This window comes from Schistocerca cancellata, chromosome 3 (genome assembly GCF_023864275.1).
Source record: "Schistocerca cancellata isolate TAMUIC-IGC-003103 chromosome 3, iqSchCanc2.1, whole genome shotgun sequence".
Classification (NCBI taxonomy): Eukaryota; Metazoa; Arthropoda; class Insecta; order Orthoptera; family Acrididae; genus Schistocerca; species Schistocerca cancellata.
The window spans coordinates 102,930,144-104,083,576 of NC_064628.1; the positions used below are offsets into that span (position 1 = coordinate 102,930,144).

Here is a 1,153,433-nt window from a genome sequence, read left to right on the forward strand (position 1 = left end):
ACTGGGACGAGGAGCATCTTCCACTAAAGTCACATCATTTGCGAACTTCCTACTCCATTTGTAGACCTGCTGCTGTGACAAACTAGCATCACTGTACTGAACCTTCATTCGTTGATGAATTTCAGTAGGTTTCACACCTTCACTATGCAAAAACTGAATAACAGAACGCTGTTCTCCCCTGGTGCAAGTCGGAACTGGGGTAGCCATCTCTATATTGATACTGCGACGGTATGTGTGCATCTGCACTATGCTGCCACCTACAGGCCATTGTGTATGCTGTTTGTAGCACGCTTACCAACTTACAGGATAACGGCATGAAATTTCGATTTGTTATTACAAATTTAAGGTTTTTATTTGACTCACCCTCGTACATTCCAAATATGTACAATATATATATGTTTGAATATTATTAAGTAAATATGTTCTTTATAGTTACAAATTGTTGAATTACTGACATGAAATTATGACAATATTATGAAAAAGACAGTCCAGTACTCACCATGTGTAGGAAATACTGAGTTGCAAGTAGGCATAACAAAGGACAGTTACACTTTAAGCTTTCAGCCAAAGGGCCTTCTTCTGAAATAGAGAATATATGCACACATTCACAAGCACAACTCACATGCACATGAACACTGTCTCTGGCTGCTGTGGCCGAACTGCGGACTACAACCGTGCCTTAAAGCAGGGGCAATCTGGTGTGATTGTTGGGGTTGTGAGGAGGCATGGGCTGGGGAGGGGAGGGATAGCTGGGTAGGGGTTGGGGAATGTATAGTACTACTTATAGGAGCATGCAGGGGCGTGGTGGGGACAGGTAGGGCTGTTAAGTACAGTCAGGAGGTTTGGGCAAAGGGGGGAGGGGGAGGGGGGCAGTGATCGGGAGTATAAAATGAGAGAAGTGGACAAGACTAGTGGATACTTTGGCAGAACAGAAGGCTGTCTGGTGATGGAGTGGGAGTATGGAAAGGGGTAAGTATGTGGAACATAGGGACTAGAAAAGTTGAAGCCAGGGTAGTTACAGGAACATTGTGTATATTGTGGGGAGAGTTCCCACCAGAGCAATTCAGAAAATCTGGTGTTAGAAGGAAGGATCCAGATGGTGCTGGCTCTGAAGCAGTCACTGAAGTGAAGCACACAGTGTTGCCAGCATGTTCAGCAACTGGGTGGTCCTACCGTCTCTTGGCCACATACTACGGATAGCATAATGTTGTTGGTGTTCCATCCTGGATTTTTTTTTGTGATATTAATGTAAAATTACATTTTATATTCAGCATGAAACAAAACAGCGATTGATTTTATTCTCTCTTGCTAGTTTTGAACTATGTTGTTCAAGTAACTTCATTATAAATGTTAATCATCAACGGTTTTACTACATGAACCCAAACAATAAAAAAAAAATAAAAAAAAAAAAAAAATAGGATAAGCAACACACACAGTAAACACTAACATATGATGGATGTGTGTCTGCAGCTTTTGTTACTCTTGTTATAAGCAATTTCACATAAAAATGTTAATGATGTTGTTGACATCTATAATACACAAATGGTAATAGTTTTATACAAATCATCTGTTTTTTGTGATTTCAATGCTGTCTTTAGATTTTCTGTAGCTTTTTTTGGAAGTGATTTTATTGTTTTTGCTGATATTTGTCTTATTGCTAGTGTCTATAGACATGCAGTGGCTTCGTTTCAGGCCTCTCACTGTGGGGTATTCCACCACTGGCAAACCAGGTACCTACACTGTTGCCTCACTCATTATGAACCCTCCAACTGTGCAGTGGCCCTTGCTTACTAGTTTGGCCCACCCACTATACTGCAACTTATCAGCCACATATTGCTCAATCAAACCTTCCACACCACAATGAAGGTGTGTGTATGACCTATTGCTTGTAACATCACAATTAGCTTACTTTGCCATTAGAACATCCATTCCTCATGTACATGTGTGATGTATAACTCTTTCTGAAACTTAAAAATGCTGACATAGAACATCAAAGAGCCTCCAAATGCATGGTACAGAATGAGATTCAATTATAAAAGGTGTACATATAGTCCAGGAACACTTTCAATTATTTATTGCACGAGAACTAAACACTGTACAGATGTCATACATATTGCATTTTGGAGGGAAACTCTGAGGGTTATTTTTTTCTTTCAAACATTCGATATGCGAATCACGAGTGACCCAGCAGATGTCAATACGTTAATCGAACTATTGCCACACCTGTCCCAGCATAGCATGCCCGATTGTGGCAGTTGCTTCCCGTATTCTCTCCCGGAGCTCTGCTACATCACGCAGTAGAGGTGGTACGTACACCAGATCTTTAATGTGTCCCCCTAGGAAAAAGTCACACGGAGTGAGATTTGGTGACTGGGGAGGCCATTTCAAAAAACAGCTGTCCCCTTCTGTAGCACAGCCGATCTATCAATGCGGCAGCTCCATGTTCGTGTACCCACAAACTTCACGATGAAAATGGGGTGGAGCCCCATCCTGCTGAAAGATGAATGGAGAGTCTGATTGCATTTGAGGAATCAGCCATTGCTGCAACATGTCCAAGTAGGAATATTCAGTGACAGTGCTCTCAGCGAATAAGAATGGCCCATACAGTTTTTGACGTGACAAGGCACAAAAAAATTTACCTTTGGGGAATCACGCTCAAATTCAATGCATTCATGTGGATGCTTCGTACCCCAGATTTGACAAGTGTGCCTGTTCACTTTCCCATTAGCATGAAAAGATGCTTCGTCGACAAAAAATTAAGCAATGAACAATGCCATCCCCATACTCATTCAATTCTTGCAACTGCGAACAAAACTCAAAATGCTTGTCTTTGTCATTGTCATTGAGCTTCTGCACTAGCTCCAATTTGGTTTCATAGAAAGCTTCTGTTGCTGGACTTTGCACACTGTCATGGAAGCCATTTTGAGTTCACGGGATGCACAACACACCGATTTCTTTGGACTCCTTATGAATGTGTCTTGTACACACTCCACATTCACTTAAGTCACACTGGGATGTCCGCTTCTCTTTGCCGGGCACAAGCAACCTGTCATAACGAATGCGTTGTGCCAGTGGTAAATGGCCTTCCTTGTTGGTGGCTTCTTACTGTACTTGGTTCTAAACATCCGTTCAACAGCTGTAGCACACTTGTTTTTGTCGAACTCCAACACATAGAAAGCTCGCTCTGCACCTGAACTCGCCATGTTTGCAACAAGCACTGACTATCGACAAATTACCAAACTATGCTGTGGCGATATACAGGAAAAAAAAACTTTCAGGGTTTCTCTTCAAAATGACATATGTATGATATCTATACAATGTTTGGTTCTTGTGCAATAAATAATTGAAAGTGTTCCAACTGGCAGTTATAATAATTGAGAAAAAAGAAACAACTTTTTTTGGTATGAAACTTTTATTATCAAGGTACAGACTGTTAAAAACTACTTACATATAACACAAGTGACAGTAACATTACCTGTCTATCACAAGAATTAAAAATACTATATTGTATACAACAAACTGAATTTAACATTATACCTAATCAAGGAATACTCACTATAAAAAAAATGCAAAGATAAGCATGTAGGATTAGCTTTGACAAGTATTTTTTCATGTGAAGATAGAGTGTGGAAGAACTGATAGTTGGTAGGCAGGCACACTACAGAATGTAGAAGCTGCTAATTATAGTCTCTACCACACATTGAAGGTTCTGAACTTAACACTGCCAAATCTCTGTTTCTTGAGAATGTCTCTTGAGATGATACAGTAATGCATGTGTATGTCTTGGTATTCATATATTTATCAGTATCAAAATTAATGCTCTATTTTCTGCTTATTTACCTAATGCTCAAACATTTTCTTTCTTTTGCTGTAGGAATATTTGGAGAACTATTTACACCACGAAACAAACTTATTCTGAATGAAACATTTTTGAAAAATATGCTTATTATTCTATGGAAAATATTGCCAAATCAGTTACCTTATGCATATAGTTATACATATCTACATACTTGTAAAACATATGCTGCAGCAAGTTCACTGCCCATTACAGTAAAATATCTTGTCTGCGAATATTGGTACAAATGCTTTGTTTTAATGCTTTCTTACAATTATGACTACACTACAAAGCCCAACACTATACAAGTAATGTACATGGTGATACAGGGTGTCGAGGGTAACAGATTTATGCATGCAGGATAAAAATAGTTTCATGTAACTGATGTACTTGTTTACCTTTTTTGTCTCACTGTTATACATCAATAAATTACATCTATTTCTTAGTCTATCAACCAATATTTTTTTTCCACCACAGTCTTCAGATCAAAGAAAAACTTCAAAGCAATATAACTTTTGCAAAGCCGATAATAATAAGAGCAAATAAGTTTATTCAAGTATCATATGAATTCCTATGTTAAGGTGTATGTTTACTGGGTTGCACTCTATAAATCGCACTGTGGTATTCTCTGCAGGGTTCATGAGCTGATTATCACAAAGTGCACCAGTATTGTCAAGGACAATGTAATCAGCACATGTGGCTGGTATGGGTGACATCACAGATAAGTTCAGCGAAGTGAATGACACAAAACCAATCCAAACAATGGCAGTTACAATGGGCACAGGCATTTAGTAGCAAGTGCAGTGGATGATGGAACACACTTGTCTAAAATTATGTAGAAAATTTTTAACCTTATATAGCTAGACTACTTCAATAATCAACAAAAAGGTAACGATATGGAAGAAACAAACATGTAAGTTTTTATAATTATTTTAGATAGCAACAAAGCTTTCAGCTTCAAAATTTGAAAAAGAACTATTATTTTTGTGTGCAATATAGAAAAAGATAGATTGATACTTACCGTAAAGATGACGCATTAAGTTGCAGACAGGCACAATTAAAAGGCACTTACACAAAGCTTTCACACACAGCCTTCATCAGCAAAAGAGAAACACACACCATTCATTCACACAAGTGAGCATGTCACATGCACACATGGCTGCCAACTCCACATTCTGGCCTGAGCTACCGATGCTGGCGGTCACATGTGCGTGAGGTGAATGAATGATGTGTGTTTTGCTTTTGCTGATGAAGGATGTGTCCAAAAGGTTTGTGTAAATGTCTTTTAACTGTGTCTGTCTTTAGTTTTCTTGGTAATTTTTATGGTAGGTAGCAATCTATCTTTTCCTACATTGTTGACATTGCTACCTGGAGTCCCATTGTTTTATTATTTCTGTTTCATTACTTGCATGATGAATATGCACATCATTCAAATATATGGTTTGCTGCAACCACTGCACAAGATAATTTTGAATTGCAAGAGCAAATTAATAGTCTTTTGAATGATGAAGCTAGTAATACTGCCTCACATCACACATCAGGAAAATCACTTTTCTTGTTGCTCAGCAAACTCTTGTAGCAGTAATCCTGTTTTCCACAGATTTAACAATACCACATTTTGTATCTGTCCGGAAGTCAGAAATCCACATGATCTGATGTGCTGAAACGAGCCAAAATATAACACCTGTAAATATTTTAGCACATAAGTAAAAACAGTTAAATGTCTAATGCAACTAATAAATGAAAGCAAACTAATGTAAACTTGGCTTAAGGAATCATGAACTGAATGTAAGATGAAATTGTAAAACTTTCCATAATACTTAAGTTGTTCATGAAGCCTGTAGTTATGTGCTTCAAGCTTCTTACATTATAGTATGTTACAATAGCAAGACATCTTTCTGATACATTACACATCACCAATCCATAAATAAGAAAGCTGACAGTATACGAGCTGGTCAGAAACAGTGTGAAAAGCTTGTAAGAGCATTTCAGGATAGGTTGTGCTGAGAAATAATTTTTCAGAAAAAAAATCAGTACTTTGCACCATTTCTAAGTTAACTAGCACTGAAGTTAAATAATCAGGCCAGTATACTCCACACGGAATGACATCCACCCAGAAAAACATCATGGCTTCTTTGGTTTCCGATCTTTGCTTAGCTTGACCCTGTGACTTTTTCTCCTCAGATTGTCAAAGTTTTGTCTGGAAAACATTTGCAAAAGTGTCCAAGATTATTTGCATTAAAAACATCATCCAGTTTGTAATTTTGATGGATCCTCTGCAATTCTAACTTCAACTCATTACAAATTTTGTTACCTAAACTGTCACTTTCCCCACACACTTTTCAGAAAACAATACCATGACTTTTCTTGAAATTTTCAAATTGTCCATTGCTCAGACGTAACGTATTGTATCCCAAAACTACACAAAATAATCTCCTTAAAAATAAGTCCACCCAATGTTCACATTATTGTTCCTTTGTTGTAGGAACCACTGCACTAAGCACTCTCCTAAACTTGAAAACTCAGCCTTTCGTTGTTGTTTCTGATCTGCCCCTACATCCATGGTTATCATGCCATCTTCATTCTTGATTACTGTCGACAGTGTGCTTGTTGAATCCCAAGTTCTGCAGCTATGTTTTTCTTTTTCTTCACTCCTGCTTTCACTTCGTCAATTTTTTGTTTTTCACTGATTGTTAGACATTTCTGCTTACAGCCCATGGCTGACACTTACAGTTCATACTCAATCAAAACATGTTGTTGTTGTTGTTGTTGTGGTCTTCAGTCCTGAGACTGGTTTGATGCAGCTCTCCATGCTACTCTATCCTGTGCAAGCTTCTTCATCTCCCAGTACCTACTGCAACCTACATCCTTCTGAATCTGCTTAGTGTATTCATCTCTTGGTCTCCCTCTACGATTTTTACCCTCCACGCTGCCCTCAAATACTAAATTGGTGATCCCTTGATGCCTCAGAACATGTCCTACCAACCGATTCCTTCTTCTAGTCAAGTTGTGCCACAAACTTCTCTTCTCCCCAATCCTATTCAATACCTCCTCATTAGTTATGTGATCTACCCATCTAACCTTCAGCATTCTTCTGTAGCACCACATTTCGAAAGCTTCTATTCTCTTCTTGTCCAAATTATTTATCATCCACGTTTCACTTCCATACATGGTTACACTCCATACAAATACTTTCAGAAATGATTTCCTGACACTTAAATCTATACTTGATGTTAACAAATTTATCTTCTTCAGAAACGCTTTCCTTGCCATTGCTAGTCTACATTTTATATCCTCTCTACTTCGACCATCGTCAGTTATTTTGCTCCCTAAATATCAAAACTCCTTTACTACTTTAAGTGTCTCATTTCCTAATCTAATTCCCTCAGCATGACCCGACTTAATTCGAAACATACATTGCCTAAAATCACACCTGCTAGAACAATGTGGGAGCTGCAATGTGATGCAAATCTCACAGATGCACTGATGTAGGGAGGGGAGGGACTAGGATTTCCCTATTTATGTGCACTTCAATATTCAGAGGTACCATATAAAAGATTTTGATATATAGAAGTGACTTTGATATAAAGAGTTTTTGCCCACTGGTAAAATCTGTACCTCTCAAGCCTTCCAAAAACGCTTATATATTGGCAGGTTTTCTTCAAAATTTCACAGTTTTGGGCTTCCAAAGGATGTGGGGGGCGGAGGGGGGGAGGGGGGGGGGGGGGGGGAGAAAAGTCAATACAGACAGGTCTACGATGTAATGAGGTTTGAATGTACTAGAGGGAGCTGTGGAGGGCAAAAAATTTGGGGAAAGGTAGAGATTAAAATGTAAACAACAAAAAATTGACAGTGTTGGGAATACATGCTGCTGTGAGATGAAGGGCCTGCCACATGAGAACATATTTTGGGAGGACATACCAAATAAAGTTGTTTAGATCCACACAATGTTGGCATCTCAGTTTGCAAACGAAATCTACCGAAACACCTATGGATCATTTATTCTATGTAACCAACAGGAAATAGTAGCATCTCATGGCGTTATTATACACTACGTGTTACCCTCAGTTGTGCTCACATATAAGTAGTTTTGTTATGATGAGTGACGGTGAATAAATAAGCTAATGTATTTGCTGTCACATCACCAGCCCTGATGTGTCTGCTTAAGCTCTCCCCCCTCCCAAGCTGTCCCTATGCACAACGTGTTGGGATGCACAGCTTCACTGCCGAGTAGTGTGTACGGAAGGGCATGGGCAGGTACACGCATCTACGCATCATGCTACTGCAGTAGCTATACATTATACAATAACAACTAATTAGTAATTACAATTACAACTATTAGCATGGAAGTATGCATTAGAGACTCTGAAGATTGCATAAGCATTGTATTTGTTACTTTGAATCATATCACATAGCACATATCAACCAATAAAAGCATTTTCACAAATGTGACACAGATCAAAAGTCATAGAGTAAACAGGTTTTTCGAAGAGTAAATATTTTCCCCAATTCATGTAATATTCTTCAAATATCATATACTACAAATATTCAAGTATCATGTACTACATACTTTCTAAAGTAGCCTATGTTCTTCCTCATGGTTAGCCTATGTTCTTCCTCGTGGTTCAGGCTATCTCTGTAGCAAACTTAAGTGAAATTGGTTCTGCAGGTTGGTCTTAAAAACATAACAGTATCAGTATGGATAAAACTTACAATTGTGATATATTCTCTTTCTGTGATCTGATTTTGAATAAATAAAGCCTATATGTTGCCTCACATTATGCTAAACTTACCTGTGGAAACAGTATGATAGAGATTAGTGTGATAAAACAGACAGACATACAGATAAGGCAGTTTTCAATAGAACTTTCAATCACAATTTTTTTCAAAGATTCGATTTTGATGAAATGAAGCCTATATGGTGCCCCAAGCTATCCGCAAGTTACCCGCAAAAACTCCATGAAAATTCATCTGGTAGTTTTGAAGAAGGATTTTCAAACAGACAGACATGACAGTTCTACAGATTTATTACTAATACAGAACAGATAAACTAAACAGTGATGACGGTATCATATTTTAGTCTACAAATAGTACTCCAACTTCTTTTACTAAATTGGACTTACTATTGAAATGGAGCCTAATAATATGACCAGCAGCTATCTAAAAATAACCTCCTTCAATTCACATCTTTTAGACTATGTAATTAATTATATGGTCAGAAAGAAACAACATACTTACCTCTGTGAAAATCCTGAATATGGTGGAGGATTGGGTCTGTAGCAGGAATTTTCACCCACAGTCCTGTAATCGAAAACATTAATATCTATGGAATGATTTAGAATGAAACTGATGTCACTTTATTCTGAGAGTTATACATAATATCGTTTCAGCCCATGCAGAACAATGAATATACAACATACAGTTATAATATACAATAATAAATACATAATATACAATATACAATGAAGCAATGAATATACAACAAAGACCGGGTTTCCCATTTCTGTATGGTAAAGAATAGTAGTAGGCAAAATATATACAGAAAAGTATGTACCCACAAGGTAGTGCCAGGTCAAAAATAGAGAGAGATTAAAGTACAAACACGAAACTTTAAAATGGAGAAAGAGCAGATGTTACTATATTGAGTGGATGACTGGATGAGAATACAAAAAACAAAACAAAGAAACTGTCAAAGAGATGAAAGCAAGTTAGTTAGTGACATGTTCCATAGCTCACTTGCACAACATATTGCAATGACGTGAACTGGGCAATATGTCAATAAACAAGTTTTTTTTTCCGTGCTTAAATATGACAACATGTTGACATTACATGTGAGTTTACATGATGGAAACAGAAATAAAGTTTAACAATAGAGTAAGTATGTGATACTTTAGCACTAAATAAGCTACAAGTTTCTAAATAAACATTATTCTATGGGTAGGAGTAGCTGACCAATATATGAATACTTAGCTTATTTTAAAATTATGCTTTGTTATCTGTCAGTCATTTTTACCACTGACTAAGTGACCCAAGATACTAATAGCATTTATCTTTTGTGTCTGAGCTAAAATCAATCTTAATGCAGAGTAATGAAAGCATTTTTTCATTTAGTATTGTAATTATTCATATCTTTATTCCTTTTGAAGTCTAATGGACTGTTAACAAGAGAAAATATGTGTTATGATACTGTAGTTAAAATACCTAACTCTATCAACAGTCGTCTTCATGATGAAAGTGGGTGAGCGACATATGCCATTCTTACAGCACACTTTTGTACAAACGAAAACTTTCTTAATTCCATACGGCATTTTTTGAATAAAAACAAGCAAAGTATGTTAACTTATTGATTTATGTTGCCTCAATGCTTGCAATGGCAATCAATTCAAAAGACAAAAATATAGCAAATTACAAGGATGGTCATAAGACCACACAGCTCAGAAGCACAGGAGAATGAGTTATGGAATCAGATTAAACAAATACAATATGCATAGCAAGTTCATCACATTTTGTTTGAAATATTTCCTGTTTAGAGCAAGAAGAGCTACAAACTTACGGGCTTTCATCTCAGTGCCATCAGTGTGTCAGCATCGCAGAGTGATTCAACACTGTACTAAACTATACCAATTTTGGAGAAAGGTACACTTGCAACGAGTGGGCTCTGTGTGCCAAGATACAAAGTACCACTCGATGTTGAGCATGATGGAGACATATGACACGTTGATAACTGTCAGGATGTCGCAGCTGTGTGATTTGACTTTCTGTTTACCATATACCCCAGTTCTTTCATTCAATCACTTTCTTCCTGACAAATAAGTCTAGGTAAGGCAGCCCCCATTTCAATATCCATTGAAAAGTGAATATTATGATGGAAGGTGTTAGGAAGTTACACAAGACGTAAAAGTTATCTCTGCTCTAGCAAGGGTGTCATCTACATGAACAAAGAAGCAAGAAGGTTTCAATGGTACAGGCACAAGGGTTTGTTTTTCAAAACTCATAATAAAAGATTAAGTTTGAATAATGCTCTATTTTAATACCTGTTCAGCTTCCAGTTCACAGTCTCTATTACGACCACCAACATATATCTTTAAAAAGGGCTGAAGTGATTTAATTGTCAACTTACAGCAAAATATTTTATTACTTCATGTCTTAAAGAAAATTACTCTTTCCATTTGATTAGCAATGTAATTAACCATTCTGTTTCACCTTCTGTCGTCAAAGGCTCCTTCAAGCAGCGGTGGAGGACAGAGGATTCCTCATAGCTACACTATCGGGCCATTCAAACAACTTGTCATTCAATAAAAAGTTTGTGGAGATTAAATTAGGCTGAAATAAACTGATCAGTCAAACAGAAATTCAATTAGCTGCAATGTCTGTCAGCAGAACACGAATAAAAAAGGAGGCAATATCCAACTTTACTAAAGTATCACACCCAACCAGAGATAAAGTGTGCAACTTGTGTTAAAAAAGAAGTCACAACTACTGAACAAGTTTTAAATGCCATGCCCCTCTATAAAGCCAGGTTGGATACTGAGAGAGCAAAAGATGGAGGAAATCACAGATTTCAATGTGAAACTTGAATCAAGTTAATGTCTAGGAATTTGTACACTTTTCAAAGAGAATATGATTGCTTAGACGAAATTATTTTCTGCTGGCAGAATAATGACGAACAAGGAGATCTCCATTGGAAATTATATAATAGAAAATTATTTAGGAAGTCTAGGCACTGTGAATGACAATGGCTGCTACTACGAAAGCACAGGGTACCATATTCATGTAGGTTATGACCATTTTGGAGCACAGAAGTGCACAATGCATCTGAGAAAAATATTGTTATCACTGAAGTCATTCCCAATTGATGGCATAAATACGTATCATAAATTCAGTTACATTGGCACATCCAACTACTGGGAAGATAAAGGTAATACAAAGGAACATTTATAATGGGCAAAGGACTTAGCAGAAAGGGTAACAACTGGGACTGCATCATTTTCACATGATTTTCTGACACACTGACAGTCAACTTTGACTGCTGAGGACTGATGGATAGAAGAAGAGGAATTTTGATGAATTGCTATACCAAATATGCCAATAAGCCAAAAATCTCACGGGGCTTTTGTGGATCAAAATTACCCTCCCCACATTGCACAGAAACAGAGATATCATGCCTTGTGTCCCAGTCCTCTTCCATCCTCTACATACTCCCCTCATGACTTAGCACCATCACGAACTGGATCAAATGAATCATGTTCTCTGTCAGGGTTTTGACAACCTCTTGTCATGCTCTGAAACGAAAAATGTCCTCCCCACCTTTCCCATAGTGGTATTATACTGCATACTCGATGTATGGAATATTGTTCTCCAGCCCCATTCCACCCCTGCTCTTAACCCCTGCCCCATGGCTCATATCCCAGTAAAGGACTTAGATGCATGATCTGTCTCATACATTCTCCTGCTACCACCTACTCCAGTACTGTCACACACATTTCCTATGGTTCTTACCACATCAGAAACAGGGCCAACTGTGAAAGCAGTCATGCTATCAACCAATGTAGCTGCATCCACTGGATAGTACTCTACGTGGGCACAACCACTAAAAAACTGATTGTCTCACATTCCTACAATCCCCCCACATACACATACACACAAACATACACATACACATACACACACATTTTGTAGAGCATACTCCGCAACAGGATATTGAGTGCTAGTATACACCCTATGCCCAATCATCCTAATTGATAATTTGGTCATGCCGATGTAAAAGGCCAAACAGTGTTTACATAATAGCTGGTATGTAATGGGTTGTTTCATAGGTGGCTTCCCCTTTGATAGTATATGTTTTTCCAGTTACAGGGCTGTTGTAGGTGGTGCTAGGAGGGTACAAAGGGCAAGTCTTGCAATGGGGATGGGGTCACAGAGGTAGCAGCCATAAAGTAGGGAGATGCGTGCAGAAGGAGCATAGGGTCTGACAAGGATTTTGTGGACATTGGGAGGGTGACAGAAAGTTATTCTAGGTGCAGCAGGCAAAATCTAAGACACAATGGATCTCATTCCAGGGCACGATTTTAGGAAGTCACAGCCTTGTCAAAGTAGCTAATTAATACAGTCCAGACCAGGATAATACTGAGTGACAAGTGGTGTACTCCTGAGTTTTTTTTTGGAGCGATCAACTGTGCCAGGATTGGATGTGTTGGCCCAGATAATCAGCTTTTGAACTAAAAATATCTCGTATTATATACATCTGTAGGCCTAAATTACCACTGCCCAAAAATTAACAAGTTTCCATCTAACTGCATGTTATTTGTCTTGTCCCTTGAAAATTATACACTCAGTGCATTTTATAACTTAATTGTGTATTTTGACTGTAATGTATAAAAATGTTTCCTGTTAATTAGTAAAAATTTCATACTGTTTGTCAACAATTATGAGGATGAAGAGTTTGAACTGCCACAGGAGAGTGGTTCTGGTGTGCTGTGCAGCTATTGTGATAAATGGCTTCATGAGGGAAAAGGGGGAGGGGACGCAGTGGTTTGGCAAAGGGTGAGCTAAATGAGACTTTTCTATAGTATTGTCCCTCCCCCCCACCCCACCCCGGATGACCTGTGCCCTTTTCCAATCTTTTGGAATGCTACACTCTTCTAGAGACCTACAGTACACCGCTGCAAGAAGGGGGGCAAGTTCTTTCATGTACTCTGTGTAAAATGGAACTGGTATCCCATCAGGTCCAGCGTCCTTTCCTCTTTTGAGAGATTTTAATTGTTTTTCTATCCCTCTGTAATCTATTTCGATATATACCATTTTGTCATCTGTGTGACAATCTAGAAAAGGAGCTACAGTTCAGTCTTCCTCTGCGAAACAGCTTTGGAAAAAGACATTTAGTATTTCGGCCTTTAGTCTGTCATCCTCTGTTCCAGTACCATTTTGGTCACAGAGTGTCTGGACATTTTGTTTTGATCCACCTACCGCTTTGACATACGATCAAAATATCTTAGGATTTTCTGCCAAGTCAATACATAGAACTTTATTTTCGAATTCGTTGAACGCCACTCACTTAGCCCTCTTCACACTACATTTCGCTTCGTGTAATTTTTGTTTGTCTGCAAGGCTTTGGCTATGTTTATGTTTGCTGTGAAGTTCCCTTTGCTTCCGTAGCAGTTTTCTAATTGTTGTACCACGGTGGTTCTTTTCCATCTCTTATGATCTTGCTTGGCACATACTCATCTAATGCATACTGTACGATGGTTTTGAACTTAGTCCACTGATTGAACTTTGTCCACTGTTCTTGACAATCTTTGGTACAACTGACACCCCACAGAAACTTCAACCCTTCCCTAAGGAGATTGTGCGCCAGCAACCCCACTGAAAATGATTGCATCCCTTTGGGGCGCAGTTTGACCACAATTTTTGCTCCAGTGTACAATGTGGCACTGCAAGAGACGATTCAAAACCATTTGACAAAATCTGAATGCAATCAGAATTAGTTACACTTTAATAATACTCCTATTTTGCACTTTCCTGTGAGTGATCATGGAAGGGCGTGAATAAAATGGAAAGAGTCTCTCTAAGACTCCCCATTTCAGCAACAACACCCCCGGTGCCAATTGCTCATGTTTGTTGACCACTTTAAAAATGTACATGTACAGAGAAAACAAATGAGAGAGTCCTGGCTGCCTGCTAGAGTCCTGGCTGCCTGCAAGTAGGCATACCAGTATGGAGAGGTACAAAGTAATTGCTTACCCACAGGCTCCTAGGACTCTCGTCACAGGTTTACTCTGTATCAGTACATTTTTAAAATGCTCAGTAAATGTGGGTGGGAGGCACTGAGGGTGTTGCCAAGCTGGAGTGTTACAGGGGCCTTTTGCCATTTTATTCACACATCTGCCAATATCACACCCCTCCATGATAATGCAACATGAGGGCGCAAAACAGGAGGGTTGAAAAGGCATAAACACCCTTTGCTGATTCAGATGGGGTTCAAATTTTGTCTAATGGTTTTTAATGGTCTCCTGTGGTTCCACGCTGTGCACCAAAGAAAAAATTGTGGTCTTACTGCACTCCTAAGAGTTCGGTGGGGTTGCTGGCCCACGACGTCTTTAGAGAAGGTTTGAAGTGTGTGCTGGGTGTCAAAGATTCTCAAGAACATCTTTCAGTTGCTCATCGCACTGTGAACTGTCATTTTTGACCACAAAATGTTTGCGAATCAATGCCTCAAGGGAAAACATCATTTCATTGATGCCCTTTATGTCAGCTGAGGCTTTTTCATTTTGATTCTGAGTGGCAGCGTGTTTGGATTGTTTTCCTTGGCCACATATAAGAAAACAATGTGATTTCAATGCTGGGTGTTGTGAAGGAATCAAAAGAAGAGGTAAAATGTGGGTAAGAGGGGGTGTGACAACCTTTCCATTGTGTGACATGTCCATAGTGCTGTCGGGAAGAAATGTGGTGAAATTCAGTGCAAACGTGACATCATTGGCCCACCTTACACCTCACATGAAATCCGGTGCTCTGGTCTTTTTCTGCATTTGTTGACATCTTGATGTCTGAAGCGTTGCTAAGCCCGAGGGTGTTGTCACAGGGTGCCATGCTTTTGCATTATTACAGAGGAAGGTTGCAGGCACCTTTGAGCCAAATTTCAAATTTATACATAACAATGGGAAATAATTCAGGGATTCCAAAAAAAGTCATCCTTTAAATCTGTTGTCAAGTGTAGATCTGAACACTTCCTTAATGACAGTCTTACTGTTTCCAAGGAAAGCAGTTCATAAAAAGTTTGGTCAATCTGAACTACATACAGTTTTCAAAAGAAATAATCATGTTATCAATACCTAAAAATAAATATTTAAGTGATTATGATCAAGCAAATAGTAATATAATTAAATGTTGTTCAGCTGAGTTCTGTAATATACTAAGTTACTTGTATATTGAATCTTTTTATAGCAGTGAATATAAATTATAATAGCTGTGACCCAGTCACTTGTCTAACATTTCTTTATTTGCATGAACTAATTTTTAAGTGTTTTCAGCTCATTTTCAAATGTGGCAGCAAAAGATTACATATTCATGCCTGCAGCATGTTGCTGTGAGATGGAGGTTGCTTCATGTTTCAGTATGGCAAGTATTTGTCTTCGCATCCAACCGGCAGCTTCCATTGCCTTTGCCTATCAGGCACTGAATCGACTACTATACACTATTATAATTATTATTATTTGTTACTATACACAGTGATTGTTGCTGGTAATCATCCAGCATTCATGCTAAACTGCTGCATGAAGCAATCTCAAGTGCCAAGCACCACATTGCAAGTACAAATATGTAAGCTTCTCCATGTGTCATCTGAAGATGAGCCTGTAAAGGCTTAGGATTTCTTTAAAATTAGGTATAGGGTCCCTAATTCTCAGTTTAGGAAAGTTGGAAACAGAACATGAATTGTTAAGAAGGGAAATACAGACATCTCTGTTGAGAAACCAAAACTTTTCTCCTCCACCCATTTCTCCAGGATCAGTTTCACATTAGTCTTATAAATATTTCCTGGACCACTTTTATTTTACCCATCCTGTAGGCACATATTTTAATCGAAATATACCAGGTGACCAAAAAGTCAGTATAAATTTGAAAACTAAATAAATCACGGAATAATGTAGATAGAGAGGTACAAATTGACACACATGCTTGGAATGACATGTGGTTTTACATGTGGTTGAACAATAGCTCAAAAATTGTCCGACAGATGGCGCTTCATCTGATCAGAATAGCAATAATTAGCATAACAAAGTAAGACAAAGCAAAGATGATGTTCTTTACAGGAAATGCTCAATATGTCCACCATCATTCCCCAACAATAGCTGTAGTCAAGGAATAATGTTGTGAACAGCTCTGTAAAGCATGTCTGGAGTTGTGGTGAGGCATTGGCGTCGGATGTTGTCTTTCAGCATCCATAAAGATGTCAGTCGATCAAGATACACTTGCGACTTCAGGTAACCCCAGAGCCAATAATCGCACGGACTGAGGTCTGGGAGGCCAAGCACGATGAAAGTGGCAGCTGAACACACAATCATCACCAAATGATGCGCACAAGAGATCTTTCACGCGTCTAGCAATATGGGGTGGAGAGCCATCCTTCATAAACATCGTACGTTCCAGCAGGTGTTTATCAGCGAGGCTGAAGATGATGCAATTCTGTAACATATCGGCGTGCCTCTCACCTGTCACGGTAGCAGTTACAAAACCAGAATCACGCATTTCCTCAAAGAAAAAAGGCCTGATAATGGTAGATGTGGTAAATCCAACCCATACCGTGACTTTCTCATCATGCAATGGAGTTTCCACAACAATTCTAGGATTTTCGGTAGCCCAAATTCTGCAGTTGTGGGTGTTGACAGATCCTCGGAGCGTGAAATGAGCCTCGTCGGTCCACAACACGTTACTCAACCAATCGTCATCTTCCGCCATCTTTTGAAACGCCCATACCCCAAATGCTCTCTGCTTCACTAAATTGCCAGGTAACAGTTCATGATGCCGATGGATTTTGTATGGATAGCATTGGAGGGTACGCCTAAGTGCCAACCAAACAGTAGTGTACAGAATGCCGGTGCGACGTGTGACTGCACGAGTGCTGACTTCCCTGTACATAGATGAACCCGCTACAGTCTCCATTTCTTCCTGAACTGTCTCAGCAGCATTACGCCTTGTGCTCGGTCGGCCACTTTGGAGTCTATCGTCTAAACAACCCGTGGCTTCGAACTTCGAAATCATTCTCGCCACACCTGCATTTGTCAACGGATCTTTACCCGTTCAAATCCTCTTCCTATGGCAATAGGATCCACTAAAAGCGCCTTTTCAGGTAACGTCAACACGCTGCGACTGCTGGCGCATCTGATTCTCTCTCTCATTACAGCTCCTTTTATACACGATTGTCATGCATAGTCACTGACGTTTTGCTGTCCAGCACCATCTGTCGGACATTATGTGAACTTTGCTTTTTTTTTCCTATTAAGACCCCATGTCATTCCAAGGATGTATGTCAATTTTTACCTCTCTACCTACATTATTCTGTGGTTTTCAAATTTATACTGACTTTTTGATCACCCAGTATATTAAAATATTTCACTAATTAACCAGACTTCTATGAAATACTTCCAAAATATTCATGACCACAGGAATCAACAGTAAACCTACTCTCATTATTATTATGAAACTTATGATGTTTTGTAAGTCTAACTCATTTTTAAAAAATATTTTATTGTGGGTGTACAGTACTTGAAAATCACTATTCGTCAAACAATGGAAAGTCCAGTATGGAAGAACAACAGTATAAAAAGAACAGATTGCTACTCACCTCACGATGGAGGTGTTGACATGCCGACAGGTACAAGGGAAAATAACACTTGACATGTTCAGCTTTCAAACTATGTCCTCCATCAGAAGTAGAAAAAACATCCACATTCACACAAGCACAAGTCACACACACATGGCCACTGTTGTCTCCAAGTGCTACAGTTCAACGGCAGCTGTATCTGAGATGAGCAGCAATCTGGCTGGGTTAGGTTGTGAGGGTATGGAAGAGGTGCTGGGAAGGGAGGGGGAGGGACAGCAGGGTAGGGGTGGGGGAAGATGTCAGTGCTACTTGTGGAAGTGTGCTGTGGAGGGGGCAGGGCAGAGTGGAGGGGGGGGGGGGGAAAGGGGAGAAAAGTGAAGCAGAGAAAGGAAAAGACTGTGTGTGTGTATGCTGGTGGGATAGAAGGCTTGTGTAGTACTGGAATGGCACCAGGGAAAGGGATAGGCAAGTGGAGGGCACGGACTATTGAAGGTTGAGGCCAAGGGGGTTAATGATGCAGTCTAGGAAGAGTCCCCATTTCCACAATTCCGAAAAGCTAGTGTAGGTGGGAAGAACCTAGATGGCACAGGCTCCACATTTGCTCCCAGTTCATTGTCCCATGGCTCAAATCCCTGCAAGCCCTATTCCATACATCCTCCCACAACCACCTAATCCAGTCTGTCACAGGCATCTCCTACAACATCAAAGGCAGTGCCAGCTGTGAAAGCAGCCATGTGGTCTACCAACTAGACAGCAACCACTGTGTTGCTTCCTATCTGTGTACAACAACTAACAAGCTGTTTGTCTACACGAATGGCAACTACAAAACTGTGGTCAACAGACAGCTGGACCACCCAGTTGCTGAGCATGCGACCCCCGCATGATGTGCTTCACTTAAATAACTGCTTCTTCCCACCAACACCAATTTTTTCTGAACTGTGCAAGTGGTACACTCCTTGCAAGATATTCTTTGCCCTCAAACTTCACTAGTTCCTGTCCTCCACCTTCCCTGCTCCCAGTCCAGTACTACACATGCCTTCTATCCAGTCAACACACCTATATAGGCCTTTCTGCTTCTCTATTTTTTTTTCTCCCCCTCCCCCTTTGCTGCTCCCTTCCTGCTTGCCATGAGGAGGCACTGCTCTTTGCAACAATATTTCACACTGACACTATTGTTTCTGTCTTAGGTGTGCATACTGGTTTAGTCTGTGGCACAGCTTTGCTGCTACATTTACAGTGTAGGTAGCCGTCACTCTTTGTGTGTCAGAACTGGTTTTTGCTTCATTGTTAGGTAAATGGCTTTACAAAAGTAGAGATTAATGACTTTACAAAAGTAGGAGGCTGGATGGGTCTTTTGGGTGACCTCGATTTCCTGCACATTTTTCCTGGTGTATGAAGACTAGTTGTTTCCTGTTCCCAGCTGGACAGTACTGCAACCAATTCACACACATGGGTGTAGCTGTACAGGGATAATTTCCTTTGTGAGCAGCCACTCCACATCTCCCATCTGTCGCCTGCTCTTTGCATCCTACGGTTGTGCACTCAAAATGTTGTCATTTAAAGCACTGCATAGGGTTAGGTATAAAACGCCCACTCTTCAGGTTGATGAATTCTGTTGCAATTTACTCATGTAACTTGTCATGCATAAAATGGCAGAATTAATGAGGGCTGTTTCCTTTCCAGGCTCATAGTTTATTCTTTTCATAACATTTCTGACCTCAGTAACACTTCACATTCATTGGTGTCCAGATGCACTACAGTCTTGCAGCTGACTCCCACTGCTATAATTTAGAGTGGTATGCAGCCCTGTAATCACACCATATTCTCCTGGTGGCTTGCTGTTTAGCAGCTTGCTGCCCCACCAGGAGTGTACCATTTTGCAGTTTCTTGATTGATTCAGTGATTATTGTGTGGTATCTCTCCCTGTTATTCTAGTAAAGCCGGCTAGAGCCCTTGAAGAGTAGTATGGACCCTTTATTAGTTCTTCCCTTAGACACATTCTCTAGGATGACACAGTTTGTCTGGAAAGTAATGTGCCTTTTTTTAAATTAATTGATTGGATAGGTTCAATAACTTAAAATTCTTCAAATTATGACCCTTCTGCATCAACACATTTTTGCCAGCATGGTTTCCATGCATCATAAGCTCTTTGTAACCCCTCAACCACGATGCTCTTCAGCAAAGGCTTCAATGTAGCTCACAACATGTTGCCCAGCAACTCCAAATGCTTTCCTTTGAGATTCCTTTTCAGCTCATGACAGAAGAATAAGTCCACTAGGGTCAGGTCAGGGTGGTAGGTTGGTTGCGGCACCATTGTCACACCAATCCAGGACAAGGAATTCATCCAGGACTTACTCTTGCAAGTCTTCTTCTGGCACAGTCCTGAAGTCAGGTGCCATTTTGTCCTCTACCTCTTTGACTATGGATTGTACTGAAACACCTGTGACTTACCCCAAGTGATCATGTTATCCAGGAAATTGGGATCAGCTTCACAGAGTTGCCTGAGTTCTTCAAACAATTCCACATGGTGTTGTTTTTGTGCATCAATAAAAACTCTGGGCACAGGTTCTGCAGAAATCTTCCGCATGGCCAAGTCCTCCAATACAATCTGACAAACAAGTGTTTTTGGAAATTCCAACAATTTCAACATCAAGCAAATACTTATTCAAAGATCTGAATTCAGGAACTTGTGCACACGAGTTACATGGTTATAGGTTTGTGTTGTTGATGGGCGTCCTGCATGGGCCTCACCAACCTGTTCAGCAGCAGTCTGGAAAGGAAATTGTCTCTGAAGGCTTTCTTAACCATTCCAAAGACTTCCAGAGGGGTCTTGTTGAACTTCACACAAAAATTTAGCACATAGCATTGCTCTAACATTTTCTCCATCTTAAGTTTTAAGTGACCATTAGGTAGAGGTTCATGGAAGAAGCTGTCCCAACCACCCACGAGCACAGACACAATTTAGTGACCTACTGCTCGAAAGCTAAGGGTCACCTCTATCCTTCCAAGTCAGTCAGACTGCTCTGCAGCATATAGCAGAGTCAGAAAAAAGTCTAATGCATAATTTGAGGAACACACATTGCACTTACTCAAATATTTGCTACTTTTTCGCCTCCAGTGTTACGTATTGGAAGATTAAATATGTTACAGTTTCATCTCCCACATCATATAGTCTGTACTTAGGAGCTTCTTTCTCTATACTTGTGGGTATTAACCCTTTCCACTCCAATGTCGAGTGCCACTCAACATCGCGAAATTTGTTTTCCGCTCCGATGTCGAGCCTCATTCGACACGACTTTTCGAAGCTCTCAGACTTATTTTGAGTCTACTAGGCATTATTGCTGCAGTTTGCTGCCATCTAGGAGAACTAGTGTTAACTCGGTGTCGAACAGTAGCAGCAGTGTTAAGTCAAAGATTGTAATTATTACGTTCAAGTCCACGCGCTAGAAATGGCTAGTTCTTCACGTACAGTCCTTTCTGAAGAAGAGATTTTACATCTTTTAGAGCAATCTCTAAGTGAAAACAAGAGTGAAAATGATTTTGGTTATGATAGTGATTCATTTCAAAACAATTCAAGTGACAATGACGAAGAAAACAGTGACAATGTGCATGTTTCTAGTGATTCAGCAGAGGATTCGTGGCGAATGTGGAGCGACAATGACACTGACTTCACAGATTTTTCTTTTGACGAATCAAAGTGTGGTTTTATAACAGAACGTAGTGCTGTTCCATCATCGCCCGTCGGATTCTTTCAATTAATTTTTACAGATAACCTATTTCAACAAATAGCAGATGAAACAAATAGGCATGGTACATCAAAAACACGTAAAGTGTCACTACTTCCACAACATTCTGCATGGTGGGACTGGAGAAATGTTACCATGGAAGAAATTAAATGCTTCCACGGTGTGCTACTGAATATGGCATTACAAAAGTGTAAGAAGTTTCAGGACTTTTTTTCAAGAGAATGGTTACAATCATCCAACTTCTTTCCAGACTATTTTAGTCACTGACGATTTATGCAAATTTTCTGGGCACTTTGTGTTTCTAATCCGACGAGTGCTACACATGTCAACAAGTCAGGTTCAGTCACGTCTCAGTAAAGTGACAAATGTACTGAATTACTTGTCTGGCACGTTTCTTGAAATTTATCGACCATATCAGTATTTGGCTGCTGATGAATCTACAGTACCGTTCAAGGGTTGTGTATTATTCAAAATGTACAATCCTCAAAAACCAACAAAATGGGGACTCAGAGTTTATGTAATTTCGGATTCATCAAATGGTTATATCTGCAGTTTGAGACCCTATTTTGGCACTGTAACAACTGAGTCATTGATTTGTCCACACTTGAATTTTTCTGAGAGAATAGTTCTTCAGCTGCTAGCTAATATCAGAAACGCTACAGGGCAATCAGGGTATCATTTGCACACTGACCGTTTTTATACAAGTGTTGCATTAGCTGATGAACTGTTGAAACAGAACATGCATCTCACAGGAACGATTCAGGCCAATCACAAAAACCTTCCAGGTGCAATCAAGAAAGGAACTCTGCGTCTAAGGAAGCACGAAATAAAATGCCTCCGCAACAACAAAATGATGGTTCTGGCATGGCAAGATAAACGAACAGTTCTCATGCTTTCTACAAAAGCCAATAACTCAGTGTCACTTATAGAAAGGAGAAACAGAAAGGAAAGGGAAGAAATAAAGAAACCAAATGTGATTATTGATTATACTTCAGAGATGCGTGGAGTTGATCGATCTGACCATTTTATTTCCAGTTACGGTTTTCTAATGAAAAGTCTCAACTGGTGGCGAAAACTATACTTCTGGCTGTTGGAGGTAGGACTTGTAAACACCTATTTACTATACAAGAACCACTGTGAGAAAAACAACTTGACAATGCCATCTCACAAAGCATTCCGTAAAAGTGTTACAAGAGGATTAGTTGCCAAAGAAAGAACTCAAGGACAGAAACGAGAACGTTGTTCAACTTCTGATGACGAGGAACGCTTGAATGGAAAGTTTCACATTATCAACAAGCTTCCTGGGAACAAGCATAAGGATTGTGCAGTGTGCTCAGACAGAAAAAAGAAAGGTGGCAGGTGTGAAACTGTGTATTACTGCGAAACATGCTCTCCACTCTGAAGAGTGTTTCAAAAAATACCACACATTGGAAAGTTTTGTACTGTAAAAGCTTACGTAAATATTTGAATGAAAGCACACATTTTGTTTTAATGTATACCCCAATTGTTGGCCAGTGGCCACATTGTTTCCACAAAGAGATCCATGAAAATCTCTGCGGTGCACTGCCGCCCAGGCGGCGGCGATTTAAATAAGAGCACGCGGAGCCACCATGAGTCTGCCTTACGGAGTGCAAAGGGTTACTACTGCCCTATAGACCACCTAAACTGCTGGGAGGATTATTAATTGATGTAGGCTCCATTTACAGCCTACAAGCAGTTAGGCAAATAAGTGTTCACCTACAAATAGTCCCACTTACCTTGATAACCCTTATATGACCAACATTCTGCAGGTTCCGCTGAGGTTGCCATCTACAAAGAACAATCTACGCAGTTAAGCCAAGATCGCTGTTCTCTGACAACAACATTCCACCTCAGTGTCACACAGTGGTTGCTGAGGCGTGCCCAGAGTTTAATTAAAGAAGACTGGCAGGACTTGCAAGTCACCAGTTGAGGAACCTTGGATTCATCATACCCATACTCAACCAATGAAGGAGAGGTGTTTGTCATTTGGTACAGCCCAGGAGGTGAATGACGACAGCACCATATTTTACTTTATTACTCCAGTGATCTGCAATGATCTTCCTATCACATGCTGATACTCACTCTTGGCCATCAAGGGAAAGAGAGAAGTGGAATTTGCTGAATTACATACCTGCTGGTACCATGAAGACTGTTTTATTGTGAAACTGCTATTTTCATCTCTAAAACAGGATGCATACTTTTTTCACAACTAACAAATAAGACATTACTTACATCCTTTTGATAGCAGCTTATTAACTGATATTTTGCACTACATGTTTTCAACAACATAGACACATTCATAAATGATTATTAATTTTTTCTTACCTGAAAAACTGAAGTCAATGTTCAGCTTCAACATAGAAACACAGCAGTGGAGCAAATAAGAAATTAACTGCCATACATTGCTTGCCAAAAGCTACATAAATTTAGCTTCATCTAAATACGAACACTATGGCTACCTGATGGTTTTTACACTCTTTAAGAGAATTATTGATTTCAATACATAAATACGGACATACTGACCTAGGAATGGTTGTTTTTAATAATGAATTGCTTGGGCTGGAATTCTGAACTTTATAAGAAGCAACTTCTGATGGAACAGTGCAGGCATCACGTTGGTTTGACAAAGAGCGCAATGTATTTGTTGCTCGATGGACAGCAGTGTACTGAACCATTTGCACTGCAGGCATCTGCTTGTTCCGTTTGCTTCTGTAAAGAACAATCATGTGTTAAATTCTTCTTTTTACATTGATTTCATTATCTGAAGAAAATTTATCCTTGACCTGGGACAAAAATTTAATGTGGATGTAATCTATGTTTTAGATGTGAAAGAGTGTCTCAAAAATTGGAATAATGTACACAGCACTCCACCACACTACAGTCAAAGTAGTGGTTGGGTGAGGCAATAGTTACCAATTGCACACTTCACCTTGGTCTCACTCTGATTGGTAAAAGTCAGCTGACTTCGTGCTGTTCTGGAATGTTCATGCTCGGTACCAACCTTAGCTATGTAATATTGTGTGCCCAAGCAATAAGTGGCCATTATGAATATAGTGTTGATTTGTGTATGGTGTTGTGCACAGTGATTTGTCAATACTATTTACAAAAAGGAGCAAAGAAACTGTACCTGGTCCTTCTAGTAACCTGCCAACAATTCTCAGCTCAGTTCTGTGATGCATTAATTTATTACATGTTCATTTCTTTTTTAAGCTATAAGCTGGCTGCTTTGAGAGAAGAGGTGTGGCTTAGCCCAGCAGCCAAGGTGTTATGAGCCGATCCCAAGCTTTTGTTCCCACCATCCTCCATGTAGGTGCCAATTAAAATGTGCAATTAGCATTCCAGTCCTCAAATTCCTTCGTCTATAGCTGTCAATGGGAAACTGTTCCCTTCGTCTGTGAGACTATTTCTACAGTAATTTTCACTGTGGTCTCCTAAGTAGCACTATAGCACAATGACAGTTCTTGAAAATGTGCCTCTCACTGGCATATCTTACGTGACAACAGTGTATTTGATTTGCACAGCTCCAGCCAGCTCCTGATCAACAATGGAGCACTGCCTGTTACTTAGCTATAGAACTGTGGGAAAGCAAAGGTTGGGGGTGGGTGCTGATGCAAATATACTATTTGTCCAAAGATTTCAGATTTCTGCAGAATGGAATCCTTCCTTTATTGACCCTCAACTGCCACTTATACTCCTCTCAAGTGTAGCACCATTATAACAAGGGAGTAAAAATCCTTCACAATTATACCAATATGATTGAATATCTATTGCAACATGTTCAAAAATGTTTAGTGCATGTCAACTCAATTTTTCTGTCACCATCTGGTAAAATAACTTGATATTCATGAAAGGAAAAAAAGAACTTAGGATTGTTTTATAATATTAACTTTTACTGATGGTGCCTGATTATGGTCTTATAGGCCAAAAATGATAACCAAGACAAATAAATATTAATCAATGTGTCAACAGCCTCTAACAAGAAATAGAATTAAATTTATTAGGTATCACTTCATTTGCAAAAAGAGGACAAATTTTAAAAAGAAATTGTAGAAAAAAGATAGCCATTGTCTATTTCCTCTTAAGCTGTAAATTTAAAGATATGAGGTTTCAGATCACCAAACTGACTACAGTACTTGAGTGACAATACAACAAAATCTAACGGGAACATACAAGAATGGGGCGAAGCAAAAAGGTGTGATATACCATTTAAAGTGAACTGATCATCCTTACCACAGCTAAAAATGTTACTATACATAATAAAAAAACGATGTTAATCTCACAAGCAACTATTCCACAATGAAATCCCATACCAGTAAACTGGCTACTGAACAAAGGAATTTTGTATGAAAGTAAAAATTAACACTGATTGTGCATCTGTTATAATATGACTTATTTACGTTTGTGGTACAACTGAAGAAAACTCTTCAGGGTGGTGAGAATACAGAACAATAGCGGTAAATTGTACACAACACTGCCTATCAGTTATAGAGAATGAGAATATCAGTCCACATACTAATTCTTCCATTTTAGGTACTTGACACATTGATATTCAGTATCTGCATTTGACCGCATAACAACTTGCACTTCACAGCGATAATGGGTACCTGTGGCTTCACACACTTTTATTTAGTAGAATGAAGGTGCACAAATGAACATATATGTGACTTTTGTTTCATTAGATTTGACGCAATACCAAAAATTATAAAACGAAACTATGTTAAGGACAAAGAAACTGGCTTGCACCTGCCTTGCTGGTAAGTGGTGACATATTGTGTGAAGAGAGAATGGAACTTGAGATGGCACATCCAGGATTTGCATACAATAAACTTGAACAACATACACACCCATGTGTGTGTGTCTTGTTGTAATGCTAGCAGTTTGAGCAGTGAATGTTATGACAGTCAAGAGAGTGCGTTTTGATGGCTGAGGGGCCATGCCAAGCCAGACAAGCTTTGGGGGCTCTGTCAGTAGGTGGCAGCATCTTAGACAAGCAATGATTGGCAGAACTTAAAGCATGAGAAATCCTGACTGCAGACACAGGCTGTGCAGTGGGAAAACCGGACTGTTTAAATGAACTGGGGAGGGTAGCTACCATGACCAAACCAATTGAATAAAGAAAATATGAAAGAAGAGAAACTCTAAATAAAAACTACACCAAACCAATGACAGAGAAGCCACTCACATGGTTTTAAAGACAAAAATTAGATGAGGGCATGAGTGAAGATGCCCACTTGCTATGAGATATAGTTTACAAGTGTTAAATATTTTGGATATGAAATGATCTTTAAAAATTAACAACTCGCTAATGCCTTAAGCAATTCATACAATGGATAGGTCTCAGTGAATACTATTAAGCTGTTGTAACAGGTTTTCTGTGAGTACTATATATTTCACATTACATGCTGAAAGTATATAAAACATGAAATAGTGAAAGTAGTGGTTGCATTAGTAAATGGAGGTATTTACAGATGTATGACTGTAAATAGTTTAACATTTACTAGTGATGCAATGATGCAAAATAGTGCACATATGAACAAAAACTCTCCATTTGTGAGAAAACAATTAAATGAGAAGAATGGACAGCATTGAAAAGCTAATGAAATTTGCATCCAAATCCATGTGTAACGTGTATACATATCATTAAATTTACAATTTCTGTATGCTTTTGGGAGTCAGATATAAGGGGACTGGACTCACATCAGCGTGAGGGTATAATTAATGACTGATGTTTTTGTGTGGGGACTTAGATTTTGACAGTCATTTGGAGTGGAAATCACAAACAGATAGGATGTATGTGCAGCTGGATGTTGCTGCATGTGTGCATTTAGTCATGGCCTTGTAAAAATTTTGCATGTGATGATTGTGAGGAACTCTGAAATGTTTTTAGCTTGTGTGGCTGGACACGTAAATTTTTCTCACGTGTTGATCGCAAAGACTTTGAGACATTTTTTCGGCATGAGGACTCTGAATAATTTCAGGTTAGGGAACTTAGTCTACACTTCTGAGCCCTGTTCTCATTAGTTTGCAATCACAGAACTTCAACTTAGAAGTGTGCTGAAGCACTTTAAATCATTTTCATGGATTTCTGAAAGGTTAAGTGAACAAGTGACACTAGTCAACTTACTTAGATTCTCACACTGACAAATATTATGTTAATAATAATCTATTGTGAAAAATGTGAAAGGATATTTTGTTCATTCTTTTTTGCAATAAACTCAGTCAGCGAAAACGTTAAATCACTGTGAGAAGTAACAATTATTACATACAAATTCCTGCCCTTACAGATTTATTAAACTTGTGACTGATTTCATTTTGGGTTAATGAGGTGGATGCATTGGTTGACCCCTGGATAGTGATGTAGCTAATATTTTGAAATCCAACTACACTTAATGAACAGTGTTTTTCTTGCTTTATTTAACTTTTATTCATGATGATCCATGTGCGGACTCATTAGCTGATCTCTGGTGTTGCAACAATGGTTAACTTCACTATTAGTCACTTATCTTTCTGACAGCAAGCAGCAAGAAGAGCAGTGTGAACATTCACTATCATTTTTATATAAACAAATATTACCCCACTACAGTGCAAACTGCTACTCCACATATAATGTCAATAATTATTATACAGTTACAAGAAAAAGAAAATGCTACAGAGATGCTAAAGAGAAAAAACTGAGAATAAGACAAGTGTTATGTGCAGGACAGTTGCTTTTGTGTTCCTTACAAAGTTTCATTTAATAGGTTTAGATGATAAGTATAATGTATGCATTCTGTATTTGCTTATCTATTATAATGCATTAAGCAAAAATTTAACACTACTTTTCAGACAACTGTTGAAATTCAAGATGTGAATAATATAAATAATGTGTAATTTTACCCTTTTATCTCCTACAGAACCATTTAATTTGTTCCAGGTTGTTTTTTCTCTCAATGGAGCTGACGCGTAAAGCACGACTTCATGGATAAGGCACTCATCACCATTCCTCTTATCCACATGGAGTCAGTCTACTAAGAGAGTGGCCACTAACACAATTAAACATGCCTAGAAATGATATGCAACAAAACAGCGACATCAAAACAACACACTGATTATCATGCAAAAATGTTAAAACAGAAGATTGACTATCATGCAAAAACTGTGTATTCTATCTTCACATGCTTTGTTAAATAGCAGTTTAAGTCAATACAAAACTACAGTAAGCAAATAAAACATAAATAATCATAACACTATGCCAACCAGAGGCATTAAATATGTGGTCTTGAATCAGTTACAACTCCTTAACACAAATAGCTATGTAATTCGTTGTATCTTTATTCTTTTACTTTTTTAGTTAGATTTTGGTATCATATGTATTATCAACACTACAGTACATAAACAACTTGGCTACAAATTCTGCCTGTTACATGTTTCTTAGCTGTTCATGAAAATGGGAAGAGCTGAAAAGGATGTACAAAAAAAGTAGTAGTTAATGTGAGCTTTCCCTGCAACTTCTTCTTTCTCTTTCCTTTGTGCATTTCTCTACAATATTCAGTATTATTTGATCAATCAGACACAACTGTTTCAGAAATTTATCCAGCATTTGAATTTTCACTTTCACTCTATCTTCATACTACACTTACCCCACCTTCACAGGTAAGGCAACATAGACACTTCACAGAAGATACTTCTTAGTGACTGAGCTATCCGGGTGTGAATCATAACCTGCCCTCAATGCCTTAATTCCGCCGCTATCTATCTCCTACATTTTTCTGTAGGGATTAAATAATAAAACAGCAGTAGTTTGTATTTTCTGTGATTTATACACGATATTTGACTGTGTGAACCACAACACTTTGTTAAAACAGTTGACGTATTGTTATGTTAACAACCAGCTAACAAATGGCTTACATCATCCTTAGGAAAAAGAATGTTACACAATTCATTAACTGTAGATGAGGCTTTAGCTGACTGGGCATAAATCATTAATGGAATGCCATAAATTTCAAATTTCTCATACACATAAGTGATGTACCATTACATACATATCAGGCAGAATTAATTCTTTGTGCAGATGCCTAATGATATCAAATGTCTAACAGAGAATGATGCTAAACTTCAAAGTAAGCTAAGAGTGTTCCTTCTGGATAACTTCATCTATTCCATATATGAGCTTATGCACTAACATCTTGTAATTAGTATTCCTTAATTTTGAAATAAGTGTTTAACAAGATGATGATGGGTGAGCACTGCCCATTATTCCTACTGTACACATTTGTGCAATGAACACTGTAGCCCCACAACATGATCTCACAGCCCATTAAGAAATGAAAGGAAGCAAAATACTGTAAATTACTTGTCTCTATTCAGTAGTTCAAGCAAACTGAAAATTTAGTTGAATTGAGATGTTTAAATGGCTACAGAACATGTTTCTTCCAGTTTGAATTCTGATGAATAAGTACACCAATAAAAATTTAAGGTTATGCTTTAGTTATTAGCTCTTGTCAATGTACTACATTTATCTTTAATGTTATACCTTTGGATGCACAAACTGCCTTTTATCCTACAGAAAACTAGTCAATAATTCTTATACAAAAACATTATGTGCAGCTTATTTCTTTTGCTTTATGTCCCTCTGGATTTAATATAACAGTTGCATCATTACACAGAAAGTCATTCCACTTGTTATGTATTAAATATAAAGATTTATATAAAAGGGAAACATTAGTGGGTTTACAACTGAACCTTGTGGTGCTCCATCATTACTGACTGTTGCCCAATCATAAACATTCACCAGTTCACATCCAATGAATTACACAACATTGGTTTCTGCACTGTCTTGTCTGTTACAGTTTCAGACATTCATTGACTACGTCAATCCGACCATAAAATATCAGCTTCAGTAATAAAAATGCTGAGATTTACACAGTCAAATGACTTTCATTGGTGGCAGCAACTCATTCTGTTTTATTATTTCATTTTTTTTTGTAAAATTATGTGAATGAACATGAAAATGGTATTCATAGTTGACAAACCATTCTGGAATACAAATGGTGGTGGTGGTGGTTAATGTTTAACGTCCCGTCGACAACGAGGTCATTAGAGACGGAGCGCAAACTCGGGTTAGGGAAGGATTGGGAAGGAAATCGGCTGTGCCCTTTCAAAGGAACCATCCCAGCATTTGCCTGAAACGATTTAGGGAAATCACGGAAAACCTAAATCAGGATGGCCGGAGACGGGATTGAACCGTCATCCTCCCGAATGCGAGTCCAGTGTGCTAACCACTGCGCCACCCCGCTCGGTACCAAATGGTGATTCAATGAATACCATATTACTGCCATTGCAACTTGTGACACACATGATAAGTAATTTATATTATACTCAATCTGTAGTCCAATCAAAATGCCAAACTGCAGTTGATTTTTCACCTTTACTTAGTTCTTATCTTAAATAGAGGAGGATATTTACCATAAGAACATGTACAAAATTTTTTGTATAAACTCTGATGAAGTTAACATGACATAATGACAGCTTTGGATCACGGCAACCAGGTAGATTCAGTGTTTCTTGAGTTCTAAAAAGCATCTGACTCAGTACCACACCTACACTTATCGTCAAAAGTGCGATCATATGGGGTATCAAATGAAATTTGTGACTGAACTGAGGACTTTTTGGTAGAGGGGACACAACATGTTATCATGGATAGTGTGTCATTGTCAGATGTAGAAGTAACTTCAGGTGTGCTCCAGGGAAATGTGTTGGGACCCTTGCTGTTCATGCCATATATTAATGACCTTGCAGGTAATATTAATAGTGAAATCAAGCTTTTTGCAGATGATGCAGTTGTCTATAATGAAGTGCTGTCGGAGAGAAGCTGCATAAATATTCAGTCAGTACATGATAAGATTTCAATGTGGTGCAGGGGTTGGCAACTTGCTCTAAATGTTCAGACATGTAAAATTTTGCATTTCACAAAACAAAAAAATGTAGAATCCTATAACTATAATATCAGTGAGTCACTGTTGGAATCCGCCAACTCATACAAATACCTGGGAGTAACAATTTGTAGGGATATGAGATAGAATGATCACAAAGGTTCAGTCATGGGCAAAGTAGGTGGTAGACTTTGATTCATTGGTAGAATACTGAGGAAGTGTAATTAGTCTACAAAAGAGATTGCTTACAAATCACTCATGTGACAAGTTCTAGAATATTGCTCAAGTATGTTGGACCTGTAGTAGATAGAACTAACAGGGGATATTTAATATATAAAGGGAAGGGCAATTTGAATGGTCACAGGATTGTTTAATCTGTTAGAGAGTATCACAGAGATACTGAAGGAACTGAACTGCCAGACTCTTTGAAGACAGATGTAAGCTATCCCGAGAAAGTCTATTAACAAAGTTTCAAGAACAAGCTTTAAGTGATTATCTAGGGGTATACTACAACCCTCTACATACTGTTCACATAGGGATCATGAGGATAAGAGTAGAATAATTACTTCATGCACAGAAGCATTCAAACAATCATTGTTCTCACACTCTATATGTGAATGACACCCTAATAACTGGCACAATGGGACGCACCCTCTGCCATGCACCTCATGGTGGTTTGCAGAGTACAGATGTAGATGTAGAACATGAAATTCTAATTTGAAAACTATTCCACTGTTATATTCCCCTACACTTTTATATCAAAAGTGTAGACCGACAGTAATACAGTTTAATCATGTTGGGAAGATGCGGGCCACCGGCAGTACACCCAATTCTACGAGATGACAGTAATTCAGTTCATTGAATTATAAACCTAATGCTGATATTACAAAGCAGCTATTACATACTATCACATGATTTACGTACCCTTGCATCAGGTAGATGAGTCAGAAATATGAATACTAACTTTCACAAGCAGGTTCAATCATACCAGGTTTTTGCAGTTATGCATCTGTAAATATTGTATTTCTAGTTTTTCAGATAGTTAATAGGGAAAATTACTGGATATAACACATATTGAAAAGCAAACTGATATATGCAGTAAAACAACTTAGTAGTATTAAGGAGTGAATTCTATGTTATATGGCATTCCATCTCTTCACTCTATTTCTCTCTCTCACCTCAATAATTGTTCAAATATATCAAACAGTGACTCAAAGTATTCATCTGATTCATCAAACCTGTCAAGAAGGAATATCAAAACAATATGAAAACATATGAAATATGATCAAACTCTGTAACTAATATCAGGACTAAAATGATAATAAATGTTGTCTATGAATGACATAAAATCAAATAATGGAAATTTGAGGCAGGAATATCAACAATGCAGGGAAAGATAGAATCTACTTACCACAAAGAAGGCACATTAAGTTGCAGACAGATACAATTAAAGTTCACACACAGAAAGCTTCCGGCCACAGCCTGGATCAGTAAGGAGAAATACACACTATTCATACGCACAAGCAAGTGTATCTGACACTGGAATTGATGGTCATGGGTGCATCAGGTGTGCTTACTTGTGTGTATGACTGGCATGTGTCTCTCTTTTGCTGTTGAAGGCTGAGGCCAAAAGCTTTACGCAAGTGTCCTTTAACTGTGCCAGTCTGCAACTTACTGTATCTTCTTTACGGTAAGCAGCAATCTATCTTTTCCTACATTTTTAATGACATAAAATCATTATACAAGCCCGTGAACATTGTTACTAGTCAATATAATAGTCCATCTTGGATGGAACACTACTTAAAATAATGGAAAGGCAACAACTCACCTTTAGCAGACATATGCAGTGTATAGATATGTTACAGAACACAGCTTTTGAGCCATGGCTTTACTTCTGTCGTAAAGTACACACATTCACAATACACACACAACCAGTTGGACACCCAAATGCACAATAGTGCAGCCACAACAACACTGCCAACATTGATTGCTATTTTTATTTTTTTAAAATATATACACCTTCTCACGTTTCAGCCACAGCCATACTCAGGACCACATAAAAAATCTTGATACATTGTATCTTGAAAGTTCTCATATACACTTCTATCACAGACTAGTTGATGGCACAAGTGCACATAGGCTACTCTACAGAACAAGTATACGTCAGAACTGACGAGATACAGTGTATCAAGATTTTAAATGATGTGATTCTAAACATGGCTGTGACTGAAACACATTATGGTGAATAACATTAAATAAGAATAGTGATCGAGATGGAGAATTACAGTGACTCAAAATAAATTCATGACAAAAGATGAGCATACACAAAACATGCTAAAAGAACAACAATTACCATCATATTTACAAAAAATCATACAGCTGCGTCAAAATAATTCTCTCCGATTCAAGTAACATTTTGCAAGAGAATTTAAGTTGGTTGTATTACTAAATAAGAACTCAGTGACGCAAATGTGCAGATGCAAAATGTGCAGATGGGAACTCTCCCTGCAATTTATCCCAGGTTCCTGTAATCCTCCTAGTCTCAGCCTTCAGTAGTCATTGTCCTTCACTCACCTATCCCTTCCCTGTTCCCACTCCAAAGCCTTTTATTGCTCCTACAAACAGCACTTTGCTGTCCCCTACCTCTAACTTGCCCTCCCTCCCCCTCTCAACCTCAGCCTCCTCCTTATCCCCATCATCCAGACTGCATCTCCCATTATGCGCAGTTGCTTGCAGGTTGGCCTCGGCAGCCAGAGACAGTGGTTATTTGCAAGTGACCTGCATTTACATGAGTGTGTTTGTATGTTGTCTATTTCAGAAGAAGACCTTCTGGCCAAAAGCTTGTGCGTTCAGTAGTCTTATCATTATTTCATTCCAGATTTTCCATTGTCTGATTTATAGAAATTTTAGATTTAAAGATAGGCATGTGAAATAGGGAATCGGCTTGGAGAACAAGGCAACAGTTGGCAACACTGTATAGAGGGCCACTGGCATCACCACGGATGAGAAACTCTCACACTGGACATCAGTGCACAAAGAGAGCAATCTGATGTATACTTGAGAAGTCATATGGGTGATTCTCATTGCCTGTATGATTAGCCACTCAAAAGCGGCCTAATTTAGACTTAAGAACTGTAACAGGTGTTTGTACAAGTTGGTGTCCAATCTCATGTTCCTTAAGTGTTAAAAGAGCAAAAACTATTTAAGCTCATCTTTAACTGCAGTTGAGATACAAATGAAAACAAAAAAGACGTGAAAAAAATAAATGGTTACTGGTATTCCAAACTTACAACATGAAATAATACTTTTTCTAAATGAATTTCAGAAGCAACATCATTGGCAAGATCATGTATTGCCTCGATCTTCATTCTTCATTAAAAATAAATGGTTCCTTAGGGTGTTGTCAATCCTCCTCCCCTCCACTATATATATAAATGAAAGAACAGGCAATTTTGAAAAGTAAAATAATTACAGTACTACAAACAAAAACTGAACTATCTGCAAATTCAGGGGTACAAATACTTACATCCCTTCATGGTGAAAGCAAAGTATTAAGGACAATATGATAACAAGGCATATCATAATCAGCATTGGCACTAAAATTGTTGCAACAAACTCATTAACATAACTTCTTTGTGGAACTTCTGCCTTTGAGGGTGCGGACCATATTGTATCTGACTCTATAAGATTATTGTAATGGTCCACTACACCTACTTCATGATGTGCCAGATGTCTCAAAGATGACAACTCTTCAGTAATTACCTGAAAATAGAATCAGGTGTTCAAATCAGTCAGTACAGAATTAAATCACTATGAATAAAAGTAACTTGGAGGACTGTATAAATATCTACTCAAGATGTGAGATGATATCATTACATGTTAACTCAAACTATAACTTTCAAAATTACTTAGTTCTAAACAACATCGTTTCATCAAATTCTCTTCATTTGAAAATAAAAGACAAAGTGCATTTCAGAACATGATGAAAGTTTGGCATCCTGTTAACACCCTTAAGACTTCAAGTAAAATAATTAAACTATCTATTTTATATTGGATCTATTTTTTGCCTTAAATGGGATTGTTAGCTATGTTGTGATAATTTTTCCTGAATCAAAAAAGATGCGAATAATTTTTCATGCATTACCAGTGCACCACTTACCAATCTGAATGCACACCAATCTAATGCAAAGCCTGCATCTCTGAAGAATCTGTCAACTGTTGTACGTTTAAAATCTCTTGGACAGGACAATAATTTCCACAGTGGTTTCACTTCTTCTTGCAGTTCAATTAGTGCAGCAGAAAATTCAACTTGGCTTCCCAGCTTCAAAACTACTCTACAGCAAGGTAATATAATACAAAAATTAGAGCTCTCAAATTCATTTCAGGGCTTCAGTACATTGCAAAGCTATTTTTTGTGAATGATGCATTGATATTTCATGATACAGTACAATGCTGTGCTATACTGTCATATATACAAAACTCAAAACAAATAAACCACAGATCACAATGCTGTTATATGAGCTTAATTTAGCATGCTCTTATAAAATGATATATTACAACATTATCTATGACTTTTATGAACTACCATTGAGATACAACAGAGACCAAGTTGTGTCCTAGATAATAAGATTGGTCAACAGCTTTAAACTCGCAATTATGGATGTGAGGTCTGCAGGGTACATATAAAAAATATGATTACTTATGGTCATAGTATAAGAGACTCAACATAAAGAGATATCTAGATTAACAAGATTCTTCAATCAGGCTTAGTGATTCAACCTATGTTAATATATTGGAGAATCTACTGAGCTGTATTACACCTTTCACTAGAGTCTATTAGGTTGTGAAAAATCCAAAACTGAAAAAGCAGTAGTGCAGGATGATTTCATATCATAAAAGTTATTCTGGGCAGTCCTAGAAGTAATTTTCAGATTGTAAGTTGGTGGAAACAGGGGTACTGTTTATTAATAAAACATACCTAACCTACCTTCAGTTTGCTGACGACATTATAGCGTTGGCTCTAGAGCATATAAATATCAATAATGAATGGTTGAATGTAATAGAGAAAGAATGAAAGGGCTATAGTAGACATCAATTAGATTTATTTATTATGATTTTCAGTGCCGCTGAAACAAGTTAGTTCCAAAAACTTTTGGCTGATGTGGTTTTGTCATTAACTATAAACAGATCAGATCTGCTGTAAAGGGGGCCCAGTTCTCCGCTACACAGCAGGTGGCCTAGTTCTTGCATTTCACCAAAGATAGTATCAATTTTAGCCTGGAAGTACCCTCCAATTTGAGTATAGGTCTTGCAGTGTGTTGCTCCCACACTCATCCTGTTCAGCACCCTTCACCCAGAGTAGTTGTTGTCACAGCCAATAGCAGGTTCCTCTTTTGGAAGTACAGGGGATAGGCAAAATAATGTGAACACCTGTATTACTTGGGAATGGTTTATTAACACGGAGTTGGACCCACATTTGCCTGTAATACACCTGCGATTGTTTTAGGAATACTGGCATATAATAACTGTATAATCTCCAGTGGAATGTTATGCCACTCTTTGATCAGAATCTCCTCTAACTCCTGTAGTGACAAGGGATGCAGAAATCTGCTCCGGAATCTGCGCTCTAATACCACCCACAAGAGTTCGATAATGTTCAAGTGCAGGAAATGTGCTGGCCAGGGAAGATACTGCAGTCAAGTTGCATGCTCCTCAGTCCACGATTGTACTGTCCTGGCTTTGTGAATGGGTGTATTATCATCCTGAAATATGACATCATTGTTGGGGAACAACATTTGAATCATAGGGTGCACCTGACCACTTAAAATGTTCACATAATTATTGGCTATAACACGGCCTTTGACAATAATGATGGGACTAGCAGAATACCACGATATGGCTACCCACACCATCACACTTCCACCTCCATGATTAAGTGTTGGAAGCAAGCAATCTGGATTGTAGTCTTCTTTTGGCATTCTCCAGACATAAACCCGGCCCGATGTTGGAAATAATGAAAACGTTGACTCGTCGGACCATACAATGGGTTTCTACTGATCAGATGTTCAGGATTTATGCTCCTGACACCATGTTTTACACTTCTTTGCATTTGTTGTCATCACTAATGGTTTCGGTATAGCAGCTTGTCCATGAATATTCTCTTTATGGTGTTCTCAGCAGACAGTGTTGAAATATACGAGGTCTCGAAGATGGCTATTGAGCTCTGCAGTCACTTTAGCTGCCATAGTTTTGTGTTGTTTTGACACAATTTGTGTTAGCATGCAACGATCTCTGTCATTTAGTTTTGATTTGTGCCCACTATTACATTTACATGATGATGTCTTTCCATGTTTTAAGAATGCTGTCTTGGCTTTTGAAGCAGTTGCTGTTGAAACATTCAATAAGTTGGCTGTCTGGGTTACTTGTGCTCCAGCTAATTGGGCCCCCACAATCTGCCCTCTCTGGAACTCTGTTAGGTCTTCCATTGCACGTCGACCTCAGCATCTGAATGCAAATACAAAAAGTGCACTACTCATAAACAACCTGCACTGATGCCTAGTCCATACTGAACACTCACAGTCCAGCGCAACACATGATTTACCTGCATTGTCGACCGTCAAACACAAACATCCCATTACTACTATAGTTTACAATATTTTGTCTATCCCATGTGTACCACGGGTTTTTTAGATCCGTCCTCCACTTCAGCAGCTGGTGGTGCTTGTGGACATGCATTAGCACCCGAGTTCTTTGTAGGAAATTTTTCCTGCACTATAAGCATCTTCTAGGTGGCTGCAGAGTATGCATTGGTTGACAGGGGTAGACTTCCATCTTTGCCCACTCCAATCTTTGTACATCCATCTTTTGATACATAACAAGTCGGCAGGTGTTACTATACCTTTATGTAGTAAGCATGACACGTTCAGCTGTAATTACACGTGTTATTTTATGTGTAATTGATTTTTACATCTACATATCTATACTCTGCAAACCACCATCAGGTGCATCACAGAGGGTATGTCCCATTGTACCAGTTATTAGGTTTCCTACCTGCTCCAGTCACGTACAAAGTGTGGGAACAATGATTGATTGATTGTCTCTGTCGGTGCAGCAATTATTCCAATCTTATTCTCAGAATCTATATGTGAGTGATGCACAGGGGATTGTAGTATGCTGCTACAGCCACCATTTAAAGCTGGTTCTTGAAACTTTGTTAATAGATTTTGTCAGGATAGTTTACGTTTATCTTCAAGGGTCTTCCAGTTCAGTTCCTTCAGTATCTCTATGACACTCTCCCATGGATTAAACAAACATGTGGCCATTCATGTTACCCTTCCCTTTATATGTTCAATATCCCCTGTTAGTCCTATCTAATATGTGTCCCACACAATCGAGCAATATTCTAGAACTGGAAGCACGAAGGATTTGTAAGCAATATTTTTTGTAGACTGATTGCATTTCCCCAGTATTCTGTGAATAAACCAAAGTCTACCACCTGCTATACCCATGATTGAGCCTATGTGATCATTCTATTTCATATCCCTACAAACTATTACACACAGGTATCTGAATGAGTTGGTGGATTCCAGCAGCAACTCATTGCTCTTATAGTCATTCAAAATTTTAGATTTCTGAACATTTAGAGCAGGTTACCAATCTTTTCACCACGCTGAAATCTTATCAAGATCTGGCTGAATATTTATGCACCTTCTTTCAGATGTCCTCTTTGAGGGTATCTACATCGGAACTGGTGACCATGGCGTGGTTGTGGCAGCAATCATTACCAAAATACAAAGGACAACTACAACAAGCAGAAAGATATATATGTTCAGTAAACTAAATAAAAAATCAGTATTGTCATATCTCAATGAGGGACTTGAAACTTTCAGAATGTAGATGGACTATGGCTCAAGTTTAAAAGAATAGTTGACGAGGCACTGGATAGATATGTACCTAGTAGAATGGTTCATAATGGGAGGGAACCTCCATGGTATACAGCCACTGCAAAGAAACTTTTAAAGAAATAGAGATTACTGCATAATAGGTGTAAAGCAAATCATAAAGCTATAGGTAGAGAGGTGCTGAATGAAACGCATTTGGCTGTGAAGAGAGCAATGCATGATGCCCTCAAAGAGCACTGTAGCAGAATATTGTCAAATGACCTTTCACAGAACAAAAAAATAATTCTGGTCCTATGTAAAGACCGTCAGTGGCATCAAAGTTAGTGTCCAGTCCCTAGCGAATCAGACAGGAACTGAAATTGAGGGTAGAAAATCAAAGGCTGAAATACTTAACTCCAATTTCAAATGTTCCTTTACAACAAAAAACCCAGGAGAATTGCCTCAATTTAATCCTCATACCACTCAAAAGATGCATGAAATAAGTATTAGTGTCAGTGGTGTTGAGAAGAACAAAGGTCCCAGGCCTGATGGAATCCCCGTCAGATTCTATACTGAATTTGTGGCTGAGTTAGCCCCTATTCTAACTATAATCTATTGTAGATGTCTTGAACAAATAATTGTGCCCAGTTCTTGGGAAAAGGTACAGGTCACACCCGTCCACAAGAAGAGTAGTAGAAGTGATCCACAAAATTACTGTCCAGTATCCATGACATCAATTTGTTGTAGAATCTTATAACATATTCTGAGCTCAAGCGTTATGATGTATGTCAAACAAAACGACCTCCTCAATGCCAACCAGCATGGATTTCAAAAATATCAATCATGTGAAACCCACCTTGCCCTTTTCTCACATGACACACTGAAAGCTTCGGATCAAGGCAACCAGGTAGATGCAGTATATCTTGTTTTGTGAAAATTATTTGACTCCATACTGCACCTACACTTATTGTCAAAAGTTTGATCATACGGGGTACCAAGTGAAATTTGTGTCTCGATTGAGGACTTTTTGCAGGGAGGACACAGCATGTTATCTTGCATGGAGAGTCACGTCAGATGTAGAGGTAATTTTGGGTGTGCCCCAGGGAAGCATATTGGAAGCATATTGTTTTTATTGTATATTAATGACCTTGCAGACACTGGTCATAGTAAAATCAAACTTGTTGCAGATGATGAAGTCTATTTGTTCTCATTACATACAATATATTTCCATCATGAGTGGAGTTCCTATTTATCTGTCCTAGGTAGTTTTCAGAGAAGGCATTTAGTGAAGTTTTACAGGATGTCTTATCAAGTCCAACACAACCGTTCATTGTTGGCGCACAGGAGGGAGGGATGGCATCAGAGAGAGAGAGAGAGAGAGAGAGAGAGAGAGAATCTTCGGAAGCTCTAAACTGTATACTGGAAACTTAGGAGGAAGTAACATTTTGGATATATGACAAACGGGGATAAGGCAATAGCACTTATCCATAATTTCAGGGATTGAGAGAAACATTAAGATTTGCTTAGTCAAACTGGAGAAAATATGGAAGTAATTAACTGATACAATAGGATACTGTTGATACGACAATTTTTTTCTTATGTGACCAAGCTGAGGACTAGCATTAGAAATGGTGTTAAGCAATGTTAATTAATGTTAAGATTCAAAGGTAGTCTTAACATAAAATGCTATGATCGTTAATGAACCAATTTTATTTTAAATTGCCTTAAAAGGAGTTCTGCATCAATGGTGTTTATCATTTTGTATGTTAAAGATTTGGAGAGATGGTAGTTCTGAGGGGAACTGTTCACATTTCTGAGTTTAGTGTACCTTATATATCTGTGTAAGGTAACAAGACGTTTCCCTTACAGCAGTGTACAACTATTTTGAATGTACTCAGATAGTAGGGCTACTAGAGTAGGTACCAATGTTGTTACCTTTATAGTTTAAAAGAACATAAAACCTTCCTAGATATCTCCACTATGAAAGCCATGTTCAGGGCAGCAATGTCCATACCAAAACAGTGTTCACATATCAATACTCTGCCTAACATGAAATTGATTATATAAAGAAAATATCTAATGGCCCAGTTAACATTAATGCAAATTTTATATACAATTAGAAGTTAAGTTTTGTGCGCTGGTATGGTAAATTTTATAATGGGAGTTTCAGCAGATAACCACACCTGGGAGGGTTTTTAAATTTTTCTGCGGGGTGGTAGTTATGGTTTGGTTAACTTTTGTAAGGGAAAATATTTTTATATTTTGTTGAAATATTGATTAATATGGTTATGTCTTAATTTCATACCTATGCTTAACTTAAAAGGACTTAGACTTAAGTAATAGGCACTAATACCTAAGCAAATTTTATCGTATTTAGTATACGTGTAAGATGGGTGTTGCTAAGTCTGTTACTACTATCACTCCATAGGATTTTCATAGTTGTGTGTTATAACCGATTTTTGAGCCTACGGTGCGTGAAGCTGGTGGTGTCTATTCTACAGGATTGCCGAACAACTTTATTTTATGGCCCACCAGCGAAGTTGTTCCCTCCCATCCCATGCTATATTTCTTTGGTTCTAACACTATTAATCTTACATTTCCTTTCTTACTTTCCCACCTGAGACACACTTCTATTCTCCCTCTGCCCATATTCAATAGCTCCATTGTGTGAGCCCTTCTTTCATCTGTGCCCTGATGCCTGTTTTGACAGGACAGCCCAAGTAGTAGTAACACTCAAGTAACTTCCATACAGAAGTGTGGGGACTCTGAACAATAATATCACTGGCAAATAACAAGCCATAGTTGGTATGCTCTGTACTTTCATATTGAATGGACACTGTATATTGCACTAAGTGGAAACAAAACGGCATGTACAGAATGCAGCGCACTTGGTAATAAAGCACTATCATATCGCCTAGACTGTGAAAACCCACCACATTGTTGACCCCTAGTTGTGAATATGTGATTCGTGTTTGCAATCGTGATCGCCTGCAACCATGCTGCACTTACTACAATGTCATCTTGCCGGACATTCGACGTACACCGGTGCAAGTGTCACGGATGTGTGAGGTGAGAGTGGCTACTGACATAGTGAACAGAGTGAAAATTTTGATCAACCTCAAATTACTAGCATATTTTGTGTGTTTACAACAATGACATGCACCAATAGTTACTCTACATGTACAACAATAGGAACACTACATCAGTGTTCCACATATTCATCATCGCAGTGCCCTCACTGTATAGAAAATTTCATGTGACAAACTGCACCTCCACCGACCACAACATCACCAATGCAGGCCACACAACAACAACAATAATGGGCTTCTGCCCCCATATTATCAACTGGTCTCCTTCTGATGGTGACTACCTCTAGCACCAACTACACAGCATAATTTCACCAGTCAACTGTGGCGATTATTCTGCATCTCAAGCTTCCATGAACTCACCTCAGGCAGCATTCTGTATCAGGACAGAACAACAGCAACTGGCTAACAATTACGGTGCCATTTTGCCATTGCCACCACAGTCGCCAACCGGCGGAAAGCACAGCAACTATATACCACTACATGCACTGTGCACGCAAGCTGTCAGCACCCCCCCCTGTCCGCCGCTCATGGTCTCGCGGTAGCGTTCTCGCTTCCCGAGCACGGGGTCCCGGGTTCGATTCCCGGCGGGGTCAGGGATTTTCACCTGCCTCGAGATGACTGGGTGTTTGTGTTGTCCTCATCATTTCATCATCATCCAGGAAAGTGGCGAAATTGGACTGAGCAAAGATTAGATAATTGTACGGGCGCTGATAACCACGCAGTTGAGCGCCCCACAAACCAAACATCATCATCACACCACACCCCCTTGCTGGGCTGAACATTAAGCTCTCGTTGTTCTGCGCAGATGACACTATGTTATAGTTCACTACAACTGAATGCTTTTTTGCACACTGAGATATTACAGACAATTCAGAGAAACTCATCGCTCTACTATGTCACTAGGCGAGCATGTCGAACTAGAGAGTGACACCATCCTGTCATCACCGCCCTCCAATAAATACGAGATGGTGAAACGATTGATTCTGAGAAGACTCGCTCACCCACAACAACAACAACTACATCATGCCTTGACAATAGCACTCTGTCACAGCTGTGGCACCACCTCCGGCACTCAACTGACACAGAGGTCATCAACGAGCACAAGCTGTGCTCTAGCTGGCTTGCCAAGTTGCCAGCTGTGGTCCAGACAGCACTGATAGCCCACGAGCAGCAGTAACCGATGGAAGACAGACTCACATAGGCCAACAGAATATATGCCCTCGCCTGTCAGTATAACCGCTGCCCAGATGGACCACCCCACAACAACATGCCATACCGCAACATAGGTTCACCACAACCCATTGCAGCAGGACATCTGAACCGCCCCAGCATTAGCAATGTTCAGCCATCATGACGAACAACCATGGCTGAACAGGACAACACTGATGCTACTTGCTGGTACCACCAAACATTCGGTGATAAGGCACAAAAATGCCAATATCTGGGCCGGCACACCCAAACGCCACCATTGAGCAGGAATAGATGCACTCACCCACCACCCTTTCCAACACGTTCACCCCACAAGGAAGTGGACGCATTTTTGTAACAGACGTAAACAACACCCACTTCCTGACTGACATAGAGTCCGATGTCAGTATACTCCTACAGTATCTTGCCTTGGCATGATCCACCTCAGAACCTCTGCACCTCCTGGCTGCCAATGACGTTGCTGTATGAGTATGTGGCAGCACAACCAGAACAGGACTTCTGCTGACAGAATACAATGAATGTGGACTTTCTACATAGCTGATGTCACACAATCAGTTCTTGGTGTGGACTTCTTGTGATAGTTCAAGATTTCTCCTGACTTGCAATGGTCTGCATGGTACCAGCACGACACACACACGCTGCCAATGGGGTCCCAACCACTGAGACTACAACATCATGATGTGCTACTGGCAGTCCACTGGTCCATCCCCGCATCAGTACAACAAACCTTCACTGCACAGGACAAGCTGACTACAAACCAAATACAGCTTCTGGATGCATGTGTAGAAAACCATTCATTGCACCTATGACTTCAGTCACTTACACAGGAGCTCAACATGGTCCATGCTACAATCAATGTATTAAAACAGCAACACCTACACTGATGTATGGGACCCACAACCTCCTGGTTCACTGCACCAGAACCACACCCACAGTCAACCTGGCTGGACACAGCACAGGTATATAATTTGCACTCTGTCTTGCCTACCTCCCTGGCCCACGCCGATGTCCCCTCAATGGTGTATTTGTGTGCTATACAGAACAGAATGGTCCATAGGATTATCACTCACTGGGGCCCATGATATGACACAAGGTGCATCGACTAGATCCTCAAAAACTCAATGCTGCAAAGGAAGCAGTCGATCAAATGATGTCATCACACCTTTTGGTTTGTTCAAATTCTTGGTAATGCCATACAGACTAAAAATGCTGCACATATGTGGCAGCATTTCATTGACAGTGTGGTTTTTAATGTCCCTAATTGCTATGCCTGCATAGAAGATTTATTAGTGATCTCTAAAAGCAATGAAGCACATGACAGACACCTCAAACAAGTCCTTGGTGCCTTAGATCAAAATCAACAAGGACAAACTACAGCTTTGCCAGAAACAAAGTCACATTTCTGTCTGTCCGCATGAATGGCCACCAACAAACTGTGACCAAAAAACAAGTGGACCACCCTTTTGCTGAACACACTGTCAAACATGATATCCCTCATCTCAATGACTGCTTCACAGCCTGTGCCATATGGATCCTTTCCACCAACACCAGCTTTCCTGAACTGCGCAGATGGAAACTTTCTCTACATTACATCCTATGTTCCCGTAACCCTTCGTTAGTCACTGTCCTCACCCATCCAGCCCCCTCCCTGTTCCCATTCCAGCACTAAACAGCCGTCATTTCACCGCCACACCTAGTCTTTTAATTTCTTTTTATTTCTTTCTTTCTGGTATTCTCCCTCCCTCCCTTCCCCACCTTCTCCTTTGCCCTCCATGTAAACAAGGTTAATTCTAACTTTGGTTCAGAAGGGGGTAAATTATGCTGCCACAAAAGTCTTTGGTCACTTACCTAATAGCATCAAAAGTGTGACAGATAGCCATATAGCATTTACAATGAAATTAAAAGAATTTCTTAATGGCAACTCCTTCTACTCATTAGATGAATTTTTGGATATAGTAAGTGGGTAATTTCCCCAACCCCCCCCCCCCAAAAAAAAAAAAAAAAAATTAAGTGTCATGTAATATTTTGTGTAATGTAATATCTTGTACCAACACCATTTATTAACCTGACACGTTCCACATCATTACGAAGTGTTGCATTCATGATCTATGGAACAAGTACTAATCTAATCTGCAGTACTTCACTGTTTGCCACCCCCACCATACTATCCCTCCGCCTCCATACTCCAACCTCCTCCTTACCCTCACCCAGTCGCCACTCCCATCATGCACTGGTGCTGCTGCTCGCAGTGTGGTTTCGGTTATCTGAGACTGCAGACGTGTGTGCAAGTTGCATTTGTGTGTGTGTGTGTGTGTGTGTGTGTGTGTGTGTGTGTGTGTGTGTGTGTGCTGTTGCTGACAAAGGCCTTAATGGCTGAAAGCTATAATTGTGTGACACTTTTTGTTGTGCCTATCACGACTCAGCATCTCCGCTATATGGTGAGTAGCAACTTTCCTTCTCTAACATTGTTAAAGAAGAAATGGATATGTGGAATAGATATAACGGGAATTAGTGAAGTGCAGTGGTAGGAAATAAAGCACTTCTGGTCAGGTCACTATAGGGTTTTCAACACAAAATCAAATAAGAGCCATGCAAGAGTAGGTGTAAAATGAATAAGAAAATAGGAATGTGGGTAAGTTACTACAAACAGCGTAGTGAACACATTACTGTAGCCAAGATAGTTACAAAGTTATACAAATGCATATGTCAACTAGCTCTGCAGATGATGAAGAGACTGAAAGAATGTATGATGAAGTAAAGGGATTTAGGTAGTTAAGAAAGATACTTATTTTAATTGTGATAGGTGACCGGAATTTGACAGCATGAAAAGGAAGAGAAGAAAATGTCTCTCCCTGTATGGGAATATATATATAATGAATGTATTGAGTGCAGGTTGTAGACACATGGCTGGCAACATATTGAAAGTTTGGGTCTGGTTGTGAGTCATACTTGGATAGCTTAATGGTAAGACGATGGCTCACAATACGTGGGAAATCTGGGTTCGAGTCCCAGTCCAGTAAAAATGTTCACTGCCATCATTCCACTATACAGCTGACGGTCGTCCATATTTGCAATGGCAAATACATTTCATGTAAAAATTATTAGAAGAAAGTGGACTAGGGAAAAGAAATAAAAGAGGAAATCACTTGGCACAATTTTTCACAGAGTATAAATTAACCATCATTAACACTTGGTTTAAGAATCGAGAAAGAAGGATGTACACTTGGAAGAGACCTGGGAAGACTGACAGGTTTCAGATTCATTTTACAGGGTGTCCCACTTAAAACCAGTATGCCTCATGTACCAGTTAATCATCTCTAGGCAAATTACTTGTGAAGTGGCAACACAGTCTTGAAAGTTGGCTACACTGCATTTTAACGGAAAGTTGAGTGCAGCTGTGTGTTTGTGTGTCAGTTGCTGTGAGAAGCTTGTATCGTTGAGTTGTTACAAAAATAGGGCAATTTTCACCAGAACAGTGAATTGCTACTGTGGAGTATCACATAAAGAGAGGCTCCATCAATAAATATAAAGAAATGTTTCAAGCAAAGTATCATGGTAGGAAACTCCACATTTATCGATGTCGGTCGGTGAGGCCTGGCACAAAGTCGGCGTTCCAAAACATCCCAAAACCAGCACTCTTCAAGATCTGTACAAGAAACAGAGGGCTGCAGGATCTGTTCAGGATGTCCAGAGGAACAGGTGACTGACAGTGAGGGCCCCTGAAACTACAGACAGAACTCACATGGACATTACGAGAAGTCCCTGCAAGTCAGTAACACGGTTATTGCAGCAGGTTGGTGTATTTTGTACTTCATGTCATCATATACTTAAAGATGTGAAATTAAAATTCTATCATATGCGTGTGATGAAGGATCAGGAAAAAAGAGTGCATTATTGTAACTGGCTGTTAACATCAACTGCTAACAGTTACTTGGACCCCTTGTTTTACTTCACGTCAGGTAAGGCCTGGTTTCATTTATCATGTTATGTAAACTCCCAGCAATGTAGGTACTGGTTGCAGGACAACTCATATTCTGCATGAAGAACCTCTCCACTCAGAGAAGACAAATGTTTGGTGTGAACTGTCCAGCATGCGCATTACTGACTCCAAATTTTTTAATTACAACTTAAATAAAATACACAATAAACAGTTACTGTTATTGTCAATTATAGGATCAAACTTAATTGTGCTCTTTTAAAATTTTTGAGAACAGTAGGCCTATCCTTGTTCAAAACAATCATTCCCTAGTTTCATTGTACAACTTGTGTAAAAAATAGATTATTTTGAGATGTTTTGGAAGCTTACAAAACTACATTTTTGTAAGTTACCAGTACAAGTGTTCTGGATACATAATTTATTTCATAGCAGATCAGTATTTATGGTTCACAGTTATTGCAAGAATGTATCACCTCTGAATTTCATTGTATCTACGCACAAATGAATGTGCATTTTTGAGAATTTTCAGAAGCTACCATGGTCCTTAGCACAACCGCTGAGCGATTTGTAGTAAATCAGCATTTGTGATTTAATAACTGTAGCAGATATTATAACTAACATATTGTGTTACATCTAGTTTTCCCTTAAAGATAAATAGCCCTATACAGTATCTGCATCTGTCATAAATAAGCCTGTGTTTGAGTTTGCGAACAACTATAGTTAACCTCCAAATGTTTTAGGAAACTACTAATTTTTACCACAGGTTTTTGTGCTGCCTTTATAGAAACCCCATTTTATATATCTGCTTCAATTCTTATACGACATTAGCAACTTTTTAGCTCAAGAGTTTAAAAGATAATCAGTGGGATTAATTTAAAGTTATTTTTTGCACTGTCTTGTAATACATCGCACCATACAAAATGCAGCCCACTGCGAATGCTGTTCTCAAACCTAGGATGAATTGGTTGAAGTTTGTAAGCAGCTGGAAATTGCCCTCACTACTGTCAAATGACTGGCAGCTGCTGTGAATCAGTGTGTTGGAAGAGCTCCCAAGAGCTGTATACCTGTGATACTGGTATCAGATTTATGTCAAGTATTATCCACTCCTGTGGATCCTGTCTCTTCCACAAAAAGCATAGAACCTGCAATTACTCATCCGCTTGACTGCAAATGGTGTAGCAATGGTAGATCTAGGAGTCTTGTGGAGGGTGGACCATGGAGGACTCAGGGTGTTATACAGACCCCTCTAGCCAAAAAGTTTGAGGAGCTGTCTCTCACTGAAACTGAGCCAATGGGACTCACTTCACCCGCTTTAGGGAAACCTGTTTTGTCCGGCATCAAGTGGAGGCAAATTCAAAAGCGTAGGAGTCTATTAATCGTCAGCAGTTCAAACATATGGTGATTGATGGTAACTGTTAGGGAAATGGCAGCAAGGGACAGGAAGGGACACTAGCTGCACTCAGTGGGTACGCCTTGGGGCCTCATTCAACATGTTGAGGAAGCTATTCTGGCAGTCATCGATGGAACAGGGTGCAACCAATTGCAGATTGTGGCACACATTGGAACAAATGATGCCTGTCATCTGGGCTCTGAGGTCACACTTGGGTCATTCCACAGACAGGCAGAGAAGGTTCAAAAGACCAGTCTTGCGCATGAAGTTTCAATGAAGCTCACAATTTGCAGCATTGTTCCCAGAACTGATCATGGCCGTTTGGTTCTGAGGCGAGTGGAAGGGCTGAACTGGAGACTTCAGAGGTTCTGTGACAAGTCAGGCTGTGACTTCCTGGACTTCCTCTATAGGGTTGAGAACTGCAGGGTCCCTCTAAATGGATCAGGTGTGCACTACACATGAGATGCTGCTACTCCGGTAGCCGACTGTGTGTGAGGTACACACAATGTTTCTTTTAGATTAGGTGACTCTTCATCCAGTCCAGATAACGACGGCTGCAGAAAACCCAGAAGTACCAGTGTAAGGCTGAAAGAAGTGCCTCCCATACGTGAGAGTATTAAAATCCTAAAGGTAAAATGCTGAAGCATTCACAACAAAGTGCCAAACTTTGAAGTGCTGATGAAAAGCAGTGAAGCTCACATAATATTAGGTACAGAAAACTGGTTGAAACCTGAAATTGATGGCAGTGAGATTTTTGGGGAAAATTTAAATGTATATTGATCATCATCATCATCATCATCATCATCATTTAAGACTGATTATGCCTTTCAGCGTTCAGTCTGGAGCATAGCCCCCCTTATACAATTCCTCCATGATCCCCTATTCAGTGCTAACATTGGTGTCTCTTCTGATGTTAAACCTATTACTTCAAAATCATTCTTAACCAAATCCAGGTACCTTCTCCTCGGTCTGCCCCAACTCGTCCTACCCTCTACTGCTGAATCCATGAGTCTCTTGGGTAACCTTACTTCTCCCATGCGTGTAACATGACCCTACCACCTAAGCCTGTTTGCCCTGACTGCTACATCTATAGAGTTCATTCCCAGTTTTTCTTTGATTTCCTCATTGTGGATACCCTCCTGCCATTGTTCCCATCTACTAGAACCTGCAATCATCCTAGCTACTTTCATATCCGTAACCTCAACCTTGTTGATAAGGTAACCTGAATCCACCCAGCTTTCACTCCCATACAACAAAGTTGGTCGAAAGATTGAACGGTGCACAGATAACTTAGTCTTGGTACTGACTTCCTTCTTGTAGAAGAGAGTAGATCGTAGCTGAGCACTCACTGCATTAGCTTTGCTACACCTCGCTTCCAGTTCTTTCACTATGTTGCCATCCTGTGAGAATATGCATCGTAAGTACTTGAAACCGTCCACCTGTTCTAACTTTGTTCCTCCTATTTGGCACTCAATCCGTTTATATTTCTTTCCCACTGACATTACTTTTGTTTTGGAGATGCTAATCTTCATACCATAGTCCTTACATTTCTGATCTAGCTCTGAAATATTACTTTGCAAACTTTCAATCGAATCTGCCATCACAACTAAGTCATCCGCATATGCAAGACTTCTTATTTTGTGTTCATATATCTTAATCTCACCCAGCCAGTCTACTGTCTTCAGCATATGAACCATAAATAATAAGAACAACAGTGGAGACAGGTTGCAGCCTTGTCTTACCCCTGAAACTACTCTGAACCATGAACTCAACTTACCGTCAACTCTAACTGCTGCCTGACTATCCATGTAAAGAACTTTAATTGCTTGCAAAAGTTTGCCTCCTATTCCATAATCTTGTAGAACAGACAATAACTTCCTCCTAGGAACCCGGTCATATGCCTTTTCTAGATCTATAAAGCATAGATACAATTCCCTGTTCCACTCATAACACTTCTCCATTATTTGCCGTAAGCTAAAGATATGGTCCTGACAACCTCTAAGAGGCCTAAACCCACACTGATTTTCATCCAATTGGTCCTCAACTAATACTCGCACTTTCCTTTCAACAATACCTGAGAAGATTTTACCCACAACGCTGATTAAAGAGATACCTCTGTAGTTGTTACAATCTTTTCTGTTTCCATGTTTAAAGATTGGTATGATTACCGCTTTTGTCCAGTCTGATGGAACCTGTCCCGACTCCCAGGCCATTTCAATTATCCTGTGTAGCCATTTAAGACCTGACATTCCACTGTATTTGATGAGTTCCGACTTAATTTCATCCACCCCAGCCGCTTTATTGCACTGCAATCTATTGACCATTTTCTCCACTTCCTAAAATGTGATCCTATTTCCATCATCATTCCTATCCCATTCTACCTCGAAATCTGAAACATTACTGATCGCATTTTCACCTACATTGAGCAACTCTTCAAAATATTCCCTCCATCTGCCCAAGGCATCCACAGGATTCACCAGCAGTTTTCCTGACCTGTCCAAAATACTTGTCATTTCCTTCTTACCTCCGTTTCAAAGACTGCTAATTACACTCCACAATGGTTTTCCAGCAGCTTGACCCATAGTCTCCAACCTGTTTTCAAAGTCTTCCCAAGATTTCTTCTTGGATGCTGCAATTATCTGTTTGGCTTTGTTTCTTTCTTCAACATAACTTTCTCTGTCTACCTGAGTTCTAGTATGTAGCCATTTTTGATAGGCCTTCTTTTTCCTTTTACAGGCTGCCTTGACTGTGTCATTCCACCAAGCTGTTTTCTTCATCCTACTTTTACACACTACTGTTCCAAGACATTCTTTAGCCACTTCTAGTACTGTGTCGCTGTACCTTGTCCATTCCTTTTCCAATGACTGTAATTGACTACATTCAACTAACTGGTACCTTTCTGAGATCGCTGTTATGTACTTGTGCCTGATTTCCTTATCCGGAAGTTTCTCCACTCTTATCCTCCTACATATGGACCTGACCTCCTGCACTTTCGGCCTCACAATCCCAATTTCACTGTAGATTAAATAATGATCAGTGTCATCAAATAATCCCCTGAATACAAGTGTGTCCCTCACAGCCTTCCTGAATTCCTGATCTGTTATTATATAGTCAATGACAGATCTGGTTCGCCTGCCTTCCCAAGTATACCGGTGAATGTTCTTATGTTTAAAAAAGGAGTTTGTGATTACTAAGCCCATACTGGCACAGAAATCCAAGAGTTGTTTCCCGTTCCTGTTGGCCTCCATATCCTCTCCAAATTTACCCATAACCTTTTCATACCCTTCTGTTCGATTTCCAATCCTGGCGTTAAAATCACCCATGAGCAGAACACTGTCCTTGTCCTTTACTCTAACAATTACATCACTGAGTGCCTCATAAAAACTATCCATCTTATCTTGATCTGTCCCTTCACAATGCGAATATACTGACACAATTCTAATTTTCTTGCTAGACACTGTCAAATCTATCCACATCAGTCGTTCGTTTACATACCTTATTGCAACTACGCTGGGTTCCATTTCTTTCCTGATGTAAAGCCCTACACCCAATTGTGCTATTCCTGCTTTGACTCCTGACAGGTAGACCTTGTATTCTCCCACTTCCTCTTCTTTCTCACCCCTTACCCGAATGTCACTAACAGCTAAAACGTCCAGCCCCATCTTCCTTGCAGCCTCTGCCAGCTCTACCTTCTTCCCAGAGTAGCCCCCATTGATATTAATAGCTCCCCATCTCATTACCATTTGTTTGCCAAGTCGTATCTTAGGAGTCCCTGGTTTGTCAGTTAGATGTGGGACTCCGTCACCTCCAAAGGTCAGAGGCATTTTGCTCTGATTGTTGCCAGCATCATATTTAAAGTACCAGGGAAGCAGGTTGCTAGCCTTACTTGCCCCGATTCCCACTGGGTTTTACCCCTAATGGCTGAGGGACTAACCGGTGGATTTGGTAGTCTTTGCCGTATGAGCACAAAGGTGACCACGACTCAGAATATGTCCGAGATGCCCAGCCTTATTCCAAAGTAACTGGTATCCTGACTGTCAGGACCACTTACTTGGCCACTCATACGTTGCCCGTGGTTCATGAACTAGGACATGATTACAGGAACCCACACCATGAACCATGTATATTGATAGGATGTGTAAATAGGAAATGGAGGTGGTGTATTTGTTGCAGTAGACAAGAAACTCAAATCCACTCAGATAGAAATTGAAGCTGCATGTGGGACTGTTTGCGCAAGACTCAGTATCAGGGGTGGGCATAAAATGATAATCAGATCTTTCTGTTGCCCACCAGACTCGTCTCCTGAAGTAGCTGAAAAGTTCAGAGAAAATCTCAGTTCACTTGTAAGTAAGTTCAACAATCATACTGTAATCATCGATGGAGACTTTAATCATCCAATAATTAATTGGCAACTTACAGTCTCTTTAGTGGTGGCTATGATAAGACATCCTGTGAAACAATACTAAGTGCCTCTGAAAAATACAAAGGGCATTCAAAAAGTTTTGCACAATCGTATCTAATTGTTTTATTTTTTGCAGGAGAAGGAAATCTTTTGTGAACGTACTTGGCATTTAGCTATTAGTTGGTATATAAAAGTATTTTCTTTTATTTACAGATAATGGACTGTGAAATAGATGTCAGGTTGTGACAACGGTCGGTGATGGAGTTCCTCATCAATACCGGCGATGACTCTGCCACATTGATTCACAGGAAGTAGCTCCCTGTTTATAGGAAGGACACAGTGGGTTGCAGCAGTATCCACCGGTGGTTGCAGAGGTTTAAAGAAGATGATTTCTTTCTACTGGACAATCCACAATGCGGTAGACCATCGATGACAGTGAGTGCTGTGAATAAGGAGACTATTGATCAAATCATCCAAAATGACAGATGTGTGATGACACAACAGCTTGCTGAAATGACTCGTTTCTCATTGGGTAGTGCGGTATCACTGGTATAGTCACTAGGGTACAGAAAAATCCATGCACGCTGGATGCCTAGATTATTGACAAGAGAAATGAAAACGATGAGGAAGAATATGTGCGTGGGTCTCATTAATATCTTTACTGAAGAGGGGATACAGTGTTTTGACGGCATCACTACCCAGGATGAAATATTGCTGTTTTTGTCTGAACCTGAAAGCAAAACACAATACAAGGAGTGGTGTCATCCGGGTTCCCCTCGGAAGAAGAAACCAAGACTTTCATGAACAGCAGGGCGACAGGTGATGGCCTCCTTCTTCTGGGATCAGTGTGGTGTCATTTTCATTGACTTTTTGGAACCTGGCTCCACAATTAACCAAGACCGTTACTGTTTGTCATAGGACAAGCTGCGACCTGCCATCAAGACCCACAGACCACAGCTTCAGGGTCAACTCATCAGACTACACCATGACTATGCCAGACCCTATACAGCCCTAATAAGCAGGAGAAAATCAGGAAAATGTGTTGGAAAATTGTTCCTCATCCTCCCTACAGTCTGGAATTTGCTCCATCTGGTTTTTACCTCTTTGGTTATCTGAAGGCCCACTTGCATGGTAAAACATTTGATAGTATTATTTACTGTGTCAAGTGGTGGTGTAAAAGTCAATCCCCAGAATTTTACCAAAGTGCATTTACATCGTGAAAAGAACATTGGGCCAGATGTGTCACACCTGCTGGAGGCTACACTGAGTAGGCTCAATGTATAGCTAAATGTTCCAAGTATGTTCACAAAAAATTTCATTCTCCTCCTTAAAAAAACTTTTTGAACACCCTTTGTGTCTAGAACAGATAGTTGGGAACCCCTCTCATGATGGAAACATACTGGATCTAATAGCAATGAACAGACCTGAGGATGTCCACACTGAAACTGGTATCAGTGCCCATCGCGCAATTCTAGCAACAATGATTACCAAAATACAAAGGACAGCTAAAACAAGCAGAAATTTATATATGTTCAGTAAACTAGATAAAGTGTCAGTAGCGTCATATCTCAATGTGGAAGTTTAAATGAATGGTTGACCAGTAGAACAGTTCATAATGGTAGGAAACTCCACAATATACAGTCACTGTAAAGAAACTTCTAAAGAAACAGAGATTACTGTAGAATCGGTGTAACACAAAACTCAGCACTATAGATAGTGTACTGTATTTCCTGGGGTGGTCATGAATTTGAAATTAATAAGTGACATGTGGTGATGGTTATTGTATGAATTGCTGGTGCGGTGCACCAAAGAGTAAACAGATGCATTATATAGAAATTCCTTGGACATTCAAGATTCTGTGTCTGAAGTCTCTATTCTTTTGTCGTTTTCTTCTGTTATTGGACTTGAAGAGGAAAGAACGATTGTCTGAAGTTCATCTTGCTGTAATAGTATACGTAAGTTGAAAACGAAGAAAAAATATAATCATTCATAACTAAAAATTTGTGTACGGTATTCAATAAAGTATGCTCTTTAACCTTACTTGTCCTGAGTAGATGTGGCCTTAATGGAATATTGACCACTGCTAGGTGCCATACTAGAAAATAATTAGTATACGTAAGTTGAAAACGAAGAAAAAATATAATCATTCATAACTAAAAATTTGTGTACGGTATTCAATAAAGTATGCTCTTTAACCTTACTTGTCCTGAGTAGATGTGGCCTTAATGGAATATTGACCACTGCTAGGTGCCATACTAGAAAATAATTAGTAAATTTCTTCCAGCTCATCTTCAAGATGTGCCGCTGGTTTGGACATGAGCTTTGTGGCCACTATGAATAATTTAATGTATTTCACTTTCAGATTTTCTCAATGTTGCGAGATACGCATTGGGCTAAATTAAATTAAATTACATTACACTGTTCACAGTATTGTTAGAGTTATTTCTCTTTTGTTTTGACGTCACTCTATTTAAAGCTATCAAAGCACATATAATAAATTTAAAACTTTATTAAATTACATTACAATAGAGAGATGCTGAATGAAACGTGTTTGGCTGTCACCAGAGCAACATGTAAAGCCTTCAATGACTACCGTATGAGAACATTGTCAAATGACCCTTCACAGAACACAAAGAAATTCTGGTCATATGTAAAGGCTGTTAGTAGCACCAGTCCCTAGTGAATGAGACAGGAAGCCAGGGTAGCCACGGAAAAGCTGAAATGTTTAATTCCGTTATGTTCCTTTACAAAGGAAAACCCAGGAGAATTGTCCCAATTTAATCCTTGTATCACACAAAAGATGAATGAAATAAGTATTAGTGTCAGTGGTGTTGAGAAACAGCTGAAATCGTTAAAACTGAACAAAGATCGAGGGATGATACAGCTGAGTTAGCACCTCTTCTAACCAATACTTATCAGAGATCCCTTGAACAAAAAGCCATGTCCAGTTCTTGGAAAAAAACACGTCACTCCGGTCTACAGGAAGGGTAGTAGAAGTGATCCACAAAACTACTGTCCAATATCCTTGACATCAATTTGTTGTAGAATCTTAGAACATATTCTGAGCTCAAACATAATGAGGTTTTTTAAACAGAATGACCTCCTCAATGTCAACTAGCATAGGTTTTGAAAACCTTGATCAAGTGAAATCCAACTTCACCCTTCTCACATGAAATACTGGAAGTCTCAGGTCAAGGAAATCAGACAGATGCAATATTTCTTGATTTCCAAAAAGCATATGACTCACAGGGGAAAACTGCGTATTGCAGTCCCCTCAGATTTAGTGGTAAGATGGCCCAGTGGATAGTCCATCACAACCTGAACACTGATCAAGCATGACAACAGGAAGGTGGTGTACTGAACTGCTTGTGGGGGGGGGGGGGGGGGGAACCAGTGAATGGTCCAGTGATGAGAAGTGAGAAGTGCAATACAGAGCAGCCTGAAAGAGCAACATATGTCTGCAACAGTAAGGAGTAAGGTAGGGACCTACAATGACAGTTGATTCTGCACAACTACTCTATTAGCAGCCGAAAGGAAGTGGCTTTCGAATGGGAACCGCAAATGTTTGATGACAAGATGGCAAGCCAATCGAATCTTCCACTGAAAAACACTTCTGAGACAGTACATGTGTCACGTGATATGAATCTCTTATTGACACACCTAATTTGTACACCTGGTAAGTGAGTGAGAAATGCTTCCTTGCCTGATTTAGGTGTCTGTGTGAATGTGAATGTGAATGTGAATGTGATCACTCCCAAGGAAATAGTGAAAACATAATAGCTTGTCACATAAGCTGCAACAAATGAATGCAACAGTTTCACAATCACACAGTTTCTCTGTGCTCTGTCAAATAATGCCCCTTTAATGTTTTTGAAGTTGTGTTCCATTTTGGAAGTCTTGACTCTTGAATTCCTTTGTTGTAACATAGTTCACACCTGTTTATTTGTTGTTTTCATTTCTGTGAGAAGTCTATGTGGTATCTCACCTGCTCTCACTATTCTACATCTACATCTACATGATTGCTCTGCAATTCACATTTAAGTGCTTGGAGGGTTCATCGAACCACAATCATACTATCTCTTTACCATTCCACTCCCGAACAGTGCGCGGGAAAAACGAACACCTAAACCTTTCTGTTCAAGCTCTGATTTCTCTTATTTTATTTTGATGATCATTCCTACCTATGTAGATTGGGCTCAACAAAATATTTTCGCATTCAGAAGAGAAAGTTGGTGACTGAAATTTCGTAAATAGATCTCGCCGCGATGAAAAACATCTTTGCTTTAATGACTTCCATCCCAACTCGCGTATCATATCTGCCACACTCTCTCCCCTATTATGTGATACTATAAAACGAGCTGCCTTTTTTTGCACCCTTTCGATGTCCTCCGTCAATCCCACCTGGTAAGGATCCCACAGCGCGCAGCAATATTCTAACAGAGGACGAACGAGTGTAGTGTAAGCTGTCTCTTTAGTGGACTTGTTGCATCTTCTACTAAGTGTCCTGCCAATGAAACATTGCCTGTGACTGTAATATATTCTTACCACATCACTCATATTCTATAACCAATGTATAGTATGACAACTTATACGACTATAGAAAGAAAACAACCACTTCAATGATCAGAAGGGCAGTTCATAATGTTATGGAAAAAAAAAAAAAATGAAATAAAAATAAATGGCATGAAGGAGTTTTGAACACAGCTCATCTGGTTTACAGTCTAACACCATGACCATTTAACCACTACACTGTGGCTATTCAATTTCTCTCAATATTGCACTTGTTACGCTTGGATCACTTACTGATTTATTTTGATTTTATTTCACAATTCAGTACACCTTCTTCCTGTTTTCATGCTTGATGTGTGTTCAGTTTTTGATGGGCTATCCTCTGGGTCTTCTTACCACTAAATCTGAGTGTGGTGTGATGGGGAGTTTCCCTTTCCAGTTGCACAACTATTCTTATTGTCGAAAGTTCAATTATACAGCATATCAAGTGAAATTTGTGACTGGATTGAGGGTTTTTTGGTAGGGAGGACACAGCATGTTATCTTGGATGGAGAGTCATCATCAGATGTCGAAGTAATTTCATGTGTACCCCAGAGAAGTGTGTTGGGGCCTTTGCTGTTCTTGTTGTATATTAGTGACCTTGCAGACAATATTAATAGTAACATCAGGCTTTTTGCAGATGATGCAGTTATCTAAAATGAAGTACTATTTGAAAGAATCTGCATAAATATTCAGCCAGTTCTTGATAAGATGAAAAAGTGGAGCAAGACAGGCAACTTGCTTTAAGAGTTCAGAAACGTAAAATTGTGCACTTGGGGAATTGCTTTAAATGTTTAGAAATGTAAAATTGTGCATTTCACAAAACAAAAAAAAAAAAACAAAAAAACATAGTATCCTATGACTATAGTATAAATGAGTCACTGTTGGAATCTGCCAACTCATGCAAATACCTGGATCTAACACTTTGTAGGGACATGAAATGGAATGATCACAAAGGCACATTCGTGGGTAAAGCAGGTGGTAGACTTTGATTCGTTGGTAGAATACTGGGGTAGTGTAATCAATCTACAAAGGAGGTTGCTTACAAATCACTCTTGCATCCCATCCTAGGAAATTGCTCAAGTGTGTGGTATCTATACTATACAGGACTAACAGGGGATATTGAATGTATACATAGAAGGGCAGCATGGGGTGGTCACAGGTTTGTTTAATCTGTGGGAGAGTGTCACAGAGATACTGAAGAAAATGAACTGGAAGACTCTTGAAGATAGACACAAACTATCCTGAGAAAGTCTATTAACAAAGTTTCAAGAATCGACTCTAAATGGTGACTCGAGGAATATACTACCAACCCCTATGTACCGCTCACATAGGGATTATGAGAATAAAATTGGAATCATTACTGCACACACAGAGGCATTCAAACAATCATTGTTTCTGCACTCCATATGTGAATGGAACAGGAAGAGGAACAGGAAGAAACCCTAATAACTTGTATAACAGGACATACCCTCTGCCATGCACCTCATGCTGGTTTGCAGAGTATAGCTGTAGATGTAAACATTGCCAGATATCTACAGAGCTTTGAATCTTTCTATCTCTATTGATAGATGCAAAGACGCAGTATGCAGTATTCCAAGAGGAGGGAGCAACCAATATGAATGTCTTACAGTTCAAAATCTGGTTTCGAAACCTCTGTATTACCATTATACAAGGTGTCCCCTCATAAAACCGGTACACATCATCCCTTTCCAAGGGAAGATGTGTGCTATGGTCATAATTCATTGGTTACAAACAGTAGGTTAAAACTGAATAAATTACAAAAAAGTTGGGAATTTAAGGAGATGAGACCTAGTAAATCAAAAGAACAAAATGTTGTTGAGAGTTTCAGAGGGAGCATTTGATTGGAACGGGGGAACAGAGTGCAATGCGATATGAATGGGTAAGACACTAAAAACTGAAGTGTATACTGATAGTTCTCACACAATAGACAGTCTTAAATGGAACATTACTAGAGAAATAAACAACATCACTCTTGCAGAATTACAGCATGTTGCTGAAAATGTTATCACACAAAGTCAGCAATGCCTGGATGCCCATGGCCACCAATATCAGCATCTCTTATAAACATATAACTACATGTTTTTCAACTTTACTATTATCAATTCATTTTTAGTTAGTTAATTGTTACTCGAATATTAGGGATGATGTGTACTGGTTTTATGAGGGGACACCTTGTATAATGGTAATACAGAGATTTCGAAACCAGATTTTGAACTGTAAGACATTTCCAGGGGAAGATGTGTGCTATGGTCATAATTCATTGGTTACAAACAGTAGGTTAAAACTGAATAAATTACAAAAAAGTTGGGAATTTAAGGAGATGAGACCTAGTAAATCAAAAGAACAAATTGTTGTTGAGAGTTTCAGAGGGAGCATTTGATTGGAACAGGGGAACAGAGTGCAATGCGATATGAATGGGTAACTTTGAGATACGAAATAATGAAGAAATCAGAGGTTGACATAGGCAAAAAGACAAGGCCTAGTAAAAATCTTTGGATGACACAGGAAATGTTGAATCCAGCCAACAAAAGGACACAATACAAAAGTGCATAAAATGAAGCAGGTGGAAGGGAATACAGATGTTTAAAAACTAGGACTGATAAAAAGTGCATAATTTCTAAGCAGGAATAACTAGAGGACAAATGCAAGGCTGAAGAAACATGCATGACTAGGGGAAAGAGAGGTGAGACCTACAGGAAAATTAAAAATGAGGAACTGTGTGAACATCAAGAGCTCAAACAGCAACCCAGTATTAAGTAAATATGGGAAAGCTTAAAGGTGGAAGGAATATATAGAGGGACCATACAAGGGAAACAAACTTGAGGTCAATGTTATAGAAACAGAAGAGCAAGTAGGTGAAGGTGAGATGGGAGGCATGATAGTGCATGAAGAATTTGACAGAGCACTAAATGGCCTAAGCAGAAATAGGGCCCCAGGAGCAGACAACATCCCCACATAACTATTGAGATCTTTGGAAGAACCAGCTAAGACAGAACTATTCCACACAATGTGCAAGATATTTGAACAGGAAAAATACAAACACACTTCAAGAAGATTTTTATAATTTCAACTTGAAAGATGATAGTGCTGACACGTGTGAATATTACTAAACCATCAGTTTAATAAGCCGTGGTTGCAAAGTGTTGACACAAATTATTTACAGAAGAATGGAAAAACCTGGAGGAAAACGTTTGGGCTCCAGAGAAATGTAGGGAGATGAAAGACAATATCAAACCTATGTTTTATCTTAGAAGGCAGGTTGAAGAAAGGGAAATTTATACTTATAGCATCTAGGGAATGGGTTTGACCACCTTGACTGGAATTTTGAAACTGCCAGGGAAAAAATATAGAAAGTGAAATGTTATTTACACCTCATACAGAAACCACCTTATGGTTATGCGAGTCAAAGGATTTGCAGGAGAAGCAGTAATTAATAAGGCAGTGAGGCAAGGTTGTACCCTATCCCTACTGCTATTCAATATGTACAGCGAACTAGCAGTAAAGGAAACTTAGGAGAAATTTGGAAAGCGTATTAACATTCCAGGAGAATAAAAAAAAAAGTCTGAGATTTGCTGGTGACAATGAAATTCTGTCAGAGGCAGCAAAGACCTTGGAAAAGCAGTTCAGGAGAAAGTTACAGTGTCTTGAAAAGAGATTATAAGATGAATATCGATAAAGATAAAACAATGACAATGGAACACAACTGGGTTAAACCAGGTAATGTCAAGGGAATAATATTAGCAAATGTGGCACTAAAAGTAGTAGTGGTAAATGAGTTTTGCTATCTGGACAGCAAAATAACTGACGATGGCCGAACTAGAAAGGACACAAAATGCCCACTGGCAACAGCAAGTATAACATTTCTGAAAGAGAGGAATTTGTAAACATCTGATATAAATTTGGTTGTTAGGCTGTCTTTCTGAGGGTATTTGTGTGGAGTGTGGCCTGTAGTGAAACATGGAAGATAAAAAGTTCAAACAAGAAGAGAATAGAAGCTTTTGAAATGTGGTGCTACAAAAGAATATTGAAAATAAGATGGATGGATCAGTTAACTAATGAGGAGGTACTAAACTGAACTGGGGAGAAAAGAATTTGTAGCACAACTGGACTGTAAGAGTGGACTGACTGATAGTACACATCCTCAGACATAAGTTTGGTAATGAAAAGAAGTGTAGGGGTAAAAGTTGTAATGAGAGACCTAGGCATGAATACAGTAACCAGATTCAAACATATGTAGACTGCAGAAATTATTTAGAGATGAAGCAGCTTTCACGAGATAGACTAGCATGTTCAGCTGCAACGACCAGTCTTGGGACTGGAGACAACAACAAGTGGTTTTCCCTCAGTATGTGAAGATAGAAGTTGACAGTGTTAAATTCTTACGATTACAATTAGATAACAAATTAAACTGAGAGGGGCATATCACAGAACTGCTGTTGTGGTGTGAACTCAAGTATGTCCTGCAGAAGCCTGAACAATCTCCTCAGAACTTCTGCAGCATATATGCTACGTCCAACTTTTTTTTTTCTAATTCAGGAATAAACTAAATCTGTGGTGCCTGATTGTAGCATATACTTCACACCATGTGCTTTCTGTGTATCACTTTTTTTCATTTCTGCATGTTCCTAGTAGGTGGCAGCATCTGTTTGAAGAAAGCTGTTTATCATTATTGCCAACATATCTTTGAGAAATAAAGTTAATTTCCATTTGTTTTAGTACCTTTGGACAAGAATTACATGCTGTAATATGCTAATATATTCTATTTTCAAATAAATGATTGTTATTTCATCACAAAAAAACAGCAATATAACTTTTTCGATGCAATACTGGGCTGACATTCGGCAATGATCTGTACTTTCACATTGCAGTGACATTGTTCTCATAATTTTTGTATGTTTAACACTGAGTTTTCTGAATATTCTATATAGCTCAGTTATTTTCTAACACAAACAGTATTATCTCTGAAGTAAATTTTGGTGAATCTCACTAATTTTTTAAAATTTCTGTTTTAGTCTATTCTTTCCCAGAACAATGCACTGAGCACCAATATATATTTTTGATTCATAAAATCTAAGCTCAGGACTTAGGTAGTTACAGAACTGGGGATACTGACTACTGCTTTCCAATATGTGTATTCCCTGATGAAATTCACTGCACTGCACTGCACTGCACTGAGCACCAATATATATTTTTGATTCATAAAATCTAAGCTCAGGACTTAGGTAGTTACAGAACTGGGGATACAGACTACTGCTTTCCAATATGTGTATTCCCTGATGAAATTCACCATAAATAATATATCTCTTTTTAAAACCAATAGCTCTAGTAACTAGTTCATGGAACCGTTACTAGAAATAAGAATGATCTTCACAAAAATGTAAAGTCTCTTACTTTAGATCACAAAGGCATCCATTATTATGGAACACAAATATTCAATAACTTGCCAGCATCCATAGAAAGTTTAAGTACTAATAAAGTTCAGTTTATGAGGTGCACAAGAGATGTTATGGTAGTCAGCTCCTTCTGTTCTACTGGTTAACTCCCTAGTAGAACTGCCTGATGTGTATATGTTGTTAATAATTTCAAATACTGTATTAGGTAAAATCTGACTTCCGTACATCTTCAGTGCAGCAATGTGATCAATAGACACAAATGCTGTAAATTTATTTTTCTCTTTCATGATTTGTGGCTGCAATAGCCTAAGAATTATCAACACCATCTCAGTGTACTGTACATCTACATGTTTTGCAGCAAGTTCGTTATTGCCTTTTACATGAAATTTTTTTTTACTTATTCCACATGCATAAGGATCACTCCACTTGGGATCCTTAGAAGCACACCCTTTTTGTGTAGTCTTATCTTCTGCCATGTTCTACATCCTTCAGGTCTCCTCGCCATGGATCTATGGAACCAAAAATACATCTAATCTAACCTAAGTGCTTAAATAGTCTGAATTTTGAAGAATGGCTCATGAAAATGTAACAAGGTACAGTCTAATAGAGAATAGTAGTAGCTGAAGACTTTTACGGCAGAGAAATATTGGATTTGTAAGTTCTCTACCTATTCTAACTACCTGTATGCCTCTTACAAATGAGAGCAATCATACATCTGTTAGGGGAGGTTGGGCAAATGTATGACCCAGAAATACAATAGCTCGTTTGTATAATTTTGTTGGGTGTGTCACACCCGCATTACACTTATGGCCTGCAGAGATGCTCTAGCTGAAATAACAACAAGTTTTACATGTGGTCCACAGTTGAATCAATCATAGTTAAGGCACAATAGCAAATTAAATAATAATTACAGTATATGAATGTGACCCTAGAGGATCAATGACAGTAGGAAACACCAAAATATATTGATAAAATTCATAGAAATAGAACCAGTGAATGGTGATATTACAATATTTTAAATAGTGAATACATGTGGAGTGCTACCTAAACATAAGAAACATTTAAAGTGCAGTTAAGTTTACGAATATGTAAAGAGCTAGCAGATTCTCCAAAAACTACTATTTATTCAAATGGTGTACATATATAAGGCTTCATGGCACTTCAGCTTCACTAACAGTCAAACACTAAATAGACTAAAACGCAGTTCAGTTTCTTGTTGTATAACTTTACAGTTCAGTAGTGTAAACATACAAATACCTAAACTACTCAAGAGTCTATCACCAAAACAAAAGATATATTCCTAAGTGCCAACAGCTACTCACAAAATATTCTACTATTTACTAACTGTCAAATTCTATCACTGAATGGCATCAGACTCTACTTTTGAGAAAGGGTTTTTTTTTTCCACGATGGACATGAAGTCTGCTTTTGGCTATGTGTGATCATGGGAAACCATGGCATTTACTGAGCATTTTTATGTGGTGGCTATGAAAATCCAAACTCCAAGTGTCCACTCGCCTCCAGCTCCACTCGATGGTTATTTGTGCTTGCTCATACCTTACCTGACACACCACATGGACTGTGATGGCCAAACTTTTAGCATATCTCAGCTGCTGTCTACTAACAAGTGTGTGTTACTTTATAGATGGCATGGGAAGAGAAGGCTATGCCATTGGTGCTATTGCTATAGTAAATTCTTAATGAAGATAATTCTTAGCTAAAGTTCAAAACATTCAACTTACCCCTCCCTCTCATTTGGGCTCAAAGGTAATCTGGCTCCCAGCTGCACAGCTGATTCAAGGAATGTTACATATAAATCAGCATGGCTCTGTGGCCACAGATTATTTCGAAATACGTCTAAGAGTCTGTTCATTCTAAGTTCATCAAACATATCCTCAACATTCAAGTTATCAATCTTCAGCTGGACTTCATATTTTGCTGGATCTGGAAACAAAATTATTGGTATGTGATCAACTGCAAGAGTATCACCTTTGTAATACTTCATGAAGCAAGTTGAAAACATATTCTTGTACCCTTTTCAGGTGGTTGAAGCAGTTTAGGAGACTCCTGGCAGGATTGCTGAGGGGAAATAGGTACTACACAGGAGAGAGGTGGAAGGCCAGAGTATGAAAAACTGATAATGGGATATGGAAAAGATACAATGGGTGAGGTAACATTGTGATATAATTCTATTAAACTTACTGATCTTATCATAAATCTAAGACTGACTGCAACCACTTGATACATGGGGCATCAAGGAGGAATGCTTAATATTCAGTGATATGACAGGAACGATCATTCGAAGCAAAAATGTCTAGTCAACATGGGCTGTAAAATGCATATCTTAAGAACTATGAGCAATTCTTCATCTTTGATACTGTGAAACAAATCTCTCTTACTGCAACCTCTTTGTTTTCCATACTTTTGAGTGGAGATAGTATGGACCGAAACAAGAAAAAATTGTCTGGTAAACATGGGCTCTAAAATGTATACCATAAGAGTAAGAACACCTGTTCATCATCCTTGCTACTGTGAAACACATCTCTACTACTGAACAAGTGCTCATAGCTCTTTACAGTATGCATTTTAGAGCTCATATTTACTTTACGTTTTGTTTTTGAATAATTCTTGTCATATCACTGAACATTGACCATTCCTCCTGGGACACCCTATATACTTGATTGATTATATTGAAAGGAAGGCCATTTTTAACAAAACCTAAAATTCTCATGTAGTAAAAATTATTTCTGATGTAACATAACAGACACTTTTGCCAACAACATAAAATTGCTTGAAATTATCCATCCCTTTCTATATGGATCTTTTTACTTTTATTTACTTAATCAGATTCCTTCATGTGGTTTCTGTCTTCGTACTTGGTTTCTCTTGTAGAAATTATCCCTAGCTTTAATAACATGTTTTCAAGGTTAGAACCACCTTTTATTTGCAGTGACATAATAGGTTTTGCAGGGGATAGCTTCCAATCCTGTGAAGTCTGATATGAGAGGGCTGCTAAACTTACTTTTCAACAGCTTCTTTGGAAAGCATAAGTAACTGATATATCACAGTTGATATACAAGGTCAAGTACTTTCATACAGGTAATGCATTTTGTCCAAATGACAATGTTCTAATTGATATTAATTTTAAAAAAGCATTGATGAAAATGTACTGACAACTTGCAATATACTTTGCATGCGTAGTTCTAATTTTGACATTTTTTTCATTGATTTTGGTTTTGTGTGTTTTTAGTTCTTCTATCCCCATGTCAACACGGTTCAGTCCTACTATTACAAACATCTTTGCATGCAAACAGAACCGCCAATCTGTTAGGGTCCTTGAATACTATTTTGCCCCACTGAATCATATGAAAATTGGCCTTCATCATCATTTGAAACTGTAGAAATACTCATTTGATTTATAGGACCCTTAGTAATAATGAAACACAGCCTGCCTGATGTCACAGCAATGGTGTCGCAAGTCCCCATAATAATAGAAGCACACTCTACTCAAGGTGGTCGGCTATGGACAGTTCTGGGGAGTGTTGAGTCAGTTAGGCCAGTGATTGTGATAATCTGATATTATTAAATAGTAAGGTGGCAACACTGAATTCACTAGGTATAAATGAAGAAAGGTGTCTTTGTTTCTATACTGAACAATAACAAAAACCATTATGCAAAGTAACTGTTTGTTATTATAATAAGATCATCTCAAACATAAAATGAATTTGTGAACCTGCAACTTTGGACAAATGACCAAAAAATAAGTATATCCACAGGAATTATGAATTTGAGAATCTGCTATTGGTGTGGGGGGGGGGGGGGGCACTTGCTTTTTCTTAAGTAATGTACAATACTAGGTAGATCTGAAGGTGGAGTACAAAAGGAAGAGAGGTGCCAGTGTAGGGGTAGAAGGGTGGAATGGGATGTGTGTATAGGAGGATAGATATGCGGGTGGAGACTGATGCCAGAGGGGTTGTGGTCCTGCTGGTTACTGGCCACAGTTTAGAAGTGGCTACTCATTTCGTTAGTTTATTTGTGGTAATAACTATGAAGAAAGCTGTGCAACAGTTGTAGATGGAAGGAAGGTTAGGATTAACACCCATCAACAATACAGTCACTAGACATGAAGCACAAGATCAGATTAGGAAAGAATGGGGAAGGAAATCACATGTGCCCTTTTAAAAAGTATTGTCCCAGCATTTGACTTAAGTGATTTAGGATACACACAGAAAATCTAAATCCAGATGACTTGATGGGGATTTGAACTGCCTTCAAACTGAATGCAAGACCAGTGTTTAACCACTGCTCCACCTCACTTGGTGCAGTGGTAGCAAAGTTGGTGTATCATTTGGCAGATTCCACAGGTGGGTTTGCCTTTGATAAGGAAGAAAACAGCAAAGACAAGGCTCAAATGGAGGTAGTAAGCAGATGCATGGTGTATGTCTTGTACCTGGGTTTCCACCAGGACATAATCCTATATCTCCACCTACACTGATCCTCCACAACCACCTTGCGGTGTGTGGCAGAGGGTTCTTTGTGTACCACTGCCACTTCTCCCCTTTCCTGTTGAAGTCGTGAATGGTTTGTGTGATGAATGATTGTTGGTAGGCCTCTGTGTGGGTTCAAATTCATCTACTTTTATATGCATGGTCTTTTTGCAAGATATACTTAGGAACGAAATGAAGCTAGGTGCAGGAGATGTATTAGGAAACACACAGATATTGTGTAGACTGTGTGAAAGCAGAATACTAGTTCAGGAGGGGTTGAATGAATTGCGGTGAGGGTAGTCATTTCAGAGTGTTAAGAGATGTAGTCAGAACCTCGATGGAGAAGGTGAGTGGAAGCTATCAAAGTGAATATATTGCTGATAATTGGTATGTTTGATGTAAAGCCATATGGAGTCATCAGTGAGTTGGAAGTCAACATACAGGAGAAGTGACTTACTTGTCTAGGAGAAACAGGTTAAATGAATCAGAGATAAGGAATTGATGTTCTGACAAAAAAAGAATACTAGGGTTTAATGTACCATTGATGATGAGGTCATTAGAGATGGAGCACAAGCTTGAACTAGGGAAAGAAATAAACTGTGTCATTTTGAAGGAACTATTCTGGCATTTGCCTTATGCAATTTACAGAAATAATGGAAAACCTAAATCTGGGTAACTGGGCAGGAAGCTGACCTATTGTCAACCTGAATATCAGTCCAATGTCTTACCATTGCACAACTCGCTCAGTGAGGTTCTGAACAAAGAGCATATGGTGCCTCCACTTTATCCACATTATAAATACGTCATCAATGAATCAGAACTAACTGAAGGTTGGCAATTCTGAATTTCTTTAAAGGATTCTTCATTATGACACAAACTGATTCCTCAGAATGGGGCATGAACAGGCTGGCCCAGGGCACTGCCATTTAGTTGTTCATGATAGTGTCTCAAATTATACATAATACCTTCAGTGTAGGGGGGGGGGGGGAGGGGGGGGAGGAGGGAGCAGTTGGATAAAGGTACAAACAAAGGTAAGCTGGCTCAATGTTGAATATTGGCTGATTTTATTAAGTTGGGTTCACAATGATTAAGTGTCTTATAGGGACTGACCAAAATATACCAGGTGTTTTACAAGTAGTGTGGTGTTCACACTAACTTCCGCATTGAAGAGAAGCTTCACCTTTCATGGACAGTGAGCAACTTCTATGTTGCTGAGAGTTTGATATTTGTCTTTTTCATGCATACCCTAAACAGAGATATAAAATGATTTTGGGTGTGGTAGGCCTGTCTGCAGAAAATTGTTGATCTGACAGAAATACCTGTCAGCAATTCATGAGGTAAGAAAAGCAGAGAAGTTCAGCAGTCGCAATTTTTCTGTACTGAGAATTCACTGTTTTCCAACACTGTATCGGATATCATTACTTGATAAACAATAAAAGCAATGTGAATTGTAATTCATGAGCTATTTTTGGGAAAAAATAGTTTTCCATTCATAAACTTTGCTGACGCTATCATATGTACAGTCAATTCTATCATTAACATCAAAAACTTATGGTTCTTCTCAGACTGCAACATTTCCTATGTAGTTTGGTCAAATGTGTATCTTAACTCTCATAATAAGCATAATTTAAGATGACAGAATTTTACTTTTGGTTTCTGTTTCACTTATCCTGGCAGCATTCCAATATAAAAGTATGATTATGGCTAACATTTAACAAATCTTCATATGTGATTGTGTACTATAGTGTCACTCCAGAGTTCTTGTAAGAGTTCTGCACATTTTTGAAAGTTTGTCAGGTGATAGCAATATCTTTACTGCATTTGTAAGGAACATCACCTTAAAATATTAAAAATGTGTTAATTGTTCTGAGATAACACAAACCATGCATATTTTGTCATCATGAAACTGACCTGGTTTTTCTTCAACTTTCAACAAGACTGTCTCACACTGTGTTTCATATGTTCCTTTGTTTAGTCCAACAATTTCCAACTGTAAAGAACAAAAATCACTGTATTTTATACTTTAATAAAATAGCTTACTTAACACATAGTACTCCATTGTTTAGATACTGAAACCATCTGCAACAATTATTGTTCATTATTCATCTAATTACAAGTCCAAACAATCCTGTTGGATGAACATCTGCAACTGAGCATTATACTATATGTTGAAAATATCGTTTCAGTTGTAAATTTCTTTTATTATCATGACCGGTTTCGGGCTGTCATAAGCCCATCCTCAGGTGTTGCAACTGTGCTGTGGCCCCCGAGCGCTGCGGTGGATGTGTTAACAGGCACAGTTTGCTATTTTGGAGAGCAGAACATGTAGCAAGCCACACCTAGAACCCATCCACCGCAGCTATGTAGGAGAGCAGAACAGGTAGCAAACCACACCTAGAACACATCCACCGCGACATTCGGCGGCCACAACACAGTTGCGACACCTGAGGATGGGCTTATGAGAGCCCCAAACTGATCATGATAGTAAAAGGAATTTACAACTGAAGCGGTATTTTCAACCTCTAGTAATCGCAACTCACTAAGCAAACTACCACAATGTCATTATATGGCAACAAAATTAACCAATCACATTCCAATGATTTTCAATAATTACAATATGCTAAGTACCTTTTAGGATAAATTCTTTGGAAAGATAAAGCTGCAGAATAAGTGTGGCTGTAGTGGCAATTCCTACTAGCCACTTAATATACTCTTTACAGAATCTAACTCTGATTTAGTAAGTGATAAGTTGCTTTTCTTTCATTATTTTCTGGGGCTGTAGGTGAGAAAGTGTCTTGAAAAGGATTGAAATAATGTTTAATGCTTGTCGGAAGTCACTAAGAGATTTTATTCTCTAATAATGGATGGATATAGTGTGGGTAATCTGTATGCCGTGATTTATGCTGCCTCAAGACATGTTCACATTTTCTAACTTTAATATTTGACTTATTTTGTTAAATCTGTAACGTATGATTGTACATCTAAATGAGTAGCTTGTGACAGCATTTTAAATTTTTAAATTCAGCCAATAACTACACAAAATGCTGAAAATCAAATTTTTGTTGCCCCTGGAATCTGTTCGATAGGCAAGCTGCAAATGGGACCTTGTAACTGTTTTAAGGCGGTGTGCACTAGTGCAGCCACAACCTTAGCCAGACTTGCGGTTAGTCAGAAGAAACCAAATTTACACGGAAGACGAAAGTGCAACACGCCTGTAGCTGACTGTGGCCAGCTGTCCTGTCAGACCAGTACTCGTCATGTGACTAGCCTCTGGCCTGTGAGCCGCTGTGGCCAAAATTGTATGTGATTCCAGCTGTGTGCATTTTTTGCATTTGATTGCTTGTTTGTTGTTCCACTAATGCAAAAGGATCTTTCGGTCATAATGGAATTCAATATGAAAAAAATAATAAAATTTAGGAAGAGGTCTGCTTAGCAGGACTTGTTATCCAAAGAACATGCAGACAAAAACCTTAAAAAACAAAATGTCAAACAAAATGAATATGATTCTCGGTGACAGTGAACATACAAGACCAGAAGAACAAAACACATTGTGTACGTTCTTTTACATTTATTAATATTTTATTAACACAACATGTACATATAATTCAGAGAGTGTAGTTCAAATGATATGACAATGTGCCTTCATCTACAAAGTAATGGGCAATTATGTTTCTGTGATTGCAAATTTGTTGGGTAATTCCTCAGAAACTGGAGGATATCTGTTAACTATATCTATAAACTGTACACAATCTGTTTCATACAGAGATGGGTAGAATAAAACACTCCTTAACAATGTTTACAGTGAAATCAGTGTCCACATTCAGGAGCTTGTGAAAGATTCTCCATTATTTACTATTATCCTTAACGTGGACTCTGCGAAACCTCTAGTTTAATGCTGAGTACTTTTTGCAAACATTCTGTTTGTAGAGTAGGATTGCAATATAGGGTGTACCCACTATTTTTTCTTCTTTCATTTTGCCTCATGGTTCCATAGGCACACAGCCAAAGCTACCTTCGTAACATCCATCAAGTGCCCGACTTACTAGCAATTGACTGCCATCTGTGCTGGCCAGTCCCAGCCCTGGTCATACCCACGTCTGCACTAGTGTGCCCCCAAGGCTGTTAGCTGCATATTGCATATATATTGTAATTACGATCTTTGAGTTTGGAATTGCAAACATGACTATGACAAAGTGTCTCGCTGATGTAGACACTGCTTTCTATTATGTGACATAAAGATGGCTAATTAACTGGTCAAAACTATTAATCATTGTATCCTTTCTTTCAATGTATGCAAATACAAAGTTTTCTAAAAGAAGACTACAATACTGAAAATGTCAGTTAATTAAGATATATTACAATTAATGATATGAATATATTAGAGGGAAACATTCCACGTGGGAAAAATATATCTAAAAACATAGATGATGTGACTCACCAAACGAAAGCGCTGGCAGGTTGATATACACACAAACAAACACAAACATACACACAAAATTCTAGCTTTCGCAACCAACGGTTGCTTCATCAGGAAAGAGGGAAGGAGAGGGAAAGACGAAAGGATGTGGGTTTTAAGGGAGAGGGTAAGGAGTCATTCCAATCCCGGGGGCAGAAAGACTTACCTTAGGGGAAAAAAGGACAGGTATACACTCGCGCCCACACACACATATCCATCCGCACATACAAAGACACAACAGAAATAGCTCTATGTGGATACAAGCTAATATCATGCTTTTATCAGGTTCCATTCCATATGGAATGGGTGTGCTCAGTGACTGTGTTTATTAAACTAAAAACATACATCAATCAGTTGCTGATAATCTGTTTATTGCAGATAGAGCCAGATTTCAACCATTGGGTGGCTATATTGTTGTTGTTGTTGTTGTTGTTGTGGACTTCAGTCCTGAGACTGGTTTGATGCAGTTCTACAAGCTACTCTATCCTGTCCAACGTTCTTTATCTCCGAGTAACTATTGCAACCAACATCCTTCTGAATCTGCTTAGTGTATTCATCTCTTGGTCTCCCTCCATGATTTTTACCCTCCACGCTTCCCTCCATCACTAAATTGGTGATCCCTTGATGCCGCAGAACGTGTCCTACTAACCGATCCCTTCAGAGTTGTGCCACAAACTTCTCTTCTCCCCAATCCTATTCAATACTTCCTCATTAGGTATGTGATCTACCCATCTAATCTTCAGCATTCTTCTGTAGCACCACATTTCGAAAGCTTCTATTCTCTTCTTGTCCAAACTATTTACCGTCCATGTTTCACATCCATACATTGCTCCACTCCACACAAATACTTTTAGAAAAGACTTCCTGACACTTGAATCTATACTCGATGTTAACAAATTTCTCTTCTTCAGAAACGCTTTTCTTGCCATTGCTAGTCTACATTTTATATCCTCTCTACTTCGACAATCATCAGTTATTTTGCACCCCAAATAGCATAACTCACCTACTACTTTAAATGTCTCATTTCCTAATCTAATTCCCTTAGCATCACCTGATTTAATTAGACTACATTCCATTATCCTCATTTTGCTTCTGTTGATGTTCATCTTATATCTGCCTTTCAAGACACTGTCTATTCCGTTCAACTGCTCTTCCAGGTCCTTTGCTGTCTCTGACAGAATTACAATGTCATCGGCAAACCTCAAAGTTTTTATTTCTCCTCTATGGATTTTAATTCCTACTCCAAATTTTTCTTTTGTTTCCTTTACTGCTTGCTCAATATACAGATTGTATAACATCGGGGAGAGGCTACAACCCTGTCTCACTCCCTTCCCAACTGCTGCTTCCCTTTCATGGCCCTCGATTCTTATAACTGCCATCTGGTTCTTGTACAAATTGTAAATAACCTTTTGTTCCCTATATATGACCCCAGCCACCTTCAGAATTTGAAAGAGAGTATTCCAGTCAACAGTGTCAAAGCTTTCTCTAAGTCTACAAATGCTAGAAATATAGGTTTTCCTTTCCTTAACCTATCTTCTAAGGTAAGTCATAGGGTCAGTATTGCATGGGTTCCAATATTTCTACAGAATCCAAACTGATCTTCCACAAGGTTGGCTTCTACCAGTTTTCCCATTCATCTGTAAAGAATTCGCGTTAGTATTTTGTAGCCATGACTTATTAAACTGATAATTCAGTAATTTTCACATCTGTCAACACCTGCTTTCTTTGGGATTGGAATTATTATATTCTTCTTGAAGTCTGAGGGTATTTCACCTGTCTCATACATCTTGCTCACCAGATGGTAGAGTTTTGTCAGGACTGGCTCTCCCAAGGCCATCAGTAGTTCTAATGGAATGTTGTCTACTCCCGGGGCCTTGTGTCGACTCAGGTCTTTCAGTGCTCTGTCAAACTCTTCATGCAGTATTGTATCTCCCATTTCATCTTCATCTATATCCTCTTCCATTTCCATACTATTGTCCTCAAGTACATCGCCCTTGTATAGACCCTCTATATACTCCTTCCACCTTTCTGCTTTCCCTTCTTTGCTTAGAACTGGGTTTCCATCTGAGCTCTTGATATTCATACAAGTGGTTCTCTTTTCTCCAAAGGTCTCTTTAATTTTCCTGTAGGCAGTATCTATCTTACCCCTAGTGATATATGCCTCTACATCCTTACATTTGTCCTCTAGCCATCCCTGCTTAGCCATTTTGCACTTCCTGTCAATTTCATTTTTGAGATGTTTGTATTCCTTTTTGCCTGCCTCATTTACTGAATTTTTATATTTTCTCCTTTCATCAATTAAATTCAATATCTCTTCCATTACCCAAGGATTTCTACTAGCCCTCGTCTTTTTACCCACTTGATCCTCTGCTGCCTTGATTATTTCATCTCTCAAAGCTACCCATTCTTCTTCTACCGTATTTCTTTCACCTGTTCCTGTCAATAGTTCCCTAATGCTCTCTCTGAATCTCTCTACAACCTCTGGTGGCTATAATCAGTGCTAAAAAATGTAAGAATACATTACAATAAGACACATGAATGAAACAAAACCTATTATAGTTGTATGGACACGAAAAGCTGATAAAGTGACACGACAGTATGATGATGCAATTCAGACCATCATTATCATTTACCTAAACAAATAGCACCTCCTGGCTATCCTGGTCAGTACTTCAGTTCACACTGAAGCCACAGTTTACAGTCATTACACAGCTAACCTCATGTATGCCTCATGTATGCAGAGCCCTCTATACATGTGTAGTTTAGACTACAGAATTTACAGGCTTTGCTCATACACTGTTGGCTAATATTTGGTACACATGAAACACAATAGATAAGAACACTGCTAAAAATAGCTTAAGGTATGTATTATTTGTAAGGCAGTCACTACCCATTTATTTACCAGTTGACCTGTGCAATGAACTAACAGTAGTTTGTATACAGGTATATTACTGTCTAACAACATAAACAAATACACAATTATTCTTCCTTACAGGAATAAGATTTTACTGGCTTCAGCTGCCAGAAACTATGGTCGCCTGTGTGCGTGTGCATGTGTGGTGACAGTCTTTTCATTGTGCCTATCTGCGACTCAGCAACTATCCTTTTCATAATATTGTTATATTCCATCCTCGGTTTTCCATTGTTTGACTTTACTAAAAACTACTTATTTAAAAACAACTGGCTACATTTAACACCGGCTCCAATTAAAAATATACACCAGAAGCTTTGGGACCTTATAAACCAGCAGATAGGTGGATTATAAGAAACACGGAACATAAAACTTTACACTGCAATCACACCCAGATTTCCCATAGGACCATATCATTATTGGCTCAGCTTGGATTTAAATTTATTAAGCTTTAGAGTACACTGACTACTGATGTAGAAAAAACTTTATGTTACTTAATATCAAACATGTTCACATATGTGAGCCTGGAGGAATACTACACTCCTGGAAATTGAAATAAGAACACCGTGAATTCATTGTCCCAGGAAGGGGAAACTTTATTGACACATTCCTGGGGTCAGATACATCACATGATCACACTGACAGAACCACAGGCACATAGACACAGGCAACAGAGCATGCACAACGTCAGCACTAGTACAGTGTATATCCACCTTTTGCAGCAATGCAGGCTGCTATTCTCCCATGGAGACGATCGTAGAGATGCTGGATGTAGTCCTGTGGAACGGCTTGCCATGCCATTTCCACCTGGCGCCTCAGTTGGACCAGCGTTCGTGCTGGACGTGCAGACCGCGTGAGACGACGCTTCATCCAGTCCCAAACATGCTCAATGGGGGACAGATCCGGAGATCTTGCTGGCCAGGGTAGTTGACTTACACCTTCTAGAGCACGTTGGGTGGCACGGGATACATGCGGACGTGCATTGTCCTGTTGGAACAGCAAGTTCCCTTGCCGGTCTAGGAATGGTAGAACGATGGGTTCGATGACGGTTTGGATGTACCGTGCACTATTCAGTGTCCCCTCGACGATCACCAGTGGTGTACGGCCAGTGTAGGAGATCGCTCCCCACACCATGATGCCGGGTGTTGGCCCTGTGTGCCTCGGTCGTATGCAGTCCTGATTGTGGCGCTCACCTGCACGGCGCCAAACACGCATACGACCATCATTGGCACCAAGGCAGAAGCGACTCTCATCGCTGAAGACGACACGTCTCCATTCGTCCCTCCATTCACGCCTGTCGCGACACCACTGGAGGCGGGCTGCACGATGTTGGGGCGTGAGCGGAAGACGGCCTAACGGTGTGCGGGACCGTAGCCCAGCTTCATGGAGACGGTTGCGAATGGTCCTCGCCGATACCCCAGGAGCAACAGTGTCCCTAATTTGCTGGAAAGTGGCGGTGCGGTCCCCTACGGCACTGCGTAGGATCCTACGGTCTTGGCGTGCATCCGTGCGTCGCTGCGGTCCGGTCCCAGGTCGACGGGCACATGCACCTTCCGCCGACCACTGGCGACAACATCGATGTACTGTGGAGACCTCACGCCCCACGTGTTGAGCAATTCGGCGGTACGTCCACCCGGCCTCCCGCATGCCCACTATACGCCCTCGCTCAAAGTCCGTCAACTGCACATACGGTTCACGTCCACGCTGTCGCGGCATGCTACCAGTGTTAAAGACTGCGATGGAGCTCCGTATGCCACGGCAAACTGGCTGACACTGACGGCGGCGGTGCACAAATGCTGCGCAGCTAGCGCCATTCGACGGCCAACACCGCGGTTCCTGGTGTGTCCGCTGCGCCGTGCGTGTGATCATTGCTTGTACAGCCCTCTCGCAGTGTCCGGAGCAAGTATGGTGGGTCTGACACACCGGTGTCAATGTGTTCTCTTTTCCATTTCCAGGAGTGTATTATAATAGGCCAGTACTGGTAGGCTAATGCACTCGCTGGCTTCTGTCGTCACTGGCCATGCCCAAAGAAGTTTTTAAAAATTTCCCAAAAATGGGAGCTTCTCATTGACACCTGTTCAGTGAGCAGCATACCATCAGTGAGATTTTCACTCTGCCAGGAAGTATCATATCAGCGCACACTCTGCTGCAGAGTGAAAATCTCATTCTGGAAACAACCCCCTACGCTGTGGCTAAACCACGTCTCCACAATATCCTTTCTTCAAGGAGTGCTAGTTCTGCAAGGTTCGCGGAAGAGCTTCTGTGAAGTTTGGAAAGTAGGAGACAAGGTACTGGCGGAAGTAAGGCTGTGAGGTCGGGGCGTGAGTCGTGCTTGGGTACCTCAGATGGTAGAGCAATTATCCACGAAAGGCAAAGGTCCCAAGTTCAAGTCTTGGTATGGCACAAAGTTTTAATCTGCCAGGAAGTTTCATATCAGCGCACACTCCACTGCAGAGTGAAAATCTCAATCTGGAAACATCCCCCAGGCTGTGACTAAGTCATGTCTCCGCAATATTCTTTCCTCCAGGAGTGCTAGTTCTGGAAGGTTCGCAGAAGAGCTTCTGTGAAGTTTAGAAGGTAGGAGACAAGGTACTGGCAGAATTGAAGCTGTGAGGACAGATCATGAGTCATGCTTGGGTAGCTGAGATAGTAGAGCACTTGCCCACAAAAGGCAAAGGTCCTGAGTTCGAGTCTCGGTCCGGCACAAAGTTTAATCTGCCACAAAGTTTCAATTAATGGACCTGTCTGACTCCACTTTATATGTGAACTTTATTTTACCACATAGGCTGTTGAACTACCTAATAACTGTTTTAATGTCATCATTATTCCCAAAAATTAACAATGAAGTATTGTCAACATATCTAAAATAGTACATTGTTTTACTATTAGACTCAGGATTGTCCTGAAAAAATTGTTCTCCGAGTAGTTAATAAAATGTCAGCCAAAACCCATCTTTCTGTAAATATACATTGCCATTGCTTTAACGTAATTATATTCCAAGATTAATGCAAGGAATCCTATGTAATCACTAATTTCTTCTTTAGGCAACTTATTCAGTTCTATAAGGTTTTTCTGAATGATTTTAATGGTTTCAACAACTGGAACATTTTTACATAAGTTATTTATATCCAACATACGTAATTTCATGTTGGCCATTAGAGGTATTTCTTTAACTTTATCAACAAATTCATGAATGTTCTTTATTCAGTACTTTTCTTAGCTACTTTATTGAAAGGGCTACCTCTACTGTTAACTGTCAGTCTAATAGGTATTTCTTTTTTGTAGACCTTAATTTGTGCCGTAAGAGTAAGTGTATGTGGGTTTATTACTCTTAATTGCAAAGTGTCCCTTGGTACAAAAATTGAGGGTGAGGGGACATGAATTGGGAGGAAGTGACAGGACAGAGGGGTGTGTGAACAACTGTGGGGAGGGTAGGGAGGTAGCAGGTTACCATAGATTGTGGCCAGAATGAATTTGGGTGTGGACAATGTGTTGTAAGAATAACTCGCAGATGCACAGTTCAGCATAGATGGTGGTGGAGGAAAGTATCCAGATGGCCTGGGCTGTGAAGCACCAATTGAAATCAAGGACGTTATGTTCAGCTACATATTGTGGCACAAGAAGGTCTACTTCGCTCTTGGCCACAGTACTGCGGGACCATTTATGCTGTTGGACAGTGGGCTGGCAGCCATACGAATATAAAAAGCTGTAAAATGATTGCAGCAGGGTAGGTATACGGCATGGTTGCTCTTACATGTGGCCCAGTCTCTGATGGGGTACGATAAGTCTGTGACAGGACTGTAATAGAAAGTGCTGGATGGGTGGACTGGATAGGTCTTGCACCTGGGTCTTCCACAGGGATCTGATCCCTGTGGCACGGAATTGGGACTGAGAGTGGCATTGGGATGGACTAGGATGTGTAGGTTGGGTTGGAAATGGAACACCATGTTTCAAAGTGTGGGAAGGATCTTAGGTAGAATGTTCCACATTTCAGGGCATGGTGATAGATAATTGAAGCCCTAATGAAGGATGCGGTTTAGTTGTTCCAGTCCATGATGGTATTAGGTGATGAAGGTGTTACTCCTTGTAACTGGTTCTTGGAGGTGGTGGAAGGATCAGGTGTGTGTGGGATATGGCAGGGGAAATCTGTTTCCTGAATAGGTCTGGGGGATAGAGCCTATCTGTGACAGCCTTTGTGAGACCTTCAGCAAGCTGGGCAAGGGGGGAGTTCTTGTCACAGCAGATATAACATCCCCAAGTGGCAAAGCTGTATAACAGGGATTTTTTGGTGGGGAACGGCTGGCAGCTGTTGAATTGCTGGTACTGTTGGTGATTGTTGAGTTTAATGTGGACAGAGCTGAAGATGGAGTACTCAGAGGAGGTAGTCAACATCCTGGAAGGTGGCATACTGGGATGAGGAAGACTGACCAGGTGAAGTGGATGGGAGATAAGGTGCAGAGGTTGTGAAGAAATGATAGGGTGTCTCGGTCCTGAGTCCAGATCATGAAGATATCGTCAATGAACCTGAACCAGACCACCGGTTTGGAATTTTGGAATGTTAAGAAGGCCTCCTCTAGACAGCCCATAAACAGGTTGACATAGGAGGGCACTTTGCAGCTGCCAATGGCTTTGCCATGGATTTGTTTGTATACCTTCCCTTCAAAGGAGATGTAGTTGCATGTCAGGATACAATTAATAAGATGTATGAGGAATGAGGTCATGGATTTGGAGTCTGAAGGGCATTGGGAGTGGTACTGTTCAATAGTGGCAAGACAATCGGCATGAGGGATGTTGATGTATATGGAAATGATGAGGAGGAATCCACGAGGTGAAGGGGTGGGGTGGAGAGCTGGTCTTACGCAGGAGGCTAGATTTCAAGCAGTTGGTTGCAGGCATTTGTTTGTGAAGGCTGAAATACTTTCAGTGGGAGCACAATAACCAGATGCAATAGGGTGTTCAGGATTGTTGGGTTTGTGGCTTTTGGGGAGCATGCAGAAGGAGGGTGTGTGGGGTGTCATAGGGGTGAGGATGGAGAACGATTCAGGGCACAGGTTCCAGGAAGGGCCTAAGGATTTATGCTGGGATGGAGGTTATGTTGGACTTCTGGGATGGGATTACTCTGGCAGAGTTTATATACAGAGCAGACAGACAACTGGCAGAGGCCTTTTGCCAGGTAGTCACCATGATGCACACACGGTTGTGGAACCTTTGTCTGCATGTAGGGTGATTAGGTCAGGATCCATTTTGAGGCTGTGTATGGGTGTTCTTTCTTCTGCTGAAAAGTAGGTGTTCTTAATAAGGGACCTGGGCAAGGATGGTGAGGCCTAGTTGGAGATAGGAATTCCTGGAAGGTGACAAGGGGGTGTTTAGGTGAGAGGGGGTTGCAGGGGAGGATCACAGTATGGTGCTATAAACTGGGAGAGGCAGAGTTGAGTATTGGGATTATGTTGGCTTTGGTTGGAGATACTTGTGGCAAACCAGTGTTTCCATTGCAAACAAGTGTTTCCATTGCAGGGATCGGGAGAGGGAGAGTGGATCTTTGACAACTCCAACATAGATCATTTGGGTGAAGGGCTAAAGTCTCACAAAGGCCTTCACAGACAGGCACTATTCCCTAGACCTGGTCCACAAACAGATTTCTCAAGACATATCCTCACACGCACACAATCCTCCACCACAGTCATGGACCAGTTCCAAAGGAGGGCCCCCTTCATCATCCAATTCCACCCCAGACTGTAACAGCTGAACCACATCTTTTGTCAGGGGTTTTATTACCTATTATTATGCCCTGAAATGAAGGATTTTCTACCTAAAATCCTTCTCGCCCCTCCTAAAGTGGTGTTTTGTCACCCACTCAACCTCCACAATAATGTAGTCCATACCTGTGCCACTCCCAATCTCAACTGTTGCCATAGGGATCATGACCCTAAGGAAGACTCAGGTGCACTACCCACCCAGTCCATCCACAAGCACTTCCTATTCCAGTCCTGTCATGGGCTTATCCTACCTCATTAGAGGCTGGGCTACCCGTGACAGCAAGCATGTCATACACCAGCTCTACTGCAATCATTGCACAGCTTTTATATATTGGTATGAGCACCTCTCAGCTGCCAACCAGGATGATTGGCTATCGCCAAACTGAACTGTGGCCAAGAATAAAGTGGACCACCCTGTGGCACAACGTGCAGCTAAGCATAGCATGCTTGATTTCACTGGCTGCTTGACAACCTGGGCCATCTGGATTCTCCCCTCCACTACCAGCTTTTCTGATCTGTGCAGATAGGAATTAACCTTACAACATATTCTCCCTTCCCAAAATCATTATGGCCTCAACCTAGGATAAGCTGCTGTCCCCACACCCTCCACTCATGAGTTTCCACCCCGTCTGTCCTACCACCTCCTACAATTCATGTTCCCTCACCCTCATTGTGGACAAATCTCTACCAATGCACCCATCAGTCTTTCCCCTTTTCTGCTCCTCCCTTTTCCACTCCATTCCCCTCCCCCTCCCTCCCTCCTCCACTGCTTTGGGCTTGGCTGGTGACAGCAGACACCAGTGAGCACATCAGCCCTCCAGCATTGGTCTATTGTAACACTATTCCTCCAGGTTCACACACAAGAGCATGTTTGGTATTAAGTAACATAAAGTTTTTTCTACATAAACAGACAGCATACTCTAAAGCTTAATGAATTTAGTACCAAACAGAACAAATGATGCTACTAGCCTATGGGAAATGCAGTGTGAAGTGTAATGTGTCTTGTTTCCTGAAATCTACCTCTGCTGATACATACGTTCCCAAGGCTTCTGGTGTGTATTTATAATTGGAGCTGGTGTTAAAATGGGACCACATGTGTTTAAATGGTTTTTAGTAAAGTTTTATTCCTGCAAGCTAGAGTAATTGTATATTTTTATTATTTATTTATGTTTTTAAACAGTTATATAATATGTATTGTCAATTGGCAAAAGCATACTAACTTATGAATAATACATAGCTTAGCTATTTTTAGCAATGTTTTTATCTACTGTGTTCCATGTTTACCAATATTACCTAACAGTGTATGAACAAAACCTGTAAATACTGTAGCCTAAACATGTATATCTTTTTGACATACACTGAAATTAGCTGTGTGATAACTGTAAACAGTGGCTTCAGTATGAACTGAAATACTGAATGGATAGTCTAGGAGGTGCTATTTGTATAGGTAAATCATAAAGATGATTTGACTTGCATCTTACAGCAATGTCACTTTATCTTCTACTCTTGTACAAAGCTTATACAAATATAATATGTTTTTTCCATCCAATGTGTCTTATTGTAATGTATTCTTATCTGTTTTCAGCACTTATGATAGTCACTCAGTGGCTGAAATCTAGCTAGATCTGCAATAAACAGAGTATTAGAGACTGAATGCACTACATTTTTCAGTTTTAATATTACACTATCACAGAATCTATAAAAGGAAGTAGAAGTGGCTGTGTATATAAAAATTGGAGTTAGGTCACATGCCATACGGGTTAGCGAATACTGCCATGAAAAGTTCTCTGAATGCTGTGCCACAACAGTGTATCATAAAATATGCATATTAATGGTACTGACAGTTTACAGAACCACAGCAAAAATTTTAAGTCTCTTTAAGCATTTGGAGAGTTAATGTTGTTATACAGACTTAACTGGTGACCCACTATTTGTATAGACTATAATATTACTTCGTTATTAGATAGTATTGATTGAAGATGGGTAGGTATTGAGTATTGAAGGTAATAGTGCCAGAGATATTGACAAACTGGCTTTATATACAACTAACTTAAGTAATTTATCCGACAATGATGGCTAAATATATATCAGTCTTGTTTACTTTAAAATGAAAGAGTATAGATTAAAGAGCAGCAAAGACAAGGAATGGATAGTAAGTTCAATTAAAGTATTTTGTGCCCAGGAGAGAAATCTCTACGTAGTTCAGAGAAAAAGCTAATACGCACAGTTAAAACTCCATTATCATAAATATTCCATAGGGAAAAAATCCTATTACTTTTTCAGAGTGTCAGCAAACACTGCATCTAAATACAGATGCATTAGATTACTTTTGCAGACACTGTATGCACATTTGACAGATGTCAGTGTCAAAAATGGAACAGTTAAGATCACAAAAACATTTAGGCTGCTAAGAGATGGTAAGTCATATAGTTAAGACAAGAATCCTTAACAGTGTATTAAAAACCTTGTATTAGCATGATAGGACTACTATGAGCTAACTGTATAACTGGTAACTGTTTTCTAACAGAGTAAAACATGCAGTAGTAATCTAATCTATTATAACTTAGATCAGTAAATCATCTTTAAATTTTTGAATGAAGTCATTCCACTTTATGCTACTAAAACATATCAGCAGCCTAAAGAAGAATGATTTTGTTCAAAGATTTCAATATGGCTGTGGACCCAGTCCTCATCAAAATTTATCTTAACTACTGATTCATTTTTCAAAGCAGAACTCCCATACAGCCTGACATTTTGGCTTCCATGTAGAATTTTCTACAAAGATTGCCATAATGGTCTCATAAACAAGTCCTAGGTGGGATGAATAACAAGAATTATCTTCCTAGTATACTCTGACCTTCCCAAGAGCCTCAATTTCACAACCATAAAATTATACTTTGAATATTATGATATATGACATTAATGTTGTTGATCTTGCATGGAGTGAATCTTATCTTCATACCACAAAGCAGGTCACTATGTTACATAAATAAAGCTAAACTCACAATTGAGGAACAAAAAATGTGGATCATCACAAGGTGATACATTTTCTGCATCCTATTTTCAGTCTGTACCTTCATCCCTGAACAACCACATATAGTTTATGAGGATGTAGATATTTTCCCCAGTGGAATGTACAGATAGCATTATCAATCTATATGACATTAATTAATATTTTATTAATAGCACACAATACAAGACACATCCGAATGGCAGTGAGGTCTAAACCTGACTGAAGCGCACAATTACCACACTATTAGGTGAGTGGCCCCAGTCAGAGGTGTTATTTCACTAGGTGTCTCCACAGAGCCCCCTGCCCCAGTACAGAGCACAGGGGAAAGTAGCGGTCGGTGAGCATCATCATGCGCTGATGCGTATGGCCAATCCAATGGGGCAGTGGCAGGCGTGTGTGCAAGGCACAACATGGCAGTTTCTTGAAGAAGTGTGGCACAGGTGTGTGTGTGTGTGTGTGTGTGTGTGTGTGTGTGTGTGTGTGTGATTCTACCATGAGAGGCACGTGTGTGAGACACGATCGGACCATTTCTCTGGATGAGGGGCATTGTGCAGATGTATCGGGTTGGTTGTTGTGGCTGGCATGAGACACAATTCGACTGTTTCTCAGAGTTTGCCATGAATTTGCACTGAAAGTAGCTTGAACAAGTTTGCGCACAGGCAGTGTAGTCTCCACAGTAAACATTGTCATATTTGTTGTTTTGATCTGGTGTGCGAGTGGTTTTGCTGTCCTATCCACAGGAGAGCATCTTGGGAAGTGCTTGTTGTTTGGTGCAGGCCGCACAACTCATAGTGTTCATGGCAGCCTGCAGTTCCATCTGTAAGGGCTAAATTATATGTGGAACCTGCACAATTGTGTTTGACATAGTGTCTTGGAGCAGTAGAATTTTACGGTTGTGTGTCATTTTACGGTTTGAAATCGAAGCTCTTGGGAAGGTAGCGTATACTAGGAAGATAATTCTCGTTAATCATCCCACGGGACAGGGAGCTAACTCAATAGGTGACAGTCAAGTTGAGCCAGCCATCTTGGCTGACTGTTGTGGCAGGGAAGGGGCACTGTCTCCCTCACCAGCAGTTGAGCAAACTCATGTCATCGCGTTGGGCTGCTGAAGTGGGAAGGGGACACTATCTCCTCTGATGGCCTTCAGGCAAAATTTTGTCATCTCCATTTCTTGCTGAGTTCATCTACATCTACATCTACATTTATACTCCACAAGCCACCCAACGGTGTGTGGTGGAGGGCACTTAACGTGCCACTGTCATTACCTCCCTTTCCTGTTCCAGTCGCGTATGGTTCGCGGGAAGAACGACTGTCTGAAAGCCTCTGCGTGCGTTCTAATCTCTCTAATTTTACATTCGTGATCTCCTCGGGAGGTATAAGTAGGGGTAAGCAATATATTCGATACCTCATCCAGAAACGCACCCTCTCGAAACCTGGCGAGCAAGCTACACCGCGATGCAGAGCGCCTCTCTTGCAGAGTCTGCCACTTGAGTTTGTTAAACATCTCCGTAACGCTATCACGGTTACCAAATAACCCTGTGACTAAACGCGCCGCTCTTCTTTGAATCTTCTCTATCTCCTCCGTCAACCCGATCTGGTACGGATCCCACACTGATGAGCAATACTCAAGTATAGGTCGAACGAGTGTTTTGTAAGCCACCTCCTTTGTTGATGGACTACATTTTCTAAGGACTCTCCCAATGAATCTCAACCTGGTACCCGCCTTACCAACAATTAATTTTATATGATCATTCCACTTCAAATCGTTCCGCACGCATACTCCCAGATATTTTACAGAAGTAACTGCTATCAGTGTTTGTTCCGCTATCATATAATCATACAATAAAGGATCCTTCTTTCTATGTATTCGCAATACATTACATTTGTCTATGTTAAGGGTCAGTTGCCACTCCCTGCACCAAGTGCCTATCCGCTGCAGATCTTCCTGCATTTCGCTACAATTTTCTAATGCTGCAACTTCTCTGTATACTACAGCATCATCCGCGAAAAGCTGCATGGAACTTCCGACACTATCTACTAGGTCATTTATATATATTGTGAAAAGCAATGGTCCCATAACACTCCCCTGTGGCACGCCAGAGGTTACTTTAACGTCTGTAGACGTCTCTCCGTTGATAACAACATGCTGTGTTCAGTGTGTGATGAATGCGGTGAGGCAAGATAGATGCCATTCTTAATGATACACAATGTCAATGATACAAAATACTAACACAAGCAAAATTGTCTGAGAGCCATTCAATCATTTGAATCGTATGCTCAGAATGAATTGCGTAACACAGATGCAGTGTGGTCAGAGCACTGGTGTAAAACTGTCCAACTACTTGGGTAGCGAGGAACTGTTCAATGCTGCATTCACAGTACCTGCATGGCTATTCTGCGGAGAGTGCTAGATGCATTGTTGCGGGGCACTGAACATGTCAATTAGGTATTGTCTGTCAAGACAAGCCATATCCTGAACAGTGATGTAGGGTACAACACCAAATTTGTACTGCACTGTTGGTTAACTGTTGTCAGCATTGGAGCGATGTTCAGTATTGCTCATGGCGTAGTTCATGCATGTTGCGCTTTTGGCAGGTTCGCCACTACAGATACTTTCTCTAGTGGGATGTATGGATAGCACTATCAATTTATATGGTATGGCTTCAGTGTAATAATACTTTTATTAATGTCACACACTACAAGACACATCCAAATGGCAGCAAGGTATAAACCTGACTGACGTCCACAGGTATCGCATTACTTGGTGTGCAGCACCTGATCACAGATGTTATTTCACCAGTTGTCCCCACATGGGTGAGAATACACAGCTTAACAAATTTACAAGCTTGACACATTTGAATAAACTTCCTTTGTTAGTGATCAGAAAGTAATGCATTAGTATTTATGTATGTATCTAGTTCCCTGGAGTGGGCTGAAGGATACTCTCATTACCACTGTGGAGATGCTCCCTCATGTCAGTAAGCTCTTTACTGTCTTCATCATTTACTGACATATTGTAGACGAAGATGCAATCATTACCTTCAGATAACACAAACCTCTAACACTCTGCCACCACCTGTATTTCACATGATCTGATCCTTTGATATCTCACTGGGAGTAAACAGCTGCCCAGCACCTTTTGACTCCAGCACTGTTTTTATGATAATGCCTTTGATATGAACTATTTGCTTATACCAATATTACATTGGCTGTGGACTCAGAGATTGATTTGCTTCTGAGTTGGTTTCATGTATGCTTACTGATTGTCTTGGGAAATGGACACGGCCACAATTGGCTTTTGGTCGATATGGAAAGTAAACCATCTTTTAGTGTACTTGCCATCCATATATTTCTGCAGAGTCACATTGTAGCCATTCTTGTTAAAAGTCAGTTGATTAGTACTGTTCAAAACAGTGTTCTGTTATAACACAAAAGTGGCTTCAAGGCTACCTATGTGTAAATTTTGTGGCCAATGCAACAAAATGAAGAATGCATTGCTTGAAGTACTAGAAAGCCAACAATAGCAGCAACAACAGTGTCAGGAACAAATGATGTTCCTTCAAAAACATCACGAGTAGGTAACTGTGCAACAACAGAATAAACGACACCAACAGATATGACCATAGCTGCGGAAACAGCAACAAGAACAACAACAACAACACCCTGCTCATCAAGTGGTATTGCCACCATTTCCTGATACACCAAACAACATCCAGTTTGTCAGCTCACTGAAACACGCATCCGTCATATAATAAAACTTTATTCGACATTGAATGATTCAGTGCATGTGTATAAAAACAGGTTACAATTCTTGATACATAGCACAATAGTACATTCTTCTGGATGCATCATTGACTAACAAAATGAGTAAGTACAAATAAAATGGTTTGCCTGACACTACTTACATATTTTTTCAAAGCAATCCTTTTCTGCATGTACGTATGGTATTTTTCTAATGCGTAAAATGGATTTTGTAACAGGAATTTCTTTAACTGAAATTTAAGCTTCATTGTGGGTAGGGTCATAACTTTACTGGGCAGTGCCTTGGCTAGTTTTAAATCTGCATATTTTGGACCCTTTTCATAGAGTGCTGTTCTGTGGCTGTTGATCTAAATTTTTTCTTTATTTCTGGTATTGTACTGATAAAAATTGGATCAAATGTTGGTCTGCAGTCTTTTAACAAGTAATATGACTTTTAAAATATACATTTTTACTATGGTTGGTATACCAGTTTTTGGAAACAAGCCACGGTATGATTCCTTATATTTTGCTCCACAGATGATTCTTAGTCCTTTTCTGAAGTAGCAATAGCTTATTTAGATTTGCTTTGGTTGTTACTCTCCACACTTCTATTCTGCAATTCAGGTGAGAGGAAAACAGAGCATGGTATGCAGTCTTTAGGACAAGAGTGTCTTTGGAGGACTTGCTAATCATATTAATTGCAAATATGTTCTTAGACAGCTTACATGCTAGAGTGTCAACATGTATGTCCCACCTTACATTGCTTTGAATGGTTAAACTGAGGATTTTTACACTAAACTTTTTTTTTTTTTACTAATTCATTGCCTATGTACAGTTTGATTTCATCATTAAAACTACTGTGTTAAACTCCATGATCCATGTTTTACTACTGCTTACATTTAAATGGCTTTCATTAAAGTACTGTACAATTTCATTTGTCATGTTATTACAGCGAGTCTCTAGTTCATTAAATGATTCCTTTTTACACAATGCATGTATCATCCCCATACAGAACTATTTTGGAACTCTGAGTGCAATACCTTACGTCATTTTCAAAAATCAAAAACAGAAGTGGACCCAATACTGAGCCCTGGGGCACTCTATATTTTATATGAGGGATTTTGGATTTGTGAACACTACTTTCAGTTTTAAGCAGTACAAAGTGTTTTCAGTTACTCATATAAGATTTTATTAGGTCATGAGCAGTGCCTCTGATGCCAATGTTCCATAGCTTTTCTAATAGGATTGTGGCGTTCGCACAGTCGAAAGCTTTCTCAAGGTGAGGTATATCCTGCAACATGTTGTTTTTTCTCAATGCCACTTATTATCTCTTAAACTAACTGAGCAGCTGCTGTGCTGGTTGATTTACATTTTAAGAATCCATTTTGGTTTTCAAACATTAGGTTGCGCATCTGGAGAAAGTTTATAATTCTGCTGTATATGACTTTTTCGACTATTTTGGAAAAGACTGCAAGTATTGAGATTGGTCTGTAGTTTTGAATTTTGAGTTTGTCTCCTTTTTTAAAGATTGGTGTTGCCTGAGCTATTTTTAGTCTGTATGGGGAGGTGCCTGATTCTATTATATTATTTACTGCTAGAGACAGAGGTACAGACACACTTCATCTGAATACTTTTAATACATTAATACTGAGGCCATCATGCCCTGTGGAACTGGAAGATTTTATTGAGCTAATGGTGTTAATTATTTCTATGCAATATGTGGGGGCTACATATATGCTATGCTCAGAGGGATTGCCTTTAAAATTACACTGCAGGTTAATATGTTTGCCATTGATAGCATCCCCTACTGAAGAAAAATATTCATTGAACATATTAGCAATTTCAAGTTGATCTCTTACTACCATCACATTGTGTTCAATATTGAAGTCCATGCAGCATTTGTCTCTGGCTGTTTTAAAACTGTTTATCACTCCCCACACACCAGTAGTAACACTGTGTGAAGCCTGAAGCTTGTTTGCAACATAGCTGTTCCTGGTATGTATTAATAAATCTTTATAGTACTCTTGATATGTTTTGAAGGCCTCTTTTAGCTTGAGATTTTGTCTATTATTCAACATAGCACTATGGAATAATTATAATTTTTCCCTTGTTTCAACGACATCATTATTTATCCAGATAATTTTGTTTATATTTTTAGATTGTTTAACTTTTGTGGCTACAACTGGGCATGTGGCATCAAAACAATAGAACAAGTAAGCAGCAAAGCTATCATAAGAAAACCTATCATCCTCTAACCATGCTATGTATACTAATATGCAGGTAAATCTGTTGATGCTATCATTATACATAATTCTTTTGCTTACAAATAGTTTCTTTTTAGTGACAAAGGGCCTCTCATTAGGCTCCAATTGAAGCTGTACTGCATGGTGATCAGAAATGGCTAGTTTTAGAACAGCTGTACTATGGAAAATATGGGTCATGTTTGTTATTATATTATCCAGACACGTTTAGCTGTTGCCAGTCTCTCTAGTTGGCTCATGGATAAGTGGTGTTAGAGTGACATTGAGTAGGCAGTGTTGCTCTTTGGTGTTGGTATCATTGGTTAATAAGTCTATATTTATATCCCCTGTTATCATAGTATTTACATGCCCATTTAACCCAGAAAATGTACTGCCTTTATACAGGGTGATTCAAAAAGAATACCACAACTTTAAAAATGTGTATTTAATGAAAGAAACATAATATAACCTTCTGTTATACATCATTACAAAGAGTATTTAAAAAGGTTTTTTTTCACTCAAAAACAAGTTCAGAGATGTTCAATATGGCCCCCTCCAGACACTCGAGCAATATCAACCCGATACTCCAACTCGTTCCACACTCTCTGTAGCATATCAGGCGTAACAGTTTGGATGGCTGCTGTTATTTCTCTTTTCAAATCATCAATGGTGGCTGGGAGAGGTGGCCGAAACACCATATCCTTAACATACCCCCATAAGAAAAAATCGCAGGGGGTAAGATCAGGGCTTCTTGGAGGCCAGTGATGAAGTGCTCTGTCATGGGCTGCCTGGCGGCCGATCCATCGCCTCAGGTAGTTGACGTTCAGGTTTCATAACTAACCTTTTTCGTAGGACTCTCCATACAGTTGATTGTGGAATTTGCAGCTCTCTGCTAGCTCTGCGAGTCGATTTTCCTGGGCTGCGAACAAATGCTTGCTGGATGCGTGCTACATTTTCATCACTCGTTCTCGGCCGTCCAGAACTTTTCCCTTTGCACAAACAGCCATTCTCTGTAAACTGTTTATACCAACATTTAATACACCACCTATCAGGAGGTTTAACACCATACTTCGTTCGAAATGCACGCTGAACAACTGTCGTCGATTCACTTCTGCCGTACTCAATAACACAAAAAGCTTTCTGTTGAGCGGTCACCATCTTAGCATCAACTGACGCTGACGCCTAGTCAACAGTGCCTCAAGCGAACAAATGTACAACTAAATGAAATTTTATAGCTCCCTTAATTCGCCGACAGATAGTGCTTAGCTCTGCCTTTTGTCGTTGCAGAGTTTTAAATTCCTAAAGTTGTGGTATTCTTTTTGAATCACCCTGTATATATCAGCAAGTCAGATAGATTTTTGAAAAATGTATCCATACATGTGCCAGGTGGCCTATACACACCGATAATTGCTACATCTTCTCTACTTCATTTTAGATTTGTTGCAGCAAATTCTGTGATTCCTTCTACGCAGAATGTACTTACATCAATAACACTGAAATTACTTGCTTTAACAGTGAAGATTGCTAAGCCACTGGTAGACTTGTTTTTCCCACTAAAGGCAGAATAAAATTTCATGGAGAGTGGTTGACTAATGTTAATTAATTAAGTCTTCAGTGTACCAGTGTTCAGTTACGACTAAAATATCAGGTTTATCTAGCACTGGTAAAACATTTAATGATAGTTTACATTTAGGAGCACCAGTCCACATAAGACCTCATTGTCTACCCCCAGACAAACTCAAGATCATGAAGCAAGAATTCACTATCAAATTAACACAAGGGATCTGCCATCTTTCAGCTAACAGCTGGGCCTTGCCATTCCCTGTCTTTAAGAAGAGAAATGTGTGGTGCCCTTTTGGTGACTACCATCAGTTAAAGCCAGAACGATATATGTTCTCTACTCGGACAATGAGCTACATGCTGAAGACTTTGCTATGCACTTTCATGGCAAGGAAGTTTTCTGCACAACTGACCTCATTCATGCATTTCATCATATGCCCATTATACCAGAAGATATACCCAAAACCTCGTCTGCTCTTCCTTCAAACTCTTTTCTGCAAATAGCATTCAGACTGAGGAATGTCACTGAGACATCCCAGTGGTTGATGGATGAAATAACTAGGTTTAAAGAGTTCTGTTATGTCTTCAGTGATGACTTTCTTGTAATGTTGTCCACGGAGGCAGAGCATCTAGCTCACCAACAGTAACTACTCACTGGGCTACAAGAACATAGATTAGTGATTAATCCGGCATACATGTCTAAAATGGAAATAAATTCTTGGGATATGATATCAACGCACAAAGAATCCTACTGCCCCAGAGTGGAAGGTATAATCCTCAATTTTCACAGACAATACAATATGTGAGTTACATAATATATTGGATTTGACAATCTTTTATGAACATTTTGTGCACAATCATGCATTGTTGACAGCACATCTCAATGAATTCGTAAAAGGTTTGCATCAACCTAGAGGGATACTACAGAGGACTGATAAAAGAAAGCACTCTTCACCCAGAGGAAGTCACTTCTACAGAGGCTGCACTATTTACTACTCCTCTTCATGGAGTGGCTCTTGCAGTTATGGTGAATATATTGTCAACTGTTGCATTACAAGAATGAGTATATATCTAAAAACAAGGATGATGTAACTTACCAAACGAAAGCGTTGGTATGTTGATAGACACACAAACAAACACAAACACACACACAAAATTCAAGCTTTCGCAACCCACGGTTGCTTCTTCAGGAAAGAGGGAAGGAGAGGGAAAGACACCACACACACACACACACACACACACACACACACACACACACACACACACACACTCTCTGGAGTTCTGACAGGTTGGGGTCAGCGGGAAGTATCCAGATAACCCGGATGGTGTAACACTGTGCCAATATGTGCTGGCTGTGCACTAAGGCATGTTTAGCCACAGGGTGATCCTCATTACCAACAAACACTGTCTGCCTGTGTCCAATCATGCGAATGGACAGTTTGTTGCTGATCATTCCCACATAGAAAGCTTCACAGTGTAGGCAGGTCAGTTGGTAAATCACGTGGGTGCTTTCACATGTGGCTCTGCCTTTGATCATGTACACCTTCCGGGTTACAGGACTGGAGTAGGTGGTGGTGGGAGGGTGCATGGAACAGGTTTTACACCAGGGGCGGTTACAAGGTTAGGAGCCAGAGGGTAGGGAAGGTGGTTTGGGGATTTCATAGGGATGAACCAAGAGGTTACGAAGGTTAGGTGGGCGGTGGAAAGACACTCTTGGTGGAGTGGGGAGGATTTCATGAAAGATGGATCTCATTTCAGGGCAGGATTTGAGGAAGTCGTATCCCTGCTGGAGAGCCACATTCAGAGTCTGATCCAGTCCCGGAAAGTATCCTGTCACAAGTGGGGCACTTTTGGGGTTCTTCTGTGGGAGGTTCTGGGTTTGAGGGGATGAGGAAGTGGCTCTGGTTATTTGCTTTTGTACCAGGTCGGGAGGGTAGTTGCGGGATGCGAAAGCTGTTTTCAGGTTGTTGGTGTAATGATTCAGGGATTCTGGACTGGAGCAGATTCGTTTGCCACGAAAACCTAGGCTGTAGGGGAGGGACCGTTTGATATGGAATGGGTGGCAGCTGTCATAATGGAGGTACCATTGCTTGTTGGTGGGTTTGATGTGGACTGATGTGTGAAGCTGACCATTGGACAGATGGAGGTCCATGTCAAGGAAAGTGGCATGGGATTTGGAGTAGGACCAGGTGAATCTGATGGAACCAAAGGAGTTGAAGTTGGAGAGGAAATTCTGGAGTTCTTCTTCACTGTGAGTCCAGATCATGAAGATGTCATCAATAAATCTGTACCAAACTTTGGGTTGGCAGGCCTGGGTAACCAAGAAGGCTTCCTCTAAGCGGTCCATAAATATGTTGGCGTACGAGGGGGCCATCCTGGTACCCATGGCTGTTCCCTTTAATTGTTGGTATGTCTGGCCTTCAAAAGTGAAGAAATTGTGAGTCAGGATGAAGCTGGCTAAGGTAATGAGGAAAGAGGTTTTAGGTAGGGTGGCAGGTGATCGGCGTGAAAGGAAGTGCTCCATCGCAGCAAGGCCCTGGACATGCGGAATATTTGTGTATAAGGAAGTGGCATCAATGAACACAAGGATGGTTTCTGGGGGTAACAGATTGGGTGAGGATTCCAGGCATTCGAGAAAGTGGTTGGTGTCTTTGATGAAGGATGGGAGACTGCTTCCATATTTTATTTACTCAGGCTAGTCTGACATTTGGCATTACCCCCAAAGGCCTTACACTTAAAGTTCCCATCTCTGGCTGTAACCCTTCTTTCCATCAGTCCCTATACCAGTTCCAAACTGAACAATCCATAGCCCTCACCCACCTAATCCTTCACCTACACATCAACTCAGCCAATGAACACCCCCATCAACTCCTATCCTTAATAAAAGTCCTCAATCTTTCCTCTCCCACATCCACACCGGCTGTTCAGAGCATCCTCCTACAGGCCAACTGAAAATTAGAACAGCATGCCACCCTTCACCTCAAAAAACTATCCAATCTGCTGGTTTTCCACCTCCGGAAAGGCAACTCACTCACCCTTAAAACGCACATCCTTTCGCCTTTCCCTCTCCTTCCCTCTTTCCTGATGAAGCAACCGTGGGTTGCGAAAGCTTGAATTTTGTGTGTGTGTTTGTGTTTGTTTGTGTGTCTATCAACATACCAACGCTTTTGTTTGGAAAGTTACATCATCCTTGTTTTTAGATATATTTTTCCCACGTGGAATGTTGGTGATAGGCGTAGTTGGTGATAGGTGCAGGTCATATTTCAAACTATGGGATAAAACATTGATTTTAAGCTCATGTTATTTTGCATTGTCTCAACTTCAAATACAGCATTTAAATTTTGCATAAACTGATTAAAGAACGGTACATTTTTGTTTCAAACTCTGACAATATAACCAACACTAAGCATCTTTTACAACCTCCATCTTTCTATCTTGCTTAGCCTTGTGCCAGTCCTTATAAAAATATAAAACAGTTGGTGAAATCTGATACATTATTTGTATTAATACTTTTGTAAAGACATAATGAAAAACTTGTGTGTGGCACTAAGTTTAAATAAATGTAATTATAAATATACAACAATGTAATAGAAGTAATTGTATCAAGTAATACATTGAAATTGTGTATTGCCCACTCCTTTGTAAAACTGGTACCTTAAACTTCCTTGTTCAAGTGTAATATTAAATCTAAGTCTGTTACAGTACAGCAGCAATCCACCTGTGAAAGAAAGCTATATCTACAGTTGTTGCCATTGCAACTTTCTTTGCATCTACGTCTGTGTGATCATTCTGCTATTCACAATAAAGTGTCTGGCACTGAGTTCAATGAACCACCTTCAAGCAGTCCCTCTACCATTCCTCTCTCGAATGGCGCTCGGGAAAAATGAACACTTATTTCTTGTATTTTATTATGATGATCATTTCTCCCTATGTGTGTGGGTGCCAACAGAATGTTTTTGCAATCAGAGCAGAAAACCGGTGATTGAAATTTCATGAGAAGATCCTGTCGCAACAAAAAAGGCCTTTGCTTTAATGATTGCCACTCCAATTCCCGTATCATGTCTGTGGCACTATCTCCCCTATTTCATGACAATACAGAATGAGCTGCCCTTCCTTGAACTTTTTCGATGTCATCTGACAGTCTCATCTGATGTGGATTACACACCACACAGCAATACTTCATGATAAGGCAGACAAGTGTGGTATAAGCAGTCATTTTAGTAGACCTGTTGCACCTTCTAAGTGTCTGCCAGTGAATCGCAGTCTTTGGTTTGCTCTCCCCGCATTATTATCTATGTGATCATTTCAGTTTAGGTTATTTGTAATTTTGTTCCCTAAGTAGTTGAATTTACAGCCTTCAGATTTGTGTGACTTATCGCGTATTAGAAATTTAGCAGATTTCTTTTAGTACTCGTGAATAACTTCACACTTTTCTTTATTCATGGCCAATTGCCACTTTTTGCACCATACAGATATATTATCTAAATCATTTTGTAATTTGTTTTGGTCATCTGATGACTTTACAAGACTGTAAATGACAGCATCACCTGCAAACAATCTAAGATGGATACTCAGATTGTCTCCTATGTCATTAATGTAGATCAGGAACAATAGAGGACCTATAACACTTACTTGGGGAATGCCAGATATTAGTTCTGTTTTACTCAATGACTTTCCATCTATTACTGTGACCTTTCTGATAGGAAATCACAAATCAAATTGCACAACTGAGATGATATTCCATAGACATGCAGTTTGGTTAGAAGTCACTTGTGAGGAACGGTGTTGAAAGCCTTCTGGAAATCTAAAAATCTGGAATCAATTTGTCGATAGTACTCATTACTTCATGAGTAAGAATGATATTTTCTCAATCCGTGCTGACTACGTGTCAATAAATTGTTTTCTTCAAGGTAATTCATGATGTTGAAACACAGTATATGTTCCAAAATCCTACAGCAAATCGACAGTAGTGATATGGGCCTGTAAGTCAGCATATTACTCCTATTACCCTTTTTGGGTATTGGTGTGACTTGAACAATTTTCCAGTCTTTAGGTACAAATCTTTCAATGAGTGAGCAGTTGTATATATTTGCTAAATATGGAGTTATTGTATCAGCACACTCTGAAACGAACCTGACTGGTATACAGTTTGGACTGGAGGCATTGCCTTTATTAAGCTGCTTTGCTACACCGAGGGTATCTAATCTGTGTTTCTCACCTTGGCAGTTGTTCTTGACTGGAATTCAGGAATCTTTTTTGGTGAAGTAGTTTCAGAAAACTGTGTTTAACAACTCTGCTTTAGTGACACTGTCATCAGTGACTTCACTGTTGTTATCGCACAGTGAAGGTATGGATTGCATCTTGCCATTGGTGTGCTTTATGTATGATCAGAATCTCTTTGGGTTTTCTGCCAGATTCTGAGACAGAGTTTCATTGTCACATTGAAGTATGCGGCATATTTTAAACTTCTGCAAAACTTTGCCAATCTTGGGAATTTTGCGTTCTTTTAAATTTTGTGTGCTTTTTTTGTTGCTTCCACAACAGTGATCTGACCCTTATTGTATACCATGGGGGATCAATACCATCACTTATTAACTTATGTGGTATATATCTCTCAGTTGCCATCAATACCATCTCTTCAAAATCATTTCACATCTTTTCTATGCTTACGGTATTCAGCCTAGCAGCAACTGCCTTGTGGTCACTAATCCATATATCCATCATGATACTCCCTATTTGTCCAGGATTATTTGTTGCTAAGAGGTCAAGTACGCTTTCGCAACCATTTACGTGCGAGTGCACTCATGAACTTGCTGTTCAACATAATTTTCTGAGAAAACACTCAGTACAATTTCGAATGACATTTTATGTCTGCCACCGGCTTTAAACGTATAATTTTTCCAGCATATCGAGGGTACATTGAAGTTACCACTGTCTATAATTTTATGAGTGAGGTACCTGTTTGAAATGAGACTCAAGTTTTCTTTGAAGTGTTCAGCAACTTTATTTTCTGAGACGAGGGGTTGGTAAAACAATCCAATTAATAGTTTCGTCCAATTGTCAACTGTTTCGCAGGAACTATCTACTTCGATGGATAGGTTTCAGGCCAATGAGAGAAAGGCCAATTGCTGTTGGGCAGTATTGGTATCCCGATTCTAGTAAAGACCCAAGGATATCAATATGGACAGGCTTAAATTGTTGACTGGTGGTGTGAAAGTATGATGTTTCACTGCCAGACCAGGCCACACCATCGTGTCTTTGCTGTGGTCACCGGAGAGCACACAATGTTAGGTGAAAGGCTATGCTGTGGCTGTGGGCAGCATTGTGGCAGTCTGCATCTATATCTACATCCATACTCCGCAAGCCACCTGACGGTGTGTGGCGGAGGGTACCTTGAGTACCTCTATCGGTTCTCCCTTCTATTCCAGTCTCGTATTGTTTGTGGAAAGAAAGATTGTCGATATGCTTCTGTGTGGGCTCTGATCTCTCTGATTTTATCCTCATGGTCTCTTCGCGAGATATACGTAGGAGGGAGCAATATACTGCTTGACTCTTCGGTGAAGGTATGTTCTCGAAACTTCAACAAAAGCTCGTACCGAGCTACTGAGCGTCTCTCCTGCAGAGTCTTCCACTGTAGTTTATCTAGCATCTCCGTAACGCTTTCGCGATTACTAAATGATCCTGTAACGAAGTGCGCTGCTCTCCATTGGATCTTCTCTATCTCTTCTATCAACCCTATCTGGTACGGATCCCACACTGCTGAGCAGTATTCAAGCAGTGGGCAAACAAGTGTACTGTAACCTACTTTCTTTGTTTTCGGATTGCATTTCCTTAGGATTCTTCCAATGAATCTCAGTCTGGCATCTGCTTTACCGACGATCAACTTTATATGATCATTCCATTTTAAATCACGCCTAATGTGTACTCCCAGATAATTTATGGAATTAACTGCTTCCAGTTGCTGACCTGCTATTTTGTAGCTAAATGATAAGGGATCTATCTTTCTATGTATTCGCAACACATTACACTTGTCTACATTGAGATTCAATTGTCATTCCCTGCAGCATGCATCAATTCGCTGCAGATCCTCCTGCATCTCAGTACAATTTTCCATTGTTACAACCTCTCGATATACCACACCATCATGGGCAAAAAGCCTCAGTAAACTTCCGATGTTATCCACAAGGTAATTTATATATTTTGTGAATAGCAATGGTCCCACAACACTCCCCTGCAGCACACCTGAAATCACTCTTACTTCGGAAGACTTCTCTCCATTGAGAATGACGTGCTGCCTCTGTTAGCTAGGAACTCTTCAATCCAATCACACAATTGGTCTGATAGTCCATATGCTCTTACTTTTTTCACTAAACAACTGTGAGGAACTGTATCGAATGGCTTGCGGAAGTCAAGAAACATGGCATCTACCTGTGAACCCGTGTCTATGGCCCTCTGAGTCTCGTGGACGAATAGCGCGAGCTGGGTTTCACACAACCATCTTTTTCGAAACCCATGCTGATTCCTCGGGTCTCAGGAGGCGTCTTGTCGGGCCTAGCGAAGGAATTCTCTAACCTAAAAAACCCACATGTGCACTCCACACATACTCCGCTACCCTTGTAGCCGCTTCCGGCGTGTAGTGCACGCCTGACCTATTCAGGGGGACCCTGAATAGGAGGTCGAGAAATTTGCATCTGAGATCTCCGCAGAATCGTCTGAGCCTCTGGTTTAAGCCTTCTACTCGGCTCCAAAGCAGAGGACCACGATCGCTTCTGGGAACGAAACTACAAATAGTTAGCTCAGATTCCACCCCGCGAGTGAGGCTTTCCGCCTTCACCAATTCCGCCAACCGCCTGTACGAACTGAGGATGACCTCTGAACCCAGACGGCAGGAGTCATTGGTGCCGACATGAGCAACAATTTGTAGTCAGGTGCACCCAGCGCTCTCTATCGCCACCGGCAGGGCCTCCTCCACATCTCGGATGAGACCCCCTGGCAAGCAGACAGAGTGAACACTGGCCTTCTTCCCCGACCTTTCCGCTATTTCCTTAAGGGGCTCCATCACCCGCCTAACGTTGGAGCTCCCAATAACTAATAAACCCCTCCCCACGTGTGCCTGCTCAGACCTTGCTGAAGGAGCGGCCACATGTCCACTCACAGGCAGAGCGGGCGATGCCCCACGGCCAGCCTCCACATTGACCATCCGCCTCGTGCGCCGCGAACACCACTGAACCCGCCACTCCCCTTGGGGACAGGGTGGCCAAACCGCACCTGGTACCCGTGAAGATGTCTCGACAGCAGGGACAACGGGTGAAGCATGTAACACCTGGGGTGTACCATGTGACGCACCAGACTCCCACTGCCGCTACACTCCGAAGCAGCAGCCTGAAAATGGCTGACCGCAGCCATCAACACGTTCAGCTGTTCGCGAACAGTGGCCAGCTCCTCCTGTGTCCGTACACAGCAGTCACACATCCTGTACATCCTAAGAAATCAATTTACTTAGAGAGTTAATCAACTTTTAACTAGACTGCTAATTCACTAAAGGTGGCTGATAGTTGACTAAACTGTGGTTGCTAGACACTTCTTGTAGAAAACAATGAAAATAGCACTACCTGTCTCTGGACTGTATTGAAAATAAACACTAGCACTACTGGCACTATGGTTGACTAAAGGGACTCTCTGACTGTATTCAAAACAAACACGAAATCTATGGAACACTGTTACTAGCACTCGACAATTAAAGCTTCCTAAAAGCAAAAACACACGGAAGAAGAAGTGACAAGTACGAAAAATACAGTTAATACTTAAATTAACAGTCAACAAGTCAAATAATATTGCTACTGTTTTTCATGGATTTGAATGGTTTTCTTGTCTCCAGTTCTACTGACTGGTGATCCTTTAGAAGGTCTTTCAATATTTTTGGAAATTCCAGTTTACACAATGTAAGAAATATTCTAATACTCCAAAACCATCAATATTTAATTCCAATATAAACACAGACAAACTGAGAGAATATACATATCGTTAATTTAGTCAAATTATGTGCTAAAACACACAGTCAGTCCAAAAGGTACTTGGGACAGGTGAATAAAAATGCACATTGGGTGCACAAAAAAATTATTAATTCAACTATCAATATTAGCTTTGTCAATGCACTCTTAGCTGGGTCCAGAAAGTCTTCTGTTTGGATGTCTTTCAGATGGCAATCAGTAATGGATCCATGTTGAATTGCTTTTAGAATATACTTCACTTTATAGAAAAGAGTCTCCTAGATCCAAATTATGTAAATATTGGAGAATGAGATGTTGCTGTTGCATGATTTTTGGTCAGTCACATTCTAATACATTCCCATGCAGCAGAAACCAGTTCTCAAATTGCAAATGTCTGACTTATTTAAGACAGTAATAAATCAGACATTTGCGGAAAGGTGTAACCTGTGTGACTATGCTGTGGGATGAATGAGGAATACTTTTTAGGTCTAAATAATACATCTTAAATCTCTAACATTGGTTTCATTGGACTTGTCGCCTTGCAGGTTTGGAGTTTTGTGGATGGACTGTATTTAAAATGCCATATTTCATCACCAGTTGCTGAGTCAAAGGGGTAAACGCCTAACTTAATTATCTTTCTTGCCAATCTCTGTAGCGTCAAAGATCATTAAGATTGTTTTCTTGGTTCACAGATGCAGGAAAAAGACCAACGTATTTAGAACTTTTGAACCCACTACTTAACTACTGAATTGGTCACAAAGTAAAGTTGCTGCCATAGATTAGCAAAATTATCATGTTTTTAATGTATGCAAGATCCAAGACAAACTCTTACATTCTCCATAAAAATCATTTGGAAAGAAACAACCACTTTGGAGAAATTGCACATAGCCAGATCTTGGCTGTGAGAAGAATGTGGTAGAGTCAAAGTCTGCAATGTGCTTGTGCTTGTTTTGTGCATTGTGCGATGATTTTCAAAGTGAAACAAACGTATATGTTAGACTATCTTTGGCAACTTGACCAAGCGAATTTTGAAAAATGGTGGAGAGCCTGCTTAAGCATATCAATTTGACAGTACCATCCTACAGTTTCAAGTTTGATTGTAGCAATGATTCCATCTGTAGCAAAAAAACCACACACAATTCTTTACCTTTGTTACACCTAAAGATTTGGGGATGACCCATACACATTACAGTTGCTTATATGTGGATAAAACTGGTAGGTAGTCATGCATTGTTACTAGTTCTGGCACTGAATAATGACTTCTATCAGCAAGAATTAGACCTATCATGCTTAATGAACTGCCACCTTGTAAGTAAAACTGCCTCATACTGAACCACTGAAAACCTTTTTAAAAATGCAGGTTTACACATTGGTTAAGGCATGGAACTTGTATTAAAGGGGAGCAGGCATTCAAATCACCATCCAACTATTCAGATTTAGGTTTTACAAAATTTTCCTAAATAGCTTCAGGTGAATACTTCTGATTAAAAGAGGCCACGGATGATTTTATTTTTTCCCCAGTCCAATACAGTACAAGTTAATGTTTCATCTCTGAAGGCATCAAAGTCAATGAGATGTTACTGACCTTCCTTCTTTTTTATTAAGAACGTTGAATAAGATCTTTGAGACAATCTCTGATTCAATCCCATCAGTAAACTACATGTATTAGTTTATGCTCAAATTCACTCAAACAGGAAAAAAAAAAAAAAAAAAAAAATCATCTCCTCTCATGGATTTAGTTTGGTTTCAAATCTATGTCTTACAAAGACTGAATAACTGTGCAGTAAATGAAAGGGGGGTCTTCTTCCACAATCAATATCTGTCAATATAGCCTAAGACTGGATGCAATTACTAGATGTTTGTCTAAGAAATTATATTGTTGTTGTTTTGGTCTTCAGTCCTGAGACTGGTTTGATGCAGCTCTCCATGCTACTCTATCCTGTGCAAGCTTCTCCATCTCCCAATACTTACTGCAACCTACATCCCTCTGAATCTGCTTACTGTATTCATCTCTTGGTCTCCCTCTACAATTTTTACTCTCCACACTGCCCTCCTGATGCCTCAGAACATGTCCTATCAACCGGTCCCTTCTTCTTGTCAAGTTGTGCTACAAGCACCTCTTCTCCCCAATTCTATTCAACACCTCCTCATTAGTTATGTGATCAACCCATCTAATCTTCAGCATTCTTCTGTAGCACCACATTTCGAAAGCTTCTATTCTCTTCTTGTCCAATCTATTTATCGTCCATGTTTCACTTCCATACATGGCTACACTCCATACTAATGCTTTCAGAAACGACTTCCTGATACTTAAATCTATACTCGATGTTAACAAATTTCTCTTCTTCAGAAACGCTTTCCTTCCCATTGCCAGTCTACATTTTATATTTTATATCCTCTCTACTTCAACCATCATCAGTTATTTTGCTCCCCAAATAGCAAAACTCCTTTACTACTTTAAGGGTCTCATTTCCTAATCTAATTCCCTCAGCATTACCCGACTTAATTCGACTACATTCCATTATCCTCATTTTGCTTTTGTTGATGTTCATCTTATACCCTCCTTTCAAGACACTGTCCATTCCGTTCAACTGCTCTTCCAGGTCCTTTGCTGTCTCTGACAGAATTACAATGTCATTGGCAAACCTCAAAGTTTTTATTTCTTCTCCATGGATTTTAATACCTACTCCGAATTTTTCTTTTGTTTCCTTTACTGCTTGCTTAATGTACAGATTGTATAACATCGGGGAGAGGCTACAACCCTGTCTCACTCCCTTCCCAACAACTGCTTCCCTTTCATGCCCCTCGACTCTTATAACTGCCATCTGGTTTCTGTACAAATTGTAAATAGCCTTTCGCTCCCTGTATTTTACCCCAGCCACCTTTAGAATTTGGAAGAGAATATTCCAGTCAACATCATCAAAAGCTTTCTCTAAGTCTATAAATGCTAGAAATGTAGGTTTGCCTTTCCTTAATCTCTCTTCTAAGATAAGTCGTAAGGTCAGTATTGCCTCACGTGTTCCAACATTTCTATGGAATCCAAACTGATCTTCCCTGAGGTCGGCTTCTACCAGTTTTTCCATTCGTCTGTAAAGAATTCGCGTTAGTATTTTGCAGCCGTGACTTTTTAAACAGATAGTTCGGTAATTTTCACATCTGTCAGCACCTGCTTTATTTGGGATTGGAATTATTATATTCTTCTTGAAGTCTGAGAGTATTTCGCCTGCCTTATACATCTTGCTCACCATATGGTAGAGTTTTGTCAGGACTGGCTCTCCCAAGCCCATCAGTAGTTCTAATGGAATGTTGTCTACTCCCGGGGCCTTGTTTCACCTCAGGTCTTTCAGTGCTCTGTCAAACTCTTCACGCAGTATCGTATCTCCCATTTCATCTTCATCTACATCCTCTTCCATTTCCATAATATTGTCTTCAAGTACGTCGCCCTTGTATAGATGTTCTGTATACTCCTTCCACCTTTCTGCTTTCTCTTCTTTGCTTAGAACTGAGTTTCCATCTGAGCTCTTGATATTCATACAAGTGGTTCCATTTTCTCCAAAGGTCTCTTTAATTTTCATGTAGGCAGTATCTATTTTTCCCCTAGTGAGATAAGCCTCTACATCCTTACATTTGTCTTCTAGCCATCCCTGCTTAGCCATTTTGCATTTCCTGTCAATCTCATTTTTGAAACGTTTGTATTCCTTTTTACCCGCTTCACTTAGTGCATTTTTATATTTTCTCCTTTCATCAATTAAATTCAATATTTCTTCTGTTACCGAAGGATTTCTACTAGACCTCGTCTTTTTACCTACTTGACCCTCTGCTGCCTTCACTACTTCATCTCTCAGAGCTACCCATTCTTCTTCTACTGTATTTCTTTCCCCCATTCCTGTCCCCATTTTGCAGTTTCTTCAGTTTTAATCTACAGTTCATAATCAATAGATTGTGGTCAGAGTCCACATCTGTCCCTGGAAATGTCTTACAATTTAAAATCTGGTTCCTGAATCTCTGTCTTACCATTATATAATCTATCTGATACCTTCTAGTATCTCCAGGATTCTTCCATGTATACAACCTTCTTTTATGATTCTTGAACCAAGTGTTAGCTACGATTAAGTTATGCTCTGTGCAAAATTCTACCACACGGCTTTCCCTTCATTTCTTACCCCCAATCCATATTCACTTACTATGTTTCCATCTTTCCTTTTTCCTACTCCCGAATTCCAGTCACCCATGACTATTAAATTTTCATCTCCCTTCACTACCTGAATGATTTCTTTATCTCATCATGCGTTTCATCAGTTTCTTCATCATCTGCTGAGCTAGTTGGCATATAACCTTGTCCTGTTGTAGTAGGCATGGGCTTCGTGTCTATCTTAGCCACAATAATGCGTTCACTATGCTGTTTGTTGTAGCTTACTCGCACTCCTATTTTTTTATTCATTATTAAACCTACTCCTGCATTACCCCTATTTGTTTTTGTATTTATAACCCCGTATTCGCCTGACCAAAAGTCTTGTTCCTCCTGCCACCAAACTTCACTAATTCCCACTATATCTAACTTTAACCTATCCATTTCCCTTTTCAAATTTTTTAACCTACCTGCCCGATTAAGGGGTCTGTCATTCCACGCTCCGATCCATAGAACGCCAGTTTTGTTTCTCCTGATAATGATGTCCTCTTGAGTAGTCCCTGCTCGGAGATCCGAATGGGAGACTATTTTACCTCCAGAATATTTTACCCAAGAGGGCACCATCATCATTTAACCATACAGTAAAGCTGCATGCCCTCGGGTAAAGAATATGATTTGTCAGAAAACTCTTAGATTTATCATCGTACTTGCCACTTGACCTTCCCTTTTTTAACCTGTATGTCCTTCAAGATTACAATACTGGAAAACTCTGGGTTTACCACACAATGTAACTGTTCACCTCAATTGATCTGCAACACAGAAAAATGCCATTGTATGTATGTGCATACTGTGGGCAAACTCAAGTTCATTAACTGGTCTACCGTTTTCTCCCTCTTCTTTATATGACTATTTGCTATTAGAGATGGGCAAAACTGTTCTTTTCAGAGATTGGATCAGAACTGTTCACTCCCTGAAATGAATTAGCTCTTTTTCATGACTCACCACTCATTTACAACAGAAAATAAATGGAAGGCACATTGCCCTTTAAACTTGGTTTATTCTAGTACTATACCTGTATTTTGATCTTATTTGATCCTATTTTGAAGTAACACAGATAATGAGTAAGAATTTTGTATTGTTTATTGAAATTTCCACGATATGACAAAGTTTTTGATTATTGATTTATTTTGCACTATCGTGGTTTTTTGGGTGATCGGAAAATGTTGTAGCTTGAGATTTACATTAACAATATATTTGGCTATGATGTATTAAAATTTCATTAACCTCATACAAATACATCGCAAGCCATATATTTTTAAAGTGAACGTTTCCTTCCGAAGACGCCTAAAATCACAAAATCCGTACCAGAATAAGAAAAAAATATATAAATTTGACTGTAAAACGAAAGTGCTGCATATAGCCTTACGCAGAATAAAACAAGGAAAATATTGGTGTATCACATTTTGCGATACGTTTATCGGTTCGCTCGTAATTAAAGCGTAAATTCGAGTGTCCATAATAAAAATCCTATAGTAAGAGGAGTCATCAGGAACCTAATCTAATCAGTTTAAACAAATAAAAATAAAATAAAAACAATTGATGTATACATAACATAATAATGTAATATACATAGCGGTATTACTACGAAGAACAATACGCAGTAGGGACGAACTCCGATGCAGAGGCGCTGAGTCGAGCAGGTCGAGCCGCGAGCTGTATTACTGCGTGAGCTGAGACCGCAGAGACCAGAGTGACACCTGAGTCGCTTTGGTCAACGCTCTGGCTAGAGTCGAGACGGTGGGGTGAGCGTTGAGCGGGCGAGTTCCGAGGGTGGGGGGAGTGGTGAACTCACCCGCTCCGAGACAAATCGTCCGTTCCCTTGCGAGCAGGTTGTTGCAAGTAGTTCCTATGTTATCCGCTAGGTGGCTCTCTGTCCTGTTGCTCGCATCAACTGCCCAGAGGGTAGGACGTGCGACTGAAACGATCGCCGACAGAGTGCGATGCGAAGTTAAGCTGCGCCAGGCACTGCACTCGGCAGACGACGCACAGAGACGGCACGGCATATGTGAAACACAAAATCCAATGGGGCACTGCACACTGCAGGCAGCCAAGGTAGAAGCAGGGCAGAGGCCGGCGCTGGCTGTGTTGTGTGGTGTGCACTGTGCTCTGACCAGCAGAGGTGCTGCTGATATGCTCCGTCTCTCTCTCTCTCTCTCTGCTGTGGGAAACGTTTGGAGCTACCGTTCTTTTTTTCTTAATCACTGATTGTTCACTCCTTTGAAAGATTCAACTCTATGAATTAGTTCAAGAGCGGATCCCCCATCTCTATTTGCTATTGAACATCTCCACTATACAGTGACTGTCTGTATTTAGCGTTCCATTTTTTTGCATTCTACAAGAACATTACTTAATTAAATGCTTCAACAGTTTGTTTAGAGCAGTAGGTGTTCTACTAATCATGAAGTGCATTAATGTGCAGTCTTTTTAAGTGTGGTGTAGAGAATAGCATTTTTCTTTGACAAGCATATGCTACTTATCTTTAATGAGAGTTACTAATGCAACTCAAGAAGTAGTTCATAAATCTGTAGCTCTATGATATAGTATTCTCCCACTGTCTTTGAGAGCTCTTCCTCATGATATGATCTACAGTATCCAAGACGTGGGTGAATGAATAAATCACCATTTTGTCAGTTCTTGTTCTGTTACAAGACTTATAGTCATATAGAATACCATTTCAAAAAACAACCTCAAATTTATCATGAAATGTGTTGTATTTGACACTGGCATTTTGTTCTTGCAAAAACATTACTAATTACAACTCAAATACTTTGCTAATTGGTGCTTCTCAAGATTTTCATGACTGTGTATGCTGTTTACTATGATTACCTGGCCACAAACCCCTGAAGCTTTCTTGTATCACACAATTTGATGAAGTCAGTGACTACATCCTCATTAAAATTATTTCCTATTATGACATTTTATATCCTGAAACTTTGATCCTCCAATAACAGCACTAACAAGGTAACCTCCCCATCGCACCTCTCTCAGATTTAGTTATAAGTTGGCACAGTGAATAGGCCTTGAAAAACTGAACACAAACCAACACAGAAAACAGGAAGAAGTTGTGTAGAACTATGAAAAAAATAAGCAAAATATACAAACTGAGTAGTCCATGCCCAAGATAGGCAACATCAAGCATAGTCTGAGCTCAGGAGCACTGTGGTCCTGTGGTTAGTGTGAGCAGCTGCAGAATGGGAGGTCCTTGGTTCAAGTCTTCCCTTGAGTGAAAAGTTTACTTTCTTTATTTTCGCAAAGTTATGATCTGTCCGTTCGTTCATTGACATCTCTGTTCACTGTAATAAGTTTAGTGTCTGTGTTTTGCGACCGCACTGCAAAACTGTGCGATTAGTAGACGAAAGGACATGCCTCTCCAATGGGAACCGAAAACATTTGATCGCAAGGTCATAGGTCAACCGATTCCTCCACAAACACGTCTGATATATTCTATACGACACTGATGATGGCATGTGCGTCACATGACAGGAATATGTTGTCGACCCACCTAACTCGTACACGTGGCGAATGGGTAAAACTATTCTTCTACCTTGCCCGATTTAGGTTTTCTTGTGGATGTGATAATCACTCCCAAAAAAGTGATGAAAACATAAGAGCTTGTCACATAAACAGTTTCACAGTCACATTGGACGGACAGACGGACGAACGGACAGATATTAACTGTCTGAAAATAAAAAATTAAACTTTTCACTCGAGGGAAAACTTGAACCAAGAACCTCACATTCGGCAGCTGCTCACGCTAACCACAGGACCACGGCGCTCCTGAGCGCACACTCTCCTTGATGTTGCCTATCTTACACATTGACTACTCAGTTTGTATATTTTGCTTATTTTTTTCATAGTTCCACACATTTTCTTCCTGTTTTCTCGATTGATCTGTGTTCAGTTTTTCAAGGCCTATCCACTGTGCCAACTTATAACTAAATCTTAGGGGGGTGCGATGGGGAGGTTCCCTTGTAAGCACCTAGCGTGACGAGCATGCTGTTGCCAAAACCCCACAACAATGAGTCAGTTCATTTGCAGCATTCAAGTAGTGCGGCTACACACCTAATCGTGATAGTTCCAGCAGCCAAGAACATGCCCTACCTTTTATCTGAGTCTTAAAGGATGTGCAGTTGACAGACAATGTGGCAAATGCCATGTAACAGATGTCAAATTTTAAGAGTGTAATAACAAGTTATAGGATCACAATATTATTATTTGATCAGCCTCTGTCAGATTCTTCTGAAAGTCTGCAATATAAGTGTCACAAAGTATCAATTATTTCCTTCCGTTTGACAAATAACTGAATGTAAAAGTTTTTATTTCCTTTTCAAATAGAGATAAAAAGTCCTTTGTGGGTTTGTGGATACAGAATAAGAAAACTAAACCACTTTCACACATTATTATACACAGGAAGGATTGCTACTCACTGTAACGATGACACACCAAGTGGCAGACAGCACAATGAAAAAGAGCTTTCGGCCAAAACCCTGTTCAGAAAGGAACAACAAACAAACAAACAAACAAACAAACAAACAAACACAAACACACACACACACACACACACACACACACACACACACACACACACACACAAGCACATCTCATTCACTATTCAGTTATCTACTGCCACTTGAATCAAAATGCAACTGTCATGCTGAGCGGAAGCAGGAAGCTTTAGGGAAGAGAGGGGCAGGGGTAGATGGAATGGGGAGTGGAAAAGCAATGGAAAGGAGGGGGGAAAAAGCCCAGTGGGTGTATAAGCACAGAGCGGCACATGATGAGGATGGGGATGTGATAGATTAGAGGGGACAGAAACTATTGGGTAGAGGATGTGGAGACAGTAGGTTGAGTCTGGGATGATTTCAGGAGTGGAGAATCTGTCGTAAGGATAACTCCCATCTGCACATTTCAGAAAAGCTGGTGGTGGAAGAGAGGATCCACACGCTTCAGGTAGTGAAACAGCCATTAAAATTAAGCACTACTGAACATAGCACACTTGATTTCAATGGCTGCTTCACAACCCATCCACCTGGATGCTCCCCTCCACCAGCACTTTTTCTGAGCTGTACAGATGAGAGATGTTTCTGCCCTGTCTGTTCTAACACGACCTTCCAATGCACATCCCTTCACCCCCATTGTCAGTTGTTGCTCTGCCATCGCATCCACTGGTCTTTTTCCCTCTGCTCCTTTTTCACTAGCCATTCCCCCACCCTCTTCCACATTTCTCTATGCTGCACCTTCCAGTCTTGTCCTGCCACCTAGTCTCCACTTGCTCTGTCAGACAGCACTCACTCCCCCCCCCACGTGTATCCTGCTGTGCCTCCCCTTTCCCGCATCACTCCGGATTGCTGCTTCTGCTCTACATGATGGTTGCATTCTGGCTGGAATGGTCAGAGATATTGGTCATGTGTGTATGTGTGTGTGTGTCATTTGCTTGCTCGTGAAAATGTGTGGTTTTTTTTCCCTTTTTTTCCTTTTTGAAGAAAGTTTTGGTCAAAAGCTGAAAGTGTAACAGACTCTTCTGCAACTTTGTGTGCCATCTTTACATTAAGTAGCTATCTATCCTTTCCATAGTATTGTTGATATTTCAACCTGGGCTCTTCACTGTTACAAGGAATAGTAATGCATCACACAATAAATCGTGGCAGGATACTCTGCAATAATGATATGAATCAGCCATGCTGGACTGCCATTTCAATGAAATATAGAAATATTTGTAAACTTTGCAACACAGATAATAACAGTTTTGACCAAGATGAACTTTATGTAAGCCTATTGATTTTTTACAAGACAATAGCCTGTATCATTCGGATTAAAAAACTATATGCGGTCTCTGAGTGAGAATTCAGTATGACGTGAAGACACTACGTCTTACTTGCATGGTCTCTTGTTGACATGACATGGAACGAAAGATGGGCCCCAGACATGTTTCTCAGGATCTCCCTGCATGCAGTTTATAAGACAGTCTGCAAAGTATTAACAGTGTTTTTTAGAGGACAATAATGAACAAGTTTCATATCAATCATATCTCAGACACTTTTCATGGGTGACATTGCAGCAATTGAGGGGGCATGGGGAACTGTGGTACCAACAGTACCTTAAACAAGACATGCACATTCTATCTGACACATAGCTGTATTTTGTGCTTGTGAAATATGCCAAGTGGAGCTGCTTGATGGAGGGCCTATACTTCAAGCTATAAAGACTGCAATAGCAGTGGCCGTTGAGATTGCTGTCAACAAGGAGATGAGATTAGCTGTTGTGTCAAACAGCGCCGCGGACAGAAAATTTCATTCTGGAAATATCTCCCGAGCTGTGGCTAATCCACATCCCTGTAATATCCATTCTTCCAGGAGTGGTAGTCTTGCAAGTTTCACAGGAGAGCTTGTGTGAAGTCTGGAAGGAGACAAGGTACTGGTGAAAGTAAAGCTGCAAAGGCCTGTTGTGAGTCGTGCTTGGGTAGTTCTGTCAGTAGAGCTCTTGCCCGCAAAAGGCTAAGGTCCTGAGTTCTAGACACGGTGTGGCATACAGGTTTATTTTAAAAGTCTGCATTTTTGGACCAACTTTCTTTTTCATCAACCACTTTCTCCATTCTCATGCTCATGGCTAGCTCTTCTCCATCTTTCAAATCTTTGATCTATTCATAGCACCTGCCCTTTCTTCTATAATTACCAGTTGTTTGCCATCTTCCCTAACTATGTTAACAGTTTTACTTGATTTCCCAATTACATTTCATTTTTCATATCTAGTATGGTTATTTTACTTCTGTTTATTGGAATGTATGTAAAATAGTCAATATGAAATGTCACCTTACAGGTATCATTAACATTGTTACCTCATTAATTGTAAATAAAACTCCTGACCCCACAATCATGACTTCAACAGTAATTAGGATGGGTGTCTCAATGCCAAGAAAGTTATACTGGAAGAACAGCAGTAGTAAAGTGTAATCAAAAATGCAGATGCTTGGGAGCAGTAGATTCCTTTTAATTATCTTTGTGCAGAACACTGACCCCTCTTGTATGGACAATTTAGATACAATATCACAAAATCCAAACGAATACTGTAATTGGTTAATATTTGTACATCAATCAGCCACTGACTTGCAATCTGCAAACTTTATTTTGTAAAATGGGAAAAGGTGATCTGGGTTCTTTATATTCTTTCTTAATTAATGTCTACATATTCAACCTTAAGTCACTTCTAGGGTATCAACTGAAGCATATATGTTTTACTATTGTAAAAACGTAAAACATTAAAATTACATGAAGCAGAACAATAAAATAGTTCAGAATTACAGGGTTTATCATGACAAAAAGAAAATAGTTAAGAAGTAAAAGGTATATTATTTAAAAAACACCAATGTGCGTTGAATCCAAACCTGAGTGGTGATCAACAAAAGAGGCAGTATTGAACACATTACAGCCTACCACAAACGCAGAAATTCTGTCTAAATACAGCGAAGCAAGTAACTAATAAGAGGCATGGAACAACACTGGTGGATCAAACAGTATTTAATGATACGAATACTCTATGTGGTGGATGTTTGGTCTGCCAGTATCGAATCTGCACCCATGTGCACTAGTTTAATTCCGTCAGTGTATCTACAAATATTACACGCAATTTAACTCTATGCAATATGAGCTATGAAACATGCTTTCTGCTACAGCCTATTGGTGCTACAAAACACGAAATATTACCTCCAAATCATTCTGTTTCATTGGTGGTACACCATACAAATATCCTTTGCCATTTGATCTGCTGTGTGTATAATGGATCCACTCTGGAAGGTCTGGGGCATTTAATAAGGATGGTCGATACGTATAATGACTGGTATGTCCTGGGAGAAGAAAATACATACTGGCAGCTTCAAGAAATTAAGTTAAATTTCTGTTCGCTTAACGTATTGTCTTTTATTCTCATGTACCTTGCAACGTCCAATTAAACAATGATGGAACTATTGGCATCACAAAAACTTTAGTAGTAAGAAACGTATCTTGTGCTGCACATGTCGACACAAATAAGAAAAGCAAGGGAAAGAACTTCATTTTATTTTGTGTGAAATGACTACCTCACTCAATCAAGATAAAATATGAAAGACCGGGATTTACTTATAGACTGTCAGCATATTACAGTCAGCATCTCGATCAGACGATCACCAACTATCTATTGCGCAATTATTGTAATGACCAAAGAAACTAGAATGAAGACCACAGACATTTTACACATACGCTACATCTCCCCTTATCTCTGCCGGCATGCAGATAGAACAGATAGCCTGCGCTCCGCGATTGGCTATTTGACGTAGTTGATCAACAGGAAGGACGCACAGTCTAAAAAATGAGCAGTAGTGTCAGGACCGCAAGTGCGGACACGTGCCTTTATTTCACTATATACTTCACGAGAGGTACTGTGGCTGCGCTCCTTTCAAAGATATACATTGGCTTTATAGAGCGTAGAGAAATATCCGCTACCAGTCACAATGAAAGATTATTTATTCGTCACATGACTGCTTTCGGGATTGTAGCTATCCTCAGGTGTTTATACATTCATGTACATGTTTATATTGCTCGAGATCACTGTTTGAATACAAAGAAAATTATTTGCTGGAGACTAAACAGATACGAGTGGAACAATTATAAGTGGTAAGGCTGCATTTGTCGAAAATATATCTGTACTTATATAAAAATGAAGAATCGTTATTGTAATTACTCTATATTGACAGTTTTCCACACAGTTGCACATTTCTTGCCATTTTAACGCCCATGTTTCAGTTTTTTTAAATTTAGCTGCATATCACGAGTTTAGACACAGTAGTGAAATGTGCAGCTAAATTTTAGAACACTGAAACGTGTACGTGAAAATGGCACAGGACTGTAGGTAGAGTGGTCAAAGAATGCCCTATGCAAGTGCCAAATCTTAAGGTGCCTGTACACCAGAGTGAACAAGTGTATGTGCATCAGTGTACAGGGCATTCCTTTTGGTGAAATGGGCGGCAAGATGCGTTCGTTTTAGTTCATTTGGCATTCGCAAGTATTAATCAACGTGTTGTCTGTCTTGGAGCGAATCCTTGAATGAAGTCCATGTGATAAACATGTACTTAAGTGTTGGTGGTGTTTACGTGCTCTGTGGGTGTCAGTAACAGCACAACGAATTATGGGAAGTGAAGACAGCTAATCATGAGTCAGAAGCAGAAAGCGAGTGATATTTTGTTTCTTCATTGTTTCACTTCATAAGCAAATCCCAGCAATTTAAGCTGTGTTGTTAGGTTCCTGCATAACCCCATCCTCGAAAGTCATGATATATCCACAGAAAGAAAGCAAAGCATTCTTGACAGTGAAGACTGTAAATATGATTGCTGCTCGTTTCACTCATAGCAATTTGAGGTTTGCTGTTATATTCCTGCATAACCACAGCTTTGGAAATCTAAACCAGCATCTTCCACCCAAAAAAAAAATTAATTATTTTCAGTGACTATAATTAGTTACTCTTTGATGATGATGTCCCTTACTCTGGACCACTGACTAGGCAAGGTCCTAGTGGAGGTGGTTTGCCATTGCCTTCCTCTGACAGTTTATAATATCGGGATATCCGAATAAACGACGGAATATATTAGAATTTAAAAAGTTTTCACTACGCTCCAACCTAATGGAAAAGTGCTAATTAAACATAATACAAATTTCAAATTCCTACGAAGCAAAAGAAATATCAGCAAACTTTTTTTACAGAATGAAAGAAATGAGGAACGACAGTCTTGTTGAATACCAACATTTGTGCATTATGATACAAACAAAATATAAACTAACTTTAACTGAAAGAAACACTTTTAATTCCACCTGAACAGTTGAAAAAGAGGATACCACACTAAGTGGTTTGTTTTCAAGGCCTTGTCTTTTCTGTTAGTCAAATTCGACCTTAGGAAAAGCCAGTGCTCCATAGTTGAAACTGTAACATTGTATAATACTACAAACTTGAATCAAAATTTTAATGTATAATTAATAGGGTGGGGAAGAATGTAGTTAAATTAAATGTAACGATATGTAAGCACTAACGTTCAGTTGGCCTTAGAAAGTTAAATCTAACTACATCAAAATTTTCATCCAATGCTGAATTAAAGTAAACTTTGTAACAATAACAGACAACTTACTCATACAGAACTCAAAGACAGACATTGAAAACCTGCAAAATGAATAACGAAAATAAAGGTATTTCTAAAAGAAATTTGTTGTTTGAGGATCTTAATTGATTGATTCATCAAAGTGCAAATTCCCTTAACAAATATTTTACTGCCTCCTTACCAGCGATGAGTTTGACAGGGACAGATGCCTACTGCTCGCATCAGGGTTGGCATAGCAACTCTCGATCGTATCTTTCCTTGTACATCATCATCGATGCATATGAAAAAAGTTAAGGACAGCATTAGAGATACAAAAACACTTTTGTTACACAGTATGCAGTCCTTGAAAGAATTTTGATTAATATATTTGTCTTGTCAGAAGTTGCAGAGAGGTTATGTGTCTTTATTATTTATCTGATCCATAAGCAGTGAGAGCTTACATTTCTCACTAACTTTGCACTGGTAACACCATTACTGGCATGCGCTAATAAGAGTAGTATCTGCCGAGAATGACGTTTCGTTCGAATGAATAAAATTAATTTTTAAATCCTGTTTGAATCATATTTCTGTCTCTGTACAGAAGCCTAATGCAAGTATGTGAGACGCTGTGCCATCTCACATTAAACTAAAAGTGATATTGAAATACCTGGCAACTCAAGTCACTGAAATACACGTATTGCATTCTGAAGAGCAGTAGTTCTAAATGTTTATGTTATGTACATAACACTGAAGTTGTTTTGGAAGGTAAGATTTTTGTCTCAACAGTGTTAGTGTTCTATTAGGTCACAAGTGCTATAATTGTGCTATAATGGTAGTTAATTTCGTAACCAAATTTTATACTACTGTGCAGAGCGGTCATTACTCAGAGAGAGCGCCAATATGAACACTGTTAGATCTGCATAAGATCTGAACGAGGTTCAAGAATAGTTTTATATTTCTAAAGCAATAAATAAATTTCCATTTCATGGTAATATTTACATTCAAAGTCTACAGCAAAAACCTATTGTAGCGGCACCACCGTTTGGGACAGGGAAAATTAGTTTTGTGCGAAATTCTGAGCACAAGTTACACCCAGGTGTGGGCCAGATTGCAGTGAGTTACGCATACCAACAGTTGTGAAGTAGAATAGAGGCAACAGGGCCGTCAAATTGCTGAAAGAGTACACATAGTTGTTTTGCATGTCACAAGTCGCAGGCAGAAGGGGCCCACTGGCCAACCTAGTGTGTTATGAGAATGTGACGCGAAGCAGTGTGCTTGGCAAAACAGAGGCACACAGTCAAGTATAAATAGGTCCCGTTTTCCATCGAGATTCATTCAAGTGTGGCAGCTCTCCTGGACAGCAGGTTGTGTCACACCACTGGCTACACACAGCAGCAGATGGGGCGCCAGCGTTCCAGTCCATGACGGATCATTGATCCGACGCCCTGAGGCCGACGCAGGATCTGTAGCCAGCCAGCCAGCGACAGGCCACTCCACGGCTCACTACCGCGGGCAGTCATCCTGGCTTCCAACACACACTGGAGCCATTCTGAGGCGAGGGCCGCAGATTCGGATGTTGGATCACGGGCGCTTGTCGTCACTGTGATCTCAGCCACGACGGTGAGAAGAAGCAGCAGCTGGCCGTGTGCGGCTCACACCAAGCAGCGCTGAGTTGGCAGGGATGCAGACTGCTGAGCCAACTGTCGGCTCATCCTGCCGCCATCGCAATTCCGTAGCTGTCCAAGACTGGCACGACACAGCATTGTTTTGCACAGGCTGTAGGGGTGCTTCCTCAGCATTGCAGGGCTCTGTGACGCAGACCAAGAGGAAAGAGGGCACTGTAGTTGGAAACAATAAATCACTTGGAAAGCTCGGATGAGTCTTAATAAGGCACCTCCGGCACTAGCCCCTACACTATTATCATTACTGAAATAAACAAATACCTCTACAGTACTGACTGTTCTGCAGTAATATAAATCTCAGCAAGTTGACACTCTCAGTTTCAGCAGTTTTAGTATGTTCTTAACATCAAAGATTGTGTATTTATTAAAATAATTGATTATAAGGAGTTGCTGAGCGCTAGAGTAATGTTCCTATCACACTGTTTAAGTAGCAGATACAGCATTTCATTTGTGGCAAAGATATATTGATATTAGTTTGAACATGCTAGTAAAAATCCTGATGTTTTAATAACAAATAAAAGAAACATAGACATGAATTTGATAAAAATATCCAATGTTCAAAAGAATTAGATGGAAATGGTAATGTGTTAACTCATGCATTTTTCTAACTATAAACAATAACCAGTAGAATTACATATGGACGACAGTGTGTTGTGCTACTTGAAGATTAATGAAGATACATCAAAATACCAAATAAATCTATATGAAGTATTAGTGCATGAGACTAGATATACATTACGTTTACAACACACAGATGTTTGTGGATTAAAATGTATCCTTACTATAATGGATCTGATTTACAATTATCTGAAGATGACATCAATGCTATTCAAAGATTATGTGGTAAAATATTACACCAATGCAGCCAACTATATAAAAAACTATGCCAGTTATATCATCTACATCAGGCTGTTCCAGCACGTCGGCTCCGTTGTGAGCCGTGGAGCGCTCTCTGCTCCAGGGAGCCGTGTCACTCGCTGTGACCATCCAAGTGGGCCGGCGTGCCGTCACATGGCATGGCTGGCTGAGGCAGGCAGCAAGGCAAGCGTTTTGGTGTGCCAGCTGTGTCTTACGAAATCGACAACCTCATACTCTTAGCTGCTAAGACGAGGTGACATGTTACACCAGGAAATACGATGTTCAGGAAACAAATAAGAAACAACTGTTTTACAAGAAATTGCATACTAAATTTATTGGGCCTCTGTAGCTTGACATTTTCTTTTCATTACAAGATTGGAAATATCAGGAGTCAAAGTATTTGCAGCGTTAATGCAGAGGATGGCCTTCATTGTTGCATCCTGAAGAAATGATCGTTCCATACTTTTTACTTTTTTCATTGCTGAGAAAAGCTGCTCACAACAATACGTAGAACCAAACATGCACATGATTTGAGCGGCATTGTTGTGAAGCTTGGGAAGGGTTTTTTGCTTTAATGAACGATACCATCGTGACAAATCCAATGTGTTGTAGTACCTCTCTTTCAACAAAGTTGAATTTTGCAAATCAATAATCTCCAATTGAAGTGACGATGACAACTCATCAGAGGAAACTGAAAAAGGAGTGCTGTACATTTTATGTTCCATTTCCAAACTAGTGAGGTCTCGGAATCATGTTTCAAACGACGTGATGAGCTGCTTTAACTTTGCTCGGTAATCGCCGAAAGTAGTACCTTCAGGTAGTTTTAAAGAAGCAAGACGATTGAAGAACGTTAAATGTCCATTACTCATCTGCCTCTAAAATAAACGTAACTTTTCCATGAACGCTTTGATCTGGTCGTGCATGTCAACGATTAGCTGCCCTTTGCCCTGCAATGACAGTTTTAAATTATTCAGATGCATAGTTATGTCACCTAGGAACGCCAGGTCTGTTATCCATTTTATATCTGTCAGACAACGCATTTCTTCCCCTTTCATTTCAGAAAAATGGACATTTCCTCATGAATGGCAAAGAAAACATCAAGAACTTTTCCCCGACTCAGCCAATGAACTGTACTGTGGTAAGGTATATCCCGATATTCTGCTTCCATATATTTCAGGAATCCTTTGAATTGGTGATGATTCATACCGTGACGCTGCACAAAATTCACACACTTCACGACATCTTTCATTATGCCACCTAGCTCTACTGTTTCAGTTCACAGTTCCTCTTGGTGAATAAAACAATGAAGAGTCAAAATGTCTTTCCCGAATTCGTCCCTGAGCTTATTTTTCAAATGAGAAGCAAAACCTTGGTAACGTCCGATCATTTGCGGTGCACCTTCTGTCGCTACAGAATGGTGCTTCTCCCACACTGTGAAATTGTAATATCTGTTGATAACATGATATATATTATGTATTTAGAAACATTACAATTAATTCCAGGATATCCAGAGTCATGGTCCAGTACAGGCTTCAGTAAATATTCGGTGCTATGTGGTGCTATAAACAGACAATTTCCAGGATTACTAGTAGGTATAAATTCTGCAGTAGGTACATTAATTGGATGTCGTATTTTTTCTAATACACAACATTTTATGAGTGTAATGAACTCACAAAAATCGTAATAAATGGTGGATCCAGTGATTTATGACTATTTGGTATAGACTGTATTAAAGCATCTGCATTAATAACCAGATCTAACAATTGTACTAAAACATTCATTACGAAAGCTTGATGACTTTATTGATATGTAAATTGATGTGGTAGCTAAGCATAATAGTGTCAATAAAACCACTGAAAAAATTGCATGATTTTGTTATGTTACAAATGTAAATATTATAAATACCACATTGGGCTATAAAACATTCATAGAGCTCAATAACGATTTGAAAATTATATTGCCAGATAGCTGTGCAAAAATGATAGTTTGGGATGGTTGTACAGCTATGAATTACTGTCAGAATAAATGAAGAAGTTACATATATACTGAAAATAAAATTAAGATTCTTATGTATAATAAATTGTTATCAGTGTAACAATGTAAAAAGTATTGATAAATTTTATTTTGATAAATATCAAACATGGTCATGGAAATTTATGCTAACAATGTGCATTTTATTATACTGAGAGTCTTATCATATTCACAAATATAAAATATTACAAAAGGTTCCATGAGAATGTGGTAGTTGTTTAACTAGGAGCATATGCAAATGACATGTAAAAACATTAATTCATAAGTATCTCACAGACACTAAAAATTCTCAGTAATTATTATAGCTATAAAAAGATAAATCTGTATCTAGTTCTGAAAATAATTAATAGTTTTTATATCTATAAAATGATACATCTAACCGCAAAATCAAAACTACTCCTCTGATTATATCTAGTTCTTAATTTTTTCTATATAAAAATAGACATCCAGTTCTATCTACATGTTACTTACAGCTATTAAAAAGATACATCTGATTGTGAAATCATTAATTCATCACAGATACTAAAAATATTTAGTACTTATTATCTATATGAAAAGCTCCAACAAATTGTATCTAGTTGTTAATTATAGCTACTACATAATATGTATATCAAAAGATACATGTGATTGTGAAATCAAAACTATTCATCTGATTGCGGAATTAGAGCTATTAAACAGATACATTTTTTTGTTCCTTACTGTGAAATTATAGCTACTGAATATTATCTATATCGAAGATACATCTGTTTCTATTTATAAAATTGCATCTTCGAAACATTCTTAATAATGTTAATATCAGTAAGAAATATATCGGTATCTAGTTGTAAAATCATCATTTTCAGATATTAAATATTATATCAATGAAAGACACATCTGGATCTAGTTATTCTATCACAGGTAGAAATAGAATTCTCAATAGTTTTTATCCTATGTAAATGGAGCATATAAATTTGAGAAGTCTAAAATTTAAACAATTTAGACAATATGCTAAATAATATACAATTAAAGGCTATAATAGTAAAGCTAATAAGAATGAATTAATAAATGATATGTTAAATTATAATCCTATTCCAACATTAACTGAATTAAGAACTGTAGCTATAAATCTAAATCTTAAAGGCTATTCTAATTTACAAAAAAACAAATTAACACAGTTTATTAATAATATTCAAATAATAATTCCATTCGCTGTAGATATAGTTGAGAAGTCTAAGATACAAAATGGCCATAAATATCATTTGACAGAAAAGCATTTCGATATAGATTTGTAACATATAAAAATGAAAATAATCTCAATATGAAAGTTCCACAACATAATGACATCTGCTAAATCTACAATATATGGCTTAATAAAAGGTAATCTTAATGTACACAGTGGATTGGTGGTGGATTTGAAATTATTCTATGATTTCAAAATGGATAAGACTAAAGTAATAAAGCAGTTTGAATTTTCATCATCTAACTATACAATATTAAATGAAAAAGACATAGCTTAGTTTTACACAAGGGTTGTCCATAAAGTAAGGTTTCCAATGAGCTCCCATGAGGACTGAGCGAGCTAGCTTAAATCTGACAACAGCGCCGTGTTCCTTGCTTCCTGCAGCACTATTCATGCCAATCCTCTCTTTGATGGTCATTCTTGACATGGCAGCCATTAACGATGAAAGGGGAAATCGACACCGCCGCCAAGTGTGAATTGCATTCTGTGATGGTTTAAGGGGGGATGTAATGTATTTTGGTCCAAAAAATCGATTTTTCAAAAGTATTATTTTCTTGATCTACACACTTTAATCTATGTTGTGTGTGAATTTTATCGTGATAGCAGTTTTAGAAATGCCTTTAAACTCTTAAACTGATTAACTCTGCACTGGCGGACACTCCCACCTTTTCCAACATTTGGGAAACTTGTTGCTTCAGCGGAATTTTTGTCAGTGTGAAGGCTATTTTCTTTCAATATCTTTGTTAGACATCTATATCTCTGGCTGACATCTATTTTTGCCTGAAAACTTTCTTGCATGTAGTTTATTTACGTTTTGACAATAGTAACACATATTAGTAGGTGGAAGGTTGAGTCCGCAAACCTTTACATGGAAATCAAGATTTGTGCATAATGGGTGGTGGAAAAACTGTGTTTAGGAAGCGGAGGTTACACGGAAATCGATTTACCAACAAAAAAGAGAAAGCAGCTCGAAATGAAGAACATAAGCTCTCAGCTTCAGCATCAAAACTTGGGACAGGATAATTGTACAGGTGCGTGAATGATGTTTATATGGATTCCACTGGATTCAGACTTATTGATTTAGAGCTTTTCTGTCAGGCTATAAAGTTTTCATGTTCATGTATTATCTGTAAAAATACGAAATGCATGATTGTTGTTGAAGGAAGAAGAGTGGGAATAGCTTGTGATTTTAAATTAATTTGTAATTCGTGTGGCTATGAATTTTCATTTACCTCATCCAAGAAAACTGACACTGGTACCTAAGAAAGCACTTTTAGGTTAGCATACACTCTGAGATGCCTTGGACAGGGCAGGGAAGGAGGTAATTTATTGTGTGGTTTTCTGAACATGCCTCCACCTTGTGCAATGTTTGAAAAAATAAATGGAGAAATATCTGATGCTGTATGTGATACTGCCGAAGTGTCTATGAAGAAAATTGTGGAGGAATTGGTGGAAATAAACCAAAATAAATAGATCATGGGGTAGATTTTCATGTCAGTGAAACTTCTACAAATGTTACTGACCTGTGTGTGTCTGTAGATGGGACCTGGATGAAAAGCGGTCACTCATCTCTGTATGGAGTTGCATCTATTATTGGTATTGACTCAGGTAAAGTTTTAGATGGAGAAATTATGTCTAAAAACTGCCACCAGAGTCTAACAAGGAAAATGTCCGACAATGAAGACAAGGAGAAACTGTAGCAAGAAAAGCATACAGTAGCATGGTCTAAAAACTGTAGTGGCTCAAGTGGGGACATGGAGACTGCTGCAGTTGTGAGGATGTTCTCCATATCTGAGGATCAGTATGGTGCTAGATATACTAAATACCTCAGTGATGGGGACCCCACATCGTTCAAAACTGTAACAGATAAAAATCCGTATAATACAACAATAGAAAAGTTGGAATGTGTTGGCCATATCCAAAAGAGCTTGCTGGTAGACTTCTCTGCTTGCTGAAAGAGAAGAAAGGTGAAGTACTAGAGGATGGAAAACCACTAGAAGGAAAAAGGCAGGCTTACTCTGAAAGAAATTGATTCTCTTCAGTTATTTTATGGGGGAGCTATCAGTAAAAACACACATTGTTTAGAAGCAAAGAGGCGTGCAGTGTGGGCAATTTTTTTCCATGAACTATCCACTGACCAAAAACCAATGCTCAATCTGTGTCTGAAAGACAATTAGTGTAAGTTCAACAACAGAAATGATATGTATTCACATAAACACTCATCAACAGAACCTGTTATGAATGCAATTAAGCCCACATCCAGGTTTCTTGCAAATCCTGATTTATTGAGGAAATGTCTTCATGGAAAGACACAAAATGCAAATGAAAGCCTTAGTAATTCGATTTGGATTGGATGCTCATAAAGGACATTCTGTGGACTTGAAGTACTCAGAATAGGTGTCTATGATGCAGTTTTATGTTACGATAACGGAAATAATGAAAGAGTTGAAGTGGTGCAGAGATTTGGTATAGATCCTGGTGTGTTTATGACAAAAGCATTTTACACCATCGACGAGAGCAGGGTCAAGAAAGCTAACAGATCAGTGTTTTACCAGCAAATACAGGCCAGGCAGATTCGAAGAGGAGAGAAGAGAAACCTGGAGGATGAGGACTATCAGTATGGAGTATTTTAAAACTGAGGTAAGCTTATTACGTGTAGAAGTGTGAGAAGAAAATCTTTGAACCTCATTTTCTCTGTTTTACATTTTTTACGTTATTAGAAGCCTTTTATCACAATGTATATGCGCTAATGCTATGAAATTTTCAGGAACTGTTTGCAGCGTGTTGCTGTCTCCATGGAACAAAAAAATTCGAGATCCTGCAATTACATTCTGATTTTTAGGTGACTGTATGTAGAACAAAAGTTAATTTTGGATGTGCAAAATTAAAAACCCTGTTAATGTTACAATTTGTACGATAAATTAATAACTGTAGTTCAGTGGTCTTATAACCTTCTCAGGACACTACAATAAATTTTTCAGATTAATTGCATGATTATAAGTTGAGTTATGACTTTTTATGAAAAACAACCAAAAAAATTAAAATTTCAAGTTTCTTTCAAAGTATTAATCCTGTATATTTTATTATATTTTTCCGGCTCTTTTGCTTTAAACATGCAAGATTTTAGATTTGTACATTAATACATACGGTTGTAATGATTTTTTAAATAAATGTTTACATTTTCAGTTACATCCCCCCCTTAAGGGGTCAACTCTTACTGACATAGATCGCCAGTTCACCGATGTTTATGGAGAAAAATGTATGGACGTAAAATATGTACGTAAGTGGTGTAGGGAGTTCGCAGGTGGCGGTACAAACGTGAATGACGGGGCCAAAAGCAGGCGTCCATCAGTTTCCGACGAGACAGTGACGAAAGTCGAAAAAGTTTTGCTCAGAGGATGGCGTGTGACTGTGTGAGAGATTGCCAAACTTATCTAAAACTACTGTTGACGAGATTTTGACGAACATTTTAAATTATCACAAGGCGTGCGCCAGTTGGGGGCAACTGTTACAGTTAGCAACTGTAACTGATGAACACAAAAAAAGTGCATAAAAGTGTCCACAAGTTACTGCACCTTTACCGGGAAGAGGGTGAGGAATTTCTGGATTGAGTTGTATCCAGGGACGAGACTTGGGTCCACTACTTCATGTCAGAGGCTAAGGAACAATCAAAATAATGGCGACATACCGGTTCTCCAAATATGAAGTTCAAGCAAACACTGTCATTTGGGAAGGTGATGGCTTTGTTATTATGGGATAAGAATGGCGTTCTGCTGGTCGACTACCAGGAAAGAGGTACAACAAACAATTTGACAAGGTATTGCGAGACACTAAAGAAGCTACGCTGGGCTATACAGAACAAAAGGAGAGGTGCGCTGACAAAGGTAGTTCGTTTGGACCATGACAATGCCCACCTTTACGTCGCCAGCACCACGACAGATCTCATCCCCAAATTCGGATGTGAAATCACTGGACACCCTCCATAGAACCCTGATTTGGTTTTCAATGACTACAATTTGTTACCCAACTTGAAACAACACTTGTGGGAATGCAATTACTCAAGCGACGAGTAGTTGCAGCCAGCTGTCCATTTCTTCCTGCACGTGTCGTCGGGAGAATGGTACGATGTGGGTATCAAAAAGCTTCCAGAGCGTCGCCAAAAATCCAGCGATCGTGACGTGGACTACTTTAATAAATAGCTAAAAGTCCAAGCTTCTGGAACCTGTAATTGGTTTTGCAACATAATGATGCTTACTATGTGTAAAAGCATTGGAGACCTTAATTTATGGACAACCCTTGGATTTATACAAATGATAATTTTGAAACTTATGCAAGATTTTCAAGGTAGAGGATCAGGATTGATTTTGGATGGAGTATTAGGATATTAATTAATATTCAGAACTTATGGTTCATCATATATAGAATTACCAGTGCAAATAAGAAATAAGAATTCATGGGTAAATATTAAAAATGATGATGAAAAATGTTTGATTTAGTCAATAGCACAAGCATTATATCCAGCTACACCTACAAATAAAACTCCTAATCGAACTAGCAATCATGAAAAATACATTGAACAACTAGAAAGCAAAACTGGTCAAATTGAGTCTCCAATGAAATTATTGATATTCCTAACACTGAATGAAAGTTTGACATATCGATTAATGTATATGTGTATGATGAAAAGTATGAAATATATTCATCAAAGATGACAAATGTGAAAAGAAAATACAGGTAGATCTACTCTACATAAAATATAGTAATAAATCCCACTATTGTTGGATTAAAAATTTGTCTCATTTAATTTGATCTCAGAAAACAATACATACTGAAAAATTTTGTTCTTGTAAAAAGTGTAAACAACATCTTACATCAGGAAAGAATCAAAATTTCACAAAGAAAATTGTTCAAACAAAGAGCCAGTTAAAATTACATAATATAATAAAAATTCCATGTATTCAGTAAACAATAATTGCTATTTACTCTGATTTGAAAGTATGATTCCGAAAATGGATACAACTGATCCAAATCCAAACAAATAATAGATGATGAAATATCAAAAACATGAACCAAATGGATTCTGTTACTATATAAAACATGATAATTACTATTACAAAGATCTAGTGATATAAAGAGGACCAGATGCAGACAAAAAATTAATTGACATATGAAAAAGTGTAGAAGAATTTGAAAATATATATTCACAAGTTAAACCTATAAAAAAATTAACAAGTGAATGACAATCAATCCATTCCAAATCCAAACAATGCTCATTATGTTAATCAACAGTAAATTATATAGCAATATTGTATAATAAATGCAATTTTAAACTACAACATCGAAAGTTTATGCCTATATTGTTATATAATCTTACTAGCTATGATTCCCACTTGTTTGTGAAAGAACTTAGTTATGATGAAAAAGAAATAGGTTTGATTCCATATGATGAAGAAAATACACAAGCTTTGGTAAACAAAAAAATAGCTTAAAAATGAGATTTAATACAAATTAGTATCAAATATGGGAAAAGAACTAATTACTTATATTAAGCAAACACTTACGGATGATGAAGTGGATCTGATTATTAGAAAAGGTGTATATCTACATGATTAGTATTTTATCCATCCTCAGCATAATAAGCAACTCATTATGTAAAAGGAATTTAATTTCTTTAACAGCGCCCTTCAGAAGGCTATACGTGTTGCAATGTTTTCAAGTCTCAACAATAAAGACACAGAAAAATGTGTTGGTTATGACTGGTACAGAAATTAAATTTCTTTTATGAAACTGGTTGCTTATTATTTTGTTAGATCAATATGATTATATGGGTAGTTGAAAACGACCTGATGAAGCACAACTACCACCTAAAACCTAATGCTATCACAGGCTGAATGAACTCACATTAGTGAAGATGACTATGAACATGCACAATTAATATGGAATGTATCTAATTTAAAAGATGTGAGTAAATATCACAATTTGTATCTGAAAGATGATGTGTTATTTTTAGTAGATGTTTTTGAAAATTTTAGATATACATGTGTTAATATCGAGTATAGATTTAAATGTCTGGAAGTCGTTTCTGAAAGTATTTGTATGGAGTGTAGCCATGTATGGAAGTGAAATGTGGACGATAAATAGTTTAGACAAGAAGGGAATAGAAGCTTTCGAAATGTGGTGCTACAGAAGAATGCTGAAGATTAGATGGGTAGATCACATAACTAATGAGGAGGTATTGAAAAGAATTGGGGAGAAGAGGAGCTTGAGGCACAACTTGACTAGAAGAAGGGATCGGTTGGTAGGACATGTTCTGAGACATCGAGGGATCACCAATTTAGTATTGGAGGGCAGTGTGGAGGGTAAAAATCGTAGAGGGAGACCAAGAGATGAAAACACTAAGCAGATTCAGAAGGATGTAGGCTGCAGTAGGTACTGGGAGATCAAGAAGCTTGCACAGGATAGAGTAGCATGGAGAGCTGCATGAAACCAGTCTCAGGACTGAAGACCACATCAACAACATGTGTAGATTCATGTAACGTTAATACACTTGAATTATTATATGGTTATGACATGATTTTAATGATGTAAAAAGGAAAAAGAGTTGGTATAGCATAATGTTGTAAAAGATATGTAAGAGTAAATAATAAATATTTCAAAGATGACAGTCCAAATAAGGAATCAAATTATCTATGAGTCAATATTTACCATATGATGGACCTGAATGAAAAAATAATTGGAATATTGGTGTGATAAAAATTGCCAATGATTCAGATACTGGGTACATATCTGAAGTTGATTTGGAGTATCCAAGAGAGCTACATGATAATCATAATGATCTACCTCTGTCACAGGAAAAAAAAAAATTATTAAATATATTAAATAATAAATATAAATATGTGATACATTATAGAATTTAAAAAAGTGTATAAAATTACGATTAAAACTACTTAAAATACATAGAACATTAAAATTTAATCAGTATACTTGGTTCCAATAATGTACTGATAAAAATACAGAAATGAGAATAAATGGAAATAATGCATTTGGATGAGATTTCTGTTAGCTCATGAATAATAGATGCAATCATGTGAATATAAAGATTTATCAGATGGTACAAAAAATGTGATAAAGTAATAGCTAAGCCAAATTTAAAACATTAAACACTATTTAATGAAAATCTAGCAGCAATTTGTGTGAATGAAGCTGAATTCAAATTCAGTAAACCGTCTATACTGGTATGAGTATATGAGACCTTCCAAAGAAATTAATGTATAATTTTCATTACATTATAATGAAGTCTAAATATGGCACTAACAAGGAACATATAGATAGTTATATATACAATAAATGAGTGAAGATATATATTCAGATATGAAGAATATCTTGATGAGTTTGATACAAGTGATTATCCATGTAGTAATGCACATAATATACCATAAATTAATAAACAAATGATAGAAAAAATGAAAGATGTGTACAGTGGAAAAATAGGATTAAATGGGTTGACAGCTAAAATCTATGCATATCATATTGCAAATGAACATAAGAAACTGAAAGGCGTTAAATAGTGTTGAGGAAAAACAGTATCAGATTGGATGACAAAATCGTGGTTATTCACCAATGGTGAATTATATAGATTGATGAATTCAATTAGCAGCTATAAAAATAAAATATATGCAGTGAAATTAAATAAAATAACACTGATTGCACATGAAAATAAAAGGCTCATTATATTATAACTAGAAGATTAAAGGTTACTGTAAACAACACTATCATTGTTGCTGTTGTGGTCATCAGTCTGAAGATTGATTTGTGCAGCTGTCCATAGTACTCTAACCTGTGCAAGCCTCTTCATCTCCAAATAACTACTGCAACCTACATCCTTCTGGAACTGCTTACAGTATTCATGTTTTGGTCTTTCTCTACGATTTTTAGCCCTCCAATACCAAATTAGTGATCCCTTGTTTTCTCAGAATGTGTCCTGTCAACCGACCCATTCTTTTGGTCAAGTTGTGCAATGAAATTCTTGTCTCCCCTCTTATCTTGTCACACTTCTTATTCTTTTTTCTATCATTAAAATCATGTCATAACCATGTAATAATTTAAGTGTATTAACGTTATATAAGTCTACATATGTATATCTAAAATTTTCAAAAACATCTGCTGAAAATAACACATCATCTTTCAGATACAAATTGTGATATTTACTCACATCACTGCTTAAATAAGCAGGATTGTCAGTTGATTACATGATCATTCATTTCATAACAGTTGCAATTCAGAATTACAGGAATATGTATTCAGAATGATTTTAAGTGGACCAAGCAAATAAAATTAGTTGTGGGAAAAGCAATGCTATTTTCTGTTTCTTAAAATCCAAAAAGCTTCTGAGTGAAACTTCTTCCTGCCGACCCATCATGCTTTTCTGATTCTTCTGCTCTCCAAACACATCCACGAATGTGATGAATGGAACTCAGGTGTCTCCACCCATTACTATGGCTTTCATACACTGTCTATACCAATGAAGAATACCCACACTCCCGTTACACACACAACTTCAGGAAATTCACAAGGATCCACCCTGCTGATGAATCTTTGTCTTCTATACTTTACTACTTTATTACTAGATCTGTGTCGTTTGCCAGCCATGACTGGACAGACTGCATCAAGATTAATTACATATATACATTTAAAAAATATTCACAAAATTAAGACATTTATACTTAATAGAAACAATATTTGTTTGTCCATTCACTTTGGTCACTATTAAAGAATTCACCAATGGAGTACAATGGGCGTTCTTTCAGGTCCTGTGCTACTCTCCTTCTGAATGTTCCTAGCAGCAGGGATTGCACTCCTTGAGTTGAACATCTTTAGGGCAACCACTGGAAATCTGTCTTGTATTCCCGTCAGTCGACACCTGGGTATTTCGATGCTCCTCTTGTTACGGGTATTGTGATTGTGTATATCTTGCCTTATGCTGAAGACTCCTTGGTTTTCTTTCACGCTGATGAGGCATAAAAACACTTAATGGCTGAAGATTGTCATAATTCCTAACTGCTTGAATATAGGCCTGCAGTGCTCCTGTTTTTTGCTTGATGTGATTATTCTGAGAGCTTCTTTCTGTAGAATTAGCACATCCTTACAACCTGCAGAATGTCCCTGTAACAGTAGACCATAACTAATGTGGCTATGGAATGGGGCATAACATACTGTTATGAGATATTGTTCCTACAAAATCCCCTCCAATGTACCAACTTCAGTAAACTCATGACATCACTTTCCATGCCGTCCATCCCATCCTTCATTCGTCCTAATTATCACTTCCACACCACCTCAATAATTTTACTTGTTGGTGTCATTAGTGATACTTTCCATAAATCCTGTTATGCCTTAGGCAATACACTGAGGTGACAGAAGTCACGAGATAGTGGTATGTGGATATACAGATGGAAGTAGTACGGCATTGTAACCTACAATAAGCCGTTTGGACCATGTATACTCTCAAATTTACGATCTTATCCTTTCTTTGAGCTTATTTGAAACGTTTTAAAATCCGACTGTATAATATGTTCTGCTAACACAATTAACCCTTGTAATAAAAAAGAAACAAATTTCATAAAATTATTGTACTACAAAAATATGTACATTTTTATGTGAATATATGTTATCATAATTTGTTCTATTATGCTGTTGAATAAACGTAACTTTTTGTAAATTATATTCGTTTTAATGTTCTATGTTTCGATCTTACTATGACTATATCTTTACTGATGTACTTTGGAACAACAGGTAGAAGGAGATCCTCAAAATAGAAGATGAGTATTTTTTCTTTAAAACTACCACTAGACCTGGATAACAATATTCAATTACTCCATGAACATTTATTACCATTAACAGTCATCCAATGTGCATAACAAAGGAGATCATTAAAGTATGCACATGATATAAAAGGGCAATGCATTGGCAGAGCCTTCATTTTTTTCTCAGTTGATTCACATGAAGAGGTTTCCGATGTGATCATGCCCACACGATGGGAGTTAACATATTCTGAACGTGAATAATAGTTGGAGCTAGATGCATGGGACTTTCCATTTCGCTAATCGTTAGGTAATTCAGTATTCAATATCCACAATGTCAGGAGTGCGCCGAAAATACCAAATTTCAGGCATTACCTTTCTCCATGGACAATGCAGTGGCTGAAGGCCTTCAATTAACGACCAAGAGCAGCGGTATTTGCGCAGAGTTGTCAGTGCTAATAGACAAACAACACTGCCTGAAATCCACAAATAACTGGGGGACCTAAGACGAGCGCAATCGTTAGAACAGTGCAGCGAAATTTCGCGTCAACGGGATATGGCAGCAGACGACCGACACGAAGGACTTTACTAACAGGACGACATCGCCTAAAATACCATTTCTCGATTCATAACCACATCTGTTTTTATTTATTTTATTTATTTACACGTCAAGTTCCTTAAGACCAAATTGAGGAGCAAATCTCCAAGGTCATGGAACGTGTCTGTACAGGAAATTACAACATAAAAGTATTAACAGATAAAAATAAAATATTTATGAACCTGAAAAAAGTCATTTGATAAGTTTAAGTAAACGCGATCAGCAATAGAACAAGAATCAGCTTAATTTTTCAAGGAACTCCTCGACAGAATAGAAGAAGTGACCCTTGAGGAAACTCTTCAGTTTCGATTTTGAAGTGCGTGGATTACTGCTAAGATATTTTAATTCAAGTGGTAGCTTATTGAAAATGAATGCAGCAGTCTACTACACATCTTTCTGCACAAGAGTTAAGGAAGTCCGATCCAAATGTAGGTTTGATTTCTGCCGAGTATTAACTGAGTGAAAGCTGCTTATTCTTGGGAATAAGGTAATACTGGTAACAAGAAATGACAGTAAGGAATATATATATTGAGAGGCCAATGTCAAAATACTCAGACTCGTGAACAGGGGTAGACAAGAGGTTCGTAAACTTACACCACTTACTGCCCGTTTCTGAGCCAAAAATATTCTTTTAGAATGGGAAGAGTACCCCAAAATATAATACCATACAACATGTTGTTGTTGATGTGGTCTTCAGTCCTGAGACTGGTTTAATGCAGCTCTCCATGCTACTCTATCCTGTGCAAGCCTCTTCATCTCCCAGTACGTACTGCAACCTACATCCTTCTGAATCTGCTTAGTGTATTCATCTCTTGGTCTCCCTCTACGATTTTTACCCTCCACACTGCCCTCCAGTACTAAATTGGCGATCCCTTGATGCCTCAGAACATGTCCTACCAACTGGTCCCTACTTCTAGTCAAGTTGTTCCACAAACTCCTCTTCTCCCCAATTCGATTCAATACCTCCTCATTAGTTATGTGATCTACCCATCTAAGCTTCAGCATTCTTCTGTAGCACCACATTTCGAAAGCCTCTATTCTCTTCATGTCTAAACTATTTATCCGCCATGTTTCACTTCCATACATGGCTACACTCCATACAAATACTTTCAGAAACGACTTCTTGACACTTAAATCAATACTCGATGTTAACAAATTCCTCTTCTTCAGAAACGCTTTCCTTGCATTGCCAGTCTACATTTTATATCCTCTCTACTTCGACCATCATCAGTTATTTTGCTCCCCAAATAGCAAAACCCCTTTACTAATTTAAGTGTCTTATTTCCTAATCTAATTCCCGCAGCATCACCAGACTTAATTCGACTACATTCCATTATCCCCGCTTTGCTTTTGTTGATGTTCGTCTTATACCCTCCTTTCACGACACTGTCCATTCCGTTCAACTGCTCCTCCAAGTCCTTCGCTGTCTCTGAGAGAATTACAATGTCATCGGTGAACCTCAACGTTTTTATTTCTTCTCCATGGATTTCAATACCTACTCCGAACTTTTCTTTCGTTTCCTTTACTGCTTGCTCAATTGAATAGCATCGGGGAGAGGCTACAACCCTGTCTCACTCCCTTCCCAACCACTGCTTCCCTTTCATGTCCCTGGACTCTTATAACTGCCATCTGCTTTCTGTACAAATTGTAAATAGCCTTTTGCTCCCTGTATTTTACCCCTACCACGTTCAGAATTTGCAAAAGAGTATTCCAGTCAACATTGTCAGAAGCTTTCTCTAAGTCTACAAATGCCAGAAACTTAGGTTTGCCTTGCCTTAATCTTTCTTCTAAGATAAGTCGTAGGGTCAGTATTGCCTCACGTGTTCCAACATTTCTACAGAATCTAAACTGATCTTCCCGGAGGGCGGCTTCTACCAGTTTTTCCATTCGTCTGTAAAGAATTCGCGTTTGTATTTTGCAGCTGTGACTTATTAAACTGATAGTTCGGTAATTTTCATATCTGTCAATACCTGCTTTCTTTGGGATTGGAATTATTATATTCTTCTTGAAGTCTGACGGAGTTTCGCATGTCTCATACATCTTGCTCACCAGATGGTAGAGTTTTGTCAGGACCGGCTCTCCCAAGGCTGCCTGTGCTCAGTCAAACTCTTCACGCAGTATCGTATCTCCCATTTCATATTCATCTACATCCTCTTCCATTTCCATAATATTGTCCTCAAGAACATCGCCTCTGTATAGGCCCTCCATACACTCCTTCCACCTTTCTGCTTGCCCTTCTTTGTTTAGAACGGGGTTTCCATTTGAGACTTGATATTCATGCAAGTGGTTCTCTTTTCTCCAAAAGTCTCTTTAATTTTCCTGTAGGCAGTATCTATCTTACCCCTCATGAGATAAGCCTCTACATCCTTACATTTGTCCTCTAGCCATCCCTGCTTAGCCATTTTGCACTTCCTGTCGATCTCATTTTTGAGATGTTTGTATTCCTTTTTGCCTGCTTCACTTGCTGCATTTTTGTATTTTCTCCTTTCATCAATTAAATTCAGTATCTCTTCTGTTACCCAAGGATTTCTACTAGCCCTCGTCTTTTTACCTACTTGATACTCTGCTGCCTTCACTATTTCAATCCCCAAACCTACCCATTCTTCTTCTACTTTATTTCTTTCCCCCATTACTGTCAATTGTTCCCTTATGCTCTCCCTCAAGATCTGTACAACCTCTGGTTCTTTCAGCTTCTTCAGTCAGATTATCCAGGTCCCACCTCCTTAAATTCCCACCTTTTTGCAGTTTCTTCAGTTTTAATCTATAGTTCATAACCAACAGATTGTGGTCAGAGTCCATATATGCCACTGGAAATGTCTATAATTTAAAATCTGGTTCCTAAATCTCTGTCTTACCATTGTATAATCTATCTGAAACCTTCTAGTATCTCCAGGGTTTTTCTATCTATACAACCTTCTTTCATGATTCTTGAACCAAGTGTTAACTATGATTAAGTTGTGCTCTGCGCAAAATTCTACCAGGAGGCTTCGTCTTTCATTTCTTAGCCCCAATCCATTTCACCTACTACGTTACCTTCTCTTCCTTTTCCTACTGTCGAATTCCAGTCACCCATGACTATTAAATTTTCATCTCCCTTCACTACCTGAATAATTTCTTTTATCTCATCATACATTTCATCAATTTCTTCTTCATCTGCAGAGCTAGTTGGCATATAAACTTGTCCTACTGTAGTAGGCTTGGGCTTCGTGTCTATCTTGGCCGCAATGATGCGTTCACTATGCTGTTTGTAGTAGCTTACTCACAGTTCTATTTTTTATTCATTATTAAACCTACTCCTGCATTACCCCTATTTGATTTTGTATTTATAACCCTGTATTCACCTGACCAGAAGTCTTGTTCCTCTTGCCACCGAACTTCACTAAGTCCCACTATATCTAACTTTAACCTATCCATTTCCCTTTTTAAATTTTCCAACCTACCTGCCAATAATAATTCCAATCCCAAAGAAAGAAGGTGTTGACAGATGTGAAAATTACCGAACTATCAGTTTAATAAGTCACAGCTGCAAAATACTAACGCGAATTCTTTACAGACGAATGGAAAAACTGGTAGAAGCCAACCTCGGCGAAGATCAGTTTGGATTCCGCAGAAATATTGGATCACGTGAGGCAATACTGACCTGAGGACTTATCTTAGAAAATAGATTAAGGAAAGGCAAACCTACATTTCTAGCATCTGTAGACTTAGAGAAAGCTTCTGACAATGTTGACTGGAATACTCTCTTTCAAATTCCAAGGGTGGCAGGGGTAAAATACAGGGAGCGAAAGGCTATTTACAATTTGTACAGAAACCAGATGGCAGTTATAAGAGTCGAGGGACATGAAAGGGTAGCAGCGGTTGGGAAGGGAGTGAGACAGGGTTGTAGCCTCTCCCCGATGTTATTCAATCTGTATATTGAGCAAGCAGTAAAGGAAACAAAAGAAAAATTCTGAGTAGGTATTAAAGTCCATGGAGAAGAAATAAAAACGTTGAGGTTCGTCGATGACATTGTAATTCTGTCAGAGACAGCAAAGGACTTGGAAGAGCAGTTGAACGGAATGGACAGTGTCTTGGAAGGAGGATATAAGATGAACATCAACAAAACCAAAACGAGGATAATGGAATGTAGTCGAATTAAGTCGGGTGATGCTGAGGGAATTAGATTAGGAAATGAGACACTTAAAATAGTAAAGGAGTTTTGCTATTTGGGGAGCAAAATAACTGATGATGGTCGAAGTAGAGAGGATATAAAATGTAGACTGGCAATGGCAGGGAAAGCGTTTCTGAAGAAGAGAAATTTGTTAACATCGAGTATAGATTTAAGTGTCAGGAAGTCGTTTTTGAAAGTATTTGTATGGAGTGTAGCCATGCAAGGAAGTGAAACATGGACGATAAATAGTTTGGACAAGAAGAGAATAGAAGCTTTCGAAAAGTGGTGCTACAGAAGAATGCCGACGATTAGATGGGTAGATCACATAACTAATGAGGAGGTATTGAATAGAATTGGGGAGAAGAAGAGTTTGTGGCACAACTTGACAAGAAGAAGGGACCGGTTGCTAGGACATGTCTGAGGCATCAAGGGATTACAAATTTAGCATTGGATGGCAGCGGGGAGGGTAAAAATCGTAGAGGGAGCCCAAGAGATGAATACACTAAGCAGATTCAGAAGTATGTGGGTTGCAGTAAGTAGTGGGAGATGAAGAAGCTTGCACAGGATAGAGTAGCATGGAGAGCTGCATCAAAACAGTCTCAGGACTGAAGACAACAACAACAACAACCTACCTGCCCGATTAAGGGATCTGATATTCCACGCTCTGATCCATAGCACGCCAGTTTTCTTTCTCCTGATAACGATGTCATCTTGAGTAGTCCCCGCCCGGAGATCTGAATGGGGGACTATTTTACCTCCAGAATATTTTACCCAAGAGGACGCCATCATCATTTAATCACACAGTAAAGCAGCATGCCCTCGGGAAAAATTATGGCTGTAGTTTCCCCTTGCTTTCAGCCGTTCACAGTACCAAAACAGCAAGGCCGGTTTGGTTAGTGTTACAGGGCCAGATCAGTCGATCATCCAGACTGTTGCCCCTGCAACTACTGAAAAGGCTGCTGCCCCTCTTCAGGAACCACACGTTTGTCTGGCCGCTCAACAGATATCCCTACGTTGTGGTTGCACCTGTGGTACGGCTATCTGTATCATTGAGGCACACAAGCCTCCCCACCAACGGCAAGGTCCATGGTTCATGGGGGACCACGCGACATAAGCGAATGAAAATAAGCAGAGTAGACTAATATTTGTGTCGAACGATCACTCACTTCAGATACTGTTCGAATAATAAAAATGGGTTAATTAAGTCTTTGAACAAGATCCTGAATGTGGGCTTTCCACAACAATTTACTATCTATCTGAACACATAGAAATTTGAATTATTCAGTTTCACTAATCACATGCCAATTCTGTGAAATTAAAACGACAGGTTTTGTTGAATTGTGTGTTAGAAACAGTAAAAACTGAATCTAACTGTGATTTAGCGTTCGTTTATTTTCTACAAGCTATGAACTTATGTCATGAAGTGCACTATTTCAAACTGAGCCAATGTTGCACACTTTATCCCTTACTACCAAAACTAGTGTCATCAGCAAACAGAAATTTTTTAGAGATAGGCGTAATACTAGTGGGTATATCACTTATATAAATAAAGAACTGGAGTGGCCACAACACCGATCCCTGGGACACCTCCCATTTGACTGTGCCCCAGTTAGACCCCACATCACAGCCATTCTCAGCATTGCAGATAATGACCTTTTACTGTCTGTTGCTAAAGTAAGAGGTGAACCAGTTGTGAGCTACTGCCTGTATTTCATAATGGTCCAACGTCTGGACCTTAAACGTCTAAAAAACCGTGGCTTGGACAGATGAGTCACGATTTAAGTTGGTAAGAGCTGATGATAGGGTTTGCGTATGGTGCAGACCTCACGAAGCCGTGGATCCAAGTTGTAAACAAGGTAGTGTGCAAGCTCGTGGTGGCTCGATAATGGAGTGGACTGTATTATATGAAATGGACTGGGTCATCTGGTCTGGCTGAACCGACCATTGATTGCAAATAGTTATGGTCGACTACTTGGAGACCATTTGCAGCCATTCATGGACATCATGTTCACAAATGATGAGTGATTCGGCCATCCAGATTGCCTGACATGAATGCCATCGAACATTTGTGGGACATAATCGAGTGGTCCGTTGGTTCACATCATGAAGGGTAACACTTTCGCAATTATGGATTGCTATAGAGGCAGCATGGCTCAGTATTTCTGCAGGGGACTTTCAACGATTTCATAAATCCATGCCACGTCGAGCTGCTGCATTACGCCAGGTGAAAGGAGGTCTGACACGATTTTAGGAGGTATCCCACGATTTTTGTCACCTTGGTGTAAGTCTAGGAAAAATAACCTGAACGTTATGTCCACGACATCTGTACCTCACAGTCAACAACTATACAATCTTTCAAATTAAAACAATAAAATATTTCAGACTCACACTTGGTCAGAAACTAACATTGAACCTCCATCTGCGAACCATCCAAACCAAGAGCCTCAAGAACTGTGCCCAGTGGTGGGAAAAAACGATAGGTCACAGCCATCTACAGAAAGATAACAGAAGTCGTACTCAAATCCACTGTCCAGTTGCACGGACGTCCATCTGTTGTAGACTGTCAAAATATATTCTGAACTCAAACGTAATGTGGTGCAGCGAATAGAACGAACTCCTCTACAGCAACTAGCATATATTCCGAAAACATGGGTGGCATGAAACATAAGTAGCGATTTTCTCAAATGACATCGTCAAAGCCATGGATCAAGCAAGCAGGTGGATGGAGTATTTCGTGCCTTCCAAAAAACATTTGACACACTGCCACACAAATAATTTTTGACAAAAGTGTGAGCACGTGGGTTATCAAACAAAATGCGTGACTGAGTTGTTGATTTCACGGAAGGTAGAACGCAGTGTGACATCTTGAATGGAGTTAGACAGACAAAAGCGAAAGTAACTTGATGTGTACCCCAGGGAAGTGTATTGTGACCTTTGCTTTTCATGCTGTATACTAATGAGCTGGTAAACAATGTCAGCAGTAAACTCAAAACAATTTGCAGGTGATGCAGTTATCTGTAATGAAGTGCTGTTTGAAAGAAGTTACACAATTATCCAGTCAGGTTTTGATAAAACATCAAAGATTAGCAAATTGCTTTAAAGGCTCAGAGATGTAAAATTGTGTAGTCACAAACCATAGAGAAGTAGTATTCTTTGACCAAAATATCAGTGAGCACACTCATAATAATACCTGGGTGTAAGAATTTCTGGGTGGAATGATCATATAGGACCAATAATAAATAAAGCAAGTGGCAGGAATCAGCACATTAAAAAGGGCACTGGAAAAATGTATACGATTTAAAAGGAAACTGTTTACAAAACCCTTGCAAATCCCATATTGCAGTATGTGTGGGAATCATACCAAATAGGACTAACAACAGATGTCGAACATATACAAAGAGGGCATAGTGGGTGATCGCAGAATTGTTTTAGTGATGAGACATCGTAACAGAAATGCTGAAGAACGTGAAATGGCGGACGTCTGAAGATAGTCGCCAGTTCTCTTTCGATAGTTTACTTACAAAGTTTGAAGAAACTTCACTGAGTGAAAAATTTGAGAATTTACTTTACCATGACATATCACTCAGGAAGGGACTCTGAAGACAAAGTAAGACTAACTACAGCGAGAACAGAGACGTGTAAGCAGTCATTCTTCTCAATGTGCAGTCATGACTTGAACAGGAAGAAACCCTAACATGTGTTACAATTGGAGGTACCCTTTCCCATGCACTTCACAGTGCTTTACAGAGTATGTGAGTACATGCAGATTCTGCAGGAGGACAGGGGAAGATGATCTGTAGTCGAGAAGTATTCGGGAAATATAGAGTTCTTTTTTTAAAAGAGTATATGTATTTCAAACACATACACTGATGACCCAGAACATAATGATCCCCTACCTAAAAGTTGGTAAGTCCACTTTTGGCATGGATAACAGTGGCATCATGTCATGGCATGGAAGCACTGAGACCTTGGTAGGTCGCTGGAGGAAGCTTGCAACACACCTGCACACACAAGTCACATATTTCCCACAAATTATGGGGAGGGGGGTGATGAGCTCTGACGCCATGTTCAATCACATCCCAGATATTTTCAATCGCGTTCAGGTCTGGCAAGTTGAGGGGCCAGCACATCAATTGGAACTTGCCACTGTTTTCCTTCAACCACTCCATTACACTCCTGGTCATGTGACACAGCGCATTATGTTGTTGAAAATGCCACTACCATAGGGAAACATGATCGTCATGAAGGAGTGTATGTGGTCTGCAGCCAGTGTATGATAGTTATTGGCCACCATGGTGCCTAGCACGAGCTACACTTGACCCATGGATGCCTATGTAAATATTTGCAGAGCATTATTGGAACAACTGCCAGCTTATCTGCATCCCACGGTTCGGGTGTCAAGGAGCTATTCCCCTGGAAGACGATGGATTCGAGCCGTCAATTCAGCATTATGAAGAAAGTTTACCAGTTTGGCCAGCCCATGACGTTCGACATCTGTATGAAGGACAGCTGCCCTACCCCAAGACATCTGGCAGTGGTTTCACCATGGCTTCATTATGTGTTGAGAGAACTCACCACAGCACCGCTGGAACATCTGAAAAGTCGTACAGTTTCCGACATGCTCGTGCCAAGCCTCCAAGCTATCACAAACTGACCTTGGGCAAACTCAGATAGATCGCGCACGTTCCCCATTCCACACACAGACAGCATGCTCACTGGTACTACATGCACCGGCTGTTTTACAACAATCCAGCGGCTTGGTGGAATTTCATTCAGATATTCACGCACATGGCGACTCTAGTGAGGGGCAGACATGTTGAAAAATGAAGTTGTCGTCGTTCAGCCTCGGAAACAACTAGCTTTGTAACGTAGCAAGATACTGATGACCGTCAACCGCGCTTCTGTCAAGGAAGAATTGGCTGTAAACAGATAAGAGAGATATGTCATAAAACACATTGATTTTGGTGAATCTCGTGCATATTCAGTGTGTGCATTTGGGTTCTGCAGGCCCCAAATTCGAATACTGTGTTTGCTTACTTTCTCACAAAGGTGGAAAGTCGCTTCAACACTGAACACAATGTGTTGTGCAAAAATGTTATCATTGTCAGTAGCACTCTGAAGCTTGGCAGCAAATTCCAGACACTTGTGTTTGTTGTCATGGCGTAGACCCTGTAACACCTGTAACTTGTACACCTTCATAACCAATGACGTCTCAAAACACGCCACATTCTTGTTGAAAGCAGTTATAACTCCTGAATGGCATGACGAGTTGATTTTATAAGACCACATTGGAAAGCAGTTTGAATTCGTACGACATTTTCGGGGGAAACACGACGGCCTGCCTGGACTCTTTCCTTTACATACACATCCTGTGTCCACAAAACGTCGATAGCACTGCGAACGCAACCTGTACTACACGAATATGTAATAAACAATGGGGGTTCCTATTTTAAAAAACGCAGTTGATATCCGTTTGACCTATGGCAGCTCCATCCAGTGGTCCAACCATAGCGCCATCTGGTTTCCCCCTTCAAGCTGGACGAGTTTCGGTCTTTGTAGTTTTTTCGTTTGATGCTTATTTCGTGAGATATTTGGCCCGATCACTATCAATGGACCACCCTGTATATATGAGAGGCTTTCACCCGTAGAGCTTTTGCAAACGATACGTCCCGTGTAAGCAGAAGCGAGAGTCTGCTCACTAGCACTATATGAGAGTGGGGCGAAACCAACAGTCGCCTTCCAAGAGTTTAGACTGCTACAGCTTCCCGCCTATCGACATCTATTGAATCCCTGCCCATAAAAATTATGCAGGAAGAAGAAGAAAACGAGTTGAGAGTGAGCTCTCTTTCAGGGCCATTAAGAAGATTTTTTAATTACTATAAGAAAAACGATCTGTAATTAACAGTAAATACTGTAGAAAGCGATGTACGCGTGTGAAAATGTTTTCAAAGGCCAACATAATCGATCTGCACGAATTTAATATCGTATACTACAATAATGTGACGGTACGTGACGTTAACATATTGAGCAATGGGATGTTAGAGCCATAATACAAGTGGGCGCAATTTTTAAAAATACTCTGTTATGTGGGTGTACGTATTCAATAAGAGTTGAATATAAATAAATAAATGAATAGAAATAAATAAATCTATAAATATAGTGTATGCATTTTGTGCCATTTGAGGGAATGGGGTGGATAATAGAAATATTAATCTTTATTTCTGTATTGTAATATATATAGGGGAAGGCGGGGCAAGACGGGGAGGTGGGGTCAGACGGGGAAGGGCTATAAGCTACAGTTAAGAGTGCTGCCATTTGTGGATAGCTACGTCAACATCGACCTCCCTCGTGGTCTCGCGGTAGCGTTCTCGCTTCCCGAGCACGGGGTCCCGGGTTCGATTCCCGTCGGGGTCAGGGATTTTTCCTGCCTCGAGATGACTGGGTGTTTTGTCGTCTTCATCATCATCATTCATCCCCATTACGGTCGGAGGAAGGCAACGGCAAACCACCTCCATTAGGACCTTGCCTAGTAAGGCGGTGCGGGTCTCCCGCATCGTTCCCCTACGCTCTGTAAAGAAGCATGGGACTTCTTTTCCATTTTCCATTACGTCAACATCATCAATACACAGGTCCCAGTGTGTCGACATTGCTGAACCTTAGTGTCGCGGCGGTTTCTGTGAGCTTTGCAAGGTACGTACAATGATTAAACTGATTTGCAATATTTTACACCTTTCGAGGTCCTAAAACATGTATTTCGTGAACATTTGTCCAGACTGTACATATAGCACTGAATAGTACGTCTTATTAACAGTAAACTGCTGTGTCTGTAGTCAATGTTCACTAAAAAGTGTTCATGTAGGCGTAACATAACCTGACAGCATGGTAGGAGGCAAGACGGGGTGGGGAAAGAAGGGGAGCTTCCCCATCTTGTCCCTACTATTTTTCCAACCATTACGTTCTTATCTTCTCATGTGTTTACCTCGCTACGGGTTTTGAACACGTACATTATACGTTGAATACAATAGTAAATAGAATGGTATTCGTTATTCCAACATTTCCTAATTAATAACAAAGTATGCCTTAGGCTATATGGTGAATAAAAATACACAAAATGTGCAAAGTCGGTATTCTTGCTATGCTTTAACGACTGACTATTGGATATATGCTATTTGGTTGGTTGGTTGTTTCGGGGAAGGAGACCAGACATCGAGGTCGTCGGTCTCATCGGATTAGGGAAGGACGGGGAAGGAAGTCGGTCGTGCCCTTTGAAAGGAGCCATCCCGGCATTTGCCTGGAGCGATTTAGGGAAATCACGGAAAACCTAAATCAGGATGGCCGGACGCGGGATTGAACCGTCGTCCTCCCGAATGCGAGTCCAGTGTCTAACCACTGCGCCACCTCGCTCGGTATATATATGGTATTTACTATATAATATAGATTACCAGGAATGATCTGACTCAATAGTACGTTCCACGTGTTTTATTTCAGATGGTTCGCAAGTATCTGCGACAAACATCTAGGCAAGATTGGTCATTGGAGTCAATGGAAGACGCTGTAAATGCTGTTATAGAAGGTCATATGGGTTCTTTCAGTGCTGCTCGACAGTTCAGCGTGCCACAGGCAACGACTGAACGACATGTGGCAAAGAAACGTGCTAATCCTGGCTATACAGTTGTGAAAAGGTTAGGACCAATCACTAGTGTGTTTACCTCTGAACAAGAGGCGGAACTGAAAGACTACTTAACACAGATGGAAGGACAGTATTTTGGCCTAACACTTAAAGAACTTTGTGAACTTGCTTCTCAGCTAGCTGAACGAAACAACATCAAACATCCATTTAATACTGCATACGAAAACCAGAGGCCACATCAATCGCACGAGCATTGGGGTTTAATCGAGTTGCTGTAGATCAGTTTTTCGATCTGTTAGAAAGTCAATTAGACACATTCAAGTTTACGGGAGACAGAATTTTCAATTGCGATGAGACTGGTTTAACAGTCATTCCAAAAGGTCGCACAAAGGTGGTTGCTTTGAAAGGGCGCAGACAGTTGGGAGCAGTTACTTCAGCAGAAAGAGGCCAGACTGTGACTGCAAAAATCGGTGTTTCAGCGTCGGGGCTCTACGTACCAGCTATGTTAATTTATCCTCGAAAACGAATGCAACAAGCGTTTGCGACTGGCCTGCCCCCTGGTGCTTGGGCAGAAGTCCAAGAAACTGGTTGGATGACGAAAGAACTATTTTTGACTTGGTTTAAGAAGTTTATTGTATTTACTGGAGCGTCGAAGGAAAGACCAATACTTCTCTTATTGGACGGCCACAAAACGCACACCAAGAATTTAGAACTGATAAATGTGGCCCGCGAAAATGGGGTTGTCTTGCTGTGTTTGCCACCACACTGCTCACACCGTCTTCAACCACTGCACGTGGCATTTATGAAACCTCTCAGTAAATTTTACGAAGATGAAGTAACATCGTGGCTTCGCACCCATCCTGGAGAAGTTGTTACGCTGCATCAGATCGCAAGTTTATTCGGCAAAGCCTTCATTCATTCAGCTACAATGTCCACAGCAGTGAATGGGTTTCGGAAAACTGGCATTTGGCCTGTAAACAGAAATGTATTTCAAGAAAGTGATTACCTTCCCTGTTCAACTACAGACATTCATCAAGCTCACACATCTGGAGTTACAGAAACGGAAGACCAAATACCAGAGATGTTATCAAGATGTAAAACACCTGAACAATTAACAACTGACGATCAACCCTCTGTTTCGTCTAACTTTCAGGTTACCAGCCCTGAAATGGTGTTAGATATTCCAAAGGTGGATAAAAAAAAACCAAAATGAAACCATCTAACAGGCGTGGAAAACCCGTTGTTTTAACCGAATCTCCTTATAAGAGTGAACTATCTGAAGAAATTAAACGAAAAGGAGTCCCCAAACGTGCTGCATGTAAACGAAAACTCTAAGACACTTAATAAACCTGGGATACCACCAAAAGGACATAATGACAACGAAAAAGTGACGAACGTCACTGACGTCTTAACCACCTCTTCATGCTCAAGGGATAATAAACTGAGTTCGAATGACAACGAGGGAGAGAGCGAAGAATGTTTATACTGCTATGACTTCTCTGAAGGAGGCTGGATACGGTGTATTAGCTGCGGACGCTGGGCCCACGACACTTGTGTAGGGATGGAAAGTGATGATGACGAGGCTGTCCACACTAGTGTACTATGTGAAAGTAAGAGGCCTAAATAAAACGTAATACCTGATCCTACAATTCGCAGAACCATGTTTCGAAACCTTATCGTCACATGATTTCGTTATTCTAGTCTTTATTTAAGCTTTAGAGAGGAATTCATGTTAGTTCCCCATCTTACCCCGCATATGAGGCAAGACGGGGAATTGGTAGTTTATGTTTCAAATCGAGATATTTCTAACTAAATGTAACAAGTTTGCAGGTTTCTTTGCATGCTATTGTAATTCAATGGCTAAGTAAACAAATGATAATCGAACCTACTTGAATTTGTTTATTTTTGTCCCTTTTGTAAGGGTTTAAAGTTAGCTTCACCATCTTGCCCCGCCTTCCCCTATATACTAAAAATTTTGTTTCATATGTGTATTTCTTGTGCACTTGACACGTTCCACATCATAACGGCTACCGTACCGTGGGACTGATCAATGGAACACGCAACCAACTAACTAACTAGCTAACTGTTGTGGTGCGAAAGGTAACTCATCTTACTACAGCGGCCGGCACGAAAGTAGAGTCCTCAAGATCACGGGCACTGCCAGCCGACAGCAGGGGCTGCGGGCCGTAATCGGCGGTAGGTCAGAGCAGCGGAAAGCTCAGTGTTACCGTGCTATACCGAGTGTTCACGTCTGATCTCAAGTGTCTTACTGTCTTTATAAAGGTGCTTTGACGTATGTTTGGTGGTAGACAACAGTGCAGGAGCAACGGCCTACTTGTACTACTCCTCTGGTCGGTGTGCGCAAAGGGCGGAAAGACATTCGTAAACAATCGAAAATTATCATATCGAGTGTACTGAAGTTTTTTACGAGGTGCATTCATGTTCTAAGGCCTCCGATTTTTCTTCTCCGGACTGGAAAGAGATAGAAACATGCGCATTGTTTTAAAATGAGATCGCGTTCATTGTCAATATGTCCCAGAGATGGCAGCACCGTACGGCAGATGGAATTTTACCGCCAGCGGCGAGAATGAGAACTGTTTTAAATACTTAAAATGGCGACGTTTTCCTTTTGAACAGTGTGCAATCATTCGTTTTCTGAATTTGCGTGGTGTGAAACCAATTGAAATTCATCGACAGTTGAAGGAGACATGTGGTGATAGAGTTATGGATGTGTCGAAAGTGTGTTCGTGGGTGCGACAGTTTAATGAAAGCAGAACATCGTGTGACAACAAACCGAAACAACCTCGGGCTCGCACAAGCCGGTCTGACGACATGATCGAGAAAGTGGAGAGAATTGTTTTGGGGGATCGTCGAATGACTGTTGAACAGATCGCCTCCAGAGTTGGCATTTCTGTGGGTTCTGTGCACACAATCCTGCATGACGACCTGAAAATGCGAAAAGTGTCATCCAGGTGGGTGCCACGAATGCTGACGGACGACCACAGGCTGCCCGTGTGGCATGTTGCCGAGCAATGTTGACGCGCAACGACAGTACGAATGGGACTTCCTTTCCGTCGGTTGTGACTATGGATGAGACGTGGATGCCATTTTTCAATCCAGAAACAAAGCGCCAGTCAGCTCAATGGAAGCACACAGATTCACCGCCACCAAAAAAATTTCGGGTAACCGCCAGTGCTGAAAAAATGATGGTGTCCACGTTCTGGGACAGCGAGGGCGTAATCCTTACCCATTGCGTTCCAAAGGACACTACGGTAACAGGCGCATCCTACGAAAATGTTTTGATGAACAAATTCCTTCCTGCACTGCAACAAAAACGTCCGGGAAGGGCTGCGCGTGTGCTGTTTCCCCGAGACAACGCACCCGCACATCGAGCTAACGTTACGCAACAGTTTCTTCGTGATAACAACTTTGAAGTGATTCCTCATGCTCCCTACTCACCTGACCTGGCTCCTAGTGACTTTTGGCTTTTTCCAACAATGAAAGACACTCTCCGTGGCCGCACATTCACCAGCCGTGCTGCTATTGCCTCAGCGATTTTCCAGTGGTCAAAACAGACTCCTAAAGAAGCCTTCGCCGCTGCCATGGAACCATGGCGTCAGCATTGTGAAAAATGTGTACGTCTGCAGGGCGATTACGTCGAGAAGTAACGCCAGTTTCATCGATTTCGGGTGAGTAGTTAATTAGAAAAAAAATCGGAGGCCTTAGAACTTGAATGCACCTCGTACTGATCTGCCCGACAATAAAGAAGCGAGCAATAACTTAAATTTTGCGCAAATTCATCAACTTACTGCTAATGCGTGTGGTGTCTCCAAGTCAATTGTACGCCGTATTAGCAAATCTGTGTCGCTGGCAGAATCTCCAGACATGAAAGAGTGTTTCGATTCTCCAAGAAAGGGATACGAACGTGAACGGAAATTAAGCGAACTTGGCGATTTTAACAAAGAGCTCGTGCGTAGAACTGTACTTTGATATTACGACAGAGGAGAGTATCCAACGGCTAAAAAACTGTAGGCTGACCTCTGTGAAAAAATTAATCACTCGGGTTGAGTCCTCCGTTCTTCGTCTTCTCCGCTCCCTTGGTTTCCGATTCAAGAAGTGTAATGACGCACGGAAATTCTTAATGGAACGCAGAGACATTACAGCAGCAAGAGCGAAGTTTTTGTGTACAATGCACTTCTTGCGTGCTGAAAACATCAGACCTGTAGTGTACTTGGATGAAACCTGGGTTTGATAGAATCACACCAATAAGTATATATGGCACGACTCCAAAGGAAACGGCGTTTTGAAAGTGCCTACTGGTAGAGGTGGCCGATTAATCATGGCCCACGCTGGTTCATTAACCACAGGCTTCATACCAGACGCCACCAACTTGTTTTTCGTGGTGGGAATAGCTCTTGCTAATCCGATTACCATTCAGAAATGAATGGAGAAGTTTTTAAGAATCGGTTTATTCGACTGTTGTCTGCCCTGGAAGAAGGGTCAATTACCGTGATGGATAATGCCAGCTACCACTCCATTCAGATAGAAAAGCTGCCATGTTCGAATTGGCGCAAAGCAGATATAATGGAGTGGTTAAAGAGAAAGGATGTTTCATTTTCAGTCGATGAAACGAAGGCTGAACTCCTGTCAAAGGAAAAAATCGTAGGTGCCAAAAAGACTTACGAATTAGATCAACTGGCAAACGAAATGGGACACCAAGTGGTACGTCTACCACCATATCACTGCCAATATAATCCCATTGAATTGGTGTGGGCCAAGTAAAGGGAGAAGTAGCGACAAGAAATACCACTTTCAAACTTGCTGACGTCGAGAAGCTAACTCACGAAACTCTTGACAATGTTACTCACAAGGGAACATCCCCATCGCACCCCCCTTAGATTTAGTTATAAGTTGGCACAGTGGATAGGCCTTGAAAAACTGAACACAGATCAATCGAGAAAACAGGAAGAAGTTGTGTGGAACTATGAAAAAATAAACAAAATATACAAACTGAGTAGTCCATGCGCTAGATAGGCAACATCAAGTATAATCTGAGCACAGGAGCGCCGTGGTCCCGTGGTTTGTGTGAGTAGCTGTAAAACGAGAGGTCCTTGGTTCAAGTCTTCCCTCAAGTAAAAAGTTTATTTTCGCAAAGTTATGATCTGTCCGTTCGTTCATTGACGTCTCTGTTCACTGTAATAAGATTAGTGCCTGTGTTTTGCGACCGCACCGCAAAACCGTGCGATTAGTTGACGAAAGGACGTGCCTCTCCAATGGGAACCGAAAACATTTGATCGCAAGGTCATAGGTCAACCGATTCCTCCACAGGAAAACACGTCTGATATATTCTATACGACACTGGTGACAGCATATGCGTTGAATATGTTGTCGACCCTCCTAACTAGTAAACTTGGCTAACAGGTAAAAAGATTCTTCTACCTTGCGCGATTGAGGTTTTCTTGTGGATGTGATAATAACTCCCAAAAAAAGTGATGAAAACATAAGAGTTTGTCACATAAACTGAAAATAAAAAGTTAAACTTTTCACTCAAAGGAAGCCTTGAACCGAGGACCTCTCGTTCTACAGCTGCTCGCGCTAACCACAGGACCACAGCGCTCCTCAGCTCACATAGCCCTTAATATTGCCTATCTTGCGCATGGACCACTCAGTTTGTACATTTTGCTTATTTTTTCATAGTTCCACACAACTTCTTCCTGTTTTCTCGATCGATCTGTGTTCAGTTTTTCAAGGCCTATCCACTGTGCCAACTTATAACTAAATCTGAGGGGGGTGTGATGGGGAGGTTCCCTTGTCGGCAGGACTGGGAGAGGTGCGTAAAACATGCAGAAGCATTGCATGAAACTTATTTCTTGAACCAGGGATTAAGAGACACTGTAGTGGAATCTGTGATGATACACTTGACTGAAACAAGCGACAGTGAATCTGAAGACACGGAGCCAAAAGATCCTTCAGTCTAGGTAAGTGCCGTCTATGTAAAAGGATGATATGATTTAAATGTTTGTCTATTCATTTCAGTTACAGAGGACATACTGGGAATGTTTTTCCGTTACAGTAGAAGTCTGATAAATTTATCACAAGTGGTGGCAATTACTTTACTCGACAGTAACTGTCAATTAAAATAAGATTGTCAATTCTGCAATAATTAATAGCAGTTTTTCCTAAAAACCTGTATCGAATGTCTTTACATTCGGATATAATATTACTACATTAGGTTTACTTGTACATTCGAAATTTAACTCCTTTTTTTCATAGAAGGATTTACTGGCTGTATCGTAGTAAGGGTAATGCAGTGTATAAAACGACAAAACGTTGTTAGATTAGATTAGATTGGATTAATACTAGTTCCATGGATCATGAATACGATATTTTGTAATGATGTGGAATGAGTCAAATTTTCCAATACATGACGTAATTAAGTTAATTTAACAACATACTTAAGTTAATATAACAACTTTTTCATTTTTTATTTTTATTTTTTAAATATTTTTTGTTTTTTTTTGTTTTTTTTAATTTATATCTAAAAATTCCTCTATGGAGTAGAATGAGTTGTCATTCAGAAATTCTTTTAATTTCTTCTTAAATACTTGTTGGTTAACTGTCAGACTTTTGATACTATTTGGTAAGTGACCAAAGACTTTAGTGCCAGCATAATTCACCCCTTTCTGTGGCAAAGTTAGAGTTAATCTTGAATAGTGAAGATCATCCTTCCTCCTAGTATTGTAGTTATGCACACTGCTATTACTTTTGAATTGGGTTTAGTTGTTAATAACAAATTTCATAAGAGAGTATATATACTGAGAAGCTACTGTGAATATCCCTAGATGCTTAAATAAATGTCTGCAGGATGATCTTGGGTAGACTCCAGCTATTATTCTGATTAAATGCTTTTGTGCAATAAATACTTTATTCCTCAGTGATGAATTACCCCAAAATATGATGCCATATGAAAGCAACGAGTGAAAATAGGCATAGTAAGCTAATTTACTAAGATGTTTATCACCAAAATTTGCAATGACCCTTATTGCATAAGTAGCTGAACTCAAACGTTTCAGCAGATCATCAATGTGTTTCTTCCAATATAATCTCTCATCAATGGACACACCTAAAAATTTGGAATATTCTACCTTAGCTATATGCTTCTGATTAACGTCTATATTTATTAATGGCGTCATACCATTCATTGTATGGAACTGTATGTATTGTGTCTTATCAAAATTCAGTGAGAGTCCATTTACAAGGAACCACTTAGTAATTTTCTGAAAGACAGTATTGACAATTTCATCAGTTAATTCTTGTTTGTCAGGTGTGATTACTATACTTGTATCATCAGCAAAGAGAACTAACTTTGCCTCTTCATGAATATAGAATGGCAAGTCGTTAATATATATTAAGAACAACAAAGGACCCAAGACTGACCCTTGTGGAACCCCATTCTTGATAGTTCCCCAGTTTGAGGAATGTGCTGATCTTTGCATATTATGAGAACTACTTATTTCAACTTTCTGCACTCTTCCAGTTAGGTACGAATTAAACCATTTGTGCACTGTCCCACTCATCCCACAATACTTGAGCTTGTCTAGCAGAATTTCATGATTTACACAATCAAAAGCCTTTGAGAGATCACAAAAAATCCCAATGGGTGGTGTTTGGTTATTCAGATCATTCAAAATTTGATTGGTGAAAGAATATATAGCATTTTCTGTTGAAAACCCTTTCTGGAAACCAAACTGACATTTTGTTAGTACTTCATTGTTACAGATATGTGAAGCTACTCTTGAATACATTACTTTCTCAAAAATTTTGGATATAGCTGTTAGAAGGGAGATTGGACGGTAATTTTTGACATCAGACCTATCCCCCTTTTTATGCAAAAATATAACAATAGCATATTTCAGTCTATCAGGGAAAATGTCCTGTTCCAGAGAGCTATTACACAGGTGGCTGAGAATCTTACTTATCTGTTGAGAACAAGTTTTTAGTATTTTGCTGGAAATGCCATCAATTCCATGTGAGTTTTTGCTTTTAAACAAGTTTATTATTTTCCTAATTTCAGAGGGAGAAGTGGGTGAGATTTCAGTTGTATCAAATTGCATAGGTATGGCCTCTTCCATTAACAGCCTAGCATCTTCTAATGAACACCTGGAGCCTATTATATCCACAACATTTAGAAAATGATTATTAAAAATATTTTCAACTTCTGACTTTTTGTTCGTAAAGTTTTCATTCAATTTGATGGTAATACTGTCTTCCTGTGCTCTTGGTTGACCTGTTTCTCTTTTAATAATATTCCAAACTGTTTTAATTTTATTATCAGAGTTGCTGATTTCAGACATGATACACATACTTCTGGATTTTTTAATAACTTTTCTCAATATAACACAGTAGTTTTTATAACGTTTGATAGTTTCTGGGTTACTACTCTTTCTTGCTGTCAGATACATTTCCCTTTTCCGGTTACAAGATATTTTTATACCCTTAGTAAGCCATGGTTTGTTACAAGGTTTCTTACGAGTATATTTAACTATTTTCTTGGGGAAGCAGTTTCCAAATGCATTTACAAAAATGTCATGAAATAAATTATATTTTAAATTGGCATCAGGTTCACGGTACACCTCATCCCAGTCTAACTGCTGTAGGCTTTCCCTGAAATTTGCAATTGTTAAATCGTTGACTGAACGTACTACTTTGGAGGACTGTTTAGTATTGCTGAATGGAGCTATGTCATATATTGTAACTAGCTGTGCACCATGATCAGAAAGACCATTCTCATCAGGCTGAGCATTTATCTGGTTAAACTTATCTTGGTCTATAAAGAAGTTATCTATCAGTGAGCTGCTATCCTTTACCACCCGAGTAGGAAAATCAGTAACGGGTGTCAAATTGAAAGAACCAAGTAATACTTCAAGGTCATTTTTCCTATTACCCTCTTTCAGAGAATCTACATTGAAGTCCCCACAAATAATAATTTGCTTCCCCCTGTCTGACAGATAGCACAACAAGGAGTCCAAATTTTTCAGAAATAGATTAAAATTTCCTGGTGGGGACCTATATACAGTTACAATTATAAATGAGCCTTTATTTAATTTAAGCTCACAGGCACATGCTTCTATATGTTTCTCTACACAAAACTTTTTTTTTCTATACTTTTTGCACAATGATAGCTTTTGACATATATGGCAACTCCTCCTTCCTCCATATTTTCTCTCATTACATGTGCAGAGAGCTTATATCCACTTACATTTACCTTATCCATATCAGTAACAATGTGATGCTCAGACAGGCATAGTATATCTATTTCATCCTCAGCTTCTAAATCTTCTAAACAAACCAGAAGCTCATCTATTTTATTCTTTAAACTCCCAATATTTTGATGAAATATAGTTACATTATTTTTAATTATACTTTTATGAGAACCTTTCCGTATTCTAACATTTGCAGTACTCTCCTGTCTGAGTTTCTCATTGTGCTTAGGCCTAGTTGCTATACCAGTGGTCACATGGTGTTCAGAGAGGCAAATTATGTCAACTGGGTTGGGTGACTTTAATTCATCAATGCAATTACCTAGGACTGTGGTGATTCTGTATCGATTGTATATATAAACAGTGCAGTAACATCAGAACAGTCCCAGCACCTATTCTGGTTCTCCGAAAAGAGCATAGAAATCTATGATATTTGACGACTTTTACAAAAAGGTAGAACGTAGAATTGTATTACTTTCGTATGACAGAGGGTAGTATCCGAAGGCTAGAAAAATACAGGGTCATGCCCGTGATAAAACTGATTATTATGGCCAGTCACTTCAATGCACTGTCTTCTCCGAACACTTGGTTTTTAATTCAGAAACTGTAATGATGGACGCAATTTGTAACACAGGACACAGTCATTGCAGAAGTATGAACGAGGTTTTTGTGTACCAAGCACACATTGCGTGCTGAGAATAATAAGCTTCCAGCAAATTTAGATAAAACTTTGGTTTCACAAAACCTTTCGAACAAATATTTTGCTCGACGTCAGTGAAAACATTGACTATAAAAAAAACTACAGTTACTTTTGCTTACCGTATATTGGCGTTTTTGAGTGATGGATGCAATGGCGAAGGATATGTATTAGCAGCCAGTAAAATATTTTCTGGAAGTAGGGAATATTCTCGGTCATATTAAAGTGAGCCGTCCGAACATAACTCTTGGCGACGGCCTACAACGACTCGCGCGATGCTGCGCACGGATTATCGCGGAAGTAATTTGCCTCTGTACGTGATACGATACAATAATGATGTCTGAAATGTTACCAAAACTAATTTTGTAGTTTTCTTAACAACTTTCTCGTCGGAAGTTTCTTCGCAGTCCTACAGAACAAAAATTCATTAGCGACTACATTTTTCGCTACGCAGTCAGCACATTTTCACACCTCTTATAATATTTCTTTTTTTTTATCTCAGAATACTTTTATGTTTCTGAAATAAAAGACGCAGCGTATGAATCTGTAAACTTTGAGTATGTTCACTTTTTTTCAGTCCAATTACATTAGTGATTCTGTTACTACCGCAGGCTGAAGTAAAAAGTTATTTTCCTCCAAAATTTCTTGTAACGTTAGCTTTCATTTTTTCCCTAGCAGCTAGTGAGAATTTTCTTTTGGGAAGTACTGCATCATATACTAGACTAAAAATAGAGTTTCCCAATATTTTTTGAATTTTTACGAACATTTGAAGTTATCACTATAAGAAAAACTGGCTATGCTGTAAGACGACGAGATGACCTTAAAGGACTGTTTTCGTGCCGGCTACAATACAACAAAACAACTAGGTTTTGTTATGAAACAGTGTGTGAAGAATTTTTCAACGACACCCTACCTACTATGCCTATGTGAGTTTTCGACAGACAGAATATATGTAAGCGTATTTTCATTTTAGAAATCACTTATGGTCGTCCTCCTATCAAAAAGGGATGAAAGACGACAGACTCGTGCAGTCTTTGCGTCAGTAATACTATGTAAAGCTACGCAACATGCCAAGGGTATCTGCAGATCGACACTTGTTGTCGCCTCTGTTTGTACTTTTAAAAGAAGCGACGCACATACTACGGGCACGAGATGAGTAAAATGTGTTTTATGGGGATCATGTTTTAACAGACAGGTCATTTTATAGACAAGGAATACTAACGGATGTCGCGAGAAGACTTGTTTTCTAAAATCATACATGATTGCAGTAGATTAGTTTTCATTCTGTAATAGTTTTCAGGTCACAGAACCTTGTCAATGAATGAAGAACATGGAACTCACGAGGCTGCCGTTTCCGGAAAAACTACGCACACAACTGTCACCATTTAGTAAATTTTTAGCAAAGAGTGTTTATTAATGTGTTGTTTTCAATCATTCTAATTTCTCTGACAACTGAAAGAAGTCCGGGCTTATCTCAGACAGTCCCTCCCCAGTGGACAGCCTTGGATGCGGTCAGTCCGAAGAGAAATCCAGCGAAAGCCAGACTTGTGACAACTCTAAGCCAGTAGGCAATCTTCTTCCACGTGGTTTTATCGTCATGCCGGAAACGGCAGCCTCGTGAGTTCCATGTTCTTCATTCATTGACAAGGTTCTATGACCTGAAAACTATTACATTCCTGAAAACTAATCTACTGCAATCATGTATGATTTTAGAAAACAAGTCTTCTCGCGACATCCGTCAGTATTCCTTGTCTATAAAATGACCCGTCTGCTAAAATATGAGCCGGCCGGAGTGGCCGTGTAGTTCTAGGCGCTGCAGTCTGGAACCGAGAGACCGCTACGGTCGCAGGTTCGAATCCTGCCTTGGGCATGGATGTGTGTGATGTCCTTAGGTTAGTTAGGTTCTAGGCGACTGATGACCTCAGAAGTTAAGTCGCATAGTGCTCAGAGCCATTTGAACCATTTTTTTGCTAAAATATGATTCCCATAAAACACACTTTACTCATCTCGTGCCCGTAGTATGTACGTCGCTTCTTTTAAAAGTACAAACAGAGGCGACAGCAAGTGTCGATCTGCAGATACCCTTGGCATGTTGTGTAGCTTTACATAGTATTACTGACTCACAGACTGCACGAGTCTGTCGTCTCTCATGCCTTTTTGATAGGAGGACGACCATAAGTGATTTCTAAAATGAAAATACGCTTATACATATTCTCTCTGTCGAAAACTCGCATAGGCATAGTAGGTAGGGTGTTGTTAAAAAAAAAAAAAACAGTTCTATGCACACTTAACCGCTCTCCTGTATACGTATTTTTTTCGCCGCTTCTCGTGGAATATAGTTTTGAGACTGTAACTGGTGCCAGAGACACGTTTGCTTTGTACATTTTTATACTGCGACTAACTTTTACCAATGAATTCGTCGCGCATAAAATCTTTCACGGTAATCCCAACTTTCTACACATCAAACGAACCGTCATTTCATTCTCTGTCGATTAATGCAAACCGCAGCTCTCTGCGACAATTAATGGTCCGGCGATGCACGTTTGAATAAGTTAAACCACAAAGAGTCAAGTTTATAAAAATCGATTACAAATACTCAGAGTTAGCAAATCGAATGTTTTACACTCACTCAGTATTGGCATAGAAAAATTCAAGCATCATTTAAGGTGCATAAAGAATCGGAATCAGGATAAGAAATAGTAATTACAAAATTTCATTACATAAATGTGTGTAATGAACATGAAATTTTTTTTCAAGTGTCCTCTCGCATTGCGCGAGTGAGTGTGTTTTACATAACGTCGATACCAAACATAAACATCAACATCAAAACTTTTAACAGCTGGCACTGAAAGAAAAGCAATTCGCATTGCACACGCACATTCACAAAGAACGCCGCAGCGCTACAAGAGCCGGCAACGACTCAGTTCCAGCGGAGCATTGTTGCACGCGCTATAGCGGCATGCTAGATCTCCGTGTTTGTGTATTCAGTGGCCTTCCAGAACGTCCACCTGCCTCAAATTGTTATTACTCACTCCCGAGTAATTTCAAATTCCATCACAGTGGATAACTCAACACTGTCCGTTATTATACACGTGTACACAGACCTGAAACTTACAGTTCGTCTAAGTGCATCGGTAATAACTCACATCATACAGATTACAATAACATTTCAACTTAATACATACAAATACCAATTTCACAATCTTCACTAATATTAGAACAGCACGTAATGGCTTCGTTTCTCTTTTCTCATTTCGGACTAATTAGTCCTTGACTGGTACAATTTTAAATCGACAATATTACGCACACCTAACAGCTTGCCTGATGTAGAAAAAGCTAAACAGGAAGCGTTAGTATGAGGTACACTGATAATCTCAAATGGTCCATTGTAAATGAATTTAAATTTTGAAATTTCATGGTCGATCTCGCTTGACTTTTCGTGAGCTTTAACAAGTTCAGGATCGCCAATAGCAAATTTGGCAAATCGCGCTTTAGCGTCATGACGCCGTATTCGCGCTTCAGCTTCCTTTTTCATCATTTCTCGTAGGTGTTCTTTCTTTACTTCAAGGTTAATATCAACTCTCGGAGGGAAATCAATCATTTCTTCCACTAAACCTTTAGACTTATGGTCTAATAGTATTTCTTTCGGAGTGTAGCCCGTGGATTCATCCGTCAAGGCGTTCATTATTTTCTCGAATTCACCGACGTAATTGCCCCACGATCTGTGATTGTGGTGACAAAACGTTCGGCAAAGCCGACCTAATTCACGCATGTACCGTTCCGCGGGATTCCGGCTCGGGCAATAGGCCAAAATGTGTATTACTTCAATTCCATTACTTTTCATTTCTTCATTCCATTATTTGGAAGTAAATTGCGCTCCGTTATCGGATAAAACCGCTTTTGGTTTGCCGACGTGCACAAAGTAATCATTAACAAATCTGTTATAAACCGCTCTAGCTGTTGCTTTTCTTATCGGATATAACTTGATGAACTTAGAAAATGTTTCCAGCACCACTAATATGTACGTGAAATTCCCTGAAGTCTTGGGCAGTGGACCATAGAGGTCCGTACAAACCAAATCCAGCACATCGTTAGGTCTTATGCTCTGCATAGGACCACACTTCGAGCGATTCGTTACCTTCACCCTCTGGCACTTCTGACATGTCTTTATTCTTTCTGCAACTCTTTTTTTTGCATACTATTAAAATTTACAGCTTCCGCCAGCTTGGCTGGCCAACACACTCGCCAGTTATTGCTACCTTCACCTTTACGTATGTACAAGATATGGTTGTATATTTTGTAATACTTCCTCAGTTTCTCTCCTTCTCTACTCTTTTCCTCATACTTCTTCTTAACAATTATTAGACAGTCGTCCTCGTTTTGATGACGACGCATGTTTTTACAGATGCTCTCTACTCTTTTACGACCTTCTACATCTTGAAAGCAGTATAATTTCAGTACGCCTTCAGACTCGTCCTCGCACAAACCTGATCGGTTTCAGGCAAACTTGACAGCGCGTCCGCTATACAGTTGTCTGATCCTCTCACGTAACAAATGTCGTAGTAAAACTGCTGTTAGAAAAGAGACCACCATGTCAATCTTGCAGTAAACGACAATCGTTTAGATAAGTGAGCGCCTTGTGATCTGTGTGAATTATCACCTCTCGGTCTCACAAATTGTGTAATGTAAGGTTCCGTGCCTCCTAGAGGTACTTAGGAAACTAAAGAATGACAAATGTGTAGTCATTTTTTAATTATTGTCCGTTTTTATGGCACTACATACACTCCCTATTGTAAAACCTACGTTAAAAATCAATATAAACGATATGATTCGCACTCATCCGATATCGTACTCAGAGACGTCACTTGCTGGCAGCCTGGGGCGCTGTTGTTGCTGTGGGTAACAAAAACGAGATGGAGTGTCGCGATTGTTATGTTAGATTGTGGTAACAGCTTCTCATTACTACCATTGTTGTAACAGTTAGTGCAGTTTCCCCTTAACTGAATGATTTTAGAACATAATCTCTCTCATGCGAAGTAGCAACTTTGCTTGACAAGTCATGTACACTCAGAGCTCTCATGAAGATAAGTGTTTAATTGTGTAATAACACTTGATTAAAGCAATATTATACCGTATATAAGTAAATTAGTACCCACTATAAGCTATTTGTTGAAGGTTTCAGTTTTATTTGCGTATTTTTCGAAGAAAAGATTCATACGCTCGAATTTTGGCCTGGCTTTTGTTTCCATTATCGTATACTGTAAGCACAGTCTAACAAACAGTCGCGACACCCACTGCTGTAAAAGTTGTTGCCGTTTGACAGATGGAGCGACACTAGCGCTCCAAGCGGCAGGTAAAGTGAACGTCCGACGCGTTGTAAGCATAATGTTTGTTTGCATCCATTTCCTACGTAATTTCCGAATTATTCGAGTTAGTTTCTTGCCTCCAAGAGTTTGTGTAGTATCAGAAGGCATATATGTTTCTAAAATAAGCGCAAGTATGGACAAAAACCATGAATAGAATGGCAAGCTACAACACATTCGTGAAGAATCACTTGTGACATTGGACAGAATTGCAGCTTACCACGTTGATATCAAAAGAATATAAACCCACAGATTCACATGCAAGAAGCACAAACATGTACTTCTACATGCAAAGCGATGGACAGCTCGTTTATCGTTCTGTAGGCCTACTGTGTTTCTCATTTGTCGCCTGTTGCCACAAGTACGACCTTCATCTTTATATTATTCTATGTGGGACAAGCAACTGACAAATAGCGGGAGAAATATGCTGAAAACATTATAATGAGCTGATTCTTATATTTCACGAGAAACCAAATATTTGAATAATTTTCAAACAATCTGTCTGTAGGCACTTTCCTTGTCCCATAATAGTTTCGCTCCAAGTCTAGCGATCTGCACATTCTGACACTTCACACGCTTTTGTAAGACACGAACAGCTGCACTTAATCTAACCACTTCATCGTCAAAGCAAGTCTGTGTTGATGATTCTCACGAATCTGGCACTAATACATGGAGAGTTGAACTGGCTGCTTCAGTGTCATAGGATTGTTTTACAGCTTTAGATTGATGGTCGAATCTTTGTGTTAGTTTCCTCTTCATCGTCAGTTGAGGTGGCTTACTTGGAATGTCAAACAGTGTTGGTACTGCATTCCACACGAGTTTGTTATTGTCTGCGTTCATGAACTGGTTTTGTTCGAAATGTTGCGGACAAAACCTAATATTATTATACAGGTAAACCAGGTCTCTCTTCATAAGGTCTTCTCGTCTGCTATTAACTAGCCATTTTTTGCTCGTAAAATGAAACATTCATCATTTATACACATATAGTTTGCAAGTGAATCCTGACGATACAGTTTAGTAACATGATGGTATATACCTCTCAGGATCCTTAGGAAACCTAAAAAAGACAGCTGTGATTTCTTCTTCCTATTACTGCTGCAATTTATTGAGCTAAAAACGCTCCCGATGGTAAAAACCATTGTATAAAGCAAAATAAACAATCATTATTCGCTTTCACGGTCGCGCCGAACTCACAGTTCAACCTACCGGCCGCTTGCGGCGCTGCTGGCGCTGAAGGCAACAAAATCGAGGCGAAGTGTCGCGACTGTTATATTAGACTGTGCCGTAAGTTACATGGTTATGTGAATAAAGTACCGTTTGTGTTGTTAAAGTATTCTTATGCGGCATCCATTTGACTCTCTAGTAGGTAGGCAAGTGGAAAAGTTCTGGAATAAATGAAAAGTACATATAGTTTAGGCTCATTTCTTTGTTTACTTTTGTTTCATCACAAAACAATACAGATTTAATCATTTCTATTCCTCCAAAGTTTTGAATGAGTGTCCAGACTTTAGGCCTAAACTTTCTGAGAAATTTGATATATTAATTGAGTAGTCTAGGCAGTTAGTTATTCTTGTTTAATTTAGGCTAAAGATAAGACTTCTTCGCCATGTGTGTACAACATGCCATGGGATTTTAGTTCCAGGGTGTGGAGTGAGATTTGTTGCATTTTCTTCCATTTGGTGACTGTAGTGGTCTGAGATTTGGGGAAATAAACATGGCTCATCGGTTCTGTGGGTTTTTCTGTAGAGACAGGAACATATTGGAACAGGAGGAAAAGATTGCTGCCCTTCAGGCAGAACTAGATAAAGCAAAACAAGATGCAGAAAGGTTAATGGGGAAGAAGGGAAAAGAGAGGTGGGCAGTAACAGCAGCTTACAGCAGAAATAGGAGTAGGACTTTCTCAGACAGTTTTGTCGTTAATTTAGAAAACAGATTTGATCTTACATCACAGTTCAAAGCTAATGAGCCACAAGCAGATGTAGGCATAAATGGGACACAACAAACTTCCAATAAGTGTTTGAGAATTAAGAAGTCAGAAAAAGTCGTGAAGAAAGTTTTGTTGTTAGATAGTTCAAATGATAGAGGTGTTGGCCAACTGTTGTAGGATGAACTAGGGCCAGGTTACCAGGTCACAAGATTTTTTAAACCTAGTGCAACTCTGGGTCAGGTAACAGAGGATGTAGGTTCACTTTGCAGATACTTCTCAAAGAAAGACACTGTGATAATAGTGGGTGGGGTAGGCAACAGTATGGACAGGGGGTCCTAATTATTCAGTGGAGGCTGACCTGCTAAAGATAACTTCAGCTACGATATATACTGCTGTTAGGCCTATGTACGTCCTGAGGCACCATGAGCAGCCCCATTTAAACTCTTCTGTTAGGAGAGTTAATTTAGAAATGAATCGGTGGCTTGGATCAGCTATGGGATCTCATATTGGTATTGTTCCTGTTGACTCTATCAGTATGTGGGACTGTACTTGGTATGGCCTTCATTTCATCAGAAAAGAGAAAGGAAAATTGCTTGGGATAATAGCAAATAAGTTAAGGGGGCACTATCACATGTGATAAAGCATCAGTGGTTACAAGTGACATAACAGCAATTTTTGTAGGGTAGGGAGGGTAGAAACAAAAATGTTCAGAGACAGTTTGAAAATAAGAACCAGACTGATGAAACAGGCAGCCGGAAAGAAAATTTTAATGTATAAAACTGATACAAACAGCCCATAATGGAAACTAGCAGTGTCCAGAAATTGACAGAAAAATTAGGTTCATCCAGCTGTAATTCAGCCAGTGCACAAACCAGTTTCCTTGTCGCATCAAAATATCTGAGGACTGAGGGTAAGCTTAATGAGTCGCTTATTTGTATTGAAGAATTAGAGTTGACAAATCAGATGATATAATCTGCCTCTGCCGGCCGCAGTGGCCGTGCAGTTCTCGCGCTGCAGTCCGGAACCGCAAGGCTGCTATGGTCGCAGGTTCGAATCCTGCCTCGGGCATGGGTGTGTGTGATGTCCTTAGGTTAGTTAGGTTTAAGTAGTTCTAAGTTATAGGGGACTTATGACCTAAGATGTTGAGTCCCATAGTGCTCAGAGCCATTTGAACCATTTGAATCTGCCTGTCTGAACATCATGTGACCATATGTTAAATGTTACAGGATCTAAATTAGCCTCTTACTTCTGTAGAGAAAATATGGAGAAAGTAGGAGTTAACACATTTGTTAGAGACTATTTTAATTCCAAAAATACTGATGTTAATCAATTTTGGCGAGAGCAGCACTTAGAAGCATGTGTAACAGAAGTAATATTTCATATTAAGTCCTTTGTAATAATACCGTACATATGTACAGAGCACCTTCAGGAAACTTTAACCTCTTCATAAAAACTCTTAAAGCTCTGGTGTTCCACCTAACAGTAAAAAATAAGGAAATAGTGATTGCTGGTGATTTTAATGTAAATTTACTGAGAAGCACTACCAGCAAACAATTATTGTAATCAGTAACAAGTCATTTAATATAATTCCTACAGTGAATTTTTGCAATGAGGGTATGTAAATATCCTGAAACTGTTACTAAAATAACAAATAGAGGGGAAGAAGTCATATAACAAAACCAATATTAAATGGGCTATCTGATCATGAAATTATTATGTTAAATGTTGAAACTTGTCAGGACATAAAATCTATTAAGTGTGAGTACAGAAAGGTTGGCCCAAAAAGGTTTCAGATACTCAGGAACAACTATGAAAAACTTAGATACAGTACAGTTTTAACAGTTTGAAAGTGAACTTGGTAGGCAAATACTTTTGCCCTATATATAAATATCTGTTAGACCAGCTTAAGTAAAAATGTCAGATTTCAGCACTTGGTCACAACAGTCAACTTCATGCGTTTTGTGTATGATAATTTATTACAAGTGCATAACAATGCTTCATTCTGGCAGGGTATTCATTCTGTAAATATTAACAACTCCAGTTTACTGTAATGTATTCATATATCTTGACAATCTCCTGACAAATGATCAGGGAGGTGAGTGTTGTATTCAAATGTTCTATGTTTTTTATGTTCTACTTTTTGACTTGTTCCTCACCCTCGAGAATCATCTCATTTTTGGGTCTATGAAGCGAAAACTGAATCTAATCTAAACTAAACTTATGGAAATTTGTGCTGCCAGCCAATTTAATAGATCCAATACTCCAAGTCCGTAACTCATTGTCACAAGAAAAATACATAGACTGTAAATCTGTTCATTGTAACCAACAAAAGGAAAATATGTTACTTATAACAAATAAATTATGCACTTCTTTGCAGAAATGCTTTGTGATGTTACTTATTACTAGTCAATAGATACAAAATCTTACTATTTTCAAGACCAGTGACACTGATATATCGTTTTTGATAAGCTTTTTTACTAAGTGCAGGGTTACCTTGCTTTCTTGTCACAAATAATTGTTGTATGAAGGTCCTGAAGTAGTTGTACGTGAATATATACATTAATTTAAATTTGTATGCATAGTGTTTACTGCTTTTGTTGTTGTGATAAGTGTTATTGTGATGCAAACAGCATTTTCATGAATCTTGCTCATCGCTAAAAGTTGCTCTTGCTAGAAACTTGCAGAGAAGAATATTCAGTGATTTTTTGTATACCAAAACCTACTGGTAGTCGAATCTAGTTTCAATTTTTATTATTTTCGTGCCTTTCTCATTATCATTAGGCAACACCAGTGTAATTGCTTATGGAGTATCATTCCAGTTGTTTGACTTAATTTGAGATTTTATGTCAGAAAGATCATAGTTCTTAGGAACTGACGAGAAATCCTCGAGTGAAACACAAGTGATAGCTGGAGTTCACCAAGGAAGTGTTAAGGACGTATGCTGATCTTCTGTTCCTAATAAACATAAACGATTTAGGGGCCAGTCTGAGCAGCCCTTTTAGAGTATTTACAGATGATGCTGTCGTTTACCACCTATCAAAGTCAGCAGAAGATCAAATTAATTGCAAAATGATTTAGACAAGATACATCAGTGGTGTAAAAAGTACCGATCTGACCCTAAAAAATAAAAAGTGTGAGGAGCTTAGCAGTTTAAAAGTTCGGTTGCATGAAAAACCAAATGAATTCTAAGATTAACGACAATTACAAGCAAATTAAATCAGAACCATCAAAAAGAAATGTTGTTGAGAAGGTGAACCAAAGATAGCATTTTATTGGCTGAGCGCTTAGAAGAGGTAACAAATCTGCTAAAGATACTTCTTACACTACACTTGTTGGTCCTCTTTTGCGGTGTTGCTGCACGGTATGGGATACTTTGAAAACAGAATTGATGGAAGACATCAAATAAGTTCAAAGAAGGGCAGCTTGTTTTGTACTTTTGCAAACAATGGAGATATGTCCATCACTAACTTTCTCCTCCAAATGTGAAAATGTTTTGTTGACTACCATCTATATGGGGAGAAATGACCTTATAATAAAATAAGTGAAATCAATACCAATGTGAAAAGATGTTGGTGTTCATTTTTTGAATGTGCTATTTGAGAGTGGAATGGTGGAGAAATAATTTGAAAGTGGTTCCATGAGCCCACTGCAAAGCATTCCAGTGTGAATTGCGTAGTAGTCATGTAGATGTTGATGGAGTTTTATTGATGTGGAATCTAAGTGAGCGGAATAATGATAATTGTGAAGAATTCCATATCATTTTAAAGACAACATTTAGCCATTTTAAATTAGTTATTTAACTTTTACAGTCCAATGAATAAACACTCCTTCCTTGCCCTATTTGTAGTCAAACTAATCTCTCATTTGCTGATTAAGATTAAAGTACAAATAACTCTACTAACAGTTCGCTATAGTGAGTGTAGGTTAGATACACCATCAATCGACAGAGGTCAGATTTTGACAATTGGAACCGCTTGATTCTGTGGCATACTCTGATGGTGGCTTGGGCTTCCAGCTCCAGTAGCGTTGCCCTCTGCCAAAGATGGCGCCGTCCTGTAGTGTCTCCGGCAAACGCTGCAGCGCAGATTCCGGCAGGAACGACATGCAAAACGCTGCCACCACATTCATGGCTGCGAGAATGGCGAAGGGAAGTCGCTTGTCATTCTGCAAAGGAAAACAACAAAGATCCCAAGCAGTGAGAACGAAAGACACAAAGCATAGACTTCATTTCACATCAATAAATTCAACACTTATAAGGTACTGAGATGTGAAAAGTAAATAAACACAATGTTCGAATTTGGGGATTACAGAACCAACATGCACACACTGAAATGCACGAGATTTACCCAAAGTCAATGTCTTTTATGTGATATCCCACTCTTCTGTATATGATCTATTCTTGTTTGATGGAAACGAGGTTAACGGTCAGCAGATCTTGCTAGGTTGGAAAGCTTGTGATTTCCAAGACTGAATGAGGATAACTTTTTCCAAGTGCGTCCCTCATTGGAGCCAACACTTGGGTGAATATCTGAATGAAACTCTAACAAGCTACTGGATTAGTCATCAAACAGCTGGCGACTTAGCATTTCTCAGCTAGCCCCCATGTAACTGGATTTCATGCCTTGTGACAGCGTTTTTACACCAACTCTACCATGGAAACTTGTAGAATTGAAGGACTGGATCCGTACTGCCATACCATCAGTTATTCAAGTATCGATGTAGTATAGTTTGTGTCGTTAGCAGATGACATATTCAATGTCTGTAATCTAAATATGAGACACATACTTCAAAATACATACATTATTTTTGAAACGCCCTATTTTTCCCGAAACCCTCTTGACAACAAAATGGTTCAAATGGCTCTAAGCACTATGGGACTTAACATCTGAGGTCATCAGTCCCCTATACTTAGAACTACTTAAACCGAACTAACCTGAGGACATCACACACATCCACGCCTAAGGCAGGATTCCAACCTGCGACCGTAGCAGCAGCGCGGTTCCAGACTGAAGTGCCTAGAACCGCTTGGCCACAGAGGCTGGCTCTTGACAACAGATCATCTTATGACACAGGGGGCCCTGATTTAAGACAGCCGGCATGAAGGCCAACCTACAATATCTGCATCTACTCACATACTGTGCAAAGTACTTTGAAGTGCACGGGAGAGAGTATTTCCAATTGTTACATATGTTAGAATTTCTTACAGTTGCCATTGTGTCTGCGGCTTAGGGAGAAACACTGCTAACACGCCTCAGTGCATGCTGTAATTCATCTAATTTTGTCTTCATGATCCATTCATGAGTGATGTGCAGATGGTAAAGTAAATTCCCAAATATTTCACTGTATGTCATCGCATCAGCAATGGGGGTTACGTAAGCATGTGCATGGCTGGAGGTATCTCACAGGCTGGACTGATGTGGTTGGGCTTTGAGCCTCTGTAGGGAACAGTTCACTGATACGTCACAGTTGATTTTCTTAACGATAGTTCGAAAGCGTTTTTACATGCAGTGAATCTTTGTGCACTGCATTATTTCAGCCGTTTAAGCGTTGTGAGCGTGTTTATACGAGGGCTATCCACAAAGTACATTACGTTTTCGTTTGTGTCCGTTAGGGGCGGGGCTAGCGCGGCCATCTTGGTGTCATGGCATTCTGCCGCTCAGTCGCCATCGTGCTATGCTAGTGAGAGGTTCGTGCTGTACTCCGTTGAGTTACTGTGACAGTTTGAAATGTCAGAGTTAATTGAAAATGCCGCAAAGTGTGAGGTGCGTGCTGTAATAAGGTTTTTGACTGCAGAAAACTGTACACCGATAGAAATCTATCGGCAGCTTTGTGAAGTGTACGGGGACAACATAATCACTGAAGGTGGAGTGCGTCAATGGGTCATAAAATTTAAAAATGGCCGAACTAACGTTCACGACGAAAAGCGAAGAGGAAGACCCAGCATAGTGACTGCCGATCTTGTCGAAAAAGTCGATGCCACGGTCCGTGAAAACCGTAATTTCACAATAACGGAACTCTCTATGAGTTTTCCACAATATTCACTAAGTTTGTTGCACGAAATCATTACCGAAAGGCTTGGTCACCACAAGTTTTGTGCAAGATGGATACCAAAAATCTTGACAGACATTCACAAAAATCAGCGAATGGCTGCAGCGTTAACGTTTTTGGACGCTTACGAGAAAGATGGCGACTCATTACTCGATCGCATCGTTACTGGTGACGAAACATGGGTTAAGCATGTGAACTGCGAGACAAAATTGAAGTCAATCCAGTGGGGGCACACAAATTCCCCCCAAAAACCCAAGAAATGCATGCAGACAATGTCGGCAAGGAAGGTGATATCGACTGTTCAAAATGGTTCAAATGGTTCTGATTACTATGGGACTTAACATCTATGGTCATCAGTCCCCTAGAACTTAGAACTACTTAAACCTAACTAACCTAAGGACATCACACAACACCCAGTCATCACGAGGCAGAGAAAATCCCTGACCCCGCCGGGAATCGAACCCGGGAACCCGGGCGCGGGAAGCGAGAACGCTACTGCACGACCACGAGCTGCGGACGATGGCGACTGTCTTTTGGGACAGAAAAGGTGTGATTTTTGTGGATTTCCTGGAAAGAGGCACTACAATAAACTCTCAAAGGTATTGCCAAACTCTGCACAGCCTCAGAAGAGCAATACAAAACAAGCGCAGTGGAAAGTTGGGCTCAAAGATCTTGCTGATTCACAACGCCTGGGCCCACACGGCAAATGCCACTCGTGAAGTTCTCGAATCTTTTAAGTGGGAGTTGTTTCCTCATCCGCCGTACAGTCCCAATCTGGCACCGAGCGACTTCCACTTATTCCCAGCAATGAAGAAGTGGTTGGCTATGCAGCATTTTGATGACAACACACAGCTTCAAGAAGAGGTAACCACGTGGTTGAAGGCGCAGGCGGCCGAATTTTACGACGAAGGAATTTCCAAGCTCGTCCATCGCTACGATAAGTGCCTTAATTTAAATGGCAACTATGTAGGAAAGTACTATTTAAGTGTGGCTTTCATCTGTATATAATAAAAAAAATTTCCAATACTTTATTCATTTTTAATTCCAAAACGTAATGTACTTTGTGGATAGCCCTCGTAGAGCGTTGTACATGCATTGTATCGCCAATTTTACATGTAGTGAACGTGTATGTTGTATTATTTTGTAAACATGTCTATGGGCAATGCATTATTTCGACAATTTAAAATTAGTGAGTGTGTTTGCATAAGGTTTTACAAGCATTATTTTGACAATTTACGAGTTGGTTTCGTGTCTGTACATCAGTGAACTTCTTTTTTTCAGTGATTTACGAGTAGTTTGCAGGTCTGTAAGCTGTGTATTGTGACCTCAAGCACGTCTGAGCAAGTGTTTTGTATGAGTGTAATAAGTAAACTACATGAAATCCATCCCTAAATAACTGTCCAACTTCACACTGAAAATAAATAAAGGATGCTCCTTCCTCTCTAGCAGTCCAGCACAGGCTGAGTCCTTTTCCCGCCAATTCCAAGGAAGAGGTGGTGGCTGTATGACTTAGGTTAGTATAGCTAGCCCAATTGACCTATTTTCCCTCCAAAATTTGAACTTCCCACAATGACATCATTGCACTGTTGCCACATCTATCATCGCCATCTTGGATCTCCCATTTTGAGTAAATTTGGCAACAATGCAGGGTGGGGTGACACTCTCTTTGCCCTGCTACTTGCATGCTTGTGTGTGGTACTCAAATATCGAAAATACGTTTTATTATGGAGAAGTATTATCATAAGGCAGGCTATTCCAGCTCGTCAGCTCGGTTGTGAGCTGCGGAGTGCTCCCTGCTCCAGGGAGCTGTGTCGCTCGCTGTGACCATCCAAGTGGGCCGGCACACCGGCATTTGGCACAGCTGGCTGAGGCAGGCGGCAAGGCAAGCGTTTTGATGTGCCAGCTGCGTCTTACAAGATCGACAACCTCATACTCATAGCTGCTAAGACGTGGTGACATGCTACTCCAGGAAATTTGATGTTCAGGAAATAATTAAGAAACAACTATTTTACGAGAAATTGCATACAAAATTTATTGGGCCTCTGTAGCTTGACATTTTCTTTTCATTACAAGATAGGAAATATCAGGCGTCAAAGTGTTCGCAGCGTTAATGCGGAGGATGGCCTTCATTGTTGCATCCTGAAGAAACGATCATTCCTTCCTTTTTACACTTTTCATTTCTGAGAAAACCTGCTCACAACAATACTTAGATCCAAACATGTACATGATCTGAGTGACATTGTTGTGAAGCTTGGGAAATGTTTTTTTGCTGTAATGAACAATACCATCGTGACAAATCCAATGTGTTGCAGTACCTCTCTTCCAACAAAGTTGAATTTTGCAAACCAATGATCTCCAATTGAAGTGTCGATGACAAGTCATTGCGGGAAACTGAAAAAGGAGTGCTGAACACCTTATGTTCCATTTCCAAACTAGTGAGGTCTCGGAATCGTGTTTCAAACGACGTGATGAGCTGCTTTAACTTTGCTTGGTAATCGCCGAAAGTAGTACCTTCAGGTAGTTCTAAAGAAGCAAGACGATTGAAGAACGTTAAATGTCCATTACTCATCTGCCTCTCAAATAAAAGTAAGTTTTCCATGAACGCTTTGATCTGGTCATGCATGTCAATGATTAGCTGCCCTTTGCCCTGCAATGACAGATTTAAATTATTCAGATTCATAGTTATGTCAGCTAGGAACGCCAGGTCTGATATCCATTTTATATCTTTCAGACAATGCATTTCTTCCCCTTTCATTTCGAGAAAGAGGGATATTTCCCCACGAATGGCGAAGAAATCATCAAGAACTTTTCCCTGACCCAGGCAACGAACTGTACTGTGGTAAGGTATATCCCCATACTCCGCTTCCATATCTTACAGGAATCCTTTGAATTGGCGATGATTCATACCGTGACGCCGCACAAAATTCACACACTTATCGACATCTTTCATTATGCCACCTAGCTCTACTGTTTCAGCACACGGTTCATCTTGGTGAATAAAACAATGAAGAGTCAAAATGTCTTTCCCGAATTCGTCCCTGAGCTTATTTTTCAAACGAGAAGCAAAACCTTCGTGACGCCTGATCATTTGTGATGCACCGTCTGTTGGTACAGAATGGAGCTTATCCCAAGGCAAATTCATATTGTCCACTGATTCACAAATAGCTTCAAAAATGTCACGTCCTGTTGCGGTGTAATTGAATGGTACCACATCCAAGAGTTCTTCAGTTACTTGCAGCTCCATGTCGACACCACGCACAAAGACTGCAAGCTGAGCACAGTCCGATATATCGGTGCTTTCGTCAAGCGCTAGCGAAAATGCAACAAAGCTCTCCACCTTTTTCGTGAGCTGGATCTCTAAATCCTCTGCCATATCCAGGATTCGACGAGACATTGTTTGCTTCGACAGGCAAACCCCTTCAATTGCCTGCACCTCCCTTGGAAACAAACATTCTGCAACTGCTACCATGCACGATTTTACGAGTGGTCCCACCGAAAACGGCTTGCCACTCGTCGCAATGATGTGAGCGAACCTGTAGCTTGCTCGAATTGCAGATTCAGTAGTGTTTTCTCCGCTCTCATTCACCTGAAAATTATAAACGCAATACAGAACACGAACAATGTTGCATATTTTGATACCCTCCGTGTTACGAAACCGTGTTTAGACTTACTTCTCGTGGTATGTCGTTCTTAAGCCTGGCTACCAGTTCTCTGCGTGCAACGCCTTCTACCTGATCGTAGTGCGCTGCGTGAAGACGTGTATAATGTCGTTGTATATTGTACCTCTTCGCAGAATTAAATATTTTATGACATACAACACACTGCGGACGTCCATTCCTCTCAATGAATAGAAAGGTATCCTCCAATAGAGGCACAGGGCTCCCGCGGCTAGTCATAGCTGCCATTGATAACGGATTATTGCGTCAGTTGCGGCCGCATGCGGCCAGGGGGCAGTGAGTTCGCTTTCCCCCTCCACGTGGGCTCCGAGCTGCCACAGTGTGTGCTCCGGAGCGCTCCGGCTCCCTGGAGCTCGGTCGGAACAGCCTGTCATAAGGTGAAGGCGAGTGCTTTAAACGATCTATTTGACTACTGTTAATTGTTAAACAATTAATTTGAAAGGGCAGAGCAAATGGCTTATTTCACTTTGTTTTTTATATCCAAATTATATCAGCTCTCCCTTTGTCTCCAGCGTTAGCCAATATGAACACTGTTTTCTGAGTAGAGTTGCAAACCTCCATCTGCATGTTTCACGACATTAGTTCACATAGACAGACAGAGACAGGAATATCCCGATCAACAGAATGCTGGCACTTGTTGCTTTGTTTGTGGCCGTGAGATCAAGGGAGGCCGATGTGAGGTCTGTGGTCAATGGTATTTAGTAATGTGATCTGTAATTAGGACATTGTATGGTTTTTACCTTCGTTGCTGTGCCCTGACGATGGAGTGCTGTATGTTGCATGATCTGTAAAACATTGTTTGCCACTGATATTCTAGTAACTTGTCCATTTGCAGAAAGTGACAGTGGGTTTAGAAACATGACATGAATTTTTAGATATGTAATTGTTGTGATTTTGCCATCTGTTTTTAGACACCAGTGTGCTAGGAAAAGTGAGGAAAATAAATAGTAAGTGCCTTAATATCCATGACTCTGGCAGCAAACATAAACTAAGCCTATTCAGTGTTTCCAAGTGTAATCAGAATAAAGCAGTGCAGCAATTGTTTAAATATTCCATACTGCAATCGATTTCCTGACAATTCTTTAAATAAACCATATTCAATACACCGTCTTGTATCTTGTACATTGATTAAATGAACAGTATTGCATACACTTCGGTCAATTTACCAACAAATTCTATAACTATAAATAATCTGTATTCTAAACACAGACTTGTATCGTGTAAATTGTGTAAATAAACAATATTCCACACATTGCCTGTATCGTTTAAATAACATTCCATCTATTGCAATTGCTTTAATGACAAATTCTGTAACTAAATAAATAAACTATACTCTACACATCGCCTCGAATCCCATAAATTGTTTAAATAAAAAATTGCCACACATTGTGTAAATTGTTTAAACAATATTCCATTCTCTGCAATCGATGTCTCTCGAAATGACTGATCAACTAATGGTGGAAGAGGAGGTGAAGGGGGAGGAGGAGGAGGGGGAGGGGTGGGGGCACAATAGGTTAAGGACCTGTCAATCAAAAGGAAGGATTATCCCCAAGGGGTCATAATCTGTCAATCACAAGAATGGATTATCCCCAGGGGGCTTAGTCCTCTTAGCAGAACAATTGGTTAAAGATCTGTCAATAAAAGGAGAATAATATAATGCCCTTGAATCTATACTTGCCCCTGATGTAGGCAACCCGCAGTGTGTGCTGATGTTTTTGTTGCCCTACCACTTATGTGATCATTCCACCCACAAATTTTTACACCCAGGTATTAGTACGAGTTGACTGACTGATATTGAAGTCAAAGAATACTACTTCTCTGTGGTTTGTGAATACACAATTTTACATCTTAGTGCATTTAAAGCAAAGTGCTAATCTTTGAATGATTTTTATATCTTATCAAGACCTGTCTGGATAGCTGTATAGCTTCTTTCAAACAGAAATTCATTACATACAACTGTATCATCTGCAAATGGTCTTGAGTTTACTACCGATATTGTCATATTGTCTGCCAAATTATTAGTACACAACATGAGCAGTAAAGGTCCCAATTCACTTCCCTGGGGTACACGTGAAATTACTTCCACATTTGTTGATGTCCCTGCATTCAAGATGTCATGTGTCCTCCCTTCCATGAAATCCACAACCCAGTCGCCCATTTTGTTCGATAACTCACATGATCCTACTTTTGTTAAAAAAACGTTTGTGTGGTAGTAAGACATATGTTTTTTGGAATGCAAGAAATAGTGGATCCACTGGCTTGCCTAGATCCATGGCTTTGGGGACGTCATTTGAGAAAATTGTGACCTGTTTCATACTATCTACGTTTTCAGAACATATGCTAGGTGCCGAGAGGTCACTCTCTTTACTGTATCATATAACGTTTGAGTTCAGTCTATATCCGAAGATTCTGCAACAGATGGATGTCAGTGAAAGTGGACGGTATTTTTGACACGAGTTTTGTTATCTTTCTTGTAGATGGTTGTGACCTATTGTCTCTTCCAACCACTTGGCACATATTTGTGGCCATTGTTTTGGATGGTTCGCAGATGGGGGTTCCTGGTTGGTTTCTGAATGAGTGTGAGTTCCAAATATTTTATTGTTTGAACTTGAAAGATTGTGTGTTTGTGAACTGTGAGTTATAAATCTCAAAAACATGACATTCAGATTATTTTTCCTTTAATTACACTGAGAGAACAAAAGATATGGGATGCCTTCTAATATCGTGTCAGATGTCTTTCTGCGTGGCATAGTGCAGCAACTTGATGTGGCATAGGCTCAACAAGTTGTTGAAAGTCCACTGCAAAAATACTGAGGCATGCTGCCTTTGCAGCCATCCATAACTGTGAATGTGTTGCTGGTGTAGGATGTTTAGAATGAGCTGACCTCTCGACTACATCCCAAAACTTTCGAAGAGATTCGTGTCGGGTGATGGTGGTCAAACCATTGCTCGAATTGTCTCCAAACTACTAGCAAACAGTTGTGACCTGGTGACATGGCGCATTGTCTTCTATAGAAATTCCATCTTTGTTTGGGAACATGAAGTCTACAAACAACTGCAAATAGTCTCTAGTCAATGATTGGTTCTGTTGGACTGAAGGACCCATCCATCCATGTAAACATAGCCTACACCAGTCGTATACTATCCAATCGATATGGTGAGGGCCCTGGAAAGCTGCTGCAGCAGCGATGTGATGCTGATGGCAAACGTACTCCCTTCAGTCGTCCATGCTATAGCCCATTAACACAAAATTTCGCCACACTGTCGTAATGGATACGTTCTTCGTACGTCCCACGTTCATTTGTGCGGCTATTTCACACTGTGTTGCTTGTCTCTTACCACAGACAACTCTGTAAACATGATTCATTTAGGTACAAACAACAGTGCATTTTATATCTCTTGTACATGATACCGCCGCCATGACACCAACAGGTAAAATCATTGAGATGGTGTAGTAATGATAGGACGAATGGACGATGGGATGGACGCAATGGAAAGTGGTGTTGTGAGTTTACTCAAGTTGCTGCATGGGAGGGGATTTTTTAAGAACATTGGCTCTGTGTAGAGCACAAAGAATCAGTGACAGGACGAATCCTTGTTGATTGCCTGAAGTTGTGTCCGTAATGGTAAAGATGGGTGGGTATTCTTCATTGGATGGACGAAAGCCATGGTAGAAGGTGCTGACAGGTGAGTTATGTTCAACACGTTTGTGGACATGTTTGGAGAGGACAGATCCAAGAAAGCCTCAGACTAGCTTGATGGATCAGTACAAAAAGGTTTCACTAAGAGGCTTTTGGATTTTAGGAAGAAGAAAATAGCATTGATTATCCCACAACTAATTTTCTTTGCATGCTCCACTTTAACCCATTCTGAGTGTTTACTCCTATAATTCTGTGTTGTGACTCTTATGGAATGAATGATCTTACAATCAACCAACGATGGGTCTTTTCACACATTTAAGCAATAATACTTCACATACCATCAAGGCAAGGTAGGGTAGAGCAGACAGGGCGATACCACCGATGCCCCATTCGACACTGACTGCGATCTGACGCAGACACGTTGGATGCAGCTCGACACTCTGCAGGTTCGCAATGCTGTTGGTGCCTGTGGTGCTAAACTGCATCAACATTGTCACCACCATGATGGCTGTGCCCGTGATGTTCACTGTAGGGACAGAGAAAATCCGTTAACTGCACAACATGGAAAGGTGGCACATAAAACAAAACAGACTACTTCAAAATGAAACTCTCACTCTGCAGTGGCATGTGCACTGTTGTGTAACATTGTGGCATGACTCACGATCCATCCTTATAGCACTGCTTCTGCCAAGACCTTTCTCCTGTCTTGCAGCTCTCTGGCTTACCTCACAGGAATACCTCTCCTGGAAGAAAGGCCTAATGTCCCGCAAGGTACACACAACAGCTTGTCCTTGGAGGTCAGGTGAAAAGAAGATAAACAGAAGGAAAACTATGTTCTACCCAAACTACCAAAATCAAGCACTTTTATCTGATAACAGGCCGCTTTGTAGACATTTTTGATTGATGTCGATGAATTCTGTGAACTAAGTCTATAATGCACCTGAAAATAACGATTACATTTCGGGAATCTCGTCAACATATACTTACATAACTAATGATGGAATATATATAACTAACGATAATGATCAATGAAATATGTTTTTTATTCATTATAAATGAAACAAACAGTATAAACAGATCATCTAGAATATCAATTTAAAATAAATAAAATGAAATTAATAGATTTAAGATGTTGTACTTAAATTAATAAAAATCATTTTCAGTGAATCTAGATACAACATCATTGACACTATCACGTTGAAAATTATTGTTTTAATAATATGTTGGTAATTATTTTTCCATTGCATTCATCTTTCATTTCTCCTAAGACCTTTTTATTAATCTGCAGTATACAGGGTGTCCCATTTATCTTGACCACCCTAAATAACTGTTAGTTCATATGCAAATTACAAAATGTTTCAAGCAAATGTTCTTTAGCCATCCGGTGGGACATCAATCAACATGATTACCTTCGTTGCAATTTGTTTTTTACAAAGATATGAACAGTGATATGACTTTTTTAAATGGCACCCTGTATTTTTAATTCGGTAATTCATTTCCTCTCCTAAATACCTATTCAAAAATGTATCACAGTGCACCATTCACTGAAACACAACGTTATTAATTACATAAGACAAAATTGACTTTGAGCCCAGGATCACAAACTCGTCCACTTGCTGGAATTGTCAGAAACCAAATGAAAACCAAGTAAAAACCTAACACAAAATAGATTTTGACTCTCCTGTAACATTGCCCAGGAGTAGAACATTCAAAGGTGCTCAAAGTGGTGATCCTGGACACCAATACAGTGGTGCACTCGTTGAATGAAAGAATTATTTACAGTGTTGCCTGCTGAAGAAAATTACAAGCAAGCACAATACATACCTGCATGTCCTCTGGATTTGTTGGAATATCGCGATAGACAACGTCTTTAATGCATCCCCAAAGAAAAAAGTCAAGAGGATTTAAATCAGGAGACCTAGAAGGCCCAGTAACTGTTCCTCCTCGACCAATCCACCTGGCAGGATACCTTCAGTTCAGAACACGACGTCCAAGCAAGGCATTATACGCTGGCCATCCATAATGGTGATACTGATAAGCATTCTGGTTCTTAGCAGCACTTCATCCAGAGGAGGAGGAACAATTCGTCTGAGGAAGTTGGCATATGCCATGCCGTTTAGACTACCATTGATGAAATAAGGGCCAATAATTGTAGTACCAAGCATCACACACCAGACTTTAACCCTCCAATTACGCTGAGGTTCTACGTGGCTAACCCATCGTGGGTTTTCATTGGACCAAAAATGCATGCTCCTTGTATTTACCTGTCCTTTGTTCGAGAAGGAAACATTCATCAGTAAATAGAACATTGGAGAAGAAGTTCGGGTTGACCAGGATTTTTTACTGTTCCCACTGACAGAACGGTACACGATTCTGGAAATAATTCCCATGCAGTCCGCCTGCTTAGCTGGGTGGTAACGTGCTCGCCTCCCATGCAAGCGGGCCTGGGTTCGATTCCCGGCAGGGTTGGAGATTTTCTCTGCTCGGGGACTAAGTGTTGTCATCATCTTCATTTCATCCTCATTACTGGCGCGCAAGTTGCCCAATGTGGTGTCGAATGAAATATGACTTGCACTTGGCAGCCAAACTTACCCCAGTAGGGGCCTCCCAGCCAACAATGCCATATGTTCATTTCATTTCCAATCCCATGCAATTCCTAATGTAGCTGTACATGGTAAGGATGGAACTGGTGAGTTGTAAGAATACGATGAGCACTGGTTTTAGGAATGCATATCTCATGTGCTCACATGTGGATTCATAACAATGGAAGCAAGAACAGTAACTTTGGCAGCTTCATCTGTGCGAGCGCTATGACAATTGCGTAGTTGTGGGCTGAAACTTCCCATTTCCTGAAGCATCGCAACAAGACGAGAAAACATCCGTCGGGAAGGTGGGTTCTTGTCATGATATCGCTCTCTGTACAATTCCGCTGCCTGTGTAGCATTTCGCCTATGTTCAACGACAACAATAAAGTAAACATTATGTCGATGCAGTTTGTAGGATGGACAGCCTTTACTGTATGCTTACTGCACACAACAGTATTTAAAAGGACTAAACTACTGTACTAAATGTACCATTACATAAGAAAATTGTATTGCAATTACTGTTCTGCTAACTTACGTTCCCCATAGATGAGTAGCATTTCTACCCTATCTCCGTTGGTGTACATTCTACTCACGGAACTCTTCAACTGATGATGGTTGATGGAATGATGGGTGTGCATTCTACTTATGTTTACATTCGTCCTTTGTCAACATCAGCACGTGGATGTGTTCAATTACCCAAAATAAGCTGCACTAAGCGCTGGGAGTGCCATCATTAATGTTGTGTTATGTAAGTAATAACATTGTGTATCAGTGAATGATAGACTGTGATACATTTTTGAATAGGTCTTTAGAAGAGGAAATGAATTACCAAATAAGAAATACATGGTGCCTTTTAAAAAAGTTATATCGCTGTTCATATCTTTGCAAAAAAAGCTACAACGAAGGCAATCATGCTGATTGATGTCCCCCTGACGGGTAAAGAACATTTGCTTGAAACATTTTGTAATTGGCATCTGGCCATCAGTTATTTAGGGTGGTAAAGATAAACGGTACACGCTGTATTACACACATTATTACATGGATAAACACTTGTATCCAATTTCTCCAGCGTATTCTTCATATGTGTATTACAACTTAACAGTTTATGTTGTATATATAACTAGCTGTATCTTGATAACACAGTGGAATATTTGTGCCATAGTTAGGCTCCAGTAAATTGTAATGCCTAATAAAATCATGCCAGTGTAGATGATTAACTGAATTTGATTTTGTTTTATTAATATTAATTGCTACTAGATTTTCATTAAATATTGGTCAATGTTTGAAATTTGTCATAGCTACTAGTTTATCACATTTTCACCATCTGATATAATTTTTATATTGACTGAGTTATACATATTTTCCATTCTCTAGCCAGAAGCATTGTTATTCATGAGAGTGTAGAAATCTTATTCAAGTACATTATTTGCTCTCATTCACGTTTCTATTTTTATCTATTTACTTTTGCAACTAATTTGAATGATTAAATTTTAATATTATATTTAGTTTATTTTAATCCTAATTTTACACATTTTTTAAATTTCTATGATGTACACCTTATTTATAATTATTATTTAAATATAGTTAACAGGTTATTTTTATTTCTTAGTGGCAGGGGGAGATTCTTATGTTTACCATGTAGCTCTTCTGGAAATTCCACATCAACTTCAAATATCTACCAACTATCGGAATGATCAGCAATATTTATCACATCAACATTCAAATTATTTTCCCATTTAAATCCACTGTATGGTATATATTGACTCATAGTCCAACCATACAAATCTTTTGCATCTGAATACATTAGATAACTTGATTCCTTATGTGGATTATAATATTTCAAATACTTATTATTTGTTTTTACATATATTTTACAACACCTTGCTATGCCACCTCTTATTCCTTAGTCTGCCATTGCAATGATACCATAATCATGTAATAATTCAAGTGATTGTTTTGTCATTTTCAAAAGTGCAGCCCACGCTAACCCAGGCGCAGTGTAATACCTAGCTTGATACTAAACATGTAGCTCTAAAATTTTCAAACACATCTGCTAATACTAACACATTACCTTCCAGATATAAATCATGATATTCACTCATATCTTTTATGCCAAACATATTCTATAGTAATTTTGCTTGTTCATAGTGATCATCACTAATATTATATTCATTCAACCTGCTAGACAAATAGTTTTTAGGTGGTAGCTGTGTTTCATTAAATCGTTTCCAATTATCCATACAATCATATGGGTATATCCCTTTTCTAATAACCAGATCCACTTTATCATCAGTAAGTCATTTGTTCTTTTGATAGGTCTTAGACTAATTTCTTTACTGATGATGGCATGGATCTAAATGTATCTAAATTTATCTCATTTTTACTCTATGTGTTTGTACATAAAAGCTTATTATTTTTCTTCAATATCTGGAATCAAATCTATTTGCTTTTCATCATAGGCAACTTCATTCGCAAACAAATGCGAATCACAGGCAGTAAGATTATATAAGAAAAATGTATAAATTTTGATTGTTGTAGTTTAAGATCATACTCATTACACAATGATGCTATATAATTTCCAGTTAGATGACCATGATGATGCTCCTTTTGCTTATTTCTTGCGTATGGTCATTCACATAGTGAAAGTTGTTTAGATCTGGAATGGACTAATTATTGTTCACTTGTTAATTTCTTCATCAGTATAATTTGTGAATGTACTGGGTGATCAAAAAGTCAGTATAAATTTGAAAACTTAATAAACCACAGAATAATGTAGATAGAGAGGTAAAAATTGACACACATGCTTGGAATGACATGGGGTTTTATTAGAACAAAAAAAAGTATTGCTAGACGCATGAAAGATCTCTTGCACACGTCGTTTGGTGATGATCATATGCTCAGCCACCACTTTCGTCATGCTTGGCCTCCCAGGTCCCCAGACCTCAGTCCGTGTGATTATTGGCTTTGGGACTACCTGAAGTCTCAAGTGTATCGTGATCGACCGACATCTCTAGGGATGCTGAAAGACAACACCCGACGCCAATGCCTCACCATAACTTCGGACTTGCTTTACAGTGCTGTTCACAATATTATTGGGTCAAATGGCTCTGAGGACTATGGGACTTAACTGCTGTGGTCATCAGTCCCCTAGAACATAGAACTACTTAAACCTAACTAACCTATGGACATCACAAACATCCATGCCCAAGGCAGGATTCGAACCTGCGACCGTAGCGGTCGCGTGGTTCCAGACTGTAGCACCTAGAACCACTCGGCCACTTCGGCCGGCCACAACATTATTCCTCGACTACAGCTATTGTTGAGGAATGATGGTGGACATATTGAGCATTTCCTGTAAAGAACATCATCTTTGCTTTGTCTTACTTTGTTATACTAATTATTGCTATTTTGATGAGATGAAGCGCCATCTGTTGGACATTTTTTGAACGTTTGTATTTTGTCGGTTCTAATAAAACCCGATGTCATTCCAAGCATGTGTGTCAATTTGAACCTCTCTATCTACATTATTTCGTGATTTATTTAGTTTTCAAATTTATACTGACTTTTTTATCACCCAGTATATTATTAATTTCTTCTACTGTTTTTTCATACATTCCATAAATTTTTTAGCTGGATCTGAGTATCTATATGTCACTGATTTGTTTGACTGATGGGGCTGCTAAGTGCTATACCATTGACTGCACCCCCCTGACTTAAGGCCTCGTATGTTCAACTCGATTTCTAAACTGAAGGAAACACTTCACGGCATTCACTTCAGAACTGCTACAAATTCGTCGGGCAATAGACGGCGCCAGTCGAACCGTCAACACAACTGGCACTGCTAAGAGTATCCAATGACTATGACATCGCTGGCAACAGGTTATACATGATGCTGGTGACTACTTTGAAGGTCAGTAAAACTTTGAAACATCTATTTTCTACAAGCTGTAGTTGCCACTATTAAAGTTCCAACCCTCATATATTTTAATTTCGATTTTAGGGATATCACTAATTTTGACTGGATAGTCTATTTGAAAAATTTTCCTTTGTAATTGTTTGACATATTTTTCATAATTACTAGTTCGATTAGGATTTATATTTGTTGGTGCAACCAGATGTAATGCTTATGCTATTGACTAAATAAAACATTTCTCATCATTGTTTTTATTATTTACATGTGCTTTTTTATTTGGCCTGGTAATTCTACATATGATGAAGTGCAAAGTGATGAGTATTTATTAACACCTAACTGTAATGCTAATATTCTACCCAACATCCAACCTGAACCTGTATCTTGAAAATCTTTAGTATGTTTCAAAATATGTCGTTTTGCATTGGTATGAAGGTAAGCGATATCTTTATCATTTAATATTTCATATTTGGATGACGAAAATTCAATTTCTTTTATGGGTTTCATCTTTTCCATTTTGAAGTCACAGCATAATTTGAAATACACCACTAATCGAAGTGTGTTTGAAGATTATCTTTTATTAACTCATATACTGTAGATTTAGGTGATATCGTTATATCTAGGTGATTTCTTATTCCGAGATGATTTTCAATGTTTTATGTTACAAGTTTACACTAAAATGCTTTTTCTCTAAAATTATATTTACTAATACTTCTTATCTTTGGCTCCTCAAATGTATCAACAGCGAATGGAAATATTGGAATACTGTTAATCAATTGCATCAGTTCATTTTTATATAATTTTGAATACAGTAGTCTTTAATATTTAGATTTTTAGCTACAGTTCTGAGATCAGTTGATGCAGGAATAATACTGTAATTTAGTATATGATTTAGGAACTAATTCTTATTGGTTACAATTCTACAGCATTTTTTCTGTGTTGTTATGCTTATTGTTTAACTTCTTTAAATCTTAAGCATCTCAAATTTATGTGTTCCAGTTTTAGAGGATTGAAACTATTCCGAATTTTTTTCTGTGTGATAGATTGACTATATACAAATGAATCTTCTATTGATATCATGTTAAATATCTGAAAGTGATGATTTTTTTAAGTATGTACAGTTGTATATTGTAATGATGTAAGTATTATTAAGAGTATTTAGTAGATAAGATTTTACAAATATTACAAATAGCAAAATAGATTTCTTTTACATAGATAATATTTAATAGATGTAATATCACAAGAAGATACATTCAGATGTATAGTTCTGTTTTCACAATCATATGTTTCTTTTTATACAGAGAATATTTGATAGCTGTAATAAACAACTAGATACAATCACATATGTCTTTTATATAGACAATTATTATTAAGAATTTTTAGCACTTATGATTCCAAAATGAGATGTACCTTTATATAGAAAATAATTAAGAATCAGATACAATCTGATAAGTAGTTTTGTTTTCATAATTAGATGTACCTTTTTATAGACATAAAAATTATTAATTATCTCCACAATAAGATACATATGTGTCTTTCTACAGCTATAAATATTATTAAGACATTTTATTATCTGAGAGTTAGTTCGGAATTAATGTTTTTACTCTTCATTTAAGTATGCATCTAGCTACACATCTACCACACTCACATGGAACTTTTATTACAATATTATCTCTATGAATATCACATCTCTTAGTATAATATATTGCACATTATTTCCATACACTTAGATTCCCATCATTTGATACTTATTAAAATTAAATTCATCATTATTTTTTGACATTGTCACACCTGTAACATTTATTATAAACCAAAAACTCTAATTTCAGTCTCAATGTACATATAACTTTTCAATTTATTGTGCTAGAAATTATGATACATGTAATTCATCTATTGTACCACTATGCACAGTATTGCTACCACTCATAGCTGTACAATCATTCCACCTATCATTTCTGCATATCTATATGACAATACAATACTAAAATCATTATTGACCACTAGAATTGCTTTATGGCCAATTTGGGGTGAATTGTATGATAGACATTGCCTATTTCAGTATCACACAAGTTTTTTGAAGCTGTATTTTTATTGATAGTATGAAACGTAGCTTGTTAATCACATAAAATATAGTCTTTGAGGAAACATAACATCCCAACATACCTAAATGCAAAATTTATGCTCAATGTAACCCTGGACACCATCAATTTATAGTACCGTGTACTTTATATTTAAAATTACACTCATTCAACCTGAATATGTAATGACTATGCCATTTAATACCGAATGTTGATGTAATCCTTTACTAGATAGTTGCTTTGACATTGTGGAATTATTTGTAATGTTTATAAATGCATAATAAACATCGTTTCAATATTACAATTTAACTGCTTGCCCTTTGATGTACACACTTTTCTAGTTTGTAGAGTTGGTGATGACAAAATAGTTATTAATTGCAGTTTTGGCATTAGATACTGAGACCCAATTTTTATAAATGAAACGAAGATGTCCATTCACAATTAGTGTGTGATCTTTATTTTTAATTTGCGTGAATGATTCAACTTGTTCAACTGGTGTAGATGACGAAACTGGTGTAGCTTTTGGATAAGTTGGATGTGTATTGTGTTACTGGTATTTTCTATACCAACTCTGAATAGCATAGGTGTTAACTTAGGATAATTGTAAATTTAATCCCTTATGGTAAGATACTTAAAGACCTGTTTGTTGTAAATCCAACCCATTCACAAACTCATGCACTGCTACATCAAAATATTTGTTTGGTATTTTGGTGCATTTCAATCAGTATCGAAACACCACTACTTATTGTAATCCACATGTATTTCTACTGGACTATTATTCATTGGTTGATATAATGCATCAGCTAATGATTATCTCTTTTGAAGATCAGATATTTTTATCAATTTGATATCTAATTTTTCACCGTTTATTTATTATTGAAATATCTGATATTTTTATCAATTTGATGTCTAAGTTTTCACCTTTTATTTATTATTGAAATATAACGATTATTGCTATAATAATCAAACTGAATGTCAACACATATTTGCCACAGATGAAATGCAACTTCTGCTACTCAAAATATACTTGTATTTGCACCTTTATAGTGTCATTTTATACCTTTTTAATCGGGAGGTATAAGTAGGGGGAAGCAATATATTCGATACCTCATCCAGAAACGCACCCTCTAGAAACCTGGCAAGCAAGCTACACCGCGATGCAGAGCGCCTCTCTTGCAGAGTCTGCCACTTGAGTTTGTTAAACATCTCTGTAACGCTATCACGGTTACCAAATAACCCTGTGACGAAACGCGCCGCTCTTCTTTGAATCTTCTCTATCTCCTCCGTCAACGCGATCTGGTACGGATCCCACACTGATGAGCAATACTCAAGTATAGGTCGAACGAGTGTTTTGTAAGCCACCTCCTTTGTTGATGGACTACATTTTCTAAGGACTCTCCCAATGAATCTCAACCTGGTACCCACCTTACCAACAGTTAATTTTATATGATCATTCCACTTCAAATCGTTCCGCACGCATACTCCCAGATATTTTACAGAAGTAACTGCTACCAGTGTTTGTTCCGCTATCATATAATCATACAATAAAGGATCCTTCTTTCTATGTATTCGCAATACATTACATTTGTCTATGTTAAGGGTCAGTTGCCACTCCCTGCACCAAGTGCCTATCCGCTGCAGATCTTCCTGCATTTCGCTACAATTTTCCAATGCTGCAACTTCTCTGTATACTACAGCATCATCCGCGAAAAGCCGCATGGAACTTCCGACACTATCTACTAGGTCATTTATATATATTGTGAAAAGCAATGGTCCCATAACACTCCCCTGTGGCACACCAGAGGTTACTCTAACGTCTGCAGACGTCTCTCCGTTGATAACAACATGCTGTGTTCTGTTTGCTAAAAACTCTTCAATCCAGCCACACAGCTGGTCTGATATTCCGTAGGCTCTTACTTTGTTTATCAGGCGACAGTGCGGAACTTTATCGAACGCCTTCCGGAAGTCAAGAAAAATAGCATCTACCTGGGAGCCAGTATCTAATATTTTCTGGGTCTCATGAACAAATAAAGCGAGTTGGGTCTCACACGATCGCTGTTTCCGGAATCCATGTTGATTCCTACATAGTAGATTCTGAGTTTCCAAAAACGACATGATATTCGAGCAAAAAACATGTTCTAAAATTCTACAACAGATCGACGTCAGAGATATAGGTCTATAGTTTTGCGCATCTGCTCGACGACCCTTCTTGAAGACTGGGACTACCTGTGCTCTTTTCCAATCATTTGGAACCTTCCGTTCCTCTAGAGACTTGCGGTACACGGCTGTTAGAAGGGGGGCAAGTTCTTTCGCGTACTCTGTGTAGAATCGAATTGGTATCCCGTCAGGTCCAGTGGACTTTCCTCTGTTGAGTGATTCCAGTTGCTTTTCTATTCCTTGGACACTTATTTCGATGTCAGCCATTTTTTCGTTTGTGCGAGGATTTAGAGAAGGAACTGCAGTGCGGTCTTCCTCTGTGAAACAGCTTTGGAAAAAGGTGTTTAGTATTTCAGCTTTACGCTTGTCATCCTCTGTTTCAATGCCATCATCATCCCGGAGTGTCTGGATATGCTGTTTCGAGCCACTTACTGATTTAACATAAGACCAGAACTTCCTAGGATTTTCTGTCAAGTCGGTACATAGAATTTTACTTTCGAATTCACTGAACGCTTCACGCATAGCCCTCCTTACGCTAACTTTGACATCGTTTAGCTTCTGTTTGTCTGAGAGGTTTTGGCTGCGTTTAAACTTGGAGTGAAGCTCTCTTTGCTTTCGCAGTAGTTTCCTAACTTTGTTGTTGTACCACGGTGGGTTTTTCCCGTCCCTCACAGTTTTACTCGGCACGTACCTGTCTAAAACGCATTTTACGATTGCCTTGAACTTTTTCCATAAACACTCAACATTGTCAGTGTCGGAACAGAAATTTTCGTTTTGATCTGTTAGGTATTCTGAAATCTGCCTTCTATTACTCTTGCTAAACAGATAAACCTTCCGCCCTTTTTTTATATTCCTATTAACTTCCAAATTCAGGGATGCTGCAACGGCCTTATGATCACTGATTCCCTGTTCTGCACTTACAGAGTCGAAAAGTTCGGGTCTGTTTGTTACCAGTAGGTCCAAGATGTTATCTCCACGAGTCGGTTCTCTGTTTAATTGTTCGAGGTAATTTTCGGATAGTGCACTCAGTATAATGTCACTCGATGCTCTGTCCCTACCACCCGTCCTAAACATCTGAGTGTCCCAGTCTATATCTGGTAAATTAAAATCTCCACCTAAGACTATAACATGCTGAGAAAATTTATGTGAAATGTATTCCAAATTTTCTCTCAGTTGTTCTGCCACTAATGCTGCTGAGTCGGGGGGGTCGGTAAAAGGAGCCAATTATTAACCTAGCTCGGTTGTTGAGTGTAACCTCCACCCATAATAATTCACAGGAACTATCCACTTCTACTTCACTACAGGATAAACTACTACTAACAGCGACGAACACTCCACCACCGGTTGCATGCAATCTATCCTTTCTAAACACCGTCTGTACCTTTGTAAAAATTTCGGCAGAATTTATCTCTGGCTTCAGCCAGCTTTCTGTACCTATAACGATTTCAGCTTCAGTGCTTTCTATCAGCGCTTGAAGTTCCGGTACTTTACCAACGCAGCTTCGACAGTTTACAATTACAATACCGATTGCTGCTTGGTCCCCGCATGTTCTGACTTTGCCCCGCACCCGTTGAGGCTGTTGTCCTTTCTGTACTTGCCCGAGGCCATCTAACCTAAAAAATCGCCCAGCCCACGCCACACAACCCCTGCTACCCGTGTAGCCGCTTGTTGCGTGTAGTGGACTCCTGACCTATCCAGCGGAACCCGAAACCCCACCACCCTATGGCGCAAGTCGAGGAATCTGCAGTCCACAAGGTCGCAGAACCGTCTCAGCCTCTGATTCAGACCCTCCACTCGGCTCTGTACCAAAGGTCCGCAGTCAGTCCTGTCGACGATGCTGCAGATGGTGAGCTCTGCTTTCATCCCGCTAGCGAGACTGGCAGTCTTCACCAAATCAGATAGCCGCCGGAAGCCAGAGAGGATTTCCTCCGATCCATAGCGACACACATTATTGGTGCCGACATGAGCGACCACCTGCAGATGGGTGCACCCTGTACCCTTCATGGCATCCGGAAGGACCCTTTCCACATCTGGAATGACTCCCCCGGTATGCACATGGAGTGCACTTTGGTCTTCTTCCCCTCCCTTGCTGCCATATCCCTAAGGGGCCCCATTACGCGCCTGACGTTGGAGCTCCCAACTACCAGTAAGCCCACCCTCTGCGACCGCCCGGATCTTGCAGACTGAGGGGCAACCTCTGGAACAGGACAGGCAGCCATGTCAGGTCGAAGATCAGTATCAGCCTGAGACAGAGCCTGAAACCGGTTCGTCAGACAAACTGGAGAGGCCTTCCGTTCAGCTCTCCGGAATGTCTTTCGCCCCCTGCCACACCTTGAGACGACCTCCCACTCTACCACAGGTGAGGGATCAGCCTCAATGCGGGCAGTATCCCGGGCAATCACAGTTGTAGCCCGATCGGGGGATGCGTGGGACGAGCTGGCCGTCCCTGACAAACCCCCATCCGGACCCCCACAGTGATGCCCATTGGCAACAGCCTCAAGCTGTGTGACCGAAGCCAACACTGCCTGAAGCTGGGAGCGAAGGGATGCCAACTCAGCCTGCATCCGAACACAGCAGTTGCAGTCCCTATCCATGCTAAAAACTGTTGTGCAAAGAACGTCTGAACTAATCTACAGAGAGCGCAAACAAATCGACACAAAATTTAAACGGTTATTAAAATACGAGATTGCCTAGTAAATGCAGTAATGCTGCCACTTGAGCACTGCTGACACACTGCTCGGCGGCGGAAGGAGACTACGCGAATTTACACTATTCAGGTACTAAAACGCGATGCTACAACTCTCAAATACTATAATACGCCCGAAATTTATGAATTAAACAATGCAAGTAACAAAAACACGCAAAGAAATTAAGAATTAAACTATGTAACAAATGAGTGGGCTAGGAGTATACGACTTGCTGCTGCAGCTGCTTATCCAACGGCGGCAGGGAGCACACTGACTGTGACCAACCGACACTGGCCGTTCAAAACAAAAACAGAAGACAGACGACTACGCGAATTTACACTATTCAGGTACTAAAACGCGATGCTGCAACTCTCAAATACTATAATATGCCCGAAATTTATGAATTAAACAATGCAAGTAACAAAAACACGCAAAGAAATTAAGAATTAAACTATGTAACAAATGAGTGGGCTAGGAGTATACGACTTGCTGCTGCAGCTGCTTATCCAACGGCGGCAGGGAGCACATCTGTGTACATCTGAGGATCTAGGTGAAATTTTGGACAATAAATAACTAATTATAAATATACGCATATTGATTAAGATGAAAAAAATATATTACAAAATTTTACCTACTCCAAAATGGTAATATTAAGTTGAAATGAAAATTCATTTATGTTTGTTAATAGATGTAAACTATATTCACGTATTTTATCATCTAAGAAAATGAAGCTAGAAAGTTTGAAAAAGTGGTATCTGGTGTGTGTTAGCAACAGTCAGAAAATATGGTGAACATAAACTTCAACAAATTGAAGATCAGTTACAAAAGAAGTAAAAATTCAAGATAAAGAATTTTACAACTAAAAATATTATACCTTCTTTTCTAGAACTAAAAAAAATCAAATTATATACATTGCTACATCCAAAAATATAATAAGAATTCTTTAAAGTTGGAGATACAAGATCTAAACTACCTCTTCAAAGTAAACTTTCAAATGTAATAGTGGTAGACCAGGTGATGATAAACTGTGTGTTATACTTATCACTAACTGAAAGTATAGTTGCGAAATGTTTAAGGTGCACATTGAGTATATAAAAATACAGAAATGTATCAAATACACTTTAATGATGTATTATATTACATGAGACTACGTTATGGGATACAAGTAAATATGTGGATATATTAATTTCATATAGAGTTACAATACCTCCAAATATTTTAACAGTACCAATTGTATACTTTCATCCAACTGTTATTGAAAGGTAAATTACACTACAATTTAAAACTGGAAATACTATACATAAAATAAAACTCATTGTATTAGATGATTTAACTTATGATAAAGTAACTGCCATTATTTCTGACATATACTATAAAATCTATCACGAATATTCTATTTAATGCAATGTAAACAAAAAATTATACAAAATATTATTCATATGAAAAGGACATAAAAACAAATGCAGGATAACATTTGGAATGAGTAAATGAATTTTATGAAATAAATAAACCAAGATACGCAATTCAAATACTAATGATATTTAAGTTATTGAAAAATCCTGAAGATAAATTTTTTTCATTATTATGTTTTTCATAGCATTCACAAACAATGCATATTCCATCACCAATCAGAAAATTTGTAGGAGCCCTTATGAATGAAGGTACATCATCATTGAGATGTCAACTGGGTGGATAAAATGTAATTGGTGATTTTATCATTTGTTTATAAAACAATGTTTTCTTTATTTACCATATTATATGTGAGTTAAAAGATCCAAACCAATTTACATTCATCTATCACCGCTTTTCTTTTCCACCTTTTCAATTAGATATCCACCTCAATAATGTTTTCTGTAACACATGTTCATAAAAATCTTCTACAGCATCTGTCAAATTCTATATAATTCGATCAGAATATGTAACAACTTTAATTTCAAATAATTCTGGTGACCAGTTTGCAGTATATCCTATTTCAGATGTATCTATCAATATGCTTATTCTGGCTTTATCACCAATAGAATATACAGCTTTAGCTAGATACACAGTTATTGCATTAGGCTTGTAAGTTTACTTGTTAATATTTATTGGTTTTATTTTTATAGTTTGTCATATTGTGTTGTTATATTAGCCAACTAATTTGGAAACAATAACTTTCCACTTCGAATTGCTTTAAACAGATTTTTTTCCACATTTTCTTTCAAAATTCTATTAAGTCCTTCAACAACAAATGCATTTGTTTCAGTAAATGTTGAATAGAGATTAACATCATATTATTTATATTGTATTATTTATATATCTTTAATGTAAAACTCTTGTCTATTAAGTTTGCAAATTTTTGGTCATCTATTTTTAAAATTATTATCAATTGCTACAACTATATTTTACCTGATTTTTCTTTAACTGAAGTAACAGAATTCATATTTAATGAATATATCAATATTTAAATCGCCTATTTATTACAGATATCCTTTTTTATATTGCAGGGGTCATCTCAAGTAATCAGCATACCTTAAATCTTCTATTACAAACTTTAATCTTTTCTTCTATCATAATTTCTTGTTGTAGGTTTATGTAATTTATTTATTATATATTTTCTAATAACTAATCTAAGTATATACAGTACTTATGCCATCAATACTCTTTCAGCAATTTTAATTATTGTTCTATGTTTAAATTTTCAAATAATGTCGTCCTTAAGGACTACAACTGAAGTTCAATAAATCATTAACATAGGTTATAAATTTGAATTTTATTTTTACTGGTGTAGCTTTAACTATACCTTTCAATCTAAAATTTGAAAAATTTCATTTGTTTAGTTTTATTGATACAATCCAATTCTTTTTAACCTATTACCAAACAGCTGTACTTTTCTAGTTAGGACATCAGTTGCTTGATGAAAATATTGTTTGTTGACATTGACTTCGAATTGTGTGAGAATACTTGTATACTTAGATTTTGTAATATGATTATTTAATTCTATTTATAATCATTTATTGGATCTCTTACTTTTTTTGATCTAATTGTGTTTTAATTTCTGATTGAATTTCGTCTGTGTTTATTATAATACTTTTTTAGTGTTTTCTAGGTCACAAGATTTTATTTACAAATATATCCATTTATTACATCGCAAATATGACAGAATTGATAACCATATGATAATAGCATCAGCACAAATATACAAAAGAGACCAAAATATATTCATCACAATTCTGAAAAGTTTGAGCATTGTATTATAATTTATTTGACCTAAATAATTTACTAACTGATTTGGTATATCGCCATCAAATAAGTGAAATAAAATCTTTTTATTTTTAGTTTTACAGTAATAAATCCATGCATTCCATAATGATGTGTAAAATTTTTGATTAACTATCCCCCATTCAATATATTTTGGATTATTAGGCAATACTTCAGTCATAAAAATACCATGAAAACATTTAATTTTTTTATTTTTAACAAAATGTCTATAACTTAGTTACTCAGTGCATTCGGATATATATCGACTTTTTTTGCAACATTTAAATTTTTTTAAATCCATTTACCCTTGTTTAATTCTAACAAATGTAATTTTTCTTCTTCCAATTTTTTAACTACTGGCTTTTTATTTCTAAGTGCATTTGCAATAGCGGCAGCAGCACCAGCTAATTAATCAGCAGCTGCTAAATATGGTAATGCAGCTAATAATTTTATTAGAAAACCACTATCATGTTGTGTTAGTTCCTTATATTTATCTTTTTAGTTAGCTATTCAATAGTTTTTATCTCAATGGGTGTACCTAATGAAACGACTAAATTTTCACAATTTTTTCTCCTTTTTTTTAGTGGGAGTTAAAAATTGTAAGTGCTATATATTTTGATGTTATTGTGCTTAATTTTAATTAATTTTGGTTTTGTTTTGACTCTTGGCAGCAAGGTATAATCAATACTGAAGTTATTCATTTACATAAAATAAAAATAACAGACTTTTTCATATAGTTCCCATTCATTGCCATCAAGTTCAAGACCCTTTCTTAATTTTTTTCCATACATTCTGCCTATAAGTGTTGTTGCAGCTAATTTTTCACCAAGTGATGCATCACTACTGTACAGTCCTTCTGCAACGTTTTTTAAGCATTTTATCATCTATATGGATATTCTGTATACTTTTCATGATCTCTATATGCAATATCATATTGGTTAAATGCTTCATCTAATGGATTTATAGGTTTATCACCATATGTTAATCATTCATAAGTTTTGGACTACAGTAATTATAGCCAGATTGATGTATTCGAATGGTATTTTGTTGATATGTTTACTATAGCTCTTTACATATCCTCTACTTTTCCAAAAGCTATGTGGAAAATTATTCAACAATCTAGTTGAATAAGGCAACCCTTTGGACTGTTGATTAAGAAAACATTTAAATTACTCCTTAACATTTTTGTTATTGCTATTTTTTCATTGCATTAATGTCAATTACCAGCTATTTCTTCACCATGAATAACCATTAATCTATATATTAACTGTCAGACTTAATTTATCCATATATATTCAAATGGTATTACACTACATTGTCCAATAAATCCTTGATCGTTTTTTTTCATTTTCCAAAGAATAATTACAATTTGGAATATAAAAATTGCTATTAATTATTTTTTGTATTCAGTACCTTTACTTCACTTTGTTTTATTTGTTTTTAATGCTCCTGATCATAATAATATATCTGCATAATTTGATAAATTGTCAGCCTCAAATTTGAAATTCAAATCGTTCATAGTAATATGTTTTTAGTTAAAAGATTCATTAATCCATTTGTTCCTACATATTCCTTTTCACCAACAATTAATTTATCTCCATCAAATTTTTCTCATCAATTAATAACATATTTAAACATACCAACAGTCCCAGTCAAAAAACTGCATATTTACTATTATTAATATAATTTTACTTTACATTTGAGGGAAATTAAAACCATTGCTTCCTTTGTGTCCAACTCTTGTAAAATATTCTCTTACAACCTCTTGATTTTCCAATACAAAATCACCAAATACTACAAGTGAAGTATTTTTACGTTCTTCTAATGGTATAATTTCAGTATCAATGAAGGTTGCTATTTCAACATTTAATTTTGTCCAAATTTTTTACATTATTTTATAAATTATTGATCTGTCGATTAAACTAAATATTTAAAACAAATGTTAGATTATTAATTTTATTTCAGTTCCAGCATTCTGGTTCTAAAAAAACTGCCTGTGATTAACGTTTTTTTTTCCACATTCATCTGTTCCATTACTGGCACATCTAATGGAACTAGATAGTAATTTACAATGTTCATTTTTTTATCTTTTCTTGTATTCTTATTTTTTGATCCTAGTATGTCATTTAATTCCTAATAAATGAGGAGAATAATACAACAAACTGGTAGTTCATTAGTGCTCAGAGGAAGGTAAACAGTACCTATAAGGCCTAGTTTAAAAGTGTAGGATTGGTGTGATTTTACCTAACATTTGAACCTCAAATGTTACATCAAGATTATTAAGTTGTATTGATGAAACAATGTATATTGGTCAGTATACTATGAAAAGCTTAATAAAATTTTTTCACACAAAGAAGTCTAAAACGTACATTGAAGGAAATGAATGTTTAATCTGAGTTACAAATGAGAGTGATGTTAAGGTGTATATGGATGTAAAAGATGGTATTGGAAGTGTGTTAGGATTTAGTAAGCAAGTTATTGAAGCTAGTGAAAAAACTATTGGTACTGATATTCCTGAACTGATTCACTTGAATTAATTAACATTGATTTTAATTTAGATGATGGAACGAATAAAAAGCATAATAATCATTTTTACTGTGAAAATTATATTATTACATAAATTAAGCCTAATGTAGAATTTTGTACACCAGTAATTTATGTATTTAATCATCCTTTTATTTATTCCAATTGAATGTAAAGATTTAGTGTTGACCATAATTTAAGTGATTTCAGTGGTACTACTGTAACAGTTATTTTAGAAATGAAATATTTTTTCTTAATAAATGAACAAAATTGAAAGCTATCAGTTTTCTTGTTTTCCTATGAATGAAAAGAGTTAAAGTTGATAAAATAAGCATGGATGAACATATGGTTAACAATGGATAAATAAAAATATTTTAAAGATAATACAGAAGTTACATGAGAGGGTGACATAACTGTTCATTTGACATGGAGTTCATGTGCAAATGATTGTATTTTTAGATGTGATGATTATAATGATTCAAAAGCTGAAGTTCTTCCAAAAGATGGTAAAAGTGTAGCAGCAAATACAGAAATACAAATACCAGTTGTTGAATATGAACCTAATTATGAACTTCAACCATGACAAAAAGATTTTGAAAAATCCTAAGATGCTGATATTATTCTTTGAATTACGAACTACTAAGATAGCTCACTCAAATGATATGAAAAATTATGGAACAGATATTATTTGTTACTATAATTCGAATGTATTTGATATACGTTATTTTATATTTGTTATATTTGAAACTAACTAAAAATAAGCAGTTGAATGATACATCACTGCATGACCATGTTAAACTACATACATTTTACTTGATAACTGGCTAGATATTAATTATTTCCATAAGAAATGTTCCTTTTAGATCCACTAGGCAATTAAAGCTAGGAGATATTGACATAAAAATATACAATTTTATAAGACATTACCCTATCAATATGATTATTATGACATGTAGAAAAAGATACTAGTTACACAAAAAAGTACTGTAATTGGTTGCTATGTTTAATGATAACTTACCAAATGATACATCAGCCTACATAATTATGTGTGGTAAGAAAAATCACATGTATGATGCACAACCTAGAATAGTAAGTGAAAGCTTTTAACTTTGATCCATTCAGGTTAGCTAATATAGTATCATCATATATGACACATACTGTATAAGCTCGAAATTGAGCCTCCATGTAATCATTAAATTTCTTTTGTTTTTGAACCACATGAAATGGAATCATCTTCAAAAATTGTTGCCATAAATTAATATCATGATTTGTCTTATATATTTTGATTTGGTGATCATTATTTAACTATTCAATTACCTTTATTGTAAAATGTTTATACGTAAAACTTTGTCTTTGCTTGTTAAATATACTAAACAACTCTTCAATATGATCCATTTCATTTTGTTTAATCATATATGCAGCCCTTCATTATCCATTTTATATAAATTCATTAAATCTTTATGAAAATATTCAGATCCATATTTTTGGTTGTTATGTGGATTTGGTTTATTAGGATAACTATAGTAACATTTCTTGCCATCGCTACACCACTGTGTGTAATTGAGACAAAGGTGGTTGCTTATATTCAGATAGATTAATCACAATTGCTTGAAAATGTTATTCCTACATTAACAGCATGCTTATAATTCTTTCTGGAGTGTTTTAAGAAACAATAAAGTAATAAAAATGAAAAACCTGTTTTTCTACTTTTGAAATGATAAGTGATTTTTATTGAATTATATAATGTTGAATAAGTCTTTTTGTGTAGATAACGTTAGCATTATTTTACTATTGATACATAAATGAATGAAGAATTTAAAATTTTTTGTAACATTGTTCCAGGAAACCAGCAATCTAGTAACATTATAATTTGTTCAGTAAACACAGTCGTGGTTCATTATAAGTTGTTACTTTTTATTTATGAATGACCAGTTTTGATCTATAGAGAGATCATCCCTTGGTGATATGAGATGCTGATGTGGAGAAGGCCTATCTGTGTGGCATATTGAACACTTAAGTATTGCCATGCCAGCAAGGATGGGCCTGCTGCATGGCAGTGACTCATACTGTCACTGAGTAAATTAATCTGATGCTGAAATCTGTAGTAGATCGAAACCAGTCATCCATGAACAAAAAATAGCAACTTACACGTGATGACAACTATGTTTACTAAATAAATTAGAATGAAACTGAAAATGTTGTTTCTACATTAACAGCATTTTTACAATTCTTCCTGAAATGTATTAAGAAACAAAAATGTAATAAAAAACGAGAAAACTCGTTTCTAATTTTGAAATAATGTTATTTCATTGAATTATATATTGTTAAGTGGCTCTTTTGTGTCGTTAATGTTAGCATTTTGAATTTTTAAAATTGGTTGATGTCTGGCTGAAAAATTAACAAACTAAATTTTCCCAATGCCCTATGAGGTAGGCAACAAACTTACTTTTGTGTATTGCAGGTAGCATTCTTGAGGGGTAGTAGTGCTGTCAAAATTTCAATCAGAATCAAATTATCTACAAAAATAAAAAGTTATAACAGAAACAAATTTCATGCACCATAAGATAGGCAACCCAACTTACATGTCATGAAATCTCCAGTTGAGACAATGTGAGTTATAGTGATACCATCTACGAATAGTAGTATGTGTTACTGCCTTTTGGTAGCTCAGTAGCTTATTAAACTAAACTGTGTTTCAAGTTTTCTCTTAATGTAGTAGTATTTCCTGTGATGAATTATAAAAAACATGTTTTGATGTATTTTGTTATTTATAATATTACAGTAATTAAAATATAATATCTTAAATATCCTCAAACCAACTTTGTTTCTCATAAGTAAGTACATACACAACTTTTGACGTTCATTCCTTTAGCGAAACTTTACTACATGTGTTGACCAGAGAGCATAGCCCTACCAAAGGTGACATCACGTAATGTATAGGTGGCTAAAACATTCAACACAATTTCTTATATACTTAATTACAGCCTGAATGAATGATGAACTTCAGTTAATGCTGAAGTTAGTCTTTGTGTGTATACAGGGTGGTCCATTGATCGTGACCAGGCCAAATATCTCACGAAATAAGCGTCAAACGAAAAAACTACGATGAACGAAAGTTGTCTAGCTTGAAAGGGGAAATCAGATGGCGCTATGGTTGGACCACTGGATGGCGCTGCCATAGGTCAAATGGATATCAACTGCGTTTTTTAAAATAGGAACCCACATTGTCCGCAGCTCTTGGTCGTGCGGTAGCGTTCTTGTTTCCCACGCCTGGGTTCGATTCCCGGTGGGGTCAGGCATTTTCTCTGCCTCGTGATGACTGGGTGTTGTGTGATGTCCTTAGGTTAGTTAGGTTTAAGTAGTTCTAAGTTCTAGGGGACTGATGACCATAGATGTTAAGTCCCATAGTGCTCAGAGCCATTTGAACCATTTTTTGAACCCCCATTTTTTATTACATATTCGTGTAGTACATAAAGAAATATAAATGTTTTAGTTGGAGCACTTTTTTCGCTTTGTGATAGATGGCGCTGTAATAGTCACAAACATATGCCTCACAATTTTAGATGAACAGTTGGTAACAGGTAGATTTTTTAAATTAAAATACAGAACCTAGGTACGTATGAACATTTTATTTTGGTTGTTCCAATGTGATACATGTACCTTTGTGAACTTATACATTTCTGAGAACGCATGTGTTATGCTGTGATTACCTGTAAATACCACAATAATGCAATAAACGCTCAAATTTATGTCCGTCAACCTCAATGCATTTGGCAATACATGTAACGACATTCCTCTCAACAGCGAGTAGTTCGCCTTCCGTAATGTTCGCACATGCATTGACAATGCGCTGACGCATGTTGTCAGGCGTTGTCGGTGGATCACGATAGCAAATATCCTTAATTTTCCCCACAGAAAGAAATCCGGGGACATAGGATACGGCGAACGTGCGGGTCATGGTATGGTGCTTCAATGACCAATCCACATGTCATGAAATATACTATTCAGTACCGCTTCAACCGCACACGAGGTATGTGCCGGACATCCATCATGTTGGGAGTACATTGCCATTCTGTCATGCAATGAAACATCTTGTAGTAACATTGGTAGAACATTGCGTAGGAAATCAGCATACATTGCACCATTTAGATTGCCATCGATAAAATGGGGGGCAATTATCCTTACTCCCATAATGCTGCACCATACATTAACCTGCCAAGGTCGGTGATGTTCCACTTGTCACAGCCATCGTAGATTTTCCGTTGCCCAATAGTGAATATTATGCCGGTTTACGTTACCACTGTTGGTGAATGACACTTCGTCGCTAAATAGAACGCGTGCACGAATCTGTCTTCGTCCTGTAATTTCTCTTGTGCCCAATTGCAGATCTGTACCCGATATTCAAAGTCGTCGCCATGCAATTCCTGGTGAATAGAAATATGGTACGGGTGCAATCGATGTTGATGTAGCATTCTCAACACCGAAGTTTTTGAGATTCCTGATTCTCGCGCAATTTGTCAGCTACTGATGTGCAGATTAGCCGCGACAGCAGCTTAATTACCTATGGGGCATCATCATTTGTTGCAGGTCGTGCTTGACGTTTCACGTGTGGTAGAACACTTCCTGTTTCCTTAAATAAAACAACTATCCAACGAACGGTCCGGACACTTGGATGATGTCGTCCAGGATACCGAGCAGCATACATAGCACACGCCAGTTGTGCATTTTGACCACAATAGCCATACTTCAACAAGATATCGACCTTTTCCGTGATTGGTAAACAGTCCATTTTAACACAGGTAATGTATCACGAAGCAAATACCGTCCACACTGTCGGAATGTTACGTGATACCAAGTACTTATACGTTTGTGACTATTACAGCGCCATCTATCACAACGCGAAAAAAGTGGTCCAACTAAAACATTCATATTTATTTACGTACTACACGAATATCTAATAAAAATGGGGGTTCCTATTTAAAAAACTCAGTTGATGTCCGTTTGACCTATGGCAGTGCCATCTAGTGGGCCAAGCATAGCGCCATCTGGTTTCCCCCTTCAAGCGAGATGAGTTTCGTTCTTTGTAGTTTTTTCGTTTGATGCATATTTCGTGAGATATTTGGCCTGGTCACTATCAATGGACCACCTTGTATAGGGCCAGAGGAATGTGAAACATGCAATGTAAGTGATGTCTTGCAGTTTTTGATCGAATTTTTATATTAGTAATCTCTATGTTAGCCAAATATCAAATAGAAATGTGACATATCATCATTATTGTACTTCATTTATAGTCATCTTAAGTTGTACATATTTATCATTATCATCATACCTGATTTACCATCACTAGTTGCATAAGTATACAACTTTAGTTATATATAAAATATATAAATATAGTATATACTTAACTATATGATGATTTTGCATGAAAATGAGGTTCCCAAAACGTGATCGATATTTTCATGCCAGTTATGGACCTATTTCGAAGAATTAATCGATTTAGAGCAAAAAGTAGACTGTAATTGTGTAAAAGTGCTTGATTTTGGAATCTAGGGTGGAAGATACATTTTCGTTCTACTAAAATACCCCCACACATGATCGATCAGCTACAGACGGCTATTCATAAATGACCTACAATTAGCTATTAGAAATACACAAATGCTTGTAGCTTCATGGCACTTGTCTGGTTGGAAAAGGAGACTATGAGAGTCCCATTACGTCAGTCAACTGTCAGTTGCATTTATTGGTGTGTAAGAAGTAAGCTGTTGAACTGAACAGTGTTATCCCCTCTGGAGTCAGTTGTGAATTATGTTATGTTATTCACTTTCTGCAAGCAGGAGGAGCCAGTGTCACGGAGATTCGTAGTCGGGTGCATCTTGTTTATAGGGATTTGATTTTGAGTGATGGTCTGACGGACTGGTGCAGAAAATTCGAGCTGGTTATACAGTTGTACAAGACGAATCTAGTAGAAGAAGACATTCAGACGTGGTTGATAAACTTGTGCAAAATGTTGACGAAATTGTGAATGTGACAGATGTTGGTTCTGAATATTTGAGTCAAATTTAAAGGACAACACTCTTTATCAATGACACAGAGAGGTTAATTTAGCGTATGTTTTGTGAATGGCGAGTACCAAACTGTCTGGCCAGTGCTCACAAAACTGTATATGAGTTTGGCTTTGACATTCTGTCAGTGCTACCACGAAGAGATGAAGGAATTTATGAACACAATCGTGACTGGGTACAAGACATCGGTGCAGTCTGCGAATTCTGCAACTAAGGAGCAAACTCTGGATTCACACTAATTCTACCAATAAGCAAATAGATTTCGTGACAGTAACCTGTAAGAATACTGTGAGACTCTTACAAAACTGTGTATGTCAATCCTAAACAAATAGCACAATGTGATTACAGGAAGAACTATTCTTCTTCACGACAATGTGTGGCTCCATTCTGTCAATAGCACAAAGGAAAAATTTGGCTGGGGAATTTTTCAGCAGTCTCCTTATAATCCAGACTTCACTCTGAGTGACTTTCATCTCTTCTCCATGATGAAAGTGTGGCTGACTACACAGCTCTTCATGAATGCTATCAGTTGAAGGATATTGTCTGTGACTTTTATAAAGTCATAAACAAGCTGGTGTCATGGTTCAACAGATGTTTCAATTTGGGTTATGACTATGTGAAGAAGTAATGTGAACATGTAAATTTTTAAAAATATTTTCTGTCTTTTTAACTAACCACGTATTTTCGAATTGTCAGTAAATATTTTAATCGTATCTGGTCACTGCATTATCAAAATTGTCTTGTTGTTAATATTTCAAATTTCACTTTGGAGGAGCAGATGGATGTTTCATGAACTGATATGTCAAGGAAAAGGAATGCTGAAGTGTTGGTTAGTCTGCTGAACCATGAACTAAAGAACGGTTACTGTGAAGCTGTAGCTACTACTGAGCAGTGTGCTTTTTTATTTTAAGAGAGTAACGACACTTAGTCCAAAGTAGTCAGTTAATTCGGCACAACGGAGGGCTCCTCAAAACAGATTTTTCCGCTAATAACTAGCGCCCAGTATGGACGCTCCTTATCTTTGCTTCCAAGAGTAGGGGCTGGCTGCTGTTGAAGACATTTTGCTGGTGTATGATGTGGTTGCATTACATACCCTCACATGGCGAAAAGTGGGACACGTTCTCCACCTGGGGACATTATTGAACTGGATCGTTTTAGTGGTCTGTATGTTATGGTGTAGTGAGGCATAATGTTGTACGGGCATAGTTACCTCCAATACAGGAGACTCACCACTCAACGTTATTGTGACACTGAACACCTTCCCGGCGTGCATTTTTTCAGGGATGCATTTGGCCTTGACTTCATTTTTATGCATGACAATGTGCTACCACATCGAACTTCACAGGTGGAGCAGCTTTTGGAATGAGATGATATTCGGTGAAAGGAGGGGCCTTCCTTTTCCTCTAACTTAATTCTCATTGGGCATGTTCAAGTGGCGTTGGGGAGGAGTACTGCAGCATGTACACATGCACTAACGACCATTCAGCAGTTGTCAACAGCGCTGATGGAGGAATGGAACGTTCTGTCACAAGAACTCCTTACTCTCCTAGAGGCCAGTGAGGGAGAATGTTGTGGAAGGGGTGTAATAAGCAAGAGAACCACCATAAATCTTGGTTAATTCTGTTTAATTACTGTCATTGAATAAAATTGTCTTTTCTGTTTGTGTCATTGTGTATTTTTTTTAGTTGCCGATTTTACTATCCTGCTGTAGTTATTTCTATGTATGGTTGAAGTATCGTCAAGCTACAGTACTTGGCAGTGAAACATCATGTGGGATGCACTTTCGTCCTTAAATTTTGCTCACCAGTGTAGCTGCAACAACTAGGAAGACCATGGGGTGGAAGCTGCACCAGACGAACGTCGCTGAAACGTCATCTGTCGATAGCATCTGATTGTCACATGTTCTACTTTTATGAAGCCATTTATAATGCTTGGCAGTAGCTTACTGCGTTCCAACCACCATTTCAGTACTATTTTACAATCTGTTACAGAGTTTTGCTGACTAGCCCAAATAGCTCATAAGACTCAGCATTACTGAGTTCTTTCCCATGTTCAGTATGGGCACAATAATTTCTGTGACCATTATGATTGGGAGAGATTCCATGTGACACGATTCATGAGAACATGTTTTCATATATTGTAATGTCTCTGATGGCAAATATGAAAGACTCAGGCAACAAAACTAATCATTTCTTGTCTTGGAGTTGAAGTACCATCATTATAATGGAGTTACTTACAAAGCGATCCTTCATTACATCAAATAACAATGCTTGAAGACAAGATTGGTTTAAGGTCCAAACGACATGTGCAGCTACTGGGTGCTAAGTTGAGAGCAGCGCCAGAGCCACAAGTGCTGCACTATGCAGAGTGTATCATAATCAGCAGTGGAAACTGACACAGGTGAAATTACACGACAATACAAGCAAAACTCTTCCCATAAACATGGATCTGCAAATGAGCTATTTGGGAAGTATCTGCGAAGGTATGGTTTTGAGCGAACACTATCTTCAGTATCAAGTATTATCCTCACTGGAATTTCAGCCCAATTAGATGGGGACTTAACAGAACAGTTTACATTTCAAATATATTTGTAGTAACTAGCATGATACTTCGCTTTGACATCAGTAATGACTGGTATCGACATGTTGGCAATTATCTTACATGTTTGTGAACCTATGTTTACAGGAACGCTTTTGATTCGAATCGTATAGGCCTTGCTTTCAGACATATGAGTTTTCACTACTGATTATAGTCCACACTGCACATATAACAAAAAAAATTTTATGGATAAATAAATAATAAATCTCATGGGCTGAGAACGCAAAGCAAATGTTTTCATCTTATGCCATTTCAGTGATGGGCTTGTTTAGTTTAAAATGGTACTGTCAGCACTGTGGATTTTCTCTTTCGTATCACATGCTAATTAATGTTATATTTTTCAGTTGCATATACAAAAATTTTGAACAAATTCATCATTTTTGTGGTCGATAAAAGTGGAAAACTTGTAGCATTGCTTTGTTGTCTGTCTGTCTGTTCCACTGTGAAAAATCCTTTTCTCAGAAATAGGTAGTTATATCAAGTTGAAATTTGTTACATACTGAGATCTATGGTCTCTTCACGGTGCAAAGAACTGAAGCTTTTAAGTCAATGCTGTCAAAACATGCGGCCATTTATGTCACATATTTTAATACCTGCAGACTCCCTCATCAAAATCTGTAGGGTACCTCCAGTTGGCCTAGAATCATGAAATTTGGCAAGAAGATAGATTTTACAGTACAAATAAAGGAAAACAATCCGAAAATTGTACATTTGTAATTATATCACTTGAGAATTTTTTTTGGACTTTCTTATGTCTCTCTCTGTCTCTTCATCCACCTGTTAAAGTAAAGAGCCCTTTTCTTAGGAATGGGTACACGTATCAAACTGAAATTCGTGTCATGTACTAAGGCCTGAGGTCCCTCAATAATGTAAAAACCGAAGTCTCTAAGTTAATGTAGTCAAAAGATAACGCCCTTTATGTTCCACAGTTTGATACTCGCAAACGCACTGCTCAAAACCTATAGGGTACTTCACATTGGCATAGAATCGTGAAATTTCCCAAGAAGCAAGGTTTCACAGAAAAAAATCCGAAAACTGTAAATCTGTAATTACATCATATGTAAATACTTTTGTAATTTGTCATCTGATGTCAAACTTGAAATTAAAGCAATCAATAGTTCTGCTTTCAGGAGACTATGTCACATCAGGAAAGGAATGATTTTAATGCTCATTTGATGCATTTTGGAATTAACCCATCATATATCCAGGAGCAATTAATGCACATAGATATGGCTATTCAAGTTGTATGTAAAACAAACACTTGCAGTCTAGCATGAATGGAGAATGGAGAACTACCGATTGTTATAATAATAGACGCCTCCTCCTGCATGACTTTATGTCACATTTATGTTATTGAAATTTCCGAAAATTTGACTTTTCTTAATGTGCAACATACAACTTCCACAGTTAAAGAATGTCTTACTTTTAACACATCAGTATAAAATAAGATGCTATTTTTTGTTTCTGTGTCCTACTTTTTCTGATGAAAATTCAAATAATTTATAAATTGTAGAATTAATAAGTTCAATTATTAAACTAAAAATACAACAGAAACTTTGTATTTCTATTCTCCACACACTTTTGTTGACACTGGGAGAATGCAATACATCTAGTTCTTTCTAGTATCATCAAAATCTTTTAAAGATCTCAAGAATAACATTAAATAGAAATACATCATTTCTAATTTTAATAGTGAGAACTGGAATAAGATTCCCAACTTCATTTCTGCTAAAGAGGAGTGTCTACATAGAACTAATTTTTTTAAAAGAACATTTTCCACAATCACTAGATTTAGATTTATTTTTAAAGACCTTACCAAAAGCGCAAGGAATAGTAACTAATAATTAATATTGGGAGAGGGGGGAATAGGCGGGATGCACTTGGCCCTAAATGTTATGTGTGGTAAAATGTTGTAAAACTGGCCCTGTTTGAAGGTTAATATATTGTGGATTGAGCATGTCTGCAATGTCTTCTACACAATCTACAATCATATTTTCAGGTCATCAATGCCTTGTCTTTCTGCCATATGTCCACCATATTACCACCATGCATCAGCAAGGTACAAAAAAACTTCGAAGTGTATCGTCAAATTCGCATTGCTTCAAGAATTTCTTAACGTTGGCCCCAAAGCATTTGTATTTTATGTACATTTCCTTTTTGGGCTGCTGCCTAAAATAATCAGTGGCGGCTGGTTATCACATGCTAATGTGCTACAGAACACTGTAAAGATCACACTCAAATTACGCCATTTCGCTTCAAATGTGAGCTGGGCACTGGACTCAAATTACATTTTTCTTTGAATACGAGCCAAAAATGCACTAAAATTACGCCATTTCTCTTCGAATGCGTGTTGGTATGCAGATAAAATGTATGACAAGATATTTTGTAGTGCTCTCTATGTGCTAACTAAAAACCTGTTTCAAGTTATGAAATGAAGGTCAGCTGCACTACGATCAAATCAATAAAGGTACATAGCTTTCTGTTTTCGACTGTACATGCGCTGATGTGATGTCATCCCTCCTGGCACTATGAGTGCTACGTTGCTCAGACCACCTGATCAGAGTATAAGGGATTTTTTGAGGAGCCACTGAAGTAATGGCACAATGGGCGAGTGGTCTAATGCACAATATGGCAATCTGTTGACCTGGGTTCGATTTAGATTGATGCCAATGTAAAAGTGATGTATTCGATTTAGTTATGATCACTACACTTGTAAGTCCAAAGGTTATAGGCTACATGGAGGTAAAAACAGTGAGTATACGAGGAAATTTAGTATTAAAGTATTTTTTGTAGATAATTTGCTAAAACGGCCCTTTTCCAGTAGATCTTTGGAGGAGAATGCAAGATTTAAAGAGTTAGGTATATGTCCTTCCAACGTAAGTCTAACATCAGAGGGGCATGGGATGAGGTTCACTGATTTGGCTTATGGAACAATGAAAATTTCGAAAGACTTGCAAACTATTTCGATTAGCTATTCAGTTGTTCAGAATCAATCCATAAGCTCGAATACTCAAATGCTCACGAAAATCTATGAGAATATTTACCCCTAACTAGCAAAGAAATTTAAGGTGGTATTAAAATCTCATAACGCTAGTGGAGGAGACAATATTATAGCAGAACTTTGGAAATGGTCTCTACCAAAACTAAAAAATGATCTAAATTAATGTTTGAGAAAACTTGGGAAACAAAATAACTCCCTGGAGAATGGAACATTGTCTTGATTCGTCCACTACATAAGAAAGGCAACAAGCAAGATCTTAACAAGAACATAGGAATTTCTTTGCGTGTCTGTTGGTAGTGGCATAGTCCACTCGGTAATGTTGACCATGGTCTCCAAGTGTGTTCCGAGAAAAGGTATTAGTATGGTAAGCTCTAGTTTTGACAAATCCATGCATTCTGCACACCCCGGATCTTTGAAGATTCATGATTGGCTCGATGATACGATTTGTGAAACATCTGATCAGGTTCATACTGTATGTTTTGATTCTGATAACTATGTCTTTTCTGTCAAGTTTTTGAACCCCTTACAAGCAGATAGGTTGATTTTGCATCACAGTTCTCAAGTTCCTTTTATGCACCATAATGGTTCCATAAGTATGGTTCTTGTTGCTAATATGGAACTGCTAGTACGCAAATGTCTGAGTATTCAATCTCCCTCTGGAGGGCCGGCCGTGGTGGTCTAGCGATTCTGGCGCTGCAGTCCGGAACCGCGGGACTGCTACGGTCGCAGGTTCGAATCCTGCCTCAGGCATGGGTGTGTGTGATGTCCTTAGGTTAGTTAGGTTTAAGTAGTTCTAAGTTCTAGGGCACTTATGACCTAAGATGTTGAGTCCCATAGTGCTCAGAGCCATTTGAACCATTTTTTCCCTCTGGAGGTTGACGACAGTTAACGGAGGTTTTTCTCTCTTAGGGTGATATGAGGGGTATACGACACAAATGCTGGTCCGCTCAACACTGGTTGCAACGTTATCACGGTATCCGTCCTCTGTTCAGTGGATATGGTAGGCAACAGCGTCATAAACTGATGTTTGCTGATCTCGTTTCTTCTGCTCATGAGATTGGTGTCACATCTTCCCCGAGTGAAATGGAACAACAGGAAGAACCGCAGCCTACTCCTCTAAAATTTCCTTTAGCCTCGCAGCACAGTGCTGAAACTGTTGTTGCCACACGCACCCAGCTGAGACAATAACTAAATCAGACACTGCTGAGCACTACCTGGAACTTAATCATACCATGATTAAAAAAAAAAAACAAGGTTTCTGGCACTGACTCCCAGATATTGGGACACTGTTATTAGAGAGTCAATAGAGATAAAGGTGACAGAAAATCTCATGAATCATGACACCATGTACCAACTCAGCATAGTCAGGGATTGCGCACTGGAGTTGCTGAAAGGTAATGGCTCAATAAAAAGGACTGAGAATGTGGGCATGGGGACTGACCCACAGACAGGTGCACCATACCAAGAACAGAATGCCAGTTCGCTGTCAGGCGCACCAAACATAAAACGGAGCGTCAGCTCGCTGCCAAGTGCATGGGACTGAAAACAGAATGTCTCACGATGATTCTAGTAGGAAGGAACCACAGAAAAAGCGCTTAGAACCGTCCATTGAGGTGCAAGGCAGTAGTTGCCAATATTGGACCCATTCCTCTCGACTAACAGTCTCGACTGATGAACACAACCAGTCCTATTGTTTTAAATATTGTGCATGTGTGACACTGATATTCAACAGAACACACGACACCCTCAGATGTCAACATGTCAACGGATTGCTGTAAAAGTCTGAAGAAAAAATGACACACTTGGAGGCCGATGTGATTCCTCGTCCCAATTCAAGACAAAACTGTATCTAGCAAAACCTAGTCCTACCAACATGTTTAATAAAAACGCGATTTAAGAAACGAGGCTCTGGCAAGGCTGTAACTGTATGCAACATGGCCAAGAACAGATAACATGAACTCTACGCTGTCCTGCTGCTGTCCCATTAGCTCAGTGATTCAGTATACTTTTAGTAGTGGTGGGGTGAGCATCTCTGCAGTGTCCTACCAGTGGGGCCATGTGCAAGTTGTTTGTGTTTACTTCTTCGTTGCTTACAGGTTAGTTTTGTTTTTACATTCAGCATGCTACGGCACATTCCTATAGCACGAGATGATAAAGATCACTTTAAAATCAGGCGAAACCCAACAATGCGCTTATCAAGTTGGGCAGACCAATTTAAACTGGATACAGCAAAATGTGGCTACACATTTTTCCATCACAGCCAGTATGTAAAAATGACATCTGCAGCTGCATGCACTGACATGACCAATAAATACGTCGACACATTCCGCACGCACTCTGATGGTCATATTGGAGCCAATATGGTGGACCACATGGGATTTAGCTCACAGATACTGTGAATATTTGAGCTTCATTTTTAGAGCCCAGAAAATGTCATCAAGGCAGCTTTTCGACTGTGTGGCAATGTGATTAGCCATATGACGGAAAAACAGCAAACTTTCGATATGTACAAAGTCTTCAACGGAGTACAGCAGGTAAAAACCGACTTTTCAAAACATGTCACATCATACTTGAACACAGGTGGATGTCATGCCACCATCACGCATGATTGCCTACCCCAAACGTGTTCTGGCTATGAAAAGGCCACATGAGGTCAGCATGCCTTTAGCATCATGTTACGAGCTCTAGAACACAGGATGTTGACATACACACAGAGACCACAATTCTCCCTTCCATTATTTCAAGCCTGCCACACAGCTGTCGATGGGTGGTGGAAGGAGTGATGTGCTGAAGGAAACGCTGCAGGAAGGCAGGATGTAACAAACTTTGAGATTTAGATGACTCTGATGATGTCTAGTGCGACCCAGATCAGCAGCCACCTGTGGAGAAGATGGATGTGGATGCTAGGGTCGTCCAGCATTGGCCTCCCTTACAGATAATGAGGAACCAATGGAATGTCCACGGCACACCAATATAGACATCAATGTCCATAAACAATGATCACCTTGGTGCCTCAAGAAATGGTGACGACCTCCTTCTGATGAATGTATCCTTTGCGTGTCTGGCCTGGAAGGGAGTGGCGATAATAATAATAATAATAATAATAATAACAATATAATAATAACAATAATAATAATAATAACAATGATGTTGTTGTTGTTGTTGTTGTTGATGATGATGGTGATGATGAAGATGGTGATGATGATGGTGATTTGGCAGAAGCGTCAAACGACAGTACTAGGTGACAATTCCTCACCTCAGTCATGCTACTGGTATATCAATCCCCAGCGAGACTCCAGCGCTGGATAATCAGATCAGCGATAGTACAGCACCGACCAATGAGACAGCAGCCTGCGATGAAGGAAATGGCGGGTCAGCCCTCAGACCAGCACCAGACCAGCACATGAAGTGATGACATTGAATTTGCCAACGATGTGTCGATGGGGGTGAAGGTACATGGCATTTCATCTGCAACCTCCGGCCACCAACCCTTTAACCGCATTGCAACTGTGAATTTCAGGGATTTTCTCTCTCACACTTGTCTGCTACAACGACACCTCCAGCCAGCAGACCTAGACAACAGACCTTCTGTCTAGCCACTATGAACATCAATACAATCTGGGCACAACATAAGCTGAGCTTGCTCTGACAAATGTTCACTAGAGCAGATGTCAACATTGCCTTCTTAAAAGAAGTCCATGTAGCAAGCTTTCCCAACTTCTTTGAATATACAGGTTGTATTTCACATGTGTCCCGCACAGACAGCTGGGTTGTCATTCTTCTCCATGAGGGTTTGACAGTGACTGACATGTGATACCTCCCAAATGTAACGCTTCATTTAAATAGTTATGCGCAATCATTCCAAAGTGTGATGGTGCACCATTATGCTGAAATCACAGTCGTCGCCGAAAGCTAAGTGGGACTTTTTCTAATGCATCAGGCGAAGTATCGCAAAGAACTGTACAATACAGGTATGCATTCAACTTGTAAAGCAATAATAAGGGCCCAAAAGCACTTCTCCCACGATTCCAGCCCACAGGTTTATGCCAAAGCATACCTGGGAGCGATGTTTATGGGCGACGCGTAGGTTGTGTTTTGACCAATAATGGCTGTTGTGGAGGTTGAAAATGCCTTAGTGAGTAAAACTAGATTCGTCAGTCCATATCACGTTCTTTATAAAATGTTTGTTATCTTCCACTTGATGCAAAAGCCATTCACAGAGCTACAGTCGTCGAAATTGGTCTTTTGGCCTCTGGTGTTGAGTTAACGAGTAATGCTGTGGATGCTGTTCTCAATAGTGCAACACTTCAATGACCAGTCTTTGAGATATGTGGAATTGTCTTACAATATTACTGGTACTTCACGGAGGTGACTGGAGAATGATTTCAAGAATCACGTCCTCTGTTTGTGGAGTATGTCTAGCCCTTGGGCGATCTCTGTCTTCTACTTGTGGAGAAGAGTACCAGTTTCTCAAAGGCGTTGCTCCAGGCCACAAAAACATTCCTATCAGAATGGCGCCTTTGAGAGTACTGTGGAGCATAAACAGGAGCAGCAACAACACTTTGGTTATCGGATGCACCCAACACCAAAACAATATCGACATATTCATAGTTAGTAGCTGCCCTACATGAACTAAAGAAAACCAGTTATGGTTCTGCACTGTGCACATATTAGACTCAGGCTTGCAGTTTCACAGGTACCACTGTCATGTTACAGGCTATTTTCATGTGACAAAATGGTGCCGTGCTTATAAAGAATGGGAACTAGGAAATGTACGTCTAAAAAATAAAAAGAAACCTGATAAGAATTCGAACCATAGCTCTGTGGGGATGTGGGTTTGATGTATCAGTAGTTTACTTGTACCAAAGCAAGCGGACACCTGTTCTCATTTCGCTTTTTTATTTAATTCCTTAAATGCAATTTTTTTGCTTTCTTAGCAATCATTAGTGTTAGTGAGAGATGTGCTGTAAGGTAAAGCTGTGATTCTGTTATTCTGAGTATAAGATCAGGCCCAACTTTGCAAAATTACATTAGTCAGAATAATTTCCTAATTAATTTGAACCATTTCAAGTAACTAGTTTTGCTAAAACGCAGTTCAGTTAAGTAACAGTAATTATTTCCTATTCCAGTCACATTGTTGACTCGTAAACAGATGTAATTACTATAAAGTTAGGACAATAAACCATATAAATCCTTAAAGTGTTCACGTAGCTAATTTCCAAAGAATGGTAGGAATATCAGCACTTAATTAGTTTCCTGGTAATTACCACTTTCACGTATGGTATTGTTTATTTAGCTGTTTTTTCAGTTTCCGTCATTAAGAAGGCTTCTTTCAGTAGAAACGTTTATTGTAACATGAAGTTCAGACCAAAACCAATTATTCTGCACTATTCAATTAATTTGAATGTAAAATTCTAATTGTAAATTATCTAAATTACTTATTTAACAATGTGAAACTTCAGTAGCTATTTTTGCAAAGCTGTAGTATAAGCACTGGGTCTGAATCTATTTTTAAACTGAGTCTGTTCCGAGATTTCGAGAGTGGAACCCGTGACAGTCAAAACAGCAAAAATGTAATGGTGCAATGGTCTTTTGCTGTGAATAAGAAGACGGACAGTAAAGCAGGACAATTAACAATGATTACTGATTAACTATAATATAAAAGTACCACACATATTATTCATCTGAGTGTGACCATTGTTGGTTGGTTATGTTACACTCCACAGTCACTATTGTCGTGTAATTAGAAGGTGCACTACGTGCATACCTGGTAAAGGAGACTTAACTATGTAATTAAGACGTGGACTGGCCGTAAATAGTTCGATGAGGGGGTCTGACGTTTATGGAAGTGAAACTTGTGAAACCAAGTGTGTGTGTGTGTGTGTGTGTGTGTGTGTGTGTGTGTGTGTGTGTGTCGTGTCGATCACGTTATTGGATGTAGATAGCTCTGTGCCCGTCCATATTTACAGCCAATATTTCTCTGTGATCGCAGCCACCGAGGAATTACAAGCTGATATTTGACCAGATATGTCACATGTGGTGCCATTCGGGTGGGGGTGTTGTGTTGGGCATAATAGACAAGAACTCGCTAAAACTTTGAACAATGGTGTTGGATGAACAGAACTCGAGAACGGTTTACAGTACAGTAATTTCACCAAAGTGACTGTGTGATACATGTGCCATCGGAATTTTATCGAGAACAGTGAACAAAAAATGTTATGGGGCTGTGAAATTCAATTATTTCGAAATATCAGATTAGAGATAGCCGGCATCGAAAACAGAGATGGAACAGCCAATCAGCGTGTGCGTTTCATGGGCACAGTAGCAGAGTACGACAGCAACCAATCAACGAATAGATTCTGTGGAAGCAGCCATCGAGTACTGCAGCCTATCAGAGCGCAGGCGGGCTCAGCTGACCTGGGTAGACAACACGTCTCGACAAGAGAATTACGACTTGTAGCAGCCTTGCAGACGACGAATCAATACGACAGCTGCTGCATCAGAAGCCGACTTATTGCATAAGGTAGAATCATTTGCGAGGAAAAACTCGTGTTTATAAATTGATTCACAATGAGTGATAATGGGACCACAAACAATATATTGGAAGATAAAGGACGAGAGGCAAACAGTGTTGTTAATGACAAGGCAGGAGAATTCGAAATTTTAAATGAACAGAAGGACTTACGAGGGGCGTTTGAAAAGTACGTGCAAAAATAAAAACTATTTATGTGTTTGGGGTAAACCTTTTTTATTTTTCGACCTAGTCTCCTTTTAGCCTTATACACATTGTCCAATGCTGTTCTAATTTGTTGAACTCTTCTGAATAATAGGAATTGTCCAAGTCTGCAAAAGAGCTATTAGTTGCTGCAATCACCTCCTCGTATGAATAAAATCTTTGTCCCGCCACCCATTTCTTCAAATTGGGGAACAAACATAGTCCGAGGGAGCCAAGTCTGGAGAATATGGGGGATATGAAACAAGTAGGAATTCTATTTACAATAACTTTGCGACCACAACTGCTGAGGTGTGTGCTGGTGCATTGTTGTGATGGAAAAGGACTTTTTTGCGGTCCAATTGCCGGCGTTTTTCTTGCAGCTCGGTTTTCAAACGGTCCAATACCGATGAATAATATGCACTGTAATAGTTTTACCCTTTTCCAGATAGTCTATGAGGATTATCCCTTGCGAATCCCAAAAGACAGTCGCCATAACCTTTCCGGCCGAAGGAATGGTCTTCGCCTTCTTTGGCGCAGATTCTCCCTTGGTAACCCATTCTTTAGATTGTTGTTTGGTCTCAGGAGTATAGTAATGTTTTCCATGTTTCACAATGACGAAACGACGCTTAAAGTCCTGTGGATTCTTCCTGAACACCTGCAAACGATCCTTGCAACACTTCATACGATTCCGTTTTAGGTCAAGCTTGAGCAATCACGGAACCCATCTTGCAGATAGCTTTCTCATGTCCAAATATTTATGCAAAATATTATGTACACACTCATTCGAGATGCCCACAGCACTAGCAATCTCACACACCTTAACTATTCTGTCATCCATCACCATATCATGGATTTTATCAATGATTTCTGGAGTCGTAACCTCCACAGGGCGTCCAGAACGTTCAGCATCACTTGTGCCCATATGGCTACTCCGAAAATTTTGAAACCACTTATAAATTGTTCTAATCGAAGGTGCAGAGTCACCGTAATATTTATCAAGCTTCTCTTTAGTCTCCTGGGCGTTTTGCCTTTCATAAAGTAATGTTTAATCACAACACGAAATTCTTTTTCGTCTATTTTTTGACAGTCACCCGACTTCCTTGATACACACGAATGCCAAACATAAAAAAATAGACCAATATAGCTGAAACTTGGTGTGCATTGTTTCCAAAGATGCTACTAACTAAACATGACCTCGATACGCGCTGGTGGTGCCATCTCTCGGACTTTGCACGAACTTTTCAAACGCCCCTCGTAAATAAAAATGAATTGGTGGATGATAGTGGATATAGGTCAGATATGCAGCTGAACATAACTTTGTGTAATGGGGAAGATAGTCAAGTTTAGATGAAAAAATAGAGGCGTCATCCACACTATGTGATGATGTGGGTGAGAAAAACGAAGACAGTTCTGGCGTGAGTGAGACAGTTAAAGCTGAGGAGGATTCATGCAGCGAAAGTCAGCAAATACAAAAGCTTATCGTAGACGGAAACTTTAAGGCACTGTTCATGCAGCTTATGAGGAGCATGAGTAGTAAGGACAATAACGTTGCTAAGAGGGTGGAAAATGATGTGTGTACAAGGGATGATATTAGTAGTATGAAAAATTACATTAGTAACTTAAAAGATGAAATCAAGGTAGAAAATAAAAAGGAAATCAGGGTAGTCAACTCATATCTCTCAAAGTTAGATAAAAAAGTTGAAGCTGTAGCGTAAGTTGTGATGAAAAACCAAGTAAAGACGTTCATCATACTGAGAAAAAATTGAACATAATTAGTAGTACCGTATTTACCCGATTATAAGACGAGTTTTTTTTCCAAAATTCGTCAATCGAAAAATACGGGATCGACTTATATTTGCGTATTAAACTATTGCTGCTGACAACGGAAACTCCCCATCGCACTCCCCTCAGATTTCTTGGGAAATCCGTGGACAGTCCGTCAAAAACTGCACACAGATCAAGTATGAAAACAGGAAAAAGGTGTAGTGAACTGTGAAAAAAGAAACAAAGTAGAAACAATGAACGGTCCAAGCACAGATAATGCAACGGAGCAATCTGAAAGGACCACGGAGTCGTGGTCAAGTGGTCACAGTGTTGTAGCTTTCAAATAGGAACCACAAACGTTTAAACGTTTGAGGTCAAAGCGACAAGTCAACTGAATCCTCCACCAAAAACACGTGTGGTGAATCATACACGGCATTAGTGACAGTACGTGGGCCAGATGATAGGAATCTCTTATCGACGGACGCACCTAATTTGAACACCTTGTGAGTGCGTGAGATGTGCCTCCTTGCTCGATTTAAGTGTCCACATCAATGTGAACGTTTTTACGTTTTTGAAGTTGCATTCCGTTTGGGAAGTTTTGGCTCTTGAATTCCTTTATTGTAAGTTAGTTCACACCCGATTATTTGTTGTTTTCGATTCTGTGGGACGTCTATGTGGTATCTCGCCTGCTCTCATTCATCGCATTTACTTGTGACGGTAATGTATTCTTACCATATGACTCATAATCTATAACCAATGTGTAGTATATAACTGCCAAGACTACAGAAAGAGAACAAACATTTCAATTACCGGACGGGTAGTAGCACGTGGGAGTTTTGAACACGGCTTGTCCGCATTGCACTCCAACACCGTGAGCTCGATTTTTTTTTTTTTTTTGCGTTTAGTTTGTTATTGTTCGTCGTAGCGGACGTCACATGAAATTCGTGGAGGTTCGTGATGATGATGATGATGATGATGTTTGGTTTGTGGGGCGCTCAACTGCGTGGTTATCAGCGCCCGTACAATTTCCCAATCTTTGCTCAGTCCAATTTCGCCACTTTCCTGGATGATGATGAAATGATGAGGACAACACAAACACCCAGTCATCTCGAGGCAGGTGAAAATCCCTGACCCCGCCGGGAATCGAACCCGGGACCCCGTGCTCGGGAAGCGAGAACGCTACCGCGAGACCACGAGCGGCGGACATGGAAGTTCGTTATTGATTGTTGATTCCTTCACCCAGTTTTTTTATTACAGAGACCAGCCGACTCTCTGACTGAACACGTTAAGCTACCCGACTTCGCTCGATGTTGCACTTGCTCAAGCTTGGACCGTTCACTGTTTTTTTTTTTTTTTTTTTTTTGCTTTGTTTTCCACAGTTCAGGACATCATCCTCCTGTTTTCATGCTTGATCTGTGTTCAGTTTTTGACGGGCCATCCACTGGATTATCTTACCCAGTGCTGTTTTTCTGGGGGAACGCTGGGGGATGCGTACACCTAAACTTTTTCGTTGACAAAGTAATTTTTTTACGATGTTAAGAACTTGGAACAGTGCCAACGATTTACTTCACGGACGGAAATTTTTTATTTCATTTTTTCGTATTGGTAATTGCAATACGGACGATACCAGTGCAGTTTTTGGTGGGAAAAACGATGTCATTGTCAGTGACTGTTTCAAGCATTTCGAAGCTGCGGCAACCGTTCTCAACAACTGAATCACTGGCAACCAGTTCGACAAGCATGTAGTGCTAAACGGATATGCGTACGCTCAAACGCCGAGCTACCGACCACGGTCCCGCTACCACTATCCTTCGCGATTCATTGCCATCCTTGTTTTGTTGTTCTGTATTCGTTTGCGTTTGCTGTTCCGTTCTTGTCGGTTGTGCAAAGTTTTACAGTGTGTCCTGTCTTTCGTTGCAACTTGTAAATTAAGTTGGAGGCAAGAGATGAGCAGAAAACTAACAAACTATTTTACTTGTTCTCCTGCATCTAAAAAACCAAAAACTGTCAATAATTCGTGTGCGAATGAAAAGCCAGGAAGTTCAACATCAGTGGATGACGAAACTGTAAACCTTCATTTGAGCTGTAGTAAAGTCAACTGAAGAGTCCGATACCATAATTTTTTTTGTAGTTAGACGTGTTGATGACGCCATGTCTGAAAGCAGACGGGTGGTATCCCATGCTTCAGTTATAAGTAATTTTCGCTGCATTATATCCAATGCCAGCGTACCCTCAAACTTTTTTTTAGGAAAAAAACACTCATCTTACCAGCAGTGGGGAGGTGCTCTTGTGAGGTAAATGTTTTTACAGTTTTTAACAGATTGATATAGTGGTCATCTTACATTTACAGATGAAGTTTCAGCTTTTTAAGTTCCGTAAAAATTTAATTTGAAGAGTTCAGAAGGGTAGAGCTTAGCAAACAATACTTCCGTTCGTAAGGGCTGGAGTTTCCCGATATGCAGAAGTGCACGATACAGTATCGACATGCACGATGAATCACGTGACATTTGACTTGCGGCGCTAGTGCAATGGATGGATACGTGAGGAACTACATTTGCCTCTACATCTGCATCTGCATCTGCATAGGTACTCCGCAAGTCACCGTACGGTGCGTGGCGGAGGGTACCCTGTACCACTACTAGTCATCTCCTTTCCTGTTCCACTCGCGAAGAAAGCGAGGGAAAAACGACTGTTTATACACCTTCGAATGAGTCTTAATTTCTCGTATCTTATCTTTGTGGTCCTTCTGTGACACTTACCTGCCGGTAACCGGCTGTTCGCGGGCTTCACCTCAAACAACTAACAACTTTGCCGTTTGATTAACTTAAGCTTACCTTTATTTACAGTGGGTGCTTAAAATGATGTCCCTCTGTGGAAAGAGCAGCCTGACATCTCCTGAACACAGTAGCAAACACTCGACTAATTTCGGCTGCCGAAATCTGACAAATGACTAGCCGAGCCCTGTCTTCCAACTCTTCGAGCGTGTGGAGAGTGGTTGCATACCAAAGATAAAAATCACACGGATTTAGGTTTTGACAACGTGGAAGCTAGCCAACTAACCTATCATCAAAAACACTTTGTATTGCTGTCACTGAAGCATTGTCTTGCTTGAAATAACAGTACATCTTTTCGTTAGGAGTTAGTTCCCGAAAAAAGAGGATGCAGTATATCGTTCACATACCTGTCAGGATGTATTGTTTCGTGGAAAAGCTTGGTCCGATAATTCGTCTTGTACTAATTGCACACTACACTCCTGTTTTCACATAATGCAGAAGTTGATACAATTCGTGAAGCTCCAGCGTCGATTGTTCTGAGAATTCACGTACTCTGACAAACGCAGCCATGTTTCATCAGAAAAAAGGCATCTCAGGATCGCCTTTCCCATAGTGCACAGACCTTCACGGCCAGTTGCAGTAAAGACGTCAAGCAAAAGTACCTGAATTCCTAAGCTGACGCACTACTATTATTTTGTGTGGCTTCAGTTTCAGTTCGTGCACAGCTCTGTGACTAGATGCTCTTGACACACCGGTCTGTCATGCCAAACAGCGCAGAGATTTTCTCGGACTTCTTTCCAAGGCCTCCCCTATCTCGTCTAATTTATATTCATTTAAAACACTAGGTTCTCCAGGTCATCGCTTGTATAACACAGATCCAGTCTCTTCAGATCTCTTCGCTAATCTGCGTATCGTCGAATGATTTGGAATATGCACAATGGGAAATTTTCGTGTTGAAGCATCCCCAACTCTCTTGTGGTTCCCTTTTTAGGTACTCCACGTCGACGTCTGCTCGTAGATACGTGTCGTCGGTAGGTTTTCCGGCTTTACTTCCCGACGTGACAGCGACGACTCTCCGATGAGGTGCGGGCCTCGTGTTTTGCCATTACTGCGAGTCTTGTAAATATCGCTTTTATTTAGTAATTTGCCCGTCTAAAACTCTCCCCTTTTATGATTAAGACAGCCTGCGCCACCTTTCGGAGGGAGTGGGGACGTCAAAGAGTCACAAAAGTTCATATTAAGCAGTCCGTAAAACACGTAAACGTTCACGTCAGTTAGCGTGTTAGTTAATGCCTACGCTTTCCGCTAGATGGCGTTGACTTACTGCTGAATAGCTTTGGTTCTGTAAAACCTTCACTGATTAGTAGTAGGTAAATGAAATAATTACAGCACTCTTGTATTTCACTTTCACTCTATATTCAAGGATTAAGATGGTGAGGGATGATGGTGTATTTAAAAGGTTCCTAGCTTGGAGGAACCTAAATAGTCCGCAATGCCGATATGCACGCGCTCTACGTCCAGATTCGCAACTAATGGCACAGGACACTTTCAAAAGTCCACACGTTAATATATGAATTCCGGTACCTCTGAATTCACTCGTATCGGCAGATAATTTGAGTTTCTGTCGGCTATATGTCCGTAAAGTTCCAGTCTAGCACTAAAGTCCTAAAATCCCCTTAATACTCCGTTGCTACCAACAGTCAGAGATCGTACACTACATCACTTTTAATCTCCGTAATATTTTAACAGTTTATCGTGAATCTTAACACGATAAAGTCCAATCTAATTATTGTCTCGCTGACTGACACGGGTTCCCCGCCCTTAAACGAAACAATCAAGGAAAAAGGGCTTCAATAATGACGATCAGGCCTTTTTATAAGTTTTTCATCACAAGAGTTTAACGTCACTGCCTTCTCCATGACGGAGCTTTCGTGGCTTTGCTGTACTTAGACGTTAAAACTGCTTGCTGATATACTATAATTTTGATCTGCAATTACCGAACTCTGATTCTACACTATTTTCCCCTCTAACTATTCTTTTATTAATTTTAAATTATTCTTTCTATAGCTTTTATCACTGTAAACTGAACCGAGGTGTTACAGTGTGAATTCAGGCCGACATTGGACATAGGATTCTGTTTTTGCGTATTTAAACACAAGAAACACTCGTTTATCCTTCGTGTATACCGTACAGAACGCAAACTCGACAGGAAACTCAAAACACAATGCCAGAACACTCAGTCGCTCAGTACAGAAGATACGCGCACGGTATTTCTGCATGAGGACAAGGCACAGGACATACGGGCAGGAAAAGCCCCGAACTCGGCGCTGTTGTAATAAAGACGTCTAGTAACAATATTTGAAGCGATTAAACTTGACATAAAACGTCAAAAGAAAACATCAGTACACTCCATGTCACACTGAAGGGGGACTTGTGCAAAGCACGGGTGTCCAAGGACCGAGAACTACGCATAACGACAATCGGCAGACGGAGCGGCAACAACCGGCAAACGCACCGTGGGCCGGCCTGTGTTGGCGGCAGTAAAATCGTTTGGCAGTCAGCTTAAAAAGTTGGTTCTCTAAATTTTCTCAGTAGTATTTCTCGAAAAGAACATCGCCTTCTCACCAAGGATTCCCATTTGATTTCACGAAGCACCTCTGTAACACATACGTGTTCTTCGAACCTACCGCTAACAAATCTAGCAGCCTGCGTCTGAATTGCTTCGATCCTTCAATCCGACCCGGTACGGAGCAGAAACATTCGAGCAGTACTCAAGAATAGGTCGTATCAGCTTCCTTCATCGAAAAGTGAACCACTCCTTCCTGAAATTCTCCCAATAAATCGAAGTCGACCATTTGCCTTCCCTACCACAGTTCCCCTTCGCTCGTTTCCATTTCATGTCGCTTTGCAACATTATGCCCAGATATTTAAACGACTTTACTGTGTCGTTACAGATTTGTTATTCCTGCTCATCCACGTTAACTTACATTTTATTCACATTTAGAGTTACCTGCCATGAACTAGGCACTACAATACTCTAATGCTCTGCTTAAAAAATTGACAGTTTTGTGAAACACTGGAAATTCTATAAACTCACTAACTTTTGTTGTATCTGACTGGTGACAATAGAAGTTCTCCCACATATGCGGATACTGCATACATACATTTATGCTGGTTTTTCAGTAAAGGTAAAATTCAGAGGCGAAAATCAAGTTCAACTTTTGTTGTATCTGAATTGGTTACAATAGAAGTTCTCACACATGTGTGGATACTGTATACATACATTTGTGCTGCTTTTTAAGTAGAGGTAACATTCAAAGGCGAAAACCAAGTCCAAAAACCAGTACATGATTCTGAGTCCAAATCAGTATTTTATTTTGTTATGAGAAACTAGTGATTTATGAAGTGGGATGCAAACGAAAATCCAGTAGCTGTTTACGTATTAGAATACCGGGTAATACGTTACCAGCTTTTAATCAGATTTAGAATATGATGATGACATTCACAAGAATCCAGAAAGAATATAAATCCAGATATAAATGTCTAACAAACGAAACAAATCAAAGTAAACTGACTGCAATTGTTATCGCAAGAGGAAATTTCAGCAGCAAGACTTCTTGTGGAGATAGCACCAGACGGCACTAGATCACGGGAGGAGTGAAAGTTCAAATGGCTCTGAGCACTATGGGACTTAACATCTGTGGTCATCAGTCCCCTAGAACTTAGAACTATTTAAACCTAACTAACCTAAGGACATCACACACATCCACGCCCGAGGCAGGATTCGAACCTGCGACAGTAGCGGTCGCGCGGTTCCAGACTGAAGCGCCTAGAACCACATGGCCACAAAGGCCGGCAGTGAAAGTTCGAGAAATGGACTGAATCGTGATTGTGATCTTATACTTATGTATTAGTTCCTATTGCTACATATGACCTGCACCCCAGAAGATATAGCGGTCCGTGTTTCACTGTTGCTAAAGCACTTTACTACGAATAGTTTGAAGGAGGAACAGTGCAGAGATTGGCAACTTGATCCAAATGTTCAGAAATGTAAAACTTTGCACTTCACAAAACGAAAAAACATAGTACATCAGTGAGTCACTGCTGGAATCGGACAACTTATACTGTTTCTGCTATACATTGATGATATAAACACGAAGATTGCTACAGGACATACCACACTATTTGCCGATGACACAAGTATACTAATAACAGGTACTGATACAGAGGACCACAACCAAAAAATTAAACCGCTTATGTTGTCACTCAGCAAATGGTTTAACGAGAACAAACTGATTATAAACATACAGAAAACAACGTACATCAACTTCAGACTCTCATCCCAAAAAGAAGGAATGCCTGATGTGATTCTAAATAACCACGAGTTTATGTGTGTGGACTCTGTCAAGTTTCTTGGCATATGGCTTGAAGAAAACCTTAAGTGGGAGACTCACACAAATTATATCTCAAAAAAGCTCTCAACTGTGTGTTACATTTTAAGGATACTCAAAAAATCAGTCACACAATCTGTTCTCATACATGTGTATTATCCTTACTTCCATTCTACATTACAGTATGGAATCATATTTTGGGGGAAATCACGTGGATGTAGATATATTTTCAAAATGCAAAAAAAGGCAATATGCATAATATGTAATCTAAGACATAACGAATCATGCAGACAACATTTCAAAACAAATGACATTATGACACTGTCCTCTGCTTACATTTATAATATCGTCTCATTTGTCAAGTCATACCTGTTAAACAATGACTGCACACTAAAATTCAATGGAGATATTCATAACTATGCAACAAGGCAGCAATCTGACCTACATATGATTCAGTCCAGAACTACCTGCTACCAAAAAAGTGTTTTAAATGTTGGGATACAAATGAATAACAATTTACCCAATGAAATCAAAGCAACAAAGAACCCAAGAGCCTTCACGCATAAATTAAAAAAATATCTCTTGGACCATTGCTTTTATGCAGTTGATCATTTTTTTGAAAGGGGTTAAAAATGTAAACAATATGATAAATGTTCAATTAGGTCTGAAAATTATATACTGTGCATGTCTATGAAATATACTGGATTATTATATACTGTGCATGTCTATGAAATACACTGGACTACTTTACAATTAAATTTGTATTGGCTGTTTATATTTTACCATACAACATTTGTATTTACTATTTTGTTAAAGATAGCTAACTTCCTCATTGCAAAACAATGTAAAATCAATTTATTAAAAATTACTTGCAAATATGTTCTCTTGACCTGTCCAGTACCGTATGTACAACCTTACAATTCTATGATTTGTATTAACTGTTTTGTTTAAGATAGATAATTTCCTTGCTACAAAATAATGTAAAAATCAATTTGTAAAAATTACTTGTAAATAGCTCTCTTGACCTGTCCAATATCATATGTGCAGCTGTACAATACTATGATTGCCTGGATCAATAAAAAAATACAAATACAAATACAAATACCAGGGTGTAACACTTTCTTGCGATATGATCACATAGGTTCAGTCGTGGGTAAGGCAGGTGATAGACTTCGGTTTATTGGTAGAATACTGGAGAAGTGCAATCAGTCTTCAAAGGAGATTGCTTAGAAATGATTTGTGTGACCGGCTCTAGAATATTCCTCAGATGTGTGGGACCCGTGCCAGATAGGACTGGCAGGGGATATTGAACATAGACTATTAAGGACAGCATGAATGGCCACATGTTTGGTTAGTCCGCGGGATAGTGTCACAGAGATGCTGAACGAACTAGACTGGAAGACTCTTGAAGATAGACATAAACTATCCCGAGAAAGTCTATTAACGATTTCAAATGATGACTAATATACTTCAACCGTCTACGTATCGCTCACATAAGGATCATGAGGATAAAATTAGAATAATTACTGCATGCACAGTGGCATTCAAACAATCATTGTTCCCGCACTCCATACGTCACTGAAACAGGAAGTTTCTTGGGTTTCTTCAAGAAACCCTAACAAATGGTACAATGGGGAATACCTTCTGCCATGAATCTCACAGTGGTTTACAGAATATAGATGTAGATGTAGATGCCACGAACTTAGCTGAGAGCTGTAATGAGTGTGGGGTGAGGAGTTTGAGCGGCAGCAAATTTCGTCGTGCTGCCAACCATGGAAAGCGACATTGCGTACTTCTGCTTATTAGGAACATCTGCTATGTTTAAACTGCAGTTTGCCTGAATCCATTTGTGCTCGCAATCGATTTGACTTTAAAATTGGACAAATACTCAACAGTAGCATACATTTCTGCAAGAGATGCTAAAAGTCTAGACTGGGGCCAGTGACGTGCTTACACGTGTTTCGTGCAGCAATGTAGTTGACGCTCACATTGACGTATGACGCAAAATGGGGAGGGGTCAGATACCCTTTATTCGCAGGTAATGAGATGGCGGCGGGCTGACGATGTACTTTTGTAGCAAAAGATGTTGTAACATTCTCACGTCAATTTAGAAGCGAAATCCGCCATGTGTTATGATAAAAAAATTGCAACATATTCGAAAGAAACAGGCAAATACTTGTGACCCGAAAGATACGCTTCACAACTACCCTGCTAGGATGATGACGATGATGATTAAAAATAGTGGTATCGCAGACGATAAGCTAAACAAAAGACGCAGTGAACGTAACAATTAACGTAAACGTGCTTTGTTGGTGCTGCACATTTTAGCGATTTTGATTGAGATAAACTCACGCTGCAGTGTTCTTCTTCGGTACGTCAGAAATGTGCACAGAATCGTCTAAGTGAAAAATTCGTGCAATACGCACGTTTGTTTCTGTATCTAAAAACCGACGTAAGTTTATTGCTTTGTGTAACACCGCGTGCATAGGATCGTGTTTACTGTTAAGAGTCACTTCTGCGAAATCTTTAATTGATTGTATTAACACCCGTTTGCACTGTGAAATATTCTGAAGTTTCGAGCATTCGCGGGTGCCGCGATAAACTCGTACTGTTATCGTTATTTACAGGTGTAAACTTAATTGTGCTGTTTTAAAATATGTGAGAACAGTAGTAGGCATATCCTCGTTCAAAACAATCGTTCTCGTATTTCATTGTACAATTACTTGCAAAATAGGTTATTTTGAGAATTTTCGGACGCTTACAAAACTATAGTTCCGTAATTTACCGGTACGAGTGTTTTGGATAGGTAATTTATTTCGTAGCAAATCAAGCGTTTGTGGTCCACAGGTCAGCCAAAGAATACATCACGCATGAATTTAATTGTTGTCAACGCAGAGAAACGTGCGTTTTTGAGAATATTCGGAAGCTACCATTGTCCGTTGCATAATATACGAGCAAATTTGTAGCAAATCGGCGTTTGTGATTTTGTTACTGTAGCAGGTTTTCTAACAAGTTGCGTTGCATCTAGTTCTCCCCTAAAGAGGAGTAGCTCTATTATCTGCATTTATCATAAATTATTCCTGTTTTCGAGTTGGCTAACAACTATAATCTCAAAGCCTTTTAGGAAACTGATAATTTTTAACACATGTTTGTGTTTTGCCTTGAAGGAAATCCAGTTTTGTGTACTACTACTTGTAATCCGTTGAGATAAAAAGTTGCTAATTCCCTATAAGAATGCAACGGATTAAAAGATAATCAGTGGGCTTAATTCAAAGTTATTTGTTCACTGCCTAGTAACACATTGCACTAAGCAGAATGCAGCCCATTGCGAATGCTCTTTTCAAACATGGGATGAGTTGGTTGGCAGATCAAACATACGGCAAGTGATGGTACCCCTTAAGGAAATGGCAGCAAGGGGTAGGAAAGGACACCAGGTGCAGTCAGTGTACACACCTTGGGGCCTCATTCAACATACTGAAGAAGCTACTGGGTGTAACCAGCTAGAAATTGTGGCGCACCTTGGAACAAATGATGCCTGTTGTCTGAGCTCCAAAGTCATTTTGGGTCACTCCAGTGCCTGGCAGAGAAGCACGAGAAGACCAGCCATGCATGTGGAGTTTCAATGAAGCCCACAATTTGCAGCATTGTCCCCAGAACTGATCGTGGCCCTTTGGTTCTGAATCGAGTGGAAGGATGGAACGAGATACTTCAAAGATTCTGTGAGCACCTAGGCTGCAACTTCCATGGCGTTGACAACTGTGGGGTCCCCGTAAATAGGTCACATGTGCACTACACATCAGAAGCTGCTGCACAGGTAGCTGACGGTGTATGGGGTGCATACAAGGGTTTTTAGATTAGGTGACTCTCCGTCCAATCCAGATAACAGTAGCTGTTGAAAAACCAGAAACATCAGTGTAAGATCGAAAGAAATGCTTCTCACAGGTGAGGGTATTAAAATCCTAATGGTAAACTGCCAATGCATTCCCAACAAAGTGCCAGAGTTTGACGTGCTCGTGAAAAGCAGTGAATCCCACATAATAGTAGGTACAGAACGCTGGTTGAAACCCGAAATTGATAGCAGTGAGATTTTTGGGAAAATGTTGAGTGTATATCAAAAGGATAGGCAAACGGGAAGTGGGGGTGGTGTATTTGTTGCACTTGACAAGAAACTCAAATTCACCAAGATGGAAATTGAGACTGTTTGGGCAAGACTCAGTATTAGTGGTGTACATGAAATGATAATTGGGTTTTCCTACCGCCCACCAGACTCATTTTCTGATGTAACCAAAAACTTCAGCTCATTTCACTTGTACTTTAGTTTCGCAATCATATTGTAATCAATGATGGTGACTTAAACAATCCAACAATCAATTGATAAAATTACAGTTTGTTAGTTGTGGTTGTGATAAGACTTCCTGTGAAACATTCCTAAATGCCTTCTCTGAAAACTACATAGAACAGGTAGTTGTTTGTTAAACAGGCATTTTTCTGGTGACTCTTTATAGGGCAGTTAGTTCCTTCTCTTAGTTTATAGAAAACAGTGTGGTATGATGTAGATTAAGACTGCAGAGACAAATCAGGTACAGCTCACCGGTTAGCAGACAGAATATGATGGCACTGGTCGCTGCAGCCAACAGTGCACTGGCCACACCACACCAACGGCGGCCAAACCTTTCTGCACAGTAGTTCACTATGCAGTAGGCGGGGAACTGGGCTGCACCCTGCGCCACTATTCCCAGGAAAGGGTTCACACTCAGCTGGCTCACCGCTATCACCGGTGAGAACGTGGTCAGCAGGTGCACCGATCTAGTAACAACCAAAACATTATTTGGTCTCATTCAACAAATTTCAAAATGATGACACTCTTTTCAACACATTTTGAACATTTACTTTATTAGAAACAGGAATTACAAATTATTATAAGGCTAAATTTCCAGCAACAGTAAACATAATGCACTGTTTTAGCATTATTTTAAAGATGGAACTTCTACAGTGACCTTTCCACCCCACAAAGCGAGCTGTGGACACAGCTTTACTGGGAACTAACAAAGTCACCTAACTAGGTATAATGATTCCAGCTGCATGTAGTGCACATTCTTGCATCACATTTCCAGCACTGAAAGTTGATCACAGAATATTCCTTTGTGAGCAGCTGTGATTACTTGTTAGTAATGTCATTAAATTTACTAACAATGAGAAGGAGAAAGAAATAACGGAAAATGTAATGAGATGTGCAAGCAAAATGTTGAGAACAAGGGTGGTTTGATATACCATCTACATTTCTGTAAAAGAATGGAACATTTATGTTGCACCTTCAGGGTGATAAGCTTGATTATTCCAAGGACTGTATAAAGAATTTCAACAATGTACTGCACACAATCCATTGTTGACAGCTGTCTGAATCGGTCAGTGTATTGACTACAATTGAAGGAGGAGAAAACTTAAGTTTCGTGCTGCTTTAACATCTTCATTTGAAGGATTGGACTGCCGCACAAATCAAAACAGAATTGGATGAAGTTCACATGGAGGTTAATGATTTTAAACGTGGCCAGACAAGCACCGAAGATGAAGCACCCTCCTGCCGTCCAGTTGAGGTCACTACAAAGGAAACCATTGACAAAATCCACAATATGGTAGTCCAAGAATGCCGAATAAAAATTCATGAGATTGTTGAGAATCTAGGCATTTCAACTGTGTGAGTGCATAATATCCAGCATGGAGAATTGGTTATGAAGGAGCTGTGTGCAAGGAGTGTGTCGCAATTACTTACAGTTGAGCAAGAGTGCATCTGGCACAACATTTCAGTACAATGTCTGGTGATGTATAATCGCAATCTACAATACTTTTTGCACTGATTATTGACCATTGATGAAACCTGTATCCATCATTAAACAAAAAAGTCAAAACTGCAGTCAAAACATCAGGAAAAGGTGGGTGAAAGTGTAATGAAGAAGGCAAAGACAACTTTGTCAGCTGGTAAGGTGATGGCCACTGTTTTTTGGATTTACATGGGATCATCCTGATAGATTACTTGGAAAAAGCAGACCATACCTAGACCCTATTATGCTTCATTACTGGATCATTGGCTGAAAAAAAGACCAAGATTGGAATACAAAACAGTGCTCTTTCACCAGGATAGTGCTCCATCTCACACTTCAGCAATAACTATAATGAAAGTGCACAAATTGGGCTTTGAATTGGTTCCTCATCCATGCTGTTTACCAGACACTGCCCTAAGTGATGTCTTCATGTTCCTTTACTTAAAACTTTGGTTTTCTGGGAAGAATCAATGGGTATTGAACAGCGTTTGACAGGGCCTTTTCTTCCAGTGGGATGAAAAAGCTGGAGGATTGCTGGAACAAGCTTATATTCCTCAAAGGAGACTATTTTGAGAAATAAGGTGAATTCTTTATGAAACAAACATTTTTTCTTTGTTTCTTACCAGGTTTATCAAACCATCCTTGAAAGTTGATAGTATGCAAGTTACAGCAGTAGACACTCAGTGCTCAGCAGAGTGGGATCCAAGCATCCAGAAGCAAAGTGCACACAATAGTTATCCAAGTGACTATATGCATGAATGTGTCATTAGGCAACAATTAATTCACTATTATTCACAATAAAAATATCAATTGTGCAAAAACTTTACCGCTTTTGTCATTCAGAATTAGGATTGAGGGTTAGCAAGCAAACTCAGATAATTTATTCTGTGAATAGGACTGGGACTAAAAGAAGGCAGAAGAAATGAGCCATCATGTGCGAATGCAGTGCTACTGTTTCCAAAAAGGTACATTACACTGTAAATAAGTGTTGCTACAATGATAGTGTGTGAGGAGTACTGTGAAAAAAGTGGCAGTCAAAGTTTACATGTTGTGCTAGCATAGGTGTGAATTCGGATTATGTGTGATCCACATCTTAGCTTGAGACTGGTGTGTGATTTGCATCTTCAGATCGAAAGAGATACTGCAACCTTACATTAATGATGACTTCATACATACATTTTGATATCACGGAATTGTACACATAGCTTACATTTTATAATCTTTCATGGGAATATTGCTTTACTAGGTGCATATAATAACAGCTTTGCTATGTGTGTAACTAATAAAGACAAAGCAGAAATCTGTATAAAAGAAGACAATGTTTGAAAGGGAATGTAAAAATGTAAAATCTTGAGTAATTGTAATAAAAAGAATAATGAGCAGAGAGGCCATTCAAATATTGTTAGTTGTTAGTCCCATGTTCCATAGATCATTTGCATGATAAATTTTAATGTTGTGGAATAAGTCATTTTACACTTACACTGCAAGTTAAATTGTAAATATGGGTACATACTGAACATTTGCAAATCTTTTTTTAAATGTTAACTCCACAGATGTGAGTTAGTAATTCCTATTCAATACCTTTTGCACATTACAATAATACAGATTCTTTTATGGAGTAGGAGGAGTAGTCAAGGAGAAACAATTTCAGCTTGTTTTCAAATTTTACTTTGCTGTCTGTCAGGCACTTAACATCGCTGAGTAGGTTATTAGAATTTTAAATAGTGGCATTCTACACCCCTTTTTGTGTTTAGGACAACCTTAATGTGGAGTAATGAGTGTTCGTTTTTCCTTCTGGTGTTGTAATTATGTACAGCATTGCCCTTTTGAACTGTAGTGGATTATTTACAACATACTTCACGAAGGAATAAATATGCTGTGAAGCAGTGCTGTAGTCAGAATGCCCATCTCTTTAAACAGATGTCCAAAGATGATTGTGTGTGAGCAGCACATATTATTCTTAAAGTACATTTTTGAGCAATGGAGACTTTCTTTCTTAAAGAAAAGTTACCCTATAATATAATTCCACATAACATTATTGAATGAAAATATCAAAATATGCCATATTACTGATTTGTCTCTAATCAAAATTTGCAATGATCCTTTTTGCAAATGTGGATGAACTCATTTTGGGAGTTCCAAAATGTGCTTTTTCCAATTTAAATTCTCATTAATAAGGACAGCAAATAATTCTGAAGTTTCCATCCAATAAATTATTTCTTCTCCACCTGTTACACTTATCATTTGTTTTGTACCCCTGGATGCACAGAACGGAACATGTTGTGTCTTCTTAAAATTGATGGTGAGACCATTCGCGGAATACCAGTCAATGACACTTTCAAGAAAATTGTTTACTGTTTCTTCTGTTACGCTATGTATGCCTTGACTGATTACAATACTAGATCCATCGGCAAAGTAGTTCCCAAACTACGTTGGTTGATATACTAAGAACAACTTTCTACATTCTTTTGGTTACATATGACATTATACATTGGTTGTGTGCACTGTCAATCCCCTAAAACTTGTCTAGGAGAATATTGCGAGTCACACAGTGAAATGCCTTTTAAAGGTCACAGAAAGTATCAACCAGCGTTGTTTAAGACTTGTAAAATTCAGTGAGCAAACAGGTAAATGGCATTCTCAGAGCAGCAACTCTACTGAAATCCTTTGATCTGTAATTTGCTGAGGATATTGTTGTTGTTTAGGTGAGATACTACTATAGAATACACCACCTTCTCAAAACTTTTGGGTAACGATGTCAGTAGTTAAATAGGTCAGTAGTAACTGACATCTCATGACAATGTCATACATGGACTGTGCTGCTGGTCCTGGTGGAGGTTCGAGTCCTCCCTCGGGCATGGGTGTGTATGTTTGCCCTTAGGATAATTTAGGTTAATTAGTGTGTAAGCTTAGGGACTGATGACCTTAGCAGTTAAGTCCCATAAGATTTCACACACATTTGAACATTTTGAACCATGTCATATTTCAGTCTTTGTGGGAAAATGCCCTGAGTTAGTGACGTGTAATATATTTCTAATAAGGCAGGCCTTATTATATGGGAACATACAAATTTGTTAACATCGAGTATAGATTTAAGTTCAGGAAATCTTTTCTGAAAGTATTTGTATGGAGTGTAGCCATGTATGGAAATGAAACATGGGCAATAAATAGTTTGGACAAGAAGAGAATAGAAGCTTTCAAAATGAAGAATTCTGAAAATTAGATGGGTAGATCACGTAACTAATGAGGAGGTACTGAACAGAATTGGGGAGAAGAGGAATTTGTGGCACAACTTGACTAGAAGAAGGGATCAGTTGGTAGGACATGTTCTGAGGCATAAAGGGGTCACCAATTTAGTATTGGAGAGCAGCGTGGAGGTTCAAAATCGTAGAGTGAGGCCAAGAGATGAATACTCTAAGCAGATTCAGAAGGATGTAGGTTGCAGTAGCTACTGGGAGATGATGAAGCTTGCACAGGATGGAGTCGCATGGAGAGCTGCATCAAACCAATCTCTGGACTGAAGACCACAACAAAAATATATTTAGTAATCTATTGGAAGCACACTCCAAACCAGATGAGCTTCTGTTCTTGAGAGAATACATAAGTTTCTTAATTTCAGAAGAGGAATTTGGAATTCATTGATGCGAATGAATTTTGTGAGACCGCTTTGTCGACATACTGCTGTCATTTTTCTCTTGAACTGTTTGTCCTTGTACTTTCTACAACATTTAAGAAATGATTGTGAAATATATTTGCTATTTGTGACTCATCATTTATAGCCCTTACATGCAGTTCAGTAGTGATGTTATCCTGTTCTGTGGCTGGTTGTCCTGTCTCTCGTTTCGCTGTGTTCCATATTACCCTAAATCTGTTGTCAGAATTACTAATTTCTGATGTGATCTATATGTTCCTTGATTTTTTAATAACTTTTGTTAGTCATTTTCAGTTGCTTTTGTAGTGTGCAGCTACTACAGGATCTCTTACTTGCCTTTATGAACAGATAAATTTCCCTTTTCTTTTACAAGATGCAGTATTTTTCCCCTCCCCCTCACCCATTGCTCGAAACCTATTGCCCTAAATACAAATCACAGGAATTAAAAAATGGGTGATGGGTCATTGTGCTAGTGGTTGGGGATGTGGGCACAGCCTGCACAATTCACTGATTTTTCCAAGATGGCGAAACTATCACATCATATGGCAGCCAATATGTCAAAATGTTTTCAATATGGTGGCTGATCAGAAGATGGTACTCTGTATGACTTAACTTGCCCTTATAAGTTCCCGTCCCCTCACCCTCACCCAAAGAGGAATCAGCTTCTGTACCTGATATCCACTCCGTCTACAGGCCATAAGTGGCCCATCGGGACCATCCGACCACTGTGTCTTCCTCAGAGGAGGATGTGGGTAGGAGGGGCGTGCCATGTGACTTGCCCGTATTCCAGCTAAGACCAAACCAAGTTTGTAAACTCATAGGCAGATAGGCCGATTTCAAGGGCAAATATTTTTCCCAAAATGGGCAGTGTTTTCTAATATTTCTTTAAGTTCTCTTAGGAGACAGCACCTTATAGAAGCTCTATTAGCGGAAACAGGAAGTGGCCAATGAAGAGCTCAAGTCTGATTGGCTGGAAAGCCTAGTGTTAAATAATTTCATGGATTGACTTGGAACTTGCAATTTCCAGAAGTTGACCAGGTACCCTTGTGGGCTGTAAGAAATGTGTGTCCTCTGGAGTGGAGGTGGTATTCTAAAGTATGTTTCTGATGTCAGTAACTGGCGATCAGCTGAGCTATTCTTCCAGTATGGAAAGTCTACAAGAATTGGAAGTGTGATCCTGTAAGCCAATGTGGATTTCTCCTCAGACATTTTCAGGTTTTTTAGGAGAGTGTTGCCTTCAAGTGCACATGCGCATGCTCAGTAGGCAGAGCCCTTACATCAGGTAATGGAGCCAGTAGCTTGCTTGATGTTGGTGTTTCACTGAAGGCAATTAATTTGTTGAGGTTTTAATTTAAGCAGATAAATTCCATTTGTTTCTGTGGAAATTTGAGCATTGCCATTTAGTGAGATTTTTTCTGTTCTTGACAGTCAAATGCATTTCTGGTTTTGTTATGTGGGGATTACTGCAGAATTTGCTAGGAACCAGATGGAGATGGTGTAGAATTCCATTTCAGTGCTTGGACCTCGAATTCTTTCTAAAGCAGTGGGATTGTTGTAGGTCTTTGATTTTTGACACTGAAGTAACTAGAAGCTTAACTCTGTCCCACAGATCAAAACAAGACTGGTGACCCTTATTTATAGTTACCTAATTGAGTAGCAGAGAAGAGATTTAATTCCAATTGGCAAATAGACGTTTTTGATTAATGTCGTGTAGTTTGTATCACACGCCACACATTGATGTGAGAGGGTGGATTCTAGCCATACCTATGAGTGTGATTTCATGTGACACAATGAAAGGAACGTTTCAGGTATTAGAACTTATGAAACATTGTGTGAACATATATGTGTAGTGTTATCTGGTTTAGTATTATCAGACTTGGAATGTAAAAAGACTATACTAATCTGACTGTTATGCAGGCTATGTACTGTGGTCTCAGTGGGTGCTGTGAGCTAGACTCAGCATGAGGGAGTGTGATCTGGAGAAATGCTTTAGGGCATCTGTGATACAGCATTCTCTGTAAATATATTTATTTTTAGGATTCATTCAATGAACATAGCTTCTTCGTCCCATTGATCAAACGCACCACAACACAGAAGCGTATGCAGTCAGGAGTGACTGACTCATCCAACTGAACAGCATCTGCATTGCATGTCAGAGGTCAGAAACCACTTCTTCAGCAGGGGCGGCGTTATGCAGGATGCCAACCCACAGCTCTGCAGGTATTTCCCAGCCAGTTGGGTTGCCAGTGCCGTGGCGCACTACTTTACTGGGGTACCCTTGAAGGCATCAGATTTCACAACCAGGTCAGTGGTCACCAGTAGCTAGCAGCTGTAGATGTAGGAAGTATGCAGCAGACCTCAGCAGTTACGGTGGCTAGGACAGTTGCAGAGTCTAAGAGAAAGAAGAAGGTTCTGCTGTTAGGTAGTTCCCATGGTAGATGTGTAGGCCAGCAGTTGCAGGAAGTGTTGGGGAGTGAGTACCAGGTCACCAGCATTGTGAAGCCTAATGCAGGATTGGCTCAGGTGACTGTTAACATAGGGGGGGGGGGTTATGTAGGGATTTTACTAAAGAGGATCAGGTAGTGATTGTGGGTGGGGCTGGTAATAGTATTGATGGGGATGGGGAGTATGACATAGATGTTGACCTGGAAAAGATAGCCACTCAGACTGGCAACACGAATGTGCATTTCATGGAACTGTTTCAGCGTCACGATCGGCCTCATCTTAATACAGCCGTCAAGCGTAATAACATGAGACTTGGGGGTGCGCTGATGACAGATGGCATGAGTCACATTTCAGTGGTGTCGGTGGAGTCTATCAGCAGGACTGATTTCACTAGACATGGCCTGCACCTCAACAGGTATGGAAATTCTATTAGCATTCTATTAGCAAAAAGTGAATGGCCTTTCAGATCATGATGCACAAATTTTAACTCTAAAAGATCTTTGTGCTGCAACACATTTTAAATACAGTTATCAACTTTTTAGGAAAGTTGAACCATTTGCTGTAGAGACCTTTGTAAACCTTATCAAGGAACAAGAGTGGCAAGATGTTTATAGTGCTGATACAGTAGACGATAAATATAATGCTTTCCTCAAGACTTTTCTCGTGCTCTTTGAAAGTTGCTTTCCGTTAGAACGTTCAAAACAGGGTACTAACACAAATAGGCAGCCTGGGTGGCTGACTAGAGGGATAAGAATATCCTGTAGAACAAAGTGGCAATTATATCAAAACGTTAGAAACAGTCAAAATCTAAATGCAGCAGCCCATTACAAACAGTATTGTAAGGTGCTTAAAAAAGTTATTAGGAAGGCAAAAAGTATGTGGTATGCAGATAGAATAGCTAAGTCTCAGGATAAAATTAAAACCATATGGTCAGTCGTAAAGGAAGTGGCTGGTCTGCAGAAACAGGTCAAGGATATAGAGTCAGTGCATAGTGGGAATGTCTGTGTTACTGATAAGTCGCATATATGTACAGTATTCAATAATAATTTTCTGAATATAGCAGGTGAACTAAATAGAAACCTAGTCCAAGCAGGGAATCTTATAGCGCTAATAGAAAAAAGTGTTCTGTGACTGTTACCTGAAATGCTCCTCCATGATACTGACAAGAGGGAGATTGAGTTAATAATACCAAGAGCTTTCATGGATTTGACAGGGTATCTAGCAGAATACTGAAGTATTGTTCTATGTATGTTAGCCCAGTACTTAGCCATATCTGTAACTTTTCCTTTAGGAGTGGTCGGTTTCCTGACCGATTAAAGTACTCAGTAGTGAAATCACTTTATAAAAAGGGAGACAGGGATAATGTTGACAATTATAAACCTATTTCTGTGCCATCGGTGTTTGCTAAAGTTATCGAGAAAGTTATGTATACAAGGTTACTGGAGCATTTAAATTCACATAATTTGCTGTCAAATGTACAGTTTGGTTTTAGAAATGGTTTAACAACTGAAAATGCTATACTCTCTTTTCTCTGTGAGGTTTTGGACGGATTCAATAAAAGGTTGCGAACGCTAGGTGTTTTCTTTGGTTTAATGAAGGCTTTTGACTGTGTTGACCACAAGATATTACTGTAGAAGTTGGACCATTATGGAGTAAGGGGAGTAGCTTACATTTGGCTCGCCTCTTACTTTAAGAACAGAAAGCAGAAGATAATTCTCCGCAATATTGAGTGTAGTAGTGATGTTCAGTCCCAATGGGGCACTGTTAAGTGGGGCGTTCCCCAAGGGTTGGTGCTGGGGAAACTGCTGTTTCTTATTTATATAAATGATATGGCTTCTAGTATTACAGGTGATTCAAAAATACTTCTGTTTGCTGATGACACCAGCTTGGTAGTGAAGGATCTTGTGTGTAATATTGAAACATTATCAAATAATGTAGTTCATGAAATAAGTTCGTTGCTTGTGGAAAATAATTTGATGCTAAATCACAGTAAGACTCAGTTTTTGCAGTTTCTAACCCACAACTCAACAAGAACTGATAATCTGATGAGACAGAATGGGCATATTATAAGGGAGATGGAACAGTTCAAATTCCTAGGCGTTCGGATAGATAGTAAGCTGTTGTGGAAAGCCCATGTTCAGGATCTTGTTCAGAAACTAAATGCTGCTTTAATTACCATTAGAACAGTATCTGAAATAAGGGACAGTTCAACACGAAAAGTAGTCTACTTCGCATATTTTCATACGCTTATGTCATATGGTATTAGTTTTTGGGGTAATTCTTCTGATTCAAAAAGGGTGTTTTTGGCACATAAATGGGCTGTTCGAGCTATATGTAGTGTAAGTTCGAGAACCTCTTGTCGACCCCTATTCAATAGTCTGGGGATTCTGACATTGCCCTCACAGTATATATTTTCTTTAATGTCATTTGTTGTTAGCAATATTAGCTTATTCCCAAGAGTTATCAGCTTTCACTCAGTTAATACTAGGCAGAAATCAAATCTGCATGTGAAATGCACTTCCTTGACTCTTGTGCAGAAAGGAGTGCACTATTCTGCTGCATCCATTTTCAATAAGCCACCACAAGAACTCAAAAATCTTAGCAGTAGCCCAAACGCTTTTAAGTCTAAACTGAAGAGTTTCCTCATGGCTCACTCCTTCTATTCTGTCGAGGAACTCCTGGAAGAGCTGAAAAATTAAGCAAATTCCAATGTTACATTGTTTGATTTTCTTTATTTAAACTTACGATTTGTCGCCTGAATACGCTTCTTGTATTTCATTTTATCTGTTTCTACCATCGTGTTATAATTTCATGTATTGACTCGTTCCATGACCATAGGGACTTCTCCTTAATTTGGTCCCACGGAACAATAAATAAATAAACAAACAAAGGCTAATGGTAGCCATGAAACAACTGTATGCCCTGGCCTCCCAACAAGAGATGGCCAAGACTCCAGTAGCTGCTCACAGATGCTGCCATGGGCCATGGGGGCAGCATGAATGCATCTCTCCCAGACAGCGTGTGTGTGTGTGCCAGCAGCTAGCAGGTAACCTCGACTCATCCTTAGCAGGGTGCTGATTGAAAATGCTCAGGTCTTCTCATCAGTGGCAGCAGCAGCAGCAGCATTCTACAGCAGTGGAGTTCGTCAGGGTGGCATGTATGTCGTGGCTGAAGTCACCAAAAAATATTAGTCATGGAACAGCCTCAACATGTATTTGCTTTAATTCACAAGACTTTCACACCAAGTGACAATTGGCTACTGGCAACTGAAGAGAATAGAATAGAATGTGCACTTCATAAGACCCAGAATGTATGCTGGTTGGCGCATGCCAGTGATGCTATTGAGCTATGCCAATTAGTGAATTTGACCCTGTTTTGTAAGCTTGTCAGCACTTTTAACTGTTCTGTGGTGTCCCATCTATGGCTTCCAACTCTTTAGCTTCACACTTTCTGCCATTTTAGCTGGCTGAAAGTCGTTCTTGTGTGTGATTCATGCAGAATGACGTTATGAAGTGATCATTTTGCTGTGGTCGCTTGCTTCACTCTCTGCTCATATGTGGTGTGGCTATGCCCCAGTTATGTTCCTCACTGTTTGCTACAATGGGTTTCCTTCGTGGTTATATTCTGATTGTGACACTGCACGCCCTGTCTTGGATCAGCCCTGCGCTTGCCAGGGAAAAGGCTTTAAAATTTTGACATTCACCTAGAGTTCCTTTCTGCAGTCCAACAGTGCAGATGAGATGATTTGAATAAACAATAAAGAGAGGGTAAGGAATCAGAGAAAAAATATGACATCATCGAGGTTAAATGGTTTAACATGATTTCATAAAAATTTTATAGCACTGCATTTCACAATCATTTTTATGCAGAATATACTGAAAAAAAAAAGATTTTATGGTTGTCATGACAACCAGACTCTCCCTTGTAGCACAAACTTGAAGAGATTTGCAAGGGATACTGAGAGTGACATGTTTGCTTCTAGCAGAACAAACAAGAGGCAGCCCGTTGTCGAGTAAGTCACCTGGCGATGATGAGGATCACGGTGTTCTTAAAGACGTTCCAGCTGGAGAAGAGGCTCAGGAAGCCTGTCCTGTCTGCCTTGCTGTTGCCCACAGTCTGGATAACCTGCAAGGCAAATGCAGGCACAGTGGAGCCGTTGGTGGTCGCGATGTCACGCAGCACTGCCAGTGCCTCCTGCTCGCGACCCCTGCATGCCAGCCAGCGCGGAGACTGCGGAAACCATCTGCACCGGAAAGAAAGTACAAGTCTCCTGTAAGTACTGTTAGTAATTTGTTTATTCTTAAACCAGTCTTACTACAATGCTGTAGGTGCCAGATAAGTATAAAGAGGAGACAGAATGAAAAGTTACATAATCCATACATTTGGGCATGTACACTGACTGCCTGACAAAAAATGTGTGGCACACAAAAGGGAATGAGGAAACGAAATGTTACTTTACGAATTGAAAGAGTATGTGATGTTATTTTAGTGATTACCAAATCAAGTCACATTTACAAAGAACTTGGCAGTAAGAGCCAACTTACAGTCTGATGTGACATACCCGCTGGCCTGGATGCATGCAATTATTCGGTTGGAAAGTGTGTCAGAAAGCTGTTTTATCCTCTTTTCACGCAGGCTGAAACACAACTGTTGCAACACATTCTTGATATCATCGATACTGACACTAGGATGGAGATGATAGCTGGTCCCACATACATTTTATTAGCGACAGATCTGGGGTCTTGCTGTCTGCAGGAGTACTTCTACACCACACAGACAGTTCTTAGAGACATGAGCCATGTGTTGTAGAGGACTGTCCTGTTGAAACATGGCAGCACAATGCTGCCACATGTGAGGTAAAACATAGGGGTACAGGATGTCCATGACATGTGGATGTATCATCAGAGTTCCTTCAGTCAGTACCAACTGTGACCTGAAGTCATGCACTGTGGATCTCCACGACATGGCACCAGCGGGAACACAGCTATGCATCTTCAAAACACTGAAAGGATGGTACCTCTCCCCATGTCACTGCATTACTCACCAATGATGGTCATCTAGGACAGTGCAGAATTGCGCTTCATCACTCAATGCAACATTACACTATTCATCAGTTGACCGTGGTTACCGATCACAGCAACACTTCAAAGGCAGCCATCTGTGTTGTTGTGTTAATGACAGCCTGTCTATGGGATAGTAATTCCCTATTCTGGCTGCTGGTAGTCTCCAAACAGTGGGGCAAAATGACACAGAATATTGCTCTTGGATGGGATGTGCAGTTGTGAACTATTTACAGTGTGCTTGGAGCACAACATGGTGATCCTCCCTTGGAGTGGTCAGATGTGGTCAACAGGAACCTCGATGACAAGTATGCTTGCCCTCACATTTCCATGCAATGCAGTATCAAGCCACAGTCACATCTGAATGCCCCACAAATCTGAAAATTACGATGATTTGTCCAGCTGCCCGAATGGAGCCCCACAATGCAGCAGTTTCTAACTCTTCTCAGATACTGATAACGCTGTCTAACTCTAGTATGTCACATATCTGTGTCTTTCACAGTGATCACTGAACATCTGACATTTTTCACATGCCTTATAACCCTACCAGGCACGGTAACGATGCAAAACACGAACACTAGTGCACTATTGTGGCCGTTCTACATCTCACACAGAATTGAAAGTCTAATAAATTAAATACCAGCAGATGGTGTGTGCATCACCGAAATAACATTGACATCCATCCATGTCTTCTGGGTGCTCCAATTCTTTTGTCAGGTACCATAATTACTTGCACTAAAATGTCACACTCAAGGAAAATATTTACAATGTGGCTGTTTTGTATCAATGTAAACCAAATGAGTTTATAGTAACAAAACTAATGTCACACTATTTGTTCATATCTCATCATTGGTCAAAGTGCATGCACACACACACACACACACACACACACACACACACACACACACACACACACAGACCTTAAGCATTGGAGCTATGATGCATCTCATTATATATGAGCTAATTTTCTCTCTGTCCCTCTGAAGAACTGAGTGAGTATCCCTCAGTGTTGAATGATACATTGAGGTGAGGAAGAGAACACAGATCTTGTTTATATGATTTCCAGTATAAATTTTGTGGTGTCACCGCCAGACACCACACTTGCTAGGTGGTAGCCTTTAAATCGGCCGCGGTCCGTTAGTATACGTCGCACCTGCGTGTCGCCACTATCAGTGATTGCAGACCGTGGGCCGCCACACGGCAGATCTAGAGACACTTCCTAGCACTCGCCCCAGTGGTACAACCGACTTTGCTAGCGATGGTTCACTGACAAAATACGCTCTCATTTGCCGAGACGATAGTTAGCATAGCCTTCAGCTACGTCATTTGCTACGACCTAGCAAGGCGCCATTACCAGTTACTATTGATGCTGTAAAACATGTACCGTCAAGAGCGACGTTCACCATTTACGGATTAAAGTTAAGTTTCCAGCAGCTACGTACGTTTTTTGCTAAAGTCTAATTTCCTTGTCCTGTTCCAGACCTCACGCCAGCCTGCGTGAGCTAAAACGCGTGCCTTTCGGCTTCCTCTCATACCGGTGTTGGCTCTCCTGCCAACCCACAACAAATTTAAAAAATGAACCATGAGTGAAATTTAATTTAACTGAGATGAAAGGTGAAATTATTTTTGACTTTTTAAAACAAAAGTAGTATTCTATTTCAATTGTTTCTTTATTTCAAGTAATCTTCATTTTAAATGGCCAGGCATTATTTCATTTTTCTCCAGTTTTTTTCTTCTTCTCCAGGTTCAAATGTTGCTCAATGTGATGACCATTTGCATCCAAGTCAGCCTGTAATCATACTAGAGATGCCATTTCACAACTATTCACAGCACTTTTTGAACAGTGGACAATGGCATGTTTAGTTGTCATGACACAGCTCATGCATTTCGTGAAGACTGTACACTGCATCCAGTATTCTCTCATGCAACAATAACTTTTTCAACAATTTGTGGAACAATTAGCTGTCGGCCTCGAACAAGGAGCAATTCCCAAATTGCCAGTTAATTCAAACTTCCAAATCCTGTTTTTCAACACTGGTGTGAAAAGAGGATCTCTCTGTATTCCTGTAATGTGTCCATACTCATGAACAGCAGCAGCCTATTGCTTTTGATAAAACTGCTTTGCGAGTAAAGCCCTGCACATCTTGTCCAGACCCATGTTGACTACCTTCAACTGTAATGCACAGTACTTGTGTTTCAACACTATGTTGTTGTACCAGTACTGGTGCCTAATGGCAAGTCGTATAACATGAACACTACTAACAATGCAAATTCTGCAGGGCACAATCTGAACATCAATCTTAAATAGGTTCTGTTTACACTGACTTAAGTTGCGGGAGTTTAATTATAACCACCCCGTAGAATATACAGGGACAGACAGATGTTCTTGTGTGAAAATATATAGGATCTCCATACTAATGCTCTAGAAAGTGTTTCAAATGTGGAAATGAAGAAGGCAAGTCAGGAATTTCTGGCAGCTGGATTGTTATGATACGCAAATTGGATACCTCCAAGATAGTTTACAGTCAAAAAGTGTTGTCTGAAAAGTGATCTTTTAAGTTTGTATTTTGGAGAGGTTTAACTGTAATGTTTCGTTAACTTGGCTGGTGTATAAACAGTGGTAAGTTAATGACAACTGATGTAAAGTGCATTCGATTTGCAAGTAAACGCTTTTAAGTACCCATTGGCGAAATTTTAAGAATGGATGTGTAGGTAGAATTAATCATTTTAAAAATATGTTGTTATGGTAGATATATGTGAAACAATGACATATCTGAAAAAAATATTACACTTGTACCTACTTGTGGGAAAATCTTGAATCTTTTCTGTGTGATTTCCCCAAACAACCAAAATGTTGCCTACCATTATTTACAGCCAGATATACAGAGTGTCCATGCTGTGAGAGGTATGAGTGTTTGTTCATCTTCGCTAGTGTGTGACACATTGCTTCTGCTGAACAAATACTCATAGCTCTTAAGGTATACATTATAGTTTATATTTATTTGACATTTTTCCTTGTTTTAGTCCATACTAGCTGCTGCCAAGGTGTGAAAAGCAAAGAACTGCTGGCAGTAGAAGAAATGTGTTTCATAGTATCGAAGATGGAAAAGTGTTCATATCTCTTAAGATTTATGTACTTTGTAGCCTTTGTTTACTGGACATTTATTTCTTGCAAATAGTTTTCTGTTGAGGGCAACTGCAGCTGAAGTAGTCTGAAGTGTTTTCTTAACCATGGGCTGTCACTGTTGCTAGTTGGGGCTTTTACCTTTTCTTGTTTTCTTGTTTTGCTCTTTTCATTGTAGGTAAATGCACTTTTAACATGCCAGTTTTTCAACTGGTCAATTTGAACTATGACACAATGCTTGTTGTTAGTAAAGATAATTATTTTTGGAGAGCTGAGTACCCATCCTTCCTGCATCAGGACTGATATGTTTTACTGAGTTGTGAATATTTCATATTGGTTGTTGTGGGGATTACAGAAGTGTCCGATTCCACCCGTCTAATTTGACCCATGACGTCACCAATATGGCGGAAATGGCCATTCTAAGAGTCTCCAATGTGGCACTTATGACGTCATTACGTAAACACGGCAACAAATACGAAAATACGTGTAAACAAGACAATAACATCTCCCTTCAAAAATAAAACCAAACTATCGGGACAACTGCGGGAAATGGGGGGTTTTAGGGTGGGGACAAGCGAAATATAACACTAAAAAAGCACACTACGATCCAAAAACACACAAAATGATGGAATAAAAATTACAATATTCCGCTACACCAATAAAATCTACTGGAATTGGACATTTCCCTTGACCTGGTCAACCACAGCTACCCGTGGTCTAGGGGTAGCGTCTTCGATTCATAATCAAAACGCTTTCGGTCCCGATTTCGGTCCCCGCCACTGCCTAAATTTTGATAAATAATCAGCATTGGCGGCTGAAGACTTCCGGCATAAGAAGTCAGTCTCATTCTGCCAACGGCCTTGTCAAAGATGGCGGAGGAGCGGATAGAGGTTCAGGGCACTCTCTTGTCCTAGGGGTGGGAAATTGCCCCTAAAGGCGGAAGAATCAGCAATGATCAACGACATGAGGATGCAGAAGGCAATGGAAACCACTGCATTAAAGACACGTAACGTGTATCCACAGGACATGTGGCCTGTATTTGAAGAAGTGTCATGATGATCTCTCCATTGGCAAAAGATTCCGGAATAGTCCTCCATTCGGATCTCCGGGAGGGGACTGCCAAGGGGGAGGTTACCATGAGAAAAAGATTGAATAATCAACGAAAGGATAACGTTCTACGAGTCGGGGTGTGGAATGTCAGAAGCTTGAACGTGGTAGGGAAACTAGGAAATCTGAAAAGGGAAATGCAAAGGCTCAATCTAGATATAGTAGGAGTCAGTGAAGTGAAGTGGAAGGAAGACAAGGATTTCTGGTCAGATGAGTATCGGGTAATATCAACAGCAGCAGAAAATGGTGTAGGATTCATTATGAATAGGAAAGTAGGGCAGAGGGTGTGTTACTGTGAACAGTTCAGTGACCGGTTGCTCTAATCAGAATCGACAGCAGAACAACACCAACAACGATAGTTCAGGTATACATGCCGACGTCGCAAGCTGAAGATGAACAGATAGAGAAAGTGTATGAGGATATTGAAAGGGTAATGCAGTATGTAAAGGGGGACGAAAATCTGATAGTCATGGGCTACTGGAATGCAGTTGTAGGGGAAGGAGTAGAAGAAAAGGTTACAGGAGAATATGGGCTTGGGACAAGGAATGAAAGAGGAGAAAGACTAATTGAGTTCTGTAACAAGTTTCAGCTAGTAATAGCGAATACCCTGTTCAAGAATCACAAGAGGAGGAGGTATACTTGGAAAAGGCCGGGGGATACGGGAAGATTTCAATTAGATTACATCATGGTCAGACACAGATTCCGAAATCTGATACTGGATTGTAAGGCATACCCAGGAGCAGATATAGACTCAGATCACAATATAGTAGTGATGAAGAGTAGGCTGAAGTTCAAGACATTAGTCAGGAAGAATCAATACGCAAAGAAGTGGGATACGGAAGTACTAAGGAATGATGAGATAGTTTGAAGTTCTCTAACGCTGTAGATACAGCAATAAGGAATAGCACAGTAGGCAGTGCAGTTGAAGAGGAACGGACATCTCTAAAAAGGGCCATCACAGAAGTTGGGAAGGAAAACATAGGTACAAAGAAGGTAGCTGCGAAGAAACCATGGGTAACAGAAGAAATACTTCAAATGGCTCTGAGCACTATGGGACTTAACATCTATGGTCATCAGTCCCCTAGAACTTAGAACTACTTAAACCTAACTAACCTAAGGACATCACACAACACCCAGCCATCACGAGGCAGAGAAAATCCCTGACCCCGCCGGGAATCGAACCTGGGAACCCGGGCGTGGGAAGCGACAACGCTACCGCACGACCACGAGCTGCGGGCGAAGAAATACTTCAGTTGATTGATGAAAGGAGAAAGTACAAACATGTTCCGGGAAAATCAGGAATACAGAAATACAAGTCGCTGAGGAATGAAATAAATACGAAGTGCAGGGAAGCTAAGACGAAATGGCTGCAGGAAAAATGTGAAGACATCGAAAAAGATATTATTGTCGGAAGAACAGACTCAGCATACAGGAAAGTCAAAACAACCTTTGGTGACATTAAAAGCAACGGTGGTAACTTTAAGAGTGGAACGGGAATTCCACTGTTAAATGCAGAGGAGAGAGCAGATAGGTGGAAAGAATACATTGAAAGCCTCTATGAGGGTGAAAATTTGTCTGATGTGATAGAAGAAGAAACAGGAGTCGATTTAGAAGAGATAGGGGATCCAGTATTAGAATCGGAATTTAAAAGAGCTTTGGAGGACTTACGGTCAAATAAGGCAGAAGGGATAGATAACATTCCATCAGAATTTCTAAAATCATTGGGGGAAGTGGCAACAAAACGACTATTCACGTTGGTGTGTAAAATATATGAGTCTGGCGATATACCATCTGACTTTCGGAAAAGCATCATCCACACAATTCCGAAGACGGCAAGAGCTGAAAAGTGCGAGAATTATCGCACGATCAGCTTAACAGCTCATGCATCGAAGCTGCTTACAAGAATAATATACAGAAGAATGGAAAAGAAAATTGAGAATGCGCTAGGTGACGATCAGTTTGGCTTTAGGAAAAGTAAAGGGACGAGAGAGGCAATTCTGACGTTACGGCTAATAATGGAAGCAAGGCTAAACAAAAATCAAGACACTTTCATAGGATTTGTCGACCTGGAAAAAGCGATCGACAATATAAAATGGTGCAATCTGTTCGAGATTCTGAAAAAAGTAGGGGTAAGCTATAGGGAGAGATGGGTCATATACAATATGTACAACAACCAAGAGGGAATAATAAGAGTGGACGATAACGAACGAAGTGCTCGTATTAAGAAGGGTGTAAGACAAGGCTGTAGCCCCTACTCTTCAATCTGTACATCGAGGAAGCAATTATGGAAATAAAAGGAAGGTTCAGGAGTGGAATTAAAATACAAGGTGAAAGGATATCAATGATACGATTCGCTGATGACATTGCTATCCTGAGTGAAGGTGAAGAAGAATTAAATGATCTGCTGAACGGAATGAACAGTCTAATGAGTACACAGTATGGTTTGAGAGTAAATCGGAGAAAGACGAAGGTAATGAGAAGTAGTAGAAATGAGAACAGCGAGAAACTTAACATCAGGACTGATGGTCACGAAGTCAATGAAGGTAAGGAATTCTGCTACTTAGGCAGTAAAATAACCAATGACGGATGGAGCAAGGAGGACATCAAAAGCAGACTCGCTATGGCAAAAAAGGCATTTCTGGCCAAGAGAAGTCTACTAATATCAAATATCGGCCTTAATTTGAGGAAGAAATTTCTGAGGATGTACGTCTGGAGTACAGCATTGTATGGTAGTGAAACATAGACTGTGGGAAAACCGGAACAGAAAAGAATCGAAGCATTTGAGATGTGGTGCTATAGACGAATGTTGAAAATTAGGTGGACTGATAAGGAAAGGATGAGGAGGTTCTACGCAGAATCGGAGAGGAAAGGAATATGTGGAAAACACTGATAAGGAGAAGGGACAGGATGATAGGACATCTGCTAAGACATGAGGGAATGACTTCCATGGTACTAGAGGGAGCTGTAGAGTGCAAAAACTGTAGAGGAAGACAGAGATTGGAACACGTCAAGCAAATAATTGAGGATGTAGGTTGCAAGTGCTACTCTGAGATGAAGAGGTTAGCACAGGAAAGAAGGAATTCCTGGCGGGCCGCATCAAATCAGTCAGTAGACTGATGACCAAAAGAAAAAAAAAAAAAAAAAGCTGACAATACAAAAACACCAAAGGCTACAACTACGAAAATTGGAATTGGTCATTTCCCCTGACCTACATAGATCAACAAAAACTATTAATACTAGAAAACCAACACCTACAACTACAAAAAATAAAATGGAAACCACAGCACCTCAAAAACCCAAGAATTAAACATTCCCACATAAATTAAAACACAATCAATACACTGTAAATACACAGAACATCACAACTCGAGTAGAATACCTAGACACAAAAAAATAGTTACTACCAACAAATCCTGGCACTGCAAACTAGGTCAGCCCCCCCCACCCCACCCCCAGCCCCTCACACACACACACACACACACACACACACACACACACACACACACACACAAACTGCCACATGTACCTGTCCCTGGTCCAAGATGCCGGAATTCTGGTCGACCTAATGTTCTTGAGACAAATACTACACTTCACAATCTCAACAATTAGTCCAAATAACTGCAGGAGTTAAATAACAGACAACATGTCCTCCCGTGTCTCTGACCGCAACATGGCATTGTTATATTTAATCATATCCATACCTAACAACAGAAACCACAGAATAAATAAATTGTCTCACCACACCACAAACAGCAAACCAATAACATCTAACGAAAACACCAAACACATAATAAAAAAATTATTGATAACTCACAGAAAAAACTTTCAAACCTTACACCCTGAACTACAAACACTGCTAACAAGTTCACACAAACAAACCAAACCTTAAATGAACCCAATACAATACATTACACTCAGCACATACACACACACCACCAGAGGGCACCAGCAAACACTACAAGACGACATCTACAAACACAACAAAATCATAAACTCCGCGCCATAATGACGTAACATATCATAACATCCTTACGTCACATGTCAAAGCAGATGGCTGGAATCGGACGCTTCCAGTGACCCAAATGTCAGTTAGATTTCAGTTTTGACAGCACTTGGTCACAACAGTGAAGATTAGGTATTTTGTGTATGATAAATTTATGAAAAGTGCATAACAATGTTTCATTCAGACTGTGTATTAATTCTGTAAATATTATCAGTTCCCGTTCACTGTTCGCCTATTGTGACAATCTCCTGACAAATGATCAGGTTAATATTATATTCAAATGTTTTATGTTTTTCATATTATACTTTCTGACATGTTCAACACCCACAAGCATCATCTCATTTTTTGGGTCTATGGAACAAACACTGAACAAAAACTGAATCTAATCTAATCTAATCTAATCAAATATATTGGATGGTAGTTTTGTGGATCACTTCTACTACCCTTCTTGCAGACAGGTGTGACCCGTGCTTTTTTCCGAAAACTGGGCACAGTTTTCTCTTCAAGAGGTCTACGACAGATTGTAGTTAGAAGAGGGGATAACTCAGCCACAAATTCAGTATACAGTCTGACAGGGATTCCATTGGGGCCTGGAGCTTTGTTCAGTTTTAATAATTTCAGATTTTTATCAACACCACTGACACTAACACACTTATTTCATTGAACTTTTCAGTGGTGGATGAAATTGGGGCAATTCTCCTGGGTTTTCCTTTCTAAAGGAACTTTTGAAAATGGAGTGAAGCATTTCATCCTTTGCTTTGATATCCCCAATTCCAGTTCCTGTCTCATACATTGACACTAACTTTGTTGCTACTAACAACCCTCACATACGACCAGAATTTCTTTGAGTTTTATGAAATATCATTTGACAATATTCTGCTATGGTAGTCATTGAAGGCATCACACTTTACCATGTTGATAGCCAGACATGTTCCTTTCAGCATCTCTCTATCTATAGCCCTACACTTTGTTTTACACGTATTTTGCAGTAATCTCTGTTTCTTTAGAAGTGTCTTTACAGTGACTGTATACCGTGGAGGGTCCCACCCATTACGAACTGTTCCACTGCCTACATACCTGTCCAGAGCACAGTAAACAATTCTTTTAAACTTGAGCCATAGTTTCTCTATGTGCTTCTGTCCTGTGCTGAAACTTCCAAGTTCTTCATTGGAATACAATGTTTACTGACCATATATATATTTCTGCTTGTTTTAGTTGTCCTTCGTACTTTGGTAATCATTGTTGCCACAACTGTGTCATGGTCACTGATACCAATTTTGATGTGGACAGCCTCAAGGAGGTCAGCTCTGTTTGTTGCCAGTAGATCCAATACATTTCCCCATGAGTGGGGTTCCTAACTGTCTGTTCTAGGAAGTTTTCAGAGAAGGCATTTAGTAAAGTTTCGCAGGATGTCTCATCACGACCACCACTAACAAAACTATAATTTACCCAGTTAATTGTTATATGATTAAAGTCTCCATCGATGATTATAGTATGATTGGGGAACTTCTGTAGAAGTGAACTGAGGTTTTCTCTAACGTTTTCAGTACATTAGGAAACGAGTTTCGTGGGTGATATAAGGATGCAGTTATCATATTATGCCCAGCCCTGATACTTGGTGATAGAAGGATGCAGTTATCATATTATGCCCAGCCCTGATACTGAGCCTTGCCGAAACAATCTCAGATGCAGTTTCAGTTTCTACCTTGCTGGACTGCACTTTCTTTTCTATTGTGACAAGTAGAGCACTTCCATTTCCATTTGCCTATTCTTTCAATATACACTTAAGTATTCCCCAAAAATCTCACTGTTATCAATTTCAGATTTCAACTAGCTTTCTGTATCTAGTGTTATGTGAGCTTCACGGCTCTTCAAGAGCACTTAAAACACAGGCACTTTGTTGTGAATGCTTTGGAAGTTTACCATTAGAATTTTAATACTCTCAGCTGTCGGAGGCATTTCTTTCGATCTTACACTGATACTTCCATGAATCCTGCTACTATCATCATCTGTATTGAATGGAGAGTTGCCTAATCTAGAAAACCCGTGTATTCAGGCCAAACACAGTCAGGTACCTGAGTAGCAACCTCTGATGTGTAGTGCACACCTGACCCATTTAGGGGGACCCTACAATTCTCAACCCCATGGTGCAAGTCCAGGATGTTGCAGCCTAGCTTGCCACAGAACCTCTGAAGTCTCGGCTTCTGTTCTTTGACTCTACTCAGAACCAAAGGGCCACGATCAGTTTGGGCGACAATGCTGCAAATTGTGAGCTTCATTGAAACACCATGTGCAAGGCTGGTCTCCTCAATCTTCTCAGTCAGTCGCTGGAATGACCCAATAATGAACTCAGAGTCCAGACGACAGGCATTATTTGTTGCAATGTGTGCTCACAGTCTGCAGTTGGTTGCACCGTGTTCCCTCAGTGGCTGTTGGAATAGCCTCTTCAACATGTTGAATGAGGCCCACAGGCATACACACTGAGGCACTTGCTGTCCTTTCCTATCTCTTGCTACCATTTCCTTAAGGAGCACCATCATCCATCATGCATTTGAATTGCCAGTGATTAATAGACCCCTACCCTTTCATGTTTGCCTGCTCTTGGTACCAGACAGGTGAAGCGAGTACCACTGACTCAGTTCCAGTGAAAGACAGCACCTCAAACGTATTGGTTAGAGGGACCAGTACAACACCCTGAGTCCTCCATGGTTCCTGTCCACCCTCCACAGGATGCCTAGATCTACTGTTGACAGGCCACTCTTAGTCAAATGGATGAGTAATCACAGATCCTGTGCTTTCTGCAGAGGAGACAGGATCCACAGGAAAGGATAGTACTTGAAGTAGCTCTGGTACCAGAAGCACAGGTACACAAATATAGGGAGCTCTTCCATCACAATGATTCACAGCATCCGCCAATCATTTGACAGTAGTCAGCGCTGTTTCCAGCTGTTTATGAATGTCAGCCAAGACATCCCATGTTTGAGAGCAGCATTCACAGTGGGGCTGCATTTTGGCAGTGAACAAACAACTTTAAATTAAGTCTGCTGATTGTCTTTTAATCTGTTGAGCTAAAAACTTGTGCGAATTTCCTGTAAGAATTGATGCAAATACCCAAAGCAAAATTTCTTTTAAGGCAACACAAAAACCTGTGTTAAAAATTACTAGTATCTAAAACGTTTTGAGGTTGCTTACAGTTGTTAGCAAACTTGAAAACAGAGTTAATTCACAATAAATGCAAACCAGCGTCTGGCCGTTTAGATTTAGGTTTTCCTTGATTTCCCTTAATTGCTTAAGGCAAATGTGTGGATGGTTTCTTTGAAAGGGCACAGCTGATTTGCTTCCCATCCTTGATACAATCCGAGCTTGTCTCGAATGACCTCAATGTCAAAGTGACGTTAATCCAATCTTCCTTCCTTCCTTTTACAACAAATGCAGATAATAAATACTGCTACTCCTCTTTTAGAAAACAGCTAGATGTAACACACTATGTTAGTTAGAATATCTGCTGCAGTAACTAAATCACAAACACTGATTTACTATAAATGTGTGTGTGTGTGTGTGTGTGTGTGTGTGTGTGAGAGAGAGAGAGAGAGAGAGAGAGAGATAGCGAGAGCGAGTTTAGTGATTATTTTCAGGTTTTTTGTAAGATTTTGTTTCCCACAGATTTATGCAATCAGATTACCAAAATGTAGTTTTAAAGTTTAATTAATTAATTTAAACCTCATTATAAACAGAGTCCTCCCACACCTTTATTGAAACTAAGAGTTTGCATTTTGCAGCCTATGAAGGTTTTTAGCATGTTGCTTATGGGTTTTAAAATTGCATGTTTTGTTGATGTTTTTTATTAACGTACATCAAGAGTTTATCTATGTGTCATACAAGTTTTGTCTACTGTGCTGTGTTGCTCAGCCTGCTGTTACATGACGTCTGATTCATGGAACTAATGGGTGGGTTTGAATCCTGCTCCATTTCTTGTATTCTCATCAACTCCAGAACTCAACTGCACTCTTGCTGACATTTGAATTGTATTAAGCAAGTTAGTGGTGGCAAGAAAGTCTGAAAAGTTTGTGAGAGTTTTGCAGTATGGGCTGTGCTGAGTAATAGTTGTTAAGAAAAAAATTCGATATGTCGCATTCTTTCTGAATAAATTAGCATTGAAGTTAGCCCATTAGGCAATTGTGCACGTAAATTCATGTGGCCTACCAGACACGATTAGTGTCATTATTCTCATAGCTTAGATAACAGTGCATGAGATTGCTCAGCCTTTGGCTCAGGTTCAGTCCTTACTACCATCCCATTTCCAATTTTTGTGCTGCTTCCTTGTTCGGTTTTAGGAAACCAAATGAAGCACACATTTGGTGGCTCTGTCTCCGCCAGGCCACTTGAATTTGTGCACATAATGGTCTGATTGTCTAACTTCAATGACAATTAACTCAGAAATTGCACAACTTATCAGTTTATTTTATTTATTTATTTATTTGTAACAGTTATTTCTTGGCACGACCTAACCTGCAATAACCTGACCAGCTGTTCAGATTGTTTCTGATCACAGTGCAACAGTAATACCAAGTTCACGATAATGCAGCTGCTTTTTAACCATTGTACTATTTCAGTGTGTTGTGAACAGCAATCCCATAAAGGTCTCTGAAGTGAGCCGACTGGCCATTCATGTGGTTTTGTGCTTTGTGTCAGATTGTTATGCACTCTTTGCTCTTGAAAATCAGTCTCCTGATGAAGTGCCGCTTCCAAACAATATTTGCTGACACACACATAAACTACCCACATTTTTATCATCATTGTATTAAAAAACAAGTACGCCTTCACACCTTTCATTTGATATGCATCACCTGAAGAAGAAGAACAGGGTAAAACAACTGAGGGCTGCAAATGACAGGAAATAGTTCCAGTTCGGCAGTGCCCAAGACACCAGACCAGCAAGCATCATTCCAAGGGCCATGCTACAGGATGCATAGCGGTTGATAACAGAGCGGTGCTTGATGTCTGTAAGTTCCAGGCCTGAAACAAGTGAGAACAATATTAAATTATTTCAAGTACCAACTATCAAACTTTACAGATTTTGTGTCAAAGTTTCTTCGAAATTTCTCATAGCAAAAGGACTAAGGCAAGGCTGTGTTCCGATCCAATCCCATTTAAAATGTATATTGAGGAACTGGCTCAGAACTGGCATTGAATTCACAGCAATGTGGATGTAGTTTGGAAAATGAAGTTTAGTTCACTCTTTTGAGCAGTTTGCTACAGTATTAGCCAGAGAAGATTGTTAATAATGTTCCGAAAACTTAGAGGATAATGTAAGTAATATAAACTGGCAAATTATCTACTGAAGATTCTGTAGTAATGCAGGGAATCAAGCCACAGTAATTTTAATCTGCCATCCTCCATAAAATTTCATGGTGATCCCAATAAAACTTGAATGTTGATTGTATCTATAATAGTTTAGGATTTACTGTTAAAGTGAAATCAACAATTTTTGTAACAAAGACCTGAATGCTAAAATCTGAATGCTTTGCACAATCTTAATGATCGACATTTCATATAGAAGCGCATCATTAAAATGACAAATGGTGTAAATATCAACCCTGTAACTTTATTTGTTTAACAGATATAGTAAATTTAAATTATCAGTATTTACAGTTAAGCATCAGAACATCATTTCCTCCACACAAAACACATTGAACAATGACAGGATGACACCATACTGAACCATTAGGTAACAGAATATCTGCTGTAAAGCTTAGTGCATAATAGTTACTTTTGTTCTGTATTTATTTATCAGAAAGCACATTGGTGCAAGGCTACTGGCCATGCCATTCAAAGTTAAGAAGGAAATTGTATTGGTTTTATGTAAAAGAATTAAATGTTTATTATGTAATTGATATTATTGTTACTTTATTTACAATGTGAAAGTGGTCAAGCTTTGATTATTTAAATATGGTATGTTAAAATGTAAATGTATAATGTGGAATAAGCTGTAGCCAATCAGATGGACGGCTTCAAGAAAGGGAACTGTCCTAGTCAGTTGAATGAGTATGTTTGGCGCGTGGGAAGTTCGGCCAGCGACAGGCGGAGGGACAGTGCTGGTGCAGACGTGAAAGCGGACAGTTCTGGTCAAGACATCAAAGGGTACAGTTCGGATTGAGACATGAAAGCGGACAGTTGGTCTTTATGCAGCTAGGAAGTGAAATTAATTAGAAAATTTCGCGTTGTGTCGTATTGCGGGACATAGTCTCTGAGCGGTGAACGGCTGCACACCTGGGTGAAATCTAACTTTTTGTGTAAATATTGAGATGGAGTTTTGGACTTGTTTTGCGATGAGGTTGTGAATGATCGAACTGTGTCAAATGGATATGCGCTCAAGTGTAACAGTAACTCTAAATACGACCACTTTTGCTATGAGTTTGCTTTCTGCATAAACATTATTCTAAACAAATCGCAACTGTGTGGCCTACATCGTTTATGGGTCGTTAATTTAGTTCCCAATATTATTGTTACTGTTATTACATGTTATGTTAACTTTGTATTTCGCAAACTTGCCATCAGCCTGACAATTTAACCAGAGGGTCACAAGTGTCTAATTTAGGGCATGTAATGCGACACCTGTGGTTCAAGCCCTAGAAGAGTTTGAGACAAGACATTTTGATGACGAGGAACCGCATGTGAGCCCAAACATGTTTGGGATGTTAGCTCACGATTGAAGAATAGTGAAGGCTTAGAAACAACACAAGAGAAAATCAAGGCTGTATGGTATGCAAGCAGCTGGAAGTGACTTGTACTAAAGTTAGTAAATGTACATAATATATAAATAGGAAAACTGACTAAGAGAAAAAAATAACACAACTGAACTCCATATCAATTCTTCTGTCTTCTTTTTGGTTTATTTGTTGATCAGTCCTATACACCTGCAGTATAGGCTATTTGGATTTCCAATAACTGTTACAAACTAATCAACTCGGCAATGCTTCACGACTGCTAAATGCATACGAGAATTGGATATACATAATCAAATCACCCCTCCCCTTTTCTCTCTGCCTCTCTCCCCTCTTTCCTTGTCCATCTCCTTCTCACTCCCTCTGCCTACTTTCTATATCCATTTACGCCCTTCCCTCTGTCTCCCTTCTGAATCTGTGAGGGAAGTAGTTTCAATGGTAGTTTTCACATAGTTTTAATCTGTGAATGGGTAGGATTGCAAAGGTTTGGATGATTTAGATTCTGTAGTAGTATTCTAGACCTAAGCTGGTAAGCTTTAATACAACTTTCCTGTTTTCTGTAAAACCAATGGTGAGGGAGAAAACAAACAGCACGTCACTGTGTATACAATTTTTGTTGAAAATATGTGTAAGGACAGAGAATAAATACAAGGGAAACAATTTGTCTAATGTTTTACATGCCCTCCTTTCATAGTTTAAGCACTGTAAGAAATAAATCGAAACCGCAAATTTTGCAGCACAGTGTGGCATTTTATTTTTCACATTCATCTTTAATAGAAAACAAGTACACTGTCATTTGGCTAATGGCTCTGAGCACCATGCGACTTAACTTCTGAGGTCATTAGTCGCCTAGAACTTGGAACTAATTAAACCTAACTGACCTAAGGACATCACACACATCCATGCCCGAGGCAGGATTAGAACCTGCGACCGTAGCGGTCGCTCGGCTCCAGACTGTAGCGCCTAGAACCGCATGGCCACTCCGGCCGGCACTGTCATTTAAAACTAGAATAATGTACCGTGTATACCTGTTTGAAAGTTTATTATAGTGTCAGTAAAAATTGGAGTAGAACATTTTGAGCCTTTTGGTAACATTTCACCTTTCATATATTAAATAAATAAATAAATAAATAAATAAATAAATAAATAAATAAATATATATATATATATATATATATATATATATATATATATTAGATACATTAAGAACGTTTATTGCGTATATCTGGATGAATGCTCATTAGAGTATCATGTTGTTGTTGTGTTCTTTAATCCAGAGACTGGTTTGATGCAGCTCTCCCAGTACCTACTGCAACTTACATCCTTCTGAATCTGTTTAGTGTATTCATCTCTTGGTCTCCATCTACGATTTTTACCCTCCATGCTCCCCCCCCCCCAATACTAAACTGGTGATTCCTTTATGCATCAGAATATGTCCTACCAACTGATCCCTTCTTCTAGTCAAGTCGTGCCACAAATTTCTCTTCTCCCCAATTCTGTTCAATACCTCCTCATTAGTTATGTGATCTACCCACCTAATCATCAGCATCCTTCTGTAGCACCACATTTTGAAAGCTTCTAATCTCTTTTTGTGTAAACTATTTATCATCCACGTTTCACTTTTATACATAGCTACACTCCATACAAATACTTTCAGAAAAGACTTCCTGACACTTAAATCTATACTCGATGTCAACAAATTTCTCTTCTTCAGAAAAGCTTTGCTTGCCACTGCCAGTCTACATTTTATATCCTCTCTACTACGACCATTATCAGTTATTTTGCTCCCCAAATAGCAAAACTCATTTACTGCTTTAAGTGTCTCATTAGCTAATATAATTCCCTCAGTATCACCCAACTTAATTCGACTACATTCCATTATCCTCGTTTTGCTTTTGTTGATGTTCATCTTATATCCTCCTTTCACGAGACTGTCCATTCCATTCAGCTGCTCTTCCAGGTCCTTTGCTGTGTCTGACGGAATTACAGTGTCATCAGGGAAACCTCAAAAGTTTTTATTTCTTCTCCATGGATTTTAATACCTACTCCGATTTTTCTTTTGTTCCCTTTACTGCTTGCTCAATACACAGATCCAATAACATTGGCCGGCCAGTGTGGCCAAGCAGTTCTAGTCACTTCAGTCTGGAATTGTGGGACTGCTATGGTCGCAGGTTCGAATCCTGCCTCGCGCATGGATGTGTGTGATGTCCTTATGTTAGTTATGTTTAAGTAGTTCTAAGTTCTAGGGGACTGATGACCTCAGATGTTAAGTACCATAGTGCTCAGAGCCATTTTAACCATTTTTGAACCAATAACATCGAGGGCAGGCTACACCCCTGTCTCACTTGCTTCCCAACCACTGCTTCCCTTTCATGCCCCCCGACTCTTATAACTTCCATCTGGTTTCTGTACAAATTGTAAATAGCCTTTCACCCCCTGCATTTGACCCCTGCAACCTTCAGAGTTTGAATGAGAGTATGCCAGTCAACATTGTCAAAAGCTTGCTCTGAGTCTACAAATGCTAGAAACGTAGGTTTGTGTTTCCTTAGTCTATCTTCTAAGATGAATCGTTGGGTCAGTATTGCCTCATGTGTTCCAACATTTCCACAGAATCCAAAGTGATCTTCCCCGAGGTCAGTTTCTACCAGTTTTTCCATTTGTCTGTAAAGAATTCGCATTAGTATTTTGCAGCTGTGTCTTACAAAACTTAGTTCGGTAATTTTGACATTTGTCAACACCTCCTTTCTTTGGGATTGGAATTATTATATTCTTCTTGAAGTCTAAGGGTATTTCGCCTGTCCCATACATCTTGCTCACCAGATGGTAGAGTTTTGTCAGGGTTGGCTCTCTCAAGGTTGTCAGTAGTTCTAATGGAATGTTGTCTACTCCCAGGGCCGTGTTTCGACTTAGGTCTTTCAGTGCTCTGTCAAAATCTTCAAGCAGTATCATATCTCTCATTTCATCTTCATCTACATCCTCTTCCATTTCCATAATTTTGTCCTCAAATACATGGCCCTTGTATAGACCCTGTTCTTCTTCTTCTTCTTGTACCCTTTCTTCTTGTTCTTGCATTACGGCCTCTGTTGGACCACGGGTAGCCCCTTCATGGACTGCATTTTCCTCTTCTTCTCCCAGAACCTCTTCATTCTTTCTCTTCTTCTCTCCTGATCTTCTTCCGAGATCTCCAGTGTCCTTTTCTCCTGTCGGCTCCAGTGGTGACACTCTAATCTTTTCCTGTATTCTTCTCTGTTACTGATCTCCGGCATATTGGTCGGTTTATATTTGTTCCTCCAATTTTCCTTTCCTTCGACCTTGATCCCCAATTCCAACCAGTCCTTCTGAAGTTTAACAACCCACTTTGTTCTGTCTTTCCCCTTGTCCTCCCTGTTGTTTCCCACACTCTCTTCATCATTCTGTCCATACTCATCCCAACTACATGTCCAGCAAACCTTGTCCTTTTGAGTCTGATTTCCCCATATATTGTTCTCAACTTCCGGTACAATTCTTCCCTAGGTCTTCGCATTCACCTCTCTCCACTTCTTTTGGGACCTAGTATTTTTCTCTGTTCTTTCTCTAGTTTTTCTGCACCATTTCTTCCTAGTGTCACTGTCTCAGCAGCATATACTACTGCATTCCACACCGTTGCCTAGTAGTGGCTTATCTTTGCTTCTGTGAATATATTCTTTTTATTGTATCACTCTCTTGTCATACAGGAGGCTGACCTCATCTACTTTATCCTCTCTGTTATTCCCTACATGCCCTTGTTCCTTCCTGTTATAAATTCTTCTAGGTATTTAAATTTTTCCAACATTTGAACAGTGCCTTCCGGTGTTTCCCAGTCTGCAGTGGTGTTTAATGTCTTTGTCTTGTTATAGGCTATTCCCAGTCCCATCTTTCTGGCTACCTTACTTAAGTTGTCGAGTTGTGTCTTTGTGTCTTCTTCCATCTCACTTACTATTGCTATGTTGTCTGCAAAGGCTAGGCAGTCCACATGAGCCCTGCTGTCCTTTTTGTCCCCCACATGGGTCTTTGGTATTCCCATGTCCTCGTGTATTGCTCTCCACTGTCTGATCACTTTGTCCAGTGCTATATTGAACAACAATGGTGACAACCCATCTCCTTGTTTAACACCAGTCTTGATCTCAAATTCTTCTGACAGTGCTCCTCTGAATCTCACCCTTGCTTTTGTGTCTGTCAGAATTTCTTTTATGAGATCTTGTGTAGTTCCATCAAGTCCTCTGTTCTTCAGGATCCTAACAAGAGTCTGCCTGTCGATGGAGTCATATGCCTTTGTGAAGTCCACAAAGGTTATTACTGTCTTTTTGGTTTTTTAAGCCCCTATGTTCGATCAATTGCTTCAGGATAAATATTTGTTCTATAGAACCTGTTCCCTTCCTGAATCCCACTTGGTAGTCACCAACTGTACTTTCTACCTGTTGTTCTACTCTCTTGAGCATTTTGTATCCGACCTCTAGTAGCGATATTCCTCTGTAGTTGTTTGCATCTCTCTTGTCCCCCTTCTTATGTATTGGTACTACAATTGCATTCTTCCATCCTTCTGGCAACTTCTTTGTTCTCCAGATCTGGTGGATTGTGTTGGTCATGTTGTCTATTGCTTTGTTGCCTCCCAACTTTATCATCTCGGCTGCTATACCATCTTCTCCAGTTAACTTATTATTCTTTAGATCGCTTATGGCATGAGCGACTTCATCCCTGGTTGGAGGGCGCGGCTCTCTCTCTTCTGTGTCAGTACTCAGTTCCAGCTAGTCTTCAGGTGGTTCACAGTTCAGCAGGTCATGAAAGTACTCTGCAAAAATCCGACAGTTCTCCTTTGCACTAACAGCCAGCTCCCCTTTCTTATCTCTTATAAACAGTTCTCTACCCTTGTATCCAATCAGACTCTTTTTGAATTTCCCGAAAAAGTGTCTGCTGTCATTTTTCCTGGCGTTGGTCTCAATCTCGTCCAGTTCCTGCTTCATCTTCTGTCTTCTGGTCCATCTTATTGTTTGGGTCACTTCATTTCTTGCTCCTAAGATGACTTCCCATTTTTCCGGGTCCTTGTTGCTGCTCCAGTCTCTTCAGGCTTTCCTGTGAGTCTCTATGGCTTCCTCACATTCATTGTTCCACCACCAGTTCTTCTGTTTCTTTTCTTCCTTTCCCCATAGTTCAGCCTGTTTTGCGATATTTCGCTTCATGTCGTCCCATTCATTGAATGATTCAATTCCTTCCTCATATCTGGATCGATTGTGTCTTAATTTGTCTCTGTCTACTTTTGTGTTTTCTGTTCTTCTATTCGTCTGTGGCAGTCTGTCCCTGTTTGGAATCCAAAGGCACTTAACTTCTGTAAGATAGTGATCCGGTTCTATTCTTGTGTTCTTCCTGACCTTTTTGTTCATGATCTCTTTAGCGTTTGTCCAGCTGACTGCTATGTGGTCAATTTGGAATTCGCCGAGGCAGGTGCATGGGTTTGCCCCTGTCTTTTTCTTACACGGTTTGGCCCTGAAGTGTGTTGTTATCAATCTCATTTTGTGTTCTTGACACAGTTCAATTAGTCTTTCTCCATTTTTGATTATCCACTGGTGCACAGGGTACTCACCCACTACTCCTTTATGTTGCTTCTCTCTTCCAATCTGTGCGTTATAATCTTCAACGAGTATCTTTACATGTTTGTATGGTATGTTTTTCAGTGTATCATCTAGCTCCTCCCAGAAACTCTCTGCAACTTTCTTGTCTTTCCTGTTCTTGTCATTAGTAGGTGCGTGTCCGTGTGTTATTGTATACTTTTTGGTCCCTGCTAGAAATGTCAGTGTTGATATCCTTTCTGACCTGCTCTTCATTTCAGTTATGCCATCCTCGTATCTCTTGTCCTCTACCTGTACCAAAGCATCTAGGTGCATGTCTTTCCTTTCCCATTCTAACTTCCGCTTTCCCTTTCAGTACTATGGAGCCTTCTGACTCCACTGTATCTTCATCAGTGTATCTTGCTTCTTGCATCGCTAATATTCCATTGCTTTTCTCTTTCATCTCATCTAGTACCTGTTTAATTTTACCGGTCTTTATCATTGTCTGTACATTTATGGTTCCAATTCTGAAAGTCTTTTTAGTTTTAATCTTCTTTGAGGTTCTTGGGAGCTCCGACTCTTCCCTTATGCACTTTTTGGCAGGTCCCCCAGAATCCAAATGCCTGCTTGAGTTGATCTTGGTCAACGGGGGATTGTACCCTTGGGGTAATCTCGATTCCATAGTTCGATCCATTCCATGAGCTAAAAAAATTTTTGTTGATGGGACAGATTGTGTCCGTCCAGTTATGCAACTGAAGTTGTTAGACCCAGAAGATGTGTGGGGATGCAGACGCCTTTGGTAGCCGCCCCTAACATGGAGTACAGCCGCTACCTGATATGTTTCAGTGGCTCTTCTGCTCTCAAGTGACGTTCCTCTTCCGCCTTCGAGACCATTGGCCGAGATTCACCTGTAACCCTGCGTAGGGGCCCTAACTGGGTGCTACCATCCGGAGCCAGATGTACCCAGGTTATTTTACAAAGCTGTTACTGCTCCCCCTCCTCCTTCCCCATGAATTGCAAGATGGGGCCCCGGGCTTGGGACTGGCAATGGAGGAGTTTGTATAGACCCTCTATATACTCCTTCCCCCTTTCTGCTTTCCCTTCTTTGCTTAGAACTGGGTTTCCATCTGAGCTCTTGATATTCATACAAGTGGTTCTCTTTTCTCCAAAGGTCTCTCTAATTTTCCTGTAGGCAGTATCTATCTTATCCCTAGTGAGATATGCCTCTACATCCTCACATTTGTTCTATAGTCATCCCTGCGTAGCCATTTTGCACTTTCTGTCGATCTCTTTTTTGAGACGTTTGTTTGTAAATAAAGCAGGCAAAAAGGAGTACAAAATTTCTGTATGTGAACTTAATAAATGTAAGTATGTTAGATCCATGCATACCAGCCATGGCCTTCATTTAAATTACAGTGGGAAACAATTTTTGGTTGAAGAAATCTGTCGTTTAGCAAATTTGAGTCACAAAAGGCATAGTATGGAAGCAGTCCAAAGTACTTTGGACAAATGGATCATATAGATCACGAATACGACATTTCGTAATGATGTGGAATGTGTAACTTTAACAATAATTTTCTTTACACAAAATAATTAATAATTTTTTTACAGTTACTACTTCATATCTAAGAAATCATCTATTGAGTAGAAGGAGTTGTCATTCATAAATTCTTTTAATTTGCTTTTAAATGTTGGTTGGCTATCTGTCAGACTTTTAATATTATTTGGCAAATGACCAAAGATTTTTGTGGCAGCTTAATTTATCCCTTTCTGTGCCAAAGTGAGATTTAATCCAGAGCAGTGAATATCATCCTTTCTTCTAGTGTTGTAGCTACGCACATCGCTGCTATTTTTGAATTGCAATGGGTTATTAATGACAAATTTCATTAGTTAATATATGTATTGCGAAGGTACTGTGAGTATCCCAAGTTCCTTAAATAAGCGTCTGCAAGGTGATCTTGGGTGGGCTCCAGCAATTATCTGATTACACACTTTTGTGCAATGAATACTTTCTCTCTTAATGACGAATTGCCCCAAAATATGATGCCATATGAAAGCAGTGAATGAAAATAGGCATAGTAGGCTAATTTACTGATATGTTTATCACCAAAATTTGCAATAATCCTAATAGCATAAGTAGCTGAACCTAACTGTTTCAGCAGATCTTAAATGTGTTTCTTCAAATTCAATTTCTCATCAGTACACACACCCAGAAATTTTGAGTATTCTGCCTTAGCAACAGACATCCGTTCATAGTCTATATTTGTCAATTGTTTTATGCCATTTATTGTACAGAATTGTATAAACTGTATTTTCTCAAAATTTAGTGAGAGTCCAGTTGCAGAGAACCACTTAATAATTTTCTGAGAGACATTATTTGCAATTTCCTCAGCTGAGTCTTGATTCTTGGGTGTGATTACTATACTTGTATCATCAGCAAAAAGAACTAGCTTTGCATCTTCATGAATATAGAGTGGCAAGCCGTTAATATGTATTAAGAACAATAAGGGACCCAAGACTGAACCCTGTGAGACATCATTCTTGGTACCTCCCCAATTTGAGGGCTTTGCTGATTTTTGCAGACTATCTGTACTGTTAATTTCAATCTTTTGCATTTTTCCAGTTAAGTATGAGTCAAACCATTTGTGCACTGTCACGCTCATACCACAATACTTAAGCTTATCTAGAGGAATTTCATGTTTCACTCAATCAAAAGCCTTTGAGAGATCACAAAATATCCCAATGGGTGATGTTTGGTTATTCAATGCATTTAATATTTGATCAGTGAAAGCATATATAGCATTTTCTGTTGAAAAGACTTTCTGAAAACCAAACTGACATTTTGTTAGTACTTCAGTTCTACAAGTATGTGATGCTACTCGTGAATACATTACTTTTTCAAGAATTTTGGATAAAGCTGTCAGAAGTGAGATTGGCGGTAGTTGTTAGCATCAGATCTATCCCCTTTTTTGTGCAATGGTTTAAAAATAGCATATTGAAATACGCTGTCTGAAAAATGCCCTGTTTCAGTGAGCTACTACGTATGTGGCTGAGAACCCTATTGATTTGCTGGGAACAAGCTTTAAGTATTCTGTTGCAAATGCCATCAATTTCATGTGAGCTTTTACTTTTGAGTGAATTTATTATTTTCCTAATTTCAGTAGGAGAGGTGGGCTGAATTTCAGTTTTATCAAATTGCATAGGTACTGACTCTTCCATATACTACCTTGCATTTTCTAATGAATAGCTGGATCCTATTTTCTCTACAACACTTAAAATGATTATTAAAAATGTTTTCCGCTTCTGACTTCTTGTTAGCAAATTTTTCATTGTGATTGATAGAAATACAGTCTGTCTTCCTGTGCTCTCGGTTGCCCTGTTCCCCTTTTCAAAATATTCCAAATTGTTTTAATTTTATTATCAGATGTTCTAATCTCAGACATAATGCACATACTTCTGGACTTTTTAATAACTTTTATTAATACAATGCAGTAGTTTTTATAATGTTTCACTGTTTTGGGATCACTACTACTCCTAGCTGTAAGATACATTTCCGTTTTCTGTTTACAAGATATTTTTATCCCTTTAGTAAGCCATGGCTTTTTATATGGTTTCTTACGATTATATGTCACTGTTTTCTTAGGGGAACTGTTTTCAAATATATTCACAAAGGTATCATGAAATACCTACCCCCATGAACCATGGACCTTGTCGTTGGTGGGTAGGCTTGCGTGCCTCAATGATACATATGGCCGTACCGTAGGTGCAACCACAACGGAGGGGTAGCTGTTGAGAGGCCAGACAAACGTGTGGTTCCTGAAGAGGGGCAGCAGCCTTTTCAGTAGTTGCAGGGGCAACAGTCTGGATGATTGACTGATCTGGCTCTGTAACACTAACCAAAACAGCCTTGTTGTGCTGGTACTGCAAACGGCTGAAAGCAAGGGGAAACTACAGCCGTAATTTTTCCCGAGGGCATGCAGCTTTACTGTATGGATAAATGATGATGGCGTCCTCTTGGGTAAAATATTCTGGAGGTTAAATAGTCCCCCATTCGGATCTCCAGGTGGGGAATACTCAAGGGGACGTCATTATCAGGAGAAAGAAAACTGGCGTTCTATGAATCAGAGCGTGGAATGTCAGATCCCTTAATCGGGCAGGTAGGTTAGAAAATTTAAAAAGGGAAATGGATAGGTTAAAGTTAGATATAGTGGGAATTAGTGAAGTTCGGTGGCAGGAGGAACAAGACTTTTGGTCAGGTGAATGCAGGGTTATAAATACAAAATCAAATAGGGGTAATGCAGGAGTAGGTTTAATAATGAGTAAAAAAAAGTAGGAGTGCGGGTAAGCTACTACAAACAGCATAATGAACGCATTATTGTGGTCAAGATAGACACGAAGCCCATGCCTGCTACGGTAGTTCAAGTTTATCTACATCTACATCTACATTTATACTCCGCAAGCCACCCAACGGTGTGTGGCGGAGGGCACTTTACGTGCCACTATCATTACCTCCCTATTCTGTTCCAGTCGCGTATGGTTCGCGGGAAGAACGACTGCCGGAAAGCCTCCGTGTGCGCTCGAATCTCTCTAATTTTACATTCGTGATCTCCTCGGGAGGTATAAGTAGGGGGAAGCAATATATTTGATACCTCATCCAGAAACGCACCCTCTCGAAACCTGGCGAGCAAGGTACACCGCGATGCAGAGCGCCTCTCTTGCAGAGTCTGCCACTTGAGTTTGCTAAACATCTCCGTAACGCTATCACGGTTACCAAATAACCCTGTGACGAAACGCGCCGCTCTTCTTTGGATCTTCTCTATCTCCTCCGTCAACCCGATCTGGTACAGATCCCACACTGATGATCAATACTCAAGTATAGGTCGAACGAGTGTTTCGTAAGCCACCTCCATTGTTGATGGACTGCATTTTCTAAGGACTCTCCCAATGAATCTCAACCTGGTACCCGCCTTACCAACAATTAATTTTATATGATCATTCCACTTCAAATCGTTCTGCACGCAAACCCCCAGATATTTTACAGAAGTGACTGCTACCTGTGTTTGTTCCGCTATCACATAATCATACAATAAAGGATCCTTTGTTCTATGTTTTCGCAATACATTACATTTGTCTATGTTAAAGGTCTGTTGCCACTCCCTGCACCAAGTGCCTATCCGCTGCAGATCTTCCTGCATTTCGCTACAATTTTCTAATGCTGCAACTTCTCTGTATACTACAGCATCATCCGCGAAAAGCCGCATGGAACTTCCGACACTATCTACTAGGTCATTTATATATATTGTGAAAAGCAATGGTCCCATAACACTCCCCTGTGGCACGCTAGAGGTTACTTTAACGTCTGTAGACGTCTCTCCATTGATAACAACATGCTGTGTTCTGTTTGCTAAAAACTCTTCAATCCAGCCACACAGCTGGTCTGATATTCCGTAGCCTCTTACTTTGTTTACCAGGCGACAGTGCGGAACTGTATCGAACGCCTTCCGGAAGTCAAGGAAAATAGCATCTACCTGGGAGCCTGTATCTAATATTTTCTGGGTCTCATGAACAAATAAAGCGAGGTGGGTCTCACACGATCGCTGTTTCCGGAATCCATGTTGATTCCTACGGAGTAGATTCTGGGTTTCCAAAAACGACATGATACGCGAGCAAAAAACATGTTCTAAAATTCTACAACAGATCGACGTCAGAGATATAGGTCTATAGTTTTGTGCATCTGCTCGACGACCCTTCTTGAAGACTGGGACTACCTGTGCTCTTTTCCAATCATTTGGAACCTTCTGTTCCTCTAGAGAGTTGCGGTACACGGCTGTTAGAAGGGGGCCAAGCCAACTGGCTCTGCAGATGACGAAGAAATTGATGAAATGTATGATGAGATAAAAGAAATTATTCAGTTAGTGAAGGGAGACGAAAATTTAATAGTCATGGGTGACTGGAATTCGAGATTAGGAAAAGGGAGAGAAGGAAACATAGTGGGTGAATATGGATTGGGGGAGAGAAATGAAAGAGGAAACCGTATGGTAGAATTTTGCACAGAGCATAACTTAATCATAGCTAACACTTGGGTCAAGAATCATAAAAGGAGGCTGTATACATGGAAGAATCCTGGAGATACTAGAAGGTATCAGATAGATTATATAATGGTAAGACAGAGATTTAGGAACACAGGTTTTAAATTGTAAGACATTTCCAGGGGCAGATGTGGACTCTGACCACAATCTATTGGTTATGAACTGTACATTAAAACTGAATAAACTGCAAAAAGGTGGGAATTTAAGGAGATGGGACCTGGATAAACTGAAAGAACCAGAGGTTGTGCAGAGTTTCAGGGAGAGCATAAGGGAACAATTGATAGGAATGGGGCAAAGGAATACAGTAGAAGAAGAATGGGTAGCTCTGAGGGACGAAGTAGTGAAGGCAGCAGAAGATCAACTAGGTAAAAAGACAAGGGCTAGTAGAAATCCTAGGGTAACAGAAGAAATATTGAATTTAATTTATGAAAGGAGAAAATATAAAAATGCAGTAAATGAAGCAGGCAAAAAGGAATACAAATGTCTAAAAAATGAGATCGATAGGAAGTGCAAAATGGCTAAGCAGGGATGGCAAGAGGAAAAATGTAAGGATGTAGAGGCTTATCTCACTGGGGGTAAGGTAGATACTGCCTACAGGAAAATTAAAGAGACCTTTGGAGAAAAGAGAACCACTTGTATGAATATCAAGAGCTCAGATGGAAACCCAGTTCTAAGCAAAGAAGGGAAAGCAAAAAGGTGGAAGGAGTATATAGAGGGTCTATACAAGGGTGTTGTAGTTGAGGACAATATTATGGAAATGGAGATGAAATGGGAGATATGATACTGTGTGAAGAGTTTGACAGAGCACTGAAAGACCTGAGTCGAAACAAGGCCCCGGGAGTAGACAACATTCCATTAGAACTACTGACGGCCTTAGGAGAGCCAGTCCTGACAAAACTCTACCATCTGGTGAGCAAGATGTATGAGACAGGGGAAATACCCTCAGACTTCAAGAAGAATATAATAATTCCAATCCCACAGAAAGCAGGTGTTGACAGAGGTGAAAATTACCGAACTATCAGTTTAATAAGTCACAGCTGCAAAATAGTAACGCGAATTCTTTACAGATGAATGGAAAAACTGGTAGAAGCCGACCTCGGTGAAGATCAGTATGGATTCCACAGAAATGTTGGAACATGTGAGGCAATACTGACCCTACGACTTATCTTAGAAAATAGATTAAGTAAAGGCAAACCTACGTTTCTAGCATTTGTTGACTTAGAGAAAGCTTTTGACAATGCTAACTGGAATACTCTCTTTCAAATTTTAAAGGTGGCAGGGGTAAAATACAGGGAGTGAAAGGCTGTTATAAGAGTCGAGAGACATGAAAGGGAAGCAGCGGTTGGGAAGGGAGTGAGACAGGGTTGTAGCCTATCCTTGATGTTATTCAATCTGTATATTGAGGAAGCAGTAAAGGAAACAAAAGAAAAATTTGGAGTAGGAAAAAAATTTGGAAAAGAAATAAAAACTTTGCGGTTCGCCGATGACATTGTAATGCTGTCAGAGACAGCAATAGACCTGGAGGAGCAGCTGAACGGAATGGACAGTGTCTTGAAAGGAGGATATAAGATGAACATCAACAAAAGAAAAACGAGGATAATGGAATGTAGTCGAATTAAGTCAGGCGATGCTGAGGGAATTGAATTAGGAAATGAGACATTAAAGTAGTAAAGGAGTTTTGCTATTTGCGGAGCAAAATAACTAATGATAGTCGAAGTAGAGAGGATATAAAATGTAGACTGGCAATGGCAAGGAAATCGTTTCTGAAGAAGAGAAATTTGTTAATATCGAGTATAGATTTAAGTGTCAGGAAGTCGTTTCTGAAAGTATTTGTATGGAGTGTAGCCATGTGTGGAAGCGAAACATGGACGATAAATAGTTTCGACAAGAAGAGAATAGAAGCTTTTGAAATGTGGTGCTACAGAAGAATGCTGAAGATTAAATGGGTAGATCACATAACTAATGAGGAGGTTTTGAATAGAATTGTTGAAAAGAGGAGTTTGTGGCACAACTTGACAAGAAGAAGGGACCGGTTGGTAGGACATGTTCTGAGGCATGAAGGGATCACAAATTTAGCATTGGAGGGCAGCGTGGAAGGTAAAAATTGAAGAGGGAGACCAAGAGATGAATACACTAAGCAGATTCAGAAGGATGTTGGTTGCAGTAAGTACTGGGAGATGAAGAAGCTTGCACAGGATAGAGTAGCATGGAGAGCTTCATCAAACCAGTCTCAGGACTGAAGACAACAGCAACAACATCATGAAATAGGTTAAATTTTAAATTAGCATATTTCACTGTTTTCTTAGGGGAACTGTTTTCAAATATATTCGCAAAGGTATCATGAAATAGGTTAAATTTTAAATTAGCATCATGTTCACTGTACACCTCAACCAAGTCTAAGTGCTGCAACCTTTCCCTAAAATTTTGAATTGTTAAATCGTTAATGTTGCATTTTAATCTTGCAAACTGCTTTTGTAAAATGGAATCGAAACATGGGGGAATTTGTATATATGTAAAAGAAAATGTAGATTATAAGAGTAGAGTCTCTTTTTGCAAACTAGGGTGTGAACAGTCTTTGAAATCTGAGCTGTTGAGTTAACGTCTGAAAAAAACTTATTATTTTGTGTGTCTATAGATCTGTTAACGACATAAGTATTTTTTTCAAAAAACTGGACCTTGCTTTAGGCAAACTCAAGACAACTGGGAAAACAGTGATAATGCGTGGAGATTTTAATACTGACTTTCTGAGCCACAGCCTTCATAGGGGCTGCAGGTTTGGGCCCCTGTAATTATTGTCATGTTGTTCTTGTATTGGTTTCTCTTGTAAAAGCTTATTTATTTCACAAATGTATTAATTTGTAAAAAAAAGTTTATGATTATATATTGTTAAACAAACAGGTTGCATGAAAATAAAGTTACAGTGGTAGGTCCTCCCTTCCGCGTTTTCCTTAATACCAGTGTGGCAGAACTGCCAGAAAATACACTCCTGGAAATTGAAATAAGAACACCATGAATTCATTGTCCCAGGAAGGGGAAACTTTATTGACACATTCCTGGGGTCAGATACATCACATGATCACACTGACAGAACCACAGGCACATAGACACAGGCAACAGAGCATGCACAATGTCGGCACCAGTACAGTGTATATCCACCTTTCGCAGCAATGCAGACTGTTATTCTCCCATGGAGACGATCGTAGAGATGCTGGATGTAGTCCTGTGGAACGGCTTGCCATGCCATTTCTACCTGGCGCCTCAGTTGGACCAGCGTTCGTGCTGGACGTGCAGACCGCGTGAGACGCCGCTTCATCCAGTCCCAAACATGCTCAATGGGGGACAGATCCGGAGATCTTGCTGGCCAGGGTAGTTGACTTACACCTTCTAGAGCACGTTGGGTGGCACGGGATACATGCGGACGTGCATTGTCCTGTTGGAACAGCAAGTTCCCTTGCCGGTCTAGGAATGGTAGAACGATGGGTTCGATGACGGTTTGGATGTACCGTGCACTATTCAGTGTCCCCTCGACGATCACCAGTGGTGTACGGCCAGTGTAGGAGATCGCTCCGCACACCATGATGCCGGGTGTTGGCCCTGTGTGCCTCGGTCGTATGCAGTCCTGATTGTGGCGCTCACCTGCACGGCGCCAAACACGCATACGACCATCATTGGCACCAAGGCAGAAGCGACTCTCATCGCTGAAGACGACACGTCTCCATTCGTCCCTCCATTCACGCCTGTCGCGACACCACTGGAGGCGGGCTGCACGATGTTGGGGCGTGAGCGGAAGACGGCCTAACGGTGTGCGGGACCGTAGCCCAGCTTCATGGAGACGGTTGTGAATGGTACTCGCCGATACCCCAGGAGCAACAGTGTCCCTAATTTGCTGGGAAGTGGCGGTGCGGTCCCCTACAGCACTGCATAGGATCCTACGGTCTTGGCGTGCATCTGTGCGTCGCTGCGGTCCGGTCCCAGGTCGACGGGCACGTGCACCTTCCGCCGACCACTGGCGACAACATCGATGTACTGTGGAGACCTCACGCCCCACGTGTTGAGCAATTCGGCGGTACATCTACCCGGCCTTCCGCATGCCCACTATACGCCCTTGCTCAAAGTCCGTCAACTGCACATACGGTTCACGTCCACGCTGTCGCGGCATGCTACTAGTGTTAAAGACTGCGATGGAGCTCCGTATGCCACGGCAAACTGGCTGACACTGAAGATGGCGGTGCACAAATGCTGCGCAGCTAGCGCCATTCGACGGCCAACACCACGGTTCCTGGTGTGTCGGCTGTGCCGTGCGTGTGATCATTGCTTGTACAGCCCTCTCGCAGTGTCCGGAGCAAGTATGGTGGGTCTGACACACCGGTGTCAATGTGTTCTTTTTTCCATTTCCAGGAGTGTATTAATATCTTTGCCTTTTTTGTACTTCGTTTTACTTTACTTTGGTTGTTGACCAGTTGGTGTGAGACATTCGTCATGACTGTTACCATGATTGTCGAAAACTATTTCTTTGTGTTTTGATTTATCGTTTGCCATTAAAATATTACGTAGTGAATGTAAATGGTGTTTTCTATGTTATAAGTGTAACACGCGCCATTCTGGTGACCCCGACGTGATCTGAACACGCAACCTTCTGATCTGGAGTCAGAAGCGCTACCGTTGCGCAACGGAGTCATGGTGCGTTGTGATGCCCTGACTGATGAATTGGGCGGGTTTAGAGAGCAGATCAAGATTAAAAGTAATAACACGCACGAAACTACATGGGACCTGCATACGGCACCGCTGTTTATACGCAACCACAGCAGCGCATGCCACGACCTGGACAGCGAAGACGGCAACCCGCCCAGCAACCCCCCTCCCTGCGCTTCACCTTCCGCCACTCATCAAAACACAGAGTCGACAGCTGTTACAGGTGACGCTGCGCATGCGCGCGCAACGATTCCTTCGTGCAGTGACACCATAGTCAATGGAATCCCGCCGGCTGTTGCACAGCGCAGCTCCACGGACAACACTGCAGCTTTCACTGAACTACCGTTCAATGATAACGTGTTTCAGGTTAGTTCCCTTTCATACTTACCGCGCACCGACGATAATGTCGCGCCTTCCAGCGTCCCTCCATGTATTTCGGCCACACCTTTTCACAAAATCAAGGCCATTACTACGGGCGTCTGTCACCGGCTTAACACAACTGAGGGACCGCCTGTCTGTTCTCGCCCCCTGTCGCCTCAATGCAAAAAAACTTACCGCTGTCAAAGATTGTATTATTGAACTTTTACGCTTGGGTATAGTCCGCCCCTCGGATAGTGCATGGTGTTCCCCAATACATATCATTCCCAAAAAGAACAATTCCTGTCGACTCTGTGGAGACTATAGGCGTTGGAACGCCAGAACAATACTTGATAACTACCCTGTCCCACACCTCCACGACTTTTCACAATCCATGTTCGTTGCCAACTTTTTCTCTGTGTTAGACTGCAAAAAGGTATACCATCAGATTCCGATGCACCCAGAAGATATCCCCAAAACCGCTATCATCACCCCATTTGGACTATATGAATATTTGTTTATGCCTTATGGATTGAAGAATGCCGCTCAGACCTGGCAAAGATTCATTGACACCATTCTACGTGGCCTTAATTTTTGCTATGCCTACCTAGACGACATTATTATTTTCTCCACAAGTGCAGAGGAACACAAACAACACCTCCAACAGGTTTTTGATAGATTGGCACGACACGGAGTTGAGATTAATCGTGACAAATCCCAACTGGAGAAGCCGGAGGTTATTTTCCTGGGACATTTGGTCAATAATGATGGCATTCGTCCCACCTCAGATAGAGTACAACAAATACTTGACCTTCCTCTCCCTCAAACCTATAAAGAGTTACGTAGATACCTCGGAATGGTAAATTTTTTTAGACTCCACATTCCACACGCGGCAACTCTTCAAGCCCCTCTCACTGAGGCCTTAAAGGGAAAGAATACCACAGGCGAATGACACATAGAATGGGATCAGACCATGCAGCGAGCTTCGACTCGCTTAAGTACGCCTTAGTGAACGCTATTACCCTGTCTCACCCTCACCCTGACGCCTCCCTGACAATAACCACAGACGTTAGCGATAATGCCATTGGCGCAGTTCTGCAACAGACCCTACCAACAGGTACTACACCCCTGCATTTCTTTTAAAAAAAGCTCACCGAAACGCAAAGAAAGTGGTCCGCATTTGATCGTGAACTTTACGCCATTTATGAGGCTGTAAAGTACTTTCGTACAGATATTGAGCCCGACTTGTGACAGTTTACACAGATCACAAGCCCCTTGTGGAGGCTCTCCGCAAACCAGCATTAGATGTACTACCTAGAAGGTTCTGCCATATGGATTTAGTATTACAATATGCTTCAGACTTTCAATATATCAGGGGTAATGACAATGTTGCAGCAGACTACCTGTCACGCTTGTCCTCCCTGAAGACAGCTATTGATCCTCACCGCTTACACGAGCTCCAGCTTTCCGACCCAGAGATACAGCACCTTCTCTCTGACTCTGATACTTCCTTACAAATTGCTCTACTTCCCTTCCCTAATGATGATTGCTCTTTGTATTGTGACATTAAGCCAGGTCATCCTCGTCCTATAGTCCGCTCTTAGGAAAGACGTTTTCGACACAATCCACAATCTCGCTCACCCGAGCATTCGCGCGACTACACGCCTCATTACGGAGAGATACGTTAGGCCTAATGTAAAAAGAGATTGTAATCGGTGGGCGAGAGCATGCATACCTTGCCAGAGAGCCAAAATACACAAACATACTAAGCCCCCATTAGGCAAATTTACTGTACCCTCAGGTAGATTCCGTCATGTCCACTTGGACATTGTCGGTCCGTTACCGATATATAACAATTTCCATTACTTACTGACCATGATAGATCGTACCACACGTTGGGCCGACGCTATCCCCATCGCGGACATTACGGCCGACACTGTAGCTATCGCTTTTGTCCACCATTGGCTTTCTCGTTTTGGTTGCTCTACTTCACTTACCACAGACCAGGGGAGACAATTTGAATCTAATCTGTTTAATCGCCTCTGTCAACTGCTTGGTATCAACAAATTCAGAACTACAGCCTATCACCCGCAATCTAACGGCCTAATAGAACGATGGCACCGTACCCTGAAGGTCGATCTCATGTGTCATTCTTCCTCTTGGACTGAGGCACTCCCCTGGGTCCTTTTAGGGTTGAGAACGGTTTTCAAAGAAGACCTTAAAGCGTCAGTTGCTGAGATGGTATACGGAGAAAACCTCGCACTTCCGGCGGATTTTCCTGATGAGCCTCCTCTACTTCCCGAGGATCAACTTCCCGAGTTGGTACGACAGGTTCGACAGCATATCACCAAGTTACGTTTTCCGCAACCTCGATCGCATGCTACCCCACCGGTTTTCATTCACCCACACCTCAGTTCTTGTAACTATGTGATGCTTAGAGAAGACGCCGTGCGTCCACCCCTTGCTCCACCCTACACTGGCCCATACCAGGTCCTGTCACGCTCTGAAAATACTTATACGATCCTCTCTAAGAACAAACCATCTGTCGTGTCCACTGAGCGATTGAAACCAGCAGGGATCCTTAACGACACCGACATACACGATAATGAATCTGTTTTGCAAGAAACTTCAGAGGCCTGTCCTAACCCTTCTCCATAAGCTAATCAAACACTCTCTGCAAGTCAAGGCCCCCCTCTTCTGTACTTCACGCCTCCGAGTGCCAGCAGTAATGAACTAGTGTTTCAAGTGAACTTGAGTGACTATGATGTGGACTCTATAAAAATACAACTTGTGGACACTTTTCTTTTTTTATTTGAAATTCAAAACAATTCTGTGCCATCTGACCAGAAAGACATTAAGCTATTACAGTGCTTCAATGTGGCTCCTGGTACTTCACAAAATGACATTTCAGCCTATGTAGACTCCAATAATGTTTTATTTATAAGAGTAACCACCCCTTCGCCTTCATCTTCCCCGAATCCTCCTACCCCTATTGCCATCACCCGTACTGGCCGCACCGTACGGCCACCTCTCAGACTTCAAGATTACGTCATGCCTTAAATGTTTACCTTCCCTTTATCACTTACTCCTCATCACTCCTCCTATGCGTTCTGCGCTCCTCAGGGGAGGAGGGGGGGGGGGAGCTCTGTGGCAGAGCTGCCAGAAAATATTAATATCTTTGCCTTTTTTGTACTTCGTTTTACTTTACTTTGGTTGTTGACCAGTTGGTGTGAGACATTCGTCATGACTGTTACCATGATTGTCGAAAACTATTTCTTTGTGTTTTGATTTATCGTGTGCCAATAAAATATTACGTAGTGAAAGTAAATGGTGTTTTCTGTGTTATAACACCCGCCATACCAGTAATTACCACATCTCAATACATTTATATTTATTACTTCTTTACTACTAACTCTATTCACAACACATTTAGCAGACAGTATCAACATGTGTCTCTGAAAGTATATACAAAATTGTATCATTGTGAGGCCCATAGTTCAGAAGATATGAGGGAAGGAGTAAATGGACAGAGTTGGGGAGGAGGCGCTGAACATAGAAAGAAAGACGAGGAGAAGGCAGGGTGAGGGGGGGGGGAGAGGAAATGGACATATGAATGGGAGGGGATGAGATGGACAGAGAGAGGGAGAGGAGGAAGAGATGGACAGAGAGAGAGGCAGGAGTTGGATGGAGAGTGGTGGATGAAGGAGGTGGACAGAGAGAAGGGGAAGGAGGGAATGGACAGGGGAAGGGATAGTGGAGGCGGATAGAAAGAGGAGGATGGATGAGTGGACTAATAGAAATGAAATAAATATGTACCAGGGTACTCATCTGTTGTCGAATATAAATTTAAATGTTGGGGATTTTTTCTGAAGATCTTTGCCTGGCGAGTATCCTATGATGATGCAGACAGTGGACGAGGAGTAGTTTGAAGGGGAAGAAAATGAAAGCTTGTGAAATGTGGGGATACAAAGGCATATTGAAGATTACATGGATAGATATAACACCTGATGAAGTGGTACTGAATCAAAATAGGTAGAAAGTATTTTATGGCACAATTTGATTAAAAAAAGGGACCAGGTTATAGGACAGATCCTGAGACATCAAGGAATCATTAGTTTGGTAATGGAAGAAACTGCAGGACAAAATTGAAGAGAGAGACAAAGGACTTATTACAGTAAACAGGTTCAAATGGGTGTAGGAAGCAGAAGTCGTGCAGACATAAGGACGCCTGCATAGGATGGACTCGCGTGGAGAGCTGCATCAAACCAGTCTTCGGATCATAACAATAACGACATTGCTGAAATTCCTGTGAAGGTAAATGTGTGATGTGATTTCTCAGATTTTCTGAGATTTATCAATGGTGTGCATCCAGATGATCATCAGAGTAGTTGTTTCCATTTTTAGAGCAATATTTGGGAAGCAATAACTCATCTAAATGCCTGAAAGTGCACCATTAACAAATGTGTGATGCTTTGGCACTCACCGACAGCCAATAAAGACTCCCCCATTGGCCCGGCCGCACCAGAGACGAGTGACGCTGCCAGGACGAAGAGCGGCAGCATGTGCGGAGCGAGCATGACCAGCAGCCTGCTGACCACGTGGGCTGACAGGCACAGCAGCTGCTGGGGGCGTCGGCCAAACCTGTCATCGGCAAAAGTCATCTGAACCACCTGTGTAAGCGTTAGACAACACAAAGACAGAAAAAACCACAACATCAAAAATATAATTAATGAGGAGGAATGAAATTTTGGAAATATATTTGTGTACATAACACATTTAACTGATTAACACTGCAGGATCACACGTTAATGTAAGTGCGAGATAAGCCGTTCCAAATGTGAAATGCTGATACATTAATCAGTGGTGTAATCAACAGACTCTCGAAGGCAAGCATGCAAATGTGCATGAATTGTGTTGTACAGGTGCCAGATGTAAGTTTGTGGGATGGAGTTCCAGGCCTGTTACATTCAGCATTCAGTTGGTCTGTGCAGGGATGGTTACTGCTGTTCGTGGTTGACGGATGATGTCTCACATGGGGTCGACTGGTGATCAAGTAGGGGAAGGCAACATGTCAACACTCTGTAGAGCATGTTGGGTTACAGCAGTGGTTTGTGGGCCAGCATTGTCCTGTTGGAAAACAACCTGTGGAATGCTGTTCACGAATGGGAGCAGAATAAATCACCAGATGGACATACAAATTAGAGGTCAGGGTGTGTGGCATAACCACGAGAGTGCTCCTGCTGTCATACAAAATCGCCCTCTAGACTTTGACATCGGCTGTAGGTCCAGTGTGTCTTTCATGCAGGCAGGTTGGTTGCAGGCCTCTACTGGTCTCCTTGTGTCCAACACACCAGCCCCACTGGCACGAAGGCAGAACCAGCTGTCATCAAAAAACACAACAGACCTCCACCCTTCCTTTCAACGAGCTCTCACTTGACACCACTGAAGTTGCAGATGGCAGTGGTTTGGGATCAACGCAATGCATGCTGCATAGCATCTGAGTCCAATTCGTAACAGTTCATTGTGTCACTGTGGTGCCAGCTGCTGCTGCAGATGCAGTACGGTGTGCCAGAGCCATACACTGGTCTTCCTTCTCGGTAGTGCCACGTCGTCATCTGGAGCCCAGTCTTCTTACAAGTGTACGTTCTCGTTACCACTGCTGCTAGCAGTAATGTACAGTAGCTACATTCCTGCCAAGTCTTTCTCCAATACCGCAGCTTCTTCTAACCGTATTACACGACCTTGTTCAAACTCAGTGGACTGTTGATAATGGCGTCTTCATTGTCTCGAAGGCATTATTGTCAAACATCGACTCACCACGTTCAATGTCAGAGTCTCAAAGGTAAATAATGATCACTACGATTACAGCACGTATTTAAAGTGAACTTGGATTTGCGTCCTCATACTACTAGTGCAATTCTTATGCAAATGTCATAAAATTTTAACAGACGTGTGAAACACGCCTACTACTTTTTGTTTATGTCACAAAACTTCTTGGTAGTGCAATATTTTTTTTCTCCGCAGTGTACAACTGGTAGATACAGTCATTAGTCGTATGATTATAATTTATAAAGAAAATATCCTATTTATATGTTGATGGACCAAACAGTGTGGGATAAAAATAGTTGTATAAGGTTTACTCATGACGCTGAACAGAGAATGAGAGTCTTAGTGAACACAGTTGTGTAGTTATCATCCATTTGGCAAAACCTCTTTAAGAAGACTGAAGAAGAACTGAAACCGACCATAATTCACAGCCCACTTAATCAAACCTACGTTTACACTTTTATTTTGTCACGGCAGAGTAGGTAGCGATGTGTCCATCTGCACTGGTCACAATACTTACAGAATTTTCATTAATTTTCTCAAGAACTACAGCTGGCAATGCACCTAGCTGGCGAACGTTGCTCGCACGTTGTTGCCGAAGCCTTCCTAGGCACCGATGATTAAGAACAATAGGTGAGGATGAAAAGGGTGCACCACTAGTAGCAACACGGGAAGTGCCAGATATCAAAGGGAACCGCAGATCATTAGCAGGAAAGGTGCTACAAAAAAAGGAAAAAAAAGGCTCTGAGCACTATGGGATTTAACTTCTGAGGTCATCAGTCCCCTAGAACTTAGAACTGCTTAAACCTAACTAACCTAAGGACATCACACACATCCATGCCCGAGGCAGGATTCGGACCTGTGACCACAGCGGTCGCGCGGTTCCAGACTGTAGCACCTAGAACCGCTCCGCCACTCCGGCTGGCTGAAAGGTGCTACAAAATGCAAAAATATGTTGTTAAAGTAGTCATGATTTTAAAGTTAACAAACTGCTACTGCTGTGAAATATGCAAGGCAGAATTTGTCGATCTTGTCAGTTATGTTTTTTTAGAGTTAATGTGTAAGTAACTCAGTAGTACTAAGGGTTACTAGAATGGCTATGATTATATATGAAGACACACCAGGCAGTATGGTGTTTGAGACTGCTGACTATTAGTAACGTACGTTATTTGTCTTGTGTCAATGCTTTGGCTTTATAATCACTTAACTCTGCTGTGAACACGTTCTGTGAGGTGTCTGAACATCTGTGGAGGAATGGCATGCCATTCGTCCTCAAGAGCCAAAACCAGAGAAGGAAGTAATGTTGGATGCTGGGGGTCTAGAGCCTAAAACACTCAAGACGAGCCACAACTGCAGATATACATCACATCACAGCAAAAGTAATCCAAACATTGCTATGTCCAATTGGACCTGTATGACATCCACTGAAAGAGAACTTACCAACCAACAAATACATAAAGATCAGAATGGAGGGAGGTTTGTTCAGTCGCTTTCACTGCTTTATTATTAATTGTCACACAGCCCATTGTCAAATCAAGGCACTTTATCAGCTTGAAAATTCATCACAAAGGTGTTCCACTGGGTTCAAATCAGGACACTGTGTAGACCAGTCTATTTCAGGAATGTTATTGTGCATAACCATTGCCTTACAGATGATGTTTTATGACAAGGTCCATCAACTGTAAACTGTTCCTTAACTGTAGGAAATCCACAATGGTATAAAATCTGTTCACATCCATCTGAATCTTGTGGTTTCTTAAGCACAAAAAGGAGACCACACTCTTTCCATAAAAGGCATCACGTCACTGTAACACCACCTCCTTCGTGCGTTATGGTTGGCAGTTAACGTTCTTCATACATTTGCCATATCCAAACATTTGCATCATAATGCCACAGTATATAGTATGATTCATCACTCCAAATCACTTGCTTCCAGTCATCCACTGCTCAGTGACACACCTCTTTACACCACCTCAAGTTTCGCTTAATATTGACTACAGGAATGTATGGATTATTAGGACCTGCCTGACCATTGTACCCCATTCTTTTTAACTTCCTATGCACAGTCATTATGCTAGCCGGACAGCTGGTACACTTCGGAACTCGTGAATTATTCCTTCTGCTGATTTCATGCGAATTTTTTTACAACAACCTTTTGTAGTGCTCAATGGTCCTTGTCCCTCAGTACAGGTCTGCCTGGTGTTGGTTTAGCTGTGTATGTTCCTTCGCATTTCCACTTCACAGTTGACTTTGGTAGCTTAGAAGGACTGAAAAGTCCCTCATGGATTTGTTACAGATGTCATTCACTGACTGTACCATGATCGAAGTCACTGAGCCCTCCCCTTACAGACTCATCTGCTGTTACTGTTTCTCTACTGACAACACGATACAGCTAGCCGTACTTTATACTGGAGGCCCACCTCTCGTGACATCTAGTCATCAATTTCGTATTATGTGGAGGTGTCCAGATAATTTTATTCAGAAAGAGTATGTTGGAAAGCGGGTTTAGACTGGCCATCGGAGGATTTGGACTTACCTCTGTACCAGCAGAAAAATGCTCTTGTTAGAACAAAAGAGACAAGTATATTCCTCTTTAAAAGACTCTCACAGCAAAGTTGGGAACCAGCTGCCACAATCCTCATTCTGCCTTCCTCACAAAAAATTTTGGCATGCAAACATTTTGCGCCTCTTTGACATGGAACATTCTGAATCCTTTTACCCCATCTCTCTTTGAATTTAAGTTAAGCGTTTGTAGTCCCATCTCGCTCTCACTGACACTGTCTATATAAACATGTCTCTCTCCAATTGTCTCCTTTTTCTCCCACTAATTTACAACATATCCCATTGCCAACGTCTCCTCTCTCTCTTTCACTGCCTCTTTTTGTCTTTCTTCCCAACTACTTCTGTCTCCACCATATCTCGACAGCTCAAAAGTTCTGGGGGGAGGGGGGGGAGGAGAGAGAGAGACAGACAGAGAGGGAGAAGAGAGAGAGAGAGAGAGAGAGAGAGAGAGAGAGAGAGAGGGCTTCAACTTACTTTTCTCCATGCAACCACATGCTTAAAATTTTGGTACAGTATGTACCTTCCCCTACACCTGCTTGTTAAAGGTCACCAGTCTGAGAGGGTGTAGACACCCCCCCCCCCCCCCCCAAAACCTATGTATGGACCTCACTTAACTGTATTTTTCATTTCCACTGTCTCATCTCTCTTTTTCTCCAACTACATCTATTTCAACCCATCTCTCTTTCTCTCTTACTGCCACTGTCTCTTACTGACCAGTATTATCTCCTCTCTTTAACACCCACTGTTACTGTCTTTATCAGTCTCTCTCTTTCCTTGCCACATTTTCTCTCCCACCATCAATGTCTCATCCCTCTTTCTCTCCAACTGGCATTGTCTCCTCTCTCTTTCGGTGTCCCCATCTCTCTCTGCTATTGTCATTCAGCACAAAAAGCGCGAATATGTTCGTATGCCAAAATTTTTAGTGAGAAATTTCTGAGGCAGTTGGTTTCCCAGTTTTCTGTCAGAGTCTTTTTAAGAGGAAAATATTCACCTTTTTTGTGCTCAGGCATGAAATTTTTCCGCTGGTTCCCATCTTTCCCTGCTACAGCAGTGTATGCTACTTACATAAAATGAATTCTAGAGGTCAGTGATGTTCTGACAGTTTATTTATATAGTTCCGCACATTTACATACTTTGACACATATTAAAAGTAATTAAGTATGCAGAATATAAGGTTAACCCAAAATTGTTTGCTTTACATTTTTTCTTAATAATTTGCTCATTGATCACAATTCATCGAAAATGCTCAGCTTATGGTTTGCATTGTAAAAGAGTAAAAAAGTTATTAGAAATATTTTAATGAATTTTCTGTCTTTCCAGTTTTAAATAATTTTGGCAGTCATTTTAAGTTATTTTTTGGCACGTTAAGACCTTATTTAGTCTATTTTTTGAATCTACTGTACCACTCTGGCCATATCTGTAGAGGTGAGAAGTGCCCATTATACAGGGACTGCACGTCATGAAGTTTTATTAGTGAAAAAATGCTGATCAAAAATATGTTTGGTGGTATCTGCACCCTTGCGATGGCCCTTAAACTCTTGCCACGTATTCATTACGTCAGTGAAAATGACATTTATGCTCCAAACTGGATATTTCATAAGTACAGTAACTTTGAACCTCTTCTCCTCGGTAAGGGATAATGATATAAAAAAAAAGTTTTGATATTCCTTGAGAATACTATCTTAAGAATATATGGTAAAATTTTTGATGACCTGCCACGAATAGAAATTATTATAAGCCGCCTAAGGCCCACCCTATGCCACACGTAATGCTAAAGGGCAACTGATTTGCAAAAGTACCTTGGCTGGAGGAAGTGTGAAATGTTTTAACATTGATCTTGTGCTATAGGATAGCTACACTATAGCCACTGTTCCAATAGTCATACAAATGGCCGCTAGGCCAAGGACTATGAAAACACCTGACCTATAATTTCTGTGATCAATAGAACCTGAGATATGACCCTCTGAAAAATTGCATTTTTGCACACAGTTTTCTGGAACATGTTGGTAATGATGTAGTATGGAGAATAAGAACCTGACAGTAAAGTCAGAGAGGGTAGGAAAAGTCGAATGAATCAAAATTTTCCAGATGACCACAGGTCAGAAGTGCAGTGTTGTGGGGCTGCAGCCATAAAACAATAGCTTTAAACTCACTTGCTCCAGTTAATACCAGTCACGCTAAAAAGTCTGATACTAACTGTATGATTTCAGCAGAACAGGCAACATTTGAATTCCTGTACATGGCTGATTATGTGAAATGCAAAATTTTCTGTGGTGCTTACAGTGTAAAACTACACTATTAAAGTAGGCTAAAAGTGTTATAACGTCAAGTTTAACACATATATTTCAGAACGACACAACACATATAAGTCACAGAGTAAGTTGACAAGCAAGACGTGTACACGTTAGCATTCGAATGAGCACTGAGTCCCAGTATAGCGGCCGCTGCTCGGCTGGCCGCTTAGGTGGCGCAGCTGCTGCATGGCTGGCAGACAGCACCGCACGTAGAGGACACGCGTAATTGCGCTGTGGTGCTTTGAATGATCGGCGAGTCACAACACTTTTCCCCCCTTTGAAATTGTTGCACTGATCTTGATGGAGGTGTCCTGGAGATGGCTAACGTCCATAGGCGTTGTTTCACTCGCCATAAAGTCTCGAGGAGGAGGCTTCCCGTACGGACGGAAGTGTCCCCGATGATAACGGGTCGAGATGACAGGAGACGTAGGGGTCGAATCTGCTGGGCCCCCATGCACCAATCTGCCCGTTGCGGCAAGTCCAGTTGATATGACAGGAGACATGGGCGATGTGTCGGCGTCCATTGGAGGAGGAGGCGAGTAGATTTGCTCTGACAGAGGATGGTCCTCCGGTTCCTGCATGGGCACGTCTCCTGGTGGCGTCCGTTCTTGTGCTGGCACCGCGATGACGGTGAGAGGGCTGCGTTGTGAGTATTGAGAGATGCCAAGATCCCGAGTGTCAGGTAGAGCGGAAGGTGGTGTAGCGGCATTCGGAACAGGCGTTCCCGGCACACGAGGCCGAAGCTGGTCCGAATGACGCACTGCAACACCCGTGTCCATCTGGATTTCATACAGGCGTCTGCCACGGTGTCGTAAGATGCGGCCCGGGCTCCATTTTGGCCGCCTGCCATATCCCCCTACCCAGAAGAGGTCGTCGGCGGTGAACCGGCCAAGTGAAGGCACCCGCGGCCGTTAGGTGGAAGGCCGCAGAAGATGAAGTAGCGTGCGGGGCTGTCGGCCATGTAAGAGCTCAGCCGGGCTGTGGTCGTCCATGGGGGTGAAACGGTAAGACGCCAGAAACTGGAGAAGTGCATCATCAGCAGTAGAAGAAGTCAGAAGTTTCTGCATCTGATCCTTAAATGTGCGGACCAGTCGTTCAGCCTCACCGTTGGATTGTTGATGGAACGGCAGGGCCGTGACATGCACAACGCCGTGACGAGCACAAAAATCCGCAAATTTGGAAGAGGCAAATTGCGGACCATTATCAGTAACAAGAGTAAAGGGGAGGCCTACCAAAGAAAAAATGCGGGCGAGAGCACTGGTGGTTGCCACGGTGGTAGGCGACGTGCAACGGACAATGAAAGGAAAGTTAGAGTAGGCGTCAATTACGAGGAGCCAATAAGTACCTAAAAAGGGTCCCGCAAAGTCAGCATGAATGCGCTCCGAGGGCTTCTCAGCCGAAGGCCACGGTGACAAAGATGACTTCGGGGCAGCGGCCTGTGACGCACAAGGGCCGCAGGCAGCGACCATGTGTGCTATTTCAGAGTCGATGCCAGGCCAGTACACATGACGGCGCGCCAGAGATTTTGTGCGAGACACACCCCAGTGCCCTTGGTGAAGAAGGCGCAAGACCGAAGCACGCAAAGATGCAGGGACCACAACACGTGGTGAAGCATTGTCAGTGGAAAGGAGGATAACACCATCCCTAGCTGTGAGGCGGTAGCGCAAAGCGTAGTAGTTCCGCAACGGATCATAAGTCTTAGCAGAGGGGCGATCTGGCCAACCCTTATGAATACAGCATAAAACCCGGGAGAGGGTAGGGTCAGAACCCGTAGCAGCCGCCAGCCTGTCCCCAGTGATGGGGATCCCGTCCACAACCCGCTGCTCGGCAACATCCAGGTGGAAACACAAAAGTTCATCCCTATCGAATGCCTTATCAGGACCCATGCGAAGGTGAGACAGAGCATCAGCATTTGCACGTTGAGCCATTGGCCGGAAATGAATCTCATAATTGAAACGAGACAAGTAAAGAGCCCAACGCTGGAGGCGGTGTGCAGCCTTGTCGGGAAGTGACATTGATGGATGAAATAAGGAATCAAGTGGTTTGTGATCCGTAACATGATGCAATTTTGAGCCATAGAGAAAAACACCAAACTTATGAAGAGCATAAATAATGGCCAAAGCTTCTTTCTCAATTTGAGAATACTTTTGTTGGGCATCCGTGAGCGTTTCGGAGGCATAAGCAATGGGTTGTTCCAAACCGTCAGAAAAACTGTGCGCAAGGACTGCACCGACCCCGTATTGAGAGGCGTCTGTGGCAAGAACAAGATGTTGGCCAGGTCAATAAGTAGCCAGGCATGGGGCCTGTTTCAGCATAGTCTTCAATTTCTGGAAAGCCGCGTCGCATGACGCGGACCAGTGAAAAGGCACGTTTTTATGCAACAGGCGATGCAACGGCTGAGCCACCGAAGCTGCAGACGGTAAAAACTTGTGATAGTATGCTATTTTCCCCAAGAAGGCCTGCAGTTCCTTAACAGATGTAGGGCGAGGAAGGGCATCGATCGCAACGACAGTTTGCTGAAGCGGACGAATACCATCCTGAGAGAGTTGAAACCCCAAGTACGTGATAGATGCTTGAAAAAATTGTGATTTCTGAAGATTACACTTAAGACTGGCAGTCTGTAAGACATGAAAAAGTGTGCGGAGATTTTGAAGATGTTCTTCAGTGGTGGAGCCAGTGACAACAATATCGTCCATGTAATTGATACACCCAGGGACAGGGAGCAATAATTGTTTCATGAATCGCTGAAAGAGAGCAGGGGCACTAGCAACCCCGAATGGCAAGCGTTGGTATTGATAGAGGCCGAAAGGCCTGTTGAGGACCAGAAACTGCCGGGAAGCAGCGTTGAGAGGAAGTTGATGATAAGCTTCTGACAGGTCAATTTTAGAAAAATACTGGCCTCCAGCAAGTTTAGTGAACAGTTCTTCAGGACGGGGCATAGGGTAAGTGTCGATGAGGCATTGAGCATTTACAGTTACTTTGAAATCGCCACAGAGACGAATATCACCATTTGGCTTAGCAACGACAACAACAGGAGAGGATCACTCACTGGAAGTGACAGGAAGCAAGACCCCTGAAGTAGTGAGACGATCCAACTCCCGTTTTACCCAATCACGAAGGGCCACAGGAATGGGCCGAGCCCGAAAAAACTTAGGCCGAGCAGTGGGTTTGAGCGTGATATGAGCTTCAAAGTTGGTTGCACGGCCTAACCCAGGAGAAAAAAGGGACGAAAACGTCGTCGACAAGGAATCCAGTTGAGCATAAGGAATAGTATCAGAAACAATATTGACAGAGTCATCTATGGAGAACCCAAAAACGCGAAAGGCATTGAAACCAAAAAGATTTTCTGCATTGCTCTGGTCGACCACAAATATGGGAACAGTGCGAACGACGGATTTGTAAGATACCTCAGCATAAAAGTGTCCCAAGAGAGAAATCTTCTGTTTATTGTACGTCCGTAATTGCCGAGTGACAGGTGACAGGAGTGGAGAACCCAACTGAAGATACGTCTGAGAATTAATTATAGTGGCAGCAGAACCAGTATCCACCTGTATGCGAACATCTCGACCAAGGATTTGGACAGTGAGGAATAACTTCCCTGAAAGGGAAGAAGTGCAATTGACAGACAACACAGAATCACAATCAGTGTCATGTTCATGAACATCATGTATGCGGTCGGATTTGCAAACGGAAGGCACATGACCTTTCTTTTTGCAATTGTGACACACAGCCCAACGTTGGGGACAATCCTCGCATGAATGTTTCGTAAAACACTGCAGACATGAAGGAAGTTGCCGGGGGTTTTGCTGCAGTTTCTTAGCGGGTTGTTTATGGTTAGGCCGAGGCTGCGCGTGGGAGCACACTGCGGCCACATCGGCCGGCGGGGACGCGCTGCACGCGTCGTCAACAGCGCACAGAGGTTGTATTTCCCCGACATCACCCCACGCCTCTATTTGCGCCCCAGCGGCGCGAGAAATTTCAAAAGACTGCGCAATGGAGAGAACTTCATCTAGAGTCGGATTTGCCAACTGAAGGTCCCGTTGCCGAACTTCTTTGTCGGGCGCCGACCAGATAATAGCATCCCGCACCATGGAATCGGCATAGGATTCTTTGTGAACATCAGTAACAAATTGACACTTTCGACTGAGGCCATGAAGTTCAGCAGCCCAAGTGCGATACGATTGATGTGGCTGTTTTTGACAACGATAAAAGGCAACACGAGAGGCTATCACATGTGTTTGCTTTTGAAAACAGACAGACAGAAGTGAGCACATTTCACCAAAGGACAAAGATCGGCGAGTCTCAACAAAAAGTCCTATATTGAAACTGATTTCTGAAGCTAGTAAGCAAACTACAGCAGCATGTGAGGCAGACAAAACCACATGGCTAGACATAACCAAACACGTTCACTTGACGGAAACACTTCCGTACTCCATTCACTGGGCGGCTGTCATTTTATAGCTGTAGTCCCACAATAGTGCTTTTCTGACCTATAAAAAGGTAAGGTAAAATTCCGTGTTCTGGCTCTGGACAGGACAATTAGGCTCAAGTGACCGCCTTGTCATCCTCTGATATTGGTGTAATTGGATGCTATATGGAGGAACGTGTGGCCAGCACATCTCTCTTCGGGTTGCTGTTGGGTTGCTAGACCTTGGAACTGCTACTAATCAGTTGAGTAGCTCTGCAGTAGGCCTCAAGAGGTTGAGTGCATCCTGTACCAGTCTGTCCACCAACGAAAACTCCCTTTCAGTACTGGGAATCGAACCCAATTCTTCAGCAGTGCTCACCACTCAGATATGCAGGCAGACATTTCCAACTTAGGGTTATTTGAAATATGTCAGTGGATTAGACAGCTCTACCCTGGTCTGAACTTATTATTAGGTTTTTGTCCTCCACAGTGTACAGTGAAATATTTGTATTCAGAATTGTTGATTATTCTCGTTAAGTGGTGAATTATGTACAGAACTATGCAAAGTTCAGATAATTTACATTGTTACAATATACACTCCTGGAAATGGAAAAAAGAACACATTGACACCGGTGTGTCAGACCCACCATACTTGCTCCGGACACTGCGAGAGGGCTGTACAAGCAATGATCACACGCACGGCACAGCGGACACACCAGGAACCGCGGTGTTGGCCGTCGAATGGCGCTAGCTGCGCAGCATTTGTGCAACGCCGCCGTCAGTGTCAGCCAGTTTGCCGTGGCATACGGAGCTCCATCGCAGTCTTTAACACTGGTAGCATGCCGCGACAGCGTGGACGTGAACCGTATGTGCAGTTGACGGACTTGAGCGAGGGCGTATAGTGGGCATGCGGGAGGCCGGGTGGACGTACCGCCGAATTGCTCAACACGTGGGGCGTGAGGTCTCCACAGTACATCGATGTTGTCGCCAGTGGTCGGCGGAAGGTGCACGTGCCCGTCGACCTGGGACCGGACCGCAGCGGCGCACGGATGCACGCCAAGACCGTAGGATCCTACGCAGTGCCGTAGGGGACCGCACCGCCACTTCCCAGCAAATTAGGGACACTGTTGCTCCTGGGGTATCGGCGAGGACCATTCGCAACCGTCTCCATGAAGCTGGGCTACGGTCCCGCACACCGTTAGGCCGTCTTCCGCTCACGCCCCAACATCGTGCAGCCCGCCTCCAGTGGTGTCGCGACAGGCGTGAATGGAGGGACGAATGGAGACGTGTCGTCTTCAGCGATGAGAGTCGCTTCTGCCTTGGTGCCAATGATGGTCGTATACGTGTTTGGCGCCGTGCAGGTGAGCGCCACAATCAGGACTGAATACGACCGAGGCACACAGGGCCAACACCCGGCATCATGGTGTGGGGAGCGATCTCCTACACTGGCCGTACACCACTGGTGATCGTCGAGGGGACACTGAATAGTGCACGGTACATCCAAACCGTCATCGAACCCATCGTTCTACCATTCCTAGACCGGCAAGGGAACTTGCTGTTCCAACAGGACAATGCACGTCCGCATGTATCCCGTGCCACCCAACGTGCTCTAGAAGGTGTAAGTCAACTACCCTGGCCAGCAAGATCTCCGGATCTGTCCCCCATTGAGCATGTTTGGGACTGGATGAAGCGGCGTCTCACGCGGTCTGCACGTCCAGCACGAACGCTGGTCCAACTGAGGCGCCAGGTGGAAATGGCATGGCAAGCTGTTCCACAGGACTACATCCAGCATCTCTACGATCGTCTCCATGGGAGAATAGCAGTCTGCATTGCTGCGAAAGGTGGATATACACTGTACTAGTGCCGACATTGTGCATGCTCTGTTGCCTGTATCTATGTGCCTGTGGTTCTGTCAGTGTGATCATGTGATGTATCTGACCCCAGGAATGTGTCAATAAAGTTTCCCCTTCCTGGGACAATGAATTCACGGTGTTCTTATTTCAATTTCCAGGAGTGTATTATGAATGCTTTTCAATTCTTGATGATTGACAGGTAACAGAACTACATGACACCATGGTATCGAACGTTCTTTTTACAGGCACTGAACTAGTATCACACCTATGTATTTACTTCATGTAGTGTTCCAAGACTCAGTTTCCTGCAGGTAGTCTGTTCAGTGGAACCTTAAGCTACATATCTATAAATACAAGTTGCTTCTCACAAGAAACAGCAACCACTCACTGTTAATAATGATTTTGATTTACAGAAATAGTGCCACTATCGATTTTGATCGACTGGTTTACCTTCAGTTGGCTGTTCCTGTTTTAACTACATTTGTTGTTGTTTACGCAAGGTGTTGGCTGTTTTTCCCTCCTTGTGGCGAAAGTTCCTTGGGGTGGTGGTGCCCTATAGCAAAAACTGACGTGAGGAATGATCTATTTACCTAAGTATTACAATTACGAACAACTTAAATTGGAAAGAACACGTAGAAAATGTTGTGGGAAAGGCTAACCAAAGACTGTGTGTTATTGGCAGGACACTGAGAAAATGTAACAGACCTACTAAGGAGACTGCCTACACGATGTTTGTCCATCCTCTTTTAGAATACTGCTGTGTGGTGTGGGATCCTTACCAGATCGGACTGATGGAGTACATCGAAAAAGTTCAAAGAAAGGCAGCATATTTTGTATTATCGTGGAATATGGGAGAGAGTGTCACAGAAATGATACAGGATTTGGGCTGGAAATCATTAGAAGAAAGGCGTTTTTCGTTGCGATGGAATCTTCTCACGAAATTCCAATCACCAACATTCTCCTCTGAATGAGAAAATATTTTGTTGACGCTGACCTACATAGGGAGGAACGATGACCACGATAAAATAAGGGAAATCAGAGCTTGTGCGGAAAGATATAGATGTTCATTCTTTCCGCGCACTATACTAGATAGGAATAATAGAGAATTGTGAAGGTGGTTCGATGAACCCTCTGCCAGGTACTTAAATGTGATTTGCTGAGTATCCATGTAGATATAGATGTAGATGAAATAGAGGGAGAAAATGAAACAGGTAGTGACCAGCAGTCTTACATAAAAATTGAACGCTGCGGGGAAAACCATGCACTGAAATGCCTGGACACACCAGGTCCTGTCATCTTCACTGGCCTGGTTGCCCTTTCTTGATGACAACCATGCATGTCTATTTGTCCATTCACTCATCCCTGTTCTCAGTTCTCAGCAGACCTAAGGTTTTATGTGGCTCCCTCGGTGCCACCATGCTTCGGCCCCATTTCCATGTCTATGTCTCCGGTGCTGGCACCCGTTCCTTGATTTGTCATCCTGCCCACGTGATGCCTCCTCCCTTCAGGACATACTTGTTCTCCAGGATGGTTCTACCATCTCTCCTTTGAGGAAGATGGGATGCTGCACCCTCAGCTGTTGCCAGCGTCCACACAGCGAGATGCCTCTACTAGCTCCTCCTTACGAAAGAGAGATGCCGCATCTTGTTTGTCGCCTATGACCCAGCCACCAAACACAAAACAGCAATGTATTGCTGGTTGCCACGCTACCAATATGCCAGCAACACAATAATGGAGGCCATGCCCCAGCAGCCACCATGGTACCAGGGGGCATTATGCTTGTCATACACAGCACAGCTACTGCTGGCACTGTCTTGCCTCCATCAGTCACATGCCACCACCACCACATTTTCCTGGCATTTTTCTATGGGATGGCTTTTTAGCATGCCACCTGCTCAGTATCCATTGAAATGACATCACTGCTCATGGTTTCTCTCAGCTTAACTCTGACCACCAAACAGTTCCTCAGAGTTCTATGTTCCAATTGCACAGTACACACTGGTCTTTAGTGCAGCCTTGCCTGTGACCTGCCAGTTATAGCGCACTGCCTCACGACCATGTCCAAATCGCCGAGTCATTGTGAGTGAATCAGTCATGGACTATTTTCATATATGAACATTTTCGACTACATCAGAGGCATTCTATTACAACAAACTAAGCACTGCTTAGTGACTTTGCTAGTATACACAGAGGTGGCTGGTACTGTAAGTGTTCATAATAATAAATAAAATTCCACTGCTCTTTGACTGCTTGGATGCATCTATTCATTAGTAGCATGCATCACATATCACGACATATCAGAAGTAAAATTGCAAAAGAAGCAAACATGACTGACTCTTCATTGTTCAGAATTATAACTAAGAAACTACTGCGAAGTCGTTGCAAAATGGGTTCCTCATCATCTGAGTAAAGAGCAAAAAAGCAAATCTCAAGAAAATTGTACAAAAATTGCTTCAGTGTTGTGAGACAGAGGAAGATTAGTTTTAAATAAGATTTTTGCCATAGGTGAAACAAGTATTCAAGATTTTGAGGCAGAATTGAAATATCAGTCTTCTCAATGGAAACATCCTGGCTCTCTCATTGGCCAGATAATGCCTATGCCAACAGTTTCCAAGGCAACCTAATACTGATTAAAGGTTATGGCAAGAATGAACTAATAGCAACAGACAGAATACCCCAGGTAACAATTGTAGGAGGCCAATACTACATGGACTTTCTTCAAAATGTTTCATGATCAATGATTTTCCTAAGACAACTGACATTTTCACAGTTGAAGTCCACATTCTGCATGTTGAGGAAAAGTCTTCCACATCAACCCTACAGTCCTAACACTAACCTGTGAGACTCAGTTCATTTCCAGAACTCAAGAAAAGCAGTATGTTGATAGAGACAATAAACACACAAATTTCAAGCTTTCGCAACCCACGCTTGCTTCATCAGGAAAGAGGGAAGGAGAGGGAAAGACAAAAGGATGTGGGTTTTAAGGGAGAGGGTAGGGAGTCATTCCAATCCCGGGAGCGGAAAGACTTACCTTACGGGGAAAAAAGGACAGGTATACACTTGCGCACGCGCGCGCGCGCGCGCGCACACACACACACACACACACACACACACACACACACACACACATCCATCCGCACATATACAGACACCAGACATCACAGATTTTTCCCATGTGGAATGTTTCCCTCTATATATATATATATAAAATAGAGGGAAACATTCCACGTGGGAAAAATATATCTAAAAAGAAAGATGATGAGACTTACCAAACAAAAGCGCTGGCAGGTCGATAGACACACAAACAAACACAATATATATATATATATATATATATATATATATATATATATATATATATATATATATATGTGTGTGTGTGTGTGTGTGTGTGTGTGTGTGTGTGTGTGTGTGTGTGCCTACAGTTTAGAGCACCGCATAGATACCAAACTGTTTTTGCTACATGGGAGACTGTTCACAAAGATGGCCGGCCATGTTATGGGTGAAACAATGAAAAGACTTTGTCTCTCAGACTTGTTACAACATATACATTTATGAGACAGCAGAAAATTTACAATTATACACGTTTCATTAGCTGCAGTTTACACTGAATGAGCACTGGCTACAATTAAAACAAACAAATAAAGAAGATTGTTTGTTACAAAATGTTGCTGAAATAGATATTATGTAAATACTGTGGTATAGAAAGGGGACAAAATAAATAGCAAACAGCTATACACAAATAGATTTCATGACAGTGGACATTATGTGATAGCTAACTGAAAGTAAAATTAATTCAGCTATTGTATTAATTTGTAATTAGGCACGCTATTATATTTTAGCATAGTACAGGGTGTCCATAAATGTTCACATTGATTTCTAGATTAAATGTTAGTTATATTTGTGATGGTAGAGGTTGTTTTTGTTACATGTCTATTAGAGACACCATGAAGTTGCGCAGCTGTGTCTCATTCAAGACTTTTGCCACAATGAGTGCTGTGTGTGCTATATTATAAAAATAGCTTCCTCCTCAGGAGAAAACTTATTCTGTTGTGTGGCTGGCAGAAACCAGATCACTGAGTATTGTGCAGCAAAAGTTTGTGTCTCATTATGGAAAGAAAGCACCTGATGTCTAGTTAATCAGAACATGGATGGATACTTTTTTAGCAATGGGGTTGATTCAGAAACAGACAAGCAGCTGCAGACCACCTGTTTCAGAGGAGACAGTGCAGGCAGTTCTAACTGCATTCATGAGGTTGCCACAGAATTCGATTAGACAAGCTATCCTGGGAGCTTCAAGTGCCAAAGAGTACAGTGCATAAAGTGTTTTGTAAACGTCCTAAATTGTATGTGTACAAGGTCCAAACTGATCAGGCATTACCACCAGGTGATCGCTCAAAACATGAACAATTTGCAGTGGACATGCTGAACTGTTTGAATAATGAGAATGATTTCTTGAAGCTGGTGTGTTTCTCCAATGAGCTCACATTTCATGTTTGTGACTCAGTTAACTGCCATGATGTCCAGAACTGGGTATCAGAAAAATACTCTTATCATATATTTGGGACAGTCCAAAGGTTAATGTGTGGTGCGGGTATATCTGTGACTGGTCCATTTTTCTTCCTTGAAAGCAATGTAAATGGATATGTTTACCTAGGCATGTTGGTGAATTACACCATTCCTGGCTATAGGATATGGAAGATACTATCATCTTTCAGCAAGATGGAACTCCCATTCATCAGGCTCTAGAAGTCTGCATTTTTCTTAATGTGATCTTCCCTAACAGGTGGATTGGCAGTGATGGCCCATTTCTGTTGCACCCGACATCACTTGACATTACCCACTGAGATTTCTTTCTTTGAGGAAATGTGAAAGATATTCTGTTCAAAACAGCAGTTCCTGATGTCAGATATGCCATGTGCACAATCACACGAGTCATGTCGCAGAATGTGGGGCAAGAGATTAAATACTGGCTTGATATTTTGCATGTTACCAGGGGTGCACATGAAGTGACTTAATTGTTGAAGTGTATTATATAGGTTAAATGTTTATCTAAGGTTTAAAACTTAATATGTAGAGGCATATGTGGTATAACACATGTTTCATTTATTGTATTCAATGAAGAAATATTTATATTGTTTTGTTTTCAGGGTAGACATTTGTGGATACCCTGCATTTCTTGTTGGCTTAGCGTATATACATGTTATTATTGTCAAATGGAGTAGTGTTTATTTATGATGAGTGGAATGAGAAAGAGAAAAATAGTTACGTACATGTCACCTACATAGCCAAAAAGTAAGCCTAATGCCACTCCAATATTCTGTGAGTAGAACAAGATGATATTAACAGTCTGCTGGTTGTCACAGACCCAATTCATCTGTGATGTCGCTGTCAGTGAGAACCAGGTGTTGTCATACTCCCAGCTATGCTGGCACTTCACAGGTTCCCTCCTGTTGCTGAAATCCCTCACATCACTCTGGTTATACATCAAGCACTTGCTGAATGTGGCTCCTTCCCTGCAACAAGGCAGAAATTTGTGGATGAGCATGAGGCATCAGTGAGGTGCTCACTTCATGCTCAAGGAATGAGAAAGCAGTGGATAAGGAAATGCCAGAAATGCTTGACTCTATCCAAGAAAGGGAACTGTCCACATTACTAAGAACTATTTCTCGTGTTACATTAACATGCTACTGTTCATGGTACAACATAAAAGTAAAACAAAAGCAGTGTGGTCTGTTGTCAAATCAAAGTTAGCTGTTAGAGTTAGTAGTAATGAAATATCTAGGATTAAAATAGATGATAGCTTTATTGTAAACCTGGCTCAAATATCAGTGTGTTTAAATGAATTCCACATAAATGTGGCAAAGTCAGATGTTGATACAGCAGAGCATCAGAGTAAAGTAAATCCCTTTGAAATCCTCCAAGAAGCTGAGTATCTTATGGATTTAAGAAAAAGCACAATAAAGAACATGGAAAATGTTGTTGTTGTTGTTGTTGTTGTGGGCTTCAGTCCAGAGACTGGTTTAATGCAGCTGTCCATGCTACTGTATCCTGTGCAAGCTTCTTCATCTCCCAGTACTTACTGCAGCGTACATCCTTCTGAATCTGCTTAGTGTATTCATCTCTTGGTCTCCCTCTACAATTTTTGCCCTCCACGCTGCCCTGCAATGCTAAATGTATGATCCCCTGATGCCTCAGAATATGTCCTACCAACCGGTCCCTTCTTCTAGTTAAGTTGTGCCACAAACTCCTCTTCTCCCCAATTCTATTCAATACCTCCTCAATAGTTATGTGATCTACCTATCTAATCTTCAGCATTCTTCTGTAGCACCACATTTCGAAAGCTTCTAGTCTCTTCTTGTCTAAGCTATTTATTGTCCATGTTTCACTTCCATACATAGCTACACTCCATACAAATACTTTCAGAAATGACACTTAAATCTATACTCGATGTTAACGAATTTCTCTTCTTCAGAAACGCTTTCCTTGCCATTGCCAGTCTACATTTTATATCCTCTCTTCTTTGACCATCATCAGTTATTTTGCTCCCCAAATAGCAAAACTCCTTTACTATTTTAAGTGTCTCATTTCCTAATCTAATTCCCTCAGCATCACCCGAGTTAATTCAACTACATTCCATTATCCTTGTTTTGCTTTTGTTGATGTTCATCTTATATCCTCCTTTCAAGACACTGTCCATTCCATTCAACTGCTCTTCCAAGTCCTTTGCTGTCTCTGACAGAATTACAAACTCATCGGCAAACCTTAAGGTTTTTATTTTAATACCTACTCTGAATTTTTCTTTTGTTTCCTTTAGTGCTTGCTCAATATACAGAATGAATAACATCGGGGAGAGGCTACAACCCTGTCTCACTCCCTTCCCAACCACTGCTTCCCATTCATGTCCCTTGACCCTTATAACTGTCATCGGGATTCTGTACAAAATTGTAAATAACCTTTCGCTCCCTGTATTTTACCCCTGCCACCTTCAGAATTTGAAAGAGAGTATTCCAGTCAACATTGTCAAAAACTTTCTCTAAGTCTACAAATGCTAGAAATGTAGGTTTGCCTTTTTTTAATCTAGCTTCTAAAATAAGTCGTAGGGTCAGTATTGCCTCACGTGTTCCAACAATTCTATGGAATCCAAACTGATGTTCCCCGAGGTCGGCTTCTACCAGTTCTTCCATTCATCTGTAAAGAATTCGTGTTAGTATTTTGCAGCCGTGACTTATTAAACTGATATGAAACTTCCTGGCAGATTAAAACTGTGTGCCGGACCAAGACTTGAACTCGGGACCTTTGCCTTTCGCGGGCAAGTGCTCTACTAACTGAGCTACCCAAGCAGGACTCACGCCCCATCCTCACAGCTTTACTTCTGCCAGTACCTCGTCTCCTACCTTCCAAACTTTACAGAAGCTCTCCTGAAAGAAAGGATATTGCGGAGACATGGCTTAGCCACAGCCTGGGGGATGTTTCCAGAATGAGATTTTCACTCTGCAGTGGAGTGTGCGCTGATATGAAACTTCCTGGCAGATTAAAACTGTGTGCCAGACCGAGACTCGAACTCGGTACCTTTGCCTTTCGCGGGCAAGTGCTCTACCAACTGAGCTACCCAAGCACAACTCACGCCCCGTCCTCACAGCTTTACTTCTGCCAGTACCTCGTCTCCTACCTTCCAAACTTTACAGAAGCTCTCCTGCGAACCTTGCAGAACTAGCACTCCTGAAAGAAAGGATATTGCGGAGACATGGCTTAGCCACAGCCTGGGGGATAATAGTTTGGTAATTTTCACATCTGTCGACACTTGGTTTCTTTGGGATTGGAATTATTATATTATTCTAGAAGTCTGAGGGTATTTCGCCTGTCTCTACATCTTGCTCACCAGATGGTAGAGTTTTGTCAGGACTGGCTCTTTCAAGGCTGTCAGTAGTTGTAATGGAATGTTGTCTACTCCCGGGGCCTTGTTTCGACTCAGGTCTTTCAGTGCTCTGTCAAACTTTTCACGCAGTACCATATCTCCCATTTCACCTTCATCTACATCCTCTTCCATTTCCATAATATTGTCCTCAAGTACATTGCCCTTGTATAGACCCTCTATATACTCCTTCCACCTTTCTGTTTTCCCTTCTTTGCTTAGAACTGGGTTTCCACCTGAGCTCTTGATATTCATACAAGTGGTTCTCTTTTCTCCAAAGGTCTCTTTAATTTTCCTGTAGGCAGTATCTATCTTACCCCTAGTGAGATAAGCCTCTACATTCTTACATTTGTCCTCTAGCCATGCCTGCTTAGCCATTTTGCATTTCCTGTCGATCTCATTTTTGAGACGTTTGTATTCCTTTTTGCCTGCTTCATTAACTGCATTTTTATATTTTCTCCTTTCATCAATTAAATTCAATATTTCTTCTGTTACCCAAGGATTTCTATTAGCTCTCGTCTTTTTACCTACTTGATCCTGTGCTGCCTTCACTACTTCATCCCTCAGAGTTACCCATTCTTCTTCTACTGTATTCCTTTCCCCCAATCTTGTCAACTGTTCCCTTATGCTCTCCCTGAAACTCTGTACAATCTCTGGTTTAGTCAGTTTATCCAGGTCCCATCTCCTTAAATTCCCACCTTTGTGCAGTTTCTTCAGTTTTAATCTACAGTTCATAACCAATAGATTGTGGTCAGAGTCCACATCTGCCCATGGAAATGTCTTACAATTTAAAACCTGGTTCCTAAATCTCTGTCTTACCATGGAAAATGTTATCATTAAAAAATAAAAACTCTGCTGGGTGGGATGGGTTACCCATTAAAGTGATTAAAACAGCTTGTGGCATAATAGCACCTCCCCTAACTAAAATATTCAACCTGTGTTTTGAACAGGGATGCTTTTACGATGTTTTGAAGTATGCTGAAGTCAGACTTCTGTTCAAGAATGGTCGAGGGAAGACATAGGAAACTATCAGCCTATTTCTATTCTTCCAGTCCTGTCAAAAGTGTTATAGGAGGTAACTCGAAATCAGATGAAAAACTTTATATTACAAATTATATTATTATAAGTAACCAGTTTGGATTTCAACCAGGCAAAAACACTCTGGATGCAGTGAATAACATTATTGAAAAGATAGGCAAATCATTGGATCAGAGGAGTAAGGTTGCAGGTATCTTCTGTGATCTCATAAAAGCATTTGACCCCATGAACTATGACTTGCAGTAATACAAATTAGACAAATACAGGATTAAGAACAAGAGCTAACATCAGAAAACAATGGCTAACAACAGAAAACAAAGGGTAACTCTCATCTCAGATACAGTGAATTATTGTTGTAAATGGAGTATAATGTCACAAGGTGTGCCTCAAGGCTCTGTTTGGGGCAATCCCTGTTTTTATTCTACGTAAATGACTTACCCATAAATATAAGTTCCCCCTCAGTTCTGTTTATAGATGAGTATTTTGTTTTAATTGAAGATGATGATGCAGAAAAAATTCTGAGCTCCATCGTAAGCACACTTGATACCTTAGAAAACTGGTTTAGTTAAGTGGATTGAAACTGAACATTGCAAAAACCCATATGGTATATTTCAAAACCAAACATTCAAAATGTGTGGAACTTCAATACAACATAAGAATCAACTTATGAAAGAAGTTGACATGGTCAATTTCCTGGGACTAAATGTGAACAAGAAGCTAAGCTGGAATACACATATTGACTTCCTATAAAAATAAACTAAGCAATTGGGACTTTCAAATGCAAATACTAGCAAATTCCATTGACTTGAGAACATGAAAAATTGCTGATCATAGTTATTTTGAATCTGTCATTAGGTATGGAATAATTTTTTTGGAAAGTTTAAGTAGTGTATCTCGAATACTGAAATTACAAAAGAAAATTGTCCAGTACATGTGTACTGCACAACAAACAGAGTCTTATTGCCCATTATTTTGGAAACTCCAAATCCTAACTGTTACATTTATGAAATTGTAATCTTCCTATACAGCAGGCAAAACTTATTTGAGGAGAATCATTTTAACCATGCATATAACACAAGAAATAAACGTAATTTTATGCTACCCACACACCAGTTGAAATTATGTGCATGGATTCCACAGTATATGGGGACGAAGATATTCAACAAGGGAACACACATTTAATATGAAGTCAGAAATTTTAAAAACGAGGCTACAGCAAATTCTGTGGGAGAAATGCTACTATTTAGTAGAAGGATTCATAGAGTGAAATGATCATTTGCGAAAGGGGTAGTTAAGTGTTATATTCTATTGTATGTATGCATAACAAAATTGTATTATAAGATTATTATGAAGCTGTCTGTTAACATCAGCTATTTTTTGTTTATGGTGAAATGTTATCACAGTTTGAGATGTCTCCTGTATCTCAATCAAATGACTTAGGTTATGTACATTGTGAGGCAAAGAAAACACAATTCACAAAAAGTCTGCATTTATTTATTTATCATAACCCATTTTCCTGATGACAACAAAGGAACGTTACATATATATAGAATTCCATTTATCTGAATCTTCACGATAGTCTGTTACTACTTCTTTCTTTCCTTTTCTTCTTTACTGAATACTGAATTGGATTTACAGCCCCTGAGAGTGTGTGCGATGATCATGTGTGCAGAAGCTAGATGAGGAAACTACATGGATAAATAGGTCTAACCCAAATACATAAAAAATAACATTTTGATTCCAAAACAATGGTGTTAATACAACATGGAAAAACTAAAGGCTTGGAAATAATGCAACTGTACAAACTAACTTAACCAGAGGAAATAGGCATTGTCGGGAATGCCAAAGGAAAGTGCGTTAGTACTACTGTTATCTTCTATATGTATAAATGTTCATGAGGACAGGATGGGCAGCAATCTGCGGCTGTTTGCTGACGGTGCTGTGATGTGCAGGAAGGTGTCATCATTGAGTGACTGTAGGAGGATTCAGGATGACTTAGAAAAATTTTCTAGTTGGTGTGATGAAGTGAAGCTAGCTCTACATGTAGAAAAAGGTAAGTTAACGCAGATGATTAGGAAAGAACAAACCTGCAAGGTTCAAATATAGTACTACTAGTGTCCTACTTGACACAGTCACATTTATTAAATATCTAGGCATAACGCTGCAAAGTGATATGAAATGGAATGAACATATAAGGATTGTAGTGGGGTTGATGAATGCTCAACTTCTGTTTATTGAGAGAATTTTAGAAAATGTGATTCATCTGTGGAGGAGAATGCATATAGGTCAGTAGGGCAACTGATTCTTGAGTACTGCATGAGTGTTTAGGATCCACACCACGTTCGATTAAAGGAAGACAAGCAGTTCAGAGGTGGGCTTACAGACAGGTTACTGGCAGGTTCAAACAACACACAAATATTACGAAGATGTTGTGGAACCTCTAATGGGAATCCCAGGAGGGGAGGCGATATTCTATTAAAGCAACATTATTGGGAAAATTTAGAGAACAGTGATTTGAAGCTGACTGCTGAACGATTCTACTACTGCCAACATCAATTTTGCTTAAATAGTACGAAGATAAAATAAGAGAAATTAGGATTCATACAGAGGCATACATATAGTCATTTTTCCCTTGCTTGTTTGCGAGTGGGACAGGAAAGGAAATGACAGATAGTGATACAGGCTACCTTACCCGAAGCACTGTAGGGTGGCTTCCAGAGTATGTGTGAAGGTGTAGATGTAGAAAGACAGATGCTGCCTATGTATCTTAAACAAAGCCTTTGGGAACAGAGAAACAGCTGTATGAATGTCAGCAGCTTAATTGGCAAGCAGATACATACACTAGTAGTATTGTGTGTACAAGGTATAAAGGGCAGTGCATTGGTGGAACTGTCATTAGTAGTCAGGTGACTCGTGAAAAGGTTTCCAACGTGATTATCACTGCATGATGGGCATTAACACACTTTCAACGTGGGATGGTTGTCGGAGCTAGATGAATGGGACAATCCATTTTGGAAATCGTTAGGAAATTCAGTATTCCAAGATCCGCAGTGTTAAAAGTGTGCCAAGAATAGCACATTTCAGGCATTGTCTCTCACTACAGACAACCCAGTGGCTGACAGCTTTTGCTTAACGATCGAGAGCAGCTGTGTATGTGTAAAAATTGTCAGTGGAGCAGACCACAAGGACTATGTGAAATAGCGCAGAAATCAACACGGGACGTATGATGAATGTATGTGTTAGGATAGTGTGGCAAAATTCGATGCTGATGAGCTATAGCAGCAGACACCCAACGCGAGTGCTTTTGCTAAAAGCACGACAGCACCTGCAGTGACTTTCCTGGGCTTGTGACCATATCTGTTGGGTCCTAGACGATTGGAAAACCATAGCTTGGTCAGAAGAGTCCCAGTTTCAGTTAGTAAGAACTGATGGTAGGCTTTGAGTGTGACACAGACCCCATGAAGCCGTGGACTTATGTTGTACAATGCACTGTGTAAGCTGGTGGTGGCTCCATAATGGTGTGAATTGTATTTACATGGAATGGACTTGTTCCTCTGGTCCACCTGAACTAGTCGTTGCCTGGAAATGGCTGTATTTGGCTACTTGGAAACTATTTACAGCCATTTATAGAACTCATGTTCACACCTATGTCATGTCACTGAGTCACAATTGTTTGCAGTTGGTTTCAAGAACATTCTTGGCAATTGGAATGAGTGATTTGGCCCCCCAAATCACCTGACATGAATCCCACCTAACATTTATGGGACGTAACTGAGAGGTCAGTTTACACACAAAATCTTGCACTGGTAACACCTTTGCAACTATTGATTGCTATAAAGGTGGCATGGCTCAAGATTTCTGTAGGGAACTACCAACAATGTGTTGAGTTCATGGCAGTCAAGTTGTTGCACTACGCTGAACAAAAAGAGTTCTGATACAGTATTAGAAGGCATCCTATGACTTGCCACCTCATTGTACTAAGCAAAAAAGGGAACACAGAAAGAGGGAAGGAATTTAGAGCAAGATTGTACATGGAAAACATATGCGAAGGCAGTATTACAGAAAGGAAAGATGATGTAGATGAGGTTTGAGTGATATTATTCAGAGATGAGAATTTGCAGAAAACTGAAAGACAAAAGTGAAAATAAATAATAATATTAACCCTGTTGTAGATGACATTCCCTCAGATTTACTGAGATCTTTGGGAGAGTCAGCCATAAAAAGCCCCTGTGTGCAAGATACACAAGACAGGCAAAATATCCACAGAGTTCAAGAAGAATATAATAATTACAGTTCCAAAGAAGCCAAGTGCTGACAAGTGGAATATTACTGGACTATCAGTTTAATAATTCATGGTTACAAAATACTTACACAAATTGTTTACACATGAATAAAATAACTGATTTTAACCGACCTTGGGGGACATCTGTATGGTTCCTGGAGATATGTAGTATCATGTGAGACAACACTGATCCTACGACTTCTCATTGAAGATAGGTTAAATAATAGCAAATAAACCTTTGTTTATAGCATTTAATCAAAGCTTTTGACAATGTTGACTGGAGTAAATTCTCGCAAAGTACTGAAAGAGGCAGTGATAAAATACAGGACGGGATAGGATCTTTGAAACTTGTACTGAAACCAGACTGTAGTTACAGGAGATGAAGGATATGAAAGGAAGCACGCTTCAGAATGGGGTGAGACATGGTTGTAGCCTATCCCCGGTGTTGTTCAATCTGTACATTGAGCAACCAGTAAAAGAAACCAAGGGAAAATTTCAAGAGGGAATTAATGTTTAAGGAGAAGAGGTACCAAACTTTGAAGTTGACTGATGATATTGTAATTCTGTCTGAGACAACAAAGGACTTCAAAGAGCAGTTGGACAGAATGGATGGCATTTTTTGGAAAAAAAGTAATATCAACAATAAAATTCTCTCGAGCTGTCAGCCGCATCAAGTGGTTTAAAATCCTTATATTTTAAACCACTTGACGCAGTTGGAAGCTTGAGAGAATTTTATTGGTACATATCGCCAAAAAATTATCCACATATAATATCAACAGTAGAAAAACTGGAATAATGTGATGTAGTTGAATTAAATCAGGTGATATCGAGGGATTTAGATTAGGACATGAGACACTAAAAGTAAAACTCTTTCTAGTTCATAATGGGGGTGGTACAGCAATAAGTATGCATGATATGAAGAAACAAGCAGTCTTGTTTCCAGTGTTAGAACCTTTTTTTTTATTATTTCCCAATGACACATTTAATCTTTATTTAGGCATCTTCAGACTGGCCTATTGAAGAAAGAGAGAATTTCATAATAGTGGCATGACTGCATTTAGTGAGACTGGGTTCTAAGAAAATATTAACAATCTTACTGATATTTCATTGCGATGGATCAAGTACGTAGCCAAAGGGATTGTTCAGGAGGTCCGGACACCCCTCCCTCCCACCATCAATAACCTAAATAAAATTACGCATGAACTGGATGCCTTTTAGTGAAATTGAAAGATATAAGGGACAATCAAAAAGTTTCTGTTTAAGCGTGTTGCTACAATGAAAATGCAGCGTGGTTACATGGCAGGACTATAAGAATCGACATATGACAGGGGTTAGTATGACACTCATGTCTTTCCGATGAGCGTGTGGCAAATGCGGAAGTGTGAACTGTGGCAATGGCATTACTAAATGCATCAAAACAGGATCAATGTGCGGTTATATTTTTCTTGGCTGCCAAAAGGCAAACATCAGGATACATTCATTGGAGAATGTGTTGTTTGTTGGGTCTTCAGTCCAGAGACTGGTTTGATGCAGCTCTCCTTGCTACTCTATCCTGTGCAAGCTTCCTCATCTCCTAATATCTACTGCAACTGACATCCTTCTGAATTGCTTAGTGTATTCATCTCTTGGTCTCCCTCTACAATTTTTACCTTCCACGCTGCCCTCCAATACTAAATTGGTGATCTCTTGATGCCTCAGAATATGCCCTACCAACCCATCCGTTCTTCTAGTCAAGTTGTGCCACAAATTTCTCTTTTCTTTTCACCAGTTCTATTCAGTACCTCCTCATTAGTTATGTGATCTACCCATCTAATCTTCAGCATCCTTCTGTAGTACCACATTTTGAAAGCTTCTATTCTCTTCTTGTCTAAATTATTTATCGTCCATGTTTCACTTCCATACATGGCTACACTCCATACAAATACTTTCAGAAATGACTTCCTGACACTTAAATCTATACCTGATGTTAATAAATTTCTCTTCTTCAGAAACGCTTTCCTTGCCATTGTCACCCTACATTTTATATCCTCTCTACTTTGAGCATCAGTTTTTTGCTCCCCAAATAGCAAAACTTATTTACTAGTTTAAGCGTCTCATTTCCTAGTCTAATTCCCTCAGCATCACCCTATTTAATTCGACTACATTCCATTATCCTCGTTTTGCTTTTGTTGATGTTTATCTTATACCCTCCTTTCAAGACACTGTGCATTCCGTTCAGCTGCTCCTCCAGGTCTATTGCTGTCTCTGACAGAATTATAATGTCATTGGTGAACTTCAAAGTTTTTATTTCTCCTCCATGGATTTTAATTCCTACTCCGAATTTTTCTGTTGTTTCCTTTACTGCTTGCTCAATATGCAGATTGAATAACATCAGGGAGGGGTTATAGCCCTGTCTCACTCCCTTCCCAACCACTGCTTCCCTTTCATGCCCCTCGACTCTTATAACTGCCATCTGGTTTCTGTACAAATTATAAATAGCCTTTCGCTCCCTGTTTCTTACGCCTGCCATCTTTAGAATTTGAAAGATAAGTCGTAGGGTCAGTATTGCCTCACGTGTTCCAACATTTCTACGGAATCCAAGCTGATCTTCCCCGAGGTCGGCTTCTACCAGTTTTTCCATTCATCTGTAAAGAATTCGTGTCAGTATTTTGCAGCCGTGGATTATTAAACTGATAGTTTGGTAATTTTCACATCTGTCAACACCTGCTATTATTGGGATTGGAATTGTTATATTCTTCTTGAAGTCTGAGGGTATCTCGCCTGTCTCATACATGTTGCTCACTAGATGGTAAAGTTATGTTAGGCCTGGCTCTCCCAAGGCTGTCAGTAGTTCTAATGGAATGTTGTCCACTCCCGTGGCCTTGTTTCGACTTAGGTCTTTCAGTGCTCTGTCAAACTCTTCACGCAGTATCATATCTCCTATTTCATCTTCATCTACATTCAGATCCTCTATATACTCCTTCCACCTTTCTGCTTTCCCTTCTTTGCTTAGAACTGGGTCTCCATCTGAGCTCTTGATATTCCTGCAAGATTTTCTCTTTTCTCCAAAGGTCTCTCTAATTTTCCTGTAGGCAGTATCTATCTTACCCCTAGTGATATGTGACCCTACATCCTTACATTTGTCCTCTAGCCATCCCTGCTTAGCCTCTTTCTACTTCCTGTCGATATCATTTTTGAGATGTTTGTATTCCTTTTTGCATGCTTCATTTACTGCATTTTTGTATTTTCTCCTTTTCATCAATTAAATTCAATATTTCTTCTGTTACCCAAGGATTTCTATTACCCCCCCATCTTTTTACCTACTTGATCCTCTGCTACCTTTACTATTTCATCTCTCAAAGCTATCCATTCTTCTTCTACTGTATTTCTTTTCCCCATTCTTGTCAATCGTTCCCTAATGCTCCCACTGAATCTCTATAACCTCTGGTTCTTTCAGTTTATCCAGGTCCCATCTGCTCAAATTCCCACCTTTTTGCAGTTTCTTTAGTTTTAACCTACAGTTCATAACCAATAGATTGTGGTCAGAGTCCACATCTGCCCCTGGAAATGTCTTACAAATAAAAATCTTGGTTCCTGAATCTCTGTCTTACCATTATATAATCTATCTGAGACCTTCCAGTATCTCCAGGCTTCTTCCATGTATGTGTATGGGGCAGTATATCTGTCAAAAAGCACCGTTGGTGAATGGTGCGACAAGGAGTGCTGTTGCTTCATGATAACACGTGTCGCCATATCGCGAATGTAACTCAGAAATTACGCCGACTCAGATGAGAGACACATGAGCACCCACGCTATAGTCCTAATCTCTTCCCATGCAATTATCATGCTTCCGTCCGTTAAAAAAGCCCTTGAAGAGTCGACAATTTTTGTGGGATGTGGATGTGTGGCAAGCAGGTACAGATTTCTTCATGCAGCAGGAGCCATTCACACTGCGGCGATTTGATGATTGCCTCAGTGGCGTTGGTAGTTTTTCCTGAGTGGCATATCGATTCTGGACTGTATGGCAATCAAACAGAAACTTTTTCATCCCCTCTAATATTTTGATTTCCAATCATATGATGGGAAGGGGAAATGTCATATCAATAGTCAACTAGACCATCGATAGATTTAAACTTGATATTTGCTGTCTAATTTGAAATGGAGTGTCAAGAGCGAAAGTATAAATTGAAGTTCAGTTTCATTTTTGGAATTGAGCGTAAAAAAATTTACGTATTTGACGATTGGTTCTGCGGAACGTTTGAAGAACCAGGAAAAGACTTTTTGGAATGGCATATGACTTCCTGAATAACGTATACACTGTGAAATTGAGGAACGAGGAAATCTGCCAAAGGATTATGTACATGACGAACGGCGATGCGGAGTACAAGACAAGCACAGGTGAGGTTGAGCCGTGTTACTATGACCTATGCTGGTTTCGATCTCAGAACCGTAAAAGTGCATCTGTTACTATTTGAACTTGATCTGGCTTACATTAAACGGGCCCTTTGGTAAATATGGTACTGTGTACACAGTCACTGGCAATCGCGGGGGGGGGGGGGGGGGAGGGGGGGGACGCGGTAACATGCGCTACAAAGTCGATAATAATGGCGTGAAAACCGCTAAAATTGATTTACAATGTCACATATTGTCTTTTATCAATGACTTCGAAGCTCTCGTAGTTTACGAGGGGCAACCAAGTACTTGTTCTGCCTGTACCATACCTGGTAACCTTAGGGAGGAGTGTCTGCGAAGACGACCGACACAGCTCTCTGCCGAGGTAGATGTGGAAGGTAGGCCGCGGGCGCAGTATGCCACAGTCGTCAGCTGTTTGTTTACATGCAGCGACAGTGTTGTGTACCCTGCCGATGACGTAGCACTCACTGCCACAGCAGCAACAACTGAAGTGTCGCCAACTAGAGCACCCACTTTGAGCACTGACGAGGAAATCTCCCACTCTCAAACAGACGTTGCAATGACAGCGCAATCTAATGTTGTTCCTGAACTTACTCTGTCCTCACGCAGCTTCGTGTATGATTCAGTTCTGAAAGAATCTGTCGCAGGGGAAGAAAGCACATCTTGTTCACAGTTGGACAACACTACTGTCATAGGCAACATTCTGGCAACTGACTCTTTGAATAAATGTAATAGCACTAACGACAACGACCGACAAATGACGTTACACCTTACAGACAACGTCACATGTACACTGAGACACGTGACGAACATTCGGACACCACTGTACAAGCAATTCCTAGTTTTGAAAAATCTAAAAAGTTCGTATCGGAGTCCCAGAAAGATTTCAAAGGCCACCTGACAAAAAGAAACTTTGCATTGCTCATGGAGAAGCTATTGAGGCAGCACAAAAATTGAGGCCAGTAGTCCAATTAGGCTGAAAAACTGAAAAACAGTCAACCTGAAACAACGGCAACGTCATGAACTGCCTCATTAGAACCCATGGACTCCAGCAACAATCTGAACATACCACCGGTTGGTCCTTGATGGATGGACGATGAAAGGGACAGAAATGAGGGCCAACGGAAGCTTTATACTGAAATCTTAGTGTGAATGTGTGTGTATGGACAGAGCGGCATTTAGCAGGTCGGCTATATCTCCTTCTTAAGGACCGATACTTTGACGGACAACAGAATAACGATTAATATTAACGGAATTCAGAGTGATAGAAAATACAGAGCAGTCACAGATTTCCCATACACCACTAATGTAAGCATCGGGCTGTTAGAAGAAGTTTGTGTGTAGAACCAAACGCAGCGGGATTTGTAGCCATAATGAACATCAGAAAAGAGGATCACACAGGAACTGCAATCCTGCTATGAGATGGTTTCCATCACTTTAACATAATACGACTGACAAATGGACAGGCATATCCTGTTTAATCAATGGCATTCAGATTGTTAACTTATATGCACCATCCGGCAGTAACCGCTGACAGAAACATTCTTACTTTTATAAAAATGATTTGCCTTGTTTATTTAATGGATATGCTGTGAATTTTATCGTAGGGGAAGATTTTAACTGTGTTATCTCATTATAAGACCAAACATCGAACTTTAATAAATGGGTGGAACTCCATCACCTTGTCTCTGGATTGACACTACTTGATACTCGGGAAAAAATACGTGGGGACCACGTCGCTTTCACACATATAGCCAGCAATTCAGCCAGTCGGATAGAACGCATATACGTCTCTGCCGCTCTTGACCGTAATGTAATGAACAGCGATATTGCTCCCGTCGGCTTTTCTGACCACAGTGCTCATCAATGCTACGTAACCTCGAACGCCCAGAAATGTTCCGTAGGAGAGGCCGCTGGAGAACGAACGTCAGCCTGTTGCAAGGCAAGCAGCTGGATGTGGACATCCAACGGGTGTGTGATCAAGTAAAGCACTCCAAAACCCAATACAGATCGATTATTGAATGGTGGCTACACAGAGCTGAAATGAAACTTAGATCAACAGTAAAAAGTTACGCTGTTGGTTCAAACAAAAGAGAGAATTTTACTTCTCATGTCTCTGTGAACCATACCAAACCGCCAACATCAAAGCTGATGGCGCTTATCACTGCATAAAGAAGTACAAGGCGAAAATTATGAACCTGTATAGCAAAGAAATCTGAATCAAAGGATTTCGAATCAGAGGAAACAGCCTCACTGTACCACACTTTACGAACAATGCGGCGACAGAAAGTGAAGCTAGTTGAAGAGGTAGTTGATGGGACAGGGACTGTAGTTAGAAGACAACGCGGTATCTCATTGTTGATGGGACAGGGACTGTAGTTACAAGACAATGCGATATCTCATCACATGTGTATAACACTGCAGAGAACTTTACGGCAGGCAGGAGATCAATGACGCGCTTTGCACTGAAGTACTCAATTAAATAGTTTCACGAAAATGATGCGCAGAGGTCCCATCCAGTGAAGACGATGTTAAATAGGCTGTGTTCAGCTCCACGAAACGAAAATCTCCTGAACCCGACGGTCTTGGCAGGGAATTTTGTCAACATTACTGGAATATCTTGGGCCTAACATTAACTCAACTTGCTAATGAATTGTGGCAGCTTGAATCCGTACCAGAGGAACTCAAAGAAGGCTTCGCTGTGCCTTTACCCAGAAAAGGAAACATCAAACGGATACATGAAATGCGACCTATTACCTTACTTAATTCAGACTTTAAAATCATATCACCGACTACGAAACAGTGAATGCAACTGTTGTTACATAAAATACTAGGAAAGTACCTACATGGTGCTGTACCTGAACAGAGTGCAGTATCAGCTTCCTGCAACCTATGGGATGTCATCTGTACTCTGGCAGACAATAACGACCCCGATGCACTACTATTTTTAGACTTCGAAAAAGCATATGACCACATGAACCATGAATTTATGATTAAGGTACTGACGAATAAGTGTTTCTACCAACGTTTTGTCAAACTATGCAGCACTTCATTTCCAATGCCATATCACGTATTTTGATTAATGTCCACCCTTCTGACAAAATTTTAATTAGGAGGTCTAGCAGGCAAGGTTGCCTTCTATCAGTGGCGTTGCATGCCATCGTGGTAGAACCCTTACTTGTACGCTTAACCCAGCAGTCACTTGGAATCACCATCAGAACGGAGAAAGTGGCTTGCATTGCTTATGCTGACGATGTGTGGTTAGCGATACAATCTTAGTAAATTTGACGGAAATGGGGAACCTCGTCAGCGACTTCATCGCGGTTATTAGTGCAAAACTAAACAAGAGAAAGACAACTTTGGTTTATGTAGGAAGAAGCATTGGTGATGCTATCCATCTCAACTGGTGTGAAATAAGGGCACAGCACAAATCTCTCGGAGTATACTGGGGTGCAATACGAGACAGAGACATTATGGTGACAAAAAACTGGACAGACACGCTGCACAAGATCAGAGCCACAGCATGCAATTCGTTACACAGGGAATTAGATCTCCTGCAAAGATTACACACAGTCAGAATATCTGCAGCGAGCAGAATGTACTATCTGGGCCTAATCCTACTAGTCTAAAATCAGCTAGCAGACAGCATACAGAAAGCCTTCTGTTGGTATGTCCTCAGAGGTCACAGTTTGAAAGCAAGCTTTGAAATGTTGGCCTTACCAACCTCACGAGGGGGAAGCGGTCTCATCAGTGCTAGACATGTCTCGGATCTTTCTGATCAACCGCATGCATAAAACTATCACCAATGACACACCGAGATTAATTAAAAACTTAACACTAAATTTAAGGCCATGCAGTGTAATGCTCCCAATTAATGAAGCTGTGATACCAATAACCTTTCGCTATATTAGACTCTACTACAGCGAGCTCAGTTACATACGACAAACTGACAGAATCCACCTTATACCGATGCAAAAATCTATAGTTTTCTCAGAACAGATGATAGAGAAAACAGACTCATTCAAAAATATTCGCAAACTAACAAGGGAACCTCCCAATCGCACCCCCCTCAGGTTTAGTTATAAGTTGGCAGAGTGGATAGGCCTTGAAAAACTAAACACAGATCAATCGAGAAAACAGGAAGAAGTTGTGTGGAACTATGAAAAAATGAGCAAAATATACAAACTGAGTAGTCCATGTTGAAGATAAGCAACATCAATGCCAGTATGAAGTCAGGTCCACCGTGGTCCCGTGGTTAGCGTAAGCAGCTACGGAACGAGAGATCCTTGGTTCAAGTCTTCCCTCGAGTGAAAAGTTTACTTTCTTTATTTTCGCAAAGTTATGATCTGTCCATTCGTTCATTGACGTCTCTGTTCACTGTAGTAAGTTTAGTGTCATGTTTTGCGACCGCACCGCAAAACCGTGCGATTAGTAGACGAAAGGATGCGCCTCTACGATGGGAACCGCAAACATTTGATCGCAAGGTCATAGGTCAAGCGATTCCTCCACAGGAAAACACATCTGATATATTCTATACGACACTGGTGACGGCATGTGCGTCACATGACAGGAATATGTTGTCGACCCACCTAACTTGTACACTTGGCGAATGGGTAAAAAGATTCTTCTACCTTGCCCGATTTAGGTTTTCTTGTGGTTGTCATAATCACTCCCAAAAACGTGATGAAAACATAAGAGTTTCTCACATAAACTGAAAATAAAAAAATTAAAGTTTTCACTCGAGGGAGGACTTGAAACAAGGACCTTTCGCTCCGCAGCTGCTCTCGCTAACCACGGGACCACAGCGGCCCTGACTTCATACTCGCATTGATGTCGCTTATCATGCTCACGGCTACTCAGTTTGTATATTTTGCTCATTTTTTCGTAGTTCCACACATTTTCTTCCTGTTTTCTCGATTGATCTGTGTTTAGTTTTTCAAGGCCTACCCACTGTGCCAACTTATAACTAAATCTGAGGGGGGTGCGATGGGGAGGTTCCCTTGTAAGTGGAATATCATCTAGCGAAATATCCACAACTTTGTACTGCCATCAAGCATCCGGTCTACATGGTATTTAATAACCAATGACAAAGTTCCAACCAACACCTGAGCGCCACTCCTGCCTGTACAGTATGCGGCCACATGGACACCTTAATTCACAGCTTCACCTGTGGTACAGCTGGACTGATCGTATGCGAAGTAGACTTTCGATAACTGACTGCACAGTTCCGCACAACGTCGACGTCATGGAATTAACCAGGCCACAAAAAATACCACACCCCGCAGGAAGCAAGATATCGCCATTTGGATTTTAGGTTACACCGCTGCTTCTATCATCAATCATGTCATACAACACTTAAAGAATACGGTGCATATATGGAATACGAACATGCAAAGATAAGAGAACAAAGATAATATGTTGACATGTATAGTAACATGTTGAAAATTATGGTGCAGATGTGAATCAATTTATTTATGTCAATACATAGTACAAAACAATGTATGACAAGAACATAGAAAGAAAGAGAACAGTACAGGTGTCAATGAGCTGTTCACTTGGGAGACAAGAGATTTGCACCCTCTCATCGGCATGATGCAGAGCATTCATCAGATCATACAACGTCATGCCATGACGCCAACATCCAGTGCCTATGGTCATGTGTCCATTTCAGATGTAGTTGCCGACGTTGTGGCATTAACATAAGCACATACAGGAGTCATCAGCTGCGGGGCGTGTTATTAGGAGCGTATGAAGCACTGTGTGTTCAGACACACTTGTACTCCGCATATCATTAAAGTCTGATGTTTGTCCTGCCACAGTTCATCACCTGTGTCGTGTTACCAGACTGCCCAACCTACGTTGTCCGAGATCTTTAATGAGGCATGGTTACCCAACCCCACGATGTCTGGATGTGGTGTCACCTTGAGCTCACCACATCTTGAAGACACTTACCACAGCACTCCTCAAATTCCTGACCAATCGTGCAGTTTCCAAAATGCTAGAACTGAGCCTCTGGACCATCACAATATGCCCACAGTCAAACTCAGATAGACTGTGCGTCTTCCTCTTCCTACATACAGACAGTATGCTCACTTATACTAACGCACCACATGTGTGTCTGACTAGCATTCATTCCTCACCAGAGCTGCCCTATGGCCTGGACAGGCTTATATTGATAGGAGGACAGTAGTCATAATGTTCTGACTGAATAGTGTATAGCATATTTGTAGGTGTGACTGCCTTGATAATTTCAGTACAGATGCACAACAGGGTCTGAGCGTCTTGCAGGGATACAGGACTCAGTGCGAGCAAGTAGGTGAATGCACAGTCGATGCTACTAGCGTGTGACAGGTTGAGAGTATCGGTCACCCAGGAAGCATGTCTGGATGGCCAAGGCAGTTAATTCAACTGCTCGTGTGAAGTGTGAGACCCGCGCTTGTGTGCTGGTTTGGCAGAAATAATCGCCTTTTACCATCAAACTATTTCAATTTCCGATTGCAGCTGTCGTTGGTCTTTCCTTTGGAATTATTACAAATCATACTAAATTAAAGTCGGGGCATAAAAATAGACTTCGATTTGCCTGTGTCGCCCAAAAATTGTGTTGATCAACAAAATCATCGCTCAAATAGCGATAGAATTTATACACTATCAAATGAAGAATCATGCACAATCAAAGGAAAAACATGCAATATCTGTGTTCCATTTTTTTATGCATTCTGTTTTATTTCAAAACAATTTACGACAAGTTTTTCCAAATTCTCCACCGACTTGCTTTGGGAGGTGAGGTGGTTTGATCCATCTGCTAGCAACCTTGAAAATGATGTTCTACGGTTTCTCATTTCCGATTTAGGCAGATGTCATGTTTGGTCCATTACTATAGGAACACAGCCAATTCCTTTCTTTCTGACAGATTACAGTTCCTTTATAGATGCAGTCTCTCCACTTAAACAAAAAGAGCTGCACTGAAGGTGAGTCGAACATCCTTTTGGAGATTCCCAGATCCCAGCAATAAAAACCGTATATTGGAAGGGAGCTAGCAATCACCATTTTTTACTGTGCACTCGGATCTGTACACAAAGATGGCTGACTTGTAGAATGACGATATATCATGTCTTCAAGTTTTACTACAACAACGATGTTCTACTGTGAAATGTCTTATTTGTAATAACCTTGGGACAGTGAGTCTAACTGTACAACTCTAACGTATTTGTAAATAAACATCATGTGAATGACAACATATGTCGAACATCACAGAGGAGTTTATTAACATCAAAGTCTGTATAGTCGTATCATGATGGACAATTACAAAATCATTTATGACATTTCATGCTTTAGAAGAGTAGTTGAAATTAATGTGTGAACCAATGTTAAGACCCCAAAACTGTAGTTGATAGTATTTGTGTGTACAGTTTTGTTTTATAAATAAATTTGGGTGCTATAGTTCCAAGTTGACTGTTGAAATAATAATTTCCTAAACATTCTTGATCACTTAAGCAAACTGAAGAATTTTAGTGAAATGAAGGATACTTTAATAAATATGCAAGCATGTCCAAGGGAATTTTGCATCATAATTTGTAATAACACAGGCACTGCAACATCGTAATATTATAATATTCACAAGTGTGGGTGTATTTTTAAGTATGGAGTTTAATGTACTGGACTTCTATCCACTGTCTTCTGTTTCAACACTAGATTGATATAAAGCTTGAACTGAGCAGTTAGGTTTGTCCATTGACTTTACGAATTACCAGGGCCATGTGATAGTTTTTTTTCAAGAAATGGCTGAATTTTCGTAGGCTACACAAACAGGCCATATTATTGATGTATGATTTGCCATTTCCACAGTTGCTCTAAATTCTCGTTGATAATGAGAACATAATAATAGTTGTTTTCAAAAAATTCTCGTAGTGGTACTACTGAATGCAGGTACATCTCTGATTATTTTCTTTCCTTTTCTGGTATGTAGGCTCTAGGATCCAATTTAGGATTTGTTTGATGTTTATGGCATGTTTCATCTTTTGTAAACCAGTAGGACAACTTGTAACAGAGGAAAGTTAAAAATTAAACATAGTCCCTACTGCAAACCTGGGAATAGTGAAGTTCTTCCACGCCTCCAGTGACAGGTTGGTGTGTTCTCGACCAGGTACATGGCACCAGTGATCAGGAGTCTGCATAGCAATGTAGAACATATTGACGCTCATCAGGTTGAAACATGACGCAAAACAAACGAAGACAACGTTCAGTCTCATCTGGAATTTCCCTCTGGAACCAATTGAGTCCAGAACTTCCTCGAATGCTGGAGCACCCTTCAGCTTAGAGTTGTTTTCCTGCAACTGAATCATGCAAGTCACTGTTAAGGCAAGTTAAGCAAAGGGAGAAAAATAGTGAGCTCAAAAAGTGTGTGCACTTATTTTCTGCATCTATTAACTTACATAGCAGTAGCATTGTCTACTGCAGGGGTTTTCAATGTCTGCGTCACAGTTCCCTAAGGGTTCGTTGCCTTACAGTATGGGTGTCACTGTGGTTACATAAAAATAATTATTTGGTTTATTTTCATTCTGAGTTAAAGAACTATGTGCATCCTAGTAGTAATACTGTCTAGCAAGTTCTATAACTACGGCAGTGCAGCATATGGCAGTCAAATCATAAGACATAATTAGTTTGTTTTATTCAGTAACAATCACCGTGGAAGTAGAGATTCTTCAAATGCAGATTGTTTGTTGTGTACCTTCTGTGATTTGTACTCTTCTGTCAGAATAGATAAATTTTTAAATGTAAGCACAGTACTTTATTTCAGATGTATCATGCAGTTCTAAAATCATGAGTGAATGAGTATGCAGTAAGTATGGTGGCAGTTAGTTGAAATTCGGTTTTAATCACACTACTAAATTTATTTCAAAGTCCTAACTACTGCAAGCGTTCATTCTAATAAAGTGAAGTGACATTTGGAGCCAAATACAGTAGATTGGTAAACAAACCATGAGAATATATTTCTCATAAGTTAAAGGAAAAGACATAACAAAAAAAGAAGCTTTCAACAAATAAACCATGATTCACAAAAAGATTCATCTTTAATATATGAATCCACTGCAGTAAGGCCATTGCCAGGTAGTCATACAGAAAGACCACAAATCCACAAGCTGAAAATTTGCATCATTGGCATATGCAGGTCTGTTGATATGCACAACCTCATGATGCACTGTCTCAGCGAGTTTCTGAAGAAACACATGCATGAAGCAGAAGTAGAGATTTAATTTTGGCATGGATTAGGTTGAAAAATAAAATGTACTTTTTAAGGTTTAATGGAATGACGCTGATGCTATCATCTTTCAAGCCGGAACCACCCAAGTGCTCAACAAGGAAGTAACAATCGCACGTGCTCCGATTGTGAAAGAAGACGGCTATGTGTCCTGGCAGTTGGAACTTCAACTTGCATGCATTGTGGGCTGCGTGCAGAACCTTCTTCTTAGATTACAGTGGTTTCTTTGTGGAGTTTCCACTTTTCTGTCCAGTGGCAGTCCACAGATATAACAATCAGCTGCCCACTTGTATAATGCAGCATTCTCCTGCGACTCATTCGTAGGAACATTGTTGCAATAAACCTCATCAACTTCTCCCATATGAATGCCTCCAACATATGATTCGATTCTGTTACAATCGGTATCATACGAACATAGGTCATGATACGATGCTGGATATGGTACTTGCCATTCTGTGAAGGTAGTACAAGAGGCATTGGGGCCTCTTTCACAATGCACCTCAGGAACCAGGTGATACTCGAAGTCTGCATATGCAATGAAGGGACATCACTGTTGTTCATGACCATTCTTAACCTTTAAGAGTTTTGTATCGTTGGTGGCATTTCCACAGGTACCAATTCCTGGCTTTAGTATTCAGTGAGGTGCTTTTCTAGAACCTCACTCCTTGTAAAAGGGTTGAGGCATTTATGGAACAACTATCTTGCTCATTTTTTGTGCTTAATTGGGTGGAAAGTAGGCTTTTCATACACGTATAGGTTGCTTCTCGCTCTCAGAGAATAAAAGCAAATTTACAAGTTTGGTATGCTAACCAGCTAATTCACTGGCCCTGTTTCCTTTGTTTCAGAAAAATTGCCCATTATGATATTCTTGCCACATTTTCCATACCACTGTGCAATTGACTTGCTCTGTATATCACGCACTTCTCCCTCAAATTCAGACAGTCTACTTTTACTAAACAGCAGAAGTACATCATCTAAATTTGAGGGAGAAGTGGCATCACTGCCCACCATAAGAGGATGTGCCAGCCCACAATACAGAACTGCTTTACACTTAATGGTGGGATACTGCTGGTCGTTGACTGCTTCAGGGCTTATCCTTTCCAGAATGCCTGGGCATGCATTGAGAAAAGTTGCAGGATCTCGGTTGTCCACATTCATGTCGTTAACGCAGCCCTTTGAGGTCCTGTCCCCAAACGCCAGCAAACACTCGGTAGTCCAGTGCAGCTGTGTGATTTACCAGAAGATCCCTAATAGAGTGGGCAGAGGGGCTGACGCTGCTAGGTACATAGTGATGTTGAAATGATGCCTGATGCTGTGAACATCCATGATGGTTGTGAAATGATCCAGGTGATAGAAAGCATGACTGCATTGACAGATGGCCTGGTGTCATCAGCCTTTACCACATTGATGATGCTAACAGTCCAGACTGTGGTGGTGTTTGCAGGTACAGCAAATACATCATTGACAAACCAGGCTGTCTGCAACAGAAGAAGAAGAATTTAGTCATCAGATCAGAGCTGCAGTGAACACACACATAAAAACATCGAAAAAACACACCTTAATAATACCTGTAAGGTCACTAGAGTCAAATTGGTGTCGTTTATTAGCTTTGATGAACCATAATCATAAAATTTCCATTATGATGCTTCATTTCTCCTGATTCTGTCGACACTGTTGAAGTTGCTGCTGGCAGATCTTAGACCAGAATGATTTTTCTTGTTGAAATGACTCATATTTATGGCTGAACAGTACATTCCTTTTCTTACTTAAACGAATAGCAATACGCTTATCTCTACTCACATGATATTAGACAAGATAGCACAGGCTCCCAGCTGTGTGTAGACAATACTATTTTACCACAGTTGATCCGGAGTTACAATACATTAATTTCAGTGCAGTTGCTTGTGCTAGTCCACCATATGGATAATGGTGGAATGCAACATACTCAGTTACAAAATAGAAGAACAATTTTCTGATGCTTTGAGAACTGCAGCACACAATGACAATTATCTGCAGATTACTATCCACACACCACACGCCACTTTGGCTCTGTTCAAAGAATGCCAAACGTATTTTAATAACGCGCCTTTTGCAGGTGATTACTAGCTCAGAAGCCACCAGTATCATTTTTAAGCATCTGGTGACGCCCAGAGTCCAGTACCTATCACATTGTGCACTGAGTCTGCAATAGTAGTAACAAAAGGTAGCCAGAACAATTTTTCACACTGTCAGCAAGATGACACCTTTAGAACTGTGCAGCATCCAGTAGTGCACTTGCCTGGCTCGCTGTCTGGAAGTATAGGCGCTCAGCTGTTATCAAGACATCACTAGCCTCTGGCATGTGTTAAAAACTTGATAAAAACTTGAATGTTTTTTGACTAATAGCACTCTGCAAGGAGTGTTTATAAATCATTCTATGGTATTTTATACAAGTACACCAACACCACACGTTTCAAGTTAAATAGTTAAAATTATAAGTAGATAGATAATATGTTGCATTAGGCCACCACCAGTAAACACAATTTAGTCGATTATTTGTATCGATAGTAAAAACTGTGAGTACAGGCACAAGGTGGCAGCATTTTCAGTCACTTCCTCTAAGTGCAGATTTAATTGTATTACAGTTACACAATTTTGTCTGACTGTATGCCATGACGTGGGTATCCTAGGACCAGGGGTAGGGTTGGCGCGATTTTTCTTGTTGCGTAGCATTCCTCAACGCACCAGTATGTGTACTAATGGACGAAAATTAATTTTAATGTCACCCAATTGCACTTTATAGCAAGAGTGTATCTGTTTATTTACAATAATAATAGTAATAATAATAATAATAATAAATGTGTGATGGTAAAATGTAAAACGTTAAGCCGTAGAACTATGACAGAAGCTCACAGTTGGCAGATATCGATACTGGGCTAGCCTGATGAATCAGCGTAGGTAGACCTTGTCTTCCACGCCACAGCAATGAGATATGAGCAGCAATCGAGCAGACAGAATCTCCAGACTCCTCTCTCTTCAGGGTGTGTTAACTCTTCTCGAAAACAGTCAGTTGTATATGTGTCAGAAGCAGTACATTTCGCACAGCTGATACTACCAGAGAGAAAAATCAAAAAATCTTTAAAAGTAAGATACATGGTTTAAAAAAATAGATATTTGCCAAGCAATAGTGTTAGGTGCTAATATAAGTCATTCTGATAAAATGTATGCAATCTGTGATCAGCAAACTTCTTATTATCTCAACTGTATAGTATCAATAAATGATACATGTGTAATGCGTTTTGTTTATTGAATCATGCCACTCTAAACTGCATCCAAATATTGTACAATTCAAATTACAATGACTTGCAACTCTCATGTATTGTTGGAGAATACCATAGCATTTAGAAGTCAAATAAATAACATTACAATTTCCTCACGCACACAGAACTAGGTAAGCTCGACGTGGGGAGCAAGTGCTCACTCGACGGAGTGCGTGAGACCGGAGTAGAGGTAGCAACTCGTTTCCTGTTGGAGACTGTCCCTGTAGCTCATAAGACCTGGAGTATCACGTGCTGTGACGTACGTGCCACAGCGTGTCTTCCTCTTGGGCATCACTGAGGCAGCACTAGCAGACTGCACGTCGCCAGCGATGGGCGACTCCCGAGGGAAAAACCGTCAGGAGAAGTTGACCACGGAGTATCACATTCCGCGCACTCACCTGTGCACTAAAGTGAAAGTAACAACGGACAATGCCAGACACGTTCATTCGAACTATGATGTCTACATGCCAGCTTGCATCAGGACAATTGACATTTTTGTTGTTGTTCAGTGACTCAGTAAATTGAATGTATCTTGCTCCTGCACAGGAAATCCTGGATAAAGCTAGTGCACTTCGTGGGATAACGAGGGGAGCATTTTAAGGCAATTGTTACCCAATAAGAAGGCATCTGTGAATAGTATTAGTGACATTAAGAAACCAAGCTATTGAGGTCTGTCACTTAAGAGAACATTTCATGTACACAATGCTAGGCATTTCAAGATGAGGTAGTAATTCGAGCTGTACTACTCGAGAAAGTGAAAAGACTATGTCTCGCTTGAGCTGTTCATAAACCTTGTGGTGCTGTTCACATGTACACACGTTTGGTATATGTATTAAAGATGAGTGATACCAGAAATTGTCTTTAACTTCATAACATTCATATGGTGTTGTGCTATTATTCAAGGTTATTCAAAATGATCTAGACATATTCAAGTTATTGAAAAAACAGTTTTCATTTAGGTAGGGTACTGGATGATCATCTATGGAAACAGAAATTAAAAAATTCGAACAGAAATTAAAATTTTTTTTGTTGCTGTAATATCCAGCAGCAGGGTTGCTAGGCCAGTGGAGAAGGCATTTTGTGCCATCAAGTTCTGTAAGAGTGAGTCAATAACAGTATAAAAATGCAAAACTGTTTCTGTAAATGTGTCTCGCGACTTGTAGTGGCTTGGAACTGAATCTGACACGATTTCGTTTGCAGGAATTTTCTCAGCACTCTCCAAACAGCTGACTATGGTATTCCTAGTTTGCGACTGGCACGAGACATTGATTTGGACTTTTGTGGACTTCTGAGGAACCTCTATCCACCCTCTGCTTTCGTCTTTCCCAATTCATAAATGGATTGTCTAGTGGATGGAACATTGTTAAATGCCTTTGCCAATGGTGTAGCAGTCATGTTGATGGAAGTCACTGTAACATAGGAAGACGTGTTGAGTTGCTGTTCCCGCACACATAATATGATAATACCTTACCTCCATACCAAAATTTTTTACAGGCACTTAAATGTATCTTGATCATTCTGAATAACCATATACAGAGTGAAGACTATGTGCTGAATGACTCGGTGTTGTTCTCCAGTGGGAGTAAGCTAGACAAACATTGAACAGAACTGAGCCTTGGGAAAATCATTTTGAACTAAATTTCATCTCTTAGAACTGAAAGTGAAATTCTCCCCATCTAAGTGATCACTAACTGTGTGTCGTCGTCTCATGCAAAGTGAAATACGATGAACTACACTTGTGTGACAAACTAAGAGAGGCCTTGAATATAATGAAAACGCCACCTAGAATAGGTGATTCATAATGTGTGTTGCCTATATTTCTAGAGCTGACATCTACATCTTGGTAATTAACATTGACACATGTATATGTATATGATTTACTTTGTGATTGTAGACACTATTGTGACTACCAGTCTGGTAAGACATTCTTGCCAACATCGCCTGTGGTGTGATTTTAGAGTCATTATTTTATTCCTGTATAAGCCGTGTAATGACTGTATAGCCTGGTATCTTTGTTGTGTATTTTATGTGAAGTCTTCCGATGGTGAGAATGTAATTCATGTTCCATAACTTTAAAATCTTTTATGTTCATTCTCCCATGTTTTTACTTCCCATTCGTAATTTGATTTACAACTATGTATTTTTACTTTTTGGGCACACCAAACAATTAGCTAAATGCCTTTATTTCATGTAGATGGTTTGATATGCCACTTAATTGACATTACGTTTAAAATTATCTATTTTTTACGATTTTTTCAATATGTAATCCTGATGTTGAGTATGTTTCATTCTTTTGTAATTGTTTTCTGTTTCATCGAGAAAATGAAGCTCAGGCTGTATTTCCAGTTTCTTGTGACGAAACTATGTATTGACAATTCTTGATCTGTAATTGAATTTTTTAAGGTCTCAGTTCCAATAGCTGTTTATGTTATTTGCCTTATCTTGTGCAGTTGGAATGTGCGTGAATCTTGGTAGAGAGAGTAAACTTTTTAATTAAGGAGTGAAAGTGGTTTGTTAATAATTGCTCTAATAAAGAGTGAATGTGAGTAGTCAAGTATCCGTCACTGGAGTGAGAGGGAGAACGAGTCAGACACAGCAAGATACGCACATTAGTAAGAGTATCTAAGAATGAGTGTGGGAGACGTCTATATTATAAACGTTGTAAAGTCTCGTAAATGGGATGAATGAAGTTTGTAAGATGGTTCTCCCTAAAATCAAGTTTTCAGCCCCCTTACATCAACATTTGGAGTGAGTGGATGTGGTGGCTTTCATAAAGAGTGGATGCTATGAGTGTTAAGCTGTTTCCTTGAGAATAGGAGATCTGTGTGACAAAAATTTCCTGGATGTAGTCACAATGATTAGTCCCATTGCAACTACGTCTGCACAAATTTTTCACTATAGGTAGCTGTGAAGGTGCATGGGAGTCTGTTTCCCGACTGGCACGTCTCATAGACTTGTCATAATTGGATTCATAGTCATAAATGTCCGTGCATAGTTCCCATCGCTTTATAAAATGGCTAACGAATAGTCAGTGATTGCCAGAAGTAAGAGGTCTTCCTCTATACTGATTCCTTCTCTTTACTATAGGAGGTTCCGCATGCAGCTTTCTCTGCAGCTCAGCTGAGTGTATACTGAGTCAAGCTGGATGTGCTAGGCCAGTGACACAATGTGAGGAACGACAGCAAACACTGAAGCCTGTGCGGCTCTCCCCACTCCTCACGCCTTCCAATAGCTGCTTTGGTGTGGCCAACGATAAATACAGGCCTGTGTCACGTCAGCAATGTTGTGTTCGTAGCCCATGATAAACACTCATTCAAAGTCCACAGACATATGTATGTCTGTGTCAAAGCCCTTTGATCAAATCTTTTGACAATGTAGTAGAGAAGCTTTTAGCAAAGATCTTTGATAAAAGTTAAAGTGAGGCCATTGTTTATAAGTTACTTCGCCTGCGTTGGTGCATTTAATCTATAAAATGACGAAGTATATTTGGTGCATGGCTACCACCACGGTGATCGTTGCGAAGTATGAAAAATACGAAAGTCTTCATACCACAAAGGACGTTGACTACAAAAACCGTAATAAGCTGTTGCGGCCTTACGAAGAAATAGTTGCAGCAATCAGCTGCATTCGAATTTGCTGTACTGCCAGTGACGTTAAGCTCACATTTAAAAAGAAAGAATGTGGAAGGAGATGGAGATGTGAAGTGTGTTCAAAGTATACTTAAGGAAAATAAATGTCTTTATTTGTACTCCAAGTGACCTGACACAATCTTCATAAATTCCTCATTAAGTGATTTAGATATATTGGTTCACATGTTTCTGGAATAAAACGTAAAATCGTACATTGTGCGACTCGAGTACTATGTTGAAAGCAGGAATAGCTTTAACATATAGCTAAAAATCTTAAATTAGCCATGGGACATTCATTAGCAGTAATAGGATTCATGGTTTAACACACTGACTGCCACGTGACCCAATGTTGGCCCCAGTTACACAGGTTGTGACTCCACGTGAGCCATATTTGTTTACGTATACATTGTACTGTGGGCCGCGTGATCGATAACTGGCTCTCATGCAGAGTTGTGTTTAGAGGCCTCGTGAGCCTCATAGGGCTCACATATAATGCGTTTCAACTATGGGTTTAAAAGTGGTGGCTTCACTGAACACTCTCATGTTCGTAGCACTCAATATTTTTAGAATTGGTAGCCATGGTGATGCCTAACTTCGGCGTATGGTTAAATGGTACACAAAGATCGTTTCTGAAATCTTTTTTGGAACATCTGTTGTAAATACTCTGTACAACTTGTCAAACAAAGGCCTTAGGTTATAATTGTGTTAAAATATAGTTGTTGGGCCACGTGAGCCATATATGGCTCACATCTGTTATCAGTCCAGACCAGTCATAAATTGACGTTTTATCAAGTAACTTAATCCTACATGTTCAAAAGAAGACATCTGATGCAAAAAATCAATTTGGCTTCAGAAGTAATATTCGTGATTTCAATGTGGTATAGCAATGCATGATCCAAATTTCACCATGGCAGTCAATGTATTAAAGAATGAAACACAACATCAAGTATATAGTTTTTCACAATTTGCATTATGGTTTGTGAGAGTTCGTTCTCACGATAAAATACAAATAGTTGCATAGGTATTTTATGTTATATTTCGGAAACTCGTTGAAAACAAATCGTTCCGATTGCTGTTGATCATAATCAAATAACTGCACTGCCAGAAAGGCAGAACATCACACATACGAACGCCAGATAAAATGCCTGAGTGAAAATTTCCTTTTGATAACGAGAATAAATTCTCGAAAAGCATGATATGAAGCATGAGAAAATACGGAACTAGTGCTGTGCTTCGTTATTTAAACTGTGAATGACACTGTTCCCGGCTATCCAAAAACATAGATTATGATGAATGAAATTGAGGAATGGCATTTCTTAAACTAATATCGTGTACAGAAACATGAGGGGCCACTTTCATGAAGGCAAATTGAAATGTATGTTCGCCCATTGTCAAATAAGTTTCGCTATTGCTTACGTCCTCACACTGTAGCTCACGAAGCAAATTCTTCTGAACACTTCGAGTTTCTACACTAATTATCCACGGTTTCGCCCACAATCGTTTCCATTTCTCTCTTTTCCAGCAATGTGCTCGCTGTCAGGTTATGTTGTTGTTATATGTTTGGCATCCGTTCCAGAAGAAGTATGACGAAATATTTTACGATCGTGTAATAGCTCCACTGAATTAGTTCTATCAAAGAAGTTTCACGAAATCTTTGACAAAGCGTGCATTTGTATCGGCCAGCTGTTAACACTACATTACTGACGCCACACAGACGTGCGTTTAGGCCTGTATTTACCGTACGCCACGCTGCTATGGAAAGTGACGTCATACCAGCGTGATACTCGATGCGACATTCGCCATACTAGTTTCACGGCGTTTTGCAGTTTTGTATTATAACTTGTAGTATGCCGTTTCAGGGGAATAGCGCATTAAATATTTATACTCAGGCCCATCACCCATGAACCAACTTCTCGTAGTAAAATGTCAATTAATGACGCATTGGCAGTAAAAGGCTTCAGGACATCCTATGATAAACAATAATGTTGGATATCCAAAGTGCTCACAGTGGCCATGTGACTAAGGACGTTGAGATATTGTATCGAAAGACGTAGCTATGCGTCCAGCTATACTGAATGCTCCGTAATTCCCGTTACAAACTTCTAGGACTTATAGAGGAGAGAGAATACATGATCCCATGTGTGGGAACGTCATCCAACGAGCTACAAAACCTCGAAGTTTACGAAATTTCAGTCACCAACTTTCTCTTCCGAATGCGAAAATATTTTATTGAGCCCAACCTACATAGGTAGGAATGATCATCAAAATAAAATAAGAGAAATCAGAGCTCGAACAGAAAGGTTTAGGTGTTCGTTTTTCCCGCGCGCTGTTCGGGAGTGGAATGGTAGAGAGATAGTATGATTGTGGTTCGATGAACCCTCTGCCAAGCACTTAAATGTGAATTGCAGAGTAATCATGTAGATGTAGATGTAGATGAAGTTACAGGTGTTAGCGCCTGTAAATGTATGTAGAGGGTGATTCCGTCATGACGCTACAAACTTTCAGAGCTGATGCAGAAGAATAAATTTATGAATTTGAGATAAGATTCCTTGTACCAGAAAAGAATGAGTCGAAAGTTGCGAGCGAAAACCGTTCTGGTACCTCTGATAGCGGAATACATGCACCAGTACTGTTGCTGCTAAGATTGTAGGGTTGGCAACTTTCACGAATGGTAATGCTTTTCGAGCTATGAGCACCTGTTCAATCGAGGAGATGGTGTTTCGCACCATTGGAGATGAGCAAGTTCTCATAGGTTCTAAAGGATGCATTTCAGATCCCATGTTTGCTGGACATTTTTTCTTGTTTCGTTCCGTACTACCCCATCTGAAAGTTGCCTACCATACATTATCAGCAACAATAGTACCGGTACACGTATTCCGCTGACAGAGGTAACAGGATGATTTCCGCCTGTAACTTCCTACTCGTTCGTTTCCACATCAGGAACCCTTACAACAAATTAATACATTTATCCGTCTCCATCATCTTTATGAGTCTGTAACATCATGACGCAATCACCCTGTAAACATATTCATTTACAGGCGCCGGCGGCTGTAACTTAGATGCTCTGCAGCGTCGTTGGATGACTTTTCCGGACATGGGTTCTTATTCAAAATATTATGTACTAACTCCCCTCTGCAACTCCTAGAAGTTTGCCACGGGAATTTCCGAACAGTCTGTGTGTAATTTTTTTTTTTTCCATCTTCGCCTTTTGTAACAGATTCTGGGACTTTCTTATTTAGCGTATGGCCAAAACAGACATATCATAAAATTAGATTACGTATACATATGTACATATTTACACACAAGAAACTTAAGATTGGCTTTGCAAGTGAATATCCAGTCCTTCAATCCAGCGCATTGCATCTGGAGTTGCTAGCAGGAAGTCGTCTTCGGCACCGTGGTAGACTCGAATCCTGCATTCACTGACAATGTGGTGAACAGTCTGGCGTGGGGCCCCGCAGTCACAGGCTGGATCAGGCAGTTTCTTCCACTTAAAGAGAGCAAGAGAGCCTCCCTGCATCGGCCATGGCCGGTACGGATTCTGTTGAGAGTAGTTCAGGTCTTGCTTGGAAGTTTAGCATCTGTCACTGCTTTCCACCGACCTTTCCATTCTTCAAGGAGTTTGAAATCCTTAGCAACCATGTCAGCAGCATCGCACAGAGCTGGATGGCGTGATTTCAGTCTCTTACGATTTAAAACTGGCAGATCGCTATGCACGGGTAGGTTAGAATTCCTGGAGTTCTTGTGGAATTCCCTCGTAAGGACAGTACAGTTGCCAATAAACTGGAGTAGATCTGATTGCGCCAGATATTATGCGCATTGTCGTATTCAGCTGGGTGTCAACAAGCCTTGTATGATGACTGTTCGTCCAAACAGGTGCAAAATACTCAGCACTTGAGTGCACCAAACCCAGAGCTGAAAATCGCAGGGTGGTTGCTGAAGATGCCCACGTAGTTCGTCACAGCTTATGGATGATGTTGTTTCGAGTCCTCAACTTTTGAGCTAACTTAAGAAGGTGCTGTTTGAAGCAGTGTGTACGCTCCATGCTGACACCAAGATATTTTGGGTTCCAAGAATTCTGCCTCTGAAACTGGGACTAACATTCACAATGTATTCGTACCTGTGCGAAGCTAATGTGCCATATTTGGAGGTTTCCGTATTTACGCTTACGAACTACCAAAATACGATGTTTTAGTGATACACCGCATTTAAGATCACTGGAAAACGCTTCATTCTGTAATATCGGTACGGTTTGTTCTGCTAAAATGTCGGGAAATGTACTAAAGGTGAACACACTGAGCACTGAACTGAACTTAGAGCTTAGCATTCAACACAACTATGTTGACACTTTTTGCTGGGTTCTAATTACAACTGAGAAGGAAATTTAAAATCAGAACAGTAATTACTGGCGAGTGACATGACCTTAAAACGACTAGCATTAATACTCTGGTTATTAGCAACAGCAGACATTTACGATAGTCATTGTTTTGCATTTCAGTAGCTGCTTCAAATGAAGTAGTTTTTAAAGTCTGAAGTGACGTATGCGAAGCAGTTTAAAGATTTTATTAAAGTAACTTGCTTATCAACGAGATAATAGAAACAAAAAATGACTAATAAATTGTGAAATAGACATGCGACCTGTCACATAATTTATTTGATATAACCTGCTATATGGTTTGTTAGGGGCCAGATAGCGTGATACTGTATAAACGATTTTTATTTATCATCAAAAATCTCTAACATAACAGTGATACATCAGGCCTTGTATTTGCAGACAGCATGAATGTATGCAATGAGGATGATCAGATTTTCGTATATTTTTAATTTTAATCAGCATAATAAATACATATTCGCACTTGTTTACTTTCACGGAAATTTATTGTGCTTTTCCTTTTTAATAACAGCTTGTGCTTATTTACTCCGTTTCTGCCTGATGCAAGCCTCTATAATGAAATTTATGGCATTTCTTACGTCCCTGACTGGATCAAATTGCTGCTAGTGAAGTGTTCAGCTGTTGTTTCTGCGATTTCTGAGGTATCAGTCAACAGCGTCCTATCACTGTCACTCTCAGGTTACTGGAATTGCGCTGCTGGACACTTACAGGGTCACCGAAGCCATACAGGCTTGAAGTTCGTGTCGGAACGATCGCTTGGAGAGAGTAGTAATTCTTACAGGAAGAGGTATCGTGGTATCGGGTTCAAGCAGGCTTCACAGGAAGTTTGTTTTGGGCCAAAACCTCGTACTCCAAGAAGTCAGCAATATATAAACAACTTAGAGTTTCGTGAGAAGTGGCTGACCTCTTTTCTGAAAAGAAATTCTTTTATATTTTTAGAGTACAGGGCCGCCTCTCTTGTCACAACCTTAAGCGAGGTGGAGGACCTCTGGCCTAAAACGTTCATAGTCTAAGCAAGTAACAGAGTCAAGTAAGTGAAGACGCAATGGCTGAAACATCAAACTGGGTGAAGAGTGGGAGAGAAATTCCGAATTGTTTAAGGACTACCAACTGCTTATAAGTATATCATAAGACTCAATTTGCAGAGCCGCTTAATGATGCGTACTGTATTTAGACCAGGAGAGACAATATGCACAGCAGAGGTACTTCAGATACCTTTGGTGTTTCTGATACACAACTCTTGGCAGCCCTCCCAACACACCCATCCAAAGTAGCTTGTGAACACCTGGCAGTTAGTCAGGGCGATTTCCAGCCGTCAACTCAGCAAACACAGTGGGGCTGTATTATACGTGCTGCAATATTTTAAGGAACAGTAAACAAATAACTTATGCCTGGTGCAGTGTTTTGCAGAATAATAAACAAATAACTTTATACTAGGATTGCTGATTCTCTTTTAATTTGTGCGTCTGATATGCTACAAGTTTTCCCAGTGGCGTTTTGGAACTAAAGTGATTTATAACCAAAAACGAGATATCTTCCACAACTGAAATGGTACAAGTTTTATTGTTTCTCTTCAACAACTGAAAAATTGGTACAAGTTTTATTGTTTCTCTTCAACGTTTTTCGCGTTATGGACGCTAAGATAATACGGCAGCAATGTACGATAAATGCGGGAAATATACACTCCTATTAAAATAGAGAACAATGTGAGACCATTTGTTACTTATTTGCAGTAACTCTAAATCACAGACACCGATTCATTATGGAACAGGTTAAGCAGCACACTCGTAAATTAGGAAAATCTTTGCAAGCATCCCAGAACTTCTCAAAAATATGTCTTTTTCACGTAAATATGTGATGGAATTTGGAAACTGTTAATTGTGAACGAGGATACTGTGGTAAAAGTGTATGAAGAGAACAGCTGAAAATACAGTGGGCGATATAGTACTACACAATATATCACGTTCCTGAAAAGAACAGGTTAAGTCTACAATCGACGTACAAATACTACTCGTCACATCACGATACCCACACGAGTTTTACTATAATCAACACGGAAAACACGTTTAAATTTTTCATCAAGTTTTCGAAATGAATTTATGTGACGCAAGTGATTAAGGGAAAGGAAATTCCCGGAGTCAGCATATAAAGGTAAGTACATTTAAACAGCCATGCAACTTCCACAGATTTTGCAACTTAGCTGGTTTTTCGTTCCTTTTTACACGAACGTGCCAAAGATGAGCACTGCAGCTTCAGAATATCTCACGAAAACGATGTGAAACGTAGAGTACAACTAATGCACATCCGCTTCAGGTGGCTAACGCGTCACACGTGCAGAACTTGCAAAAGCGCTTGTAAAATGGAAGTGCGCTTATAGACATAATGTAAGACGTCGTGGTCTCCTGACCTTCATTGGTTACATATTCCGCCCTCACAATCATATTCCGCACATCAAGACGCTTCATTCGAACCCAAACTCGATAAGATAAAGTCAATGTATGAATTCATGAAAACAATATGCAAATAACTAATAAAGCTCAAATGCGCTCCGAGATTGAAATACTCGAGGCTGGCATACACACACACATTCAAGACAAGACAGTCACAGGGGTTTTTTGTTCGAAATACTTGAGGCTGGCGTACACACACATTCAAGAAACGATGGTCGCAGGGGCTTTTAGTTCGGGAGACTTTGGTTTAAAAGAATTCCATTTCAAATATCATCATCGTCATAAACTAAAGGCTATGCCTTGTCGATTTAGCCATGTCCCTCTCTCCATTGTCATCCTCTTCAATTCTTCATACGATTTTATCCCCATATCTTCTTTGATGTTATTAAAATGCGTTGCTCTTGTCCTGCCTCTTGGTTTTTTCCCTAAAACTTTTCCTTCAAATACATTGTTTAGGAACTGGTTGTGTCTCATTATGTGCCCTATCATTTTTTATTTTCTTCCTCCTATATAATTTAACAGCGTTCTGTTCTCATTTACTTCTTTTAAGACCTGTTCATTACTTTTTCTATCTACCCAGCTTGTTTTCGTCATTATTCTCTGTATCCACATTTCAATTGCTTCCAGCCTCTTTTTCTCTGCCTTCCCAGAGTCCACTCTTCACATCTGTATGTTAAGACACTCCAGACAAAAGTTTTGGCAAACGTTTTCCTACTTTCTAGGCTTATATGGTTGTCTGTTAGTAAATTCCTTTTATTTTGGAAAGCTTGCTTTGCCAAGGCTATTTTTATATCTGTGACACATTTATTGTCGTCAGCGATTGTACTCCTCAAATAACAGAAGTTCTCAAGTTACTCTAGAACATCATCTTTTAGTTTAATATTATCTTTATCATTTTCTTTTGTCTTCCCTACTACCATAGTTTTTGTTTTCTTCTTATTTATTTTTAGATTAAATTCTCTTACGATTTTGGCAAATTTTAGCTACATAAACTCCATTTCCTTTACTGAGTCAGCAAGTACTACTCTATCATCTGCAAATCGGATGTAATGTATTCCTTCCCCCTTAATTTTAATTCCTTTGGTTTTTCTTTCCAATTTTTCAATGGTTTTTTCAATAAATAATTTGAACAAATATGGTGATAATGGGTATCCTTGCCTTACTCCCCTCCTTATTTTTGCTTTCTTATTCACACCATTCACTTCTATCTCTGCTTCCTGCCTTTTATACAGGTTCCAAATAAATCTTCTGTCCCTCCAATCAAGATTTATTTCCTTCATTGTTCGGAATAACAATTTCGAGTTAAACATGTCAAATGCTTTTTGTAAATCTATAAAGGTCAAATAGGTTTTCCTATTAACTCAATTCGTCTTTCTAATACCATCCACACAGAAATGTAGATTTGAAAAAGAAAAGTGGATGCACAACAAACTTAAGAAAATTCAACAAGGTCTAAGTGGAGGTCTAATTGATAGAGCCTACTCTAAAATGAAATCATTCCAGATAAACTCAAGAACAAAAACAAACGTGGACAAGAATAAAAACGGTGACCTGAGGAACTATATGAAAGAGAAGATATTGCTAATGAGGGGGAAATTCTGGAAGAAGAGAGCAGTGTGGATTTCGACATGATAGGGCCACCTACATCGAAAGAGGAATTCAACAGTGCTTTGAATGATCTAAGTAATGGCAAAGCGACAGGCACAGATGACATCCCAGCAGAAATACTGAAGGAAATTGGAGAATCAACAAAAGAATACTTATATAAATTAATTAAAGAGTACTATGAAGATGGAAAAGAACGATCTACAGATTTGCTTAACACCAAAACAGTAATAATCCAAAAAAAAGGAAATGCTCTGCACTGTGAGAACTATAGAACTATCTCCTTAGTATCCCACACTTCCAAAATAATGTTAATTACAATAAAAAATCAAATAAAAAAGAAAATTGAGGGAGACCTAGAAGAAGACCAATTTGATTTCAGATCCAGAAAAGGATCTAGAGAGGCATTTCAAATAGTGGGATACAAATTGACTGTAGTTCTCCACATAAGATAAAAATTATTTCATCATTCTCATCATTTAGTAAAACTGAGAGGTCATTCTTACTTGATCACTGTTCCTATTCTGTAGCAGAATCCTTACAACATGTTGTTGTTGTTGTGGTTTTCAGTCCTGAGACTGGTTTGATGCAGCTCTCCATGTTACTCTATCCTATGCAAGCTTCATCATCTCCCAGTACCTACTGAAACCTACATCCTTCTGAATCTGCTTACTGTACTCATCTCTTGGTCTCCCTCTACGATTTTTACCCTCCACGCTGCCCTCCAGTGCTAAATTTGTGATCCCTTTTAAGATTCACCAATGGCACTAATTCTGTCAGAGACAGCAAAGGACTTGGAGGAGCAGTTGAACGGAATGGAGAGTGTCTTGAAAGGAGGGTATAAGATGAACATCAACAAAAGCAAAGCGGGGATAATGGAATGTAATCGAATTAAGTCTGGTGATACTGCGTGAATTAGATTAGCAAATGAGACACTTAAAGTAGTAAAGGAGTTTTGCTATTTGGGGAGCAAAATAACTGATGATGGTCGAAGTAGAGAGGATATAAAATGTAGACTGGCAATGGCAAGGAAAGCGTTTCTGAAGTATAGGAATTTGTTAACATCGAGATTTAAATGTCAGAAAGTCGTTTCTGAAAGTATTTGTATGGAGTGTAGCCATGTATGGAAGTGAAACATGGACGATAAATAGTTTGGACAAGAAGAGAACAGAAGCTTTCGAAATGTGATGCTACAGAAGAATTCTGAAGATTAGATGGGTAGATCACATAACTAATGAATTGGGGAGAAGAGAAATTTGTGGCGCAACTTGACTAGAAGAAGGGATCGGTTGGGTGAACATGTCCTGAACCATCAAGGGATCACCAATTTAGTACTGGAGGGCAGTGTGGAGGGTAAAAATCGCAGAGGGAGACCAAGAGATGAATACACTAAGCAGATTCAGAAGGATGTAGATTGTAGTAGGTACTGGAAGATGAAGAAGCTTGCACAGGATGGTGTAGCATGGAGAGCTGCATCAAACCAGTCTCTGGACTGAAGACCACAACAACAACATTATTGTTTTTTTGACGTATTCTACATTCTGGAGGACCTCCTCAAATTGGAATGAAAGTAAATTTAATCTAATCTAACCTAATCTGTGACCAAGGAATGCGGTGAGTGTGAGTGTCAGACCTCTGATGTCGAAAAAGAGTGTGAACATAACGTTACTTGCGGAGGGCATAGCTTTGACTTTTTTACTAGGAGGTGACGACACTACTTTATCCCAAAGGCCATATGCAAATTTCTACCGGTTTGGTCGTTATGACTTTTCGTACCTGTTCATTTGAATACTCCTTATATATGAGGTATCTTATTCATAACAATTTTTATTGTGTTATGACACCTTAAGATAAAAGAAATTCCTAGTGAAATGACTGAAACCATATATCAGCTGTAGCTATAAATGGCTGTGCTATAGGCTACATTTCAGTACTTCGTCCCACCTCAGCTTGTCTTAGATATGACCAGGTGTGGACAGTAAGACTCTGCATGTGTGTGTGTTTGTGTGTGTTGTGTGTGTGTGTATGTGTGAAGACACGGACTAGTAGACTATAAGGCAGCCTCTGAGTCTACCACAAGTACATTGGCAGACTACTCGGGAAATGTAGTAACTCTATAAAACGACTGCAAACAAAAACATTCCCTATTCAAGTGCGTGTGATCTATACTAAACAGGACTAACAGCAGATGTTGAAAGTTTTCACAGAAGGCGAGCATCTACATTCATACTCCGCAAGCTACCCAACGGTGTGTGGCGGAGGGCACTTTACGTGCCACTGTCATTACTTCCCTTTCCTGTTACAGTCACGTATGGTTCGCGCGAAGAACGACTGCCGGAAAGCCTCCGTGCTCGCTCGAATCTCTCTAATTTTACATTCGTGATCTCCTCGGGAGGTATGAGTAGGGGGAAGCAATATATTCGATACCTCATCCAGAAATGCACCCTCTCGAAACCTGGACAGCAAGCTACACCGCGATGCAGAGCGCCTCTCTTGCAGAGTCTGCCACTTGGGTTTGCTAAATATCTCCGTAACGCTATCACGCTTACCAAATAGCCCTGTGACGAAACGCGCCACTCTTCTTTGGATCTGTCAACCCAACCTGGTACGGATCCCACAATGATGAGCGATACTCAAGTATAGGTCGAACGAGTGTTTCGTAAGTCACCTGCTTTGTTGATGGACTACATTTTCTAAGGACTCTACCAATGAATCTCAACCTGGCACCCGCCTTACCGACAATTAATTTTGTATGATCATTCCACTTCAAATCGTTCCGTACGCATACTCCCAGATATTTTATAGAAGTAACTGGTACCAGTGTTTGTTCCGCTATCATATTATCATACAATAAAGGATCCTTCTTTCTATGTATTCGCAATACATTACATTTGTCTATGTTAAGGGTCAGTTGCCACTCCCTGCACCAAGTGCCTATCCGCTGCAGATCTTCCTGCATTTCGCTGCAATTTTCTAATGCTGCAACTTCTCTGTATACCACAGTATCATTCGCGAAAAGCCGCATGGAACTTCCGACACTATCTACTAGGTCATTTATATATATTGTGAAAAGCAATGGTCCCATAACACTCCCCTGTGGCACGCCAGTGGTCTGTAGATGTCTCTCCATTGAGAACAACATGCTGTGTTCTGTTTGCTAAAAACTCTTCAATCCAGCCACACAGTTGGTCTGATATTCCGTAGGCTCTTACTTTATTTATCAGGCGACAGTGCGGAACTGTATCGAACGCCTTCCGGAAGTCAAGGAAAATGGCATCTACCTGGAAGCCTGTACCTAATATTTTATGGGTCTCATGAAGAAATAAAGCGAGTTGGGTCTCACACGATCGCTGTTTCCGGAATCCGTGTTGATTCCTACATAGTAGATTCTGGGTTTCCAGAAATGACATGATACGCGAGCAAAAAAACATGTTCTAAAATTCTACAACAGGTCGATGTCAGAGCTATAGGCCTATAGTTTTGCGCATCCTATCGATGACCCTTCTTGAAGACTGGGACTACCTGCGCTCTTTTCCAATCATTTGGAACCTTCCGTTTCTCTAGAGACTTGCGGTACACAGCTGTTAGAAGGGGGCAAGTTCTTTCGCGTACTCTATGTAGAATCGAATTGGTATCCCGTCAGGTCCTGTGGACTTTCCTCTGTTGAGTGATTCCAGTTGCTTTTCTATTCCTTGGACACTTATTTCGATGTCAGGCATTTTTTCGTTCGTGCAAGGGTTTAGAGAAGGAACTGCAGTGCGGCCTTCCTCTGTGAAACAGCTTTGGAAAAAGGTGTTTAGTATTTCAGCTTTACGCGTGTCATCCTCTATTTCAATGCCATCATCATCCCGGAGTGTCTGGATATGCTGTTTCGATCCACTTTCTGATTCAACGTAAGAGCAGAACTTCCTAGGATTTTCTGTCACGTCGGTACATAGAATTTTACTTTCGAATTCACTGAACGCTTCACCCATAGCCCTCCGTACGCTAACTTTGACATCGTTTAGCTTCTGTTTGTCTGAGAGGTTTTGGCTGCGTTTAAATTTGCAGTGAAGATCTCTTTGCTTTCGAAGTAGTTTCCTAACCTTGTTGTTGAACCACGGGGGGCTTTTCCCATCCCTCACAGTTTTACTCGGCACGTACCTGTCTAAAACGCATTTTACGATATCCTTGAACTTTTTCCATAAACACTCAACATTGTCAGTGTCGAAACAGAAATTTTCGTTTTGATCTGTTAGGTAGTCTGAAATCTGCCTTCTATTACTCTTGCTAAACAAATAAACCTTACTCCCTTTTTTTATATTCCTATTTACTTCCATATTCAAGGATGCATAGGAAAGGGCAAAGAAATTGTATGAAATCGTTAGAACAAGCGAACATGTGTGGCTGACTTCACGAAATATTTTTCTGAAGTAAATAAAGGGACGAAGAAAAAAAACGCACAATGGAATAACATCGCGTAATTACCCAGATAAAAAAAACTAAATGTAGACCTTCACTGGAATAGTTGAAAGAGAAACTGGAAAATCAGCGAAGGGGTGTGAGGATTTTGTCACTAAAGAAAATAGCCACACAGTAAGTCATAGCAGACAGGTAGTCAACATGTTTATGATCACTTTCTCCACACAAGTCAGAAGACTGGTGTGAACAGTTCTAGGGATAAAACTATATAATTCGTGTAAGAAACAATGGCCCATAAACGCATTCAAATCGCAATAACTGCTGCTCTTCCAAAGAAATTAGGAATACAATTGACTCTTTCAAAAGAAGAAACTGCCACGTACCGAATGTCACAAGGAAATGACTAAAACCCTGTTAATTTCTGCTGACTACAATGTGAGTAATAGGTGAAAAAATATCTGCAGTGAAAAACTAGTAAAACAAATGAAAAAAGTGAGCATTCCCAAAAATACTGTTTTCCACCAGAGGTACACCCATGTTCAGAAAAAAACCGACCACCTTGAACGACGACAGATAGGAAGTTCATATGCACCTGTACATTAGAATGGTCTACAGAAATGATTAGCATTTGAATCGTGGTGACCCGTGGGTTCTAGGTCAGCATCGATGTTACGGCACAACACCACCTACCAATAAAATATGCAATAACAGAAGGAAGTGGATCAGTGTGACTTGAGCCCATGTCCAGCATGCCTAGCAGACGTATGCGAGAACCGTACCGTCAAATCAGTGAGTTTGAAAGAGGGCGCATTATTGGCGTGAGAGAATGCGATGCTTCCGTCCGCGAAATTGCTGATCGTGTGGGACGAAGTGTTTCGGCAGTGCGACGGCTGTGTGCAGAATGGTTCACGGAACACCTCAGAGCACGACGAGATGATCAGGTCGTACCACCCAGACCACCCTCCGACAAAATCGACACCTCATCTGAACGGCATTCCAGGACAGATCTGCGTCCTCCCCAGCTCTGGCGCAGCCGTGGAACAGAACTCAACCGTAAATTTACTTTCAAAATCTTTTCTCAAAGAATTTACTTTATTTACTAGCGATTCATCAAGAACATTAACACATTTAATCACACTAGGTGAGAGTGGAAGTAGTTGCCAGGAAGTAACTGATGGAAAATGAAATTACTTTTAACAAATGTGAATTTTATTCCTAAAAGCTTTTTCAAAAACAGGTTTAAAATTATAAGCAAAAAAGCACCCTCGAAATATCAAGTTACAATTTTATTTAGAGACAGAAAGAACAATATTAACAGTATGAGCCTTCGGGCTGAGAAGCTTGCCTGCTCCCTTTCAACACGGCCGTAGACATGACCGCTCACAACAACCTCTGAAGGAGTACACTGGTGCAAATCTGCAACACACCAGATTACTTTAAACTAAAAAATTTTTAACAACTCACACAAACACGTAAACTATGTACTCCATAAGAAGGATGGAAATGGTACAACACTCAAATTATTTACCGCCGAAAGTGCATTTTTTAAGGACTCTTACGGTGGAAGGGTGGCTACCTTATAACCTAAAATGAATATTTAAATAAAACCCATAAAATGCAGACTTACATAAAATGTACAACATGCTCTGCATTACACATGTACCACCTCGCAAGATGATAGGCAAGATAAAAACATATTTCAAGAATTCGGCCTTTAGGCAGATTGACAGTGGGGGGTGGGGTGGGGGAGGGGGGCAGTTACTAAACAACCCGAACCGCAGATTGCTCTAAACGTCCCCAATTCCACAAGGGAAAAACGGACCACCCAATTCACAAATAACCACCTTCCCGCAGATGGGCAAACGGAGAAGAATGGTGGGACGACCCCAAAGCAAAGCGGATGGTGACCTCACCAAGAAAACAAGTAGAATTTAACAAGTAAATGAAACAACATATCTCCAATCACTTGACTTCTAATAAGCTGCGATTTCTGGCGAAGACCTGGCGCAGCAGCCCCAACGCTCTCCCGAACCGTCCGCTGCCAGCCGCTTCAACGGACGCAGGAAGGCGCGCCGATCTCCCGTCTCACGGCGTCGCAGCTCGCCCCGGCCAGCCCGATGTCGTGGTTCCGCTCCTGTTGCTCTCGTGTGAACCGCGAAGCCACCACCCCTTTCTATGCGGCGCTGCCCACTGGACTCACTTGGGGACTTCACATGCGAAGGCGCTCAAGGCGGACAAGTCATCCCGTGTCTCAGTGCGCGACCGACCACCCGACCGATCCAACCGCCAATGACCGTTGCCCGAGCAACTCGAGCAGACTGGTGGCCTAACGCGCAGACTCAGATGCAGGAACTCAGCCCCGACCGGGCGACCACTAGCTGAGTTCTTGTACTGGCGGAGCGGGAAGACTCTCATTTTCTGGCTTTAAAGTTTGATCCAAATGACAGACACACTAGCACTCCGACGACAGACAGACACTAACTGCCGCACAAATGCAAACGAGAGACAGACCAGCAACTGGTGACGCGAGACTGACCTAGCCTCACTCCGACTGAGCCCCTGCCGAGCTAATAGCGCCCCTTAAATGCACGTGAACAGGCAACCTTTCCGCTTTCCCACCAGAGGCAGACACCAAAGCTGCGATTACCACAGCGGCGCCACCGCCAGAAACGGAGGGCGACTGCTTCACACAGCACGATGTGGCGCGCTCTTCAAAACAGCAGTTTTTTTTTTTACCACGGCTCAAGAACACACCAGGGGTGGCAGCCTGTCGCCGTTTATGGGTTACGTGCGCGTCGTCCACTTTTCCGCCTACCTTTGGCGAATGCGTAGAAACATGCTAGACGGCAGTGGTGTATGGAACGCCGTCACTGGGGACAGGAGTGGTATCAGATAGTGTTTTCAGGCGAATCCAGGTTATTTTTGTTTGAAAATGATGGCCGCATTTTGGTTCGCCGCGGGTACAGGAAAAGTGCCAACTCAAGGCCTTATGGTGTGGGGCGCTATTGGATACAACCACAAATCACAGTTTGTGTATGTCCAGGGCACTGTGAGCAGTGTGACCTATGTGAATGACATCCTGCAACCTGTGGCCATACCCTTTCTACACAGCATTCAGTCGCCATTTCTCAGCAAGACAATACATGACCACACATTGCTGCTAGAACACATGACTTGTTTGTGTCACAGGATGCCAGAATTCCACCTCTGGCGCACCACATCATCAGAGTTGACGCCAATCGAAAATGTCTGGGGCACAGTTAAACGACAGGTATAGCGCTGTGACCCAATGCCAACCACCACAGATGAACTTTGGAACCAGGTGAATGCACCATGGATGGCTACACCACAGGACGCCATTCGCGCCTTTTAGGCGTCGATGCCATCACGCATGGAACAAGTTATCAGGGCCCATTGTGGACTCTGTGCCTACTAGGCAACAGGACACATGCTGAACCGAGGTGTTTCTGCAGAACACACTAATGTACATGTCCTATGAATATGAATGTCCTATCTCTAGTCGTTCAAGGTGTTCTGTTTTTTCAGAACATGAGTGTACAAGAGAACCAGTTAAACCAGTAATTGAGTGTGTATCGAAAGAAGATGCTCATCGGAAAAGGAGCTGCTGGATTTTTTTCAGTAGACAAGACACTCAAAAGACGAATAACACAGAGACTAGTGTCAAAGGCGTCGAGGAACAATTGAAATCGTTACATACTCACTACCAAGAGAATCTTTACTCTTATTAGTCATTTCTAGAGCTCCAAAATCATTCTCAAGCACTTGGTATTTTAACATTCTCGGAACATGGAAAAATAATATGTAAAGAAACTTTCACTTATATTAATCAATTTTGCACTGCCACACGGGTTTTCAATAATGATCCTAAACTATACCCTTTCTCATATGCACATGGTGGCAGAATCTTGAAGAAACAAACATCAGAAATCTCGCAAGCGTCAAGCCATGCGCCGAAATCATTCGCCTGTCATGTTGAGACTGCGCAATGACTTGAGAACGCGGCCCTACCGCCGTTCTAACAATCGTCACAGTTGTAAATGATACTTGTACAAACATTCAGAGTCACTTCGTAATCGTACTCCTTATGTGTGTAATGTTTGTGGAATAACCTGTCACTACTTAAATACTGTTTTGGACACTCGGAGCAGTGTCCGAAAAGCGATAGCACTCCCATAGTACTGTAACGCATCACAAAATGAACATTTTTGCTGAGTGTTCATCTACATGACCTGCCTCTCAGGCAGCCCCCTAACGACTTCATCTTCTGATCGCGCCAACTCCTTAGCTTGTGCCGCCTCCACCGAACATACGCTTTCACACTCGTGAGTCACAGCACATGTATCCGCTTTTGAAAATGAATCAGTGTATATGAACTGAAACAGAGTTATCTGACCCATTAGGTATTTTCTCTGTCACATTCCTTAGATCACAATTACAAAAAAGTAGTTCCCGACCTGAAGGTTAATCACTTCTGGGTCTATTTTATGTCTTTGTGCGATATTTTGATCCATTCCACAGCAAACCGCTATGGGATTCCCCTTCGGCATAGCTGTTCCCTTTGCTTTTAAGCTGACGGAAAGGTCCAACTTTGCGAAGATCCTTCTAGAACATTCGAGACGTTTTATGAGTACCCCCGCAAACGCTACGCCGTATAACTTCAAGGTACTTCACACTCGCATTCCTACTTTAAGCAACTGACCGCCTTCCATGCATAGTTTTCAATCGTCTACCTGAATAGTGTTCTTTCAACTACCCCCTCTTACTGTAATTGGGGTACATAGTAAATAGGTTATTTCACATCGCCTTATGAGTGACGTGAAATTTTTCTCTTGGTGACGCGCTTAGTTATTACTATTATTATCTAATGTAAGTTAAAAAGAAAAATATAGGAGGATATGTTTATACGTTACTACATAACGTAGCTGCTACGTTACAAGCTAGGAGAACACCGACGAACCAGGTGATACACGGCTACCTCCGCATAATAATTTTGGTCTCTTGGAATCTATAAACAATAGTGCTATCCTCCTTCCCCCTTTACCCACGTGGCTGGAGCGATGCGATCACGGCTAGGCGTGTGTGTACCTTTTTTTCCAAGTTCCAAAGACATACTACGAACACGCCTGGATAACCACTCTAAGGGAATGATGCGCTTCAGTACTGGACATGGTTCTTACCCCTTCCACCTACACAGAGTAGGGAGAGAGATACTAGCTCTATGGGACTGCGGAGAACTAGGGGCACCTGAAGATGCGATGCTTCGTTGTAACTTACACCTAACAGAAAGCGGGAACGGAATGGATCATTGTAACTTGGACAGAATTGATCAGGGTATTGAAGGATGGAAGCTACTTAACTCTGCCACCAAAGAATATCAGGAGCACCACAATATGAGTCTTACGATAGGGAATGTAGGGATACCGATGCCCAAGTATGGCACAGTAGGTCCGGTAACCAAGTGGGTCAAGATGAAACAGATTTGGGGCATATGCGTACAAAAAGAACAGCAGTAGTAGAACTGTCTCGAGAAGGAATTCAGCAAGGGAAGAGGGGAGCTCATCAGTCTTTCTAAGTTCAGAAAGAGACGATGACGATTGGTCGATAAGGAACGCTGATGAATAGTTCTGAAATACAGATGTTATGATTTCATTCAGAGTTCACAATTGCTTAAATTTCGCATTACAAAAATTTATACTTAGGAACCACAATGGTAATACAAAGACTTAAGTGCTGCTGAACCACGGATGATTATTTGGCATTAGTGTAGCACAAGGATAAACACAGATGCAGAGAACTGCATGGTCAGCACTCTTGGGCAAGTCCAGGATTGCTGATTGTTATTGTAACAGAATAGCAGCAGAGGGTCCAGTGGTGGTGTTGATTTTTGCCATTTCACTCTTCTTGGATTCTTTCATTTCTAGATTTTTCTGTTAATAATGTTGCAGAATGTAACTATAGGTGCATAATATAATATATTCAGTATCATACTGAAATAAAGATATAATTTATACAATATAATGACCCATCTTAGAACCACAGCAAGACAGAGTCAAATTTAACAGAAATAAATTAACAGCCCCCTTCCTCCTAGCACTGTGGTGCAGAAAGTGGGCAGTGGAAAAACCGATGTCAATGGTATTGGGTTCTCTTCACCGATGAGTGTAATATTTCTAATTTTCCTTTTTGCCTAACTAGAACTCGAACTCGTAAATCACTTCTCCTGATATCCTTCACCTGCTTTCCAAACTTCATAGAAGCTCATCTCCATTCCTAGTGGGACTAGCAGTTCTGGAAGAAAGGAAGTGGCTTAAACACTGTTTGGTGCCTTTAGCGTAGGATTCCTCTGATGCCTGATGGTTGTCGCAGGTCATAGAAGAATTTGGAGGCTACCAGCTACCAAGGGTAGATCAATCTTGTTTTAGGCCAGTGTTGTTGTGGTCTTCAGTCCTGAGACTGGTTTGATGCAGCTTTCCATGCTACTCTACCCTGTGCAAGCTTCTTCATCTCCTAGTACGTACTGCAGCCTACATCCTTCTGAATCTGCTTAGTGTATTCATCTGTTGGTCTCCCTCTACGATTTTTACCCTCCACGCTGCCGTCCAATACTAAATTGGTGTCTCTGACAGAATTACAATGTCATTGGCGAACCTTAAAGTAAATAGTCTTTCGCTCCCTGTATTTTACCCGTGCAACCTTCAGAATTTGAAAGAGAGTATTCCAGTCAACATTGCCAAAAGCTTACTCTACAAATGCTAGAAACGTAGGTTTGCCTTTTCTTAATCTAGCTTCTAAAATAAGTCGTAGGGTCAGTATTGCCTCATGTGTTCCAATATTCTTCGTGAAGTCTGCGGGTATTTCGCCTGTCTCATACATTTTGCTCATCAGATATTACAGTTTTGTCAGGACTGGCTCTCCCAAGGATGTCAGTAGTTCTAATGGAATGTTATCTACTCCTGGGGCCTTGTTTCGACTTAGGTCTTTGAGTGCTCTATCAAACTCTTCACGCAGTATCATATCTCGCATTTCATCTTCATCTACATCCTCTTCCATTTCTGTAACATTGCCCTCAAGTACATCGCCCTTGTATAGGCCCTCTATATACTCCTTCCACCTTTCTGCTCTCCCTTCTTTGCTTAGAACTGGGTTTCCATCTGAGCTCTTGATATTCATACAAGTGGTTCTCCTTTCTTCAAAGGTCTCTTTAATTTTCCTGTAGGCAGTATCTATCTTACCCTTAATGGGATAAGCCTCTACATCCTTACATTTGCCCTCTAGCCCTCCCTGCTTAGCCATTTTGCACTTCCTGTCGATCTCATTTTTGAGACGTTTGTATTTCTTTTTGCCTGCTTCAATTATTGCATTTTTATATTTTCTCCTTTCGTCAATTAAATTCAATATTTCTTCTGCCACCCACGGATTTCTACCAGCTCTCGTCTTTTTACCTACTTGATCCTCTGCTGCCTTCACTACTTCATCCCTTAAAGCTACCCATTCTTCTTCTACTGTATTTCTTTCCCCCATTCTTGTCAATTGTTCCATTTTGCTCTCCCTGAAACTCTGTACAACCTCTGGTTTAGTCAGTTTATCCAGGTCCCATCTCCTTAAATTCCCACCTTTTTGCAGTTTCTTCAGTTTTAATCTACAGTTCATACCCAATAGATTGTGGTCAGAGTCCACAACTGCCCCTGGAAATGTCTTACAGTTTAAAACCTGGTTCCTAAATCTCTGTCTTACCATTGTATAATCTATCTGAAACCTTCCAGTATCTCGAGGCCTCTTTCATGTATACAGCCTTATTTCATTATTCTTGAACCAAGTGTTATCTATGATTAAGTTATGCTCTGTGCAAAATTCTACCAGACGGCTTCCTCTTTCATTTCTTAGCCCCAATCCATATTCACCTACTACGTTTCCTTCTCTCCCTTTTCCTACTACCGAATTCCAGTGACTCATGACTATTAAATTTTCATCTCTCTTCACTATCTGAATAATTTCTTTTATCTCATCATACATTTCATCAATTTCTTCGTCATCTGCAGAGCTAGTTGGCATATAAACTTGTCCTACTGTAGTAGGCGTGGGCTTCGTGTCTATCTTGGCCACAATAATGCGTTCACTATGCTGTTTGTAGTAGCGTACCCGCACTCCTATTTTTTTATTCATTATTAAAGCTACTCCTGCATACCCCTATTTGATTTTGTATTTATAACCCCATATGCACTTGACCAAAAGTCTTGTTCCTCCTGCCACCGAACTTCACTAATTCCCACTATATACATCTTTAACCAATCCATTTCCCTTTTTAAATTTTCTAACCTACCTGCCCGGTTAAGGGATCTGACATTCCACGCTCCCATCCATAGAACGCCAGTTTTCTTTCTCCTGATAACGACGTCCTCCTGATTAGTCCCCACCCGAAGATCCGAATGGGGGACTATTTTACCTCCGCAATATTTTATCCAAGAGAACGCCATCATCATTTATCCATACAGTAAAGCTGCATGCCCTCGGGACAAATTACAGCCATAGTTTCCCCTTGCTTTCAGCCGTTGCAGTACCAGCACAGCAAGGCCGTTTTCGTTAGTGTTACAAGGCCAGATCAGTCAGTCATCCAGACTGTTGCCCCTGCAACTACTGAAAAGGCTGCTGCCCCTCTTCAGGAACCATACGTTTGTCAGGCTTCTCAACAGATACCCCTCCGTTGTGGTTGCACCTACGGTACGGCTATCTGTATCACTGAGGCACGCAAGCCTCCCCACCAATGGCATGGTCTATGGTTCATGGGAGGGGCGGGGGGGGGGGGGGGCAGTACCATGCACAAATGACAGACTCTTCTCATTTACACCGGGCATAATTTCATGCCTGCGCAGGATTGATACAGGGCGCTTCATGTATTGTTATGCCCTGCAGCCAACATTTTGGCGATGTCTACGTCTCTCACGAAGGTAATGCACTCACCTCCTGAACGCCTTCCTCTATTAGGTAGGTTTGAGCTGAACAGAATGGCTTGTGGCATTTCCTCATATTAAGCTGAACAAGCATTCTTGGAACCAGCAGAGACATGTGACGTGTATCGCTGGAACCCTACGAGATCGTGCTGCAAAACTAATGCCTCCGAATTTTTTATGCGGAAACTCTTAAAGACTTTTAAACAAAACAAACTTCATTAACATTATGCACCATTCTTCTCGACGCTTACATAGTTATTTCTCAACATAGTCGCCCTGGCTAGCTACAAACACATTTCTGCCATAGAGGCACCATACCATACCATCACTGTGGAACCTTTAACTTTGTTGACGGAGTCTTATCCTCGCCTCTGCTTGCACTGCTTTGTCATTATTAAAGTGAATGCATCGAAGCTCTTCCTTAAGTTTTGGAAATGTATGAAAATCGGATGTGGTGAAATCTGGATTGTATCGAAGATGATCAATGACAGTTAACCCAAGGCGACGGATTGTTGCAGATATTTCAGCGCTTGTGTGTGGTCTGGCATTGTTACGCTGACAGAGAGGGCGCTCGATGCGTGAGCGAGCACTCTGTATTCAGGCTTTCAATTTTCTGAGCCTCGCAGTACCCAGACTTAGTTACGTTACACACCACCATATTACACGCTACAATTCAGAGCCCTCTAGCAGCAGAGGTTTGCGACTTGCGTCAAGGAAGTGAAAAAGTTGATCGAATAATATGGGTAACATGTCCCCATGGATGGCAAAGTATGAGTAGCAGCATCATGAGAACGCTGTCGGCAGCATGTCAAGAAGGATCCAGCTATGCTACACTACATGGTTTGGAGCAACACGGTTCTCAAAGTTGGTTATCAGGCAATTTTTATTTCACACATGTGAATAGTTGTGTATTTTCGACAGCAATGTCCATTATTTTGGTTACTGCCTTGAGTTTATTTCGCAGTAAAGTTATTTTTAACTTTCGGAATTCTTCGTCTGTCACCCCCTTCTTCTTGAATTCAAGCCCCTACACTTTAGTAGTGGGGTAATGGTGCCTAGGGGCGATTTTGATATCAAATTGGTATCAATTTAATTACGCAAATTCATTAAATTGTTCAATTAATTACCATCACTCCATTAGGACATCACGGGTTTTCCCCAGCGAGCACATGTCTCTTCTCCCACCCCTTCCCTCGCCAGACTCCACCCCACCCCTGGACATAGTGGGAAATTGAAATTTTGGTGGGAAATTCAAAGTGGCGGGGAATTCAAATTTATTGTCGGAGCTGTCAAATTTTGTGTTCTGACGTTAGTGTCCATGTACCAACTGATCTAGTTCTCAACACCATCACCAGAAGGCGCTGCTAGCTCTGCCCATTCCCCTCACCCCTCTCCCTTCCCTCCCACAATGTAATCCAAGATGCTGGACCAGAAAAAAAGGGTGGAAACCAATAGGGATGTCGAATCTCGTCACATAATAGGCTTCAGCCAATATTACCGCAGTATCTGGTGATTTCATCGATATAAGGCAGGCTCAACAGCCCTGCAGCCTCAGTGTCAGTCAGCCAGCAGCAGCAGAAGAAGAACCACAAAGTATGAGCAGCAGCAATCCAGATCCAGGACAGCCCTTCAGAACAGGAAGAAGTGGGAAAGTAAGTATTGCATATTACATCTTTGTCTAGAGTTAGCATTATTATTGGTTGTTTCATGTCTTGGTCTGAATGTGACACTTCCTCCTCCTTGTTCAGCAGTAGTCTTTGACCTGTCGAGGCATGCAGGGGTGACTGCCAACATGACGACCTCTGTCACATCAGGGTTCGCAGCAACCTCAGCCAACATTTTATTGAGTCCTGCACCAACTTCTGGACCTGCACCAGCACCAACCTGCAGCATTTCCGAACCTGTAGCGACCATGTGGGATCCTGTAACGCACATTGCCCACATGCTGGAGCAGGACAAGGAGCTATTATTGTCCGTCCCACTCATCGATTTGTGTGATGAAGGCGCCCAGTCTGTTTTCCAACGTCTCAGGTGTTGCTGGTGGGTCTAAACAAAAAGATGAAGGGCAGTATTGGTCACCAACATCTGATCCATTCGACCAGAACATACCTGTGGTTGTGCAGGGATAGAGTGCAGATGCCGTGGATAATGAAGTACAAAGTGTGCTCAAGCTTTTCATTTCTACATACAATTTAATGCGTAGTGAAACGAAGTGTGTAAATGTGAGTGTAGAAGCACATCATGACTGGGCCTTGTGTGTGAGGGTAGGAATTGAAAATGCATCAAAAGGTGTTAAAGTGCCTATTTCTAAGTTCGACTGGGACGAAATATGTCGTGCAGAGAACTATATCAATCAACAGATGACCATAGAGCGTTATATAACTTGTACCCCACCGGACGTGTGACAGTGTCTATACAACAGTGTTTTATGACTCTATACTATGTGCGAAATCAGGTGTGTCTGCCACATGCCACAGTTATGAAGCTGTTCGATGCCTTGCTCTGGAGAGACTGAGCCAGTAGTTGCTAAGCATAGAATCTGCATACAATGACGTTGTAAACTTTATACATCTGGATACTGTACGTATTGATGATCTGGAACACTACCTTTGTTTAGCATCAATGCAAAGCCGAAACAGAAACAGGTTAAATGTATGTGTGAAAAACCGGAGTATTGTGAGGTGCCCTTTGGTTTGAAGGAGATACATGTGGAATTTATTGCATATCATAAAGTTTTATTTGGGAAATATGGTACAGTCATACAGGTGTAAAGAAGATAAAGGAAGAGTCTGATGATTTTTTTAAAATACTGAATCCGATTTATGATATTCAAATAAACAACAATTATTATAATTAGAAATTAAAAATTTGCTAAAAGAATAACAATGCTCACAGTAATTTAAAGAACTTGATCAGGATCAATTCATTAATAACAAAATTTAACAATTTACATCACTAAGAACAGGGCTTGAAACCAGGAATATACAGTCCCCAAATACAAGTAAGAAGGTGTGACTGCAAGCAGGTTCAACAAACTGAAATTTATCAGTATAATGAATCACAAATGACTGTCACTAAAAGTACTAACAATGCCCAAGGATGGCCAACAAGTTAAACAAATAATTAGTTCAAATCCAAAATACAGATAGGGTAACAAGTCACACAAATGATTGTGGTTGTTGGAAAGCTCTTAACAGTCTATAAGCCTTAATAAAATTCCTTAAGCAGAAAATATACAATTCCCAAAAATACAAGCAAAGCTGGAAGGCATACAATATAAAATGTGACTCCCAGCGGATACACACCAACAGAAACATTGACAATGACCATCAAATAGATATTCAGTCCCCCAGAATACAAGATAAGCCGGAAAAACATACAATTTAAATGTAACTCCAACTGGTACACACCAGCAGAAACATTTACAATGACCCTTAAGTAAATATACAATCCTCAAAATACAAGATAAGCTGGCAAGTAGAGCAGGCGGCTATCACAGCCAATAGACAACAAGCAGGCACGTTTTACAAAGAGTGGAGTTAGCCAATGACTGTGGTTAAAAAGGATACCTCAACAGTTTATACTCATAAGTGAGAGACTTTAAAACCTAACATGCTCCAGAAATAGCGATAAGGGAGCTAGATTTAAACGAGTATTTAAAGAGCAGGTATGGCGATGAAGAACTTTGGGCTTGCAGAACACGCTTCAAAGCTTATGTGCTTACTGAATCCACAATAATGGTTATATTAAGAGTTCCTGATTAATTGGTGACACTCGGCTCTGGCATGTATCAAACAATCAAATTTACTTAACTTGAGCCAACACATGCAGCTTGTAGAGGCACCAGATTGTGGACCAACCTAGATGTCGTGCAACAATGGAAGTGTCGCTGCAGCAGAAAGGAAACATGTCTCTCCTCTGGGCCCAGGAAACAGGAATGCGTCGTCTGCTGTCAAAACTACCTTGCCAACACATATCACAAGAGGACAGCAGTCTGCCCAAAGAAGGTAACAGACGAGAATCCCTAGGATTTAGGCAGTATTATACTGTGGCCAAAGTTTCTCCTGTTCTCAGTTCCCCAACCTGCCTTACCAACCTCGTAACTGCTATTTCTGCTCGATTTTAACGTCCCGAGGTGGCCTCCATGTGAGATTCAGGTGCTCTGATTGGCCAGTTCAGGTGCGCGCCAACCACCCTCTGTGGGTGGATAGTGGACAAAGGGGCAGTGGTCAGTTCCAGTATGACTGTGCCTGAGGCTGGAGGTGCTGCTTCCAGAAGATGAAGTTTCGGTAAGCATGAGAGCCGACGTGCACTGTAGCGTTGCGCCCTGCGGCCCAGGGGGACCCCAAAAGGTCATTTTACTGATGTGCATTCCTTATATTACGGTTTACGCAACGTGTCCAGGTTATAAGACTGTAGGTTTTCCGTGTCCAGTTGGGCATAATGTGCGTGATGTGTTGGTTAGTCACAGTAGCTTGCAGTTCGGCACTCAAGTGTGTACTTTCATGCTCACTTTTCCGCTTTGTCTGGCAGTAGTTCTTTCAGTTCTCAGAACTTAGGTCTCCCTAACTTGAAAACTTGTGCCCTTTGTCCTACGCCACATGGTGAGTGTCTGGCGCCCCTTCATGTTTCGTTAACGTAGTCGGACGGCGATCCAAAGTTATCTAGTATCGCCTGTATGAATAGTTTTGCGTCTTGCTGGTTTTATTCCTTTAGTTCAGGGGGCTACCTAGCGATTCACCCCCCAGTAGCATATTTCTTAGCCTTTGGCTGATTCATGGTGGTGGTCGTGGCATGCCTGCAACCCCTTCTTTAGCAAATTGAACACCATTTGATAATACGGAGATCGTTCCTAAAATTCCTTTTCTCCTGCCATCGTGGCTTATTATGAACCCACGTTGGGGCAGGCTGCTGAACTCAATTCTTTCTTCCCCCCGCCCCCATTTGATTGTATAATTGTTCAATATTAAATTGTTAAATAAATGTGTACTTCAATCTTTACCTTCTCCCTTTCATTACATGAAATCACTTAATGTCACAGTAGAATAATGCAGAACTATTCTCAAGACAGCAGTTGCTATAAGGCCGTGCAGGTCCCTCGCCTTTAATGATAAGGATAAAGATTCAATAGCATGCACCTGGCACGACCATTCCACACATAGTAACAATAATTTTCATTGAATCCCCCATTGATAAACTGGGAAGTGTTCATGGCTCAGTGTGAGTACATGAGCACTACATCCACCTGATATGTTGGAAGTAGTGGTCTCTGAGTTACATTTTTGGTTTAGAAAAAAAGTCAACATTACAGCCATTACAGCAAGGGATAGTAACCCGTAAAAAAACGAGCCACCACTTTTAATAGTCTATCATATATTTAGTATTTTCTTTAACATACATTTTACAACATTGTGATATTCCTCCTCTTATTCCTTTTTCAACCAAAATCATATCACAATCATGTAATAAATCAACTGGTTGTTTGGTCATTTTCAGCGTTTCATCCCAAGATGAAACGGGTGCAGTAAAATACCAAGATGGATCTAAATCATATGCTTTTATACAAGTTGTTCTAAAATTTTGAAAAACATCAGCTGATAATAGTACATCAGTTTTAAGATACAGTTCGTGATATTCACCAAGACTTTTCTTATTAAAATTGTTTCAAACCAATTTTGCATGTTTATAGTCTTCATAATGTATTTCACAGTCATTCAATTTATTGTAAAATTCTTCTTTTGTTAGTAATTGTGTTTCTTCAAATTTCTTCCAAGAATTCATGTAATCATGTGGATATAAACTTTTCTGATCACTAAATTGCATAACTCTGCTTTAAAAACTTCTTTATATTTTTCATTTGATCTCTCTTCAAATTTTATAAAAGTTTGTCAAGTGAAGTAGCCATAAATTTACATGTATCAATAAATCTCATTTTCAAACATTCCGTCCTTTTACCAAAACTAATATATCTGTCCTCATTGTTGGCTTTTAAATTTCTCTCTTTCTTATCATACCCAACTTCTTACACAAACAAATGACAATCATATACAGATAAATTATGTAAATAAATTGGTACAAAACTCGGATGTTTTAGTGTAAATTACAATTATTACATAATGGATTTATATATTTTCCAGTCAAATGATCATGATGTTGAACCTTTTATTATTTCTTGTATAATGACATCCACACAGTGTACAAATTTAAGATTTATTATGTCTTGATTGTCCTTCAGTAGTTAATGGACTTATTTCTATAATTTCAGAATAAATTCTTCCAACTTCATTAACCTATTTTTCATGCATTCAATAAATTTCTTATGGCTATTTCATCATCTATAAGCAACATGATCTTTATAATGTCTATTAACATACTTGATATAATAGCAGACCACACTTAGTTCATGTTTTTGATATTCCATTGTATATTAATTTTCTGGAATCGGTTGACAGTGGCCCATCTTCAATTCATAACTTTCAAAATCAGCATAAATAACAAATGAAACTTTCTGTGTATGTTGATAATTTTATTAATAACATATGATCCTTTCTCTGGCATTTCTACTTTTAATGATTTGGTAATTAAACAGCTTGATGTGCGATTATCTAACTTTTCTTTACTAGCGATATGGTGTAAACATAAATCACAAATAAATTTTGTTGCTTTGTCTTTAGTAATTTAACTGGAGACAAACAAAGATAAAATTTTATGTAACAATAGTGTGAATTACCATCGCTCTTAAAGTAAAGGCGATTTTTCTCTCTGTTACGTTTCGTTATTTTTAATGGATGCACTGGATACTTTTCATCAAACGAATAGACATTGATAGATACATTAATTCCACTCTCTAGTTTTGGAATATGATCAACCACTATGGGAAACTCCATATTTTTCAGTTTCTGATCAAGATCAAGTCCAAAATTTTATATTTTGTTCCTCTTTCTGAATGTTTATCTACATGATTCAATGCAGATTTATAGCTCATAAAATATTTTTGATCATTATTTTTAACATTAATACATGCTTCTTTATTTCATCTGATAATTCAATGTAAGTTGATTCTCTCAATGGAATATACCTGTTTATTCCTAATTGCAAATCAATAATTCTATTTAATATACATCATGATCCATGAGCTTGAAAATCACCCATTCCTGATAAAATATTTTGTTTACCCATTTTACATTTTTTATTTATCACTCTTTCATTTGTGATCCTACAGGTCACTCTCTGGAATTGAAATTCCATAATCTTCTGTCAGTCTGCATTTGGTACTCTTAAAAAAGTTTTGAGGTTATTTTCGGTCCATGATGTATTTTTAGATTCTCTCTTACAAATTCCATGATTTTCGATTTTACTGCAGTCAAGAAATGGTCAGATTCTGTTGTGTTTATATTATTTTCAAAATTAGTAGTTTATAATGTGTTTTTAAGTGCAGTATCAACTACATAAACTGTAACTGTATTTCTGTCTCCAGGTTTCTAAAATAAATTAGTATAAAATGGAAATAATATTTCTTTATTAGTTCTAGTCTTTTGTTCTGCAAGCACATCAGTGGAAAATGGAAATATTTCTTTCAATGATTTTTCTCTTCAGTTTTTGTTTCACAAACACATTGGTGGAAAATGGAAATGTTTCTTTGAATGCTTTTTCCTCTTTAGATTGGAAAACATCATCATCATTTTCAGTTTTATGATAGAGTAATTGTTGTCCTTAAGGACAAAACCCATGTTCCCATGTTAGGTGTAAACATCTTTTAATAAATCTAATTGCATCACCTTTATTTAATTTACTATACCCCTCAAGTTATTCCTTCTACAACAATTGCAAAGTTAAACAACTGTGAATCTCTCCAGTTGGTTTTTCTATAATACAGGAAATAAAATTTATTAGCTTTGTAAAAATTCATTTTTCAAAATTAATCAGTAAGAGAATCCTTATTTACTTGATACTTAAGTAATAAGTACTTGATTCTTCCAGTTTCTTATTCTTACATTTATCTTTATGTTTATCTTCATGCAAAGGATTTATGCAAAAACAACTTATATCTTCAATCTCTTGACAACCATTACATTTCTTGTTGATGAATCAATTGGTTCTTCATTATTATTCATCAATAATAATATTTGCGAATTTGTTCCAGGCGGAATCCTCTTTAAATGTTATTTGTAATAATATGTAGCAATGCCTTTTCCAAATACATAAGGAATTCGATTTTCATTGTCATTCTTTACATGATATTTATTTGCACATGGTCTACACACTGTTCTGTAACCTTCTTTTGTGTATTTCTGTATATTTCTGCAAAATTTCAAATTTATTTCTCAGTATCACAGTATTTGCAAAGTTTGGATTTTACTGCCTCTATTTCCGTAGAAAAAACTTTTTTAATTTTTCGGAAAAGTGAAATTTTCTAATTTTTCTACTCTGTCTTTCAATAATTCTCTATAAACAATACCAAATAAATACAAATCACTTACACCAGCTGTAACATTATTTTTTGTGAATTCGTTATATTCATAGAAAGTATCATTAATTAAAAATATAACAATCCATTAATTTACCTAAATGCATAATTCATCTCTCTTGTGAATCCAGGAAATTCTCTATTTATAACTCCTTGTGATTTATATGTAAAATTACATAAATGTGATTCCACATAGAAAAGTTAATTAAAGAATAAAAATGTTCTGCCTCAATAAGTGTTAACTACACCATTTAATAAAAAGTTTGTATGTAATCCTGTACTAGATATTGATTTTGGATATCCCAGAATTAATTGTAATGTGTGTAAATTCATCATATATCATGTACTGTCAACAAATAATACAACTTCACCACTTGGTCTTTGATATGTTCCATCTACTTTTTGAAAATTTTGAGGTGAGAATGTTAACCAACTGGCTATCAATTGCGGACTGTTACCACCTGTTGAAACCCAGTTCTCATGAAAAGTATATAAAACTCCATCTACAAAAAGTAAGTGATCGAACTTTTTCATTTGATATAATGACTCAGTTCATTCATTTGGTATAGAAGGTTGTGTTGATGATGGCTTAACAGTTATAGTTGGTTGTGTTATTATTTTTTACCATTCAAATTTTGAATACCATCAATATCAACATGAAATAATTCTAAATATGAACCATTATTGTATGGATACATTATTGATTCATAAACATCTGAATGATATAAACCTAATGAGTGACCAACTTTTATGAACTAAACCTTCAAATAAATTTGCCAGATGTCTTGGTGTATTTTAGTTAATTTATAAGTACCATAACTCATCATCATCCATATGTATTTCTACTTGATCATTATCCTTATTTGGAAAAAGTATGACTGACCACATTTCCTTTTCCATCTAGATCCTTTGGGCAATGAGGACTATATATTTCATTTGTATGTAATCCTCCTTTATTTGAAATTAAAATATCAGGGTTATTGTTATTGAGTTGAAATTTAATATCAGTATATTTTTGCCATAAATTTAATCCTTTTTCTGTTATTTCTAATACTTCGTTAGTTGCTCCTTTATAGAACCATTTTACATTCTTATTTATTTATTTATTTATTGTTCCGTGGGACCACATTAAGGAGAAGTCTCCATGGTCATGGAACAAGTCAATACATGAAATTATAACACAATTGTAGAAACAGATAAAATGAAATATAAGAAACATACCAGGCGACACATCATTAGTTTAAATAAAGAAAATCAAGAATGTAACACTGGAATTTGCTTAATTTTTTAGCTCTTCTAGGAGCTCCTCGACAGAATAGAAGGAGTGAGCCATGAGGAAACTCTTCAGTTTAGACTTAAAAGAGTTTGGGCTACTGCTAAGATATTTGAGTTCTTGTGGTAGCTTATTGAAAATGGATGCAGCAGAATACTGCACTCCTTTCTGCACAAGAATCAAGGAAGTGCATTCCACATGCAGATTTGATTTCTGCCTAGTATTAACTGAGTGAAAGCTGCTAACTCTTGGGAATAAGCTAATATTGCTAACAGCAAACGACATTAAAGAAAATATATACTGTGAGGGCAATGTCAGGATTCACAGACTATTGAATAGGGGTCGACAAGAGGTTCTAGAACTTACACCACACATAGCTCGAACAGCCCGTTTTTGAGCCAAAAATACCCTTTTTGAATCAGAAGAATTACCCCAAAAAATAATAGCATATGACATAAGCGTATCAAAATATGCGAAGTAGACTACTTTTTGTGTTGAAATGTCACTTATTTCAGATACTGTTCTAATGGTAAATAAAGCGGCATTTAGTTTCTGAACAAGATCCTGAACATGGGCTTTCCACAACAGCTTACTATCTATCTGTACACCTAGGAACTTGAATTGTTCCGTCTCGCTTATAACATGCCCATTCTGTCTGATTAAAATATCAGTTCTCGATGAATTGTGAGTTAGAAACTGTAAAAACTGAGTCTTACTGTGATTTAGCATCAAATTATTTTCCACAAGCCACGAACTTATTTCATGAACTACATTATTTGATAATGTTTCAATATTACACACAAGATCCTTCACTACCAAGCTGGTGTCATCAGCAAACAGAAGTATTTTTGAATCACCTGTAATACTAGAAGGCATATCATTTATATAAATAAGAAACAGCAGTGGCCCCAGCACCGATCCTTGGGGAACGCCCCATTTAACAGTGCCCCATTGGGACTGAACATCATTACCACTCTCAATATTGCGGAGAATTACCTTCTGCTTTCTGTTCTTAAAGTAAGAGGCGAACCAATTGTAAGCTACTCCCCTTACTCCATAATGTTCCAACTTCTGCAGTAATATTTTGTGGTCGACACAGTCAAAAGCCTTCGTTAAATCAAAGAAAACACCTAACGTTCGCAACCTTTTATTTAATCCGTCCAAAACCTCACAGAGAAAAGAGACTATAGCATTTTCAGTTGTTAAGCCATTTCTAATACCAAACTGTACATTTGACAGCAAATTATGTGAATTTAAATGCTGCAGTAACCTTGTATATACAACCCTCTCGATACCTTTAGCAAAGACCGATGGCATAGAAATAGGTCTATAATTATCAACATTATCCCTCTCTCCCTTTTTATAAAGTGGCTTCACTACTGAGTACTTTAATCGGTCAGGAAACCGACCACTCCTAAAGGAAAAGTTACAGATATGGCTAAGTACTGGGCTAACATACATGGAACAATACTTCAGTATTCTGCTAGATACCCCGTCATATCCATGAGAGTTCTTGGTCTTTAGTGATTTAATTATTAACTCAATCTCCCTCTTGTCAGTATCATGGAGGAGCATTTCAGGTAACAGTCTCAGAACACTTTTTTCTACGAGCGCTATATGATTCCCTGTTGGGACTAGGTTTCTATTTAGTTCACCTGCTATATTCAGAAAGTGATTATTAAATACTGTACATATATGCGACTTATCAGTAACACGGACATTCCCACTATGCACTGATTCTATATCCTCGACCTTTCTCTGCAGACCAGCCACTTCCTTTATGACTGACCATATGGTTTTAATTTTATCCTGAGACTTAGCTATTCTATCTGGATACCACATAGTTTTTGCCTTCCTAATAACTTTTTAAGCACCTTACAGTACTGTTTGTAATGGGATGCTGCATTTAGATTTTGACTGTTTCTAACGTTTTCATATAATTGCCACTTTGTTCTACAAGATATTCTTATACCTTTAGTCAGCCACCCAGGCTGCCACTTTGTGCTGTTTTGAAAGTTCTAACGGAATGCAACTTTCAAAGAACACGAGAAAAGTCTTGAGGAAAGCATTATATTAATCGTCTACTGTATCAGCACTATAAATATCTTGCCACTCTTGTTCCTTGATAAGGTTTACAAAAGTCTCTATAGCAACTGGATCAGCTTTCCTAAAACGTTGGTATCTATATTTAACCTGCGTTGCAGCACAAAAATCTTTTAGACTTAAAATTTGTGCATCATGATCTGAAAGACCATTCACCATTCTGCTAACAGAATGCCCTTCTAGTAATGACGAATGAACAAAAATATTGTCTATGGTTGTTCTACTGTTCCCTTGCACTCTCGTTGGAAAGAATACGATTTGCATAAGATTATATGAATTAAGGAGGTCTACCAGCATCCTTTTCCTTGCACAATCACTTATACAATTTATATTGAAGTCACCACATATAACTAACTTTTTGTATTTCCTATAAAGTGAACCAAGAACGTTGTGAAATCGGAGTCTGGGGATCTATAAATAACAACAGTAAGAAGTTTGGCTCCACTAACTGTAACCACACCTGCACAACATGCAAACACCTTTTCAGTGCAGTACTTTGAAACATCAATTGACTCAAATGGGATACCGTTTTTCACATACATGGCTACTCCCCCACACCGCAAAGAGCTCCTAGAAAAGCTGCCAGCCAACCTGTATCCTGGTAAAGGAAGCCTCTGAATTATCTCCTTATTTAAGAAGTGTTCAGATATACCAATAATTTCAGAGTCAACATCTATAAGTAGTTCACTAACTTTATCTCTAACGCCTTGTATGTTTTGATGAAATATACTAATTCCCTCATTAATCAGATACCTAAGCTTTGTCGAAAGTGGTTTATTTGTTAGAGAGACTTCCCTTAAGCAGTAATACCTATAAGCTGACTTCAGTCTAAAAAAGGTACAGCTCTAACACCCACAACTACCGGAATTTTCCCATGAGTGATCCCACTACCCCCACCTATGCTGTCACCTATAAGCTTTGCCAACCTCCCCTTTCCATACCTGTTGAGGTGCAGGCCATGTCTAGTGAAACCCGTCCTGCTGATAGACTCCACCGACACCACTGAAATGTGACTCATACCTTCTGTCATTAGCGCACCCCCAAGTCTCATGTTATTATGCCTGACGGCTGTATTAAGATGAGGCCGATCGTGACGCTGAAACAGTTCCATGAAATGCACATTCGTGTTGCCAGTCTGAGTGGCTATCTTTTCCAGGTCACCATCTATGTCATACTCCCCATCCCTATCAATACTATTACCAGCCCCACCCTCAATCACTACCTGATCCTCTTTTGTAAAATCCCCACATATTTTTACGAACCCCCCTATGTTAAAAGTCACCTGAGCCAATCCTGCATTAGGCTTCACAATGCTGGTGACCTGGAACTCACTCCCCAAAACTTCCTGCAACTGCTGGCCTACACCTCTACCATGCGAACTACCTAACAGCAGAACCTTCTTCTTTCTCTTAGACTTTGCAACTGTCCTAGCCACCGTAACTGCTGAGGTCTGCTGCATGCTTCCTACATCTACAGCTACTAGAGATTCCTCTGCACTAGACTCTGACAGTTGGTCAAATCTATTACAAACACCAATAATAAAACTATCTGAAAATCTCCTTCTCCTAGTAGATCTCTTGCCAACAGCCAGCTCCCATTCCCCATCCCCCTTCTCCGTCCTTATCCTATCTAGCTCCTCCTGTGCGTTTTTCACCTGCACCTGAAGGGCACAGATCTTACGCTCCTGCTCCTCTATCAACTTACTCTTGCTACATAACCTGCAGTTCCAGGAGAGGATCTCACCAGAATGCCCACTGGCTTCCCCACTGCATTCCCCCCAGTGAAAATACTTCGAACAAGTCTCACACTGCAATCCACTACTCACGAACCTACGGCAAAGCCCACACTTCTCACTCATGGTAAAAGTTTACAGTTATTGAAACAAGAAAACAACTTTCTGTAAGTTCCGCTACTACAATAAGAAGATGTTAAAAACTGACTACAATAATGACAAACTTGGTCCACAAGGAAAGTAACTACTATTATTGACAGTATTAATCAAAAACAAATGAGAATATAACAAAATACTAACACACAAAGAAAATCAAACGTCTAATGACAGTAACGAAACTGAAAGCAGTTCGTAAAAATTTCTTCTGAAGTTATTTCACTGGAAAACACCAAGAACACCGGTTGAAGACTACTAAAGTTCCTAAATAAACTACTATACACAAACAATTAATTAGTACTTAGCTTTCGATGCGCTGCTACAGCTGCAACTGGTCAGCGCGGAATGTAAACACGGGTAAGAGGTTAAGTTGCTCGATAGGAAACACTCACAAATATCAGGTGACAACACAAGAAAGGCAAAGGTGAATGAAGAAACCACTAATAAGTCACTTATATAGTAAATACTAACACAAAAACCGTTAAAATATATATCTGCCCATTAAAATATATATATATATATATATATATATATATATATATATCTTCTTATACACACGCACGCACACACACACATACACACACACACACACACACACACACACACACACACATACATATATATATATATATATATATATATATATTCTTATATATAAATATTCTTTTTATTCCATTTATAAATATTAGTTCTATATCTACCAAAAGGATAATCTACACCACATACAGGTCGATTCATAAAATCTTCACTTAACTCACCAAGTATTTCAAGATTGTGTGTTAGTTGAAATAACATTAATGAATCTCTTAATAGATCATTACTCACTTGAGTTATTTCAGTTGTTGATGGAATATCCAAGTAACTAAAATCAATTAAATATTTAGCTGCTTTGTTCTTTTCATTGGCTACTACCATTTTCACGAACAGCAGTAGCAAAATATCTTCATATACATACTCTTAAATTGAGTCAATTATAGATGTATACAACAACAAGCTTACATATAATTATAAGCAAGTGTTCGTGATTATTGACAAAAAGAATAATCCATGGTTTAAAGCAAAGGATGTATGTGATATTTTGGAATATTCGAATTCTAGAAAAGCCTTACATGATAATGTTAGTGAAAAGTATATCAAAAATCAGAAGGAACTGGGGTGTACCTTCTGGTTACACCGTTCAAACATGCAACCACATGCTGTCTTTATTAGTGAACCAGATCTCTACACTCTGATTATAAAACCAACAATGAGATTAGCAGAAGATTTTCAAGACTGGGTTTGTGATGAATTTTTATATACAAACTGCACTCAACAATCGAAAATTTACAAGAACAAATTGAAGATTTACAAATTCAAATTGACAATATACAAATTGATAACGAAATGACTTTGTGTGTTCTGGGAAAAATAAGAGGAGACATTCAAAAATTAGGACAAAGAATTAATGAGAAAGATGAAACAATTAGAGGAATGCAACCACATGTCTTTACACCAACTGATGACATTAGTGTAAGACCAACTTTCGTTCTTTTAAAATTATTCCATGATGAATGTGAATATATGTATTATGTAATTAGAACAAAACCAAAAAATTTACAAAAACAGTTATACACAATTGATGTCATACACCCAAATTGTGAAGAAATATTAAGAATTGATTACAATCCCAATGCAATAAATTCATGCCAAACAATGAAAGAAACTCTAAGAATTATTTGCTGGCATATCTATACTAATATTTGAAATAATTACACTCAAGCAGAATTGATTAATGACAAAATTACTCTAAATCCATAAAGTTATTTTCATTTACAATTTAATCTAATCATCATCAGACTCATAATAAATTTGAAACTTATACAAAATGGACAATTATTTCTCCTCTTTGACCATTCATCAATACATTCTTTATGAAAAATATGATTACACTTTGATTTTACAAATGATGATTTTCACTACCTAAACATATAGAACATTCAATATCGTCAGGTTGTTCAATTAGTTCATATAATTCATATGGACTAAATATTTTTTGGAAGAATGAATCTGATATGAATTGATATTTTAAAATTGTTTCCCAAATACGTTTATCTTGAAATTCTTCCATAAAATCCTCAGACAATACTTGGTTAGATGATGTACCATCCCAATCTAATTATCCTAAAATTCTCTTATAAAATCTTCAGTCGATTCTTGTACATATGATATACCTCTCGAATTTACTCTATGTTTAAATTCTGTAATACAACCAAACATTAATTTTTGATTAGATGATATATCTCCCCATTCTAATTTCTCATGAAATTCACTGATAAAATCTTCAGTCAGTTTTTGAATATGTCACAAAATATCCCAATCTAACTGGTCTTGAAAATTTCTCATATAATCTTCAGGTAATTCATAATGCTCACATAAGTATTCCTAATCAATTTCACTACTTTCTTTTGCTCAAACTTTCAGTTCACAGACTTCCAGATTATTTAAGCTCACCATTTATTAAAAATAATTTTTATTAGATTTGTAAAAACTTGAAAAATGAAGATTATTAGTAACCAATCATATTAGTTTAACCAGTCTCATTTGATATTACATTCTCTTTATTAGTCCAACTATTGTGTGAATTATCAAAACCTAGGCATTTAACACATACTTTGTCCTCTTTATTTTTCAAAACTTGTTCAACTAGATAAACATCTGGATATTTTGTTTACTGTATCTCTTGCTTATAAAAATTGTTCGATATCTTTCATTTTATATGTTATTGGATGGTATGAGTGACAGATTCAATGCCTATCTTATAGTTCTTTTAATTAATTTACATTCATTTCATTTTTATAGTTGAATGTTTTGTGTTATTCTATTCATTAATTAATTTCGAAACTAAGGTCAACCCATTTATAATTTCTTTCAAGACTAAATTTCTTAAACATCTTTTCGTTAGGTGTTCTACTAAATCTTTCAGCAACAGATGTTTCTACTTCTGTAAAAGTTGAATAACGATTAATGTTGTATTTCTTCATCAATTCTTCAAAATCTTTATTACAGAATTCTTTTCCATCATCTGACTGTAAATTTTTTGGTTGTCTCGACTTAAATATTTTTTCAAAAGCATCAACAGCATTCTTACCTGTTTTATCTTTAATTTGGATAGTACAAGAAATTTAGAAAAGATGTTGATAACAGTCAATAAATGTTAATATCCTCGATTTATCTTCGAAATTCCTTTAAGTTTGCCAGAATCCATTTTGACTAGATCGGTTTGCCATAGATCATCAATACTGAGAGAAATAACATTTCTTCATTTAAAATATTTTCTCGCTGGTTTATGTAATTCATCAATGCTTTGTGCATGAATATTATGGAGTGGCCATTTGCTAGCCCCTTCACCTACAAAATTTTTTAACACACTTACTCTTCTTAGTTTTACATACTGTGCAAAGACCTTCAAACCTCTGTCATCCATTTTAAGTGGTGTGTGTATGAGGATTATGAGTATCAGTGAATTTTTTACAGTTCAAACAATAAATGTGATCGCTCTGAAGAGGTTACTGTGAAGCGTGAGTGTTCATTTAAATAGAATAAAAACTTAATAAAATTTAAAGTACTTCATCAAATATAATTTCTTTACATCAAGTGGAACAGTTTTAACAGAATCTTTCAATCTTACAGTCAGAAAACTTGATTTGTGTATAATTATTGACTGATTAGTAGAAGTTATTTCATAAAGATTATGGCAAATACTTTCTGTAATATCAAAATCATTAAAAGATAGTTCTGTATTTATATTCGACCAATAACAACAGTTTTTAAAATATAATCTTATACTTGAAAATGTGTGTTTTTTGTTCCCCTCCTGTAACAAATGTAAATTCTATTATTAGTTTATCATGTAATTTATCTTTAAGACTACCTAATTCATTTAAGTATGGAGTAAAATCTGTTTTTGAGTAATAATATGAAAAAGCTTTCTCTACTTCCTTTATTTGTAAAGTAATTTATTAGATTAGTTTAATTGTCATAATTATTCAACTGTGTTAAAATACTAATATTTTCAGGTCTTATAACAACATCTGAATCTCATTCTGTAAGTATTTGTTCACTACATTCTTTGCATCAATTGGGTCATCTACATTCTAAATTCTTCTACCTTTAAACCCAATATAACCTCTATTCACTTTAAAACTAGCATAAATTCTTTCTAAAATTGTTTAATTACATTATTTATTTTTGGAGCTATTAATAATTTAAAATCTTTGATTTTGGTTGAAAATCTTCAAACTCTGAAATTGATTATTAATTTTTGGATGAAAATGTAAGTCACTATTGATCTTATTTACAAAAATGTCAATTTATTAAACTAAAAATATCATTAAATTAAAAATTATCACATAATAGTTTTAAAATAACAAACATAAGTGACTGCATATTACTTCATCAAAAGTTTGTATTTTCTCAGCATTGTAGTACACATTTTTTTCCCAAATAATTAACTAGTTTAGTTGTTGTATTAGCGCCAAATGGATCAAAAACAAATTTTATATCTTTATTCTTATAGTAACAAATTCAATGAGAACCAACACGATCAGATTATCTAAATTAACTAATTCAGATTCGTATTCTCCAGGACGACTTAGTAATTCATTAGTCATAAAAACACCACGAAAGTGTTTGCTTTTTAATTGTTTAACTGATTCTTCTATATGGAAACTAAATGATAATGGATTATTGTATTTATTAATCATTTCTTCGGATTTCTTTCCTCCTTTTACTTTCTTTTCCATAGCTTCATTATGCCTGTACAAAAGAACTATGTCCTCTTCAATTACAGCTTCTTGTTGTTGCTTGCTTTGTGATTTGTAATCAGCACACCATGCTGTAGTTCTTTTTTGCTTTGCTGGATGTCGCAAAATAATGGCAGGTGTCGGGAGAGAGAGACGATAATTATACCCTGCAGCTGAATATGAAATCTATTTCGATTTTGCCCATAAAACTAAAAGTAAATGAACTGCGCCTATTTTCGTGGAAATAAGACATTTGTTAATGTCACGATAATGTTTTCTTGTTTTTAATTGCTGCTCGTTTATAGAAGGTGCATTGACATTAAACAAATGCATTCTCCATCACAGAATGGCGTGCGGTTGCAGGTGGGAGGTGGGTCCCAAGTGTGTGGTCACCAAAGGTATCTGAGGTCTGGCGTGGGGCCTAAGTGGGGTGGTGGGACAGTGTGACTACATTTTAGACAAACAAGTTGCACTCAGGGTGGCCATGTTTTATCTCACTTTGTTCAGGGATGTGATGGCCTTTTGTGTTTGTCAGCATCATTAGTGCAGAGTGGCTTCCTGGACCATGCAACCACATACACACTGGGGGTGCACTGGGCTCAAGACTCTGCCAACAGATATGGCAGGAAGCTATGGGCAGTATAAAGATGAATGCACATTCAGCTGACGCTCCTCTCTCTTGGTGTAGTCTTTTGGGATGACGATTTTCCTCAGTCCATAGTACATGTGTTGCATTATGACTCATGGTTATGAGTGCAGGTTTTTTTATGACAATTTCGATGTGTAATTAAAACAGTGAAACATTTTCCATCATTTGTGGTAGTGTTTATTAGCTTTCCTGAATTTCGATTGCTTGGGCTGTGGGGTGATTGTCATGCAATGCAGGAGGAGGCGTCTGTAGCGGACTCTGATGTCAAACACCTGTAGACACAGTCTTCAGCTGTATTCTTATAGGTAATACACTTATTAAGGGCCTCTCTGTCCAACTGGCGTCAAACACGATAGACACAGTCCTCAGCTGTATGCTTACAGATAATACAGTTATTTAAGTAATCTCTGTCCAACACCAGCATCTCGTAATATGACATATTCCCCATCAAAAATAAAGATTTTCCCACCGGCTTGTAGGTGAATGGTAGAGTTTGAGTATGCCTGTCGCTAGTTTCTAGTGGTATTTTGAAATATTTTTCCCAGCAGGTTAACAACAGTTGTATGGAATTGTCAATTTTTGGAACTGTATTGCGAGTTTAGGCACTCTTTCTCTATGCATATAGTTATGTAATTAGGACCGAACTTTAAGATAAATTATATAATTAGGGCCAATATCTACTTCAGTTTTCCAACAAAAATAAATAAAGTACGCTAACCTAGCCTTCACTCCTGCATCTGGACAGTTCCCTGTGTTGGGATATCTAGGATTTGAGTCCCAGAAAGGGCATCCATTTTTTTTCAATTTCTTGCCCATTCCTGACACAGTGTCGCGGACGGGAAGCATTAGCTAGCGCACATCAAGAGGCCGTTTCGCCTGGTGACCGTGTCAAGAAGAAGGCGCGCCAACATCCAGCTTCTACAACAGCGACGGCCGACAATGAGTGACTGTTGCCGCCTCCTCGATCGACGACTTCAAACCTTCAATCAACCAACAAGGAAGACTAAAAGCATGTAAAGTTTTAGAACTGTATGGCAGACCTCAGCTTTTCAAACTGTTGCATCAAAAAATACAGCGACTTAGCATGACCCTTTGTTGCTCATTGTCCCAATTGCATTTGCCAGCAGGGTCCCTTCCTTTTCCGGAATGAACCCAAGTGTCGTTGAAATTCATACGCCAGTGTTAAAGTAATATCATTCCATTTCACTGCTTTAATTTCAAAGTTCAGTTAAGGTATTCATAGCTGGCTACAATATTTAGATTACACAAGCACAAATTAAGAGTGCGAGTGTTGTCACTATATTTTAGCTCAGCTGTGACTGCAGCTCAGCTCGGTACGTACTAAATTTTACTATTGTTAATTGTTCAGAATCATTTAATTCTAGTTCAAAGATAAATCTCTTATTTCTAAATTGCGTAGCTTGAAGTAGCTTTTGAAATGATTGTTGAGGTAGCCTAAGACTAACCTTATTTTACTGAATTTCGTAGTGCTTCAGAAACAAAGCTAACTCTTAATTTCAGTCGCTAAATTAACTTTCGATTTTCCGGTTTTATTAATTCTTTTGCTAAATTAAGTCAGAGTGTAGCGAAATTTATTACTTCTGACAAACATTCAGTTTTCACACAACACGTGTCAACCTTCAGTTGCTATGTTTTTAGTGCTGATTATATGTGCAATAACCTTTCTTTTTCAGTTATTATACTAGTTGTCCATAGGACTGGCGACCGTAATTTCCCCCAAATGTCAAATATCTAATTAACGCCAATTAATTGTTAATGTAACGACTGCACATTTACTTTCTTTATTAATTTTACCCTTTTTCAAAATTAATTTCCACCAATTTCATTTACATTTTTCCTTTCATTTAGATGTAACCCTTTCCTCCCTCTTTACAGACAGATTAACTTCGGTGACGATTGATTTTCCCAAATTTCCATTGGGTACATGTGGTTTAATTTTTCACTGTCATTAAGGTCGATAAGTGAGGGTGAGTTTACATGCTGACACCACTTCTAAAGAATATGGCCTGGCCATAGGTGTGGGCGAGTGAATCTCTAGTTGAGGTGGAGAGTAGGTGCAGAGGATGGAGGCTGCCAATGGTGAGAAATAATTTATTGACTGATTACTGAATTTGGACAGGTGCAGATGCAGCATCCACAGGAGGTGAGCAGCACAAGCAGGTGGTGAACCCAGGCTGAAAGAGACATCCAATGATGCGCCAGTGATAGTGCTTTCGTGAATATGGCATGGTGGCTACCTTGCTAGCTGCGGATCATTTGTCTCCACTGCTATGTCAAAAGGTGGCACTGCTGCTCTAATAGTTGTGGTCGGAATCAGCCAATACTCATCCCAATGGTTGGCAGCTGTATTGCCTTGGATCGACTCTCATACCAGGGGCTGGTGCTGGCAGACCCCATTACTTCAGAGCTGAGACAATGTTAGTCTGACACCCAGCCCATCCATCCTGGGGCTGAACCTCCAGCTAGTGGTCCCATAGAGACGGAAAAAGATTGTTGGAGAACTCACAGCAGAAGCTGACACACAGCAGATGCCTATTTGAAGTCTAGTAGTGGTCACATGTCCACAGAGGGCGGAAATCCCACTTTTATACACAGCAAGGCAGTTTGTAAGGTGGCACATTGAATGAATGCCAATTTTGCACCTTAAATGAGAGATTTTTTTATGTCGTAACAAGTATATGAGTATTACCCTGGCATACATAGGGGATAATGAGCAGATTTGCCTATTAAAATGTACAGTATGTAATACAAAAGGATGACACTCGATTCGACAGTATTAACACGCCAAACACAAATCCTGCATGTCAATGAGCAAAAGGTGAAAAAAGCTGCTGGAGGAAACATTTTAGTTTGGGGTCAGACGTGAGTTGTGCCATCACGGCCTGAGTACAACGGAACACTTTTAAAAAGGAGTTGGTGACCCGTGGCGATGGCGACAAAGAATGCGCCGGGCAATACATCGAGGAGATCAGGTAGTGGGTTCAAATGGTTCAAATGGCTCTGAGCACTATGGGACTCAACATCTTAGGTCATAAGTCCCCTAGAACTTAGAACTACTTAAACCTAACTAACCTAAGGACATCACACACACCCATGCCCGAGGCAGGATTCGAACCTGCGACCGTAGCAGTCCCGCGGTTCCGGACTGCAGCGCCAGAACCGCACGGCCACCGAGGCCGGCATTAGGTAGTGGGCCAGTGCTGCTTGCTACGGATAAATTCTTTAGAAAACTGCATTGGGGAATTTCCAGATGGATACAAACAGGCCAGCGATGCAGGTGATCATGTGAAATGCCCGTGGTATGCTCGTGATGTATGTGTGTAACTTTTAAGCAGCCACAAAATATCTGATTGGCTGGAACAAACTCAGAAGGAGTAGAAAGGAGCGAAATAACGACGCAGTTTAAAAGTAGGCCCCTGGCGATTGGCAAAGGTAGTTTCCACAAGATAAAAGGAACACTCCCATTTGTCTGAAAAAGTCGTGACATGAAACACGGAAGGACACAGGTGGGGCACAGTTTGCTATGAAAGACACTAGCCCAAAATCTTTGGGCACTCTCCTCTGAACCAGCATCGAGTGTAGAACAGGGCGCATCATGCTCTGTATGGCGCCAGAAGAGAAATTTTGTGTGATCACTGCATTCACTTCAGCTGACATTCAACTAGAAATTAGCTGAAGAGTCGTTGAGTTCCGAAAGCGGCGAAACGAAACAGCCACATAGTTAATTGTTCTTACGAGAACTGGGAGGGCATTGTAGTATACACGCTGTTCCATCTGTGCATGTGTATATCGCCATATTTTCAGACTAGGGATGAGTGCATGTTTTCTCGCCTAACAACGAACATAGGGTCCGCCGCTCGTGGTCTCGCGGTAGCGTTCTCGCTTCCCGAGCACGGGGTCCCGGGTTCGATTCCCGGCGGGGTCAGGGATTTTCACCTGCCTCGAGATGACTGGGTGTTTGTGTTGTCCTCATCATTTCATCATCATCCAGGAAAGTGACGAAATTGGACTGAGAAAAGATTGGATAATTGTACGGGCGCTGATAACCACGCAGTTGAGCGCCCCACAAACCAAACATCATCATCATCATCAATGAACATAGGACAGTTTCTGCTGATAAAACCAGTAAAGGTTTTGAGTAGCTTTTTTTACAGGACTTTCAGAGGGCGAGAGCAGATCTGGAGCTGACAGCTCATTGCAGCTAAGGTAAATGCCACTGGCAGAGGCGTAAACTTCTTGGTTCACCAGCTTGCATCAACTGTGAACTCGAGCAACCTTGAATAATCTTTTGCTCATCTTGTCACAAAAACTAACCATCCTTTGTAGACTTGATTGTCATCCTAAATAGTACCGAACTTAGAACCAGAATCGGATGATTTGTCGTAATATTGGCCACCTTCAGCTTGTAGGGAACCTTCTATTTAAGTTTTATATTGTTGTATTCAGTGTAATTTCGCCTAAAGAGGACGTAATGTGTTATCTTGACAACTGTCCTAACATTGTCCTGCCACATTATATGTAAATTCGTTTACTTCTTTGACAAAAATTCTGAAATTAAACAAACTGTTTACAGCTAAAGACCGATGTTCTCTGTCATAGAATAAGGGTCCACTCCTAACACTAGTCATTTATTCTTTAGATGCTAATGCACTCACAGGGTGTTTTTGCTGATGTCTGACAAACGTGGATTGGAGTGAAGTGTCAAAAAGTGGCGACCCTGCCAGGATGGCAATTGGTCTGCTAGGATGGCAATTAGTCACATTAGAAAGAGTAATTAGAATTTGATATTAAGAAAAAAATTTTTTGAGAAACAAAAAAGTGACAAGGCTACTCAATGTATGTGTCTGCATAGTGGTCAGATTACTGTTAATATGTGATCCACGGAGCAGAAAAGTTGTATTAACGAGTAAAGAAAAATTTTTGTTGTTTGTGTAAAAGTAGTTTGTGTATGACATTGCTGGCACGTGTAAAGTTATTCAGGGCGTTGTTCAGTTGGTTTGAATACCCAATAACAGTGAACGGCGTTGCTAATGATATGTTAAAAGCAAAAGAGACTTTCTGTGATATTTTGGATTGCATGTCTGGTCATGTCTGGTCATATAACGTCACACTGACTAGAGCTCAGACTCGCGCAAATCGTGAAAGACACAGGTTAGTTTGACGGTCTGAGTTGGGGAAAGGACGTAGATCATCTCATATAGGACAAACTGAAGATCTTAATAGGAACCACATGAAGTGGCAATGCATAAGGAATGTTGGCAGTTTCGCGATCGGTATCTCAGGTTGCGACCGTACAAAACATATGACGGATCTAATGGTTCGGACACAAAATAAGAGGACGTGCAACTTCGGTATGTTGAACCAAATGTTGTAATTCTGAATCAAACGGGACAGTTTCCTACAGAAAGAATGTGTGTAAGTGCGTCAGCACTATGGGCAGAAGTTGGTGAGGCGTCACGTGAAAGACGCGAATGGCAAAATTTACACCAAATGGTGACAGATGACGATGGCGAAGATTCTGATAGTGTGTTCGCAATGTTGAACAACTCACTGTTGTTGTCAAGCAAACTAATGCAGGGTTATCAGACTTAAAAACCGAAACGGCGAAGTTAAAAACCGGAACGGCGAATTTAAAAACAGATACAAATGCACGGTTAGCAGACTTAAAAACAGAAATAAATGCAGGATTAGCAGATTTAAAAACAGAAACAAATGTTGCTTTAAATGGTCTCAAATTTGAAACCAATGCGGGGTCCGAAAAAGTCCGCAAAGATTAGCAAAAGATACGAACGGAAGTTAATGATCAGTTTATTGGTATTCGGAGGGGAGATAATCGTGCGAACTAGTTCAATCGCTTATGGCCGATCAGAAAAAAAAGTGTACTGACATTGACCAGGGTCAGGATTCAGTGTCTAATGTCAACCAAAGAGTTGATAATTTAGCACATAAGGCGTCTGGTAAGGCGCCACAAATCGTGGAAGAACTCAATGTCAGAAAATGTGTCACGGGAGTCGCGTTAAAAAGATTTCATACACGCATTGTAAACATCGTCTCGAAAAATAAGAAGCAGTATAAACAGCTTCGTACAGAACTGAAACAGTGTATCGAGAACCGTACAGAAAGCAATAGGGAGGTGACGGAATCGGTAGTATCATCTGACATAGTGGTGAAAAAAAATCCAGAGGTAACCAAGTCCGTTATGCAATCGTCCGTGTCAGTTGCGGAAACACAAAAAAGTAATGAGATTCCAATTGTATGTCCACAAGATCTTGCGTCAGTATTTTCCGATCCGAAACAGAAGCAAATTGTAGGCGAACAGTTGAGACACGTAAGCGAAGCAGGTAATGTGTGTCACAACAGATAATGATGCGAGAAGCGGTAACTGCGCTCATGCCAACAGAACGGCAGCCGAGGCTCCGAAAGTACGCGAATGACGCGATAACAAAGAAGTTTACTGCACCACACATACCAAATTCTCAATTTACAAGTTACAATACAACAGGACATATACCGCAGGGCAATATGAAGCAAGTACACAGACAAAACACTGAGCCAGTAACGGGAAATTTAAATTTATCTGCCACTCCGATACATGAGGAACGGTACGGTCTAGATAATTGCACACCACAGCGCAGATGCGATGCTAGGTGGTACTCAAAAATATGTCGCCTCAGGATCCAAATGGGTGGTATGAATAAAGGAAAACGTGATGCAATGGAAGGGAACGGAAAATGTTGCGAAAACATAAACGCCATATGGTGCAATAGAAAAATTTGACAATGATCAATTCTTGACAGTCAGAAAATTCCCACATTACAGAGAAAACGGCAACAGCTTACACCCCCGCACGTTTATACATCAATTCCAAATCGGTTTACCAGAGCATTGGGCACTTAGCTTCAAACTTGATTTCATTTGCTGCTCATATGGAAGGCGCAATAGCGGAAACCATGCAAAGAGTCGCTGCAAACTGTCAGTCGTGTGAACAATTTAAGTCTGCATTCTTGCAGCGATACTGGTCTGCGGAAACCCAAAATAGGATAAAGTATGAATTGTTGCAGAAGGAGTCATTTGAAAATTCGCAAGAAAAGAAGCCAGTTAGATTTTTTGAGGAAATGACGAAAAAGAATCAGTGTTTAGAGAATCCGTACAGTGATGGGGAACTGACAGTATTGGAACAAGGGTGATTTTGGCACAACGTAATTTTATGCAAGATGGTGGCGATTACGTCATCCAAGATGGCGGCGATGACGTCATCCAAGATAGCGGTCGTGGCGCCATTCAAGATGGCGGATTTTGGCTGGAAGTTCGAATTTTGGCGGGAAAGTGCCACTCCCCCCTCCACAAAAAAATGGCGCAAAGTTCAAATTCCAACATGATAATGCGTCACACCCCACATATCTCTACTAAGCAAAGAAAATGGCGGGAAAAAAGGACTTGTCTTTATTATGTAACGAATTTCAAGTACGTGTGTTCTTCACTGAGTCTGGACTCCAACTGACTTAGTTCATATCGTCTCCAGCCGAGCGCCACCGTGACGTCAGATCATGATGCAAGTACCGTTATTCAGAATGGCTGCACCCAGTGTATCCACAACGTGGCTTGGTACACAGAGCATGCTGTCTTGATGTCAGCTGATGACGTGAGTACCATTATCCAAGATGGCGGCCATTTTTTTTCCGCCACTCAGATGACCAGAATTGGTGGTGCACCTACAGTCTTTGCTGTCATATGTTCTATCATCGAGATGAATGTGAAGGATAGAGCAGCTTTCAATAGCTGCATTACATGCAGACATTCGAGGGAGGACTGTAGCCACAGTTCACTACATCTCGTATGGAAGTGTATGATAATGGAGGAGTGTAGGAGAAATAAGTACAAGAATTCTGTTCAGCAGATTTCGGCAATGCAGGGGGATGGAGCCAGGATGCATATCGTAACCAGCACATGCTCATGCTCATGCACAAACTGCCGAGATATTCATCATGAAGCATTCACTCTCCCAAGACAGAAGAGACGTCCAGTTGATGTCAATTCACTTTGGTCTAAGCATATTCGTAAACTCCATATATACCATTGAAGATCAGCTGCCCACCACCCCATCCTCGTGACTGTGCCGAATGTGTTCTATTGATGAGTTGTTGGTGTTTGAGCGGGATGAGTTTAACAGCTATGTTTTTTGTAAGCATACAGCCGAGGACTGCCCCCATAGCCTACTACATGCGGAATGGAAGCGCGCATTAATGCTTGAACATATTAAGAGGATGAATACGGTCCTGCAAATAAATGTGTTGCAGCGAGATGCATTAAAGATACATCACCCATCTCATGGAAACATCTGCTATTGTTGGAACTGTCTGCCTTTTCTAAAAGCACCATATAAGCTCCCAGCCCACAAGAGACGCCTGCCTCCAATCCAGCAGACCGAAGAACTGATCTAGTTCACGAGCTTACAGCTAGAGGGTGCTTCGATAGGTCATGTGATCACACGATTTAGCCAATATGAACATGGCATCATGATGACGTAGGTAGATGGTATAGGAGGAGGACTCAGCAGCTGCTTGATCTCTGTTCAGGTCAGTCAGTCAGTTAAGATGAAGCGTCAGTGGTTCAAATGGTTCAAATGGCTCTGAGCACTATGGGACTCAACTGCTGTGGTCATAAGTCCCCTAGAACTTAGAACTACCCAAATCTAACTAACCAAAGGACAGCACACAACACCCAGCCATCACGAGGCAGAGAAAATCCCTGACCCCGCCGGGAATCGAACCCGGGAACCCGGGCGTGGGAAGCGAGAACGCTACTGAAGCGTCAGTCACCACAGTAGCAGCAGTAGCAGCACCAGAATAGGAGGAGGAAGCAGCAGAAAAGTAAGTAACCGGTATCTATTTCCCAAAATTATTATTATTATTTCTGTAGCAGCAGCATATTATGCTTATGAATATTCTTCTTTGCCCACTAGCTTCACCCGTAATGTCAGAATCAGCAGGTTTCAACCTGTCGGGGCCTGCACACGTGGTGACCTCAGACTCTTCGACGCGGGATTCTGTAGTACAGCTTTTCAGCATGCTGGAGCAGCATACCGAGGTGTTAATGTCAGTGCCAGAGACTGCGTTTGAGGCGGCTTCACAGTACTGGACTCCTCAGTACGCGCCGTCCATTGATCATCGCACAAGAGATGTTCAACCATCAGTGCAAGAACAGCGTGCTAAACACGCTGGTGTGGATGTTGTGGATGAGAAGATACCGATCTCCAGTGCACCAAGCTTTACTGTCGCCTCATGCTATGTGTTGACAGTTAATGGTTCAAGCGTCTTCATATAGGACTTGAAATTTCACAAGACGGTAGCCTGTCAACTGTGTTAGTGCTCGAAAATGTAAGCAAAAATATTAAAGTTAGGTTTTCTGACTACGAGTGAGATGAACTCTGTCATGTAGAAACATACATCCAGAAGCATATGACTACCGAATATGCTCCATCCCACTTCTATCAGGACATGTACTATGACAGTCTGACTGTGAGTATTCTATCAATGTATGACGATTCTACACTAAGAATTAAAAGTGCTGAGGGTCATAGTATTTTCATTCAGCACTCGACTTTTGATAATTTATTCAATCTAGACATGGTAGTAACTAGTGCAATAGAGAGACTAAATAGATGGCGCCCATATGTTCAACTGTATACAGTGACATCATTAACTGGCTTCACACATGTAGCATTCACATAGAAGATATGGATAATTGTCTTAGTACCTGTATAACTGCAGTGCCGAATTCTTGTGCTATTCCTCGAATAGGTGTTGAAAATGTTGAACTCAAATTTACTGATGGAATACAAGACTATTGCAATGCGCCTATAACATTACGAGATATACATGCTGAATTTGAGGGATATAAGAAGCAGCTATTTTCGAAATACTGTACTTCTGCCTCACTAAAAAAGAATGAACTTATTGTTTTCCATGCTGATCATAATTGTATATCTTGAATAAATAAATATATTTATAATCTTAAATTTCTCTTCGTCTTTTTTATTTCTCTAGACAAAGATGTCACATACGTTAATGAACGCTAGTATACATTTATGTATGTATACGTTAATGTATGTCACACTCTTCCTTTAAATATAGCACTTGGAGTTCATTCTATCGTGTAGCCATTGTAGCTCAGTTGGTAAGGTGACCGCGCTATAGTGGCTACACACATATATTATTTATCACATAAAAGCCTATTGCACGCCAGTACCTAGCACAGTAGGTATCATGGCAGGCTGGGTGAAGCACACTCGCTGCAAGGGCTTTGTTGTAGGTGACTGGTCCTCTGATGATGACCAAGACCAGAATACCAATAATAATAAGAAGAATGGACCACTTCTTCCTGACAGCATACAGCGATAATTGTAGGCCCTTCGAACTGTGGTAAGACAAATGTCCTCATGGCTCTGTTAATGCACATAGACAGAGTCTACTTCGAACACCTTTTCGTCTTCTCCAATACACTCTTTCAACCCAAATACCAGTTACTGCAGAAAATATTAGATGGGGTAATGTGCAGAGCATTCAGTGAAAGCAGCGACATCCCCCCATCTGCAGAGGTAAAGCCTAACACTGTCTTCATGTTTGACAATGTGGCTGTTGAAAAGCAGGATCAAATCCGTAGATATTTCTGCTTTGATCGTCATATGGGTGTTGATGTATTTTATCTGACTCAGACGTATTCCGGTATCCCAAAACAGTTGGTGAGGGTTAACGCCAACCTCATTATAGCCTTCAAACAAGACAATCTCAATTTAAAACACATTTACCAGGCTCATGTAGGGACCGACTTGTCATACGATGAATTTGTAAAGATATGTGCTGATTGTTGGAACCACTCACAGTATGGGTTTCTCGTTATTGATAAAAGTCGTAAACTGAATGACGATAGGTATAGCCGGAACTTCCAGGAATTTGTCCATATATAAACGTGCAAAATAGCTGACTGCGTCAGTAGACACTACACCACGGACAAATTCGCACGCATGGCGGATGCTCAGTCTGAGGTGTGTATAGACAGAATGCTAGCATGGACACCGATATGAAATTTAAGAATCTTGAGGGAAGACTGGGTAAGGTTGTAAGGGAATTAAAGGACACTCAGGAACTTCTCGCCCTTAACCAAAATCGGCTAGAGAATAGAATTAGCGCAATTGAGGGAAGATAGAAGGTGAGGTTGTTGCTATTGAAGAAGGAGATGTAACAAACAAGAAGAACAACAACAACAAAGCATATATAAAACTGCGTGATATGCAGAGCTCTGATTAGTATGCTCCGAGATTTCGACAAAGCATACAGTCATTCAGGCGCGCAAAGCAGTTCGAGAAAAATTACGTTTGCTGAAGTTGGAACATATGGATCGCGAGCAAACACTAAGAGAAGCTTTTAAAGCTGTTACCGAATCTGTCAGTAAGATGACTTCGCGTGATAATGATCCAGTCGCAGAATTGACCAACTAGTATGGGGCGGCTAAGATAGATAGAACATTTGGTGGTGGTGGTGATTAGTGTTTAACGTCCCGTCGACAACGAGGTCATTAGAGACGGAGCGCAAGCTCGGGTTAGGGAAGGATTGGGAAGGAAATCGGCCGTGCCCTTTCAAAGGAACCATCCCGGCATTTGCCTGAAACGATTTAGGGAAATCACGGAAAACCTAAATCAGGACGGCTGGAAACGGGATTGAACCGTCGTCCTCCCGAATGCGAGTCCAGTGTGCTAACCACTGCGCCACCTCGCTCGGTGGAGAACATTTGGTGTCAGCAGGGAGAGACCATACATGCTAGGCTCTCAAACTATAAGTTTATCGTATAGCACAATACGCGTCGGGGATACAGAGCTTAAAAGAGCACCTGGCTTAATGAATCTAATCTTCCTAAGGCCCTAAAAAAACTTAAAATACGCTAGCAATGATTGCAAAGTGTATGGTGAAATACCACAATTGACTAAGCTGCATAAAAATCCTGACAGAACACTGAGAAACCCGCAAAACTCTAAATACACAACCATTATACAACCTTTACTGAATGAGCAACCTAAAAGCAGGGACCCATTGGGTGGCGTACGTTAAGAAAAGTGCAAATACAGTACAATATTTCGATTCATTTGGGGATTTACAGCGGTCTGAAGAATTACAATGCTACTTCACCAGCAAAATGCATGTCTTCTACAATTTCCGGCGATATCAGACTTTAACACATACCTCTGTGGGCATCTCTGCGTTATGTTACTCATCACAGCCATGGCAAATTAGCCTTCGCCTGCATCAACGAACCTTTGGAATGCGCGCTATATTTAGACCGAGCAGTGAGAAGTCTGGTTCAAATGGTTCATATGGCTTTGAGCACTATGGGACTTAACATCTGATGTCATCAGTCCTCCAGAACTTAGAACTTTTTAAACCTAACTAACCTAAGGGCATCACACACATCCATGCCCGAGGCAGGATTCGAACCTGCGAGCGTAGCGGTCTCGCGGATCCAGACTGAAGCGCCTAGAACCACTCGGCCACTCCGGCCGGCTGAGAAGTCTGTAATGCGCGCTTTCTCCTCTCCTCGTTAGAACCGGTGTGTGAACATCTACACATATGAAAGAGCCATCATTGAACGCACGCCCATCATTTGATGTTTAGATGCAATGTCGTACATTCTGACTTTAAAAGAGTGAGGATCAGTATTACGTGCAAATTACTTTCCGCCGATTGAATCAAGTACAGGGGACTGGAGTATTGCTGTGATTGGTCTGGAGACATATAACAGCATTCCAAATATCACAAAGAGCAACAATAAACTGCATCTGGAAATTGACGGTTGGAAGTAGATTCTACAAACACAACCTGGTGCCTACGATATTGATGATTTGAACGAAGTCTTAAAACAGTCAGGAAAAGGTATTGAACTAAGGGCAAACATTAATACCCTTAAATCTGAAATACGGACAGAGTGCTACAATCCACTTTAGACAGAGAGATTCAATAGGTCCACTGCTAGGTTTTGCAAAGGATCGTGTTTTGGTGAAGGACGCCAGTAAATTTCATGCATCGGATCAAGATTCTTACCAAATAGAACTGACTGAGTACATCGAAAAAGTTCAAAGAAAGGCAGCACATTTTGTATTAACGCGAAATATGGGAGAGAGTGTCACAGAAATGATACAGGATTTGGGATGGACATCATTAAAAGAAAGGCGTTTTTCGTTGCGACGGAATCTTCTCACGAAATTTCAATCACCAACTTTCTCCTCCGAATGCGAAAATATTTTGTTGACACCGACTTCCATAGGGAGTAACCATCAGCAAGATAAAATAAGGGAAATCAGAGCTCGTACAGAAAGATATAGGTGTTCATTCTTCCCGCGCGCTATACGAGATTGGAATAACAGAGAATTGTGAAGGTGGTTCGATGAAACCTCTGCCAGGAACTTAAATGTGATTTGCAGAGTATCCATGTAGATGTAGATGCAGAAGCTGTAGATATACTTCCAGTCAGCACAATCCACATTGAGTGCAATATTGCCACAAACTCATTCTTCAACGATGAGTTGATTCACTCAATTTATGGATTCTTCCCTACAGTCGGTACTGGGTATAAAATAGTTCAAGCCCCCACAAACGCTATAACTGCGTATTGTTGACCAGTATAATCAGCTTGTTAACTTTTGAGGAGAAGAGATCATTGTACGCTTGCATCCAAGGCGAGATGGGAGTAAGGTATAAAGCTAGCACACCGAGCTCACAATCGGTTAGTGTATCGCAGAAGTACAAGGTGATAACACACCTTAATTACGAATTCCTTATTTCAGCAGGTTTCAAACCGCAAAATGACGTCGCTCAACGTGACTCAGTCAGTAGAGTATGATGATCGAATTATACGTCATGAATACCACTCACACAAACCCTACGCTTCAAGCACATTTAACAAAAATGATGAAATTAGAATTGTTATCCAGCATCAGGAGGCCGTAACACTGTCTTCAAGAGTTTCCTGTATCTGGGCTGTACATTTAAGAAAGCTGATGGCACTGTGGTCACCCTCTCGAAGCTCACGTGAAATGCTCTAGCATTCCTGTTTCAAGAGATACGTTAGGAACTTAACGGTATCGACATCGATTGCACACGCAATGTCGGCAGAACATCAAACCTTAAGATGTACATTTCAGCCTCAGCCTCTGATTCAAACAGCTTGGAAATGCGGGATGGTTTATAGATGCGCCAGATGGTGCGGGGGGATACAGCCGATTTACCGCATGCCTGCCGCTAAAAATGCTTATGAGTAATTTTCAGGACATGCAGCGAATTATTATGAACGCTAAACTGGAGCTTATTTTGGTGCGGAGTGCAAGTGACGCAAATTCATTCTTTCAAACAGCTGCAGACAATGTTCAAATCAAGATTAATAGTATAGTATAGAAAATGCTTCACATCACTGTTGCTGACGATTAAGGCTTGAAGCTCTTAAAAGTTCTGAATGCCGACATCTATCTACCACTAACCTTTCGATCATGGGAACTTTTTGAATAGTGCTACCTACAGCATGAACACATACTTAGGCTATTAAAACATCAGTGCAGTTGGAAGCACCGCAATTCATTATAATCGCATTTCAAACTCAAAGGCGTGGGAATGTATCAAAGGACATCATAATCGCATTTCAAACTCAAAGGCGTGGGAATGTATCAAAGGACTCAACTGAAGTTGACTACTGCAAGTTAACTAAAGCCAGAGTCTACCTGAATTCCGAATACTACCCATACGAGAATATACATCTACGGTGGGACAGCAATGTATACAGTCTGGCATTTGACATGTATGCGAGGTTCCGAGCATCTTACTATGAAGGCGTTGAAAATAAAGGATGCCGACTCAGCCCACAGAGTTTCAAGAAGCTAGCACCAATAATCGTGATTGACTGTTCAAAACAGAATGAGATAATTAAAACAGGGCCTGTAGATGTACGGATTGAATTTGAATCTTCAACAAACTCCCCAGATCACACTGCAGCATATGCTCTAGTTCTACATGATTGTGTTGTTAACTACTGCCCTATCACTGGTGTAGTGCAACGAGTTGTATAAATTAATAGGCGCTCTGCTAGCTCTAAGGCAGATCACGATGTTACCCCAAGGTTTGAGGACCGTAGCTGACGTTCAAGGATTTTACTATGATGAAAGCAGGTGATTCATAATTAAAGACTGTGCATTAACAGCATGCACACAAAGTGATGGAATAATAGGAACATTTGCATCAAGGGTTGCATGGCCGAAACCATTCAAGGATGTGAAGTGCATTAAAACATGTAGAGGTGCAGGTTAACACACTTCTATCATGGAATTCACTGGGATGACCCTGGCATTTCTTATAAAGATTTGGTGTGAGTGCTCCGAGTATTTGATCACAAGGAGACAATCATCTACGAGGGATATCCACAAAGTACATTACGTTTTGGAATTAAAAATAAATAAAGTATTGGAATTTTTTTTAATTATATACAGATGAAAGCCACACTTCAATACTACTTTTCTACAATGTGGCTGTATCCACGTCTTGTAGACACACAAAAATAGATTTATAATTTTTTTTAATAAGAAGAATGATGGTGATTGAGGGGTGAATAATAACAAAATTCTACATTTTTACAATAAAATAAGTGAATTTATCATGGAATTCAGAATTTTTTAACAGTGTTTGCCAAATATTAATTTACAGTGAGATGATTCAGTTTTCTCATTTCTATATGAGTTTACAGATACATGATTGGTTTTTGACGAAAAATATCAACCTTATGCTGTCTGAAGATATGTGTTAACATTTTACATTATTCAGAAATATAAGCATTCTCATTTTTTATATATATATATATATATATATATATATATATATATATATATATATATATATACTGGGTGATCAAAAAGTGAGTATAAATTTGAAAACTGAATAAATCATGGAATAATGTAGATAGAGAGGTACAAATTGACAAACATGCTTGGAATGTCATGGAGTTTTATTACAACCAAAAAAATACAAACGTTCAAAAAATGTCCGACAGATGGCACTTCATCTGATCAGAATAGCAATAATTAGCATAACAAAGTAAGACAAAGCAAAGATGATGTTCTTTGCAGGAAATGCTCAATATTTCCACCATCATTCCTCAACAATAGCTGTAGACGAGGAATAATGTTGTGAACAGCACTGTAAAGCATGTCTAAAGTTATGGTGAGGCATTGTCGTCAGATGTTGTCCTTCAGCATCCCTAGAGATGTTGGCTGATCATGATACACTTGCGACTTCAGGTAACCCCAAAGCCAATAATTGCAGGGACTGAGGTCTGGGGACCAAGCATGACAAAAGTGGCGGCTGAGCACACGATCATCACCAAACGACGCAAGAGATCTTTCATGTATCTAACAATATGGGGTGGAGCGCCATCCTGCATAAATATCGTACGTTCCATCAGGTGTTTATAAGCCAGGCTGGGGATGATGCGATTCAGTAACATGATTGTCATGCGCAGTCACTGACATTTTGCTGTCCAGCCCCATCTGTAGGACATATTGTGAACTTTGCTTTTTTTTGTTCTAATAAAACCCCATCTCATTCCAAGCATGTGTGCCAATTTTTTCCTCTCTATCTACCTTATTCCGTGGTTTATTAAGTTTTCAAATTTATACTGACTTTTTGATCATCCGATATATATATATATATATATATATATATATATATATATATATATATATAATGTTACAACTAATGCAGAGGTACTACAACCTAATTACACTATCTTACAAGGTAAATACTACCGCTAGTGAAGTTCCACCCAAAAAAATAAACGAAACTCGAACTTAGTTACTTCAAGTGGGTGGTTCTAAAACATTTTATATTTTCCACTACCACAAGCAATTGAAAATATATTTCTCAGAAGTAAGTGGCTCTAAACATTTTCCACTTCAAGAACGAGGTGAACATATATATATATTTCATTGAAGTCGATGGCTCTAAACATTTTTCCACTACAACAAGCAAGTGAACATATACAAAAAATCTAATTGGTGGAACTCACATACTTATAACTAGTTCTGATTGGATGGCTAGCAGTAGGTGAAACTTAGAAACTAAAATCTAATCTCTATAACCACTCACATGGAAACGCATATGAAATGCGAAAAGTTTATTTTTTCTTCATATAGAAGGTACAATTCAAGCAGGAAAATTTATCTTTTGTTCATCTATTACATATTAATACTGGTCAAAAAATATTTACATAAATATTTTCTTGAGTTTTTAAATTTTTCGTTTTTATCATTTTCATTCAAAAAATAATTAATATATTTACACACAAATAAACGTAACAAAGCCTCCCACACTCATTTGCACACTCACACACGGAAGCACACAAAGTGATACACACCACACAACACTCTCATCCAGTATTTACACTATGATAAAAGAGCCATATTATTTCCATGCATAGCCCCCATTCACCGCATTCACACGCTCAGTCCCTCTCTATCAATCAACCAGAGTCCCCCACTACTTCCATAGTGCGAGTATGGGAGGGTTTCCACCCCATCCTCACAAATGACTCTTTTATCGTCGTGAGGAGACAATCTGACTTTAGACTGTAGCACAGTGTACACCTCGTGACCTCTTGATCGAATGCTAGTTTGCTGAACCATGTGTGGATGAGTGCCTTGAACACTGTGACCATACAGGCATTGCAAATAATCCTTGACCATAACAACACGAGATGCCATGCATCTAACACTCTTTGCCCACCTCTGAGTGCCCCCTTCCATTATACGATATGCATACATTTTGGACCTCAATTCCACAAACTCTTCAATTGGTAAACCATTCGATTCGTCTTTGAGACCGATAACCTTCTTGCTCTGAGGGACAATACCATAAGGATTATAGGTCCCATAAGAAGACGTGTCGGATTCTTTACCATTGCATCTAATTACTTCATATGGATAGCAGTTCTTGATCCAGTAGATAAAGTTGTCTGTATCCATATAAAGTAACTTGGGTTCTACGAAATGAGGTTTCGCAAACTCATAGTGGAATCGGTACATGTAGAATTTGGAGATATCCAGTATGCACATCCCCAAATAGATGGGCTTCATAAACGCTACTGCATTGTTCATCACCTCCACAGCAACAAAGTTTTCAAATGGCTCTGAGCACTATGGGACTTAACATCTGAGGTCATCAGTCCCTTAGAACACAACTACTTAAACCTAACTAACCTAAGGATATCACACACATCCATGCCTGAGGCAGGATTCAAATCTGCGACTGTAGCGGTCGCGCAGTTCCAGACTGAAGCGCCTAGAACCGCTCGGCCACGCCGGCCGGCTAACAAAGTTTTTCCAGAATGAGATTTTCACTCTGCAGCGCAATGTGCGCTGATATGAAACTTCCTGGCAGATTAAAACTGTGTGCCCGACCGAGACTCGAACTCGGGACTTTTGCCTTTCGCGGGCAAGTGCTCTACCATCTCTTCGGTAGCTCAGTTGGTAGAGCATTTGCCCACGAAAGGCAAAGGTCCCGAGTTCGAGTCTCGGTCGGGCACACAGTTTTAATCTGCCAGGAAGTTTAACAAAGTTTTCATTGAAGATTGTGGCCCACTTAAAATTTGGCCTGGCTATACATTTTCTCACGCCATAATGCCCTTACCATGTGGTTTTAATCACAATATCGCGTTCATTTCGCACATTCCGCATAGTTTTCCCGAAAATGGAATTATTCATTAATTCATAAAAGTCTTTTTCAAAATTATTACTCGTGACCGCCCTCTTTTCGGTATTTAGTTCAATATACTCCTTCAACCATGGGGATTGCTTGAAGGAGATTGCCCAGGTGACTGTAACAAGCTTCATCCCTAATCTGAAGCACTGCTGGAGGTTATGATATTGAAAGATATACCTCTGCTTATCACCAACAGTAGCCAACAATTTAGGGACCGTGCTTCCTCGCGGAATTTGTTGCTCTGGACATAACGACAAGTCGCTTGTCTCTCCATACAAATTATTAGGGTATGCGATGTCTGCCTCGAGCACATACCCTACATCAGAATCAGCCGCAAGACCCATTATTTGTCCACCTAATCCCTTCAATTGGTCTTTGGATAGCCACCTAAACCCACCAACCGGCAACAGTTGCATCATTGCTGCCCGTATAAGTTGTTAACATCTAAGTACAAAATGTAACTAGAATCATGGATGCATTGAACTCGACACCCATCTGTGGGTTATTTGCCTTGGCGTGCCTGTGAACACATTGACAAAGTCCACCGCATATCCCTCGCTCAAAAAATAGAAGCATTGCAATGTTCTGGGATGAAGTTATTTGCCCATATTCTTTGTAAAACGCCTCTCTGATCGCTTTATACGTTCCTGTCCTATATATATATATATATATATATATATATATATATATATATATATATATATATATATACAAAGAATATGGGCAAATAACTTCATCCCAGAACATTCAGATGACAGCTGTTAAGAGTAATAAGGAGAATAAAGTGACTGTAGTAAACCAATGGGAAATGAAGGCCCAACACATTGACAGGTTAAATATGACTCGATATAGGAGGCGTTAACGCATGAAAATGAAACTAAGTCTCCTCATGAGATGCAACTGATCGTTCGGGCTGAGACAGGTGGCAGTATTGTAGATGCCATCCTTGATACGGGAATCGAAATGACGGCGATTTCGGAAGAACGTTTTGAGAAATGTAACGCTTAACAGGCGCTACCAGTGTTGTGGACGAAACGTGTTAAAGTTAAAGGACCGATTATGGGTGCGTCAGCGGTGATTACTAGGCAAACGCATGTCACTTTTTCCTGTCAAGGGCATGAAAGAGAAGCGAACGTGGTAACTGTGCTGAAACTATCTATGCTCATAGTCATTGTAGCCGAATTCATGCGTCAAATTTGTGTCACACTCAATATGGACGAAGGGTATATGATGCTCGGGAAGGTAGGTCTTACTCTTGAAGAAAAACTCAAACATGAAGAGATGCCAGGTGCTTACACACAACTGACCATGCAACTGGCTCTGTATCATTCGGAGGAGGGACATCCACAGTATAGGTGGGCGAAAGAAACAATACCTGCGGATGACGAAGTAATGGTGGAAATTTATGAAGAAATAGATAATAAGTTGCGACAAGTAAGGGATATTTCAGATACAGACGAAGCCGAATTGGAAGGAGTATTACTGCAAAATGCTGAGGTGTTTCTACCAAAACCCGGTGCCACTAAAAATTCTCAATACGAATTCAAGGATAGAGCTTACAAGCCGTTTAGAGTACCGCCTTACACTACTCCACTGTGTTACCGAAGACAAGTATTTTTAGAATTACACAGGATGCTAGATGATGACATTATTGAAACTTCAACCTCGACATACAACAGTCCTATGAAAATTGTGGATAAGAAGTATGGAAGTATTAGGTTGGTCATTGATGCAAGACAGATAAATTCCGTTATCATTCCTGAGACCAATAGCCCAGAAAAATTGGAAGAGCTTCCGAAAAAGTTCTTCGGGGTCAAGATTTTATCTTCCCTTGAGTTGAGGGCTAGTTTTAGGCAAATAGAAATATCACCTGAATGTAGAAAGTATATGGATTTTATCGCATTTGGACAAAGTTACCAGTTCAAAAGGAACTGAATATATCCTCTGCTGCCTTTATGAGAAGTTTAGGAAGTGTAATGGATAAAGAGCTCCTGTTATGAGGTGACATATTAGTAGCTGAACCATCATTTAAACTTCATAATGAGGAGCTCAATAAGTTGCTAAGGACATTAAAAGAATGTGGAGTAACTATGAACATAATGAAGTCCAGTTTTGGAAATAAAAAGGTTGAGTTTTTAGGCCATATTATTGCTGGACAGGGAATTGAACCAAACTCTAGCAAACTGTAAGCAATACAGAATATAGGCACTTCATACAACAGAAGGACGTTACGTGGCTTCTTGGGACTCATTAACTTCTACAAAAGGTTCATTTGCGTAGAATCCCTTGATACCCACGTTTGTGTGTGTTAGCTAGTAAAAAGATGTCCTGGGTGTGGGATGCCCAAGCAGGAGTTTCAACAACTAAAAAAGCCACTGGCAAAGGCACCAATTTTAGCGCATTCCGATTTGACGAGGGAAATCTGTATGGCGACCGACAGTGCCAAAGCAGGCTTGGATGTGGTACTCTTTCAACAATTTGAAGAAGACGATAGCTCTCGCTAGTCGAGTACTGATTAAAAGCGAAAAAAATTACTCGATCACAGAGTTAGAGGTCTTGGCAGTAGTATGGAGGTTTCGTAGATTCAGATACTTCCTGTTTGGTCCAAAAACCAATGCGTTTAGTGACCATAAGGCACTAGAATTTATCTTAAGTGCAAAACTATTGCCAGGAAGATTAGGCCGACAGATGTTAACGTTGCAGGAATATGATTTTCGTATCACCTACGTGCCTGGACCATCAAACATCATAGCTGATATCCTCTCCAGATTGCTGGAACGAGTTAACGAAAGCAGAGTGAGTAATACAGAAGAAGAGCAAGTAGCAATGTATTACTTGAAAAATGTGCTATTTGAAAATTACGTCACCAATACCTTAAAACAGTTAGGTAGCGAACAAAATAAAGACCCAGATCTCGCCATGGTTAAAGCTAAGTGGAAATACAGTGAATCACGGGCCGTTAGACAATTCTGTCCCATAAAGGACACTGTCTTACTCTACAGATGTAATACAGATACAAGTTTATGGGTTGCATGTATACCACAGGATCTGATAAATAAGTATATTTGGCATACTCATTTGAGTAATAGTCATTTTGGTCCTAAGAGTTTTTTTAAATTAACGATGTCTTGTCACTTTGCAAATATGGTGCGAAGAATCAGACAGGTTCTGGCTAGATGTAAGAAATACCAGACAGCTAAACATGTAACTTTTCAAACGAGACCACCAATGTTCCCTATTATTCCAGAGAAACTGAGACACATAGCAGCAACAGATGTCATGGGTCCATTAGGTTGTACACGGAGAGGTCATGTATTCATTTTCGTGGTCCTAGAATTAACGTCGAAATATGTGACGTTTACTCACTCGAAGAAAGCAACTGGGAGCAATATAAGCAAGGCACTGACATAAAATTTCCTTCGACAGGTTGGTAGCGTCGATAAAATGCTGTCAGACAATGGACCACGATATCGTTCAGCGCAATGGCAAAACACTCTGCGACGGCATAAAATCGAACCTATTTCTATTTTCAAACATATGTCAAGCGCCAACCCAGCCAAACGAACGATGAAGGATCTGGGAACGTTTGTATTGTAGCAAGCAGCATAATACGTGGGACAGACATTTGTCTGACTTCCAACGTGTGGTAAACGAAATGCCACATAGCAGTACGTTATTACCTCCAATAAGTGTTCTGAAAAATAAGCCAGCACCAAATAAAATCCAGGAAATAATTAAATTCCCACCAGTACTCAGAGTGCAACATCAACATCTAGTAAAATTGGCACTGACCAATTTGAAGGCTGGGGAATTAAATAGAAAGAACCGAGCGGACAAGATGGCTATCTCACGAGTATTTTCACTAGTACAAAAAGTACTTGTGAAAACCCACCATCTCTAGCGAGAAAAAACATCAAAGCAATGAGTTCTTTTCAGTATATAAAGACCCTATGGAAGTAAGTAAAGTGGTTCATGATAATGTAGTCGAATTGATTAACCCAAAACAGGAAAATCATTGGGCTTGCTACATGTGCGTCACTTGAAATTGTATAAAGGGTAAAACAGCAAATAGAAAAATTAGTTGTAGCAAATATCCGGATTCCAATAAGAGCAAAATCTAAAAGTCAAAGAGTTGGGAAGCTAAGAAAATGCATACAGATAAAAAATTAAAATTGTACTTATCTCAATACAGTAAATTAGTTAACCTTTTCAGTATATCAAAAGGGTACTTGTGAAGGAAGAACAATAAAGTAAGAACTAAAGTAACTCTTCTACAGAGGAAATGTGTTATGGGTGATGAGTAAAAAGAAAGGAGAACGATAGAAATAAGCATGTGGATAGTTTGACGAAATAGTAGTAGATTCTCTCTTAAAATGTAGTGTGAAGTAGAAAGAAGTTGATTTTTTGTTGTTGATTGAAGGAATCCAAGAATTAGGAAGGAAGTAAAGAATTATGTAAGAAGGAAATATCATTTGTGGTTTGTTGCGTCACAGATGGTGAACATTTAGTTGAGGAGATAGTGTGGGGGAAAATGAGAAGCATTTATGATTTGTGGAAGGTACCAGAACTTGCTATAAAAGGAGAATTGAATTATTAAGGAAAGCGAGAAACATGTTATTTGTTGGAAGGATGTAGACAGAGGGATGTGAGTTTAACACAGGGAAGATTTCAATAAGGAAGAGTACGATAGGGGAGAAAGTAACATAAAAGTTTATTGCTTAGAAGAAGGAGGCAGGGATAACTACAAGTGAGAAAAATAAGCTCTAAAATCATAGAATTGGACATTGGAGAAAGTTTTGAAAAAGAAGGGCAAATAGTATATTTTGAAGTTCTGTTACAGCTTATGCCGAAAAGAAGAGACTGCAGAGAAAAAGACGCTGGAGTCGGAGTCAAAGTGCGGAGTTTTGATAATATGATGTACCTGTAGTTTAAAAAAAATGAAAAAACAAACCTACTAATACATTAAACGTCAACACCATCAATTTTCCTCTTACTGTCCATAGTGATGAAGATGAGAAAACCATAACCTTCATATTAATAGAAAAGAATTGTACATATAGAATGGGGATAGATGTTGATCTAGTAAAAAAGATATAAAGAAGAGTATAATAAGTAGAATCCTATGTATCGTTTAAATAAGGAATTTTTGTAAAGTCTCTTAGTAGTTTAGTTTTTGTAAAGCTTGTAATGTATTGTAAGGGAGAAAGGCTTATGATAAGACAGGTAGTAATACCAAAAAAATTAGAGAAATTTGGCGATGTAAGATGGACAAAAGTGTGCACAATGTTGTATTATACATGACATCCTCAAGCACGACGCATCATCACTCCGGTCAGATCTACAGCAGCACTGAGTAGAGCAGTTAGGCATGAGAGGAAGGAACACTAGAGTGTGGGTGCCTGGTACATCAGCTTTCGAGATGACGAAAGGAAATGCCTTGTTGGAAGCTACAGTCTGAGAGGATAGCACATTTGGGCAAAAGTAAGTGGGTCTACGAGGAATCCTGGATATGGGCAACACGTACCGTGACGCGATCGTTATGCATGTGAAAGTCACACGCGATCTTCATAACAATAGTTTTGCAAAAGTGATAGGTTTCTAGCACAACTGTCACAAGTTGTTTAGAGCTGCATAAGGAGATATGATGGCTGCCCACCAAAACGGAATTGAGGCGGACACGTTACATCAAGCAAGAACGAATGTTTGAATTCACTGCAAGAAGAAGAGGCTCATTTCTGTAACTCAAGATACAGACTGGCTGAAACTATCGTCATACCATACGGAAGCCAGTGACTACAGAACATTCCCTGTAAGCAAGAGAACGATGGACGGCTGTCCAACCTATCCCAATGAACAACCTGATACAATAAATGATACACAACGATTTGAAAGAAAATACCATAAGGATGGATTATACAATAACAAGGTTAAGCATGTCTTAAATCCTAATTCCCAGTACAGAGAGGATCGAAGGCCCAAATGAGAAGACAGCTAGATGCAACAAGAAAAGAAGATTCAACGCAGAAGATATGGAAGAAAGAAGACCTGGACCAGACGAAATCAAGAAACCTTTCTAAATGCCTTCCCATACAAGACCATTATTGCATCCAACTACAAAAAGAATGCAATTGTAACTGTTATAGCAATACAAATGTCCGATATTCGTTATGGAAAATTGTAACACTTTCGAATGTCACATCAAGAGATGGGAGGTGGCTATTTGTGTAGAAAACAGGGGATGAATTAACCAACGATGGATTGACATAAAGATTCGAGGATTGACGAAGAACATAAGTTTATACTGCTAATAATATATATCTAATATAATTTCGCCATGAGTACATGCGGAATAGAACAAAGATAACCAAGCATGCACAACACACTAAAACCTTCTGCAATCTTTCTCTCTGCCAACCGCCATTCCATGCTCAGAGGAGACACATTGAAGTACAATGACGACTTCAATGAACCATGTTGAAGATATATGAGAAAGGACAGTCTGTGACAGACTAGTATCAGATTAAACTGAAAAAAGAAATTTTTTATGAACACATGAAGTTTGTTGTTGTTAAAAGTATTTAATTTTTGAAGAGTTTTGTGCGAGAGACAGATTTTTGTTAACAATACTTTTAAGATTTTTTAAATCTTGACAGATCAATAATATTTTCTTCTATTTCATATTTTACAACACATCTAAGTTAAGAAAACCAAATGTTGATATTTTCTTTGGAAGCTAAGATTCTAGTATGTAATGTGTTTGTTAAAATATAGGTTATGTAGATTTAATATTTATAAGGTAATTAGTAGGATTAGGAATTTAATATGTTTGTAAGAGTCAAGCAATAATTTAATTCATCTGTAAAGTTATAATGCATAAGTTTAAGATTTTTGGGAGAATATAAATATGTTGGTGAATGCGATTGTGCCTGGAATGTTATGAGAAGGGTGCTTTTAAGCATAACATAAATTAAGAAATTATTGTAAGAGATGAAACTTTCTTGAATTATTATTGACTGTGGTTGAGAATCAGACATAAGTATTGAAAAAGGGGAGGATAATTTTAAGTGAAGGTTCCCTCAACTTCAATACTACTCCATCATCATTTAACATAAGTCATGATGCCAAAAGAAAAAAGTCTTAAAGTTAAAAATTATGAGTGGTAAAAATTTGTAGGTAATCTCTAATTTGTTTAAATTTAAAATTAAAATATAGACAACTATGAAATAGAAATAAAACGCTTCATATTATTTAAATAATTGTATTAAATCAGAAAATTAGTAAAAAACATGTTACATTTATGAAAAAAATTACTTTGGTGCTCAGATCAGTAGTAGACAGAAAATCATTTGCGGTGGAAAAAATAATGAAAAAGAGACTTAAAGAACAACTATTTGATTATGCCATATTAAAATAGAGTGTTGGTCAATACTAATATATAACAATTGCTACAGTCAGCAGTTGAAAACTCAACTGTTAATTGACCTAGTGCAAAATTGATCATGGAAGGAGAGGATAAGTGAGGTGGCAGACTGAATGGATGTCAGTTTTGCACCTTACATGAGAGATTTTATATGTCGTAACAAGTAGAGTATTTCCCTGATATACTTCGGCGATAATAACCAGATTTGCCTATTAAAATCTACAGTGTGTAACGCAAAGGGATGACACTTGATTCGATGGTATTAACACACCGAACCCAAATCCTGCACGTCAGTGAGCAAAAGGCGAAAAAAACCTCCTGGAGGAAACGTTTTAGCTTGGGGGCAGAAGCGAGTTGTGCCATCACAGCCGTGTACAACGGAACGCTTTTAAAAAGGGATTGGTGACCTGTGGTGAGGGGGACAAAGAATGCGCTGAGTGATACATCGAGGAGAGGAGGTAGCGGGCCAGTGCTGTTTGCTAAGGAGAAATTCTTCAGAAAACTGATCGAGGGAATTTCAAGATGGGGGCAAACAGACCAGCGATGCAGTTGGATCACGTGAAATGCCCGTGGTGCGCTCATGATGTACGCGTGTAACTTTTAGGCATCAGGAGTGGGCACAATATGTCCGATTGGCTGGAATAAACTCGGAAGGAGTAGAAAGAGGCGAAATAACGATGCAGTTTGAAAGTAGGCCCCTGGCGATTGGCAGAGGTAATTTCCACAAGATGAAAGGAACGCTCCCATTGGTTTGAAAAAGCCGTGACGTTAAACACAAAAGGACGCAGGTGGGGGAAAGTTTGCTACAAAAGACACTAGCCCAAACACTTCGAGGACTCTCCTCTGAACCAGTGTCAAGTGTAGAACAGGGCGCATCATGCTCTGTATGGCGACAAAAGAGGAATTTTGTGTGATCACTGCGTTCACTTCGGCTGACATTCAGCTAGAAATTAGCTGAAAAGAGTCGTTGAGTTCCGATAGCGGAGAAACGAAACAGCCACGTAGTTAACTGTTCTTGCGAGAACTGAGAGGGCATTGTAGTATACACGTTGCTCCATCTGTGCATCTTTATATCGTCATATTTCCAGATTACGGATGAATGTATGTTTTCTCGCCTAACGAGAAACATAGGACAGTTTCTGCTGATAAGATCAGTAAAGATTTTGAGTAGCTTTTTTACAGGATTTTCAGAGGGCGAGAGCAGCCCTCCAGTCGACAGTTCATCGCAGCTAAGGTAAATGCTGCTAGCAGAGGTGTAAACTCGTTGGTTCACTGGCTTGTCTTCACTGTGAACTCGAGCAGCCTTGAGTAATCTTTTGCTCATCTTGTCACAAAAGCTAACCATCCTCTCTAGACTTGTCATCCTAAGTAGTACCCAACTTAGAACCAGAATCGGATGATTTGTCGTAATACTGGCCAACTTCAGCTTGTAGAGAACATTCTATTTAAGTCTGATATTGTTGTGTTCAGTGTAATTTCGGCTAAACAGGACGTAATGCGTTGTCTTGACAACTGTCCTAACATTGTCATGTCACCACATGTGTAAATTCGTGTACTTCTTTGACAAAAATTCTGAAATTAAACAAATTGTGTACAGCTAAACACAGATGTGCTCTGTTATAGAATGAGGGTCCATTTCTAACCCTAATCATTTATTCTAAAGACGCTAATGCACTCACAGGGTGTTTTTCCTGATGTCTGACAAATCTGAAAAGGAGTGGAGTGTCAAAAGTTCTTATTGCGGTTGAGGTCACACATGGTCCATGCCAAGTACAATCGAAATGTCTCAAAACGCCGGTTACTACCCTAGCTCCTGGGCCACAGCTGCAGAGTAGCTGATATGGAGCAAATGCTTGAGTCAGCAAGTGTCAGCAAGCACGATGTTGGCATTGGTCCCTGACTGGTGCTTACACCGCTGTAGTAATAAGTTACTGTGTAATAATTGCTTATTCTGTATGTGATTTCAGTATCACTAGTCACACTTTTAAATGCTGATAGCTTTCAGACAAAGACAAACTTAGAAAATCTGTACACACACTTGTACTTGTGTGCATTGTCATACATCGTTACTAGTGACTGAAATAGAGTTCTAGACACACAGTATTTGCATAACTGTCGGGGGGACTGTGATACACATAGGCTGCAAGTAGTTCTCATACAGATGATGCTGTCCCAGACTGATTCAGTCGGCAACGTCTAATACCTCGTCCTCATTGACAATCAGAGCCGATGTCAAGTTAAAAGTCTTCATCATTTAGAATAATTGGCAGTAAAATAATTTCTCTAGCCCTGTTGTTCTACATCTACTACATCTACATCCATACTCCGCAAGCCACCTGACGGTGTGTGGCGGAGGGTACCTTGAGTACCTCTATCGGTTCTCCCTTCTATTCCAGTCTCGTATTGTTCGTGGAAAGAAGGATTGTCGGTATGCCTCTGTGTGGGCTCTAATCTCTCTGATTTTATCCTCATGGTCTCTTCGCGAGATATACGTAGGAGGGAGCAATATACTGCTTGACCCTTCGGTGAAGGTATGTTCTCGAAACTTTGACAAAAGCCCGTACCGAGCTACTGAGCGTCTCTCCTGCAGAGTCTTCCACTGGAGTTTATCTATCATCTCCGTAACGCTTTCGCGATTACGAAATGATCCTGTAACGAAGCACGCTGCTCTCCGTTGGATCTTCTCCATCTCTTCTATCAACCCTATCTGGTACGGATCCCACACTACTGACCAGTATTGAAGCAGTGGGCGAACAAGCGTACTGTAACCTACTTCCTTTGTTTTCGGATTGCATTTTCTTAGGATTCTTCCAATGAATCTCTGTCTGGCATCTGCTTTACCGACGATCAACATTGTATGATCATTCCATTTTAAATCACTCCTAATGCATACTCCCAGATAATTTATGGTATTAACTGCTTCCAGTTGCTGACCTGCTATTTTGTAGCTAAATGATAAGGATCTATCTTTCTGTGTATTCGCAGCACATTACACTTGTCTACATTGAGATTCAATTGCCATTCCCTGCACCATGCGTCAATTCGCTGCAGATCCTCCTGCATTTCAGTACAATTTTCCATTGTTACAACCTCTCGATACACCACAGCATCGTCCGCAAAAAGCCTCGGTGAACTTCCAATCTCATCCACCAGGTCATTTATGTATATTGTGAATAGCAACGGTCCTATGACACTCCCCTGCGGCCCACATGAAATCACTCTTACTTCGGAAGACTTCTCTCCATTGAGAATGACATGCTGCGTCCTGTTATCTAGGAACTCCACAATCCAATCACACAATTGGTCTGATAGTCCATATGCTCTTACTTTGTTCATTAAACGACTGTGGGGAACTGTATCGAACGCCTTGCGGAAGTCAAGAAACACGGCATCTACCTGTGAACCCGGGTCTATGGCCCTCTGAGCCTCGTGGACGAATAGCGCGAGCTGGGTTTCACATGACCGTCTTTTTCGAAGCCCATGCTGATTCCTACAGAGTAGATTTCTAGTCTCCAGGAAAGTCATTATACTCGACCATAATACGTGTTCCAAAATTCAACAACTGATCGACGTTAGAGATATAGGTCTATAGTTCTGCACATCTGTTCGACGTCCCTTCTTGAAAACGGGGATGACCTGTGCCCTTTTCCAATCCTTTGGAACGCTACGCTCTTCTAGAGACCTACGGTAGACCGCTGCAAGAAGGGGGGCAAGTTCCTTCGCGTAATCTCTGTAAAATCGAACTGGTATCCCATCAGGTCCAGTGGCCTTTCCTCTTTTGCGCGATTTTAATTGTTTCTCTATCCCTCTGTCGTCTATTTCGATATCTATCATTTTGTCATCTGTGCGACAATCTAGAGAAGGAACTACAGTGCCGTCTTCCTCTGTGAAACAGCTTTGGAAAAAGGCATTTAGTATTTCGGCCTTTAGTCTGTCATCCTCTGTTTCAGTACCAATTTGGTCACAGAGTGTCTGGACATTTTGTTTTGATCCATCTACCGCTTTGACATAAGACCAAAGTTTCTTAGGATTTTCTGCCAAGTCAGTACATAGAACTTTACTTTCGAATTCATTGAACGCCTCTCGCATACTCCTCACACTACATTTCGCTTCGCGTAATTTTTGTTTGTCTGCAAGGCTTTGGCTATGTTTATGTTTGCTGTGAAGTTCCCTTTGCTTCCGCAGCAGTTTTATAACTCGGTTGTTGTACCACGGTGGCTCTTTTCCATCTCTTACGATCTTGCTTGGCACATACTCATCTAACGCATAATGTACGACGGTTTTGAACTTTGTCCACTGATCCTCAACACCATCTGTACTTGAGACAAAACTTTTGTGTTGAACCAACAGATACTCTGAAATCTGCTTTTTGTCACTTTTTCTAAACAGAAAAATCTTCCTACCCTTTTTAATATTTCTATTTACGGCTGAAATCATCGATGCCGTACCCGTTTTATGATCGCTGATTCCCTGTTCTGCGTTTACTTTTTCAAATAGTTCGGGTCTGTTTGTCACCAGAAGGTCTAATATGTTATCGCCACGAGTCGGTTTTCTGTTTAACTGCTCAAGGTAGTTTTCAGATAAAGCACTTAAAAAAATTTCACTGGATTCTTTGTCCCTGCCAACCGTTATGAACGTTTGAGTCTCCCAGTCTATATCCGGCAAATTAAAATCTCCACCCAGAACTATAACATGGTGGGGAAATCTACTCGAAATATTTTCCAAATTATCCTTCAGGTGCTCAGCCACAACAGCTGCTGAGCCAGGGGGCCTATAGATACATCCAATTACCATGTCTGAGCCTGCTTTAACCGTGACCTTCACCCAAATCATTTCACATTTCGGATGTCCGTCAATTTCCTTCGATACTATTGCACTTCTTATCGCTATAAACACGCCTCCCCCTTCACTGTCCAGCCTGTCTCTGCGGTATACATTCCAATCTGAGTTTAGGATTTCATTACTGTTTACGTCTGGTTTCAGCCAACTTTCTGTCCCTAGTACTATATGGGCGTTGTGTCCGTTTATTAATGAGAGCAGTTCTGGGACCTTTCTATAGACGCTCCTGCAGTTTACTATTAGCACATTAATATTGTTATTCCCTGTTGCATTTTGCCTACTCCTATCTTGCCGCGTCTCAGGAGGCGTCTTGTCGGGCCTAGGGAGGGGATTCTCTAACCTAAAAACCCCCATGTGCACTCCACACGTACTCCGCTACCCTTGTAGCAACTTCCGGCGTGTAGTGCACGCCTGACCTATTCAGGGGGACCCTACATTTCTCCACCCGATAGCGGAGGTCGAGAAATTTGCACCCCAGATCTCCGCAGAATCGTCTGAGCCTCTGGTTTAAGCCTTCCACTCGGCTCCAAACCAGAGGACCGAGCGAGGTGGCGCAGTGGTTAGCACACTGGACTCGCATTCGGGAGGACGACGGTTCAATCCCGTCTCCGGCCATCCTGATTTAGGTTTTCCGTGATTTCCCTAAATCGCTTCAGGCAAATGCCGGGATGGTTCCTTTGAAAGGGCACGGCCGATTTCCTTCCCCATCCTTCCCTCACCCGAGCTTGCCCTCCGTCTCTAATGACCTCGTTGTCGACGGGACGTTAAACACCAATATCCTCCTCCTCCAAACCAGAGGACCGCGATCGGTTCTGGGAACGATACTACAAATAGTTAGCTCTGAAGTTGACATATCAAGGCAAGTAGTATTGTCACGTTAAGCATATCGCGTGTTTGTATCATATTATTTCTGTGGAAAATGAAGGGGTCTCTCAAGGCGAGCTTAGATTTTTCGAACCATGTCCCTCGTCAAATGGACCGCCACAACCGATCTTTGCAGCAGCGCCATACGAATAAGTCGTGAGTACGGCGACTTGATACACTGGTGTGGCGCATATGTTCGCCGCACTCACGACATCGAACATACTCGGCAAAGAGACCACACATTTGTAAAAAAAAAATCGTGGCCAACATGTCTACGCCCATAGCCTCTCTCAAATCATCCAGGTTCATCGGAACAGATAAATCCATACCTACAAACGAAAATGAGATACTAAAAATTGTCCTAAAATAAGAAACTAATGTTCCAAATTACCTCAATATCACTAAGAATGAAATTAAGTACCGAATGAATCGCAAACAATCAATTATTTAAATAAATGCGCACGAAGAATATTTTGAGCAATATGTAGCGATCTCTTTTAAATTCACATTCAGTTATTTTAATGTACAATGATAGCGCTTATCCAGAACACAGAACTGTTTTATTATCTATGGCTGAAAGTGAAGACATTATTATCTATGAGTAATGTATGAAGTCATTGGTCAAAGCCGACGGGTTGTATCCCCTAGTTCACTAGACCCTTAGCAAATGGTACAAATGAGTGTACCAAATAAAGGATGTATTCGACGCTGCTATGAATAGACAGATATTAAACACAGGCGATAAAAACGTTAAACAGTACCTCTAAAGCTTGCAGTTCGCCGTTCTGGATATGTTTCTCCATTCCTGAAGACAGTTCTGTGCACAGAGGATACATACACTCGCTTATAAAGTCGACTTGAGCGCCTAGGACAGCCCTTCGTGGTTGGTTACTGAGCATACTGCGATATTTCATATCTGCAAAAACAACTTAACTGGGACACCAGTCCCAAATACGTGGTTCGTCGGAAAACAATGCAGCTAATAACACACGTGTTAATCTGAAACTGGGGGAACATGCGGGCGATAGTAGCAAACGTCTAATTATTAGACCAGAAAAGGCGTTGCTAAGCCACGAAGACATTTGAGTCGGTTAGATTCAAAAGCCGGTAAATGCATTTTTGTCGATTTTGAGTTGAGCACACTACCGTATAGATTTTTCCAGCACCGACACAACGGAATAGGTGCCAGGGTGCAAAACCCGCTATAAACCATTGAAATTGGCTGTAGAAAACTGTGTTCGGTTGCAGAAGTCGCTAACTGCAAGTTTTCTTTGGGTACAAAGATCACTAAACGTCTATCGTTTGCGAAACCTGCCAAGTTCGATAGGCAAGGCAGTCGAAGTGCCATGTCCAGATGCAAGGAATACCAACTGACATCAGACTTACCAATATCTAAACATTCAAAGCTGCCTTCCAGTTTCTTACGATTCGAAAGGATGTTTTTCTTATTCAGAGTTAGGTTGGCTGCGGTGTAGCGAACGCGTACACAACAATGAAGCTCTCGCTGCCGATGCGTTGTGGAAATATATACCGGGAAGCACACAGTTCAGATGATCGGAGGAGTGTTTGTTGAGGTATTTGCATATCTACATCTACATCTACATCCATACTCCGCAAGCCACCTGACGGTGTGTGGTGGAGGGTACCTTGAGTACCTCTATCGGTTCTCCCTTCTATTCCAGTCTCGCATTGTTCGTGGAAACATTGAAGGTATGCCTCTGTGTGGGCTCTAATCTCTCTGATTTATCCTCATGGTCTCTTCGCGAGATATACGTAGAAGGGAGCAATATACTGCTTGACTCTTCGGTAAAGCTATGTCATCGGAACTTCAACAAAAGCCCGTACCGAGCTACTGAGCGTCTCTCCTGCAGAGTCTTCCACTGGAGTTTATCTATCATCTCCGTAACGCTTTCGCGATTACGAAATGATCCTGTAACGAAGCGCGCTGCTCTCCGTTGGATCTTCTCCATCTCTTCTATCAACCCTATCTGGTACGGATCCCACACTACTGACCAGTATTGAAGCAGTGGGCGAACAAGCGTACTGTAACCTACTTCCTTTGTTTTCGGATTGCATTTTCTTAGGATTCTTCCAATGAATCTCAGTCTGGCATCTGCTTTACCGGCTATCTACTTTATATGATCATTCCATTTTAAATCACTCCTAATGCGCACTCCCAGATAATTTATGGAATTAACTGCTTCCAGTTGCTGACCTGGTATATTGTAGCTAAATGACATGAGATCTTCCTTTCTATGTATTCGCAGCACAATATACTTGTCTACCTTGAGATTCAATTGCCATTCCCTGCACCATGCGTCAATTCGCTGCAGATCCTCCTGCATTTCAGTACAATTTTCCATTGTTACAACCTCTCGATATACCACAGCATCATCCACAAAAAGCCTCAGTAACTCCCGATGTCATCCACAAGGTCATCTATGTATATTGTGAATAGCAACGGTCCTACCACACACCTGAAATCATTCTTACTTCGGAAGACTTCTCTCCATTGAGAATGACATGCTGCGTTCTGTTATTTAGGAACTCTTCAATCCAATCACACAATTGGTCTAATAGTCCTTATGCTCTTACTTTGTTCATTAAACGACTGTGGGGAACTGTATCGAACGCCTTGCGGAAGTCAAGAAACACGGCATCTACCTGGGAACCCGTGTCTATGGCCCTCTGAGCCTCGTGGACGAATAGCGCGAGCTGGGTTTCACACGATCGTCTTTTTCGAAACCCATGCTGATTCCTACAGAGTAGATTTCTAGTCTCCAGAAAAGTCATTATACTCGACCATAATACGTGTTCCAAAATTCTACAACTGATAGACGTTAGAGATATAGGTCTACAGTTCTGCACATCTGTTCGACGTCCCTTCTTGAAAACGGGGATGACCTGTGCCTTTTTCCAACCCTTTGGAACGCTACGCTCTTCTAGAGACCTACGGTAGACCGCTGCAAGAAGGGGGGCAAGTTCCTTCGCGTAATCTCTGTAAAATCGAACTGGTATCCCATCAGGTTCAGTGGCCTTTCCTCTTTTGAGCGATTTTAATTGTTTCTTTATCCCTCTGTCGTCTATTTCGATATCTATCATTTTGTCATCAGTGCGACAATCTGGAGAAGGAACTACAGTGCCGTCTTCCTCTGTGAAACAGCTTTGGAAAAAGGCATTTAGTATTTCGGCCTTTAGTCTGTCATCCTCTGTTTCAGTACCAATTTGGTCACAGAGTGTCTGGACATTTTGTTTTGAACCACCTACCGCTTTGACATAAGACCAAAATTTCTTAGGATTTTCTGCCAAGTCAGTACATAGAACTTTACTTTCGAATTCATTGAACGCCTCTCGCATACTCCTCACACTACATTTCGCTTCGCGTAATTTTTGTTTGTCTGCAAGGCTTTGGCTATGTTTATGTTTGCTGTGAAGTTCCCTTTGCTTCCGCAGCAGTTTTCTGACTCGGTTGTTGTACCACGGTGGCTCTTTTCCATCTCTTACGATCTTGCTTGGCACATACTCATCTAAGACATATTGTACGATGGTTCTGAACTTTGTCCACTGATCCTCAACACTATCTGTAATTGAGACCCAACTTTTGTGTTGATCCATCAGGTACTCTGAAATCTGCTTTTTGTCACTTTTGCTAAACAGAAAAATCTTCCTACCTTTCTTAATATTTCTATTTACGGCTGCAATCAATGATGCAGTAACCGCTTTATGATCGCTGATTCCCTGTTCTGCGTTAACTGTTTCAAATAGTTCGGGTCTGTTTGTCACCAGAAGGTCTAATACACTCCTGGAAATTGAAATAAGAACACCGTGAATTCATTGTCCCAGGAAGGGGAAACTTTATTGACACATTCCTGGGGTCAGATACATCACATGATCACACTGACAGAACGACAGGCACATAGACACAGGCAACAGAGCATGCACAATGTCGGCACTAGTACAGTGTATATCCACCTTTCGCAGCAATGCAGGCTGCTATTCTCCCATGGAGACGATCGTAGAGATGCTGGATGTAGTCCTGTGGAACGGCTTGCCATGCCATTTCCACCTGGCGCCTCAGTTGGACCAGCGTTCGTGCTGGACGTGCAGACCGCGTGAGACGACGCTTCATCCAGTCCCAAACATGCTCAATGGGGGACAGATCCGGAGATCTTGCTGGCCAGGGTAGTTGACTTACACCTTCTAGGGCATGTTGGGTGGCACGGGATACATGCGGACGTGCATTGTCCTGTTGGAACAGCAAGTTCCCTTGCCGGTCTAGGAATGGTAGAACGATGGGTTCGATGACGGTTTGGATGTACCGTGCACTATTCAGTGTCCCCTCGACGATCACCAGTGGTGTACGGCCAGTGTAGGAGATCGCTCCCCACACCATGATGCCGGGTGTTGGCCCTGTGTGCCTCGGTCGTATGCAGTCCTGATTGTGGCGCTCACCTGCACGGCGCCAAACACGCATGCGACCATCATTGGCACCAAGGCAGAAGCGACTCTCATCGCTGAAGACGACACGTCTCCATTCGTCCCTCCATTCACGCCTGTCGCGACACCACTGGAGGCGGGCTGCACGATGTTGGGGTGTGAGCGGAAGACGGCCTAACGGTGTGCGGGACCGTAGCCCAGCTTCATGGAGACGGTTGCGAATGGTCCTCGCCGATACCCCAGGAGCAACAGTGTCCCTAATTTGCTGGGAAGTGGCGGTGCGGTCCCCTACGGCACTGCGTAGGATCCTACGGTCTTGGCGTGCATCCGTGCGTCGCTGCGGTCCGGTCCCAGGTCGACGGGCACGTGCACCTTCCGCCGACCACTGGCGACAACATCGATGTACTGTGGAGACCTCACGCCCCACGTGTTGAGCAATTCGGCGGTACGTCCACCCGGCCTCCCGCATGCCCACTATACGCCCTCGCTCAAAGTCCATCAACTGCACATACGGTTCACGCCCACGCTGTCGTGGCATGCTACCAGTGTTAAAGACTGCGATGGAGCTCCGTATGCCACGGCAAACTGGCTGACGCTGACGGCGGCGGTGCACAAATGCTGCACAGCTAGCGCCATTCGACGGCCAACACCGCGGTTCCTGGTGTGTCCGCTGTGCCGTGCGTGTGATCATTGCTTGTACAGCCCTCTCGCAGTGTCCGGAGCAAGTATGGTGGGTCTGACAACCCGGTGTCAATGTGTTCTTTTTTCCATTTCCAGGAGTGTATGTTATCGCCACGAGTCGGTTCTCCGTTTAACTGCTCAAGGTAGTTTTCAGATAAAGCACTTAAAAATTTTTCACTCGATTCTTTGTTCCTTAGTATGGATATTATGTGTGACTGCTGAGTATGGACGCAGGAGAAGCTGGCCACTGTTCGCGGACAGCTGAGCGTGTTGATGGCCGCGGTCAGCCGTCTACAGGGTGCTGCCTCGGAGTGTTGCGGCAGTAGGGAGTCTGGTGCGTCGCATGGTACACCCCAGGTGTTACATGCTTCGCGGGTACCGGGCGCGGTTGGGCCACGCTCTCCCCGAGGGGAGTGGCGGGTTCAGCAGCGTTCGCGGCGCTCGAGGCGGAGGGTAAATGTGGCCGTGTGGCATCGCCCGCTCGGCCTGTCAGTGGACATGTGGCTGCTTCTTCAGCAAGGTCTGAGCAGGCACACGGGGGGATGGGTTTATTAGTGACTGGGAACTCGAACGTTAGGCGGGTGATGGAGCCCCTTACGGAAATAGCGGAAAGGTCGGGGAAGAAGGCCAGTGTTCATTCTGTCTGCTTGCCGGGAGGTCTCATCCAAGATGTGGAGGAGGCCCTGCCGGCGGCGATAGAGAGCACTGGGTGCACCCGACTGCAAATTGTTGCTCGTGTCGGCACCAGTGACTCCTGCCGCCTGGGTTCAGAGGTCATCCTCAGTTCATACAGGCGGTTGGCGGAGTTGGTGAAGGCGGGAAAGCCTCGCTCGCGGGGTGGAATCTGAGCTAACTATTTGTAGTATCGTTCCCATAACCGATCGCGGTCCTCTGGTTTGGAGCCGAGTGGAAGTATTTTGAAGAAAATAAGTGATGTTGTGGATGGTTTACATGCAGAAGATGGTACAAACGATGTGGGAGTAATTGAAACGGTAGGAATTCTGCAAGAAGTCGAATCCATCGTCGTAGTTGCAAATGAGAAGAACGAGACATAGGGTGACAGTCCATCCCGGAAAAGAAAGAGGCACCCTGATCAGTGTAAAAGAAATGTTTCCAAAACAGAAAGGTAAAAACATGAAAAGTATTACTAAAGTAACGTTATGCAATGAATACTGTGTTGACACTAATTGTTATGACATACTTGGCCTTCCAAGTTACTGGTAACTGGAATTACCAGATTCAAAAACCCAAAAAAATTGTATTCACGAAAAGCAAAACCAAGAAGTTTTGTCTAGTCCATTGTGAGCCCTTCTACAACTTTGAAGCTGGAGGCGGGAAGATCATCCTGAAGAGTGGAAAAAACTTCGGCAAAGGAAACGGCGCAACACCAATCACAGCTGCTGTAAAAACTTTCAGAAGCCAAACTCGGAGACGTCAATAAACTTTTGGAGCTCCACTTTGCTGAAGACTGGGCGACCAACGACAAACTCAAATTCTACACTGAGGTGTTGGACGAACAAGAAGGCACTTCTAGAGCCGCTCCTGCCGCTGCCAAACATCTGAAGATGCCGGAAGCGATGGTGAGTCGATGGGCAGTGTTGAGGTCGATCTCACTTAAAAGTAATTTTCAGCTAATTTCATTTTCTAGAATTTCTTGTCGCTGTCTTAATTCAGATGCAACTTCTGGCCAATTTTATTACTTTCTAAAATTTTGTCAGTGTTTAATAAGATGCAATTTGGAGCTAATTTTATTTTCTGCAATATCTTGTGGTGCCAAAAACCTGATGGCGAATTTTTTTGAGAAAAAAACCTAATGTTAACCCTTCATATCTTTCCTATTTTAGATGTTAAGTAAGTCAGTTTATCCTGGTAAAATAATGTCACCTTCCTATTTTTATATGCCAATTTTGTAAAATTTTCAGACTTCTCTTTGAAATAAAACTTACTCTGTTTATGTTCGCAATAATTAAACTCCATATCTTTATCATTCTTAACATATCACCGTATAGCGAGTTTTGGAACCGAACGTTTATTTTCTAATTGGATCGATACATTTGCAGAACCCGCTAACTGCATAAATCGGATGCAAAAACTGCTAAGTCAATATTTCATTTAAGATTTTTATATATTAAACAAAATCGCTGATTTCAGCCATTAATACCGTGTAATTAATTACTTTTTTACTTATTTTTTAGAAAAGAAATCAAGTCTTTGACTTTAATGGTCTGGATGCGACGAGTTTTACGCGATTATCTCCGTTTCGCTTATCATGCAGTTAGCGGCTTTTGCATATATATATATATATATATATATATATATATATATATATATATATATATATATATATATATATAGATATAGGGGGGTCCATTGATTGTGACCAGGCCAGGCCAAATGTTGTTGATGTGGCCTTTAGTCCTGAGACTGGTTTGATGCAGCTCTCCATGCTACTCTATCCTGTGCAAGCTTCATCTCCCAGTACCTACTGCAACCTACATCCTTTCGAATCTGCATAGTGTATTCATCTCTTGGTCTCCCTCTACGATTTTTACCCTCCACACTGCCCTCCAGTAATAAATTGGTGATCCCTTGATGCATCAGAACATGTCCTACCAACCGATCCCTTCTTCTGGTCAAGTTGTGCCACACACTCCTCTTCTCCCCAATTCTATTCAATACCTCCTCATTAGTTATGTGATCTACCCATCTAATTTTCAGCATTCTTATGTAGTACTTCATTTCGAAAGCTTCTATTCTCTTCTTGTCTAAACTATTTATCGTCCATGTTTCACTTCCATACATGGCTACACTCCATACAAATACATTCACAAACGACTTCCTGCCACTTAAATCTATACTCGATGTCAACAAATTCCTCTTCTTCAGTAACGCTTTCCTTTCCATTGCCACTCTACATTTAATATCCTCTCTACTTCGACCATCATCAGTTATTTTGCTCCCGAAATAGCAAAACTCCTTTACTACTTTAAGTGTCTCACTTCCTAATCTAATTCCCTCAGCATCACCCGACTTAATTCGACTACATTCCATTATCCTCGTTTTGCTTCTGTTGATGTTTATCTTATATCCTCCTTTCAAGACACTGTCCATTCCGTTCAACTGCTCTTCCAAGTCCTTTGCTGTCTCTGACAGAATTACAATGTCATCAGCGAACCTCAAAGTTTTTATTTCTTCTCCACGGATTTTAATACCTACTCCGAATTTTTCTTTTGTTTCCGTTACTGCTTGCTCAATATACAGATTGAATAACATCGGGGAGAGGCTACAGCCCTGTCTCACTCCGTTCCCAACCACTGCTTCCCTTTCATACCCCTCGACTCTTATAACTGCCATCTGCTTTCTGTACAAATTATAAATATCCTTTCGCCCCCTGTATTTTACCCCTGCCACCTTCAGAATTTAAAAGAGAATATTCCAATCAACATTGTCAAAAGCTTGCTCTAAGTCTACAAATGCTAGAAACGTAGGTTTGCCTTTCCTTAATCTTTCTTCTAAGATAAGCTGTAGGGTCAGTATTTCCTCACGTGTTTCTACGGAATCTAAACTGATCTTCCCCGAGGTCGGCTTCTAGCAGTTTTTCCATTCGTCTGTAAAGAATTCGTGTTAGTTTGCAGCTGTTTGCAGCTGTGACTTATTAAACTGATAGTTCGGTAATTTTCACATCTGTCAACACCTGCTTTCTTTGGGATTGGAATTATTATATTTTTCTTGAAGGCTGAGGGTATTTCACCTGTCTCGTACATCTTGTTCACCAGATGGTAGAGTTTTGTCAGGACTGGCTCTCTCAAGGCTGTCAGTAGTTCTAATGGAATGTTGTCTACTCCGGGGGCCTTGTTTCGACTCAGGTTTTACAGTGCTCTGTCAAACTCTTCACGCAGTATCATATCTCCCATTTCATCTTCATCTACATCCTCTTCCATTTCCATAATACTGTCCTCAAGTACATCGCCCTTGTATAGACCTTCTATATACTCCTTCCACCTTTCTGCTTTCCCTTCTTTGCTTAGAACTGGGTTTCCATCTGAGCTCTCGATATTCATGCAAGTGGTTCTCATTTCTCCAAAGGTCTCTTTAATTTTCCTATAGGCAGTATCTATCTTACCCCTCGTGAGATAAGCCTCTACATCCTTACATTTGTCCTCTAGCCATCCCTGCTTAGCCATTTTGCACTTCCTGTCGATCTCATTTTTGAGGTGGGTGGCCCGCTAGATGGAGCTGCCATAGGTCAAACGGATATCAACTGCGTTTTTTTAATTAGGAACCCCCATTTTTATTACATATTCGTGTAGTACGTAAAGAAATATGAATGTTTTACTTGTACCACTTTTTTCACAAAGCGAAAAATGTGGTCCAACTAAAACATTCTTATTTCTTTCCGTACTGCACGAATATGTCATAAAAATGGGGGTTCCTGTTTAAAATACGCATTTGATATCCGTTTGACCTATGGCAGCGCCGTCTAGTGGGCCAACCATAGCGCCATCTAGTTTTCCTCTTCAAGCTAGACAAGTTTCGTTCTTTGTAGTTTTTTCGTTTGACGCTTACACAACTGTACCCTTAATTAGCTGCAGCACTGTTGGTGAAAAATCGCCTGTTTTTATTATTTATTCTCATCTTTCTCACAAAGTCTGTAAGCTGAAGAGCGGCATACTAAGCTGCTGCCAGCCCGCCCCCTTCGGGGGGAATTGAAATTCAATAAAGAAAAAAAAAAAAAAAGAACACTGCTGGTGTTGGTACCTACCTGCTTATCTTGATAGCATATGGGTTACGCCTTAATCTACATCAACATGACTTCTCTGCAATTCACACTTAACTGCCTGGCAGAGGGTTTGTTGAAACACCTCCAGACTATTTCTCTTTCGTTCCACTCTCCAACAGCGCGCGGGAAAAACGAACGCTTCAAGTTTTCCGTGCAAGTTCTGATTTCTCTTATTTTATTACGATAGTTATTTTTCCCTATGAATATGGGGGTCAACAAAATATTTATACATTCAGAGAAGAGATTTGGCAACGAAAAAACGCCATTGTTTTGATGTGTACCACCACTCTCGTACCATATCCGTATCACTTACTCGCCTAATTCGCTACCCTTCTTCGAAATTTTTCGATGTCCCCCGCGACCTCTGTCTGGTAAAGATCCCATACTGCGCAATAACATTCAGAAGAGACCGTACAAGCGTAGTGTCGACAACTGTCTAGTAGATCTGTTATGTAAATGTAATATCTAGGTATTTAGTTCAATTGGCAGTCTTTAGATTTGTGCGACTTATCGCGTATCCGAAATTCCTTACAGTATTCGAGTGAATGACCTAACACTTCGCATTATTTACAGTCAACTGCCACTTTTCGCACCATACAGATGTCTTGGCTATGTCGTTTTGCAATTGGTTCTGATCTCCTGATGATTTTACGAGACGGTAAACATTTTAAGCGGGATGCTCAGATTGTCTCAAAAATTAGATAGAGCAGATAAGCAGTTACTAACGCCTCGCTTAGACGGTGAATTGGCATCACTTAGTACCAGTAAGTTGGATGTAAAGAAATTATAGGCAAAGTTTAAGCAGATTGTAAGTCGTGGACTGGAGAGTTATGTGTCTAGCAAGAGGATAAAGCATGGAAAAGACCCAGCATGATTTAGTAACGAAATTCAGTAGATGCTGAGAAAGCAGAGGTCGTTGCACTCTCGATTCAAAAGGGAACGCATAAATGACGACAAGCGAAGGTTAGTAGAGATTCAGTAGATGCTGAGAAAGCAGAGGTCGTTGCACTCTCGGTTCAAAAGGGAACGCATAAATGACGACAAGCGAAGGTTAGTAGAGATTAGTGCGTCTGTGAAAAGATCTATATGCGAAGCATACAATAACTACCACCGTCACATCTTAGCAAAAGATCTTTGTTGACCATTCTGATGCGGCAATTGAAGAAAGCAAAACGAACGCCGAAGTTTTAGATTTCACGTTCAAGAAATCGTTCACAAAGGAGAATCGTACAAACGCACCGTCAGTTGGCCGTCGCACAGATTCCCGTATGGACGACAAAGTACGAGGGCGAGTCAAATGAAAACCTTAAATTTGTAATTACAAATCGAAATTTCGCGCCGTTATCCTGTAAGTTGGTAAGCGCGCCACAAACAGCGTGCAGAATGGCCAGTAGGTGGCAGCATAGTGCAGATGCACACATACCGTCGTAGTATCAGTATAAAGATGGCCGCCCCCACTTGCGACTTGCACCAGGGAAGAACAGCGTTCTGTTATTCGGTTTTTGCATAGTGAAGGTGTGAAACCTACTGAAATTCATCGACGAATGAAGGTTCAGTACGGTGATGCATGTTTGTCACAGCAGCATGTCTATGAATGGAGTAGGAAGTTCGCAAATGGTGTGACTTCAATGGAAGATGCTCCTCGTCCAGGTCAGGCACAACGAGTTGTGACCCCACAGAACATTGCAGCAGTTGAACCCATAGTGAAGAAAAACCGCCGAGCGACACTGAATGACATTGCAGCATGGGTCAGCACACCACATTGTGCATGATGTGCTCCAGTTTCACAAAGTGTCAGCAGCTGACTCCTGAAATGAGAGAACGACGTGTTGATGCTTGTGAAGAACTTCTTCGGCGCTTTGAACGAGAAGGTAATGGCTTCCTTACTATGATCGTTACTGGGGACGAAACCTGGATTCACTTCCATCATCCGGAAACGAAGAGATCGAGCAAGGAATGGCGCCATTCCTCATCAACAAACCAGAACAATCAGCAGGGAAGGTAATGTTGAATCTCTTTTGGGACGAAAACGGCGTCATTTTGGAGCATTACATGCCTAGAGGTACCACTGTCACCAGTGCATCATACACAGATCTCCTAAAAAATCATCTGTGGCCTGCAGTCAAATCAAAGCGACGTGGACTGCTGTCAGCAGGTGTCCTTTTGCAACATGACAATGCAAGGCCCCACACTGCCCGTACAACAGGTGCAACAATCACAGACCTGCATTTTAAGTGTCTTCCTCATTCTGTCTCCGATTGAAAATATAAAAAGGGAAATCGATAGGTTAAAGTTAGATACAGTGGGAATTAGTGAAGTTCGGTGACAGGATATAAATACAAAATCAAATAGAGGTAATGCAGGAGTAGGTTTAATAATGAGTAAAAAAATAGGAATGACGAAGAGATAGATGAAATGGATCATGAGATAAAAGAAATTATTCAGATAGTGAAGGGAGACGAAAATTTAATGGTCATAAGTGAATGGAATTCGATAGTAGCAAAAGGAAGAGAAGGAAACGTAGTAGGTGAATATGGAATGGGGGTAGGAAATGAAAGAGGAAGCCGCCTGGTAGAATTTTGCACGGAGCATAACTTAATCATAGCTAACACTTGGTTCAAGAATCATGAAAGAATGTTGTGTACATGGAAGAGGCCTGGTCATACTGAAAGGTTTCAGATAGATTGTGTAATGGTAAGACAGAGATTTAGGAACCACCTTTTAAACTGTAAAACATTTCCAGGGGCAGATGCGAACTCTGACCACAATTTATTGGTTGTGAACTGTAGATTAAAACTGAAGAAACTGAAAAAAAAGGTGAGAATTTAAGGAGATGGGACCTGGATAAACTGACACAAGCAGAGGTTATGGAGAGTTTAAAGGGGAGCATTAAGGAACGATTGACAAGAATGGGAGAAAGAAATACAGTAGAAGAAGAATGGGTAGCTTTGAGAGACGGAATAGTGAAGGCAGCAGAGGATCGAGTAGGTAAAAGGACGAGGGCTAGTAGAAATCCTTGGGTAACTGAAGAAATATTGAATTTAATTGATGAAAGGAGAAAATACAAAAATGCAGTAAATGAAGCAGGCAAAAAGGAATACAAACATCTCAAAAATGAGATCGACAGGAAGTGCAAAATGGCTAAGCAGGGATGGCTAGAGGACAAATGTAAGGATGTAGAGGCTTATCTCACGAGGGGTAAGATAGATACTGCCTACAGGAAAATTAAAGAGACCTTTAGAGAAAAGAGAACCACGTATATGAATATCAAGAGCTCAGATGGAAACCCAGTTCTAAGCACAGAAGGAAAAGCAGACAGGTGGAAGGAGCATATAGAAGGTCTATACAAGGGCGATGTACTTGAGGACAGTATTATGGAAATGGAAGAGGATGTAGATGAAGATGAAATGGGAGATACGATACTGCGTGAAGAGTTTGACAGAGCACTGAAAGATCTAAGTCGAAACAAGGCCCCAGTAGTAGATAACATTCCATTAGAACTACTGATAGCCTTGGGAGAGCTAGCCCTGACAAAACTTTACCATCTGGTGAGCAAGATATATAAGACAGGCGAAATACCCTCAGACTTCAAGAAGAATATAATAATTCCAATCCCAAAGAAAGCAAGTGCTCACAGATGTGAAAATTACCCAGCTACCAGTTTAATAAGCCACGGAAGCAAAATACTAACACGAATTCGTTACAGACGAATGGAAAAACTGGTGGAAGGAGACCTCGGGGAAGAGCAGTTTGGATTCCGTAGAAATGTTGGAACACGTGAGGCAATACTGACTCTACGACGTATCTCAGAAGATAGATTAAAGAAAGACAAAAGTATGTTTCTAGCATTTGTAGACTCAGAGAAAGTTTTTGACAATGTTGACTGGAATACTCTCTTTGAAATTCTGAAGGTGGCAGGGGTAAAATCCAGGGAGCGAAAGGCTATTTACAATTTGTACAGAAAGCAGATGGCAGTTACAAAAGTCGAGGGACATGAAAGTGAAGCAGTGGTTGAGAAGGCAGTGATACAGGGTTGTAGGCTATCCCCGATGCTATTCAATCCGTATATTGAGCAAGAAGTAAAGGAAACAAAAGAAGAATTCGGGGCAGGAATTAAAATCAATGGAGAAGAAATAAAAACTTTGAGGTTCGCCAACGACATTGTAATTCTGTCAGAGACAGCAAAGGACCTGGAAGAGCAGTTGAACGGAATGGACAGTGTCTTGAAAGAAGAATATAAGATCAACATCAACAAAAGCAAAACGAGGATAATGGAATGTAGTCGAATTAAATCGGGCGATGCTGAGGGAATTAGATTAGGAAATGAGACACTTAAAGTAGTAAATTAATTTTGCTATTTGGGGAGCAAAATAATTGATGATGGTCGAAGTAGAGAGGATATAAAATGTAGAGTGGCAATGGCAAGGAAAGCATTTCTGAAGAAGAGAAATTTGTTAACATCGAGTACAGATTTCAATGTTAGGAAGTCGTTTCTGAAAGTATTTGTGTGGAGTGTAGTCATGTATGGAAGTGAAGCATGGACGATAAATGGTTTAGACAAGAAGAGAATAGAAGCTTTCGAAACCTGATGCTACAGAAAAATGCCGAAGATTAGAAAGGTAGACCACATTACTAATAAGGAAGTAATGAGTAGAAATGGGGAGAAGAGGAGTTTGTGGCACAAGTTGACTAGAAGAAGGGATCGGTTGGTAGGACATGTTCTGGGGCATCAGGGGATCACCAATTTTGTTTTGGAGGGCAGTGTGGAGGGTAAAAGTCGTAGAGGGAGACCAAGATATGAATACACTAAGCAGACTCAGAAGGATGTAGGTTGCAGTAGGTACTGGGAGATGAAGAAGCTTGCATAGGATTGAGTAGCATGGAGAGCTGCATCAAACCAGTCTCTGGACTGAAGGCGACAACAACAACAACATTGTATTAACAGTTACTTCGTACTGTAGAGGCCTTTGATCTACACAGATACGATTCGAAATTGTATTACATCAGTGCCAGTAGCAAAAACGTGCTGTTTAGTAAGAATTTTTTGCTACTCCACTAATGCTCAAACAGTTAGGGATGTATACTTTGTTCGGTACATTCATTACAGAAGTAAGGGATCATATTCTAGGGAATGTACACCAGACTAAAACTGCTTTCATGAAAAAAAGGCAAAAAGCTTCAGACGATCCATTTCGGAAATAAGTATGGAGTTCAGTATTCCGAGATCCACAGTGTGTAGAATGTGCCGAGAGCAGCAAATTTCGGGCATGCTGCGTTTGCACAGAGTTGTGAATGCCAACAGACAGGCACGAAATAACCGCAGGTATCAATATGGGACATAACGAGAACGTATCCCTTAGTACAGTGCGGCGAAATTTTTCGTTGTTGGGCCATGACAACGGACGACCGCACAACATCGACTGCAGCGCCTGTCCTGGACTCGTGACCATATCGGTTGGACCCCAGACGACTGTAAACCGTGGCCTGGTTAGATCAGTCCCAATTTAATTTGGTAAGAGCGGATGGTACGGTTCGAGTGTGCCGTACACCCTACGAAGCCATGTACCCAAGTTGTCGAGAATACACTGTGCAGGCTGGTGGTAGCTCCGTAATGGTGTGGGCTGTGTTTACGTGGGATGGAGTGGGTCCTGTGATCGAACTGAACTTATCATTGACTGGAAATGGTTATGTTCGGCCACTTGGAGACTATATGCTGCCATTCCTGTTCCCAGACAACAATGCAAGTTTTGAGGACGACAATATGCCTTGTAGAGGATCTCGCAGGGCACTATAACGAGACTGGCGGATGAGCGAGACCCTCGTCGAATCCACGTGGCGGACTAAAGCGACTGTCAGCTAGTACACTGGCCAGCCCGAATGCAGTTTTTAGGCGATTCCCAACACTCTCTTCGGAAAATGTTAGGTTCACAACCATCTGTGGTTACAGCGTAAGGAACTTCTAAAAGAAAACACATATGACCATAAATCATCCGCCGGTCGCTGTGGCCGAGAGGTTCTACGAGCTTCAGTCTGGAACCGCGCTGCTGCTACGGTCGCAGGTTCGAATCCTGCCTCGGGCATGGCTGTGTTTGATGTCCTTAGATTAGTTAGGTTTAAGTAGTTCTAAGTGTAGGGGACTGATGACCTCAGACGTTAAGTATCATAGTGCTTAGAGCCATAAATTATCCCGTTGACTTGCCAGATAGTTAATTACACCCCACATTCCTCCACTCGTGACTGTTATACCCGTTAAACAAGTATTTTATCAGTTGAGTTATTTTCCTACTGTAGGTGACGCTAGCAGATAAGGAGTAGCACAGCAGTTCAGTGGCGAGTAACGTCGGTCTCTTGCTTCACAAGCCGTCGCAGTCAGTGGGTGTGCGACTCCCTTGAACAGACGTCTCTTTGCAGGGATGGGGAAAGACATCGGCAACGGCGAACTGCAAGCATTAGAGGTACTGTGGAACGTCTACCCACGTAGAACACACCAAACGCATCCTCCATTACGTGTTTACATAATTGCACACGGTCATGATTAAAAAGAAGAATGTTCTAATACAAGCTGTTCGTCTCGAAGAGTGACTCCAATGACTCCAAATTCGACCCTCGTGCCCCAGCACCAAGGGTGTGACGTGACAGATGGCGCTGTAATCGACTAAAGTCAAAATGGGTAAGAAGCCGTTGTAAAGTGAAAAACTCACAAGAAGTACACATCAGATTATGGGGACGGCTTTCAAAACCGCTTGAAGATTTGCAGTTGGATACAATAACAACTAGCAGCCTATGTAGATTTTCTTTCACAGATACTTTCCTCTGATGAAACAAATCGCCAAATGAATAGGCATAATAGGCGTTATTGGTAAGTGAATAATCCGCGTTAACTAAAGGAAGTCGAGGATCATATATGAAAGAAATTACACCAAAAATGTGGACCAAGTAATTGTGTTTCGTAGAATCAAGTCTTTTTTGCTACAAAACCGGTTTCTTATTGAAGGTTTTAGGATAACATCCCTTCTACTTCCTGGGATCCTGATCTGATGTGTGTTTAAACAGTTTTTAATGCAATTCCATTTTTGTCGATTACAGCACTATCTATAACGGACTGAAAAAAAATTTAATGCAAAAGTCAGCCTGCGTACTCTTCCTGGAAAATCCGCAACAGAAACTGGGGTTCCTTTTCACGATTTCAAACTTGACCACCCTCCCCCCCCCTCCACCTCCTGGAGGGGGGCAGGGGATCGACTACCGTGTCACTGGATGTGAACAACTTTCATTCCAAACTTTTTTAATCTGATTTGTAGTATTCCGCGTATTTCCAAAAATACACTCCTGGAAATTGAAATAAGAACACCGTGAATTCATTGTCCCAGGAAGGGGAAACTTTATTGACACATTCCTGGGGTCAGATACATCACATGATCACACTGACAGAACGACAGGCACATAGACACAGGCAACAGAGCATGCACAATGTCGGCACTAGTACAGTGTATATCCACCTTTCGCAGCAATGCAGGCTGCTATTCTCCCATGGAGACGATCGTAGAGATGCTGGATGTAGTCCTGTGGAACGGCTTGCCATGCCATTTCCACCTGGCGCCTCAGTTGGACCAGCGTTCGTGCTGGACGTGCAGACCGCGTGAGACGACGCTTCATCCAGTCCCAAACATGCTCAATGGGGGACAGATCCGGAGATCTTGCTGGCCAGGGTAGTTGACTTACACCTTCTAGGGCACGTTGGGTGGCACGGGATACATGCGGACGTGCATTGTCCTGTTGGAACAGCAAGTACCCTTGCCGGTCTAGGAATGGTAGAACGATGGGTTCGATGACGGTTTGGATGTACCGTGCACTATTCAGTGTCCCCTCGACGATCACCAGTGGTGTACGGCCAGTGTAGGAGATCGCTCCCCACACCATGATGCCGGGTGTTGGCCCTGTGTGCCTCGGTCGTATGCAGTCCTGATTGTGGCGCTCACCTGCACGGCACCAAACACGCATACGAACATCATTGGCACCAAGGCAGAAGCGACTCTCATCGCTGAAGACGACACGTCTCCATTCGTCCCTCCATTCACGCCTGTCGCGACACCACTGGAGGCGGGCTGCACGATGTTGGGGCGTGAGCGGAAGACGGCCTAACGGTGTGCGGGACCGTAGCCCAGCTTCATGGAGACGGTTGCGAATGGTCCTCGCCGATACCCCAGGAGCAACAGTGTCCCTAATTTGCTGGGAAGTGGCGGTGCGGTCCCCTACGGCACTGCGTAGGAACCTACGGTCTTGGCGTGCATCCGTGCGTCGCTGCGGTCCGGTCCCAGGTCGACGGACACGTGCACCTTCCGCCGACCACTGGCGACAACATCGATGTACTGTGGAGACCTCACGCCCCACGTGTTGAGCAATTCGGCGGTACGTCCACCCGGCCTCCCGCATGCCCACTATACGCCCTCGCTCAAAGTCCGTCAACTGCACATACGTTTCACGTGCACGCTGTCGTGGCATGCTACCAGTGTTAAAGACTGCGATGGAGCTCCGTATGCCACGGCAAACTGGCTGACACTGACGGCGGCGGTGCACAAATGCTGCGCAGCTAGCGCCATTCGACGGCCAACACCGCGGTTCCTGGTGTGTCCGCTGTGCCGTGCGTGTGATCATTGCTTGTACAGCCCTCTCGCAGTGTCCGGAGCAAGTATGGTGGGTCTGACAACCCGGTGTCAATGTGTTCTTTTTTCCATTTCCAGGAGTGTATGTTATCGCCACGAGTCGGTTCTCCGTTTAACTGCTCAAGGTAGTTTTCAGATAAAGCACTTAAAAATTTTTCACTCGATTCTTTGTTCCTTAGTATGGATATTATGTGTGACTGCTGAGTATGGACGCAGGAGAAGCTGGCCACTGTTCGCGGACAGCTGAGCGTGTTGATGGCCGCGGTCAGCCGTCTACAGGGTGCTGCCTCGGAGTGTTGCGGCAGTAGGGAGTCTGGTGCGTCGCATGGTACACCCCAGGTGTTACATGCTTCACCCACTGTCGCTGCTGTCGAGACATCTTCGCGGGTACCGGGCGCGGTTGGGCCACGCTCTCCCCGAGGGGAGTGGCGGGTTCAGCAGCGTTCGCGGCGCTCGAGGCGGAGGGTAAATGTGGCCGTGTGGCATCGCCCGCTCGGCCTGTCAGTGGACATGTGGCTGCTCCTTCAGCAAGGTCTGAGCAGGCACACGGGGGGATGGGTTTATTAGTGACTGCCTCTATAGCCTCTATAGCCTGTAAGCCACTAACAGCGTGTGGCCAACATACCTGGTAGCAACATTAACAGTTTCCAGTCCTCTTCGATTTGCGTATTGAGCGAGGCAGAAATGACTGTCTATATGCTTCCCTAAGCACCCATATCTCTCTCGTCCTTTTCTCATCATAACAACGCGAGATGTGTGACGGTGACAGTAAGCGCGTTTCCGATTTTTCTCGCAAGATTCTCATCCTAGCTTATCACACAAATTTGAGAGAACCTGAATGACTTTCTGTGACATTATTTATTTATCGTATCGCTTTTGACGCATTGAAAAAATAAATAAGTTCATAGAATATACAGCCTAATATATCCTATGTTGTTGTTGTGGTCTTCAGTCCTGAGACTGGTTTGATGCAGCTCTCCATGCTACTCTATCCTGTGCAAGCTCCTTCATCTCCCAGTACCTACTGCAACCTACATCCTTCTGAATCTGCTTAGTGTATTCATATATTGGTCTCCCCCTACGATTTTTACCCTCCACGCTGCCCTCCAATACTAAATTGGTGATCCCTTGATGCCTCAGAACATGTCCTACCAACCGATCCCTTCTTCTAGTCAAGTTGTGCCACAAACTTCTCTTCTCCCCAATCCTATTCAATACTTCCTCATTAGTTATGTGATCTACCCATCTAATCTTCAGCATTCTTCTGTAGCACCACATTTCGAAAGCTTCTATTCTCTTCTTGTCCAAACTATTTACCGTCCATGTTTCACTTCCATACAAGGCTACACTCCATACAAATACTTTCAGAAATGACTTCCTGACACTTAAATCTATACTCGATGTTAACAAATTTCTCTTCTTCAGAAACGCTTTCCTTGCCATTGCCAGTCTACATTTTATATCCTCTCTACTTCGACCATCATCACTTATTTTGCTCCCCAAATAGCAAAACTCCTTTACTATTTTAAGTGTCTCATTTCCTAATCTAATACCCTCAACATCTCCCGACTTAATTCGACTACATTCCATTATTCTCGTTTTGTTTTTGTTGATGTTCATCTTATATCCTCCCTTCAAGACACCGTCCATTCCGTTCAACTGCTCTTCCAAGTCCTTTGCTGTCTCTGACAGAATTACAATGTCATCGGCGAACCTCAAAGTTTTTATTTCTTCTCCATGGATTTTTAATACCTACCCCGAATTTTTCTTTTGTTTCCTTGACTGCTTGCTCAATATACAGATTGAATAACATCGGGGAGAGGCTACAACCCTGTCTTACTCCCTTCCCAACCACTGCTTCCCTTTCATGTCCCTCGACTCTTATAACTGCCATCTGGTTTCTGTACAAGTTGTAAATAGCCTTTCGCTCCCTGTATTTTACCCCTGCCACCTGTAGAATTTGAAAGAGAGTATTCCAGTCAACATTGTCAAAAGCTTTCTCTAAGTCTACAAATGCTAGAAACGTAGGTTTGCTCTTTCCTTAATCTTTCTTCTAAGATAAGTCGTAAGGTCAGTATTGCCTCACGTGTTCCAGTATTTCTACGGAATCCAAACTGATCTTCCCCGAGTTCGGCTTCTACTAGTTTTTCCATTCGTCTGTAAAGGATTCGTGTTAGTATTTTGCAGCTGATTGTTCGGTAATTTTCACATCTGTCAACACCTGCTTTCTTTGGTATTGGAATTATTATATTCTTCTTGAAGTCTGAGGGTATTTCGCCTGTTTCATACATCTTGCTCACCAGATGGTAGAGTTTTGTCAGGACTGGTTCTCCCAAGGCCGTCAGTAGTTCCAATGGAATGTTGTCTACTCCGGGGCCTTGTTTCGACTCAGGGCTTTCAGTGCTCTGTCAAACTCTTCACGCAGTATCGTATCTCCCATTTCATCTTCATCTACATCCTCTTCCAATTCCATAATATTGTCCTCAAGTACATCGCCCTTGTATAGACCTTCTATATACTCCTTCCACCTTTCTGTTTTCCCTTCTTTGCTTAGAACTGGGTTTCCATCTGAGCTCTTGATGTTCATACAAGTGGTTCTCTTATCTCCAAAAGTCTCTTTAATTTTCCTGTAGGCAGTATCTATCTTACCCCTAGTGAGATACGCCTCTACATCCTTACATTTGTCCTCTAGCCATCCCTGCTTAGCCATTTTGCACTTCCTGTCGATCTCATTTTTGAGACGTTTGTATTCCTTTTTGCCTACTTCATTTACTGCATTTTTATATTTTCTCCTTTCATCAATTAAATTCAATATTTCTTCTGTTACCCAAGGATTTCTACTAGCCCTCGTCTTTTTACCTACTTGATCCTCTGCTGCCTTCACTACTTCCTCCCTCAAAGCTAACCATTCTTCTTCTACTGTATTTCTTTCCCCCATTCCTGTCTATTTTGCCCTTATGCTCTCCCTGAAACTCTGTACAACCTCTGGTTCTTTCAGTTTATCCAGGTCCCATCTCCTTAAGTTCCCACCTTTTTGCAGTTTCTTCAGTTTTAATCTACAGGTCATAACCAATAGATTGTGGTCAGAGTCCACATCTGCCCCTGGAAATGTCTTACAATTTAAAACCTGGTTCCTAAATCTCTGTCTTACCATTATATAATCTATCTGATACCTTTTAGTGTCTCCTAGTATCCTAGTAAAATCTAAAACATCTAGAGCATTTATGTAAACTGTCCGCTCTAGCGTCGCCAGCACGAAGTTTGCCGTAGTGTGATCTTGTGGGGAATTCTTCTGTGATGTGTCCGACGACGGTCTGTGGTTCTCCGCAGTCACAAGAAGGCATGGCTACTTACGCAGTTTCCGTAAAAAATATACACATCTCCCATGTTGAGTTCTAACCCTGTTTAGCATTGACCATGATCTGCGTGGCAAGTCAAATCCCTGTTGTTCTTGAATGTTACACGGCGCAGTATTTTCTTTTTTCCTCTAGTCCACTCCTGCGTCCATGATTTTGGTAAGGTGGAACTCATCTTTCACAGGGATCTTTTCTATTTTATTCTAATACTCTAGAGCAAAGTCAGTTGTGGTTTGCGTCATCAGTATCTTGATGGACTGGTAGATTTTTACTGTCGCCGACGTTTTTTTACTCGTTCGTGAGAGCACTTATGCGTCGTAGTTGACGGGGTGGAATGTGACTTGCTACTAGTGGCCATTCTGTAGGTGTTGATCTGATGACACCAGAAATCATCCTCATGCTGTTGTTTAGCTAGACGTCTGTTGTTTTGAGCATATGGACAAACTGGGGCAGCAAAATCAGCACTTGAGAAAACTGGCCTCAGAGCAGAGAAACGTAGGGTGGATGCCGATGCTCCCCAGGTTGTAATACACATCTTTTGGATGAAGTTGTATATTGTTTCCAGTTTTTTAGTTGTTTTTGATAGGTGATTTCTAAAAGAGAGGGGTCTATCTGGGGCTACCCCAAGATACATAGGTGTTGTACTGCAAGTGTAGTGTTTTCAAATTATACGTTGAGTTTTGTTCCGGCGAATTTACTATTTCGGTGAAAGCGGCAATTCTCTGCTTTGGTGGCATTTCCTTAGAGTCACCATTTGGGAAAGTTCTTTGACAGTACAACTATGTCTCCGTCAGAATTTCTTCTAATTGTTGAAGTGAGCTACACCTTGTTGCAAGTACCCAGTCGTCGGCGTAACCTAACTTCCTTGATTTTGTTTTTGGGATGTCTGCTTCGTAGAAGCTGAAGCGAAATGGAGCAAGGAGTGGTCCTTGTGATAGATATTTTTAATTTACACTTGTGTCCAAAATTAACGCGACAAACCGTTATTCCCCCTCCCGCGTCTATTTCTCAATATAATGATACAAACTGTCAACCGGATGCCCAGTCCGCCGCTCGTGGTCTCGCGGTAGCGTTCTCGCTTCCCGAGCACGGGGTCCCGGGTTCGATTCCCGGCGGGGTCAGGGATTTTCACCTGCCTCGAGATGACTGGGTGTTTGTGTTGTCCTCATCATTTCATCATCATCCAGGAAAGTGGCGAAATTGGACTGAGCAAAGATTGGGTAATTGTACGGGCGCTGATAACCACGCAGTTGAGAGCTCCACAAACCAAACATCATCAACCGGATGCCCGCACGATCTTATTCTGCTCAGAAGATGGCATTCCGGTCAACGGACAACCATGTCATCGATGGGTTTTTGTATGTCCGTCCTTTTCACTGGAGGTCTTGGTCTCCATGGCCGTTCACTATTGTAAGAAAATGAAGCCCCTACAGCTGTCCTTATGATCTTATTTATTGTGCAGCTGCCAGTTTCGGCGCTTCAGTGCGCCACCTTCAGAACTTAGTTGACGCTGATAAGCCTTAAGCCCTTCGGCATCAACTAAGCTCTGAAGGTGGCGCAGTGATGCGCCTAAACTGGTAGCCACACAATAAATTAGATCATAAGGACTGCTGTATGGGCGTCATTTTCTTACAATGCCAATGACGACATCAGGGCACCTGTGAAACGAGATAGTGTTCGCCGGCTAGTCCCACATCCACAATCGCTGTGTACACAGTCACAGACTGTGCAGTATGACGCAGAGAAGATGCCTACCAGACTCTCTGCGGTGGAGAAACACAGAAAGAACGGAGGCAGGACAGTCGCAATATGATGTGGCCCGATCACTTAGTGTGAATCGTTCAGTTGTTTCTCGGTTGTGGCGAGTTTATAAAGACCGAAACTGTGTCCCAAAGCCCAGTGCAGGGACGACCACGTGTGACTTCAGAAGAGGACCGTCATTTGGCTATACACCTATTATCTCTGACATCGATCTGTTGTAGAATTTTAGAACATGTTTTTTGCTCGGGTATCATGTCATTTCTGGAAACCCAGAATCTACTCTGTAGGAATCAACATGGATTTCGGGAACAGCGATCGTGTGAGACCCAACTCGATTTGTTTGTTCATGAGACCCAGAAAATATTAGATACAGGCTCTTTAATTTTACTGTAGGCAGTATCTATCTTACCCCTCGAGAGATAAGCCTCTACATCTTTACATTTGTGCTCTAGCCATCCCTGCTTAGCCATTTTGCACTTCCTGTCAATCTCATTTTTGAGACGTTTGTATTCCTTTTTGCCTGCTTCACTTACTGCATTTTTGTATTTTCTCCTTTCGTCAATTAAATTCAGTACCTCTTCTGTTACCCAAGGATTTCTACTAGCCTTCGTCTTTTTACCTACTCGATCCTCTGCTGCCTTCACTATTTCATTCCTCAAAGCTACCCATTCTTCTTCTACTGTATTTCTTTCCCCCATTCCTGTCAATTGTTCTTCCTGAAACTCGGTACAACCTCTGGTTCTTACAGTTTATCCAGGTCCATCTCCTCAAATTCCCACTTTTTTGCAGTTTCTTCAGTTTTAATCTACAGGTCATAACCGATAAATTGTGGTCAGAGTCCACATCTGCCCCTGGAAGTGTCTAACAATTTAAAATCTGGTTCCTAAATCTCTGTCTTACCATTATATAATCTATATGAAACCTTCTAGTATCTCCAGGGCTCTTGCATGCACACAACCTTTTTTCATGATTTTTTAACCAAGTGTTAGCTATGATTAAGTTATGCTCTGTGCAAAATTCTAACAGGCCGCTTCCTATTTCATCTCTTAGCCCCAATCCATATTCACCTACTACGTTTCCTTCTCTTCCTTTTCCTACTGTCGAATTCCAGTCACCTATGACTATGAAATTTTCGTCTCCCTTCACTACCTATATCATACATTTCATCAATTTCTTCATCATCTGCACAGCTAGTTGGCATATAAACTTGTACTTCTGTAGTAGGCGTGGGCTTCGTGTCTAACTTGGCCACAATAATGCGTTCACTGTGCTGTTTGTAGTAGCTTACTCGCACTCCTATTTTTTATTCATTAAAACCTAATCCTGCATTACCCCTATTTGATTTTGTATTTATAACGCTGTATTCACCTAACCAAAAGTCTTGTTCCTCCTGCCACCGAACTTCACTAATTCCCACTATATCTAACTTTAACCTATCCATTTCCCTTTTTAAATTTTCTAACCTACCTACCCGATTAAGGGATTTGACATTCCACGCTCCGACTCGTAGAATGCCAGTTTTCTTTCTCCTGATAACGACGTCCTCTTGAGTAGTCGCTGCCCGGAGATCCGAATGGGGGACTATTTTACCTCCAGAATATTTTATCCAAGAGGACGTCATCATCGTTTAATCATATAGTAAAGCTGCATGCCCTCGGGAAAAATTAACCCTTGTAACAACAACAACGCTATACTATTGTACATATAATATTTTTTTTCTTCTGATTTTCGACAAATTAGTGTAACCGATGTTCTGATTTCATTTCTTTTCTTTTCATGTCATTATGTTAAAGAAACTGTAAACAAATTTCGATGTGAATATTAGCGTTTATGTCAAATTTCAAGTAATGTTGTAATCGAAGTGAAGTGTAACTAATGTTGAAACTATTGTAAGATGTTAAAGTTGTAATTGTGCGCCTGGTCCATACGTAGGCAATGTATTCGGATATGTAGAATGCAAAACCTGTGGTGAATACCCTGTCTGTAGGGGAGCGGTAAAAGGTGGAAGGTAGGCGAGCGCGGGAAACTGCACACGGGCGCTGCACGGTATAACGGGCTCAGCAGTAGTAGTCGGAGTTGGGCATCGGTCTGACAAGGGAACCTCCCCATCGCACCCCCCTCAGATTTAGTTATAAGTTGGCACAGTTGATAGGCCTTGAAAAACTGAATACAGATCAATCGAGGAAACAAGTAGAAGTTGTGTAGAACTATGAAAAAAATATGCATAATATACAAAGTGAGCAGTCCATGCGCAACATAGGCAACAATCTAGCGGGATGAGGAGCGCCGTGGTCCCGTGGTTAGCGTGAGCAACTGCGGATTGAGAGGTCCTTTGTTCAAGTCTTCCCTCGAGACAAAAATTTACTATCTTTATTTCTGCAAAGTTACAATCTGTCCGTTCACTGTAATAAGTTTAATGTCTGTGTTTCGCGACCGCACCGCAAAACCGTGCGATTAGTAGCCAAAAGGACGTGCGTCTCCAATGGGAACCGAAAACATTTGATCGCAAGGTCATAGGTCAACCGATTCCTCCACAGGAAAACACGTGTGATATATTCTATACGACACTGGTGACGGCATATGCGTCACATGACAGGAATATGTTGTCGACCCACCTAACTTGTACCCTTGGCGAATGGGTAAAAAGATTCTTTTACCTTGCCCGATTTAGGTTTTCTTGTGGATGTGGTAATCACTCCCAAAAAGTGATGAAAACATAAGAATTTGTCACATAAACTGCAACAAATGAATGCAACAGTTTCACAATCACACAGTGCTCTGTCAAAACATAAGTTTTTAACTTTTTCAAATTTTTCCGTGTGTAGACCGTCAAATCCTGCATATGTCCAAGCAAATCTGAACATGTCCTGGAATTTTGGAGAGCGAAGTTGATTATGTGTGAGTGCCTGAATTTTGATAATTGTCTGAAAATCAAAAATCAAACTTTTTACCCGAGGGAATACTTGAACCAAGGACCTCTCGTTCCACAGACGCAAACGCTAACCACGGGACCACGGCGCTCTTAGGTTCATAATCACCTTGATGTTGCTTATGTTCCACATGGGCTACTCGGTTTGTATATTTTGCTTATTTTTTCATAGTTCCACACAACTTCTTACTGTTTACTCGATTGATCTGTGTTCAGCTTTTCAAGGCCTATCCACTGTACCGACTTACAACTAAATCTGAGGGGGGTGCGATGAGGAGGTTCCCTTGTGAGAAACAAGTTCTGGATCGAGGAGACTCTCCTGGAAAATGTGATTTCGTTGAGCCTCGGATGCGCCGTTTCCGACGCCTATACATCATGGCAATATTCCATAGGCACTAAAAGGAAAAGTATTGCGGCGCTACGAAGAAGTAAAGTGCCAATATTTCAAGAGCCATTGCTGTGAATGTATGTGTGCTCCGTGCCTCGCCATCTCGCCGCCTGCCGACCGCCTCATCGATACGAACAGGTTGAAAGTTTTAGTACTGTATTCGTGTGGACCAGTGTTACTTTTGTTCCATACTGTTCAATAACAATTTAAATTTTACCACAACTGTCCTATCATTTAATTATCCTCACAACTAACCTAGACAGGGTCCTTTCCACATGTTGCGCAATCCGAGTGTCCCGAAATGAAGATTCTAAGTTTATGTTAATAATAATTACCTGCAGACCTATCTATGTTAGAATGGTGTTTAAAGAACTTTGTTGTTAATGAAATACTGGACGAATAATATAGGTATGACAAAGTCGGAAGATAATGTTGAAATTGGTTTAGTAATGAAGTTTAATTAATTTGAGACAAAAATAATGGTAGTTAAATGAGCAGGAAATAATACAAAAGGAGTAGTAACTCATATATTGGAAATCTTGAATGCTTAATGCTTCCAATAATCAAAATTTTCAATACAGTGATCATAACAATTTCAGGGTCTCTCCGCCCCCCCCCCCCCCCACTCTTTTCTTTTCTATTCATTTGAATTCTGAAGTGTACTGAACTGATTTGACCAGCAAAGTTAAAGTCAAGATAAAGCCAAAATTTATCAGTGTTTTACCCTTTTTAAAAAATTGACATTGCATGTGTGTTTCGAAAGTGCTATTTCTAGGGTAACCTATACCCGATTTCAATCAGATCAATAGACAATACGAAGTTTGTAGTAAACATTATAGTGTATTGTTGTGTATTTATGGCGTGTCCATATTAGTACAGAAAGTGAGATTATTAGTTCAGTAGATTTTCTGGTTTTAAAATTTACCATATAATACAGTGTTACTACGTGTAGTTATGCTTGAACGTACATGGCATTTCATCTGCAACCTCCGGCCACCAACCCTTTAACCAGCATTGCAACTGTGAATTTCAGGGATTTTCTCTCTCACACTTGTCTGCTACAACGACACCTCCAGCCAGCAGACCTAGACAACAGACCTTCTGTCTAGCCACTATGAACATCAATACAATCTGGGCACAACATAAGCTGAGCTTGCTCTGACAAATGTTCACTAGAGCAGATGTCAACATTGCCTTCTTAAAAGAAGTCCATGTAGCAAGCTTTCCCAACTTCTTTGAATATACAGGTTGTATTTCACATGTGTCCCGCACAGACAGCTGGGTTGTCATTCTTCTCCATGAGGGTTTGACAGTGACTGACATGTGATACCTCCCAAATGTAACGCTTCATTTAAATAGTTATGCGCAATCATTCCAAAGTGTGATGGTGCACCATTATGCTGAAATCACAGTCGTCGCCGAAAGCTAAGTGGGACTTTTTCTAATGCATCAGGTGAAGTATCGCAAAGAACTGTACAATACAGGTATGCATTCAACTTGTAAAGCAATAATAAGGGCCCAAAAGCACTTCTCCCACGATTCCAGCCCACAGGTTTATGCCAAAGCATACCTGGGAGCGATGTTTATGGGCGACGCGTAGGTTGTGTTTTGACCAATAATGGCTGTTGTGGAGGTTGAAAATGCCTTAGTGAGTAAAACTAGATTCGTCAGTCCATATCACGTTCTTTATAAAATGCTTGTTATCTTCCACTTGATGCAAAAGCCATTCACAGAGCTACAGTCGTCGAAATTGGTCTTCTGGCCTCTGGTGTTGAGTTAACGAGTAATGCTGTGGATGCTGTTCTCAATAGTGCAACACTTCAATGACCAGTCTGTGAGATATGTGGAATTGTCTTACAATATTACTGGTAATTCACGGAGGTGACTGGAGAATGATTTCAAGAATCACGTCCTCTGTTTGTGGAGTATGTCTAGCCCTTGGGCAATCTCTGTCTTCTACTTGTGGAGAAGAGTACCAGTTTCTCAAAGGCGTTGCTCCAGGCCACAAAAACATTCCTATCAGAATGGCGCCTTTGAGAGTACTGTGGAGCATAAACAGGAGCAGCAACAACACTTTGATTATCGGATGCACCCAACACCAAAACAATGTCGACATATTCATAGTAGTTAGTAGCTGCCCTACATGAACTAAAGAAAACCAGTTATGGTTCTGCACTGTGCACATATTAGACTCAGGCTTGCAGTTTCACAGGTACCACTGTCATGTTACAGGCTATTTTCATGTGACAAAATGGTGCCGTGCTTATAAAGAATGGGAACTAGGAAACGTACGTCTAAAAAATAAAAAGAAACCTGATGAGAATTCGAACCATAGCTCTGTGGGGATGTGGGTTTGATGTATCAGTAGTTTACTTGTACCAAAGCAAGCGGACACCTGTTCTCATTTCGCTTTTTTATTTAATTCCTTAAATGCTATTTTTTTGCTTTCTTAGTAATCATTAGTGTTAGTGAGAGATGTGCTGTAAGGTAAAGCTGTGATTCTGTTATTCTGAGTATAAGATCAGGCCCAACTTTGCAAAATTACATTAGTAAGAATAATTTCCTAATTAATTTGAACCATTTCAAGTAACTAGTTTTGCTAAAACGCAGTTCAGTTAAGTAACAGTAATTATTTCCTATTCCAGTCACATTGTTGACTTGTAAACAGATATAATTACTATAAACTTAGGACAATAAACCACATAAATCCTTAAAGTGTTCATGTAGCTAATTTCCAAAGAATGGTAGGAATATCAGCACTTAATTAGTTTCCTGGTAATTACCACTTTCATGTATGGTATTGTTTATTTAGCTGTGTTTTCAGTTTCCGTCATTAAGAAGGCTTCTTTCAGTAGAAACGTTTATTGTAACATGAAGTTCAGACCAAAACCAATTATTCTGCACTATTCAATTAATTTGAATGTAAAATTCTAATTGTAAATTATCTAAATTACGTATTTAACAATGTGAAACTTCAGGAGCTATTTTTGCAAAGCTGTAGTATAAGCACTGGGTCTGAATCTATTTTTAAACTGAGTCTGTTCCGAGATTTCGAGAGTGGAACCCGTGACAGTCAAAACAGCAAAAATGTAATGGTGCAATGGTCTTTTGCTGTGAATAAGAAGACGGACAGTAAAGCAGGACAATTAACAATGATTACTGATTAACTATAATATAAAAGTACCACACATATTATTCATCTGAGTGTGACCATTGTTGGTTGGTTATCGTTGTTGATTGGTTATGTTACACTCCACAGTCACTATTGTCGTGTAATTAGAAGGTGCACTACGTGCATACCTGGTAAAGGAGACTTAACAATGTAATTAAGACGTGGACTGGCCGTAAATAGTTCGATGATGGGGTCTGATGTTTATGGAAGTGAAACTTGTGAAACCAAGTGTGTCTGTGTGTGTGTGTGTGTGTGTGTATGTGTGTGTGTGTCGTGTCGATCACGTTATTGGATGTAGATAGCTCTGTGTCCATCCATATTTACAGCCAATATTTCTCTGTGATCGCAGCCACCGAGGAATTACAAGCTGATATTTGACCAGATATGTCACATGTGGTGCCATTCGGGTGGGGGGTGTTGTGTTGGGCATAATAGACAAGAACTCGCTAAAACTTTGAACAATGGTGTTGGATGAACAGAACTCGAGAACGGTTTACAGTACAGTAATTTCACCAAAGTGACTGTGTGATACATGTGCCATCGGAATTTTATCGAGAACAGTGAACAAAAAATGTTATGGGGCTGTGAAATTCAATTATTTCGAAATATCAGATTAGAGATAGCCGCCATCGAAAACAGAGATGGAACAGCCAATCAGCGTGTGCGTTTCATGGGCACAGTAGCAGAGTACGACAGCAACCAATCAACGAATAGATTCTGTGGAAGCAGCCATCGAGTACTGCAGCCTATCAGAGCGCAGGCGGGCTCAGCTGACCTGGGTAGACAACACGTCTCGACAAGAGAATTACGACTTGTAGCAGCCTTGCAGACGACGAATCAATACGACAGCCGCTGCAGCAGAAGACGACTTATTGCATAAGGTAGAATCATTTGCGATGAAAGACTCGTGGTTATAAATTGATTCACAATGAGTGATAATGGGACCACAAACAATATATTGGAAGATAAAGGACGAGAGGCAAACAGTGTTGTTAATGACAAGGCAGGAGAATTCGAAATTTTAAATGAACAGAAGGACTTACGAGGGGCGTTTGAAAAGTACGTGCAAAAATAAAAAACTATTTATGTGTTTGGGGTAAACCTTTTTTATTTTTCGACCTAGTCTCCTTTTAGCCTTATACACATTGTCCAATGCTGTTCTAATTTGTTGAACTCTTCTGAATAATAGGAATTGTCCAAGTCTGCAAAAGAGCTATTAGTTGCTGCAATCACCTCCTCGTTTGAATAAAATCTTTGTCCCGCCACCCATTTCTCCAAATTGGGGAACAAACATAGTCCGAGGGAGCCAAGTCTGGAGAATATGGGGGATATGAAACAAGTAGGAATTCTATTTACAATAACTTTGCGACCACAACTGCTGAGGTGTGTGCTGGTGCATTGTTGTGATGGAAAAGGACTTTTTTGCGGTCCAAGGACTTTTTTGCGGTCCAATTGCCGGCGTTTTTCTTGCAGCTCGGTTTTCAAACGGTCCAATACCGATGAATAATATGCACCTGTAATAGTTTTACCCTTTTCCAGATAGTCTATGAGGATTATCCCTTGCGAATCCCAAAAGACAGTCGCCATAACCTTTCCGGCCGAAGGAATGGTCTTCGCCTTTTTTGGCGCAGATTCTCCCTTGGTAACCCATTCTTTAGATTGTTGTTTGGTCTCAGGAGTATAGTAATGTTTTCCATGTTTCAAAATGACGAAACGACGCTTAAAGTCCTGTGGATTCTTCCTGAACACCTGCAAACGATCCTTGCAACACTTCATACGATTCCGTTTTAGGTCAAGCTTGAGCAATCGCGGAACCAATCTTGCAGATAGCTTTCTCATGTCCAAATATTTATGCAAAATATTATGTACACACTCATTCGAGATGCCCACAGCACTAGCAATCTCACACACCTTAACTATTCTGTCATCCATCACCGTATCATGGATTTTATCAATGATTTCTGGAGTCGTAACCTCCACAGGGCGTCCAGAACGTTCAGCATCACTTGTGCCCATATGGCTACTCCGAAAATTTTGAAACCACTTATAAATTGTTCTAATCGAAGGTGCAGAGTCACCGTAATATTTATCAAGCTTCTCTTTAGTCTCCTGGGCGTTTTGCCTTTCATAAAGTAATGTTTAATCACAACACGAAATTCTTTTTCGTCTATTTTTTGACAGTCACCCGACTTCCTTGATTCACACGAATGCCAAACACAAAAAAATAGACCAATATAGCTGAATATTGGTGTGCATTGTTTCCAAAGATGCTACTAACTAAACATGACCTCGATACGCGCTGGTGGTGCCATCTCTCGGACTTTGCACGAACTTTTCAAACGCCCCTCGTAAATAAAAATGAATTGGTGGATGATAGTGGATATAGGTCAGATATGCAGCTGAACATAACTTTGTGTAATGGGGATGATAGTCAAGTTTAGATGAAAAAATAGAGGCGTCATCCACACTATGTGATGATGTGGGTGAGAAAAACGAAGACAGTTCTGGCGTGAGTGAGGCAGTTAAAGCTGAGGAGGATTCATGCAGCGAAAGTCAGCAAATACAAAAGCTTATCGTAGACGGAAACTTTAAGGCACTGTTCATGCAGCTTATGAGGAGCATGAGTAGTAAGGACAATAACGTTGCTAAGAGGGTGGAAAATGATGTGTGTACAAGGGATGATATTAGTAGTATGAAAAGGTAGTCAACTCATATCTCTCAAAGTTAGATAAAAAAGTTGAAGCTGTAGAGTAAGTTGTGATGAAAAACCAAGTAAAGACGTTCATCATACTGAGAAAAAATTGAAAATAATTAGTAGTACCGTATTTACCCGATTATAAGACGAGTTTTTTTCCAAAATTCGTCATTCGAAAAATACGGGATCGACTTATATTTGCGTATTAAACTATTGCTGCTGACAACGGAAACTCCCCATCGCGCTCCCCTCAGATTTCTTGGGAAATCCGTGGACAGTCCGTCAAAAACTGCACACAGATCAAGTATGAAAACAGGAAAAAGGTGTAGTGAACTGTGAAAAAAGAAACAAAGTAGAAACAATGAACGGTCCAAGCACAAATAATGCAACGGAGCAATCTGAAAGGACCACGGAGTCGTGGTCAAGTGGTCACAGTGTTGTAGCTTTCAAATAGGAACCACAAACGTTTAAACGTTTGAGGTCAAAGCGACAAGTCAACTGAATCCTCCACCAAAAACATGTGTGGTGTATCATACACGGCATTAGTGACAGTACGTGGGCCAGATGATAGGAATCTCTTATCGACGGACGCACCTAATTTGAACACCTTGTGAGTGCGTGAGATGTGCCTCCTTGCTCGATTTAAGTGTCCACATCAATGTGAACGTTTTTACGTTTTTGAAGTTGCATTCCGTTTGGGAAGTTTTGGCTCTTGAATTCCTTTATTGTAAGTTAGTTCACACCCGATTATTTGTTGTTTTCGTTTCTGTGGGACGTCTATGTGATATCTCGCCTGCTCTCATTCATCGCATTTACTTGTGACGGTAATGTATTCTTACCATATGGCTCATAATCTATAACCAATGTATAGTATATAACTGCCAAGACTACAGAAAGAGAACAAACATTTCAATTACCGGACGGGTAGTAGCACGTGGGAGTTTTGAACACGGCTTGTCCGCATTGCACTCCAACACCGTGAGCACGATTTTTTTTCCGTTTAGTTTGTTATTGTTCGTTGTAGCGGACGTCACATGAAATTCGTGTAAGTTCGTTATTGATTGTTGATTCCATCACCCAGTTTTTTTATTACAGAGACCAGCCGACTCTCTGACTGAACACGTTAAGCTACCCCACTTCGCTCGATGTTGCACTTGCTCAAGCTTGGACCGTTCACTGTTTTTTTTGCTTTGTTTTCCACAGTTCAGGACATCATCTTCCTGTTTTCATGCTTGATTTGTGTTCAGTTTTTGACGGGCCATCCACTGGATTATCTTACCCAGTGCTGTTTTTCTGGGGGAACGCTGGGGGATGCGTACCCCTAAACTTTTTCGTTGACAAAGTAATTTTGTTACGATGTTGAGAACTTGGAACAGTGCCAACGATTTATTTCACGGACGGAAATTTTTTATTTCATCTTTTCGTATTGGTAAGTGCAATACGGACGATACCAGTGCAGTTTTTGGTGGGAAAAACGATGTCATTGTCATTGACTGTTTCAAGCATTTCGAAGCTGCGGCAACCGTTCTCAACAACTGAATCGCTGGCAACCAGTTCGACAAGCATGTAGTGCTAAACGGATATGCGTACGCTCAAACGCCGAGCTACCGATAGATGTCTCCACGGTCCCGCTACCACTATCCTTCGCGATTCATTGCCATCCTTGTTTTGTTGTTCTGTATTCGTTTGCGTTTGCTGTTCCGTTCTTGTCAGTTGTGCAAAGTTTTACAGTGTGTCCTGTCTTTCGTTGCAACTTGTAAGTTAAGTTGGAGGCAAGAGATGAGCAGAAAACTAACAAACTATTTTACTTGTTCTCCTGCATCTAAAAAACCAAAAACTGTCAATAATTCGTGTGCGAATGAAAAGCCAGGAAGTTCAACATCAGTGGATGACGAAACTGTAAACCTTCATTTGAGCTGTAGTAAAGTCAACTGAAGAGTCCGATACCATAATTTTTTTTAGTAGTTAGACGTGTTGATGACGCCATGTCTGAAAGCAGACGGGTGGTATCCCATACTCCAGTTATAAGTAATTTTCGCTGCGTTATATCCAATGCCAGCGTACCCTCAAACTTTTTTTTAGGAAAAAAACACTTATCTTACCAGCGGTGGGGAGGTGCTCTTGTGAGGTAAATGTTTTTACAGTTTTTAACAGATTGATATAGTGGTCATCTTACATTTACAGATGAAGTGTCAGCTTTTTAAGTTCCGTAAAAATTTAATTTGAAGAGTTCAGAAGGGTAGAGCGTAGCAAACAATACTTACGTTCGTAAGGGCTGGAGTTTTCCCGATATGCAGAAGTGCACGATACAGTATCGACATGCACGATGAATCACGTGACATTTGACTTGCGGCGCTAGTGCAATGGATGGATACGTGAGGAACTACATCTGCCTCTACATCTGCATCTGCATCTGCATAGGTACTCCGCAAGTCACCGTACGGTGCGTGGCGGAGGGTACCCTGTACCACTACTAGTCATCTCCTTTCCTGTTCCACTCGCGAAGAAAGCAAGGGAAAAACGACTGTTTATACACCTTCGAATGAGTCTTAATTTCTCGTATCTTATCTTTGTGGTCCTTCTGTGACACTTACCTGCCGGTAACCGGCTGTTCGCGGGCTTCACCTCAAACAACTAACAACTTTGCCGTTTGATTAACTTAAGCTTACCTTTATTTACAGTGGGTGCTTAAAATGATGTCCCTCTGTGGAAAGAGCAGCCTGACATCTCCTGAACACAGTAGCAAACACTCGACTAATTTCGGCTGCCGAAATCTGACAAATGACTAGCCGAGCCCTGTCTTCCAACTCTTCGAGCGTGTGGAGAGTGGTTGCATACCAAAGACAAAAATCACACGGATTTAGGTTTTGACAACGTGGAAGCTAGCCAACTAACCTATCATCAAAAACACTTTGTATTGCTGTCACTGAAGCATTGTCTTGCTTGAAATAACAGTACATCTTTTCGTTAGGAGTTAGTTCCCGAAAAAAGAGGATGCAGTATATTGTTCACATACCTGTCAGGATGTATTGTTTCGTGGAAAAGCTTGGTCCGATAATTCGTCTTGTACTAATTGCACACTACACTCCTGTTTTCACATAATGCAGAAGTTGATGCAATTCGTGAAGCTCCAGCGTCGATTGTTCTGAGAATTCACGTACTCTGACAAACGCAGCCATGTTTCATCAGAAAAAAGGCATCTCAGGATGGCCTTTCCCATAGTGCACAGATCTTCACGGCCAGTTGCAGTAAAGACGTCAAGCAAAAGTACCTGAATTCCTAAACTGACGCACTACTATTATTTTGTGTGGCTTCAGTTTCAGTTCGTGCACAGCTCTGTGACTAGATGCTCTTGACACACCGGTCTGTCATGCCAAACAGCGCAGAGATTTTCTCGGACTTCTTTCCAAGGCCTCCCCTATCTCGTCTAATTTATATTCATTTAAAACACTAGGTTCTCCAGGTCATCGCTTGTATAACACAGATCCAGTCTCTTCAGATCTCTTCGCTAATCTGCGTATCGTCGAATGATTTGGAATATGCACAATGGGAAATTTTCGTGTTGAAGCATCCCCAACTCTCTTGTGGTTCCCTTTTTAGGTACTCCACGTCGACGTCTGCTCGTAGATACGTGTCGTCGGTAGGTTTTCCGGCTTTACTCCCCGACGTGACAGCGACGACTCTCCGATGAGGTGCGGGCCTCGTGTTTTGCCATTACTGCGAGTCTTGTAAATATCGCTTTTATTTAGTAATTTGCCCGTCTAAAACTCTCCCCTTTTATGATTAAGACAGCCTGCGCCACCTTTCGGAGGGAGTGGGGACGTCAAAGAGTCACAAAAGTTCATATTAAGCAGTCCGTAAAACACGTAAACGTTCACGTCAGTTAGCGTGTTAGTTAATGCCTACGCTTTCCGCTAGATGGCGTTGACTTACTGCTGAATAGCTTTGGTTCTGTAAAACCTTCACTGATTAGTAGTAGGTAAATGAAATAAGTACAGCACTCTTGTATTTCACTTTCATTCTGTATTCAAGGATTAAGATGGTGAGGGATGATGGTGTATTTAAAAGGTTCCTAGCTTGGAGGAACCTAAATAGTCCGCAATGCCGATATGCACGCGCTCTACGTCCAGATTCGCAACTAATGGCACAGGACACTTTCAAAAGTCCACACGTTAATATCTGAATACCGGTACCTCTGAATTCACTCGTATCGGCAGATAATTTGAGTTTCTGTCGGCTATATGTCCGTAAAGTTCCAGTCTAGCACTAAAGTCCTAAAATCCCCTTAATACTCCGTTGCTACCAACAGTCAGAGATCGTACACTACATCACTTTTAATCTCCGTAATATTCTAACACTTTATCGTGAATCTTAACACGATAAAGTCCAATCTAATTATTGTCTCGCTGACTGACACGGGTTCCCCGCCCTTAAACGAAACAATCAAGGAAAAAGGGCTTCAATAATGACGATCAGGCCTTTTTATAGGTTTTTCATCACAAGAGTTTAACGTCACTGCCTTCTCCATGACGGAGCTTCCGTGGCTTTGCTGTACTTAGACGTTAAAACTGCTTGCTGATATACTATAATTTTGATCTGCAATTACCGAACTCTGATTCTACACTATTTTCCCCTCTAACTATTCTTTTATTAATTTTAAATTATCCTTTCTATAGCTTTTATCACTGTAAACTGAACCGAGGTGTTACAGTGTGAATTCAGGCCGACATTGGACATAGGATTCTGTTTTTGCGTATTTAAACACAAGAAACACTCGTTTATCCTTCGTGTATACCGTACAGAACGCAAACTCAACAGGAAACTCAAAACACAACGCCAGAACACTCAGTCGCTCAGTACAGAAGATACGCGCACGGTATTTCTGCATGAGGACAAGGCACAGCGACATACGGGCAGGAAAAGCCCCGAACACGGCGCTGTTGTAATAAAGACGTCTAGTAACAATATTTGAAGCGATTAAACTTGACATAAAACGTCAAAAGAAAACATCAGTACACTCCATGTCACACTGCAGGGGGACTTGTGCAAAGTACGGGTGTCCGAGGACCAAGAACTACGCATAACGACAATCGGCAGACGGAGCGGCAACAACTGGCAAACGTGCCGTGAGCCGGCCTGTGTTGGCGGCAGTAAAATCGTTTGGCAGTCAGCTTAAAAAGTTGGTTCTCTAAATTTTCTCAGTAGTATTTCTCGAAAAGAACATCGCCTTCCCACCAAGGATTCCCATTTGATTTCCCGAAGCACCTCTGTAACACATACGTGTTCTTCGAACCTACCGCTAACAAATGTAGCAGCCCGCGTCTGAATTGCTTCGATCCTTCAATCCGACCCGGTACGGAGCAAAAACATTCGAGCAGTACTCAAGAATAGGTCGTATCAGCTTCCTTTATCGAAAAGTGAACCACTCCTTCCTGAAATTCTCCCAATAAATCGAAGTCGACCATTTGCCTTCCCTACCACAGTTCCCTCTCGCTCGTTCCATTTCATGTCGCTTTGCAACATTATGCCCAGATATTTAAACGACTTTACTGTGTCGTTACAGATTTGTTATTCCTGCTCATCCACGTTAACTTACATTTTATTCACATTTAGAGTTACCTGCCATGAACTAGGCACTACAATACTCTAATGCTCTGCTTAAAAAATTGACAGTTTTGTGAAACACTGGAAATTCTTTAAACTCACTAACTTTTGTTGTATCTGACTGGTGACAATAGAAGTTCTCCCACATGTGTGGATACTGCATACATACATTTATGCTGCTTTTTCAGTAAAGGTAAAATTCAGAGGCGAGAATCAAGTTCAACTTTTGTTGTATCTGAATTGGTTACAATAGAAGTTCTCACACATGTGTGGATACTGCATACATACATTTGTGCTGCTTTTTAAGTAGAGGTAACATTCAAAGGCGAAAATCAAGTCCAAAAACCAGTACATGATTCTGAGTCCAAATCAGTATTTTATTTTGTTATGAGAAACTAGTGATTTATGAAGCGCGATGCAAATGAAAATCCAGTAGCTGTTACCAGCTTTTAATCAGATTTAGAATACGATGATGACATTCACAAGAATCCAGAAAGAATATAAATCCAGAATTAAATGTCTAACAAACGAAACAAAACAAAGTAAACTGACTGCAATTGTTATCGCAAGAGGAAATTTCAGCAGCAAGACTTCTTGTGGAGATAGCACCAGACGGCACTAGATCACGGGAGGAGTGAAAGTTCAAATGGGACTTAACATCTGTGGTCATCAGTCCCCTAGAACTTAGAACTATTTAAACCTAACTAGGTTAAGGACATCACACACATCCATGCCCGAGGCAGGATTCGAACCTGCGACCGTAGCGGTCGCGCGGTTCCAGACTGAAGCGCCTAGAAGCGCATGGCCACAACGGCCGGCAGTGAAAGTTCGAGAAATGGACTGAATCGTGATTGTGATCTTATACTTAGGTATTAGTTGCAATTGCTACATATGACCTGCACCCCAGAAGATATAGCGGTCCGTGTTTCACTGTTGCTAAAGCACTTTACTACGAATAGTTTGAAGGAGGAACAGTGCAGAGATTGGCAACTTGATCCAAATGTTCAGAAATGTAAAACTTTGCACTTCACAAAACGAAAAAACATAGTACATCAGTGAGTCACTGCTGGAATCGGACAACTTATACTGTTTCTGCTATACATTGATGATATAAACACGAAGCTTGCTACAGGACATACCACACTATTTGCCGATGACACAAGTATACTAATAACAGGTACTGATACAGAGGACCACAACCAAAAAATTAAACCGCTTATGTTGTCACTCAGCAAATGGTTTAACGAGAACAAACTGATTATAAACATACAGAAAACAACGTACATCAACTTCAGACTCTCATCCCAAAAACAAGAAATGCCTGATGTGATTCTAAATAACCACGAGTTTATGTGTGTGGACTCTGTCAAGTTTCTTGGCATATGGCTTGAACAAAACCTAAGTGGGAGACTCACACAAATTATATCTCAAAAAAGCTCTCAACTGTGTGTTACATTTTAAGGATACTCAAAAAATCAGTCACAAAATCTGTTCTCATACATGTATATTATCCTTACTTCCATTCTACATTACAGTATGGAATCATATTTTGGGGGAAATCACGTGGAGGTAGATATATTTTCAAAATGCAAAAAAAGGCAATATGCATAATATGTAATCTAAGACATAACGAATCATGCAGACAACATTTCAAAACAAATGGCATTATGACACTGCCCTCTGCTTACATTTATAATATCGTCTCATTTGTCAAGTCATACCTGTTAAACAATGACTGCACACTAAAATTCAATGGAGATATTCATAACTATGCAACAAGGCAGCAATCTGACCTACATATGATTCAGTCCAGAACTACCTGCTACCAAAAAAGTGTTTTAAATGTTGGGATACAAATGAATAACAATTTACCCAATGAAATCAAAGCAACAAAGAACCCAAGAGCCTTCACACATAAATTAAAAAATATCTCTTGGACCATTGCTTTTATGCAGTTGATCATTTTTTTGAAAGGGGTTAAAAATGTAAACAATATGATAAATGTTCAATTAGGTCTGAAAATAATATACTGTGCATGTCTATGAAATATACTGGATTATTATATACTGTGCATGTCTATCAAATACACTGGACTACTTTACTATTAAATTTGTATTGGCTGTTTATATTTTACCATACTACATTTGTATTTACTGTTTTGTTAAAGATAGCTAACTTGCTCATTGCAAAATAATGTAAAATCAATTTATTAAAAATTACTTGCAAATATGTTCTCTTGACCTGTCCAATATCGTATGTACAACCTTACAATTCTATGATTTGTATTAACTGTTTTGTTTAAGATAGATAATTTCCTTGCTACAAAATAATGTAAAAATCAATTTGTAAAAATTACTCGTAAACAGCTCTCTTGACCTGTCCAATATCATATGTACAGCTGTACAATACTATGATTGCCTGGATCAATAAAAAAATACAAATACAAATACAAATACCAGGGTGTAACACTTTCTTGCGATATGATCACATAGGTTCAGTCGTGGGTAAGGCAGGTGATAGACTTCGGTTTATTGGTAGAATACTGGAGAAGTGCAATCAGTCTACAAAGGAGATTGCTTAGAAATGATTTGTGTGACCGGCTCTAGAATATTCCTCAGATGTGTGGGACCCGTGCCAGATAGGACTGGCAGGGGATATTGAATGTAGACTATTAAGGACAGCATGAATGGCCACATGTTTGTTTAGTCCACGGGATAGTGTCACAGAGATGCTGAACGAACTAGACTGGAAGACTCTTGAAGATAGACGTAAACTATCCCGAGAAAGTCTATTAACGATTTCAAATGATTACTAATATACTTCAACCGTCTACGTATCGCTCACATAAGGATCGTGAGGATAAAATTAGAATAATTACTGCATGCACAGTGGCATTCGAACAATCATTGTTCCCGCACTCCATACGTCACTGAAACAGGAAGTTTCTTGGGTTTCTTCAAGAAACCCTAACAAATGGTACAATGGGGAATACCTTCTGCCATGAATCTCACAGTGGTTTGCAGAATATAGATGTAGATGTAGATGCCACGAACTTAGCTGAGAGCTGTAATGAGTAGTGGTAGGCAGGAAATCGCGTATCTGTTAGAAATCACAGTGACTGAGAAGTCACAGATATCACAGTAGGAACTTTACATAATCTAACTGCGATTTCAGTCACAGTTAGCAGTCGCAAGTAGTATTTCATATTCAAAGACGTGAGCCATCTATTGGTCGAATTTAGCACTGCTTTCTGCGATTTCCGTGACAAGTCGCAACTAAGAGTCGCAAGTAGCAACTAGAAAGCGCGGTTAACAGTGCCATCTGTGGGTCAAAGTTCGTACTACGCCCATCTCTGCGATACACTATTGAGTCCAACTGCGATTTCCGTGAGAAGTCGCAACTAAGAGTCGCAAGTAGCAACTAAAAAGCGCAGTTAGCACTGCCATCTGTTGAGCAAAGTTCATACTACGATATTCGCTACCGAGTCAAACTGCGATTTCTGTGACAAATCGCAACTAAGAGTCGCAAGTAGCAACTAAAAAGCGCAGTTAACATACTTTTCCTAGTGTCATCTGTTGACCGACGTATGTACTTCGTTATGAGAGCCTTGTGCCTTATGAGATCGATGTGCTGTGTGTGCATATGAAGGGCTTATTTCAATAGTGGTACAAGTCCATTTTTGTTCATTTTGAGATACAGAGTCGTAAAGTTAAATGAGCGCTGACAAATCTGCAGTTGAGATACCAGAAATATTCAAGCATATGGCTTCTTGCTATAGATGAACCTTTATTTATGTTTGTTTGGATCACTAATTTCAGAATCATTATAGACAGAAAAGTGGAGGTAATGGACTTGTACCACTATTGAAATAAGCCCTTCATATTATATGACGACAAGCACATTCAGCATCAGTTATGGTTGGTTAAATACTGCTGTGACTCTGAATGTATTATTTTAATAAGAAACAACATTGCCTTTTTCTCCTGAAAATATCAAGTAACGTAACAAATGTGTTTGATTCTGCTTCCAATATGACAGTTTTGGTTAATACTCCACATGCCTACAGGACTTTGCAATGTTAACACAGCAGAACTCAGACATCTGTATAAGTGTAGAGAAATGAAAACAGTCATATGAATGCTTCACTTTTGTTCCGACACAGTTCAAGACTCGGGAGAAAAGTTTTACACCTGGTGTTCTACATGGCAACTTCACACACAAGAACTTTTTGCCGACACTACTACCACCTACATAAGTAAACTTTTCCTGTGTTACTTTCAAGTAATGCACTTAAGCTATTCCTGATTTAACTGGAAGATCTGTACTTCCCACTTTCATATCAACAGCCTCAAAATGCATATTGTAGACTTTGGGATAAGTTACAGGTCAGTGTCACACCATGATTGTGGAGAAAGGGGGGGGGGGCGGTATGTCACTCTCCAACAAGTGTTTACCAATAAGTAAGTGGTGGAAAATTATGGGTGTAGGATGGCTTAAACATGTGGAAAATGAGATTTTTATTATTCACTCACTGTATTTGACATTTATTATTCCTTTAAAATCGCACAACAACTTCAATAAAACACAGTTTAATCATTCACACACTTATTTCACAATTATTTCACTTTTAAACTGCAAATCCTCTAAGAACTGTCTTGAATCTTCACGAGTCTCTCTCAAAAACAACCTTGATGTGGATAGATACGTACAGCAACCAGTAATCAGAGTCAGAACTGTGTCTGCAAAAACACAAGGATTATTAAACAATTTTTGCTGTCATTAATTACTAGCAATATAATTGACAGAGTAGATTGCTAATATTTGCTATAATGAATATCACATTTGCAAGAACGATCTCACTGAAGTAATTAAGTCCATCGAAACGCTTAGAAACTAACCTCTCGTCTGACGAAAACGGTCTAAAGACGCAGTGGCAATTTCTTCAGATCTGTTGACAATGATATTTTGAGTTATCACTTTACTGAGTGACTGAAATGTAGTTCAGGTACCTGTGAACATAACAATATGTTAGAATTCATTTTCTAAATACGAACTATTACGGTACTGTACGGCTACTTACATATTAATTACACTATTAATATTTTCACAGTTGTTTCTTTAATACAAAATTAAAGCCAACGGAAGAAAAAACGTAAAACATACTTGCCAATGACAGGTTTGTTGAGATGCAATTTTCTGTGTTGACAGATGTAACTTTTTCATACGGTGGTAAGTCGCAGAAATCGCAGGAATCACAGAAATCGCAGAAGTCACAGAAATCGCAGAAGTAGCAGAAATCGCAGAAGTAGCAGAAGTCACAGAAATCGCAGAAGTAGCAGAAATCGCGGAAGTAGCAGAAATTGCAGAAATAGCAGTGGCGGAGGGATACACGACCTATGTTCCTTAACTGCGACTCTTAACTGCGACAAATCACAGTTAAGAATAACAGATACTCAAAAGTAGCATTCACAGAAATCACTGATATCGGAAAATCGCAGTTTAGCCCATCACTAGTAATGAGTGTGGGGTGAGGAGTTTGAGCGGCAGCAAATTTCGTCGTGCTGCCAACCATGGAAATCGACATTGCGTACTTCTGCTTATTAGGAACATCTGCTATGTTTAAACTGCAGTTTGCCTGAATCCATTTGTGCTCGCAATCGATTTGACTTTAAAATTGGACAAATACTCAACAGTAGCATACATTTCTGCAAGAGATGCTAAAAGTCTAGACTGGGGCCAGTGACGTGCTTACACGTGTTTCGTGCAGCAATGTTGTTGACGCTCACATTGACGTATGACGCAAAATGGGGAGGGGTCAGATACCCTTTATTCGCAGGTAATAAGATAGCGGCGGGGTGACGATATACTTTTGTAGCAAAAGATGTTGTAACATTCTCACATCAATTTAGAAGCGAAATCCGCCATGTGTTATGATAAAAGAATTGCAACATATTCGAAAGAAACAGGCAAATACTTGTGACCCGAAAGATACGTTTCACAACTACCCTGCTAGGATGATGACGATGATGATTAAAAATAGTGGTATCGCAGACGATAAGCTAAACAAAAGACGCAGTGAACGTAACAATTAACGTAAACGTGCTTTGTTGGTGCTACACATTTTAGCGATTTTGATTGAGATAAACTCACGCTGCAGTGTTCTTCTTCAGTACGTCAGAAATGTGCACATAATCGTCTAAGTGAAAAATTTGTGCAATACGCACGTTTGTTTCTGTATGTAAAAACCGACGTAAGTTTATTGCTTTGTGTAACACCGCGTGTATAGGATCGTGTTTACTGTTAAGAGACACTTCTGCGAAATCTTTAATTGATTGTATTAACATCCGTTTGTATTGTGAAATATTCTGAAGTTTCGAGCATTCGTGGGTGCCGCGATAAACTCGTACTGTTATCGTTATTTGCAGGTGTAAACTTAATTGTGCTGTTTTAAAATATGTGAGAACAGTAGTAGGCATATCCTCGTTCAAAACAATCGTTCTCGTATTTCATTGTACAATTACTTGCAAAATAGGTTATTTTGAGAATTTTCGGACGCTTACAAAACTATAGTTCCGTAATTTACCGGTACGAGTGTTTTGGATAGGTAATTTATTTCGTAGCAAATCAAGCGTTTGTGGTTCACAGGTCAGCCAAAGAATACATCACGCATGAATTTAATTGTTGTCAACGCAGAGAAACGTGCGTTTTTGAGAATATTCGGAAGCTACCATTGTCCGTTGCATTATATACGAGCAAATTTGTAGCAAATCGGCGTTTGTGATTTTGTTACTGTAGCAGGTTTTCTAACAAGTTGCGTTGCATCTAGTTCTCCCTTAAAGAGGAGTAGCTCTATTATCTGCATTTATCATAAATTATTTCTGTTTTCGAGTTGGCTAACAACTATAATCTCAAAGCCTTTTAGGAAACTGATAATTTTTAACACATTGTGTTTTGCCTTGAAGGAAATCCAGTTTTGTGTACTACTACTTGTAATCCGTTGAGATAAAAAGTTGCTAATTCCCTATAAGAATGCACCGGATTAAAAGATAATCAATGGGCTTAATTCAAAGTTATTTGTTCACTGCCTAGTAACACATTGCACTAGGCAGAATGCAGCCCATTGCGAATGCTCTTCTCAAACATGGGATGAGTTGGTTGACACTCGTAAGAAGGTGGAAATCGTCCAGACTACTGTCAAATGATTGGCAGCTGCTGCAATTTGCTGTTGGAAGAGTTCCAGAGAGTCGTGTATGAGATACCTGTACCAGAGGTACCTCAAGTACTATCCTATTCTGTTGATCCTGTCTCCTCTGCAGAAAGTACAAGATCTACCATTACTAATCCACTTGCCTGCGAGTGGCATGTCAGTGGTATATATATGCATTGTGCACAGGGTGGAAGGGGGCCAGGAAGAATTCATGCTGTTGTACCAAAACAACAACCAACAAATTTGAGGTGCTGTCTTTCACCGAAACTGACACTAACCAGTGGGACTCACTTCACCTGTTTTGGGGAAAACTCTTTTTCCTGGTGTCAGGAGTAGGCAAATGCAAAAGGGTAGGGTCTATTAATCATTGGCAGATCAAACATACGGCAAGTGATGGTACCCCTTAAGGAAATGGCAGCAAGGGGTAGGAAAGGACACCAGGTGCAGTCAGTGTACACATCTTGGGGCCTCATTCAACATGCTGAAGAAGCTACTTCAGCAGCCGTTGAGAGAACTGGGTGTAACCAGCTAGAAATTGTGGCGCACGTTGGAACAAATGATGCCTGTTGTCTGAGCTCTAAAGTCATTTTGGGTCACTCCAGTGCCTGGCAGAGAAGCATGAGAAGACCAGCCATGCATGTGGAGTTTCAATGAAGCCCACAATTTGCAGCATTGTCCCCAGAACTGATCGTGGCCCTTTGATTCTGAATCGAGTGGAAGGATGGAACGAGATACTTCAAAGATTCTATGACCACCTAGGCTGCAACTTCCATGGCGTTGACAACTGTGGGGTCCCCGTAAATAGGTCACATTTGCACTACACATCAGAAGCTGCTGCACAGGTAGCTGACGGTGTGTGGGGTGCAAACAGTAGCTGTTGGAAACCCAGAAACATCAGTGTAAGATCGAAAGAAATGCTTCTCACAGGTGAGAGTATTAAAATCCTAATGGTAAACTGCCAATGCATTCCCAACAAAGTGCCAGAGTTTGACGTGCTCGTGAAAAGCAGTGAATCCCACATAATAGTAGGTACAGAACGCTGGTTGAAACCCGAAATTGATAGCAGTGAGATTTTTGGGAAAATGTTGAGTGTATATCTAAAGGATAGGCAAACGGGAAGTGGAGGTGGTGTATTTGTTGCACTTGACAAGAAACTCAAATTCACCAAGATGGAAATTGAGACTGTTTGGGCAAGACTCAGTATTAGTGGTGTACATGAAATGATAATTGGGTTTTCCTACCGCCCACCAGACTCATTTTCTGATGTAACCAAAAACTTCAGCTCATTTCACTTGTTCTTTAGTTTCGCAATCATATTGTAATCAATGATGGAGACTTAAACAATCCAACAATCAATTGATAAAATTACAGTTTGTTAGTTGTGGTTGTGATAAGACTTCCTGTGAAACATTCCTAAATGCCTTCTCTGAAAACTACATAGAACAGGTAGTTGTTTGTTAAACAGGCATTTTTCTGGTGACTCTTTATAGGGCAGTTAGTTCCTTCTCTTAGTTTATAGAAAACAGTGTGGTATGATGTAGATTAAGACTGCAGAGACAAATCAGGTACAGCTCACCAGTTAGCAGACAGAATATGATGGCACTGGTCGCTGCAGCCAACAGCGCACTGGCCACACCACACCAACGGCGGCCAAACCTTTCTGCACAGTAGTTCACTATGTAGTAGGCGGGGAACTGGGCTGCACCCTGCGCCACTATTCCCAGGAAAGGGTTCACACTCAGCTGGCTCACCGCTATCACCGGTGAGTACGTGGTCAGCAGGTGCACCGACCTAGTAACAACCAAAACATTATTTAGTCTCATTCAACAAATTTCAAAATGATGACACTCTTTTCAACACATTTTGAACATTTACTTTATTAGAAACAGGAATTACAAATTATTATAAGGCTAAATTTAAAGCAACAGTAAACATAATGCACTGTTTTAGCATTATTTTAAAGATGGAACTTCTACAGTGACCTTTCCACCCCACAAAGCGAGCTGTGGACACAGCTTTACTGGGAACTAACAAAGTCACCTAACTAGGTATAATGATTCCAGCTGCATGTAGTGCACATCCTTGCATCACATTTCCAGCACTGAAAGTTGATCACAGAATATTCCTTTGTGAGCAGCTGTGATGACTTGTTAGTAATGTCATTAAATTTACTAACAATGAGAAGGAGAAGGAAATAACGGAAAATGTAATGAGATGTGCAAGCAAAATGTTGAGAACAAGGGTGGTTTGATATACCATCTACATTTCTGTAAAAGAATGGAACATTTATGTTGCACCTTCAGGGTGATAAGCTTGATTATTCCAAGGACTGTATAAAGAATTTCAACAATGTACTGCACACAATTCATTGTTGACATCTGTCTGAATCGGTCAGTGTATTGACTACAATTGAAGGAGGAGAAAACTTAAGTTTCGTGCTGCTTTAACATCTTCATTTGAAGGATTGGACTGCCGCACAAATCAAAACAGAATTGGATGAAGTTCACATGTAGGTTAATGATTTTAAACGTGGCCAGACAAGCACCGAAGATGAAGCACCCTCCTGCCGTCCAGTTGAGGTCACTACAAAGGAAACCATTGGCAAAATCCACAATATGGTAGTCCAAGAATGCCGAATAAAAATTCATGAGATTGTTGAGAATCTAGGCATTTCAACTGTGTGAGTGCATAATATCCAGCATGGAGAATTGGTTATGAAGGAGCTGTGTGCGAGGTGTGTCGCAATTACTTACAGTTGAGCAAGAGTGCATCGGGCACAACATTTCAGTACAATGTCTGGTGATGTATAATCACAATCTACAATACTTTTTGCACTGATTATTGACTGTTGATGAAACCTGTATCCATCATTACACAAAAAAGTCAAAACTGCAGTCAAAACATCAGGAAAAGGTGGGTGAAAGTGCAATGAAGAAGGCAAAGACAACTTTGTCAGCTGGTAAGGTGATGGCCACTGTTTTTTGGATTTACATGGAATCATCCTGATAGATTACTTGGAAAAAGGCAGACCGTACCTAGACCCTATTATGCTTCATTACTAGATCATTGGCTGAAAAAAAGACCAAGATTAGAATACAAAACAGTGCTCTTTCACCAGGATAGTGCTCCATCTCACACTTCAGCAATAATTTTATGAAAGTGCACAAATTGGGCTTTGAATTGGTACCTTATCCACACTGTTCACCAGACACTGCCCTAAGTGATGTCTTCATGTTCCTTTACTTAAAACTTTGGTTTTCTGGGAAGAATCAATGGGTATTGTACAGCGTTTGACAGGGCCTTTTCTTCCAGTGGGATGAAAAAGCTGGAGGATTGCTGGAACAAGCTTATATTCCTCAAAGGAGACTATTTTGAGAAATAAGGTGAATTCTTTATGAAACAAACATTTTTTCTTTGTTTTTTACCAGGTTTATCAAACCATCCTTGAAAGTTGATAGTATGCAAGTTACAGCAGTAGACACTCAGTGCTCAGCAGAGTGGGATCCAAGCATCCAGAAGCAAAGTGCACACAATAGTTATCCAAGTGACTATATGCATGAATGTGTCATTAGGCAACAATTAATTCACTATTATTCACAATACAAATTGTGCAAAAACTTTACCACTTTTGTCATTCAGAATTAGGATTGAGGGTTAGCAAGCAAACTCAGATAATTTATTCTGTGAATAGGACTGGGACTAAAAGAAGGCAGAAGAAATGAGCCATCATGTGCGAATTCAGTGCTACTGTTTCCAAAAAGGTACATTACACTGTAAATAAGTGTTGCTACAATGATAGTGTGTGAGGAGTACTGTGAAAAAAGTGTCAGTCAAAGTTTACATGTTGTGCTAGCATAGGTGTGAATTCGGATTATGTGTGATCCACATCTTAGCTTGAGACTGGTGTGTGATTTGCATCTTCAGATCGAAAGAGATACTGCAACCTTACATTAATGATGACTTCATACATACATTTTGATATCACGGAATTGTACACATAGCTTACATTTTATAATCTCTCATGGGAATATTGTTTTACTAGGTGCATATAATAACAGCTTTGCTATATGTGGAACTAATAAAGACAAAGCAGAAATCTGTATAAAAGAAGACAATGTTTGAAAGGGCATGTAAAAATGTAAAATCTTGAGTAATTGTAATAAAAAGAATAATGAGCAGAGAGGCCATTCAAATATTGTTAGTTGTTAGTCCCATGTTGCATAGATCATTTGCATGATAAATTTTAATGTTGTGGAATAAGTCATTTTACACTTACACTGCAAATTAAATTGTAAATATGGGTACATACTGAACATTTGCAAATCTTTTTTTAAATGTTAACTCCACAGATGTGAGTTAGTAATTCCTATTCAATACCTTTTGCACATTACAATAATACAGATTCTTTTATGGAGTAGGAGGAGTAGTCAAGGAGAAACAATTTCAGCTTGTTTTCAAATTTTACTTTGCTGTCTGTCAGGCACTTAACATCGCTGAGTAGGTTATTAGAATTTTAAATAGTGGCATTCTACACCCCTTTTTGTGTTTAGGACAACCTTAATGTGGAGTAATGAGTGTTCGTTTTTCCTTCCGGTGTTGTAATTATGTACAGCATTGCCCTTTTGAACTGTAGTGGATTATTTACAACATACTTCACGAAGGAATAAATATGCTGTGAAGCAGTGCTGTAGTCAGAATGCCCATCTCTTTAAACAGATGTCCAAAGATGATTGTGGGTGAGTAGCCCATATTATTCTTAAAGTACATTTTTGAGCAATGGAGACTTTCTTTCTTAAAGAAAAGTTACCCTATAATCTAATTCCACATAACATTATTGAATGAAAATACCAAAATATGCCATATTACTGATTTGTCTCTAATCAAAATTTGCAATGATCTTTTTTGCAAATGTGGATGAACTCATTTTGGGAGTTCCAAATGTGCTTTTTCCAATTTAAATTCTCATTAATAAGGACAGCAAATAATTCTGAAGTTTCCATCCAATAAATTATTTCTTCTCCACCCGTTACACTTATCATTTGTTTTGTACCCCTGGATGCACAGAACGGAACATGTTGTGTCTTCTTAAAATTGATGGTGAGACCATTCGCGGAATACCAGTCAATGACACTTTCAAGAAAATTGTTTACTGTTTCTTCTGTTACGCTATGTATGCCTTGACTGATTACAATACTAGATCCATCGGCAAAATAGTTCCCAAACTACGTTGGTTGATATACTAAGAACAACTTTCTACATTCTTTTGGTTACATATGACATTATACATTGGTTGTGTACATTGTCAATCCCCTAAAACTTGTCTAGGAGAATATTGCGAGTCACACAGTGAAATGCCTTTTAAAGGTCACAGAAAGTATCAACCAGCGTTGTTTTGTTATTTAAGAGTTGTAAAATTCAGTGAGCAAACAGGTAAATGGCATTCTCAGAGCAGCAACTCTACTGAAATCCTGTGATCTGTAATTTGCTGAGGATATTGTTGTTGTTTAGGTGAGATACTATTATAGAATACACCACCTTCTCAAAACTTTTGGGTAATGAGTCAGTAGTTAAATAGGTCAGTAGTAACTGACATCTCATGACAATGTCATACATGGACTGTGCGGCTGCTCCTGGTGGAGGTTCGAGTCCTCCCTCGGGCATGGGTGTATATGTTTGCCCTTAGGATAATTTAGGTTAAGTAGTGTGTAAGCTTAGGGACTGATGACCTTAGCAGTTAAGTCCCATAAGATTTCACACACATTTGAACATTTTGAACCATGTCATATTTCAGTCTCTGTGGGAAAATGCCCTGAGTTAGTGACGTGTAATATATTTCTAATAAGGCAGGGCTTATTATATGGGAACATACAAATTTGTTAACATCGAGTATAGATTTAAGTTCAGGAAATCTTTTCTGAAAGTATTTGTATGGAGTGTAGCCATGTATGGAAGTGAAACATGGGAAATAAATAGTTTGGACAAGAAGAGAATAGAAGCTTTCAAAATGAAGAATTCTGAAAATTAGATGGGTAGATCACGTAACTAATGAGGAGGTACTGAACAGAATTGGGGAGAAGAGGAATTTGTGGCACAACTTGACTAGAAGAAGGGATCAGTTGGTAGGACATGTTCTGAGGCATAAAGGGGTCACCAATTTAGTATTGGAGAGCAGCGTGGAGGTTCAAAATCGTAGACCAAGAGATGAATACTCTAAGCAGATTCAGAAGGATGTAGGTTGCAGTAGCTACTGGGAGATGATGAAGCTTGCACAGGATGGAGTCGCATGGAGAGCTGCATCAAACCAATCTCTGGACTGAAGACCACAACAAAAATATATTTAGTAGTCTATTGGAAGCACACTCCAAACCAGATGAGCTGCTGTTCTTGAGAGAATACATAAGTTTCTTAATTTCAGAAGAAGAATTTGGAATTCATTGATGCAAATGAATTTTGTGAGACCGCTTTGTCGACATACTGCTGTCATATTTCTCTTGAACTGTTTGTCCTTGTACTTTCTACAACATTTAAAAATGATTGTGAAATATATTTGCTACTTGTGACTCATCATTTATAGCCCTTACATGCAGTTCAGTAGTGATGTTATCCTGTTCTGTGGCTGGTTGTCCTGTCTCTCGTTTCGCTGTGTTCCATATTACCCTAAATCTGTTGTCAGAATTAATAATTTCTGATGTGATCTATATGTTCCTTGATTTTTTAATAACTTTTGTTAGTCATTTTGAGTTGCTTTTGTAGTGTGCAGCTACTACAGGTACTCTTACTTGCCTTTATGAACAGATAAATTTCCCTTTTCTTTCACAAGATGCAGTACTTTTCCCCTCCTCCTCACCCATTGCTCGAAACCTATTGCCCTCCATACAAATCACAGGAATTAAAAAATGGGTGATGGGTCATTGTGCTAGTGGTTGGGGATGTGGGCACAGCCTGCACAATTCACTGATTTTTCCAAGATGGCGAAACTATCACATCATATGGCAGCCAATATGTCAAAATGTTTTCAATATGGTGGCTGGTCAGAAGATGGTACTCTGTATGACTTAACTTGCCCTTATAAGTTCCCATCCCCTCACCCTCACCCAAAGAGGAATCAGCTTCTGTACCTGATATCCACTCCGTCTACAGGCCACAAGTGGCCCATCGGGACCATCCGACCACTGTGTCTTCCTCAGAGGAGGATGCGGGTAGGAGGGGCGTGCCATGTGACTTGCCCGTATTCCAGCTAAGACCAAACCAAGTTTGTAAACTCAGAGGTCAGAGCCAGATAGGCCGATTTCAAGGGCAAATATTTTTCCCAAAATGGGCAGTGTTTTCTAATATTTCTTTAAGTTCTCTTAGGAAACAGCACCTTATAGAAGCTCTATTAGCGGAAACGGGAAGTGGCCAATGAAGAGCTCAAGTCTGATTGGCTGGAAAGCCTAGTGTTAAATAATTTCATGGATTGACTTGGAACTTGCAATTTCCAGAAGTTGACCAGGTACCCTTGTGGGCTGTAAGAAATGTGTGTCCTCTGGGGTGGAGGTGGTATTCTAAAGTATGTTTCTGATGTCAGTAACTGTAAGCCAATGTGGATTTCTCCTCAGACATTTTCAGGTTTTTTAGGAGAGTGTTGCCTTCAAGTGCACATGCACATGCCCAGTAGGCCGAGCCCTTACATCACATAATGGAGCCAGTAGCTAGCTTGATGGTGGTGTTTCACTGAAGGCAATTAATTTGTTGAGGTTTTAATTTAAGTAGATAAATTCCATTTGTTTCTGTGGAAATATGAGCATTGCCATTTAGTGAGATTTTTTCTGTTCTTGACTGTCAAATGCATTTCTGGTTTTATTATGTGGGGATTACTGCAGAATTTGCTAGGAACCAGATGGAGATGGTGTAGAATTCCATTTCAGTGCTTGGACCTCAAATTCTTTCTAAAGCAGTGGGATTGTTGTAGGGCTTTGATTTTTGACACTGAAGTAACTAGAAGCTTAACTCTGTCCCACAGGTCAAAACAAGACTGGTGACCCTTATTTATAGTTACCTAATTGAGTAGCAGAGAAGAGATTTAATTCCAATTGGCAAATAGACGTTTTTGATTAATGTCATGTAGTTTGTATCACACGCCACACATTGATGTGAGAGGGTGGATTCTGGCCATACCTATGAGTGTGATTTCACGTGACACAATGAGAGGAACGTTTCAGGTATTAGAACTTATGAAACATAGTGTGAACATATATGTGTAGTGTTATCTGGTTTAATATTATCAGACTTGGAATGTAAAAAGACTATACTAATCTGACTGTTATGCAGGCTATGTACTGTGGTCTCAGTGGGTGCTGTGAGCTAGACTCAGCATGAGGGAGTGTGATCTGGAGAAATGCTTTAGGGCATCTGTGATACAGCATTCTCTGTAAATATATTTATTTTTAGGATTCATTCAATGAACATAGCTTCTTCGTCCCATTGATCAAACGCACCACAACACAGAAGCGTACACAGTCAGGAGTGACTGACTCATCCAACTCAACAGCATCTGCATTGCATGTCAGAGGTCAGAAACCACTTCTTCAGCAGGGGCGGCGTTATGCAGGATGCCAACCCACAGCTCTGCAGGTATTTCCCAGCCAGTTGGGTTGCCAGTGCTGTGGCGCACTACTTTACTGGGGTACCCTTGAAGGCATCAGATTTCACAACCAGGTCAGTGGTCACCAGTAGCTAGCAGCTGTAGATGTAGGAAGTATGCAGCAGACCTCAGCAGTTTCGGTGGCTAGGACAGTTGCAAAGTCTAAGAGAAAGAAGAAGGTTCTGCTGTTAGGTAGTTCCCATGGTAGATGTGTAGGCCAGCAGTTGCAGGAAGTGTTGGGGAGTGAGTACCAGGTCACCAGCGTTGTGAAGCCTAATGCAGGACTGGCTCAGGTGACTGTTAACATTGGGGGGGTGGGGGTTATGTGGGGATTTTACTAAAGAGGATCAGGTAGTGATTGTGCATGGGGCTGGTAATAGTATTGATGGGGATGGGGAGTATGACATAGATGTTGACCTGGAAAAGATAGCCACTCAGACTGGCAACACGAATGTGCATTTCATGGAACTGTTTCAGCGTCACGATCGGCCTCATCTTAATACAGCCGTCAAGCGTAATAACATGAGACTTGGGGGTGCGCTGATGACAGATGGCATGAGTCACATTTCAGTGGTGTCGGTGGAGTCTATCAGCAGGACTGATTTCACTAGACATGGCCTGCACCTCAACAGGTATGGAAAGGGGAGGTTGGCAAAGCTTATAGGTGACAGCAAAGGTGGGGGTGGTGGGATCACTCATGGGAAAATTCCAGTACTACTGGGTGTTAGAGCTGCACCTTTTTTTTTTTTTTTTGAAGTCAGCATATAGGTATTACTGCTTAAGGGAAGTCTCTCTAACAAAGGAACCACTTTCGACAAAGCTTAGATATCCGAGTAATGAGGGAATTAGTATATTTCATCAAAATATACAAGATATTAGAGATAAAGTTAGTGAACCGCTTATAATGTTGACTCTGAAATTATTGGTATATCTGAACACTTCTTAAATAAGGAGATAATTCAGAGGCTTCCTTTACCAGGATACAGGTTGGCTGGCCGCTTTTCTAGGAGCTCTTTGCGGTGTGGGGGAGTAGCCATGTATGTGAAAAATGGTATCCCATTTGAGTCAGTTGATGTTTCAAAGTACTGCACTGAAAAGGTGTTTGAATGTTGTGCAGGTGTTGTTAAATTTAGTGGAGTTAAACTTCTAACTGTTGTTATTTATAGATCCCCAGACTCCGATTTCACAACTTTTTCCCTAAAGCTAGAGAAGGTTCTTGGTTCACTTTATAGGAAATACAAAAATTTAATTATATGTGGTGACCTCAATATTAATTGTATAAGTGATTGTGCAAGGAAAAGGAGCTGGTGGACCTCCTTAATTCATATAATCTTATGCAAACCGTATCCTTTCCAACGAGAGTGCAAGGGAACAGTATAATAACCATAGACAACATTTTTGTTCATTCCTCGTTACTAGAAGGGCATTCTATTAGCAAAAAGTGAATGGCCTTTCAGACATGATGCACAAGTTTTAACTCTAAAAGATCTTTGCGCTGCAACACATGTTAAATACAGTTATCAACTTTTTAGGAAAGTTGAACCATTTGTTGTAGAGACCTTTGTAAACCTTATCAAGGAACAAGAGTGGCAAGATGTTTATAGTGCTGATACAGTAGACGATAAATATAATGCTTATCTCAAGACTTTTCTCGTGCTCTTTGAAAGTTGCTTTCCGTTAGAACGTTCAAAACAGGGTACTAGCACAAATAGGCAGCCTGGGTGGCTGACTAGAGGGATAAGAATATCCTGTAGAACAAAGTGGCAATTATATAAAAACGTTAGAAACAGTCAAAATCTAAATGCAGCAGCCCATTACAAACAGTATTGTAAGGTGCTTAAAAAAGTTATTAGGAAGGCAAAAAGTATGTGGTATGCAGATAGAATAGCTAAGTCTCAGGATAAAATTAAAACCATATGGTCAGTCGTAAAGGAAGTGGCTGGTCTGCAGAAATAGGTCAAGGATATAGAATCAGTGCATAGTGGGAATGTCCGTGTTACTGATAAGTCGCATATATGTACAGTATTTAATAATAATTTTCTGAATATAGCAGGTGAACTAAATAGAAACCTAGTCCAAGCAGGGAATCTTATAGCGCTAATAGAAAAAAGTGTTCTGTGACTGTTACCTGAAATGCTCCTCCATGATACTGACAAGAGGGAGATTGAGTTAATAATACCAAGAGCTCTCATGGATTTGACAGGGTATCTAGCAGAATACTGAAGTATTGTTCTATGTATGTTAGCCCAGTACTTAGCCATATCTGTAACTTTTCCTTTAGGAGTGGTCGGTTTCCTGACCGATTAAAGTACTCAGTAGTGAAGTCACTTTATAAAAAGGGAGACAGGGATAATGTTGACAATTATAGACCTATTTCTATGCCATCGGTGTTTGCTAAAGTTATCGAGAAAGTTGTATACACAAGGTTACTGGAGCATTTAAATTCACATAATTTGCTGTCAAAAGTACAGTTTGGTTTTAGAAATGGTTTAACAACTGAAAATGCTATACTCTCTTTTCTCTGTGAGGTTTTGGACGGATTCAATAAAAGGTTGCAAACGCTAGGTGTTTTCTTTGATTTAATGAAGGCTTTTGACTGTGTTGACCACAAGATATTACTGCAGAAGTTGGACTATTATGGAGTAAGGGGAGTAGCTTACAATTGGTTCACCTCTTACTTTAAGAACAGAAAGCAGAAGGTAATTCTCCGCAATATTGAGTGTGGTAGTGATGTTCAGTCCCAATGGGGCACTGTTAAGTGGGGCGTTCCCCAAGGGTTGGTGCTGGGGCCACTGCTGTTTCTTATTTATATAAATGATATGGCTTCTAGTATTACAGGTGATTCAAAAATATTTCTGTTTGCTGATGACACCAGCTCAGTAGTGAAGGATCTTGTGTGTAATATTGAAACATTATCAAATAATGTAGTTCATGAAATAAGTTCGTGGCTTGTGGAAAATAATTTGATGCTAAATCACAGTAAGACTCAGTTTTTGCAGTTTCTAACCCACAATTCAACAAGAACTTATATTCTGATGAGACAGAATGGGCATATTATAAGCGAGACGGAACAGTTCAAATTCCTAGGTGTTCGGATAGATAGTAAGCTGTTGTGGAAAGCCCATGTTCAGGATCTTGTTCAGAAACTAAATGCTGCTTTATTTAGCATTAGAACAGTATCTGAAATAAGTGACAGTTCAACACGAAAAGTAGTCTACTTTGCATATTTTCATACGCTTATGTCATATGGTATTAGTTTTTGGGGTAATTCTTCTGATTCAAAAAGGGTATTTTTGGCACAAAAATGGGCTGTTCGAGCTATATGTAGTGTAAGTTCGAGAACCTCTTGTCGACCCCTATTCAATAGTCTGGGGATTCTGACATTGCCCTCACAGTATATATTTTCTTTAATGTCATTTTTTGTTAGCAATATTAGCTTATTCCCAAGAGTTATCAGCTTTCACTCAGTTAATACTAGGCAGAAATCAAATCTGCATGTGAAATGCACTTCCTTGACTCTTGTGCAGAAAGGAGTGCAGTATTCTGCTGCATCCATTTTCAATAAGCTACCACAAGAACTCAAAAATCTTAGCAGTAGCCCAAACGCTTTTAAGTCTAAACTGAAGAGTTTCCTCATGGCTCACTCCTTCTATTCTGTCGAGGAGCTCCTGGAAGAGCTGAAAAATTAAGCAAATTCCAGTGTTACACTGTTTGATTTTCTTTATTTAAACTTACGATTTGTCGCCTGAATACGCTTCTTGTATTTCATTTTATCTGTTTCTACCATCGTGTTATAATTTCATGTATTGACTCGTTCCATGACCATAGGGACTTCTCCTTAATTTGGTCCCACGGAACAATAAATAAATAAATAAACAAAGGCTAATGGTAGCCATGAAACAATTGTATGCCCTGGCCTCCCAATAAGAGATGGCCAAGACTCCAGTAGCTGCTCACAGATGCTGCCATGGGCCATGGGGGCAGCATGAATGCATCTCTCTCAGACAGCGTGTGTGTGTGCCAGCAGCTAGCAGGTCAACCTAGACTCATCCCTAGCAGGGTGCTGATTGAAAATGCTCAGGCCTTCTCATCAGTGGCAGCAGCAGCAGCAGCATTCCACAGCAGTGGAGTTCGTCAGGGTGGCATGTATGTCGTGGCTGAAGTCACCAAAAAATATTAGTCATGGAACAGCCTCAACATGTATTTGCTTTAATTCACAAGACTTTCACACCAAGTGACAATTGGCTACTGGCAACTGAAGAGAATAGAATAGAATGTGCACTTCATAAGACCCAGAATGTATGCTGGTTGGCTCATGCCAGTGATGTTATTGAGCTATGCCAATTAGTGAATTTGACCCTGTTTTGTAAGCTTGTCAGCACTTTTAACTGTTCTGTGGTGTCCCATCTATGGCTTCCAACTCTTTAGTTTCACACTTTCTGCCATTTTAGCTGGCTGAAAGTCGTTCTTGTGTGTGATTCATGCAGAATGACATTATGAAGTGATCATTTTGCTGTGGTCGCATGCTTCACTCTCTGCTCATATGTGGTGTGGCTATGCCCCAGTTATGTTCCTCACTGTTTCCTACAATGGGTTTCCTTCGTGGTTATATTCTGATTGTGACACTGCACGCCATGTCTTGGATCAGCCCTGCGCTTGCCAGGGAAAAGGCTTTAAAAATTTGACATTCACCTAGAATTCCTTTCTGCAGTCCAACATTGCAGATGAGATGATTTGAATAAACAATAAAGAGAGGGTAAGAAATCAGAGAAAAAATATGACATCATCGAGGTTAAATGGTTTAGCAGGATTTGATAAAAATTTTATAGCACTGCATTTCACAATCATTTTTATGCAGAATATACTGAAAAAAAAGATTTTATTGTTTTCATGACAACCAGACTCTCCCTTGTAGCACCAACTTGAAGAGATTTGCAAGGAATACTGAGAGTGACAGGTTTGCTTCTAGCAGAACAAACAAGAGGCAGCCCGTTGTCGAGTAAGTCACCTGGCGATGATGAGGATCACGGTGTTCTTAAAGATGTTCCAGCTGGAGAATATACTCAGGAAGCCTGTCCTGTCTGCCTTGCTGTTGCCCACAGTCTGGATAACCTGCAAGGCAAATGCAGGCACAGTGGAGCCGTTGGTGGTCGCGATGTCACGCAGCACTGCCAGTGCCTCCTGCTCGCGACCCCTGCATGCCAGCCAGCGCGGAGACTGCGGAAACCATCTGCACCGGAAAGAAAGTACAAGTCTCCTGTAAGTACTGTTAGTAATTTGTTTATTCTTAAACCAGGCTTACTACAATGCTGTAGGTGCCAGATAAGTATAAAGAGGAGACAGAATGAAAAGTTACATAATCCATACATTTGGGCATGTACACTGACTGCCTGACAAAAAATGTGTGGCACACAAAAGGGAATGAGGAAACGAAATGTTACTTTACGAATTGAAAGAGTATGTGATGTTATTTTAGTGATTACCAAATCAAGTCACATTTACAAAGAACTTGGCAGTAAGAGCCAACTTACAGTCTGATGTGACATACCCGCTGGCCTGGATGCATGCAATTATTCGGTTGGAAAGTGTGTCAGAAAGCTGTTTTATCCTCTTTTCACGCAGGCTGAAACACAACTGTTGCAACACATTCTTGATATCATCGATACTGACACTAGGATGGAGATGATAGCTGGTCCCACATACATTTTATTAGCGACAGATCTGGGGTCTTGCTGTCCGCAGGAGTACTTCTACACCACACAGACAGTTCTTAGAGACATGAGCCATGTGTTGTAGAGGACTGTCCTGTTGAAACATGGCAGCACAATGCTGTCACATGTGAGGTAAAACATAGGGGTACAGGATGTCCATGACATTTGGATGTATCATCAAAGTTCCTTCAGTAAGTGCCAACTGTGACCTGAAATCATGCACTGTGGATCTCCACGACATGGCACCAGCGGGAACACTGCTATGCATCTTCAAAACACTAAAAGGATGGTACCTCTCCCCATGTCACTGCATTACTCACCAATGATGGTCATCTAGGACAGTGCAGAACTGCGCTTCATCACACAATGCAACATTACACTATTCATCAGTTGACCGTGGTTACCGATCACAGCAACACTTCAAAGGCAGCCATCTGTGTTGTTGTGTTAATGACAGCCTGTCTATGGGATAGTAATTCCCTATTCTGGCTGCTGGTAGTCTCCAAACAGTGGTGCAAAATGACACAGAATATTGCTCTTGGATGGGATGTGCAGTTGTGAACTATTTACAGTGTGCTTGGAACACAACATGGTGATCCTCCCTTGGAGTGGTCAGATGTGGTCAACAGGAACCTCGATGACAAGTATGCTTGCCCTCACATTTCCATGCAATGCAGTATCAAGCCACAGTCACATCTGAATGCCCCACAAATCTGAAAATTACGATGATTTGTCCAGCTGCCCGAATGGAGCCCCACAATGCAGCAGTTTCTAACTCTTCTCAGACACTGATAACGCTGTCTAACTCTAGTATGTCACATCTCTGTGTCTTTCACAGTGATCACTGAACATCTTGCATTGTTCACATGCCTTATAACTCTACCAGGCATGGTAACGATGCAAAACACGAACACTAGTGCACTATTGTGGCCGTTCTACATCTCACACAGAATTGAAAGTCTAATAATTTAAATACCAGCAGATGGTGTGTGCATCTCCGAAATAACATTGACATCCATCCATGTCTTCTGGGTGCTCCAATTCTTTTGTCAGGTACCATAATTACTTGCACTAAAATGTCACACTCAAGGAAAATATTTGCAATGTGGCTGTTTTGTATCAATGTAAACCAAATGAGCTTATAGTAACAAAACTAATGTCACACTATTTGTTCATATCTCATCATTGGCCAAAGTGCATGCACACACACACACACACACACACACAGACCTTAAGCATTGGAGCTATGATGCATCCCATTATATATGAGCTAATTTTCTCTCTGTCCCTCTGAAGAACTGAGTGAGTATCCCTCAGTGTTGAATGATACATTGAGGTGATGAAGAGAACACAGATCTTGTTTATATGATTTCCAGTATAAATTTTGTGGTGTCACCACCAGACACCACACTTGCTAGGTGGTAGCCTATAAATAGGCCGCGGTCCGTTAGTATACGTCGGACCTGCGTGTCGTCACTATCAGTGATTGCAGACTGAGCGCCGCCACACGGCAGATCTAGAGAGACTTCCTAGCACTCGCCCCAGTGGTACAACCGACTTTGCTAGCGATGGTTCACTGACAAAATACGCTCTCATTTGCCGAGACGATAGTTAGCATAGCCTTCAGCTACGTCATTTGCTACGACCTAGCAAGGCGCCATTACCAGTTACTATTGATGCTGTAAAACATGTACCGTCAAGAGCGACGTTCACCATTTACGGATTAAAGTTAAGTTTCCAGCAGCTACGTAGGTTTTTTGCTAAAGTCTAATTTCCTTGTCCTGTTCCAGACCTCACGCCAGCCTGTGTGAGCTAAAACGCGTGCCTTTCGGCTTCCTCTCATACCGGTGTTGGCTCTCCTGCCAACCCACAACAAATTTAAAAAATGAACCATGAGTGAAATTTAATTTAACTGAGATGAAAGGTGAAATTATTTTTGACTTTTTAAAACAAAAGTAGTATTCTATTTCAATTGTTTCTTTATTTCAAGTAATCTTCATTTTAAATGGCCAGGCAATATTTCATTTTTCTCCAGTTTTTTTTTTCTTCTCCAGGTTCAAATGTTGCTCAATGTGATGACCATTTGCATCCAAGTCAGCCTGTAATCATACTAGAGATGCCATTTCACAACTATTCACAGCACTTTTTGAACAGTGGACAATGGCATGTTTAGTTGTCATGACACAGCTCATGCATTTCGTGAAGACTGTACACTGCATCCAGTATTCTCTCATGCAACAATAACTTTTTCAGCAATTTGTGGAACAATTAGCTGTCGGCCTCGAACAAGGAGCAATTCCCAAATTACCAGTTAATTCAAACTTCCAAATCCTGTTTTTCAACACTGGTGTGAAAAGAGGATCTCTCTGTATTCCTGTAATGTTTCCATACTCATGAACAGCAGCAGCCTATTGCTTTTGATAAAACTGCTTTGCGAGTAAAGCCCTGCACATCTTGTCCAGATCCATGTTGACTACCTTCAACCGTAATGCACAGTACTTGTGTTTCAACACTATGTTGTCGTATCAGTACTGGTGCCTAATGGCAAGTCGTATAACATGAAAACTACTAACAATGCAAATTCTTCAGTGCACAATCTGAACATCAATCTTAAATAGGTTCTGTTTACACTGACTTAAGTAGCGGGAGTTTAATTACAACCACCCCGTAGAATATACAGGGACAGACAGATGTTCTTGTGTGAAAATGTATAGGATCTCCATACTAATGCTCTAGAAAGTGTTTCAAATGTGGAAACGAAGATGGCAAGTCAGGAATTTCTGGCAGCTGGATTGTTATGATACGCAAATTGGATACCTCCAAGATAGTTTACAGTCAAAAAGTGTTGTCTGAAAAGTGATCTTTTAAGTTTGTATTTTGGAGAGGTTTAACTGTAATGTTTCGTTAACTTGGCTGGTGTATAAACAGTGGTAAGTTAATGACACTGATGTAAAGTGCATTCGATTTGCAAGTAAACACTTTTAAGTACCCATTGGCGAAATTTTAAGAATGGATGTGTATGTAGAATTAATCATTTTAAAAATATGTTGTTATGGTAGATATATGTGAAACAATGACATATCTGAAAAAAATATTACACTTGTACCTACTTGTTGGAAAATCTTGAATCTTTTCTGTGTGATTTCCCCAAACAACCAAAATGTTGCCTACCATTATTTACAGCCAGTTATACAGAGTGTCCATGCTGTGAGAGGTATGAGTGTTTGTTCATCTTCGCTAGTGTTTGACACATTGCTTCTACTGAACAAATACTCATAGCTCTTAAGGTATACATTATAGTTTATATTTATTTGGCATTTTTCCTTGTTTTAGTCCATACTAGCTGCTGCCAGGGTGTGAAAAGCAAAGAACTGCTGGCAGTAGAAGAGATGTGTTTCATAGTATCGAAGATGGAAAAGTGTTCATATATCTTAAGATATATGTACTTTGTAGCCTTTGTTTACTGGACATTTATTTCTTACAAATAGTTTTTTGTTGAGGGCAACTGCAGCTGAAGTAGTCTGAAGTGTTTCCTTAACCATGGGCTGTCACTGTTGCTAGTTGGGGCTTTTACCTTTTCTTGTTTTCTTGTTTTGCTCTTTTCATTGTAGGTAAATGCACTTTTAACATGCCAGTTTTTCAACTGGTCAATTTGAACTATGACACAATGCTTGTTGTTAGTAAAGATAATTATTTTTGGAGAGCTGAGTACCCATCCTTCCTGCATCAGGACTGATATGTTTTACTGAGTTGTGAATATTTCATATTGGTTGTTGTGGAGATTACAGAAGTGTCCGATTCCACCCATCTGCTTTGACCCAAGACGTCACCAATATGGCGGAAATGGCCATTCTAAGAGTCTCCAATGTGGCACTTACGACGTCATTACGTAAACACGGCAACAAATACGAAAATACGTGTAAACAAGACAATAACATCTCCCTTCAAAAATAAAACCAAACTAGCGGGACAACTGCGGGAAATGGGGGTCAGTGTCGTCGTAACTGCCACCTGCTTAACGTCTGCTGTGCAGCGAGCTACCTTAATTTAAGTATTAACTGTATTTTTCTTACTTGTCACTTCTTCTTCCGTGTGTATTTGCTTTTAGGAAGCTTTAATTTTCGAGTGCTCTTAATAGTGTTCCATAGATTTCGTGTTTGTTTTGAATACAGTCAGAGAGAGTCCCTTTAGTCAGCCATAGTGCCAGTAGTGTCAGTGTCGTCGTAACTGCCGCTTGCTTAACGTCTGCTGTGCAGCGAGCTACCTTAATTTAAGTATTAACTGTATTTTTCTTACTTGTCACTTCTTCTTCCGTGTGTATTTGCTTTTAGGAAGCTTTAATTTTCGAGTGCTCTTAATAGTGTTCCATAGATTTCGTGTTTGTTTTGAATACAGTCAGAGAGAGTCCCTTTAGTCAGCCATAGTGCCAGTAGTGTCAGTGTCGTCGTAACTGCCGCCTGCTTAACGTCTGCTGTGCAGCGAGCTACCTTAATTTAAGTATTAACTGTACTTTTCTTACTTGTCACTTCTTCTTCCGTGTGTATTTGCTTTTAGGAAGCTTTAATTTTCGAGTGCTCTTAATAGTGTTCCATAGATTTCGTGTTTGTTTTGAATACAGTCAGAGAGAGTCCCTTTAGTCAGCCATAGTGCCAGTAGTGTCAGTGTCGTCGTAACTGCCGCCTGCTTAACGTCTGCTGTGCAGCGAGCTACCTTAATTTAAGTATTAACTGTACTTTTCTTACTTGTCACTTCTTCTTCCGTGTGTATTTGCTTTTAGGAAGCTTTAATTTTCGAGTGCTCTTAATAGTGTTCCATAGATTTTGTGTTTGTTTTGAATACAGTCAGAGAGAGTCCCTGTAGTCAACCATAGTGCCAGTAGTGCTAGAGTTTGTTTTCAATACAGTCCAGAGACAGGTAGTGCTATTTTCATTGTTTTCTACAAGAAGTGGCTAGCAACCACAGTTTAGTGAATAAGCAGCCGCCTTTAGTGAATTAGCAGTCTAGTTAAAGGTTGATTAACTCCCTTCAGTAAATTGTTTCCTTAGGATGGATAGGATGTGTGACTGCTGTGTACGGACGCAGGAGGAGCTGGCCACTGTTCGCGAACAGCTGAGCGTGTTGATGGCTGCGGTCAGCCGTCTTCAGGCTGCTGCCTCGGAGTGTAGCGGCAGTGGGGAGTCTGGTGCGTCGCAAGGTACACCCCAGGTGTTACATGCTTCACCCACTGTCCCTGCTGTCGAGACATTTTCGCGGGTACCGGGCGCAGTTGGGCCACCCTCTCCCCAAGGGGAGTGGCGGGTTCAGCGGCGTTCGCGGCGCACGAGGCGGAAGGTCAATGTGGAGGCTGGCCGTGTGGCATCGCCCGCTCTGCCTGTGAGGGGACATGTGGCTGCTCCTTCAGCAAGGTCCGAGCAGGCACACGGGGGGAGGGGTTTATTAGTTATTGGGAGCTCCAACGTTAGGCGGGTGATGGAGCCCCTTAGGGAAATAGCGAGAAGGTCGGGGAAGAAGGCCAGTGTTCACTCTGTCTGCTTGCCGGGGGGTCTCATCCGAGATGTGGAGGAGGCCCTACCGGCGGCGATAGAGAGCACTGGGTGCACCCGACTGCAAATTGTTGCTCATGTCGGCACCAATGACTCCTGCCGTCTGGGTTCAGAGGTCATCCTCAGTTCGTACAGGAGGTTGGCGGAATTGGTGAAGGCGGAAAGCCTCGCTCGCGGGGTGGAATCAGAGCTAACTATTTGTAGTATCGTTCCCAGAACCGATCGCGGTCCTCTGGTTTGGAGCCGAGTGGAAGGCTTAAACCAGAGGCTCAGACGATTATGCGGAGATCTGGGGTGCAAATTTCTCGACCTCCGCTATCGGGTGGAGAAATGTAGGGTCCCCCTGAATAGGTCAGGCGTGCACTACACGCCGGAAGCGGCTACAAGGGTAGCGGAGTACGTGTGGAGTGCACATGGGGGTTTTTTAGGTTAGAGAATCCCCTCCCTAGGCCCGACAAGACGCCTCCTGAGACGCGGCAAGATAGGAGTAGGCAAAATGCAACAGGGAATAACAATATTAATGTGCTAATAGTAAACTGCAGGAGCGTCTATAGAAAGGTCCCAGAACTGCTCTCATTAATAAACGATCACAACGCCCATATAGTACTAGGGACAGAAAGTTGGCTGAAACCAGACGTAAACAGTAACGAAATCCTAAACTCAGATTGGAATGTATACCGCAGAGACAGGCTGAACAGTGAAGGGGGAGGCGTGTTTATAGCGGTAAGAAGTGCAATAGTATCGAAGGAAATTGACGGAGATCCGAAATGTGAAATGATTTGGGTGAAGGTCGCGGTTAAAGCAGGCTCAGACATGGTAATTGGATGTCTCTATAGGCCCCCTGGCTCAGCAGCTGTTGTGGCTGAGCACCTGAAGGATAATTTGGAAAATATTTCGAGTAGATTTCCCCACCATGTTATAGTTCTGGGTGGAGATTTTAATTTGCCGGATATAGACTGGGAGACTCAGACGTTCATAACGGGTGGCAGGGACAAAGAATCCAGTGAAATTTTTTTAAGTGCTTTATCTGAAAACTACCTTGAGCAGTTAAACAGAGAACCGACTCGTGGCGATAACATATTAGACCTTCTGGTGACAAACAGACCCGAACTATTTGAAAAAGTTAACGCAGAACAGGGAATCAGTGATCATAAAGCGGTTACGGCATCGATGATTTCAGCCGTAAATAGGAGTATTAAAAAGGGTAGGAAGATTTTTCTGTTTAGAAAAAGTGACAAAAAGCAGATTTCAGAGTACCTGTTGGCTCAACACAAAAGTTTTGTCTCAAGTACTGATAGTGTTGAGGATCAGTGGACAAAGTTCAAAACCATCGTACAATATGCGTTAGATGAGTATGTGCCAAGCAAGATCGTAAGAGATGGAAAAGAGCCACCGTGGTTCAACAACCGAGTTAGAAAACTGCTGCGGAAGCAAAGGGAACTTCACAGCAAACATAAACATAGCCAAAGCCTTGCAGACAAACAAAAATTACGCGAAGCGAAATGTAGTGTGAAGAGAGCTATGCGAGAGGCGTTCAATGAATTCGAAAGTAAAATTCTATGTACTGACTTGGCAGAAAATCCTAAGAAATTTTGGTCTTATGTCAAAGCGGTAGGTGGATCAAACCAAAATGTCCAGACACTCTGTGACCAAAATGGTACTGAAACAGAGGATGACAGACTAAAGGCCGAGATACTAAATGTCTTTTTCCAAAGTTGTTTCACAGAGGAAGATTGCACTGTAGTTCCTTCTCTAGATTGTCGCACAGATGACAAAATGGTAGATATCGAAATAGACGACAGAGGGATAGAGAAACAATTAAAAACGCTCAAAAGAGGAAAGGCCTCTGGACCTGATGGGATACCAGTTCAATTTTACACAGAGTACGCGAAGGAACTTGCCCCCCTTCTTGCAGCGGTGTACCGTAGGTCTCTAGAAGAGCGTAGCGTTCCAAAGGATTGGAAAAGGGCGCAGGTCATCCCCGTTTTCAAGAAGGGACGTCGAACAGATGTGCAGAGCTATAGACCTATATCTCTAACGTCGATCAGTTGTAGAATTTTGGAACACGTATTGTGTTCGAGTATAATGACTTTTCTGGAGACTAGAAATCTACTCTGTAGGAATCAGCATGGGTTTCGAAAAAGACAGTCGTGTGAAACCCAGCTCGCCCTATTCGTCCACGAGACTCAGAGGGCCATAGACACGGGTTCCCAGGTAGATGCCGTGTTTCTTGACTTCCGCAAGGCGTTCGATACAGTTCCCCACAGTCGTTTATTGAACAAAGTAAGAGCATATGGACTATCAGACCAATTGTGTGATTGGATTGAGGAGTTCCTAGATAACAGGACGCAGCATGTCATTCTCAATGGAGAGAAGTCTTCCGAAGTAAGAGTAATTTCAGGTGTGCCGCAGGGGAGTGTCATAGGACCGTTGCTATTCACAATATACATAAATGACCTGGTGGATGACATCGGAAGTTCACTGAGGCTTTTTGCAGATGATGCTGTGGTGTATCGAGAGGTTGTAACAATGGAAAATTGTACTGAAATGCAGGAGGATCTGCAGCGAATTGACGCATGGTGCAGGGAATGGCAACTGAATCTCAATGTAGACAAGTGTAATGTGCTGCGAATACACAGAAAGATAGACCCTTTATCATTTAGCTACAAAATAGCAGGTCAGCAACTGGAAGCAGTTAATACCATAAATTATCTGGGAGTACGCATTAGGAGTGATTTAAAATGGAATGATCATATAATGTTGATTGTCGGTAAAGCAGATGCCAGACTGAGATTCATTGGAAGAATCCTAAGGAAATGCAATCCGAAAACAAAGGAAGTAGGTTACAGTACGCTTGTTCGCCCACTGCTTGAATACTGCTCAGCAGTGTGGGATCCGTACCAGATAGGGTTGATACAAGACATAGAGAAGATCCAACGGAGAGCAGCGCGCTTCGTTACAGGATCATTTAGTAATCGCGAAAGCGTTACGGAGATGATAGATAAACTCCAGTGGAAGACTCTGCAGGAGAGACGCTCAGTAGCTCGGTACGGGCTTTTGTCAAAGTTTCGAGAACATACCTTCACCGAAGAGTCAAGCAGTATATTGCTCCCTCCTACGTATATCTCGCGAAGAGACCATGAGGATAAAATCAGAGAAATTAGAGCCCACACAGAGGCATACCGACAATCCTTCTTTCCACGAACAATACGAGACTGGAATAGAAGGGAGAACCGATAGAGGTACTGAAGGTACCCTCCGCCACACACCGTCAGGTGGTTTGCGGAGTATGGATGTAGATGTAGATGTAGATGTTTTAGGGTGGGGACAAGCGAAATATAACAGTAAAAAAGCACACTATGATCCCAAAACACACAAAATGATGGGAAAAAAAATTACAATATTCCGCTACACCAATAAAATCTACTGGAATTGGACATTTCCCTTGACCCGGTCAGCCATAGCTACCCGTGGTCTAGGGGTAGCGTCTTTGATTCATAATCAAAACGGCTTTGGTCCTGGGTTCAATCCCCGCCACTGCCTAAATTTTGATAAATAATCAGCATTGGTGGCCGAAGACTTCCGGCATAAGAAGTCAGTCTCATTCTGCCAACGGCCTTGTCAAAGATGGCGGAGGAGCGGATAGAGGTTCAGGGCACTCTCTTGTCCTAGGGGTGGGAAATTGCCCCTAAAGGCGGAAGAATCAGCAATGATCAACGACATGAGGATGCAGAAGGCAATGGAAACCACTGCATTAAAGACACGTAACGTGTATCCACAGGACATGTGGCCTGTATTTGAAGAAGTGTCATGATGATCTCTCCATTGGCAAAAGATTCCGGAATAGCCCCCATTCGGATCTCCAGAAGGGGACTGCCAAGGGGGAGGTTACCATGAGAAAAAGATTGAATAATCAACGAAAGGATAACGTTCTACGAGTCGGGGCGTGGAATGTCAGAAGCTTGAACGTGGTAGGGAAACTAAAAAATCTGAAAAGGGAAATGCAAAGGCTCAATCTAGATATAGTTGAGGTCAGTGAAGTGAAGTGGAAGGAAGACAAGGATTTCTGGTCAGATGAGTATCAGGTAATATCAACAGCAGCAGAAAATGGTATAACAGGTGTAGGATTCATTATGAATAGGAAGGTAGGGCAGAGGGTGTGTTACTGTGAACAGTTCAGTGACCGGGTTGCTCTAATCAGAATCGACAGCAGAACAACACCGACAACGATAGTTCAGGTATACATGCCGACGTCGCAAGCTGAAGATGAACAGATAGAGAAAGTGTATGAGGATATTGAAAGGGTAATGCAGTATGTAAAGGGGGACGAAAGTCTAATGGTCATGGGCTACTGGAATGCAGTTGTAGGGGAAGGAGTAGAAGAAAAGGTTACAGGAGAATATGGGCTCTGTAACAAGTTTCAGCTAGTAATAGCGAATACCCTGTTCAAGAATCACAAGAGGAGGAGGTATACTTGGAAAAGGCCGGGAGATACGGGAAGATTTCAATTAGATTACATCATGGTCAGACAGAGATTCCGAAATCTGATACTGGATTGTAAGGCATACCCAGAAGCAGATATAGACTCAGATCACAATATAGTAGTGATGAAGAGTAGGCTGAAGTTCAAGACATTAGTCAGGAAGAATCAATACGCAAAGAAGTGGGATACGGAAGTACTAAGGAATGACGAGATAGTTTGAAGTTCTCTAACGCTGTAGATACAGCAATAAGGAATAGCACAGTAGGCAGTACAGTTGAAGAGGAATGGACATCTCTAAAAAGGGCCATCACAGAAGTTGGGAAGGAAAACATAGGTACAAAGAAGGTAGCTGTGAAGAAACCATGGGTAACAGAAGAAATACTTCAGTTGATTGATGAAAGGAGGAAGTACAAACATGTTCCGGGAAAATCAGGAATACAGAAATACAAGTCGCTGAGGAAGGAAATAAATAGGAAGTGCAGGGAAGCTAAGACGAAATGGCTGCAGGAAAAATGTGAAGACATCGAAAAAGATATGATTCTCGGAAGGACAGACTCAGCATACAGGAAAGTCAAAACAACCTTTGGTGACATTAAAAGCAACGGTGGTAACATTAAGAGTGGAACGGGAATTCCACTGTTAAATGCAGAGGAGAGAGCAGATAGGTGGAAAGAATACATTGAAAGCCTCTATGAGGGTGAAGATTTGTCTCATGTGATAGAAGAAGAAACAGGAATCGATTTAGAAGAGATAGGGGATCCAGTATTAGAATCGGAATTTAAAAGAGCTTTGAAGGACTTACGGTCAAATAAGGCAGAAGGGATAGATAACATTCCATTCAGAATTTCTAAAATCATTGGGGAAGTGGCAACAAAACGACTATTCACGTTGGTGTGTAGAATATATGAGTCTGGCGATATACCATCTGACTTTCGGAAAAGCATCATCCACACAATTCCGAAGATGGCAAGAGCTGACAAGTGCGAGAATTATCGCACAATCAGCTTGACAGCTCATGCATCGAAGCTGCTTACAAGAATAATATACAGAAGAATGGAAAAGAAAATTGAGAATGCGCTAGGTGACGATCAGTTTGGCTTTAGGAAAAGTAAAGGGACGAGAGAGGCAATTCTGACGTTACGGCTAATAATGGAAGCAAGGCTAAAGAAAAATCAAGACACTTTCATAGGATTTGTCAACCTGGAAAAAGCATTCGACAATATAAAATGGTGCAAGCTGTTCGAGATTCTGAAAAAAGTAGGGGTAAGCTATAGGGAGAGACAGGTCATATACAATATGTACAACAACCAAGAGGGAATAATAAGAGTGGACGATCAAGAACGAAGTGCTCGTATTAAGAATGGTGTAAGACAAGGCTGTAGAAGGGTTCAGGAGTGGAATTAAAATACAAGGTGAAAGGATATCAATGATATGATTCGCTGATGACATTGCTATCCTGAGTGAAAGTGAAGAAGAATTAAATGATCTGCTGAAGGAATGAACAGTCTAATGAGTACACAGTATGGTTTGAGAGTAAATCGGAGAAAGACGAAGGTAACGAGAAGTATTAAAAATGAGAACAGCGAGAAACTTAACATCAGGATTGATGGTCACGAAGTCAATGAAGTTAAGGAATTCTGCTACCTAGGCAGTAAAATAACCAATGACGGACGGAGCAAGGAGGACATCAAAAGCAGACTCGCTATGGCAAACAAGGCATTTCTGGCCAAGAGAAGTCTACTAATATCAAATACTGGCCCTAATTTGAGGAAGAAATTTCTGAGGATGTACGTCTGGAGTACAGCATTGTATGGTAGTGAAACATGGACTGTGGGAAAACCGGGACAGAAGAGAATCGAAGCATTTGAGATGTGGTGCTATAGACGAATGTTGAAAATTAGGTGGACTGATAAGGTAAGGGATGAGGAGGTTCTACACAGAATCGGAGAGGAAAGGAATATGTGGAAAACACTGATAAGCAGAAGGGACAGGATGATAGGACATCTGCTAAGACATGAGGGAATGACTTCCATGGTACTAGAGGGAGCTGTAGAGTGCAAAAACTGTAGAGGAAGACAGAGATTGGAATATGTCAAGCAAATAATTGAGGATGTCGGTTGCAAGTGCTACTCTGAGATGAAGAGGTTAGCACAAACCAGTCAGTAGACTGATGACCAAAAAAAAAAAAAAAAAAAGCTGACAATACCAAAACGCCAAAGGCTACAACTACGAAAATTAGAATTGGTCATTTCCCCTGACCTACATAGGTCAACAAAAACTATTAATACTAGAAAACCAACACCTACAACTACAAAAAATAAAATGGAAACCACAGCACCTCAAAAACCCAAGAATTAAACATTCCTACATAAATTAAAACACAATCAATACACTGTAAATACACAAAACATCACAACTCGAGTAGAATACCTAGACATAAAAAAATAGTTACTACCAACAAATTCTGGCACTGCAAACTAGGTCTGCCCCCCCCCTCCACACCACCCCCAGCCCCTCAGACACATACACACACACACACACACACACACACACACACACACACACACACACACAAACTGCCACATGTACCTGTCCCTGGTCCAAGATGCTGGAATTCTGGTCAACCTAATGTTCTTGAGACAAATACTACACTTCACAATCTCAACAATTAGTCCAAATAACTGCAGGAGTTTAATAACAGACAACATGTCCTCCCCTGTCTCTGACCGCAACATGTCTTTGTTATATTTAATCATATCCATACCTAACAACAGAAACCACATAATAAATAAATTGTCTCACCACACCACAAACAGCAAACCAATAACATCTAACAAAAACACCAAACACATAATTAAAAAATTATTGATAACTCACAGAAAAAACTTTCAAACCTTACACCCTGAACTACAAACACTGCTAACAAGTTCACACAACCAAACCAAAGCTTAAATGAACCCAATACAATACATTACACTCAGCACATACACACACACCACCAGAGGGCACCAGCAAACACTACAAGACGACATCTACAAACACAACAAAATCATAAACTCCGCGCCGTAATGACGTAACATATCACAACACCCTTACGTCACACGTCAAAGCAGATGGCTGGAATCGGACACTTCCAGTGACCCAAATGTCAGTTAGATTTCAGTTTTGACAGCACTTGGTCACAACAGTGAAGATTAAAGTATTTTGTGTATGATAAATTTGTTAAAAGTGCATAACAATGTTTCCCCCCATGAACCATGGACCTTGCCGTTGGTGGGGAGGCTTGCGTGCCTCAGCGATACAGATGGCTGTACCATAGGTACAACCACAACGGAGGGGTATCTGTTGAGAGGCCAGACAAACGTGTGGTTCCTGAAGAGGGGCAGCAGCCTTTTCAGTAGTTGCAAGGGCAACAGTCTGGATGATTGACTGATCTGGCCTTGTAACAATAACCAAAACGGCATTGCTGTGCTGGTACTGCGAACGGCTGAAAGCAAGGGGAAACTACGGCCGTAATTTTTCCCGAGGGCATGCAGCTTTACTGTATGATTAAATGATGATGGCGTCCTCTTGGGTAAAATATTCCGGAGGTAAAATAGTGCCCCATTCGGATCTCCGGGCGGGGACTACTCAAGAGGATGTCGTTATCAGAAGAAAGAAAACTGGCGTCCTATGGATCGGAGCGTGGAATGTCAGATCCCTTAATCGGGCAGGTAGGTTAGAAAATTTAAAAAGGGAAATGGATAGGTTAAAGTTAGATATAGTGGGAATTAGTGAAGTTCGGTGGCAGGAGGAACAAGACTTCTGGTCAGGTGACTACAGGGTTATAAACACAAAGTCAAATAGGGGTAATGCAGGAGTAGGTTTAATAATGAATAGGAAAATAGGAATGCTGGTAAGCTACTACAAACAGCATAGTGAACGCATTATTGTGGCCAAGATAGACACGAAGCCCACGCCTACTACAGTAGTACAAGTTTATATGCCAACTAGCTCTGCAGATGACGAAGAAATTGAAGAAATGTATGATGATATAAAAGAAATTATTCAGATAGTGAAGGGAGACGAAAGTTTAATAGTCATGGGTGACTGGAATTCGAGTGTAGGAAAAGGGAGAGAAGGAAACGTAGTAGGTGAATATGGATTGGGGCTAAGAAATGAAATAGGAAGCCGCCTGGTAGAATTTTGCACAGAGCACAACATAATTATAGCGAACACTTGGTTTAAGAATCATGATAGAAGGATGTATACATGGAAGAACCCTGGAGATACTAAAAGGTATCAGATAGATTATATAATGGTAAGACAGAGATTTAGGAACCAGGTCTTAAATTGTAAGACATTTCCAGGGGCAGATGTGGACTCTGACCACAATCTATTGGTTATGACCTGTAGATTAAAACTGAAGAAACTGCAAAAAGTTGTGAATGTAAGGAGATGGGACCTGGATAAACTGAAAGAACCAGAGGTTGTACAGAGTTTTAGGGAGAGCATAAGGGAACAATTGACAGGAATGGGGGAAACAAATACAGTAGAAGAAGAATGGGTAGCTTTGAGGGATGAAGTAGTGAAGGCAGCAGAGGATCAAGTAGGTAAAATGACCAGGGCTCTTAGAAATCCTTGGGTAACAGAAGAAATATTGAATTTAATTGATGAAAGGAGAAAATATAAAAATGCAGTTAATGAAGCAGGCAAAAAGAAATACAAACGTCTCAAAAATGAGATCGACAGGAAATGCAAAATGGCTAAGCAGACATGGCTAGAGGACAAATGTAAGGATGTAGAGGCTTATCTCACTAGGGGTAAGATAGATACTGCCTACAGGAAAATTAAAGAGACCTTTGGAGATAAGAGAACCATTTGTATGCACATCAAGAGCTCAGATGGAAACCCAGTTCTAAGCAAAGAAGGGAAAGCAGAAAGGTGGAAGGAGTATATAGAGGGTCTATACAAGGGCGATGTACTTGAGGACAATATTATGGAAATGGAAGAGGATGTAGATGAAGATGAAATGGGAGATACGATACTGCGTGAAGAGTTTGACAGAGCACTGAAAGACCTGAGTCGAAACAAGGCCCCCGGAGTAGACAACATTCCATTGGAACTACTGACGGCCTTGGGAGAGCCAGTCCTGACAAAACTCTACCATCTGGTGAGCAAGATGTATGAAACAGGCGAAATACCCTCAGACTTCAAGAAGAATATAATAATTCCAATCCCAAAGAAAGCAGGTGTTGACAGATGTGAAAATTACCGAACAATCAGTTTAATAAGCCACAGCTGCAAAATACTAACACGAATTCTTTACAGACAAATGGAAAAACTAGTAGAAGCCGACCTCGGGGAAGATCAGTTTGGATTCCGTAGAAATACTGGAACATGTGAGGCAAGACTGATCTTACGACTTATCTTAGAAGAAAGATTAAGGAAAGGCAAACCTACGTTTCTAGCATTTGTAGACTTAGAGAAAGCTTTTGACAATGTTGACTGGAATACTCTCTTTCAAATTCTAAAGCTGGCAGGGGTAAAATACAGGGAGCGAAAGGCTATTTACAATTTGTACAGAAACCAGATGGCAGTTATAAGAGTCGAGGGACATGAAAGGGAAGCAGTGGTTGGGAAGGGAGTGAGACAGGGTTGTAGCCTCTCCCCGATGTTATTCAATCTGTATATTGAGCAAGCAGTAAAGGAAACAAAAGAAAAATTTGGAGTAGGTATTAAAATCCATGGAGAAGAAATAAAAACCTTGAGGTTTGACGATGACATTGTAATTCTGTCAGAGACAGCAAAGGACCTGGAGGAGCAGTTGAATGGAATGGACAGTGTCTTGAAAGGAGGATATAAGATGAACATCAACAAAAGCAAAACGAGGATAATGGAATGTAGTCGAATTAAGTCGGGTGATGCTGAGGGAATTAGATTAGGAAATGAGACACTTAAAGCAGTAAAGGAGTTTTGCTATTTGGGGAGCAAAATAACTAATGATGGTCGAAGTAGAGAGGATATAAAATGTAGACTGGCAATGGCAAGGAAAGCGTTTCTGAAGAAGAGAAATTTGTTAACATCGAGTATAGATTTAAGTGTCAGGATGTCATTTCTGAAAGTATTTGTATGGAGTGTAGCCATGTATGGAAGTGAAACATGGACGGTAAATAGTTTGGACAAGAAAAGAATAGAAGCTTTCGAAATGTGGTGCTACAGAAGAATGCTGAAGATTAGATGGGTAGATCACATAACTAATGAGGAAGTATTGAATAGGATTGGGGAGAAGAGAAGTTTGTGGCACAACTTGACCAGAAGAAGGGATCGGTTGATAGGACATGTTCTGAGGCATCAAGGGATCACCAATTTAATATTGGAGGGCAGCGTGGAGGGTAAAAATCGTAGGGGGAGACCAAGAGATGAATACACTAAGCAGATTCAGAAGGATGTAGGTTGCAGTAGGTACTGGGAGATGAAGAAGCTTGCACAGGATAGAGTAGCATGGAGAGCTGCATCAAACCAGTCTCAGGACTGGAGACCACAACAACAACAACAACAATGTTTCATTCAGACTGTGTATTAATTCTGTAAATATTATCAGTTCCCGTTCACTGTTCGCCTATTGTGACAATCTCCTGACAAATGATCAGGTTAATATTATATTCAAATGTTTTATGTTTTTCATATTATACTTTCTGACATGTTCCACACCCACAAGCATCATCTCATTTTTTGGGTCTATGGAACAAACACTAAACAAAAACTGAATCTAATCTAATCTAATCTAATCAAAGATATTGGATGGTAGTTTTGTGGATCACTTCTACTACCCTTCTTGCAGACAGGTGTGACCTGTGCTTTTTTCCAAAAACTGGGCACAGTTTTCTCTTCAAGAGGTCTATGACAGATTGTAGTTAGAAGAGGGGATAACTCAGCCACAAATTCAGTATACAGTCTGACAGGGATTCCATTGGGGCCTGGAGCTTTGTTCAGTTTGAATAATTTCAGATTTTTATCAACACCACTGACACTAACAACTTATTTCATTGATATTTTCAAAGGTGGATGAAATTGGGGCAATTCTCCTGGGTTTTCCTTTCTAAAGGAACTTTTGAAAATGGGGTGAAGCATTTCATCCTTTGCTTTGCTATCCCCAATTCCAGTTCCTGTCTTATACATTGACATTAACTTTGATGCTATTAACAACCTTCACATATGACCAGAATTTCTTTGAGTTTTATGAAATATCATTTGACAATATTCTGCTATGGTAGTCATTGAAGGCATCACATGTTGATAGCCAGACATGTACCTTTCAGCATCTCTCTATCTATAGCCCTACACTTTGTTTTACACATATTTTGCAGTAATCTCTGTTTCTTTAGAAGTGTCTTTACAGTGACTGTATACCATGGAGGGTCCCACCCATTACGAACTGTTCCACTGGCTACATACCTGTCCAGAGCACAGTAAACAATTCTTTTAAACTTGAGCCATAGTTTCTCTATGTGCTTCTGTCCTGTGCTGAAACTTCCAAGTTCTTCATTGGAATATAATGTTTACTGACCATATATATATTTCTGCTTGTTTTAGTTGTCCTTCGTACTTTGGTAATCATTGTTGCCACAACTGTGTCATGGTCACTGATACCAATTTTGATGTGGACAGCCTCAAGGAGGTCAGCTATGTTTGTTGCCAGTAGATCCAATACATTTCCCCATGAGTGGGGTTCCTAACTGTCTGTTCTAGGAAGTTTTCAGAGAAGGCATTTAGTAATGTTTCGCAGGATGTCTCATCACGACCACCACTAACAACACTATAATTTACCCAGTTAATTGTTATATGATTAAAGTCTCCATCGATGATTATAGTATGATTGGGGAACTTCTGTAGAAGTGAACTGAGGTTTTCTCTAACGTTTTCAGTACATCAGGAAACGAGTTTCGTGGTGATAGAAGGATGCAGTTATCATATTATGCCCAGCCCTGATACTGAGCCTTGCCGAAACAATCTCAGATGCAGTTTCAGTTTCTACCTTGCTGGACTGCAGTTTCTTGTCTATTGTGACAAGTAGAGCACTTCCATTTCCATTTGCCTATTCTTTCAATATACACTTAAGTATTCCCCAAAAATCTCACTGTTATCAATTTCAGATTTCAACTAGCTTTCTGTATCTAGTGTTATGTGAGCTTCACAGCTCTTCAAGAGCACTTAAAACACAGGCACTTTGTTGTGAATGCTTTGGCAGTTTACCATTAGAATTTTAATACTCTCAGCTGTGGGAGGCATTTCTTTCGATCTTACGCTGATACTTCCATGAATCCTGCTACTATCATTATCTGTATTGAATGGAGAGTTGCTTAATCTAGAAAACCCGTGTATTCAGGCCAAACACAGTCAGGTACCTGAGTAGCAACCTCTGATGTGTAGTGCACACCTGACCCATTTAGGGGGACCCTACAATTCTCAACCCCATGGTGCAAGTCCAGGATGTTGCAGCCTAGCTTGCCACAGAACCTCTGAAGTCTCGGCTTCTGTTCTTTGACTCAACTCAGAACCAAAGGGCCACAATCAGTTTGGGCGACAATGCTGCAAATTGTGAGCTTCATTGAAACACCACGTGCAAGGCTGGTCTCCTCAATCTTCTCAGTCAGTCGCTGGAATGACACAATAATGAACTCAGAGTCCAGACGACAGGCATTATTTGTTGCAATGTGTGTCACAGTCTGCAGTTGGTTGCACCCTGTTCCCTCAGTGGCTGTTGGAATAGCCTCTTCAACATGTTGAATGAGGCCCCCAGGCATACACACTGAGGCACTTGGTGTCCTTTCCTATCTCTTGCTACCATTCCCTTATGGAACACCATCATCCATCATACATTTGAATTGCCAGTGATTAATAGACCCCTACCCTTTCATGTTTGCCTGTTCTTGACACCAAACAGGTGAAGCGAGTACCACTGACTCAGTTTCAGTGAAAGACAGCACCTCAAACGTATTGGTTAGAGGGATCAGTACAACACCCTGAGTCCTCCATGGTTCCCGTCCACCCTCCACAGGATGCCTAGATCTACTGTTGACAGGCCACTCTTAGTCAAATGGATGAGTAATCACAGATCCTGTGCTTTCTGCAGAGGAGACAGGATCCACAGGAAAGGATAGTACTTGAGGTAGCTCTGGTACCAGAAGCACAGGTACACAAATCTCGGGAGCTCTTCCATCACAATGATTCACAGCAGCCACCAATCATTTGACAGTAGTCAGCGCTGTTTCCAGCTTCTTATGAATGTCAGCCAAGACATCCCATGTTTGAGAGCAGCATTCACAGTGGGGCTGCATTTTGGCAGTGAACAAACAACTTTAAATTAAGTCTGCTGATTGTCTTTTAATCTATTTAGCTAAAAACTTGTGCGAATTTCCTGTAAGAATTGAAGCAAATACCCAAAGCAAAATTTCTTTTAAGGCAACACAAAAACCTGTGTTAAAAATTACTAGTATCTAAAACGTTTTGTGGTTGCTTACAGTTGTTAGCAAACTTGAAAACAGAGTTAATTCACAATAAATGCAAACCAGCGTCTGGCCGTTTAGATTTAGGTTTTTCCTGATTTCCCTTAATTGCTTAAGGTAAATGTCTGGATGGTTTCTTTGAAAGGGCACAGCTGATTTGCTTCCCATCCTTGATACAATCCGAGCTTGTCTCGAATGACCTCAATGTCAAAGTGACGTTAATCCAATCTTCCTTCCTTCCTTTTACAACAAATGCAGATAATAAATACTGCTACTCCTCTTTTAGGAAACAGTTAGATGTAACAGAGTATGTTAGTTAGAATATCCGCTGCAGTAACTAAATCACAAACACTGATTTACTATAAATGTGTGTGTGTGTGCGTGTGTGTGTGTGAGAGAGAGAGAGAGAGAGAGAGAGAGAGCGAGAGCGAGAGCGAGTTTAGTGATTATTTTCAGGTTTTTCGTAAGATTTTGTTTCCCACAGATTTATGCAATCAGATTACCAAAATGTAGTTTTAAAGTTTAATTAATTAATTTAAACCTCATTATAAACAGAGTCCCCCAACACCTTTATTGAAACTAAGAGTTTGCATTTTACAGCCTATGAGGGTTTTTAGCATGTTGCTTATGGGTTTTATAATTGCATGTTTTGTTGATGTTTTTTATTAACGTACATCAAAAGTTTATCTATGTGTCATACAAGTTTTGTCTACTGTGCTGTGTTGCTCAGCCTGCTGTTACTTGACGTCTGATTCATGGAACTAATGGGTGGGTTTGAATCCTGCTCCATTTCTTGTATTCTCATTCAACTCCAGAACTCAACTGCACTCTTGCTGACATTTGAATTGTATTAAGCAAGTTAGTGGTGGCAAGAAAGTCTGAAAAGTTTGTGAGAGTTTTGCAGTGTGGGCTGTGCTGAGTAATAGATGTTAAGAAAAAAATTCGATATGTCGCATTGTTTCTGAATAAATTAGCATTGAAGTTAGCCAATTAGGCAATTGTGCACGTAAATTCATGTGGCCTACCAGACACGATTAGTGTCATTATTCTCATAGCTTAGATAACAGTGCATGAGATTGCTCAGCCTTTGGCTCAGGTTCAGTCCTTACTACCATCCCATTTCCAATTTTTGTACTGCTGCCTTGTTCGGTTTTAGGAAACCAAATGAAGCACACATTTGGTGGCTCTGTCTCCGCCAGGCCACTTGAATTTGTGCACATAATGGTCTGATTGTCTAACTTCAATGACAATTAACTCAGAAATTGCACAACTTATCAGTTTATTTTATTTATTTATTTATTTGTAACAGTTATTTCTTGGCACGACCTAACCTGCAATAACCTGACCAGCTGTTCAGATTGTTTCTGATCACAGTGCAACAGTAATACCAAGTTCACGATAATGCAGCTGCTTTTTAACCATTGTACTATTCCAATGTGTTGTGAACAGCAACGATAAAGGACTCTGAAGTGAGCCGACTGGCCATTCATGTGGTTTTGTGCTTTGTGTCAGATTGTTGTGCACTCTTTGCTCTTGAAAATCAGTCTCCTGATGAACTGCCACTTCCAAACAGTATTCGCTGACACACACATAAACTGCCCACATTTTTATCATCATTGTATTAAAAAACAAGTACGCCTTCACACCTTTCATTTTATATGCATCACCTGAAGAAGAAGAACAGGGTAAAACAACTGAGGGCTGCAAATGACATGAAATAGTTCCAGTTGGTCAGTGCCCAAGACACCAGACCAGCAAGCATCATTCCAAGGGCCATGCTACAGGATGCGTAGCGGTTGATAACAGTGCGGTGCTTGATGTCTGTAAGTTCCAGGCCTGAAACAAGTGAGAACAATATTAAATTATTTCAGGTACCAACTATCAAACTTTACAGATTTTGTGTCAAAGTTTCTTCGAAATTTCTCATAACAAAAGGACTAAGGCAAGGCTGTGTTCCGATCCAATCCCATATAAAATGTATATTGAGGAACTGACTCAGAACTGGCATTGAATTCACAGCAATATGGATGTAGTTGTGGAAAATGAAGTTTTGTTCACTCTTTATGAGCAGTTTGCTACAGTGTTAGCCAGAGAAGATTGTTAATAATGTTCCGAAAACTTAGAGGATAATGTAACTAATGTAAACTGGCAAATTATCTATTGAAGATTCTGTAGTAATGCAGGGAATCAAGCCACAGTAATTTTAATCTGCCATCCTCCATAAAATTTCATGGTGATCCCAATAAAACCTGAATGTTGATTGTATCTATAATAGTTTAGGATTTGTTGTTAAAGTGAAATCAACAAGTTTTGTAACAAAGACCTGAATGCTAAAATCTGAATGCTTTGCACAATCTTAATGATCGACATTTCAAATAGAAGCGCATCATTAAAATGACAAATGGTGTAAATATCAACCCTGTAACTTTATTTGTTTAACAGATATAGTAAATTTAAATTATCAGTATTTACAGTTAAGCATCAGATCATCATTTCCTGTACACAAAACACATTGAACAATGACAATATGACACCGTACTGAACCATTAGGTAACAGAATATCTGCTGTTAAGCTTAGTGCATAATAGTTACTTTTGTTCTGTATTTATTTATCAGAAAGCACATTGGTGCAAGGCTACTGGCCATGCCATTCGAAGTTAAGAAGGAAATTGTATTGGTTTTATGTAAAAGAATTAAATGTTTATTATGTAATTGATATTATTGTTACTTTATTTACAATGTGAAAGTGGTCAAGCTTTGATTATTTAAATATAGTATGTTAAAATGTAAATGTATAATGTGGAATAAGCTGTAGCCAATCAGATGGACGGCTTCAGGAAAGGGAACTGCCCTAGTCAGTTGAATGAGTATGTTTGGCGCGTGGGAAGTGCGGCCAGCGACAGGCGGAGGGACAGTGCTGGTGCAGTCGTGAAAGCGGACAGTTCTGGTCGAGACATCAGAGGGTACAGTTCGGATTGAGACATGAAAGCGGACAGTTGGTCTTTATGCAGCTAGGAAGTGAAATAACTTAGAAAATTTCACGTTGTGTCGTATTGTGGGACATAGTCTTTGAGCGGTGAACGGTTGCACACCTGGTTGAAATCTAACTTTTTGTGTAAATATTGAGATGGAGTTTTGGACTTGTTTTGCGATGAGGTTGTGAATGATCGAACTGTGTCAAATGGATATGCGCTCAAGTGTAACAGTAACTCTAAATATGACCACTTTTGCTATGAGTTTGCTTTCTGAATAAACATTATTCTAAACAAATCGCAACTGTGTGGCCTACATCGTTTATGGGTCGTTAATTTAGTTCCCGATATTATTATTACTGTTATTACATGTTATGCTAACTTTGTATTTCGCAAACTTGCCATCAGCCAGACAATTTAACCAAAGGGTCACAAGTGTCTAATTTAGGGCATGTAATGCGACACATGCGGTTCAAGCCCTAGAAGAGTTTGAGCCAAGACATTTTGATGAAGAAGAACCACATGTGAGCCCAAACATGTTTGGGATGTTAGCTGGCGATTGAAGAATAGTGAAGGCTTAGAAACAACACAAGAGAAAATCAAGGCTGTATGGTATGCAAGCAGCTGGAAGTGACTTGTACTAAAGTTAGTAAATGTACGTGATATATAAATAGGAAAACTGACTAAGAGAAAAAATAACACAACTGAACTCCATATCAATTCTTCTGTCTTCTTTTTGGTTTATTTGTTGATCAGTCCTATACACCTGCAGTATAGGCTATTTGGATTTCCAATAACTGTTACAAACTAATCAACTCAGCAATGCTTCACAACTGCTACATCCATATGAGAATTGGATATACATAATCAAATTACCCCTCCCCTTTTCTCTCTGCCTCTCTCCTCCTCCGCTCTTTCCTTGTCCATCTCCTCCTCATTCCCTCTGCCTACTTTCTATATCCATTTACGCCCTTCCCTCTGTCTCCCTTCTGGATCTGTGAAGGAAGTTGCTTCAATGGTAGTTTTCACATAGTTTTAATCTGTGAATGGGTAGGATTGCAAAGGTTTGGATGATTTAGATTCTGTAGTAGTATTCTAGTCCTAAGCTGGTAAGCTTTAATACAACTTTCCTGTTTTCTGTAAAACCAATGGTGAGGGAGAAAACAAACAGCACGTCACTGTGTATACAATTTTTGTTTGAAAATATGTGCAAGGACAGAGAATAAATACAAGAGAAACAATTTGTTTAATGTTTTACATGCCCTCCTTTCATAGTTGAAGCACTGCAAGAAATCAGTCGAAACCACAAATTTTGCAGCACAGTGTGGCATTTTATTTCTCACATTCATCTTTAATAGAAAACCTGTACACTGTCATTTGGCTAATGGCTCTGAGCACCATGCGACTTAACTTCTGAGGTCATGAGTCACCTAGAACTTAGAACTAATTAAACCTAACTAACCTAAAGACATCACACACATCCATGCCCGAGGCAGGATTCGAACCTGCGATCGTAGCGGTCACTCGGCTCCAGATTGTAGTGCCTAGAACCGCACGGCCACTCCGGGCGGCACTGTCATTTAAAACTAGAATAATGTACAGAGTATACCTGTTTGAAAGTTTATTATAGAGTCAGTAAAAATTGGAGTAGAACATTTTGAGCCTTTTGGTAACATTTAAAATTTCATATATTAAATAAATAAATATATATATTAGATACCTGCGACCGTAGCGGTCACTCGGCTCCAGATTGTAGTGCCTAGAACCGCACGGCCACTCCGGGCGGCACTGTCATTTAAAACTGGAATAATGTACAGAGTATACCTGTTTGAAAGTTTATTATAGAGTCAGTAAAAATTGGAGTGGAACATTTTGAGCCTTTTGGTAACATTTAAAATTTCATATATTAAATAAATAAATATATATATTAGATACATTAAAAACGTTTATAGCGTATATCTGGATGAATGCTCATAGAGTATCATGTTGTTGTTGTGTTCTTCAATCCAGAGACTGGTTTGATGCAGCTCTCCCAGTACCTACTGCAACTTACATCCTTCTGAATCTGTTTAGTGTATTCATCTCTTGGTCTCCCTCTACGATTTTTACCCTCCATGCTGCCCCCCAATACTAAATTGGTGATTCCTTTATGCCTCAGAATACATCCTACCAACTGATCCCTTCTTCTCGTCAAGTCGTGCCACAAATTTCTCTTCTCCCCAATTCTATTCAATACCTCCTCATTAGTTATGTGATCTACCCATCTAATCTTCAGCATCCTTCTGTAGCACCACATTTTGAAAGCTTCTATTCTCTTTTTGTCTAAACTATTTATCATCCACGTTTCACTTTCATACATAGCTACACTCCATACAAATACTTTCAGAAAAGACTTCCTGACACTTAAATCTATACTCGATGTTAACAAATTTCACTTCTTCAGAAACGCTTTCCTTGTCATTGCCAGTCTACATTTTATATCCTCTCTACTACGACCATTATCAGTTATTTTGCTCCCCAAATAGCAAACCTCTTTTACTGCTTTAAGTGTCTCATTACCTAATCTAATTCCCTCAGCATCACCCAACTTAATTAGACTACATTCCATCCCCCTCGTTTTGCTTTTGTTGATGTTCATCTTATATCCTCCTTTCAAGAGACTGTCCATTCCATTCAGCTGCTGACAGAATTACAGTGTCATCAGTGAACCTCAAAGTTTTTATTTCTTCTCCATGGATTTTAATACCTACTCCGAATTTTTCTTTTGTTTCCTTTACTGCTTGCTCAATACACAGATCCAATAACATTGGCCGGCCAGTGTGGCCAAGCGGTTCTAGGCACTTCAATCTGGAACTGCGGGACTGCTACGGTCGTAGGTTCAAATCCTGCCTCGCACATGGATGTGTGTGACGTCCTTAGGTTAGTTAGGTTTAAGTAGTTCTAAGTTCTAGGGGACTGATGGCTCAGATGTTAAGTCTCATAATGCTCAGAGCCATTTTAACCATTTTTGAACCAATAACATCGAGGACAGGCCACACCCCTGTCTCACTCGCTTCCCAACCACTGCTTCCCTTTCATGCCCCCCGACTCTTATAACTTCCATCTGGTTTCTGTACAAATTATAAATAGCCTTTCGCTCCCTGCATTTGACCCGTGCAACCTTCAGAGTTTGAAAGAGAGTATTCCAGTCAACATTGTCAAAAGCTTTCTCTAAGTCTACAAATGCTAGAAACGTAGGTTTGTGTTTCCTTAATCTATCTTCTAAGATAAGTCGTAAGGTCAGTATTGCCTCATGTGTTCCAACATTTCTACAGAATCCAAACTGATCTTCCCCGAGGTCAGTTTCTACCAGTTTTTCCATTTGTCTGTAAAGAATTCGCATTAGTATTTTGCAGCTGTGTCTTACAAAACTGATAGTTTGGTAATTTTCACATCTGTCAACACCTGCTTTCTTTGGGATTGGAATTATTATATTCTTCTTGAAGTTTGAGATTATTTTGCCTGTCCCATACACCCTGCTCACCAGATGGCAGAGTTTTGTCAGGGTTGGCTCTCTCAAGGCTGTCAGTAGTTCTAATGGAATGTTGTGTACTCCCAGGGCCGTGTTTTGACAAAGGTCTTTCAGTGCTCTGTCAAAATCTTCAAGCAGTATCATATCTCTCATTTCATCTTCATCTACATCCTCTTCCATTTCCATAATTTTGTCTTCAAATACATCACCCTTGTATAGACCCTGTTCTTCTTCTTCTTGGACCCATTTCTTCTTCTTCTTGCATTGCGGCCTCTGTAGGACCACGGGTAGCCCCTTCATGGACTGTATTTTCCTCTTCTTCTCTCAGAACCTCTTCATTCTTTCTCTTCTTCTCTCCCGCTCTTCTTCCGATATCCTCAGTGTCCTTTTCTCCTGTCAGCTCCAATGGTGACACTCTAATCGTTTCCTGTATTCTTCTCTGTCACTGATCTCCGGCATATTGGTCGGTTTATATTTGTTCCTCCAATTTTCCTTTCCTTCGACCTTGATCCCCAATTCCAACCAGTCCTTCTGAAGTTTAACAACCCACATTGTTCTGTCTTTCCCCTTGTCCTCCCTGTTGTTTCCCACACTCTCTTCGTCATTCTGTCCGTACTCATCCCAACTACATGTCCAGCAAACCTTGCCCTTTTGAGTCTGATTTCCCCAGATATTGTTCTCAACGTCCGGTACAATTCTTCCCTAGGTCTTCGCATTCACCTCTCTCCACCTCTTTTGGGACCTAGTATTTTTCTCAGTATTTTTCCCTGTACTTTCTCTAGTTTTTCTGCTCCATTTCTTCATAGTGTCATTGTCTCAGCAGCATATAATACTGCATTTCACACCGTTGCCTTGTAGTGGATTATCTTTGCTTCTGTGAATATATTCTTTTTATTGTATCACTCTCTCGTCATACAGGAGGCTGACCTCACCTTCTTTATCCTCTCTGTTATTCCCTACATGCTCCTGTTCCTTCCTGATATAAATTCTCCTAGGTATTTAAATTTTTCCACCATTTGAACAGTGCCTTCCGGTGTTTCCCAGTCTGCAGTGGTGTTTAATGTCTTTGTCTTGTTATAGGCTATTCTCAGTCCCATCTTTCTGGCTACCTTACTTAAGTTGTTGAGTTGTGTCTTTGTGTCTTCTTCCATCTCACTTACTATTGCTATGTTGTCTGCAAAGGCTAGGCAGTCCACATGAGTCCTGCTGTCCTTTTTGTCCCCCACATGGGTCTTTGGTATTCCCATGTCGTCGTGTATTGCTCTCCACTGCCTGATCACTTTGTCCAGTGCTATATTGAACAACAATGGTAACAACCCATCTCCTTGTTTAACACCAGTCTTGATCTCAAATACTTCTGACAGTGCTCCTCTGAATCTCACCCTTGCTTTTGTGTCTGTCAGAATTTCTTTTATGAGATCTTGTGTAGTTACATCAAGTCCTCTGTTCTTCAGGATCCTAACAAGAGTCTGCCTGTCAATGGAGTCATATGCCTTTGTGAAGTCCACAAAGGTTATTACTTTTTGTTTTTTTAAGGCCCTATGTTCGATCAGTTGCTTCAGGATAAATATTTGTTCTATATAACCTCTTCCCTTCCTGAATCCCACTTAGTAGTCACCAACTGTACTTTCTACCTGTTGTTCTACTCTCTTGAGCATTTTGTATCCGACCTCTAGTAGCGATATTCCTCTGTAGTTGTTTGCATCTCTCTTGTCCCCCTTCTTATGTATTGGTACTACAATTGCGTTCTTCCATGCTTCTGGCAACTTCTTTGTTCTCCAGATCTGGTGGATTGTGTTGGTCATGTTGTCTATTGCTTTGTTGCCTCCCAACTTTATCATCTCGGCTGCTATACCATCTTCTCCAGTTCAGTTGCCTTATTATTCTTTGGATCGCTTATGGCATGAGCGACTTCATCCCTGGTTGGAGCGCGCGGCTCTCTCTCTTCTGTGTCAGTATCCAGTTCCAGCTAGTCTTCAGGTGGTTCACAATTCATGAAAGTACTCCTCAAAAATCCAACAGTTCTCCTTTGCACTAACAGCCAGCTCCCCTTTCTTATCTCTTATAAACAGTTCTCTACCCTTGCATCCAATCAGACTCTTTTTGAATTTCCCGAAGAAGTGTCTGCTGTCATTTTTCCTGGCGTTGGTCTCAATCTCGTCCAGTTCCTGCTTCATCTTCTGTCTTCTGGTCCATCTTATTGTTTGGGTCGCTTCCTTTCTTGCTCCTAAGATAACTTCCCATTTTTCCGGGTCCTTCTTGCTGCTCCAGTCTCTTCAGGCTTTCCTGTGAGTCTCTATCGCTTCCTCACATTCATTGTTCCACCACCAGTTCTTCTGTTTCTTTTCTTCCTTTCCCCATAGTTTAGCCTGTTTTGCCATATTTCGCTTCATGTCGTCCCATTCATTGAATGATTCAATTCCTTCCTCATATCTGGATCGATTGTGTCTTAATTTGTCTCTGTCTACTTTTGTGTTTTCTGTTCTTCTATTCGTCTGTGGCAGTCTGTCCCTGTTTGGAATCCAAAGGCACTTAACTTCTGTAAGATAGTGATCCGGTTCTATTCTTGTGTTCTTCCTGACCTTTGTGTTCATGATCTCTTTAGCGTTTGTCCAGCTGACTGCTATGTGGTCAATTTGGAATTTGCCGAGGTAGGTGCATGGGTTTGCCCCTGTCTTTTTCTTACACGGTTTGGCCCTGAAGTGTGTTGTTATCAATCTCATTTTGTTTTCTCGACACAGTTCAATTAGTCTTTCTCCATTTTTCTTTATCCACTGGTGCACAGGTTACTCACCCACTACTCCTTTATGTTGCTTCTCTCTTCCAATCTGTGCATTATAATCTCCTACGAGTATCTTTAATGTTTGTTTTTCAGTGTATCATCTAGCTCCTCCCATAAACTGTCTGCAACTTTCTTGTCTTTCCTGTTCTTGTCATTTGTAGGTGCGTGTCCGTGTATTATTGTATACTTTTTGGTCCCTGATAGAAATGTCAGTGTTGATATCCTTTCTGACCTGCTCTTCATTTCAGTTATGCCATCCTCGTAGCCCTTGTCCTCTACCTGTACCAAAGCATCTAGGTGCATGTCTTTCCTTTCCCATTCTAACTCCCGGTTTCCCTTTCAGTACTATGGAGCCTTCTGACTCCACTGTATCTTCATCAGTGTATCTTATTTCTTGCATCGCTAATATTCCATTGCTTTTCTCTTTCATCTCATCTATTACCTGTTTAAGTTTACCAGTCTTTATCATTGTCTGTACATTTATGGTTCCAATTCGGAAAGTCTTTTTAGTTTTAATCTTCTTTGAGGTTCTTGGGAGCTCCGACTCTTCCCTTATGCACTTTTTGGCAGGTCCCCCAGAATCCAAATGCCTGCTTGAGTTGACCTTGATCAACAGGGGATTGTCCCCTTGGGGTAATCTCGATTCCATAGTGCGATCCATTGCATGAGCTAAAAAAATTTTTTTTGATGGGACGGCTCGTGTCCGTCCAGTTATGCAACTGAAGTTGTTAGACCCAGAAGATGTGTGGGGATACATACGCCTTTGGTAGCCGCCCCTAACATGGAGTACAGCCGCTACCTGATATGTTTCATTGGCTCTTCTGCTCTCTCTGCCGTTGGGAAGTGACGTTCCTCTTCTGCCTTCGAGACCATTGGCCGGGATTCACCTGTAACCCTACGTAGGGACCCTAACTGGGTGCTACCATCCGGAGCCAGATGTACCCAGATTATTTTACAAAGCTGTTACTCCTCCCCCTCCTCGTTCCCCATGAATTGCAAGATGGGGCCCCGGGCTTGAGACTGGCAATGGAGGAGTTTGTATAGACCCTCTATATACTCCTTCCACCTTTCTGCTTTCCCTTCTTTGCTTAGAACTGGGTTTCCATCTGAGCTCTTGATATTCATACACGCTTTTCTCCAAAGGTCTCTCTAATTTTCCTGTAGGCAGTATCTATCTTATCCCTAGTGAGATATGCCTCTACATCCTCACATTTGTTCTATAGTCATCCCTGCGTAGCCATTTTGCACTTCCTGTTGATCTCTTTTTTGAGACATTTGTTTGTAAATAAAGCAGGCAAAAATTTCTGTATATGAACTTAATAAATGTAAGTATGTTAGATCCATGCATACCAGCCATGGCCTTCATTTAAATCACAGTGGGAAACAATTTTTGGTTGAAGAAATCTGTCTTTAGCAAATTTAAGTCACAACAGGCATAGTATGGAAGCAGTCCAAAGTGCTTTGGACAAATGGGTCATATAGATCATGAAAACGACATTTCGTAATGATGTGGAACGTGTAACTTTAACAATAATTTTCTTTACACAAAATAATTAATAATTTTTTTACAGTTACTACTTCATATCTAAGAATTCATCTATTGAGTAGAAGGAGTTATCATTCAGAAATTCTTTTAATTTGCTTTTAAATGTTGGTTGGCTATCTGTCAGACTTTTAATATTATTTGGCGAATGACCAAAGATTTTTGTGGCAGCTTAATTTATCCCTTTCTGTGCCAAAGTGAGATTTAATCCAGAGCAGTGAATATCATCCTTTCTTCTAATGTTGTAGCTACGCACATCGCTGCTATTTTTGAATTGCAATGGGTTATCACTGACAAATTTCATTAGTGAATATATGTATTGTGAAGGTACTGTGAGTATCCCAAGTTCCTTAAATAAGTGTCTGCAAGGTGATCTTGGGTGGGCTCCAGCTATTATCTGATTACACACTTTTGTGCAATGAATACTTTCTCTCTTAATGACGAATTGCCCCAAAATATGATGCCATATGAAAGCAGTGAATGAAAATAGGCATAGTAGGCTAATTTACTGATATGTTTATGACCAAAATTTGCAATAATCCTAGTAGCATAAGTAGCTGAACCTAACTGTTTCAGCAGATCGTAAATGTGTTTCTTCAAATTCAATTTCTCATCAGTACACACACCCAGAAATTTTGAGTATTCTGCCTTAGCAACAGACTTCCATTCATAGTCTATATTTATCAATGGTGTTGTGCCATTTACTGTACAGAATTGTATAAACTGTGTTTTCTCAAAATTTAGTGAGAGTCCATTTGCAGAGAACCACTTAATAATTTTCTGAGAGACATTATTTGCAATTTCCTCAGCTGATTCTTGCTTCTTGGGTGTGATTACTATACTTGTATCATCAGCAAAAAGAACTAGCTTTGCATCTTCATGAATATAAAGTGGCAAGAACAATAAGGGACCCAAGACTGAACCTTGTGAGACACCATTCTTGGTACCTCCCCAATTGGAGGGCTTTGCTGATTTTTGCAGACTATCTGTACTGTTAATTTCAATCTTTTGCATTTTCCCAGTTAAGTATGAATCAAACCATTTGTGCACTGTCACGCTCATACCACAATACTTAAGCTTATTTAGAAGAATTTCATGTTTCATTCAATCAAAAGCCTTTGAGGGATCACAAAATATCCCAATGGGTGATGTTCGGTTATTCAATGCATTTAATATTTGATCAGTGAAAGCATATATAGCATTTTCTGTTGAAAAGACTTTCTGAAAACCAAACTGACATTTTGTTAGTACTTCATTTCTACAAGTATGTGATGCTACTCTTGAATACATTACTTTTTCAAGAATTTTGGATAAAGCTGTCAGAAGTGAGATTGGCGGTAGTTGTTAGCATCAGGTCTATCCCCTTTTCTATGCAATGGTTTAAAAATAGCATATTGAAATACGCTATTTGGAAAAGTGCCCTGTTTCAGTGAGCTACTACATATGTGGCTGAGAATCCTACTGACTTGCTGGGAACAAGCTTTAAGTACTCTGTTGGAAATGCTATCAATTCCATGTGAGCTTTTACTTTTGAGTGAATTTATTATTTTCCTAATTTCAGTAGGAGAGGTGGGTTGAAGTTCAATTTTATCAAATTGCATAGGTACTGCCTCTTCCATATACTGCCTTGCATTTTCTAATGAATAGCTGGACCCTATTTTCTCTACAACACTTAAAATGATTATTAAAAATGTTTTCCGCTTCTGACTTCTTGTTAGCAAATTTTTCATTGTGTTTGATATAGTGAACGCATTATTGTGGCCAAGATAGACACAAAGCCCATGCCTACTATGGTAGTTCAAGTTTATCTACATCTACATCTACATTTCTACTCCGCAAGCCACCCAACGGTGTGTGGCGGAGGGCACTTTATGTGCCACTGTCATTACCTCCCTTTTCTGTTCCAGTCACGGATGGTTCGCGGGAAGAATGACCCTGTGACGAAACGCGCCGCTCTTCTTTGGATCTTCTCTATCTCCTCCGTCAACCCGATCTGGTGCGGATCCCACACTGATGAGCAATATTCAAGTATAGGTCGAACGAGGGTTTTGTAAGCCACCTACTTTGTTGATGGACTTCATTTTCTAAGGACTCTCCCAATGAATCTCAACCTGGTACCCGCCTTACCAACAATTAATTTTATATGATCATTCCACTTCAAATCGTTCCGCACACATACTCCCAGATATTTTACAGAAGTAACTGCTACCAGTGTTTGTTCCGCTATCATATAATCATACAATAAAGGATCCTTCTTTCTATGTATTCACAATACATTACATTTGTCTATGTTAAGGGTCAGTTGCCACTCCCTGCACCAAGTGCCTATCCGCTGCAGATCTTCCTGCATTTCGCTACAATTTTCTAATGCTGCAACTTCTCTGTATACTACAGCATCATCCGCGAAAAGCCACATGGAACTTCCGACACTATCAACTAGGTCATTTATATATGTTGTGAAAAGCAATGGTCCCAGAACACTCCCCTGTGGCACGCCAGAGGTTACTTTAACGTCTGTAGACGTCTCTCCATTGATGACAACATGCTGTGTTCTGTTTGCTAAAAACTCTTCAATCCAGCCACACAGCTGGTCTGATATTCTGTAGGCCTTTACTTTGTTTATCAGGCGACAGTGCGGAAGTGTATCGAATGCCTTCCGGAAGTCAAGGAAAATAGCGTCTACCTGGGCGCCTGTATCTAATATTTTCTGGGTCTCATGAGCATAACTTAATCATAGCTAACACTTGGGTCAAGAATCATAAAAGAAGGTTGTATACATGGAAGAATCCTGGAGATACTGGAAGGTATCAGATAGATTATATAATGGTAAGACATAGATTTAGGAACCAGGTTTTAAATTGTAAGACATTTCCAGGGGCAGATGTGGACTCTGACCACAATCTATTGGTTATGAACTGTAGATTAAAACTGAAGAAACTGCAAAAAGGTGGGAATTTAAGGAGATGGGACCTGGATAAACTGAAAGAACCAGAGGTTGTACAGAGTTTCAGGGAGAGCATAAGGGAACAATTGACAGGAATGGGGCAAAGGAATACAGTAGAAGAATAATGGGTAGCTCTGAGGGACGAAGCAGTGAAGGCAGCAGATGATCAAGTAGGTAAAAAAACAAGGGCTAGTAGAAATCCTAGGGTAACAGAAGAAATATTGAATTTAATTCATGAAAGGAGAAAATATAAAAACGCAGTAAATGAAGCAGGCAAAAAGGAATACAAATGTCTCACAAATGAGATCGATAGGAAGTGCAAAATGGTTAAGCAGGGATGGCTAGAGGACAAATGTAAGGATGTAGAGGCTTATCTCACTAGGGGTAAGATAGATACTGCCTACAGGAAAATTAAAGAGACCTTTGGAGAAAAGAGAACCACTTGTATGAATATAAGGAGCTCAGATGGAAACCCAGATCTAAGCAAAGAAGGGGAAGCAGAAAAGTAGAAGGAGTATATAGAGGGTCTATACAAGGGTGATGTACCTGAGGACAATATTATGGAAGTGGAAGAGGATGTAGATGAAGATGAAATGGGACATATGATACTGTGTGAAGAGTTTGACAGAGCACTGAAAGACCTGAGTCGAAACAAGGCCCCGGGAGTAGACAACATTCCATTAGAACTACTGACGGCCTTAAGAGAGCCAACCCTGACAAAACTCTACCATCTGGGGAGCAAGATGTATGAGACAGGCAAAATATCCTCAGACTTCAAGAAGAATATAATAATTCCAATCCCAAAGAAAGAAGGTGCGACAGATGTGAAAATTACTGAACTATCAGTTTAATAAGTTACAGCTGCAAAATGCTAACGCGAATTCTTTACAGACGAATGGAAAAACTGGTAGAAGCAGCCTCGGTGAAGATCGGTATGGATTCCGCAGAAATGTTGGACCGCTTGAGGCAATACTTTCCCTACGACTTATCTTAGAAAATAGATTAAGTAAAGGCAAACCTACAGTTCTAGTATTTGCAGACTTAGAGAAAGCTTTTGACAATGTTGACTGGAATACTCTCTTTCAAATTTTGAAGGTGGCAGGGGTAAAATACAGGGAGCGAAAGGCTGTTTACAATTTGTACAGAAACCAGATGGCAGTTATAAGAGTCGAGGGACATGAAAGGGAAGCAGCGGTTGGGAAGGGAGTGAGACAGGGTTGTAGCCTATCCTTGATGCTATTCAGTCTGTATATTGAGCAAGCAGTAAAGGAAACAAAAGAAAAATTTGGCGAAGGAATTAAAATCCATGGAGAAGAAATAAAAGCTTTGAGGTTCGCCGATGACATTGTAATGCTGTCAGAGACAGCAATAGACCTGGAGGAGCAGCTGAACGGAATGGACAGTGTCTTGAAAGGAGGATATAAGATGAACATCAACAAAAGCAAAACGAGGATAATGGAATGTAGTCGAATTAAGTTGGACGATGCTGTGGGAATTGGATTAGGAAATGAGACACTTAAAGTGGTAAAGGAGTTTTGCTATTTGGGGAGCAAAATAACTGATGATGGTCGAAGTAGAGAGGATATAAAATGTAGACTGGCAATGGCAAGGAAAGCGTTTCTGAAGAAGAGAAATTTGTTAACATCGAGTATAGATTTAAGTGTCAGGAAGTCGTTTCTGAATGTATTTGTATGGAGTGTAGCCATGTATGGAAGTGAAACATGGACAATAAATAGTTTCGACAAGAAGAGAATAGAAGCTTTTGAAATGTGGTGCTACAGAAGAATGCTGAAGATTAAATGGGTAGATCACATAACTAATGAGGAAGTTTTGAATAGAATTGGGGGAAAGAGGAGTTTGTGGCACAACTTGACAAGAAGAAGGGACCGGTTGGTAGGACATATTCTGAGGCATGAAGGGATCACAAATTTAGCATTGGAGGGCAGCGTGGAGGGTAAAAATCGTAGAGGGAGACCAAGAGATGAATACACTAAGCAGATTCAGAAGGATGTAGGTTGCAGTAAGTACTGGGACATGAAGAAGCTTGCACAGGATAGAGTAGCATGGAGAGCTGCATCAACCCAGTCTCAGGATTGAAGACAACATCAACATCATGAAATAGGTTCAATTTTAAATTAGCATATTTCACTGTTTTCGTAGGGGAACTGTTTTCAAATATATTTGCAAAGGTATCATGAAATAGGTTAAATTTTAAATTAGCATCATGTTCCTTGTACACCTCAACCAAGTCTAAGTGTTGCAACCTTTCCCTAAAATTTTGAATTGTTAAATCGTTAATATTGCATTTTAATCTTGCAAACTGCTTTTGTAAAATGGAATCGAAACATGGGGGAACTTGTATATATGTAAAAGAAAATGTAGATTATAAGAGTAGAGTCTCTTTTTGCAAACAAGGGTGTGAAACAGTCTGTGAAATCTGAGCTGTTGAGTTAATGTCTGAAAAAAACTTATTATTTTGTGTGTTTATAGATCTGTTAACGACATAAGTATTTTTTTCAAAAAACTGGACCTTGCTTTAGGCAAACTCAAGACAACTGCGAAAACAGTGATAATGTATGGAGATTTTAATACTGACTTTCTGAGCCACAGCCTTCATAGGGGCTGCAGGTCTGGGCCCCTGTAATTATTGTCATGTTTATGTTGTTTTGATTTCTCTTGTAAAAGCTTATTCATTTCACAAATGTGTTAATTTGTAAAAAAACAAATTTATGATTATATATATTTAAACAAACAGGTTGCATGAAAATAAAGTTACAGTGGTAGGTCCTCCCTTCCGCGTTTTCCTTAATACCAGTGGGGCAGAACTGCCAGAAAATATTAATATCTTTGCCTTTTTTGTACTTGATTTATCGTGGGCCAATAAAATATTACGTAGTGAAAGTAAATGGTGTTTTCTGTGTTATAAGTATAAAACCCGCCATTCTGGTGTCCCCAACGTGATCTGAACATGCAACCTTCTGATCTGGAGTCAGAAGCGCTACCGTTGCGCAACGGAGTCATGGTGCGTTGTGATGCCCTGACTGATGAATTGTGTGGGTTTAGAGAGGAGATCAAGATTAAAAGTAATAACACGCACGAAACTACACGGGATCTGCATACCGCACCGCTGTTTATACACAGCCACAGCAGCGCATGCCACGACCCAGACAGCGAAGACGGCAACCCGCCCAGCAACCCCCCTCCCTGCGCTTCACCGCCCGCCTCTCATCAAAACACAGAGGAGACAGCTGTTACAGGCGACGCCGCGCATGCGCGCGCAACGATTCCTTCATGCAGTGACACCATAGTCAATGGAACCCCGCCGGCTGTTGCACAGCGCAGCTCCGCGGACAACAATGCAGCTTTCACTGAACTACCGTTCAATGATAACGTGTTTCAGGTTAGTTCCCTTTCATACTTACCGCGCACCGACGATAACGTCGCGCCTTCCTGCGTCCCTCCATGTATTTCGGCCACACCTTTTCACAAAATCAAGGCCATTACTAAGGGTGTCTGTCACCGGCTTAACACAACTGAGGGACCGCCTGTCCGTTCTCGCCCCCGTCACCTCAATGCAAAAAAACTGATCGCTGCCAAAGAATGTATTAATGAACTTTTACGCTTGGGTATAGTCCACCCCACAGACAGTGCGTGGTCTTCCCCAATACATGTCATTACCAAAAAGGACAATTTCTTTCAACTCTGTGGAGACTATAGGCGTTTGAACGCCAGAACAATACTTGATAACTACACTGTCCCACACCTCCACGACTTTTCACAATCCATGTTCGGTGCCAACTTTTTCTCTGTGGCAGAACCGCTAGAAAATATTAATGTCTTTGCCTTTTTTGTATTTCGTTTTACTTTACTTTGGTTGTTGACCAGTTGGTGTGAGACATTCGTCATGACTGTTACCATGATTGTCGAAAACTATTTCTTTGTGTTTTGATTTATCGTGTGCCAATAAAATATTACGTAGTGAAAGTAAATGGTGTTTTCTGTGTTATAAGTATAACACCCGCCATACCAGTAATTACCACATCTCAATACATTTATATTTATTACTTCTTTACTACTAACTCTATTCACAACACATTTAGCAGACAGTATCAACATGTCTCTCTGAAAGTATATATAAAATTGTATCATTGTAAGACCCATAGTTCAGAAGATGTGAGGGAAGGAGTAGATGGACAGAGTTGGGGAGGAGGTGCTGAACATAGAAAGGAAGAGGAGGAGAAGGCAGGGTGAGGGGGGGGGGGGAGAGGAAATGGACATATGAATGAAAGGGGATGAGATGGACAGAGAGAGGGAGAGGAGGAAGAGATGGACAGAGAGAGAGGCAGGAGTTGGATGGAGAGTGGTGGATGAAGGAGGTGGACAGAGAGAAGGGGAAGGAGGGAATGGGCAGGGGAAGGAATAGTGGAGGCGGATAGAAAGAGGAGGATGGATGAGTGGACTAATAGAAATGAAATAAATACGTTCCTGGGTACTCATCTGTTGTCGAATATAAATTTAAATGTTGGGGATTTTTTCTGAAGATCTTTGCCTGGAGAGTATCCTATGATGATGCAAACAGTGGACGAGGAGTAGTTTGAAGGGGAAGAAAATGAAAGCTTGTGAAATGTGGGGATACAAAGGTATATTGAAGATTACATGGATAGATATAACACCTGATGAAGTGGTACTGAATCAAAATAGGGAGAAAGTATTTTATGGCACAATTTGATTAAAAAAAGGGACCAGGTTATAGGACAGATCCTGAGACATCAAGGAATCATTAGTTTGGTAATGGAAGAAAGTGCAGAACAAAATTGAAGAGAGAGAGAAAGGACTTATTACAGTAAACAGGTTCAAATGGGTGTAGGAAGCAGAAGTTGTGCAGACATAAGGACGCCTGCATAGGATGGACTCGCGTGGAGAGCTGCATCAAACCAGTCTTCGGATCATAACAATAACGACATTGCTGAAATTCCTGTGAAGTTAAATGTGTGATGTGACATCTCAGATTTTCTGAGATTTATCAATGGTGTGCATCCAGATGATCATCAGAGTAGTTGTTTTCATTTTTAGAGCAATATTTTGGAAACAGTAACTCATCTGAATGCCTGGAAGTGCACCATTAACAAATGTGTGATGCTTTGGCACTCACCGACAGCCAATAAAGACTCCTCCATTGGTCCGGCCGCACCAGAGACGAGTGACGCTGCCAGGATGAAGAGCGGCAGCATGTGCGGAGCGAGCATGGCCAGCAGCCTGCTGACCACGTGGGCTGACAGGCACAGCAGCTGCTGGGGGCGTCGGCCGAACCTGTCATCGGCAAGAGTCATCTGAACCACCTGTGTAAGCGTTAGACAACACAAAGACAGAAAAAACCACAACACCAAAAGTATAATTAATGAGGAGTTATAAATTTTTGGAATATATTTGTCTACATAACACATTTAATTGATTAACACTACAGGATCACAAGTTAATGTAAGTGCGAGATAAGCCGTTCCAGATGTGAAATGCTGATACATTAATCAGTGGTGTAATCAACAGACTCTCGAATGCAAGCATGCAAATGTGCACGAATTGTGTTGTACAGGTGCCAGATGTAAGTTTGTGGGATGGAGTTCCAGGCCTGTTACATTCAGTCGGTCTGTGCAGGGATGGTTACTGCTGTTTGTGATTGACGAATGATGTCTCACATGTGCTCGACTGGAAGCAGATCTGGTGATCAAGTAGGGGAAGGCAACATGTCAACACTCTGTAGAGCATGTCGGGTTACAGCAGTGGTTTGTGGGCGAGCGTTATCCTGTTGGAAAACACCCCGTGGAATGCTGTTCGTGAATGGGAGCACAATAAATCACCAGATGGACATACAAATTAGAAGTCAGGGTGTGTGGCACAACCACGAGAGTGCTCCTGCTGTCATACAAAATCGCCCTCTAGACTTTAACATCAGCTGTAGGTCCAGTGTGTCTTTCATGCAGGCAGGTTGGTTGCAGGCCTCTACTGGTCTCCTTGTGTCCAACACACCGGCCCCACTGGCACGAAGGCAGAACCAGCTGTCATCAAAAAACACAACAGACCTCCACCCTTCCTTTCAACGAGCTCTCACTTGACACCACTGAAGTTGCAGATGGCAGTGGTTTGGGATCAACGCAATGCATGCTGCATAGCGTCTGAGTCCAATTTGTCACAGTTCATTGTGTCACTGTGGTGCCAGCTGCTGCTGCAGATGTAGTACGGTGTGCCAGAGCCGTACACTGGTCTTCCTTCTCGGTAGTGTCACGTTGTCATCTGGAGCCCAGTCTTCTTACAAGTGTACGTTCTCGTGACCACTGCTGCTAGCAGTAATGTACAGTAGCTACATTCCTGCCAAGTCTTTCTCCAATACCGCAACTTCTTGTAACCATATTACACGACCTTGTTCAAACTCAGTGGACTGTTGATAATGGCGTATTCATTGTCTTGAAGGCATTATTGTCAAACATCGACTCACCACGTTCAATCTCAGAGTCTCAAAGGTAAATAATGATCACTACGATTACAGCACGTATTTAAAGTGAACTTGGATTCGCCACCTCATACTACTAGTGCAATTCTTATGCAAATGTCATAAAATTTTAATAGACGTGTGAAACACGCCTACTACTTTTTGTTTATGTCACAAAACTTCTTGGTAGTGCAATATTTTTTTTCTCCGCAGTGTACAACTGGTAGATACAGTCATTAGTCGTATGATTATAATTTATAAAGAAAATATCCTATTTATATGTTGATGGACCAAACAGTGTGGGATAAAAATAGTTGTATAACGTTTACTCATGACGCTGAACAGAGAATGAGAGTCTTAGTGAACACAGTTGTGTAGTTATCATCCATTTGGCAAAACCTCTTTAAGAAGACTGAAGAAGAACTGAAACCGACCATAATTCACAGCCCACTTAATCAAACCTACGTTTACACTTTTATTTTGTCACGGCAGAGTAGGTAGCGACGTGTCCATCTGCACTGGTCACAATATTTACAGAATTTTCATTAATTTTCTCAAGAACTACAGCTGGCAATGCACCTAGCTGGTGAACGTTGCCCGCACGTTGTTGCCGAAGCCTTCCTAGGCACCGATGATTAAGAACAATAGGTGAGGATGAAAAGGGTGCACCACGAGTAGCAACACGGGAAGTGCCAGATATCAAAGGGAACCGCAGATCATTAGCAGGAAAGGTGCTACAAAAAAAGGAAAAAAAAGGCTCTGAGCACTATGGGATTTAACTTCTGAGGTCATCAGTCCCCTAGAACTTAGAACTGCTTACACCTAACTAACCTAAGGACATCACATACATCCATGCCCGAGGCAGGATTCGGACCTGCGACCACAGCGGTCGCGCGGTTCCAGACTGTAGCACCTAGAACCGCTCCGCCACTCTGGCCGGCTGAAAGGTGCTACAAAATGCAAAAATATGTTGTTAAAGCAGTCATGATTTTAAAGTTAACAAACTGCTACTGCTGTGAAATATGCAAGGCAGAATTTGTCGATCTTGTCAGTTATGTTTTTTTAGAGTTAATGTGTAAGTAACTCAGTAGTACTAAAGGGTTACTAGAATGGCTATGATTATATATGAAGACACACCAGGCAGTATGGTGTTTGAGACTGCTGACTATTAGTAATGTACGTTATTTGTCTTGTGTCAATGCTTTGGCTTTATAATCACTTAACTCTGCTGTGAACACGTTCTGTGAGGTGTCTGAACATCTGTGGAGGAATGGCATGCCATTTGTCCTCAAGAGCCAAAACCAGAGAAGGAAGTAATGTTGGATGCTGGGGGTCTAGAGCCTAAAACACTCAAGACGAGCCACAACTGCAGATATACATCACATCACAGCAAAAGTAATCCAAACATTGCTATGTCCAATTGGACCTGTATGACATCCACTGAAAGAGAACTTACCAACCAACAAATACATAAAGATCAGAATGGAGGGAGGTTTGTTCAGTCGCTTTCACTGCTTTATTATTAATTGTCACACAGCCCATTGTCAAATCAAGGCTCTTTATCAGCTTGAAAATTCATCACAAAGGTGTTCCACTGGTTTCAAATCAGGACACTGTGTAGACCAGTCTATTTCAGGAATGTTATTGTGCATAACCATTGCCTTACAGATGACGTTTTATGACAAGGTCCATCAACTGTAAACTGTTCCTTAACTGTAGGAAATCCACAATGGTGTAAAATCTGTTCACATCCATCTGAATCTTGTGGTTTCTTAAGCACAAAAAGGAGACCACACTCTTTCCATAAAAGGCATCACCTCACTGTAACACCACCTCCTTCGTGCGTTATGGTTGGCAGTTAACGTTCTTCATACATTTGCCATATCCAAACATTTGCATCAGAATGCCACAGTATATAGTATGATTCATCACTCCAAATCACTTGCTTCCGGTCATCCACTGCTCAGTGACACACCTATTTACACCACCTCAAGTTTCGCTTAATATTGACTACAGGAATGTATGGATTATTAGGACCTGCCTGACCATTATACCCCATTCTTTTTAACTTCCTATGCACAGTCATTATGCTAGCCGGACAGCTGGTACACTTCGGAACTCGTGAGTTATTCCTTCTGCTGATTTCATGCGATTTTTTTTACAACAACCTTTTGTAGTGCTCAATGGTCCTTGCCCCCAGTACAGGTCTGCCTGGTGTTGGTTTAGCTGTGTATGTTCCTTCGCATTTCCACTTCACAGTTGACTTTGGTAGCTTAGAAGGACTGAAATGTCCCTCATGGATTTGTTACAGATGTCATTCACTGACTGGACCATGATCGAAGTCACTGAGCCCTCCCCTTACAGACTCATCTGCTGTTACTGTTTCTCTACAGACAACACGATACAGCTAGCCGTACTTTATACTGGAGGCCCACCTCTCATGACATCTAGTCATCAATTTCGTATTATGTGGAGGTGTCCAGATAATTTTATTCAGAAAGAGTATGTTGGAAAGCGGGTTTAGACTGGCCATCGGAGGATTTGGACTTACCTCTGTACCAGCAGAAAAATGCTCTTGTTAGAACAAAAGAGACAAGTATATTCCTCTTTAAAAGACTCTCACAGCAAAGTTGGGAACCAGCTGCCACAATCCTCATTCTGCCTTCCTCGCAAAAAATTTTGGCATGCAAACATTTTGCGCCTCTTTGACATGGAACATTCTGAATCCTTTTACCCCATCTCTCTTTGAATTTAAGTTAAGCGTTTGTAGTCCCATCTCGCTCTCACTGACACTGTCTATATAAACATGTCTCTCTCCAATTGTCTCCTTTTTCTCCCACTAATTTACAACATATCCCATTGCCAACGTCTCCTCTCTCTCTTTCACTGCCTCTTTTTGTCTTTCTTCGCAACTACTTCTGTCTCCACCATATCTCGACAGCTCAAAAGTTCTGGGGGGAGAGGGGGGGGAGGAGAGAGAGAGACAGACAGAGAGGGAGAAGAGAGAGAGAGAGAGAGAGCTTCAACTTACTTTTCTCCATGCAACCACATGCTTAAAATTTTGGTACAGTATGTACCTTCCCCTACACCTGCTTGTTAAAGGTCACTAGTCTGAGAGGGTGTAGACACCCCCCCCCCCCCAAATCCTATGTATGGACCTCACTTAACTGTATTTTTCATTTCCACTGTCTCATCTCTCTTTTTCTCCAACTACATCTATTTCAACCCATCTCTCTTTCTCTCTTACTGCCACTGTCTCTTACTGACCGGTATTATCTCCTCTCTTTAACACCCACTGTTACTGTCTTTATCAGTCTCTCTCTTTCCTTGCCACATTTTCTCTCCCACCATCAATGTCTCATCCCTCTTTCTCTCCAACTGGCATTGTCTCCTCTCTCTTTCGGTGTCCCCATCTCTCTCTGCTATTGTCATTCAGCACAAAAAGCGCGAATATGTTCGTATGCCAAAATTTTTAGTGAGAAATTTCTGAGGCAGTTGGTTTCCCAGTTTTCTGTCAGAGTCTTTTTAAGAGGAAAATATTCACCTTTTTTGTGCTCAGGCATGAAATTTTTACGCTGGTTCCCATCTTTCCCTGCTACAGCAGTGTATGCTACTTACATAAAATGAATTCTAGAGGTCAGTGATGTTCTGACAGTTTATTTATATAGTTCCGCACATTTACATACTTTGACACATATTAAAAGTAATTAAGTATGCAGAATATAAGGTTAACCCAAAATTGTTTGCTTTACATTTTTTCTTAATAATTTGCTCATTGATCACAATTCATCGAAAATGCTCAGCTTATGGTTTGCATTGTAAAAGAGTAAAAAAGTTATTAGAAATATTTTAATGAATTTTCTGTCTTTCCAGTTTTAAATAATTTTGGCAGTCATTTTAAGTTATTTTTTGGCACGTTAAGACCTTATTTAGTCTATTTTTTTAATCTACTGTACCACTCTGGCCATATCTGTAGAGGTGAGAAGTGCCCATTATACAGGGACTGCACGTCATGAAGTTTTATTAGTGAAAAAATGCTGATCAAAAATATGTTTGGTGGCATCTGCACCCTTGCGATGGCCCTTAAACTCTTGCCAGTATTCATTATGTCAGTGAAAATGACATTTATGCTCCAAACTGGATATTTCATAAGTACAGTAACTTTGAACCTCTTCTCCTCGGTAAGGGATAATGATATTAAAAAAAAAGTTTTGATATTCCTTGAGAATACTATCTTACGAATATATGGTAAAAATTTTGATGACCTGCCACGAATAGAAATTATTATAAGCCACCTAAGGCCCACCCTATGCCACACGTAATGCTAAAGGGCAACTGATTTGCAAAAGTACCTTGGCTGGAGGAAGTGTGAAATGTTTTAACATTGATCTTGTGCTATAGGATAGCTGCACTATAGCCACTGTTCCAATAGTCATACAAATGGCCGCTAGGCCAAGGGCTATGAAAACACCTGACCTATTATTTCTGTGATCAATAGAACCTGAGATATGACCCTCTGAAAAATTGCATTTTTGCACACAGTTTTCTGGAACATGTTGGTAATGATGTAGTATGGAGAGTAAGAACCTGACAGTAGAGTCAGAGAGGGTAGGAAAAGTCGAATCAATCAAAATTTTCCAGATGACCACAGGTCAGAAGTGCAGTGTTGTGGGGCTGCAGCCATAAAACAATAGCTTTAAACTCACTTGCTCCAGTTAATACCAGTCACGCTTAAAAGTCTGATACTAACTGTATGATTTCAGCAGAACAGGCAATATTTGAATTCCTGTACATGGCTGATTATGTGAAATGCAAAATTTTCTGTGGTGCTTACAGTGTAAAACTACACTATTAAAGTAGGCTAAAAGTGTTATAACGTCAAGTTTAACACATATATTTCAGAACGACACAACACATATAAGTCACAGAGTAAGTTGACAAGCAAGACATGTGTACACGTTAGCATTCGAATGAGCACTGAGTCCCAGTATAGCGGCCGCTGCTCGGCTGGCCGCTTAGGTGGCGCAGCTGCTGCATGGCTGGCAGACAGCACCGCACGTAGAGGACACGTGTAATTGCGCTGCGGTGCTTTGAATGATCGGCGAGTCACAACACTTTTCCCCCCTTTGAAATTGTTGCACTGATCTTGATGGAGGTGTCCTGGAGATGGCTAACGTCCATAGGCGTTGTTTGACTCGCCATAAAGTCTCGAGGTGGAGGCTTCCCGTACGGACGGAAGTGTCCCCGATGATAACGGGTCGAGATGACAGGAGACGTAGGGGTCAAATCTGCTGGGCCTCCATGCACCAATCTGCCCGTTGCGGCAAGTCCAGTTGATATGACAGGAGACATGGGCGATGTGTTGGCGTCCATTGGAGGAGGAGGCGAGTAGATTTGCTCTGACAGAGGATGGTCCTCCGGTTCCTGCATGGGCACGTCTCCTGGTGGCGTCCGTTCTTGTGCTGGCATCGCGATGACGGTGAGAGGGCTGCGATGTGAGTATTGAGAGATGCCAAGATCCCGAGTGTCAGGTAGAGCGGAAGGTGGTGTAGCGGCATTCGGAACAGGCGTTCCCGGCACACGAGGCCGAAGCTGGTCCGAATGACGCACTGCAACACCCATGTCCATCTGGATTTCATACAGGCGTCTGCCACGGTGTCGTAAGATGCGGCCCGGGCTCCATTTTGGCCGCCTGCCATGTCCCCCTACCCAGACGAGGTCGTCGGCGGTGAACCGGCCAAGTGAAGGCACCCGCGGCCGTTAGGTGGAAGGCCGCAGAAGATGAAGTAGCGTGCGGGGCTGTCGGCCATGTAAGAGCTCAGCCGGGCTGTGGTCGTCCATGGGGGTGAAACGGTAAGACGCCAGAAACTGGAGAAGTGCATCATCAGCAGTAGAAGAAGTCAGAAGTTTCTGCATCTGAGCCTTAAATGTGCGGACCAGTCGTTCAGCCTCACCGTTGGATTGTTGATGGAACGGCAGGGCCGTGACATGCACAACGCCGTGACGAGCACAAAAATCCGCAAATTTGGAAGAGGCAAATTGCGGACCATTATCAGTAACAAGAGTAAAGGGGATGCCTTCCAAAGAAAAAATGCGGGCGAGAGCACTGGTGGTTGCCACGGTGGTAGGCGACGTGCAACGGACAATGAAAGGAAAGTTAGAGTAGGCGTCAATTACGAGGAGCCAATAAGTACCTAAAAAGGGTCCCGCAAAGTCAGCATGAATGCGCTCCCAGGGTTTCTCAGCCGAAGGCCACGGTGACAAAGATGACTTCGAAGCAGCGGCCTGTGACGCACAAGGGCCGCAGGCAGCGACCATGTGTGCTATTTCAGAGTCGATGCCAGGCCAGTACACATGACGGCGCACCAGAGATTTTGTGCGAGACACACACCAGTGCCCTTGGTGAAGAAGGCGCAAGACCGAAGCACGCAAAGATGCAGGGACCACAACACGTGGTGAAGCATTGTCAGTGGAAAGGAGGATAACACCATCCCTAGCTGTGAGGCGGTAGCGCAAAGCGTAGTAGTTCCGCAACGGATCAGAAGTCTTAGCAGATGAGCGATCTGGCCAACCCTTATGAATACAGCATAAAACCCGGGACAGGGTAGGGTCAGAACCCGTAGCAGCCGCCAGCCTGTCCCCAGTGATGGGGAACCCGTCCACAACCCGCTGCTCGGCAACATCCAGGTGGAAACACAAAAGTTCATCCCTATCGAATGCCTTATCAGGACCCATGCGAAGGTGAGACAGAGCATCAGCATTTGCATGTTGAGCCATTGGCCGGAAATGAATCTCATAATTGAAACGAGACAAGTAAAGAGCCCAACGCTGGAGGCGGTGTGCAGCCTTGTCGGGAAGTGACGTTGATGGATGAAATAAGGAAACAAGTGGTTTGTGATCCGTAACATGATGAAATTTTGAGCCATAGAGAAAAACACCAAACTTATGAAGAGCATAAATAATGGCCAAAGCTTCTTTCTCAATTTGAGAATACTTATGTTGGGCATCCGTGAGCGTTTTGGAGGCATAAGCAATGGGTTGTTCCAAACCATCAGAAAAACGGTGCGCAAGGACTGCACCGACCCCGTATTGAGAGGCGTCTGTGGCAAGAACAAGATGTTGGCCAGGTCAATAAGTAGCCAGGCATGGGGCCTGTTTCAGCATAGTCTTCAATTTCTGGAAAGCCGCATCGCATGACGCGGACCAGTGAAAAGGCACGTTTTTATGCAACAGGCGATGCAACGGCTGAGCCACCGAAGCCGCAGACGGTAAAAACTTGTGATAGTATGCTATTTTCCCCAAGAAGGCCTGCAGTTCCTTAACAGATGTAGGGCGAGGAAGGGCATCGATCGCAACGACAGTTTGCTGAAGCGGACGAATAACATCCCGAGAGAGTTGAAACCCCAAGTACGTGATAGATGCTTGAAAAAATTGTGATTTCTGAAGATTACACTTAAGACTGGCAGTCTGTAAGACATGAAAAAGTGTGCGGAGATTTTGAAGATGTTCTTCAGTGGTGGAGCCAGTGACAACAATATCGTCCATGTAATTGATACACCCAGGGACAGGGAGCAATAATTGTTTCATGAATCGCTGAAAGAGAGCAGGGGCACTAGCAACCCCGAATGGCAAGCGTTGGTATTGATAGAGGCCGAAAGGCCTGTTAAGGACCAGAAACTGCCGGGAAGCAGCGTTGAGAGGAAGTTGATGATAAGCTTCTGACAGGTCAATTTTAGAAAAATACTGGCCTCCAGCAAGTTTAGTGAACAGTTCTTCAGGACGGGGCATAGGGTAAGTGTCGATGAGGCATTGAGCATTTACAGTTACTTTGAAATCGCCACAGAGACGAATATCACCATTTGGCTTAGCAATGACAACAACAGGAGAGGATCACTCACTGGAAGTGACAGGAAGCAAGACCCCTGAAGTAGTGAGACGATCCAACTCCCGTTTTTCCCGATCACGAAGGGCCACAGGAATGGGCCGAGCCCGAAAAAACTTAGGCCGAGCAGTGGGTTTGAGCGTGATATGAGCTTCAAAGTTGGTTGCACGGCCTAACCCAGGAGAAAAAAGGGACGAAAACGTCGTCGACAAGGAATCCAGTTGAGCATAAGGAATAGCATCAGAAACAATATTGACAGAGTCATCTATGGAGAACCCAAAAACGCGAAAGGCATTGAAACCAAAAAGATTTTCTGCATTGCTCTGGTCGACCACAAATATGGGAACAGTGCGAACGACGGATTTGTAAGATACCTCAGCATAAAAGTGTCCCAAGAGAGAAATCTTCTGTTTATTGTACGTCCGTAATTGCCGAGTGACAGGTGACAGGAGTGGAGAACCCAACTGAAGATACGTCTGAGAATTAATTATAGTGGCAGCAGAACCAGTATCCACCTGTATGCGAACATCTCGACCAAGGATTTGGACAGTGAGGAATAACTTCTGTGAAAGGGAAGAAGTGCAATTGACAGACAACACAGAATCACAATCAGTGTCATGTTCATGAACATCATGTATGCGGTCGGATTTGCAAACGGAAGGCACATGACCTTTCTTTTTGCAATTGTGACACACAGCCCAACGTTGGGGACAATCCTCGCATGAATGTTTCGTAAAACACTGCAGACATGAAGGAAGTTGCCGGGGGTTTTGCTGCAGTTTCTTAGCGGGTTGTTTATGGTTAGGCCGAGGCTGCGCGTGGGAGCACACTGCGGCCACATCGGCCGGCGGGGACGCGCTGCACGCGTCGTCAACAGCGCACAGAGGTTGTATTTCCCCGACATCACCCCACGCCTCTATTTGCGCCCCAGCGGCGCGAGAAATTTCAAAAGACTGCGCAATGGAGAGAACTTCATCTAGAGTCGGATTTGCCAACTGAAGGTCCCGTTGCCGAACTTCTTTGTCGGGCGCCGACCAGATAATAGCATCCCGTACCATGGAATCGGCATAGGATTCTTTGTGAACATCAGTAACAAATTGACACTTTCGACTGAGGCCATGAAGTTCAGCAGCCCAAGTGCGATACGATTGATGTGGCTGTTTTTGACAACGATAAAAGGCAACACGAGAGGCTATCACATGTGTTTGCTTTTGAAAACAGACAGACAGAAGTGAGCACATTTCAGCAAAGGACAAAGATCGGCGAGTCTCAACAAAAAGTCCTATATTGAAACTGATTTCTGAAGCTAGTAAGCAAACTACAGCAGCATGTGAGGCAGACAAAACCACATGGCTAGACATAACCAAACACGTTCACTTGACGGAAACACTTCCGTACTCCATTCACTGGGCGGCTGTCATTTTATAGCTGTAGTCCCACAATAGTGCTTTTCTGACCTATAAAAAGGTAAGGTAAAATTCCGTGTTCTGGCTCTGGACAGGACAATTAGGCTCAAGTGAGCGCCGTGTCATCCTCTGATATTGGTGTAATTGGATGCTATATGGAGGAACGTGTGGCCAGCACATCTCTCTTCGGGTTGCTATCGGGTTGCTAGACCTTGGAACTGCTACTAATCAGTTGAGTAGCTCTGCAGTAGGCCTCAAGAGGTTGAGTGCATCCTGTACCAGTCCGCCCACCAACGAAAAATCCCTGTCAGTACTAGGAGTCGAACCCAATTCCTCAGCAGTGCTCACCACTCAGATATGCAGGCAGACATTTCCAACTTAGGGTTATTTGAAATATGTCAGTGGATTAGACAGCTCTACCCTGGTCTGAACTTATTATTAGGTTTTTGTCCTCCACAGTGTACAGTGAAATATTTGTATCCAGATTAGTTGATTATTCTCGTTAAGTGGTGAATTATGTACAGAACTTTGCAAAGTTCAGATAATTTACATTGTTACAATATATTATGAATGCTTTTCAATTCTTGATGATTGACAGGTAACAGAACTACATGACACCATGGTATCGAACGCTCTTTTTACAGGCACTGAACTAGTATCACACCTATGTATTTACTTCATGTAGTGTTAAAAGACTCAGTTTCCTGCAGGTAGTCTGTTCAGTGGAATCTTAAGCTACATATCTATAAATACAAGTTGCTTCTCACAAGAAACAGCAACCACTCACTGTTAATAATGATTTTGATTTACAGAAATAGTGCCGCTATCAATTTTGATCGACTGGTTTACCTTCAGTCGGCTGTTCCTGTTTTGACTACATTTGTTGTTGTTTACGCAAGGTGTTGGCTGTTTTTCCCCCTTTGTGGCGTAAGTTCCTTGGGGTGGTGGTGCCCTATAGCAAAAACCGATGTGAGGAATGATCTATTTAACTGTAATTGTACCCAATAACAAATGAAAACAATGTAAACCTATCTTAGAGATATCTTAGAGATAAAACTGGATTAGTTGAAGGGTACTTACATTGGAATTACTGCATTATTATGTTGCACTCTTGACTGATTGTGATCACAAAATAGTAAAAGATACATAAAACATTATTTTGATGTATACAAGAGCCATTTCACATCTTCTGCCCAGAGTGCATGTGCATCTGTAACAGAATCGCTCCCACGCGTGAAGAAAAAGTTGTGAGCCAGGCTTTCAACTAACGTCACGTGTTTTCATAATTTGTGTTTTGATGAGATATTATGATTTGAATCGGTTACACGATAAATCAGTCTAATCTAAATGCCGTAAATTCAATTAAATACCTAAGTATTACAATTACGAACAACTTAAATTGGAAAGAACACGTAGAAAATGTTGTGGGAAAGGCTAACCAAAGACTGTGTGTTATTGGCAGGACACTGAGAAAATGTAACAGACCTACTAAGGAGACTGCCTACACGATGTTTGTCCATCCTCTTTTAGAATACTGCTGTGTGGTGTGGGATCCTTACCAGATCGGACTGATGGAGTACATCGAAAAAGTTCAAAGAAAGGCAGCATGTTTTGTATTATCGTGGAATATGGGAGAGAGTGTCACAGAAATGATACAGGATTTGGGCTGGAAATCATTAGAAGAAAGGCGTTTTTCGATGCGATGGAATCTTCTCACGAAATTCCAATCACCAGCATTCTCCTCTGAATGAGAAAATATTTTGTTGACACTGACCTACATAGGCAGGAACGATGACCACGATAAAATAAGGGAAATCAGAGCTTGCGCGGAAAGATATAGATGTTCATTCTTTCCGCGCACTATACTAGATAGGAATAATAGAGAATTGTGAAGGTGGTTCAATGAACCCTCTGCCAGGTACTTAAATGTGATTTGCTGAGTATCCATGTAGATATAGATGTAGATGAAATGCCTGGACACACCAGGTCCTGTCATCTTCACTGGCCTGGTTGCCCTTTCTTGATGACAACCATGCATGTCTATTTGGTCCATTCACTCATCCCTGTTCTCAGTTCTCAGCAGACCTAAGGTTTTATGTGGCTCCCTCGGTGCCACCATGCTTCGGCCCCATTTCCATGTCTAGGTCTCCGGTGCTGGCACCCGTTCCTTGATTTGTCATCCTGCCCACGTGATGCCTCCTCCCTTCAGGACATACTTGTTCTCCAGGATGGTTCTACCATCTCTCCTTTGAGGAAGATGGGATGCTGCACCCTCAGCTGTTGCCAGCGTCCACACAGCAAGATGCCTCTACTAGCTCCTCCTTACGAAAGAGAGATGCCGCATCTTGTTTGTCGCCTATGACCCAGCCACCAAATACAAAACAGCAATGTATTGCTGGTTGCCACGCTACAAATATGCCAGCAACACAATAATGGAGGCCATGCCCCAGCAGCCACCATGGTACCAGGGGGCATTATGCTTGTCATACACAGCAAAGCTACTGCTGGCACTGTCTTGCCTCCATCAGTCGCATGCCACCACCACCACATTTTCCTGGCATTTTTCTATGGGATGGCTTTTTAGCATGCCACCTGCTCAGTATCCATTGACATGACATGACTGCTCATGGTTTCTCTCAGCTTAACTCTGACCACCAAACAGTTCCTCAGAGTTCTATGTTCCAATTGCACAGTACACACTGGTCTTTAGTGCAGCCTTGCCTGTGACCTGCCAGTTATAGCGCACTGCCTCACGACCATGTCCAAATCGCCGAGTCATTGTGAGTGCATCAGTCATGGACTATTTTCATATATGAACATTTTCGACTACATCAGAGGCATTCTATTACAACAAACTAAGCACTGCTTAGTGACTTTGCTAGTATACACAGAGGTGGCTGTTACTGTAAGTGTTCATAATAATAAATAAAATTCCACTGCTCTTTGACTGCCTGGATGCATCTATTCATTAGTAGCATGCATCACATATCACGACATATCAGAAGTAAAATTGCAAAAGAAGCAAACATGTCTGACTCTTCATTGTTCAGAATTATAACTAAGAAACTACTGCGAAGTCGCTGCAAAATGGGTTCCTCATCATCTGAGTAAAGAGCAAAAAAGCAAATCTCAAGAAAATTGTACAAAAATTGCTTCAGTGTTGTGAGACAGAGGAAGATTAGTTTTAAATAAGATTTTTGCCATAGGTGAAACAAGTATTCAAGATTTTGAGGCAGAATTGAAATATCAGTCTTCTCAATGGAAACATCCTGGCTCTCTCATTGGCCAGATAATGCCTATGCCAACAGTTTCCAAGGAAACCTAATACTGATTATAGGTTATGGCAAGAATGAACTAATAGCAACAGACAGAATACCCCAGGTAACAATTGCAGGAGGCCAATACTATATGGACTTTCTTCAAAATGTTTCATGATCAATGATTTTCCTAAGACAACTGACATTTTCACAGTTGAAGTCCACATTCTGCATGTTGAGGAAAAGTCTTCCACATCAACCCTACAGCCCTAACACTAACCTGTGAGACTCAGTTCATTTCCAGAACTCAAGAAAAGCAGTATGTTGATAGAGACAATAAACACACAAATTTCAAGCTTTCGCAACCCACGGTTGCTTCATCAGGAAAGAGGGAAGGAGAGGGAAAGACAAAAGGATGTGGGTTTTGAGGGAGAGGGTAGGGAGTCATTCCAATCCCGGGAGCGGAAAGACTTACCTTACGGCGAAAAAAGGACAGGTATACACTTGCACACACGCGCGCACACACACACACACACACACATCCATCCGCACATATACAGACACCAGACATCACAGATTTTTCCCATATATATATATATATATATATATATATATATATATATATATATATATATATATATATACTCCTGGAAATGGAAAAAAGAACACATTGACACCGGTGTGTCAGACCCACCATACTTGCTCCGGACACTGCGAGAGGGCTGTACAAGCAATGATCACACGCACGGCACAGCGGACACACCAGGAACCGCGGTGTTGGCCGTCGAATGGCGCTAGCTGCGCAGCATTTGTGCACCGCCGCCGTCAGTGTCAGCCAGTTTGCCGTGGCATACGGAGCTCCATCGCAGTCTTTAACACTGGTAGCATGCTGCGACAGCGTGGACGTGAACCGTATGTGCAGTTGACGGACTTTGAGCGAGGGCGTATAGTGGGCATGCGGGAGGCCGGGTGGACGTACCGCCGAATTGCTCAACACGTGGGGCGTGAGGTCTCCACAGTACATCGATGTTGTCGCCAGTGGTCGGCGGAACGTGCAAGTGCCCGTCGACCTGGCACCGGACCGCAGCAACGCACGGATGCACGCCAAGACCGTAGGATCCTACGCAGTGCCGTAGGGGACCGCACCGCCACTTCCCAGCAAATTAGGGACACTGTTGCTCCTGGGGTATCGGCGAGGACCATTCGCAACCGTCTCCATGAAGCTGGGCTACGGTCCCGCACACCGTTAGGCCGTCTTCCGCTCACGCCCCAACATCGTGCAGCCCGCCTCCAGTGGTGTCGCGACAGGCGTGAATGGAGGGACGAATGGAGACGTGTCGTCTTCAGCGATGAGAGTCGCTTCTGCCTTGGTGCCAATGATGGTCGTATGCGTGTTTGGCGCCGTGCAGGTGAGCACCACAATCAGGACTGCATACGACCGAGGCACACAGGGCCAACACCCGGCATCATGGTGTGGGGAGCGATCTCCTACACTGGCCGTACACCACTGGTGATCGTCGAGGGGACACTGAATAGTGCACAGTACATCCAAACCGTCATCGAACCCATCGTTCTACCATTCCTAGACCGGCAAGGGAACTTGCTGTTCCAACAGGACAATGCACGTCCGCATGTATCCCGTGCCACCCAACGTGCTCTAGAAGGTGTAAGTCAACTACCCTGGCCAGCAAGATCTCCGGATCTGTCCCCCATTGAGCATGTTTGGGACTGGATGAAGCGTCGTCTCACGCGGTCTGCACGTCCAGCACGAACGCTGGTCCAACTGAGGCGCCAGGTGGAAATGGCATGGCAAGCCGTTCCACAGGACTACATCCAGCATCTCTACGATCGTCTCCATGGGAGAATAGCAGCCTGCATTGCTGCGAAAGGTGGATATACACTGTACTAGTGCGGCCATTGTGCATGCTCTGTTGCCTGTGTCTATGTGCCTGTGGTTCTGTCAGTGTGATCATGTGATGTATCTGACCCCTAGGAATGTGTCAATAAAGTTTCCCCTTCCTGGGACAATGAATTCACGGTGTTCTTATTTCAATTTCCAGGAGTATATATATATATATATATATATATATATATATATATATATATATATATATATATATATATATATATATATATAATAGAGGGAAACATTCCACGTGGGAAAAATATATCTAAAAAGAAAGATGATGAGACTTACCAAACAAAAGCGCTGGCAGGTCGATAGACACACAAACAAACACAATATATATATATATATATATATATATATATATATATATATATATATATATGTGTGTGTGTGTGTGTGTGTGTGTGTGTGTGTGTGTGTGTGTGTGTGTGCCTATAGTTTAGAGCACCGCATAGATACCAAACTGTTTTTGCTACATAGGAGACTGTTTACAAAGATGGCCGGCCATGTTATGGATGAAACAATGAAAAGACTTTGTCTCTCAGACTTGTTACAACATATACATTTATGAGACAGCAGAAAATTTACAATTATACACGTTTCATTAGCTGCAGTTTACACTGAATGAGCACTGGCTACAATTAAAACAAACAAATAAAGAAGATTGTTTGTTACAAAATGTTGCTGAAACAGATATTATGTAAATACTGTGGTATAGAAAGGGGACAAAATAAATAGCAAACAGCTATACACAAATAGATTTCATGACAGTGGACATTATGTGATAGCTAACTGAAAGTTTAAATTAATTCAGCTATTGTATTAATTTGTAATTAGGCACGCCATTATATTTTAGCATAGTACAGGGTGTCCATAAATGTTCACATTGATTTCTAGATTAAATGTTAGTTATATTTGTGATGGTAGAGGTTGTTTTTGTTACATGTCTATTAGAGACACCATGAAGTTGCACAGCTGTGTCTCATTCAAGACTTTTGCCACAATGAGTGCTGTGTGTGCTATATTATAAAAATAGCTTCCTCCTCAGGAGAAAACTTATTCTGTTGTGTGGCTGGCAGAAACCAGATCACTGAGTATTGTGCAGCAAAAGTTTGTGTCTCATTATGGAAAGAAAGCACCTGATGTCAAGTTAATCAGAACATGGATGGATACTTTTTTAGCAATGGGGTTGATACAGAAACAGACAAGCAGCTGCAGACCACCTGTTTCAGAGGAGACAGTGCAGGCAGTTCAAACTGCATTCATGAGGTTGCCACAGAATTCGATTAGACAAGCTATCCTGGGAGCTTCAAGTGCCAAGAGTACAGTGCATAAAGTGTTTTGTAAACGTCCTAAATTGTATGTGTACAAGGTCCAAACTGATCAGGCATTATCACCAGGTGATCGCTCAAAACATGAACAATTTGCAGTGGACATGCTGAACTGTTTGAATAATGACAATGATTTCTTGAAGCTGGTGTGTTTCTCCAATGAGCTCACATTTCATGTTTGTGACTCAGTTAACTGCCATGATGTCCAGAACTGGGTATCAGAAAAATACTCTTATCATATATTTGGGACAGTCCAAAGGTTAATGTGTGGTGCGGTTATATCTGTGACTGGTCCATTTTTCTTCCTTGAAAGCAATGTAAATGGATATGTTTACCTAGGCATGTTGGTGAATTACACCATTCCCGACTATAAGATATGGAAGATACTATCATCTTTCAGCAAGATGGAACTCCCATTCATCAGGCTCTAGAAGTCTGCATTTTTCTTAATGTGATCTTCCCTAACAGGTGGATTGGCAGTGATGGCCCATTTCTGTTGCACCCGACATCACTTGACATTACCCACTGAGATTTCTTTCTTCGAGGAAATGTGAAAGATATTCTGTTCAAAACAGCAGTTCCTGATGTCAGATATGCCATGTGCACAATCACACGAGTCATGTTGCAGAATTTGGGGCAAGAGATTAAATACTGGCTTGATATTTTGCATGTTACCAGGGGTGCACATGAAGTGACTTAATTGTTGAAGTGTATTATATAGGTTAAATGTTTATCTAAGGTTTAAAACTTAATAAGTAGAGGCATATGTGGTATAACACATGTTTCATTTATTGTATTCAATGAAGAAATATTTATATTGTTTTGTTTTCAGGGTAGGCATTTGTGGATACCCTGCATTTCTTGTTGGCTTAGCGTATATACATGTTATTATTGTCAAATGGAGTAGTGTTTATTTATGATGAGTGGAATGAGAAAGAGAAAAATAGTTACGTACATGTCACCTACATAGCCAAAAAGTAAGCCTAATGCCACTCCAATATTCTGTGAGTAGAGCAAGATGATATTAATAGTCTGCTGGTTGTCACAGACCCAATTCATCTGTGATGTCGCTGTCAGTGAGAACCAGGTGTTGTCATACTCCCAGCTATGCTGGCACTTCACAGGTTCCCTCCTGTTGCTGAAGTCCCTCACATCACTCTGGTTATACATCAAGCACTTGCTGAATGTGGCTCCTTCCCTGCAACAAGGCAGAAATTTGTGGATGAGCATGAGGCATCAGTGAGGTGCTCACTTCAGGCTCAAGGAATGAGAAAGCAGTGGATAAGGAAATGCCAGAAATGCTTGACTCTATCCAAGAAAGGGAACTGTCCACATTACTAAGAACTATTTCTCGTGTTACATTAACATGCTACTGCTCATGGTACAACATAAAAGTAAAACAAAAGCAGTGTGGTCTGTTGTCAAATCAAAGTTAGCTGTTAGAGTTAGTAGTAATGAAACATCTAGGATTAAAATAGATGATAGCTTTATTGTAAACCTGGCTCAAATATCAGTGTGTTTAAATGAATTCCTCATAAATGAGGCAAAGTCAGATGTTGATATAGCAGAGTATCAGAGTAAAGTAAATCCCTTTGGAATCCTCCAAGAAGCTGAGTATCTTATGGATTTAAGAAAAAGCACAATAAAGAACATGGAAAATGTTGTTGTTGTTGTTGTGGTCTTCAGTCCAGAGACTGGTTTAATGCAGCTGTCCATGCTACTGTATCCTGTGCAAGCTTCTTCATCTCCCAGTACTTACTGCAGCGTACATCCTTCTGAATCTGCTTAGTGTATTCATCTCTTGGTCTCCCTCTACAATTTTTGCCCTCCACACTGCCCTGCAATGCTAAATGTATGATCCCCTGATGCCTCAGAATATGTCCTACCAACCGGTCCCTTCTTCTAGTCAAATTGTGCCACAAACTCCTCTTCTCCCCAATTCTATTCAATACCTCCTCATTAGTTATGTGATCTACCTATCTAATCTTCAGCATTCTTCTGTAGCACCACATTTCGAAAGCTTCTAGTCTCTTCTTGTCTAAACTATTTATTGTCCATGTTTCACTTCCATACATAGCTACACTCCATACAAATACTTTCAGAAATGACAATTAAATCTATACTCGATGTTAACGAATTTGTCTTCTTCAGAAACGCTTTCCTTGCCATTGCCAGTCTACATTTTATATCCTCTCTTCTTTGACCATCATCAGTTATTTTGCTCCCCAAATAGCAAAACTCCTTTACTACTTTAAGTGTCTCATTTCCTAATCTAATTCCCTCAGCATCACCCGAGTTAATTCAACTACATTCCATTATCCTTGTTTTGCTTTTGTTGATGTTCATCTTATATCCTCCTTTCAAGACACTGTCCATTCCATTCAACTGCTCTTCCAAGTCCTTTGCTGTCTCTGACAGAATTACAAACTCATCGGCAAACCTTAAAGTTTTTATTTTAATACCTACTCTGAATTTTTCTTTTGTTTCCTTTAGTGCTTGCTCAATATACAGAATGAATAACATCGGGGAGAGGCTACAACCCTGTCTCACTCCCTTCCCAACCACTGCTTCCCTTTCATGTCCCTTGACTCTTATAACTGTCATCGGGTTTCTGCACAAAATTGTAAATAACCTTTCGTTCCCTGTATTTTACCCCTGCCACCTTCAGAATTTGAAAGAGAGTATTCCAGTCAACATTGTCAAAAACTTTCTCTAAGTCTACAAATGCTAGAAATGTAGGTTTGCCTTTTCTTAATCTAGCTTCTAAAATAAGTCGAGGGTCAGTATTGCCTCACGTGTTCCAACAATTCTATGGAATCCAAACTGATGTTCCCCGAGGTCGGCTTCTACCAGTTCTTCCATTCATCTGTAAAGAATTCGTGTTAGTATTTTGCAGCCGTGACTTATTAAACTGATATGAAACTTCCTGGCAGATTAAAACTGTGTGCCGGACCAAGACTCGAACTCGGGACCTTTGCCTTTCGCGGGCAAGTGCTCTACTAACTGAGCTACCCAAGCAGGACTCACGCCCAATCCTCACAGCTTTACTTCTGCCAGTACCTCGTCTCCTACCTTCCAAACTTTACAGAAGCTCTCCTGCGAACCTTGCAGTACTAGCACTCCTGAAAGAAAGGTTATTGCGGAGACATGGCTTAGCCACAGCCTGGGGGATGTTTCCAGAATGAGAATTTCACTCTGCAGCGGAGTGTGCGCTGATATGAAACTTCCTGGCAGATTAAAACTGTGTGCCAGACCGAGACTCGAACTCGGGACCTTTGCCTTTCGCAGGCAAGTGCTCTACCAACTGAGCTACCCAAGCACAACTCACAACCAGTCCTCACAGCTTTACTTCTGCCAGTACCTCGTCTCCTACCTTCCAAACTTTACAGAAGCTCTCCTGCGAATCTTGCAGAACTAGCACTCCTGAAAGAAAGGATATTGCGGAGACATGGCTTAGCCACAGCCTGGGGGATGATAGTTTGGTAATTTTCACATCTGTCAACACTTGGTTTCTTTGGGATTGGAATTATTATATTATTCTAGAAGTCTGAGGGTATTTCGCCTGTCTTTACATCTTGCTCACCAGATGGTAGGGTTTTGTCAGGACTGGCTCTTCCAAGGCTGTCAGTAGTTGTAATGGAATGTTGTCTACTCCCGGGGCCTTGTTTCGACTCAGGTCTTTCAGTGCTCTGTCAAACTTTTCACGCAGTACCATATCTCCCATTTCACCTTCATCTACATCCTCTTCCATTTCCATAATATTGTCCTCAAGTACATTGCCCTTGTATAGACCCTCTATATACTCCTTCCACCTTTCTGTTTTCCCTTCTTTGCTTAGAACTGGGTTTCCACCTGAGCTCTTGATATTCATACAAGTGGTTCTCTTTTCTCCAAAGGTCTCTTTAATTTTCCTGTAGGCAGTATCTATCTTACCCCTAATGATATGCTCCTCTACATCCTTACATTCGTCCTCTAGCCATCCCTGTGTAGCCATTTTGTACTTCCTGTCGATATCATTTTTGAGACGTTCGTATTCCTTTTTGCCTGCTTCATTTACTGCATTTTTATATTTTCTCATTTCATCAATTAAATTCAATATTTCTTCTGTTACCCAAGGATTTCTATTAGCTCTCGTTTTTTTACCTACTTGATCCTGTGCTGCCTTCACTACTTCATCCCTCAGAGTTACCCATTCTTCTTCTACTGTATTCCTATTCTTGTCAACTGTTCCCTTATGCTCTCCCTGAAACTCTGTACAACCTCTGGTTTAGTCAGTTTATCCAGGTCCCATCTCCTTAAATTCCCACCTTTGTGCAGTTTCTTCAGTTTTAATCTACAGTTCATAACCAATAGATTGTGGTCAGAGTCCACATCTGCCCATGGAAATGTCTTACAGTTTAAAACCTGGTTCCTAAATCTCTGTCTTACCATGGAAAATATTATCATTAAAAAATAAAAACTCTGCTGGGTGGGATGGGTTACCCATTAAAGTGATTAAAACAGCTTGTGGCATAATAGCACCTCCCCTAACTAAAATATTCAACCTGTGTTTTGAACAGGGATGCTTTCACGATGTTTTGAAGTATGCTGAAGTCAGACTTCTGTTCAAGAATGGGTCGAGGGAAGACATAGGAAACTATCAGCCTATTTCTATTCTTCGAGTCCTGTCAAAAGTGTTATAGAAGGTAACTCGAAATCAGATGAAAAAATTTATATTAAAAATGATATTATTATAAGTAACCAGTTTGGATTTCAACCAGGCAAAAACACTCTGGATGCAGTGGATAACATTATTGAAAAGATAGGCAAATCATTGGATCAGAGGAGTAAGGTTGCAGGTATCTTCTGTGATCTCATAAAAGCATTTGACCCCATGAACTATGACTTTCAGTAATACAAATTAGACAAATACAGGATGAAGAACAAGGGCTAACATCAGAAAACAATGGCTAACAACAGAAAACAAAGGGTAACCCTCATCTCAGATACAGTGAATTATTGTTGTAAATGGAGTATAATGTCACAAGGTGTGCCTCAGGGCTCTGTTTGGGGCAAGCCCTGTTTTTATTCTACGTAAATGACTTACCCATAAATATAAGTTCCCCCTCAGTTCTGTTTATAGATGATTATTTTGTTTTAATTGAAGATGATGATGCAGAAAAAATTCTGAGCTCCATCGTAAGCACACTTGATACCTTAGAAAACTGGTTTAGTTAAGTGGATTGAAACTGAACATTGCAAAAACCCATATGGTACATTTCAAAACCAAACATTCGAAATGTGTGGAACTTAAATACAACATAAGAATCAACTTATGAAAGAAGTTGACATGGTAAATTTCCTGGGACTAAATGTGAACAAGAAGCTAAGCTGGAATACACATATTGACTTCCTATAAAAATAAACTCAGCAATTGGGACTTTCAAATGCAAATACTAGCAAATTCCATTGACTTGAGAACACGAAAAATTGCTGATCGTAGTTATTTTGAATCTGTCATTAGGTATGGAATAATTTTTTGGAAAGTTTAAGTAGTGTATCTCAAATACTGAAATTGCAAAAGAAAATTGTCCAGTACATGTGTACTGCACAACAAATAGAGTCTTATTGCCCATTATTTTCGAAACTCCAAATCCTAACTGTTACAGTTATGAAATTGTAATCTTCCTATACAGCAGGCAAAACTTATTTGAGGAGAATCATTTTAACCATACATATAACACAAGAAATAAACGTAATTTTATGCTACACACACACCAGTTGAAATTATATGCATGGATTCCACAGTATATGGGGACGAAGATATTCAACAAGGGAACACATATTTAATATGAAGTCAGAAATTTTAAAAACGAGGCTACAGCAAATTCTGTGGGAGAAATGCTACTATTTAGTAGAAGGATTCATAGAGTGAAATGATCATTTGCGAAAGGGGTAGTTAAGTGTTATATTCTATTGTATGTATCCATAACAAAATTGTATTATAAGATTATTATGAAGCTGTCTGTTAACATCAGCTATTTTTTGTTTATGGTAAAATTTTATCACAGTTTGAGATGTCTCCTGTATCTCAATCAAATGACTTAGGTTATGTACATTGTGAGACAAAGAAAACACAATTCACAAAAAGTCTGCATTTATTTATTTATCATAACCCATTTTCCTGATGACAACAAAGGAACGTTACATATATATATAGAATTCCATTTATCTGAATCTTCACGATAGTCTGTTACTACTTCTTTCTTTCCTTTTCTTCTTTACTGAATACTGAATTGGATTTACAGCCCCTGAGAGTGTGTGCGATGATCATGTGTGCAGAAGCTAGATGAGGAAACTAGATGTATAAATAGGTCTAACCCAAATACATAAAAAATAACATTTTGATTCCAAAACAATGGTGTTAATACAACATGGAAAAACTAAAGGCTTGGAAATAATGCAACTGTACAAACTAACTTAACCAGAGGAAATAGGCATTGTCGGGAATGCCAAAGGAAAGTGCGTTAGTACTACTGTTATCTTCTATATGCATAAATGTTCATGAGGACAGGATGGGCAGCAATCTGCGGCTGTTTGCTGATGGTGCTGTGATGTGCAGGAAGGTGTCATCATTGAGTGACTGTAGGAGGATTCAGGATGACTTAGACAAATTTTCTAGTTGGTGTGATGAAGTGAAGCTAGCTCTACATGTAGAAAAAGGTAAGTTAACGCAGATGATTAGGAAAGAACAAACCTGCAAGGTTCAAATATAGTACTACTAGTGTCCTACTTGACACAGTCACATTTATTAAATATCTAGGCATAACGCTGCAAAGTGATATGAAATGGAATGAACATATAAGGATTGTAGTGGGGTTGATGAATGGTCAACTTCTTTTTATTGAGAGAATTTTAGAAAATGTGATTCATCTGTGGAGGAGAATGCATATAGGTCACTAGGGCAACTGATTCTTGAGTACTGCATGAGTGTTTAGGATCCGCACCACGTTTGATTAAAGGAAGACTAGCAGTTCAGAGGTGGGCTTACAGACAGGTTACTGGCAGGTTCAAACAACACACAAATATTACGAAGATGTTGTGGAACCTCTAATGGGAATCGCAGGAGGGGAGGCGATATTCTATTAAAGCAACATTATTGGGAAAATTTAGAGAACAGTGATTTGAAGCTGACTGCTGAACGATTCTACTACTGCCAACACCAATTTTGCTTAAATAGTACGAAGATAAAATAAGAGAAATTAGGATTCGTACAGAGGCATACATATAGTCATTTTTCCCTTGCTCATTTGCGAGTGGGACAGGAAAGGAAATGACAGATAGTGATACTGGCTACCTTACCCGAAGCACTGTAGGGTGGCTTCCAGAGTATGTGTGAAGGTGTAGATGTAGAAAGACAGATGCTGCCTATGTATCTTAAACAAAGCCTTTGGGAACAGAGAAACAACTGTATGAATGTCAGCAGCTTAATTGGCAAGCAGATACATACGCTAGTAGTATTGTGTGTACAAGGTATAAAGGGCAGTGCATTGGTGGAACTGTCATTAGTAGTCAGGTGACTCATGAAAAGGTTTCCAACGTGATTATCACCGCATGATGGGCATTAACACACTTTCAACGTGGGATGGTTGTCGGAGCTAGATGAATGGGACAATCCATTTTGGAAATCGTTAGGGAATTCAGTATTCCAAGATCCCCAGTGTTAAAAGTGTGCCAAGAATAGCACATTTCAGGTATTGTCTCTCACCACAGACAACCCAGTGGCTGACAGCTTTTGCTTAACGATCGAGAGCAGCTGTGTATGTGTAAAAACTGTCAGTGGTAACAGACCACAAGGACTATGTGAAATAGCGCAGAAATCAACACGGGACGTATGATGAATGTATGTGTTAGGATAGTGTGGCAAAATTCGATGCTGATGAGCTATAGCAGCAGACACCCAACGCGAGTGCCTTTGCTAAAAGTACGACAGCACCTGCAGTGACTTTCCTGGGCTTGTGACCATATCTGTTGGGTCCTAGACGATTGGAAAACCATAGCTTGGTCAGAAGAGTCCCAGTTTCAGTTAGTAAGAACTGATGGTAGGCTTTGAGTGTGACACAGACCCCACGAAGCCGTGGACTTATGTTGTACAATGCACTGTGTAAGCTGGTGGTGGCTCCATAATGGTGTGAATTGTATTTACATGGAATGGACTTGTTCCTCTGGTCCACCTGAACTGGTCGTTGCCTGGAAATGGCTGTATTTGGCTACTTGGAAACCATTTACAGCCATTTATAGAACTCATCTTCACACTTATGTCATGTCACTGAGTCACAATTGTTTGCAGTTGGTTTCAAGAACATTCTTGGCAATTGGAGTGAGTGATTTGGCCCCCCAAATCACCTGACATGAATCCCACCTAACATTTATGGGACGTAACTGAGAGGTCAGTTTACACACAAAATCTTGCACTGGTAACACCTTTGCAACTATTGATTGCTATAAAGGCGGCATGGCTCAAGATTTCTGTAGGGAACTACCAACGATGTGTTGAGTTCATGGCAGTCAAGTTGTTGCACTACGCTGAACAAAAAGAGTTCCGATACAGTATTAGAAGGCATCCTATGACTTGTCACCTCAGTGTACTAAGCAAAGAAGGGAACACAGAAAGAGGGAAGGAATTTAGAGCAAGATTGTACATGGAAAACATATGCGAAGGCAGTATTACAGAAAGGAAAGATGATGTAGATGAGGTTTGAGTGATATTATTCAGAGATGAGAATTTGCAGAAAACTGAAAGACAAAAGTGAAAATAAATAATAATATTAACCCTGTTGTAGATGACATTCCCTCAGATTTACTGAGATCTTTGGGAGAGTCAGCCATAAAAAGCCCCTGTGTGCAAGATACACAAGACAGGCAAAATATCCACAGAGTTCAAGAAGAATATAATAATTACAGTTCCAAAGAAGCCAAGTGCTGACAAGTGGAATATTACTGGACTATCAGTTTAATAGTTCATGGTTACAAAATACTTACACAAATTGCTTACACATGAATAAAATAACTGATTTTAACCGACCTTGGGGGACATCTGTATGGTTCCTGGAGATATGTAGTATCATGTGAGACAACACTGATCCTACGACTTCTCATTGAAGATAGGTTAAATAATAGCAAACAAACCTTTGTTTATAGCATTTAATCAAAGCTTTTGACAATGTTGATTGGAGTACATTCTCGCAAAGTACTGAAAGAGGCAGTGATAAAATACAGGACGGGATAGGATCTTTGAAACTTGTACTGAAACCAGACTGTAGTTACAGGAGATGAAGGATATGAAAGGAAGCACGCTTCAGAATGGGGTGAGACATGGTTGTAGCCTATCCCCAGTGTTGTTCAATCTGTACATTGAGCAACCAGTAAAAGAAACCAAGGGCAAATTTCAAGAGGGAATTAATGTTTAAGGAGAAGAGGTACCAAACTTTGAGGGTGACTGATGATATTGTAATTCTGTCTGAGACAACAAAGGACTTCGAAGAGCAGTTGGACAGAATGGATGGCATTTTTTGGAAAAAAAAAGTAATATCAACAATAAAATTCTCTCGAGCTTTCAGCTGCATCAAGTAGTTTAAAATCCATATATTTTAAACCACTTGATGCAGTTGGAAGCTTGAGAGAATTTTATTGGTACATATCACCAAAAAATTATCCATATATAATATCAACAGTAGAAAAACTGGAATAATGGGATGTTGTCGAATTAAATCAGGTGATATCGAGGGATTTAGATTAGGACATGAGACACTAAAAGTAAAACTCTTTCTGGCTCATAATGGTGGTGGTACAGCAAATAAGTATGCATGATATGAAGAAACAAGCAGTCTTGTTTCCAGTGTTAGAACCTTTTTTTCCTATTATTTCCCAATGACACATTTAATCTTTATTTAGGCATCTTCAGACTGGCCTATTGAAGAAAGAGAGAACTTCATAATAGTGGCATGACTGCATTTAGTGAGACTGCGTTCTAAGAAAATATTAACAAACTTACTGATATTTCATTGCGATGGATCAAGTACGTAGCCAAACGGGCTGTTCAGGGTGTCTGGACCCCCCCCCCCCCCCCGCCACCAACAACCTAAATAAAATTACGCATGAACTGGATGCCTTTTAGTGAAATTGAAAGATATAAGGGACAATCAAAAAGTTCCCGTTTAAGCGTGATGCTGCAATGGAAATGCAATGCAGCGCAGTTACACTGCAGGACTATAAGAATCGACATATCACAGGGGTTAGTATGACACTCATGTCTTTCCGATGAGCGTGTGGCAATGGCATTACCAAATGCGTCAAAACAGGATCAATGCGCAGTTATATTTGTCTTGGCTGCCAAAAGGCAAACATCAGGATACATTCATTGGAGAAGGAGAATGTGTTGTTTGTTGTTGTGGTCTTCAGTCCAGAGACTGGTTTGATGCAGCTCTCCTTGCTACTTTGTCCTGTGCAAGCTTCCTCATCTCCTAATACCTACTGCAACTGATATCCTTCTGAATCTGCTTAGTGTATTCATCTCTTGGTCTCCCTCTACAATTTTTACCTTCCACACTGCCCTACAATACTAAATCGGTGATCCCTTGATGCCTCAGAATATGCCCTACCAACCCATCCCTTCTTCTAGTCAAGTTGTGCCACAAATTTCTCTTTTCTCCAGTTCTATTCAGTACCTCCTCATTAGTTATGTGATCAACCCATCAGATCTTCAGCATCTTTCTGTAGCACCACATTTTGAAAGCTTCTATTCTCTTCTTGTCTAAATTATTTATCGTCCATATTTCACTTCCATACATGGCTACACTCCATACAAATACTTTCAGAAATGACTTCCTGACACTTAAATCTATATCTGATGTTAACAAATTTCTCTTCTTCAGAAACGCTTTCCTTGTCATTGCCACCCTACATTTTATATCCTCTCTAGTCTGAGCATCAGTTATTTTGCTCCCCAAATAGCAAAACTCATTTACTAGTTTAAGCATCTCATTTCCTAGTCTAATTCCCTCAGCATCACCCTATTTAATTCGACTACATTCCATTATCCTCGTTTTGCTTTTGTTGATGTTTATCTTATATCCTCCTTTCAAGACACTGCCCATTCCGTTCAGCTGCTCTTCCAGGTCCTTTGCTGTCTCTGACAGATGTACAGTGTCATTGGCGAACTTCAAAGTTTTTATTTGTCGTCCATGGATTTTAATTCCTACTTCGGATTTTTCTTATGTTTCCTTTACTGCTTGCTCAATATGCAGATTGAATAACATCAGGGAGGGTTTATAGCCCTGTCTCACTCCCTTCCCAACAACTGCTTCCCTTTCATGCCCCTCGACTCTTATAACTGCCATCTGGTTTCTGCACAAATTATAAATAGCCTTTCGCTCCCTGTTGTTTACACCTGCCACCTTTAGAATTTGAAAGAGAGTATTCCAGTCAACATTGTCAAAAGCTTTTTCTAAGTCTACAAATGCTAGAAATGTAGGTTTGCCATTCCTTAATCTATTTTCTAATGTAAGTCGTAGGGTCAGTATTTCCTCACGTGTTCCAACATTTCTACGGAATCCAAACTGATCTTCCCCGAGGTCAGCTTCTACCAGTATTACCATTCATCTCTAAAGAATTCGTGTCCGTATTTTGCAGCTGTGGCTTATTAAACTGATAGTTTGGTAATTTTCACATCTGTCAACACCTGCTTTTATTGGGATTGGAATTGTTATATTCTTCTTGAAGTCTGAGGGTATTTCGCCTGTCTCATACATGTTGCTCACTAGATGGTAGAGTTATGTTAGGCCTGGCTCTTCCAAGGCTGTCAGTAGTTCTAATGGAATGTTGTTTGCTCCCAGGGCTTTGTTTCGACTTAGGTCTTTCAGTGCTCTGTCAAACACTTCACGCAGTATCATATTTCCTATTTCATCTTCATCTACATTCAGACCCTCTATATACTCCTTCCACCTTTCTGCTTTCCCTTCTTTGCTTAGAACTGGGTTTCCATCTGAGCTCTTGATATTCCTGCAAGAGGTTCTCTTTTCTCCAAAGGTCTCTCTAATTTTCCAGTAGGCAGTATCTATCTTACGCGTAGTGAGATAAGCCTCTACATCCTTACATTTGTCCTCTAGCCATCCCTACTTAGCCACTTTGTACTTCCTGTCGATATAAGTTTTGAGACGTTTGTATTCCTTTTTGCATGTATCATTTACTGAATTTTTGTATTTTCTCCTTTTCATCAATTAAATTCAATCTTTCTTCTGTTACCAAGGATTTCTATTAGCCCCCATCTTTTTACCTACTTGATCCTCTGCTACCTTTACTATTTCATCTCTCAAAGCTATCCATTCTTCTTCTACTGTATTTCTTTTCCCCATTCTTGTCAATCGTTCCCTAATGCTCTCCCTGAATGTCTATAACCTCTGGTTCTTTCAGTTTATCCAGGTCCCATTTGCTCAAATTCCCACCTTTTTGCAGTTTCTTTAGTTTTAACCTACAGTGCATAACCAATAGATTGCGGTCAGAGTCCACATCTGCCCCTGGAAATGTCTTACAAATAAAAATCTTGGTTCCTGAACCTCTGTCTTACCATTATATAATCTATCTGAGACCTTCCAGTATCTCCAGGCTTCTTCCATGTATGTGTATGGGGCAGTATATCTGTCAAAAAGCACCGTTGGTGAATGGTGCGACAAGGAGTGCTGTTGCTTCATGATAACACGTCGCCATATCGCGAATGTAACTCAGAAATTACGCCGACTCAGATGAGAGACACATGAGCACCCACGCTATAGTCCTAATCTCTTCCCATGCAATTATCATGCTTTCGTCCGTTAAAAAAGCCCTTGAAGAGTCGACAATTTTTGTGGGATGTGGATGTGTGGCAAGCAGTTACAGATTTCTTCATGCAGCAGGAGCCATTGTTTTACCAAACGAGTATCTTCAGCCTAGTGCGGCGATCGGATGATTGCCTCAGTGGCGTTGGTAGTTTTTCCTGAGTGGCATATCGATTCTGGACTGTATGGCAATCAAACAGAAACTTTTTCATCCCCTCTAATATTTTGATTTCCAATCATATGACGGGAAGGGGAAATGTCATATCAATAGTCAACTAGACCATCGATAGATTTAAACTTGATATTTGCTGTCTAATTTGAAATGGAGTGTCAAGAGCGAAAGTATAAATTGAAGTTCAGTTTCATTTTTGGTATTGAGCGTAAAAAAATTTACGTATTTGACGATTGGTTCTGCGGAACGTTTGAAGAACCAGAAAAAGACTTTTTGGAATGGCATATGACCTCCTGAATAACGTATACACTGTGAAATTGAGGAACGAGGAAATCTGCCAAAGGATTATGTACATGACGAACGGCGATGCGGAGTACAAGACAAGTACAGGTGAGGTTGAGCCGTGTTACTATGACCTATGCTGGTTTCGATCTCAGAACCGTAAAAGTGCATCTGTTACTATTTGAACTTGATCTGGCTTACATTAAACGGGCCCTTTGGTAAATATGGTACTGTGTACACAGTCACTGGCAATCGCGGGGGGGGGGGGGGGGGGAGGCGGTAACATGCGCTACAAAGTCGATAATAATGGCGTGAAAAGCGCTAAAATTGATTTACAATGTCACATTTTGTCTTTTATCAATGACTTCGAAGCTCTCGTAGTTTACGAGGGGCAACCAAGTACTTGTTCTGCCTGTACCATACCTGGCCACCTTAGGGAGGAGTGTCTGCGAAGACGACCGATACAGCTCTCTGCCGAGGTAGATGTGGAAGGTAGGCCGCGGGCGCAGGGTGCCACAGTCGTCAGCTGTTTGTTTACTTGCAGCGACAGTGTTGTGTACCCTGTCGATGACGTAGCACTCACTGCCACAACAGCAACAACTGAAGTGTCGCCAACTAGTGCACCCACTTTGACCACTGACGAGGAAATCTCCCACTCTCAAACAGACGTTGCAATGACAGCGCAATCTAATGTTGTTCCTGAACTTACTATGTCCTCACGCAGCTTCGTGTATGATTCAGTTCTGAAAGAATCTGTCGCAGGGGAAGAAGGCACATCTTGTTCACAGTTGGACAACACTACTGTCATATGCAACATTCTGGCAACTGACTCTTTGAATAAATGTAATAGCACTAACGACAACGACCGACAAAAGACGTTACACCTTACAGACAACGTCACAGTTACACTGAGACGCGTGACGAACATTCGGACACCACTGTACAAACAATTCCTACTTTAAAAAAATCTAAAAAGTTCGTATCGGAGTCCCAGAAAGATTTCAAAGGCCGCCTGACAAAAAGAAACTTTGCATTGCTCACGGAGAAGCTATTGAGGCAGCACAAAAATTGAGGCCAGTAGTCCAATTAGGCTGCAAAACCGAAAAACAGTCAACCTGAAACAACGGCAACGTCATGAACTGCCTCATTAGAACCCATGGACTCCGGCAACAATCTAAACATACCACCGGTTGGTCCTTGATGGATGGACGATGAAAGGGACACAAATGAGGGCCAACGGTAGCTTTATACTGAAATCTTAGTGTGAATGTGTGTGTATGGACAGAGCGGCATTTAGCAGGTCGGCTATATCTCCTTCTTAAGGACCGATACTTTGACGTACAACAGAACAACGATTAATATTAACGGAATTCGGAGTGATAGAAAATTCAGAGCAGTCACAGATTTCCCATACACCACTAATGTAAGCATCGGGCTGTTAGAAGAAGTTTGTGTGTAGAACCAAACGCAGCGGGATTTGTAGCCATAATGAACATCAGAAAAGAGGATCACACAGGAACTGCAATCCTGCTCTGAGATGGTTTCCATCACTTGAACATAATACGACTGACAAATGGACAGGCATATCCTGTTTAATCAATGGCATTCAAATTGTCAACTTATATGCACCATCCGGCAGTAACCGCTGACAGAAACATTCTTACTTTTATAAAAATGATTTGCCTTGTTTATTTAATGGATATGCTGTGAATTTTATCGTAGGGGAATATTTTAAATGTGTTATCTCATTATAAGACCAAACATCGAACTTTAATAAATGGATGGAACTCTATCACCTTGTCTCTGGATTGACACTACTTGACACTTGGGAAAAAATACATGGGGACCACGTCGCTTTCACACATATAGCCTGCAATTCAGCCAGTCGGATAGAACGCATATACGTCTCTGCCGCTCTTTACCGTAATGTAATGAACAGCGATATTGCTCCCGTCAGCTTTTCTGACCACAGTGCTCATCAATGCTACGTAACCTCGAACGCCCAGAAATGTTCCGTAGGAAAGGCCGCTGGAGAACGAACGTCAGCCTGTTGCAAGGCAAGCAGCTGGATGTGGACATCCAACGGGTGTGTGATCAAGTAAAGCACTCCAAAACCCAATACAGATCTACTATCGAATGGTGGCTACACAGAGCTGAACTGAAACTTTAGATCAACAGTAAAAAGTTACGCTGTTGGTTCAAACAAAAGAGAGAATTTTACTTCTCATGTCCCTGTGAACCATACCAAACCGCCAACATCAAAGCTGATGGCGCTTATCACTGCATAAAGAAGTAAAAGGCGAAAATTATGAACCTGTATAGCAAAGAAATCTGAATCAAAGGACTTCGAATCAGAGGAAGCAGCGTCACTGTACCACACTTTACGAACAATGCGGCGACAGAAAGTGAAGCTAATTGAAGAGGTAGTTGATGGGACAGGGACTGTAGTTACAAGACAACGCGGTATCTCATTGTTGATGGGACAGGGACTGTAGTTACAAGACAATGCGATATCTCATCACATGTGTATAACACTACAGAGAACTTCACGGCAGGCAGGAGATCAATGACGCGCTTTGCACTGAAGTACTCAATTAAATAGTTTCACGAAAATAATGCGCAGAGGTCCCATCCAGTGAAGACGATGTTAAATAGGCTGTGTTCAGCTCCACGAAACGAAAATCTCCTGAACCCGACGGTCTTGGCAGGGAATTTTGTCAACATTACTGGAATATCTTGGCCCTAACATTAACTCAACTTGCTAATGAATTGTGGCAGCTTGAATCCGTACCAGATGAACTCAAAGAAGGCTTCGCTGTGCCTTTACCCAGAAAAGGAAACATCAAAAGGATACATGAAATGCGACCTATTACCTTACTTAATTCAGACTTTAAAATCATATCACCGACTACGAAACAGTGAATGCAACTGTTGTTACATAAAATACTAGGAAAGTACCTACATGGTGCTGTACCTGAACAGAGTGTAGTATCAGCTTCCTGCAACCTATGGGATGTCATCTGTACTCTGGCAGGTTAGCGTGAGCAGCTACGGAACGAGAGATCCTTGGTTCAAGTCTTCCCTCGAGTGAAAAGTTTACTTCTTTAATTTTCGCAAAGTTATGATCTGTCCGTTCGTTCATTGACGTCTCTGTTCACTGTAGTAAGTTTAGTGTCATGTTTTGCGACCGTACCGCAAAACCGTGCGATTAGTAGACGAAAGGATGTGCCTCTCCGATGGGAACCGAAAACATTTGATCGCCAGGTCATAGGTCAAGCGATTCCTCCACAGGAAAACACATCTGATATATTCTATACGACACTGGTGACGGCATGTGCGTCACATGACAGGAATATGTTGTCGACCCACCTAACTTGTACACTTGGCGAATGGGTAAAAAGATTCTTCTACCTTGCCCGATTTAGGTTTTCTTGTGGTTGTGATAATCACTCCCAAAAACGTGATGAAAACATAAGAGTTTGTCACATAAACTGAAAATAAAAAAATTAAAAATTTCACTCGAGGGAGGACTTGAAACAAGGACCTTTCGCTCCACAGCTGCTCTCGCTAACCACGGGACCACAGTGGCCCTGACTTCATACTCGCATTGATGTCGCTTATCTTTCTCACGGCTACTCAGTTTGTATATTTTGCTTATTTTTTCATAGTTCCACACATTTTCTTCCTGTTTTCTCAATTGATCTGTGTTTAGTTTTTCAAGGCCTACCCACTGTGCCAACTTATATCTAAATCTGAGGGGGGTGCGATGGGGAGGTTCCCTTGTAAGTGGAATATCATCTATTGAAATATCCATAACTTTGTACTGCCATCAAGCATCCGGTCTACATGGTATTTAATAACCAATGACAAAGTTCCAACCAACACCTGAGCGCCACTCCTGCCTGTAAAGTATACGGCCACATGGACACCTTAATTCACAGCTTCACCTGTGGTACAGCTGGACTGATCGTATGCGAAGTAGACTTTCGATAACTGACTGCACAGTTCCGCACATTGTCGACGTCATGGAATTAACCAGGCCACAAAAAATATCATACCCCGCAGGAAGCAAGATGTCGCCATTTGGATTTTAGGTTACACCGCTGCTTGTATCATCAATCATGTCATACAACACTTAATGAATACAGTGCATATATCGAATACGAACACGCAAAGATAAGAGGACAAAGATATTATGTTGACATGCATATTAACATATTGAAAATTATGGTGCAGATGTGACTCAATTTATTTAAGTCAGTACATATAACAAAACAATGTATGACAAGAACATAGAAAGAAAGAGAACAGTACAGGTGTCAAGGAGCTGTTCCCCTGGTAGGCAATGGATTTGCACCCTCTCATCGGCATGATGAAGAAGATATCGGCATTCATCAGACAGTACAACGTCATGCCATGACGTCAGCATCCAGTGCCAATGGTCATGTGTCCATTTCAGATGTAGTTGCCGATGTTGTAGCATTAACATAAGCACATGCAGGAGTCATCAGCTGCGGGGTCTGTTATTAGGAGTATTTGGTGCACTGTGTGTTCAGACACACTTGTACTCTGCCTATCATTAAAGTCTGATGTTTGTTCTGCCACAGTTCATCACCTGTCTTGTGTTACCAGGCTGCCCAACGTCCGTTGTCCGAGATCTTTAATGAGGCGTGGTTACCCAACCCCATGATGTCTGGATGTGGTTTCACCTTGATCTCACCACATCTTGAAGACACTTACCACGGCACGGCAAATACCTGACCAATTGTGCACTTTCCAAAATGCTTGAACTGAGCCGCTGGGCCATCACAGTATGCCCACGGTCAAACTCAGATAGACTATGCGTTTTCCTCTTCCTACATACAGACAGCATGTTCACAGATACTAATGCACCATGTGTGTGTCTGACTAGCATTCATGCCCTATCGCCTGGACAGGCTTACATTGATAGGAGGACAGTGGTCATAATGCTCTGACTGAACAGTGTACAGCATATCTGTAGGCGTGACTGCCTTGATAATTTCAGTGCAGATGCACAAAAGGGTCTGAGCGTCTTGCAGGGATACAGGACTCAGTGCGAGTAAGTAGGTGAATGCACAGTGGATGTTACTAGCGTGTGACAAGTTGAGAGTATCGGTCACCCAGGAAGCATGTCTGGATGACCAAGGCAGTTAATTAAAACTGCTCGTGTTAAGTGTGAGACCCGCGCTTGTGTTCTGGTTTGGCAGAAATAATCAGCTTTCACCATCAAACTATTTCAGTTTCCGATTGCGGCTGTCATTGGTCTTTCCTTCAGAATTATTACAAATCATATTAAATTAAAGTCGGTGCATAAAAATATTCTTCGATTTGCCTGTGTCGCCCAAAAATTGTGATGATTAACAAAATTATGGCTCAAATAGCAATAGATGCTTTTCTTTAACAAATCTGCTCAAAATTCTTTCATTGTTATTTTAAAATATGCATTCATTTAACCACTATCAAATGAAGAATCATGCACAGTCAAAGGAAAAACATGCAATATCTGTATCCCATTTTTTATGTGGCATTCTGTTTTATTTCAAAACAATTTACGAAAAGTTTTTCCAAATTTTCCACCGACTGGCTTTGGGACGTGAGGTGGTTTGAATCCATCTGCTAGCAACCTTGAAAATGATGTTCTATGGTTTCTCATTTCCGATTTAGGCAGATGTCAAATTTGGTCCATTACTACAGGAAGACAACCAATTCCTCTCTTTCTGACAGATTCCAGTTCCTTTATAGATGCAGCCTCTCCACTTAAACAAAAAGAGGTGCACTGAAGGTGAGTCGAACATCCCTTTGGAGATTCCCAGGTCTCAGCACTAAAAACCATATGTTGGAAGGGAGCTAGCAATTGCCATTTTTCACTGTGTACTCGGATCTGTACACAAAGATGGCTCACTTGTGGAATGGCGATATATCATGTCTTCAAGTTTTACTACAACAACGATGTTCTACTGTGAAATGTCTTATTCGTAATAACCTTGGGACAGTGAGTCCAACTGTACAACTCTAACGTATTTGTAAATAAACATCATGTGAATGACAACATATGTTGAACATCACAGAGGAGTTTATTAGCATCAAAGCCTGTATAGTCATATCACGATGGACAATTACAAAATCATTTATGATGTTACATGCTTTAGAAGAGTAGTTGAAATTAATGTGTGAACCAATGTTAAGAGCCCAAAACTATAGCTGATAGTATTTGTGTGCTCAGTTTTGTTTTATAAATATATTTGGGTGAAATAATAATTTCCTAAACATTCTTGGTCACTTAAGCAAACTGAAGAATTTTAGTGAAATGAAAGATACTTTGATAAACATGCAATCATGTCCAAAGGAATTTGCATCATAATTTGGAATAACACGGGCGCTGCTACATTGTAATATTATAATATTTTCAAGTGTGGGTGTGTTTTTAAGTATTGAGTTTTATGTACCTACTGGGCTACTGTCCGTTGTCTTCAGTTTCAACACTAGATTGATATAAAGCTTGAATTGAGCAGTTAGGTGTGTCCATTGACTTTACAAATTACCAGGGCCTTGTGATAGATTTTTTCAAGATTTGAGTGAATTTTCGTAGGCTACACAAACAGGCCATATTATTGATGCATGATTTACCATTTCCACAACTGCTCTAAATTCTCATTGATAATGAGAACATAATAATATTTGTTTTCAAAAAATTCTCTCAATAGTACTACTGAATGCAGGTACATCTTTGATTATTTTTCTTTCCTTGTCTGGTATGTAGGCTCTAGGATCCAATTTAGAATTTGTTTGATCTTTATGGCATGATTCATCTTTTGTAAACCAGTAGGACAACTTGTAACAGAGGAAAGTTAAAAATTAAACATAGTCCCTACTGCAAACCTGGGAACAGTGAAGTTCTTCCACTCCTCGAGTGACAGGTTGGTGTGTTCTCGACCAGGTACATGGCACCAGTGATCAGGAGTCTGCATAGCAACGTAGAACATATTGACGCTCATCAGGTTGAAACATGATGCAAAACAAACGAAGACAACATTCAGTCTCATCTGGAATTTCCCTCTGCAACCAATTGAGTCCAGAACTTCCTCAAATGCCAGAGCACCCTTCACCTTAGAGTTGTTTTCCTGCAACTGAATCATGCAAATTGCTGTTAAGGCAAGTTACCCTAAGGGAAAAAATAGTGAGCTCAAAAAAATGTGTACACTTATTTTCTGCATCTATTGACTTACATAGCAGTAGCATTGTCTACTGCAGGGGTTTTCAAAGTCTCCATCACAGTTTCCTAAGGGTTCATGACCTTACAGTATGGGTGTCACAGTGGTTACATAAAAATAATTATTTGGTTTATTTGCATTCTGAGTTAAATAACAACATGCATCCTTGTAGTAATATCTAGCCAGTTGTCTAGCAAGTTCTATAACTATGGCAGTGCAGCATATGGCAGTCAAATCATAAGACATAATTATTTTGTTTTATTCAGTAACAATCACTGTGAAATTAGAGATTCTTCAAATGCAGATTGTTTGTTGTGTGTCTTCTGTAATTTGTACTCTTCTGTCAGAATACATAAATTTTTAAATGTAAGCACAGTACTTTATTTCAGATGTATCATGCAATTCTAAAATCATGAGTAAATGAACATGCAGTAAGTATGGTGACAGTTAATTGAAATTCGGTTTTAATCACACCACTAAATATAGTTCAAAGTCATAATTACTGCAAGCGTGCATCTTAATAAAGTGAAGTGACATTTGGAGTCAAATACAGTAGTTTGGTAAACAAACCATGAGAATGTATTTCTCATAAGTTAAAGGAAAAGACATAACAAAAAAAGAAGCTCTCAATAAATAAGCTATGATTCACAAACAGATTCATCTTTAATATGTGAATCCAGTCCAGTAAGACCACAAATTCACAAGCTGAAAATTTGCATCATTGGCATATGCAGCTCTGGTGATATGCACATCCTTATGATGCACTATCTCAGTGAGTTTCTGAAGAAACGCATCCTTGAAGCACAAGTGGAGATTTAATTTTGGCATGGATTAACAAGGAAAATAAAATGTACTTTTTAAGATGTTATGGAATGTGTAAGGGGTCCGTAGGCCCTTACTATAATTTTGCACTCGGCACAGGTCGATAGGGCGAACAATCGATTGTGACATGTTGCGAGAGCGAGTGTCGAGATGCGCCAGAGTGGTTGGCGGGAGTGGTGTGTGTGTGGAGGCCATTATTGAAATACTGGGTCTTGAACCAAAAAGGGTGTCACCATCGCCGTGGGTAGACCCCTAAATAATAATTAATAACGGGAAGTGATGAAGTATCATTATGAAAGTGATCAGTGCTGTTACCAGTGCCGATATTTGGTTTCGCGTCTGCCTCGCCGGCCTAACCTTGGATTGCAGTGTTGGATGCAGTGATGGATTAGCGTGTGACGATAATGGAAAATGAAGAAAGCCTGTGCTGAGATTAGCTGTAATTAGATATGTATGACGAAGGTAGTGGCTGTCTCCTTTTTGTGTTTTGAGAAGAATATAAGTTCGTAATTAGTAAAACTGTGTTGGTGCTCCTAACTACCATACATTCAGTATGATAGTATTGAACAGAACGAACTGGAAAGTAACAACTTCCGTAGCAGTCAATTCCAATTACCAGCCCTATTAGGTTCACGGTCATGTTAATAATAAATATTGGGCTGCTATTCGATCAGATCAGGTCGGGATAAAAACGGAGGTGTTACAAATGACGCTGATGCTATCATCTTTCAAGCCAGAACCACCCAAGTGCTCAACAAGGAAGTAACCGTCGCACATGCTCCGATTGTGAAAGTAGACGGCTATGTGTCCTGGCAGTTGGAACTTCAACTTGCATGCATTGTGGGCTGCATGCAGAACCTCCTTCTTAGATTACAGTGGTCTCTTTGTGGAGTTTCCACTTTTCTGTCCAGCGGCAGCCCACAGATATAACCATCAACTGCCCACTTGTATAATGCATCATTCTCCTGCGACTCATTCATAGGAACATTGTTGCAATAAACCTCATCAACTTCTCCCATACGATTGCCTCCAACATGTGATTCGATTGTGTTACAATCGGAATCATACGAACATAGCTCATGATACAATGCTGGGTATGGTACTTGCCATTCTGTGAAGGTAGTACAAGAGGCATTGGTGCCACTTTCACAATGCACCTCAGCAACCAGGCGGTACTCGAAGTCTGCATATACAATATATACAATGAAGGGACATCACTGCTGTTCATGACCATTCTTAAACTTTAAGAGTTTTGTATCGTTGGTAGCATTTCCACAGGTACCAATTCCTGGCTTTAGTATTCAATGAGGTGCTTTTCTAGAACCTCACTCCTTGTAAAAGGGTTGAGGCATTTATGGAACAACTATTTTGCTCATTTTTTGTGCTTAATTGGGAGGAAAGTAGGCTTTTCATAAACGTATAGGTTGCTTCTCGCTCTCAGAGAATAGCAGCAAATTTACAAGTTTGGTATGCTAACCAGCTAATTCACTGGCCCTGTTTCCTTCGTTTCAGAAAAATTGCCCATTATGATATTCTTGCCACAATTTCCATACCACTGTGCAATTGACTTGCTCTGTATATCACGCCACTTATCCCTCAAATTTGGACAGTGTACTTTTGCTAAACAGCAGAAGTACATCATCTAAATTTGAGGGAGAAGTGGCATCACTGCTCACCATAAGAGGATCTGCCAGCCCACAATACAGAACTGCTTCACACTTAATGGTGGGATACTGCTGGTCGTTGACTGCTTCAGGACATATCCTTTCCAAAATGCCTTGGCATGCATTGAGAAAAGTTGGAGGATGTCGGTTGTCCACATTCATGTCGTTAATACAGCCCTTTGAGGTCCTGTCCCCAAAACGCCAGCAAACACATGGTGGTCCAGTGCAGCTGCGTGATTTACCAGAAGATCCCTAATAGAGTGGGCTGTAGGGCTGACACTGCTAGGTACCTAGTGATGTTGAAACGATGCCTGATGCTGTGAACATCCATGATGATTGTGAAATGATCCAGGTGATAGAAAGCATGGCTGCATTGACAGATGAGCTGGTGTCATCAGCCTTTACCACATTGATGATGCTAACAGTCCAGACTGTGGAGGTGTTTGAAGGTACAGCAAATACATCATTGACAAACCAGGCTGTCTGCAACAGAGGAAGAAGAATTTAGTCATAAGATCAGAGCTGTAGTGAACGCACACATACAAACATCGAAAAAACCCACCTTAATAATACCTGTAGGGTCACTAGAGTTAAATTGATGTCACTTATTAGCCCCGATGAAAAATAATCATAAAATTTCCATTATGATGATCCATTTCTCCTGATTCTGTCGACACTGTTGAAGTTGCTGCTGGCAGATCTTAGACCAGAATGACTTTTCTTGTTGAAATGACTCATATTTATGGCCGAACAGTACATTCCTTTTCTTACTTAAACCAATAGGAATACGCTTATCGCTACTCTCATGGTATTAGACAAGATAGCACAAGCTCCCAGCTGTGTGTAGACAATACTATTTTACCACAGTTCACCCGGAGTTACAATACATTAATTTCAGTGCGGTTGCATGTGCTAGTCCACCATATGGATAGTGGTGGAATGCAACATACCCAGTTATAAAATAGAAGAACAGTTTCTGATGCTTTGAGAATTGCAGCACACAGTGACAATTTTTTTGCAGATTACTATCCACACATCACACGCCACTTTGGCTCTGTTCAAAGAATGCCAAACATATTTTAATAACGCGCCTTTTGCAGGTGATTACTAGCTCAGAAGCTACCAGTAGCATTTTTAAGTATCTGGTGACGCTCAGAGTCCAGTACCTATCACATTGTGCACTGAGTCTGCAATAGTAGTAACAAAAGGTAGTCAGAACAATTTTTCACACCGTCAGCAAGATGACACCTTAGAACTGTGCAGCATCCAGTAGTGCACTTGCCTGTCTCGCTGCCTGGAGGTAGAGGCGCTCAGCTGTTATCAAGACATCACTAGGCTCTGGCATGTGTTAAAAACATGATAAAAACTTGAATGTTTTTTGACTAATAGCACTCTGCAAGGAGTGTTTATAAATTATTGTGTGGTATTTTATACAAGTACACCAACACCATAAGTGTCAAGTTAAATAGTTAAAATTTTAAGTAGATGGATAGTATGTTGCATTAGGCCACCACCAGTAAACACAATTTAGTCGATTATTTGTATCGATAGTAAAAACTGTGATTACAGGCACAAGATGGCAGAAATTTCAGTCATATCCTCTCTAAGTGCAGTTTTAATTGTATTACAGTTACACGATTTTGTCTGACTGTATGCCATGACGTGGGTACCCCAGGACCAGGGGTAGGGCTGGCGTGATTTCTCTTGCTGCGTAGCATTCCTCAATGCACCGGTATGTGTGCTAAAGGACGAAATTAAATTATAATGTCACCCAGTTACACTTTATAGCAAGAGTGTATTTGTTTACTTACAATAATAATAATAAACGTGTGATGGTAAAATGTAAAACATTAAGCCATAGAACTATGACAGAAGCTCACAGTTGGCAGATATCGATACTGGGCTAGCCTGATGAATCAGAGTAGGTAGACCTTGTCTTCCACGCCATAGCAATGAGATATGAGCAGCAATCGAGCAGACAGAATCTCCAGACTCCTCTCTCTTCAGGATGTGTTAACTCTTCTCCAAAACAGTCAGTTGTATATGTGTCAGAAGCAGTATATTTCGCACAGCTGATACTGTCAGTGAGAACAATCCAAAAATGGTCAAAAGGAAGATACATGGTTTAAAAATTAGATATATGCGAAGCAATAGTGTTAGGTGCTAATATAAGTCATTCTGATAAAATGTATGCAGTCTGTGATCAGCAAACATCTCATTATCTCAACTGTACTAGTGTCAATAAATGATACATGTGTAATGCTTTTTGTTTATTGAATCATGCCGCTCTAAACTGCATGCAAATATTGTACAATTCAAATTACAATGGCTTGCAACTCTCATGTATTGTTGGAGAATACCATAGCATTTAGAAGTCAAATAAATAACATTACCATTTCCTCACGCACACAGAACTAGGTAAGCTCGACGTGGGGAGCATGTGCTCACTCGACGGAGTGCATGAGACCGGAGTAGAGGGCGAGGTCGGAGAAGAGCTCGACGATTGGAGCTGGAAGTCACTCCATCGAGTGTGTAAGTCCGACGTGGAGGGAGTGGTCGGAGTGTGAAGTGGGGTAGAACTGGGCTCGACATGAGCAGGCTTAAGTCTATTGAGAGAGAGTGTAACAGCTGAATCTTTTATCTGGATGTCATGGGTGATGGCTGAGCGCCAGAGAACACGGTACGGGCCAGTATATGGGGGTTGCAGGGGAGCACGGACATTGTCATCTCGGAGCATGACGAACTCGCAATTGTTCAGAGATTTCGGGACGTGAACTTTAGGGCGGGAGTGGCTGGCGGGCAGAGGTTGATGAAGTGGCGTCTGACGTGGTCCACGAAAGATGGCAAGTCAGACTGAGGGAGAGAGGCGGAAGGGCTCACAAGTTCGCCAGGGAGAACAATGTTCTGGCCGTATATTAACTCGGCTATTGTGCCTTTGAGGTCTTCCTTATAGATCGCACGAGTGCCGAGTAGCAAAAGGGGAAGGGCCTCCATCCAAAGAGAGTCGTGGCATCGAAGAGCCGCCTTGAAAGTGTGGTGCCAGCGCTCAACTAGCCCGTTACTTTGCCGGTGATATGCTGTGGTATGGATGCGCCGTTCTGAAAGACTCCCCTACGTGGTATTCCACGCTGTGACTACAGAAACACGATGCGCTCAACGTTCGGATGCACGGTCCGCTTGTCGACGGGTTTAAATTTGTCATATACGATCGAGAACGTGAGTCTGTTTAAACGCCCAACTACGAAGTATTACAATGGTCTCAAATAGCAACTCGTTTCCTGTTGGAGACTCTCCCTGCAGCTCATAAGACCTGGAGTATCACGTGCTGTGACGTACGTGCCACAGCGTGTCTTCCTCTTGGGCATCACTGAGGCAGCACTAGCAGACTGCACGTCGCCAGCGATGGGCGACTCCCGAGGGAAAAACCGTCAGGAGAAGTTGACCACGGAGTATCACATTCCGCGCACTCACCTGTGCACTAAAGTGAAAGTAACAACGGACAATGCCAGACACGTTCATTCGAACTATGATGTCTACATGCCAGCTTGCATCAGGACAATTGACATTTTTGTTGTTGTTCAGTGACTCAGTAAATTGAATGTATCTTGCTCCTGCACAGGAAACCCTGGATAAAGCTAGTGCACTTCGTGGGATAACGAGGGGAGCATTTTAAGGCAATTGTTACCCAATAAGAAGGCATCTGTGAATAGTATTAGTGACATTAAGAAATCAAGCTATTGAGGTCTGTCACTTAAGAGAACATTTCATGTACACAATGCTAGGCATTTCAAGATGAGGTAGTAATTCGAGTTGTACTACTCGAGAAAGTGAAAAGACTATGTCTCGCTTGAGCTGTTCATAAACCTTGTGGTGCTGTTCACATGTACACACGTTTGGTATATGTATTAAAGATGAGTGATACCAGAAATTGTCTTTAACTTCATAACATTCATATGGTGTTGTGGTATTATTCAAGGTTATTCAAAATGATCTAGACATATTCAAGTTATTGAAAAAACAGTTTTCATTTAGGTAGGGTACTGGATGATTATATCTATGGAAACAGAAATTAAAAAATTCAAACAGAAATTAAAAATTTTTTTGTTGCTGTAATATCCAGCAACAGGGTTGCTAGGCCAATGGAGAAGGCATTTTGTGCCATCAAGTTCTGTAAGAGTGAGCCAATAACAGTATAAAAATGCAAAACTGTTTCTGTAAATGTGTCTCGCGACTTGTAGTGGCTTGGAACTGAATCTGACGCGATTTCGTTTGCAGGAATTTTCTCAGCACTCTCCAAACAGCTGACTATGGTATTCCTAGTTTGCGACTGGCACGAGACATTGATTTGGACTTTTGTGGACTTCTGAGGAACCTCTATCCACCCTCTGCTTTCGTCTTTCCCCATTCGTAAATGGATTGTCTGGTAGATGGGACCTTGTTAAATGCCTTCGCCAATGGTCTAGCAGTCATGTTGATGGAAGTCACTGTAACATAAGAAGACGTGTTGAGTTGCTGTTCCCACACACATAATATGATAATACCTTACCTGCATACCAAAATTTTTTACGGGCACTTAAATGTATCTTGATCATTCTGAATAACCATATACAGAGTGAAGACTATGTGCTGAATGACTTGGTGTTGTTCTCCAGTGGGAGTAAGCTAGACAAACATTGAACAGAACTGAGCCTTGGGAAAATCATTTTGAACTAAATTTCATCTGTTAGACACTGAAAGTGAAATTCTCCCCATCTAAGTGATCACTAACTGTGTGTCGTCGTCTCATGCAAAGTGAAATACGATGAACTACACTTGTGTGACAAACTAAGAGAGGCCTTGAATATAATGAGAACGCCACCTAGAATAGGAGATTCATAATGTGTGTTGCCTATATTTCTAGAGCTGACATCTACATCTTGGTAATTAACATTGACACATGTATATGTATATGATTTACTTTGTGATTGTAGACACTATCATGACTACCAGTCTGGTAAGACATTCTTGCCAACATCGCCTGCGGTGTGATTTTAGAGTCATTATTTTATTCCTGTATAAGCCGTGTAATGACTGTATAGTCTGGTATCTTTGTTGTGTATTATATGTCAACTCTTCCGATGGTGAGAATGTAATTCATGTTCCATAACTTTAAAATCTTTTATGTTCATTCTCCCATGTTTTTACTTCCCATTCGTAATTTGATTTACAACTATGTATTTTTACTTTTTGGGCACACCAAACAATTAGCTAAATGCCTTTATTTCATGTAGATGGTTTGATATGCCACTTAATTGACATTATGTTTAAAATTATCTATTTTTTACGATTTTTTCAATATGTAATCCTGATGTTGAGTATGTTTCATTCTTTTGTAATTGTTTTCTGTTTCATCGAGAAAATGAAGCTCAGACTGTATTTCCAGTTTCTTGTGACGAAACTATGTATTGACAATTCTTGATCTGTAATTGAATTTTTAAAGGTCTCAGTTCCAATAGCTGTTTATGTTATTTGCCTTATCTTGTGCAGCTGGAATGTGCGTGAATCTTGGTAGAGAGAGTAAACTTTTTAAGTAAGGAGTGAAAGTGATTTGTTAATAATTGCTCTAATAAAGAGTGAATGTGAGTAGTCAAGTATCCGTCACTGGAGTGAGAGGGAGAACGAGTCAGACACAGCAAGATACGCACATTAGTAAGAATATCTAAGAATGAGTATGGGAGATGTCTATATTATAAACGTTGTAAAGTTTCGTAAATGGGATGAATGAAGTTTGTAAGCTGGTTCTCCCTAAAATCAAGTTTTCAGCCCCCTTACATCAACATTTGGAGTGAATGGATGTGGTGGCTTTCATAAAGAGTGGATGCTATGAGTGTTAAGCTGTTTCCTCGAGAATAGGAGATCTGTGTGACAAAAATTTCCTGGATGTAGTCACAATGATTAGTCCCATTGCAACTACGTCTGCACAAATTTTTCACTAGAGGTAGCTGTGAAGGTGCATGGGAGTCTGTTTCCCGACTGCCACGTCTCATAGACTTATCATAATTGGATTCATAGTCATAACTGTCCGTGCATAGTTCCCATCGCTTTATAAAATGGGTAACAAATAGTCAGTGATTGTCAGAAGTAAGAGGTCTTCCTCTATACTGATTCCTTCTCTTTACTATAGGAGGTTCCGCATGCAGCTTTCTCTGCAGCTCAGCTGAGTGTATACTGAGTCAAGCTGGATGTGCTAGGCCAGTGACACAATGTGAGGAACGACAGCAAACACTGAAGCCTGTGCGGCTCTCCCCACTCCTCACGCCTTCCAATAGCTGCTTTGGTGTGGCCAACAATAAACACATGCCTGTGCCACGTCAGCAATGTTGTGTTCGTAGCCCATGATAAACACTCATTCAAAGTCCACAGACATATGTATGTCTGTGTCAAAGCCCTTTGATCAATTCTTTTGACAATGTAGTAGAGAAGCTTTTAGCAAAGATCTTTGATAAAAGTTAAAGTGAGGCCATTGTTTATATGTCACTTCGCCTGCGTTGGTGCATTTAATCTGTAAAATGACGAAGTATATTTGGTACATGGCTACCACCACGGTGATCGTTGCGAAGTATGAAAAATACGAAAGTCTTCGTACCACAAAGGACGCTGACTACAAAAACCGTAATAAGCTGTTGCGGCCTTACGAAGAAATAGTTGCAGCAATCAGCTGCATTCGAATTTGGTGTACTGCCAGTGACGTTAAGCTTACATTTAAAAAGAAAGGATGTGGAAGGAGATGGAGATGTGAAGTGTGTTCAAAGTATACTTAAGGGAAATAAATGTCTTTATTTGTACTCCAGATGACCTGACACAATCTTCATAAATTCCTCATTAAGTGATAGATATATTGGTTCACATGTTTCTGGAATAAAACGTAAAATCGTACATTGTGCGACTCGAGTACTATGTTGAAAGCAGGAATAGCTTTCACATATAGCTAAAAATCTTAAATTAGCCATGGGACATTCATTAGCAGTAATAGCATTCATGGTTTAACACACTGACTGCCACGTGAGCCAATGTTGGCCCCAGTTACACAGGTTGTGACTCCACGTGAGCCATATTAGTTTACATATACATTGTACTGTGGGCCGCGTGATCCATAACTAGCTCTCATGCAGAGTTGTGTTTAGAGGCCTCGTGAGCCTCATAGGGCTCACATAATGCGTTTCAACTATGGGTTTAAAAGTGGTGGCTTCACTGAACACTCTCATGTTCGTAGCACTCAATATTTTTAGAATTGGTAGCCATGGTGATGCCTAACTTCGGCGTATGGTTAAATGGTACACAAAGATCGTTTCTGAAATCGTTTTTGGAACATCTGTTGTAAATACTCTAGCGCTGTACAACTTGTCAAACAAAGGCCTTAGGTTATAATTGTGTTAAAATGTAGTTGTTGGGCCACGTGAGCCATATATGGCTCACATCTGTTATCGGTCCAGACCAATCATAAATTGACGTTTTATCAAGTAACTTAATCCTACATGCTCAAAAGAAGACATCTGATGCAAAAAACCAATTTGGCTTCAGAAGTAATATTCGTGATTTCAATGTGGTATAGCAATGCATGATCCAAATTTCACCATGGCAGTCAATGTATTAAAGAATGAAACACAACATCAGATATATAGTTTTTCACAATTTGCATTATGGTTTGCGTGAGTTCGCTCTCACGATAAAATACAAATATTTGCATAGGTATTTTATGTGATATTTCGGAAACTCGTTGAAAACAAATCGTTCCGATTGCTGTTGATCATAATCAAATAACTGCACTGCCAGAAAGGCAGAACATCACACATACGAACGCCAGATAAAATGCCTGAGTGAACATTTCCTTTTGATAACGAGAATAAATTCTCGAAAAGCATGATATGAAGCATGAGAAAATACGTAACTAGTGCTGTGTTTCGTTATTTAAACTGTGAATGACACTGTTCCAGGCTATCCAAAAAAATAGATTATGATGAATGAAATTGAGGAATGGCATTTCTTAAACTAATATCGTGTACAGAAACATGAGGGGCCACTTTCATGAAGGCAAATTGAAATGTATGTTCGCCCATTGTCAAATAAGTTTCGCTATGCTATTGCTTACGTCCTCACACTGTAGCTCACGAAGCAAATTCTTCTGAACACTTCGAGTTTCTACACTCCCTATCCACGGTTTCGCCCACAATCGTTTCCATTTCTCTCTTTTCCAGCAATGTGCTCGCCATCAGATTATGGTGTTGTTAAATGTTTGGCATCCGTTCCAGAACAAGTATGACGAAATATTTTACGATCGTGTAATAGCTCCACTGAATTAGTTCTATCAAAGAAGTTTCACGAAATCTTTGACAAAGCGTGCATTTGTATCGGCCAGCTGTTAACACTACATTACTGACGCCACACAGACGTGCGTTTAGGCCTGTATTTACCGTACGCCATGCTGCTATGGAAAGTGACGTCATGCGACATTCGCCATACTAGTTTCACGGCGTTTTGCAGTTTTGTATTATAACTTGCAGTATGCCGTTTCAGGGGAATAGCGCATTAAAGATTTATACTCAGGCCCATCACCCATGAACCAACTTCTCGTAGTAAAATGTCAATTAATGACGCATTGGCAGTAAAAGACTTCAGGACATCCTAAGATAAACAATAATGTTGGATATCCAAAGTACTCACAGTGGCCATGTGACTAAGGACGTTGAGATATTGTATCGAAAGACGTAGCTACGCGTCCAGCTATACTGGATGCTCCGTAATTCCCGTTACAATCTTCTAGGACTTATAGAGGAGAGAGAATACATGATAGTTTGAATATGATCCCATGTGTGGAAACGTCATCCAACGAGCTACAAAACCTCGAACTTTACGAAATTTCAATCACCAACTTTCTCTTCCGAATGTGAAAATATTTTATTGAGCCCAACCTACATGGGTAGGCATGATCATCAAAATAAAATAAAGAGAAATCAGAGCTCGAACAGAAAGGTTTAGGTGTTCGTTTTTGCCGCGCGCTGTTCGGGAGTGGAATGGTAGAGAGATAGTATGATTGTGGTTCGATGAACCCTCTGCCAAGCACTTAAATGTGAATTACAGAGTAATCATGTAGATGTAGATGTGGATGAAGTTACAGGCGTTAGCGCCTGTAAATGTATGTAGAGGGTGATTCCGTCACGACGCTACAAACTTTCAGAGCTGATGCAGAAGAATAAATTTATGAATTTGAGATAAGATTCCTTGTACCAGAAACGAATGAGTCGAAAGTTGCGAGCGAAAACCGTTCTGGTACCTCTGATAGCGGAATACATGTACCAGTACTGTTGCTGCTAAGATTGTAGGGTTGGCAACTTTCACGAATGGTAATGGTTTTCGAGCTATGAGCACCTGTTCAATCGAGGAGATGGTGTTTCACACTATTGAAGATGAGCAAGTTCTCATAGGTCCTAAAGGATGCATTTTAGATCCCATGTTTGCTGGACATTTTTTCTTGTTTCGTTCCGTACTACCCCATCTGAAAGTTGCCTACCATACATTATTAGCAACAATAGTACCGGTACACGTATTCCGCTGACAGAGGTAACAGGATGATTTTCGCCTGTAACTTCCTACTCGTTCGTTTCCACATCAGGAACCCTTACAACAAATTAATACAGTTATCCGTCTCCATCATCTTTATGAGTCTGTAACATCATGACGCAATCACCCTGTAAACATATTCATTTACAGGCGCCGGCGGCTGTAACTTAGATGCTCTGCAGCGTCGTTGGATGACTTTTCCGGACATGGGTTCTTGTTCAAAATATTATGTACTAACTCCCCTCTGCAACTCCTAGAAGTTTGCCACGGGAATTTCCGAACAGTCTGTATGTAACTTTTTTTTTTCCATCTTCGCCTTTTGTAACAGATTCTGGGATTTTCTTATTTAGCGTATGGCTAAAACACACATATCATAAAATTAGATTACGTATACATATGTACATATTTACACACAAGAAACTTAAGGTTGGCTTTGCAACTGAATATCCAGTCCTTCAATCCAGCGCATTGCATCTGCAGTTGCTAGCAGGAAGTCGTCTTCGGCACCGTGGTAGACTCGAATCCTGCATTCACTGACAATGTGGTGAACAGTCTGGCGTGGGGCCCCGCAGTCACAGGCTGGATCAGGCAGTTTCTTCCACTTAAAGAGAGCCTCCCTGCATCGGCCATGGCCGGTACGGATTCTGTTGAGAGTAGTCCAGGTCTTGCGTGGTAGGTCGAATCCGCTTGGAAGTTTAGCATCTGTCACTGCTTTCCACCGACCTTTCCATTCTTCAAGGAGTTTGAAATCCTTAGCAACCATGTCAGCAGCATCGCACTGAGTTGGATGGCGTGATTTCAGTCTCTTACGATTTAAAACTGGCAGATCGCTATGCACGGGTAGGTTAGAATTCCTGGAGATCTTGTGGAATTCCCTCGTAAGGACAGTACAGTTGCCAATAAACTGGAGTAGATCTGATTGCGCCAGATATTATGCACATTGTCGTATTCAGCTGGGTGTCAACAAGCCTTGTATGATGACTGTTCGTCCAAACAGGTGCAAAATACTCAGTACTTGAGTGCACCAAACCCAGAGCTGAAAATCGCAGGGTGGTTGCTGAAGATGCCCACGTAGTTCGTCACAGCTTATGGATGATGTTGTTTCGAGTCCTCAACTTTTGAGCTAACTTAAGAAGGTGCTGTTTGAAGCATAGTGTACGCTCCATGCTGACACCAAGATATTTTGGGTTCCAAGAATTCTGCCTCTGAAACTGGGACTAACATTCACAATGTATTCGTACCTGTGCGAAGCTAATGTGCCACATTTGGAGGTTTCCGTATTTACGCTTACGAACTACCAAAATACGATGTTTTAGTGATACACCGCATTAAAGATCACTGGAAAACGCTTCATTCTGTAATATCGGTACGGTTTGTTCTGCTAAAATGTCGGAAAATGTACTAAAGGTGAAAAGTGTGGAGGTAACACACTGAGCACTGAACTGAACTTAGAGCTTAGCATTCAACACAAGTATGTTGACACTTTTTGCTGGGTTCTGATTACAACTGAGAAGGAAATTTAAAAGCAGAACAGTAATTACTGGCGAGTGACATAACCTTAAAACGACTAGCATTATTACTCTGGTTATTAGCAACAGCAGACATTTACAATAGTCATTATTTTGCATTTCAGTAGCTGCTTCAAATGAAGTAGTTTTTAAAGTCTGCAGTGACGTATGCGAAGCAGTTTAAAGATTTTATTAAAGTAACTTGCTTATCAACGAGATAATACCAACAAAAAATGACTAATAAATTGTGAAATAGACATGCGACCTGTCACATAATTTATTTGATATAACCTGCTATATGGTTTGTTAGGGGCCAGATAGCGTGATCCTGTATATAAGATTTTTATTTATCATCAAAAATCTCTAACATAACAGTGATACATCAGGCCTTGTATTTGCAGACAGCATGAATGTATGCAATGAGGATGATCAGATTTTCGTATATTTTTAATTTTAATCAGCATAATAAATACATACCCAGCTAGCACTCAAGCGTATTTCAAGGTGGATATTGAGTTTAGGTTCAGTTGAAAATTCAAGATTGAAAAATCAGCCTGTTACACAGCTTATTTCAAGGTGGATATTGAGTTTGGTTCAGTTGAAAATTCAAGATTGAAAAATCAACCTGTTACACAGTTTACATCAAGCTGTAAAAATTTAGCTTGAATTAAAATAATTTTCCCAAACTTGAAATAAACTGTAATTTCCCTGGAAGGCTGTACAGCAGATGCGCGCACAGCATAGCTTCCATAGACGTCCACGGGAAGCGCCACAAGTGTTTATAAGCCTTCCACTGACTCTGCTAGTTTTACGGCCATTTTACCTTTGTGACGCGCGTTAATGATTGTTGACTGTTGTGAAGTTTGTTTTATACTGGAAAATAGTTCGGTAAGTGTGTGGCGTCTCCTGCCTTACTGCTACACCAGGTCTGAAGAGGATATATAGTGTATTACAGGTACGTTGTTGCATTTTTCTCTGGTGGTACGTTAATATTAGAAATGTTAAATATTATTACGTAATGTAAAGAAATGTCATATTCTTTTACGTAGAAAAATTGAGCCTGGATGAAAATGAAATGGATTACCAGCTAAGAATACATATTACAAGATGTTCAGCAAAAAGAGGTCATTTTAAACTAGCTCTCTAGTACGTGGCACCAATAAATTAAAACTTAATGTTATTTTACCTTTTTAAAATGTCGCCTTTTTTTGTTCTTTTACATTTCAGTTCCACTGAACTGGTAATTTCTGAAATTCATTTCGATTTCATCTTTTATTTCATTTTGATTCAGTTTCACTCGCCAAAAAATAATTGTGGGTAGAATAAAATGTCTACATTTTTCTAAACGGTAGTTTCCTTACAAGCTTATAGTATGAGGTGTATATGACTTCAAGTAATTGTTTCTTTATAATTCAGATTAAATGGCCCTGAAACTGTTACAAATAGTGATGTGTGGCTTCTTCATGAAGTCATCTAAAATTACCCATATGTCATATTTACTTTAAAAATTTCAAACAAAAATTTATTTCAAATTACTTTAACACTCTTTGGAATGAAGTCACCAGAAGCAGCTGCTTACTCAGTGATGTTTACACTAGTTAATGATTCTTACTACATCAGTGAGTTTGAAGTTATTTTGCTAATCTGGAGCATAAATTATATTTAAGTTGATCAGTAGGTATGGCTAACATTTTCTTTTACCTGTTACAGGATCATTATAACGACAGAAGGCAGCGATATTTGCTGCTCTGGTCTGTGTGCTGGGGCCGGAGGGGCTTCAGAATAATTAAATTTTAAAATAAGACAATTTTAAACACTTTGAAAATAAAAAATTTTAAACATACGTCCTGATAATTTTTTTCACACCATTTCCATTCTGATATTTATTTAATTAATTAGGTTCAATAAATTCAGATTAATAATTATATAGCGTAAAACAAGTTGTAAATATCAAGCTGTATTCCACGTGTGTAGATACAGCTGGAGCCAAACTTGATAAGTCAAGCTTGAAATACAGCTTGAACTCTGCCAACTTTGATGTTTGTTTCAAGCTTGAATCCAACTAACAGGCCTGAATATTCCAGCATTGATCAAGCTTATATACTTGAACTTTACATCTGGAAACAAGTTTGAAACCAGTTTACTGTGCTATTTGGGTATTCGCACTTGTTTACTTTCACGAAAATTTATTGTGCTTTTCCTTTTTAATAACAGCTTGTGCTTATTTACTCCGTTTCTGCCTGATGCAAGCCTCTATAATGAAATTGATGGCATTTCTTACGTCCCTGATTGGATCAAATTGCTGCTAGTGAAGTGTTCAGCTGTTGTTTCTGCGATTTCTGAGGTATCAGTCAACAGCATCGTATCACTGTCACTCTCAGGTTACTGGAATTGCGCTGCTGGACACTTACAGGGTCACCGAAGCCGTACAAGCTTCAAGTTCGTGTCGGAACGATCGCTTGGAGAGAGTAGTAACTCTTACAAGAAGAGGTATCGTGGTATCGGCCTCAAGCAGGCTTCACAGGAAGTTTGTTTCGGGCCAAAACCTCGTACTCCAAGAAGTCAGCAATATATAAACAACTTAGAGTTTCGTGAGAAGTGGCTGTCCTCTTTTCTGAAAAGAAATTCTTTTATATTTTTAGAGTACAGGGCCGCCTCTCTTGTCACAACCTTAAGCGAGGTGCAGGACCTCTGACCTAAAACGTTCCTAATCTAAGCAAGTAACAGAGTCAAGTAAGTGAAGACGCAATGGCTGAAACATCAAACTGGTTGAAGAGTGGGAGATAAATTCCGAATTGTTTAAGGACTACCAACTGCTTATAAGTATATCATAAGACTCAATTCGCAGAGCCGCTTAGTGATGCATGCTGCATTTACACCAGGAGAGACAATATGCACAGCAGAGGTACTTCAGATACCTTTGGTGTTTCTGATACACAACTCTTGGCAGCCCTCCCAACACACCCATCCAAAGTAACTTGTGAACACCTGGCAGTTAGTCAGGGCGATTTCCAGCCGTCAACTCAGCAAACACAGTGAGGCTGTATTATACCTGCTGCAATATTTTAAGGAACAGTAAACAAATAACTTATGCCTGGTTCAGTGTTTTGCAGAATAATAAACAAATAACTTTATACTCGGATTGCCGATTCTCTTTTAATTTGTGCATCTGATATGCTACAAGTTTTCCCAGTGGCGTTTTGGAACTAAAGTGATTTATAACCAAAAACGAGATATCTTCCACAACTGAAATGGTACAAGTTTTATTGTTTCTCTTCAACAACTGAAAAATTGGTACAAGTTTTATTGTTTCTCTTCAACGTTTTTCGCGTTATGGACGCTAAGATAATACGGCAGCAATGTACGACAAATGCGGGCAATATACACTCCTATTAAAATAGAGAACAATGTGAGACCATTTGTTACTTATTTGCAGTAACTCTAAATCACAGACACCGATTCATTATGGAACAGGTTAAGCAGCACACTCGTAAATTAGGAAAATCTTTGCAAGCATCCCAGAACTTCTCAAAAATATGTCTTTTTCACGTAAATATGTGATGGAATTTGGAAACTGTTAATTGTGAATGGGGATACTGTAGCCAAAGTGTATGAAGAGAACAGCTGAAGTTACAGTGGGCGATATAGTACTACACAATATATCACGTTCCTGAAAAGAACAGGGTACGTTTACAATCGACATACAAATACTACTCGTCACATCACGATACCTACACGAGTTTTGCTATAATCAACACGGAAAACACGTTTAAATTTTACATCAAGTTTTTGTACCCAAGTTTTCGAAATGAATTTATGTGACACAAGTGATTAAGGGAAAGGAAATTCCCGGAGTCAGCATATAAAGGTAAGTACATTTAAACAGCCATGCAACTTCCACAGATTTTGCAACTTAGCTGGTTTTTCGTTCCTTTTTACACGAACGTGCCAAAGATGAGCACTGCAGCTTCAGAATATCTCACGAAAACGATGTGAAACGTAGAGTACAACTAATGCACATCCGCTTCAGGTGGCTAACGCGTCACACGTGCAGAATTTGCAAAAGCGCTTGTAAAATGGAAGTGCGCTTATAGACATAGTGTAAGACGTTGTGGTCTCCTGACCTTCATTGGTTACATATTCCGCCCTCACAATCATATTCCGCACATCAAGACGCTTCATTCGAACCCAAACTCGATAAGATAAAGTCAATGTATGAATTCATGAAAACCATATGCAAATAACTAATAAATCGCAAATGCGCTCCGAGATTGAAATACTCGAGGCTGGCATACACACACACATTCAAGACAAGATGGTCACAGGGGTTTTTTGTTTGAAATACTTGAGGCTGGCGTACACACACATTCAAGAAAAGATGGTTGCAGGTGCTTTTAGTTCGGGAGATGCAAACCGCATGCCTGGGGGGCTGGTCCCTTCAGAGGACGACCTAGCCTATCTATGTTGGCCAGTGACTGCCCATAGAGCAGACAGCGTTTGCCCAAGTGAAAGGAAGAACGACCCCGTGTTTGGCTTAAAAGCAAATTTCGCTACATTGTGTGGGAGCACCCAGCCTAAGCATTCTTTACAACATAGCACACAGTTTCAGAGATTTTTACAGGGAGACAGCAAACGCCAAATGCCGATGATACAGATTTCCGCATTAGTCGCCTTAAACTAAATGTCATTCTCCCATTTTAGAAGAGCAATGCTGATTGTCAGACATATTTCTGATGCCTTCAGCTGAAGGAGTAATGGAAGAGAGCAAAAGATATACCCCTTCACATCTGGCGTGGAGTGGGGCCGTTCTGTTGTCGCTCTTGGAGCGAGAACACATAACGAGAGCGTACGCGCTCGTACGTGTACTCAAAGAGCGAGGAACAAGTCTCTCATCAGTACTTCACTGGGAGAGCACCTCTGTTGAGAGCGAATCGGAGTGCGACTCTATATTGAGTCCTTGCAATTAAGCATTGTTCACTGTGTTGGCCACCACACTTATTGTGTGGTGTGAACGGACAGAGTTATAGCTAAACGCCTGTGAGCGAATTTTTGAGTGGCATCGTGGTGGACTGGTTATCTGACCAGTGTACCACGCCAATAGCTAGACTAGGGGCGAACAGGAGTCCTTGACTTCATCAAGGCATAGGGAGAGTTAGATTGGCGAAGGTCAATCCAGATAGAACGAGAGTTATCTTATTTGTCAGCAGCAAGCGGCGCAGACAGCAATCATCGCAGCTTACGGTATTGTGCGCTACAGCTCTTGTGAGCCCCATATTTCCTCCACAACAGTACACTTCACTGCATTTTACACGCGACAGCATCGATCGTACCTAGCAACATTCTCTCAGCTATTTGCCAAGTCAATAACAATCTTAAAGTTTGTATAGAAAATTCATTAGCGAATCCTATCCTTAAGAGGTAACTTCACATTCCGAAAAGAACCTGGAAATAATTTGTTCAGTTCATAACTAAAACTGCCATTGTGATTTTTCAGACTTTTTGCAAAATAAATAATAGTTTTCGTTAGTTTCATGTTTTCCTTACACTAACTAGCACTACTCCAGTACCCAAGTATCCCACTAGTTACATAAGAAATTTTCTGAATTTTTGTGTCATTTCCTTACAGCAGACGACTCCAGAAGATATTTATTGCTGAAAGTTTTTCAGGCATTTCTCTTTAGAACGTTAGGAGCGTCTGTCTGACTTCTGTAGTAGTGTGGGGGTGGAAATTGCATCTTGCAGGAGCCACAGGGTAAAGGGTACATCTCAGATTAATACGTTGCGCAGAATGACAGAATAGCACCCAAGCCACTCACAATAAGCGATTGCAGGAGCCACAGGGTAAAGGGTACATCTCAGATTAATCCGTTGTGCAGAATGACAGAATAGCACCCACGCCACTCACAATAAGCAATAAGAACTTTGTATGTACCTTTAGTGTTTGCATTTCGCTGTTGTGACAGTCTTTCTCCATCCCTACAGAGAGAATGCTGTACTCAACACTCACACAACTGCTCACTTCCGAAGTGGAGAGGCCTGTGGCACAGGAGACTGAAGCCTTGTATCAATAACTAAACGTTAGTCTTGTGTCTGTTGACGCCACATGAAATGGGACAAACATTCCGCACTGGCGTTTGTAAGACAGCACTGTAACATAATTCTCATGTTAATGAGTCTTGGAGTAACAAGCAAACGAAGGTGTGGCAAGTGAATGGCGCGTTAACCTATGAAGACATGTTTGTCCAAACAGAACCTTGTTAACATAATGTCAGTCTTCGACAACCAAGACAACCCCTTCGAGTAGAAAATTCACTTAGATTTATTAATTTCCAAATCATAGATAGATTAGATTAGATTTATTTTCATTTCAATTGATCCGTAGTGAAGAGGTAGTGCAGGATGTAGAACATGTCAGAAAAACAATAATACATGACAAAATTTACAACTGAAACAAATAAGTTAATGTACCTTCCACAGATTCCAAGTGGAATTATCGTCATTTTTTTAATGAATACTACATGAAAGAATCATTTTATAACCACTCATTTACTAAGATCATATTAATGCACTGAATTTAAAATTTAAAAAATGTTTTTTATTTATAAGGTAACAAACATATAATATAACTGCTACAATACTTATTTACAATGAACACATTACTGCACTGAAATGATGTAGAAGTTAGATTGTACTTACATACAGGATGTTTCACTAAATGTGTTTGCCTCTGTACTCGTAAGTTACGAAGTAATAGGCGGCGGAAATATTTATTGCGGTAGGTCACCATAAGAAACGTTACGCTGTCTGTGGAGCTACGAACATGGTTTACTGTGCTATTATCTAAAGAGTTACAGCAAAAAGATACAATTTTTTAAGTGGAACGAAAGTTGTTTCTATCATGCACTGGAATCAGTAACACCAGCTGTGTATACATCAGTTTAAATTACATTCCTATCACTTTTAGTTTGGGAGTTACAACCCTTCAAAGTTTCAGGGGCGGATACCACACACACTGCGCATAACGCAATGCGCCTTCTAAATGTGGTGCAGCCGAGTTGTAACGTCGCCGGTGCCACGGAGCGAGAAGCTTCCTAGATGCGCTGTTAGACTGCCGACTGTCACCGCACACGGCCGTATAAGCCACACAAACAAACGGGGCTCGATATATCACAGTTACTGACATGGGGTGAAGATGGCACACATGAACAACGAGTATGTTGACATGTTGCTGACGCTCGGCGAGTGCCGACATGATGGCACTGAAGCAGCCATGGCGTAAACTGTGAGATATCCTAGGCGAAGAGCTCCAGCAGCCATTACATTCTTACGTGCCGAACAACGACTTCGGGAAACAGGCAGCTTGGTAATTCGCCGCAGTAACAGACGAAGAACTGCAAGAAGTGAGGAGACGGAGGTGTTTGTTTTACTCGTAGCTGCAGTACACCACGATTCTCATGTCAGCTTACGAGCAGTTGCTGCAGTTGCTGGTGTCAGTCACACATCTGTGTGGCATATAGTACACGACCACAGGTTTCACCCGTACCGCCTGTCACTGACCCGGGAGCTGCATGGGAACAGTTTCCGTGTGAGAGTTACATTCTGTGAATGGGCCTTGCGTAATTTTGCGCTGGAGTCTTTACAAGGAGTTATGTTCTCTGATGAGTCTACGTTTACAAATTATGGTGCAGTGAATAGCGATAGCATGCGCTACTGGGCCGCAGACAATCCTTGGTGGGTACGACCTGTCGACGATCAACGTAGTTGGTCTATTAATGTGTGGTGTGGAATCCTTGGGGATGAGATCATCGGTCAACACTATTTCCCAGGTAGGCTGACAGGTAAGTTATATCACGCATTTACAGTCGACAGTTTGGATGGTCTCCTTGAAAATGTGTGTTTACAAATGAGAGTCCATATGTGGATGCAGCACGATGGTCACCCAGCCCATTCTGCGTGTGCTGTTGTGGAAGAACTAAACAACAAGTTTGCAGGAAGGTGGCTGGGGCGCCATTGTCCTCATTCATGGCCCACACGGTTGCCTGATTTAACACCATTACACTTCTTTTTGTTGGGATACCTAAAGGATCCTGTTTGTATCAATGAGCCCACATCCCCAGATGATCTAATACAGCGCATCGAGGACGAATGTTGCTTTGTGACACCGGCGATGTTACATCTCATCCGCAGATCCTTTAGAAGGTACACTGCATTGTGCATTCAGGAACATGGACACACATTTGAACATCTCATTTAAATCAACGTCCCACCGCCAGAACATCCATCACCCACTACACAGCCATGTGTTATGTACAGCGTGTGGTGTCTGCCCCCGAAACTTTGAAGGGTTGTACCTCCCAAACTAAAAGTGATAGGAACGTAATTTAAATTCATGTATACACAGCAGGTGTTACTGATTCCAGTGCATGATAGAAACAACTATTGTCTTTAGTATACATAAATAAAAAGTCAAAATCCATGGACATTTTTTAAAGCAAAAGAAAAGTATGGTGTCTAATTAATAAGGACTTTGGTTTAAAAGAATTCCATTTCAAATATCATCATCGTCATAAACTGAAGGCTATGCCTTGTCGATTTAGCCATGTCCCTCTCTCCATTGTCATCCTCATCAATTCTTCATACGATTTTATCCCCATATCTTCTTTGATGTTATTAAAATGCGTTGCTCTTGGCCTGCCTCTTGGTTTTTTCCCTAAAACTTTTCCTTCAAATACATTGTTTAGGAACTGGTTGTGTCTCATTATGTGCCCTATCATTTTTTATTTTCTTCTTTCTATATAATTTAACAGCGTTCTGTTCTCATTTACTTCTCTTAAGACCTGTTCATTACTTTTTCTATCTACCCAGCTTGTTTTCGTCATTCTTCTCTGTATCCACATTTCAATTGCTTCCAGCCTCTTTTTCTCTGCCTTCCCAGAGTCCACTCTTCGCATCCGTATGTTAAGACACTCCAGACAAAAGTTTTGGCAAACGTTTTCCTACTTTCTAGGCTTATATGGTTGTCTGTTAGTAAATTCCTTTTATTTTGGAAAGCTTGCTTTTCCAAGGCTATTTTTATATCAGTGATACATTTATTGTCGTCAGCGATTGTGCTCCTCAAATAACAGAAGTTCTCAAGTTACTCTAGAAAATCATCTTGTAGTTTAATATTACCTTTATCATTTTCTTTTGTCTTCCCTACTACCATAGTTTTTGTTTTCTTCTTATTTATTTTTAGATTAAATTCTCTTACGATTTTGGCAAATTTTAGCTACATAAACTCCATTTCCTTTACTGAGTCAGCAAGTACTACTCTATCATCTGCAAAACGGATGTAATGTATTCCTTCCCCCTTAATTTTAATTCCTTTGGTTTTTATTTCCAATTTTTCAATGGTTTTTTCAATAAATAATTTGAACAAATATGGTGATAATGGGTATCCTTGCCTTACTCCCCTCCTTATTTTTGCTTTCTTATTCACACCATTCACTTCTATCTCTGCTTCCTGCCTTTTATACAGGTTCCAGATAAATCTTCTGTCCCTCCAATCAAGATTTATTTCCTTCATTGTTCGGAATAACAATTTCCAATTAACCATGTCAAATGCTTTTTGTAAATCTATAAAGGTCAAATAGGTTTTCCTATTAACTCAATTCGTCTTTCTAATACCATCCACACAGAAATGTAGATTTGAAAAAGAAAAGTGGATGCACAACAAACTTAAGAAAATTCAACAAGGTCTAAGTGGAGGTCTAATTGGTAGAGCCTACTCTAAAATGAAATCATTCCAGATAAACTCAAGAACAAAAACAAACATGGTCAAGAATAAAAACGGTGACCTACTTTTCGAATTAGAGGATCTATGCAAAATTGAGGAACTATATGAAGGATCAGATATTGCTAATGAGGGGGAAATTCTGGAAGAAGAGAGCAGTGTGGATTTCGACATGATAGGGCCACCTACATCGAAAGAGGAATTCAACAGTGCTTTGAATGATCTAAGTAATGGCAAAGCGACAGGCACAGATAACATCCCAGCAGAAATACTGAAGGAAATTGGAGAATCAACAAAAGAATACTTATATAGACTAATTAAAGAGTACTATGAAGATGGAAAAGAACGATCTACAGATTTGCTTAACAGCAAAACAGTAATAATCCAAAAAAAAGGAAATGCTCTGCACTGTGCGAACTATAGAACTATCTCCTTAGTATCCCACACTTCCAAAATAATGTTAAATACAATAAAAAATCGAATAAAAAAGAAAATTGAGGGAGACCTAGAAGAAGAACAATTTGATTTCAGATCCGGAAAAGGAACTAGAGAGGCATTTCAAATAGTGGGATACAAATTGACTGTAGTTCTCCACATAAGATAAAAATTATTTCATCATTCTCGTCATTTAGTAAAACTGAGACGTCATTCTTACTTGATCACTGTTCCTATTCTGTAGCAGAATCCTTACAACATGTTGTTGTTGTTGTGGTTTTCAGTCCTGAGACTGGTTTGATGCAGCTCTCCATGTTACTCTATCCTATGCAAGCTTCATCATCTCCCAGTACCTACTGAAACCTACATCCTTCTGAATCTGCTTAGTGTACTCATCTCTTGGTCTCCCTCTACGATTTTTACCCTCCACACTGCCCTCCAATGCTAAATTTGTGATCCCTTGATGCCTCAGAACATGTCCTACCAACCGATCCCTTTGTCTAGTCAAGTTGTGCCACAAACTCCTCCTCTCCCCAATTCTATTTAATACCTCCTCATTAGTTATGTGATCTACCCATCTAATCTTCAGTATTCTTCTGTAGCACCACATTTCGAAAGCTTCTATTTTCTTGTTGTCCTAACTATTTATCGTCCATGTTTCACTTCCATACGAAATACAAAACTTGAAAGAAAAAAAGGCTGCCAGTAGTTGTGACGAAACAAGAGCTGTATCGTGTATGAGATACAAAGGCGAGCGAGTGCTCCGGGACTTATCCCAGTTCACTGCTGGCAGCGCCATGTCACCTTAACGCGTCTGTGAGTGGCTTACAAGTATTGTACCACAATTTAAGAATGAAACTAAAAATTAAAGTTGTTTTTCCTAATTTTGTCAGCATGTGTTTTAGTACATTAATGTTTAGCGTGCCAAATCTGAGATTGATCAGATGAACATCTTTCCCTACCGAAAAATTGATCAGAATATGCATATGTGTGTCAAAATTAGCTGTTACAAATTTCGGTTTGATTAGAGCAATATTTTGGTCAGCATCCACGTTTTTAAGAAAAATTTAAGGCACTAAATATTAGACTTAGAAATATGAAAATTTGTATGAAGCTTCAGTTCAACATACAAATAGTAACTACGTGACACCACTAATCTATCTCTAGTGGCTTCTAAGTAATTTCCTGAAAACTAAATTTGGAACAAAAATGTTCTGATTTGTAGTAGATTAAGTATCTGTTATATTGTGTATTGAACTGGGAACCTAGAAACGATGGAGAGGCTTCGTCCCGCTGTAGTCCCCAGTGGTTCACAACCCCAAAATAGGCCAGAGCAGTCGACACACCCCTCCGCCACCCCACACCGAACCCATGGTGATATCTGTTTTATTAATCTACAAAGTTCTTATCGTGATGAGACCTATTAAATAATAGAGCTATAACAACTTTCAAGACCTTGATGTTAATGACAACCAATACAAAGTTTCTTAAAGTTGTAGTTCACAGGTCTTTTTCTACTGTCAGTTCCATTCTAAGAATTCTAGACGGCAACGTTTTAATGCAGGCGAGTTAAAAGTTTTTCTGTGATTTTAACCAACTTAACTTTAGAGCCGTTTAGAGGATACTACCCTGGGCATGGATTGCATAACTGCAGATGTTCCCTTGACCGTCCGCAGCGTCCGTGTATAAATACGGCCTGAGAGGCAGGACTTGACTTCACTTCGCACCCTGCTACCATATGATGCCTCTGATGACGTCACAGCCAGACCACAAATAAACTCATGTTTTCGGTACAAATTGGAAATGGAATCGCGAGGACTGTACGCAATCCTGCATTGCTTAGATTTCGCGGAAGCAACTGTAACCTTAACAAATTTGTAATGTGAACAAATGCGTGTGGCAAGTGTCCTTTTGTGGCAGAAGTTGTTTCGATTATCAGAAGCCAGAGCGAAAGACCAATTAATGGGAACTTACCGTAGAGGTCGCCTCTGAACTGCTCATAGTGCTGTCTAGGATAGAGAGATTTATTATTAGTATTAACACAATGAATATTACGATGTCGTGCGTGTGAAAATTTACCAAATATATCTATCAATTAGAACTCAAAATCTTCATTTATAATCATAGTTCTGATCCCGCTGAGGAGACAGAGAATAGAAACATTTCTTTCAGTGGGCTGGACAAGAATGTGGCCTTGCAGACTGGGAACTATGGTCAGTAAGCTCTCCATCTCTTTCTGGCTGACCACAGAAATAGTTTCCAGGCTCTCATAAAAGACGGCGAACAATATTCTAATATTTCCTATGATTTATTATTGTCATAATCCCGCCGCCCCACATAATTCAAGCTGTCCTGTAGATAAAACCAATCAAACAAACTCACTCCACAAAAGGAGCGCACTTATAATAACATAACATCGAAAGCAAGTATAAGGTCCTATTAAAAACGCGAAATTTAGTAAAAAAAAAAAAAGTATTTGGGTGTAGTGGAAAGCGAACCTCCAACGTATCACACTTTTTCTTACGAATCAGTGACGCAACTCATTTCGCTAAAACAACCACCAGTGTTTGATGATCATACTTACTATCTTATCACCTCCCGAAAGCTTTCATCATAGCTATGTTACCAACTGAAATTTAATTACAACAAATTTTTCCAATAACGATGCGATTTTGATGGTTCCTCAACGACATACTCTCATAATATGAAAGTTACAATAATTCTTTAACCACAAACATGACGTTTCTCGTCATTTTATTACAACAAATCATACAACTAACGACAGGTTTTCGAGAGATCCTCAATTTGATGCTGCTCAGAAACCGCTGATTATATTTCAACTGAAAGTCAATACTGCGCCTCACAACTCATTGCTGAAGAAAAATCGCGTGTCATGTAAAGAAGGTGCAGTTTTCCCATCTCATTAGTCAACGCTCAAACGCACGTTCAGAATATCTGACATGCTGCTTATCGCCCTGCACGTTCGGAAAGCGTGGGATTTCACTCTGTGGCCACAGAAACTCGATACATTCAAAGCTCCACGTTCGGATGCACAGTTTGTGTGACGGCTTTAACTTTGTCACCTGTGATCGAGAGCATGAATGTGTTTAAAAGCGCAACTACGAAGTATTACAGAGGTTTCAAATAGTAACTCGTTTCCTGCTGGAGACTGTAGCTGCAGCTCGTAAGACCTGGAGTGTCACGAGCTGTGACGTAAGCCCGGCCTCTCTTTCTCGTGGGCATCACTGAGACTTCCTAGGGAAAAACGTCCATTGATAGTGACCGGGCCAAATATCTCACGAAATTAGCATCAAACGAAAAAAAATAAGAACAACAAATCTGATTGAGTGTCATGGGAGAAAGCAGATGGCGCTATGGATGGCCCACTAGATGTCGCTACCATAGATCAGACGGATAGAAACTGCAACTTTTTTAAATAGGTACCCACTTTTTTTTACAAATTCGTATAGTACGCAAATAAATAGGAATGTTTGATTTGGAACATGTGTTTCGCTTTGTGATGGATTGCGCTGTAATATTCTAACACATACAAAGTGCCTCACCCATTTAGATAAACAGTTGGTAACACTGTTTTTCTTTTTTTTTTTTAAATTAAAACACAAAACGTAGTTACATTTGGACTTTATTTCTGTTGTTCCAATATGATAGTTTACTTCTGTGATATTATTATAAATTTTGGGAACGCATGCTGTTACTTCATGAGCAACTATAATAACCTCACTAATGTATTAAATGCTCAAAATGATGTCCTTCAACTTAAATGCATTTGACAATAAGCATAACGAAATTCCTCTCAACAGCGAGTAAATCGCCTTCAGTAATTGTCGCACATGCATTGACAATGTGCTGACGCATGTTTTCAGGCGTTGTCGATGGATCACCATAGCAAATATCCTTCTATTTTACACAAAGAAAGAAGTCCAGAGATGTATGGTCCGGTGAACGTGCAGGCCATGGTATGGCGCTTCTACGACCAATCCACCTGTCATTAAATATTCTATTTAATACCACTTCAACTGCATGCGAGCTATGTGCCGGACATCCATCATGTTGAAAGTACATCGCCATTCTGTCATGAAGTGAAACATCTTGTAGTAGAATCGATAATACGTTAATTGATAAATCGGCATACATTACACCATTTTGATTGTCATCGATAAAATAAGGGCTAATTAGAGGTCGGCCCATAATTCCACACCACACATTAACCCGCCAGGGTCGCTGATATTCCACTTGTCGCAGCCATCGTGGATTTTCCGCTGCCCAGTAGTGCATATTACACCGTGTTACGTTACCTCTGTTTGTGAATGACGCATCGTCACTAAATAGGACTCTTGAAAAAAAAACTGTTATCGTCTCGTAATTTATTTTGTGCCCAATGGCAAAAATTTGCGAAACGTTCAAAATCTTCACCATGAAATTCCTGGTGCATAGAAATATGGTAAGGGTGAAATGTATGATGACGTAAAATTCTAAAAACCGACGTTTTTTAAATTCCCGATACCCCCTCAATTTTTCTGCTATTGATGTGCGGATTAGCTTCAACTTCAACTAAAACACTTATTTGGGCATCTTCATTTCTTGCAGTTCTTGGTTGCGTTTTCTTCTTTGGCTGAACATTTCCGGTTTCTTTAAATACATTAACAATCCGATGAAAGGTCTGGTCACTTGGATGCTGTCTGTCAGCATAATGATCAATGTACTTAACACATAGCACAAGCTTGTTTCGTATTTTCGTCACAATAGCCATAAATAAACACCATATCTACCTTTTCTGCGACAGTTAAACGTTCCATTTTAAGAAGATTATGTCTTCCACGTAAGTTTTTGGACTGGACAAGCATTTTTTTTCCTTTATTGTGTTTCAGTGCCCCATCTTTGGCGGCTTGCAGCAGCATATGCTCTGCTCTTCAGACGAAAGACAGTAATTATACAAAGAAAACATTTAAAATAACAGAATGGAGAAAATATGGTGTACATGGATATAAAAAGTGGGGAACAGCACGAAAGAGAACAGACAAAAAGGAGGCGACTGTAAAATCGAGATACAAACAGGAAAAAATTAGTGCACATACAAAAAAATACACACACTGGGACAATTAATTTGTTGTTCCTAATTTTGTCGTTTGATGTTAATCTTGTATATATATATATATATATATATATATATATATATATATATATATATATATATATATATATATGTCAATGTGACTCAGTAAACCGAATGTATCTTCCTCCTCTACACGTAATGCTGGACAAACATAGTGCACTTCATGGGCTAAGGAAAGGAGGATTACAAGACAACTGTTACCCAGTGAGAAGGCGTCTGTGAATAGGGATCACTGACATTTGGAAACCAAGCTATTGAGATCTATTACCCGAGAGGACATTTCACGTTTTTATTTATTTATTTATTTTTTACTGTGATATCTAGTAACAAGGCTGCTAGTCCAACGAAGAAGGCATTTTGAGTGTTGAAGTTCAGTAAGAGTGAGTCCACAACTGCTTGTGAATGCAAAACCGTTTCCACAAATGTTTCTCGCCAGGTGTAATGGCTTGGAGCAGATAAATATGATGCAGTTTCAGTTTCAGACATTTTCTCAGCACTCTCCAAACAGCTGACCGACACTAGACATTGACTTTTGTGGACTCCTGAGTAATGTTTCCTTGCCCCGCCCTCTGCTTTTTTATTTACAAAGTTTTCCTGTTCACTTAAACTTCAGTTTCCACTCGTAAATTGATTGTCTGGTTGATGAGGCCTTGTTAAATGAGGTTCAGAATTTTCTATGGACTGTAATGGTGGAATCGCTCTTGCAGAGCTCCATCACACAAAATGCCTTGACCATTGGTTTAGTGGTCATTTTGATGGAAGTCACTATAACATAGAAAGACCTCTAGCATTGATGTTACAGTACACATAATATAATACTTTATCTCAAAAAAATCTTGATCATTCTGAATAACCTTATATAGGGTGAAGACTATGTGCTGATGGCTTGCTGTGGTCTCCGGTGGGAGTACGCTAGACAAACTTTGAACTGAACTGAGTCCTTGCAAGATCATCTTGAACAAAATGTCATCCATTAGACACTGAAAGTGACAATCTCACCATCTTCAGTGATCACTGACTGTGTGTCTTTGTGTCATACAAAGTGGAATGTAGTGAACTACACTTGTGTGACAAACTAAGAGAAACATCGAATATAAATGAAAACACAACCTCGAATAGATGTTTCATAATGTATGTAGTTGTCTTATATTTCTCGGTCAGACCTTTACGTCTTGGTAATTAATATTGACACTTGTATATGTACACAATTTACTTTGTGATTGTAGACATTGGTATGACTACCAGTCTGGTAGGACATTCTTGGCTACATCGCCAGTGATGTGATTTTAGAGGTGATTATTTTATCCTTTAATAGGCCCTGTAATGACTGTAAAGTTTGGTATATTTTTGTTGTGTATTTTATAGAATGTCAGGTCTTCTGGCAGAGAGACTGAAAATCATGTTGCATAACTTAAAAATGTTTTATGTTTGTTCTCATAGGTTTTTACTTACCATTCGTAATTTGATTTACATCTATGTACTGTTACTTTTTGGGCACGCCAAACACATTCCTAAATGCTTTGATTTCATGAAGATAGTTTGGTAAGCCACTTCATTAACTTTATGTTTAAAATTCTTCTTTTTTATGATAGTTTATGATGTGTAATCCTGATGTTGACTCTGTCTCATTCTTTTGTAATGTGCTGTCATGTGCATCGGGGATGTGCATGAATATTTGTTGAGAGAGTAAATTGTTTAATTAAGGAGTGAAAGTGATTTGTTAATAATTAATTGCTCTAATAAAGAGTGAATGTGAGTACTCAAGCCGCCATCACTGGAGGGAGAGGGATTACGAGTCAGAGACAGCAAGATATGCACATTTGTAAGAGTATCTAAGAATAAATGTGGGAGATGTCTAGATTATAACCGTTGTAAAGTTTCATAAATGGGACGAATGAAGTTTGTAAGCTGGTTCTCCCAAGAATGAAGTTTTCAGCTCCCTTACATCAACATTTGGAGTGAATGGATGTGGTGGCCTTCAGAATGAGTGAAGTTGTGAGTATTAAGCTGTTTCCCTGACAAATAATCCTTTTCCAGTCATGCCGACCATCTCTTTCCATTGAGAATGGGAGATCACTATGAAAAAAATTTTCTGCATGTAGTCACACTATAAAGGGTCCCAGTGTAAATGTCATCAGGTTACCTTGCATTCGGAAACAACAGGGAACTGACATGCATCGAGACAAGAAAATAGTGCATTGATAATGGCTAGGCACTAGCCGAAATATGGATTTGCCAAATAAAATCTGAAAAAAAAAGGATGACTGATTGCTACACTCTATAATTTATAAACCAGTGCAACAATGTGTACACAAATTTTTCACTAGCTGTAGGAGTGAAGATACCCAGCAGACTATTGCCCTACTGGGACATCTCATGTACCATTCATAATTGAACTTATAGTCATAAATGTCCTGCTTCATCCCCATTGCTTAATAAAACAGGTAACGATTGTTATGAAAAACTTAAGGGGACGTTGTATGTCACAAGCCGCAAAGTTAAATTATCGAATTTTGTGACCCTTTAGTTTGGAAACTTTTTAAGACACCAACTTACAATATCTCATAATTATTGTAATTTGTATATACACTGAACTAGAATTATTACAAAAATTGTATTGTGTGGCATGTTATCTTTTTTTTCAAACACTCAATTTTTTGACAGAATTTAGTTAATAAATAAACATTGAAACAAAACAATTCAGGATATTTTAATTGTTCCAGTTCCATATGTGTTGAATTGCACTCGTGGCATGATGTGAAAATTTCATATCCCTACAGTCAGTACTTTTTTTTAGAAAATGGGTCATTTATTGCAAAAAATGTAGTTCAGAGATATTGAGGTTGAAAACTTTTTTATTACAGATTCTTATACAGACTTACACTTCTGCGTCTTTTATGTAATAGAATTGCATAGTCTGGGTCTACTTCAGTGTCACAACAATCCAGTGCTTGCCTCCTCCTTTTCTTTCTTGCTTCTTTGGTCATTTGCTGAGCAGCTAACTCTGCTTCATATACACAAAGCTCATCCAGTTACCTCAGTCCTTTAGCTGTGTTTTGTCCAAATCTTACCCCTAACTTCTCCAGAACTTAAGTCTTTTACAGTTCCCTCCATTAAAAGTTATTACAGCATCAGGTACTGCTAACTTTAGAATCATAAGGCCAACAAATACATTTCATTATTGAAGGACTCATTCACATTCCAGGTCTTCCCATGTAAACACTTCTTTAGTAGCTCAGGATTTGCCAAATCTCTGTAAATAGGTTTGATTGCCTCCATTACTGCCAAAGTAAGAGAGTGTTTATGTGTACATTCGTGCAGAGTGCCACAAAATTCAGAAGTGGCCACACCCCCTAAGGCATCACTTCAGAAACATTATCGTGGTTTCTTTCACTGCTAGCATACGTGTTTTCAACTACTTCAGAAGAAAATGCAGATCTCACTTATCTGTTAGCCGCAAATTTGCATTTCTTGAAGATACTTTTACGCTTAGTCATTTTATTCACGTATAAAAAGCAATAGACGTTAGCATACTATAAAAATAGCTTATAATCACACTACTTTCAACGAAAACTAGCATCAGGAACAAAGAACTGATTTGTTTATTCGTAATGCCAACTTCTGACACGTAGCAGCAGGCACAAAACAAAGCAATTCACAGCCTTCTAGACTGTGTTCTTCCCAAGATATGACTGCTCAACTGTGGTAGTAAATGCATAGCCGCGAAATTTAACTGTCACATGTCAACATCCAAAATATTATGTGAAAGTCTCACAATTGTTTGTTTTAATGTATTATATTCCAAAGTGTTCAAGAAAGTCCAAAGTACATCATGGAGTAGAAAACAGAAATCGTCAAATTTCAACTAATTTCATGTGCAATGTCCCCTTAAGTGATTGCTAAAAGTAAGCCGTATTCCTCTACACCAATTGCTTCTCTTTAATGGAGGAAATTTTGCATTAACTTTCTCTGTAGCTCAGTCTAGTTTATGATGAGTCAATCTGGATGTGCTAGAGCAGTGACACAATCTTACGAACTACAACAAACATTGAAGCCTTTGGATTCCCGCCACACCTCACCCTTTCTAGCAGCTGCTGTGGGAAGTGACGTAATACCGACGTGGGACACTCGATGCGACATTCGCCATATTAGTTTCGTGGCGTTTTGCTCTGTTGTATTATAACTTGTAATATTCCGTTTCAAGGGAATGGAGCACTGAAGATTCATGCCCAAACCAGTCACCCTTCGACCGAATTCTCGTAATCAAATGTCAATTAATGAAGCATTGGCAGGAAAATGCTTCAGGACATTGTATGATCAATAACAATGTTGGTTACCCGAAGTGCTCCCTGCGGCCATGTGGATAAAGACATTGAACTAGTGTACCGAAAGACGCAGGTACACTTCCAGATACAATATGTAATTTTTTTTTCCTTCTGCGCCTTTTGTGACTGTTTCTGGGACTAACAATCACACTGTATTCGCTCTTGTGCGAAGCTAACATGACATATTTGGTGTTTTCTGTATTTACGCTTGCGTATTATCGCATTAAAGACGTCTCCAAAATGCGTAATTTTTTAGTACCGGTACGGTTTGTTCCGCTAAAAAGTCGGAAATTGTACATAAACGTGAAAAGTGTGGAGTTAGTGCAGTGAGCACTAAACTGAAGTTAGAGTTTAGCATTCAACACATGTATGTTGACACTTTCTGCTGGCTTCTTGTTACAACTGTGGAGGAAATTTGAAAGCAGAACACTTATTACTGACGATCAACGTAGCCTTAAGAAAAAACAACATTCATTCTATGGTTACTAGCAGTCAGAGACATTTACGTTAGTCACTGTTCTGCATTTCAGTAGCAGCTATATACATGAGGTAATTTTTGATGTCTGCAGTGACATATGCGAAGCAGTTTAAGGATTTTATGAAAGTAACTTATAGATCAGAAAGATAATATCAGTAAAATATGATTAATGAAATTAATGAATAGACATACGCTCTGTAACATAGGTTATTTGGTAAAATCTGCTTAGGGTTTGTTAGTGGCCAGATAGCGTGATCCTGGGTAAACTAAATTTATTTATCATCAAAAATCTCTAACGTCAGCCTTGTTATTGTAGAAAGCATGAATGTTCGCAACAGATATGATAAGGTCTTTCGTATATTTTTTAAATTTTCAGCGGCATAATGTACATATTCACACTTGTTTACTTACACGTAAATTTATTGTGCTTTTTCTTTTCAATAAAAGCTTGTGCTTATTTACTCCTCTTCGGCCTGGTGCAAACCATGTGTAATGTAACTTATCGCATTTCTTACGTCCCTAACTGGACCAAATTGCTGCGAGTGAAATATTTAGCTGCTGTTTCTGCGCTTTCCGAAGGATCACTCAATAAGGTGCTATTTATGTCACGCTCAGCTTACTCAAAATGGGCTATTGGTCACGTACACGTCACTTTGACTTCACTTCCGCGACTCCACAGCCCGCACGGCTTGAAGCTCGTTTAGGGACTACGGGTCCCCATTTCAGAGGTCAGCATAACCTGCAACAAGTGTCGGGTGACAACTCCGGTACTGTCAGGGGTGGCAGTGTCCAGCTGACTTCCTGCCAGTTTCACATAATGCTTTGGCACTATGCGCTACGTGGGTCCAGACCTAGTTTCAAGGAAGTAGTTGACATGGCGTGAAGAACTTCAGTGCTTGGAGAGAGTAGTACTTTTTACAAGCAGAGGTTTTGGGTTCAGAGGGCTTCACAGGAAATTTGTTTTGCTTCGAAAACTCGTATTCCAGGAAGTCAGCAATAGATAAACATCTTAGAGTTCCATGAGAAGTGGCTGACCTGTTTTATGAACGGAAGTTCTTTTCTCTTTATAGAGTACAGGGTCGCCTCTCTGCCGCCACTTTAAGCGAGGTGGATGACCTCTGGCCTAAAACGTTCCTTACCTAAACAAATACACTGAAGCGCCAAAGACTCAGGTATATACATGCCTGTTCAAATTATTATTATTATTATTATTATTATTATTACTATCGTATGCATCAATTACAGTAATACACATTTAGCAAAACAAAGAAATATGTATAAAAATGAACATGTGAAATTATATATAGTACATAAGTTTTAAAACGGCTCAGACTACACTCGGATGTTGATGGACTCAATCTAGCGGAGTGCCTCGTGTGATGCTTGACGGAGCTTCTCAATGCCACCAGGGAAGCGTCTGATTGGACAGTCATTCACAATGTGGCTCATTGTTTGGGTGTCACCACAGTCACACACACTGTCACTTGAAAAGCCCTACTTGTGCATGTTATATTTGCACCTACCCTCTTCAGTCCGATATCTGTTTAACTGCACCCACACCTCCCTCGGTTGGTGGAAGCCTGGAAGTGGAACTGTTGGATTGTCTACAAGTTCGTGGTATCGGGTTCTTGTAGCTTGCCACTCTCGTTTCCACTCTGCGTCCTAGTCGAATCCTGTGGATAGCATTTGGACCCCCATTTCATACGCTAGTCTTCTAGATTTGAGGCGTTTCCTGGGCAGTGATAGCAAATCGTCATGAAGAGGGGTCGAGTCGTTTTCAGAAACTTGCTGACAGAGGTTGTAAAGAGCAGCCTTTGGACGGAGGTCTGGTGCACAGATGTTTGAAAGTACTGGTAGCTAGCAAGTAGGTGTAGGCCGGATTGTAGCACTAATTACTCTCATAAGTGAGTTCAGTTGGACGTCTACTTTCATTACGTGGGCGCTTCGGAGCCATATGCAAGGGATGCTCCTCGGAGGACTGATGTGGTTGCTCCCCATATACTGCCTGCCAGCTTTCTCACGTGGTTCACTCGTGTTTGTATCTTCTTGGCCAAGTTGGGAAGGTGTTTTTTGTATGTTAAAGTTCTGTTCAGGGTGACTCCCAGGTGTTTTCGGCTTTCGTTGTAGCAAATATTCAAATACAGGGGTATGCCAACAGGCGGAGTACGGCGCTGCGGTCGGCAACACCTACATATGACAACAAGTGTCTGGCGCAGTTGCTAGATCGGTTACTGCTGCTACATCGGCAAGTTATCAATATTTAAATGAGTTTGAACGTGTTGTTATAGTCGGCGCGAGCGATGGGACACAGTAGCGATGAAGTGGAGATTTTGGCGCAAGAGCATTTCACGAGTGTACCGTGCATACCAGGAATCCGGTAAAACATCAGATCTCCGACATCGCACTGCCGGAGAAAGATCCTGCAGGAACGGGACCAACGACGACTGAAGGGAATCGTTCAGCGTGACAGAAGTGCAACCCTTCCGCAAATTGCTGCAGATTTAAACCATCAACAAGTGTCAGTGTGCGAACCATTCAACGAAACATAATCGATATAGACTTTCGGAGCCGAAGGACCACTCGTTTACCCATGTTGACTGCACGATACAAAGCTTTATGCCTCACCTGGGCCCATCATCACCGATACTGGACTGTTGACAACTGGAAACATGTTGCCTGGTCGGACGAGTCTCGTTTCAAATTGTATCGAGCGGATGGATGTACCTGGGTATGGAGACAACCACATGAATCCGCGGATCCTGTATGTCAGCAGGGGACTGTTCAAGCTGGTGGAGGCTCTGTAATGGTGTGGGGCGTGTGCAGTTCGAGTGAAATGCGATCCCTGATACGTGTAGATACGACTTTGACAGGTGACACGTACGTAAAAGTCCTGCCTGGCAACCTGCATCGATTCATGTCAATTGTGCATTACGACGGACTTGGACAATTCCAGCAGAACAATGCGACACCCTACACGCCCAGAATTGCTACAGGGTGGTTCCAGCAACTTCCACTGGCCACCAAACTCCCCGAACATCAACATTATTGAGTATATCTGGGATGCCTTGAAACACGCTGTTTAGAAGAGATCTTCATCTCCTCGTACTGTTACCGATTTGTGGACAGTCCTGCAGGATTCATGGTGTCAGTTTCCTCCAGCACTACTTCAGACATTAGTCGAGTCCATGCGACGTCGTGTTGCGGCACTTCTACATCCTAGCGAGGCCCCTACACGATATTAGGCAGGTGTACCAGTTCTTTGGCTCTTCAGGGTAGCATAGTACGGTAAGTCAAGATACCAATTTCTGAGAAGTGTATACTTCGAGGTGATCTCAATGGCTAAAACATGAAACTGGCTGAAGAGTGGGAGAGAAACTCCGATTTGTTTGAGGCCTGCCAAGTGCTTACGAATATATACTCAATTCGCAGCGCAGAGAAATGACGTGTCCTGTATTTCCAGTGTCTCTGGTACACAACCCTTAGTAGTTCTCTCATCACAGACATTCACAGCAGCTTCTAAGCACTTGACAGCAGTCGGGGCGATATCCAGCTGCCAACTCATCCCCTGCCCGAGAACAGCAAACATAGAGGGACAGCATTATGCATACTGCAATATTTTACAGAACAGTAAACAAGAACATGTCTAGTGCAGTGTTTTACAGAATAGTAAACAAATAACTTTATATTGAGCTTGCTGATACTTTTTTAATGAGTCTGATACGCTACAAGTTTTACCAGTGACCTTTTTTGAACTAAAGTGATTTACAGTCGAAAGCGACATATCTACTACGACAACAGGAAAACTGATACAACATTTATTGTTTCTCTGAAACGTTTTTCAGGCTATTGTCGCTAAGAAAATTCGGCAGGATTTTACGATAATTGCAGACAATATACGCTTCTATTACAAAAGAGAACTAATGTGATACGATTTGTCATTTATTTACTTACTTGCAGTAACTCTAAATCACAAACACCAATTTATTACGAAACAGGTTAACAAGACATTCGTAATTTACGAAAATCTTTGCAAACGTCCCGAAACTTCTCAAAGATTTACCTTTTTCACGTAAATATGTGATGGAATTTGGAACTGTCAGTTGTGAACGAGGATACAGTGGCAAAAGTCTCTGAAAAGCACAGTTAAGGTTACTGTTGACGATATAATATTTATTTATTTATTTTATTTACATGTCAAGTTCTGTAGGACCAAGTCTCCAAGGTCATGGAACGTGTCAGTACATGAACTTACAACATAAAAGTAATAACAGATAAAAACAAATGTTCATGAACCTGAAAAACTACTGGCAGCCTTTTTTTCTTTTGAGTTTTGTATTTCGTATGGAAGTGAAACATGGACGATAAATAGTTAGGACAACAAGAAAATAGAAGCTTTCGAAATGTGATGCTACAGAAGAATACTGAAGATTAGATGGGTAGATCACATAACTAATGAGGAGGTATTGAATAGAATTGGGGAGAGGAGGAGTTTGTGGCACAACTTGACTAGACAAAGGGATCGGTTGGTAGGACATGTTCTGAGGCTCCAAGGGATCACCAATTTAGTATTGGAGGGCAGCGTAGAGGGTAAAAATCGTAGAGGGAGACCAAGAGATGAATACACTAAGCAGATTCAGAAGGATGTAGGTTGCAGTAGGTACTGGGAGATGAAGAAGCTTGCACAGGATAGAGTAGCATGGAGAGCTGCATCAAACCAGTCTCAGGACTGGAGACCACAACAACAACAACAACAACAACAACAACATGTCACAAAGGTCATAGTTCTTAGGAACTGACGAGAAATCCTCGAGTGAAACAGAAGTGATAGCTGGAGTTCACCAAGGAAGTGTTAAGGACATATGCTGATCTTCTGATCCTAATAAATATAAACGATTTAGGGGCCAGTCTGAGCAGCCCTTTTAGAGTATTTACAGATGATGCTGTCGTTTACCACCTATCAAAGTCAGCAGAAGATCAAATTAATTGCAAAATGATTTAGACAAAATACATCAGTGGTGTAAAAAGTACCGATCTGACCCTAAAAAATAAAAAAGTGTGAGGAGCTTAGCAGTTTAAAAGTTCGGTTGCATGCAAAACCATATAAATTCTAAGATTAACGACAATTACAAGCAAATTAAATCAGAACCATCAAAAGGAAATGTTGTTGGGAAGGTGAACCAAAGATAGCGTTTTATTGGCTGAGCGCTTAGAAGAGGTAACAGATCTGCTAAAGGTACTTCTTACACTACACTTGTTGGTCCTCTTTTGCGGTGTTGCTGCATGGTATGGGATACTTTGAAAACAGAATTGATGGAGGTCATCAAAGAAGGGCAGCTTGTTTTGTACTTTTGCAAACAAGGGAGATATGTCCATCACTAACTTTCTCCTCCAAATGTGAAAATGTTTTGTTGACTACCATCTATATGGGGAGAAATGACCTTATAATAAAATAAGTGAAAACAATGCCAATGTGAAAAGATGTTGGTGTTCATTTTATGAATATGCTATTTGAGACTGGAATGGTGGAGAAATAATTTGAAAGTGGTTCCATGAGCCCACTGCAAAGCACTCCAGTGTGAATTGGGTAGTAGTCATGTAGATGTTGTTGGAGTTTTATTGATGTGGAATCTAAGTGAGTGGAATAATGATAATTGTAAAGAATTCCATATCATTTTAAAGACAAGATTTAGCCATTTTTAATTAGTTATTTAACTTTTACAGTCCAATGAATAAACACTCCTTCCTTGCCCTATTTATAGTCAAACTAATATCTCATTTGCTGATTAAGATTAAAGTACAAATAACTCTACTAACAGTTCTCTATAGTGAGTGTAGGTTAGATACACTATCAATCGACAGAGGTCAGATTTTGACAATTGGAACCGCTTGATTCTGTGGCATACTCTGATGGTGGCCTGGGCTTCCAGCTCCAGTAGCGTTGCCCTCTGCCAAAGATGGCGCCGTCCTGTAGTGTCTCCGGCAAACGCTGCAGCGCAGATTCCGGCAGGAACGACATGCAAAACGCTACCACCACATTCATGGCTGCGAGAATGGCGAAGGGAAGTCGCTTGTCATTCTGCAAAGGAAAACAACAAAGATCCCAAGCAGTGAGAATGAAAGACACAAAGCATAGATTTTATTTCACATCAATAAATTCAACACTTATAAGGTACTGAGATGGGGAAAGTAAATAAACACAATGTTCGAATCTGGGGATTACAGAACCAACATGCACACACTGAAATGCACGAGATTTACCCAAAGTCAATGTCTTTTATGTGATATCCCACTATTCTGTATATGATCTATTCTTATTTGATAGAAACGAGGTTAATGGTCAGCAGATCTTGCTATGTTGGAAAGCTTGTGATTTCCAAGAGTGAATGAGGATAACTTTTTCCAAGTGTGTCCCTCATTGGAGCCAACACTTGGATGAATATCTGAATGAAACTCTAACAAGCTACTGGATTAGTCGTGAAACAGCTGGCGACTTAGCATTTCTCAGCTAGCCTCCATGTAACTGGATTTCATGCCTTGTGACAGCGTTTTTACACCAACTCTACCATGGAAACTTGTAGAATTGAAGAACTGGATCCGTACTGCCATACCATCAGTTATTCAAGTATCGATGTAGTATAGTTTGTGTCGTTAGCAGAGGACATATTCAATGTCTGTAATCTAAATATGAGACACATACTTCAAAATACATACATTATTTTTGAAACGCCCTATTTTTCCTGAAACCCTCTTGACAACAAAATGGTTCAAATGGCTCTAAGCACTATGGGACTTAACATCTGAGGTCATCAGTCCGCTATACTTAGAACTACTTAAACCTAACTAACTTGAGGACATCACACACATCCCTGCTTAAGGCAGGATTCCAACCTGCGACCGTAGCAGCAGCGCGGTTCCAAACTGAAGTGCCTAGAACCGCTCGGCCACAGAGGCCGGCTCTTGACAACAGATCATCTTATGACACAGGGGGCCCTGATCTAAGACAGCCGGCATAAAGGCCAACCTACAATATCTGCATCTACTCACATACTGTGCAAAGTACTTTGAAGTGCACGGGAGAGAGTATTTCCAATTGTTACATATGTTAGAATTTCTTACAGTTGCCATTGTGTCTGCAGCTTAGGGAGAAACACTACTAACACGCCTCAGTGCATGCTGTAATTAGTCTAATTTTGTCTTCATGATCCATTCATGAGTGATGTGCAGATGGTAAAGTAAATTCCCAAATATTTCACTCTATGTCATCGCATCAGCAATGGAGGTTACGTAAGCATGTACATGGCTGGAGGTATCTCACAGGCTGGACTGATGTGATTGGGCCTTGAGCCTCTGTAGGGAACAGTTCACTGATACGTCACAGTTGATTTTCTTAACGATAGTTCGAAAGCGTTTTTACATGCAGTGAATCTTTGTGCACTGCATTATTTCGGCCGTTTAAGCGTTGTGAGCGTGTTTATACGAGGGCTATCCACAAAGTACATTACGGTTTCGTTTGTGTCCGTTAGGGGCGGGGCTAGCGCGGCCATCTTGGTGTCATGGCATTCCGCCGCTCAGTCGCCATCGTGCCATGCTAGTGAGAGGTTCGTGCTGTACTCTGTTGAGTTACTGTGACAGTTTGAAATGTCAGCGTTAATTGAAAATGCCGCTGTAATGAAAGTGCATGCGGTAATAAGGTTTCTGACTGCAGAAAACTGTACACTGATAGAAATCCATCGGCAGCTTTGTGAAGTGTATGAGGACAACATAAACACTGAAGGTGGAGTGCGTCATTGTTGTTGTTGTTGTGGTCTTCAGTCCTGAGACTGGTTTGATGCAGCTCTCCATGCTACTCTATCCTGTGCAAGCTTCTTCATCTCCCAGTACCTACTGCAACCTACATCCTTCTGAATCTGCTTAGTGTATTCATCTCTTGGTCTCCCTCTACGATTTTTACCCTCCACGCTGCCCTCCAATGCTAAATTTGTGATCCCTCGATGCCTCAGAACATGTCCTACCAACCGATCCCTTCTTCTAGTCAAGCTGTGCCACAAACTTCTCTTCTCCCCAATCCTATTCAATACCTGCTCATTAGTTACGTGATCTACCCACCTTATCTTCAGCATTCTTCTGTAGCACCACATTTCGAAAGCTTCTATTCTCTTCTTGTCCAAACTAGTTATTGTCCATGTTTCACTTCCATACATGGCTACACTCCATACAAATACTTTCAGAAACGACTTCCTGACACCTAAATCTATATTCGATGTTAACAAATTTCTCTTCTTGAGAAACGCTTTCCTTGCCATTGCCAGTCTACATTTTATATCCTCTCTACTTCGACCATCATCGGTTATTTTACTCCCTAAATAGCAAAACTCCTTTACTACTTTAAGTGTCTCATTTCCTAATCTAATTCCCTCAGCATCACCCAAATTAATTTGACTACATTCCATTATCCTCGTTTTGCTTTTGTTGATGCTCATCTTATATCCTCCTTTCAAGACACGGTCCATTCCGTTCAACTGCTCTTCCAAGTCCTTTGCTGCCTCTGACAGAATTACAATGTCATCGGCGAACCTCAAAGTTTTTACTTCTTCTCCATGAATTTTAATACCTACTCCGAATTTTTCTTTTGTTTCCTTTACTGCTTGCTCAATATACAGATTGAATAACATCGGGGAGAGGCTACAACCCTGTCTCACTCCTTTCCCAACCACTGCTTCCCTTTCATGCCCCTCGACTCTTATAACTGCCATCTGGTTTCTGTACAAATTGTAAATAGCCTTTCGCTCCCTGTATTTTACCCCTGCCACCTTCAGAATTTGAAAGAGAGTATTCCAGTCAACATTGTCAAAAGCTTTCTCTAAGTCTACAAATGCTAGAAACGTAGGTTTGCCTTTTCTTAATCTTTCTTCCAAGATAAGTCGTAAGGTCAGTATTGCCTCACGTGTTCCAACATTTCTACGGAATCCAAACTGATCTTCCCCGAGGTCGGCTTCTACCAGTTTTTCCATTCGTCTGTAAAGAATTCGCGTTAGTATTTTGCAGCTGTGACTTATTAAACTGATAGTTCGGTAATTTTCACATCTGTCAACACCTGCTTTCTTTGGGATTGGAATTATTATATTCTTCTTAAAGTCTGAGGGCATTTCGCCTGTCTCATACATCGTGCTCACCAGATGGTAGAGTTTTGTCATGACTGGCTCTCCTGAGGCAATCAGTAGTTCTAAAGGAATGTTGTCTACTCCCGGGGCCTTGTTTTGACTCAGGTCTTTCAGTGCTCTGTCAAACTCTTCACGCAGTATCTTATCTCCCATTTCATCTTCATCTACATCCTCTTCCATTTCCATAATATTGTCCTCAAGTACATCGCCCTTGTATAAACCCTCTATATACTCCTTCCACCTTTCTGCTTTCCCTTCTTTGCTTAGAACTGGGTTGCCATCTGAGCTCTTGATATTCATACAAGTGGTTCTCTTCTCTCCAAAGGTCTCTTTAATTTTCCTGTAGGCAGTATCTATCTTACCCCTAGTGAGACAAGCCTCTATATCCTTACATTTGTCCTCTAGCCATCCCTGCTTAGCCATTTTGCACTTTCTGTCGATTTCATTTTTGAGACGTTTGTATTCCTTTTTGCCTGCTTCATTTATTGCATTTTTATATTTTCTCCTTTCATCAATTAAATTCAATATTTCTTCCGTTACCCAAGGATTTCTATTAGCCCGCGTCTTTTTACCTACTTGATCCTCTGCTGCCTTCACCACTTCATCCCTCAGAGCTACCCATTCTTCTTCTACTGTATTTTTTTCCCCCATTCCTGTCAATTGTTCCCTAATGCTCTCCCTGAAACTCTCTACAGCCTCTGGTTCTTTCAGTGCGTCAATGGGTCATAAAATTTAAAAATGGCCGAACTAACGTTCACGACTAAAAGCAAAGAGGAAGACCCACCATAGTGACTGCCGAACTTGTCGAAAAAGTCGATGCCGCGGTCCGTGAAAACCGTAATTTCACAATAACGGAACTCTCTATAAGTTTTCCACAATATTCACGGAGTTTGTTGCACGAAATCATTACCGAAAAGCTTGGTTACCACAAGTTTTGTGCAAGATGGATACCAAAAATCTTGACAGAGATTCACAAAAATCAGCGAATGGCTGCAGCGTTAACGTTTTTGGACGCTTACGAGAAAGATGGCGACTCATTACTCGATCGCATCGTTGCTGGTGACGAAACATGGGTTAAGCATGTGAACTGCGAGACAGAATTGCAGTCAATGCAGTGGGGGCACACAAATTCCCCCCAAAAACCCAAAAAATGCATGCAGACAATGTCGACAAGGAAGGTGATGGCGACTGTTCAAAATGGTTCAAATGGCTCTGAGCACTATGGGACTTAACATGTATGGTCATCAGTCCCCTAGAACTTAGAACTACTTAAACCTAACTAACCTAAGGACATCACACAACACCCAGTCATCACGAGGCAGAGAAAATCCCTGACCCCGCCGGGAATCGAACCCGGGAACCCGGGCGCGGGAAGCGAGAACGCTACTGCACGACCACGAGCTGCGGACGATGGCGACTGTCTTTTGGGACAGAAAAGGTGTGATTTTTGTGGATTTCCTGGAAAGAGGCACTTCAATAAACTCTCAAAGGTATTGTCAAACTCTGCACAGCCTCAGAAGAGCAATACAAAACAAGCGCAGGGGAAAGTTGGGCTCAAAGATCTTGCTGATTCACGACAACTCCCGGGCCCACACGGCAAATGCCACTCGTGAAGTTCTCGAATCTTTTAAGTGGGAGTTGTTTCCTCATCCGCCGTACAGTCCCGACCTGGCACCGAGCGACTTCCACTTATTCCCAGCAATGAAGAAGTGGTTGGCTATGCAGCGTTTTGATGACAACGCACAGCTTCAAGAAGAGGTAACCACGTGGTTGAAGGCGCAGGCGGCCGAATTTTACGACGAAGGAACTTCAAAACTCGTCCATCGCTACGATAAGTGCCTTAATTTAAATGGCAACTATGTAGGAAAGTAGTATTTACGTGTGGCTTTCATCTGTATATAATAAAACAAATTTCCAATACTTTATTTATTTTTAATTCCAAAACGTAATGTACTTTGTGGATAGCCCTTGTAGAGCGTTGTACATGCATTGTAAAACCAATTTTACATATAGTGAATGTGTATGTTGTATTATTTTGTAAACATGTCTATAGGCTGTGCAATGCATTATTTCGACAATTTAAAATTAGTGAGTGTGTTTGCATAAGGTTTTACAAGCATTATTTTGACAATTTACGAGTTGTTTTCGTGTCTGTACATCAGTGAACTTCTTTTTTTCAGTGATTTACGAGTAGTTTGCAGGTCTGTAGGCTGTGTATTGTGACCTCAAGCATGTCTGAGCGAGTGTTTTGTATGAGTGTAATAAGTAAACTACATGAAATCCATCCCTAAACAACTGTCCAACTTCACACTGAAAATAAATAAAGGATGCTCCTTCCTCTCTAGCAGTCCAGCACAGGCTGAGTCCTTTTCTCGCCAATTCCAAGGAAGAGGTGGTGGCTGTATGACTTAGGTTAGTATAGCTAGCCCAATTGACCTATTTTCCCTTCAAAATTTGAACTTCCCACAATGACATCATTGCACTGTTGCCACATCTATCATCGCCATCTTGGATCTCCCATTTTGAGTAAATTTGGCAACAATGCAGGGTGGGGTGACACTCTCTTTGCCCTGCTACTTGCATGCTTGTGTGTGGTACTCAAATATCGGAAATACGTTTTATTATGGAGAAGTATTATCATAAGGCAGGCTATTCCAGCTCGTCGGCTCCGTTGTGAGCCGTGGAGCGCTCCCTGCTCCAGGGAGCCGTGTCGCTCGCTGTGACCATCCAAGTGGGCCGGCGGCACACCGGCATTTGGCACAGCTGGCTGAGGCATGCGGCACGGCAAGCGTTTTGATGTGCCAGCTGCGTCTTACAAGATCGACAACCTCATACTCATAGCTGCTAAGACGTTGTGACATGCTACTCCAGGAAATACGATGTTCAGGAAATAATTAAGAAACAACTGTTTTACGAGAAATTGCATACAAAATTTATTGGGCCTCTGTAGCTTGACATTTTCTTTTCATTACAAGATAGGAAATATCAGGCGTCAAAGTGTTCGCAGCGTTAAAGTGGAGGATGGCCTTCATTGTTGCATCCTGAAGAAACGATCATTCCTTCCTTTTTACACTTTTCATTTCTGAGAAATCCTGCTCACAGCAATACGTAGATCCAAACATGCACATGATCTGAGCGACATTGTTGTGAAACTTGGGAAATGTTTTTTGCTGTAATGAACAATACCATCGTGACAAATCCAATGTGTTGCAGTACCTCTCTTCCAAAAAAGTTGAATTTTGCAAACCAGTGATCTCCAATTGAAATGTCGATGACAAGTCATCGTGGGAAACTGAAAAAGGAGTGCTGAACACCTTATGTTCCATTTCCAAACTAGTGAGGTCTCAGAATCATGTTTCAAACGACGTGATGAGCTGCTTTAACTTTGCTTGGTAATCGCTGAAAGTAGTACCTTCAGGTAGTTCTAAAGAAGCAAGACGATTGAAGAACGTTAAATGTCCATTATTCATCTGCCTCTCAAATAAAAGTAAGTTTTCCATGAACGCTTTGATCTGGTCGTGCGTGTCAATGATTAGCTGCCCTTTGCCCTGCAATGACAGATTTAAATTATTCCGATTCATAGTTATGTCATCTAGGAACGCCAGGTCTGATATCCATTTTATATCTTTCAGACAATGCATTTCTTCCCCTTTCGTTTCGAGAAAGAGGGATATTTCATCACGAATGGCAAAGAAAACATCAGAACTTTTCCCTGACCCAGGCAACGAACTGTACAGTGGTAAGGTATATCCCCATACTCCGCTTCCATATCTTTCAGGAATCCTTTGAACTGGCGATGATTCATACCGTGACGCAGCACAAAATTCACACACTTATCGACATCTTTCATTATGCCACCTAGCTCTACTGATTCAGCACACAGTTCTTCTTGGTGAATAAAACAATGAAGAGTCAATATGTCTTTCCCGAATTCGTCCCTGAGCTTATTTTTCAAACGAGAAGCAAAACCTTGGTGACGCCCGATCATTTGTGATGCACTGTCTGTTGGTACAGAATGGAGCTTATCCCATGGCAAATTCATATTGTCCACTGATTCACAAATAGCTTCAAAAATGTCGCGTCCTGTTGTGGTGTAATCGAATGGTACCACATACAAGAGTTCTTCAGTTACTTGCAGCTCCATCTCGACACCACGCACAAAGACTGCAAGCTGAGCACAGTCCGATATGTCGGTGCTTTCGTCAAGCGCTAGCGAAAATGCAACACAGCTCTCCACCTTTTTCCTGAGCTGTATCTCTAAATCCTCTGCCATATCCAGGATTCGACGAGACATTGTTTGCTTCGACAGGCAAACCCCTTCAATTGCCTACACCTCCCTTGGAAACAAACATTCTGCAACTGCTACCATGCACGATTTTACGAGTGGTCCCACCGAAAACGGCTTGCACTCGCCGCAGTGATGTGAGCGACCCTATAGCTTGCTCGAATTGCAGATTCAGTAGTGTTTTCTCCGCTCTCATTCACCTGAAAATTATAAACGCAATACAGAACACGAACAATGTTGCATATTTTGATACCCTCCGTGTTACGAAACCGTGTTTAAACTTGCTTCTCGTGGTATGTCATTCTTAAGCCTGGCTACCAGTTCTCTGCGTGCAACGCCTTCTACCTGATCGTAGTGCGCTGCGTGAAGACGTGTATAATGTCGTTGTATATTGTACCTCTTCGCAGAATTAAACACTTTATGACATACAAGACACTGCGGACGTCCATCCCTCTCAATGAATAGAAAGGTATCCTCCAATAGAGGCACAGGGCTCCCGCGGCTAGTCATAGCTGCCATTGATAATGGATTATTGCGTCAGTTGCGGCCGCATGCGGCCAGGGGGCAGTGAGTTCGCTTTCCCTCTCCACGTGGGCTCCGAGCTGCCACAGTGTGTGCTCCGGAGCGCTCCGGCTCCCTGGAGCTCGGTCGGAACAGCCTGTCATAAGGTGAAGGCGAGTGCTTTAAACGATCTATTTGACTACTGTTAATTGTTAAACAATTAATTTGAAAGGGCAGAGCAAATGGCTTATTTCACTTTGTTTTTGATATCAAAATTATATCAGCTCTCCCTTTGTCTCCAGCATTAGCCAATACGAACACTGTTTTCTGAGTAGAGTTGCAAACCTCCATCTGCATGTTTCACGACATTAGTTCACATAGACAAACAGGGAGTGGCCTCTTGAGACAGACAGAGACAGGAATATCCCGATCAACAGAATGCTGGCACTTGTTGCTTTGTTTGTGGCCGTGAGATCAAGGGAGGCCGATGTGAGGTCTGTGGTCAATTGTATTTAGTAATGTGATCTGTAATTAGGACATTGTATGGTTTTTACCTTCGTTGCTGTGCCCTGACGATGGAGTGCTGTATGTTGCATGATTTGTAAAACATTGTTTGCCACTGATATTCTAGTAACTTGTCCATCTGCAGAAAGTGACAGTGGGTTTAGAAACATGACATGAATTTTTAGATATGTAATTGTTGTGATTTTGCCGTCTGTTTTTAGACACCAGTGTGCTAGGAAAAGTGAGGAAAATAAATAATAAGTGCCTTAATATCCATGACTCTGGCAGCAAACATAAACTAAGCCTATTCAGTGTTTCCAAGTGTAATCAGAATAAAGCAGTGCAGCAATTGTTTAAATATTCCATACTGCGATCGATTTCCTGACAATTCTTTAAATAAACCATATTCAATACACCGTCTTGTATCTTGTACATTGATTAAATGAACAGTATTGCATACACTTTGGTCAATTTACCAAAAAATTCTATAACTATAAATAATCTGTATTCTAAACACAGACTTGTATCGTGTAAATTGTGTAAATAAACAATATTCCACACATTGCCTGTATCGTTTAAATAACATTCCATCTATTGCAATCGCTTTAATGACAAATTCTGTAACTAAATAAATAAACTATACTCTACACATCGCCTCGAATCCCATAAATTGATTAAATAAAAAATTGCCACACATTGTGTAAATTGTTTAAACAATATTCCATTCTCTGCAATCGATGTCTCTCGAAATGACTGATCAACTAATGGTGGAAGAGGAGGTGAAGGGGGAGGAGGAGGAGGGGGAGGGGTGGGGGCACAATAGGTTAAGGACCTGTCAATCAAAATGAAGGATTATCCCCAAGGGGTCATAATCTGTCAATCACAAGAATGGATTATCCCCAGGGGGCTTAGGCCTCTTAGCAGAACATTTGGTTAAAGATCTGTCAATCAAAGGAGAATAATATATTGCCCTTGAATCTATACTTGCCCCTGATGTAGGCAACCTGCAGTGTGTGCTGATGTTTTTCTTGCCCTACCACTTATGTGATCATTCCACCCACAAATTTTTACACCCAGGTATTAGTACGAGTTGACTGACTGATATTGAAGTCAAGGAATACTACTTCTCTGCGGTTTGTGAATACACAATTTTACATCTTAGTGCATTTAAAGCAAAGTGCTAATCTTTGAATGATTTTGATATCTTATCAAGACCTGTCTGGATAGCTGTATAGCTTCTTTCAAACAGAAATTCATTACATATAACTGTATCATCTGCAAATGGTCTTGAGTTTACTACCGATATTGTCATATTGTCTGCCAGGTTATTAGTACACAACATGAGCAGTAAAGGTCCCAATTCACTTCCCTGGGGTACACGTGAAATTACTTCCACATTTGTTGATGTCCCTGCATTCAAGATGTCATGTTCTGTCCTCCCTTCCATGAAATCCACAACCCAGTCGCCCATTTTGTTCGATAACTCACATGATCCTACTTTTGTTAAAAAAAAACGTTTGTGTGGTAGTAAGACATATGTTTTTTGGAAGGCAAGAAATAGTGGATCCACTGGCTTGCCTAGATCCATGGCTTTGGGGACGTCATTTGAGAAAATTGTGACCTGTGTTTCATACTATCTACGTTTTCAGAATATATGCTAGGTGCCGAGAGGTCACTCTCTTTACTGTATCATATAACGTTTGAGTTCAGTATATATCCGAAGATTCTGCAACAGATGGATGTCAGTGAAACTGGACGGTATTTTTGACACGAGTTTTGTTATCTTTCTTGTAGATGGTTGTGACCTATTGTCTCTTCCAAGCACTGGGCACATATTTGTGGCCATTGTTTTGGATGGTTCGCAGATGGGGGTTCCAGGTTGGTTTCTGAATGAGTGTGAGTTCAAAATATTTTATTGTTTGAACTTGAAAGATTGTGTGTTTGTGAACTGTGAGTTATAAATCTCAAAAACATGACATTCAGATTATTTTTCCTTTACTTACACTGAGAGAACAAAAGATATGGGATGCCTTCTAATATCGTGTCAGATGTCTTTCTGCGTGGCACAGTGCAGCAACTCGATGTGGCATAGGCTCAACAAGTTGTTGAAAGTCCACTGCAAAAATACTGAGGCATGCTGCCTTTGCAGCCATCCATAACTGTGAATGTGTTGCTGGTGTAGGATGTTTAGAATGAACTGACCTCTCGACTACATCCCAAAACTTTCGAAGAGATTCGTGTCGGGTGATGGTGGTCAAACCATTCCTCGAATTGTCTCCAAACTACTAGCAAACAGTTGTGACCTGGTGACATGGCGCATTGTCTTCTATAGAAATTCCATCATTGTTTGGGAACATAAAGTCTACAAACAACTGCAAATAGTCTCTAGTCAATGATTGGTTCTGTTGGACTGAAGGACCCATCCATTCCATGTAAACATAGCCTACACCATTATGGAGGAACCACCACTTTCACAGTGCCTTGTTGACAACTTGGTCCATGACTTTGTGAAGTCTGCGCCACTCTTGAACCGCAGTATCAGCTCTTACCAATTAAAATCGGGACTCATCTGACCAGACCACAGTTTTCCAGTCGTATACTATCCAATCGATATGGTGAGGGCCCTGGAAAGCTGCTGCAGCAGCGATGTGATGCTGATGGCAAACGTACTCCCTTCAGTCGTCCATGCTATAGCCCATTAACACAAAATTTCGCCACACTGTCGTAATGGATACGTTCTTCGTACGTCCCACGTTCATTTGTGGGGCTATTTCACACTGTGTTGCTTGTCTCTTAGCACAGACAACTCTGTAAACATGATTCATCTAGGTACAAACAACAGTGCATTTTATATCTCTTGTACATGATACCGCCGCCATGACACCAACAGGTAAAATCATTGAGATGGTGTAGTAATGATAGGACGAATGGACGATGGGATGGACGCAATGGAAAGTGGTGTTGTGAGTTTACTCAAGTTGCTGCATGGGAGGGGATTTTTTAAGAACATTGGCTCTGTGTAGAACACAAAGAATCAGTGACAGGACGAATCCTTGTTGATTGCCTGAAGTTGTGTCCGTAATGGTGAAGATGGGTGGGTATTCTTCATTGGATGGACGAAAGCCATGGTAGAAGGTGCTGACAGGTGAGTTATGTTCAAAACGTTTGTGGACATGTTTGGAGAGGACAGATCCAAGAAAGCCTCAAACTTGCTTGATGGATCAGTACAAAAAGGTTTCACTAAGAGGCTTTTGGATTTTAGGAAGAAGAAAATAGCATTGATTATCCCACAACTAATTTTCTTTGCATGCTCCACTTTAACCCATTCTGAATGTTTACTCCTATAATTCTGTGTTGTGACTCTTATGGAATGAATGATCTTACAATCAACCAACGATGGGTCTTTTCACACATTTAAGCAATAATACTTCACATACCATCAAGGCAAGGTAGGGTAGAGCAGACAGGGCGATACCACCGATGCCCCATTCGACACTGACTGCGATCTGACGCAGACACGTTGGATGCAGCTCGGCACTCTGCAGGTTCGCCATGCTGATGGTGCCTGTGGTGCTAAACTGCATCAACATGGTCACCACCATGATGGCTGTGCCCGTGATGTTCACTGTAGGGACAGAGAAAATCCGTTAACTGCACAACATGGAAAGGTGGCACATAAAACAAAACAGACTACTTCAAAATGAAACTCTCACTCTGCAGTGGCATGTGCACTGTTGTGTAACATTGTGGCATGACTCACAATCCATCCTTATAGCACTGCTTCTGCCAAGACCTTTCTCCTATCTTGCAGCTCTCTGGCTTACCTCACAGGAATACCTCTCCTGGAAGAAAGGCCTAATGTCCTGCAAGGTACACACAACAGCTTGTCCTTGGAGGTCAGGTGAAAAGAAGATAAACAGAAGGAAAACTATGTTCTACCCAAACTACCAAAATAAAGCACTTTTAACTGATAACAGGCCGCTTTGTAGACATTTTTGATCGATGTCGATGAATTCTGAAAATAACGATTACATTTCGGGAATCTCGTCAACATATACTTACGTAACTAATGATGGAATATATATAACTAACGATAATGATCAATGAAATATGTTTTTTATTCATTATAAATGAAACAAACAGTATAAACAGATCATCTAGAATATCAATTAAAAATAAATAAAATGAAATTAATAGACTTAAGATGTTGCACTCAAATTAATAAAAATCATTCTCAGTGAATCTAGATACAATATCATTGACACTATCACGTTGAAAATTATTGTTTTAATAATATGTTGGTAATTATTTTTCCATTGCATTCATCTTTCATTTCTCCTAAGACCTTTTTATTAATCTGCAGTATACAGGGTGTCCCATTTATCTTGACCACCCTAAATAACTGTTAGTTCATATGCAAATTACAAAATGTTTCAAGCAAATGTTCTTTAGCCATCAGGGGGGACATCAATCAGCATGATTACCTTCGTTGCAATTTGTTTTTTACAAAGATATGAACAGTGATATGACTTTTTTAAATGGCACCCTGTATTTTTAATTCGGTAATTCATTTCCTCTCCTAAATACCTATTCAAAAATGTATCACAGTGCACCATTCACTGAAACACAACGTTATTAATTACATAAGACAAAATTGACTTTGAGCCCAGGATCACAAACTCGTCCACTTGCTGGAATTGTCAGAAACCAAATGAAAACCAAGTAAAAACCTAACACAAAATAGATTTTGACTCTCCTGTAACATTGCCCAGGAGTAGAACGTTCAAAGATGCTCAAAGTGGTGATCCTGGACACCAATACAGTGGTGCACTCGTTGAATGAAAGAATTATTTACAGTGTTGCCTGCTGAAGAAAATTACAATCAAGCACAATACATACCTGCATGTCCTCTGGATTTGTTGGAATATCGCGATAGACAACGTCTTTAATGCATCCCCAAAGAAAAAAGTCAAGAGGATTTAAATCAGGAGACCTAGAAGGCCCAGTAACTGTTCCTCCTCGACCAATCCACCTGGCAGGATACCTTCAGTTCAGAACACGACGTGCAAGCTAGGCATTATATGCTGGCCATCCATAATGGTGATACTGATAAGCATTCTGGTTCTTAGCAGCACTTCATCCAGAGGAGGAGGAACAATTCGTCTGAGGAAGTTGGCGTATGCCATGCCATTTAGACTATCATTGATGAAATAAGGGCCAACAATTGTAGTACCAAGCATCACACACCAGACTTTAACCCTCCAATGATGCTGAGGTTCCACATGGCTAACCCATCGTGGGTTTTCATTGGACCAAAAATGCATGCTCCTTTTATTTACCTGTCCTTTGTTTGAGAAGGAAACATTCATCAGTAAATAGAACATTGGAGAAGAAGTTCGGGTTGACCAGGATTTTTTGCTGTTCCCACTGACAGAACGGTACACGATTCTGGAAATAATTCCCATGCAGTCCGCCTGCTTAGCTGGGTGGTAACGTGCTTGCCTCCCATGCAAGCGGGCCTGGGTTCGATTCCCGGCAGGGTTGGAGATTTTCTCTGCTCGGGGACTAAGTGTTGTCATCATCTTCATTTCATCCTCATCACTAGCGCGCAAGTTGCCCAATGTGGTGTCGAATGAAATATGACTTGCACTTGGCAGCCAAACTTACCCCAGTAGGGGCCTCCCAGCCAGCAATGCCATATGTCCATTTCATTTCCAATCCCATGTAATTCCTAATGTAGCTGTACATGGTAAGGATGGAACTGGTGACTTGTAAGAATACGATGAACACTGGTTTTAGGACTGCATATCTCGTGTGCTCACATGTGGATTCATAACAATGGAAGCAAGAACAGTAACTTTGGCAGCTTCATCTGTGCGAGCGCTATGACAATTGCGTAGTTGTGGGCTGAAACTTCCCATTTCCTGAAGCATCGCAACAAGACGAGAAAACATCCGTCGGGAAGGTGGGTTCTTGTCAGGATATCGCTCTCTGTACAATTCCGCTGCCTGTGTAGCATTTCGCCTTTGTTCAACGACAACAATAAAGTAAACATTATGTCGATGCAGTTTGTAGGATGGACAGCCTTTACTGTATGCTTACTCCACACAACAGTATTTAAAAGGACTAAACTACTGTACTAAATGTACCATTACATAAGAAAATTATATTGCAATTACTGTTCTGCTAACTTCCCCATAGATGAGTAGCATTTCTACCCTATCTCCGTTGGTGTACATTCTACTCACAGAACTGATGGAATGATGGGTGTGAATTCTACTTATGTTTACATTCGTCCTTTGTCAACATCAGCAGGTGGATGTGTTCAATTACCCAAAATAAGCTGCACTAAGCGCTGGGAGTACCATCATTAATGTTGTGTTATGTAAGTAATAACATTGTGTATCAGTGAATGATAGACTGTGATACATTTTTGAATAGGTCTTTAGAAGAGAAAATGAATTACCAAATAAAAAATACATGGTGCCTTTTAAAAAATTTATATCGCTGGTCATATCTTTGCAAAAAAAAGCTACAACGAAGGCAATCATGCTGATTGATGTCCCCCTGACAGGTAAAGAACATTTGCTTGAAACATTTTGTAATTGGCATCTGGCCATCAGTTATTTAGGGTGGTCAAGATAAACGGTACACCCTGTATTACACACATTATTACATGGATAAACACTTGTATCCAATTTCTCCATCGTATTCTTCATATGTGTATTACAACTTAACATTTTATGTTGTATATATAACTAGCTGTATCTTGATAACACAGTGGAATATTTGTGCCATAGTTAGGCTCCAGTAAATTGTAATGGACGTTACATATTAATTCCTTTGGTATGCCTAATAAAATCATGCCAGTGTAGATGATTAACTGAATTTGATTTTGTTTTATTAATATTAATTGCTACTAGATTTTCATTAAATATTGGTCAATGTTTGAAATTTGTCATAGCTACTAGTTTATCACATTTTCACCATCTGATATAATTTTTATATTGACTCAGTTATACATATTTTCCATTCTCTAGCCAGAAGCATTGTTATTCATGAGATTGTAGAAATCTTATTCAAGTACATTATTTGCTCTCATTCACATTTCTATTTTTATCTATTTACTTTTGCAACTAATTCGAATGATTAAATTTTAATATTATGTTTAGTTTATTTTAATCCTAATTTTACACATTTTTTAAATTTCTATGATGTACCCCTTATTTATAATTATTATTTAAATATACAGTAGTTAACAGGTTATTTTTATTTCTTAGTGGCAGGGGGAGATTCTTATGATTACCATGTAGCTCTTCTGGAAATTCCACATCAACTTCAAATATCTACCAACTATTGGAATGATCAGCAATGTTTATCACATCAACATTCAAATTATTTTCCCATTTAAATCCACCATATGGTATATATTGTCCAACCATACAAATCTTTTGCATCTGAATACATTAGATAATTTGATTCCTTATGTGGATTGTAATATTTCAAATACTTATTATTTGTTTTTACATATATTTTACAACACCTTGCTATGCCACCTCTTATCCCTTAATCTACCATTGCAATGATATCATAATCATGTAATAATTCAAGTGATTGTTTTGTCATTTTCAATAGTGCATCCCACGCTAACCCAGGCGCAGTGTAATACCTAGCTTGATACTAAACATGTAGCTCTAAAATTTTCAAACACATCTGCTAATACTAACGCATTACCTTCCAGATATAAATCATGATATTCACTCATATCTTTTATGCCAAACATATTCTATAGTAATTTTGCTTGTTCATAGTGATCATCACTAATATTATATTCATTCAACCTGCTAGACAAATAGTTTTTAGGTGGTAGCTGTGTTTCATTAAATCGTTTCCAATTATCCATACAATCATATGGGTATACCCCTTTTCTAAAAACCAGATCCACTTTATCATCAGTAAGTCATTTGTTCTTTTGATAGGTCTTAGACTAATTTCTTTAATGATGATGGCATGGATCTAAATGTATCTAAATTTATCTCATTTTTACTCTATGTGTTTGTACATAAAAGCTTATTATTTTTCTTCATTATCTGGAATCAAATCTATTTGCTTTTCATCATAGGCAACTTCATTCGCAAACAAATACGAATCACAGGCAGTAAGATTATATAAGAAAAATGTATAAATTTTGATTGTTGTAGTTTAAGATCATACTCATTACACAATGATGCTATATAATTTCCAGTTAGATGACCATGATGATGCTCCTTTTGCTTATTTCTTGCGTATGGTCATTCACATAGTGAAAGTTGCTTAGATCTGGAATGGACTAATTATTGTTCACTTGTTAATTTCTTCATCAGTATAATTTGTGAATGTACTGGGTGATCAAAAAGTCAGTATAAATTTGAAAACTTCATAAACCACAGAAAAATGTAGATAGAGAAGTAAAAATTGACACACATGCTTGGAATGACATGGGGTTTTATTAGAACAAAAAAAAAGTATTGCTAGACGCATGAAAGATTTCTTGCACACGTCGTTTGGTGATGATCGTATGCTCAGCCACCACTTTCGTCATGCTTGGCCTCCCAGGTCCCCAGACCTCAGTCGGTGAGATTATTGGCTTTGGGGTTACCTGAAGTCTCAAGTGTATCGTGATCGACCGACATCTCTAGGGATGCTGAAAGACAACATCCGACGCCAATGCCTCACCATAACTTCGGACTTGCTTTACAGTGCTGTTCACAATATTATTGGTTCAAATGGCTCTGAGGACAATGGGACTTAACTGCTGTGGTCATCAGTCCCCTAGAATATAGAACTACTTAAACCTAACTAACCTATGGACATCACAAACATCCATGCCCAAGGCAGGATTCGAACCTGCCACCGTAGCGGTCGCGTGGTTCCAGATTGTAGCACCTAGAACCACTCGGCCACTTCGGCCGGCCACAACATTATTCCTCGACTACAGCTATTGTTGAGGAATGATGGTGGACATATTGAGCATTTCCTGTAAAGAACATCATCTTTGCTTTGTCTTACTTCGTTATACTAATTATTGCTATTCTGATGAGATGAAGCGCCATCTGTTGGACATTTTTATAACGTTTGTATTTTGTTGGTTCTAATAAAACCCGATGTCATTCCAAGCATGTGTGTCAATTTGTACCTCTCTATCTACATTATTTCGTGATTTATTTAGTTTTCAAATTTATACTGACTTTTTGATCACCCAGTATATTATTAATTTCTTCTACTGTTTTTTCATACATTCCATAAATTTTTTAGCTGGGTCTGAGTATCTATATGTCACTGATTTGTTTGACTGATGGGGCTGCTAAGTGCTATACCATTGATTGCACCCCCCTGACTTAAGGCCTCGTATGTTCAACTCGATTTCTAAACTGAAGGAAACACTTCACGGCATTCACATCAGAACTACTACAAATTCGTCGGGCAATAGACAGTGCCAGTCGAACCGTTAACACAACTGGCACTGCTAAGAGTATCCTATGACTACGACATCGCTGGCAATAGGTTATACATGATGCTGGTGATTACTTTGAAGGTCAGTAAAACTTTGAAACATCTATCTATTTTCTACAAGCTGTAGTTGCCACTATTAAAGTTCCAACCCTCATATATTTTACATTCGATTTTAGGGATATCACTAATTTTGACTGGATAGTCTATTTGAAAAATTTTCCTTTGTAATTGTTTGATGTATTTTTCATAACTATTAGTTGGATTAGGATTTTTATTTGTTGGTGCAACCAGATGTAATGCTTATGCTATTGACTAAATAAAACATTTCTCATCATTATTTTTATTATTTACATGTGCTTTTTTATTTGACCTGGTAATTCTACATATGATGAAGTGCAAAGTGATGAGTATTTATTAACACCTAATTGTAATGCTAATATTCTACCCAACATCCAACCTGAACCTGTATCTTGAAAATCTTTAGTATGTTTCAAAATATGTCGTTTTGCATTGGTATGAAGGTAAGCGATATCTTTATCCTTTAATATTTCATAGTTGGATGACGAAAATTCAATTTCTTTTATTGGTTTCATCTTTTCCATTTTGAAGTCACAGCATAATTTGAAATACACCACTAATCGAAGTGTGTTTGAAGATTATCTTTTATTAACTCATATACTGTAGATTTAGGTGATATCATTATATCTAGGGGATTTCTTATTCCGAGATGATTTTCAATGATTTATGTTACAATATTACACTACGATGCTTTTTCTCTCAAATTATATTTACTAATATTTCTTATCTTAGGCTCCTCAAATGTATCAACAGCGAATGGAAATATTGGAATACTGTTAATCAATTGCATCAGTTCATTTTTATATAATTTTGAATACAGTAGTCTTTAAGATTTAGATTTTTAGCTACAGTTCTGAGATCAGTTGATGCAGGAATAATACTGTAATTTAGTATATGTTTTATGAACTAATTCTTATTGGTTTCAATTCTACAGCATTTTTTCTGTGTTGTTATGCTTATTGTTTAACTTCTTTAAATCTTAAGCATCTCAAATTTATGTGTTCCAGTTTTAGAGGATTGAAAATATTCGGAATTTTTTTCTGTGTGATAGATTAACTATATACAAATGAATCTTCTGTTGATATAATGTTAAATATCTGAAAGTGATGATTTTTTTAAGTTTGTACAGTTGTATATTGTAATGATGTAAGTATTATTAAGAGTATTTAGTAGATAAGATTTTACAAATTTTAAAAATAGTAAAATAGATTTCTTTTACATAGATAATATTTAATAGATGTAATATCACAAGAAGATACCTTCAGATGTATAGTTCTGTTTTCACAATCATATGTTTCTTTTGATACAGAGAATATTTGATAGCTGTAATAAACAACTAGATACAATCAATATGTCTTTTATATAGACAATTATTATTAAGAATTTTTAGTACTTATGATTCCAAAATGAGATGTACCTTTATATAGAAAATAATTTAGAAGCAGATACAATCTGATAAGTAGTTTTGTTTTCATAATTAGATGTACCTTTTTATAGGCATAAAAATTATTAATTATCTCCACAATAAGATACATATGTGTCTTTCTACAGCTATAAATATTATTAAGACGTTTTATTATCTGAGAGATAGTTCGGAATTAATGTTTTTACTCATCATTTAAGTATGCATCTAGCTACACATCTACCACACCCACATGGAACTTTTATTACAATATTATCTCTATGAATATCACATCTCTTAGTATAATATATTGCACATTATTTCCATACACTTAGATTCCCATCATTTGATACTTATTAAAATTAAATTCATCATTATTTTTTGGCATTGTCACACCTGTAACATTTATTATAAACCAAGAACTCTAATTTCAGTCTCAATGTACATATAACTTTTCAATTTATTGTGCTAGAAATTATGATACATGTAATTCATCTATTGTACCACTATGCACAGTATTGCTACCACTCATAGCTGTACAATCATCCCACCTATCATTTCTGCATATCTACATGACAATATAATACTAAAATCATTATTGACCACTAGAATTGCTTTATGGCCAATTTGGGGTGAATTGTATGACAGACATTGCCTATTTCAGTATCATACAAGTTTTTTGAAGCTGTATTTTTATTGATAGTATGAAACGTAGCTCGTTAATCACATAAAATATAGTCTTTGAGGAAACACAACGTCCCAACATACCTAAATGCAAAATTTATGCTCAATGTAATCCTGGAAACCATCAATTTATAGTACCGTGTACTTTATATTTAAAATTACACTCATTCAACCTGAATATGTAATGACTATGCCATTTAATACCGAATGTTGATGTAATCCTTTACTAGATAGTTGCTTTGACATTGTGGAATTATTTGTAATGTTTATAAATGCATAATAAACATCGTTTCAATATTACAATTTAACTGCTTGCCCTTTGATGTACACACTTTTCTAGTTTGTAGAGTTGGTGGTGACAAAATAGTTATTAATTGCAATTTTGGCATTAGGTACTGAGACCCAATTTTTATAAATGAAACGAAGATGTCTATTCACAATTAGTGTGTGATCTTTATTTTTACTTTGCGTAAATGATTCATCTTGTTCAACTGGTGTAGATGATGAAACTGGTGTAGCTTTTGGGTTAGTTGGTTGTGTATTGTGTTACTGGTATTTTCTATACCAACTTTGAATAGCATAGGTGTTAACTTAGGATAATTGTAAATTTAATCCCTTATGGTAAGATACTTAAAGACCTGTTTGTTGTAAATCCAATCCATTTACAAACTCATGCACTGCTACATCAAAAAGATTTCTTTGGTATTTTGGTGCATTTCAATCAGTATCCAAACACCACTACTCATTGTAATCCACATGTATTTCTACTGGACTATTATTCATTGGTTGGTATAATGCATCAGGTAATGATTATCTCTTTTGAAGATCATATATTTTTATCAATTTGATATCTAATTTTTCATCTTTTATTTATTATTGAAATATCTGATATTTTTATCAATTTGATGTCTAAGTTTTCATCTTTTATTTATTATTGAAATATAACGATTATTGCTATAATAATCAAACTGAATGTCAACACATATTTGCCACAGATGAAATGCAACTTCTGCTACTCAAAATATACTTGTATTTGCACCTTTATAGTGTCATTTTATACCTTTTTAATCTTTTATACATACTAGTGCCACATCTAGCAAACGAATCTTTTCATATCTGGGCATATTCATAAAATTAATAAAATAATAATTAATCTCATCACTTATTTCAAGACTATGTGTTAACTGAAATAACATTAATGCCTATCAAAATTCATCATCATCCATTATGAATTAAGATGGTCTCAAATATCCAAAATGATGTAATCCTTAGTTACCTTACATTCTAAATGTTTTATTATATTACAAATATCATCTGCAACTATTATTTTCACAAATAACAGTAATAGCGGACTCTTAGTTTATATATAATAAAAATAATTTAATGTACATGATAATCTAAATACAATAGATATAAATGATCTTGTATGTAATAATAATTCATTTAATAATAAGTATGTGTATGTTGACAATAATTAACCATACTTTAAGCTCAAATATTGGAATACAAAAATACTAGTGATATTGTTATGAAACATATGATGAAGATAAAATAAAATACATAAAATTTTCAGTAGAAGTGAAAAAATGATTTCATTAACAAATCTAGCATACATTAATTAATTAAATCTTCTAAAAAAGGAGAGACTAATTATTTACAAGTTGATTAACTACAGAAGTTTTTCTGTTAATTAAAATTAAAACAATAAGAAAAAAATTACTAGAATAATTTTCATATATATATATATATATATATATATAAACTCTCCTACAAAGATAAGCAAGTGTGTGTTATTACTGATGAAATGAGTAATTCACTGTGTACATCTGAGGATCTAGGTGAAATTTTGGACAATAAAAAACTAATTATAAATATACGCATATTGATTAAGATGAAAAAAATATATTACAAAATTTTAACTACTCCAAATTGGTAATATTAAGTTGAAATGAAAGTTCATTTATGTTTGTTAATAGATGTAAACTATATTCACGTATTTTTTCATCTAAGAAAATGAAGCTAGAAAGTTTGAAAAAGTGGTATCTGGTATGTGTTAGCAACAGTCAGAAAATATGGTGAACATAAACTTCAACAAATTGAAGATCAGTTACAAAAGAAGTAAAAATTCAAGATAAAGAATTTTACAACTAAAAATATTATACCTTCTTTTCTAGAACTAAAAAAATCAAATTATATACATTGCTACATCCAAAAATATAATAAGAATTCTTTAAAGTTGGAGATACAAGATCTAAACTACCTCTTCAAAGTAAACTTTCAAATGTAATAGTGGTAGACCAGGTGATGATAAACTGTGTGTTATACTTATCACTAACTGAAAGTATAGTTGCGAAATGTTTAAGGTGCACATTGAGTATATAAAAATACAGAAATGTATCAAATACACTTTAATGATGTATTATATTAGATGAGACTACATTATGGGATACAAGTAAATATGTGGATATATTAAATTCATATAGAGTTACAATACCTCCCAATATTTTAACAGTGCCAATTGTTGACTTTCATCCAACTGTTATTGAAAGGTAAATTACACTACAATTTAAAACTGGAAATACTATACATAAAATAAAACTCATTGCATTAGATGATTTAACTTATGATAAAGTAACTGCCATTATTTCTGACATATATTATAAAATCTATCACGAATATTCTAATTAATGCAATGTAAACAGAAAATTATACAAAATATTGTTCATATGAAAAGGACATAAAAACAAATGCAAGGAAACATTTGGAATGAGTAAATGAATTTTATGAAAGAAATAAACCAAGATACACAATTCAAATACTAATGATATTTAAGTTATTGAAAAATCCTGAAGATAAATTTTTTTTCATTAATATGTTTTTCATAGCATTCACAAACAATGCATATTCCATCACCAATCAGAAAATTTGTAGGAGCCCTTATGAATGAAGGTACATCATCACTGAGATGTCAACTGGATGGATAAAATGTAATTGGTGATTTTATTATTTGTTTATAAAATAATGTTTTCTTTATTTACCCTATTATATATTTACATTCATCTATCACCGCTTTTCTTTTCCACCTTTTCAAATAGATATCCACCTCAATAATGTTTTCTGTAACACATGTTCATAAATATCTTCTACAGCATCTGTCAAATTCTATATAATTCGATCAGAATATGTAACAACTTTAATTTCAAATAATTCTGGTGACCAGTTTGCAGTCTATCCTATTTCAGATGTATCTATCAATATGCTTATTCTGACTTTATCACCAATAGAATATTGGTTATTGCATTAGGCTTGTAAGTTTACTTGTTAACATTTATTGGTTTTATTTTTATAGTTTGTCATATTGTGTTGTTATATTAGCCAACTAATTTGGAAACAATAACTTTCCACTTCGAATTGCTTTAAACAGATTTTTTCTCCACATTTTCTTTCAAAATTCTATTAAGTCCTTCAACAACAATTGCATTTGTTTCAGTAAACGTTGAATAGAGATTAACATTATATTATTTATATTTATATTGTATTATTTATATATCTTTACTGTAAAACTCTTGTCTATGAAGTTTGCAAATTTTTGGTCATCTATTTTTAAAATTATTATCAAATGCTACAACTATATTTTACCTGATTTTTCTTTAACTGAAGTAACAGAATTCATATTTAGTGAATATATCAATATTTAAATCGCCTATTTATTACAGATATCCTTTTTTATATTGCAGGGGTCATCTCAAGTAATCAGCATACCTTAAATCTTCTATTCCAAACTTTAATCTTTTCTTCTATCATAATTTCTTGTTGTAGGTTTATGTAATTTATTTATTACATATTTTCTAATAACTAATCTAAGTATGTACAGTACTTATGCCATCAATTCTCTTTCAGCAATTTTAATTATTGTTCTATGTTTAAATTTTCAAATAATGTCCTCCTTAAAGGCTACAACTGAAGTTCGATAAATCATTAACATAGGTTATAAATTTGAATTTTATTTTTACTGGTATAGCTTTAACTGTATCTTTCAATCTAAAATTTGAAAAATTTCATTTGTTTTGTTTTATTGATACAATCCAATTCTTTTTAACCTATTACCAAACAGCTGTACTTTTCTAGTTAGGACATCAGTTGCTTGATGAAAATATTGTTTGTTGACATTGACTTCGAATTGTGTAAGAATACTTCTATACTTAGATTTTGTAACATGATTATTTAATTCTATTTATAATCATTTATTGGATCTCTTATGTCTACTAATTTTCTACCATTAAATATAATATAATATTAATTATTTGAAAAATCGTACCTAACTGCTTAACTACGTTTTTTTGGATCTAATTGTGTTTTAATTTCTGACTGAAATTCGTCTGTGTTTATTATAATACTTTTTTAGTGTTTTCTAGGTCACAAGATTTTATTTGCAAAAATATCCATTTATTACATCGCAAATATGACAGAATTGATAACCATATGATAGTAGCATCAGCACAAATATACGAAAGGGACCATAAATATATTCATCACAATTCTGAAAACTTTGAGCATTGTATTATAATTTATTTGACCTAAATAATTTACTAACTGATTTGGTATATCGCCATCAAATAAGTGAAATAAAATCTTTTTATTTTTAGTTTTACAGTAATAAATCCATGCATTCCATAATGATGTGTAAAATTTTTGATTAACTATCCCCCACTCAATATATTTTGCTTTATTAGGCAATACTTCAGTCATAAAAATACCATGAAAACATTTAATTTTTTATTTTTAACAAAATGTCTATAACTTAGTTACTCAGTGCATTCGGATATATATCGACTTTTTTTGCAACATTTAAATTTTTTTAAATCCATTTACCCTTGTTTAATTCTAACAAATGTAATTTTTCTTCTTCCAATTTTTTAACTACTGGCTTTTTATTTCTAAGTGCATTTGCAATAGCAGCAGCAGCACCAGCTAATTAATCAGCAGCTGCTAAATATGGTAATGCAGCTAATAATTTTATTAGAAAACCACTATCATGTTGTGTTAGTTCCTTATATTTTTCTTTTTAGTTAGCTATTCAATAGTTTTTTATCTCAATGGGTGTACCTAATGAAACGACTAAATTTTCACAATTTTTTCTCCTTTTTTTGAGTGGGAGTTAAAAATTGTAAGTGCTATATATTTTGATGTTACTGTGCTTAATTTCAATTGATTTTGGTTTTGTTTTGACACTTGGCAGCAAGGTATAATCAATACTGAAGTTATTCATTTACATAAAATAAAAATAACAGACTTTTTCATATAGTTCCCAAAAATTGCCATCAAGTTCAAGACCCTTTCTTAATTTTTTTCTATACATTCTGCCTCTAAGTGTTGTTGCAGCTAATTTTTCACCAAGTGATGCATCACTACTATACAGTCCTTCTGCAACGTTTTTTAAGCATTTTATCATCTATATGGATATTCTGTATACTTTTCATGATCTCTATATGCTGTATCATATTGTTTAAATGCTTCATCTAATGGATTTATAGGTTTATCACCATATGTTAATCATTCACAAGTTTTGGACTACAGTAATTATAGCCAGATTGATGTATTCGAATGGTATTTTGTTGATATGTTTACTATAGCTCTTTACATATCCTCTACTTTTCCAAAAGCTATGTAGAAAATCATTCAACAATCTAGTTGAATAAGGCAAACCCTTTGGACTGTTGATTATGAAAACATTTAAATTACTCCTTAACATTTTTGTTATTGCTATTTTATCATTGCATTAATGTTTATTACCAGCTATTTCTTCACCATGAATAACCATTAATCTATATATTAACTGTCAGACTTAATTTATCCATATATATATGCAAATGGTATTACACTACATTTCCCAATAAATCCTTGATCGTTTTTTTTTTCATTTTCCAAAGAATAATTACAATTTGGAATATAAAAATTGCTATTAATTATTTTTTGTATTCAGTACCTTTACTTCACTTTGTTTTATTTGTTTTAATGCTCCTGACCATAATAATATATCTGCATAATTTGATAAATTGTCAGCCTCAAATTTGAAATTCAAATCGTTGATGGTAATATGTTTTTAGTTAAAAGATTCATCAACCCATTTGTTTCTACATATTCCTTTTCACCAACAATTAATTTATCTCCATCAAATTTTACTCATCAATTACCAACATATTTAAACATAACATCAGTCCCAGTCAAAAAACTGTATATTTACTATTATTAATACAATTTTACTTTACATTTGAGGGAAATTAAAACCATTGCTTCCTTTGTGTCCAACTCTTGTAAAATATTCTCTTACAACCTCTTGATTTTCCAATACAAAATCACCAAATACTACAAGTGAAGAATCTTCACGTTCTTTTAATGGTATAATTTCAGTATCAATGAAGGTTGCTATTTCAACATTTAATTTTGTCCAAATTTTTTACATTATTTTATAAATTATTGATCTGTTGATTAAACTAAATATTTAATACAAATGTTTGATTATTAATTTTATTTCAGTTCCAGCATTCTGGTTCTAAAAAAAACTGCCTGTGATTAATGTTGTTTTTCCACATCCATTTGTTCCATTACTGGCACATCTAATGGAACTAAATAGTAATTTACAATGTTCATTTTTTATCTTTTCTTGTATTCTTATTTTTTGATCCTAGTATGTCATTTAATTCCTAATAAATGAGGAGAATAATACAACAAACTGGTAGTTCATTAGTGCTCAGAGGAAGGTAAACAGTACCTATAAGGCCTAGTTTAAAAGTGTAGGATTGGTGTGATTTTACCTAACATTTGAACCTGAAATGTTACATCAAGATTATTAAGTTGTATTGCTGAAACAATGTATATTGGTCAGTATACTATGAAAAGCTTAATAAAATTTATTCACACAAAGAAGTCTAAAACGTACATTAAAGGAAATGGATGTTTAATCTGAGTTACAAATGAGAGTGATGTTAAGGTGTATATGGATGTAAAAGATGGTATTGGAAGTGTGTTAGGATTTAGTAAGCAAGTTATTGAAGCTAGTGAAAAAACTATTGGTACTGATATTCCTGAACTTATTCACTTGAAATAATTAACATTGATTTTAATTTAGATGATGGAATGAATAAAAAGCATAATAATCATTTTTACTGTGAAAATTATATTATTGCATAGTTTAAGCCTAATGTAGAATTTTGTACACCTGTGATTTATGTATTTAATCATCCTTTTATTTATTCCAATTGAATGTAAAGATTTAATAATGACCATAATTTAATTGATTTCAGTGGTACTACTGTAACAGTTATTTTAGAAATGAAATATTGTTTCTTAATAAATGAACAAAATTGAAAGCTATCAGTTTTCTTGTTTTCCTATGAATGAAAAGAGTTAAAGTTGATAAAATAAGCATGGATGAACATATGGTTAACAATGGATAAATAAAAATATTTTAAAGATAATACAGAAGTTACATGAGAGGGTGACATAACTGTTCATTTGACATGGAGTTCATGTGCAAATGATTGTATTTTTAGATGTGATGATTATAATGATTCAAAAGCTGAAGTTCTTCCAAAAGATGGTAAAAGTGTAGCAGCAAATACAGAAATTCAAATACCAGTTGTTGAATATGAACCTAATTATGTACTTCAACCATGACAAAAAGATGTTGAAAAATCCTAAGATGCTGATATTATTCTTTGAATTGCAAACTACTAAGATAGCTCACTCAAATGATATGAAAAATTATGGAACAGATATTATATGTTACTATAATTCGAATGTATTTGATATACATTATTTTATATTTGTTGTATTTGAAACTAACTAAAAATAAGCAGTAGAATGATACATCACTGCATGACCATGTTAAACTACATACATTTTACTTGATAACTGGCCAGATATTAATTATTTCCATAAGAAATGTTCCTTTTAGATCCACTATGCAATTAAAGCTAGGAGATGTTGACATAAAAACATACAATTTTATAAGACATTACCCTATCAATATGATTATTATGACATGTAGAAAAAGATACTAGTTACACAAAAAAGTACTGTAATTGGTTGCTATGTTTAATGATAACTTACCAAATGATACATCAGGCTACATAATTATGTGTGGTAAGAAAAATCACATGTATGATGCACAACCTAGAATACTAAGTGAAAGCTTTTAACTTTGATCCATTTAGGTTAGCTAATATAGTATCATCATATATTACACATACTGTATAAGCTCGAAATTGAGCCTCCATGTAATCATTAAATTTCTTTTGTTTTTGAACCACATGAAATGGATTCATCTTCAAAAATTGTTGCCATAAATTAATATCATGCTTTGTCTTAGATATTTTGATTTGGTGATCATTATTTAACTATTCAATTACCTTTATTGTAAAATGTTTATACATAAAGCTTTGTCTTTGCTTGTTAAATATACTAAACAACTCTTCAATATGATCCATTTGATTTTGTTTAATCATATATGCAGCCCTTCATTATCCATTTTATATAAATTCATTAAATCTTTATGAAAATATTCAGATCCATATTTTTGGTTGTTATGTGAATTTGGTTTATTAGGATAACTATAGTAACATTTCTTGCCATCGCTACACCACTGTGTGCAATTGAGACAAAGGTGGTTGCTTATATTCAGATAGATTAATCACAATTGCTTGAAAATTTTATTCCTACATTAACAGCATGCTTATAATTCTTTCTGGAGTGTTTTAAGAAACAATAAAGTAATAAAAATGAAAAACCTGTTTTTCTACTTTTGAAATGAAAAGTGATTTTTATTGAATTATATAATGTTGAATAAGTTTTTTTGTGTAGATAACGTTAGCATTATTTTACTATTGATACATAAATGAATGAAGAATTTAAAATTTTTTGTAACATTGTTCCAGGAAACCAGCAATCTAGTAACATTATAATTTGTTTAGTAAACACAGTCGTGGTTCATTATAAGTTGTTACTTTTTATTTATGAATGACCAGTTTTGATCTATAGAGAGATCATCCCTTTGTGATAGGAGATGCTGATGTGGAGAAGGCCTATCTGTGCGGCATATGAAACACTTAAGTATTGCCATGCCAGCAAGGATGGGCCTGCTGCATGGCAGTGACTCATACTGTCACTGAGGAAATTAATCTGATGTTGAAATCTGTAGTAGATCGAAACCAGTCATCCATAAACAAAAAATAGCAACTTACACGTGATGACAACTATGTTTACTAAATAAATTAGAATGAAACTGAAAATGTTGTTTCTACATTAACAGCATTTTTACAATTCTTCCTGAAATGTATTAAGAAACAAAAATGTAATAAAAAACGAGAAAACTCTTTTTCTAATTTTGAAATAATGTTATTTCATTGAATTATATATTGTTAAGTGGCTCTTTTTCTAATTTTGAAATAATGTTATTTCATTGAATTATATATTGTTAAGTGGCTCTTTTGTGTCGTTAATGTTAGCATTTTGAATTTTTAAAATTGGTTGATGTCTGGCTGAAAAATTAACAAACTAAATTTTCCCAATGCCCTATGAGGTAGGCAACAAACTTACTTTTGTGTATTGCAGGTAGCATTCTTGAGGGTAGTAGTGCTGTCAAAATTTCAATCAGAATCAAATTATCTACAAAAATAAAAAGTTATAACAGAAACAAATTTCATGCACCATAAGATAGGCAACCCAACTTACATGTCATGAAATCTCCAGTTGAGACAATGTGAGTTATAGTGATATCATCTACGAATAGTAGTATGTGTTACTGCCTTTTGGTAGCTCAGTAGCTTATTAAACTAAACTGTGTTTCAAGTTTTCTCTTAATGTAGTAGTATTTCCAGTGATGAATTATGAAAAACATGTTTTGATGTATTTTCTTTTGTTATTTATAATATTACAGTAATTAAAATATAGTATTTTAAATATCCTCAAACCAACTTTGTTTCTCATAAGTAAGTACATACACAACTTTTGACGTTCATTGCTTTAGCCAAACTTTACTACATGTGTTGACCAGAGAGCATAGCCCTACCAAAGGTGACATCACATAATGTATAGGTGGCTAAAACATTCAACACAATTTCTTATATACTTAATTACAGCCTGAATGAATGATGAACTTCAGTTAATGCTGAAGTTAGTCTTTGTGTGTATACAGGGTGGTTCATTGATCGTGACCAGGCCAAATATCTCACGAAATAAGCGTCAAACGAAAAAACTACGAAGAACGAAACTTGTCTAGCTTGAAAGGGGAAACCAGATGGCTCTATGGTTGGACCATTGGATGGCGCTGCCATAGGTCAAACGGATATCAACTGCGTTTTTTAAAATAGGAACCCACATTGTCTGCAGCTCTTGGTCGTGCGGTAGCGTTCTCGTTTCCTGCGACCGGGTTCCCGGGTTCGATTCCCGGTGGGGTCAGGCATTTTCTCTGCCTCGTGATGACTGGGTATTGTGTGATGTTCTTAGGTTAGTTAGGTTTAAGTAGTTCTAAGTTCTAGGGGACTGATGACCATAGATGTTCAGTCCCATAGTGCTCAGAGCCATTTGAACCATTTTTTGAACCCCCATTATTTATTGCATATTCGTGTAGTACATAAAGAAATATAAATGTTTTAGTTGGAGCACTTTTTTCGCTTTGTGATAGATGGCGCTGTAATAGTCACAAACTTATGCCTCACAATTTTACATGAACAGTGCGTAACAGGTAGGTTTTTTAAATTAAAATACAGAACCTAGGTACGTATGAACATTTTATTTTGGTTGATCCAATGTGATACATGTACCTTTGTGAACTTATACATTTCTGAGAACGCATGCTGTTACGCTGTGATTGCCTGTAAAAACCACAATAATGCAATAAACGCTCAAATTTATGTCCGTCAACCTCAATGTATTTGGCAACACATGTAACGACATTCCTCTCAACAGCGAGTAGTTCGCCTTCCGTAATGTTCGCACATGCATTGACAATGCGCTGACGCATGTTGTCAGGCGTTGTCGGTGGATCACGATAGCAAATATCCTTCATTTTGCCCACAGAAAGAAATCCGGGGACATAGGATCCGGCGAACGTGCGGGCCATGGTATGGTGCTTCAATGACCAATCCACCTGTCATGAAATATACTATTCAGTACCGCTTCAACCACACACGAGGTATGTGCCGGACATCCGTCATGTTGGAAGTACATTGCCATTCTGTCATGCAATGAAACATCTTGTAGTAACATTGGTAGAACACTGTGTAGGAAATGAGCATACATTGCACCATTTAGATTGCCATCGATAAAATGGGGGCCAATTATCCTTACTCCCATAATGCCGCACCATACATTAACCTGCCAAGGTCGGTGATGTTTCACTTGTCGCAGCCATCGTGGATTTTCCGTTGCCCAATAGTGAATATTATGCTGGTTTACGTTACCACTATTGGTGAATGGCACTTCGTCGCTAAATAGAATGCGTGCACAAATCTGTCTTCATCCCGTAATTTCTCTTGTGCCCAATGGCAGATCTGTACCCGACATTCAAAGTCGTCGCCATGCAATTCCTGGTGAATAGAAATATGGTACGGGCGCAATCGATGTTGATGTAGCATTCTTAACACCGAAGTTTTTGAGATTCCTGATTCTCGAGCAATTTGTCAGCTACTGATGTGCAGATTAGCCGCGACAGCAGCTTAATCACCTATGGGGCATCATCATTTGTTACAGGTCGAGGTTGATGTTTCACATGTAGTAGAATACTTCCTGTTTCCTTAAATAAAAGAACTGTCCAACAAACGGTCTGGACACTTGGATGATGTCGTCCAGGATACCGAGCAGCATACATAGCACACGCCAGTTGTGCATTTTGACCACAATAGCCGTACTTCAACAAGATATCGACCTTTTCCGTGTTTGGTAAACAGTCCATTTTAACACAGGTAATGTATCACGAAGCAAATACCGTCCACACTGTCGGAATGTTACGTGATACCACGTACTTATACGTTTGTGACTATTACAGCGCCATCTATCACAATGCGAAAAAAGTGGTCCAACTAAAACATTCATATTTCTTTACGTACTACACGAATATGTAATAAAAATGGGGGTTCCTATTTAAAAAAACTCAGTTGATATCCGTTTGACCTATGGCAGTGCCATCTAGTGGGCCAACCATAGCGCCATCTGGTTCCCTCTTCAAGCGAGATGAGTTTCGTTCTTTGTAGTTTTTTCGTTTGATGCATATTTCGTGAGATATTTGGCCTGGTCACTATCAATGGACCACCTTGTATAGGGCCAGAGGAATGTGACACATGCAATGTGAGTGATGTCTGGCAGTTTTTGATCGAATTTTTGTATTAGTAATCTCTATGTTAGCCAAATATCAAATAGCAATGTGACATATCATCATTATTATACTTCATTTATAGTCATCTTAAGTTGTACATATTTATCATTATCATCATACCTGATTTACCATCACTAGTTGCATAAGTATACAACTTTAGTTATATATAAAATATATAAATATAATATATACTTAACTATATGATGATTTTGCATGAAAATGAGGTTCCCAAAACGTGATCGATATTTTCATGCCAGTTATGGACCTATTTCAAAGAATTAATCGATTTAGAGCAAAAAGTAGACTGTAATTGTGTAAAAGTGCTTGATTTTGGAATCTAGGGTGGAAGATACATTTTCGTTCTACTAAAATACCCCCACGCATGATCGATCAGCTACAGACAGCTATTCATAAATGACCTATAATTAGCTATTAGAAATACACAAATATTTGTAGCTTCATGGCACTTGTCTGATTGGAAAAGGAGACTATGAGAGTCCCATTACGTCAGTCAACTGTCAGTTGCATTTATTGGTGTGTAAGAAGTAAGCTGTTGAACTGAACAGTGTTATTCCATCTTGAGTCAGTTGTGAATTATGTTATGTTATTCACTTTCTGCAAGCAGGAGGAGCCAGTGTCACGGAGATTCGTAGTCGGGTGCATCTTGTTTATAGGGATTTGATTTTGAGTGATGGTCTGACGGACTGGTGCACAAAATTCAAGCTGGTTATACAGTTGTACAAGACGAATCTAGTAGAAGAAGACATTCAGACGTGGCTGATAAACTTGTGCAAAATGTTGACGAAATTGTGAATGTGAGAGATGTTGGTTCTGAATATTTGAGTCAAATTTAAAGGACAACACTCTTTATCAATGACACAGAGAGGTTAATTTAGCGTATGTTTTGTGAATGGCGAGTACCAAACTGTCTGGCCAGTGCTCACAAAATAGTATATGAGTTTGGCCTTGACATTCTGTCAGTGCTACCACGAAGAGATGAAGGAATTTATGAACACAATCGTGACTGGGTACAAGACATCGGTGCAGTCTGTGAATTCTGCAACTAAGGAGCAAACTCTGGATGCACACTAATTCTACCAATAAGCAAATAGATTTCGTGACAGTAACCTGTAAGAATACTGTGAGACTCTTACAAAACTGTGAATGTCAATCCTAAACAAATAGCACAATGTGATTACAGGAAGAACTATTCTTCTTCACGACAATGTGTGGCTCCATTCTGTCAATAGCACAAAGGAAAAATTTGGCTGGGGAATTTTTCAGCAGTCTCCTTATAATCCAGACTTCACTCTGAGTGACTTTCATCTCTTCCCCATGATGAAAGTGTGGCTGACTACACAGCACTTCATGAATGCTATCAGTTGAAGGATATTGTCTGTGACTTTTATAAAGTCATAAACAAGCTGGTGTCATGGTTCAACAGATGTTTCAATTTGGGTTATGACTATGTGAAGAAGTAATGTGAACATGTAAATTTTTAAAAATATTTTCTGTCTTTTTAACTAACCACGTATTTTCGAATTGTCAGTAAATATTTTAATCGTATCTGGTCACTGCATTATCACAATTATCTTGTTGTTAATATTTGAAATTTCACTTTCGAGGAGCAGATGGATGTTTCATGAACTGATATGTCAAGGAAAAGGAATGCTGAAGTGTTGGTTAGTACGCTGAACCATGAACTAAAGAACGGTTACTGTGAAGCTGTAGCTACTACTGAGCAGTGTGCTTTTTTATTTTAAGAGAGTAACGACACTTAGTCCAAAGTAGTCAGTTAATTCTGCACAACGGAGGGCTCCACAAAACAGATTTTTCCGCTAATAACTAGCGCCCAGTATGGACGCTCCTCATCTTTGCTTCAAAGAGTAGGGGCTGGCTGCTGTTGAAGACATTTTGCTGGTGTATGATGTGGTTGCATTACATACCCTCATATGGCGAAAAGTGGGACACGTTCTCCACCTGGGGACATTATTGAACTGGATCGTTTTGGTGGTCTGTATGTTATGGTGTAGTGAGGCATAATGTTGTACGGGCATAGTTACCTCCAATACAGGAGACTCACCACTCAACGTTATTGTGACACTGAACACCTTCCCGGCGTGCATCTTTTCAGGGATGCATTTGGCCTTGACTTCATTTTTATGTATGACAGTGTGCTACCACATCGAACTTCACAGGTGGAGCAGCTTTTGGAATGAGATGATATTCGGTGAAAGGAGGGGCCTTCCTTTTCCTCTAACTTAATTCTCATTGGGCATGTTCAAGTGGCGTTGGGGAGGAGTACTGCAGCATGTACACATGCACTAACGACCATTCAGCAGTTGTCAACAGCGCTGATGGAGGAATGGAACGTTCTGTCACAAGAACTCCTTACTCTCCTTGAGGCCAGTGAGGGAGAATGTTGTGGAAGGGGTGTAATAAGCAAGAGAACCACCATAAGTCTTGGTTAATTCTGTTTAATTACTGTCATTGAATAAAATTGTCTTTTCTGTTTGTGTCATTGTGTATTTTCTTTAGTTGCCGATTTTACTATCCTGCTGTAGTTATTTCTATGTATGGTTGAAGTATCGTCAAGCTACAGTACTTGGCAGTGAAACATCATGTGGGATGCACTTTCGTCCTTAAATTTTGCACCCCAGTGTAGCTGCAACAACTAGGAAGACCATGGGGTGGAAGCTGCACCAGACGAACGTCGCTGAAACGTCATCTGTCGATAACATCTGATTGTCACATGTTCTACTTTTATGAAGACATTTATAATGCTTGGCAGTAGCTAACTGCGTTCCAACCACCATTTCAGTACTATTTTACAATCTGTTACAGAGTTCTGCTGACTAGCCCAAGTAGCTCATAAGACTCAGCATTACTGAGTTCTTTCCCATGTTAAGTATGGGCACAATAATTTCTGTGACCATTACGATTGGGAGAGATTCCATGTGACACGATTCATGAGAACATGTTTTCATATATTGTAATGTCTCTGATGGCAAATATGAAAGACTCAGGCAACAAAACTAATCATTTCTTGTCTTGGAGTTGAAGTACCATCATTATAATGGAGTTGCTTACAAAGCGATCCTTCATTACATCAAATAACAATGCTTGAAGATAAGATTGGTTTAAGGTCCAAACGACATGTGCAGCTACTGGGTGCTAAGTTGAGAGCAGCGCCAGAGCCACCAAGTGCTGCACTATGCAGAGTGTATCATAATCAGCAGTGGAAACTGACACAGGTGAAATTACACGACAATACAAGCAAAACTCTTCCCATAAACATGGATCTGCAAATGAGCTATTTAGGAAGTATCTGTGACGGTATGGTTTTGAGCGAACACTATCTTCAGTATCAAGTATTATCCTCACTGAAATTTCAGCCCAATTAGATGGGGACTTAACAGAACAGTTTACATTTCAAATATATTTGTAGTAACTAGCATCATACTTCACTTTGACATCAGTAATGACTGGTAACGACATGTTGGCAATTATCTTACATGTTTGTGAACCTATGTCTACAGGAATACTTTTGATTCGAAGCGTATAGGCCTTGCTTTCAGACATATGAGTTTTCACTATTTATTATAGTCCACACTGCACATATAACAAAAAAAAATTATGGATAAATAAATAATAAATGTCATGGGCAGAGAACGCAAAGCAAATGTTTTCATCTTACGCCATTTCAGTGATGGGCTTGTTTAGTTTAAAATGGTACTGTCAGCACTGTGGATTTTTTCTTTCGTATCACATGCTAATTAATGTTATATTTTTCAGTTGCATATACAAAAATTTTGAACAAATTCATCATTTTTGTGGTCGATAAAAATGGAAAACTTGTAGCATTGCTTTGTTGTCTGTTTGTCTGTTCCACTGTGAAAAATCCTTTTCTCAGAAATAGGTAGTTATATCAAGTTGAAATTTGTTACATACTGAGATCTATGGCCTCTTCACGGTGCAAAGAACTGAAGCTTTTAAGTCAACGCTGTCAAAACATGCGGCCATTTATGTCACATATTTTAATACCTGCAGACTCCCTCATCAAAATCTGTAGGGTACCTCCAGTTGGCCTAGAATCAAGAAATTTGGCAAGAAGATAGATTTTACAGTACAAATGAAGGAAAAGAATCCGAAAATTGTACATTTGTAATTATATCACTTGAGAATTTTTTTTGGACTTTCTTGTGTCTCTCTCTGTCTGTTCATCCACCTGTTAAAGTAAAGAGCCCTTTTCTTAGGAATGGGTACACGTATCAAACTGAAATTCGTGTCATGTACTAAGGCCTGAGGTCCCTCAATAATGTAAAAACCGAAGTCTCTAAGTTAATGTAGTCAAAAGATAACGCCCTTTATGTTCCACAGTTCGATACTCGCAAACGCACTGATCAAAACCTATAAGGTACTTCACATTGGCCTAGAATCGTGAAATTTCCCAAGAAGCAAGGTTTCACAGAAAAAAATCCGAAAACTGTAAATCTGTAATTACATCATATGTAAATACTTTTGTAATTTGTCATCTGATGTCAAACTTGAAATTAAAGCAATCAATAGTTCTGCTCTCAGGAGACTAGGTCGCATCAGGAAAGGAATGACTTTAATGCTCATTTGATGCATTTTGGAATTAACCCATCATATATCCAGGAGCAATTAATGCACATAGATATGGCTATTCAAGTTGTATGTGAAACAAACACTTGCAGTCCGGCATGAATGGAGAATGGAGAACTACCGATTGTTATAATAATGGTCGCCTCCTCCTGCATGACTTTATGTCACATTTATGTTATTGAAATTTCCTAAAATTTGACTTTTCTTAATGTGCAACATACAACTTCCACAGTTAAAGAATGTCTTACTTTTAACACATCAGTATAAAATCAGATGCTATTTTTTGTTTTTGTGTCCTACTTTTTCTGATGAAAATTCAAATAATTTATGAATTGTAGAATTAATAAGTTCAATTATTAAACTAAAAATACAACAGAAACTTTGTATTTCCATTCTCCACACACTTTTGTTGACACTGGGACAATGCAATACATCTAGTTCTTTCTAGTATCGTCAAAATCTTTTAAAGATCTCAAGAATAACCTTAAATAGAAATACATCATTTCTAATTTTAATAGTGAGAACTGGAATAAGATTCCCAACTTCATTTCTGCTAAAGAGGAGTGTCTACATAGAACTAATTTTTTTAAAAGACCAGTTTCCACAATCACTAGATTTAGATTTATTTTTAAAGACCTTACCAAAAGCGCAAGGAATAGTAACTAATAATTAATATTGGGAGAGGGGGGAATAGGCGGGATGCGCTTGGCCCTAAATATTATGTGTGGAAAAATGTTGTAAAACTGGCCCTGTTTGAAGGTTAATATATTGTGGATCTAGTATGTCTGCAATGTCTTCTGCACAATCTACAATCATATTTTCAGGTCATCAACGCCTTGTCTTTCTGCCATATGTCCACCATATTACCACCATGCATCAGCAAGGTACAAAAAAACTTCCAAGTGTATCGTCAAATTCGCATTGCTTCAAGAATTTCTTAACGTTGGCCCCAAAGCATTTGTATTTTATGTACATTTCCTTTTTGGGCTGCTGCCTAAAATAATCAGTGGCGGCTGGTTATCACATGCTGATGTGCTACAGAACACTGTAAAGATCACACTCAAATTACTTCATTTCGATTCAAATGTGAGCTGGACACTGGACTCAAATTACATTTTTCTTTGAATGCGAGCCAAAAATGCACTAACATTACGCCATTTCTCTTCGAATGCGTGTTGGTATGCAAATAAAATGTATGACAAGATATTTTGTAGTGCTCTCTATGCGCTAACTAAAAACCTGTTTCAAGTTATGAAATGATGGTCAGCTGCACTACGATCAAATCGATGAAGGTACATAGCTTTCTGTTTTCGACTGTACATGCGCTGATGTGATGTCATCCCTCCTGGCACTATGAGTGCTACGTAGCTCAGACCACCTGATCAGAGTATAAGGTATTTTTTGAGGAGCCACTGAAGTAATGGACAATGGGCGAGTATTCTAATGCACAATATGGCAATCTGTTGACCTGGGTTCGATTCAGACTGATGCCAATGTAAAAGTGGTGTATTCGATTTAGTTATTATCACTACACTTGTAAGTCCAAAGGTTATAGGCTACATGGGGGTAAAAACAGTGAGTATACGAGGAAATTTAGTATTAAAGTATTTTTTGTAGATAATTTGCTAAAACGGCCCTTTTCCAGTAGATCTTTGGAGGAGAATGTAAGATTTAAAGAGTTAGGTATATGTACTTCCAATGTAAGTCTAACATCAGAGGGGCATGGGATGAGGTTCACTGACTTGGCTTATGGAACAATGAAAATTTCGAAAGACTTGCAAACTATTTCGATTAGCTATTCAGTTGTTCAGAATCAATCCATAAGCTCGAATACTCAAATGCTCATGAAAATCTATGAGAATATTTACCCCTAACTAGCAAAGAAATTTAAGGTGGTATTAAAATCTCATAACGCTAGTGGAGGAGACAATATTACAGCAGAACTTTTGAAATGGTCTCTACCAAAACTAAAAAATGATCTAAATTAATGTTTGAGAAAACTTGGGAAACAAAATAACTCCCTGGAGAATGGAACATTGTCTTGATTCGTCCACTACATAAGAAAGGCAACAAGCAAGATCTTAACAAGAACATAGGAATTTCTTCGCGTGTCTGTTGGTAGTGGCATAGTCCACTCGATAATGTTGACCATGGTCTCCAAGTGTGTTCCGAGAAAAGGTATTAGTATGGTAAGCTCTAGTTTTGACAAATCCATGCATTCTGCACACCCCGGATCTTTGAAGATTCATGATTGGCTCGATGATACGATTTGTGAAACATCTGATCAGGTTCATACTGTATGTTTTGATTCTGATAACTATGTCTTTTCCGTCAAGTTTTTGAACCCCTTACAAGTAGATAGGTTGATTTTGCATCACAGTTCTCAAGTTCCTTTTATGCACCATAATGGTTCCATAAGTATGGTTCTTGTTGCTAATATGGAACTGCTAGTACGCAAATGTCTGAGTATTCAATCTCCCTCTGGAGGGCCGGCCGCGGTGATCTAGCGATTCTGGCGCTGCAGTCCGGAACCGCGGGACTGCTACGGTCGCAGGTTCGAATCCTGCCTTGGGCATGGGTGTGTGTGATGTCCTTAGGCTAGTTAGGTTTAAGTAGTTCTAAGTTCTAGGGGACTTATGACCTAAGATGTTGAGTCCCATAGTGCTCAGAGCCATTTGAACCATTTTTCCCTCTGGAGGTTGACGACAGTTAACGGAGGTTTTTCGCTCTTAGGGTGTTATGAGAGGTGTACGACACAAATGCTGGTCCGCTCAACACTGGTTGCAACGTTATCACGGTATCCGACCTCTGTTCAGTGGATATGGTAGGCAACAGCGTCATAAACTGATGTTTGCTGATCTCGTTTCTTCTGCTCATGAGATTGGTGTCACATCTTCCCCGAGTGAAATGGAACAACAGAGAGAACCGTAGCCTACTCCTCTAAAATTTCCTTTAGCCTCGCAGCACAGTGCTGAAATTGTTGTTGCCACACGCACCCAGCTGAGACAATAACTAAATCAGACACTGCTGAGCACTACCTGGAACTTAATCATACCATGATTAAAAAAAAAAAAAAACAAGGTTTCTGGCACTGACTCCCAGATATTGGGACACTGTTATTAGAGAGTCAGTAGAGATAAAGGTGACAGAAAATCTCATGAATCATGACACCATGTACCAACTCAGCATAGTCAGGGATTGCACACTGGATTTGCTGAAAGGTAATGGCTCAATAAAAAGGACTGAGAATGTGGGCATGGGGACTGACCCACAGACAGGTGCACCATACCAAGAACAGAATGCCAGTTCGCTGTCAGGCGCACCAAACATAAAACGGAGCGTCAGCTCGCTGCCAAGTGCATGGGACTGAAAACAGAATGTCTCACGATGATTCTAGTAGGAAGGAACCGCAGAAAAAGCGCTTAGAACCGGCCATTGAGGTGCAAGGCAGTAGTTGCCAATATTGGACCCGTTCCACTCGACTAGCAGTCTTAGGTAGCTCCTGATGAACACAACCAGTCATGTTGTTTTAAATATTGTGCATGTGTGACACTGATATTCAACAGAACACACGACTCCCTCAGATGTCAACATGTCAACGGATTGCTGTAAAGGTCTGAAGAAAAAATGACACACTTGGAGGCCGATGTGATTCCTCGTCCCAATTCAAGACAAAACTGTATCTAGCAAAACCAAGTCCTACCAACATGTTTAATAAAAACGCGATTTAAGAAACGAGGCTCTGGCAAGGCTGTAACTGTATGCAACATGGCCAAGAACAGATAACATGAACTCTACGCTGTCCTGCTGCTGTCCCATTAGCTCAGTGATTCAGTATACTTTTAGTAGTGGTGGGGTGAGCATCTCTGCAGTGTCCTACCAGTGGGGCCATGTGCAAGTTGTTTGTGTTTACTTCTTCGTTGCTTACAGGTTAGTTTTGTTTTTACATTCAGCATGCTACGGCACATTCCTATAGCACGAGATGATAAAGATCACTTTAAAATCAGGCGAAGCCCAACAATGCGCTTATCAAGTTGGGCAGACCAACTTAAACTGGATACAGCAAAATGTGGCTATACATTTTTCCATCACAGCCAGTATGTAAAAATGACATCTGCAGCTGCATGCACTGACATGACCAATAAATACGCCGACACACTCCGCACGCACTCTGATGGTCATATTGGAACCAATATGGTGAACCACATGAGATTTAGCTCACAGATGCTGTGAGTATTTGAGCTTCATTTTTAGAGCCCAGAAAATGTCATCAAGGCAGCTTTTCGACTATGTGGCAATGTGATTAGCCATATGACGGAAAAACAGCAAACTTTCGATATGTACAAAGTCTACAACGGAGTACAGCAGGTAAAAACCGACTTTTCAAAACATGTCACATCATACTTGAACACAGGTGGATGTCATGCCACCATCATGCAAGATTGCCTACCCCAAACGTGTTCTGGCTATGAAAAGGCCACATGAGGTCAGCATGCCTTTAGCATCATGTTACGAGCTCTAGAACACAGGATGTTGACATACACACAGAGACCACAATTCTCCCTTCCATTACTTCAAGCCTGCCACACAGCTGTCGGGTGGTGGAAGGAGTGCTGTGCTGAAGGAAACGCTGCAGGAAGGCAGGATGTAACAAACTTTGAGATTTAGATGACTCTGATGACGTCTAGTGCGACCCAGATCAGCAGCCACATGTGGAGAAGATGGATGTGGATGCTAGGGTCGTCCAGCATTGGCCTCCCTTACAGCTAATGAGGGACCAATGGAATGTCCACTGCACACCAATATAGACATCAATGTCCATAAACAATGATCACCTTGGTGCCTCAAGAAATGGTGACGACCTCCTTCTGATGAATGTATCCTTTGCGTGTCTGGCCTGGAAGGGAGTGACGATAATAATAATAATAATAATAATAATAATAACAATGATGTTGTTGTTGTTGTTGTTGTTGATGATGGTGATGAAGAAGATGGTGATGATGATGGTGATTTGGCAGAAGCGTCAAACGACAGTACTAGGTGACCAGTTCCTCACCTCAGTATATCGATCCCCAGCGAGACTCCAGCGCTGGATAATCAGATCAGCGATAGTACAGCACCGATCAATGAGACAGCAGCTTGCGATGAAGGAAATGGCGGGTCAGCCCTCAGACCAGCACCAGACCAGCACATGAAGTGATGACATTGAATTTGCCAACGATGTGTCGGTGGGGGTGAAGGTACATGACATTTCATCTGCAACCTCCAGCCACCAACCCTTTAACCAGCATTGCAACTGTGAATTTCAGGGATTTTCTCTCTCACACTTGTCTGCTACAACGACACCTCCAGCCAGCAGACCTAGACAACAGACCTTCTGTCTAGCCACTATGAACATCAATACAATCTGGGCACAACATAAGCCGAGCTTGCTCTGACAAATGTTCACTAGAGCAGATGTCAACATTGCCTTCTTAAAAGAAGTCCATGTAGCAAGCTTTCCCAACTTCTTTGAATATACAGGTTGTATTTCACATGTGTCCCACACAGACAGCTGGGTTGTCATTCTTCTCCATGAGGGTTTGACAGTGACTGACAGTGACTGACTCCCAAATGTAACGCTTCATTTAAGTAGTTATGCACAATCATTCCAAAGTGTGATGGTGCACCATTATGCTGAAATCACAGTCGTCGCCGAAAGCTAAGTGGAAGTTTTTCTAATGCATCAGGCGAAGTATCGCAAAGAACTGTACAATACAGGTATGCATTCAACTTGTAAAGCAATAATAAGGGCCCAAAAGCACTTCTCCCACGATTCAAGCCCACAGGTTTATGCCAAAGCATACCTGGGAGCGATGTTTATAGGCGACGCGTAGGTTGTGTTTTGACCAATAATGGCTGTTGTGGAGGTTGAAAATGCCTTAGTGAGTAAAATTAGATTCGTCAGTCCATATCACGTTCTTTATAAAATGCTTGTTATCTTCCACTTGATGCAAAAGCCATTCACAGAGCTACAATCGTCGAAATTGGTCTTCTGGCCTCTGGTGTTGAGTTAACGAGTAATGCTGTGAATGCTGTTCTCAATAGTGCAACACTTCAATGACCAGTCTTTGAGATATGTGGAATTGTCTTACAATATTACTGGTACTTCACGGAGGTGACTTGAGAATGATTTCAAGAATCACGTCCTTTGTTTGTTGAGTATGTCTAGCCCTTGGGCGATCTCTGTCTTCTACTTGTGGAGAAGAGTACCAATTTCTCAAAGGCGTTGCTCCAGGCCACAAAAACATTCCTATCAGAATGGCGCCTTTGAGAGTACTGTGGAGCATAAACAGGAGCAGCAACAATACTTTGGTTATCGGATGCTCCCAACACCAAAACAATATCGACATATTCATAGTTAGTAGCTGCCCTACATGAACTAAAGAAAACCAGTTATGGTTCTGCACTGTGCACATATTAGACTCAGGCTTGCAGTTTCACAGGTACCACTGTCATGTTACAGGCTATTTTCATGTGACAAAATGGTGTCGTGCTTATAAAGAATGGGAACTAGGAAACGTACGTCTAAAAAATAAAAAGAAACCTGACGAGAATTCGAACCATAGCTCTGTGGGGATGTGGGTTTGATGTATCAGTAGTTTACTTGTACCAAAGCAAGCGGACACCTCTTCTCATTTCGCTTTTTTATTTAATTCCTTAAATGCTATTTTTTTGCTTTCTTAGTAATCATTAGTGTTAGTGAGAGATGTGCTGTAAGGTAAAGCTGTGATTCTGTTATTCTGAGTATAAGATGAGGCCCAACTTTGCAAAATTACATTAGTCAGAATAATTTCCTAATTAATTTGAACCATTTCAAGTAACTAGTTTTGCTAAAACGCAGTTCAGTTAAGTAACAGTAATTATTTCCTATTGCAGTCACATTGTTGACTCGTAAACAGATGTAATTACTATAAAGTTAGGACAATAAACCATATAAATCCTTAAAGTATTCACGTAGCTAATTTCCAAAGAATGGTAGGAATATCAGCACTTAATTAGTTTCCTGGTAATTACCACTTTCACGTATGGTATTGTTTATTTAGCTGTTTTTTCAGTTTCCGTCATTAAGAAGGCTTCTTTCAGTAGAAACGTTTATTGTAACATGAAGTTCAGACCAAAACCAATTATTCTGCACTATTCAATTAATTTGAATGTAAAATTCTAATTGTAAATTATCTAAATTACGCATTTAATAATGTGAAACTTCAGTAGCTATTTTTGCAAAGCTGTAGTATAAGCACTGGGTCTGAATCTATTTTTAAACTGAGTCTGTTCCGAGATTTCGAGAGTGGAACCCGTGACAGTCAAAACAGCAAAAATGTAATGGTGCAATGGTCTTTTGCTGTGAATAAGAAGACGGACAGTAAAGCAGGACAATTAACAATGATTACTGATTAACTATAATATAAAAGTACCACACATATTATTCATCTGAGGATGAACAGAACTCGAGAACAGTTTACAGTACAGTAATTTCACCAAAGTGACTGTGTGATACATGTGCCATCGGAATTTTATCGAGAACAGTGAACAAAAAATGTTATGGGGCTGTGAAATTCAATTATTTCGAAATATCAGATTAGAGATAGCCGCCATCGAAAACAGAGATGGAACAGCCAATCAGCGTGTGCGTTTCATGGGCACAGTAGCAGAGTATGACAGCAACCAATCAACGAATAGATTCTGAGGAAGCAGCCATCGAGTACTGCAGCCTATCAGAGCGCAGGCGGGCTCAGCTGACCTGGGTAGACAACACGTCTCGACAAGAGAATTACGACTTGTAGCAGCCTTGCAGACGACGAATCAATACGACAGCCGCTGCAGCAGAAGACGACTTATTGCATAAGGTAGAATCATTTGCGATGAAAAACTCGTGTTTATAAATTGATTCACAATGAGTGATAATGGGACCACAAATAATATATTGGAAGATAAAGGACGAGAGGCAAACAGTGTTGTTAATGACAAGGCAGGAGAATTCGAAATTTTAAATGAACAGAAGGACTTACGAGGGGCGTTTGAAAAGTACGTGCAAAAATAAAAACTATTTATGTGTTTGGGGTAAACCTTTTTTATTTTTCGACCTAGTCTCCTTTTAGCCTTATACACATTGTCCAATTCTGTTCTAATTTGTTGAACTCTTCTGAATAATAGGAATTGTCCAAGTCTGCAAAAGAGCTATTAGTTGCTGCAATCACCTCCTCGTTTGAATAGAATCTTTGTCCCGTCATCCATTTCTTCAAATTGGGGAACAAACATAGTCCGAGGGAGCCAAGTCTGGAGAATATGGGGGATATGAAACAAGTAGGAATTCTACACTCCTGGAAATTGAAATAAGAACACCGTGAATTCATTGTCCCAGGAAGGGGAAACTTTATTGACACATTCCTGGGGTCAGATACATCACATGATCACACTGACAGAACCACAGGCACATAGACACAGGCAACAGAGCATGCACAATGTCGGCACTAGTACAGTGTATATCCACCTTTCGCAGCAATGCAGGCTGCTATTCTCCCATGGAGACGATCGTAGAGATGCTGGATGTAGTCCTGTGGAACGGCTTGCCATGCCATTTCCACCTGGCGCCTCAGTTGGACCAGCGTTCGTGCTGGACGTGCAGACCGCGTGAGACGACGCTTCATCCAGTCCCAAACATGCTCAATGGGGGACAGATCCGGAGATCTTGCTGGCCAGGGTAGTTGACTTACACCTTCTAGAGCACGTTGGGTGGCACGGGATACATGCGGACGTGCATTGTCCTGTTGGAACAGCAAGTTCCCTTGCCGGTCTAGGAATGGTAGAACGATGGGTTCGATGACTGTTTGGATGTACCGTGCACTATTCAGTGTCCCCTCGACGATCACCAGTGGTGTACGGCCAGTGTAGGAGATCGCTCCCCACACCATGATGCCGGGTGTTGGCCCTGTGTGCCTCGGTCGTATGCAGTCCTGATTGTGGCGCTCACCTGCATGGCGCCAAACACGCATACGACCATCATTGGCACCAAGGCAGAAGCGACTCTCATCGCTGAAGACGACACGTCTCCATTCGTCCCTCCATTCACGCCTGTCGCGACACCACTGGAGGCGGGCTGCACGATGTTGGGGCGTGAGCGGAAGACGGCCTAACGGTGTGCGGGACCGTAGCCCAGCTTTATGGAGACGGTTGCGAATGGTCCTCGCCGATACCCCAGGAGCAACAGTGTCCCTAATTTGCTGGGAAGTGGCGGTGCGGTCCCCTACGGCACTGCGTAGGATCCTACGGTCTTGGCGTGCATCCGTGCGTCGCTGCGGTCCGGTCCCAGGTCGACGGGCACGTGCACCTTCCGCCGACCACTGGCGACAACATCGATGTACTGTGGAGACCTCACGCCCCACGTGTTGAGCAATTCGGCGGTACGTCCACCCGGCCTCCCGCATGCCCACTATACGCCCTCGCTCAAAGTCCGTCAACTGCACATACGGTTCACGTCCACGCTGTCGCGGCATGCTACCAGTGTTAAAGACTGCGATGGAGCTCCGTATGCCACGGCAAACTGGCTGACACTGACGGCGGCGGTGCACAAATGCTGCGCAGCTAGCGCCATTCGACGGCCAACACCGCGGTTCCTGGTGTGTCCGCTGTGCCGTGCGTGTGATCATTGCTTGTACAGCCCTCTCGCAGTGTCCGGAGCAAGTATGGTGGGTCTGACACACCGGTGTCAATGTGTTCTTTTTTCCATTTCCAGGAGTGTATTTACAATAACTTTGCGACCACAACTGCTGAGGTGTGTGCTGGTGCATTGTTGTGATGGAAAAGGACTTTTTTGCGGTCCAATTGCCGGCGTTTTTCTTGCAGCTCGGTTTTCAAACGGTCCAATACCGATGAATAATATGCACCTGTAATAGTTTTACCCTTTTCCAGATAGTCTATGAGGATTATCCCTTGCGAATCCTAAAAGACAGTCGCCATAACCTTTCCGGCCGAAGGATTGGTCTTCGCCTTTTTTGGCGCAGATTCTCCCTTGGTAACCCATTCTTTAGATTGTTGTTTGGTCTCAGGAGTATAGTAATGTTTTCCATGTTTCACAATGACGAAACTACGCTTAAAGTCCTGTGGATTCTTCCTGAACACCTGCAAACGATCCTTGCAACACTTCATACGATTCCGTTTTAGGTCAAGCTTGAGCAATCGCGGAACCAATCTTGCAGATAGTTTTCTCATGTCCAAATATTTATGCAAAATATTATGTACACACTCATTCAAGATGCCCACAGCACTAGCAATCTCACACACCTTAACTATTCTGTCATCCATCACCATAACGTTCAACATCATTTGTGCCCATATGGCTACTCCAAAAATTTTGAAACCACTTATAAATTGTTCTAATCGAAGGTGCAGAGTCACCGTAACATTTATCAAGCTTCTCTTTAGTCTCCTGAGGCGTTTTGCCTTTCATAAAGTAATGTTTAATCACAACACGAAATTCTTTTTCGTCTATTTTTTGACAGTCACCCGACTTTATTACATTAGTAACTTAAAAGATGAAATCAAGGTAAAAAATAAAAAGGAAATCAGGGTAGTCAACTCATATCTCTCAAAGTTAGATAAAAAAGTTGAAGCTGTAGCGTAAGTTGTGATGAAAAACCAAGTAAAGACGTTCATCATACTGAGAAAAAATTGAAAATAATTAGTAGTACCGTATTTACCCGATTATAAGACGAGTTTTTTTTTCCAAAATTCGTCATTCGAAAAATATGGGATCGACTTATATTTGCGTATTAAACTATTGCTGCTGACAACGGAAACTCCCCATCGCACTCCCCTCAGATTTCTTGGGAAATCCGTGGACAGTCCGTCAAAAACTGCACACAGATCAAGTATGAAAACAGGAAAAAGGTGTAGTGAACTGTGAAAAAAGAAACAAAGTAGAAACAATGAACGGTCCAAGCACAGATAATGCAACGGAGCAATCTGAAAGGACCACGGAGTCGTGGTCAAGTGGTCACAGTGTTGTAGCTTTCAAATAGGAACCACAAACGTTTAAACGTTTGAGGTCAAAGCGACAAGTCAACTGAATCCTCCACCAAAAACACGTGTGGTGTATCATACACGACATTAGTGACAGTACATGGGCCAGATGATAGGAATCTCTTATCGTCGGACGCACCTAATTTGAACAACTTGTGAGTGCGTGAGATGTGCCTCCTTGCTCGATTTAAGTGTCCACATCAATGTGAACGTTTTTACGTTTTTGAAGTTGCATTCCGTTTGGGAAGTTTTGGCTCTTGAATTCCTTTATTGTAAGTTAGTTCACACCCGATTATTTGTTGTTTTCGTTTCTGTGGGACGTCTATGTGGTATCTCGCCTGCTCTCATTCATCGCATTTACTTGTGACGGTTATGTATTCTTACCATATGACTCATAATCTATAACCAATGTATAGTATATAACTGCCAAGACTACAGAAAGAGAACAAACATTTCAATTACCGGATGGGTAGTAGCACGTGGGAGTTTTGAACACGGCTTGTCCGCATTGTACTCCAACACCGTGAGCACGATTTTTTGCGTTTAGTTTGTTATTGTTCGTCGTAGCGGACGTCACATGAAATTCGTGGAAGTTCGTTATTGATTGTTGACTCCTTCACCCAGTTTTTTTATTACAGAGACCAGCCGACTCTCTGACTGAACACGTTAAGCTACCCCACTTCGCTCGATGTTGCACTTGCTCAAGCTTGGACCGTTCACTGTTTTTTTTTTTTTTTTTTTGCTTTGTTTTCCACAGTTCAGGACATCATCTTCCTGTTCTCATGCTTGATCTGTGTTCAGTTTTTGACGGGCCATCCACTGGATTATCTTACCCAGTGCTGTTTTTCTGGGGGAATGCTGGGGGATGCGTACCCCTAAACTTTTTCGTTGACAAAGTAATTTTTTTACGATGTTGAGAACTTGGAACAGTGCCAACGATTTATTTCACGGACGGAAATTTTTTATTTCATTTTTTCGTATTGGTAATTGCAATACGGACGATACCAGTGCAGTTTTTGGTGGGAAAAACGATGTCATTGTCATTGACTGTTTCAAGCATTTCGAAGCTGCGGCAACCGTTCTCAACAACTGAATCGCTGGCAACCAGTTCGACAAGCATGTAGTGCTAAACGGATATGCGTACGCTCAAACGCCGAGCTACCGATAGATGTCTCCACGGTCCCGCTACCACTATCCTTCGCGATTCATTGCCATCCTTGTTTTGTTGTTCTGTATTCGTTTGCGTTTGCTGTTCCGTTCTTGTCGGTTGTGCAAAGTTTTACAGTGTGTCCTGTCTTTCGTTGCAACTTGTAAGTTAAGTTGGAGGCAAGAGATGAGCAGAAAACTAACAAACTATTTTACTTGTTCTCCTGCATCTAAAAAACCAAAAACTGTCAATAATTTCGTGTGCGAATGAAAAGCCAGGAAGTTCAACATCAGTGGATGACGAAACTGTAAACCTTCATTTGAGCTGTAGTAAAGTCAACTGAAGAGTCCGATACCATAATTTTTTTTTGTAGTTAGACGTGTTGATGACGCCATGTCTGAAAGCAGACGGGTGGTATCCCATGCTTCAGTTATAAGTAATTTTCGCTGCATTATATCCAATGCCAGCGTACCCTCAAACTTTTTTTTAGGAAAAAAACACTCATCTTACCAGCGGTGGGGAGGTGCTCTTGTGAGGTAAATGTTTTTACAGTTTTTAACAGATTGATATAGTGGTCATCTTACATTTACAGATGAAGTTTCAGCTTTTTAAGTTCCGTAAAAATTTAATTTGAAGAGTTCAGAAGGGTAGAGCTTAGCAAACAATACTTCCGTTAGTAAGGGCTGGAGTTTTCCCGATATGCAGAAGTGCACGATACAGTATCGACATGCACGATGAATCACGTGACATTTGACTTACGGCGTTAGTGCAATGGATGGATACGTGAGGAACTACATCTGCCTCTACATCTGCATCTGCATCTGCATAGGTACTCCGCAAGTCACCGTACGGTGCGTGGCGGAGGGTACCCTGTACCACTACTAGTCATCTCCTTTCCTGTTCCACTCGCGAAGAAAGCGAGGGAAAAACGACTGTTTATACACCTTCGAATGAGTCTTAATTTCTCGTATCTTATCTTTGTGGTCCTTCTGTGACACTTACCTGCCGGTAACCGGCTGTTCGCGGGCTTCACCTCAAACAACTAACAACTTTGCCGTTTGATTAACTTAAGCTTACCTTTATTTACAGTGGGTGCTTAAAATGATGTCCCTCTGTGGAAAGAGCAGCCTGACATCTCCTGAACACAGTAGCAAACACTCGACTAATTTCGGCTGCCGAAATCTGACAAATGACTAGCCGAGCCCTGTCTTCCAACTCTTCGAGCGTGTGGAGAGTGGTTGCATACCAAAGATAAAAATCACACGGATTTAGGTTTTGACAACGTGGAAGCTAGCCAACTAACCTATCATCAAAAACACTTTGTATTGCTGTCACTGAAGCATTGTCTTGCTTGAAATAACAGTACATCTTTTCGTTAGGAGTTAGTTCCCGAAAAAAGAGGATGCAGTATATTGTTCACATAGCTGTCAGGATGTATTGTTTCGTGGAAAAGCTTAGTCCGATAATTCGTCTTGTACTAACTGCACACTACACTCCTGTTTTCACATAATGCAGAAGTTGATGCAATTCGTGAAGCTCCAGCGTCGATTGTTCTGAGAATTCACGTACTCTGACAAACGCAGCCATGTTTCATCAGAAAAAAGGCATCTCAGGATCGCCTTTCCCATAGTGCACAGACCTTCACGGCCAGTTGCAGTAAAGACGTCAAGCAAAAGTACCTGAATTCCTAAGCTGACGCACTACTATTATTTTGTGTGGCTTCAGTTTCAGTTTGTGCACAGCTCTGTGACTAGATGCTCTTGACACACCGGTCTGTCATGCCAAACAGCGCAGAGATTTTCTCGGACTTCTTTCCAAGGCCTCGCCTATCTCGTCTAATTTATATTCATTTAAAACACTAGGTTCTCCAGGTCATCGCTTGTATAACACAGATCCAGTCTCTTCAGATCTCTTCGCTAATCTGCGTATCGTCGAATGATTTGGAATATGCACAATGGGAAATTTTCGTGTTGAAGCATCCCCAACTCTCTTGTGGTTCCCTTTTTAGGTACTCCACGTCGACGTCTGCTCGTAGATACGTGTCGTCGGTAGGTTTTCCGGCTTTACTTCCCGACGTGACAGCGACGACTCTCCGATGAGGTGCGGGCCTCGTGTTTTGCCATTACTGCGAGTCTTGTAAATATCGCTTTTATTTAGTAATTTGCCCGTCTAAAACTCTCCCCTTTTATGATTAAGACAGCCTGCGCCACCTTTCGGAGGGAGTGGGGACGTCAAAGAGTCACAAAAGTTCATATTAAGCAGTCCGTAAAACACGTAAACGTTCACGTCAGTTAGCGTGTTAGTTAATGCCTACGCTTTCCGCTAGATGGTGTTGACTTACTGCTGAATAGCTTTGGTTCTGTAAAACCTTCACTGATTAGTAGTAGGTAAATGAAATAAGTACAGCACTCTTGTATTTCACTTTCACTCTATATTCAAGGATTAAGATGGTGAGGGATGATGGTGTATTTAAAAGGTTCCTAGCTTGGAGGAACCTAAATAGTCCGCAATGCCGATATGCACGCGCTCTACGTCCAGATTCGCAACTAATGGCACAGGACACTTTCAAAAGTCCACACGTTAATATCTGAATACCGGTACCTCTGAATTCACTCGTATCGGCAGATAATTTGAGTTTCTGTCGGCTATATGTCCGTAAAGTTCCAGTCTAGCACTAAAGTCCTAAAATCCCCTTAATACTCCGTTGCTACCAACAGTCAGAGATCGTACACTACATCACTTTTAATCTCCGTAATATTCTAACACTTTATCGTGAATCTTAACACGATAAAGTCCAATCTAATTATTGAACACAAGAAACACTCGTTTATCCTTCGTGTATACCGTACAGAACGCAAACTCAACAGGAAACTCAAAACACAACGCCAGAACACTCAGTCGCTCAGTACAGAAGATACGCGCACGGTATTTCTGCATGAGGACAAGGCACAGCGACATACGGGCAGGAAAAGCCCCGAACTCGGCGCTGTTGTAATAAAGACGTCTAGTAACAATATTTGAAGCGATTAAACTTGACATAAAACGTCAAAAGAAAACATCAGTACACCCCATGTCACACTGAAGGGGAACTTGTGCAAAGTACGGGTGTCCGAGGACCGAGAACTACGCATAACGACAATCGGCAGACGGAGCGGCAACAACTGGAAAACGTGCCGTGAGCCGGCCTGTGTTGGCGGCAGTAAAATCGTTTGGCAGTCAGCTTAAAAAGTTGGTTATCTAAATTTTCTCAGTAGTATTTCTCGAAAAGAACATCGCCTTCCCACCAAGGATTCCCATTTGATTTCCCGAAGCACCTCTGTAACACATACGTGTTCTTCGAACCTACCGCTAACAAATGTAGCATCCCGCGTCTGAATTGCTTCGATCCTTCAATCCGACCCGGTACGGAGCAAAAACATTCGAGCAGTACTCAAGAATAGGTCGTATCAGCTTCCTTTATCGAAAAGTGAACCACTCCTTCCTGAAATTCTCCCAATAAATCGAAGTCGACCATTTGCCTTCCCTACCACAGTTCCCTCTCGCTCGTTCCATTTCATGTCGCTTTGCAACATTATGCCAGATATTTAAACGACTTTACTGTGTCGTTACAGATTTGTTATTCCTGCTCATCCACGTTAACTTACATTTTATTCACATTTAGAGTTACCTACCATGAACTAGGCACTACAATACTCTAATGCTCTGCTTAAAAAATTGACAGTTTTGTGAAACACTGGAAATTCTATAAACTCACTAACTTTTGTTGTATCTGACTGGTGACAATAGAAGTTCTCTCACATGTGTGGATACTGCATACATACATTTATGCTGCTTTTTCAGTAAAGGTAAAATTCAGAGGCGAGAATCAAGTTCAGCTTTTGTTGTATCTGAATTGGTTACAATAGAAGTTCTCACACATGTGTGGATACTGCATACATACATTTGTGCTGCTTTTTAAGTAGAGGTAACATTCAAAGGCGAAAATCAAGTCCAAAAACCAGTACATGATTCTGAGTCCAAATCAGTATTTTATTTTGTTATGAGAAACTAGTGATTTATGAAGTGCGATGCAAATGAAAATCCAGTAGCTGTTACCAGCTTTTAATCAGATTTAGAATACGATGATGACATTCACAAGAATCCAGAAAGAATATAAATCCAGAATTAAATGTCTAACAAACGAAACAAATCAAAGTAAACTGACTGCAATTGTTATCGCAAGAGGAAATTTCAGCAGCAAGACTTCTTGTGGAGATGGCACCAGACGGCACTAGATCACGGGAGGAGTGAAAGTTCAAATGGCTCTGAGCACTATGGGACTTAACATCTGTGGTAATCAGTCCCCTAGAACTTAGAACTATTTAAACCTAACTAACCTAAGGACATCACACACATCCATGCCCGAGGCAGGATTCGAACCTGCGACAGTAGCGGTCGCGCGGTTCCAGACTGAAGCGCCTAAAACCGCATGGCCACAACGGCCGGCAGTGAAAGTTCGAGAAATGGACTGAATCGTGATTGTGATCTTATACTTATGTATTAGTTGCAATTGCTACATATGACCTGCACCCCAGAAGATATAGCGGTCCATGTTTCACTGTTGCTAAAGCACTTTACTACGAATAGTTTGAAGGAGGAACAGTGCAGAGATTGGCAACTTGTTCCAAATGTTCAGAAATGTAAAACTTTGCACTTCACAAAACGAAAAAACACAGTACATCAGTGAGTCACTGCTGGAATCGGACAACTTATACTGTTTCTGCTATACATTGATGATATAAGCACGAAGCTTGCTACAGGACATACCACACTATTTGCCGATGACACAAGTATACTAATAACAGGTACTGATACAGAGGACCACAACCAAAAAATTAAACCGCTTATGTTGTCACTCAGCAAATGGTTTAACGAGAACAAACTGATTATAAACATACAAAAAACAACGTACATCAACTTCAGACTCTCATCCCAAAAACAAGAAATGCCTGATGTGATTCTAAATAACCATGAGTTTCTTGGCATATGGCTTGAAGAAAACCTTAAGTGGGAGACTCACACAAATTATATCTCAAAAAAGCTCTCACCTGTGTGTTACATTTTAAGGATACTCAAAAAATCAGTCACAAAATCTGTTCTCATACATGTATATTATCCTTACTTCCATTCTACATTACAGTATAGAATCATATTTTGGGGGAAATCACGTGGAGGTAGATATATTTTCAAAATGCAAAAAAAGGCAATACGCATAATATGTAATCTAAGACATAATGAATCATGCAGACAACATTTCAAAACAAATGGCATTATGACACTGCCCTCTGCTTACAGTTATAATATCATCTCATTTGTCAAGTCATACCTGTTAAACAATGACTGCACACTAAAATTCAATGGAGATATTCATAACTATGCAACAAGGCAGCAATCTGACCTACATATGATTCAGTCCAGAACTACCTGCTACCAAAAAAGTGTTTTAAATGTTGGGATACAAATGAATAAGAATTTACCCAATGAAATCAAAGCAACAAAGAACCCAAGAGCCTTCACACATAAATTAAAAAAATATCTCTTGGACCATTGCTTTTATGCAGTTGATCATTTTTTTGAAAGGGGTTAAAAATGTAAACAATATGATAAATGTTCAATTAGGTCTGAAAATTATATACTGTGCATGTCTATGAAATATACTGGATTATTATATACTGTGCATGTCTATGAAATACACTGGAATACTTTACTATTAAATTTGTATTGGCTGTTTATATTTTACCATACAACATTTGTATTTACTATTTTGTTAAAGATAGCTAACTTCCTCATTGCAAAATAATGTAAAATCAATTTATTAAAAATTACTTGCAAATATGTTCTCTTGACCTGTCCAATATCGTATGTACAACCTTACAATTCTATGATTTGTATTAACTGTTTTGTTTAAGATAGATAATTTCCTTGCTACAAAATAATGTAAAAATCAATTTGTAAAAATTACTTGTAAATAGCTCTCTTGACCTGTCCAATATCATATGTACAGCTGTACAATACTATGATTGCCTGGATCAATAAAAAAATACAAATACAAATACAAATACCAGGGTGTAACACTTTCTTGCGATATGATCACATAGGTTCAGTCGTGGGTAAGGCAGGTGATAGACTTCGGTTTATTGGTAGAATACTGGAGAAGTGCAATCAGTCTACAAAGGAGATTGCTTAGAAATGATTTGTGTGACCGGCTCTAGAATATTCCTCAGATATGTGGGACCAGATAGGACTGGCAGGGGATATTGAACATAGACTATTAAGGACAGCATGAATGGCCACATGTTTGTTTAGTCCGTGGGATAGTGTGACAGAGATGCTGAACGAACTAGACTGGAAGACTCTTGAAGTTAGACGTAAACTATCCCGAGAAAGTCTATTAACGATTTCAAATGATTACTAATATACTTCAACCGTCTACGTATCGCTCACATAAGGATCGTGAGGATAAAATTAGAATAATTACTACATGCACAGTGGCATTCAAACAATCATTGTTCCCGCACTCCATACGTCACTGAAACAGGAAGTTTCTTGGGTTTCTTCAAGAAACCCTAACAAATGGTACAATGGGGAATACCTTCTGCCATGAATCTCACAGTGGTTTGCAGAATATAGATGTAGATGTAGATGCCACGAACTTAGCTGAGAGCTGTAATGAGTAGTGGTAGGCAGGAAATCACGTATCTGTTAGAAATCACAGTGACTGAGAAGTCTCAGATATCACAGTAGCAACTTTACAGAATCTAACTGCGATTTCAGTCACAGTTAGCAGTCGCAAGTAGTATTTCATATTCAAAGACGTGAGCCATCTATTGGTCGAATTTAGCACTGCTTTCTGCGATTTCCGTGACAAGTCGCAACTAAGAGTCGCAAGTAGCAACTAGAAAGCGCGGTTAACAGTGCCATCTGTGGGTCAAAGTTCGTACTACACCCATCTCTGCGATACACTATTGAGTCCAACTGCGATTTCCGTGAGAAGTCGCAACTAAGAGTCGCAAGTAGCAACTAAAAAGCGCAGTTAGCACTGCCATCTGTTGAGCAAAGTTCATACTACGATATTCGCTACCGAGTCAAACTGCGATTTCTGTGACAAATCGCAATTAAGAGTCGCAAGTAGCAACTAAAAAGCGCAGTTAACATACTTTTCCTAGTGTCATCTGTTGACCGACGTACGTACTTCGTTATGAGAGCCTTGTGCCTCACGAGATTGATGTGCTGTGTGTGCATATGAAGGGCTTATTTCAATAGTGGTACAAGTCCATTTTTGTTCATTTTGAGATACAGAGTCGTAAAGTTAAATGAGCGCTGACAAATCTGCATTTGAGATACCAGAAATATTCAAGCATATGGCTTCTTGCTATAGATGAACCTTTATTTATGTTTGTTTGGATCACTAATTTCAGAAGCATTATAGACAGAAAAGTGAAGGTAATGGACTTGTACCACTATTGAAATAAGCCCTTCATATTATATGACGACAAGCACATTCAGCATCAGTTATGGTTGGTCAAATACTGCTGTGAGTCTGAATGTATTATATTAATAAGAAAAAACATTGCCTTTTTCTCCTGAAAATATCAAGTAACGTAACAAATGTGTTTGATTCTGCTTCCAATATGACAGTTTTGGTTAATACTCCACATGCCTACAGGACTTTGCAATGTTAACACAGCAGAACTCAGACATCTGTATAAGTGTAGAGAAATGAAAACAGTCATATGAATGCCTCACTTTTGTTCCGACACAGTTCAAGACTCGGGAGAAAAGTTTTACACCTGGTGTTCTACATGGCAACTTCACACACAAGAACTTTTTGCCGACACTACTACCACCTACATAAGTAAGCTTTTCCTGTGTTACTTTCAAGTAATGCACTTAAGCTATTCCTGATTTAACTGGAAGATCTGTACTTCCCACTTTCATATCAACAGCCTCAAAATGCATATTGTAGACTTCGGGATAAGTTACAGGTCAGTGTCACACCATGATTGTGGAGAAAGGGGGGGGGGGGCGGCATGTCACTCTCCAACAAGTGTTTACCAATAAGTAAGTGGCGGAAAATTATGGGTGTAGGACGGCTTAAACATGTGGAAAATGAGATTTTTATTATTCACTCACTGTATTTGACATTTATTATTCCTTTAAAATCGCACAACAACTTCAATAAAACACAGTTTAATCATTCACACACTTATTTCGCAATTATTTCACTTTTAAACTGCAAATCCTCTAAGAACTGTCTTGAATCTTCACGAGTCTCTCTCAAAAACAGCCTTGATGTGGATAGATACGTACAGCAACCAGTAACCAGAGTCAGAACTGTGTCTGCAAAAACACAAGGATTATTAAACAATTTTTGCTGTCATTAATTACTAGCAATATAATTGACAGAGTAGATTGCTAATATTTGCTATAATGAATATCACATTTGCAAGAACGATCTCACTGAAGTAATTAAGTCCATCGAAACGCTTAGAAACTAACCTCTCGTCTGACGAAAACGGTCTAAAGACGCAGTGGCAATTTCTTCAGATCTGTTGACAATGATATTTTGAGTTATCACTTTACTGAGTGACTGAAATGTAGTTCAGGTACCTGTGAACATAACTATATGTTAGAATTCATTTTCTAAATACGAACTATTACGGTACTGTACGGCTACTTACATATTAATTACACTATTAATATTTTCACATTTGGTTCTTTAATACAAAATTAAAGCCAACGGAAGAAAAAACGTAAAACATACTTGCCAATGACAGGTTTGTTGAGATGCAATTTTCTGTTGACAGATGTAACTTTTTCATACGGTGGTAAGTCGCAGAAATCGCAGGAATCACAGAAATCGCAGAAGTCACAGAAATCGCAGAAGTAGCAGAAATCGCAGAAGTAGCAGAAGTCACAGAAATCGCAGAAGTAGCAGAAATCGCGGAAGTAGCAGAAATCGCAGAAATAGCAGTGGCGGAGGGATACACGACCTATGTTCCTTAACTGCGACTCTTAACTGCGACAAATCACAAATACTCAAAAGTAGCATTCACAGAAATCACTGATATCGGAAAATCGCAGTTTAGCCCATCACTAGTAATGAGTGTGGGGTGAGGAGTTTGAGCGGCAGCAAATTTCGTCGTGCTGCCAACCATGGAAATCGACATTGCGTACTTCTGCTTATTAGGAACATCTGCTATGTTTAAACTGCAGTTTGCCTGAATCCATTTGTGCTCGCAATCGATTTGACTTTAAAATTGGACAAATACTCAACAGTAGCATACATTTCTGCAAGAGATGCTAAAAGTCTAGACTGGGGCCAGTGACGTGCTTACACGTGTTTCGTGCAGCAATGTTGCTGACGCTCACATTGACGTATGACGCAAAATGGGGAGGGGTCAGATACCCTTTATTCGCAGGTAATGAGATGGCGGCGGGGTGACGATATACTAGTGATGGGCTAAACTGCGATTTTCCGATATCAGTGATTTCTGTGAATGCTACTTTTGAGTATCTGTGATTCTTAACTGTGATTTGTCGCAGTTAAGAGTCGCAGTTAAGGAACATAGGTCGTGTATCCCTCCGCCACTGCTATTTCTGCGATTTCTGCTACTTCCGCGATTTCTGCTACTTCTGTGATTTCTGTGACTTCTGCTACTTCTGCGATTTCTGCTACTTCTGCGATTTCTGTGACTTCTGCTACTTCTGCGATTTCTGTGATTCCTGCGATTTCTGCGACTTACCACCGTATGAGAAAGTTACATCTGTCAACACAGAAAATTGCATCTCAACAAACCTGTCTTTGGCAAGTATGTTTTACGTTTTTTCTTCCGTTGGCTTTAATTTTGTATTAAAGAAACAACTGTGAAAATATTAATAGTGTAATTAATATGTAAGTAGCCGTACAGTACCGTAATAGTTCGTTTTTAGAAAATGAATTGTAACATATTGTTATGTTCACAGGTACCTGAACTACATTTCAGTCACTCAGTAAAGTGATAACTCAAAATATCATTGTCAACAGATCTGAAGAAATTGCCACTGCGTCTTTAGACCGTTTTCGTCAGACGAGAGGTTAGTTTCTAAGCGTTTTGATGGACTTAATTACTTCAGTGTGATCGTTCTTGCAAATGTGATATTCATTATAGCAAATATTAGCAATCTACTCTGTCAATTATATTGCTAGTAATTAATGACAGCAAAAATTGTTTAATAATCCTTGTGTTTTTGCAGACACAGTTCTGACTCTGATTACTGGTTGCTGTACGTATCTATCCACATCAAGGCTGTTTTTGAGAGAGACTCGTGAAGATTCAAGACAGTTCTTAGAGGATTTGCAGTTTAAAAGTGAAATAAGTGTGTGAATGATTAAACTGTGTTTTATTGAAGTTGTTGTGCGATTTTAAAGGAATAATAAATGTCAAATACAGTGAGTGAATAATAAAAATCTCATTTTCCACATGTTTAAGCTGCCCTATACCCATAATTTTCCGCCACTTACTTATTGGTAAACACTTGTTGGAGAGTGGCATGCCGCCCCCCCCCCCCCCTTTCTCCACAATCTTGGTGTGACACTGACCTGTAACTTATCCCGAAGTCTACAATATGCATTTTGAGGCTGTTGATATGAAAGTGGGAAGTACAGATCTTCCAGTTAAATCAGGAATAGCTTAAGTGCATTACTTGAAAGTAACACAGGAAAAGCTTACTTATGTAGGTGGTAGTAGTGTCGGCAAAAAGTTCTTGTGTGTGAAGTTGCCTTGTAGAACACCAGGTGTAAAACTTTTCTCCCGAGTTTTGAACTGTGTCGGAACAAAAGTGAGGCATTCATATGACTGTTTTCATTTCTCTACACTTATACAGATGTCTGAGTTCTGCTGTGTTAACACTACAAAGTCCTGTAGGCATGTGGAGTATTAACCAAAACTGTCATATTGGAAGCAGAATCAAACACATTTGTTACGTTACTTGATATTTTCAGGAGAAAAAGGCAATGTTGTTTCTTATTAATATAATACATTCAGAGTCACAGCAGTATTTGACCAACCATAACTGATGCTGAATGTGCATGTCGTCATATAATATGAAGGGCTTATTTCAATAGTGGTACAAGTCCATTACCTCCACTTTTCTGTCTATAATGCGTCTGAAATTAGTGATCCAAACAAACATAAATAAAGGTTCATCTCTAGCAAGAAGCCATATGCTTGAATATTTCTGGTATCTCAAATGCAGATTTGTCAGCGCTCATTTAACTTTACGACTCTGTATCTCAAAATGAACAAAAATGGACTTGTACCACTATTGAAATAAGCCCTTCATATGCACACACAGTACATCGAACTCGTGAGGCACAAGGCTCTCATAACGAAGTACGTACGTCGGTCAACAGATGACACTAGGAAAAGTATGTTAACTGCGCTTTTTAGTTGCTACTTGCGACTCTTACTTGCGATTTGTCACAGAAATCGCAGTTTGTCTCGGTAGCGAATAGCGTAGTATGAACTTTGCTCAACAGATGGCAGTGCTAACTGCGCTTTTTAGTTGCTACTTGCGACTCTTAGTTGCGACTTGTCACGGAAATCGCAGTTAGACTTGATACCGCATAGCAGAGATGGACGTAGTACGAACTTTGGCCAAAAGATGGCACTGTTAACCGCGCTTTTTAGTTGCTACTTGCGACTCTTAGTTGCGACTTGTCACGGAAATCGCAGTTAGACCCGATACCGTATCGCAGAGATGGACGTAGTACGAACTTTGGCCACAGATGGCACTGTTAACCGCGCTTTTTAGTTGCTACTTGCGACTCTTAGTTGCGACTTGTCACTGAAATCGCAGAAAGCAGTGCTAAATTCGAGCAATAGATGGCTCACGTCTTTGAATATGAAATACTACTTGCGACTGCTAACTGTGACTGAAATCGCAGTTAGATTCTGTAAAGTTGCTACTGTGATATCTGTGACTTCTCAGTCACTGTGATTTCTAACAGATATGCGATTTCCTGCCCACCACTACGATATACTTTTGTAGCAAAAGATGTTGTAACATTCTCACGTCAATTTAGAAGCGAAATCCGCCATGTGTTATGATAAAAAAATTGCAACATATTCGAAAGAAACAGGCAAATACTTGTGACCCGAAAGATACGTTTCACAACTACCCTGCTAGGATGATGACGATGATGATTAAAAATAGTGGTATCGCAGACGATAAGCTAAACAAAAGACGCAGTGAACGTAACAATTAACGTAAACGTGCTTTGTTGGTGCTACACATTTTAGCGATTTTGATTGAGATAAACTCACGCTGCAGTGTTCTTCTTCGGTACGTCAGAAATGTGCACATAATCGTCTAAGTGAAAAATTCGTGCAATACGCACGTTTGTTTCTGTATGTAAAAACCGACGTAAGTTTATTGCTTTGTGTAACACCGCGTGTATAGGATCGTGTTTACTGTTAAGAGTCACTTCTGCGAAATCTTTAATTGATTGTATTAACATCCGTTTGTATTGTGAAATATTCTGAAGTTTCGAGCATTCGTGGGTGCCGCGATAAACTCGTACTGTTATCGTTATTTGCAGGTGTAAACTTAATTGTGCTGTTTTAAAATATGTGAGAACAGTAGTAGGCATATCCTCGTTCAAAACAATCGTTCTCGTATTTCATTGTACAATTACTTGCAAAATAGGTTATTTTGAGAATTTTCGGACGCTTACAAAACTATAGTTCCGTAATTTACCGGTACGAGTGTTTTGGATAGGTAATTTATTTCGTAGCAAATCAAGCGTTTGTGGTTCACAGGTCAGCCAAAGAATACATCACGCATGAATTTAATTGTTGTCAACGCAGAGAAACGTGCGTTTTTGAGAATATTCGGAAGCTACCATTGTCCGTTGCATTATATACGAGCAAATTTGTAGCAAATCGGCGTTTGTGATTTTGTTACTGTATCAGGTTTTCTAACAAGTTGCGTTGCATCTAGTTCTCCCTTAAAGAGGAGTAGCTCTATTATCTGCATTTATCATAAATTATTTCTGTTTTCGAGTTGGCTAACAACTATAATCTCAAAGCCGTTTAGGAAACTGATAATTTTTAACACATTGTGTTTTGCCTTGAAGGAAATCCAGTTTTGTGTACTACTACTTGTAATCCGTTGAGATAAAAAGTTGCTAATTCCCTATAAGAATGCAACGGATTAAAAGATAATCAATGGGCTTAATTCAAAGTTATTTGTTCACTGCCTAGTAACACATTGCACTAGGCAGAATGCAGCCCATTGCGAATGCTCTTCTCAAACATGGGATGAGTTGGTTGACACTCGTAAGAAGGTGGAAATCGTCCAGACTACTGTCAAATGATTGGCAGCTGCTGCGAATTGCTGTTGGAAGAGTTCCAGAGAGTCGTGTATGAGATACCTGTACCAGAGGTGCCTCAAGTACTATCCTACTCTGTTGATCCTGTCTCCTCTGCAGAAAGTACAGGATCTACCATTACTAATCCACTTGCCTGCGAGTGGCATGTCAGTGGTATATATATGCATTGTGCACAGGGTGGAAGGGAGCCAGGAAGAACTCATGCTGTTGTACCAAAACAACAACCAACAAATTTGAGGTGCTGTCTTTCACCGAAACTGACACTAACCAGTGGGACTCACTTCACCTGTTTTGGGGAAAACTCTTTTTCCCGGTGTCAGGAGTAGGCAAATGCAAAAGGGTAGGGTCTATTAATCATTGGCAGATCAAACATACGGCAAGTGATGGTACCCCTTAAGGAAATGGCAGCAAGGGGTAGGAAAGGACAACAGGTGCAGTCAGTGTACACACCTTGGGGCCTCATTCAACATGCTGAAGAAGCTACTTCAGCAGCCGTTGAGAGAACTGGGTGTAACCAGCTAGAAATTGTGGCGCACGTTGGAACAAATGATGCCTGTTGTCTGAGCTCCAAAGTCATTTTGGGTCACTCCAGTGCCTGGCAGAGAAGCATGAGAAGACCAGCCATGCATGTGGAGTTTCAATGAAGCCCACAATTTGCAGCATTGTCCCCAGAACTGATCGTGGCCCTTTGGTTCTGAATCGAGTGGAAGGATGGAACAAGATACTTCAAAGATTCTATGACCACCTAGGCTGCAACTTCCATGGCGTTGACAACTGTGGGGTCCCCGTAAATAGGTCACATTTGCACTACACATCAGAAGCTGCTGCACAGGTAGCTGACGGTGTGTGGGGTGCATACAAGGGTTTTTAGATTAGGTGACTCTCCGTCCAATCCAGATAACAGTAGCTGTTGGAAACCCAGAAACATCAGTGTAAGATCGAAAGAAATGCTTCTCACAGGTGAGAGTATTAAAATCCTAATGGTAAACTGCCAATGCATTCCCAACAAAGTGCCAGAGTTTGACGTGCTCGTGAAAAGCAGTGAATCCCACATAATAGTAGGTACAGAACGCTGGTTGAAACCCGAAATTGATAGCAGTGAGATTTTTGGGAAAATCTTGAGTGTATATCTAAAGGATAGGCAAACGGGAAGTGGAGGTGGTGTATTTGTTGCACTTGACAAGAAACTCAAATTCACCAAGATGGAAATTGAGACTGTTTGGGCAAGACTCAGTATTAGTGGAGTACATGAAATGATAATTGGGTTTTCCTACCGCCCACCAGACTCATTTTCTGATGTAACCAAAAACTTCAACTCATTTCACTTGTACTTTAGTTTCGCAATCATATTGTAATCAATGATGGTGACTTAACAATCCAACAATCAATTGATAAAATTACAGTTTGTTAGTTGTGGTTGTGATAAGACTTCCTGTGAAACATTCCTAAATGCCTTCTCTGAAAACTACATAGAACAGGTAGTTGTTTGTTAAACAGGCATTTTTCTGGTGACTCTTTATAGGGCAGTTAGTTCCTTCTCTTAGTTTATAGAAAACAGTGTGGTATGATGTAGATTAAGACTGCAGAGACAAATCAGGTACAGCTCACCAGTTAGCAGACAGAATATGATGGCACTGGTCGCTGCAGCCAACAGCGCACTGGCCACACCACACCAACGGCGGCCAAACCTTTCTGCACAGTAGTTCACTATGCAGTAGGCGGGGAACTGGGCTGCACCCTGCGCCACTATTCCCAGGAAAGGGTTCACACTCAGCTGGCTCACCGCTATCACCGGTGAGTACGTGGTCAGCAGGTGCACCGACCTAGTAACAACCAAAACATTATTTAGCCTCATTCAACAAATTTCAAAATGATGACACTCTTTTCAACACATTTTGAACATTTACTTTATTAGAAACAGGAATTACAAATTATTATAAGGCTAAATTTCCAGCAACAGTAAACATAATGCACTGTTTTAGCATTATTTTAAAGATGGAACTTCTACAGTGACCTTTCCACCCCACAAAGCAAGCTGTGGACACAGCTTTACTGGGAACTAACAAAGTCACCTAACTAGGTATAATGATTCCAGCTGCATGTAGTGCACATCCTTGCATCACATTTCCAGCACTGAAAGTTGATCACAGAATATTCCTTTGTGAGCAGCTGTGATGACTTGTTAGTAATGTCATTAAATTTACTAACAATGAGAAGGAGAAAGAAATAACGGAAAATGTAATGAGATGTGCAAGCAAAATGTTGAGAACAAGGGTGGTTTGATATACCATCTACATTTCTGTAAAAGAATGGAACATTTTTGTTGCACCTTCGAGGTGGTAAGCTTGATTATTCCAAGGACTGTATAAAGAATTTCAACAATGTACTGCACACAATTCATTGTTGACAGCTGTCTGAATCGGTCAGTGTATTGACTACAATTGAAGGAGGAGAAAACTTAAGTTTCGTGCTGCTTTAACATCTTCATTTGAAGGACTGGACTGCCGCACAAATCAAAACAAAATTGGATGAAGTTCACATGTAGGTTAATGATTTTAAACGTGGCCAGACAAGCACCGAAGATGAAGCACCCTCCTGCCGTCCAGTTGAGGTCACTACAAAGGAAACCATTGGCAAAATCCACAATATGGTAGTCCAAGAATGCCGAATAAAAATTCATGAGATTGTTGAGAATCTAGGCATTTCAACTGTGTGAGTGCATAATATCCAGCATGGTTATGAAGGAGCTGTGTGCGAGGTGTGTCGCAATTACTTACAGTTGAGCAAGAGTGCATCGGGCACAACATTTCAGTACAATGTCTGGTGATGTATAATCGCAATCTACAATACTTTTTGCACTGATTATTGACCGTTGATGAAACCTGTATCCATCATTACACAAAAAAGTCAAAACTGCAGTCAAAACATCAGGAAAAGGTGGGTGAAAGTGCAATGAAGAAGGCAAAGACAACTTTGTCAGCTGGTAAGGTGATGGCCACTGTTTTTTGGATTTACATGGAATCATCCTGATAGATTACTTGGAAAAAGGCAGACCGTACCTAGACCCTATTATGCTTCAGTACTAGATCATTGGCTGAAAAAAAGACCAAGATTAGAATACAAAACAGTGCTCTTTCACCAGGATAGTGCTCCATCTCACACTTCAGCAATAACTATAATGAAAGTGCACAAATTGGGCTTTGAATTGGTTCCTCATCCACACTGTTCACCAGACACTGCCCTAAGTGATGTCTTCATGTTCCTTTACTTAAAACTTTGGTTTTCTGGGAAGAATCAATGGGTATTGCACAGCGTTTGACAGGGCCTTTTCTTCCAGTGGGATGAAAAAGCTGGAGGATTGCTGGAACAAGCTTATATTCCTCAAAGGAGACTATTTTGAGAAATAAGGTGAATTCTTTATGAAACAAACATTTTTTCTTTGTTTTTTACCAGGTTTATCAAACCATCCTTGAAAGTTGATAGTATGCAAGTTACAGCAGTAGACACTCAGTGCTCAGCAGAGTGGGATCCAAGCATCCTGAAGCAAAGTGCACACAATAGTTATCCAAGTGACTATATGCATGAATGTGTCATTAGGCAACAATTAATTCACTATTATTCACAATACAAATTGTGCAAAAACTTTACCACTTTTGTCATTCAGAATTAGGATTGAGGGTTAGCAAGCAAACTCAGATAATTTATTCTGTGAATAGGACTGGGACTAAAAAAAGGCAGAAGAAATGAGCCACCATGTGCGAATGCAGTGCTACTGTTTCCAAAAAGGTACATTACACTGTAAATAAGTGTTGCTACAATGATAGTGTGTGAGGAGTACTGTGAAAAAAGTGTCAGTCAAAGTTTACATGTTGTGCTAGCATAGGTGTGAATTCGGATTATGTGTGATCCACATCTTAGCTTGAGACTGGTGTGTGATTTGCATCTTCAGATCGAAAGAGATACTGCAACCTTACATTAATGATGACTTCATACATACATTTTGATATCACGGAATTGTACACATAGCTTACATTTTATAATCTCTCATGGGAATATTGTTTTACTAGGTGCATATAATAACAGCTTTGCTATATGTGGAACTAATAAAGACAAAGCAGAAATCTGTATAAAAGAAGACAATGTTTGAAAGGGAATGTAAAAATGTAAAATCTTGAGTAATTGTAATAAAAAGAATAATGAGCAGAGAGGCCATTCAAATATTGTTAGTTGTTAGTCCCATGTTCCATAGATCATTTGCATGATAAATTTTAATGTTGTGGAATAAGTCATTTTACACTTACACTGCAAATTAAATTGTAAATATGGGTACATACTGAACATTTGCAAATCTTTTTTTAAATGTTAACTCTACAGATGTGAGTTAGTAATTCCTATTCAATACCTTTTGCACATTACAATAATACAGATTCTTTTATGGAGTAGGAGGAGTAGTCAAGGAGAAACAATTTCAGCTTGTTTTCAAATTTTACTTTGCTGTCTGTCAGGCACTTAACATCGGTGAGTAGGTTATTAGAATTTTAAATAGTGGCATTCTACACCCCTTTTTGTGTTTAGGACAACCTTAATGTGGAGTAATGAGTGTTCGTTTTTCCTTCTGGTGTTGGTAATTATGTACAGCATTGCCCTTTTGAACTGTAGTGGATTATTTACAACATACTTCACGAAGGAATAAATATGCTGTGAAGCAGTGCTGTAGTCGGAATGCCCATCTCTTTAAACAGATGTCCAAAGATGATTGTGGGTGAGCAGCACATATTATTCTTAAAGTAGGTACATTTTTGAGCAATGGAGACTTTCTTTCTTAAAGAAAAGTTACCATATAATATAATTCCACATAACATTATTGAATGAAAATACCAAAATATGCCATATTACTGATTTGTCTCTAATCAAAATTTGCAATGATCCTTTTTGCAAATGTGGATGAACTCATTTTGGGAGTTCCAAATGTGCTTTTTCCAATTTAAATTCTCATTAATAAGGACAGCAAATAATTCTGAAGTTTCCATCCAATAAATTATTTCTTCTCCACCCGTTACACTTATCATTTGTTTTGTACCCCTGGATGCACAGAACGGAACATGTTGTGTCTTCTTAAAATTGATGGTGAGACCATTCGCGGAATACCAGTCAATGACACTTTCAAGAAAATTGTTTACTGTTTCTTCTGTTACGCTATGTATGCCTTGACTGATTACAATACTAGATCCATCGGCAAAATAGTTCCCAAACTACGTTGGTTGATATACTAAGAACAACTTTCTACATTCTTTTGGTTATATATGACATTATACATTGGTTGTGTGCATTGTCAATCCCCTAAAACTTGTCTAGGAGAATATTGCGAGTCACACAGTGAAATGCCTTTTAAAGGTCACAGAAAGTATCAACCAGCGTTGTTTTGTTATTTAAGACTTGTAAAATTCAGTGAGCAAACAGGTAAATGGCATTCTCAGAGCAGCAACTCTACTGAAATCCTGTGATCTGTAATTTGCTGAGGATATTGTTGTTGTTTAGGTGAGATACTATTATAGAATACACCACCTTCTCAAAACTTTTGGGTAATGATGTCAGTAGTTAAATAGGTCAGTAGTAACTGACATCTCATGACAATGTCATACATGAACTGTGCGGCTGCTCCTGGTGGAGGTTCGAGTCCTCCCTCGGGCATGGGTGTGTATGTTTGCCCTTAGGATAATTTAGGTTAAGTAGTGTGTAAGCTTACGGACTGATGACCTTAGCAGTTAAGTCCCATAAGATTTCACACACATTTGAACATTTTGAACCATGTCATATTTCAGTCTCTGTGGGAAAATGCCCTGAGTTAGTGACGTGTAATATATTTCTAATAAGGCAGGGCTTATTATATGGGAACATACAAATTTGTTAACATCGAGTATAGATTTAAGTTCAGGAAATCTTTTCTGAAAGTATTTGTATGGAGTGTAGCCATGTATGGAAGTGAAACATGGGCAATAAATAGTTTGGACAAGAAGAGAATAGAAGCTTTCAAAATGAAGAATTCTGAAAATTAGATGGGTAGATCATGTAACTAATGAGGAGGTACTGAACAGAATTGGGGAGAAGAGGAATTTGTGGCACAACTTGACTAGAAGAAGGGATCAGTTGGTAGGACATGTTCTGAGGCATAAAGGGGTCACCAATTTAGTATTGGAGAGCAGCGTGGAGATTCAAAATCGTAGAGTGAGACCAAGAGATGAATACTCTAAGCAGATTCAGAAGGATGTAGGTTGCAGTAGCTACTGGGAGATGATGAAGCTTGCACAGGATGGAGTCGCATGGAGAGCTGCATCAAACCAATCTCTGGACTGAAGACCACAACAAAAATATATTTAGTAATCTATTGGAAGCACACTCCAAACCAGATGAGCTTCTGTTCTTGAGAGAATACATAAGTTTCTTAATTTCAGAAGAAGAATTTGGAATTCATTGATGCAAATGAATTTTGTGAGACCACTTTGTCGACATACTGCTGTCATATTTCTCTTGAACTGTTTGTCCTTGTACTTTCTACAACATTTAAGAAATGATTGTGAAATATATTTGCTACTTGTGACTCATCATTTATAGCCCTTACATGCAGTTCAGTAGTGATGTTATCCTGTTCTGTGGCTGGTTGTCCTGTCTCTCGTTTCGCTGTGTTCCATATTACCCTAAATCTGTTGTCAGAATTACTAATTTCTGATGTGATCTATATGTTCCTTGATTTTTAATAACTTTTGTTAGTCATTTTGAGTTGCTTTTGTAGTGTGCAGCTACTACAGGATCTCTTACTTGCCTTTATGAACAGATAAATTTCCCTTTTCTTTCACAAGATGCAGTACTTTTCCCCTCCTCCTCGCCCATTGCTCGAAACCTATTGCCCTCCATACAAATCACAGGAATTAAAAAATGGGTGATGGGTCATTGTGCTAGTGGTTGGGGATGTGGGCACAGCCTGCACAATTCACTGATTTTTCCAAGATGGCGAAACTATCACATCATATGGCAGCCAATATGTCAAAATGTTTTCAATATGGTGGCTGGTCAGAAGATGGTACTCTGTATGACTTAACTTGCCCTTATAAGTTCCCGTCCCCTCACCCTCACCCAAAGAGGAATCAGCTTCTGTACCTGATATCCACTCCGTCTACAGGCCACAAGTGGCCCATCGGGACCATCCGACCACTGTGTCTTCCTCAGAGGAGGATGCGGGTAGGAGGGGCGTGCCATGTGACTTGCCCGTATTCTAGCTAAGACCAAACAAAGTTTGTAAACTCAGAGATTAGAGCCAGATAGGCCGATTTCAAGGGCAAATATTTTTCCCCAAATGGGCAGTGTTTTCTAATATTTCTTTAAGTTCTCTTAGGAAACAGCACCTTATAGAAGCTCTATTAGCGGAAACAGGAAGTGGCCAATGAAGAGCTCAAGTCTGATTGGCTGGAAAGCCTAGTGTTAAATAATTTCATGGATTGACTTGGAACTTGCAATTTCCAGAAGTTGACCAGGTACTCTTGTGGGCTGTAAGAAATGTGTGTCCTCTGGGGTGGAGGTGGTATTCTAAAGTATGTTTCTGATGTCAGTAACTGTAAGCCAATGCGGATTTATCCTCAGACATTTTCAGGTTTTTTAGGAGAGTGTTGCCTTCAAGTGCACATGCACATGCCCAGTAGGCCGAGCCCTTACATCACATAATGGAGCCAGTAGCTAGCTTGATGGTGGTGTTTCACTGAAGGCAATTAATTTGTTGAGGTTTTAATTTAAGCAGATAAATTCCATTTGTTTCTGTGGAAATTTGAGCATTGCCATTTAGTAAGATTTTTTCTGTTCTTGACTGTCAAATGCATTTCTGGTTTTATTATGTGGGGATTACTGCAGAATTTGCTAGGAACCAGATGGAGATGGTGTAGAATTCCATTTCAGTGCTTGGACCTCAAATTCTTTCTAAAGCAGTGGGATTGTTGTAGGGCTTTGATTTTTGACACTGAAGTAACTAGAAGCTTAACTCTGTCCCACAGGTCAAAACAAGACTGGTGACCCTTATTTATAGTTACCTAATTGAGAAGAGATTTAATTCCAATTGGCAAATAAACGTTTTTGATTAATGTCGTGTAGTTTGTATCACACGCCACACATTGATGTGAGAGGGTGGATTCTGGCCATACCTATGAGTGTGATTTCACATGACACAATGAGAGGAACGTTTCAGGTATTAGAACTTATGAAACATAGTGTGAACATATATGTGTAGTGTTATCTGGTTTAGTATTATCAGACTTGGAATGTAAAAAGACTATACTAATCTGACTGTTATGCAGGCTATGTACTGTGGTCTCAGTGGGTGCTGTGAGCTAGACTCAGCATGAGGGAGTGTGATCTGGAGAAATGCTTTAGGGCATCTGTGATACAGCATTCTCTGTAAATATATTTATTTTTAGGATTCATTCAATGAACATAGCTTCTTCGTCCCATTGATCAAACGCACCACAACACAGAAGCGTACACAGTCAGGAGTGACTGACTCATCCAACTCAACAGCATCTGCATTGCATGTCAGAGGTCAGAAACCACTTCTTCAGCAGGGGCGGCGTTTATGCAGGATGCCAACCCACAGCTCTGCAGGTATTTCCCAGCCAGTTGGGTTGCCAGTGCTGTGGCGCACTACTTTACTGGGCTACCCTTGAAGGCATCAGATTTCACAACCAGGTCAGTGGTCACCAGTAGCTAGCAGCTGTAGATGTAGGAAGTATGCAGCAGACCTCAGCAGTTTCGGTGGCTAGGACAGTTGCAAAGTCTAAGACAAAGAAGAAGGTTCTGCTGTTAGGTAGTTCCCATGGTAGATGTGTAGGCCAGCAGTTGCAGGAAGTGTTGGGGAGTGAGTACCAGGTCACCAGCATTGTGAAGCCTAATGCAGGACTGGCTCAGGTGACTGTTAACATTGGGGGGGGGGGGGGGGGGGGGGGTTATGTAGGGATTTTACTAAAGAGGATCAGGTAGTGATTGTGCATGGGGCTGGTAATAGTATTGATGGGGATGGGGAGTATGACATAGATGTTGACCTGGAAAAGATAGCCACTCAGACTGGCAACACGAATGTGCATTTCATGGAACTGTTTCAGCGTCACGATCGGCCTCATCTTAATACAGCCGTCAAGCGTAATAACATGAGACTTGGGGGTGCGCTGATGACAGATGGCATGAGTCCCATTTCAGTGGTGTCGGTGGAGTCTATCAGCAGGACTGATTTCACTAGACATGGCCTGCACCTCAACAGGTATGGAAAGGGGAGGTTGGCAAAGCTTATAGGTGACAGCAAAGGTGGGGGTGGTGGGATCACTCATGGGAAAATTCCAGTACTACTGGGTGTTAGAGCTGCACCTTTTTTTTTTTTTTTTTTTGAAGTCAGCATATAGGTATTACTGCTTAAGGGAAGTCTCTCTAACAAAGGAACCACTTTCGACAAAGCTTAGATATCCGAGTAATGAGGGAATTAGTATATTTCATCAAAATATACAAGATATTAGAGATAAAGTTAGTGAACCGCTTATAATGTTGACTCTGAAATTATTGGTATATCTGAACACTTCTTAAATAAGGAGATAATTCAGAGGCTTCCTTTACCAGGATACAGGTTGGCTGGCCGCTTTTCTAGGAGCTCTTCGCGGTGTGGGGGAGTAGCCATGTATGTGAAAAATGGTATCCCATTTGAGTCAGTTGATGTTTCAAAGTACTGCACTGAAAAGGTGTTTGAATGTTGTGCAGGTGTTGTTAAATTTAGTGGAGTTAAACTTCTAACTGTTGTTATTTATAGATCCCCAGACTCCGATTTCACAACTTTTTCCCTAAAGCTAGAGGAGGTTCTTGGTTCACTTTATAGGAAATACAAAAAGTTAATTATATGTGGTGACCTCAATATTAATTGTATAAGTGATTGTGCAAGGAAAAGGATGCTGGTAGACCTCCTTAATTCATATAATCTTATGCAAACCGTATTCTTTCCAACGAGAGTGCAAGGGAACAGTATAATAACCATAGACAACATTTTTGTTCATTCCTCGTTACTAGAAGGGCATTCTATTAGCAAAAAGTGAATGGCCTTTCAGATCATGATGCACAAGTTTTAACTCTAAAAGATCTTTGTGCTGCAACACATGTTAAATACAGTTATCAACTTTTTAGGAAAGTTGAACCATTTGTTGTAGAGACCTTTGTAAACCTTATCAAGGAACAAGAGTGGCAAGATGTTTATAGTGCTGATACAGTAGACGATAAATATAATGCTTTCCTCAAGACTTTTCTCGTGCTCTTTGAAAGTTGCTTTCCGGTAGAACGTTCAAAACAGGGTACTAGCACAAATAGGCAGCCTGGGTGGCTGGCTAGAGGGATAAGAATATCCTGTAGAACAAAGTGGCAATTATATCAAAACGTTAGAAACAGTCAAAATCTAAATGCAGCAGCCCATTACAAACAGTATTGTAAGGTGCTCAAAAAAGTTATTAGGAAGGCAAAAAGTATGTGGTATGCAGATAGAATAGCTAAGTCTCAGGATAAAATTAAAACCATATGGTCAGTCGTAAAGGAAGTGGCTGGTCTGCAGAAACAGGTCAAGGATATAGAATCAGTGCATAGTGGGAATGTCCGTGTTACTGATAAGTCGCATATATGTACAGTATTTAATAATCATTTTCTGAATATAGCAGGTGAACTAAATAGAAACCTAGTCCAAGCAGGGAATCTTATAGCGCTAATAGAAAAAAGTGTTCTGTGACTGTTACCTGAAATGCTCCTCCATGATACTGACAAGAGGGAGATTGAGTTAATAATACCAAGAGCTCTCATGGATTTGACAGGGTATCTAGCAGAATACTGAAGTATTGTTCTATGTATGTTAGCCCAGTACTTAGTCATATCTGTAACTTTTCCTTTAGGAGTGGTCGGTTTCCTGACCGATTAAAGTACTCAGTAGTGAAGTCACTTTATAAAAAGGGAGACAGGGATAATGTTGACAATTATAGACCTATTTCTATGCCATCGGTGTTTGCTAAAGTTATCGAGAAAGTTGTATATACAAGGTTACTGGAGCATTTAAATTCACATAATTTGCTGTCAAAAGTACAGTTTGGTTTTAGAAATGGTTTAACAACTGAAAATGCTATACTCTCTTTTCTCTGTGAGGTTTTGGACGGATTCAATAAAAGGTTGCAAACGCTAGGTGTTTTCTTTGATTTAATGAAGGCTTTTGACTGTGTTGACCACAAGATATTACTGCAGAAGTTGGACCATTATGGAGTAAGGGGAGTAGCTTACAATTGGTTCGCCTCTTACTTTAAGAATAGAAAGCAGAAGGTAATTCTCCACAATATTGAGTGTGGTAGTGATGTTCAGTCCCAATGGGGCACGGTTAAGTGGGGCGTTCCCCAAGGGTTGGTGCTGGGGCCACTGCTGTTTCTTATTTATATAAATGATATGGCTTCTAGTATTACAGGTGATTCAAAAATATTTCTGTTTGCTGATGACACCAGCTCGGTAGTGAAGGATCTTGTGTGTAATATTGAAACGTTATCAAATAATGTAGTTCATGAAATAAGTTCGTGGCTTGTGGAAAATAATTTGAATCTAAATCACAGTAAGACTCAGTTTTTGCAGTTTCTAACCCACAATTCAACAAGAATATATTCTGATGAGACAGAATGGGCATATTATAAGCGAGACGGAACAGTTCAAATTCCTAGGCGTTCGGATAGATAGTAAGCTGTTGTGGAAAGCCCATGTTCAGGATCTTGTTCAGAAACTAAATGCTGCTTTATTTAGCATTAGAACAGTATCTGAAATAAGTGACAGTTCAACACGAAAAGTAGTCTACTTTGCATATTTTCATACGCTTATGTCATATGGTATTAGTTTTTGGGGTAATTCTTCTGATTCAAAAAGGGTATTTTTGGCACAAAAATGGGCTGTTCGAGCTATATGTAGTGTAAGTTCGAGAACCTCTTGTCGACCCCTATTCAATAGTCTGGGGATTCTGACATTGCCCTCACAGTATATATTTTCTTTAATGTCATTTGTTGTTAGCAATATTAGCTTATTCCCAAGAGTTATCAGCTTTCACTCAGTTAATACTAGGCAGAAATCAAATCTGCATGTGAAATGCACTTCCTTGACTCTTGTGCAGAAAGGAGTGCAGTATTCTGCTGCATCCATTTTCAATAAGCTACCACAAGAACTCAAAAATCTTAGCAGTAGCCCAAACGCTTTTAAGTCTAAACTGAAGAGTTTCCTCATGGCTCACTCCTTCTATTCTGTCGAGGAGCTCCTGGAAGAGCTGAAAAATTAAGCAAATTCCAGTGTTACACTGTTTGATTTTCTTTATTTAAACTTACGATTTGTCGCCTGAATACGCTTCTTGTATTTCATTTTATCTGTTTCTACCATCGTGTTATAATTTCATGTATTGACTCGTTCCATGACCATAGGGACTTCTCCTTAATTTGGTCCCACGGAACAATAAATAAATAAATAAACAAAGGCTAATGGTAGCCATGAAACAATTGTATGCCCTGGCCTCCCAATAAGAGATGGCCAAGACTCCAGTAGCTGCTCACAGATGCTGCCATGGGCCATGGGGGCAGCATGAATGCATCTCTCTCAGACAGCGTGTGTGTGTGCCAGCAGCTAGCAGGTCAACCTAGACTCATCCCTAGCAGGGTGCTGATTGAAAATGCTCAGGCCTTCTCATCAGTGGCAGCAGCAGCAGCAGCATTCCACAGCAGTGGAGTTCGTCAGGGTGGCATGTATGTCGTGGCTGAAGTCACCAAAAAATATTAGTCATGGAACAGCCTCAACATGTATTTGCTTTAATTCACAAGACTTTCACACCAAGTGACAATTGGCTACTGGCAACTGAAGAGAATAGAATAGAATGTGCACTTCATAAGACCCAGAATGTATGCTGGTTGGCTCATGCCAGTGATGTTATTGAGCTATGCCAATTAGTGAATTTGACCCTGTTTTGTAAGCTTGTCAGCACTTTTAACTGTTCTGTGGTGTCCCATCTATGGCTTCCAACTCTTTAGTTTCACACTTTCTGCCATTTTAGCTGGCTGAAAGTCGTTCTTGTGTGTGATTCATGCAGAATGACATTATGAAGTGATCATTTTGCTGTGGTCGCATGCTTCACTCTCTGCTCATATGTGGTGTGGCTATGCCCCAGTTATGTTCCTCACTGTTTCCTACAATGGGTTTCCTTCGTGGTTATATTCTGATTGTGACACTGCACGCCATGTCTTGGATCAGCCCTGCGCTTGCCAGGGAAAAGGCTTTAAAAATTTGACATTCACCTAGAATTCCTTTCTGCAGTCCAACATTGCAGATGAGATGATTTGAATAAACAATAAAGAGAGGGTAAGAAATCAGAGAAAAAATATGACATCATCGAGGTTAAATGGTTTAGCAGGATTTGATAAAAATTTTATAGCACTGCATTTCACAACAATTTTTATGCAGAATATACTGAAAACAAAAAGATTTTATTGTTTTCATGACAACCAGACTCTCCCTTGTAGCACCAACTTGAAGAGATTTGCAAGGAATACTGAGAGTGAGATGTTTGCTTCTAGCAGAACAAACAAGAGGCAGCCCGTTGTCGAGTAAGTCACCTGGCGATGATGAGGATCACGGTGTTCTTAAAGACGTTCCAGCTGGAGAATATACTCAGGAAGCCTGTCCTGTCTGCCTTGCTGTTGCCCACAGTCTGGATAACCTGCAAGGCAAATGCAGGCACAGTGGAGCCGTTGGTGGTCGCGATGTCACGCAGCACTGCCAGTGCCTCCTGCTCGCGACCCCTGCATGCCAGCCAGCGCGGAGACTGCGGAAACCATCTGCACCGGAAAGAAAGTACAAGTCTCCTGTAAGTACTGTTAGTAATTTGTTTATTCTTAAACCAGTCTTACTACAATGCTATAGGTGCCAGATAAGTATAAAGAGGAGACAGAATGAAAAGTTACATAATCCATACATTTGGGCATGTACACTGACTGCCTGACAAAAAATGTGTGGCACACAAAAGGGAATGAGGAAACGAAATGTTACTTTAGGAATTGAAAGAGTATGTGATGTTATTTTAGTGATTACCAAATCAAGTCACATTTACAGAGAACTTGGCAGTAAGAGCCAACTTACAGTCTGATGTGACATACCCGCTGGCCTGGATGCATGCAATTATTCGGTTGGAAAGTGTGTCAGAAAGCTGTTTTATCCTCTTTTCACGCAGGCTGAAACACAACTGTTGCAACACATTCTTGATATCATCGATACTGACACTAGGATGGAGATGATAGCTGGTCCCACATACATTTTATTAGCGACAGATCTGGGGTCTTGCTGTCCGCAGGAGTACTTCTACACCACACAGACAGTTCTTAGAGACATGAGCCATGTGTTGTAGAGGACTGTCCTGTTGAAACATGGCAGCACAATGCTGCCACATGTGAGGTAAAACATAGGGGTACAGGATGTCCATGACATATGGATGTATCATCAGAGTTCCTTCAGTCAGTACCAACTGTGACCTGAAGTCATGCACTGTGGATCTCCACGACATGGCACCAGCGGGTACACTGCTATGCATCTTCAAAACACTGAAAGGATGGTACCTCTCCCCATGTCAGTGCATTACTCACCAATGATGGTCATCTAGGACAGTGCAGAACTGCACTTCATCACACAATGCAACATTATACTATTCATCAGTTGACCGTGGTTACCGATCACAGCAACACTTCAAAGGCAGCCATCTGTGTTGTTGTGTTAATGACAGCCTGTCTATGGGATAGTAATTCCCTATTCTGGCTGCTGGTAGTCTCCAAACAGTGGTGCAAAATGACACAGAATATTGCTCTTGGATGGGATGTGCAGTTGTGAAGTATTTACAGTGTGCTTGGAGCACAACATGGTGATCCTCCCTTGGAGTGGTCAGATGTGGTCAACAGGAACCTCGATGACAAGTATGCTTGCCCTCACATTTCCATGCAATCCAGTATCAAGCCACAGTCACATCTGAATGCCCCACAAATCTGAAAATTACGATGATTTGTCCAGCTGCCCGAATGGAGCCCCACAATGCAGCAGTTTCTAACTCTTCTCAGACACTGATAACGCTGTCTAACTGTAGTATGTCACATCTCTGTGTCTTTCATAGTGATCACTGAACATCTGACATTGTTCACATGCCTTATAACTCTACCAGGCATGGTAACGATGCAAAACACGAACACTAGTGCACTATTGTGGCCGTTCTACATCTCACACAGAATTGAAAGTCTAATAATTTAAATACCAGCAGATGGTGTGTGCATCTCCGAAATAATATTGACATCCATCCATGTCTTCTGGGTGCTCCAATTCTTTTGTCAGGTACCATAATTACTTGCACTAAAATGTCACACTCAAGGAAAATATTTGCAATGTGGCTGTTTTGTATCAATGTAAACCAAATGAGTTTATAGTAACAAAACTAATGTCACACTATTTGTTCATATCTCATCATTGGCCAAAGTGCATGCGCGCACACACACACACACACACACACACACACACACACACACACAGACCTTAAGCATTGGAGCTATGATGCATCCCATTATATATGAGCTAATTTTCTCTCTGTCCCTCTGAAGAACTGAGTGAGTATCCCTCAGTGTTGAATGATACATTGAGGTGATGAAGAGAACACACATCTTGTTTATATGATTTCCAGTATAAATTTTGTGGTGTCACCACCAGACACCACACTTGCTAGGTGGTAGCCTATAAATAGGCCGCGGTCCGTTAGTATACGTCGGACCTGCGTGTCGTCACTATCAGTGATTGCAGACTGAGCGCCGCCACACGGCAGATCTAGAGAGACTTCCTAGCACTCGCCCCAATGGTACAACTGACTTTGCTAGCGATGGTTCACTGACAAAATACGCTCTCATTTGCCGAGACGATAGTTAGCATAGCCTTCAGCTACGTCATTTGCTACGACCTAGCAAGGCGCCATTACCAGTTAGTATTGATGCTGTAAAACATGTACCGTCAAGAGCGACGTTCACCATTTACGGATTAAAGTTAAGTTTCCAGCAGCTACGTAGGTTTTTTGCTAAAGTCTAATTTCCTTGTCCTGTTCCAGACCTCACGCCAGCCTGTGTGAGCTAAAACGCGTGCCTTTCGGCTTCCTCTCATACCGGTGTTGGCTCTCCTGCCAACCCACAACAAATTTAAAAAATGAACCATGAGTGAAATTTAATTTAACTGAGATGAAAGGTGAAATTATTTTTGACTTTTTAAAACAAAAGTAGTATTCTATTTCAATTGTTTCTTTATTTCAAGTAATCTTCATTTTAAATGGCCAGGCATTATTTCATTTTTCTCCAGTTTTTTTTTTTCTTCTCCAGGTTCAAATGTTGCTCAATGTGATGACCATTTGCATCCAAGTCAGCCTGTAATCATACTAGAGATGCCATTTCACAACTATTCACAGCACTTTTTGAACAGTGGACAATGGCATGTTTAGTTGTCATGACACAGCTCATGCATTTCGTGAAGACTGTACACTGCATCCAGTATTCTCTCATGCAACAATAACTTTTTCAACAATTTGTGGAACAATTAGCTGTCGGCCTCGAACAAGGAGCAATTCCCAAATTACCAGTTAATTCAAACTTCCAAATCCTGTTTTTCAACACTGGTGTGAAAAGAGGATCTCTCTGTATTCCTGTAATGTTTCCATACTCATGAACAGTAGCAGCCTATTGCTTTTGATAAAACTGCTTTGCGAGTAAAGCCCTGTACATCTTGTCCAGATCCATGTTGACTACCTTCAACCGTAATGCACAGTACTTGTGTTTCAACACTATGTTGTCGTATCAGTACTGGTGCCTAATGGCAAGTCGTATAACATGAAAACTGCTAACAATGCAAATTCTGCAGTGCACAATCTGAACATCAATCTTAAATAGGTTCTGTTTACACTGACTTAAGTAGCGGGAGTTTAATTACAACCACCCCGTAGAATATACAGGGACAGACAGATGTTCTTGTGTGAAAATATATAGGATCTCCATACTAATGCTCTAGAAAGTGTTTCAAATGTGGAAATGAAGATGGCAAGTCAGGAATTTCTGGCAGCTGGATTGTTATGATACGCAAATTGGATACCTCCAAGATAGTTTACAGTCAAAAAGTGTTGTCTGAAAAGTGATCTTTTAAGTTTGTATTTTGGAGAGGTTTAACTGTAATGTTTCGTTAACTTGGCTGGTGTATAAACAGTGGTAAGTTAATGACAACTGATGTAAAGTGCATTCGATTTGCAAGTAAACACTTTTAAGTACCCATTGGCGAAATTTTAAGAATGGGTGTGTAGGTAGAATTAATCATTTTAAAAATATGTTGTTATGGTAGATATATGTGAAACAATGACATATCTGAAAAAAATATTACACTTGTACCTACTTGTTGGAAAATCTTGAATCTTTTCTGTGTGATTTCCCCAAACAACCAAAATGTTGCCTACCATTATTTACAGCCAGTTATACAGAGTGTCCATGCTGTGAGAGGTATGAGTGTTTGTTCATCTTCGCTAGTGTGTGACACATTGCTTCTACTGAACAAATACTCATAGCTCTTAAGGTATACATTATAGTTTATATTTATTTGACATTTTTCCTTGTTTTAGTCCATACTAGCTGCTGCCAAGGTGTGAAAAGCAAAGAACTGCTGGCAGTAGAAGAGATGTGTTTCATAGTATCGAAGATGGAAAAGTGTTCATATCTCTTAAGATATATGTACTTTGTAGCCTTTGTTTACTGGACATTTATTTCTTACAAATACTTTTCTGTTGAGGGCAACTGCAGCTGAAGTAGTCTGAAGTGTTTTCTTAACCATGGGCTGTCACTGTTGCTAGTTGGGGCTTTTACCTTTTCTTGTTTTGCTCTTTTCATTGTAGGTAAATGCACTTTTAACATGCCAGTTTTTCAACTGGTCAATTTGAACTATGACACAATGCTTGTTGTTAGTAAAGATAATTATTTTTGGAGAGCTGAGTACCCATCCTTCCTGCATCAGAACTGATATGTTTTACTGAGTTGTGAATATTTCATATTGGTTGTTGTGGGGATTACGGAAGTGTCCGATCCCACCCATCTGCTTTGACCCAAGACGTCACCAATATGGCGGAAATGGCCATTCTAAGAGTCTCCAATGTGGCACTTACGACGTCATTACGTAAACACGGCAACAAATACGAAAATACGTGTAAACAAGACAATAACATCTCCCTTCAAAAATAAAACCAAACTATCGGGACAACTGCGGGAAATGGGGGGTTTTAGGGTGGGGACAAGCGAAATATAACAGTAAAAAAGCACACTACGATCCCAAAACACACAAAATGATGGAAAAAAATTACAATATTCCGCTACACCAATAAAATCTACTGGAATTGGACATTTCCCTTGACCTGGTCAGCCATAGCTACCCGTGGTCTAGGGGTAGCATCTTTGATTCATAATCAAAACGGCTTTGGTCCCGGGTTCGATCCCCGCCACTGCCTAAATTTTGATAAATAATCAGCATTGGTGGCCGAAGACTTCTGGCATAAGAAGTCAGTCTCATTCTGCCAACGGCCTTGTCAAAGATGGCGGAGGAGCGGATAGAGGTTCAGGGCACTCTCTTGTCCTAGGGGTGGGAAATTGCCCCTAAAGGCGGAAGAATCAGCAATGATCAACGACATGAGGATGCAGAAGGCAATGGAAAACACTGCATTAAAGACACGTAACGTGTATCCACAGGACATGTGGCCAGTATTTGAAGAAGTGTCATGATGATCTCTCCATTGGCAAAAGATTCCGGAATAGCCCCCATTTGGATCTCCGGAAGGGGACTGCCAAGGGGGAGGTTACCATGAGAAAAAGATTGAATAATCAACGAAAGGATAACGTTCTACGAGTCGGGGCGTGGAATGTCAGGAGCTTGAACGTGGTAGGGAAACTAAAAAAATCTGAAAAGGGAAATGCAAAGGCTCAATCTAGATATAGTAGAGGTCAGTGAAGTGAAGTGGAAGGAAGACAAGGATTTCTGGTCAGATGAGTATCGGGTAATATCAACAGCAGCAGAAAATGGTATAACAGGTGTAGGATTCATTATGAATAGGAAGGTAGGGCAGAGGGTGTGTTACTGTGAACAGTTCAGTGACCGGGTTGCAGAACAACACCGACAACGATAGTTCAGGTATACATGCCGACGTCGCAAGCTGAAGATGAACAGATAGAGAAAGTGTATGAGGATATTGAAAGGGTAATGCAGTATGTAAAGGGGGACGAAAGTCTAATGGTCATGGGCTACTGGAATGCAGTTGTAGGGGAAGGAGTAGAAGAAAAGGTTACAGGAGAATATGGGCTCCGTAACAAGTTTCAGCTAGTAATAGCGAATACCCTGTTCAAGAATCACAAGAGGAGGAGGTATACTTGGAAAAGGCCGGGAGATACGGGAAGATTTCAATTAGATTACATCATGGTCAGACAGAGATTCTGAAATCTGATACTGGATTGTAAGGCATACCCAGAAGCAGATATAGACTCAGATCACAATATAGTAGTGATGAAGAGTAGGCTGAAGTTCAAGACATTAGTCAGGAAGAATCAATACGCAAAGAAGTGGGATACGGAAGTACTAAGGAATGACGAGATAGTTTGGAGTTCTCTAACGCTGTAGATACAGCAATAAGTAATAGCACAGTAGGCAGTACAGTTGAAGAGGAATGGACATCTCTAAAAAGGGCCATCACAGAAGTTGGGAAGGAAAACATAGGTACAAAGAAGGTAGCTGTGAAGAAACCATGGGTAACAGAAGAAATACTTCAGTTGATTGATGAAAGGAGGAAGTACAAACATGTTCCGGGAAAATCAGGAATACAGAAATACAAGTCGCTGAGGAATGAAATAAATAGGAAGTGCAGGGAAGCTAAGACGAAATGGCTGCAGGAAAAATATGAAGACATCGAAAAAGATATGATTGTCGGAAGGACAGACTCAGCATACAGGAAAGTCAAAACAACCTTTGGTGACATTAAAAGCAACGGTGGTAACATTAAGAGTGGAACGGGAATTCCACTGTTAAATGCAGAGGAGAGAGCAGATAGGTGGAAAGAATACATTGAAAGCCTCTATGAGGGTGAAGATTTGTCTCATGTGATAGAAGAAGAAACAGGAATCGATTTAGAAGAGATAGGGGATCCAGTATTAGAATCGGAATTTAAAAGAGCTTTGAAGGACTTACGGTCAAATAAGGCAGAAGGGATAGATAACATTCCATTCAGAATTTCTAAAATCATTGGGGGAAGTGGCAACAAAACGACTATTCACGTTGGTGTGTAGAATATATGAGTCTGGCAATATACCATCTGACTTTCGGAAAAGCATCATCCACACAATTCCGAAGATGGCAAGAGCTGACAAGTGCGAGAATTATCGCACAATCAGCTTAACAGCTCATGCATCGAAGCTGCTTACAAGAATAATATACAGAAGAATGGAAAAGAAAATTGAGAATGCGCTAGGTGACGATCAGTTTGGCTTTAGGAAAAGTAAAGGGACGAGAGAGGCAATTCTGACGTTACGGCTAATAATGGAAGCAAGGCTAAAGAAAAATCAAGACACTTTCATAGGATTTGTCAACCTGGAAAAAGCATTCGACAATATAAAATGGTGCAAGCTGTTCGAGATTCTGAAAAAGTAGGGGTAAGCTATAGGGAGAGACGGGTCATATACAATATGTACAACAACCAAGAGGGAATAATAAGAGTGGACGATCAAGAACGAAGTGCTCGTATTAAGAAGGGTGTAAGACAAGGCTGTAGCCTTTCGCCCCTACTCTTCAATCTGTACATCGAGGAAGCAATGATGGAAATAAAAGAAGGGTTCAGGAGTGGAATTAAAATACAAGGTGAAAGGATATCAATGATACGATTCGCTGATGACATTGCTATCCTGAGCGAAAGTGAAGAAGAATTAAATGATCTGCTGAACGGAATGAACAGTCTAATGAGTACACAGTATGGTTTGAGAGTAAATCGGAGAAAGACGAAGGTAATGAGAAGTATTAAAAATGAGAACAGCGAGAAACTTAACATCAGGATTCATGGTCACGAAGTCAATGAAGTTAAGGAATTCTGCTACCTAGGCAGTAAAATAACCAATGACGGACGGAGCAAAGAGGACATCAAAAGCAGACTCGCTATGGCAAAAAAGGCATTTCTGGCCAAGAGAAGTCTACTAATATCAAATACTGGCCTTAATTTGAGGAAGAAATTTCTGGGGATGTACGTCTGGAGTACAGCATTGTATGGTAGTGAAACATGGACTGTGGGAAAACCGGGACAGAAGAGAATCGAAGCATTTGAGATGTGGTGCTATAGACGAATGTTGAAAATTAGGTGGACTGATAAGGTAAGGGATGAGGAGGTTCTACGCAGAATCGGAGAGGAAAGGAATATGTGGAAAACACTGATAAGGAGAAGGGACAGGATGATAGGACATCTGCTAAGACATGAGGGAATGACTTCCATGGTACTAGAGGGAGCTGTAGAGTGCAAAAACTGTATAGGAAGACAGAGATTGGAATATGTCAAGCAAATAATTGAGGATGTCGGTTGCAAGTGCTACTCTGAGATGAAGAGGTTAGCACAGGAAAGGAATTCGTGGCGGGCCGCATCAAACCAGTCAGTAGACTGATGACCAAAAAAAAAAAAATAGCTGACAATACCAAAACACTAAAGGCTACAACTACGAAAATTAGAATTGGTCATTTCCCCTGACCTACATAGATCAACAAAAACTATTAATACTAGAAAACCAACACCTACAACTACAAAAAATAAAATGGAAACCACAGCACCTCAAAAACCCAAGAATTAAACGTTCCTACATAAATTAAAACACAATCAATACACTGTAAATACACAAAACATCACAACTCGAGTAGAATACCTAGACACAAAAAAATAGTTACTACCAACAAATTCTGGCACTGCAAACTAGGTCAGCCCCCCCCCCCCTTCCCCACACCACCCCCAGCCCCTCAAACACATACACACACACACACACACACACACACACACACACAAACTGCCACATGTACCTGTCCCTGGTCCAAGATGCTGGAATTCTGGTCAACCTAATGTTCTTGAGACAAATACTACACTTCACAATCTCAACAATTAGTCCAAATAACTGCAGGAGTTTAATAACAGACAACATGTCCTCCCCTGTCTCTGACCGCAACATGGCTTTGTTATATTTAATCATATCCATACCTAACAACAGAAACCACACAATAAATAAATTGTCTCACCACACCACAAACAGCAAACCAATAACATCTAACAAAAACACCAAACACATAATTAAAAAATTATTGATAACTCACAGAAAAAACTTTCAAACCTTACACCCTGAACTACAAAAACTGCTAACAAGTTCACACAACCAAACCAAAGCTTAAATGAACCCAATACAATACATTACACTCAGCACATACACACACACCACCAGAGGGCACCAGCAAACACTACAAGACGACATCTACAAACAGAACAAAATCATAAACTCCGTGCCGTAATGACGTAACATATCACAACATCCTTACGTCACACGTCAAAGCAGATGGCTGGAATCGGACACTTTCAGTGACCCAAATGTCAGTTAGATTTCAGTTTTGACAGCACTTGGTCACAACAGTGAAGATTAAGTATTTTGTGTATGATAAATTTGTTAAAAGTGCATAACAATGTTTCCCCCCATGAACCATGGACCTTGCCGTTGGTGGGGAGGCTTGCGTGCCTCAGCGATACAGATGGCCGTACCGTAGGTACAACCACAACGGAGGGGCATCTGTTGAGAGGCCAGACAAATGTGTGGTTCCTGAAGAGGGGCAGCAGCCTTTTCAGTAGTTGCAAGGGCAACAGTCTGGATGATTGACTGATCTGGCCTTGTAACAATAACCAAAACGGCATTGCTGTGCTGGTACTGCGAATGGCTGAAAGCAAGGGGAAACTACGGCCGTAATTATTCCCGAGGGCATGCAGCTTTACTGTATGATTAAATGATGATGGCGTCCTCTTGGGTAAAATATTCCGGAGGTAAAATAGTGCCCCATTCGGATCTCCGGGCAGGGACTACTCAAGAGGATGTCGTTATCAGAAGAAAGAAAACTGGCGTCCTATGGATCGGAGCGTGGAATGTCAGATCCCTTAATCGGGCAGGTAGGTTAGAAAATTTAAAAAGGGAAATGGATAGGTTAAAGTTAGATATAGTGGGAATTAGTGAAGTTCGGTGGCAAGAGGAACAAGACTTCTGGTCAGGTGACTACAGGGTTATAAACACAAAGTCAAATAGAGGTAATGCAGGAGTAGGTTTAATAATGAATAGGAAAATAGGAATGCTGGTAAGCTACTACAAACAGCATAGTGAACGCATTATTGTGGCCAAGATAGACACGAAGCCCACGCCTACTACAGTAGTACAAGTTTATATGCCAACTAGCTCTGCCGATGACGAAGAAATTGAAGAAATGTATGATGATATAAAAGAAATTATTCAGATAGTGAAGGGAGACGAAAATTTAATAGTCATGGGTGACTGGAATTCGAGTGTAGGAAAAGGGAGAGAAGGAAACGTAGTAGGTGAATATGGATTGGGGCTAAGAAATGAAAGAGGAAGCTGCCTGGTAGAATTTTGCACAGAGCACAACTTAATTATAGCGAACACTTGGTTTAAGAATCATGATAGAAGGATGTATACATGGAAGAACCCTGGAGTTACTAAAAGGTATCAGATAGATTATATAATGGTAAGACAGAGATTTAGGAACCAGGTCTTAAATTGTAAGACATTTCCAGGGGCAGATGTGGACTCTGACCACAATCTATTGGTTATGACCTGTAGATTAAAACTGAAGAAACTGCAAAAGTTGGGAATGTAAGGAGATGGGACCTGGATAAACTGAAAGAACCAGAGGTTGTACAGAGTTTTAGGGAGAGCATAAGGGAACAATTGACAGGAATGGGGGAAAGAAATACAGTAGAAGAAGAATGGGTAGCTTTGAGGGATGAAGTAGTGAAGGCAGCAGAGGATCAAGTAGGTAAAAAGACCAGGGCTCTTAGAAATCCTTGGGTAACAGAAGAAATATTGAATTTAATTGATGAAAGGAGAAAATATAAAAATGCAGTTAATGAAGCAGGCAAAAAGGAATTCAAACGTCTCAAAAATGAGATCGACAGGAAATGCAAAATGGCTAAGCAGGCATGGCTAGAGGACAAATGTAAGGATGTAGAGGCTTATCTCACTAGGGGTAAGATAGATACTGCCTACAGGAAAATTAAAGAGACCTTTGGAGATAAGAGAACCACTTGTATGCACATCAAGAGCTCAGATGGAAACCCAGTTCTAAGCAAAGAAGGGAAAGCAGAAAGGTGGAAGGAGTATATAGAGGGACTATACAAGGGCGATGTACTTGAGGACAATATTATGGAAATGGAAGAGGATGTAGATGAAGATGAAATGGGAGATACGATACTGCGTGAAGAGTTTGACAGAGCACTGAAAGACCTGAGTCGAAACAAGGCCCCCGGAGTAGACAACATTCCATTGGAACTACTGACGGCCTTGGGAGAGCCAGTCCTGACAAAACTCTACCATCTGGTGAGCAAGATGTATGAAACAGGCGAAATACCCTCAGACTTCAAGAAGAATATAATAATTCCAATCCCAAAGAAAGCAGGTGTTGACAGATGTGAAAATTACCGAACAATCAGTTTAATAAGCCACAGCTGCAAAATACTAACACGAATTCTTTACAGACAAATGGAAAAACTAGTAGAAGCCGACCTCGGGGAAGATCAGTTTGGATTCCGTAGAAATACTGGAACATGTGAGACAATACTGATCTTACGACTTATCTTAGAAGAAAGATTAAGGAAAGGCAAACCTACGTTTCTAGCATTTGTAGACTTAGAGAAAGCTTTTGACAATGTTGACTGGAATACTCTCTTTCAAATTCTAAAGCTGGCAGGGGTAAAATACAGGGAGCGAAAGGCTATTTACAATTTGTACAGAAACCAGATGGCAGTTATAAGAGTCGAGGGACATGAAAGGGAAGCAGTGGTTGGGAAGGGAGTGAGACAGGGTTGTAGCCTCTCCCCGATGTTATTCAATCTGTATATTGAGCAAGCAGTAAAGGAAACAAAAGAAAAATTTGGAGTAGGTATTAAAATCCATGGAGAAGAAATAAAAACCTTGAGGTTCGCCGATGACATTGTAATTCTGTCAGAGACAGCAAAGGACCTGGAGGAGCAGTTGAATGGAATGGACAGTGTCTTTAAAGGAGGATATAAGATGAACATCAACAAAAGCAAAACGAGGATAATGGAATGTAGTCGAATTAAGTCGGGTGATGCTGAGGGAATTAGATTAGGAAATGAGACACTTAAAGCAGTAAAGGAGTTTTGCTATTTGGGGAGCAAAATAACTGATGATGGTCGAAGTAGAGAGGATATAAAATGTAGACTGGCAATGGGAAGGAAAGCGTTACTGAAGAAGAGAAATTTGTTAACATCGAGTATAGATTTAAGTGTCAGGAAGTCATTTCTGAAAGTATTTGTATGGAGTGTAGCCATGTATGGAAGTGAAACATGGACGGTAAATAGTTTGGACAAGAAAAGAATAGAAACTTTCGAAATGTGGTGCTACAGAAGAATGCTGAAGATTAGATGGGTAGATCACATAACTAATGAGGAAGTATTGAATAGGATTGGGGAGAAGAGAAGTTTGTGGCACAACTTGACCAGAAGAAGGGATCGGTTGGTAGGATATGTTCTGAGGCATCAAGGGATCACCAATTTAATATTGGAGGGCAGCGTGGAGGGTAAAAATCGTAGGGGGAGACCAAGAGATGAATACACTAAGCAGATTCAGAAGGATGTAGGTTGCAGTAGGTACTGGGAGATGAAGAAGCTTGCACACGATAGAGTAACATGGAGAGCTGCATCAAACCAGTCTCAGGACTGGAGACCACAACAACAACAACAACAACAATGTTTCATTCAGACTGTGTATTAATTCTGTAAATATTATCAGTTCCCGTTCACTGTTCACCTATTGTGACAATCTCCTGACAAATGATCAGGTTAATATTATATTCAAATGTTTTATGTTTTTCATATTATACTTTCTGACATGTTCCACACCCACAAGCATCATCTCATTTTTTGGGTCTATGGAACAAACACTGAACAAAAACTGAATCTAATCTAATCTAATCTAATCAAAGATATTGGATGGTAGTTTTGTGGATCACTTCTACTACCCTTCTTGCAGACAGGTGTGACCTGTGCTTTTTTCCAAAAACTGGGCACAGTTTTCTCTTCAAGAGGTCTACGACAGATTGTAGTTAGAAGAGGGGATAACTCAGCCACAAATTCAGTATACAGTCTGACAGGGATTCCATTGAGGCCTGGAGCTTTGTTCAGTTTTAATAATTTCAGATTTTTATCAACACCACTGACACTAACAACTTATTTCATTGATCTTTTCAGTGGTGGATGAAATTGGGGCAATTCTCCTGGGTTTTCCTTTCTGAAGGAACTTTTGAAAATGGAGTGAAACATTTCATCCTTTGCTTTGCTATCCCCAATTCCAGTTCCTGTCTCATACATTGACACTAACTTTGATGCTACTAACAACCTTCACATATGACCAGAATTTCTTTGAGTTTTATGAAATATCATTTGACAATATTCTGCTATGGTAGTCATTGAAGGCATCACATGTTGATAGCCAGACATGTACCTTTCAGCATCTCTCTATCTATAGCCCTACACTTTGTTTTACACATATTTTGCAGTAATCTCTGTTTCTTTAGAAGTGTCTTTACAGTGACTGTATACCATGGAGGGTCCCACCCATTACGAACTGTTCCACTGGCTACATACCTGTCCAGAGCACAGTAAACAATTCTTTTAAACTTGAGCCATAGTTTCTCTATGTGCTTCTGTCCTGTGCTGAAACTTCCAAGTTCTTCATTGGAATATAATGTTTACTGACCATATATATATTTCTGCTTGTTTTAGTTGTCCTTTGTACTTTGGTAATCATTGTTGCCACAACTGTGTCATGGTCACTGATACCAATTTTGATGTGGACAGCCTCAAGGAGGTCAGCTCTGTTTGTTGCCAGTAGATCCAATACATTTCCCCATGAGTGGGGTTCCTAACTGTCTGTTCTAGGAAGTTTTCAGAGAAGGCATTTAGTAATGTTTCGCAGGATGTCTCATCACGACCACCACTAACAAAACTATAATTTACCCAGTTAATTGTTATATGATTAAAGTCTCCATCGATGATTATAGTATGATTGGGGAACTTCTGTAGAAGTGAACTGAGGTTTTCTCTAACGTTTTCAGTACATCAGGAAACGAGTTTCGTGGGTGATAGAAGGATGCAGTTATCATATTATGCCCAGCCCTGATACTGAGCCTTGCCGAAACAATCTCAGATGCAGTTTAAGTTTCTACCTTGCTGGACTGCAGTTTCTTGTCTATTGTGACAAGTAGAGCACTTCCATTTCCATTTGCCTATTCTTTCAATATACACTTAAGTATTCCCCAAAAATCTCACTGTTATCAATTTCAGATTTCAACTAGCTTTCTGTATCTAGTGTTATGTGAGCTTCACAGCTCTTCAATAGCACTTCAAACACAGGCACTTTGTTGTGAATGCTTTGGCAGTTTACCATTAGAATTTTAATACTCTCAGCTGTGGGAGGCATTTCTTTCGATCTTACGCTGATACTTCCATGAATCCTGCTACTATCATCTGTATTGAATGGAGAGTTGCCTAATCTAGAAAACCCGTGTATTCAGGCCAAACACAGTCAGGTACCTGAGTAGCAACCTCTGATGTGTAGTGCACACCTGACCCATTTAGGGGGACCCTACAATTCTCAACCCCATGGTGCAAGTCCAGGATGTTGCAGCCTAGCTTGCCACGGAACCTCTGAAGTCTCGGCTTCTGTTCTTTGACTCAACTCAGAACCATAGGGCCACGATCAGTTTGGGCGACAATGCTGCAAATTGTGAGCTTCATTGAAACACCACGTGCAAGGCTGGTCTCCTCAATCTTCTCAGTCAGTTGCTGGAATGACCCAATAATGAACTCAGAGTCCAGACGACAGGCATTATTTGTTGCAATGTGTGTCACAGTCTGCAGTTGGTTGCACCCTGTTCCCTCAGTGGCTGTTGGAATAGCCTCTTCAACATGTGGAATGAGGCCCCCAGGCATACACACTGAGGCACTTGGTGTCCTTTCCTATCTCTTGCTACCATTCCCTTAAGGAGCACCATCATCCATCATACATTTGAATTGCCAGTGATTAATAGACCCCTACCCTTTCATGTTTGCCTGTTCTTGACACCAGACAGGTGAAGCGAGTACCACTGACTCAGTTTCAGTGAAAGACAGCACCTCAAACGTATTGGTTAGAGGGATCAGTACAACACCCTGAGTCCTCCATGGTTCCCATCCACCCTCCACAGGATGCCTAGATCTACTGTTGACAGGCCACACTTAGTCAAATGGATGAGTAATCACAGATCCTGTGCTTTCTGCAGAGGAGACAGGATCCACAGGAAAGGATAGTACTTGAGGTAGCTCTGGTACCAGAAGCACAGGTACACAAATCTCGGGAGCTCTTCCATCAGAATGATTCACAGCAGCCACCAATCATTTGACAGTAGTCAGCACTGTTTCCAGCTTCTTATGAATGTCAGCCAAGACATCCTATGTTTGAGAGCAGCATTCACAGTGGGGCTGCATTTTGGCAGTGAACAAACAACTTTAAATTAAGTCTGCTGATTGTCTTTTAATCTGTTGAGCTAAAAACTTGTGCAAATTTCCTGTAAGAATTGAAGCAAATACCCAAAACAAAATTTCTTTTAAGGCAACACAAAAACCTGTGTTAAAAATTACTAGTATCTAAAACGTTTTGAGGTTGCTTACAGTTGTTAGCAAACTTGAAAACAGAGTTAATTCACAATAAATGCAAACCAGCGTCTGGCCGTTTAGATTTAGGTTTTTCCTGATTTCCCTTAATTGCTTAAGGTAAATGTCTGGATGGTTTCTTTGAAAGGGCACAGCTGATTTGCTTCCCATCCTTGATACAATCCGAGCTTGTCTCGAATGACCTCAATGTCAAAGTGACGTTAATCCAATCTTCCATCCTTCCTTTTACAACAAATGCAGATAATAAATACTGCTACTCCTCTTTTAGGAAACAGCTAGATGTAACAGAGTATGTTAATTAGAATATCTGCTGCAGTAACTAAATCACAAACACTGATTTACTATAAATGTGTGTGTGTGTGTGTGTGTGTGAGAGAGAGAGAGAGAGAGAGAGAGAGAGAGAGAGAGAGAGAGAGCGAGAGCGAGAGCGAGAGCGAGTTTAGTGATTATTTTCAGGTTTTTCGTAAGATTTTGTTTCCCACAGATTTATGCAATCAGATTACCAAAATGTAGTTTTAAAGTTTAATTAATTAATTTAAACCTCATTATAAACAGAGTCCCCCCACACCTTTATTGAAACTAAGAGTTTGCATTTTGCAGCCTATGAAGGTTTTTAGCATGTTGCTTATGGGTTTTATAATTGCATGTTTTGTTGATGTTTTTTATTAACGTACATCAAAAGTTTATCTATGTGTCATACAAGTTTTGTCTACTGTGCTGTGTTGCTCAGCCTGCTGTTACATGACGTCTGATTCATGGAACTAATGGGTGGGTTTGAATCCTGCTCCATTTCTTGTATTCTCATTCAACTCCAGAACTCAACTGCACTCTTGCTGACATTTGAATTGTATTAAGCAAGTTAGTGGTGGCAAGAAAGTCTGAAAAGTTTGTGAGAGTTTTGCAGTGTGGGCTGTGCTGAGTAATAGTTGTTAAGAAAAAAATTCGATATGTCGCATTGTTTCTGAATAAATTAGCATTGAAGTTAGCCAATTAGGCAACTGTGCACGTAAATTCATGTGGCCTACCAGACACGATTAGTGTCATTATTCTCATAGCTTAGATAACAGTGCATGAGATTGCTCAGCCTTTGGCTCAGGTTCAGTCCTTACTACCATCCCATTTCCAATTTTTGTACTGCTGCCTTGTTCGGTTTTAGGAAACCAAATGAAGCACACATTTGGTGGCTCTGTCTCCGCCAGGCCACTTGAATTTGTGCACATAATGGTCTGATTGTCTAACTTCAATGACAATTAACTCAGAAATTGCACAACTTATCAGTTTATTTTATTTATTTATTTATTTGTAACAGTTATTTCTTGGCACGACCTAACCTGCAATAACCTGACCAGCTGTTCAGATTGTTTCTGATCACAGTGCAACAGTAATACTAAGTTCACGATAATGCAGCTGCTTTTTAACCATTGTACTATTCCAATGTGTTGTGAACAGCAACGATAAAGGTCTCTGAAGTGAGCCGACTGGCCATTCATGTGGTTTTGTGCTTTGTATCAGATTGTTGTGCACTCTTTGCTCTTGAAAATCAGTCTCCTGATGAACTGCCACTTCCAAACAGTATTCGCTGACACACACATAAACTGCCCACATTTTTATCATCATTGTATTAAAAAACAAGTACGCCTTCACACCTTTCATTTTATATGCATCACCTGAAGAAGAAGAACAGGGTAAAACAACTGAGGGCTGCAAATGACATGAAATAGTTCCAGTTGGGCAGTGCCCAAGACACCAGACCAGCAAGCATCATTCCAAGGGCCATGCTACAGGATGCGTAGCGGTTGATAACAGAGCGGTGCTTGATGTCTGTAAGTTCCAGGCCTGAAACAAGTGAGAACAATATTAAATTATTTCAGGTACCAACTATCAAACTTTACAGATTTTGTGTCAAAGTTTCTTCGAAATTTCTCATAACAAAAGGACTAAGGCAAGGCTGTGTTCCGATCCAATCCGATATAAAATGTATATTGAGGAACTGACTCAGAACTGGCATTGAATTCACAGCAATATGGATGTAGTTGTGGAAAATGAAGTTTAGTTCACTCTTTATGAGCAGTTTGCTACAGTATTAGCCAGAGAAGATTGTTAATAATGTTCCGAAAACTTAGAGGATAATGTAAGTAATGCAAACTGGCAAATTATCTATTGAAGATTCTGTAGTAATGCAGGGAATCAAGCCACAGTAATTTTAATCTGCCATCCTCCATAAAATTTCATGGTGATCCCAATAAAACCTGAATGTTGATTGTATCTATAATAGTTTAGGATTTATTGTTAAAGTGAAATCAACAAGTTTTGTAACAAAGACCTGAATGCTAAAATCTGAATGCTTTGCACAATCTTAATTATCGACATTTCATATAGAAGCGCATCATTAAAATGACAAATGGTGTAAATATCAACCCTGTAACTTTATTTGTTTAACAGATATAGTAAATTTAAATTATCAGTATTTACATTTAAGCATCAGATCATCATTTCCTGCACACAAAACACATTGAACAATGACAGCATGACGCCGTACTGAACCATTAGGTAACAGAATATCTGCTGTAAAGCTTAGTGCATAATAGTTACTTTTGTTCTGTATTTATTTATCAGAAAGCACATTGGTGCAAGGCTACTGGCCATGCCATTCGAAGTTAAGAAGGAAATTGTATTGGTTTTATGTAAAAGAATTAAATGTTTATTATGTAATTGATATTATTGTTACTTTATTTACAATGTGAAAGTGGTCAAGCTTTGATTATTTAAATATGGTATGTTAAAATGTAAATGTATAATGTGGAATAAGCTGTAGCCAATCAGATTGACGGCTTCAGGAAAGGGAACTGCCCTAGTCAGTTGAATGAGTATGTTTGGCGCGTGGGAAGTGCGGCCAGCGACAGGCGGAGGGACAGTGCTGGTGCAGACGTGAAAGCGGACAGTTCTGGTCGAGACATCAGAGGGTACAGTTCGGATTGAGACATGAAAGCGGACAGTTGGTCTTTATGCAGCTAGGAAGTGAAATAACTTAGAAAATTTCACGTTGTGTCGTATTGTGGGACATAGTCTTTGAGCGGTGAACGGCTGCACACCTGGTTGAAATCTAACTTTTTGTGTAAATATTGAGATGGAGTTTTGGACTTGTTTTGCGATGAGGTTGTGAATGATCTAACTGTGTCAAATGGATATGCGCTCAAGTGTAACAGTAACTCTAAATACGACCACTTTTGCTATGAGTTTGCTTTCTGAATAAACATTATTCTAAACAAATCGCAACTGTGTGGCCTACATCGTTTATGGGTCGTTAATTTAGTTCCCGATATTATTATTACTGTTATTACATGTTATGCTAATTTTGTATTTCGCAAACTTGCCATCAGCCAGACAATTTAACCAAAGGGTCACAAGTGTCTAATTTAGGGCATGTAATGCGACACATGCGGTTCAAGCCCTAGAAGAGTTTGAGCCAAGACATTTTGATGAAGAGGAACCACATGTGAGCCCAAACATGTTTGGGATGTTAGCTGGCGATTGAAGAATAGTGAAGGCTTAGAAACAACACAAGAGAAAATCAAGGCTGTATGGTATGCAAGCAGCTGGAAGTGACTTGTACTAAAGTTAGTAAATGTACGTAATATATAAATAGGAAAACTGACTAAGAGAAAAAATAACACAACTGAACTCCATATCAATTCTTCTGTCTTCTTTTTGGTTTATTTGTTGATCAGTCCTATACACCTGCAGTATAGGATATTTGGATTTCCAATAACTGTTACAAACTAATCAACTCGGCAATGCTTCACAACTGCTAAATACATATGAGAATTGGATATACATAATCAAATCCCCCCTTCCCTTTTCTCTCTGCCTCTCTCCTCCTCCCCTCTTTCCTTGTCCATCTCCTCCTCATTCCCTCTGCCTACTTTCTATATCCATTTACGCCCTTCCCTCTGTCTCCCTTCTGGATCTGTGAGGGAAGTAGCTTCAATGGTAGTTTTCACATAGTTTTAATCTGTGAATGGGTAGGATTGCAAAGGTTTGGATGATTTAGATTCTGTAGTAGTATTCTAGTCCTAAGCTGGTAAGCTTTAATACAACTTTCCTGTTTTCTGTAAAACCAATGGTGAGGGAGAAAACAAACAGCACGTCACTGTGTATACAATTTTTGTTTGAAAATATGTGCAAGGACAGAGAATAAATACAAGAGAAACAATTTGTCTAATGTTTTACATGCCCTCCTTTCATAGTTGAAGCACTGCAAGAAATCAGTCGAAACCACAAATTTTGCAGCACAGTGTGGCATTTTATTTCTCACATTCATCTTTAATAGAAAACCTGTATACTGTCATTTGGCTAATGGCTCTGAGCACCATGCGACGTAACTTCTGAGGTCATCAGTCACCTAGAACTTAGAACTAATTAAACCTAACTAACCTAAGGACATCACACACATCCATGCCCGAGGCAGGATTCGAACCTGCGACCGTAGCGGTCGCTCGGCTCCAGATTGTAGTGCCTAGAACCGCACAGCCACTCCGGCCGGCACTGTCATTTAAAACTGGAATAATGTACAGTGTATACCTGTTTGAAAGTTTATTATAGAGTCAGTAAAAATTGGAGTAGAACATTTTGAGCCTTTTGGTAACATTTAAAATTTCATATATTAAATAAATAAATATATATATTAGATACATTAAAAACGTTTATAGCGTATATCTGGATGAATGCTCATAGAGTATCATGTTGTTGTTGTGTTCTTCAATCCAGAGACTGGTTTGATGAAGCTCTCCCAGTACCTACTGCAACTTACATCCTTCTGAATCTGTTTAGTGTATTCATCTCTTGGTCTCCCTCTACGATTTTTACCCTCCATGCTGCCCCCCAATACTAAATTGGTGATTCCTTAATGCCTCAGAATACGTCCTACCAACTGATCCCTTCTTCTAGTCAAGTCGTGCCACAAATTTCTCTTCTCCCCAATTCTATTCAATACCTCCTCATTAGTTATGTGATCTACCCATCTAATCTTCAGCATCCTTCTGTAGCACCACATTTTGAAAGCTTCTATTCTCTTTTTGTCTAAACTATTTATCATCCACGTTTCACTTTCATACATAGCTACACTCCATACAAATACTTTCCGAAAAGACTTCCTGACACTTAAATCTATACTCGATGTTAACAAATTTCTCTTCTTCAGAAACGCTTTCCTTGTCATTGCCAGTCTGCATTTTATATCCTCTCTACTACGACCATTATCAGTTATTTTGCTCCCCAAATAGCAAAACTCATTTACTGCTTTAAGTGTCTCATTACCTAATCTAATTTCCTCAGCATCACCCAACATAATTAGACTACATTCCATCCCCCTCGTTTTGCTTTTGTTGATGTTCATCTTATATCCTCCTTTCAAGAGACTGTCCATTCCATTCAGCTGCTGACAGAATTACAGTGTCATCAGTGAACCTCAAAGTTTTTATTTCTTCTCCATGGATTTTAATACCTACTCCGAATTTTTCTTTTGTTTCCTTTACTGCTTGCTCAATACACAGATCCAATAACATTGGCCGGCCAGTGTGGCCAAGCGGTTCTAGGCACTTCAATCTGGAACTGCGGGACTGCTACGGTCGCAGGTTTGAATCCTGCCTCGCACATGGATGTGTGTGACGTCCTTAGGTTAGTTAGGTTTAAGTAGTTCTAAGTTCTAGGGGACTGATGACTCAGATGTTAAGTCTCATAATGCTCAGAGCCATTTTAACCATTTTTGAACCAATAACATCGAGGACAGGCCACACCCCTGTCTCACTCGCTTCCCAACCACTGCTTCCCTTTCATGCCCCCAGACTCTTTATAACTTCCATCTGGTTTCTATACAAATTATAAATAGCCTTTCGCTCCCTGCATTTGACCCCTGCAACATTCAGAGTTTGAAAGAGAGTATTCCAGTCAACATTGTCAAAAGCTTTCTCTAAGTCTACAAATGCTAGAAACGTAGGTTTGTGTTTCCTTAATCTATCTTCTAAGATAAGTCGTAGGGTCAGTATTGCCTCATGTGTTCCAACATTTCTACAGAATCCAAACTGACCTTCCCCGAGGTCAGTTTCTACCAGTTTTTCCATTTGTCTGTAAAGAATTCGCATTAGTATTTTGCAGCTGTGTCTTACAAAACTGATAGTTCGGTAATTTTCACATCTGTCAACACCTGCTTTCTTTGGGATTGGAATTATTATATTCTTCTTGAAGTTTGAGATTATTTCGCCTGTCCCATACATCCTGCTCACCAGATGGCAGAGTTTTGTCAGGGTTGGCTCTCTCAAGGCTGTCAGTAGTTCTAATGGAATGTTGTGTACTCCCAGGGCCGTGTTTTGACTCAGGTCTTTCAGTGCTCTGTCAAAATCTTCAAGCAGTATCATATCTCTCATTTCATCTTCATCTACATCCTCTTCCATTTCCATAATTTTGTCTTCAAATACATCACCCTTGTATAGACCCTGTTCTTCTTCTTCTTGGACCCATTTCTTCTTCTTCTTGCATTGCGGCCTCTGTAGGACCACGGGTAGCCCCTTCATGGACTGCATTTTCCTCTTCTTCTCCCAGAACCTCTTCATTCTTTCTCTTCTTCTCTCCCGCTCTTCTTCCGAGATCCTTTTCTCCTGTCGGCTCCAATGGTGACACTCTAATCTTTTCCTGTATTCTTCTCTGTCACTGATCTCCGGCATATTGGTCGGTTTATATTTGTTCCTCCAATTTTCCTTTCCTTCGACCTTGATCCCCAATTCCAATCAGTCCTTCTGAAGTTTAACAACCCACATTGTTCTGTCTTTCCTCTTGTCCTCCCTGTTGTTTCCCACACTCTCTTCATCATTCTGTCCGTACTCATCCCAACTACATGTCCAGCAAACCTTGCCCTTTTGAGTCTGATTTCCCCAGATATTGTTCTCAACGTCCGGTACAATTCTTCCCTAGGTCTTCGCATTCACCTCTCTCCACCTCTTTTGGGACCTAGTATTTTTCTCAGTATTTTTCCCTGTACTTTTTCTAGTTTTTCTGCCCCATTTCTTCATAGTGTCATTGTCTCAGCAGCATATAAAACTGCATTCCACACTGTTGCCTTGTAGTGGATTATCTTTGCTTCTGTGAATATATTCTTTTTATTGTATCACTCTCTTGTCATACAGGAGGCTGACCTCACCTTCTTTATCCTCTCTGTTATTCCCTACATGCTCCTGTTCCTTCCTGTTATAAATTCTCCTAGGTATTTAAATTTTTCCACCATTTGAACAGTGCCTTCCGGTGTTTCCCAGTCTGCAGTGGTGTTTAATGTCTTTGTCTTGTTATAGGATATTCTCAGTCCCATCTTTCTGGCTACCTTACTTAAGTTGTTGAGTTGTGTCTTTGTGTCTTCTTCCATCTCACTTACTATTGCTATGTTGTCTGCAAAGGCTAGGCAGTCCACATGAGCCCTGCTGTCCTTTTTGTCCCCCACATGGGTCTTTGGTATTCCCATGTCGTCGTGTATTGCTCTCCACTGCCTGATCACTTTGTCCAGTGCTATATTGAACAACAATGGTGACAACCCATCTCCTTGTTTAACACCAGTCTTGATCTCAAATTCTTCTGACAGTGCTCCTCTGAATCTCACCCTTGCTTTTGTGTCTGTCAGAATTTCTTTTATGAGATCTTGTGTAGTTACATCAAGTCCTCTGTTCTTCAGGATCCTAACAAGAGTCTGCCTGTCAATGGAGTCATATGCCTTTGTGAAGTCCACAAAGGTTATTACTTTTTGTTTTTTTAAGGCCCTATGTTCGATCAGTTGCTTCAGGATAAATATTTGTTCTATATAACCTCTTCCCATCCTGAATCCCACTTAGTAGTCACCAGCTGTACTTTCTACCTGTTGTTCTACTCTCTTGAGCATTTTGTATCTGACCTCTAGTAGCGATATTCCTCTGTAGTTGTTTGCATCTCTCTTGTCCCCCTTCTTATGTATTGGTACTACAATTGCATTCTTCCATCCTTTTGGTACCTTCTTTGTTCTCCAGATCTGGTGGATTGTGTTGGTCATGTTGTCTATTGCTTTGTTGCCTCCCAACTTTATCATCTCGGCTGCTATACCATCTTCTCCAGTTGCCTTATTATTCTTTGGATCGCTTATGGCGTGAGCGACTTCATCCCTGGTTGGAGCGCGTGGCTCTCTCTCTTCTGTGTCAGTATCCAGTTCCAGCTAGTCTTCAGGTGGTTCACAGTTCATGAAAGTACTCTGCAAAAATCCAACAGTTCTCCTTTGCACTAACAGCCAGCTCCCCTTTCTTATCTCTTATAAACAGTTCTCTACCCTTGTATCCAATCAGACTATTTTTGAATTTCCCGAAGAAGTGTCTGCTGTCATTTTTCCTGGCGTTGGTCTCAATCTCGTCCAGTTCCTGCTTCATCTTCTGTCTTCTGGTCCATCTTATTGTTTGGGTCGCTTCCTTTCTTGCTCCTAAGATAACTTCCCATTTTTCCGGGTCCTTCTTGCTGCTCCAGTCTCTTCAGGCTTTCCTGTGAGTCTCTATCGCTTCCTCACATTCATTGTTCCACCACCAGTTCTTCTGTTTCTTTTCTTCCTTTCCCCATAGTTTAGCCTGTTTTGCCATATTTCGCTTCATGTCGTCCCATTCATTGAATGATTCAATTCCTTCCTCATATCTGGATCGATTGTGTCTTAATTTGTCTCTGTCTACTTTTGTGTTTTCTGTTCTTCTATTCGTCTGTGGCAGTCTGTCCCTGTTTGGAATCCAAAGGCACTTAACTTCTGTAAGATAGTGATCCGGTTCTATTCTTGTGTTCTTCCTGACCTTTGTGTTCATGATCTCTTTAGCGTTTGTCCAGCTGACTGCTATGTGGTCAATTTGGAATTTGCCGAGGTAGGTGCATGGGTTTGCCCCTGTCTTTTTCTTACACGGTTTGGCCCTGAAGTGTGTTGTTATCAATCTCATTTTGTGTTCTCGACACAGTTCAATTAGTCTTTCTCCATTTTTCTTTATCCACTGGTGCACAGGTTACTCACCCACTACTCCTTTATGTTGCTTCTCTCTTCCAATCTGTGCATTATAATCTCCTATGAGTATCTTTAATGTTTGTTTTTCAGTGTATCACCTAGCTCCTCCCATAAACTGTCTGCAACTTTCTTGTCTTTCCTGTTCTTGTCATTTGTAGGTGCGTGTCCGTGTATTATTGTATACTTTTTGGTCCCTGATAGAAATGTCAGTGTTGATATCCTTTCTGACCTGCTCTTCATTTCAGTTATGCCATCCTCGTATCCCTTGTCCTCTACCTGTACCAAAGCATCTAGGTGCATGTCTTTCCTTTCCCATTCTAACTCCCGGTTTCCCTTTCAGTACTATGGAGCCTTCTGACTCCACTGTATCTTCATCAGTGTATCTTGTTTCTTGCATCGCTAATATTCCATTGCTTTTCTCTTTCATCTCATCTATTACCTGTTTAAGTTTACCAGTCTTTATCATTGTTTGTACATTTATGGTTCCAATTCGGAAAGTCTTTTTAGTTTTAATCTTCTTTGAGGTTCTTGGGAGCTCCGACTCTTCCCTTATGCACTTTTTGGCAGGTCCCCCAGAATCCAAATGCCTGCTTGAGTTGACCTTGATCAACAGGGGATTGTCCCCTTGGGGTAATCTCGATTCCATAGTGCGATCCATTGCATGAGCTAAAAAAATTTTTTTTGATGGGACGGCTCGTGTCCGTCCAGTTATGCAACTGAAGTTGTTAGACCCAGAAGATGTGTGGGGATACATACGCCTTTGCTAGCCGCCCATAACATGGAGTACAGCCGCTACCTGATATGTTTCATTGGCTCTTCTGCTCTCTCTGCCGTTGGGAAGTGACGTTCCTCTTCTGCCTTCGAGACCATTGGCCGGGATTCACCTGTAACCCTACGTAGGGGCCCTAACTGGGTGCTACCATCAGGAGCCAGATGTACCCAGGTTATTTTACAAAGCTGTTACTCCTCCCCCTCCTCGTTCCCCATGAATTGCAAGATGGGGCCCCGGGCTTGGGACTGGCAATGGAGGAGTTTGTATAGACCCTCTATATACTCCTTCCACCTTTCTGCTTTCCCTTCTTTGCTTAGAACTGGGTTTCCATCTGAGCTCTTGATATTCATACAAGCTTTTCTCCAAAGGTCTCTCTAATTTTCCTGTAGGCAGTATCTATCTTATCCCTAGTGAGATATGCCTCTACATCCTCACATTTGTTCTATAGTCATCCCTGCGTAGCCATTTTGCACTTCCTGTTGATCTCTTTTTTGAGACATTTGTTTGTAAATAAAGTAGGCAAAAATTTCTGTATGTGAACTTAATAAATGTAGTATGTTAGATCCATGCATACCAGCCATGGCCTTCATTTAAATCACAGTGGGAAACAATTTTTGGTTGAAGAAATCTGTCTTTAGCAAATTTGAGTCACAACAGGCATAGTATGGAAGCAGTCCAAAGTACTTTGGACAAATGGGTCATATAGATCATGAATACGACATTTCGTAATGATGTGGAACGTGTAACTTTAACAATAATTTTCTTTACACAAAATAATTAATAATTTTTTTACAGTTACTACTTCATATCTAAGAATTCATCTATTGAGTAGAAGGAGTTATCATTCAGAAATTCTTTTAATTTGCTTTTAAATGTTGGTTGGCTATCTGTCAGACTTTTAATATTATTTGGCAAATGACCAAAGATTTTTGTGGCAGCTTAATTTATCCCTTTCTGTGCCAAAGTGAGATTTAATCCAGAGCAGTGAATATCATCCTTTCTTCTAATGTTGTAGCTACGCACATCGCTGCTATTTTTGAATTGCAATGGGTTATTAATGACAAATTTCATTAGTGAATATATGTATTGTGAAGGTACTGTGAGTATCCCAAGTTCCTTAAATAAGTGTCTGCAAGGTGATCTTGGGTGGGCTCCAGCTATTATCTGATTACACACTTTTGTGCAATGAATACTTTCTCTCTTAATGACGAATTGCCCCAAAATATGATGCCATATGAAAGCAGTGAATGAAAATAGGCATAGTAGGCTAATTTACTGATATGTTTATGACCAAAATTTGCAATAATCCTAGTAGCATAAGTAGCTGAACCTAACTGTTTCAGCAGATCGTAAATGTGTTTCTTCAAATTCAATTTCTCATCAGTACACACACCCAGAAATTTTGAGTATTCTGCCTTAGCAACAGACTTCCGTTCATAGTCTATATTTATCAATGGTGTTGTGCCATTTACTGTACAGAATTGTATAAACTGTGTTTTCTCAAAATTTAGTGAGAGTCCATTTGCAAAGAACCACTTAATAATTTTCTGAGAGACATTATTTGCAATTTCCTCAGCTGATTCTTGCTTCTTGGGTGTGATTACTATACTTGTATCATCAGCAAAAAGAACTAGCTTTGCATCTTCATGAATATAAAGTGGCAAGCCGTTAATATGCATTAAGAACAATAAGGGACCCAAGACTGAACCTTGTGAGACACCATTCTTGGTACCTCCCCAATTGGAGGGCTTTGCTGATTTTTGCAGACTATCTGTACTGTTAATTTCAATCTTTTGCATTTTCCCAGTTAAGTATGAATCAAACCATTTGTGCACTGTCACGCTCATACCACAATACTTAAGCTTATCTAGAAGAATTTCATGTTTCATTCAATCAAAAGCCTTTGAGGGATCACAAAATATCCCAATGGGTGATGTTCGGTTATTCAATGCATTTAATATTTGATCAGTGAAAGCATATATAGCATTTTCTGTTGAAAAGACTTTCTGAAAACCAAACTGACATTTTGTTAGTACTTCATTTCTACAAGTATGTGATGCTACTCTTGAATACATTACTTTTTCAAGAATTTTGGATAAAGCTGTCAGAAGTGAGATTGGCGGTAGTTGTTAGCATCAGGTCTATCCCCTTTTCTATGCAATGGTTTAAAAATAGCATATTGAAATACGCTATTTGGAAAAGTGCCCTGTTTCAGTGAGCTACTACATATGTGGCTGAGAATCCTACTGACTTGCTGGGAACAAGCATTAAGTACTCTGTTGGAAATGCTATCAATTCCATGTGAGCTTTTACTTTTGAGTGAATTTATTATTTTCCTAATTTCAGTAGGAGAGGTGGGTTGAATTTCAATTTTATCAAATTGCATAGGTACTGCCTCTTCCATATACTGCCTTGCATTTTCTAATGAATAGCTGGATCCTATTTTCTCTACAACACTTAAAATGATTATTAAAAATGTTTTCCGCTTCTGACTTCTTGTTAGCAAATTTTTCATTGTGTTTGATATAGTGAACGCATTATTGTGGCCAAGATAGACACGAAGCCCATGCCTACTACGGTAGTTCAAGTTTATCTACATCTACATCTACATTTATACTCCGCAAGCCACCCAACGGTGTGTGGCGGAGGGCACTTTATGTGCCACTGTCATTACCTCCCTTTTCTGTTCCAGTCACGGATGGTTCGCGGGAAGAATGACCCTGTGACGAAACGCACCGCTCTTCTTTGGATCTTCTCTATCTCCTCCGTCAACCCGATCTGGTGTGGATCCCACACTGATGAGCAATATTCAAGTATAGGTCGAACGAGGGTTTTGTAAGCCACCTACTTTGTTGATGGACTTCATTTTCTAAGGACTCTCCCAATGAATCTCAACCTGGTACCCGCCTTACCAACAATTAATTTTATATGATCATTCCACTTCAAATCGTTCCGCACGCATACTCCCAGATATTTTACAGAAGTAACTGCTACCAGTGTTTGTTCCGCTATCATATAATCATACAATAAAGGATCCTTCTTTCTATGTATTCGCAATACATTACATTTGTCTATGTTAAGGGTCAGTTGCCACTCCCTGCACCAAGTGCCTATCCGCTGCAGATCTTCCTGCATTTCGCTACAATTTTCTAATGCTGCAACTTCTCTGTATACTACAGCATCATCCGCGAAAAGCCACATGGAACTTCCAACACTATCAACTAGGTCATTTATATATGTTGTGAAAAGCAATGGTCCCAGAACACTCCCCTGTGGCATGCCAGAGGTTACTTTAACGTCTGTAGACGTCTCTCCATTGATGTCAACATGCTGTGTTCTGTTTGCTAAAAACTCTTCAATCCAGCCACACAGCTGGTCTGATATTCTGTAGGCCTTTACTTTGTTTATCAGGCGACAGTGCGAAACTGTATCGAATGCCTTCTGGAAGTCAAGGAAAATAGCATCTACCTGGGAGCCTGTATCTAATATTTTCTGGGTCTCATGAACAAATAAAGCGAGTTGGGTCTCACACGATTGCTGTTTCCGGAATCCAAGTTGATTCCTACAGAGTAGATTCTGGGTTTCCAAAAACGACATGATACATGAGGAAAAAAAAAAAATGTTCTAAAATTCTACAACAGATCGACGTCAGAGATATAGGTCTATAGTTTTGTGCATCTGCTCGATGACCCTTCTTGAAGACTGGGACTACCTGTGCTCTTTTCCAATTATTTGGAGCCTTCTGTTCCTCTAGAGACTTGCGGTACATGGCTGTTAGAAGGGGGGCAATCCAACTGGCTCTGCAGATGACGAAGAAATTGATGAAATTTATGATGAGATAAAAGAAATTACTCAGTTAGTGAAGGGAGACGAAAATTTAATAGTCATGGGTGACTGGAATTCGAGAGTAGGAAAAGGGAGAGAAGGAAACATAGCGGGTGAATATGGATTGGGGGAGAGAAATGAAAGAGGAAACCGTCTGGAAGAATTTTGCACAGAGCATAACTTAATCATAGCTAACACTTGGGTCAAGAATCATAAAAGAAGGTTGTATACATGGAAGAATCCTGGAGATACTGGAAGGTATCAGATAGATTATATAATGGTAAGACATAGATTTAGGAACCAGGTTTTAAATTGTAAGACATTTCCAGGGGCAGATGTGGACTCTGACCACAATCTATTGGTTATGAACTGTAGATTAAAATTGAAGAAACTGCAAAAAGGTGGGAATTTAAGGAGATGGGACCTGGATAAACTGAAAGAACCAGAGGGTGTGCAGAGTTTCAGGGAGAGCATAAGGGAACAATTGACAGGAATGGGGCAAAGGAATACAGTAGAAGAATAATGGGTAGCTCTGAGGGACGAAGCAGTGAAGGCAGCAGAAGATCAAGTAGGTAAAAAGACAAGGGCTAGTAGAAATCCTAGGGTAACAGAAGAAATATTGAATTTAATTGATGAAAGGAGAAAATATAAAAACGCAGTAAATGAAGCAGGCAAAAAGGAATACAAATGTCTCACAAATGAGATCGATAGGAAGTGCAAAATGGTTAAGCAGGGATGGCTAGAGGACAAATGTAAGGATGTAGAGGCTTATCTCACCAGGGGTAAGATAGATACTGCCTACAGGAAAATTAAAGAGACCTTTGGAGAAAAGAGAACCACTTGTATGAATATCAAGAGCTCAGATGGAAACCCAGTTCTAAGCAAAGAAGGGAAAGCAGAAAGGTAGAAGGAGTATATAGAGGGCCTATACAAGGGTGATGTACCTGAGTACAATATTATGGAAGTGGAAGAGGATGTAGATGAAGATGAAATGGGACATATGATACTGTGTGAAGAGTTTGACAGAGCACTGAAAGACCTGAGTCAAAACAAGGCCCCGGGAGTAGACAACATTCCATTAGAACTACTGACGGCCTTAAGAGAGCGAACCCTGACAAAACTCTACAATCTGGGGAGCAAGATGTATGAGACAGGCGAAATATCCTCAGACTTCAAGAAGAATATAATGATTCCAATCCCAAAGAAAGCAGGTGTTGACAGATGTGTAAATTACTGAACTATCAGTTTAATAAGTTACAGCTGCAAAATACTAACGCGAATTCTTTACAGACGAATGGAAAAACTGGTAGAAGCAGCCTCGGTGAAGATCGGTATGGATTCCGCAGAAATGTTGGACCGCTTGAGGCAATACTTTCCCTACGACTTATCTTAGAAAATAGATTAAGTAAAGGCAAACCTACAGTTCTAGTATTTGCAGACTTAGAGAAAGCTTTTGACAATGTTGACTGGAATACTCTCTTTCAAATTTTGAAGGTGGCAGGGGTAAAATACAGGGAGCGAAAGGCTGTTTACAATTTGTACAGAAACCAGATGGCAGTTATAAGAGTCGAGGGACATGAAAGGGAAGCAGCGGTTGGGAAGGGAGTGAGACAGGGTTGTAGCCTATCCTTGATGCTATTCAGTCTGTATATTGAGCAAGCAGTAAAGGAAACAAAAGAAAAATTTGGCGTAGGTATTAAAATCCATGGAGAAGAAATAAAAACTTTGAGGTTCGCCGATGACATTGTAATGCTGTCAGAGACAGCAATAGACCTGGAGGAGCAGCTGAACGGAATGGACAGTGTCTTGAAAGGAGGATATAAGATGAACATCAACAAAAGCAAAACGAGGATAATGGAATGTAGTCGAATTAAGTTGGGCGATGCTGTGGGAATTGGATTAGGAAATGAGACACTTAAAGTGGTAAAGGAGTTTTGCTATTTGGGGAGCAAAATAACTGATGATGGTCGAAGTAGAGAGGATATAAAATGTAGACTGGCAATGGCAAGGAAAGCGTTTCTGAAGAAGAGAAATTTGTTAACATCGAGTATAGATTTAAGTGTCAGGAAGTCGTTTCTGAATGTATTTGTATGGAGTGTAGCCATGTATGGAAGTGAAACATGGACAATAAATAGTTTCGACAAGAAGAGAATAGAAGCTTTTGAAATGTGGTGCTATAGAAGAATGCTGAAGATTAAATGGGTAGATCACATAACTAATGAGGAGGTTTTGAATAGAATTGGGGGAAAGAGGAGTTTGTGGCACAACTTGACAAGAAGAAGGGACCGGTTGGTAGGACATATTCTGAGGCATGAAGGGATCACAAATTTAGCATTGGAGGGCAGCGTGGAGGGTAAAAATTGTAGAGGGAGACCAAGAGACGAATACAATAAGCAGATTCAGAAGGATGTAGGTTGCAGTAAGTACTGGGACATGAAGAAGCTTGCACAGGATAGAGTAGCATGGAGAGCTGCATCAAACCAGTCTCAGGATTGAAGACAACATCAACATCATGAAGTAGGTTAAATTTTAAATTAGCATATTTCACTGTTTTCTTAGGGGAACTGTTTTCAAATATATTTGCAAAGGTATCATGAAATAGGTTAAATTTTAAATTAGCATCATGTTCCTTGTACACCTCAACCAAGTCTAAGTGTTGCAACCTTTCCCTAAAATTTTGAATTGTTAAATCGTTAATATTGCATTTTAATCTTGCAAACTGCTTTTGTAAAATGGAATCGAAACATGGGGGAACTTGTATATATGTAAAAGAAAATGTAGATTATAAGAGTAGAGTCTCTTTTTGCAAACAAGGGTGTGAAACAGTCTGTGAAATCTGAGCTGTTGAGTTAATGTCTGAAAAAAACTTATTATTTTGTGTGTTTATAGATCTGTTAACGACATAAGTATTTTTTTCAAAAAACTGGACCTTGCTTTAGGCAAACTCAAGACAACTGGGAAAACAGTGATAATGTGTGGAGATTTTAATACTGACTTTCTGAGCCAAAGCCTTCATAGGGGCTGCAGGTCTGGGCCCCTGTAATTATTGTCATGTTTATGTTGTTTTGATTTCTCTTGTAAAAGCTTATTCATTTCACAAATGTGTTAATTTGTAAAAAAACAAATTTATGATTATATATTGTTAAACAAACAGGTTGCATGAAAATAAAGTTACAGTGGTAGGTCCTCCCTTCCGCGTTTTCCTTAATACCAGTGGGGCAGAACTACCAGAAAATATTAATATCTTTGCCTTTTTTGTACTTCGTTTTACTTTACTTTGGTTGTTGATCAGTTGGTGTGAGACATTCGTCATGACTGTTACCATGATTGCCGAAAACTATTTCTTTGTGTTTTGATTTATCGTGGGCCAATAAAATATTACGTAGTGAAAGTAAATGGTGTTTTCTGTGTTATAAGTATAAAACCCGCCATTCTGGTGACCCCAACGTGATCTGAACATGCAACCTTCTGATCTGGAGTCAGAAGCACTACCGTTGCGCAATGGAGTCATGGTGCGTTGTGATGCCCTGACTGATGAATTGTGCGGGTTTAGAGAGGAGATCGAGATTAAAAGTAATAACACGCATGAAACTACACGAGACCTGCGTACCGCACTGCTGTTTATACACAGCTACAGCAGCGCATGCCACGACCCAGACAGCGAAGACGGCAACCCGCCCAGCAACCCCCCTCCCTGCGCTTCACCGTCCGCCTCTCATCAAAACACAGAGGAGACAGCTGTTACAGGCTCCGCGGACAACAATGCAGCTTTCACTGAACTACCATTCAATGATAACGTGTTTCAGGTTAGTTTCCTTTCATACTTACCGCGCACCGACAATAACGTCCCTCCACGTATTTCGGCCACACCTATTCACAAAATCAAGGCCATTACTACGGGTGTCTGTCACCGGCTTAACACAACTGAGGGACCGCCTGTCCGTTCTCGCCCACGTCACCTCAATGCAAAAAAACTGATTGCTGCCAAAGAATGTATTAATGAACTTTTACGCTTGGGTATAGTCCGCCCCACAGACAGTGTGTGGTCTTCCCCAATACATGTCATTATCAAAAAGGACAATTCCTTTCAACTCTGTGGGGACTATAGGCGTTTGAACGCCAGAACAATACTTGATAACTACACTGTCCCACACCTCCACGACTTTTCACAATCCATGTTCGGTGCCAACTTTTTCTCTGTGGCAGAACTGCTAGAAAATATTAATGTCTTTGCCTTTTTTGTATTTCGTTTTACTTTACTTTGGTTGTTGACCAGTTGGTGTGAGACATTCGTCATGACTGTTACCATGATTGTCGAAAACTATTTCTTTGTGTTTTGATTTATCGTGTGCCAATAAAATATTACGTAGTGAAAGTAAATGGTGTTTTCTGTGTTATAAGTATAACACCCGCCATACCAGTAATTACCACATCTCAATACATTTATATTTATTACTTCTTTACTACTAACTCTATTCACAACACATTTAGCAGACAGTATCAACAGGTCTCTCTGAAAGTATATATAAAATTGTATCATTGTAAGACCCATAGTTCAGAAGATGTGAGGGAAGGAGTAGATGGACAGAGTTGGGGAGGAGGTGCTGAACATAGAAAGGAAGAGGAGGAGAAGGCAGGGTGAGGGGGGGGGGGGGGGGAGAGGAAATGGACATATGAATGAAAGGGGATGAGATGGACAGAGAGAGGGAGAGGAGGAAGAGATGGACAGAGAGAGAGGCAGGAGTTGGATGGAGAGTGGTGGATGAAGGAGGTGGACAGAGAGAAGGGGAAGGAGGGAATGGGCAGGGGAAGGAATAGTGGAGGCGGATAGAAAGAGGAGGATGGATGAGTGGACTAATAGAAATGAAATAAATACGTTCCTGGGTACTCATCTGTTGTCGAATATAAATTTAAATGTTGGGGATTTTTTCTGAAGATCTTTGCCTGGAGAGTATCCTATGATGATGCAAACAGTGGACGAGGAGTAGTTTGAAGAGGAAGAAAATGAAAGCTTGTGAAATGTGGGGATACAAAGGTATATTGAAGATTACATGGATAGATATAACACCTGATGAAGTGGTACTGAATCAAAATACGGAGAAAGTATTTTATGGCACAATTTGATTAAAAAAAGGGACCAGGTTATAGGACAGATCCTGAGACATCAAGGAATCATTAGTTTGGTAATGGAAGAAAGTGCAGAACAAAATTGAAGAGAGAGAGAAAGGACTTATTACAGTAAACAGGTTCAAATGGGTGTAGGAAGCAGAAGTTGTGCAGACATAAGGACGCCTGCATAGGATGGACTCGCGTGGAGAGCTGCATCAAACCAGTCTTCGGATCATAACAATAACGACATTGCTGAAATTCCTGTGAAGTTAAATGTGTGATGTGACATCTCAGATTTTCTGAGATTTATCAATGGTGTGCATCCAGATGATCATCAGAGTAGTTGTTTTCATTTTTAGAGCAATATTTTGGAAACAGTAACTCATCTGAATGCCTGGAAGTGTACCATTAACAAATGTGTGATGCTTTGGCACTCACCGACAGCCAATAAAGACTCCTCCATTGGTCCGGCCGCACCAGAGACGAGTGACGCTGCCAGGACGAAGAGCGGCAGCACGTGCGGAGCGAGCATAGCCAGCAGCCTGCTGACCACGTGGGCTGAGAGGCACAGCAGCTGCTGGGGGCGTCGGCCAAACCTGTCATCGGCAAGAGTCATCTCAACCACCTGTGTAAGCGTTAGACAACACAAAGACAGAAAAAACCACAACATCAAAAATATAATTAATGAGGAGTAATGAAATTTTGGAATATATTTGTCTACATAACACATTTAATTGATTAACACTACAGGATCACAAGTTAATGTAAGTGCGAGATAAGCCGTTCCAGATGTGAAATGCTGATACATTAATCAGTGGTGTAATCAACAGACTCTCGAATGCAAGCATGCAAATGTGCACGAATTGTGTTGTACAGGTGCCAGATGTAAGTTTGTGGGATGGAGTTCCAGGCCTGTTACATTCAGTCGGTCTGTGCAGGGATGGTTACTGCTGTTTGTGGTTGACGAATGATGTCTCACATGTGCTCGACTGGAGGCAGATCTGGTGATCAAGTAGGGGAAGGCAACATGTCAACACTCTGTAGAGCATGTCGGGTTACAGCAGTGGTTTGTGGGCGAGCATTATCCTGTTGGAAAACACCCCGTGGAATGCTGTTCGTGAATGGGAGCACAATAAATCACCAGATGGACATACAAATTAGAAGTCAGGGTGTGTGGGATAACCACGAGAGTGCTCCTGCTGTCATACAAAATCGCCCTCTAGACTTTGACATCGGCTGTAGGTCCAGTGTGTCTTTCATGCAGGCAGGTTGGTTGCAGGCCTCTACTGGTCTCCTTGTGTCCAACACACCGGCCCCACTGGCACGAAGGCAGAACCAGCTGTCATCAAAAAACACAACAGACCTCCACCCTTCCTTTCAACGAGCTCTCACTTGACACCACTGAAGTTGCAGATGGCAGTGGTTTGGGATCAACGCAATGCATGCTGCATAGCGTCTGAGTCCAATTCGTAACAGTTCATTGTGTCACTGTGGTGCCAGCTGCTGCTGCAGATGTAGTACGGTGTGCCAGAGCCATACACTGGTCTCCTTCTCGGTAGTGCCACGTCGTCATCTGGAGCCCAGTCTTCTTACAAGTGTACGTTCTCGTGACCACTGCTGCTAGCAGTAATGTACAGTAGCTACATTCCTGCCAAGTCTTTCTCCAATACCGCAGCTTCTTGTAACCGTATTACACGACCTTGTTCAAACTCAGTGGACTGTTGATAATGGCGTATTCATTGTCTTGAAGGCATTATTGTCAAACATCGACTCACCACGTTCAATGTCAGAGTCTCAAAGGTAAATAATGATCACTACGATTACAGCACGTATTTAAAGTGAACTTGGATTTGCGTCCTCATACTACTAGTGCAATTCTTATGCAAATGTCATAAAATTTTAACAGACGTGTGAAACACGCCTACTACTTTTTGTTTATGTCACAAAACTTCTTGGTAGTGCAATATTTTTTTTCTCCGCAGTGTACAACTGGTAGATACAGTCATTAGTCGTATGATTATAATTTATAAAGAAAATATCCTATTTATATGTTGATGGACCAAACAGTGTGGGATAAAAATAGTTGTATAAGGTTTACTCATGACGCTGAACAGAGAATGAGAGTCTTAGTGAACACAGTTGTGTAGTTATCATCCATTTGGCAAAACCTCTTTAAGAAGACTGAAGAAGAACTGAAACCGACCATAATTCACAGCCCACTTAATCAAACCTACGTTTACACTTTTATTTTGTCACGGCAGAGTAGGTAGCGACGTGTCCATCTGCACTGGTCACAATACTTACAGAATTTTCATTAATTTTCTCAAGAACTACAGCTGGCAATGCACCTAGCTGGTGAACGTTGCTCGCACGTTGTTGCCGAAGCCTTCCTAGGCACCGATGATTAAGAACAATAGGTGAGGATGAAAAGGGTGCACCACGAGTAGCAACACGGGAAGTGCCAGATATCAAAGGGAACCGCAGATCATTAGCAGGAAAGGTGCTACAAAAAAAGGAAAAAAAAGGCTCTGAGCACTATGGGATTTAACTTCTGAGGTCATCAGTCCCCTAGAACTTAGAACTGCTTAAACCTAACTAACCTAAGGACATCACACACATCCATGCCCGAGGCAGGATTCGGACCTGCGACCACAGCGGTCGCGCGGTTCCAGACTGTAGCACCTAGAACCACTCCGGCCGGCTGAAAGGTGCTACAAAATGCAAAAATATGTTGTTAAGGTAGTCATGATTTTAAAGTTAACAAACTGCTACTGCTGTGAAATATGCAAGGCAGAATTTGTCGATCTTGTCAGTTATGTTTTTTTAGAGTTAATGTGTAAGTAACTCAGTAGTACTAAAGGGTTACTAGAATGGCTATGATTATATATGAAGACACACCAGGCAGTATGGTGTTTGAGACTGCTGACTATTAGTAATGTACGTTATTTGTCTTGTGTCAATGCTTTGACTTTATAATGACTTAACTCTGCTGTGAACACGTTCTGTGAGGTGTCTGAACATCTGTGGAGGAATGGCATGCCATTCGTCCTCAAGAGCCAAAACCAGAGAAGGAAGTAATGTTGGCTGCTGGGGGTCTAGAGCCTAAAACACTCAAGACGAGCCACAAATGCAGATATACATCACATCACAGCAAAAGTAATCCAAACATTGCTATGTCCAATTGGACCTGTATGACATCCACTGAAAGAGAACTTACCAACCAACAAATACATAAAGATCAGAATGGAGGGAGGTTTGTTCAGTCGCTTTCACTGCTTTATTATTAATTGTCACACAGCCCATTGTCAAATCAAGGCTCTTTATCAGCTTGAAAATTCATCACAAAGGTGTTCCACTGGGTTCAAATCAGGACACTGTGTAGACCAGTCTATTTCAGGAATGTTATTGTGCATAACCATTGCCTTACAGATGATGTTTTATGACAAGGTCCATCAACTGTGAACTGTTCCTTAACTGTAGGAAATCCACAATGGTGTAAAATCTGTTCACATCCATCTGAATCTTGTGGTTTCTTAAGCACAAAAAGGAAACCACACTCTTTCCATAAAAGGCATCACCTCACTGTAACACCACCTCCTTCGTGCGTTATGGTTGGCAGTTAACGTTCTTCATACATTTGCCATATCCAAACATTTGCATCAGAATGCCACAGTATATAGTATGATTCATCACTCCAAATCACTTGCTTCCGGTCATCCACTGCTCAGTGACACACCTCTTTACACCACCTCAAGTTTCGCTTAATATTGACTACAGGAATGTATGGATTATTAGGACCTGCCTGACCATTGTACCCCATTCTTTTTAACTTCCTATGCACAGTCATTATGCTAGCCGGACAGCTGGTACACTTCGGAACTCGTGAATTATTCCTTCTGTTGATTTCATGCGATTTTTTTTACAACAACCTTTTGTAGTGCTCAATGGTCCTTGTCCCTCAGTACAGGTCTGCCTGGTGTTGGTTTAGCTGTGTATGTTCCTTCGCATTTCCACTTCACAGTTGACTTTGGTAGCTTAGAAGGACTGAAATGTCCCTCATGGATTTGTTACAGATGTCATTCACTGACTGGACCATGATCGAAGTCACTGAGCCCTCCCCTTACAGACTCATCTGCTGTTACTGTTTCTCTACTGATAACATGATACAGCTAGCCGTACTTTATACTGGAGGCCCACCTCTCATGACATCTAGTCATCAATTTCGTATTATGTGGAGGTGTCCAGATAATTTTATTCAGAAAGAGTATGTTGGAAAGCGGGTTTAGACTGGCCATCGGAGGATTTGGACTTACCTCTGTACCAGCAGAAAAATGCTCTTGTTAGAACAAAAGAGACAAGTATATTCCTCTTTAAAAGACTCTCAGAGCAAAGTTGGGAACCAGCTGCCACAATCCTCATTCTGCCTTCCTCACAAAAAATTTTGGCATGCAAACATTTTGCGCCTCTTTGACATGGAACATTCTGAATCCTTTTACCCCATCTCTCCTTGAATTTAAGTTAAGCGTTTGTAGTCCCATCTCGCTCTCACTGACACTGTCTATATAAACATGTCTCTCTCCAATTGTCTCCTTTTTCTCCCACTAATTTACAGCATATCCCATTGCCAACGTCTCCTCTCTCTCTTTCATTGCCTCTTTTTGTCTTTCTTCCCAACTACTTCTGTCTCCACCATATCTCGACAGCTCAAAAGTTCTAGGGGGGGGGGGGGGGAGGGAGAGAGAGAGACAGACAGAGAGGGTGAAGAGAGAGAGAGAGAGAGAGAGGGCTTCAACTTACTTTTCTCCATGCAACCACATGCTTAAAATTTTGTTACAGTATGTACCTTCCCCTACACCTGCTTGTTAAAGGTCACCTGTCTGAGAGGGTGTAGACACCCCCCCCCCCCCAAAGCCTATGTATGGACCTCACTTAACTGTATTTTTCATTTCCACTGTCTCATCTCTCTTTTTCTCCAACTACATCTATTTCAACCCATCTCTCTTTCTCTCTTACTGCCACTGTCTCTTACTGACCAGTATTATCTCCTCTCTTTAACACCCACTGTTACTGTCTTTATCAGTCTCTCTCTTTCCTTGCCACATTTTCTCTCCCACCATCAATGTCTCATCCCTCTTTCTCTCCAACTGGCATTGTCTCCTCTCTCTTTCGGTGTCCCCATCTCTCTCTGCTATTGTCATTCAGCACAAAAAGCACGAATATGTTCGTATGCCAAAATTTTTAGTGAGAAATTTCTGAGGCAGTTGGTTTCCCAGTTTTCTGTCAGAGTCTTTTTAAGAGGAAAATATTCACCTTTTTTTGTGCTCAGGCATGAAATTTTTCCGCTGGTTCCCATCTTTCCCTGCTACAGCAGTGTATGCTACTTACATAAAATGAATTCTAGAGGTCAGTGATGTTCTGACAGTTTATTTATATAGTTCCGCACATTTACATACTTTGACACATATTAAAAGTAATTAAGTATGCAGAATATAAGGTTAACCCAAAATTGTTTGCTTTACATTTTTTCTTAATAATTTGCTCATTGATCACAATTCATCGAAAATGCTCAGCTTATGGTTTGCATTGTAAAAGAGTAGAAAAGTTATTAGAAATATTTTAATGAATTTTCTGTCTTTCCAGTTTTAAATAATTTTGGCAGTCATTTTAAGTTATTTTTTGGCACGTTAAGACCTTATTTAGTCTATTTTTTGAATCTACTGTACCACTCTGGCCATATCTGTAGAGGTGAGAAGTGCCCATTATACAGGGACTGCACGTCATGAAGTTTTATTAGTGAAAAAATGCTGATCAAAAATATGTTTGGTGGCATCTGCACCCTTGCGATGGCCCTTAAACTCTTGCCATGTATTCATTACGTCAGTGAAAATGACATTTATGCTCCAAACTGGATATTTCATAAGTACAGTAACTTTGAACCTCTTCTCCTCGGTAAGGGATAATGATATTAAAAAAAAGTTTTGATATTCCTTGAGAATACTATCTTAAGAATATATGGTAAAAATTTTGATGACCTGCCACGAATAGAAATTATTATAAGCCACCTAAGGCCCACCCTATGCCACACGTAATGCTAAAGGGCAACTGATTTGCAAAAGTACCTTGGCTGGAGGAAATGTGAAATGTTTTAACATTGATCTTGTGCTATAGGATAGCTGCACTATAGCCACTGTTCCAATAGTCATACAAATGGCCACTAGGCCAAGTGCTATGAAAACACCTGACCTATTATTTCTGTGATCAATAGAACCTGAGATATGACCCTCTGAAAAATTGCATTTTTGCACACAGTTTTCTGGAACATGTTGGTAATGATGTAGTATGGAGAATAAGAACCTGACAGTAAAGTCAGAGAGGGTAGGAAAAGTCGAATGAATCAAAATTTTCCAGATGACCACAGGTCAGAAGTGCAGTGTTGTGGGGCTGCAGCCATAAAACAATAGCTTTAAACTCACTTGCTCCAGTTAATACCAGTCACGCTAAAAAGTCTGATACTAACTGTATGATTTCAGCAGAACAGGCAACATTTGAATTCCTGTACATGGCTGATTATGTGAAATGCAAAATTTTCTGTGGTGCTTACAGTGTAAAACTACACTATTAAAGTAGGCTAAAAGTGTTATAACGTCAAGTTTAACACATATATTTCAGAACGACACAACACATATAAGTCACAGAGTAAGTTGACAAGCAAGACATGTGTACACGTTAGCATTCGAATGAGCACTGAGTCCCAGTATAGCGGCCGCTGCTCGGCTGGCCGCTTAGGTGGCGCAGCTGCTGCATGGCTGGCAGACAGCACCGCACGTAGAGGACATGTGTAATTGCGCTGCGGTGCTTTGAATGATCGGCGAGTCACAACACTTTTCCCCCCTTTGAAATTGTTGCACTGATCTTGATGGAGGTGTCCTGGAGATGGCTAACGTCCATAGACGTTGTTTGACTCGCCATAAAGTCTCGAGGAGGTGGCTTCCCGTACGGACGGAAGTGTCCCCGATGATAACGGGTCGAGATGACAGGAGACGTAGGGGTCGAATCTGCGGGGCCCCCATGCACCAATGCCCGTTGCGGCAAGTCCAGTTGATATGACAGGAGACATGGGCGATGTGTCGGCGTCCATTGGAGGAGGAGGCGAGTAGATTTGCTCTGACAGAGGATGGTCCTCCGGTTCCTGCATGGGCACGTCTCCTGGTGGCGTCCGTTCTTGTGCTGGCATCGCGATGATGGTGAGAGGGCTGCGTTGTGAGTATTGAGAGATGCCAAGATCCCGAGTGTCAGGTAGAGCGGAAGGTGGTGTAGCGGCATTCGGAACAGGCGTTCCCGGCACACGAGGCCGAAGCTGGTCCAAATGACGCACTGCAACACCCGTGTCCATCTGGATTTCATACAGGCATCTGCCACGGTGTCGTAAGATGCGGCCCGGGCTCCATTTTGGCCGCCTGCCATATCCCCCTACCCAGACGAGGTCGTCGGCGGTGAACCGGCCAAGTGAAGGCACCCGCGGCCGTTAGGTGGAAGGCCGCAGAAGATGAAGTAGCGTGCGGGGCTGTCGGCCATGTAAGAGCTCAGCCGGGCTGTGGTCGTCCATGGGGGTGAAACGGTAAGACGCCAGAAACTGGAGAAGTGCATCATCAGCAGTAGAAGAAGTCAGAAGTTTCTGCATCTGAGCCTTAAATGTGCGGACCAGTCGTTCAGCCTCACCGTTGGATTGTTGATGGAACGGCAGGGCCGTGACATGCACAACGCCGTGACGAGCACAAAAATCCGCAAATTTGGAAGAGGCAAATTGCGGACCATTATCAGTAACAAGAGTAAAGGGGAGGCCTTCCAAAGAAAAAATGTGGGCGAGAGCACTGGTGGTTGCCACGGTGGTAGGCACGTGCAACGGACAATGAAAGGAAAGTTAGAGTAGGCGTTCATAACGGGTGGCAGGGACAAAGACTCCAGTGAAATTTTTTTAAGTGCTTTATCTGAAAACTACCTTGAGCAGTTAAACAGAGAACCGACTCGTGGCGATAACATATTAGACCTTCTGGTGACAAACAGACCAGAACTATTTGAAAAAGTTAACGCAGAACAGGGAATCAGTGATCATAAAGCGGTTACGGCATCGATGATTTCAGCCGTAAATAGGAATATTAAAAAGGGTAGGAAGATTTTTCTGTTTAGAAAAAGTGACAAAAAGCAGATTTCAGAGTACCTGTTGGCTCAACACAAAAGTTTTGTCTCAAGTACTGATAGTGTTGAGGATCAGTGGACAAAGTTCAAAACCATCGTACAATATGCGTTAGATGAGTATGTGCCAAGCAAGATCGTAAGAGATGGAAAAGAGCCACCGTGGTTCAACAACCGAGTTAGAAAACAGCTGCGGAAGCAAAGGGAACTTCACAGCAAACATAAACATAGCCAAAGCCTTGCAGACAAACAAAAATTACGCGAAGCGAAATGTAGTGTGAAGAGAGCTATGCGAGAGGCGTTCAATGAATTCGAAAGTAAAGTTCTATGTACTGACTTGGCAGAAAATCCTAAGAAATTTTGGTCTTATGTCAAAGCGGTAGGTGGATCAAAACAAAATGTCCAGACACTCTGTGACCAAAATGGTACTGAAACAGAGGATGACAGACTAAAGGCCGAAATACTAAATGTCTTTTTCCAAAGTTGTTTCACAGAGGAAGATTGCACTGTAGTTCCTTCTCTAGATTGTCGCACAGATGACAAAATGGTAGATATCGAAATAGACGACAGAGGGATAGAGAAACAATTAAAATCGCTCAAAAGAGGAAAGGCCTCTGGACCTGATGGGATACCAGTTCAATTTTACACAGAGTACGCGAAGGAACTTGCCCCCCTTCTTGCAGCGGTGTACCGTAGGTCTCTAGAAGAGCGTAGCGTTCCAAAGGATTGGAAAAGGGCACAGGTCATCCCCGTTTTCAAGAAGGGACGTCGAACAGATGTGCAGAACTATAGACCTATATCTCTAACGTCGATCAGTTGTAGAATTTTGGAACACGTATTGTGTTCGAGTATAATGACTTTTCTGGAGACTAGAAATCTACTCTGTAGGAATCAGCATGGGTTTCGAAAAAGACGGTCATGTGAAACCCAGCTCGCGCTATTCGTCCACGAGACTCAGAGGGCCATAGACACGGGTTCACAGGTAGATGCCGTGTTTCTTGACTTCCGCAAGGCGTTCGATACAGTTCCCCACAGTCGTTTATTGAACAAAGTAAGAGCATATGGACTATCAGACCAATTGTGTGATTGGATTGAGGAGTTCCTAGATAACAGGACGCAGCATGTTATTCTCAATGGAGAGAAGTCTTCCGAAGTAAGAGTAATTTCAGGTGTGCCGCAGGGGAGTGTCATAGGACCATTGCTATTCACAATATACATAAATAACCTGGTGGATGACATCGGAAGTTCACTGAGGCTTTTTGCAGATGATGCTGTGGTGTATCGAGAGGTTGTAACAATGGAAAATTGTACTGAAATGCAGGAGGATCTGCAGCGAATTGACGCATGGTGCAGGGAATGGCAACTGAATCTCAATGTAGACAAGTGTAATGTGCTGCGAATACACAGAAAGATAGATCCTTTATCATTTAGCTACAAAATAGCAGGTCAGCAACTGGAAGCAGTTAATACCATAAATTATCTGGGAGTACGCATTAGGAGTGATTTAAAATGGAATGATCATATAATGTTGATTGTCGGTAAAGCAGATGCCAGACTGAGATTCATTGGAAGAATCCTAAGGAAATGCAATCCGAAAACAAAGGAAGTAGGTTACAGTACGCTTGTTCGCCCACTGCTTGAATACTGCTCAGCAGTGTGGGATCCGTACCAGATAGGGTTGATACAAGACATAGAGAAGATCCAACGGAGAGCAGCGCGCTTCGTTACAGGATCATTTAGTAATAGCGAAAGCGTTACGGAGATGATAGATAAACTCCAGTGGAAGACTCTGCAGGAGAGACGCTCAGTAGCTCGGTACGGGCTTTTGTCAAAGTTTCGAGAACATACCTTCACCGAAGAGTCAAGCAGTATATTGCTCCCTCCTACGTATATCTCGCGAAGAGACCATGAGGATAAAATCAGAGAGATTAGAGCCCACACAGAGGCATACCGACAATCCTTCTTTCCACGAACAATACGAGACTGGAATAGAAGGGAGAACCGATAGAGGTACTGAAGGTACCCTCCGCCACACACCGTCAGGTGGTTTGCGGAGTATGGATGTAGATGTAGATGTAGAATTACAAGGAGCCAATAAGTACCTAAAAAGGGTCCCGCAAAGTCAGCATGAATGCGCTGCCAGGGCTTCTCAGCCGAAGGCCACGGTGACAAAGATGACTTCGGGGCAGCGGCCTGTGACGCACAAGGGCCGCAGGTAGCGACCATGTGTGCTATTTCAGAGTCGATGCCAGGCCAGTACACATGACGGCGCGTCAGAGATTTTGTGCGAGACACACCCCAGTGCCCTTGGTGAAGAAGGCGCAAGACCGAAGCACGCAAAGATGCAGGGACCACAACACGTGGTGAAGCATTGTCAGTGGAAAGGAGGATAACACCATCCCTAGCTGTGAGGCGGTAGCGCAAAGCGTAGTAGTTCCGCAATGGATCAGAAGTCTTAGCAGATGGGCGATCTGGCCAACCCTTATGAATACAGCATAAAACCCGGAGAGGGTAGGGTCAGAACCCGTAGCAGCCGCCAGCCTGTCCCCAGTGATGGGGAACCCGTCCACAACCCGCTGCTCGGCAACATCCAGGTGGAAACACAAAAGTTCATCCCTATCGAATGCCTTATCAGGACCCATGCGAAGGTGAGACAGAGCATCAGCATTTGCATGTTGAGCCATTGGCCGGAAATGAATCTCATAATTGAAACGAGACAAGTAAAGAGCCCAACGCTGGAGGCGGTGTGCAGCCTTGTCGGGAAGTGACGTTGATGGATGAAATAAGGAAACAAGTGGTTTGTGATACGTAACATGATGAAATTTTGAGCCATAGAGAAAAACACCAAACTTATGAAGAGCATAAATAATGGCCAAAGCTTCTTTCTCAATTTGAGAATACTTTTGTTGGGCATCCGTGAGCGTTTTGGAGGCATAAGCAATGGGTTGTTCCAAACCGTCAGAAAAACGGTGCGCAAGGACTGCACCGACCCCGTATTGAGAGGCGTCTGTGGCAAGAACAAGATGTTGGCCAGGTCAATAAGTAGCCAGGCATGGGGCCTGTTTCAGCATAGTCTTCAATTTCTGGAAAGCCGCATCGCATGACGCGGACCAGTGAAAAGGCACGTTTTTATGCAACAGGCGATGCAACGGCTGAGCCACCGAAGCCGCAGACGGTAAAAACTTGTGATAGTATGCTATTTTCCCCAAGAAGGCCTGCAGTTCCTAAACAGATGTAGGGCGAGGAAGGGCATCGATCGCAACGACAGTTTGCTGAAGCGGACGAATAACATCCCGAGAGAGTTGAAACCTCAAGTACGTGATAGATGCTTGAAAAAATTGTGATTTCTGAAGATTACACTTAAGACTGGCAGTCTGTAAGACATGAAAAAGTGTGCGGAGATTTTGAAGATGTTCTTCAGTGGTGGAGCCAGTGACAACAATATCGTCCATGTAATTGATACACCCAGGGACAGGGAGCAATAATTGTTTCATGAATCGCTGAAAGAGAGCAGGGGCACTAGCAACCCCGAATGGCAAGCGTTGGTATTGATAGAGGCTGAAAGGCCTGTTAAGGACCAGAAACTGCCGGGAAGCAGAGTTGAGAGGAAGTTGATGATAAGCTTCTGACAGGTCAATTTTAGAAAAATACTGGCCTCCAGCAAGTTTAGTGAACAGTTCTTCAGGACGGGGCATAGGGTAAGTGTCGATGAGGCATTGAGCATTTACAGTTACTTTGAAATCGCCACAGAGACGAATAGCACCATTTGGCTTAGCAATGACAACAACAGGAGAGGATCACTCACTGGAAGTGACAGGAAGCAAGACCCCTGAAGTAGTGAGACGATCCAACTCCCGTTTTACCCGATCATGAAGGGCCACAGGAATGGGCCGAGCCCGAAAAAACTTAGGCCGAGCAGTGGGTTTGAGCGTGATATGAGCTTCAAAGTTGGTTGCACGGCCTAACCCAGGAGAAAAAAGGGACGAAAACGTCGTCGACAAGGAATCCAGTTGAGCATAAGGAATAGCATCAGAAACAATATTGACAGAGTCATCTATGGAGAACCCAAAAACGCGAAAGGCATTGAAACCAAAAAGATTTTCTGCATTGCTCTGGTCGACCACAAATATGGGAACAGTGCGAACGACGGATTTGTAAGATACCTCAGCATAAAAGTGTCCCAAGAGAGAAATCTTCTGTTTATTGTACGTCCGTAATTGCCGAGTGACAGGTGACAGGAGTGGAGAACCCAACTGAAGATACGTCTGAGAATTAATTATAGTGGCAGCAGAACCAGTATCCACCTGTATGCGAACATCTCGACCAAGGATTTGGACAGTGAGGAATAACTTCCCTGAAAGGGAAGAAGTGCAATGCGGTCGGATTTGCAAACGGAAGGCACATGACCTTTCTTTTTGCAATTGTGACACACAGCCCAACGTTGGGGACAATCCTCGCATGAATGTTTCGTAAAACACTGCAGACATGAAGGAAGTTGCCGGGGGTTTTGCTGCAGTTTCTTAGCGGGTTGTTTATGGTTAGGCCGAGGCTGCGCGTGGGAGCACACTGCGGCCACATCGGCCGGCGGGGACGCGCTGCACGCGTCGTCAACAGCGCACAGAGGTTGTATTTCCCCGACATCACCCCACGCCTCTATTTGCGCCCCAGCGGCGCGAGAAATTTCAAAAGACTGTGCAATGGAGAGAACTTCATCTAGAGTCGGATTTGCCAACTGAAGGTCCCGTTGCCGAACTTCTTTGTCGGGCGCCGACCAGATAATAGCATCCCGTACCATGGAATCGGCATAGGATTCTTTGTGAACATCAGTAACAAAGTGACACTTTCGACTGAGGCCATGAAGTTCAGCAGCCCAAGTGCGATACGATTGATGTGGCTGTTTTTGACAATGATAAAAGGCAACACGAGAGGCTATCACATGTGTTTGCTTTTGAAAACAGACAGACAGAAGTGAGCACATTTCAGCAAAGGACAAAGATCGGCGAGTCTCAACAAAAAGTCCTATATTGAAACTGATTTCTGAAGCTAGTAAGCAAACTACAGCAGCATGTGAGGCAGACAAAACTACATGGCTAGACATAACCAAACACGTTCACTTGACGGAAACACTTCCGTACTCCATTCACTGGGCGGCTGTCATTTTATAGCTGTAGTCCCACAATAGTGCTTTTCTGACCTATAAAAAGGTAAGGTAAAATTCCGTGTTCTGGCTCTGGACAGGACAATTAGGCTCAAGTGACCGCTGTGTCATCCTCTGACATTGGTGTAATTGGATGCTATATGGAGGAACGTGTGGCCAGCACATCTCTCTTCAGGTTGCTGTTGGGTTGCTAGACCTTGGAACTGCTACTAATCAGTTGAGTAGCTCTGCATTAGGCCTCAAGAGGTTGAGTGCATCCTGTACCAGTCCGTCCACCAACGAAAACTCCCTGTCAGTACTGGGAATCGAACCCAATTCTTCAGCAGTGCTCACCGCTCAGATATGCAGGCAGACATTTCCAGCTTAGGGTTATTTGAAATATGTCAGTGGATTAGACAGCTCCACCCTGGTCTGAAATTATTAGGTTTTTGTCCTCCACAGTGTACAGTGAAATATTTGTATTCAGAATTGTTGATTATTCTCGTTAAGTGGTGAATTATGTACAGAACTTTGCAAAGTTCAGATAATTTACATTGTTACAATATATTATGAATGCTTTTCAATTCTTGATGATTGACAGGTAACAGAACTACATGACACCATGGTATCGAACGTTCTTTTTACAGGCACTGAACTAGTATCACACCTATGTATTTACTTCATGTAGTGTTCCAAGACTCAGTTTCCTGCAGGTAGTCTGTTCAGTGGAACCTTAAGCTACATATCTATAAATACAAGTTGCTTCTCACAAGAAACAGCAACCACTCACTGTTAATAATGATTTTGATTTACAGAAATAGTGCCACTATCGATTTTGATCGACTGGTTTACCTTCAGTTGGCTGTTCCTGTTTTAACTACATTTGTTGTTGTTTACGCAAGGTGTTGGCTGTTTTTCCCCCCTTGTGGCGAAAGTTCCTTGGGGTGGTGGTGCCCTATAGCAAAAACTGATGTGAGGAATGATCTATTTACCTAAGTATTACAATTACGAACAACTTAAATTGGAAAGAACACGTAGAAAATGTTGTGGGAAAGGCTAACCAAAGACTGTGTGTTATTGGCAGGACACTGAGAAAATGTAACAGACCTACTAAGGAGACTGCCTACACGATGTTTGTCCATCCTCTTTTAGAATACTGCTGTGTGGTGTGGGATCCTTACCAGATCGGACTGATGGAGTACATTGAAAAAGTTCAAAGAAAGGCAGCATGTTTTGTATTATCGTGGAATATGGGAGAGAGTGTCACAGAAATGATACAGGATTTGGGCTGGAAATCATTAGAAGAAAGGCGTTTTTCGTTGTGATCGAATCTTCTCACGAAATTCCAATCACCAACATTCTCCTCTGAATGAGAAAATATTTTGTTGACACTGACCTACATAGGGAGGAACGATGACCACGATAAAATATGGGAAATCAGAGCTTGTGCGGAAAGATATAGATGTTCATTCTTTCCGCGCACTATACTAGATAGGAATAATAGAGAATTGTGAAGGTGGTTCGATGAACCCTCTGCCAGGTACTTAAATGTGATTTGCTGAGTATCCATGTAGATATAGATGTAGATGAAATGCCTGGACACACCAGGTCCTGTCATCTTCACTGGCCTGGTTGCCCTTTCTTGATGACAACCATGCATGTCTATTTGGTCCATTCACTCATCCCTGTTCTCAGTTCTCAGCAGACCTAAGGTTTTATGTGGCTCCCTTGGTGCCACCATGCTTCGGCCCCATTTCCATGTCTAGGTCTCCGTTGCTGGCACCCGTTCCTTGATTTGTCATCCTGCCCACGTGATGCCTCCTCCCTTCAGGACATATTTGTTCTCCAGGATGGTTCTACCATCTCTCCTTTGAGGAAGATGGGATGCTGCACCCTCAGCTGTTGCCAGCGTCCACACAGCGAGATGCCTCTACTAGCTCCTCCTTACGAAAGAGAGATGCCGCATCTTGTTTGTCGCCTATGACCCAGCCACCAAACACAAAACAGCAATGTATTGCTGGTTGCCACGCTACCAATATGCCAGCAACACAATAATGGAGGCCATGCCCCAGCAGCCACCATGGTACCAGGGGGCATTATGCTTGTCATACACAGCACAGCTACTGCTGGCACTGTCTTGCCTCCATCAGTCGCATGCCACCACCACCACATTTTCCTGGCATTTTTCTATGGGATGGCTTTTTAGCATGCCACCTGCTCAGTATCCATTGACATGACATCACTGCTCATGGTTTCTCTCAGCTTAACTCTGACCACCAAACAGTTCCTCAGAGTTCTATGTTCCAATTGCACAGTACACACTGGTCTTTAGTGCAGCCTTGCCTGTGACCTGCCAGTTATAGCGCACTGCCTCACGACCATGTCCAAATCGCCGAGTCATTGTGAGTGCATCAGTCATGGACTATTTTCATATATGAACATTTTCGACTACATCAGAGGCATTCTATTACAACAAACTAAGCACTGCTTAGTGACTTTGCTAGTATACACAGAGGTGGCTGTTACTGTAAGTGTTCATAATAATAAATAAAATTCCACTGCTCTTTGACTGCCTGGATGCATCTATTCATTAGTAGCATGCATCACATATCATGACATATCAGAAGTAAAATTGCAAAAGAAGCAAACATGTCTGACTCTTCATTGTTCAGAATTATAACTAAGAAACTACTGCGAAGTCGCTGCAAAATGGGTTCCTCATCATCTGAGTAAAGAGCAAAAAAGCAAATCTCAAGAAAATTGTACAAAAATTGCTTCAGTGTTGTGAGACAGAGGAAGATTAGTTTTAAATAAGATTTTTGCCATAGGTGAAGCAAGTATTCAAGATTTTGAGGCAGAATTGAAAAATCAGTCTTCTGAATGGAAACATCCTGGCTCTCTCATTGGCCAGATAATGCCTATGCCAACAGTTTCCAAGTCAACCTAATACTGATTATAGGTTATGGCAAGAATGAACTAATAGCAACAGACAGAATACCCCAGGTAACAATTGTAGGAGGCCAATACTACATGGACTTTCTTCAAAATGTTTCATGACCAATGATTTTCCTAAGACAACTGACATTTTCACAGTTGAAGTCCACATTCTGCATGTTGAGGAAAAGTCTTCCACATCAACCCTAAAGTCCTAACACTAACCTGTGAGACTCAGTTCATTTCCAGAACTCAAGAAAAGCAGTATGTTGATAGAGACAATAAACACACAAATTTCAAATATATATGTGTGTGTGTGTGTGTGTGTGTGTGCCTATAGTTTAGAGCACCGCATAGATACCAAACTGTTTTTGCTACATAGGAGACTGTTCACAAAGATGGCCGGCCATGTTATGGATGAAACAATGAAAAGACTTTGTCTCTCAGACTTGTTACAACATATACATTTATGAGACAGCAGAAAATTTACAATTATACACGTTTCATTAGCTGCAGTTTACACTGAATGAGCACTGGCTACAATTAAAACAAACAAATAAAGAAGATTGTTTGTTACAAAATGTTGCTGAAATAGATATTATGTAAATACTGTGGTATAGAAAGGGGACAAAATAAACAGCAAACAGCTATACACAAATAGATTTCATGACAGTGGACATTATGTGATAGCTAACTGAAAGTTTAAATTAATTCAGCTATTGTATTAATTTGTAATTAGGCACGCCATTATATTTTAGCATAGTACAGGGTGTCCATAAATGTTCACATTGATTTCTAGATTAAATGTTAGTTATATTTGTGATGGTGGAGGTTGTTTTTGTTACATGTCTATTAGAGACACCATGAAGTTGCACAGCTGTGTCTCATTCAAGACTTTTGCCACAATGAGTGCTGTGTGTGCTATATTATAAAAATAGCTTCCTCCTCAGGAGAAAACTTATTCTGTTGTGTGGCTGGCAGAAACCAGATCACTGAGTATTGTGCGGCAAAAGTTTGTGTCTCATTATGGAAAGAAAGCACCTGATGTCAAGTTAATCAGAACATGGATGGATATTTTTTTAGCAATGGGGTTGATTCAGAAACAGACAAGCAGCTGCAGACCACCTGTTTCAGAGGAGACAGTGCAGGCAGTTCAAACTGCATTCATGAGGTTGCCACAGAATTCGATTAGACAAGCTATCCTGGGAGCTTCAAGTGCCAAAGAGTACAGTGCATAAAGTGTTTTGTAAACGTCCTAAATTGTATGTGTACAAGGTCCAAACTGATCAGGCATTACCACCAGGTGATCGCTCAAAACATGAACAATTTGCAGTGGACATGCTGAACTGTTTGAATAATGACAATGATTTCTTGAAGCTGGTGTGTTTCTCCAATGAGCTCACATTTCATGTTTGTGACTCAGTTAACTGCCATGATGTCCAGAACTGGGTATCAGAAAAATACTCTTATCATATATTTGGGACAGTCCAAAGGTTAATGTGTGGTGCGGGTATATCTGTGACTGGTCCATTTTTCTTCCTTGAAAGCAATGTAAATGGATATGTTTACCTAGGCATGTTGGTGAATTACACCATTCCCGGCTATAGGATATGGAAGATACTATCATCTTTCAGCAAGATGGAACTCCCATTCATCAGGCTCTAGAAGTCTGCATTTTTCTTAATGTGATCTTCCCTAACAGGTGGATTGGCAGTGATGGCCCATTTCTGTTGCACCCGACATCACTTGACATTACCCACTGAGATTTCTTTCTTCGAGGAAATGTGAAAGATATTCTGTTCAAAACAGCAGTTCCTGATGTCAGATATGCCATGTGCACAATCACACGAGTCATGTTGCAGAATGTGGGGCAAGAGATTAAATACTGGCTTGATATTTTGCATGTTACCAGGGGTGCACATGAAGTGACTTAATTGTTGAAGTGTATTATATAGGTTAAATGTTTATCTAAGGTTTAAAACTTAATAAGTAGAGGGATATGTGGTATAACACATGTTTCATTTATTGTATTCAATGAAGAAATATTTATATTGTTTTGTTTTCAGGGTAGACATTTGTGGATACCCTGCATTTCTTGTTGGCTTAGCGTATATACATGTTATTATTGTCAAATGGAGTAGTGTTTATTTATGATGAGTGGAATGAGAAAGAGAAAAATAGTTACGTACGTGTCACCTACATAGCCAAAAAGTAAGCCTAATGCCACTCCAATATTCTGTGAGTAGAACAAGATGATATTAACAGTCTGCTGGTTGTCACAGACCCAATTCATCTGTGATATCGCTGTCAGTGAGAACCAGGTGTTGTCATACTCCCAGCTATGCTGGCACTTCACAGGTTCCCTCCTGTTGCTGAAGTCCCTCACATCACTCTGGTTATACATCAAGCACTTGCTGAATGTGGCTCCTTCCCTGCAACAAGGCAGAAATTTGTGGATGAGCATGAGGCATCAGTGAGGTGCTCACTTCATGCTCAAGGAATGAGAAAGCAGTGGATAAGGAAATGCCAGAAATGCTTGACTCTATCCAAGAAAGGGAACTGTCCACATTACTAAGAACTATTTCTCGTGTTACATTAACATGCTACTGTTCATGGTACAACATAAAAGTAAAACAAAAGCAGTGTGGTCTGTTGTCAAATCAAAGTTAGCTGTTAGAGTTAGTAGTAATGAAATATCTAGGATTAAAATAGATGATAGCTTTATTGTAAACCTGGCTCAAATATCAGTGTGTTTAAATGAATTCCACATAAATGTGGCAAAGTCAGATGTTGATATAGCAGAGTATCAGAGTAAAGTAAATCCCTTTGGAATCCTCCAAGAAGCTGAGTATCTTACGGATTTAAGAAAAAGCACAATAAAGAACATGGAAAATGTTGTTGTTGTTGTTGTTGTTGTTGTTGTTGTGGTCTTCAGTCCAGAGACTGGTTTAATGCAGCTGTCCATGCTACTGTACCTTGTGCAAGCTTCTTCATCTCCCAGTACTTACTGCAGCGTACATCCTTCTGAATCTGCTTAGTGTATTCATCTCTTGGTCTCCCTCTACAATTTTTGCCCTCCACGCTGCCCTGCAATGCTAAATGTATGATCCCCTGATGCCTCAGAATTTGCCCTACCAACCGGTCCCTTCTTCTAGTCAAGTTGTGCCACAAACTCCTCTTCTCCCCAATTCTATTCAATACCTCCTCATTAGTTATGTGATCTACCTATCTAATCTTCAGCATTCTTCTGTAGCACCACATTTCGAAAGCTTCTAGTCTCTTCTTGTCTAAACTATTTATTGTCCATGTTTCACTTCCATACATAGCTACACTCCATACAAATACTTTCAGAAATGACACTTAAATCTATACTCGATGTTAACGAATTTCTCTTCTTCAGAAACGCTTTCCTTGCCATTGCCAGTCTACATTTTATATCCTCTCTTCTTTGACCATCATCAGTTATTTTGCTCCCCAAATAGCAAAACTCCTTTACTACTTTAAGTGTCTCATTTCCTAATCTAATTCCCTCAGCATCACCCGAGTTAATTCAACTACATTCCATTATCCTCGTTTTGCTTTTGTTGATGTTCATCTTATATCCTCCTTTCAAGACACTGTCCATTCCATTCAACTGCTCTTCCAAGTCCTTTGCTGTCTCTGACAGAATTACAAACTCATCGGCAAACCTTAAAGTTTTTATTTTAATACCTACTCTGAATTTTTCTTTTGTTTCCTTTAGTGCTTGCTCAATATACAGAATGAATAACATCGGGGAGAGGCTACAACCCTGTCTCATTCCCTTCCCAACCACTGCTTCCCTTTCATGTCCCTTGACTCTTATAACTGTCATCGGGTTTCTGTACAAAATTGTAAATAACCTTTCGCTCCCTGTATTTTACCCCTGCCATCTTCAGAATTTGAAAGAGAGTATTCCAGTCAACATTGTCAAAAACTTTCTCTAAGTCTACAAATGCTAGAAATGTAGGTTTGCCTTTTCTTAATCTAGCTTCTAAAATAAGTCGTAGGGTCAGTATTGCCTCACGTGTTCCAACAATTCTATGGAATCCAAACTGATGTTCCCCGAGGTCGGCTTCTACCAGTTCTTCCATTCATCTGTAAAGAATTCATGTTAGTATTTTGCAGCCGTGACTTATTAAACTGATATGAAACTTCCTGGCAGATTAAAACTGTGTGCCGGACCAAGACTTGAACTCGGGACCTTTGCCTTTCGCGGGCAAGTGCTCTACTAACTGAGCTACCCAAGCAGGACTCACGCCCCATCCTCACAGCTTTACTTCTGCCAGTACCTCGTCTCCTACCTTCCAAACTTTACAGAAGCTCTCCTGAAAGAAAGGATATTGCGGAGGCATGGCTTAGCCACAGCCTGGGGGATGTTTCCAGAATGAAATTTTCACTCTGCAGCGGAGTGTGCGCTGATATGAAACTTCCTGGCAGATTAAAACTGTGTGCCAGACCGAGACTCAAACTCGGGACCTTTGCCTTTCGCGGGCAAGTGCTCTACCAACTGAGCTACCCAAGCACAACTCACGCCCCGTCCTCACAGCTTTACTTCTGCCAGTACCTCGTCTCCTACCTTCCAAACTTTACAGAAACTCTCCTGCGAACCTTGCAGAACTAGCACTCCTGAAAGAAAGGATATTGCGGAGACATGGCTTAGCCACAGCCTGGGGGATAATAGTTTGGTAATTTTCACATCTGTCAACACTTGGTTTCTTTGGGATAGGAATTATTATATTATTCTAGAAGTCTGAGGGTATTTCACCTGTCTCTACATCTTGCTCACCAGATGGTAGAGTTTTGTCAGGACTGGCTCTTCCAAGGCTGTCAGTAGTTGTAATGGAATGTTGTCTACTCCCGGGGCCTTGTTTCGACTCAGGTCTTTCAGTGCTCTGTCAAACTTTTCACGCAGTACCATATCTCCCATTTCACCTTCATCTACATCCTCTTCCATTTCCATAATATTGTCCGCAAGTACATTGCCCTTGTATAGACCCTCTAATACTCCTTCCACCTTTCTGTTTTCCCTTCTTTGCTTAGAACTGGGTTTCCACCTGTGCTCTTGATATTCATACAAGTGGTTCTCTTTTCTCCAAAGGTCTCTTTAATTTTCCTGTTGGCAGTATCTATCTTACCCCTAATGATATGCACCTCTACATCCTTACATTCGTCCTCTAGCCATCCCTGTGTAGCCATTTTGTACTTCCTGTCGATATCATTTTTGAGACGTTCGTATTCCTTTTTGCCTGCTTCATTCACTGCATTTTTATATTTTCTCATTTCATCAATTAAATTCAATATTTCTTCTGTTACCCAAGGATTTCTATTAGCTCTCGTCTTTTTACCTACTTGATCCTGTGCTGCCTTCACTACTTCATCCCTCAGAGTTACCCATTCTTCTTCTACTGTATTCCTATTCTTGTCAACTGTTCCCTTATGCTCTCCCTGAAACTCTGTACAATCTCTGGTTTAGTCAGTTTATCCAGGTCCCATCTCCTTAAATTCCCACCTTTGTGCAGTTTCTTCAGTTTTAATCTACAGTTCATAACCAATAGATTGTGGTCAGAGTCCACATCTGCCCATGGAAATGTCTTACAATTTAAGACCTGGTTCCTAAATCTCTGTCTTACCATGGAAAATGTTATCATTAAAAAATAAAAACTCTGCTGGGTGGGATGGGTTACCCATTAAAGTGATTAAAACAGCTTGTGGCATAATAGCACATCCCCTAACTAAAATATTCAACCTGTGTTTTGAACAGGGATGCTTTCACGATGTTTTGAAGTATGCTGAAGTCAGACTTCTGTTCAAGATTGGTTGAGGGAAGACACTGGAAACTATCAGCCTATTTCTATTCTTCCAGTCCTGTCAAAAGTGTTATAGGAGGTAACTCGAAATCAGATGAAAAACTTTATATTACAAATGATATTATTATAAGTAACCAGTTTGGATTTCAACCAGGCAAAAACACTCTGGATGCAGTGAATAACATTATTGAAAAGATAGGCAAATCATTGGATCAGAGGAGTAAGGTTGCAGGTATGATGATGATGTTTGGTTTGTGGGGCGCTCAACTGCGTGGTTATCAGCGCCCGTACAATTACCCAATCTTTGCTCAGTCCAATTTCGCGACTTTCCTGGATGATGATGAAATGATGAGGACAACACAAACACCCAGTCATCTCGAGGCAGGTGAAAATCCCTGACCCCGCCGGGAATCGAACCCGGGACCCCGTGCTCGGGAAGCGAGAACGCTACCGCGAGACCACGAGCGGCGGACGTGGTTGCAGGTATCTTGTGTGATCTCATAAAAGCATTTGACCCCATGAACTATGACTTGCAGTAATACAAATTAGACAAATACAGGATTAAGAACAAGGGCTAACATCAGAAAACAATGGCTAACAACAGAAAACAAAGGGTAACTCTCATCTCAGATACAGTGAATTATTGTTGTAAATGGAGTATAATGTCACAAGGTGTGCCTCAAGGCTCTGTTTGGGGCAATCCCTGTTTTTATTCTACGTAAATGACTTACCCATAAATATAAGTTCCCCCTCAGTTCTGTTTATAGATGATTATTTTGTTTTAATTGAAGATGATGATGCAGAAAAAATTCTGAGCTCCATCGTAAGCACACTTGATACCTTAGAAAACTAGTTTAGTTAAGTGGATTGAAACTGAACATTGCAAAAACCCATATGGTATATTTCAAAACCAAACATTCGAAATGTGTGGAACTTCAATACAACATAAGAATCAACTTATGAAAGAAGTTGACATGGTAAATTTCCTGGGACTAAATGTGAACAAGAAGCTAAGCTGGAATACACATATTGACTTCCTATAAAAATAAACTAAGCAATTGGGACTTTCAAATGCAAATACTAGCAAATTCCATTGACTTGAGAACATGAAAAATTGCTGATCATAGTTATTTTGAATCTGTCATTAGGTATGGAATAATTTTTTGGAAAGTTTAAGTAGTGTATCTCGAATACTGAAATTGCAAAAGAAAATTGTCCAGTACATGTGTACTGCACAACAAACAGAGTCTTATTGCCCATTATTTTGGAAACTCCAAATCCTAACTGTTACATTTATGACATTGTAATCTTCCTATACAGCAGGCAAAACTTGTTTGAGGAGAATCATTTTAACCATACATATAACACAAGAAATAAACGTAATTTTATGCTACCCACACACCAGTTGAAATTATGTGCATGGATTCCACAGTATATGGGGACGAAGATATTCAACAAGGGAACACATATTTAATATGAAGTCAGAAATTTTAAAAACGAGGCTACAGCAAATTCTGTGGGAGAAATGCTACTATTTAGTAGAAGGATTCATAGAGTGAAATGATCATTTGCGAAAGGGGTAGTTAAGTGTTATATTCTATTGTATGTATGCATAACAAAATTGTATTATAAGATTATTATGAAGCTGTCTGTTAACATCAGCTATTTTTTGTTTATGGTGAAATGTTATCACAGTTTGAGATGTCTCCTGTATCTCAATCAAATGACTTAGGTTATGTACATTGTGAGACAAAGAAAACACAATTCACAAAAAGTCTGCATTTATTTATTTATCATAACCCATTTTCCTGATGACAACAAAGGAATGTTACATATATATAGAATTCCATTTATCTGAATCTTCACGATAGTCTGTTACTACTTCTTTCTTTCCTTTTCTTCTTTACTGAATACTGAATTGGATTTACAGCCCCTGAGAGTGTGTGCGATGATCATGTGTGCAGAAGCTAGATGAGGAAACTAGATGGATAAATAGGTCTAACCCAAATACATAAAAAATAACATTTTGATTCCAAAACAATGGTGTTAATACAACATGGAAAAACTAAAGGCTTGGAAATAATGCAACTGTACAAACTAAATTAACCAGAGGAAATAGGCATTGTCGGGAATGCCAAAGGAAAGTGCGTTAGTACTACTGTTATCTTCTATATGTATAAATGTTCATGAGGACAGGATGGGCAGCAATCTGCGGCTGTTTGCTGACGGTGCTGTGATGTGCAGGAAGGTGTCATCATTGAGTGACTGTAGGAGGATTCAGGATGACTTAGACAAATTTTCTAGTTGGTGTGATGAAGTGAAGCTAGCTCTACATGTAGAAAAAGGTAAGTTAACGCAGATGATTAGGAAAGAACAAACCTGCAAGGTTAAAATATAGTACTACTAGTGCCCTACTTGACACAGTCACATTTATTAAATATCTAGGCATAACGCTGCAAAGTGATATGAAATGGAATGAACATATAAGGATTGTAGTGGGGTTGATGAATGCTCTACTTCTGTTTATTGAGAGAATTTTAGAAAATGTGATTCATCTGTGGAGGAGAATGCATATAGGTCAGTAGGGCAACTGATTCTTGAGTACTGCATGAGTGTTTAGGATCCACACCACGTTCGATTAAAGGAAGACAAGCAGTTCAGAGGTGGGCTTACAGACAGGTTACTGGCAGGTTCAAACAACACACAAATATTACGAAGATGTTGTGGAACCTCTAATGGGAATCCCAGGAGGGGAGGCGATATTCTATTAAAGCAACATTATTGGGAAAATTTAGAGAACAGTGATTTGAAGCTGACTGCTGAACGATTCTACTACTGCCAACATCAATTTTGCTTAAATAGTACGAAGATAAAATAAGAGAAATTAGGGTTCGTACAGAGGCATACATATAGTCATTTTTCCCTTGCTCGTTTGCGAGTGGGACAGGAAAGGAAATGACAGATAGTGATACAGGCTACCTTACTCGAAGCACTGTAGGGTGGCTTCCAGAGTATGTGTGAAGGTGTAGATGTAGAAAGACAGATGCTGCCTATGTATCTTAAACAAAGCCTTTGGGAACAGAGAAACAGCTGTATGAATGTCAGCAGCTTAATTGGCAAGCAGATACATACGCTAGTAGTATTGTGTGTACAAGGTATAAAGGGCAGTGCATTGGTGGAACTGACGTATGATGAATGTATGTGTTAGGATAGTGTGGCAAAATTCGATGCTGATGAGCTATAGCAGCAGACACCCAACGCGAGTGCTTTTGCTAAAAGCACGACAGCACCTGCAGTGACTTTCCTGGGCTTGTGACCATATCTGTTGGGTCCTAGACGATTGAAAAACCATAGCTTGGTCAGAAGAGTCCCAGTTTCAGTTAGTAAGAACTGATGGTAGGCTTTGAGTGTGACACAGACCCCACGAAGCCATGGACTTATGTTGTACAATGCACTGTGTAAGCTGGTGGTGGCTCCATAATGGTGTGAATTGTATTTACATGGAATGGACTTGTTCCTCTGGTCCACCTGAACTGGTCGTTGCCTGGAAATGGCTGTATTTGGCTACTTGGAAACCATTTACAGCCATTTATAGAACTCATGTTCATACCTATGTCATGTCACTGAGTTACAATTGTTTGCAGTTGGTTTCAAGAACATTCTTGGCAATTGGAGTGAGTGATTTGGCCCCCCAAATCACCTGACATGAATCCCACCTAACATTTATGGGACGTAACTGAGAGGTCAGTTTACACACAAAATCTTGCACTGGTAACACCTTTGCAACTATTGATTGCTATAAAGGTGGCATGGCTCAAGATATCTGTAGGGAACTACCAACAATGTGTTGAGTTCATGGCAGTCAAGTTGTTGCACTATGCTGAACAAAAGGAGTTCCGATACAATATTAGAAGGCATCCTATGACTTGTCACCTCAGTGTACTAAGCAAAGAAGGGAACACAGAAAGATGGAAGGAATTTAGAGCAACATTATACATGGAAAACATATGCGAAGGCAGTATTACAGAAAGGAAAGATGATGTAGATGTGGTTTGAGTGATATTATTCAGAGATGAGAATTTGCAGAAAACTGAAAGACAAAAGTGAAAATAAATAATAATAATAACCCTGTTGTAGATGACATTCCCTCAGATTTACTGAGATCTTTGGGAGAGTCAGCCATAAAAAGCCCCTGTGTGCAAGATACACAAGACATACAAAATATCAACAGAGTTCAAGAAGAATATAATAATTACAGTTCCAAAGAAGCCAAGTGCTGACAAGTGGAATATTACTGGACTATCATGGTTACAAAATACTTACACAAATTGTTTACATATGAATAAAATAACTGATTTTAACCGACCTTGGGGGACATCTGTATGGTTCCTGGAGATATGTAGTATCATGTGAGACAACACTGATCCTACGACTTCTCATTGAAGATAGGTTAAATAATAGCAAACAAACCTTTGTTTATAGCATTTAATCAAAGCTTTTGAGAATGTTGACTGGAGTAAATTCTCGCAAAGTACTGAAAGAGGCAGTGATAAAATACAGGACGTGATAGGATCTTTGAAACTTGTACTGAAACCAGACTGTAGTTACAGGAGATGAAGGATATGAAAGGAAGCATGCTTCAGAATGGGGTGAGACATGGTTGTAGCCTATCCCCGGTGTTGTTCAATCTGTACATTGAGCAACCAGTAAAACAAACCAAGGGAAAATTTCAAGAGGGAATTAATGTTTAAGGAGAAGAGGTACCAAACTTTGAGGTTGACTGATGATATTGTAATTCTGTCTGAGACAACAAAGGACTTCAAAGAGCAGTTGTACAGAATGGATGGCATTTTTTGGAAAAAAAAGTAATATCAACAATAAAATTCTCTCGAGCTTTCAGCCGCATCAAGTGGTTTAAAATCCATATATTTTAAACCACTTGATGCAGTTGGAAGCTTGAGAGAATTTTATTGGTACATATCGCCAAAAAATTATCCACATATAATATCAACAGTAGAAAAACTGGAATAATGTGATGTAGTTGAATTAAATCAGGTGATATCGAGGGATTTAGATTAGGACATGAGACACTAAAAGTAAAACTCTTTCTAGTTCATAATGGGGGTGGTACAGCAATAAGTGTGCATGATATGAAGAAACAAGCAGTCTTGTTTCCAGTGGTAGAACCTTTTTTTCCTATTATTTCCCAATGACACATTTAATCTTTATTTAGGCATCTTCAGACTGGCCTATTGAAGAAAGAGAGAATTTCATAATAGTGGCATGACTGCATTTAGTGAGACTGGGTTCTAAGAAAATATTAACAAACTTACTGATATTTCATTGCGATGGATCGAGTACGTAGCCAAAGGGATTGTTCAGGGGGTCCGGACACCCCTCCCCCCCACCATCAATAACCTAAATAAAATTACGCATGAACTGGATGCCTTTTAGTGAAATTGAAAGATATAAGGGACAATCAAAAAGTTTCTGTTTAAGTGTGTTGCTGCAATGAAAATGCAGCGTGGTTACATGGGAGGACTATAAGAATCTACATATGACAGGGGTTAGTATGACACTCATGTCTTTCTGATGAGCGTGTGGCAAATGCGGAAGTGTGAACTGTGGCAATGGCATTACTAAATGCATCAAAACAGGATCAATGTGCGGTTATATTTTTCTTGGCTGCCAAAAGGCAAACATCAGGATACATTCATTGGAGAATGTGTTGTTTGTTGGGTCTTCAGTCCAGAGACTGGTTTGATGCAGCTCTCCTTGCTACTCTATCCTGTGCAAGCTTCCTCATCTCCTAATACCTACTGCAACTGACATCCTTCTGAATTGCTTAGTGTATTCATCTCTTGGTCTCCCTCTACAATTTTTACCTTCCACGCTGCCCTCCAATACTAAATTGGTGATCTCTTGATGCCTCAGAATATGCTCTACCAACCCATCCGTTCTTCTAGTCAAGTTGTGCCACAAATTTCTCTTTTCACCAGTTCTATTCAGTACCTCCTCATTAGTTATGTGATCTACCCATCTAATCTTCAGCATCCTTCTGTAGTACCACATTTTGAAAGCTTCTATTCTCTTCTTGTCTAAATTATTTATCGTCCATGTTTCACTTCCATACATGGCTACACTCCATACAAATACTTTCAGAAATGACTTCCTGACACTTAAATCTATACCTGATGTTAACAAATTTCTCTTCTTCAGAAACGCTTTCCTTGCCATTGTCACCCTACATTTTATATCCTCTCTACTTTGAGCATCAGTTTTTTGCTCCCCAAATAGCAAAACTCATTTACTAGTTTAAGCATCTCATTTCCTAGTCTAATTCCCTCAGCATCACCCTATTTAATTCGACTACATTCCATTATCCTCGTTTTGCTTTTGTTAATGTTTATCTTATACCCTCCTTTCAAGACACTGTGCATTCCGTTCAGCTGCTCCTCCAGGTCTATTGCTGTCTCTGACAGAATTATAATGTCATTGGTGAACTTCAAAGTTTTTATTTCTCCTCCATGGATTTTAATTCCTACTCCAAATTTTTCTGTTGTTTCCTTTACTGCTTGCTCAATATGCAGATTGAATAACATCAGGGAGGGGTTATAGTCCTGTCTCACTCCCTTCCCAACCACTGCTTCCCTTTCATGCCCCTCGACTCTTATAACTGCCATCTGGTTTCTGTACAAATTATAAATAGCCTTTCGCTCCCTGTTTTTTACGCCTGCCATCTTTAGAATTTGAAAGATAAGTCGTAGGGTCAGTATTGCCTCACGTGTTCAAACATTTCTACGGAATCCAAGCTGATCTTCCCCGAGGTCGGCTTCTACCAGTTTTTCCATTCATCTGTAAAGAATTCGTGTCAGTATTTTGCAGCTGTGGATTATTAAACTGATAGTTTGGTAATTTTCACATCTGTCAACACCTGCTATTATTGGGATTGGAATTGTTATATTCTTCTTGAAGTCTGAGGGTATCTCGCCTGTCTCATACATGTTGCTCACTAGATGGTAGAGTTATGTTAGGCCTGGCTCTCCCAAGGCTGTCAGTAGTTCTAATGGAATGTTGTCCACTCCCGTGGCCTTGTTTCGACTTAGGTCTTTCAGTGCTCTGTCAAACTCTTCACGCAGTATCATATCTCCTATTTCATCTTCATCTACATTCAAATCCTCTATATACTCCTTCCACCTTTCTGCTTTCCCTTCTTTGCTTAGAACTGGGTCTCCATCTGAGCTCTTGATATTCCTGCAAGATTTTCTCTTTTCTCCAAAGGTCTCTCTAATTTTCCTGTAGGCAGTATCTATCTTACCCCTAGTGATATATGACCCTACATCCATACATTTGTCCTCTAGCCATCACTGCTTAGCCTCTTTCTACTTCCTGTCAATATCATTTTTGAGATGTTTGTATTCCTTTTGGCATGCTTCATTTACTGCATTTTTGTATTTTCTCCTTTTCATCAATTAAATTCAATATTTCTTCTGTTACCCAAGGATTTCTATTAGCCCCCATCTTTTTACCTACTTGATCCTCTGCTACCTTTACTATTTCATCTCTCAAAGCTATCCATTCTTCTTCTACTGTATTTCTTTTCCCCATTCTTGTCAATCGTTCCCTAATGCTCCCACTGAATCTCTATAACCTCTGGTTCTTTCAGTTTATCCAGGTCCCATCTGCTCAAATGCCCACCTTTTTGCAGTTTCTTTAGTTTTAACCTACAGTTCATAACCAATAGATTGTGGTCAGAGTCCACATCTGCCCCTGGAAATGTCTTACAAATAAAAATCTTGGTTCCTGAATCTCTGTCTTACCATTATATAATCTATCTGAGACCTTCCAGTATCTCCAGGCTTCTTCCATGTATGTGTATGGGGCAGTATATCTGTCAAAAAGCACCGTTGGTGAATGGTGCGACAAGGAGTGCTGTTGCTTCATGATAACACATGTCGCCATATCGCGAATGTAACTCAGAAATTACGCCGACTCAGATGAGAGACACATGAGCACACACGCTATAGTCCTAATCTCTTCCCATGCGATTATCATGCTTCCGTCCGTTAAAAAAGCCCTTGAAGAGTCGACAATTTTTGTGGGATGTGGATGTGTGGCAAGCAGGTACAGATTTCTTCATGCAGCAGGAGCCATTGTTTTACCAAACGAGTATCTTCAGCCTAGTGCGGCGATCGGATGATTGCCTCAGTGGCATTGGTAGTTTTTCCTGAGTGGCATATCGATTCTGGACTGTATGGCAATCAAACAGAAACTTTTTCATCCCCTCTAATATTTTGATTTCCAATCATATGACGGGAAGGGGAAATGTCATATCAATAGTCAACTAGACCATCGATAGATTTAAACTTGATATTTGCTGTCTAATTTGAAATGGAGTGTCAAGAGCGAAAGTATAAATTGAAGTTCAGTTTCATTTTTGGAATTGAGCGTAAAAAAATTTACGTATTTGACGATTGGTTCTGCGGAACGTTTGAAGAACCAGAAAAATACTTTTTGGAATGGCATATGACTTCCTGAATAACGTATACACTGTGAAATTGAGGAACGAGGAAATCTGCCAAAGGATTAGGTACATGACGAACGGCGATGCGGAGTACAAGAGAAGCACAGGTGAGGTTGAGCCATGTTACTATGACCTATGCTGGTTTCGATCTCAGAACCGTAAAAGTGCATCTGTTACTATTTGAACTTGATCTGGCTTACATTAAACGGGCCCTTTGGTAAATATGGTACTGTGTACACAGTCACTGGCAATCGCGGGGGGGGGGGGGGGGGGAAGGGGGGGGGGCGCGGTAACATGCGCTACAAAGTCGATAATAATGGCGTGAAAACCGCTAAAATTGATTTACAATGTCACATATTGTCTTTTATCAATGACTTCGAAGCTCTCGTAGTTTACGAGGGGCAACCAAGTACTTGTTCTGCCTGTACCATACCTGGTAACCGTAGGGAGGAGTGTCTGCAAAGACGACCGACACAGCTCTCTGCCGAGGTAGATGTGGAAGGTAGGCCGCGGGCGCAGTATGCCACAGTCGTCAGCTGTTTGTTTACATGCAGCGACAGTGTTGTGTACCCTGCCGATGACGTAGCACTCACTGCCACAGCAGCAACAACTGAAGTGTCGCCAACTAGAGCACCCACTTTGAGCACTGACGAGGAAATCTCCCACTCTCAAACAGACGTTGCAATGACAGCGCAATCTAATGTTGTTCCTGAACTTACTCTGTCCTCACGCAGCTTCGTGTATGATTCAGTTCTGAAAGAATCTGTCGCAGGGGAAGAAGGCACATCTAGTTCACAGTTGGACAACACTACTGTCATAGGCAACATTCTGGCAACTGACTCTTTGAATAAATGTAATAGCACTAACGACAACGACCGACAAATGACGTTACACCTTACAGACAACGTCACATGTACACTGAGACGCGTGACGAACATTCGGACACCACTGTACAAGCAATTCCTAGTTTTGAAAAATCTAAAAAGTTCGTATCGGAGTCCCAGAAAGATTTCAAAGGCCACCTGACAAAAAGAAACTTTGCATTGCTCACGGAGAAGCTATTGAGGCAGCACAAAAATTGAGGCCAGTAGTCCAATTAGGCTGCAAAACTGAAAAACAGTCAACCTGAAACAACGGCAACGTCATGAACTGCCTCATTAGAACCCATGGACTCCGGCAACCATCTGAACATACCACCGGTTGGTCCTTGATGGATGGACGATGAAAGGGACAGAAATGAGGGCCAACGGAAGCTTTATACTGAAATCTTAGTGTGAATGTGTGTGTATGGACAGAGCGGCATTTAGCAGGTCTGCTATATCTCCTTCTTAAGGACCGATACTTTGACGGACAACAGAACGATTAATATTAACGGAATTCAGAGTGATAGAAAATTCAGAGCAGTCACAGATTTCCCATACACCACTAATGTAAGCATCGGGCTGTTAGAAGAAGTTTGTGTGTAGAACCAAACGCAGCTGGATTTGTAGCCATAATGAACATCAGAAAAGAGGATCACACAGGAACTGCAATCCTGCTATGAGATGGTTTCCATCACTTGAACATAATACGACTGACAAATGGACAGGCATATCCTGTTTAATCAATGGCATTCAGATTGTTAACTTACACCCCCGGAAATTGAAATAAGAAGACCGTGAATTCATTGTCCCAGGAAGGGGAAACTTTATTGACACATTCCTGGGGTCAGATACATCACATGATCACACTGACAGAACCACAGGCACATAGACACAGGCAACAGAGCATGCACAATGTCGGCACTAGTACAGTGTATATCCACCTTTCGCAGCAATGCAGGCTGATATTCTCCCATGGAGATGATTGTAGAGATGCTGGATGTAGTCCTGTGGAACAGCTTGCCATGCCATTTCCACCTGGCGCCTCAGTTGGACCAGCGTTCGTGCTGGACGTGCAGACCGCGTGAGACGACGCTTTATCCAGTCCCAAACATGCTCAATGGGGGACAGATCCGGAGATCTTGCTGGCCAGGGTAGTTGACTTACACCTTCTAGAGCACGTTGGGTGGCACGGGATACATGCGGACGTGCATTGTCCGGTCTAGGAATGGTAGAACGATGGGTTCGATGACGGTTTGGATGTACCGTGCACTATTCAGTGTCCCCTCGACGATCACCAGTGGTGTACGGCCAGTGTAGGAGATCGCTCCCCACACCATGATGCCGGGTGTTGGCCCTGTGTGCCTCGGTCGTATGCAGTCCTGATTGTGGCGCTCACCTGCACGGCGCCAAACACGCATACGACCATCATTGGCACCAAGGCAGAAGCGACTCTCATCGCTGAAGACGACACGTCTCGATTCGTCCCTCCATTCACGCCTGTCGCGACACCACTGGAGGCGGGCTGCACGGCGTTGGGGCGTGAGCGGAAGACGGCCTAACGGTGTGTGGGACCGTAGCCCAGCTTCATGGAGACGGTTGCGAATGGTCCTCGCCGATACCCCAGGAGCAACAGTGTCCCTAATTTGCTGGGAAGTGGCGGTGCGGTCCCCTACGGCACTGCGTAGGATCCTACGGTCTTGGCGTGCATCCGTGCGGCGCTGCGGTCCGGTCCCAGGTCGACGGGCACGTGCACCTTCCGCCGACCACTGGCGACAACATCGATGTACTGTGGAGACCTCACGCCCCACGTGTTGAGCAATTCGGCGGTACGTCCACCCGGCCTCCCGCATGCTCACTATACGCCCTCGCTCAAAGTCCGTCAACTGCACATACGGTTCACGTCCACACTGTCGCGGCATGCTACCAGTGTTAAAGACTGCGATGGAGCTCCGTATGCCATGGCAAACTGGCTGACACTGACGGCGGCGGTGCACAAATGCTGCGCAGCTAGCGCCATTCGACGGCCAACACCGCGGTTCCTGGTGTGTCCGCTGTGCCGTGCATGTGATCATTGCTTGTACAGCCCTCTCGCAGTGTCCGGAGCAAGTATGGTGGGTCTGACACACCGGTGTCAATGTGTTCTTTTTTCCATTTCCAGGGGTGTATAAGCACCATCCGGCAGTAACCGCTGACAGAAACATTCTTACTTTTATAAAAATGATTCGCCTTGTTTATTTAATGGATATGCTGTGAATTTTATCGTAGGGGAAGATTTTAACTGTGTTATCTCATTATAAGACCAAACATCGAACTTTAATAAATGGATGGAACTCTTATCACCTTGTCTCTGGATTGACACTACTTGACACTCGGGAAAAAATACATGGGGACCACGTCGCTTTCACACGTATAGCCTGCAATTCAGCCAGTCGGATAGAACGCATATACGTCTCTGCCGCTCTTTACCGTAATGTAATGAACAGCGATATTCCTCCCGTCGGCTTTTCTGAACACAGTGCTCATCAATGCTACGTAACCTCGAACGCCCAGAAATGTTCCGTAGGGGAGGCCACTGGAGAACGAACGTCAGCCTGTTGCAAGGCAAGCAGCTGGATGTGGACATCCAACGGGTGTGTGATCAAGTAAAGCACTCCAAAACCCAATACAGATCGGTTATTGAATGGTGGCTACACAGAGCTGAACTGAAACTTAGATCAACAGTAAAAAGTTACGCTGTTGGTTCAAACAAAAGAGAGAATTTTACTTCTTATGTCTCTGTGAACCATACCAAACCGCCAACATCAAAGCTGATGGCGTTTATCACTGCATAAAGAAGTACAAGGCGAAAATTATGAACCTGTATAGCAAAGAAATCTGAATCAAAGGACTTCGAATCAGAGGAAACAGCCTCACTGTACCACACTTTACGAACAATGCGGCGACAGAAAGTGAAGCTAGTTGAAGAGGTAGTTGATGGGACAGGGACTGTAGTTAGAAGACAACGCGATATCTCATTGTTGATGGGACAGGGACTGTAGTTACAAGACAATGCGATATCTCATCACATGTGTATAACACTACAGAGAACTTTACGGCAGGCAGGAGATCAATGACGCGCTTTGCACTGAAGTACTCAATTAAATAGTTTCACGAAAATGATGCGCAGAGGTCCCATCCAGTGAAGACGATGTTAAATAGGCTGTGTTCAGCTCCACGAAACGAAAATCTCCTGAACCCGACGGTCTTGGCATGGAATTTTGTCAACATTACTGGAATATCTTGGCCCTAACATTAACTCTACTTGCTAATGAATTGTGGCAGCTTGAATCCGTACCAGAGGAACTCAAAGAAGGCTTCGCTGTGCCTTTACCCAGAAAAGGAAACATCAAAAGGATACATGAAATGCGACCTATTACCTTACTTAATTCAGACTTTAAAATCATATCACCGACTACGAAACAGTGAATGCAACTGTTGTTACATAAAATACTAGGAAAGTACCTACATGGTGCTGTACCTGAACAGAGTGCAGTATCAGCTTCCTGCAACCTATGGGATGTCATCTGTACTCTGGCAGACAATAACGACCCCGATGCACTACTATTTTTAGACTTCGAAAAAGCATATGACCACATGAACCATGAATTTATGATTAAGGTACTGACGAATAAGTGTTTCTACCAACGTTTTGTCAAACTATGCAGCACTTCATTTCCAATGCCATATCACGTATTTTGATTAATGTCCACCCTTCTGACAAAATTTTAATTAGGCAAGGTTGCCTTCTATCAGTGGCGTTGCATGCCATCGTGGTAGAACCCTTACTTGTACGCTTAACCCAGCAGTCACTTGGAATCACCATCAGAACGGAGAAAGTGGCTTGCATTGCTTATGCTGACGATGTGTGGTTAGCGATACAATCTTAGTAAATTTGACGGAAATGGGGAACCTCGTCAGCGACTTCATCGCGGTTATTAGTGCAAAACTAAACAAGAGAAAGACAACTTTGGTTTATGTAGGAAGAAGCATTGGTGATGCTATCCATCTCAACTGGTGTGAAATAAGGGCACAGCACAAATCTCTCGGAGTATACTGGGGTGCAATACGAGACAGAGACATTATGGTGACAAAAAACTGGACAGACACGCTGCACAAGATCAGAGCCACAGCATGCAATTCGTCACACAGAGAATTAGATCTCCTGCAAAGATTACACACAGTCAAAATATCTGCAGCGAGCAGAATGTACTATCTGGGCCAAATCCTACAAGTCTGAAATCAGCTAGCAGACAGCATACAGAAAGCCTTCTGTTGGTATGTCCTCAGAGGTCACAGTTTGAAAGCAAGCTTTGAAATGTTGGCCTTACCAACCTCACGAGGGGGAAGCGGTCTCATCAGTGCTAGACATGTCTCGGATCTTTCTGATCAACCGCATGCATAAAACTATCACCAATGACACACCGAGATTAATTAAAAACTTAACACTAAATTTAAGGCCATGCAGTGTAATGCTCCCAATTAATGAAGCTGTGATACCAATAACCTTTCGCTATATTAGACTCTACTACAGCGAGCTCAGTTACATACGACAAACTGACAGAATCCACCTTATACCGATGCAAAAATCTATAGTTTTCTCAGAACAGATGATAGAGAAAACAGACTCATTCAAAAATATTCGCAAACTAACAAGGGAACCTCCCAATCGCACCCCCCTCAGGTTTAGTTATAAGTTGGCAGAGTGGATAGGCCTTGAAAAACTAAACACAGATCAATCGAGAAAACAGGAAGAAGTTGTGTGGAACTATGAAAAAATAAGCAAAATATACAAACTGAGTAGTCCATGTTGAAGATAAGCAACATCAATGCCAGTATGAAGTCAGGTCCGCCGTGGTCCCGTGGTTAGCGTAAGCAGCTACGGAACGAGAGATCCTTGGTTCAAGTCTTCCCTCGAGTGAAAAGTTTACTTTCTTTATTTTCGCAAAGTTATGATCTGTCCGTTCGTTCATTGACGTCTCTGTTCACTGTAGTAAGTTTAGTGTCATGTTTTGCGACCGCACCGCAAAACCGTGCGATTAGTAGACGAAAGAATGCGCCTCTCCGATGGGAAACGCAAACATTTGATCGCAAGGTCATAGGTCAAGCGATTCCTCCACAGGAAAACACATCTGATATATTCTATACGACACTGGTGACGGCATGTGCGTCACATGACAGGAATATGTTGTCGACCCACCTAACTTGTACACTTGGCGAATGGGTAAAAAGATTCTTGTACCTTGCCCGATTTAGGTTTTCTTGTGGTTGTGATAATCACTCCCAAAAACGTGATGAAAACATAAGAGTTTGTCACATAAACTGAAAATAAAAAATTAGTTTTCACTCGAGGGAGGACTTGAAACAAGGACCTTTCGCTCCGCAGCTGCTCTCGCTAACCACGGGACAACAGCGGCCCTGACTTCATACTCGCATTGATGTCGCTTATCTTGCTCACGGCTACTCAGTTTGTATATTTTGCTTATTTTTTCGTAGTTCCACACATTTTCTTCCTGTTTTCTCGATTGATCTGTGTTTAGTTTTTCAAGGCCTATCCACTGTGCCAACTTATAACTAAATCTGAGGGGGGTGCGATGGGGAGGTTCCCTTATAAGTGGAATATCATCTAGCGAAATATCCACAACTTTGTACTGCCATCAAGCATCCGGTCTACATGGTATTTAATAACCAACGACAAAGTTCCAACCAACACCTGAGCGCCACTCCTGCCTGTGCAGTATGCGGCCACATGGACACCTTAATTCACAGCTTCACCTGTGGTACAGCTGGACTGATCGTATGCGAAGTAGACTTTCGATAACTGACTGCACAGTTCTGCACAACGTCGACGTCATGGAATTAACCAGGCCACAAAAAATACCACACCCCGCAGGAAGCAAGATATCGCCATTTGGATTTTAGGTTACACCGCTGCTTCTATCATCAATCATGTCATACAACACTTAAAGAATACGGTGCATATATGGAATACGAACATGCAAAGATAAGAGAACAAAGATAATATGTTGACATGTATAGTAACATGTTGAAAATTATGGTGCAGATGTGAATCAATTTATTTACGTCAATACATAGTACAAAACAATGTATGACAAGAACATAGAAAGAAAGAGAACAGTACAGGTGTCAATGAGCTGTTCACTTGGGAGACAACAGATTTGCACCCTCTCATCGGCATGATGCAGAGCATTCATCAGATCATACAACGTCATGCCATGACGCCAACATCCAGTGCCTATGGTCATGTGTCCATTTCAGATGTAGTTGCCGACGTTGTGGCATTAACATAAGCACATACAGGAGTCATCAGCTGCGGGGCGTGTTATTAGGAGCGTATGAAGCACTGTGTGTTCAGACACACTTGTACTCCGCATATCATTAAAGTCTGATGTTTGTCCTGCCACAGTTCATCACCTGTCTCGTGTTACCAGACTGCCCAACCTACGTTGTCCGAGATCTTTAATGAGGCATGGTTACCCAACCCCACGATGTCTGGATGTGGTGTCAGCTTGAGCTCACTACATCTTGAAGACACTTACCACAGCACTCCTCAAATTCCTGACCAATCGTGCAGTTTCCAAAATGCTAGAACTGAGCCTCTGGACCATCACAATATGCCCACAGTCAAACTCAGATAGACTGTGTGTCTTCCTCTTCCTACGTACAGACAGTATGCTCACTTATACTAACGCACCACATGTGTGTCTGACTAGCATTCATTCCTCACCAGAGCTGCCCTATGGCCTGGACAGGCTTATATTGATAGGAGGACAGTAGTCATAATGTTCTGACTGAATAGTGTATAGCATATTTGTAGGTGTGACTGCCTTGATAATTTCAGTACAGATGCACAACAGGGTCTGAGCGTCTTGCACGGATACAGGACTCAGTGCGAGCAAGTAGGTGAATGCACAGTGGATGCTACTAGCGTGTGACAGGTTGAGAGTATCGGTCACCCAGGAAGCATGTCTGGATGGCCAAGGCAGTTAATTCAACTGCTCGTGTGAAGTGTAAGACCCGCGCTTGTGTGCTGGTTTGGCAGAAATAATCGCCTTTTACCATCAAACTATTTCAATTTCCGATTGCAGCTGTCGTTGGTCTTTCCTTTGGAATTATTACAAATCATACTAAATTAAAGTCGGGGCATAAAAATAGACTTCGATTTGCCTGTGTCGCCCAAAAATTGTGTTGATCAACAAAATCATCGCTCAAATAGCGATAGAATTTATACACTATCAAATGAAGAATCATGCACAATCAAAGGAAAAACATGCAATATCTGTGTTCCATTTTTTTCTGATGCATTCTGTTTTATTTCAAAACAATTTACGACAAGTTTTTCCAAATTCTCCACCGACTTGCTTTGGGAGGTGAGGTGGTTTGATCCATCTGCTAGCAACCTTGAAAATGATGTTCTACGGTTTCTCATTTCCGATTTAGGCAGATGTCATGTTTGGTCCATTACTATAGGAACACAGCCAATTCCTTTCTTTCTGACAGATTACAGTTCCTTTATAGATGCAGTCTCTCCACTTAAACAAAAAGAGCTGCACTGAAGGTGAGTCGAACATCCTTTTGGAGATTCCCAGATCCCAGCACTAAAAACCGTATATTGGAAGGGAGCTAGCAATCACCATTTTTTACTGTGCACTCGGATCTGTACACAAAGATGGCTGACTTGTAGAATGAAGATATATCGTGTCTTCAAGTTTTACTACAACAACGATGTTCTACTGTGAAATGTCTTATTTGTAATAACCTTGGGACAGTGAGTCTAACTGTACAACTCTAACGTATTTGTAAATAAACATCATGTGAATGACAACATATGTCGAACATCACAGAGGAGTTTATTAACATCAAAGTCTGTATAGTCGTATCATGATGGACAATTACAAAATCATTTATGACATTTCATGCTTTAGAAGAGTAGTTGAAATTAATGTGTGAACCAATGTTAAGACCCCAAAACTGTAGTTGATAGTATTTGTGTGTACAGTTTTGTTTTATAAATAAATTTGGGTGCTATAGTTCCAAGTTGACTGTTGAAATAATAATTTCCTAAACATTCTTGATCACTTAAGCAAACTGAAGAATTTTAGTGAAATGAAGGATACTTTAATAAATATGCAAGCATGTCCAAGGGAATTTTGCATCATAATTTGTAATAACACAGGCACTGCAACATCGTAATATTATAATATTCACAAGTGTGGGTGTATTTTTAAGTATGGAGTTTAATGTACTGGACTTCTATCCACTGTCTTCTGTTTCAACACTAGATTGATATAAAGCTTGAACTGAGCAGTTAGGTTTGTCCATTGACTTTACGAATTACCAGGGCCATGTGATAGTTTTTTTTTCAAGAAATGGCTGAATTTTCGTAGGCTACACAAACAGGCCATATTATTGATGTATGATTTGCCATTTCCACAGTTGCTTTAAATTCTCGTTGATAATGAGAACATAATAATAGTTGTTTTCAAAAAATTCTCGTAGTGGTACTATTGAATGCAGGTACATCTCTGATTATTTTCTTTCCTTTTCTGGTATGTAGGCTCTAGGATCCAATTTAGGATTTGTTTGATGTTTATGGCATGTTTCATCTTTCGTAAACCAGTAGGACAACTTGTAACAGAGGAAAGTTAAAAATTAAACATAGTCCCTACTGCAAACCTGGGAATAGTGAAGTTCTTCCACGCCTCCAGTGACAGGTTGGTGTGTTCTCGACCAGGTACATGGCACCAGTGATCAGGAGTCTGCATAGCAATGTAGAACATATTGACGCTCATCAGGTTGAAACATGACGCAAAACAAACGAAGACAACGTTCAGTCTCATCTGGAATTTCCCTCTGGAACCAATTGAGTCCAGAACTTCCTCGAATGCTAGAGCACCCTTCAGCTTAGAGTTGTTTTCCTGCAACTGAATCATGCAAGTCACTGTTAAGGCAAGTTACGCAAAGGGAGAAAAATAGTGAGCTCAAAAAATGTGTACACTTATTTTCTGCATCTATTAACTTACATAGCAGTAGCATTGTCTACTGCAGGGGTTTTCAATGTCTGCGTCATAGTTCCCTAAGGGTTCGTGGCCTTACAGTATGGGTGTCACTGTGGTTACATAAAAATAATTATTTGGTTTATTTGCATTCTGAGTTAAAGAACAATGTGCATCCTAGTAGTAATACTGTCTAGCAAGTTCTATAACTACGGCAGTGCAGCATATGGCAGTCAAATCATAAGACATGATTAGTTTGTTTTATTCAGTAACAATCACCGTGGAAGTAGAGATTCTTCAAATGCAGATTGTTTGTTGTGTACCTTCTGTGATTTGTACTCTTCTGTCAGAATAGATAAATTTTTTAATGTAAGCACAGTACTTTATTTCAGATGTATCATGCAGTTCTAAAATCATGAGTGAATGAGTATGCAGTAAGTATGGTGGCAGTTAGTTGAAATTCGGTTTTAATCACACTACTAAATTTATTTCAAAGTCCTAACTACTGCAAGCATTCATTCTAATAAAGTGAAGTGACATTTGGAGCCAAATACAGTAGATTGGTAAACAAACCATGAGAATATATTTTTCATAAGTTAAAGGAAAAGACATAACAAAAAAGAAGCTTTCAACAAATAAACCATGATTCACAAAAAGATTCATCTTTAATATGTGAATCCACTGCAGTAAGGCCATTGCCAGGTAGTCATACAGAAAGACCACAAATCCACAAGCTGAAAATTTGCATCATTGGCATATGCAGGTCTGTTGATATGCGCAACCTCATGATGCACTGTCTCAGCGAGTTTCTGAAGAAACACATGCATGAAGCAGAAGTAGAGATTTAATTTTGGCATGGATTAGGTTGAAAAATAAAATGTACTTTTTAAGGTTTAATGGAATGACGCTGATGCTATCATCTTTCAAGCCGGAACCACCCAAGTGCTCAACAAGGAAGTAACAATCGCACGTGCTCCGATTCTGGAAGAAGATGGCTATGTGTCCTGGCAGTTGGAACTTCAACTTGCATGCATTGTGGGCTGCGTGCAGAACTTTCTTCTTAGATTACAGTGGTTTCTTTGTGGAGTATCCACTTTTCTGTCCAGTGGCAGTCCACAGATATAACCATCAGCTGCCCACTTGTATAATGCAGCATTCTCCTGCGACTCATTCGTATGAACATTGTTGCAATAAACCTCATCAACTTCTCCCATATGATTGCCTCCAACATATGATTCGATTCTGTTACAATCGGAATCATACGAACATAGGTCATGATACGATGCTGGATATGGTACTTGCCATTCTGTGAAGGTAGTACAAGAGGCATTGGGGCCTCTTTCACAATGCACCTCAGGAACCAGGTGATACTCGAAGTCTGCATATGCAATGAAGGGACATCACTGTTGTTCATGACCATTCTTAACCTTTAAGAGTTTTGTATCGTTGGTGGCATTTCCACAGGTACCAATTCCTGGCTTTAGTATTCAGTGAGGTGCTTTTCTAGAACCTCACTCCTTGTAAAAGGGTTGAGGCATTTATGGAACAACTATCTTGCTCATTTTTTGTGCTTAATTGGGTGGAAAGTAGGCTTTTCATACACGTATAGGTTGCTTCTCGCTCTCAGAGAATAAAAGCAAATTTACAAGTTTGGTATGCTAACCAGCTAATTCACTGGCCCTGTTTCCTTTGTTTCAGAAAAATTGCCCATTATGATATTCTTGCCACATTTTCCATACCACTGTGCAATTGACTTGCTCTGTATATCACGCACTTCTCCCTCAAATTCAGACAGTCTACTTTTACTAAACAGCAGAAGTACATCATCTAAATTTGAGGGAGAAGTGGCATCACTGCCCACCATAAGAGGATGTGCCAGCCCACAATACAGAACTGCTTTACACTTAATGGTGGGATACTGCTGGTCGTTGACTGCTTCAGGGCTTATCCTTTCCAGAATGCCTGGGCATCCATTGAGAAAAGTTGCAGGATCTCGGTTGTCCACATTCATGTCGTTAACGCAGCCCTTTGAGGTCCTGTCCCCAAACGCCAGCAAACACACGGTAGTCCAGTGCAGCTGTGTGATTTACCAGAAGATCCCTAATAGAGTGGGCAGAGGGGCTGACGCTGCTAGGTACATAGTGATGTTGAAACGATGCCTGATGCTGTGAACATCCATGATGGTTGTGAAATGATCCAGGTGATAGAAAGCATGACTGCATTGACAGATGGCCTGGTGTCATCAGCCTTTACCACATTGATGATGCTAACAGTCCAGACTGTGGTGGTGTTTGCAGGTACAGCAAATACATCATTGACAAACCAGGCTGTCTGCAACAGAAGAAGAAGAATTTAGTCATCAGATAAGAGCTGCAGTGAACACACACATAAAAACGTCGAAAAAACACACCTTAATAATACCTGTAAGGTCACTAGAGTCAAATTGGTGTCGTTTATTAGCTTTGATGAACCATAATCATAAAATTTCCATTATGATGCTTCATTTCTCCTGATTCTGTCGACACTGTTGAAGTTGCTGCTGGCAGATCTTAGACCAGAATGATTTTTCTTGTTGAAATGACTCATATTTATGGCTGAACAGTACATTCCTTTTCTTACTTAAACGAATAGCAATACGCTTATCTCTACTCTCATGGTATTAGACAACATAGCACAGGCTCCCAGCTGTGTGTAGACAATACTATTTTACCACAGTTGACCTGGAGTTACAATGCATTAATTTCAGTGCAGTTGCTTGTGCTAGTCCATCATATGGATAATGGTGGAATGCAACATACTCAGTTACAAAATAGAAGAACAATTTTCTGATGCTTTGAGAACTGCACCACACAATGACAATTATCTGCAGATTACTATCCACACACCACACGCCACTTTGGCTCTGTTCAAAGAATGCCAAACGTATTTTAATAACGCGCCTTTTGCAGGTGATTACTAGCTCAGAAGCCACCAGTATCATTTTTAAGCATCTGGTGACGCCCAGAGTCCAGTACCTATCACATTGTGCACTGAGTCTGCAATAGTAGTAACAAAAGGTAGTCAGAACAATTTTTCACACCGTCAGCAAGATGACACTGTGCAGCATCCAGTAGTGCACTTGCCTGTCTCGCTGCCTGGAGGTAGAGGCGCTCAGCTGTTATCAAGACATCACTAGGCTCTGGCATGTGTTAAAAACATGATAAAAACTTGAATGTTTTTTGACTAATAGCACTCTGCAAGGAGTGTTTACAAATCATTCTATGGTATTTTATACAAGTACACCAACACCACACGTTTCAAGTTAAATAGTTAAAATTATAAGTAGATAGATAATATGTTGCATTAGGCCACCACCCGTAAACACAATTTAGTCGATTATTTGTATCGATAGTAAAAACTGTGAGTACAGGCACAAGGTGGCAGCATTTTCAGTCACTTCCTCTAAGTGCAGATTTAATTGTATTACAGTTACACAATTTTGTCTGACTGTATGCCATGACGTGGGTATCCTAGGACCAGGGGTAGGGTTGGCGCGATTTTTCTTGTTGCGTAGCATTCCTCAACGCACCAGTATGTGTACTAATGGACGAAAATAAATTTTAATGTCACCCAATTGCACTTTATAGCAAGAGTGTATCTGTTTATTTACAATAATAATAGTAATAATAATAATAATAATAAATGTGTGATGGTAAAATGTAAAACATTAAGCCGTAGAACTATGACAGAAGCTCACAGTTGGCAGATATCGATACTGGGCTAGCCTGATGAATCAGCATAGGTAGACCTTGTCTTCCACGCCACAGCAATGAGATATGAGCAGCAATCGAGCAGACAGAATCTCCAGACTCCTCTCTCTTCAGGGTGTGTTAACTCTTCTCGAAAACAGTCAGTTGTATATGTGTCAGAAGCAGTACATTTCGCACAGCTGATACTACCAGAGAGAATAATCAAAAAATGGTTAAAAGTAAGATACATGGTTTAAAAAAATAGATATTTGCCAAGCAATAGTGTTAGGTGCTAATATAAGTCATTCTGATAAAATGTATGCAATCTGTGATCAGCAAACTTCTCATTATCTCAACTGTACTAGTATCAATAAATGATACATGTGTAATGCGTTTTGTTTATTGAATCATGCCACTCTAAACTGCATCCAAATATTGTACAATTCAAATTACAATGACTTGCAACTCTCATGTATTGTTGGAGAATACCATAGCATTTAGAAGTCAAATAAATAACATTACCATTTCCTCACGCACACAGAACTAGGTAAGCTCGATGTGGGGAGCAAGTGCTCACTCGACGGAGTGCGTGAGACCGGAGTAGAGGTAGCAACTCGTTTCCTGTTGGAGACTGTCCCTGCAGCTCATAAGACCTGGAGTATCACGTGCTGTGACGTACGTGCCACAGCGTGTCTTTCTCTTGGGCATCACTGAGGCAGCACTAGCAGACTGCACGTCACCAGCGATGGGCGACTCCCGAGGGAAAAACCGTCAGGAGAAGTTGACCACGGAGTATCACATTCCGCGCACTCACCTGTGCACTAAAGTGAAAGTAACAACGGACAATGCCAGACACGTTCATTCGAACTATGATGTCTACATGCCAGCTTGCATCAGGACAATTGACATTTTTTTTGTTGTTCAGTGACTCAGTAAATTGAATGTATCTTGCTCCTGCACAGGAAATCCTGGATAAAGCTAGTGCACTTCGTGGGATAACGAGGGGAGCATTTTAAGGCAATTGTTACCCAATAAGAAGGCATCTGTGAATAGTATTAGTGACATTAAGAAACCAAGCTATTGAGGTCTGTCACTTAAGAGAACATTTCATGTACACAATGCTAGGCATTTCAAGATGAGGTAGTAATTCGAGCTGTACTACTCGAGAAAGTGAAAAGACTATGTCTCGCTTGAGCTGTTCATAAACCTTGTGGTGCTGTTCACATGTACACACGTTTGGTATATGTATAAAAGATGAGTGATACCAGAAATTGTCTTTAACTTCATAACATTCATATGGTGTTGTGGTATTCTTCAAGGTTATTCAAAATGATCTAGACATATTCAAGTTATTGAAAAAACAGTTTTCATTTAGGTAGGGTACTGGATGATTATCTATGGAAACAGAAATTAAAAAATTCGAACAGAAATTAAAATTTTTTTTGTTGCTGTAATATCCAGCAGCAGGGTTGCTAGACCAGTGGAGAAGGCATTTTGTGCCATCAAGTTCTGTAAGAGTGAGTCAATAACAGTATAAAAATGCAAAACTGTTTCTGTAAATGTGTCTCGCGACTTGTAGTGGCTTGGAACTGAATCTGACACGATTTCGTTTGCAGGAATTTTCTCAGCACTCTCCAAACAGCTGACTATGGTATTCCCAGTTTGCGACTGGCACGAGACATTGATTTGGACTTTTGTGGACTTCTGAGGAACCTCTATCCACTCTCTGCTTTCGTCTTTCCCCATTCGTAAATGGATTGTCTGGTAGATGGAACCTTGTTAAATGCCTTCGCCAATGGTCTAGCAGTCATGTTGATGGAAGTCACTGTAACATAGGAAGACGTGTTGAGTTGCTGTTCCCGCACACATAATATGATAATACCTTACCTCCATACCAAAATTTTTTACGGGCACTTAAATGTATCTTGATCATTCTGAATAACCATATACAGAGTGAAGACTATGTGCTGAATGACTCGGTGTTGTTCTCCAGTGGGAGCAAGCTAGACAAACATTGAACAGAACTGAGCCTTGGGAAAATCATTTTGAACTAAATTTCATCTGTTAGAACTGAAAGTGAAATTCTCCCCATCTAAGTGATCACTAACTGTGTGTCGTCGTCTCATGCAAAGTGAAATACGATGAACTACACTTGTGTGACAAACTAAGAGAGGCCTTGAATATAATGAAAACGCCACCTAGAATAGGTGATTCATAATGTGTGTTGCCTATATTTCTAGAGCTGACATCTACATCTTGGTAATTAACATTGACACATGTATATGTATATGATTTACTTTGTGATTGTAGACACTATTGTGACTACCAGTCTGGTAAGACATTCTTGCCAACATCGCCTGTGGTGTGATTTTAGAGTCATTATTTTATTCCTGTATAAGCCGTGTAATGACTGTATAGTCTGGTATCTTTGTTGTGTATTTTATGTCAAGTCTTCCGATGGTGAGAATGTAATTCATGTTCCATAACTTTAAAATCTTGTATGTTCATTCTCCCATGTTTTTACTTCCCATTCGTAATTTGATTTACAACTATGTACACTCCTGGAAATGGAAAAAAGAACACATTGACACCAGTGTGTCAGACCCACCATACTTGCTCCGGACACTGCGAGAGGGCTGTACAAGCAATGATCACACGCACGGCACAGCGGACACACCAGGAACCGCAGTGTTGGCCGTCGAATGGCGCTAGCTGCGCAGCATTTGTGCACCGCCGCCGTCAGTGTCAGCCAGTTTGCCGTGGCATACGGAGCTCCATCGCAGTCTTTAACACTGGTAGCATGCCGCGACAGCGTGGACGTGAACCGTATGTGCAGTTGACGGACTTTGAGCGAGGGCGTATAGTGGGCATGCGGGAGGCCAGGTGGACGTACCGCCGAATTGCTCAACACGTGGGGCGTGAGGTCTCCACAGTACATCGATGTTGTCGCCAGTGGTCGGCGGAAGGTGCACGTGCCCGTCGACCTGGGACCGGACCGCAGCGACGCACGGATGCACGCCAAGACCGTAGGATCCTACGCAGTGCCGTAGAGGACCGCACCGCCACTTCCCAGCAAATTAGGGACACTGTTGCTCCTGGGGTATCGGCGAGGACCATTCGCAACCGTCTCCATGAAGCTGGGCTACGGTCCCGCACACCGTTAGGCCGTCTTCCGCTCACGCCCCAACATCGTGCAGCCCGCCTCCAGTGGTATCGCGACAGGCGTGAATGGAGGGACGAATGGAGACGTGTCGTCTTCAGCGATGAGAGTCGCTTCTGCCTTGGTGCCAATGATGGTCGTATGCGTGTTTGGCGCCGTGCAGGTGAGCGCCACAATCAGGACTGCATACGACCGAGGCACACAGGGCCAACACCCGGCATCATGGTGTGGGGAGCGATCTCCTACACTGGCCGTACACCACTGGTGATCGTCGAGGGGACACTGAATAGTGCACGGTACATCCAAACCGTCATCGAACCCATCATTCTACCATTCCTAGACCGGCAAGGGAACTTGCTGTTCCAACAGGACAATGCACGTCCGCATGTATCCCATGCCACCCAACGTGCTCTAGAAGGTGTAAGTCAACTACCCTGGCCAGCAAGATCTCCGAATCTGTCCCCCATTGAGCATGTTTGGGGCTGGATGAAGCGTCGTCTCACGCGGTCTGCACGTCCAGCACGAACGCTGGTCCAACTGAGGCGCCAGGTGGAAATGGCATGGCAAGCCGTTCCACAGGACTACATCCAGCATCTCTACGATCGTCTCCATGGGAGAATAGCAGCCTGCATTGCTGCGAAAGGTGGATATACACTGTACTAGTGCCGACATTGTGCATGCTCTGTTGCCTGTGTCTATGTGCCTGTGGTTCTGTCAGTGTGATCACGTGATGTATCTGACCCCAGGAATGTGTCAATAAAGTTTCCCCTTCCTGGGACAATGAATTCACGGTGTTCTTATTTCAATTTCCAGGAGTGTATTTTTACTTTTTGGGCACACCAAACAATTAGCTAAATGCCTTTATTTCATGTAGATGGTTTGATATGCCACTTAATTGACATTACGTTTAAAATTATCTATTTTTTACGATTTTTTCAATATGTAATCCTGATGTTGAGTATGTTTCATTCTTTTGTAATTGTTTTCTGTTTCATCGAGAAAATGAAGCTCAGGCTGTATTTCCAGTTTCTTGTGACGAAACTATGTATTGACAATTCTTGATCTGTAATTGAATTTTTAAAGGTCTCAGTTCCAATAGCTGTTTATGTTATTTGCCTTATCTTGTGCAGTTGGAATGTGCGTGAATCTTGGTAGAGAGAGTAAACTTTTTAAGTAAGGAGTGAAAGTGATTTGTTAATAATTGCTCTAATAAAGAGTGAATGTGAGTAGTCAAGTATCCGTCACTGGAGTGAGAGGGAGAACGAGTCAGACACAGCAAGATACGCACATTAGTAAGAGTATCTAAGAATGAGTGTGGGAGGTGTCTATATTATAAACGTTGTAAAGTTTCGTAAATGGGATGAATGAAGTTTGTGAACTGGTTCTCCCTAAAATCAAGTTTTCAGCCCCCTTACATCAACATTTGGAGTGAATGGATGTGGTGGCTTTCATAAAGAGTGGATGCTATGAGTGTTAAGCTGTTTCCTTGAGAATAGGAGATCTGTGTGACAAAAATTTCCTGGATGTAGTCACAATGATTAGTCCTATTGCAACTACGTCTGCACAAATTTTTCACTAGAGGTAGCTGTGAAGGTGCATGGGAGTCTGTTTCCCGACTGCCACGTCTCATAGACTTACCATAATTGGATTCATAGTCATAACTGTCCGTGCATAGTTCCCATCGCTTTATAAAATGGGTAACGAATAGTCAGTGATTGCCAGAAGTAAGAGGTCTTCCTCTATACCGATTCCTTCTCTTTACTATAGGAGGTTCCGCATGCAGCTTTCTCTGCAGCTCAGCTGAGTGTATACTGAGTCAAGCTGGATGTGCTAGGCCAGTGACACAGTGTGAGGAACGACAGCAAACACTGAAGCCTGTGCGGCTCTCCCCACTCCTCACGCCTTCCAATAGCTGCTTTGGTGTGGCCAACAATAAACACAGGCCTGTGTCACGTCAGCAATGTTGTGTTCGTAGCCCATGATAAACACTCATTCAAAGTCCACAGACATATGTATATCTGTGTCAAAGCCCTTTGATCAAATCTTTTGACAATGTAGTAGAGAAGCTTTTAGCAAAGATCTTTGATAAAAGTTAAAGTGAGGCCATTGTTTATATGTCACTTCGCCTGCGTTGGTGCATTTAATCTATAAAATGACGAAGTATATTTGGTGCATGGCTACCACCACGGTGATCGTTGCGAAGTATGAAAAATACGAAAGTCTTCATACCACAAAGGACGCTGACTACAAAAACCGTAATAAGCTGTTGCGGCCTTACGAAGAAATAGTTGCGGCAATCAGCTGCATTCGAATTTGCTGTACTGCCAGTGACGTTAAGCTTACATTTAAAAAGAAAGGATGTGGAAGGAGATGGAGATGTGAAGTGTGTTCAAAGTATACTTAAGGGAAATAAATGTCTTTATTTGTACTCCAAACGACCTGACATAATCTTCATAAATTCCTCATTAAGTGATTTAGATATATTGGTTCACATGTTTCTGGAATAAAACGTAAAATCGTACATTGTGCGACTCGAGTACTATGTTGAAAGCAGGAATAGCTTTCACATATAGTTAAAAATCTTAAATTAGCCATGGGACATTCATTAGCAGTAACAGCATTCATGGTTTAACACACTGACTGCCACGTGAGCCAATGTTGGCCCCAGTTACACAGGTTGTGACTCCACGTGAGCCATATTTGTTTACGTATACATTGTACTGTGGGCCGCGTGATCCATAACTGGCTCTCATGCAGAGTTGTGTTTAGAGGCCTCGTGAGCCTCATAGGGCTCACATATAATGCGTTTCAACTATGGGTTTAAAAGTGGTGGCTTCACTGAACACTCTTATGTTCGTAGCACTCAATATTTTTAGAATTGGTAGCCATGGTGATGCCTAACTTCAGCGTATGGTTAAATGGTACACAAAGATCGTTTCTGAAATCGTTTTTGGAACATCTGTTGTAAATACTCTAGCGCTGTACAACTTGTCAAACAAAGGCCTTAGGTTATAATTGTGTTAAAATATAGTTGTTGGGCCACGTGAGCCATATATGGCTCACATCTGTTAACAGTCCAGACCAGTCATAAATTGACGTTTTATCAAGTAACTTAATCGTACATGTTCAAAAGAAGACATCTGATGCAAAAAATCTATTTGGCTTCAGAAGTAATATTCGTGATTTCAATGTGGTATAGCAAAGCATGATCCAAATTTCACAATGGCAGTCAATGTATTAAAGAATGAAACACAACATCAGATATAGTTTTTCACAATTTGCATTATGGTTTGTGAGAGTTCGTTCTCACGATAAAATACAAATAGTTGCATAGGTATTTCATGTGATATTTCGGAAACTCGTTGAAAACAAATCGTTCCGATTGCTGTTGATCATAATCAAATAACTGCACTGCCAGAAAGGCAGAACATCACACATACGAACGCCAGATAAAATGCCTGAGTGAAAATTTCCTTTTGATAACGAGAATAAATTCTCGAAAAGCATGATATGAAGCATGAGAAAATACGGAACTAGTGCTGTGTTTCGTTATTTAAACTGTGAATGACACTGTTCCAGGCTATCCAAAAACATAGATTATGATGAATGAAATTGAGGAATGGCATTTCTTAAACTAATATCGTGTACAGAAACATGGGGGGCCACTTTCATGAAGGCAAACTGAAATGTATGTTCGCCCATTGTCAAATAAGTTTCGCTATTGCTTACGTCCTCACACTGTAGCTCACGAAGCAAATTCTTCTGAACACTTCGAGTTTCTACACTCCATATCCACGGTTTCGCCCACAATCGTTTCCATTTCTCTCTTTTCCAGCAATGTGCTCGCTGTCAGGTTATGGTGTTGTTAAATGTTTGGCATCCGTTCCAGAAGAAGTATGACGAAATATTTTACGATCGTGTAATAGCTCCACTGAATTAGTTCTATCAAAGAAGTTTCACGAAATCTTTGACAAAGCGTGCATTTGTATCGGCCAGCTGTTAACAGTACATTACTGACGCCACACAGACGTGCCTTTAGGCCTGTATTTACCGTACGCCACGCTGCTATGGAAAGTGACGTCATACCAGCGTGATACTCGATGCGACATTCGCCATACTAGTTTCACGGCGTTTTGCAGTTTTGTATTATAACTTGCAGTATGCCGTGTCAGGGGAATAGCGCATTAAAGATATATACTCAGGCCCATCACCCATGAACCAACTTCTCGTAGTAAAATGTCAATTAATGACGCATTGGCAGTAAAAGGCTTCAGGACATCCTAAGATAAACAATAATGTTGGATATCCAAAGTGCTCACAGTGGCCATGTGACTAAGGACGTTGAGATATTGTATCGAAAGACGTAGCTACGCATCCAGCTATACTGGATGCTCCGTAATTCCCGTTACAAACTTCTAGGACTTATAGAGGAGAGAGAATACATGATAGTTTGAATATGATCCCATATGTGGGAACGTCATCCAACGAGCTACAAAACCTCGAAGTTTACGAAATTTCAGTCACCAACTTTCTCTTCCGAATGCGAAAATATTTTATTGAGCCCAACCTACATAGGTAGGAATGATCATCAAAATAAAATAAGAGAAATCAGAGCTCGAACAGAAAGGTTTAGGTGTTCGTTTTTCCCGCGCGCTGTTCGGGAGTGGAATGGTAGAGAGATAGTATGATTGTGGTTCGATGAACCCTCTGCCAAGCACTTAAATGTGAATTGCAGAGTAATCATGTAGATCATGTGAATTGCAGAGTAATCATGTAGATGTAGATGTAGATGAAGTTACAGCTGTTAGCGCCTGTAAATGTATGTAGAGGGTGATTCCGTCATGACGCTACAAACTTTCAGAGCTGATGCAGAAGAATAAATTTATGAATTTGAGATAAGATTTCTTGTACCAGAAACGAATGAGTCGAAAGTTGCGAGCGAAAACCGTTCTGGTACCTCTGATAGCGGAATACATGTACCAGTACTGTTGCTGCTAAGATTGTAGGGTTGGCAACTTTCACGAATGGTAATGCTTTTCGAGCTATGAGCACATGTTCAATCGAGGAGATGGTGTTTCACACTATTGGAGATGAGCAAGTTCTCATAGGTCCTAAAGGATGCATTTCAGATCCCATGTTTGCTGGACATTTTTTCTTGTTTCGTTCCGTACTACCCCATCTGAAAGTTGCCTACCACACATTATTAGCAACAATAGTACCGGTACACGTATTCCGCTGACAGAGGTAACAGGATGATTTTCGCCTGTAACTTCCTACTCGTTCGTTTCCACATCAGGAACCCTTACAACAAATTAATACATTTATCCGTCTCCATCATCTTTATGAGTCTGTAACATCATGACGCAATCACCCTGTAAACATATTCATTTACAGGCGCCGGCGGCTGTAACTTTGATGCTCTGCAGCGTCGTTGGATGACTTTTCCGGACATGGGTTCTTATTCAAAATATTATGTACTAACTCCCCTCTGCAAGTCCTAGAAGTTTGCCACGGGAATTTCCGAACAGTCTGTATGTAATTTTTTTTTCCATCTTCGCCTTTTGTAACAGATTCTGGGACTTTCTTATTTAGCGTATGGCCAAAACAGACATATCATAAAATTAGATTACGTATACATATGTACATATTTACACTCAAGAAACTTAAGATTGGCTTTGCAAGTGAATATCCAGTCCTTCAATCCAACGCATTGCATCTGGAGTTGCTAGCAGGAAGTCGTCTTCGGCACCGTGGTAGACTCGAATCCTGCATTCACTGACAATGTGGTGAACAGACTGGTGTGGGGCCCCGCAGTCACAGGCTGGATCAGGCAGTTTCTTCCACTTAAAGAGAGCAAGAGAGCCTCCCTGCATCGGCCATGGCCGGTACGGATTCTGTTGGGAGTAGTCCAGGTCTTGCTTGGAAGTTTAGCATCTGTCACTGCTTTCCACAGACCTTTCCATTCTTCAAGGAGTTTGAAATCCTTAGCAACCATGTCAGCAGCATCGCACAGAGCTGGATGGCGTGATTTCAGTCTCTTACGATTTAAAACTGGCAGATCGCTATGCACGGGTAGGTTAGAATTCCTGGAGATCTTGTGGAATTCCCTCGTAAGGACAGTACAGTTGCCAATAAACTGGAGTAGATCTGATTGCGCCAGATATTATGCGCATTGTCGTATTCAGCTGGGTGTCAACAAGCCTTGTATGATGACTGTTCGTCCAAACAGGTGCAAAATACTCAGCACTTGAGTGCACCAAACCCAGAGCTAAAAATCGCAGGGTGGTTGCTGAAGATGCCCACGTAGTTCGTCACAGCTTATGGATGATGTTGTTTCGAGTCCTCAACTTTTGAGCTAACTTAAGAAGGTGTTGTTTGAAGCATAGTGTACGCTTCATGCTGACACCAAGATATTTTGGGTTCCAAGAATTCTGCCTCTGAAACTGGGACTAACATTCACAATGTATTCGTACCTGTGCGAAGCTAATGTGCCATATTTGGAGGTTTCCGTATTTACGCTTACGAACTACCAAAATACGATGTTTTAGTGATACCCCGCATTTAAGATCACTGGAAAACGCTTCATTCTGTAATATCGGTACGGTTTGTTCTGCTAAAATGTCGGGAAATGTACTAAAGGTGAAAAGTGTGGAGATAACACACTGAGCACTGAACTGAACTTAGAGCTTAGCATTCAACACAAGTATGTTGACACTTTTTGCTGGGTTCTAATTACAACTGAGAAGGAAATTTAAAAGCAGAACAGTAATTACTGGCGAGTGACATAACCTTAAAACGACTAGCATTAATACTCTGGTTATTAGCAACAGCAGACATTTACGAATAATAGCTGCTTCAAATGAAGTAGTTTTTAAAGTCTGCAGTGACGTATGCGAAGCAGTTTAAAGATTTTATTAAAGTAACTTGCTTATCAACGAGATAATACAAACAAAAAATGACTAATAAATTGTGAAATAGACATGCGACCTGTCACATAATTTATTTGATATAACCTGCTATATGGTTTGTTATGGGCCAGATAGCGTGATACTGTATAAACGATTTTTATTTATCATCAAAAATCTCTAACATAACAGTGATACATCAGGCCTTGTATTTGCAGACAGCATGAATGTATGCAATGAGGATGATCAGATTGTCGTATATTTTTAATTTTAATCAGCATAATAAATACATATTCGCACTTGTTTACTTTCACGGAAATTTATTGTGCTTTTCCTTTTTAATAACAGCTTGTGCTTATTTACTCCGTTTCTGCCTGATGCAAGCCTCTATAATGAAATTTATGGCATTTCTTACGTCCCAGATTGGATCAAATTGCTGCTAGTGAAGTGTTCAGCTGTTGTTTCTGCGATTTCTGAGGTATCAGTCGACAGCGTCGTATCACTGTCACTCTCAGGTTACTGGAATTGCGCTGCTGGACACTTACAGGGTCACCGAAGCCGTACAGGCTTGAAGTTCGTGTCGGAACGATCGCTTGGAGAGAGTAGTAATTCTTACAGGAAGAGGTATCGTGGTATCGGGTTCAAGCAGGCTTCACAGGAAGTTTGTTTTGGGCCAAAACCTCGTACTCCAAGAAGTCAGCAATATATAAACAACTTAGAGTTTCGTGAGAAGTGGCTGACCTCTTTTCTGAAAAGAAATTCTTTTATATTTTTAGAGTACAGGGCCGTCTCTCTTGTCACAACCTTAAGGGAGGTGGAGGACCTCTGGCCTAAAACGTTCATAATCTAAGCAAGTAACAGAGTCAAGTAAGTGAAGACGCAATGGCTGAAACATCCAACTGGGTGAAGAGTGGGAGAGAAATTCCGAATTGTTTAAGGACTACCAACTGCTTATAAGTATATCATAAGACTCAATTTGCAGAGCCGCTTAGTGATGCGTACTGTATTTACACCAGGAGAGACAATATGCACAGCAGAGGTACTTCAGATACCTTTGATGTTTCTGTTACACAACTCTTGGCAGCCCTCCCAACACACCCATCCAAAGTAGCTTATGAACACCTGGCAGTTAGTCAGGGCGATTTCCAGCCGTCAACTCAGCAAACACAGTGGGGCTGTATTATACCTGCTGCAATATTTTAAGGAACAGTAAACAAATAACTTATGCCTGGTGCAGTGTTTTGCAGAATAATAAACAAATAACTTTATACTAGGATTGCCGATTCTCTTTTAATTTGTGTGTCTGATATGCTACAAGTTTTCCCAGTGGCGTTTTGGAACTAAAGTGATTTATAGCCAAAAACGAAATATCTTCCACAACTGAAATGGTACAAGTTTTATTGTTTCTCTTCAACAACTGAAAAATTGGTACAAGTTTTATTGTTTCTCTTCAACGTTTTTCGCTTTATGACGCTATACGGCAGCAATGTACGATAAATGCGGGCAGTATACACTCCTATTAAAATAGATAACAATGTGAGACCATTTGTTACTTATTTGCAGTAACTCTAAATCACAGACACCGATTCATTATGGAACAGGTTAAGCAGCACACTCGTAAATTAGGAAAATATTTGCAAGCATCCCAGAACTTCTCAAAAATATGTCTTTTTCACGTAAATATGTGATGCAATTTGGAAACTGTTAGTTGTGAACGAGGATACTGTGGTAAAAGTGTATGAAGAGAACAACTGAAGTTACAGTGGGCGATATACTACTACACAATATGTCACGTTCCTGAAAAGAACAGGTTAAGTTTACAATCGACGTACAAATACTACTCGTCACATCACGATACCCACACGAGTTTTGCTATAATCAACACGGAAAACACGGTTAAATTTTACATCAAGTTTTTGTCCCCAAGTTTTCGAAATGAATCTATGTGACGCAAGTGATTAAGGGAAAGGAAATTCCTGGACTCAGCATATAAAGGTAAGTACATTTAAACAGCCATGCAACTTCCACAGATTTTGCAACTTAGCTGGTTTTTCGTTCCTTTTTACACGAACGTGCCAAAGATGAGCACTGCAGCTTCAGAATATCTCACGAAAACGATGTGAAACGTAGAGTACAACTAATGCACATCCGCTTCAGGTGGCTAACGCGTCACACGTGCAGAATTTGCAAAAGCGCTTGTAAAATGGAAGTGCGCTTATAGACATAATGTAAGACATTGTGGTCTCCTGACCTTCATTGGTTACATATTCCGCCCTCACAATCATATTCCGCACATCAAGACGCTTCATTCGAACCCAAACTCGATAAGATAAAGTCAATGTATGAATTCATGAAAACGTTATGCAAATAACTAATAAATCGCAAATGCGCTCCGAGATTGAAATACTCAAGGCTGGCATACACACACACACATTCAAGACAAGACAGTCACAGGGGTTTTTTGTTTGAAATACTTGAGGCTGGCGTACACACACATTCAAGAAACGATGGTCGCAGGGGCTTTTAGTTCGGGAGATGCAAACCGCATGCCGGGGGGCTGGTCCCTTCAGAGGACGACCTAGCCTATCTATGTTGGCCAGTGACCGCCCATAGAGCAGACAGCGTTTGCCCAAGTGAAAGGAAGAACGACCCCGTGTTCGGCTTAAAAGCAAATTCCGCTATATTGTGTGGGAGCACCCAGCCTACGCATTCTTTACAACATAGCACACAGTTTCAGAGATTTTCACAGGGGGACAGCAAACGCCAAATGCCGATGATACAGATTTCCGCATTAGTCGCCTTAAACTAAATGTCATTCTCCCGTTTTAGAAGAGCAATGCTGATTGTCAGACGTATTTCTGATGCCTTCAGCTGAAGGAGTAATGGAAGAGACCGAAAGATATACCCCTTCACATCTGGCGTGGAGCGGGGCCGTTCTGTTGTCGCTCTTGGAGCGAGAACATGTAACGAGAGCGTGTGCGCTCGTACGTGTACTCAAAGAGCGAGGAACAAGTCTCTTCTCAGTACTTCACTGGGAGAGCACCTCTGTCAAGAGCGAATCGGAGTGCGACTCTATATTGAGTCCTGGCAATAAAGCATTGTTCACTGTGTTGGCCACCACACTTATTGTGTGGTGTGAACGGACAGAGTTATAGCTAAACGCCTGTGAGCGAATTTTTGAGTGGCATCATGGTGGACGGGTGATCTGACCGGTGTATCACGCCAATAGCTAGACTAGGGGCGAACAGGAGTCCTTGACTTCATCAAGGCATAGGGAGAGTTTGATTGGCGAAGGTCAATCCAGACAGAACGAGAGTTATCTTATTTGTCAGCAGCGAGCAGCGCAGACAGCAATTATCGCAGCTTACGGTACTGTGCGCTACAGCTCTTGTGAGCCCCATATTTCCTCCACAACAGTACACTTCACTGCATTTCACATGCGACAGCCTCGATCGTACCTAGCAACATTCTAACAGATAATTATTCAAGTTGAGTATGTGCGGCTCTCAGCTATTTGCCAAGTCAATAACAAACTTAAAGTTTGTATAGAAATTTCATCAGCGAATCCTATCCTTAAGAGGTAACTTCACATTCCGAAAAGAACCTGTAAATAATTTGTTCAGTTCATAACTAAAACTGCCATTGTGATTTTTCAGAATTTTTGCAAAATAAATAATAGTTTTCGTTAGTTTCATGTTTTTCTTACACTAGCTAGCACTACTCCAGTACCCAAGTATCCCACTAGTTACAAAAGAAATTTTGTGAATTTTTGTGTCATTTCCTTACAGCGGACGACTCCAGAAGACATTTATTGCTGAAAGTTTTTCAGGCATTTCTCTTTGGAACGTTAGGAGCGTCTGTCTGACTTCTGTAGTAGTGTGGGGGTGGAAATTGCATCTTGCAGGAGCCACAGGGTAAAGGGTACATCTCAGATTAATACGTTGCACAGAATGACAGAATAGCACCCAAGCCACTCACAATAAGCGATTGCAGGAGCCACAGGGTAAAGGGTACATCTCAGATTAATCCGTTGTGCAGAATGACAGAATAGCACCCACGCCACTCACAATAAGCAATAAGAACTTTGTATGGACCTTTAGTGTTTTCATTTCGCTGTTGTGACAGTCTTTCTCCATCCCTACAGAGAGAATGCTGTACTCAACACTCACACAACTGCTCACTTCCGAAGTGGAGAGGCCTGTGGCACAGGAGAGTGAAGCCTCGTATCACTAACTAAACGTTAGTCTTGTGTCTGTTGACGCCACATGAAATGGGACAAACATTCCGAACTGGCGTTTGTAAGACAGCACTGTAACATAATTCTCATGTTAATGAGTCTTGGAGTAATAAGCAAAAGAAGGTGGCGCTTGTCTACCTAACTGGCAAGTGAATGGCACGATAACCTATGAAGACATGTTTGTCCAAACAGAACCTTGTTAACATAATGTCAGTCTTCGACAACCAAGACAACCCCTTCGAGCAGAAAATTCACTTAGATTTATTAATTTCCAAATCATGGATAGATTAGATTAGATTTATTTTCATTACAATTGATCCATAGTGAAGAGGTCCTGCAGGATGTAGAACATGTCAGAAAAACAATAATACATGACAAAATTTACAACTGAAACAAATAAGCTAATGTACCTTCCACAGATTCCAAGTGGAATTATCGTCATTTTTTTAAATGAATACTACATGAAAGTATCATTTTATAAGCACTCATTTACTAAGATCATATTAATGCACTGAATTTAAAATTTAAAAAATGTTTTTTATTTATAAGGTAACAAACATATAATAGAACTGCTACAATACTTATTTACAATGAACACATTACAGCACTGAAATGATGCAGAAGTTAGATTGTACTTACATACAGGATGTTTCACTAAATGTGTTTGCCTCTGTACTCGTAAGTTACGAAGTAATAGGCGACGGAAATATTTATTGCGGTAGGTCACCATAATATACGTTACACTGTCTGCGGAGCTACGAACATAGTTTACTGTGCTATTATCCAAAGAGTTACAGCAAAAAGATACAATTTTTTAAGTGGAACAAAAGTTGTTTCTATCATGCACTGGAATCAGTAACACCAGCTGTGTATACATCAGTTTAAATTACATTCCTATCACTTTTAGTTTGGGAGCTACAACCCTTAAAAGTTTCCGGGGCAGATACCACACACGCTGCGCATAACGCAATGCGCCTTCTAAATGTGGTGCAGCCGAGTTGTAACGTCGCCGGTGCCACGGAGCGAGAAGCTTCCTAGATGCGCTGTTAGACTGCCGACTGTCACCGCACACGGCTGTATAAGCCACACAAACAAACGGGGCTCAATATATCACAGTTACTGACATGGGGTGAACATGGCACACATGAGCAACGAGTATGTTGACATGTTGCTGACGCTCGGCGAGTGCCGACATGATGCCACTGAAGCAGCCATGGCGTAAACTGTGAGATATCCTAAGCGAAGAGCTCCAGCAGCCATTACATTCTTACGTGCCGAACAACGACTTCGGGAAACAGGCAGCTTGGTAATTCGCCGCAGTAACAGACGAAGAACTGCAAGAAGTGAGGAGATGGAGGTGTAAGTTTTACTCGTAACTGCAGTACACCACGATTCTCATGTCAGCTTACGAGCAGTTGCTGCAGTTGCTGGTGTCAGTCTCACATCTGTGTGGCATATAGTACACGACCACAGGTTTCACCCGTACCGCCTGTCACTGACCCGGGAGCTGCATGGGAACAGTTTCCGTGCGAGAGTTACATTCTGTGAATGGGCCTTGCGTAATTTTGCGCTGGTGTCTTTACAAGGAGTTATGTTCTCTGATGAGTCTACGTTTACAAATTATGGTGCAGTGAATAGCGATAGCATGCACTACTGGGCCGCAGACAATCCTCGGTGGGTACGACCTGTCGACGATCAACGTAGTTGGTCTATTAATGTGTGGTGTGGAATCCTTGGGGATGAGATCATCGGTCAACACTATTTCCCAGGTAGGCTGACAGGTAAGTTATATCACGCGTTTACAGTCGACAGTTTGGGTGGTCTCCTTGAAAATGTGTGTTTACAAATGAGAGTCCATATGTGGATGCAGCACGATGGTCACCCAGCCCATTCTGCGTGTGCTGTTGTGGAAGAACTAAACAACAGGTTTGCAGGAAGGTGGCTGGGGCGCCATTGTCCTCATTCATGGCCCACACGGTTGCCTGATTTAACACCATTACACTTCTTTTTGTTGGGATACCTAAAGGATCCTGTTTGTATCAATGAGCCCACATCCCCAGATGATCTAATACGGCGCATCGAGGACGAATGTTGCTTTGTGACACCGGCGATGTTACATCTCGTCCGCAGATCCTTTAGAAGGTACACTGCATTGTGCATTCAGGAACATGGACACACATTTGAACATCTCATTTAAATCAACTTCCCACCGCCAGAACATCCATCACCCACTACACAGCCATGTGTTATGTACAGCGTGTGGTGTCTGCCCCCGAAACTTTGAAGGGTTGTACCTCCCAAACTGAAAGTGATAGGAACGTAATTTAAATTCATGTATACACAGCAGGTGTTACTGATTCCAGTGCATGATAGAAATAACTATTGTCTTTAGTATACATAAATAAAAAGTCAATATCCATGGACATTTTTTAAAGCAAAAGAAAAGTATGGTGTCTAATTAATAAGGACTTTGGTTTAAATGTATTCCATTTCAAATATCATCATCGTCATAAACTAAAGGCTATGCCTTGTCGATTTAGCCATGTCCCTCTCTCCATTGTCATCCTCTTCAATTCTTCATACGATTTTATCCCCATATCTTCTTTGATGTTATTAAAATGCGTTGCTCTTGGCCTGCCTCTTGGTTTTTTCCCTAAATCTTTTCCTTCAAATACATTGTTTAGGAACTGGTTGTGTCTCATTATGTGCCCTATCATTTTTGATTTTCTTCTTCCTATATAATTTAACAGCGTTCTGTTCTCATTTACTTCTCTTAAGACCTGTTCATTACTTTTTCTATCTACCCAGCTTGTTTTCGTCATTATTCTCTGTATCCACATTTCAATTGCTTCCAGCCTCTTTTTCTCTGCCTTCCCAGAGTCCACTCTTCACATCCGTATGTTAAGACACTCCAGACAAAAGTTTTGGCGAACGTTTTCCTACTTTCTAGGCTTATGTGGTTGTCTGTTATTAAATTCCTTTTATTTTGGAAAGCTTGCTTTGCCAAGGCTATTTTTATATCTGTGATACATTTATTGTCGTCAGCGATTGTACTCCTCAAATAACAGAAGTTCTCAAGTTACTCTAGAACATCATCTTTTAGTTTAATATTACCTTTATCATTTTCGTTTGTCTTCCCTACTACCATAGTTTTTGTTTTCTTCTTATTTATTTTTAGATTAAATTCTCTTACGATTTTGGCAAATTTTAGCTACATAAACTCCATTTCCTTTACTGAATCAGCAAGTACTACTCTATCATCTGCAAAATGGATGTAATGTATTCCTTCCCCCTTAATTTTAATTCCTTTGGTTTTTCTTTCCAATTTTTCAATGGTTTTTTCAATAAATAATTTGAACAAATATGGTGATAATGGATATCCTTGCCTTACTCCCCTCCTTATTTTTGCTTTCTTATTCACACCATTCACTTCTATCTCTGCTTCCTGCCTTTTATACAGGTTCCAGATAAATCTTCTGTCCTTCCAATCAAGATTTATTTCCTTCATTGTTCGGAATAACAATTTCCAATTAAACATGTCAAATGCTTTTTGTAAATCTATAAAGGTCAAATAGGTTTTCCTATTAACTCAATTCGTCTTTCTAATACCATCCACACAGAAATGTAGATTTGAAAAAGAAAAGTGGATGCACAACAAACTTAAGAAAATTCAACAAGGTCTAAGTGGAGGTCTAATTGATAGAGCCTACTCTAAAATGAAATCATTCCAGATAAACTCAAGAACAAAAACAAACATGGACAAGAATAAAAACGGTGACCTGAGGAACTATATGAAGGAGAAGATATTGCTAATGAGGGGGAAATTCTGGAAGAAGAGAGCAGTGTGGATTTCCACATGATAGGGCCACCTACATCGAAAGAGGAATTCAACAGTGCTTTGAATGATCTAAGTAATGGCAAAGCGACAGGCACAGATGACATCCCAGCAGAAATACTGAAGGAAATTGGAGAATCAACAAAAGAATACTTATATAAACTAATTAAAGAGTACTATGAAGATGGAAAAGAACGATCTACAGATTTGCTTAACAGCAAAACAGTAATAATCCAAAAAAAAAAAGGAAATGCTCTGCACTGTGAGAACTATAGAACTATCTCCTTAGTATCCCACACTTCCAAAATAATGTTAAATACAATAAAAAATCGAATAAAAAAGAAAATTGAGGGAGACCTAGAAGAAGACCAATTTAATTTCAGATCCAGAAAAGGATCTAGAGAGGCATTTCAAATAGTGGGATACAAATTGACTGTAGTTCTCCACATAAGATAAAAATTATTTCATCATTCTCGTCATTTAGTAAAACTGAGAGGTCATTCTTACTTGATCACTGTTCCTATTCTGTAGCAGAATCCTTACAACATGTTGTTGTTGTTGTGGTTTTCAGTCCTGAGACTGGTTTGATGCAGCTCTCCATGTTACTCTATCCTATGCAAGCTTCATCATCTCCCAGTACCTACCGAAACCTACATCCTTCTGAATCTGCTTAGTGTACTCATCTCTTGGTCTCCCTCTACGATTTTTACCCTCCACGCTGCCCTCCAATGCTAAATTTGTGATCCCTTGATGCCTCAGAACATGTCCTACCAACCGATCCCTTTGTCTAGTCAAGTTGTGCCACAAACTCCTCCTCTCCCCAATTCTATTCAATACCTCCTCATTAGTTATGTTATCTACCAATCTAATCTTCAGTATTCTTCTGTAGCACCACATTTCGAAAGCTTCTATTTTCTTCTTGTCCAAACTATTTATCGTCCATGTTTCGCTTCCATACGAAATACAAAACTTGAAAGAAAAAAAGGCTGCCAGTAGTTGTGACGAAACAAGAGCTGTATCGTGTATGAGATACAAAGGCGAGCGAGTGCTCCGGGACTTACCCCAGTTCACTGCTGGCAGCGCCATGTCACCTTAACGCGTCTGTGAGTGGCTTACAAGTATTGTACCACAATTTAAGAATGAAAGTTGTTTTTCCTAATTTTGTCAGCATGTGTTTTAGTACATTAATGTTTAGAGTGCCAAATCTCAGATTGATCAGATGAACATCTTTCCCTACCGAAAAACTGATCAGAATATGCATATGTGTGTCAAAATTAGCTGTTACAAATTTTGGTTTGATTAGAGCAATATTTTGGTCAGCATCCACGTTTTTAAGAAAAATTTAAAGCACTAAATATTAGACTTAGAAATATGAAAATTTGTATGAAACTTCAGTTCAACATAAAAATAGTAACTACGTCACACCACTAATCTATCTCTAGTGGCTTCTAAGTAATTTCCTGAAAACAAAATTTGGAACAAAAATGTTCTGATTTGTAGTGGATTAAGTATCTGTTATATTGTGTATTGAACTGGGAACCTAGAAACGATGGAGAGGCTTCGTTCCGCTGTAGTCCACAGTGGTTCACAACCCCAAAATAGGCCACAGCAGTCCACACACCCCTCCGCCACCCCACACCAAACCCATGGTGATACCTGTTTTATTAATCTACAAAGTTCTTATCGTGATGAGACCTATTAAATAATAGAGCTATAACAACTTTCAAGACCTTGATGTTAATGACAACCAATACAAGGTTTCTTAAAGTTGTAGTTCAGAGGTCGTGTTCTACTGTCAGTTCCGTTCCAAGAATTCCAGACGGCAAAGTTTTAATGCAGGCGAGTTAAAAGTTTTTCTGTGATTTTAACCAACTTAACCTTAGAGCCGTTTAAAGGGTACTACTCTGGGCATGGATTGCATAACTGCAGATGTTCCCTGGACCGTCCGCAGCGTCCGTGTATAAATACGGCCTGAGAGGCAGGACTTGACTTCTCTTCGCGCCCAGCTACCATACGGTCCACGTCAGTGAAACGCTGGAGTAAGCGACTCCTCGGATGACGTCACAGCCAGACCGCAAATGAACTCATGTTTTCGGTACAAATAGGAAGTGCAATCGCGAGGACTGTACGCCATCCTGCAGCGCTTAGATTTCGCGGAAGCAACTGTAACCTTAACAAATTTGTAATGTGAACAAATGCGTGTGGCAAGTGGTAATAATTATTTTCCCCTTTTGTGGCAGAAGTTATTTCGATTATCAGGAGTCAGAGCGAAAGACCATTTGATGGGAACTTACCGTAGAGGTCGCCTCTGAACTGCTCATAGTGCTGTCTAGGATAGAGAAATTTATTATTAGTATTAGGACAATGAATATTAGTATGTCGTGCGTGTGAAAATTTACCAAATATATCTATCAATTAGAGCTCAAAATCATATATAATCATGGTCCTCATCCCGCTGAGTAAGTAGAGAATAGAAACATTTCCTTCAGTGGGCTGGCTGACCACAGAAATAGTTTCCAGGATCTCATAAAAGACGGCGAACAATATTCTAATATTTCCTGTGGTTTATTATTGTTATAAACCCGCCGCCCCACGTAGTTCCAGCTGTCCTGTAGATAAAACCAATCAAACAGACTCACTCCACGAAAGGCGCGCACTTATAATAACATAACATCGAAAGCAAGTATAAGATCCTATTAAAAACGCGAAATTTAGTAAAAAAAGTATTTGGGTCTAGTGGAAAGCGAACCTTCAACACTTTACACTATTTCTTACGAATCAGTGACGCAACTCATTTCGCTAAAACAACCACCAGTGTTTGGTGTTCATACTTAGTATCTTATCACCTCCCGAAAGCTTTCATCGTAGCTATGTTACTAACTGAAATTTAATTACATCAAATTTTACCAATAACAATGCGATTTTGATGGTTCCTCAACGACATACTCTCATAATATGCAAGTTACAATAATTCTTTAACCACAAACATGACGTTTCTCGTCATTTTATTACAACAAATCATACAACTAACGACAGGTTTTCGAGAGATCCTCAATTTGCTGCTGCTCAGAAACCGATGATATACATATGGGCTTCAACTGAAAGTCAATACTGCGCCTCACAACTCATTGCTGAAGAGAAATGGCGTGTCATGTAAGGTGCAGTTCTGCCACCTCATTAGTCAACGCTCAAACGCACGTTCAGAATATCTGGCATGCTACTTATCGCCCTGCACGTTCGGAAAGCGTGGGATTTCACTCTGTGGCCACAGAAACTCGATACATTCAAAGCTCCACGTTCGGATGCACGGTTTGTGTGACGGCTTTAACTTTGTCACCTGTGATCGAGAGCATGAATGTGTTTAAAAGCGCAACTACGAAGTATTACAGAGGTTTCAATTAGTAACTCGTTTCCTGCTGGAGACTGTAGCTGCAGCTCGTAAGACCTGGAGTGTCACGAGCTGTGACGTAAGCCCGGCCTCTCTTTCTCGTGGGCATCACTGAGACTTCCTAGGGAAAAACGTCCATTGATAGTGACCGGGCCAAATATCTCACGAAATTAGCATCAAACGAAAAAAATAAGAACAACAAATCTGATTGAGCGTCACGGGAGAAAGCAGATGTCGCTATGGATGGCCCACTAGATGTCGCTACCATAGATCAGACGGATAGAAACTGCAACTTTTTTAAATAGGTACCCACTTTTTTTTACAAATTCGTATAGTACGCAAATAAATAGGAATGTTTGATTTGGAACATGTGTTTCGCTTTGTGATGGATTGCCCTGTATTATTCTAACACATACCATGTGCCTCACCCATTCAGATAAACAGTTGGTAACAGTGTTTTTTTTTAATTAAAACACAAAACGTAGTTACGTTTGGACTTTATTTATGTTGTTCCAATATGATACGTTTACTTCTGTGATATTATTATAAATTTTGGGAACGCATGCTGTTACTGCATGAGCAACTATAATAACCTCACTAATGTATTAAATGCTCAAAGTGATGTCCTTCAACTTAAATGCATTTGACAATAAGCATAACGAAATTCCTCTCAACAGCGAGTAGATCGCCTTCAGTGATTGTCGCACATGCACTGACAAAGCGCTGACGCATGTTTTCAGGCGTTGTCGATGGATCACCATAGCAAATATCCTTCAATTTTACACAAAGAAAGAAATCCAGAGATGTATGGTCCGATGAACGTGCAGGCCATGGTATGGCGCTTCTACGACCAATCCACCTGTCATTAAATATTCTATATAATACCACTTCAACTGCATGCGAGCTATGTGCCGGACATCCATCATGTTGAAAGTACATCGCCATACTGTCATGAAGTGAAACATCTTGTAGTAGAATCGGTAATACGTTAATTGATAAATCGGCATACATTGCACCATTTTGATTGCCATCGATAAAATAAGGGCTAATTAGAGGTCCGCGCATAATTCCACACCACACATTAACCCGCCAGCGTCGCCGATATTCCACTTGTCGCAGCCATCGTGGATTCTGCGCTGCCCAGTAGTGCATATTATACCGGGTTACGTTACCTCTGTTTGTGAATGACGCATCGTCACTAAATAGGACTCTTGAAAAAAAAAAAAAAAAAGAAACTGTTATTGTCTCGTAATTTATTTTGTGCCTAGTGGCAAAAATTTGCGCAACGTTCAAAATCATCGCCATGAAATTCCTGGTGTATAGAAATATGGTAAGGGTGAAATGTATCATGACGTAAAATTCTAAAAACCGACGTTTTTTAAATTCCCGATTCCCCCTCAATTTTTCTGCTATTGATGTGCGGATTAACTTCAACTTCAACACTTATTTGGGCATCTTCATTCTTGCAGTTCTTGGTTGCGTTTTCTTGTTTGGCTGAACATTTCCGGTTTCTTTAAATACATTAACAATCCGATGAAAGGTCTGGACCCTTGGATGCTGTCTGTCAGCATAATTATCAACGTACTTAACACATAGCACAAGCTTGTTTCGTATTTTGGTCACAATAGCCATAAATAAACACCATATCTACCTTTTCTGCGACAGTTAAACGTTCCATTTTAAGAAGATTATGTCTTCCACGTAATTTTTTGGACTGGACAAGCATTTTTTTTCCTTTATTGTGTTTCAGTGCCCCATCTTTGGCGGCTTGCAGCAGCATATGCGCTGCTCTTCAGACGAAAGACAGTAATTATACAAAGAAGACACTTAAAATAACAGAATGGAGAATATATGGTGTAGTTGGATATAAAAAATGGGGAACAGTACGAAAGAGAACAGACAAAAAGGAGGCGACTGTAAAATCGAGATACAAACAGGAAAAAAAAGTAGTGCACACACAAAAAAATACACATACTGGGACAATTAATTTGTTGTTCCTAATTTTGTCGTTTGATGTTAATCTTGTGATATATATATATATATATATATATATATATATATATATATATATATATATATCAATGTGACTCAGTAAACCGAATGTATCTTCCTCCTCTACACATAATGCTGGACAAACATAACGCACTTCATTGGCTAAGGAAAGGAGGATTACAAGACAATTGTTACCCAGTGAGAAGGCATCTGTGAATAGGGATCACTGACATTTGGAAACCAAGCTATTGAGGTCTATTACTTGAGAGGACATTTCACGTTTTTATTTATTTATTTATTTTTTACTGTGATATCTAGTAACAAGGCTGCTAGTCCAACAAAGAAGCCATTTTGAGTGTTGAAGTTCAGTAAGAGTGAGTCCACAACTGCTTGTGAATGCAAAACCGTTTCTGCAAATGTTTATCGCCAGGTGTAATGGCTTGGAGCAGATAAATATGATGCAGTTTCAGTTGCAGACATTTTCTCAGCACTCTCCAAACAGCTGACCGACACTAGACATTGACTTTTGTGGACTCCTGAGGAATGTTTCCTTGCCCCACCCTCTGCTTTTTTATTTACAAAGTTTTCCTGTTCTCTTAAACTTCAATTTCCACTCGTAAATGGATTGTCTGGTAGATGAGGCCTTGTTAAATGAGGTTCAGAATTTTCTATGGACTGTAATGGTGGAATCGCTCTTGCAGAACTCCATCAAACAAAATGCCTTCACCATTGGTCTAGTGGTCATGTTGATGTAAGTCACTATAACATAGGAAGACCTCTAGCGTTGCTGTTACAGTACACATAATATAATACTTTATCTCAAAAAATATCTTGATCATTCTGAATAACCTTATATAGAGTGAAGACTATGTGCTGAATGACTTGCTGTGGTCTCCGGTGGGAGTACGCTAGACAAACTTCGAACTGAACTGAGTCCTTGCAAGATCATCTTGAACAAAATGTCATCCACTAGACACTGAAAGTGACATTCTCACCGTCTTCAGTGATCACTGACTGTGTGTCTTTGTGTCATACAAAGTGGAATGTAGTGAACTACACTTGTGTGACAAACTAAGAGAAACATCGAATATAAATGAAAACACAAACTTGAATAGATGTTTCATAATGTATGTAGTTGTCTATATTTCTTGGTCTGACCTTTACGTCTTGGAATTAATATTGACACTTGTATATGTACACAATTTACTTTGTGATTGTAGACATTGGTATGACTACCAGTCTGGTAGGACATTCTTGGCTACATCGCCAGTGATGTGATTTTAGAGGTCATTATTTTATCCTTTTATAGGCCCTGTAATGACTGTAAAGTTTGGTATATTTTTGTTGTGTATTTTATGGAATGTCAGGTATCCCGGCAGAGAGACTGGAAATCATGTTGTATAACTTAAAAATGTTTTATGTTTGTTCTCATAGGTTTTTACTTACCATTCGTAATTTGATTTACATCTATGTACTGTTACTTTTTGGGCATGCCAAACACATTCCTAAATGCTTTGATTTCATGAAGATAGTTTGGTAAGCCACTTAATTAACTTTATGTTTAAAATGCTTCTTTTTTATGATAATTTATGATGTGTAATCCTGATGTTGACTCTGTCTCATTCTTTTGTAATGTGCTGTCATCTGCATCGGGGATGTGCATGAATATTTATAGAGAGAGTAAATTGTTTAATTAAGGAGTGAATGTGATTTGTTAATAATTCCTCTAATGACGATGAATGTGAGTACTCAAGCCGCCATCGCTGGAGGGAGAGGGATTACGAGTCAGAGACAGCAAGATATGCACATTTGTAAGATGATGATGATGATGATGATGTTTGGTTTGTGGGGCGCACAACAGCGCGGTTATCAGCGCCCGTACAAATTCCCAACCTTTGCTCAGTCCAATTTCGCCACTTTCCTGGATGATGATGAAATGATGAGGACAACACAAACACCCAGTCATCTCGAGGCAGGTGAAAATCTCTGACCCCGCCGGGCACATTTGTAAGAGTATCTAAGAATAAATGTGGGAGATGTCTAGATTATAACCGTTGTAAAGTTTCATAAATGGGATGAATGAAGTTTGTAAGCTGGTTCTCCCTAGAATGAAGTTTTCAGCTCCCTTACATCAACATTTGGAGTGAATGGACGTTGTGGCCTTCAGAATGAGTGAATGTTGTGAGTATTAAGCTGTTTCCCTGACAAATAATCCTTTTCCGGTCATCCCGACCATCTCTTTCCGTTGAGAATGGGAGATCACTATGAAAAAAATTTTCTGCATGTAGTCGCACTATAAAGAGTCCCAGTGTAACTATCATCATGTTACCTTCAATTAGGAAACAACAGGGAACTGACATGCATCGAGACAAGAAAATAGTGCATTGATAATGGCTAGGCACTAGGCGAAATATGGATTTGCCAAATAAAATCTGCAAAAAAAAGGATGACTGATTGCTACACTCTATAATTTATAAACCAGTGCAACAATGTGTACACAAATTTTTCACTAGCTGTAGGAGTGAAGATACCCAGCAGACTATTGCCCTACTAGGACATCTCATTACCATTCATAATTGAACTTATAGTCATAAATGTCCTGCTTCATTCCCATTGCTTTATAAAACAGGTAACGATTGTAATGAAAAACTTAAGGGGACGTTGTATGTCATAAGCCGCCAATGTTAAATTATCGAATTTTGTGACCCTTTAGTTTGGAAACTTTTTAAGACACCAACTTACAATATCTCATAATTATTTTAATTTGTATATACACTGAACTAGAATTATTACTAAAATTGTATTGTGTGGCATGTTATCTTTTTTTTCAAACACTCAATTTTTTGACAGAATTTACTTAATAAATAAACATAAAAACAAAACAACTCAGGATATTTTAATTGTTCCAGTTCCATATGTGTTGAATCGCACTCGTGGCATGATGTGAAAATTTCATATTCCTACAGTCAGTACTTTTTTTAGAAAATGGGTCATTTATTGCAAAAAATGTAGTTCAGAGATATTAAGGTTGAAAACTTTTTTATTACAGATTCTTATACAGACTTACACTTTTGCGTCTTTTATGTAATAGAATTGCATAGTCTGGGTCTACTTCAGTGTCACAACAATCCAGTGCTTACCTCCTCCTTTTCTTTCTTGCTTCTTTTGTCATTTGCTGAGCAGCTAACTCTGCTTCATGTACACGAAGCTTATCCAGTTACCTCAGTCCTTTAGCTGTGTTTTGTCCAAATCGTACCCCTAACTTCTCCAGAACTTAAGTCTTTTACAGTTCCCTCCATTAAAAGTTATTACAGCATCAGGCACTGCTAACGTTTAGAGTCATAAGGCCAACAAATACATTTCATTACTGAAGGACTCATTCACATTCCAGGTCTTCCCATGTAAACACTTCTTTAGTAGCTCAGGATTTGCCAAATCTCTGTAAGACACGTAGCAGCAGGTACAAAACAAAGCAATTCACAGCCTTCTAGACTGTGTTCTTCCCAAGATATGACTGCTCAACTGTGGTAGTATATGCATAGCCGCGAAATTTAACTGTCACATGTCAACATTCAAAATATTATGTGAAGGTCTCACAATTGTCTGTTTTAATGTATTATACACCAAAGTGTTCAAGAAAGTCTAAAGTACATTATGGAGTAGAAAACAGAAATCGTCAAATTTCAACTAATTTCATGTGCAATGTCCCCTTAAGTGATAGCTAAAAGTAAGCCGTATTCCTCTACAAATTGCTTCTCTTTACTGGAGGAAATTTTGCGTTAACTTTCTCTGTAGCTCAGTCTAGTGTATGATGAGTCAATCTGGATGTGCTAGAGCAGTGACACAATCTTACGAACTACAACAAACATTCAAGCCTTTGGGGCTCCCGCCACACCTCATCCTTTCTAGCAGCTGTTGTGGGAAGTGACGTCATACCGACGTGGGACACTCGATGCGACATTCGCCATATTAGTTTCATGACGTTTTGCTCTGTTGTATTATAACTTGTAATACGCCGTTTCAAGGGAATGGAGCACTGAAGAGTCATGCCCAAACCAGTCACCCTTCGACCGAATTCTCGTAATCAAATGTCAATTAATGAAGCATTGGCAGGAAAATGCTTCAGGACATTGTATGATCAATAAAAATGTTGGTTACCTGAAGTGCTCTCTGCGGCCATGTGGATAAAGACATTGAACTAGTGTACCGAAAGACGCAGGTACACTTCCAGATACAATATGTAATTTTTTTTTTCTTCTGCGCCTTTTGTGACAGTTTCTGGGACCGACAATCACACTGTATTCGCTCTTGTGCGAAGCTAACATGACATATTTGGTGTTTTCCGTATTTACGCTTGCGTATTATCGCATTAAAGACGTCTCGAAAATGCGTAATTTTTTAGTACCGGTACGGTTTGTTCCGCTAAAAAGTCGGAAATTGTACATAAACGTGAAATGTGTGGAGCTAGTGCAGTGAGCACTAAACTGAAGTTAGAGTTTAGCATTCAACACATGTATGTTGACACTTTCTGCTGGCTTCTTGTTACAACTGAGGAGGAAATTTGAAAGCAGAACACTTATTACTGACGATCAACATAGCCTTAAGAAAAAACAAAATTCACTCTATGGTTACTAGCAGTCAGAGACATTTACGTTAGTCACTGTTCTGCATTTCAGTAGCAGCTATATACATGAGGTAATTTTTGATGTCTGCAGTGACATATGCGAAGCAGTTTAAGGATTTTATGAAAGTAACTTATAGATCAGAAAGATAATATCAGTAAAATATGATTAATGAAATTAATGAATAGACATACGCCCTGTAACATAGGTTATTTGGTAAAATCTGCTTAGGGTTTGTTAGTGGCCAGATAGCGTGATCCTGGGTAAACTAAATTTATTTATCATCAAAAATCTCTAACGTCAGCCTTGTTATTGTAGAAAGCATGAATGTTCGCAACAGATATGATAAGGTCTTTCGTATATTTTTTAAATTTTCAGCGGCATAATGTACATATTCACACTTGTTTACTTACACGTAAATTTATTGTGCTTTTTCTTTGCAATAAAAGCTTGTGCTTATTTACTCCTCTTCGGCCTGGTGCAAACCATGTGTAATGTAACTTATCGCATTTCTTACGTCCCTAACTGGACCAAATTGCTGCGAGTGAAATATTTAGCTGCTGTTTCTGCGCTTTCCGAAGGATCACTCAATAAGGTGCTATTTGTGTCACGCTCAGCTTACTCAAAATGGGCTATTGGCCACGTACACGTCACTTTGACTTCACTTCCGGGACTCCACAGCCCGCACGGCTTGAAGCTCGTTTAGGGACTACGGGTCCCCATTTCAGAGGTCAGCATAACCTGCAACAAGTCTCGGGTGACAACTCCGGTACTGTCAGGGGTGGCAGTGTCCAGCTGACTTCCTGCCAGTTTCACATAATGCTTTGGCACTATGCGCTACGTGGGTCCAGACCTAGTTTCAAGGAAATAGTTGACATGGCGTGAAGAACTTCAGTGCTTGGAGAGAGTAGTAATTTTTACAAGCAGAGGTTTTGGGTTCAGAGGGCTTCACAGGAAGTTTGTTTTGCTTCGAAAACTCGTATTCCAGGAAGTCAGCAATAGATAAACATCTTAGAGTTCCATGAGAAGTGGCTGACCTGTTTTATAAACGGAAGTTCTTTTCTCTTTATAGAGTACAGGGCCGCCTCTCTGCCGCCACTTTAAGCGAGGTGGATGACCTCTGGCCTAAAACGTTCCTTACCTAAACAAATACACTGAAGCGCCAAAGACTCTGGTATAGACATGCCTGTTCAAATTATTATTATTATTATTATTATTATTATTGTTATTATTATTATTATCGTATGCATCAATTACAGTAATACACATTTAGCAAAACAAAGAAATATATATATATATATATATATATATATATATATATATATATATATATATATATATATATATATATAAATGAACATGTGAAATTATATACAGTACACAAGTTTTAAAACGGCTCAGACTACACTCGGTTGTTGATGGACTCAATCCAGTGGAGTGCCTCGTGGGATGCTTGATAGAGCTTCTCAATGCCACCAGGGAAGCGTCTAATTGGACATCCATTCACAAGGTGGCTCATTGTTTGGGTGTCACCACAGTCACACAAACTGTCACTTGACAAGCCCCACTTGTGCATGCTGTGTTTGCACCTACCCTCTTCAGTCCGATATCTGTTTAACTGCACCCACACCTGCCTTGGCTGGTGGAAGCCTGGAACTGGAACTATTGGATTGTCTACAAGTTCAAGTTTTGGGTTCTCGTAGCCTGCCACTCACGTTTCCACTCTGCGTCCTGGTCGAATCCTGTGGATAGCATTTGGACTCCCATTTCATATGCCGGTCTTCTAGATTTGAGGCGTTTCCTGGGCAGCGATAGCAAATCGTCATGAAGAGGGATCGAGTTGTTTTCAGAAACTTGCTGACAGAGGTTGTAAAGAGCAGCCTTTGGACGGAGGTCTGGTGGACAGATGTTTGAAAGCACTGGTAGCCAGCAAGTAGGTGTAGACCGAACTGTAGCACTAATCACTCTCATAACTGACTTCAGTTAGACGTCTACTTTCACTACGTGAGCGCTTCGGAGCCAAACTGGTGCACAGTATTCTTCTGTAGAGTATACCAGTGGAAGGGATGCTCCTCGGAGGACTGATAAAGTTGATCCCCATGTACTGCCTGCCAGCTTTCTCACGTGGTTCACTCGTGTTTGTATCTTCTTGGCCAAGTCGGAAAGGTGTTTTTTCTATGTTAAAGTTCTGTTCAAAGTGACTCTCAGGTATTTTCGGCTTTCGTTGTATCAAATATTCAAATACAGGGGTATGTAAACAGGCGGAGTACGGCGCTGCGGTCGGCAACACCAACAACAAGTGTCTGGCGCAGTTGCTAGATCGGTTACTGCTGCTACATGGGCAGGGTTTTCAAGATTTAAGTGAGTTTGAACGTGTTGTTATAGTCGGCTCGAGCGATGGGACACAGTAGCGATGAAGTGGAGATTTTGGCGCACGAGCATTTCACGAGTGTACCGTGCATACGAGGAATCCGGTAAAACATCAGATCTCCGACACCGCACTGCCGGAGAAAGATCCTGCAGGAACGGGACCAACGACGACTGAAGGGAATCGTTCAGCGTGACAGAAGTGCAACCCTTCCGCAAATTGCTGCAGATTTGAATGCTGCACCATCAACAAGTGTCAGTGTGCGAACTATTCAACGAAACATCATCGATATAGACTTTCGGAGCCGAAGGACCACTCGTTTACCCATGTTGACTGCACGATACAAAGCTTTATGCCTCACCTGGGCCCATCATCACCAATACTGGACTGTTGACGACTGCAAACATGTTGCCTGGTCGGACGAGTCTCGTTTCAAATTGTATCGAGCGGATGGATGTACCTGGGTATGGAGACAACCTCATGAATCCACGGATCCTGTATGTCAGCAGGGAACTGTTCAAGCTGGTGGAGGCTCTGTAATGGTGTGGGGCGTGTGCAGTTCGAGTGAAATGCGATCACTGATACGTCTAGATACGACTTTGACAGGTGACACGTACGTAAACGTCCTGCCTGACAACCTTCATCGATTCATGTCAATTGTGCATTACGACGGACTTGGGCAATTCCAGCAGAACAATGCGACACCCTACAAGCCCAGAATTGCTACAGGGTGGTTCCAGTAACTTCCGCTGGCCACCAAACTCCCCGAACATCAACATTATTAAGTATATCTGGGATGACTTGAAACACGCTGTTTAGAAGAGATCTTCATCTCCTTGTACTGTTACCGATTTGTGGACAGTCTTGCAGGATTCATGGTGTCTGTTTCCTCCAGCACTACTTCAGGCATTAGTCGAGTCCATGCAATGTCGTGTTGCGGCACTTCTACATCCTAGCGAGGCCCCTACACGATATTAGGCAGGTGTACCAGTTCTTTGGCTCTTCAGGGTAGCATAGTACGGTAAGTCAAGATACCAATTTCTGATAAGTGTATACTTCGAGGTGATCTCAATGGCTAAAACATGAAACTGGCTGAAGAGTGGGAGAGAAACTCCGAATTGTTTGAGGCCTGCCAAGTGCTTACGAATATATACTCAATTCGCAGCGCAGAGAAATGACGTGTCCTGTATTTCCAGCAAAAGAGACAATATGGTGTCCCTGGTACACAACCCTTGGTAGTCCACTCATCACAGACATTCAGAGCAACTTCTAAGCACTTGACAGCAGTTGGGGCGATTTCCATCTGCTGACTCATCCCCTGTCCGAGAACAGCAAAAGCAGCGGGACTGCACTATGCCTGCTGCAATATTTTACAGAACAGTAAACAAAGAACGTGTCTAGTGCAGTGTTTTACAGAATAGTAAACAAATAACTTTATACTGAGCTTGCTAATCCTCCTTTAATTTAGGAGTCTGATACGCTACAAGTTTTACCAGTAGCCTTTTTTGAACTAAAGTCATTTACAGCCGAAAGTGACATATCTACTACGACAACAGGAAACCTGATACAACATTTATTGGTTCTTTGAAACGTTTTTCAGGTTAGTGTCGCTAAGAAAATTCGGCAGGATTTTACGATATTGCAGACAATATACGCTTCTATTAGAAAAGAGAACTAATGTGACACGATTTGTCATTTATTTACTTATTTGCAGTAACTCTAAATCACAAACACCAATTTATTACGAAACAGGTTATGCAAGACATTCGTAATTTACGAAAGTCTTTGCAAGCGTCCCGAAACTTCTCAAAGATATACCTTTTTCACGTAAATATGTGATGGAATTTGGAACTGTTAGTTATGAACGAGGATACCGTGGCAAAAGTCTCTGAAAAGCACAGTTAAGGTTACTGTTGACGATATAATACTCGTAATAGACAATATATTACGTTTCTGAAAAGCACAGGTTAATTTTACAATTGACGACCAATTACTGTAGAATATATCAGGGTACCCGCACTAGTTTTGGTATAATCAACACGAAAAACACGTTTAAATTTTACGTAAAGCTTTTGTACCCGAGTTTTGGAAATGAATTTGTGTGACGCAGCCGGCCGCTGTGGCAGAGCGGTTCTAGGCGCTTCAGTCCGGAACCGCGCGACAGCTACGGTCGCAAGTTCGAATCCTGCCTCGGGCATGGATGTGTATAATGTCGTTAGGTTAGTTAGGTTTAAGTAGTTCTGAGTTCTAGGGGTCTGATGACCTCAGATTTTAAGTCCCATAGTGCTCAGAGCCATTTGAACCATTTTTTGTGTGACGCACGTGATTAAGGGAAACGAAATACCGGGAGTTCGGAGTATATACGTAAGTATAAGTAAAAATATGTGTGATTTACACGAAATTTGCAACTTGGCTGATTTTGCAGCCGCTTTTACACAAGCGTACCAAAGCTTCAGAATACTTAATAAAAAAGACTTGTAATGTAGAGTACAACAAATGCGCGTCCGTTTTAGGTGGTCATACTTGGAGAAATTGCAAACGCGCCTGTAAAATGAAAGATTCGTTTTATATTCTGTAGATAAGTACGCCCGCCCCCCTCCCATGAACCACGGACCTTGCCGTTGGTGGGGAGGCTTGCGTGTCTCAGCGATACAGATAGCCGTACCGTAGGTACAACCACAACGGAGGGGTATCTGTTGAGAGGCCAGACAAACGTATGGTTCCTGAAGAGGGGCAGCAGCCTTTTCAGTAGTTGCAAGGGCAACAGTCTGGATGATTGACTGATCTGGCCTTGTAACAATAACCAAAACGGCCTTGCTGTGCTGGTACTGCGAACGGCTGAAAGCATGGGGAAACTACAGCCGTAATTTTTCCCGAGGGCATGCAGCTTTACTGTATGATTAAATGATGATGGCGTCCTCTTGGGTAAAATATTCTGGAGGTAAAATAGTCCCCCATTCGGATCTCCGGGTGGGGACTACTCAAGAGGATGTCGTTATCAGGAGAAAGAAAACTGACGTTCTACGGATCAGAGCGTGGAATGTCAGATCCCTTAATCGGGCAGGTAGGTTAGAAAATTTAAAAAGGGAAATGGATAGGTTAAAGTTAGATATAGTGGGAATTAGTGAAGTTCGGTGGCAGGAGGGACAAGACTTCTGGTCAGGTGACTACAGGGTTATAAACAAAATGTCAAATAGGGGCAATGCAGGAGTAGGTTTAATAATGAATAGGAAAATAGGAATGCGGGTAAGCTATTACAAACAGCATAGTGAACGCATTATTGTGGCCAAGATAGATACGAAGCCCACACCTACTGCAGTAGTACAAGTTTATATGCCAACTAGCTCTGCAGATGACGAAGAAATTGAAGAAATGTATGATGAACTAAAAGAAATTATTCAGATAGTGAAGGGAGACGAAAATTTAATAGTCATGGGTGACTGGAATTCGGTAGTAGGAAAAGGGAGAGAAGGAAACGTAGTAGGTGTATATGGATTGGAAATGAATGAGGAAGCCGCCTGGTAGAATTTTGCACAGAGCACAACTTAATCATAGCTAACACTTGGTTCAAGAATCATGAAAGAAAGTTGTATACATGGAAGAAGCCTGGAGATACTGACAGGTTTCAGATCGATTATATAATCGTAAGACAGAGATTTAGGAACCAGGTTTTAAATTGTAAGACATTTCCAGGGGCAGATGTGGACTCTGACCACAATCTATTGGATATGACCTGTAGATTAAAACTGAAGAAACTGCAAAAAGGTGGGAATTTAAGGAGATGGGACCTGGATAAACTGAAAGAACCAGAGGTTGTGCAGAGTTTAAGGGAGAGCATAAGGGAACAATTGACAGGAATGGGGGAAACAAATACAGTAGAAGAAGAATGGGTAGCTTTGAGGGATGAAGTAGTGAAGGCAGCAGAGGATCAAGTAGGTAAAAAGACGAGGGCTAGTAGAAATCCTAGGGTAACAGAAGAAATATTGAATTTAATTGATGAAAGGAGAAAATATAAAAATACAGCAAATGAAGCAGGCAAATAGAAATACAAACGTCTCAAAAATGAGATCGACAGGAAGTGCAAAATGGCTAAGCAGGCATGGCTAGAGGACAAATGTAAGGATGTAGAGGCTTATCTCACTAGGGGTAAGATAGATACTGCCTACAGGAAAATTAAAGAGACCTTTGGAGATAAGAGAACCACTTGTATCAACATCAAGAGCTCAGATGGAGACCCAGTTCTAAGCAAAGACGGGAAAGCAGAAAGGTGGAAGGAGTATGTAGAGGGTCTATACAAGGGCGATGTACTTGAGGACAATGTTATGGAAATGGAAGAGGATGTAGATGAAGATAAAACGGGAGATACGATACTGCGTGAAGAGTTTGACAGAGCACTGAAAGACCTGAGTCGAAACAAGGCCCCTGGAGTAGACAACATTCCATTGGAACTACTGACGGCCTTGGGAGAGCCAGTCCTGACAAAACTCTACTACCTGGTGAGCAAGATTTATGAAACAGGTGAAATACCCTCTGACTTCAAGAAGAATATAATAATTCCAATCCCAAAGAAAGCAGGTGTTGACAGATGTGAAAATTACCGAACAATCAGTTTAATAAGCCACAGCTGCAAAATACTAACACGAATTCTTTACAGACGAATGGAAAAACTAGTAGAAGCCGACCTCGGGGAAGATCAGTTTGGATTCCGTAGAAATACTGGAACACGTGAGGCAATACTGACCTTACGACTTATCTTAGAAGAAAGATTAAGGAAAGGCAAACCTACGTTTCTAGCATTTGTAGACTTAGATAAAGCTTTTGACAATGTTGACTGGAATACTCTCTTTCAAATTCTAAAGGTGGCAGGGGTAAAATACAGGGAGCGAAAGGCTATTTACAATTTGTACAGAAACCAGATGGCAGTTATAAGAGTCGAGGGACATGAAAGGGAAGCAGTGGTTGGGAAGGGAGTGAGACAGGGTTGTAGCCTCTCCCCGATGTTATTCAATCTGTATATTGAGCAAGCAGTAAAGGAAACAAAAGAAAAATTCGAAGTAGGTATTAAAATCCATGGAGAAGAAATAAAAACTTTGAGGTTCGCCGATGACATTGTAATTCTGTTAGAGACAGCAAAAGAGTATAATGGAATGTAGTCGAATTAAGTCGGGTGATGTTGAGGGTATTAGATTAGGAAATGAGACACTTAAAGTAGTAAAGGAGTTTTGCTATTTGGGGAGCAAAATAACTGATGATGGCCGAAGTAGAGAGGATATAAAATGCAGACTGGCAATGGCAAGGAAAGCGTTTCTCAAGAAGAGGAATTTGTTAACATCGAGTATAGATTTAAGCGTCAGGAAGTCATTTCTGAAATGATTTGTATGGAGTGTAGCCATGTATGGAAGTGAAACATGGACGATAACTAGTTTGGACAAGAAGAGAATAGAAGCTTTCGAAATGTGGTGCTACAGAAGAATGCTGAAGATAAGGTGGGTAGATCACGTAACTAATGAGGAGGTATTGAATAGGATTGTGGAGAAGAGAAGTTTGTGGCACAACTTGACTAGAAGAAGGGATCGGTTGGTAGGACATGTTTTGAGGCATCAAGGGATCACAAATTTTGCATTGGAGGGCAGTGTGGAGGGTAAAAATCGTAGGGGGAGACCAAGAGATGAATACACTAAGCAGATTCAGAAGGATGTAGGTTGCAGTAGGTACTGGGAGATGAAGAAGCTTGCACAGGATAGAGTAACATGGAGAGCTGGATCAAACCAGTCTCAGAACTGAAGACCACAACAACAACAACACATAACGTAGCTGCTACGTTACAAGCTAGAAGAACACCGACGAACCATGTGATACACGGCTACCTCCGCATAATAATTTTGGTCTCTTGGAATCTATAAACAATAGTGCTATCCTCCTTCCCCCTTTACCCACGTGGCTGGAGCGATGCGATCACGGCTAGGCGTGTGTGTACCTTTTTTTCCAAGTTCCAAAGACATACTACGAACACGCCTGGATAACCACTCTAAGGGAATGGTGCGCTTCAGTACTGGACATGGTTCTTACCCCTTCCACCTACACAGAGTAGGGAGAGAGATACTAGCTCTATGCGACTGCGGAGAACTAGGGGCACCTGAAGATGCGATGCTTCATTGTGACTTACACCTAACAGAAAGCGGGAACGGAATGGATCATTGTAACTTGGACAGAATTGATCAGGGTATTGAAGGATGGAAGTTACTTAACTCTGCCACCAAAGAATATCAGGAGCACCACAATATGAGTGGGTCAAGATGAAACAGATTTTGGGCATATGTGTACAAAAAGAACAGCAGCAGTAGAACTGGCTCGAGAAGGAATTCAGCAAGGGAAGAGGGGAGCTCATCAGTCTTTCTAAGTTCAGAAAGAGTAGATGACGATTGGTCGATAAGGAACGCTGATGAATAGTTCTGAAATACAGATGTTATGATTTCATTCAGAGTTCGCAATTGCTTAAATTTCGCATTACAAAAATTTATACTTAGGAACCACAATGGTAATACAAAGACTTAAGTGCTGCTGAACCACAGATGATTATTTGGCATTAGTGTAGCACAAGGATAAACATAGATGCAGAGAACTGCATGGTCAGCACTCTTGGGCAAGTCCAGGATTGCTGATTGTTATTGTAACAGAATAGCAGCAGAGGGTCCAGTGGTGGTGTTGATTTTTGCCATTTCACTCTTCTTGGATTCTTTCATTTCTAGATTTTTCTGTTAATAATGTTGCAGAATGTAACTATAGGTGCATAATATAATATATTCAGTATCATACTGAAATAAAGATATAATTTATACAATATAATGACCCATCTTAGAACCACAGCAAGACAGAGTCAAATTTAACAGAAATAAATTAACAGCCCCCTTCCTCCTAGCACTGTGGTGCAGAAAGCGGGCAGTGGAAAAACCGATGTCAATGGTATTGGGTCCTCTTCACCGATGAGTGAAATATTTCTAATTTTCATTTTTGCCTAACTAGAACTCGAACTCGTAAATCACTTCTCCTGATATCCTTCACCTGCTTTCCAAACTTCATAGAAGCTCATCTCCATTCCTAGTGGGACTAGCAGTTCTGGAAGAAAGGAAGTGGCTTAAACACTGTTTGGTGCCTTTAGCGTAGGATTCCTCTGATGCCTGATGGTTGTCGCAGGTCATAGAAGAATTTGGAGGTGACCAGCTACCAAGGGTAGATCAATCTAGTTTTAGGCCAGTGTTGTTGTGGTCTTCAGTCCTGAGACTGGTTTGATGCAGCTTTCCATGCTACTCTATCCTGTGCAAGCTTCTTCATCTCAGTACCTCCTCATTAGTTATGTGATCTACCCATCTAATCTTCTGCATTCTTCTGTAGCACCACATTTCGAAAGCTTTTATTCTCTTCTTGTCCAAACTATTTATCATCCATGTTTCACATCCATACATGGCTACACTCCATACAAATACTTTCAGAAACGACTTCCTGACACTTAAATCTATACTCAATACTATACTTAATTCGACTACATTCCATTATCCTCGTTTTGCTTTTGTTTTGCTGTCCATTCCGTTCAACTGCTTTTCCAAGTCCTTTGCTGTCTCTGACAGAATTACAATGTCATTGGCGAACCTTAAAGTAAATAGCCTTTCGCTCCCTGTATTTTACCCCTGCAACCTTCAGAATTTGAAAGAGAGTATTCCAGTCAACATTGCCAAAAGCTTACTCTACAAATGCTAGAAACGTAGGTTTGCCTTTTCTTAATCTAGCTTCTAAAATAGGTCGTAGGGTCAGTATTGCCTCATGTGTTCCAATATTCTTCTTGAAGTCTGCGGGTATTTCGCCTGTCTCATACATTTTGCTCAACAGATATTACAGTTTTGTCAGGACTGGCTCTCCCAAGGCTGTCAGTAGTTCTAATGGAATGTTATCTACTCCTGGGACCTTGTTTCCACTTAGGTCTTTGAGTGCTCTATCAAACTCTTCACGCAGTATCATATCTCCCATTTCATCTTCATCTACATCCTCTTCCATTTCTGTAACATTGCCCTCAAGTACATCGCCCTTGTATAGGCCCTCTATATACTCCTTCCACCTTTCTGCTCTCCCTTCTTTGCTTAGAACTGGGTTTCCATCTGAGCTCTTGATATTAATAAAGTGGTTCTCTTTTCTCCAAAGGTCTCTTTAATTTTCCTGTAGGCAGTATCTATCTTACCCTTAATGGGATAAGCCTCTACATCCTTACATTTGCCCTCTAGCCATGCCTGCTTAGCCATTTTTCACTTCCTGTCGATCTCATTTTTGAGACGTTTGTATTCCTTTTTGCCTGCTTCAATTATTACATTTTTATATTTTCTCCTTTCGTCAATTAAATTCAATATTTTTTCTGCCACCTATGGATTTCTACCAGCTCTCCTCTTTTTACCTACTTGATCCTCTGATGCCTTCACTACTTCATCCCTTAAAGCTACCCATTCTTCTTCTACTGTATTTCTTTCCCCCATTCCTGTCAATTGTTCCCTTATGCTCTCCCTGAAACTCTGTACAACCTCTGGTTCTTTCAGTTTATCCAGGTCCCATCTCCTTAAATTCCCACCTTTTTGCAGTTTCTACAGTTTTAATTTACAGGTCATACCCAATAGATTGTGGTCAGAGTCCACAACTGCCCCTGGAAATGTCGTACAGTTTAAAACCTGGTTCCTAAATCTCTGTCTTACCATTATATAATCTATCTGAAACCTTCCAGTATCTCGAGGCCTCTTTCATGTATACAACCTTATTTCATTATTCTTGAACCAAGTGTTATCTATGATTAAGTTATGCTCTGTGCAAAATTCTACCAGGTGGCTTCCTCTTTCATTTCTTAGCCCCAATACATATTCACCTACTACGTTTCCTTCTCTCCCTTTTCCTACTACCGAATTCCAGTCACTCATGACTATTAAATTTTCATCTCTCATCACTATCTGAATAATTTCTTTTATCTCATCATACATTTCGTCAATTTTTTCGTCATCTGCAGAGCTAGTTGGCATATAAACTTGTACTACTGTAGTAGGCGTGGGCTTCGTGTCTATCTTGGCCACAATAATGCGTTCACTATGCTGTTTGTAGTAGCGTACCCGCACTCCTATTTTTTTATTCATTATTAAAGCTACTCCTGCATACCCCTATTTGATTTTGTATTTATAACCCCATATTCACTTGACCAAAAGTCTTGTTCCTCCTGCCACCGAACTTCACTAATTCCCACTATATACAACTTTAACCTATCCATTTCCCTTTTTAAATTTTCTAACCTACCTGCCCGATTAAGGGATCTGACATTCCACGTTCCCATCCGTACAACGCCAGTTTTCTTTCTCCTGATAACGACGTCCTCCTGAGTAGTCCTCACCCGGAGGTCCGAATGGGGGACTATTTTACCTCCGCAATATTTTATCCAAGAGAACGCCATCATCATTTATCCATACAGTAAAGCTGCATGCCCTCGGGACAAATTACAGCCGTAGTTTCCCCTTGCTTTCAGCCGTTCGCAGTACCAGCACAGCAAGGCCGTTTTCGTTAGTGTTACTAGGCCAGATCAGTCAGTCATCCAGACTGTTGCCCCTGCAACTACTGAAAAGGCTGCTGCCCCTCTTCAGGAACCACACGTTTGTCAGGCTTCTCAACAGATACCCCTCCGTTGTGGTTACACCTACGGTGCGGCTATCTGTATCACTGAGGCACGCAAGCCTCCCCACCAATGGCATGGTCTATGGTTCATGGGAGGGGGGGGGGGCGGCAGTACCATGCACAAATGACAGACTCTTCTCATTTACACCGAGCATAATTTCAGGGCTGCGCAGGATTGATACAGGGCGCTTCATGTATTGTTATGCCCTGCAGCCAACATTTTGGCGATGTCTACGTCTCTCACAAAGGTAATGCACTCACCTCCTGAACGCCTTCCTCTATTAGGTAGGTTTGAGCTGAACAGAATGGCTTGTGGCATTTCCTCATATTAAGCTGAACAAGCATTCTTGGAACCAGCAGAGACATGTGACGTGTATCGCTGGAACCCTACGAGATCGTGCTGCAAAACTAATGCCTCCGAATTTTTTATGCGGAAACTCTTAAAGACCTTTAAACAAAACAAACTTCATTAACATTATGCGCCATTCTTCTCGACGCTTACATAGTTATTTCTCAACATAGTCGCTCTGGCTAGCTACAAACACATTTCTGCCATAGAGGCACCATACCATACCATCACTGTGGAACCTTTAACTTTGTTGACGGAGTCTTAACCTCGCTTCTGCCTGCACTGCTTTGTCATTATTAAAGTGAATGCATCGAAGCTCTTCCTTAAGTTTTGGAAATGTATGAAAATCGGATGTGGCGAAATCTGGATTGTATCGAAGATGATCAATGACAGTTAACCCAAGGCGACGGATTGTTGCAGATATTTCAGCGCTTGTGTGTGGTCTGGCATTGTTACGCTGAAGAGAGGGCGCTCGATGCGTGAGCGAGCACTCTGTATTCAGGCTTTCAATTTTCTGAGCCTCGCAGTACCCAGACTTAGTTACGTTACACACCACCATATTACACGCTACAATTCAGAGCCCTCTAGCAGCAGAGGTTTGCAACTTGCGTCAAGGAAGTGAAAAAGTTGATCGAATAATATGGGTAACATGTCCCCATGGATGGCAAAGTATGAGTAGCAGCATCATGGGAACGCTGTCGGCAGCATGTCAAGAAGGATCCAGCTATGCTAAACTACATGGTTTGGAGCAACACGGTTCTCAAAGTTGGTTATCAGGTAATTTTTATTTCACACATGTGAATAGTTGTGTATTTTCGGCAGCAATGTCCATTATTTTGGTTACTGCCTTGAGTTTATTTCGCAGTAAAGTTATTTTTAACTTTCGGAATTCTTCGTCTGTCACCCCCTTCTTCTTGAATTCAAGCCCCTACACTTTAGTAGTGGGGTAATGGTGCCTAGGGGCGATTTTGATATCAAATTGTTATCAATTTAATTACGCAAATTCATAAAATTGTTCAATTAATTACCATCACTCCTTTAGGACATCACGGGTTTTCCCCAGCCGGCACATGTCTCTTCTCCCACCCCTTCCCTCGACAGACTCCACCCCACCCCTAGACATAGTGGGAAATTGAAATTTTGGTGGGAAATTCAAAGTGGCGGGAAATTCAATTTATTGTCGGAACAGTCAAATTTGGTGTTCTGACGTTGGTGTCCATGTACCAACTGATCTAGTTCTCAACACCATCACCAGAAGGCGCTGCTAGCTCTGCCCATTCCCCTCACGCCTCTCCCTTCCCTCCCACAATGTAATCCAAGATGCTGGACCAGAAAAAAAGGGTGGAAACCAATAGGGATGTCGAATCTCGTCACATAATAGGCTTCAGCCAATATTACCGCAGTATCTGGTGATTTCATCGATATAAGGCAGGCTTAACAGCCCCGCAGCCTCAGTGTCAGTCAGCCAGCAGCAGCAGAAGAAGAACCACAAAGTATGAGCAGCAGCAGTCCAGATCCAGGACAGCCCTTCAGAACAGGAAGAAGTGGGAAAGTAAGTATTGCATATTACATCTTTGTCTAGAGTTAGCATTATTATTGGTTGTTTCATGTCTTGGTCTGAATGTGACACTTCCTCCTCCTTGTTCAGCAGTAGTCTTTGACCTGTCGAGGCATGCAGGGGTGACTGCCAACATGACGGCCTCTGTCACGTCAGGGTTCGCAGCAACCTCAGCCAACATTTTACTGAGTCCTGCACCAACTTCTGGACCTGCACCAGCACCAACCTGCAGCATTTCCGAACCTGTAGCGACCATGTGGGATCCTGTATCGCACATTGCCCACATGCTGGAGCAGGACAAGGAGCTATTATTGTCCGTCCCACTCATCGATTTGTGTGATGAAGGCGCCCGGTCTGTTTTCCAACGTCTCAAGTGTTGCTGGTGGGTCTAAACAAAAAGATGAATGGCAGTATTGGTCACCGACATCTGATCCATTTGACCAGAACATACCTGTGGTAGTGCAGGGATAGAGTGCAGATGCCGTGGATAATGAAGTACAAAGTGTGCTCAAGCTTTTCATTTCTACATACAATTTAATGCGTAGTGAAACGAAGTGTGTAAATGTGGGTGTAGAAGCACATCATGACTGGGCCTTGTGTGTGAGGGTAGGAATTGAAAATGCATCAAAAGGTGTTAAAGTGCCTATTTCTAAGTTCGACTGGGACGAAATATGTCGTGCAGAGAACTATATCAATCAACAGATGACCATAGAGCGTTATCTAACTTGTACCCCACCGGACATGTGACAGTGTCTATACAACAGTGTTGTATGACTCTATACTATGTGCGAAATCAGGTGTGTCTGCCACATGCCACAGTTATGAAGCTGTTCGATGCCTTGCTCTGGAGAGACTGAGCCAGTAGTTGCTAAGCATAGAATCTGCATACAATGACGTTGTAAACTTTATACATCTGGATACTGTACGTATTGATGTTCTGGAACACTACCTTTGTTTTAGCATCAATGCAAAGCCGAAACAGAAACAGGTTAAATGTATGTGTGAAAAACCGGAGTATCGTGAGGTGCCCTTTGGTTTGAAGGAGATACATGTGGAATTTATTACATATCATAAAGTTTTATTTGGGAAATATGGTACAGTCATACAGGTGTAAAGAAGATAAAGGAAGAGTCTGATGATTTTTTTAAAATACTGAATCCGATTTATGATATTTAAATAAACAACAATTATTATAATTAGAAATTAAAAATCTTGCTAAAAGAATAACAATGCTCACAGTAATTTAAAGAACTTGATCAGGATCAATTCATTAATAACAAAATTTAACAATTTACATCACTAAGAACAGGGCTTGAAACCAGGAATATACAGTCCCCAAATACAAGTAAGAAGGTGTGACTGCAAGCAGGTTCAACAAACTGAAATTTATCAGTAAAATGAATCACAAATGACTGTCACTAAAAGTACTAACAATGCCCAAGGATGGCCAACAAGTTAAACAAATAATTAGTTCAAATCCAAAATACAGATAGGGTAACAAGTCACACAAATGATTGTGGTTGTTGGAAAGCTCTTAACAGTCTATAAGCCTTAATAAAATTCCTTAAGCAGAAAATATACAATTCCCAAAAATACAAGCAAAGCTGGAAGGCATACAATTTAAAATGTGACTCCCAGCGGATACACACCAACAGAAACATTGACAATGACCATCAAATAAATATTCAGTCCCCCAGAATACAAGATAAGCCGGAAAAACATGCAATTTAAATGTAACTCCAACTGGTACACACCAGCAGAAACATTTACAATGACCCTTAAGTAAATATACAATCCTCAAAATACAAGATAAGCTAGCAAGTAGAGCAGGCGGCTATCACAGCCAATAGACAACAAGCAGGAACGTTTTACAAAGAGTGGAGTTAGCCAATGACTTTGGTTAAAAAGGATACCTCAACAGTTTATACTCATAAGTGAAAGACTTTAAAACCTAACATGCTCCAGAAATAGCGATAAGGGAGCTAGGTTTAAACGAGTATTTAAAGAGCAGGTATGGCGATGAAGAACTTTGGGCTTGCAGAACACGCTTCAAAGCTTATGTGCTTACTGAATCCACAATAATGGATATATTAAGAGTTCCTGATTAATTGGTGACACTCGGCTCTGGCATGTATCAAACAATCAAATTTACTTAACTTGAGCCAACACATGCACCTTGAAGAGGCACCAGATTGTGGACCAACCTAGATGTCGTCCAACAATGGAAGTGTCGCTGCAGCAGAAAGGAAACATGTCTCTCCTCTGGGCCCAGGAAACAGGAATGCGTCGTCTGCTGTCAAAACTACCTTGCCAACACATATCACAAGAGGACAGCAGTCTGCCCAAAGAAGGCAACAGACGAGAATCCCTAGGATTTAGGCAGTATTAACATACTGTGGCCAAAGTTTCTCCTGTTCTCAGTTCCCCAACCTGCCTTACCAACCTTGTAACTGCTATTTCTGCTCGATTTTAACGTCCCGAGGTGGCCTCCATGTGAGATTCGGGTGCTCTGATTGGCCAGTTCAGGTGCGCGCCAACCACCCTCTGTGGGTGGGTAGTGGACAAAGGGGCAGTGGTCAGTTCCAGTATGACTGTGCCTGAGGCTGGAGGTGCTGCTTCCAGAAGATGAAGTTTCGGTAAGCATGAGAGCCGACGTGCACTGTAGCATTACGCCCTGCGGCCCAGGGGGAACCCTACAGGTCATTTTACTGAAGTGCATTCCTTATATTACGGTTTACGCAACGTGTACAGGTTATAAGACTGTAGGTTTTCCGTGTCCAGTTGGGCATAATGTGCGTGATGTGTTGGTTAGTCACAGTAGCTTGCAGTTCGGCACTCAAGTGTGTACTTTGATGCTCACTTTTCCGCTTTGTCTGGCAGTAGTTCTTTCAGTTCTCAGAACTTAGGTCTCCCTAACTTGAAAACTTGTGCCCTTTGTCCTACGCCACATGGTGAGTGTCTGGCGCCCCTTCATGTTTTGTTAACGTAGTCGGACGGCGAGCCAAAGTTATCTAGTATCGCCTGTATGAATAGTTTTGCGTCTTGCTGGTTTTATTCCTTTAGTTCAGGGGGCTACCTAGCGATTCACCCCCCAGTAGCATATTTCTTAGCCTTTGGCTGATTCATGGTGGTGGTCGTGGCATGCCTGCAACCCCTTCTTTAGCAAATTGAACACCATTTGATAATACGGAGATCGTTCCTAAAATTCCTTTTCTCCTGCCATCGTGGCTTATTATGAACCCACGTTGGGGCAGGCTGCTGAACTCAATTCTTTCTTCCCCCCGCCCCCATTTGATTGTATAATTGTTCAATATTCAATTGTTAAATAAATGTGTACTTCAATCTTTACCTTCTCCCTTTCATTACATGAAATCACTTAATGTCACAGTAGAATAATGCAGAACTATTCTCAAGACAGCAGTTGCTATAAGGCCGTGCAGGTCCCTCGCCTTTAATGATAAGGATAAAGATTCAATAGCGTGCACCTGGCACGACCATTCCACACATAGTAACAATAATTTTCATTGAATCCCCCATTGATAAACTGGGAAGTGTTCATGGCTCAGTGTGAGTACATGAGCACTACATCCACCTGATATGTTGGAAGTAGTGGTCTCTGAGTTACATTTTTGGTTCAGAAAAAAAGTCAACATTACAGCCATTACAGCAAGGGACAGTAACCCGTAAAAAAACGAGCCACCACTTTTAATAGTCTATCATATATTTAGTATTTTCTTTAACATACATTTTACAACATTGTGATATTCCTCCTCTTATTCCTTTTTCAACCAAAATCATATCACAATCACGTAATAAATCAACTGGTTGTTTGGTCATTTTCAGCGTTTCATCCCAAGATGAAATGGGTGCAGTAAAATACCAAGATGGATCTAAATCATATGCTTTTATACAAGTTGTTCTAAAATTTTGAAAAACATCAGCTGATAATAGTACATCAGTTTTAAGATACAGTTCGTGATATTCACCAAGACTTTTCTTATTAAAATTGTTCCAAACCAATTTTGCATGTTTATAGTCTTCATAATGTATTTCACAGTCATTCAATTTATTGTAAAATTCTTCTTTTGTTAGTAATTGTGTTTCTTCAAATTTCTTCCAAGAATTCATGTAATCATGTGGATATAAACTTTTCTGATCACTAAATTGCATAATTCTGCTTTAAAAACTTCTTTATATTTTTCATTTGATCTCTCTTCAAAATTTATAAAAGTTTGTCAAGTGAAGTAGCCATAAATTTACATGTATCAATAAATCTCATTTTCAAACATTCTGTCCTTTTACCAAAACTAATATATCTGTCCTCATTGTTGTCTTTTAAATCTCTCTCTTTCTTATCATACCCAACTTCTTACACAAACAAATAACAATCATATACAGATAAATTACGTAAATAAATTGGTACAAAACTCGGATTGTTTTAGTGTAAATTACAATTATTACATAATGGATTTATATATTTTCCAGTCAAATGATCATGATGTTGAACCTTTTATTATTTCTTGTATAATGACATCCACACAGTGTACAAATTTAAGATTTATTATGTCTTGATTGTCCTTCAGTAGTTAATGGACTTATTTCTATAATTTCAGAATAAATTCTTCCAACTTCATTAACCTATTTTTCATGCATTCAATAAATTTCTTATGGCTATTTCATCCTCTATAAGCAACATGATCTTTATAATGTCTATTAACATACTTGATATAATAGCAGACCACACTTAGTTCATGTTTTTGATATTCCATTGTATATGAATTTTCTGGAATCGGTTGACAGTGGCCCATCTTCAATTCACAACTTTCAAAATCAGCATAAATAACAAATGAAAATTTCTGTGTATGTTGATAATTTTTATTAATAACGTATGATCCTTTCTCTGGCATTTCTACTTTTAATGATTTGGTAATTAAACAGCTTGATGTGCGATTGTCTAACTTTTCTTTACTAGCGATATGGTGTAAACATAAATCACAAATAAATTTTGTTGCTTTGTCTTTAGTAATTTGACTGGAGACAAACAAAGATAAATTTTTATGTAACAATAGTGTGGATTACCATCGCTCTTAAAGTAAAGGCGATTTTTCTCTCTGTTACGTTTCGTTATTTTTAATGGATGCACTGGATATTTTTCATCAAACGAATAGACATTGATAGATACATTAATTCCACTCTCTAGTTTTGGAATATGATCAACCACTATGGGAAACTCCATATTTTTCAGTTTCTGATCAAGATCAAGCCCAAAATTTTATATTTTGTTCCTCTTTCTGAATGTTTATCTACATGATTCAATGCAGATTTATAGCTCATAAAATATTTTTGATCATTATTTTTAACATTAATACATGCTTTTTTATTTCATGTGATAATTCAATGTAAGTGGATCCTCTCAATGGAATATACCTGTTTATTCCTAATTGCAAATCAATAATTTTATTTAATATACATCATGATCCATGAGCTTGGAAATCATCCATTCCTGATAAAATATTTTGTTCACCCATTTTACATTTTTTATTTATCACTCTTTCATTTGTGATCCTACAGGTCACTCTCTGGAATTGAAATTCCATAATCTTCTGTCAGTCTGCATTTGGTACTCTTAAAAAAGTTTTGAGGTTATTTTCGGTCCATGATGTATTTTTAGATTCTCTCTTACAAATTCCATAATTTGCCACCACTTTTAATAGTCTATCATATATTTAGTATTTTCTTTAACATACATTTTACAACATTGTGATATTCCTCCTCTTATTCCTTTTTCAACCAAAATCATATCACAATCACGTAATAAATCAACTGGTTGTTTGGTCATTTTCAGCGTTTCATCCCAAGATGAAATGGGTGCAGTAAAATACCAAGATGGATCTAAATCATATGCTTTTATACAAGTTGTTCTAAAATTTTGAAAAACATCAGCTGATAATAGTACATCAGTTTTAAGATACAGTTCGTGATATTCACCAAGACTTTTCTTATTAAAATTGTTCCAAACCAATTTTGCATGTTTATAGTCTTCATAATGTATTTCACAGTCATTCAATTTATTGTAAAATTCTTCTTTTGTTAGTAATTGTGTTTCTTCAAATTTCTTCCAAGAATTCATGTAATCATGTGGATATAAACTTTTCTGATCACTAAATTGCATAATTCTGCTTTAAAAACTTCTTTATATTTTTCATTTGATCTCTCTTCAAAATTTATAAAAGTTTGTCAAGTGAAGTAGCCATAAATTTACATGTATCAATAAATCTCATTTTCAAACATTCTGTCCTTTTACCAAAACTAATATATCTGTCCTCATTGTTGTCTTTTAAATCTCTCTCTTTCTTATCATACCCAACTTCTTACACAAACAAATAACAATCATATACAGATAAATTACGTAAATAAATTGGTACAAAACTCGGATTGTTTTAGTGTAAATTACAATTATTACATAATGGATTTATATATTTTCCAGTCAAATGATCATGATGTTGAACCTTTTATTATTTCTTGTATAATGACATCCACACAGTGTACAAATTTAAGATTTATTATGTCTTGATTGTCCTTCAGTAGTTAATGGACTTATTTCTATAATTTCAGAATAAATTCTTCCAACTTCATTAACCTATTTTTCATGCATTCAATAAATTTCTTATGGCTATTTCATCCTCTATAAGCAACATGATCTTTATAATGTCTATTAACATACTTGATATAATAGCAGACCACACTTAGTTCATGTTTTTGATATTCCATTGTATATGAATTTTCTGGAATCGGTTGACAGTGGCCCATCTTCAATTCACAACTTTCAAAATCAGCATAAATAACAAATGAAAATTTCTGTGTATGTTGATAATTTTTATTAATAACGTATGATCCTTTCTCTGGCATTTCTACTTTTAATGATTTGGTAATTAAACAGCTTGATGTGCGATTGTCTAACTTTTCTTTACTAGCGATATGGTGTAAACATAAATCACAAATAAATTTTGTTGCTTTGTCTTTAGTAATTTGACTGGAGACAAACAAAGATAAATTTTTATGTAACAATAGTGTGGATTACCATCGCTCTTAAAGTAAAGGCGATTTTTCTCTCTGTTACGTTTCGTTATTTTTAATGGATGCACTGGATATTTTTCATCAAACGAATAGACATTGATAGATACATTAATTCCACTCTCTAGTTTTGGAATATGATCAACCACTATGGGAAACTCCATATTTTTCAGTTTCTGATCAAGATCAAGCCCAAAATTTTATATTTTGTTCCTCTTTCTGAATGTTTATCTACATGATTCAATGCAGATTTATAGCTCATAAAATATTTTTGATCATTATTTTTAACATTAATACATGCTTTTTTATTTCATGTGATAATTCAATGTAAGTGGATCCTCTCAATGGAATATACCTGTTTATTCCTAATTGCAAATCAATAATTTTATTTAATATACATCATGATCCATGAGCTTGGAAATCATCCATTCCTGATAAAATATTTTGTTCACCCATTTTACATTTTTTATTTATCACTCTTTCATTTGTGATCCTACAGGTCACTCTCTGGAATTGAAATTCCATAATCTTCTGTCAGTCTGCATTTGGTACTCTTAAAAAAGTTTTGAGGTTATTTTCGGTCCATGATGTATTTTTAGATTCTCTCTTACAAATTCCATAATTTGCCACCACTTTTAATAGTCTATCATATATTTAGTATTTTCTTTAACATACATTTTACAACATTGTGATATTCCTCCTCTTATTCCTTTTTCAACCAAAATCATATCACAATCACGTAATAAATCAACTGGTTGTTTGGTCATTTTCAGCGTTTCATCCCAAGATGAAATGGGTGCAGTAAAATACCAAGATGGATCTAAATCATATGCTTTTATACAAGTTGTTCTAAAATTTTGAAAAACATCAGCTGATAATAGTACATCAGTTTTAAGATACAGTTCGTGATATTCACCAAGACTTTTCTTATTAAAATTGTTCCAAACCAATTTTGCATGTTTATAGTCTTCATAATGTATTTCACAGTCATTCAATTTATTGTAAAATTCTTCTTTTGTTAGTAATTGTGTTTCTTCAAATTTCTTCCAAGAATTCATGTAATCATGTGGATATAAACTTTTCTGATTACTAAATTGCATAATTCTGCTTTAAAAACTTCTTTATATTTTTCATTTGATCTCTCTTCAAAATTTATAAAAGTTTGTCAAGTGAAGTAGCCATAAATTTACATGTATCAATAAATCTCATTTTCAAACATTCTGTCCTTTTACCAAAACTAATATATCTGTCCTCATTGTTGTCTTTTAAATCTCTCTCTTTCTTATCATACCCAACTTCTTACACAAACAAATAACAATCATATACAGATAAATTATGTAAATAAATTGGTACAAAACTCGGATTGTTTTAGTGTAAATTACAATTATTACATAATGGATTTATATATTTTCCAGTCAAATGATCATGATGTTGAACCTTTTATTATTTCTTGTATAATGACATCCACACAGTGTACAAATTTAAGATTTATTATGTCTTGATTGTCCTTCAGTAGTTAATGGACTTATTTCTATAATTTCAGAATAAATTCTTCCAACTTCATTAACCTATTTTTCATGCATTCAATAAATTTCTTATGGCTATTTCATCCTCTATAAGCAACATGATCTTTATAATGTCTATTAACATACTTGATATAATAGCAGACCACACTTAGTTCATGTTTTTGATATTCCATTGTATATGAATTTTCTGGAATCGGTTGACAGTGGCCCATCTTCAATTCATAACTTTCAAAATCAGCATAAATAACAAATGAAAATTTCTGTGTATGTTGATAATTTTTATTAATAACGTATGATCCTTTCTCTGGCATTTCTACTTTTAATGATTTGGTAATTAAACAGCTTGATGTGCGATTGTCTAACTTTTCTTTACTAGCGATATGGTGTAAACATAAATCACAAATAAATTTTGTTGCTTTGTCTTTAGTAATTTGACTGGAGACAAACAAAGATAAATTTTTATGTAACAATAGTGTGGATTACCATCGCTCTTAAAGTAAAGGCGATTTTTCTCTCTGTTACGTTTCGTTATTTTTAATGGATGCACTGGATATTTTTCATCAAACGAATAGACATTGATAGATACATTAATTCCACTCTCTAGTTTTGGAATATGATCAACCACTATGGGAAACTCCATATTTTTCAGTTTCTGATCAAGATCAAGCCCAAAATTTTATATTTTGTTCCTCTTTCTGAATGTTTATCTACATGATTCAATGCAGATTTATAGCTCATAAAATATTTTTGATCATTATTTTTAACATTAATACATGCTTTTTTATTTCATGTGATAATTCAATGTAAGTGGATCCTCTCAATGGAATATACCTGTTTATTCCTAATTGCAAATCAATAATTTTATTTAATATACATCATGATCCATGAGCTTGGAAATCATCCATTCCTGATAAAATATTTTGTTCACCCATTTTACATTTTTTATTTATCACTCTTTCATTTGTGATCCTACAGGTCACTCTCTGGAATTGAAATTCCATAATCTTCTGTCAGTCTGCATTTGGTACTCTTAAAAAAGTTTTGAGGTTATTTTCGGTCCATGATGTATTTTTAGATTCTCTCTTACAAATTCCATAATTTTCGATTTTACTGCAGTCAAGAAATGGTCAGATTCTGTTGTATTTATATTATTTTCAAAATTAGTAGTTTATAATGTGTTTTTAAGTGCAGTATCAACTACATAAACTGTAAATGTATTTCTGTCTCCAGGTTTCTAAAATAAATTAGTGAAAATGGAAATAATATTTCTTTATTAGTTCTAGTCTTTTGTTCTGCAAGCACATCAGTGGAAAATGGAAATATTTCTTTCAATGATTTTTCTCTTCAGTTTTTGTTTCACAAACACATTGGTGGAAAATGGAAATATTTCTTTGAATGCTTTTTCCTCTATAGTTTGGAAAACATCATCATCATTTTCAGTTTTATGATAGAGTAATTGTTGTCCTTAAGGACAAAACCCATGTTCCCATGTTAGGTGTAAACATCTTTTAATAAATCTAATTGCATCACCTTTATTTAATTTACTATACCCCTCAAGTTATTCCTTCTACAACAATTGCAAAGTTAAACAACTGTGAATCTCTCCAGTTGGTTTTTCTATAATACAGGAAATAAAATTTATTAGCTTTGTAAAAATTCATTTTTCAAAATTAATCAGTAAGAGAATCCTTATTTACTTGATATTTAAGTAATAAGTAATAATATTTAAGTACTTCTTCCAGTTTCTTATTCTTACATTTATCTTTATGTTTATCTTCATGCAAAGGATTTATGCAAAAACAACTTATATCTTCAATCTCTTGACAACCATTACATTTCTTGTTGATGAATCAATTGGTTCTTCATTATTATTCATCAATAATAATATTTGCGAATTTTTTCCAGGCGGAATCCTCTTTAAATGTTCTTTGTAATAATATGTAACAATACCTTTTCCAAATACATAAGGAATTCGATTTTCATTGTCATTCTTTACATGATATTTATTTGCACATGGTCTACACACTGTTCTGTAACCTTCTTTTGTGTATTTCTGTATATTTTTGTATATTTCTGCAAAATTTCAAATTTATTTCTCAGTATCACAGTATTTGCAAAGTTTGGATTTTACTGCTTCCATTTCCGTAGAAAAAACCTTTTTAATTTTTCGGAAAGGTTAAATTTTCTAATTTTTCTACTCTGTCTTTCAATAATTCTCTATAAACAATACCAAATAAAGACAAATCACTTACACCAGCTGTAACATTATTTTTTGTGAATTCGTTATATTGATAGAAAGTATCATTAATTAAAAATATAACAATCCATTAATTTACCTAAATGCATAATTCATCTCTCTTGTGAATCCAGGAAATTCTCTATTTATAACTCCTTGTGATTTATATGTAAAATTACATAAATGTGATTCCACATAGAAAAGTTAATTAAAGAATAAAAATGCTTTGCCTCAATAAGTGTTAACTACACCATTTAATAAAAAGTTTGTATGTAACCCTGTACTAGATATTGATTTTGGATATCCCAGAATTAATTGTAATGTGTGTAAATTCATCATATATCATGTACTGTCAACAAATAATACAACTTCACCACTTGGTCTTTGATATGTTCCATCTACTTTTTGAAAATTTTGAGGTGAGAATGTTGACCAACTGGCTATCAATTGCGGACTGTTACCACCTGTTGAAATCCAGTTCTCATGAAAAGTATATAAAACTCCGTCTACAAAAAGTAAGTGATCGAACTTTTTCATTACATAATGACTCAATTCATTCATTTGGTATAGAAGGTTGTGTTGATGATGGCTTAACAGTTATAGTTGGTTGTGTTATTAATTTTTACCATTCAAATTTTGAATAGCGTCAATATCAACATGAAATAATTCTAAATATGAACCATTATTGTATGGATACATTATTGATTCATAAACATCTGAATGATATAAACCTAATGAGCGACCAACTTTTATGAACTAAACCTTCAAATAAATTTGCCAGATGTCTTGGTGTACTTCTGTTAATTTATATGTACCATAACTCATCATCATCCATATGTATTTCTACTTGATCATTATCCTTATTTGGAAAAAGTATGACTGACCACATTTCCTTTTCCATCTAGATCCTTTGGGCAATGAGGACTATATATTTCGTTTGTATGTAATCCTCCTTTATTTGAAATTAAAATATCAGGGTTATTGTTATTGAGTTGAAATTTAATATCAGTATATTTTTGCCATAAATTTAATGCTTTTTCTGTTATTTCTAATACTTCGTTAGTTGCTCATTTATAGAACCATTTTACATTCTTATTTATTTATTTATTTATTGTTCCGTGGGACCACATTAAGGAGAAGTCTCCATGGTCATGGAACAAGTCAATACATGAAATTATAACACGATTGTAGAAACAGATAAAATGAAATATAAGAAACATATTCAGGTGACACATCATTAGTTTAAATAAAGAAAATCAAGAATGTAACACTGGAATTTACTTAATTTTTTAGCTCTTCTAGGAGCTCCTCGACAGAATAGAAGGAGTGAGCCATGAGGAAACTCTTCAGTTTAGACTTAAAAGAGTTTGGGCTACTGCTAAGATTTTTGAGTTCTTGTGGTAGCTTATTGAAAATGGATGCAGCAGAATACTGCACTCCTTTCTGCACAAGAGTCAAGGAAGTGCATTCCACATGCAGATTTGATTTCTGCCTAGTATTAACTGAGTGAAAGCTGCTAACTCTTGGGAATAAGCTAATATTGCTAACAGCAAACGACATTAAAGAAAATATATACTGTGAGGGCAATGTCAGAATTCACAGACTATTGAATAGGGGTCGACAAGAGGTTCTAGAACTTACACCACACATAGCTCGAACAGCCCATTTTTGAGCCAAAAATACCGTTTTTGAATCAGAAGAATTACCCCAAAAAATAATGGCATATGACATAAGCATATCAAAATATGCGAAGTAGACTACTTTTCGTGTTGAAATGTCACTTATTTCAGATACTGTTCTAATGGTAAATAAAGCGGCATTTAGTTTCTGAACAAGATCCTGAACATGGGCTTTCCACAACAGCTTACTATCTATCTGTACGCCTAGGAACTTGAACTGTTCCGTCTCGCTTATAACATGCCCATTCTGTCTGATTAAAATATCAGTTCTCGTTGAATTGTGAGTTAGAAACTGTAAAAACTGAGTCGTACTGTGATTTAGCATCAAATTATTTTCCACAAGCCACGAACTTATTTCATGAACTACATTATTTGATAATGTTTCAATATTACACACAAGATCCTTCACTACCAAGCTGGTGTCATCAGCAAACAGAAGTATTTTTGAATCACCTGTAATACTAGAAGGCATATCATTTATATAAATAAGAAACAGCAGTGGCCCCAGCACCGATCCTTGGGGAACGCCCCATTTAACAGTGCCCCATTGGGACTGAACATCATTACCACTCTCAATATTGCGGAGAATTACCTTCTGATTTCTGTTCTTAAAGTAAGAGGCGAACCAATTGTAAGCTATTCCCCTTACTCCATAATGTTCCAACTTCTGCAGTAATATTTTGTGGTCGACACAGTCAAAAGCCTTCGTTAAATCAAAGAAAACACCTAACGTTCGCAACCTTTTATTTAATCCGTCCAAAACCTCACAGAGAAAGGAGACTATAGCATTTTCAGTTGTTAAGCCATTTCTAATACCAAACTGTACATTTGACAGCAAATTATGTGAATTTAAATGCTGCAGTAACCTTGTATATACAACCCTCTCGATACCTTTAGCAAAGACCGATGGCATAGAAATAGGTCTATAATTATCAACATTATCCCTGTCTCCCTTTTTATAAAGTGGCTTCACTACTGAGTACTTTAATCGGTCAGGAAACCAACCACTCCTAAAGGAAAAGTTACAGATATGGCTAAGTACTGGGCTAACATACAAGGAACAATACTTCAGTATTCTGCTAGATACCCCGTCATATCCATGAGAGTTCTTGGTCTTTAGTGATTTAATTATTAACTCAATCTCCTTCTTGTCAGTATCATGGAGGAGCATTTCAGGTAACAGTCTCAGAACACTTTTTTCTACGAGCGCTATATGATTCCCTGTTGGGACTAGGTTTCTATTTAGTTCACCTGCTATATTCAGAAAGTGATTATTAAATACTGTACATATATGCGACTTATCAGTAACACGGACATTCCCACTACGCACTGATTCTATATCCTTGACCTGTTTCTGCAGACCAGCCACTTCCTTTACGACTGACCATATGGTTTTAATTTTATCCTAAGACTTAGCTATTCTATCTGCATACCACATACTTTTTGCCTTCCTAATAACTTTTTTAAGCACCTTACAAAACTGTTTGTAATGGGATGCTGCATTTAGATTTTGACTGTTTCTAACGTTTTGATATAATTGCCACTTTGTTCTACAAGATATTCTTATACCTTTAGTCAGCCACCCAGGCTGCCACTTTGTGCTGTTTTGAACGTTCTAACGGAATGCAACTTTCAAAGAACACGAGAAAAGTCTTGAGGAAAGCATTATATTAATCGTCTACTGTATCAGCACTATAAACATCTTGCCACTCTTGTTCCTTGATAAGGTTTACAAAAGTCTCTATAGCAACTGGATCAGCTTTCCTAAAACGTTGGTAACTATATTTAACCTGCGTTGCAGCACAAAAATCTTTTAGACTTAAAATTTGTGCATCATGATCTGAAAGACCATTCACCATTCTGCTTACAGAATGCCCTTCTAGTAATGACGAATGAACAAAAATATTGTCTATGGTTGTTCTACTGTTCCCTTGCACTCTCGTTGAAAAGAATACGGTTTGCATAAGATTATATGAATTAAGGAGGTCTACCAGCATCCTTTTCCTTGCACAATCACTTATACAATTTATATTGAAGTCACCACATATAACTAACTTTTTGTATTTCCTATAAAGTGAACCAAGAACCTCCTCTAGCTTTAGCAAAAACGTTGTGAAATCGGAGTCTGGGGATCTATAAATAACAACAGTAAGAAGTTTAGCTCCACTAACTGTAACCACACCTGCACAACATTCAAACACCTTTTCAGTGCAGTACTTTGAAACATCAATTGACTCAAATGGGATACCGTTTTTCACATACATGGCTACTCCCCCACACCGCAAAGAGCTCCTAGAAAAGCTGCCAGCCAACCTGTATCCTGGTAAAGGAAGCCTCTGAATTATCTCCTATTTAAGAAGTGTTCAGATATACCAATAATTTCAGAGTCAACATCTATAAGTAGTTCACTAACTTTATCTCTAATGCCTTGTATGTTTTGATGAAATATACTAATTCCCTCATTAATCAGGTACCTAATCTTTGTCGAAAGTGGTTTCTTTGTTAGAGAGACTTCCCTTAAGCAGTAATACCTATAAGCTGACTTCAATCTATAAAAGGTACAGCTCTAACACCCACAACTACCGGAATTTTCCCATGAGTGATCCCACTACCCCCACCTATGCTGTCACCTATAAGCTTTGCCAACCTCCCCTTTCCATACATGTTGAGGTGCAGGCCATGTCTAGTGAAACCCATCCTGCTGATAGACTCCACCGACACCACTGAAATGTGACTCATACCTTCTGTCATTAGCGCACCCCCAAGTCTCATGTTATTATGCCTGACGGCTGTATTAAGATGAGGCCGATCGTGACGCTGAAACAGTTCCATGAAATGCACATTCGTGTTGCCAGTCTGAGTGGCTATCTTTTCCAGATCACCATCTATGTCATACTCCCCATCCCTATCAATACTATTACCAGCCCCACCCTCAATCACTACCTGATCCTCTTTTGTAAAATCCCTACATAACCCCCCTATGTTAAAAGTTACCTGAGCCAATCCTGCATTAGGCTTCACAATGTTGGTGACCTGGTACTCACTCCCCAAAACTTCCTGCAAATGCTGGCCTACACCTCTACCATGAGAACTACCTAACAGCAGAACCTTCTTCTTTCTCTTAGACTTTGCAACTGTCCTAGCCACCGTAACTGCTGAGGTCTGCTGCATACTTCCTACATCTACAGCTACTAGAGATTCCTCTGCACTAGACTCTGACAGCTGGTCAAATCTATTACAAATACCAATAATAAAACTATCTGAAAATCTCCTTCTCCTAGTAGATCTCTTGCCAACAGCCAGCTCCCATTTCCCATCCCCCTTCTCCCTCCTTATCCTATCTAGCTCCTCCTGTGCGTTTTTCAACTGCACCTGAAGGGCACAGATCTTACGCTCCTGCTCCTCTATCAACTTACTCTTGCTACATAACCTGCAGTTCCAGAAGAGGATCTCACCAGAATGCCCACTGGCTTCCCCACTGCATTCCCCTCAGTGAAAATACTTCGAACAAGTCTCAAACTGCAATCCACTACTCACGAACCTACGGCAAAGCCCACACTTCTCACTCATGGTAAAATTTTACAGTTATTGAAACAAGAAAACAACTTTCTGTAAGTTCCGCTACTACAATAAGAAGATGTTAAAAACTGACTACAATAATGACAAACTTGGTCCACAAGGAAAGTAACTACTATTATTGACAGTATTAATCAACAACAAATGAGAATATAACAAAATACTAACACAGAAAGAAAATCAAACGTCTAATGACAGTAACGAAACTGAAAGCAGTTCGTAAAAATTTCTTCTGAAGTTATTTCACTGGAAAACACCAAGAACACCGGTTGAAGACTACTAAAGTTCCTAAATAAACTACTATACACAAACAATTAATTAGTACTTAGCTTTCGATGCGCTGCTACAGCTGCAACTGGTCAGCGCGGAATGTAAACACGGGTAAGAGGTTAAGTTGCTCGATACGAAACACTCACAAATATCAGGTGACAACACAAGAAAGGCAAAGGTGAATGAAGAAACCACTAATACGTCACTTATATAGTAAATATTAACACAAAAACCGTTAAAATATATATCTGCCCATTAAAATATATACACTCCTGGAAATTGAAATAAGAACACCGTGAATTCATTGTCCCAGGAAGGGGAAACTTTATTGACACATTCCTGGGGTCAGATACATCACATGATCACACTGACAGAACCACAGGCACATAGACACAGGCAACAGAGCATGCACAATGTCGGCACTAGTACAGTGTATATCCACCTTTCGCAGCAATGCAGGCTGCTATTCTCCCATGGAGACGATCGTAGAGATGCTGGATGTAGTCCTGTGGAACGGCTTGCCATGCCATTTCCACCTGGCGCCTCAGTTGGACCAGCGTTCGTGCTGGACGTGCAGACCGCGTGAGACATCCAGTCTCAAACATGCTCAATGGGGGACAGATCCGGAGATCTTGCTGGCCAGGGTAGTTGACTTACACCTTCTAGAGCACGTTGGGTGGCACGGGATACATGCGGACGTGCATCGTCCTGTTGGAACAGCAAGTTCCCTTGCCGGTCTAGGAATAGTAGAACGATGGGTTCGATGACGGTTTGGATGTACCGTGCACTATTCAGTGTCCCCTCGACGATCACCAGTGGTGTATGGCCAGTGTAGGAGATCGCTCCCCACACCATGATGCCGGGTGTTGGCCCTGTGTGCCTCGGTCGTATGCAGTCCTGATTGTGGCGCTCACCTGCACGGCGCCAAACACGCATACGACCATCATTGGCACCAAGGCAGAAGCGACTCTCATCGCTGAAGACGACACGTCTCCATTCGTCCCTCCATTCACGCCTGTCGCGACACCACTGGAGGCAGGCTGCACGATGTTGGGGCGTGAGCGGAAGACGGCCTAACGGTGTGCGGGACCGTAGCCCAGCTTCATGGAGACGGTTACGAATGGTCCTCGCCGATACCCCAGGAGCAACAGTGTCCCTAATTTGCTGGGAAGTGGCGGTGCGGTCCCCTACGGCACTGCGTAGGATCCTACGGTCTTGGCGTGCATCCGTGCGTCGCTGCGGTCCGGTCCCAGGTCGACGGGCACGTGCACCTTCCGCCGACCACTGGCGACAACATCGATGTACTGTGGAGACCTCACGCCCCACGTGTTGAGCAATTCGGCGGTACGTCCACCCGGCCTCCCGCATGCCCACTATACGCCCTCGCTCAAAGTCCGTCAACTGCACATACGGTTCACGTCCACGCTGTCGCGGCATGCTACCAGTGTTAAAGACTGCGATGGAGCTCCGTATGCCACGGCAAACTGGCTGACACTGACGGCGGCGGTGCACAAATGCTGCGCAGCTAGCGCCATTCGACGGCCAACACCGCGGTTCCTGGTGTGTCCGCTGTGCCGTGCGTGTGATCATTGCTTGTACAGCCCTCTCGCAGTGTCCAGAGCAAGTATGGTGGGTCTGACACACCGGTGTCAATGTGTTCTCTTTTCCATTTCCAGGAGTGTATATATATATATATATATATTCTTATACACACACACACACACACACACATACACACACACACACACACACACACACACACACACACACACATATATATATATATATATATATATATATATATATATATATATATTCTTATATATAAATATTCTTTTTATTCCATTTATAAATATTAGTTCTATATCTACCAAAAGGATAACCTACACCACATACAGGTCGATTCATAAAATCTTCACTTAACTCACCAATTATTTCCAGATTGTGTGTTAGTTGAAATAACATTAATGAATCTCTTAATAGATCATTACTCACTTGAGTTATTTCAGTTGTTGATGAAATATCCAAGTAACTAAAATCAATTAAATATTTAGCTGCTTTGTTCTTTTCATTGGCTACTACCATTTTCACGAACAGCAGTAGCAAAATATCTTCATTTACATACTCTGAAACTGAGTCAATTATAGATGTATACAACAACAAGCTTACATATAATTATAAGCAAGTGTTCATGATTATTGACAAAAAGAATAATCCATGGTTTAAAGCAAGGGATGTATGTGATATTTTGGAATATTCGAATTCTAGAAAAGCCTTACATGATAATGTTAGTGAAAAGTATATCAAAAATCAGAAGGAACTGGGGTGTACCTTCTGGTTACACCGTTCAAACATCCAACCACATGCTGTCTTTATTAGTGAACCAGGTCTCTACACTCTGATTATGAAATCAACAATGAGATTAGCAGAAGATTTTCAAGACTTGGTTTGTGATGAATTTTTATATACAAACTGCACTCAACAATCGAAAATTTACAAGAACAAACTGAAGATTTACAAATTCAAATTGACAATTTACAAATTGATAACGAAATGACTTTGTGTGTTCTGGGAAAAATAAGAGAAGACATTCAAAAATTAGGACAAAGAATTAATGAGAAAGATGAAACAATTAGAGGAATGCAACCACATGTCTTTACACCAACTGATGACATTAGTGTAAGACCAACTTTCGTTCTTTTAAAATTATTCCATGATGAATGTGAATATATGTATTATGTAATTAGAACAAACCCAAAAAATTTACAAAAACAGTTATACACAATTGATGTCATACACCCAAATTGTGAAGAAATATTAAGAATTGATTACAATCCCAATGCAATAAATTCATGCCAAACAATGAAAAAACTCTAAGAATTATTTGCTGGCATATCTATACTAATATTTGAAATAATTACACTCAAGCAGAATTGGTTAATGATAAAATTACTCTAAATCCATAAAGTTATTTTCATTTACAATTTAATCTAATCATCATCAGACTCATAATAAATTTGAAACTTATACAAAATGGACAATTATTTCTCCTCTTTGACCATTCATCAATACATTCTTTATGAAAAATATGATTACACTTTGATTTTACAAATGATGATTTTCACTACCTAAACATATAGAACATTCAATATCGTCAGGTTGTTCAATTAGTTCATATAATTCATATGGACTAAATATTTTTTGCAAGAATGAATCTGATATGAATTGATATTTTAAAATTGTTTCCCAAATACGTTTATCTTGTAATTCTTCCATAAAATCCTCAGACAATACTTGGTTAGATGATGTACCATCCCAATCTAATTATCCTAAAATTCTCTTATAAAATCTTCAGTCGATTCTGGTACATATGATATTATTATATGATATTACTCTATGTTTAAATTCTGTAATACAACCAAACATCAATTTTTGATTAGATGATATATCTCCCCATTCTAATTTCTCATGAAATTCACTGATAAAATCTTCAGTCAGTTTTTGAATATGTGACAAAATATCCCAATCTAACTGGTCTTGAAAATTTCTCATATAATCTTCAGGTAATTCATAATGCTCACATAAGTATTCCTAATCAATTTCACTACTTTCTTTTGCTCAAACTTTCAGTTCACAGACTTCCAGATTATTTAAGCTCACCATTTATTAAAAATAATTTTTATTAGATTTGTAAAAACTTGAAAAATGAAGATTATTAGTAACCAATCATATTAGTTTAACCAGTCTCATTTGATATTACATTCTCTTTATTAGTCCAACTATTGTGTGAATTATCAAAACCTAGGCATTTAACACATACTTTGTCCTCTTTCTTTTTCAAAACTTGTTCAACTAGATAAACATCTGGATATTTTGTTTACTGTATCTCTTGCTTATAAAAATTGTTCGATGTCTTTCATTTTATATGTTATTGGATTGGTATGAGTGAGAGATTCAATGCCTATCTTATAGTTCTTTTAATTAATTTACATTCATTTCATTTTTATAGTTGAATGTTCTGTGTTATTCTATTCATTAATTAATTTCGAAACTAAGGTCAACCCATTTATAATTTCTTTCAAGACTAAATTTCTTTTCTTTAAGTGTTCTACTAAATCTTTCAGCAACAGATGTTTCTACTTCTGTAAAAGTTGAATAACGATTAATGTTGTATTTCTTCATCAATCCTTCAAAATCTTTATTACATAATTCTTTTCCATTATCTGACTGTAAATTTTTTGGTTGTCTCGACTTGAATATTTTTTCAAAAGCATCAACAGCATTCTTACCTGTTTTATCTTTAATTTGGATAGTACAAGAAATTTAGAAAAGATGTTGATAACAGTCAATAAATGTTAATATCCTCAATTTATCTTCGAAATTCCTTTGAGTTTGCCGGAATCCATTTTGACTAGATCGGTTTGCCATAGATCATCAATACTGAGAGAAATAACATTTCTTCATTTAAAATTTTTTCTCACTGGTTTATGTAATTCATCAATGCTTTGTGCATGAATGTTATGGAGTGGCCATTTGCTAGCCACTTCACCTACAAAATTTTTTAACACACTTACTCTTCTTAGTTTTACATACTGTGCAAAAACCTTCAAACCTCTGTCATCCATTTTAAATGATGTGTGTATGCGGATTATGAGTATCAGTGAATTTTTTACAGTTCAAACAATAAATGTGATCGCTCTGAAGAGGTGACTGTGAAGCGCGAGTGTTCATTTAAATAGAATAAAAACTTAATAAAATTTAAAGTACTTCATCAAATATAATTTCTTTACATCAAGTGGAACAGTTTTAACAGAATCTTTCAATCTTACAGTCAGAAAACTTGATTTGTGTATAATTATTGACTGATTAGTAGAAGTTATTTCATAAAGATTATGGCAAATACTTTCTGTAATATCAAAATCATTAAAAGATAGTTCTGTATTTATATTCGACCAATAATAACAATTTTTAAAATATAATCTTATACTTGAAAATGTGTGTTTTTTGTTCCCCTCCTGTAACAAATGTAAATTCTATTATTAGTTTATCATGTAATTTATCTTTAAGACTACCTAATTCATTTAAGTATGGAGTAAAATCTGTTTTTGAGTAATAATATGAAAAAGCTTTCTCTACTTCCTTTTTTTGTAAAGTAATTTGTTAGATTAGTTTAATTGTCATAATTATTCAACTGTGTTAAAATACTAATATTTTCAGGTCTTATAACAACATCTGAAACTCATTCTGTAAGTATTTGTTCACTACATTCTTTGCATCAATTGGGTCATTTACATTCGAAATTCTTCTACCTTTAAACCCAATATAACCTCTATTCACTTTAAAACTAGCATAAATTCTTTCTAAAATTGTTTAATTACATTATTTATTTTTGGAGCTATTAATAATTTAAAATCTTTGATTTTGGTTGAAAATCTTCAAACTCTGAAATTGATTATTAATTTTTGGATGAAAATGTAAATCACTATTGATCTTATTTACAAAAATGTCAATTTATTAAACTAAAAATATCATTAAATTAAAAATTATCACATAATAGTTTTAAAATAACAAACATAATTGACTGCATATTACTTCATCAAAAGTTTGTATTTTCTCAGCATTGTAGTACACATTTTTTTCCCAAATAATTAACTAGTTTAGTTGTTGTATTAGCGCCAAATGGATCAAAAACAAATTTTATATATTTATTCTTATAATAACAAATTCAACAAGAACCAACACGATCAGATTATCTAAATTAACTAATTCAGATTCGTATTCTCCAGGACGACTTAGTAATTCATTAGTCATAAAAACACCACGAAAGTGTTTGATTTTTAATTGTTTAACTGATTCTTCTATATGGAAACTAGATGATAATGGATTATTATATTTATTAATCATTTCTTCGGATTTCTTTCCTTCTTTTACTTTCTTTTCCATAGCTTCATTATGCCTGTACAAAAGAACTATGTCCTCTTCAATTACAGCTTCTTGTTGTTGCTTGCTTTGTGATTTGTAATCAGCGCACCATGCTGTAGTTCTTTTTTGCTTTGCTGGATGTCGCAAAATAATGGCAGGTGTCGGGAGAGAGAGACAATAATTATACCCTGCAGCTGAATATGAAATCTATATCGATTTTGCCCATAAAACTAAAAGAAAATGAACTGCGCCTATTTTCGTGGAAATAAGACATTTGTTAATGTCACGATAATGTTTTCTTGTTTTTAATTGCTGCTCGTTTATAGAAGGTGCATTGACATTAAACAAATGCATTCTCCATCACAGAATGGCGTGCGGTTGCAGGTGGGAGGTGGGTCCCAAGTGTGTGGTCACCAAAGGTATCTGAGGTCTGGCGTGGGGCCTAAGTGGGGTGGTGGGACAGTGTGACTACATTTTAGACAAACAAGTTGCACTCAGGGTGGCCATGTTTTATCTCACTTTGTTCAGGGATGTGATGGCCTTTTATGTTTGTCAGCATCGTTAGTGCAGAGTGGCTTCCTGGACCATGCAACCACATACACACTGGGGGTGCACTGGGCTCAAGACTCTGCCAACAGATATGGCAGGAAGCTATGGGCAGTATAAAGATGAATGCACATTCAGCTGACGCTCCTCTCTCTTGGTGTAGTCTTTTGGGATGACGATTTTCCTCAGTCCATAGTACATGTGTTGCATTATGACTCATGGTTATGAGTGCAGGTTTTTTTATGACAATTTCGATGTGTAATTAAAACAGTGAAACATTTTCCATCATTTGTGGTAGTGTTTATTAGCTTTCCTGAATTTCGATTGCTTGGGCTGCAGGGTGATTGTCAAGCAATGCAGGAGGAGGCATCTGTAGCGGACTCTGATGTCAAACACCTGTAGACACAGTCTTCAGCTGTATTCTTATAGGTAATACACTTATTAAGGGCCTCTCTGTCCAACTGGCGTCAAACACGATAGACACAGTCCTCAGCTGTATGCTTGCAGATAATACAGTTATTTAAGTCCTCTCTGTCCAACACCAGTATCTCGTAATATGACATATTCCCCATCAAAGATAAAGATTTTCCCACCCACTTGTAGGTGAATGGTAGAGTTTGAGTATGCCTGTCGCTAGTTTCTAGTGGTATTTTGAAATATTTTTCCCAGCAGGTTAACAACAGTTGTATGGAATTGTCCATTTTTGGAACTGTATTGCAAGTTTAGGCACTCTTTCTCTATGCATATAGTTATGTAATTAGGACCGTACTTTAAGATAAATTATATAATTAGGGCCAATATCTACTTCAGTTTTCCAACAAAAATAAATAAAGTACGCTAACCTAGCCTTCACTCCTGCATCTGGACAGTTCCCTGTGTTGGGATATCTAGGATTTGAGTCCCAGAAAGGGCATCCATTTTTTTTTAATTTCTTGCCCATTCCTTGATGGAGAGTGCACTGGAGTGCAGCATAGCCTTAGGGGACCATTTCTATCATTTTTGAAATTCCTACCAAAATTCGAAATTCCCACCAATTGGGTAGATAGGGCAGGGGGAGGCATGGGGAGGTGGAAGGTGCAGGGAGGTAGGTGCTGTATGGGGAAAACAAATAACATCATCTGGTAGTGGGGGTGGGGCTGGGGGTGGGTGGTGTGTTGGGGATGGGCTATTAATTGATCAATTTAATTAATTAGCTTATCAATCTGACATCAAAATTGCTCTTGTGCTACCCTTATTTCACTACTGAGGTTCCCGGCGGGGTCAGGGATTTTCTCTGCCTCGTGATGGCTGGGTTTAAGTAGTTCTAAGTTCTAGGGGACTGATGACCATAGATGTTAAGTCCCATAGTGCTCAGAGCCATTCGAACCATTTGAACTACTGAGGTGATTTACTTTTCATAACATGGACACATAGGTATACATTAGCAGCACTAAACACAAAACTTCACGTGAAGAGACATGTCTTTATACATGTCTCAAACCACAGCCAAGACAGGAAACAAAAATTATCGACGTCCTGACTAAAAAAAAACTTACTTTATGGACAGTGTCATTAAAGATAGAGGGATTAGTGGAAACAAGACACTACAGAGTCAATTGTCACCAGAATTAAAATGATTATCATAGAGGTATGATAGCACGTGCATTTGTCACATGTAGGCATGACACATGTAGGGATATATATTAGTAATTCACTGTTTCCTTCTTTCCTTCTTTAGCCATCTACCTACCTACATGCATCCATATTATCAGCCTGTATTTGAGGTAATTGATTCAGTAAGTGCTCCCTGCCGCCGTTGGATAAGCAGCTGCAGCAGCAACTCGTATACTCCTAGCTCACTCATTTGTTACATAGTTTAATTCTTAATTTATTTGCGTGTTTTTGGTACTTGCATTGTTAAATTCATAAATTTCGTGCGTATTATAGTATTTGAGAGTTGTAGCATCGCGTTTTAGTACCTGAATAGTGTAAATTCGCGTAGTCGTCTGTCTTATGTTTTTGTTTTGAACGGCCAGTGTCGGTTGGTCACAGTCAGTGTGCTCCCTGCCGCCGTTGGATAAGCAGCTGCAGCAGCAACTCGTATACTCCTAGCTCACTCATTTGTTACATAGTTTAATTCTTAATTTATTTGCGTGTTTTTGGTACTTGCATTGTTAAATTCATAAATTTCGTGCGTATTATAGTGTTTGAGAGTTGTAGCATCGCGTTTTAGTACCTGAATAGTGTAAATTCGCGTAGTCGTCTGTCTTATGTTTTTGTTTTGAACGGCCAGTGTCGGTTGGTCACAGTCAGTGTGCTCCCTGCCGCCGTTGGATAAGCAGCTGCAGCAGCAACTCGTATACTCCTAGCTCACTCATTTGTTACATAGTTTAATTCTTAATTTATTTGCGTGTTTTTGGTACTTGCATTGTTAAATTCATAAATTTCGTGCGTATTATAGTATTTGAGAGTTGTAGCATCGCGTTTTAGTACCTGAATAGTGTAAATTCGCGTAGTCGTCTGTCTTATGTTTTTGTTTTGAACGGCCAGTGTCGGTTGGTCACAGTCAGTGTGCTCCCTGCCGCCGTTGGATAAGCAGCTGCAGCAGCAACTCGTATGCTCCTAGCTCACTCATTTGTTACATAGTTTAATTCTTAATTTATTTGCGTGTTTTTGGTACTTGCATTGTTAAATTCATAAATTTCGTGCGTATTATAGTATTTGAGAGTTGTAGCATCGCGTTTTAGTACCTGAATAGTGTAAATTCGCGTAGTCGTCTGTCTTATGTTTTTGTTTTGAACGGCCAGTGTCGGTTGGTCACAGTCAGTGTGCTCCCTGCCGCCGTTGGATAAGCAGCTGCAGCAGCAACTCGTATACTCCTAGCTCACTCATTTGTTACATAGTTTAATTCTTAATTTATTTGCGTGTTTTTGGTACTTGCATTGTTAAATTCATAAATTTCGGGCGTATTATAGTATTTGAGAGTTGTAGCATCGCGTTTTAGTACCTGAATAGTGTAAATTCGCGTAGTCTCCTTCCGCCGCCGAGCAGTGTGTCAGCAGTGCACAAGCTACTGCATTTACTAGGCAATCTCGTATTTTAATAACCGTTTAAATTTTGTGTCGATTTGTTTGCGCTCTGTGTAGATTAGTTCAGACGTTCTTTGCACAAGTTTTTAGCATGGATAGGGACTGCAACTGCTGTGTTCGGATGCAGGCTGAGTTGGCATCCCTTCGCTCCCAGCTTCAGGCAGTGTTGGCTTCGGTCACACAGCTTGAGGCTGTTGCCAATGGGCATCACTGTGGGGGTCCGGATGGGAGTTTGTCGGGGACGGCCAGCTCGTCCCACGCATCCCCCGATCGGGCTACGACTGTGGTTGCCCGGGATACTGCCCGCATTGAGGCTGATCCCTCACCTGTGGTAGAGTGGGAGGTCGTCTCAAGGTGTGGCAGGGGGCGAAAGACATTCCGGAGGGCTGAACGGAAGGCCTCTCCAGTTTGTCTGACGAACCGGTTTCAGGCTCTGTCTCTGGCTGATACTCAGGCTGATACTGATCTTCGGCCTGACATGGCTGCCTGTCCTGTTCCAGAGGTTGCCCCTCAGTCTGCAAGATCCGGGCGGTCGCAGAGGGTGGGCTTACTGGTAGTTGGGAGCTCCAACGTCAGGCGCGTAATGGGGCCCCTTAGGGATATGGCAGCAAGGGAGGGGAAGAAGACCAAAGTGCACTCCGTGTGCATACCGGGGGGAGTCATTCCAGATGTGGAAAGGGTCCTTCCGGATGCCATGAAGGGTACAGGGTGCACCCATCTGCAGGTGGTCGCTCATGTCGGCACCAATGATGTGTGTCGCTATGGATCGGAGGAAATCCTCTCTGGCTTCCGGCGGCTATCTGATTTGGTGAAGACTGCCAGTCTCGCTAACGGGATGAAAGCAGAGCTCACCATCTGCAGCATCGTCGACAGGACTGACTGCGGACCTTTGGTACAGAGCCGAGTGGAGGGTCTGAATCAGAGGCTGAGACGGTTCTGCGACCTTGTGGGCTGCAGATTCCTCGACTTGCGCCATAGGGTGGTGGGGTTTCGGGTTCCGCTGGATAGGTCAGGAGTCCACTACACGCAACAAGCGGCTACACGGGTAGCAGGGGTTGTGTGGCGTGGGCTGGGCGGTTTTTTAGGTTAGATGGCCTCGGGCAAGTACAGAAAGGGCAACAGCCTCAACGGGTGCGGGGCAAAGTCAGAACATGCGGGGACCAAGCAGCAATCGGTATTGTAGTTGTAAACTGTCGAAGCTGCGTTGGTAAAGTACCGGAACTTCAAGCGCTGATAGAAAGCACTGAAGCTGAAATCGTTATAGGTACAGAAAGCTGGCTGAAGCCAGAGATAAATTCTGCCGAAATTTTTACAAAGGTACAGACGGTGTTTAGAAAGGATAGATTGCATGCAACCGGTGGTGGAGTGTTCGTCGCTGTTAGTAGTAGTTTATCCTGTAGTGAAGTAGAAGTGGATAGTTCCTGTGAATTATTATGGGTGGAGGTTACACTCAACAACCGAGCTAGGTTAATAATTGGCTCCTTTTACCGACCCCCCGACTCAGCAGCATTAGTGGCAGAACAACTGAGAGAAAATTTGGAATACATTTCACATAAATTTTCTCAGCATGTTATAGTCTTAGGTGGAGATTTCAATTTACCAGATATAGACTGGGACACTCAGATGTTTAGGACGGGTGGTAGGGACAGAGCATCGAGTGACATTATACTGAGTGCACTATCCGAAAATTACCTCGAGCAATTAAACAGAGAACCGACTCGTGGAGATAACATCTTGGACCTACTGGTAACAAACAGACCCGAACTTTTCGACTCTGTAAGTGCAGAACAGGGAATCAGTGATCATAAGGCCGTTGCAGCATCCCTGAATTTGGAAGTTAATAGGAATATAAAAAAAGGGCGGAAGGTTTATCTGTTTAGCAAGAGTAATAGAGGGCAGATTTCAGACTACCTAACAGATCAAAACGAAAATTTCTGTTCCGATACTGACAATGTTGAGTGTTTATGGAAAAAGTTCAAGGCAATCGTAAAATGCGTTTTAGACAGGTACGTGCCGAGTAAAACTGTGAGGGACGGGAAAAACCCACCGTGGTACAACAACAAAGTTAGGAAACTACTGCGAAAGCAAAGAGAGCTTCACTGCAAGTTTAAACGCAGCCAAAACCTCTCAGACAAACAGAAGCTAAACGATGTCAAAGTTAGCGTAAGGAGGGCTATGCGTGAAGCGTTCGGTGAATTCGAAAGTAAAATTCTATGTACCGACTTGACAGAAAATCCTAGGAAGTTCTGGTCTTACGTTAAATCAGTAAGTGGCTCGAAACAGCATATCCAGACACTCCGGGATGATGATGGCATTGAAACAGAGGATGACAAGCGTAAAGCTGAAATACTAAACACCTTTTTCCAAAGCTGTTTCACAGAGGAAGACCGCACTGCAGTTCCTTCTCTAAATCCTCGCACAAACGAAAAAATGGCTGACATCGAAATAAATGTCCAAGGAATAGAAAAGCAACTGGAATCACTCAACAGAGGAAAGTCCACTGGACCTGACGGGATACCAATTCGATTCTACACAGAGTACGCGAAAGAACTTGCCCCCCTTCTAACAGCCGTGTACCGCAAGTCTCTAGAGGAACGGAAGGTTCCAAATGATTGGAAAAGAGCACAGGTAGTCCCAGTCTTCAAGAAGGGTCGTCGAGCAGATGCGCAAAACTATAGACCTATATCTCTGACGTCGATCTGTTGTAGAATTTTAGAACATGTTTTTTGCTCGAATATCATGTCGTTTTTGGAAACTCAGAATCTACTATGTAGGAATCAACATGGATTCCGGAAACAGCGATCGTGTGAGACCCAACTCGCTTTATTTGTTCATGAGACCCAGAAAATATTAGATACAGGCTCCCAGGTAGATGCTATTTTTCTTGACTTCCGGAAGGCGTTCGATACAGTTCCGCACTGTCGCCTGATAAACAAAGTAAGAGCCTACGGAATATCAGACCAGCTGTGTGGCTGGATTGAAGAGTTTTTAGCAAACAGAACGCAGCATGTTGTTATCAACGGAGAGACGTCTACAGACGTTAAAGTAACCTCTGGTGTGCCACAGGGGAGTGTTATGGGACCATTGCTTTTCACAATATATATAAATGACCTAGTAGATAGTGTCGGAAGTTCCATGCGGCTTTTCGCGGATGATGCTGTAGTATACAGAGAAGTTGCAGCATTAGAAAATTGTAGCGAAATGCAGGAAGATCTGCAGCGGATAGGCACTTGGTGCAGGGAGTGGCAACTGACCCTTAACATAGACAAATGTAATGTATTACGAATACATAGAAAGAAGGATCCTTTATTGTATGATTATATGATAGCGGAACAAACACTGGTAGCAGTTACTTCTGTAAAATATCTGGGAGTATGCGTGCGGAACGATTTGAAGTGGAATGATCATATAAAATTAATTGTTGGTAAGGCGGGTACCAGGTTGAGATTCATTGGGAGAGTCCTTAGAAAATGTAGTCCATCAACAAAGGAGGTGGCTTACAAAACACTCGTTCGACCTATACTTGAGTATTGCTCATCAGTGTGGGATCCGTACCAGATCGGGTTGACGGAAGAGATAGAGAAGATTCAAAGAAGAGCGGCGCGTTTCGTCACAGGGTTATTTGGTAACCGTGATAGCGTTACGCAGATGTTTAACAAACTCAAGTGGCGGACTCTGCAAGAGAGGCGCTCTGCTTCGCGGTGTAGCTTGCTCGCCAGGTTTCGAGAGGGTGCGTTTCTGGATGAGGTATCGAATATATTGCTTCCCCCTACTTATACCTCCCGAGGAGATCACGAATGTAAAATTAGAGAGATTAGAGCGCGCACAGAGGCTTTCAGACAGTCGTTCTTCCCGCGAACCATACGCGACTGGAACAGGAAAGGGAGGTAAAGACAGTGGCACGTAAAGTGCCCTCCGCCACACACCGTTGGGTGGCTTGCGGAGTATAAATGTAGATGTAGATGTAGATGTAGATCTGTTTCCTGGGTGGATGCTTTTTCACTTACCGCCATTTTTCTCGCCTGTTACTAAAAGAATTGTACAATACACCACACAAAGGAAAAAAATCCAAGGTGGGAAACGACTGCACTGGTTCCCAACAGTAAAAACTTGAATTTGGGACTTACTTGTACGTTTATGCAGAATTCTGCTGCTGCACTGCCATTGTCAGTGTTATCATTTCAGCCTCAAAATATCTGCTTGTAACTCCGGAAATACATATCCTCCTATTTCCATCTATTGTATTATAAATTTTTTTCTTGTTTTGTTACCTGAAGATATGACATTTCTGTGTCTTTATATATTGTAATTGTATCACTATTCGTATATATATTTATTTATGCATTTATGTCGATGTATAATTGGTTTGTTTTGTAAATACTATTTGTATTTTTATTCTGGGTCTTGCCAGGGAAAACTATGCTATCGAACGATTACATCGATAGGTCGTGTGAAGAACCAAAGTGTCTAGGATCTTTGGTAGTGAGCTCTGCCGCGTGGAGCGCGGGCAGAGAGAGTCTCGCTGGAGTAGGGCGGTGGAGCATGTGTGTTGTGTGACGCTCCCGCGAGTTGCCGCGCTTTCGGGGTTTGGCAGCATGTAATTGCACTCGACTTGCTATAATAGTTCCTGACACGGTGTCGCGGATGGGAAGCATTAGCTGGCGCACATCAAGAGGCCGTTTCGCCTGGTGACCGTGTCAAGAAGAAGGCGCGCCAACATCCAGCTTCTGCAACAGCGACGGCCGACAATGAGTGACTGTTGCCGCCTCCTCGATCGACGACTTCAAACCTTCAATCAACCAACAAGGAAGACTAAAAGCACGTTAAGTTTTAGAACTGTATGGCAGACCTCAGCTTTTCAAACTGTTGCATCAAAAAATACAGCAACTTAGCATGACCCTTTGTTGCTCATTGTCCCAATTACATTTGCCAGCAGGGTCCCTTCCTTTTCCAGAATGAACCCAAGTGTCGTTGAAATTCATACGCCAGTGTTAAAGTAATATCATTCCATTTCACTGTTTTAATTTCAAAGTTCAGTTAAGGTATTCATAGCTGGCTACAATATTTAGATTACACAAGCACAAATTAAGAGTGCGAGTGTTGTTACTATATATTAGCTCAGCTGTGACTGCAGCTCAGCTCGGTACATACTAAATTTTACTATTGTTAATTGTTCAGAATCATTTAATTCTAGTTCAAAGATAAATCTCTTATTTCTACATTGCGTAGCTTCAACTAGCTTTTGAAATGAAATGATTGTTGAGGTAGCCCAAGACTAACCTTATTTTACTGAACTTCGTAGTGCTTCAGAAACAAAGCTAACTATTAATTTCAGTCACTAAATTAACTTTCGATTTTCCAGTTTTATTAATTCTTTTGCTAAATTAAGTCAGAGTGTAGCGAAATTTATTACTTCTGACAAACATTCAGTTTTCACACAACACGTGTCAACCTTCAGTTGCTATGCTTTTAGTGCTGATTATATGTGCAATAACCTTTCTTTTTCAGTTATTATACTAGTTGTCCATAGGACTGGCGACCGTAGTTTCCCCCAAATGTCAAATATCTAATTAACGCCAATTAATTGTTAATGTAACGACTGCACATTTGCTTTCTTTATTAATTTTACCCTTTTTCAAAATTAATTTCCACCAATTTCATTTGCATTTTTCCTTTCATTTAGATGTAACCCTTTCCTCCCTCTTTACCGACAGATTAACTTCGGTGACTATTGATTTTCCCAAATTTCCATTAGGTACATGTGGTTTAATTTTTCACTGTCATTAAGGTCGATAAGTGAGGGTGAGCTTACATGCTGACACCACTTCTAAAGAATATGGCCTGGCCATAGGTGTGGGCGAGTGAATCTCTAGTTGAGGTGGAGAGTAGGTGCAGAGGATGGAGGCTGCCAATGGTGAGAAATAATTTATTGACTGATTACTGAATTTGGACAGGTGCAGATGCAGCATCCACAGGAGGTGAGCAGCACAAGCAGGTGGTGAACCCAGGCTGAAAGAGACATCCAATGATGCGCCAGTGATAGTGCTTTCGAGAATATGGCATGGTGGCTACCTTGCTAGCTGCGGATCATTTGTCTCCACTGCTATGTCAAAAGGTGGCACTGCTGCTCTAATAGTTGTGGTCGGAATCAGCCAATACTCATCCCAATGGTTGGCAGCTGTATTGCCTTGGATCGACTCTCATACCAGGGGCTGGTGCTGGCAGACCCCATTACTTCAGAGCTGAGACAGTGTTAGTCTGACACCCAGCCCATCCAGGCTGGGGCTGAACCTCCAGCTAGTGGTCCCATAGATTGTTGGAGAACTCACAGCAGAAGCTGACACACAGCAGATGCCTATTTGAAGTCTAGTAGTGGTCACATGTCCACAGAGGGCGGAAATCCCACTTTTATATACAGCAAGGCAGTTTGTAAGGTGGCACATTGAATGAATGCCAATTTTGCACCTTAAATGAGAGATTCTTTTATGTCGTAACAAGTATATGAGTATTACCCTGACATACATACGGGATAATGAGCAGATTTGCCTATTAAAATGTACAGTATGTAATGCAAAAGGATGACACTCGATTCGACAGTATTAACACGCCAAACACAAATCCTGCATGTCAATGAGCAAAAGGTGAAAAAAGCTGCTGGAGGAAACATTTTAGTTTGGGGTCAGACGTGAGTTGTGCCATCACGGCCTGAGTACAACGGAACACTTTTAAAAAGGAGTTGGTGACCTGTGGCGAGGGCGACAAAGAATGCGCCGGGCAATACATCGAGGAGATCAGGTAGTGGGTTCAAATGGTTCAAATGGCTCTGAGCACTATGGGACTCAACATCTTAGGTCATAAGTCCCCTAGAACTTAGAACTACTTAAACCTAACTAACCTAAGGACATCACACACACCCATGCCCAAAGCAGGATTCGAACCTGCGACCGTAGCAGTCCCGCGGTTCCGGACTGCAGCGCCAGAACCGCACGGCCACCGAGGCCGGCATTAGGTAGTGGGCCAGTGCTGCTTGCTACGGATAAATTCTTTAGAAAACTGCATTGGGGAATTTCCAGATGGATACAAACAGGCCAGCGATGCAGGTGATCATGTGAAATGCCCGTGGTATGCTCGTGATGTATGTGTGTAACTTTTAAGCAGCCACAAAATGTCTGATTGGCTGGAACAAACTCAGAAGGAGTAGAAAGGAGCGAAATAACGACGCAGTTTAAAAGTAGGCCCCTGGCGATTGGCAAAGGTAGTTTCCACAAGATAAAAGGAACACTCCCATTTGTCTGAAAAAGTCGTGACATGAAACACGGAAGGACACAGGTGGGGCACAGTTTGCTATGAAAGACACTAGCCCAAAATCTTTGGGCACTCTCCTCTGAACCAGCATCGAGTGTAGAACAGGGCGCATCATGCTCTGTATGGCGCCAGAAGAGAAATTTTGTGTGAACACTGCATTCACTTCAGCTGACATTCAACTAGAAATTAGCTGAAGAGTCGTTGAGTTCCGAAAGCACCGAAACGAAACAGCCACATAGTTAATTGTTCTTACGAGAACTGGGAGGGCATTGTAGTATACACGCTGTTTCATCTGTGCATGTGTATATCGCCATATTTTCAGACTAGGGATGAGTGCATGTTTTCTCGCCTAACAAGGAACATAGGACAGTTTCTGCTGATAAAACCAGTAAAGGTTTTGAGTAGCTTTTTTTACAGGACTTTCAGAGGGCGAGAGCAGATCTGGAGCTGACAGCTCATCGCAGCTAAGGTAAATGCCACTGGCAGAGGCGTAAACTTCTTGGTTCACCAGCTTGCATCAACTGTGAACTCGAGCAACCTTGAATAATCTTTTGCTCATCTTGTCACAAAAACTAACCATCCTTTGTAGACTTGATTGTCATCCTGAATAGTACCGAACTTAGAACCAGAATCGGATGATTTGTCGTAATATTGGCCACCTTCAGCTTGTAGGGAACCTTCTATTTAAGTTTTATATTGTTGTATTCAGTGTAATTTCGCCTAAAGAGGACGTAATGTGTTATCTTGACAACTGTCCTAACATTGTCCTGCCACATTATATGTAAATTCGTTTACTTCTTTGACAAAAATTCTGAAATTAAACAAACTGTTTACAGCTAAAGACCGATGTGCTCTGTCATAGAATAAGGGTCCACTCCTAACACTAGTCATTTATTCTTTAGATGCTAATGCACTCACAGGGTGTTTTTGCTGATGTCTGACAAACGTGGATTGGAGTGAAGTGTCAAAAAGTGGCGACCCTGCCAGGATGGCAATTGGTCTGCTAGGATGGCAATTAGTCACATTAGAAAGAGTAATTAGAATTTGATATTAAGAAAAAAAATTTTTGAGAAACAAAAAAGTGACAAGGCTACTCAATGTATGTGTCTGCATAGTGGTCAGATTACTGTTAATGTGTGATCCACGGAGCAGAAAAGTTGTATTAACGAGTAAAGAAAAATTTTTGTTGTTTGTGTAAAAGTAGTTTGTGTATGACATTGCTGGCACGTGTAAAGTTATTCAGGGCGTTGTTCAGTTGGTTTGAATACCCAATAACAGTGAACGGCGTTGCTAATGATATGTTAAAAGCAAAAGAGACTTTCTGTGATATTTTGGATTGCGTGTCTGGTCATATAACGTCACACTGACTAGAGCTCAGACTCGCGCAAATCGTGAAAGACACAGGTTTGTTTGACGGTCTGAGTTGGGGAAAGGACGTAGATCATCTCATATAGGACAAACTGAAGATCTTAATAGGAACCACATGAAGTGGCAATGCATAAGGAATGTTGGCAGTTTCGCGATCGGTATCTCAGGTTGCGACCGTACAAAACATATGACGGATCTAATGGTTCGGACACAAAATAAGAGGACGTGCAACTTCGGTATGTTGAACCAAATGTTGTAATTCTGAATCAAACGGGACAGTTTCCTACAGAAAGAATGTGTGTAAGTGCGTCAGCACTATGGACAGAAGTTGGTGAGGCGTCACGTGAAAGACGCGAATGGCAAAATTTACACCAAATGGTGACAGATGACGATGGCGAAGATTCTGATAGTGTGTTCGCTATGTTGAACAACTCACTGTTGTTTTCAAGCAAACTAATGCAGGGTTATCAGACTTAAAAACCGAAACGGCGAACTTAAAAACCGGAACGGCGAATTTAAAAACAGATACAAATGCATGGTTAGCAGACTTAAAAACAGAAATAAATGCAGGATTAGCAGATTTAAAAACAGAAACAAATGTTGCTTTAAATGGTCTCAAATTTGAAACTAATGCGGGGTCCGAAAAAGTCCGCAAAGATTAGCAAAAGATACGAACGGAAGTTAATGATCAGTTTATTGGTATTCGGAGGGGAGAGAATCGTGCGAACTAGTTCAATCGCTTATGGCCGATCAGAAAAAAAAGTGTACTGACATTGACCAGGGTCAGGATTCAGTGTCTAATGTCAACCAAAGAGTTGATAATTTAGCACATAAGGCGTCTGGTAAGGCGCCACAAATCGTGGAAGAACTCAATGTCAGAAAATGTGTCACGGGAGTCGCGTTAAAAAGATTTCATACACGCATTGTAAACATCGTCTCGAAAAATAAGCAGCAGTATAAACAGCTTCGTACAGAACTGAAACAGTGTATCGAGAACCGTACAGAAAGCAATAGGGAGGTGACGGAATCGGTAGTATCATCTGACATAGTGGTGAAAAAAAATCCAGAGGTAACCAAGTCCGTTATGCAATCGTCTGTGTCAGTTGCGGAAACACAAAAAAGTAATGAGATTCCAATTGTATGTCCACAAGATCTTGCGTCAGTATTTTCTGATCCGAAACAGAAGCAAATTGTAGGCGAACAGTTGAGACACGTAAGCGAAGCAGGTAATGTGTGTCACAACAGATAATGATGCGAGAAGCGGCAACTGCGCTCATGCCAACAGAACGGCAGCCGAGGCTCCGAAAGTACGCGAATGACGAGATAACAAAGAAGTTTACTGCACCACACATACCAAATTCTCAATTTACAAATTACAATACAACAGGCCATATACCGCAGGGCAATATGAAGCAAGTACACAGACAAAACACTGAGCCAGTAACGGGAAATTTAAATTTATCTGCCAGTCCGATACTTGAGGAACGGTACGGTCTAGATCAGGCTGTTCCAGCTCGTCGGCTCCGTTGTGAGCCGCGGAGCGCTCCCTGCTCCAGGGAGCCGTGTCGCTTGCTGTGACCATTCAAGTGGGCCCACACGCCGGCAGGTGGCACGGCAGGCTGAGGCAGGCGGCAAGGCAAGCGCTTTGATGTGCCAGTTGCGTCTTACAAGATCGACAACCTCATACTTTTAGCTCCTAAGACGTGGTGACATGCTACACCAGGAAATACGATGTTCAGGAAATAAATAAGAAACAACTGTTTTATAAGAAATTGCATACTAAATTTATTGGGCCTCTGTAGCTTGACTTTTCTTTTCATTACAAGATCGAAAATATCAGGCGTCAAAGTGTTCACAGCGGTAATGCGGAGGATGGCCTTCATTGTTGCATCCTGAAGAAATGATCGTTCCTTACTTTTTACTCTTTTCATTGCTGAGAAAAGCTGCTCACAACAATACGTAGATCCAAACATGCCCATGATCTGAGCAGCATTGTTGTGAAGCTTGGGAAATGTTTTTTGCTGTAATGAACGATACCATCAAGACAAATCCAACGTGTTGTAGCACCTGTCCTTCAACAAAGTTGAATTTTGCTAATCAATAATCTCCAAATGAAGTGATGATCACAAGTCATTGGGGGAAACTGAAAAAGGAATGCTGAACACCTTAAGTTCCATTTCCAAACTAGTGAGGTCTCGGAATCGTGTTTCAAACGACGTGATGAGCTGCTTTAACTTTGCTTGGTAATCGCCGAAAGTAGTACCTTCAGGTAGCTTTAAAGAAGCAAGACGATTGAAGAACGTTAAATGTCCATTATTCATATGCCTCTCAAATAAACGTAACTTTTGCATGAACGCTTTGATCTGGTCGTGCATGTCAACTATTAGCTGCCCTATGCCCTGCAATGACAGATTTACATTATTTAGATGCATAGTTATGTCAGCTAGGAACGTCAGCTCTGATATCCATTTTATATCTTTCAGAAAACGCATTTCTTCCCCTTTCATTTCGAGAAAAAGGGTTATTTCCTCACGAATGGCAAAGAAAACATCAAGAAATTTTCCCCGACTCAGCCAACGAACTGTACTGTGGTAAGGTATATCCCCATACTCCGCTTCCATATCTTTCAGGAATCCTTTGAATTTGCGATGATTCATACCGTGACGCCGCACAAAATTCACACACATCACGACATCTTTCATTACGCCACCTAGCTCTATTGTTTCAGCGCACAGTGCCTCTTGGTGAATAAAACAATGAAGAGTCAAAATGTCTTTCCCGAATTCGTCCCTGAGTTTATTTTTCAAACGAGAAGCATAACCTTGGTGACACCCGATCGTTTGTGCTGCACCGTCTGTCGCTACAGAATGGAGCTTATCCCACGGCAAATTCATATTGTCCACTGATTCACAAACAGCTTCAAAAATGTTACGTCCTGTTGCGGTGTAATCGAGTGGTACCACATCCAAGAGTTCTTCAGTTACTTGCAGCTCCACGCACAAAAACTGCAAGCTGAGCACAGTCCGATATGTCGGTGCTTTCGTCAAGCACTAGCGAAAATGCAACAAAGCTCTCCGCCTTTTTCCTGAGCTGTGTCTCTAAATCCGCTGCCATGTCTAGGATTCGACGAGACATTGTTTGCTTCGACAGGCAAACTCCTTCAATTGCCTGCACCTCCCTTGGAAACAAACATTCTGCAACGGCTACCATGCACGATTTTACGAGTGGTCCCACCGAAAACGGCTTGCCACTCGTCGCAATGATGTGAGCCACCCTGCAGCTTGCTCGATTTGCAGACTCAGTAGTGTTTTCTCCGCTCTCATTCACCTGAAAATTATAAACGCATTACAGATCACGAACTATGTTACATGTTTTGATACCCTCCGTATTACGAAACCGTTTTTAAACTTAACGTCTCCTGGTATGTCGTTCTTAAGCCTGGCCACCAGTTCTCTGCGTGCAACGCCTTCTACCTGATCGTAGTGCGCTGCGTGAAGATGTGTATAATGTCGTTGTATATTGTACCTCTTCGCAGAATTAATTACTTTGTGACATACAAGACACTGTGGACGACCATCCCTCTCAATGAATAGAAAGGTATCCTCCAATAGAGGTACAGGGCTCCTGCGGCTAATCATAGCTGTCATTGAACACGGATTATTGCGTCAGTTGCAGCTGCATGCGGCCAGGGGGCAGTGAGTTCGCTTTCCCCCTCCACGCGGGCTCCGAGCTGCCGCAGTGAGCGCTCCGGAGCGCTCCGGCTCCCTGGAGCTCGGTTGGAACAGCCTGGTCTAGATAATTGCACACCACAGCGCAGATGCGATGCTAGGTGGTACTCAAAAATATGTCGCCTCAGGATCCAAATGGGTGGTATGAATAAAGGAAAACATGATGCAATGGAAGGGAACGGAAAATGTTGCGAAAACATAAACGCCATATGGTGCAATAGAAAAATTTGACAATGATCAATTCTTGACAGTCAGAAAATTCCCACATTACAGAGCAAACGGCAACAGCTTACACCCCCGCTCGTTTATACATCAATTCCAAATCGGTTTACCAGAGCATTGGGCACTTAGCGACAAACTTGATTTCATTTGCTGCTCATATGGAAGGCGCAAGGCGGAAACCATGCAAAGAGTCGCTGCAAACTGTCAGTCTTGTGAGGAATTTAAGTCTGCATTCTTGCAGCGATACTGGTCTGTGGAAACCCAAAATAGGATAAAGTATGAATTGTTGCAGAAGGAGTCATTTGAAAATTCGCAAGAAAAGAAGCCAGTTAGATTTTTTGAGGAAATGACGAAAAAGAATCAGTGTTTAGAGAATCCATACAGTGATGGGGAACTGACAGTATTGGAACAAGGGTGATTTTGGCACAAAGTAATTTTATGCAAGATGGTGGCGATTACATCATCCAAGATGGCGGCGATGACGTCATCCAAGATAGCGGTCGTGGTGCCACTCAAGATGGCGGATTTTGGCTGGAAGTTCGAATTTTGGTGGGAAAGTGCCACGCCCCCCTCCCCAAAAAAATGGCGCGAAGTTCAAATTCCAACATGATAATGCATCACACCCCACATATCTCTACTAAGCAAAGAAAATGGCGGGAAAAAAGGACTTGTCTTTATTATGTAACGAATTTCAAGTACGTGTGTTCTTCGCTGAGTCTGAACTCCAACTGACTTAGTTCATATCGTCTCCAGCAGAGCGCCACCGTGACGTCAGATCATGATGCAAGTACCGTTATTCAGAATGGCTGCACCCAGTGTATCCACAACGTGGCTTGGTACACAGAGCATGCTGTCTTGATGTCAGCTGATGACGTGAGTACCATTATCCAAGATGGCGGCCATTTTTTTTTCGCCACTCAGATGACCAGAATTGGTGGTGCACCTACAGTCTTTGCTGTCATATGTTCTATCATCGAGATGAATGTGAAGGATAGAGCAGCTTTCAATAGCTGCATTACATGCAGACATTCGAGGGAGGACTGTAGCCACAGTTCACTACATCTCGTATCGAAGTGTATGATAATGGAGGAGTGTAGGAGGAATAAGTACAAGAATTCTGTTCAGCAGATTTCGGCAATGCAGAGGGATGGAGCCAGGATGCATATCGTAACCAGCACATGCTCATGCTCATGCACAAACTGCCGAGATATTCATCATGAAGCATTCACTCTCCCAAGACAGAAGAGACGTCCAGTTGATGTCAATTCACTTTGGTCTAAGCATATTCGTAAACTCCATATATACCATTGAAGATCAGCTGCCCACCACCCCATCCTCGTGACTGTGCCGAATGTGTTCTATTGATGAGTTGTTGGTGTTTGAGCGGGATGAGTTTAACAGCTATGTTTTTTGTAAGCATACAGCCGAGGACTGCTCCCATAGTCTCCTACATACGGAATGGAAGCGCGCATTAATGCTTGAACATATGAAGAGGATGAATACGGTCCTGCAAATAAATGTGTTGCAGCGAGATGCATTAAAGATACATGACCCATCTCATGGAAACATCTGCTATTGTTGGAACTGTCTGCCTTTTCTAAAAGCACCATATAAGCTCCCAGCCCACAAGAGACGCCTGCCTCCAATCCAGCAGACCGAAGAACTGATCTAGTTCACGAGCTTACAGCTAGAGGGTGCTTCGATAGGTCATGTGATCACACGATTTAGCCATTATGAACATGGCATCATGATGACGTAGGTGGATGGTATAGGAGGAGGACTCAGCAGCTGCTTGATCTCTGTTCAGGTCAGTCAGTCAGTTAAGATGAAGCGTCAGTGGTTCAAATGGTTCAAATGGCTCTGAGCACTATGGGACTCAACTGCTGTGGTCATAAGTCCCCTAGAACTTAGAACTACCCAAACCTAACTAACCTAAGGACAGCACACAACACCCAGCCATCACGAGGCAGAGAAAATCCCTGACCCCGCCGGGAATCGAACCCGGGAACCCGGGCGTGGGAAGCGAGAACGCTACTGAAGCGTCAGTCACCACAGCAGCAGCAGTAGCAGCACCAGAATAGGAGGAGGAAGCAGCAGAAAAGTAAGTAACCGGTATCTATTTCCCAAAATTATTATTATTATTTCTGTAGCAGCAGCATATTATGCTTATGAATATTCTTCTTTGCCCACTAGCTTCACCCGTAATGTCAGAATCAGCAGGTTTCAACCTGTCGGGGCCTGCACACGTGGTGACCTCAGACTCTTCGACGCAGGATTCTGTAGTACAGCTTTTCAGCATGCTGGAGCAGCATACCGAGGTGTTAATGTCAATGCCAGAGACTGCGTTTGAGGCGGCTTCACAGTACTGGACTCCTCAGTACGCGCCATCCATTGATCATCGCACAAGAGATGTTCAACCATCAGTGCAAGAACAGGGTGCTAAACACGCTGGTGTGGATGTTGTGGATGAGAAGATACCGATCTCCAGTGCACCAAGCTTTACTGTCGCCTCATGCTATGTGTTGACAGTTAATGGTTCAAGCGTCTTCATATAGGACTTGAAATTTCACAAGATGGTAGCCTGTCAACTGTGTTAGTGCTCGAAAATGTAAGCAAAAGTATTAAAGTTTGGTTTTCTGACTACGAGTGAGATGAACTCTGTCATGTAGAAACATACATCCAGAAGCATATGACTACCGAATATGCTCCATCCCACTTCTATCAGGACATGTACTATGACAGTCTGACTGTGAGTATTCTATCAATGTATGACGATTCTACACTAAGAATTAAAAGTGCTGAGGGTCATAGTATTTTCATGCAGCACTCGACTATTGATAATTTATTCAATCTAGACATGGCAGTAACTAGTGCAATAGAGAGACTAAATAGATGGCGCCCGTATGTTCAACTGTGTACAGTGACATCATTAACTGGCTTCACACATGTAGCATTCACATAGAAGATATGGATAATTGTCTTAGTACCTGTATAACTGCAGTGCCGAATTCTTGTGCTATTCCTCGAATAGGTGTTGAAAATGTTGAACTCAAATTTACTGATGGAATACAAGACTATTGCAATGCGCCTATAACATTACGAGATATACATGCTGAATTTGAGGGATATAAGAAGCAGCTATTTTCGAAATACTGTACTTCTGCCTCACTAAAAAAGAATGAACTTATTGTTTTCCATGCTGATCATAATCGTATATCTTGAATAAATAAATATATTTATAATCTTAAATTTCTCTTCGTCTTTTTTATTTCTCTAGACAAAGATGTCACATACGTTAATGAACGCTAGTATACATTTATGTATGTATACGTTAATGTATGTCACACTCTTCCTTTAAATATACCACTTGGAGTTCATTCTATCGTGTAGCCATTGTAGCTCAGTTGGTAAGGTGACCGCGCTATAGTGGCTACACACATATATTATTTATCACATAAAAGCCTATTGCACGCCAGTACCTAGCACAGTAGGCATCATGGCAGGCTGGGTGCAGCACACTCACTGCAAGGGCTTTGTTGTAGGTGACTGGTCCTCTGATGATGACCAAGACCAGAAGACCAATAATAATAAGAAGAATGGACCACTTCTTCCTGACAGCATACAGCGATAATTGTAGGCCCTTCGAACTGTGGTAAGACAAATGTCCTCATGGCTCTGTTAATGCACATAGACAGAGTCTACTTCGAACACCTTTTCGTCTTCTCCAATACACTCTTTCAACCCAAATACCAGTTACTGCAGAAAATATTAGATGGGGTAATGTGCAGAGCATTCAGTGAAAGCAGCGACATCCCCCCATCTGAAGAGGTAAAGCCTAACACTGTCTTCATGTTTGACAATGTGGCTGTTGAAAAGCAGGATCAAATCCGTAGATATTTCTGCTTTGGTCGTCATATGGGTGTTGACGTATTTTATCTGACTCAGACGTATTCCGGTATCCAAAAACAGTTGGTGAGGGTTAACGCCAACCTCATTATAGCCTTCAAACAAGACAATCTCAATTTAAAACACATTTACCAGGCTCATGTAGGGACCGACTTGTCATACGATGAATTTGTAAAGATATGTGCTGATTGTTGGAACCACTCACAGTATGGGTTTCTCGTTATTGATAAGAGTCGTAAACTGAATGACGATAGGTATAGCCGGAACTTCCAGGAATTTGTCCATATATAAACGTGCAAAATAGCTGACTGCGTCAGTAGACACTACACCATGGACAAATTCGCACGCATGGTGGATGCTCAGTCTGAGAGGTTAGGTGTGTATATACAGAATGCTAGCATGTACACCGATATGAAATTTAAGAATCTTGAGGGAAGACTGGGTAAGGTTGTAAGGGAATTAAAGGACACTCAGGAACTTCTCGCCCTTAACCAAAATCGGCTAGAGAATATAATTAGCGCAATTGAGGGGAAGATAGAAGGTGAGGTTGTTGCTATTGAAGAAGGAGATGTAACAAACAAGAAGAAGAACAACAACAAAGCATATATAAAACTGCGTGATATGCAGAGCTCTGATTAGTATGCTCCGAGATTTCGACAAAGCATACAGTCATTCAGGCGCGCAAAGCAGTTCGAGAAAAATTACGTTTGCTGAGGTTGGAACATATGGATCGCGAGCAAACACTAAGAGAAGCTTTTAAAGCTGTTACCGAATCTGTCAGTAAGATGACTTCGCGTGATAATTACCCAGTCGCAGAATTGACCAACTAGTATGGGGCGGCTAAGATAGATAGAACATTTGGTGTCAGCAGGGAGAGACTGTACATGCTAGGCTCTCAAACTATAAGTTCATCGTATAGCACAATACGCGTCGGGGATACAGAGCTTAAAAGAGCACCTGGCTTAATGAATCTAATCTTCCTAAGGCCCTAAAAAAACTTAAAATACGCTAGCAATGATTGCAAAGTGTATGGTGAAATACTACAATTGACTAAGCTGCATAAAAATCCTGACAGAACACTGAGAAACCCGCAAAACTCTAAATACACAACCATTATACAACCTTTACTGAATGAGCAACCTAAAAGCAGGGACCCATTGGGTGGCGTATGTTAAGAAAAGTGCAAATACAGTACAATATTTCGATTCATTTGGGGATTTACAGCGGCCTGAAGAATTACAATGCTACTTCACCAGCAAAAGACATGTCTTCTACAATTTCCGGCGATATCAGGACTTTAACACATACCTCTGTGGGCATCTCTGCGTTATGTTACTCATCACAGCCATGGCAAATTAGCCTTCGCCCGCATCAGCGAACCTTTGGAATGCGCGCTATATTTAGACCGAGCAGCGAGAAGTCTGGTTCAAATGGTTCATATGGCTCTGAGCACTATGGGACTTAACATCTGATGTCATCAGTCCTCCAGAACTTAGAACTATTTAAACCTAACTAACCTAAGGACATCACACACATCCATGCCCGAGGCAGGATTCGAACCTGCGACCGTAGCGGTCTCGCGGTTCCAGACTGAAGCGCCTAGGACCACTCGGCCACTCCGGCCGGCTGAGAAGTCTGTAATGCGCGCTTTCTCCTCTCCTCGTTAGAACCGGTGTGTGAACATCTACACATATGAAAGAGCCATCATTGAACGCACGCCCATCATTTGATGTTTAGATGCAATGTCGTACATTCTGACTTTAAAAGAGTGAGGATCAGTATTACGTGCAAATTACTTTCCGCTGATTGAATCAAGTACAGGGGACTGGAGTATTGCTGTGATTGGTCTGGAGACATATAACAGCATTCCAAATATCACAAAGAGCAACAATAAACTGCATCTGGAAATTGACGGTTGGAAGGAGATTCTACAAATACAACCTGGTGCCTACGATATTGATGATTTGAACGAAGTCTTAAAACAGTCAGGAAAAGGTATTGAACTAAGGGCAAACATTAATACCCTTAAATCTGAAATACGGACAGAGTGCTACAATCCACTTTAGACAGAGAGATTCAATAGGTCCACTGCTAGGTTTTGCAAAGGATCGTGTTTTGGTGAAGGACGCCAGTAAATTTCACGCATCGGATCAAGATTCTTACCAGATAGAACTGACTGAGTACATCGAAAAAGTTCAAAGAAAGGCAGCACATTTTGTATTATCGCGAAATATGGGAGAGAGTGTCACAGAAATGATACAGGATTTGGGATGGACATCATTAAAAGAAAGGCGTTTTTCGTTGCGACGGAATCTTCTCACGAAATTTCAATCACCAACTTTCTCCTCCGAATGCGAAAATATTTTGTTGACACCGACCTCCATAGGGAGGAACCATCAGCAAGATAAAATAAGGGAAATCAGAGCTCGTACAGAAAGATATAGGTGTTCATTCTTCCCGCGCGCTATACGAGATTGGAATAACAGAGAATTGTGAAGGTGGTTCGATGAACCCTCTGCCAGGAACTTAAATGTGATTTGCAGAGTATCCATGTAGATGTAGATGCAGAAGCTGTAGATATACTTCCAGTCAGCACAATCCACATTGAGTGCAATATTGCCACAAACTCATTCTTCAACGATGAGTTGATTCACTCAATATATGGATTCTTCCCTACAGTCGGTACAGGGTATAAAATAGTTCAAGCCCCCACAAACGCTATAACTGCGTATTGTTGACCAGTATAATCAGCTTGTTAACTTTTGAGGAGAAGAGATCATTGTACGCTTGCATCCAAGGTGAGATGGGAGTAAGGTATGAAGCTAGCACACCGAGCTCACAACCGGTCAGTGTATCGCAGAAGTACAAGGTGATAACACACCTTAATTACGAATTCCTTATTTCAGCAGGTTTCAAACCGCAAAATGACGTCGCTCAACGTGACTCAGTCAGTAGAGTATGATGATCGAATTATACGTCATGAATACCACTCACACAAACCCTACGCTTCAAGCACATTTAACAAAAATGATGAAATTAGAATTGTTATCCAGCATCAGGAGGCCGTAACACTGCCTTCAAGAGTTTCCTGTATCTGGGCTGTACATTTAAGAAAGCTGATGGCACTGTGGTAACCCTCTCGAAGCTCACGTGAAATGCTCTAGCATTCCTGTTTCAAGAGATACGTTAGGAACTTAACGGTATCGACATCGATTGCACACGCAATGTCGGCAGAACATCAAACCTTAAGATGTACATTTCAGCCTCAGCCTCTGATTCAAACAGCTTGGAAATGCGGGATGGTTTATAGGTGCGCCAGATGGTGAGGGGGGATACAGCCGATTTACCGCATGCCTGCCGCTAAAAATGCTTATGGGTAATTTTCAGGACATGCAGCGAATTATTATGAACGCTAAACTGGAGCTTATTTTGGTGCGGAGTGCAAGTGACGCAAATTCAATCTTTCAAACAGCTGCAGACAATGTTCAAATCAAGATTAATAGTATAGTATAGAAAATGCCTCACATCACTGTTGCTGACGATTAAGGCTTGAAGCTCTTAAAAGTTCTGAATGCCGACATCTATCTACCACTAACCTTTCCATCATGGGAACTTTTTGAATAGTTCTACCTACAGCATGAACACATACTTAGGCTATTAAAACATCAGTGCAGTTGGAAGCACCGCAATTCATCATAATCGCATTTCAAACTCAAAGGCGTGGGAATGTATCAAAGGACATCATAATCGCATTTCAAACTCAAAGGCGTGGGAATGTATCAAAGGACTCAACTGAAGTTGACTACTGCAAGTTAACTAAACCCAGAGTCTACCTGAATTCCGAATACTACCCATACGAGAATCTACATCTACGGTGGGACAGCAATGTATACAGTCTGGCATTTGACATGTATGCGCGGTTCCGAGCATCTTACTATGAAGGCGTTGAAAATGAAGGATGCCGACTCAGCCCACAGAGTTTCAAGAAGCTAGTACCAATAATCGTGATTGACTGTTCAAAACAGAATGAGATAATTAAAACAGGGCCTGTAGATGTACGGATTGAATTTGAATCTTCAACAAACTCTCCAGATCACACTGCAGCATATGCTCTAGTTCTACATGATTGTGTTGTTAACTACTGCCCTATCACTGGTGTAGTGCAACGAGTTGTATAAATTAATAGGCGCTCTGCTAGCTCTAAGGCAGATCACGATGTTACCCCAAGGTTTGAGGATCGTAGCTGACGTTCAAGGATTTTACTATGATGAAAGCAGGTGATTCATAATTAAAGACTGTGCATTAACAGCATTCACACAAAGTGATGGAATAATAGGAACATTTGCATCAGGGGTTGCATGGCCGAAACCATTCAAGGATGTGAAGTGCATTAAAACATGTAGAGGTGCAGGTTAACACACTTCTATCATGGAATTCACTGGGATGACCCTGGCATTTCTTATAAAGATTTGGTGCGAGTGCTCCGAGTATTTGATCACAAGGAGACAATCATCTACGAGGGATATCCACAAAGTACATTTCGTTTTGGAATTAAAAATAAATAAAGTATTAGAATTTTTTTTATTATATACAGATGAAAGCCACACTTCAATACTACTTTTCTACAATGTGGCTGTATCCACGTCTTGTAGACACACAAAAATAGATTTATAATTTTTTTTAATAAAAAGAATGATGATGATTGAGGGGTGAATAATAACAAAATTCTACATTTTTACAATAAAATAAGTGAATTTATCATGGAATTCAGAATTTTTTTAACAGTGTTTGCCAAATATTAATTTACAGTGAGATGATTCAGTTTTCTCATTTCTATATGAGTTTACAGAGACATGATTGGTTTTTGACGAAAAATATCAACATTATGCTGTTTGAAGATACGTGTTTAACATTTTACATTATTCAGAAATATAAGCATTCTCACTATATATATATATATATATATATATATATATATATATATATATATATATATATATAAGTCAGTATAAATTTGAAAACTGAATAAATCATGGAATAATGTAGATAGAGAGGTACAAATTGACAAACATGCTTGGAATGACATGGAGTTTTATTACAACCAAAAAAATCCAAACGTTCAAAAAATGTCTGGCAGATGGCGCTTCATCTGATCAGAATAGCAATAATTAGCATAACAAAGTAAGACAAAGCAAAGATGATGTTCTTTGCAGGAAATGCTCAATATTTCCACCATCATTCCTCAACAATAGCTGTAGACGAGGAATAATGTTGTGAACAGCACTGTAAAGCATGTCCAGAGTTATGGTGAGGCATTGTCGTCGGATGTTGTCCTTCAGCATCCCTAGAGATGTCGGCTGATCATAATACACTTGCGACTTCAGGTAACCCCAAAGCCAATAATTGCAGGGATTGAGGTCTGGGGACCTGGGAGACCAAGCATGACGAAAGCGGCGGCTGAGCACACGATCATCACCAAACGACGCAAGAGATCTTTCATGTATCTAACAATATGGGGTGGAGCGCCATCCTGCATAAATATCGTACGTTCCATCAGGTGTTTATAAGCCAGGCTGGGGATGATGCGATTCAGTAACGCGCAGTCACTGACGTTTTGCTGTCCAGCCCCATCTGTTGGACATATTGTGAACTTTGCTTTTTTTTGTTCTAATAAAACCCCATCTCATTCCAAGCATGTGTGCCAATTTTTTCCTCTCTATCTACCTTATTCCGTGGTTTATTAAGTTTTCAAATTTATACTGACTTTTTGATCATCCGATATATATATATATATATATATATATATATATATATATATATATATATATATATATATATAATGTTACAACTAATGCAGAGGTACTACAACCTAATTACACTATCTTACAAGGTAAATACTACCGCTAGTGAAGTTCCACCCAAAAAAATAAACAAAACTCGAACTTAGTTACTTCAAGTGGGTGGTTCTAAAACATTTTATATTTTCCACTACCACGAGCAATTGAAAATATATTTCTCAGAAGTAAGTGGCTCTAAACATTTTCCACTTCAAGAACGAGGTGAACATATATATATATTTCATTGAAGTCGATGGCTCTAAACATTTTTCCACTACAACAAGCAAGTGAACGTATACAAAAAATCTAATTGGTGGAACTCACATACTTATAATTAGTTCTGATTGGATGGCTAGCAGTAGGTGAAACTTAGAAACTAAAATCTAATCTCTATAACCACTCACATGGGAACGCATATGAAATGCGAAAAGTTTATTTTTTCTTCATATAGAAGGTACAAGTCAAGCAGGAAAATTTATCTTTTGTTCATATATTACATATTAATACAGGTCAAAAAATATTTACATAAATATTTTCTTGAGTTTTTAAATTTTTAATTTTTATCATTTTCATTCAAAAAATAATTAATATATTTACACACAAATAAACGTAACAAAGCCTCCCACACTCATTTGCACACTCACACACGGAAGCACACAAAGTGATACACACCACACAACACTCTCATCCAGTATTTACACTATGATAAAAGAGCCATACTATTTCCATGCATAGCCCCCATTCACCGCATTCACACGCTCATTCCCTCTCTATCAATCAACCAGAGTCCCCCACTACTTCCATTTCAAGTAAATAGTGTGAGTATGGGAGGGTTTCCACCCCATCCTCACAAATGACTCTTTTATCGTCATGAGGAGACAATCTGACTTTAGACTGTAGCACAGTGTACACCTCGTGACCTCTTGATCGAATGGTAGTTTGCTGAACCATGTGTGGATGAGTGCCTTGAACACTGTGACCATACAGGCATTGCAAATAATCCTTTGTAATCAGCTGCCACCACAAATGTTATTTCGGAGGCTCTATTCAACAAGATCAGAAATATAAGACGAGTACCAATTTTTCCAGTTCAAAATTGCAAAATAATAGGCGCCGTTGGGGCTCGATCGGCGAATGTAAAAGTGCAGTCACTACTTAGTGTAGAAGTAGGAAAGGTAGCAATATTAAGCACATTCCTTGTTGTGAAAAATTTGGTGGTAGACTGCATTATCGGAGTCGACAGCCTACGTCAATACGGATGCAGAATAGATTTTAAAACAGGAAAAATTTGGTTAAATGTAAATAAACAAGAAATTGAGTTGGACTTGTTGAAAAAAGAAAGCCTTACCAGAAAATATAATAGTGGGATCAGTGTGCAAGTAATCAGGACTGCACAAAATTCTAAACAGCACGTGAATAATGAGTTCAAAGTCAAAGGAGATTTCGGTCAATTAGTGTATGAGAAGTTAAATGAATCCGACTGCATTACTGAAGATCAGAAGAAGCAGCTCAAAGAATTATTATCAGCGTATGAAAACGTGTTTGATGAAAGGCCAGGAGTGATAAAAGGATACATATGCCATCTCTACGTTAAGCCGCACGAAACGTATTGTAGAACTTTCTATCCTGTTCCCTGGAGGTTAAAGGCTCAAGTTCAAAAGGAAATAGATCGCTACCCGGGATCGAACAAAATAAAAGGGTTATTTCCTCATAACGACTTAAAAAGATATAATGAAGATTAGAAGATAGGGAGGAATGGTGTGCCGAGTGACAGAGATGAACGCTCGTAAAAAAAAAATATATAACAATAAACTGTGTGTGTGTAGTGTTAAAAGCCTTTAAATTGAAATAGTTAGTCAGTGACATAGAGTATAGAAATAGTGACTAATTAGTACTATTGAGTGTTGTAAAAAAGATAGTGGAGATAGGCTTCACCTGTGGTTTGGGTGAACATAGAACTTTAGCATTGCTAATGTTATCAAGATGTATAAAGGATCTGACTGACCTTCAAGAAGAATAAAATGTTTCCCCGCAAATGACGCTGAATAATCTAAAGAGGTTCGAGTGAAGATTCATATATAATCTCATGTGAACGCTTAAATGTGTAAATATGTGAAGGGATGTGTTGTGGTAGTGAATCGTGAGTGACGGTTAACGCCGCAAAGATTATTTCCCACGCAAAACAGTTGACGTCGGCGCGAGAATTAAAATCGATATAGACGATACAGATATCCTTTGTAAGAGACTCGCACCAAACGCGAGGATAAACTGATTCATGTTGAACTTTAAGAGGAATAGGTGGTATAATTCGAAGTTAAGAGTTTTAATTTATTAATGAATGATTAAAGAAAGTAGTATTCATAGATTCAGCAGTAATTTAATGGTTCGTGTTCGTTTCGGAATTTTGTGTGAAAAATCCATTTCCATATATGAGCATGGATGAACGCCGTATGAATCAGTAGTGTAAATGAAAGAAGTGAATCCGCATTCCTCAATGCTAATAACTTCTACATTTCAGCACTCAAGCGTAGAAATATATGTATTTAGAATAAAAAGTTTTTTTTGAGTATAGCTAAATTATATGACTTATCAAGGAAATATGGATGATGTCTTGGTATAAAATGAACTACACTTTCCATTATTCGATGATTTGAATCCAAAATCTATAGTCAGTTACATGAATCCTTCAAATTACGAAGAACAAATCAGTTATAGAAAATCTATTAAAACTTTTGGACTTATAAGCACAAGTGGGGAGGCAAAGTCAAAAGGAGTATTCAAACGAGAGTAAATCGGATGATGCTTTTGGCAACATCATTAATTAAGAGTCGAATTCCTTGAAGTACGTCGTAACAAAAAGGATCCATGAAGCCACAAGGATTTTGCTTTCAAAAAGGAGAATCTTGGACGGTGCAACCTAATCAGTTCTCTTACAGGACGAGTTTCCCTTTTGGTCATTGCTAATTCTTTTGGAATGAATGTTGCATGTGAATTCGAGTATCCCTGTCCCTTCTACTCTTCCCATTGTGGGCCGCGTAGAAGATCAACGACAGAGGGAGCCGCATAGAAGACCGACTACAAATGTGGACGTCGGGGACATGCAAGACCCGGGGGAGTTTAGCACCGCAAGATATTGTCCTAGGAGCAAGATTGTAAAACGAAAATTCACGTTATTTATTGTAAAACTTTTTTTTTTTTTTGCTAGAGGCACAAACTACTCATCTCCAAATCGTGATACAAATTAAGCCCTATCTTTCCTTTAGAGATAAATTTCAAAATTATTTTTGTTCTTCTATAGGCTTTCCTATCTTCTATGTACTGTAGGCTGGGGTCTAAGCTTAAGAGGTTTTCCAAGGTTTCCCTGCTTAAGAAAGTTCCCGAATGGGTAGACCCTGACATAAGTTCATGAAAGATCATCTTCCTTGGTTGTGCACAGCAAACATAACACCTAGATGCACGTAAAAGTAATACAGCCGCGGTACCGGTCTCTTCATTTCTTCTGGCTTCAACATTTCTTTTCCTCGTCTAGTTCAAACATAATATTCTTTTTAAGTCGGAGGACTGACAATCATCACTTCCGGGTTATCCACACTAATAGATAGCTCGCGAAGTGTGTTCGGTGAATAAAAATTGACCTCACAAACTTTGCTCGCTGCGAGGGGCATTGTAATCTCCCCACGGAAAATTACCCTCTACCACGCAATAATTAATAATGGTCAATCAAATCATCCACATTTATTTACGTTTGAAAAGTATCTGAGCATATTTTCTAGTAATATATGCGCCGACAGCTCGTCGACGCCAAGGTATTTTTCTAGTACGTTTATTCTTTGGAACAACAGAGGTAGAGAGATGTATGCTCCATGGTCATTATAGAGAGAAGAGAGAGAAAGGAACAGCTTCGGAAAGTATCGGTTGGAAGATTTTCGGATTGCTAAAGGAGATTTATTTACTCTTCTTCGCGCTAAAGCGAGACAGGAAAGTTTGTGCCGCTAGCGTGGTAGATAAAGAGAAAGAAGGACTTGTAAAAGTAAATTGCATGAGACTTAAAATCCACGGAAACGGAACATGTACGGAAATGGATTCAATATACAATTTTCCTCAGAAATAAGGTTTGTGATCATTTTATTCTAGAGTGAATGACGAATGCGTTCTCTGTCTGAATCTTTGATGATTGTCTGGGCCCTGTACTTAATTGGGAAGTTTCAGCTGTGACGAAGAGAGCCTGCAATCTCTGAGTTTTATTGAAATCGTCCAAAAAGGCTTCGTCCATATCTGAAATTTTAGATCTGTCGTAAACTGAACGAAGTGTTCAAACGATCGATTTTCCCAACTGAATGCAGCGCTTAATAATAATAACGTATGTAAAGATCTTTTCTAGCAAGCCAGCCGCTGAATATTAAGACGGAGGGCTCCACCAGAGATTCTACTAGGCTGATTTCATGTAACTTATATTTGAACTGTACACAGATAAAGGACAGAGAGAGAGAGAGAGAGAGAGAGAGAGAGAGAGAGAGAGAGCGAATGGAATTCTAGAAGTTACTCAGAATCCTCCCATTAGTATAATTTTTTTGTCTGTCTTTGCACGGATAAGCCTGATAAGAAAACCTAAGCCCTTGACTTTATTGTACAGAATTGTGTGTGAGGGTGAGAGAGCGATAAAGGCGACAGATACACTTCTGTACAGACAAAACATTACACCAAGTTAGCGGCTAGCTGCATTAACCTACACACATAGACTTTCATCAAAACCAAAGCAGTAAGAGAATTCATTAGACCTTGACCATAACAACACGAGATGCCATGCATCTAACACCCTTTGCCCACCTCTGAGTGCCCCCTTCCATTATACGATATGCATACATTTTGGACCTCAATTCCACAAACTCTTCAATTGGTAAATCATTCGATTCGTCTTTGAGACCGATAACCTTCTTGCTCTGAGGGACAATACCATAAGGATTATAGGTCCCATAAGAAGACGTGTCGAATTCTTTACCATTGCATCTAATTACTTCATATGGATAGCAGTTCTTGATCCAGTAGATAAAGTTGTCTGTATCCATATAAAGTAACTTGGGTTCTACGAAATGAGGTTTCGCAAACTCATAGTGGAATCGGTACATGTAGAATTTGGAGATATCCAGTATGCACATCCCCAAATAGATGGGCTTCATAAACGCTACTGCATTGTTCAACACCTCCACAGCAACAAAGTTTTCAAATGGCTCTGAGCACTATGGGACTTAACATCTGAGGTCATCAGTCCCTTGGAACACAACTACTTAAACCTAACTAACCTAAGGATATCACACACATCCATGCCTGAGGCAGAATTCAAACCTGCGACTGTAGCGGTCGCGCAGTTCCAGACTGAAGCGCCTAGAACCGCTCGGCCACGCCGGCCGGCTAACAAAGTTTTTCCAGAATGAGATTTTCACTCTGCAGCGCAGTGTGCGCTGATATGAAACTTCCTGGCAGATTAAAACTATGTGCTCGACCGAGACTCGAACTCGGGACCTTTGCCTTTCGCGGGCAAGTGCTCTACCATCTCTTCGGTAGCTCAGATGGTAGAGCACTTGCCCACGAAAGGCAAAGGTCCCGAGTTCGAGTCTCGGTCGGGCACACAGTTTTAATCTGCCAGGAAGTTTAACAAAGTTTTCATTGAAGATTGTGGCCCACTTAAAATTTGGCTTGGCTATACATTTTCTCACGCCAAAATGCCCTTACCATGTGGTTTTAATCACAATATCGCGTTCATTTCGCACATTCTGCATAGTTTTCCGGAAAAGGGAATTATTCATTAATTCATAAAAGTCTTTTTCAAAATCATTACTCGTGACCGCCCTCTTTTCGGTATTTAGTTCAATATACTCCTTCAACCATGGGGATTGCTTGAAGGAGATTGCCCAGGTGACTGTAACAAGCTTCATCCCTAATCTGAAGCACTGCTGGAGGTTATGATATTGAATGATATACCTCTGCTTATCACCAACAGTAGCCAACAATTTAGGGATGGTGCTTCCTCGCGGAATTTGTTGCTCTGGACATAACGACAAGTCGCTTGTCTCTTCATACAAATTATTAGGGTATGCGATGTCTGCCTCGAGCACATACCCTACATCAGAATCAGCCGCAAGACCCATTATTTGTCCACGTAATCCCTTCAATTGGTCTTTGGATAGCCACCTAAACCAACCAACCGGCAACAGTTGCATCATTGCTGCCCGTATAAGTTGTTAACATCTAAGTACAAAATGTAACTAGAATCAAGGATGCGTTGAACTCGACACCCATCTGTGGGTTATTTGCCTTGGCGTGCCTGTGAACACATTGACAAAGTCCACCACAGATCCATCGCTCAAAAAATAGAAGCATTGCAATATTCTGGGATGAAGTTATTTGCCCATATTCTTTGTAAAACGCCTCTCTGATCGCTTTATACGTTCCTGTCCTATATATATATATATATATATATATATATATATATATATATATATATATATATATATATATATATATAAAGAATATGGGCAAATAACTTCATCCCAGAACATTCAGATGACAGCTGTTAAGAGTAATAAGGAGAATAAAGTGACTAGTAAACCAATGGGAAATGAAGGCCCAACACATTGACAGGTTAAATATGACTCGATATAGGAGGCGTTAATGCATGAAAATGAAACTAAGTCTCCTCATGAGATGCAACTGATCGTTCGGGCTGAGACAGGTGGCAGTATTGTAGATGCCATCCTTGATACGGGAATCGAAATGACGGCGATTTCGGAAGAACGTTTTGAGAAATGTAACGCTTAACAGGCGCTACCAGTGTTGTGGACGAAACGTGTTAAAGTTAAAGGACCGATTATGGGTGCGTCAGTGGTGATTACTAGGCAAACGCATGTCACTTTTTCCTGTCAAGGGCATGAAAGAGAAGCGAACATGGTAACTGTGCTGAAACTATCTGTGCTCATAGTCATTGGAGCCGAATTCATGCGTCAAATTTGTGTCACAATATGGACGAAGGGTATATGATGCTCGGGAAGGTAGGTCTTACTCTTGAAGAAAAACTCAGACATGAAGAGATACCAGGTGCTTACACACAACTGACCATGCAACTGGCTCTGTATCATTCGGAGGAGGGACATCCACAGTATAGGTGGGCGAAAGAAACAATACCTGCGGATGACGAAGTAATGGTGGAAATTTATGAAGAAATAGATAATAAGTTGCGACAAGTAAGGGATATTTCAGATACAGACAAAGCCGAATTGGAAGGAGTATTACTGCAAAATGCTGAGGTGTTTCTACCAAAACCCGGTGCCACTAAAAATTCTCAATACGAATTCAAGGATAGAGCTTACAAGCCATTTAGAGTACCGCCTTACACTACTTCACTGTGTTACTGAAGACAAGTATTTTTAGAATTACACAGGATGCTAGATGATGACATTATTGAAACTTCAACCTCGACATACAACAGTCCTATGAAAATTGTGGATAAGAAGTATGGAAGTATTAGGTTGGTCATTGATGCAAGACAGATAAATTCCGTTATCATTCCTGAGACCAATATCCCAGAAAAATTGGAAGAGCTCCCGAAAAATTTCTTCGGGGTCAAGATTTTATCTTCCCTTGATTTGAGGGCTAGTTTTAGGCAAATAGAAATATCACCTGAATGTAGAAAGTATATGGATTTTATCGCATTTGGACGAAGTTACCAGTTCAAAAGGAACTGAATATATCCTCTGCTGCCTTTATGAGAAGTTTAGGAAGTGTATTGGATAAAGAGCTCCTGTTATGAGGTGACATATTAGTAGCTGAACCATCATTTAAACTTCATAATGAGGAGCACAATAAGTTGCTAAGGACATTAAAAGAATATGGAGTAACTATGAACATAATGAAGTCCAGTTTTGGAAATAAAAAGGTTGAGTTTTTAGGCCATATTATTGCTGGACAGGGAATTGAACCAAACCCTAGCAAACTGCAAGCAATACAGAATATAGGCACTTCATACAACAGAAAGACGTTACGTGGCTTCTTGGGACTCATCAACTTCTACAAAAGGTTCATTTGGGTAGAATCCCTTGATACCCACGTTTATGTGTGTTAGCTAGTAAAAAGATGTCCTGGGTGTGGGATGCCCAAGTAGGAGTTCCAACAACTAAAAAAGCCACTCGCAAAGGCACCAATTTTAGCGCATTCCGATTTGACGAGGGAAATCTGTATGGCGACCGATAGTGCCAAAGCAGGCTTGGATGTGGTACTCTTTCAACAATTTGAAGAAGACGATAGCTCTCGCTAGTCGAGTACTGATTAAATGCGAAAAAAATTACTCGATCACAGAGTTAGAGGTCTTGGCAGTAGTATGGAGGTTTCGTAGATTCAGATACTTCCTGTTTGGTCCAAAAACCAATGCGTTTAGTGACCATAAGGCACTAGAATTTATCTTAAGTGCAAAACTATTGCCAGGAAGATTAGGCCGATGGATGTTAACGTTGCAGGAATATGATTTTCGTATCACCTACGTGCCTGGACCATCAAACATCATAGCTGATATCCTCTCCAGATTGCTGGAACGAGTTAACGAAAGCAGAGTGAGTAATACAGAAGAAGAGCAAGTAGCAATGTATTACTTGAAAAATGTGCTATTTGAAAATTACGTCACCAATACCTTAAAACAGTTAGGTAGCGAACAAAATAAAGACCCAGATCTCGCCATGGTTAAAGCTAAGTGGAAAAACAGTGAATCACGGGCCGTTAGACAATTCTGTCTCATAAAGGACACTGTCTTACTCTACAGATGTAATACAGATACAAGTTTATGGGTTGCATGTATACCACAGGATCTGATAAATAAGTATATTTGGCATACTCATTTGAGTAATAGTCATTTTGGTCCTAAGAGTTTTTTTAAATTAACGATGTCTTGTCACTTTGCAAATATGGTGCGAAGAATCAGACAGGTTCTGGCTAGATGTAAGAAATACCAGACAGCTAAACATGTAACTTTTCAAACGAGACCACCAATGTTCCCTATTATTCCAGAGAAACTGAGACACATAGCACCAACAGATGTCATGGGTCCATTAGGTTGTACACGGAGAGGTCATGTATTCATTTTCGTGGTCCTAGAATTAACGTCGAAATATGTGACGTTTACTCACTCGAAGAAAGCAACTGGGAGCAATATAAGCAAGGCACTGAAATAAAATTTCCTTCGACAGGTTGGTAGCGTCGATAAAATGCTGTCAGACAATGGACCACGATATCGTTCAGCGCAATGGCAAAACACTCTGCGACGGCATAAAATCGAACCTATTTCTATTTTCAAACATATGTCAAGCGCCAACCCAGCCAAACGAACGATGAAGGATCTGGGAACTTTTGTATTGTAGCAAGCAGCATAATACGTGGGACAGACATTTGTCTGACTTCCAACGTGTGGTAAACGAAATGCCACATAGCAGTACGTTATTACCTCCAATAAGTGTTCTGAAAAATAAGCCAGCACCAAATAAAATCCAAGAAATAATTAAATTCCCACCAGTACCCAGAGTGCAACATCAACATCTAGTAAAATTGGCACTGACCAATTTGAAGGCTGGGGAATTAAATAGAAAGAACCGAGCGGACAAGATGGCTATCTCACGAGTATTTTCAGTAGTACAAAAAGTACTTATGAAAACCCACCATCTCTAGCGAGAAAAAACATCAAAGCAATGAATTCTTTTCAGTATATAAAGACCCTATGGAAGTAAGTAAAGTGGTTCATGATAACGTAGTCGAATTGATTAACCCAAAACAGGAAAATCATTGGGCTTGCTACATGTGCGTCACTTGAAATTGTATAAAGGGTAAAACAGCAAATATTAACTCCACTAGAAAAATTAGTTGTAGCAAATATCCGGATTCCAATAAGAGCAAAACCTAAAAGTCAAAGAGTTGGGAATCTAAGAAAATGCATACAGATAAAAAATTTTAAATTGTACTTATCTCAATACAGTAAATTAGTTAACCTTTTCAGTATATCAAAAGAGTACTTGTGAAGGAAGAACAATAAAGTAAGAACTAAAGTAACTCTTCTACAGAGGAAATGTGTTATGGGGGATGAGTAAAAAGAAAGGAGAACGATAGAAATAAGCATGTGGATAGTTTGACGAAATAGCAGTAGATTCTCTCTTAAAATGTAGTGTGAAGTAGAAAGAAGTTGATTTTTTTTTTGTTGATTGAAGGAAGCCAAGAATTAGGAAGGAAGTAAAGAATTAGGTAAGAAGGAAATATCATTTGTGGTTTGTTGCGTCACAGATGGTGAACATTTAGTTGAGGAGATAGTGTGGGGGAAAATGAGAAGCATTTATGATTTGTGGAAGGTACCAGAACTTGCTATAAAAAGAGAATTGAATTATTAACGAAAGCGAGAAACATGTTATTTGTTGGAAGGATGTAGACAGAGGGATGTGAGTTTAACACAGGGAAGATTTCAATAAGGAAGAGTACGATAGGGGAGAAAGTAACATAAAAGTTTATTGCTTAGAAGAAGGAGACAGGGATAACTACAAGTGAGAAAAATAAGCTCTAAAATCATAGAATTGGACAGTGGAGAAAGTTTTGAAAAAGAAGGGCAAATAGTATATTTTGAAGTTCTGTTACAGCTTATGCCGAAAAGAAGAGACTGCAGAGAAAAAGACGCTGGAGTCGGAGTCAAAGTGCGGAGTTTTGATAATATAATGTACCTGTAGTTTAAAAAAAAGAAAAAAACAAACCTACTAATACATTAAACGTCAACACCATCCATTTTCCTCTTACTGTCCATAGTGATGAAGATGAGAAAACCATAACCTTCATATTAATAGAAAAGAATTGTACATATAGAATGGGGATAGATGTTGATCTAGTAAAAAAGATGTAAAGAAGAGTATAATAAGTAGAATCCTACGTATCGTTTAGATAAGGAATTTTTGTAAAGTCTCTTAGTAGTTTAGTTTTTGTAAAACTTGTATTGTAAGGGAGAAAGGCTTATGATAAGACAGGTAGTAATACCAAAAAAATTAGAGAAATTTGGCGACGTAAGATGGACAAAAGTGTGCACAATGTTGTATTATACATGACATCCTCAAGCACGACGCATCATCACTCCGGTCAGATCTACAGCAGCACTGAGTAGAGCAGTTAGGCATGAGAGGAAGGAACACTAGAGTGTGGGTGCCTGGTACATCAGCTTTCGAGATGACGAAAGGAAATGCCTTGTTGGAAGCTACAGTCTGAGAGGATAACACATCTGGGCAAAAGTAAGTGGGTCTACGAGGAATCCTGGATATGGGCAATACGTACCGTGACGCGATCGTTATGCCTGTGAAAGTCACACGCGATCTTCATAACAACAGTTTTGCAAAAGTGATAGGTTTCTAGCACAACTGTCACACGTTGTTTAGAGCTGCATAAGGAGATATGATGGCTGCCCACCAAAACGGAATTGAGGCGGACACGTTACATCAAGCAAGAACGAATGTTTGAATTCACTGCAAGAAGAAGAGGCTCATTTCTGTAACTCAAGATACAGACTGGCTGAAACTATCGTCATACCATATGGAAGCCAGTGACTACAGAACATTCCCTGTAAGCAAGAGAACGATGGACGGCTGTCCGACCTATCCCAATGAACAACCTGATACAATAAATGATACACAACGATTTGAAAGAAAATACCATAAGGATGGATTATACAATAACGAGGTTAAGCATGTCTTAAATCCTAATTCCCAGTACAGAGAGGAACGAAGGCCCAAATGAGAAGACAGCAAGATGCAACAAGAAAAGAAGATCCAATGCAGAAGATATGGAAGAAAGAAGACCTGGACCAGACGAAATCAAGAAACCTTTCTAAATCCCTTCCCATACAAGACCATTATTGCATCCAACTACAAAAAGAATGCAATTGTAACTGTTATAGCAATACAAATGTCCGATATTCGATATGGAAAATTGTAACACTTTCGAATGTCACATCAAGAGATGGGAGGTGGCTATTTGTGTAGAAAACAGGGGATGAATTAACCAACGATGGATTGACATAAAGATTCGAGGATTGACGAAGAACATAAGTTTATGCTGCTAATAATAGATATCTAATATAATTTCGCCATGAGTACATGCGGAATAGAACAAAGATAACCAAGCATGCACAACACACTAAAACCTTCTGCAATCTTTCTCTCTGCCAACCGCCATTCCATGCTCAGAGGAGACACATTGAAGTACAATGACGACTTCAATGAACCATGTTGAAGATATATGAGAAAGGACAGTCTGTGACAGACTAGTATCAGATTAAACTGAAAAAAGAAAATTTTTATGAACACACGAAGTTTGTTGTTGTTAAAAGTATTTAATTTTTGAAGAGTTTTGTGCGAGAGACAGATTTTTGTTAACAATACTTTTAAGATTTTTTTAATCTTGACAGATCAATAATATTTTCTTCTATTTCACATTTTACAACACATCTAAGTTAAGAAAACCAAATGTTGATATTTTCTTTGGAAGCTAAGATTCTAGTATGTAATGTGTTTGTTAAAATATAGGTTATGTAGATTTAATATTTATAAGGTAATTAGTAGGATTAGAAATTTAATATGTTTGTAAGAGTCAAGCAATAATTTAATTCATCTGTAAAGTTATAATGCATAAGTTTAAGATTTTTGGGAGAATATAAATATGTTGGTGAATGCAATTGTGCCTGGAATGTTATGAGAAGGGTGCTTTTAAGCATAACATAAATTAAGAAATTATTGTAAGAGATGAAACTTTCTTGAATTATTATTGACTGAGGTTGAGAATCAGACATAAGTATTGAAAAAAGGGGAGGATAATTTTAAGTGAAGGTTCCCTCAACTTCAATACTACTCCATCATCATTTAACGTAAGTCATGATAAGAAAAAAGTCTCAAAGTTAAAAATTATGAGTGGTAAAAATTTGTAGGTAATCTCTAATTTGTTTAAATTTCAAATTAAAATATAGACAACTATGAAATAGAAAGAAAACGCTTCATATTATTTAAATAATTGTATTAAATCAGAAAATTAGTAAAAAACATGTTACATTTTGGAAAAACATTAATTTGGTGCTCAGATCAGTAGTAGACAGAAAATCATTTGCGGTGGAAAAAATAATGAAAAAGAGACTTAGAGAACAACTATTTGATTATGCCATATTAAAATAGAGTGTTGGTCAATACTAATATATAACAATTGCTACAGTCAGCAGTTGAAAATTCAACTGTTAATTGACCCAGTGCAAAATTGATCATGGAAGGAGGAGGATAAGTAAGGTGGCAGACTGAATGGATGTCAGTTTTGCACCTTACATGAGAGTTTCTATATGTCGTAACAAGTAGAGTATTTCCCTGATATACTTCGGCGATAATAACCAGATTTGCCTATTAAAATCTACAGTGTGTAACGCAAAGGGATGACACTTGATTCGATGGTATTAACACACCGAACCCAAATCCTGCACGTCAGTAAGCAATAGGTGAAAAAACCTCCTGGAGGAAACGTTTTAGTTTGGGGGCAGAAGCGAGTTGTGCCATCACAGCCGAGTACAACGGAACGCTTTTAAAAAGGGATTGGTGACCTGTGGTGAGGGGGACAAAGAACGCGCTGAGTGATACATCGAGGAGAGGAGGTAGCGGGCCAGTGCTGTTTGCTAAGGAGAAATTCTTCAGAAAACTGATCGGGGGAATTTCAAGATGGGGGCAAACAGACCAGCGATGCAGTTGGATCACGTGAAATGCCCGTGGTGCGCTCATGATGTACGCGTGTAACTTTTAGGCATCAGGAGGGGGCACAAAATGTCCGATTGGCTGGAATAAACTCGGAAGGAGTAGAAAGAGGCGAAATAACGATGCAGTTTGAAAGTAGGCCCCTGGCGATTGGCAGAGGTAATTTCCACAAGATGAAAGGAACGCTCCCATTGGTTTGAAAAAGCCGTGACGTTAAACACAAAAGGACACAGGTGGGGGAAAGTTTGCTACAAAAGATACTAGCCCAGACACTTAGAGGACTCTCCTCTGAACCAGTGTCAAGTGTAGAACAGGGCGCATCATGCTCTGTATGGCGACAAAAGAGGAATTTTGTGTGATCACTGCGTTCACTTCGGCTGACATTCAGCTAGAAATTAGCTGAAGAGTCGTTGAGTTCCGATAGCGGAGAAACGAAACAGCCACGTAGTTAACTGTTCTTGCGAGAATTGAGAGGGCATTGTAGTATACACGTTGCTCCATCTGTGCATCTTCATATCGTCATATTTCCAGATTACGGATGAATGTATGTTTTCTCGCCTAACGAGAAACATAGGACAGTTTCTGCTGATAAGATCAGTAAAGATTTTGAGTAGCTTGTTTACAGGATTTTCAGATGGCGAGAGCAGCCCTCCAGTCGACAGTTCATCGCAGCTAAGGTAAATGCTGCTAGCAGAGGTGTAAACTCGTTGGTTCACTGGCTTGTCTTCACTGTGAACTCGAGCAGCCTTGAGTAATCTTTTGCTCATCTTGTCACAAAAGCTAACCATCCTCTCTAGACTTGTCATCCTAAGTAGTACCGAACTTAAAACCAGAATCGGATGATTTGTCGTAATACTGGCCAACTTCAGCTTGTAGAGAACATTCTATTTAAGTGTGATATTGTTGTGTTCAGTGTAATTTCGGCTAAACAGGACGTAAAGCGTTATCTTGACAACTGTCCTAACATTGTCATGTCACCACATGTGTAAATTCGTGTACTTCTTTGACAAAAATTCTGAAATTAAACAAATTGTGTACAGCTAAACACAGATGAGCTCTGTCATAGAATGAGGGTCCATTTCTAACCCTAATCATTTATTCTAAAGACGCTAATGCACTCACAGGGTGTTTTTGCTGATGTCTGACAAATCTGAAAAGGAGTGGAGTGTCAAAAGTTCTTATTGCGGTTGAGGTCACACATGCTCCATGCCAAGTACAATCGAAATGTCTCAAAACGCCGGTTACTACCCTAGCTCCTGGGCCACAGCTGCAGAGTAGCTGATATGGAGCAAATGCTTGAGTCAGCAGGTGTCAGCAAGCACGATGTTGGCATTGGTCCCTGACTGGTGCTTACACCGCTGTAGTAATAAGTTACTGTGTAATAATTGCATATTCTGTATGTGATTTCAGTGTCACTAGTCACACTTTTAAATGCTGATAGCTTTCAGACAAAGACAAACTTAGAAAATCTGTACACACACTTGTACTTGTGTGCATTGTCGTACTTCGTTACTAGTGACTGAAATAGAGTTCTAGACACACAGTATTTGCATAACTGTCGGGGGGACTGTGATACACATAGGCTGCAAGTAGTTCTCATACAGATGATGCTGTCCCAGACTGATTCAGTCGGCAACGTCTAATACCTCGTCCTCATTGACAATCAGAGCCGATGTCAAGTTAAAAGTCTTCATCATTTAGAATAATTGGCAGTAAAATAATTTCTCTAGCCCTGTTGTTCTACATCTACTACATCTACATCCATACTCCGCAAGCCACCTGACGGTGTGTGGCGGAGGGTACCTAGAGTACCTCTATCGGTTCTCCCTTCTATTCCAGTCTCGTATTGTTCGTGGAAAGAAGGATTGTCGGTATGCCTCTGTGTGGGCTCTAATCTCTCTGATTTTATCCTCATGGTCTCTTCGCGAGATATACGTAGGAGGGAGCAATATACTGCTTGACCCTTCGGTGAAGGTATGTTCTCGAAACTTTGACAAAAGCCCGTACCGAGCTACTGAGCGTCTCTCCTGCAGAGTCTTCCACTGGAGTTTATCTATCATCTCCGTAACGCTTTCGCGATTACTAAATGATACTGTAACGAAGCGCGCTGCTCTCCGTTGTATCTTCTCTATATTTTCTATCAACCCTATCTGGTACGGATCCCACACTGCTGAGCAGTATTGAAGCAGTGGGCGAACAAGCGTACTGTAACCTACTTCCTTTGTTTTCGGATTGCATTTCCTTAGGATTCTTCCAATGAATCTCTGTCTGGCATCTGCTTTACCGACGATCAACATTATATGATCATTCCATTTTAAATCACTCCTAATGCATACTCCCAGATAATTTATGGTATTAACTGCTTCCAGTTGCTGACCTGCTATTTTGTAGCTAAATGATAAAGGATCTATCTTTCTGTGTATTCGCAGCACATTACACTTGTATACATTGAGATTCAATTGCCATTCCCTGCACCATGCGTCAATTCACTGCAGATCCTCCTGCATTTCAGTACAATTTTCCATTGTTACAACCTCTCGATACACCACAGCATCGTCTGCAAAAAGCTTCGGTGAACTTCCAATGTCATCCACCAGGTCATTTATGTATATTGTGAATAGCAACGGTCCTATGACACTCCCCTGCGGCCCACCTGAAATCACTCTTACTTCGGAAGACTTCTCTCCATTGAGAATGACATGCTGCGTCCTGTTATCTAGGAACTCCACAATCCAATCACACAATTGGTCTGATAGTCCATATGCTCTTACTTTGTTCATTAAACGACTGTGGGGAACTGTATCGAACGCCTTGCGGAAGTCAAGAAACACGGCATCTACCTGTGAACCCGGGTCTATGGCCCTCTGAGCCTCGTGGACGAATAGCGCGAGCTGGGTTTCACATGACCGTCTTTTTCGAAGCCCATGCTGATTCCTACAGAGTAGATTTCTAGTCTCCAGAAAAGTCATTATACTCGAACACAATACGTGTTCCAAAATTCTACAACTGATCGACGTTAGAGATATAGGTCTATAGTTCTGCACATCTGTTCGACGTCCCTTCTTGAAAACGGGGATGACCTGTGCCCTTTTCCAATCCTTTGGAACGCTACGCTCTTCTAGAGACCTACGGTACACCGCTGCAAGAAGGGGGGCAAGTTCCTTCGCGTAATCTCTGTAAAATCGAACTGGTATCCCATCAGGTCCAGTGGCCTTTCCTCTTTTGAGCGATTTTAATTGTTTCTCTATCCCTCTGTCGTCTATTTCGATATCTATCATTTTGTCATCTGTGCGACAATCTAGAGAAGGAACTACAGTGCCGTCTTCCTCTGTGAAACAGCTTTGGAAAAAGGCATTTAGTATTTCGGCCTTTAGTCTGTCATCCTCTGTTTCAGTACCAATTTGGTCACAGTGTCTGGACATTTTGTTTTGATCCATCTTCCGCTTTGACATAAGACCAAAGTTTCTTAGGATTTTCTGCCAAGTCAGTACATAGAACTTTACTTTCGAATTCATTGAACGCCTCTCGCATACTCCTCACACTACATTTCGCTTCGCGTAATTTTTGTTTGTCTGCCAGGCTTTGGCTATGTTTATGTTTGCTGTGAAGTTCCCTTTGCTTCCGCAGCAGTTTTCTGACTCGGTTGTTGTACCACGGTGGCTCTTTTCCATCTCTTACGATCTTGCTTGGCACATACTCATCTAACGCATAATGTACGACGGTTTTGAACTTTGTCCACTGATCCTCAAAACCATCTGTACTTGAGACAAAACTTTTGTGTTGAACCAACAGATACTCTGAAATCTGCTTTTTGTCACTTTTTCTAAACAGAAAAATCTTCCTACCCTTTTTAATATTTCTATTTACGGTTGAAATCATCGATGCCGTACCCGTTTTATGATCGCTGATTCCATGTTCTGCGTTTACTTTTTCAAATAGTTCGGGTCTGTTTGTCACGAGAAGGTCTAATATGTTATCGCCACGAGTCGGTTTTCTGTTTAACTGCTCAAGGTAGTTTTCAGATAAAGCACTTAAAAAAATTTCACTGGATTCTTTGTCCCTGCCAACCGTTATGAACGTTTGAGTCTCCCAGTCTATATCCGGCAAATTAAAATCTCCACCCAGAACTATAACATGGTGGGGAAATCTACTCGAAATATTTTCCAAATTATCCTTCAGGTGCTCAGCCACAACAGCTGCTGAGCCAGGGGGCCTATAGATACATCCAATTACCATGTCTGAGCCTGCTTTAACCGTGACCTTCACCCAAATCATTTCACATTTCGGATGTCCGTCAATTTCCTTCGATACTATTGCACTTCTTATCGCTATAAACACGCCTCCCCCTTCACTGTCCAGGCTGTCTCTGCGGTATACATTCCAATCTGAGTTTAGGATTTCATTACTGTTTACGTCTGGTTTCAGCCAACTTTCTGTCCCTAGTACTATATGGGCGTTGTGTCCGTTTATTAATGAGAGCAGTTCTGGGACCTTTCTATAGACGCTCCTGCAGTTTACTATTAGCACATTAATATTGTTATTCCCTGTTGCATTTTGCCTACTCCTATCTTGCCGCGTCTCAGGAGGCGTCTTGTCGGGCCTAGGGAGGGGATTCTCTAACCTAAAAAACCCCCATGTGCACTCCACACGTACTCCGCTACCCTTGTAGCAGCTTCCGGCGTGTAGTGCACGCCTGACCTATTCAGGGGGACCCTACATTTCTCCACCCGATAGCGGAGGTCGAGAAATTTGCACCCCAGATCTCCGCAGAATCGTCTGAGCCTCTGGTTTAAGCCTTCCACTCGGCTCCAAACCAGAGGACCGCGATCGGTTCTGGGAACGATACTACAAATAGTTAGCTCTGAAGTTGAAATATCAAGGCAAGTAGTATTGTCACGTTAAGCATATCGCGTGTTTGTATCATATTATTTCTGTGGAAAATGAAGGGGTCTCTCAAGGCGAGCTTAGATTTTTCGAACCATGTCCCTCGTCAAATGGACCGCCACAACCGATCTTTGCAGCAGCGCCATACGAATAAGTCGTGAGTACGGCGACTTGATACACTGGTGTGGCGCATATGTTCGCCGCACTCACGACATCGAACATACTCGGCAAAGAGACCACACATTCGTAAAAAAAAAAAATCGTGGCCAACATGTCTACGCCCATAGCCTCTCTCAAATCATCCAGGTTCATCGGAACAGATAAATCCATACCTACAAACGAAAATGAGATACTAAAAATTGTCCTAAAATAAGAAACTAATGTTCCAAATTACCTCAATATCACTAAGAATGAAATTAAGTACCGAATGAATCGCAAACAATCAATTATTTAAATAAATGCGCACGAAGAATATTTTGAGCAATATGTAGCGATCTCTTTTAAATTCACATTCAGTTATTTTAATGTACAATGATAGCGCTTATCCAGAACACAGAACTGTTTTATTATCTATGGCTGAAAGTGAAAACATTATTATCTATGAGTAATGTACGAAGTCATTGGTCAAAGCCGACGGGTTGTATCCCCTACTTCACTAGACCCTTAGCAAATGGTACAAATGAGTGTACCAAATAAAGGATGTATTCGACGCTGCTATGAATAGACAGATATTAAACACAGGCGATAAAAACGTTAAACAGTACCTCTAAAGCTTGCAGTTCGCCGTTCTGGATATGTTTCTCCATTCCTGAAGACAGTTCTGTGCATAGAGGATACATACACTCGCTTATGAAGTCGACTTGTGCGCCTAGGACAGCCCTTCGTGGTTGGTTACTGAGCATACTGCGATATTTCATATCTGCAAAAACAACTTAACTGGGACACCAGTCCCAAATACGTGGTTCGTCGGAAAACAATGCAGCTAATAACACACGTGTTAATCTGAAACTGGGGGAACAAGCGCGCGATAGTAGCAAACGTCTAATTATTAGACCAGAAAAGGCGTTGCTAAGCCACGAAGACATTTGAGTCGGTTAGATTCAAAAGCCGGTAAACGCATTTTTGTCGATTTTGAGTTGAGCACACTACCGTATAGATTTTTCCAGCACCAACACAACGGAATAGGTGCCAGGGTGCAAAACCCGCTATAAACCATTGAAATTGGCTGTAGAAAACCGTGTTCGGTTGCAGAAGTCGCTAACTGCAAGTTTTCTTTGGGTACAAAGATCACTAAACGTCTATCGTTTGCGAAACCTGCCACGTTCGATAGGCAAGGCAGTCGACGTGCCATGTCCAGATGCAAGGAATACCAACTGACATCAGACTTACCAATATCTAAACATTCAAAGCTGCCTTCCAGTTTCTTACGATTCGAAAGGATGTTTTTCTTATTCAGAGTTAGGTTGGCTGCGGTGTAGCGAACGCGTACACAACAATGAAGCTCTCGCTGCCGATGTGTTGTGGAAATATATACCGGGAAGCACACAGTTCAGATGATCGGTGGAGTGTTTGTTGAGGTATTTGCGTATCTACATCTACATCTACATCCATACTCCGCAAGCCACCTGACGGTGTGTGGTGGAGGGTACCTTGAGTACCTCTATCGGTTCTCCCTTCTATTCCAGTCTCGTATTGTTCGTGGAAACATTGAAGGTATGCCTCTGTGTGGGCTCTAATCTCTCTGATTTATCCTCATGGTCTCTTCGCGAGATATACGTAGGAGGGAGCAATATACTGCTTGACTCTTCGGTGAAGGTATGTCCTCGGAACTTCAACAAAAGCCCGTAACGAGCTAATGAGCGTCTCTCCTGCAGAGTCTTCCACTGGAGTTTATCTATCATCTCCGTAACGCTTTCGCGATTACGAAATGATCCTGTAATGAAGCGCGCTGCTCTCCGTTGGATCTTCTCCATCTCTTCTATCAACCCTATCTGGTACGGATCCCACACTACTGACCAGTATTGAAGCAGTGGGCGAACAAGCGTACTGTAACCTACTTCCTTTGTTTTCGGATTGCATTTCCTTAGGATTCTTCCAATGAATCTCAGTCTGGCATCTGCTTTACCGACTATCTACTTTATATGATCATTCCATTTTAAATCACTCCTAATGCGCACTCCCAGAGAATTTATGGAATTAACTGCTTCCAGTTGCTGACCTGGTATATTGTAGCTAAATGACATGGGATCTTTCTTTCTATGTATTAGCAGCACATTACACTTGTCTACCTTGAGATTCAATTGCCATTCCCTGCACCATGCTTCAATTCGCTGCAGATCCTCCTGCATTTCAGTACAATTTTCCATTGTTACAACCTCTCGATATACCACAGCATCATCCACAAAAAGCCTCAGTAACTTCCGATGTCATCCACAAGGTCATTTATGTATATTGTGAATAGCAACGGTCCTACCACACACCTGAAATCACTTTTACTTCGGAAGACTTCTCTCCATTGAGAATGACATGCTGCGTTCTGTTATTTAGGAACTCTTCAATCCAATCACACAATTGGTCTGATAGTCCATATGCTCTTACTTTGTTCATTAAACGACTGTGGGGAACTGTATCGAACGCCTTGCGGAAGTCAAGAAACACGGCATCTACCTGGGAACCCGTGTCTATGGCCCTCTGAGCCTCGTGGACGAATAGCGCGAGCTGGGTTTCACACGATCGTCTTTTTCGAAACCCATGCTGATTCCTATAGAGTAGATTTCTAGTCTCCAGAAAAGTCATTACACCCGACCATAATACGTGTTCCAAAATTCTACAACTGATAGACGTTAGAGATATAGGTCTACAGTTCTGCACATCTGTTCGACGTCCCTTCTTGAAAACGGGGATGACCTGTGCCCTTTTCCAACCCTTTGGAACGCTACGCTCTTCTAGAGACCTACGGTACACCGCTGCAAGAAGGGGGGCAAGTTCCTTCGCGTAATCTCTGTAAAATCGAACTGGTATCCCATCAGGTCCAGTGGCCTTTCCTCTTTTGAGCGATTTTAATTGTTTCTCTATCCCTCTGTCGTCTATTTCGATATCTATCATTTTGTCATCTGTGCGACAATCTAGATAAGGAACTACAGTGCCGTCTTCCTCTGTGAAACAGCTTTGGAAAAAGGCATTTAGTATTTCGGCCTTTAGTCTGTCATCCTCCGTTTCAGTACCAATTTGGTCACAGTGTCTGGACATTTTGTTTTGATCCATCTACCGCTTTGACATAAGACCAAAATTTCTTAGGATTTTCTGCCAAGTCAGTACATAGAACTTTACTTTCGAATTCATTGAACGCCTCTCGCATACTCCTCACACTACATTTCGCTTCGCGTAATTTTTGTTTGTCTGCAAGGCTTTGGCTATGTTTATGTTTGCTGTGAAGTTCCCTTTGCTTCCGCAGCAGTTTTCTGACTCGGTTGTTGTACCACGGTGGCTCTTTTCCATCTCTTACGATCTTGCTTGGCACATACTCATCTAAGACATATTGTACGATGGTTCTGAACTTTGTCCACTGATCCTCAACACTATCTGTAATTGAGACCAAACTTTTGTGTTGATCCATCAGGTACTCTGAAATCTGCTTTTTGTCACTTTTGCTAAACAGAAAAATCTTCCTACCTTTCTTAATATTTCTATTTACGGCTGCAATCAACGATGCAATAACCGCTTTATGATCGCTGATTCCCTGTTCTGCGTTAACTGTTTCAAATAGTTCGGGTCTGTTTGTCACCAGAAGGTCTAATATGTTATCGCCACGAGTCGGTTCTCTGTTTAACTGCTCAAGGTAGTTTTCAGATAAAGCACTTAAAAATTTTTCACTGGATTCTTTGTTCCTTAGTGTGGATATTATGTGTGACGCAGGAGGAGCTGGCCACTGTTCGCGAACAGCTGAGCGTGTTGATGGCCGCGGTCAGCCGTCTACAGGGTGCTGCCTCGGAGTGTAGCGGCAGCAGGGAGTCTGGTGCGTCGCATGGTACACCCCAGGTGTTACATGCTTCACCCACTGTCGCTGCTGTCGAGACATCTTCGCGGGTACCGGGCGCGGTTGGGCCACGTTCTCCCCGAGGGGAGTGGCGGGTTCAGCGGCGTTCGCGGCGCTCGAGGCGGAGGGTCAATGTGGCCGTGTGGCATAGCCCGCTCGGCCTGTCAGTGGACATGTGGCCGCTCCTTCAGCAAGGTCCGAGCAGGCACACGGGGGGATAGGTTTATTAGTGACTGGGAACTCGAACGTTAGGCGGGTGATGGAGCCCCTTACGGAAATAGCGGAAAGGTCGGGGAAGAAGGCCAGTGTTCACTCTGTCTGCTTGCCGGGAGGTCTCATCCAAGATGTGGAGGAGGCCCTGCCGGCGGCGATAGAGAGCACTGGGTGCACCCGACTGCAAATTGCTGCTCGTGTCGGCACCAATGACTCCTGCCGTCTGGGTTCAGAGGTCATCCTCAGTTCATACAGGCGGTTGGCGGAGCTGGTGAAGGCGGGAAAGCCTCGCTCGCGGGGTGGAATCTGAGCTAACTATTTGTAGTATCGTTCCCAGAACCGATCGCGGTCCTCTGGTTTGGAGCCGAGTGGAAGTGTTTTGAAGAAAATAAGTGATGTTGTGGATGGTTTACATGCAGAAGATGGTACAAACGATGTGGGAGCAATTGAAACGGTAGGAATTCTGCAAGAAGTCGAATCCATCGTCGTAGTTGCAAATGAGAAGAACGAGACATAGGGTGACAGTCCATCCCGGAAAAGAAAGAGGCACCCTGATCAGTGTAAAAGAAATGTTTCCAAAACAGAAAGGTAAAAACATTAAAAGTATTACTAAAGTAACGTTATGCAATGAATACTGTGTTGACACTAATTGTTATGACATACTTGGCCTTCCAAGTTACTGGTAACTGGCATTTCCAGATTCAAAAACCCCAAAAAATTGTATTCACGAAAAGCAAAACCAAGAAGTTTTGTCTAGTCCATTGTGAGCCCTTCTACAACTTTGAAGCTGGAGGCCCAGTTCTAAGCACAGAAGGAAAAGCAGACAGGTGGAAGGAGTATTTAGAAGGTCAATACAAGGGCGATGTGCTTGAGGACAGTATTATGGAAATGGAAGAGGATGTAGATGAAGATGAAATGGGAGATACGATACTGCGTGAAGAGTTTGACAGAGCACTGAAAGATCTAAGTCGAAACAAGGCCCCAGGAGTAGACAACATTCCATTGGAACTACTGACGGCCTTGGGAGAGCCAGTCGTGACAAAACTCTACCATCTGGTGAGCAAGATGTATGAAACAGGCGAAATACCCTCAGACTTCAAGAAGAATATAATAATTCCAATCCCAAAGAAAGCAGGTGTTGACAGATGTGCAAATTACCGAACATTCAGTTTAATAAGCCACGGAAGCAAAATACTAACACGAATTCGTTACAGAAGAATGGAAAAACTGGTGGAAGGAGACCTCGGGGAAGAGCAGTTTGGATTCCGTAGAAATGTTGGAACACGTGAGGCAATACTGGCTCTACGACTTATCTCAGAAGATAGATTAAAGAAAGACAAAAGTATGTTTCTAGCATTTGTAGACTCAGAGATAGTTTTTGACAATGTTGACTGGAATACTCTCTTTCAAATTCTGAAGGTGGCAGGGGTAAAATCCAGGGAGCGAAAGGCTATTTACAATTTGTACAGAAAGCAGATGGCAGTTACAAGAGTCGAGGGACATGAAAGGGAAGCAGTGGTTGAGAAGGCAGTGATACAGGGTTGTAGGCTATCCCCGATGCTATTCAATCTGTATATTGAGCAAGAAGTAAAGGAAACAAAAGAAGAATTCGGGGCAGGAATTAAAATCAATGGAGAAGAAATAAAAAAATTGAGGTTCGCCGACGACATTGTAATTCTGTCAGAGACAGCAAAGGACCTAGAAGAGCAGTTGAACGGAATGGACAGTGTCTTGAAAGAAGGATATAAGATGAACATCAACAAAAGCAAAACGAGGATAATGGAATGTAGTCGAATTAAATCGGGCGATGCTGAGGGAATTAGATTAGGAAATGAGACACTTAAAGTAGTAAATGAATTTTGCTATTTGGGGAGCAAAATAATTGACGATGGTCGAAGTAGAGAGGATATAAAATATAGAGTGGCAATGGCAAGGAAAGCATTTCTGAAGAAGAGAAATTTGTTAACATCGAGTACAGATTTCAATGTTAGGAAGTCGTTTCTGAAAGTATTTGTGTGGAGTGTAGCCATGTATGGAAGTGAAGCATGGACGATAAATGGTTTAGACAAGAAGAGAATAGAAGCTTTCGAAATGTGATGCTACAGAAGAATGCCGAAGATTAGATAGGTAGACCACATAACTAATAAGGAAGTAATGAGTAGAAATGGGGAGAAGAGGAGTTTGTGGCACAAGTTGACTAGAAGAAGGGATCGGTTGGTAGGACATGTTCTGGGGCATCAGGGGATCACCAATTTTGTTTTGGAGGGCAGTGTGGAGGGTAAAAGTCGTAGAGGGAGACCAAGATATGAATACACTAAGCAGACTCAGAAGGATGTAGGTTGCAGTAGGTACTGGGAGATGAAGAAGCTTGCATAGGATTGAGTAGCATGGAGAGCTGCATCAAACCAGTCTCTGGACTGAAGGCGACAACAACAACAACATTGTATTAACAGTTACTTCGTACTGTAGAGGCCTTTGATCTACACAGATACGATTCGAAATTGTAATACATCAGTGCCAGTAGCAAAAACGTGCTGTTTACGAAGAATTTTTTACTACTCCACTAATGCTCAAACAGTTAGGGCTGTATACTTTGTTCGGTACATTCATTACAGAAGTAAGGGATCATATTCTAGGGAATGTACACCAGACTAAAACTGCTTTCATGAAAAAAAGGCAACTGTAAGAATAATGAAAGAAGCAAGCAGCAGAAACAATGTAAACCTTTTTTTAAGAATTAAAAAATCTTAAACCTTCTGCTGAGGTGATATATTGGAAGTAGTTATGCATGTTAAAAATTTATGCTGCGGAAAAGATACAGTTTTCCTCAAAATAGAACTGTTCACGATTGCAGTAGCAGGTCAAACAGTGACATTTCTCGGCAGTCTTTCCAACACCACGTTGTGCGTATCAAGTGTATACCGTGGAGGAAGAAAACTGTATAACAAATTACGCAGATATGTAAAATCTCTGTACCTTTAAAAAATCTGCGACATCCTACCTGCTGCAGAACTGCTTTTATGGAGCCTGGCATTGTCTTACGGATGAAAACATGTAATTCATACTTTTAACTGTAGAAGTAACTTGTAAATGTACAGTATACAGAGGTGACGGAAGTCATGGGATAGTGATATGCATATATGGTGGTAGTGCCGCGTAAGAAAAGTAGAAAAGGGCATTGCTTTGGTGGAGCTGTCATTTGTATTCGGATGATTCATGTGAAAAGGAGTCCGACGTGAGTATGGCCGCACGACGGGAATTAGCAGACTTTGCACTGGAAGGGAAGCTTCAGACGATCCATTTCGGAAATAATTATGGAATTCAGTATTCCGAGATCCACAGTATGTAGAATGTGCCGAGAGCAGCAAATTTCGGGCATGCTGCGTTTGCACAGAGTTGTGAGTGCCAACAGACAGGCACGAAATAACCGCAGGTATCAATATGGGACATAACGAGAACGTATCCCTTAGTACAGTGCGGCGAAATTTTTCGTTGTTGGGCCATGACAACGGACGACCGCACAACATCGACTGCAGCGCCTGTCCTGGACTCGTGACCATATCGGTTGGACCCCAGACGACTGTAAACCGTGGCCTGGTCAGATGAGTCCCAATTTAATTTGGTAAGAGCGGATGGTACGGTTCGAGTGTGCCGTACACCCTACGAAGCCATGTACCCAAGTTGTCGAGAATACACTGTGCAGGCTGGTGGTAGCTCCGTAATGGTGTGGGCTGTGTTTACGTGGGATGGAGTGGGTCCTGTGATCGAACTGAACTTATCATTGACTGGAAATGGTTATGTTCGGCCACTTGGAGACTATATGCTGCCATTTATGGACTTCCTGTTCCCAGACAACAATGCAAGTTTTGAGGACGACAATATGCCTTGTAGAGGATCTCGCAGGGCACTATAACGAGACTGGCGGATGAGCGAGACCCTCGTCGAATCCACGTGGCGGACTAAAGCGACTGTCAGCTAGTACACTGGCCAGCCCGAATGCAGTTTTTAGGCGATTCCCAACACTCTCTTCGGAAAATGTTAGGTTCACAACCATCTGTGGTTACAGCGTAAGGAACTTCTAAAAGAAAACACATATGACCATAAATCATCCGCCGGCCGCTGTGGCCGAGAGGTTCTACGAGCTTCAGTCTGGAACCGCGCTGCTGCTACGGTCGCAGGTTCGAATCCTGCCTCGGGCATGGCTGTGTTTGATGTCCTTAGGTTAGTTAGGTTTAAGTAGTTCTAAGTGTAGGGGACTGATGACCTCAGACGTTAAGTATCATAGTGCTTAGAGCCATAAATTATCCCGTTGACTTGCCAGATAGTTAATTACACCCCACATTCCTCCACTCGTGACTGTTATACCCGTTAAACAAGTATTTTATCAGTTGAGTTATTTTCCTACTGTAGGTGACGCTAGCAGATAAGGAGTAGCACAGCAGTTCAGTGGCGAGTAACATCGGTCTCTTGCTTCACAAGCCGTCGCAGTCAGTGGGTGTGCGACTCCCTTGAACAGACGTCTCTTTGCAGGGATGGGGAAAGACATCGGCAACGGCGAACTGCAAGCATTAGAGGTACTGTGGAACGTCTACCCACGTAGAATACACCAAACGCATCCTCCATTACGTGTTTACATAATTGCACACGGTCAGGATTAAAAAGAAGAATGTTCTAATACAAGCTGTTCGTCTCGAAGAGTGACATCCAATGACTCCAAACTCGACCCTCGTGCCCCAGCACCAAGGGTGTGACGTGACAGATGGCGCTGTAATCGACTAAAGTCAAAATGGGTAACAAGCCGTTGTAAAGTGATAAAATCTCAAGAAGTACACATCAGATCATGGTCCCAGGTGGTTAGAAATGCAATTATTTTCAAATCTTTAATGTGAAACCGGCTTTTATAGCAAAAATACTTTACTTCTGTACAAATCGCACTATATTCAGGAATTTCGCAAATAAGTGTTCTGAAAATACTGCTTGAGCACAGATTCGATTGGCATCACTTGTCGTTGCATAAAAACTACATGGGGACGGCTTTCAAAACCGCTTGAAGATTTGCAGTTGGATACAATAACAACTAGCAGCCTATGTAGATTTTCTTTCACAGATACTTTCCTCTGATGAAACATATCGCCAAATGAATAGGCATAATAGGCGTTAATTACACCAAAAATGTGGACCAAGTAATTGTGTTTCGTAGAATCAAGTCTTTTTTGCTACAAAACCGGTTTCTTATTGAAGGTTTTAGGATAACATCCTTTCTACATCCTGGGATCCTGATCTGATGTGTGTTTAAACAGTTTTTAATGCAATTCCATTTTTGTCGATTACAGCACTATCTATAACGGACTGAAAAAAAATTTAATGCAAAAGTCAGCCTGCGTACTCTTCCTGGAGAATCCGCAACAGAAACTGGGGTTCCTTTTCACGATTTCAAACTTGACCACCCTCCCCCCCCCCTCACCCTCCTGGAGGGGGGCAGGGGATCGAGTACCGTGAACAACTTTCATTCCAAACTTTTTTAATCTGATTTGTAGTACTCCGCGTATTTCCAAAAATACACTCCTGGAAACTGAAATAAGAACACCGTGAATTCATTGTCCCAGGAAGGGGAAACTTTATTGACACATTCCTGGGGTCAGATACATCACATGATCACACTGACAGAACCACAGGCACATAGACACAGGCAACAGAGCATGCACAATGTCGGCACTAGTACAGTGTATATCCATTTTTCGCAGCAATGCAGGCTGCTATTCTCCCATGGAGACGATCGTAGAGATGCTGGATGTAGTCCTGTGGAACGGCTTGCCATGCCATTTCCACCTGGTGCCTCAGTTGGACCAGCGTTCGTGCTGGACGTGCAGACCGCGTGAGACGACGCTTGCTCAAACATGCTCAATGGGGGACAGATCCGGAGATCTTGTTGGCCAGGTTAGTTGACTTACACCTTCTACAGCACGTTGGGTGGCACGGGATACATGCGGACGTGCATTGTCCTGTTGGAACAGCAAGTTCCCTTGCCGGTCTAGGAATGGTAGAACGATGGGTTCGTTGACGGTTTGGATGTACCGTGCACTATTCAGTGTCCCCTCGACGATCACCAGTGGTGTACGGCCAGTGTAGGAGATCGCTCCCCACACCATGATGCCGGGTGTTGGCCCTGTGTGCCTCGGTCGTATTCAGTCCTGATTGTGGCGCTCACCTGCACGGCACCAAACACGCATACGACCATCATTGGCACCAAGGCAGAAGCGATTCTCATCGCTGAAGACGACACGTCTCCATTCGTCCCTCCATTCACGCCTGTCGCGACACCACTGGAGGCGGGCTGCACGATGTTGGGGCGTGAGCGGAAGACGGCCTAACGGTGTGCCGGACCGTAGCCCAGCTTCATGGAGACGGTTGCGAATGGTCCTCGCCGATACCCCAGGAGCAACAGTGTCCCTAATTTGCTGGGAAGTGGCGGTGCGGTCCCCTACGGCACTGCGTAGGATCCTACGGTCTTGGCGTGCATCCGTGCGTCGCTGCGGTCCGGTCCCAGGTCGACGGGCACGTGCACCTTCCGCCGACCACTGGCGACAACATCGATGTACTGTGGAGACCTCACGCCCCACGTGTTGAGCAATTCGGCGGTACGTCCACCCGGCCTCCCGCATGCCCACTATACGCCCTCGCTCAAAGTCCGTCAACTGCACATACGGTTCACGTCCACGCTGTCGCGGCATGCTACCAGTGTTAAAGACTGCGATGGAGCTCCGTATGCCACGGCAAACTGGCTGACACTGACGGCGGCGGTGCACAAATGCTGCGCAGCTAGCGCCATTCGACGGCCAACACCGCGGTTCCTGGTGTGTCCGCTGTGCCGTGCGTGTGATCATTGCTTGTACAGCCCTCTCGCAGTGTCCGGAGCAAGTATGGTGGGTCTGACAACCCGGTGTCAATGTGTTCTTTTTTCCATTTACAGGAGTGTATATTTATATTCCTCAGCCTCTATAGCCTGTAAGCCACTAACAGCGTGTGGCCAACATACCTGGTAGCAACATTAACAGTTTCCAGTCCTCTTCGATTTGCGTATTGAGCGAGGCAGAAATGACTGTCTATATGCTTCCCTAAGCACCCATATCTCTCTCGTCCTTTTCTCATCATAACAACGCGAGATGTGTGACGGTGACAGTAAGCGCGATTCCGATTTTTCTCGCAAGATTCTCATCCTAGCTTATCATACAAATTTGAGAGAACCTGAATGACTTTCTGTGACATTATTTATTTATCGTATCGCTTTTGACGCATTGAAAAAATAAATAAGTTCATAGAATGTACAGCCTAATATATCCTATGTTGTTGTTGTGGTCTTCAGTCCTGAGACTGGTTTGATGCAGCTCTCCATGCTACTCTATCCTGTCCAAGCTTCTTCATCTCCTAGTACCTACTGCAACCTACATCCTTCTGAATCTGCTTAGTGTATTCATCTCTTGGTCTCCCCCTACGATTTTTACCCTCCACGCTGCCCTCCAATACTAAATTGGTGATCCCTTGATGCCTCAGAACATGTCCTACCAACCGATCCCTTCTTCTGGTCAAGTTGTGCCACAAACTTCTCTTCTCCCCAATCCTATTCAATACTTCCTCATTAGTTATGTGATCTACCCATCTAATCTTCAGCATTCTTCTGTAGTACTTCATTTCGAAAGCTTCTATTCTCTTCTTGTCTAAACTATTTATCGTCCATGTTTCACTTCCATACATGGCTACACTCCATACAAATACATTCAGAAACGACTTCCTGCCACTTAAATCTATACTCGATGTCAACAAATTCCTCTTCTTCAGAAACGCTTTCCTTGCCATTGCCAGTCTACATTTTATATCCTCTCTATTTCGACCATCATCAGTTATTTTGCTCCCCAAATAGCAAAACTCCTTTACTACTTTAAGCGTCTCATCTTCATCTACATTCAGATCCTCTATATACTCCTTCCACCTTTCTGCTTTCCCTTCTTTGCTTAGAACTGGGTCTCCATCTGAGCTCTTGATGTTCATACAAGTGGTTCTCTTATCTCCAAAAGTCTCTTTAATTTTTCTGTAGGCAGTATCTATCTTACCCCTAGTGAGATGCGCCTCTACATCCTTACATTTGTCCTCTAGCCATCCCTGCTTAGCCATTTTGCACTTCCTGTCGATCGCATTTTTGAGACGTTTGTATTCCTTTTTGCCTACTTCATTTACTGCATTTTTATATTTTCTCCATTCATCAATTAAATTCAATATTTCTTCTGTTACCCAAGGATTTCTACTAGCCCTCGTCCTTTTACCTACTTGATCCTCTGCTGCCTTCACTACTTCCTCCCTCAAAGCTAACCATTCTTCTTCTACTGTATTTCTTTCCCCCATTCCTGTCTATTTTTCCCTTATGCTCTCCCTGAAACTCTGTACAACCTCCGGTTCTTTCAGTTTATCCAGGTCCCATCTCCTTAAGTTCCCACCTTTTTGCAGTTTCTTCAGTTTTAATCTACAGGTCATAACCAATAGATTGTGGTCAGAGTCCACATCTGCCCCTGGAAATGTCTTACAATTTAAAACCTGGTTCCTAAATCTCTGTCTTACCATTATATAATCTATCTGATACCTTTTAGTGTCTCCTAGTATCCTAGTAAAATCTAAAACATCTAGAGCATTTATGTAAACTGTCCACTCTAGCGTCGCCAGCACGAAGTTTGCCGTAGTGTGATCTTGTGGGGAATTCTTCTGTGATGTGTCTGACGACGGTCTGTGGTTCTCCGCAGTCACAAGAAGGCATGGCTACTTACGCAGTTTCCGTAAAAAATATACACATCTCCCATGTTGAGTTCTAACCCTGTTTAGCATTGGCCATGATCTGCGTGGCAAGTCAAATCCCTGTTGTTCTTGAATGTTACACGGCGCAGTATTTTCTTTTTTCCTCTAGTCCACTCCTGCGTCCATGATTTTGGTAAGGTGGAACTCATCTTTCACAGGGATCTTTTCTATTTTATTCTAATACTCTAGAGCAAAGTCAGTTGTGGTTTGCGTCATCAGTATCTTGATGGACTGGTAGATTTTTACTGTCGCCGACGTTTTTTTACTCGTTCGTGAGAGCACTTATGCGTCGTAGTTGACGGGGTGGAATGTGACTTAATACTAGTGGCCATTCTGTAGGTGTTGATCTGATGACACCAGAAATCATCCTCATGCTGTTGTTTAGCTAGACGTCTGTTTTTTTGAGCATATGGACAAACTGGGGCAGCAAAATCAGCACTTGAGAAAACTGGCCTCAGAGCAGAGAAACGTAGGGTGGATGCCGATGCTCCCCAGGTTGTAATACACATCTTTTGGATGAAGTTGTATATTGTTTCCAGTTTTTTAGTTGTTTTTGATAGGTGATTTCTAAAAGAGAGGGGTCTATCTGGGGCTACCCCAAGATACATAGGTGTTGTACTGCAAGTGTAGTGTTTTCAAATTATACGTTGAGTTTTGTTCCGGCGAATTTACTATTTCGGTGAAAGCGGGAATTCTCTGCTTTGGTGGCATTTCGTTGGAGTCACCATTTGGGAAAGTTCTTTCACAGTACAACTATGTCTCCGTCAGAATTTCTTCTAATTGTTGAAGTGCAAGTACCCAGTCGTCGGCGTAACCTAACTTCCTTGATTTTGTTTTTGGGATGTCTGCTTCGTAGAAGCTGAAGCGAAATGGAGCAAGGAGTGGTCCTTGTGGTAGATATTTTTAATTTACACTTGTGTCCAAAATTAACGCGACAAACCGTTATTCCCCCTCCCGCGTCTATTTCTCAATATAATGATACAAACTGTCAACCAGATGCCCGCACGATCTTATTCTGCTCAGAAGATGGCATTCCGCTCAACGGACAGCCATGTCATCGATGGGTTTTTGTACGTCCGTCCTTTTCACTGGAGGTCTTGGTCTCCATGGCCGTTCACTATTGTAAGAAAATGAAGCCCCTACAGCTGTCCTTATGATCTTATTTATTGTGTAGCTGCCAGTTTCGGCGCTTCAGTGCGCCACCTTCAGAACTTAGTTGACGCTGATAAGCCCTAAGCCCTTCGGCATCAAATAAGCTCTGAAGGTGGCGCACTGATGCGCCTAAACTGGTAGCCACACAATAAATAAGATCATAAGGACTGCTGTATGGGCGTCATTTTCTTACAATGCCAATGACGACATCACGGCACCTGTGAAACGAGGTAGTGTTCGCCGGCTAATCCCACATCCACAATCGCTGTGTACACAGTCACAGACTGTGCAGTATGGCGCAGAGATGGCTACCAGACTCTCTGCGGTGGAGAAACACAGAAAGAACGGAGGCAGGACAGTCGCAATATGATGTGGCCCGATGACTTAGTGTGAATCGTTCAGTTGTTTCTCGGTTGTGGCGAGTTTATAAAGACCGAAACTGTGTCCCAAAGCCCAGTGCAGGGACGACCACGTGTGACTTCAGAAGATGACCGTCATTTGGCTATACACCTATTATCTCTGACATCGATCTGTTGTAGAATTTTAGAACATGTTTTTTGCTCGGGTATCATGTCATTTCTGGAAACCCAGAATCTACTCTGTAGGGATCAACATGGATTTCGGGAACAGCGATCGTGTGAGACCCAACTCGATTTGTTTGTTCATGAGACCCAGAAAATATTAGATACAGGCTCTTTAATTTTACTGTAGGCAGTATCTATCTTACCCCTCGAGAGATAAGCCTCTACATCCTTACATTTGTCCTCTAGCCATCCCTGCTTAGCCATTTTGCACTTCCTGTCAATCTCATTTTTGAGACGTTTGTATTCCTTTCTGCCTGCTTCACTTACTGCAATTTTGTATTTTCTCCTTTCGTCAATTAAATTCAGTACCTCTTCTGTTACCCAAGGATTTCTACTAACCTTCGTCTTTTTACCTACTCGATCCTCTGCTGCCTTCACTATTTCATTCCTCAAAGCTACCCATTCTTCTTCTACTGTATTTCTTTCCCCCATTCCTGTCAATTGTTCTTCCTGAAACTCGGTACAACCTCTGGTTCTTACAGTTTATCCAGGTCCATCTCCTCAAATTCCCACTTTTTTGCAGTTTCTTCAGTTTTAATCTACAGGTCATAACCGATAAATTGTGGTCAGAGTCCACATCTGCCCCTGGAAGTGTCTAACAATTTAAAATCTGGTTCCTAAATCTCTGTCTTACCATTATATAATCTATATGAAACCTTCTAGTATCTCCAGGGCTCTTGCATGCACACAACCTTCTTTCATGATTTTTTAACCAAGTGTTAGCTATGATTAAGTTATGCTCTGTGCAAAATTCTAACAGGCCGCTTCCTATTTCATTTCTTAGCCCCAATCCATATTCACCTACTACGTTTCCTTCTCTTCCTTTTCCTACTGTCGAATTCCAGTCACCTATGACTATGAAATTTTCGTCTCCCTTCACTATCTATATCATACATTTCATCAATTTCTTCATCATCTGCACAGCAAGTTGGCATATAAACTTGTACTTCTGTAGTAGGCGTGGGCTTCGTGTCTAACTTGGCCACAATAATGCGTTCACTGTGCTGTTTGTAGTAGCTTACTCGCACTCCAATTTTTTATTCATTAAAACCTAATCCTGCATTACCCCTATTTGATTTTGTATTTATAACGCTGTATTCACCTAACCAAAAGTCTTGTTCCTCCTGCCACCGAACTTCACTAATTCCCACTATATCTAACTTTAACCTATCCATTTCCCTTTTTAAATTTTCTAACCTACCTACCCGATTAAGGGATTTGACATTCCACCCTCCGACTCGTAGAATGCCAGTTTTCTTTCTCCTGATAACGACGTCCTCTTGAGTAGTCCCTGCCCGGAGATCCGAATGGGGGACTATTTTACCTCCAGAATATTTTATCCAGGAGGACGTCATCATCGTTTAATCATATAGTAAAGCTGCATGCCCTCGGAAAAAATTAACCCTTGTAACAACAACAACGCTATACTATTGTACATATAATAATTTTTTTCTTCTGATTTTCGACAAATTAGTGTAGTCGATGTTCTGATTTCATTTCTTTTCTTTTCATGTCATTATGTTAAAGAAACTGTAAACAAATTTCGATGTGAATATTAGAGTTTATGTCAAATTTCAAGTAATGTTGTAATCGAAGTGAAGTGTAACTAATGTTGAAACTATTGTAAGATGTTAAAGTTGTAATTGTGCGCCTGGTCCATACGTAGGCAATGTATTCGGATATGTAGAATGCAAAACCTTTGGTGAATACCCTGTCTGTAGGGGAGCTGTAAAAGGTGGAAGGTAGGCGAGCGCGGGAAACTGCACACGGGCGCTGCACGGCATAACGGGCTCAGCAGTAGTAGTCGGAGTTGGGCATCGGTCTGACAAGGGAACCTCCCCATCGCACCCCCCTCAGATTTAGTTATAAGTTGGCACAGTTGATAGGCCTTGAAAAACTGAATACAGATCAATCGAGGAAACAAGTAGAAGTTGTGTAGAACTATGAAAAAAATAAGCATAATATACAAAGTGAGCAGTCCATGCGCAACATAGGCAACAATCTAGCGGGATGAGGAGCGCCGTGGTCCCGTGGTTAGCGTGAGCAATTGCGGATTGAGAGGTCCTTTGTTCAAGTCTTCCCTCGAGACAAAAATTTACTTTCTTTATTTCTGCAAAGTTACAATCTGTCCGTTCGTTCATTGACGTCTCTGTTCACTGTAGTAAGTTTAATGTCTGTGTTTTGCGACCGCACCGCAAAACCGTGCGATTAGTAGCCAAAAGGACGTGCGTCTCCAATGGGAACCGAAAACATTTGATCGCAAGGTCATAGGTCAACCGATTCCTCCACAGGAAAACACGTGTGATATATTCTATACGACACTGGTGACGGCATATGCGTCACATGACAGGAATATGTTGTCGACCCACCTAACTTGTACCCTTGGCGAATGGGTAAAAAGATTCTTTTACCTTGCCCGATTTAGGTTTTCTTGTGGATGTGATAATCACTCCCAAAAAGAGATGAAAACATAAGAATTTGTCACATAAACTGCAACAAATGGATGCAACAGTTTCACAATCACACAGTGCTCTGTCAAAACATAAGTTTTTAACTTTTTCAAATTTTTCCGTGTGTAGACCGTCAAATCCTGCAAATGTCCAAGCAAATCTGAACATGTCCTGGAATTTTGGAGAGCGAAGTTGATTATGTGTGAGTGCCTGAATTTTGATAATTGTCTGAAAATAAAAAAATCAAACTTTTTACTCGAGGGAATACTTGAACCAAGGACCTCTCGTTCCACAGCCGCAAACGCTAACCACGGGACCACGGCGCTCTTAGGTTCATAATCACCTTGATGTTGCTTATGTTCCACATGGGCTACTCGGTTTGTATATTTTGCTTATTTTTTCATAGTTCCACACAACTTCTTCCTGTTTACTCGATTGATCTGTGTTCAGCTTTTCAAGGCCTATCCACTGTACCGACTTATAACTAAATCTGAGGGGGGTGCGATGAGGAGGTTCCCTTGTGAGAAACAAGTTCTGGATCGAGGAGACTCTCCTGGAAAATGTGATTTCGTTGAGCCTCGGATGCGCCGTTTCCGACGCCTATACATCATGGCAATATTCCATAGGCACTAAAAGGAAAAGTATTGCGGCGCTACGAAGAAGTAAAGTGCCAATATTTCAAGAGCCATTGCTGTGATTGTATGTGTGCTCCGTGCCTCGCCATCTCGCCGCCTGCCGACCGCCTCATCGATACGAACAGGTTGAAACTTTTAGTACTGTATTCGTGTGGACCAGTGTTACTTTTGTTCCATACTGTTCAATAACAATTTAAATTTTACCAGAACTGTCCTATCATTTAATTATCCTCACAACTAACCTAGACAGGGTCCTTTCCACATGTTGTGCAATCCGAGTGTCCCGAAATGAAGATTCTAAGTTTATGTTAATAATAATTACCTGCAGACCTATCTATGTTAGAATGGTGTTTAAAGAACTTTGTTGTTAATGAAATACTGGACGAATAATATAGGTATGACAAAGTCGGAAGATAATGTTGAAATTGGTTTAGTAATGAAGTTTAATTAATTTGAAACAAAAATAATGGTAGTTAAATGAGCAGGAAATAATACAAAAAGAGTAGTAACTCATATATTGGAAATCTTGAATGCTTAATGCTTCCAATAATCAAAATTTTCAATACAGTGAACATATCAATTTCAGGGTCTCTCCCCCCCCCCCTCTTTTCTTTTCTATTCATTTGAATTCTGAAGTGTACTGAACTGATTTGACCAGCAAACTTAAAGTCAAGATAAAACCAAAATTTATCAGTGTTTTACCCTTTTTAAAAAATTGACATTGCATGTGTGTTTCGAAAGTGCTATTTCTAGGGTAACCTATACCCGATTTCAATCAGATCAATAGACAATACGAAGTTTGTAGTAAACATTATAGTGTATTGTTGTGTATTTATGGCGTGTCCATATTAGTACAGAAACTGAGATTATTAGTTCAGTTGATTTTCTGGTTCTAAAATTTACCATATAATACAGTGTTACTACGTGTGGTTATACTTGAACGTACAGTCGTGGACAAAACGAGCGAGACCCCTCGCCTTTTCGTTATGCTGATCCGCACGGCTTTAAAGTCTGCTACACAGCATAACAGGAAAGGCGACGAAGTGCTACCAACATAATATGCACAGGCTTGAAATTGACAAACTATCTGAACTTTTTTAGACTGTTTGCAATAATCTGTAGGACTATATTAATGCTGATTATTGTGTTAAATACAACACGTAAATATAAGACAGAACTGAAATAAGAAACGCTAATTGGTATGAAACGGACCAATAAAAATGAATTTCAACTTATCGAGATAACTTAACCGTTTCAGTAAGACGAAGAACCCCAGATCGTTACGAATTAACAAAATATTATCCGCATTCGGCCGCGAAACGGTCTGTGTCAACGTTCAGACCAGTCATACTGGATTACCGGTGCTGACCTACAATGAAAGTGTGCAAATTTAGCAATGCGTGAAGACTCGTAACGAAATTCACTTAAAAATCACTCAGCGCCACACTTAAGTCAATTCCATTATTGACAGAAGCGGAAAAAGGAGGCAGTAACATGTATGAAATTCTACAAGAGTGTCATATTGACATCCACAGGGCACCAGTACAGAATAAAGGTAGCGATAAAAAGTATCGGGGGCGCGAGAATTTCTTAAAATTGCTTTACTGATATGCTACCTGCCTCACTACGCTAGCAGACAACCCAGGCAAACAGCCCTCTATTATTACCCCAGACATGAACAAGTCGGCAATTTCGCAATGAAAATCTGCAGTTTCTGTTGCATAGAGCTTTCTGGACTCAAAAACATGAATTTTCTTCCTTTATGTCACAGCTTATGTGACAATCATTCGGGATGTTTATCTAAATAACAAATTACTGTTATTAGAGAGTAAATATAGTAGGATAATTCTGCACCACCCCAGGAAATGAACGGCTACATAGCTGCCAAACGTATTCTGCACTGTTTCGAATTCTCCACTAGACTCGCCACAGCCAGAAAACGTTCATTAGCCGAAGTGTTTCTTAAGCTAGTTAGCAATAAGAATGTTCGCACTTTTAAACGGGGTGGCATTAATACTGGGATGTGAATTACCACGTGTATAGGCAAATGGATTCTATTTGCATTCCTGTAAACGTGATTTGGATCGAAAGCGTAGCTACGATTAATATGCTGATGTATCGACTGCAACTGGAACATTTAGAATAAAGAGTAGCGGGTGTTATTTATGCGGCCCTCATCTTCAGTAGCTGTCGTAGCTGTTTTCGTTGTTAGGATTTCGTCACCTAAACCGGTAAAAACGGAACCCTACTAGTCTCACTTTCTTGACCGTCTATCTGTCTACCCAACCCTTAAAACCCGTTTACCTCCAGAACGGGTGGACATAATAAGCGGAAATGAATCGCACTTCTTGCGGTAACCGGTCCCTTGGTGGTGTAAAAAAGTGAGCTTCTATGTCAACGCAATCTAAAGATACGACCGTTTATGTAAAGAAAATTTACGCGAAAGATCAAAAAATGGCTTCAAGAACTATGCGACCTAACTGCTTAGGTCATCAGCCCCTAGACCTAGAACTACTTAAACCTAGCTAGCCTAAGGGCATCACAGACATCTATGCCCGAGGTAGGATTCCAACCTGCGACTGAAGCAGCCGTGCGGTTCGTGACTGAAGCGCCTGGAACCGCTCGGTCACCGCACCCGGCGAAACCCTATTCACCTCATGTGTAATGATAACATATACTGTCTAGTGAGGATAAACTGCATTCGCCAGCAACTCAGATTGTTTGATCACGGAACTTTTACGAGGCTACATTCAAACTTTGTTCGAAGTCGTCTGCAATATCCATTTATAAACACCCTAGCAACGTCGTATGCGATATCCACTTCATAAGACGCTGGCAGATACTGCAGTACTATAACAAGTAGGTGGGAATTTATTGTTATTGGTCCATGCATGACACTTTATTTCAATATCAATTTAACGCGCCTAGGTGTTCGTATTTGGCTGAAACTGATGAATAAAAAGTAAATAAACAGCAAACAACTTATATGTTCAAATCAAATGGAAGTCACATGTCGTAATTACAACATAATTTCGTTGTTACATCTACATGACTACATCAACAGGATTTCTTTGCAATCCGGACTTACGTGCCTGACAGAAGGTTCGGATTATTTCTCTACCGTCCCACTCATTAACAGTGTGCGGGAAAAAGGACCACTTAAATCTTTTGTTGCGAGCCTTGAATTACATTATTACTTTGGTTTATTCCTGTGTAAGTTCCCTAGGAAATAATGTTTTGGCATTCAGAACAGATGATGGTGATTGAAATTTCGTGAAAAGATCTCGTGGCAACGAAAACCGCTTATGTTTTCATGAATGTTACCCCAACTCGATTATCAAATTTGGGATTCTCTCTCCCCTATTTCGTGACATTACAAATCGTGCTACCGATCCTTGGACGTTTTTGCGTGCAGTCAATCACGTCTGTCAAGGATATTATAGCAGTGGACGGACAAACGTAGTGTAGGCAGTGTTTTTAGTTGGCCTGTTGCGTATTCTTAGTGTGCGGCCAATAAAACGTAGTCATTGGTTTGCCTTCCCCACAAAAGTATGTTTTCGATCGTTCCAGTTAAAGTTTTACTGGGTTCTGAGATGAACTGACAGTGCTTCGACTTGTCTTTTCTCATATAACCGAAAGTTAATTATTGTTATTGGTCGCAGCTTTCGTGTTTAATGTATTCCTCATTCAACAGAGTACACTCCTCGTACACCACACATAACTGTTTCAAAGTATTAAATTGTTACCGATCTTACCATGTTCCAGTGGTCATCTTAAATTGCCGTTTTGAAACAAAGGAAAATATTTTAGCGAAATGTAGCAACTAAGAAGCGGAGTATCCAAACAAACAAACATTTCCGGTTTGAGTAGTTGCAGTAGGTCTACTACACAGTAACGTAAATTAGGAGCAAAGTCCATAAGTAGATCGTTATCAGGAAAACCAGCCCTCATAATGCAAAGTGCCACTACAAGAAAGAAAGTTTCCAAACATGTCAATGAGTAGTCGAGGAAAGTGGACGCATTCTGTCTACTGAATCCCAACGCACGCCACTTACGAGGTGACACGCCAAGTGCCGTACCCCGCTCTTGCTCAAAAATGGTTCAAATGGCTCTGAGCACTATGGGACTTAACATCTATGGTCATCAGTCCCCTACAACTTAGAACTACTTAAAGCTAACTAACCTAAGGACATCACACACATCCATGCCCGAGGCAGGATCCGAACCTGCAACCGTAGCACCGCGCGGCTCCGGACTGAGCGCCTAGAACCGCTAGACCACCGCGGCCGGCCCGATCTTGCTGAAACTTCGCTCAGTGAAAGAGGGGACAAAATAAGCGAACACGTGTCTCGGCTTATCTGCTTACACTCTACTGCTTCTGAGAAAACGACGGTCAAAGTTTTCAATGCCCTGTTGCTATAGTGTAGATACCTATTAGCGGGTAAGGATTCAACTGTAGCGGTGGCTCTGCGGCTACCATAGCGACTTCGGAATTTTGCGCTGCGAGTTCGAAACCCGGTTTTTCCTTTTTTTTCCCCTCACTCTCTGAATTGTCTACGAATATTTATTCCAATTTATGTTGAAACACTGTTGTCGTTATTCGTCAGTTAATTTACTGTGTAAAGAAATAATTTAAAAAGGGAACACACAGTGCGTAGTGGGGCGATCACTCTGTTGAAGAAATAATTCAGTGGCCAAGATCGCTTAAATACTGTTTACTGGGTAACCGGTTTCAACACACTAAAGGTGCCATCATCGGATCTGAATGTAGATTAACATTTATAAACCATTTGGATATAACGATACATGAGGCAGACCAGATAATTTTAGATCAGCTTGTCTCATTCGTTTATTATTGTTTTTAATTCATTAATTACAGATAAAGATTACTGACGAATAATGACAACATTATTTCAACATAAATTAGAAAAAAACATTCATAGATAATTCTGATAGAGAGGCAGGGGAAAAATAATAAAAAACCCAATATGGTCTCGAATACGGGTATCAAAGTTAAGAAGGAACGACGGTAGCCACTGAGCCACCGCTTCAATTGCGTTCTTGACTGCAGAAGGTATCTACACTAGAGCAACAGCGCGTTGATAACCTTGACCGTCGTTTTCTCGGAAACGGTCGAGTGTCTGCAGATAAGCCGAAACACATTTTCGCTTATTTTGTTCTCTCCTTCACTGAGCAAAGTTTTCGGACAGTCAGCCTATGACACCTGGCGAGTTCCCCTCGTTAGTCGAGTCGCTTCTTACGCCCGGCGAGAATTATGTATGCCTCAGAGTAAACTGCGCCACTTGGAAACACGGCGAGCGGGGATAAACACGTTTTCCTTCTTGTAGGGCAACCTTCTCAGAAAAATTACAGATTCTAAGTTGCTCCACTATGTAATGACACGGGTAAGGGCTTGCGATCTCTCGTTTATGCCATCGATTTCCGTGTTACACATACTTGGTCACTGCGTTGTGGCTGCCATCGTGGAGGAGGCAGTCTGTTTCCTGCCAGCGCTGTTTCCGCAGCCGATATTAACCGCGACGAATCATTCAGTCAACGCTAAATGGCCCATCTGGCTGAGGCAGACAAGGGCGCTATAATAGAACTCCATGCAGAGGGATCTTCAAATGCCGACATAGCAAGAACTATGGGTCTTCTCAAGTCGACGGTAGCCAGGTGGATCAGACGAAAGGAAGAGAGTGGTAACCTGAATGGGAGGCCTCATGGCCGTCGCCGCAAAACAACAGCAGCTCAGGATCAGCAGATACGCCGTTTCAGTGAGAACCACGCACGACAAATTCAGCAAATTCATGACGCTAGGAACGAGTTACTTGAATCTCCTAGTTATGTGGCTCGAGTTGTGGGCTTAATGCCCAACAGACTTCCAGCTGTTGTGGAAGCCAAAGCGTGCTATACGCGATACTAAACAGCATCAGCAGAGGTGTTCAGCCCTTCACCAATCAGCTGCAAAAGCTGTTTCAAGATTCTTTTTTTTTTTTTTTTTTTTTACGGACGCATATTTAATATAATTTCAATGAAACGCAGTAAGTGGAATGTGGACAAACAAATTAATTCACAGCAAGATATGTAATATTTAATTTGATTAGAGAAGAAATACTCACTTTATATACTGATGCAGTCTCCATAAAATACATGACACACGTGTATATGCAAGAAGGGTACGAAACAGTTCAGCACAGATTAAAAATATTGAGGAGAAGCTCGCCGATGAAGGCGTAGTTAGAGAACAAAGGTTGGGCTAGAAGGAGAAGTAAAGAGGCCCGAAAAAGCAGTGACAAATCAAATACCCAATAGACTTTGAGTCGTTGTCGCAGCAAAGGGCGGTTGGTATATGCGATTCGGAGCAACAGTAGAAGAATAGTTTTATTTACTGATTTTTGAGGCTTTATTTTGTGACGGCTGAACAGTGCTGCATCATGAGACCCGCTAATTGTCCACATGTGGCTAAACATCAGAATTGAAAAAGTTTTGAGAGGTGGCGAAGTTCTCTGAAAGAGTAACGTGTTTTAGACAAGAAGATGATTTTTAGTTCATTTCATTTTAACCACTCACACTATGCTTTGACATTCTAATCTTTGATTTCATTTTATTATTATGTATCTTTTCTTCAGTGAAAGTCAACGGTAGTAAGTTTCGAGATATGAAGAATAACTGGAAGTCTTTAATTTGTGGAATAGCGTATTTAACAGTTAATATTTTCAACAAATCTGTAGTTATAGGACATATTAAGAAGCAACTCAAAAATGGGATTGTGGAAAGATCAGGTTGGTCTCTAAAGGGTAACGACAGTAAAATAGCAAATACGAAACTATGGGTAACAACTATTGTTGATGGTGAGGAGCCGTAATCGATATGCCACTATTCTGTAATTATATTTCTGAAGTTTATCGTCAATCCTAGGACTGACACCGATACTCTGTTTTGGTAAAGAATATAACCTTCAAAATTTATTTAGCAGCGCAGAATATTAAATCACAGTTTATAGATCAGGAACCTAATCAAACTGCCTTTGATTTTATTTTCACTGATGACATTGAGACAGTAAATAACAAGAGAAATAACAAAACTCTCAGAATCAATATAGAGAATTCAAGTGTCCAGTGGATTCAAAAGTTTGCTATAATAGCGAATAATTGCTTTTACAGACTCCTTCAAGCCTACATTTTCTGTCAGACAATGTTTGAAGCTAAGACTAACAAGGTAAACAATTTTTCCACAAATTGTCAAATTGGGAGTCGGAGAGCCAGTTACATTACGATGACAACAAACGTTTTTCAAGTAAACTGATCACAGGAGGCATCCAACGCATTTATTGTGAGTTACATGCACAGTATGTAAACTGGCAACGCCACCAACACACAATACCACTAACAGGGGAACATCCCCATCGCACCGCCCTCAGATTTAGTTATAAGTTGGCACAGTGGATAGGCCTTGAAAACTGAACACAGATCAATCGAGAAAACAGGAAGAAGTTGTGTGGAACTATGAAAAAAATAACCAAAATATACAAACTGAGTAGTCCATGCGCAAGCTAGGCAACATCAAGGATAGGGTGAGCTCAGGAGCGCCGTGATCCCGTAGTTAGCGTGAACAGCTGCGGAACGAGAGGTCCTTCATTCAAATCTTCCCTAAACAAACATCGAAACACATGACGTCAGTCGACTACAGCGCACGGAAGAGAGAGTATTCCTGCTAACGAGGCTCCCTGGCTGGCAGTTGACTGTTCGCTACTTTGGACGGGAGTGCATTAAATACGTGAGATGCATTGCGTGGTCAATATGAATCCAGCAAATATAGCTCGCGACTTTAATAACAATGTCAACGAATATTTTCCGAACTGTAAAATTCCTTAAGGGATCGAACGATTGTCGAAAATTTGTATGATTATTTCCTACATTTGTTGATAAACAGTACGTGTGGTGATGATTGTCTGAAAATAAAAAATCAAACTACTCACTCGAGGGAAGACTTCAACCAAGGACCTCTCGTTCGGCAGGTGTTCACTCTAACCACGCGGCCACGGTGCTCCCGACCTCAAACTCTCCTTGATGTTGCTTATCATGCACATGGACTACTCAGTTTGTTTAATTTGGTTATTTTTTTCATAGTTCCACGCTACTTCTTCCTGTTTTCTCGATTGATCTGTGTTCAGTTTTTCAAGGCCTATCCATTGTGCCAACTTATAACTAAATCTGAGGAGGGTGCGATAGGGAGGTTCCCTTGTTAGCTATGAAACAACGGTAGCAAAACGGAGCATCCTCATTATCCATGTGATGAGTAAGACGACTAATTCGCAACATAAATGTCAATGTAAGCATCAATTTGTGTTGGAACGTGCTTCCTGGACTAAATAACATACATTTCCTACGTCTTCAATGCGAATTATGTAGCAAATGTAATTTAACGGACATAAAAATATCGAGTGAATTTACTAACATAGTTGTGAACCACTTGAATTTGCGTTCAACAGGCAATGTTCAGAAGTCTGGTACAGGAGTCCTGCATGCTCTAATTCGAAACAACAAAAATCAACGGAGTGACTATTATTGAACGTCATCAGGTCACTCATCGAGCATTCCTATGCAGTACTGTTACTGGTGACGTGTTATGATGCCTTTATCGTTGACTTCCTAAGAAGAAATGGAAGGCTGAGCCCCACCAAAAGACGTAACTCGAGAAAAGAGTAATGTGAACGTAATATTTTACATCTGATAAATCCAAAAGTGTCTTTTGGGCTACGAATTCTGCCCCCAGGGTGTGTGCAACACAGCTGGAATTTGTTTCTAACAACTGAGACACCTTTCTGTCGCAGTGTAAGAAAATCGAGCAACAAAACTACATCACCTGTGCTACTGCATGATAACGCACTATGTTGATTTGAGAAACAAAACTATCCAGGAGATTGATAGGAAAGTCGTCTCTCAGGCACTTGTATGGATAGGGAAGTCCTCTCCCAAGAATTTGTCCCTCTCGTCATATATTTGTAAAATTTTACCTTTCCCACTCTTGATTGATCAACTGTCAAAGCAATTCATTTCTAGACGAAAATACTCTTAAGACTACTCTGGTTTAATGACATCGTTAGGACCAGTAGGTTTCTACAGGCGTAGAATTTGTAAACAACTTTAGCATTGTCATATCGTTTGAGATATCGTGAAAGAAAATTTTGCTGCCAATTAATTTCTCTTTGATAATTACTGTTGCGTTTAGTAAACTAATGGAAAATGCAATTAAAATATTCACTGTACTAATACAAATTAAATTCAGCTTACTACAGAAAAATCACGACGGCAGTCTATCTTAATAAAGCATTAAGTTTCTGTGAGACGATTGAGCCTATTTTAACACGAATTAGTAGGATATTACCGACTTTTGACTTCGAAAAGATCTGTATTTATTTCATTTCCTGTACCATTCGTAAGTATTATGAAAATGTGACATTTCATAGATAAAATTATGTATTCACAACAACAAAAATGTCGGCAGAAAACAAAAGTGGTATTATGAATCTGGCAGTACCGTAAGGTTTTCGCTCTGACACTAAGAGTTACTGAAAGTAGCAAGACGAATTTTGCTCGAGCGTTGTCTTACGAGTCCCTTATTGAGTTTTTATCTGCCTGCTTGTAGCTGTGCTACAGAAGAATTAAAAATCTGGCTTTCACCAAGTCTCGAAAGGCGAACGAAAGCACCTTGCACCTGGTTACTAAGCATGTTACCTGGGAACTGGTTTTTTCCTAAAGTGGGAAGACATCCTTTTGTTGTTGAATTGGCAAATGTCAGTCAGACGTGTGCCGTTAGTCTAAGCGTTTCGGTGTGTTGAATTTGTACCAATGACTTTTCTACAGGTATTTTCTGTCCCAAATAGAGAGCTGAAGTCTTCCATTAGTATTTTCACGTCATTTTGGAGAATTTTGCACAGAGTATTTTCGAGTGTTTTCCAGAATTTTTCGACATTGTCGGTCTTTTTCTTGTTTTCGATGTTGGTGGGGACACGTGCATTGATGAGTGTATATTTTTTACTTGGGCTCTATATGACCATAGTCATAAGTCGCTTGTTGATGGGCCAGCCGCGGTGGCCGAGCGGTTCTAGGCTCTTCAGTCCGGAACCGCGTGACTGCTACGGTCGCATGTTCGAATCCAGCCTCGGGCATGAATTTGTGTGATGTCCTTAGGTTAGTTAGGTATAAGTAGTTCTAAGTTCTAGGCGACTGATGACCCCGCTGTTAAGTCCCATAGTGATCAGAGCCATTGGAACCTTATGATTGTTGATGGGTGTGATTTCTATGACAGAGTTGATAGATCTGTGTTCGAGAAATGCAATGCCGAAGATTGGTACGCCTTTCGCTACCTTTTGTTGTATTTTGCTCTTGAAGATGCAATGGTTTCCATAATGCAAGTTTTCATTGTCAGTTAGTCGTGGTTGTTGAAGAGCAAGGATGAGAATTTTTTGTCGGTCGATTTCTTTTGTGAGATTATCAAGGTATCGATGTTTACTTTTAAATGCATGTTTTTTGCTTGTAGGGAAATTTACCAGAGATCTTCGATATTCTCTGCCGTGCTAACCTGGACTCCCCAGAATCCGAAAATCCAACTGCCGCCTGTCGACAGCCGGGTTGTGTACTACCTGGGATAAAGTTGACTTTGCTTGCATAGTTCATGTTTGCTTGTGTTTCATTGGTTGTGCTTGGGTGATACCAGGACCGGACAGGACCAGAGGGGGTTGAAGCCTTTGAAAGCAAATATTTTCAGCCAAGCTCATTGAGCTAACAGACGGTGACCAGAGTAGCGGTGATTTTCACTCAGACGTGTCTGGATTTTGGGTTCAACGGATTGAGTAGCCGTTCAGGATTGTGTTAGTATTTGGTTCACCCCTAGTATTTGATTTCCTCGGTACCATCCATATGGGGGAGGGTTTCCCCTATCCGCCACACGCGATTATTATTATTATTGTCATTATGTCTCAGCAAATCCGATATGGTGTATCTTCCCACCACTGAAATAGATGTGTATTGTTCGATTCAGTATTTCCATCACATAAATGTGGGTTATAATTACGTTACATTGCTACTAGTAGGCATACTTCTCACTTTTTCTTAGACAGTAGCTACCTGTTACTCCATCATAGGAATTTATGTGCGGAGAATTGTTGCAATACGGACGTTCAAATTATCCGATTTCTGTAATTTCATTTCGATACCAAATCGTTCTAATCGGATTCAGCCAGGTAGTCTTAATGTGGATATCCGACTACGACTCTCATCATATGATAGACTGGGTAAACCACATTCTTAATCGGACTGTTGAATATAGATCACTTATCTATGACAGGGCCTGAATTCTTAAACACTGTGGAAAATAATAATCCAATGTGCTTATTACAAATACGTTCTTTCGATATAAATATATGAACTAACGAGATAACAGTTTATTACAGGAGCAGAACAAATGTTCAAATGTTCAAATGTGTGTGAAATCGTATGGGACATAACTGCTAAGGTCATCAGTACCTAAGCTTACACACTACTTAACCTAAATTATCCTAAGGACAAACACACACACCCATGCCCGAGGGAGGACTCGAACCTCCGCCGGGATCAGCCACGCAGCCCATGACTGCAGTGCCCCTGACCGCTCGGCTAATCCCGCGCGGCTACTAAAAGTTTACTCGTGCACAAAACCCATGTGGACAATTATCTGATAATCGGCCAAGCTTTGCTCTGTCGCATCTCTTTAGCATACAAGTCCATTTACTTTCAGGCTCCTCCTTACAATTCTTGCAATGCAAGGTAATTGAAAAAACTCATCCACTCGACGCCAACTGAGGAACTGACTGGTGCATGTGTTGTTCAAAACACAGTAGTTGTCACCCTCACTGGAATCAATGACTGTGTGCGTGTGTATGTGTGTGTGTGTGTGTGTGTGTGTGTGTGTGTGTGTGTGTGTGTGTGTGAGTGAGTGAGTGAGTGAGTGAGTTTTCGTGTTCATGCACAATCTGAATCAATACTATTAACATTAGAGAGACAACCGGCAATAAATATTGCATCAAATATGACTGTAAAGTATGCTAATGCGATGGGAAGTTACAAACTGAATTTTCACCCAACCCACGTCCTGCATATTACGTTAAGTAAGATGTATTAACTCCATAGTATCGTTAGCAGAGACAGTGCGCTCTTGTTGTCGAGGCCTGCGACAAGCGCAGGAATCAGCAGTGCCCAATGCCGCCGCGATTTGTTTATGTTGGCTGAGCGTGGACACTGCAGCAGACGCTTCGCCATAAACTGAAAGAAATCACCTTGGCTCTGACTGCAGTGAGCGGATATCACTGCCTGCGTATTCTTATAGTAACCAACGTGAGACTCTACTCACAGGTGCTATGGAGCAATTGCAACGGGTATCATGTCATTAGTCATCAGAATATCATAACCAGTGATGAAATGTCCACTCTATTTTAATCCCAAGAAAATAGGAACCTTCTCACAAAGGAATGTGAGATGATATCAAAATTTATCCAACATACAAAAATTAACTGCAGGGCTTTCATGTATGCAGTAGTAGCACACAAGGAAATATTATGTCTTGGAAGCGTATATTTCATTTCCTCTTCTCATATTATCGCCCTTGTTTTAGAATGAAGTGAGAAAATTAACACGAAAAACTTAAGTTCCTAAGAAGCATATAAGTCATTTCCTCTTCTCATTTCATAGCTTTTGTTTTAGTATGAGGTAAAAAAAATAAACAGTTTAGGATTCTGTAACATAATATGACACCAGATTCTTATCGTAGGCGCTATCGGAAACGCAAAAAGCAGGGAGCTGTCCATTCTTTTGTCCAAAAGTCTGTTTCCTTTCATGCATTACTCACGCTAGGAGATTCTTATTTAAGGACTGGTGGGCATCAAGTTCTTCAGCAAAAAATGGCTCTGAGCACTATGGGACTCAACTGCTGTGGTCATAAGTCCCCTAGAACTTAGAACTACTTAAACCTAACTAACCTAAGGACATCACACACATCCATGCCCGAGGCAGGATTCGAACCTGCGACTGTAGCGCCTTTAACCGCTCGGCCACTCCGGCCGGCAAGTTCTTCAGCAGAACAAGCCTTATGTTATTGTGCTAATTACGGTATGGAAAAAATGCAACAAAGACGAGTTCCCCTAGAGCAGTGAGGCTATTTGCACATGTATGTATTCAGCAATGACTGCCAGCTGCCACAACACTTCACAGAATCCTTGCGGCGGGCAACACAACTGTGCGTGCACTTCAGACTTCATTTAGTAAGGCGTCAGGAGATGGTTGGAAACGTCAAATTAACGTTGCTTTCCGAGTCGTATTCAATCCAGAATGAGGTGTTATTAAGGTAGTTGAACGTTCTAGCAATTACACTTCTATAATTCCCATATGAGTATTCCGACAGCCAAAAGAACCCGTTAGTGTGAAACCATCTGGAACTGCATTAACATCAAACTGCAAGAACTTGAGACAATACGTGGACTCTTCTCTTCGCTAGGTGACCTATTACTGATATTAAGGATTCTCTCCGTCCTAGGCGTAATGGAAATGGAACTTCAGAGGCGCTTTCCGCTATTCTTGCTAAACATGAGAAACTTGTAATCACTGCGAGTTACAACTGCGTGATGATAATGCTTCAGGTTGTCAGTAGTTGTGGTGGTGTTATGCTGTCAAACTGCTTACAGCAACGTTAATGGTGGCGCTCATAATTTAGCGCTGACTATCTACTTAAGTAAAGATAGTGTTGTGGCGTCGTCGCTTGTCTTAATTTGGCCTCAGCTTGAGTAATCCGATTTAACGAACATAGTACTACATTCGCGGGCTGCTAATGATACAGTATGACTACAGAGATCATCGTGCGGGTATTACATTAATTCTGCAATGAATTGCTTAAAAAATATTACCCTCAGCTATGTAGCTGGAATGACTCATTACACAGGTACTCTATGTTGCACTTGCTAAAGTGATCAGTTCGCTACAATCCTGCTTCTACTGTTTGTAAATACTTGTATACTTCAAAAATGGTTCAAATGGCTCTGTGCGCTATGGGACTTAAGGTCTGAAGTAATCAGTCCGCTAGAACTTAGAACTACTTAAACCTAACTAACCTAAGGACATCAGACACATCCATGCACGAGACTGGAGTCGAACCTGAGACCGTAGCTGTCGCGCAGTTCCAGACTGTAGCGCCTAGAACCACTCGGCCACCCTGGCCGGCATACTTGTATACTGACCATTCGTTATTTGACTAAATATGAACTACAATCTAATTCGCATGTATATGACATGGGTTAGCGCCGGCGCAAAGGTATGACTAAGGATTGGATGCCGTTGGAGTCCCGTTATTTTGATGGAAAGACAAATGTTCGCAAATCACCTCTATCGCCTCAAAAAATATCGAAGGACCGACGTCCACACTGTCACAGCGCGTTGAAATACAGCAACGACGGCAGATGAAAATTTGTGGCCGACTGAGCTTCGAACCTGGACCTCCTGCTTACTAGACAGACGTGCTACCACTGCACTTTTTTTTTTATGTTTGAGAAGACTTTCCGCACCAGGTAGGCGGAGGCAAAGAGGGCAGGGGTCGAAAATCCGAGGCCTGGCCACAATGCCTCCCCCATACCTGTCACTGAGCAGCTGCATTATTCACATGTATTCCATGTTTGCACTCATATATTCCTTTAAATTGTAGAACAAAATTGAAGTAGTAATTAAGGTAAAATAAATTACAGATTGTCGCCTCCAATGGCGTGCGTTCCTTGTGGAACATAACTTATAACAGTGAACAGGGGGACGGAAAAATAAATAACAAACATTCATTCAGAAATATATTCACAATTTAAGTTATTATGCACTGGATGCATATGAGGTCTGTAACGAAGCCATTTATTTTTCAACAAATGGAAGAAGTTTCGGAGCCGGAGGGTTTATGCCAAATTAGAAAAGTTCTGATTTTTAGAAGAAACGTAAAAGAATATTCCAGGAATGAAAAACGTGGAAGAATAGTATTCTGCTTCTAATCAATAAAACTGTCCTCCTCTTCGTAGCCCACACAAAGCAATACATAAAAAAATTTTAAACCTTTCGTTATATTTGTTATTCTTCTTCAGCTTATAATGTTCTTCTGCAATATAAAACATGTACTCTTCTAAGTTCTAAGTTTTGTTTATTCCGACGTAAAACACAAACTGTCCCAGCAGCCACGAATAACTGTTATTCTTTGCGGACGGGTAACATTTTCGGGTTGTAAAGCTTCAGTTATCGGTATATGACTTTCTGCGGTTCTGTTGATAGTGCTAATTTCTTCCTAGTCCAGTACCAAATTCTGAGTCTATTTTCACATAAGAAGGTGTGCGCTACAGTTTCTACAAGCCCACATTTGTCGCAGTATGGAGATGGTCTCAATTTGATTTTTCATAATCGTTCTGCGGTGGGTATGGTTTCGTTTACAACGTCGCACCATACGGCACTGACTCTAGTTGGTATAATTTTATTGTTGATATTTTTCCAGACGTTCCTCCAGTTTTTTGTAGGTTAATGTAGACAATGTCTGGTAATATAATCATAGATGGTTCTAGTGTTGGTTTGTGCTGGTGGAAGACTTATACAGCTCCAATCGCCATAGTACTTTCGGACGTAATCTAGGCTGGCGTGCTACATTAACAGGAGCGCTCTTATCCCCAGGATCTAACGAGAGGAACAAATGTTTCGTGATGCTTGTCTTAGTGCCATGTATTAGTTTAAAGGCACGCCTTAAATTCCAGAATTCAACACACCGAAACGCTTAGACCAACGGCACACGTCTGACTGACATTTGCCAATTCAACAACAAAAGGATGTATTCCCACTTTAGGAAAAATCCAGTTCCCAGGTAACATGCTTAGTAACCAGGTGCAAGGTGCTTTCGTTCGCGTTTCGAGACTTGGTGAAAGCCAGATTTTTAATTCTTCTGTAGCACAGCTACAAGCAGGCAGATAAAAACTCAATAAGGGACTCGTAAGACAACGCTCGAGCAAAATTCGTCTTGCTACTTTCAGTAACTCTTAGTGTCAGAGCGAAAACCTTACGGTGCTGCCAGATTCATAATGCCACTTTTGTTTTCTGCCGACATTTTTGTTGTTGTTGTGAATACATAATTTTATCTATGAAATGTCACATTTTCATAATACTTACGAATGGTACAGGAAATGAAATAAATACAGATCTTTTCGAAGTCAAAAGTCGGTAATATCCTACTAATTCGTGTTAAAATAGGCTCAATCGTCTCACAGAAACTTAATGCTTTATTAAGATAGACTGCCGTCGTGATGTTTCTGTAGTAAGCTGAATTTAATTTGTATTAGTACAGTGAATATTGTAATTGCGTTTTCCATTAGTTTACTAAACGCAACAGTAATTATCAAAGAGAAATTAATTAGCAGCAGAATTTTCTTTCACGATATCTAAAACGATATGACATTGCTAAAGATGTTTAAAAATTCTACGCCTGTAGAAACCTACTGGTTCTAACGATATCATTAAACCAGAGTAGTCTTAAGAGTATTTTGGTCTAGAAATGAATTGCCTTGACGGTTGATCGATCAAGAGTGGGAAAGGTAAAATTTTACAAATATATGACGAGAGGGACAAGTTCTTGAGAGAGTACTTCCCTATCAATACAAGTGCCTGAGAGACAACTTTCCTATCAATCTCCTGGATAGTTTTGTTTCTCAAATCAACATAGTGCGTTATCATGCAGTAGCACAGGTGATGTAGTTTTGTTGCTCGATTTTCTTACACTGCGACAGAAAGGTGTCTCAGTTGTTGGCAACAAATTCCAGTTGTGCTGCACACACCCTGGGGGCAGAATTCGTAGCCCAAAAGACACTTTTGGATTTATCAGATGTAAAATATTATGTTCACATTACTCTTTCCTCGAGTTACGTCTTTTGGTAGGGCTCAGCCTTTCATTTCTTCTTAGGAAGTTAAAGATAAAGGCATCATAACACGTCACCAGTAACAGTACTGCATAGGAATGCTCGATGAGTGACCTGATGACGTTCAATAATAGTCACTCCGTTGATTTTTTTGTTTCGAATTAGAGCATGCAGTACTACACCAGACTTCTGAACTTTGCCTGTTGAATGCAAATGTCGCACGATGGTAAAATGGTTATCTATCACATATATCAGTACTCGAGACTTCCTTAATGTGGAAAATCATTCATGCCAGAACGATCTTTGTTAAAACACGAATATCTTTTTCTGGCGTATTTTTCCCAAAAGCACTCACTCCAAACACAGTTCAAATCTTTCTAGCTGCCTCCTCTGCATTCACCCCTCTGTTATACCATAAGTAAACGTTGTGTTGCAGATGTTACACCTACTTCCGCTTGTGACTCAATTTTACAATGCTTAACTGTATTTCATGATTGTCAAGTATGCAAAATCCAGTGCTTAACTGCAAGTCGATAACTAGAACTTCAAATTCGAAAACGACAGTTGATACATACACTGAAAGCGTGGCGCCGCGTTCACATGGGCGGCCCCGGATTTCAGGCGGCGGGTAGCGTCTGGTCGGTGGCCGGTAGCCGCTGCAGCGCGAGGAAACGCTCGAGCGTAAGCTGTTATGATCGCGGCGCAGCCACGAGCTGTCCTGCGGAGTTCTTTCTGGAATACTTGTTATTGCTGGTGGGTAGAATGTTTAGCGAATTATCTTAGATGCTCAATCAGACTCATAACTTTAGACCAAAATTTGGACGCGAACAGGCGACCATAAGATTAGAATGCACGAAGATTACCACTTTTTTTTTAACAGTAAGGAACTGAAAAATAGTAAGTGCACTCGTTGCGTCGAGTTGGGGACGCACATTACTAAAAACATGCTAATGGTTGGAGAGAAAAAGGCGTAAAGAAAGAGAACAAAGTGCGGGGCTAAGGAAACCGTGAAACAAAACTGAAGGGTGGAATCCATGCCACCATTAACCAGTGCTACATCTTGCACCGCGTGGGAAACAAAAATTGCGAAAACCTTTATCACACCGGAGACAAAAAGAGGAAATGGGACAAATACTGCTACAGAGTGTGAGGGTTCACGACGAAACTCTCCATGTGCTGTATCATCCAGGTATGACTTCTCGTAATGACCAAGGTAGATCCCACGTTGTACCGTGTAGTGTTCTATCATCGTCTTGTAATTTTAGCTTCTCTTACCCGTGATGTTCCAGCTACGTGGAGGGTCGTGAAACGCACTCCACAAATAATTGGAAAAATATTGTCGATACTTTGGGTTACGAAGGATCTTGCAATGTCGTTCCTGAAAATAGTTCCAAATGTCTAAAGTATCCTTAGTGCCTTCTTGAAACAAATAATGCAGTGCATGTCCACGAAGCCACGTCACTGCATTAGTTTTAGTGCGTGGGTAATACGTCTTATCCGGGAATAAGATAGTCTTGGGGTCGATATGATTCGGCGTTACCCGAAGGAAGTATGCTGACATTTGCCTCACTAAGTGCCACACTGCCGTAGACTCGCCACAGCTAAGACGGTGTTCATCGTCGTCTTGAACGCCACAGCTCGTCCACGTGGGTGAGTCTATCACGTGGATCGCATGTAGCCTTGATCTGGTCACCTGCTTACCGTTGACAGTGATATACCACATCGCCGTGACGTCAGTGTCCAGTGTTCCGTGGTGAATTGTCCTCCACACTACTCGCCAGTTGACGTTTGGGTGCTTTCTCTCCACGACGTTATCGGGTCGTCCACGTTGCAGGACCCGATAAACCGTCTTTGCCATCGCCAGTTGGGTCGCTGGTAAGGCAAGTCGAACTTAACTGAGTTCGAGGTAAAAGACACCGATGTAGAAGAGCGAGGAGGGGACGTGGTGTATCGGCACAGGTGGCAACAGGGAGGGCGGTGCTAGTTCTTCTATTAACAAACTCGTCAGACTGTCCGGACGGCGGTGCCATAGTTTGAGTAATGTGCTCACAAATAGGGGGACCGCTCTGTCACTAGACCATATTCCTCCTAATACTTCCGCATCTAACAGTGTTGCCAGATTGTGCAGATGGCCGGACTTAGAGTTGTCAGGGGCGGTCAGTTTTATTGGCCACGTTAAGTGAACGACTCGGACTTAGTCTAAGACTGTACACTTGAGATATTTCGTTTCCCATGAAATGGTGGCAGACGATGCTGTCGCGAGCTTCGTCAGTGCAAGATATCTCAGCACAGCTGAGCGAACGTTTTCTTCCTGCTGCTAGTCTAGTGGACAATGGCAATACTGTAGAACACTTTTGACAACTATGTGACTATCGATTTATGTTTGTGAGTGGTTCATAATTATGTTAGTAAATTCACTCGATATTTTTATGTCCGTTAGCCCGCATCTCGTGGTCGTGCGGTAGCGTTCTCGCTTCCCACGCCCGGGTTCCCGGGTTCGATTCCCGGCGGGGTCAGGGATTTTCTCTGCCTCGTGATGGCTGGGTGTTGTGTGCTGTCCTTAGGTTAGTTAGGTTTAAGTAGTTCTAAGTTCTAGGGGACTGATGACCACAGATGTTAAGTCCCATAGTGCTCAGAGCCATTTGAACCATTTTTTTATGTCCGTTAAATTACATTTGCTACATGATTCGCATTGAAGACGTAGGAAATGTATGTTATTTGGTCCAGGAAGCATGTTCCAACAGAAACTGATGCTTACATTGACATTTATGTTGCGAATTAGTCGTCTCATCCATCACATGGATAACGAGGATGCTCCGTTTTGCTACAGTTGTTTCATAGATAACAAGGGAACCTCCCCATCGCACCCTCCTCAGATTTAGTTATAAGCTGGCACAGTGGATAGGCCTTGAAAATCTGAACACAGATCAATCGAAAAAACAGGAAGAAGTTGTGTGGAACTATGAAAAAAATAAGCAAAATATACGAACTGAGTAGTCCATGCGCATGATAAGCAACATCAAGGAGAGTTTGAGGTCGGGAGCGCCGTGGTCGCGTGGTTAGAGTGAACACCTGCCGAACGAAAGGTCCTTGGTTCAAGTCTTCCCTCGAGTGAGTAGTTCAATTTTTTATTTTCAGACAATCATCACCACACGTACTGTTTATCAACAAATGTAGGAAATAATCATACAAATGTTCGACAATCGTTCGACCCCTTAAGGAACTTTCCGATGCCTTACAGTTCGAAAAATATTCATTGACATTTTTTTGAAGTCACGAGCTATATTTGCTGGATTCATATTGCCCACTCAATGCATCTCACGTATTTAATGCACTCTCGTCCAAAGTAGCGAACAGTCAACTGCCAGCCAGGGAGCCTCGTTAGCAGGAATACTCTCTCTTCCGTGCGCTGTAGTCGACTTACGTCATGTGTTTCGATGTTTGCTGAGGTGTAGCGTCATCATACTACGGCGCAGTTACCTCGTATCGGACGGACGGACGGACAGATAATAATTGTCTGAAAATAAAAAATTAAACTTTTCACTCCAGGGAAGATTTGAATGAAGGACCTCTCGTTCCGCAGCTGTTCACGCTAACCACGGGATCACGGCGCTCCTGAGCTCACCCTATCCTTGATGTTGCCTATCTTGCGCGTGGACTACTCAGTTTGTATATTTTGCTTTTTTTTATAGTTCCACACAACTTCTTCCTGTTTTCTCGATTGATCTGTGTTCAGTTTTTCAAGGCCTATCTACTGTGCCTACTTATAACTAAATCTGAGGGCGATGCGATGGGGATGTTCCCCTGTTAGTGGTATTGTGTGTTGGTGGCGTTGCCAGTTTACATACTGTGCATGTAACACACAATAAATGCGTTGGATGCCTCCTGTGATCAGTTTACTTGAAAAACGTTTGTTGTCATCGTAATTTATGTAACTGGCTCTCCGACTTCCAATTTGACAATTTGTGGAAAAATTGTTTACCTTGTTAGTCCTAGTTTCAAACGTTGTATGACAGAAAACGTAGGCATGAAGGAGTCTGTAAAAGCAATTATTCGCTATTATAGCAAACTTTTGAATCCATGTGATACTTGAATTCTCTATATTGATTCAGAGAGTTTTGTTATTTCTCTTGTTATTTACTGTCTCAATGTCATCCGTGAAAATAAAATCAAAGGCAGTTGGATTAGGTTCCTGATCTATAAACTGTGATTTAATATTCTGCGCTGCTAAATAAATTTTGAAGGTTGTATTCTTTACGTAAAAGAGAGTATCGGTTTCAGTCCTAGGACTGACGATAAACTTCAGAAATACAATTACAGAAAAGTGGCATATCGATTATGGCTCCTCACCATCAACAATAGTTGTTACCCATAGTTTCGTATTTGCTATTTTACCTTCGTTACCCTTAGAGACTAACCTGACCTTTCCACAATGCCATTTTTGACTTGCTTCTTAATATGTCCTATACTACAGATTTGTTGAAAATATTTACTGTTAAATACGCTATTCCACAAATTAAAGACTTCCAGTTATTCTCCATATCTTGGAACTTACTGCCGTTGACTTTCACTGAAGAAAAGATACATAATAATAAAATGAAATCAAGGATTAGAATGTCAAAGCATGGTTAAAATGATGCTGAGCCACATGTGGACAAATAGCGGGTCCCATGATGCAGCACTGTTTAGCCGTCACAAAATAAAGCCTCAAAAATTAGTCCACATTCCGCTTACTGTGTTTCCTTGAAATTATATAAAATATACGTCTGTAAGTAAAAAAAAAAAGAAAAAGAAAGCTTGAAACAGCTGATTGGTGACGAGCTGAAAAAAAAAGAAAAACACCTCTGCTGATGCTGCTTAGTATCGCGTATAGCCTCCTTTGGCTTCCACAACAGCTCGAAGTCTGTTGGGCAATGAGCCCACAACTCGAGCCACATAACTAGGAGATTCAAGTAACTCATTGCAAGCGTCATGAATCACATCAGAAAGCTGTCGGCGAGTCGACGGTGACTGCCCCTTTTCTCGTATTACTCTGACCATTTCTGCCCAAATATTCTCAATGGGATTCATGTCAGCTCCTTTACGTGGCCATTCCATTACAGTAATATTACTATGGTCGTCGAACCACCTCTTAACCACACGTTCCATATGAATAGGCGGGCGATCTTGTTGGAACATGATCTGATCATCGCCAAATCTTGCTGCCACAGCAGGCAACATCACGTTCTCCAGAATTGATATGTAATTGCGCGTATCGAATCTTCCTTCCACTTCCCACAGGAGCCCACACCCTTCGGCCGATATCCATGCCCATACCGTTACCGACTACCTGCCACTCTTCCGGCAACTGTAAATATATTTTCGATTATACCTAGAACCTTTAGGGCGGCAAACAAGTACTTTTCCGGTTGATGCCGTAGAGAAAACTTTTACGTGCGTGAAAATCACTCGCCTCCAAAACTGGAGAGGTTTGTTGCCATTTTCAGTAGCAAAAGCAAGGCAAGCTTCTCTTTGGGAAACAGTCAATGTCTCTTTCACAGCAGCGCTTCTTGCTCTCAGTCCACCTTCCCTTACACGACGAGTGACGGTCTTACTGCTAACATTGAGACCCAAAGTTTGCTGAATTTGTCGTGCGTTGACAAATGGGTGGTTCTCACTGAAACGGCGTATCTGCTTATCCTGAGCTGCTGTTGTTTTGCGGCAACGGCCATGATGCCTCCCATTCAGGTTACCACTCTCTTCCTTTCGTCTGATCCACCTGGCTACCGTCGACTTGCGAAGACCCATAGTTCTTGCTATGTTGGCATTTGAAGATCCCTCTGCATGGAGTTCTATTATAGCGCCCTTGTCTGCCTCAGCCAGATGGGCCATTTAGCGTTGACTGAATGATTCGTCGCGGTTAATATCGGCTGCGGAAACAGCGCTGGCAGGAAACAGACTGCCTCCTCCACGATGGCAGCCACAACGCAGTGGCCAAGTATGTGTAACACGGAAATCGATGGCATAAACGAGAGATCGCAAGCCCGTACCCGTGTCATTACATAGCGGAGCAATTTAGAACCTGTAATTTTTCTGAGAAGGGACTGGTCCACTCTTGTCATGTCTTATCCTGATAAATATTACATGAAATGAAATGTTTACGTTTTGCATATGCGGCAGGCCTAACGCAAGAAACATTTCTGAAATATCTGAGGCAACCTGAAGAACACTTCGTGAATTTTAGCTGTAAAAGGTTGCCTTACAAGAAGGAAAACGTGTTTATCCCCGCTCGCCGTGTTTCCAAGTGGCGCAGTTTACTCTGAGGCATACATAATTCTCGCCGGGCGTAAGAAGCGACTCGACTAACGAGGGGAACATGTGTTTCGGCTTATCTGCAGACACTCGACCGTTTCCGAGAAAACGACGGTCAAAGTTATCAACGCGCTGTTGCTCTAGTGTAGATACCTTCTGCAGACAAGAACGCAATTGAAGCGGTGTCTCAATGGCTACCGTCGCTCCTTCTTAACTTTGATTCCCGTGTTCGAGACCATATTGGGTTTTTTTATTATTATTTTTTCCTGCCTCTCTATCAGAATTATCTACGAATTTTTTTTTCTAATTTGTGTTGAAATAATGTTGTCATTATTCGCCGATTAACTTTATATGTAATTGATGAATTAAAAACAATAATAAAAAAAATGAGACAAGCTGATCTAAAATCATCTGGTCTGCCTCATGTATCGTTATATCCAAATGGTTTATAAATGTTAATCTACATTCAGATCCGATGATGGCACCTTTAGTGTGTTGAAACCGGTTATCCAGTAAACAGTATTTAAGCGATCTTGGCCACTGAATTATTTCTTCAACAGAGTGATCGCCCCACTACGTACTATGTGTCCCCTTTTTAACTTATTTCTTTACACAGTAAATTAACTGACGAATAACGACAACAGTGTTTCAGCATAAATTTGAATAAACATTCGTAAATAATTCACAGAGTGAGGGGGAGAAAAAAGGATAAACCGGGTTTCAAACTCGCAGCGCAAAGTTCCGAAGTGGCTATGGTAGCCAGTGTGCCACCGCTTCAGTTGAATCCTTACCCGCTAAGAGGTATCTACACTGTAGCAACAGCGCATTGAAAACTTTGACCGTCGTTTTCTCAGAAGCGGTAGAGCGTAAGCAGTTAAGCCGAGACACGTGTTCGCTTATTTTGTCCCCTCTTTCACTGAGCGAAGTTTCAGCAAGATCGGGGTATGACACCTGGCGTGTCCCCTCGTAAGTGGCGTGCGTTGGGATTCAGTAGACAGAATGCGTCCACTTTCCTCGACTACTCATTGACATGTTTGGAAACTTTCTTTCTTGTAGTGGCACTTTGCATTATGAGGGCTGGTTTTCCTGATAACGATCTACTCATGGACTTTGCTCCTAATTTACGTTACTTTGTAGTAGACCTACTGCAACTACTTAAACCGGAAATGTTTGTTTGTTTGGATACTCCGCTTCTTAGTTGCTACATTTCGCTAAAATATTTTCCTTTGTTTTAAAACGGCAATTTAAGATGACCACTGCAACATGGTAAGATCGGTAACAATTTAATAGTTTGAAACAGTTATGTGTGGTGTACGAGGAGTGTACTCTGTTGAATGAGGAATAGATTAAACACGAAAGCTGCGACCGATAACAATTGTAACCTCCCCACAAAAATTTAAAAGGAAAATATTTAATAAAAATGGGACCAAGTGAAACCTTCCCACAAAAATGTTGACCGGACAATAATTTGAATGTTAACAAGAATACAACCTAACGTAATCTCCCAGCAAATCAATTCAATGACAATGACCATTAGACAAAAATTAGCAATCTGACCCAAGTATAAATTCCTCACAAAACAAAATGAAAGTCAATTCAGTGATAAGAAAATCTCAGTGATAATGAAATTTCAATTAAACCGAAATATCGGTCTTTGGCCCTGTGCAAATCAGAATTAAATTCTTACCTCATTGTAACTGCTAGTCAAATTTCTGCTCTTATTCTTGCGCACAGCTTGGAGGAACTGCATTGCAAATAATAATATTCTTTTTTTTTTATTTAACTGAGACTTTTGTTTAAGGGAAGTGGAACTTCAATTAAATAATTTTTTTTTTTTTGTAAAATTGCTTTTGAAATCAAAATTATTATTGGGGCACTTGTTGGAAATTAATTACAATAAATAAACTTTACATTATCTGATGATTACCTTAATTAACAATATACCTCATTCAGCATCTTGACCAGTGTTGCCCACAGACTGCTCTGCATGACGACTACTAGCGTACTCCACGACGACTACCACTGAACTGTTCTCAACGACTACTGACTGAGTACTGCCCTCAACTAGACAGAGCTACAGACTCGCAACGACTGACTGACAGACTGAGAACCGCTCGCAACACTCGCGCGGTCAAGCGCATACTCTCTGGTCACAGATGCTACAATGCCTCGCCATCGCTGCTATGTTACATACGTGTTTCATAACCCTCCACTGGGGGGGCAAAAATTTGGCAGCGATGGTGAGTCATTTGGACTTGCCAAGCGCGGCAAAATTTTTCTTTACTTAACAAATTTCTACAACTTACAGAATATTTAGATGTAGTACATGAATTAAATGTTGTGCACACGCACTAAGTACAAAATATATCAGGCAAAGACAAAATGTGAGTACAAAACATAGTAGCAAATCAGAAAAATGTATATACAAATTATTTGACAGATAACAAAGTGCACAGGCACTGAAAAAATTCTTTAGCATATTCAGAACAAATAAACAGAATGGCAGAAAAAATTATGTTGACAAGTGACATGAGTGCACATGCACTGCAGTTGAGAACATGTCAGTAAATGATGAAATGTAAATACAATTAGTAACAAATGACATAAGTGCATACGCATTGAAGTATTGAATATACAGAATAGTACAAATCATATTGAAAAATGAGAAAAATGCACAGGCACTGAAGTTCAGTAGAAAACATATTAACACACAACGTAAGTGCATATGCACTGTAGTTCAGAACATATCATTAAAATAAAATACTAAAAAAAATGTATATACAATATAAAAGACAAGAGTGCACATACTGTACTTGAGAACAAATCGAAAAAATGTCTTAGGTATTTTTGCAATAAATAAACATAATGGCAAAAATCATATCGACAAGTGACATAACTGTACTCGCACTGGAGTTCAGCGAATCAAAAAAAAAAATGTATAGTCATGAACATAAATAATGTTAGCAAAAAATTATTTTCACTATGTGACAAGAATTAGGATAGGAAAGGGAAGGAATGCATCATGGTTGTAGCACTTTAGATTGCACACAGCTGTTCTGAAAGTCCATATCTTTCCACAGAAGTACAACACCAAGTGACACAATTTGAAGTTCTTTTCCCATCATAATTTATCAGTGTAACCAAGACACTGAACTGTCGTACTAATGTTCCATGTTCTCATTTTGGCAGTACACTAGGTACACCAAACAGTGGGACCGTAATAACGTCTTCATCGCTCATGGTGGTGGACAGCATGTCGTGTCAACACCACGCTTTTACAAGACACACCAACGTAGAAGTAGTGCAAACCCAAAGGTAGTGCTCCATGATCACTAGGATAGACAGGACAAATGGACATTGCAGTAATTCAGGGTAGTTGGCTCATGAGGTGAAGGACATTAAGTCACATAATATAGACAATTACAGTTTTCATTTGGGGCATTCATAGCCCAGTGTTGAACATTTCTGTACCATGAATGTAGTATTACAGAAAAATGTTCACAAAATTAAATTATTGGCATCATGGGTAATCGTATTACAATAAACAGTGGCAGTCCTTGGACGGTTACAAAGCATATTTAGTATGACAGAATAATGTACATCATTGGCACTCAGTGGCCAGCAAGTATTGAATATTACAGAACATTACACTCATTCTTGGCACTCAGTGGCCAGCAAGTACTGAATAGTACAAAACATTACACTCAATCATTGGCACTCAGTGGCCCAGCAATTACTGAATAGTACAAAACATTACACTCAATCATTGGCACTCAGTGGCCCAGCAAATATTGAATAGTATAAAACATTGTTCCTCATTCAGTATTATTCAGATCATTAAGAAGTAATAACAATTCATTGAGTGACATTCAGATCATTACGAAGTCATTATTAAAAAATCAGCTAATTACAGTCATAGCATTAATAATCATGGGCATTATAAGTAGTCTCATTACAATAAACAGAGGCAGTTATTAGCCAGTTATAAAGTATTATTTTATATATATATATATTTTGTATCATTACGAAGTCATTACTGAAGTGACATACTATTCAGAGTTGATCAGTATTATTCAGAACTTTCTCAAACTGGTATCACTATTTGGGACTGGTAATACATTTTTTTGTTAGCAATGCATTGCGTTTGGTAATTATAAGAGAAAGCCAGAAGAGAAAAAGAGAGAAAAAAAAAATAATTGGTAGTGGGTTGTTCCTGTAAATGAAAAATGTGTAACGTCATTCGTCATGAGTCAGCTGTAGCAAGATTGTGAAACAAGGCAGTAATGTGATCACATGTATAAATGATAGACACAAATGGGTAAAAAATGTAAATGCTAGTACAGGTATAATAAGTAACAGGTTTAGTATGTATCATGAAAAACTTCTCCTGGAAAAAATATAAAATGGATTATTGACCTGAAAGAAGAAACGCACACTATGCTGAAAAGTAGTGAACTTCGAATTAACAAGTAGTGAAATGTGTATAAAATGTGCTCCATAGCTGTCCTTTCCAAAACTTTCCGTCATCCTACTATGCAATATAACACCTGCTGTCAAAACAAACTGCAACAAATACTTAAATAACTACGTAGCATAAATACATAACTTCAACATTATCCTCATCTGCAAAGAAAAAAAAACTTCATTATTCATCACTTCATTATTCATAACTCCATCATTATCATCACCTGTAAAGAAAAACTTCATTATCCATAGTAGCACACTCTTCATCATTATTCATCATCACTCATTATCGTCTGCAAAAAATCACTTCATTACTCATTACACAACTATTCCTTATCTCTAGCATATTTCATCACTAAAACTAAGATGTGTAGTTCTGTCTGACAGCCTGCATCAATCACCTTGTATTCTGAAAGAAAAAATTAGTTAAGACTGCTATTCTACGATGAGTATAGTATATTCTTGTTAATGCTTGTTAATCCTGATCCATTTACTCTTCCTCATAAAGTTATTGCATCTTCTATCGTTTATTCCGTAGGTTAAAATTCCCATTTCTGTTGAATTTATTTCTTACACACATCATTTCTTTCTGAAAATGATGAACAGAAATTAACGTCTTGCATTTAAATCATATACCCACTAAGTAATTACTGATTAACGGTAATATAATTAAGCATACAGCATAACATGACAGAAAACGTAATATGTCGAAAGCACAGACAGTGTTCAAAGGCAAAAATGTACACGGAATATCACAATGCAGCAGCAAAAAAAAAGTAAAGTAGTCATGATGTTGAGATTTCATAAGGCAAAAATGTCAAAGTCAACTGGTGTGTGTTATATCTTAACTATTTCATAATGCATACTAACAAAACAGAAAAACAATCATACATACAAAAAAAATGGCAAATATGCACGGTCTGAGGTGTATAACGACAAGAAAAGCGACCTGCTAACCTTACCTTGCCGGGCACTTGCCAAGAAAAAATACGATAATCATCAGTAAGTATTCATGAGAGTATAATTGCATACGTGATCATAAAATTAGCAAATGGCATTATAGCTTGTTAAATCATAAAGTGATTTCATTCAATAAACGGTTTAATGTTTGAGATATGGTGGTTGCCTTTCGATTTTCTGGTTCTCAAAGTTTCGACGTGTACAACATTGGGGTGAGGGATGCTGCGAATCCGATATGGACCTGCGTATAGAAGTTCGAATTTACTGCACTTACCTTTTATTCTGCTGGATAAATGGTGTGTACGTACTAATATCTTCTGTCCAACGTGAAAGTCTCGACGTGTACAAACCTGTTTTTGCTGTCTTCTCCGGCGCTCTGCGGCACGTTTGATGTTGTTCAGCGCAATGTCAATTATTTCGTGGTGTCGTAAGCGACGAGATGTGGGAAAATTTACAAATTCTTTAATTTTGTTTGGTGGTTCAACGTTTTTCAGTATAACAGACGGAGATAGCATAGTGGATTCATTTGGAATGGAATTAATTACATCTTGGAATGAGAGTATGTGTGTATCCCAATCAATATGTCTTTTGTGGCAGTATATTCGGCACAGCTTACCAATTTCTTTCATTAATCTTTCACAGGGGTTCGAAGAAGCGTGGTACTTGGATATATAGATCGGAGAAATGTTTCTGGCTCGTAACATGCGTGTCCATATGCTACTACGAAATTGAGATCCATTGTCAGAAATTACTTTCATCACATGCCCTACATGAAATAGAAAATGTTTTACAAATGCTTTCGAAACAGTTTTAGCAGTAGCTTTGCGTAACGGAGTGAAGGTAACAAATTTTGAAGTGAGTTCAACAGCGACAAAGATGTAGCAAAAACCTCTGTTAGTTCTCGGAATCGGACCAAAAATATCTACTGCGGCCATATGTCTTAATTTAACAGGTACAATGGGATATAAAGGAGGAATATGTGAAGTTGTGTCTGACTTAGCTTTCTGGCAAATTTTACATGACGCTAAAACTCGTCGTATACGTTTCTCCATGTTGTTAAAATAACAGTTCTGTCTCAGTATAAGAAAACATTTTCGTGCTCCGTAATGTGCGTAACTTAAATGAGTGTACCAGATTAATTTGTTAACAAGTTCGTCAGGGATGCATAATAACCAATTGTTGCTGTCAGGATGAGAGCGGCGAAACACAATGTCATTGCGTACAGTGTAATGGTTTCTAATCGTAACATTTTTCCTATCTTGCCAAAGGTGTTTAATTTCTTTCCACAAATTGTCTTTACTTTGCTCCTGTGCTATGTCCTGTAATGACGACGAAATAAAATTTTCAAATGCAACTTGTTGGATGTACATTACGCTGAAATTTGCTTTACAGAAGTTGGTTGCGATGTCTTGCTGATTGTTGCAAAGAGAACGGGATAATGCGTCTGCTACAACATTTTGTGTGCCGGGAATGTGAACAATTGTGAAATTAAATTCCTGCAAGTAAAGTTTCCATCTGCTTAACCTGTCATGAGTGAATTTAGCTGAAAGTAAAACTTGTATCGCTCTGTGGTCTGTGTAAACTGTAGTGTGTCTTCCATAAAGAAAGTGCCGAAATCTCGTAAAAGCCCATACAACACATAATGTTTCCAATTCTGTAACGGAGTAATTTCGTTCAGCAGGTGACAAAATGCGGCTTGCAAATGCGATGTTTTTAATTACAATCGAACCATCTTCTTCAATTTCCTGGAAAATGTGTACGCCTAAAGCGGTGTTAGAACTGTCGGTGGCAATGGAAAAATTTCTAGTAAGGTCTGGGTGCGATAAAAGTGGAGCATTCAACAAGGTTTCAGATAACATTCTCGTGATTAAGATTCTGTGATTCAAAAGTATTGCTTGCGTAACTGAAAGATGTAACCTATACTGTATCTGGTTAAATTCTATCTGACGTGTTATTATTTTCAGGAGTACGCTGTGGCATTTTGACTATTTGAACTCTTCTGTTTTTTTTTTTTTTCTGACATATTACGCTATGTATGACACCTACTGTCTGGTTCATTCATGAAAATATGTTGTTGCTGATGTTCTTGCTGCTGAAAAGATCGACTCTTATTAAATGTACGCTGAAAATTGTGCTCATTATTTTTACGTTTGTCATGATAGTCACTTCTGTACGGCGCATTGCTATAGGAATCAAAACACTGTGTTTTCTGTACGTACTTATTTCATTGCTGCCGTGCGTTACTATTTGTTGTAGCTGGGACTATACGTGCACGCGGCGAAACATTAAAGCTTGGTTGACCCTGTAGACTGCATTGTTGGTTAGGTATGCTAAGCGGCTGACTTTCATGCTGTTGTGGTGAAAAAACGTCTATTGTTACAAAAATGTGTTTACTGTTACTGATAATTTTACACGTACTGATGATTAAGATTTTCCTTGATGTCAAAATTACGCTGGTAATTCTGGAGTGCCTAATAAAAATTGTCACTTTCGGTAAAAATTTGTCAAATCCGGTTTTCTTTACATATTCTTAGTTCTAGATAGAGCAATAGTTAAAGAGCGGTTTTGATAGATATAAAGAATAGTAGAAGAGAAGGCAGCAGTGCAGAAAACTAAAGATGAAACAGCACTACTACAGCTCGGGGCCCTATGCTCGCTACGGCACATATTCATTAAAGCGTAATGAATCCCCTGAGGTCAATTACGCGCTACAAATAAATTTTAGCTTTTGCGTTAGACGCAATGGCGGTAAAAATTCAGAAATAAATTGCTGTATCCAGTTCAAAGCTAGTTTCTGCGTTACAGGTAATAGCGGTGAAAGTACAAAAATAAATCGACGTATCCAGTTCAAATCGTGTATCTGTGCTCTCTCATTATTAAATTCCTTAGTTTTTCTTACGGATAAAAATTGCTCGTAATCAACGTTCTCGTCATTGAATTTGTAAACACGTTCGGGTTTGTATGAGAATTTGTTCGTCTGTGTCATTTCGGATTTCAAGTTGCGTAGCCTTTCAGATTTTAAGTCGCATAGTCTCTGTAAATTGCTCAAATCATACGCGCTGCGTGAGTCTGGCAAATGTTCGAAAAGTGGCGCCTGCTGTGATGTGTTATTAACTGAAATATTTTTCATCTCTGTTACTTCTTGTTGCAAACTCGACAATTTTCTACGCAACGTGTTGTTAGACGAGTCGATCTCATTAATTGTCTGCTGTAAATTTTGAAATTCAGGTGTTTGGTTAAATGAAATCGGTGTAGTGTCGTCTGATTTATTGTCATTACTACTTTCAATAGCATCAATACGACTGGCTAGTTCATCATATTTTTCAGTCAGTATTTTTGCCTGATCATCGGTTTTAGAATCGGACGCATTAATCTGTTTTTGCAACTTACGCGTAGTTTCGCTCAGTTTTTTAACATCAGCTTTGATGACATCGCAATCCTGTGTTAGTTCTAATTGTTCGAATCTGTCTGTCACTGTTTGAATATCTACTGTGTGTGTATCTGTTTTTGATTTAAGATTGGAAATTTCGTCACGTAATTCTGTGTTCGACTGTTTGATGGAATTAATTTCGTCGGACACTGTAGTAATATTATTGTCTACATACGTCTTCGCTTTCGCGAACATTTTACGTTTGTCTTCTTGTCTTTGTGCACTGATTGTTTCCATGACCTGACGTTTGACTTTATTTTGATCTTGAATAAATTTGCGGAAACGTGTATTACTGTTTTCTATGTGGTGATTAAAGCGTTCGTCAATCTGAGTATTCTGTTGTTCGAATTTCGCGTCTATTTTTGAATCCATTGTGCGCGAAAGTTCTGCTGTCATTGCTTTAAACTCGTCGCGTAATTGTGTAGCTTTTTCAGAGCATTGTTTAGCGACTCCGCTAATTTCGTCTCTGAGTGTTTCTGTTGCGGCTGTTTGCATTTCCCTTAATTCTTGCGCAACAGACTTAATTTCTTCGCTATTTTTGCGTGAACAAGCCTCAATTTCCACGCGCAACTGTTCCTTAGTGTCATGACACTGCGCGGCAACAGCTCTAATTTGTTCACTAAGCTGTCTGGAATTGTCTTCTAATTTTTTGTTTAACTGTCTGGAATTGTCGTCTAATTTTTCATTTAACTGTCTGGAATTGTCGTCTAATTTTTCATTTAGCTGTTTGTTCTGTTGTTTGACCTGTTCACTAAGTTTGTCTTGTTTTTCGTTCTGGTGTTTGACCTGTTCACTAAGTTCTTTGAAATTTTCTTTAAATTGTTTATTATCTTCACTCTGTTGTTTGGAATTGTTATCAAGTTTTTCATTAAACTGCTTAGTCATTTGTAGCAACAATGCCATAATTGGATTCGACTCAAAGTCAGCATTTCTATTCTCAGCACTGTTTAATGGTGTACCTGCAATTGTCGCGCATTGTGTGACCATTTGGTCATTCTGTAATTTACCAAAAGGATTATCAGTTGGATGTACACTGTCAGACACTATTTCGGAATTAAACAGATCAGTCGTACTTTCAGTACACTGTCCATTTTCATTCGAAAAATTTGTTTGTATGTTACTTGAATTTTCCAAACCGGTTGTGTTAAGCTGGGTAGCGCTCATTACAATAGAGCGTCCAGCGTCATCAATTGTCGTCAAGTTAACAGAAGACACAATCGAGTTCGTTCGTTCATCATTAAGACAAAAGTCATCATTAGTGGTTGTAATGCATTGATTGTTAGTGAACGCAGGATTGTCATCATTACACTGCGTGTCACATGTCCTATCGGTAAAGTCGTTTGAGCCGGTAATTTCGTTCGTAATACTTCGCGATACACTATTCACAGTCTTTCGCGGCATTTTGACAATAGTCACAAATATTCACAAAATAAATAAGCACAATGCAAAAGCAACACACAAATACAACAGAGCAACGAATTGCCGTTGACCTGTAGAAAGAAAGTCACAAGTTAATAAAAGCGTTGCGCCAAATCCTAATTATATCTAAGCAAATAAGAGCAGATATCTGACTGTTGTTCAAAAGACTCTCAACGAAATACGATCCTGGACTGGGTGTCGCCAAGTGTAACCTCCCCACAAAAATTTAAAAGGAAAATATTTAATAAAAATGGGACCAAGTGAAACCTTCCCACAAAAATGTTGACCGGACAATAATTTGAATGTTAACAAGAATACAACCTAACGTAATCTCCCAGCAAATCAATTCAATGACAATGACCATTAGACAAAAATTAGCAATCTGACCCAAGTATAAATTCCTCACAAAACAAAATGAAAGTCAATTCAGTGATAAGAAAATCTCAGTGATAATGAAATTTCAATTAAACCGAAATATCGGTCTTTGGCCCTGTGCAAATCAGAATTAAATTCTTACCTCATTGTAACTGCTAGTCAAATTTCTGCTCTTATTCTTGCGCACAGCTTGGAGGAACTGCATTGCAAATAATAATATTCTTTTTTTTTTATTTAACTGAGACTTTTATTTAAGGGAAGTGGAACTTCAATTAAATAATTTTTTTTTTTGTAAAATTGCTTTTGAAATCAAAATTATTATTGGGGCACTTGTTGGAAATTAATTACAATAAATAAACTTTACATTATCTGATGATTACCTTAATTAACAATATACCTCATTCAGCATCTTGACCAGTGTTGCCCACAGACTGCTCTGCATGACGACTACTAGCGTACTCCACGACGACTACCACTGAACTGTTCTCAACGACTACTGACTGAGTACTGCCCTCAACTAGACAGAGCTACAGACTCGCAACGACTGACTGACAGACTGAGAACCGCTCGCAACACTCGCGCGGTCAAGCGCATACTCTCTGGTCACAGATGCTACAATGCCTCGCCATCGCTGCTATGTTACATACGTGTTTCACAATAATTAACTTTCGGTTATATGAGAAAAGACAAGTCGAAGCACTGTCAGTTCATCTCAGAACCCAGTAAAACTTAAACTGGAACGATCGAAAACATACTTTTGTGGGGAAGGCAAACGAATGACTACGTTTTATTGGCCGCACACTAAGAATACGCAACAGGCCAATTGAAAACACTGCCTACACTACGTTTGTCCGTCCACTGCTATAATATCCTTGACAGACGTGATTGACTGTGAAGCAAAAACGTCCAAGGAACGGTAGCACGATTTGTAATGTCACGAAATAGGGAAGAGAGGATCCCAAATTTGATAATCGAGTTGGGGTAACATTCATGAAAACATAAGCGGTTTTCGTTGCCACGAGATCTTTTCACGAAATTTCAATCACCATCATCTGTTCTGAATGCCAAAACATTATTTCCTAGGGAACTTACACAGGAATAAACCGTAGTAATAATGTAATTCAAGGCTCGCAACAAAAGATTTAAGTGGTCCTTTTTCCCGCACACTGTTAATGAGTGGGGCGGTAGAGAAATAATCCGAACATTCTGCCAGGTACGTAAGTCCGGATTGCAGAGAAATCCTGTTGATGTAGTCATGTAGATGTAACAACGAAATTATGTTGTAATTACGACATATGACTTTCATTTGAACATCGAAGTTGTTTGCTGTTTATTTACTTTTTGTTCATTAGTTTCAGCCAAATACGAACACCTAGGCGCGTTAAATTGATATTGAAATAAAGTGTCATGCATGGACCAATAACAATAAATTCCCACCTACTTGTTATAGTACTGCAGTATCCGCCAGCGTCTTATGAAGTGGATATCGCATACGACGTTGCTAGGGTGTTTATAATTGGATATTGCAGACAACTTCGAACAAAGTTTGAATGTAGCCTCGTAAAAGGTCCGTGATCAAACGATCTGAGTTGCTGGCGAATACAGTTTATCCTCACTAGACAGTATATATTATCATTATACATGAGGTGAATAAGGTTTCTCCGGGTGCGGTGGCCGAGCGGTTCCAGGCGCTTCAGTCACGAACCGCACGGCTGCTTCAGTCGCAGGTTGGAATCCTACCTCGGGCATAGATGTCTGTGATGCCCTTAGGCTAGCTAGGTTTAAGTAGTTCTAGGTCTAGGGGCTGATGACCTAAGCAGTTAGGTCGCATAGTTCTTGAAGCCATTTTTTGAACTTTCGCGTAAATTTGTCTTTACATAAACGGTCGTATCTTTAGATTGCGTTGACATAGAAGCTCACTTTTTTACACCACCAAGGGACCGGTTACCGCAAGAAGTGCGATACATTTCCGCTTATTATGTCCACCCGTTCTGGAGGTAAACGGGTTTTAAGGGTTGGGTAGACCGATAGACGGTCAAGAAAGTGAGACTAGTAGGGTTCCGTTTTTACCGGTTTAGGTGACGAAATCCTAACAACGAAAACAGCTACGACAGCTACTGAAGATGAGGACCGCATAAATAACACCCTCTACTCTTTATTCTAAATGTTCTAGTTGCAGTCGATACATCAGCATATTAATCGTAGCTACGCTTTCGATCCAAATCACGTTTACAGGAATGCAAATAGAATCCATTTGCCTATACACGTGGTAATTCACATCCCAGTATAAATGCCACCGCGTTTTAGAAGTGCGAACATTCTTATTGGTAGCTAGCTTAAGAAACACTTCGGCTAATGAACGTTTTCTGGCTGTGGCGAGTCTAGTGGAGAATTCGAAACAGTGCAGAATACATTTGGCAGCTATGTAGCCGTTTATTTCCTGGGGTGGTGCAGAATTACCCTACTATATTTACTCTCTAATAACAGTAATTTGTTATTTAGATAAACATCCCGAATGATTGTCACATAAGCTGTGACATAAAGGAAGAAAATTCATGTTTTTGAGTCCAGAAAGCTCTATGCAACAGAAACTGCAGATTTTCATTGCGAAATTGCCGGCTTGTTCATGTCTGGGGTGATAATAGAGGGCTGTTTGCCTGGGTTGTCTGTTGGCATAGTGAAAGGAAGGTCTGGTTTGTTTTCGGTTCTAACCTATATGGAGGCAGGTAGAATATCAGTAAAGCAATTTTAAGAAATTCTCGTGCCCCCAATACGTTTTATCGCTACCTTTATTCTGTACTGGCGCCCTGTGGATGTCAATATGACACTCTTGTAGAATTTCATACATGTTACTGCATCCTTTTTCCGCTTCTGTCAATAATGGAATTGACTTAAGTGTGGCGCTGAGTGATTTTTAAGTGAATTTCGTTACGAATCTTCACGCATTGCTAAATTTGCACACTTTCAGTGTAGGTCAGCACCGGTAATCCAGTATGACTGGTCTGAACGTTGACACAGACCGTTTCGCGGCCGAATGCGGATGATATTTTGCTAATTCGTAACAGTCTAGGGTTCTTTGTCTTACTGAAACAGTTATGTTATCTGGATAAGTTGAAATTCATTTTTATTGGTCCGTTTCATACCAATTAGCGTTTCTTATTTCAGTTCTGTCTTATATTTGCGTGTTGTATTTAACACACTAATCAGCATTAATATAGTCTTACAAATTATTGAAAACAGTCTTTAGTCCAGATAGTTTGTCAATTTCACGCCTGTGTATAGTATGTTGGTAGCACTTCGTAGCCTTGCCTGTTATGCTGTGCAGCAGACTTTAAAGCCGTGCGGATCAGCATAACGAAAAGGCGACGGGTCTCGCTCGTTTTGTCCACGACTGTACATCCACTTGTACAGGGAAGAAAATCAGTTAATGCCTAATTAGGCTGGCGACCGTATTATTAACTATTGGTAGCATCTGCTGTATTGTTTCTTGTTCGTCCTTACGTGTAGTTGCACTTCAGACTTGCTTGACGTATCATTGAAGTTACTGAGTTGGTGTAAGTCTGATTTTGCCTCCATTCAGGTACACGCGGTCAACATATATATCAAAATCATTTCTTATAAGGTGAAGCCCGTCAACTTATTATAGTACAGGCTTTAAAGAGTATCGTGCGCCCGAGCGTAGTGTTACAAGTGGCTCCCGGTGACAGGACATCCAGTTGTTGTCGGTCACAAATTAATGTGAATACCGAACAGTGGATGTTCAGTGGTACGAATTGCAATATTATTCAGTAAAATAAATAGCAGTGAACGTCAAGTACGGTAGTGTGGTGTAATTTGCATTCAGTATGGACAGGAAAGTAGACAGGGTAGATGTGCCGAGCGTAATGGAAGAGGCGCATGGCAATAGCAGAGTTTACGCGGCCAGATAACAGATGGCGTTAGCGAAAGGCAATTGGCGTATATACAATATCACGAACATGTTAATGAACAGATTGAAATGTCGAGATTGCCTCGAACACAGCAAGGGATAAGACAAGAAGTAGGGGATGACTTTGTAGATGATAGTGGATACGTGAACGAATCCACTGACATATTTGATTCTCCACAGATAAAGAAAGAACCGAAAGAAACTTTTGAAGTAGGAACGATTTATTTTAACGATTAACCAAACAAATTGCAGGAATTTTAACGTTCGATATATGATGTATTGCCTTAGAGCGCCGTGATTTAAGAGTTTCCACTTCAACAGTGTTATCATGAATAATTTTGCGAACTCTATATGGACCGCTATAAGGCAGAAAAAATTTGCGACACAAGCCTTTGCCTTTGTGAGACAAATGATGAGACTTAATTAACACGTTTTGACCAACTGACAAAGTTTTTAAACGACAAGGACGTTTATATGATTTCTCTCTTCTAGCAGCCGCAGATGCAATATTTTGTAGAGCCAGGTTGACAACGTCAGAATGCCGCAGTTACCGAGTATGTGGAAAAGGAAATATTTCAGAAATACGATTTGACGGTGCTTTATTTTTTTAATATCAATATAGGCGGTAAAGAAGTTGAATCATTACGGAGTTCGTTCAGAATGTTTTGAAAAATATGAAGATACTGATCCCACGTTCTGTGATTATGATGACAATAAAGACGACACAATTTATTAATTTCCTTCATACATCTCCCTGACGGGTTAGATTGAGAGTGAAAAAGTGAAATGAAAATTGGTTTAATCTTACAACGCCGTATAGTATGAAGCCAAATTTTAGAGCGAAACTGTGATCCATTATCTGATATAACTTTATCAACATGACCTACTTCTTTAAGAAAATGTTTGATGAAAGCATTAGATACTGAACGAGTTGTTGCTTTGCGAAAAGGCGTAAAACATACATATTTTGATGTAAATTCCACTACTACCGTAATGTACGCAAAACCATTAGTAGAACAAACCACTGGACTGAACAAATCGACTGCAGCCATTTCCTTTAATCTCGCTGGAACGATAGGAAACAACAGTGCTCTGTGAGAAATAGTTGGCGGCTTAGCCTTTTGATATAATTTGCATTTAGCAAGAACAAATCGAATACGTTTTTCCATATTACTGAAGTAGCAATTTTCTCGTAATTTATGAAAGCATTTTCATGGACCAAAGTGTGCATAGCTGAAATGTGTATACCAAATCAATTTATTAACCTACTCATCAGAAATGCAAACTAACCAAACAGAGTTGTCAACCGATTTTCTTTTAAAAAGAACATAATTGCGAACTAAATAATACTGTCTAATCACTACGCTTTCCTTTCTCCTCCACTTCTCCTTAATGTCCTTCCAGATTGGATCCTTGTTTTGCTCCTTAGCGATGTCCTGGAGCGAAGACGAAATGAAATTTTCAAACGCAACGCGTTGAATACACATCAAACAATAATTGTTTTCTTTGCAGTCTTCCTCAGCACTTTGTTTCAAACCCATAGGTGCACGTAATAAAGCATCAGCAATAATATTAGAAGAACCCTGGATGTAAACAATACTAAAATAAAATTCCTGTAGATACAGTGCCCTTCGTGATAATCTTCCATGTGTTAATTTTGTTGACATAAGGAATTCCAGAGCTCGATGATCGGTGTAAACCTTAGTCTACCATACAAAAAGATGCTAAATTTTGTGAAAGCCCAAACAACAGCCAAAGCTTCATGTTCTGTAATCGAATAATTCTTTTCTGATTTAGAGAGAAGACAACTTCCAAATGCAATAGTTTTCTGTACTACAACGTTGTTTTCTTCTATCTCTTGAAATAAGTGTGCACCTAGGCCTTTGTATGATGAGTCCGTCGCCAAACAAAATTCTAATTGAGCTTCCTCATCCCAACACCAATTAGAATTCTTTCCAGAAAGTTCACATAAACGAGGTGTGGCCAAATTGTCCAATCTAACGAAGCATCTAAGAAAATTGCAGACACCAAGGATATTACAAACATCACGTTTAGTAGTAGGAACAGCATAATTACGAATAGCGTCTAGTATCTCTGGATCAGGAAGAATACCTTCTGTTGAAATAATATGACCAAAAAATTTCACTTGAGAACGACCAAATTCAGATTTTTGCAAGTTCACTGTAATGCCAACTCTTGCAAAAATACGTAATAATGAATCCAAAATTCTGTTATGCTCACTCCAAGAACGTTTAGCAATAAGAATATCGTCAACATATGAAGTAATATTGTTACGAAGATAAACAGGTAAAATTTCATTTAAACCAAGAATGAATGCTACTGAAGATACAGTAAGTCCAAACGGTAATTTCCGAAATTAATAACAGTTATCAAAGGCTAAAAAAGCAGTGTATTTTCTATAATCAGGGTGGAGTTCAATTTGCCAAAAACTTGCGCAGAGATCAAATGTGGATAAAACTTTAATTCCATGGAAATGTAGAAGAAATTCATCTAAATTTTTGATGATATTATTTATCTGTCTGGAATCTAGAACCAAACGAATTGACCCATCCTTTTTGAGAACGACATGTAATGGGCTGGTATAAGGACTGACTGCTGGCCCAATAATGCCTTGATCTAAGATGGATTGAAGTTCTTTCTTAACCTTGTCTCTATAAGCCAAAGGAATAGCGTATGTTTTTCCCCGAAATGGTGTGTGTGTGTTCTTTTACTTTAAATAAATATTGTAAGCCTTGTATAGTTCCTGTGAGATGACTAAATACTGTAGTATGTGAAGTCAAAATTTGGTGTAATTTTTCTCTTGCAACGTCATCTGTCACTTCAGCTTTGTTAACCTTTTCATTAATAAATTCTTCACTATTAATCATATCATCCATCGCGTCTCTGTATCTATTGTGGTTGTCATGAATGAACACATTGTCGTCATAATACTCAGCGAAAACATCAGAAGTAAGAAACCTTAAACAAATTGTGTCTGTATAGATTTCGTTACACACTCGAAAAATTTCAAACACCTCGGCATTCCGGCAACATTCAAGTTCACACTTCCTTCCTTAAAGTTTAAAATTGCTTTATATGTGTTAAGAAACTCCATACCTAATATAATTTGTGTACTGAGTAATGGAACAATAATAAAATTAGCAGAAAATTCATATCCTTGACAAATGAAATTTAAGTTGGTCTGTTGTTTGACTTCCACACTTTTTCCAGAAATAGCTCCTCGAATTGTGGTTTTAGAAACAGGTAACACAGGACAAGCAATAGTTTTTACACATATACGAAAACCTAATTCACTAATAAAATTCAGTGGGCTCCCAGAATCTAAAACCGCAGTGAACTTATTCTTACTCACACATACTTCAATAACAGAATGTAAAAATGTGTCTACATTATTTTCCTTTTCGTCTAGCAAAATATCTCTCATGTCTTCCAAGCGTACGTAGTGTAAAGTCGTAGTGTCATTACTTTCTGAACCGTCTATATTGCTGCCAGAAGCCGAAGCTACAAGTCATTGTCGATTGTTTGTGTCACGTCATTGATTATTCGCGTCACTTCGCGTATCAATTTCTACGATTTGCACTTGTCTCTCTGAATTTCCGTCACGTGGAGGATGCCAATTAGGTCCTTCCTGTCTGTTAGATGTAAATTCTTGACTTCATGTGTAATTTCGACTGTCACTTCTAAAATTATTGTTAGGGCTACTACCCTGGTTATTTCTGTAGTAAAAATTTCCATTATTGTATGAATAATTTCTGTCTTGATGATACCGATTACTGTTTCCGTATGATTGATCATTCCGGTAAGAATTTCTGTTATTATAATTGTCTGTGTAATTTCTGTTAGAACGTCTGTTATTGTCAAAAGGCTGGTATCTATTGTCCTGTCTGTTTCGTCTCTAATTTCCAAAATTACCGTTATAACATTCGTTCCGATCATTATCGCTTTTCTCTGAAAATCTATTGTGGTTACCGTTACTGAAAAAATTACAAGAAGTTACACCGTCGTCGTCATACTCAAGTTCTTGCAGCAAAGTCTTGAAAGTTTCAATGTCGTCTTTACATCTTCCAGCTAAAACAATGTGTCTTATCGATTGTGGCAGCTTAGTTAAACAGTTCAGTCGAGCTATTAGGGTTGGAAAGGAATTGATTCTTTTGAATCACGTCTTCAAAGTATTCTGCGGAACTCAGACTGTTTAAAATTACACTGCATAATAAGACTATGTTTGACTCTGTCTTCCGCGTTTTCTGACCAATATGCCGATAGAAATGCATGATAAAAATCATTTTAATTATTACAATCTCTAATAAGTGCGCGCATGCGCGTCGCCGGTTCGTTTTCTAAATATCCACACATAAATTCCAGTTTGTGACTCAGTGGCCAATTTGGCGGAAGTGCGTACATGAATTGATCTAACCATGAACATGGATGTATGTCATTATTAGAATTGCGAAAGATCTTAAATTTCCGAACAGTTAAAAAGTGTTTATAGTCGAAGTTTTCGCCTCGTGGCGACAAGGACCTACCGCGTCTGTCCCAGTCCGAATGTTGATTATTGTCAAGTCGCGCGCCTGGCGCTGTCTTGTTGCATCTCGTAAATGAAATAAATTACTTTCTTCAAAACCCCCCGCTATCGGTGATTCTAAACTTCTTTTACTGTCTTTTCCTACGCTTTCGCTTTCAATTTGTGTAACTTGCTTTCGTAAGGCCTCAAATTCCCTTTTAACACGTTCATTAAATTTTCCCTGATTTTCAACATGTTTATTTATATTCTCGTACTCTTCTGTTTCTGTAAATGGCAATGGAGCTCTATCATCTGAATCTCTGTTCCCATTTAAACTAAGATTTTTCAATTTATCTGAAATCTCCTCAACCTTTTCCGTTGAGTCACCTATTTGTTCTTTCTGTTTATTTACGTCTTCCGTAAGTGTTGCAACTCGGTTTTCAGTATTGACACATTTAGTAGTTAACTGTTCATATTGTTGTTTTATGTTATTTATTCTGTCATTTGGTACGGACTCCTCGATTGTTTCAAATGTTTCTTCCTTATCGTGTGCACGTTGTAAATTTAACTCTGAAAATTTTTGTACTATCACGCAATCTCTTTCTTCCTGTTCTCTACCCTGTTTCTTTTGTCTATTTTCTATTGAAGTTAATCTGTTATTGTGAGTATTCAAAATCGGTTGTATTTCTCTAATTTCTTTCTTTAATTCATCTTTCATGTTTTCAAAACATGTCCCTATTCATGAGTCTAAGTGTATTGCCATTGTTCCCATATCTGTTTTAAATTCAGATCCTAAATGTGTTTTCATTGTTCCCATATCAGTTTAATTGTTCCTATTTGTGATCCCAAATTTAATATTGCACTCATCAACTGCTCCATATTAAGTGGTTCGAAATTCTTTTCGCCCCTAACATTTCCCGTAAAACTAACTCCCTTCGTCATAGCCGTAAAGCTGTCTGTGTTCGATACCATTCCAGAATCTTCTAACATCAATCTCGTATTCTGGAAATTTTTCAATTGTGAAAAAATTTGAACTGGTTCCGGACTATTTTCCCGGCTTATTAAATTGTTTTCTACTATATTATTCACCATACTGTTCTCCTGTGTTGGCGAGTTCGCCATGTTAACAAATTCGTTATTCTGACTATCCATCATTCTTACCTTTTTCATCGATTGCGTTATCATTTACAAAATATACAAAACTCGTCACTACACGAAAATTACACACAATGTAACACTTTATCACCAACAATACCATTCACACGAAATGCTTCTTGACAAACACGATTAACGAACAATTAAAACCTTCACAATTGCACAAAATTGTCAAACCTTTATACGACACATCAAAGATTAAATTCTACAAAAATACCAATAGAAGAATGACAAGACAACCACAAATGTTCAATTACAAATTCTACACTTGCAATATAGACTACAACAATACTACTGTCTACTATTTTTACTATCAAAAGAATTCCAAGGGACGATCCGAAGCAGCGGTCGCCACGTGTATGGGGGCTTAATTAAAAAGAAAAGACTAATATTAATGAATAAATGTAATAATTTTACTAGCTGTACGACCGGTTACTAAGTCTCGTAACCGGTTGGCCCTGACTAGTATTAGCACGCAATCTGACTGCATAAAATAAAAATAAAGAATGACAAGGAATTTCCATTAACACAATTGATTAATTAAGTCCTCTGCAACTATAAAAGCAACGAAACAACAAAGCACAAGTGTAACTGTTCTGAGTGTGGTAGTGACTCAACGTACATGTATCTGGCTCTGTTCTTTCTCAATACGACAAAATATTTTAAACACCATTTACAATGAATTAATTGAAAAACCAGAAATACTATAATTGCACATAGAAACCATAGAATGAACACGAGCCAGATGCTTTGTTGACTGTGAGTAAGAGGGATTGTTATTAAAGAAAACTATAATACCTTTTTACCTCATTACATATTGACGAAAATATTCCATTACACCAGCATCATAAATCAAAAGCCCATCTCCTTTCTCAAATATATTCTGACAATTGCATCTTCTTCCATCTATACATTACACCAACCAAACAGTACAACACTCAGATCGTCTACTCTCTCGCCCAACAGAACAACAATTGCCCTTGACACCCTCTGAACTACTACAGCGCCCAGTGGAGGCGGCGGAATAATAATCTTTGTTGCAATCTCTGGCGCTGTGACTCAGTGTAGCCACCTTTCAATAGTTCCGCACATCTGTTCGACGTCCCTTCTTGAAAACGTGGATGGCTTGTGCCTTTTTCCAATGTTTTGGAACGACACGCTCTTCTAGAGACCTACGGTTCACCACTGCAAGAAAGGGGGGGGGGGGGGGGGCAAGTTCCTTCGCGTAGTCTGTGTAAAGTCGAACTGGTATCCCATCAGGTCCAGCGGCCTTTCCTCTTTTGAGCGATTTTAATTGTTTTTCTATCCCTCTGTCATCTATTTCGATGTATACCAGTTTGTCATCTGTGCGTCAATCTAGAGAAGGAACTACGGTGCAGCCTTCCTCTGTGAAAAAGCTTTAGAAAAACACATTTAGTATTTCGGCCTTTAGTCTGTCGTCCTCCGTTTCAGTACCATTTTGATCACAGAGTGTCTGGACATTTTGTTTTTATCCACCTACCGCTTTGACATAAGACCAAAATTTCTTAGGATTTTCTGCCAAGTCAGTACATAGAAGTTTACTTTCGAATTCATTGAACGCCGCTCGCATAGCCCTCATCACACTACATTTCGCTTCTTGTAGTTTTTTTTTGTCTGCAAGGACTTTTTCATTAGATGCTGTTGGTTCTCGTTCTGCTGATGAGTAAGTTGCGTGAGTAGAGCTTCCAGTGTAGGTGGTTCCTGGCCCATCGCCATCTTATAATAACACGATAAATATATCACCATTCTCGACATATTGACACTGCACTGATGCAAATAACTTTGTTACTGGGCGCCAAGTTGTAGATGAACACTTCATGGAAAATTACATAAAACGATGGCGGTTATACCAATGTCCAGGGAGTGCAAGTGAAAAGCAGACTTCCGGCGGAAATCAGAAATCCGTCGACGTACTAAGCCTAGTGAACATTCAAGTCCAACTTCCAGTATAGCATCCCGATTCCAAGTCCAGAGTGCAGCCAAATCAGTATCGAACAGCAGGTCCACTGCAGTGTAGCACTTCCAAGTTGTAGCGTAGAACATAGCGCGGTGAGAACTCACTTGAAGACGTCAGTTGCTGCATTAAATGAGGCTCCATAGTTAACCGAGCCGGCGGCTGGGGTCGCGGTATAGTGTGGGCGGCCAATCGCTGAGTGTTATGGGTGACCAATCGCGCGCGCTCAAGCGAAGCCGACCTTTGATGTTAGTAGAGGGCGGTGCAAGGACAAGTGCGGCCGACGATGCATTTTTTGGCCGCGCGTAATGGAGCTCGCTGCTGCTCGGCGTGGAGATTTAATAGTGGTGAATACCATAATTCCCTTCCTCACCCGTTCTCAATCTGAACATGCCGTCCGTCTCTAATGGCCTCGCCGTCGACGAGATGTTAAACCCAGATCTTCCTTTCTTCTTCTAGTATTGGAGGACCATGGCCAAATACAGCTGTTAAGATTGTATATTAAAAATGAAGAAATTGCTCCAGCTGTAATTAAGGTGTCGATTTTATTTTGGCAACTAGTTTCAACGTTGTAACTAGTTGCCAAAATAAATCGATTCCTTAAATACAGCTGGAGGAATTTCTTCATTTTTAATATAAATTTATACCAGCTGACGTCCCACTGTCTTCCATTTCAATTATGGATGTACGAAGGTTAGGATTTTAAGTTTTCTGCGGTTTCTCTAAAACTCCTAAGGCAAATGCTGGGATGGTTGCTTTGAAACAGCAAACCACTGTACCACCTACGTTGCAACTAAGACTTCTTTATTCACAAAATGAATTTCATTTTTCGGCAACCCATTTTTGTGGTAATGCGTGTTATTATGTACGCCTTTAACTTCAATGGCCACGTAGTCTGCAAGACATACGGAGGGCTACATCTGCGTCTACGGAACTGCTCTACAGTTCACAAAGCCTCTTCCAGACTATTTCTCGACCGTTCCTCTCTCGAATACAACGCGGGAAAAATGAAGAACTAAATCTTTCTGAGCGATCTCATTTTTCTCTTATTTTTCTCGTATTTTACTACGCCCCCTGCCAGGCACTTAAATGTGAGGTAGAGAGTAGTCACGTGGATGTAGATAGTCATTTTTCCCTACGCAATCAACAAAATATTTCCGCTTTCGGAGGAAAAAGTTGATCGGGATAGAAACAGGGATAGCGTTCATGATGCCATTTTAGCAGCTATGGCTACAAAAGTTAATAAAACAGTCAACACGGCTAGGAGAGCGTTTCTGCTATATAGAGCAGATAAGATGTTGTTAGCATCTCACTTAGAGGGTGAACTGATGTCACTTAGTTCCAGCAAGAGCGACGTAGAGGAATTATGAGGAAAGCTCAAGCAGATTGTAAATCCTGGTCTTGGGAGTTATGTGCCTAGTAAGTGGATAAAGGATGGGAAACTTCCACCATGGTTTAATAACGAAATTCAAAAGTTGCTGAGGATGGGCTACGAAGACAGATACGAGAAATTAGGGCTCATATGAAGGCATACAGACAGTCGTTTTTCCCTGGCTCTATTTACGAGTGGAACGGGAGAGGAAACGATTAGTAGCGGCACAGGGTACCCTCCCCCTAGCACCGTACAGTGGCTTTCTGAGTATTTGCGTAGAAGAGGATGTAGATATACGTAGTTTCTGTAAAAAGATCTCGCCGCAACTAAAAACGCTTGTGTTTTAATGACTGCCGGCCTAGCTCATCATATCCAGGACGGTCTTCCCGCTATTTCGGGATATTACAAAACAAGCTGCCTGTTTTAGAACCAATTGGTTCTCATTTATAATGTCCACTGGTTTTGTTCGTTTCTTGATACTGATTTTGTGTAGGTCTTATCGACTGTTTTCGCAATTATTATTCATAGTTTGTTTCTGTTTCCTGTTCTTACATTCCCTCGCCCCTTACAGCCAAGAGTGAGTTCTCACAATTATAATATGCCACTCTTCATCCATAAATTTATCAAGCGCAGCGTCAAATGTGGTCACTTGTCTTGATATACCACTTCAAGTTATCTGTTTTTGTGTTTTTAACGTAAGTTTCTATATTGTTGTATTCACCAACAAACAAGTTGGCAGGAAGCGAACACCCCACCACAGAAAAGTAGTTGGTCTACAAAGGTACCTTGGTTGCACGCTAGCAACTGGGGTGGTCACAGAGTGTTTACACTGAAGTGACAAAGGTCGTGAGATACCTCCTAACTTGGTGCCGGGACCTCTTTCTGCCCAGAATGTTGCAAGAACTCGACGTGGCATGGACTCAACAAGTCCAGCTGAGCCATGCTACCTCCGTAGCCGTCCATAATTGCAAAAATGTTGACTTCGCAGGATTTTGTGCACGAACTGACCTCTCGATTGTGTCCTACAAATGTTCGATGGAATTCATGTCGGGCGATCTGGGTGGGCCGCGCGGGATTAGCCGAGCGGTCTCAGGCGCTGTGCCGGCCGGGTGGCCGAGCGGTTCTAGGCGCTTCAGTCTGGAACCGCGCGACAGCTGCGGTCGCAGGTTCGAATCCTGCCTCGGGCATGGATGTGTGTGATGTCCTTAGGTTAGTTAGGTTTAATTAGTTCTAAGTTCTAGGGGACTGATGACCTTAGAAGTTAAGTCCCATAGTGCTCAGAGCCATTTGAACCATTCTGAATCAGTCGCTGTAGTCGTGGACTGTGCGGCTGGTTCCAGCGGAGGTTCGAGTCCTCCCTCGGGCAAGGGTGTGTGTGTTTGTCCTTAGGATAATTTAGGTTAAGTAGTGTGTAAGCTCAGGGACTGATGACCTTAGCAGTTTAGTGCCATAAGATTTCACACACATTTGAAATTTTTTGATCTGGGTGGCTGAATCATTTGCTCGAGATGTCCAGAATGTTCTTCAAGCAAATGGCGAACAGTTGTGGCCCAACGAGAAGGAATCTGTGATCCATAAATATTCCATCATCGTTTGGAAACATAAAGTCCATAAATGGCTGCAACTGATTTCCACGTAGCCGAACATAATCATTTCCTATCAAAGATTGATTCAGTTGGACCAGAGGAACCAGTACTTTACATGTAAACACAGCCCACACCGTTATGGAACCACCACCAGCTTACACAGTGCCTTGTTAACAACTTCATCCATGGCTTCGTGTGGTCTAAGTCACTCAAAACTACCATTAACTACTAGTGAAATCGGGACTCATCTGACCAGGTCACCGTTTTCCAATCGCCTGGTGTCCAACTCATATGGTCATGAACCCAGCAGAGGCGCAGCGGGAGACGTCAGTAGTGGGACAAGGCGGTTTCTACCCCAAAGTGCCATTATCCAAGATGGTGGAAGGGCGTCATTACCCCAGGGGCGGCGTCACCCCGAAGTACCATTATCCAAGATGGCGGACGTGAAGCAAGTACGTGACATCACATGACGTCAGCTGATGATGCAAGTACTGTTATCGAAAATGGCAGCTTTTGGCAGGCAGATAGGTCAGTTGGGCTGCCTCTACTAACCTAAGAAAATGGTGGGAAAGTAAGAACACATGGGTTACCTCCACTAACCTAAGTCACTTCTTCCTAGGAACTGCACATAAATCTTTATTTAAACAATTAGAACAAGTACCACCATCAAGTGTTTTCGCCATCCTCTTGGAAAAAGGGCGTGAATTTTGCTATAAGAGCTTACCCCTGCAGCTGAGGCAAGTTAATATGGTGTCGCCCCACTGGAGACTGCTCATTCAATTCAAATATAATTTTTTATAAATTTGTTTAAATTTGCTTAAATTTGTTTAACTTTGATTAAATTTCTTTAAATTTATTATCTACCCACAGCATTAGTGTCGTGTTACCGCCACAAGAGGCTGAGATACTGGTGGTCTGTGTTTTAGTAGCTCTATTACATGCTCTCATTATGCTCTGGATATAAGTTTTTATTTAAACAATTAGAGGCAGTACCACCATCATATAGGTAAGATACCTAGTTTCAACTACTTTTCAAGGTCACCCAACCATATTTCCTACACACATTGAGGGACGGATGACACCCAGTTTATTTATTATGCTGGTACAAAAACTCACCCTGCCAGTGGTATAGGGAGGGGGGGATTGATGTGAAAAAGGGATCAGCCTGTTCTGGGCTGTTGGAGAGAGGAAGGAGCGTACTTTATTTATTTTTTGAACAATTTATTTAGCCACAGATTTCACCTAATTTATTTATTTATTATGCTGATGCAAAACACTCACACTGACGTGCTTGGGATCGCAATATACAGTTTACAGACCTGGAAACTAATTTTAAATAATGCATTATGCTGATATGCAGAGACGCAAACAACTCGTAAGTTACTCAAATAATCCAGTACACACCATGCAGACATGCAAACTACTCGTAGATCACTGAAATAATGCATTCAAACACCTGAAAATAATTCAATGCACAAACACTCAGTGCAAGTAAAAAAATGCAACTTGCCAGCCACTTGAACCCTGATTCTACTGGATGGAAATCCTAAGTCCACCCCCTAACACATATAAACTGTCTACATGCGGTAGAGGAAAGTTAAGTTAGTGTACTTCATTTATTTTGCTTGGCAAGCTGACTCAATTATCCATCCTAATTACTTAATTAATCATAAAGATCGGTCCTAATTTCACAACTATATGCATAGCGCATGGTCGGAGTAGAGAGGATATAAAATGTAGACTGGCAATGGCAAGGAAAGAGTTTCTGAAGAAGAGAAATTTGTTAACATTGAGTATACGTTTAAGTGTCAGGAATGCGTTTCTGAAAGTATTTGTATGGAGTGTAGACATGTATGGAAGTGAAACATGGACGATAAATAGTTTGGACAAGAAGAGAATAGAAGCTTTCGAAATGTGGTGCTACAGAAGAATGCTGAAGATTAGATGGGTAGATCATATAACTAATGAGGAGGTATTGAATGGGATTGGGGAGAAGAGAAGTTTGTGGCACAACTTGACGAGAAGAAGGGATCGGTTGGTAGGACATGTTCTGAGGTATAAAGGTATCACCAATTTAGTACTGGAGGGCAGCGTGGAGGGTAAAAATCGTAGAGGGAGACCAAGAGATGAATGCACTAAGCAGATTCAGAAGGATGTAGGTTGCAGTAGGTATTGGGAGATGAAGCAGCTTGCACAGGATAGAGTAGCATGGAGAGCTGCATCAGACCAGTCTCATGACTGAAGACCACAACAACAACAACATGCATAGCGCTGCACAAGGAGGGCTTAAAATCGCAAAAAGTAACTATTGTGGTGTAACGTCGTAAGTTTTGTATAAATGATTTTCTTTTGACATATGACCATGTGCAGACTTCGTCACCTACGTCAGTTACAACACACTTCAAAATTATTTAAATTCTTTTTTAAATTGTCTCTGTATGGTTCTTGAACGAAACTGTAAAACATCGTCATTTGAGTCGTATGCGCAGAATTACGTTACTCAGTCCAATTGGTTTGCGCAAACTTTTTCAATTTAAATGTCGTTTGTTTCTCCTCAGAAATTATATTAATGCAAGTGATCTGCTTTAATAAATAATAAAACCACATTGAATAAACTTTCAAGAATCACACTCGCGATGAACGCTGTCAAAAATTAATAATCTTGTCAAATAAATTACTTAACATAATTCTTCATAAATAAATTCTCGGAACACGTATTTAAACTTTTGTAGCATCCACTAGTTTATTATCTTCCTACATATAGACGTGAACATGAGCCTTGACAAGACAGAACTGAACATTTACAACATGATTAAACTTTCTATGACGTCATTGTTGTAGAAACATTACAAATTCTCAGTTTTTCAATTTTTAGAAGCACGACGCAACAACTCGGTTTCAGGATCTTTTGTTGCTCTTTGGCTGTCGACCCGCGACCTATAGTGGCCAGCAATTTTCTCTCTGGTCCCGGCAGCGAAGATGCTGTCTCCGTTCGTTGCGCCGCCCTCTCCGTACATGAAACATAAAAAATAAACACAAAACTTTAGATAATTCACGGCCATTACAAATATTACAAAAATACATAAACAAAACAGTAAATTAAACTTATATTCACCTGCAAACTGGACTGACACTGGTGGATGGGTGACGCTTCAATTTCGCGTCCCACTACACTATACCATAATGATTGCGTTATCCTGCTGGAAACAAAATTCGTGATACCACACCAAACTTACTCAAATATCTATCCTAATTGCGTAATTAATCACAAAGACCCGCCATAATTACAGAAATGTACGCACAGCATAAAAAAGATTTATACCACTCGAAACCAGCGACAGAAACACTCAAACTCTACCCAACACCTACAAGCTAGGGGTAAAAACGTCCAACTGACTAGATCCTGGTGTTGGACAGAAATGAATTTAAAAAAAGCGTATTACCTGCAAGAGTATAGCATATCCCTTTTTGATGTCAGAGACCACTACACACACCTACTAAAAAAAATCGCCCTAACCAAAGCCAAAACACGCTATAACAGCTGATGGAAAGAAAAGGATCACAGTACTGAGGGAAATCGTCATTCTAAAAGACGGCATTCTCATCGATATACGATCACAAACTACGAGATAGAGCTACTACACTGACAGTCTCGCGGCCCGTGTAGCCCCAGCCGCAAGCCTCGCTGAAATGCCTCGCGGCGCCAAGGCGAAAGTCGTGCTTTTCCCCCCAAATGCATCCTGTTCGTCTGAAAGTATATTGATGACTGACAGGTTTACCGTTAACAGTCGCAAGTAGACAGCGCTTTAAATCATATACAGAACACGTGGCTGTATACGAGTCGAACGCAGGCTATGTCACGTGACTGATGCATCCTGACAGTGGAAAAATTGACCAGTAGCAACTTATCCCTCTCTAGAATCCATCATTAGTCTACCATTAAATCGTACCTCGTTACAGCTCCGTCTCAATCGATCGTCAGCTACTGGACATACTAATAATACCTCAAACACCCAATATTGACAAGAGTGAGTCACAAGCATATAAGAATTGAATCCAACAAATAAAAAAAACGAAGAATTGTAAAAGAAGGCAGCAAACAGGATGGACTGAGTGATCATACATAGACATAAATAAATAAAACTCATTAAAATATTGTCAAAAGAAATTAGCTACTTTTGCCACAGCAGACAATGTACAGTTATAAATTAGGCTCGCTGCTGACAATGAGACTTGTAACTATGCTGCTGTTGGTCACTGGAAACAGAACTAGATAATTCTATAGAGATATAAAACTGTTGCCCACATTATCCACCGGCTAGCAATACAAACAAAAAGCAAATGTCTGCTGCTTTCCTGGGGACTCATTACATTTCCCTGTCACTGAGGGTGATAGTAACACCGCTGCATGGTTGTTCATTTTCAGGAGAGGACTGGAATCCCAGAATGCAGTACAAAAACAAAGGCTGCTCCAGCATTCGAGGAGGTCCTGGACGCCATTGGGTCCAGAGGGAAGTTCCAGACGAGGCTGAACATCGTCTTCGTTTGCTTTGCCTCATGCTTCGACCTGATGAGTGTCAACGTGTTCTACCTGGCTGTGCAGACTCCAGATCACTGGTGCTACGTGCCTGGCAGGGAACTTTCTAACCTTTCAGTTGAGGAGTGGAAGAACCTCACCATACCGAGGTTTGTAGCAGTAAATGTTTTAGCTTTCATCGATCGATTCTTGGTAGAATGTTCTATACAATATGAATGGAAACACACACAACTTTGATGTAAAATTCTACAGTATTTATTATTTTTGCACAAACCGATTTTCGTCTCTTATGCAACCGTCAGGTACAAAGATAAGTATGTGCTGCAGTGAAATTTTGTTGCATAATGTATTTTAAACTAGTGCATCTAGAGAGTATCTCCATTTCCAGACATGTAAAATGTAAACGTCAGGTTTAAGAATAAAACAAGAGGGATTGTTTCAGTGTAAATGCTATGTAAGATTATTTAACTAAGATAAAATAAAGGAAGGAAGACGAACTATCTCGAAATAATTTGGAATTAATAAACATGTGTCCATCAGCCTAAGCTTAGTACTGAATGACCAGATGCAGTTCCCTTACTCGCCACTTCAGACTGCAGGTACTTCTCATAATCCCAGCCAGGCCCTGTTGTAAATTACACCTCCCCCCCCCCTCCCCTTACTCACATGTTCCACTTTCCTCTGTTTCGGTTAGATAATTTGTTTTCTTGTGAAAGAAAAAACATGGTGTATAATCACAGCTGCTTCACTTACCTGCTTATTTTCTCTATCTTATCTGTTTGTAATTTGGGAATTATTAAAGAAAAATTTATTTTGTTCAGCCACATCTTTCGAATATGTATTGTTCAGTTTATTTTATTCTGTGAACAACTGTTGTAATTTGTAAACGGTCCATTAATTAATGTGTCACATATTTTATCTTAGTTAAATAATCTGTCATCGCATTTACACTGAAATAAAACCTGTTGTTTTAATCCTAAAATCTAACGTTAATATTTCTAACTCTGGAAATGGAGATACTCTGTAAATGAACTAGTTCAAAATATTTGCTCGAACAAAACTTCACTGCACCACATACTTATCTGTGTACCTGTAGATCACGTAACAGCCGAAAATCTGGAAAATAAACAAGAAATATTGTAGAATATTACACCAGCATTGAGTGTGTTTTCATTCATAATTTTGGCTTTGATCTACTACAACTGCCTAGTACTTGAAACACAGTAAGTACAGCTTGTTATACATGTGTGTACAGCATAAGATGAAAAAAGATAGCAAAGACCAATCTTGGTTTAATGTTACCATTCACAAAATGTAGCTAAAACAGAAATTGTTGTACTTCCAATTTGAAAAATAATAAACAGATAGCGCAACTTGCTTACCTATAATACGGGATATGTGCAAAGCGTGCAACTACATTCACTGTCAGATCCTGGAGAAAAATCTATCAGAAAATCGAGCGAAGTTACGACTGTAGGACACATTTTAAAGGCAACGACGGATCCAAACTTAAAGATGTCTGACCACCGTACGCACAAAAGTAAGCACTACCAATACTGAAAAGCAGTTTAGACTACTCATTACGAAGAGGGCTCCAGGAAAAATTTGTATTAGAAAGCACTTTATGGGGAGGACAATCAAGTGTCAGAGACATTGTTTATAATAACAAAAATAACACTCAGTAATCACTCAAATTATCATAAAAATTATGACAGTCGAAAAGTCGAGATTGAAAGGGCATTTCCAAAAACCACACATCTGTATTAATGTGCTTTATTTCCACAATTTCAAAATTTCATTCAGTGGTTTGTATTCTTGAAAGATAAACTTGAAATGCGTCTATACTGCCGTGAAACCGGTAGTTGGGAATAAAGTCCCTACATACAGCCATGCGGGTTTTGGAAACACCTCGTCATTCTTGACTTTTTAATTGTTCGAATTTTTATGACAATTCGAATGGTTATTCAGATTTGACTGTTGGTATTGTTACACAGAAACTTCTATTAGTTTTCACATTGAATACACTGTGAAAGTGCACCTTTTTAAAGCTTATCTTTACCGAGAATCTCTCAGTAAGAAAACCGATGCATGGAATCTATATCTACATCCATACCCTGCAAACCACTATGAAGTGCAAGGCAGGGGACACTTCCGGTTGTAAACGTCTTAAGATGTTTTCATTTTCCATTGACGGGAAAATTAGTCATCTTCAATTAGTCTTCTTTTGTCTTAGAAGTCAAACACACGTAGTGGGTGCAGTACATTCCTAGATTCGTCAGTTAATACCAGATCCCGAAACTTTGTACGTAGGGTTTAGAGGTATAGTTGGCTTTTACCATTTTGCCAGCGGCCTGGTACAGAGGTGGGAATGGGTTGGTGGGTAGGTGGGGTGGTGTAGTTAAACACACAAAATCCCCCATACGACTACACTCAGCATTACGGAAAACATGCACATGGGCCAGAATATCATATGGCCGAGTGCCTAGACCTCACGTACCTGTTTCTTGTCTGCACTTGTTCTCTTGATGCTGCATCAACCAACTACAGTTTCATCCTGAAATTGTTTATTTACTAATTAGCTGCAGTTCAGGAAGCATACACACAGCGAGGACCACAAATATCTGGTGAAGATTGTATATATTATACCGGTACAACACGATAATGTGGGCTGCACTGTCCACATAAAACATATGAATCAGTCCGTGCACAACAGCTAGCATTTTTCAGAGAGTCATGCCTCGGGTTCTGTTGATCACAGAGATAAGGGGTCAAGTGTTCTGGATAGTTCTTGGCCTAGCGACCATTTGTATATCTATAGGAAGGACGCCCATGCTGTAGCTTCTTCTTCTTCTTTTCGTTTTGGCCATTTGAGGACCACGTTGATTCGCGTCTGTTTCGTTTCTTCTGATCTCTCTCCTTGTCCAATATTCTTTCATTCGCGTACTTTGCATCCTTCTTCGTTCTTCCGCCCATGATGATTTTGTTCTGTGTCTAGTTCTGTCCTCTAAACCCGTGAAAGCCTGCATTTTTATTTAAAAATTACTCTATTGCACTTCCCTGGTTCCTACATTCGTATTTCTTCCAGATACCTTTGCACCTCTTGGATTCGGTGTACTTTGGTTCTCTTGTTCACCGGAAACTGTATTATTTGCTGTGTTAACCTCCCCTGGTCCATTCTGAGGATGTGCCTTTTGTTCTTCGAGGTCCCACTGTCCTGAGAGTTTTTAGTTCTGCCAATTCTAGTCTCTTACGTACTCCTGTTCTTACCAGGTTAAGTTTTTCTGCTGCATATAAGACTGTTCTGTAGCACAGGGTCAAATTCAGACATTAAACACCTCCTCCAGCCCAGGCAAACTGAACAGATTCGTTGGTTCTTCTGCATTCAGTGTGGTCTAGGCTGGATCTAAGGCAGCTTATAAAACGACCATTTGATCATGGGCGCTTCCTGAGATAATCCCTATAAACCATGATTTTTCGGTACCAAAAGTACCAGTTGTGGGAGACCAGCTTCAGTAAGATGTATTAATGACAGTTCGTCAAATTTTTATCATATGTTCTTAAGACGATGATGTTGGGGTACCTTGAAACATTGTTCAGTATGACAACCCGTTAGTGGGATGCGGAGGTTCATAGTTACATAATTACGCGTGTAAATTATGCATTAATATCCGATGTGAGGCATAAATATAGATTTAAATGACGTAGTGAACAAATGGCAAATGTTCTAGCACCGTCACAATGATTCTGAAGTCACAAAACTAAGTTTTTAGTCAGCATTTTTTCACCAGTAAAACTTAATGACCTGTTGCTCTGTACAAATATGCCCGAAGTGTTACTGCGGTGACAAAGACGGGCTAAAAAGAGTCTTAAAATAGCAGAAATGAACTTAAAATTACAGCAAAAAATTATTTAAAAAACTGGGAAGATTACAAGCTGAGTAAAATATTCGTAATAATATTTTTTTTCTTTTGTAGGGTACGTATCATAAGCCTGGCGTTTTCGATGAATTGCGATCGATGCGCAAAGAATAAAAAAAATGTAAATCAAATGATTTTGTTTTAACATATTACGCATACTTATACGTTGTTTATATGTGTCAAAGTGTAAAAGTTTGTTGAAGTATATCAATGAATAGTCAAAGCTTTACTGACCTATAGAACTGGTTTTGTATGAGCTGCACACCTTGCCATAGCAGTGAAAAAAGGGTGCCACCAGAGGAATACTGTTGGAGCACGAAAGAGGCGTTTATGTTCCTCTTTAAAAGACTCTGTCAGAAGATGTGGGGCCCCAGCTGCCTCAACCGTCATTCCGCCTTCCTCATCAAAAATTTTGGCATGCGAACATAATCGCGCGCTTTTGTGCTGTAAGAGGGTAGCAGAAAAACGAGATGGCAGTTATAAGAGTCGAGGGGCACGAAAGGGAAGCAGTAGTTGAGAGGGGATTGAGGCTGGGTTGTAGCCTGTCCTCGATGTTATTCTGTCTGTATACTGAGTAAGCAGTAAAGGAAACCAAAGAAAAAACTGGACTAGGAATTAAAGTCCAGGGAGAATAAATAAAAACTCTGAGGCTTCTCTGATGACACTGTAATTCTGTCAGAGACAGAAAAGCACTTGGAAAAGCAGTTGCAGGGAATGGACAGTATCTTGAAAAGAGGGTATAACATGAACATCAACAAAAGCAAAGTGAGGATAATGGAATGTAGTCGAGTTAAATCAGGCGATGCTGAGGGAATTAGATTAGGAAACGATACACTTAAAATTTAAAATAGTAGAGGAGTTTTGCTATTTGGGAAGCAAAATAACTGAGGATGGTCGATTTAGGGAGGATATAAAATACACACCGGCGATGGTAAGAACAGTGTTCCTGAAGAACAGAAATTTGTTTACATCGAGTATAGATTTAAGTGTCAGGAAGTTCATACTGAAAATATGTGTATAGAGTGTAGCCATGTATGGAACTGACATATGGACGATAAACAGTTTAGACAAGATGAGAATAGAAGCTTCCGAAATGTGGTGCTACAGAAGAATGTTGAAGATTAGATGGGTAGATCACGTAACTAATGAGGAGGTACTGAATAGAATTGGTGAGAAGAGAAATTTGTGGCACAACCTGACTAGAAGAAGAGATCGGTTGGTAGGACACGTTCTGAGGCATCAAGGGCTCACCAGTTTAGTACTGGAAGGAGCCATGGGTGGTAAAAACCGTAGAGGGAGACGAAGAGATGAATACAGTAAGCAGACTCAGAAGGGTGTAGGTTGTGGTAGTTACTCTGAGATGAATGGACTTCAACAGAATAGAGTAGCTTGGAGAGCTGCATCAAATCAGTCGTTTGACTGAAGACCACAACAACAACAACGTTGTGTTCGAACATCATGAATTATCTCGAAGAGAATGGTCTATTGACACACAGTCAACACGGATTTAAAAAACCTCGTTCTTGTGCAACACAGCTAGCTCTTTTCACACAAGTGTTGAGTGCTATTGAGAAGAAATTTCAAATTGGTTCTGTATATCCAGATTTCCAAACTGGCTTTTGAAGATGAGCAACATAAACGGCCTTTAGCGAAATTGCCTCCTTATGGAATATCGGCTCATTTACGTGACTGGATTCGTGATTTACTGTCAGAGAGTTCACAGGTCGTAGTAAATGACGAAAAGTCATCGAGTAAAACAGAAGTCACTTCTGGCGTTCCCCAAGGTATCGTTATAGGCCCTTTGCTGTCTCTTATCTATATTAACCATTTAGGAGACAACCTGAGCAGCCGTCTTAGGTTGTTTGCAGATGATGCTGTCGTTTATCGTCTAGTACGCTCATCAGATCAAAACAGATTGCAAAACGATGTAGAGAAAATATGTGCATGGTGCAAAAGTTGGCAGTCAACCCTAAATAACGAAAAGTGTGAGGTCATCCACATGAGCGCTAAAAGGAATCCGTTAAACTTCGGTTATCCGATAAATCAGTCAAATCTAAAGGCCGTAAATTCACCTAAATACGTAGGAGTTTGAATTACGAACAACTTAAATTGGTAAGAACACATAGAAAATGTTGTAGGGAAGGCAAACCAAACGTTGCGTTTTATTGACAGGACACTTAGAAGATGGAACACATCTCCGAAAGAGGCTGCCTACACTACGCTTGTCCGTCCTCTTTTGGAGTATCGTTACCAGATAGAATGAATGGACGTCATCGAGAAACTTCAGTCTGGAGCAGCACGTTTTGTACTATCGTGAAATAGGGGAGAGACTGTCACAGACGTGATACAGGCTTTTAGATGGACACCATTAAAACAAAGGCGTTTCTTACTGCGGTGGAATCTTTTCACAAAATTTCGATAACTTTCTTCTCCAATAGCGAAAATATTTTGTTGACGCCGACCTTCATGCGGATAAACGATCGCCATAATGATAGAAGGGAAAACAAGAGCCCTCACAGAAAGCGATAAGGGTTCGTTTTTGTCTTCTTCCAAGATCCGTATAGCCGGATGGGAATCTGAACTTCCATCCTTCCAAATGCAACCACAATGTGCTAAACATTGCACCATGTGACGCAGTTCGCAGTCGGGAACTTCTTCATGAGGAAACAAACTATCTGTTACAAAAGTGAAGAAGTAGTTTTTCAGTTACTTTCCTACTTTTTATCGCTTTGTTGGCAACGAAACATTCAGACGCGCACCAGTCGGTCAGGTTGACAAGAAAGAAGGGGCGGAGTCGACGCAACCACTTCGCGAGTGGCATGCTGATATTACGAGAAAATTTACTATCCAGGCCTCTATTAGAAACCAAGTCGAAACAAAATATCGATAAGAAAGCAGAATATGATTAGACATTGTTGTCCGTTATCAGTAATTGTTGAACGGTAATTGTTCATCGTATATTAACGTTATTGGAGGAAGAACAGAACAAAATGACGCTAGAGTCTATTATATCTGACAGAGGCACGCCCACGAAGCTCTCGCTATGTTACGGGATTAATATTGAAGTAATAGCTAATTTAGTTAATATTACATTTTAGATTAGTGCATTTACTTCTTCGCTAAGCTATCTATTGAAGGTTTCGCTTTTCTGAGCGTATTTAGATAGACAAGAAATTATTTTGTAAAGGCCGATAGTAGTTAGTTTTGTTTACATTTTAGGCATAAATTTCGGGGAGTGTAGGTATTTTTTTTTATTAGACCTAGTGGTTCAAAGTTAAATTAAGAGTGTAGGCAGTCAATTAGAACCTTCGAAAGTAAGTTTAAAAGTTTTTTTACATTAGTGTTTTGTTACGTATTAGTACAGGCTACGAAATTTCAGTGATCTTGTGCCAAGTTATTCTCTGCTTTTGTGTAAATTTTGTGTTTTGAAATCAAATCATTTGTGACCAACGTCATAGAAACCTGAAGGAGGGGTGTTCTGTGAAGACAGTAGATTGTGGTTTAATTGGGGCGAATGTAGCGGCGAGGAAACGGGGGTAGATAATGAGGCTCTCCCATGACGATGTAGGTTATGTAGAAAGGACAGAAAAATTGCTGAATAGGAGACAAAGATTTGTGCCCTTAAGGCTGAATTAGAAAACGCCGGTTTGTAATTATGTAGGCTAAGGGAGAAAAAGGAGATGGAGTGCTCGGAAAAGGTAGCAAGCAAAGGACAGAAAAGGGAAACTGTTGAAAAATCTTTAGAAATTCCGTTAGCAAATCAGTTTGACTTGCTATCTGAAGTAGTATGTAACTGAATGTAAGTTGAAGCAGAATATTAGCTTAAAGAAAAAAGGCAGGTCTGGATCAAATCAGAATAGGAAAAGAAGAATTCTACTTTTAGGTAGCAGTCATGGGAGGGGTGTGTGCCATCAGTTCCAGGAGAAATTAGGTAAAGTGTATCAGATCACACGTTTTGTGAAACCAAGTGCTAGCCTTAACCAGTGACCGAAAACTTAGGTCAGGTATGCAGGGACTTTGAGAAGGAAGATTAGGTAAGTATAGTTGGGGGAGCAGGAAACAGCTTCGCTTTGAGTCTAAGATATGGTATCAGAAGTGACCTGGAGGAAATAGGACAAGAAACTGGGTACAGAAATGTGGTGTTTGTGGAGGTCTTTCAGCGCCATGCTCGGCCTGGGTAAACGTTGCTGTAAAGCATGTTAACACTGAGCTGAACAGGATGCTCCAGACACTGGCAAAGTCCCACATGAGTGTTCTTCCAGTTGATGCTGTTGCTAGCGGGGGGTGGGGGGTGGGGGGTGGGGGTGGGGGGGGAGATACACTACACATGGCCTGCACCTAATTGGATGGGGAAAGGTAAGGTAGTTTCTCTATTAGCAGATATAGTGGGAATTAGTGAAGTTCGGTGGCGGGAGGGACAAGACTTTTGGTCAGGTGAATACAGGGTTATAAATACAAAATCAAATAGGGGTAATGCAGCAGTAGGTTTAATAATGAATAAAAAAATAGGAGTGCAGGTAAGCTACTACAAGCAGCATAGTGAACGCATTATTGTGGCCAAGATATATACGAAGCCCACGCCTACTACAGTAGTACAAGTTTATATACCAACTAGCTCTGCAGATGATGAAGAAATATATGGTGAGATAAAAGAAATTATTCAGAGAGAGAAGGGAGACCAAAATTTAATAGTCATGGACGACTGGAATTCGAGAGTAGGAAAAGGGAGAGAAGGAAACATAGTAGGTGAATATGGATTGGGGGTAACAAATGAAAGTGGGACCTGACTGGTAGAATTATACAATGGTAAGACAGAGATTTAGGAACCAGTTTTTAAATTGTAAGACATTTCCAGGGGCAGATGTGGACTCTGACCACAATCTATTGGTTATGAACTGTAGATTAAAACTGAAGAAACTGCAAAAAGGTAGGAATTTAAAGGGATGGGGCCTGGATAAACTGACAGAAGCAGAGGTTGTGGAGAGTTTCACGGAAAGCATTAGGGAACGACTGACAAGAATGGGGGAAAGAAACACAGTAGAAGAAAAAAGGGTAGCTCTGAGGGGTGAAGTAGTGAAGGCAGCAGAGGATCAAGTAGGTAAAAAGACGAGGGCTAATAGAAATCCTTGGGTAACAGAAGAAATATTGAATTTAATTGATGAAAGGAGAAAATTTAAAAACGCAGTAAATGAAGCAGGCAAAAAGGAATACACACGTCTCAAAAATGAGATCGACAGGAAGTCCAAAATGGCTAAGTAGGGATGGCTAGAGGACAAATGTAAAGATGTAGAGGCTTCTCTCACCAGGGGTAAGATAGACACTGCCTACAGGAAAACTAAAGAGACCGTTGGAGAAAAGAGAGCCACTTGTATGAATATCAAGAGCTCAGATGGAAACCCAGTTCTAACAAAGAAGGGAAAGCAGAAAGGTGGAAGGAGTATATAGAGGGTCCATACAACGGCGATGTTCTTGAGGACAATATTATGGAAATGGAAGAGGATGTAGATGAAGATGAAATGGGAGATACGATACTGCGTGAAGAGTTTGACAGCACTGAAAGACCTGAGTCAAAACAAGGCCCTGGGAGTAGACAAGATTCCATTGGAACTACTGATGGCCTTGGGAGAGCCAGTCCTGACAAAACTCTACCACCTGGTGAGCAAGATGTATGAGACAGGCGAAATACACTCAGATTTTAATTCCAATCCCAAAGAAAGAAAGTGTCGACAGATGTGACCGAACTATCAACTTAATACGTCACAGCTGCAAAATACTAACACGAATTCTTAACAGACGAATGGAAAAACTGGTAGAAGCCGACTTCAGGGAAGATCAGTTTGGAGTCCGTAAAAATGTTGGAACACGTGAAGCAATCCTGACCCTATGACGTATCGTAGAAAATAGATTAAGGAAAGGCAAACCTACGTTTCTAGCATTTGTAGACTTATAGAAAGCTTTTGACAATGGTGACTTCAATACTCTCTTTCAAATTTTGTAGGTGGCAGGGTTAAAATACAGGGAGCGAAAGGCTATTTACAATTTATACAGAAACCGGATGGCTGTTATAAGACTCTACAGGCATGCAAGGGAAGCAGTGGTTGGGAAGGGAGTGAGACAGGGCTGTAGCCTCTCCCCGATTTTATTCAATCTGTATATTGAGCAAACAGTAACGGAAACAAAAGAAAAATTCGGAGTAGGTATTAAAATCCGTGGAGAAGAAATAAAAACTTTGAGGTTCGCCAATGACATTGTAATTCTGTCAGAGACAGCAAAGGACTTGGAAGAGCAGTTGAGCGGAATGGACAGTGTCTTGAAAGGAGGATATAAGATAAACATCAACAGAAGCAAAACGAGGATAATGGAATGTAGTCGAATTAAGTCGGGTGATGCTGAGGGAATTAGATTAGGAAATGAGACACTTAAAGTAGTAAAGGAGTTTTGCTATTTCGGGAGCAAAATAACTGATGATGGTCGAAGTAGAGAGGATATTAAATGTAGACTGGCAATGCAAGGAAAGCGTTTCTGAAGAAGAGAAATTTGTTAACATCGAGTATAGATTTAAGTGTCAGAAAGTCGTTTCTGAAAGTATTTGTATGGAGTGTAGCCATGTATGGAAGTGAAACATGGACGATAAATAGTTTGGACAAGAAGAGAACAGAAGCTTTCGAAATGTGGTGCTACAGAAGAATGCTGAAGAATAGATGGGTAGATCACATAACTAATGAGTAGGTATTGAATAGAATCGAGAAGGAGTTTGTGGCACAACTTGACAAGAAGAAGGTACCGGTTGGTAGGACATTTTCTGAGGCATCAAGGGATCACAAATTTAGCATTGGAAGGCAGCGTGGAGGGTAAAAATCGTAGAGGGAGACCAAGAGATGAATACACTAAGTAGATTCAGAAGGATGTAGGTTGCAGTAAGTACTGGAAGATGAAGAAGCTTGCACAGGATAGAGTAGCATGGAGAGCTGCATCAAACCAGTCTCAGGACTGAAGACCACAACAACAACAACAACACCAAACAGTGTTCAAAAAAAGCTTGGATCACTAAAGGTATTAAAACGTCTTCAGAAAGAAAAAGAAAATTGCATGTGGCAATAAGAGTTAGTAAAGACTGAGAAGTAATTTTACGCTGTAAAAATTATTGTAACTTACTTATAAAAGTTGTCAGAAAATCAAAAAAGTATGTGTATTAGAGATGAAATTAACAACGAAGGCAATAAAATCAAATCTCTATGGAATGTTAGAAGGGAGATAGGAAAAGTAACCACTGCAGTAGGTAGTATTATCATTAAAGAGAATGAGACTATCTTAACCAACAGTACACAAGTAGCTAACGTATTTAATAGGTGAAAAAGGTGGTGAGAATAGTTCAAAAGAAAAAGCAAAGCAGTACATGGGAGAGTCAGTTTTGAGAAATCCTAGTCAGATTAATTTTCATCTAACAATCTCTTGCAAAATAAGGAAAATCATTAAATCTTTGAAAAATAAATGTTCTGTTGGAATAGACGACACCTCTAACAAAATATTAAAACAATGTGGAGCAGTTACAGCTGATTATCTGAATCACATCTGAAATGCTAACTCAAGGTATTTTCCCAAATGCGCTAACATATGCCATAGTCAAGCCTCTCTACAAAAAATGGGACACATGTCAATAATTACCAGCCAGTATCTTTGTTCACAGCATTTTTTAAAATTGTCGAGAAAGTAATGTATTCAAGAGTGCTTAGCAACCTCAGCTGTAATGGTATACTTAGTAAACCACATTTAGGGTTTCAAAACTGCTGTTCCTCTGAGACAGCAATATATAATTTCAATGCTCATGTAATAGGATCTTTAAATAGTAATATGTCACCAATAGGAACATTCTGCACTTATCCAAAGCGTTTGATTGTGCGAACCATGACATTATGGTACAGAAATTCTATGGTATAAATGGAACAGCGTATGAGTGGTTTAAGTCATACCTACAGAACAGGAGGCAAAATGTTTCTTTATTTGGTTGTAGTAATTTAAGGAAGCTTCCCCCTTCATCTAACTGGGGTGAAATTACATCATGTCTTCCACAGGGTTCAATCATGGGTCTCCTTCTGTTCTTGATCTGAAAAGAGAGACTAAACAGACACTGTTTGCTGATGATACAAGCATCATAACCAACCCAGTAAAGGAAACTCCAATAGAAAATGATACAAATAATGTCCTTGGAAAAGTTATTGATTGGTTTTCTGCGAATGGGCTTGCTCTGAACATTGAAGAAACACAGTACATCCAATTTTCTACTGCAAGGAATACAGTTCCTTCAATAAATGTAACACAACAGCAGAAGTCAGTAGCCAGGGTAGAGCAAGGTAAGTTTTTGGGTGTACATATAGACAAGGATCTTAATTGGAAAATTCATATTTTGTTATCTCCTAAAGCGACTAGGTTAAGCAACTTTTGCTATCAGAATAATTGCTAAGTTAGAGGATACAAAAATTAGCAAGCTGATATACTTTGCATACCTTCACTCTATGATGTCATATGGAATACTATTTTGGGGTAACTCAACACTCAGGCGAAAAGTATTCACTGCTCAAAGAGAAGTGGTTAGAATAACGTGTGGGGCTCATAGTCGCACATCTTGTAGGCATTGCTAACTTAGAGGATATAAAAATTAGCAAGCTAACATACTTTGCATACCTTCACTCTATGATGTCATACGGAATACGATTTTGGGGTAACTAAACACTTAGGCAAAAAGTATTCACTGCTCAAAAAGAAATGGTTAGAATAACATGTGGGGTTCATAGTCAGTGCTGCTAGGTATAAGAGAAACAGTAGGGAACGATATACATGACAATTCATGATATAATTGAGAAACAGATAGCGAATATTGCAATTCGATACATCCAGTAATTACCATAAGAAGGGCGAAAGAAAGACTTTACAACACTCCTACCTGCTACTGTTATACCATAACCTCAAAACTGGAGGCAATTTGCAAAACAGAATTATGTTGTTGGATTAATAATGGTATAAAGCAACAGAACAGTGTTACCCTCTGAGAGGAATTTTGCTAGGTTGACCGTGTTGTTCCTAACGGAGGTGGCTTATCGGAAATGAAAGTCAGAATTACGTAAATATTTGAACAGTAACAAACAAAATTTTTGCCTATTTGCACTGTTTAACGAATAAAGAAAACGGTCGCCAGCCTAAGTAGGCAAGAGAATGATTAACATTCTCGTTCAAGAAAATAGTTATTAGTAACTTTAATGGATAAACACAACCTATACTTTGTCACACGTGAGTGCAGTGAATTCTGACACATACAAATGTTTACGGTAAGATTGAAACTAACAGAGCAGCACTAACTATTTGCAAAATTATAACAGATACCGAAACACACTATTACTTTCAGGGCTTACAAAAAGTGAATGGTCTTTATAACATTACTATTAATATGCACTTCTAATACACAAGAGAGACAAACAATTAGCAAACATGAGTATATAAAGTTTCACAACTGCAGCTTTCTACTTTTACTACAGTGAGACACAAAATTAACATATATGTAAGATACTGACTCACCTCCTGCGATTTACAACAGGCAGTAATATGATCATTTACTAAGCAAAACTTTATAAGCCTCAGTCTTAAGAACTTTTAATTTGAAGTTGGCAACAACACATTAATTAGCAGTTTTACTAGGAAAATTATTTTCAGCAAGCATCATTGACTTTAACTCACTCTTTTGCCACATTAACTTTAACTTTCTATTTACTATGTTCAAGAGGCATTAATTAGAAAAGAAACACTGGTTTTTAATATTCTTTCAGTAGGGACACTTGGTAATCACTTTAATTCAAACGGAGAGGAACCTGAGAGGTGTAATGATAAGGAAAAATCAAGGTAGGTAATTAAATTCAGATGTAAATTACCTTATATTTGAGCACACTAACACATCCATTAAGCTGATCCTTCATTGTACATCATTGTAGTATTCCGATACAATGATTGTGCAATGTGGTGGCAACTGCATGTTGGTAGGTGGAATTGCAGGTAGAATAGCTAGACTCTGTCATTTCTTGGTGGTGGTGATAGATGCAAATTCCAGAATAGTTCCAGCTATTATAGCCGGAAAAAGCCTCTCTCGGAACCAGCACAATATGCATCTTCTACATGGCAGAGCATAGTTTGGTAGCTCGTACCCGACTCGTAGCTCAACCCCGACTGACTATCAGTTCCACCTTTTCTACGTAGGCCAACCACAATTTGCGCGCGCTACACAGTTCCGTTCCCGAGGGGAACCACTACACCATTTACATACACAATAACTAAGAACCCTAAGTGAGGATCAGCAGTTTACATAACAGCAACCAAATACATTAAATAAAACAGAACATTTTCACATATTGACATTTCTACAAAAAATTATTCACACAAAATTACAATCATATACAGTAAGTTTTGTTCCCTCCAAATGGGACAAAGCATTTAAATGACAGATACACTACATTGCATTGAACCAAACCATGACATCAAAGTTTGTACAAAGAAAGGAGTATACAATTCTGTGTTATCTATTCAATCAAACACATTTACAGGAGCTTAACGATGTAATATTGAATGAAACAAAAGCAAAATAAATCAGTAGGGCATTAGAGCTATGGTGTTACACATGCCCCATGTTTCGTTGAAGTTTCCTGTAAGGGATACTTCAAGGAAACATCTATAACACTTAAGTGGTGCTGGCTGTGAAAAAAAAAATTATACCATCCAACTTCAGTTGGGACAAAAAAAAGTACATATTACAAATATACAGTACATACACTAAAAAATGTCATACATTTCTTCCAAAAACATCCTCAAAATAAAGCATTTACAGTAATTTTCATTTTCACACTGGTTTAAGGAAACTAATTTTCATCATTACACAAGATACATTTAAACATGTTCATTTCATACACATACAGTTCAAGTAACAGACAAACAATACACAAACTTATCTACATATTAGTAGAATATGGTATAGCCTTCAAATAAAATAAAGAAAATACACATATACAACAACACAGAACATTCTAACTCAACAAAACAGAAATTTGCCTTTCAATATTTTTAAAGGAATGTAACTATTCAGAGACACACAAGCATAATCATGATCACAGTACATTTTATAAGGTTCAGCAATTAGTGAAATGTTGAAAATTTCAGTTTGCATTCACATATGTACCAATACTTACACAAAACAGCTATATGAATCTTTTCCAACTGTCTCTTTAAATACCAAAGTAACTTTTCAAGGTTTTTTTCAAAGTAATTAACTTTAAAGCCCTTCATTAATAGCAGTCCAAATGATTGCTGCACATAAACACACTAACCTATTCAGACCCTAACTTTAATTATCACAGCTGTGTTTTAAAACAAGGCAGTCCAAAACTTTAAGTTATTTCAAAAAACCTAGTATCAAAACATCTATATCCATTTGAGTAAGAATGCATATATATTTTATAATATCTTTTCACTGACTTCAAAAAGAATAGTCAGTTCATAACTCATTGACCAATAAACCTTACTTACTTCACTGCTTGCCTCAGCACTAGCAGTCCATGTTACTCATTCTGCCCATTATTGGTTTCACAGTCTTTGTATGTAAACATTTAGACACAAAAACACAATTTAGATTAAGAACACTAAAATACAAATTTTAAATTAGTACACTGCCCCATCCTCTAGGTTTGGCAGTTCGTGATCACTTATCAACGTCTTGCCCCACAATGGCAAGTCCTTTGGCTACTGCTCACTTAGCATATTTGGGTAGCCCTCAGCTTTACGACCACAGCATTTTTTTTTGTATGGTTTTGCGGCCCAACAATATATTTTTGAGCAGTTTATTGACATCATTTCCAAGTTCATCATCATTCTGTCACACTTTTGGTACAAATTGCCTTAATGGTATAAAACATAAAACCTGCAACTTTGAAACAGTAATTAAACACTGGTAATATTAAATCTTCCTTTACACCATGACAAAATCAGGCAATATACACATGCTTAATCAAGAAAAATTTAAATGTCATACTTGGGATCAAGTCAGGATTAAGAATTTCTTACTACCCCTTTACCATTGCTTTTTGACACACAGTTAGGTTATTAGGTACATCAAGACCAGGACAATAATTTATATCCTATTGCAAGTGATTTCTGCCAACCCTTTGTGGCACAAGACAAATACATCTCATATCTATCTTACACACATCAGTCAGGTTAATCTCCACAGTTTTTAACATACAAAGTTTTTCAACATAATATTCATCCCTATTAAAAAAAATATTTACATTCAGTCATATTATAGTATTCATTTACCTTGTTTTCATATTTCTTACCTTTTCTCAGCCATATTTTTCTTTCCAATTACTTTTCCATTACATTTTTCCTTTACAATACCCACTACACTTTCATTATTCTTCGTCATTTTCTAGTGTACCCAATTTAATTATTCATTTACTTGTCCTCAAACAATACACAGTATCTTACATTATTTCCACACTTTTCAGTCTACTCTGATAGAGAAGAAGGAAAGAAGATAGTAAAAGTTCTGAATGATGAAGAGGAAGGTTGACAGCACAAAAAGAAATGGAAGTAGTACTGATGACGACTCGGGTTCCTGGTGCTCGTCAGGCACCTGACAATGCAAAGAGTGCATGTCCCCTGAGGGTTGAACAACCCTCACCTGAGGACATGTATCTTTAAGTAAATCATGACTACAAAACATAAGCTCTGTCTGGTATATTATATTATATATTATCAATTAATTATATTTATTTAATATTAATTATATTTATTTATATATTATAAATTAATTATTACTTTGTGGAGTTCTTTGCACTTGCATAAAGTTACTGCAATCATCATTATTCATAAAGTTTTCAGGTTTTTCACTCTACATGCCCCGTATCTTCATAATTAGACTGGCAACAATTAGTATTCAATTGAAAATAAACAGTTCCTAAGCAAAGTCAAACAGTACACTACAGTAAATAAGCAACAACCTCCCACAGGCCTCAAGATCAGCAGAACAATAATTCACTTTCAGGTAACACTCAGATACAACAATAATAAAGTCATTCATTATTTTAACAATATATATACATACAGCATCCTGCCCCCAGTCTCTTTATTAACAAGGCAGTCTCTTATGGTTCATAAAACAGTTACTAAATCTGGTGGCTTTTTAGGCCTCCTACTTTCTACATCTTTTACTAAATTATTTAGATCTTGCCAACGTTTTGTTTCATCAGGTGGCTTTTTAGGTCTTGGAATTTCAAAGTCCTTAGCAAGGTACATGCTCTCCTGTTCTGCTATTATCTTACCAGGTGGTTCTTTTTGTTCCTGTAATTCACACTCTTTCAAAACATTTATTAAAGCTTGCCCCAGTATAGTATCATATGGGGGTTCCTGCAAATTATGCCCCTGTGTTCCATTACTGAATAATTCATTCGGTTTTGGACCAGTCCTACTTTCTGTATTTTGCTTTGGAAAATTTTCACTAATTTTCTCATACCCTCTCTCAGTAAAAGTATATTCACTTTCGTTTACACCTGAAAGCTCATCTTCACTGGAGTCATCACTACTCTCTTCCTCACCATCAGATTTACTTACGTACTCTACTTTTGAACAATACAAAAGGTTAGTATATTCATTCTTATCTGTATTTTTATACCCTTAATTATCTGAACTATCACTGATTTCATTTTCGTCATCAGATTCGAGCAGGAAAGCCACTTTTAGACAGTGAGGCAGATTATCACTAGATGTTTCAGCCACTTCGTTTTTCGACTCATTTTCTACCCACTGCACATCGTTTGGAGACTCAGGCACTTCTGTTGTATCACTTTGAACGATTTCAGCCTAAACTTCATACTTAGTATAATCGTCACATACTTCGATAATCTTCATTTCATTTTCTTCCTTACTATCAGTTTCAGACAATCGTGCGAAATTCCTACTAGACCCTTCTGCATTAGAATTACAAAACACCTTTCCATCAACAATAACTTCAACTGCACTGCTTATAATGTCATTTTCACTAACGTCCTCCTTTACATCACTTTCATCTATTATTAATTGTGCACACGTCGTTTGCGTGGCATATTCTACCTTCCTTTCCTCTTTATTCATCATAACCTTCCCCACATCTACGTCTTTTACCTCATACACATCATTAACAGTACAAATATTCCCCTTTTCACTCTCCCTTTCTTCCTTTAATACTGTCTTTTCGCACGATTCCGATATTGAGTTATCCTTATCACATGACATATTAACTTTATTTCCATTTTTACATTCATTTATTACTGAAACCGGCCAATGGAAGTGTCCGATCCCGCCTCTTCTGTTTCTCTCTACGGCAGCCATCTTGTTTTTACCTCGGCCATTTGTGTGTGCTGCCAAGTGCAATGTACGCTGCTCCGGCAACCGCTGCCCCGAGTACAAACGGTCACGTGACTTCGCACTGGGAACGCCACTATGTATCACTCCGCGCCCGTCTTCCATAGGCGCGTCCTTAACCTTCCTGCCCCGTATTTTGCATCTTTCTCTCGAATCTATTATTTGACATCTTTTCTTTGGGCCCAAAACCGGTTTCCGCGTGAATCCGGCCCGTAACACACGCGGTTTTCAGTTTTCCATTTCGTCTCTAGTTTGGAAATTCCGCGCCATGTATCCTCTGCCGCGCGTCGTATAGTTTCCTCTACCTCTCGCACGACCTCTTTGAATCGTATTTACATGAAATCTATCGTTTTCAGGTCGTTCGTTTTGATCATTACTTTCTCGCAAATAACTGTTGTTATTATGGGGACGGGACTCGTGATTTCTTCGCCAGTGATCTTCATCTTCTACCCTTTCCATAAACGCAGAAAAACTTCTATGGCTACTCCCAACATATCGTTTAGAATCCTCAGGCAGTTTCTGCCAAAGAACCCAAACTATCTCGGCTTCAGTCCTTCTTGCTTTCAAATGCATCAGTTTTCTGTACCATGATTCGCAAAATTCTTTCATGGTTTGCCTACCTCTGATATCATACAACCTGGCCATTAGAAACTCACGCCACAACTGGTCTTGTTTTTGTTCTGACCAGTATTCGTCAATAATTTTTTGTTTAAAGCTTTCAAAAGACATCTGGTTTGTATCCAGATTCAACCCCCACCTTTTTGCTTCTCCCGTTAATGCACTAATCACAACATTGATTTTTTCCTGGTCAGTCAAATATTCAGGAAAATTTCTTTCGCAATTCTTTACAAAATCAAGGGGGTGCCAACCGTTACGTCTCTTTGCAGGGTCGAATTTTTCCTCGCCCTCTAATATTTTACTGAAAGGCATTTTTTCAGTAAAATGTGTAGGCCCTGATTGTATTTTTCTTTCCAAGTCATACATTTTGCCTTGGATTTGCGAAGTGTTATGTTCACACTTCTTTTCACAACTAACAATCTGTTTAGTTAATTCTCTACTTGTTTCTATAACAGATTGTTTAATCTGTGCAAATTCCATGTTACATTCAGTTTGTATTTCGGATTTAATACCGAATACCTTTTCATCCATTTTAGTACAGACTAAGGGTTCTATTTGATCTTGAATTTTAATTACTTCAGTGTCAAATCTTTCGTTAATGTCATCAGTTTGTCCCTGTATGTTGGCAATATTGCCATTGATGACAGTAATTTCGCTTTTGAGGTTTTTAATTTCATTACTCACACTGTCTACTTCTACATCAACCTTCTCAATCTGTTTACTAAGATTCTTTCCTTGCTTTGTGCTTGCATTTGCCGACTTATATCACTACCCTGTGCTGTAATTAGCTGCCTTTGTGCTGCATTTTGTTGCCCTAGTGCTGCAATTTGATGCCCCTGTGCTGCGATTTGTGCCTCAATATTGTCATTTTGTGCAGCGTTTTGTTGTCACTGTGCTGCAATTTGTGCAGACATTTTTAACAATTCTATCATATCTGAATTCTTTTCACTTTTAGGATCTGCTACATTTTCGTGTTCAAGTTCTACTTTCCTTTCAGTTTTTGGTGATTCAAACATATCCCGCGATTCATTAACATAACCACTGTCTTCCACAACATCACTCATACTGTCTTGCTTAGTACGCGTGACACACATAGCTTCGATCTGTTTATTGACGTCTGCGTGATAACGCACGTAATTTAACTCGCGCGTAATGCCATCTGTTGGTGTGCTGCATGAACTGCTCTTGATTGCATCCTGTTCTCGTGTGTCTAGATTTATTTCTAGTTTCCTATCCATTTTAGCTATTATTAAGTACTGATACCTTTTATTTTCAATTAAAACTGAACTTTCACTATCCGTTCTGTCAAATAATGTACAGGTTCGTGCCGCTGGACGTTTTATGTTCACTCTATGTTTGTAAAATGCTAACTACTTATAATTTTTTCCATCTGTAGGTGCAAGCTGAACAACGTCCTGTCACACGGCGCCACGTATAACACTCCTACCTGCTACTGTTATACCATAACCTCAAAACTGGAGGCAATTTGCAAAACAGAATTATGTTGTTGGATTAATAATGGTATAAATCAACAGAACAGTGTTACCCTCTGAGAGGAATTTTGCTAGGTTGACCGTGTTGTTCCTAACGGAGGTGGCTTATCGGAAATGAAAGTCAGAATTACGTAAATATTTGAACAGTAACAAACAAAATTTTTGCCTATCTGCACTGTTTAACGAATAAAGAAAACGGTCGCCAGCCTAACTAGGCAAGAGAATGATTAACATTCTCGTTCAAGAAAATAGTTATTAGTAACGTTAATGGATAAACACAACCTATACTTTGTCACACGTGAGTGCAGTGAACTCTGACACATACATATGTTTACGGTAAGATTGAAACTAACAGAGCAGCACTAACTATTTGCAAAATTATAACAGATACCGAAACACACTATTACTTTCAGGGCTTACAAAAAGTGAATGGTCTTTATAACATTACTATTAATATGCACTTCTAATACACAAGAGAGACAAACAATTAGCAAACATGAGTATATAACGTTTCACAACTGCAGCTTTTTACTTTTACTACAGTGAGACACAAAATTAACGTATATGTAAGATACTGACTCACCTCCTGCGATTTACAACAGGCAGTAATGTGATCATTTACTAAGCAAAACTTTATAAGCCTCAGTCTTAAGAACTTTTAATTTGAAGTTGGCAACAACATATTAATAAGCAGTTTTACTAGGAAAATTATTTTCAGCAAGCATCATTGACTTTAACTCACTCTTTTGCCACATTAACTTTAACTTTCTCTTTACTATGTTCAAGAGGCATTAATTAGAAAATAAACCCTGGTTTTTAATGTTCTTTCAGTAGGGACACTTGGTAATCTCTTTAGTTCAAACGGAGAGGAACCTGAGAGGTGTAATGATAAGGAAAAATCAAGGTAGGTAATTAAATTCAGATATAAATTACCTTATATTTGAGCACACTAACACATCCAATAAGCTGATCCTTCACTGTAGATCATAGTAGTATTCCGATACAATGATTGCGCAGTGTGGTGGCAACTGCATGTTGGTAGGTGGAATTGCAGGTAGAATAGCTAGACTCTGTCGTTTCTTGGTGATGATGATAGATACAAATTCCAGAATAGTTCCAGCTATTTATCCATCCATCCGAGGCATTGGAAAGTAGCAGAAAAAGCCTCTCTCGGAACCAGCACAATATGCATCTTTTACATGGCAGAGCATAGTTTGGTAGCTCGTCCCCGACTCGTAGCTCGTCCCCGACTGACTATCAGTTCCATCTTTTCTACGTAGGCCAACCACAATTTGCGCGCGCTACACAGTTCCGTTCCCGAGGGGAACCACTACACCATTTACATACACAATAACTAAGAACCCTAAGTGAGGATCAGCAGTTTACATAACAGCAACCAAATACATTAAATAAAACAGAACATTTTCACATATTGACATTTCTACCAAAAATTATTCACACAAAATTACAATCATATACAGTAAGTTTTGTTCCCTCCAAATGGGACAAAGCATTTAAATGACAGATACACTACTTTGCATTGAACCAAACCATGACATCAAAGTTTGTACAAAGAAAGGAGTATACAATTCTGTGTTATCTATTCAGTCAAACACATTTACAGGAGCTTAACGATGTAATATTAAATGAAACAAAAGCAAAATAAATCAGTAGAGCATTAGAGATTTGGTGTTACAACTTGTCCTGTATGCTCGAGCTGTTAATCATGTTACTGTGCCCCAGTGGGATCAAATGGCTCTGAGCACTATGGGACTTATGATCTTAGGTCATCAGTCCGCTAGACTTAGAACCACTTAAACCTAACTAACCTGAAGGCGTCGGCACACGGACCGTGCATCCGAGCGTTGAGCGTGCCGAGTTTCTGACGTCATAGCATGGAATAGCAAGTTCGGGAGTCTTTCCGAACGTGCAGGGCAATATCTGGCATGTCAGATATTCTGAGCGTGCGTCTGAGCGTTGACCAATGAGACGGCACAAAGTCACCTACGTCACAAGCATGCCGTCTCCCTTCAGTACAGAGTTGTGAGTCGTCATATTGGCATTCATTTCAAGCCTATATGTATATATGCCGTTTCTGAGCACCAGAAAATTGAGAATCACTGGAAAACCCGTTGTTAACTGTGTAATCCGTTGCAATAAAATGATGAGAAACATCATATTCGTGGCAAAAGTATTATTATAACTTGCGTATTATGATGGTCGAAGTAGAGAGGATATAAAATGTAGACTGGCAGGAAGTCATTTCTGAAAGTATTTGTATGGAGTGTAGCCATGTATGGAAGTGAAACATGGACGGTAAATAGTTTGGACAAGAAGAGAATAGAAGCTTTTGAAATGTGGTGCTACAGAAGAATGCTGAAGATTAGATGGGTAGATCACGTAACTAATGAGGAAGTATTGAATAGGATTGGGGAGAAGAGAAGTTTGTGGCACAACTTGACCAGAAGAAGGGATCGGCTGGTAGGACATGTTCTGAGGCATCAAGGGATCACCAATTTAGTATTGGAGGGCAGCGTGGAGGGTATAAATCGTAGGGGGAGACCAAGAGATGAATACACTAAGCAGATTCAGAAGGATGTAGGTTGCAGTAGGTACTGGGAGATGAAGAACCTTGCACAGGATAGAGTAGCATGGAGAGCTGCATCAAACCAGTCTCAGGACTGAAGACCACAACAACAACAACATTATGAGAGTAGGCTATTTGAAGGCAGCGACACACTGAAGATCCACCCAAAACGCATTGTTATTGGTATAATTTGTTATAACTAAATTTCAGTTAGTATCATATCTACGATTAGATACAAGAGGTGTGTTGTTGGATTAGCGTAATTAGTAGCGTCACTGGCCTGTGTTGTTAGTTGGGGCGGTGGATCGCGTCTTGACACTTCTAAATTTTTCTTCCTAACATTCGCGTTTTGATTAGGTTCTGATTCTTTATTATTAGTTTAATATAAGTATATACTATAATATTTGATGTTATGTAAATACAAGTTCACCTTTTTTTGAGGGGTGGCTTTGTTCGATTGGCTTAATCTACAGGACAGCTTGCGCTACTTTATAAAACATATTTTTCCTCCTTTTTCTTTTACGCTTCGTAATTCACATGTTGCAAAGATTCTGCTACTGAGTAGGGACAGTTATCAAGTAAGACTGACCTTGGGGTTTTACTTAAATGGGGGTATGATGAAATAATGTTTATCGTATGCGGAGAAGTATTCCAAATTTGTAACCCACTGTTTGTAATGGAACTTTTGTAAGCCTGTATCCTTATTGATTGGACATGGTACTTTCCTTTTCGTGGATGATGGAGGAAATGTGCGTTTTAATAGCGCTAACGTGGGAATTTTACGTGCGCCCGTTGAGTAAACAGTGTGATTTACGAACTAGAAACATCCCTCAACTGCCGCTGGAGTGCGTTGCGATCGCGTATACCACGTTGGGGCCCACGTACCGTATGCACAAGTTGCACCGTTCCTGAGCGTTCAGCAGCACGCTGAACTTGGTACGCTCAATGTTAACGTTCGAGATCACGCTCCGTGTGCCGATGGCTTAAGGACATCACACACATCCATGCCCGAGGCAGTATTCGATCCAGCGACCTTAGCAGCAGCGCGGTTCCGGACTGAAGCGACTAGAACCGATCGGCCACAGTGGCCGGCTTGCCACCTACAGATCACATCTCGAACGTGATAGGAAGACGTACACTTCATGACAGTCTCCACCCAGCAACTTTTATGAATGACCCACCTTGAATTTCATGCATGACTAGACGTTCCTCAAGGTCACTTTAGGAGGCAGTTTGCTTCCGCGACACAATGAATACAAGTGTGTCTTCAGGTCCATGGGTGTCGCACCTCATACTGATGTTAATGATTTACACCATTTTCGAACGGAATAAACGTTTGATCATTTAACACTTGTTGCCTGATGAGCACCTCCACCGTCTGATATAGAGGGTGGTCCAATGATCGTGACCGGGCCAAATATCTCACGAAATAAGCGTCAAACGAAAAAACTACAAAGAACGAAACTCGTCTAGCTTGAACGGGGGGAAACCAGATAGCGCTATGGTTGGCCCGCTAGATGGCGCTGCCATAGATCTAACGGATATCAACTGCGTTATTTTAAATAGGAACCCCCATTTTTTATTACATATTCGTGTAGTACGGAAAGAAATATGAATGTTTTAGTTGGACCACTTTTTTCGCTTTGTGATAGATGGCGCTGAAATAGTCACAAACATATGGCTCACAATTTTAGACGAACAGTTGATAACAGGTAGTTTTTTTTAAATTAAAATACTGGACATAAGTATGTTTGAAAATTTTATTTCGGTTGTTCCAATGTGATAAATGTACCTTTGTGAATTTATCATTTCTGAGAACGCATGCTGTTACAGCGTGATTACCTGTAAATACCACATTAATGCAATAAATGCTCAAAATTACGTCTGTCAGCCTCAATGCATTTGGCAATACGTGTAACGACATTCCTCTCAACAGCGAGTAGATCACCTTCCGTAATGTTCACGCATGCATCGACAATGCGCTGACGCGTGTTGTCAGGCGTTGTCGGTTGATCACGATGATGGCAAATATCCTTCAACTTTCCCCACAGAAAGAAATCCGGGGACGTCAGATCCTGTGAACGTGCGGGCCATGGTATGGCGCTTCGACGGCCAGTCCATTAGTCATGAAATACGCAATTCAATACCGCTTCAACCGCACACGAGCTATGTGCCGGACATCCATCATGTTGGAAGTACATCGCCATTCTGTCATGCAGTGAAACATCTTGTAGTAACATCGGTAGAACATTACGTAGGAAATCAGCATACATTGCACCATTTAGATTACCATCGATAAAATTGGGGCCAATTATCGTTCCTCCCATAATGCCGCACCATACATTAACCCGCCAAGGTCGCTGATGTTCCACTTGTCGCAGCCATCGTGGTTTTCCGTTGCCCAATAGTGCATATTATGCCGGTTTACGTTACTGCTGTTGGTGAATGACTCTTCGTCGCTTAATAGAACGCATGCAAAAAATCTGTCATCGTCCCATAATTTCTCTTGTGCCCAGTGGCAGAACTGTCACGACGTTCGAAGTCGTCGCCATGCAATTCCTGGTGCATAGAAATATGGTACGGGTGCAATCGATATTGATGTAGCATTCTCAACACCGACGTTTTTGAGATTCACGATTCTTGCGCAATTTGTCTGTTGCTGACTTGCGGATTAGCCGCGATAGCAACTAAAACACCTACTTGGGCATCATCATTTGTTGCACGGCGTGGCTGACGTTTCACATGTGGCTGAACACTTCCTGTTTCCTTAAATAACGTAACTATCCGGCGAACGGTGCGGACACTTGGCTGATGTCGTCCAGGATACCGAGCAGCATACATAGCACATGCCCGTTGGGCATTTTGATCACAATAGCCATAAATCAACACCATATCGACCATTTCCGCAATTTTAACACGGATAATGTATCACGAAGCAAATACCGTTGTAAGTAGGCTGTTTATGTTTTTTTATTGGCAACGTTACGTAGCGCTCTGTAGGAAAATCACTGGCTGTGCTGTGTGCAGTCTGTGGCTAGTTTGCATTGTTGTCTGCCATTTGTTGAGTAGTACTTAAGTAAATAAATAAGTGAAGTAGAAATTAGAATATAAATGAAAAACTTGGTTTAGTTTAGAGAGTTACATACTGGCATTCAGCGGGCAGAACAGCAGAACAGAAGAGACAATGACCGTGAAGTCAGCAAGTTCCACATAAGCGGGCGCTGTCGGTTCAGCCGTCAGGGCATCGCCCGACCGGCTCACGTGTTTCTCAGTTGTTACATGTGAGCAAAGGCCCTCGCCTACATCCCAAGAGCCAATGACCGACGTTAAGAAGATTCTTCGAGAAGCTTTTCAACGTGACAGGAGAGGCAATGGCCGTGAAGTCGTTCACCTCCAGTGAACCGAAGTGAATAAATACGCGAGACGCGGTGGGCCCGACAGACGAAGACGGAGACGAAGACGAAGACGAGAGACGAAGAAGACGAAGAAGTGAAGAAGCGTAGCAGTAGTTTTCAGTCAGTTTCGGTGCTGAAGACCGTCATGCAAGAAGAGACTACATCATGCACAGACGCACCAAGTCCGCCGCTGAAATGGAATAGCAAGCAGCAGCCTCGGCGCCAGAAGACAGAATTTAGAAGGTATTTGAAGTCTGATTTTACGTACCCGGGTGACTCGTGAGGACGGGAAGGAGACGGCCTCACATCAGCAGTCACCTGTGAGCTGGGATGAAGACCTGACAGCCGAAGACTGGCAAGCGGGAGTCCGTGGTTCGAGTTCGCGACACCAGCCTTCCCCCGCCGCGCCGCTCCGCTGGCCGACGCACAACACACGCGGACACTTAGAGAAGAGAAACACTGGGACGCCACATCCAAGGTATCACCATCCGATGCACGACTTCGCTCGCAATAATTAAACTGGAACCTCGCGCTGCGCGTCTCCAGTCAGCTGGGCGAGACGGCGACACGAGATACACACCGCTACGCGTAATCAGACGCCGCCGCCGCCTCTGCCGCAGCAGAAGGCTACGCAAACGACACGGCTGGCGCTCTCCGAACCAGAACATCCAGTAAGATACAGTTGTACGAAACTTTCAATAAAAGTTATCTTATGTAAAAATGCTGTTTCATTCTACCACACACCCGAACCAAGGAAGAACCCACCCTGCCCACATGTTGTTAAGAGAGAAAAATTAATTTATCTAGTATTTTCATCCTGACATAATGCTTTAGAATGCTCATCCTGACAATTGACTAGCATCAAAAGAGAAAACCCAGTTACATTTAGTGTCAAAATGTTACACATTGTAGTGTTGGGCAGCTGGATGTTAACAGCGCGTAGCGTTTCGCAGTTGGAGGTCAGCCGCCAGCAGTGGTGGATGTGGGGAGAGAAATGGCGGAGTTTTGAAATTTGTAAGACTGGATGTCATGAACTGCTATGTATATTATGATTTTTCAACACTATTAAGGTAAATACATTGTTTGTTCTCTATTAAAATCTTTCATTTGCTAACTGTACCTATCAGTAGTTAGTGCCTTCCGTAGTTTGAATCTTTTATTTAGCTGGCAGTAGTGGCGCTCGCTGTATTGCAGTAGTTCGAGTAACGAAGATTTTTGTGAGGTAAGTGATTTGTGAAAGGTATAGGTTAATGTTAGGGCCACTCTTTTGTAGGGATTATTGAAAGTCAGATTACGTTGCGCTAAAAATATTGTGTGTCAGTTTAAGGACAGTCATGTATAATTGTTCAAAGCGGACGTTTCATATGTCGACACTTAGCCGAGGATACCTCACTGGAATCTTCTGATTTTTTCTTGTAGTTTGTGTAATTAGTGTAGATTTTTTTATTGCTAGTGCGTAATTGTAGAGAGAATCTCCTTTGTAGTTGCAGTCTTTCATTGTTGTACAATAAAACATGTGTGCCACGCATGTAAATTTGCACCAAGTATTTCGCAGCTTGCAATTAACTAGATATTATTTTCAGCGCTATGTTAATGTGTTCTCTTATTTTCTGAGTTATCGTGTGAAATATTGTGATAATAATGGCGTGTGAAAAACGTAACAGTAGGCTCCAAAGTAAACAGAGAAATAATAGTGACGACGAGCGTAGCTTACCAGCACCGCTGTGTAATGAATTAACAGACATTCAAAGTAGTAATTTGGTAACTGTGCATAGGGAAATGGAGCGGGCGTCAAATAATGTTGTAGACAGTGAAACAGGTAGTGAACAGGGAAGCATTATCGATCGATCGGTCGGCAACAGCTCGCCTCAGGAATCAGGAATGACAGAACACAATATTGCAAATACTGTAGACTCAGGTTTTGGGTTCTCACCGTTTTCTCAAATGAATCAAGACACATTTTCCGCTTGTCAAAATGTGAATGTTGCCGGTGCAAATTCACTGCCGAAAAGCACTGAGGAACATGTTTCAGACTCTAGTGCATTGTTATTACAATTAATGCAACAAATGGGACAAAAGCTTCAAAAGTTAGACACAATGGAAAAAAATCGGAGACAAACACAGCAAAAGCTTCAAAAGTTAGACACAATGGAACAAAATCTTCAGAAGTTAGACACAATGGAATAACACCAGAGACAAACACAGCAACAGTTAGACGCAATGGAACAAAATCTTCACAGCACGCTTCAACAAACACGTGAAGATTTAACTACTGAGTTACATGAAATCGAATCGAAATGTCAAAAAGTCTGTAACGACGTAAAAACACAAATTTGTGAGCATTTTCAACCTATTTTTTCGCGGCATGAAAATGCATTACAGAATCACGAAGCAGCCATAAAAGAACTGCAAATTATTGTTCATGAAAATCATGCGACGTTGCAAGTTAAAATTGACTCAGTTGCATTTACCGATTCGTTACGCAACTTGCAAAAACTCAGGAAAACTTAAAGGACACAGTAGAAAGACACATGGAGGAAATTAGTTCATTATCAGAGAAAGTAGTTGAACTTTCGGATCAGCTAAATAATTTATCTACGAAGGTAGATGATAATCTGAATGACACAAAACCGGTAGTCTTTAATGACACAGAAGAGTGCGAACAAATTAGGAAATTCAAACAAAATCAGAATCAAATTAATACGCAACACCAAAGAAAAATCCGGGAAGTACAAGATCAGCTGACACAGTGTAGGGAAGCAGCCTACTCACGCTGTAGTAAATTCACATCAGTTTCCATTGTGTGCCAGCCAGTCTGCTGTAACTAGCTCTGACGTCATAAATGTTGCGCAATACCTTAAAAATCAAGCAAATGACTTAAAACTTTTCTAGCATGTCAGGAATAATACTAAATTAATGTGTGTTAAATATCAGTTCGATAACTTCAGCCATTTTCGAAATTTGGACGTTTTTCTAAAATAATCATTGGCGCAACAGAAAAGAGCTAGAGACTTCAAAATTTATATTTAGATTCATCTTTCATAATGATTTAATAAAAACAGTACTTTGGATTTCACAAATTGAGACTTTAGTGGAAATTCATGATTTTCTGGTTTTCGTCTCAAAACTGAAAGAAGCAAGATAGATTAAGTAGGCTAATAAATAAGGCTAGGATGTTTAGATTTAAATAGGTTGGAGGTCCGCTATGACTGTGAAGATGTGAAAAGTTTCTTTTGAATACCTATAAAATTATAGCGATAGCGGATCTCAAAAGGGCCAGTTCAGAGCTCATCTACTGCGTGCAGTGTAATTTAATTAATTCTCTCGCCCAAAATATTTAACTTAGCCACGTCAAAATTTTATTATCAATACTTACCTGCGTGCTGAATGCACGTTTAAATTAAGAGCGTCATCGGCCATCAGCAAAAGAAGCTATAAATTATTATGTAACTTGAAGTGGTGCGTTACTAGCCCAGCGGCTAGTCGGGAGAGCCGATTTGATCAGGCGTTCCCTTAGCCGTCCGCACCGCGGCTATATATATAAGAGCGCTGCACGAGGAAGGAAGGCCCCAGTTCTCTCCAGACGCTGAATAGCACGACATCTGTGTCGGGAGTCGCGTCGCTTCGGTATCACTGCTACAAACAGCCTCGGGTGCCGTATTAAGTTACTAGAGATACGCGGAACCATGAAATCATTTCAAGTGAAGGGTTAATTCTGGGATGATTTTCATTATCTAGCTTCAGTTTGCGTATTGTCGTATTTTCAAGTGCCGTCGCGGGACAGACATTCTACCAATTATTTAGCGTGGCGTTTGATGAAATATTCTCATCAAATTTTGGCGAGCATTCTTTTTAACATTTAATTCGGACATTTATAGTTGCATTAGCGCATTAGACTCTGAACTGCTCTGTTAGTTAGGTTGTAGGGATACTTGTGTTTTGTATCAGTGAACTTTAGAATATACTCAACTATTTTGGAAAATCGTTTTTGATTAGAAATCCCGGACAATCTCCTAATTCCTCAGAGCTATAAGCTGCAGCTATAATGGTGTTCTCAGATGAAGTGGGCACTAGGAACTCTAATTACAGGCTTCACGTTTTGTTAAATCACTTTCTGGGTGCTAAAAAGTAAATAGAGAGCCAGTGTTGAGAACGGCGAAAGACAGCATTAACAACATTCTAAAAGCCTGAAACTGATTCAACATTCAAACATTTGTATTGCAAGCATTTATACAGTTATTTTAATTTCCGCAAGTTACTCGCCGCCCCACATATGGTGCATCGACCGGGAAATCAACTAAGTGAAAGTGATTTTTTTTTAACTATTCGGATTCGCGAGTGAAATGCGACACGCAACTGAGTAATAGAACAGTGAAAGTGTTACGTGTGCATGTGGACGACGCAATTGGATTAACAACTCATCTGGATTGACGGAGCTAGCACTGAGTCTAGCGGTGCTGCCGGCATCGGGAGAAGCCAGTTTTGCCGTACCGCAGTCGTCCGCTGGAGCAGCCGGCGCAGCGCCTGCAATTGCGGGCCACGCAAACACACAACAGCCGTCGGAGAGCCGTCTGCAGTTCAACGTGCCACGTCGCATCAGGAATCCTGGTACGCCGCGCAGACAACGCCATACGTCGTGCAGAAGGAACTAAGTTAAGTGAAAAGCTGTTAAAAATTTTACTAACCTGTACTAAAAGACTGTCGGCGATGGAACCGCCAAAAGAAACTGAGTTTAAACTTAAATCAGAACCTACAATCGCACCAAAAAGTATTGGCACACGTGCGTATTTATCGTTGCTGGTTACAAACGCCGCACTTTCCGGTACACAGTACATGTACGTGCTACCTCACATACCAGACATTACAATTCTGCCCATAGTGCCTACCATTAACAAAGAAATGCAGTGTTATGGGCAAACACGTATCTCCTCTGCACACAAAAAGTATTGGCACAGAGCATGGCATCTCGGTATATTGCTGGGTTTTCAGGTACCGGAACGCCATCTGCTGACACATTAGACACTGCGTGTTGTTGACGGCCCGGTCGCCAGTATGTTGCTGTAGTGCGCGATAGTGGTCAGCATGGGGCCGAAGAAGAAGGAACATTCAGTGGCGTTGCGTGAGAGAGTGGTATTGCTCCATTCACAAGGGAGAAGCTATCGACAAATCGGAGCAGAGGTGTCTGTGAGCTACACCACGGTAAGAGCCATCATTCAGAAATATAAAGAGACTGGAACAACAGTGAATAAGTGTCGTCCTGGACGTCCAAAAGTGCTTACAACCCGAGAGCGTCGCCATATCATCGCACTTGCTCGGAAGGAACCTGCTACAAGTGCAGCAACTATTGCTGAGATTGTTCAGACAACGTCCGACAAGACGGTTAGTGTTCAGACTATACGAAATGTGTTGAATGAGGCTGACATGCATGGACGTTCTCCCAGGAAGAAGCCATACATTTCGGAAATTAACCGGCAGAAACGCCTGCAGTTTGCCAAGGACTACATCAGCAAGCCGATGGAGTTTTGGAACACTGTGATATTTAGCGACGAATCGAAGTTCAATGTGTTCGGATTTGATGCAAGAAAGAAAATTTGGCGCAAGCCGAATACGCACCTCGACATCAAACACATGCATCCCACAGTCAAACACGGTGGGGGCGGTATCATGGTCTGGGGCTGTATGGCGGCTTCCGGCGTTGGAAATCTAGCTGTAATTCACGGCACAATGGATCATATGAGATACATTGACGTGTTGCGAGGTAATTTACACGCTAGTGCACAGAAATTGGGCCTTACTGGGGTGTTTCAGTTCCAGCAAGACAACGACCCAAAACATACCGCCATGAAAACCCGGGAGTGGTTACTGTACAATGCCCCCAGAAGGGTTCTAACACCACCTCAGAGCCCTGATTTGAACCCCATTGAGAACCTGTGGGCTCATCTTGACACACAAGTCAGAAAAAGGCGTCCGTCCGGTAAAAACGACTTGGAGAAAGTGCTCCTGGAGGAATGGTCGAAAATTACCCCTGATATCACCCGGAATTTAATACAAAGCATTCCTAGGCGTTTACGTGCTGTTATAGATGCTAAAGGGATGCACACTAGCTATTAGATGGTGAACATCAATGAAGAAAACGAACACACTGTCCGATTCATATGCGTGTGCCAATACTTTTTTGGGTGCAGAAGAGCGATGTTTTTTTTCATGACACTGTATGTTACTTTAAGGACAGGTGATTTTGACATATTTGTAAACTATGTAATGTAAGGTGTCACATGTATGGGTTCTGTTCTGAAATATATGTTTCGTTTAACCTACAACCACTAAAATGTAACTGTGCCAATACTTTTTGGTGCGATTGTATGTCTGTTGAGGGAACTGTAAATCCAGACAACGGTTCAAGTGTAAATATGCATGAAAGTAGTAATGTTAAGGTGAAATATGAAATATTGTCTCCTGACATTAGTTTAAAAAGGGGCAATGATTCAATAATAGAGACCCCGGTAGTAAAGCAGAAAGTAGAAATTGTAAATTTATTGGATGATAGTTTCTCTGACGAATTAAAAATGAAACAGTCATCAGAGATGGTAGAGTTTAAGAAGGAGCAGTTAGATATGACTAATCAATCAGAAGTTTCATTTAGTTTTGATGATTCTGGTGTTGGAGCTAGTTTTCCGTCACCTGAGTGTGATAAAAAGCCAGCTAGTGAGCAACCCAAAGATGCTAGGGCTGTTGATTTAAATGTTATATTACAAGCAATAGCTGCCAGTAATGCAAAAATGACAGCTGATTTAAAATCTGATATAATTGAGGTAAATAACAGGATTGTGGCCAGCCAGACCAATTTTAATAAACGGTTTGAGGCAATGGACAATAAATTAGAATCCAATAATGCTGAGTTAAAGTCTGAAATAAGTGAACAGGTCAAAAACAGTAATGCTGAATTAAAGTCTGAGATTGAGGCCAGCCAAACAAATTTTAATAAACGATTGGAGGTAATGGACGATACCTTCAAGGCTGGTTGCAATAAGTTGAAAGAGGATCTAGGCAGTTTGAATTATAAAATTGACTACAACCATGAGGATATTAAGAAAAAGGTTGCTCAACAATTTTCTGAAATGTATAAAACGGTAAAATCCGAAGTTGCTGAGGTTCGCAAGGACTTCCAAATGGAAGATGCGAAGCTGGAGCACAAGTTAACAGAAAAGATCGAGGCGGAATCTGAACTGTGCTCAGATAGATTTAAAGATGTTAATATTAAAGTAAACATATGTCAAGCAGACGTAGATGCAATTAAAACTGATACTACTCATATTGCACAAAGAGTAGATAATGTTGAATTGAGAGTAGAAAATATCAGTACTAACATTGCTAACATTGAGAGTAAAGTAGCTTCAGTAACTTCTGGTAATGGTAGTATACAACAAGTTGTAGCTGCAAACGCCGCTTTTATCGGGTGTCGGCAGTTCTTGCGGTTCGATCCAGATAAAAACATCCACCCGCTAGATTTCTGGAACGATTTTGAAGATGTGATTCCACCAACTTGGTCTGAACGAGAGAAAATCTCATTTATTAGAAGCCATTTAGCAGGTGACGCCATGCGTTGGTCAGCTGATGTTATGTTGAAGTGTAAAACATTAGCGGAGTTTAAAACAGCTTTCATTAATGAGTATTGGTCTAGCAATAAGCAAAATGAAGTGTTGAGAGAATTTTGGAATGGAAATCGCTTCAATGCAGGCAAGGAATCAATTAAAGAGTTTGCTAGGTCATGGATTTCACGTTTGTCACATTTGGCGGAAAAGCTAAAGCCAGAAATGATTACACTAGGTCTTGAAGCAAAACTGCCATGGTATTGGCAAACTAGAATTATATCTGCCCCTAGAGATAATCTGGATCGTTTCATTGAGTATCTGGAACGTGTAGAACGTGTTGCTGCCAATGAGGAGCAAGCACGTAATAACAGAAATGCCAATAACAATAATAGTAATTTTAGGAACGAGCAAAATAGCAATGTAAACATCAGACCAGTAGGTATTCGCCATCCTAAGAGAGGTAGGAATTGGGGAAATAATTATCAGAACCAACAATGGCGTCCAAGGGATAATAATTTTGTTCCAAACAGAAATATGCATGTAAACAACAGTACGGAAAGTAATGCTGTGCCAGTCAACTATAATGAAACTAAAGGAAACAGCAGTAGGCCGAGGCAGGAAAACTAGTTCCCGTCTATGAGGACACTGGCGCTCACCAGGCGGTTACTTTTCCTAAGCCAGTAGTTAAGGGAATTGGTAAGACAGATCAGAATACTCAAACTGAACATGTGGATGAAGTGTCGGTAGCAGCTAAGGATACAACAGAAATATTAGATCACTCACAGTATTTGATAGATACCGTGTTAGAAACGCTTTCTAAGTGGGAAGAGAAAGAGAAGGCGCAGCAGTGTAACGATAGGGAGGAGCTACAAAATACTGAATTGACAGGTGAAGAAGCAGAAGAAATTCATGCTTATATTTACGATGAAGATGATGTGCTCTTATCTAAAGTGCCTGTGCAGGATGTTGATAATGTACTAATAGATTTAGGACAGGAGATAAGTGAGAATGTAGAGGGTAGGCTGTTGAGGGTCGATGAACCCAGTAGCTGTGACCAATTGTCACTTGAGAAGGAAACCGATGATAATGGTGAAAGTGGTTTAGCTGTAACTAGTGTTATGCCCGGTCTGGAGACGCAGAATCGCTCAGACTACAGTAATTTGGGTTATGTTCAGCAAACTAAATGTAATGAAGTCGTGCGGTGTTTCGATTTAAAATTAATAGACCGACTGGAAAAGGCAGCTGAAAATGTAATTCAGGAAACCCCTACACACTGTGACCTAAATGTAATGAAGATAGATGTCGATCACTTTAGTTGGAGACAAATCCAAAAGGAACTACTAGATGAATTTGAGGAACCACCTGTACAACCTAGAATAAGCCACCCTATAATAATAGTGTATATGTTGGGTATCAATGTACGTTGTCTCTTAGACAGTGGAAGTGAGGTGAGTGCAATATCTCAGTCCTTCTTTGATGCATTACCTGGTAAAGACAAGCTTACAGTAATGAGGGTATCAGGATTAAGAATAATTGGTGCTACTGGCAAGGTGTCAAAAACGGTAAAGCAAGAAGCTTTACTACCCTTTAACATTAATGGTAATTTAATTGATCATCCATGTTTAATTGTAAACAATCTCAGTATTGAGGTTTTAATTGGCATAGATTTCTTGTCAAAATATCAGAGTGTTGTTGACTTTGAAAGAAGCCAGTTAAAAATGGTCTTGCCAATAACCAGAGTAATTATAGTACCTTTTAGTGATAAACATGTAGTAACTGATGATGCAACTTGGGAGCTGCCTATACGAGTTCTGAAAAATAGGAGGTATTGGGACGAAGGTGTTAATCTTAGTAACAGTAAGCTGAACACAGAAGAAGAAGAAGAAGAAGAAGCAATTATTTTAGGCAAAATAGAAGCTAAATTGCAGGAAATCGATAAGATTTCAGACAATCAGAAGGAAGAACTAAGACAGGTGTTAAAAAGACATCATAAGGTATTTTCGGATCGACCTGGCATAGTCAAAGGTTATGAATGTCAATTAAAGGTGAAACCCGGCCAAGTGTTTTTCAGGAAGCCATACCAAATACATGTAGCTAGGAAGGAGGCGGTTCGAAAGGAGATACAGAGAATGCTGGAGTGGGGTGTGATTGAGAAGGCGGTCAGTGAGTACAATAATCCTCTTGTTGTTGTACCAAAAAGAGACGGGAGTGTCAGATTGGTCTTGGACGCTCGTTGGTTAAATGAAATAGTGGTTAGGGAAAGTGATAGACCGCAGAACATTGACGAGTTATTGCAAAAATTCCGGGGAGTAAAATTCTTAACTTCTATGGACATCACGTGTGGATATTGGAATTTGCCACTGGCGGAAAGTTCGAGGAAGTACACAGCTTTCTTGTACGAAGGAGTTTGTTACCAATACCGTGTGGTACCTTTCGGACTTAATATCTTTGTTTGTGCCTTCGTACGTGTGATGTGCCATGTTTTAGGACCAGCTGTAAGTAATAAAATAACAGTCTACGTAGATGATCTATTAATAGCAACTTCTACCTGGGAAAAACACATAGCTTTATTAGAGGAAGTGTTAGAGGCTATTGAGAGAGGTGGCATTAAACTAAAAATTGAAAAGACAGAGGGCGTTAAAGAGGAAATAGGTTTCTTGGGATATAGGATAAGTGGAAAAGGTATTCTGCCTGACCCAGGCAAGCTAGCAGTCATTGAAAAATTTGAAGCTCCCAGAAACAAGAAGCAGTTGAGATCAATGTTCGGTCTGTTCGGCTTCTATAGGCGTTTTGTTAGTGATCAGGCTTTTAATGCTCCCTGTCTTCACCTCCTGCTGAAAAAGAATACCCCTTGGGTTTGGACAGCAGAATGTCAACAGGCGTTTGAGGTGCTTAAACAATCTTTAATTAATAGTCCACTTTTACATCATCCTGATTTTGAAAAACCATTCTGTATGTCTGTTGATGCTAGTGGCTATGGTATAGCTGTGGAGATATTCCAAGTAGAAATAGAGAACGAACAAGAATTGCACAAGACTATAGCTTTCGCAAGTCGATCTTTACAGGCAGCAGAGAGAAATTATGGCATCTCAGAACTAGAAGCATTGGCAATTGTATTTGGGGTACTGAAGTTTGAGCAGTATTTAGTAGGTCACAAGATAATTGTTTACAGTGACCATAAGGCGTTGACCTTTTTAAAGACCTGTAAGTTGAGGAATTCTCGTTTGGTAAGATGGTCATTGTATCTCCAGCAGTTTGACCTTGAGGTTAGATATATTCAAGGGAAAGACAATCTGGTAGCTGATGGGTTATCTAGAAGTGCGGAGCTCTGTGAGGACGCGGGAATTACAGCAACAGACCTAAATGAAGTTCGAATGTTTGCATTGCACGAAGTAAAGGAAGAAGGTGCATTAAAGAGAGTGATTAAGAACTTGAGACGTGAGCAGAATGCAGATGACCAACTGAAATTAGTGAAGAGCTATTTAGGAAAAGCGAACTATCCTAAGGTTTCGCAATACTATTGTTTGCATAAAGGTATTCTGTTTAGGAGGAAAAAGATAGGTGTTTCTGAGTGGAAGCTGTGCTTTCCCTCACAACATGTAGACTTACTAATCGACTATGTACACCTGAGGTATGGGCACTACGGTGCAAAGAAGTGCATTGCAAAATTAAAAGAGAAGGTTGTGTTTGACAACATGTACCGCCGTGTGGCCAAGCGTCTAGCATCTTGTGTAGTGTGCCAGAAAGTCCGTGCTGCTAACACCAGAATACAAGGGGATATGCATGCAGTAGAGCCCACTGAAACCCTAGAATTACTGGCTTGTGATTTGTTTGGCCCTCTTCCTGCTTCGAGAGGTGGTTGTACCCATGTTTTTGTTGTTGTGGATGGATTCAGTAAATATGTTAAACTATACCCAATCAAAAGAGCAAATGCAAAAACATTGGTTGAAAAGTTGGAAAAAGATTTCTTCGTGAACGTTGGCGTTCCGAAGAATTTGCTGTCAGACAATGGGCCTCAATTTACTTCTGATAGATTTAAGGAATGTCTAGATAAGGCCGGCGTGAAACATCTGAAAATATCTGCGTATTTTCCCCAAGGAAATATGAGTGAACGTATTATGAGGGAATTGAATAGGCTTTGCAGAACTTATTGTGCTCGGAAACACTCAAGTTGGCCAGAGCACATTAAGTATTTTGAGAATGTAATTAACAACTTAAGACATGATGCAACTGGTTTTGCACCTTGCGAATTGATGTTTGGCCAAGAACCGCACAATGTGATTGCAGATATGGTAGAATTCCCTATTCTAACGCAAATATCCACAGACGAGAAGAAACTAAAGGCTAGGGCTAATATGAGAAAAAGAGCATTGGAAAGGAAGAAGCGTCATAACGCAAAAGCTGTACCTACTAGCTTTGAAATAGATCAATTAGTCCTTGTTAAACCCAAAGAAAAATCAAAGAAAGTAAATGCAGAAACAAAGAAATTCATGTTCGTATACCAAGGACCTTTCAGGATCATAGGAAAACCACATGCCAATGCATATAGGCTAGAGTACCCTAAAAGTAAGAAGCTATTAGGTCTCAGGAACGTGATCGACCTAAAGAAATTCATAGGTAGCCAATGAATGCTGTAGGGAGGAGGTTGTTCTGTAACCTCTACACAGTGTGGCAGCTGTGCAGTCCCAGCTGTGTGAGATCTTCTTTCCCTTTCAGGTCTCACTCATTCTTCATCTTTCCTATCCACAAAAATTTCGACCTTTTCTTTCCAAATACTAAAATTTTCCGTCATGACTATCAAGCCAGCATTAAGCCAATGAATGCTGTAGGGAGGAGGTTGTTCTGTAACCTCTACACAGTGTGGCAGCTGTGCAGTCCCAGCTGTGTGAGATCTTCTTTCCCTTTCAGGTCTCACTCATTCTTCCTCTTTCCTGTCCTCAAAAATTTCGACCTCTTCTTTCATACATTAAATTTTCCGGTATGGTTATCAATACAGCATTAAACTAATGAATGCTGTAGGGAGGAGGTTGTTCTGTAACCTCTACACAGTGTGGCAGCTGTGCAGTCCCAGCTGTGTGAGATCTTCTTTCCATTTCAGGTCTCACTCATTCTTCATCTTTCCTATCCACAAAAATTTCGACCTCTTCTTTCCAGACATGAAAATTTTCTGTCATGTCTATCAAGCCATGAGTTCTGTAACCATTCTATCCACCGATTAGTGAAGAAAAATATCTAATGTGACAAACCTAATAGTGACAAACAATAGAGAAGTATGATGTAATTAAGATACAATGTATTTGAGTAACAAGTATGTATAGAACTCTGGTACTATGGTAAGTACAAGTGTTGTTTTATTGGAAATGGTCCACCAACAGTAATTTAAAGAGATATATGAATTCATATACAAGCAGGATCTGAAGTGGTAGTGAAACCTAGTGTATGCATTAGAGCTAACTAAGAAATAGTAAAAGAGATTGCTTAGTGTTAGGAAAAATATGCAGATAAGTTGTAAGATTAAACTCACCTGGTGTAGCAAGGAAAGGCAGTGTAATAGAATTGAGCAGTGTTTGTGGTTGAGACGTGAAGGACACGTCCCTGAAGTATTTATAAGGTTGGAGCTGGCCATTATTTTAGTGTAGTGTGTGACAGGATACACCTACACGTATTGAGGTTATGAGTTGGAGGCGTGAATGCGACCATAGGTACCCTTATGTTAGATGAGACAGAGCAGCTCATGGTGTCCTATAGGTTTAAGGAATTTAGCATTACGCTCGTCCATAATTACTTGATGCATTTTAGTGGTAGGTCTGAGAGAGACTACCTGAGGTTTCAGCGTCCGATCGAGTGAAAATGGATTGCCACGTGAACAAACTGATCAGCTACAATACACTATGAATATGAAATAAATGTGCTATCCTATGCTTTAAATATTAACAGAGTGAGTGTTAAATAAGTACATACACTAGCAAAATAAATAAGTAACATACTGACAGACGTGAAACATTAATTTTAGCTCAGCATAAATACACTTCAACAAAGTAAGTACATAATTGCAAATGTGGAACTGACATAGCAGCAGAGGACCAAATAATGGATTTAGTAGTCAACTAAACGTAGTGTGTTTTGAACACTCAGAACTGTACTATTACCAAAAGTTACTCACATGTACAAAGAAGCTGAGAAAACAACCACTAATCAAATATACGCATACTATCTCTAAGCATAAGGTAATCAAAGATGAGTCAGTTAAGTAAATAAAATGCAGATTTGTCAGGAATGTACCGAGCATTGGTTCAGTGTTCCGGCCCAGAAATAATAAATTGATGTTAAATAGGATTCATGATTGTATGCCTTGAGCATAGATTTTCTCTAGTACGTGACTAACGGCGTTTTGAGCCATTTGTTTACCGATTTTATGACAATTAAGTAACCACGAGAGTAAAATTGAAAAAGTTCTGTTAACTTTGTTCCAGTAATATATTGAAGGATAAAATGTATATAACCCCATTTCATTGTGACCCACCCTTAGATGTTAAGTGAACAGAGTCTGAGGCACTCTTTTTGTTTGTTCTACAGGACAAACCAGATAATGGCAGCCTGGTAGCTGCGTGAAAGCGTGGAGTGACTTGGACACAACTCACAGTGACCCCTCCCCTTTCCCCCATGTAATTTAGAGAGAACGTGAAGGACGCACACCATAGCAACTTCCCCTCCTCTACCTTTGTGAATGGAAGTGTAGGACGCCAGCCAAAGCGGCTACAACCACGTGTGTAAAAAATTATTTGTGAACTTTTCTTTCAGGTTTAGAAAAGACTGCTAAGAGATAATCATCTGTTTATGTATCATGTTATTTTCTTTGAATTTGTGTATGTAAAAATGTATTTAATGTATTTAATGGATCTAAGATTTTCATAATTTTTCAATTCGTATGTGTTTGTTTATCTAAGGCAATATGTATGCCAAAATATTTCATTGACTTTGCTTAAAATTTTGAGTAATGACATTGTTTAAAAGGCAGTGAACATGCCCACAATTTAAATAATTAATGTAGGTAATCAGTTTTATTTAATGTTTCTACCTGTTTATATTTCAATTTTGATTTTTTATAGGGAGTTAAACTGTACTCTTGCTTCCCTATTTGTAATTAATTTTTTTTCATTCATTAACATTCATAAACAAAAAATTTAAGTAGAGGTTGATGTAGGGAAGCAGCCTACTCACGCTGTAGTAAATTCACATCAGTTTCCATTGTGTGCCAGCCAGTCTGCTGTAACTAGCTCTGACGTCATAAATGTTGCGCAATACCTTAAAAATCAAGCAAATGACCTAAAACTTTTCTAGCATGTCAGGAATAATACTAAATTAATGTGTGTTAAATATCAGTTCGATAACTTCAGCCATTTTCGAAATTTGGACTTTTTCTAAAATAATCATTGGCGCAACAGAAAAGAGCTAGAGACTTCAAAATTTATATTTAGATTCATCTTTCATAATGATTTAATAAAAACAGTACTTTGGATTTCACAAATTGAGACTTTAGTGGAAATTCATGATTTTCTGGTTTTCGTCTCAAAACTGAAGGAAGCAAGATAGATTAAGTAGGCTAATAAATAAGGCTAGGATGTTTAGATTTAAATAGGTTGGAGGTCCGCTATGACTGTGAAGATGTGAAAAGTTTCTTTTGAATACCTATAAAATTATAGCGATAGCGGATCTCAAAAGGGCCAGTTCAGAGCTCATCTACTGCGTGCAGTGTAATTTAATTAATTCTCTCGCCCAAAATATTTAACTTAGCCACGTCAAAATTTTATTATCAATACTTACCTGCGTGCTGAATGCACGTTTAAATTAAGAGCTTCATCGGCCATCAGCAAAAGAAGCTATAAATTATTATGTAACTTGAAGTGGTGCGTTACTAGCCCAGCGGCTAGTCGGGAGAGCCGATTTGATCAGGCGTTCCCTTAGCCGTCCGCACCGCGGCTATATATATAAGAGCGCTGCACGAGGAAGGAAGGCCCCAGTTCTCTCCAGACGCTGAATAGCACGACATCTGTGTCGGGAGTCGCGTCGCTTCGGCATCACTGCTACAAACAGCCTCGGGTGCCGTAGTAAGTTACTAGAGATACGCGGAACCATGAAATCATTTCAAGTGAAGGGTTAATTCTGGGGTGATTTTCATTATCTAGCTTCAGTTTGCGTATTGTCGTATTTTCACGTGCCGTCGCGAGACAGACATTCTACCAATTATTTAGCGTGGCGTTTGATGAAATATTCTCATCAAATTTTGGCGAGCATTCTTTTTAACATTTAATTCGGACATTTATAGTTGCATTAGCGCATTAGACTCTGAACTGCTCTGTTAGTTAGGTTGTAGGGATACTTGTGTTTTGTATCAGTGAACTTTAGAATATACTCAACTATTTTGGAAAATCGTTTTTGATTAGAAATCCCGGACAATCTCCTAATTCCTCAGAGCTATAAGCTGCAGCTATAATGGTGTTCTCAGATGAAGTGGACACTAGGAACTCTAATTACAGGCTTCACGTTTTGTTAAATCACTTTCTGGGTGCTAAAAAGTAAATAGAGAGCCAGTGTTGAGAACGGCGAAAGACAGCATTAACAACATTGTAAAAGCCTGAAACTGATTCAACATTCAAACATTTGTATTGCAAGCATTTATACAGTTATTTTAATTTTCACAAGTTATTCGCCGCCCCACAACAGGTAATACAAGAATTACGTATTTCAGAGGTCACTCGCGCTCCAGTACGGGAAGAGGGACATAGAAATACGGAACAGCCACAAAATAATAACTCAGGGCACTTCGGAAATTATGAAAGAAATTGGCAAGGTACACCGAATTTTGAAATGCAACCGCCGAAACGACGTAACAGGGACCGATATGCGACTCGCCGACATGATGATTTTGACTATAGGCTGTTCGTTACTACACGTAAATTTAAAACATTTAAGAATTCTGGCAACGACATTCATCCACAAGCGTGGCTCCATCAATTCTCTCATTGTTTTCCTCCCAACTGGTCATTAGAGCACAGATTAGAATTTATGTGTGGCTACTTAGAGAATGAATCAGCTGTAATAATGCGATCGGTCATTCACGATTGCCACAGTGAAGGAGAATTTTACCATGCCTTCCTCTCAGCATATTGGTCTCAAGCTACACAAGACCGAGTAAAACATAGCATCATGATGATGAAACACTTTGAACAATCTGAATTTTCCAGTCTTGTCAAATATTTTGAAGACATGTTGCATAAGAATCAGTACCTGTCAAACCCATACAGCCCCTCAGAACTCATCCGCATTTGCTTAATCAAATCACCTGAACATTTACGAAATATTATTTTGGCAGAGCGTTGCAAAGACGACATTGAAGCTTTTCAGGGACTCTTACAAGAATTAGAAATTGACACAGACAGTTGCGGGATGCGAAAACAGGAAAACAATCACTACAGGTCACATCCATCACAATTCCGTGACAACAGAAACAATAACTGGACACGACAATTCTATTCTTACAACGCAAATCGTGACCAAAACAGACACCACCCATATGACAACCACTGGCAGAGTAATAATACACTCCTGGAAATTGAAATAAGAACACCGTGAATTCATTGTCCCAGGAAGGGGAAACTTTATTGACACATTCCTGGGGTCAGATACATCACATGATCACACTGACAGAACCACAGGCACATAGACACAGGCAACAGAGCATGCACAATGTCGGCACTACTACAGTGTATATCTACATTTCGCAGCAATGCAGGCTGCTATTCTCCCATGGAGACGATCGTAGAGATGCTGGATGTAGTCCTGTGGAACGGCTTGCCATGCCATTTCCACCTGGCGCCTCAGTTGGACCAACGTTCGTGCCGGACGTGCAGACCGCGTGAGACGACGCTTCATCCAGTCCCAAACATGCTCAATGGGGGACAGATCCGGAGATCTTGCTGGCCAGGGTAGTTGACTTACACCTTCTAGAGCACGTTGGGTGGCACGAGATACATGCGGACGTGCATTGTCCTGTTGGAACAGCAAGTTCCCTTGCCGGTCTAGGAATGGTAGAACGATGGGTTCGATGACGGTTTGGATGTACCGTGCACTATTCAGTGTCCCCTCGACGATCACCAGTGGTGTACGGCCAGTGTAGGAGATCGCTCCCCACACCATGATGCCGGGTGTTGGCCCTGTGTGCCTCGGTCGTATGCAGTCCTGATTGTGGCGCTCACCTGCACGGCGCCAAACACGCATACGACCATCATTGGCACCAAGGCAGAAGCGACTCTCATCGCTGAAGACGACACGTCTCCATTCGTCCCTCCATTCACGCCTGTCGCGACACCACTGTAGGCGGGCTGCACGATGTTGGGGCGTGAGCGGAAGACGGCCTAACGGTGTGCGGGACCGTAGCCCAGCTTCATGGAGACGGTTGCGAATGGTCCTCGCCGATACCCCAGGAGCAACAGTGTCCCTAATTTGCTGGGAAGTGGCGGTGCGGTCCCCTACGGCACTGCGTAGGATCCTACGGTCTTGGCGTGCATCCGTGCGTCGCTGCGGTCTGGTCCCAGGTCGACGGGCACATGCATCTTCCGCCGACCACTGGCGACAACATCGATGTACTGTGGAGACCTCACGCCCCACGTGTTGAGCAATTCGGCGGTACGTCCACCCGGCCTCCCGCATGCCCACTATACGCCCTCGCTCAAAGTCCGTCAACTGCACATACGGTTCACGTCCACGCTGTCGCAGCATGCTACCAGTGTTAAAGACTGCGATGGAGCTCCGTATGCCACGGCAAACTGGCTGACACTGACGGCGGCGGTGCACAAATGCTGCGCAGCTAGCGCCATTCGACGGCCAACACCGCGGTTCCTGGTGTGTCCGCTGTGCCGTGCGTGTGATCATTGCTTGTACAGCCCTCTCGCAGTGTCCGGAGCAAGTATGGTGGGTCTGACACACCGGTGTCAATGTGTTCTTTTTTCCATTTCCAGGAGTGTAGTTACAGAGAAAGATTGCACTTCTGTAATTATGAATATGACAGAGATAACCATAGAAACAGAAAATATGGAAACCAAAACAATTATTATCAAGGGAGACAGAATAACTTCAGACACAACGGTTCACCACGCAGTTACGATTCCTGGAGAAATTCTCCACCACATGACCGACAAACAAGAAATTATGTAAACTACCGACAAAACGACATACCTTAATTCCATCAGAACTGGCGGGATCAAACAGAGCAGGGCAGTCTCGACAAGGTGAATTTGTAGAAGTTAGGTCTCCTAATCCGAATAACGACGCACGCCAACAAAGAGACAGACAATGACTCGCACCGCAGGCAGCCACGTGCGCTGGCTGGCTCAGGGAAAAATTACATAGACGCTAACCTTGAGAAAAATTTTAGCATTATTTACTGATGTACCATGTACCACATGATAATTCCACTGAAGCTGAAACTCTGCATACTAGGAAGAGTAAAGGTTTACACCACATTTCACATGTAAAACCGTTTATTGAAAGATAATCTGCTTTTTAACTTTGTCTTTGCCATATAACTTTTCACTTTACATTACCAGTATGCTTTGTTGGACTTAGAAACTGTTAACATGCAACAGTGTTTGAAGTTAACTATCCAATCTAGAACCTAGGATACATATTTAGACAGTAGTTACGAGTGCATTGTTATAGTGAACAGACGACACAGTGTTACTGTGTGTGTACATTCTTGCTTGTTAGTTGCACGATTACGTAACGACTATAAGGCTCATACACTTAGAACATATATTGCTAATGAGATTTTAATGCAACATTTTGGTTTACTTGAAAATACATTCTGGATTTAAAGTACTTTCAGTGAGATACCAGATGGCATAGTGGTTAGTTTATGTGACAGCTACACGATTTTATCACGTCGCTACTAATGAGTGACAATTTACAATGTTGCTTTTGCGGTGTTTCTGTTTTATATCTGCACAGTTTTCTGTTTTATTCTGGAAAGTAAAACATGTTTTAGTAGTAACTTTTGTGGTATAGCTACAATGAGACAGCCTTTTCCATAGCACAACAATACGTTACAGTACAGTACTTTCTTCATCACAACAATAAGCGTAAAACGATATCTATACACAAAGCATTTCACTTTTGTTTATCATGATGTAAGTAGATTGGCTTCTGCAGAACTTAGCTTTCGGAGGACAATAACTACACTTCCACAGAGATTATCTTACAGCAAGACGCATATTTAGCGATACAGGACACATATTTGAGTGATTGATTTTGTACTTAAATCATTTATTTTTAAAGATATTTGAAGTACAATGATACAAAGGTTTTCCGTGATACATTTCATTCCATTGTTGTAATCTGTAACACACGAGGGTGTAATTACATTTATCCTCAGGGGGGTGCACGCTTACTTTGTGTACCATGTGTTTGGCAAGCACAAGGAGCCCTAGCTAATATGGTATTTGCTTATACAACTTTACACATCGGTACCATATTTCTCTAACACATAAATTACACAGCTATCAGATCATTTAACAGAGAGAGAAACATTTTTTTTTTTTACTACGTCAGTGAGAGGTGTTAACGTAATTACACAGTTGGATAACTTCACACTTACGAAATTGTATTTTGTCTGTACTTTGTGAACTCTTCGTATTTTTTCAGAACCATTGTGATACTATGAGAGCTTTGAATGACGTATTTGGTATGAGATCATGATTTTTAAGGTACGTTTGAGGTAGATGACACTATTGAAATGAGCAGAGAATATTTTTTAGGGTTTGAAATTATTGCAGAAAGCTACGACGTTTTTGAGATTTGACTGAGGTGTTATGATGTTATTATTACGACGACGATGTGTATTATGTTGTTGAGGAATGTTTATTATGCTACGTATTTCTCATGATGAAATATTGAAGAAGTGTCGATGAATATCGTCAGATTGCGTTGCGCTAAAAATATTGTGTGTCAGTTTAAGGACAGTCATGTATAATTGTTCAAAGGGGACGTTTCACCGTCTGCACTGGCGGAATGTTACGTGATACCACGTACTTATACGTTTGTGACTATTACAAAGCGAAAAAAGTGGTCCAACTGAAAGATTCATATTTCTTTACGTACTACACGAATATGTAATAAAAAATGGGTGTTCCTATTTCAAATAAAACGCAGTTGATACCCGTTTGATCTATTGCAGCGCCGTCTAGCGGCCAACCATAGCGCCATCTGATTTCCCCCTTCAAGGTAGACGAGTTTCGTTCTTTGTAGATTTTTCTTTTGATGCTTATTTCGTGCGATATTTGGCCCGGTCCCTATCAACGGACCATCCTGTATATTGGAACGATGCTTCGTGATGTAACATCTCCCTTCTAGGTCAGTACATAAAATACATTTGTTGCTCCAGTAATTCCTGTTATAACTTTTCTCAGATATCTGTCCGCATACCGAGTCAGAAATTTCATGTCGTCCGCCAGATACCTACATTCGTGCAGAAGAAATGATGCTGCACCCACTGTAAAGGCACTATTTCTCGTGGCGCGTTAGTCCGCGATTATGATTCGAATTCCGATTGCTTGCGCTGCGCCGGCCGCGGTGGTCTAGCGGTTGAGGCGCTCAGTTCGGAACCGCGCGACTACTACGGTCGCAGGTTCGAATCCTGCCTCGGGCATGGGTGTGTGTGATGTCCTTAGGTTAGTTAGGTTTAAGTAGTTCTAAGTTCTAGGGGACTGATGACCTCAGATGTTAAGTCCCATAGTGCTCAGAGCCATTTGAACCATTTTGCTTGCGCTGCGAAGAATTTGAACCTGCTCCATCAACTCAACCACAGGGGAATGGCCATTTACTACATGCGTGTTCTTAAGCTCCCCTGAAAAACGTCGTGTACGAGGACTGAAAAAAAAAAGAAAATCACTATTAATATTGAGACTTTGTATACTTAAGAAATATGTTCAGTTGCTAGTGGTTGGACCCAAGCTAGAGCCTATCTCTGTCCAAATTTACATTTTTGCATGTACCGGTGTTCAAAACATTTTGTGCATTTCACAGCGTAAACAGACAACTGTAGGTCGCAAAACAATAGCGTGTTAATATGACACGACAAAAAGTTCTTCAGTAATATTAAGAATCTCTCTTCTTGTCTGGATGTAATTATATCGTATATTTATTTTTTCATTGTTTTCGGTCCGCAGCTCGTGGTCTTGCAGTAGCGTGCTCGTGCACGGGGTCCCGGGTTCGATTCCCGGAGGGGTGAGGGATTTTCCCTGCCTCCAGATGACTGGATGTTATGTCGTTTTCATCATCATCATTCATCCCCATTATGGTTGGAGGAAGGCAATGGCAAAGCACCTCCGCTAGCACCTTGTCTAGTCAGCGGTGCAGACGTCCCGCATCGTTCCCTACGCTCTTCGGAGTATGGCGCCTCATCATCACTGTTTTCGCGCCACGTGAGTACGCAGTGAGCTCCTCTCTTATGCCCTACCGCTATTTCCTGCTTGTTACAGGGAAGGAGCCTCGTTCAGCAAGTGCCTGATGTACAACCAGAGCTATGTGACGGACTTCGGCGGCAGCAGGGAACCTGTGAAGTGCCAGCACGGCTGGGAGTACGACGACACGTGGTTCTCCCTGACGGTGACGTCACAGATGAACTGGGTGTGCGACAACCGCCAGGCCGTCAACGACGTCTTGTTCTTCTCACAGATTATTGGAGTCGCCCTGGGGTTACTGTTTGGCTACATAGGCGACATGTGCGTAGCTATTTTTTTTATTACTGGTTTCATCCACCATGAAAAGACACTTATTATTTTCAGTATACAGGGTGTTACAAAAAGGTGCGGCCAAACTTTCAGGAAACATTCCTCACACACAAATAAAGAAAAGATGTTATGTGGACATGTGTCCGGAAACGCTTAATTTCCATGTTAGAGCTCAATTTAGTTTCGTCAGTATGTACTGTACTTCCTCGATTCACCGCCAGTTGGCCCAATTGAAGGAAGGTAATGTTGACTTCGGTGCTTGTGTTGACATGCGACTCATTGCTCTACAGTACTAGCATCAAGCACATCAGTACGTAGCATCAACAGGTTAGTGTTCATCACGAACGTTGTTTTGCAGTCAGTGCAATGTTTACAAATGCGGAGTTGGCAGACGCCCATTTGATGTATGGATTAGCACGGGGCAATAGCCGTGGCGCGGTACGTTTGTATCGAGGCAGATTTCCAGAACGAAGGTGTGCCGACAGGAAGACGTTCGAAGCAATTGATCGGCGTCTTAGGGAGCACGGAACATTCCAGCCTATGACTCGCGACTGGGGAAGACCTAGAACGACAAGGACACCTGCAATGGACGAGACAATTCTTCGTGCAGTTGACGATAACCTTAATGTCAGCGTCAGAGAAGTTGATGCTGTACAAGATAACGTTGACCACGCCACTGTATGGAGAGTGCTACGGGAGAACCAGTTGTTTCCGTACCATGTACAGCGTGTGCAGGCACTATCAGCAGCTGATTGGCCTCCACGGGTACACTTCTGCGAATGGTTCATCCAACAATGTGTCAATCCTCATTTCAGTGCAAATGTTCTCCTTACGGATGAGGCTTCATTCCAACGTGATCAAATTTTCACAATCAACATGTGTGGGCTGACGAGAATCCGCACGCAATTGTGCAATCACGTCATCAACACAGATTTTCTGTGAACGTTTGCCAGGCATTGTTGGTGATGTCTTGATTGGGCCCCATGTTCTTCCACCTACGCTCAATGGAGCACGTTATCATGATTTCATACAGGATACTCTACCTGTGCTGCTAGAACATGTGCCTTTACAAGTACGACACAACATGTGATTCATGCACATTTCAGTCGAAGTGTTCGTACGCTTCTCAACAACAGATTCGGTGACCGATGGATTGGTGGTGGCGGACCAATTCCATGGCCTCCGCGCTCTTCTGACCTCAACCCTCTTGACTTTCATTTATGGGGGCATTTGAAAGCTCTTGCCTACGCAACCCCCGTACCAAATGTAAAGACTCTTCGTGCTCGTATTGTGGACGGCTGTGATACAATACGCCATTCTCCAGGGCTGCATCAGCGCATCAGGGATTCCATGCGACGGAGGGTGGATGCATGTATCCTCGCTAACGGAGGACGTTTTGAACATTTTCTGTAACAAAGTGTTTGAAGTCACGCTGGTAGTTCTGTTGCTGTGTGTTTCCATTCCATGACTAATGTGATTTGAAGAGAAGTAATAAAATGAGCTCTAACATGGAAAGTAAGCGTTTCCGTACACGTGTCCACATAACATATTTTCTTTCTTTGTGTGTGAGGAACGTTTCCTGAAAGTTTGGCCGTACCTTTTTGTAACACCCTGTATAAGAAGTTAAATTATTTTTAGAATTTATGATTGGTTTTTCAATAGCGACAGATACGTAGTACATTTCACATATCACTACCGTTTCAGTCGCTATAATAAGAGTGCATTATTATTATTATCGATGTATTCCTATATGTCACGTGCATTACACTGTACTTTCGCATTGCATCTTTTTCTCTAGGCTCTGTGGTGAAATTAGTTACTTGTTTATGCTCCATGGATTCTTTTTAAAGTGGTACTAGATATTTATCTTAACAAAAAGAGGAAACCGAAACGAAAAGGGCACAGGTCATCCCCGTTTTCGAGAAGGGACGTCGAACAGATGTGCAGAACTATAGACCTATATCTCTAACGTCGATCAGTTATAGAATTTTGGAACAAGTATTATGTTCAAGTATAATGAGTTTTCTGGAGACTAGAAATCTACTCTGTAGGAATCAGCATGGGTTTCGAAAAAGACGATCGTGTGAAACCCAGCTCGCGCTATTCGTCCACGAGGCTCAGAGGGCCATAGACCCGGGTTCACAGGTAGATGCCGTGTTTCTTGACTTCCGCAAGGCGTTCGATACAGTTCCACACAGTCTTTTAATGAACAAAGTAAGAGCAATGGACTATCAGACCAATTGTGTGATTGTATTGAAGAGTTCCTAGGTAACAGAATACAGCATGTCATTCTAAATGGAGAGAAGTCTTCCGAAGTAAGAGTGATTTCAGGTGTGCCGCAGGGGAGTGTCGTAGGACCGTTGCTACGCACAAAAATGACCTTGTGGATGACATCGGAAGTTCACTGAGGCTTTTTGCGGATGACGCTGTGGTATATCGAGATGTTGTAACAATGGAAAGTTGTACTGAAATGCAGGAGGATCTGCAGCGAATTGATGCATGGTGCAGGGAATGGCAATTTAATCTCAATGTAGACAAGTGTAATGTGCTGCGAATACATAGAAAGAAAGATCTCTTATCACTTAGCTACAATATAGCAGGTCAGCAACCGGAAGCAGTTAATTCCATAAATTATCTTGAAGTAGGCATTAGGAGTGATTTAAAATGAAATAATCATATAAAGTTTATCGTCGGTAAAGCAGATACCGGACTGAGATTCATTGGAAGAATCCTAAGGAAATACAATCCGAAAACAAAGGAAGTAGGTTACAGTACGCTTGTTCGCCCACTGCTTGAATACTGCTCAGCAGTGTGGGATCCGTACCAGATAGGGTTGATAGAAGAGAGAGAGAAGATCCAACGGACAGCAGCGCGCTTCGTTACAATATCATTTAGTAATCGCGAAAGCGTTACGGAGATGATAGATAAACTCCAGTGGAAGACTCTGCAGGAGAGACGCTCAGGAGCTCGGTACGGGCTTTTGTTGAAGTTTCGAGAACATACCTTCACCGAGGAGTCAAGCAGTATATTGCTCCCTCCTACGTATATCTCGTGAAGAGACCATGAGGATAAATCAGAGAGATTAGAGCCCACACAGAGGCATACCGACAATCCTTCTTTCCACGAACATCACGACACTGGAATAGAAGGGAGAACCGATAGAGGTACTCGAGGTACCCTCCGCCACACACCGTCAGGTGGCTTGCGGAGTATGGATTGAGATGTAGATGTAGATATTGCAGTACGATGTATTACATTGTGACAGTATGTTGTGGAATCAATTTTTTACTATTAATTTATGACACATTTCTACCCATTAGTGTTCAATTCTATAGGAAAATATAGTATATAGCGTAATGATGTATTTGATAAATTTATTGGTTTTATTTGTCCTCTTATTTTCCTCCGGCATTTTACGGCACATATTTATTCCCGGGAAGAAAATTTTATTTTGAGTTTTCCATTTGTTATTTCCTGCTATATCTTACTTCCAGTTTGTTCATGCTCTGTAATCATAACCAGAACTTTAGGGGACTACCAACTGACGTTTTCTTAATGTGGATAAAAGATTATTAAATGTGCTCCATGATATTATTATAAACTTTAATTCCTGAAAGAGATTTTTATAGTAAACCGAATTACTATTTTTACTTATTACTCTGATGTCCCTTGTCTGTAGGATTAATGGGGTTTAAGAGACCAAACTACATGGTTATCAGTCGGTCCATCCTCTATGTGTCAAGCCGGGAAGTGTCCTCAGAGTGGAAGGATGCAGAAGGCAAACCCTGATGAACCTGTTGTAACTGAGGATCAATAAAACCAAAAGATACGAGTAGAAGCAAGCAGAAGTGAGTGACGCGTAAGAGGGAGAATGTAGGTGTGTTGCTCCACTCAGAAAACAGCTGGAGGCACCCAAAACATGTCATGCGGGAGGTGCACCCTCTGCATGCGACTGGCGTTTCCTCTCCCTCCACTATCACAATAAAACCTAGCAAAACAGGCAAGTTTATAAAACGTCAGGAAAGACAATAGCACCAACGAGACAGTAAACCAACGATTTATGAGTGAAGAATAATGACTTGAGAGGTGGGAAGGGCAAAAGCCAGGCTGGATCACCGACCATCTCCTGGGTCGGAGCAGGGGAGGGGGTACCCCTCCAACCCTCAAGCGACTGATGATGCCATTGTGACCTCAACAGAGAGGAGTAGAAACCAACTTTATAGGTAAAACGTAAAACCAGATCAGCCTCTCTGACGTCATCCACTAGCACCAGAGGCAGCGTATCTGCAGGTTTAGGGTTTCACTGTGCAGTGGCCAGATTAGGGCGTTCCAGAAGGATGTGGACACCCATCAGATTGGCACCACACCGACAGTGGGGTGAATCCTCATGTTGTAGGCTGTGGCTGTGGGTCAGCCAAGTGGGGCCAATGTGAAGCTGACAGAGAATGGCATATTCTCTGTGAGAAGCACGAAGGGAAGACTGCCACATGGAACGGTGGCTTATTTCTTGCAGTTTGTTTGGAGAAAGCAGGGCACACCAATTGGTGCTCAGCTGATGGTGGAGAGTCGACTGCAGGCCAAGTTCTGAACCCCCAACTCCGAAGTCGCCGATCTGGTTGCTAACGTGGCCAACGGGTCAGCATATTTGTTCACTGGGATCCCAACGTGACCTGAGGTCCAGACAAAGACGACCAACCACCCATCTTGATGGAGGTCGGAATGGAGATCTGGATAGTCACAAACAGTGGGTGTCGGGGGCAGCACTGGTCGATAGCCTGATGACGAGGTTCCAGACGCTTAAAACATTGCAATTACTAGCATATTCGTCATCCATTTCACTTCGAGTGATAATTTTTTTAACCTTGAGAGTTATACTATTAGTACACAATCCATGATATTATCACCTAATGTTAATTTAACAGCATTAATACGGTACTAATATCCTCTTATGTGGTTTGGTAGTCCAGTGGTTGAGAGCTATACTACTGATCCAAAGGTCATGGGTTTGGCACCTAGTCAATCCCACAATATTTATCTCATACTTTTCATATTTGGAAGTGATTTGCATGTACGAAATATGCATAGTTGCACTGTGGTTCGAGGGTTCACGTTGAACTGTATATCACACTATAGCTCAGTTCTATGGGCAGAGGAAGTTATCAGCATGTGTGCAAGTGGGTGAGACGCACATATGTGTCCATGGAACGCTCGCTCTCACTGGGTTGCACAGATATGTCTCTCCACAGCATTCTGTGGCCTGTAGCTGATGCGAATGACGAGTTTAATGCCAATATACACTCCTGGAAATTGAAATAAGAACACCGTGAATTCATTGTCCCAGGAAGGGGAAACTTAATTGACACATTCCTGGGGTCAGATACATCACATGATCACACTGACAGAACCAAAGGCACATAGACACAGGCAACAGAGCATGCAAAATGTCGGCACTAGTACAGTGTATATCCACCTTTCGCAGCAATGCAGGCTGCTATTCTCCCATGGAGACGATCGTAGAGATGCTGGATGTAGTCCTGTGGAACGGCTTGCCATGCCATTTCCACCTGGCGCCTCAGTTGGACCAGCGTTCGTGCTGGACGTGCAGACCGCGTGAGACGACGCTTCATCCAGTCCCAAACATGCTCAATGGGGGACAGATCCGGAGATCTTGCTGGCCAGGATAGTTGACTTACACCTTCTAGAGCACGTTGGGTGGCACGGGATACATGCGGACGTGCATTGTCCTGTTGGAACAGCAAGTTCCCTTGCCGGTCTAGGAATGGTAGAACGATGGGTTCGATGACGGTTTGGATGTACCGTGCACTATTCAGTGTCCCCTCGACGATCACCAGTGGTGTACGGCCAGTGTAGGAGATCGCTCCCCACACCATGATGCCGGGTGTTGGCCCTGTGTGCCTCGGTCGTATGCAGTCCTGATTGTGGCGCTCACCTGCACGGCGCCAAACACGCATACGACCATCATTGGCACCAACGCAGAAGCGACTCTCATCGCTGAAGACGACACGTCTCCATTCGTCCCTCCATTCACGCCTGTCGCGACACCACTGGAGGCGGGCTGCACGATGTTGGGGCGTGAGCGGAAGACGGCCTAACGGTGTGCGGGACCGTAGCCCAGCTTCATGGAGACGGTTGCGAATGGTCCTCGCCGATACCCCAGGAGCAACAGTGTCCCTAATTTGCTGGGAAGTGGCGGTGCGGTCCCCTACGGCACTGCGTAGGATCCTGCGGTCTTGGCGTGCATCCGTGCGTCGCTGCGGTCCGGTCCCAGGTCGACGGGCACGTGCACCTTCCGCCGACCACTGGCGACAACATCGATGTACTGTGGAGACCTCACGGCCCACGTGTTGAGCAATTCGGCGGTACGTCCACCCGGCCTCCCGCATGCCCACTATACGCCCTCACTCAAAGACCGTCAACTGCACATACGGTTCACGTCCACGCTGTCGCGGCATGCTACCAGTGTTAAAGACTGCGATGGAGCTCCGTATGCCACGGCAAACTGGCTGACACTGACGGCGGCGGTGCACAAATGTTGCGCAGCTAGCGCCTTTCGACGGCCAACACCGCGGTTCCTGGTGTGTCCGCTGTGCCGTGCGTGTGATCATTGCTTGTACAGCCCTCTCGCAGTGTCCGGAGCAAGTACGGTGGGTCTGACACACCGGTGTCAATGTGTTCTTTTTTCCATTTCCAGGAGTGTAGATTGTATAGTTAGGTGACAAAAGTTATGGGATCCGCCCTAAGACCGACTCAGACCTTCTTTTGCCAGGTGTAGTGGGTCATCTCGACATGGCGAGGACTCAACAAGTCCCCTGCACAAATACTGAGCTGTGCTGCCTCTACAGCCCTCCAAAATTTCCAAAGCGTTGCTGGTGAAAGGATTTTCTGCACGCAGTGACCTCTCGATTAAATCCCTTAAATGTTCAACGGGATTCGTGTCGGGCGACCTGAATGGCCATATCATTCGCTCGAATTGTCCAGAATGTTCCGCAAAGCAATCTCGAACAATTGTAGCCCGCTAACATGGCTCATTGTCGTCCATACAAATTCCATCTTTGTTTGGGAATATGAAGTCCATGAATGGTTGCAGGTGGTGTCCAAGTAGCCATACATAAACATTCCCAGTCAAAGTTTAATTGGACCGGAGGATACACTTCATTCCATGAAAACACGGCCCTCACCAGTATGGATGCACCAGTGGCATGTTTTGCATCCATGGCTTCATGGCGTATGCGCCCCACTCAGACGCTGTCATCAGTTCTTACCATCTGAAATCGGGACTCATGTGAACAGGCCACTGTTTTCTGCAGTCGTCTAGGGTCTAACTAATATTGTCACGAGCCTCGGAGAGACATTGCAGATATGTCGCGCTGTTAGCAAAGACTCGCCTCGGTCGTCTGCTGCCATAGTCCACTAACATCAAATAGGGGTAATGCAGGAGTAGGTTTAATAATGAATTAAAAAAATAGGAGTGCGGGTAAGCTACTACAAACAGCATAGTGAACGTATTATTGTGGCCAAGATAGTTACGAAGCCCACGCCTACCACAGTAGTACAAGTTTATATGCCAATTAGCTCTGCAGATGACGAAGAAATTGAGGAAATGTATGATGAGATAAAAGAAATTATTCAGGTAGTGAAGGGAGACGAAAATTTAATAGTAATGGGTGAGTGGAATTCGATAGTAGGAAACGGGAGATAAGGAAACATAGTAGGTGAATATGGACTGGGGATAAGAAATGAAAGAGGAAGCCGCCTGGTAGAATTTTGCACACAGCATAACTTAAATCATAGCTAACACTTGGTTCAAGAATCATGAAAGAAGGTTGTATACATGGAAGAATCCTGGAGATACTAGAAGGTATCAGGTAGATTACATAATGGTAATACAGAAATTTAGGAACCAGATTTTAAATTGTAAGACATTTACAGGGGTAGACTCTGACCACAATCTATTGGTTATGAACTGTAGATTGAAACTGAAGAAACTGCAAAAAGGTGGGAATTTAAGGAGATGGGACCTGGATAATCTGACTAAACCAGAGGTTGTACAGAGTTTCAGGGAGAGCATAAGGGAACAATGGACAGAAATGGGGAAAGAAATACAGTAGAAGAACAATGGGTAGCTCTGAGCGATGAAGTAGTGAAGGCAGCAGAGGATCAAGTAGGTAAAAAGACGAGGGCTAATAGAAATCCTTGGGTAACAGAAGAAATATTGAATTTAATTGATGAAAGGAGAAAATATAAAAACGCAGTAAATGAAGCAGGCAAAAAGGAATACAAACGTCTTAAAAATTAGATCGACAGGAAGTGCAAAATGGCTAAGCAGGGATGGCTAGAGGACAAATCTAAGGATGTAGAGGCATATATCACTAGCGGTAACATAGATACTACCTACAGGAAAATTAAAGAGACCTTTGGAGAAACGAGAACCACTGGTACGAATATCAAGAGCTCACGTGGAAACCCAATTCTAAGCAAAGAAGGGAAAGCAGAAAGGTGGAAGGAGTATATAGAGGATCTATACAAGGGCGATATATTTTAGGACAATATTATGGAAATGGAAGAGGATGTAGATGAAGATGAATTGGGAGATATGATACTGCGTGAAGAGTTTGACAGAGCACTGAAAGACCTAAGTCGAAACAAGGCCCCGGGAGTAGACAATATTCCATTGGAACTACTGATGGCCTTGGGAGAGCCAGTCCTGACAAAACTCTACCATCTGGTGAGCAAGATGTATGAGACAGGCGAAATACCCTCAGTCTTCAAGAAGAATATAATCATTCCAATCCCAAAGAAAGCAGGTGTTGACAGATGTGAATATTACCGAACTATCAGTTTAATAAGTTACAGCTGCAAAATACTAGCACGAATTCTTTACAGACGAATGGAAAAACTGGTTGAAGCCGACATCGGGAAAGATCAGTTTGGATTCTGTAGAAATGTTGGAACACGTGAGGCAATACTGATCCTACGACTTGTTGTTGTTGTTGTTGCTGTTGTGGTCCTCAGTCCTGAGACTGGTTTGATGCAGCTCTCCATCTTAGAAGAAAGATTAAGGAAAGGCAAACATACGTTTCTAGCATTTGTAGACTTAGAGAAAGCTTTTGACAATGTTGACTGGAATAATCTCTTTCAAATTCTGAAAGAGTAAGGGGTAATATACAGGGAGCGGAAGGTTATTTACAATTTGTACAGAAACCAGATGGCGGTTATAAGAGTTAAGGGGCATGAAAGGGAAGCAGTGGTTGGGAAGGGAGTGAGACAGGGCTGTAGTCTCTCCCCAATGCTATTCAATCTGTATATTGAGCAAGCAGTAAAGGAAACAAAAGAAAAGTTCGGAATAGGTATTAAAATCCATGGAGAAGAAATAAAAACTTTGAGGTTCGCCGATGACATTGTAATTCTGCCAGAGACAGCAAAGGACTTTGAAGAGCAGTTGAATGGAATGGACAGTGTCTTGAAAGGAGGGTATAAGATGAATATCAACAAAAGCAAAATGAGGATAATGGAATGTAGTCGAATTAAATCGGGTGATGCTGAGGGAATTAGATTAGGAAATGAGACACTTAAAGCAGGAAAGGAGTTTTGCTATTTGGGGAGCAAAATGACTGATGATGGTCGAGGTAGGCAAGATATAAAATGTAGACTGGCAATGGCAAGGAAAGCGTTTCTAAAGAAGAGAAATTTGTTAAGGGGCTCCGGAAAGGCTCAAAATCATGAAAAGTTCAATTTTTACTTTTTTGCGTTTTCTGAATCTGCAGACTATTACCTTTTAATAGATATATAATTTATTCAATTCCGAAGACTACAACTATTTTTAATTTTTTTTTTTTGAAATGTGTTCTACATGGGCGTGACCCACTGTGGCGCTGTTAAACTGCTGTCAAATGGTGTTATTATTAACGTCCGTGTTCATCAGGTACATTTTAGTAATGTGAGATAAAGTATGTGTTGTGGCTAACCTGTGATGGTTCAATATATATCGCGACTGAAAGCTTCGTACAAAAAACTAAAACTCTGTGATGGTAAAGGGCTGGATGGGAAGGGAAGGTTAACTGACAGTGTAATTGACAAAATACAGAACTATTATGGAATGGCTATTAGGCAAAATACACAAAGTTTCGACGAAATGAAGAAGGCTGTTTGGGCTCTTTTTTTTTCATACTTCTTCAACCGATGAAAATCCCCAACATAGCTTGTGTCCCAAAGAAGAAGACAGTTGGTGTAAATATAACAAAGGATTGCTAACAGGTGAAGTGTACACTCATAAGCATAGTCTGCCTCATGCAATAATGGAGGTGATAAAACCTATTTTCAGAGACTTAGCAGCACCTGAACTGTTGAAAAAGTGTATTCACGGAAAAACTCAAAACCCCAATGAAAGTGTAAATAGTGTTATATGGTCGAGAATCCCCAAGACTATATTTGTTGGAATAGAAACACTTCACTTTGGTGTGTATGATGCTGTTGCGACTTTCAATGATGGCAACATTGTAAAGTGCAAGGTATTTAGAAATATGGGAATGAAGATAGGTTCTAACATGGTACGAGCGATGCTTGCTTTAGACAAGGAACGCCTTCGGGCTGCAGACAGGGGTGTAAAGAGTCTAGAAATACAAGCAAGAGTAAACAGGAGGAGGAACAAGAGGAAGCTGGAGGAGGAGTTTGCAGAGGATGAAGATAATCCATCCTATGGACCTGGAATGCACTAAAAAGTTAATCCAATCCTTGTTGCCCGATTCCCAAAACTTTTATTTTCTCATACTAATTACATGTTTTCTAAGGATCTTCCAAACATATTTGTTTCAAACCTTCAGTAAATGTTACACAGTACCTTCTACATAATTTAACACAGCCTTTTCCCAAAAAACTGTATATTTTTGAATATATAAATAAAAAATTGCAAAAAATGTTGTGAATTTTCATTACAATTGAAAAAAATCATCTTAATAACTGAACTAAAATTTTGTAAAATCCCTGTGTTAAGTTGTAGCCCATATTCCAATAAATAATCTGTAAAAAGTTCAACTTCCTACCTCAAATACTTTGTGAGGAAAGATGTAATTTATAAGCGTTATTTTAACATTGCAAGTATAGGGCGTTCCGGAGCCCCTTAACATCTAGTATTGATTTAAGTGTCAGGAAGTCGTCTCTGAAAGTATTTCTATATAGTGTAGCCATGCATGGAAGTGAAACATGGACGATAAATAGTTTGGACAAGAAGAGAATAGAAGCTTTCGAAATGTGGTGCTATAGAAGAATGCTGAAGATTAGATGGGTAGATCACATAACCAATGAGGAGGTATTGAATAGAATTGGGGAGAAGAGGAGTTTGTGGCACAACTTGACTAGAAGAAGGGATCGGTTGGTAGGACATGTTCTGAGGCATCAAGGGATCACCAATTTAGTAGAGGAGGGCACCTTGGAGGGTAAAAATCGTAGAGGGAGACCAAGAGATGAATACACTAAGCAGATTCAGAAGGATGTAGGTTGCAGTAGGTACTGGGAGATGAAGAAGCTTGCACAGGGTAGAGTAGCATGGAGAGTTGCATCAAACCAGTGTCTGGACTGAAGACCACAACAACAACAATATCTCTCAACAAGAACAACGCAGTGGCCGACGTCCTTCACTTAACGACCAACAGCAATGGTGTTTGCGTATATTTGTCAGTGCTAAAAGACAAGCAACAGTGTATGAAATAAACAGAGGAATAATTGTGAGGCGCACGACGAACGTATCCGTTGAGACAGTGCGGTGAAATCAGGCAATAATGGGCTAAGGCAGCAGACGAGCGAGGCGACAGACCTCGCTAGCGTCACGACTTCACCTCCAGCGCCTCTCCTGGGTTGGACCCTAGACGACTGGAAAACCCTGTCCTGGTCAGATGAGTCCTGATTTCGGATAGTAAGAGCTGATCGCAGCATTCGAATGTGCCCAGACCCTACAACCCATAGACCCAATTTGCCAACAATGCACTGTACAAATGGTAGTGGCTCCATAGCGTTATAGGCTGTGTTTATATAGAATGGGCTTGGGACCTCTGGTCCAACTGAACCGATCACTGACTGGAAACGGTTATGTTCGGCTACCTGGAGACTATTTGCAGCCATTCATGTACTGCATGTTCCGAAACAACGACGGAATTTTTATGGATGACAATACGTCAGTCGCCGGGATACAATTGTTTCCAGACAATTCGAGCGAATGATTTGTCCACCAAGATCTTCCGACATGAATCCCTTCGAACATTTATGGAACATAATCGAGAGGTCAGTGCGTGTATAAGATTCTGCACCAGCAAGACTTCCGCAATTATGGACAGCTATAGAGGCAGCATGGCTCAGCACTTCAGGCAGGGGACTTCGAACGACTTGTTGAGTCCATACTATGCCGAGTTGCACTACTACACCGGGCTAAAGGAGGTCCGCTACGATATTAGGACGCAAATTGGGACATCCACTGAGATACGTCGCTCAACAAAGTACAGACCGTTATGACGCTGCGCCTGGGAACGGACATCTCGGAAACGGTGAAACTAGTCTGCTGTTCACGTGATACTGTCGTGAGTATCTACAGAAAATGGATGAACGACTGTGAAACCACGAGCAGGTGACAAGGGTTTGAACGTCCATACCTCATCGCAGATCGGAGGTTTGCCCATTAAGCAGAATGGGTAGCGATCTGTTACAGATCTGAAGACAGAGCATAATGATGGTGCAGCCACAACTGTTCCCGAACATACCATTTACCGTAAGTTGTTGAACCTCCAGCAGACGACCTTTTTGTGTTCCAAAGTACTCCACCAATATCCCCAACTGACCGTCCCATGGACGAGGTCGGTGGAGGCAGTATTATGCTACACCGGACACTGAACTGGGTTTTCTTGCGTCCTATGGCTATGTCGAAGATACCACGGCAGATGTGGATTGCATGTTTACTGTTGTGGACGACCTGTATTCCTTCATCCTTAATGTATTCCCTGACATCTTCCACCAGGATAACTGTCCCGTGTTATAAGACCAGAATCATGCTACAGTGTTTTGAGGAGCATGATTGTGAACTCATTTTGATACCTTGGCCACAAAATTAGCACGAGCTCGGTGTAGAATATTTGGTGTACTATCGGGGAAATTCATGCCATGCAGAATTGCTTATGTATGCGTTCGAAAGGTGATAGTAATACTATTAAACAGCTGATCATAATGTTTTGTCCCACCAGTGCAACTGAAAGCGTTATCTCCACTGTGTGTTACGCGTATTGCTTTGAAATGAAATGAAATTTGCGTGTAGTACTGTTGGACAGACGTCTCATCCTGGGTAGTCGGACCGCCAGAGTTCATGTACTTTTTTTTGTTTGACGCAACTTCCGTGACTCGCACATCACTGATGATGAAATAATTATGAGGGCAACTCACGCGCACCCAGTCCCCAGTGCAGAAAATCCCCCACCTGGCCAGGAATCAGCCCAGGGCCCCATGATAGAGAGTCAGCATTGCGAAGCACAAGACCGTGAGCTGATGACCGTATTGTCGAGGATGGGTAGTGAGTAAATGGAATAGATTGACAAAGAAGAGAAATTCGCGTTATTTTCTCATCAGTAGTATCTGGTTTATGAAAAGGGTCACATGCGTCATCCCCTGAACCATTTCAGCTCTTCTTCGTTCTTCACAAACAAGTTTTGCCTCATAGATGGCATTTTGTAACTAGGTGTAACACATTCAACACTGTTACCTCTCCTCTTCGACAGTGTAGGTAACCTGGTGATTTCATTGCAAACTTGAAGAATAACTACACATTACTGAAGCATCTCAGAGGCTCGCATACATATGTCATTTTAGGTTTAAGTAGTTCTAATTGTAGGGGACTGATGTCTCAGATGTTAAGTCCCATAGTGCTCAGAGCCATTTGAACCATTTGAAAAGATGCGCCCTTACGGGATACGGGCGCCGTCCACACGGGCGACACACACGCGCCCCTTTGGCGTATGGGATTAGAGCCGAAAGTGTTAACAGTCACTCGTAAACAGTCTAAGGCAGGGGCGGGCAGGAATCCTGCACGTGTGCGGTGCACATGCACGTGTGCAGTTAACAGGTGTTCTGCGCGCACACAGGGGCAAGCTGGCCACCCGCTTCTCTCACCTCCCCGCCATACCGTCTCACCGCGTCTTCCTTTGTAATGCGTCTTGTTTCCTGGCCTGCTTTATTGAATGAAGGAATAAGGTTAGTAGGAGTGCTTGAAAGTAATCGTGGTTTGAAAGAGGTACCTATTACCTACGATACGTTGTATTTAATTATCACTGGTGGAGTTTACAATACGTTGAATGTCTTCAACAAAATTTCTACATACAGACAAACGCAAACAGTTACGTAAATTTTCATTACTGATGTTTGCTCTTAACCGAGACTTTCATAACAGAAAAAAATCTCTCACAAACGTATGTCGAGCGAAACATTGACATTATCTTCATGGCTTCATGATGGAGACGAGGAAACTCTTGCTGTGAAAAGTCGTGATAAAAATCTATTACACGTCTTGCCAAAAGGAACTTGTCTCTCAGACGAGAATTACGCTGTAGATCTATTAATTCCATTTGCAAACTGGGATGAATATCATCTACAGAAACAGCAGATTGTCTCGAGAACTATTCAAAACCTTGGGATAAGTAAGATATATCCCCAAATCCCTTGAGAAATTCCTCTTTTATTGCACCAATAACGGCAACATACTGAAATTTATTATAATGGCGTTCAATATTAAACTTCCGCTGACCAGCCAGAATACTGTCACATATTATACACTTCCAATTTTCACGTTTTTGCACAGAGAAAAAAATGATTCTCCCATTCCTTTTTAAAAGATAGCAAATCTTCAATTCTCTGTTTCCTTGATTCACTCTGCATTTTCCGGTTATTGAATACTACGTTCACTGCGTAGTGGTCGCTTCGCTTCAACGTCCGCATCTTAGCCTGGTACTACACTGCCGCAGCCTGCTGGCTGTCGCCACTGCCCCTGTCGACGATTGCACGCGAGCAGCACACGTGCAGCGCTGTGTGCTCATGAGCCGCGTGCAACGTTTGCCCGCCCCTGGTCTAAGGTCTTGGCTACTTCACTTTCTGCTATTTTCGGTCCCAACTACAAAGTCCATCAACAAATAAATGGAATATATCCTTTAATAAGTGGCAGCGCATAATCGTGGGAGTGCATCTACTAGCTGAACTGCCCACCACCTCGACACACGGGTTGAGCTGACTACTTCTGACTACAGGTACGGCCGACGCCCCCAGCAGCTGCTGTGCCTGTCAGCCCACGTGGTCAGCAGGCTGCTGGTCGTGCTGTCTCCACACGTGCTGCCACTCTTCATCCTGGCAGCATCCCTCGTGTCAGCCGCATCTGGGCCCATGGTCGAATCGGTCATGTCTGTTGGTGAGTGTTAAAAAGACTTATGTATCTTTTCACAGCAATCTCGGCAGTACCGGAAGACCTTTAGATACATTGGGGCAGTTGCCTTATCCTAGTACCAGGGAAAAACTCTGTATGAAATTCAAATGCCCGAGAAAAAAATGCAACACACTCAGGGTCTATGTTCAGCGCAACTATGGTATAATTTGTGCGTTCTAAGGGTTTGTAGTATTAGTGAGTCATCTGTCACAGTGTTGGACAATCAGATAGTGCTCAGAAGGCCTATATGTGCATCCTTAGCCTTGGCTCTGCAGGCAGTAACTGTGCTGAGATTTGAGCTGAGTAGTGTTCGCAACCTTCTTCATACGGCATAACCACACTCCACCAACGAGTACGTACTCCTTTTGAACGGCTTCAGCCAATTGAACGGTGTCTCATTTTGAGGATGTGGTAAGCTGAAAGGACGTATACATGGACTGCTGCACACGATGGGTACAATGTGCCGATGGTGTTTGGATGATTTCAACAGTGGTCTGGACAACATTCCCACGCCTGTAGACCGGGTTTTGTACGTCTGCACAGGACAGACACAAGACAAAATCGACGCATTATGCGAGCTACGGTTCAAAAATGTTTAAATGTGTGTGAATTCCTAAAGCTGTCGGCACACGGACCGTGCTGTCGAACGTTAACGTCGAGCGAGCGAAGTTCAACGTGCTGCTGAACGCTCAGGAACGATGCGACTTGTGCATACGGTTCGTGGGTGCCAACGTGGTATACGCGATCGCAACGCATTCCAGCGGCAGTAGAGGGATGTTTCTAGTTCGTAAATCACACTGTTTACTCAACGGGCACGCGTAAAATTCTCACGTTAGCTCTATTAAAACGCACATTTCCTCCATTGTCCACGAAAAGGAAAGTACCATGTCCAATCAATCAAGACACAGGCTTATAAAAGTTCCATTACAAACAGTGCGGTACAAATTTGGAATACTTCTCCGCATAAGATAAACATTATTTCACCATTCCCACATTTTAGTAAAATCCCAAGGTCAGTCTTACTTGATCACTGTTCCTACCCAGTAGCTGAAGCCTTGCAACATGTGAATTACGAAGAGTAAAAGAAAAAGGCGAACTTATATTTACATAACCTCAAATATTATAGCATATACTTATATTAAACTAATAATAAAGTATCAGAACCTAATAAAAATGCGAATGTTAGGGGAAAAAAACCTAGGTTGGGTTTGGACGCGAACCACAGCCCGAAATACGCATTTATTACAGGATAGTGACGCTATTCACTACGATAAACCAACAAGACACGGTTACTATCTAATCTTATTATGTTAAGCTTCGCTAAAAGCGTTAATCATTGATAATTATGTTGTTAATAGAAATTTAATTATAACAAATTGTACCAAGAACAATGCGGTTTGGGTGGATCTTCAGTGCGCCGCTGCCTTCAAATAGCATACACTCGTAATACGCAAGTTACAATAATTCTGAAACTTCCTAGCAGATTAAAACTGTGTGCCGGACCGAGACTCGAACTACGAGGTACTGGCAGAAGTAAAGCTGTGAGGACGGGGCCTGAGTCGTGCTTGGGTAGCTCAGTTGGTAGAGCACTTGCCCACGAAAGACAAAGGTCCCGAGTTCGAGTCTCAGTCCGGCCACAGTTTTAATCTGCCAGGAAGTTTCATATCAGCGCACACTCCGCTGCCGAGTGAAAATCTCATTCTGGAAACATCCCCCAGGCTGTGGCTAAGCCATGTCTCCGCAATATCCTTTCTTTCAGGAGTGCTAGTTCTGCAGGGTTCGCAGGAGAGCTTCTGTAAAGTTTGGAAGGTAGGAGGCGAGGTACTGGCAGAAGTAAAGCTGTGAGGACGGGGCGTGAGTCGTGCTTGGGTAGCTCGGTTGGTAGAGCACTTGCCCGCGAAAGACAAAGGTCCCGAGTTCGAGTCTCAGTCCGGCCACAGTTTTAATCTGCCAGGAAGTTTCATATCAGCGCACACTCCGCTGCAAGAGTGAAAATCTCATTGTGGAAACATCCCCCAGGCTGTGGTTAAGCCATGTCTCCGCAATATCCTTTCTTTCAGGAGTGCTAGTTCTGCAGGGTTCGCAGGAGAGCTTCTGTAAAGTTTGGAAGGTAGGAGGCGAGGTACTGGCAGACGTAAAGCTGTGAGGACGGGGCGTGAGTCGTGCTTGGGTAACTCGGTTGGTAGAGCACTTGCCCGTGAAAGGCAAAGGTCCTAAGTTCGAGTCTCGGTCCAGCATGATCTCATTATTTTATTGCAACGAATCACACAGTTAAAAATGGGTTTTCCAGTGATTCTGAATTTTCCAGTGCACAGAAACGGCATATATACATATAGGCTTGAAATGAATGCCAATATGGCGCCTCACAACTCTGTACTGAAGGGAGACGGCGTGCGTGTGAAGTAGGTGGCGTTGTGCCTTCTCATTGGTCAACGCTCAGACGCATGCTCAGACTATCTGACATGCCAGATATTTCTCTGCACGTTCGGAAAGACTCCCGAACGTGCTATTCTACGCTATGACGTCAGAAAGTCGGCACACTCAACGCTCAACATTCGGATGCACGGTCCGTGTGCCGACAGCTTAAGGGACGAGACTGCTGAGGTCATCGGTCCCTAGACTTACACACTACTTGAAACTAACGGTAGGGGCAAAATCGAGGCACATGTAGCGCTGGTGTGTCCTGAGGGCTTAGTGGCAACCGTCTACTTGCAGCAGGATTAAGGTCACAGTTGCCTGTAGCCAGGCTACCACTGACACCATGACACTCCAAGCATGGCTACTCTTGTGTCCTGGAAGAGTTAACTGGAGAGATGATTGGCACTCTGTCCGCCCCCAGTAGCTGAATGGTCAGCGTGACGGATTGTCAGTCCTCTGGGCCCGGGTTCGATTCCCGGCTGGGCCAGGAATTTTCTCCACCCGGGGGCTGGGTGTTGTGCTGTCCTCATCATCATCCTCATCGACTGCAGGTCGCCGAAGTGGCGTCAGATTGAAAGACCGGCACCTGGGGGACGGTCTGCCTGACGGGGGGCCCTACCCATACCATTAAATATATTAAATAAAATAAATTGGCACTCTGTTGTCTTTAACGATGAGAATAGGTCTGACTGCATGTGGGTGATGGAGTATGGCATAGACCTGGTTAGCTGCCTATTTCTGAGTGCATTCGACCACCACACACAGGTCCTATTCCAGACTTCATGGTGTGGTGGACACTAGTAAAGCTCGTGGTCACACTTGTAGTTTCTGCAGGGTAAAGTAACCGTTGTCCACTACACTAGACAGGCTACTATTCATATGCTACTGCCATTTCCTCGACAGAAGGGTGACGTGGTCTTCCAGCAGGACAATGCACGGCCACATATGGCTGCTGTGGCGCAACTTCCCTGGCCAGCAAGGTTACCAGATCTGTCGCCAGCTGAGCATGTAACGACCATACTGGAACTTATTCGTTCTCCAGGGACAGCAAGAACTATTCCCAAACTGCAACAAAAGGCGTAAAATGCTCGATGCAGTCTGTAGCTGGATGCTATTCAACATCTTTATGATCGTTAGCATGCGCGAATACACGGTTGTATTGCCGCCAGAGGGTGTACTGATGCAACTGTATGTACACCCTTTATTGTGTTACGTGTGTTTCATTTGGTCTGAATTTGTTACCATATTGTCACACAGTCCAACAATGGTGAACTACCTGTCACCTCACTTGTCAATAAAATGATCTTGTCCTTGATAGTGTTGCATTTTTTTCCGCCGAGGATATTCGAAAATACTATATGAAAAACCTCTTACGAAGTTCTCAAGTCAGAATCCCAAAATTTTTTTTGACAATATACTTCATCTTTTTCTACACACGTATATACTCATCAGATAATGTTCTGTCACATCTACTCAAACAGCAACAAATGGCGTTGAATTGTTTTAAAGGTTTCCATAATATGTTTAAGAAGCATCTCCATATTAGGTACGTCTGGCGCAAAAACCGGATTTTCCTGGGGCCCCACAGCAAATAAAATAACCAAAAATAACCTAAACCTGTGTTAATGTCTATAGATTTACTTTCTACAAGATCAGTGAATAAAAGAATAAACTTTTTGAACCAAAAATACTAACTTTACAGGGCACTGCAAACCTAAATGGAGCGAAAATAAAGGCAATACGTATGACAGTAATTCATTTGCACATCTGTGAAATCAAAGTCTATTACTGAGTAACACTCAATGTTGTGATGTCATCGAAGTGTCGCACTCTTCGACTGAGGTTGTCCACTGTGCATTGAGGGTTCCTGCGAGGCACATTACATTTGTTGATCGCTCTTGAAACACCTTCCGTTATATCCTTAATTGGGTTTTGTGTGATTTACTGAAGCCGCCAAAGAGTTATTATAATTATATGACCATGTGCTTAATGAATGAAAGGCTATCGGTTTTTCTGCTGTGGCTTTGGGGGTATTTCAACCTAGTGCAGCTGTTATGAGACGGAATAGTTAATGATTGAAAGTTTGTCTATTATTAAAGACCATAAAGGTTGCGATGTACAAACTTATATGTGTTTTCTACTAACACACAAATTCTGAGGCAGTTGCTACCTTCGCCTTTACATGTCTAATTACAGATATATCTTTTATTGGTTGCTGATTTCAAGTAATTTGTCACATGCAATGATGATGGTTAACATTCACAACAATCCTCACTGCAATGCATGGTTGTTGCTGGCTGACGCGAAACACGTGATTCGGCACTTGTCATTTTCGGTTTCATATGACTCGCAAATCAGTATCTATGAGGGTCCACCCCACGACGATCAGGGGAACGCGCTCATTTTCGATACTCCGGTGAATTTACAGTTTACTCCTCACTCGACCACCATTCTTGCCCATCTCTCCAGTACCACTCCTTGCTCGACACTAGTCTCACTGCCTCCTGCAGTGCTCGACAATCGACTTTCTTGTCTACTGTCGACCTGAGTGTCGGATACTAGCATCTATGTTCGTGGGATCACGGATCCCTTACATCCCCTCCCTAAAAACCTTCTTTGTAGCCTAAGGCGAAAAAGAATAATAGGAAAAAAATGTCACAAAGCATATAAATGAAAATGAGGAACATTAGATTGTGGTTCACATAGTGAAAATTATAATGTATCACAAATAATACCCTTTTGACTCCTATAGCAAACTGCCCCTACAGAATCATAATACAACATCAGTCTATCTTAATTAACACAGCATGGCAAACGTTTTTACAAACTTTGTCCTGCAGTCAATTAACAAAAATCTTCACTTTGAAAGGTTTGTATGGGTCGTTAAATACATATTGGTTACTGGTTAATCTTTTATAGCTTGCTGCAGCAAAGACAAGAAGACAAACTAGTTGAATGCCAGCTACCCCTTTGGTATGCCAACCTTTCAGCAGGGTTCTTGCCATCCATACTACTATCACACTAACTTATAACTCACTTGATCAACACACATGAAAGTTAAGGAAGAAATTCACAACTTATTCATTTGAGTCTTTAACACAAGCGAAATTGAATATGAGAACAAAATATAGCAATGATACCTTGACTTATGCACTTATTTTACAATTCCTCATGCCTCTACAAATTGATTCAGAAATCTTAAATGCTCCACTAAATATGTCTTACATAACTATTTAAATAGCTATAACTAATGTGGTCACCCAATGAAAAATTTTAAATTACTGATCATTTCATTTTTCCAAACATTTATACCGCCATGTGTGAATTGTTATCACTAATGCTCAGGTGAGAGGTACAATATTTCCTGTTATATTGACAGTAATCCAAATCTGCTGTATGGATATTTATTATTCATTACACAGTGCCAGAAATCTACTTCTAAAGCTTGACCAAGTATAGTCATAATTGACTTGACTCTGATAGCTAATTGGATTACTCATGAGTTACCCTTTCTGTTTCACAGCATACTTCAGATCAAGATGTATACCTACAAATAACTTGCAAACAGATGTTGCTCAGGTGCTAAATGACATACTTCAAACATCTCATACTCAGTACACTTCATTACCCATAACTCCCTCAACTTAACAGCAACTTCAACTGCAAATATGTAGATACATACCTTCAACCTGTATCAACCCTCCATATTCGCTGCAATAACTACATAAAAATACTACTCCCGGCTCCTTGACCTCTCCGTATATCATATTTCGCATCGTTTATCCAAACAAGTATCTCATCATGTATTTCTTTCTTTATATGCCTTCCTATTTACAAGCTGATACATTACTTCAATTCTCTTACAACTGCTTGACCTTTTCATGCCTCATAAAACAACTCCATAAGATTACACAAACTCTTGTTTGACCAATTAGCTTCCCACCACATTTTATTGACATTGGCTTTCTGGTCTGGTTTTCATTTTATTACTTCTGGCACTATTAATTTTGGAATGTACTGACACTAAACTGATTTTTAACTTATTGATTCCTTGACACCTCACTCTCTACATCAACAGTAACGACTTATCCTTATTTTAAGTCAACTTTAAATTTGCTACATGGTTCCTGACTGTATCATTTGGACGACCGCTACCTATTCTAACTACTTCACACTAACTTTTAACCTAAGGATAGAGAAAGATGGTAGAGGAGTGAAACTTGAAATAAGAAATAAAGTCTCACCCAGCTGGGAGTGTACCAGTCGCCACTTGGTATACCAGCAAAAGAGTTGCTGGCTCCCTACACCTCGTTTAGTTTACTGGGTCTCTTATTTCTTCAATTCGTTCTTCATGATCCCTTTGTCTATCTTCTCCTCTCTCATAAATCGTGTCATCATCATCTCTCCCATGATTGTGGTATAACTATCGACCATTGCCACAGTTCCTGTATCTATTACCCCCACCTCTACCTCTGTAATTTGGTGGGCCATTAAAATGACTTTGATGATAATTATTTCCATCTTGGTTCTGATCATGTATCTGGTTGTTTTCCTGTGCACGAATAGTTCCTAATTGTTCCAATACTTTCATTAAAGTATCTTTTTCTTTAATCAGGCATCCGGATAAGTTTTCTTGCATCCTGCAACTTAACATCCTTTTAATTGCTGATATCATTATGTCGTCATTCAGTGGTTGCTCTATGTTTCATTCAATTCCCATAGATGCTCAGCAAATTGTCTTAAGGTACCTCTGCGTATATTAAGGGACTTGCAATGCAGTAAATCTTCAAATGTTGCACACTGGTGATTTTTGGATCAGTACTTCTTTAAAAACTCTTCCTCAAATTGACTGTAGCTGGTAACTTCTTCTTTCTTCCTGACGCCCCAGGTGAAAGCTTCTCCCTCCATTGTGTCTATTGCGAATGTGAGTCTGGGTATACCTATTATCAGCGTTCACTAATGTAACGACCTTGCCCTCCCCTACTGTTAAGGTGGCACTATTTATCTTCCTATCAATCTCTTCGGATTTAGTTTCTAGCTGTTGGACCCCCTCCTGCAGCTGTTTGATCTCATTTGTGATTATATGTTCCACAGCATCCTCCAATTTCACTTGCCTATTTCCCAATTTACTAAAATTAACTTGGCACTGCTGTTGTATTTGCACCACATCTTTAATCTGTTGGTGTTGGTGTGTTTCAATTTTTTGCATTCTTCCTTCCAGTTCAGTTTTGATGCCCTTGACGTCTCCCTCAGCTTTCCCACTTATCTCTGCCTTCATATCGCTCATCTCTTCTCGGAGTCAATCTACCTTCACCTGCAGCTTTCCTCTCTCTCCTTAAAGAGTTATTCTCATCTGTTCCTGGAATTCCTGCAGTCCTTTCCTTAGGTTTTCTTGGGACATATCTGCTATACTTTTCTTGATTTCATTGTTTTCTTTTTTGATTTCTTCATTTCCTTTCTTGATTTCATCATTTCCTTTAGACATCTCTTCCATGTGCTTGTTGATTTCTGGGAACATCTTGAATATTATTGACTGTGATTCTCCATCCTCTAGACCCAGTTCCTTTCTATTTGATTTTAGTGGTGTCTCAGGGTAACCAGTTTAATGACCCGATAGGCTGTCCATTGACATTCCACTATTACCAATTCACAACTCAGCCTTGTCCTCCTGCCCTAGCTCCATTTTTCTAACTACCTCCTCCACAACCTTTTCTTTCAGTTCAGGATCCATTCTAAACTATTCACTATGCACAGACAAGAAAAATAAAAATAAAATAACCTCCTAGTAACCCAAACACTCACTAAGTAACTAATAACTAAATAATCCTTCACTGTATTAGGTTAACCCAGGCTAGCAAAATAGACCTACCTCTCCACTGAACACCATAAATTACAAAAACCTACCCAGATCAAACATCAATGACTTCATTTTTACACAAAATCTCGAAGTAACATACACACAACTTAAACATGTAGTTTACAATAAATAATGCAAATGAGACACTATTCTTTGCTGTACAGTATACCGTGCTTCAGAGCAAATTCGCAAAGAAATGGTAAAAAAATGTTTGTTTTTATATTTTTTACAACTGACAAATTTAGTTCGAATTTCTTTCCGCGCCCTGAAGACAGTGCAATATTAATTACTCTCGCGCCAGCAAATTGTCCTCACTCACCCGTCGACGCTCGTCGAAGTCGCGATGTTTTGACGTTTGAAGTCGCGCTACTAGTCGTGTTGGCGCTGGCTCCGCTGGTGTGTAGTGCCGTGTGCAGAGCGAAGTTAGTGGCGAATCGCGCTGACGCAGTCTCGTAGTTCCGCTTGGCGATGGGATGGAGCTGCTGTCACGTATTTCGTTGATCGGCGAGTAGTTGGCGCAGGCGTCGTATACTTCGGGGGTTCGCCACTAGATGTCGAACTCCGCGTCGTCGTTGTTTCTACTTCAGCCACTTGGCTCCGCTGTAGTCACCGGTCAGTGTGGTACACCTCCACTATCGAAATCCTTGCTGTCGCGGCATGTGGACCTTCTTCAGCACTTCATATGCTTTGGCTACCCGCTCACAGAATCTGGGTGACGTCATCCAACAATTACGCCACAATCAACACTCAGAAATGGTGTAACAGTTTAAAGGTCCACATCAAATTAAGCTATTTACACCGTTTAAGAGATAATTTCGGATACAAAGTCACTTGAGAACATGCTCCTGACACTTTCTTAACGGAATTTTGGCTGGTTCACTCGCGATTATGCACAAACGCGCCTTTTTAGAGTATGAATTTTACAGTAATTCACGTAGGTTTTCGTGTTAATGCTTAATATATTGTTTATTAACACTGCTTTTGTCACTTAAACTCGTAAAAAACAAATTGTTTACTGTATCTCGGTGACCTTTCCACTATATTGTCCAAATAATGTGCTTCGTTCCCGCGATTTCTAGTTTCACCATAAATACGTTATATTACACTGTTCCTAGTTGAAACACTCTAATTTTAGCCACGGTAACGACAATACCGGATTAGTCTTGCACTAAAATCGTCCATATTTCACTGAAACCAGAAATGGTGGTTAATAAACCATTGTTCGGATCCGGAGATTGCAACTGTCTTTGGTACGGGAGCCGAGGTGAAACACACCCGTTTAAATTCCTTTATTGTGTTTTGTGTAATTTACCGAAGCCGCCAAACAGTTAATTAATACGATTATATGACCATGTGCTTAATGGATGAAAGGCTACCGGTTTTCTGCTGTGGCTTCAGGGGTATTTCAATCGAGTGCGGCTGTTCTGAGACGGAATAGTTAACGATTGAAAGTTTGTCTATTATTAAAGACCATAAAGGTTGCGATGTACAAACTGATATGTATTTTCTACTAACACACAAATTCTGAGGCAGTTGCTACCTTCCCCTTACACATTTAATTACGGTTCTATCTTTTTATTGGTTGCTGATTTCAAGTACTTTGTCACACGCAATGATGACAGTTAACTCTCACAACAATCCTCACTGCAATCCATGGTTGTTGCTGGCCGACGCGGTTGACGCGAAACACGTAATTCCGCACTTGTCACTTTTGGTTTCGTATCACTCGCGAATCGGTATCGATGAGGGTCCACCCCACGACGATCCAGGGAACGCGCTCATTTTTCACACTCATTCGACTACCGGCCGGGGTTGCTGAGCGGTTCTAGGCACTACAGTCTGGAACCGCGCGACCGCTACGGTCGCAGGTTCGAATTCTGCCTCGGGCATAGGTGTGTGTGATGTCCTTAGGTTAGTTAGGTTTAAGTAGTTCTAAGTTCTAGGGGACTGATGACCTCAAAAGTCAAGTCCCATAGTGCTCAGAGCCATTTGAACCATTTTTGAGCTCACTCGGCCGCCATTCTTGCCCGTCTCTCCAGTACCATTCCTCACTCGACACTAGTCTCACTGCCTCCTGCAGCGCTCGACAATCGACTCCTGTCTACTATCGACTGGGAGTCGGATACTAGCATCTATGTTCGTGGGATCACAGACCCCTTACACTCTGCTATCTCGGGTATGCTTTTCTCTTTGCATGAAGCCAACACAAAAACTAGTGTTCTTCCCTTTACCTAAATTTGCGGCGTAAAATATTTACATTGTAAGATTACCTGTCACACGATGGGGAAGTGGTCGCACACCTTCATACCCACATTTAACCCCTTCATTTGACTACTCCGCGACGGAGGTCAGAACCCAGACTCACAGCTTTGAAGTTCGGTTTTCTTATTGGTGGCCGAGGAAAACATTGCAGACTCATTGCTGCTCAGAATCGACACGGGTAGACAGTTCGTAGTGCGATGAACAATAGGACGATGGTCTTGACGATTCTGACACTGCTGACGCGCCCCCGGATGATTGAACCCTTCGCTAAGGACACCTCGGCCAGCAAGCCTACGGGACGTCATCGCACCAGCGCGACTGCAGCTTTTGCCCTGGCGTACGGCCCTGTGACTGCACCGACTTCGCACTGCACCCAGCACGTCGACCAAATCATCCGTGACGACCGCGAGGTAGTAACAAATGAATTGTGTCGCCAGTTGTCTGTCGCTACAGGCTGCGTTATAGGCATTATTGAAAGACTGGTCTTCTCCAAGAGTTTTGTACGTTGGGTAGGAGAATATTGTCCGACCAGAATAAAGAAACGAGGAAACCAATTGCATCCAGGCTGTTGCAACATCAGACTTACGTCTGTACAGCCCATTCATCGAGTTTGTCACGTTGAAAATGAGTAGACCTTGCATAAAGGTGAGGAAAGAGCTGTATGATGGTTACCGTCCAGATACACATGGTCTTGTTTTAATGTGGAGAAAAACTGTGTAGGAAGATAGTGATTACACTGTAAAGTAAAAAATTAATCGCAAATGTCTTAGCAGCTGGCCTTTGTATATGACATTTATATTTCTTGCAAAATAAAAAGAGTTGGAGGTATTAAGGTAAGCTGGTATTTAAATCACTTCATTGTTTGTGTTGACATGCAGCTAACTTCATAGCTTGTGTTGACATGCAACTAACTTCGTAGCTTCTCAGTATATATACTCTCTTATGAAATTTGTTATTAACAACCAAACCCAATTCAAAAGTAATAGCAGTGTACATAACTACAATACTAGGAGAAAGGATGATCTTCACTATTCAAGATTAAATCTAACTTTGGCGCAGAGAGGGGTGAATTATACTGCCACTAAAGTCTTTGGCCACTTACCAAATAGTATCAAAAGTCTGACAGATAATCAACAAGTATTTAAGAAGAAATTAAAATAACTTCTGAATGACAACTCCTTCTACTCCATAGAGGAATCTTTAGATATCAATTAGGAAAAAAAATAAAATAAATGAAATAAAAAAGTTGTTATATTAACTTAATTATGTTGTTAAATTAGCTTAATTATATCATATATTGGAAAATTTGACTCGTTCCACATCATTACGAAATATCGTATTCATGATCCATGGAACTAACTAATCTAATCTGACATGCGACTAACTTCATTGTTCCACTATAACCAGGAACGTCGCATCAACTGTTTAGTGCTCATCACAGACTGTGCGTTAACTCCTTACAGCGTACATCACAGACTTGGTTTCCCGTACAGTGCAGTGGAAGTGCTCTCAGATGCGGAGCTGGCAGATGTCCATTTTCTGTACTGATCAGCAGATGGTAATGGCCGTGGCGATCAACGTTTGTATCGGGAAAAATTCCCAGAACGACGGTGCCTCGTCAGAAGGACCTCTGAATCAATTGGTCTTCATCTTAGATGGCCTCCTACGTAAGCGACAGAGGCAACGACAGTTCGCTACAGCTTCAGACGTCAAAACACATCTGCAGATACAGCTATGGAAATGTCCTATGCGACTGACGCCCGTGGCACTGTTTATCCTCTGCTACAACGGGCGACCTTTGAATTCGAATGTGTTTGAATCTTGTCACTGCAGCGCAGGCAACTGTCAGAGCGATTGCTACGAGCTTTGATTTTTCAGCATCTTCGCTCGATGAAGGGCTGAATTTACTATCATTAATCGTCATAGATGCTGTGCTGAACGAAACTAAGTAAATCATTGCACGAAATTTTTAAGAGTTTGCAAAAGTACAGTTGCATTGCGTACACTTTGCATATAGTTCATTTTACGCCATACGTTGTTGTGTATGAAATATAGCTAACATATGAAAATTGTATTTAAAGTTAAGAGCGGAATGATATGTTTTCACTCTCGAGATAATGGTTGTTATATCCGCGGTCGCGTCGCTCGCATGTCACCCGAATTGTCTCGTGCGTATTGAGAATCAAGTGATCGAAGAAATTTTCGTATTTCAGAAACGGTTCAAGATATCGAAACGAGATTGTTTGGGAATGAGGAGCACGTAGAAAACGATATATTTTGTCGTATGTTTACTACTCGAAACGTTTTGATCAAATGTTTGACCGGAACTAAAACAAGGCTTCCTATAAATTACACGATGAGTTTTTGTTCGAATTTTCATAGCCAAACAAACAGTGAGAAATGGGCAAATGTGGTATCAAAATGACCAGCGTGCTGTTTAATATTATAAGTAAATACTTAATAGCTTAAAAGTAATCAGGGTAATTAAGGAAAACTTAATTATATTAAGGAAAGCTTGAAAGATTTCACGAACAACTGCTGCATCTAGCTATGTAAATGAAGTGTCAAAAAGTTCATAAGCCCTAGCTGTCCTGCGCATAAAAAGATAAATTGGTGTAATATGTAACTGTCAAAAAGGCGTCCAAGTACTAATTTTGGGAATTTAGACAATAGAAGACGCTAGGAATGCAAATAACGTAGCAACAAGATCATAGTAACAGAATCTTCCGTCGGTTCTTCGTAGAACAATATTATAATAAATGAAAAGCACCAAGATCATGCTTTCTGAATAAAACTTTAAAGTAAAAAAAAGTGAAAGAGATTCGTCAAATATTTTGTGGAAGGCTTTGTCTAAAAGAAATAAAATAGAGCAGACAAAATATTTGACATGCCTTTGAATGATACTCGATATCATGTACAGAATGGGGTGCATCAAATATTTCTCAAGTATGTCTTACTAATTACTTTTAAACAAATAATTTCACAAAACATTTGACTCTTTCCAAAAATTTTGTATGCTTTACTTACGCAGACTATTTAGGTTAACTGAAACGCTATGCTTTGACACTGATTCGGCAAAATGCAGTGTTGGCAGTATAGATGAACGGACGACAAGATTGCAACCAAGGCAGTTAAAATGCAGTACGCAACCAGCGCCGAACCCAGGACGATAAGTATCGCTGATCCACGAGGCTACTGTTGCACCACTTACGCCTCCTGCAGATAGGACTGATTTTCCTGTATTAACTATTTAATCGTCCTTCCGCATTTATCGGCTGTTGAAAGATTTAGGTAATATAAGAAACGTTCGTCTTTAAGACATTCATGAAATAGTTGAATGCTCATCCACGTATTCCCGAAGAATTTGTCTTGTGATCTTCGTAGTTGATTATATAAATTACGTATCCCTCCATAAAGGTTTCTCCCTTCGTAAATTTCATGCACAGCCCTCCTTAATCGCCCTATCATTCTAAGTAAAGCTAATTTTGCTGCCTTACTCTCGGGCTACAGTATTCTACGATTTAGCGGTGCCGTTTTATAGAAACAGTTGGTCGACTTTGGTAGCCATCTTGTAGCGGGAGATCGTCGCTCGCACGCAGGACGCCCAAGCGTATCGCCCGATGCTCTAGCTTTTTGCTGGAGTGTGACTTAACCCTCCAGTGGTCGCGCCTAAGAAAGTTACACAATAGGCCGCGTGGATGACAGTAGTCACCCACTGAGTTTCTCTATTTTATACGATTATATAATGTATTATTATTTCTATTAATATATATTATTGCCATAGTATGGGTTAAAAAAAAAACGAAATATACCTTAAAATGGTTTATTATTAATTATGAATCTTAGTTCGTATGAAAATAAGTACGAATACAAAACATGAAATACACAAACTTCGTAAACCTACTTTACAAATGTAATTTTGACCGTATATCAGTTCCATTTAAGAAAGTTAATAAACGAAAATAAAATCTTTCAAAACAGTCGTTCCACATGTCGGAACAATGATCTGGGCATACCCAATTTAGGCACTTTGAGCACAATCTTCTCGTGGTTTTATTTTTCGCTCGTCCACAGATCTGGCGTGTTCCCCTTGCACCCGCAGGCCGGTGTTCATTTTGACTGAATTTTGGTACTTTTGTCTTGAGTAAAAGAGCACCTCTTTTCATAATTTCGACTGGCACCTGAGGATTTTCGACGTGTCGTTGTATTTCGGCTGAAATCAGCTCCCAGGAAAATGATTCTATAAAATCATCTCGTTTGACTGCTTTTTAGCCATTGTTCACTGAGTATATACACTGTGCGTTCGGGGACAAGTTCAGAAGAAGGAAGAAACTAAATGGCAGCTCATCTCCTTGCGTTCCTCACCACCGAATGTTTGCACAAAGCTGATTCACTACACCAACACCAACTTTTGTCTTATTCTAAAAAGTGACTATTTCGGGTTTTCTTTTATCTCCAGTAGATACATCAATTGAATCATCATCGTGCATTGAAGATACCAGAATCTTGGAGTTATTTTTTCTTTGGGTGTACGAAACAAGAGTCTTATTATTTTGGAAACCAAAAACAGAAGAATTCAGTTACCTCTTTTTATTTGGTAGGATCTCTTTTGGCAGCTCCCTTTTATTTTTTTCAGGGTCCCAACTTTTTTCAAGGAACGCTTCGACCAGCGGAATACTGGAAAACCAACTATCACAAGTAATATTCCTATTAGAGCTATAAATTGGTCTGCCAAGGTGAAAGACAACATCTTTTCCAGCATTGCTGACTAAATAAGGCCCTGGTTCCTGTTTTCCACAGTAAACTTCTAAATTCATCGTGTACATCATTCTACAATCTACAAGTGCGAATACCTTTCTTCTATATTTGGCAGGTTTGCTTGGAATAAACTGCCGGAAGGAACACTTCTCCCTAAAAGGAAGCAGTTGTTCATCAACCGTGAGGTATACGCCTGGTGTGAAATAACGCTGAAAATTCTTTATAAATTGTTCCGTAAGGTGACGAACTGGCGCTAGCTTCTCTGATTTTCTTCTGTCTTCTCTCGTGCTGTACTCAACAAAGCGGAGGCACCGCACCAGATAACGAAATCTACGCTCGCTCATTGATAAATAGCAAGCTTCTATTCCACGTCTTTTGGAGTTATCCCACATTTTTTTAGTACTTGTTCTGCTACAACAGAGAGAATCAATAAGAAAAGTAATTCCAATCAGGGCACAAATTTTAATTTCACCTGTGAGACGAGCATCCCTGTCTCTGGAGAATTTATTCTTAGTTTTCTGAATATACAGATTTGTATATTTTGAAATGATACTGATTATTCCGTCATCATTTCTGTTTTAGCGTTTTTAGCTCTGTCCGTTTGTCCCGCTAAGCGCCTTATTATATTATATGATCGAATTTTCACATTTTTCCGGGGCACTTTTTTGCTCCACTTAGTGTTCCATCAATACCTACAAATTCCTCTAAAGTACAATCCTTACCACTCTCTTCAAAGTCAGTTGCCTCCTGCTGTGTCTCAGAGCTATGATTCTCTGCTGCTACATAATAGCTATCATAGTCACTGTTGTCACTCTCGCAATCTAGAGCAGCTTCGTCTGAATCACATTCCTCCTGAGGCGTAGCGCCGTATAAAGATCCTGCCTTGGAGGCGTTAAGTGGGAGATGTGTCCCAGAGCTGGATAGTGACAGATGGTGACGCGAGACTGGACGCGCACGAAGTTTATGTGTCAGCCGATAGAGGACAATATTGGATAGGGGACTGATTTAGTTTCGATTGTGCCCACTAGAGTGCACTAAAGTAATAGAATGTTTTTCATAAACTGTTTTAGTATTTTTATAAAGTGTTATTATGTCTTTTTGTGTATGTAAAATGTTATAAATGTGTTTTAGCAGTATGAATGACGCGTGAGTGTGGTTTAAGGTTAACATGAAGATAATTGTTTAACGAGTTATGTAGTAGGTTTTAGTGTGGGAAAATTTCGAAGAAGTATGGATATGGACAAGGGGGATTTTTGTAGAGTAGATTTGTAAAGTAAGTTTATGGTAAAGGGAAAGTTAAATCTGGTATAAATAACAATAGTAAATAAATTTATGCATAAGGAAACTTCAGCGTATTAGATAATTACGTCGGTAAAAACTGCAGTCATTAGATTTACTATTTTGCGATTGGTTATTGATGAAAAGCGCGGACTGACGCGGGAGAATGTTGTTGTGTTATTGGCTGTTGAGTAAACTGACCAATGGTAAAGCAGTATTCTTCGCGCGCCTTTCTCTTCTGGTAGAGAAGACTTAGAGTATTCTAGAGAACAGTGGGAGCCTAGCCATGAAACAGTTCGGACGTGTGTAGTGGTAGTTCCGATGGAAACGATAAGTTGCCGGATCTAGCAGTGTTTCATGCATCAAAAGTGTGGTAATGTGACGGCATAATTATTCCGATGGGCGTGTAGAAATTTCGGAATATTTAAGTGAATTTTGTGACGAGAAAAGACATACGTTCAACGTGGCGTATTGAGCAGGTCGGTAGCTAAAAACTGTGACTGCATTTGGTACCAACAGACTTAATATTTGTCGGGCATTCTCAATCAAAAACGATCCTTATTTTCGTATTTCTTACGGTTTCGGGAAATGCAACACCATAAACTTGCTAACGTGAGTGAAAGGGATTGTGAGTGACTGTGTTAAGACTAGCAAGGGCTTGGCAGTGATACTTGCTCACCTAAGTTTCAGAATATATTAACTGAAGACAAAATTTCCAAACTTTCCTTTGTGTGAAAACTTTCTCCCGAAACGTAGATTAGTGACTTTAATTGCAGCCTGGTTCACGTCGAAGTGCATTAGGTTTCACTCGGCTTTCCTACTGATGATCACATGTAGGTGGAGGTCCGGCGTAAAGGGACGGAATGCACCGCGCCGCCGCACTCCAGCCACTTTATCCAAATGAAAGGGTCTCAACTTCCTTCTGCCATAATGGAAACATTATCTTTTAATGAAATAAAAAAAGAAAGTAACTAAAAAATAGAAAGAAATGCGATTAGCATATTTAATATGATGTAATATGCGCTAAAAACTGTTAAGTAAGAGAAACACTGAAGGAATACATCAGTCAGAAATACTTACACGAAAGGTCGCATGGATGACATATGTCATTTAGGCAAAACAAAGTGCAACTGCTCTTACCGAAGGAAAAATTTCAACTGACGCGTGTGGCTACAATGTGTCTCAACGTCTCCTGGCGGCTGGTTCTCATTGTTGCCAAAACAATGAACGGTGGCAATTCGAAGAGCAGTGGATGACTATTGCCAACCACGCGACCACTCGAGGGTTAACCAGAGGTCACTTGCTGTCGGTCGCTTCTGACGCTGATGTAGGATGCAGCATTAGGGAGTATGGCACGTTTACGCCCACTATTCGCGACTGGGGGAGACCCAGAAGGACGAGGACACCTCAACTGGAGGAAGAATTTCTTCCTGCAGTCGATGACAAACTAGTGTCAGCGTAAGACAATAGCTGCAACAAGTAATGCTGACGACGTGACGGAGTGGCGAGTGCTACAGGAGAATGTGCAGTGTCTGTACCACGCAAAGCGTACGCAGGCAGCATCAGCAGCTGATTTTCCTCCGCAGGTACACTTCTGCAAGTTGTTCGTTCAACAGTGTGTCAACGCTCACCTTAGTGCTAATGTATTGTCCACGGATGAGGCTTCGTTTCAGTGAGATCGGATTGTAAATTCTCGTAATCAGCACGCATCGGTTGTCGAGAATCATTCCGCAACTGTGCAGTTACGTTATCGGGTACGATTTAAGGTGAACAATTGGGCCGATATTGTTGGTGATTGTTGTGTAGCGCCTCATGTACTTCCACCCGGGCTCAACGGAGCAACTTCTTGTGCTTTTTTAGAGAAAACACTATCTGCTCTGCTATAACATGTGCCTCTACGAGTGTGACAAACCATGTGCTTCATGCACGATTGAGTTCCTTTTCATTTCACTGTTAATGTTCTAAATAACAGATTATGTGACAGATGGATAGGCGGAGGTGGCCTAGTTCCTTGTCTTCCACGTTCTCCGGGCGTAAACCCTCTAGACTTTTATTTGTGGGGACATCTGAAAGCTCTTGTGTACCGAGTCCTGGTACAAGATGAACACAGTTTCCATGCACGTAATGTGAGAGGGTGTGGAACAATACACAGTCCTCAAGGGACACATCAACAGGTCAGCAGTTCACTGCGACGGCAGGTTGGTACATGTATACTTGCTAGTGGAGAGCTTTTTGAAAATTTCATACTACGCTGATATATTCTTTTCCTGAGCTTTCCCCGTGGTTAATGCGTTGAAGAGTCGTAGAAACTCAACTTGAAGGCCCAGTTCGCACAGAAATGCGTGGCAGGGATGTGGGTCTGTTTCGCACCACCTCCTTGTTAACAACTGAGCCAATTCACACAGAGGTACCGCTTTGTGGAACGTGCCACGTCCGTTTGTAGCCAGAAATGGCGCTTCGAAAAGATGAGTACCGGAGACGTGAGGTGGAGCGTGCTGTTTCCATTATTTTGAAGTCACTCGCTGTGCTTCAAAAAATTGTTTTATGCAAATGAAGCAAAGCTAGATCCCTCTCTGTAGATAGCTGCAAAGCAAAACGTTTACTTTTCGCTTAAAAAATTAAAAACAGTTGTTTGGGATTTGCGCGTGTTTTCCACCATACAGTAAAATGGTTCAAATGGCTCTAAGCGTTATGGGATATAACATCAGAGATCATCAGTCCCCTAGACTTAGAACTACTACTCTAAGCGTTATGGGACATAACATCAGAGATCATCAGTCCCCTAGACTTAGAACTACTTAAACCTAACTAACCTACGGACATCACACACATCCATGCCCGAGGCAGGATTCGAACCTGCGACCGTAGCAGCAGCGCGGTTCCGGACTGAAGCGCCCAGAACCGCGCGGCTACAGGGGCCGGCCGCCATACAGTATTTCTCCTTCGATTTTGGGTAAACTATTCGGTAAAAAAAAAGAAGTGAGTTTTCTGCGTCTTATAGTAGGACATCACAGCTTGATAGCGAACTAGGTATTATTCTCGTTATTGCTTATTGTTATTGTGATATATCCCAAGTGAGTAAACCCCACGCATATACTGAAACGTTTGCATTGAAGAAAGTAGTCGCCTACCCATTTTACTTTTGGTGGGTTCTAGGTCATAGTTTGTTGCTTACGAAATGTGGCTGACAATCGAAATTGCTTTTAACGGTGGAAGGAGGGCGATACCTCATTCCAGTCGTGAGCAAATAAGTGATATATTTTGACGTTGGGCCGGAGCGAGCTACAACGCGCAACATTCACATTATGATCGCGCTCTCTGCGACTTTGTCGCTCATGTTTCTCTTTCGTACGTGGCTTATGAAGTTAGATACAAATTACATTTTAAGTTAATATAGTCTTAAGAGTTATTTTCATTATAAAACTACAGGCAGATAATAGCAGATCCTGCGGCAGAGTTAGTGATATACTGTACACATAAATTTTTCTTGTCTACACCGACAGTTTCATTGACGAAACGTTCAATAACTGTATTCGTTCACACACTGTGGAGCAAATGAGCGTGTGTTCCAGTGCACAATGAATGAGATATGGGTTTTCCTTTTTATTTAACTGATATATTCTGCATTCTGGACGTTTTTTGCTTACGTAATTCATGCTTACATATATGGGTTTCCTTGATTCAAGCAGTGTACATGACACAAAACACCATGTTGCATACTTTTGTACCAGCTACTACACAATTACTCACGTTATCTTTGAAATAAATAGCAGTATAGCAGTATCTTTTTTATTTTCCTGGACGAACAACGTTGAATTTGTGCAGTTACAACGTTTTTCTGTGTTACTGCAAACATAGAAACGTTACTTTGAGAAAACACGGTAACTTTGCAGATCCACTATTCGCTTGGCACTTGCTCACAGAAATTCCGTTTTTTCGACTGGGATATACTGTCTGTCGTAACGGGCTGATATTTTGAAGTGTACGGGACCCATCCCTCGACACGTGTCTGCCGATCACTCGTGCGTTCGAACAGTCTCACCGGCTACAACCACCGCGTTTTGATCTGGCCGTTTTCGCGGCTCGCCAGTTGCCGAGCGCTGAGCGGGAGTCCCGTCGGTCCGTTGGTACACTCCGTGACAAAGTCTTTCGCCCGTTTTCCATCATGTCCGGACTGTTTCCGGACTCACCAATGGTCGCAGTGCCACCACCAGAGAGGAAGGGGCACGGCTTGCAGCCGAACGGGCTATACCGTCGTTGTACATCGCGTAGTAGATGCCACGCTTCCCTCGAACGTACAGGCTTGTCACGAATCGTCACCACAGGACCTGGAAGCCTCGCATTCCATTAAAGGACAGGTATTCACCGACATTCCCCATTCGGGAGCACTTTTCCTCCTTACCTTGGAGGTCGCGCATATTCCTGCGGTCTTCCAAATTGACACGGTATGTCAGTCCCCCGGCGCTAACCTTCTGGGTTTGGACATTTTTGGTCGTCTGGACGAGGTACAGGCGGTCTCTATCCCCTCCTCAGGTACCCTCCTTGCCCTGTTGCAAAGGAAGTACAAAATGTTGTTCTCATCCTCTACACCAGGGGTGAAGGGCTTAATTGCACGTGTTCAGCTTCTTCCCTCTCCTATCCCTCGTTTTTTTAATGCCCGCCCGGTCCTCTTTGCTCTCCGAGACAGGCTCCAGGTGGAACTTAGCCGCTTACGAGGCGAAGGCACCCTTTCTCCCATCGCGCACAGTCTCTGGACGACGCCTACCGTGTTGGTCGAGAAGCCTAACGGTGCTTTACGCACGTGTGGCGATTTTAATGTCACAGTAAATCCTCAGTTAGTCGCCGATGCATATCCTGTCCCATCGGTGGACGACATAATCACGTTTTGCGGGTTCGACCGTTTTCGCCAACATTGGTTTGCGCGATGCTTATTTGCAGCTGCCGTTGGACGAGGAATAGCGGCAGATCCTAGGCATCAATACCGAGCGTGGACTTTCCCGGTTAACAGTCTTCCGTTTGGCACTGCCAGCGCCCCCGCCATGTTCCAACGTTATTTGGAACACCTCACAAATCAGGTGCCCAGTGCGGCAAAATATCTGGACGATGTCATCGTCGGTGGCTCGTCCGCAGTGGATCTCGCGGACAAGCTGGATAGGCTGTTTCAGAATTTTTTCCGAGGTTAACATGCGTTGCCAGAAAGAAAAGTGTGACTTTTTTGTGCGCGACATCAGTTATCCCCAGGTGGTCATCCCGCCGCCGTTTTCTCGGTCTCCTCCACGCTAGCCACTGAGGAATCGTCCCCACCAAAGCCCACCGACACATTTATTGGTGCTGATTGGATAAAGACATTGCCTCCTTCGTGTCGGCCTGCACCACGGGCCAAACACGTCAGGCAGCAACCCCGTGCCAGCATTTTTCGTGGCCGGATGCTGTTCCTCTGTGGGAACGTATCCACTTGGATTTTAGAGGGCCGTTTCATGGATCTCAGTGGCTCTTCCTGATCGACTCTGGGTCAGGATACACACACGTATCCTGCACGATGAACACCACTTCTGTTGAGACTATCAAAATTCTCCGGCTTCTCTTTGCTGTCGAGGGACATCCAAAACGATCGTTACAGATAATGGTCCACGCTTTACTTCGACTGAGTTTAAGCAATTCTGTGCTGCCATTGGGATTTCCCTCGTCCACACTGCCCCGTTTCACCCTGCATCAAACCGCTGGGGAGAACGTTTTGTGCGGACAGTCAAGACTCAACTCGATGAGCTGCTGAGCCATCACCTGCTGTAAGAGGCCCAGCTTCGTTTTTTGGCTACATACCGCACTGCCCCGCATGCCGGTAAAAGTTCAGCAGAGATTCTTCACGGCGACCATGCTGCTCTCCCTTATACATCGACTCCTACCTTGTTTACCACCTGGACGTGGAAATAGTTGAAACAACTGGCATTTCGACTTAGTAACTGCTTCTGCCACTTCGATTAATTTCAGAACAGCTAACACACCTACGCGAGAGGATTTCAGTTACTAACAAGTGAAGGCCACGACTTTCGGGTCACTTTTATAAATCCATTAGGACAGCATAACGTGCAAGTACTATGGCGTATTACCTAGGAAATTTGGAGAAAATTGCAAGACAAGTTTCATGCTTCATTAACCTACCCGTGTGTTGCTGTCCTGAACATTAAATGACGGTGGTCGTCTGGTTAGCGTTCAGGCTCCATAATCGGTGGATCGTTGGACAGAGCCCTGCTCATCTTTTTTTTAAATTACCGGTATATTTTTTTTTCAACACTCGTCATATTATTTCGTACATATTACATTTGAAAGGTAATATGATAAAAAGGTACGTGCATTTTCATGAACTTTTCTTGAATTTTCATTGATATTTCTCTGTTTACTAATTTTTATTATTACAAAAAGTATTCTGGGACTTTTATTTCAACAGGAAAATTAAAAATTTTGTCGAGGGTTTTCAAACCTGTTCACTTCTGATTAACAACGAACGACAACTTGATTCTCGTGAATATGCTATTAAAATGCATCCAGTCATACATCGACAGTTTTCGGCACCGATATTTACGAAAATAATTTTTTCATAATGTGGGGCCACTGCCATAATATATTTCTTTAAAGTCAGTACCGCCATTGGATTTTTTTTTATTTCCAGTGTTACATTTACACGATCATGATTTCGGCTTTACAGTGCCATTATCAAGTGTTTTAATGTTATACAGTTCCTAAGATGGCATACTGTCGTTTTTAAAATACACTATTAGACACATTGTCTAAGGGTCAATATTTGTGGTAAAAGCCTACTGCTTTGTTTTATCACTGAGTATACCATCTTGACTGAATGACAGTTGGCTCAGTGATAAAACAAAGCAGTAGGCTTTTGCCAGAAATATTAACCCTTAGACAATGTGTCTAGTACTGTATTTTAAATACGACAGTATGCCGTCTTAGGCACTGTATAACATTGAAACACTTGATAATGGCATTGTAAAGCCGAAATCATGATCGTGTAAATGTAACACTGCAAATAAAAAACATTCCAGTGGCAGTACTGACTTTAAATATTTACGAAAATATTGCATCCAGATTGTCGGAATAAGACATACTTTATAAAATATCGGCGGCAGAAGATTCCTTGTGCATGCGTGAAAGTTGCATTAATTCGATGTGCTAGATACCGTTTTAATTCATGTTTTCTGTGTCTATGTGAAAAATATATTCCGCAAATTCTGTATAAAGCACGTCGGACAATTAACTGCACAGCACCCTCATGCTCTGGCATATTGTAACTCATTGTATTATTGGATAAAGTTCTGTATTTGTCGACATCTGACTCGGGCTTCCCAAGCCCGTCCCTCGTCCTTGAAACCTGTGTCTGCAGATCGAAGCGTCCAGCGTGCGAAGCAGTTTCGGTACCTTACCCGGCTGCAGGTACATGGGATTTCGGAAATCACGACAGGCATACGTTTTCAGGATAGCATTATGCGTTTGGTCGTTTAATTCTAGATAATTATAAGTATAATAGTTTTTGTACCAATATAAATTAGAAAATACCAGAATAACATTAGAAATTCAGTAAAAGTTCATGCAAATATACTTGTCTTTTCATCACATTTCCTTGCAATATGTATGAAATAATATGACTACTGTTTAAAAAAAATACAAATTAAGAAAAACATGAGCGGGGTTCGGTCCACTGATTAACCGATGATGGAGCTTGAACGCAAACCACATGACCACCGTCATATCATGTTCAGGGTGGCTGCGCACCGGGATATCACTGACGCGTAAGGAGTCTCTTGCAGTTTTCTCGGAATTGTCTAAGTAGTACGCCTTACTATTTACACATTACGTTGTCCTAATGAACAACTAAAAGTATAAAAACTTTGAAATACATCCACGTTACGAATGTCGTGGCTGCGGTGGGTCGCGGTTTAATTTCTCGTGTCTATTCGTCGTTGTTACTGTTCAGGCTGCAAATTAAAATTCACCTACGTCAGAACGGCGTCTGCTCAGTGTCCCTTCACTCGGCAACATAGATACTTACAAGATGATGTAAAATAAGCGTTGATAAACAACACCACCGAATATCTACAATTACTGAGGCCGCGCAACTCTAGTTATGAAAGAAAGTTCTGTAGAAATACTGTCATCCAATTTTATCGGGCAGTAGCAAAATGAATTGGCTTCTGGAAAATAATGTCCGAAATTTCCATACAATAATGTTTATTTTGTCCTTGATAACAAAAGAAAAGGTACTATTTAGTCCACATTTAAACTACTGGCTATTTCCTTCCAGTTCACGATTCATACACACATTCCACACACACAGCAGCCAGAAATCTGTCCAAACCCGTCCCAAATGAAACAACGTTTCCACAGTCATTAATTTCATCACTAATAAGAGTTATTACATTCGGTCCTTCTTGTGGATTTCTAAGAAAAGAACTGCTCGACAAAAATGCTCAGTAGTTGAATACTGAATATTTTTGGCGCAACGCAATCTGACTTTCAGTAATCTCTACAAAAGAATGGCCCGTTTCACAAATCACTTACCTCACAAAAATCTTCGTTACTCGAACTATTGCAATACAGGAGTGCCAATACTGCCAGCTAAATAAAAGATTCAAACTACTGAAGGTACTAACTACTGATAGGCATTGTTAGCAAATGAAAGATTTTGATAGAGAACAATGTATTTACCTCAATAGTGTTCAAAAATGATAATATATAGACAGCAGTTCATGACATCCATTGTTACAAATGTACTGTTTCTGATGGACACACGTCCAGATCATCCGCTCTCAAAAATGCGCCATCTCACTTCCCCAAATCCACCACTGCTGGCGGCTCACCTCCAACTGCGCAACGCTACGCGCTGTTAACAGCCAACAGCCCAACACTACAATAGCCAACAACAATGCAAACCAGCCACAGACTGCACACAGCTCAGACAGTGATTTTCATACAGAGCGCTACGTGGCGTTACCAATATAAAAGCCTAAACAACATACTTACATAGCCCCCATGCTCCCCACAAAAAAATTTTACGAATTGTTTTGGGCAGTGGCCAATACAGATTTGAAAAAAATTTTCATAATTACAATAACAAAGAAATCAAATGCACACACTTATTGATACAATGTTGGTCAAAAGCTAAAATTTTCTCACAGTCCATAAAGACAGTCATGATCATTCATCACAGTAAAACTGCAGTGTTTTTTTTTCTCAAAGTGTGAGCAGTAAAAGAAAGTGCACACGGAAGTAGTGCAGTCTTGAAGAAGTAGTGTTGTCCTTCCAACGGAAAGACAGTGATGACTCTTGACATGCAGACATCTGATGGTCCACAACAGAGCAAACCCACAGCATTCAGTCGTCGGTTTGAAGAATATTGGTAGGTAGGTCGTCACAGAGTAGACCCACTGTAGTCCTGGTAGAGAGTATGGTATTGATGGGCCACCAGAGGTGCAGACCCACTGCAGTCCTTGTAGAAATAATGGTACTGGTGGGTCATCAAAGGTGCAGACCCACTACAGTCCTTCAAGAAATAATGGTATTGGTGGGTCATCAAAGGTGCAGACCCACTGTAGTCCTTGTAGAGACGGCCAGCAGCCATCTGTGCAGGTGCACAATCACCATCGAAGAGTCTTGAAGAGAATATAGCAAGTCCATAAACCACCACTTGTGCACTCACAAAGTTTTTGGAACTGTCCTTAGAACCAGCAATGCTGTTAACCAGTCCCTTCCTGAATTATCAACACACGTGGGAGCACTAACAGTCCTCTTTTTTTCACATATTGTGCATATACTATGACCAATAGAAACGTGTGCAGTGAAATGTAACTTACAAGTTACTTAAGTTGATGAACTGGTGTCAATTTCAATTTTATAACATAAGAATACAATACCAAAGGTACAAAATACATCATTAAAGAACATAACAGTACAGATAACATTTGTAGTAACACAGTCTTTACAAAAGACTAGAAATAAACATATACATCAGTGTTACAGTAATTATGAAATAAGTAAATATATAAAATAATGAGAATAGTTTGCGAAACATTAATTTCACACATGAGTGTTGAAACAGAACAGAATTAATCATGTCTAAACATCTTTACAAAGTAAATAACATAGTATTTGAAAATTCTACAACATAAATCTTATTAGCTAAACACTTAAAGACAGGAAAAAGACAAATACACAAGGGCACATAAACATATAGCGGAATAGTACAAAAGGAAAGACAGGGTTCGTTTTCAGTGTGACATTTGGTACTGCAGTCCAACCCAAAAGTTCGTTCTGTAGATCTTTCCTCTTATTTCAACATTTGTTTCCACCAAAAAAAATCCTATCCAAGCATGCTTTCTATATTCTGTTCACATCCTCTTTCAAAATTCTTTTTTGGCCAAACCATTTTCTTATAGCTTCTCAATGCATTTCTTCCAATTCATCACAACTCGTTCACACATATAGCCTACCCCACCTTAAGCTAACTTAAATCTACTGAGCTCAGACGCTAAACTAAGGGATGAGGCAATGCAGCAGCACAAAACAATTAACACAAACAGCAATGACAATAAAATGGAAATTGGCAAAGCAAGCTACAGTAAATCTAAATTACCAAACAATGCAACATTACAACTAATATGAGCCAATGTGCAGCAACAAGAAAAATAAATCAGTAGTAAAACTGGCTTAACAGAGTAATACAAAGTGAAATTTAGTAGCACTATGCCTGGAAAACAGCAGCAGCAAATGCAATAACTTGTATCTAAACATGACAAAGCTCAAGCAGGAAAAATATTACAGTAAAATGGCCATGTTTAATACCTATGTTACATCTTAACACTAGAGTGATGCATCACGATAACTTACTCTACCAAAAAAATTACCAAGTAGTCAAAAAGAAAATTATGTATGTAGTTACTGTTATTAATCCCTTCTTATTGTTCTTTCCATTCCAAGTGCTCCTTTTTCGAAGAATATGGATCATAAAATTATTATTTAATAGATCTGTTGGCAGAAAGTGTTCACATTAGCAAATGCACTTAATTTTATTTTATAAAGCCAGTGCTGCAACACAGCTGGAAACCAGATATTAAACAAAATGAGCAATCTCTCAACTAGAAAGACAATAGATATAAAATGTTTCTCATCATTTCATTAGGCATTTCAGTAAATATCATAAATTACGGGCTCTACAGTGTAATCATATGTTTTCAAGTTTGAGCGTGTCGTATTTGTGATGCTTTCTACAAAGAAATGTCAATAGCGAGGATAATGGCCTCCTTTCTTCTCCACCTGTGGCTCTGAAAGGCACACACTAATGGCTTTTTTTCAGGCAACTGTCGTGCAGCGGGCTGCCAACGACGCATTACGTGAAGGTGGTAACTTAACTTTCTTACCAAAATATTTACGACACCAGTTAGCACTACAGTGACAGTCTCATATAAAAAATTTCACAGGTCGAGAATTTGCGTTGCAAATGTGTAGAAACAAAATCCTATGAATATAACAGTGTCCAAAAAATTTTCGCCGGCATTGTGATACATTCACGCATTTACACACATAACTCTTGAAGTACGATGCTTGGTTTCCAACATCCTTTTTCACAAGTCGGAGTCCCTAACCACTATTCATTACTCCGTACCTTATTACACATATACATATTCGTCGACACGTCAGTCTTGCTACGACACATCAATATTTCATCATAATAAATAAATAGCATAATCAAATTCCTCATATAGAATCAGCTTATTGATCATAAACATACCTCAACAGCATAATACACATCGTCGTCATAAAAATAACATCATAACACCTCAGTCAAATCTCAAAAACGTCGTAGCTTTCTGCAATAATGTCAAAACCTAAAACAAAATCTCTGCTCATTTCAATAGTGTCATCTACCTCAATCGTACTTTAAAAATCCTGATCCCATACCAAATATATCATTCAAAGCTCTCATAATATCACAATGGTTCCAAAAAAATATGAACAGTTCACAAAGTACAGACCAAATACAACTTCATAAGTGTGAAGTTATCCAACTGCATAATAACGTAAACATCTGTCACTGACGTAGTAAAAAAAATGTTTGTTTCTCTGTTAAATAATCAGATAGCTGTGTAATTCTGTGTTACAGAAATATGGTACCGATGTGTAAAGTTGTATAAGCAAATACCATATTAGCTAGGGCTCCTTGTGCTTGCCAAACACATGGTACACAAAGTAAGCGTGTACCCCCCTGAGGATTAATGTAATTATACCCTCAGGTGTTACAGATTACAGCAATGGAATGAAACGTATCACGGAAAACTTTCTTTGTAATTCAAAATCTTGAAAAATAAATGGTTTAAGTACAAAATTAATAACTCAAATGCGTGTCCTGTAGCGCTAAATGTGCGTCTTGCCGTAAGATAGTTCTGTGGAACTGTCGTAGTTATCATCCTCTGTAAGCAAAGTTCTGCTGAGGTCAATGTACTTACCTCATCATAAACGAAACTGAAATGCTTTGCGTATAAATATTGTAGTTATTACATACCTTACCGTGATCAAGAAAGTACTATAATGTAACGTATTGTTGTGCTACGAAAAAGGCTGTTTCATTGTAGCTATACCACAAAAGTTACTACTAAAACATATTTTACTTTCCAGAATAATACAGAAAAACTGTGCAGATATAAAACAGATACAGCGCAAAAGCAATAATATAAATTGTGTCACTCATTAGCAGCGTCGTGATATAATCGTGTAGCTCTCAAATAAACTAACCACTGTGTCATCTGATGTCTCTCAGAAAGTACTTTAAATCCAGAATGTATTTTCAAGTAAACCAAAATGTTGCATTAAAATGTCATTAGCAGTACCGGTACATGTTCTAAGTATGTGAGCCTTATGGTCGTTACGTAATCGTGCCACTAACAAGCAAGAATGTACACACACAATAACACTGTGTCGTCTGTTCACTATAACAATGCATTCGTAATTACTGTCTAAATATGTTCCCTAGGTTATAGACTGGTTAGTTTATTTTAAAACATAGTTACATATTAACAGTTTCTAAGTATGACAAAGAGTACTAGTAACGTGAAGTGAAAAATTTTATAGTATAGACAAAATTTTAAAAAAAAGTTACCTCTCAATAAACGGTTTTACATGTAAAATGTAGTGCAATCCTTTACTCTTCCTAGTACGTAGAGTTTCAACTTCAACGCAATTATCATGTGGTATACGTCGGATTCTGTAAGATCCATTGTAAATCAGAAAGAATTTGTGACTCAAGTGTTTACTTATTATGTGACAATGAATGAGCTTTAATGAGAACTTTCTGATCAATATATAATTTCTTTGCATTTGCTTTACCGTGTAGTTTTTTTCTTTTGTCTGCTGCAGATTTTATATTTTTAATAGCCAAATCAATTATGTCTTTGTGTCGAAGTTTACTTGTATTCGGGAAAGGTACAAGCTGTGTGATTCTGTTCAGTGGTTCTTCATTCTTCAGTACAAGAGAAGGTGGTAACGCTGTGGAGTCATGAGGCATTTCATTCAGCACATTTTGAAATAAGTGTAAATATCTGTCCCAATGCTGATGCTTTCTGTGACAATAAAGTCTGCAAAGCTTATTGATTTCTTTCATAATCCGTTCAGACGGGTTACAATGTGGTGAGTACAATGAAATAAAAACAGGTTTGATTTTATGGTTCCGAAGCATGCGTGACCAAACAGCAGATTTGAATTGCGGTCCGTTATCTGAAATGACTTTAGCAACATGGCCAACTTCACGTAAGAAATTTTTAACAAAGGCGTTGGATACAGACCGTCCAGTGGCTTTACGTAACGGAGTGAAAGAAACAAATTTTGAAGTAAGTTCAACACCGACTAGAACGTACGAAAATCCATTCGATGTTCTGACAAGGGGTCCCAAGAGATCAACAGCAGCAAATTCTTTTAATTTAGAAGGAATGATAGGAAACAACAGAGCACGATGTGAGATAGTAGATGGTTTCGCCTTTTGACAAAGTTTACAAATAGACAAGACTCTTCCAATTCTCTTTTCCATATTGTTAAAATAACAAGTCATTCGAAGAATATGATAACATTTTCGTGGACCAAAATGTGCGTAGCTGAAATGAATGTACCACATGAGCTTATTAACAAAATCGTCTGGAATGCAAAGTACCCATAGCTTGTCATCAACAGTGCAGCGTTTGAAGAGTATGTTGTTTCTAACCAGATAATAATGCTGAATCTGAGTGTGCGTCTTTTCATGCCATTTACTTTTGATGTCTTTCCAAATCGGATCTTTATCTTGTTCATGAGCAATGTCCTTTAAAGATGTGGTGATGAAGTTTTCAAAGGCGACTTTCTGAATGTATAGAATACTGAAATTTTTCTCGAGGTTGCCTTCTGTGTTACTTTTCTCAAGCCCAGCTGGTGCACGTGACAGTGCGTCCGCAACAATGTTCTCCTTGCCGGGAACATAGACTATTGTGAAGTGGAATTCTTGCAGAAACAATGCCCAACGTTTTAACCTGTCATGATTTAATTTTGAAGACATAAGAAATTGTAATGCACGATGATCACTGTATACTTTTACGTGCTTGCCAGAAAGAAAGAAACGGCATTTGTTAAATGCCCAAACGATAGGTAAAGCTTCTAATTCAGTAACGGAATAATTTTTTTCAGATTTTGTTAGCACTCGGCTAGCAAAAGCAATGGTTTTCTGAACAGTAGTGTCATTTTCTATGGCTTCTTGAAATAAATGGGCACCAAGACCGACTTTAGAAGAATCCGTGTTAAGGCAGAAATATTGTGACAGATCTGGATTAGCTAGTATTGGCGCATTAAAAGCGATTCTTTCAAAGAATTTAATTCCAACTGTGCTTGTTCGTCCCAGTTCTAAATAGTATTTTTTCCAGTGAGAGAACAAAGTTTTGGTGTAACTAGAATTTGCATATTCAGAAAACGACGGTAAAAATTTACGAGACCTAGAAAACTGGGGACTTGTTTTTTTGTGGATGGAACTGGAATGGCTCTGATTGCTTCTAACTTTTCAGGATCCGGGTGAATGCCTTCAGAAGAAATAATATGTTCCAAAAACCTCACCTTAGACCTACCGAATTCAGACTTTTCCAAGTTAACTGTAATTCCAGATTCTGCAACAATACGTAACAAACTGTTGAGGATGCGATTATGTTGGTCCCATCAAGCTTCTGCTATCAGAATATCGTCCACATGTAAGGTGATGTGACGTTTTAAGAACTCAGGTAATATGGAATTTAGCCCGCGAATGAATGCTGCCGAAGAAATGTTCAAACCAAAAGGAAGTTTCCGAAATTGATAACAAACGCAGAAACAAAGGAAAGCTGCGTATTTTCTACATTCTGGATGAAGTTCGATCTGATAAAAGCTGGATCTGAGATCAATAGAAGACAACACTTTTACACCATTAAAATTTTGAAGAAGTTCTTCCATCGTTTGCGGCCTGTCTGTTTCAGGAATAATGATGGTATTGATTTGTCTCGAATGTAAGACAAGTCTGATCGATCCACTTTTCTTCTCAACAACATGTAATGGATTGTTGTATGAGCTTACTGCAGGCTCATTAATGCCCTCATCAAGCATAGATTGTATTTCTGTTCTAACACGGTTCCTATAATGTGCTGGAATTTCGTATGGTCTAACACAAAATTTAGTATGCTCACGAACACGAAATTGGTTTTGAAATCCCTTGATTGTTCCTGTTTTGTGAGTAAAAACTGTGGAATGTGCTTGTAAAATCTCAAAAAGGTCCTGCCTATCAGTGTCATTACAATTCTCAATTGTTTGGATTTTATTCTGAATTAACTCATTAGTTTCAAATATGTCGTCGATATCATCCCTGTCAGTACTTGCAGAGTGATTGTTAGTGTCTAGTTCCGTAGAAAATTCCGAACTGTTGTATAACAGAAGGTAAAGCCGATTAATTTCCTCGTCATGGTTTGAGAGCCAATCTTCAAATTTCAAAGCTATTGACTTACCTTCTTTCTCTACACTTATTTCAGCATCGTGAAAGTTTAAGATTGCTTTGTATTCATTCAAAAAGTCTACTCCCAATATAATTTCCGTCGACAATAATGGAACAATAAGAAAGTTCATAGAGAAGCTATCACTTTGACAAAAGAATTCTACGTTGGTTTGTTGGCGTACATCTACACTTTTTCCAACGATAGCACTTTGTAATTTAATCTTACGTAATGGAAGTGTGGGGCAATCGTTCGTTTTGTTGCATTTGCTAAAGGCTGTTTCACTAATTACTGAAATGGGTCTGCCAGAGTCAAGTACTGCCGTAAATTTTACGTCATTTACTGTAATGTTAATCACAGGATATGCAATGTTGTTATGTTTTGTGGCTGCCAGCGGTGTGAGTCATTGCCTATTGTCACTTTGTTGGCGCACATTGTTATTGGGATTTGGAGACCTAACTTCTACAAATTCACCTTGTAGAGAGGGCCCTGCCCTGTTTGAATCCCGCCAGTTCTGATGCAATTCAGGTCTGTCGTTACAATCATATCGTCTGTCGTCATGTCGGTAGATTCCATAGTTTCTTTCTTGTCGGTCACATGGTGGAGAATTTCTTCCTGAATCGTAACTGCACACTGGACCGTTGCATCTAAAGTTATTCTGTCTCCCTTGTTAATAATTATTATGGTTCCCATATTGTCTATTTCTCTGATTGTCTCTGTGATAGTCACTACTGCGGAGAGGTAATCTTTCCCTGTAATTATTACTACTCTGCCAACGGTTGTCATACGGGTGGTGTCTGTTTTGGTCACGATTTGTGTTGTGAGAATAGCCTTGTCGTGTTCAGTTATTATTTATTTCATCGCGGAATTGCGACGGATGTGAGCTGTAATTGTTGTGTTCCTGTTTTTGTGTCCTGCAACTGTCAGTGTCAATTTCTAATTCTTGTAAGAGTCCCTGAAAAACTTCAATGTCATGTTTGCAACGTCCTGCCAAAATAATATGCCGTAAATGTTCAGGTAATTTGATTAAGCAAATGTGGATGAGTGCTGAGGGGCTGTATGGGTTTGACAGGTACTGATTCTTGTGCAACATATCTTCAAAATATTTCACAAGACTGGAAAATTCAGTTTGTTCGAAATGTTTCATCATTATGATGCTATGTTTTACTCGGTCTTGTGTAGCTTGAGGCCAATATGCTGAGAGGAAGGAATGATAAAATTCTCCTTCACTGTGGCAATCGTGAATGACCGATCGCATTCTTACAGCTGGTTCGTTCTCTAAATAGCCACACATAAATTCTAATCTGTGCTCTAATGACCAGTGGGGGGGGGGGGGGAAACAATGAGAGAATTGTTGAAGCGACGCTTGTGGATGAATGTCGTTGCCAGAATTCTTAAATGTTTTGAATTTGCGTATAGTAATGAACAGCTTATAGTCAAAATCATCGTGTCGGCGAGTCGCATGTCGGTCATTGTTACGTCTTTTCGGCGGTTCCATTTCAAAATTAGCGCACCTTGCCAATTTCTTTCATAATTTCCGAAATGCGCTGTGTTATTGTTTAGTGGCTGTTCTGTATTTCTGCGTCCCTCTTCCCGTATTGGAGCGCGAGTGTCCTCTAAAATATGTAATTCTTGTATTACCTGTGTCAACTGATCTTGTACTTCCCGGATTTCTCTTTGGTGTTGCGTATTAATTTGATTCTGATTTTGTTTGAACTTCGTGATTTGTTCGCACTCTTCTGTGTCATTAAAGACTACCGGTTTTGTGTCATTCAGATTATCATCTACCTTCATAGATAAATTATTTAGCTGATCCGAAAGTTCAACTACTTTCTCTGATAATGAACTAATTTCCTCCGTGTCTTTTTGAACCAATTTTCAGAGTATCTACTGTGTCCTTTAAGTTTTCCTGAGTTTTTGCAAGTTGCGTAACCGAATCGATAGATGCAACTGAGTCAATTTTAGCTTGCAAAGTGTCGTGATTTTCATGAACAATAGTTTGCAGTTCCTTTATAGCTGCTTCGTGATTCTGTAATGCATTTTCATGACGCGAAAAAATAGATTGGAAATGCTCACAAATTTGTGTTTTTACGTCATTACAGACTTTTTGACATTTCGCTTCGATTTTATGTAACTCAGTAGTTAAATCCTCACGTGTTTGTTCAAGCGTGGTGTCTAACTTCCGAAGATTATGTTCCATTGTGTCTAACTTTTGAAACTTTTGCTGTGTTTGCCTCTGATTTTGTTCCATTGTGTCTAACTTTTGAAGCTTTTGCTGTGTTTGTCTCTGATTTTTTTCCATTGTGTCTAACTTTTGAAGATTTTGTTCCATTGTGTCTAACTGTAGCTGTGTTTGTCTCTGATTTTGTTTCATTTGCTGCATTAATTGCAATAATAATGTATTAGTGTCTGGAATCTGTTCCTCCATGCTTTTCGGTAGTGCATTTGCACCGGTAACATTAACATTTTGACGAGCAGAAAATGGGTCTTGACTCATTTGAGAAAAAGGGTAGGACCCAAAACCTGAGTCTACAGTATTTGCAGTATTGTGTTCTGTCATTTCGGATTCCTGAGGCGAGCTGTTGCCGACCGATTGATTGATAATGCTTCCCTGTTCACTACTTGTTTCACTATCTACAACATTATTTGCCGCCCGCTCCATTTCCCTATGCACAATTACCAAATTACTAGTTTGAACATTAGTTAATTCATTACACGGTGGCGCTAACACACTGCTTTCGTCTTCACTGTCATTTCTCAGTTTACTTTGGAGCCTAGTATTACGTTTTTCACACGCCATTATTGTCACAATATTTCACACGACAACACAGAAAAGCACAATGTGAAGAGCAAAATAAGAAAACACATTAACGTAGCACTGAAAATAATATCGAGTTAATTGCAAGCGCAGCTGCGAAATACTTGGTGCAAATCTACATGCATGCCACAAGTGTTTTACTGTACAACAATGAAAAACTACAACTACAAAGGAAATTCTCTCTATAATTACGCGCCAGCAATAAACAATAGCTACACTTATTACATAAACTACAAGAAAAAATCAGAAGATTCCAGTGAGGTATCCTCAGCTAAGAGTCGACGTATGAAACGTCCCCTTAGAAAAATTGTACAAGACTGTGCTTAAACTGACACACAATATTTTTGGCGCAACGCATTCTGACATTCAGTAATCCCTACAAAAGATTGGCCCGTTTCACAAATCACTTACCTCACAAAAATCTTCGTTACTCGAACTATTGCAATACAGGAGTGCCAATACTGCCAGCTAAATAAAAGATTCAAACTACTGAAGGTACTAACTACTGATAGGCATTGTTAGCAAATGAAAGATTTTGATAGAGAACAATGTATTTACCTCAATAGTGTTCAAAAATGATAATATATAGACAGCAGTTCATGACATCCATTGTTACAAATGTACTGTTTCTGATGGACACACGTCCAGATCATCCACTCTCAAAAATGCGCCATCTCACTTCCCCAAATCCACCACTGCTGGCGGCTCACCTCCAACTGCGCAACGCTACGCGCTGTTAACAGCCAACAGCCCAACACTACAATAGCCAACAACAATGCAAACCAGCCACAGACTGCACACAGCTCAGACAGTGATTTTCATACAGAGCGCTACGTGGCGTTACCCATATAAAAGCCTAAACAGCCTACTTACATAGCCCCCATGCTCCCCACAAAAAAATTTTACGAATTGTTTTGGGCAGTGGCCAATACAGATTTGAAAACAATTTTCATAATTAGAATAATATTTCGCATACGAATATCTGTCCAACAGATTTAGTCAAAACCTCTCAAATTTCGCCAAGCAGTCCTCAACAACAACTGCTATCGACTTAGCTCACCAATAACTCAAACACTAAGTAATTCTTCATCTTACACATTATTTTTACTGGCACTAACAACATGACCGTCCACGTTCAAAGCTAGCGAGCGACTTCCTTTTTCCAGCCTCGCTCCCAGTGTAACTATCATGTAACGAGCGGTAACCGTCTCAACTCTGATTGGCTCACCATATTGACTCCCAATCAGAATACTCGCTGGTGATCATACTTGGGCCATAACTGGTCTGCACCAATCGTTATACACAGACCCATTTGCGTCAATCTGACATACAAATACTATAGTAATGTTTAATAAACGAAAACGAAAAGACAGCAATTCCGGAAATATTCTTTAGATACAGATTTTGCTCCAGCTGACTTTCTGGCTGCTCTGTTACAACAGCAATAACACCTAGACATACGTCATCAGCAAAGGGGATAAATACCCAGGATCATTTTCTCACAACAGGCTTGTGTAACTCTTGCACGTCACTTAAGACAGTATTAATGTAATATTGAAATTTGACGAATGTCCAACATACACACTCTCATTTACTCACAGGCTCACGTAACACATAATAAATATTGATTTTAGTAGTTCTATCTGAAGTTATTCTAGATTTCATACTACAAAAATGGTAAGGTATTTGAAATTTTTAAATTAAATTTCAATTAAATAATTCTATAGCCTGATACTTCAGGTGAGTATTTCAATTGACAACCAAAAACAAGTCATAAATGTTCCCAGGTGAATTTCCTTTCTTAAGTATAGTTTTTCTAAGTTTAAAATAAATTTTCCTGTCTCCGAAAATATGCCCGCTAGAAAGCTCAGATTTTCACATCACCTTTCTATTACTAACAAAGTGCAGTCTACATATTTTGAAAACGATTACACAAAACTACTATCTTTTATTTAGATTATTATAGGTGGTGAATGTCGCGTTCAGTAAGAGACATTGAAATTAGCTTTCCCACGGCAGGCACTGTTACATGCACGTGTGTCTCCTGGGTAGGCCGCTAGATGTCAGCCCCCGAAGTTATGTACAGCAAGCTATCGTAAAACACCAGTTCGCTCGGAACAACTTGCCACGCTACAATGGCCTTCTCTTGTAACTTTAAATGCAGGTTAAGTGAAATGTAAAAGCCAGTCTTGTAAACGGTCAGTCTATTAGCCATAATTTCCTTCATATTATATGCGATATTTATAAATCAGCAGACTTAGAAATACACTCCTGGAAAAGGAAAAAAGAACACATTGACACCGGTGTGTCAGACCCACCATACTTGCTCCGGACACTGCGAGAGGGCTGTACAAGCAATGATCACACGCACGGCACAGCGGACACACCAGGAACCGCGGTGTTGGCCGTCGAATGGCGCTAGCTGCGCAGCATTTGTGCACCGCCGCCGTCAGTGTCAGCCAGTTTGCCGTGGCATACGGAACTCCATCGCAGTCTTTAACACTGGTAGCATGCCGCGACAGCGTGGACGTGAACCGTATGTGCAGTTGACGGACTTTGAGCGAGGGCGTATAGTGGGCATGCGGGAGGCCGGGTGGACGTACCGCCGAATTGCTCAACACGTGGGGTGTGAGGTCTCCACAGTACATCGATGTTGTCGCCAGTGGTCGGCGGAAGGTGCACGTGCCCGTCGACCTGGGACCGGACCGCAGCGACGCACGGATGCACGCCAAGACCGTAGGATCCTACGCAGTGCCGTAGGGGACCGCATCGCCACTTCCCAGAAAATTAGGGCCACTGTTGCTCCTGGGGTATCGGCGAGGACCATTCGCAACCGTCTCCATGAAGCTGGGCTACGGTCCCGCACACCGTTAGGCCGTCTTCCGCTCACGCCCCAACATCGTGCAGCCCGCCTCCAGTGGTGTCGCGACAGGCGTGAATGGAGGGACGAATGGAGACGTGTCGTCTTCAGCGATGAGAGTTGCTTCTGCCTTGGTGCCAATGATGGTCGTATGCGTGTTTGGCGCCGTGCAGGTGAGCGCCACAATCAGGACTGCATACGACCGAGGCACACAGGGCCAACACCCGGCATCATGGTGTGGGGAGCGATCTCCTACACTGGCCGTACACCACTGGTGATCGTCGAGGGGACACTGAATAGTGTACGGTACATCCAAACCGTCATCGAACCCATCGTTCTACCATTCCTAGACCGGCAAGGGAACTTGCTGTTCCAACAGGACAATGCACGTCCGCATGTATCCCGTGCCACCCAACGTGCTCTAGAAGGTGTAAGTCAACTACCCTGGCCAGCAAGATCTCCGGATCTGTCTCCCATGGAGCATGTTTGGGACTGGATGAAGCGTCGTCTCACGCGGTCTGCACGTCCAGCACGAACGCTGGTCCAACTGAGGCGCCAGGTGGAAATGGCATGGCAAGCCGTTCCACAGGACTACATCCAGCATCTCTACGATCGTCTCCATGGGAGAATAGCAGCCTACATTGCTGCGAAAGGTGGATATACACTGTACTAGTGCCGACATTGTGCATGCTCTGTTGCCTGTGTCTATGTGCCTGTGGTTCTGTCAGTGTGATCATGTGATGTATCTGACCCCAGGAATGTGTCAATATAGTTTCCCCTTCCTGGGACAATGAATTCACGGTGTTCTTATTTCAATTTCCAGGAGTGTATATGCGATATTTATAAATCAGCAGACTTAGAAATATATCGCAGATGTGACTGATGCTACATGTCAAGAAATAAACCAAAACTCCTGAAAACTGACGGCAACAGGCTGCAAACGAACTAACAGTTTCAATGTGAATAACATTCTTAGTACAATTGGCGAAGAATAGGTGCCCTTGCCTAAGTAAATTCTTCTCGTTTGCAGTTTTAGGTTTTCATTAAAAGTTATTTATTGTGGAACCATACATACTGCTATGGTGTCTGTCCCGCAAGTAAATTATCGAAACGTCACAGGAATATCTTTGAAGTGAAGTCTGTGTTATTTGATACCGAAGAAGACGGAAAGCATATGATGACGTTTTCTCGTGTTTCAGGCTTGGAGCTGACTGATATCAAGAACCGCACTGCGATCAACTGCTACGCATCCTGCAGCATGGCCGTTGGAGTGATTCTCGCTGGTCTGGTGTCTTGGGCGATGCCCAATTGGAACTATTCCGTCTCGTTTGCCGCCCTCAGTTGTTTTGCGCTGTTCTGCTTCTTCAGGTAATGCACGCAAAATAAACGATACATGAGGATGCGTAAAGATACAATGAATATTAAAATTCTATGTTTTTGACCTAAATGAACAACGGATGACGAATATATACAGGTTGTGTTTAGTCAGCGTGTCTTGTCTACGAGCCGAGCCGAATTTCGCCAGGAGATTATTTTTACGAGCGAAGTGTGTAGGAACGTGTGATGCGAAGCACGTAGCGAGATACGTGGAGCTTTCGAGTGTCTCGTATCACTGTACAATGGAGTGGTCCATTGTTGCGGTTGTGTCATGGGATATTGTTCACAATTAATCATGTGCAGGGGTCGAAGATCTGTTGATGTTGGGTATTCCCAGGCTGCTGTTGCGTACGTCATCAGCCATGTAATGAGAGTTATATACAAGTACTAGCCACACCCCTATTCAATGTACTTTGGCTGTTGAGCACTGTGTAGAATTAGAAAAGTCTGACTTAATCTCTGGTTTCAGTGATGTGTTTTATAATCAATCCCAGAGATGTTGTTCAATTTAAATTGATAATTTGTAGTCTCTGATTCAGTCAGCACAGATACACGACCTTTCATTTCTTTAAACAAAATTTATAATATTTTAATCTTTGTCAAGTATTTTATGTTTCAGATTTTTTTAATAAGCAGACGACAAGCGCTACCTTATGGTCTTTGGTTTTATGTATCATAACTTTATGTATCTCACTAAGTAACTTATAAAAACACCGTTATTTCACTTTTTGCGTTTTACTTTTCTCCAAGACAAAAACCGGAAATTTGGAGAAATATGTTTTTCACACCATTTCACTTCTTCACATTTCCAAGATAAAATATTTTTATCATGTTTTGCTGTATTATAAACTCAGTCACACACAACGTATTGCTTTTGTCATCCATGTTGGGTCATACAACAAATAAGATTTTGGGACGAAATAAAAATGGCAACTGAACGTTGTAGTAGTTTAATTATACATCTTTTTCATATGTTCATTTTTACAATTACGTTAATAATGGTGGAAAATGGAATCTTACAGCAGTCGCTGATCTTCGCTGAAGGTGTCACTCCGGTCCCCGTTCTTTCAATATGAAACACAAAATATTAACATTTTGTAAATATTTCACAGTTTGTAATGAGTAAAAACCATTTAATTATATTTTAAAAGAAATATTTACATTATAGATAGCAGTGTGACCGAAAACACGTCACACTACATAGTCTATATGATTTAAAATACCGTTTGTCTGATGTAGACGTGAGGTGCCTAGGCAACAAGTGCGAAGTTTTGTTTGATGGGCCAAAACTGCCCTGAAAGAGTATTCTACACCTACATCTACATCTACATACATACTCCGCAGTCCACCATACGGTGCGTGGCGGAGGGTACCTCGTACCACAACTAGCATCTTGTCTCCCTCTTCCACTCCCAAACGGAACGAGGGAAAAATGACTGCCTATATGCCTCTGTACGAGCCCTAATCTCTCTTATCTTTGCGGTCTTTCCGCGAAATGTAACTTGGCGGCAGTAAAATTGTACTGCAGTCAGCCTCAAATGCTGGTTATCTAAATTTCCTCAGTAGCGATTCACGAAAAGAACGCCTCCTTTCCTCTAGAGAATCCCACCCGAGTTCCTGAAGCATTTCCGTTAATACTCGCGTGATTATCAAACAGATCTAGCAGCCCGCCTCTGAATTGCGTCTATGTACTCCCTCAATCCGACCTGATAGGGATCCCAAACGCTCGATCAGTACTCAAGAATAGGTCGTATTAGTGTTTTATAAGCGGTCTCCTTTACAGATGAACCACATCTTCCCAAAATTCTACCAATGAACCGAAGACGACTATCCGCCTTCCTCACAACTGCCATTACATGCTTGTCCCACTTCATATCGCTCTGCAATGTTACGCCCAAATATTTAATCCACGTGACTGTGTCAAGCACTACACTACTAATGGAGTATTCAAACATCACGGGATTCTTTTTCCTATTCATCTGCATTAATTTACATTTAGAGTTAGCTGCCATTCTTTACACCAATCACTAATCCTGTCCAAGACATCTCGTATCCTCCTACAGTCACTCATCTACATCTACATTCATACTCCGCAAGCCACCTGACGGAGTGTGGCGGAGGATACTTTGAGTACCTCTATCGGTTCTCCCTTCTATTCCAGTCTCGTATTGTTCGTGGAAAGAAAAATTGCCGGTATGCCACTGTGTGGGCTCTGATCTCTTTGATTTTATCCTCATGGTCTCTTCGCGAGATATACGTAGGAGGGAGCAATATACTACTTGACTCCTCGGAGAAGGTATGTTCTCGAAACTTCAACAAAAGCCCGTACCGAGCTACTGAGCGTCTATCCTGCAGAATCTTCCACTGGAGTTTATCTATCATCTCCGTAACGCTTTCGCGATTACTAAATGATCCTGTAACGAAGCGCGCTGCTCTCCGTTGGATCTTCTCTATGTCGTCTATCAACCCTATCTGGTACGGATCCCACACTGCTGAGCAGTATTCAAGCAGTGGGCGAACAAGCTTACTGTAACCTACTTCCTTTGTTTTCGGATTGCATTTCCTTAGGATTCTTCCAATGAATCTCAGTCTGGCATCTGCTTTACCGACGATCAACTTAATATGATCATTCCGTTTTAAATCACTCCTAATGCGTACTCCCAGATAATTTATGGAATTAACTGCTTCCAGTTGCTGACCTGGTATATTGTAGCTAAATGACATGGGATCTTTCTTTCTATGTATTCGCAGCATATTACACTTGCCTACATTGAGATTCAATTGTCATTCCCTGCACCATGCGTCAATTCGCTGCAGATCCTCCTGCATTTCAGTACAAATTTCCATTGTTACAACCTCTCAATATACCACAGCATCATCCCCAAAAAGCCTCAGTGAACTTCCGATGTCATCCACAAGGTCATTTATGTATATTGTGCATAGCAACGGTCCTACGACACTCCCCTGCGGCACACCTGAAATCACTCTTACTTCGGAAGACTTCTCTCCATTGAGAATGACATGCTGCGTTCTGTTATCTAGGAACTCTTCAATCCAATCACACAATTGGTCTGATAGTCCATATGCTCTTACTTTGTTCATTAAACGACTGTGGGGAACTGTATCGAACGCCTTGCGGAAGTCAAGAAAAACAGCATCTACCAGTGTCTATGGCCGTCTGCGTCTCGTGGACGAACAGCGCGAGCTGGGTTTCACTCAACGACGACACCTTCCCGTACACAACAGCATCATCAGCAAACAGCCGCACATTGCTATCCGCCCTATCCAAAAGATCATTTATGTAGATAGAAAAGAACAGCGGACCTACCACACTTCCCTGGAGCACTCCAGATGATACCCTCACCTCTGATGAATACTCACCATCGAGAACAACGTACTGGGTCCTGGCGGATTGCGGATGTAGCGTTACTTACTGGTTCAGCATTCCATCAGATTCCAGCCATCTCGGTAGGCGGTGTCCAAACGAGCAGGTGTCTGACCCCAGTGTGTGGCCCTACGAATAAGAGTTTGTTCCACACGTCAGTTCCAAACGGGACGTTTACCGATAAGGTTTCCAGCAGTAATGGCACGCGGCGCTATATTAAGCGCTGTTGTTTATATTGGCCCTGACAGGTGTAGATTCTGATTTCTCAAGTTAAGTCAGCTCTCTTCTACTGTCTTTGATGGCCTTTTCTCCATCGGCTCTATCACTCTTCTGTCCGTATGACAGATGAAATATCTATCTTAAACTGTCTGTGAGGTTCAGGTAGTGTATCGATGACTAGCGCAATGCGCTTCTGAAATATCCCATTGGTATCCTAAAACAGGTTCAGTATCTACGATTTGTTGCTAGAATGTTATCCATTGACCCATGTGAAGACCATGTTGAGGAGTGTCTTTGTTAATATCGTACCGTTGACTAGGCCCAGTCAAAAGCAGCTGTACGAAGAGGGAAGCCACCCTTTGGAGGATCTCCTTCATTGTGACGTAGGTAAAAGTTTTGCAACAGGGGTTCCATATAAGTGCTGAAGAACCAGGCAAGGACATCATCTGATTTGCTGAAGCTGCTGTAAAATTCACTTTTTTCTGAATGAACTTGTTTGGTAACTTCTTTAGGTCTCTTACTTCTTTGAACATAATCATTCAACTCATCCTTATAGACATGAGACTGATACATACGTGTCAGCAATGATGTTGGCGTAACTTCCACCCATTCCAGCATACTACTTCCCAAAGGATGTGATTTGGTATATCTCAGAGAGACAGGCATCTGCTACAGTTTATGAAGTCCTTAAAGCGGTGCACGATGGATATGCGTTAACACAATGATCACAGAACACGTCAGCAAAGCATCTTCCCACAGTTACGTCTAATTTATTTTCAATTCCTACTTTAACGCTTCCACCGACGACCTTTAACGGCAATCGCTGCTAACGTATACCTCTGCGAGGAATTTTTGATAAGTGGACCCTGAGATAAAATAATAGAAACAGAACAATCAAACTGGGATTCGTTTCCGAAACACTCCAGCAGAGTATAATCAATAATAAACGGCTGATCAGGAACAGACGTTCTCCCAGCACAAAAGTTGTAACACTACATATTAAGAGCGGTCGCTAGCCTAATTGGGGTTTCTTGTGTCAAGCAAAATGATAAAGCACAAGGCAGTGCTAAGGCTAACCTAACCTTCGTTGACACACACACGAAAGTCTTTCGTTACATCTGTTCCTACTACAACACAGTAACCCAACCTTGCAGATAAATGTGCTACTAACAAGAAAATGGCCAATGAGATAGTCAACAGTAGCATATGCCTCTCAATAAGATGTACCTTAAATGAACCAGTTGTAACAGTTTATAAAACCAGTTAAATGAAACTAGCACCAATACCGAACAGGGAAAAGCTTGAAATGATTCTGAATTTAAATCAGGGGGTCTGCTAATGATTGCAATCAATAACTTCATCGCTTAGTACAAGGTCTCTATGCCTGTGCTATAACCAACTTGCATTAGAATAGATAACATAGTAAATATTTCTTTCTTAAACTCAGTTTGAAGCAACCAAACAGAATGCAAGTCTAACTACACTGGCTCTGAAGGAAGCCTTTGCATTGCTTCATTAACTAACTAGCCTAGTACCCTAGGACCCTTAAACTTTCATGGTTTGAAGAACCATGCTCATTAACAAAACCACACCAGCATGTATGAGAAATGGAAAGTATTGTTATTATTAATTATTAATTTAATAAAGCATAACAAACTATAACTCTTTAAGTAACAAATGCGCTTTGATAAGCAGTCTTTTTACCTACTCAAAAGTATTATTGGCTTTACAAATGACAACACATCATTAAATTCAATGTCCGCAGCTCGTGGTTGTGCGGTAGCGTTCTCGCTTCCCACGCCCGGGTTCCGGGTTCGATTCCCGGCGGGGTTAGGGATTTTCTCTGTCTCGTGATGACTGGGTGTTGTGTGCTGTCCTTAGGTTAGTTAGGTTTAAGTAGTTCTAACTTCTAGGGGACTGATGACCATAGATGTTAAGTCCCATAGTGCTCAGAGCCATTAAATTCAATCTGACCCACTTTCTCATAATAAATCAGGACACCTGAAATTAAATTCGCTAGTATAGGATTCCTGTCCAGGTCTGTGATTTGGGCTAATCATGGGTGTACGATAGAGTTTTTAGCAACACCACAATTACTATTATAAAATCAACCAAATTTCACAAGTACCTGGTCCATTTACAGAATGCCAAATATAAACAATTTAGTGGAAGGCTGGTTGTTCTGGTGACTGGTAACCTGGCAGCGATGGAATCACAGCAATACTGTTGGCCTCGCCCTGTTACATATCTTCTTGGCGTCGAAATTATATTTTTATAGGGCCAAAAACCATGCCATGATAATGGTATTAGCAAATGCAGCATCCGAGGCCCATAAACACTGCCCTTAAGCTCTTCCGGCATCAAAACTCCACTAATATGAGCCACAATGATCCGCTACTGCTAGCGAGGTGTTAACCACAGCATAGCTCAACCCAGACTCCTTACCCGTCACAAAGGACAAGTTGCCACTTGCGCGCCAGCCACACCTTTCCCACTCTGCCAGGCTACGTTCGGAGCTGCGCTGCTTCCCCACATCTCTTACATTCAACACTACGTTCCCTAACTATGGACCAACTCATTTACAGTATATTACATAACAATCATTCCAGTAGTTATTTAAATCCACAAGCATAATTTAAACAATATCGTTCAAAAGTTTCGCATAACCGAAATACGTATACAAAGTCAAAGAATTTCCATGACAGATACAACATCATACATAAGCAATACCACAAATTGACATAGAAATATCGAGACAGATACAAAATAGGTCAAAAATAGGTGTTACACTGCAGTGCAGCTGCCATCTGAGGATCCTGTTTCTCATACTACGTGCTAAACTTCAACGAAGTTTCTAATTGATCGATAAGAAATAAACTAGAAATGAGCATGAAGGAAACAAGCACTACTGATTTCAACTTAAAAAGGAAACATAAAACTTTCAAACTACATGTACACATAGATTACACTACAGGCATAAAATCTTTTAAACTGGCTGTTAGTTGGAGTAGAAAATTCAGTCTAAGGTGCTAGCAAAGAGAATACAGTCATCGTTATGAGCAGTAAATCCAAGTTCGAGTTCTTTAAGAGATTTTCATTTTTTACCACATATTCATTACATTGCATGTTCTGCACTTGGTTCACTCTCAGTTACTTTCGTGTCATTGTGTTAACACTGGTGTCTTCCTCAACGATTTATTCATCTAATTTGAATGAGTACAATTAATTTAAGAGAGAACAGCATCAGAATCTTACTACTGCGGAATTCTGTGATGAGTGTGTGACACGCAGTACCCTGTAGAAACACAAAAATGCCATATACACTCAATCCTGAGAGATAGAGTCCTTTTTTTCAGGATTAAATGCACAAAATAAGAACATAATTTTGATACACAGTGCCCTGTGGACACGAAAACATTGCACAGACACTCAAGTCTCTAAGATGGAATCCTACTTTTCAGGATTAAATGCACAAAACAAAAACACAAATTTCATACTGCGTTAAGTATAAGAACGATACAATTGGGCCTCTTTAATGCTTAGTTCAAAAAGTTGAGTACTTTAATGTGTCATAAGAGTATCACTTGATAAAGCATATTGAGTATAAATTTTAGTAATTATCAGACTAACAGCTCTGTCCATCATCACAGGACAAGAGCCATATTCAACCTTCAAAATTTTCAAAAGACAGTTACAGTGTATTTCTTAAGTAATTCGTACTACACTCCTGGAAATTGAAATAAGAACACCGTGAATTCATTGTCCCAGGAAGGGGAAACTTTATTGACACATTCCTGGGGTCAGATACATCACATGATCACACTGACAGAACCACAGGCACATAGACACAGGCAACAGAGCATGCACAATGTCGGCACTAGTACAGTGTATATCCACCTTTCGCAGCAATGCAGGCTGCTATTATCCCATGGAGACGATCGTAGAGATGCTGGATGTAGTCCGTGGAATGGCTTGCCATGCCATTTCCACCTGGCGCCTCAGTTGGACCAGCGTTCGTGCTGGACGTGCAGACCGCGTGAGACGACGCTTCATCCAGTCCCAAACATGCTCAATGGGGGACAGATCCGGAGATCTTGCTGGCCAGGGTAGTTGACTTACACCTTCTAGAGCACGTTGGGTGGCACGGGATACATGCGGACGTGCATTGTCCTGTTGGAACAGCAAGTTCCCTTGCCGGTCTAGGAATGGTAGAACGATGGGTTCGATGACGGTTTGGATGTACCGTGCACTATTCAGTGTCCCCTCGACGATCACCAGTGGTGTACGGCCAGTGTAGGAGATCGCTCCCCACACCATGATGCCGGGTGTTGGCCCTGTGTGCCTCGGTCGTATGCAGTCCTGATTGTGGCGCTCACCTGCACGGCGCCAAACACGCATACGACCATCATTGGCACCAAGACAGAAGCGACTCTCATCGCTGAAGACGACACGTCTCCATTCGTCCCTCCATTCACGCCTGTCGCGACACCACTGGAGGCGGGCTGCACGATGTTGGGGCGTGAGCGGAAGACGGCCTAACGGTGTGCGGGACCGTAGCCCAGCTTCATGGAGACGGTTGCGAATGGTCCTCGCCGATACCCCAGGAGCAACAGTGTCCCTAATTTGCTGGGAAGTGGCGGTGCGGTCCCCTACGGCACTGCGTAGGATCCTACGGTCTTGGCGTGCATCCGTGCGTCGCTGCGGTCCGGTCCCAGGTCGACGGGCACGTGCACCTTCCGCCGACCACTGGCGACAACATCGATGTACTGTGGAGACCTCACGCCCCACGTGTTGAGCAATTCGGCGGTACGTCCACCCGGCCTCCCGCATGCCCACTATACGCCCTCGCTCAAAGTCCGTCAACTGCACATACGGTTCACGTCCACGCTGTCGCGGCATGCTACCAGTGTTAAAGACTGCGATGGAGCTCCGTATGCCACGGCAAACTGGCTGACACTGAGGGCGGCGGTGCACAAATGCTGCGCAGCTAGCGCCATTCGACGGCCAACACCGCGGTTCCTGGTGTGTCCGCTGTGCTGTGCGTGTGAATATTGCTTGTACAGCCCTCTCGCAGTGTCCGGAGCAAGTATGGTGGGTCTGACACACCGGTGTCAATGTGTTCTTTTTTCCATTTCCAGGAGTGTATATTGTAACGTGTTGTTTAGACAACACAGAGCAAACATTTGTAAAATGTAACTTCGTAAGGTGGCAACAGCCTTGCACCTTACATGAGTCCATTTAACGTGACACTTCAGGTTTTGTTGGAGTAATACTCTCAATTGCGGTGTAGGAAATCTATGTGGGAACGCATCGGCACGCGAGAATTCCGCGATTTTGTAATTATAAGATTTTGTGGAAAGGCAGTACGCGAGACAGAGCTCGGCTACGTCCCCGCCTAGTCGCCGAAGGCCACAGCCTAACGGTATGAATGGTGAACTGGGGGATTTCTGTAATCCGTTTAGAGAGGCCACAGCGGTCGTCAACCTCTGAAGAACGTGCGGCTGCAGGTGTTTACCAAAACAGAGCAGTGGGTAGCTGGACGGGCTTTCCTGTGCGTGCTCTCGCCTATGTCTCGCTGATTTTACGCCTTCGAGTAACTCAAGTGGGGCAGGCCAGGAGTTCCGAATAACAAACTTTCAATGCAAGAATCTGTGTTCGCTACGACTGGGAATCTTGCTGGGAAAATCTCGAGTGGTCTCTTGGGAGAAAACTTCCAGTAAACGCGTTATTACCCGCAGCTGTGGTTTTTCCCAGCCGGCGAGGGCGGAGTTTACTTGTGAAATTTTGTAGAAATAAAAGAATGGTGGAAAAGAGTTCTGTTCCCAGGCCGTACATTGGTCGGCACTGGCAAACTGGGTATTTTGAGAGCTTCTAGTGATGTGATTCGCTCGGTAAAATTTGAGGGGAGAAAACAGAGGTGAAGAGCGATCTTGCTGGACTCTCGGTGGAGGTCTTCCGCTCTGGGCTCTCGTACTGAGGGGACGTCAGCCAAGTCGTCTCCCCTCTTGGTCTTTCGTTCTGAGAGGACGCTAGCCGCGCCAGCTGATTGCTCACGGAAACATTGTAATAGTTAGAGAAGTTTACGGACAGCGGTCTGTTGTCTGAGTAGTGTAGGACTGTACTCTCCGAGACGCCACACGCCAACCGCACAGCCGCGCCGTCGCCGTCGGAGACCGCCGCTGCAACAGGAACATTACGGTAAGATCGCTCCCGCTTCGGCCTGTGTTAGGACTAACGTTAAATAGTTGGATCACGTGCAATTGCTGTTTCCACAGAGGTTTCACGGTACTTTGGGGTGTAGTGGTTCTTCGTATTTTACGTTTTGTGTCGATGTCAGTCGGTCAGCCAAGTTATTCAGCATTGATCTGAAGGTTATAATAAAATTATTGTGATTCAGTAGAGCCTTTACTTTCAGTAGTTGATCCTGAATTCACCCTATTACTTTATTTTATTTTTGTGTATGTGTTTGATGTCATTGAACACCCTAAGTGTTCGTAATCGTTCATGTTTGGAAGTAAAAACAGGTGTGACTTATCGAAAACGCTACCACAGCAGATTAATTAGGGGTGACAGGAACAAATTTAAATGTAGCGTTATCCATTTTTGCGTACAGTTCCACTCCCAATTAAGTTGTTTGTCAGGGGCGAACACACGCAAAAAAAAGGACAAGCAACGGGTGGGGTGTTACAACTTAAATTAATAATACCCATTACACTGCTGGAACAAAATGATGATGATGAGTCCCATACTTCTTTACAGAGCGTAGGGAAGCGACGCGGGAGACCCGCGCCGCCTTACTAGGCAAGGTCCTAGTGACGTGGTTTGCCATTGCCTTCCTCCGACCGTAATGGGGATGAATGATGATGATAAAGACGACACAACAACACCCAGTCATCTCGAGGCAGGAAAAATCCTTGACCCCGCCGGGAATCGAACCCGGGACCCTGTGCTCGGGAAGCGAGAGCGCTACCGCGAGACCACGAGCGGTGGACTGGAACAAAATAGTACATCCTTTTAGACATTTACAACTCACCCAAGATTCATTGTTGCAACAGTGCATATGCAGACCATGAAATTATTACATTTACAAATCAATAGAACAAGCGGTTTTGAAATAGTAAGTATCCACCCATGCTGAAACACCCGTACGTGGTTCAGCTTCCACGGGCGGCAATGCAGGCTCTGACTCGGCATCCAATCGATCGTACAGATGACGAATACTGTCCTGGGATACGTTGTGCCACGCCTGCTCGACGTTCTTGCTCTTAGTACTATGCGACTTAACTTCTGAGGTCATCAGTAGCCTAGAACTTAGAACTAATTAAACCTAACTAACCTAAGGACATCACACACATCCATGCCCGAGGCAGGAATCGAACCTGCGACCGTAGCGGTCACTCGGCTCCAGACTGTAGGGCCTAGAACCGCACTGCCACTCCGGCCGGCAAGAGTTGTCGGCTGACGAGTCACTTCTTGTCTCATCGTATCGCACACATGCCCCATCGGAAGTAAGTCCAGAGATAGTACTGGCCAGGGAATTTGCTGCATGCCTTGCAAAGTGCACAGAGTTTCTCTGGCAGTTAAGTGACCGAGCATTATCCTCTTGGAAAAGCATCGCCTTCCTGAAGCAAAAACGGCAGAAAAATGGGTCTAACAACATTCTGCAGAAACGATCGCTGGTTAACATCCCCAGCAAAAACACCAAAGGTGAACGGGAGTTATAGCTTATTGCAGCGCAGACCATAAGCCCTGGGATGGTGCCAGTGTGTCCTGGACGAATGCACATCACTTGCGTGCTGGCAGAATCTGCTTTCATCTCTGGAAACCACGACGCGCCATTCCATCTTCAAAGTGAACCTTTCACAGTACCAGTCGAGCTGAGCACGTCGATGCCGCGGCCCGAGTGGAAGACGGGCTGGAGTCGTGCGTGTCTGCAGTCCCCACTGCTAAAGTGGGCGTCATTTACGACGGCGGCCGAGTTTAGGTTCGTTCTCCGCATCTGACGTCACAAAACACAGTCAGCCAACCAACAGAGAACGACGTTGCCAGAGTTCGACTGCAGTGCAGACCACGGACGAGTGTCTTCAGTTTTAGAAACGTTCAGTCATAAATAAAGTAATAGAACAAAAGCAATGTCTTGATAGCAGAATTTCTATAAAAGAATGTTTGGAAAAAGCATTCCTCATACCAATTGCTTCATATTGTATTAACTAATTAAACCAAACAAGCAATAAGCCTCCTAATTCAGGCGATAGCAAGGAAATTCACTCTCACTAACCGCTTTTTCGCAATAAAGAGCAGTGGTAATTGTTTATTTCCTGAGGTACTTCGACGAAACGTGAGTAATTCATAGTCATACCAACAGTGTTTGTTGGTATTTTGCGTGATTCTTTTAAGTCCTCGAGGAAATCTGTTGAATGACGAGCTGCGTTAGTGTAATGGTTAAGGTGTTTGGATGCTAAGGAGACGGTTCTGAGAGCAAACCTTGTCGGTGCTTAATATGTTCTTTATTTAAAAACAATATCGAAGTGTCTTAATTCACGAATTTTATTCGTTTGAATGTAATTTTTTTGAAATTTCTAGTGGCAACTGAAATCGACCATACGGAAAGTATACGCTGTGGACTTTTACCTCCGGAAACTCTTCAAAATTTCGTGCAATGGTTTACTACATTTAATACTGCACAATAACTGCGTTGAACATCGAAACAAAATTAAGTCATTTATGGGGGGGAGCTATCAGTTGAGAAGATGTGTAAAAATCAAATTTTTGGGCCAAATAGTTTTTGTGAAATCGAATGATAAGTGTGTCAAAGCAGTCGGAACACGATGTGTCTGCACAGGCGAGCAGTGCAGTGAAAAATCGCGCACAGCGCGGAATGCAGGGAGCACGTCTCTGTAGCAGCGAAAGGGTTAATGCGGCCGTGGTGGCTTTACTTCATAAACTGCGCGCTCCCACCTAAACGTAAGTTTGCAAACTATACTATACTATGGCGCTGCTTCTCTTGGCGCGTGCAACTGGCAACGCAGCAAACTCCCACGTCCGGGCAGGCATGCGCGAGCCGCCAAGATAAAAGAATTGAACAGCCGATTCGCGACAGTTCGTGTTGACACGTCTGGGCTCCCAAGCCCTCTCATCTGCGCTGTGGTATCTGTACGGTCTGCCACTGCCGCCCTTACAGTACGACGATCCTGGCGGGTGTCTGTGCTGTGTGGACGTGCAAAACCTCATCAACGGGTGTGATAACGTTCACGTGACCACAGATACCAGCATCGTTGCACAACTGACGCAGCACATCCAACTTGTGTGGCAATTCTCCGAAAGGACCATACCACCACTCGGAAGACCACAGTTTGATCCCTTTCAAAACCACTCAGTTGGTTGTAGGAGGCACGACTGCATCTCCGTCGCATTGTTGCCTGTTTACTTCATACGTTTGCACCACAGTGAGCCTTCTGACTGACGCCATTCCCTACTAAGGGGTAGGCACAGATGGAGCTCTGTTAGCTACGCCACTATGCGGTCTGTTGGCGGCCGACGTTAAAACCATTATCAGTGCATATACACTACTGGCCATTAAAATTGATACACCACGAAGATGACGTGCTACAGACGCGAAATATAACCAACAGGAAGAAGATGCTGTAATATACAAAAGATTAGCTTTGCAGAGCATTCACACAAGGTTGGCGCCGGTTGCGACGCCTACAACGTGCTGACATGAGGGATGTTTCCAACCGATTTCTCATATACAAACAGCAGTTGACCGGCGTTGCCTGGTGAAACGTTCTTGTGATGCCTCGTATAAGGAGGAGAAATGCGTACCAACACGTTTCCGACTTTGATAAAGGTAGGATTGTAGCCTATCGGGAATGCGGTTCATCGTATCTCGACATTGCCGCTCGCGCTGGTCGAGATCCAATGACTGTTAGCAGAATATGGAATCGGTGGGTTCAGGAGGGTAATACGGAACGCCGTGCTGGAACCCAATGGCCTCGTATCAGTAGCAGTCGAGATGCAGGCATCTTATCCGCATGGCAGTAACGGATCGTGCAGCCACGTCTCGATCCCTGAGTCAACAGATGGGGACGTTTGCAAGGCAACAACCATCTGCACGAACAGTTCGACGACGTTTTCAGCAGCATGGGCTATCAGCTCGGAGACCGTGGCTGCGGTTACCCTTGACGCTGCATCACAGACAGGAGCGCCTGCGATGCTGTACTCAACGGCGAACCTGGGTGCACGAATGGCAAAACGTCATTTTTTTGGATGGATCCAGGCTCTGTTTACTGCATCGTGATGGTCGCATCGGTGTTTGGCGACATCGCGGTTAACGCACATTGGAAGTCGTGTATTCGTCACCGCCATACTGGCGTATCACCCGGCGTCATGGTACGGGGTGCCATTGGTTACACGTCTCGGTCGCCTCTTGTTCGCATTGACAGCACTTTGAACAGTGGACGTTACACTTCAGATGTGTTACGACCCGTGGCACTATCCTTCATTCGATCCCTGCGAAACCCTACATTTCGGCAGGATAATGCACGACCGCATGTCGCAGGTCGCAGGTCCTGTACGGGCCTTTCTGGATACAGAAAATGTTCGACTGCTGCCCTGGCCAGCACATTCTCCAGATCTCTCACCAACTGAAAACGTCTAGTCAATGGTGGCCGAGGAATTGGATCGTCACAATACGCCAATCACTACTCTTGATGAACTGTGGTATCGTGTTGAAGCTGCATGGGCAGCTGTACCTGTACATGCCATCCTAGCTCCGTTTGACTCAATGCCCAGGTGTATCAAGGCCGTTATTACGGCCAGAGGTGGTTGTTCTGGGTACTGATTTCTCAGGATCTATGCATCCAAACTGCGTGAGAATGTAATCACATGTCAGTTCTAGTATAATATATTTGTCGAATGAATACCCATTTATCATCTGCATTTCTTCTTGGTGTAGCAATTTTAATGGCCATTTTTTTATTTACGTTTATTGAAACTTGGTCTCTCTGTTTCCGCTGGTTTGCACCAATCACCAATCATCCTTTTTCGGTAAATGCTAAGGTGATGTGAACATAAAGCACATAAGGTAAAAATTTTTAAATTGATGTAATCACTTGCTTTCGAAACATATACTGTCACTGTTGGAAGCCTGTTTTTGTGAGAAATACTTCTTATTTTCTTTGAATTTCTTTAATTAATATAGATTTAGAATATGAATCCTGTGCAGATACTTTAAATCGACTGTGTTTGCCTTGAGGATCATTTTCTATACAGTAATAAGGTTTATTCCATCCTTACGCCATTGAGAATATCGGAATTGGGATCCAAACACAATGTTCACTATTAAGAAAACGCCTCTTCATAAACATGCATAAGAGCCGAACTAATGGTTACTTAACGGGACTCAATAAACGTCAAACATCGGAATGGCAATAACGGTGACGACCAGACTGTAGGCAACAATAAACGTTTAACACTGGCCAAACGATGGAACATTCGCACTCAAGACGGAATGCATTGTTTTCCAATAATAGACTGAATCGATTCCTTTTATTCAGTTGTTCCTATCACTACTTCATCATCATGTGAACATACATTTTGTTACTGAGGGATATCTACTCAGTTTTTCGGAGTTACAAAGACTGAAGTGCATAGGTACAATGAAAATTGTCAATGAATGAGAGAATATATATATATATATATATATATATATATATATATATATATATATGTGTGTGTGTGTGTGTGTGTGTGTGTGTGTGTGTGTGTGCGAGTGTATACCTGTCCTTTTTTCCCCCTAAGGTAAGTCTTTCCGCTCCCGGGATTGGAATGACTCCTTACCCTCTCCCTTAAAACCCACATCCTTTCGTCTTTCCCTCTCCTTCCCTCTTTCCTGATGAAGCAACCGTTGGTTGCGAAAGCTTGAAATTTGTGTGTGTGTTTGTGTGTTTTTTATTGTGTCTATCTACCAGCGCTTTCTCGTTTGGTAAATCACAGCATCTTTGTTTTATAATATATTTTTCCCATGTGCCATGGTCCTTGTGTGTCTAATGATGAGGTATGAACAAATAACGGAACATTAGTTTCCGTATTGAGCTCACTTTTTTTCGACTATGAACATAACAAAGAAATTTTACACAATGGATAAATGATTCTTAAGTTCGGAATGTAAAGGTTTAAATGTCCGAACATATAAATTAAGTTTTCACTGTGTTTTCTCTATGTACTAAGCTGACACATGTAATATTGTTGTAAAACTGATCAGTGGACAAATGTTCCACTACTACTACTGCTAGGACTACTACCACTACTTACAGGAGACTTGTACTTCTTTTGTGACAGTTGGTTCCCCGAGTCTCCACGCTGGCTGGCGTGCAGGGGTCGCGAGCAGGAGGCGCTGGCTGTTGTGCGTCGCATAGCAGCCACCAACGGCTCCACGGTGCCCCCGTTCGCCCTGCAGGTGATCCAGACCGTGGCCAAGAGCAAGACAGACAGGAGGGGCTTCCTCAGCATCTTCACCAGCTTTAACCTCGTCAGGAACACAACACTCCTCATCATTGCCAGGTGACTCACAGAATAACTTAAGACTCGTCTTTGTTCTACTAGAACCTAGGAGCTTAAGGCTAGCACACGTTATCTGCAGTCTCTCCAATTTCCTGTTTCAAGAGAAGCGCTATAGTGTCATGAAACACACGAAACCTTCCTAATTTCCTTGCAATCTACTCAGGGTCAAAGATGACCAAAACTATGTTGTGTCACAGGATGACAACTTCTAACTTCAGTGCTGCACATGTGGTGGTGGAATGCAGAGGCAGGGCAAGCTTCCATGTATAAGAGACGTGTGATGTGAACAGCAAAGACGTTAATTTGGAATGCAATGGTGTTAGTTACCATAATGATCACCTATAATAATCAATACAGCTGTGATTGCTTTTCAAATAAATGCAGTAAAAACTTGCATTGATCGCAACAACTATTTTTCACTACCAGAGTTATGTAGACACGTGCACGAAATATCGCCTACAATATAAAATTCTGAAGCACATTATTATCATAAAAACTGAATTTTAATTAAAATCACTTTTAATTTGAACTGATTGTCTGCAGTAGTAGTTCAATTCTGTATGAGTAACTATCGTTATTACTCTCTTTTGTTACAGTAATCACTCGGTTGAAAATAAACTGTAAATTTAATTAAAGTTCACTCCTTCTGACTATTACTTTCACTTATGACTTTTTATGGTGAAAGGAAGGACCCTGGTAACGGTTAATGACATCTACATCTACATCTACATCTAAATCTACATGGTTACTCTGCAATTCACACTTAAGTGCCTGGCAGAGGGTTCATCGAACCATTTTCATACTACTTCTCTGCCATTCCACTCTCGAATGGCGAGTGGGAAAAAGGAACACCTAAATCTTTCCGTTCGAGCTCTGATTTCACTTATTTTGTTATGATGATCATTTCTCGCTACGTAGGTAGGTGTCAACACAATATTTTCGCATTCAGAAGAGAAAGTTGGTGATCGAAATTTCGTAAATAGATCTCGCCGCAAAGAAAATCACCTTTGTACTAGTGACTGCCACCCCAACTGGCATATCATATCAGTGACACTCTCACCCCTATTGCGCGATAACACGGAACAGGCTGACCTCCTTTGCACTTTTTCGATGTCCTCCGCCAATCCTACCTCGTAAGGATCCCATACCACGCAGGTATATTCCAGCAGAGGACGGACAAGGGTAATGTAGGCTGTCTCTCTAGTGGGTTTGTCGCATCTTCTAAGTGTTTTGCCAACAAAACGCAGTCTTTGTTTCGCCTTCCCCACAATATTATCTATGTGCTCTTTCCAATTTAAGTTGCTCGTAATTGTCATTCCTAGGTATTTAGTCGTATTGACAGCCCTTAGATTTGTGTGATTTATCGTATGTCCAAAATTTATCGGATTTCTTTTAGTACCCATGTGGATGACCCCGCACTTTTCTTTGTTTAGTGCCAATTGCCACTTTTCGCCAATTGCCACTCAGGTCAAATGAAGTTTCTCTCCACAAGTTCGTTCTTTGACTAAACATAGTATAATGTTCCAAAAAGTTACTAAGACGCTAGCATGCCTATTACACAGCTACAAACTGCTGCTGGATCTCACTTTGCGATGCGTTGCTTGTGGTGCGAAACAGTGATTATTATGAGGTCCATTATTGGCAACAGGCTCTTCTTAAGTAGCGAGCAGTTAGAATAAATTATGCCCACACAATATTCTCCATTGCTTCCAAAAATCTTCTTGTGACCATATACTGTGCCCACATACCTGCTCGCCCACATATAATTTGCCCTGCCACATTTTACAACACCATTTTCGATGCAAAACACTCTGGCAATTGCACCTCAACACATACATCTGTTGCACACTATAGATGTTTCGCAACTACTTCTCTCCCTTCACATCTGCGACTGCGTGCACTCGCGCCAACGATGTTAGTTTTAAACAAAATTTTACACAAAAGATATTCTGTGTGCTTTATACAATAAAAACTTCCCTGACATGGCCAACGTATTTACAATGATTTGACATGAATAATTCTTGTTGTCGTTGTGGTCTTCAGTCCTGAGACTGGTTTGATGCAGCTCTCCATGCTACTCTATCCTGTGCAAGCTTCTTCATCTCCCAGTACCTACTGCAGCCTACATCCTTCTGAATCTGTTTAGTGTATTCATCTCTTGGTCTCCGTCTACGAGTCTACGATTTTTACCCTCCACGCTGCCCTCCAATACTAAATTGGTGATCCCTCGATGTCTCAGAACATGTCCTACCAACCGATGCCTTCTTCTAGTCAAGTTGTGCCAAAAACTCCTCTTCTCCCCAATTCTATTCGATACCTCCTCATTAGTTATGTGATCTACCCACCTAATCTTCAGCATTCTTCTGTAGCACCACATTTCGAAACCTTCTATTCTCTTCTTGTCTAAACTATTTATTGTCCATGTTTCACTTCCACACATGGCTACACTCCATACAAATACTTTCAGAAACGACTTCCTGACATGTAAATCTATACTCGATGTTAACATATTTTTCTTCTTCAGAAACGCTTTCCTTGCCATTGCCAGTCTACATTTTATATCCTCTCTACTTCGACCATCATCAGTTATTTTGCTCCCCAAATAGCAAAACTCCTTTACTACTTTAAGTGTCTCATTTCCTAGTCTAATTCCCTCAGCATCACCCGACTTAACCTCGTTTTACTTTTGATGATGTTCATCTTATATTGTCCTTTCAAGACACTGTCCATTCCGTTCAACTGCTCCTCCAAGTCCTTTGCTGTCTCTGACAGAATTACAATGTCATCGACGAACCTCAAAGTTTTTATTTCTTCTCCATAGATTTTAATACTTACTCCGAACTTTTTCTTTTGTTTCCTTTATTGCTTGCTCAATATACAGGTTGAATAACATCGGGGATAGGCTACAACCCTGCCTCACTCCCTTCCCAACCACTGCTTCCCTTTCATACCCCTCGACTCTTATAACTGCCATCTGGTTCCTGAACAAATTGTAAATAGCATTTCGCTCTCTGTATTTTACCCCTGTCACCTTCAGAATTGGAAAGAGAGTATTCCAGTCAACATTGTCAAAAGCTTTCTCTAATTCTTACTTGACCTATTAAAATACATTATATTTTCATAAACACTAATTACTAACAAAATTCATCAAGACATGTATTTACAAAAAACGGTAATGAACTCGAGAAATCAATGAGCTGAAATGTACGTGAGGTAACAGGTTGTAGTGTTACAAGCACTCCTAACAGAACCTGTTAGACAGGCTGGCACGCATCTCCCACGGTCCGTGGTGACTGACAGAAAATGTGCAGGCGCTCAACGTATGTTGTAATGTTCTCTAGCGATCTACCACGACGCCATTTTGCTACCGGGATTCCGTGGTCGAGCGGTATCAACCTCAAGTCGTCCATCCATCCGTGACTCCAGAGGTGTAACATCACCTGTATCGTGACACTTCTTCCGGCCATATTTGGCGCCGTTGTTACCTAAAGACGGGAAACACCTATCACCCTCCTACCTCCTTTGCGCCAGTCTGTTTCTCGATCTTAGTGAACACACTGAAGTGGGAGTGTCCCGCTCACCTTGTCACGCCAGTTCCCCTTCTTACTCTTCCCATCTCACCCTCCTCCAGTTAGATACCGACACCTGTACAGGTGGTAAAGAATGTGGCGCGCCCTGAAGGAATCGAATACGATCAATGTGGACGATTGTGGTGCGAGCAGGGAGCTCGAACTTTTACTTGGCGCTGGTCCTGGCAATGGGCCTAAATTTCTTTTTCGTTTTCCTGTCCGGGATGTAAGAGATTGTCAACATCATCCAGTGTCCTACACGGTACTTGGGTAACTTGGCATTTCGTTGTACCAAACACTCCTCCTCTTTTAGGTCCCTCAAGCGTACCTTTTGCACTTGCGCCACACTGTTGGTAAGGTCTCCACAAAATTACGCACTGACGCTCCGTTTTTATCTCCAATGGTTTCCACAAAAGGTGACTGCATCTCGTGGCTGTACACTGTCTCGTATGCTGAGAACTTCTTGCACTCATGTGCCTTCGAAGTGTATGCTGTCACTATGTAAGGTACCAGAGTACCCCAGTAATTATGATGACACGATTACTCAGCATCTTTTCTATTGTTCACATACTGCAACACGTGTTGTCTATGTGTCCACCACCAGTACTGTTGGGCTTATGTCACATTGTTGTTCTGCAGGCTCAGTTCCCGGTCAACACATTATCATGCGCCTCTTTTATAAACTTCATTTCACCGCGTGACTGGTACCACAATGCAAGGTCCGACACTGATATTTTTATGTATGACCTTCCATGCCCAAGGTACTGTGATTGTGTTACGAATACTTGGCTATCTACATCAATAACTTGCACATTATGCCATTCTGCAATGTGTGATACTCGCACATTGTACCATACATATTTTCCGACTCAGGCCATTGGAATTTTCATGGGTCGATGAGTCACCTCAAAATCAAACTATAACTCGTGTGATTAGTATTTCATTAACTGTCACTTCTTTGTCAACTTTCAGGTAAGTAATTTCTTACCTCCAGAGAAAATTCTCCTGTCACCATGGCAGTGGCAGCGTTGGACTTGTCATCGTACTGTGTGTGTTTGTGGGAAACGTGCTGTAGTACTCAGCGAGGCGGCACGGTTGTGGGTAAGAAACAGTTAAGGGAATTTTAGCTTAGCTTAGATATATTCTTCAACACAAATTAAATTTGAGGCAGTATTTCCATTATGGGAGCCACTAAACCACTATGCTGCGTAGTCAATGAAAATAACCCTGTTGCACACCGGAAAATATTTGAACTGAAAAAGTATTAAAGTTCTATTCCTTCATCCTGTAGCATTTTCAAATGGAACAAAAGATGACAGCAGACAAAGATGCCTACCATGCTTTTGTAGGAAACAAAGCACAGGTTCGTATTTGAAATGCACTAGAGGGAAATCAACTTACAGAGGCAACTAAGTAGCCATGATGTTCTTGAGATTCATTGATAGGAGCTGCATAAACTACTAAGTTTTGCGACAGCAACTCGTAGCGTCGACGCCGGGTGTGTGTGGCCTAAACTCTGGCGTACTTCTATACCACAGTCTCATGGTGTGACAGAATTCATAGCAATGCTGAACTCTACAAGTCTGACAGACAAGGTAATGGAGGTTAGAGCAAGCTGTTCGTAGCATGGCTGTACTATGTTCATATTAATTACTATGTTCATATTAATAAAGAACTAATAAGCCACGATAAACGAACGAGAAAGGAATGAGATTAGACTCAGCAACGAATGAGAGGGAGCACATGTCTTCTTCGTCGATTTTATAACCTTGGTAGTGTGCCTCCATACCTAAAAGCACGCCAGCAGCTCTTTTACTCACACGATGTATTGAGTGCTATTGGCAACATACTCCTCAGAGCTTGATGGGGAGTTTAGTTGTGTAAAACTAATGAATGAAAATATAGTGGTACTTAGTCTATATAGGTCGCCAGATGGTGATGTAAATTTGTTTATTGAAAAATGTGAATTAATAATTAAAAAAATATTGAAGAGTAAAACGAGAATTGCTATATGTGGTGATTTCAACATAGAAATGGTAAACACACAGAGACTAGTTGCCAGGAAATTTTTGAATATGCTAAGATCATTAGACCTCTATTGTACAAATAACTGTGCCACACGTAAGAATGCCTGTATAGACAATATTATTGTGAATTTCCATAGGGAGGATTTTACAGTTAGACTTGCAGGAAGTGGACTTGCAGATCATGAGCCACTACTCCTTACCCTCTGTAAGAGGCAGTCAGTTAAAACTGAAGAATCTAAAGTAGTAGTGGTACGAAGACAGAAGGAAGAGTACATAAATATGTTTGTTGATAGATTAGGAGGTGCAGATTGGGACTTTCTATATAATTGTCAATCTGGAAAAAGGGAAGCTGAAATTAGCTTTGGTAACTTCTTTAAAAAGTACAAAGATTTATGATATTCTTGCTCACCAGTAAAAAAAATTAGATATCCAAATGCAATGAAAAAGAAAAGTCTGAACTGATTCACACAAGAGCTAGTACAAATTAGAGGAAACTTGCATATGCTGTACCAGATGCATAAACAAGCCTCTGACCAAGGGGTAGAACAGAGTGTGAACATTCATAGGTCATATCTGAAATGCAAAAAATACTATAAAGCTAAACTTCTTCTGGCAAAAAAGCAAGCAGTGGAGAACTATATAGAAAGAGCTCCCAATAAATGCAAGGCAGCCTGGCAAATAATAAAACAAGAGAATACACCGAAATGCACAGAAACAGCTCTGCTTGATCCTGAAGAATTAAACGAGTACTTTTTAAACTCAGTTAAAGAAATAAGTAACAGTATCAAAGCAACAAATTCATCTGCAATTAACCCTGTTGGAACACCACTGCCAGTTAACCTGGCATTTCAATGGAGGGCTGTCACACCTGCTGATGTTATAAAAGCTGTATCCAAATTTTCAGGTTCTAAAAGTATGGACTGTTATCAAATAACATAATTAAAAAAACAATACACTCAATCACCAAACCATTAGCTTATATTTTTAATAAATGTGTAGAATTTGGAGTTTTTCCGGATGCACTCAAGGTATCAAAAGTTGTCCCAGTTTTTAAAAAAGGAGACAAACATCTCCCCCAAAGCTACAGACCAGTCTCCATTGTTCCAATATTCTCAAAGGTATTTGAGGCGCTGATACACACACAAATAAGCAACTTCTTTGAAAAACACAATATCCTATGTAACAATCAGTTTGGCTTTCTAAAGGGGAAGAACACAACAGAGGCCATCTTGGAAATCATTGACCAAACCTTAACAGCTTTTGAAAATAATAACATGGTATCACTGGTATTATGTGACCTAAGCAAAGCTTTCGATTGCATTCCTGTTGACATACTACTGGGGAAACTAGAGTTTTATGGGGTGAGAGGGAGTACTTTATCTGTGATAAATTCTTATTTAAGTAACCGAAAACAATTCGTTTCAGTCAGAAATTTAAATTCTTCCATCATGGAAATCAGCACAGGTGTACCACGAGGGTCTATCCTTGGACCCTTCTTCTTCATTGTCACTATTAATAATTTACCTAAAAATATAGCTCACCCTCTTGTGTGTTATGCTGACGATGCAACACTACTTACCACACATCAGAACATTTCATATCTGAATAACCTAACAAAAGAAACACTAGATAAGGCCCAGGACTGGTTTGCAGCCAATAAGCTCCTATGCAACCCTGACAAAACACAATAACTTTTAATGGGAACATCAAATGAAGTAGGCAATAAGTCGGTAAAACTCTTAGGTATTCACATTGACTCAAAACTATGTTGGGAGGAACATGTCAATCATGTATGTGAAAAAATATCTCAGGTGGCATATCTTCTCTTGAAACTAAGGGAGGTAGTGAGCTTGGAGTACCTCAGGGTGACATACTTTGGGCTATTCCAGTCACATATTTCATATGGTCTTATTATATGGGGGCACTCCCCTCACATCAAAAACGTATTGCAATTACAAAAAAAAGTCATACGTATAATATGTAAAAGAGGTCATAGGGAGCACTGTCGTCCTCTTTTCTCCAGACTCAGAATACTTACAATTATAAATTTATACATCTATGTGTCTGTACTCTATATTAAAAATAATATTTCAGAATTTATTGCCAGAAAGGAAATACACGAACACAACACCAGGGCGAACGGTAATTTAGACATACCGCGCCACTGATTAGCGAGAACAGGAAATTCCCACAAAGTTAACCCACTCAAAATGTTCAATAAACTGCCAATTCATGTTCAGTCTATGGATACAAATTCTTTTAAAATTAGGTGGTACAGCTGGCTGTCAGACCATCCATTCTATGACATTTTTTTGAGATGCCTGAGGAGAATATAAGCATTTAAAAGTTGTCTGTAGTTAAACATATTATTTTGTGCTGTGGTTAATCGTGTGTAATTACAAAGTTTATACTATAAACAATAAAATACCATATTATATTAGATTGTAAGATAGCTTGTTGCGTTAGCTTTTAAAAGCTATCCTTTGTAATTTTGTACACTGCCATGCTTCAAATGTATTTATAATGTATTGACAGAAGTTTATTTTGTTATTCTGTATGTACTAGTACGTCTTGTATGACGAAGCCAATATCATTGTAAAATGATCTATGGTGAATAAAATTCTTGAAATTCTTGAAAGGGATTTCAAGTTGATTCCGTATTTCTAGATTTCCAGAAGCTTTCGAAACAGTACCTCACATGTGGCTTGTAATGAAACTGCGTGCTTATGGAATATCGTCTCAGTTATGTGCCTGGATTCGTGATTTCCTGTCCGAGAGGTCAAAGTTAGTAATAACTGACGGGAATTCATCGAGTAAAACAGAAGTGATTTCTGGCATTCCCCGAGGTAGTGTTATAGGTCCTCTGAGCAGCCCTCTTAGGTTGTTTGCAGATGATGCTGTCGTTTATCGTCTGGTAAAGCCATCAGAAGATCAAATCACATTTCAAAACGATTTAGATCTGTATGGTGCGAAAATTACCGACTGACCTTAAATAATGAAAAGTATGAGGTCATCCACACGAGTGGTAAAATTAATCTGTTAAACTTGGGTTCCACAATAAATTAATCAAATAATGAAAAGTATGAGGTCATCCACACGAGTGGTAAAATTAATCTGTTAAACTTGGGTTCCACAATAAATTAATCAAATCTAAAGGCCGTAAATTCAACTAAATACCTGAGAATTACAATTACTAACAACTTAAACTGGAAATAACTTATGGAAAATGTCGGGTGAAGACGAACCAAAGACTACGCTTTATTGCACAACACTTAGAAGATGCAAAAGGTCCACTAAAGAGACTGCCTACGCAACGCTTGTAGGCCCTGTTGTGAAGTACTGCTGCAGATAGAACTAACGGAGTATATCGAGAAAGTTCAAGGAAGATAGCACGTTTCGTATTATCGAGAAATATGGGAGAGAATGTCACGGACGTAATACAGGAATTGGGATTGACATCATTAAAACATTCTCATTGCAGCGGGGTCTTCTCACGAAATTTCAATCACCAACTTTCTCATCTGAATGCGAAAATAGATCATTGACGCCAGCCTACAGGGGAGAAACGATCGTCATAGTAAAATAAGGTAAATCAGAGCTCACACAGAAAGATATAGTTGTTCGTTTCTCCCACGCGCTCTTCGAGAGTGGAATAATAGAGAATTATTGTCAAGGTGGTTCGCCGAACTCTCTGCCTGGCAGTTAAGTGTGATTTAGAGAGTATGCATGTAGATGTAGAACCCTGCAGGTATACACGACTAGATGTTACGCCCCATTCACTTCCTGACTTGACACACAACCTAGCACATGGCTGCTCGCACCACATGACTCAACAGACTCCTTTTCATAATCGGTTGCTGACAACTACTTCAATCGACTCTATGCATCTTTGATATTGTGATTCTTCAATTTCTGCAGTCGTATTTTATGACGAAATAAATCTCGGGTGAACAGCCTGGTATGAGTGTGCATAGGAAGCACCTGACGGAGGAGCGGGAGGGAGACTGTCCTATATACAGGGCGAGTCACCTAACGTTACCGCTGGATATATTTCGTAAACCACTTCAAATACTGACGAATCGATTCCACAGACCGAACGCGAGGAGAGGGGCTAGTGTAATTGGTTAATACAAGCCATAAAAAAAATGCACGGAAGTATGTTTTTTAACACAAACCTACGTTTTTTTAAAAATGGAACCCCGTTAGTTTTGTTAGCACATCTGAACATATAAACAAATACGTAATCAGTGCCGTTTGTTGCATTGTAAAATGTTAATTACATCCGGAGATATTGTAACCTAAAGTTGACGCTTGAGTACCACTCCTCCGCTGTTCGATCGAGTGTATCGGAGAGCACCGAATTACGTACGGATCCAAAGGGAACGGTGATGGACCTTAGGTACAGAAGAGACTGGAACAGCACATTACGTCCACATGCTAACACATTTTTACTGGTCTTTTTCACTGACGCACATGTACATTACCATGAGGGGTGAGGTACACGTACACACGTGGTTTCCGTTTTCAATTACGGAGTGGAATAGAGTGTGTCCCGACATGTCAGGCCAATAGATGTTCAATGTGGTGGCCATCATTTGCTGCACACAATTGCAATCTCTGGCGTACTGAATGTCGTACACGCCGCAGTACATCTGGTGTAATGTCGCCGCAGGCTTCCACAATACGTTGTTTCATATCCTCTCGGATTGTAGGCACATCACGGTACACATTCTCCTTTAACGTACCCCACAGAAAGAAGTCCAGAGGTGTAAGATCAGGAGAACGGGCTGCGTCCTCCACGTCCTATGAAACGCCCGTCGAACATCCTGTCAAGGGTCAGCCTAGTGTTAATTGCGGAATGTGCAGGTGCACCATCGTGCTGATACCACATACGTCGACGCGTTTCCAGTGGGACATTTTCGAGCAAAGTTGGCAGATCATTCTGTAGAAACGCGATGTATGTTGCAGCTGTTTGGGCCCCTGCAATGAAGTGTTTGTTACAACACGCAACTGAACGTCGGACGTTTCAAGCGTCAACTTCAGGTTACAATATCTCCGGATGTAATTAACATTTTACAATGCAACAAACGGCACTGATTACGTATTTGTTTATATGTTCAGATATGCTAACAAAACTAACGGGGTTCCATTTAAAAAAACGTAGGTTTGTGTTGAAAAACATACTTCCGTGCATTTTTGTATGCTTTGTATTAAACAATTACACTAGCCCATCTCCTCACGTTCTATCTGTGGAATCGGTTCGTCAGTATTTGAAGTGGTTTACGAAATATATCCAGCGGTAACGTTAGGTGACTCACCCTGTATACCTGGCGCCGGACCACCGCCGGTCAGTACATCAGCGCACCTGATGACGGCAACGTGGTCGATTGCCGAAATATTGCGTCCTATGCAAACTCATACCAGGCAGTTCACCCGAGATTTATTTCGTCATCTTTCATCTTGTTCGGCAAAATTTTTCCCTAACCTACCAAAAGGCGTGCAAGAGGAACGACAGCAGCCCTGTCCAGTTTCCTGACAAAGAAAAATTCACATTGTCCATAAAATTATGTATCTATTGACATAGCTCGTGGGTCGACACGATTATTATTTCAAAAGTTGATGAAATTAATTGATAGATAAATGGCATCAAACGATTTCCTCGGCAATTAGAGAACACAGAAGGCTTGCCTAATCAGGGGATTGTCGTCTCGGGCGGGTGGAGTATTTTTCCGAATCCCAGATTAATTATTCTTGATATTTCGCAAGACGGCGAAAATCCACAAAGACTGACCAAACCGTTGTTCTGAAATTTGTGCCACATATACTTTGCAAAAGAGGGACAATAGACCATCCGAGGCGTCTCACTTTTCTCAAAATTGTCCAGTAACTCTAGTAACCTCTGAGCTCTGAGGCCGTGCTTCGCTGTTCGGAACGTAACTGCCGCCTTCGCTAGGTCGTCTGTGGGGTCTGCTTTCCGCTGACCTTGGTGTAGCACCCAAGTTAACAAAAATTATTAGAGTTTTGCTTACCATCTCAATCAGCTGCAGTTCTATTAGGCTGGTGCATAAGCTCGTTGTTGTAGTTCACTGTTCCTATTTGAGTTTACATATTATGACTTTGCCATTTGGAGATAGTGAGTGGTGCTCTGCACGCTAGACAATGCAGTGCCAACTGGAGAAATGGCAACATTTTCCACATATTCGTCTGCCTGAATTCGATAGAGGGTGACAGCAGCGGAGGCAACCAGAACCATTTGTTCCGTCAATGGGGACAATACCACTGGATAGAGCACGGTAATAAAATGGCTTTCTCGTTTTAAGCAGGATCTTTTTCACATTCTTCACGTTTAGGAAGACATTCGGGGCTTGATGAAAATCGTTTAAACGCATACAATAACCCACGTCGGTGTACTCAACTGGAAAATGCGATGAATTGTGATCATTCCTCCATTGTGCGACATTTGCAATCGGATGAGTGGGTAACGAATGTTTCAAGCCAAAATCACAACAATCAACGGGTGGCCGTATGTGCATATCTGCTTGCTTGTCATTAACTGGCTCGTGAACAACAACGACCTTCCCTACCCTGTATAGTTACTGATGAGAAATGTTGTCTTTATGCTAACATAGGGAAAAGAAAGGATTGTTTGAGACCAAACAAAGCAGCAGCGGCCCTTTCGAAGACCTGCACGCATCCACAAAAGGTGAGGTTACACGGCCGGTGGAACAGCTATGGTGTAGTGTACTACGAATTGCTTCTCCACCGCATAACCATCACGGCTGACATTTACTGTCAACAGCTGAGAAGTGCCGCAGACGCAATCCAAAAACGACGACCAGGAAGACTGCGGGAAGCGATGTTACTCCACGATGAGGCATGTTCGCATTCCGCTAGACTGTCAAAAAACACTACACGGGCGATGGATTGAGAAGTCATTCCATATCCACATTATTTACCTGATCTTGCACCCTCAGATTTTCACCTGTCAGCTTTCTACCGAGAAACGCTCAAGGAACTTCATTTAGCAATGAAAATGCGCTCCGGACATGGCTCAATGGGTTCTTCTCCTCAAAACCACGTGATTTCTACAGACGCGGAATCGAGAAGTTACGTACCCCACCGTTCGCAGACTGTTGTAACTAGTGAAGGAGAACATACACACTACTGGCCATTAAAATTGCTACACCAAGAAGAAATGCAGATGATAAACGGGTATTCATTGGACAAATATATTATACCTGAACTGACACGTGATAACATTTTCGCGCAATTTGGGTGCATAGATCCTGAGAAATCAGTACTCACTACAACCACCTCTGGCCGTAATAACGGCTTTGATACGCCTGGGCATTGAGTCAAACAGAGCTTGGATGGCGTGTACAGGTACAGCTGCCCATGCAGCTTCAACACGATACCACAGTTCATCAAGAGTAGTGATTGGCGTATTGTAACGAGCCGGTTGCTCGGCCACCATTGTCCAGACGTTTCCAATTGGTGAGAGATCTGGAGAATGTGCTGGCCAGGGCAGCAGTCGAACATTTTCTGTATCCAGAAAGGCCCGTACAGGGTTTCGCAGGGATTGAATGAAGGGTAGAGCCACGGGTCGTAACACATCTGAAATGTAACATCCACTGTTCAAAGTGCCGTCAGTGCGAACAAGAGGTGACCGAGACGTGTAACCAACGGCACCCCATTCCATCACGCCAGGTGATACGCCAGTATGGCGATGACGAATACACGCTTCCAATGTGCGTTCACTGCGATGTCGCTAAACACGGATGCGACCATCATGATGCTGTAAACAGAACCTGGATTCATCCGAAAAAATGACGTTTTGCCATTCGTGCACCCAGGTTCGCCGTTGAGTACAGCATCGCAGGACTCCTGTCTGTGATGCAGCGCCAAGGGTAAACGCAACCATGGTCTCCGAGCTGATAATCCATGCTGCTGCAAACGTTGTCGAACTGTTCGTGCAGATGGTTGTTGTCTTGCAAACGTCCCCATCTGTTGACTCAGGGATCGAGACGTGGCTGCACGATCCGTTACAGCCATGCGGATAAGATGCCTGTCATCTCGACTGCGACTGATACGAGGCCGTTGGGATCCAGCACGGCGTTCCGTATTACCCTCCTGAACCCACCGATTCCATATTCTGCTAACAGTCATTGGATCTCGACCAACGCGAGCAGCAATGTCGCGATACGATAAACCGCAATCGCGATAGGTTACAAACCGACCTTTATCAAAGTCGGAAACGTGATGGTACGCATTTCTCCTCCTTACACGAGGCATCACAACAACGTTTCACCAGGCAACGCCGGTCGACTGCTGTTTGTGTATGAGAAATCGGTTGGAAACTTTCCTCATGTCGGCACGTTGTAGGTGTCGCCACCGGCGCCAACCTTTTGTGAATACTCTGAAAAGCTAATCATTTGTATATCACAGCAACTTCTTCCTGTCGGTTAAATTTCGCGTCTGTACCACGTCATCGGCGTGGTGTAGCAATTTTAATGGCCTGTAGTGCATTACTGGTGACTAAAATGTCTGTTACATCTGTTGAGTTTATTAAACTCAGGGAAAGACGCTACGAAATTATGCACCAATGAAGTAGGTTGGAGCACGTCTTTATTCTCACTAACGCGGGTGTTTCCGCCATTTTCATCTCTGCGCACATGCTTCTTGAGCTTGGTAGCAGCTATGGAACGTACAGTTCGCGTTGGTGAGCTTTGATCAGTAATACGGTCAGAAGTATTTTGGGCGTGATTCTCATAATGATGCTACTGTTAGCATCTCAATTGGTAGGGATGATAACGCTAAGCAAGATTTCGCTGTAGGTAATTTTTACTGCGCCTGCCTGGGGTTCAGACATCTCAGTTCTCTCGGCTACTTATCATTTAAACATAACTCTCAGTGCGCGCTCTATCTCTCTGTCTAAACAGGGGCTGAAGGACTTATTCGTTTTAATCACTTGCTTTACTTTTCTTGACCTGGAGCCAGATATTTTCATATCTGGTTTGCTCTGACTATATTCTAACAGGCAAACTCGGTTTTCAGTATCTTTTTGGAACATTTTATTTAAATTTTTAACTGATCTGTATGTCTTCTGGCAAGTAGAACTCCCCTGTTACCTGCTGCAAATGTTCTTTTTTGCTACCAGAAACATCTGGTAGATGAAATGGAGTCCTTTGTCGGCCATGGTTAAGGCAGCAGCAGTTTATCAGGTGAGATGGTTCAAATGGTTCAAATGGCTCTGAGCACTATGGGACTTAACTGCTGCGGTCATCAGTCGCCTAGAACGTAGAACTACTTAAACCTAACTAACCTAAGGACATCACACACATCCATGCCCGAGGCAGGATTCGAACCTGCGACCGTAGGGGTCGCGCGCTTCCAGACTGTAGCGCCTAGAACGGCTGGGCCACTCCGGCCGGCTATCAGGTGAGACTACGGTGTTCTAGCTGACTGGGAAACAGCTGGCGGACAGCTTCAACAATTCCTCAATCTTATCTCAATGTTCATTTAACAAAAGCGGCAGGAACTACTCCAATGACGAGTGATACTTAACCCCCTTTTTTTTTTAATGGATGAGTGAATATTTGTGCTGCTGCCGAAAATGTTGGTGCAAACCTATGGTAATAGTTCGCCAAGTCCATGAAGTGAGAGTTTTTGCGATGTGCGTCTGTCATTTAAATGTACAGCTGCTTTCCTAGCAGAATTGAACTACGTTCCATACTCATCAGTGGTTTAAATAACGTTGCTGAATTTTGAATAGTTTATTGTTTTTCTCTGGTTTTGATGTACTTTGATTGTGACAGTATGCCAGTGTAGTTCAAGTACTAAAGACAATGATGTGCTTGCTTTCTTCCAAATAATAACAACTACAAACAATCTAATAATTTGTTTGATAAAACCAACTAACTTAATGGCCATTTGTATTCGAAGCAGAGATGCTGAAAGCGAACAACTAGGAAAAATTACATCTGTGGACAGAAATGTCCACAGAGCAGTTGTGGGGTGGCGGGTAAATAGTCCTTATTGTCGTTACTTCATTATAGTAAGCACTTTAAGTTGTCTGTGCGTGCTTTACACCTACCTTCGCCGTTTACAAAAGCCTGAAAATTGCTTTTGCGTTCAGCCAGAAAGCATACTGATCATTATCGCCAGTCTGCAAGTTCACACTACTCTTCGAGCTCACTGAAAGAAAAAAAGTTCCTTCTTGCAATGTACTCAGCAGGATAAGACACTATGACTACAAATAAAAGTTTGGAGTTCTAACTGATTGGTATGTTCTTTAAAACTTCACACGCACAAAATATAATAATATCACTAGTAATAATAACAATATTCCTATCGGAAACAGCACTATTAACAGTTCAGAGGCTACTTCTACAGGAAGTTCCAAGTCTATCGGTCTGACTTCTAATCACCAAAAAAGTTGATTGCTCACCTTGAAGGTGGAAAATTAATCTCGCCACATAGCACACGGTTTTGTCAACATTGTTCATGGCACAGAGACTGTTACTTCCGTGAAATCTAAGCGATCCAAGACGGTGTACATCCTCGCTGGTTCACTTCCTAATTTTACGGAAACGCATTCAAGTCTTCCTAGCTTTGACGTCATCCGAAGCACAGCGCACGCATGCGTTTGACTGACGTGGACATGTTGATATCTCGGTGCGAAGTGTCTCTTCTCACTGCTTATCTGGCTGTACCTATACAGGGTGTTCAGCTAAATGTGTTTACCTCTGTAAGTTGCGAAGTAATAGGAGACGGAAATACTTATTGTGGTAGCTCGCCATAAGAAATGTTACACTGTCTGAGGAGCTACGAACAAAGTTTATTGTGTTATTATCCATAGAGTTACAGCAAAAAGATATAATTTTTTAAATGGAACAATAGTGTTTCTATCATGCACTGGAATCAGTAACACCAGCTGTGTATACATCAACTTAAGTTACATTCCTATCACTTTTAGTTTAGGAGCTACAACCCTTCAAAGTTTCAGGGGCAGATACCACACGCTGTACATGGGTGATGGGTGGTGGGTGATGGGTGTTCTGGCGGTGGGAAGTTGATTTAAATGAGATATTCAAATGTGTGTCCATGTTCGTGAATGCACAATGCAATGCGCCTTCTAAAAGAACTGCAGACGAGATGTAACATCGCCAGTGTCATGGAGCAACATGCGTCCTCGATGCGCCGTTTTAGATCACCTGGGGATGTGGGCTCATTGATACAAACACGATCCTTTAGATGTCCCCACAAAAAGAAATCTAATGGGGTTAAATAGGGCGACCTTGCGGGCCATGAATGAGGGCCATGGCGGCCCAACCACCTTCCTGCAAACCTGTTGTTTAGTTGTTCCACAACAGCACGCGCAGAATGGGCTGGGTGACCATCGTGCTGCATCCGCATATGGACCCTCGTACATACACAGATGTTCAAGGAGACCACCCAAACTGTCGACTATGAACGTGCGATAGAACTCACCTGTCAGTGTACCTGGGAAGTAGTGTGGACCGATGATTTCATACCCAAGGATTCCACACCACACATTAATAGACCACCTACGTTGACTGTCGACAGGCCGTACCCACCGAGGATTGTCTGCGGCCCAGTAGTGCACGTTACGGCGATTCACTGCACCATAATTTCTGAACGTGGACTCATCAGAGAACATAACACCTTGCAAAGACTCCAGCGTGAAATTACGCATGACCCATTCACAGAATGTAACTCTCGCTCGGAAATCGTTCCCTTGCAGCATCCGGGTCAGTGACCGGCAGTACGGGTGTAACCTGTGGGCGTTTACTATACGCCACACAGATGTGAGACTGACACCAGCGACTGCAGCTGCGGCTCATAAGCTGACATGGGGATCGTGGTGTACTGCAGCTACGAGTAAAACAAACACCTCCGTCTCCTCACTTCTTGCAGTTCTTCGTCTGTTACTGCGGCGAATTACCAAGCTGCCTGTTTCCCGAAGTCGTCGTTCGGCACTTAAGAACGTAATGGCTGCCGGAGTTCATCACCCAGGATATCTTACGGCGTACGCCACGGCTGCTTCAGTGGCATCATGTCGGTACTCGCCAAGCGTTAGCAACATGTCAACGTACCCGTTGTTCATGTATGCCATCTTCATCCGACATCAATAACTGTGGTATATTGAGTCCCGTTTGTTTGTGTGGGTCGAACTGCCGTGTGCGGCGACAGTCGGCAGTCTTAACAGCGCATCGAGGAAGCTTCTCGCCACGTGACACCGGCGACGTTACAACTCGGCTGCACCACATTTAGAAGGCGCATTGCATCATGTGCAGCGTGTGTGGGGTTGTAGCTCCCCAACTTTGAAGGGTTGTTGCTCCCAAACTAAAAGTGATAGGAGTGTAATTTAAATTGATGTATACACAGCTAGTGTTACTGATTCCAGTGCTTGATAGAAACAACTGTTGTTCCATTCAAAAAATTGTATCTTTTTGCTGTAACTCTTTGGATAATAACACAATAAACTATGTTCATAGCTCCGCAGACAGTGTAAAGTTTCTTATGGCGACCTGCCGCAATAAATATTTCCCTCGCCTATTACTTCGTAACTTACAGAGGCAAACACATTTAGTGAAACACTGTGTATATCTACAAGGCTGATGAGCCATTCAGTTATCAGCTGCACACAACCCTTTCTGACCACGAGTTACCTGATCAGTCTTTCAGTATGCGAGTTCTTCCAGTGGGGCTATGTCGAGGTAGAGGTTCCATCTTTCGATGTCACTCTGCCAGAACCGATGGTTATTAGCTTCTCCACGTTCAGAGGATACATCACCATACCTGCCAACTCTCCCGATTTAGGTGGGAGACTCCCAATTTTCCACTTTTTCTCCCGCCTCCCGATTATTCCAGTATTTCTCCCGATTTTTTATCGTCAAACTTACGATATTTGTTTTGAAAACCCGCCATTTCTGTTCTTTTTTTTTTTCGCCAGTTCCCGGAATTCGTTGCGTATTAGTCGACCTTAATCGATACGTATCGAATTTTATAGAAATCAAGAAGTCGCACGTGAGTTATATATCGGTAGTTATTTTTCCTCTTCCCCTCTCATTTTGTCGAAGATGTACCCGTGTCCCGTAGTGCACATGTAGTAACCTCGGTAGTGCACAGTCTGCTGCTTGGACGTCTGTTGATGCATGTTGTCGGAGTGTTTTGATTTGGGGCTTTGTTTTTAAACATGGCCAAAAAGTACAACTCTGTCTTCTTAAAACAATTTTCAGAACAGTTTCCGTGCATTATTGAGTTGAGGAAATGCCCGTTGTTCGCTTTTTGTACCGTTTGCCGATGTGATATTTGTGTATCACATGGTGGAAGAAGTGATGTTTCCAAACATGTGGACACAAAAAAGCACCGGATAATTTGAAGTGCGTCAATAACAATAATGAAAATTTGGAGAGATTGTTGACAGTAAAATCAAGAGTACAGGGTGACTGCTTTCAGCAAACCCTCAACAAAGAATTTCTCAGAAAGGCAAAGTCTTCAACATTCAATTCCTTAAATCAATAGAAATGTGACGTGTTTCGTGAAAAGATAATTATACCTGTGTGTTACCATATTTTCTCCATCCTCATCATGTATTGGAAATTTAATTAAGGAGGAAATGATAGACCTTGATGTGAACGGATAACAACACTGTTAAATATGTGAGAACACTAATGTGTATTATCTCGAAACATTTTAAGAGTGAACTACTATTTTATTTGGTAACTGTTTTAGTTTATTAGTACATCATCATTATTCAGATTCTGCAATGTTTCCTACTGCAGAAGCAGCTTCTACTTCACCTGTGAGGAGAAAGGTATTGTACATGTTCTCATGATTCTTCCAATGTTTCTCGCTAATACTGAATACTAATAGGCTATATAGCTAGAGTTAAATATGAGAATTTTACGAATTTCTGTAATGACATAGGTTCCCTGAAAATGTGTAATACTAGCTAACTTTGAACATGCAGAGATATAACATGTGAAATCTTACGAGGAGAAAGTGGATGCTGCCTCTGAAAAATAAAAAAGAAGTGGTTGTGTTAAGATTTCAGCATACAGAACCAGTTGGCAAGCCTATTTTTACAGTTTTCATGTGCGTCACAAAACAGTATGGTGGATGCTGTTTTACGGCAATCATAGTTTTTTTCTAATGCCAAAAAACATCCCAACCTAACAGCAATTAGCTGGGCGAAACTACAAATAAGGGTTACGGATTCAACATTTTGGGTATTTCCAATGTTTCTATGTTTTTTTAGCCATTATATAGCTTTGTGGCGCCTTAAAGGAAAACTTTTCAGTTGTCTTAGGTGTATACAAAAATGAGCCACAGCTTTTTGATCTTTCATATCTCCTGATTTCTCCCGGTTTTTAAAACTGAATCTCCTGATTTTTGGTTTTTGAAGGTTGGCGGGTATGCATCACACTGAATGCTTGAAGTTGCTTCACAACAGCGCAATTTTCAGTTCCTCTTGATAATAGTCTGGATGCTAAGGATGAACTCGGTTGTGAACTTAGGTAATGTGTATATCAGGAAATGGAATGGCCTTAAATTAATAGAACTGACAATCCACCTTACTGTAGCATCAGATCAAGAGGGCTTGTTGAGAAAGGAGCTTCAGACTGAGCATCCATCTGTCATACTATACCTGGACCTACCATTAAGTCCATCTAACATCTGTGTAGAATCTTCATAATTTTCTTTGTATGACGATGGTAAAATCGTATATTTAAGTTCATTTTTTGTAAAAACATCGCTTCATGACAATTTTTAAACAGACTGTACAGTAAAAAATGTGTTGTAAGCCCACTTAAAGGAATCCGTTCATGTTGAGACTCTTTGAACGATACGGAATAATGTGCGCATTTCTGGCTGTTACTAGGTCGGTGCACCTGCTGGCAATGTACTCACTGGTGATAGCGGTGAGCCGACTGAGCGCGAACCCTTTCCTGGGGATAGTGGCGCAGGGGGCGGCCAAGCTGCCTGGCCACTTCATGGTGAACTACTTTGCGGCGAGGTTCGGTCGCCGTTGGCCCAGTGTAGGGTGTGCACTGTTGGCTGCACTGGCCAGTCTACTCATCTTCTGCCTGCTGACTGGTGAGCTGCACCCATGTGTCTCTGTTGATTTAGCCTCTATTTTGTCTATAAATTGGATGAAAATCATAAGGGATCACAGTTAGTTGTCCAATACTCAGAGAAGGCTGCTTTGATAACTAGCTGGGGCGATAATGAAATCAGTAGAAATGGAGCAAAGCCAACATACAGTCATCTTGTGTAGAGACTATGATGGAGTGATACTAACAGACTGGAGATGGGTAAAACTGAAAGAGCAGTGAACATATTTTCATAAAAGAATGGTCGCTTTTCCCATTGCTCATAGACTGTGGCATAATTAATAACCACCTGTTAGACACTGACGAAATTCACTAATAAATGACCAAGTACAGTAACATGTGATGATGATTAATATACGCTGTTACACACTCGAATGTTTAGAATACCATCCCCAACGCAAATTTGGTGCGGTGCTTATTCACCTTGGCCTTAATGGCGTAGTGTAGGAAACTATTCTGCTTTGAGCAAGGGGTAATGCACTTAGTTTCCTATTTACAGCAGTAAGTCATTGTAAGTAATTGAATCGATCATGAATGGGATAGCAGATTTTATGGGGAATACAATACAACAAGTGCGAAAACGATATACTGTCCTAACTGGACACAAAAAATACTCAAATATGCTGATTAATACAATGTACAGCTATACAGCTAATTCATAAATTTAATCAGCTCGAAAAGAATAGCAAAAATGCTGATAATATGATCAATAGTAAAATAAACAGAAATCTGCTGAAATTTGACCTAAATCATGAAGCGAGTGTAAGTACTCTCTGTGTCAATATTCAGCCACTTCAACAATGGGGAAGAACAAAAATGAGAGAAAAAATCCATATCAATTATGGAAAAAAATTGTTTGCTGATGCATGATGGCAGTCTTAGTGGCTCACAACTTCTGCTTGTTGCCTGTTGTTGGCCCACAGATAGCTCAGTAAATGAAACGCGATCTACACAAACTGACAAAGGCGAATTACCAGCCTGATTTACCATAATCAACCCTATGATTTCCGAGTACATTATCAGAGGAACATGACATTGGTTAAAGTAACTGTTTGGTGCAATCACTATATACAGCTACAAAATATAATCCGTTCTGAAAGTGGAGACCATCCACAGCTCATAATTAAACTCAAGTCCAGAAACATGGATTCAATCCTAAAGCTCTTGCTTGGAAAATGTACAAAATCAAATAATTATAATTTATTTCTGCTGTAAGCTGTTGACAATGTTTATTATAATTATACATAAAATGGTTATTTAAGAAACAGTACGAAATTCAGATAGAAGAGAGGAACAACAGTTACTCTATTTTACAAGTTAAGCACTATTTTGTTAGTAACCAAGGATGAATGCCCACATATAATAAGATGAAGTTTTCTTGTAATATGTATCTGTTTGAAAATAAGGACTATGCCACTGAACTTGTTATAATAATTATCTGAGAAGTATACTCAAAATCAATAAACTTTATCAGATAACATCTCAGAATTGGAACCCAATTTATTTTAGGGTATACTTCTTAATAGAAATATAATTTATTGTTTGAAGATGCAAATGTACATTATATGTTGTATCACACTAGGTAGTTAGGTTTATAGAGACACATGATCATTGTGTGTGCTGAAACAATAAAATGTGATCATATATTAAAGAACTGTATAATACGTTTACAAGAGATAAATGTTATGATTAGTGCTTTTGTACCTAATCTAAAATACTGAAAATGCTGTAGAATCTCTGCAGAATTTATATTATTCCTATATTATTCGATCATAGGTTTATTTATTCATGATATACCAAATACTTGTCAGATATACATTTAAAGATAGCATCTTCCAGTCATTATTGCTACAATTTGTTAAACTGCTTGATGTGGTGCGATACAAAGATAATAAAAAATTGTAGGTTGAATACTTATAAATTAACTCCGTAGTTCAATGAACATACTATTTATTTTAAGATAATTATGGTACCTTTTATTTCCTTACACTGTTTGGAGCTCTTGACAGGATTAAATAACTGTAGTTACACTTAGAAAAAGCAGAAACGGTTGAAGTAAAAATGGAGAACAAGTGAAATGGTGCATCTGATCTAACTTAAACTTTTATAGTAAAGAGTCTGCTGCAAAGTGTAACACTATGACTGCTAGTAACACAGACAGAATATAATGTAAATGTAGAAACAAATTGGGTTAAAATGGGATTATTATATCAAGAAAGGAATCCAAACATTTAATAAAAAAAAAGGAATCTTAGAGTTGAAATTTGATTAACAAATCCATACTGATCAAATTTCAATTGTTATCTTTAAATTATGAATGTACATCTGGAAATTGTAGCAAAATGAAGTAAAGCGCCAAAAGAGTTGCCCATATCATGAATTACAGCCTGGCTGTAGTTCTCAGTTGTTTCTTCACACTTATGTAGGTCTGTGCCAGGCTGTCTACATCCGAACTACAGCAACACAAAAAGCTAAAAACGAAACTGCTGAAACAAAGTTTGCAAAATTCACAGACATGTGGCGTACATAATGTGTCTTCCAGTGTATTAGAGTAAGGGTGTGATGTTCCTGTTTAATCGCTGTCCAAGGGAATGACGAAGAGGTTAATATGTTAGCTCGCTCTGTTATTGGCAGGTGAAAGTATATCTCTCTCTCAGAACTGAACACATAAAACTTCTCTTCCTGCACAGAACACATCGCGGGTGCAGCCATCGTGATGGCGACCATGCTGATGCAGTTCAGCACCGTCGCCGGTATGGGCATGGCAAACCTGCAGAGCATCGAGTTGCACCCCACGTGTCTCCGCCAGATCGCAACGGGTGTCGAGTACGCCGTTGCTGGAATTTCCTTGTCTTCCCTGCCCTACCTGGTGCTGATGGTACGTGAAATGTAAGATGTTGCACATCAGTAGGTGGAAAAAAGCATTACTGCTCGATTACGAGGTTTTTCGTCCACGTTCAGTCACAGACGCTGCTTGGGAGGTGCTTTGGATCGTACAGAAGCATACTGTTAAAATTTTGAGAGCACACGATCGAAGAAGCACTATTAGTTCCTCAGAAGTACACTATCTGAACTATCAGGACCCCATTCTGTAAAGCGGAATCGACAATTAGATGTCACGAGAGGCTGACGCGCCATTATAAAACGAGGCGGGGAGTTCTGCGTTGTCAGTAGGGAAGAAAGAACAGCAGAATTGGACTGTCGGAAGAGCCCAGTGACTTCGAAGACGGACTATTCACTGGCTGTCACCTGAATAGCAAATCCATCAGGCTCATGTTGAGTGCTGATGATGCGACTGTGAAGTGGAAACACGAAGGGACCACCACAGCTAAACCGAGATCAGACAGAATTCATCAGACCTCATGTACTGACGAACTGGGACCATTGAGCATTGCAGATTGTAATCCTCAACAGTCCAACGAAATCAGTTGAAGTAATCACTCGGGAGTTCCAAAGTGATAGAACAGTGACTATACGTAGGGAGTCAATAAGAATGGCGTACGATGGTTGATGAGGGGTTCTTAACCCATCCATTTTAGTAGTCAGTTCTGAGTGACACTTGAGGAGGTGTAAAGAGTGACGTGTAACCGCCATGTTCAGTTGTTAAAAACCTAGTCAGCTGGTCTCATAATTTTGAAATGAGAGTTAGTATGAATGTCGCGTAATAAATTTTTCGTGTGAAGCACTGTTGCGACAGAGGTCAAGGTCCATTGTGGAAACTAAGCCACTGAATATTAAAAGTAATGTGCTGACGTAATGTTCTGACAGAAATTAATAATGCGGATAATAAGATTAAAACTAAATGTAATATTGTCAATTGGGAGACTGGTCAGCCTCACAGTGCACAGCATACCATAGCAATCAAGCTTAATGATGATCTTTTGAGTTATAATTCACAAGTTGAAAGTATTTTGAACAATCACTTTCTGAATGTAGCAGCAAAAATAGGGTAAAAGGGTTAAGTTGAAGAAGCAAAAAAATATGTTAAAATGTCACTCCCCAGGACTTTAGGCCTTTAGAAATAGCACCAACATCCACCACTGAAATTAAGGGAATTATAAATATTCTGAAAAACAGGGGCTCATGTGGTGTTGATGGAGTCTCTAACAGAATTTTGAAGTGCTGTTCTAATTTAATAAGTGGAGTCCTTAGCGATATATGTAATGCTTCGCTGTCACAGGGAATTTTTCCAGCAGATTGAAATGCGCAATTGTCAAACCTCTTCATAAGAAAGAGGACAAGAGTGACTTAAATAATTATAGACCAATCTCATTGCTGACTTCATTTTCTAAATTATTCGAAAAAGTTATGTATTCAGGAGTAGTCTCACATTTAAGTGAAAATAATTTACTCAGCATGTCACAGTTCAGATTGTGGAAAGTTTACTCGACTGAGAATGCTATCTACACATTTACACATAAAATAGTATGAGCCCTAAATAACAAATTATCGCCAGTTGGTATTTTTTGTGATCTTTCCGTGGGATTTGACTGTGTAGATCATGTCACACTCTTAGAAAACCTCAGGTTTTATGGAATTGAAGGCTATACACACAGCTGGTTTGAATCGTACTTAACGAACAGAAAGCAAAAAGTTGTGCTGAATTACACAAATAATGTTGGGAGGGTGGTAAATTCTAATGAATGAGGAGTTATCACAAAGGGAGTCCCACAGGGTTCAATTTTGGGTCATCTGCTGTTCCTTATTCATGTGAATGATCTCTCACTTAACATTTAGGAAGCAGAACTAGTAGTTTTTGCTGATGACACGTTATAATAAATCCCACTCCAGGAAAAGCAGTTGAAAATAGTGTTAAGTATGTCTTTCAAAGAATTATTAAGTGGTTCTCAGAAAATGGACTCTCCCTTAATTTTGAAAAAGCCCACTGTATCCAGTTCTGTACACCAAACTGAGTCATACTGACAATTGATGTAGCATATGAACAGGGCTGAGTTAAGAGGCCAGATTTCTCCATATATTTGGGTGTTCACATTGATGAGAGCTTCAACTGGAAGAAGCATATTGCTGGGCTTCTCAAGCAATTAAGTTCAGCTTCTTTCGCTCTCCGTATAATCGCTAGTCTTGGTAATAAACAGATCAGCCTCCTAACGTACGTTGCATATTTCCACTCAATAATGTCTCATGGAATAGTTTCCTGGGGTAACTCACCACTTAGACATGAAGTATTGACTGCACAAAAGAGAGCAGTGAGAATAATTAGTGGTGTTCACCCAAGGACGTCATGTGGGTACCTGTTCAAGGAGTTAGGTATTTTAACTGCACCATCAGATTACATATATTCGCTAATGAAATTCGTTATAAATAATCCACTCAATTCGTGAGAACAGCGATGTTCATACGTACAACACTAAAGAAAAAAATGACCTTTCCTATCCGTTATTGAAGCTGTCAGTTGCTGAAAAAGGATTACATTAATTCAGCAACAAAAATCTTTGATCATTTTCCCAACAACATAAAGTGTCTGGCAGGTAGCAGATCAAGTTTTAAATCTAGCTTAAAATCATTTCTTTTGGACAACTCCTTTTATTTCATGGACGAGTTTCTGTTCTGAACTGGTAAAAAAAAGTACCTCTAAATGTAGTTGCCTGTCTAGAAGTAAAAATTTCAGTAATATTAATATTAGAACTATTCATGTGTGTACATATATATTGTAATCTGACTTGTTCCACATCATATCGATAAAATAATCGCGAAAATGATCTACGGACCATGACATAACCAAACTAAACTAAATTAAGCAATACTTACGACGGACTACACAAAATAAGACACGTACACTCGCGTGTGAGTCGTTCAAAATAAGAATTAATACTGTAAGGGAAATGGTTCATGAGTATAGTTACGGGGGTACACATTCAGCTGCATGAGAACGTACGATCGAAATAGAGGCACGTACATTCTAAGTACTATCATTCCCCCTGGCCTGCGAAAAAGAATTGTGGTTAAAATGCATTTATTCATCTGAGAAAGAAAATAATCGGGCTTCGTAATTAAATCAAAAGAAAGACTGCAGGTTCTGAATGTCGCGGCAAATATGACCTAGATATTGAAATTGACGCTGGCGGCCACAAAGGGAAAGAGATGAACACGTTCACGTACCTCTATTGTCGAGCAGCGCCCTAGTGAAGATCGTCGCCTCCATCTAAATTCTCCATACAAAATTAAATCAATAAAAATCTTCCAAAATTACAGGAGCTGGGGTCCATGGTATCGTAAATGCGAAAATCTTATTGTCTGAGAAGTTGCTTTCATTATTTAGCACAATTTCACTTGGAATTACAGAGCACTTCGTTTATACTTCTTATCACCAGGACATGAGAACAGCGAAAGGAAACTATTATAAAAACTAATAAACGAAGAGCGTAAATCTTCTTTTGTCCGTCAGCGTTGAACACTTTTCAAATGAATCTTCGGTATGAGAGTCGAATAATTATCTAGACATTTATCAATAAGAAAAAATTATTAAGTTTCTTCATGTTGCCTCCTAGGTCGAATTGTCCGAAGAAATGTCAAATTCCGGGTAATGAGCCCGACCACTACACACTTGTAGTTCTTTCACTCCTTTACACACGTACTTCAATTGCACTGATCGTGTCTTTTAAGGGATTTCTCTTCACCACTTTGCTTATATAGTTCTGGTGCCGGCTGTGGCACTTATCTATCGTCTACATCTACATCCATACTCCACAAGCCACCTGATGGTGTGTGGCCGAGGGTACCTTGAATACCTCTATCGGTTCTCCCTTCTATTCTAGTCTCGTTCGTGGAAAGAAAGACTCTCAGTATGCCTCTGTGTGGGCTCTAATCCCTCTGATTTTATCCTCGTGGTCTCTTCGCGAGATGTACGGAGGAGGGAGCGATATACACTAATCGTACCGGGGACCGGAATGCCTTCCCGCCTGGAAAGCAGTATGTTAGAATGCACGGCTAACCGGGCGGGCTTGTGCTCATACTTAGAAGTGAACGGTATGCGGCGACGGTGGACCGAACAACGTGGTGGTGTGTTATGGGCTGGAGCGATCTTCAGGACAGTGATCATTCAAGGCCCCTCCAGCCATCCAGATTTACCTTCTCCGTGATTTCCTTAAATCGCTTATGGCAAGAACCTTCTGAAGCCTGAAATGAATATTGGTAAACAATTTTGTGGCTTTCACAATTTTGTGGCTTTCCAATGTTTACCGGTTTTCTGACAATTATTCGGAGCTGCTTTCGGGTTGTACAATGGGCACTCATAAGTTGTACATGTGATGTCAAAAAATTGAACAACAGTGTACAGCAGTGCTGTCCACCTTTCTTATGTTTTAGATTAGATTACATTTACTTTCATTCCAATTGGTCCGTAGTGAGGAGGTACTTCAGGATGTGGAACATGTCAGAAAAACAACAATACATGACAAATATTTACAACTAAAACAAATAAGCTAATGTACCATTCCACAGGTCCCAAGTGGAATGATCGTCATTTTTTAATGAACACTAAGAGTCATTTTACAAATACTAATGCACTGAATTTAAAATAAAAAAGATTTTTATTTATTTATAAGGTAATAAACAAGTAATACAACTACTGTAATACTTATTTACAATGAACACATTACTGCACTGAAATGGTGCAGAAGTTAGATTATACTTACACACACACACACACACACACACACACACACACACACACACACACACAAACAAACATGCAAATTTTCAATGAACACATTACTGCACTGAAATTGTGCAGAAGTTATGTTGTACTTATATACAAATCAGTTGGTTTTACTAAGAAATTCATCAATGGAGTAGAAGGAGTTGGCCACCAATAAATCCTTTAGGCTTCTCTTAAACTGAATTTCATTGGTTGTTAAGCTTTTTATGGCTGGTGGCAAGTTATTGAAAATGTGTGTTCCTGAATCATGCACACCTTTTTGTACAAGACTAAGTGACTTTAAATCCTTGTGAAGATTATTCTTATTTCTAGTATTGATTCCATGAATTGAGCTGTTGGTTTGAAAAAGTGATATATTTTTAATGACAAATTTCATTAAGGAATAAATACATTGGGAAGCAGTAGTTAGTATCCCTAGTTCCCTAAACAGGCTTCTGCAGGATGTTCTTGAGTTCACACCACATATAACTCTTACTGCACGTTTTTGTGCCCAGAAAACTTTAGCTTGGCTTGATGAATTACCCCAAAAAATAATCCCATGTGACATTATGGAATGAAAGTAAGCATAGTATGCCAGCTTTTTCATTTTTATATCCCCTATGTCTGACAAAATTCGCATTGCAAACAGAGATTTGTTAAGACGCTTCAGCAGTTCTGTGGTGTGCTCCTCCCAGTTGAATTTATTATCAAGTTGTGGTGCTACAGAAGAATGCTGAAGATTAGATGGGTAGATCACATAACTAATGAGGAAGTATTGAATAGGATTGGGGAGAAGAGAAGTTTGTGGCACAACTTGACCAGAAGAAGGGATCGGTTGGTAGGACATGTTCTGAGGCATCAAGGGATCACCAATTTAATATTGGAGGGCAGCGTGGAGGGTAAAAATCGTAGGGGGAGACCAAGAGATGAATACACTAAGCAGATTCAGAAGGATGTAGGTTGCAGTAGGTACTGGGAGATGAAGAAGCTTGCACAGGATAGAGTAGCATGGAGAGCTGCATCAAACCAGTCTCAGGACTGAAGACCACAACAACAACAACAATCCCAAGAATTTAACACTGTTTATTGTTTTGGCACATTTTACTTATGCCTAAGGTGATGCTTTTGCTGCCGTCAACATAGTCGCTGTTTTAGCATTTCTACTGCAATTGATACTAACACAAACGTATAGTACTATAATAGTATTTCAAAGAATTATAATTAAAATAGCTTGGATTTACAACTTACATAATTAACGTGAAATTTAGTACTACATAATCGCTGTAAGTTCAGAAACATCTGATGTCTACCTGCTACGAGCTGTTCTTAATGCATCATCTAAATGTGAGTCTGTCAGGCTGGATTGATATTCTCTTGACGCTGGTCATAAATGAAAATGTGGCGTCACAGAAGGCAGTGCGGCTATATGCAGGACGACAAAAGCAACAAAAGGATGTCAACACTTGACAGTGGTCGAGGAGTACTGGACCGAAAGCTCGTGGATTTTAAACCGCTCGCTGCTGCTGGAAGCTCGAAAGAATTTTATCGTTCATTGGGTGTAGTTTCTCTACACGAGTTACAAGAAATTCTGGCGAGGAATCATCTTTAGCATAAGCAGCAAGAAATCCATTATTCATTCGAGTCATTGAGGGCAACCCATCTGTTGTTACAACAACAAGTTTAGGCAGGAGACTTGCTACCTTTCTCAACTTTCAGGAATGTATGAAATATGTCTCACGCTCATGAAGTGGCAACACTTTTACAAACTCCTTCTAAACATAAAATTATGAAAGACCATCCTAAAAAACAAACGACTCCCCTATATCGGAAATATCTGTGCTTCCATCAGACAGAAGTGAATAATATACTCTTTCAGGTCCTGATATAGCTCAGATTCTAAATTTTTAGAAATCTGTTCTGAGCGCAAATTTATCTTTGTGACTGTCTAACAGAGATTCCGTGATACTGATCATTGCATCTTTAACTACTTATAACTGAAAGGCTTTTTTTCTTTTCGCTAAAACACAACAGACTTCGTAAGAAGCCAATTTAGATGTCAAGTCTCTGACTTTATATTTTCGTAACTCAGAATTAACAGGGAAGTGAGCGCTGAAGTCTGCGTGATTTAACGAAAGCGACATTCTACATTACTTTTCTTGGGAACAAACACACAACCTTAGCACAATAAATACATGGGTTTTGCTCTTAATTCGAGAAAACAATATTGCTCCTCCTAATCGCTGTTAAAATTGTAGGTTCTTCGTCTTTAACCCATACTTTATTAAGAATTAGCTATCACAAACTCACAAGCTCTCAATTTATACCGGGTAGTGGCAAAAACATTGTACAGGAAGATGCTATCGGTAGAAACAACAATATAAAAAAAGAACGTATTGTTTGTTGCATGGTTTTGTTGGCACTAAAGTGACTGTCTTCTATTCCAAAACTGCGGTCTAAAGTCTAATGTTTGTTCAGAGTAGTAACGAGTACAGATTTGTGTAACAAAATGTGTTGTTCTGAAATTTGTTTTAATAACAGAAAATGTCGGTGTTTAAATTTGTTTATGAAGGGTGCCAGGAGAACATATCACGGGCACCATGGCTCATGGAGCTGCTGGGTTGGACAATCCTGCTGTAAGCCTTTATGCTTCGCTTGGGGCATATTTCAGAGTACTTGACGGCCCAACACAAACGTTTTGTCTGTACAGACAGTGTTGAGGATCAGTAGACAAAAAACAAGACCGTCGTACAATATGCATTAGATAAGTATGTGCAAATCGAGATCGTAAGAGATGGAAAAGAGCCACCGTGGTACGACAACCGAGTTAGAAAACTGCTGCGGAAGCAAAGGGAACTTCACAGCAAACATAAACATAGCCAAAGCCTTGCATACAAACAAAAATTACACAAAGCGAAATGTAGTGTGAGGAGGGCTATGCGTGAGGCGTTCAACGAATTCGAAAGTAAAGTTGTATGTACTGACTTGGCAGAAAATCCTTAGAAATTTTGGTCTTACGTCAAAGCGGTAGATGGATCAAAACAAAATGTCCAGACACTCTGTGACCAAAATGGTACTGAAACAGAGGATGACAGACTAAAGGCCGAAATACTAAATGTCTTTTTCCAAAGCTGTTTCACAGAGGAAGACTGCACTGTAGTTCCTTCTGTAGTTTCTCGCACAGATGACAAAATGGTAGATATCGAAATAGATGACAGAGGGATAGAAAAACAACTAAAATCGCTCAAAAGAGGGAAGGCCGCTGTACCTGATGGGATAACAGTTCGATTTTACACAGAGTACGAGAAGGAACTTGCCCCCCTCTTGCAGCGGTGTACTGTAGGTCTCTAGAAGAGCGTAGCGTTCCAAAGGATTGAAAAAGGGCACAGGTCACACCCGTTTTCAAGAAGGGTCGTCGAACAGATGTGCAGAACTATAGACCTATACCTCTAACGTCGATCAGTTGTAGAATTTTGGAACACGTATTATGTTCGAGTATAATGACTTTTCTGAAGACTAGAAATCTACTCCGTAGGAATCAGCATGGGTTTCGAAAAAGACGATCGTGTGAAACCCAGCTCACGCTATTCGTCCACGACACTCAGACGGCCGTAGACACGGGTTCCCAGGTAGATGCCGTGTTGCTTGACTTCCGCAAGGCGTTCAGTACAATTCCCCACAGTAGTTTAATGAACAAAGTAAGAGCATATGGACTATCAGACCAATTCTGTGATTGGTTTGAAGAGGTCCTAGATAACAGAACGCAGCATGTAATTCTCAATGGAGAGAAGTCTTCCGAAGTAAGAGTGATTTCAGGTGTGCCGCAGGGGTGTGTCGTAGGACCATTGCTATTCACAATCTAAATGGTTCAAATGGCTCTGAGCACTATGGGACTCAACTGCTGTGGTCATAAGTCCCCTAGAACTTAGAACTACTTAAACCTAACTAACCTAAGGACAGCACACAACACCCAGCCATCATGAGGCAGAAAAAATCCCTGACCCCGCCGGGAATCGAACTCGGGAACCCGGGCGTGTGAAGCGAGAACGCTACCGCACGACCACGAGATGCGGGCAATATTCACAATCTATATAAATGATCTTGTGGATAACATCGGAAGTTCACTGAGACTTTTTGCAGATGATGCTGTAGTATATCGAGAGGTTGTAACAATGGAAAATTGTACTGAAATGCAGGAGGATGTGCAACGAATTGACGCATGGTGCAGGGAGTGGCAATTGAATCTCAATGAAGACGAGTGTAATATGCTGCGAAAACATAGAAAGAAAGAAAGATCCTTTATCATTTAGCTACAATATAACAGATCAGCAACTGGAAACAATTAATTCCAAAAATTATCTGGGAGTAGGCATTAGGAGTGATTTAAAATGGAATGGAAATATAAAATTAATCGTCGGTAAAGCAGATGCCAGACTGAGATTCATGGGAAGAATCCTAAGGAAATGTAATCCGAAACAAAGGAAGTAGGTTACAGTACACTTATTCGCCCACTGCTTGAATACTGCTCACCAGTGTGGGATCCGTACCAGAGAGGGTTGATAGAAGAGATAGAGAAGATCCAACGGAGAGCAGCGCGCTTCGTTACAGGATCATTTAGTAATCGCGAAAGCGTTACGGAGATGATAGATAAACTCCAGTGGAAGACTCTTTAAGAGAGACGCTTAGTAGCTCGGTACGGGCTTTTATTGAAGTTTCGAGAACATACCTTCACCGAGGAGTGAAGCAGTATATTGCTCCCTCTTGCGTATAACTCGCGAAGAGACCATGAGGATAAAATCAGAGAGATTAGAGCCCACACAGAGGCATACCGACAATCTTTCTTTCCACGAACAATAAGAGACTGGAATAGAGGGGAGAACCGATATAGGTACTCAAGGTACCCTCCGCCACACACCGTCAGGTAGCTTGCGGAGTGTGGATGTAGATGTAGATGTAGATTCCTAACCTTTCTTAGTGGAATCAAACATTACCTAGTACCACCATCCCCAAGGCCTACCATCTGTTGCCCCCTCCCCCTTCCCCACACCCAACCTTACCACCAACTTTAGCACCTAACTAAAGTGTAGAATGAAAGACTTTTCTGGGAACACTTTTATTTTTAAAATGATAAAAGATGAATTGTATTTAGTTTGTGTATGTGTGTTTGTGTGTGCATGTGTGAGGAATTCGTGGTGCAGTACAAATCCTTCTCAGAAAAGGAAAACTAACTGTCCACAGTGAGTGTAGACACTTGTTACAAAGCATGCTTCCCCTCCATTACCGCTTTCCATTGCGGCACTTGTTTGACCTGCACGCTGCAACTCCATTTAAAATCAAACAAGTTCAGATGTGTGCACCATACTTACTGTTCGTAAATCACTTCATTGCTATGTTCCTTACTTCTGAACTGGCAGATTTGGACGACTTCAGGCTGTTAATGCTTTGTATCTAACCACTCTTATAAAAAAATAATAATAAAACCGTGCACAACACTATAGTGCACAACTTATAGTTACTGGCTTGTTATGTTGTCAATTAATTCATTTATCTGTTTCAAAGCGAGTTATGAAGCAGTTTCTGGATCACCGCAGTTTCTACCTATAAATTGGAGAAGACATTTTCTTCAAATATTTATCTTTGGTTACGTATATGTCTCTCTTTTATCATCAGTGATGTACAGGACAAAGCACAACATACGTGTGTAGTGGGTAGACCACATGAGGAACCTGTATCCTCCACCACATTGGTACTACTAATTGAAAAATAGTGATTCTTGATGACTTATATAATCAATATTAGATTCCTACAAAGTTGTGATAATAGTAATGATCTTTTGAAAGTAATTTAGTTTCGTGGCTGAAAAAGAATCAAATGGTTTACTTTTTATCCCTCAGAAAATTTCATTTTAGCCCTCAGAGAGCTATTACTTCCAGGCTGAGAACCGCTGGTATAGGAGCTTCTGTGTTCTCGCTATACTTTTGATGTCAGTGAACCATTCCCTCATGTTATGTTGATAATATTTGGCAACATGGCGATCGCTTGAGACCGAAACTAGTAGAAAACAGTAAAAATTCTTAAAATAACAACTTCTGGTGGTTTTAAGATGTCTTTTCTGGTTCTTTTCTGTGGCGCACTGTGTCTTAGAAAATATGGTCTGCAGAATAAAAATGATTCATTGTTTCATTCTCCTCTCCCCATATGATGGGGAATGGGCTGCCAGCGGTACGAATAGAAGAAAAGTCTAAAATATGCATAAGATCGAAACTATATACCGTAATTAAATAGCAAAACATTTTTTTTTACTTCTATATCGATACCCCACAATCCGCATTACGGTGCTTGGCGGAGGATATCCTGTGCCACTACTGGTCGCTTCCTTTCCTCTTCCACTCCCAAATAGAACGAGAGGAAAAAAGAGTAGCTGTATGCCTCCGTATAAACCCTATTTATCGTATCTTATCTTTGTGGCCCTCACGCACAACGTATGTTGCAGGCAACGGAATTATTCTGCAATCAGGTTCAAATGCTGGTCCTCTAAATTTCCTCAGTAGTTTCCCTCGATAAGAACGTTGCCTTCCCTGCAGGGATTCCCTTTTGAGTTCCCGAAGCATCTCCGTAACACTTGCGCGTTGTTCGATGCTATAGGTAACAAACAAGCCTAGCAACTCGCCTCTGAATTGCTTGGACACCTTCCTTTAAGCCGACCTGTTATGGATCTCAAACATTCGAGCAGTACTCAAGAATAGGTTGCACTATCATCCTATATGCAGTCTCCTTTACAAATGAACGATACTTTCCTAGAATTAGCCCAATAAACCGAAGTAGACCATTCACCTTCCCTTCCACAATCCCCAAGTACTCATTCGACTTCATATCGCTTTGCAACGCTGTTGTTGTTGTTGTGGTCTTCAGTCCTGAGACTGGTTTGATGCAGCTCTCCATGCTACTCTATCCTGTGCAAGCTTCTTCATCTCCCAGTACCTACTGCAGCCTTACGCTCAGATATTTAAGCGAAGTAACAGTCTCAAGCAGGACACTTCTAATTCTGTATCCGAACATTACATTTTTATTTCTACTCATCCGCATTAACTTATTTTTCTTCATTTAGAGCCAATTGCCATTCATGATACCAAGCAGAAATTTTGCCAAAATCATCTCATATCCTCCTATAGTCACTCAAATTCGACACCTTACCGTACACCACAGCATCATCAGCAAACAACCGCTGATTGCTGCCCACCTTGTCCACCATAGCATTTATGAGTCTCAGGAATTCTGAGACCATGCCAAAACCTCAACAGTAGTTCTCATTCTAGGCTGGACATACAAAGAGAAGCGAATAGGGGTCTTCATATTATATATGTAGATACAGAAGATTTAATAAAATATGTTATATTTACTTATAATTTATTTACTTAAACATTTACTTTATTTACTTATAATTATTTACTTATATTTATTTACTTATAATTTATTTACTTATAAAACATAAGTACAACTTACATTTTATGTTTGCATGCAGTAGTGTTCGTGTATTATGCTTCTGATGGATGACGAATGGAATTTATGTTATAATTCCGAAAAGGAAATTTTTCATCATCATCATCATCATTTAAGACTGATTATGCCTTTCAGCGTTCAGTCTGGAGCATAGCCCCCTTATAAAATTCCTCCATGATCCCCTATTCAGTGCTAACATTGGTGCCTCTTCTGATTTTAAACCTATTACTTCAAAATCATTCTTTACCGAATCCAGGTACCTTCTCCTTGGTCTGCCCCGACTCATCCTACCCTCTACTGCTGAACCCATGAGTCTCTTGCGTAACCTTGCTTCTCCCATGCGTGTAACATGACCCCACCATCTAAGCCTGTTCGCCCTGACTGCTACATCTATAGAGTTCATTCCCAGTTTTTCTTTGATTTCCTCATTGTGGACACCCTCCTGCCATTGTTCCCATATACTAGTACCTGCAATCATCCTAGCTACTTTCATATCCGTAACCTCAACCTTGTTGATAAGGTAACCTGAATCCACCCAGCTTTCGCTCCCATACAACAAAGTTGGTCGAAAGATTGAACGGTGGACAGATAACTTAGTCTTGGTACTGACTTTCTTCTTGCAGAAGAGAGTAGATCGTAGCTGAGCGCTCGCTACATCAGCTTTGCTACACCTCGCTTTCAGTTCTTTCATTATGTTGCCATCCTGTGAGAATATGCATCCTAAGTACTTGAAACCGTCCACCTGTTCTAACTTTGTTCCTCCTATTTGGCACTCAATCCGTTTATATTTCTTTCCCACTGACATTACTTTCGTTTTGGAGATGCTAATCTTCATACCATAGTCCTTACATTTCTGATCTAGCTCTGAAATATTACTTTGCAAACTTTCAATCGAATCTGCCATCACAACTAAGTCATCCACATATGCAAGACTGCTTATTTTGTGTTCACACATCTTAATCTCACCCAGCCAGTCTATTGTTTTCAACATATGATCCATAAATAATATGAACAACAGTGGAGACAGGTTGCAGCCTTGTCTTGCCCCTGAAACTGCTCTGAACCATGAACTCAATTTACCGTCAACTCTAACTGCTGCCTGACTATCGATGTAAAGACCTTTAATTGCTTGCAAATGTTTGCCTCTTATTCCATAATCTCGTAGAACAGACAATAACTTCCTCCTAGGAACCCGGTCATATGCCTTTTCTAGATCTATAAAGCATAGATACAGTTCCCTGTTCCACTCATAACACTTCTCCATTATTTGCCGTAAGCTAAAGATCTGGTCCTGACAACCTCTAAGAGGCCTAAACCCACACTGATTTTCATCCAATTGGTCCTCAACTAATACTCGCACTTTCCTTTCGGCAATACCTGAGAAGATTTTACCCACAACGCTGATTAAAGAGATACCTCTGTAGTTGTTACAATCTTTTCTGTTTTCATGTTTAAAGATTGGTGTGATTACTGCTTTTGTCCAGTCTGATGGAACTGTCCCGACTCCCAAGGAAATTTTTATGTAATATAATTACACTTCAATAATTTTGAGATTTTTTTACTTTACTTGTACTGTGAAATCGTGATTCTTGCCAAATTTCGTGATTCAACAGTAACAAGAAGTACTTTACAGGCTTTGATGAATGAATTTGCCAGTATCAAAACATGTGACATGCATAGCCGAATCTTTTGACTGCATTGACTTAGAAGCTTAAATCATTTACGGATCCAAGAAACCATAGATCTTACAATTAGTCAGTGAAATAAATTTGACTATGATACACCAACCTGTTCAGGAGAAAGAGGGGTCCTAACAGACGGACAAAATGGTTCAAATGGCTCTGAGCGCTATGGGACTTAACTTCTGAGGTCATCAGTCACCTTGAACTTAGAACTACTTAAACCTAACTAACCTAAGTACATCACACTCATCCATGCCCGAGGCAGGATTCGAACCTGCGGCTGTAGCGGTCGCTCGGTTCCAGACTGTAGCGCGTAGAACCGCTCGGCCACCTCGGCCGGCAACAGACGGACAGATGGTTAAAAAACGACAAAAATCTTTGTTCGAGTTAGATGATTCCACATTAACAATTTTCTGATACTTTTTTTCATTGCTTGTACTGCGAAACCTTGCTTCTTACCAAATTTCGCTATTCTAGGTCAACAGGCCAATGGGAAATCCCTATACGTTCTGAAGGGGGAGTTTTCGAGTATCAAAATACGTAATATATATGGCCTTAACTTTTGATTGCATTTTCTAAGAAGCTTTAAATTTTCACTCCACGAGGGGATTGCAGACTATAATACGTGACGTAAATTTGAACTTGATATTTCTACTTGTTCCTGAGAAAAAGTGTTGTAGACATTCGGACAGATAGACAGACAGACATACAGAAAGACAGACGACAAAGCAAGGCTATAAGACTACCGTGTTTACAGGTTGAGGCACGAAACCCTAAAAATAAAACAAATATTTAAAAGACGTTGCTGACGGATAAAGACGTTAAAAAGTAACCTGCACCGTCACTAAAAAGCTGGAGAACTTGAGCCAGGAAAAAATTGTAGGGTATGGCTGTAAGCATAAATGTTCGTTTGATAGTATCTGTAGAGAGGAAAGTAGGTATTGAAGTGGACGCAGTGGACAAGGGATCGCAAACAAGGAGTATCAAGCGTGGGTATGGCTGTAATATGAAGTGGAGAAGGGACAGGGAAAGATAGAGAGGGAAGGGAAAAGGCAGGTCATCCATATGATACATAGATATGCAAGAGTAATAGCTGTTAGGACGGATAGACGGATAAATATGGAGGCAGATTTCGATTTCTGAGGGAGAGGAGATGGTCGGAAATTTGGTTGGGAACGGATGTGGGGGGGGGGGGGGGGGGGGGGGGGGGCTATGTAGTCTTGAAATTCAGGGTGATTCATATAAATCTGAACTACTTCCTCGGAAAGCTCGTAAATACGGGGAAGTTGTTTTAATTATCTCAGTAGCGCTGAGAGAACCAGATGTACTGCCCGTTGTTGCCAAGTTGACTGTTGTTCCTGCGCGTGTAGACCTTTGTCCGCTATAACGTCGCGCTTTCTCGGCTCGTGTTAGTTAGTTCGTAGCCTCTTTGGTCACGGTTTGTGGAGTCTGTGAGTGTACAGTTCGGCTCGCGCGACAACAACGAGCAAATTAGCGATTCGTTCGCAGTCTTTAACTGGCAGGAACATGGAGTACACACTTCGAGAGCGAGTTGTTATTGTGAAAACACACTGGAAGACAAACTCGTTGATTACGACATGACGGACATTCCAGAGAAAATTCAAATTTCGCGATGTTCCAGAAAACTAACAATTTTATCAGGTGTAAAAAAGCTGTTGGGAACCGATGAGCTAAACAGCTACAGTTGTAAATATAGACCACCATTTAGCGCAGAATTTATTGATAATGTGCAGAGAAGTTCTCTCCAAGGAACCAGGAGACAAACATTTCATATGGCGCATGTCAGAGAACTCCGATGAAACCGGCGTTGCGACCACACAGAGGTGCACGTGATGCAACGATACAAGAAACACATCACCAGAAAGGAATGCGTTACTGTCGATGGTATCAGGTGTTTCTAATTCAACAGCCTCCCCATAACTTAGTTTACAGATGAGGCATGGTTGCATCTTCCAGGTTACACCAACACACGAAGCAGTAGACGCTGGGCTGGTGTTAACCCCCACATCATCCACGAAACAGCACTGCATGATGAAAAGGTTGGAGTGTGGCGCACAGTGTCAGCTTCCAGAATTGTTGGCCCCGATTTCCTTGATATGACTGAAGACTCTACAGTTTATAGGACATCTTCAATACATTTGTAGAGCAGCTGGATGACGTCGAAACAAAAAAGTTTTTTACAACAAGACAGAGCAACATGGCACATGTCTAGCGCTTCCATGCAACTTCTAACATGTTTCTATGGCGATCGATGATCTCAAAACATTTGAGCCCCTACCCGATCACCTGACCAACCCCCTTCCGCCTCCCCCCCCCTCCCCCTCGTCAGGCTGGGGATATCTTAAAAGCGGAATTTACAACAAAAACAGACCACGCACAACTGCAGAAGTTCGTGAGGTCATCAGTCACGAAATAAACAATAGTGGCGAGGATACACGTCGCAGAACGCCGCGGAATATGGTGAAACGAATACAGTTGTGCATCGATGTTGGTGAAGCGCACTTCCAGCATTTGCTGTGACGACTTTGTATGTCTGCATGTATGTATGTAATCTCCAAGTTGTATATTGTCTCCCAAAATTGTAAATGTGTCCCATTATTGGTTCAAATGTTATAACTCAATAAAGTAGTTCAGGTTTGTATGGACCGCATTGAATGTCAGTGTAAGGATACACCAGCTTTGCAAATTAGAGAGGAGATAATAAAAATGTTCAAGTTGAGTTTGAAGATAGTGTAGGATGTGCTTAGGTGCACATTGTGTAGCAGGAGAGGTGGGAATTTGATAACTGATAAGGGGGTAAAGGGTTTATATGAGGAAAACTAAGTAGATGTTGAAAGGGAGAACAGGGTGCATGACGCTCAAAGATTTAGAGGCAGTAATAGAACGTTGCTGGAGAATACACCCCTGCAACACTGGCATAGCAGACTATAGGTCACATCATTAATAGGTTTTGTAATCTCATTCTGGTGCCTGCTTTCTGTTGGATGGTTGGCAACGAGGTTTTAGAGTCGTACTAATTCACGTGGAAACATATCTGTGGTTGGTGTCTTTCATTCTCACTACTTACAAATACGTTTTCCTTTCACAGGACGACAAGCGACTTCCGTTCGCCATCCTCTGTGCCCTCGAGTTGATGGTAGCGTTTTCTGTGTCGTTCCTGCCAGAATCTGCGTTGCAGCGATTGCCAGAGACGTTAAGGGATGGTGCCGAATTTGGCAGAGGGCAACCCTACTGGAGCTGGAAACCAAAACCACCTCTTCAGTACGCCACAGAATAAAGGAGTTCCAGAAGTTTCTTATAGTGTAGTTCTACACTGGTCATAGCGTAGCAGCTGACATGTTAATGCGACGCTAGCAGCCTACGACTTCTGTTTGCTGACGTCTTGCATGACTTGCTCGGCCTGCTATGAGTGGTTAACAGTGCAGTTCGAACTTTATTTCAAATCTGTAAACAGTAGCACGAAAACTAAGGCTGACCAGGATTAGATTATAAATTTACTTTCTGGTGCAACTAGAGACTCCTCAGAATCAGTTTTTACAAGACACAGGCAATAATTACTGGACGAACTACTTGCAGGATCTATCTCCACGTCCATCTCCATGGTTTCTGTCTAACCATTTATGACCGCCCTATCCAATAAACGCTACACCAAACTAAACCAGCATAGAAACCGCACCTACTGGCTATCCAAAGAAAACAAAATTTCACAATAGACTAAAACTACAGGCTGCACAACTAACAGCCTTAATCTGAGGACTAATCCTGTTATTCCAACGTCACCTGGATTTATACCCCCTTACACCCACACCTTTAATTTTAACACTCCCCCTAAAATGATACTATGCAACTCTCCTTGCTCTCTGTATCCACCTACTACCTCTTCCCCCCCTCCCCCACCTGTTACACCTACAAGCGCTCCACATCCAATTCCAAAAAAAATTTAATCACTTCCCACAACCTGCCCACGAAATCCCATCCAGAGATCTACCCATCGTTCCATCTTTAACAGAATTCTCTTCTTGCTTCCATGTGTGTGTGTTACAGTTCGCAACCCCAAACCACTTTTTTGGGTCCTTCTCCTCAACTCTTCACTCCTATATTCTTCCGAAAACGCATTTAAGCAGGTGAAATGTTAAATAGAATTATTATTGAGAGTGATGTAATTATATATGGATATAAACGCCACCTACTCTTTGCATACATTTAGTAAAATGAAGACCGCCATTTAAAGGATTTAAAAAAAATTAAAAACCAGCAAATATCAGTATTTAAATTACAGTCTGAAATGTACAATAGCTTGTTTTAATAAGACAAAAATATTTGGTGTTTTTAAAATTTTGTAAAGCGTTAATACATTTTGTGACTGCTGTTACTCAAGTGCAGCAATGTAACACATAGACCTAGTGCTACAATTCCGTCAATGCTTTTAATAAACATAGTAATCTTCTCATTATTTTTATCCTTACATTTTTACACACTTTTATACATTCTCGATGTTGTGGCTGATATAAACTTTTTGAATAAACATACAAGTGAGTTCTCTTACTCCAGTTCAACCATGCTGGAGCTAGAATATAAGTATCAGTCATTAATGTTGTTTTTCCTCAACTTTGTAGCAGTTACATCATATGGAACAGAATTAGGTAAAAGCCTTCCATGCATATTTTCTGGTTTCACTCTGGAATTCTTATTTTTAGTTTTTTTCATATAATTAAATAAAATTTTATTAACAACACATGAGTCACTATTTCAGTTGAGTGGTAAGTTATCCGTTCTAAAAAAAAGATTGACTGTACATGCGTGAGAAAAATTTAATAATTTGCTCTAGTTGGTTTTTATACATTACTAACTCCATATATCACACAAATTATATAATGGTAAGACAGAGATTTGGGAACCTTGAATTAAATTTTAAGACATTTCCAAGGGCAGATGTGGACTCTGACCACAATCTATTGGTTATGAGCTGTAGATTAAAACTGAAGAAACTGCAAAAAGGTGGGAATTTAAGGAGATGGGACGCAGATAAACTGAAAGAACCAAAGGTTGTACAGAGATTCAGGGAGAGCATAAGGAAACAATTGACAGGAATGGGGGAAAGAAATACAGTAGAAGAAGAAGGGGTAGCTTTGAGGGATGAAATAGTGAAGTCAGCAGAGGATCAAATAGGTACAAAGACGAGGGCTAGTAGAAACCCTGGGGTAGCAGAAGAAATTTCGAATTTAATTGATGAAAGGAGAAAATATAAAAATGCAGTAAATCAAGCAGGCAAAAAGGAATACAAACGTCTCAAAAATGAGATCGACAGGAAGTGCAAAATGGCTAAGCAGGGAGGGATAGAGGACAAATGTAAAGATGTAGAGGCTTATCTCACTAAGGGTAAGATAGATACTGCCTACAGAAAAAATAAAGAGACATTTGGAGAAAAGACAACCACTTGTATGAATATAAAGAGCTCACATGGAAACCCAGTTCTAAGCAAAGAAGGGAAAACAGAAAGGTGGAAAGGAGTATATAGAGGGTCTATACAAGGGCAATGTACTTGAGGACAATATTCTGGAAATGGAAGAGGATGTAGATGAAGACGAAATGGGAGATACAATACTGCGTGAAGAGTTTGACAGAGCACTGAAAGACCTGAGTTGAAACAAGGCCCTGGGAGTAGACAACATACCATTAGAACTACTGACGGTCTTGGGAGAGACAGTCCTGACAAAACTCTACCATCTGGTGAGCAAGAGGTATGAGACAGGCGAAATACCCTCAGACTTCAAGAAGAATATAATAATTCCAATCCCACAGAAAGCAGGTGTTGACAGATGTGCAAATTACCGAACAATCAGTTTCATAAGCCACAGCTGCAAAATACTAACGAGAATTCTTCACAGACGAATGGAAAAACTAGTAGAAGCCAACCTTGGGGAACATCAGTTTGGATTCCGTAGAAATATTGGAACACGTGAGGCAATACTGACCTTACGACTTAACTTAGAAGAAAGATTAAGGAAAGGCAAACCTACGTCTCTAGCATTTGTAGACTTAGAGAAAGCTTTTGATAATGTTGACTGGAATACTCTTTTTCAAATTCTGAAGGTGGCAGGGGTAAAATACAGGGAGCGAAAGGCTATTTACAATTTGTACAGAAACCAGATGGCAGTTATAAGAGTCGAGGGGCATGAGAGGGAAGCAGCGGTTGGGAAGGGAGTGAGCCTGGGTTGTAGCCTCTCCCCAATGTTATTCAATCTGTATATTGAGCAAGCAGTAAAGGAAACAAAAGAAAAATTCGGAGTAGGTATTAAAATCCATGGAGAAGAAATAAAAACTTTGAGGTTCGCCGATGACATTGTAATTCTGTCAGAGACAGCAAAGGACTTGGAAGAGCAGTTGAATGGAATGGACAGTGTCTTGAAAGAATGATATAACATGTACATCAACAAAAGAAAAACGAGGATAATGGAATGTAGTCGAATTAAGTCGGGTGACACTGAGGGAATCAGATTAGGAAATGAGACACTTAAGGTAGTAATGGAGTTTTGCTATTTGGGGACCAAAATAACTGATGATGATCGAAGTAGAGAGGATATAAAATGTAGAGTGGCAATGGCAAGGAAAGCGTTTCTGAAGAAGAGGAATTTGTTGACATCGAGTATAGATTTAAGTGTCAGGAAGTCGTTTCTGAAAGTATTTGTATGGAGTGTAGCCATGTATGGAAGTGAAACACGGACGACAAATAGTTTAGACAAGAAGAGAATAGAAGCTTTCGAAATGTGGTGCTACAGAAGAGTGTGAAGATTATATGGGTAGATCACATAACTAATGAGGAGGTATTGAACAGAATTGGGGAGAAGAGGAGTTTGTGGCACAACTTGACCAGGAGAAGGGACCGGTCGGTAGGACATGTTCTGAGGCATCAAGGGATCACAAACTTAGCGTTGGAGGGCAGTGTAAAGGGTAAAAATCATAGGGGGAGACCTAGAGATGAATACACTAAGCAGATTCAGAAGGATGTAGGTTGCAGTAAGTACTGGGAGATGAAGAAGCTTGCAAAGGATAGAGTGGCATGGAAAGCTGCATCAAACCAGTCTTATGACTGAAGACTACAACAACAACATATCACACAAAAATAATAAATTGTATTGCAATGGAGAAATGACTGAAATTCCTGTTGGCCAATGTAATTTGGAAAGCTTGAAAAAATTTATTCAGTCAACAAAGCCGAATAATTACATTAAAGCATGTGAAATTTTAATAGATTTATTATTTAGGGTGATGTAATTATATATGGATATAAACTTTAGTATTAGAAGTTCGATTGGATTCAATAATCAAATTATTAAAGCTGATAAAAAATGTTGCTAATGATCTTCCTAAATTTATTCTGTTTGAATTCATCAGTATAAATTTGAATCTAGCTGATGGAATGTTTGTGGAGCATACTGATCATATTCATCAAGAAACTAGTCTTATTGCTTCATTTGAGTCTAATGCTGAACCACATTATCCTGTAAATGTTCCACTTTTTAATTTATATAGGACTTCGATATAACTAACTGATGAAAATTGTGAATTGATTGACTTCAACAGTGCCTCTGTAACAGTTATTTGAGAAATGGTCTAATAATTTTTTATCTTTAATAAACAATGAACAAAATAGAGAGCCATCAGTTCTATTCATTGCCTGAGAATGGGAAATCAGAAAAGAATCTAAATATGCTTAACAGAGACACAAAAATTAACATAAATATAGGAGACAAATGGCTTCATCCAGATAAAACTCATTTGTACATGAGGTTTAGTATTATTGGTGCTTATGATACAGATTATAGAACTTATGACGAAAACTCTAATACAAAATCAGTTGTTAATTATATGACAGAGCTATTTGATTTTACAACCATAAAGAAAGCAAATAATAATATGTCTGGAATAGAGCTTTTTTAATCATCAGTTTTGTTGTGCTTGACTTCATCTCTCAATAATAAAATAAGTATGGAAGAACACATACTTAATTATGATAAAGTAAAGAGTATGAGAGATGAAGTGTTCTATCCACTGAGTATGTTTGGTGGTTTTGTTGGCACTACAAAGAAATTTTTTTGGAGGGGATCTTACTGTAATTTTTACTTGTAGTTCCAGTGCTGGAGATGCTCTTCTTAGATGGACTGACTTCAATAATACCAGAGTTGAATTAAGGGTTCACTTGCAAAAGAAGGTGAAATTGTAGAGCTATTGAAATGCATGTACCTATTGTTAAATTGAACTGTATTATGAGTTTGAACAATGATAAACTATACTAAAAAATCCTCCACTTCCAATATCTTTCTATGAATTACAAACTGTAGAAGATGGTAGTATAGGTAACAAGCAAAATTTCGAGTTATGTATGACAAATTACTAAAATTCAATAGAGTTTGATCTGTCATATTTAGTTTTTTTTGTTTTTCAAACTAATCGTAGCAACAACGGGCCTGTTCATTTGTCACTAAATAATCAAATTAAACTTCAGAACATTTGCATTAAAAATAGAGGGAATAGCGGTCCCGCGGTTCCGGACTGCAGTGCCTAGAACCGCACGGCCACAGCGGCCAGCCTGAAGTTTCTATCGCTGTCTGGCGCGAGCAGAAGGCTGCTCCATATTATCAAACTGCAGTTTTCTGGATGGGTTTAGCAGCTGGACCTGGTTCAGTAAATCGCTAACAGAGGTGTCTTTTTGTTCTCGAATCTACTTCTTTCCTCATCGTTTCGTGAACGTTATTTCCTTGCCCTATCAGGCCCAGCTGAATAGCTAAAGGATTGGTTCGGTCAGCCAGTACTATTGTTATCTGCTAATATCGTCCAATGCACGAGCTCACCTGGAAGAAGACGAGAACATCAGCTGTCAGCAGCCCTTCTCTGTACATGCCAATGTGTACTGACCAAGGAAGCATGAAGGAAGAAGATGGATGGACAACATTTAGCATCCAAGTCAACGTCCAACAGTGACATTCAGGAAAACAAAAAAAAAAAAACGCTGTATGATGTAATGCAATAAAGAGAGTGCCACCAGAATAAACCCTGCCAGGTTTTCTTTCAAAAGGCACCGAAAGGTTTGCATGAAATTTTGTATAATTTTGTGTCTCAAATTACTTTTTACATTAATTCTAGTGTGCTCAAAGTTCCCATTATTTTCAACTAAAATTTTATTTCGGTCAATATGGATTTTAATTAGGAATAAAAACACGTCTCTAATGTTTTCAGTTAATGCTAGTAGACTAAAAATCCCCACAATTTTCGAGTAAAATTTTGTTTCATTCTCTGTGGATTTTAATTAGTGCGCTCAAAACTGGCTTGGATTTTTATAAACAGTAGTAAGTGGGTACGTTTATTGCACTTGGTATGTTTGCAATGCATAATCTTTTTATGAATTAATTAAATTAACTCTTATATTATGTTAGTGTATTTATAATGTAATTTTATGTAATTAATTTGTATAAAAGGTTATGTATTAAAAACATACCAATTGTTTTGAATTTACCCACTTACTACTACTGTTAATGTGTGTATGTGTGTGTGTGTGTGTGTGTGTGTGTGTGTGTGTGTGTACAGAGAGAGAGAGAGAGAGAGAGAGAGAGATTCCAACCGCAGCAAATATGTTCCACTGTTTGAGTGGGAAGTAGATATGGATATAGTATAAAATGAAGGATTCATAGGGTACAAGGCAATTAAATTCATGCTGACTTCAGAAACCATATGCAATATTTCTGTGATTAATTACCTTTATTTAAAAAAATTATTACATACTATATAAATTAGCCTTGTATTGGACATCAGTAGATCCAACTGTTGTGATTTTAAATATTTAACCTAATCTGTGATAAGTATCCATGTGTATGTAGAATAATCACATAATAATATCAAGAAAAATTGCCTTATACATTTCAGGTGGACAGCATATTAATATTACAGTTAAGACATACATTAGTTATAGATTGTGGAGTAAAATGCTAATTAATGTTTGCAACAATAATTAAATCATTAATATATGCCAGTTCTTGAGGTAATTTATTTGTGAAAGAAAACATATTAGAGTTATTTTGCTTGTATTACTACAATTGATGCATAAGTTATTCTCTGTATAAAAATATTTGATTTGTCATCCACTTACTAAGTTCATTACAGCTATACTGACAAATCCACATACATAGAGCAGCACAGCTTGTGCACTAAGGTAAGACTATATGTATAGATATGAGTTTGAATATTCATATATAATGAAGTAATTTTAAATGAGGTATCTAATTTCATTGTGAAATTACGCAACTATTCTGTGATATACAAACTGTATCACTTGTAAAAGTAAGACAATTGTAAAATGTATACTTTTGCATGGTTGTTGTGTATCAGCAATGATTAAGCAACTGACAAGGGAACCTCCCCATCGCACCCCCCTCAGATTTAGTTATAAGTTGGCACAGTGGATATGTTTGAAAAACCAAACACAGATCAATCGAGAAAATAGGAAGAAGTTGTGTGGAACTATGAAAAAATAAGCAAAATATACAAACTGAGTAGTCCATGTGCAAGATAGGCAACATCAAGGAGAGTGTAAGCTCAGGAGCGCCGTGGTCCCGTGGTTAGCGTGAGCAGCTGCGGAATGACAGGTCCTTGGTTCAATTCTTCCCTCAGGTGAAAAGTTTACTTTCTTCATTTTAGCAAAGTTATGATTGTCCGTTCGTTCATTGACGTCTCTGTTCACTGTAATAAGTTTAGTGTCTGTGTTTTGCGACCGCCCCGCAAAACCGTGCGATTCGTAGACGAAAGGATGTGCCTCTCCAATGGGAACCGAAAACATTTGATCGCAAGGTCATAGGTCAACCAACAACGTCATCCCAGCTCTCCAACAGCATGGATGTGTGGATGGGTTCATTTGTATGTAAGGTGCAGCACCTCCGCACATTGCAAATCCAGTTAAGCAGCTACTGAAGTGCCATTTCAGAAATACTGGAATTATCAGCCGCCATTTCCCTACAGCCTGTCCGTCCCGATCATATGATCTTAATCCGTGTGACTTCTGGCTGTGGTTCTATCTGAAGGATGTTGTGTTCAGTTTTCCGATTGCAAACTCAGAGGCACTGAAGGCACGCATTGCGCAACACATTCTGAACGTGACCCAGGAAACACCCCAGTCAGTTGTGGAAGATGCTGTTTCTCTTGCCTGCGAAAGGCAAAGGTCCCGAGTTCGAGTCTCGGTTCGGCACACAGTTTTAATCTGTCAGGAAGTTTCATGCTGTTTCTCGATTTCAACTTGTTGCAGAAAACGGTTGACAGTCATACGCAAATTGATAATCCGATTTGATTTTGATTGATGTTTTTATACGATTTTTGGCCTTAGGACAATTAAAAACCTATGTGAATGATTCTTTTTAAGCGGTTTTTGGCCTCAGAACAGTTAAAAACCGATTTTTCCCATCCGATGTGATATGACCTTACCGTGGTGGATGGGTTACGTAACTAATAGTATCACAACTGTACACTCATGCACACTGAGAAGTGCAGTTTGTTTAACGTCAGACGTAAACCTTAGGCATTGTTGTATGATTCATTTGCCATTTGTAGTTGACCATTATTAAAATATGATGCAGTGACCGCAACTTACTTATGGCAGAAATAGAAATAAGAATAAAAAAACTGAAAAAGGCGACAATGGTGAAGAAGTGGGATCTAGAGAAGATAAGGTCCAACAAAGAACAAATTACAGAAATGCTGTCTCGGGACTTTCTAAACACATTACGAGACAAAGAAGTACCTGATAATGCCAACGAGTACTGGAATATGCTGAAAGAAGGAATCATTAAAGCAGGACAGCAAAATATAGGATATGTAAAAGGGAAAAGGTCAAAAAAACCATGGGTTACACAAGAAATGATTTCCAAGATGGAGGAGAGAAGAAAATTGAAAAACAAGAACACTCAAGATGCAAGAAAGATATACCGAAGGTTAAATAACGAACTGCGAAGACAAACAGAGCAGGCTAGGAAAAAGTGGCTAAAAGAGGAATGTGATGAAATTGAAGAACTGGACAGGAAGGGAAGATACGACTTACTATACAACAGAGTAAAGACTATGACATGGGAACAAAACAGAGCAGGAAGTGCTACTATGGAAATTTTGAGTAAAGACGAAGAGGTAGTGTACAAAGATCGTGACGATGTCCTCCAGAGATAGGAAGAATATCTAAAAGAGCTATATGACACAAATAGCAAACCAGAAACTCTGGAACTTGAATCACACGACAGTGTAAGTGATGAAGAGAAAGGACCGACCATCATAATGGAAGAAGTAAAGTCTGCCATTGCTGCAATGAAAAATGGCAAAGCAGTAGGTTCAGATACAATACCGGGAAAAATACTAAAATGCTTGAACCAGAATGGAATAAGAGAAATATTGAGGTTATGCAATAAAATATATGACAGTGGTGAATGGCCTGAGGACTTTTTGACAACAGTAATGATTCCATTACCGAAAAAACAAGGAACCAAGAAATGCAGCAAGCACAGGACAATCAGCCTCATTTCACATGCAGCCAAAGTGATGTTAAGAATAATTAATAAAAGACTTGAAAAAGTAATAGAGGAGAGAATCTCGGCGAGGAGCAGTTTGGCTTTAGACGGAATACGGGCACCAGAGATGCAATAGGGCTCCTACGAATCTTGGGAGAAAGGTTTATTGAAAAAGGAAGAGACCTATATAGGTGCTTCATCGATTTAGAAAAGGCATTTGACAATGTGGTTTGGGACAAGCTGGCGACTATTATGAGGGAAAAGAGAGTGGACTGGAAAACCAGAAGACTTATAAACTCATTATACCCTAATCAAAAAGTTTCAGTTAAAGTGAGAGGAGAAAGTACAAACTGGATCAGACTAGGGAAAGGAGTAAGACAAGGATGCTGTTTATCACCTACTCTTTTCAAACTGTACTTGAAAAATATGATTGACCAATGCTCATTAGATGACAAAGGAGTAGAAATTGGAGGAAGAAGAGTAGGGTGCTTGAGATTTGCTGATGACATGGTCCTTCTAGCCACAGGGGAAAAAGAATTACAGTATTTGGTGGACACCATTGCTACTAACGGAAAAAAATATGGAATGAAAATTAACACAAATAAAACAAAAGTATTGGCAATAGGAGGAAATAAGGAAATAAAAATTGTGCTGAACGGAGAAACACTAGAACAGGTGCAAAATTTTAAGTACCTTGGAAGCAGGATAGACACCGACTGGAAGTGCACCACAGAAATTAAAACAAGGATAGCAATGGCAAGAGAGGCGTTTTATAAGAAAAGGAGAATCTTCTGCAGCGGTCTGGACAGAGAACTCAGAAAGAGACTCATAAAATGTCTTGTATGGAGTGTTCTATATGGCGCTGAAACATGGACTATGAGGAAAAAAGACAGAGAAAGGCTGGAGGCTTTTGAGATCTGGACATGGCGGAAGATGGAAAGAATAAGTTGGATGGACAGAGTAAAAAATGAAGAGGTACTGAGAAGAGTGGGAGAGAAAAGACAGTTACTAGATGTAATAAAGAGAAGAAAAAGAAATTGGATTGGGCATATATTAAGAAAGAATGACGGACTGATAAAAACAGTTTTAGAAGGTTATGTAGAAGGGAAAAGGAAGCGAAGAAGGAAGAGATTCCAGATACTGGATGACATGATGGACGGTACAACATACAGCAGCCTTAAGAAGGAAGCAATGGATCGCAGAAAATGGAGAGGCAAAAGACCTGCTAATATAGCAGATAACTGATGATGATGATGACAGCGTCGTCTATTGCTACATTTTGTAACATTTTTTTTTCTTCTGCCATATGTTTTCCCCCTTCTCCGATAATATTCCATTGCAATTTGGCTTCATTCTGACCAGTGGTGTTATTGTAACACGCCCATGGGTACAAATGGGTGGAGGACCGTTAAACTGATGGTTTCTCACTTCGGACCGTTTCTTTCTTGACCGTGCGTGCTGTCCACACCACGTACCAGATAATCCTGTGGCAGTCGTATTGTTCTGTTCCACACTGCTGCTGGCTTGCCTGAAATTATCCATCGTAATATGCAAGCGGGTTTACGGGAGCCACTCAACGTTAAAACAAAACACTGTTCTACGTCTGGTATGAATAACTATATTCTGTGGCGATAAAAGAAAATCGCAGGTTGTACTGTTTTCATTCTAATTTATAAGTGTTTATCCCAATTAAGGGGCGGTTACCAGCCCACAATATCACTCAGACGAAAGTACGCGTAGCCGACACGACGCGGGTCATTGTTGATGATACGGAAGTCGAATGATCGCACGAAACTTCTTACGCTCTTCAAGCATACACAGATATTAGGTATCAGTCCTCCTTGACACTAGTAATAAATTTTAACACTGTTCACAAAGTTAAAATTACGGTTCACGTTTCTCAATTGTACGAGCGTGCGCGTAACCGTCGCGGCGCGGTTGATTGTTGATGATGAGAAGGTGATGACCGAACGCACGTTCTCACGCTCGCTACAAGACACTGCCACTTAAATGCTCTCTTTTGTCGTAAATAGTATTACTGATTCACATCAGTTCATTCAGGGAGACCGAACACGGCGCCAATGATTGATGAACGGTACGACACGCAACGAGAGGATACACACATACTTTTTAATTACATCATTACGCACTTTCCTCTGAATCACTTCCGTATGTCATCACTTTACTGTAATAGCACTTGCAGCAGCACTTGAACTTCCATAATAACAATGCTTCTTGCATGCAGAGCTACCCACAACATAACATAACAGTTCCGTGTCCCATGCTCGACTCTGCAAACGCGCTGCCCGCGAAGATACTCCACAAACAATCCAGCGATATGGCAGTACGCTTACATTATTTCTATGGCGGTTTGAAGGTTAAATTTTAATTATAATTACCCTGTATATTAGAAAAGACCGTGTCAGCGTCCGATGGGTAACATCCTTGAAACGACCACCTCATCTCTTTCTTCGTCTTTTCCTATGACACCACTGCAGTTAACTGGAGAGAGCGCTTTAGTCGGAAGCTTCGATTTAGTCACCAGATAACAGGCTCTGCTGCACTGAAGATTTACACACAGATGTAGAAGTAACGTATCACCCTTTCAAGTAAAACACCGCATTTTGAAACTGAACGAATTTTATACGCGTGAAGTGCGGTAGCTTGGGTGCCTGAGCGATACATATAGCCATACTGCAAGCTCGACCACAACGCAGGGGAGAGAGCCCAGACTAACCCGAGGTTACTAAAATGAGGTAGCTGCGTTTTAAATAGTTACTAGGGCAACGGGTTGGACTGAAAACGAGGACAGACTACAACTGTTATTTTTCCTGAGGGCATGCAATTTTAGTGACCAACTTAATGATGATAGCATCATTGGGTAAAATATTCCAGAGGTGTGTTTTTAATGCGTAACCCTTTTTACAAATAAATTAAATTAAATATAATATAATGTAATATTATATAATTAATTTTATTAATTCGTAAAATAGACTATGCAAGAAAAATATACCAAGTGCACTCAACGTATCCACTTGTTACTACTGTTATTTGAACAAGCAAAATAATTTTTTCTGATAGCCTTTTATGAACACCAGTAAATTTGGGAATTTACTTACAGCAACAGATGGTTTCTTTGTGTGTCCGTGTATGCAAGTGAGTTTGACTGCACAAGAAAGACACACGCACACATGCAGAGAGAGAGAGAGAGAGAGGGAGAGAGAGAGAGAGAGAGAGAGAGAGAGAGGAAGAAAGAGAGAGAGAGAGAAAGAGAGATAGATATACAGAGAGAGAGAGAGAGAGAGAGAGAGAGGGGGGGGGGGAGACAGACAGAGACAGAGAGAGACAGAGACCGAGGAAGAGATATTGACAGAGAAGGAGGGATAGACAGAGACAAATAGAGATAGAGAGACAGAAAGAGACAGGTAGAGAAAGAGACAGATGGAGAGACAGAGAGGGATACAGACAGAGACATAGAGAGATAGACAGAGAGAGAGACAGTGACAGACAGAGGGAGAAAGGCAGACAGAGACATAGAAAGAGATAGAGAGATGGACAGACAGCGAGAGAGAGAGACAGACACATGGAGAGACAGACAGACTGAGAGAGACAGACAGTGATAGACAAAGGGAGAGGAAGAGAGACAGATAGTCAGTAAGGAGAGACAAATAGAGAGGCAAGTAGGGATAGACAGACTGACAGAGACAGAGATTCCTCCACAGCTTCACTGTCTGAGTGGGGAGTGGATATGAATGTAATATAGCATGAAGCATTTATAGGATACAAGACAATTATTTCATTATTTCTATGCTGACTTCAGAAACCATATTTCTGTGGTTCAATATCTTTATTTTATAAATTTGTTGTTATGTATTAAATAAATTAGCCATATATTAGACAACAGTAGATTTCACAAACTTTTACACATTTAACCTAATCTATGATCTAAGTATCCAATGTGTATGTATAACAATTGCACAATAAAATCAAGACAAATTCTCTTGTAAATCTCAGGTAGACAGCATGTTAATACTATCTTCAGGACACACACTTATTGTAGATTGTGGAGTAATATGCTAATTACTGTCTGTAACATTAACTAAATCATTAATACGCACCCAGTCTTGTGGTAATATGTGTATGAGAGAAAAAGTATTAGAGTTCTTTCATATGCAAAGGAATATTTCATTGCATTTATTAATACAACTGACGCACATGTGATTCTCTTTGTTAAAATATTTGATCTCTCTTTCACCTACAAAGTTCAATACAGCAATAATGGTGAATCCACATACACAGAACAGCGTAACTTGTATACTAATATAAGACTATGTAAATATAAATGAATTTTAATATTCATATATTGAATAAATAATTTTAAGTGAGACATCTAATTTCACTCTGGAATTACGCAACTACCCTATGATATATAAACTGTATCAGTTGCAAAAGTAAAACAACTGTAAAATATAGACTTGTGCATAGCTCTGGTGTGGGTATCAGCAATGATTAATTAACTAATTCAGCAGTCATAGTGGAAAGAGTAAGCATTCAGTTATCTGAACCTGCCATTCACTTCACAGTGGTTTCTAGAGAATAGGGATAGAAGAGCTCTCGGAAAAGACATATTCAGATATATTCCCTTGGTGCACCTATCACTTTTGACTGCCCTGTACTCTTGCTTTTAATCCTATGCACATATAAAGGATGAACTAAGAACCTTTGAGCTCAAGTCACAGGTGAAACAGTAACATTTTCTGATTTCTCTCACTACAATGACATCCTCTATATTTTGTAGTTAAATGAATATTCCAAGGACAAATTAATTCCTGCCACAGTTTGTGTTATCAGTTAATTACCTCGACTCAGTATTTGAATACCATTACTTGCAGTTATGGGAAAAATGGTTACTTGCACATTATTAAATTTGACCACTATAATTGGCAATAATCAATTCTTTTAATTGTAAATAAGAGCTTACCTGAAGCATTTCCCATCAGATAGCTGATAAAGTAATTAATACTGGGGTTCTGGCCACTGGATACCAAAACTTAGAAAACAAACTACATTGTCGGGTACATAAGCACTTTACGAGCTATGGCGCTATGGAACTTTGTGCTAACTTTAAGTGTCCTATGAAGGGTTGACATATTGGTGCATGTGTGTGTACTCTAATATCAAGTTTTCTATGTATTTTACAGAATTGTCACTGTTATAATCCATGTTGTATTCACTATCACTTTGAAATTTACTTTATGCTAAAGGTTGCTAACGTCAGGGAATTTTCGAGGGGAAGATTCTGTGGAGCTGAAAATGCTGCTAATCACATATGCTGAGGTAGTTTGGCTTTTAAGATTTCCTTTAAATTTGTGACTCTTTATTAGGTAACTGTTGCATGTGGAATCAAAACTAATGAGCACATTCATGAATAGTCCCATATCATTTGATATTGTAATTTGTCTATTGTGTATAATTTATTTAGCAGTCATAGTCTGAACCCTGCTTTTACGAAATAAATTCACACACTGAGAATCATAAGTGCCCAAAGCACACCATCATCGAGGCTGAGATTACAGCGTGTAAGCATGTTGCTGACATTTGATGATTGTAAAGTGAACCAGCTTTATCTACATGTGTATCCCTACTGTGGTAGTAGTAGGAATAGCTCACTAGATGGTTCAGTTGAAAAAGAATGGACGTCTCTAAAAAAAGGGCAGTTACAGAAGAAGGGAAGACAAATACAGATGCAAAGGTACAAATTAGGTAACTGCGAAGAAACCATGGGTAGCGCAAGAAATAATATAGTTGATCGATGAAAGAAGGAAGTACAAACATTATCAGGAAATTCAGCAATACAGAAATACAAATCACTCAGGAATGAAGTAAATAGGAAGCGCAGGGAATATAAGGTGGAATAACTGCAAGAAAAATGTTAAAAAATCGAAAAAAAATTATTGTCAGGAGGACTGACTCGGCAGACAGAAAAGTGAAAAGAAGAAGGCAGAAGAAGAAACACGAGTCGAATTAGGAGAGATCAGGAATACAGTATTAGAATCAGAATTTAAAAAAGTTTAGGAACACTATAGATCAAATACGGTAGAAGGGATACAAGATAATATTCCATGAAAATTCTTAAATCACTGGGGGAGATGACAACAAAACGACTATTCACATTGGTCTGTAAAATATGAGTCTGGTGTTAAACCGTCTGGCTCTCGAAAAAACTTCATCCACACAGTTCTGAAGAATGTGAGAGCTTACAAATGCTATAATTATCGCACAATTAGCTTAACAGCTCATGCATCCACGTTTTCTGACAAGACTAATATACAGAAGAATGGAAAAGTAGATTGAGGATGTTTTAGACGACGGTAAGTTTAGCTTTAGGAGAGGTAAAGGCACCAGAGGGACAGTTCTGACGCTGCAGTTGATAATGGAAGCAAGACTAAAGAAAAATCAAGACACGTTCATAGTATTTGTCGACCTGGAGAATGCGTTCGACAATGTCAAATGATGCAAGATTTTTGAAATGTTGAGGACATTAGGGGTAAGCTATAGGAAGAGAGGGGTAATATACAACACATACAAGAGCCAAGAGGGAATAATAAGAGTGGAAGACCAAGAACGAAGAACATGTACAAGAGCCAAGAAAGAATAGTAAGAGTGGAAGACCAAGAAGAAAGTTCTCGGATTAAAAAGGCTGTAAGATAGATATGTAGTCTCTCTCCCTTACTATTGAATCTATAAATAGAAGAAGCAATGATGGAGATAAAAGAAAGGTCAGGAGTGCGATTAAAATTCAAGGTGAAAGGATTTCAGTGATACGATTCGGAAATGTCACTGCTGTTCTCAGTGAATGCTAAGGAGAATTACATGACCTGCTGAGTGGAATTAACAGCCTAATGAGTACTGAATATGCACTGAGAGGAAATAGAAGAAAGACGAGAGTAATGAGTAATGAGAAGTAGCAGAAATGAGTACAGCAAGGAACTTATCATTAGGAATGATGGTCACGAAGTAGATGAAGTTAAGCAATTCTGGTACCTAGGCAGCAAAATAACCCATGACAGAGGACACAGAAGTCAGACTATCACTAGCAAAAAGGTCACAACCGGCCAAGTGAAGTCTACTAGCATCAAGCACAGGCTTTAATTTAAGGAAGGAATTTCCTAGAATGTACGTTTCGAACACAGCATTGTATGGTAGTGAAACATGGACTGTGGAAAACCCGAAAAGAATCTAAGCATTTGATATGTGGTACTACAAAAGAATGTCTATAATGAAGTGGTCTGATAAGGTAAGAAATGAGGCTAGGGAAGGAATATATGGAAAACACTAGTAAGAAGATGGGACAAGATGGTGGACCATCTGCTAAGACATCACGAATTAACTTCCATGGTACTATAGTCTGTCGGTAAATTCATGAACGAGCGTTTCTAAGGATTGTTTCACAACGTAGTAATGGACGCGGCGAGCACTTTAAATCTATGGCGACGCCGTGTATAGATACGTCCCAGGAGCTTTTATTTTTAGGTAAATGCGTTAAGACCATAAGGCATACAAAAGACGATAGCTTCTTCCGAAACACAACATTATAATGTAAATAATATTAACATAGGAACGGAAATGAGGATTCTACTCAAACATAGAACCGAATGCCTGTTCATCTGAACGTATGTTCCTCTGTTGCTGTTCGTAAAGTAAACCTCCTATAGTGCAATAAATCTGTAGAATTTAAGGCTTGTTCATGTGTTCCTACGAAAAGCTGGAAGTTTTCTTTGAAGGGCCGCGTTGAAACTTAGCGATTTTTGTAACGTGAAGACTGTTTAAAAAGCAAAGAAAAATTTATATTTTCGCGTTTTGTATTAGACCGATTCGCACTATTTTTTGTCACTGTCTTCGTAAACATGTCTGAAATATATCTGTATAATGTTATGCATTTTCGGTATTTTGTCTATCGTTAAAAACCCTATATGTGTTTCGATACTATCAACGATTATTTGTTTTGTATATAAATAGATTAGAAAATCTGTATTAGGTTTTGTTGTAACAATGGAATAAAGTGTATCAAATTTTTAGAAATGTTAAATACTACTTTTGGTGAGTCTTCTACGAGTAAAATAAGGGCTTACAACTGGTATAAACATTACAGAGCAGGCCTTAAAGGGCAGCGCTTTTACAAACGTAGATGAGATAAATAAATGCATAGTTAAGAGAGCTATAAAGTATCCTGAAGAAACAAATCCAAAAGTGTTTTGGGTATTGGAAAAAGCACTGGTATAAGTGTATAATATGTAATGGGGAATATTTTGAAGAGCATAACATTGCTATAGATTAACAAATAAAGCTCTTACAAAAAAAGGTACACATTGTATGTCAAGCTTTTTACACAGAAATCCAGAATTGGTATATAAGTGTCGAAGGAAATTTCAGCACTGTTTAGAACAGATATTGCATGCGTGTTTTAAGAAATATGTCTTCGAATTAGGTAACTAGTAACTGAGATAGAGATTTAGTGATAGAATACATTCAAATGCTGCTATTCCATAAGCAGCAAATGTTTTACCTGATTGAATCTTATTCTATTAGCGAAAAATTAATTAATTTTACTATGAAGTTCTTAAATTATTGCTAGTTTTATACAACAAGTGATAAGATATTTATTGCTTTAGACCACATTTGACTGCATTTATCTTGGAAAACTGTTTGACATTTTTACTACCACATAGTACATTTCTACCAAAAGAAACTTTATAGCGTGTGAACATTGGCAGTTTTAAAAGCATACACAACACATCTTTAAGAAATTATTCATTGCCTGTTTACATACATCATTTTTTAGAGGTCATCATCAACAGTGTCACTGTCATTATCGTCGACATCGTCGTCACTTTGTAAATTATTAACTACGGCGTCTAATATGTCTTCAATAATCCCATTCTTAACCCAGTACTATCTTTCAAGTTTCTCTGTGTGGATGCAGTATGCACTCCAGACATCATGAGTTATAGTTTCGAAAGCTGTAGCAAATGCGACAAGTGTTTGCATATGCTGTTTTCGGTTACTGCAAAGTTTAGTTTGGAATAAAAAATGGAAAGTCAGAAGATTCCTACAGACGTCTTTCACCATCTACAGCAACTTCATCACGCAAATGTCTCCAAGAATATTTCTTCCTCTGACGAAATTTTTGAGTTTTGCCCATAGTGGCTCAATTGGATTTAAGTCACAGTAACAGCAGCACAGCGTGCCCATTAGCTTCAAGTATTTTATTAAGGGAGGATGTAATGGATTTTGGTTCAAAAAGTCAACTTTTCAAATATATTATTTTTTTGTTCGACACAGTTAAATCTATGTTGTGTGTGCATTTTATCGTGATAGCAGCTTTAGAAATGCCTTTAAATTGTTAACCTGATTAACTCTGCACTGGCGGCCACTCCCACCTTTTCCAACATTTGGGAAACAGCGAAATTTTTGTCCGTGTGAAGGCTATTTTCCTTCGATATCTTTGGCTGACATCTATATCTCTGGCTGACTTCTATATCTTTGCCTGAACCCTTTCTTGCGTATGGTTTATTTACGTTTTGACAATACTAACACTTATTAGCAGGTGGAAGGTTGCATTAGCAAACCTTTACGTGGAATGAATTTTATCCATAGTGGATGCTGTTGAACTTCGTGACTGTTCCTTTATTTTACTACATCCTTTACATGTAAGTCAAGATTTATGCATAATGGGTGGTGGAAAAACTGTGTTTAAGATACGGAGGTTTCATGGAAATCGGTTTAACAACAAAAAAGGGGAAGCAGCTCGAAATGAAGAACATAAGCCCACAGCTTCAGCATCAAAACTTGGGACAGGAGAAGTGTACAGATGCGTGAATGATGTTGATATGGATTCCACTGGATTTAGACTTATTGATTTAAAGCTTCTCTGTGAGGCCATAAACTTTTCATGTTCATGTGTTAGCTGTAAAAATATTGAATGCTTGATTGTTGTTGAAAAAAGAAGAGTGGGAATAGCTTGTGATTTTGTCTACGAATTTTCATTTTCCTCCTCAAAAAAATGACACTGGTACCTGTGAAAGCAAATTTAGGTTACCACATAATCTGCGATGCCTTGGACAGGGTGGGGAAGGAGATAATTTATTGTGTGGTTATCCAAACATGTCTCCACCTTGTGCAAGGTTTGAAAAAATAAAAAAATGTCTGATGCTGTTTGTGAAACTACCAAAGTTTCTATGAAGAAAGCAGTAGAGGAATTGGTGGAAACAAACCAAAAAGATATAGATCCTGGAGCAGATATTCATGACAGTGAATCTCCTACAAATGTTACTGACCTGTATGTGTCTGTAGGTGGCATCTGGATGAGAAAGGGTCACACATCTCTGTATGGAGTTACATCTGTTATTGGTATTCACTCCGGTAAAGTTTTAGATGTAGAAATTATGTCTAAATACTGCCACCAGTGTGCAACAAGCAAAATGTCCAACAATGAAGACAGTGAGAAACTGTGGCAAGAAAAACATGCAGTAGCAAGCTCTAAAAATTGTAGTGGCTCAAGTGGGGGCATGGAAGCTGCTGCAGTTGTGAGGATGTTCTCCAGATCTGATGACCAATATGGTGTTAGATACACTAAATATCTTGGTGATGGGGACTCCTTTTCGTTCAAAGCTGTAACAGATAAAAATTCGTACAATACAACAATAGAAAAGTTGGAATATGCTGGCCACATCGAAAAGAGGGTTGGTGGTAGGCTTCGTTGCTTGCTGAAAGAGAAGAAACGTGAAGTACTTGAGGATGAAAAACCACTAGGAGGAAAAGGCAGGCCTACTCTGAAAGAAACTGATTCTCTTCAGTTATTTTATGGGAGAGGTATCAGGAAAAACATACATAATTTAAAGACAATGAGGCGTGCTTTATGGGCAATATTTTCCCACATACTATCCACTGACCAAACACCAAGGCACAATCTGTGTCCGAAAGACGATTGGTATAAGTTCAAAAACCGAAATTAGACGTATTCACATAAACACTCATTAACAGAACCTGTATGAATGCAATTAAGCCCACATTCAGGTTTCTTGCAAACCCTGATTTATTGAGAAAGTGTGTTCATGGAAAGACATAAAATACAAATGAAAGCCTCAATGATTTAATTTGGATCAGATGCCCAAAAAGGACATTCTGTGGACTCGAAGCACGCAAAATAGGTGTCTATGGTGCAGTTTTAGGATACAATAACGGAATTAATGGCCGAATTGAAGTGCTGAAGAGAGTTGATATAGATGCTGGTGTGTTTGTAACAAAAGCATTTTACACCACCGACGAGAGCAGGGTCAAGAAAGCTAACAGACCTGCAAATACAGGCCAGGCAGATTCGAAGTGGAGAGGAGAGAAACCTGGAGGATGAGGAGTATTAGTATGGAGGATTTTAAAAATTGAGGTAAGCTTATTATGTGTAGAAGTATGAGAAGAAAATCTTTGAACCTCATTTTCTCCGTTTTATATTTTTTGCATTATTAGAAGCATTTTCTCAAAAAATATATGCACTTAATACTATGAAATTTTCAGAAACTGTTCCTAATGGTTCGCTGTCTCCCTGGAACTAAAAAATACGAGATCCTGCAATTGCTTTCTGATTTTTAGATGATTGTATGTAGAAAAAAAGTTAACTTTGGATGTGCAAAATTAAAAACTCTGTTAATGATACAATTTGTACAACAAATTAATAACTGTAGTTCAAATGTCTTATAACCTTCTCAGGACATTACAATAAAATTTTCAGATTAATTGCATGATTACAATTTGAGTTATGGCTTTTTATAAAGAAGACAGCAAAATTAAAAATTTAAATTTCTGGCAAAATAGTAATTATTCATATTTTATGATTGTTTTCCGTTAAAACACAGTTCTTCTGCTTTACACATGCAAAATGTTAGATTTGTGCATTAATAAACATGGCTGTAATGATTTTTTTAAATAAATGTTTACATTTTCCGTTACATCTCCCCTCAATGTAAACACTTTTTCTGCCAGCTTATGCTGTTTAATTAAATCAAATAATTTTGTTTTTCTCATTGACAAATCAACTTCCACCTTATTGGCGAAGAGTTCTCGGGCTTCCAGCCGGGTGGCGGTGTCTTCAAACTGCGACGTTTCGACGAGTGACATACTCATCATCTTCTGGCGAAGTGCCGAGACTTTGCGGATGCCGGTCCCTTTATACCTGCGGCGTGCCCCCCACCAGCTGGCCGCGGGAGGCTGGGTCAAGGGGAGCCGGCGGGCGGGGTGGAGGGGGAAGCGGGTGCGCCGTTCGTGTCTCCGTCAGAGCATTCTGATCGCGTCTCGTGAGCTGGACGGTTCTTGTTGCGTCCTTGGCGTATTGCGGCCAGTGCTGGATTCCAGGCAGCGCTCAGTTGATAGCCTATGTCCCTGTTCACAAGATTCTCGTGGACCTGTATTTCTATTGATTCTTTAATGACGCTGTCCCCATAGCTCCCGGCTCGGCACAACACTCTGGTGTTTTCGAAATCAAAGGTGTGGTTTTCTTTGATGCTATGTTCAGCTACAGATGATTTCTCTGTCTGTCCAAGTCGAACATGCCTGATGTGTTCCTCGCACCTTTTAGAGATGCAGCGCTGCGTTTGACCAATGTACTGCACACCACATTCGCAGGCAATGTTGTATATACCAGGTGTGTTTAGTTTGAGTGAGTCTTTAGCTGAGCCCAGCAGCTCTTTGGTCTTCGGCGGTGGTCGGAAGACGGTATTTATGTTTGATTTTCTTAATAGCCTTCCGATTTTGGCTGATGTGGGCCCCAAATATGGAAGAAACGCGAGTCTCTTACACCACCTAAGAGAAGTATTTCTGAAAAACAGGTACAGTGAAACACAGATTGGCAGGGCCTTCAAGAGGAGACAGGCTGACAAATTTCAGGAAGAGGAAGAGGAAGTTAACAAGAGCATATACAGCATTGCCTGCGAATGTGGTGTGCAGTACATTGGTCAAACGCAGCGCTGCATCTCTAAAAGGTGCGAGGAACACATCAGGCATGTTCGACTTGGACAGATAGAGAAATCTGCTATAGCTGAACATAGCATCAAAGAAAACAACACCTTTGATTTCGAAAACATCAGGGTGCTGTGACGAGCCGAGAGCTATTGGGACAGCGTCATTAAAGAATCAATAGAAATACGGGTCCACGAGACTCTTGTGAACAGGGTCGAAGGTTATCAAGTGAGCGCGGCCTGGAATCCAGCATTAGCCGCAATAAGCCAGGAACGCACCAAGAACCGTCCAGCTCACGAGACGCCACCGGAATGCTCTGACGGAGACACGAACGGCGCACCCGCTTCCCCCTCCACCCCGCCCGCCGGCTCACCTTGACCCAGCCTCCCGTGGCCAGGTGGTGGGGGGCACGCCACAGGTATAAAGGGACTGGCATCCGCAAAGTCTCGGCACTTCGCCAGAAGATGATGAGTAAGTCACTCGTCGAAACGTCGCAGTTTGAAGACACCGCCACCCGGCTGGAAGCCCAAGAACTCTTCGCCAGCTGTATACGCCGGGAAAGCATACATTCACTTCCACCTTATTTTTTAACAACACTCAATCATTTCCCTTTTATTTGAGGACCTGGCTGGAGCTTTGTTATACTCCTTGCTGTGGTATGAAGCGTTGTCCATAACAGTAGTACAGTTCGGCGCAGATTCGGAATTACTTTAGTCGATATCCAGTTTGAAAAATTTTCGTAGTTTATTTGCCCATGGTAGTCTCATTTCGCACATATCACTTTGTAAATTAACTGTGTTTTGGGTAAAAATCCATCTTTTGATCCAATATTGATCAAAATAATCCTATTGCTTCCACTAACGTTGCCCATAATGCCATCAGTGCAAGGACCCTGTCAACATATCCTGTAAGTAACGGTGTTGTTCACCCAACTTTCTTCAATGTAAAAGAAGAAATTTCTACCTCACTCCCTTAATTTCCTCACAAGGAACAGGTGCTTACATTATATCCGTTCTCTCTATCAGAATATGTCGTTTACTTACAAATCTCTTTCAGGTCAATCCCATTTCGTGCAGCGTCCTACGTAAAACATCTTTCTGCCAAGTAAAATGGATTTTTTTGGTTTACCGCAGTAAGTAATTTACCTAACGTTGGGACTATTTTTTTTATTTATGTGGAAGTCTTCTATTGTTTGTTGAGGCTACTAAGACCGACGAACAGAATCGACGTATATCACTGCACGCCGATCTACGGCGCTAGGCAGGTAACGGGCAACTGATTTTGAGTGCCCCTGTAGGCCAGTGGCAGGATTCTTCCGGAAAAGGCCACTTCCCCCACCAAAAGCGGTGCTCGCCCTTTCGTTTACAGGCTATAGAGGGAGTTGTAGAAAGAAAAAACTGTAAAGGAAGGCAGAGATTGGAAAACATCCAGCATGTGAATGAGAACGCGGGTTGCAAGTGCTACTCTGAGATGAAGAGGTTGGCACACGAGAAGAATTCATGGCAAGTAGCATCAAACCAGTCAGAAGACTGATGACTCAAAAACAAAAAGAAGTAGCCCTACACCGTATACATGAACATTCACAAAAAGCTCTCTCACAGATTTCTCAGATATTCATTTCCTTGTGGGCCCAAACCATAAAGTATAATTTTGTTGCTCTGCGCTGCTGAGTTGTCTTCTAGGGTTGACAGCAAAATTCAATGGCCACATCATGTACATACCAATAATACTCCATAATCGGAAATGTATCGCCAGTTTTATCTGAACCCCAAGCCACAGAATGTGCTTAATCAAAATAATGATAATGAGTACTGTGAAATTTTTGAATAGGACATAATTGTGTGTGTGGTGCACTTGGCATCTGTTATTTATGTTCTGATTTCAGATAAATTACATACTTTACAAGACACTATTTTCACTAGCCTACACTTGGAAATTTTGTGAATCGTCATTAATAATAGATATAACTTTAAATATTAATTAATATTCCATAAAATAGAGTGGGTACGTTATGTTTCCACAAGAAGTTCAGGAACTTAAGACATGGTTAAAAAGCAACTCAGACCTTGGAAAATGGGGTTTTATTTATCAATACGAATTTCGCAAACATCTATTTTTCTCAAATCTTTGTTCTTGTGGTCTGGGCCTTTAAGGTTCTCAGTCCTTCAGATTAGTGAATTGATAGGACTGAAACAAGTTGGCACATCACTGACAACGAAAGTTTGATTCAGGTCTGGAGATATGCTAACATAGACCAGTTGTGCGTAACGTAGTCTTACTTCAGAAGAAAGAATAAAGCAGTATGCCGCAAACACCACTGAAAGAACCGCTGCGGTTGGCCGCAACAGTACAGTAACAATGGGAATGGACACCAGTTTCAAAATGTGAAATAAAAAGCATTGGTGTACACTAACAATGACCAAAGAATGCTAATGACATGGACATCACACAGTAAGACTGTGTCGATTCATACTCGTTGCGACATTTTATTATTGTATTGGACAACTTTTTTGTTACTTTTCTTGTTATTTGACGCCATCCCATCAGGGCTGTAGGCATTATGTTGCTTCTCTTCAGCATCAACACCAACAAAATGTGCACACAGTTTAGAACAGTCTAAAAATACAAAATATGTTCGTCTTTTTAAAAGTATTAAAACAAGCTATTGTACGTTTCAGATTGTAAGTAAAATATTGTCGTCTATTTAAAAACAATTATGAATATAACAGAGGGAACATTCCACGTGGGAAAAATATATCTAAAAACAAAGATGATGTAACTTTCCAAACGAAAGCGTTGGCTTGTTGATAGACACACAAACAAACACAAACACACGCACAAAATTCAAGCTTTCGCAACCAACGGTTGCTTCATCAGGAAAGAGCAAAGGAGAGGGAAAGATGAAAGGATGTGGGTTTTAAGGGAGAGGGTAAGGAGTCATTCCAATCCCTGGAGCAGAAAGACTTACCTTAGGGGGAAAGAGGGCAGGTATACACTCGCACACACACACACACACACACATCCATCCGCACATATACAGACACAAGCAGGCAAAGAGTTTGGGCAGAGATGTCAGTCGAGGCGGAAGTACAGATGCAAAGATGTTGTTGAATGACAGGCGAAGTATGAGCGGCGGCAACTTGAAATTAGCGGAGGTTTAGGCCTGGTGGGTAACGGGAAGAGAGGATATACTGAAGGGCAAGTTCCCATCTCCGGAGTTCTGACAGGTTGGTATTAGTGGGAAGTATCCAGATAACCCGGACAGTGTAACACTGTGCCAAGATGTGCTAGCCGTGCACCAAGACATGTTTAGCCACAGGGTGATCCTCATTACCAACAAACACTGTCTGCCTGTGTTCATTCATGCGAATGGAGAGTTTGTTGCTGGTCATTCCCACGTAGAAAGCTTCACAGTGTAGGCAGGTCAGTCGGTAAATCACGTGGGTGCTTTCACACGTGGCTCTGCCTCTGATCGTGTACACCTTCTGGGTTACAGAACTAGAGTAGGTGGTGGTGGGAGGGTGCATGGGACAGGTTTTACACAGGGGGCGGTTACAAGGGTAGGATCCAGAGGGTAGGGAAGGTAGTTTGGGGATTTCATAGGGATAAACCAATAGGTTACGAAGGTTAGGTGGATGGCGGAAAGACACTCTTGGTGGAGTGGGGAGGATTTCATGAAGGATGGATCTCATTTCAGGGCAGTATTTGAGGAAGTCGTATCCCTGCTGGAGAGACACATTCAGAGTCTGGTCCAGTCCCAGAAAGTATCCTGTCTCAAGTGGGGCACTTTTGGGGTTCTTCCTCCCATGAACCATGGACCTTGCCGTTGATGGGGAGGCTTGCGTGCCTCAGCGATACAGATAGCCGTACCGTAGGTACAACCACAACGGAGGGGTATCTGTTGAGAGGCCAGACAAACGTGTGGTACCTGAAGAGGGGCAGCAGCCTTTTCAGTAGTTGCAAGGGCAACAGTCTGGTTGATTGACTGATCTGGCCTTGTAACAATAACCAAAACAGCCTTGCTGTGCTGGTACTGCGAACGGCTGAAAGCAAGGGGAAACTACGGCCGCAATTTTTCCCGAGGGCATGCAGCTTTACTGTATGATTAAATGATGATGGCGTCCTCTTGGGTGAAATATTCCGGAGGTAAAATAGTCCCCCATTCGGATCTCCGGGCGGGGACTACTCAAGACGATGTCGTTATCAGGAGAAAGAAAACTGGCGTTCTACGGATCGGAGCGTGGAATGTCAGATCCCTTAATCGGGCAGATAGGTTAGAAAATTTATAAAGGGAAATGGATAGGTTAAAGTAGGATATAGTGGGATTTAGTGAAGTTCGGCGGCAGGAGGAACAAGACTTCTGGTCAGGTGACTACAGGGTTATAAACACAAAGTCAAATAGGGGTCATGCAGGAGTAGGTTTAATAATGAATAGGAAAATAGGACTGCGGGTAAGCTACTACAAACAGCATAGTGAACGCATTATTGTGGCCAAGATAGATACGAAGCCCACACCTACTACAGTAGTACAAGTTTATATGCCAACTAGCTCTTCAGATGACGAAGAAATTGAAGAAATGTATGATGAAATAAAAGAAATTATTCAGATAGTGAAGGGAGACGAAAATTTAATAGTCATGGGTGACTGGAATTCGAGTGTAGGAAAAGGGAGAGAAGGAAACATAGTAGGTGAATATGGATTGGGTGTAAGAAATGAAAGAGGAAGCCGCCTGGTAGAATTTTGCACAGAGCACAACTTAATAATAGCTAACACTTGGTTTAAGAATCATGATAGAAGGTTGTATACGTGGAAGAACCCTGGAGACACTAAAAGGTATCAGATAGATTATATAATGGTAAGACAGAGATTTAGGAACCAGGTTTTAAATTGTAAGACATTTCCAGGGGCAGATGTGGACTCTGACCACAATCTATTGGTTATGACCTGTAAAACTGAAGAAACTGCAAAAAGGTGGGAATTTAAGGAGATGGGACCTGGATAAACTGAAAGAACCAGAGTTTGTACAGAGTTTCAGGGAGAGCATAAGGGAACAATTGACAGGAATGGGGGAAAGAAATACAGTAGAAGAAGAATGGGTAGCTTTGAGGGATGAAGTAGTAAAGGCAGCAGAGGATCAAGTAGGTAAAAAGACGAGGGCTAGTAGAAATCCTTGGGTAACAGAAGAAATATTGAATTTAATTGATGAAAGGAGAAAATATAAAAATGCAGTAAATGAAGCAGGCAAAAAGGAATACAAACGTCTCAAAAATGAGATCGACAGGAAGTCAAAATGGCTAAGCAGGGATAGCTAGAGGACAAATGTAAGGATGTAGAGGCTTATCTCACTAGGGGCAAGATAGATACTGCCTACAGGAAAATTAAAGAGAACTTTGGAGATAAGAGAACCACTTGTATGAACATCAAGAGCTCAGATGGAAACCCAGTTCTAAGCAAAGAAGGGAAAGCAGAAATGTGGAAGGAGTATATAGAGGGTCTATACAAGGGCGATACACTTGAGGACAATATTATGGAAATGGAAGAGGATTCTTTACAGACGAATGGAAAAACTAGTAGAAGCCGACCTCGGGGAAGATCAGTTTGGATTCCGTAGAAATACTGGACCACGTGAGGCAATACTGACCTTACGACTTATCTTAGAAGAAAGGTTAAGGAAAGGCAAACCTACATTTCTAGCATTTGTAGACTTAGAGAAAGCTTTTGACAATTCTAAAGGTGATAGGGGTAAAATACAGGGAGCGAAAGGCTATTTACAATTTGTACAGAAACCAGATGGCAGTTATAAGAGTCGAGGGACATGAAAAGGAAGCAGGGAGTAATACAGGGTTGTAGCCTCTCCCCGATGTTATTCAATCTGTATATTGAGCAAGCAGTAAAGGAAACAAAAGAAAAATTCGGAGTAGGTATTAAAATTCATGGAGAAGAAATAAAAACTTTGAGGTTCGCCGATGACATTGTAATTCTGTCAGAGACAGCAATGGACTTGGAAGAGCAGTTGAACGGAATGGATGGTGTCTTGAAGGGAGGATATAAGATGAACATCAACAAAAACAAAGCGAGGATAATGGAATGTAGTCGAATTAAGTCGGGTGATGTTGAGGGTATTAGATTAGGAAATGAGACACTTAAAGTAGTAAAGGAGTTTTGCTATTTGGGGAGCAAAATAACTGATGATGGTCGAAGTAGAGAGGATATAAAATGTAGATTGGCAATGGCAAGGAAAGCGTTTGTGAAGAAGAGAAATTTGTTAACATCGAGTATAGATTTAAGTGTCAGGAAGTCGTCCCTGAAAGTATTTGTATGGAGTGTAGCCATGTATGGAAGTGAAACATGGACGATAAATAGTTTGGACACGAAGAGAATAGAAGCTTTCGAAATGTGGTGCTATAGACGAATGCTGAAGATTAGATGGGTAGATCACATAACTAATGAGGAAGTATTGAATAGGATTGGGGCGAAGAGAAGTTTGTGGCACAACTTGACCAGAAGAAGGGATCGGTTGGTAGGACATGTTCTGAGGCATCAAGGGATCACCAATTTAGTATTGGAGGGCAGCGTGGAGGGTAAAAATCGTAGAGGGAGTCCAAGAGATGAATACACTGTGCAGATTCAGAAGGATGTAGGTTGCAGTAGGTACTGGGAGATGAAGAAGCTTGCACAGGTTAGAGTAGCATGGAGAGCTGCATCAAACCAGTCTCAGGACATGACCACAACAACAACAACTGTGGGAGGCTCTGAGTTTGAGGGGATGAGGAAGTGGCTCTGGTAATTTGCTTCTGTACCAGGTTGGGAGGGTAGTTGCGGGATGCGAAAGCTGTTTTCATGTTGTTGGTGTAATGGTTCAGGGATTCCGGACTGGAGCAGATTCGTTTGCCACGAAGACCTACGCTGTAGGGAAGGGACCGTTTGCTGCAGCGCAGATTCCGGCAGGAACGACACGGAAAACGCTACCATCAAGTTGAGAGCTGCGACGATGACGAAGGGAATTCGCTTGTCATCCTGTGAAAGAAAATCACATTTGTAAGTAGTGTGAATGAAAGACATCAACCACAGACATGTTTCCACGTGAATTAATACGACTCTCAAACCCCTTGCCGACCATCCAACAGAAATTCCACACCAGACTGAAACTACGAAACCTATTAACTGGGCGAACGTGGGGGTTCCGCCCCTGTACTATCCTCCACATGTACCATGATACGATCTGTCGTCTGCTATGCCAGTGTTGAATGGTTGTACTCTCCACCAACGTTCTATTACTCTCTCTAAATCTTTGAGCATCCCTCATATGGATCCTTTACCCCCTCACCAAATTCCACACCACTCCTGACACAATGGACACTTAAGCAGATCCTACACTGTCTGCAAACTAGACTTCAGCATTTATATTCCCCCCTCTCTAATTTGCAAACCTAGTACAACCCTAGACGGACATTCAGTGCGATCCGTATAAACCTGAAATATTTTAATGAGTCATAACAATTGAACCAATAATGGGACACATTTGCAATTTTTGGTGATAAGATACAACTGAGCGATTACATACAAACATACATGCACAAATATAAAGTCCTCACAGCAAATACTGGAAGTGCCCTTCACCAGCCTCGATGCACAATGTACCTGTTTCACCATATCCTGCGTGGTACTGTGACGTGCATCCTCGCCAGTGTTGCTTTTTTCGTGTGTAGAGGCCTTACGAAATTCTGCAGTTGTCCGTGGTCTGCTCTTGTACACACAGCTTTCACGATACCCCACATTAAAATATCTGGGGGTGGGGGGGGGGGGGTGGTTGGTCAGGTGATTGGTGATTGGGGAGTTGGGGAGGGGCAGAAATTTTTTGAGATTATTCGGTCACCATAGAAATTTGTTACAAGTTGCATGGAAGCGCTATATGTCTGACACGTCGCTCCATCTTGTTGTAAATAATCTTCTGTGATTTCGAAGTCACCCACCTGCTCCAAAAATGTATTGAAGATGCCGTGTAAACTGTAGTGTCTACGGAAAATGGGGCCAACAATCCTGGAAGTTGGCATCATGCGATAATGTTTCATGAATGATATGAGGGTTTACACCAGCCCGTTATCTCTTGTTTGGTGTGTTTATCTGACAGATGAAACGATGCATCGCCGGCCGGTGTGACCGAGCGGTTCTAGGCGCTACAGTCTGGAACCACGCGACCGCTACGGTCGCACGTTCGAATCCTGCCTCAGGTATGGATGTGTGTGGCGTCCTTAGGTTCGTTAGGTTTAAGTAGTTCTAAGTTCTAGGGGACTGATGACCTCGGAAGTTAAGTCTCATAGTGCTCAGAGCCATTTGAACCATTTGAACCAGCCATTTGAATCAAACCATGCATCAGCTGTAAACAAAGTTATGGTAAGATTTTTGAATAAGAACCCCCCAAAACCATCGACAGTAACGTTTCCCTTTCTCATGATCTGCATCTTGCAAGCGTGCTTCACATGCACTCTGCATGGTCGCAGTGTCGATTTCATCAGGGCTGTCTAACATGTGCCAGCCATATCAAATGCCTGTCTCCTGGCTCAATCGACGCAACCATTTGCTTGGAGAGTACTTCAAGCGCCTCCGAACATTATCAATGACCTCTGCAATCAATGATTGTCTATGTTTACAATTGATAAAATTGTTAGCTTTGCTGGAACATCGCGCACTTTGAATTCTCTCTGGAATTTCTGTCATGTCGTAACCTATGAGTTTGTCCTCCAATATGTTTTCACAATGAAAACTCGCTCTCAGTGTGTGTACTGATTGTTCCTGCCATTTAAAGACTGCTAACGAATCACTAATTTGCTCGTTATTGTCGCGCGACCCGAACTACACACTCACAGACTTCACAAGCCGCGGCCAACGAGGCTACATACTAACATGAGCCGAGAAAGCGTGGCGGTATACCGGGCAAAGGGCAACATGCGCAGAAACAAGAGTCAACTTGCTAGCAACGAGCAGTACTTCAAGTTCTCCCAGAGGCGTTGAGATCATTAAAAGAACTTCCCCGTGTCTACGAACTTCCAGACGAAGGTCAGGTATATATGAATCGCTCTGTATTTCATAACAACATCATAACAACATAGCGCCATATCCATTCCCAAACAAATTTTCGACGCTATCTCTCTCTCTCTCTCTCTCTCTCTCTCTCTCTCTCCCAGAAAATAAAATCTGCCCCAATATTTATCCGACCTAATAGCTATAATTCTTCCGACATATCGTACCCCAAATGAGTGCTCCACTTACTCCCTTCTCTCCGATAAGGGCGTTGTGGTTGTATATCAGGACAGCGTGTGTGAGAGACAATTAAATCGTGACCATTCTACGTGGCAGTTCACGAAAGACCGAGTATTTTTCCCGCCAGTTTACAAATGGGTGAGTGAAGGAAGGGGTGGGGATGGGGGTGGAGATGGGGTGGGGTTAGGTTTGTGGAAGTAGCCCAGTTGACCTATTTTCCCACCAAAATTTGAATTTCGCGCCATGACGTCAATGTGACGTTTACCTTATCTATGATCGCCGTCTTGGATCCACCATCCTGAATAAATTTGGCAACAATCCAGCGTGGTGGGACGTCGTCGTTATTCCCCTGCTGGCGAGGTACCAAGCAGAAGTCTCCGTAAGTCAAAACCAACAAATCATTAAGCAACTTTTTTTATCTGAAAAACAAATCACATTATAAATATCTTTAGCTACACACCATTGATGATGCTTTACCTCAATAAAGCAAAATGTATCTAGTGAAAGGAAAAAAAGAACGCATTTTTTGTCGTTGTAACGATGGAACGAACCAGCTACACATCAGATTTTTCTGAACTTAACAGTGAATATGCAGTTCCAAATTTCATTATGTGAGTTGTAAGTCCAAGCAATTTTAATTATAATTCTTTGAAATACTATTATAGCACTACATGTTTGTATTAGTAGTAGTAGTAGTAGAAATACTAAAACAGCGACTGTGTTGATGGCAGCAACAACAACACCTTAGGCATGCGTTACATGTGTCCAAACAATAAACACAAAAAAAAACTTGGATAGCGATGTTGTACACTATTGTTCAATTTGTTAACATCATATGAACAACTTATGAGTGCCCATTGTATGATGCAGAAGAAGTTCCGAATAACTGTCGGAAAGTTGGTAAACATTGGAAAGCCACAAAGTTGTTTACGAGTATTCAGTCTGGCTCATTTGGAAGTGTTGTGTTAACAATTATGGCAGGAAAAATATTAGCTGCTAATGACACACGATATGCATCCTGAGTGCGACAGAAAATGAGGTGTCTGGGAGGTGCAGAGATCAACCTTCTACGGAATTTATGTGTTACTGTAAAAGTAAGATGACTGGTAAATTCTAGAATTAAGTGGTGAAACGTAAGACATACCATTATGGTATGGTAAAAGTCCGATATTTCTCATTGTATGCATAGATTTCGAACTTTTACCAACAGACATTGATAAATCTCAGGATGTACTCGTATGAACTGATAAAACCGTATTTATTTTAAAAAATCAGCTTACCAATTTATTGAAATAGTTTGTATTTATTGTAAATTTATGTATTTTATACATGCTTGCATTCCAATGTGATGATAGTGCAATATTATATATTAGCGAAAATGCTGTAAAAAATATAACCTTGTGAACGTTAATTTTTGTTGCAATAAGGCTGATTATCGTGGCAGTTCGAATTACATAACATGGAAGACGATTTACACAAGCATTTTTTAGTTGAACACTTTTTTAAGCAATTGCATTTTCTGAACCCTTGTCCTCCAACAAAAGATTGTTTAGCAATCAGTTCCTGTAGACTAATTTCTTCTCTTGCTACTTCTTCGACGTTGATAAAATTTTCCTTGCACAATGTAAATTGGTTCCTAGTGTACAATGGCATCAGTTTACCAGCTTTGGCACCAAGTTGATAAAGTTCGTCATCCAGAATATTTATCACTACTGTTATTGTAGATTTTACATCAATTTTTGCCCTGTCTACATCCGGTACTTTAATTCACACATTCTGTCCAACTGAAGGTTTTGGAATTTTGTTACATGAGGCTCCTTTCATTTTCTTTGACCTTCTTTGGCAGTGGTAACACTGTTGTAAGTTGTCAGCGTCTCGTCACAACCATGAGCTGGTGCTGCTGTCTCGTTGTTAACTGTCCTCAAATCCTGTGTCTCTGGTGCTCCCTCACCTGCTTCAGCCTCACTTTCTACCTCCGTTCCTTCTGTACCAGTACTTGATTCACTGGCATCAATTTCTTGGCCGTCATTTTCAATTTCCTGTGAGTCAGTGGAAGTGGTGTTTAACATTCTTTCCAAGTCGTCTTCAGTGTTTATATTCTTCTATTAAATAACGTGGAACAACTTAGGTCGCAATGCCCATTTTCATTGGAACCCCAAACATGGCTTCATATGGTGAACATCTGATCCCTTCATGATGAGCCCTATTTTTCATAGCTTGCACAAACCTCAGCCCTTCAGGCCATTCTGAAGTTTAATTTGTTTCCATTCAAGTTGATAACATATTTTCAATATCTTGATTTGCTCTTTCGACTGACCCCTGAGACCGACTGTACCTCCGATTCCCGTGGAGTATCTTCATACCACTCCACAACCCACATAAACTTCGAATGACTTGGTTACAAGACTCTCTACCACTATCAAAGTGAAGAATACTTGGGGCACCAAAGGTGGTAAAAATGTCCAAAAGATGGTATGCTACTTCAACAGTCCTTTTCGAAGTTAGTGCGCGAAGGATAATAAATTTTGTCAAATGATCTTGGTATACAAGTATAAACTTCGTCTTATCATCTGGATTTGCCTACATGTCGATTAAGTGAATTTGGCATGGTGAATTCATTTCACTGTGTATGAGAGGTTTCACTGCAACACCCCTTTTCAATGTTTTTCTTTTTTTTTTGCTTTTTCTGACAGGGTTCACAAAATCCCAAATAAGTAACGACTGATTCAACAGCCACATTCTTGTACATACGATTCAGTTCCACAATCATCCGTGTTCGGCCGCGTTGCCCTATAGCAATGTGGGTCTCATGTGGTACGTCAAACAGTTCATCAAAACGAACGTAATAAATAATTTCTTATTTACCAGCAGACACCGGTGCTATGAGTTTTCTCTTCACCTCCGATGTTGAGAACATAATATCACTTCATACGTCTGTACTGAACATATCTTTTATTGGAAACGATTTTTGCATTTTTCATTTCACTCAACAGAATACTATATTGCTCAGGAGCTACATAAAAATTGTTGTCCTTCTTCTTACTGATTCACTTAAAAGTTCGTAAAATCTATTACGCATAACACCACTTATTCTGATACAAAGCTGGAGAAGGAACACCACTAAAATGAGTCACAAACATGACCGTATGCACGATGCTCGACACTGGCTGAAACTACGCAGCGGTTAGTGGACTGAGAACTCATAACTGCCAACAAAGAAACTTATCTGAACACAAAATTGGCAACAATGAAACTCGTGTGAACTTGCACAACGGAGGCGGCAGTCTTCGATCCAGCTTTTACCAGTTTGCAATGGTAAATACTTAAATTTACCAATGTCTCTTTGTAAAAGTTCGAAACCTATGCATTTAATGAGGAATTTCGGACTTTTACACACCGCGATGGTAAATCTCAGGTTTCACCGGTTAATTCTAGGATTTACCAGTTATCTTTCATTTACAGTAACATGTGTATTACAATTCGTCGTCATTCGATAAATGTTCAAAACATATCATTATCTTGCACAATAAACATCGAATGAAAAATGGCGGGCCACAGTGATCACATAGGTTCGTACCGTCAAGATCGAAGGCAAACTCCTTGAGAGTTACAAACCGTGCAGGATGTTCACCTAGGTATCCACCCTTAAAAAATTCAAGCAACATCATATTGGTGTTACGGGATGATGAGAACTGATGGAACGTGATGGAATGCAACCGAATATGAAACTGTGGTCGTGGAGTTTATCGCGAAACTGGTTATTCTTTAAGGCGCAACTGCAAATAGCGCGATAATATGTTTTATAGGCACGGAACAACAAACATCCAGAGGCTGAATTTGATTCCAGGTGGTATGAAACGCAATGTCACACACTTTTGAGTAGGGATAGTTTGTTCTAAAAGAGTACGACTTTTATACGCAGCCCAGGAATCGAGCAAAAGCAAGTCATTTTGACCATCTGTTGGCCAAAAATAGTGCTCTTACCATAGCTGTAGTTCTCTTACGCCCATTTTCTCACTTTTAATGGCTGAGACGTAAATATTCTCTACTGCCCTTGGAAGATCAAGCACGCAAGAAAGAATTGTAGGGGACAGAGCACCTCATCTTCTCGCAGAACAGTAGATAACTTTCCAGCCAGTTTACCCTCCACATTAACAGTCGGCATAATTGTGTACGAAAGTTCTAAGGCACTGATGTTATTTGATCCTGATACAACTCTCTTCATACCTCTAATTTCGAAGATTATTTTTATGTGCATGTCCTCCTCAAATCCCGATTTTTCGTAGTTGAAAACAAATTCCTTGCTGAACGACGGAAGTTTGTTTACCTCAACTACAAATTTTCGGACCGATTCCGCAGTTTGCTGTGCATCGTCAACATGAGGCTTCGTTTGAAATTTCGTTATCTTACACCTTCCAGTTCTGTAGCACTGTTTGAAGCTATACAACCATTAACCCGCCTCCCTTGAGATCACTGTAATCTATGTATCGTGCAGTTTGATGTGCATAACGTAGTACGTCATTATCATGCACATCCTCTAATTTGTATCGAGCATCCTTGAAACGCGAAAACACCAGTTTTTGTAGCAAGTGCCCCTTGACCTCCCTTGAATATCCATAATTTTTCTTACGCTGTAAACGGTCAGGTTGCGGACCTATTCGAAATCAGTTCATAGTTATTTTTTTATTATGCTGTCGACGATCTTCCATCTACGTAATTATGCTCAGGACCCGCTCCGTGGGCAACGATTATCATTTACTACGTTTCGCTGGAGACGGGATGTGCGGCTCCCTGGATGGTTAACTGCATGACTCGACACTTGTTTCACTATCACTTTCACTTGTGAAACACGTATCGTCATCGTTCTACTCCTTATGTACATTGTCCACACAGTCGAGCATATGCGACACCACACGTTCCACTGATTCATCTTGCAACTACGTTAATATTTCAGCTGCCACTTCCCTCTCACTGTGTGAAATTCACTGGGTTCCTTTCTGATGAAATGTCAGCTTCGGCAACTGTTGTGGTAGATATAATGCAATGTTTCCTTTGTTTATCGTTGCCATTGTTCTGCTTTGTATGAACACCACTAGCACTGTAGCACTGTTGCGAGTTATTCGTCGCCAAAGCAGCTCAAATACGCTCCGTAGCCTCCGTAGCCTCATGCCATTCGATACCTGCAGTCCCGCTCCCTGCTGTCATTAGCAGCCAATATTGTGGTTGCGTGGTACACAATATGTGCGGCGTCGAACGCCGTAAACATCATTGACCATTTACGACCTCGCACTCAAGGGGTTCCTTGTCACACTTCAAACAGAAAACCTCTCGGTGATATACGACGCCTCTCTTGTAGCCCCTGTCAGTGTACACTACTGCCTATTAAAATTGCTACACCAAGAAGAAATGCAGATGATACGCGGGTATTCATTGGAGAAATATATCATACTAGAACAAACATGTGATTACATGTTCACGAAATTTGGTTGCATACATCCTGAGAAATCAGTACCCAGAACAAACACTTCTGGCCGTAATAACGGACTTGATACGCCTGGGCATTGAGTCAAACGGAGCTTGGATGGCGTGTACAGGTACAGCTGCCCATACAGATTCAACACGATACCACAGTTCATCAAGAGTAGTGACTGGCGTGTTGTGACGAGCCAGTTGCTCGGCCACCCTTGACCAGACGTTTTCAATTGGTGAGAGATTTGGAGAATGTGCTGGGCAGGGCAGCAGTCGAACATTTTCTGTATCCAGAAAGGCCCGTACACGACCTGCAACATGCGGTCGTGAATTATCCTGCTGAAATGTAGGGTTTCGCAGGGATCGAATGAAGGGTAGAGCCACGGGTGATAACACATCTGAAATGTAACGTCCACTGTTCAAAGTGCCGTGAATGCCAACAAGAGGTGACCGAGACGTGTAACCAATGGCACCCCATACCATCACGCCGGGTGATACGCCAGTACGGCGATGACGAATACACGCTTCCAATGTGCGTTCACCGCGATGTCGCCAAACACGGATGCGACCATCATGATGCTGTAAACAGAACCTGGATTCATCCGAAAAACTGACGTTTTGCCATTCGTGTACTCAAGTTCATCGTTGAGTACAGCATCGCAGGCGCTCCTGCCTGTGATGCAGCGTCAAGGGTAACCGCAGCCGTGGTCTCCAAGCTGATAGTCCTTGCTGCTGCAAACGTCGTCGAACTGTTCGTGCAGATGGTTGTCGTCTTGCAAACGTCCCCATCTGTTGACTCAGGGATCGAGACGTGGCTGCACGATCCGTTAAAGCCATGCGGATAAGATGCCTGTCATCTCGACTGCTAGTGATACGAGGCCGTTGGGATCCAGCACAACGTTCCGTATTACCCCCCTGAACCCACCCATTCCATATTCTGCTAACAGTCATTGGATCTCGACCAACGCGAGCAGCACTGTTGCGATACGATAAACCGCAATCGCGATAGGCTACAATCCGACCTTTATCAAAGTCGGAAAAGTGATGGTACGCATTTTTCCTCCTTACTCTGGGCACCACAACAACGTTTCACCAGGCAACGCCGGTCGACTGCTGTTTGTGTATGAGAAATCGGTTGGAAACTTTCCTCATGTCAGCACGTTGTAGCTGTCGCCACCGGCGCCAACCTTGAGTGAATGCCCTGAAAAGCTAATCATTTGCATATCACAGCATCTTCTTCCTGTCGATTAAATTTCGCGTCTGTAGCACGTCATCTTCGTGGTGTAGCAATTTTAATGGCCAGTAGTGTACATGCATCCAGCTTCCCACATCCCCACAATGGCGCCCCATTCAATTGGCTGAAGCCCTTCAAGAGGAGTACGTTCTCGTGAGTGGGGCGTGGTTGTGCCATATGAAGAGTGTTGCCAGCGCTACTCACCTCGAAACCCAGCACAGTTACTGCCTGCAGAGTCAAGGCTGAGGACGCACATATAGGCCTCCTGAGCACTGTCTTATCGACAAAGACCGTGACAAATGATTCATTAATATTACAAGCCGTTAGTACGCACATATTATACCATGGTGCCACTGAACATAGTCCTTGAGAGTGTTACATTTCTTCTCAGGCATTTGAAGTGCTTTTCCCAGGTTCTGGAATGAGGAAACTGCCCTAATGTTTCTAAAGATTTTCTGATACTGCCAGGATTACTGTAACAGCTACGTCATTTTTTTTGACACTCACCAACAGACAAGACCGATTCTACCATGGGCGCAGCTGCGGCTGACACGAGGGATGCTGCCAGGATGAAGAGCGGCAGCACGTGTGGAGCGAGGACGACCAGCACTCTGCTGACCACGTGGGCTGACAGGCACAGCAGCTGCTGGGGGCGTCGGCCGTACCTGTAGTCAGAAGTAGTCAGCTCAACCCGTGTGTCGAGGTGGTGGGCAGTCCAGCTAGCTGATAAAGTCCCACGATTATGCGCTGCCACTTATTAAACGAAATACTCCATTTATTTGTTGATGCGCTTTGTAGTTGGGACAAAAAATAGCAGAAACTGGAGTAGCCGAGACCTTAGACTGTTTATGAATGACTGTCAACACTTTCAGTTGTAATCCCATATGCCAAAGGGGCGCGTGTGTGTCGTCCGTGTGGACGGCGCCCTTATCCCGTAAGGGCGCAGCTTTTCAAATGGTTCAGATGGCTCTGAGCACTATGGGACTTAACATCTGAGATCATCAGTCCCCTACACTTAGAACTACTTAAACCTAACTAACCTAAGGACATCACACACATCCATGCCCGACGCAGGATTCGAACCTGCGACCGTAGCAGCAGTCCGGCGCCGGACTGAAGCGCCTAGAACCGCTCGGCCACAGCGGCCGGCGCGCAGCTTTTCCATTTGCTGGAATGTGCTTTCCCATGTGCTCCACGATTTTCGTCTGTAGGATAGCTGTAGCAGTTCATATTTTGCCTTCTAGATGCAGCAGACTTGTAAGTGTGCACGTAAACTCTCATGAAGAAATGAAAAACAGAACGGTCTTCCAACGAGCTTCAGAGCAACGAAGCTAAAGGTTCTGTCTTTTTCCTTCTTTTCATTTTTGGAAAAGTGCAGGAACACTAGAGCCAAACATCATCGTAATCTAACATGGACAAGGCCGGTGTAGAACGTGTCAATCAGCTTTACAGCTACTACCCAGTCGCGAGAAACACAATGAAGTGGCGAAAAAACTCTTCCTTCCCGTTTCCCTAACGTCTACTGTGAAAGCTTTTATTTTGTACTCGGATGTCGCCAACCAGAAGACACCTCTAGTGTAATTTGTAAAAGGAAGTTAGTATGAGTTGTTAGTTGCGTTAGCAGACATTCGATCATTGGGACCAACAGCACCCTCTAACCTGGATAGAAATTTTGGTCGTCTTCCAGAACAACAAAAGAAACACCACGTGCTACTGTAAAGGTCGCTTTGGCAAAGGAAAGAAAGAGACGGGGAAGCGCATAAGGAAAGAAACCAGATAGTCGTACAAAGACTCCAGTGTCGGACTTCGAGTACAACACCGTGTGTAAATTATAACTATGTATGAATTACAAGTCATCATTTGTTGTATGCACTGTTGGCTATATATATATATATATAGCCAACAGTGCTACACGCATATTTCATTTCATTTCAAAGAAAAGACGCAGAACACAGAGTGAAACTTACAGTTGTAGTTGGACTGGTGGGCCAAAGCGTTATGACCAGCTGTTGAATATTATCATGCTCACCCTTTCGAACGCATACATCTGCAATTCTGCATGACATGAATTTTCCCAATATTATACTAAATGTTCTCCACTGAGCTCATGCTAATTTTGTGCTAAGGTATCAAAATGAGTTCACAATCATGTTCGTGAAACCACTGTAGTATGATTCTGGCCTTGTAACATGGACAGTTATCCTGGTGGAAGATGTCGTTGCCGTCTGGGAACACAATAAGCGTGAAGGGATGTGGGTGGTCCACAGCACTAAACACGCAATCCCCATCTGTCATGATACCTTCGACAGTGCCACAGGTCCCATGAAAACCCAGATCAGTGTCCACTGTAGCATAATACTACCTCCAACAGCCTGCGTCCATGGAACGGTATGTTGCTGAAGTAACTTGGGAACACAGAGAGGTCACCTACTACAGAGAATCCATGTTCAGCAAAGTACGCTACATGGTATCCTCCAAACCCTCGTGCCTGCACCACCATTATGCTCTGTCTTCAGATCTGCCTCAGATCGCTACCCATTCTGCTTTATGGGCGAACCTCCCACATTCCATTCTGCTTTATGGCCAAGATTGCAACGTCCGTGTTCTGTGACAAGATACGGACATTCGAAACCTTGTCACCTACTCACGGTTCTACAGTCATTCATCCATTTTCCGTAGATACTCACAACAGCAGCAAGTGAACAGCTGACCAGCTACACCGTTTCCAAGATGCTCGTTCCCAGGTATAGTGTCATAACAGTCTGCACTTTGTTGAGTCACGTATCTCAGCGTATTTCCCTATTTGTGCCCCACTTTTACTGAGGTGACAAACGTCATGGGGTACCTCCTAATATCATGGGGTTCAAATGGCTCTGAGCACTATGGGACTTAACATCTCAGGCCATCAGTCCCCTAGAACTTAGAACTACTTAAACCTAAGTAACCTAAGGACATAACACACATCCATGCCCGAGGCAGGATTTGAACCTGCGACCGTAGCGATCGCGCGGTTCCAGACTGAAGCGCCTAGAACCGCTCGGCCACACTGGCCGGCCCTAATATCATGTCAGACATCCTTTTCCACAGTGTAGCGCAGCACCGCGACGTGGCATTGACTCAAAAAGTCGTTGAAAATCCCCTGTAGAAATACTGAGCCATTCTGCGTTATAGCTATCCATAACTTGCCGGTGCAGGATTTTGTGCACAATCTGACCCAACTATTATGTCCCATAAAAGTTCTATGGGGTTGTTGTCCGGCGATCTGGGTGGAGAACTTGCTTGAATTGTCTGGAATGTTCTTTAAACCAATCGAGAACAACCGTAGCCCAGTAACATGGCGTATTGTCATCCATAAAAATTCCATCGTTGTTCCGGAACGCGAAATACATGAAAGGCTGCAAATAGTCTCCAAGAAGCCGAACAAAACCATTTCCAATCAATGACCAGTTCAGTTGGACCAAAGGACCCAGTCCATTCCATGTAAACACAACTCATACAAATGTGAAGCCACCACCACTTTGGAAAGTGCATTGTTGACAAATTGGGTGCGTGGCTTCGTTGAGTCTGCTCACACTCGACCCTAACACCACCATTTTCCAGAATGAGATTTTCACTCTACAACGGAGTTTGCGCTGATATGAATCTTTTTGGCAGATTAAAACTGTGTGCCGGACAGAGACTCCAACTCGGGACCTTTCACTTTTGCGGGCAGGTGCTCTACCAACTGAGCTACCCAAGCACGACTCATGCCCCGTCCTCACAGCTTTACTTCTGCCAGTACCTCGTCTCCTACCTTATAAACTTTACAGAAGCTCATAAAAATCCTTCGCGCATGGCGGTCTCGTGCGCGGAAGCTCGTCTCTGATATAACTAAGTTCCACGATAAATGTTGATACATGCGCAAAATGTGGCGTAATGTTGCCCACCGCCACCGGAGGTGTGAGGGACGCTGGAACCAGGAGATCCAGTAGGCGGGATGTGAGGGAATCACGCCCGCTACGCCATTGCTTGTACGAGGTGCATTCAAGTTCTAAGGCCCCCGATTTTTTTTCTCTGGACTGGAAAGAGATAGAAACATGCGCATTGTTTTAAAATGAGGCCGCATTCATTGTCAATATGTCCCAGAGATGGCAGCACTGTACGGCAGATGGAATTTTACCGCCAGCGGCGAGAATGAGAACTGTTTTAAATACTTAAAATGGCGACGTTTTCCTTACTTGAACAGCGTCAATCATTCGTTTTCTGAATTTTCATGGTGTGAAACCAATTGAAATTCATCGACAGTTGAAGGAGCATGTGGTGATGGAGTTATGGATGTCTCGAAAGTGCGTTCGTGGGTGCGACAGTTTAATGAAGGTAGAACATTGTGTGACAACAAACCGAAACAACCTCGGGCTCACACAAGCTGGTCTGACGACATGATCGAGAAAGTGGAGAGAATTGTTTTGGGGGATCGCCGAATGACTGTTGAACAGATCGCCAGAGTTGGCATTTCTGTGGGTTCTGTGCACACAATCCTGCATGTCGACCTGAAAATGCGAAAAGTGTCATCCAGGTGGGTGCCACGAATGCTGACAGACGACCACATGGCTGCCCGTGTGGCATGTTGCCAAGCAATGTTGACACACAACGACAGCATGAATGGGACTTTCTTTTCGTCGGTTGTGACAATAGATGAGACGTGGATGCCATTTTTCAATCCAGAAACAAAACGCCAGTCAGCTCAATGGAAGCACACAGATTCACCGTCACAAAAAAAATTTCGGGTAACCGCCAGTGCTGAAAAAATGATGGTGTCCATGTTCTGGGACAGCGAGGGCGTAATCCTTATCCATTGTGTTCCAAAGGGCACTACGGTAACAGGTGCACCCTACGAAAATGTTTTGAAGAACAAATTCCTTCCTGCACTGCAACAAAAACGTCCGGGAAGGGCTGCGCGTGTGCTGTTTCACCAAGACAATGCACCCGCACATCGAGCTAACGTTACGCAATAGTTTCTTCTTGAAAACAACTTTGAAGTGATTCCTCGTGCTCCCTACTCACCTGACCTGGCTCCTAGTGACTTTTGGCTTTTTCCAACAATGAAAGACACTTTCCGTGGCCGCACATTCACCAGCCCTGCTGCTATTGCCTCAGCGATTTTCCAGTGGTCAAAACAGACTCCTAAAGAAGCCTTCGCCGCTGCCATGGAATCATGACGTCAGCGTTGTGAAAAATGTGTACGTCTGTAGGGCGATTACGTCGAGACGTAACGCCAGTTTCATCGATTTCGGGTGAGTAGTTAATTAGAAAAAAAATCGGAGGCCTTAGAACTTGAATGCACCTCGTACATCGTGGCTAGAAGGAGCGCCGTCGCTCGGCAGTGAACATTCCTAAGTCCGAGTCCCCCCTTGTCCGTAGGGAGCGTGAGCGTTGCGTATCGCACCTTGAGGGGCGATCCAATCATCACAAAATAGCCTAGTGCTGATTGAAGTCGACGTCCGAGCGTGAGTGGTAGGGGCAAGATCTGCGAAATATGCACCATTCGAGAAACCGCATAAGTGTTAAGATATTCGACTCGCTGCAAAGGATCAAGGCTCTGTAGGAGATGTTGTCGGACCATGGTACGTGTTGTCTGTAAAATACGTCGGTAGTTAACTGCCGAGATAGCGGAATCGTTGCACATAAGGAAACGGACTGATTTCTTCCGGCGTAAAGCCCCTTCCAACCGGCATTGCCACCGATTTGTTCATGTTCACTGCACTACCCGCCGTCACACTGTGGTCCAACAACAGTTCAAGGACCGTCTTCACCTCTTCCTCAGAACGAACGAGCAGCAGGAGGTCGTCCGCATAGGCACGACATTTGAAGGTGTAGCCCCGTAGTTCCATCCCAGAAAGAGAATTTGTTAGCCTCCCAATTAATGGTTCCAACGCTATCGCAAACAGCAGCATCGAAAGAGGGCAGTCTGGCGAATGGATCGTCGAATCTGAATGGTCCCTGCTATACGCCCATTAACCTGTACCAAGGATTGTGCGCCCCCATAAATCCTTCTAATGACACCAGTAAAACGGTCTGAAGTCCCATTTGTTCCATTATAGCGTACAGATAGTTGTGGCGCACCTTATCAAAACCACTGTCAAAATCAACTGCCACCATCGCCGCTTTAAGCCGGCACTCCTCCACCAGCGCTATCACATCACGGCATTCGCCAGTAGCTGTTTGCACATTCACCGATCCAACTGGTGTCGTCTGTTCTGGAGAGAGAACGCTACGAATTAAGATACGACATCGGGACGCTAGCAACCGTGCAAAGATCTTATAGTCGGCATTAAGCAGTGTGATGGGGCGATAATGTGTGACCGTAATCCCTGGCTTCGGTTTATGTACTGGCACCAAGAGGCCTTTCATAAAGGCGGTGGAATAGGCGCATAGGAATTTAACATCTCGTTGTACATTTCCGTCCACCGCGGTGCCATTTCGTTGCGAAATTCTCGATAAAATTCAGCAGGAAGTCCATCAATGCCTGGGGACCGATTCAACGCATCTTGTGTGATCGCATCATGAACGTCCTCACAGCTAATGGCTTCCAGTAAGGTTCCCGCGGCTTCCACCGTCAGTGTACGGGAGACGTGCGTGGCTATACGGTCGAGGTCATCGACAGGGGCTGCTTATTCCCGATAGATGTGTTGGTAATGGTCGACAAATGCTGACGCGTCACTCTTCGGTCTTCGCGGGTAATTAATTCCCGTACCAAAACGCGTCGTCGGTGCTTTCGTTCATTCACGACGTGGTGCATGGAAGGAATCTCGTGCCTTATCGTGTCGTGACATCTGGCGCGCACCATGGTTCCCTGAAGATGTTTCCGAGCTAAAGCCACTAGTTTAGCTTTTATCCTTTTGCGTTCGATCCAGACGTCCTGTCCCGGCGGACCATCGTCCAGGTCGCACAGCGCTGCAAAATAAAAGTCGGTCGTACGGCGGCGCCATTCTGCCATCTCCCTGCTATATGAGATGAACGTACGGCGAAGCGCCGGTTTAGCACAAGTTAGCCACCAATCAAGCATCGTCGCATACCTTCCAACCCTTCGCTCGCACATCGTCCATGTCTCAAGGATCCGGTGACGGCATTCAGGATCATGTAGATGTTGAATGTTTAGTTTCCACGGGGCCTTACTTTTCCACACCTCTCTACGGGGAAGAAGCACCGTACAGATGTAAGCGCTGTGATCTGAAAATGCCAATGGTCAGCGTTCCGCGTCCTGGACATCATTTGCATGAGCCCGTGAGATATAAATGCGATCTAATCTGCTCGCCGAATGACTTGTCACACAGGTGTATACCGGTGCATCTCCATGTCGTAATTCCCACGTGTCACTAAGTACAAAGTCGTTGACAACGATTCGCAACTCCTGGCTGATGTTTGCTTGCGGCCATTGGTCTTTCTGGCTGAGAACACAGTTGAAATTTCCACCAATTATTACACATTCATAACGTCCATGGAATAGTGGGGCAATGTCTTCTGCATAAAATCGCGTTCTTTCCCGCCGCCGATTATTTCCCGACGGTGCATAAAGATTGATGATGCGTGCCCCAAACGTCGTGAAAGCCATTCCCCTGACGGACAGAATATATCACACGTTTACCACTGGGAAGCCATCGCGCTCGTAAACTGCCACGCCACTCCCATTGTGATCTCCATGTGACGAATAGGATTGGCAGCCTGCGATGTATGGGAATGCAGCTATGTGGACTTCCTGCAGCAAACCAAAATCCACATCAGATGCCCAAATTGAATCCTTCAGTAGGTGTATTTTGGCCGGTGAACGCACGTCATTTATATTTAATGTCGCAATACGGTTCGCACGGCGTTGAATCCCACTCTGTCGAGGCGCAACATCTCCCTGCATCGGCGCTGGGGGCTGAGTTAGAAGACGTTCGCCCGCCCCTCTGCCTTCGCCTTCGGCAATTTTTAGGCCGTCTTCGTGAGTGCCGGCTGCCTCTGTATGACGTCCGGCGCCTCCTCAATATCGTCATACCACATCTTTGCAGGCAGTGATATATTCGTGTCCATAGCCACAGCATCTGCGTCTGGAGAGCCAACTGGCTGTGGTTCCTCTTCAGCATCACCACGTGTTGTGGATTGGCAAGAGAGCCAACCCACTATGAGAGGAAGCCGAAAGGCACGCGTTTTAGCTCACGCAGGCTGGCGTGAGGTCTGGAACAGGTCAAGGAATTGAGACTAGCAAAAAACGTACGTAGCTGCTGGAATACTTAACTTTAATCCATAATTGGTGAACATCGCTCCTGACGGTACATGTTTTACAGCATCAATAGTAACTGGTAGTGGCGCCTTGCTAGGTCGTAGCAAATGACGTAGCTGAAGGCTATGCTAACTATCGTCTCAGCAAATGAGAGCGTATTTTGTCAGTGAACCATCACTAGCAAAGTCGGTTGTACAACTGGGGCGAGTGCTAGGAAGTCTCTCTAGACCTGCCGTGTGCCGGCGCTCGGTCTGCAATCACTGATAGTGGCGACACGCGGGTCCGACGTATACTAACGAGCCGCGGCCGATTTAAAGGCTACCACCTAGCAAGTGTGGTGTCTGGCGGTGACACCACACCACGTCCCTGTAGCATTAATGTGACAGACCGCTGCCGGTCTGATGGAACAGTTTCCATTGCATCATCCTGTTGCGTAGAGGCTGTTGTGTCGTCTTGGTCCACAGGCACATCGTCGTCGGGGCAAGGGGAGTCATCCCGAGGAGATGTCGTGCGACGCCGCCATTTCCTCCTTTTCGGGAAACGTTGTTTGCGTGACCTTCCTTCCGTGTCCTCGGATTGTAGGGAATGACGTCTGCCCGACAGAAAAGCGTCCATAGGAACCGGAAGTGTTTCGAGTCCCATCGTTGTACTTGGCGGTAGTTCGGTCGAAACTGATGTTGTCGTCACAGAGTGCGTTCCAGACGGAACAGCATCCGTAGTGGCTGGAACTGCTTCGTGTACTATCGGTGTGCTTGGTGGGAGTTCGGTCTCAACTGATGTTGTCGTCGTAGATTATTGTATGCTCGATGGAGCAGCATCCTCTGCCATCCCGACGTCTGCTACAAGGTTTCGGAGAGTGCCATCTTGATCTTCCATCGGGGCTGTGTCCTTTCGGTCATCAGCGGACGCTGTGAGGGCTTTGGCATAGGTGCTCAGTAGGACTGTCATCGCCGGCGACGGCTCCCGCACATCTGAAGGCAGTTGCGTAATCCGCCGTTGCATACAGTTCGACCTGAGATGTCCCACCTGGCCACAGCCTGAACATGTACGTGGTTGACCATCGTAAATCACCACCGCCCGACAACCACCAATTGTCAGATAGGACGGTACATGCTTCTGAAGATCAATAGTGATCTGTCGCACTCCATTAAGAACGGGGTACGTGGCGAATTGTGCCCATCGTTCTGCCGTGTGACTATGTATCGTGCCGTATGGCTTAAAAGCCCCGATAACTTCGTCAGCCGGGAGCTCAAATGACAGCTCAAAAACACGTATTGTCTGTACACCCAGACCAGCATGTTCTACAGTAACCGTGCCGACATTCCCGTCACCATGGCAAATTCGGAGACCTGCTTTTGTCGCCTGTAGAATTCTCTCACACGCCGCGCCATTTGCCATCTTAGCATACACCGTGGGACTAATGATGGACAGGTGAATTCCGACAATATCGTTTGGCGGTATCTTGACTTCCTCTCGAATGAATCGTTACACTGCTAAAGTCTTTGGACGTTCGTAGTCTTTGCAGAAATTGAATCGTATTGTAGTTTTCCTGTACTTGTTCGCCATGATCGTCGTTACTAGCCCGCGCGCAGACGAAGTCCACAAGTAAACAAACACTCACACACGCCGCACAGGCGGAAGTATCGGACCTCCGCTTCGCACGGCCGCTAGCGTCGAACTGCCCGCTCGGACGACCGCTCGGTTAATACCATCTGAGCTACCCAAGCACGACGCACGCCCCCTCCTCACAGCTTTACTTCCGCCAGTACCTCGACTCCTACCTTCCAAGCTTTGCAGAAGCTCTCCTGCGAACCTTGCAGAATTAGCACTCCTGAAAGAAAGGATATTGCGGAGGCATGGCTTAGCCACAGCCTGGGGATGTTTCCAGAATGGGATTTTCACTCTGCAGCGGAGTGTGCGCTGATATGAAACTTCCTGGCAGATTAAAACTGTATGCCGGACCGAGACTCGAACTCGGGACCTTTGCCTTTCGCGGGCAAGTGCTCTACCAACTGAGCTACCCAAGCACGACTCACGCCCCGTCTTCACAGCTTTACTTCCGGCAGCAGAGCTTCTGTAAGGTTTGGAAGGTAGGAGACGAGGTACTGGCGGAAGTAAAGCTGTGAGGACAGGGCGTCAGTCGTGCTTGGGTAGCTCAGTTGGTAGAGCACTTGCCCGTGAAAGGCAAAGGTCCCTAGTTCGAGTCTCGGTCCGACACACAGTTTTAATCTGCCAGGAAGTTTCAAAAGCTACTTAGTCTGCGATAATAATGTGTAACTTAAGTTTTTACGTCCCCTCGTATGCACGCTGACTTGAAAGAACTTGAGAGAGGACTAGTTACAGTTTCGCATACGGAAAATTATTAAAGATTTTGTTACAACTTGATGGACCTCGAGCATGACTCCAGAAAGCTAATGGCCTGAGCAGATGTTGATGGAGCCTGGTAGCGCGCTAAACACATGAGGTATTTTTATGATTCGTAGCTCGTACAAACAGCTTGTTGGGAGTTGAAAGCAATTGGCGGAGAGCCCATCCCTTAGTAAATCGTGCCAGACAGGCCCGCATCCGTACAGGGCAGACAGGGCAGCCCCTCGTCCAGACAGGTCTGCAGCAGAACAATGCCGTGATACCTGCCGTGGCGCCAGCAGAAGGTCTGGGCTGGGGCGACTGTCTAAAGGAACATGTCTACACAGTGGAGTCATAAACCGGGCATTGTGTGCAGATCACATGTAATAAAAATTAACGTTTTCGTGTTTGCCGATAGTGCAAAATAGGCCAGATAACCACTTCCCTTGGCCGCCTTGGTTGTATAAGAAACGTCCTGTGTCTGAGAAACATTTAGAGATAGAATATTTATTACACCTCATAGCTAGGACTAACAAGCTCCAAGGCCCAGGCGATTTAGATAAAGAACTTTGAATTGTATCTGTTCGCTTGTTGCCATGGGAAGAGACACGACTTCAGAAAAAAACAGCTCTCCCCCTCTGCAAAAACTTAAAAAGCCAGTAATTTGGGGCTTCTTTTTTTACAGAGACGTAGGTTTCTTAACTCTTCCCCTAGTTCGACATGAGTTTGTGCTGCCGTGTGGGAGGAGAGATTTAGCGCCTATAGAGCCCTGTGATTGGCTCAAGACGGGGTGAGGGCGGTGTCGTTCATGCACTTTGTGGGAAAAATGGTATTTTTTTTCTGGAGAGGTGCGAAGCACTCAGGTGCGGGTCTTTAGACTTGTAAGCACTTCTGGTCAAAGCTCTAACATACGTGGTTTGTACTTGGGACCTGTCCTGAGACTGACTTCACTTGCAAGTAGTTTAGCCTGGAAGCCTGTTGTGAAGTTCTTACTGTACCGACAGTGTGACTTCAAACGACTTGGACTACCCGTTTCCTTAGGGCACACTTATTCGTTTTTTGTTTACCAGTCTTGACGTTTGATATCCTTGTGGGCTCTGTCGTATAAGTGAGCCAAATTGGTCCTTGGTACGACCAGCGAATGTGTGTGTGTGTCACACACTGAAATCTACCATGATTTCAGGGCTCTGGTAGAGAGTAAATTGCGATCCGTCTGCCTGATCGCCAGTCACGTTCCCACCTGAAGGACACAGGGTAATGTACTGCCACTCCGGCATTGTCAGGATCTCAATCGCGACTTGCTCTCAGCTGCACCTACGTACACACATGCTCATAAATTAAGGATAACGCTAATACATGGTCAAACAACGCTCCGGTGGGCGGTTTGCAGGTTTAAATCACCTCAGCGTACGACCATGCGGTGAATTCGACCTGTGGTCGTTGCACGGTGGCGCTGGCAGCAGTCTACATATGCAGAGGTGTGCATGTCACAGTTGCCGCATGTCAGAGGACGGTGCAGCGAGTTTTCAGACGTGCTAATGGTGACTGTGTGTTGAAAATGGCTCAAATAACACATATTGATGACGTTATGAGGGGTAGAATACTAGGGCGACTGGAGGCTGGTCAAACACAGCAGTTCGTCGCACGAGCCCTCCGTGTGCTACAAAGTGTGATCTCAAGATTATCGCAACGATTCCAGCAGGCAGGAAACGTGTCCAGGCGCTACAGTACGGGACGCCCACAGTGCACAACACCATAAGAAGACCGATATCTCACCATTAGTGCCCGCAGACGGCCATGGAAAACTGCAGGTAGCCTTGCTCGAGACCTTACAGAAGCCACTGGAACAGTTGTCTCCAGACACACAGTCTACAGACGACTGAACAGACATGGTTTATTCGCCTGGAGACCTGCAAAGTGCAGGCCACAAGGAGAGACTGTAAAGCCTGGTGTCAAGAACACAGTACATGGTCATTGGAACAGTGGTCCCAGGTTATGTTCATGGACGAGTGCTGAACAGTGATTCTCGCCGGGTTTTCATCTGGCGTGAACCAGGAGCCATATACCAACCTCTTAATGTCCCTGAAAGGGTCCTGTATGGAGGTCATGGTTTGATGGTGTAGGGTTGGATTATGATTGGTGCACGCACACCGCTGCATGTCTTTGACAGAGGAAATGTAACAGGTCAGGTGTATCAGGACGTCATTTTGCACCAGTAAGTCCACCTTTTCAGGGGTGCAGTGGGTCCCACCTTCCTCCTGATGGATGATAACGCACTGCCCCACCGAGCTGCCATCTCGGAGGAGTACCTTGAAACGGAAGATATCAGACGCATGGAGTGGCCTGCCTGTTCTCCAGACCTAAACCCCATCGAGCACGTCTGGGATGCTCTCGGTCGACGTATCTCTGCACGTCTTCAAACCCCTACGACACTTCATGAGCTCCAACAGGTACTGGTGCAAGAATGGGAGGCTATACCCCAGCAGCTGCTCGACCACCTGATCCAGAGTATGCCAACCCGTTGTGCGGCCTGTGTACGTGTGCATGGTGATCATATCCCATATTGATGTCGGGGTACATGAGCAGGAAACAGTGGCGTTTTGTAGCACATGTGTTTCGGGACGGTTTTCTCAATGCATCTGCAATACCGTGGACTTACAGATCTGTGTCGCGTGTGTTCCCTATGTGCGTATGCTATTAGCGCCAGTTTCATGTAGTGCCACGTTGTGTGGCACCACATTCTGCAATTATGCTTAATTTATGAGTATGAGAGTAGATAAACTTCAGTAGATTTGTTCAAGCAAAGTCTGCTCAGTGTCAGATCAATTCAGCTTGCGTTATATCCACACTTTTAGGATCAGAGTACTTGACTCACTGATCACCTAGTTAAACTGTTTTGCCACCCAGGATGCACCCAGTGTAGTATTAAAGCACCTGTTAGTTGTTTAGGGTATTCTGTGTACAACTTGTTTAGTAGATTTTATATCTTGTTTTGGGAAAATAAATGTTTTTAGTACACTACATTCTTCCAACATTCTCAATCATCAAATAGTCCCACCAGAGTTACCTTTCAAAGTCATGAGAGTGCGACATGTACATATGCAGACTGCGGTAGTACCACGTACACAAGGTATTAAAGGGCAGTACACTGGTGAAGGTGTCATTTGTGCTCAGTTGATTGTGTGAAAAATTGTCCGACGTGATTGTGGTCTCACGACGGGAATTAACAGACTTCAAACGCGGACTGGTAGTGGGAGATTGACGAACGGGACATTCCGTAACAGAAATCTTTAGGGAATACAATATTCCGAGATCCATATGTAAGTAGGCCGTTTATGTTTTCTTATTGACAACGTTGCGTAGCGCTCTGTATGAAAATCACTGGCTGTGCTGTGTGCAGTCTGTGGCTAGTTTGCATTGTTGTCTGCCATTGTAGTGTTGGGCAGCGGCAGCTGGATGTGAACAGCGCGTAGCGTTGCGCAGTTGGAGGTGAGCCGCCAGCAGTGGTGGATGTGGGGAGAGAAATGGCGGAGTTTTGAAATTTGTAAGACTGGATGTCATGAACTGCTATGTATATTATGATTTTTCAACACTATTAAGGTAAATACATTGTTTGTTCTCTATCAAAATATTTTATTTGCTAACTATGCCTATCAGTAGTTAGTGCCTTCAGTAGTTTGAATCTTTTATTTAGCTGGCAGTAGTGGCGCTCGCTGTATTGCAGTAGTTCGAGTAACGAAGATTTTTGTGAGGTAAGTGATTTGTGAATGGTATAGGTTAATGTTAGTCAGGGCCATTCTTTTGTAGGGATTTTTGAAAGTCAGATTGCGTTGCGCTAAAAATATTGTGTGTCAGTTTAAGCACAGTCATGTACAATTTTTCTAAGGGGACGTTTCATATGTCGACCCTTAGCCGAGGATACCTCACTGGAATCTTCTGATTTTTTTTTCTTGTAGTCTGTGTAATTAGTGTAGATTTTGTTTATTGCTAGCGCGTAATTGTAGAGAGAATATCCTTTGTAGTTGCAGTCTTTCATTGTTGTACAGTAAAACAGGTGTGGCACGTATGTAAATTTGCACCAAGTATTTCGTAGCTGCGCTTGCAATTAACTAGATATCATTTTCAGTGCTATGTTAATGTGTTTTCTTATTTTGCTCTTCAAATTGTGCTTTTCTTTGTTGTCGTGTGAAATATTGTGACAATAATGGCGTGTGAAAAACGTAACACTAGGCTCCAAAGTAAACTGAGAAATAATAGTGACGACGAGCGTAGCCTATCAGCGCCGCCGAGTAATGAATCAACTAATGTTCAAAGTAGTAATTTGGTAATTGTGCATAGGGAAATGGAGCGGGCTGCAAATAATGCTGTAGGCAGTGAAACAATTTGTGAACAGTGAAGCATTATCGATCGATCGGTCGGCAAGAGCTCGCCTCAGGAATCCGAAATGACAGGACACAATCTTGCAAATACTGTGGATTCAGGTTTTGCGTCCTCACCGTTTTCTCAAATAAGTCAAGACACATTTTCACATTTTCTGCTTGTCGAAATGTGAATGTTGCCGGTGCAAATTCTCTGCCGAAAAGCATAGAGGAACAGATTCCAGACACTAATACATTATTATTGCAATTAATGCAACAAATGGAACAAAATCAGAGACAAACACAGCAAAAGCTTCAAAAGTTAGACGCAATGGAACAAAATCTTCAAAAGTTAGACACAATGGAACAAAATCAGAGACAAACACAGCAAAAGCTTCAAAAGTTAGACACAATGGAACAAAATCTTCGGAAGTTACACACCACACTTGAACAAACACGTGAAGATTTAACTACTGAGTTACATAACATTGAATCGAAATGTCAAAAAGTCTGTAATGACGTAAAAACACAAATTTGTGAGCATTTTCAACCTATTTTTTCGCGGAATGAAAATGCATTACAGAATCACGAAGCAGCCATTAAAAGAACTGCAAACCATGGTCCATGAAAATCATGAGACCTTGTGGGCTAAAATTGACTCAGTTGCATCTACCGATTCAGTTACGCAACTTGCAAAAACTCAGGAAAACTTAAAGGACACAGTAGATTCGATTTCAACACAAATGGACACTCTGAAACTTGGTTCAGAAAAACACACTGAGGAAATGTGTTCACTATCGGAGAAAGTAGCCGAACTTTCGGATCAGGTCACTAACTTATCTACAAAGGTAGATGATGATCTGAATGACACAAGACCCGTAGCCTTCACTGACGCAGAAGAGTATGAACAAATTAGAAAATTCAAACAAAATCAAAATCAAATCAATACACAGTACAAAAGAGAAATCCGGGAAGTACAAGATCAGTTGTCGCAGGTAATACAAGAATTACGTATTTCAGAGGACACTCGCACTCCAGTACAGGAAGAGGGACATAGAAATACGGAACAACCACAAAATAATAACACAGGACACTTCAGAAATTATGAAAGAAATTGGCAAGGCGCATTGGATTTTGAGATGGAACCGCCGAAACGAAGTAACAATGAGCGATGTGCGATTCGCCGACACGATGATTTCGACTATAAGCTGTTCATTACTACACGTAAATTCAAAACATTTAAGAATTCTGTCAACGATATTCATCCACAAGCATGGCTTCATCAATTTTCTCATTGTTTTCCTCCCAACTGGTCATTGGAGCACAGGTTAGAATTTATGTGTGGCTACTTGGAGAATGAACCAGCTGTAAGAATGCGATCGGTCATTCACGATTGTCACAGTGAAAGAGAATTTTATCATGCCTTCCTCTCAGCGTATTGGTCTCAAGCTACACGAGACCGAGTAAAACATAGCATCATAATGATGAAACGTTTCGAACAATCTGAGTTGTCCAGTCTTACGAAATATTTTGAAGACATGTTGCATAAGAATCAGTATTTTTCAAACCCATACAGCCCCTCAGAACTCATCCGCATTTGCTTAATCAAACTGCCTGAACATTTACGACATATTATTTTAGCAGGACGTTGCAAAGACGACATTGAAGCTTTTCAGGGACTGTTACAAGAACTGGAAATTGACACTGACAATTACGGAACGCGAAAACAGGAGCACAACAATTACAGGTCACATCTGTCACAATTCCGCGATGACAGAAATAATACACAACAAGGCTATTCTTATAACGTAAATCGTGACCAAAACAGACACCACCCGTATGACAACCGTTGGCAGAGTAGTAATAATTACAGGGAAAGATCACCTCTCCACGGTAATGACTATCACAGAGACAATCAGAGAAACAGACAATAATGGAACCAAAATAATTATTATCAAGGGAGACAATAACTTTAGATGCAACGGTCCAGTGCGCAGTTACGACTCAGGGAGAAATTCTCCACCACGTGACCGACAAGAAAGTAACTATGGAAGCTACCGACATGACGACAGACGATATGATCGTAACGACAGACCTGAATTGCATCAGAACTGGCGGGATTTAAACAGGGCAGGGCCCTCTCGTCACGGTGAATTTGTAGAAGTTAGGTCTCCTAATCCCAATAACGGTGCGCGCCAACAAAGAGACAGACAATGACTCGCACCGCAGGCAGCCACGTGCGCCGGCTGGCTCAGAGAAAAATAACAGACGCTAACCTTGAGAAAAATTTTAGCATTCCTTACCGACGTATACCACATGATAATTGCAATGAAGTTGAAACTCTGCATACTTGCAAGAGTACAGGTTTACACCACATTTCACATGTAAAACCGTTTATTGAAAGATAATCTGTTTTTTAACTTAGTCTTTGCCATAAAACTTTCACTTCACGCATTAGCACAATTTGTCACACTGAGAAACTGTTAACATGCAACAATGTTTTGAAGTTAACTATCCAGTCAAGAACATAGGTAACTTAGAAAAGTAATTGCGAATGCATTGTTATAGTGAACAGACGACACAGTGGTTAGTTTATGTGACAGCTACACAATTTTATCATGACACTACTAATGAGTGACAATTTACAATGTTGCTTTTGCGGTGTTTCTGTTTCATATCTGCACAGTTTTTCTGAATTATTCTGGAAATTAAAACATGTTTTAGTAGTAACTTTTATGGTATAGCTACAATGAGACAGCCTTTTCTGTAGCACAACAATATGTTACAACACAGTACTTCATTCATCATAACAATAAGCGTAATAACTACGATATCTATACGCAAATCATTTCACTTTTGTGTGTCATGAGGTAAGTACATTGACTTCAGCAGAACTTTGCTTACAGAGAACGATAACTACGACACTTCCACAGAGATTATCTTACAACAAGATGCACTTTTAGAGCTACAGGACACGCATTTGAGTGCTTAATTTTGTACTTAAACCATTTATTTTTCAAGATTTTTGAAATACAAAGGTTTTCCATGATACATTTCATTCCATTGCTGTAATCTGTAACACCTGAGGGTATAATTACATTAATCCTCAGGGGGGTACACGCTTACTTTATGTATCATGTGTTTGGCAAGCACAAGGAGCCATAGCTAATATGGTATTTGCTTATACAACTTTACACATCGGTACCATATTTCTCTAACGCAGAATTACACAGCTATCTGATCTGAGAGAGAGAAATATTTATTTTACTACATCAGTGACAGATGTTTACGTAATTACACCGTTGGATAACTTCACACTTATGAAATTGTATTTTGTCTGTACTGTGTGAACCCTTCATATTTTTCAGAACCATTGTGATACTATGAGAGCTTTGAATGATGTATTTGGTATGGGATCATGATTTTTAAAGAACGTTTGAGGTAGATGACACTTATGACATGAGCAGAGAATTTTTTTAGGTTTTGAAATTATTGCAGAAAGCTACAACGATTTTGAGATTTGACTGAGGTGTTATGTTGTTATTATTACGATGACAATGTGTATTATGTTGTTGATGTATGTTTACGATCAATAAGCTGATGCTATATGAGGAATTTGATTATGCTATGTATTTATTATGATGAAATATTGAAGTGTCGTCACAAGATTGACGTGTCGACGAATATGTATATGTGTAATAAGGTAAGGAATAATGAGTAGTGATTAGGGACTCTGATTTGTGGAAAAGGATGTTGTTGGAAACCAAGAATCGTACTTTAAGAATCATGAAATGTGTGTACATGCGTGAATGTATTACAATGCTGTTGAAAATTTTTTTGGCACTGTTATATTTACAGGATTTTGTTTCTAAACATTTGTAACGCAAATTCTCGACCTGTGAAATTTTATATGAGACTGTCACTGCAGTGCAAACTGGCGTCGTAAATATTTCGGCAAGACCTTCACGTAATGCATCGTGGGCACGACGCATTATGTGGGCAGCTGCGCGACAGTCGCCTGGAAAAAAGCCATTAGTGTGTGCCTTTCAGAGGCACAGGTGGAGAAAAAAGGAGGCCATTATCCTCGCTATTGGTATTTCTTTGTAGAAAACATCCTAAATACGACACGCTCCAACTTGAAAATATATGATTACACTGTGGAGCTCTTAATTTATGATATTTACTAAAATGCCTAATGAAATGATGAGAAACATCTTACATCTATTGTCTTTCTAATTGAGAGATTGCTCATTTTGTTGGATATCTAGTTTCTAGCTGCACTGCAGCATTGGTTAAAATAAAATTTAATAGATGTACTAATATAGTTATTTTATGCCTACATATCCAGTCAATTATAAATTTATGATCTACTTCCAAGAAAACGAGGGCACATAAATAGACATTTCCCTTCACAGGAATTGCATAAATAATTTTTTTTACGATTTGGTAACTTATCTGCTAGCATAAGTTCTCGTGATGCATCACCCTAGTGTTAAGATGTGACATAGGTATTAAACATGGCCATTTTTACTGTAATATTCTGTCTGCTTGAGCATTGTCATGTTTAGATATAAGTTATTGCATTTGCTGCTGCTGTTTGCCAGGCATAATGTTACTGAATTTGACTTTGTATTACGCTGTTAAGCCAGTTTTACTACGGATTTATTTTTCTTGTTTGCTGCACAGTGCCTTAAATTAGTTGTAATATTGCAATTGCTTTGCCAATTTGAATTTTTGGTCATTGCTGTTTGTGTTAATTGTTTTGTGCTGCTGCATTGCCTCGTCCCTTAGTTTATGCATCTGAGCTCTTTAGATTTAAGTTAGCTTAAGAGGGGGTAGCCTATAAGAGAATGAGTTGTGATGAATTTGAAGAAATGCACTGAGAGGTTATACGAGTAAAGTACAGAAAGCAGGTATAGACAGGACTTTTTGGAAATAATGAAGAACAAAGGGAGATTTCCGAGAAGTAAAGAAAGTTTTGTTTGCAAAATACTGCAGTAAAACAAACCCTTTCCTTGTGTTATCCCACTATGTGTTTGTGTACCCTTGTGTATTTATGTTCTTCCTGTCTTTATATGTTTATCTGATAAGACTTATGTTGTAGAATTTTTCTAATACTCAGCTACATGAACTATGATGAGGAATACTGTTATCCTCAAATATAATTTGCATTAATAATATGTTATTTACTTCGTAAAGATGTTTAGACATTATTTATTCTGTTTTGTTTTAATGCTCATGTGTAAAGTTGATGTTTCAATAATTATTCTGATCTTTTATGTATTTGCTTATGTCATAATTCCTGTAACACTGATGTATATGTTTATTTCTATTCTTTTGTAAAGCCTGTGTTACTACAAATGTTATCTGTACTGTTATGTTCTTTAATGATGTATTTTGTACCTTTGTAATTGTATTCTTATGTTATAAAATTGTAATTGACATCAGTTCATCAAATTAAGTAACTTGTAAGTTCCATTTCACTGCACACGTTTCTGTTGGTTTTAGTATATGGACAATATGTGAGAAGTAGGGACTGTTAGTGTTTGCACGTGGTTTAATAATTCAGCAAGGGACTGGATAACAGCATTGCTGGTTCTAAGGACAATTACAAAAAACTTTGTGAGTGCACAAGTGGTGGTTATGGACTTGCTATATTGTCTGCAAGACTCTTCGATGGTGATTGTGCACCTGCACAGTCGCAGCAGATGGCTGCTGGCCATCTCTACAAGGACTACAGTGGGTCTACACCTTTGGTGACTCACCAGTACCATTATTTCTACAAGGACTGCAGTGGGTCTGCACCTCTGGTGGCCCACCAATACCGTAATCTCTACCAGGACTACAGTGGGTCTGCTTTGTGATGACCTACCTACCAATGTTCTTCAAAACTTCGACTGACTCTGCTGTGGGTTTGCTCTGTTGTGGCCCATTACCTGTGTGCATGTCAAGACTCAGTACTGTCTTTCCGTTGGAAGGACAACACTACTTCTTCAAGATGGCATGGAAATCCACTACTTCCGTGTGCATTCTCTTTTACTACTCAGACTTTGAGAAAAAAAAAAACACTAATTTTACTGTGTTGAATGATCAGGACTGTCTTTATGGGACTGTGAGAAAATTTTAGCTTTTGACCAACATTGTATCAATAAGTGTGTGTATTTGATATCTTTGTCATTGTAATTATGAAAAATTTTATCAAATCATTATTGGCCACTGCCCAATACAATTTGTAAAATTTTTTGTGGGGAGCATGGGGGCTATGTAAGTAGGCCGTTTATGTTTTCTTATTGGCAACGTTACATAGCGCTCTGTATGAAAATCACTGGCTGTGCTGTGTGCAGTCTGTGGCTAGTTTGCATTGTTGTCTGCCATTGTAGTGTTGGGCAGCGGCAGCTGGATGTGAACAGCGCGTAGCGTTGCGCAGTTGGAGGTGAGCCGCCAGCAGTGATGGATGTTGGGAGAGAAATGGCGGAGTTTTGAAATTTGTAAGACTGGATGTCATGAACTGCTATGTATATCATGATTTTTCAACACTATTAAAGTAAATACATTGTTTGTTCTCTATCAAAATATTTCATTTGCTAACTATGCCTATCAGTAGTTAGTGCCTTCAGTAGTTTGAATCTTTTATTTAGCTGGCAGTAGTGGCGCTCGCTGTATTGCAGTAGTTCGAGTAACGAAGATTTTTGTGAGGTAAGTGATTTGTGAATGGTATAGGTTAATGTTAGTCAGGGCCATTCTTTTGTAGGGATTTTTGAAAGTCAGATTGCGTTGCGCTAAAAATATTGTGTCAGTTTAAGCACAGTCATGTACAATTCTTCTAAGGAGACGTTTCACATAGTGTCAAGTGTGTGCCGGGAACACCAAATTTCAGGCACTACCTCTCACCAAGTACAATGCAGTGGCCGACGGCCTTCACTTAACGACCGAGAGAAGAGGCGTTTGCGTAGAGTTGTCAGTGCTAAAAGAAGAGCAACACTGCGTCAAATAACCACAGAAATCAATGTCGGATGTACGACGAACGTATCCGTTAGGACAGGGCGGCGAAATTTGATGTTAATGAGCTTTGGCAGCAGACGACCGAGTTGAGTCTTTGCTAACAGGGCGACATCTGTGCAGTGCCTCTCCTGGGGTCGTGACAATATTAGTTAGACCCTAGACGACTGCAGAAAACAGTGGCTTGGTCAGATGAGTCCCGATTTCAGTTGGTACGAGCTGATGGCAGGGTTTGAATGGGGCGCAGACCCCATGAAGCCATGGACGCAAGTTTCAACAAGCTATTGGTGGCTCCATACTGATGAGGGCTGTGTTTTCTTGGAATGAACTGTATCCTCTCCTCCAATTAAACCAAACTTTGACTGGAAATGTTTATGTACGGCTACTTGGACACCACCTGTAACAATTCGTGGACTTCATTTTCCGACACAAAGATGTAATTTTTATGGACGACAATGAGCCATGTCAGCGGGCCACAATTGTTCGAGATTGCTTTGCAGAACATTCTGGACAATTCGAGCGAATGATATGGACAGCCAGGACGCCCGACATGAATCCCATGGAACATTTATAGGACTTAATCGATAGGTCACTGCGTGCACAAAATCCTTGCACAAGCAACACTCTGGCAATTTTGGAGGGCCGCAGGGGCAGCACAGCTCTGAATTTCTGCAGAGGACTTCCACCGATTTGTTGAGTCCTCGTCATGTCGGGATGCCCCAATACGACTGGCAAAAGAAGGTCCGAGTAAATTTTACGAGGGATCCCATAACTTTTGTCACCTCAGTGTATAATTATCGGCATTAAACTCGTCATTCGCATCAGCTACAAGCCACAGAGTGGAAATATTCAAGCGGTGTTCGCCCTTTCTTCATTCCAACTGTGAACATTAGAGGCCATACAGGTGTTGGATTAACAATTTCACCACTTTTCCAGTTATACACTCCTAGAAATGGAAAAAAGAACACATTGACACCGGTGTGTCAGACCCACCATACTTGCTCCGGACACTGCCAGAGGGCTGTACAAGCAATGATCACACGCACGGCACAGCGGACACACCAGGAACCGCGGTGTTGGCCGTCGAATGGCGCTAGCTGCGCAGCATTTGTGCACCGCCGCCGTCAGTGTCAGCCAGTTTGCCGTGGCATACGGAGCTCCATCGCAGTCTTTAACACTGGTAGCATGCCGCGACAGCGTGGACGTGAACCGTATGTGCAGTTGACGGACTTTGAGCGAGGGCATATAGTGGGCATGCGGGAGGCCGGGTGGACGTACCGCCGAATTGCTCAACACGTGGGGCGTGAGGTCTCCACAGTACATCGATGTTGTCGCCAGTGGTCGGCGGAAGGTGCACGTGCCCGTCGACCTGGGACCGGACCGCAGCGACGCACGGATGCACGCCAAGACCGTAGGATCCTACGCAGTGCCGTAGGGGACCGCACCGCCACTTCCCAGCAAATTAGGGACACTGTTGCTCCTGGGGTATCGGCGAGGACCATTCGCAACCGTCTCCATGAAGCTGGGCTACGGTCCCGCACACCGTTAGGCCGTCTTCCGCTCACGCCCCAACATCGTGCAGCCCGCCTCCAGTGGTGTCGCGACAGGCGTGAATGGAGGGACGAATGGAGACGTGTCGTCTTCAGCGATGAGAGTCGCTTCTGCCTTGGTGCCAATGATGGTCGTATGCGTGTTTGGCGCCGTGCAGGTGAGCGCCACAATCAGGACTGCATACGACCGAGGCACACAGGGCCAACACCCGGCATCATGGTGTGGGGAGCGATCTCCCACACTGGCCGTACACCACTGGTGATCGTCGAGGGGACACTGAATAGTGCACGGTACATCCAAACCGTCATCGAACCCATCGTTCTACCATTCCTAGACCGGCAAGGGAACTTGCTGTTCCAACAGGACAATGCACGTCCGCATGTGTCCCGTGCCACCCAACGTGCTCTAGAAGGTGTAAGTCAACTACCCTGGCCAGCAAGATCTCCGGATCTGTCCCCCATTGAGCATGTTTGGGACTGGATGAAGCGTCGTCTCACGCGATCTGCACATCCAGCACAAACGCTGGTCCAACTGAGGCACCAGGTGGAAATGGCATGGCAAGCCGTTCCACAGAACTACATCCAGCATCTCTACGATCGTCTCCATGGGAGAATAGCAGCCTGCATTGCTGCGAAAGGTGGATATACACTGTACTAGTGCCGACATTGTGCATGCTCTGTTGCCTGTGTCTATGTGCCTGTGGTTCTGTCAGTGTGATCATGTGATGTATCTGACCCCAGGAATGTGTCAATAAAGTTTCCCCTTCCTGGGACAATGAATTCACGGTGTTCTTATTTCAATTTCCAGGAGTGTATTTCTTGAGGTTTAGAACTTTATTCTTCGATAGCCTTGCTGGTTTGTTTGTGGTTCTTGTTGTTATTGTTGCTGTTTTTGTACTGCTGGATGGTCCTGGAACAACATCAGAGGTGAAGGATTGTTTCCTTGTTGCATTCACAGCATTACCATTGGTAAAAATGGCCAAATCACAAAGCGCAGTAGCACTGAGCTGACTTGCTGGTAATTTATCTACACTTGCATTTTCTTCAGCACCAGAATCTTCATCTGTTACGTCATCAGTTGAATTTAGAGGACGGTGTAATGTTACATTCACAACAGTATTAGGTATTTCCTCATCTTTTGATTCTAACATGTCCAAAAGTTCCATCAGTGTACATCGTTTTCTCTGAATACAAAATGACAACATATTACCCTAACGTCCTTCTGGAAGGACGGTTGAAAACATTATTGAATTACAACTGACGAAAACTTTCAATCGTAATATAAACCCATAAATAATATAGGTTAATTCTTTAAGATATTATATGACAAGTTTCAGAATTATTGACGCTGTATGAAAGAAAATATACATACCCATCGATGACAAGGTCAGTCAGTTCGTCCATGGTAAAATCGGCCCTATCTTCAAGACACAGTTTCTCACTCACTATGAACGACACCGTCAAACTGACTGTCGCAGCGCGCAACTGCCTCTGCCTACTTCATATAACAATGCGTCACAGTCCGTTGCAACAATGCGTTATTCGCAAAAATAAATAATTTCAACAGCGAGTGACGTCGTCCTTCCAGAAGGACGTCAGGGTTATCTGGGTTAATACACACAACACACACACACACACCCACACACCGCTTGAATAAGTTACCCAATTTGTGTCTCTGCTGATTGGTTGGTTGGGTTATTTGGGTTGGTTGGTTGGTTGTTTGGGGAAGGAGACCAGACAGCGTGGTCATCGGTCTCATCAGATTAGGGAAGGATGGGGAAGGAAGTCGGCTGTGCCCTTTCAGAGGAACCATCCCGGCATTTGCCTGGAGTGATTTAGGGAAATCACGGAAAACCTAAATCAGGATGGCCGGACCCGGGATTGAACCGTCGTCCTCCCGAATGCGAGTCCAGTATCTAACCACTGCGCCACCTCGCTCGGTGGTTATTTGGGGGAGGAGACCAGACAGCGAGGTCATCGGTCTCATCAGATTATGGAAGGATGGGGAAGGATGTCGGCCGTGCCCTTTCAAAGGAACCATCCCGGCATTTGCGAGGAGCGATTTAGGGAAATCACGGAAAACCTAAATGAGGGTGGCCGGACGCGGGATTGAACCTTCGTCCTCCCGAATGCGAGTCCAGTGTGCTAACCACTGCGCCACCTCGCTCGGTATCTGCTGATTGCCCCATGCCTCTTTTCAAGGAATGGTGTGCCACACACAGCTATGTAACGCGGTGTATGAGCAGTGGTCGGAAAAATATCCTAGCGGACAGGCATTTGCAATGCGAATGATGTCAGACATAGGAGATATAAATATTAAAAAACTGGCATATTTTGCTTATTTTCACTCCATTATGTCATATGGTATCATATTTTGTTGTAACTCCACAAACAGAGGAAAAAATTTTAGACTGGAGAAGCGTATAATAAGAGTAATGAGTAGTGTAAATCCAAGAACATCATGTCGAAACCTATTCAAAGAAGTGGGCATATTAACCACAGCTTCTCGGTATATTTATTCCTTAATGAAGTTTGTTGTAAATAATACATCTATTTTTCCAACTAACTGCTCAGTACACAGTTTCAATACTAGGAATAAGAACAATATACGAGTACATAAAGATTTAAAATCACTTACTCTTGCCCAGAAAGGAGTCCAGTATTCAGCAACGCATATTTTCAATAAGTTACCAACAACCATTAAGAGTTTAGTTTCAGTCAAGGCACAATTTAAATATAATTTAAAAGAATTTTTGGTGACCAACTTAGTCTATTCCATCCATGAGTTTCTCAACAAGTGCAGTAGACCATTTTAATGAAAATTTATTATACTTTAATTTTTGACAATACTTGGTTGTAACAGCCAAGTAACTACCTACTGTGTGAATGATGGATGTATGGAAAGCAGATGTAAGTCTTAAGTCTGTAAATAGTGGAAGTTTAATTTTAAATCTTGTACATAATCTGACTGTTCATAACTGAGGATCACTGAAATGAATAATTGATTTTAATTTTTGACAATGCTTGGTTGTAATAGCCAAGAAACCAGCAAATGTCTGAATGGTGGATTTAATGAAAGCACATGTAAGTATTAAACATGCAAATATTAGAAGTTTAATTTTTATTGATGTGCATAATTTTACTGTTTATTGACTGAAGATCACTAAAATTAATGAAACTCAGGTTTTTGTAATTACATTTTTGTAATGTGTTTATCTGACATGTTCCACGCCCAGAAGGATTCCCTCTTTTATGGGTCTTGGAATCTAATCCAATCTAATCTCATCTCCATCACAGACTGAGGCTTACGCCTTGCCCGTGAAAACGGCTTCAAGCCCAACATTAACTGCTGCTGTCGGTGAATACTGTTTGTCTCAACCAGCCTGCGAGCGAGCATTGTGAACGGAACAGCATGCAACAGGCGCTGGGTTGGGTACCTTGCAAAACGCTAGTACTCATAGAGGCAGCTAAAACGGAACGTCTTCAGTCCGTCAAAGAACGCAGAAACCGGACAGCAATTGACTGACAGCGATCGAAACTGGTGTTGGACACAGGATTTCCTGGGTGAAGCTATTCTGAACGTCTTTTCTGTAAATTATTTCGAGGAGATACGATACGCAAAACAAGAATTTGATAGAGCATATCACGTATTTAGAACGTGATTAAGATACACTGACGGAAAATAATCGCAGCGCCGAGAAGGAGTTGTGCGAAATAAACGAAGGTTGGTAGGCGTGTTTCTACATCTGAAAGACGATCACGCCAGTCGCATAAGAATGGCGCTAGTAGCGCGACAATAAAGATTCAAATCAGGTTCGCTTTAAACACACGCTATAACAAAAAAAAAAAAAAAAGAATGGTTCAAATGGCTCCGAGGACTGTGGGACTTAACATCTGAGGTCATCGGTACCCTAGACTTAGAACTTCTTAAACCTAACTAACCGAAGGATATCACACTCATCCATGCCCGAGGCAGGATTCGAACCTGTGACCGTAGCAGCCGTGTGTTTCCGGACTGAAGCGCCTAGAACCGCTCGGCCACAGCGGCCGGCATGCTATTACAGTCGTGAGCGTTAGATACCTTTGATATTAGGGGTGGCGAGTTGATGTTAGTCAAGAATGCCTTTAAGGAGACAAAGACGCCGTTATCAACATCTCACTGAGTTTTAAGAGGTCGTCTGGTAGGGCTACGAGAAGCTGGATGTTCCTTTTGCGATACTGCAGTTAGGCTTGGCAGGAATGGAGTCACTGCACATGATTGCTGGCAGAGGCGGTCACGAGAATATACGGTCACAAAGGACCTACAACTGGAGTTATCGTCTGGATGTTATATCGTGTGACAGCAGGAGCAATCTCGTGGCCATCCCAAACACGCCAATTACAAATTTGTCCGTCAATCTAGTGATTCGACCTGTTGTGCTATATTCATGAACAGCACTCCGAGAGGTATTTTCCAACAGCATAACGCTCGCCCAGATACCGCTGTTGTAATCCACCATGCTCTACAGAGTGTCGACATGTTGCCTTAGCCTTCTAGATCACCAGTTTTGTCTCCAATCGAGCACATATGGGACAGCATCGGACGAAAACTGTAGCGTCATCCACAAACAGTTTTGACGGTCCCTGTATTGACTGATCACGAGCAACAGGCATGAAACTCCATCCCACAAACTGAAATATGGCATCTGTACAACACAATGCATGCGCGTTTCCTTGCTTTCACTCAACATTCTGGCGGATACACCGGTTATTAACGTGCCAGCATGTCAAATTCGCAATGGCTTATCTTACATTAACCTTTGATCTTGTAATGTTACCTTGACAAACGTATTCCAGAAATTCCATTGAAACTTGGGACATAGGGAAGGCAGCAGAAGGTGTGGACGGGGCCATACTCAGCTACCGTTGGTTGCTCAGGTATTTTTTTTTAAATCACGTACACTTTATTTTGAACCAATGGCATATAACGTTGACAGTAAGCAACAATTATCAAATTTGACTGTTAAGACAATATGTAATTAAAAATTCTTTAGACAAAAAAAAATTCTCACAGGATGGCAACATAGTGAAAGAACTGGAAGCGAGGTGTAGCAAAGGTAATGCAGTGAGCGCTCAGCTACGATCTACTCTCTTCTGCAAGAAGGAAGTCAGCACCAAGACTAAGTTATCTGCGCACCGTTCAATCTTTCGACCAACTTTGTTGTATGGGAGCGAAAGCTGGGTGGATTCAGGTTACCTTATCAACAAGGTTGAGGTTACAGATATGAAAGCAGCTAGGATGATTGCAGGTACTAGTAGATGGGAACAATGGCAGGAGGGTGTCCACAATGAGGAAATCAAAGAAAAACTGGGAATGAACTATATAGATGTAGCAGTCAGGGCGAACAGGCTTAGATGGTGGGGTCATGTTACACGCATGGGAGAAGCAAGGTTACCCAAGAGACTCATGGGTTCAGCAGTAGAGGGTAGGAGGAGTCGGGGCAGACCGAGGAGAAGGTACCTGGATTCGGTTAAGAATGATTTTGAAGTAATAGGTTTAACATCAGAAGAGGCACCAATGTTAGCACTGAATAGGGGATCATGGAGGAACTGTATAAGGGGGCCTATGCTCCAGACTGAACGCTGAAAGGCATAATCAGTCTTAAATTATGATGATGATGATGAGACAAATTGCATTCACGGCTGAAGGCCTTATTGACCAGAAATTCAAATTATTTATTGGCTGAAGGCCCCAAATAGTAATAACTCAAAAAATAATATATTGACTGAAGGCCTAGATAGCCAATTCTTACTAAAATATTATTAAAAGAAAAAGGACAATCATATTAAGAGACAATATCTCATTAAAAATTCTTAAGACAAATTGCATTCATGGCTGAAGGCCTTATTCAGCAAAAATTCAAATAATTTGTCAGCTAAAGGCCCCAATAGTAATAACTCAAAAAGCAATATGATGGCTGAAGGCCTAGATAGCAAATTCTTACTAAAATATTATAAAGGAAGGACAACTATATTAAGAGACAATACCTAATTAAAAATACTTAAGACAAACTGAATTCATGCCTGAAGGCCTTATTGACAAGAGATTCAAATCATTTGGCGGCTGAAGGCCCCAACAGTAATTACTCAAAAACAATCTGACAGCTGAAGGCCTAGATAGCAAAATTCTTACTAAAATATTATAAGAAAGGACAATCATGTTGAGAGGCAATATCTAATTAAAAATTCTTAAGGCAAAGTGTATTCACAGCAGAAGGCTGTGAATCTGACCAAATCAAGAGAGAAGTGGGCCTCAGACAGTGCTCCAAGGATCAACCTGGGAAAGCCACTCAACTTTGTAAACGATGAGACAGGGAGGCAAGAATTGTATTCACTTAACCGGATGACAACTCAAACTAGTGACAGTTTAAACGCCGCCCAACACTCTTGCAACATCTACCCAACATCTGATAACCAACACAACGATGGAATAACCCAGGCAAGGCGGAACCGGCGGACAGCACTGCGTCTTCTGAATTCGCTGTTTAGAACATCCAGAGGCAGAAGGACCCACTACGACCAAAGTAGTCCAAAGGAAAGAAATATCCGAACCAAAATCAAGGAGGCTGTCGAAGTACACCCCTTAACGGAGAACAGCAAGGCAAGGAAAGGTACACTGCCGCGAAAATACGCTAACCTCCAGGGCAGGTAACTGGGGCGTTAGCGGCCACTAGGCAGAAGAATACCGCTGGTTGAACGTCATCAATAAACGCCAGGAATTCAATGACTAATAATAAAAGGTGGAGGGCGGGTGATTTATTTCTCCAACTCCAAACACTCCACTCGGTGCTCTTCATCTCGGCGACCCTGCGAGCAGCAAAGCGCGAACAAACGGGGTGATCTCAAAATAGTGGAGGTTTCAGAACTGGATTAATGTTCACTCAACTCATACGTCCAGTGGAGAACGAGGTTGTGGCCCTCGCAACTACAGCCCCTCCATCCGGCAGTGCCTGCGTGTCGCCAGCGGTCACGGCAGGTCCTCGCGCTGTTGGACCTCACTGCTGCTCCGTCCCAACCGAACTGCCAACACACCTGACCCGAAAAACACTTCACGTCTTTCCAAAGATAGTACCACGGAACTAGATATAGATAACGCTGCTGCTGCCATTCGTGGACAGACAACGCTAGCAAACGTAGTGGCGCCAGTAACACAAGAAGAAAACGAGACGCCACTCCCTATTACACGATGCCAACCTACCAACGGCACCAACGCGAGCTTCACACGGCTCTTCCATTATTCTGTATTAATTATGTTTTGGTGTTGCCATTTTTTTTCCGTCAGTGTGTACACTATTGTTCTTATTCTTTCAACATGCTTTAATAATGAGGACAGTTCCCCACAACACGTTTGAAAGCAATGGCTTAGTGGCGGTATTCATGTGCATCGTGCTCTGCCTAAAGCCGTCGGCACACGGACCGTGCTGTCGAACGTTAACGTTGAGCGTGCCAAGTTCAACGTGCTGCTGAACGCTCAGGAACGATGCGACTTATGCATACGGTACGTGGGCCCCAACGTGGTATACGCGATCGCAACGCACTCCAGCGACAGTTGAGGGATGTTTCTAGTTCGTAAATCGCACTTTTTACTCAACGGGTGCGCGTAATTCCCACGTTAGCTCTATTAAAACGCACATTTCTTCCATCGTCCACGAAAAGGAAAGTACCATGTCCAATCAGTAAGGACACAGGCTTATAAAAGTTCCGTTACAGACAGTGCGGTACAAATTTGGAATACTTCTCCGCGTAAGATAAACGTTGTTTCATGATTCCCACATTTTAGTAAAACTCCAAGGTCAGTCTTACTTTATCACTGTTCCTACCCAGTAGCAGAATCTTTGCAACATGTGAATTACGAAGCGTAAAAGTAGAAGGAGTAAAATATCTTTAAACAAGTAGCGCAAGCTGTCCTTTAGATTCAGCCAATCGAACAAAGTCACCCCCCAAAAAAAGGTGAACTTGTATTTACATAACATCAAATATTATAGTCTACACTTGTATTAAACAAATAATAAAGTACCGGAACCTAATAAAAACGTGAATGTTAAAAAAAAAAAAATGGTTGTGTCAGGACGCGAACCACCGCCCCAACTCTTTACAAAACACTGACGCTCTTCATTACGCTAAACCAAAATCTCCCATATTGGCACTAATCATAATATCTTAGCTCCTGCTAAAAACATTAATCGTAGATATGTTACTAACTGAAATTTAATTATAACAAATTGTACCAAGAACAATGCGTTTTGGGTGGATCTTCAGTGTGTCGCTGCCTTCAAATAGCCTACTCTCATTATACGCAAGTTACAATACTTCTTTTGCCGCGAATATGATGTTTCTCATTATTTTATTGGAACGAATCACACAGTTAACAACGGGTTTTGCAGTGATTCTCAATTTGCTGGTGCTCGGAACGGCATATATACGTATAGACTTGAAATGAATGCCAATATGGCGTCTCACAACTCTGTACTGAAGGGAGACGGCGTGCTTGTGACGTAGGTGGCGTTGGACCATCTCATTGGTCAACGCTCAGACGCACGCTCAGACTATCTGACATGCCAGATATTGCTCTGCACGTTCGGAAAGACTCACGAGCTTGCTATTCCATGCTGTGACGTCAGAAACTCGGCACGCTCAACGCTCAACGTTCGGATGCACGGTCCGTGTGCCGACAGCTTAAGAGTGAACTGGATGAGCGTAGCGAGTGTAAGCAACGTGTGTGTCTCTTTACTCTTTGTGTACGTGTCATGAATCAAGATGAGGCGTCTGCCTGATGCAGAACGCGTCCGGCTACTGGCGTGACTGCAGGAAGGTTGGATCATTCGTGTAGTGTCACAAGGGCGAACATCGGCCGGACACGAACGATGTGTGGTTTGTTGTTCTATCCCGTCATCGCTGTTCGTCTGCCTGGGACTTACAATATGGTCTAAGAGCAACAACTGGTTACAGTGTCAGTGACCAAACAATACGGAACAGACTCTGAGACGCCGGTGGAAGACAAAGAACACCTCGCCACGTCCCTCGATTAACTGCTCGACACATGAGACAGATCGACTTCGATTTACCGAGGAACATAGGCGCTGGCAGCTGTGTTTTGTTTGTAGACGAGTCCCACTTTCGTCTAACAAGGTGCGAAGTGTATGTCGTCTCCGTGGTGAATGTTGTAATGAAGCAGCGGTCCAGGCAACGTACAGATTTGGCTACGGCTGTCACGGCGTGGGGTGGCATCACAGTTGACGACCAGACTGGATATTCAGAAGTCGACTTAGTGCTCAGAGGTACATCGACGACATTGTACTGGATCTTGTTATGCCCATTGCATTTGCAATGGGTCCCCATTTTATTCTGTAACGAGACAATGCGACAGCGCTTTGAGCAGCAGCCAGCACGGGGACATCACAGGACCTCGCGATTGAAACATTTGGGTGGCCTATCCTGAGTCCTGACTTCACCCCTTCAGCGTGTATGCGCTACACTGGACAGACAACTTCTGACCCGTCCTGTAGCACCTCAGACTCTTGAACAACTTACAGACGTCCTTCTACATCTACATCTACATCTACGTCTACATCTACGTGATTACTCTGCTATTCACAATAAAGTGCTTGGCAGAGGGTTCAATAAACCACCTTCATGCTGTCTCTCTGCCGTTCCACTCTCGAAAGGCACGCGGGAAAAACCGGCACTTAAATTTTGTCTGTGCGAGCCCTGATTTCTCTTATTTTATCGTGATGATCATTACTCCCTATTTAGATGGGTGCCAACAGAATGTTTTCGCAATCGGATTAGAAAACTGGTGATTGAAATTTCATGAGAAGATCCCGTCGCCACGAAAAACGCCTTTGTTTTAATGATTGCCACTCCAATTCACGTATCATGTCTGTGACACTATCTCCCCTATTTCGGGACAATACAAAACGAGCTGTCCTTCTTTGTATTTTTTCGATGTCATCCGTCAGTTCCACCTGATGCGGATCCCACACCGCACAGCAGTACTCCAGAATAGGGCGGACAAGCGTAGTGTAATCAGTCTCTTTGGTACACCTGTTGCACCTTCTAAGTGTTCTACCAATAAATCGCAGTCTTTGGTTTGCTCTACCCACAATACTATCTATGTGATCGTTTCAATTTAGGTTATTTGTAATTGTAATCCCTAAGTATTGTAAGTAGGCTGTTTAGGTTTTTATGTTGATAACGCCATGTAGCTCTCTATATGAAAATCACTGACTGGGCTGTGTGGAGCCTGTGGCTGGTTTGCATTGTTGGAATATTTCCTATTGCACTGTTGGGCAGTTGGATGTGAACAGCGCGTAGCGTTGCGCAGTTGGAGGTGAGCCGCCAGCAGTGGTGGCTGTGGGGAGAGAGATGGCAGAGTTTTGAGAGCGGATGATCTGGACGTGTGTCCATCAGAGACAGTAAATTTGTAAGACAGGATGTCATGAACTATATATTATGACTTTTGAACTATTAAGGTAAATACATTGTTTGTTCTGTATCAAAATCTTTCATTTGCCAACTATGCCTATCAGTACTTAGTGCCTTCAGTAGTTAGAATCTGTTATTCAGCTGGCAGTATTGGCGCACGCTGTATTGCAGTAGTTTGAGTAACGAAGATTTTTGTGAGGTAAGTCATTCATGAAAGGTATAGGTTATTGTTAGTCAGGGCCACTCTTTTGTAGGGATTTTTGAAAGTCAGATTGCATTGGGCTAAAAATATGTGTCAGTTTAGCGTTGATCAGAATAGGTAAAGAGCGAAATGTCTGAGTATGTTCAGTTCTCCTCAGGTGTTTGAAAATCAAATAATGTAAGAGGTTTATCAGCACAGTCATTCATAAATTTTTTTAAGGGGACGTTTCATAGTATTTACTTGAATTTACAGTCCTCATATTTGTGTGACTTATCGCGTAATCGAAATTTAGCTGATTTCTTTTATTACTCATGTGAATAACTTAGGACTGTTCTTTATTCAGGGTCAATTGCCACTTTTCGCACCATACAGATATCTTATCTAAACCATTTTGCAAGTCGTTTTGATCATCTGATGACTTTACAAGGCGGTAAATGACAGCATCATCTGCAAGCAATCTAAGAGGGCTACTCAGATTGCCTCCTATGTCATTAATATAGATCAGGAACAATAGAGGGTCTACAACACTTTCTTCGGGAACGCCGGATATTACTTCTGTTTTACTCGATGACTTTCCGTCTATTACTACGAACTGTGACCTTTCTGACAGGAAAACACGAATCCAGTCGCACAACTGGGGCGATAGTCCGTAGGCACGCGGTTTGATTAGAAGACGCTTGTAAGGAACGGTGACGAAAGCCTTCTGAAAATCTAGAAATACGGAATCAATTTGACATCCCCTGTCGACAGCATTTATTACTTCATGAGCATAAAGAGCTAGTTGTGTTTCACAAGAACGATATTTTCTGAATCCGGGTTGACTATATGTCAATAAATCGTTTTCTTCGAGGTACTTCATAATGTTCGAATACAGTATATGTTCTAAAACCCTACTGCAAAGTGACGTTAGTGATATAGGCCTGTAATTCAGCGGATTACTCCTACTTCCCTTTTTGGGTATTGGTGTGACTTGAGCAATTTTCCAGTCTTTCGTTACGTATCTTTCTGTGAGCGAGTGGTTGCATATAATTGCTAAATATCGAGCTATTTTATCAGCATACTCTGAGAGGAACCTGACTGGTATACAATCTGGACCGGACGCCTTGCCTTTATTAAGCGATTTAAGCTGCTTTGTTACACCGAGGATATCTACTTCTATGTTTCTCATCTTGACAGTTGTTCTTAATTGGAATTCAGGAATGTTTAATTCGTCTTCTTTGCTGAAGAAGTTTCGGAAAACCGTGTTTAGTAACTCTGCTTTAGTGGCACTGTCATCAGTGACTTAACCGTTGTTATCGCGCAGTGAAGGTATTGATTGTGCCTTGCCACTGGTGTGCTTTATGAATGACCAGAATCTCTTTGGGTTTTCTGCAATATTTCGAGACAGAATTTCATTGTGGAAATTATTAAAAGCATCTCACATTGAAGTACGCGCCATATTTCGAACTTCTGTAAAACTTTGCCAATCTTGGGGATTTTGCCTTCTTTTGAATTTGGCATGTTTTTTCGTTGCTTCTGCGACAACGATGTGACCCGTTTTGTGTACCATGGGGGATCAGTACAATCACTTATTAATTTATGTGGTATATATCTCTCAATTGCTGTTGCTCTTTAAAAACATTCCACAACTTTTCTACACTTTACATGATCAGATCGGAAGGAGTGAAGACTGTCTCTTAAAAAGGCGTTAAGAGCATTTTTATCAGCTTTTTTAAATAGATATACTTTGCGCTTCTTTTTTATGGTTGTAGGTGTTATGGTATTGAGCCTAGCAGCAACTGCCTCGTGGTCGCTAATCCCTGTAATCGTCACAACACTCACTATTTGTCCAAGATTATTTGTTGCTTATCAAGGGAAAAAATTCCACAAGAAAATGCTCTCCCACTTGTCAGGAGCATGCCTCGAATATGTGAGGTAGAAATACGGGCATGTGGAGGGCCCACTAGATGAGAAAATGTTTCTTTCCTTTATTGGCTCTGAGCACCATGGGACTTAACTTCTGAAGTCATCAGTCGCCTAGAACTTAGAACTAATTAAACCTAACTAACCTAAGGACATCACACATATCCATGCCCGAGGCAGGATTCGAACCTGCGACCGTAGCGGGTCAGACTGTAGCGCCTAGAACCGCACGGCCACTCCGGCCAGCTTTCTTTCTTTGCCTTATGGGACTTAAGTAAAGGAGTTTCCACTTTGATTTACGATACTGTGTTAAATTCCTGGTCGTAGCACCAACGTGTGTGGTGCTGTACGGTTCCCATGGTGTCTGCTGCTGAATGGGCTCTCCCATTGTCTTGTTGCAGCTTAATGTGGAGACCCATTAAAACTGCAGTGGGCATAACAGGACCCAGTACATTTTCCTTAAATAAGGTTTCCTTTTCCAGAACAAAAGTCTGTTTCACTCCGAACGTTCCTGAAGAAATAATGCAAGTGTTTAAAATGTCCCTCTCAATTTTTGAGCAGTGTAGGTAGAGACCCAAATCATGAGGAAAACGTCTTGCACCTCCTAGCAACGATAGCAAGAAAGAGCCTTGAAATTTTTTTTATCAGTTAACTTAGAAGAGGGCATCAGTGATCGTAAGGCTACGATATCATCAATGACCACGGCTGTTACAAGGAATGTTAAGAATGGGAGGAAAATATTTTTGATTAGTAAGAATGACAGGATAGAAGCAGTAGAGTATCTGAGTATTCAGCGTGAAACATTCACTCCTGAGGACGCAGATGTGGATACAAATGGATAAAATTCAAAAAAATTGTCAATACGCCTTAGACAAGTATGTTCCGAGCAAGGTTTTGCGGGATAAGAAGGACACACTGTGGTTGAATAGCCGTATAAGAAAGCTGCTAGAGATCAAAGAAAGCTTCATTATATGTTTAAGAAAAGTCGAATCCTAGCACACAAACAAAAGCAAATCGAAGGGAAAATGAACGTAAGGAGAGCAGTGACAGAAGATTCAATGAAATTCAAAGAGAAAATTTTGTGATCAGCCTGACTAAAGCCCTTAAGAATCTTTGGTCTTATGCATCCAAAGTACCTATGTATTTCCGTCGCTGGAACTGAAACGGAAGATGGCAGAGAAAAGGCCGAAATACTAAATTCGGTCTTCCGCAACTGTTTTTCGGCGCTGAAGTGGCAGATATTGACTTAAGAAAGCAACTACAATTCCTTCATAACGGATAAGCATCTGTCCCAGACGAAATACCTGTTAGGTTCCACAGAGACTATGCGAAAGAACTTGCTTTCATTGTAGCAATAGTTTGTCGTATTTCGCTGGGGCAACGAAGAGAACCTAGAGACTGGAAAAAAGCGAAGGTCATCCCCATATTCAAGGAGGATCGTAAGATAGATGCACATAATAAACAGGCCTGTACCGCTGATGTCAGTTTGTTGCGAAATTATGGAACATGTTTAAAGCTGACATACACTATTGGCCATTAAAATTGCTACACCAAGAAGAAATGTAGATGATAAACGGATATTGATTGGACAAATATATTATACTAGAACTGACTTGAGGTTACATTTTCACGCAATTTGGGTGCATAGATCCTCAGAAATCAGTATCCAGAACAACTACCTCTGGCTGTAATAACGGCCTTGATACGCCTGGGCATTGAGTCAAACAGAGCTTGGATGGCGTGTACAGGTACAGCTGCCCATGCAGCTTCAACACGATACCACAGTTCATCAAGAGTAGTGACTGGCGTATTGTGACGAGCCAGTTGCTCGGCCACCATTTACCAGACGTTTTCAGTTGGTGAGAGATCTGGAGAATGTGCTGGTCAGGGCAGCAGTCGAACATTTTCTGTATACAGAGAGGCCCGTACAGGACTTGCAACATGCAGTCGTGCATTGTCATGCTGAAATGTAGGGATTCGCAGGGATCGAATGAGCCACGGGTCGTAACACATCTTAAATGTAACGTCCACTGTTCAAAGTGCCGTCAATGCGAACAAGAGGTGACCGAGACGTGTAACAAATGGCACCCCATACCATCACGCTGGGTGATACGCCAGTATGGCGATGACGAATACACGCTTCCAATGTGCGTTCACCGCGATGTCGCCAAACACGGATGCGACCATCATGACGCTGTAAACGGCACCTGGATTTATCCGAAAAAATGACGTTTTGCCATTCGTGCAACCAGGTTCGTCGTTGAGTACACCACCGCAGGCGCTCCTGTCTGTGATGCAGCGTCAAGGGTAACCGCAGCCATGGTCTCCGAGCTGATAGTCCACGCTGCTGCAAACGTCGTCGAACTGTTCGTACAGATGGTTGTTGTCTTGCAAACGTCCCCAACTGTTGACTCAGGGATCGAGACGTGGCTGCACGATCCGCTACAGCCATGCGGATAAGATGTCTGTCATCTCGACTGCTAGTGATACGAGGCCGTTGGGATTCAGCACGGCGTTCCGTATTACGCTCCTGAACCCACCGATTCCATATTCTGCTAACATTGGATCTCGACTAACGCGAGCAGCAATGTCGCGATACGATAAACCGCAATCGCGATAGGCTACAATCTGACCTTTATCAAAGTCGGAAACGTAATGGTACGCATTTCTCCTCGTTACACGAGGCATCACAGCAACGTTTCACCAGGCAACGCCAGCCAACTGCTGTTCGTGTATAAGAAATCGGTTGGAAACTTTCCTCATGGCAGCACGTTGTAGGTGTCGCCACCGGTGCCAACCTTGTGTGAATGCTCTGAAAAGCGAATCATTTGCATATCACAGCATCTTCTTCCTGTCGGTTAAATTTCGCGTCAGTAGCACGTCATCTTCGTGGTGCAGCAATTTTAATGGGCAGTAGTGTATTATGCTGTTTTTGAAGTGAAAAAATCTGTAAAAATCGTTATGGGCGGAAACAAATATCGTGCGATCTCAGCTCACTTTGTAGGTCCGTAAGATCCAGAGCGCGTAGACATAAGCGCCCGCGTTGATACCGCGTCTCTTGACTTCAGGAAGGTTTTCGACAGAGTTACTCTCTGTCGGTTAGAGAGCAAAATATGAGCTTACCCAGCATCGGATCAGATTTGTGACTCGAATCAGGACTTTTCTTTCAAGACAGAAGTCAGCACGCCCTTCTTAGCGTAACGAAACAGCTATGAAGGTAATTTCAGGAGTACCCCAACGAAGTCTCACACGACCGTTTAAACGTACCGAACACCTGAAAATTAGCGACCGAAAATTAGGGAAGACTGAAGAGAATGAAAGATTGGTGCAGGGTCTAGCAGTTGACCATGAACCTTAAAAAGATATATTGTGCATAAAGATGCAAAGAAATCCACGACTGTCCAATTACTCTATTGGCGACGTATCACTGGAAACATTAACCGCCGTAAAATGTGTATGAGTTTTGACGAATCCCTTTCATATATCTATCTTCTTTTCTTGACTGTTTGTTTGCTTTGCCATAAAAAGGTCTGTTTGTGAAGGTAGTAAGCCTCTTGGAAGGAAGTGAATAATATTATTCTCGTGATTCTTGAGTTTCTCCCGGCGTATTTGATAATCAAAATATCCACGGGTATGCTGCCGGTCTATAGTGTCCAACGGGCACAATATTTCGGCGATCAAACATGTCGCCATCATCAGGTGAACTGACGGACTGAGCTCCTGTGAACGTGCCGGCACGGAGATCCGTACGCTATGGCTGCTCAGAGGGAACTGGGTTTGGTCGCGGCGGCGGCCGATTTAAATACCCTCCGCCCGCGGCGCGCTCCCTCCGCCGTCCGCGCCCAGCGCCACGGTCGCGCGGTGGAACAGATTGCGACGGCGTCTGAGATGACGTCGGTGTGATGGCTCTGTCCGCCGTGGTCGTCACAACTATACGTCTGCTCGATTTACTCTTGATTAACCCGATCGCTGGTTCCCAAGCCTTGCTAAGATTATAGCCACAGTCCCGGTTTATGAGGTCGTCATTGGTGCGAATTTCGATGGCCTCTCTAACAACGCTGTCCCAGTATCTCGACGTCTGTACCAGAATCCTCGTGCGGTCATACTCCATGGCGTGATTTTCCGACAAACAATGTTCAGCGACCGCCGACTTGCTCGGATACATCAGTCGAGTGTGCCTCTGGTGTTCACGGCATCGATCCTCGACGGTACGCATCGTCTGACCAATATACGACTTGCCACATTGACACGGAATCTGGTACACGCCGGCCTTCCTCAAACCGAGGTCATCTTTGGCGCTCCCCACCAGTGCACGAGTTTTATTTGGAGGACAAAACACAGTTCCGACCCGGTGTTTCTTCAGAATGCGGGCGATTTTCCCCGAGAGTGCGCCTGTGTATGGAATAAATGCAATGCCTACCTCCTCCCTCGTGACTTCATCCATCTCAACAGGTTGTGCTGCAGTGGGTGGGCGGAGAGCACGTTGAATCTGCCACTCTGAGTACCCATTTTTTCGAAATACAGTTCTCAGATGTTCCAATTCCTGGGGTAGACTCTCTGCGTCAGAGATAGTGCGCGCCCTATGTACTAGAGTTTTAAGTACCCCATTCCTCTGTGAAGGGTGGTGGCAGCTGTCTGCATGCAAATACAGATCAGTGTGCGTAGCCTTCCGATACACCCCATGACCTAGGGTGCCGTCAGCCCTTCTCTTGACCAAGACATCAAGGAAAGGTAATTTACCCTCCGTTTCAGTCTCCATAGTGAATTTGATGTTGGGGTGTATGGAGTTTAGATGTGTAAGGAAGTCAAGGAGTTTATCCATACCACGTGGCCAGATGACGAACGTGTCGTCCACGTAACGGAAAAAGCAAGTAGGTTTCCATACGGATGACGACAGGGCTTCCTCCTCGAAGTTCTCCATGTACAAATTCGCTACCACCGGTGAGAGTGGGCTACCCATGGCGACTCCCTCCGTTTGTTCGTAGTATTCTCCATTAAAAAGAAAATACGTGGAAGTCAAGACATGCCTAAAAAGTTCAGTGGTCTTCTCATCAAACTTCTGACTAATCAATTCTAGTGACTCTCGCAGGGGTACCCTCGTAAACAAGGAAACGACATCAAAACTCACCATGATATCTGACTCATCCAACCTGAAGCTATCAAGGCGTTTAACAAAATCCACGGAATTACGGATGTGATGAGGGCATTTACCCACATAAGGACTTAATATTCCCGTCAGGTATTTGGCCAACAAATATGTAGGTGCCCTGATGTTGCTGACAATGGGGCGTAATGGTACCACCTCTTTGTGAACCTTCGGGAGTCCATATAGTCTAGGCGGTACCGGACCTTGGGGTAACAATTTCTTAGCGTCACCCTCCGGTAAATCTGCGTCTTTGAGAAGCGCCCTCGTCTTGTTCTCCACCTTCTTTATAGGGTCAACGCTGATCTTCCGGTAGGAATCGTCATTTAGCAGGCTCTGCATCTTATCAGTGTAGTCCTTATGGGAGACAACAACTGTAGCATTGCCTTTGTCAGCTGGTAAGACAACAATTTCAGAGCGCTCCCTCAGATCACGAATGGCCGCCCTCTCTTTACTGCTGATATTTGACTTCATCGGCTTGGATTTCGTCAACGCACGACAAGTTTCACGACGTATTTCCTCGGCTGATTCTGGCGGAAGTCGAGCTGCAACCTGTTCAACAGCACTAACAATTTCTGCGACCGGAGTGAACTTGGGGGTGGGAGCGAAGTTGAGACCTCTCTGCAAAACCGAGACCGCATCATCACTCAACACCATGCCACTCAAATTGATGACAGTCTTGCACGGAACTTGAGGGGATGGTTTGTCAAGGAGACGTGAGAACTTAGCTGTTTGACGTCCTGTAGCCTTCTTATGGGCGGAATCAGCTGACACCCAGGTGACACCATCAATCCAATCCCAGGAACAAGAAGTGAACTTACTAGCTAGTTGCTGCACATCATACACCTTTACGGGGAGGAGATGTATCGCAGCATGAAGAAATTTGAAAAGTTGCGCCACCGTAGATGTCGTTTGCTAAGTACTCTTGCCTTTCTAAAGAGATGTCGTTCCGAGAATGTTGTTCCAAATTTTGCTAAGGTTATGCATCACATCGATTCTGCAGCAGCTAAAAGAATCAAGAAACGAGCCAGCCTCGCATTGGTACGTGAGAGAGTGCAATTCACCCGCCGGAGCCTTGAGTTTATCTCACAGGAATTACTCAAACTACATTTGCAACTAGCTAGTAAGTTCACTTCTTGTTCCTGGGATTGGATTGATGGTGTCACCTGGGTGTCAGCTGATTCCGCCCATAAGAAGGCTACAGGACGTCAAACAGCTAAGTTCTCACGTCTCCTTGACAAACCATCCCCTCAAGTTCCGTGCAAGACTGTCATCAATTTGAGTGGCATGGTGTTGAGTGATGATGCGGTCTCGGTTTTGCAGAGAGGTCTCAACTTCGCTCCCACCCCCAAGTTCACTCCGGTCGCAGAAATTGTTAGTGCTGTTGAACAGGTTGCAGCTCGACTTCCGCCAGAATCAGCCGAGGAAATACGTCGTGAAACTTGTCGTGCGTTGACGAAATCCAAGCCGATGAAGTCAAATATCAGCAGTAAAGAGAGGGCGGCCATTCGTGATCTGAGGGAGCGCTCTGAAATTGTTGTCTTACCAGCTGACAAAGGCAATGCTACAGTTGTTGTCTCCCATAAGGACTACACTGATAAGATGCAGAGCCTGCTAAATGACGATTCCTACCGGAAGATCAGCGTTGACCCTATAAAGAAGGTGGAGAACAAGACGAGGGCGCTTCTCAAAGACGCAGATTTACCGGAGGGTGACGCTAAGAAATTGTTACCCCAAGGTCCGGTACCGCCTAGACTATATGGACTCCCGAAGGTTCACAAAGAGGGGGTACCATTACGCCCCATTGTCAGCAACATCAGGGCACCTACATATTTGTTGGCCAAATACCTGACGGGAATATTAAGTCCTTATGTGGGTAAATGCCCTCATCACATCCGTAATTCCGTGGATTTTGTTAAACGCCTTGATAGCTTCAGGTTGGATGAGTCAGATATCATGGTGAGTTTTGATGTCGTTTCCTTGTTTACGAGGGTACCCCTGCGAGAGTCACTAGAATTGATTAGTCAGAAGTTTGATGAGAAGACCACTGAACTTTTTAGGCATGTCTTGACTTCCACGTATTTTCTTTTTAATGGAGAATACTACGAACAAACGGAGGGAGTCGCCATGGGTAGCCCACTCTCACCGGTGGTAGCGAATTTGTACATGGAGAACTTCGAGGAGGAAGCCCTGTCGTCATCCGTATGGAAACCTACTTGCTTTTTCCGTTACGTGGACGACACGTTCGTCATCTGGCCACGTGGTATGGATAAACTCCTTGACTTCCTTACACATCTAAACTCCATACACCCCAACATCAAATTCACTATGGAGACTGAAACGGAGGGTAAATTACCTTTCCTTGATGTCTTGGTCAAGAGAAGGGCTGACGGCACCCTAGGTCATGGGGTGTATCGGAAGGCTACGCACACTGATCTGTATTTGCATGCAGACAGCTGCCACCACCCTTCACAGAGGAATGGGGTACTTAAAACTCTAGTACATAGGGCGCGCACTATCTCTGACGCAGAGAGTCTACCCCAGGAATTGGAACATCTGAGAACTGTATTTCGAAAAAATGGGTACTCAGAGTGGCAGATTCAACGTGCTCTCCGCCCACCCACTGCAGCACAACCTGTTGAGATGGATGAAGTCACGAGGGAGGAGGTAGGCATTGCATTTATTCCATACACAGGCGCACTCTCGGGGAAAATCGCCCGCATTCTGAAGAAACACCGGGTCGGAACTGTGTTTTGTCCTCCAAATAAAACTCGTGCACTGGTGGGGAGCGCCAAAGATGACCTCGGTTTGAGGAAGGCCGGCGTGTACCAGATTCCGTGTCAATGTGGCAAGTCGTATATTGGTCAGACGATGCGTACCGTCGAGGATCGATGCCGTGAACACCAGAGGCACACTCGACTGATGTATCCGAGCAAGTCGGCGGTCGCTGAACATTGTTTGTCGGAAAATCACGCCATGGAGTATGACCGCACGAGGATTCTGGTACAGACGTCGAGATACTGGGACAGCGTTGTTAGAGAGGCCATCGAAATTCGCACCAATGACGACCTCATAAACCGGGACTGTGGCTATAATCTTAGCAAGGCTTGGGAACCAGCGATCGGGTTAATCAAGAGTAAATCGAGCAGACGTATAGTTGTGACGACCACAGCGGACAGAGCCATCACACCGACGTCATCTCAGACGCCGTCGCAATCTGTTCCACCGCGCGACCGTGGCGCTGGGCGCGGACGGCGGAGGGAGCGCGCCGCGGGCGGAGGGTATTTAAATCGGCCGCCGCCGCGACCAAACCCAGTTCCCTCTGAGCAGCCATAGCGTACGGATCTCCGTGCCGGCACGTTCACAGGAGCTCAGTCCGTCAGTTCACCTGATGATGGCGACATGTTTGATCGCCGAAATATTGTGCCCGTTGGACACTATAGACCGGCAGCATACCCGTGGATATTTTGAATATTATTCTCTATATTTTCGTGATCAATACCCCTATGCCCAGCCAGTTAATACGGACTTTGTCCGACAACAGGTAATAAAACAGAGAAATTAATAAGGTGGACATATGAAAATGCTTGCCCTTTTTGTATCCCGTGATGAAACGTGTCCACCAATTTGTGGCTGACTTGTTTGATGAGAATAAGTCTCCACCATCAATTTCCGACAGTGATTTCAATGTGGGAACAAGCAGATATCAGTTGGTGCAGAAGTAATTGCGAACTAACAAGTACACAGCACCCTCATGTAAAAACAAAATTAAATAAAAACTTTGAGGTTTGCAGATGACATTCCACTACTGTCTGAGACAGCAAAGGACTTGGAAGAGCAGTTGACTGGAATGGATATCGTCTTGAAAAGGGGGTATAAGATGAAAATCAGCCGGCCGCAGTGGCCGAGCGGTTCTACGCGCTTCGGTCTGGAATCGCGCGACCGCTACGGTCGCAGGTTCGAATCCTGCCTCGGGCATGGATGTGTGTGATGTCCTTAGGTTAGTTAGGTTAAAGTAGTCTTAAGTTCTAGGGAACTGATGACCTCAGATGTTAAGTCCCATAGTGCTCAGAGCCATTTGAACCATTTTTTGATGAAGATGAACAAAATCAAAACAAGGATAATGAAGTGTAGTCGAATTAAATCGGGTGACGCTGAGGAAATGGCAGCAGAATAGTTGGTGCCGCCCCAAGTAGAGGGGATATAAACTGTCGATGCAATGGCAAGAAAAGCGTTTATGAAGAAAAGATATCTGTTAATATCGAACATAGATTGAAGTGTTAGGCAGTCTCATCTGAATATTTTTACGGAATGTAACCATGTATGGAAGTGAAACGTGGGCGATAAATAGTTTAAACAAGAAGCGAATAGAAACTTCTGAAATATAGTGTTGCAGAAGAAAGCAGGAGATTCGTAACTAATGAAGAGTTACTGAATAGAACGGAGGAGAAAAGGAATTCGTGGCACATCCTGCCTAGAAAAAGGGATTGATTGACAGGACACATTCTGAGACATCACCAGTTTAGAACTGGAAAGAAGTGTGAGGGGGTAAAAATTGTAGAGGGGGTTCAAGAGATGAATACAGTGAGCAGATACAAAAGGATGTCAGTTGCAGTAGTAATTCGGAGGTGAAGAGGCTTGCACTGGATGAACTTGGATGGAGAGTTGCATCAAAACAGTCTTCGGATTGAAAATCACAACAATGGAAATGATCGTATGGCATTGTTGGCTGGGAGGCCCCATTCGGGGTGTTCGGCCGCCGTATTGCAAGTCCTTTTTAGGTGACGCCACATCGGTGACTTGGGTGTCAATGATGACGAAAATGATGTACACCCAGTCCGCTGCCGGGAATCGAACCCGAGCCCCTTGCGTGGTAGGCGGTAACGCTGCCTCTGCGCTACGGAGGTGGACATCACAACAATAAAAAAGTTCGCAATGTAGCGATAGTAGTGCTTGCATATCATTTCTTTGTCAGTTACTTTCGAAGTGTCCCAGAACCCGGGGTTTGGGGCACCAAGGGGCGTCGGCAGTGCATTGTTTTTTATTTGTCAGCGAGGCGTGAAATTTTCTGGACAAAAGTGTCTTTTGGAAGTGGTGTCTCTACCGACGCATTTATGGGCGACTGTACACCCGGCAATTTGGCACAAAACATAGCCGTTGCACATTTCAGCTACTCAAAGCGCACACTTTTGTATTTTCGTTGGTCTGGTCGGCTGGATCAAATTTTCACTAGAGATGGGGAATTCGAAATGGCTAGTCTGCGCTCATTCGTAAGACGACCACTGGTTTCGGACCCCGACTGGCCGATGGCAGTAATGGCGCGCTGTGACACACACACCAAAGGAGAGTGGGGACTGCAGACGACAGTTTACTCCTGTCGTATAGGACGACAGGCAATTACAGACCTTACCTCCTTCTTCACTCGCCGGAAGGAGACGCGACACGTAGCGATGTTCGTCCCCGTCGGAATGACGTGGAGTAGCACCTGTAACTCTCGAAACAACGCAACTCCTCGCGTGGTTTAGAGATATTCTGTTAACTATTAGCAACAGTTGAGGCGTAGCGCCGTATAACGATCCTGCCTTGGAGGCGGTTAAGTGGGAGATGTGTCTCAGAGCTGGACAGTGACAGATGGTGACGCGAGACTGGACGCGCACGTAGTTTATGTATCAGCCGATAGAGGACAATATTGAATAGAGGGACTGTGATTTTAGTTTCGATTGTGCCCACTAGAGTGCACTAAAGTAATAGAATGTTTTTCCTAAACTGTTCTAGTATTTTCATAAAGTGTTGTTATGTCTTTTTGTATAGGTAAATTGTTATAAATGTGTTTTAGCAGTATGAATGACGCGTGAGTGTGATTTAAGGTTAATATGAAGATAATTGTTTAACGACTTATGTAGTAGGATTTAGTGTGGGAACATTTCGAATAAGTATGGATATTGACAAAGGGCATTTTTGTAGAATAGATTTGTAAAGTAAGTTTATGGTAAAGGGAAAATTAATTCAGGTATAAATAACAATAGTAAATAACTTTATGCATAAACAAAACTTCTGTATATTAGATAATTACGTCGGTAAAAAGAGCAGTCGTGAGATTCACTATTTTGCGATTGGTTATGGATGAAAAGCGCGGATTGACGCGGGAGAATGTTGGTTTGCTATTGGCTGTTGAGTAAACTGACCAATGGTAAAGCAATATTCTTCGCGTGCCTTTCTCTGCTGGTAGAGAAGACTTAGAGTGTTCTAGAGAAGGAGTCGAAGCCTAGCCATGAAAGAGATCGGACGTGTGCAGTAGTGGTTCTGATGGAAATGATAAGTAGCCGCATCTAGCAGTGTTTCATACATCAAAAGTGTTGGAAAGTGACGGAATAATTATTCCGATGTGTGTGTAGAAATTTCGGAATTTTTAAGTGAATTTTGCGACGAGAAAAGACATAAATTCCGCGTGGCGTATTGAGCAGGTCGGTGGCTAACAACTGTGACTGCATTTGGTACCGACAGATTTAATATTTGGCGAGCATTCTCAATCAAAAACAATCAGTACTGTTTTAGCTATTACGTTTTCGGGAAATGCAACACCATAAACTTGCTAACGTGAGTGAAAGGGATTATGAGTGACTGTGTTAAGACTAGCACGAGCTTGGCAGTGAGACTTGTTCACCTAAGTTTCAGAATATATTAATTGAGGACAAAATTTCCAACCTTTCATTTCGTGTTTCTCCCGAAACGTAGATTAGTGACTTTAATTGCAGCCTGGTTTACGTCGAAGTACAGTAGGTTTCGCTCGGCTTTCCTACTGATGATCTGCTGGGACAATGTTCACAGGCAGGTGCAGGTCCGTCGTAAAGGGACGGAAGGAACCGCGCCGCCGCACAGTCTTCTCAGCTTGTGCGAACTGGTAAACTGCAATCGTTTATTTTTATTTTTATGCCCAGTTAGTTCCGTGATGAAATAAAATCTTGATTCTTGATTTCATCATTACGGTCGTTTTTCACATCATACAGCGAGGATGATATTTTTCTGTCTACTATTCCGTTGCTATGCCGTTGCTACGTCCAGTTATTAACAACGGTCCGACGTAACTCCAGAGATAACTTACGTTGGAGTAAATGTTTTAATAATACATCGTAATATTGGTTTAAACTAGTCACTGTCCATTATTCATGTACTCACTTACTCACTTAAGATGTTTAAAGAGTCAATCAACTTGCATTAATACACATTGTATTGTCCGTTTAATGAGTTAGGCGACGCGTAAGATTTATCTTTTGACTCAGATTTTATTGTTCTTTCGGGTCTAGTGAAGCAGGAGATACAATCTGTCGGCTTTGTCCAGTGACGTCAGAATTGGCCAGAGAGCATTTATTACACAGACGAAAGAGCTGACAAGAATGTTCAGAAACAAAGGAATACGAGAGAGGAAAAATATAGTTGACATATAGAAAGGCCAGTAGTATTTTCACGTTAAGGATATCGCGTGTTTGTATCGTTTTATTTCTCTGGAAAATGAAAGGGAAAAAATGGATGGAAAATATTGGTAGCGTAGAATACATGACGTCACATATATACGAGTTGTATCTCGAACCTCATTTGAACTGTATTGCTTAAGTGCAGTAAGGGATACAAGTTTGGCTAAGTTGATTTCTTCGTTTTCACTAGAATTAGTGTCCTGATGTTCAGTTGATGTATTGTCTGCTTCACTAAACCCTAAATGAAGCACGGGACACAAATTTTACATGTGTTGTTTATTTCGCCTCCGCTATCACTAACAGCCCCCCCCCCCCCCCCATGAACCATGGACCTTGCCGTTGGTGGGGAGGCTTGCGTGCCTCAGCGATACAGATGGCCGTACCGTAGGTGCAACCACAACGGAGGGGTATCTGTTGAGAGGCCAGACAAACATGTGGTTCCTGAAGAGGGGCAGCAGCCTTTTCAGTAGTTGCAGGGGCAACAGTCTGTATGATTGACTGATCTGGCCTTGTAACATTAACCAAAACGGCCTTGCTGTGCTGGTACTGCGAACGGCTGAAAGCAAGGGGAAACTACGGCCGTAATTTTTCCCGAGGACATGCAGCTCTACTGTATGATTAAATGATGATGGCGTCCTCTTGGGTAAAGTATTCCGGAGGTAAAATAGTCCCCCATTCGGATCTCCGGGCGGGGACTACTCAGGAGGACGTCGTTATCAGGAGAAAGAAAACTGGCGTTCTACGGATCGGAGCGTGGAATGTCAGATCCCTTAATCGGGCAGGTAGGTTAGAAAATATAAAAAGGGAAATGGATAGGTTAAAGTTAGATATAGTGGGAATTAGTGAAGTTCGGTGGCAGGAGGAACAAGACTTCTGGTCAGGTGATTACAGGGTTATAAATACAAAATCAAATAGGGGTAATGCAGGAGTAGGTTTAATAATGAATAAAAAATTGGAGTGCGGGTTAGCTACTACAAACAGCATAGTGAACGCATTATTGTGGCCAAGATAGACACAAAGCCCATGCCTACTACAGTAGTACAAGTTTATATGCCAACTACCTCTGCAGATGATGAAGAAATAGATGAAATGTATGACGAGATAAAAGAAATTATTCAGGTAGTGAAGGGAGACGAAAATTTAATAGTTATGGGTGACTGGAATTCGTCAGTAGGAAAAGGGAGAGAAGGAAACATAGTAGGTGAATATGGATTGGGGGGAAGGAATGAAAGAGGAAGCCGCCTGGTAGAATTTTGCACAGAGCATAACTTAATCATAGCCAACACTTGGTTCAAGAATCATAAAAGAAGGTTGTATACCTGGAAGAATCCTGGAGATACTAAAAGGTATCAGATAGATTATATAATGGTAAGACAGAGATTTAGGAACCAGGTTTTAAATTGTAAGACATTTCCTGGGGCAGATGTGGATTCTGACCACAATCTATTGGTTATGAACTGCAGATTGAAACTGAAGAAACTGCAAAAAGGTGGGAATTTAAGGAGATGGGACCTGGATAAACCGAAAGAAACAGAGGTTGTAGAGAGTTTCAGGGAGAGCATAAGGGAACAATTGACAGGAATGGGGGAAAGAAATACAGTAGAAGAAGAATGGGTAGCTTTGAGGGATGAAGTAGTGAAGGCAGCAGAGGAGCAAGTAGGTAAAAAGACGAGGGCTAGTAGAAATCCTTCGGTAACAGAAGAAATATTGAATTTAATTGATGAAAGGAGAAAATATCAAATGCAGTTAATGAAGCAGGCAAAAAGGAATACAAACGTCTCAAAAATGATATCGACAGGAAGTGCAAAATGGCTAAGCAGGGATGGCTAGAGGACAAATCTAAGGATGCAGAGGCTTATCTCACTAGGGGTAAGATAGATACTGCCTACAGGAAAATTAAAGAGAACTTTGGAGATAAGAGAACAAGAGCTCAGATGGAAACCCAGTTCTAAGCAAAGAAGGGAAAGCAGAAATGTGGAAGGAGTATATAGAGGGTCTATACAAGGGCGATGCACTTGAGGACAATATTATGGAAATGGAAGAGGATGTAGATGAAGACGAAATGGGAGATAAGATACTGCGTGAAGAGTTTGACAGAGCACTGAAAGACCTGAGTCGAAACAAGGCCCCGGGAGTAGACAACATTCCATTTGAACTACTGATGGCCTCGGGAGAGCCAGTCATGACAAAACTCTACCATCTGAGGCGAAATACCCTCAGATTTCAAGAAGAATATAATAATTCCAATCCCAAAGAAAACAGGTGTTGACAGATGTGAAAATTACCGAACTATCAGTTTAATAAGTCACAGCTGCAAAATACTAACGCGAATTCTTTACAGACGAATGGAAAAACTGGTAGAGGCCGACCTCGGGGAGGATCAGTTTGGATTCCGTAGAAATGTTGGAACACGTGAGGCAATACTGACCTTACGACTTATCTTAGAAGAAAGATTAAGAAAAGGCAA

The 1,153,433-nt window shown here is 40.5% G+C and overlaps 4 protein-coding genes, 1 long non-coding RNA gene and 2 other non-coding genes across 8 annotated transcripts; 3 read left to right on the forward strand and 4 right to left on the reverse strand.

Moving 5' to 3' along the window:
- Nucleotides 1-3,498: 3,498 nt before the first annotated feature.
- LOC126177110 (epsilon-sarcoglycan) lies at nucleotides 3,499-113,225 on the reverse strand. 2 transcript variants are annotated; one of them, XM_049924377.1, is made up of 10 exons: nucleotides 112,973-113,225; nucleotides 112,746-112,885; nucleotides 70,101-70,179; nucleotides 65,445-65,646; nucleotides 35,990-36,164; nucleotides 35,357-35,592; nucleotides 33,009-33,068; nucleotides 24,443-24,628; nucleotides 9,074-9,136; nucleotides 3,499-5,495 (listed from the first exon to the last, which is right to left on the reverse strand). In XM_049924377.1, exons 1-10 carry the CDS (start codon nucleotides 113,091-113,093, stop codon nucleotides 5,471-5,473), a joined length of 1,287 nt encoding a protein of 428 aa, XP_049780334.1. In that variant the 5' UTR covers nucleotides 113,094-113,225; the 3' UTR covers nucleotides 3,499-5,470. The 2 variants fall into 2 exon arrangements, with proteins under 2 accessions (XP_049780334.1, XP_049780335.1); XM_049924378.1 differs by lacking the exon at nucleotides 33,009-33,068.
- A 29,742-nt stretch (nucleotides 113,226-142,967) lies between these two features.
- On the forward strand, nucleotides 142,968-144,322 carry LOC126176141 (uncharacterized). The gene is made up of 2 exons (XM_049923280.1): nucleotides 142,968-143,367; nucleotides 143,409-144,322. The coding sequence occupies exons 1-2, from the start codon at nucleotides 142,968-142,970 to the stop codon at nucleotides 144,320-144,322; spliced, it is 1,314 nt and encodes a 437-aa protein (XP_049779237.1).
- A 19,855-nt stretch (nucleotides 144,323-164,177) lies between these two features.
- Nucleotides 164,178-833,001, reverse strand: LOC126177114 (carcinine transporter-like). Its single transcript, XM_049924381.1, has 9 exons — nucleotides 832,961-833,001; nucleotides 719,114-719,355; nucleotides 697,355-697,597; nucleotides 679,340-679,497; nucleotides 661,823-661,991; nucleotides 644,722-644,943; nucleotides 632,654-632,868; nucleotides 174,061-174,248; nucleotides 164,178-164,520 (listed from the first exon to the last, which is right to left on the reverse strand). Exons 2-9 carry the CDS (start codon nucleotides 719,275-719,277, stop codon nucleotides 164,293-164,295), a joined length of 1,587 nt encoding a protein of 528 aa, XP_049780338.1. The 5' UTR covers nucleotides 719,278-719,355; nucleotides 832,961-833,001; the 3' UTR covers nucleotides 164,178-164,292.
- Trnaw-cca (transfer RNA tryptophan (anticodon CCA)) lies at nucleotides 268,395-268,466 on the reverse strand. The gene has a single exon. It is a non-coding gene; the product is annotated as a tRNA-Trp (tRNA).
- LOC126177115 (uncharacterized) lies at nucleotides 627,286-628,066 on the forward strand. The gene is made up of 3 exons (XR_007535750.1): nucleotides 627,286-627,482; nucleotides 627,637-627,747; nucleotides 627,907-628,066. It is a non-coding gene; the product is annotated as an uncharacterized LOC126177115 (long non-coding RNA).
- A 7,925-nt stretch (nucleotides 833,002-840,926) lies between the features above and the next one.
- On the forward strand, nucleotides 840,927-1,065,061 carry LOC126177112 (solute carrier family 22 member 7-like). The gene is made up of 9 exons (XM_049924380.1): nucleotides 840,927-841,019; nucleotides 902,965-903,224; nucleotides 951,645-951,887; nucleotides 967,187-967,344; nucleotides 1,006,838-1,007,006; nucleotides 1,022,962-1,023,183; nucleotides 1,043,688-1,043,902; nucleotides 1,046,610-1,046,797; nucleotides 1,063,865-1,065,061. Exons 1-9 carry the CDS (start codon nucleotides 840,978-840,980, stop codon nucleotides 1,064,051-1,064,053), a joined length of 1,686 nt encoding a protein of 561 aa, XP_049780337.1. The 5' UTR covers nucleotides 840,927-840,977; the 3' UTR covers nucleotides 1,064,054-1,065,061.
- A 47,422-nt stretch (nucleotides 1,065,062-1,112,483) lies between these two features.
- On the reverse strand, nucleotides 1,112,484-1,112,558 carry Trnas-cga (transfer RNA serine (anticodon CGA)). The gene has a single exon. It is a non-coding gene; the product is annotated as a tRNA-Ser (tRNA).
- Nucleotides 1,112,559-1,153,433: the final 40,875 nt, after the last annotated feature.

What these genes read in the sequence shown, in the direction of transcription:
- LOC126177112 (XM_049924380.1), top strand. Translation starts at nt 840,978, where the DNA reads ATGGGGAAAGACATCGGCAACGGCGAACTGCAAGCATTAGAG. An exon ending in TTTGGCTACATAGGCGACAT is followed by an intron (nt 951,888 to 967,186) that starts GTGCGTAGCTAT and finishes TTCTGACTACAG; the next exon opens with GTACGGCCGACGCCCCCAGC. An exon ending in ACACTCCTCATCATTGCCAG is followed by an intron (nt 1,023,184 to 1,043,687) that starts GTGACTCACAGA and finishes GGCTGTTACTAG; the next exon opens with GTCGGTGCACCTGCTGGCAA.
- LOC126176141 (XM_049923280.1), top strand. Translation starts at nt 142,968, where the DNA reads ATGGTTCGCAAGTATCTGCGACAAACATCTAGGCAAGATTGGTCATTG. An exon ending in TCAATCGCACGAGCATTGGG is followed by an intron (nt 143,368 to 143,408) that starts GTTTAATCGAGT and finishes TCGATCTGTTAG; the next exon opens with AAAGTCAATTAGACACATTC.
- LOC126177110 (XM_049924377.1), bottom strand. Translation starts at nt 113,093, where the DNA reads ATGAAGTTCTTTCCCTTGCTTTTCTTATTTGTGTCGACATGTGCAGCA. An exon ending in TTAAAAACAACCATTCCTAG is followed by an intron (nt 9,137 to 24,442) that starts GTCAGTATGTCC and finishes TTTCGATTACAG; the next exon opens with GACTGTGGGTGAAAATTCCT. An exon ending in TATTCAGGATTTTCACAGAG is followed by an intron (nt 5,496 to 9,073) that starts GTAAGTATGTTG and finishes GGCTCGTTTCAG; the next exon opens with CACATCAGATCATGTGGATT.
- LOC126177114 (XM_049924381.1), bottom strand. Translation starts at nt 719,277, where the DNA reads ATGAGACTGAACGTTGTCTTCGTTTGTTTTGCGTCATGTTTCAACCTG. An exon ending in GGAGTCTTTATTGGCTGTCG is followed by an intron (nt 661,992 to 679,339) that starts GTGAGTGCCAAA and finishes CACTTGTTTCAG; the next exon opens with GCCTGGAACTTACAGACATC. An exon ending in ACCCTGTTCTTCTTCTTCAG is followed by an intron (nt 644,944 to 661,822) that starts GTGATGCATATA and finishes TTTCCGGTGCAG; the next exon opens with ATGGTTTCCGCAGTCTCCGC.